Source organism: Balaenoptera physalus (genome assembly GCF_965194825.1).
Source record: "Balaenoptera physalus genome assembly, chromosome: 16".
Classification (NCBI taxonomy): domain Eukaryota; kingdom Metazoa; phylum Chordata; class Mammalia; order Artiodactyla; family Balaenopteridae; genus Balaenoptera; species Balaenoptera physalus.
Genome location: NC_138898.1, coordinates 37,001,136 through 38,154,568, shown reverse-complemented (window position 1 = coordinate 38,154,568; position 1,153,433 = coordinate 37,001,136). Strand labels below are relative to the sequence as shown.

At 38.3% G+C, this 1,153,433-nt stretch overlaps 3 protein-coding genes and 1 pseudogene across 14 annotated transcripts in view; 2 read left to right on the top strand and 2 right to left on the bottom strand.

The window, feature by feature from the left end:
• PLCB4 (phospholipase C beta 4) overlaps positions 1 to 112,121 on the bottom strand; it is a 422,682-nt gene extending 310,561 nt beyond the window's left edge. For 2 of the 5 annotated variants that reach the window (XM_082428193.1, XM_082428195.1), the window contains exons 1-2: positions 111,921 to 112,121; positions 84,674 to 84,728 (exon numbers count right to left, since the gene is read on the bottom strand). The gene's annotated coding sequence lies outside the window, so the exon portion shown is untranslated. Of the gene's footprint in view, positions 1 to 84,673; positions 84,729 to 111,658; positions 111,804 to 111,920 lie in introns of those variants that run through there. The other 3 variants (XM_082428194.1, XM_082428196.1, XM_082428197.1) reach the window with 2 other exon arrangements.
• LOC309644502 (ran-specific GTPase-activating protein-like) lies at positions 21,211 to 38,387 on the top strand (annotated as a pseudogene). Its single transcript has 2 exons — positions 21,211 to 30,377; positions 37,100 to 38,387. The product of its transcript is annotated as a ran-specific GTPase-activating protein-like (transcript).
• A 179,739-nt stretch (positions 112,122 to 291,860) lies between the features above and the next one.
• PLCB1 (phospholipase C beta 1) lies at positions 291,861 to 973,617 on the bottom strand. 7 transcript variants are annotated; one of them, XM_082428207.1, is made up of 33 exons: positions 973,148 to 973,617; positions 955,531 to 955,608; positions 739,465 to 739,533; positions 516,042 to 516,179; positions 493,409 to 493,488; positions 491,494 to 491,547; positions 490,308 to 490,383; positions 482,686 to 482,786; positions 480,918 to 481,084; positions 460,289 to 460,435; positions 448,342 to 448,499; positions 437,615 to 437,697; positions 431,333 to 431,417; positions 429,818 to 429,995; positions 425,326 to 425,393; positions 423,269 to 423,365; positions 420,821 to 420,905; positions 419,102 to 419,226; positions 415,246 to 415,400; positions 411,792 to 411,956; positions 410,315 to 410,414; positions 409,396 to 409,500; positions 408,274 to 408,383; positions 396,112 to 396,244; positions 394,177 to 394,230; positions 390,680 to 390,899; positions 385,999 to 386,179; positions 367,261 to 367,337; positions 367,066 to 367,155; positions 366,540 to 366,597; positions 365,857 to 365,943; positions 355,710 to 355,836; positions 295,020 to 295,154 (listed from the first exon to the last, which is right to left on the bottom strand). In XM_082428207.1, the coding sequence occupies exons 1-32, from the start codon at positions 973,244 to 973,246 to the stop codon at positions 355,741 to 355,743; spliced, it is 3,519 nt and encodes a 1,172-aa protein (XP_082284333.1). In that variant the 5' UTR covers positions 973,247 to 973,617; the 3' UTR covers positions 295,020 to 295,154; positions 355,710 to 355,740. The 7 variants fall into 7 exon arrangements, with proteins under 7 accessions (XP_082284331.1, XP_082284332.1, XP_082284335.1 ...); XM_082428205.1 differs by lacking the exon at positions 355,710 to 355,836 and having other exon boundaries at positions 291,861 to 295,154; XM_082428208.1 differs by lacking the exons at positions 295,020 to 295,154; positions 355,710 to 355,836 and adding an exon at positions 355,849 to 357,104.
• A 137,254-nt stretch (positions 973,618 to 1,110,871) lies between these two features.
• On the top strand, positions 1,110,872 to 1,152,128 carry TMX4 (thioredoxin related transmembrane protein 4). Its single transcript, XM_082428235.1, has 8 exons — positions 1,110,872 to 1,111,335; positions 1,118,610 to 1,118,725; positions 1,127,494 to 1,127,539; positions 1,129,212 to 1,129,340; positions 1,136,241 to 1,136,286; positions 1,144,248 to 1,144,349; positions 1,148,983 to 1,149,046; positions 1,150,698 to 1,152,128. The coding sequence occupies exons 1-8, from the start codon at positions 1,111,151 to 1,111,153 to the stop codon at positions 1,151,060 to 1,151,062; spliced, it is 1,053 nt and encodes a 350-aa protein (XP_082284361.1). The 5' UTR covers positions 1,110,872 to 1,111,150; the 3' UTR covers positions 1,151,063 to 1,152,128.
• Positions 1,152,129 to 1,153,433: the final 1,305 nt, after the last annotated feature.

Here is a 1,153,433-nt window from a genome sequence, read left to right as displayed (position 1 = left end):
TGTGTGTATTTCATTGTATGCAAATTTCATATGAAACACTGTCAACAAATACTGAACTCTAGTTAATAATAAGAATGCTGCAATATGCAAACTGATGCCTGGGGCTTATTTTTAAGTGCATCAAAAATAAGATGGTGAGAGACGGACAAAGGGATAGGTAGATAGACGTAATGAAATAAAATGTTAATTATGGAATCTAGGTGGTAGATATACAGCTGTTCACTATAAAACTTTCAAATTACCATATGTGTGAAATTTTCATTAAAAAGGGTTGGAGAAGAAAATACAATGGGAATAAAATTACTGAAGCATTTGGAGTATCACACCACTTGCCCCACTGCCCACTTCTTCCCTACCAGAGTTCATAGGGTATCTAGGACCCTGACCGAATATTGATGTTGAAAACTCAAAGCACAAATTTAACAAGCTGAGACATGGAAGTTTTTTTTTTAAAAAAATCAACTGCCCAAGACTGGTTGATTACATTGGAAAATTGCGTGTTACGTGGAAGGGAGAGAAGTAGCTCCCCACGGACAATGTTTCTATATTTAAATTCCCACTGAGCTGTAGTGGGGCACCTGCAAGCCAGGTTGGGCAGAGGATGCTGTTAGAAGACTCAGGAGCAAGATGCATAGAAGGCTCCTGAAGGGCAGAGGGAGGGAGCGGATAGTTGTGGCAACTCGAGCGAGATTGTCCTGAGAGGCAAGGGGCAGGTCCCGGAAAGGACAGCTGTGGAGGCTCGTCAGAGGTTATGATACCGCACATTCCTTCCCCAGAAAACAGCGGGTGACACATCACCTGTTACATCACCTGTGAAGGGCCGGTGTCTAAGGCTAGTCAGTTCACCTCAATCACATTCTCTGTCATTTGCTTCACAAACTCATTGCTTGGCATTGACTAGACAGTGTCCATTAGGTTCAAAATAATCATCTGGGAGGTGTTTGGTAGTCAAAGAGTGGTCCCTGAACCTGCAGCATCGACAGTCCCTGGGAGTTTATTAGAAATGCAGAGTCACAGGCCTCATCCCACACCTGCTGTATTAGAATTTGCTGTTTAACCAAATCACAGATGATTCATACACACATTCAAGTGTGAAAAGAAGTGGCGTGATCTTATGATGAGCCTGTAGGTCCAGCCTCAGGGACCTAGGTCTTCCCAGTAGCAGCTTTAACCTCAGACACAGAGGACAAGTGTAGGTACACAGAAGAGTCATACGAAGCCTTGTTGGCCCCTTGTCTCCTGTAAGCACCTTCCCCTGACGACTGCTTCCTCCCTGCAATGCTGCGACCTCACCCCCACCTGGGAAAGGGAGCTGCTGGACCCCTGACACCCTGGAGGGTCTATCGCAATAAACACATCGGAACCTGCTGCGAGCACCTTTGAAAGTTTCATATTTTCCAACGGGTCTAGAAATATTCCATATATCTTTGGAGAGGGAATCACTTCACATGTAATTGCTCTTTAATGTAAAAAGGGTATAAAATGTTCTCTCCAACAGGTAACTATCAGAGGAGTTCTCAGGCTACCACCCCTCTTTCGGCTGTAAGACAGCTGGGAAGATTCTTCATCCCCCTTAAAAACAGCCACGGAATGTGGAATGCTGCATTTTATTCATGTATCACATATACATCTGTCTAGAATAAGTGTATTTTAATGACCATGTTTTGTTTATTTCAGCCATTGTAATAGAAACTGTTTCATGCTCAAATATCTGTGGCTAGTCAATGGTTCACACAAAACTAAAGGTTTTACATTTTCTTTCATAATAACATGTCTTGAAAGATACTAAGAGGTTCCTAACAAAACAAAGTACACAAATATGAAAGATTTTTCTAAATCATCTGAAGCCAATTACTCCATACTCACTGCGAGTTTCATACTTCAACATCATTTCTTTGTCTGTAAATATATGCAACTATGTGAAAAATGGTTTTTAAAAATATGATTACCAAATACCAAAAACCAACTTTCTAAGTTATGGATTCCCACTTTTATTTCAGGATGGAATTTTACATATTGTCCAGTCAACTTTCCAAGACAATAAGTACAAAGTATATTTTCATTCTCACTTCTTATTTAGGAAGAGAATTTTTAAAATAATCATTTTGCCTATCTTAATATAGTTTTTTTTAAAATGGCAATCAAAATATAAGACATTGAAATCTGTCCCACACTTTCATTACTAATTATGAAAACAAAAGTAATTCAGTTTTTTTAATAATTCATGCATAATGGAAAAATGTTTAACATTGTGCTATATTGCATCATATTTAGGTATTCACAGAAAACATTTTCAAGAGACAGGTTGATTTTTTTTTTTGCTAGACTTAATTTTTTCGAGTAGTTTTACATTCAAAGCAAAACTAGGCAGAAGGTACAGAGATTTCTCATATACCCCTATAAAGGTGGTTAATCTTTAAATATGCAAAAATGCTAAATGACAGACACACAAAACTCCTACCAGCCAATCAAATCATATAGACAAATGCCTTATTGAAAAATCTATTCGAGTTCCAGTCAAGTTTAGGAAAATTTTATAAAAAGAGACATCGAAATAAATCTGTATCTAATTAATGCTAGAATTACCACAAAACAATAGTGTCTAATATACTTTGTTATCTTATTTTGTCTTAGGTTTCTCCCTTATTAGAAAATCTAAAGAAAAAAATCAGTAATGACTAAATAAAATAATCTTCATGGAAAGTCTGAATGGTCTAAGAAATTTAAAAACAAACAAGTATTTTCTTTTTAAGTATTTTCTGCCACTTCATAAACCAGTACCTGCTTACCTTCAGGGACCACAAAAATAAAACTGTGACAGCCCTACTACAAGCTATAAAAAAAACATAAAATTACCAAAATGACCTCCCTTGGTAAACCTTAACTTCCGCTCATAAAGCCAGTTTTCAGTATGTTCTCTTACCTGAAAAGCAGTAAGTAGGCTTTAAACTTCACCCAGTCAGAAACAGGCTCTTGAGAGCTTGCCTGGTGCAGGCTGAGAACTGCAGGGCAATCACAGGTCTGGGATAAGCTCACTCTTTCCAGAAGGGGAGGAGGGGGCAAGAGACTCAGGACGAATAAGCCCCAGGCAGCCAGCATATGTAAGGATACTGGTCCTCCCTGCAGAGTCCCACCCACGGCCACAAAGTGAGAGGCTGGGCAAACAGTGCCCACAGCCACAACAAAATATCCAGACACAGTGGCCGAGAAAGACTCTTTTCACTATTCCAAGCACAACGACAAATATAGCAAATGCTTTTGACTGGCATCTTGCCAAATAACTGCCCGGGAATGAGTAAGAGGCCTCACACCCAACAAGAAGTGCCACTTGATCAGAGGCTGGGGTTTCTCGACAGGAAGAGGAAAATTTGAAACCTACACCTGAACTCGTCCTTAAAATAAATCTTTGGTTCTTCTACAATGAAGGCTATGAAAATTCAAGCTATAAACCTAAAGGAAGGCCTAAATGATTAACCACATTCAGGAACTGTAATAACTTGTGAGCTGCTGAGAATCTTTGTTTCAACTTCCCCATCTGGCTGCCACCTTTTGCCTATTTTCCTCCTCCGTAACACCTTCAGTGTCCAAGAAAGAAAACTTTTTACGCTTTTAAATTACAAGTAATGCTGATCTAAAGAAAAATAAATAAGAACTAATATCTAAAGTGAGATCTGGAGATCATATCCTTTGCAAAGATAGTAAAATGTGGAGACTTTGGCCCTAGAAATATATCTCAAGAGTATTTTAATTCTACATCAAATTAAGGTACTAACACACACACACACACACACACACACACACACATACACACACACTTATACGTCTCCTGATTTATCCGCCCGCAAGTGCTAGCACAGCTAAAAATAAAACAAAATAAAATGAAAATCAGCTTTTTCCCAAATATGCCAGAGAATGTAAAATGTTTTACAAAACAAGGTTCCAAGAGTAGATTCAGGGTGGTCAACCTATATTAATGTCAACAGACTCCTACACAGCAGAATTTCTGTTTTTAATATGCTCATGTTCATCATCCATATATTAAAAGAAACATTTTATGCATTTTTTCCCAATTATTTAACCATGGGACCCTTTATTTGAGGGGCATCCAGAGGGAATCGTATTTTGTGAGACAGATTTGGGAAGTGCTAATAACTTTAGATTCCACTTGCCAATTCTTAAGCAACACACCTGACATTATGATGAGTTTTCAAAGCACTTAGAAAAGCCATTACATATTAGGCTTCCTGTCTACCTCCAAATTATACTAACCTCTATGAAATTCCAGTGTGATCAGTTTCTAGATTATGCAATATTATTAAACGGTAAATGTGTTTTCCAAAGAGAAACATGAGGAACAGAAGCAGACTATCCGTGTATTTAATGGGCATCTCCTTCTTTCCACTCATATGCTAGAAAACGAGCTGACAGCACGGTATCCGGCCTCAAGCAGTCGGACACTTTGTTGGAGCCCCTGCAGCTGCTCTGGTGGGCACGCGGCTGTACCAGGTCACCCATTTGCCCTCCAAAGTTGAACGTCAGACCTCAGGGATGAAGATTAAGCCAATGTATCCTACAGAGTGGGCACCCCAGCCAAAATACCGATGCCAAGGCAGGAGTAACCACCACCTAAACGCCATACCAACCGCACCCATATGTGCACATTTCAACCACTTTACACGTGATTCAAGAGGAAGAAACTGAGTTGTGTGCCTCCAGCAAAGCAGGTCTAAAACCTGACTACCTCTCCCCCCCAACGCCTCCTCTCCTCTCAAATCCCGGAGCCCTGCGCGCTCCCAGCAATCCCTGGACATCCATCCTGCCGTTCTCATTTAGGTGAAAAAGCAGGTTTTCAGGATAGACTGGCAGTTCACAGCTGCTCCACTGAGATAATTGTCACAATGACCCCTCATTCATCCGCCCTGACTACTCCAGAATAAACTACGGCACACAAGTTATTTTTCCAAATCATGTCCCTTTAAAGACGGACTTCTTTCTAAAACGAGGTATATTCCCCTAATGCTTCTAATAAGATATTTAACATAATTTAAGAACTATGTCTTTCGTTCATAAATACAGATTCTACTGAATAAAGGCAGACATAAGTATAATACTCTACTGAAGAGACCAGTATAATAGGTTGAGAAAAATATTTTACTTAAGAAGTGATCCAGAAGACATGGGATGGTATTTCTACATCTGTAAAATAGCAATAAAATTGCTTATAAAAAAAATTATGTCACAAGGTTGCATTAGAAAAATACAAACTCCAACCACTGAGTTAGAGTATATATATATATATATATATATATATATATATGAATCACTTTGCTGTACACCTGAAACTAACACAACATAGTAAATCAACTAAATTTCAATTAAAAAAGAAGGTAATGCTGTGAGGTGATGAATGTGCTAACCTTACTGTAGTAATCATTTCACAATATATATGTATATCAAATCATCATGTCATACTCATATACCTTAAATTTACACAATGTTATATGTCAATTATATCTCGATAAAGCTGGAAAAAACAAAGGTACAGTAACTATTAAAAAAAGAAAATATTATAAATCTTGATAATATAAAAATAATAAGTAATATAATTTATTACCACAAGCAAGTAAAGATCACAATATAAACCTAAATTATAGAAGGAAAAAAAAGAAGAAACATGGAGGATATTGCATAATCAAGAAACAAAGAAAACATCAAACCAGGAACAAGGGTTGCATCCCCGGAGACCCACCTGTACCTCCAAGCTCTCTTCCAAGTAAAGGCTTTCTGCCTTGGTCTTACAGAGCCTCTGCCTCCTGGGGCTTTAAGAGAGACATACTTTGATATTCCTTGGATTTGCTCCAAAGGTCACCAAATTTGGCAGATATTCTTCAGTCTTTTGGCCTACAGCCATTTCCTACTTTTAGTAAAGTTTTCCCCCACTGTTAGTAATTTTTTTTTTTTTCATCTCCACCGTTTCAGGGAAAAGAATAGACACTTATACTCAAAGTCCTTTAACAGAACCCTGCACCTCCCAACTTGCTCTAAGTTTCTTACTGTTTTCTACATGCTTTAGTTTTCCTGTCTGTCCTCTGTCTCCCTCTAACTGCCTCTTCCCTTTCAAATCTCCTGGTGCTTAAATCACTGGTGTGCTGAGCCGACTTGCACCTCCTGCAGGAGACAGCTGGGTGTATTTCTTCCCATCTCGGGTCACAGTGGGAGTATTTACACCACAGCAATCAGCAGACAATACAAAACAAGCTTCTTCTCCCTCCCCCTTCTCGGAGCCAGCTGTTAAACATTTACCAGCACACTACTGGAAAGGTCTGTGAATTTACAAAACAGCCTTTTTGAATGGTAAAGTAAGGATATAAAAATTTTTACTGAGAACGAGAAAAGGCTTATATTTTAGCTTTTTTTTTTTAATTAGTTGGTACAGACAGCTTTATATACTTGACACTGCCAGGTAAGCAACCTCAACAAGATACACCAGTGTTACTACAATTAAATACTATAGGAGCAGTGAACATGAATAAAGGTTGTGTTTCCAAAGTAAATGCCATCCTTTCCAATTGCCTTTAATATACTTCTATAGCATCTTTCCTCCTAGTAGGTCTTAATAGTATATTAAATCTATTTATGATTATCTAGAAATTTAAGAAAGGATTAGCATATTCTTTTACTGCGACGTGATGAACAAGAAAACGTTTAGGTTCAGGCAGATCTGCCTCTTTCCGTTCTTCCTCTCCCCCAAATCCCGAAAACACACAAAAATCATATTTCTTGCATCCTTTTTTTCCCAAAAGTCTATGGATCGAAGACCAAAACAACAGTGCCTTTGGTCCTCCCAACCTTGTTAAAGAGAAAGTTTAAAGCCCACAACCCAGTAAACTCACGGCAGTCAGCTCACTGTTCCAGGGAACAAAGGACAAATTAGCAGAGAACATTACTTTAAAGCATAGTAATGACATTCTAACAAACACTGCCGATTCAGTCCACATGCATCATCCACCTAGGGAATCATGAAACAAAAAGATCTGACAAAAACAAAAAAAAGGAGCACTCTGTGAAGAAATAAACAACAAAAACTATCGCATGAACTTATGCACTCAACAATGTTCCTCTAACTCTTCATGCTAGCTGCGTTCAACATCTTTTACTGCATTACTGATTATCAGTATTAAGTCAGTCTATCAACATGGTTAGGACTATTGAATCGTATCTTACTAATAATTATCAGTAAAAAGTAAAAAAGGTAGTTATCTTTAAAGTTAGAACAGAATCCACAGAACAATAAAAATGCTTCCTAAGTTCTTTTGTCTAAAATTTATTCTACTCCAAGAAAAACAAAATAGACAACACATGGCATAAGCAATGCCAGATATTATTCAAGAAAGATAACCTTATTTTTGTCTTACCATTTCGAGTCAAGAAAGTAAAATTCATTTCACAGAACTTGATTTGTAAACTGGCAGTGTTCTGTGCTGTAATTCAAACTTCCCTATCATCACCAGTCAGACACCAGTGATCAGGGGCTCCTGGTTTGTAGTTAAGCTGGACAGCAACAGGTTGGGATCGGACACACCGGAGTTGGCATCAGAGTTATTTAATTTTGGACAAGTTACTTAACCTCCTTATGGTTTAGATTTCTCATCTCTAAAAGAGGAACAAAAATCACCACTACACAGGTTAATGAAATTTTTTAAATAAGAAAATCTACATAAAACTCTTAACGTATCATCTGGTATACAGTAAGTACTCAATAAACTGGGATAATAACTTATTACTGTCACTATCTAGTATCATTGCTTTCACATAATATGCCAACCACTCAGCTGCTTTGGAATCACAGTAATTTCGACCAGAGCTCCTCAAACTTTTACATGCACACAGATCACCTGGGGATTTTGTTGAAAAATGCAGACTGTGATTTGAGAGGTTGGCTGTGGGGCCTGAGACCCTATATTTTAACAGGCTCCCAGGTGATGCTGCTGTGGCTGGTCCGGGGGGCATGCTTTGAATATCAAGGATTTGGACCACCTGGATATTCCCCCAACCGTCACCACGACTCCCCCCACCCCCCAGGCATAGCTGGCTGAAAACCCAAACATTGAGTCCGCAATCCAACATTACCTTCCCTATAAAAATAGAACTCTTCCTTTAAAATTGGTAAAAGCTATGAACCACTTGAGATAATTGCTAAATATAGAATACAATTATAAGAAAGGCAAGGAATGGCTTCACCTGGGAAAAGAACTTGGATTTTTGAATCAGACAGGTCTGGGTTCAAACCTTAGCCCCATTACACATATTAGCTGTTAATGTGTCTCTGGACTGATCATAGACCTCCTTAAAAATTTCAGATTCCTTATGTGTAAAATGGGGATAATAGCATCTATCTGAAAAATATAAGACATCTCCAATAACAGCTGTCTCAAAATAGTTAATATTTATATGTATATCCCACAGCCTGATGCATAGTAGGTGCTAAGAACATGGGGGCTGCCTTTCTGCTCCAGGCTGCGTTGTTTTAACTACTCACTAACGTAACATGACTTTCCTTCTGCTTTCACTCAACTTGGGCCCCTCTTCTCTCCAGCGAACTATCTGAAGACCTGCCACTACTGAAACTCTTTTTCATGCTATTTCAAGCTGCCAGCATTAGTAATTTCCCAAGAGAAAGAACCTTATTTCCTCGTACATTCTACTAATCCTCGAGACCCACAGTCTAGAAGAAAACTATTTGTTTTCCACATGGCTTCTCTCTGTTCTAAATCCTGGCAGGCTCTTTCTTCCTGCACAGACACAAAAAGGAAAGGGACAGGAGTCATCAGTTATCTCTTTCTCTGTCTCTGAAAGAGCTTGGAGATATCTTTTTCAATCAGGGAAACTTATTGTGGGAAACCAGCCACTCACTCCAAGATAACTCTCTGTATTCTTTTTCAGTTCCAAAAACTGAAATTGATTTTATTTCTTAAGGAAGCTCTAATACACACACACACACACACACACACACACACACACACACACACACCAGTTTTGTTGTGGTTTCCTGTCCCCAAGCAAAAATGATATGATGCCAGAAACATCAGTTGCCCAATTTAACTCTGTTCCCTCATTGATTCGACATGTTATTTAAATCCTGAGTGCCTGCCATGCACCCAGTACTGTGTCAGATGCCAGGTGTACACTGGTGAGTAAACAGACGTGGTCCATGCCCTTGAGAATCTAACTACCCCGACCCTCACTAATCTTATTCCTGAAACCAGGACGTATTTCCAGAGCTAGTTCTGGTTTCTAAAACCTAGCCACAGGCTGCATCTAAATAAGAACAAAATAATGCCATTTGCAGCATCATGGATGCAACCAGAGATTATCATACCAAGTGAAGTAAGTCAGAAAGAGAAAGACAAATACCATATGATATCACTTATATGTGGAATCTAAAACATGACACAAATGAACTTATCTGCAAAACAGTAACAGACTCACAGACATAGAGAACAGACTGGTGGTTGCCAAGGGGAACTGGGGGAGGGATGGACCGGGAGGTTGCGGTTAGCAGATGTAAGCCTCTATATAGAGAATGGATAAACAACAAGGTCCTACTGTATAGCACAGGGAACTATATTCAATATCTATGATAAATCATAATGGAAAAGAATATTAAAAAAGAATTTATATATTTATAAATATAATTGAATTCCTTTGCTGTACAGCAGAAATTAACACAACATTGTAAATCAACTATACTTCAATAAAATATATCTATAGATATAGATAGATAGATAGATAGATAGATAGATAGATAGATAGATAGATAGATAAACCCCAGTAGAACTGTTAGAGATCCGCCCTGGCCACAATTTACTGATCAGATGAAGCCCATCACAGCACCACCAGATAAACCTGCAAATGAAGGTGTTCTCTATTTTGCCACCGAACAGCAGCCCATCCAGCCCACCACACTGTCCTGGCTGGATTGGAGTAGCAGTCCCTTGGAGACACAATCCATAGCAGCTTTAGTGCAGGTAGATGTTCACCTGTCCTTCCCCAAGCTGCCCACCTCTGCTCCCTAACCCTGAGCAACTAACCAGGCCTAACATCCATCAGAAGCTTTCTGAAGTTCACCAGCACACTGAACAGCAAACAGTTGTAATAGTTCACCAGCCACATAAGTTATGTTTAATATCATGCTGCCTATTTGCAGCTATATTAATATTTAAAAATGGAAATAGGGATGCTGGGCAAGATGAAGCCAGTTTCATTCACCATCTTCTGCTAAACCTTTCGTCAAGCTGCACTCTCTCTGTGAGAAGGCTCACCTTATATAGAAAGGGCACTGCTTATAGAATCATCTTGATTAAGAATTCATATAATGTGTAAAGCATCTGAAAAATGTAATCAGAATATGTGGAAATTATGTGATCAGATAATCAGTAAAAACTTCAGATGCAGATTAATTTATTGTTAACATTGATGAGTCTTGCTGATGTCTATGAATTGCTTTTACAGAGGCCCGTGAATTAAAAGGAAGATCCCTCTTCATTACATGAAAACACAGAGTCTCAACATGTATGCTAAACTGGGAGATGAAAAGATCCCTTCTGCTTTTCTCACCATAATCAAAATATAACCCTAAATTAATGATGGAGAGCATATATATATATATATATATATATATATATATATATATATATATATATATACTCTTGATATATATATATAAAGAGAATGTTATCCTACTAACAAAGAAAGGGACACCATTCCAATGATCTCCAGTATGTCCTTGAAAGAGACCTAAGATTCTCTAAAGTTTCAAACCACTAGGTATGTGTCAAGGTTGAAGCAAGGCTTAATTTAAGGTCATTTTCTAAGTATTAATAGTTTGGTTTAAAACTCAGGGGTAACTAGACCTTCTTCTATAGATAATAACTTTGGTAAAAACTACCCATAGTCCTTTCCACAAAGCAACCTGAAAGGATCGTCTAGGGACCAGATGAACTAGCGAGTGACTTTAGGGTTAGTAATTCAGACAGTACCGTTGTCTGCATTGGCTGAACTGTTAGAGGCCTGAATTCATCTCAACATCCTCCGCTTCACTTTCCCTAATTCTGAAGATAGCACCATATCTTCATATTTTAGACAAGTGATTCCCAGAGTGTAACACGGAATCAAGAAAGCTGGCTCTCCATCTCTCTCTCTCTCTCTCACACACACACACACACACCCCTTGTGATAACATCAAAGAGAGCCTCAGGACTTCCTGGTGGCACAGTGGTTAAGAATCCGCCTGCCAATGCAGGGGACAAGGGTTCGAGCCCTGGTCCCGGAAGATCCCACGTGCTGCGGAACAACTAAGCCCGTGAGCCCCAGCTACTGAGCCTGCGCTCTAGAGCCCACATGCCACAACTACTGAAGCCTGCGTGCCTAGAGCCTATGCTCCACAACAAGAGAAGCCACCGCAATGAGAAGCCTGTGCACCGCAAAGAAGAATAGGCCCCACTCACGCAACTAGAGAAAGCCCGCGTGCAGCAACGAAGACCCAACACAGCCAAAAATAAATAAATATATATTAAAAAAAAAGAGAGAGACAGCCTCAACTTTGTCTTCAAACTCACTCTAACCTTTGCTTTTCTCTCTCCTCTTTCTCTCTCTCAGTACAGTGAAGGCAGGTCTCTGCCTTGGGTTTCAGCAGGCATTGGCATCTACTTAGGACTGAATGACACTATTTGGTTTTCATTTTCTAATTTTTATTGGCTATCTCTACTATTTGTGGCACAGGATAGTTTTCCACTTAAGGTAATGATTGAAGATTTCCTTTTTAAATACATTTATATTTGCAGTTAAATAAAAGTAGAAAACATGAAATAATAATAGAAGGAGAATACAATCATGGCAAAAAGCATGAAGGTGGTAAGTGAATGACTGATACTTGGGGAATGTTGTAGGGTACCGATTAAAACGGCTTGGGTTTGAATCTTAGCTTTGCAACTCCCTTGCTGTGTAACTTTAGGCAAGTTACTTAAGATCTCTGTGCCTTGGTTTCCTCATTTGTAAAATAGTGGTAATGATGGTATCTATTTCAAAGGGTTATTGTGAGGATAAAGGGGTTATTACAAGTAAAACACTAAAATGGTACACGGCATATAGCAAGAATTCCATATAAATTAGTTATTACTAGTGAAATTACTAGTATTTTATAAACACATCTGGGTAAATAATGATCTATTCAAACTCGATCCTCTGGCCTGTGAATTACAAGATAAGGTAGAGATTTCTTCATGGGATCTTGTATAGGTGAAAGGAAAAGCTCCTTCTGTTTTCCTATAATTAAAAATGCAGCCAGTTAAGGAGTGTTTTAAACCCATGTGATCCCCTGGAAGCCAGAAAATCAAGTGCAGTGTCTTGAATTCCATTATAGTTTCCTTTCCTCTCTACTTAAAGATCCCAATATTTCAATATACTAAGAGTTAAAAAAGAGGCTGCCATTCCTTATCCATATGACACCAACCAAAATGTAATTACAACCAGGCACGTGGGTCCTCCAACCAACATTTTAACATTCTGCATCATTATGCAGCATCCCAAGAACTGCTCTCTTTTCATAAATATTGCTCCAATAAATGACTTTTTGTTTAAATTATAACCACTCTACATGCAATGACTTTTTAAAAATCTGCTTGAATATTGCTATGATCTGAATGTTTGTGTGCCCCCAATATTCATGAAATACCAAAGATGTCGGTATTAGGAGGTAGGGCGTTTGGTAGGTGCTTAGGTCCTGAGGGTGGAGGATAGGATTACTGCTTTTATAAAAGAGGTTCCAGAGAGCTCCTGAGCCCTTTCTATCATGTGAGGATACAAGGAATGTCTGCACCAAGGAGAGGACCCTCACTGGACCCTGCTGGCACCCTGATCTCAGACTTCCAGCCTCCAGAACTGTGAGAAATAAACGTCTGTTGTTTATAAACCACCATGTTCGTGGTATGTTGTTATAGCAGCCTGAACGGACTAAGACAAATAGAAAAGCAAATGGACATCACTTATCTTTTTCTTCATATGATTTTCTCTGACCTTGGCTTCCAGGGGAATTCCTCCCTTTGTTCATGTAGTTTAGTGTGACTCCCTTGAGTGAATCATAAAATGTAGTGGGAGAATCACTCTCAGTTAACATCCTGTGCCTTCTTCACCCACTCCATCCAGTTCAAGGGGCATTTTGGACTAAAATGGGGAAGAACAGAGCACACTGCTCTGTGACACTAGATTAGCAACCCACACAGTTCAGCCGAGCTCTGAGTTCACTCTCTGCAGCTAATACGGCTTCTTGAACAATGAACTTGAGTGAGTTGTCCCACCTAATCTCACAACTTATCATCTACACTAGAACCCAACTAGTCTTAAAAAAAGAAGAAAAAACGAAAAGAAAAAGAAAGGACCCTGTAACTAATGTGAAGGAAAATGCTTAACAATGAAATTAATGCTGATTGCAAATGTAACCTTCAAGATGCACAGAACCCAGTAATCCCTCAAAGAACAGAGAATACAATCTGATTGCTTTTGAATGTCAAATGTACCTGCAAGAAATAGGTATGTAAATTGTCAGGGCAGGCTCTGTACTAAGAATCCAAACTTAATTTTAAAAACCTAAGTCATGTTCCCATCCCTCTCAATTCTGTCAAAATTAGACCTTTATTTCTCTCATTTTTAAGTGACTCACACTTCAGAGGCAATTCTTCGGCCTGACTGTGAGATAGGACCAGCCGCCTGGTGCCTGGGTGCAAACCTCGGGTCTGCATCACCTTGGTTTGTTACTTAACCTTTTCATGCCTCAGTAGCATTAACTATGAATGGGATCATCAGAGCACGTATCTCACAGGTTTGTGGAGAAATGCACCCAGCACAGTGTTAGTACCACGTCAGCGTTAGGTATTATGAGCAATGGTCGTATGCGACTTTCAGATAATTTCTTGAATACACTGAGATAGGGATCACCATGCACCCTTTTAATGGATGAGGTGACTGCACGTTTCAGAGGGTTGTAACATGCCCAACATTACAGAATGTATCATCAAGAAGTAGCATCAGATCTGCCCCTCTGCAACACCTGAAACAAACTGAAGATTAAGAACAAAAGGACCCATGGCAGAGCCCACCTACTCTAAAGTCTTACCCACCAGCTGGTGACTGAGCTTTGGGAACTTCAACACAGTGAGGCAGGCAAAGACAACTGATTTAATCCCATTTTGACTGGGTGTGTTAGGTGAAAAGAGCGAAGGAGAAAAGTACAGAAAGGATCAGGTATCTTACAGGCTAAACTTCTCCTCCCTGGGACACTAGCAGATTGATTGTTGAAATGGCTCCGTTTCTCTCCTTCTTTAGCTCTCCACACCCTTTGCAATATGACCTTACGGCTCCTTTCAACAAAAGATGGAGCGTATATCCCCAACTTAATCTGGGCCAATCCTGTGATTTGTTTTGGCAGAAGTCAGGCTGTGTTAATCAGAACCTTGGCCTCAAGGGGCTTCATGCAGTTCTACTCTTTCTCTTGGACCATTGACCACCGTGAGAAACTTGGGACAGCCAGCTGCAGATGAAGAGACCACGTGGAGGAAATCCCAGGGTCCCAACCGATGTCCTCTGAGACCAGCCAGCCCCCAGCTGCACCCAAACAAGTGATCACAGATGTGCTCCCAGTGACCCCAGCCAAGGCCACAAGAACCACCCAGCCAACCCATGAATTTGTGAGCAATAATAAAAGTGTATCATTTTAAGGTACTGAACTTTGAGGTGGGTTTTACCCAGCAATAGGTAACTGATACAGACATGTGTCTCTTTCAATCCCTGTGCTGGGCACGAAGGTTTCCCCTACAATGAGCACCTCCGGGTAAATATTTAGCAAACTAGTTCCTCCTTGAGGTATTAATAAGCTTTACATTGCGGGGGTGGGGTGGCGGGGAGTAGAGGAGGTGGTGATCAAATAAATGTGGGAAATGTAGGTCCCAGACACTGGTAAGGGCTGGCACAGTGCATGGCACACAATAGTTGATCAGTATTTATTGAATGACATGAAGAAAGCGTGCTTCTCAAATACTATTTCCTCCAGAAAAGGGGGCCAGAGTCAAGCACATTTCGGAGCTCTGTATGTTCTGATGCACATCAGCCCACTAAAGACGCTGAGGATTATGTGGATGACACACACCAACAAAAGTCACCTTTTAATGTTAACTCCGACATGTCTAAATTTTTGGTGAAGGCATTTGTACTGCAGTCCAAAATGTAGCACAAATTGCTTGTCATTACTCAATATCCATTCTCTTCATCATCAGTAAGACAGCTTCAAGTGTGCTCAACTAAACACTACATTTCCTGGCTCTCTTGCAGCTAGGTCTGATCATGTGACCACATACTGGCCAATGAAATATAAATGGAAGTGTTCTATGGAATTTCCAGGAAGGCTGCAGAAACTGAGGGAGCTGCCTCCACAAAGAGGTCTCCCTTCTGTTGCCCATCTGGACTGCAGACATGGTGGCCAAAACTAAACTGGCCTCAGAGTGACCTTGAAAATGGAAGCCACAGGATTAGGAGGATAGGACAGAAAGATAGGAGCCTGCACTCTTGACAATACTGTGAAATCACGGAGGGCCTAACTCTGAATTTTTTTGCATGATTTTCACCGTTATATTATATTTTATGTCACAGTCACTTTACATTTTTGCTATAGATGGTCCAAACCATCCTAACTGATATATCCAAGAAATAGAGATCCTCAGAACACACTTTTAGAAATCCCTGGCCTTACAGCTTCCTAGACTTCTCATTAGTACCATACACCCAATTTTGAAAAAGTATTTTTTTTCTACAGAAAAAGAGGCATTACTTCTATTCAGATGTAAAGAAATGTGACCTAACTTGCTGTTCTCCAACAACAATGATGAACACCCACTTTCCTAAACACCCACCTTGCTTGTGGGGCTTTAGATGATTATAATAATCATTTCTTGATGAAAAGCAGAGAGCCAAATATTAGGAAGTAACACTACCTAGTGAATTCTACCCATGCACTTACCCCCCTCCCCGTCCCTGCCCTGCTCATTGCATCACTCAGTGAATGAAAACGTACCTGGCTTCCCATCATGACTTTCCCACGTGGCTCCTCTTTAAACATCCAATTACAAAGAAATTTATTTGTTACAGCTTTTTCCTCAGGGAAATCCAGAAATTAAATCACTTCGCCAACAGGGCCAGGAAAACAAATCATTTGTGTTGTGGCTGAGCCATAAGGCTCGCTTCTTAAACACAAGCAGAGTCTGCCCAGCTTTGCTCTCACAGAGCCATTTGGGAGACGAGTTTTATGGCAGCAGCTGAAATGTTTCTACCAAAACAACACCTACACTGTGCTAGAGTTATTTTCAGAGGAGAAGGTTTCCCCTACTGCTGTTTAAATTGTGAAAATGTGTAGTTGAAAGCGTAGGCGCATGTGAGTCTGGGGCTGCAGCCCTGGTGGGGGAACTTAGCTGCCACTCCTTGAATGGGTGACCTCGGGCGGATCATTTAACCTCCTTGACCTCGGGTCCTCACCGTTAAGCGGGAATCTCAGCACCCAGAGAGTTGTCCTGAGAACTGATGAGATAATGCATGCTTAGCCCCATGGCTACATCATAAGTGTTCAAAAAGCAAGGGCCGTATTAATGCCTATCGAATTTGATGCTAAATACCTGAATACCTCGGAAAATAAAGATATAAGAACCTATGGGGGACTTCCCTGGTGGCGCAGTGGTTAAGAACCCGCCTGCCAATGCAGGGTACATGGGTTCAAGCCCTGGTCCAGGAATATCCCACATGCCGCGGAGCAACTGGGCCCGTGCGCCACAACTACTGAGCCTGCACTCTAGAGCCTGTGAGCCACAACTACTGAAGCCCGCACACCTAGAGCCCGTGCTCCACGACAAGAGAAGCCACCACAATGAGAAGCCTGCGCACCGCAACAAAGAGTAGCCCACACTCTCCGCAACTAGAGAAAAGCCCACACGCAGCAACGAAGACCCAATGCAGCCAAAAGTAAATAAATAAATAAATTTATTTAAAAAAAAAAAAAAGAACCTATGGGTAAGCCATATTTAAAGATACCACATTAACATTAGTATAAAAATATAAATGTGTTTAATAGTGTATGTGTAGAAGCCACAGCACCTTAGTTACCCACAGACCACTTATGCAGCTTTTCCTGGACTCTCTAGGATGAGGTCATGGACAGGAAGTCAGGAAAAACTCTCCAAATACCTACCACTTATTGGACTTCTATATTGAATCCATCAATAGTGATACCTACTATTGTTGAGCCTTCACCAAGCACTAGGCACCAAGCAACACACTTCTCATGGATTAGCCATTTATCTTTCACAACTGCACACGTGGCAACGTGTGATGGACACGGTGATGCAATGACCAGACCCTTCCGGGGACTGAAGATCTGATTCCCCTGCTACTCCGAGAGCTGCGGCATAATGTAAAAAACTGCCCTCAGCTGAAGAAAGCTGCTCCACCCAAGGTCAAGCACCACCCCCTGTCAGCGGCCTCCAGTAGTCAACATCAGTGAATAAAGGCCCGACCCGCTTTAGAGCTCCCTGCGGGGTTGACTGAGGCTGCTGTTAAGACTGCATCGCAGCCCAGCTTCTCCCCCTGCCCAATCCCACATCCTTCCTTTCCCCTCCATAGGTGTTGCCCTTAAGAGACAGCATAGGTACTGCAATTACTTTCATCTTTCAGATGAAAAGAGTGAGTCTCAGAAAGGTTAAGAAAGTTGCCCAGTCACACAGCCAATGAGTGATCTGGCTGGGATTGGAACCCAAACATTGTGCTGCCAGAGCCCAGGCTCTAGATTATTCTGCTCTAGTGCTCAGTCAGGTTTGCATATTTATGTCCAATAAAGTAAACTGGTTAAGCTGGCTGGCTGGTGTCCTCAGAGTAGATGGCAAGAAGCAAATTAGAATGAGAGAAAGAGCTGCAAGAGAAGACAACCTCTGTTATCCGTCAAAGACAACCAGAAAACAGAAATACTCCAGATCTTTCAAGCCAAGAGCATGGTTACAGAGTGATGGAATGGCTGAGAGGCCACAGAGGGAACAGGGAGGCAGCCCAGAGACCAGCACCCGTGGAGAACTGCTAGCTTGCCTAGGCAGGAGGGATGATGGAAGGAAGAGGTGTTATCAGAGCCCAGAGACTGGGGACAACCAGCGAGACTAGAACAGGATAGGCTGCTGTGGAAAAAGAAGAAGTTTGGTGGGAGCAGAAGCTATGGAAGAGACACAGCTGTTCCTAGAGATACCAAAGAAAGCAGAAAGGGGCCCGGAGAGATACCCTTACGTCTCCCCTTGGACACCAGAGGGCAAGAGAGCCTGGGAAATGTGGTTCCTTGCAACATGGAGAGGAACAGGAAACAGTCAAGAATGGATCTGAGAACAAATCTATCTGAGCAGACCCAAAATGCAGCTAATCAACTGACAATAAGGAAGTATGGAGAAACACTCTGAAAATAAAATACAAAAATTTAAAAAGTCGGACTTCCCTAGCGGTCCAGTAGTTAGGACTCCACGCTCCCTCTGCAGGGGGCCTGGGTTCCATCGATCCCTGGTGGGGGAACTAAGATCCCGCAAGCCTCCTGGCGCCGCCAAAAAAAAAAAAAAAAAAAAAGAATTTAAAAAGTATGTCTGTCAAAACTCAGTTTGATGGCAAGTAGTCCAACATACTCCAGCAGTCCTTAAGCAAACACAAATAATAACAATAGAAAATGCCTTTCACTACATGGCTCTTTACAAGGCATGTTGCTGTATTACCACACAGTTCGATAACTGATGTCTAAATGGGTGCGAAGTTTCCATTGTTTTCTGTTTAGTAAATCAGGGGAATATACATAATATTTGTGGAAGTATTTCCGTCATAAAAATATCTAGTTTATTTGATAATGCTTAACTGGGTAAAATTTCATGAGCAAAATTTGATTTATATAGAATAAGTTGTTCCCCACCCCTGTCGGCTAAATTAGGTGTTAATGTAGCTCCTATTCTGGAAGGCTAGATCTGCCTTCATGATTCTATCTGCTGTTTGACAAAGTAAGAGCTAGAATACAAATTCTTTCCTCTCTTCTCGGAAGTCCTCTGCAGCAGAAATCCTTGGGAGTGTGGAGGGAGCGGAGGAGAGAAAACCCCGAAAACAAAAACATATCACCAAGGATTTCCCGTCAGTGCTTGCTTCAGCAGCACAGATACTAAAACGAGAACAATACAAAGGTTAGCATGGCCCCTGTGCAAAGACCACGTGCCAATTTGTGAAGCAGTCCTCATTTTGCTTTCCTTTTCTAATGTTCACAGGTGGGGAAACAAAGGCTGTAGTAAATGAAATGACTTACCCAACCAAGGGCCCTTCCCACTTCAAACCACACCTCAGTTTTCCTCCGAAAAAAAAAAAAACCTCCAGTCACAGTATTCAGCAACTCAAATTTTAACTATCTACTTTGTCCTTCCAAAGACATCTATCATCTATTTTAAAAATTACTTTTATTATAGTCCCTCCAGAAGGAATGTGATTTGTTCATATACAATGATTGCAAACACAATTTCAGTCCCTTCCACCACCTCCCCTTCACCCCAAACACAGTTTCTTTGAGGTTATTAAAACGCAATGAGATTGAGAGAACATCTGGGTTCCAGGTTCAGCTTGGCTTCTAGCTAGCTAAGTGGTTTTAGGCTGGCCAGTTAACCTCTCTGGGTCTCTGTTTATTCATTTCCAACATAATGCAACTAGAACTAGCTGATGACCACAATCCTTTCAGCCCTGAAATGATTCCACAGAAAGATAATAGAAGTCCTGTGGGGAACCAGATGAACTCTCTCTCACTTGACCTGGCCCAGACATCTATCTGTGAGATTGCTTATCAGAACTAAAAGTACAGTCTGTGGCCATGGCATACTGAAAAGTCTGACCTCATTCCTCACTCTCAGTTGACTGTGATCTCAACAGGCAATTCTCAAGTTGGGTTCCAGGGTTCTGACTGCAAACAGAGCCTGAGTCTTCTCCTTCCCTGTATCTACATTCTGCTATGTAACCTTGCAGTGTCCTCCTACTCTGACTGGCCTGTGACTCCTTTGACCAATGAGATGTTAACACAATACAAGCAAATGCTGAAAAATACATGCACTGCTGGCTCCGCTCTCATTCTTGCTCCTCTGTCATGGCCAGGAGAACATGCTAGGTCTAGCGTGCCTCAGAATGAAAGCCATATATAGCAGAGACAAGTGACCCCAGTCTTCCTAGCTAAAGCTATCCTAGATCATCCAATAGCCAGCTGAACTCCCGGACATGTGAGCAAACCCAGCCCAGCTCAGAAGAGCTGCCTGCCCAATCCATACCTGACCAGAGAGAGACACGTGAGTGAGATTAGCTGGAATCAGCCAAGTCCAGATCAAGATCAGCTGAACCCCCCAAACTTGCAAGCTAAATACATTTTTATTATTGTATTCCACTGAGATGTTATAGTTGCTTGTTATGCAGCATTACTGTGGCAATAGATAACAAGCTCTCAGCCAGACTATAATGTCTATTTCCAGAGTGAAGCTTCCTTAGTGGTGAAACAAGTGTGGCACACGCTGCATGCCTTAATCATAAAGGTTCACAACAGACATGAATGCTTTCAAGGCTCTAAGAAGTCCCACAGAAAAGAAATTTAACCTTGTCTAACTCATGTTTTCCTTAACCTATTTTACCAGGGACCCCCAAGTATGATTCGCTAATCAAAGTCTCCCCCAACCTTACATCCCAAGTCTGGGTTTAGCCTCTACCCAATCTTTTTGGGGTTAAGCCATGTATTTTATTGTCTCTTCCAAGGTACTTAGTGGACCCTTCAAAAACAAACAAATAAACAAAACAAAAAACTTAAAAGTATTTTGAAACTATGAAAGCTTATATTGTTTATAACCGAAGTCTAATTAGAAATAAAGGGGAATATTCTGCAAATATCCAAACCCATACATAGCCTCAGTCTAATTCCAACTTTATTAAAACTTGAAGAAAAGCCTAAGGCTGACCTTGCCATTCCCTCCTTAACATTCTTGACAGGCAACCCACTGCAATCTTCTTGTGGTTCACAGCCTTTGATGATCAGGGCCTTTGATTATCCATCTCCTCTCCCGCTATTCTTCCTTCCCTCCATCTCCTTCCTAACCTATTACTACTCTCTGGTCTATATGCTACCCATGCTGAACTACTTTCAATTCCATCAAATGGCCATGAGCTAAACTCTCCAGAATTTGGTCCTATTTGATGTGAACGTGAATTATGCAGCTTTGAAATAATATGATATTAAAAACATTAATATGGTCTCACATTAATGTGAATGTTAAATCCACCCAAAATGTTAAAATTCTTCAAGAATTGTAGTTTCGAAGCTGGCCCAGCCGAGGGAACGCTAAACTCTGTTTACGGAGTGGCCACAGGGTGGCGCCATATTAGCTGATTAAAGGAAATATCCACCATCTTTTGTCAGAATTATTCTTCAATTAGGGAAGTTCTGAATTTGCAAGGACTTCAGAAACACAACTCTTCTTCTGGAAACTCTTCTTCACCTCTTAACCATACCCAAGGCCAAACACACAGTGTTCATCCAGCCAAACTTCAATTCATCCTTCCTGTATCAGTTGAGACAGTACTTCTTCCCTGAAACTTTCCCTGAAACCCCTAAAAACAGGTGATAACATCTTCCCATGATTGAATTTGCCTGATTTTAACATTTTTCCACTATAAATGCCTATCATTTGGTCTACTCTCCTTCATGGGAGAGAGCCTAGCTTGCCTGGTTCATAGTATATGATCAACGAATATAAGATGGGTTCGTGTGTGGACAGATGGAATGGATGGATAGATGAATGGATGGATGGATGGATATATGGATGGATGGGTGGATGTATGGATGGATGGGTGGATGTATGGATGGATGGGTGGATGTATGGATGGATGGATGGACAGATGTATGTATGTATGGATGGATGGATAGATGGATGGGTGGATGGATGGAGGGATGGAGAAATCAACAAACAGGATAGGCCACTGAATAAAACATGACTGATTTTTGCTGTATATTCTCTCCTTATCCCCCTCCCCTGTCCAACATCAAGGAAAGATAATTACAAACACTAGGTAACAGCAGAGGAAAAAGAAAAAAAGAACGTTGATAATCTTATCAGTTGGATAAGAGAGATATTACGAATTTAGAATTAAAACACAGACTTTTTGAAGTGAGGGCACTTGTCAAAAATACAACAGACAATCAGGAAAAAAAATGGTAGGACACAGTAGTGTCTTTCTTTTCCTAATCAAAGAAACTCTGCTGAAAATACACCTTTTATTTTTTGGATATAAACATTTTAACTCATTTGTTGAAAGCGAAGGACTCCCTCCAAGAACTGTGCTATGTAATGAATGTGACCTCTTCGATGGAAAAAAAGAAAGATGTAGGAAGGACTTTAGAGCTCCATGGGGTCAGATTTCCTGCTTCTCATCACAAAACTCGCCAGAGAAATATTTTTGTTTCTCATTCACTTTCACCTTGGACACCAAAGTTCACTCTCTTGGTTACCCTATGAGTTGTCCTTTTCAATTAGGACAGAAATGAGTTCAAACACAGATAAGACAATTTAAAACCAAAAAAGGTTTGTCTCTGATGTTTCTTTCTTCTCGAATGCCTTTTGACCCCAGACCAAACACCCAGTATATCTCTGGCACTTTTAGGCAGAGATAGGAAAATAGCTCTGCCATTGACTTAAACATCCTGCCAAATGACGCCAGGCAATAGCCTTAGGGAATGTCACATGGACGATCTTTGGGCTATGTGTGTGTACAGCCTCGTTCTCTAGGCTTTAATTTTATTTGAACTTTCTTTTGACCCTTTATAGACAGTGCATTTGAAAACAAGGGCTGTACAGTGTTTTCACCAGCCAGAAAAACCCCAAACAATTTTCTATGGATTGTGTTTTAACCCTCGAGTTAAGCAAAGGCATAATCTGCTGCTGCTGTTCTCCAGGTCGCTGTGTGCTATATTTCCCTACTGTCTGAACTCCCTTAAAAAGCCCCACCTAAAAATATAAATAAGAACCTGGCCCTTTAGTCATATCATCAACAAACCACATGAATGTTGGCAGCAGGGGACACCATCACTGGTTCTCCCAAATCTCAACCTTCAAGATGCGGTAACAGCCCAGCTTCTTGGAGCTGCTCTGTCCTTCAGAAGCTTGTTAAACTTTCAAGAATTCATTTGGGCCTCCTACAGCCTATTTTTCTGCATGCATTCCTTCCAAAGACATATGCATCCCCTGGGAAGAGATGAAAGTGATACCAAATAAAACAAAAGCAAACTTCAGAGGGACCTCTCAAGTAAATGCTCCCAAATAAAGAACAATTTCTGCACATTGTTCTTCCCTTTCTCTCTTTAACCCCCTCAGTCTCTCAAGGTTGTTTATTTTCTTTATTTATAAAAAGCACCCACCAGGTAACAAAATCAAGATCCCTTTTGCGGAAGGAAGCTCAGGCAGCTGTTTCCCAGAGACCATGAACCATTGTCACCAGGTCTCCCAGAGGCACAACTGAACCCACCCTATGCTTCTTGCCTATGCTGTTCCTTACTTGGCCATGAACAGTTGCAGTCAGCCCCAGCAATTTCTGCACCCTGTATAGTATAATCTCCTAAAACATCAGCTGAGAGTTTAGGGGCCAAATTTTAAAATAGCATCCAATTAATAATCCTAGTAATAATGAAAGAATTGCCAAACTGCTATGTTAATTCTGAAGCACAAGTGGAAGCTCAGCTAAATGAAGCAAAACTATTCCTCCACACCCCTCCCCACATCACCATTTAAAGGTTCCACTTAGTAATGGAAATTTCCGGAACTAGATAATGCAACATGTTAGCATTTTTACTTTTTAGGTTCTATTCACTTATTCAACATTCACTGAGTGCTGACTATCCCTGGATATGAAGATAAAAATTATTGACAGCTGATCTCAAAGATGTCACAAAAATGCCACTCGAAAAAGAAGCTTCTAACAGAATTTTGTTCATTCACCTAACAAGTGATCACTGAGTCCCTGGTGCTGTGCAGGCACTGAGGCTGCCACAGTGAGTGATACAGACAGAAATCCCTGCTCTCATGGAACCTCCCTTCTGGAGGGGCAGACTGGCACACAGATAAGTAAACAGTCTGGGTATTAGAAGACACTAAAGGCTGTGGAGGGAAAAGGGTAAAGTAGGGCAGCAAGCCCAGAGTGAAAGTCAGGGGGACGGCCATGTTAAACAGGAGGGTAAAGAAAGGCCCGACTGGCAAAGATTTGAAGGAGGCGAGGGAACAAGTCCTACAGACACTGGGAAGAAGAGTGTTCCAAGCAAAGGGAGAACGTGCAAAGGTCCTGGGGGCAGTGTGCCTATGTGTGTGAGGAGCAGCAGTTGGCAAGGGTGGCAGCACAGAGTGAGCGAGGGAAAGCAGTGACAGATGAAGGGGCTGGGCCAGGCCCCATAGGCCCTTTGAAGGGCTTCAGCTTATGTTCTGAATGAGGTAGGAAGCCACTGCAGGCCAGAAGCAGAGCCACAGGATCTGACTTACACGAAAAGGATCACCTGGGCTGCTGTGTGGAGCTGAGACTGCAGGTGGCTGAGGACATAAGCAAGACCAGCCAGATGGCCACTGCAGCACTTGGGCAGAGGACAGTGGTGAGTGGACCAGAGGTAGTGAGGAAGGTGATACAAACTGGTAAACTGGGGTTGTTTTCTATACCAACAAATAACTTACTGATCGACTACACGTCTGTATTTGAAGGTTATACAAGTTCTTTATTTTCCTACTTAAATGCCCAGTAAAACTCCAAATTTGTGTTCATTGGGTTTATTTAGTTCACCAGGTTCTGATGATGCGTTAATTTATATCCCCAGCCTTTATCTTTCTACCGACCCCCAGTTATCCACCATTGCTTTAAGATACCTCGTTCCTCTGGTCCACTCCACCTTGGCATCCATCCCCAACCTTGGTCCTGGTGATCGTGGAACTAAGTTTCCATTCACCCAGGCTTCATATCCCTTTGTTTCTTCCTTTGTCTTCTCCACTGTGAATCCAGACATAGAACTACCAGTTCTTCCTCTGAACCCTATTTTTTTGGTAAGAGTACAGTATTGTCCGTTTTTTATTTTATTGAAGTATAGTTGATTTACAATGTTTCAGGTGTACTGCAAAGTGCTTCAGTTATACATACATATATATGTGTGTATACAGATGTGTGTGTGTGTGTATATATATATATATATGTATATATATATATATATTCTTTTTCAGAATCTTTTCCATTGTAGGTTATTACAAGATGTTGAATATAGTTCCCTGTGCTTTACAGTAGGTCCTTGTTATCTATTTTATATATAGTAGTATACTATAGTATATATAGTATCTGCTAATCCCAAACTCCTAATTTATCCCTCTCTCCTTTTCCCCTTTGGTAACCATAAGTTTGTTTCCTATGTCTGTGATCTGTTTCTGTTTTGTAAATAAGTTGATTTGTATCATTTTTTGTAGATTTCACATATAAGTGATATCATACAATATTTGTCTTTCTTTTTCTGACTTACTTCACTTAGTATGATAATCTCCAGGTCCATCAATCTTGGTGCAAACGACATTATTTCATTCTTTTTTATGCCTGAGTAATATTCCGCTATATATATATGTACCACATCTTCTTTATCCATTCATCCGTTGATGGACATTTAGGTTGCTTCCATGTCTTGGCTATTGTGAATAGTGCTGCTATGAACACTAGGGTACATGTATCTTTTTGAATTAGAGTTTTCTTCTTTTCTGGATATATGCCCAGGAGTGGGATTGCTGGATCATATGGTAGTTCTATTTTTAGTTTTTTAAGGAGCCTCCATACTGTTCTCCATAGTGGTTGCACCAATTTACATTCCCACCAACAGTGCAGGAGGTGAACCCTATTTTGTACACTTCTCTCCCTCTCAGTTTCTCCTGCCACCACTGTGGTGTCAGCCACTACAACCTTCCAGGCAGTCTCACTGGCTCCAACCTCTCCCTCATCAAAACCCCCTTGCTAATTGTGATTGAAATAACATTCTGAAAGTAGAGGTTTTATGATGTGACTTCCCCTGCTTGCAAGCATTCAGCGCCTTCAACCTGGCCTCCAAGGGTCTCACCCAAAGGCTAGGGGTCTCTTCATAGCCCTCCATTCTCTAACTTCTCATCCCTACCCTACAAGGTCTTCACTCCCTCTGGAGTGTGGAAAGGGCCTTCTTGCTCTTTCTCTCACTTTAACTTTCACACATGGGGCTTTCCCAGTCTGTAAAGCCCTTTCTCTCTCTCCCTTCTGTGCAAACTTTCCTAAATCAACTCATCCATGGGGACTAGCTCAAATTATGCTCTCCCTATAAAAACACCCCGTAACTACTCCAGCCTCTATTCAGGTCCTGTTATGGCCCTCTTTATCTCTCTCATTATTAGGACCTCATGGCACAGGTGCATGCCATATTTCCTGGGTAGGTACAAACTTCATGGTCATGGACCAACTTGTATTTCTTTACACCTTTCACTGAGATACAAAATTCAATACGTATTTACTGAATTAAATTATTTCAGTGAAACAGATTAACTGAAATAATGTCACCCTCCATCTTAGTCTCTGAAAGTGTGGAATTGAAAACCTCTAGAATTCAAAAGGATACAGAATCTTTGAATAAAACAGAATCTGAGTTATTTCTTACTCTATTTCTCTTCTGCCATTTTTATTCTTTGACTCACTTTGTTTTCAGATAGTGTGCAACAGAAGAATTGGACAAAAAGTTACGGCTGGGGTTATCTCGAGATTATGCTCCCGCATATCACATCCCAAATTGTAATCTAACTGATATTTGACTTACAAACAAGACACTGGCCTAATGGGAGAGTAAGCAGCAATGGAATGCACAGCTCTGGCCCCACAAAGTTTGGCCATCACTGAGATCTCTGAGTACAGAACTGGGGCCACATGGTGCTAGAAGCAAAAAGAAAAAGAAGTTGGCTTTTAACCAGGCACTTATGAATCAATTTCGAGGCAGGAATTCCTGCTACATGTCAGAAACTACCACACAGCCTCCACCAGTATGCCTTAACAATAGGACTTCACTGACTCCTAAATCACCATGGTGGGGGGGGCACTCTCTGAGAAATGCTGTCCTTGTAGTCCCCAAAACAGGCTGCTCTTAACTTCTCTCATCAAGACAAAGATTCTCTCCACTTACTCCTTCTTCAGGGCAACTACCTCCAATTTCTAATTCATGCAAACAAATAGCTGCCAGCACCTAACCTGAGCCACGCACAGTCACTGATGCCCTAAAGACAGACACACGTGCCTTTGCCTCTAAAGCTCACAGTGGGAGGCAGATGGTGATCAAGCAGACACACAGGCACACAATTACAAACTCTGATTAGCGTGATGAAGGAAACTGAGATGGAACAGAGCATGAGACTTAATCCAAAGGGTTCCACACTCCCCTGAGGAAGTGACACTTGAGCTGAGATTTGAAGACTAAGTTAGAAGTTAAATGACAGATGGGGAGAGAGAAGAGAGGCTTCTTGTCCAGGGCCATGGAAGGACAGAGGGCAGGAGGGAGAACAGTGCACAGGAGTAACTTAAAAAAGAAAACAAAGCAGGGAGGGGATGACTCAAGAAGTCAGAAGGCAGGTCAAGCAGAACTTTGTGGAACATAGAAAGAAAAGAACTCTCTAGCCTCGGAGGGACGGGCAGGACCTGAGAATTCCTTCAAATCCTCCTAATGTTCTCATGTGCCATTGCCTACTCTGACCGCAGTTCCCGTGACATAACCCATCCTACCTCAGCCCTTCAAAGAAAATCCTCAGTAGCACAAGACTTGGCCCTCTCAACCCACCGATGAGTGGACAGCCAGCAACCAATATGAGTGTCTCTTGGAAGCATCTGAAATTGGGAGCATTTGAACCTGGGAGCTCTGCAGACACAGAGGCTATAGCCAGTTGGTGATGAACACTGAACTAAAAAGCTTCCATGCAGTAGGGCCTGAGGGACACGTTGGTCATATTGAGTCCCATACAAAAGAAAAAGAAAAGTATTTGTAAATTGTTCATCACTCTTCCCAAGTCTATTTCCCCTCTCTGGGAAGCCAGCCCTGTGACTGCTTTGACCAACAGAACGCAGTGGGAATGGTCACCCAGGCTTTCTGAGTCCTGGCCTTCAGGGCTCCGGTAACTTCTGCTTTTGCACATATGTAATGCTCCCTCTTGTCATCCGGCCCCCAGGCTGAGAGAAGCCCAAGCCACATGGACAGGGGCCTCATGGAAGAGCACTCAGGTGTTCCATTGGCATCCCAGCTGGACTCCCATTCTACAGCCAGCACCAACTGCCTGCCATGTGGGAGTGTCAGGGTGAGTATTCGACTCATTTGAGCCCCCAGATTACTAAAGCCCCAGCAACACCATGTGAAGCAGGAGAACCACCCAGCTGAGCCCAGTCAGCCTCCTGAGGGATACTAAACGGTGGTGGTTGTTTTAAGCCAGTAAGTTTTGAGGTAGTTAAAGCAAGAGAGATAACTAAAGCAGAAATAGAGCAAGGTAGCAAATAAAATTAGGAAAGAATAAAGCAGAGATGCAGCCCCTGCATGACAGGGGAGTTCAAGCTTAATTCTGGGCTTTCCCACTCTAGTTCCATGACACTTGATCGGACTTTGTTCCTGTCTCTGTAATCCACAAACCTCAACTTCTTGACATTAAATGGCCTTTAACATGACCAGCTTAAGGGCTTTCTGTTCATAAAGGCTTTAGCTATAACATCCCCGTATTACAGTCACCGTTTTGTTCATGCCTCTGCAGAGGAATTCTTATTTATCAGTGTCCCATGAAGTAACCAGCACTTGTGACTGGTTCACTGTCTACAACTATGGAATTGATAAAACAGTCTTCACCAATTCCCTGCCTTGGGATATCAAGATTACTAATCCTAAAGGTTTAGGAACAAGAATAATTAGAAGGAATAAGGCTCAAGTATCTCTTATGGCAGGCGTGTCAGATATGTTCTACTAAATGGGTGATCGTGAAATATGGATGTTAACATAATCATTAGTAATTGAAATGGTAATCCACCATATTTCCATATTTTAGGTAATTCTAAAGTGATACAAGGTAATTCTGTCATGGTAAATTTGGTGTAAGGGCGCACAAATCTGAGCAAAGGTACGTATTGATAGAAGACACCAATGGCTCTATCTCCCTCCTTTGAGACACTCATGAATTAGAAACATGCATTGCTCAGTATTTAGAACATGTGCTCCAGGTCTAGCAATATGCTAACACCCAAAGATTCTTAACTACATTGTTTTTGTTTTCTCTTCATACCTAATATGTTTAGAGTACATGTGCCGTCTATATTATTTTAAGTGATTAGATTACTATTCTATCCCTTGGTCTCAAGTCCAGGCACTCCTCCAAAGGCTACCAGCATTTTGGCCAAATCATCATATGCCTCATTGATTCTCCAACCCATGAGGAAATTCCACACCTTCTTCCATACCATCTCCGCTTCTCTCCCTGGGAATCTCACTGTCATGCTTCAAGACCCAACTCAATGTCACTGGTTCTATGAAGCATTATCTGACACTCCCAAGCTTAACTACACCCTCACTGACATACACATAACACTTTGTAGATGCCTATACTACTTAAAATATTTATCATAATTATTTGTTTGAACGTCTATTTTCCCAACTACATTGTGATTTCCTTGAAAGCAGTGATCAAATACTATTCATTACTGACTCCATGGTGCTTAGCAAAGGGCCGGAATCACAGGAGGCCCTCTGTAAACATGTACAGAATGAGTGCTTTCTGTTGCTATAGTGCCTTACTCTACGCTGCTTGAAATGCCTTTCACACCAGCTTTAAAAAAAAATTTCCAAAAAGTGGATTATAACCCATTAGAGGGATGAGAAATAGAAGGAAGTAGGAGGAAATGACTTACTTATCTAACATTAAAATACACAAGGGGTTGCGGGGCGGAGGGAAGAGCGGGCGGGGGCGGGAGGCACCGTCGCCAGACACGGAGGAAGGAGCTGCGAGCAGCCGCCGAGAGGCCGTGGAGCCCGCGACGACCGAGCCGGCTGAGTAGCCGCCGCCGCCACGCCTATGGCGGCCCCCAAGGACACCCACAAGGACCACCACACCTCCGCCGAGAAAGCCGACGAGTCCAACCGTGACCCCCAGTTTGAGCCAATAATTTCTCTCCCCGAGCGAGAAATTAAAACGCTGGAGGGGATTAACCAAGATGGCGGAGTAGAAGGACGTGCTCTCACTCCCTCTTGCAAGAGCACCAGAATCACAACTGGCTGCTGGACAATCATTGACAGGAAGACCCTGGACTTCACCAAGGAGGATACCCTACATCCAAGGACATAGGAGAAGCCACAGTGAGACGGTAGGAGGGGCGCAATCAGAGTAAAATCTAATCCCATAACTGCTGGGTGGGTGACTCACAGACTGGCAAACACTTATACCACAGAAGTCCACACACTGGAGTGAAGGTTCTGAGCCCCACGTCAGGCTTCCCAACCTGGGGGTCCGGCAACGGGAGGAGGAATTCCTAGAGAATCAGACTTTGAAGCCTAGTGGGAATTGATTGCAGGACTTTGACAGGACTGGGAGAAACACAGACCCCACTCTTGGAGGGCACACACAAAGTAGTGTGCACATCGGGACCCAGGGGAAGGAGCAGTGACCCTGGGGGAGACTGAACCAGACCTACCTGCTGGTGTTGGGGGGTCTCCTGCAGAGGCAGGGGGTGGCTCTGTTTCACTGTGGGGACAAGGACTCTGGCAGCGGAGGTTCTGGGAAGTGCTCCTTGGCGTGAGCCTTCCCAGAGTCTGCCATTAACCCCACCAAAGAGCCCAGGTATGCTCCAGTGTTGGGTTGCCTCAGGCAAAACAAACAACAGGGAGGGAACCCAGCCCCACCCATCAACAGTCAAGTGGATTAAAGTTTTACTGAGCTCTGACCACCACAGCAACAGTCAGCTCTACCCACCACCAGAGCCTCCCATCAAGCCTCTTATATAGCCTCAACCACCAGAAGGCAGACAGCAGAAGCAAGAAAAACTACAATCCTGCAGCCTGTGGACCAAAAACCACAGTTACAGAAAGACAGACAATATGAAAAGGCAGAGGGCTATGTACCAGATGAAGGAACAAGAAAAAACCCCAGAAAAACAACTAAATGAAGTGGAGATAGGCAACCTTCCAGAAAAAGAATTCAGAATAATGATAGTGAAGATGATCCAGGACCTCGGAATAAGAATGGAGGCAAAGATTGAGAAGATGCAAGAAATGATTAACAAAGACCTAGAAGAATTAAAGAACAAACAAACAGAGATGACCAATACAATAACTGAAATGAAAACTACACTAGAAGGAATCAATAGCAGAATAACTGAGGCAGAAGAACGGATAAGTGACCTGGAAGACAGAATGGTGGAATTCACTGCTGCGGAACAGACTAAAGAAAAAAGAATGAAAAGAAATGAAGACAGCCTAAGAGACCTCTGGGACAACATTAAACGCAACAACATTCACATTATAGGGGTCCCAGAAGGAGAAGAGAGAGAGAAAGGACCAGAGAAAATATTTGAAGAGATTGTAGTTGAAAACTTCCCTAACATGGGAAAGGAAATAGCCACCCAAGTCCAGGAAGCACAGAGTCCCATACAGGATAAACCCAAGGAGAAACACGCCGAGACACATAGTAATCAAAGTGGCAAAAATTAAAGACAAAGAAAAATTATTGAAAGCAGCAAGGGAAAAATGACAAATAACATACAAGGGAACTCCCATAAGGTTAACAGCTGATTTCTCAGCAGAAACTCTGCAAGCCAGAAGGGAGTGGCATGATATACTTAAAGTGATGAAAGGGAAGAACCTACAACCAAGATTACTCTACCCGGCAAGGATCTCATTTAGATTTGATGGAGAAATCAAAAGCTTTACAGACAAGCAAAAGCTACGAGAATTCAGCACCACCAAACCAGCTCTACAACAAATGCTAAAGGAACTTCTCTAAGTGGGAAACACAAGAGAAGAAAAGGACCTACAAAAACAAACCCAAAACAATTAAGAAAATGGTCATAGGAACATACATATCGATAACTACCTTAAACGTGAATGGATTAAATGCCCCAACCAAAAGACATAGACAGGCTGAATGGATACAAAAACAAGACCCATATATATGCTGTCTACAAGAGACCCACTTTAGACCTAGGGACACATACAGACTGAAAGTGAGGGGATGGAAAAAGATATTCCATGCAAATGGAATTCAAAAGAAAGCTGGAGTAGCTATACTCATATCAGATAAAATAGACTTTAAAATAAAGAATGTTACAAGAGACAAGGAAGGACACTACATAATGATCAAGGGATCAATCCAAGAAGAAGATATAACAATTATAAATATATATGCACCCAACATAGGAGTACCTCAATACATAAGGCAACTGCTAACAGCTATAAAAGAGGAAATTGACAGTAACACAATCATAGTGGGGGACTTTAACACCTCACTTACACCAATGGACAGATCATCCAAAATGAAAATAAATAAGGAAACAGAAGCTTTAAATGACACAATAGGCCAGATAGATTTAATTGATATATATAGGACATTCCATCCAAAAACAGCAGATTACACGTTCTTCTCAAGTGCGCACGGAACATTCTCCAGGATAGATCACATCTTGGGTCACAAATCAAGCCTCAGTAAATTTAAGAAAATTGAAATCATATCAAGCATCTTTTCTGACCACAAAGCTATGAGATTAGAAATGAATTACAGGGAAAAAAACGTAAAAAAGACAAACATATGGAGGCTAAACAATACGTTACTAAATAACCAAGAGATCACTGAAGAAATCAAAGAGGAAATAAAAAAATACCTAGAGACAAATGACAATGAAAACACGACGACCCAAAACCTATGGGATGCAGCGAAAGCAGTTCTAAGAGGGAAGTTTATAGCTATACAAGCCTACCTCAAGAAACAAGAAAAATCTCAAGTAAACAATCTAACCTTACACCTAAAGAAACTAGAGAAAGAAGAACAAACAAAACCCAAAGTTAGCAGAAGGAAAGAAATCATAAAGATCAGAGCAGAAATAAATGAAATAGAAACAAAGAAAACAATAGCAAAGATCAATAAAACTAAAAGTTGGTTCTTTGAGAAGATGAACAAAATTGATAAGCCATTAGCCAGACTCATCAAGAAAAAGAGGGAGAGGACTCAAATCAATAAAATCAGAAATGAAAAAGGAGAAGTTACAACAGACACCGCAGAAATACAAAGCATCCTAAGAGACTACTACAAGCAACTTTATGCCAATAAAATGGACAACCTGGAAGAAATGGACAAATTTTTAGAAAGGTATAACCTTCCAAGACTGAACCAGGAAGAAACAGAAAATATGAACAGACCAATCACAAGTAATGAAATTGAAACTGTGATTAAAAATCTTCCAACAAACAAAAGTCCAGGACCAGATGGCTTCACCGGTGAATTCTATCAAACATTTAGAGAAGAGCTAACACCTATCCTTCTCAAACTCTTCCAAAAAATTGCAGAGGAAGGAACACTCCCAAACTCATTCTATGAGGCCACCATCACCCTGATACCAAAACCAGACAAAGACACTACAAAAAAAGAAAATTACAGACCAATATCACTGATGAATATAGATGCAAAAATCCTCAACAAAATACTAGCAAACAGAATCCAACAACACATTAAAAGGATCGTACACCACGATCAAGTGGGATTTATCCCAGGGATGCAAGGATTCTTCAATATACGCAAATCAATCAATGTGATACACCATATTAACAAATTGAAGAATAAAAACCATATGATCATCTCAATAGATGCAGAAAAAGCTTTTGACAAAATTCAACACCTATTTATGATAAAAACTCTCCAGAAAGTGGGCGTAGAGGGAACCTACCTCAACATAATAAAGGCCATATATGACAAACCCACAGCAAACATCATTCTCAATGGTGAAAAACTGAAAGCATTTCCTCTAAGATCAGGAACAAGACAAGGATGTCCACTCTCACCACTATTATTCAACATAGTTCTGGAAGTCCAAGCCATGGCAATCAGAGAAGAAAAAGAAATAAAAGGAATACAAATTGGAAAAGAAGAAGTAAAACTGTCACTGTTTGCGGATGACATGATACTATACATAGAGAATCCTAAAACTGCCACCAGAAAACTGCTAGAGCTAATTAATGAATATGGTAAAGTTGCAGGATACAAAATTAATGTACAGAAATCTCTTGCATTCCTATACACTAATGATGAAAAATCTGAAAGAGAAATTATGGAAACACTCCCATTTACCACTGCAACAAAAAGAATAAAATACCTAGGAATAAACCTACCTAGGGCGACAAAAGACCTGTATGCAGAAAACTATAAGACACTGATGAAAGAAATTAAAGATGATACCAACAGATGGAGAGATATACCATGTTCTTGGATTGGAAGAATCAACATTGTGAAAATGAGTATACTTCCCAAAGCAATCTACAGATTCAATGCAATCCCTATCAAATTACCAATGGCATTTTTTATGGAGCTAGAACAAATCATCTTAAAATTTGTATGGAGACACAAAAGACCCCGAATAGCCAAAGCAGTCTTGAGGCAAAAAAATGGAGCTGGAGGAATCAGACTCCCTGACTTCAGACTATACTACAAAGCTACAGTAATCAAGACAATATGGTACTGGCACAAAAACAGAAACATCGATCAATGGAACAAGATAGAAAGCCCAGAGATTAACCCACGCACCTATGGTCAACTAATCTATGACAAAGGAGGCAAAGATATACAATGGAGAAAAGACAGTCTCTTCAGTAAGTGGTGCTGGGAAAACGGGACAGCTACATGTAAAAGAATGAAATTAGAATACTCCCTAACACCATACACAAAAATAAACTCAAAATGGATTAGAGACCTAAATATAAGACTGGACACTATAAAACTCTTAGAGGAAAACATAGGAAGAACACTCTTTGACATAAATCACAGCAAGATCTTTTTTGATCCACCTCCTAGAGTAATGGAAATAAAAACAAAAATAAACAAGTGGGACCTAATGAAACTTCAAAGCTTTTGCACAGCAAAGGAAACCATAAACAAGACGAAAAGACAACCCTCAGAATGGGAGAAAATATTTGTAAATGAATCAATGGACAAAGGATTAATCTCTAAAATATATAAACAGCTCATTCAGCTCAATATTAAAGAAACAAACAATCAAATCCAAAAATGGGCAGAAGACCTAAATAGACATTTCTCCAAAGAAGACATATAGACGGCCATGAAGCACATGAAAAGATGCTCAACATCACTAATTATTAGAGAAACACAAATCAAAACTACAATGAGGTATCACCTCACTCCTGTTAGAATGGGCATCATCAGAAAATCTACAAACAACAAATGCTGGAGAGGGTGTGGAGAAAAGGGAACCCTCTTGCACTGTTGGTGGGAATGTAAATTGATACAGCCACTATGGAGAACAATATGGAGGTTCCTTAAAAAACTAAAAATAGAATTACCATATGACCCAGCAATCCCACTACTGGGCATATACCCAGAGAAAACCGTAATTCAAAAAGACACATGCACCCCAATGTTCATTGCAGCACTATTTACAATAGCCAGGTCATGGAAGCAACGTAAATGCCCATCAACAGACGAATGGATAAAGAAGTTGTGGTACATATATACAATGGAATATTACTCAGCCATAAAAAGGAACGAAATTGAGTCATTTGTTGAGAAGTGGATGGATGTAGAGACTGTCATACAGAGTGAAGTAAGTCAGAAAGAGAAAAACAAATATCGTATATTAATGCATGTATGTGGAACCTAGAAAAATGGTACAGATGAGCCGGTTTGCAGGGCAGAAGTTGAGACACAGATGTAGAGAATGGACATATGGACACCAAGGGGGGAAAACTGCGGTGGGGTGGGGATGGTGTTGTGCTGATTTGGGCGATTGGGATTGACATGTATACACTGATGTGTATAAAATTGATGCCTAATAAGAACCTGCAGTATAAAAAAACAAACAAACAAAACAACTAATACTAAACTTTCATTGGGTTATTTGTAGGGAAATATGTTAATATAAATGTTTCAGCCATTACATGAAATTTCTAAAAATCTTATATTTGTATTTGTATGGAAATATGTGTGGAAATATGTTAATATAAATGTTTCAGACATTACATGAAATTTCTAAAAATCTTATATGTTCTGGTATAATGTTATAAGTAATAATCCTAGTTATTACTTTAAAATGTATATCTCAGAAATAACTGATTTTCTTGTCAACTGCATTATCATGAACTTTCATCAAATCTTTAACAGTGGTCATTATTAAGTCTTTTGTCATTTACAGACAGTTCTGGGTGTACTCTGATGCTTTTGCAAATATGTTCCTATAAAAGGCTTTCATCTTCAAGAAATTCATGGAAAAGACTCTGACAAGTACAGGTTTCTGGTAACTGACTGTACTGCTGAACTGAATGAATAAGCATTTTCAGAACTCTGATGAAAAACTGATGAACTCATAAAAGTGCTAACAAAAGATCAAGATAAAAAAAAAAAAATCAATTACATGGGACTGAGTGAACTGATGAGGATGAGTATAATTTTTGTGACTTTCTGTCTGAATTAAAAAAAAAAAATCCCACAAGGACTCAGAGGTAAAGAATATACAAATCAATTTTCACTGCAAAGTAAACGAGCTGTTACAGTGGAGGATTACTGGACTGAATGTCAATATTATGACATAGTATGAGTGTGTTTCATGTTTGGTAATTGCAATCATTGTTGCTTTTGTTGTGGTCATCCATGTACAATGCTTGGTGTCAGTCTATTTATCTCTTGTAAAAATAAAAAAATAAAAAAAAAAAACGCTGGAAAAAGATGAAGAGGAACTTTTAAAAATGCGGGCCAAGCTGTTTCTGTTCGCTTCGGAGAACGACCTCCCGGGATGGAAGGAGAGGGGCACTGGGGACGTCAAGCTGCTGAAGCGCAAGGAGAAGGGGACCATCCGCCTCCTCAGGCGCAGGGACAAGACTCTCAAGATCTGCGCCAACCACTACATCACGCCGATGGCGGAGCTGAAGCCGAACGCGGGCAGCGACAGCGCCTGGGTCTGGAATACCCACGCCGACTGTGCCGACGAGTGACCCAAGCAGCAGCTGCTGGCCATTAACACCGAGAATGCACAGAAATTCAAAACGAAGTTTGAAGAATACAGGAAAGAGACCGAAGAGAGAGAAAAGAAAGGATCTGGCAAAAATGAGAGTGCCGAGAAAGTAGCTGAGAAGCTAAGAAGCTCTTTAGGTGAAGGAGGGCAAGGAGCCCGAGGACGAGACCAAGGAGGCCGCTGAGGAGGAGCAATGAGTCATGTCCCGTTGTGTCCTTTGTCCCTGTCTTTTCCTTTTTTCTTTTTTTTTTTTTTTTAATTTGCCCTGTCCCTTCTTTTTGGTTTGTTTTTATTCTGTTTTGTTTTCACAAGGGACTTTATAGAAAGAACTGACTTCCAACAACAACAAAAATACATGAGAGAAATCTCTGAAATTTCCAGATGGGTAGATCCACTTCACCCTTCTGTTTCTATGAATTACCTATTATTCCATCTTATAGAGTCAGATACATTATAATTAACTGCATACATGGTCATAATAAGGCAGAGCTTCTGATTTTCAAGTCACTACTCACACAAAGGAGACCAAAAAAAAAAAAAGTTCACCAATTACAACGTAAGGCAGCCCTCCAAAAAGTCTTCTTTAATAAGCACCGCTTCTTTTGTTAATGCATCCTACATGCTGAGTGTCCTTAGGGCTCAAGTACAATTTACACTTCATTATCTTATATCTTCATACCGTCTCTAGCTGTTTCATCTCATCCAGTTCTGTCTGGAGAGCAAACTCTTCAAAATGGTGTCTCAGCCAAGGTCCCAGCAGGAAACAGATGGAACACACACAGGAGACAGCTCAGGGCATTTAATAAGGGATTATTTACCAGCTGTGGGCGGGGCTTGAGGAAGACAACCAGGGAATCTGAAGAGCCCTAGGCCAGAGGGGCAAGAGGACAGAGCCACGGGAACCTGGTGAAAGTGCTGTGGCTACAGGCGGGGTCGCCCGACAGACTCTGTGGCTTCTGGGAGGGCAACGGAGACAACCATCAGCCCAGTAGCAAGAAGAAACCTGGGGGAATAGAGGCTGACCTCGTGTTCCTCCTCCATCCAATCTTCTGCTATAGCCTCCCACTGCCTGAATCCGTCCAGACGCCTGAGGGCAAGGAAGCCCAGCAACGCAGCATCTAACGCTCCATCTGCAGACATGAGCACATGCAGACGGTGGAGTGCGGATCTGGAGGGGCAAACAGAGACTATCCAACACTGATGGTATCACAGGCAGTACCTACTCCTCAGCCCCATCTACCCCCTACTAGGGCACTAGGCGCGCAGATGGTAAGAACAGAAAAGAGCCAACACGGGACGTTTGTCGGAATCGCACTGTGTGTAGGAACCTCCACTTACACCCATTTCCATTTCCCTGTGAGCCTGCAGAAGTGACCCCTCCACAGCCCCTCGGCACTCAGCTCCCACACACACCGACGAGGCCTTACTCTAGGACCCAAGACTCTGATGGTGGGCTTTTCATCAAGTGCCTACAAGTAAGACCTCCAACAAATAGCCCAGCTCCTCACCCCTGCAGAAGACTACTGTGGAGCCTATTCTACACCGCCTCCAAAAGACAGTGCTCTGCAGACAGCACTCCGTTGCCCCCAGTGGGATCAACCTGGGGTCCACATACCCTATATTGGCTGCATTTCCTTCCTTATCTCACATCCCCACTCCCCTACTGGTGCTTCCTAGGACCGTCTGACAAGTAAGCTATTTGCACCCCAATCCTCATCTCGGGCCAGCTTTGAGAGAAGACAATCCACAACCCATGCCTCTGAAAACAGACTTATGAAGAATGTGTGAGAGTGTGGGCACGTGTGCATGTGTGGTACTGGCCCTGCCTGTGGTTACTCTGCGCCCAAGGAAAAATGTACTGAACTAGAAGTCAAACAATGTGACTTCTAAGTCTCCGACTTGGCCTTGAACTTGCTCTGTGAACCTTAGCAAATAACCTCCCCAGGCCTTGATTTCCTCATCTGTCCAATGAACTCAGATAAGAGGACCTTTAAGTTTCTCATCCAGCTTTAAAGTTTGCTAAAAATTTTGAGCAGTAAAAGGGACATAAATCATACAGCCCAACAGTGGACTGACTCAAAATTCCACTCTTTGGTGTGTTTTCTTAAACTTAGGTAATTCAGAAAAAGCAAAAAGCACTTTTGTATTACCATAAAAAACTTTTTTTTTTAATCTTTTTTATTGAGGTATCGCTGATTTACAATGTGTTAGTTTCTGATGTACAGCAAAGTTATTCAGTTATACATACATAAGAAAATAACTTTTAGAAATTAAGAACTGAACCTATCAACCAAATGGCCATTAGATATTAATTTAAGTCAAATTTCCTAGCTTTGACAGCATACGTATAGTCAATTATTCTTAAACTTATAAATCTTGTATAAACATCTATTGACCACCGTCTGACTCCATTATAGGAAAAACCTATAAAAAATCAAGGCTGGAAATTTTTTATAAAGTAAGCACCTCAAGAAATGGAGACCTGCTTTGTAGATGTGATTCTGCCAAAACTTTGTCTACCTGAGCAAATCATTTCACTTCCTCATTCCCCACACCCAGTAGCACCTCCAAGAGGGGGACCTAGGGGCCTTCCATAAACAGTGATCAACTGGTGAATTAAAGAAGGGCCCTCGGCTTTAGTTTTATTAAATGGAAAAAAAAAAGGCATAATAGGGTTACACTATCTATCTCAACAAACTCTTCCTACTCTAATGTTCCCTCTTGAAATGAAACAGAATATAGTGACCTAAAATTCTGCAGCTCAGAATGATTCTATTCTTCTCTTGAAAGCTATTGCCTCTGCCCAGAGTGGCCACCCTAGAGCAGTGCTTACCTACTTAGTGGCAGAAGCCACTGGATCCCAAATTCCATAAACTGAATATTAAGGGAAAAAACAAAAACAAAAATGCAGTGCTGGGCATGCAGTGCCATGGAATGAATGTTGTTTCTAGCGCTCATATTTAAGATAATGGCAAAAATCAGTCCAACCACTGGTCATGAGCAACACCGTTCTGACAGGTGATCAAGACCTTGTCTCACTAATATCTGGAAACATATGACAAGCAAACAAAATGCCTGGAAGCAGGGTAGAAGGGAGCAGAGGAGGACATGGAGGGAGGAAGATGATAAGACAACATTCAAAGGCTCTTTCACGACTTCCCTGCTGGTGCAGTGGTTAAGAATCCGCCTGCCAATGCAGGGACACGGGTTCGAGCCCTGGTCCAGGAAGATCCCACATGCCGCAGAACACCTAAGCCTGTGTGCTGCAACTACTGAGCCTGCACTCTAGAGCCAGTGAGCCACAACTACTGAGCCCACGTGCCACAACTAATGAAGCCCGTGTGCCTAGAGCCCGTGCTCCGCAACAAGAGAAGCCACTGCAATGAGAAGCCTGCACACCAGAACGAAGAGTAGCCCCCGCTCACCGCAATTAGAGAAAGCCCGGAAGCAGCAACGAAGACCCAACGCAGCCAAAAATAAATAAATGAAATAAATGAAATTTTTAATAATAAAATATATAAGGAACTCAAATAACTCAGTAACAAAAAATAACCCAACTTTAAAAAAAAAAAAGGCTCTTTCACTTCTTTTTCTTACCCAGCATATTCATAACAAATGCACCATCTGTAATAAAATGCAGAACCTGAGAGTACAGTAAGCCTCTTAGAAGGACTATTAGGCCGATGGAGGGGTCTTCCTAGTTTTTCTCTTAGGCACAAAGAATTCAGAGTATGTGGGTATGGGAAACAGAAGAGGGAGGATACAAACCAAAAGGAAAGTTCTAATTTTGCATCTTTGTGGGCAGACTGTCTAAAAAATGGTTTCCTTCCAATTTCCTCCAACACGAAGAATGGTCAGCTGCTTCTCTATGGTATTTCACTGAGTTCCAAGGTAAAGGAGGAAAGGAGGAGTTTCAAGAGGGAAGAGGAAAGAAGAAAATGAAGTTACACAATGTCAATTACTAAAAAGGAAGATATTAAATTATCTTACAGCAATTATAAATTTAAACAAAGTTATAAATACTAATTTATTATTTATACAAAAATTATAAAATTGTTAAGAAATATTAAATTACCAAAAAGAAAAATTTAAATTACTTTGGAAATATTAGCATGAAGAGCTATAATCTACCTAATTGTCTACATCAGTGATTCTCAAAGATAATAGATTTACCTAGAAAACTTTGAGAAATTCTGAAGCCTAGGATATACCAAAAACCAATTATATCAACATCTCTGGGGGGCTGGACAACCAACGACAGCATTTTTTGAAGCTATACAGGTGACAGTGACAGGCATACAAGTTTGAGAACAACTGGTCTACATCATGCTGAGTTAATGTTGATGTAACTTAAGGCAAAAGACAGGGGCCTGAATCAATCCTTCAGTTCTCCAAAACCTTCCCTGCCCTGGTTCTTACAGGTGGGCATCTGGGGCACAAAGCTTCATCTCCCCACTCCTCACATGCCTGAGGTTACCTCTCTACTCCCTCAAGCCACCTGAAATCAGATACTGATGCCTGTTATGGGGCTTATGGGGCAAAGAAGCCTGAAGAAGACCCACAGGGAAGTGCAGTGACATTGAAATCATGTGCAGTGGAAACTGGTGACCACAGTGCCTTTGCAGGAAGGAGTCACACCCGCTGGCAAAGAAAACTTGCTGAGGGTGAGCCATGTACTGTTCTCAACATGTGCAGCTCCACCCTCTTTTTCACTGGTTTTATTCAAACATTCATTCATTCACCCAAATGTTTACTAGACATGTGGTTTAGTCCTAGCTCACCTTGAATTCACAGCTTGAAGGGAAAACAGATTTCAAAAAGTAACTGCAACTCAGCGTAGTTAGAAAAATGGAAGTGAGCAGAGGCATAGTGTTAAAATACACGAAGAACAAATTACCTCTGGGGAAAGGGTTTTCCAGACTGCGGGAAAGAGTCACAAGGTGAGAAGATATGAAAGCATAAATTATTTAGTACTGCATATGGAAAATGCACAAGAGATAAAAGGTCAGAGGTCAGTGGTGAAGTCAGAAAGGGCACAACTATTTTGGCCTTACCCTAGAGCCAGTGGCCACACTACTGACATTTTGGGCTGGATAATTCCTTATTGTGGGGGCCTGTCCTGTGATTGTGGGTTGTTTAGCAGCATCCCTGGCCTCTTCTCACTAGATAATAGCAACACCTAACACCCCCAATACAGTCAGTAATGTCTCCAGACATTGCCAGATGTTCCCCAGAAGCAAAATCACCCCTAATTGAGACCCACCGTCCTAGAGGCAGTGTGGACCTACTGCATAGGCAGAACAAAGTCAGAAATTTGCCTTTTAGGAAAAGCAGTCTGACAGCAGTATGGAGAATGAAGTGGAGTGAGGGGACATAACAAACTATAAATCCAACACGTGAACCTGCAGATTTGTGTGCACATTTATAACCACTTTTATAAGGATATCAGAGAGTCCACCCTCTCAGTGGACCTACTTTATACAATAGACTTTCAAGGAAGAATCAAGTAAAGTTTTTTGTTATGTTAACTGTTGTTACAATATGAAAACTTCCCAAAGTTAGCCTCTGGGTGGTGGGATTCTGGGTGATGGCTCTTTTCTTTATACTTTTCAGTATCTTCCACAACCTGAATGAATAAAAGAGCAATTACTTTTCAAGGTACCGTCCTCAGGTATACCCTTCGTGGAAATAAAAATATTGCATACATAACACTCAGCTGCAATGGTAGAAGAAAGGATCCCACAATATCTAACTCACACACACATGCACACACACACACAAACACACATACATACACACATATACATGCACATGCATGCCTACCCTTGCTCACTGTACTTCTAAAGACATCACAGCATCACAGCATTATGAAATGCAGTTTTCTACAAACCAAATGGACAAGGTATGTTTGCAGAATAATGTCCCTTTGCACACACTTTTTTGAAGTAGGGCATAATTTCCATTATCTATTGCTATGTAACTAACCACTGCAAAACTTAGTGACTTAAAACAGCAATAATTGATTATTTCCTACAATTCACTGGGTTGGCTGGGCTCTGCTGAGCAGTTCTATTCCACGTGGTATAGCTGAGGTCACTCCATAGGCTGCATTCAGTCAGAAGCTTGACTGGGGCTGCAACATTCAAGATGGCCTCTCATCCTTCAGGGTCTCTCTCTCCACATGGCTGATCAGTTAAGAGTCTAGCCTAAGCTTTTCTATAGCACCAAGGCTGGCTTCCAAGAAGGAGCATTCCCAGAGGACAAGCCCTAATGTGCCAGTGCTTACCAAGCCTCTGCTTGCATCATGCTTGCTAATGTCCCATTGACCAAAGCAAGTTGTGAGGTCAAGTCTAAAGTCAATGAGGAGGGGAATACACAAGGGCCTGAGTGATGGGAGGCAGAGTTCACTGGGGTCACCAAGGTATCAGTCTTCCACAGTTGGAACAGGGTTTCCTTGTAGACCACGTCATTTTTGCCCAGACCTTCTGAACATCAACAGATTTATTAAAAACCAATGATTGTAGACATGAAATGATCCATACCAAATTAAAACTGAAGCTACCACACCTTCGTGCCTTCCTTAAGCCAGCTCTCAGTACAGAAATAGAAATCATTCAATCTCATCATTTCATAATGAAAAAGGCATTTCAGAGGAAAATCCTATTTTTTTCCCTAAAGGACAGATATACCTATGATGAAAGATTCCCTCACTAAAGATTAAGTACTTGTCTTCAGGTGAATTTGAAGATTTCATTTTTATAATACACTCACTGGACTAAAACAAACTGATCCAAATCTACTGTCAATTCCCTTCTTCCAAATTTTCCTCTTAGAGGAATCAATCTCTTCTGAAGAACAATCTAAGCACAAAACTTAGTTTCACTGAAGACTAAGACAAATCACACATCAACTGCCATATGTAAAAATTATAATGTGCTTTAAACCAGTAGAAGGTCACTTCAAGATTGTTTTAATGCATACTGTTACATTATTTTATTATTTTGGGACACAGGAATATGAAAACGCATGCTCCAGAGGGGAAAGGCATCTCCATCATGACAACCTTCTAGTAGAGCAGTAAACACAACCCCCAAAGTGGCAGGGATGCCCAGGAAGATACTGGGTGTCCCCTGGAATGGGTTTATCTTGTGGGTGGGGTCCCTGTTTTCCAAATGACCTACCTTCAGATATGACCAATGAGGAGGGCATTTCTGATTCTAATCTCACAGAGGAAGGATGCCCATACCAGGGTGAGTGAAGACTGAACAGAGCTCCTAAATGAATCTGATGAGTTTGAAACAACAGCAAATTTGAAAGATTAACTTCTGCCATTCATTATTAAGAGAGGTCAGAAGATGTAGAACTAGCAGAAAACCTATTTAATAAGAATTACAAATAAGAAGTATTTGCAGGCCATTTTCAAATAGTTCTAATCAATTTTTAGTGAATTTGGTGCAAGAACAGCACGTAGAATTGTGCCAAGCTCAGTATTTGTCAAATGAATAAAATATAACCCAATGGAAAAATGGCCTTGGAAATCTAGCCCAATAGTTTTCCACATGCTCTTGGTAAAAATGGTGGAGGACAAGAGATGTGGAGGAGGCAAGGAGCTGACTACTGCTTTATACCTTGGGCTTTCACGTGAATAAAGTTACTTCTACAATTAAAAAAAAAAATTATACTACTACTACTACTGATCTATCCCAACCTCCCTCTTTTATGAATAAAAAAACAGAGAGCCAGAGTAGTGAAGCCACTAAACCAAGGTCAGACACAAAGAGTGGCAGTGTCACAACTAGACCTCAGGTCCAGAGAGAAATATTACATACATGGTCAATTCCCAATATTGCAAATTCACCTACTCGCCAAAATTTATGTGTAACTGCAAAATCAATACAGGCAGCACATTGGTGGTCCTTAGTGGACATGTGCAGAGAGGCAAAAAATTTGACCCACTGATGCACACGATTCCAGCTGAGGTCAAACAAGGCTCTGCTCTACCTTCTTGATTCAGCTCTCATACCGTAAACAAGTGTTCTTTCTACAGTCTATTTAGTGCCATAGTTTTCGAAATTTTCTGCTTTTTGTTGATGATTTCACTCTTTAAAAGGCCCCCGAGCATCGTGCTGAAGTGCTATCTAGTGCTCCTAAGCTCAAGAAGGCTGTGATGTGCCTTACCGAGAAAATACACGTGTTAGACAAGCTTCATTCAGGCATGAGTTTTAGTGCTGGGGGCAGTGAATTCAACGTCAATGAATCAACAATACATATTAAGTAGGATTTTTTTTTTAAACAAGGTTATATATTGATCAGCTGATCAAAATGTGACCAGAGGCTCACGGGAACCTATCCCCGCAAGTCCACTAAGAGCAATGGCTCAGTATTCACTAAGTCAACGTTCATGGAGACTTTATGGAACCTAACTATTGTAAATGAGATCAACTGCGCAACCAACACCTCTTTAGTTGTTGTTACCGAGGGCCTTGAACAATGGCTACTAGCACTCTTGGACCAGACACCGGTAAAATACCATAGATAAAAGTTCCCCCTGTGTCCCCTGAGCACTTTGGTTTTTCTCATAACCAATGACGTGAGCTTTACCAATTATATGGGAATTTTAACATTTTTCACTTATTTGGAAATTGAGTATTATGCAGATTATCACATCATTTGATAGCCAAAGAATCAGCAAAGGAAATATCCTAGAAGTCGTCTAGTCCAAGGATCACTAACCTGAGTTCCATGGACCACCCAACAGGTCCACAGATATAACCCAAGGCTCCATAAACTGGGATGGGAAAAATAATTACATGATTATTTTCACTCAACTCTAACTGAAGTATGGCATTTCCTCTAATTATAAATATAAATCACAAACCACACTGGTATTAACAACACCTATGACTTGGTTTTCAATATAAATTCCAGATATTTTCTTCTCACATTAGAACTATTTCAGATATTACAAAATATCATTTGTGTTCATCAATAATTCAAAATTACAGTAGCTATTATGCCACTTAATGTGTTAATAAGATGTACATATATTATCATGCCACAGATGTATTTACTATTTTTATATCTTTATTTCAATGTAATGGTTTCCCTTGTAGTTCTGTGTATTTTATTTGATGCATTTAACAAGTTATTTAGAGAAGGGGTTCCTAGAGGCTTCACCGAACTGCCAAAGGGGTGCATAAGAACCCCCAAACCACTTCTCTTATCCCACAGATAAAGAAAAATGACCTAGAGAAGGAAAGTGGCTTTTAAGGTCCCACCACTGGTTAGAAGCAAATCCAGGCCTGAAGCCTCACAATACCCAACGTGGGGCTCTCTGTGCTATGCTGAGCTGCTTAGCTGTTAAATCAGTAGTATAAAAACTGGGGCTCCTTATCCTCCAAAGTTTGGCCAATGGATAAGTGAGCCCTGAGATTAAATTATATCAATGTGAAGAAAAAGAGAAGCATGTATCCCCAGGGGGAAAATGGTGAGGGTTTCATAATGCATACACGAGTCCCTCACGGCCTCTCCAAGATTCAGACCCCACCCCTTGGGGAATCACGGGTGCCCCACCCCCAACGGAGGGGAATCACTGTGGTGGAGAGCCAGTGTCTCTGGTGGGACTGTGTGTCCCTCTGTATGTTGATGCAGGATCACATTTCCCTCCATCACCCCACAAGCATCCTCCACGCCAGCCACAACTGAGCGCTATACACCAAGCCTGCTGAGTTCTTTCCCACCTCCTAACACAGTTCCCTCTGCCCACGATGGCCCCCTGTCTTCTCTCCCTGGCAAACCCCTTCTCATCCTCTAATACCCAATTACAGGTCATCTTCTTCCTCTGTTTCTGCCAGGTAATTACACTTGTCTCAATACTAGACGATGAGCTTTGTGAAGATGGACAGGAGAAGAAAACTGGGAGACAGGAAAGGAGGTCGAGCATCTATGGTACACAAGAGAGATAATGGTAGTAATGATAACAAGGTTAATATTTGTTGAGCATTTAATATGCACCACACACTGTTCTAAGCAATTTACACAGATCACCTCATTTGATCTTCCAAACAGTTGGTAAGTAAAATTAGGATCCTAATTTCACAGATGAGGAAACTGAGGCACAGTAAGATTAAATAAATTGCCCAAGGTCACACAGACAGGAAGTGGTAAAGCCGGGACCAAAACAGAGGCAGATCCAGAAGCTACAAATGCCCGAAACTGCCAACTGCACTGGAAGGCACTGATCTCAGCCCTTCATTCAGTAGGTGAGGAAGTTTCAGGTCACAGAGAGCAGGTGTTATCTTATCAGTCAGGACCCAAGGTAAGATTAGAATTCGGAGCTCAACTGCCGGGAGACTGCCTGATTCTAGCTTTGTTTAGATTTTAGTTTGGAAGAAGAGAGGTCAGGAAGGGAGGGAGGGAGGGTAGGCGGGCAGGAAGGAAAGAAGATCAACAGATCATTTAGTTGATTGGTTGATACATCAAATGATCGGTCAACAGATGGATAGAAAGATTAACAGACAGATAGAAAGAACTGCTCCAGCACAAAGCAGATCTGGCTTACAGTAGATAATCAGTTATTGCTCCTTGAGCCATGAAAAAATGTCAAGACATGCTATTAATACCACCTGAGTGTTCTCTAATTTAATGTAATTTCACGAGATTCTGTTATGTGCCAGCCCAGAGGCCCACAGTGAAGGAAAGGCAAGAGGCTTAGAGGGAATGAGCTGCCTTGCCAGGAAACCCTTAGAGGAGGGTTGACTTTATTTTTTCAGTCTCAATTAGCCCTCCTATATTTTGATGGGCATAATGAATATAATGTTCTATGTTAATACAGAGAAACTAGTTTGCTTTGCTTGTGCTTGATGTTAATTTCTTGCTGACATGACCACAACTTCAATTTATCCCACTAAGAAAAAGACGATTTCTTTCCAAATAGCTGCCACTGTGCAAAGTCAACACAGAAGATGTCCAGTCTCCAACACATGAGATCAGATAAGTTTGCTCCTGACCTACGGAACTGCGCTGTCATGTGCAAACATCATTCATGGGTTTCCCAGGAAAACAATCCAAACACAGAAAACATCTGCTAAGGGACTCTTTCAACGACTTTAAGGGGAAACACTTGCAGTGAAAATACCATCTATTTTCTGTGGCTGAAACTGCTTTCTACTTTGAAAGTGATTTATGTGCTAGAAACTGGCTAGACGACACATCAATTAAAGTAATTTATCTTTTAAATTCAAAAAAGGAGGATGCAAGCAGACGTTCTGAAGTATGCATGTATCTCCCACCAAATCCACTGCATTGTCATACAGATGGTTAGAGATTTATTGTTGATTTGAGGCAGGTGCTAGGTAGATGCAGTCTTCAAAAAGATGCGCATTTTCCCTCTGTAATCGCAAGTCTAGGACTCACTCTCTGTGGTTTTGCGGTAACTGCCTAAATAGAGTTGGCCTGTAAGTGCTCTAACGAGGTATGACATTAACAAGTCCCAAGGATCAGTGAAAGTTCAAACCTCCTCACCTCACTAGAAGCCTCAATCCCCAAAGACAATGAAGCAGGGCTCTGACTGACTTACACCCCTGGCTGCATTTTTTTCATTTTGAGCAGCAACTCTGGTACGAGAAACTTCTCAATCTGTTTCCAAGCTTGTCACTAATTTTATATTAAAAATACAATACACAGAGAATGTCAAAATGAGCCAAAAACAACGGGGTTTAGAGCTGCTAACCCTCTAGTACCTTGGTGTTAAAGTTCCCACTTTCTCTTGTGCAAAATAATCCCCCTGAAAAATATCATATGACATCACTCATATGTGAAATCTAATATAAAAAATGATATAAATGAACTTATTTACAAAACAGAAACAGACTCATAGATTTCTAAAACAAATTTACGGTTACCAAAGGGGAAACATGGCAGGGAGGGATAAATTAGGAGCTTGGGATTAACACACACACACTCCACTATATATAAGATAGATAACCAACAAGGACCTACTGTATAGCACAGGGAATGACTCAATATTCTATAATAACCTATATGGGAAAAGAATCTGAAAAAGAATGAATATATGCATATGTATAACTGAATCACTATGTTGTACACCTGCAACTAACAACATTATGAATCAACTGTACTCCAATAAAATTAATACAAAAAAAGAAAAGAAAAGAAAAGAATCCCTCTATCTAGCTTTAAAATGAGGTAATCCAGTATTTGGCACAGAGTAGATGCTATGTAGGTGTACGCCAATATCGTTAGCATTAGTATTACATAGACGGTCACCTGAAAGAAAACCAGTGGAAGGTGATGGTAAATTAGAAATTTTCATCTAAAATAATAAATTTTATTTTATTGTGATAAAAAAACTATCCTAAGGCTAGTTGAAAAAAAATAAAATGGTCTTCTCCCAAGACTGAATGCTTCTTTTGTAATGCAGTTCAATATTCTTAGAATTTCATCAGACCTTAAAAAAAAAAGCAAATGAAATGACATGTTGAAACTTGCACTGACCCTCTTGCATTTCCAAAGCTGCTGGCTTGTTGTGCTTAACATTTTTTTCTCTTTGTTTCATACCAACTTTGTAAGCAACAAATAGGACTTTGTTAGCTTGTGCAATGATGCAATTATAAGTGCACTAGCCTTCCCACCCACAATACAAATCTGATTTCAGAAACAAAAAAATTCACCACTAAAGTAGTATGTTATCACAGTACCAAGTTCTTTAAGTTCTTTAAATCCTTTGCTTGGATTTGAAACTTTGAAAATGTGGAGGGAAGAGTGAAGAGGAAAGGAAAACGAATTACGAAGTAGCCGTATAATATTTTTAATCATACTGGGCACATAACCAAAGTCTTAACAAAAGATTATTCTTTGACCCAATAATTCTGCTATTAGGAATTTATCCTAAGAGTGTGCAAAAAAGCTTATCTTCAGGAAATAATATTTCTTATAGCCTTGCTCATAAAAAGCAAATTTTTAAAAAAGCAAAAACTGTTGTATAATATTGGGCAACCAGTTAAATAAAACTCATTCATTCATATCAGTAGAGTATGCCATTCAGAATAATGCTTATTTAGAAGTATGTCTACTGACACAGAAAATGTTCATGCTGTATTTTTAATTTTAAAATGCAAGTTACAAAAGTGCATGGGTAGTATAACCCTTACCATGTTTACTCTAACCCTTACACATACACACACAACCTAGACCTTCTTTGTCCCTCTTCCTGTTCTTAATGTTCTTCACATCACACACCATCACCAGATACACAGTAACCTGTTGGTTATGGCCTATCTCCCCCAACTAGAACAAAGTGAACTTCAGGAAAAGAGGGGATTGTTCTGTTCACCTCTGTGCCCACAATGCCTCACACTGTGTCAGGCACATGGTAGACAAGTAACAAATAGGACCAAAGAAATAAATATAAGTATATGCGCATATGTGTATAGAGAGAGACACAAGATACTGAAAGGTATTCCCAAAATTATTAATAGAGGTTATGGCTGGGTAGTATTCCCAAAATTATTAATAGCGGTTATGGCTGGGTAGTAAAAATACACACACTTTTATATTCTTCTTTACACTGATGTATAGTTTCTCACTTTTATACAAAGAACTTCAAAAAAATATATATATATAACCCCTTTTCATATATGCTTGTGTGCATTTGTATGCATGTATGTGTGTGTATTTTGACACCTGTATTTGGTTATCTAGTAAGAATATCCTTCATTCCTCAAATTGCCAAATTAGACAATAGAAAAAAATGAAACACTATCTTATTCTCTACTTCAGATGAACTAAATGAAATACGGGACAAGTGGTTTAAAAAAAAAACACACACACAATAAATTTATTTTTACTTTTTACCACACACTTTCATTAAACCACATACCAAGCATATAAAATCAGATAGTATAAATCCTTAATCAACTGTTCCTTATTTCATGATAAAAAGTTTTTGTTTTATGAATTACATGTTGTATTTTGCAATTATGGTGGAAAATAACAATTTCACAGGTATCACAATAGGTGTCCTATTGTTTTATTTTACAATGTTAAAACTAGCAATTACTCCACAAGGCAGCAAAACTGGATCACAGTGTTCTCATTGGTGTGAAAGCAGAATTGCCATCAAGAGACACACCTGGTAAATGGATCAAATCAAGAGCATCAGAGGCATTTGGAGAGCATCCTTGAAATAAATTAATGGGACGGCCTTAACATTATAAAGCATCTATTTGGGGAGGCTTAAAAGGTAACATATTTCCTGGGTAACCTTCAGTGTTTCTATTTTACATTCTTATAAGTAATACAAAACTTCATAATTAATAAACTTTTAAGAATCCACTGCAGGGTGTGTAAAAAAAATTGTCAATTACAAAGATGATACTTGTCAACTAACACTACAAAACAAAGTTCATATGAAAAGATGATACAGGCAAATACAGGTTTCCATGTGAAGCAGAAGTTCATACTAATGCTGTGCTTCAAAAACAGGATTGGGGATACTTCTCCCTGGGGAAGTGCTGAGGGAGTTTGTGAATTGGTCATAACACCAAAACCCCCTTTGACCCTCCAGCACTTGAGGCCCCACGTAAGTCTGCTCTCAGCCCTTCTTCTCTCATTTGCTTGCTTCTTAAATACTTCCTTTCATTCACTATCTGTAAAGTGTCAGGTGAGTATTCTATAAAAGAAGTGTTTTCTTTGTTTATTTGCCTTTATTAATCTCACTATGATATTTAACTCTGAAAAAAAAGTATGATTTAATTTTGTAAATGAATTTATCTTTTTTTTTACTCTAGACCAAAGGTTGGCAAAGTACAGCCCATGGACCAATCTGGCCTGCCATCCATCTGCTTTTATAGAGCCCATGAGCTAAGTTTGGTTTCTACACTTTCAAATGGTTGAACAAAATCAAAAGGATAATATTTCATGACACATGATAATTATGTGAAATCCAACTTTTGGTGTTCATGAATACAGTTTTGTTAGGACACAGCCACCACACCCATTCATTTAGGTATTGTCTGTGGCTATTTTGTGCTACAACACTGAAGAGTCGCAATAAAAAGTGTGGAGCCCATAGTCTAAAATACCTTCTGGCCTTTTTCAGTAAAAGTATGCTGACCTCTATTCTAATCTGTATGATATCAACACATAACATAGATCGTAGACTCCTATTAGATCACTTTATGTATACTATTTGAAAGAACTGGGTAATTTACATAGGAAAATCTGCATATCATCTGTGTATCATCATCTATCTACCGACCTAGCTTGGTAAAAACTTAGATGAAAAGCCTGGAAGAAAACTCACCAAACTGCTAATGATGGTCACTTCTAATGAAGAGAGAGAGTGGAATTGAATAAAATCTTTGCTTTTTACTCACCTATATTGTTTTATTCTAACAAGGAGGTACTACTTTTGTGTTAAAAAAAGTAAAAGAAAGAAACAAATTTCAAGGGGAACTTTTCACATACCAAATATTGACCTTTCAAAACAGGATAAAATTAAACAGTTGAAATGTCAAAAGAAAAAAAAAAAATTTTTCAAGAGTTTCTTAACTGTGTGATCATTTAGAATTTGTACACTCAAAGCAAAGGGCATCTTAACCATGAAAAAAATGTGAAATGTAATCCAGTTATGCCATACTAACTTTTAAAAGTGGAGTAGCTACTTTTAAAGTGCACAGATTTTGAAAAGGCAAACATTGTTCAGAATCAAATGATAAAACAGGTAACACAGAATATACATTATTAGAGACTATAGCTTTATTGAGTCACCTATAAAGAAAAAGTACATTTAAATATTTCCAATTTCCATCTTTCTCACTCCAAACTATCAGCTGAAACTAATTCATCGCATGCCTAATAAAGAAATACTGATTCATAACTCTTGATTAAAATTTTTTTTCCCAAAATGTATCATAAGGAACATAAAAATCATGTAGCCATATGCTCAAGCGCACAATATTTTCACTGTTTCTTATTTTTAAATGAATACAAAATCTTCCAGAGACCAGACAATGCATCCAGACGGGCATGATGCAGTAGAGCTTCACTTGAACCACCACATTTATAATTCAATTCCTGCACATTTATAAACGCTGGCTTTTAAAGTGCAAGCCCAACGGTCCCTTTAACTACACTTAGATGCACAACAATTGACAGCTCATTATGACAAGTGGTCTCAAGAGTGAACTATTACAGTTAATGGTCTGTAAATGCTTTAGTCTCCAAACCTGGGACAACATTAAAGCAAGCAAAACTGGGCCTTTCCTTAAACGCATCTGGTTTTTAAATGCCTGTATGATATAACATTACTCAAAATTAACCTCCTTATTTCTAATTCCTGAAATACTACACATTTAAATCAAGAGTACACACCTAATTAATCTTATGGGTTTTTTTTTTAAAGAAATACACTATACACTATAATATGCCAATTTGTAAGTATCTACATCTTGAAGAGGAATAGAAATGATTTTAAAGCAATGGAATAAAAATACCTAACTATCCAGTAATAGAATATTCCTGAAATGCTATAGTCCTTCGTGATTTAAAAGTATACAACCATTACAGCTATGTTTAACACAAAATTATGTAGGAAGTAATCACAATGCAATGTTAAGAGAAAACAGGATAAAAATCGTATGTCCAATATAATCCTAGTTTTATAAAAAATAGAATAGATGTTATATGGGACATATAACATTAAGAGTTATAGTGATTGTTTTTTTACGGGTGGTAGAATAATGGTGATCTTCATTTTTATGTTTTCTTGAATTTTTGAATTTATCTACAATAAGCACCATTTTTACAACTAGAAAAAAAATTTTTAATAAAAATAATGTTCCTTTGTGTCTATTCCTATTAGTATACATGAAAAATTACCACTAGAGATTAATCTGGTTAGTCTGCGAATCTGGGAGATTCCAGAATATATTTCATGTTTAATTTTACCTTCAAGGGCAAACACTGGCCCCAAAATGAAATATTTAAATAAGTAACATTTCTATACGATAGCCCTGAGGAAAACAAAGTGGACAGGAATGCTGCCAGTAATAATTAAAATTGAAAACTGTAATATTTTGTAACTATTCTTGTCAAGTTTTAGACCTAACAGACATAAATTCTGTGTCAGGAATAAACCTTAAATATGATCAACTTAATATAAGTAACTGGAAAAAACTGAAATAATTAGCATCATTACAAACATGGCTTTTCTAAGACTTATGTCCTTTAACCTCATTGGTCAGAGCTGCCTGTTTTGGACACATTTCATTCAAAACTCTGCATTAAAATGCTGTTTCCACTGACGACATCTTTGCTTTTCACAGGAAAACAACTCTCCAGAAAGAATTTCAGAACATTCTAGCAGCAGACTCTGTAACAGTGTGTTCAACACCAGCCTACTTGTCCTAGGAAATTATAAACAAACCACTTCCTACACTTCCACCAGATAGTAGCTGCCCGGCCTTTGGAAACAGGCATCATGACCGGCACGATTAAAGCTAAAGGGAAGAACCAGCAGGAACCGTTCACGGAAATGATGAGAAACTAGGCCAAAAACCAGGGAGCAGGTGGAGGGACGCATGAGAGCAGCCCAGAGCCCTGTGGAGAAGCCAGAAGCCGGGAGAGAATCTGATAATTGCGGGTGGTGGTTACTAAGCAAAAACAAACAAACAGCGAAGCGCATTTACGGAGGAAGGGGGGAAATGGATGCAAAGGTCCAAGCCAGGGAGTATGGAAGCTGAAGAAGCTTTGTTCACTAGTTAAAAGAATGCCAAGCGCTCAGTGGATGCTTCGCAGGGAGTGGGGACAAAAAGGTAGGCTGATGCCACGCTGCCTTCTGGAAACTGACAGGCAGGGTCTCGGATGATGAGTGGATGAATCACCACAAAGAGAAAAGCTTCGAGGACTTTCAGGGAGAGAGAGAGAGAGAGAGAGACAGGGGCTGCACAGGTGGGGGGCCCAGGTGCAGGGGGTGTTCCTTCTGCTTAGGGTCTGGGGGAGGCAGACAAGGCGAGGAGGGGTGGAGGCATCCCCCCTCGCAGGAGCCTGGCTCTCAGTGAGGACTTTATTCCCAGGCAACGGGAAACCACGGAAGACGTCAGCGGAGAGCTGTGGGATCCGTCCCCAGGAGAAGGGTGAGTGAGATGAGCTTGGGATGAGGGAGGGCAGGAGAATGGGGGAGGGCAGGAGAATGGGGGGAACCAGTAAGGGATCAAACGACACTCTGCAGGTGAGAAATAACACTGACTCTGAAAATGGAGCCAAGAGGATGGAGGTGAGAGAGATTTGGGAACTGGAATGGGGAGCCCCTGGCAATTACTGGCTTTGAGGAGGGACGGAAAGGCAGATGGCAAGTGGATGATGAGAGAGAGAAAGGAAGAGCTTAGAAAAGGAGCGTGTTAAGGGAGTTCAGATGAAATGGGATTGAAACAAGATGTTCAAAGGGGGTCTTGAATCCCTCCTAAGGCCTCCCTTTTTAATCTAAGTTCTGCGTTATCAATCGATAACAGAGGCTGCACACAGTAGGTCTGCTCGCTCGCATCCATCGTGCACGTCAGCCTTCACAAAAGGAGAGCATGGAGGGCATCCTTCTTGGGGCAGTGCCCATAGCTCTGTGGCCGAGGCAAGAATAATTAGCACAGATACCAGCGGCAGACAGACTTCCAAAGTACATTGCTGAAGGGAAGAGGAGCCGCCAGGTCATGTGTCTGCCCATCTGGCATCACCCCACTCTCAACAGTGTCTGCAAACACACCCTGGACTTCTTAGAGGTACATCATCTGATCTCCCTAACAGGCTGTCATGTGCTGAAAGATTAAGGAACAGAATTCTTACATTGCCTAAGGCAGCAGCATGGTTTGAGTTTTAAAAATTGGTTCCATGGCAAAGAAATCTCCTTTGGAAGCATGACAAGAAGAGCTATAAAACTTACTACAGTGAGTAAACACTAACAGATGGATGCTAGCGAATCTTTATCTTCAACTCATTATGCAGACATTAACCTTGACAAATTAATAAAGGTAAATTAATAAACTTGTGGGCTTACATACTTTAAATAGTTCCAAATCACAGGGAATGTATAGAGATAGATGTTGATAAAAGCATTTAAATAAGCTCTTTTTCTTCCTTCTTAAAACTATACAGTAAAAGAGCTATTGAGTGAATAGGTTTTTTTTTTTTTTTTCTCTCCTTTTTACTCTGTCAGGGAGACTAAGATAGGTTCCAAGCTATTAAACTCTCCGTGATGTACAAGTCATCATCATAATTGGGGGCACACTTTCTTTTGACCTTTACAAAACTTTCATTTCCCAAATGTGACAGATAAGGAGTGCTTTTATAGCACCAATAATGATTTTTTCCTATGGGAACTTGCCAATTATAAGCTGAAAACGAAGGAAAGACCATACTAGATACACATTTAGAATCTCAATGTGCCCAAAATATAGCTGAAATACTTAAGAATCATGCTTAGAGGTCAGTTCAGGTGAGTTAAGAATCCAGCCTAGAGAAATACATGTTGAAACAGTGCAAGGGCAAAGACACACTCCCTGAGCACCTTACCATAATGCTAAGTACCCTGAAATGTGTTCAGTAAAAAGTGGCTGGATGATCCACAATTATGTCTGCAACTATAAAGTCTGAATCTAAGTTTTTAAATATTAATAAAAGAGTGGGGAAATGTAATCCATGATACACTTAGCTATTTCATCCACACACACAACCTACAAGAGCATCAATAGAATCAAGTTCTTACCAACTCACCAGACATCAGACATCTTAAGGACCTTGTCTTATTCACCTCAGGATCCCAGTGCCTAGTATGATGCTTAGCGGGTGACACAACTGAAATTGTTTGGGTACCGCAATAGTGTTTCAGTAAGGGACATGTGCTTTCCTTTAACAATAAATCACCCTTTATGGAAACTTGATTTTACTTTTAATTTGACTCAGGTTTTCATTACTTACACACACTAAAGTTAAATTCATTCATTCATTCACTTGTTCATCCATTCAGCAAATATTTACTGATTTCTTCCTGTGTGTCAGGCACTGTTCTACCCTCCACTATTCCACAAGGTAGCCACCAGCCACATGTGGCCAGTGAGCATTGGAAATGTGGCCAGCCCAATCTGAGATGTGCTTATGTGTAAATTACGTCTTAACCCAAAAAAACAAAGAGAATGTAAAATATCTCATTGATAATTTTTATACTGATTACATGCAGAAATATATTTTAGATATACTGGGTTAAAAAAGCATTATGAATATTAAATTGACCTTTTTCCTTTTGCTTTTTTAATATGCTACTAGAAATTTTGGTATATGATGAGAATCAAGACTTTAGACAAAGCCCTGTTTCCAAGGACCTGATATTCTAGTGGAAGAAATCCATGGTAAACAAAAAAATAACTAATAAGCAATATTATGTAATTTCAGATAATGAAAAATACATGAAGAAAATAGGGCAGAGTAAGAGGAAAGAGAGTGATTAAAAAAGGATATTTTAGACAGGGTGGCCATGGAGGTCTCTGGGGAGGTGACATTTGAGCAGGAAACATGAATGAGAAGACGAGGTAGTCATACAAAGATCCAGGGAGTGTCCTCGGCAGGGGGAACAGCAAGTGCAAAGGCCCTGAGGCGGAATGAGGTATGAAAGTCTGAACAACAGCACCAAGACTGGTGTGGCTGGGGCACAGTGGGAACAACAGGAGAGGAGGGTAGACGGGAGCAAGGGGCCAGGGTACAGAAGTCCAGCGACAAGTTTACACCCACAGAACCATTATATTCCACGTGATTCAAGTCAAAAATTCCTTTCAGATTTTTCATGGAACTGGACAAGCTGTTTCTTTAAATTCATTCGATAAGTAAAGGGACCAAGAATAGGCAAGATTTTAACCTACCAAATACCCAGTTACTATGAAACTATAGTGAGGGATGAGATAGAGTGAGGCAAGTGAGGTAGAGCCTAAGGGTAAATGTCCCCATAAATCCTGTGACCTGGGTGCCTTTTGTGCCTCACCCTCTTCTTAGCAACGTGACACTGGCTTTAGGATAGATGAAACAAAAATAACAGAGTGGAACTGAGCAGCCAAAACACGTCCAGACGTGTAAATTTCTAGAATATACAACAGTACTGTATGTGTGCATATATACACACATATATAATTATACATATACACACTATGTATATGTATGTGTGTATGTGTGTACATGTGTGTATATGTATATGTATAATGCATATGTGTATTTGTATGTGTATATGTATAATATGTCTGTATGTGTATACACACATCCCATACATACTCACATATGTACATGAGTCAAGAGTATAAAAATATAAATGGAAAAGAAAAATAGCACCCTAAGGAGAGGAGTTACTTCTAGGAAGTGAGAGAAACAGAGTGGACTGAGGGGAATTGGGCACTGATATATTCACAATTTTTAATTCTCTTTCATAAAAGATTTGAAGCCCTACAAAAACACACACACAAGTGGAGCACAACATTGCAAATGCTAATTTTGTAATTTTGAGTGAGGAAGGATACAAAATTGTATATATAGTCACATTTTTAACTATAAATATGCATGGTCCACATGGGGGATTGGAAATGCACAAAAATGATATTGGTTATTGTTAATAGGAGTCCCAAACTCCTCTTACATTACTTTACAAGTCGTATTTAATATTTAGTAAAGAAAACATACTCTAAATCAGAAAAAGACCAGATTTAGAGCTTAAAATTATACTTAAAATACATAATTCGGGGTAAATTTTATCAGTGCAGAACAGCAACATGTGTCTGCAAGTATTACCTAGGATGAAGGAGAGTACAGCCAATAATTCAAATAACTGAATAAATTCATGTTAATTACACTACAGTTACATATTAATTATACTGTAAGTTTTGAAATTCTTCTATTATTCATATAGCACTAGGGTATGAAGGTGTTTTTATTATTAAATAAGTTGTAATTTGGGGGGAATTGTATATGTATTATGCCTGGAAATACCAATTTACCTAATTTTTTACAAGAATGTTCACACTTCGATTTCTTTGAGAACCATCAGGCACTGTTGTGGTTTTGATTTATTACCTGAAGATTTAAAAAAATGCATAAAATAAGATTTATGGAAATTTTAAAGTAGTCCATAGACTCATTGCCTCTGCATAGGAACTAACGTTTAGAATAAGGTTCACTACTCAAAATAAAAAAGGAACTAGAGCAGAAAAATACATAAAGTCCTTCACCTTTCTTCAAACGAAATAAGGTCCACATAGGATACTATTTGCAGAAGGAATGCCTCAGCAAGTATGAGAGTAAGGGAGAGGCCAGTGAGGCCAGTATTGTGTGAAGTTCACAGTCAATCGGGGTGGATTTGTGGCCAAACATCAGCAACTAAAGGCTGATGTCACAGCTCACCTTCTCCAGGTAACCGTCCCTTGAATGTGAGGTCAATCAAGGCCATCAGAAGGAATCCAGTCCTTTCACAGCAGTGTGCTTGGACAGGAAGAAATGTCATTACTCGGGCATCTCAGGAAACTATGTTCATTCTCCCCGAGTGCCACAGAATGGTTCCAGAAAGCGGCCTTTAACTGGGGAAGCAGGCAGCCGAAACACGCAGTGAGGATTCCGGCTGACATCAGGAGAAGGCCTGTGCCACCCAGCCCTGTGAAAATCTCCACCGGCCACTGCTCTAAGCTGCTCCTCTGTGATGCACAAACAGAGCTTGATACTCTTCCTCCCCTGGCTCAGCTTGCCTGAAAGCCATCACTCGTTCATTTCCTCGCTGAATAGTAGAGGGAGAAAGGGGAAGGCTGAGAGTCTGCAACCAGCTTCAGTTTTAGTATATACCGCCTCCTCGTAGTGCAGTGAGCTCAGACTAAGTGATCATTACCCTCCCTGACACGGTCAATACGCACCCTCACCTCTGACCCTCCAGCTGTACTGTTTCTTTCATTTTCTAACTTCACCTTCAAATGCTACACAAGTCAGTCACTGCTTAGCTCAAAACTCAACAATCCGGTTATCCCCTGTTCCCTTCTCTGCCCCCAGCATCTGCACTACCCATCTGAACATCTTATGAAGCACGGTCCTCGGTCAAGCCCAGATCATCAGAAATCTGAGCCTGCAACAGGACTAAGTCCTCCAGATAAGGAAGACATCACATCTTGAGCAAAAGTCACGTTGTGAGCTTGATTCCAGCCCTCCCCCTAGTCACCTGCCACAGGCCACACGATGCAATGCTGCTAAATCCCCCCACTCCATCTGTCTGGCATTCTATTAACAGGGACCCCCAACGACTAGAATTCTACATTAATACCATATTGATAATGACCCAGGGACACAAATTTATTCAGAATCAAATGAAAGTTTAATTATTTTGGTAGTACTTTAGCAGTCTGGTGTGTTAGATTATTTAGCAATTTCACAACTTGGGTTATTAGAAAACAAATAAAATTTAATATTTTAACAATTTTGGCTATTAGAAAGCAAATTATCCACAAAGGTAATTAAAGTGTCTCTAGTAATATGTGATTTTCCCCAATACACCAATTCCCTGACTTTCCTGACCAAGATACAGCTGTTTATAATGATGTCCCACCTACGGCATATCTGAAGAAAATAATAAAATTATACACTTTACACGGACGACAACAAGCAACCTTGGAATGGAGACTACACACCCTGCCTGCATTCTGCACAGCCAGAACGTGAAGTTCCCTTTCCCAATTGCCAGTGAGGTCCCCAAAGAATGTTCTCCTGGAGGGCTGCCAGGGTTTTGTATCGCTATCTGAGGGAGCATTCTGGGAGGCGCCCATGAGCTAAAGCAGCAGAGAATTCCAACTCGCAAACATTTCAGGCATTTTAATTTTTATTACAATTTAAACTATGTAAGCACAGCCCTCAGGAAAAGGAAAACTTGATGACCAAACCTTTTTTTCCCCTTTAATGATTCCATTAATTTATTCTTCCAACTACAAATGATCAGACGGCACCTTGCATGCACACATATATAGGATGTTCAAGGCACACGGGACCAAGACTCTCTGTCCCCCACTCTGTGCATTTCAAACCTTATGATGTCTCATTTTAGCTACTTTAGGGAGCTGGCATGAGGCTTTTCAGCAGCCAGTGTCTGCAGCAAGACGTGTCTTGGTGGGAAGGAGAAAACCTTATACTTAGCATGCTGAGAAGCTGATTTAAAAAAAAGAGGAAATTGTTATAATTACAGTGAGAACTTTTGCATGCAAATTCAGTTTTCCTTGGGGGAAATTTGCATACTCTACAAGGAATCCCCATGCCAAAAGTAAACGCGACGCTTTTTAGCTCCAGTCTTTAAAAGCGATGCACATGCCCAGGAATTGCATAGTCTGTGAATGTGTTCCAGGCCTGGCCCAGATATGCTGTTTATAAAAGAAAGGACTTTACAATGAAGTTTATAATATTTAAAAGGTACAACATTTATGCTGGAAGAAGTGACAGTTATCAATCAGGCTGAGACAACCAATAAAGAGTAGGACAGTGTTTCAACAGGGCTCCAAAACTTACCTAAGCCCTTTTTCATAAAGCTAAATACATTTTAAAAGATTCATTTCTCCTCTGATTCTTTTTTTTTTTAACATCTTTATTGGAGTATAGTTGCTTTACAATGGTGTGCTAGTTTCTGCTGTATAACAAAGTGAATCAGCTATACATATACATATATCCCCATATGTCCTCCCTCGTGCCTCTCCCTCCCACCCTCCCCATCCCACCCCTCTAGGTGGTCACAAAGCACTGAGCTGATCTCCCTGTGCTAAGTGGCTGCTTCCCACTAGCTATCTATTTTACATTTGGTAGTGTATATGTGTCCATGACACTCTCTCACTTCGTCCCAGCTTACCCTTCCCCCTCCCCGTGTCCTCAAGTCCATTCTCTACATCTGTGTGTTTATTCCTATCCTGGCCCTAGGTTCTTCAGAACCTTTTTTTTTTTTAGATTCCATATATATGTGTTAGCATACGGTATTTGTTTTTCTCTTCCTGACTTACTTCACTCTGTATGACAGTCTCAAGGTCCATCCACTTCACTACAAAAAAACTCAATTTCATTTCTTTTATGGCTGAGTAATATTCCATTGTAAATATGTGCCACATCTTCTTTATCCATTCATCTGTTGATGGACACTTAGGTTGCTTCCATGTCCTGGCTATTGTAAATAGAGCTGCAATGAACATTGTGGTACATGACTCTTTTTGAATTATGGTCTTCTCAGGGTATATGTCCAGTAGTGGGGTTGCTGGGTCATATGGGAGTTCTATTTTTAGTTTTTTAAGGAACCTCCATACTGTTCTCCATAGTGGCTCTATCAATTTATATTCCCACCAACAGTGCAAGAGAGTTCCCTTTTCTCCACACCCTCTCCAGCATCTATTGTTTGTAGATTTTCTGATGATGGCCATTCTGATCAGTGTGAGGTGATATCTCATTGTAGTTTTGATTTGCATTTCTCTAATGATTAGTGATGTTGAGCATCCTTTCATGTGTTTGTTGGCAATGTGTATATCTTCTTTGGAGAAATGTCTATTTAGGTCTTCCACCCATTTTTGGATTGGGTTGTTTGTTTTTTTGATATTGAGCAGTATGAGCTGCTTGTATATTTTGGAGATTAATCCTTTGTCAGTTGCTTCGTTTGCAAATATTTTCTCCCATTCTGAGGGTTGTCTTTTCATTTTGTTTATGGTTTCCTTGGCTGTGCAAAAGCTTTTAAATTTCATTAGGTCCCATTTGTTTATTTTTGTTTTTATTTTCATTTCTCTAGGAGGTGGGTCAAAAAGGATCTTGCTGTGATTTATGTCATAGAGTGTTCTGCCTATGTTTTCCTCTAAGAGTTTTATAGTGTCTGATCTTACATTTAGGTCTCTAATCCATTTTGAGTTTATTTTTGTGTATGGTGTTAGGGAGTGTTCTAATTTCATTCTTGTACATGTAGCTGGCCAGTATTCCCAGCACCACTTATTGAAGAGGCTGTCTTTTCTCCACTGTATATACTTGCCTTCTTTATCAAAGATAAGGTGACCATATGTGCATGGGTTTAATCTCTGGGCTTTCTATCCCATTCCATTGATCTATATTTCTGTTTTTGTGCCAGTACCATACTGTCGTGATTACTGTAGCTTTGTAGTATAGTCTGAAGTCAGTCTCCTCTGATTCTTAACACTTCCAACTACACAATAAAAAAATTGTCACAGTTGTTGTTAAATGCTAAGATTCAAGGATATTTTTGTGATAAAGGAAATAAAGAATGGGTGAAGGGAACAAATGGAAACCCATTTGTATTGATAATTTGGGCTAAACTAGAGGCAAATACGTGTCTCCCTATAACTGTAGAAAAATATTTTAGATAATCAACCATGGAGGAAAGATACTAGTAATACTAGTAAAGGTACTGGTGACCTTTAAGAAACATTAAATACACATTACTATTTTGTAGTGGAAATAAGACTTGGGGAAGGCAATAAACTACTCTAAATCAAAGCAGTCATTTCTATATGGAAGAAAAGCCAATCTGGGAGAATTACCCTGAACCATCTATTCTTCTAGGCTATTTTTACAATACAGTAAATAAGACGCTATTCTTAAATGAACTGCCCCCCAACAGGAGAAAATGAGCCATTTGCATTAAAAGCAGCGTATTTTCATCAGGACTTCCCAAAGCAAACAAGTTAGTCTTGGCTTTGGGAACTGTGAATCCACACGCTTCAACAGCAGTAGTCCAAAATTAAAGGTTTGTTCAGAGCGGGTGGGTGGAAGGCAAAACCAAAAGGAGTATAAACACTTTATATCTCAGAACCTTTCAAGACAATCACCAAGGGCTGAAATGATCTGTCACCTGGGTTAGGCCCCAGCTTTCTACACAGAATCTTTATACATGAACATTTTGAAAAATCACAAGGAGGGAAAGCAATCTGGAGGAAAAATAATTTTTAAGTGCAAAACATTCATACTATGTTAAATGCGAAAAGCAGGTTACAAAAACATGAGAACTCAATTTTACAAAACGAACAGAAACAAAAGGTGATGCTCAGTACCGGCTGTGGGACACACCTGTGTAGTGTTAGCAGGTGCACTGCCAACTTGGGGCTGTGCCCAGTTAGTACTTCCAGGGTTGTTCCCGCCATTCCTCCCTGGTGGAGGAGAGTCCTGAGGGGGTCCACCCTGGGGAGGGCATGTATGACAAAGTTAAGTCTAACATGATTCAACCTGATATTTCCAAATACATGTGACCATGGAAAGCTTTTTTTTTTTTTTTTCCCCCAGAACATCTATTAACATTCTTGCCAGCTCCCCTTGGAAACAGTTTGTTAAACACAAAAGAACTTATTACTTAATAAATACAGGTAGATCTAGAGAAAAAGACTAAAATACCAAGCGTGGTGACCTGTGGGCTGTGAGATTTCAGGTTATAATACTTTCCCAAATTTTCTACAACAAACGTGTATTACTTTCATCGTTCAAAAAAAAAAAAATGCAATGCCTTAGGATGATGAAAGTGCTACACTGTTCCACTTCATTTTAAACCATTCACTGATGAAAAGTACATTTGGTCCTTCGAATGCCAATATACTAACTTGGAGAAAAGGAGAAAGATCAGGCAATCTGTAGATTGCCATGTGTACACCAGCTATAAAAGAACTGTGGTCAGCTTAAACACCACTCTCAGGTTTCTGGTGTTCTATGAAAATAAACGAAGCAGGGAGTCCAGCCCTGGCGGGAGATGAAGGGGAACGTTTGTGCCTCTAATTTCCTGTTTATTCTCTCAGATGCCAACCATTACACGCAGCCATTGAGAGAAATTTTAAACGTGTAGCGATAATCTAAACACTGTTCTGTTTATTTCCCCCCACAAAAAATAGTGTAAATAGAAGAGAAATCACAGCTTGAGACACATTTCTATGTATGTGTGACAATAATGCCTATAATAGCAACAATGGAAAGACATTTAAATCCCATATTTTAGAGACCCAAGTTTTGTTGAAATAAATGCTCACTGGTGTAAATAATCTTTTCAATCAAAAATACATTTTTTTTTGCCTATCTTCAACTATAATGTTTACTGAAAAACTTTTTTAAAATACCACAATTCCAAGCAAAATAGCTGAGAAGTGTACATTAGCCTTGATAGTGAACTCACTTTTTAGGCTGGGTTTCAAAATGTTCTATATATCAACACACAGCAAAAATTAGTTAAGTGCTATTGAGTAAAATATCCATTTATTAAAAATAGAAAAGCTGCTAAGCTTCTTTGTTGAAAATTGTCCATAAACTTGAATAATGGATGCACAGAACATAAAACCTGGAAGCAAGAGGTGAGCCTGCCCCTCCACACTCATCACTCCCAATACCGAGGCCTACACTGGTTGAATGGCCCATTGAAGGTCACACTGATAGGGCAACATGAAGCCAGAGGACGATTTCCAGAAGACTAAGGTCTTGGAGCCATAACTGAGAACTCTCTGGGTTAATTAAGACAATAACTGCATCTCAGCTCTGACAAGAACAAAGAGATAATATTTATGTGAGAAAGAACTAAGTGCATCTGTGGCTGGCACACAAATCTTTCCCTTCACTTTAACTTGTTCTGCCTGTTTTCCAAATAACTCTTGGCTAAGGCCAAAAAATTCCTCCTGCTATTTTATCTGAACCCAGCTTTCACAATTTGATAAGCACTAGAATATGTGTATTGTGTGTGTGCTGCAGTGGGGGGGTGGGTGGGTAGGGGAGGTTTCAAAATGTTTATTATATCAGGAAGCAATCATTTTTGTCTGTTACCAAAAAAAAAAAAAAAAAAAATCATTCTATTTCCCAAACTTATACAGTCAGACCCCACATGAATTCCCTACCAGTGAAAATGGTCAGATTTCCCCTTCCAAGTCGTAACATATATTTTATTGAAATATACTTGATTTACAATTAAAATTACATTTTAAAGTTTTATTTTAAGATTTTATCAATATTTTCTAGAGAAAGTAACCAAAAATGTGGTCATTTTTTAATCAAATCAATGCCTAGAGAAGAAAATCTGGCACAACTACTGTCACTTTTTTAGTAGCATCATTTTATGAACTTCTATTGTATTCAGCATCAGAGACATGAATTCACACCTCTTCCCCTGAAGGAGATCACGGCATATTGTTTTAAGTACCAGGAAAACTATTCATCTATGACAAATGTACACCTTTCAAATCTATTCAAGCTAAAGCTATTGTTAAAGGCAGCTAACATTTTTCTGGTGTCATATTTCTGGAGACTCAACAAAGTTTACCAGGCAACTGGTTTCTATTCCCTATACATCATACATCTCCCACAACCAGCAGCTTCAAGCACGCTTTCCGATCCTCCTAGGTTGGTTTTCCATTTCTAACTTCTCCTTTCTTTCTTTCTCTCTCTCTCTCTCTCTCTCTCTCTCTTTCTCCCCCAATTCACTTTCTCAGCAGGCTTTTCCCCCAGGGATGTTCCCTGCCAATGTGTAATCCAAGTTTGGGCAGCTGCATCTGCATTAACCAGCTTTATAATTAGTTCAAACAATCTGACAGGACATGGAAAACCTGTCTTTCAGTAATTTTAGTTTCTTTCTCTTTCTTTTTTGGCTGCGATATCCAATTTTAATGGTAGGGTATATATTTGACATTCCTGACAAAGAAATAAGAAGACACTGTTCCTTTTGAATTCTCAAAATAACAATAATTAGTATCATCATCATCATCTCCATGCTTCACAATTCACACATCAATAAGGAAATTCACGCTGATGCTTTCTGTTGGTTGGACTTTCATCGCAGCATCCTGTTCGGTCAAGTCACGGTCTCTTCCTTGCAGCCCTCTGATTCTTCCTCCCTCCTTATGACACTTGTTGGTTGGCCTCCAAGACACCCCATGCCCTTGGTGTTCCTCCTACTTCATTAGCTCTCTCTTATCCCTGATCTCAATATTAATTCTTCCTGATCTCCCTGCCCTTTAAGGGTGAGCGCCCTTGGGCTTAGTGCTCAGACCTCTTAGTTTTCCATACGCATTTACCTCTTTATTGACCTCACCCAGACTCACACTCGCACACTTACACACCTTCAGCCCAGACTGCTCCCTGAATTCCAGACCCTTCTATCCAACCATCTGCTAGTCATCTTCTCTTGGATGTCTAATGGGAATCTCAAATTTAACATATCCAAAGCCACCTTCTGATCTTCCCCATTCAAACCTCATGTAATGCAGTCTTCTTCGTTCTAGTAAACAGCAACTCCATCCTTCCAGGAGCCCAGATCCAAAACCTCAGAATCACCGTTACCACCTACCTCTCCCTTTCTCATACCTACATGGAATCCATGAGCAGATCCTAGTGATTCAAAGCAGATCAAGACTCTGACCCCTTCAAACCACCTCTACCCTTCCCACCCTCATCCAAGTTAATATCATCCAGGTCTTCCCTGGTTATCACAATAACCTGGTATCTGATTTTTTCCCTTCTGGACTTGTCCCCTTATAGTCTATTCTGAATTCAGCAGTTGAAAGATGTAGGAGAATTTTACACAGTAATTTTATAGCTGATGAACAGTTTATAGAAATACATAAGATACATATAGATATATATTCTATACACATAGAATACATATGTAAATATATAGAAAGCAATGTATAAATACATAGAAATGCATTTGAGATTTTATTTTGAATATTTTTCATTTTCTTTTCCTGACTATTTATTTTTATTGTATTTCATAAGTGTTTCAGTCACAGACTGGGAAAAAATGGTCCTTCACCAGATATTTTTTTTTTATTTTTATCATTTCAATTATTAAGATATACCCATGTTGGTTTAATTGGCACTTTGATTGCTTACTTTTTCATGTGTTTGCTGGCTCCATATTCATTATCTTACGAATTACCTGTTAATATTTTTCCCCACAATTCTATAAAGATGTTCTATCTTATTGATAAAATCATAATAACTGTTTGTACATTAAAGATATCAGCCCTTTGTTGATCATATACTATGCAAATATTTCCCCAGAACATTGTCTCTGCAACAAGTTTAGATGGTTTTCCACTACACTAAAATAAAATAATAAAGACTTAAAATGTGGTATGTAGTTTCATTTTCTTTATCCTTTCCTTCATGGTTTCTACTTAGAGATGCCTTTCCTACCACAAGATTGTAAAAGTAATCATCCATATATTTTGCGCATACATTTATAGCTTACCTTGTTCCATGTATTATTTTTGTCCCCTAGAATTATTTTTGCATGAATTGTTTGGTAGGGATTCTGCTTTATTTTTCCAGATGACTAGGCAGGTGTCCCAACACCTTTTATTGAATAATTCATCTTTTTCCTTCCAATCAGAAATACCAACCTTATGACATACTAAATTACCATATATACTAATCCAAAAATAGACTCTCTGTATTTTATTCATTGAAGTATTCTTTTACCAATACCACTGTTCAATCATCACTGACATAGTATTCTTTAATATTTGAGATGGCAAGTACCCCTGATAAATATTTCTTATAATTTTGGAAGTATTTTATAGGTTCATTCTTCCAGAAGAACTTCAGAATTTTTTTAGCAAGTTCCCCAGTTTTGTTTTGTTTTTTTAATATTTTATTTATTTATTTATGGCTGAGTTGGGTCTTCGTTTCTGTGTGAGGGCTTTCTCCAGTTGCGGCAAGTGGGGGCCATTCTTCATCGCGGTGCGCGGGCCTCTCACTATCGCGGCCTCTCTTGTTGCGGAGCACAGGCTCCAGACGCGCAGGCTCAGTAGTTGTGGCTCACGGGCTTGGTTGCTCCGCGGCATGTGGGATCTTCCCAGACCAGGGCTCGAACCCGTGTCCCCTGCATTGGCAGGCAGATTCTCAACCACTGCACCACGAGGGAAGCCCAGTTCCCCAGTTTTGATAAGGATGGTATTGTGTAGTTTAATTGAACAAAAGTGAAATGTATGCATTATTGTAGTGAATCTTACTTTACAAGAACAAAGTATCTCTCTCCACTTATTTTAAACTTATTTTATGTCCTACAGTTGAGTTTTATAGCTTTCCTCACTTAGTTACTACACATTTCTAAGTAAGTTACTTCCAACATTGTACAGCTGGATTGTTATTGTAAATGGAATCTCTTTTTAACAATATTTTCTAACATTCATGTTGGTGGTTAAGTCATCAATCTAGTTTTACTTATTTACTTTATACCCAACCAGCAACCGTAGTCAACAACCACAGTGCTTCTAATAGGTTTTCAAGTGAGTCTAAACATATTCTGTTAATTCTAGTCACACTTTCAATTCATTTGTTAAAAAAAAGAATTCAGGCACTTATTACATGTATCTCAAGGTATCACTGCAATTGAATATTAATATTGTATAAAAAATATGGACCCCTCCAAGGGACATAAAATCTACTAGAGATTATAAAACACATATATATGCATATATTATTGTCTAAGAAACTGGGAGGTCTTTAAATGGGATACAGTTAAAACGTACTACGGGAGACTACAGAAGGATACATTACAGTAGGATGGAGAGTTTAAGGAAAGCTTCATGAGAGGCTAACATTTATTTTAAGCACAGAATGTCAAGATGCGAAAAGATAAGAGGGATAATATTCTAGAAAGAGGAAAAAATACATATGATCAAAGGCAAAAGAAGAAATATCCCCAAGTTTGGCCAGAGCACAGGGTATGCTAAAAAGAGATTAGAGTAACTTGCTTCTTGTTCGGTAGAAAATGGGGAGCTACTGGATGAATACAGCTATGCTTTTAGGAAGATGAATCTGGGGCAGGATGCAAACATGGGCAATTTTGGGGAGAGAAGCACTGACACAGAGTATGCTGGTTTTAAAATACAGGTCCAAAATCCTTTGACACCCCTTCCATTGAGAGGTGGGGTCTATGTCCCCTCCCCCTAAATCTGGACTTTGTGACTGCTTGACTGATATAATCCAGTAAAAGTGACACTGGGCTAGTTCCCAGGCCCACACCTTAAGAAACTGGCAACTTTCACATCCTATCTTTTGGGACACTAACTCTTGCAACTCAGCCACCATGCTATGAGGAAGCCCAAGCAGTCTGTGGAGAACTCACATGGAGATAAACTCAAGTTCCTGGTCTTTAGCACCAACTTAGCAGGCATGTGAGTGAATTATCTCAGAAGTGGATCCTCTAGCACCCAGTCAAAATACTCCAGCTGATGCCACAAGGAACAGAGACAAACCCTCTCTGCTGGACCCTGCCCTAACTGCGGATTCAAGATTGCTGTTGTTTTAAGCACTTAATTTTGGGGTGGTTTGTTGCATAGCAATAGTAACAGGACAGAGACCAATTTAGAGGTTCTCACAATAGTTCAGATCAATAAGATTAAGAAACAACCTGAAAAGCAGTGTGAGAATGGGGGAATAGAGCTAGACACCTGCAATATTCTGAAGATACAATCAATAGAAGGACTGCAGCTTAAAATTACAATTAAAATCTAGCCCCTTAATTATTCACTGAATAAGAATTAAGTAAGTAGACACTATTCTTTACTAATATTTTGTAATTGCACATTGTGGTAGATTAGAGTATTTTAAAGCCAAAAGCCACTCCCTCTCCCCACCCACCCCAACACTCCCCAATGGAAGAGTATACTTTCCTGCCACATTGATATCAAGCTTAGCCATGTAACTTGCTTTATTTATCAATGGTATGTGAGCTGAAATGACAGTGGGTCAGGTCCAAGTAGAGGCCTTAAGAGACACTGCAAGTTTCTGCTTGATCTTTACACTTCTGCCATCACAGAGGAACATGTCCCATGCAAGTCTTGGAGAGATACATGCAGAGTAATCCTGAACCCAACCCACGGTCTGGAGCCCAGCCCAGGTAAGTCAAATCCCAGCCAAGCTACAGATGCACAAGCAAGAAACACTTATTGTCACACATAAGTAACAAAATATAAATAAGTAATTGTAATAGATAAATAATTGAGTATTGTTGTATGCCACTGGTTTATCATATAGAAATCACTGTGTCTGACAAATATACTTACTAATCTTTGGGAATTGCCCACTGCCACCAACTTATCAGAAATGTATAAGATCATAATCCTAATTACCAACACTTAGAGATATGCCTCTCATTTAGAGAAATATATATAGATATATATACACTGATATTTTAAATGCTTCCATTTGGTTGAATTAAGAGGCAAAGCTTTCTGTAGATGGAACCAAACGAGAATTTTTTAATAAAGTATGCAATTTTTTTTTTCTAATCTTTGATTTCTTACTATAACCACCCACTCACTGGATGGGAAGGGGATTTTCTGGTACAAAGTAGTAAATGTGGCAAAATGGAGATACTCTAAAAACAACCTTTATGGGTTAGTATACACAGCAGTTCTCGAAGTGTGGTACCCAAAAGGATCTGGGAGGTCAAAAGTATTTTCATAATGATACAAGGACATGATTTGCCTTTTTCACTCTCATTCTCTCACAAGCTGGAGTTTTCCAGGGGCCTCAGCATGTTTTATATCTCAACAGACTGACTGCAGAAGCAAATAAGAGAATCCAGCTATCTTCTATTAAGCCAGAAATTAGAGATCTGCAAAAATTAAAAATTTTTTTTAAAAAACAGTGCCATTCTTCTCACCAAGCTTGTTTTGAAAAATATAGCAATTTTTTATTTAAAAATTGTTTTTATGTTAGCATAAAATGAGTTTGTTATTAATTAAAATTAATTAATAAAGATAAATTTTTAAGTGTCCCAAAATGGGGACATTTCCTTTCTAATATAGCAAATATTTATGATATAAGCCACATGAACTAAAGCTGTTCAGAACCCTGAAAAATTTTTAAGAGTATAAGGGGCCTGAGACCAAAAAGTTCAAGATACATGCTATACTATGGCCCAGAGTACACACCAATGTGTTAAAAAGTACAATGGAAAAGCAGACTTTAAGAAGAGCTTTGGGGGCTCCTATAAGAACAAGTCCTAGACTTAAATATCATCACCTTCATAATTTAGACAGAAGTGACAGCCATGCGGCTCCTTTGTGCAAACTTTTTACTTTGTTCATAATAATCCTGCTGAATTGTGCCTTTAAATGTTAGAGAGTATGTCAAGGGTTACAGAGTGTTGACACTAAATAGTCTTATTTTTGCTCAAGCTGCTACACAGAGCTTATAAGAAGCTCTGGCATTATTATGGGGGAAAAATGGAAGTGTATTAAGTAAACAGAAATGAACTGTTAACAGAAGTAGTTATTTGTGTTTATTAAGTACTTTTCCCCCAAAGGACTCAAAACATTTCAAATATATGAGCATACATAAACTCTCTGTTAATAACCTCACAGGTACACAGTTGCTTTTACCACATTTTAGAAGAGGAAAATGTTATTAGTTCATATACAGTAAACTACAAAGCAGAAACATCAAATCCCTAATACCTACTCTCTGCCAAGCAGTCATTTATACATCATGGCAAATGCAAAATGGATAATCTCTTGAACCACCACATTTGAGACTTCTGAATGAGCATCAAATACTTTTTTCCCTCTGTTTTAATATAAGATAATTTCATAGCATCCTTTCCACCTTCGTTGTCTGCCTATACAGCCTACATGAACCCATTAAGCCTGGAAAACATTTTCTAATAAGCCTATCAAAGATTTTCTATACATTTCTATATATGAAGTGAAAATTAGCCACTGAACTTGGATACTAAGGCACCACAATCTTCATGATGATCCAAGAAGATTAAAAAGTCACTCAGGGCTTCCCTGGTGGCGCAGTGGTTGAGAGTCTGCCTGCTAATGCAGGGGACACGGGTTCGAGCCCTGGTCTGGGAAGATCCCACATGCCGCAGAGCAACTGGGCCCGTGAGCCACAACTACTGAGCCTGCGCGTCTGGAGCCTGTGCTCCACAACAAGAGAGGCCACGATAGTGAGAGGCCCATGCACCGTGATGAAGAGTGGCCCCCGCTTGCCACAACTAGAGAAAGCCCTCGCACAGAAACGAAGACCCGACACAGCCAAAAATTAATTAATTAATTAATTAATTAATTTTTTTTAAAAAAGCGTGTATTCACTAACCACACCCTTACTACAGCTGCAAGTTAGCCTTTAAAAAAAAAAAAAAAGTCACTCAAAATGCTAAATCTACATTTTACAAAACTAGCAAATTGTTTTTCCATGAGTCATTAAGCTCTCCTTTATCTTAGGCCTATCTGTAAACAATATGAGGTAATATAGGGTAATATGTGCGCCAGCTTTTCCAATAGTTTCATCATAATTCTGTATAACTCATACTACTATTCAGTGAGGAAAAAGGTTCCAGATAATCAGCAACTAAAAAAAGAAAAATGTCAGCTACCACCTGTTAAGAAGAAATGATGAGTTTATATGGTTGAATGAGGGTGTACAAGAGTAATGTCAGCTTCTGGAACAAATAGGTCCAACAATATATAAGACCTCAACACAAATTTATTTCTCTCTCTCTCTCGTGTTCATATCTTTTTTTCATTGCATAGTTATTACTGGGAAAGACTGCAAATATTGATCATCAAAGATTTTCTCTTCAGGAATATGTGGGTGTTCTGGCTAGTGAAGAGCTCTCCTTCACACAATGATGGAGACCCAGGTGTCTTCAATCCTGTCTCCCCACCACCCACTATTGGCTTCACAGCCATCTACATCCAACCAGAAGAAGAAGGGAGACAGAGCACAGAATCCTTGTCCCAGATTTGACACACATGATGACACAATGGTTGCACAGCTGCTATGTGTGCCAAAGTAGAGAAGCAGCACACAGGAAGAACAGACAATGTGTTTAAACATCATGTAAAACAATATGCCAGAAGATTGGTTCAAGATGGTGGAGCAGAAGGACGTGCGCTCACACCCTCTTGCAAGAGCACTGGAATCACAACTAACTGCTGAACAGTCATCGACGGGAAGACACTGGAACTCACCAAAAAAGATACCTGACATCCAAAGACAAAGGAGAAGCCACAATGAGACAGTAGGAGGGGCGCAATCACAGTAAAATCAAATCCCATAACTGCTGGGTGGGTGACTCACAAACTTGAGAACAAGTATACCACAGAAGTCCACCCACTGGAGTGAAGGTTCTGAGCCCCACGTCAGGCTTCCCAATGTGGGGGGGGGGGGGTGCGGCAACGGGAGGAGGAATTCCTAGACAATCAGACTTTGAAGCCTAGCAGGATTTGATTGCAGGACTTTGATAGGACTGGGGGAAACAGAGACTCCACTCTTGGAGGGCACACACAAAGTAGTGTGTGCATCGGGACCCAGGGGAAGGAGCAGTGACCCCACAGAAGACTGAACCGAACTTACCTGCTAGTGTTGGAGGGTCTCCTGCAGAGGCGGGGGATGGCTGTGGCTCACCGTGAGGACAAGGACACAAGCAACAGAAGTCCTGGGAAGTACTCCTTGGCGAAAGCCCTCCCAGAGTCAGCCATTAGCCCCACCAAACAGCCAGGTAGGCTCCAGCGTTGGGTTGCCTCAGGCCAAACAACCAACAGGGAGGGAACCCAGCTCCACCCATCAGCAGACAAGCGGATTAAAGTTTTACTGAGCTCTGCCCACCACAGCAAGACCCAGCTCTATCCACCACCAGTCCCTCCCATTAGGAAACTTGCACAAGCCTCTTAGATAGCTTCATCCACCAGAGGGCAGAGAGCAGAAGCAAGAAGAACTACAATCCTGCAGCCTGTGGAACAAAAACCACATTCACAGAAAGACAAGATGAAAAGGAAGAGGGCTATGTACCAGATGAAGGAACAAAATAAAACCCCAGAAAAAGAACTAAATGAAGTGGAGATAGGAAACCTTCGAGAAGAAGAATTCAGAATAATGATAGTGAAGATGATCCAGGACCTCAGAAAAAGAATGTAGGCAAAGATCAAGAAGATGCAAGAAATGTTTAACAAAGACCTAGAAGAATTAAAGAACAAACACCTAGAAGAATGAAAGAACAAACAAACAGAGATGCGCAATACAATAACTGAAATAAAAAATGCTCTAGAAGGAATCAATAGCAGAATAACTGAGGCAGAAGAACGGATAAGTGACCTGGAAGACAGAATGGTGGAATTCACTGTGTGGAACAGAATAAAGAAAAAAGAATGAAAACAAATGAAGACAGCCTAAGAGACCTCTGGGACAAAATTAAATGCACCAACATTCATATTATAGGGGTCCCAGAAGGAGAAGAGAGAGAGAAAGGACCAGAGAAAATATTTGAAGAGATTATAGTTGAAAACTTCCCTAACATGGGAAAGGAAACAGCCACCCAAGTCCAGGAAGTGCAGAGAGACCCATACAGGATAAACCCAAGGAGAAACATGCCGAGACACATAGTAATCAAATTGGCAAAAATTAAAGACAAAGAAAAATTATTGAAAGCAACAAGGGAAAAATGACAAATAACATACAAGGGAACTCCCATAAGGTTAACAGCTGATTTCTCAGCAGAAACTCTACAAGCCAGAAGGGAGTGGCATGATATACTTAAAGTGATGAAAGGGAAGAACCTACAACCAAGATTACTCTACCCAGCAAGGATCTCATTCAGATTCGATGGAGAAATCAAAAGCTTTACAGACAAGCAAAAGCTATGAGAATTCAGCATCACCAAACCAGCTCTACAACAAATGCTAAAGGAACTTCTCTAAGTGGGAAACACAAGAGAAGAAAAGGACCTACAAAAACAAACCCATAAAGATTAAGAAAATGGTAATAGGAACATACATATCGATAATTACCTTAAACGTGAATGGATTAAATGCTCCAACCAAAAGTCACAGGCTCGCTGAATGGATACAAAAACAAGAGCCATATATATGCTGTCTACAAGAGACCCACTTCAGACCTAGGGACACATACAGACTGAAAGTAAGGTGATGGAAAAAGATATTCCATGAAAATGGAAATCAAAAGAAAGCTGGAGTACCAATACTCATATCAGATAAAGTAGACTTTAAAATAAAGAATGTTACAAGAGACAAGGAAGGACACTACATAATGATCAAGGGATCAATCCAAGAAGAAGACATAACAATTATAAATATATATGCACCCAACATAGGAGCACCTCAATACATAAGGCAACTGCTAACAGCTATACAAGAGGAAATTGACAGTAACACAATAATAGTGGGGGACTGTAACACCTCACTTACACCAGTGGACAGATCATTCAAACAGAAAATTAATAAGGAAACACAAGTTTTGAATGACACAATAGATCAGATAGATTTAATTGATATTTATAGGACATTCCATCCAAAAACAGCAGATTAAGTGCACACGGAACATTCTCCAGGATAGATCACATCTTGGGTCACAAATCAAGCCTCAGTAAATTTAAGAAAATTGAAATCATATCAAGCATCTTTTCTGACCACAACACTATGAGATTAGAAATCAATTACAGGGAAAAAAACGTAAAAAACACAAACACATGTAAGCTAAACAATACGTTACTAAATAACCAAGAGACGACTGCAGAAATCAAAGAGGAAATCAAAAAATACCTAGAGACAAATGACAACGAAAACACAACAATCCAAAACCTATGGGATGCAGCAAAAGGGGTTCTAAGAGGGAAGTTTAGAGCAATACAAGCCTACCTCAAGAAACAAGAAAAATCTCAAATAAACAATCTAACCTTACACCTAAAGGAACTGGAGAAAGTAGAACAAACAAAACCCAAAATTAGTACAAGGAAAGAAATTATAAAGATCAGTGCAGAAATAAATGAAATGGAAACAAATAAAACAAAAGCAAAGATCAACACAACTAAAAGGTGGTTCTTTGAGAAGATAAACAAAATTGAGAAACCATTAGCCAGACTCATCAAGAAAAGAGGGAGAGGACTCAAATCAATAAAATTAGAAATGAAAAAGGAGAAGTTACAACAGACAATGCAGAAATACAAAGCATCCTAAGAGACTACTACAAGCAACTCTATGCCAAAAAAATTGACAACCTGGAAGAAATGGACAAATTCTTAGAAAGGCATAACCTTCTAAGACTGAAGCAGGAAGAAATAGAAAATATGAACAGACCATATACAAGTAATGAAATTGAAACTGTGATTAAAAATCTTCCAACAAACGAAAGTCAAAGACCAGATGGCTTCACAGGTGAATTCTATCAAGCATTTAGAGAAGAGCTAACACCCATCCTTCTCAAACTCTTCCAAAATTTGCAGAGGGAGGAACACTCCCAAACTCATTCTATGAGGCCACCATCACCTTGATACCAAAACCAGGCAGAGATATTACAAAAAAGGAAAATTACAGACCAATATCACTGATGAATAGAGATGCAAAAATCTCAATGAAATACTAGCAAACAGAATCCAACAACACATTAAAAAGATCATACACCATGATCAACTGAGATTTATCCCAGGAATGCAAGGATTCTTCAATATACACAAATCAATCAATGTGATACACCATATTAACAAACTGAAGAAGAAAAACCATATGATCATCTCAATAGATGCAGAAAAAGCTTTTGACAAAATTCAACACCCATTTATGATAAAAACTCTCCAGAACGTGGACATAGAGGGAAGCTACCTCAACATAATAAAGGCCATATATGAAAAACCCACAGAAAACCTCATTCTCAATGGTGAAACACTGAAAGCATTTCCTCTAAGATCAGGAACAAGACAAGAATGTCCACTCTCGCCACTATTATTCAATATAGTTTTGGAATTCCTAGCCACAGCAATCAGAGAAGAAAAAGAAATAAAAGGAATCCAAATTGGAAAAGAAGAAGTAAAACTGTCATTGTTTGCAGATGACATGATACTATACGTATAGCATCCTAAAGATGCCACCAGAAAACTACTAGAGCTAATCAATGAATTTGGTAAAGTTGCAGGATACAAAATTAATGCACAGAAATCTCTTGCATTCCTATACACTAATGATGAAAAATCGGAAAGAGAAATTAAGGAAACACACCTATTTACCACTGCAACAAAAAAAATAAAATACCTAGGAATAAACCTACTTAGGGAGACAAAAGACCTGTATGCAGAAAAGTATAAGACACTGATGAAAGAAATTAAAGATGATACAAACAGATGGAGAGACACACCATGTTCTTGGATTGGAAGAATTAATATTGTGAAAATGACTATACTACCCAAAGCAACCTACAGATTCAATGCAATCACTATCAAATTACCAATGGCATGTTTTACAGAACTAGAAAAAAAATCTTAAAATTTGTATGGAGACATAAAAGACCCCAAATAGCCAAAGCAGTCTTGAGGGAAAAAAACGGAGCTGGAGGAATCAGACTCCCTGACTTCAGACTATACTACAAAACTACAGTAATCAAGACAATATGGTACTGGCACAAAAATAGAAATATAGATCAATGGAACAGGATGGAAAGCCCGGAGATAAACCCACACACCTATGGTCAACTAATCTATGACAAAGGCGGCAGGGATATACAATGGAGACAAGACAGCCTCTTCAATAAGTGGTGCTGGGAAAACTGGCCAGCTACATGTACAAGAATGAAATTAGAACACTCCTTAACACCATACAGAAAAATAAACTCAAAATGGATTAGAGACCTAAATGTAAGATCAGACACTATAAAACTCTTAGAGGAAAACATAGGAAGAACACTCTTTGACATAAATCACAGCAAGATCTTTTTTGATTCACCTCCTAGAGTAATGGAAATAAAAACAAAAATAAACAAATGGGACCTAATGAACTTAAAACCTTTTGTAAAGCAAAGGAAACTACAAACAAGACAAAAAGACAACCCTCAGAATGGGAGAAAATATTTGCAAACGAATCAATGGACAAAGGATTAATCTCCAAAATATATAAACAGCTCATGCAGCTCAATTTAAAAAAAACAAACAACCCAATCAAAAAATGTGCAGAAGACCTAAATAGATATTTCTTCAAAGAAGACATACAGATGGTTAAAAACACATGAAAAGATGCTCAACATCACTAATTATTTGAGAAATGCAAGTCAAAGCCACAATGAGGTATCACCTCACACCACTTAGAATGGGCATCATCAGAAAATCTACAAACAATAGATGCTGGAGAGGGTGTGGAGAAAAGGGCACTCTCTTGCACTGTTGGTGGGAATGTAAATTGATACAGCCACTATGGAAAACAGTATGGAGGTTCCTTAAAAAACTAAAAATAGAATTACCATATGACCCAGCAATCCCACTACTGGGCATATACCCAGAGAAAACCATAATACAAAAAGACACATGTACCCCAATGTTCATTGCAGTACTATTTTCAATAGCCAGGTCATGGAAGCAACCTAAATGCCCATCGGCAGATGAATGGATAAAGAAGATGTGGTACATATGTACAATGGAATATTACTCAGCCATAAAAAGGAACGAAATTGGGTCATTTGTAGAGACGTGGATGGATCTAGAGACTGTCATACAGTGTGAAGTAAGTCAGAAAGAGAAAAACAAATATTGTATATTAACACATATATGTGGAACCTAGAAAAATGGTACAGATGAACCGGTTATAGAGAAATAACAGAAATAACAGAAATAGAGACACAGATGTAGAGAACAAACGTATGGACACCAAGGGGGGAAAGTGCAGGGGTGGTGGTGGTGTGATGAATTGGGAGATTGGGATTGACATATATACACTAATATGTATAAAATGGATAACTAATAAGAACATGCTGTATAAAAAAATAAAGTAAAATTCAAAAATTCAAAAAAAAAAACCAATATGCCACAGTCTACTTGTTCTAGAAAACAAATAAAACTGCCTAATCTATCTAGCTGGTAGGAATCAGATATGGTGTAATTGTTCACAGGCAACAGTTTTGATTAGACTCTGAGTGTAAGAAACAGAATTATAAACACCAATCTCTAAAAAAAAAAAAACAGAGTCATTCCATTATTAACCAAAGTGGGATGTTTATAATTCTGAGATATGTATTCTTTCATTAAAGGATAATGAGAGGCTTTCTTTCCATTACAGAATATTGGGATATCTTACTTGTGTTATGACTAATTTAAGGGAACACTGATGTCTGGTTCTCTTGATGTTCTTTAATTATCCTGTTATTATTACTCCACGTAGAGGAGGATGTCAGTAAGAATACGCAAAGCTAGTCTGGGCTCCTTACATACTTAGAAAGGCTGATTTCCTTAGTATTTCTCTTTTGTTCTCAACAGCTGACTCAACGGGTATAGACACAGACCTGCTATCAAAGCTGCCGGCCCTGGTAACACAGCTGGCTCCTGTCCATGGCCACCGATGCTGCTTTGTGCACCAGTGATGGGCAGAATTCTAAACCATCTTCTGCATCTCTGAGTCCTCACTCCAGAGGCACAGTCCCAGCTTTGGCAGGCCTGAAGTCCTGTGCTCCTTCTAGCTGGCAGAACTCAGGGAAAACAAAAGTAGGCATTTCTGCTTGGAAATCTAAGAGGAACAGGGCTGCCTCACCCACCCACCTTCAAAAATGATGGATTCCCCCAAATTCAGGAAAAGGATCCAGATGCTAGACAGCCCAAATTGTGACAAATGTCTACTACAGACATGATAAAATGTTAACAACTTTAATAGACACAGACTCCTGCCACCTGTCATGAGATGTGGGCTGTTATCAGAGGGAGAAAACCTGGAAGAAGATTATGGGGGAAACGATTTTCTACTCATGCCCTAGGGTTTCATGTCCATAAAATCCCCGAAGACTCTACCAGGCAAACCAGGCTTTGTCTTCTCCATTCAATGCCAAGACCTCAGGATAAAGCTACTAAAAGTGGTAGGGAATAGTCCTAGTGATGACAGTCATTCCCAGCACTGTCTAAAAGAACTTTCTGTGATGATGAAAATGTTCTATGTGTTGTCCGGTATGCGGCCTCTAGCCACATGTGGCCATTGAGCACTGAAATTGTTGCTAGTGTGAATGATAAACTCAATTTTTAATTTTCTTAATTTAAATTTAGATTTCAATAACCACATGTGACTAATGGCTATCACAGTGGACAGTGCAGGTCTACCCTTCCTGGTGGTGTTGAACCAACCCAGTGTATAAGAAAGGAGACTGAAGTCTTTTAGAAGGAAGTTGCTTCATTGCCCTCAGCAACCCAATCTAATATCGTAAAAAAATATATGTGGGTATTTCTTTCCTGAAACTGTTTAAATACATTCTGGCTCTGTTTTAGCTGGATCATGGGTTCAATCCTAACCTGATTTAAATATCCTCACAAAGTTCTAGAGCAACAATTCTAAACTTCTCTGATTATGAGAACCCATATTTTTATTTCATTGAAGTAGAGTTGATTTACAATGTTGTGTTAATTTCTGCTGTACAGCAAAGTGATTCAGTTACACATATATATATTATTTTTCATATTCTTTTCCATTATGGTTTATCACAGGATATTGAATATAGTTCCCTGTGCTATACAGTAGGGACCTTGTTGTTTATCCATCCTATATGTAATAGTTTGCATCTGCTAATCCCAAACTCCCAATACTTCCTTCCCCCTCCCCTCCTCCCCCTTGGCAACCACAAGTCTGTTCTCTATGTCTGTCAGTCTGTTCCTCTTTTGTAGATATGTTCATTTGTATTGTATTTTAGATTGTACATATAAATGATATAGTATTTGTCTTTCTCTTTCTGACTTACTTTGCTTGGTATGATAATCTCTAGGTCCATCCACATTGCTGCAAATGGCATTATTTCATTCTTTTTTATGGCTGAGTAATATTCTATTGTATATATGTACCACATCTTCTTTACCCATTCATCTATCGATGGACATGTAGGTTGTCTTAGCTATTGTAAATAGTGCTGCTATGAACACAGGGGTGCACATATCTTTTCAAATTATAGTTTTGTCTGGGTATATGCCCAGGAGTGGGGTTGCTGGAGCATATGGCAACTCTATTTTTAGTTTTTTGGGGAACCTCCATACTGTTTTCCATAGTGACTGTATCAACTTACATTCCCAACAACAGTGCAAGAGGGTTCACTTTTTTCCACACCTTCTCCAGCATTTATTATTTGTAGACTTTTTAATGATGACCATTCTAACCTGTGTGAGGTGGTGAGGACCCATTTTTAAAGTCAAAATGAGTTATTAACTGTTTGTAGTAGTTGTGCTTTACCTCCTGTTAAGAAAATCTATTATAGTAAAGAGCTCCTCTTAATTCAATAGCACTTATATTCATGTATATTTCCTCATAACAGCAGCAACTATATAGGGTTTTCAAATAGTCATACACATAAACACAGGATACATTATTTATTTAATATACGAGCAATCCTTGATATTATCATGGATTCTAGGACCTCTTACAATCTCCCACTGTCTCCTGGGCTCTGTGCACACAGGTTAGGAGCCCTCTTTTAAAGACCATGTTCCCAAGTATCCACCAGATATGTGATATATGTTGTACAGATGTAGGTCTTTGTTCACAAGAGGGAGTTTGGATTGGTATTAGAGAAATGAGAAAATGTAACTTTTCTAATGCTTGGAAGTCAAATTTTTTCAATGTATATCTGGTAGCAGATGTACAATATAAATTATTTATGCTGCAGTGAAGCTCAATTATCATTCTAGCTGCAAAGAAGATCAAGGTCTAACAATTTGGATTTCCTAAAAGTGTACTTTTATAACTCAACTTTCATATAATGTTCATCAGCTCTCTGCCTGTGATTAACTCATGTTTCTCTGTGTCATCTTTGAAGACAAAAACCTGAAGAAATAATTTCCGGAAAAAATAAAATAAAGCAAACATTTACTTAGTAACTCTGCAGTCACTTCAGTGTAAGTAATCTGCATAGAGCAGATTTCTGAAGTCCATTTGTGCAGCAAATTAGCTGCAATTTCTCCATTTAATATCTCTATTTACAAATACACTCCTGTAGTATTTATGTCCAAATGCTAAGTGTACACTGCTGTTTCAATTTATCTTAAATAGGACAAATATTTCATCTCAGTTTCACCTCCTCTATTTCCAATTCAGAGATAAGAAAGCATGTTTGTTCTCCACCCCACATTTCCAAAGATCTAGTCCATGTCATAATTCTCCCTTTTTGCTATCTAGAGGTAGGTGATGTTTTATAAGTGATATATGGGTAACTAAATTTGGGAGCTCTGGCAGAGAGGAGAACTGAGCCATCCCCTGGCTGGAGATGGCCATGAGCTGGACAAGGTCCTTGAAAGCTGGAGGTGAAAAGCCACTTTTATGAAGCTGACAGAAGAATGAAGACAGACCCCATCAGCTTCACAAATCTGTGATTATAAAATGGGGAAAAATGTTTCCACACCATAACTTCTCTGCCCAAAGATCTAAGAGCTAATCTCCTAAAATCTGAGAGGAGACTGGAGGGACACATTGAAGGATAGTGGTCCAAGGTCAAGTTTGACTGCTGGGATCTTGGAACATCCCAAAATCTCAGAGGTAATCCTGTGGTTTGGGGTGATGGCCACATCAGACCCACCACAGCACTTGTGTCTACAGCTTTCCCAGCATCTATAAGGACTTCTGGACACACCACTCTCATCAGAATCAAAGTCCCCAAGCATATCTTTCAGAACAGAAGAGCCAACAGATGTTGGTCCATATGACAGAGTAAAGGTTACCAGGAAAACAAAGCAACTGCTAAGCTAGGAGCTCCATCCATGAAATTTAGTAACCTCTTGGAGACTCTGTATAGATTACCAAAAGGCTCCATATACCTAGAGTGGCCACGACCTTGTTATAGCTGATAAAGTATCAAGCAAATCACAATCCATGCTCTGAGAAAGAAATCTCATAGAAAAAATGGAAGATGTGACAACTTTGGCCACAGACCATTGTTTATTTCCAAACTCTCTGGGCTTCCCAGAATGATGTCACCCACTGAAAAAATAGGAACATATTTCATCCACATAGGTTGAAATTGTCTATTTCAATAAAAAATGTGCCTAGTGAGAGACATTCACTTATTACACATCACATGCATTGACTACTGTAGATAACAGCTATTCACTCAAAATAGTCGTTCTTTAAAAAGCCTGGAAAACTCAATATTGAATTTAGAAAGCTGAATCTGAGGTTTTAATTCAACTTACAATGGCATGCATTAGCTGCCTAAAATTGGCTCCTCAGTTAAATAGCTTGGGTTGTAATTTATTCAAGATAACAAAATTTTTTAAAAGTCATAATAAGTTAATTTTAAAAGCACAGACACCTACCTTTTTAAGAAAGATCATGTTTCAGGATTCCATAGCATAAAGAAACCATCTTTTCCTGTGGGGAAAAAAGAAGAAAGACTATCCACTAATAACAGAAAGTAGCAAAGGTGAACTTTTAAGACCGGCTATAATTTCCTCATGTTACGGTTTCAGTTACAACATTCACAACTGCAATCTATCATCTTAGACTTAAAATATTTCTCAATTTCTACCTAAATGAAATATGTTAAAGATTTTGATTCCAAAGACTTGATTTCTGGGAATTCCTGGTGGTCCAGTGGTTAAGATTCCACACTTTCACTGCCTTGGGCCCGGGTTCAATCCCTGGTGGGAGAACTAATATTCTGCAAGCCACGCAAAAAAAAAAAAAAAAAAAAAAAAAGATGATTTCTTAGGAGCAAATGGGAAAAATAAATGGGAATTTTTCAAAATTAGAATTTGAATATTCACTTCACATCTATCCCAATGTCATATCCTCAAACATTTTAATTTCACAAAGTAAATGTATAAATGAAGAAGTAAATGTATAAAACTCCACTCCTGTTTCAATATTCCCAGTGGGAAATGATGTGAGGAGATTGTAATAGCCTGTGCAGGTAACGTAATGTAACAGAATCATAAGCTACTATCTCCTTCTGTTAAAGCATTTTTTATTGTCCAGACCAATAAGCCATTTAAGGGCTCTGTTTTTCTTAGCTTAGACTTTTGGATTAAGAAAAACATATAAAGGAAAGTAAAGCAAAATAGGATCCCTCAACCTAAAATATGACACAAATGAACTTTTATGAAACAGAAACAGACTCACAGTCATAGAGAACAGAGTTGTGGTTGCCAAGAGGGAGGGTAGGATGGGGGGTGGATTGGGAGTTTGGGATTAGCAGATGCAAACTATTATATATACAATGGATAAACAACAAGGTCCTACTGTAGAGCACAGGGAACTAAATTCAGTATCCTGTGGTAAACCATAATGGAAAAGAATATGAAAAAGAATGTATATATATATATATATATATATGTGTGTGTGTGTGTGTGTGTGTGTATAACTGAATCACCTTGCTGTATAGTAGAAATTAACACAACATTGTACATCAACTATACTTCAATAAATTTTTTAAAAGGATACCTCTGGTTTTATTTTATATTTACTATTTACAATAAATAGTTGACATAAAAACCTATTAGTCACTAATAAATACTAACTTTTCTATTCAAAATTACTTTTTGTTGTACATTAAATTATTCTAATATTTTGGCCTTATACACTCAAGCCCAAATAAGGAAGGGAATGGTTTAATTTAATGCAAGTTAATCATTTACTACTATTAACAATTTCCACCAAATCTAAGTAAAACAGCTAATGGAATAATGTTCACAAGAATGTAATTCTGACTCTGACCCTGATGCGTTAGGTTCCATGTGAAAAGTAATTTAACTTCCAGTGGGGGATGTGTAGATTCAGAAACAATGACCATGATTTCTGAACCAAAAGAGCTCCAACGATTTGAAATGACCACCAAGGCATAAATTCAAGGCAATCACAGCCCAGAGGACTCCACACACACACACACACACACACACACACACACACACACATCCAATGGGGACTCCTAGATTAGCCTGTGTGTTTTTAGGCTGCCCCTTCTTTTCAGACAATCAAAATCCTTTCTAAACTTTAAATAAGAAATTCTCCCAACATCTTACCTTAAGGAGCATGAATCCTGAAACCACACCCATGCCTGCAAAGAGCCAAGGCTGAATACGACCCTCTTGGCTACATTTAGCTCCAGAACCTCTTTGCTTTAAAGCAACACCAATTCCCCACATGGAATCCCTAGATTAAAACGAGCATCTGGGACCTCTTCTCTCCTGCTTCCTTAACTTAGACATCAGCCAGCATTACTCTCTCACTGCCAGTGTAGTATTAAGTGTCATAGCTGCCCATTCTATTTTCTGAAATCGCAGATGCAGATAAGTCCTGCTAACAAAAGAAAGCCAAGACAGATTGATGACTAATCTAGAAACATGGGTCAACATGCACACACTGAGCCAAACCCTAATCTCTGGCTTAGTAACCACTGGGATGGGGCTCCTTGCAGATCTTTAATTCATAACTGGCTGTCCAGAAAAAAATATGATATCTAGGATTTGTCTCCAAACAATCCAGTTGGGGTCGTAGATGGGAAGTGAGAGATGAAACAAAAGTGACCATGAGTTTGCTGTAGTTTAACGATGAACACATGAAGGTTCATTATAATATTTGTTCTACTTTTAAATTTAAAATTTTCCATGACAAAAAGTTAAAACGAATGATCACCCAACGAAACTCATGTGTGAAAATATGAGAAAGAGAGGAATACACAGACCATAAATAACATAACCTTGTTTTCCAAACACCCTTCACCAAAAATGGAAAATCTAGGGAAATAAGCAAAAACATTTTTAATTGAATATCACACTAGGAAAAATGAACAGCCTGCAGTTATGGTTTTATAAATGAAGTAATAATGGCCTTAAAGCTTCCTTTCAATATTTCAAAAGCCAAATTAGAGGTATGTGTTTAACTATAATAAAGCTTCTTTTTTTTTTTATTTTAAGTATCTCTGATTTGAAATAAGTGATATCAACATAGAAACACTGGTTATCTCATGCTTGTCAGAAATTGTTGGTAGTTAATATGCCTTTGATTAATATAAGTGGGAAAATGGATGACCTACAACTAATATCAACATGATCTGTGTCATGAACAAATATCCTATTAAACAAGAGATCTGAGAGGACACCATTAAAAAAAAAAAAAAAAGCGTCCTTTATTGGTGCAAACTTTGGGACCACAGATATAAACCATCATATCTCCAAACCACTTATGCTACCTGAGAGATCTGTCACTGGGAATCAGCCAAAATATGGGCACTTTATATATGAAAACCACTGATTTGGCCAGAATTTGGAAGAAACTAGAAGGGGTTATAAAAGGCCAGAGTCCAGTTTCCACAATAAACGGGGAAAGTCACATACCAAGTAAAATCATCCTCACAGCCTTGGAATTTGACTGACTGACCCTTCCAGACACCACTACTGGAAATCTAATTCTGGACATAAGTTAAAAAGCAGATTTATGTCATGGTTTTGGGAAAGACCATGTGTCAAGATGTGCCACGCCTGCTTCAAAGATGAACCGGGACAAGAACAAACTTTGGTTCCCTCTGACCAGAGTATGCACAAGACCCAACACTGAAAATCCTAACATGGGATTTGATGATTTGAAAAAAAAAAAAAAAAAAAGTAGTTGACGGTTTTCTGTTTTCTTTTTCAAGTTTTCCAGGCCTAAAACAACCTGTTTCCTTTCCAGTAAAGAAACAATGCCAAATTCTGAAAAGGAAATTTGTCTGACTTAATGGATAAGCACATAAAAGCTGGAAAAGGGAGTATTAGGGGAAAACCAGTGCAACTTGGCCTTAGGAGGCAGACCTCCAAATTTATTGGTATAAAAGGACTGAGGGTCAGAGAAGGGAGTGTGGGGGTAATAATTACGAACGAGTTGCGCGATGGAGGTCAGCTAAACAAAACTGAGTTTTTGTCAATTTGAAAATCACGGTTCCAGCAATTTACTACATGAGCTAAGAGAAACTTCCATTAGCTTACACCCATACTCACATATTTTTCATTCAAGCAGCCATAATTCGAGGCCTAGTTTTATTAAATTTGGAATAGTATAATACAAAGTCTTATGCATTTAATAAATATTTGTCAGATAAAAGAATGAATGAGGTGGTTACTTATACCACATCATGAAATCTAAATCAAAGATCATTAGAAATGACAAAAATAAAATCCCCAGGTACAGTGGTCATGGCTATTTGTCTAACCAACATTCATAACCTTAATTTTCTTCTGGAGGGGGAGGCAATATGTCAGGCTAAAATGGTCTGTTCCCCAGACACCCTTAGGAAAATGAAGGGGAAGCCATGTGACACAGTTTTGACCAATGAGATGCAAGAAAGAAGGCTCTGAGAAAGTCTGCAATCAAGATATGAAGACATCCCCTTCCCACCTTCTTGGGAATAGCTTCTGGACGGTGCAGAGCCATCTCATCACCATGGGGACAAAAGCCAGATGATAAAGAGTGAAAGACAGAAAGAGCCTGGTTCTCAGTGGCATGGCTGAGATGCTGCCCCTCCCAAAATGTCTGGATTCCTAACCTCGCACTTCATGTTAGGTGTGACTTCTTTGAGTTTAAGCTGCTGTTTTCTATAACTCACAGGCAGAAATATTCTAACAAACACCAGATATAATTTACCTTCCCCCCTGTGTTCTCAGAAGCTGCTTCTACTTCCAGTGGCTGTGATGCTCCAAATAACTGTCCAGTAACAGGGTTAATGTAATCATCGCTGACCTCATCAACAGTTCCCACTTGCCAAGAGGATCCCTCACACTAAAATGCCAACAAGCTTAAGGGCAGGCAGCCGTCAGGAAAAGAGAGTAGTACTATCCCAATGATCAAGAAATGGAGGATCTTCTAACTTAAGACAGTCTTCAAAACATGTATGTCTCAACAAAGAAGGAAAGGGAATATTTAGAGGTCTGGCTAAACTAAACATCAGAAATGAAACATCTCTGAAAAACAGAAAACAAGAACAGGAGGGCACCTCTTGAGGGCTTGAAGGGTATCCTGGTTCAGAGGCCCCTACTTCGGGCTTCTACGGGGCCCCAGCAATGTACCTCCTGCGGAACGTAAAATTCTACAGTCATTTCTCTCTTAATTGTTGATGTCTCTTGATGGAACATAAAATCCTAGAGCTCAGGAAAGCTGGCGTGTAACAAGTACTGACAGCCGCTGAATGAAGAAATGAGCAAAGCAACGTACAGATTCCTTTTCCAAGAGATTTTATGAAAAGCATGCAATCCCCAAAAAATAAAATCAAATCTGGGATCATGATTTTTCTAGAAATATAATGAGTTGTATGAACTGTTCAAGTGACCCAACATAACATATTTAATTCAAATGTCTACGAGAAGAAAAGAAAAGAAAAGGGGAAAGACCTACACTTAGGAAGAAACTATTTTAAGCCAGGTGATGTGTTAGGGACTTTACGTCCAGTATTTCATTAATCTCCACAACACACCCCCACATCCCAGTTAGTCACTAGGGTCTCCCCTTTCAGACCAGGACAAGTTCAGAGGGAGCTAGGGAGCTAAACCAGGGTCACATACCCGCTAAAAGGCAGACCTGATATTCAAACCCAGGAATGTCAGCTCTCACTTTTCTGCTTTATCACGCTGCTTCCTCACTTTGGTCTTTACTAAAATATTGTTTATAAACTGTATACGTTAGCTGATATAACATTCACGAGAACCTTCAGTTTATGGCCTCAAAATCATATATGCAGGGTAAGGGTCCACTGTAACCTCAAGAACAATTACTGTTTGCCCATGTCACTAATCAGACATGGTTTGGCATGACACAGACACTAACCTCTAGCTCATTTGACAGCTGTAAGGAATTACAAAGGAGCTACATACCTACAGCATGTTTCCCCCCCCCCCAAAAAAAAGTCACTGTGTACTTATATGACCTAGAAATGATGCAAAATAAACCTATGTGCCAAGGGCTTCAGTTTCTCTTAGAAATCAACAGCCCTCCCCGCCCCGTCCATGTATAGTAAACACACGCATGGCAGCTTGCATGTATGTGCCTTGGAGATGTCAGTGGGTGGGCTTACAATAAAACCCACGGCTTCTGTGCACACAAGATACCAGATCTATTGAAGCAGTTTAAAGTAAGAGACTCATTTGAACCAAAGGGGGAAAAAAATCCACTGTTGAGGAAAAAAAAAAAAAAAGGATGTATTTTGCAACAGACTGCTAACACTTTTCATTGAATAAATAATACCTCTTCGAAACTGATGAAAATTTAGTGGAAATATTTATCCAGTAAACATCTTAATGAAATAAATTGTTATGACTCCAAAGAAACCTAATTTAACAACTTCATAAATTCTCATGGAGAAGAAATAGACTCACCACCCCTGAAACATTTGGTAATCATTTTGACACAATACGTGCACAGTCTGTGAGATACGCGCAAAGATGAAAAACATAACTGTATTAGCCTAATCACAAGCTTCTTTGCTCTGCTATTTCAGGTTAACTCTTCCACCAATTTTTAAACAATACAGAGTATTTTGCAAGTCACCATTTCTATCAGGACAGCTATCTAATATCCATTTTTTTTTAAACCTAAAAAATGTGTTAGGAGCCAAACTTACTGTGGGATGGTTCTTATGTGATAAAACATGTTTCCATTTTTTCCTCCCCCTTTTATTAGTTATCTATCATTTTCAAATGTTCCATACACAGATCTTTGGTGAAAAAAAAAAATCATTAGTATAAGGACCTGGGGTCTTCTTCTAAATAATGACTGAATTATCTTTAGGAAGGTAAACTACTCTTTTTTTTTCAGCTAACCCATTTCAATACTTTCCCATGATAAAGAAAAAGTGTATTCTCAGTTAAATACCACTATTGCACACACAGTTTTTCCTCTACAAAGTTATTTTTCAAAGTGTTCAATCTTCACCAAAGGCTAATCATTTTCAAAGACGGGCCTTATAATAAAAGAAACGGGGTAAAGATACTTTTACCCCTTTGCTTAAAGATGCTTAAAGCAGATCTCTGTACAAAACTTCTCCTTTTAAATCTCTTGCCCAAAACTCCAAGCTTTCTAGCAAATTGACTCCCTTCACAATTGCTTACTTTGCTTAAAGTACACCCAGAAAAATAGGCCAAAATCATTCATATTCCCCCTTGCATTTGACCCCACCAGCAGCCAGACACTGCCCCATTTACAGAAAAAAAAAATATTGAGGTTCACATTAAATTAACTGCCATAAGAAGTTCCAGAGCTTGAACTAAAAAAAGCCTTAAACATTAAAATACCTCTTTTCTTAGGCACCAGCTCACTTTCCTTACTTCTTTTTTTTTGCACCTTAAAGTAATTCATAACAACTGACTAAGGCTCAAAAATTTACACGAAAATCTACTCTACAAATAAAGTTTGAGAAGTTATATTTAGCAGATTTCTGATGATACTGGACACAATCTTGGTGCAGCTTCCTGGACATGAAAGGGAATTCTTATTAGTCTTTAACAGAAAAATAATTGAGCTGATTAAATATAGATCAAAGGAAGTTCTGCCATGAAAAGGCCAATTTTATATAACTTGTGGAAAAAAATGTATCAATAAACAAGAAGCAATCTGGTGTTTCTCATTCTGGCCTATAATGGTTGTCTGTTTATGATTAGATTAAAAGCAAGCACTTTTGATGCCTTTTTTGTGTTCTTCAGTTATTCTCCAATATTTTTAGCATGATCATGTATTATTGTTACAAGCTCCAGAGTTACTTCTTTAATCTTAGACACTACTGATATATAATCTCCTTTTTATTCACATAAATCACTACTGTGAAATAAATAATGCAAGTTAATATATTTAGAAAATATATTGATAATTAAATTTATACCTTTAAAATAACTTCTTATCATATTGTCACCTATAGATTCTAGTACAAAACCATATTAAATGTTTTAAGGTTATTTTCTACTTCAAAATAAGCTAACTAATGAACTGATAAATACATTTTTATATTTATCTGTATCTGCTCCAAAAATTTAGAAAATTACCTGTTTCCTGTTCCAACCATTCTCCTTCAACTGTGCTATTTATTCTTTGCCAACTCTTAAAATCTATTTGGGGTGACCCCACCATATGTCAACTCTTTCTCTGACAGCTTTATCAGGACTATAAAAATATATATCTATGTTATATACATATGCTATATACATGTTATATACATATACAGTATATAAGCATATACACTTATATACACATATTACATATACATACATCTTTTATATATACATATATGTATAAATATATATATGAACTGCACGGTTTAAAGATTTCCACCAGGGAAGCCTGTCAACCCAGTTTCAGGTTTTAGCTACCTTAGCCAACCTGACCAACTAGTTTGATTGAGCTAACAATAGTTTTGGTGTTTTTTTTTCCACTTAAGTGACCAACTGTTTAACCAAATTAGTAAAGAGCGTTGCAGATTAGAAACCTCATTCCTCTTATTATACTGGTCACCCTTACCTTCCCCAGAGACCAATAACCCCAAATCACCATGAGTCGATTCATTAAGCATTTATTTTGTACTAAGTATTTCTCATTACTGTGAAGGGAAAAGATTAGAGTGTGGTAGTTCACAAGTTCTAAACGTAACTGAAGGTATAACGCTTCTCTGTGTATCTTGCCAGTTAAGCCAATAACTTTTAAATTCTTTTCAACAGAAGTTGGATGGAAAGTTTCCTATCATTTCAAATTTTCATCTAAAGTCTCAATGCTAAAGACAATAGGTGATGAGTTCTGGTCACAGGACCAGACCACAGGACTTGCTACACATGGTCAAACCAGTCCAGAGGTCACCCCCAGAGTCTATGTATGAGAACTTGCATTGCAGAAGTCACTTCTTCAAAGAAAATTCTCGGGAGCAGACAGTGGTTCCCTTTTTTTTCCCTCTCGACCAGCTCAGATCAAATGCCCAAAACAACCCTTATACCTTGGGGTTCTCTGCAATGAGGGAGGTTGATCATCTATTCCCTGGCTGGAAGCTTGCCTCAGTGCAGAAACTCACAGCCTGCTCGGTGGCACATGTGTGAGGATGGAGCCCTCAAGCCTGGCGGATGCTGCCTGCAATCGTAGGACAAGGCAACAGAGCCTCAGAGAAAGCGGAACTGAGTTTGATGGTGCTAACATGTGAGTTTTCCTGTGGACCAAGTGGATCCCATGGAGGTAATGAGGTCTGAGTGATCCTGATAGGTCTCTACCCAAGTGGGCTGCCTAGACAGGCACTCAGGGATACTCCAGTGATACCACTGGAGGACAGGAGCTGCACGGCATAAGTGGTCACTCAGGAGCTGCACTGCCCACATCCAAAAATGGCATGGTAGAGATGGACCCTGCATAAGATCTCCCAAGAACACATTAGGCTGCGTATGAGAAAGCACTGGCCATGAAAACAATAGCACCAGCTAACTGCAACAGCCTTGGCCCCTTTTCTGCCCCTGCCAACTCTGGAGGAGCCAGAGACAGTGGGCAGAAAGAAGTACAGAAGGAGAAATGACCCTTCTTCCTTGTTGATGATCATCACCAAGCTGGGGTTCAGGCCTGAGTATGGAAAAGGGGAGAAGCTATAAACTGGACAAGAAAATGGAAATTTTATTTACATTGTACTACATTTTCTAATATTTTAAATTAGATTTTCCAACACTTTTAAAAGAAGAATAAAGCTATTTTCTGTTTGTGTCTTATTAAGAGTGACACATTCGACAAACCAGCTACACTAATAAGTATTCAACCTATTAAAGATTATTTTTCATAAAGTTAAAAGAGAAAGAAAAGTAAGACTATATAGAAAATCAAAATGTAAATTTAATATAACTCTTAAGACTTTAACTCAAGAATATAACCATATTAATAACAACTTTAAGTGTAAATGGAGGGGCTTCCCTGGTGGCACAGTAGTTAAGAATCCGCCTGCCAATTCAGGGGACACGGGTTTGAGTCCTGGTCCGGGTATATCCCACATGCCTTGGAGCAACTAAGCCCGTGCACCACAACTACTGAGCCTGTGCTCTAGAGCCCGCGAGCCACACTACTGAAGCTTGCATGCCACAACTACTGAAGCCCGGGCGCCTAGAGCCCATGCTCCGCAACAAGAGAAGCCACTGCAATGAGAAGCCCGTGCACCATAACGAAGAGTAGTCCCCGCTCACCGCAACTAAAGAAAGCCCGCGTACGGCAATGAAGACCCAAAGCAGCCATAAATAAATAAATAAATTTATAAAAAAATTTAAAATATATATAAATGGACTAAACATTCCATTCAAATGGCAAAGATTGTCAGAATGGATAAAATAATAATAATAATAATAATAAAGCTAGAATCAACTATACATCAACTATGCACTCTCTGCAAAGAAACAGTTTAAACAGAAACACAGATAGATTAGAAAAAAAAAGTTATACCATGCATGCAAACACTGAGCATAAAACAGCTGAACCAGCTATATTAATATAAGACAGACTTCAACACAAGGGGGTATTACTAGAGACAAAGACTAACACTTCATGATGATAAAACAGTAAATCTGAAAGAATGGTACAAGAGATAAGAAAACTGAGACAGACGACTTGCTCAAGGTCACTTAGCTAAGAGAATGGTCACTTACAAGTCACTTCTCCCAATTTCTTTTTCAGAGCCTTTTTCATATAACCAGTGCCCCAAATCTGAGCTCATTTGACACGAAAGCAACCAGCCTACTTGGTCAAAACCATTAACTCATTAGCTACCCAGAAACAGCCTTAGTGGGGGGGAGGGGGGAAGGGTAGAGGGGTGGGGTGTGCCTGAGCTGGGTCTGGCTCCAGATTCAAGCACTGCAACTTGCTAGTTGTGTAGCCCTGAACAAATTACTTAAATGGGCCTCAGTCTCCTTATCTACAGAATGGGAATACCGTCACCTCTCTCACAGGATTTATGGAAAAGATGACGATGAGGAAGAAGAGGACAGTAACTTACCCAGCTAGTCAGTGACAAAGCTAGGACCCCACAATACACACTCACAACCATTTTGTTAAGCTGTCTCCCAGATGCGTTATGCCCAATTGTAAGTACCTGGTGGAATGCGTGACCTTTACTAAGCACTTGAAAAATGTTGGTTCCCTTCCCAATACACTGATGCTATCTACACTTGAGAGTAAGTCTAGGAAGGTATTTTCTGTATGGGATCCTCAACTATAAAACACATTCTTTTCAATCTAGATAAAATGTGTTTCAGATAATCACTTTTTCTTCTGCCATGTTAGCTTTGCCTAACTCTGTAAGGTCATATTGTCTAAGTGAGTAAAGCAGACAGGGTAGAAATTTCAATGATAATTTTATTCATATCATTTTTTACACTACAAAATGAGTCATCCAATGGACACAATTTAACACATTCCTCCAAAAAAAAAAACCAAAATGTTTAAACATATCATCTTGTTCAAAGAAGAAAGAGACATTCCTCCAGATGACCAGAGAGTCACAGCCTCAGGACTGTAAGGCCAACCTTCAGTTTGGTGAAAGATTATTCAGAAAAGGAACTCTTTCTCATGGGTAAGTCTGTACTGTATAAGGTGAATCCCTGTATATAATGTTCAAGAAACTTGACAACTTTCTGGATTATTTTTATTACATAATTGAGCATGTTATAGGAGTAGGCATTTACAATCACACTGGGCTTCATGTTTTCAGAGTCTAGGCAACTCTCCTAAACTCTCTTATAGTCAAGGTTATAGTCAAGGTCAACATATTTTCAACCCAGGAAAGTGGGTGTCAGCAAGGTAAACAGCTGCCCACAGTGCCGCCTCACAAACCACATGAAATTTAAAAGTAAGACAAAACTTGATAATTAATGTTAAAAAATGCATCGCTTGGCTACCAATTTTAGAAACAGCAGAATGCATACAAATCCAAAATAAGACGTACAAAACCATCAAATAAGGAAGAGAAGTGGAAAAACAGTATGCGGTCAATGTCCGCATCTTTCATACTAATTTTAGGAGACACTTAAGAGCCTACTGTGTGTTAGGTCCTGCACAAATCTAATTTTAAAATTGAGAATAATTATGAACACTTGAAAGCACCAAAAGGCTCAAAATTAGTTTATTCAAATAAATTCAAATGAATTCATGTGGTCACTGAAACTTAATGCACATAAATGAGTCAAGACATCATATTATCTTGACCCCATTCTATGTTGTAGCTATGTCAGGTTCTGGGTAGAGTATTTTAAACGAAATATTGAATATATCATATGTAAACTATGAAATTTCTGCATGATTTAAGAAAATAGCACTAGATACTGTTTAAAAAGTACCAAATCCAGCAAAATACTACATTACACTTACTGAAAGTTCACATAATTTATTCTCCACAAAAGAATATTAGAAAAGAAAAGCACCAACTACCTAAAGAGAAATTAAAATATTTCCTGGACTACTCAAAAGTTAAGTTAGAAGAAGCAAACCACTTTTATTTTGCTTAAAAAAACTTACCCCAGGACTGAGATTGATAGCAGAGAAATTCCGTAATTACACATTACCTATCAAATTGTAAGTTAGGCAATGATTCAAGTTCCTAATTATGGAAAGTTTAACGTGAAATGTTTCAACCCTAAGATACCTTAAAGAAGGATGGGAAATTCACAGAGGAAAAATAGATGATGGATAGATATATAGGTAAACAGACTAAAGGAAATACATGATTTATCTAATCCTTTCCCGTAAACAAACTGACTTATGAAAGTTCAGGGAAAGCAAACACCCTGTAAACTAAGCCAAGGCGAGACAAAAATCACCTTTTGAAATTAGGAATATATGTTCCAATACCAAAATTATTATTTTGAAATGATAAAAGAGCAGATGTGTTTTTTATCATTATTCTAATTTGATCATTCTGTTTTCCTAAATATTATCAAGTTCATTGTTTTAAATAATTTATTTAACAGACTATGTGAGTGCTAAACATTGTGCTAGGTGAATGAGGAAACAGAAATAGGCAACCTCAGCCTAAGGAAGCTCTGTGTGTGTGTGTACGCGCATGCACGCGCATGTGTGTGTGTGTGTGCGTGCGCGTGCGTGTGTGTGCGTGTGTGCGTGTGTGTGTAGGGCTGGGACGCTAGAAGTTAAACAAGTAAACAGACAGAGCATAGTGCCATGAGTGCTATGGAGACAGCATTCATAAAAAAGAAAGAGTGGAATAATTCAAATCAGTTATATTATTTTGGTCTGTAATACTTTGTTTGGTTTCTATATCAGTAGGACTGCTTTCAGCTGCATGTAAAAGAAACCCCACTGTATTCCTTTGCTAGGGCTGCCATAACAACAAAATACCAGACTAGGTGGCTTAAACAACAGAAATTATTTTTTTAACAGTTCTGAAGGCTGGAGGTCTAAGATCGAGGGTTGTTTTCTGGGAACGTTCCTTGGCGTGAAGACAGCCACATCCTCACCGCGTCCTCACATGGCCTTCCCTCTGTAGGCATGCACACACCCCTGCCCTCTCTCCTGCGTCCTAACATCTCTGCTTATAAGGATACCAGTCAGATTGGATTATGTCTAACAGCTTCATTTTAACCTTATTTATCTCTTTTAAGGCCTTATCTCCAAATACAGTCACATTCTGAGGTACTGAGGGGTAGGGCTTCAACCTATGAATTTTGGAGGTACACAGTTCAGTCCACAACAGCCGTCAAAGTGACTTAACCAAAGAGTCACTTACTTTTCTCAGTTAACAGGAAATTCATAGGGAAGTTGATCAGGGTTGATAAAGCCACTCAAGTAAGGCATCCAGAAACTGAACACCTCCATTTCCTGTCCTGCCAACCTCAGTGTATGGTTCTCACTGTCACAACCACAAGACAGCAGCTACAAGTGTCCAGGAAGGAAAGGAAAGAATCAGGAGGAAGAAGCCTATGTCTCCCTGGTCAGAACTGGGTGAGCCCTCCTGGCTGCAGGGAGGCCAAGGAGAGGAGTATTTTCAAGTGGACACATTGCTACCCTGAAACAAAAAAACAGCTCCATCAGAAAGAAGGGAGAGAGAACTGTGTCCCATGCACCTCACTGACCACAGATGTACCATGTAGACTTGGGTCTATACTACTGATCAACCTTGTGACCTTAAGTAAATGCTTTCATCATTCCGTTCTCTGAGTATGGAGGGGTGGGAATGGTACCCAGCCTGCAAAATCGCTGAGAGAATGAAATAGGGTTGCATGAATCAGAAAGCCCAGGGCACACTACCTAAGCCCTAATGGACCTGGGTCTGAGGCCTGGTCTTTAGGTGTCCTGGGGAGTCACAAGATTCTAAAATATCACAGAGCACCCAGTCAAGACTCAAAAACACCAAAGAACTGACTATTTCTTTACTGTGTGATTTTTCATGTATTCCAGTCCACAGCGTGGCCAGAGAGCCTGCAGTCTCTGACTCTCGTGTGTGTGTGTGTGTGTGTGTGTGTGTGTGTGTGAACGCACACACGTGTTTGCTGGGGGGAAAGGGGGGACTTTCTTTCTGATGGTCTTACACCTTTCATGAGGGTAGGAAGCACCGATTTACTAGTACTTGTGTTCCTTGCATCACATCCTTTCTCATCCTTTCACAATCAAAAGGCTGCTTTCAGGAATTTCTCTTGAGATATTCTAGACCAGAAACCTATTTAGCAGTGAGGTATACCTTCCAGGGAATTTATGCCTTCATCTCTCCAACAAAGCTGGGAGAGCCTTACACGGAGGGGATGAAGAAGGAAAGGGAAGTTGTGCGTGTGTGGGTGTGTGAGAGATGACATACTTTAACTTCTGTAACAGGAGGTGTTTAGAAAATATTTAACATAGATCAAGAAACAGCAGTACAATCCTTTAAAAATATGTCAATAATTACTAGTAGAAATAGCAAAAAAGTTGAAAGTGGTTCCCACTGGAGTTGGGGTGGGGGAACAGGACTGCAGACCAGGCAAGGGAGTGTAGTTTTTACTAAAGCCTTTTAGTATTAGTTGAATATTTAAAACTTACATGCAAATATTGGATACAAATCAGGTATACATTATAACTTTTCAAAATATATTGTACATATACTTCAATTAAAAAACTAAAAAAAAAAAAAAAAAAAAGCTGGGACGGCTTTGGTTTGATAAAAAGTGGAACTTTTCCAGAAGGTTTTTCAAACGCATTTGCTGCTCTGAATTGAGAAGTGGATTCCTTCTGGTTGTCAACCTTGATGTAAAACCTGTTGGTCTGTCATGTTTACAAATTCAAGCTGAGAAAATAAAAATTAACATGTGACAGAACGGTTCAAGAGAGCTTGGTTCAAGCAGAGTCACTTTCAGGACAGGTATTAATACCCAAATCATCTGTGCTTTTAAACTTCCTCCTTTTCCTCTGATAGCTGTACAAAAAAATCTCTGTGTGTTACTTATGACAGATGGGAGAGGAACTTTACCCAGTTACTTTGAAATTCTTTCAAAGGGAATGAAAAATGGACAGAATGAGGCCAGACTGGAGATTCTCGGAGGGCCTCACAGGTCCAAAAAGGCTCTAAATAAAAGGAAATATTCATCTGTATTTCCACAGGGCTATCGTGAAAAAATTTTCCCAGCAGCTGCAATAACTAAACTGTCACCCTTCTACATGTTGTCTCCATTCAAATCTGAAAAATCATATATCTAATAATTAACATACTTAGCCAGCACTTTTTCAACACAAAGCTAAAAGAAACTTGCTAAATCCCAAAACGATGCCAATTGTGAAGAAGGAACCTCATAAACGCTACTGACACCACAGGCTTGGGGAGGGGAGAAGGTGAAGACTGTCAAAGCCACACTTTTCATAAGATTCAAACCGATGTCCTGAATAATGAGTTCCCTCCTGATTTGGAAAAGATGCTCTCCTAAAAACAACATTCAGCAGAATATTTTCCTTCAATGAAGTGATAGCTCTCCTGCTTTCTCTCTTTGGCACTGGTTCGTTCACAGGTCATTTGGAAAATAAAATGCTACAAGAAAATAAATACAAAGCATTTTAGATTACCAAGAGTCCCACTTAATAAAAATAATCTGATGAAATAAATGTTTTTTTCCTCTAAGTTTTCAGCCAAGTTTGAAATAAGAGAACTTCTCTGATTTGGGGTTTAACACACTGTAAGAAAATTAAGCATAACTTGATTAAAATCGAACCCATAAAATAGAAAAAACTATATGAGAGTGTACTCACAAGGAATAAGTGATAAACTATCTTCAGGGAAGTGTCTCCTCTGGTTCTAGTATACTAAGAAATTGAAATATCCGAATCCCTGTTAGCAGAAATCATGAATATAGACTTTTCAAGTAACTGATCATCTTTCCAAATGAATCGTTGTGGTACTTCTCAGCCACCAGTGTAAACAATAATGGAATACTTTCTACCCTCTGTAATAAGTCTGCAGATGACTTCAATTTATTAAACATGGCACCTCTTCTGCTTATTCATCCGATTGGTTTCCTAACTTGGCAATAATGGCAGTTCATTATTCATTCATTGAAGAGACGCTGAATTAGTCTCTAATATGCAGATTCTTCCCTTCCCCAAGAAAGTCATGCTGTGGCTAAAATTTGCAAACCATTCAACAGAAGAACTGAGGGCGGGCACCAACCTAGAGCTGAAATCAATGAAGGCTTTGTGGAAAAGATGGCAACTGTGCGAGGTGTGTAAGGGCCTGTAGGATTCGCCAGTTGAAGAAGGGGGTTTAGTGCAAAGTCAGCACAAGCACTGTGGCCACAGACTTTATGTTCCTGGGATTTTAATATAGTTCAGTATTGTTGACCCAAACAAAGGTGTTAAAACTTCACTGCAGAGGTTTAGCCGTGGATGGTTTGTATTTGGCAAATTAGGGGAATAAAGTTAAGTCCTGAAAGCAACAGGGCACTGTAAAAGCATTTTAGAGGTAATTCTATAATAAGATTTGCTGTGTGCAAATGAATTTAGCTGAGTATAGAGAGTGGAGTAAAGGGGTAAAAATGTAAACTTATAAAGTAGTTGTTTATTTGTCTCTCTCCTCCAGGGAACTGCAAACCCCTGAGGGCAGGAGCTGCAGCTTGCTCACTGTTACAGTACCTGCTACTCACTTAATAGCTAATAGAAAACATGAAAGATTGAATGAATGAGAGAGAAGGCAATAGGAAATTGATTGAAAGGTTATTGGAACAACCAAGGCATGAAAGCTGAGGACAGAAACTTAGGCAGCATCAATAAGAGTGGAGGAATGGACAGAAATGCAAGATATTAATGGTAAACTCAAACAATTGGTGACTGTTGGATTCACGAAGATTTAGAACCTAAGATAAGACATAGATCTGGAGTGAAGTTGAGGACTTCTGTTTTGGGCACACTGATTTGAAAGTAGCCGTTAAGACTTCAATGTCAAGATCTCCAGCAGACAACGGGATATAACTGAAGCTCAGACAAGTCAGGGATATGGGAGTCATCAATGAATAAGTGGTTGTAAAAAAGGTAGAAGTGGGTGAGTTGTCTTGTACTGAAAGAATCTGTACCATAAGAAGAGTCGAGAGCAATGCAGAGACCTCCAGAGAATACCATTTTAAGGGCTGGGTGGTGGAAGAGGTGCTCAAGAAGGCCTGCCTCTGATATATGAAAACAGTATCGAATGGCCAAGCAAGGCCTAGGAATCAGGAACTTCAGGAATCTACAAGGGTAACAGCAAAAATGAATTCATCTAGTGCAATTCCTTCAGAGTGAAGGGATGCAACTTCCCCAGTCACCAACTTGGGGAATTTGCACAGCAGCAGTTGTTAATAGTGTCTTGGTTTTTTGTACCATAAATGTGGAGAGAAGAAGAGATGAATTCTGTCATTCCTTCCAGCAGTCTGACTTTATGATTCTAACCAATTCATTGCTTGTTCATTCAGGACAAGTACACAAACTAAACAGAGTCCAGAGCCCAGAGTCTTCACCTTTTCAAACAACGGCACCAAGAAAACAAGGGAACAGATGAGCCTGTGAAATCTCAGAGTCTTACTGTCATGCTGAACAAATGGGAAAATACAGCTTGTTCATTTCTCCTCGGTGATGCTAATGATTCAGTTACATTGACTTCTTTGAAGGAAAATTACTGTTAATAACCTTAATTTCCTCCTCATCTCTTTCCCCAGGTACCTGACATTTTAGATAAAATGTTTTCATAAAATATTAAAAGCAAAGGAATTATATCCTAGGTATCTAACTCCATGTTGTTTATGGACTTTATGAATCCCTTCTGTCTCTTCTTTCTAGAGCCTACACTTTTGGTTCTTCAGGTAAATACATAAAGTTTCCCATTCTGTTCATTTCCCAAGAAGCACAATCCATTCCAAGTGAACTTAAAAAAAAAAAAAAAAAAAAAAAAAAAATTTTTAAGTGTTACTCTAAGGCCCACCACACATCTTAGTGATATCAGCCATGTGACGTTATGGGACATTTCCCGACTTCCATTTAAATTTAGTCCTTGTGGCTACAGTTTTCTTTTCTTTGGCCACAAAACCAGACCACAGGCTTCCCAGCCTGGCCTGACCCATGCACACCTCTGCTCTAGAACAGCAGGCAGGTAGAGCATGCAGTTTGTCAGCCCAGACCCATTCACCATCCTTGTTCACCCCTGCCTCTTCGCTTCTGCCCTCTAGTTTCTAGCTGAATCAGCTAATGGAAGGCAACAGCCAGAGTCTGGGGGACAAGAGGAGAGTGATGTAGGCATATTTATGCCCCTGCCGTCTTCCCGCAGGGACATTACAGGTTGACTGTGTCCCTCTACAACAGGACACATCTCTTGTAGGACAGCTTTTCTTGCCCCTTTACTTAGAGTAGGAAAGCTCCCCATCGTTGCTAAGTCCCTCTTCAGCCCTCACCCTGGTCGTGGTTTTGTTCCCTACACCTGCCCATACCTCCTAAAGGGTCTCCTTATGAAGCCTTCTTCAAAGGACTCAGTCTACACCCACGATCTGTTCCCCGGCAGGCCCTGAATGACACAAGATTAAAGAGTGACCAGGTGGGGCCCTCCACTGAGGCTTTCACAGATATTATCAAAGGAAATTGTCTGTAAATTGTAAAACGCTATAACATTTCCATGAACAAAAGCTAGTACAGACTTTCCTGAATATGCAAGGTTTTAATGCCAAGGAAACATGACTGAATCCTACCATATTTCTACAATTCACTGTGTGTTATAAAAATAAACACGCAGAAAGCATAAAATCAGAATCCAAATATCATTGCCAACCTCGCCAGAATTTTTCTTAAAAATGGGTATCTGGAGAAACAGATGAAAGAACTGAATCCATCTTTGAAAACAGAAACAATATTTCATTTCCTGCTATTTATCCACATCCAGATTTACTAACTCTGATAATATGATATTTTAGGGTGATTCCAAGTCTTTCAAGGGATGTCATAAAATTCTAAAAATAAACTAACAATTCACTTCATATTATTGAAAACAACTATAATTACTGAAGTTAACTTCTGAAAGAAGTTGAGAATCAGTGACCTAGATTTTCTGTATTTTTCCTAATGTCTCTAAATGAAAATACAGTGTAGTTTCTAATTTATACAGCCCTTTGTCTATATATCACTTCTAAATAGCACGGAAATTAACTTCAGGTATCTATTAAATAATAAAACTCAATAAAATAAATTTATCTCTGAATCTTCTAATTCTCAAAGTAGAAAGTAGAAGGTAAAAGAGATTCTTAAATAATTAAGTACTTGAAAGTCTAAAGCTATAAATACACCTGGATAGAATTTTTAGCAATGAAATTAATTTGATTTTCCCAGGTCAATATCAACCTCTGTTGTCTGTGCAGCACCTCACTTTTTTGACCATATATTCAAGGGTGTTTATGACATGTCCCTGGTCTGAGGAATTTAGAGTTTCACAGCTAACCAAATTGATCAGAATATAGATTTTCAACTCGGATTCTACTCAATATCTCTTTACTAACAACTTTTTTAATTGGCCTATTAATTGGTAAATTCTTTTTGATTAAGTATTGTATTTTCAAGGAATTTTAAGGACATAGACTATTTCTAAAGTCATTTCCTGGTGTAATGTATATAGCTGAGATCCGACTGAACTAGTAAAGCAATGAAACAATGTGGGGCATGCTTCAATTAGAGACCATATTCATAATTTGAGGTTCCATGAGATAGAAATTCCATGCGGATCTTTGTTAAAGGCAATTTGGCAGTGCCCCCACAAAATGTAAAATGTGCATACCTTTTTGACCAAATAGTTCTATTTCTAGGAATTTATCTACAAGAAATTCTCACACATGTGCATGAAGACATAGGTACAAAGATCTTGCATCTTTCAGTTTGCAACAGTGATAACAGGAGAATGGTTAAAATAAAACATGGTACACCCATAGTTTATTTATGGTACTACTAGAGTTTATGTAATGTTAGAAAGAAAAATATAACTAGTATATGGACATGGAAAGATCACCACAACATACACTTAAGTGGCAAGTAAGCAAGTTGCAGAAAAACATACACAGTACGATCCAGTTTATGTAGTAAGAAAAAGGCATGTATATGTACTTATATATGTAAATGCATAGAAAAAGGAGAGGAGAGAGGTGCTCTAAACTGTTGCCAATGGTTATATCCGGGTATGCGTGTAGGTGGGAAAGGTTGTTTTACATTTTGTTTCTGCGCTTCTGCATTATCACTGCAGTTGGAACGTATTAATGTATCACATCCATCATTTTAAAAACCAATGAAAACAAAAAATTAATAGAAATTCTAGAGGGGGCTCTGGCGATTTATCCAATGATAGTGCATCAGCAGACATCCTATCTCAAAGGACTTCAGTTTCGTTTGATCCACTGGGATTCCTCCTTTAAGAGCCAAAAGGAAAATGAGGGCTGTTAAGTAGATTGCACGTTGAAACACTGACCTGCAGAAACAGATCTACATTCTGTATGTCCAGGACAAATCCAGCAACTACCAAATAGCAGGGGGGACATTTTGTCACTGGTTAGAGTTCAGATCAGTGATGTACACAAGAGACCCTCCACGTCCCCATAAATGGAGTCACTCATTTCTCCACACTTAGGTGGTCTTATTTCAAAGAAGCCTGCAAAATAGGAGAGAAAGCCCTGGCCTTCCGCCTTCAACTCTGCAGACTTGCTAACATCTTAGAAAAATGAGGGAGGGGAAAAACAGGCAGAAATTCCGACTCTGAAACCAACGTCCACTGGAAACAAATGGCCATAACCACCTTTGTAAGAAATTTAACAGGGGGGAAAAAAGAAAAGCATGAATAAAGAAGGCACCGTGCTTACTTAATCAAGACAACACTAGTTCACAAGGTTTCCAAGCACTTACAGTTGACAAAAGCTCAAAGTGGGAGCTCATGAGACGAATATGTTCCACAAACGTGTTTTGTTTGGCCAGCCCATGGGCTGACGTGTTTGTTTCTACTGTAATTATTTCTAAAGTTTTTGCAATGATATCGCATGCTTTAAAGAAATCTGTATTTCATGCTTCTCTTGAAAATGGAGAGGTGTTGGCAACCCTGAGCCCCACGCCCACCTGGCAGAAATCTAATAGACCTGCCCCCCCAGGAAGGGTCAGGGCAGAGCTCCCGATGCACACGGCCTCCCCATCCCCTAAGGGGGCTGACACCTGGGCAGCCCCATGATGCTTACCTGGCCCTCAGAGGAATCAGAGTGGGTCACACCTGATTGAAACCATGAGGACCCTCACCCAGGAAGAGCTGGCCCTTCAGAAAACTAAATTAGTTGTTAGGCTACCCTGGAGCAGCATTTAGTAACCTCCCTCTCAGACTTCTGGCCTATGTATCTGCGGAAACAAAAGCATCTAGGATTAGATAAGGGCACGTGGCTTTATCTTCAACTTCCCATTTCAATTCCGTGGTCAAGGCAGGGATGCCAGAAGCTTCTCTGTCATACCTCAGCCCCGTCACTTAAAATAATGGTCTCAAAAGTTTTCACTGTAGCAAACCTCTTGGCAGCATGTACCTGTGTGGCAGGTAACACAGCACAGTGGTTAGAAGTTGGAGTTCTGGTGTCAGCCTACATGGGTTTGACTTCCCATCTCTAACTTTCACTCTCTGAAGTGAATAACTTCACCTTTCACAGCCTCAGTTTCCCCATATGTAAAATGGAGATACTATTAGGAACCGCCAAGAAAAGCTGTAGGGAGAGTTAAATAAGGTGGCACATTTTAAGTGCTTAACCAACATCTGTGGTTTTGTTACTGTTGTCGCCATCAGCATGCCCACGGAAGCCCGTGGGGAAACAGGAGTCACGACACCTCCCCATAAACATCACAGATCCCCAAATTATTCTGGCAGATGCCCCTCTCCTTCCAGGTCTAACTGGCTTCATATGGTCTTTTTTCAAAGCCTGGCTGGGAGACACAGACGCCCTGGGGATAGCTTCTGGCTCACTGAGTTCTTCGAAACCCCCCAGTCACAGAACTTCTAGGCAGTTAGGGCTGAGTTAACATGAGGCCCCTCTGTCCAACTGCAGTCACAGAGTCAGGCAAGTCCAGAGGAAGATCTGGCATTCACAGTGGCCCTAGAAGGTAACTAGAACTTCTGTGCTAGTAGAGGGGCAGGGCAAGTGTCCCTTATTAAAAGTTTTATAGGAATTGGCACAGCCTGCTTTGTATGGATAGGCCACTGGCCTTTGCCCCCTATGGAGGAGGAGAACAAGGGGGTGAATAGTCATACTAGTAACCAAGAGCATTTGTAGCAATAGCAGCAGTAACACAACAGCTGGCATCATTCACACTACACTGCAGGGCACTTTTGCCTTATAGGGTTATCCTCCTCATTTACAGATGGGGCAACGGACACTCAGGAGTCACACACTAACACATGACATAGTCAGGATTCAAGCTTGGGTCCGCCTGATTCCAATACCCGAAGGCCACAGCAACTTTACACTGTTGAAAGCAAACCCCAATTTACCACCCCCTGCCGCCACCAGCTGCCTCCAAGAGGAAGCATCTCGAGAGCAGTGGTCCTTTAACTTGAGTGGGTCGCAGACCCCCTTTCAATGTGATGAATCCTACAGACCCTTCTCAGCCAAATATTTTGAAATGTATAAAATTAAGTCCAGAAGAAACCAATTATATTGAAATATACTTACCAAAAAAAAAAAAAAATTTTAAGGCACACATAGTAATGTACATGCTTCTTTTTTCAACCCATTAAATGCCGAGACTCATCAGTGACTCTAATACCTGCCCTAATTGTCATTTGGAAGTAAGTGAAAATAAAGATGTATTTGCCAGCTAGATGGACCTACCAAATGCCATCATTAGGCCATTAGAGGGTGGTCCTGAGGTGAAGAGCTCCTGTCCTGGGGGAGACAGCAAAGATGTCAAGCATAAATCTAGTGGTCTGTGCTCTCTTCTCTCTGGACGAGCTGCTTATAATTAGTTCCTTCAAGTTACTGCCTTCCTCCTGTTCTGAGGAAATGGCTACTTCATTCATATCAGGGAGCCAACCACCTCCTCTAATTGTTCAGGAGGAGAAGAGTGCCATAAGAAGGGCACTGTATCTTAAAGCAATGATTTGACTGCCCCCAGGGTGGCTCGGTGGCCAGAGGTGGAATTTCCCAGCCCTCTGCACACCGAAGGATTAGGGGACAAGGGCCCTAAAGGAGACTCCTGGTCAAGGGGATAAGATAACACTATCTTGCAGTCACATGGTATGCGACCTTCTCACTGAAGGTTTTCTAGGTAGTAGGCAAAGGGGTGTGCAGAGAAAAACCGTCTTCTGATTTATGTCCCTTTCATCTATTTTTGATTCCGCAAAGAAAAGGAAAGTAGATGGAGTTCACACAGAGAAAACAAAACCTCTGCTGGCCTTTCATCCTCTTGAACATAAGGATCTCCCAGTGACTCTGGGGTGATTTTTAAAAGCAGGCTTCATGCCAGTAAGGACAATGCAAACTTCTCACTCATCTATTTGGTGATGCATTTTCACCCAGCTCTCCTTCCCCAGGGGTGAAGTAAACCCATTTATAAATCTGGTGAGGTAAAGAGTCCCAGCCTATGAATGCGCAAAAACTTATCTCTTTCTAAGGCATAACTAGATAAGTAATATTACACCTTGAGGAAGTATTTCTACTTCCAAGGAGGAGGCTTGATCAAAAGAAAAACTATGAAACAGAAAAGCAAATATTGAGGAATGAAAGAATGACCTACACAGGGTTATTATAGTTCCTAAATATTACAGAGAAATAGAAAAGTGCAGAATGGACAGTACTGAGAATTACTGAGTGTCCTCACAGATAGTAAAACCACAGAAACTCAGCGATGAAGAGTTGCATTGATTTCCTGATAGGTGGGTAAGTCTTTCTGGCAGGCACTAATAAGACCCACAAGTTCACATTACATGGTGAACAGCAACTATTTTAGAAACTTCAGTCTGGACATGAAATATACTAACTGTGATCATTAAAGCGTCTCCATTAGTCCTTGACCTCATTCTGCATATCAAACACACAAGTTCTTGGTTTTACAGGACTCACTGTGATAGATGGCTTATTAAAGACCTGGGTCCTTCGTGCTAATAAACACGCTGTTTCATCCTTACTTTACGAGTGGTCAAAAACGACGAAAATTCAGTCACGGTCTGCAAAATAACTTTAAGTTTCAAAGAATATTTTTACCTCCCCCAAAATACTTGAGCTCACTATTAAAGACATTTGTGGAGAACATAAGAAATACATAACCTTTCTTTCCTGTGACTATATTACATAAGGGCTGTGATCCACAAAGATCAAATTTATTCTCAACACAAGGTCTTTAAAGTAAAAAATAAACTCGGCAGCTAATTACTAATGTATTTTTTAAAAAATAATCCACAGAAATAATTGATAGAATGAAGGAATTAGATAATTTAAGTTTGCCAGCTACATCTGAAAGTTTGGGGAAAGAAATGCAGACACAAAATCCAGAAGCAGACTTATCTATCACATCTTTTCACGAATTGGCATGCCATCTGATGGGTTCAAGGAAAACAACACAAGAGCACTAAAGCTCAATTTTACCTCAATTTTAACTTGGAAGATGGGTTACGGCTGAATATTAGGCAAGCCTTAGACATCATTTCAATTCTTAACAAATCAAACCCCAAAGTGAATTTACTAGTATCCTAGGAAAATACCATGTTCATTTGGATTGCCAAATTTAACTGTCCCACGTTGCCAAAATCAGCAGTACGCATTAATCTAAAGATGTTGGATTTGTTCTTAAGAAAGACAAAATAGCAGGGCCAAAAGCACTGGCTAAGTCTCTGCTGGGGATGAAATATTTCAAAGAGGTGATACAGATTTAAAAATCCATTTCTGCAAAACCATTCTGGTAACCCTTAACACTTTTTAAACTTCCCTATTTCACTATCTCATTAGGCAAAAACACACCTCCTCAAGATTCCAGGGCGTAGAAGTAGTTTAACATCAATCACATTTTTCAGGCACACCAATTTTAAACTTGCAAAAGAGTATTTTAGAACAAATCTCTCTGTGTGGGTGTACATTTGTAAAATAAAGGTAGCATTATCCCAACACATATCAATGTGTACCCAGTGATCAAATGGAGTCTTAGAAATTCTGTTTTGACAGTTACGTGTAGAATAGCATTTTCACCAGCGATTAATTCAAAGCTAGGTAGTGATATCAAAGCTAAATCAAAACTAAGTTGGGATGGTTGAATAATATTATAGTTGGAGGAAAGTGTAATCAGTAATCTAATATGGGCTACCGTAGATGTGTTATAATAAGTTACACTCAAAGGGTTACTAGTTATGGCAGCAAAGTCTCCTGTTCATAAAAATGCCAATAAAAAATGTTATTCTGCTTAAATAGTGAATTTTTATGAAAACAGGTGTTCTTTCAAGATGGCCATCATTTATTAAACTTCAAAAGGAAGATGACATAATAGATAAAAACACCAGCTGAAAAATATGCAAGACTGTCCTATCAAAACACAGCACTCTAGATTACATAACACGGATAAGGGCAGATTAAATCACATGCCCCTGCCCAGCTAAATTTTTATTCTTCTGCATGATTCTAATAACTTAGGCCACTGAAGTTTGAAGAACACAAAATATTAGGTTCTTGGTTCAAGCATGTATTTTTGAAACCAAGAGTTTTGAAAAAACAAAAAGGATAAAGTTAAAATTTTACACACACACACACACACACACACGTGTTTTTTTCTGAAGAATACAGTTCCTCAGACACCTTATTAACCTTGTAGATAGACTGCACAGATAAAGTCACTAGTTGCTTTTACTGGTCAGTCTACTTTATGAACCTGATTTCTCTTCAAAGGGGAAATAACTCTATTTTAGATGTTATATAGCTAAAGTTTGAATGACGTTATTGCCAACGAAACAGAATTATTAAACAGCTATCTCCACACACTCATAACTTAATTTACAGGCCACCACGTATCACATTTACGGTAAAAATGGTGACCTTCCATGGACGTTTTGGCCAGAATTAAATTTCAAACATGTGCTTTAGAACAATAGGTAGAATCACCTAAAGAGTCATAAAGAAAAAAAAAAAAAAAAGTCAGAGGGTCATCTCCCAAACACATGCACATTTATGAAACTATAATGTGCATTTGCATTTTTCTCTAGAAAAAAAATGCTACTTTTATGATTCTAGATAAAGTTGCACTGAGACACACTGGGAAATTGAAGAACTCCATATTTCCATACTTCTGTAACAGTACTGCCTACAAAGTCTACAGTCAGAAGTATTGTACTATGTAGACAGGGTCTAATTAGTTAAGGAAAAGGCAACTTCAAAATTCTGAAAATAAGACAACCTTTAGTCTCCATCATTTGTATGCTCTTAGGAGGCTGGAACACTGCCCCCAAAGAGTGCCGGCCTGTCAGTGTTGTCTTAAGTGGAAATGGTCAATCATTTCTATTATTTCCCCAAAAGAGGTAAGAAGAGTCACACGCATACACATTTACATGCGTTGCACGGTGCCAACTATTTCCAACCAAAATAATCATATTCACGTCGAGCCGAGCTATTTCTAGCCAGAAGCGGCGAACGTCTGGACTGAGTCTAAGGAAACCCAGCGGGCGATGACTACAGGGGAAGGGGGTGGCGGCGGGGACCCCCGCCTCCCGCGCGCGCCGGGCGCCTGGCACCGGCACCTGCACCGGCTGCGGGGCTGGGCATCTGGGTGCGCGCGTGCGCGGGCGCGCGTCCGGGACGCACCCGCCGGGAGCAAACAAGCCCAGGGGGCCCGGGCGGGCCGGAGCATCCTCGGGCGGGACCCGGAAAGCCTTCTCCTACCTGTCACTTTGCCTGGAGCTGCTGCCGCGGATGCGGCTACGGCCACCGCCTGGAGACCCAGTGGGTGCGCGCGCGACTGTGCGCGCGCGTGTGTGTGTGTGAGCTCTTGTTTGCGGTGCGGCTCACTAACTGCTCCCGGCGCCACGAACCCCCTCCCCCCAGAAAGCGCCGGCCGCCGAGCCCCCTCCTGGCGCGCGGACCCGCCCCCCGCCCCGCCCCCGCCCCGCCCCCGCCCCCTGCCTCCAGGGCGCTAGGTTCTCACCTCAGCCCCCGGCGGGGGTCTCCGCGGGCGCGCCTTGGACAAGCAGCGGGGCACCGCCGGCCCGCTGCGCCCGCCCGCCCGCCGGGCTCGGCGTGTCCCGGCTCCGGGCCTCGCGGCCGGCCGCTCCCTCCTTCCCAGCCCCCGAGTCTCCCTCCTCGTTCTCGCCTCCCGGCTCTGGAGCCCGAGCTGTCGCCTCGCAGCCCCAACCTGCCCGGGCTACGGAGCATGCCCAGTGCGGCGCGCCCGGCCGGGCTGGGGGTGGGCAGGGGCCGGGCCGGCCGCGAGCCAGCGGGGCGGGGAGGGGGCGCCAGGGGTGGCGGCCGGGCTGGGTGGAGGGCTGCGCCGGGAAATGGTAGGTGGGGCGCCCGGGGAAGCCGCCCCGCAGCGCGCTCCTCGGGGGTCTCTCCGGCCGCCCTCTGGGGTCCCGGCGCCCCCGCGCGTGGCCCGCGCCTGGGGTCGGGGGACGCACAGCGTGGCGCCTCGCGAGCAGCACCTGTAAGGGGTGGGGGACACCCCCCCTCCGATGCGAGACGCTCAGCCGGCTGTGGGCCCTGGGGCGAGGGTGGGGGCTAAAGAGTGGAGAGGGGTCAGGACTGGCGAAAGCTGACAACCCAAAGCCTTTGGTGGGGGTGGGGTGTTTATTAGTTTATATTTTGTTTAATAAACACATAAAGCGCTTACAGTGCTTCAGGCACTGTTATAAACGCTTTTTATTCCTTTAATCCTTAAAACAGTCTTCCAAAGCAGGTACTACTATCTCCCCCCTCCAGCCCCGGAGGCTTAAACTGAGCCACAGAAAGATTAAGTGGTTCCAAAAAGTCTTCCCCCATGTGCAACCTAAGAGACGCAAACCCCCCAGACTTTGGTCCCTGGGATGCTGGGGCACAGCTCCAGCCAGTTTTCGGCCCTAACTCGCCCCCAGGTGACTCCGAGTCACCCACGCATTTCGACCCTAATGGTGTTCCCTTTAGCATCACCCTTTGTGTGGACCCTCATAACGTGAGGCTCCAGGACTCCCTCCAGGGAGGGGTCCCTCCTCCCCGAAGCCACTCCGCCTCCTCCTCCGGGCCGGCGGCCACCAAAACCCGGAGACGTGGCACCTGCGCATTGGGGACTGGGGCCACGCTAGCAGCTGAACTGGGCATGCTCAGCCACAGGAGCTGGTCCGGCTGGCCAGGAGGAAAGAGCGAGCCTGGCCGCTACTGAGCGGTGGGGAGTGGAGGGGGGAAGTGGGCGCAAACAATAGCCAGGCCCCGAGGACTAGAGGCAGATGTAGATGCAAAAGGCTCATTCTCCTGACACATCCTGGCCTTTTTGAGGCAGAGCAAAGAGGAGGGTGATCAAAAGTTTACCAACTGGGCATCCTTCAGTGGGAGGGGGCTGAGGGCCCGCTGACAACTCCTCAGCTAAATCGCTAAACTGCAATCTTCACTGACCCCTAAGAAAAGCTGGAAGCCACCGAGCCTTTTGAAGAAGCCAGGAAAAATAGCCTAGACTGAGTTTCCCTGCAAGATCCCAGGGAAAAGCTGTGGGGCTCTTCACTGTTGCAGTCTTCAAGATGTGGTGATCTTGAGTGATGACAGGGTACTATGACCGCTCTCCTCAAACTGTAATGTGCACACAACTCACCTGGAGATCTTGTTAAAGTGCGGATTTTGATTCAGCAGGTCTGGGGTGGGACCTGAGATTCTGCATTTCTGACAAGCTCGAGTGCCATGCATCAGCATGGTCCTCAGATCAGACTTTGAGGTTGGGTCAGTATTTTAGGCCTGTTCTCTATTTTATATTTAACTAAGGTTTAGAAGGGCTAAGCAGTTTGCCCCAGCCAACTGCTCACACAGCCAATAAGTAATGTAGCTAGTTTCGAACCCAGTTCTGGAGGACTTCCTGTGTAAGTTCCTGTATTCTCTGCATACCACCCGTAGACGGATGAGCTAGAAGCCGTCGTCTATGCCTCTTGACTGTTTTAACAGTGGAACTTAATTTAGTACATAGTACTTCCAAATATAGTATATCGGTTAGCCCTTGCTGTGTAAAAACTACACCAAACTGAGTGGCCTAAAGCAACAACTATTCGTGCAATCAGCAGAGCAGTTGTCTGCTGTTTTCTCCTGGCTCCACTCATGCAGACGGACACGTGGAGTTTGGATCCTCATCCCGATGGCTAGGATGACAGGGTGTTTTCTCCATATGGCTTTTTTATATGGTGAGCTCCTGGCTCCCAAGAGCAAAGGAAGGCAAGCCCTAGTTTAAAACAGCATTTCATACCTCCGTTTGCTAATGTCCTATTGACCAAAGAAAGCCACATGGTCATGTCCAGACTCAAAGTATGGAAAAATAGTGAACTTCAATTTCTGATGGGAGGAGAACAAAATAGAGAGGTTTTATTTTTTGGTGTTTGGTTTTTTTCCCCCCAATCTACTGCATACACCAACTTCCATAAAAGTAACCCCCCTGCCCTAGGGTTCACTCAGAGTGTTATAGATTAAGCCTATCTTTAGTTTTACATATTGGTAAACCAAATCACAGCAGTCATTTTCTGTTTTGCTAGGTCTTTAATATTGAGTTTATTAAGGAATCTCAATTTAGAGGGTTTAAATAGTTAAATGTTATTTTGAAGTACAAAGTTCAATTCGATTCTTTTTTTTTAAATTTTTTTTTTCACACACACACACTGTATTTTATTTTTACAAGAGATAAATAGACTGACACCAAGCATTGTAAATGGATGACCACAAAAAAAGCAACAATGATTGCAATTACCAAACATGAAACACACTCATACTATGTCATAATATTGACATTCAGTCCAGTAATCCTCCACTGTAACAGCTCCTTTACTTTGCAGTGAAAATTGATTTGTATATTCTTTGCCTCTGAGTCCTTGTGGGATTTTTTTTTTTTAATTCAAACAGAAAGTCACAAAAATTATACTCAATTTGATTCTTTTGAAGTTGTCTTTTCTTCCCTTTAATAACATTTCAGACAGTCATTCACTCAACAAACATTTTTGAAACCTTTTATGTGCCAGGCTCTTTTTTTTTGCCCAGGATACTGAGATAAACAAAAGAGACAAAATCATTGCCCCTATCAAGCTAGATATTATAAGCGGAGACAAACAATAAATAGCATATTAAAAGTGTATGCCATCAAGTAGTGCTGAGAACTATGACAGAAAGGAAAAGCAAAAGGATTTTTGAGGTGGGACGCGGGACTGCTGTTTTAGACAGGGATCAGGGACGGCCTCTCTGAGGACACAGCATTTGAGCAGAGATGGGAATAAAGAGAGAGATGTGCATATCTGGGGAACAGTGTTTCCAGCAGAGGGAACAGCAAAAGCCCTGAGACACGAATGTATTCAGCATGCTCAAGAAACAGAAAAGAGGCCAGACTGGCAGAGCGAGGCACAGAGTGGGTGGAATTGGGGTCACAGAGGCAGCAAGGAGCCAGACCGTGGAAGGCCATAGAAAGGACTTTGGGCTTTAGTCTAAGTGTGATGGAAGGCCATTGGAAGGTGTAGAGCAGAGTGGGGACGTGATCTGGTTGACAGTATAGAGCTTGCATTGAGAATGCCCATGGGGACAAGAGTACAAAAAGAGAGCCCATTAAAAGGACACAGCAGTGGTTCTACATGGGCAGATTTTATCATTTTCAGTTCTAAAACTTAGACTTTTAAATCTTCAACCTCAGACTCGACTTAAATCCAATCTAGTCCCCATTGCAGGCTCTAGCTGGATCCTTTACTCCTTGAAGTGGAAGGCTGGTGGCACAGGATCTAGCCCTTAAACACTTTCTCTTCTGCCCCTTGCCCTTGCCACCTGACCTTCAAGGCCTAGTTCCTCCAGCGTGTTGGGCAGGAAAGAGGAAAGAAAGGGATGAGTGTCTATCCTTGCGGCCATCGTGGTCCTTGCTTGGCTCACTGTGGCTGCTTCTCTGGCTAAGAGACCAGTGACACTGGAGCAGGTGTCCCCAGAGCCAGCTTTCTGCTGTGGAGGACATAGTGAGGCCCTTGGAGGGTCCTTCTGGACCTCCCACAAGTCCCCTTCCTCTAGCTCTGCTCCTTTTATTCCAAGCCCCATGGTTCTCTCCATGGCAGTTGAGCCCAGTGCATCTTACTGCTGGGGCTCACATGCCAGGCAGGCCACTGTAGGGTGGGGCACCCACAGGAAAGTTAGCCCAGCAGCCTTCCACAGTGTCCACTGGAAGTACAGAGAAACTAGAGAAAATTGCCCATCCCGGCCAGGCTAAAAAGTTGGTAGGGAAGGAGGCAGATAAGATGGAGCTATTTCTGTCACAAGGGGATGCCTAGACCCAGTTCTGTCTCAAGAATGTGGATCCCGGAACATGTCTTTGTACTTAACAGGCTCTAGTTTTCAGTTCTGGGGCAACATCTTGTTACGAGAATTAACATTCATCACAAGAAAGGCCAAAGCAAAACATCAGTGCAACCAGTTCCTTATTTCGATTTTTATAAAACCTATGTGCTATTGTTGCTTTATATGAAACAACATATAGAGGATATGAGAAAATGAGGACCTTTAAGTTAATAGTCACACCTGTGTTTGCAAAAGATCACATTGCATTCTTTCTAGAGAAAGGGCAGTACATCTCTTGTCCTGATTTAAAGTGGTACATTAATCGCAGCTTCCACCTAGCCCTTTACATGCAGTCTTTGGAAATGAAAAAATCACCCCTGGCCCATTTGTCCAGTTTGCCTTAATTAAGGACATAATCTTTGAAAAGTGGGCAGCGCACAAAACAACCTGACATGGGCTGTCTCTGCCCCAGGGTGTCTCCTCCCTAACCTTGTGTGTCTTGTTCCACTAAAACTTTTTAGGGGCACTGAGAACCAAAAAGAATGATAATCAAGAAGATTGCCTAAGGATTCAGTTTATGTAGAATACAATGGCAGTTGGAAAAAAAAAATTAAACTTTCTGTTAAATTAATTTTTTAAACTTTTTTAAAATTAATTAATTAATTAATTAACTTATTTATTTTTGGCGGCATTGGGTCTTCCTGGCTGCGTGCGGGCTTTCTCTAGTTGTGGCGAGTGAGGCTACTTTTTATTGCAGTGTGCAGGCTTCTCATTGTGGTGGCTTTTGTTGCAGAGCACGGGCTCTAGGTGTGCGGGCTTCAGTAGTTGCAGCACGTGGGCTCAGTAGTTGTGGCTCACGGGCTCTAGAGCGCAGGCTCAGTAGTTGTGGTGCACGGGCTTAGTTGCTCCGCAGCATGTGGGATCTTCCTGGACCAGGGTTCAAACCCGTGTCCCCTGCATTGGCAGGCGGATTCTTAACCACTGCACCGCCAGGGAAGTCCCAAATCAATTGTTGATTGGAGTGTAAAGGGAAGATAGGAAGAAAAGTAGAGAAGAGCGTTTAAGTCCATTCCAAACAACTTGACTTGAGAATAGAATTTTCCATGTGTGATCTAGTCTTAGAATTTGACTAGAATGTAGAGGTTCAAACCCACTGTGTGATGATGATGGTAGTGATGATGGTGATGATGATGCTGATAATTGTTTTTATGGAAGTATAAAATACCCAATAAAGCATGAAAATCTTAAATGAGGGACTTCCCTGGTGTTCCAGTAGTTAAGAATCTGCCTTGCAATGCAAGGGATGCAGGTTCGATTCCTGGTCGGAGAACTAAGATCCCACATGCCGCGGGGCAACTAAGCCCACGCGCCACAACTAAAGAGCCTGCGTGCCTCAACTACAGAGCCCACACGCTCTGGAGCCTGCACGCGACAACTAGAGAGAAGCCCACGTGCCACAACGAAGAGCCCACACGTTGCAAAGAACCCCGCGTGCTGCAACAGAGGCCCAACACAGCCAATAACTAAAAAAATAAATATATATTATATATTATATATATTTATATATTATATATTATAAATATATATATATATATTCTTTTTTTAAAAGTCTTAAATGAGAGCTTGAGGAATTTTCACTTATATAAATACCTATATGACCACCACCTGGATCAACATTTTCAGTACCCCAAAAAGTTCCTTCATACTCCCTCCCAGTCAGTACCACACACACGCACACACACCACCACCATCACCACCACCACCATCATCACCACCACAGGTACTAATCCCTATTCTAACACCATAGAATTGTTTTCTTTGTTTTTGAACTTCATATAAATGGAATCATGCAGAATGTACTCTTCTGCCTGGCTTCTTTCGATAATTATTATGTCATAATTATTATGTCTGTGAGATTCATCCACGTTGCAGCTTGTACCTATAGTTTATTCCTTTTTATTGTTGCATTGTACATCCTTGTATGAATGTATCAAAATGTATTTATCCGATCTATTGTGATGGTAAAACTTTACAGGGATTTTTTTAAAAGTGTACTTGAAGGTCCTTGAAAGCCCATCCTACACTCTCATCCCACTTCCTTGGGTATTCCCTATTACTAGGACAATAGTATACTAAGTACTCCATATTTAATGGATTATTTTGTGAAAATAAAGGTTATTTTGTGTCATGGTAAAGTGAATTCCTCAGTGTTTTATGCAAAACTGCAAATAAAATTATGACATATTTCTGGATAAAAAAGGGTTTTTCCCAAGTAAGTCAAAGGACAATTAAATTATTTTTTTCTGATGCCAAAACATTTGTAATCTTTTTCTTGATGTGTAGGGAATATGTGCTGTCAGATTTAAATTAGAAAGCTTCAAATATGGATGTCAGCATTTAACCTATGGGATATGGTTTATAAATGAGTGCTCTGGTTCCCACCTACCTGATGTTTATGGCAAGATTACATAAAATGAAATGAGAGTGTATGGAAAATATACACACCACTTAATGAGGCTGCTAAACCGCTGGCCTAATTGCATGGTTTTATGTTTCTCTCCATTCTTTCAATGTTAACAAATCAGCTTTTTAAAAAATACAGTGATTTGTTCCTACCATCTCTTATGCAGCAACAAGATTAGAAAAATACATTAACTTACAATATAAATATCAATTGCACATTCAACAAGGCTCAATGTTCTTTTTTTTCCTTCACTGACTCCATGTGGTTGGAATCACAACAAAAGCACAATTCAGTTAAATTGATTGTTCCTCCATGTCTCAGGAAGACCAAAATTTTCACCCACATGAAAAAATAAATTTCTTTGATCTCCCTCTTTTAGTCATTTTTGCCATTGTGGTTCATGCTAGCCAAGATAAAAACAATGGATTTTTACAACTTTCCACCCAGAAGTGATTTAGAGGATCATGTGATCCAATCACTTCAACTAATGGATGAACATTTTAAATCTCAGAGAGGCTCTTGTGACTTGCTCAGGTCTATGGCATACCGGGACCCCAACCTCTGTGTCCTGTCTGCTAACATGTCGTTGCCCCAGCTGAGTCACTGGGTTGGGTCCCATGTTTAGGGACAGGACAGGGTGATCTGTCCATGATGGGAGGGTGCTGCAAAGGGAAGGGTGAATAACTGAGGCCATCATAGCCATCTGCCACACTGCTTCACATTCCTTGAGGGTAGGGAGCATTTCTTATCTAACTTCTAATCCTCAAGGCTCAGCATGGTGCTTGGAACACAGTGAGGTAGTAATAAATGTTTGCTGAGCTAAAAATGAATGGCCCTGCAAGCCACCGAGTGGCTGGAACCAGAACCAGTGAGTCATTTTTTACTTCTTTTGCAACCTCACATTACACCTCAAGCGGTCACTAAGTAATATTGATTGACTCTGTTTTATAAATATCTCTTAAATCATTCTTCTTTCCATTCAAGACTCAGCTTCTCTAACCCCTCCAGGAGGAATTAAACTTCTTATGTTTCCCCAAAGCACCTTGTACATTTCTATTTTATAGCACTTGCCTCATTGTTTACAGTTATCTGTTTGTCTGTTTCACCTTAAAGGAGTGTGAAACTCCGGAGGGCAAAAATCAAGATTCCAACTCTTCTTCTTGCAAAAGAAATAGCAGTATATATTTTTAAAATAGGTAATACAGGCACAAGATACAAAATTCAAAAGTAAGGACTACTTCCCACCCACAAGGCTTCAAGTACCAGGAGGAAATCATATGCCTGTGCCTATGAGTCTTTACCATACCAACTTATATACATGTATTCTTTCTACTTCTTACACACTATACTGCTTTTTAAATTTAGTCTATTTTGGAAATGATATACACACTTGTAGAGCAGCCTTAATCTTTTTAATGATTTCATATCATTCCATTGTATGGATGTGCCATAATTTATATCAGTACAGTTAATTACTAGTCCTTGCTATAAGCAATGTTGAAAGTAATATGTTTTCACTTCTTCCCCATTCCTCTTCCTCCTCTTCACCACCCAAAATTCAGTTACTTATGTTATTTTGTTTGTGTTTATGTTTGTAGCTTTAAATATATCTTCACTTCTGTTACTTGCTTTATTGGTCTATAATAATATCTTTGACACTGGCTGTAAAGATTATCAGTATATTTATACTACTTTCCACCTTTTCTCCTTCTTCCTTTCCTGAATGTTACTTATATTATTCCTGCGTTTTCAGGGTTTGGTTGGCATTTGATTTAGTCTTACTCTTATGATTAAATGGATTCCCTGGTAGTCCATTTGCTCTATTTTCTCCATTTAAAACTTGGTTTGCTGAAATTTGTCCTCTAGTATCTTTTAAACGGATTGTGGGATTCATAGTTCCTAATGATTGCATGTCAAGATGTCTGTTTGTTCACTGTATACTTGAATGATTGTTTGGCTTTATATAAAATTCTTGGTTTACCTTGTCTTTCCTTCAGGACCTTATAGGACTTGCTTCTAGTATCTAATGTTGCTGTGACAAAGTCTGAGGCCAGCCTAATGTTTTCCCCCTGAAAGGTGATTAATTTATGTATCCACATCCACAAAGAATTCTTTCTTTATCTTTCAAGTAAAATAATCCTACTAGAATATTTTTGCATCAGTGGTAATATTTAGTGGTGAGAGATGGCATGCCTTTTTAAGCTTTAGATTCAAAGTTACAATGTCTGGAACATTTCCTTGGGTATCATTAAATATTTTATGTTCTATTATTTCAGTTCTCTATTTTATTTATTTAAAATATTTTAATTGCAGTATAATTGACTTACAATCTTATATTAGTTTCAGGTGTACAACATAGTGATTTGATATTTTTATACATTACGAAATGATCAGCATTATAAGTCTAGTTATCATCTGTCACCATACAAAGTAATTACAATATTATTGACAATATTCTTTATGCTGTGCATTATATCACTGTGATGTATTTATTTTCTAACTGGAAGTTTGTACCTCTTAATCCCCTTCACCTATTTCATTCATCCCCCCCACCTATCTCCCCTTGGGCAACCACCAGTTTGTTCTCTCTATCTATGAGTCTGTCTCTATTTTGTTATGTTTCTTCTTTTGTTTTGCTTTTTAGAATCCACATGGAAATGAAATCATATGGTATTTGTCTTTTTCTCTCTGACTTATTTCATTTAGCATAATACCCTCTAGGTCCATCCATGTCATCAGAAATAGCAAGATCTCATTCTTTTTTATGGTTAATATTCCATTAACCACATCTTCCTTATCCATTCATTTATCAATAGACACATGGGTTGCTTCCATATCTTGGCTAGTGTAAATAGTGCTGCAATGAACATAGGGGTACACATATCTTTTAAAATTTGTCTATTTTCTTCAAAAAAAATCCCCAGAACTGGAATTGCTGGATCATACAGAAGTTCTAAATTTTAAAATAGGAGAAAGAACAGCAATACTTTCAATCTTCTAACTCAGTTTTCTTTTCATTTCCAAGGTCTAATATGCTTAATAACTATTTGCTAAAAGATAAAGAAGGAAGGGAGGAATATTAGTTTCCTATTGCTGTTGTATCAAATTACTTATAATCTTAGTGGCTTAAAACAACATAAATGTATTACCTTACAGTTCTGTAGGTTAGCAGTCTGAAATGGGCCTCCCTGGGTTAAATTCAAGGTGCCAGCAAGGCTACCCCCACTTCTGAAGGCTCCAGGGGAGAATCCATTCCCTTGCCTATTCCACCTCCTAGAGGCAGTCCACATTCCTTGGCTCATGGCCCTCTTCCTCCATCTTCAGAATCAGCAACAGAAAGTAATGCACTTTTCACATGGCATCATTCTGACCTTCTTTTCTCCCTCCCTTTTCCACCCTTGAGGACATCTGTGATTACATTGGGCCCACTTAGATAAGTTATAATAATCTCCCAAATCTCAAAAATTTTAATTTAATCATATCTGCAAAGTCCCTTTTGCCATGTAAGGAAACATATTCATAGGTCCTAGAGATTAAGACATGGACTTCTTGGGGAGGGGACATTATTCTGTCTACCACAGAGGAGGAAAAAGCAGTGTAGGAAAAAGTAAGTCACCTGTTCTTATGCAAATTTAATTCTATACTGCAATAGTGAGTTCCTATTAATAAGAGCTTTAAATTTTCACAGTGATCAAGCACTTGGACTATCTGTGAGAAAAGTGAAAATCTTGTACATTTCAGAGCAAGGTTGAAAATTATATTGTGGCTCAAATAAGCAGGAAGATGCCTTGATTAATCTTGTATCTAGGAGGAATAAAATATATGATTAAAATATATTATTTGAAAAGTCTGTTAAAGCATTTCCTAGATGTTCTGGTTATCAATGTAGTAAGTAGTATAAGAGGTTAAATATAAATATAAAATTAAGTTTAAATTTAAAATAACATATATAGTTTAAATATAAGAATAATATGTGAATTAAAATATACCATAAAATAGAAAAGCAGATAGATATAAAGGATTGGTAAACACTAAACTTTGAGAGTAAATGAGGAAATGTTTCAAATTTATGAGATGAAAAGAGGCTTTTCTAAACTTAGTTTTTGAAATCTATGTTTATCATGGGAAATAAGATGAAACAAATGGGAAACTTTTTTTTCACATCTTTATTGGAGTATAAATGCTTTATAATGTTGTGTTAGTTTCTTCTGTACAACAAAGTGAATCAGCTATATGTATACATATATCCCTATATCCCCTCCCTCTTGAGCCTCCCTCCCACCCTCCCTATCCCATCCCTCTAGGTTGTCACAAAGCATTGAGTTGATCTCCCTGTGCTATGCGGCTGCTTCCCACTAGCTATCTATTTTACATTTGGTAGTGTGTATATGTCAATGCTACTCTCTCACTTCATCCTAGCTTCCCCTTCACCCCTGTGCCCTCAAGTCTATTCTCTATGTCTGCGTCTTTATTCCTGCCCTGCCACTAGGTTCATCAGTACCGCTTTTCAAATTTCCATATATATGAGTTAGCATACGGTATTTGTTTTTCTCTTTCTGACTTACTTCACTCTGTATGACAGATTCTAGGTCCGTCCACCTCACTACAAATAACTCAATTTCATTCCTTTATATGGCTGAGTAATATTCCATTGTACATATGTGCTGCATCTTCTTTATCCATTCATCTGTCGATGGGCACTTAGGTTGCTTCTATGTCCTGGCTATTGTAAATAGTGCTGCAATGAACATTGTGGTACATGTCTCATGCCCAGTAGTGGGATTGCTGGGTCATATGGTAGTTCTATTTTTAGTTTTTTAAGGAACCTCCCTACTGTTCTCTATAGTGGCTGTGTCAATTTACATTCCCACCAACAGTGCAGGAAGGTTCCCTTTTCTCCACACCCTCTCCAGCATTTACTGTTTCTAGATTTTTTGATAATGGCCATTCTGACCAGTGTGAGGTGATACCTCATTGTGGTTTTGATTTGCATTTCTCTGATGATTAGTGATGTTGAGCATCTTTTCATGTGTTTTTTGGCCATCTGTATGTCTTCTTTGGAGAAATGTCTATTTAAGTCTTCTGCCCATTTTTGGACTGGGTTGTTTGTTTTTTTGATATTGAGTGGCATGGGCTGCTTGTATATTTTGGAGATTAAGCCTTTGTCAGTTGCTTCATTTGCAAATATTTTCTCCCATTCTAAGGGTTGTCTTTTTGTCTTGTTTATGGTTTCCTTTGCTGTGCAAAAGCTTTTAAGTTTCATTAAGTCCCATTTGTTTATTTCTGTTTTTATTTCCCTTACTTTAGGAGGTGGGTCAAAAAGGATCTTGCTGAGATTTATGTCATAGAGTGTTCTGCCTATGTTTTCCTCTAAGAGTTTTATAGTGTCTGGCCTTATATTTAGGTCTTTAACCCATTTTGAGTTTATTTTTGTGTATGGTGTTAGAGTATGCTCTAATTTCATTCTTTTACATGTATCTATCCATTTTTCCCAGCACCACTTATTGAAGAGGCTGTCTTTTCTCCACTGTATATGCTTGCCTTCTTTATCAAAGATAAGGTGACCATATGTGCATGGGTTTATCTCTGGGCTTTCTATCCTGTTCCATTGATCTATATTTTAGTTTTTGTGCCAGTACCATATTGTCTTGATTACTGTAGCTTTGTAGTATAGGCTGAAGTCAGGGAGCCTGATTCCTCCAGCTCTGTTTTTCTTTCTCAAGATTGCTTTGGCTATTCGGGGTCTTTCGGGTTTCCATACAAATTGTAAAATTTCTTGTTGTTGTTTTTCTGTAAAAAATGCCATTGGTAATTTGACAGGGATTGCATTGAACCTGTAGATTGCTTTGGGTAGTATAGTCATTTTCACAATACTGATTCTTCCAATCCAAGAGCATAGTATATCTCTCCATCTGTTTGTATCATCTTTGATTTCTTTCATCAGTGTTTTATAGTTTTCTGAGTACAGGTCTTTTGCCTCCTTTGGTAGGTTTCTTCCTAAGTGTTTTATTCTTTTTGTTGTGATGGTAAATGGGATTGTTTCCTTAATTTCTCTTTCTGATCTTTCATTGTTAGTGTATAGGAACGCAAGAGATTTCTGCACATTAATTTCGTATCCTGCAACCTTACCAAATTCATTGATTAGCTCTAGTAGTTTTCTGGTAGAGTCTTTAGGATTCTCTATGTATAGTATCATGTCATTGGCAAACAGTGGCAATTTTACTTCTTCTTTTCCAATTTGTATTACTTTCATTTCTTTTCTTCTTTGATTGTGTTGGCTAGCATTTCCAATACTATGTTGAATAAGAGTGGCGAGAGTGGACATCCTTGTCTTGTTCCTCATCTTAGAGGAAATGCTTTCAGTTTTTCATTGAGAATGATGAGATGAGAATGATGTTTGCTGTGTTGTCATATATGGCTTTTATTATGTTGAGGTAGGTTCCCTCTCTGCCCCCTTTCTGGAGAGTTTTTTATCATAAATAAGTGTAGAATTTTGTCAAAAGCTTTTTCTGCATCTATTGAGATGATCATATGGTTTTTATTCTTTAATTTGTTAATATGGTGTATCACATTGATTGTTTTGCATATATTGAAGAATCCTTGAATCCCTGGGATAAATCCCACTTGAACATGTTTTATGATCCTTTTAATATGTTGTTGGATTCTGTTTGCTAGTATTTTGTTGAGGATTTTTGTACCTATATTCATCAGTGATATTGGTCTATAATTTCCTTTTTTTGTGATATCTTTGTCTGGTTTTGGTATCAGGGTGATGGTGGCCTCATAGAACAAGTTTGAGAGTGTTCCTCCCTCTGCAATTTTTTGGAAGAGTTTGAGAAGGATAGGAGTTAACTCTTCTCTAAATGTTTGATAGAATTCGCCTGTGAAGCCGTCTGGTCCTGGACTTTTGTTTGTTGGAAGATTTTAAATTACAGTTTCAATTTCATTACCTGTGAGTGTTCTGTTTATATTTTCTAATTCTTCCTAGTTCAATCTTGGAAAGTTGTACTTTTCCAAGGATTTGTCCATTTCTTCCAGGTTGTCCTCAAATGGGATACTTCTGATACAGAGAGACTGTACAAAAAATATTAAGTTAACACAAGTGCCATTCAGGAATTATGCAAGGGAAAACATCTAGACTGTAGCTGTAACATGTATTTCAAGAGGCAAACTACTGATTACTACTTGGATTAACTCTCTGACATCTTAATGAAATAAATAAATTCATTATTAAAAAAAAAAAAAGAGAATGAAGAATAGTTCTGAGAACTATCATGTGGATCACTGAAAATCCCAAAGCAAATCATTTCTTTGAAACTGCTTATAGCATGGGAAAAGGTTTTTATTTTTGCTTAAATCTTATTTGGAATGTTAGTAGCTTCTGTGTTGCTTCTTAAGGTGGCCCTATTGCTTCCAGACCCAGAATGCAGATCTAGAAGCTTGGAAGTGTCATTCAGGATGGATAGCATCTATTGCCCACTGTTTCTCACTATTTTTAATACCACATCGATGTTTTTCCAAGGAAGCATGGCTCTAGTTTCATCTGCTTAGTGGAATGAACAACTTTAGGCTCATTTTTCTCGTTCCTACTTTAATGTCATTTCCGTGAGGGCATAGCCACACTTTTTCAGTGCGCCAGACCCATCTCTTTATGGGCATTAAAACTGGGTTGATTCAGCTTTTGGGTTAATATTAGAAAAATAAAAATAAATAGAAGCAGAAATGAGTTAAGTAAAATTAAATGTAGGTACATGAGGGACTCACCAGTGCAATGGAGTTTTCCACGTGCGGTTTCAGTGAATTTAGGTAGTGCCCATCAAGGTGGCTTCTCTTACTCCAGTTTCTCCACAATTTTGTTAATATCAGGAAAAATATTCATTCTTTATTAGATGCCCAGACTGATGTTGAGATCTATGGGGGCTGTACAGAGCATGCCTCAGCAAGATTTTATCCTCAAGACAATCTTTATTTACATATAACTTATTTGACTTATTTTTTTCTTCTTGTAATCTATTGCAGAAGATGGCATAGTGTCTTTTTTTCCACTTACACAAGATTTCCCTCCCCAGCATGACTCACTGTAAGCTTCATAGGGACTTCAGGCAGGGCAGTCTCCTAGAATCCTTGGTATATATATACATAAAGATATTTATGCAAACATATATGTATATAAACACATACATACATATATATGTAAAGGGATTTATTATAAGAAAATGACTCATATAATTATAGACACTGAAGTGTCCCGAGATCTGCAGGCAGCAAGCTGGAGACCAGGGAGAGCCAATGTGTAGTTCCAGTCTGAGCCCAAAGACCCAAAAACCAGGAGGGTTGATGGTGTAAGTAAGTTCCAGTCCAAAAGCAAGCAGGTTTGAGACCCAAGCTCATGTTTCAGGCTGAGTCTGAAGGCTGGAAACACCAATGTCCCAGCTCATAGTCAAGCAGGAGGATTCCTTCCTACTCACCCTTTTTGTTCTATTCAGGTCTTCAGCTGATTGGATGAGGCCTACCCACGTTAGGGAGGGCCATTGGCTTTACTCAGTCTACTGATTCAAATGTTAATCTGATCCAGAAACGCCCTCCCAGACTTACTCAAAATAGTGTATGGCCAAATATCTGGGTACCTCATGACCCTGTCAAGTTGAGACATGAAATTAACCATCACAAGTGCTTAATGCAGTACCTGGCACCTCTAAGGATTCAGTGAATGCTAACTCAGGAGCTCTTTTGGACTACTTCTAGTTCTCATTAATCTCTTTCTTCCTCTGAACTTCTATAATGTTTTAGTGGTAGTACTATAAAGGAATAACTCTATACAGTAGATATAACACTGTAATACCCTTATTGATTGTTTATGTCCATTTTGTTTTCCTAGATAGATTGGGGAGGGAAAAAGCAAAAGAAATCATTGGCAACTTCAGTCATGGAGTAAGTAAGGCAAACTGGGATTTTTACCCCCTTCCCATCTAAGAGAGAAAGGAGAGGGGTTCTTTTCCCACATCAAATCAAGGAAAGGATGATGCTCTGAGCAAACCATTCCTAAAAATTTGAGTTTGCTCATTAGAAGGGAAGACTGACATCTTATTTGACGTCGAGTTGGTCAATAGCTGGACTACAAAACCTGTAGCTCACTTTGTGCTAAGTGGGGCTTGAGGATGAAGTTCTTGGGAGAGCCTGAGATGTAGTCCCACAGTTTGGGAGACTGAATGAACATTAAGTGCAACGCCTACTTCTCACATGAACCAGTCTGAATTCTTTTAAAATGATGAAGCATAGGAAGATACCACTATTAGAGAGAACCACTAATATCAATTCTCTTCTGGGCACACAGAAAAATTGCATTTCTCATCCCTCTAAAGGGTATACAGAGCTGTGATTTAATTCTGGCCAATGGACTATAAGCAACAGTGACAAGTGTCATTTCTGATCTGAGAAAGTTAAGATCCTTGGAGACTTCCAGTGTGTTCTTCCTCTGCTGTGGTCCTCTGAAAGGTACGTATTACATTAAAACAGTCATAAGATGTAAGCAGGCTGGATCTCTGAGCCACCTCTTAGAAAGGAGATGCCATGGAGTTCTGCTGGTCCCACAGCAGATTTTCTGTAAGTAAGAAATAGACCTTTGTTGAGGTCACTGGGGTTCCTGGTTCATTTAACCAGGATAGGATATGTTGTAATAGGATAACAACCCATTCTGATGAATGTAGAAGCTGAAACTGGAAGTGGAGTGTCACCACAACAAAAACTTAAAATACTTGGTAGAGGCGTATCAGTCAACAGGTGGGTGATAAGGTAATATGTATCTGAGTCTGGAGAGACAGTTATGCATGTGTGCAGGAGCAAAATAGTTGTTAATAATGCTTGTCAGAGACAACCTTGGAGATATTTTAGATTTCTATCACTGATGAAACAAACTTCCACAAACTTAGACTTAAAACAACAAAAATTTATTATTTTAAAGTTCTATTAGGTCAGAAATCCTACACAAATCTCACCAGACTATCATCAAGGTGGCAGCAAGCTGTATTTTGCTTTTCAGATCACATTTCCTTGCTTAGTTGGGTTATTGGCAGAATCCAGTTCCTTGCAGAATTCTAGTTCCTTGTAGGATTAAGGTTTACATTTCCTTGCTGGCTGTGAACTAAGTGTTATTCCCAGTATTAGAGGCCTCCACATTCCATGACCCGTGGCCCCCTTCCTCCATCACCAAAACTAGCAAGGGCAGGTATAGTCCTCATGTCGATTGTCTTTGACTCAACTCTTCTGCTTCCCTCTTTTACTTTTAAGAACTCACATGACTAGATTGGGGCCATCTAGATAGTGCAGGATAATTGTCCAGGTAAGGTCCAGGATTAACAATGTTGTTCCATCTGCAATCTTAATCCCCCTTTGTCATATAAAATAGCATTTTCTCAGATTTCCAGGATTAGGGTATGGACATCTTTTGGGGTCATTAGTGTGCCTAAGACAGGAGGCATGTGAGCCTAATGGGCTTGTGCTCCAGGGGTAGAAACTGGAAAATAGAACTTTAGTTGTTGATTGCTGTTGGCTGCATTTGGTAAATGTGTTACAAGAAAGAGATGAGCTCAGAAAACAACTGCCAATTTGCAAGTAGAAATGAGAAAAACTAGAGAGATTCCTTAAATTCAGAGCCTTGAAGGTTTGGAAAAGTCTTCTGTTTCCAGTTCCCAAAGAAAGAGATGGGTTCTCAAAATAGATCTCATGTAATAAAAAAAATACCAGGATAAACTCCAATTGATTAAAGGACCTTAAGGCAAAGGCTGAGTACATAGCACCCAGTAAAACTATTGAGCTTGACAAAATGACTCAAGGCAAAGATTAAAGTATGTGGGCACAGCTAACATCATATTCAATGATGAAAAACTGAAAGCCATCCCTCTAAAATCAGGAACAAGACAAGGATGCCCACTCTCACCACTTCTATTTAACACAGTATTGGAAGTCCTAGTCAGAACAGTTAGGCAAAGAAAAGAAATAAGAGGAATCCAAACTGGAAAGGAAGAAGTAAAACTGTCACTATTTGCAGATGACATCATTTTATATGTAATAAACCCTAAAGACTACACACACACACACACACACAAACCTATTAGAAATAATAAACAAATACAGTAAATTTGCAGAGTACAAAATCAACATACAAAAATTAGTTGCATTTCTATATACTAACAACGAACTAGCTGAAAGAGAAATTAAATAAGCAACCCAATTACAATCACAACTAAAGGAATAAAATACCTAGGAAAAAAATTAACCAAGGAGGTGAAAGGCCTATAAACTGAAAACTGTAAGACATTCTTGGAAGAAATTGAAGAAGACACATATAAATGGAAAGATATTCCACACTCATGGATTGGAAGAAGTAACACTGTTAAAATGTCAATACTACACAAAGCAATCTACTATCAAATCCTTATCACAATCCTTATCAAAATTCCAAGGACATTTTTCATAGAAATAGAATAAAAAATTCTAAAATTTATATGGAACCACAAAAGACTTTGAATAGTCAAAACAATCCTGAGAAAAAAAGAGCAAAGCTGGAAGTAATCATACGTGCAGATTTCAAACTATTTTAAAAAGCTATAGTAATCAAAATCACGTGGTATTGGCAGAAAAGCAGATATGTAGATCAATGGAACAGAACTGAGAGCCCAGAAATAAACATGCATATATGGACAATTAATATTCAATAAAGGAGAAAAGAACACACAATAGAGAAAGGATAGTCTCTTCAATAAATGGTTGGGAAAACTGGACTACTACATGCAAAAACAATGAAACTAGATCACTATCTCACACCATACACAAAAATCAACCCCAAATAGATTAAAGACTTGAATGTAAAACCTGAAACCATAAAACTTAAACAAAATTTTTTTTATTGAAATATAGTTGATTTACAATGTTGTGTTAGTTTCAGGTGTATAGTAAAGTGATTCATATATATATATATATATGTTGGCCAAAAATTCGTTCGGTGTTTTCCCTAAGATGGCTCTAGTAGTGCTTAGTTTTCTTTAACTTCATTCGAAACAATTTTGTTAGATTGTATTGTGACAGCTATCATAGCAGCATGCATTTAAAAAAAAAATCAAAATTGGTGAATTTTTGTGTAGCCATTTTAATATTGAAGATGGAAGAAAAAAAGCAACATTTTTGGCATATTATGCTTTATTATTTCAAGAAAGGTAAAAACACAACTGAAACACAAAAAGAGATTTATGCAGTGTATGGAGATGGAGCTGTGACTGATCAGACGTGTCAAAAGTGGTTTGTGAGGTTTCGTGCTGGAGATTTCTTGCTGGACGATGCTCCACGGTTGGGTAGACCAGATGAAGTTGATAGTGATCATATCGAGACATTAATTGAGACCAGTCTACATTACACCACGCAGGAGATAGCTGACATACTCAAAATATCCAAATGAAGCATCAAAAATCATTTGCTCCAGCTTGGTTATGTTCATCGTTTTGATGTTTCGGTTCCATATAAGTTAAGCGAAAAAAACCTTCTTGACTGTATTTCTGCATGTGATTCTCTACTTAAATGTAATGAAAATGTTCCGTTTTTAAAACAAATTGTGATGGGTAATGAAAAGTGGATACTGTACCATAATGTGGAACAGAAGAGATCGTGGGACAATGAAATGAACCACCACCAACCACACCAAAGACCAGTCTTCATCCAAAGAAGGTGGTGTTGTGTATATGGTGGGATTGGAAGGGAGTCCTCTATTATGAGTTCCTTCTGGAAAACGAAACGATTAATTCCAACAAATACTGCTCCTAATTAGACCAACTGAAAGCAGCACTCCACGAAAAGCATCCGGAATTAGTCAACAGAGAACACATAATCTTCCATCAGGATAAAGCAAGACCACAAGTTCCTTTGATGACCAAGCAAAAACTGTTACAGTTTGGCTGGGAAGTTCTGATTCATCTGCCGAATTCACAAGACATTGCACCTTCGGATTTCCATTGATTTCGGTCTTTACAAAATTCTCTTAATGGAAAAAATTTCAACTCCCTGGAAGACTGTAAAAGGCACCTGGAACAGTTCTTTGCTCAAAAAGATTAAAAGTTTTGGGGAAATGGAATTATGAAGTTACCTGAAAAATGGCAGAAGGTAGTGGAACAAAACAGTGACTATGTCGTTCAATAAAGTTCTTGGTGAAAATGAAAAATGTGTCTTTCATTTTTACTTAAAAACCGAGGAACTTTTTGGTCAACCCATATATTCTTTTCTAGATTCTTTTCCATTATAGGTTATTACAAGATATTGTATATAGTTCCCTGTGCTATACCGTAGGTCCTTGTTGGGGAAACCATAAAACTCCGAGGAGAAAACATAGGCAGTACACTCTTTGACAGTGGTCTTAGCAATATCTTTCTAGATATGACTCCTCAGGCAAAGTAAGCAAAAGCAAAAATAAACAAATGGGATTAAATCAAATTAAAAATCTTCTGCACAGAAAAGAAAACTATCTACAAAAGAAAAAGACAACCTACTGAATGGAAGAAGATATTTGCTAATGATAAATCTGATAAGGGGTTAATATCCAAAATATAAAGAACTGATACAACTCAACAACAACAACAAAAACAACCTGATTAAAAAATGGGCAGAGTTGTTGAACAGACATTTTTCCAAAGAGGCATGGCACTGAGTGAGTGAGGTGAAACAGGCTTAGGAATCACAACCAAGAAAACCTCGATTGTGGTCATCAGTCACATGGAACTGATTGCAGGCAAATAGATATAAGCCTGCTAGTTTTTTGAGAGAAATATATTGTCAAGAAAACATAAATCTTTGACTATTTCGGATATAAAGCAACTTTTGAGCCCCTAAGGAGAGTCTTTTCTCAAATGCCAGTCTCAAATGTGGCTGAAAAGGATGAGGGGATAAGAAGAAGTGCCAGAAGTCAGAGCTCATGGCCACAGACCCCAGGAACAGGCTGCTGAGCAAGAAGCATTATCCACCCAGGGCAGGGCTGACACTTGTTTCAGGCACCAAATTTGTACGGCTGCCCCCAAACTCAGTAATGACTTATGTTTCAAAACATTTATGAATATTTAAAATTAATAAAATTGATATTTTATTATTAAAATTTAATGTTTAAAATCTTGTTTTAAATATTTCAAAATTTTCTTAAAAATAAAAAGTCATGCAGAGGAACCCATGACAAATATCAGCACTTTAAATTAAGACAGAATCCATGGACTGAGATTAGGGTGGATGAATGAAGCACTCGCTCTCAGAGTTGTACAAGTCTCTCTTCTCTGTTGGAAGCCGTGAGCTAAGATGATGAAGCCACAGTGTGGAAGCGGACACCACTTGGACATATGCTGCCTTGAAGAGTCACCAGATCCTTACTAGAGTTCACATGAGTAAAAGATACATTTTTGATGTGCTAGACTACTGAAATTTTTAAAGCTAATTTGTCACCTTGGCCTAAGCAACCCTCTCCTGACTAGTCAGAAAGTAGCCAGTAAGTTTTAGAATATTTCCAGGCTGCCATTAGGAGTGGGGGGAGCAAATCAGCCCAGAACATTTGAAGTTGCACCTGGAAAAAAATGGAAATCATTTCATGTTTGTACGCCTCCTCTTTGAGACTGTTCAATTACATGTGTATATTTTTAAGAGACTGGGAGGAAAAACTATAAAAATGAACATTTGCACTTGTTACATAATGTTTAAGAAATACAGTGATGCTGAAGAAATAAAATGGATTCTAGAAGAAGGTTCTCTTACCTTTGAACCTTTCCAAATATAGTCAAGTTTCTTTGTGAATAAATCAGATGAGGTATTGCCAAATATCAGCCTTCTAATTAGTTATAAAATAAACTATCTATTTTACAGAATCTTAGTTTGAGCAACGTGATGGCCCAACATATTGTTTCATGTTACAATGATTGAGAAGGAACAGAAGAAAGGCTGATTTTCCCAGTTTCTCACTGATTTCCATTTTACAGATGATTATCTTTTGAGATTCACTAATTAGGTACTAAACTCAGTGTGCAATTAACCCCTGTCATCATCCCTAAATTTCATTCCACAGGTGTAACTCACTTTGCTCCGTGATATATTCCTGAAGTTCTATAAAATGTGAATTTTTTGCTGTCAAACATTTATTTATGTTTTAGAGCTGTTTTATCTTCTCTCCTATTAATCTTTAAACAGTAGCATCTTTTAAGCTAATAAATTTCTCTAACCCCTGGTTAATCTGCTCAGGAGTTAAGGATCTAAATAAACATTAAAGTATACTAGGATGGTTCCTCTTTAATCATTATATAGTGGAATCACTGATCACTGCTGATTGATGATGATGATGATGATGATTTTTGGTTTTCATTTTTGTATATCCACAAACTTCTTAAGAAACTTTGGTATTCAGAAGCCCAGGAACAGAAAGAATTGGGAATGGTCCTTAAATATTTGGGCAGCTGCCCATGCAACTATCCAAAGCAGTTCCTTTTTAAAGTTATGCCTCTGAATTCAAAAGGGAAAAAACCTCAGTAAAGGCCTGGCTTCTCTTGAATACACTTTTCCAACAGTTTGTAGCCTTGGAAGATCTACAACTGAGGAGCCCTCAGGAAAATATATGTTATGGTCTCAAAAAAGGATAGGAATAGACAATTTACAGAAGAATTAGACAAGGGGAAAATGTTTGGCCCCACTTGTGGTAATTGAATAAATGTAAAAATTTAAAACAAAATAGTATCTTCCACTCATTGACCTGGCAAAGACTTTCTTAAATGACCATACTTAATATAGAAAAAACAGACACTCTCTAATCTGGTTGGTGGGATTATAAATTTTCCCGAAAATAATTTGCAACACTTATTATACTCTGTCACTGTAAGTTCACTTATAAAGTAGTCTCTTCAAAATACAAGGACAATGTCTAATATTCTAAAACATTCATTTCAATGAATAATGAGTTCTGCAAAGTAAAAAACTAAGCCTATAAAGGCTAACAATAGAAGCATGCTTTCATGTATTTAAAGCAGTAAGGATTCCTTGAAAAAGTTGAGCTTTTGATGTCTCTGATCTGGACAAGTTGTAAAACCTTGAGCAAAACACTTTGTCTGTCTGAATACTAGTGTCTCATCTGAAAAACAGGAACAATAATACCTAAGAATCATAGATGTTGCATGACAAAGAGCTTCTTACAAAACTCTCTCCACTTTTGGTTTTCTCTAAGCAGGCATATTTTTATGTTCTAGAGTTATACATCTAATACAGTAGTTATTAGACATATATAACTATTTCGACTAAATTTATTAAAACTAAATAAAATTTGAAATTTAGCTCCTTAGTCACACTAGCCAGTTTCAAATGCTCACTGAGTTGGAGAGCATGCATATAGAACATTTCATTATTTCAGAAGGTTCTTTAAGATCACGTTATTATTCTAGAGCCCTATTTTGTTTAAAATAGAAAAACTAATTGAAAATACTAAGGCAAGAAAAAGATAGTAGTACGTGACAAGAATGCTCCTAATGTAGATAAACGTAGGCACTCAGCACACATTGTTATGCACATGTATTTATTTTATTTTATTTTATTAAAATTTTTATTGGAGTATAGAGTAGTTGATTTACAATGTTGTGTTGGTTTCAGGTGTACAGCAAAGCTAATCTGTTATACATATACATATATCCACTCTCTTTTAGATTCTTTTCCCATATAGGCCGCTACAGATTATTGAGTTGAGTTCCCTGTGCTATACAGTAGGTCCTTATTAGTTATCTATTTTATATATAGCAGTGTGCATATGTCAATCCCATTCTTCCAATTTATCCCTCCCCTCCCTTATCCCCTGGTAACCATAAGTTTATTTTCTACATCTGTAACTCTATTTCTGTTTTGTAGGTGAGTTCATTTGTACCCTTCTTTTAGATTCCACATGTAAGTGATATCGTATGATATTTGTCTTTCTCTGTCTGACTTACTTCACTCAGTATGACAATCTCTAGGCCGATCCATGTTGCTGCAAATGGTATTATTTCATTCTTTTTTATGGCTGAGTAATATTCCATTGTATATATGTACCATATCCTCTTTATACATTCCTCTGGTGATGGCCATTTAGGTTGCTTCCATGTCCTGGCTATTGTAAATAGTGTTGCAATAAACATTGCAGTGCATGTATCTTTTCGAATTATGATTTTCTCTGGATATATACACAGGAGTAGGATGGTTGGCTCACATGGTAGCTCTATTTTTAGTTTTTTTAGGAACCTCTATACTGTTGTCCATAGAGGCTGTACCAATATACATTCCCACTAACAGTATAGGAGGGTTCCCTTTTCTCCATACCCTCTCCAGCATTTATTGTTCCTAGATACTTTTGATGATAGCCATTCTGACCGGTGTGAGGTGATACCTCATTGTAATTTTGATTTGCATTTCTCTAATAATTAGTAATGTTGAGCATATTTTCATGTGTTTTTAACCATCTGTATGTCTTCTTTGAAGAAATGTCGATTTAGATCTTCCACCCATTTTTTGATTGGGTTGTGTATTTAGACACTATACTTTGATTTCTAGAATTATTCCTAAAATTTATCTAGGAAAAAATAGTAGGTTTGATTATAGCAGAAGAATGATCATATTATAAGCACTAGCACATAAATGTGATTATGAAACTTTCATTGCTTGCCAGTAGAGCTTCTTCATTTGTCTTAAGTTACTTTGGATAGAAGTTATTGCTCAGTTACTTATGATTGACTTAGCTTAAAATACGTTACTAAGTTCTTATTGGACATATTACCCTGGTTGAATAACCCTATGAATTTGGTTCCCCAATTAACATAGAATTTTCTTTTATTTATTTATTTATTTATTTATTTATTTATTTATTTGGCTGTGTTGGGTCTTCGTTTCTGTGCGAGGGCTTTCTCTAGTTGTGGCAAGGGGAGGCCACTCTTCATCGCGGTGCACGGACCTCTCACTATCGCGGCCTCTCTTGTTGCGGAGCACAGGCTCCAGACGCGCAGGCTCAGTAGTTGTGGCTCATGGGCCTAGTTGCTCCGCGGCATGTGGGATCTTCCCAGACCAGGGCTCGAACCCGTGTCCCCTGCATTGGCAGGCAGATTCTCAACCACTGCACCACCAGGGAAGCCCAACATAGAATTTTCATGTCACCTCAGTGAATAAAATTAGGTTCAATAGGGAAGTTTTTGAAATTATAAGGATATTTAAGTGTGTACCATATTTGGATGACTTATTCCATGTTATCGACACAGACAGTATAGGAGTTATTTATATGTTGGAGTTATATGTTGCTCACCCATTTTTCCATGTCTAGGTCTACCTCCAGGTTTTCCATGTAGCCAGAGACACTAAGTTTGGTTTCACAGACTCACTTACCTGGATTTGAATGGCTCAGGCTCTTTCTAGTCTGAGGATCTGGAGAAAAACTTAAATTCTTGGAGCCTCACTTACTCACCTGCACAGGGGAAAAATGAAAGCAACTCATCTGTAGATTGTTTTAAGGGTTAAATGAGAAATAAATTGCTCAACATTGTTCCTGGCACCTACAAGTATTCAATCTTTGCTGTCAAGACTTTCTTCACCCCTCCCCCCCATTTCCACCACTTATTTCCATAGCTACCATCTAGCCACTGATTTGGCTTCCCTATGATTCTGATTCTAGCAGGCAGGTGTGCTGACAGTGTATAAAATATTATGCACACTAGAAAGACTTACCTCTCATACTCTTGTGAGTTTGAGAGCTAAGAGTCAGTCCTTTGAGGCTGAGCTATTGCATGTACCAGCAAAACTGTAAGTTCTGAAAATGCATATTTTGGACCAGCCCCTAAAATAGAATGACCAAATAAGGCACTCACTATACTATCAAGCAGAGTGATCAGCCTTCCTAGATAAACCCACTCTCTTGAGTTGTCTTAGCTACAGTTGACACAATAGCCAGACAGTTTGGTGATTCATTTATATCCATCATCCTATATCCTGACTGATTTTTATCATAAGGATGCATCCATATTTACCACTAATCTTTTTGCTTTCCAAATATTTTGTATCACTCCACCACAGAAATGACCCAATAAGAGTTAAATCTCAAAAAGAGCAAAGCAAAACAAAAAAACTTTACCCATCAAGGTTAAAAGACGCACCTGGAACCACTATCCACATTAAATGCCCCAGACAAAATTGTGGACCAAAATTTCCACTCTTGTGTCCTTTCCCTGTCTCCACAACCATCTTTCTGACCCTACATCTCTATTTGGTGATTATGCTTTCTCTACTTTTCCCCTTCCCCCATCAAAGACTGCCTTAAAGGGGGGAAAAATCCAATAATCTCACTCACGTTAAGATGTAAGTTAGTAATTCCCTGCAAGTCTTAATAGGGTCTCTCCCATGGGGGATTTATATTTTAATGTGGACCAAAGGACCGCATCTATAAAAGTATAATTTCAGGGATCAGAAAAGTCATTCAAGGAGGCTGTAGGTATTTCTTGGGCTTACATGTGTCAGGTCCTGAGCTGTGGGGCACAGCAAGGTCTGTGAGGAGCAGCCAGGAGCTGAGGACCAGGCAGAACATTGTGGATGCTCCTGCATGAGCCAGGGTAAAGTGGGGGGTGGAGCATGGGATGGGATGGCTCAGTGACAGGGGGAGGTCAGTGGTCCAGCTCCTCCAGGGGTGTCCTAAAGAGGCGCAAGAAGACAAAGCCTGTTGGGCTCCTGGCAGACAGGATGGGAACCTGGCAACAGGCAATATGCAGACATGCAGACAAGGAGACAGCAGTGTCAGAAAGCATGGACTCAACTAGGGATTTGGAAATTAAGGCAGGCTCAGTTTTTCAGAGGAACAGGATGAGAAATTCTGAAGTTGAGTCCAAGAGACATGGGAGCACCAGCCAGGAAACCAGAGTCAGGAATCACTGTGGTCTTTGTAGTACCTGAGACCTTGGCTCCAGTGCTCACTCAAAAGCAGCTAGATCCAGTTCAAATGGTTTGGAACAAGTGGGCCATGGTTTTGATCCAGACAGACACTTAACTTGCCTCATTTGCACACTCCAGGCCTCATCTGTTCTCCAGAACTGACCTCCACTCACTTCTCAACTCAGGATTTTTGGAGCATCTTGCTGCTGACCTTTCTGTGCTCTGGCTCCCATTTCTGTGTCTCACCATCTGACTTCCCTGCATTCTCGATATCTGGCGCTAGTTCCAGCTTCTCAAACTCACTTCCCTTAGAGTAACTTACGTTGCACACCGATTAATCAAGAGATGCCTCTGACAGTGTCCAAATCCTTTCCCTATTCCCAAACCAAGCTTAGCCTACTTCATCTCAGTTACCTTCAATGGAAGCCCTGAAGAAACTTACTGCAGGAAGAACCTGCTCCATGCATGGTAGTTAAAGATGTGATGAGGAAGTCTATCTAGTAGCCTGAGCCTTTTACCACTAAGAAGATAAGATGCAGAGCCCCAAATCCACTGTCTCAATCAGCCTTTCTGCTATGTCAGGGTCTACTCCAGATGCCATAGGTCTCCCTGGACCAGGCAGCAAATTTGGGGAACACTCTGAGGTTCTATTCATTTAGGGGCTTAGGGGCTGTAGTAGTCAGTTTTTAAAAACTGCAATAATGCTGCATAATAAACAGCCCCCAAATCTCATTGACTTAGAGGAATAAACATTTTGTGCCCAGATGCCTGTCCAGGAGCTTCCTGGACCAGCTCTGCTTCAGACTGAAGTATAGGATTAGATCTGCTCCCATGTCTTTCATTTTAGGACCCAGGCTGAAGGAATGGAGACTACTTGGCCCATGTTATTCTCATGGCAAATGACAGGAGTGCAAGAGAACAAACCAAACTATATGAGTACATGCAAAACCTTTAACATACATGGTATAGATTGTATCTGCTCACATTCCATTGGCCAAAGCAGCACATATGGTCAAGTCCATACAGTGTAGAGTAGTATTCCCTGCTCATAGTGAACCATGGCATGTCCCCAGAGCAAATATAGAATTGTGAAAAAAAATTAATACAATCTTCAACACTGGGTTATACAGTGATAATAACAACAATAAAATAATAGGAGGAAGAGGAGAAGGAGGCATAAAAAGAGAAGGAGTATCTTTTGACCCTTTGTCGAGCACTTACTTTGGACTAGCCGGTGGCCTAAACACTCTGTATGCATTATCTCATCCATCCTATCGACAAATCAAAAAAGTAAACATCTTTTCATCCTTCATTTAATAGATGAAGAACCTAAGCAACAGAGAGGCCAAGTAAACAAGTAACAACAGCAACAGAAATAATGATGAGTTCATAATTATTGAGCATTACATCAATTTTAGACTTTTTCTGCTATAAGTAATAGAAAATTGAACTGACATAGCTTCAATGATACCATTAATTGTTTACTGTGCAAAAAATCCAGAGGTAGGGGATTCTAGGTTTGGTGAGCTCAGTGATTCATTAGTATCTGCAAAGACCCAGGGGCTTCCTTGTTTCTGTCTTATCACCCTCAGCATGGTGATATTGCTCACCTCATGTTACCAAGATGGCTGCAGCAATTCCACACTTCACATGCAGATGACAACTTCTAAAACATCTGTTTTCAAGTATCCCATTATTAAAGCCTTCACAAAACATGTCCCCACATATCTCATTGGCCAGAATTACATCACATACCTATGCCTAAATCAATCACTTGACAAGAGGTAAACAAATCAGACTGATTTAGACAAATTATTTATCCCTGTTGGCTTAGGAGAATCCTGGTCTTCTAATGGTCATGGTCTTCTGAGGCAGGTGAATAAAACTGGGGTTCTGTTAATGAGGGAGAAAGGGAAGAAAGGTGGTTGGATAGGCACCCAAAATATCTCTCACTATCTCTTACCATTTACCAGCCACTGTGCCGAGCATCTTTCTGTATCAACTCATCAAATACTCCCAAAGACTCTGTAATTAATAAGCTGTTATTAGACTCAAGTAGATTGCTTTTGTTACTTGTGCTTTTGATATCATACCCAAAAAATTATTGCAAGACCAATGTCAAGTAGCTTCTTCTATGAATTCTATGGTTTCAGGTCTTATGTTTAAGTCTTTAACCTATTTTGAATTAATTTTGTAAGTGATATAAGATAGAGAGCCAATTTTATTCTTTTGCATGTGGTTATCCAGTTTTCATAACATAATCTGTTGAATAGACTATGCTTTGCCCATTGAGTGTTCTTGGCTCCCTTGTCAAACATTAACTGATCACATGAGAGCTCAAATTTTCTTCCATTGGCCTCTGTGTCTATTTTTATGCTGGTACTGTACTATTTTCATTACTGTAGCTTTGTAGTATAGTTTGAAATCAGGAGATATGATGCTTCCAGCTTTGTTCTTCAGTAGTGCTTTGGTTATTCAGGGTCTTTTGTGATTCCACATAAATTTTAATGTTGTTTGTTCTATTTCTGTGAAAAAGTCCATTGGAATTTTGATAGGGATTGCATTGAATCTATAGATGGTTTTGGATGGTATGGACATTTTAACAATATTAATTTCTTTGATTCATGAACACAGGATATCCTTTCACTTGGTTGTGACTTCTTCAAGTCTTTCATTTCTTTGGTTAAATTTATTCCTAAGTATGTTTTATTGTTTTTGATGCTATTGTTAATGAGACAATTTTTAAAATTTCTCTTCAGTTACTTTGTTGTTAGTGTATAGAAATGCAACTAATTTCTGTATGTTGATTTTATATCCTGCAAATTTACTTAATTCATTGATCAGTTTCAATAGTTTTGGGTTGAGTTTAGAATTTTCTATATGTAAGATCATATCATCTTCAAATAATGATAACTTTCCTTCCTCCTTTCTGATTTCAATTTCTTTTATTTCTTTATCTTGCCTGATTGCTCTAGCTAAGAGTAATGAGAGTGGGCACCCTTGTCTTGTTACTGATCTTAGAGGAAAAGCTTTTAAACTTTCACTGTTGAGTATGATATAGGGGCTTTTTTATGGTGATGGATGTTTCTTCTGTACCCAATTTGTTGAGGATTTTTATCATAAATGAATGTTGAATTTTATCAAATGCTTTTTCTGCATCTATTGAGGTGATCATATGATTTTTAGCTTTGTGAACTTGGATGTTCAAGTTTCTCCTCCAGCTTGGGAAGTTCTCAGCTACTATTATTATTATTTTTAAATAAACTTTCATTCTCTCTCTCTCTCCCTCTGGAACTCCAATGATTCTGATATTTGTTTATTTGATGGTGTCCTATAGATCATGTAGGCTTTTTTTGCTTTTTAAAATTTTTTTCTCTGTTCTCCTCTGACTAGGTTTTTCAAAGTTCCCATCCTCTAGATCTTTGATTCTATCTTCTGATTAGTCTATTCTACTGCTGATGCTCTTTATTATAGTTTTCATTTAATTCACTGTATTCTTCAGCTTCAAAATTTCTATTTGGTTCTTTTTTATGCTTTCTATGTCTTTCTCAAAATTCTCGTTTTGTTTGTGCATTGTTTTCCTGATTTCATTGAATTATTTTTGTGTTCTCTTGTAGCTCTTTTAGCTTCCTTAAAACAGCTACTTTGAATTCTTTATCAGGTAAATTACAGATCTCCATGTCTTTGGGATTGATTACTGGAAGATTATTGTAATCCTCTGATGGTGTCATATTTCCTTGACTTTTCACATTTCTTGAAGTTTTGCCTTGCTGTCTTTGCATTTGAAGTAGTAGTCACCTCCTCCAGTAGTTACTAACTGCCTTTGGGAAAGAAATGCCTTCCGTCAGCCCTGCTAGGGATTCTGAGGCTTTCCCTGACCTTCTATGGCTATGCCTGCTCCACATTTCTTGCTCCCTCTTGTGGCAAAATTCTTAAGCTTGTAAGCCTCCTTTCATTTGTGCAACACACCACGCCATGTGCTGACAGCCTCCCTTTTGCCTTCCCAATGGTGGTGTCACTAAAACTCAATATTGTGGTCTCTCCTTGACCCACATATTTGGGTTGGCTTTCTGCACGTGTTTACTAGCCATCTGCCAAAGCTTGCTCTCATCACCACCCCTATGAGCTCACACAGGGAGCTGGCCAGAGGGTGGAGATGTGTATGGGTGAGGTATGTGGAGTCCTGGGGTCGTCCATGTGCCAGTTGGGGGGATCTGCCGGTGAGGTGAGTTCAGCGGCTCATAGGTGGGCTTTTTGATGGGGTCCATGATACAGTTAGTAGTATCTGTGTCACTTTAATGTCCTCCAGAGTCCTATCTGTTGCTCTTCCAGCCACTCCCTCCCAGCCAGTTGCAATTCAGCACAAGGGAAATGGGCCTCTTTGGCATCATCTGACACAGCTGGAGAAGTTGGACACTCACTCACATGCTCTCACTCCCTGCCTTCCATACCCCATGGGAGAAATCATAGGCAAAAAAGATCTCTCTGGACTCTAAGCTGTGCCACCTTGGGGGAGGGGTGATATGGATAAAGTCAAGCTGTCCCTCTTACCCTTTCCAATGCATCCAAACTGATATATATACATATATTTTTTGCTCCAATGGTGTGCTGGAATTTCTCCACTGGAAACCTGGACTTCCACAAAGGCTCTCTCATCTGTGGGTGATTGTCTGAGATAACGTTCTTTAGAAGTTCCCATTCCATGGCCAAGAAGGGCTAGAGCTGGTTCATGGGCCACTGCAGGGTCCACAGCCTAGACCAAGATATCTATGCCTATTACCCAATGAACACATGGGTCAGATTCCTCCTGAGTCCCTTGGCATATGGTTCTGGATCCCACAGCTCCCATAAAGGCACTTTTGACTGTGGATCATTGCCAGATTGTTGTTGTTGGGGGTGGCAGTGCGACACGATTGAGGGACATCTTATTCTATTGTGTTGTTGATATTTTCATTTCTCCACTAATCATTTCTCCCTAAGTCAGAGTTTTTCACCAAAGTCTAAATACTCCTGCATTATGTTGGTTGTAAGATATATAGCTTTTCACATCTTAATATCTCTGAAATCTGAATATAGCTGACAACCAGTGATGTGCTAATGTTTCACTGTGAGCATTTCTTTTCCTTTAAAGTTACAATTAAAGGCATAGCTGTGAAAAAAAATTAGACATTCAGTTCAAGACAGGGTTTCAAAAAATGACACCAAATTTCCCAATCCATGTATCCAAGTACCAGTACCCTGATTAATCACAGCTGGGAATACATGGGAGAATTTCCAAGGACCTTTTGGCTTGTCTGTTGCCTTTCATTGATGGGGCATGGGAAAGTTCAGACACAAGTCAGCTATATAACCTAAGGACATATTCTTCCTTTTATGAGTTCCAATCCAGGATGACATCCTCCCATGGATATTTATCTCCTACTTTATAACTAATCCCTGAAACCCCCTGGGGGAATAAGACAGGGAGCCATGAAAATACCTGCTGTCCCCAGCTGGTCTCACCAGCCTTGAGACCATGGTGCCTTTCACATAGAACCTAACCCTGATCAGGACCTGAGTACACTCTAACCATATAGTGAGTATACCAACAGAGTCACCTACTGCCACCATGTTCCTGCCACCTGATCAACACAGGAGAAGACCTGGCTCCCATCTTCCTATACAGTAAAAGCCATCTCTGCCCATGAGTATATTGTTAGGCTCCTGCAAATCAGGACCTCCTTCTAATATACCCTTTTCCCTATCTCCTTTGCGCCTACAATGACCATAGCTTCTTGAGGTGAATTCATCTCACCTGATCCTTCTGCTCTTCTCTGGGCTGTTGTGCCAGCCCTGCTATGGTGGAATTTAAAGGGTCTTAAGGATGTAGCTAAGGCATCCCCACCAGTGCATATTATTGGTTTGCATCCTGAAAGGAAAATTAAGAAAAACACTTTAGGGGCACATGGATGAAAGATAAACTTTTCTCTCAAGAAAGACAGGCATGCAAATACCTAAATACAGTAAAATCATGCTTTAAAGATCCAAGCAGAATGCTTTAGAAACTTGGAATGGATGGGGGATGGGAGTGAGTATTCACGTAGGCTTTATAGAACACTTATAACAAAGCCAGGTTCTTCAAAAGCATTTTTCATGGAGGTGTAATGCACTAAAGTTGACCCTTCTGTACAGGAAAGACTTGAGTTGTATGTACACCTTGAAAGGTAGAGGAAGAAGGTAGTTTCAATGGAAATGAAAAGTAGGAAATAGATAAGACATATTAAGGGACTAAAGATGATGCCTTAGATGAGATTCCCCAGAAGCAGAACCTGAGATGTTCTCAGGAGAAACCCTCAGGACAGTACCAGGAAAGAAGCTAGAGAGGATCACCTTCAGCTAAAGTTTAGACTCAGCCTGGTCCTACAGGGAGCTCTGGAGCATGAATGCCACTGCAAATGTTCTCCCTTAAAGCAACGGGGGTGGGGATTTTTTTCCGTTTTATCAACCAGTGATTGGAGGCTCCTTCCAGGAAAAGGCACAGCTTCCCAGGCCATTCCAGGTAAAGTGGTTCCCATAGGTCAAGGGCAATTCTCCAGAGAATGATGCATCTGTGAACTATGAGCAGCCATCATTTATGTCAACTGAGTGTCTGGGTGAGGCACCAAATTCTTAAATAGGAGAAGAACTTTGATAAGACTTAGTGGCACACTGGATACTGATTTTTTTAAATGAGCTTTTTATGTAATGCCTCCTTTTTCTTTCTCCCTTTCTTTCTTCCTTTCTTTCTTTCTTTCTTTCTTTCTTTCTTTCTTTCTTTCTTTCTTTCTTTCTTTCCTTCTTTCTTTCTTTCTTTTTCTTTCTTTCTTTCTTTCTTTCTTTCTTTCTTTCTCCCTTTCTTTCTTTCTTTCTTTCTTTCTTTCTTTCTTTCTTTCTTTCTTTCTTTCTTCCTTTCTTTCTTTCCTTCCTTCCTTCTTTTTTTTTTTCTGGCTGCGCCATGGGGCTTGCAGGATCTTATAGTTCCCCGACCAGGGATTGAACTTGGGCCATGGCAGTGAGAGCACCAAGTTCTAACCACTGGACCATCAGGGAATTTCCATCCATTTCTTGTTTTTACTTATTTCTACAATGAATATATGTGTTTTAAAACTATAAAAAAAATACAATAAAAAGGGAGTGAGAAAGGCTTACTTGCTTCATACTAAACGAAATTGCCTTTCCCCTCCCTTTCCATTCTAGTAGAGATGTTATAGAAGAATGTCTAGGACTCGATTATAAGCTACATCAGGAAAGAAGTCAAGCATCTTACCAAGGCTGTATATATGAGGACTCAATTCAAACTTGCTTAAAGCAGAGGGGCCTTATTGGCTCAGGTCACCATAAAGGATGAGTTTGGAGCTGACCTGTGGAAAGTTGAGCAGACAACTGCGGTCTTCAGTGCCAAGTGTTAGTTAGTTACTAGCTCTGATTAGACTCCAGTTGATCATGCTTGTGTCACATGTCCTTCCCCATAATAATTGTTAATGTCACAGATATAGATTACCAGATTCAGCTGGGCCTGAGTCATACACCTTCCCTTTCGACCAAAGGCATGGAATTCCATGATTGACAGACAATACTCCTGGGGCCACACAGAATGGGGAAGAAACTGATCCCAGAGGAAATAGGAGCATCTGCAATGACATCATCTAAACTGAAACCATTAATGCCCGCTGTTTGCACAATGATCACAGAAGAACAGGATTATCTTCGAAGAGCCTGTAATTCTTACCTAAAAATTTTTATTCAGGAAAAACCAAGTTGAATTTCTCAATATCTGAAAATAATCACCTTAACATATTGGGTGATTGCCCCTCTTTCTTTTTATGGTTTTGTGTTATTCTACCACCACCATGAACTCCCTGCTCCAACCATGTAAGTTTCCACCTGTCATAACACGGAAGGCCCATCCCTATAGCCACAGAGCAATGGTTCTCAGTTTTGCTGTACATCAGACTCACCCAGAGGGCTTGTGAAAGCACAGATTCCAGGGCACCACACCTAGAGTGTTTGATTTGGTAGATCTGGACTGAGAATTTTCATTTCTAAAAGTCTTTCAGGTGGTGGCCACTCTGTTGCTCTGGGGACCAAATTCTGAGAACCACTGCTCTAGCGAAAGTAGATGGAAAAGTGAGCAAGTTTGTGTGTTGGCAGCTGCAGATAGATTTTAGCAAGATGTTAGAAGATCACAATAGGCTTAGACAAGTAATAGCTGGTTTCAATGCAAATATCAAAGGAAATTGAAAGAATCCCTAATACAGGATTGGACTTTCACGTAGATAAAACTGGAAAGGTTTTGATTCTGAAAGTTCCAGGAAGACTTCATCATTGAACAAAGAGATTCAGCCAGAGACAAAGATCAGATAAATGGCCTTACCTTCTCACCTCGAGCCTATGTTTTCACATGGCCTCAAAGTAGCTGCCATTAGCTAAAGAGAAAGGCATGGGGGCTAGGACAAAAAGTAATGAAAAACAGATTTGAGATCTATGTTTAGGTCCAGAACTATGTAATGACGTGAGTGTACTAAATTTTTTAGGCAACTGCATTGCCAAAGAAACTGTGAGCCAAGACTGAAAAATTTTGTAGCGTTTGAACTTTAAAACAACATTCAATCTGTCTCCTTCACTAGGAGGTAAGATACATGAAAAGAGGGACTTTGCCTGTGTTTTTATTTAATTTATGTTTTTAATTTTAATTCTAATTTTTAAAAATTTTTGTCTGTGTTGGATCTTCGTTGCTGTGCATGGGCTTTCTCTAGTTATGGCGAGTGGGGGTTACTCTTCATTGTTGTGTGTGGGCTTCTCATTGCAGTGGCTTCTCTTGTTGCAGAGCACGGGCTCTAGGGCGCAGGCTCAGCAGTTGTGACACATGGGCGTAGTTGCTCCGCTGCATGTGGGATCTTCCTGGACCAGAGATCGAACCTGTGTCCCCTGCACTGGCAGGCGGTTTATTAACCACTGCGCCACCAGGGAAGTCCCTTGCCTATGTTTTTAAACCACTGTACCTGTGCCTAGCATGGGGCCTCATGCAGAGTATAAGCTTATTAAGTATGTGTTGGGAAAAACAAAACAAAACAAAACATTGTTCAGAGACCTGAAAGTTGCACCAGCTAGAATCTGGCTATGAAAGCTGTGTATCCCCAGGGAAGGTATACTCTCTGGGCACCTTGGATATGGCCATGGATGTTTATGGACAAGAAAGAGACTATTTACAGATGTAGAAAACAAACTTATGGTTACTGGGAGGAAAGCGGCGGGGGGATGCAGGGAGGGATAAATTGGCAGACTGGGATTGACATATATACACACTACTGTATATAAAATAGATAACTAATAAGGACCTACTGTATAGCACAGGGAACTCTTCTCAATACTCTGTAATGATCTATATGGGAAAAGGATCTAAAAAAGAGTAGATATATGTATATGTATAACTGATACACTTTGCTGTACAGCAGAAGTTAATGCAACATTGTAAATCAACTATACTCTAATTAAAGAAAAAAAAAAACGAAAGAAAGAAAGAGACTCTTTGAGGGCAGATCCACGGACATGGGACCATGGACATGGGGGTTGCCCCCAGAGGGCAGAATCAAGGTCTATCAAGTACTCCCCCAACTCTCAAGGTACTCATTGCGGGATGGGGTTTCACCATGCCTGCTGAGCAGGATCTCATGATCTCTGTGTGTATCTCCCAGTGTCCCTTTCATGAAAGGGACATTTATTCGGTCTCTCCTGGATCATTGATTAGCATGTGTTGTGGGAGTTTGCAGATAACTTGTCTTTTCAGATAATAGGTTATTTGATTATGATAGGTCATTGGGTTCTGTATGGCGTGGTCTCTGCCATCACCTGTGATCTTGGAATGCAGCTGGCTGTAGCGATTGAATGGAGCTTTGAGTTGTCTTCCTTGGGGAGGGAATATGTTCTTGAGTGGGAAGAAAATCAAAGTAAATATTTGAGCACCAAGAGAATGATGGTGTGTTCTCCAATCTGTTTCCTCTTTTCTTTCTGGGCTCCCAGATGGCCTACATTTCCCAGTCTCTTTTGAAGTTACGTGTGGCTGTGTGACTGAAATGTAGCCAGTTCAGGCTGCTGTAGCAAAGTACCATGACTGTGTAGCTTATAAACAACAGACAGTTATTTCTCACAGTTCTGGAGGATGGAAGTCTGAGTCAGGGTGCCAGCGTGGCCGGATTCTGGTGAGAATGCTCTTCCAGGTGGCAGACTCCTGATTTCTTGTCACGTCCTCACATGGCAGAAAAAGAGCAAGCTAATTCTCTGGCCTCTTCTTATAAGGGCACTAGTCCCATTCGTGAGGGCTCCATCTTCATGACCCAACTAACTTCCAAAGGCCCCACCCCTAAATAACCATCATGTTGGGGATTCCATTTCAACATAGGAGTTTGGGGAGAATAAAAACATTCAGTCCATAATAATAGACAATGGAATGTTCACAGAAGTTTCAGGTTGGAAACATAAAGATTTCCCATGTGGGTTTCTCTATGCTTTTTTTTTTGTTAATATGCTGGGCATCTCTCAAAGCCACGTGCTGGAAACGACAGTGCCTCCATCAGCATGAGCCCCTCAGGGACTGAGTGAAGCACCCACCACGTACTGACTGCAACACCTGCACTGGATTCTGTGAGACGGAAATAAAATTTTAAGGTGTTAAGCCATTGAAATGTTAGGTTTATTTGTTACAGCAGCTAGCATTACTGTAATTTATACCCTTATTATTCTCCTTCAAAGTTGTAAACGTTTGCTAATGTGAAAGCTATCCATCTCTGCATGGAATGAACCTTTAACATCTAACCTAACAAAATATAGCAATTACCTCAAGGTCAAGTTCAAATTCCACCTGTTTCCTGAATATTTTACTAATAATTGAGGAAACATAGACCTTGTTTTTTTCCTGCCTTATATTAGTTTCCTAATTTGCTGTAACAAATTACACAAACTTGGTAGCCCAAAATGTATTCCCTCACAATTCTGGAGGCCAGAAGTCTTTAATCAGTATCACCTTAGTCAAGGTGTCTGTAGGGTTGCCCCCCCCGTGGAAGCTCTAGGGGAGAATCTGTTCTTTGCCTCTTTCACCATGTGGTGGCTGCTGGCATTCCTTGATTTGTGGCCACATCAATCCCACCTTCAAGGACAGCATCTTCAATTCTCTCTCTGATCTGTCCTCACACTGCCTTCTCTGTGTGTGGATAATCTCCTTCTGCTGCCTCTTATAAATAAGGATTCTCGAGAATGCGTTTAAGACCTACCTGAATAATCCAGAATAATCTCCCAATCTCACAATGCTTAATTTTATCACAACTGCAAAGACTTTTTTTCCTTTTTTGCCTATAGTACATATTCCTCATAGAATACAAGTTGGAAACTAACTTCATTTAATTCAGAATTTCATTGTATATATCACATTGTATTGAACTCTATTGCATGTGTTTCTACCATATACAATGCTGATACCATTTAATCATGTATTCATTCAACATTTATCAAACATGTGGTCCATGACAAGACTATAATATAAGACTGTAAAGGTAAAGAGTAGGCAATCACACCATTTTAAAGGAGTTCATAAAATTGTAGGAGATACACATGACTATGATAGACTAAGGAAATATGATGTGGTGCCCAGTCAGGGGTGAGTGAAAGATACAATACATAATGGGACACAGGGGAGGGATTTCTAACACAGACAATACCAAGCTGAGACCTGAAAGAACTACTCTGTTTTGGGGAAGTGAGTGGGAGAAGAATGTATACAGGGTGAACAGAATGTGCAAAGGCACAGTGGTTTCCAAGAGCATGTATTTGTACAAGGAACTTCAAGCAGCTCCTGATCCAGCTGAAACACAGAGAGAAGGGGCAGGAGGGTCATAAGAAATGAGGCTGGATAGGCAAGCAGAGGCCGGATCATGAAGGGAGGTCTTTGTAAACTGTGATAAGGATTTTGACTTTATTTCAAAAGCAAAGAGAGGCATCTGAAGGATTTTAAATTGAGAATTATGTGATTAGCTTGGCGCTTTGGAGACACCACTGTGGTATGATTTAAAGAATGGATTAGAGTTAGGCCATTATGGTCTCGGGAAGAGCAATGAGTGGCTGCTACCAATGATCCAGGAAAGGAATGAAGGTGGGTGAGCTGGTATGAACGTGGATTCAATAACTATTTATCCTCCTCTTCCAGCTTCTTCTCTCTAGATACTTCCTGCCATGCTCCATGTACTGCTAAACATAGAATAAGTACTCAATACATTCTTGTACAATGCACCATTGTAACTGTTCAAAATCTGCCAAATTCCAGGACAAATTCAGTCCATTTAACATAACCCCCTTATAGATATACCAATTCAGTGTATGGTTTACCCACGGTATTATTCAAGGTAGACTTAGCTATAATTTAAAACCCTTAACGTCTCAGTGTCTTAACCCAAAGAGGTTTATTTCTTAAGGGAGAGAACCACCATTGCCTAGGGTCTTGGAGTCCTTCCCTGGATCCTTTGCACTTGGCTGACAGATGAGGGAAGCAAGACAACATGGAAGATATTCATCCGTTCTTCACTACCTTAGCCCAGAAGTGACCCCCATTACTCTGCTCACATTCCATTGGTGAAAACTAGTCACATGGATCCACCTGATTGCAAGGGGGCTGGGGAGTGCAGTGTGTCTAGAAGGAAGAGCAGAACATGGACATCAGTGAGCCCAGGCAGTCTTGGCCATAATATGCATGACTCCTAAGATGACACTCATTTGATAATATAATATTTAATTAAATCACATATTTCTTTTGTCTTGAATGTTTCATTTTGAAGTAGTCACAGGATGGAGTGGGGAGAGTTGCTTGTTTTCTGAATATTAATGATTTACCTCCCTGCAGTTACAGGAGCCCATGTGACTACATATAAAATTAATTCTGAATCAAACATTTCCCTTTGCTTAACATTATCTTCTACTCTCAATCGTGTGGTGGATGACATTCAATAATATTATGTGACTGGATTATAAACAATTGCCAAAGGAATTAAAAATCTGGTAAAAGATGCCAACTATTATGATATCAATAAATGATATTGATGAATTTTGACCCCCCTCCCCCAAATCTGATAAATGAGATGTTCACAGGATTAACAAGAAATGAGAACATGATTTTGATCAAATATGTACTTTAGAGGCGAACAATTAAAATATCAAGTTAAGAGGACCCAATGGAAAAACTGGTGAAGTCCTCAATTTAAAAAAAAAAAATAGCCTTTTTATGATCATGCTACAAAAGTCAAATGTGATTTGAATGCTTAATCACACATAATTCTTTATAACTACTTATATGCTAAAGTTAGAATTTGATTTATTCACTGTCTGCTCTAAAACTAGCATTTTAACCTGTTTTTAAAAATATATGAAATACATTTATTTTCATGACTTTTTCCCTTTCATTTCTCAGGCTTATGTCAATATCAAGCCCTTTCTTCAGTACTTCCTATGAAAATGTGGTCACTACTTCAAGTGGAATTAAGTTTTTCAGTACCAAATCTGTTCAAATAGCAAAAGCCGCCATTAATGGAAAAGCATTGTCCTTGAACTGAATTCAGCAATTTCAAATAGAGCTTTCTGTGGTGATGGAAATGTCCTGCTTCTGCTTTGTCCAACATGAAAGCCACGAGCCACGTGTGACCTTTGGTATTTGCTGGCCCATTTACTGAGTTGTAGAGGTTAAGTCACAGCTAACCTTGGTTTAAACTATCCAACAAAGAGGTAGACACACGAGTCCATGCACAAGTATTCTTGAATGTTATGATATATTGCAAGGGAAGCAACAGAATTGGCTCAGGTACAGAGAGAGTGGAGGCTGATTGGGGGAGACCATGGGGCCAGGCCGGAAGCTGGGGCAAGGACCAAGATCACCCCTCCATGGGTCAATCAGCAGACCAACAGGCCTCTTTACAATACCTTGAAAATGTGGAGATGTTTAATGTCCTGACCATGTATAGTAACATGTTCCCTACAGCAGTTGTGAAGATGAATATATGATGTCAGAATATATGTAAACTGTAAAGTGTTATACAAACCTTAGGTAGGTTTTAATCATTACTTTTATCTTGGAGTTTGATGTTAAAAGATTCCTCACTTGAATTCCTTTAGACTTCTACTTTTATCAATCAGTTTGAAATCTCTTCAAATATCCACTGTGATTTTTCTTTGACTGATGGGTTATTTATAAGTGAGTTATTTATTTGAATTTCCAAATATTTGAAGTTTTTCTAGCTATTTTATGTTATTAATCTAATTCCATCATGGCCATAGAACACACTCTGTAGGATTTAAATCAGTTGAAATTTACAGAGTTTTTTTTTTTTTTTTTTTATGCCCAGAATTTAGTCTATCTCAAGAGATCTATGGCTTGCACTTGAAAAGAATATGCATTTTGCAGTTATTGGGTAAGATGGTTATAAATATCAATTAGGTCAATGTGGTTGATACAGACTCTTTCATTTTAGAAAAAAATTAAATGCCCAATCATTTGGGGAATGGAAATTAAATATGGTAAATTCACATATGAGACTATTTTATTCCTAAGTACTCATGAACAGTTTTACCCTGTGGATACTCTCAAACTTGGAAAGTTCTCTTACCAGCTCAACATTGCTCACTGCATTTTCCCTTTGGACAAATTTCCTGAGTAGATTAGAATGACTGACAGTATTGATGCCTAATTTTGCACAGGTCACAAGTATTTATCACCAGAACTTCTGAAGCAACACAGCACTTTAAGCCTCAGCTTTCCAAGTATTTCCCTAAAGGGCTTTTCAAAGCTAGAATGACCCAGGAATCTGGAAATGGTTACATTTTGCTTTTCTTAATCATTGAATGCACAATCAATTGACTCAGCTAATTCCTCTAAAAGAATGAGAAGCTTGAGGGTCTGAGCAGTTTATCTTCTATGGCTACTGTTCAGCTATAAGCAATAGCTTCCATGGATGCCAGAAAGATGGCCTGATTTTCAAGGTTCAGTATAAATCCAAATACCAGGAAACATTCATTTAAAATCAAATGAAGTTTACTTTGATTGGTGCATTTGATTAGTCAGGATTTTTAGCTGAAGGCAACAGAAATGAACTCTGGCTGATGTGAGTCAAAAAAATGAGGAATAGTGGGTAGCTCACATAGATTGGAGGAAGGACAGATAGTTGGGATTTGAAGATGAACAGGAAACAGTGGGAATCCCAGGGCAAGGACAGTTCCACCACACTGCAGTTACAGGGGCCTGAAAGAACGTAAGGAGCTGCTACGTATCTTTTTGTCTCTGAAAAGTCCGAGGTAGGAGCATCTGAATAACCAAATCTACCACCCAGCCACCAGGTAAAGGAGGGGAAAATATCCATCTGGATTTTTTTGGCTTCTAGAAAGCTCTGCATTAACCAAACCTCCAGCAGGAAGAAATACCTACCAAATAAGAAAAGGGCTCAGAGAAGAAGAGAAAAAGAAAGGGACTGAGAAGATATTTGAAGAGATTATAGTTGAGAACTTCCCTAATATGGGAAAGGAAATAGTTAATCAAGTCCTGGAAGCACAGAGAGTCCCATACAGGATAAACCCAAGGAGAAACACACCAAGACACATATTAATCAAACTGTCAAAAATTAAATATAAGGAAAACATATTAAAGGCAGCAAGGGAAAAAAAACAAATAACACACTAGGGAATCCCCATAAGGTTAACATCTGATCTTTCAGCAGAAACTCTGCAAGCCAGAAGGGAGTGGCAGGATATACTTAAAGTGATGAAGGAGAAAAACCTACAACCAAGATTACACTACCCAGCAAGGATCTCATTCAGATTCGATGGAGAAATTAAAACCTTTACAGACAAGCAAAAGCTGAGAGAGTTCAGCACCACCAAACCAGCTTTACAACAAATGCTAAAGGAACTTCTCTAGGCAAGAAACACAAGAGAAGGAAAACACCTACAATAACAAACCCAAAACATTTAAGAAAATGGGAATAGGAACATACATATCGATAATTACCTTGAATGTAAATGGATTAAATGTTCCCACCAAAAGACACAGGCTGGCTGAATGGATACAAAAACAAGACCCATATATATGCTGTCTACAAGAGACCCACTTCAGACCTAGAGACACATATAGACTGAAAGTGAGGGGATGGAAAAAGATATTCCATGCAAATGGAAGTCAAAAGAAAGCTGGAGTAGCAATTCTCATATCAGACAAAATAGACTTTAAAATAAAGACTATTACAAGAGACAAAGAAGGACACTATATAATGATCAAGGGATCGATCCAAGAGGAAGGTATAACAATTGTAAATATTTATGCACCCAACATAGGAGCACCTCAATACATAAGGCAAATACTAACAGCCATAAAAGGGGAAATCGACAGCAACACAATCATAGTAGGGGACTTTAACACCCCACTTTCACCAATGGACAGATCATCCAAAATGAAAATAAATAAGGAAACACAAGCTTTAAATGATACATTAAACAAGATGGACTTAATTGATATTTATAGGACATTCCACCCAAAAACAACAGAATACACATTTTTCTCAAGTGCTCATGGAACATTCTCCAGGATAGATCATATCTTGGGTCACAAATCAAGCCTTGGTAAATTTAAGAAAATTGAAATCATATCAAGTATCTTTTCCGACCACAGCGCTATGAGACTAGATATCAATTACAGGAAAAGATCTGTAAAAAATACAAACACATGGAGGCTACACAATACATTACTTAATAACGAAGTGATCACTGAAGAAATCAAAGGGGAAATCAAAAAATACCTAGAAACAAATGACAATGGAGATACGATGACCCAAAACCTATGGGACGCAGCAAAAGCAGTGCTAAGAGGGAAGATTATAGCAATACAAGCCTACCTCAAGAAACAGGAAACATCTCGAATAAACAACCTAACCTTGCACCTAAAGCAATTAGAGAAAGAAGAACAAAAAAACCCCAAAGCCAGCAGAAGGAAAGAAATTATAAAGATCAGGTCAGAAATAAATGAAAAAGAAATGAAGGAAACAATAGCAAAAATCAATGAAACTAAAAGCTGGTTCTTTGAGAAGATAAACAAAATTGATAAACCATTAGCCAGACTCATCAAGAGAAAAAGGGAGAAGACTCAGATCAATAGAATTAGAAATGAAAAAGGAGAAGTAACCACTGACACTGCAGAAATACAAACGATCATGAGAGATTACTACAAGCAACTCTATGCCAATAAAATGGACAACCTGGAAGAAATGGACAGATTCTTAGAAATGCACAAACTGCCGAGACTGAACCAGGAAGAAATAGAAAATATGAACAGACCAATCACAAGCACTGAAATTGAAACTGTGATTAAAAACCTTCCAACAAACAAAAGCCCAGGACCAGATGGCTTCACAGGGGAATTCTATCAAACATTTAGAGAAGAGCTAACACCTATCCTTCTCAAACTCTTCCAAAATATTGCAGAGGGAGGAACACTCCCAAACTCATTCTACGAGGCCACCATCACCCTGATACCAAAACCAGACAAAGATGTCACAAAGAAAGAAAACTACAGGCCAATATCACTGATGAACATAGATGCAAAAATCCTCAACAAAATACCAGCAAACAGAATCCAACAGCACATTAAAAGGATCATACACCATGATCAAGTGAGGTTTATCCCAGGAATGCAAGGATTCTTCAATATACGCAAATCAATCAATGTGATACATCATATTAACAAATTGAAGGAGAAAAACCATATGATCATCTCAATAGATGCAGAGAAAGCTTTCGACAAAATTCAACACCCATTTATGATAAAAGCCCTGCAGAAAGTAGGCATAGAGGGAACTTTCCTCAACATAATAAAGGCCATATATGACAAACCCACAGCCAACATTGTCCTCAATGGTGAAAAACTGAAACCATTTCCACTAAGATCAGGAACAAGACAAGGTTGCCCACTCTCACCACTATTATTCAACATAGTTTTGGAAGTGTTAGCCACAGCAATCAGAGAAGACAAAGAAATAAAAGGAATCCAAATCGGAAAAGAAGAAGTAAAGCTGTCACTATTTGCAGATGACATGATACTATACATAGAGAATCCTAAAGATGCTACCAGAAAACTCCTAGAGCTAATCAATGAATTTGGTAAAGTAGCAGGATACAAAATTAATGCACAGAAATCTCTTGCATTTCTATACACTAATGACGAAAAATCTGAAAGTGAAATTAAGAAAACACTCCCATTTACCATTGCAACAAAAAGAATAAAATATCTAGGAATAAACCTACCTAAGGAGACAAAAGACCTGTATGCAGAAAATTATAAGACACTGATGAAAGAAATTAAAGATGATACAAATAGATGGAGAGATGTACCATGTTCCTGGATTGGAAGAATCAACATTGTGAAAATGACTCTACTACCCAAAGCAATCTACAGATTCAATGCAATCCCTATCAAACTACCACTGGCATTTTTCACAGAACTAGAACAAAAAATTTTACAATTTGTATGGAAACACAAAAGACCCCGAATAGCCAAAGCAATCTTGAGAACGAAAAATGGAGCTGGGGGAATCAGGCTCCCTGACTTCAGACTATATTACAAAGCTTCAGTAATCAAGACAGTTTGGTACTGGCACAAAAACAGAAATATAGATCAATGGAACAGGATAGAAAGCCCAGAGATAAACCCACACACATATGGGCACCTTATTTTTGATAAAGGAGGCAAGCATATACAGTGGAGAAAAGACAGCCTCTTCAATAAGTGGTGCTGCGAAAATTGGACAGGTACATGTAAAAGTATGAAATTAGAACACTCCCTGACACCATGCACAAAAATAAACTCAAAATGGATTAAAGACCTAAGTGTAAGGGCAGACACTATCAAACTCTTAGAGGAAAACATAGGCAGAACACTCTATGACATACATCACAGCAAGATTCTTTTTGACCCAGCTCCCAGAGAAATGGAAATAAGAACACAAATAAACAAACGGGACCTAATGAAACTTAAAAGCTTTTGCACAGCAAAGGAAACTATAAACAAGACCAAAAGACAACCATCAGAATGGGAGAAAATATTTGCAAATGAAGCAACTGACAAAGGATTAATCTCCAAGATTTACAAGTAGCTCATGCAGCTCAATAACAAAAAAACGAACAACCCAATCCAAAAATGGGCCGAAGACCTAAATAGACATTTCTCCAAAGAAGATATACAGATGGCCTACAGACACATGAAAGAATGCTCAACATCATTAATCATTAGAGAAATGCAAATCAAAACTACAATGAGATATCATCTCACACCGGTCAGAATGGCCATCATCAAAAAATCTAGAAACAATAAATGCTGGAGAGGGTGTGGAGGAAAGGGAACACTCTTGCACTGTTGGTGGGAATGTAAATTGATACAGCCACTATGGAGAACAGTATGGAGGTTCCTTAAAAAACTACAAATAGAACTACCATACGACCCAGCAATCCCACTACTGGGCATATACCCTGAGAAAACCATAGGTCAAAAAGAGTCATGTACCAAAATGTTCATTACAGCTCTATTTACAATAGCCAGGACATGGAAGCAATCTAAATGTCCATCGACAGATGAATGGATAAAGAAGATGTGGCACATATATACAATGGAATATTACTCAGCCATAAAAAGAAATGAAATGGAGGTATTTGTAATGAGGTGGATGGAGTTAGAGTCTGTCATACAGAGTGAAGTAAGTCAGAAAGAGAAAAACAAATACAGTATGCTAACACATATATACGGAATCTAAGGGAAAAAAAAAAAAAAAAAAAAAAGGCCATGAAGAACCTAGTGGCAAGACGGGAATAAAGACACAGACCTACTAGAGAATGGACTTGAGGATATGGGGAGGGAGTGGGGTGAGATGTGACAGGGTAAGAGAGTGTCATGGACATATATACACTACCAAATGTAAAATAGATATCTAGTGGGAAGCAGCCGCATAGCACAGGGAGATCAGCTCGGTGCTTTGTGACCACCTAGAGGGATGGGATGGGGAGGGTGGGAGGGAGGGAGATGCAAGAGGGAAGAGAAATGGGAACATATTGTATATGTATAACTGATTCACTTTGTTATAAAGCAGAAGCTAACACACCATTGTAAGGCAATTATACTTCAATAAAGATGTTAAAAAAAAAATAAAAAAAAAAAAAAAAGAAAAGGGCTCAGACAACAGCAGGAAAAAAAGAGACAAGTCCCCACTTAATAATCCCCTCTTTCTTTGTTATTGAATATATTCACACCAGAAGGAAAAGGGAGGGTTTTTTTTTTTTTTTTTGGTTTGGTTTCATATTTTTATTTGTCAAGAGAAGTAAATTGCACTTCAATCTCTTGCTTATCTGCACATTGGCCTGGGGAATCAGAATGGGGTTTAATACTGGATTGCTGTGAACTAGCTGTGTGATCTTAGTCACATCACTGGTTCCTTGATCCTCAGTTTCCCTTCCTGTAAATGAGGGAATTTGAGTCCATAAGCCCTACATTATCTATCAAGAAATAAAGTCTCTATCAGCCTGTCTAACAGAACTCCTGTGAGGCTGCTTCTCCACATCTGGTCTGTCCAAACTGGAAGCCACCAGGCACATGAGATTAGTGAGCACTTGAAGTGTGGCTAGTGTGATTGAAACACTGTATCTTTCATTCTTCTTAATTTTAACCAGTTTAAATGTTAACAGCCACATGTGATTAGTGACTACCATATTAGACAGTTCAACTCTAAATTATTTTCCCTGTAAAAGCAGGTGCCATGTCTATCTTGCTGATTTATTTATTCTTAAGGCTGAGTGTTTGGCAGGGGCTTTGTTATTTAAATAGGGAGATCAGGCAATAAGACGGTGATATTTGAGTAAAGACTTGCTGAGGCATGGAAGTCAGCCATATAGATATCTGGCAGGGAATATTCTAGGCAAAGACCCCAAGGTCATGAGCTCATGCCTGGGATATTCCAGAAAGAGCAAGAGGCCAGTGTGGCTTAGTTTTGGGAGGGAACAAGTGGAGGGATGATAAGTAAGGAGGTTAAAAGAGTAAAGTGGTATATGAGGGGGTGGGGGAAGTGGTTCCCGTAAGGCCTGGCAGTTTTTTTAAAGACCGAAGGGAATTATTGGAGGGTTTGGAGCAGAGGACTGTGATATGATCTGATTTATGTTTTCAAAGGATCACTCTGGCTGCCCTGTTAAGAGTGCCTTGGGCCAAGCACAGAAGTAAGGAGATGCTCTGGTAGGAAGATACCCATGTAGGGAGAAATCCCAATGATCCAAGCAAGAGATGGTGGCAACTTGGGCCACAATCATGGTAAAATGGTGTGAATGACCAGATTCTGGTTTTAGAAGTAATGCCAACAGCTTAGCTAATGGATTGGCCATGGGCTGTGAGAAAAAGAAATGAGGCAAAAAGGTGACTGAAATTATTTTGGTCTGGGCAGCTAGACTGGTGGAATGGCTCTTCACTGAACTGGGCAGGATTGGGGATGGGGCAGGATGGAGAGGAGACCAGGAGTTCCATCTGGCATCTGTTAAGTCCCAATCTGGAATGAAGAATGAATGTGCTTCTGAATCTCCAGCTCCAGGGATACAGATGTCTGTCATTACAGCAGAAGGTAGCACTGCCCACCTTAGGGGACACAGAGAAGCCTGAAGATCTCCTGCTTTGTCAGGATGTGGCAGTTCTCCCGAGCCGCCCCCTCCTCCCGAGGCTTCAGCTGTGTATGTACAGCCCATTTTCCAAAGAGCGAAGCATCCAGCTGGGCCCGCCACTGTTTATTCTGCCTGAAGGAAGCTGTCTAGACAATGTCTTTCACTCCTTACTAATAGAGTTCTGCCTTTTTTTTAAATTTAATTTTAAGGTGGTGAATAGATTGAATACATTGTGTTTGCTTCCCAAGGTACTTACATTCCAAGACTAGAAAACATTACACAATTTTAGCACAGAAACGATTTTCAAAATGTGTATATCCTGGGGACAAAACACTGCCTATTGTTAAGTCATTTAAAAATAAATTCTCCCTTCTTTTACACAAGTTTGTTTAAAACTAGAAAGGTATGATATAGAAAATAAATGCAATTCACTTTAAAATGCATAGACAATGGGTTAAAAAAATAATGAAAAGAGTCTCTTTCTTTTTTTTCCTCCCAGAAAAAGCCCTGGAAAGGATTTTCTAGGTTTTGGAATCTTTCAGTTAGGAAAGTCTGGGAGCCTGGCATTTGCTGGTTCTTGGGCTGGTGCCAAGAATATAAAATGTTTGTCATGTGATAGGACAGAAGTCCTCTTTGATTTCCTAGGAGAAAACAAACTGGGAGAAGGTGAAGCCAGCTAAAAGGTAACGTGAAAGGAAATCCCCACAGAAGGCCCACAGCTCTGCCAAGCTTTCTCTTGGGGAAGTCTTTGCAGAACAGGGACTGCATTGTTTTGCCAAGAGGAACTCAGGGCATCTCCCTATTTCCCCGAGTTCCTGGCTGGTGCTCCAGATTTGCTTTTGGGTCCTAAACATACCCATGTTTCTTGTGTCATGAACAAGGACTCAGGCTGCCCTTTGCTTGTCTCACATCTCTATGGGTCTCTGGTTGCCTCTAACTTCAATGTCGTTGGGGAAAATTCTGAACTGAAGCTATCTGTGTCCACTGGTGCCCAGCTCACACCCCGTTTTACCATCCTGTACACTCATCCCGGTGGTGAGAGCTGCTGATAATGACCCACAGCTGCACCCATCTCTGGAGAATTGCCCTTGGCTGATGGGAGCCCCCTTGCCCGGAGAAGCCTGGCAGGTTAACTCTCCCACCCTCAAGTGGCCAATGACTATTCAGAGAGCACAAAAGCTCGGTCCCTTTGCCCCACGGGCAAACAACTCTGCGGTGCAATTTATGCTCCAGAGCCTCACTAATGAGATTCAGGCTATGGGTCTTGAGACCACATCCTTGCTCGGTGCCCTCCCCTTCTCTAGCCTGCTTCTGGTTCTCTTACAGGTGTCTTCCAAGAGTACTCCCTGGATAATTTATGTGCAGCCTGGCTCAGGCTCTGCTTCTAAGGAAACTAAGAGAATGCTCTCCTGATTCCAGAGTGAGGAGCATTTGCTATGACATCTTACCTTGTGGGGTGGGAGAACACTGCCCTTTTTGTTTTGTCAAGCAAATTCTCTTGGTGTGTAGAATATCACAGAGAGTGACAGAAGACCACTGGCAACCATCTGTTGTCCCTCCAAGAGAGGCTTCTTGGTATTTGGCGCTCACTTGATTGCCATGGACTTGCTTCAAGGCTGAATTTATAGACAAATGCCACCTAACTATGGCCACATCATAAAGAGGGCAACATACGTTGCAAAACAAGGTACCAAACAATCACAAGGATTTCACAGAAGACCATTACTATCTGCAAAATGTTTGACCTTTAGGAGTGTCCACTGAATCTCTGCATAATATCTTGTTTTTAACAAAGTCGAAAACTGGTCTGGGTGGAGTTCTCCCTTGAAAGCACCCTAACACCTTACCTTTCAAATGTGATCCACGGACCAACAGCATCAGCATCACCTGGGAGCTTGTTAGAGATGCAGAATCTTGGACCCCACCCCCAGGCCAGCTGAGTCAGGATTTGCATTGTAAACAAGATTCCGCAGGAGATTCTTATACACATGAAAGTTTGAGAACACTTGTTCAAAGATGTCCTATGGGTGAGTTTTGCATGGTGGATAACTGTAAAAATTTGAAGCTATAGTCAGAATCCACAAAAATGAATAATCAAGATGGAATAAAAGCTCATTTAACTACAGGTCATTTCTCCTCTGCCTTGTACCGCCAAGAAAAGAGCCTAGAACTGGGGGTATTAGTTACCTGGTTTTAAAGTCTACTGGAAGTTTGAGAGCAATTAAGAGGGGGAAAGTGATTTCCTGGAGCACTGGATCTCCAACTACAATCCTGGACCAGCAGCATATGCATGACCTACAGACTCGTTAGAAAGGCAGCGCTCCCATCCAGCTCCACGCACTGGATTTAGGAATACGGAGGATGGGGATCCAGCATTTGACAGTTCAACAGGCCCTCCAGGTGATTCTGATGCAAGCTCAAATTTTGCTTCCACTGTCCTGGAGAAATCAAAGAGCGAAACAGAGGACAACAGAAAATATGGGGGAAAATAAACAAACACAGGTCCTGAGCAGGCAGAGAGAGGTCTTAGGATCATTTAAGTGTGACCTAAAGGAGTGAGAAGGAGTATGTCAATGAAAAAATTAATCAATAGTCAATCTAAGAGAGAAATGAACATTTTTATTTGAGCCAACGTGAGGATTATAACCCAGGAGAGAGTCTCTCAGAGAGCTCTGAGAACTGTTCCAAAGAGGTAAAGGGGGAGGTCTGTATGTATGTGATTTTGGCAAAGGGGTACGTGCAATCAGGTACTCATCTTGGTAGAAGGTTGCCGCTATTTGCGAGGAACAGATATCTTAGTTAATGGTTTTAGTGCCTTTCTAAGTATGGGAAGATGAAAGACACTGGGTTCATAAAATTTTCTCCTGAAAATATCTAACTATCTGAGGGCCAGTTCTGTCAGTTTTCCCAGAGCACAAAGTGCCTCATCCTAATCTTCACCTTGAATTCCTTTCAGGGTGTATTGTAGGTCAGTGACTGCAGTGTTAATGCCTTGATCCTTGTAGAACTGGATCGTGGGCAACATTCTTTATCTGACAATCCCTTCCCTTTTGGTCTTAATTTCGACCAAGATTTGGGAGTCATTTCTTGACTGATTTGTCCTGTGGCGCTAAGAATGCTCATTCCCAGGTCAGGCAAGGATTTTGTTGATAGGTCACTCAATGTGCTATTGCTGGACTAGGCCCTGTTAAGAGTGGCCCAAAGCCTCTGGACCACCTGTCTTATGTCTGTTATGGTCCAGGAAATCGTTCCCTCTTGTTGCTTCTTCCCATATCTAGAGTTACACTTAGAATCATTGATCTTATAGGAATATATATTTGGTCAAGTTGCCTAATCATCATTAATTTTATCTGAGGCTCAGTCACACATTTGGTAATGCAAGAAACAATAGGCAGAATACAAATAACATAGCAAGTATCATTAATAAGGTCATAAGTCAGTATCTAAGCTAAAAACTTCCATTAGGTGCAACCCAGCATCTCCCCAGGTCATCTGGCCTGTCTGTTCTCCACCAATCACTATCTTTAAGGGAAATGATAAATTGGCATTGTACATAAAGTTCACCAAAGATGTCTGCATGCACAAGGTGAGTGGTGAATCATTGTGAACATTTACAGGATTCAGAAAGGAATGCTATCTTTTAAGGAGGTAAGTGGCTGGCTCCAGAAAAAGAAAAATTGATCTTCATGCTTAAGCAGGTATTTCTGCCATTGGAGAAGTCTGGTTAATGCATAACACAGATGCACAATGCACACTGGAGGGAAGGGAGGAGGTCCAAATGGGCAGAGAAAAAAAATGATGCTTAAATTTTTCTTGTCTTGCCTTAAAATATGAATTTCATTTCATCAGATAGACTTCAGTAAGAGGTGCCAGTGTTAATAAAGATACAGAATCATTAAACAATTGCATGGCTGGGGCATAGACTTTAAAGTATGGTAGAGAAGATGCTAGAAAGACAGTAAAGGGGTCGTTGTAGTATATATCAGGAGTTCAGCCTTTTTACTTCCAAGTAATATGGAGCCAGTGAGACTCTGAGAGGTAGAGTAACATCATTAAAAAAGAAAAAAAAAAAAACAGTTTTGTAGTTGAAAGGGAGAGGATTCCATTATCTAAAGGTTTAATTTACCCAGTGATGCAGAATGAATGAGGCAATTTTATATTCAGTTAAATCACGAATATTGCCCCTAGGATAACCCAGAAGTCACTGACACAAATTTCTAAGGTAACAGGATCTGGTTGGACGAGGTATGGGGTGCCTGGGACTTTATTTTGAGACAGTAATCTTTGCAGAAAATGGAAATGGTCATGTGTCTATTTCCGGGTACCTTTCCCTGTTACATAAAGATAACTACATCTTTCTTCAAAACACTCTTCAATTTTGTTCTAATGGTATTTCCACAAAGTAAAATTTGCTTTCCCACTTTCCCTTCACACCTTTGTGTTTCTACCCATGATTTTATTATTCATTATAATACTGAATAAGAAAATGAAACCACAATTTTAATATGCATACAAACCACAGTGGAATTCAGCCCATGAAACACACTTACAGGTCAGGATTTTCTTTTACTTTCTTGAATTTTTCTCATTTCTTTTTAATGAGTTAGTTATGTAGACTGACACAACAGCACACACCAATGTTGCTCTGCCTAGCAGATTGCTGGGCAGAAATACTAGAATAAGATGCCCAAAACATCCTTCAGGATGCAGAAATACAGTGGATACATTAAAATATATAATTCTATGAGCTGCACTGCTCATAGAATTATTCAGTAGTTGCACTGCTTGGTGCTTTATGATTAAATTATCAAGCAGTAAAAAAACCTAGAGGATGTCTTAGTGGCTTTAAGAAGTTAAGGGATCTCCTTTAAACCCCAGTGTCATAGGGAATAACGTTATTTTAAGACGGTCATGCTAATTCGAGGTAGACGGCAGCCAGGTTAAATGAATCCCCACACTGCATGGGTGGGAGAGCGTACTTTTACACCTATTGGGGTTTCTGAGAGAGATTTCAGTCCTGATGACTAGCACGGTCTCAGACGTGTCTTAGTTTTCACCGGTACAAGTTTTTTCACAACAAAAAAGAAAGATGCAGTTGCTTTTGATGGCCTTTGATAAAACTTTAAAAAACATTCTTTAAAAATTCACAAAATGTTCTCAGTAGTTTCACTATCAATGTGGTCTTTTGTTGATTGCAAAATAGAACGCCCACTTGTATAACTGAAACAAATTAAAAACACATTGCTGGAATTTTTTTAGTGGTTGTATATAGCCATTCAGGGATAAACAAAATTGTGCCTTTTGAATGAGGTTACACAGAAACATGATGGATGTTCGTTTCATAATGTAAAAAAGAATATTTATATGAGTTATGTTGGGGCAGAATATACAGATATCCCTACAAAGGTATATGGGTGTGTATATATAATTACATATATATATATCACCTGGGTTTGGCCTCAGGCATTCACATGGTGTTAAAATTCCCAAAGATTTTAAATAATTAACTCATGGGCATAAACACACATCTAACACACACACAGATGTGAAATATCACATCTTAAAGTGTTGTATTCTAGAAATAAGGAGGAAAAAAAAGGAATAACCATTTCATAATCTTTATTATTCCAACATCACTCCAAAACAAGAAGGTAGTAGTTGCTAACTTTATTGAATCCAATTTAAAGTAATGGGCACATATATTCAAAATATTTTTAAAAATTTAACTTTTTTTTTTTTTGTACTGGAAGAGAAGTGCCTGATTCTTATGCTGCCCTCTTTAACTGGACTCTTTTACTCCTCCGAAACCTGCAAACTCTCAGCTTCTCCTCCATAAGTTAAAGTCTCGTCTTCCCAGGATCTCTGATTGGAGGTCACCTCCTTCAGAATGTCTTTCCTGATTTCCTTCCTCCGGAACATCTGAACAAGGAGCTTCTCCTTTATACTCCCATGATACACGCCCTCTTAGTACTTACGACCCTGTATTTAAATCCTCAGTTTATCTGTCTGTCCTCCCTGGAAGACTGAGTCCCTCTGAGAGTTGGAAGGAAGTCTTATTTAGTCTGGTGTCCTCAGGGTCCCTCACAGTTACTAAATAAGGATTGAATTTTTGAATGAGTAAATTCCTTTATTATTAGGAGGTTCCATTTGGACTTTTTATACTCTGGTCATTTTGTTCAGACATAATCTACCGAATAATCTACTGCATGCGGCAGTTCATGGTGTTTGATTCATCTGTTTCATGGATTTACAATGAAAGCTTTGCCAACACACCTACAGCGATTAAGAGGACAAACTCTGGAGCCGCAATGCTAGGGTTTAAACCACAGTTCTGTGAGAACATGGAAAATTTACTTATGCCCTTCATATCTCATTGCTGAGGATTTAATTAATCAATAGAGGGTTGTTCTGAGGATTTAATTAATTTATATGTGTGCAGCAATTAGAACTGTGTCTGGCACAGAGTAAGTGCTGCGTAAGTGTATGTTGTTATCTTTACTATTATTATTATTTGTAAAACAACTCAGTGGCTAATAAGACAGTTGAATATATTTTGACAAACTAGTTCTCTAAATATATACATTTATTTTCTTTACCCTTTTTATTCTGTTTCAGCTGGGATGTAAAAATACAAACTCTGGAATCAAATTTATGATCCTATTTACAGTTCCTACCTTTCAAGGGCATTTTTCCCTTAATTTTCTGCAACCATAAAATCTAAGCCCTCCCTTGTAATCCCCTTTGTACTGAAAAGACTCTTGTGCTTTGAGACAATTTGAGATTCAAACTTGACATGGGTTCCACTGTCATTTTCTTGAGCTGGAGTACTGTAGGGTTTGAAGAAAGAGGACCTACCATGTGTCAAATCCTCAGATGAATACAGTATATGTCTCCTCTGAGTCCGGTGTTGGACAATGAGGCTTGTCATCATGATGGATAAAGTACAAATAGAATATTTTGCACGTAAGTTGTGCCTGTCCGATGCATGCTGTCCTGCATAAGGCATTTTCCTGCGCTCTCTTTGACTTGATATTCATATGAGGAGGTGTCAGTCAGATGGTTCAAACATCAAAAGTGTCCATCTTTTAAATTTCCCTGTATAGTCCTATCCCGAAAACACTTAGATACCTCAGTAACATTGTATTTAAACTTTTATTCCCCTTTACATATCACCCATTGACAAGCACTCAGAAAACTGTCTCCTGATACAGCAGCACATAAAACCACCTCTCCTGTATCCTGTCATAGATAAAACATGGCCCCTGCCATGAGGAACATGCCATATGTCCATGTGTAATGCCTATAAAATGACTGTACAAACATCAACCATCCTAAAGCCCTCATCCCAGGGTATCAACGTTTATCAGCTCCCTGCAGAGAAGCCATTGTTCCCACTTGGTACACTAAGAAGTAAGAAAGAGGCAGCAAGACAGGGAGACAAGATTCTTTTTCTCGAAGTCACAGAAAGAATTAGAGGGAAAGAAAGGTCGAGAGAAGGGCACTCCTGGGGCTTCCCTTTGTTGAGTCACTTCCTTTGTTCATCTACTTTGTCAGTTTTCAATAGTAGCATTGTTTTTTTGTCTACAAGAGGAATAAAGCTCGAGCCAAAAAGTAAGAAATAAACCTTGAACATTGAGAAGAATAACTTAAAAACTGATTTCACTTAGAGATATGAAGCTATAAGCTTACCAAATATCTAGGTATAGCCCCAGGGTTAAAACACTAAATGCACATTCAAGAGTTGCACCATTGGGACTTCCCTGGTGGTGCAGTGGTTAAGAATCTGCCTGCCAATGCAGGGGACACTGGTTCGAGCCCTGGTCTGGGACGATCCCACATGCCATGGAGCAGCTAAGCCCATGAGCCACAACTACTGAGCCTGCCCTCTAGAGCCTGTGAGCCACAACTACTGAGCCTGCATGCCGCAAGTACTGAAGCCCGCATGCCTAGAGCCTGTGCTCCGCAACAGGAGAAGCTACCACAATGAGAAGGCTGCACACCGTAATGAAGAGTAGCCCCTGCTCGCCACAACTAGAGAAAGCCCGCATGCAGCAACAAAGACCCAATGCAGCCAAAAATAAATAAATAAATAAATTTATAAAAAGAAAAAGAGTTGCACCGTTAATATTTGTGCGCTCCTCCATTCTACCGTGAATGTATGGCAAAAACTTAAGAACAACACATATCAGAGGGCCACTTAAATCTGAAGCATAATTTGAGTAAAGCAAAGCTTTATAATCTATTCTTACAGGGCAGAATTCTAAAAATTAATGTTCTGTGGCTCTGATTTCACTAGTTTAAATGAAAGAATTTCACAATAGACATACATTTTGTTCCAGGAAAATGAACATTTTCATGTAATTCTCAAAGAGTTTATGAAGTGCAGGGAGAAAATTCACAGCCAGAAGAATGTGACACAATGAGAATGCCAACTTGGGCAACAACAATATTATCCAATAAAAAACATAATAAAAACATGCTATAGAATGTTAATTGTTACCTTAGGGTAATTTAGGTATCCTCATATGGCATCTGCAGGCCATTTTATCAAGCATACATTTTATTTGTGGACTGTCATCTCCAGGTGACAGTTTGGAATTAATGAGGGCTGGAGTGGGTGGGTCTCTATCTCTCTCCTTCATGAACATATCTCATGGTTCAGAAGTCCATGGCCATTTGGCCCAGGAGGTTGCTTTTGCTTGGTTGTAAATTCCCAGTACAATAATAGCTAATATTTACCAGGCACTGTTTTCCAAACATTGGGCTACGTTTATGTGAATTATTCAATTTCATGCTTATTACAAAAAATACCTTGAGAATTCCTGCTTTATGAGAAAATTGAATATTACAGAGGACAAGCAGCTTATCTGACGTCATGCACTTACGAAATAACAGAGTAAGTTTTGAAGCCGAGTGGTCTGTCTCCAAAACTGGTGACCTTAACCATTGGGCTACATTGTCTCACACCTGTTACTTTAAATCAAATATGCAGAGTATAAAGCCAACTCTAATTTATTTACAACAACTGGGAATTACTCCTGAAGATAGCTAACCCTAATATTTGCCGCCTTTGTTTGGTACCTACTATACACTCTGTTCTGAGATGGTGGTATGTGGTTTATGATTTATAGTTTAAAGTTGCTATTTACTGACTACCTACTATCCAGCCGGTATTCTGATTATCTATAAATTGCTCCGTGTCAAACCGACTCAACCTTCGTGCCATAAAACAACAACTGTTTATGATCATTATCTCCCCTGGTTCCGGGCGTTGACTGGGCTCAGCAGGGCAGTTCTGATTGCCGCCTCTCAGGCAGTTGCAGGCTGACGGTGGCTGGGCAGTCAGGCTGCGGACAGGGTGGAGTCAACTTGAAAACTCGTTCACTCACATGCCTGGTGCCTGGACCAGGAGGATACAGACAGTTGTGGGCTGGAGCTGGTGGGTCTTGCTCTCTTTCCATCTCTCCAACACGGTCACTTGAGGTGGTCAGACTTCTCAGATGCGGCTCAGGGCTCCAAAGCTGTGTTACCCCGCATGGAGAGTCATGCAGGGTAATTTCCACCATATTCTATCCTTTAGAGGGGAGTCATTAGAAGATCCAGCCCATCTTTGAGGGAGGGGAATTAGTCTCCGTCTCACGAAAGGAAGAGAGACAAATAATTTGCAGACTTGTTTTAAAAGCACCACAGAACAATAATAAACACTTTGCATCATTACCTTATTTAATTATCAAATTATCAGTGCAAAGTAGACATTATCTTCATAGTCCTGTGGAGGAATCAGACACTCAGGTAGGAAGTGATAGAACTTGGATTCAAACTCACATCTGCCTGAATCCACAGATTAATCCTATTCCCTCATCCACTGCACTCTAATACCTTAGTCCAAAAAGATGTGAAGATTCCAACAGAATTTAAACAGAAAATTTCAGGATAAAAAGCAGGACCATTCCAGGCAAGTAGAGTAAATCAATAGAATCAATTATTCATTAAATCATGAAATATGTATTAAATGCCTACTGTATGCCAGGTGCTAGGGATACAGGGATAAACAGATAGGATTCAAGCACAATAAGAATATAAACTTCTGGGGTATGTATCAGTAGTAGAATATTTCCCACATTTTCTACTTTCATGAATGTTAGTTCTAGAGGAACTGGCAGTTAACAAACAACTAAGACACAACAATATTTTACGAGTTGTGTTAAGTACTCAGAAGTGAGTAAAGGGTATGGTGAAATTTGTGTTCTTTATTCTAGGTGGTTCTTTGGAATTCACAATCATATTACCTCACCCACCTTCATACAGAAAATAATATAGCTCAGGCCAGGCCAAAAATAGTGCCCCATTGCTCTGGCAACAGCGATGGGTCCAAAAAATGGGCATGTGACTTAAGAAGGGCCCATTAGAGTGTTTCCTGGATTCACACATGCACAGAGCAAAAAGACGTTTTCTTTCTACTAGGGTTGCTAAACTGGGGCAAGATGCATATGGGCAGTGGGTGGCCATATTGAGGAAGCATATCTGACTAAAGAGGAAATGATGCTGACACACCGAGAGGGAGGAATGCCTTGTGGGGTCAGGGAGAGGAGAGCAGAAACAGGAGAGGGGAAAGAAGGAAAGGAGGAGAGGCAAGGAGAGAGAGAGAACGGATAACACCCCCGGAACTCAGTCTGGGCCACCAGGTGCCTTTGCCTTCTCCAGAGCAGTCTACTTACTCTCAGGCTTGTGCTGCCTGTTGTCTGTTACCTGGTCTGCAAAACCCACTCAAGCATGAGACTGGGACATGCTCTCTCTTGTATCCCTTGGTACAGCCTCTGGGACACACTTGGTGCTCAATTAATGAAGAGATGGTGGATGAGTGAGTGAACGACTTTGAAAACAAAAAGAAAGAATCTCACACAGGAAATCTGTTTTCCTCCATCTAACTACAAGGACAGTGCCTAGTTAAGCTGAGGAGTCAGGGAATACTTTAACATTTTCATATTTTAAAAAACTTTAATTAATAGAAAGTTTCCTCAAAAAATTAAAACTAGAACTACCAAATGATCTAGCAAACCCATTTCTGGGTGTATATCCCAAAGAAATGAAAACGGAATATCAAAGAGATAGTTGCACCCCCATGTTCATTGCAGAGTTAGTTACAATAGCCAAGACCTGGAAATAACTTAAATAGTTAAAGATGAATAGTTAAAGATCTGGTATATATATATACAGTGGAATATTATTTAGTCATGAGAAAGAAAGAAATCTTGCCATTTGTGACAACATGGATGGACCTTGAGGACATTATGCTAAGTGAAATAAGCCAGACAGAGGAATACGAATAGGGTGTGGTATCACTTATACGTGGAAATCTGGAAAAAAAAAAAAGAGTCAGACTCACAGAAACAGAGAGTAGAAAAGTGGTTGCCAGGGACTGGGCGGGGGGGGGGGGGGGGTAGGGAAATAGGGAGAGCTTGGTAAAAGGGCACAAACTTACAAACTTTCAGCTGTAAGATGAATAAGGTCTTAGGATCTAATGTAAAACATGGTGACTATAGTTGACAGTATTGTATTGTGTAACTGAAATTTACTAAGAGAGTAGAACGTAAATGTTCTTACCACTGTCCCCCCACCTCCCTGTAAAAAAAGATAAATATGTGGGATGATGGCTATGTTAATGAACTAGATGGATGGAATCCTGTCACAATGTGTATGTATATCAAATCACCACAACATACACTTTAAATATCTTACAACTTTATATGTCAATTACACTTCAACAGAGCTAAAAAGAAATATTAATTTAAAAAACACATAGTATTGATTCAAATACTACATTATCAACAGTCATCAATTAATGGCATACAACATACAATCAGAAAAGAAGCTGTAATTTTTCTTCTACATGGACATGAATACAAGTTAGGTAATAAAACCAAATATCCCAAACCCTTAAAATACATACATCCTGAGGATCAACTTGGCTTAAGGAAACTCAATACTGACAGGTAGAGGACAAAGTCATGAGAAAAGTAAGGGGTTAAAACGTTCATAATTCCTAGCTTTCTACCATCATAGGCTTTAAGCCTGTAAAAATAATGGAACTTCCTTCAGAATCAAATAATAACAACTTGAGTTAGTACAATCAGAGAAGAATCAGGAAGCTAGGGCCTCAGGACCAAAACATTACCAGATTGGATATGTCTTTGTGAAACCTCAGAGGTATAATTTAAAAATTACTGGGTTAATTTCCTTTTCTATAGCAAATGGTCCCTGAAAATGAAGGTGTAATTTATCATCAGGCATGAGGATTAAAAGTTCCTGGTGGGTAGCCAGGCCTTGTCTGGTCTCATAAATTCTGGCGTTGTGAGATTTCCTCCATGCCTGGTGAGTTTATGGACACAGTACATTTCCACGTTATCACCTTTCATTTCCAGTTCTGGCAATCCAGACCTTTTTATTAAAAAGACATCAAAACAAACATAAAAGCCAATAAACATTCAGCAGTAAAAACTCATAAAGAATCCAGACATAGGGGAATTTAGTATCTGATGTTGCTGGTCATTAAATTCTAAAGTCTTTCTTCTTTTCCACCCAACTCAGGAGACTACCACCCTCATGCTCCTTCCCATCCAAACCCCTCCTAAACTAGCCTTCACTCATCCACACTCAGGAATGTATGACAGTGAGTAACTAAAGCTATTTCTCTTTCAAAGTGCCTTGGTGACTTAAGAGAACAAAGCTTCAAGATAGGACCATGAGTTCTGACGGTGAGATATCCAGTACCAGTGAGAAGATAGAGGATGCATTTTGGGGCCCCACGGGTTTTTCCAGATACCTTTCTGGTATCTCTGGGAGAGCAGGTTTTGCAAATCAACTTAGATAAGAATCTTACTAATCATAAAGTAGAGAATAATCTCTCTTCATTGATATGTTTATCCTTTCATACAATTGTTTTTTCATTTTTCAATAAACACCTGGGGGTCATTCTTTTTCCATCCGTTCCTAGATGAATACATTCGGTAATTACTTAATTACTTTATGCATCAGTTTCCTCTTCTGTAAAGTGGGGATAATGATAATACTTACCTGCAGGGTTATGGTGAGGGTGAATTAAGTTAGTTCACATAATGGTCTCAGACTTGTGCCTGGTACCTGGTGGTAAGTGTTCTGGATTCATTTTAATTATTGAGTAACTGCTGTGTGCCAATGACTGCTAAGTACTAGGGATATGAAGAAGGAAAACAATGTTACTATCCGCAAATGTCTTCCATTCTAGTCAGAAAAACAGTTGTGCTGACAATGACAAGAAGTACTTTAATAGGATGAAGGTTAAGAATGGAAGCAAGGAAACCACGTAGGTGTCCATGGCAAGAGTCAAAGAGACTAATGCCACAGGTTTGAACTAAAACAATGGATAAGGAAGTGAAGGCTTAGTGGGATAGAGGAGAGGATGGATATGCGAGGTTTTTAGGAAGTCGAATAATGAGATGTGGAAACCAATTGGATATGGGAGATGAGAGAGATGAAGGCCTATTGGGTCACTGCCTTGGGCAACTGAGTAGATGGTGACTGTTCCCCATGGATACAAATAAAGGAGGAAGAAGGGAGAGAGGTTCATTTGTGGATACTTTGTGTCTGAGGTAGAGATGTTACTAAGGAATTGGATATAGGGATCTGGAAAGGTTTAGGTTGATGACTGAGATTTGGAAAATTGTCAGCTGATAGGCAGGAGAGGACACCAACTAGATAAGTGGCCTAAGGACATGTCCTTCCTTTATTAGACAAGCTGCGTGTGTCATTTTAATTAACACTCATAACAACCCTGTAAATTAAAGGTATTAGTTAGAACATGGTTCTAGCTATGTGTGACTGAGACCAAACAACACTGGCTTAAAGGAGATACACATTTATTTTTCTCTCATGTAAAAATGTGAGCTAGATGTGAAGACCTTGTTCCAGATATGATGTTCCATGGTCTGAGGGACCCAGGGTCCTTCTCTTTTGTTGTTCTATCATCCCTAAACTCACTTCCATGCCTACATCCAGCCAGAAGAAAGGGGACGAGGACAGAAGAACACATCCATTCCCTTAAAGGTATGACCCGAAGTTGAATATGTCACTTCCACTTTTGACTCATTGATAGGAATTTAGTCTGTGTCAATATATGGTTCCAAGGAAGGCTGGTCTTTATTCTGAGGTATCCTTGTAGCACTATCTATAAAAACAACATTGGAGACAACACATATATCCATCAAAAGGGAACAGGTAATTCTACATAGGGAGTACTATGCAACTGTAGAAAGGAATGACAAATAGCTCTATAAACTCTTAGAGAAAAATCTCTGGAATGAGTGTGAAAAAGCACAGTAGAGAAGAGTATGCTACCATTTATCTAAGAATGGGAAGGCATATACATATACATATACATATACATTTGCTTTTAAGAAGAAGTTGGAAGATGAACAGTACAATTTAAAAATTAGTATTCTGTAGAGGGAGAAAAGCAACAGGTGGAAGAGATGAGGCTAGAAGTTGACTTTTCTGAATAGACTGCATGCTAGTTTGGAACCTTGTAAATATTTTACATAATTATAAAAGAAAATTAAAAATTAAGAACTAATTCCTAAACACCAAATGCAAAATGAAACAAATAAATCTGATTATAAATTTATTTGGTCACATACCACCCTATTTTGAGTAACTTTAAAACACAGGAACATGACAGTACATTCCTAGTGAGCTGTACCCCATGGACAAAAACAAAATTGTAATAAAAAGTTTTTTTAGTAATCATATATTGATGGTGGTATTGATTGTTATTCTGAGTCTGTGGACAGTGGAATAAAGCAATGAATAATTTTGTTCAATGTTATTAAGAACCAGGATTTTTAGACAGAAAGAAAAGGCATAGGGAGGTAAAAATCAATAAAGTTAAGACAAAAAGTCTGTAGTTCTGAATTTGAAGTTTTATTAATAATTAATAATGACATATTTTCTTTAAAAAAAGAAAAAAAGATGTACGTACACACACACACACACACACACACACACACACACACAAATATTTTCTAGATCTCTCCACTGAAAAGGCCTGGCTGGATACAATGACAAACTCAGTTAAACAAGTACCTCTTATGTAAGAGTGTTATCTGTAAATGCTGTTGCTCCACTAAAGGCGCCTGAAAAATGGCTAGTTCTGGGTCCAGGGCAGGAAGTGTCCACAATGTGCCTGGAACAGGGAAGTTATCAAAGCTACTAAGTGCATGTCAAAAGTCTCAGGAACGAACTTGGAGAGTCACTGACCAAAAATGGGAAATTCAGACCATTAATAAGGTTAGTAACTGCAATAGATTGAAATATATCAGTTAGTTCAAAATCCAAAACCAAATAATAGCAGAATAAAACATCTATTTGCTTACCTTTGGAGGACACCAGGGAACAAATGATTATTTTGAAAACAACATAATATGAACTATATTTCAGGTCACCAAACAGTTGATTAGAGGAAGTTTATCTTTGTAATGAATTCTAGTTAACATTTTCTAGCTAAGAAATGAAGAAGAAAAAAATAGAATCGGAGTATTGTCACTTCACAATTCCTAAAAATTAGGTACATATTGAGTTAGGCAATGATCCTCAGTACCTGTTAACATCATAAAAGAGCAAACTATTATGTGCTTCCCAACCAAATACACACCACCACTGTGAAGAACTCTTTTTAAAAACTCAAATCTATTTTTATTTAGTCTTTAAACCTAACTACCAATTCATAGGAAATGCAGGGAACAAAGGAACATACCAAACAACATCTAGGTGATACCCATCATCAGACTCAAGACTGTGGGAAACCAAACAGGACAAAAAAACCTGGTTTACTCAATAAAAAATGTCAAGGGCCAAAAAATTCAAGGAGTAGATTATGTCAACCAAATATAATGTAAAAACCTTATCTGGATCTTGATTTAAATAAAGAAAGTTAGGAAACATTGAGGGAAAGTCAAAGACTGATGGATATTGGAAGATATGAACTATTATTACTTTTTAAGTGTGATACATTGCAGAAAAGTCATTATCTTTTAGAAATACATACTAGTATATTTCTGAATAAAATGACAGAATGGATGATATTTCTGTGATTGGCTTCAAAATAATATGGCAAGGTTGGGATGAGAGATACAGATGAAACCAGATTTGTCATGAGTCAGTAATTGTTAAAACTATATGATAGGCACATAGGGGTCATTATACTAATTTCTATCTTTTTGTATATGTTTTAAATTTTCAATAATAAAATTTTTAATCACTATCTATGGAAGATAGAAACAATGAATATTGGCAGGAAACTAGAAATTTCAACCACAGTATATATAATAATGTACATTGCTTTTATAGATGAAGAAACTGTGACTTAGAAGAGAGACATGGATGGCATCCTAGGTTGGTACCTAAAATGGGCAGATTTAGGAAAAGGAACACAGGAGTCAGAGAAGGAGAAGAGGGGCCAGTAGGAAAGTCAAGAGAGAACAGTGCTTCAGAAATGAAGTTAGAGGGAGTTTGAAAAGGAGTCTCTGTGCTCATAAAAATGTGCTCTTTTTTTCTTTTTTAAAGAAAATTTATTAATCAGGCATTTATTAAGGACCTACTGTTAAAGCTCACTGACTGTTAAAGCCCTTCTGGAACACACCCTGAGTCAAATAAAATGAGCTTGAGTTAATTTGCAGCAGCAAAGGAGACCCCGCCTCCCTGAGGCGTTATGGGGAGTATCTTATGGGATGTGGGTTCATGGTGGATGATTCTACAATGGGTTTAAGGAAACAGGGGCCAGTTTTGAGGGGATGTTGTCCAAGCTGGGGTATCTGAATAATTTTTCTCCGAGAGATGGGAAGGTTAAACAGAGCTAGATGTATTGTTGGTAGTCAGGAGGGGGCCATGGTTAATGGTTTGTTGAGGATGCCAAGCGGCCTTGCCCCTGTCCTGTTTATGTGCTTTGAGAGTTGTTTATGTTCAGTGAGAAATGTTGTGGCCTAGTTGTCACGAGGGCCATTCTTCACCTTCTGAGTCCTTCTGTGCAGAGCTTTATGCTGGGGTTTCAAACCTTAGTAGCAAGGCTCTGGCCCCTGAGGGTGTCAAAGTCAAGGCCAATCACATGGGGTGTAGGGAGAACATCTTAGCACCTTATATGTTGAGCAAATTTTATTTTGAATTTTGCTCTTTAAGAAGTACACACACAGGCATCTGAAATGATAAGGGGGAAGCAACAGAGATAAAAATGGTTCCCAAATGGTGTGAACAAGCATCAATCTCACAGCTGAAAAGTAGAATGAAAATAATAGAATCAATTACCCAGGAAAGTCCCATGTAGAGAGAATAGATAACCCATTAGAAAAAAAATTAAAAGGAGTCTCATTAATGGTTACAGCAATCTTCTAGATTGTTTTAGAAACTATTAAAGGAAAAAGAATTCAAGTTGTTTTTCTTCAACACACTTCACACTATTAACTTTACATAAACAGCAGTATCACAAAGAAATAAATGAAACAATTCAACTGGCACTGAGTGCAAGATAATTCCAGAGAATCATCACTTAAAAATAAAACCCTTAGATTCTTTAGCATTTATATTTCAGTATTGGCCATAGAAAACAATTTCAGCCAAAAGAAGAAAGAGTAAAGTAATTAAAGTAACTTCCCTTGATTTTGTAGGTTAAGTAGGTGCAGCTGCTGGACGTTTTTATCTTGAGTAGAAATGTTTTTCAAATCACTTTTGTTCTTTATTTCTTGGTATTTGGAATATAAGTTTTTAAAAATACTTTATTTTATTTAAGTAGAGTTGATTTACAATGTTGTGTTAATTTCTACCGTACAGCAAAGTGATTCAGTTATGCATATATATATACATTCTTTTTCATATTCTTTTCCATTATGGTTTATCACAGGATATTAAATATAGCTCCCTGTACTATACAGTAGGACTGTGTTGTTTATCCATCCTATATATAATAGTTCACATCTGCTAATCCCAAACTCCCAATCCATTCCTCCCCCACTCCTCTTCCCCCTTGGCAACCAGAAGTCTGTTCTCTATGTCTGTGAGTCTGTTTCTATTTTGTAGATAAGTTACTTTGGGTCATATTTTAGATTCCACATAAATGTGATCTCATATGGTATTTGTCTTTCTCTTTCTGATTTACTTGACTTAGTATGATAATCTCTAGGTCCATCCATGTTGCTTCAAATGGCATTATTTCATTCTTTCTTATGGCTGAGTAGTATTCCACTGTATATATATATATATACCATATCTTCTTTATCCATTCATCTGTTGATGGACATTAAGGTTGTTTCCATGTCTTGGCTATTGTGAATAGTGCTGCTATGAACGTAGGGGTGCATATATCTTTCCAAATTATAGTTTTGTCCAGATATATGCACAGGAGGGATCCGTGGATCATATGGTAGCTCTATTCTTAGTTTTTTGAGGAACCTCCATACGGCTTTCCATAGTGGTTGCACCAATTTACATGGATTTTGTAATGGAACTTCTGTTTGTGGATATGACATTGATTCTAGAAGCCCCAAGTCTGGAAAGGAGAGCCCCTCTTGTTCCACTTATCACCATGGTGTGAAGCTGGCAGTAGGATTCGGCTGCAGGTGGGGGTGGAGGCAGGGCTCATTCTAATCCTGGAGGAAGCAAGGTCCTTTCTAAGGAGTAGAAGCTGAGCTCACAAGTCCTCGAAGTGTGAGCCCTTCAGGCAGAGGCAGGAGAGAAAGAGAGGAGAACCATGAGGAGAAATAAAGAGGAGAGATACAGGATGAAAATGGGGCAGAAGAGAAATGAACAGAAGAGAGAGAAGGATGTAGGAAAAATGAACCAGGATAGATTGAGTACCTTCAATGTGCCAGCCACTCTGCTATCCACTGCAGACCTGCTAACCCCATTCATTCTCACAAACCCCCCTACATTAGATGTTACTGCTTATAATTTAGAGGAAATAGAGACAGAGAAGAGGCTGAGTAACTTGTTCATCCAATGTAGGACTGGGACTGTTGGGATCTACAGCCTGCACTGTCTAAGGCAGCGGTCCCCAAACTTTTTGGCACCAGGGACTGGTTTCATGGAAGACAATTTTTCCATGGACTGGGGAGGTGGAGGGAGGGGATGGTTTTGGGATGATTCAAGTACATTACATTTATTGTGCACTTTGTTTCTATTATTATTACATTGTAATATATAATGAAATAATTATACAACTCATCATAATGCAGAATCATGGGAGCCCTGAGCTCGTTTTCACTTGCCACTCACTGATCGGGTTTTGATATGAGTCGGCAAGCAATTGATTGATTATGGTCTCTGTGCAGTCAAACCTCTCTGCTAATGATTATCTGTATTTGCAGCCACTCCCCAGTGCTAACATCACCGTCTCAGCTCCACCTCAGATCATCAGGCATTAGATTCTCATGAGGAGTGTGCAACCTAGATCCCTCACATGCACAGTTCACAGTAGAGTTTGTGCTCCTATGAGAATCTAATGCTGCCACTGATCTGATATGAGGCAGAGCTCAGGCGGTAATGCGAGCGATGGGGAGCAGCTGTAAATACAGATGAAACTGCTTGCTCGCCCGCCGCTCACCTCCTGCTGTGCGGCCCAGTTCCTAACAGGCCATGGACCAGCACCGGTCCATGGCCTGGGGTTTTCGGACCCCTGGTCTAAGGTGTTGGATTCTCACTTTAATTGCTTCTCATCAACAACCAGGGATGCAAACTCAGATTCTGAAAGAAACCAAATAGGTAACAGGAAGGTATAATTTGGATTGAGGGTTAGAAACTGTGGCCAAACAGAGAATGTTTGCCACAATTAAAGATGTTCCATTTAAAAAAAGTTAAGTATTGTGTTGACTTTGTAAAACTATTCTGAGTGCCCACTGGTAGAACTTTAGTTTAACACCTGTGGACCACGCTGATCATCCTATGTCTATTTCCTGTCACTTGTGCTCTCAATACTCTCCCTCCCTACAGTCCTCCCAGCCCTGTTTCCCTCTTTGTCCACCTCTCCTGCCTCTCAACTCCAAAGGTTCATTCTGAGCTAGAAAAATTCATTTTATTCCCTTTAATCCACCAGAATGTCTGGGCCAGTTAAAATTCTATCTACTTTCTTTTTTAACTTTGCTAACATAAGTAGTAAATTTTAACTTGTTCCAGTAAAAGACCAGTTAATTTAGAGTCTGAGGAATAGAAGAAATCTTAGGAATTTTCAAATCTAGTTAAGAGGAAAATAAATAATGTGAGAGGATATGATGAAGAAATTATTGCCCACGACAATTTGATGCTGGCCTCTGCTTAGAACAGTGTTTCTCAACTGTTTTTATATTACTGCCTCCCCTAAGGAGACTTTTTAGACTTTTTTGTATATTAAGTCACCCCTCCCCTCCCCCAAGAAATTCTAATATCATGGATATACTATATATCTGTTTATGTACTGTAGCTCTTTGGAAGGCCACATGCCATTGTAACATCTAAGTTTTTTTGCCCCCCAAGAACCAATTTTCTTTCCTTTGGGGACCATACTGCCCCCAATAAGAATGTGCAACTTAGCATAATAACTCTTACTCCACTCTATATTCTGGGCCCATTCCTTGGGAACTTTTGGATTCCTTATAAAGAGATTTGAAATGTATGAAGCAGGGAATTAAAAGTTGTTTTAGTGAAATGACCAGGTACTTTTAAAACAACCCACCCACTGTTATTCATCAAAATATTAACAGCCAGGTAGGTTTTATATTTAATGATATTCAGCCAATTGGCACAACCAACACATCTTCAAATTACCTCTGTACACAGAGATACACCATCAATCTATCAGGCAGGTGGGGGCTTCCCTGGTGGCGCATTGGTTGAGAGTCTGCCTGCCAATGCAGGGGACACAGGTTCGAACCCTGGTCTGGGAAGATCCCACATGCCGCGGAGCAACTAGGCCCATGAGCCACAACTCCTGAGCCTGCACGTCTGGAGCCTGTGCTCTGCAGCAAGAGAGGCCGCGATAGTGAGAGGCCCGCGCATCGCGATGAAGAGTGGCCCCTGCTTGCCCCAACTAGAGAAAGCCCTCGCACAGAAACGAAGACCCAACACAGCCAAAAATAAATAAATAATTAAAAAAAAATTTTTAAATCTATCAGGCAGGCAAGCAGTTTTGCAACTTAAAAAAAAAAAAAAGTTTAGTGTTTGATTTGGAAGTCAGATTCCAAATGTATTATCTTCTAAAACCAACTGAGTAGTTGGTAGAAACTGTGGTGGTTTGTCTATGTCAAACCTGTACTGCCAGTCCCTAAGACAAGGCTTTGCATCATTTAGCTACTGCTGCATAACAACCCACCCCAAAATTCAGTATCTTAAAGTAATAAACATTTATTATTGCTCACAGGTCTCCAAGTCAGCTGAGTGTACTTGTAGCCTTGCCTTCGCAGGTAGTTATAGATCAAGGAGGCAGCTCTGTTGATCTTGGCCAGGCTCTCTCACATATTTGGGAGTTACCTGGCTGAAGGCTAGTCTAGGATGGCCTCAGCTGGTACAAATTGGCTCTTTCCCATGTGATCTCTCTTCTTCCAGCAAGCTAGCCGGGGTTTGTTCACATGATAGTGTCAGGGTTTCATGAGAGATAGAGGACACTGCACTAAGGATACTGAGTAGTTTTTTTGATCACAAAACACAGTAACAGCAAATTAGAAGAAAAAGAAACGAAAAGAAAACAACATTAACTCTCAAAATATTGATTTCTTTATGAAAAAGAGAAACAGTGACATGTAGCCTTTAATGCTCCTGGCTTCTGTTTTCCAATTTCATTCAAAATGAAGTCCATCTCTCCTCATTTCTGGAGTAACTTCCAGAGTAGAATCCTTGCTAATATTTTCATCATCACCACCATCATTAATTATTTACTTTTTGTAAGGAGCCACTAGCAAACACTCTCTCTGGATAAATATATTCCATCTGCCACAGAGTTCTCTATCCTTGTTACCATGGAGTCCCGGACGATACAAGTCCTTTACACCTGGCTGATTTAGCAGCAGGTGTTAGCTAAAACAGCTGATTGGTGTACCTAGATAAGGAGGTAATAGAGCATTTTTATACTGTGGTCTACTGGGAGAGGCAAGAATTTCTACTAGAGTTAACACTCCGGCCTCTCTCCATCCCCTTACCCCTTACCCTGCAGGGAGCAACTAACGGGTGAGGTCCGAAGAAGCTGAGCATGCTTGACTCAGGTCCTGCTCTGTGGGATCAGCTTGCCAGCAAAGAGCATGCATTCCCATCTGTTCTTTATGTAAGTTTTTCAGGAACATGCCCCCATGGGGAGGATGGTATTTCCCCAAGTACCTGTAACTCATATGTAAGTTCCAAAGGAGCCATATTGGATAGCAGATAGAAGGTACTTTCTTGAACTAGCCTTTTTCAATCATAAAAGTTATTCTTTGATCTCTGACTGATGCCTACATCTATCAGTTAGTTGGCTGCATATTTCAATGGGTAAAAAGATGGGTGCTAGACATTTGCTTCCTTAAATCTGCACATGAATTTCCCTTAGAAGAAGTTTTTCTAATGTTGAGATAACTTTCTCAGGTTCAACTTCTATACACTGCCCTTCAGTTAGACCATAGAATGGCTGGATTCCATAATTTATACCACCTACATGGCTAACCCCACGTCCCGTGTATGAAACGTACAAACCATGGACTTCATTAGGAGTGCCACAAATGGGTCAGGTGTGACAATTTTTAGGCTAAATACCTCTGTAGGGTTCATGATTTGAGAGTCCAGGATCCTTAAAGGGAGAAGTTTTATCTTCTTTAATCTGAGATGCAATTCCCTCATACACTTATTCAACAAATAACGCATGCTGCACACATAACAACAACTCTGCATCTGCTGCCCTATACTCTTGCTGCAAGGGATGCCCATTAGACACATTTCTAAATTATGAGACCTAAACAACTTCTGCTGTGCAACTTCTGGAAAGACTCTTGCTTTCATAGGAAAATAGTATAAACCTTGTTGGTATTTCTTCTTTTTTTTTCCTTTTCCTGAATTAACTGTAGACCCGGAAGCACAGCAGCTATTTTGCACCCATGAAGATAAAAGTAATAATAAGGGTGAAATGAAATCAATCATGAACTAAGCATGTTGAAGCAGGAAGATAGAAAGAGCCAAAATTCCTGTTGGCAACTGAAATGATAGGAATCAAAGCCACCAAGTGCATTCCTCCAGATTCCTTTTCAGTCTGTGGGGGTAATAAATCTTACTTATTAAGGCTCTGCTAGTCAGGTTTTTGTCACTTGCAGTCAAATGCTTTCCTAATATATGATACACAACAGTGGATAAGATATACTTCCTACTCTGAAGCTGTTCATAGTCTAGAGTGACCCCAATATAGATGAAAAGCCTTATTATAAAAGGTAAATACAGGAAGGCTGCAAATAGAAAATGGACCACTAATTTAGTCTAGGATGGACTTTTTGGAATAGTTAAATCCAAGATAAAAAGGAGTTAGGTACAAGGTTAAGTGGACTAGAGCAAAAGTAGAAACAATAGCAACAAGACAGTAGTTAGAAGATGGGAAAGGAGTAAAGCCAAATGAGGATAGAGAGAGAGCCAAGGGCAAGATATGAGTCAAATCAAACCTCCCCCAACCCACACTGCGGCTAAAATATCACTTATTCTATGCTGAGTGGCAGAAGAGTATTGCAGCCATGATGCATTATAGACAAGAGATTATGTTCAGTCATTTATTTCCTACTGGTCTCCTTTTTGTCAAGAAATACATCTCCTTACATGTACTAAAAAATTCTGGGATGATTCAAGATACAAATCTCTTAAGCTTTCCTTAATCTTAGTTGTGGGTAATCCAGAAACCAAGCTTTATCTCAGATGCTTAACAATAAATATTCTATTCAATATTCTCTTTTAAAAACATGTTTTGGACTCAAATTTGTGCTCTATTTTCCTTGAAATTCTCCAAACTCTTTATGCTTTCATGGTCCATTTTCCCTTTTACCTTTGGTGATAGCTGAGTGAATCAGGGGACTTGTGGAAGGTACTGGTAACTGGGTATTCTTACTTGAAGGGGAGAAGGAGGAAGCTCAGAGTGGCCTGGTGAGCTAAGCCACGCAACCCTCAGGCTAGGGGTGTCTGGAATGATCTCCTCGGCTTGATGATTCACTTTCCAGGAGTCACCATTTCATTGACTGCAAGCGTCATCTTCTACCTGACCATGATTGCTTAACAAACCTCCCCAAATCTTAGTGGCTTAAAACAACCACTACTTATTTAGCTCACTATAGAAGATCAGTTCTTGGCTCAAGTCTGGCTTATCTTTGTTGGCCTTGCTCACACATTTATGGATAGCAAGTGGGCTGGGACTGGCTGCGTTTCTGATGTTCGTGGTTGTTACAGCTGGACCACTTGGGTCTCTTATCCTCCAAGCTGGATTACACGGTATCCCATGTTCCAAAGCAACAAATGAATAAGCACTGATGAGTAAACATGTTATAAGTCTCTGCTTACGTTATGTTTGCTACCTGTACAAGGTCATATTCCTACTCTTGATGGGAGGAGCAAGGAACGACAAAGGCACATTACAAAGGATACAGATACCAGGAGGGATATAATTTGTGGCCATTTTTGGCAACCAGACCACTACAGCTGCACATTAAAGTCAACTGCGGATATGTCTGATGCCTGGATAGAACATCAAACCGATTACATCAGAATTTCTGCGAGTAGGATGTGGTATCAGTGTTTACTTTTTTAATTTTTAATTTTTATTTTTTGCCAATGGTCTAGGGCTCTATCTCCAGCTCTGGGACACCAGTTTATAGAAGAGTTAGGCCTCCTGAGAAACTTTATTTATTTATTTTTCAGTAGGGATACAAGATTTTTATTTTTATTTATTTATTTTTTAAAATTGAAGCATAGTTGATTTACCATGTTGCGCTAGCCTCAGTTGTACAGCACAGTGATTCAGTTTTATACATATTTTTTTCAGATTCTTTTCTCTTATAGTTTATTACAAAATATTGAGTATAGTTCCCTGTGCTATATAGTAGGTCCTTGTTGGTTATCTATTTTATATATAGGAGTATATATATGTTAATCCCAAACTCCTAATTTATCCATCCCCCCCATCTCCTTTGGTAACCATAAGTTTGTTTTCTATGTCTGTGGATCTATTTCTGTTTTGTAAATATGTCCATTTGTATCATTGTTTTAGATTCCACATATAAGCAATATCATATGCTATTTGTCTTTGTCTGACTTACTTCACTTAATATGATAATCTCTAGGTCCATCCATGTTGCTTCAAAGGGCATTATTTCATTCTTTTTTATGGCTGAGTAGTATTCCATTGTATATATGTACCACATCTTCTTTATCCATTCATCTGTAGATGAACTTTTAGGTTGTCTCCATGTCTTGGCTATTGCAAATAGTGCTGCTATGAATATAAGGGTGCATGTATCTTTTTGAATTATAGTTTTGTCAAGATATATGCCCAGGAGTGGGATTGTAGGATCATATGGTAGCTCTATTTTTAGTTTCCTAAGGAACCTCCATACTGTTTTCCATAATTGCTGTACCAATTTGCATTCCTACCAACAGTGTAGGAGGGCTCCTTTGAGAAACTTACTTTATAGTTAGTAAACTTTTCAATAGTTCAGAACTTTTTAATATGCAAACACTATTTTGGTCCAGCTAACTTGACAGGCCAATCCAGTAAAAACAGTTAAAATTGGTCTCCGTAGCTCAGACGTCCTCAAACTTTAGTGTGTATCAGAATCACATGGAGGGCTTGTTAAAACACAGATTGCTGAACCCCATCCCCAGAGATTCTGAATAAATAGGTCTGGGGTGGGGCCCAAGAATATGCCTTGGAAGTTCTCAGGTGCTGCTGCTGCTGCTAATCGGACAGGACATTTTGAGAAACCATACGTGTAGACATGGCCTTAGCCAAACATAGCGTCTAACCAGCAAGGCCTCATTGCCCTCTAAAAGGTCCGTGGTTATCACCATGAGCCGAAGCAACTTTTGCAGGAGTTCTCAAAATCTTTTACTCCAGGGCATTTAGATACAGCCAGAGAGTAAGTCATCCTGCCACATGGGAAGGGTCCTCTGCTGGGACAAGAGACTGTTCCAATTGCCTGAGACTTTTCATGGACCTCTCCAGGGCACTCACTTGACTAACAATCCTTTTCTATGTCTTCCCTTCCAGCTCTCTATTAAATGATGAAAAAAGATGAGGATTTGGAGCAGCTGCAGCAAAGCAGCATGAAACCTCCAGTCCCAACAATGAAAGTCTGAGACTTTACAGTGAACTCACTCATCCAGTGAACAGTTTTCAATCAGAACCCACAAAAGGTCTCAGATGAATCCCTGGGGAGTCTATGAACCGCACCCTCTACCAACAGAGAATTAGTATAATAATAACAGAGAAAAACCACTCGCTCTTTCCAAGATAAGAGCCAATGCTTTTTAAGTGCAGTATTTGCAGCTCATGCCTTGAGCACAAGGAACAAAACACTCTGGCTTATCCTGATAATTGCAATGGAGAGTGAAGGGGCTCTTATCAGCACTGGCCAGAAAATTATTTTCTATTCTTTAATGTAATCACCCATCTAGGTATAAAATACACACTCTAAGTATTCCCACCCAGTTCTAGGTGAACCCAACTTCAAGAGTTTGTTGGTCACAAAGTCCACTCTCTATAGGAATCTGCAAAGTGAGAAGGCTGGTTTTATATAACATATAAGCCATTGTTTGATACTCACAGTGACATTACCAGCTTTGCCAGAGCTCGACATTTAACTCTAACCCCAATCTAACCAATGCTCAGCCTGGGCCCCTGAAGTGGTGCCCATCTACCCTTGGCCCCCTGCAATCATTTTTTATGCTTGGGGCTCCTGCTTTTCCTTATCCCATGTGCCCCTGAATCTCCTGGGTTTGTTTCTCTCTGTGATCACTCAGGACACACTTTCTCCTAAATTCCTTCCTTTTTAAAAATTGGAATATGGTTAATTTACAATGTTGTGTTAGTTTCAAGTGTACAGCAAAGTGATTCACACACACACACACACACACACACACACATATATATATATATATATATATATACTTTTTCAGATTCTTTTCCATTATAGGTTATTACAAGATATTGAGTATAGTTCCTTGTGCTATACAGTAGGTCCTTGTTGCTTACCTATTTTATATATAGTAGTGTGTAAGTGTTAATTCCAAATTCTTAATTTATTTCTCCCCCTCCCCCCTGCTATCCCCTTTGGTAACCATAAATTTTTTTTTCTGTGTCTGTGAGCCTATTTCTCTTTTGTAAATAAGTTCATTTGTATTATTTTTTAAGATTCCATATATAAGTGATATATTTGTCTTTCTTCTTCCCTTAATATGATAATCTCTAGGTCCATCCATGTTGCTGCAAATGGCATTATTTTATTCTTTTTTATGGCTGAATAATATTCCATTGTATATGTATACCACCACTTCTTTATTCATTCATCTGTTGATGGACATTTAGGTTGCTTCCATGTCCTGGCTATTGTAAATAGTGCTGTTATGAACATTGGGGTGCATGTATCTTTTCGAATTAGAACTTTCTCCAGATATATGCCCAGGAGTGGGATTGCAGGATCATATGGCAACTCTATTTTTAGTTTTTTAAGGAACCTCTATGCTGTCCTCCACAGTGGCTCCACCAATTTACTTTCCCACCAATAGTGTAGGAAGATTCTTTTTTCTCCACATCCTCTCCAGAATTTATTAATCGTAAACTTTTCATAATGGCCATTCTGACTGGTGTGAGGTGATACCTCATTGTAGTTTTGATTTGCATTTCTTTAATAATTAGTGATACTGAGCATCTTTTCATGTGCCTGTTGGCCATCTATCTGTCTTCTTTGGAGAAGTGTCTGTTTAGGTCTTCTACCCATTTTTTGATTGGATTTTTTTTTTTGTCAGGACACACTTTCTCCTAAACTCTTTCTTTTTTGAGACTAAATCCCGATAGCAGAGATGTTTGTGCCTCAATTAATATGGCTATTTCAGTTTTACTATGAGCTCTCTCTCCTTCCATGTGCATATAAGAATGCCCCAGGGGCACCAGTTCAAGTGCATACTTGTGTAATGAGAATTATTATTAGGGAACAATAAATTCTTACTGGTCATCACTATTTATATTGAATTAATTTGTTTAGTCTAAGAGTTAGAGATTATTATTTCCATTTTATAGATGAGGAAACTGAAGCACAGAGAGACTCCTTGTTTTCCCGATTTCCTGTTTACATTAACCACTAAACCTAGGCCCTCTGCCTTTTTCTATATTCAGGACCTGTTGAGTGTAGATTATGATCTCACACTCTTCCTCAATTAAGGAAACTTTCCTCTCTAGGTCCCTTGTGGATGTCATGATGGAATGGTGGTGTGGGTAATGGAAAGCTGGCAACAAGCTCAGTTAGAAGATGAGCTATTTCTTTAAAGGCAAAGAATATGGAAACCCATGGAGATGGTGACCCAGACTTCTACAATCCCCAAGTCTGCATAAATATTTTCAGCTGCTGCTCTGGTCCCCAGTTAGGGAGGGTTCCACCAGGACTCAGAAGTTTACCTTTGCTCTTCCACCCAGCATTTTTATATATTCCTGCATTCTTCCTTTGGCTACCCCACCTGCTTTTTTTCTGGAGACTGTTTACCAGCTGTAGTAAATGGGACAAAATACATCAACTCATTCCCAAGTATTTAAGGTTTGGGCAGAAGAAGGAAAGATAAAGTTTCCCGGCACAGTACCCTCAGCAAGGCCAGGCTTAGCCTCCTTTAATTTTTTTCCATTCCTGTAGCACTCTCCCACCATTCATCTTTCACACCAACTCTGTTTTTTTCCCTCTCTAATAATCTCAAATACTTGCCTCTTTCTTAGTTGGGAAGTTTCAGTCTAGACAGAGTTTAAATTATTCTCTTCATGGTCACACTGGTTCACGTATATATTAGGAGGTGTGGTTAGATGCCAGAGATGATAATGGAGCAGAGTGGAGGGGACGGGGATTAGACTGCTTACTCCATCTTACTGTCACATCTAATCCCTGGTCTGATGCCACCAGAAACCCCATGGTGGTATTTTCTTTAAAAAATGTCAGTCCAATAAAATGTGGGTAAACCCAGGAATTAAGCTAATTAATAATATTAACATTATTTACTGTACACACTGGATAAGTGGCTGTGGGTGAAATGACCACTTGTCCGGGGACTACAAAAACAAATTTGCTGTGGGTGGATAAATAAACAAACATGAGCCACACGAACATGTTTATCTCAAGCTGGTCAACTTGGAGCTATTTTGAGTTTCATAGGAACCACACTGCATAGAACAAAACATGGAGATTGAGAAAATTGTTTCAGATGGGTTTTCCAGTTCAAAATTTAGTCAATTTCTCAAAAGAAAAAAATAGATTCAGTAATTTGGAAGATCTACCTTTACCATACCTTTCTTTCTAGGATTTCAAATTCCATATTTCTTCTTTGTCCAAAACAAACTCAGAGGAAATCAATTTGAATATTTGATTTAAAAATTTAGTAATCTTTTAAAATATGCTTAATATGATAATATTTGTTTATTACCTGGAGATTTAGTTATTTACATTTATTGTCATTACTGATGTATTTAAACTCACTTATTCCAATTCATTTTGCCCTTTCTACTTGACCTATTTTAAAAATATTGCTTTTATGTTCTCCTTTCTTATTTTGTTTTGAAATAATGTTCACCTAATTCTAACTTTTTTCTCTGTACTAATTTTCTCTTTCCTAAAAAAATAATTAGTATTCTTTTGTTTTAGAAAATACCCTGGAAACTTTAATATCACTGTTTAACCTAATAATAGCCTAAAATGAGTATCAGTATATTTACCTGTCTCCTGAACAATACAATAATTTTAAGACATTTTAATAATCCACTCAAATTATATGTTTTGTTGTTCAGGATTTTGGGTCTATCTTGAAATCTGTGTGTTTTCTTATTATTTTGTGAATAATTGTTTGGCTTTTTGCATCTTTTATCCATTTTTCTGGCTGACAACTCCTTCTCATATCTCAGCTCTATCTTTCTAGAATAATTTGCATTCTTCCTAGAGCACATTCTTTAGAAGATCTTTAGAGGGGAATTGTCGTGAGCAAACCCACTCATTTTGTGTATGTCTTTCTTTCTGTCTCTCTCAAGAAGTATGCCATGAATGATATAATGAAAATGTGTAGTTTAAAGTATAATATCACAACAAACACCCACCCAGGTTAAGCTTTCTCAGTTTCTGTTTGTCTGAAAATGTCTACATTTTGCCCTTGTTCTTGACAGATTTTTATTGAGTATATAATTTGAGGCTGACCAATATCTTCTCTCTTTGAATTTATCATCACACTTGTTTCTCTCATCCATTATTTTTTAGAAGAAATTGGCTAAGTTTTATTCCTTTGTAAGTAATGTGTCTTTCCTTTCTGGTTGCTTTTAGATCTTTTCTTCTTTGCTTAGTAAAGTATGTCGAGGTGCTAAGAATTTATTGCACTTCATGAACTTTGATCAATTTTGGAAAGTAATAGCCACTATCTCTCAGATATTGCTTCTCTCCTCACCCCCACATTCACTTGGTTTTCTCCATCTGAAACTGAGTAGATGTGTATTGGAAATTCTCACTCTACCGTCCACATCTCTTAACCTCTCTTTCATAATTTCCATCTTTTGCTCTATGAGTTGCATTTTAGATAATTTCTTTATATCTACCTGACTCCTCAATGTTTAATCCCTCCATTAGACTGGATTATTTTTCAAATCTTCCTGATAAACAGTCTCTTGTTCCATTGTCATTATTTCAGTATCCTTTTGGATTTTTAAAAATAATATTAAAATTTTCTTTCCTATTCCACATCAGTTAATATAAACATCAGCTGTTTTTGTCAGTCTTATTCTGGTGACCTCTCATCCTGCTTGGTCCTTCATCCATCCATTAAAACCAAAGATCTAAGATTCTGCTCCATCCCATAAATTAAAGACCTCTTCACCTACAGTACAGATCTACCTGTTAACCTGAGCAGTGGCAGGGCATGAAGCCAGAACAGAGAGAGAGTACAGATGGTCTCCTTAGATAGACCCTGTCTGGTGTCCCTGCCATGACTAAACTGGGGAATGCAAGAACAAGCAAGAGGACCAGCTGTGCCTGAGTTTAACCAGGTGGTTAAAGAGAAAAAATACAGATGAGGCTTTGGGGACACAGTAACTTGGCCCAATAAAGATCAGTATACGCCCAGTTGGATTAAACAACTCTCTCCTTTGGGGAGAAGCAAATGAGGGGGAGGGAGTATTGGCAGAAGTCCCCTCCTGAAAGTGGCCTGTAGAAGACACTTCCCGTTTCCCATGTCACAGTCTCTTGGCTCAGCTCTGATTCCGGCTGCAGCTGTTGTGGATGGTTTTGTGTGAGCTCAGCCACCTTGCTGACAGCATTACATCTGAAACAAGTCTTATCTTAAGCTCTTTGCTTTGGAGTCTTGTCTTAAGCCTCAGGAAGCTGCTCAGCCTTCCAGCAAATGGTAACACTCAACCCACAGGGAGGCACAGCTGGTGGAGAATCTGGCTGTTTCTTTGGGAAACCCCCAGTGATGGTGTTTTTTGGGTCTTTTCTCCTGAGCTGCTAATATTCCCTAAAGACTATCTTCTGGTAGCTAAAATGGGAAGAAGGCAAAGTTCTCCATATTGAATATGTGTTTATGTCATTTCCTGTTTTCAGCTGGGGAATCAGTCACAGTGATTACAAAAATCTTTCATGTCCTCAACAGTCTTTCAATACCCATCCACGGCCAGATCAGTTATTGAGCATTTTCTAGGTGGAAGTTACAATATTAGTCTTGGTGTTTTTGTGCAAAGCAGCCCTGATTTTGAATAGCTGGCTGTTTCTTTTGAGCTTAGTTCATCTACTGGAAAAATGCAACACCTTTATTATAATCGTGGTGGAGGGAAGTTTAAATTAAACCCAGATACATGTGAAAATATCTTAGTAACATTTCTCTAGCATCAAAATTAATTATCAACTGTGCTTATATTTAAAAACCTTTTTTTTATTTTGAAAAAATTCAAATGTTCAAGGAATAGTACAATGAACTTGCATATATCCTTCACTTAAATTCACCAATTAACTTTTTGCCACATTTGCTTTTCCTCTCTTTCTCTGTATCTTTCTGTTTCTCTGTCTCTGTCTCTCTTCTCTCTATATATATGTGTTTGTGTGTAGTATGTATGTATATATGCATATATACACGTATATTTGATGAACCATTTGAGAGTAAGTTGCTGACATCACCTTTTTTCCTGAACACTTTTGCATGTATTTGCCCAGACAAGTGTATTCTCTTACATAACCACAGTACAATGATCAAAATCAGAAAATACAACATTGACACAATATTATTATCTAATGTAGAATACATATTCAAATTTTGTTAATTGCCTTGATGTGTTTAACAGCAATATTTTCCTCCATCCAGTGTCTATTATAGGATCAGGCATTTTATTCAATTGTTGTATCTTTTTAGTCTCTTTTAATTTGGAAAACATCATCAACCTTTTTTTGTCTCTCGTGACATTGACATTTTTGTAGTGCACAGGCTAATTTTGTATATAATCTGCTGACATTAAAAAATAGTTTTAAAAATGGCTGGTTTGAGAATGGGTAGTACTTCAAATCAATAGACACAGTTGCAGTTTCTTTAGATTAAGTCAGTTTGTGGTTTGATTTTACAAAAATCCCTCATCCTTTTGCCTTTAAACTACTCTGTTCTATGTGGAGACACACACACACACACACACACACACACACACACACACATGTTTCAATTAGGAGAATATAAATGAACTTAGGGCTTTGAGACATTCCCTGATAAAACTGCATAATTGGGGTCAATGCTGTGGTACCATAAAGCTGTAGTTAGGAATCAGTGGTCTATTGTGAAACACAGAACATATGGATCTGAACACGTTTGGCAGATCAATGATCTCAAAAACGTTTCTTAAGAAGTCACACATCTGGAAATAAAACTTAAGGTAATATATAAAATTAAAATTGTTTCAAGAAAAGGAATAGTAAGGTCAAAAAATATTTGCTTGCCTGCTTAGAGAATAAGACTGGTGATTCTATACAGTTCACATGAACAATGATAAATGGTAACCTACTTTTTATATGATTTCCCTTTAGAACTAAAATCCCAGTTATAATGAAGAAAAAGGATATTACTTATTGGAAGAACATTCCAACACCCAAGCACAGAAGGTAAGCTACATTTCCACACAGCAGCCCAGCTCCCTGTGCTTTGCCAACCAGTATGATCCAGTTGAACCAAAGCTCAATTGTTGCAATGCCTTTGAGGAAAAATCTTCAGAAGGATTTCCCCTTAAGGATTTTGATTTTCAGAACAAAGTGAAAGACAAATATGAAACCAAAGTGGGTAAGGAAGACAAAGAGCTGCCAGTGGTGCTTAGTCTCTGGACTCCTACAAGTTAATGGACTGGAAAGCAGGAACAGGTAAGTGATAATGATTCTATAAGCCTACAAGTGTGGAGTTTCCTTGTTTGCTCTGTGTTTTGTGTAAGTGTCATATAATGCGATTAAAATCAAGCATTCAGTCCTGTCTTTGAGTAATATCGAGCTCCAAAGTAATTTTTCAGACACAGTGATTTTGAACGTTTTAAATATTTCTACCCTACTCCTCCATCGACTGTACTCTCTTAATGACATTTTACCAACTGCATTATAATTATGTCTAATTTCAGGACATTTCTGCTTTGTTTTAAAACTGTATTGATTACTCAAGGCTCTGCACTGAGTGGCTCAGAATTTGTTCCAATTGCTGGTACTAATGTCAGCAGCTGAATTAACCCAGTGTCTGTCAGAAACAGGGAAATGGAAACTCTCTCGATAATCTGCACGGCATACCAGATCAAAGGAGGGAAGGAAACTGTTGTTCACAGCCATTTCTCAAGGAGCGTTATTATTCATTTTGGAATGAAGCCATAGGAAGATGCTATATAACATATGTCTGTAGAGTGTGTAATTTTACATGAGATAGTATCATAAAAAGGAAATTACAAAGTTGAATTCAGCTTGATATTCTTATTAATCTTTGTTACCCTTTCTTTTACGGTTGAGTTGGTTCTCTACTGGGAAGATAACATTGTTCTCTTTCTATTTTTGATTTAAATGAAAAATAGTGAAACCATTCAAAACAATTTAACATTTTTTATGTGTGACCCTTACCTGTAGAGACAGTGCACTTAATTTAGTAAGAGACTGTGGTCACATAAGTGAATAATTCATTTGATTACCTCATGCCTGTCCTTCCCTTTACAATTTTAATGGAATTGTAGAAATCGAAATGACTTTTGATCCAGTGGATTTAATGCCTTTGAGTGAACTAAAAATACAAGTTATCTATGAAATATTTTTGGTTTGTTTGAATGGAAGGATAAAGACAGGGGAGGAAATGAAATTGCCTTTTTTCTTGAGAGCTTGGGACATGAAACTCAGAAGCATTGCAGGGTTTTAGATGTATTGCAAAGACAGCATCAATAACAGAAACTCCAAAGCCTCCCATTTTTCCCATGAAATGTTCTTGTTTTTGGAGCCACTTTTCTCCTGTGATAGCAGTAGCATATAACTCACAATAAGCTTTTCCATCAGGTTTGGAAACTGAAGCTTTAGGAAAGTGTTCATGCACTAAAACCCAAAAGACTGCCATCCTGGAAAGGTTGTGTGATCCCCAAGTTAGGAGTAGGAAAAAACAGCTGGAGGATGGGGGAACATTGAAAAGATGTTTTCAAACCTTTTAAATACCTTTTACAACTAAGAGATGTTTTAGTTTGGGGCTCAGTTTGGTTAGTTAAAATGGTTTTTTCCTTGCTAATTCTCTGTCTTCTTTTCTCACTAACCTCTCCTGTTTTCCATTCCTGGTGTATGATAATATTTTGACAACACTGTGAAAGTACACACACACACACACACACACACCCCATACACACAACACCACGCACACACATACCCTGGTGAACAAGATGGGCCTATTGTGGCTGAAACCCAGTGTAGAATAATGGAAAATGAGAATAAAAATCTCACCTAGAGACACTTTATCCCAGAGGTCAGGGGTTGGTATAGTCCACTGGCCAAATCCTGCCCTTGCTTTTTTTTTTTTTTTTTTGATACATAAAGGCTTACTGGAATATAGTTACACCCGTTTATTTACATATTGTCTGTGGCTGCTTTCAGGGTACAATGGCAGAGTTGAGTAGTAGTGACAGAGACCGTATGGCTAGCCAAGCCTAAAATATTTATTATCTGGCCCATTACAGAAAACATTTGCTGACCCCAGCCAAAAGCCAAACATTATTTTCCAAAGGGTGGTCCCAGACCAGCAGACTCAGCTTCTACTGAATCTAAGAATTTGTTAGAATGCAAATTTTCCAGCCCTATCTCAGACCCAAGGAATAGAAGTATCTGGAGATGGGGCCCATGATCTCTGTTTTAACAAACCTTCTGGGTAATTCTGATGCATTCTCGAGACTCCTCTGGGTCAGAGCATCCCAACCAGATGTTGCTAATGGGTTGCAGGTGTGCCAAAGATATTAGTCTATAGGCCATGTGGCTGGCATCATGTAGGATCCCAAAGGATCACAATCTGGGCAGGACACAATTAAAATTGTACTTTACAAATTAATTTGGGCAGATTGATTATGATTTTCATACTGAATGAATTTCCTGTCACTCTCAGAGACCATTTTATAATAACAAAAAATAACATTTTGATAACACTTTTTAGCTTACAAAGTAGTTCAGGGTGGTCTCAAAAGATGTTTACAGCTTGCAAATGTTACTGCACAAGAAGTAGAAGGCATGTGTCTATGTGTCTGTTTTTGTGGATTTAATACCTTTTTCTTCAAGAAAGATAAGTATCTTTAAGGTGGATTCAGTAGAGGGATATATAAATTTATTTTTAAAATAGCCTTAATGCAATCCTGTTATATCACTCTTTAAACATTATATATGAAAATCCAGAGTAGATAAATTAGCCCAGTTTCCCAAGATATTCAGTAGGTAATTTACTTGAAATAATAATCTCCCTGCTTACATCTAAATGGGATTCTACTGACAATAATTCATTGCAAGTCTTATTTTCAGAACATTTTTTGTTGCTTTCAGCAAGGCATGCCTATAAGCTAGGATTCATAACTGGAAAGTGCATGCTTGAATGCAAACTAACAAGCAGTAAAAGTGGCCCTCTGCCCATCCATCATAAGGATAGAGAATGTGGAATCTTTAGTGATTTGAAGAATAGGGCCAGAATAGAACACTGACCTTGGGAATTGGGCCTATAGCTTACTGATGCTGGGTCTTCACATTCCTTTCTGTAAATCTCTGCCCCTGAATTTAGGCCTGTTCCAGGATCCCCAGAACTATCTCAGGAGAAGTCAGATTATTTGGGTTGAAGATGCTCTGAAAACCTCTGGTGGCTTTTGGCTATTTGGGGATTTCTGCAGCATTCAGAGTCTTGACCAATGGGTGGCTATTGGTCCAGTTTTGCCTGAGACAATATTTGGGCTGACACACCCTGCAAAGCCTATCCTCACCCACCAAGTACACACATACACACACATCAACATGGAAGCATGTGGGCATGTAGACCACCAGTACCTGTGGGGCTGTGAGATGGGGCTATAGGCTCTCCACAAGATAAACTGGTCAGGCCCACTTCAAACAACTTCATGGCTGGGCCAAGGTAACAAATAGAGTTTAAAACCCCGCCATGTCTTTGCTGAAGCTCTTCCCCTCACTGTGAGGGGCTTTGTGTATGTGTACACCCACCTCAGCCAGCATGCTACTTGTTGCACTTAGGGGTACATGTACTACCAAGTAGGTCTGCTTCTTTTTTTTTTTTTTTAAGAAATTCACGTTCTTTTATTTATTTATTTATTTATTTATTTATGACTGTGTTGAGTCTTCGTTTCTGTGCGGGGGCTTTCTCTAGTTGCGGCAAGTGGGGACCACTCTTCATCGCGGTGCGCGGGCCTCTCACCATCGCGGCCTCTCCCGTTGCGGAGCACAGGCTCCAGACGTGCAGGCTCAGTAATTGTGGCTCACGGGCCCAGTTGCTCCGTGGCATGTGGGATCTTCCCAGACCAGGGCTCGAACCCGTGTCCCCTGCATTGGCAGGCAGACTCTCAACCACTGCGCCACCAGGGAAGCCCTAGGTCTGCTTCTTATATTGACATTTGCAGTCAGATAATTCTTTGTGGTGGGGACTGTCCTGTGCATTGTAAGTTGTGTGGCAACATCCAGGACTCTACCCACGAGATGCCAATAGCACCCCAGTTGTCACAACCAAAAATGTCTTCAGACAATGTCTGTCAGACTTGGCCAAGTGCTCCTTGTTGAGAATCACTGTTCTACTCCAAATACCACTTAGTCTCAGCATGTGTGGGTCTCCCTTGATTGACTCAGAACCGGATCCTCCTTCACAGGGCTTTTAAAACAAGAATAAAATGCAAAGTGAGACAGCTCCTTTACATTATGTTCTGTATCATCATTGTGCAAAATGGTGGTTCCTAGCCTTGCTTGTTCACAATTACAATGGAAGTAAAAGTCGGAAATATGGTATTCTCAAATTTTATCAGCCTGACATTAGAGCCAAAACCATCATGCAGGTGGCCACTATTTCAGAGCCAAACCTCCAAGAAAAATCATCATCTCATGCACTGATTCTATCAAATGCTTACAATAAAAACACAAACTTTGATTCCATTAACTCAGAAGAAAATCTATTTGGTCTTACAAGTCCAAAATTGAGAGCAGAATGCAAATGTTCAGAATAGAAATGCTCCCCACCAAAATATATCAAGAATTACGGACATTACATGCCATGCCAATTTCAACATGTAGCTAAATCACATAGACTAGAGTTCACTCGAAATCATGTTTCTATCATCCCCCCAAATAAAATAATATAAAAATAATTAACAAGCTGCCTGCTATTCCAAGCCAACCAAATTTATATTATTGAGTTTTGCTTGTCTTTTTTGTTTTATTTATCTAATTTTTCTGTGAATGTGCATATTAAAGAAGAAATTCTGCTTGAATTAGGCAGGAAAATATAGAAAATTACACAGGACAGTAGTTAGCAAATTATAGCCTGTTGTCCAAATCCAGCCAGCCCCTGCCTTCTAAATAAAATTTTATTGGAACACAGTCATGCTTAGTTATTTACATATTTTCTAGGGTCGCTTTCATAGTACAATAGCTGTCTTGAGTAGTTGCGACCAATTCAGACTCTATGAATGCAAAGTTGAAAATATTTATCTGCCCTTTACATGAAATATTTTTTGACCCCCTAGTATAGGAGTGACAGTGGGGTGTCCCTTCAGAAGACTGCCAAATATTTAAATGCATGCATAAGTTACTTCCAGCCTCAGTCCCTTTTTCTGAATGTGAACTTAAGTCCTCATGTCATGTTGATGAGTGTTACGTAATTATTTTTGAGAATTTTCTGGACATGCCAGAATGTAAGTGATCTGATTTTTGTTTCAGCTACTTGGGCACCAAACCATTGGTTGGGAAGGGGTAGGGGTATGCTGTGTTTCTCAGTGGATAAATCCAGGTTCTTTATGCCCTAGATAGTTGTCATGGGGGTTTTGGTAAAACTTGTCGCTGCATTCTGATAAAATCATCTCAGATCCAATCAAATCTCCTTAAATGAGGTGTCCAACAATGTCATCGAGTGCTGAGGTGGACTTTGGAATCAGCGAGGCTCTTTCTCTCTTTTTCTTAAAAGCTCTCCTGATATTTACACACTGCTTATATTTTCTTCTTTGTAGCAAGAAATACTTTCAGATGGGTTCTTTGATGTGCTCGTGTGGAAGGAGGACAGATGGCTATTTTGAGGTCACCATTTGTCACAAGACGATTGTCCTGTTATTTCATGGCGTTTTTATATTTTGATTTTTCTTTTCCGATTCAGGGAAAGTCAGTGATAAAATTCCATTCTGATGCCTTTGTGCACTTACATTTATCTCAAGTCTTCTACAGGCTTTTGTGAAGGCTGTGCTTGAGAGGACTGAAAAACTGTAGAAAACACAAATCTCAGGGCCTCAGTCTACCTAATAATAGATATTATATCATACTTATGTATCATAGGCATATGGCTCTGTGTACTTAATATATATCACACCATTGGTATTATAGTATGCAATAAAATATTAAGTAGCCTTAGTATATATGTGTGTGGGTGTGGGTGTGTGTGTGTGTGCATAGACTCTGTGTTTGTAGGTGTGTGAAGGTGTGTGTGTGTGTGTGTTGTACAGTGTGTGAAAAGCAATAATCTACAAAGAAAATGGAGGGTGAGACCTTGAAGCAGGAAACCGCTTGCCAAGCTCAGATGTTTCTTGACGTAACTGAAGTTGTTTATACTGACTTTGCTATCTTGGCACAGCTTAGAAAATGCTGATTATGTAAAACGAAGCATTCTTTACTGCTCTGTCTGCTTTTCACTTTTAGAGACAGATTTCTTCCTTTTCTTTTACGTTGTATTCTTCACTGGATTTTTTTCTTTGGCTAACTTCCTTAAGTATTGTTCATGGTCCCCGAGCCCAGCTGTTCCTTCCTAACTCTTTCAATGGCGTCTCTACAAAGCTGGCCTTCAAGGCAGCACCCTGATTCCCTGGTTGGAGATGACACAGTTCAGGCCTCCCCACACCTGTCCTTAGGTCCCAATCCCTTCTTTCTGTCTGTAGACTGTTCCTCAATAAACCACAGACAGCTTGTCTTAGGTCACAAGAAGGGCAGAAAACATGATGAGAGAGAGGAGTTAGACCAGCCCAAGCTCACCCCCACTGACGGAAGAGAGTTCCTCCAGCGTGAGCCAAGCATTGATGTCATCTTTGATGCCCTGGTAGAGAAAGCACTTCCCTCAAACCTCAGCTCAGTTTCTCTACCCCTTACGTTTATCTCCTCCCTGGCTCCCAGACTGTGAGCTGCTGTGTGGAAGAACCGCATCTAAATGATTTCTATGTTGCCCAGAGGAGTATCTCTGGGCACAGTCAGTGACAAATGAATATTTATTGCATGAAAAAAATTTTTTTAAATTAGTTTTAAGCAGTTTACATTAGAAATAGAGCATAAGTAAACAGTGGATTCTGTTCCATGCCAATTGAACTGACCCAATCTCTGATACTAAAATGTAACAGAGGTCATGGAATTTCGTAGCTGGAGAGAAAACTTAGGCCACACATGCAGTTACCTCAGCTGACTGTGGAGAAGCGTGAGGCTCAGAGAGGAAAGGACAAATAAACATTTATAGGGCACCAACTGTATGCTGGACCAGTACTTTGCAAATATTGAATTTTCACAGTAACAGCTTGTATACTCAACATTTGCTGTGAGAAAGAGGACCACACTGTGAGAGATCATGGCACGACAGACTTCAAGTGACAAGGTCAAGTCCATGAAGCCTGAGCAAAGCTGGTTTTGCTGACCTCCAAAGCCATGCTCCTTTCCTTACACCCAACCCAGGCAACCCCTAAGTGCAAGAATTTTGCATTGCCTGATACTAACTTAGAACCATGTAATAGCTATCTAACTATTTACAAGAAATACAGAGTTAGAGAAATATGTTACAAGATATCCCAAGGAAACCATCAGCCTTATACAGAATTGGGGAAATCTTATAGGGCAAATGACCCCATTTCTTCAACAAATAAATGGCATTAAAACAACAACAACGGGGAAAGGAAGGGACTACTATATAGTAAGAGACATATAAACCAGATGTGACCTATGGAACTGTGGTTGGATCCTAATTTCTGAACAAATGGTAAAAAGAAGAAAATTGAGAAAATGGGAGAAATTGAACACAAACTAGAATTAGAAGATATTAAGGACTGTTGTGCATTTTTTTTTGGTATGAAACTGATATTTTGGTTATGTTTTAAAAAATCCTTGTGGTAGAGATTCAGACCTAAGTAATTATGAGTGAAAAGATACAATGTCTGGGATTTCCTTTAAAATGTTCCAGATGCATTCATATACTAGTATGCAATTAAAAGGTATGTTTTTAATAAAAGCTATAATACATAGAGCCATTAACTTGGTTTGGCTCTAAGGTCAGATATCAGTTCCACTCTGAAGTCTAAGGCAAGATTACAATTCTTCATACATGTTTACTATGACTCCATGTTAAAACAAAACCAAACTTCTGCAAAGTCAAAAATGTATGCAGCCTGATAAGCTCAGGTATTGATATAATTGAAACCATCACTCTTCCCTTGTGAGGAGACCATCACTGTGGGATCAGGATGGACCATGTTCCCTGTAAACCCTCCAAGGTCATCTGACATGTTCCACTTGCAGGCATCTCTTCAACTCAAAGCAAGGACATCTCTATACTACAGTCCTCAGGGTTGGCAGCTCTGAAGGGAGCAAAGTCTGTGGGCAAATGACAGCTCTTTCGAGGATTTTTCTAGGCCTCCTTTGCACAGCTGAGGAAAGTGAGACTTCACAGCTCATTTACCCAAATGCTGACTACAGCCCCTAAGAACTGCCATCTCTTTCCCGATAGTCCTTTTGGAGAGTCAGTGGGGAAAGGAAGGAAAGAAAGTGTTCACCTCCTTGCTGGCCTCTGTTCACAGACGTCCTCTAGTTGGCCAGCTCCTGTTGGAATTTAAAGAGAGGCAGGAGTTGAGGGAAAGGAGACAGACCTTCTAAGGCCTCCACAGTTTGAAGGGAGACTAGAACCTTCTCTGTCAGGGTAAAGAAAGGATATCCCCAATTTCTGCACCAAACAACCTTTTAGTGCTCTAAGGACCGGAGCCTCTCAGTCTGCAATGTACCCACAGAAAACCCTGGGGACTTTGTTAAAATGCAGATTCTGATTCAGCAAGTCTAGGATGGGCCAGAGATTCTGCATCTAACTAGCTCCCAGGGGGTGTGCTGCTGCTGGTCCATGGACCACACTTTGAATCGTGGCCACATGGTCACTTTTAGAGTCAGGAGAGCATTTTCTCATTTGTCACTTTCTAGGGTCAGGTCTTTATTATACATCATTTGTGATAACTCATCTGTTACCCACAAGAGTTCTGAGAGTGAGTCTAATGAAGACTTAATGTTAAATAATTGGTGACTATTCAAAACCAAATAAATTAGAAATCTTTGGAAAGGATTGGAGGAGGAGGTGGTGAATGGGGATCGGAGATGAGCATTCTTCAACCCCTTTTCACCACTACGCTCTGGGATTTTTTTCATATATTTTTCTCACTTAAGCCTTACAAAAATGCTCTGAGGTAAGTGTTATTGTCCGCATTTTATAATAATAAGGAGCCAGATCACAAGCTTACAACCATCCAAAGCAAAATGTGGGGAATTCTACAGGAAAAATGACCTCATTTCTTAAAAACAATAAATGACATGAAAAAAAGAGGAGGGGCAGGAACTGTCACAGATGAAAGAGGCTTAAGAGACACGGCAAACACAAGTAACATCGGAATCTTTTTTGGAACCTGATTTTACCAAAAAACAAAACAAAAAACCCCATAAATAGACAAGTTTGAGACATTGGTAAAATGGATTATGGACTGAATATTAGTTACTAAGGAATTCGTACTAATTTTGTTAGGTGTGGTAATGTTATTGCAATTGTTATAAAACAGAATTCTTATCTGTCAGAGGCTGACTGGTGAAATTATATCCTGTCTGAATTTGCTTTAAAATACTCCAGCAAAAAAATAATAAAATAAAAACAAGTAGAAGAAACAAGACTCAAGAAAAGAATCAAGAGTGGCAGAATGTTGATTAATATTACTTTTTAAAACTCTATTTAGAAACAATTTTAGATTTAAAGAAAAGTTGTGCTATTTTTAGCACAGCGTCCTGAATATATATTGCCTAACTTCCCCTAATGTAAACATCTTATGTAACTGTGGAACGATGATCAAAACCCAAAAATTAACATTGATATAACATAATTAACTGACCTACAGATTTTATTCTAATTTCTTCTGTTTTTTTCCTACCAAGTCCTTTTTCAATTGCAGGATCAAACCCAGAGTCCCACATTGTATTTAATTGTTCTGTCACCAATTGTCCTTGGCTCTTTGACAGTCCCTCAGTCTGTCCTGTTTTTCATGCACTTGACACTCGAAGAGTACTGGTCAGTTATTTTGTAGACCATCCCTCAGTTTCAGTTTGCCTGATTTTTTCTCATGATTAGATTGATGTTATGTTGATAATTATTGAAGTTGGGTAATGTAAATCTATGTTTTCAGTATGCTGTTCTACTTTGGGGCATGTTTGAAAATTTCTTTACTAGGCGTAAAATTAAAAAAAATAAGGCAGGTGGAGGTTACATAACTTTTTAAAATTAACTTAGTTATTAAATGAGCAGAGCTAGAATTAGGACCCAGATTAGTTTGACTGAAAAAATCTGTGACATTTACATTACGAAGAGTAGGAAGCAAGATAAATGATATCTGGTTGTTAAGGTTATTTTCATGGGTGAGCCCTGCAGACAGATTCTTTTTTACTGCTCTGAACATAATTAATCAAGCCCCATTTTCTAGGCATATACCAATAGTGGCTATATTGGATCAAGATTGAATTATCTTGCCGGATGCCTTATTACATATGAGAAATTAAAACCCAAACAAGTCAGCTAAAATAGATATTGAATAAATGGTGGAGGGGTGGTTCATGGAATTCAAAGTCAGGAGAATAGCAGGCTTCCCACAGGACAAGGATTGGGAAAAAGAAAACTATAAATATTCACTTCTCTATCTATGTCTTTTCTCTGTCTATCTGTCTCTCTTTGGAGACATGTGAAACAGGTGATTTTCTGCTTCTCTCTGTGTCTGCTTCATTGTCCTGCTTTTCTGTGTAATCATTCTTCATCACATGTGGCCATAAAATAGTAAATGGATGCTTCATCTTGAGTCTATAGGACCTTAGATATAGGGATTCTCAACTCCCAGGCTTCTTCATTCAAACCCTCAGTCATATAATCCAATTTCCCCAATTTTGGGGGTTAAATGACCATTGAGCTAGTCCAATGAGCAGTGACCACAGAGGACACATATAGTACTCATGGTAACAAGAGCCTGTGTACTCCTTCATCTATGGCTATACGATGGGGTGGGGGGCGGGGGGCAGGGTAAGCTAAGAAGAAGCAGGCAAAGTAATATCTCAGCTCTGCAGAATCAGGCATTGATGAGTTGTGTCCACTTTTTCTTGATTCTAAACCCTCAGAAGAGGTTACAGTTGCCGATTCCTGGTTTTCACTGTTCCAGAGGGAAGAAATAATTTACTAACACTAGGTGATTTGACTTGAAAGCCACACAATTTTATGCTAAGGAACTGGCATGGTAGTAAGTTCTTTGGGTAGCTTGACACTATTCTTGACCTTGAGGAGATCAGAGGCTAGTAGAAGAGAGAGAGGTATAAATTAAAAATGACAATACAGTGATATTAATGCTGCAGTGGAAGTTACATACAAGATTCATAGGTATGATATGGAAGGGTATGATTAACCATATCTGGAGAGGAGAGGATGAGAAAATCTTCAGAAAGATGGGAACATCTGAGCTGGAAGTTGAAGGCCAAGTTTGGAGGTGAAATACTTTTCTAAGATGACTCTTCTTGCAGGGTCAGCTCTCGGTCCACCATCTTGGATCTGGAAGGAGAGCTTCTGCTGTCTTTGCTGTTCAGGATTAAGTTGTAGGCATTTACATGTGTCCTGCTTTACTGATTGCTGAGGCGTTTGAGATTCAACCTATTGATTAGGCTTTTTCCTTGACTTCTTAAAAGCACTAAGTTTATTCAGCCATGAAGCACTCTTGGAGGGCATCACTGTGTTGTCTGGTTTAGGGCCACTGTGAACAGATTGTCTGAGCAATCCTGACATTTGCAGTGGAGAGAAAGGCAGCGTGAGTTGAAGAAGACCCACTGGTGATTTTATCTCTCTTGCTTACATTGTGAAATTTAAATGGGTAGTGTGGGAAGAGCTCTTCATAATTAGGTAGTTTCATCAACTATCTTGGTCTTAGCAAAGCAGATACAAGAAGAAAGCTGGGTATGGAAAAGTCTGAGCCTATGAATTCTAAGAACCAGAGTGGTTGACATGAATCTTTCATCATGTCTCAAAGCATCCATTTTAACCACAAGGCTGTTGAATTTCAGGGTGGAGGATGGATTTGGTTACTTACCAGGAATGTTGGGTAGAGGATCTGTGTGTGTATATATACCTACTACCCTTGTGGTCAACCTGTGTTTAACCAGAAGTCACAATATTTAGAGTGACTATATGGATAAAACACAGCAGGATTTATTATAGAACAATGTAATAGCTACACTTTTTCCCCCTATAATATGCACAAGTGATGCGAGAAAAGTGCTAAAGAAATTAAGTCAAAATTTTAAATGGTCATGTCTATTTACTATCCTAGGATCCACTGGCCATCTGGAAGATACAATAAAAGGAAATCCATTAGAAGGAAACAGTCAAACATTGTACTTGGCTTTGGAAAGTTGAAAGACAAGGATGGCAGAACCAGTTCCTACTTGGACTGGAGTTTGTTTGTTTTGCTTATTTGAAATCAGAGCCAAAGGCCCTAATGGTTTTGACTAACTCTGTTTCTTTGTTTCGGTATATTTGGGCTGGGCCGGTATCTGCAAATGAGCCTTTGCAGATGGCATAAGACCTTCCCCTCTAGTTTTAAGGACCTTCAGAATTTCTGGGAAATCATGCTTGAAGTCATGTCTTCTCCAAAAAGCTGCCTGTGTGTCATGAGAAGAAAAAGCATTATTTAATGTATAACCATTTACAGAGTCCCTGATGTGTACAGGTAGGATTGTTGTTGTGTTGTGGAAAAGAGGTGTGAGGTGTAGGCATGGGGAGAAATAAACACAAAAAGAGTAACCCTTTCCCTCAGAAAGTCTGTGCTCTACTAGGGGAGACAACTGTATGCCTGAGTCCCTTGACTTTGCCAAGGGAAGGTGGCAGAGAAGGGCAAGGTGGGAAACCCAGCAGTTTAACTATATTACAAACAGTGCATGTTTCCATCTCATCCCAGGGACATGGTTGAGAGCAGAGAGCCTTCCCCAACTGAGTGCAGGTCACCACCGGGCCAGGTCAAGGCCCCATCATGCATTTCATCCCTTCAGTATGGTCAGCGATGGGAGGGCCTTAGGACTTAGGGTCCTCGACAGACGTTTGCCTGTGATGGTGGGAGGATGTCCAAGATGTCTTGGCTAGGAAATGGTAGAGTTGGGATTAAAAATCCAAATCTGGTTAACTTCAAATCCTATAGCTCACGTCTTGGCACAGATACAAATCAGCAAGGCATTTACCCTCTGACCCCAGATTCTTCATTGGCAAAATAAGATACTTGGAATCAATAGCTTGCAAACTCCTTTTTTTAAAGCAACGGAATACTTCTTTCAGATAAAATATTACTCAAGCCCAGGATAGAAAACAGATCAAAGTAAACTACTTTGGCTGAAGCCTGGGTGGGAGCCAGAGCCCTAATCTTCATCTCTCCCCAGAGGAGTTCTATGTGTTCTATTGCACTATTGTTCAGAAAATACTCCCTCTCTCTTACCCCTTCCATGGGAGAGTATACTTTACTACCCCATTGAAGTTGTGCTTGCTTATGTGACTTGCTTTGGCCAATGAAATAGAAGCAGACATGACATCCTTCACATTCAAAAGGAGCTTCCGTAATCAAGATGGCTTGGCATCTTGCACTCCTGGGCTCTGTTGTGAGAAAAGTATGCCACAGGCAGTCAGTGCTCCCTAAGTCTGGAAGGAAAGATAGGTAGAGCATATGTGCATTTTACTCTTAGTCTGGAGCAGAAACTCTGTGGCCAAACTGCAAACCCATGAATGAGAAATAAAGGTTTGCTTTTGAAGAGCACTGAGACTTTGGGGATGCTTGATACACAGCCTAATCATAGCAAAGGCTGACTAATGTAAGGTCTTAAAACATATTCTCAGAACCTGTGTGGCTCAGAGCATAGATCTAATTGGTGGAGAAAAGTGAGAATCTAAAACATTAAGCAAAAAACACAACAATAAAAACAACAACAAAACTCCACATTTATTCCACTGATAGTGCCCATACCAGGTAATGGAGTAGTTTTGCTGCTTAGATGCCTACTGTTGGCCTATTTCCCTGTCCTGTTTCCCAGCCTAGTTCTCCTACATCACTCAAATGAGTGATTATTTAATGAGTTATAAAGAGTCGGTTTCTGTAGCTTGTAACAGAAGATCCCTAATTGACATATATGTACCTACTGTTTTGTTCACTACTGTATCTATATCTATATATCCAGATTATATGTAAAGAAAAGTAAGTTCGGAGGAGAAAGGGTGGTCATATTAGCTCATCTAATTAGCAGTTTCATTTCAGCAAAGCTTGAAAAGCTCACTGTTGGATACTGTTGGTGCTCTGCCTCCATCTCTGTTACCAGGCCTTGGACCCTCTCCTGAAGCTTCTGTGACAGTTCACTAGTAATGACTCACCCCTGCCTCTTCTCTAGAGATTTGCTCTGGGTCTGATGAGAGAAAATCCCTTGCCTCCACCCCTTCACTCTACTTCTACAGCCTGCAGACAGTGACTTGCTGACACAGGGAGACGTGTGGCCAGCCCCTGTCCTCCAAGTGGACTAACTCTGTGATGCTGTTCAAGGTCCAGAGCTCCTGCGGGATTGGGTTGAAGCTGCATTCCAGTGAGTCCACATCCTCGCTGCGCTCTCTCTTCTACCCTGTATCCTAACCCCTATCCCCCTTCCCCTGAGAACACTCTCTCAATAAATCATAGGCTCCTCAATCCATGTCTCAGGCTCTGACTCTAGGGAAACAAAACTAAGGTACTTTCCCTCCCAAGTCCCAGATCCTCCTTCTCTCCCTTTACTCATGCTGCCTCTGGGGCTATAATAATATTTATGGTGAGTAAGTCCTCATTTTATTTATTTATTTATATATTTCAAAAAATTTAATTAAATTAATCAATTAATTTATTTATGGCTGCGTTGGGTCTTTGTTGCTGTGTGCAGGCTTTCTCTAGTTGCGGCAAGTAGGGGCTACTCTTCGACGCAGTGCTCAGGCTTCTCATTGCGGTGGCTTCTCGGCACAGAGCACGGGCTCTAGGCATGCGGGCTTCAGTAGTTGTGGTGCACAGGCTTAGTTGCTCCGTGGCATGTGGGATCTTCCCGGACCAGGGCTCAAACCCGTGTCTCCTGCATTGGCAGGCGTCTTCTTAACCACTGCGCCACCAGGGAAGCCCAGTCCTCATAGTGAAATTTTGGGGGCATAATGGGGTGAGAGACCATAGAGACTATGCAAAGTGATGGATGGTCCTTCATCATTCTGATGACAGCATCTAGGCTACTGCCGCCAAGGAAAGGTGGCTTCTAGGAGACTGAGTGAGGAGCTGAGGAAGGGTGGTTGTGTTCGCTCATTTAATGGGCACCTTCACTTCAGCAAAACTTGAAATGGGTCAGCACTTAGTGGCTTTTACACTTTGAGGCCAAGAAGCTCTTTCCAGGGGGCTTCTATTATCCTGCCTCTGAGGGCTCAGATTTTCTCAAATATGTTCTAGAAACTGGTCCCTCACCGGCATCTCAGCAGACCAGAAGGGGATCTGCCATTTCCCAGAAACATTTATAGAGCACCTACTGAATGTAGCAGTGTGTTCAGTAATGAGGATGCAGCCATGAACCCAACCCAGACTTGCTCTGGGAAAGTTATGGTCTATTGGTATGAAGATATTTTAGTTTATTTTTTAAATTACAATGAAAATAATGGCTTCCAAAGAAAAGGACCAGAGACTGTATCATGGGGGCTCTGGAGTTCTATATGGATCACAATCTATACTTGGGTCTACAACATCTCACCTTATTGGAATCTCCACTGTGACAGCCCATGTAAATTTTCCACAATAGGGACCCACATAACGAGTACATATAAGTATAGCCTTTTCATTTAACATTTATATTTAGCCTTTTAATATTGAACACTGTACTTAGAATTCTTATCAAAGCATATTTTCCAAACTGTAGTGTCTTTGGACATACATTCTGCTACTGGGAATTCCTTTCACGTTCTTTTCTGCCTTCCAAACTCTTACTCACATTTCAAGACATAGTCCAAATAGTACCTACTCTGAGAACTGCCCCCAACTCAGCTAGGTGGATACACCATAATTTGTAATGCATTCCCTAGACGTTTTCTTCTTTATGTGTCTCACCCTAAAAATACACTATGAGTTTCTCCAGGACAAAGGTCAGCCCAGAGTATAGAAATTCAAATAATAATGAAAATAGATAATGTTTACTGAGTACTTGCTACGGAAATACACTATTTCAAGAATGTTACAGTAACTCATTTAACCTTCTCAAGCATTTTATTATCCCTGTTTTGCAAATGAGGGACGAGGCACAGAGAGGTTAAGTAACTTGCCGGAGGTCACACAGCCAGGAGATGGCTAAAACAGGTTTCAAATCAGGCAGAGTGCCTAGTGTGGCTTCCAAGTCCAGCTTTTAGTCTTATCAGGGTTTCCTCATCTGGAATCCAAAGACCCCCGAGTCCATGAATAGAATCAAGGGGGGCCGTTATACACGGATGGGGAAAATTCTGTCTTTTAATAATTTTTAACTGAATTGTAACACTTCCTTCAATTGTGAATGTAGGCAGAACACCACAGCAGTGTTTGCAGAATCTGGGAATTTGTCACCAGGACACATCACAGATATTTTTTTTATTACATGACAGTTGTGGCTGCTCTCTCAAAATATTGTTTACATTGTCCTAATTACTTAGTAATTATGGTGGTTATTATTTATACCCACCACTACATGCTGTTGTTTAAAATATTAAGATATTTTAACTGTTTTAAGAAATTGTTTTCCTTTGTAATCCTATGTTTTAAATTTATGCATTTAAAATATTCTTTTTTTATTTTTATTTTATATTGGGGTATATTTGATTAACAATGTTGTGTTAGTTTCAGGTGTACAGCAAACTGATTCAGTTATACATATATGTGTTTCTATTCTTTTTCAAATTCTCTTCCCATTTAGGTTATTACAGAATATTAAGCAGAGTTCCCTGTGCTATACAGTAGGTCCTTGTTGGTTATTTATTTTAATGTCATTCTGAATGAAGCACTGATACATGCTCCAACCTAAGTAAACCTCAAAAACATCATATGAAAGAATCCAGTCACAGAGGACCACATAATATATGATTCCATTTATATGAAATGCCCAGAATAGGCAAATCCATAGAAACAGAAAGCAAATCAATGCTTGCCAGAGGTTGGAGGAGGGGAAACGGGGAGTGACTACTAATGAGTGTGGGGTTTCATTTTGGGGTGAAGAAAAATGTTCTAAAATTAGATTCTGGTGATGGTTGCACTCTGTAATTATATGAAAAACAATTGAATTGTACCTTTTAAACACATGAACTTTATGGCATGGAAATTACATCTCAATAGAACCGTTAAAATGACAACACCGTTATTCTGATAAGGGGGGTTATAGGCTTCCCCAGAGTCTGGTGGGGTCCATTGGCAGGAACGCAAACTTCAGAACCCTGGCCCACGGCTGTGCTTGATAAATATGCAGAGAGGTTCTGATTAAGGTTTCTAGGAAGTGCTAACTATCATGAATTTCAGTAACTGAATTTATATCATGAAGTAAAATAAACCACTACGTAGAACTTACAGGATGATGTGAACATCAGGGAAAATCTCCTGGATCACTTTAAGAGGACAAGGGGCCTGGTGTCCATTTGACCCATTGCTCCTTATCCGGTTATCAAGTTTCCTTCCACTTTTCCAATTAAGACCCTGCTCCTCAGGAAACCCTAGGGGCAGGAAACAGTGAATTCCTTTTCTTTCCAGCCTTCCCCCACCCCACAAAGATGCCTCTGTGTCCAGTGCAAAAAATAGTCCTCTTCTGCCCCTTCACGGAGCCATCACCTTTGCTGGAAGAGTTGACTTTTGTGGCTTGTTTCCTAGGAGGTCGGTGTCGAGTCCTGAACAAAAAAATAGTTGTTTTTGTGGTGACTTTGCTTCAGGCAGCTCCAGGCAGGGGCCTCGCCTCCTCTGAGAAGATTCTCAGTGCCCATGGCCAGCCTGCCCGGGCCTGAATTTCATCCTCCTCTCCCCCTTCAGCTCCTCTCTCACTGCAGCAGCCGTGGTTGGTGAGCTGCCCGAGGTCTGCTGTAGCTCTGGGGACATGTTCTGTCCATGTGGATGGCTCCCTAGCTCAAGCACCTGCTACACGATTGGCCTGAAGGGTTTCCTCGGCCCCAGAAGGGTGCTCAGGCTGGCTGTGCTCAGCCTGGACCAGCCAGGGATTTAACGAGCTCAGAAGAAATCTGCAACCAATCAAGGACAGGAATTGGTAGATAAATAGCCCACCTTTTTCAGCCTCCAGGGGGATTATTCTGTGGTATATTCTCAGACGGAATGAGCCCCAGGTGTCTGAGTGGTAATCTGCTCATCAATACATCTTTTACCAGCTTTCCTTCCTTCCTTGTCTCACTTTGCCATCACCACCCCTACTCGTGTTTGTTGAGAATATCTCCCACGCAAACTCCTGGCACCCATGGTCCTGTCTCAGGATTTGATCTGGGGGAACCCTAGCTTAGGCAGAGGGGCCCACAGAGTAACAAACCCAGGGTCAAGCAGACTCATCCAATGCGGACTCCTTGGACCACTAATGCTGCCATTGTTCAGACATTTGTGGAGCTCCTATTTTGAACTGCCTTTGGCTCCCACAGAAGAGTGGATTCAGAGCTCCAGAAATTTTACATGTTGAGCATTAAGCGAATTGTTTTAAACTGCCAGAAGTTAATTCAAAGTCCAAAAAGTAAGGTTGATTCAGGTAAGGTGATAGAACTCTCTTTCCTTCTGTGGATCAAAAATGGATCTGAGGGGGACTTCCAAGAATGTGTTGTCCAATTCATACCGGCCATAAGGTAGAAACAACCCAAATGTCTCCCAAGTGACAAACGGATAAACAAATGTGGTTTATCCATACAATGGAATATTGTTCAGCCCTAAAAAAGAGTGCTGACTGGTATATGTGACAACGTGGATGAACTTTGAAAAAATTAAGTGAAAGAAGCCAGACACAAAAGGTCACATACTGTATGATTCTATTTATATAAAACATCCAAAAGAGATAAATACATGGAGGAAGAGAGCAGATTAGTGGTTGCCAGGAGGTGGGAATGGGGAGTGATTGATGAACGGTTATGAGGTTTCCTTTTAGGGTAATGAATATATCTTGGAAACAGATAGATATGATGGTTATATAATGTTGTGATTGTACTAAATGCCACTGAATTGTACACTTTAAAATGGTTCATGGTTAATTCTATGTTACGTGAATTTTACCTCAATTTTAAAAAGGTATGCATTGAAGATTTTATTACTCAGATGGTAATGTACTTCTCACCTATTCCTGCAGTCAGGGTTGATATTCTAACTCCTTAGCCACCTTAATATGGACCAGCCATGGTGCAGGAGGGAAGGTCTGGAGAGGTCTAGAAGGCAGGTCTTCTATGGATGAATCAGGGGGCATTCTGGGGGTTCAGGACAGTGGTTGTTTACCACTCAGTAGGGAAGTGTCTCAAGATCTTAACAACTAGACAGTCCTCCTAAGGTACACTGGCTGAATATCTGTTCTGCTCACAGGAGACTATTGAGAGATTGACCTCTACATTTGCCCAGTGGAGTCTTTAATTTTTTTTAATTGAAGTATAGTTATGTATTTGTAATATTCTATAAGTTACAGGTGTACAATATAGTGATTCACAATTTTTAAAGTTTATACTCCATTTATAGTTATTATAAAATATTGGCTATATGTGGAATCTAAAAAATATGACAACCTAGTGAATATAACAAAAAAGAAACAGACTCACAGGTATAGAGAACAAACCAGTGGTCACCAGTGGGGAGAGGGGAGAGGGAAGGGAAGAAGGGCAGTACAGGGGGAGGGGATTAAAAGGTACAAATTATTATGTATAAAATAAGCTACAAGGATATATTGTACAACCCAGTGGGGTCTTGGACTGAGAACAATTCCTCCTTCCAGCCTCATGGTCCAAAATAAGGGTGTGGCTACAGCCTGGCTGTGTCTGGGGAGGGGCAGTGCTCACACGGGAGATCCCACCAGCATCTCACACAGTGGCCACGAGGGCCTAATGTCAGAAGGACAGGCACTTTGGAGCAGGATGTTCACCTCCTCTCCACCATCATCCCTTCTCTACAGGCTGGGGAAATCCATGTTTTGAAGCCCAGTGGAAACACAGATGGGAGGCTGGGCTCTACAGCTTTGTTATTCTAAGAGTGTTCTGGGACCAGCAATTTGGGTATCACCTGGGAGCTTGACAGAAATGCAGAAACATGGAGCGCACCCCAGCCCTGCTGAATCAGGACCCCTGGGTGATTTCTATTCACATTACAATTTCAGAAGCTCAGCTTTAGGGAACAATCTCCTAGGACCACTTACTATTTTGGCTCAAATTGTAGGCTTATGTCTCCCTCTCTTGCTGATCTCTTACAACCATAATTTGGAATGGACATGTTTTATATCTCTTTGGATACTGTCCAGAGTTTTTCTGGACAGAACCAAAAGCAGCTCATGGAAAGCCCATACTTTCTTTAACATCTCTTGTTTCATCATAGAAATTCATGTGAATGTCGCACTTTATTCCATGTATATTGATGCTTACCTTAACCTAAAACAGTTTGCTTTTTACCTCCAAAATCTTTGAATGAAATTGAGGCTTCAGGAGGACGCAGCATATTTCTATTCCCTACGGCTTTGTATCCCCAGCATTACGTGTGTACTGCAGACTGCAAAGCAGATGTAAAGTGACTCAGGAAGTTAGTGATTCAACAGGGAAACCACTGATCATTAGGGTAAATATAAGGATGAAGAAATACGATTAGACTTTTCTTTGAATTCTTAACTTTGGGTAGTGACCACAGGATAGAATCAAAAATTTATGTGAGGTCTTCAACTAAAGCAGGAGGGATTTAGAATAGCTCCATAAAAGATTTCTAGACTCAGTGACTGTCTTAGGTTGGGTTCCCTGGAAGCTGAGCCTGAGACAAGGGTTTGGGTGTGTGTGATTTTTTGAGGGGGCCTCTCAGGAGATGGGGAGTGAAGGAAGCAGGATGAGGCTGGGACCTGAGCAAGGATGTGTCCTTAAGGAAAGTCTCAGTTTGGCCTGATTCACAGGGAGCTCTGGTGCATGGGTGGTACCACGGAGCTGTCTCACCTTGAGACAAGAGTGCTGGCATTTTTACCCAAGTGTCATCAACTATGGGCTGCTCCCCGAGGGGATGGTGCATCTGGGTAATGAACATGATCCCTGTTCGTCCCAGGGCAATTCTATGGAGAAAGGAACTTTCTTTGTTAGCAACGAGTCCTCTTAGCAGCCAGTAAGGAAATCTGGGTGGGCAAAAGCAGCACCCACTACTACCTCGAAAGGAGTATCTAACACTGATATTCCCATAATGCCATTCTTTCACTTAGAGATTGCCTCCTGTTTGATTTAATCCCTCCAATATATATTGATGTCATTTTCTTTTCTAAACTATTGCTGGGCATGACCAGTGTGGCCAGCCACTGGTTTCTGCTCTTGAAAACAAAATTCCCAACGGATCGTGATGATTCCCACCCAGTGCCTTTCTCGCTTGTCATTGCATTCAGGTGAAGTTCCTGAGGTGGCTCCCTTCCTTCCCACTTTTGATTTCCATGTGGTCCTGCCCTGGCCACACCCATCAGTTCAGGGGAGCTTTTTCCTGAGCACAGAGTCCCAAGGAAATAACAAAAGGGCAGCCCCGGCCTTATCGTTCTAGCTGATTATTTAAACAGCTGCTAGAGAGCGGCAGCTGCCTTGGCAAGAGTCCCGGTGAGGAAGGGAGTGAACCTACATGATCGAGCACCATCGCTGCAGTTACCACGAAGGGAGGCCCCCCGAGTGTCCTTTAGATTGCAAGGGTCTTGCTATCGCCTTGAGTGACGGGGTGTTGGGGAAGGTGGCCTACTTTCAAACTGTACAAAATCTGGAAATGGTTTAATCAGTGTATGAGTTAATCAGGATTCTTGTGTCAAAATGATCTGGAGGCCGGCGCACTGCTTTTCTTTGCCCCATTCACCCCACTTGATTTTTCACCCCACTTTCCCCTCTGCAGTCTTTCCCCTCTCCCCAGGCTGAGAATGCAGGCGTCATGACTGGTCCATGTGCCATGAGTGGACCCTACAGTAGTCTAAGCAGGCCTCAGTAGTTCAGAAATAATTCCTGAGAATTTACAATAGAAATTATTCCCAATGCAACAGTTTTGTTTTTAAATAAATTTATTTATTTTATTTTATTTATTTATTTTTGGCTGCTTTGGGTCTTCCTTGCTGTGCGCAGGCTTTCTCTAGTCGCGGCGAGCAAGGGCTACTCTTCGTTGTGGTGTGTGGGCTTCTCACTGCGGTGGCTTCTCTTGTTGTGGAGCACGCGGGCTTCAGTAGCTGTGGCACGCGGGCTCAGTAGCTGTGGCTCATGGACTTACTTGCTGCGTGGCATGTGGGATCTTCCCAGACCAGGGCTCGAACCCATGTCCCCTGCCTTGGCAGGCAGATTCTTAACCATTGCGTCACCAGGGAAGCCCCCAGCAATGCAGCAATTTTATTTCTTATTGTTCTAAGAACTCACTCTAAATGATATGCAGTATGTCTGTTAGATATGTAGATGTCTTTTCTAAGAAGATCAGCCTTTTTTTTTTTTTTTCTAATTACAGTGTGTTCCAGGCTCTTTGCTATGTTGACTGATAACACTTGACCAGAGAGTTCTTTTTCCATGGAGTCTCTCATGAGTTTACTGCTTCAGAAAGTATTTTGGGAAGGCTCAGATTTGTATTCATCTAGGTTCTCCATAAAAACAAAACCAGTAGGAGATGCTAGATGATGATAGATAGATAGATAGATAGATAGATAGATAGATAGATAGATAGGTAAATAGATAGATAGATATAGGGATGTACTATATGGAATTGGCTCAGGATTATGTTGGCTGAAAAGTCCAAGGTCTACAGTGGGCAATCTGGAGACCCAGGAAGGCTGAAGGTACAGCTCCAGTTTGAGTCCGAGGGACTGAGAACCAGGAGAGACCATGGTTTTGAGGTGAGTCTATGTCCAAAGGCAGGAGAAGACCAATGTCCCAGCTTGAAGACAGTCAGGAAAAAATGAGAATTTTCCCTAACTCAGCCTTTTATTCTATTTAGGCCCACCCACACTGGGGAGGGCAAACGGCTCTCTCAGTCTACCAATTCAAATGCTAATCTCATCCAGAAACACCCTCACAGACACATCCAGAATAATGTGGGACCCAATATCTGGGCACCCCATGGTCCAGTTAAGTTGACATGTAAACTTAACCATCACACATCTATTCCAATCTCCCTCAGGTTCTAGTACCCCAGGTCTGATCCTAATCATCTCTGTACTCCATGGACATGAAAATCCACCTCTTGGGGCCACAGTTTGTTCATGTGTGAAATGAAAAGTTTGAAGAAGATAATCTATGAGATTCTGACTATGTGATTTCATATTCTTTCATAAAATTTTAAAAAATGCAGCCAAAATCACATTTGATTTTTCTTTGGTATATAAGAATTTGACCTTGTTTTATATCTGGAGTTGTGTGTATTTGTGTGGAAGAGGGTCTGGAACTGTGGTGGCAGAGAAAGTAAGTTGCCACTCAATAACTGTAATTTTAATCCAAGCAAAAGACTGTATTCCCAAACCTCTCTTAAAAACTATGGGAGACCCCAAAATATAAGTAGGAACGGTTGGGTTGGACTTCTGGGAAAACTCCTTTAGAGACATGTAAACAGATAGAATGGACCTTACTTTCTTTCTCCCTCTTCCTCCTGCTTCTTGCCTGGAACAGAGATGTAATATCTGGATCTCCAGCAGCCATTTTGAATCACAAAGTCATCTCGAGAGTGGAAAACATACACTAAGGATGGCAGGGCAGAAAAATAGAAAGAACCTAGGTTTCCTCTGACACCATGGAGCCTTCATACTAGCTCTGCACATCCACCTCTGAACTTCTTTTATATGTTGGAAAAATGAACTTCTACCTTGTTTAAGGAACTGTTATTTTGAAAGTCTTTAATGGGAGCTGAATTCACTGAACTGGTACCAGAGAGAACCTACCTTCTGATTTTCTCAGAACAGCATTTCTCAAACTTCAGCATGTATCAGAGGGATTGTTAAAACATGGATTACTGGGTGCACCCCTAGAGATTCTGATTAAGTACATCTGGGGTGGAATCAGATAATTTATACTTCTAATGAGCTCCCAGGTGTTGCTGGAGGTGATGGGCCAGGAACCACACTTTGAGAACCACTGTCTCAGGACATCTCCAATTCATTTGAACAGGAAGAAAGAAACCTCTGACTCTTGGCAAAATGGTGTTACAACCTAGATTATAGGGTGTCAGCAAAATGCTGCCTTACAAAACACATTTAAATTTTACTTCCAAACTCCTGATGAATGGCGTCCTGGGAAGTTTTCATTTAAATGAACAGGAGAAGATGGGTAATGAGTTCTTTCTCTGAGATCAAAATGCTGAGAAGCCAGAGTTGACATTATTTAAGTTTTAAGTTCGTGGCAGAGAAATGGCTCCATGGAAGGTTGTGTGTTATCATTTTCAATGAGTGGCGTTGCTGTTTTCGGTTACCCTAAACAAATGTCCATCAATGTTTATAATAGTCTCAAATGTTCTCTTTATTGATATCAAGATCCAGAGGGACATGTTTTTTTCTGGAAGAAAGCTGAAGAAGATAAACAATCAAGCAAATTTAACCCAGTGTTTTGGAAAGTCACCTCAGGAAGTCCTCCAGCCTGAGGAAATGTCATTTTCCCAAGTCTCCTCAGGGCAGCCTGTGTCCCTGTGAATCCTTTCCCAGGCTTAGCATCACATCAGCATCAGTCACAAGCACCTTCCACGGGGAAGTCCTGGGCTTCAAGATCGTGGGTTTGTGTTCAGGTTTTTAAGGAGAAAGGGAAGTGTGAGCACAGGTGGATTCAGGTCTCAGGAACCCCCATCCCTGCAGCCCACGTGCCCCTTCATCCCCTTTTCAGGCCTTTCCCAGGAGCACAGCCCCTTCACCCCCAGACAGAACTAATCCCACCAGGTCTGAGCCCTGTGTACTTATCTATTCGCTTCCACTTTTTCTCTCTGGCCGCTTGGCACAGACCAGGTGCTCAATAAAAGTTTGTGAAACAAACAGGCGGCAAATATGTAAAGTGTGTGACTCAGCTGTGACAGCTCGGGGTAAACAATTGGTGACACTTTTATTTCTGTCTTTCCTTCCTCCATACCTCCCTCCTTCTTCCTTCCTTCATGGGGTTCCATCGGAGCGCCAAGTCAATACTCTACTGAGACATAATGTACGTACAGTGAAATGGACAAGCCTTCACATACAGTTTGATGGAGGCATAACCTTTGCCTGGGTCAAGAGAAGAACATCTCTATCACCCCAGAAAATCTCCTCATCCCCTCTTCAGTCACTTGCCCCCTCCTCCCTGCCAGAGGAAACTGCTGTTCTGATCTTTATCATCATAGATTTCCCTGTTTTTGAACTTCGTATAAATGTCTGGCTTCTTTCCTTCAACACAGTGTTTTTGAGACACAGATGGCACCTTTCTTAATTTTCTTAAAAATCAAATCACCTGACTCTGAGCCCCTGTGACATTAGGCTGCTGGACATTCCTCTGAATTAGTATGAGGGCTTTCACCCCCACCTCAGCTACAAGGTCACGGCAAACCTGGAGTATGGAGGAGGGGAGGTCTCAGGCACAGAAGCATTTGGTGAGGCCCCTCCCTTCCTTGGTCCATGATGGTTGGCCAATTGTCTGAGCCTATGCAGAGCTTTGAAACCACTGGGCTTCCAGGAAACATGGGACCTCTATGAGGCCCAGGGCCTCAGTGCCGGAAGGATGTCCCAGGCGTCCTTGCAGCAGCCCCTGGAGGTTCTTCCCCTTCTCAAGGCTCCGTCTTGGATCCTCAGAACTGGGGGCCGCCAGCCCTGCCTCTGTTGCCCAGTCTCGGGGAATCTCTCCCTTCTTCCTCTCCTTCCCCTTTTCGCAGACCCAGGAATCTGCCTCCACAACCTCATCCCTTCCTTTTACAAAAGCCAGGAATAAGATTGTTTTCTTCCAGCAACTTCTCTGTACCCTGGCCTGGGTCAGAGACATACAGGCCGTGTCTGATGGGTTCTCCTGAGACTGGAACTCCCAGGCTCCACTCAGCTACTCTCTGACCTCTCAGCAAAATCTCCAATCTACAATAAGTTGCTCACTTTGGTGAATTATTAAAGTCACTCCTTGCGATCTATTTTAATTCCAGCTTCTTCATAGTCACTTGGCAAGAAAAGAAAAAATAAATAACCCAACACAAAACCCTCTTAAAGCTAAATACCTGCCCAGTCCACACCAGCCCCCAAACCACAGAATGTTTGTGAAGGAAACATACAATCATGCTGACTGGTCTTACTTCAAATTTAAGCCACTTATATCAAATGGGCCTGGAATCCTTTAATACTTCCCAAGAATATTCAATGTCCTGGTTTCCCAAGTGACTCCTCCACACCTTCTCATCTCTTCTCTAACTTCCTACTCAGTCCCTTTCCCATCCCCAACACACATACATCTCCACCCCCTCAGCTGATGACCTGCTTCAGATTCCTGTGAGAAATCAGAGTGTTGGCAAGACTATCCTCCCTCCAATGTTTCCGGGGGAGAATCCTTCCTTACCCCTTTCAGCTTATGGTGGCCCCAGGTGTTTAGTGGCTTGTGGCAGCATCACCCCAAACTCTGCCTCTTGTGTGTCTCCGTCTCTTCCCCTTTTCTTATAAGGACAACAGCCATACTGAATTAGAGACTCACCTGACACCAATATGATCTCATCTTAACTAAGTATTACATCTGCAAAACCCTATTTCCATATAAGTTCATATTCACAGGAATCAAGAGTTGATTTGAATATATCTTTTGGGGGACATGATTCAACCCAAAGTACCACCTCTCTCCCTCCACCTGTTGTGAAATGTCTCTATTCCCCTTCGTGGACAATGCTTCATTGTTTCCCCTCCTTGAATGCAGCCTCCTCACCTAGTCCACACTTGCCTCCAGTTCTGTGGAGATTGCTCTTGTTAAGGTCACCAATGACCTTGGTATCCATAGCTCTTGTTATGTGATAGAAGACACTAAATCCACATCTCGTTAATGAATGAATGAATTATTCTTTCACAGAGAACAAAAGAAAAAAATGATATTTAAAAAAGAATTACCCTGGCACAAATAGTTGTAATACCACAGTCCAAATGAAAGATTCTTAACTGGAGTACAGTACACAAATCACACAATAGTAAGCAGTGGCTCTAGGCCATCACGGCTTAGGACAACTTTCTGTATTTAGCGTAGTTTATTGGCTTGACTGGGGCTGTGTCTGGGTTTTTGAATACCCTCATTCTTCTACCTTAAGTGTGGAGTCTCACAAGCTGATTATTTTTCTCCATATCTATTAGAGGAAGAAAGTGGAGATTCATTCCATCTGGAAAACACCCAGCCTCCTGATGGGTCTCCTGGGGTGACTTCTTCCCAAGTTCTATCTGGAAATCCACCTACATCTTACTGTGGCCCTAGGGAGGGGATTTATTCTTTGAGCCCTGGACATAAATCAGTTTGCCTCATTCTGAGGTAGTGTCTTTGGACCAATGCCAATCCCAAATGAAACACCAAGGCAGACACAGCACCAAGGTAACACCAATCAAACAAGATGGCACTCACTGGCCTCCCTAACTGCCCCATCTGTTTAAACCATTTTTTACACATTCAAGAAGTCTCTAAAATGACTGATCCTTGTTTGGACCAAGGGATGTCTCATTCTTAGGGAGGTGGTTTCTAACATATTTCTGTAGACATCATAAATGGTGTAAAGGGATTGTCTTCTCATTTATAATGAATAGGTTTTTGAAAAGTACTATTAATTAATATATTCCTTTCAAGGCTTCAAAGGGAAGGAAATTCAAACCACGATAATAGTGCAAAAATGGGTGTTTCAATGAATATGACTCTCTATCTTTCCATGCATTAAAAAATTAAATTATATCATAACATCCTTCCTTTAAAATATTTTCTTACTTTCTTTGGACAAGAAAAAGGAAAGAGGGCTTCCCTGGTGGCGCAGCGGTTGAGAGTCTGCCTGCCAATGCAGGGGACACGGGTTCGAGCCCTGGTCTGGGAAGATTCCACATGCCACGGAGCAACTAAGCCCGTGAGCCACAACTACTGAGCCTGCGCGTCTGGAGCCTGTGCTCCGCAACGGGAGAGGCCGCGACAGTGAGAGGCCTGCGCACTGCGATGAAGAGTGGCCCCCGCTCGCCGCAACTGGAGAAAGCCCTCGCACAGAAACGAAGACCCAACACAGCCAAAAATAAAATAAATAAATAAATAAATTTATTAAAAAAAAAAAAAAGAAAAAGGAAAGAAAATTAATATCACCAATACACATACCAGTTAGATCTACCATTTGATTTTCATAGTATTAAGTATTAACATTTCTCTAAATGGTATTACTTCCCCTCATGGCCCTAGAATAATTATGGTTATTGATTATTCAAGAAGAATCTGGGGAGCTACAGGGAAAAACTGTTTAAAATGTTACATGAAGCAGCGAATTATGAACTGAGTTCTCTAGGGTTTAGTGCTGGATAATGCATTTAAGGACAACTTTTCATGAAGGAAGACAAAGGTGCTGGTAGGATGTGACTTCAAAGACACAGCAGCTCTATTAAAATTGCCATTGCTAATCCTGGGATAGTCAACCTAAACCCTTTTAGGTTATTCTAAGTGTCCAGTGGCCTGGAATACCTTGTCTGTAATTCTAATGTTGCTGATTATTGTAATTTGTTAAAGACTTGACTCAGAGAGTGATCTGAAATCAGGGAAGAAATGACGGACTTTCTGCTTCACGGATCACTTTTGAAAAGAGACACAGGCGGTGCAGAAAATAATGATAGAGTTTGTCCCAGTAAAACTTCATTTCTATTTTATCTCTGCAGAATTACAGGTCATTACCAGCAACAATCCATGTGACTGAATCTTCAGTAGAAACACTTGGTCTAATAGCTATACTATTTTATAGTACAGTTTTTCCAAGTGACATAAAGTAACTGAGTTATCATAGAAAATCAATCTGCCCAGTCAATCTTACTTCTTCTAAACTCAGAACAATCTTCATGACAACTTGTTTCTAAACTATTCCATCAGCCATCAGAAGCAGATTCTTATAGATTTGGAGTTAGCAAAAAATTTTTGGTAAAGAGCCTGATAGTAAATATTTATATTTTTGGCTTTCTGGGACATATGGTCTCTGTCTTGACTACTCAAATCTACCTTTGTAGGCCCAGAGCAGCTGTGGATAATATGTAAATGAGTGAATGATGCTGTACTCCAATACAACTTTATTTACAAAAACTGGGTGACCTGTAGGTCTTTGACCATAATTGCAAATTCTTTCAGAGTCCTCCAAGCAAATGGCCAACCTTGATTGTTCTTAGTGGGGGAAACTGAGTTAGAGAATATCAAGGTTGGAGAAGCCAAAGGTAAAATTTTTGGAAAATAACCCCCCCCACAAAACAACCCAAAACCAAACCAAAAAAAAAAAAAAAAAAGAAGAAAGGAAAACCAACCCAAAATGTATGCTAGCTTTACCTGAAATATAATGGTGCAAACTTTTTTTTTTTTTAGGTCAAGAAAATATATTTTTTTCTCAAATGAGCATTTATAGGATATCTCAGTGTATAAAAGAGGTTAAAAAGGAGTTGCTGTATTTGAAAGGGGAGATCTGACTATTCATCTTCCCTTTTGCCCTCTCAGCAACCTCCAAATGTATTTCTAGAAAGTTCTAGAATCTCTTGAACAGAACTTAAAATCCACTGCTCCAGTATAATAGAAAACACACCTTGCCTCTAATTAGGGTTACAAGATTCAGCAAATAAAAATACAGGATGCCCAGTTAAATTTGAATTTCAGGTCAACAACATGCCCTTTTTTTAGTATAAGCATATGATATGCCATATATGGAACATACATATACTAAAAAGTTATTCGTTGTTGATCTGAAATTCAAATTTAAATGGACATCCTGCAATTAACTGGCAAGGCTGTCTCTACTTCTTTACTTAACCTCTCTGTGCCTTATCTGTAATGAGATGAAAATCTGTAAAATGGGGAAATTATAGTACATACATAACAGGATTTATTAAAAATGAAGTTAATACAGTATTTGAAAGCACATAGAAGAGTTCCTGGTGTGTAGTGAGTGCTATATTACCACCTATTAACTAATATTACTTATGTTGTAAGCTAATTAACTATTATTAGTAGTGATATTGGTTATAAATGGTTGTAATAATACTGACTGATGTAATTGTTATGGACTGAATTGTGTTCCCCCCAAAATTCATACATTGAATCCCTAAACCACCCTCCCCCTTGTGACTGTATATAGAGATAAGGTCTTTAAAGATGTAATTAAAGTTAAATGAGGTCATAAGGGTGAGATCCTAATGCAGTATGACTGGTGTCCTTATCCCTATAAAAAGAGGGAGAGATACCAGTGATGTGTACACACAGAGAAAAGTCCATGTGAGGACACAGCGAGGAGATGGCCATCTACAAACCTGAGAAAGAGGCCTCAAGAGAAAAGAAACCTTCCGGCACCCTGATCTTGGACTTCCAGCCTCCAGAACTGTGAGGAAATAAATTCTGTTGTTTCAGCCACCCAGCCTGAGGTATTGTTATGGCATCTCTAGCAAACTATATAGTAATCAAACACATGACTTTAAAAATGTATTTCCATTGGCCATTTCAGAAGTTGAGATATTTAAAATATGAGCGAAAAATAATATTTTAATAAATTGTTCTGAGGATTCCTTTTATTAAACACACTGAAATATTTCTCATTGTTGTACTTAAAAAGCTTGTTCTCCTTTGACATTTGTAACACATTTGAAGTTTATTTTTCTAAGTGTCCAGTATTTTAAAATGTTCCAATAGATGAAAATAAAGTGTCTTGAGGAAGTGAGGTTTTGGCCAAAAGCAATACAATTCTAGTCCACAGATAAATTAACTTTGGTTTGCATCTTAAAATTCTGTTACTTTAAATTTTCTTTTTTTCTTCTTCCTCCTCTTCTGTCACTAGGGTTCATGAACTAGATAAAGAGTAGGTGTTTATTTTAGGTATTTTTTTTTGTGCTATTCATTATTCCAACTAGACCAGGCAGTTAAATATAAAACTCATCAATATTCAGTGTAAACTGCCCATGACAGCATCTTGGAATCAACTCTCAATATTGTTGAACATGTTCTTGTGCTTTATTTCGTATCAAGTTAACTTACCAGTAAATCCCTTTTATTGTTTTATAAACACTTTGAGGCCTAAGTAATCTCACATGTCCTGCAAAAATATAGATTCACTTTCTTCCCTTAAAAGGCACTCATAATATCCAGGATTTTCTTCAAAATAATGAGGGAGTGAGGGGAAGTGAATCAAGATTAGTAGTGAGAGGGTTTTTGTAGCTGTATGATAGGTACATTGGGAATTATTATGACATTCTCTCTACTTTTGGATACGTTTAAAATTTTCCGTATTGTGGTAGATTTCTAATGCTTCACTCCCTTTGAGTAATAGAATTACACGTGCACACCCTTTGCTGTTTGTGCTGTGCCTCCCACTCTACTGGGCATAGTATACGTCCCCTCTCCTCAGATACTGGAGTCAGCGCAAGGATATTCTTTGATCAATGAAATGTGAATAGACTTGACATGGGATGTCCAAACAGGGCCTTTAAATGTGCCTGCATGGTTTGCCTTAGCTTCTCACGATCCTGCTCTTGACCCTCAGAAGAGTGTGCCCTGGGTAGCTGTTGTTCCTTTAGACTGAGGCCTGGAGAGAATGTAGAGAAGACCCCAACTTAACTCAATTTGGGGTCCAGCCCAGCCCAGTGCAGCCCAAAATGGCTAAACCACAGTCAACCAGCAGACCTGTGATAGTAAAACAAATGTTTGTTGTTTCAAGCTGCTGAGATTTTGGAATTGTTTGTTATGGAGCATTATCATCAGAGAAACCTGACTAGTACACATAATTTTTCTAAATAAAGAGAAACACTATTAAAAATCTACATTCTATGTTAAGAATTAAATGCACCTGAATTAGTTCATATAATTAAAAATTCATTTAAGTTATTTAGCTGGATTCCTATCTAGAATTCATCAATATCCATTTAACAAATTTGAAAACTAGTAACTGATTTCACCATTGGCCCTGAGGGTCCTGCCCTGTCCATGGTAATTGAGAGAGGTGACAGAGGACTTTTTTGTTATTGGTCTAAGGCCAGAGACCCACTCACACTCTGTTTAAGGACAGAAAGAATGCAGTGAGAATTCTCACCAGAATCCGAGATTAGGAACCTGACCTAGCTGATCCATAGGGGAACACGAATTGACATTGGAACCAAGGTAAAACCAGAGTCACTACATCTGATTGTGAAAGCTGGGTGCTCAGCATTAGCCTTGCACATCTTATCTATTATACATTTTGTATTTATTATGACAATTTTCTGGCAGATGACATTAAAAGTGCCTTGTCCTATATTACAAAATGTTTCAGTAAATGAAAGTAAAGTGTCTTGAGGAAATGAAACCTTTCTGAAATTTGCAAAAGGCACCATATAGGCTTGTAGTAGTTATGATAACTTGATTTCTCTCCTGATCTCTTTGATCAACTGGCTTTCTCAGTTTATTCAGGTGGGCTGAGGCAGCTTCTGAGGCTCTGGCAAAAGCCCTCAAACAGTGAAAAAGCGAGAAGCAGATGCTTCAGGTTGGGAGCAGACAAAGCGATCAGGAACTGTCCCCACCACAGCTGCGGATGACTCAGGGGTGGGCTGAGGGGCCATGGGGAGAGGCATACAGCTACTGCGATAATTATTTGTTTAGACCCAGAATGACTGTATGTAGGGAAAATGCTCTTGTACCCAGTGTTTCAAATGTGTTAACATTGAGGCTTTATAGTCAACCACCCGCAAAGGATATCTCAAGCCCCCAGGGAAAGGGAAGAAGAACTGAAACGTCAAAAAAACAACATGGCAGCATTCCATCCCCTTTGCTCCCTTCTCCCTCCCAGGCATCCCTCTGCCCGGAAGGAACAAAGAAGCAAAAGGCAGGTCTATGTGGGGGAGGCCTGGCTGGGAGCATATCCCACCCCCAGTCTGCCATTCCTCCTCTCTAATGGGGGGACCAAATGTATGCTATCTTACAGTAAGTATATGGAGTTTTATCTTGTTCTCCCTCAGTTTTAAGGCTCCTTAGCATCTGCAGCTGCCTTGACATTTTCTTGAAACAAAGAGTGCTCTGGACATGTTAATATTCCCCAAAGCAACTTCAAAATCTTTCCCACAAAAAAAATACAGTGTTGCCAGCAAACAAGGAAAGGGGCACAGGACTGTCTAGATTATTTTGTGAGAAGATTGCAGAAATGTAATGTTGATTACATTTCTCCTACATGTGATGCACTCAGGAAGGATAGCATCAAAACATAGCAGGATGTTTAGTCAATGAAAGGGGTTCCCTGGGCATACCTCATGAGTCTATTCATCATTGGAACATGGGTTGCATTCGCCAGGTTCTTACTCTGCTGCTCACTGCCTTAGTCCCTCTGTTTACAAATCTGCATTTCCAAGAATTGAATCTCACTGGTCTACTCTATGTTATCAGGCTGGGCCACACAGGCTGCTGAAATGCCAACATGGGCTGCTTTGGATCAGGATGGATGCAATAAGCTATGGTCTGGGAGACAGAGTAAGGAGGCATCTCTATGAGACTGTCAGTGGGGATTTTTCCCCCAGAAGTCACACACCCCAAAACTCATCGTGGAAACTGATTTTACTGGGGAGATGGTGAAGAAAGCCGATTCGTAATAACAGGTTTTGAGGTGGATGTCTTTGAGCATTTGACCCAAGCTGTCTACAAGGCTTGTAGATGGTTATAGTTCCACCAGGCGTCTTCCACAGCCCACACAGATTCTTCTAGTTTCCTCTTTGTTTTAGGTTAGGTTTCCCACAAGCAGATCCTGAGATAAGGATTTGTGTGCAGTGATTTTTTTTCAAAAGGCAGCATGCTCAGGAGAAACCAGAAACGGTATGTGGGGGGTGCATGACAGTGAAGGAGAAGAGGCCAGAGAAGATGTGGTTTCTGGTGAGGCCCCAGCCTCAGGCTGACCCTGTGAGGCAGCTCTGGAGCATAAAATACATACACCTCAGAGTTTGTCCCCACTGGAGGGAAGGGAGCTGGCTTTTACATTACATATAAGTCAGTCTTAGACTGATTGTCACAGGGGGCAAGGAGAGGGGTGAATGCACAGACTCTAAGGCACTTAACACTCTCGGGAGTAGGGGGCACAGCAGCTCTAGTGGCCCAAAGCACGTCTATGAATAGAGTGACAGGTGCAGGTCATTTGAATCAAAGCACGTAGAAGCCAGTGGGAAGGACAGTGGGAGGTGGAGGTGGGAAGGTATATCCAACTCTTCATATTGTGAGGAAAGTTCCAATGTTGGTGTGAAGTAGGCAGAGAGCGCAGTGGAGGTGGGGTACCCTATGTGTAGGGGCTCTCTAGGGACCACAAATAGTCAATAGCTGGTTTATTCTGAAAATGGTTATTAGAAAGGGTTGGAAACTTGTATAACTATATCTTCTTATTTTCTGTATTCTTGATGTTCTGGCATCTGGGACCCTGCAGATGGGGAAAGACTGCTCCTCCCAGGGCTGGCCAGTTCTTAGAAATAGCAAACAACTTACCTCTAACTGTACCTTTCAAATGCAAACCAACCTATCCAAAGCCTGTAACTGCAAACTATCCCCTTTATCTAGCTTTGACACTCCAGACCAACATTCCCCTGTACTAATCACTGCGGGCCTGGCACCAGACAACTCAGGACAGCCCCTACACCTCACAGCCCACTGAAATTATTCAGACTAGCTAATCCTAAACCTGCTTACCCTGCCTTGCTCATGTCTTCCTATGGAAACACAAAAAAGCTCTCACCCACACTTTCTCCTCACTCCCTTTGCCTCCTGACTGACTCTGGTGCTTCCCCATGTGGCCCTGTGGCATGTAGCATGGCCCCTCCTCTTAGAAACTGTGAGCAATAAACTCTTTTCAATGGCAACCTTCTCCTGATCTGTTGACCTCACCATAACTGGAAAACAACAAAACCTACATTTAAAAACAAAGCTCAGCTAGTTATTTTTTCACCATGAGAGTAGAAATTGAGGCTGGCATCAGGAAAAACCAGTAGGATGAGGTGATTGGGGGTAAAACTCCAAATACAGAGAGGAGGTGTTCTATGTGGAGGTGGGATTGTGGTTCTTTCACAGAAATTGTAAGTAACAGAGGTTAATATCCTGTAATTGTGAGGAATATTCTACTGTCTGATTATTCTTTCCATTTGATGGGAGACAGTAAGTATAAGAAGAAGAGTAAAGTGTAGCCCTGTTCATAACCAAAACCAAAGTGAGGGTCTCAATCACATATTATCTGGTCCAGCAGCCCATACAGCCAGGTGAGCTATGAGCAATGAAGGAAGCATGTAACAGAATTGTCAGTCTAGGGAGACCCAGTCATGGCATGGCAGGGATGCTATTTTGGTGACTATGCATAGAGTTCTGGTCCTGATGAAGAAGAGTCACGTCCATGTGAATCAGTATATTGAAGGAGCAGAATCACTGCAATAAATGAAGATGTTATAGAAATGGATAATAGATGTTATAGAAGATGTTATATACACCTCCCCACACCTCCCTCAATTTAGATGATTGTGGAAAATGCCGTTCATCAGTCTAGGGAACACAATTGGCTCTACTTTGAAACACAAAAAAATACACCATAACCTCAATAGGCCTGAAAGTCTTTATTTCATCTGCTTCTCTACTCAGACTGAATGATAGGTCCAGTACATCCAGCTTAGTAGAAGATCTGGGCAGCCCAGAGCTGACCCTGAAGGGCAAGGACCAAGCATACAAGAATCTGATCAAAAAGGCTACAGCACGAAATGGCTCTTTCAGTAAGGAAAAAGTGACTGGAATGGAAAGTCCTCACAGGCCAAGGCCTTGTGCTGGTCACATCAGGGGTTTTGCTTATGAATGTACAGCATGGTCAACAACTTCTCTCACCTTGTGATGTCATTAATGGGAAACTTTTGGAAAGAGCATCCATTTAACAACCATCTTGTTGATTTATACAGATGGAATTGTTAGGCACCCTGACCTCTCTGAACTGCTTCTGGAGGCTCAAAGGGCAGAGTGTGAGGTCTATGGGGTCAGGAAAAAAGACTACTTAGGTCAGTAGTTCTGTTCTCATGTCTGAGTCATTCAAAAATGACCTCAAATCTTCACTCTCTCCTGTATCTACCTCCCTGTGGAGCAACACCCATCCATCAAATTTACTTCTCCAACTCTTGATTCTGGGCTGGTCTTTTGACTTTCTTTGGTCTATAGCATGCAATGAAAGTAATGTGCTAGTTCTGACCAATGTTTCAAAAGGTCTTACACACTTCTAGTTTCTCCCAGAACTGTATCAAGCTGCCTTATGAACAAGCCCAGGTTATCCTGCTGGAGAATGAGAAACACATGATTCATTTGCCCCCATCACCCCAGCTAACAGTGAGTCAACCATAAGATATATGAGTGAGACCATCTTAGATTAGCCAGACCTTGAAGACATAATTTGCCAGCTGATCAGCTCCAGTCTGTAGATGCCTGAGCCAAGACATAGCACCAGAAGAGCCACCCAGCTGAGCCCAGCCTAACTGCTAACTCAAAATTGGGAGGTAAAATGTTTGCCATTTTAAGCCATGAAGTTTTGCATGGTTTGTTGCATAATAGATAACTGATAGAGTTAAGAAAAAAAAAGCTTTCTGAGGAGTATTTTCCTCTCTATGGTGCTTTCTTTGCAGAGTTTATGGTTCTTCCTTAGCAGAATTCAGAGATGTTCTGAGAACTCTTTCTTGACCCCCAGGTGAAGAGGGCAGTGGGATAAATCTGGGTAAGAATGGGGTGTGAAATTTCCCTGAAATGTCACTTCTGGTCAGGTGAGTGTTAGAAAGAAGGCAAAGGGTATGAACAACTATAGCCAACAAACTGGACAGCCTAGAAGAAATGAAAAAATATTCTTAGAAACATGTAACTTAATGAGACTGAATCAGGAAGAAATAAATATTCTGAATAGATCAGTTACTAGTAAGGAGATTATTTCAGTAATCAAAAACTCCCAACAGAGAAAAGCCTAGGACCAGATGGCTTCACTGTGAATTTTACCAAACATTTAAAGAAGAATTAACACCAATCCTTCTCAAACTCTTCCAAAAAATCAAAGAGGAGGGAACACTCCCAAACTTTTCACAAGGACAGCATTATTCTGATACCAAAATCAGAAAATGACACTACTGGAAAAGAAAACTATAGGCCAGTATCCCTGATGAATATAGATGCAAAAAATCTCAATAAAATACTAACAAACTGAATTCAGCAGAACATTAAAAGGATCACTCACAATAACCAAATGGGATTTATCTCTGGGATGCAAGGATGGTTCAACACAGGCAAATTAATCAATGGAATACATCACATTAATAGAATGAAAGAAAAGAACCATAGGATCATTTCAGTAGATGTAGAAAAAGCATATGACAAAATTCAACATCCATTCATGATAAGAACTCTTAACAAACTTCGGCATAGAGGTAACATTTCTCAACATAATAAGAGCTACATATGATAAGCTACAGCTAACATCATACTCAATGGTGAAAGAATGAAAGCTTTTCCTGCAAGATCAGGAACAAGACAAGTGTACCCACTCTCACCAATCCTATTCAACATAGGACTAGAAGCCCTAGCTAGAGCAATCAGGCAGGAAAAAGTTATAAAAGATATCAGAATCGGAAAGGAAGAAGCAAAATTGTCTCTATTTGTAGAGGACATGATTTTACATATAGAAAATCCTAAAGACTCAACCAAAAAATTGTTAGATCTGATTAATGAATTCAAAATTTCTGAAAAAGAAATAAAGAAATCAATCCCATCTACAATAGCAGCCAAAAAATACTTAGGAATAAAATTAAGGAGGTGGAACATCTCTACTCTGAAAATTGTAAGACCCTGATGAAAGAAATAAAAGAAGACAAAATAAATGGAAAGGTATCCTATGTTCATGGATTAGAAGAAATAATATTGATAAAATGTTAATTTGACCAAAAGCCATCTATAGATTCAATGCAATTCCTATAATATTCAAATGGCTTTTTTTTTTACAGAAGTAGAAAAAAAAACTTCTAAAATTTATATGGAACTACAAAAGACCCTGTGAAGCCAAAGAAATTCTGAGAAAGAAGAACAAATCAGGAGGTATTATACTTCCTAATTTCAAGCTATACTATAAAATTATAGTCATCAGAAGAGTATGGTACTGGCATAAAAACAGAAAAATAGACCAAAGAATGGAGAGCCCAAAATAAACCCAAACATATATGGGCAATTAATATTTGACAAGGGAGCCAAGAACACTTAATGGAGAAAAGACAGTCCCTTCAATAAATGGTGCTAGGATAATTAGACATTCATATGTAAAAGAATAAAACTAGACTCATATCTTTCACCACTCACAAAAATTAACTCACAATGGATTAAAGACTTAAATGTAAGACCTGAAACTATAAAACTCCCAGAAGGGGCTTCCCTGGTGGCGCAGTGGTTGAGAATCTGCCTGCTAATGCAGGGGACATGGGTTCGAGCCGTGGTCTGGGAGGATCCCACATGCCATGGAGCAACTAGGCCCGTGAGCCACAACTACTGAGCCTGTGTATCTGGAGCCTGTGCTCCGCAACAAGAGAGGCCACGATAGTGAGAGGCCCGCACACCGTGATGAGGAGTAGCCCCCACTTGCCACAGCTAGAGGAAGCCCTCGCACAGAAACGAAGATCCAACACAGCCAAAAATAAATAAATAAATAAATAATAATTAAAACTCCAAGAAGAAAACAGGTGTAAAACTCATTGATATGGGTATTGGTAATGATTTCTTGGATATGACACCTAAAGCACAAGCAACAAAATAATAAATAGACAACTGGGACTACATTAACTAAACTAAAAAGCTTCTGCACAGCAAAAGAAACCACCAACAAAGTGAAAAGACAACCTACAGAATGGGAGAAAAAATTTGTAAACCATATATCTGATATGGAGTTCATATCCAAAACATATAAAAAACTCATAAAACTCAATAGCAAAAAACCCCAAATAACCCAATTAAAAAATGGTCAAAGGACCTGAATAGACATTTCTTCAAAGAGGATATAAGCAAGGCCAGCAGGTACATGAAAACATGCTTAGCTTCACTAGTCATTAGGGAAATGAAATTAAAACCACAATGAGATATCACATCATGCCTGTTAGAATGGCCATTATCAAAAAGACAAGAGATAACAAATGCTGGCATAGATGTAGAGAAGAAGAAACCCTTGTGCAGTGTTGGTGGGATTGTAAATTGGTACAGCCTTTGTGGAAAACAGTATGGACGATCCTCAAAAAATAAAAATAGAACTACCATATGAGCCAGCAATTCCATTTCTGAGAATATATCCAAAGGAAACAAAAACACTAACTCAAAAAGATATCTGCAACCCCATGTTTATCGCAGCATTATTTATAACAGCCAAGACATTGAAACAACCTAAGTGTTGATGGATGGATGAATGAATAAAGAAGTGGTATTACATACAATGGAATATACTCAGCCATAAAAAAAACAAGGAAATCTTAACATCTGTGACAAAATGGATGGACTTTGAAGGCATTATGCTAAGTGAAATAAGTCAGACAGAGAAAAGACAAACATTGTTTATCTCACTTATATGTGGAAGTTTAACAACAACAACAACAAATCAAACTCATAGGAAAAAAGATCAGATTTGTAGTTACCAGAGGCAAGGGGTGGGGGAGGGGAAACTGGAGGAAGGTGGTCAAAAGGTACAGACTTCCAATTACAAGATAAAAAAGTACTAAGGATGTAACGTACAACACAATGATTATAGCTAACACTGCTGTAAGACAGATACACAAGGAAAGCTGTTAAAAGAGTAAATCCTAAGGGTTCTCATCATACACAGTGGTGTACATCAATTATTTCTCAATAAAACTGAAAAAACATACATTTCAAAAAAAGAAAGAAGGCAATGGGGAAGCAGGCCGAAGAGGAGAAAGCTGAAGATGCAGTGTTAACAAAAGAAACTAACTTCTAGCTCGGGTCAAGCCAAACCAGAAGCCAAAGGGTGAAGTGCAGTGAAAGGCACTCGAAGGCACAGATCCAAAGGTGAGTTCTTACTGTGCAGAAGTTGCCCAAGAAATGTCTCTTGAGTGCCCCTGAGTGCTATCTCCTACAGCTATGCATTCTGCTACTTCTGAATTGATGAACTGATTTTCTTCAAGACACTACACTTGGCAATAATTATTTCATTTCTTCCTTCTGAGCCCACTGCTTTCTGCCTATGTGTAGATAAATATTTGGAAGCGAGGCTGTACCGACATTCTCTACACAGGAACTTTCCAAGAAACTTCCCAATCAGGAGGCTTAATCAAGCCACTCGATGAAGTCTGTCTGCAGGTGGCAGGACCAGCAGAGGCACAAGTACCAGCCTCCCCAACAAGACCACCAACATCCGCTGCCAGCTGGTTGGAAGGAAAGCTGCATTTAAAGCCCTTCTGTCAGTGCCCAGACAGTGCCCACATGAGGTGTTCTTAAAATCTGTTCATTATTTTGGCTCTGCTTTTAATTTGAGAATAGTTAGCTAAATTATTCAGAATGTACCATAGGCAGAAGTGCTAAGTTCTTTTGCAGCTCTTGATTGATTCTGCTTCCAGCTCCCAACCAAGGGGTCCTGAGGCTTCCCACTGTTTAAAGTCTCCAGTGGGGATAGAAATTGCTCTGCAAAATACATGCACACTCTGAATGCCACCTGTTCTGGAATCCCCGAGTCAAATTTCCAGAAAGGTGTTTTACCCAGAGTCAAGATGGCAGGGCCTCAATTTTCTATTGTGCACAGTGATTACCAATAAAGATCCTACCTAAGTCAAAAAACAGTTTTGAGAATCAAGTAAGTTAAAGGAAGAGAAAACAAACTGAAAAGTCCAAAGTGCTGGAAAAAAATGAGATCACATGGGATTTACTCTCCAGAGGAGTCCTTTGAGAAGGCAGTATCTTCCCCCTAGAGTGATTCAGCAATAGTAGAACTTCAAGAGCCTGGAAATAGGGTGGACCCACAATTCTTCAGATTGTGCCTTATACCTGAATTTACCTGTTCCACCTGTTTATTTATACATCTGTTCTCCTCAGGGATTAAAAGCCCACCAAGATGTTGGTTAACTCAAGAGAAGACAAACCAAGAGCTACACCAGCAGGTGCTGGTCTGCTTCACAACAAAAACTCGCATACGGACTCCACTTGAATCCGGCAAACACTTTTTTAAGCACACACTCAATGCCAGATATTATTCAGAGCTATATGGGCTTAAAAGTCAGGGGTGGCTCTCAACGATCTTTCCCTTCTGGCTCAATGTGGGTTCCTACCAAGTCTGTTAGAATAAAAATGAGTCAGATAATGTCTCATCAGACTGGAGGTGCGAGAAGAGACAAAACAGATGCAAGCACCAGCCAAGGTAAGCCTGTTTTCTGACCCCAGGTGGTGCCCACCCAGCTCTTTCCATGCTCTCTTCTTGTCCTGGGTTGGATGGCAAATTTAGGTTAGTGCCTCTGACAACTAGAGAAATAAGAATTCATCTTCTGAGGTTTTGCTACACCTTTCATGGCCATTGCTTGAACATCCTACAAAAGCCCGTTCTCTTAGCAGATGCCCTATTTACAGTGACAGTTACAGCCAAAATGAAAGAAACTTTTTGTTCATCCTCTTACATTCAAAACTGTAGCCTTAGCCACCATAACGAGGACTAACCTGCCCCCACAATTCTTATTCATAAGACAGATCAGACGTGCTTTTTGTTGCATGTAGCTGCCAGTTATCCTTGGCAAGAGTGGCCAAGGGTCGGGGAGTGGCTGGGAAAGCCTAAGTTTAAGGTGATGCTGAGTGTGCTTTACGTTTGTGACAGCAGTTGGAGTTCTTTCCCTATCAGATCTCTTGCCACAGATGCTAATAAGTAGTCATATTGGGCAGACCTTTTCTTTCACTGCCTTTCATTGCCTCTGCCTTTATTTCTTGTTCCATGGCAAAATAGGGCATGCAGAGGAGGGATGCGGCAGCAAGGGACTTACATAATTCAGAGCCTTCGAGAAGAGTTGATGGAGTTACATGACTCGATCCTAATTATTTCCCCCTCGGGCTCCAATTACATGTCAGGAACTTTCAGGCTCTCCGCACATTTATCATCTTCAAATTCCCATGGATTATAAAAACCAAAGGGCCTGATCCCGAAGATTAACATTGTTTCCAGTGCCAGCAGAAGGCTTAAAGGATTAGATCACGAAGAGCCCGGAGAGGATAGTTTCTGTCTTAAGTGGGTAAATAATGGCCTCAAATTTGGCTGGGGCTCTCTTGCTGGAAAATCTCCCTTTTCTCATCACTGTGAAAGGGCCTCCAGAGTTATTATTTCTTATGATGACACCATGATCTCTGAACACAAGGCAAAGGTTAAATTTATTATTGCTTCAAGTGCAGTAAGTATTACTAATACTTATTGCATCAAGTGGCCATACACAGGTATGGCCACTTGATGTTAGTGTTTTGCAGGGTCCTAACTTTCTTATCCTCTTTTGATATGTTCCTGGAGAATTTGGGAAAAGTTGGGCTACCTCCCCTCAGTATATTTTCAGTGTGGAGGTCCTAGATATTTTCTATGAAATGGCACAAATCTAAAACAAAGTTTCACTTGGATAGTATTTAGCTTCTGTTTATTGAATGCTTATCTAGGGCCAGGCATTATTTTAAGTTTCTCCCGTCAGGGCCCCAGTGTAAAGCACAGGGCACACTCAAAAGGGATGGTCGAAAGGTGTTTGGTGAAGGGACTATTTTGGGAAACTAACAGGGGAAGTTGTCCTGCTAGCTGCCGTCTTGATCACTCATTGGCCTGAAGGAGGTGAGGTTTTAAAGCTAATAGGATTCTAGAAGATGGCCACGAGACAGCAGAATGTGGGGACTGCCCTGGCTATCCAATCTCCTGGAATCACTTCCCATTGGTCAAATCCAACCAGAAGTCAGAGGGCAAGGGAGCTGTGTGGTACAGTCATTAGAGATCAGAGTCCAGGGGCACAGAGCTGAGCTAGGCTGGTTCTCACATTCACTCTCTTGTCATCAACACTGTTTTACAGAGAGACAGAGAGGTTAAATAACTGGCCTATAGCATTCAGGTAGGGAGTGGTAGAACAGGGATTCGAATCCAGAGAGTCTCCTTCTAGATTCTGAACTCCTGGTTACCTTGCTATCTTGCCATTGGGTGCCTCTGGGCACAAAACACTGAAAAAATCCCAGAGCTCCTCTAGATCAGTGCCGTTCTGCTTATCACTCTTAGCAATTGTACATTTATCTGAGAGAATACCAATCCTCCCAGCAGACTCTCTGTTCCAGGAAATGACCTTAGGTCTATTTCATTCAGGGCTGAATTCCTAATACAGAGCACATAGTAAACACCCACTCAGCGTCTTTTCTAAAGAATGAATTAATTTATGGAGAACCTCTCATGAGCCAGGTTCTGTGCCAGGTGCCACCTTGCTCCTTTCTTTAGGTTGGCTTTCAGTAACCCACTTCTCTCGACTTGCCTCCAGGAATCATCTTTTTTTTCAAATAAAAGTTCCTCATGTCAGTTCTCCAGGCTGAATGGGCAGGAGTTTGGAGTTTCCGGCCACAGCTCTGAGTGGCTGAATAAATGGACCGAAGAGGCACAGAGTTCTCTCCTCCCTCCCTCTGCTCATCCTTTGTGCTAACCTCAGGCAGCCTTGCCCTCTCAGGGATGGAGGGAGCATCTTCTCCTCCTGCTGCCTCTGGAGTGGAGAGCACGTGTGCCTTAGAGAGGATCTCCTTGTTCAGTTTGCTGGAGCCTTTGTTTTCTGCCTCTTTCTTTCCAGTTTCCTTTTCTTGACATCAAATATGCAGCTGAAAAGTGATACACTCTGACTTTGGCTGGGCCATATCTGGTTTTTATTTCTCCCATTTTTTCCAATCTGGAAAAACCCCAGCTTTACAGAGCAACTGGACTCAAAAGAGGTTGGTGGCTGTACTTGCGGAAGGAAGCTGGCCAGGGCAGCATGGAGAGTTTCCAGGGGCTGATTTATCCACCACCAACAGAACACTCGAAGACACAGACACCAAATCACTCATTTCCACTGGCATCTTATGTTGGAAAAAGAAGAAATCAGTAATGTGATTCCCTCTCCCACCTTGAGATTTAAGGAAATATTGTGGTTCTTTGACACATGCGGGTTATTGATGATTTTCTAAGTTTTCTCAGGCAGGAGAATATCTTGGCTTCTGTTTTGGGAGAAACACTTCAGTTTCCAATATAGTGTAATAGAGCTGATAAGCGTGTGTGTGTGTGTGTGTGTGTGTGGTGGGACGAGGGACCCTAAAGCATCCTTTGGTCCATTGCCCTGTTTCTGGGCCAGTCCACATCATTCGAGACAGATATCTCTCACTTTTTTTTGGCAAATACATTGTTCTAAAGCTTTTTTTACAAGCAGGCATGATGAACTGGCTTTTTGGAGCTGTTGTCTAATCAACTTAGTATATTTAAAATCTAATGTTTTTAACTCTAAAATAATTTTAATATTTTTTCTATGAAATTTTCTAATATACACAAAGTACAACAAATAGTACAATGAACTCCCATATACCCATCTCTAGATTAAACAATTACCAAGATTTTGCCAAACTTGCTTTATCTATTTTTTTTTAAGTTTTAATATGGATTTATTCTGAAGCAAGTCCCAGAAATGTCATTTTGTGGCTACATACTGCAGTATAAACTGTAGTGCTCTGTACTACAGATGCATCTATAAAAGCTTTGGCCATTGAATTCCACAGCACTAATGCCAATTAATAATAATAAAAAATAATAACAACCATTACATTACTGAACAACAGTTATGATCTAGGAACTACATAATGCTTCAGTCAGGGCATGTTTGTGACAAGAGACCGAAATTTCTTAGAACTAGGTTTTTTGTTTTTTTTTTAATATTTATTTATTTATTTTTTTGGTTGCATCGGCTCTTCGTTGCAGCACGCGGGATCTTTCGTTGCGGCACACGGGCTCTTAATTGCGTTGCATGCAATTCTCTCTAGCTGTGGCATGGGTGTCTCTCTAGTTGTGGTGCGTGGGCTCCAGAGTGCATGGGCTCTGTAGTTGTGGTACATACGGGCTCAGTAGTTGTGGTGCACAGGCTTAGCTGCCCCATGGCTTGGGGGATCTTAGTTCCCCTACCAGGGATTGAACAAGCATCCCCTGCATTGCAAGACTGATTCTTAACCACTGGACCACCAGGGAAGTCCCAGAGCTAGTTTTAAAAGCAGGATTTGTGGGGCTTCCCTGGTGGTGCAGTGGTTGAGAATCTGCCTGCTAATGCAGGGGACATGGGTTTGAGTCCTGGTCTGGGAAGATCCCACATGTCGCGGAGCAATTAGGCCCATGAGCCACAACTGCTGAGCCTGCGCGTCTGGAGCCTGTGCTCCGCAACAAGAGAGGCCACGATAGTGAGAGGCCCGTGCACCGCGATGAAGAGTCGCCCCCACTTGCCGCAACTAGAGAAAGCCCTAGCACAGAAATGAAGACCCAACATAGCAATCAATCAATCAATAAATAAATCTTTAAAAAAAAAAAGCAGGATTTGTGGGAGGCAGGTAGGAGGGTCCCTCTGGGAGGAGTGGGGGAGAAGTGGAGGGCGATTGCCCTTCCCACTCGGGCACGGGGAGACTGCTGAGCTCCTAGGCGGGTCCCCTGCCCTCCAAGGCCTCCCTTCCCCCTCCCCTGGGCACATTGGTCCTGGGGGTAAAGGAGGGAGGCCTGGAAGATCAGAAGAAGCAGGTGGGAGGGGCCCTTCCAGACCCCAGACCAGAGGAACAGGAGAGGAGAAGAGGGCGTTTGCCCGTCCACTCGAGCCCAGCAAGTCTGCTGGGCTCCCAGGTGTGGTCCCCTGCCCTCTGAGACCGGGGGTGGGGGGCACTCCTGAGTCCCTTCTGTTCCTTGAGCTTAATCCCTACACCCCACAGCCCCCAGGACATTTTCCACCCTGTGGGTCCTGAGCATTGGCCCCACCCACCACCCAAACCTCGCTCTTGCTTAGGTCCTGCTCTCCACAGCCAATGCCTTTCTCCCTCCTCTGGCTCTTCTTTTTTTCCTTTCTTTTCCTTCCTCCTCTTTTTTACTATTGTGGTACTGATGTACCTTCTGGTTGTTGATTCATCTATATTTTTATTTTTACATTCTTTCTAACATATCTGTTAGTTTCCTAGTATAATTTTATTTTTTACTTTGTTATTGTTCTCTCTTTTTTTTTCTGCTGTCCCATGCAGCTTGTGGGATCTTGATTTGCAAACCCAGGGTTGGGCAGAAGCTCCTGCAGTTGGAGCTCCAAGTCTGAACCACTGGACAAACAGAAAACCTCAGACCCCAGGGAATATTCATCAGAGTGAGGTCCCACAGAGTTCCTCATCTCAGCACCAAGACCCAGCTCTACCCAATAGCCTACAAACTCCAGTGTTGGAAGCCTCAGGCCAAATAACCAGTAAAACAGGAACACAATCCCACTCATAAAAAAAAAAATGAGATGGCAAAAAAATATGTCACAGATGAAGGAGCAAGGTAAAAACATACAAGACCAAATAAATGAAGAGGAAATAGGTGATCTACCTGAAAAAGAATTCAGAGTAACGATAGTAAAGATGATCCAGAATCTCAGAAATAGAATGAAAACACGGATTGAGAAAATACAAGAAATGTTTAACAAAGATCTAGAAGAACTAAAGAACAAACAAACAGAGATGAACAACACAATAACTGAAATGAAAAATACACTAGAAGGAATCAATAACAGAAAAACGGGGGCAGAAGAACGAATAAGTGTGCTGGAAGACAAAATGGTGGAAATAACTGCCGAGGAGCAGAATAAAGAAAAAAGAATGAAAAGAATTGAAGACAATCTCAGAGACTTCTGGGACAACACTAACTGCACCAACTTTTGAATTATAGGGGTCCTAGAAGAAGAAGAGAAAAAGAAAGGGTCTGAGAAAATATTTGAAGAGATTATAGTGGAAATTTCCCTAATAAGGGAAAGGAAATAGTCAATCAAGTCCAGGAAGCACAGAGAGTCCCATACAGGATAAACCCTAGGAAAAACACACCATGGCACATATTAATCAAACTAATAACAGTGAAATACAAAGAAAAAATATTATTAGCAGCAAGGGAAAAACAAAAAATAACATACAAAGGAATCCCCATAAGGTTATCAGCTGATTTTTCAGTGGAAACTCTGTAGGCCAGAAAGGAGTGGCAGGATATACTTAAAGTGATGAAAGAGAAAAACCTACAACCAAGATTACTCTACCCAGCAAGGATCTCATTCAGATTCGATGGAGAAGTCAAAAGCTTTTCAGACAACCAATAGCTAAGAGAATTTAGCACCACCAAACCAGCTTTATAACAAATGTTAAAGAAACTTCTCTAAGCAGGAAACGCTAGAGAAGAAAAGGACCCACAAAAACAAACCCAAAACAATTAAGAAAATGGTAATAGGAACATAAATGTCAATAATAACCTTGAATGTAAATGGGTTAAATGCCCCAACCAAAAGACACAGACTGGCTGAATGAATACAAAAACAAGACCCAAATATATGCTGGCTACTAGAGACCCACTTCAGACCTAGGGACACATACAGACTGAAAGTGAAGGGATGGAAAAAGATATTCCATGCAAATGGAAATCAAAAGAAAGCTGGAGTAGCAATACTCATATCAGATATAATAGACTTTAAAATAAAGACTGTTACAAGAGATAAGAAGGGACAGTACATAATGATCAAAGGATCAATCCAAGAAGAAGATATAACAATTATAAATGTTTATGCACCCAGCATAGGAGCACCTCAATACATAAGGCAAATGCTAATAACCAAGAAAGGAGAAATCGACAGTAGCACAATAATTGTAGGGGACTTTAACACCCCACTTACACCAATGAACAGATCATCCAAACAGAAAATAAATAAGGAAGCACAAGCTTTATATGACACAATAGACCAGATAGATCTAATTGATATTTATAGAACATTCCACCCAAAAGTGGCAGAATACACTTTCTTCTCAAGTGCACATGGAACATTCTCCAGGATAGATCACACCTTGGGTCACAAATCAAGCCTCGGAAAATTTAAGAAAATTGAAATCGTATCAAACATCTTTCCTGACAACAATGCTATGAGATTAGAAATCAATTACAGGAAAAGAAACTGTAAAAAACACAAATACATGGAGGCTAAATAGTGAGCTACTAAATAACTAAGAAATCACTGAAGAAATCAAAGAAGAAATTTTAAAAATACATAGAAACAAATGACAATGGAAACATGACCACCCAAAACCTATGGGACACAGCAAAAGCAGTTCTAAGAGGGAAGTTTATAGCAATTCAATCTCACCTCAAGAAACAAGAAAAATCTCAAATAAACAATCTAACCCTACACTTAAAACAACTAGAGAAAGAAAAACAAAGAAAACCCAAAGTCAGTAGAAGGAAAGAAATCATAAAGATCAAAGCAGAAATAAATGAAATAGAAATGAAGAAAACAATAGCAAAGATCAATGAAACTAAAAGCTCGTTCTTCGAGAAGAGAAACAAAATTGATAAACCCTTAGCCAGACTCGTCAAGAAAAAAAGGGAGAGGACACAAATCAATAAAATTAGAAATGAAAAAGGAGAAATCGCAACTGACACTGCAGAAATACAAAGGATTATAAGAGACTACTACAAATAACTATATGCCAATAAAATTGACAACCACGAAGAAATGGACAAATTCTTGGAAAGGTACAATTCTCCAAGACTGAACCAGAAAGAATTAGAAAATGTAAACAGACCTATCACAAGTAATGAAATTGAAAACGTAATTAAAAATCTTCCAACAAATAAAAGTGCAGGACCAGATGGCTTCACAGGTGAATTCTATCAAACATTTAGAGAAGAGCTAACACCTATCCTTCTCAAACTCTTCCAAAAAATTGCAGAGGAAGAAACACTCCTAAATTGATTTTACAAAGCCACCATCACCCTGATACCAAAATCAGAAAAAAAATCACAAAGAAAAGAAAATTATAGACCTATATCACTGATGAACATAGATGCAAAAATCCTGAACAAATACTAGCAAACAGAATCCAACAGCACATTAAAAGGATCATACACTATGATCAAGTGGGATATATCCCAGGGATGCAAAGATTCTTCAATATACGCAAATCAATCAATATGATACACCACATTAACAAATTAAGGAATAAAAACCATATGATCATCTCAAAAGCAGAAAAAGCTTTTGACAAAATTCAACACCCGTTTATAAAAACTCTCCAGAAAATGGGCATAGAGGGAACCTACCTCAGCATAATAAAGGCCATATATGACAAACCCACAGCAAGCCTCATACTCAATGGTGAAAATCTGAAAGCATTTCCACTAGGATCAGTAGCAAGACAAGGATGTCCACTCTCACCACGATTATTCAACATAGTTTTGGAAGTCCTAGAGAAGAAAAAGAAATAAAAGGAATACAAATTAGAAACTAAGTAAAACTGTCACTGTTTGTCAATGACATGATACCATACATAGAAAATCCTAAAGATGCCACCAGAAAACTATTACAACTAATCAATGAATTTGGTAAGGTTGCAGGATACAAAATTAATGCACAGAAATCTCTGGCATTCCTATACACTAATGATGAAAAATCTGAAAGAGAAATTAAGGAAACACTCCCATTTACCATTGCAACAAAAAGAATAAAATACCTAGGAATAAAGTTGCCTAAGGAGGCAAAAGACTTGTACTCAGAAAACTATAAAACACTGATGAAAGAAAACAAAGATAACATAAACAATTGGAGAAATATACCATGTTCTTGGATTGGAAGAATCAATATTGTGAAAATGACTATACTGCCCAAAGCAATCTACAGATTCAGTGCAATCCCTATCAAATTACCAATGGCATTCTTCACAGAATTAGAACAAAAAATCTTACAATTCGTATGGAAACACAAAAGACTCTGAAGAGCCCAAGCAATCTTGAGAAAGAAAAACGGAGTTCGAGGAATCAGGCTCCCTGACTTCAAACTGTACCACAAAGCTACAGTAATCAAGACAGTATGGTACTGGCACAAAAACAGAAATATAGATCAATGGTACAGGATAGAATGCCCAGAGATAAGCCCACGCACATGTGGGCACCTAATTTACGACAAAGGTGGCAAGAACATACAATGGAGTAAAGACAGCCTCTTCAGTAAGTGGTGCTTGGAAAAAAGAACAGCTACAAGTAAAAGAATGAAATTAGAACACTACCTAACACCATACACAAAAATAAACTCAAAATGGTTAAAGACTTAAATGTAAGACCAGACACTATAAAACCTTTAGAGGAAAACATAGGAAAAACATTCTTTGACATAAACCACAGCAAGATCTTTTTTGACCCACCTCCTATAGTAACAGAAATAAAAACAAAAATAAACAAATGGGACTTAATTAAACTTAAAAGCTTTTGCACAGCAAAGGAAATTTGCACAGCATTTGTAAATGAAACAACAGACAAAGGATTAGTCTCCAAAATATACAAACAGCCCATGGAGCTCAATATCAAAAAAGCAAACAATCCAGGTAAAAAATGGGGGCAAGACCTAAATAGACATTTCACCAAGGAAGACATACAGATGGCCAAGAGGCACACGAAAAGATGCTCAACTAATTATTATTATTATTATTATTACTAATAATCACTAATTATTAGAGAAATGCAAATCAAAACTACAATGAGGTATCACCTCACGCTGGTCAGGATGGCCATTATCAAAAAAGCTAGAAACAATAAATGCTGAAGAGGGTGTGGTGAAAAGGGAACCCTCCTACACTGTTGGTGGGAATGTAAATTGATACAACCACTATGGAAAACAGTATGGAGGTTCTTTAAAAAACTAAAATTAGAACTACCATATGACCCAGCAATCCCACTACTGGGTATATACCCTGAGAAAACCATAATTCAAAAAGAGACATGCACCACAGTGTTCATTGCAGCATTATTTACAATAGCCAGGACATGGAACCAACCCAAATGTCCATCGACAGATGAATGAATAAAGAAGATGTGGTACATATATACAATGGAATATTACTCAGCCATAGAAAGAAATGAAATTGAGTTATTTGTAGTGGGGTGGATGGACCTAGAGTCTGTCATACAGAGTGAAGTAAGTCAGAAAGAGAAAAACAAATACCATATCTAATGCATATATATAGAATATACAAAAAGAAAAATATGGTACTGATGAACCTAGTTGCAGGGCAGGAATAAAGAGGTAGATATAGAGAATGGACTTGAGGACCTGGGGTAGGAGGGCGAAGCTGGGGTGAAGTGAAAGTAGCATCGACGTATATACACTACCAAATGTAGAATAGTTGGCTGGTGGGAAGCAGCAGCATGGCACAGGGAGATTGGCTCGGTGCTTTGGGGTGGGGTAGGGAGGGTGGGAGGGAGGCTCAAGAGGGAGGGGATATGGAGACGTGTATGCATATGGCTGATTTGCTTTATTGTGCAACAGAAACTACACGGTATTGTGAAGCAATTGTACTCCAATAAAGATGTATTTTTTTTAAAAAAAAGCAGGATTTGTGGATAATTATCTCCCTGAACCAAGGGCAAAAGGTATCAGGTTGAACCCAAGGGCATGAAAGTAGGAAATGGAAAGTTGTTAGCAATAGAGGGTTTTCTGAGCTGCCATATGTTTCTCTGACAAATCTGTAGCAAGAGAAATCTCTGGCTCCTTTGCTTCTGTTTTTTCTTATAAATTCCTGCATGTACCCCATTCTTAAGCAATCCTCAGACCTTGAGGGTATGTGGTCAGGGAGTTGTTATGACAGCCTCTATCCGAAGCTCAGTTTTTAACAATATGTTTTGGGAACACCATTCCCGAGACTCACTGGTCTTGATGCTCAAGTTCCAAAGCTCTGGTTTTATGGCATTGGGGTCACCTCTCTCTCTGGGTGCAGTTGTTTTCTTTCCCAGTCTCATGTCTCTGATTCCAAAGGAAGGGGTCTGCAGTGAATGTTTATCATAAATAGTGGAATATAAGGGACACTTTATCTCCCCTGTTTCTGTGACTTATCCATAAAGTGGTGTGGATGCTTGAGGGACCGAGATGAGTATGCACCTTGGAGATGGAGGTGGGCGTGTCTCCATGGGCAGGATTTATGACTTCAGCCCTGTACTCATGAGCAGAGAATGCCAGCAGGCGGGGAATGGTGCAGGAGGGCCTCATCCCAGCAGGAAGAGACTATTTTCATTCTCTCCACATAAATAGCTTGCTATGTGTTCATTATGCCCAGTCAGCAAACCAGTTTCTTCCACCTTTGCTTGTGGCTCAAACAGGTGGCTCAAGTCCAAGTGCTTCAAATGAACGAACTGGAATTTCTATGTTCCATTTTCAATAATTCAGGGGAAAGGATTCAGTTGGCCCAGGACAGACTTTGTATTAGGTGTCCATGCTTTGTCTAGTCAGTTGTGGCCAGAGGAGAGGAGGTCGAAAGAGGCTGCATAGGCTGCCCTGGCGGTTGGGGAAACAGTTCTCAGAGAAGGACTTTTGGACGAGCAAACATACCTAGAAGGTGTCTATCTTATCTAATTTAATCACCGCAGCCTCCTACAAGGAAGATAATTTTACTCCCATTTTACAGACAGGTTAGTTGCAGCTTAGAGAATTGCCCAAGACTACATGTATAGAGGATATGAACACAGCTCTCCATGACTCCAAAGCTCATGGTCTTGTCAAACCCTAGTCTACATGATTCTCAAACTTTAATTTTTAATTCAATAACTGTTTCCTTAATTCTAGAGAGCTGAGCACTTTCTTTCTTATAACCGTCATCCTATTAGAAAAAAGAGAGTGACTATTTCTATGGTTCAAAATGGGGACCACAAAAGTCACTTTGTTATGTTTCAGCCAAAAGCTTAGGAATATGTTCCCCATAGATGGAACATATTTGATGAAAGCAAGATTTTATCAGAGGTTCAGCAAACTTTTCTGTAAAAAGCCAGGGAGTAAATGTTTTAGATTTTGTGGGCCATAGGGTCTCTGTTACAACTACTCAGCGCTATTGTTTTAGCACAAAACTCACTAAAGTGCAAAGGCTACATGTTACATAGACAATATGTAGATTCATGAGAATGACTGTGTTCCAAGAAAACTTTCATATAATCTTCATGTCACAAGATACTAGGCTTCTTTTGATTTTTTTTAACCATTTTAAAAAAGTAGAAACCATTCTTAGCTTACAAACCAAACAAAAACAGGAGGCAGGCCACATTTGGTCAGTGGGCCATAGTTTGCTCACCCATGGTTTAAATTATTCTCATCCTAATATTAATCTATTTATTCAATAAACATTGAGGAGTCACCAGCTATATATTAGGCACTGTGGCGGACACTGCATACAGGATGGAAATAGATCTAGACCTTGCTTTTGTGGAACTCACCATTAGTGGGAAGACAATGTTAGTCAAACAATCACGCCAAAATTAAAAAAAAATTCAATGGTGATAAGGGCCACTGAAGAAAAGACAAAGGAACTTTGAGTATGTATTACAACTGTGGGTGATCTAATTTGGGGGAGTCAGAAAAAGCCCTTATGTATTGAGGTAATATTTCTGGTCTCTCCCATGGATTCCACAGCTGAAACTAATATTGCTGACTGCCACCACCACCCCACCCCCATCACATGGTGCCTGTTGGCTCTGGCACAGACGAGTATCTACCACGCTTGTATCCAGACAGACTTATCCACTTTTGCAGCTAAGTGGATTTTCACTGAGACAAGCCATCTCCTACATTTGTTTCCAGTGTATTTTATCTCATTTCTAACCAGCTGCTTTTTAATTTGTCTAGGATCACATTGAATTCTAGTCTTGTCCCTTGAGCCCTTAGGAACTCCACCTAGTTTCATCTTGCTTACCATTTTAATCCTTATTAATCCTCAATTCCTTCAGCTACGCAATTGATAAAGATATTCTACACTCAGAGTAAAATATTCTTCCCTCCTGGGTGCATAGGTCTGATGCAGTTCTAAACATCTAAAGATTGTTTATTCCATTTTCTTTGCTCAGAAGAGCAGCAAGTACTTTGCTCAGTTGGCACTAGTACAAGGTCCAGCTTAAACAAATGGGTCAGACTATCCCAGGATACAGTGCTAGGAAGTAAGATATACTCATGTCCAAAGCGTCTAGGGGCTTGGTGCAGAATATGTCCCTGAAATGATTGACACTCATGTAAACTCTATACTCTCAGGGTCATAGCCACAAATATTGAACTTAGAGTCTCAGAAAACGTAAGTTCAGATTTTAGCCCTGCAACTTAACAGTTAGGAGACTGTGAGCCCCTTTAGGTTTTAGTTTCTTCAAATGGAACAAGTTGATAACAATGCTTCTCCTACAAAATTATAGGATCAAGGATCTGTTTTCATTAAATGGGAGCATCTTGTTGTTTCTTTGATAGTAAATATTGAAGAAATTTTGTTAGTTGTTTTGCATTTCTATGACTACTTGTAACTTTCTAGATGAAGACCCCAGAGAACATCAGTATAAGGAAGCAATCAATTAAATTTAAAATGGTTATTGCCCTGGTCACATACTGTGACAGCTTTAGAAAATAATTGAAAATACATTGTTATTCTTCCCCTCCCATGGTGGGGTCTAATCCCCTTCCCTCTAATTTTGGTGGGTTTGTGTCTCACTTGTAACCAACAGAATGCAACAGAAGCAATGTTGCACATCTTCTGAGGCAATGTCAGTTCCCCTGGGTTCTCAGGGAACACTCACTGCAGGGAAGCTAGAAGTTAGGCACCCTTTAAGAAAACCGACTACCCAGAGATCATCATGCTGGGCAAGCACTTGTCAGTGATCCGGTTATCAGCCCCAGCTGAGCCCAGCTGACAGCTTGCCTCACTGGCCAGCCATCTGAGTGAACCATCTTGGATGTCCAGCCCAGTCGAGCCTTCAGATGACTGCTATCCAGCTATTATATGATTGCAACTGCATGAGAGATCTCAAGAGATAACTGCCCAGCTGAGCTATTCCTGAATTCCTGACCCACAAAACCAAAAAAACTAAAGCTGATATATTTGGGGGGTAACATGTTATGTAGCAATACTGTCAGCAATAAAAATCAGAAGGTACAGACAGTCACAATACCAGGTGGATATAACTGTAACCATATCAGGATGCTTGGTAGAGATGCTGGGAGTGGTGGTGAAATAACACAGCTTTAAAATGTTTTACACTTACTGATTGTGACTTAGTTGTGTCACTAGGATAGACTTAAACAAAAAGCATAATGGAAGTACTGGGTTGAGGTCCAAGCCTTGGTTGCCTCCCATTCCCATTGGGGTATTAGTGATAATGTTTTGATTGCAGTATTGACTCTTTCGATCATATAAAAACCATGACTGCTTCACACTGTCAAGCAAGGTCTGGTTTTACTTCCACACATTATCTATGAAGCACAGACCACATTTGAACCTTAGTCACCACTTTAAAATGTGATGTTTGCTTATAATAAAAAACTGCAATAGGTGAGAAGGAAGAAGAGGAGTCCAATTACAAAACATCTGTCCAAGCTCCACTTTTGTAAAAGAGTTTTAACCTGGTTGAATGTAATTGATGACATATGACAAAATCCAAGATGCATTTTTTAAAAAAGTATATGGGGAGTAAGGTAGTGATTCATTACCTGAGATCTCTAAACTTTGAGGGATCTCTACAAGGGTCTTTAAGGGTTTTGTTTGATTTTTAAGTAAACATTTTATTGAAGTATAAAATATATATAGAAAAATGCAGTAAATATGGCTCAGTGAATTTTTTACAAGCTCAGCACACCTGGGGAACAAGAGCCCAGGTCTGAAAACAGAACATTATCAATTCCCTAGGAGTCCCTATGTAACTTCCTCCAGTTTCTTCCCATCCTTGAAAGGTAACCACTGTTCTAACTTTTAACACAGTAAATTAATTTGCCCTATTTTTTAACTTCATAAAAAAGTGTCATAAATCATGCATTGTTTTGCACGGGCTTCTTTTGCTCAATATTATGTTCGTGAAATTTGTACATGTGGTCAGATGTAATTGAATTTTGTTAATTCTCATTGCAATATGGTATGCCATTGTGGCAATATACCATAATTTACCATAATTTATCATTTATACCATAATCCATTCTTCTATGGATAGTCTCAATAAATTTATAATATTTCATTTAGCTTAATGAAAAATTTGCAGCTCTAGCTGGAATCACTCTACTGAAGATCTTGAGCATTGATGTGGTAGATTTTTGGAATATGCGCTCACAGTGATCTTATTATTGATCCCCCACTACGGAGACTTATGGAATGGCAACCATTGTCTTTGATAAATTTTTTTAATGGCAAAAAAATACAGAGTTGGCTCTATGTGTACCATGTTAATGATCCTGGTTGAGACACTGTAGTCCTTTGAGCCTCAGAATCCATTGGGATACAGCTCTAAAAATGTCTGTGCTTCCTGCTGAGGGTAAGTTTATGGCATGGAAAACACTGAGCTAAGGAAATCATTGAGCTCATGAGGCTTCACAAGAATAACCAAATCAAAATTTTGAACTGCAGTTTGCAGTGTTAGTGGGCTTATGAAGGAGGAGGTCACGTTAGCTTCAGAAGCCATGCCGTGAGGCAACTCTCTGTATGTGAAAATATCAAGTGACACCAGACTCATATTAGGAAATAGAATCCATGCAATTCACACCTGTTGGAAAAAAGCAAGCTCATTAACACTTTCCAACAGCAATGATGACTGCAATAAACACAGATCTTCCGGCATCAGCAAGGGTTTGGGGCAGGAACAGGCTGTGATAGGTACCTACAACTTAGACCCCCATCTGACTAGCTGACTCTTCTTTTGTATGAAACTAGGGAACATTGTGTTAAACCTAAAGATTCTCTTTACTTAGACTCCTTAACACACACCTTTACGCAGTGTTATTTTAGGAGGAATTCTACTCCTGAAACCTCTAATTAATCTAGCATTAACTCTACAAGTTGCCACAGGTGAATTCCTTCTTTCCAGAGTTAGTTTTTTAAGATCTACACATTGCTTTTTGGCTTGGGTCATTTTGTGATTTGCTGGGGTGATTTTGTATTAACTGGAGTAATATTAATTGCTGTAACAAATAAGTCCGCAAACGTCAGTGGTTCAAGATAAGAGGCATTTATTTCTTGCCCACATAGTAGTCTAATGTAGGTGTTCCTGGTCAGCGGGTGTCCTTGCAGGTGACATCTAGGAGTTCAGTTTCCTTCTATTTTGTCTTCTGCGTCCCCAGAGCCTCAGAGTCCTCTGCAATTTAGATAGCAAACAAGGAAAGAGAAAGTAGGGAAGGTACTTCAGTCTGGAAAGGACACACATCACTTCAATCCACTGGTGGGAACTAATCACATGACCCTGCTGAGATACAGGAATTCTGGGAAATGTAGTCTCTTTGTGGGCAGCTGCTTTCCAGTTAAGCACAATATCATAGAGTAGGGAGCACAAATTTTGGTGACGAGCTAGCCATCTCTTCTATAGAACGTGTGGGATATTACATTTTACCTTATTTTATAAGAACCAATTATAGTAACAGCTAACATGGGTTTTAAGTAAAATGAGAATCTAAGACTTCAAAATTGGGTGTGCAAAAATATATCATTTTATTTTCTATAAGTCAAAATAATTTGCATTTTGAAGCTCTATCCCTCTAGTATAGCAAGGTCGTTTAATTGGGGTGGGGGTGGTCTCGAAGGTATTCCCTCCCCAGAATTTATGCCAGCGTTCTAGAATGAATTACTGCTATGTTAGGGAGCAGGGCTGGAATCTTATCATTGATTCATCTGTCGACATAGATCTTTGTGAGATGTCCACTGTAGCAAAAATTATTCCCTTTAGTTCCAGTGATTTTGTTCTTCTCAGGGCATGGGAATTTTCATGGATCTTCTCATAAATGAATGTCCTAGAAAAGAAATATTGAAGGGATAGTGTTCTGTTCCTCTTTGCTCTGAGATCCCAGAACCCTCTCAAGCACTGTTCTCTTAATCCTAATTCCAAATGGAGGAGTTTAGCTCAAAATCTTAGCAAGAGAAACTCTTCTTCTTTCAAGTTTCTGGCCAAGATGTTTTGTCTAAACCCAAATCCTCCCCTTTTTCTGAAGTTTAGGCTGTTCCTCAAACTTGCTGGCTATATTACTCCCTCTGGACCTTAGCACTTTCCATCAGTAATGGATCTCCAGCACTTAAAAACAGTACTTGGGACATAGTCATCACTCAATAAATATGTGGGGAATAAATTACCTTCAAGACAGGTCATTTAATTAGCATTTTACAGAAATGAATTCTGTGACTTGGTAAGACTAAGAAATCTGCAAAAAGTTCTAAAACAAGTAAATGGAACGGCCAGAATTTTAACCCAGACAGTCAATCTGCATTCATATTTATTTTAAAAATATGATACAAATATATTTTCTTCTCCCAATTCATCTATAGTGCATTAGAGAGATCCCTGGACTTGGAGTATGAAAAGTCTTTGTCTTAGTATATTTGTGATTTGGGGAAAATCACTTAATCTTAACTCTGTCTCAGTTTCCTCATCTGCAAAGTAGAAATAATAATGCATCTCTTACAGATGATTCAGAGGTTTAGATGGTGGTAAATTAAGCACTGAGAGGGTAGGCAATTATGTCAGTGACCTGTGGTTGCAACAATGTACAACAGTGTAACAGACAACCACAAAACCACAGTGACATACAACAATAAACTGATTGCTTACACATATGGGGTCAGCTGGGGTTCAACTGGGCAGGTCTGCTCCTGACTGGACTCATTTATGTATCTGGGGTTAGGCTGGCTGTCAGCTGATCTAGGCTGGGTTTGGCTGGGATGATGGGGTGATTTGGTTCTGTTCCATTTATGTCTCATCCTCTAGCAGATTAGCCTGAAAATGTCATCATGCTGATAACAAGGGCACAGAGGGCAACAGAAATGCATAAATTCTCTGGAGCCAAGGCTCAGAAGTAGCATACTATCACTTCCACTGCATTCTGTTAACTGAAGCATGTCATACAGCCTAGCCCAGATTTAAGGACTGGGGTAACTGACTCTGTCTCTTTAGCAGAAGGAATCAAATAGCAATTCACAAGGCAAGAGGCTTGAATATAGAGAGGAAAAATAATTGGGCCATTAACACATTCAGTCTTCCACAGTGATCAATAAAGTTTAGTTCAATCCGAGGTGCATTTAGGCATATTGAAACTTAAAATTCATGTGACAGTCCCTCTGGAATCAATTTCATTAATTCACTTTAGCCTCTTCCTTTTCTGTTCCATAGGGTGAATTTCTAGCTACCTCTGGAAAGGGGAAAGGAGGGTAGACACCTCTCAGTGGAGAAAGACCTGCTCATCTAACTGGAGACTGTCCCTTACTGCCCAAATGTCCACAATGGGTAGATTACCAATGTCTATCTCACTCTCTCATCTCCCCTGGTGAAAGGAAAGTCACTCTCTTGTTTCTAACTAAGCTTTAAGCATTTCTATATTCAGAGGGCTGGGCAGAAATTCCATCAGCATAGTTATCTAGGACAGTTCCCAAGCTCTTTCTTATACTGTCTCAGGGTATAGTGAGTACGTCCTGGGTATTCTAGTGGACTTGCTCACTTCTTGACCTTTCTCCATTTTGCTGGTTCTGAAGATGGATATGGGGTTAGGTGAGCTCAGAAGTCATGGGATGATGAGAGAGGCAGTGAGGGACTTCTACTCTGGAATCCTGTTTGTTCTCTAACAGAATATCTGAAATAAATCGCACCCCACATTTCAAGGCTGATTTCCTTCTGAAATCCGTGCCTGGTCTGTTTGTAATCTTTCTATTTGTCCCTGTTTGCAAAAAGAGCATTTGTATCCTACCTGTTCTGGGCATCATTATGAAGTTTTTGTTATGCTGACTTGATTTTCCTTATTGACTTGAGGTCAGTAGATGAACAGTCCTGGTTTACAGTGTCAATGAAAATAATCAATAAACAATCAATAATAATAGAAGGGCTTCCCGGGTGGCGCAGGGGTTGAGAATCTGCCTGCTAATGCAGGGGACACGGGTTCGAGCCCTGGTCTGGGAGGATCCCGCATGCCGCGGAGCAACTAAGCCCGTGAGCCGCAACTGCTGAGCCTGCGCGTCTGGAGCCTGTGCCCCGCAACAGGAGAGGCCGCGATAGTGAGAGGCCCGCGCACCGCGATGAAGAGTGGCCCCCGCTTGCCGCAACTGGAGAAAGCCCTCGCACAGAAGCGAGGACCAAACACAGCCATAAATACACAAACAAATAAATAAATAAATAAAATTAAAAAAAATAATAATAATAGAAAAGAGTTTTATCTGAGCCAAACTGAGGACTATAGCCCGGAAGCCAGATTACTCCCAGATTACTGTGAGAAACTGCTCCAGAGAGGCATGGTTTTCAGCACAGTTTTGTATCTTTTCAGAACAAAGAATAATAAATAAGTCAGGGAAACATTTCTTCAAGGATTAAAAAAAAGCAGACCAGAACGTACACAGTGAGTCAGTATGGCCTTGGCACCTGGGAAGGGAGTCTTATTATCAAAGAAGTGCCAGCACTTCTTCCCAGGAAGAGAGGCATTCAATCTTTATTTTTAACATGGACATTATTTACTTCTGGTCAATGTGCTCTTTTCTTTAATAGTTAAAGCAGATGTACAATGTATGTTTGATAGGCCACAAACAGGCTATTTCAGTTAGCATAAAATTCAAGTTAACTCGTGTATAAGCCAGAATGACTTCCCCATAACTTAAAATGTGAAAATTTCTTTTATCAATGGCCTGCTCCCCAAATCCCTTTCCATACAGCAGGACATCAATAGGTTAAGTTTAAAACTTAACCACATCTTTTTTTTCCCATACATACCCCACCCATGTTATATATAAAGCTGTGTTTTTATGAGCCTGCTTTGTTGACTGTAGGCAACAAGCAATTTCCCTTTCCATTAAATTTCTGTCTATAATGTCCTAACAAAACATCCTTTTGCACATATGGAAAGAAATTCATTTAATCAAGTCTTTCTGTTGAGCACTTAGATGATTTCTGGTTTGTCATGATTGTAAACGAAGGAGAAAGTGCTGGGTGTCTTATTCCTGCAACCGATTCTTACAGATGAGTTATTGTAATTGCATTCGATATTTCCACCATGCAGGTGACAGTTTAAAAGCTATTAAACCAGACACCTGGTTACTATCCCAGAGCCTCGACTTATCCTAACGAAGCCAGGCTAAAATCCTCTACACAGGGGAGTCTTGAAATCCTATATTCACAGGAAAAGGACAGTGGGAACTCTCCAGCCTATTTCTGTTGATCAGGATTTTAATAATTATACCTCACCCATCCCATGGTGTTATGGAGAAGGGGAGACAGATACTGCTATCCCCATCTTGGAGAAGGGGGTTCTGAAAAGGTCAATGCTTGGGCCAAGTCACACTCCTCTCAAGTGGTGGGATCTGTCCTCAAGCTCAGGCTTTCTGACTCCCAGGCTGGGGTTTTCCACTGCGATGTGCTACAAGAAGTTATTTGCAATAACAATAGTTGTAATAGGTAACTTTTATTAGGCTTGTATTATATGCAAGATGGTGTTCTCAGTGCTTTACATGTATTAATTCACTCAGTCTTCAAAACAACCATATATAATGGGTGTTATTATTATTACTGTTGTTGTTGTTGTTATTTCCATTTTCCTGAGGTGGTAACTGAGAGAGATTAAACAATTTTCCAAGGTCACATGGCAGATGAGTAAAAGAGCTGCAACTCGAACTCAATTAAGAGCCCAAGCTCTTAACCCCTGTGATCCACGGATAAATATTGACTGATAAATATAACTCGGGGTTATCAAGAGGTCAATCTGGAGTTTCACCTATCAATATTATTGCCATGTTAAATCCCAGGAAATTCCTCCTCCTCCTCTTCTTCTTCCTTTTCATAATTCTCCTGTGAACATACACACACACACACACACACACACACACACACACAATTGGAATGCTGCTTGACCCACCTTCAGATCACAACCGGAGGACTGTTCTTATCATCAAAACAAAGTAATCCCTTTTGGTAATCCTTCTTTCCCCACTACAAATCCCTTCTGGGCCAAATCTCCTTCAGTCCTATTGTCTTCAACTATAAATGATAAATTAATTGCTCATCTGGATTTTATTTCTTCTTGTTTAAAATAATATTTATTGTTTTCTTCTGATTGCAAAAGTAGTATACATTTACTAAAAAGAAAATAGGGGAAATAGAAATGTATGGGAAATAAAGTAAAACCACCCATAATCTCTCTGCTCCTGAGAGATAACGCCTGTTAATATTTTTTTCCTATCTTCTTCCACACGTCCTCCATAGAAGTAGATCATACCATAGTGCTATTTCTTGCTGGCTTTTTTCACTTAATGTATCATGAACATTCCCATGTTTTATTAACTATAATGTGACTTCTAACAACTGCATAATATCCCATTGTATTAATTAATATGGTAATTTAATTAATACACATCAGTGAGCATTCTTTTGCATACATCAGTGTCTCGTTCCTGATAATTTCTTTAGGAACGATTCCTAGAAGTGGAATTGCTGGATCTAAAGTGCATACATTCAGGCTCTTAGTAATAGTCGTCAAGTTCTTCTCTAGAAACATGTACCAATTGGCACTTGCATGAGGATTTAAAAAGAATGCCAGAATCCTTTTTGAGCCTGCCTCTAAAGGACCACAGCTGCTGTGTACTTTCCAGATCTACAACTGGCCCTTCCAAGGCATGGGGATCACATTTGTAGTTACGGTGGGGCCACTTACACCTAGGTCCCCACAGGCAGATAGACTCATCTCTGCTCACTCTGAGGTTGTTATTGATCCCATTTCAAAATGACAAAAGGAGACCCACCTGTTAGGCTCAGGGAATCAAACCCTCTTTTTTTTCTAGCCACCTGCCACTCTACTTTGGAAGAGGCCAGGTGAGGCTATCTCCTCTGATTCTATCAGTGCCACCCAACCAGCCTTTGATTTTCCTAAGAACACATTTCGTTTCTCCCGATTCAGCTTTTTGACAAGTTCAGAAATACCTACGTAATTAGTTCTTAGAACCTGCATCATCAAAACTCTTCTAAAATGAAAACTGTCAGTAAAAGTTTCAAAGTAAATGAAATCCCAATCTTAACTGGTGTCTGTTCACTGAAATATTTATTGATATGTTAGATGCTGGATGGTAAGACAAAATGTCTGCCTTCAAGGAGGTCACAGTCTGGAAGGGGAAACAGACAACTAGACCCATACAGAGAGTAAATTGGGGCATCTACAATAAGCAGAGTGTTACCCAGGACTTTTCCTGTTGTCTTTGAATGGCAGGTGGTAGGAGGTAAACACTATTGATACACAGAAACTGAAGAGATGCCAGACACATCTCAGAGGGTCAGGACCAGCATTGCTCCTCTAAGCATCTTCTCATCCCTCCCTTACTGCCAGCCTACATAAAAAGACTTAGTGGAATTTGTTGGAGACGTCAGGATTGAGTTTTCAGGTAGAAAGCTACTCCCTCCTTTAAGACGTGGGAAGAGGATGCTCTTTCCTCCCCACAGCCAGGTGAGAAGGGCCCAAGAGACTGGTTACCTGGAAGGAAGAGGTACTTGCTCACTGTGCCTGACAGCTCCATGCATGTGTTGTTCTGGTTGCCGAAGCTTTTGCACAAGTGAAAGTAATTGGCGAAAGATGGAGGGGAAGTGGAGCAGCCCCAAGTCCACTTTGGGCACAGAGAAGGTTCTTAAGTTCCTGGGTGGGCCGGTTGCTCAATGAGGGCCTGATCTGGAGCCATCTTTTCATTACCCCAAGCAGATGGGTGGCAGAGGGACAACAGTGGAGGGAGGTTGTGAAGTACACTGTAGGGGCTGGAGATGGAGAGATAGAGGGGTGTCTGATGAGGCCCCCTTGGAGCAGAGCTTCTTCCTTTCAGGGAACTGTGCCCTGAGATACATCTTCAAGGGTGCCCCAACAGGAGGTCAGCATTTGCACAGCTAAGCCATTAGGGCGGGGTCAAAGCAGCACCTGTGAAGATACCCTCCCTGCCCCCACTTCCCTGGGTGTCCCACTCATTGGCTATATTCTCAGTCATTTTTATGAGCAAGAATGACTCATCTAAATGATGTATTTCTATGTCTTATCCAAAACTGTAACTGGAGACATTATCCCCTCTATAAATATGCAGTTAAAAGTAGAGTTTGGTTCCTGGGAAGAGTTTGCCTGAAGAGACACATCTGAGATCAGGTCATAATACCAATGTTTTCCTTCTTGACTGACTGTAGCCTCAGGACCGAGTCCTTACCCAATGATGGCAATTAGCCCATCTGCTGTATCTAGAAACGTCAGTCTTTGCTCCTTTTAAGTGGCTTCTGCCCTTCTGATTGTGCTATTTGACAATTTGTTTTATTTTGCTAACTGCCTCAGCCACTTTGTCTGCATTGAGGAAAATTTCAGTTGTGTGTGAGGGTGTGTGTGTGTGTGTGTGTGTGTGTCCCAGTGTGAGGTGTGAGGAGTCACACACTCTGACTGGGGACCTTAGATCTACACCAAAGGGGGTGTGCTGTCTGAATAAACAAATGACTACAGCTGAAAGCAGGAGCGTAAACATGACTAATCATCAAGCATAGGTCTGTATTTAAGAAATTAGCCCCAGATTACTCTTACATATAGGTTTATGTTCTAAGGTCTCTGTAGTTAGTAATAGCCCTAATTTGCAATACCTGTTTTAGCTATAATCAGAAAACATTACCACCTGAAGTCAGTCAGGGACTCAGTAAAAATTTATTTATTTCTATGATTTTTTAAAAATAATCAAAGCTAATTTATTTGAAAGTACAAGAGCAATAAAACATTTTCCAGATTTCTTATGGGCACCTGTTATGGGTTTGACCCTGAGGATACAAGAGGGAACACAGTGGATGTGGTTTTGCCCTCAGAGAGCTTACAGTCTGGCAGAGCTCTTTGCTTGTAGTGCAGATGGTTATTCCTGTTACTATTAACTCATTCCCCAGGATAACTATTTTGTCTCAATAACTCAGGAATAAATTACCACAAAATGCAACAGCCTAACATTCACTTAATTTTTGCTCACAATCTTGTGGGTCAGAAATTTGGAAAGCGTTCTCTTGGGGTCTCTCATATGGCTGAAGTCAAACATCCGTGGGGCTAGAGTCATCCAATGGCTTTTCTGGGTCAGATGTCCACGGTGGCTCACGTGCTGACAGTGAATGCTGGCTATCAGCCACCAGCTCATCTAGGTTGATGATGGGAGCACCTCCATATGGCCTTTCCAGCATGGTAGTCTCAGAGTAGTTGTGTTTCTTACACAACTGGCTTCCCCAGAACAAGTGCCCCGAGAGAGGCAGCAGAATGTATGACTGTATGACTGTATGACTTTTTCCCTACCCAGCTTTGGAAGCAGTGTAATTTCTGCTGTATTCTATTGATTTCAATCAAGCCACCATGATTGGCTCAGATTCAGGTGGAGGGGACATAGAGCCCACCTTTTGATGGGAGGGGTCCCAAAGAATTTGAGGTCATGTTTTAAAACCACTGCAATCATAATCTGGAAGAGAGATTTTTCAGGTGGTGTCTGTTCTTGCAAAATCCATATGACAAACTATTTAGGAGACTTATTGCAGACGAGGCTGAGGCCATACTTAGACAGGACTGGGGTTAGAATCTGCACTAACTTAACTTAGTTAACTTAGGATAACTTAGTTAACTTAGGATAACTCTGCTATCCCTCCCTCTACAGTTTCTGCAAAGCTAATTGAGGCAATGATTTCTCTACTTATTCCATTTAATATCAGGCTTCTTAATAGTTATTCTGGGACAAAAACCTAGGCTGTCACAACCAGTACTGGCACTAATACCTGTAGCATGTTGGAAAAGGGAAAGTTTTGCCCTGCTGAAACAAGAGCTTTCTTGTTCGGATTTGCCAATACAAAGCCCAAATGAGCATATTTACTCTTTGTCCTAGTATAAAATTACAAGCAGAGAACTTATGGTTATTAAGGACAGCAGGTGTCACATGCATGTCATATTTCAGAAACCACCCCTGAGGTCACTGAGTCAATCTACTTCTACCTGTAACCTTTCTGAGTTTCTTAAGTGTAGACTTTCTCACTGCCACTTGGCCCCTTCCACTCTGAAATGACTTTTACTGGGAAACAAGATGTTCTCTGACACAATTTTGAGGGTTCTGGTTTCTCTTTTAGAAAACCTTTTGTGACTAATATAACCTTTTGAACTACATGATGGTAGAGATATTATTACATCACGTTTGCCAAGGTAGGAGTGTTTTGAATAATTTGGTTTCTTTCTCTCTTGATAAACTCTGGTCTATGTCATTCTAGACTCAGAGAATCTCTAATGACTTAGAATGTCCAAAGACACAGATTATGTCTAGATAATTTGTCTTTTAGAATACTTCTTGGTTCCCAGTCAAATCTTCCCACCTCTTCTAGGAAAAACACACTACAAACCAAAGGATTGAGGAAAGGGCAAACTTTGTCCGGCCAAAAGGAAATAATGATAATAGTGATGATAATAGTAACAAAAAATATGTATTATCTGTTTACTATGTGCTAGGCATGGTTCTATGAACTTTATATTTCTATCTCATGACATTCTCACAATGATGCTTATCCTACAGGTGAAGAAACTGAGACATGAGTAGGGCAGTTGCTCGCCCATGGTGACATTGTTAGGAATGTCACTGGGACGTGAACCAATGTATTCTGGCTCCAGAGTCCAGGTTGTTACCACTAAGATGAACGGAATCCTTTAACAGTGAGCAAAATGTGGTCCATGGACCTGCGTCACCAGTAGGACCCGGGAGCTTGTGAGAGATGAAGAATCTCAGGCCCTTCTTAGGCTGCTGGGTCAGACCCTGCATTTTAACCACAGGTGGTTTGGGGGCAAATTCATATTGGAGGAGGCTGCTCACCTTAAATTTGCAGACCTCGGAGTCATCCTTGACTTCTCGCCTTCTGTCATACCTGGCATCCAAGCCATCAGCAAATTCTGGCAACTGTTGCTTAAAATATATTCAGAATCTAACACTTTTCACCTTCTCCACTGATATCACCCTGTTCTCAAGCTCTATCTCTACTCCCTGGATTTTGTCAGTAGACCCCTATGTCCACTTCTGTCTTTCTACAGTTTATCTTCCATCCAGGAAACAGCCTGTGAAGAGAGGGTATCGTTCCGCTTGAAATAATCATATGGTTTCCCAGCCTACTCAGAACAAAACCCGCAAGGCACCGCATGATGGCCCCTTGCTCTCTCCTCTGTGACCTCAATACTTCACCCCACTTACCCCTGCTCACTCTTCTCCAGCCACACTGGCTTCCTTGATCTTTGATTAAGTAACAAACCACGCTGCAGCTCCTTTTCATGTTTGCGGGAACCATCTTTCCTGCACATATCTGCACAGCTTGTTCTTTCATGTCTCCTGGGTCTTGGCTTGGATACCTCTTCAGCCTTCCTCAGCCATCTTACATAAAATAGCCAGACTCCCCCATCTCAGCTTTCCTGTCCCCCTTATTCTGTTTGCTTTTCCTCCATTGCACTTATCAGCATCTGAATACTTTAACACTTAACATTTTTATTTATTATCTCTTAGACCCATTGTGATGCAAGGTCCATTCATTGCTATGAATGGTCCTGCATACAATAGGTGCTCAGTTAAATTTGTTGAATGAATGAGGGAATGAATTAATGAAAAAGGAGATACTTAAGTATCCAGGTGAAAATTAAAAACAAGTCGGAAATAGCCGCTCCTCTTTAAAAATTTAAGAAAAAATTTCTTCCCAAGGCTCTCCATAGCAAAAAAACAGCAGATTTCATTTTAGAGAATATTGTTGGTCCCTTGGAAAATAGCAGGCAATAATAAATAATGAAATGTTTTTTCAAGGCCAGATGAAATTAAACAATTAACCCTAAGAGTCTGCCTCCTAAACTAGATGGCTCATATGGTGGTACAGAAGGCTTTGTCCTGCTTTTTAAATTCAGCTCATCCAGAGAATGCTCTGGTGGGCTGTGGTTCTTTCATCTGGAGCAGGCCCAGCAGCTGGCTACTTGTGACAATGTTTACTGGCCATAAGCTAGTCTTGGTTTCAAAATGAGCCAGAGACCATGCTGCAGCCTTCACAGGGTTTTCTTGTTTAGTCCTCACCACAACTTGGTGGGGAGCATGCAACCTCTATGTTAAAGATGAGACACTTGAGGGTGTCGTGCATCGTGAGTAACTTGGTATAAGAGTCAGGATTCCCCCTTTTGCAGATCATTTCCCATGTGCTCTTACTCGAGTCTTGTGATGCTCTGTCAGATGCCAGGGACATGTCCCCTTATCCCTGATTGAAGGTGGGAGACTAAATAGTTCCTAAAAAGTTAGAGACTGGGCTGAGATTCGGCACGATATCACTTGGGTTCTAATAGCTCATCCTCTCTCCACATACTATACCTGAAGCGCTACCTCAACAAGGAGGTGAAGAGATACTACTGGAAATACTGCGCTACCAGCAAACAAGTAAAATCCGGCTGCTCCCCAAAGATCTCAAATGCAAGGCATTTATTACTTTGGAGAATTTAAAATGGCTCTGGACTCTGAGGCTCAGACACCTGTGCTCAGCTAGGGGTGGGCTTCACGTAGCCAAGTTTGCTAGTTTAAGAGGCACAGAGATCTGAACGTTGTAAATCAGCATTTACTAACTCCTGCTTTCTCCCTGTGTGCAGCGACTGGTGGCTACATGCTTGGAAGGATGGAATGTCCCTGTGTCATCAAACACATCTTGTGGTGCCCGCAAGCAGTTTCCCAGAATGCAGTGCTTACTCAGGGGTTGGCAAACTATATCCAGGAGGTCAAACGCATTCCTTTAGGGACAGTTTATGGCTGTCCTCTGCTGCAAAGGTAGAGTTACGTAGTTGTGACAGAGACCATAAAGCCCACAAAACTGAAAATATTTGCTTCTTTTAGAAAAATTTCCTACCCCTGCTTCAAACCTCGAAATGCCATAGTAGGTAGGACTTAGGCCACCTCTATTCTCCTCCAAGGCTCCATGCCCTCTAGTGTCTGCCCAGGGGTCATTGCATACTTCCAGCTTTACATATGGAAATTTATGAGAAATCATATCTCCCACCTTCACATCATCCCAGCATCCAGATTATGCTGGAGGGAACATGTTTACAGCACAGAAGCTGTCCTTGCTGAGTCGTTACAGGGGAGAGAAGCTAGTGCAGGGGGAGGGATTCTTGCTTCCATATTAGTCCCAAGTGGCAATGTGTGGCACCAGAGTAGCAACTCTGATAGTGGCCCACCTCTCAGCTGGGGGAAGTTTAGGGCAGGGAGCTCTCAGCCAAGCTGACTGAAGCTCCTTGGGTTCAACCCAGGATCAGGGGGATGGGCAAGGATGCGGTGCTTCCTGCCTCATAGGCCAGGATATGTGAGGGCTGCCCTGGGTTATTTAGGAACAAGGTTGAGGGTGGGTTGTGTGTTGAATTTCTCCAGTGAAGGCTGGCCCCAACCTTGCTGGCAAAGCTGTCCATAATTTTGGGTCATGAAGTGTTGGTGGTGGTACCTAATTCCCTGTTGCCCAGCTTCGAGGTAGAGCTTATGTTTCTCAGGCCAAGAAGTACATGGGAGAGAGTGGAACTCAGGTTTAAAACCTGAGATCTTAAGCAGAGACTATGAAGAAGTTTCAGGGATTTAACAAAATTGTATACAAACCCCTGGATTTGTATGAACATTTCTTTAGGGACAGAGTCTGGATTTAATGAGATTCTTAAAGGTGTCAATGACCACAAACCATTTAAGTTTATAGGATTCTGTTTCTTTTCATATAGTCTCTAACCCACTGGGTATGTTGTGCTGCTTCCTATATAAAACTCTTTAAGAATCAACTGAAATAATCACAGAATCATATGGAACCTCTAAAAGTGATTTATTAAGCATTAATCGAGTACATTCTGAATGCCATTCATAGTACTAGTGTTTTAATCAGTTTGGGCTGCTATAACAAAGTACCACAGACTGGATGGCTTATGAATAACAGAAATGTATTTCTCGCAGTTTTGGAGACTGGAAGTCTGAGATCAGGATGCCAGCTTGGTTGGGTTCTGGTGAGAACCCTCTTCTGGGTTGTGGACTGTCTACTTCTCATTGTGTCCTCACCTGGCTGAAAGAGGGCAAGCTAGCTCTCTGGCTTGTTCTTATAAGGGCACTAATCCCATCTGTGAGGGCTCTACCCTCATGACCTAATTAGCTCCTAAAGACCACACCTCCAAATACCATCAAATAGGAGATTAGATCTCAATATATTGCAGGAGGGCCTGCATTATACCTGCTACATGATTTGTGAGGTTCAGGGCAAAATGAAAGTGTGAGGCCCTATATTCGAAAATTATTAAGAATTTTAAGACAGTGTTGGCAAAGCATTAAACCAAGCCTGGGCCCTAGGTGACTGCACAGGTTGAACAGCCATGAAGCCAGCCTGCAGGAGGGAGATCTCACCAGGTGCATTTTCTCATGGAAATAGGAAGAAAGTCAAGTAACTGAGTAGCTGAAATGAGGGAATGGGTGGAAATATGGAATTGCCCTTGAGGGAAACTGAAGACAGTACTGACTATTGATTGAAAGAGAATCACTAGGCAGGGATAAAAGCCCAGCATTGGTCAGAGAACCTGAATTTGTAGTAATATGATTGTGATTTTTCACTCTTGGATTTCAAAAGATTAGTTACAGGGCTTAAAACAACATGAATAGTAGGAGTGAGGTTTTTCTAGGCAAATGTTATTGAAGATCAAAAGAGCAAAAGAATCAAAGTTAATGATTACACTGACTGGAATTACTAAATCCCCGAGGATGGGTTAGGGGAATTACCATGCATAGCAAGTGCTTATATAATGCCTGAGAATTGAACGGCCTATGGGTCAAGGTGTAAAAAAAAGTTCAAGTGTAGAAAAGTGAGGAGAAAGAAAGTTGAAAGATTGTGGACCGAGATGGGGTGATTGGGATTTTAGATTTTAGGTGTGGAGTTCTGGGTTTTGATAGGTCCAGGATCCAATTCTGTTGACTCAAGGCTGCTTGAAATGATAATGACTTGACTCACAGAACATCAAGCTTCAAAAATGTTCATCTTAAGATCTAAATGAGGCAAGTTATTCTCCTACATGGAAGGAGCGTCCTCAACTACACACAGCAAATTGGGTGTTGATAGATGCTGCTGCATATGGTGTGACAGATGGGGAAAGTCGGGGAACGTGTTTTTCCCTTGTCACAGAAGGGTTTTCTCTTGATGGCTTTGCTCCTTTATGGGCATGGTTGTCCTTCTCACAGTTCTCACCTCCTCCCCCCTCTGCTGCAGAGAAAGGACGTGCCAGGCATGGCACTCAGAGGGAGACGAGGAAACTGGCTGGAGTACAACAGTCCAGGGAATGACAACACCATTTCTACTCTAATTTCTTTAAATACATTTTTCATAAAAGTTTATAAAAGTGCTACAAGCCATGAGTTTACACACAATGGAGTCAATACAGAAGGCCCCTATGTCCCTTTCCCATCAAAACTCCTCCACAAGGGTAATGACTTTCCTGGTTTCTAACAGTGAAAATTAGTTCCTCCTGTTTTGTATTTTATAAATAAAATCATGCTTTATGTATACTTCTGTATTGACTTCTCTTGCTCAACATTGTATTTGTGAAATTTATCTATGTTGTTACATTAACTGAAGTTCATCTGTCCTCACTGCTGTATAATATCTCCCTGTATAAATACACTACAACTTAACTACTGTTGGACACTTGAACTGTTTCTAGTTTGAGGCTACTAAGAAGAGTGGTCTCTTGTATGTCTTTTGTTGAACCCTATTTACATTTCTATTGTGTCTACACTTAGAGTTGGCATCTCTGGGTCCCACGATATAGCTATATATTCAGTTTTACTCAATACCAAGTAGCTTTCAAAAATGGTTATGTTAATTTTCATTCTCATGAGCACTGTGTGAGCATTCCAATTGCTCATCTTTGCCAACACTGGTACTGTTTGTCTATTTATTTATTTTTAATTAATTAATTAATTAATTTATTTATTTATTTATTTTTGGCTATGTTGGGTCTTCGTTGCTGCACGCGGGCTTTCTCTAGTTGCGGCGAGCAGGGGCTATTCTTTGTTGTGGTGTGCGGGTTTCTCATTGCAGTGGCTTCTCTTGTTACAGGGCACAGATTCTAGGCATGAGGGCTTCAGTAGTTGTGGCACATGGGCTCAGTAATGCGGCTCGCAGGCTCTAGAGTGCAGGCTCAGTAGTTGTGGTGCCTGGGCTTAGTTGCTCTGTGGCACATGGGAGCTTCCTGGACCAGGGCTCAAACCCATGTCCCCTGCATTGGCAGGCAGATTCTTTTATTTATTTATTTATTTATTTATTTATTTTTATTTATTTAATTTTTCACATCTTTATTGGAGTATAAATGCTTTACAATATTGTGTTAATTTCTGCTGTACAACAAAGTGAATCAGCTATATGTATACATATTTCCCCATATCCCCTCCTCTTGAGCCTCCCTCCCACCTTCACTATCCCATCCCTCTAGGTCATCCCAAAGCACCAGGCTGATTTCCCTGTGCTATGCAGCAACTTCCCACTAGTTTTCTCTTTTACATTTGGTAGTGTATATATGTCAATGCTCCTCTCTCACTTCATCCCAGCTTCCCCTTACCCCCGTGCCCTCAAGTCTGTTCTCTATGTCTGTGTCTTTGTTCCTGCCCTGCCACTAGGTTCATCAGTACTGCTTTTTAAATTTCCACATATATGTGTTAGCAAACGGAATTTGTTTTTCTCTTTCTGACTTACTTCACTCTGTATGACAGATTCTAGGTCCATCCACCCACTACAAATAACTCAATTCCGTTCCTTTTTATGGCTGAGTAATATTCCATTGTATATATGTACCACATCTTCTTTATCCAATCATCTGTTGATGGACATTTAGGTTGCTTCCATGTCCTGGCTAAGGTAAACAGTGCTCCAGTGAACATTGTGGTACATGACTCTTTATGAATTATGGTTTTCTCAGGTTATATGACTAGTAGTAGGATTGCTGGGTCATATGGTAGTTCTATTTTTAGATTTTTAAGGAACCTCCATACTGTTCTCCATAGTGGTTGTATCAATTTACATCCCCACCAACAGTGCAGGAGGGTTCCCTTTTCTCCACACCTTCTCCAGCATTTATTGTTTCTATACTTTTTGGTGATGGCCATTCTGACCAGTGTGAGGTGATACCTCATTGTGGCTTTGATTTGCATTTCTCTAATGATTAGTGATGTTGAGCATCCTTTCATGTGTTTGTTGGCAATCTGTATATCTTCTTTGGAGAAATGTCTATTTAGGTCTTCTGCCCATTTTTGAATTGGGTTGTTTGTTTTTTTGATATTGAACTGCATGAGCTGCTTGTATATTTCGGAGATTAATCCTTTGTCCGTTGTTTCATTGGCAAATATTTTCTCCCATTCTGAGGGTTGTCTTTTCATCTTATTTATGGTTTCTTTGCTGTGCAAAAGCTTTTAAGTTTCATTAGGCCCCATTTGTTTATTTTTGTTATTATTTCCCTTCCTCTAGGAGGTGGGTCAAGAAGAATCTTGCTGTGATTTATGTCATAGAGTGTTCTGCTTATGTTTTCCGCTAAGGGTTTTATAGTGTTTGACCTTACATTTAGGTCTTTAATCCATTTTGAGCTTATTTTTGTGTATGGTGTTAGGGTGTGTTCTAATTTCATTCTTTTACATGTAGCTGTCCATTTTTCCCAGCACCACTTATTGAAGGGGCTGTCTTTTCTCTTTTGTATATTCTTGCTTCCTTTATCAAAAATAAGGTGACCATTTGCACGTGGGTTTATCTCTGGGCTTTCTACCTTGTTCCATTGATCTATATTCCTGTTTTTGTGCCAGTACTGTACTGTCTTGATTACTGTAGCTTTGTAGTATAGTCTGAAGTCCAGGAGGCTGATTCCTCCAGCTCCGTTTTTCTTTCTCATGATTGCTCTGGCTATTTGGGGTCTTTTGTGTTTCCATACAAATTGTAAAATTTCTTGTTCTAGTTCTGTGAAAAATGCCATTGGTAATTTGATAGGGATTGCATTGAACCTGTAGATTGCTTTGGGTAGGATAGTCATGTTCACAATACTGATTCTTCCAATCCAGGAGCACGGTATATCTCTCCATCTGTTTATGTTATCTTTGATTTCTGTCATCAGTGTTTTATAGTTTTCTGAGTACAGGTCTTTTGCCTCCTTAGGTAGGTTTATTCCTAGGTATTTTATTATTTTTTTGCAATGGTAAATGAGAGTGTTTCCTTAATTTCTCTTCTGATCTTTCATTGTTAGTGTATAGGGATGCAAGAGATTTCTGTGCATTAATTTTGTATCTTGCAACCTTAGCAATTTCATTGATTAGTTCTAGTAGTTTTCTGGTGGCATCTTTAGGATTTTCTATGTATAGTATCATGTCACTGGCAAAGAGTAAGTTTTACTTCTTCTTTGCCAATTTGTATTCCTTTTATTTCTTTTTCTTCTCTGATTGCTGTGGCTAGGGATTCCAATACTATGTTGAATAATAGTGGTGAGAGTGGACATCCTTGTCTTGTTCCTGATCTTGGAGGAAATGCTTTCAGTTTTTCACCATTGAGGATGATGTTTGCTGTGGGTTTGTCATACATGGCTTTTATTATGTTGAGGTAGGTTCCTTCTATGCCCACTTTCTGGAGAACTTTTATCATAAATGGGTGTTGCATTTTGTGGAAAGCTTTTTCTGCGTCTATTGAGATGATCATATGGTTTTTATTCTTTAATTTGTTAATATGGTGTATCACATTGATTGTTTTGCATATACTGAAGATTCCTTGCATCCCTGAGATAAATCCCACTTGATCATGGTGTATGATCCTTTTAATGTGTTGTTGGATTCTGTTTGCTAGTATTTTGTTCAGGATTTTTGCATCTATGTTCGTCAGTGATATTTGTCTATAATTTTCTTTTTTTGTGATATCTTTGTCTGGTTTTGGAATCCGGGTGATGGTGGCCTCGTAGAATGAGTTTGGGAGTGTTCCTCCCTCCACAATTTTTTGGAAGAGTTTGAGAAGGATAGGTGTTAACTCTTCCCTAAATGTTTGATAGAATTTGCCTGTGAAGCCATCTAGTCCTGGACTTTTGTTTGTTGGAAGATTTTTAATTACAGTTTCAATTTCATTACCTGTGATTGGTCTGTTTATATTTTCTAATTCTTCCTGGTTCAATCCTGGAAGTTTGTACTTTTCCAAGAATTTGTCCATTTCTTTCAGGTTGTCCATTTTATTGGCATATAGTTGCTTGTAGTAGTCTCTTATGATCTTTTGTATTTCTGTGGTGTCAGTTGTAATCTCTCCTTTTTCATTTCTAATTTTATTGATTTGCATCCTCTCCCTTTTTTTCTTGATAAATCTCACTAAAGGTTTATCAATTTTGTTTATCTTCTTAAAGTACCAGCTTTTAGTTTTTTTGATCTTTGTTATTGTTTTCTTTGTTTCTATTTCATTTATTTCTGCTCTGATCTTTATGATTTCTTTTCTTCTACTAATTTTGGATTTTCTTTGTTCTTCTTTTTCTAGTTTCTTTAAGTGTAAGGTTAGATTGTTTCTTTGAGATTTTTCTTGTTTCTTGAGGTGAGATTGAATTGCTATGAACTTCCGTCTTAGAACTGCTTTTACTGCATCCCATAGGTTTTGGATCATCGTGTTTTCACTGTCATTTGTTTTTTTCATGTCCTCTTTGACTTCTTCAGTGATCTCTTGGTTATTTAGCAGCACACTGTTTAGCCTCCATGTGTTTGTGTTTTTTATTGGGTTTTTTTTTTTCCTGTAATTGATTTCTAATCTCATTGTATTGTGGTTGGAAAAAATGCTTGATACAATTTCAATTTTCTTAAATTTCCCAAGGTTTGATTTGTGACCCAAAATGTGATTTATTCTGGAGAACGTTCCGTGTGAACTTGAGAACAAAGTGTATTCTTCCACTTTTGGGTGGAATGTCCTAAACATATCAGTTAAGTCTATCTGGTCTATTTTATCATTTAAAGCTGTGTTTCCTTATTTATTCTCTGTCTGGATGATCTGCCTATTGGTGTAAGTGGGGTGTTAAAGTCCCCCACTATTTTTGTGTTACTGTCAATTTCCCCTTTTATGGCTGTTAACATTTGTCTTATGTACTGAGGTGCTCTTCTGTTGGGTGCATAAATATTTATAATTGTTATGTTTTCTTCTTGGATCGATCCCTTGATCATTATGTAGTGTCCTTCCTTATCTCTTGTAACAGTCTTTATTTTAAAGTCTATTTTATCTGATGTGAGTATTGCTACTCCAGCTTTCTTGTGATTTCCATTTGCATGGAATATCTTTTTCCATCCCCTCACTTTCAGTCTGTATGTGTCCCTAGGTCTGAAGTGGGTCTCTTGTAGACAGCATATATAAGGGTCTTGTTTTTGTATCCATTCAGCCAGTCTGTGTCTTTTGGTTGGAGCATTTAATCCATTTACATAAAACATAATTATCGATATGTATATTCCTATTACCGTTTTCTTAATTGTTTTGGGTTTGGTTTTGTGGGTCTTTTCTTCTCTTGTGTTTCCTGCTAAAAGAAATTTCTTTAGCATTTGTTGTAAAGCTGGTTTGGTGGTGCTGAATTCTCGTAGCTTTTGCTTGTCTGTAAAGCTTTTGATTTCTCTATCGAATCTGAATAAGATCCTTGCTGGGTAGAGTAATCTTGGTTGTAGGTTTTTCCCTTTCATCACTTTATATATGTCCTGCCACTCCTTTCTGGCTTGCAGAGTTTCTGCTGAAAGATCAGCTGTTAACCTTAGGGGGATTCCCTTGTATATTATTTATTGCTTTTCCCTTGCTACTTTTAATATTTTTTCTTTGTATTTAATTTTTGATAGCTTGATTAATATGTGTCTCGGTGTGTTTCTCTTTGGGTTTATCCTGTGTGGGGCTCTCTGCACTTCCTGGACTTGATTGACTCTTTCCTTTCCCATGTTAGGGAAGTTTTTGATTATAATCTCTTCAAATATTTTCTTAGACCTTTTCTTTTTCTCTTCTTTTTCTGGGACCCCTATAATTTAAATGTTGTTGTGTTAATGTTGTCCCAGAGGTCACTGAGACTATCCTCAATTCTTTTCATTATTTTTTCTTTATTCTGCTCCCTGGCAGTTATTTCCACCATTTTATTCCAGGTCACTTATCCGTTCTTCTGCCTCAGTTATTCTGCTATTGATTCCTCCTAGAGTATTTTTGATTTCAGTTATTGTGCTGTTCATCACTGTCTGTTTGCTCTTTAGTTTTTCTAGACCTTTGTTGAATGTTTCTTGTATTTTCTCCATTCTGTTTCCGAGATTTTGGATCATCTTTACTATCGTTACTCTGAATTATTTTTCAGGTAGGTTGCCTATTTTGTCTTCATTTATTTGGTCTTACAGGTTTTCACATTACTACTTCATCTGTAGCATACTTTTTGTCGTTTCATTTTTTTTTTTTTTGATGGGTGGGGCTGTATTCCTGTCTTACTGTTTGTTTGGCCTGAGGCCTCCAACACTTGAGTTTGCAGGTAGTTGGATAGAGCCAGGTCTTGGTGCTGAGATGAGGACCGCCAGGAGGCCTCACACTGATTAGTATTCCCTGGGTCTGAGGTTCTCTGTTAGTCCAGCGGTTTGGATTCAAAGCTCCCACCACAGGAACTCGGGCCTGACCTCCCACCTTGGAACCAAGATCCCGCAAGCCATGTGGCATGGCAAAAAAAAAAAAAAAAAAAAAAAAGCAACACAATAACAGAATAAAAATCAAAATAAAATTAGAAAGGTAAAAAATATATTAGGAGAAATAAAAATATAATTGAAACAACTACAACAAGGTAAAATAAAACAACAGAATAAAGAAAAAAAAGAAGGGAGGGGAACAAGCCAAAGGAGCAGAACAATAACAAAGTATAAAGAATAAAATAAAATTAGAAAAATAAAAGATTTATTAGAATAAATAAAAATATAAATGAATCAACAAGGTAAAACAGAACCCCAATCTAAAAGAGGAAAAAAAAAAAGGCTATGGGGGCAGAGTTTAGGTAGGGGTGGAACTTAGGCAGGGGTGGGGTTTAGGGTGGGGTGGGACCTATGCAGATGAGGGGTGACATTCAAGCGTGGGGTGGCACCTCCAAAGGAGGGCCTCTTGAATGTGGAGTTCCAGAGTTTGGAGGTAGGGCCCTGAATGAGGGTGTGTGGGTGGGGTTTAGGCCCAGCTCATGGAGGGGGTCTCCAATTGTAGAGGTAGGACCCTGGGTGGTGGTGTAGGGGTGGGGCTTGGGCTCTGCATGGTGGGAGGGAGGCTCTGAGGGCAGAGGATTAGGCCCGGGAGCCCAAGAGGCTCCCTGGTGCCTAAGTGGAAAGGGAAAGTGCTGGCCACATTCCCTTCCATTCCTCCGCATCCCCCCCATGGTCTCCCCCAGAGTATCCCCCATCCCTGCTGGACCCCTAACCGTGGGTGGGTCCCACTGGGTGTAGGGACTCCTCCCTTCCCCCAGCCACCTCTCAGGGGTCTGGATCCCAGAGGTCTGGCCTTTACTTTTGCTCCTCCTTCCCTCCCTCCCACTCCCACAGGACCCACGCACTGGAGGGGGCCTTGGTGAGCAGAGGATCAGGCCTGGGATCTCAGCAGCCTCCTGGGGGCCCAAGTGGGAAGGGAAACCTGGCCAAGCTCCCTTTTGATCCTCTGCCTTCCCAATGGTTCCTCAATTTCCCCCTTCGGGTGTGGGATCCCTTCCCCTCCCCCAGCCGCCCCTAAGGGGTGCCAGTCCTGTCCCGCCTCCACTTCTCCTTCCCCCTCACTACCCCCATGCCCCACATCCTACCTGGTCACTGGGGGTTCCTCCCACATCCCCTTAGGTGTCTGTGGTCCCCAACAGTGCCTGGTAGGTACCCTAGTTGTTCGGAGACATGAATTCCATGTCCTCCTGGTCCGCCATCTTGACTCCACCCCCCAGCAGGCAGATTCTTAACCACTCTACCACCAGGGAAGCCCCTGTTTGTCTATTTAAAATTTAATAATTCCTTTAGGTTGGGTAGTATCACATTGTATTCCTTTCTATATGAATTTAACATGTATTTATTAAATAACCAGTTGTGGGCCTAGGACTATGCTGGATTCTGAAGGATATTCCTAATGTATTTGTCAGGACTTCTCTGCTTGCAGATGAGAGAAACTCAGTTTGAACTGGCGTAAGTGAAAAAGAGAGGTTTGTTGTCTGTATAACTAAGGTGTGGCTGAAGTAGGGACTTGATCAGTCTCAGAACTCTGTTAGTCTTTCGTTTCTGCTTTTCTCTGAGTTTGCAACACTAGTTTAAGTAGCATGAATATTTTGGGGGATTTGGGGGCCATAGAATGACATGATAAATGTAATTTTAAAAAAAGTCTGTCTGGTGGCATTGTGTAGAACTGGGAATGTGGAGACAGGAGGCTAAGGGGTTAGAGACATTTTAGCATGAGGGATTTGGACAACATTGCAAATATAAAGTATCTGAAGACTGAATGGTTAATCATGATGAAAATGGAGAAATTAGTCAAATTAGTTACGAGGGTGGAATGATGTTTGGTTTATAAGCAAAATCCAATTGCTCCCTTAGGAAATGAAAGCTATTACAGTATAGTCTAAAATTAATAGCATCCACTTCTAATGATGAATTAATTATTCAGGACAGAAAATTCAGTTGAGCATGCAGGACCACAGCTTATTCTGTCCTAATAAACACAGGGTGTTGAGTATTTTTTCCATTGCTGTGTAATAAATAATCCCAATGTTAGTGGCTTAAAACAACAGTAAGGATTTTCTTATTATCTCTCATGGTTCTGAGGGTTGATTGGGCTCAACTTGGCAGGGTTTTTCATGGGGCTGCTGTCATACTACCACTGGGGCTGGTGTTATCTGAAGGCTTCCTTGGGCATATGTCTGGTGATCAACATTAGTTGTTGGCTGGGAGCTCAGCTGACATCAGCTGGAACACCTACAAGTGGTCTTCCCATGTATCATGGGACTTCCTCACAGCATGGCAGCTAGTTTCCAAGATCAAGTGTCCCAAGAGACCAAGGCAGAAGTAAGTGCTATTCTTATCATATAGTCTTAGAAGTCTTACAGTGTCACTTCCTCCATATTCTGTTGGTAAAGGCAATCACAAAATGTCTGTCCAGGTTCAAGGGGAGAGGGCACAGTCCCACCATTTGATGGGAGGAGTGTTACCATCACACTGTAAGAAGAACATATGGGATGGGATTTGGTGGCCATCTTTAGAGAATTTCATCTGCCACACACCTATAGTAATAGCAATTCAAAAATGGAATAATTCCTCTTTCTTCTTTTTTTTTTTTTTTTGGTGTATCTAAGAATCGACAAGATCATGAAACAGAGTGAGGGCAAAATGAATGGAAAATGGAAATATCACAAGTATGGGTTTGTTATCAATACAACTTAACTTACCAAGTTTGTGATTCTGAACTGACACAGCCTTCTACCTCAGTAATAGAAAAGTAAACTCAGAATCATAGAATTGCTGTAGTGGAGTAGGTCACTAGGGAATATCTAGCACATTCATATGACTCCAGACAAAACTGAGTTTAACACATTCCAAGGAGACTTTTAAAAATCACCCTGTCCAGAATGTACCCATACAAGGAAACTCTTTTATGGAATTTCTCAGTTGTGTGTTCCAGGTCCTTTAAAGAATTTGGGACCTTTAAAATTTTTTAAATGTTATCAATATTTGTATTTCCCTCATCATAACATCTCATGGTATCGCTGAAACCTAGGTATGAATCTGAAATATGCAAACAAATTCTATCAACCACCATGGACTGAAAAATCTCTCCAAACTAAAATATATTTTTTCATTCTCTTAAATGCTTCTCTTTCCTTTCCAGAAATATCTTACTACTAGATATTCTAAGATCTAATAACTATACAACCACAGCAATAATTGAGGCCAATGACTTGCTTTAAGAGGAGAATCTTATGTTCAAATAAAATTTATTTGCAAAGAAATGGTCAGTCTTTAATATAGAAAAATGATCAGTGCAAAGATGCTCACCTATCCTCTGGATATTAACCTCAATCTGTGTGGGTTTGCCAAACCAGCCAGCTGCCTCCCCCTTCTACCCTCCTCTCCCTCTCTGTTATCATAAGACCGAGGGCTCCATATAACTTGGTTCGAAAATCACGGGTTCCTTAGAATTCTGAGCAGATCGGTGAGAATGATTAGGAGGGAGTTTTTGAAGTACTCTCAGCATGTCATTACCATAACTGTCATCATCATCATTGTCATCATCTTTAGAAACACGAAAAACCTACATGTTCATAAGCTCCATGCAAGGTCGAATGGAGAGTATGTAGACAGTTACTTCATTCTAAGAAAAATAGCCCAGGCTGACAAGGCACAGAAAACAAAGCACAAGATGAAATAATCTCACAAATTCATAAAGAATTAATTTTTTTTTTTTACCCATTCTATCCAAAGTACTTAATTTCCACAGCCAACAGTTCTGAGAGAAGGGAATGGGTCTGGGAGTGACCAGCCTCGCATCTATTTCAAATCCAAGGAGAAAGATGGAAGAGATGGGAGAGGCTGGTTGGGGTCTCCTCTTTGTTAGACGTCAAACTTCCTTGTCTTAGGCATTGGCTACCTCTCCAGGTATAGTGGGGCAGTCCATCACAGAGGCCTGGAAACTTTTGTTTAACCATGGTCTGCCAGCCCCAAATCGTGTTAAAATGCAGATGCTGATTCAGTAGGTCTGGGGCTTAGACAACATTCCACATTTCTAACAAGCTCCCAGATGATGTTCACAGACCACACTTGGGGAGAAAGGGTCTAGAGAAACATCCTTATTGTGGTTGAAAGCATGGATTTACCAGTTTATGTCTACCTGGACAGGAAAAGGAATACTTGGGAACTTCTGGCTCATCAATTGGAAACAATGACAAATTCTATCTACTTCTTAATACTTGATGGTGGCTAGACAAGGTTATTTAAGTGCTGGTAAAGAAATGGAAGATATTCTGTATTACATAAATGTGTGTGTTATATACATATAGAACATATATATATACACATATACATATGAAGACTATACTACATAATGTTTAATATACCAAAAAAAAACACACATTTCGGTGTATATATAAAACTTTTTTCAATCAAAAATGTGCTATTTGTACTTTCCTGTTAGACTAATGTAGAACAAGTTTCACATTGGGCTTTGAAAAGAAAGACAATGCAAAATAACTACATCACTTTAGTCCCTTCATTCATTAATCAGACACTGGGTGTCTATTTCATCTCAAGCATTGGAAGTGAAGTAAGATTATGTCCTTACCTGCGGAGAGGGGGATGGTGATTCAGAGTCTAGTGCGAGACAAATATACATTTCTAAGCATTGTGTTAACTTTTATAAAAGATATCTCCACTGAAGTTCTCTTTCCATATTGAAGGAAGAGTCTTGACTCATTATCAAGCCCGAGAAGACATTTCTGTTTACAAACTTGTTATTGAAACTTTAAACAATTCAGGTACAAAATGAGAAAGAATTCTTGTTCCGGAAAGCATATGGCTCCAACAGATGGCTGTTTTCTTAATGGAGGGGACTGTCTAACAGTGAGAAGAAGTCAGAATTCCTGTTATGTTAAATAGCTTAAGTGACTGAAACGAAACCACCAATTCTTGACAACCTGCCAGATTGACTCGTCTGTGAAAACTGACTTTTGTTGTTTTGAAATGGCATACTTCTTTCTCTTTTTCTGAGACCCTCTACTCAATATGTGAGTTTGGTCTGTGTCCATTAGCTAAGTTTTCTCTCTCCTTGGTAGGTAATGCCTTCCATGAAAAGTCCTGAAAGCAATTAAGGATCATGTCCACATAATAGCATCTTTCCTCTAAGGAGTTCTGATAAGTTTCAGTCTCTCCCTAATATTCTTAGATCAATAATCAGAAGGTTTATCAAACTCTCCAGGACTGTGGCCAGCACCTACAGAACCTCGGTGAGAATTACTTTAAAAATGCAAGCAGTCGAGTTATGGAGACGACATCCCTTCTGCTGAGGTTATGACTCAGGGCTTCATTTCATCCTCTGTTACCCCCTCGGTGGGTCCACAGACTGCGCAAGCCCACGTAGCCATCCTGAGTTGCCTCAATTCAGAAAACCTCCTCTTGGATTTGACACCAAGTTGGATAAATAGCAATCTATTCTGTACTCCGGATAGCTTGGTTAATGCTCTCCGTGGACCAGACATTTCAGGCACTGTTTAGATAGTAAAAGGAGACAGAGACAAACTAAAACTCAGTGAAGTTTATAAGGGCCACCAACATAGCAAACCTCTGAGTGGGACAGAGGGGTACACAGAGAGTCTCAGAGAGCAGGTACCTGGCTCCTTGGAGTTTGTTCCTCTGTCCCAAGGATGAACCAGGGAGTCTAATTCATATTCCACCATCTTGTTAACTATAACTGTACTCTTAGTACATGGGGAAGAACACTCAACACTAGATGTCCTGCCCTGTGAAAGCTGTACCACTTCCCAAAGACTGCTTCAGTGGACTGGTGCTATATTTCTCAGGAAGCTCTAATATTTTTCTAGGGTCAGGATATAAATGAAGAAACAAGTTTGAGAAATGGCTTATCTAGGTGATCTTTCCCACCTGGACTGTCTCACAGAATCAGCACAGGTTTGTAGAGTGCCCATTTGTCTCAAGATTTCATGTTCATTGTATCATTTAACCTTGACCATGATACTGTGAAGTAGGAATTTTTGTTCCTGTTTTGTAGTTGAGGAAAGAGGTTAATTAAAACAAAGGAACTTGTCGAAATCAAACAGCTAATTAAGTAATGGGACCGTTTTGACCCAAGGTCTTCAGGCTGCAGTTCTGTTTTCTTAATCACACAGTCTGGTGGTGTTTTTTTATTTTTTAAATTTTTATTTTATATTGGAGTACAGTTGATGTTGTGTTAGTTTCAGGTGCACAGCAAAGTGATTTAGTCATACATATACATATATCTATTCTTCTTCAGATTATTTTCCCATATAGAGAGTATTGAATAGAGTTCCCTGTGCTATTCAGTAAGTCCTTGTTGATTATCTATTTTATATAACACAGAGTATGGCTTTGAATGTGGCATCTGACCAGAGAAGCTCTGGGCCCAGTGTAAGAGCCAACAGTGGTCTGAGGTGTGGAAATTGACCAGAGCAAGTGTGAGCAGGGCATACATTTCACTGATATGCATCCATTGCCTCTCTACCTTCCGGGGAATCCCTTGTTTGGCTGCTTAGGTTCTGGTTCTTTTGTGTGTGTGTGTGCATGTGATTTTTGGAGAAATAGATGGGAAAAATTGGAGGAAACAAATATGGCTAAATAGTTGCTGTGATATGCAGGACTTCAAGAAGCTGGTGATGGGGAGACAAGTGTGTCTTATTATGCGATCATATTTACCTCTAACTTTGACACTACTTTGAGTATTCTTGGAAGATTTAAAATAATGTACTTTTAAAAAAAAATTAGGGACTTGTATTTCTTTGGAATGTGATCATGTACCAAGATTGGCCAGGAGGTGGTCCAGTTATCTCTGGGTTCTAAAGTGAATAAGGAGTCACTGGGGCAGTCCATCCTATCTGTCAATCCACTTCTGACTAATATTTCCTTCAAGGTTTTTTGTGCACCTTGGTTCCAGGGTCTGCTATGAGACATTAGGTAATGTGTGTGTGTGTGTGTGTGTGTGTGTGTGTGTGGTGTGTGCGTGTGCGCTTTCACTGAGGCTCGAATTGGCAATAGGTTCACCTTGCTCCACAATTTCTTTAGAAAAAGACATCTTAAAGGAGCTTGTGCCCTATGTTCCAGTCCCATGAGGCCCTGCCTTAGTGAAATAATACCATGAAAGTGGTTGACTTTTCTCCTTAGAAGGCATCATGACAGCAGACTAAGTAAGCAATATTCATATCAAAGAAATCCCCCCAAGGTACCACCTATTTTCAGGTTTCTTACATTAGGTTGGCATCTGTTAATGTGCCCAAAAATTTGCCTGCACAGATTACAACTGCAGAACGGGCCAAGGATCATGTTCTGTGTAGAACAGGCCACCTGGGAACAAGGACCCAAGACAACAAGGGGAACGAGAGACCTCAGAGGCAGGGCACAGACGGGATGGAAAAACCTTATGGTAACTGCTCCCAAGAAATTACTTGAGCATCATATATGAGGCATTTGAATGTCTTCACCAAGGTCGTTAGCTGTGTATGGAGCAAAGGCTTATTTTTAAAGTTTGACGTAGTCCAAGGAATGCTTTGTTCCTAATTTAGAGCACTTGTACTGAGAGCTTCCAAGCCCTCGGCATCTGCTGCCACCCACCACATGTTTTGCAGCAGGCCAAAGTCCACTGTGGTGAAGTCCAAGAGTTCGTCAGCTCCACAGGGAGCCAGCAAAGCCTGGGAGAGAGGTTGTTTGGGGAGATTATTTAGAAAGAAAATGAGTTTTTGGAAAAGACCTCTTGGGTATGAGAGTTTGGATTCTATTTGATTAAATATTCACTTCTCTCCCCTTTCGGTTGTGGGTAGAGTATTCTTCTCTGCTCTTTTGATTTTGGGGTTGACCATGGGGTTTGCTTTAGCCCATCAAATGTTAGCAGGTCTAAGGCAGACAGAGGCCTTAACTGAACTTGTGCAGTTCGGCTTGGCTCTTGCACTCTGGTGATCTGCCAGAGAGCATCTGGGTAGCTGCCTCTCCTACAAAGATCAAATCTGAATTCAGTGCACAGTCTAGTGGACCCACAGCCTAAAGTAGAGCCATTCAGCTGAGCCCAGCCCAGATTTGTGATTGTGGTATTAATGCTTGTTGTTATAAGCTGTTAGGATATTTGTTACATAACATTATGATAGCAATAGCTGACTAATACATGGGGTAAATGATTTTTATGTTTTTTCTGCACCTGAGTGGACATTTATGTAAACTGACATGATAGAGTTAAAACTCCTTTTACACAAGGTATAGAAAGGGAGCTTCGATCTGGAACTATGAGACAAGAAAAAACAGTGGCTTGTGACACAGTGGGCTACGCTCTAACAAAGATGACAGCTATCCCCAAAGTGAGCCCATAGAGAGCCAGGATTAGCAGATACTGAAAGGTGGCAGCAGAATATTTAAGTTAATTTGGTCCATAAACCTGAAGAATTCATTGAAATTGTCTAGCTCATAGAGGCCACCTTAAAATTGCCTAAAATGTTTTGAATTTAAGTTGAAAATTTTAACTTAGATTTTCAGATTCCTAACGTCTCTTGAAAAAAAAAAATCAGAATGTCAGAAAATGGTGAGCTCACATTTCTTCCTGATAATAAATATGGGAGCTGAGTTGTTCCCTCTAGTTGTGCTTTGCAGCTTGCTGAAGTCCCTGCCATGTTCTGTTATTCATTTTCAGCTCTCTCGTGTGAATTGGTTGCTTGTCATATCCTTAAGCACCAGGAATTGGGAATTGTGACAACTACTAGCTCAACAACCGTCCCCCCAATTTTAAGGAAATCTAGAGGTAAAGAGACACCCAAGTGCTTAGCTCAGAGGGAATGCTCAGTAAGGTAACCATACATCAATTTTGCCCAGGACAGTCCTGGTTGATGCCTATTGTCCTGGGCTAATTTATCGATTTGCATGAAAAATTCTGGAGGTCTATCTGGCAGGTAATACTGGCTTTTAGTACCTCAGGTGCACCACACATGCCTCTCCATTCAGTCTGGGTTTGTTCACAGCATCGTGGTCTTTGGTAGTTCAAAATCTTATATGGTGGCTCAAGGTGTCCCAGGGTTACAATACAGGATACAGCAGAAGCTGTATCACCTTGTTTGAATTGGCCTTGGAAGTGATGCATCATTACTACCATCTCATTCTATTGGTCACCATGCCACTCAGATTCAGGTCAGGGGACTTAGATGCTGCCTAGTGCTGAATGACTAGGCAGTTAGTGGCAAAGTGAAGACTAGAGCCAAGTCTGTTACTCCACCCAATGTGTATTCTTTCATTCCAAGAAGCCCTATCTGCCTCCATTCTCCATTCCACTTTTTACCTTTCCACCTGTATTATACTATTACATATATTATATTATTAATGTATGAGCACCTATCTATTCTAAGAGAGCTAAGCCATGAATGGTCTTTGGAAAATTGTACAAAATCTTGGAATTATGTGGAAAATCTATTTTTTATGTGTGTATCAGTCAGAGCTCTCTATTGCACACATAGTTTAAGAATTTATTAAAGGGCTTTAGATAGTTTTCACTGCATCCCTGAAAGTCTGAGAACCAGGCTTGGAAGCTACAGAGCTAGGAACAACTCCAGCATTATGCCGCAGACTGTTCTGGGGAAGAACTACTGCCGCTGCTCCTGGACAGACTCACCACACCTCACCAGCTGCCACGGAGCACAGTGCTAGGACCTCTACCCACTACTGTTTCTGAAAGCTCACAGTCTTTGCCTCTGTCCTAGCCAGAAAGAATCTGTGCTACACCTGCTTCCAAATGTCTTGTGCATTTGTACCTGAAAGGTTGAACCTAGGCCATGTGTCTGTACCATAGTTGCAACTATAGGAAGTGAATTTGTAGCGTCTATTCTAGGGATAAGGTGGAAAAATCTTCAAGCACAAGAACTGTGTTTATAAGGTGCTGAGAAGGCAAAAACACAAAAAAGTCCATCACGTAAATGTGTACATACGTGGGCTTTTCTGAATCAAGGGTTCCTAGTTTTCATCATATCTTCAGAGAGGTTCCTAATCCTTACACATTAAGAATCACTGTTACATGGACTTCCCTTTTATAGACGCAGATCTGTGTGTTTGTGTCCATTTGTGTCCATGAATCCATTATGCTTTTCAGAATTGAGGACTGTGAGGTCCAATTTTCTACATCTCTCTACTCCAATAATATAATCAATTAATAAAAGCCAGATGGATAATAAAGTGGTATTTTTGTTCCATTGCTAAATCTGTTTTGTGTCCCGCTTTGGGATGATGGTATAGTATAAAGTTCACTAAAGCCTTGATTAACAAGGATGCTTATTTTAATAGATTTTGTTTGTTTGACTTCTACTTTGAGAATGGAATGGCAAAATCAAAAGAAAACAAAAATTATAGGCAGCTTCCAATAAGGATTTGTTCTAAAAATATACTTTCAGGGGTGGGCGGTGGTGGCTTAGAGTAAGAACACATTCAGCTCAAGTTCCAACAATTTCCAATACTTGATACAAGCAGATTCCTTGGGGACTCGATAAATGCTAAACTATTTAAAAAAAACAACTTTTCTCACTATTTAGGCAAAATATAGAGTAAAGCATTTGGGGGGATTCCACACAATACATAAGATTAGAACTTAAAGGAACATCAAATCTGAGGCATAGAGAGGTTGAAGTGTTTTGTTCAAGATTAATAAGCTTGTGGCAGAGACTGAACTGGAACTGAGGACTTCTTATCCCAATGTGGTGTCCTCTCCTCTAAAACACCTTCGGATGTCTTGTAAAAAAGATTTTGTATCAGTTAGTTACTGCTGTGAAATAAACCACCTAAAAATTTAGCTGCTGAAAATGAAACCATTTATTAATGTTTGGAAATATGCAGGTTGGCTGGGTGGTTCTGCTGCTTTGGGCCAGCTCTGCTACCTCAGCCGGGCTCACTCATGGGTCCATGATCAGCAGCTTGTTGGCTAGATGGCTTAGCTAATCTTGGTCGGGCTCTATCACACACCTGGTGTGATGTAACGTCCGGTGCTTCAGCTGGGAAAATGAGGTCAACTATGCTTCATAAGTTTCAATCCTCCAGTAGGCAACACAGACCTGTTCTCATGGTGATCTCAGAGTTCCAAAAGGTAGAGTTTTAGTCTGGTAACTGGATTATGGGAGTCATCTCACTCTACTAGCCAAAGCCCAGATTCAAGTTTGGAGACAAGACATCACCCCCTTGATGGCAGAATCTACTAAATCACATTACAAAAATATAGACAGGCTGTAAAGAATTAATGCTATTTTTTTCAATCAATCTGACACAAGTTAATTCATTCATTCAACCTTTATTGATTGTCTTCCTAGTGCTACAATAAACACTAGAGATACAATAAAGAATAAGAATCAATTTTGTGCTTATTTCTTAGTGAAAAATATCATATAACCAAACATCTCTTTCCTTAGGTAATTTGGTGATTCAGGATCAGATTTCTTAACACTGTCCTGAAAGTCATTAGTCCTTAAATTTGATATTACACCTTCTATAAAAAAAAAATCACACAAAAAATTCAGCAGTAATTTAGTGTGCATAAATTAAAATTGGCCTTGGTGAGAATAACTGACTTCTCAGAAGTACATCCAACAGGGAACTGTCAGGCTAGATGAGTTTTTACAGATCTCAGGGAGAAACTGGAGCTCTAAATGCTAAATTTATCTTACAAGGATATCATACGTACATTTGACAATTTGAAGGTTTTTAGATTACAGGGAGAGTTTTTGCCATCTCTATATAATATTTCCCTATCTAATTGCTATTTCAGCTGAGATGTCTAAGGCAGACTGAAGAGTGTCCCCAAGCAATGAAAGAGTCACTTGATTTTTAGACTTTGATTGAGTACTTTGCCAGGTATTGACAGTAATATTTTCATGTTATCCAGATGCAAGACCTGGTCTAGTCAGGATCAAAAGTGTTCTTCAGGAAAATAGTTTAAAAATTTCAAAATATACCCAATAGAAACTAAGTAACTGTCCTGCAGAGAATAACTAAAATGCTAGATAAAGTAGAAACCAAAATATTTTCTTAGAGGTAATGAAGAGTTGACAAGGTAACAAGTCGTTACTGGGCCAAAATATAAGGGAAAGCTGGAATCTAGGGAAGTAAGCAGAGCACTGAAGCCAGTTTTATCCTGAGAATATTTACCTATTCAGACAAATGTGGACTCCAATTTTGATGGCCTCATTGGATGAGACACATAAAAATTAAAGCCTAAGAGTCCATTCAAAACAGAGAGTCTTAACTGTACGCCCTTCACTCACTAGGCTAGTGCCCCAAGGTGTTCAATGTTAGAATAAAGGAGAATCAGAAGTAATCCTAACCCTGTATTTATTATAGGGCCTGCAAAAAGTTTCTTTGATTCTTGGCTGGAGGAAAAATAGTCCCAAAGAGATTGTGTCTACAAACTAGCCTTCCAAGAATTTTCATCCTTAAAATAGACCACCACATACATTAATGGTTCAGAAACATTAAAAAAAACACTCAGAAAGTACTTGGGTTGGATACTCCCCTAGACACCACGTAGAAAAAAAACACCAATTCTTTCTGTCAGAATGTATCTCCATTTTAGGTCTCAGAGAATGTTCATAAATGACTTTTCAAGGAAAATAAATACTATACAGTAAAAATTAATTAAGCACAGAAGAAGATAAAACATAAGAAAGAACCAGCAGAAACCAAACTGGGAAACTGACAGATATAAAACAATTTAATATACCTAAAGGAAAAAAGACAAGTAGAAATAATTTTCAGAGAACAGACACTATGGAAAGTGACCTAACAGTTTTAAAAGAGTACCAAGTAAAACATGTAGAAATTTTAAAAAATACAATAACTGAAATAGCAAACAAACAACTCAATAGATAAGGTATCAGTAGTTTAGACATAGCTGAAGAGAGTATCATGAATGGAAAGATGGGTCAGAAGAATCATGAAGTAGGATTATTAGTTGAAAATGATAGTTTTCTCAGAGGCCACTATAAAATCAATGTTCTGAATGGACAGGGAAGAACTTGGGATGAGCAGAGAGGATTTGGGAGGGCATGGACAGCTGGAATAACTAATTTAAGCCACATGGCTATCCAATCTCCCTTGGGTTATGTGGGGCTTAGGGAGGTAATAAATAAAGAGCATGGCCTTATATCCCCAGAATTAGAATCTAGCACATAATAAGATAGAATAATTCATATTATTGAACTTTTTTTTCCATGAAAAGAGTACATTCTCTTATTGTTTTTGTTCATACATGTTGTTTCAACTTTCGGTAATAAAATTCAATAAATTTGATTCCTTAATCATAAAAACTTGCTTTCACATTATTTACATGTTGCCAAAGTCTACAGCCATTGGAATAGAAAAAGCAGAGTGTGGCATCCAGCATATTCAGGTGAAAATTCAGGTATGCCCATGTCTGGGGCTGCCCTTTGCTGCAGGTGACTGGGGACTTAGGGTAGCAACTCTTGGAGGATAAAAAGGTATTAAATGTCATTTTGATGCTGAAGACCCTCTGTCCCCGTCTGGGTGAGTGTGCATACACATGCATGTGTGTAGCACTCTCATGATAAAAGAGAAGTAAACCTTTCCTTTTTAACTGTGTTGGGGTACAGACACACAATATGATTCATTTTGCGGGAGTAGCCTTAAAGATATACTTATTTGGGCACAATTATGACCAAGAAACCTGGGCTTCTAACCCAATTGAACCTGGGGTAGAACCAGTGCCTGGAACATAGTAGGTGTCTATTGAATTGTATTGACTGAATGTATTACTGGAAAAATGTTGATATTGGACTATTTACAGTCTCTCCCAGTGTAAGAATAATTCTATTTTTGCCAGCTTCACTTATTAGCCTTTTGGGAGCTGAATTGGGCAACACTAGAGCATTCAGGAAGGCGAGAATGATTTACATTGGAAAGGTTAAAGGATTACTCAGAAGGTTAAAGAAAATAGAATAAATCCAAAGATGAAGTTTGGGGGGAGAGAAAGCAAGAGCTCACACAGACTGGTGTTTGAAGGAGATTTGGGGGGAAGCTCTTTTTTTTTTTTAAATTTAAATTGATTGATTGATTTACCACACAGCCCGTCTTGCAGGATCTTAGTTTCCTGACCAGGGATTGAACCCTGGCCACGGCAGTGAAAGCACTGGGTCCTGACCACTGGACCACCAGGGACCTACCAAAGCTCCTTTATATATGACAATCACATAAAGAGAAACAAGAAGAAATGGGAAAAGCAATTTTAAGAGATATTGTAGTATGCTATGAATCAAATCTTATTTTGATACATTTTATAGACATTTCAGAACAAATTTATTTTCTTTTCAACTATTTTTTGGGTCTTGGACTGGTGTTACTTTGAATACTGTGCTCTCTGGAGACTGGGCTTTCTGATGATTTTAAATAAATGAAATGTACAACCCTAGGTTCTTATGAAGCAGATACTTCTTTGAAATAAAAAAGAAAAGAAATTATGATACTTTATTGGTTCTAAGATACACCTTTACTTTTTAAAAAATTGTTAAAAATTTGTTTTAAAAATTGAAGTCTAATTGATTTACAGTATTATATTGATTTCAGGTATGCAGCATAGTGATTTGGTATTTTTACAGATTATACTCCATGAAAAGTTATTACAAAGTAATGGCTATAATTCTCTGTGCTATACAATAGATCCTTGTTGCTTATCTATTTTTATACATAGTAGTTTGTATTTCCAAGTCCCATACCCCTATCTTGCCCTTCCTAACTTTCCTTTCCCCACTGGCAACCACTAGTTTGGTTTCTATATCCGTGAGTCTGTTTATGTTTTGCTATATATATTTGTTTGTTTTATTTTTTAGATTCCACAAATAAGTGATATCATAGAGTATTTGTCTTTCTCTGTCTGATTTATTTCACTAAGTATGTTATTCTCTAGGTCCATCCACATTGCTGCAAATGGCAGAATTTCATTCTTTTTAAGGCTGAGTAATATGCCACATCTTCTTTATCCATTCATCTGTTGATAGACACTTAGGTTGTTTCCATATCTTGGCTACTGTAAATAATGAGGTTATGAACATTGGGGTGCATGTATTTTTTTGAATTAGTGTTTTCTTTGTTTCTGGATATATACCCAGGAATAAGATTGCTGGATCATATGGTAGTTCTATTTTTGTTTTTTTGAGGAACGTCCTTACTGCTTTCCATTCCCACCAAGAGCATACAAGGCTTCCCTTTTCTCCACATCCTTGCCAATATTTGTTATTTGTAGATATTTTGATGATAACCATTCTGACAGGTGTGAGGTGATATCTCATAGTTTTGATTTACATTTCTCTGATGAAATGTTAATGAGTGTAACATTCTCTCCTTGTATTGATACTTTTGTCATTATATAATGTGCTTCTTTGTCTTTTGTTAGAGCCTCTGTTTTAAAGTCTATTTTGTCTGATATGAATATTGCTACAACTGCTTTCTTGTCAATTCCATTTGCATGATGTATCTTTTTCCATCCCCTCACTTTCAGTCTCTTTGTGTTTTTAGCCCTGAAGTGAGTCTCTTATGGGCAACATATAGATGAGTCTTTTTTTTTTTCTTTTTTTTTAATCCAATAAGCCAGTCTATGTCTTTTGATTGGAGCATTTATTTCATTGACATTTAAAGTAATTATTGATAGGTATGTACTTACTGCCATTTTATTACTTTTTTTCCCATTGTTTTTTGTACTTCTTCTCTGTTCATTTCTTTTTCTTTTTGTTTCTTTCCCTGTGGTTTGATGATTTTCTTTAGTAGTATGCTTGGATACACTTTTACTTTTAACCTTTCTGAAATTGGGATGTGCCTTTATGTTTGATGAAGAGTCAGGGTTTAATTGGCAAGATCTTTTCTTTGTTATTGATATATTTATTATTGACGCATTAAGCTTCTTGACAACGTAAGTCTGATAGCATGTTATGTAATTCACTTCAATTCTTAAAGGCTATGTGGCAAATATTTCCATGGCAATATCCCATGCCACTTGTCCTTAATAAATTTCCTTCCATAAAATGTCACTGAATCCCAGTGAATTCAACCCACATTTATGAGACTTATTTTGCAGCTTGTTTTTAAAAGGAAGAGTGAAATCTGGGAAAATAAACAAATATTCGACATTTAGTTAAAAAAAAAAAAAAGAAGCAGACAAGTGACTTTCTGACTTCACATAGAAAATAACCAGCACCGTTTTCCAAATAACCTCCAGCTCTTCAGTGGCCCAGGGAAGAATGATAACTGAGAGAGGTTTTTTAGACTAAGCTTTGGGGTAGACAGATACAAAAGGGACTGGAGGACAAAAATCAAGAAAGGGGGCCCAGATTTTAAAATAAGTATCCACCCAATTAAAAATGCACGAAGGATTTGAATAGGCATTTCTCCAGAGAAGATACGCATTTGGCCAAGTCACATAACATCATTAGTCATTAGGAAAATGCAAATCAAAACTGCAGTGAAATACTCTTCATATCCACTAGGATGGCAATAATCAAAAAGGCAGAAAACAACAAGTGTTGGCAAGGATGTGGAAAGATTGGAATCTTCATATATTGCTGGGGATGTAAAATGGTGCACTGTAAAATGGAAAACTGTCTGGCAGCTCCAAAAAATTAAACAGAGTTACCATTTGAACTAGCAGTTCCACTCCTAGGTATATACCCAAGAGAACTGAAAACATATTTCCATGCAAAAACTTATACATGAGTGTTTATAGCACCATTATTTATAATAGTCAGATAGTGGAAACAAACCAAATGTCCATCAAGTGATGAATGAAGAAATACAATGTATACACAATAGTGTATTATTCAACTATTAAAAGGAATGAAGCACTGATCCATGCTGAAAACTGAACCTTAAAATTTTTATGCTAAATGAGAGAAGCCAGACACAAAAGACCCCATATTGTATAAATCTAATCATTTAAAATGTCCAGAATAGACAAATCCTCAGAGACAGAAGATAGATTAGTGGTTTCCAGGGACTAAGGAGAAGAAATGGGGGAGAAGGAGGAATGGGAAGTGACTGTTGATGAGTATGGTGTTTCTTTTTGGGGAGATGAAAATGTTCTGGAATTAAGAGTGGTGATTGATGAGCAACTTTTGACTATACTAAAAACCATTGAAATGTGTACTTTAAGAAGGTGAACTTTATGTATGTGAATTATAGCTTAATAAAACTGTAATTAAAAATATATGCAGAAGGGTCAAAGAAACAAATGAACAGTGCAGGGACTCCAGGGGGCAAAGAATGGCTCCTGAGTTCTCGCTTGTGGGCAGAAAGAGGTTGTTGGTATGCCTGGAATCCAAGGTGAGCCTAGCTTTCTCCACCTGTGATCCAGAATCTACTATTTGGTGATTGACCTAATTTCATCTGTCATAAGCAGTTTTGTGCTTTGGGGTTGGTGCCATAAGTAAAAGTCAAAGAACATGGCTCTGTGTGGTCTAGCCCTATTATCAGGGTGCTGCTGACTCATGAGGTGCCTAAACAACACTGTAGCTTTGAGTTAATGACATTTATTATTCACATATCAATTGTTATTTTTTTCTACCTTAGTACTAATAGCTGGATGGATAAACAAATTTATTCACTGTAAATGCAGTATTTATTGAGAGATTTCACTATGGTGGGTTTGGGGATTCAGTAGTGAATGAGACATGACCCTTGACATCAAAGGTGTCAATGGAGGATGTATTTAAGTAAGAGGGTCAGTACGTTGTAGTTGGTATGTACTCTATAAGTGAAAGAATGTACATGGTGTTGATGGATTAATTGTATTAGTAGCCACCCTGTGTCCACATCATTTTCCCTATAACACCATAGTATCCTTTTAATCTTGATCAGGGCTGGTCTTGTCTCTTACGTTCACCAATAGAATGTGGTGGAAGTAATGGTGTATTAGTTCTGAGTTTAGACTTCAAGAGGGCTTGAACGCTTTTGCTTGTTCTCCAGATCCTGCCTTGGACATGTGAAAAACCCATGGCTAGCCTGCCAAAGAGTGGAAAAAGCACATGGAGAAGAGCCAGATCAGCCCAGTTGTTCCAGTCAAGGTCCCAGACATGTAAAAGAACCCAGGCAGGATCAGCCACCAGCCAACTCCTAGCTGACTACAGATGTACAGATGAGCCCAGATGAGATCAGCCTGTCCCAGCCCAGATCAGCAGAGCCTGGCACTTATCTATAGACTCACAATCAATGGAACATGGTTGTTTACAACACCAAATGTTGGTGGTGTTTGTCATGCAGCAAGAAATAACTGATGTAGGATGCAATGGGAGCACAGATGATGGGGAGCTTGGGTGGATCAAAGAAGTCTTCCTAGAGGAAGTGACATTTAGTCTATAAACCTAAAGATGAATAAGGGACAAGGAAAAGAGAGAACCTGATTGTGTGTATAAGTGTGTTTTCGGGAGTGGTTCAAGGGAAAGAGGAACAGAAAGGGTCTAAGTAGTTGAGGGAATAGTATTTAAAAAGCCCAGGAGGTGAGATGGTCCATAAGGCAGGAGTGGAGAGTTATGTATGGACCAAATCATGTAAGATCTCAAACAATTATTAAGGGATTTAGACTTTATCCTGAGGACCGCTGGGGTCCATTAAAGGCTTTTAATTCCATTTTTGCTCTTGTATGATCAGTCTTGCTCCCGTATGGGGAAATGGTTACATGATTTAGGATTTGAAGCATGGAAACCGTTTAGAACCTTGGTAGGTGGTGGGGGGGATGGTGGCTGAACTTGGATATTAGCAGAGAGGATAGAAAGTGAACGAAGCTGGGGGATATTCCACAGGGTTAGAATTGACCCAGGTTGGTGAATTATTGGAAAGGGGATGATGGAGAGCCAGCTGTCAGGAATGATGCCCACCTTTTGGCTTGGGCAACTGAATTGATATTGGTTTTATTCACTGATGAAGAAAACAACGGATGTGGAGCAGGTTTGAGTGTAAGGAAATTCAGTTTGGTGTATACTGTATGTGGCAGATTACATTTTCCAAAGATGCCTATATATTCATGTACTTCAGTGTGAGCCACACTGCTCCCAAAGCGATATGGGGTCTGTATTTGTTCCCTCCCCTTGAATCTGGGAAGAGGATTGTGACAACACCAATAAATGGGGTCCAGCAGAGTGATAGTATGCAATGTAGAGGTTCAGTCATAAAAATTTTGATCCAGTTTCTGCCTGGCTCTCACTTGGGAAGCTCGTACTTGGAGTCCAGCCACCATATTGTGAGAAAGCCCAGGCCATGTGGAGAGGACACATGTTGTGGTCCAGCCCGGAGCCCCAGCTAGTCTCTCAGTGATGTATCATCAACCACCAGATATGAAAGTAAATTAGTCTTTGGAAACTTCCAGCTCCCAGCCTTCTAATCTTCCAGCCGAAGCCTCAGACATCATGGCATAGAGACACGGCATCTCTGCTCTGCCCTGTCTGAACTCTTGACCCATAAAAACTATGAGAGATTAAGAAATAATTCTTATTGCTTTAATCCACTAGGCTTTGGAATAATGTGTAACATAGTCATAACTAACTAACATATTGCATTTGGAGACACCCTCATAACTCAAATGTATATTTCTTTTTCAAATATCAGTGTGGCAGACTCTTTTTTTATCTGTTGTATAAGGAAACTTGCATCAAATACTCTGTCAGTTCTTGTCACATCCACTATTTGTCAAAAAACTTTTGACAATTTTGCCTTCCTTAGCTTTGGTCAAGGAAGGAGGGGAGGAAGGGAGGATCCTGAATATGGGAGCAATGGGCAAGTTTAACACCATTCCCGGAAGGAGGTGGTGGACTGACGGAATGATGACAACTGTGCCCTCCGACACAAGTACTGCAGCCTCCTGATTTCCTGCACAGGCACTGATGTGCCCCATCAGGGTGGGCATTACTTCCCTAAAAATTGGCATCAGTGCTGCTCCCACCTTCCTGCCCATCAGAAGAAGTTTGGCCCCAACACCACGAAATAACAGCTGGGTTGTGTTAAGAAATTTTTATTGTTTCCTTTGGATTTGTGATGAAAGCACATAAAATTACAAGTGGAAGAAACATCATGCCACAAAATTGCATAGAATTATTACAAAAATGTGAATTATGCATTTTAAATAATTTGAGATAAAAGAACCAAAATATGTACATTTTAAGAGCGTCAAATACTTTGTCCTATCTTTTTTTCTTCTGAAAAGGCAAAAGTCACAATGTCCAATCCATCACAAACAATATTTATACAGTGCACAAGCACAACATTAAATTCAAAGTAATGCAAGCAATGGCCCTTTCTTTCGAAATTATTTAATGACAGCTTATCTATCATAGGAGTATTAATTAATGTATGGTGATATTGAAATGGTAAAATGAACTGTTAAAAACCAAAAACACATGGCATGTCATTAGAACTTTGAAAATTCTCAGTACATGGCCAAAACCACGCTATTCTCAGTAGTGTAAGGGTATCATAGGGGCATAGTCTAATTTAATACACAGCTCTACTCTCTATTATAGGAAAAACCACAGTACAGAATTTCACACATTCAACAAAGAACAAGGCAGATACAGAAAGGCACAAAACTGCACATCATATAGACCCTTTTTCTTTATCTTAGTCTATTTCAAGTAATATTAATATTATTAAATGATAGTATCACTGTAGTAACTTCAATGATGCAAGATGGACAGTGTTACACGCTACCCCCACAACTGCAAAAAGTGTCATTGTACAGATATAAAAATGTGATTACAGGAAATGGCCAAATACAAACATATTGCAAAATGACTAGAGTCACTAAGATAATGAAATCCAACTACCAAAACAGTTTTGTGTAAGTCAAGGTTATTCAACTTTAGTCTATCTCTGGACTAAAATGTGATACAATGTTCTGTAATAATCACCATTGCGTTTGGTTATTAATGCTATTATTAGTTCATTCTTCTGCAATTTTAGCCAGTCTGTAATTTTGTTTATAAAAATGCAGCATTCTATTTTGACCATTCTTGCTTCCTTATGATTAATGCCTTTCTTTCAAAGTGCAAAAGTAGAATGATTTACAAAAGATTTCTCATTCAGTGGAATTTAAGTTTTATTAAGTGTCTAATTAACACCCTAAATCCTTTAGATCAAAATATAATCATCTCCAAAGGGGATGGGATTTTTTTTTTCCCCTTGTGTCTCCCTAGATGTGTTTTTTAATCAAACACTCCTTCCGAATGTTTGAACTAAGCCCTCATTTTGATTAAAACTTAATTGTGATCCCTAGTTATTGCTTAAAGTTAAATAGAATAATTTCCATAAAAATATTAAATTCTTAAAACACAATTTTCATGACACAACTAGTTTTTGCGTTTTAAAATGTTTTGCTAAGCTACAATCAGACAGGTTTAAAGTAAAATAAAACTGAACATCTTGCTTCAGGGCTTTAACTTCAATGTTCTTTGTGTTACTCTCTAAGTTATATTTTCCTCTATATAATTATTCTCTCTTACTTAAGACCTTTCAATAATGTTTTTAATCAGTTTTACCATAATATAATTTGTTTTTCCTATGCCACTTAACATAGGAACCTAACAAAAAGACAGTTAAGTGAATTAAATGTACATAGTAAATATATAATGAAATATTTTTTTATGTGAGAAATAAATTGAAATCTGTCAGATTTTAAAATTATGGAAGATACTAATACATTTCCATATTGCTGTCCTATATATTTTTGTATATTCTGACCATTAAAACAAGCTTAAAATACTTAAAATCCAGTTTTTGATCTTACAAAATATACATCAAAGTCATATTCTAAGTTCTCAGTCTACCTCAACTTGCATCAAAGGCTCCATCAATTGTTTCTTAGAATTTTAACGTAATTTAATATCCACATAATGTAGATATTTGACCATTTTCTTCTCTACCGTTGAATTTGGTTTTACGTCTTGTGGAAGAGATCTGGGTTATTGCCAATTAAGAAACTCATATCCACACTCATATGAATGTGTATGTGTGTATGTGTATGTGGTGTATATGTATGCACTTATATGGCTGAGTGCGTACATATATACATGGAGATAACATATACCATTTATATGTGGGTCTGTGTAGTCCCTAGATAAATATTTAATCTTTATCTCTATATTAAAAATAAATGAACCATAAAGAAAGTCAGACAGCAAAATAACTGCTGGAACCTATTCACTCTGATTGAATCTCTGCTCATCATACATCGGCTCAACTATTTTTATTCAATTAAAAAGATCTTTGTAGTTGTTTAATGATTTTAGGCCAATGACCAATGAATACCCAGACTCTGAGTGCAAATAGTCGACTCAGATAACACACTGCCTGGAAGTGTGTGGCCAACTTGCTCACACAGCCAAATGTACAAGCCATGTTGCCAAGTCTGGGGATGGCTTCACTGGACAAGGACACAATCAAGGCAGAAAACCAGCTTATTTGAGTCACTATGGTATCCAATAAAGCCATGTCAGCAACAAATACACTGATGCCTCTGTGATAAATAAATTAGCAAATTGCAAGCCGCCAGTGCTTGCAAAGCAAAGGATGAAACAATTTAATATGCATGTTAACTCGATATGGTAGTTGAGGGGCAGTTAGGAAAAAAAATGCTCAAAGTTGGCTGTTCAATAGTGTTAAATAGTGCTATGCATTTCTCAACTATTTCTATTACTTTGACATACTTTACACCAGAGCTTCAACTAAAAACATGAGCTTGCTTTTCTTCAAAGAAGACACTGTCCTTCATTAAACGTTCCATGGAGCCTAGAAGTTGCCTGCTTTGAATTTACTACTGAAAAGAAAACCAAAATCCCATCACATACATGCACTCTTCACTAGTAGACCTGCAGTAGTTTCCACATAACACATGGAGCCTGGGTATGGGGAAGCTGCATGGATCCTTCTGGAACTCTCCCTCCAGTGTGGATTTTAATCTAAGGGATGCTTCTCAGGAAGATGTTCCTGGGCAGTGATCTTTGTAAGAAGAGAGAGTCCGATGGAGCTGGAGTGGCCATGCGTGTTCTGAAGGCCAGGCAGAAACAATCACAGGGGAGTATCAAATTCTTTTCCTGGGTTTTCTCCTTCCAGCTTCTCACTGGAAGGAGGCTTGTGGTTCAGTTTTCCAGGGTCTGAGGTCAGCAGGGGAGGGGCAGAGCTGTGATTGCTGTCTTCACTGATCTTCCCTTTCATGGCTTCCTGCACGAATTCCAAAATCTCCAGGGGCAGCCTTTTGAACTTGTCTTGGTACTCCTGCTCTAGCTCCACCTGCAGCTGGGAGACAGCAAGAAAGAGGATGATTTTATGTAATTTAGGTTTCTATAACCACCCATGTAGAAACTCCTTGAAAGAGAAGTACAAAGAGGGGAGGAATCAATTAATTTTAATATCATGATGTAAAACTGAGGTTAGTTGGACATGTCATTTGTCCACAGCTAAAAGTCAAGTTCAGGTTATATGTGGCATAATAAAGCTAAAGACCTGATGATAATATAAATAAATACACACACACACATGCAGAGGTGGGTCTGTTGAAAAAGTTTATAGAAGTAATATGCAGCGATGTGAAGTTCTTAAGCATAGAGATTGGCAACTACCAATAGCTGAGTGTGTCAAGGTCAGCCATGAATCAGGCTGGGAGAGCCACAAAGTCAATTGGAGTGGACAGACAGTCAAGGTGTGGGCTTTATGAAGTGCAGCCTCACCCAGAGGCTGTTTCTAACCAGGAGCTAAATGCATTTTACAAACTGAGCATGCTCATATAGCCAACCTGAACTTCTATCTTCACTTCTTTTATCACCTGTTTATTCTGATTCCTTTTTTTCTTTCTAATTTTTATTTGCTTCATAAACTGTTTTACCTACCTTTTAAACTGCTTTCAAATTTATCTGTTTAATGCTCTGGAGAATTTTCAGACTTTTAAAAGTCACAGAACCCTTTCTTCAAATGCAGACTTATGGTGGCCTCAGCCATAAAACAAGTAAAAGCTGGGCATCTGGTAGAAGTGGGGTGAGGGGCGGTGGGTGCTGCCTGCTAGGACGCTCTGCTGCTCAGAGCCCAAATGAAACCCAGGATTTTGAATAAAATTCTCTTTGCTTATTGAATGATAAGCAGGGAGCTTAATCTTAGAAACAGCATGAGAGACTAAATGATTTTCCTAAACGCCCAAGATCTTGCATTTCTCAGCAGCTCCCGGGTGATGCTGATGTGGCTGGTCTACTTTGGACACACTGACGATCTTCCTGTCCTGGTTCTACTCTGAGCTCCCAATTCTACTTTTGGTCTCGTTCCTGGCTGTATGTCCTCTATCTGCAGCTTCAGTGCAGTCTGACCCCTGACCATCTGGGATGAAGACAGTCCTCAGGTCATCTGCCCTGCAGTGTCCTAACCCCCCTTTCTTCAGTGCCAGCAGCTTGAGAACATCCCCTTTAGTTCAATTCCTTTTTGTTCTCGCTTCTATGCCAGAGAAGTTTTGCCAAAATTAGTACAGATCAGTAATCCCTTATTATTATGTATTAAGTATTATGTATTAACTTTGCCAAACTTAATAGAGATCAGTAATTCCTTATCTGCAATTCTAAAATCCCCCAAATTCTGAAATTGAGAAGCTTTTTATAAATTTGTAACAAAATCATTGACTTTAATTGATATAATGCTATTTATAATCCTTATTTAATCCCACTTCTGTGAATGTCCATACACGGTACTGTAGACATATTAATTTGTTTGATTATGAGGGTGACCTGGGCCCCCTTGGGATATAATGCTTATGGTATATGCATCATATTCCTTTTCTAAAATCAGAAAAATTATGAATTCTGAAAAACAAGAGGCCCCAAGAGTCTCAAATAATGGATTGTGGATCTGTTTGAATGAGTTTTTTTTTCCACATCAAAAAGTGCCTGATAAAAATGGCTTGGCCTGAGTACTGAAAGTCCCCTATTCTCCCCAAATATCAAATATTGGGTATTTATGAATATGTTGTGCTGGCATGTGAATTCCAATAAACCAAGAAGGAAACACTCCATGAGAGGGATACCCACAGGGCCTGAGATTCACATTGCCATGATGTGGTAAAGGCACCTTCACACACAGCTCCACCCTCAGCACTGGGGACAGCCCTCTGGAGCATCAGGTATAAGAAGACAATGGCCAGTTTCTCCCCAGGTGGGGCTTTTATACTGACACACTCTGTCATAAGTGAAATCTCAGCCTGGTGTCTGACAGTTTCCATTTACCACCATTCAGACCTCATCATGAATTTGCCTCAATTTTAGGTCAGCAACGCATGCAGTTAAAGTTTCGTTTCCAAAAAATGTAGGGAAAGGGAGAAAAGCATGGGGCCCTATGTTTAAGAAACAGCGGATTTCATTTAGGTTAGACTGGGGAACCTTCAGTATAGGTATATTGCACCTGACCTAGACACCGATTTCTCTTAGGTCATTGGTGGACAAGACCCTATGGTGCTTGATAGGCTGTTTCCTTTTTTAACTTATGAAAAAAAAGAAAATATGAAGTGTGAGAAAATGCCAAATAAACACTTAAACTAATATTTTCTGGTAATTTTTAATAATCTAATTTTAATAATTATGATTATGCACCTAATTCAGATATGGGGGTATTTTTCCCCACACCACCAAGCAATTTTCTGTGACACCAGCTGGGTGTCCTACAATTGAACTCGATTCTGACACTATATACCTGGAGATAGCGTCAGATCCCTCAGGTTAAGGGCTCAGTCCTACAAGACTGCCCCGCACCCCACCCCCCAACTTTAGAGGCCAATTGCAAGTCCAGGTTGTCACCTGTGCTTCTGCCTCCCTGGCTATAGTTTGGGGGCTCCCACGATCCCCTCACTTAGATTAGTTTGGTAGAGTTGCTCACAGAACTCAGAGAAACATTTTCTTACTAGATCATTGGTTTATTATAAAAGGACACAACTCAGGAACAGCCAGATGTACAGGACAATGTATGGCGAAAGGGCACAGAGCTTCCATGCCCTCTCCAGGTGGACCCCTCTCCCCAATCTCCGTGTGTTCACCAATGTGGAAAAGCTCTGAAACCTGTCCTTTTGGGGTTTTGTGTAGGCTTTCTACATAGTCATGACTGATGTAACTCGTTGACCACTGGCAGTTGAACTCAACTTGCAGCCCCTGCCCTCTCCCAGGAGGAGGTCAAGAGGATGGACGTGAAAGTTTCAACCCTCCAATCATTAGCTTAGTTCCCCTGACAACCAGACCCATCCTGAGGTGCTTCCCCAAAGTCACCTCATTAATGTAACAAAAGACACCTCTATTGCTCTTAACACTTAGGAAATTCAAGGGTTTCAGGAGCTCTGTGCCAGGAACTGGGACGAAGACCAAATGTATATTCCTTATTATAAATCACACTATCACAATAATAACAATAATAATCTAATTTTATATTTTTTTTAATTTAAAAATTGACCCAGTTGTGGCTAAATTATAACTTTGGTAGATTCTTCCTTTTATCATGGATTAGTAGTAAATTTTATTATACTCTAAACTATTTTAATAAATTAATATGATTAATTATAAACTAAATTAAATGTATATTAAATGCCATATATTTCACTCTTTTAAAAAAGTCTTTATTAATGAATGAATTACAAAGGTGCATTTATTTGAATTTCAACTTAGAGCTTTTCTCTTTATTTTTTTCTTCTTATAAATGGAATACCTGTTCATTATAAGAAAATATGAAAAGTATGCAGGGCAAGATCTGGCTCTGTTTCTAAAAAGCTCCATCTATTAGGAGTCTAGAGCCCAACTAAGATCAACTATGCTCAGCCCAGATCAGCTGAACTCTGTAAAGTTGTGAACTAAATAAATATTTATTATTGTCAGAGAAGTTTTGTGTTTTTATGCAGTATTATTGTAGCATTTCCCTGCATTTTATGCAGTATTATTGTAGCATTTCATAATTATGGGCGCAATTATGACTCCCATAATTTCTCTCAAAAATGTTCATGAAATTCTGTGGTGAGGGCATCCTCACCAAAATCTGAGGATGCTCAAGTCCCTTATATGAAATGGTACATATAACGCATGAGCATCCTCCCATTAAATCACCTCTAGATTACTTATAAGACTTAATACAATGTCAGTGCTATGTAAATAGTTGTAAATTCAATGTAAATGCTAAGTAAATAGTTGCTGGCATGTAGGAAAATCAAGTGTTGCTTTCTGTAACTTTCTGAAATTATTTTCAAAGATTTTCAATCTGAGGTTGGTTGAATCCATAGATATGGAACCCATGGATATGGAGGGCTGACTGTATACTAAAACATAAGGCAATAATTATGCTACTTGCTAAGCCACTTCATCCCAGCTAACGTGTGCATTCTAGACCTTGAAAGTTTTGTGTTAGGGCTGGAGTACTCTCTCCTTATAGATGCCTGCTATTAAGGCCTAGTGAAATCGAGTCTCCCTAAAACAGAGTTCCCCTGCCAAGTTTACGACTAACCTCTCTATCCAAAACTTTATTCCCTTTCTTATCCCACCCTGGTTCCCCTTAGGATTGAGGAGTATCAAAGAAAAGGGGAGATTGAAACTGAGCAGAACCCTGCGGGACCCTCCTGGGTACAAAAGCCCCTCCATGTCCCCTGTTTCTTGTTTGAAGAAAAAGGCTTTTAGTCTCCTAGGCCTTCCCTGAGTTTCAAAGAGCAGGCACAAGCAGTTACTAATTAGGGAGGTGAAGGAACGCAGAAACAAAGGAAAAGCAGTTAAGCAAGAAAAGTAATGACAGCTTAAACAATAGTCAGTGATAAAACAGAGTCCTAGTTTCTCCTCAAGAGATATACATAACAGTCTGACACATATCTCTGAGTTATTCTACAGAAAGTAAGATTCCCCCCACCCAGGTGGAGGATGGTGACTACATGCTGACCACAAGCACATAGACCCCAAACTGGTTGGAACCAGAAGGCTGATGATTAAGATTCTGAGACACCACCTTGTTACCTCAGCACCAACCAATAAGAAGAAAGTCATGCACCCTGCAGCCCTCACCTCAAATGTTGCCTTTAAAAACCCTTCCCTGAAAGCCATTGGGAAGTTCTGGTCTTCTGAGCATGAGCTGCTCATTCTCCTTGCTTGGGGCCCTGCAAATAAATGCTGTACTTTCTTTCACTACAACCCAGTGTCAATAGATTGGCTTTGCTGTGCAGTGAACGAGTGGATCCAAGTTGGGTTTAGTAACACTAGAAATTTTCTATTTTTAGTTTGGTGCTTTCTGTAGGAAGACTCAGCAGGGGACTATCATAGCTGGGAATAAAAATGAATGTGAAAGAGAAAAACAATTTTGATTCTACCAAAATGATAAATCATGGTCCAGAGACACCTTGTCAAACTGAAAGTTGCTATTGTACTTAAAATACCAAAAGATGGTCGAAATCTTTGAAGACCTGTGCTCTGGGCTAAGGAAGCTAAGGGACTTGAGTGAATACACATTCTGCACATTATTAACCATTATTTTTTAAATAAGGAAACTGAAGCCTACCACCCAGGTGGTTTAGTGCAGAATCAAGATCTGAACACCAAACTCTTGCCTCCTAATCCAGGCTCCATCCCCACCATTCCAGGCCAACCCCTTCCCTCTGTAAAAACAGGATTTGTGAAATTCTTAAAAACCTGATATTCTGTGTGTTGATAGAAGAATAACAAATAACTTCAGTGTATTTTCCTTATGTGTCTAGGATATTAAAGTTGCTGTCACAAATAACTGGGAAGTGTCTTTTAATGAAAAGTGATGCTGAGGAGGGGTTCCATGGCATAGGGTCTTACTGACATGCCCTCTTAATAACAGAGTACAGGCATACTTTGGAGATACTGTGGTTTCAGTTCCAAACCACCACAATAAAGTAAATATTGCAATAACAAAAGTTACATGAATTTTTTGTTTCCCAGTGCATATAAAAGTTACATTTATACAATACTATAGTCTACTAAATGTGCAATAGCATTTTGTCTAAAAAACAATGTATATAACTTAATTAAAAATATTTTATTGCTAAAAATACTAGCAATCATCTAAGCCTTCAGTGAGTTGTAATCTCTTTGCTGGTGGAGGGTTTGAAATATTATGAGAATTACCAAAATGTGACATAGAAATAAGAAGTGAGCAGATGCTGTTGGAAAAATGGTGCTGATAGACTTGCTTGACATGGGGCTGCCACAAACACTCAATTTGTTAAAAAAAAAAAAAAAGCGATATCTGCAAAGTGCAATAAAGTGAAGTGCAGTAAAACAAGGTACACCTATTCAGGCTCTTGGAAAACAAAAGGGGCTCTAATCCAGCTGCAGTTAACCTGGTCTATTTCTAAGTCTTCACTGGACTTTTCTGTTTGTGTGTGTCATGCTTGGAAGACAATGGCTGTTCATTCCCCCTATGTAATTCTTCAGTTTAGGACCTGTTTATTTGGTCAGCTGGCTGTTTTCCTGTTTGCCATTAAGTGCAGTCTAATTTAATTAGACTATTTCTGTAAAGAGTTGGATACTCCAAGAAACGATAAGCAAATGGAAAATTGGAATCAAAAAATCCAGTTTAAAGTTAAAAGAAAGATCTTTTGGGATAAAACTAATCTAGTAAATATTGGTAGTAAATTGCAATGAAATATAGAACCACAAAAATAATGATGGTAATACAATGAAAGTAGTAATTGCAATTTACTGTGTGTTTACTGTATGGCATGCACTGTTCTTAAGACTTTTCATGCATGAATCAATTTAATACAGGAATATTAATTTCAAAATCTCTAAATTCAAATATCCATGGGGACCAAGAAAAAACATAAATCTGTGAATTAGGTTTGGTATAAGGCAATAGAGGAGTGCCAACACCTGTGGCCAACTGGAATTGTATTTCATGTTTAAAACACTCAAATTCAAAAATGTTAACAAGTACCAAGTACCAAGTAACAAGAGTCAAATAAAAAGCTCAGTTTAGTCTGCAGTTTGTGGCTCCTGATTTAGCTCCTCCATCAGAAGCAAGGGTATGACAGCAAAGCTTGATTTATGTCCACTGGACAGAGGCTAAGAAGGTAATACCAGAAGAATCCCATTCTCGCAACCACAGAAACCCTAAAAGAATCAATAAAAAGCCTCAAGTCAATGGAAATAAAAGCCATGCAAGGGCTAGTAATTTTTAGATGAAGTGTGTATTTTTTCTCCATCAAGTGGACTATCACCAGCAGGGAAGAATTGAACTTACATTATGATTTCAGTTCCTATGCTGACTCACATTAGAAACAAATGTTTATAGTGCAGATGGTGCTGCAATCATCTCAGAGAAGTAGAAGTCCCAGGGAAACGTCCTCCTAGGAAAGTCTTGGGCTGGGAGCCCTTCAGACCTGCCAGAGTGGCCTCCCAAGACTTATTCTCAAGGAGGTCCTGCCCTGATGTGGGCCTCTCTTCAGGTCAGTGTCCTCACCTGCACACACCTGTCTTAACTCCTTTTAATTCTTAATTACCCACACTTGAGCCCCAGCCAAAACTGCTCTCCCTCTTGATTTAAAGCCTGTGCATTTAAAAAGTAAGAGACAGGCTGTGATTGTGTCCTGGAATGAACTCAGCCACATCCCTAGAGAATGCTCTTCTCCCAATCACCTAAAATTAGTTTTGGTTTTTCTTTTTCTTTTTGTAAATGTGTATTTCAAGAGTGGTTAGCCATACTCGGGTTTTATCAGGATAATTGATTTTGATGTTTAGGGAGCGAGTATTTTCTAATTAGACAGTCACTCCTTCTAAACATGATGTTTACGTCTTCTGCTTAAATTACTGTGGTTTTAGGTTGACCGTTTACAACTCAATCCGAGGGGAAACTAGACATTTGATCTCTTGGCCTTGGAGGGGTCTGGAGCAGTCTGGTTTTCACTCCTGAATTCTCCATCTCAGGTCAAGTTGGAAACTATAATGAATTTTCTCAGAGCCAGAAAACTGAAATGGGACCAGGTAGAAAGGTAAATGAGAGACTGGGGCCAGGCGAGAACTGTGCGATTGCAGAGGGTGGTCCTCGGGTCCTTGGTTACAAAGAGGAGCCGCCCAAAATTGCCAACTAGATTGCTGCCACATACCTGCCCAAGGTTGCCGCATCTGATTTTTTAAAGGAAGCTAGCAATATGGATTTTCATGTTAAATCTTCTGGTTTGTCAGTGTTAGCACCTAAATTAGAAATAAAAAAAAAAAAAAGCCACCTTGCAGGTCAATTTGCAACTTCCAGAGTATCTGGGTAATATATTCTATAGGTATGTCTTTGGACGTGATAGGCAACTACCCAGAAGTCTGCCGAGTCCTCCCAGCTCAGGGATTGGCTGCCATCCTCTTTGCTGCATGAATGGAGACATAACCACATCGCGCTGGTGTTCTGAATCTGTGGCAAGGCGCTCCTCACTGGGAAGAAAAAGACACTTATACCTGGAATAAGCTTTTGACCCTATTCTAGGCAGCTCCTCTGGAAGGGACTTGCTAAATAATTTGAGATGTCTATTTTCCTATTTCCTCCTTTATCAAAATTTGGTGATGTGACTGCTAAACCCACAGGGTTTGGAATGGGGAATCTGATAAACCCAATTACAAGGTGTTTTATAGAAATGCTCTTTTTTAAGTCTTCAAGGCCGAATCCTTTCTCTGATGGATCTCTTTTTTTCATGAGGTCTGCAGAGGTGATTTGGAACATAAAGTGGTTACTCTGCTGACTTATCTTTGGGGTCTTACATGAGTGGCAGTCAATTCAGAGTAATTCTAGGTATAGCAGATTTGAATTCCATTATCTTGGTCTACATGGTAAAAAATGACTAGTTATCCCCCGAATTTACATTCACCCTTTCATAGTGTCTGCTATGCCTGGATGGCAGCTGCCTAGACAAGAACAATGTTTACAAGCCCCCTCACTATCTTTGCACCTAGGGGGGCACTTGACCAGTTCTTGCCAATGAAATGTCAGGGCCAGCCTGTTAAAAGGCATATGGGGGCATCTCTACTGTCTCTTTCCCTTTTCCAGCAAAGTCCTAGAGGATGATGGAGCCACATTATGAAAAGAATATGGTTCTCTAAATTACCATGTGGAAGCATGTTGTCTACCAACCAAAAACACTCACAATGGACTGTTATATGAAAAAAGAAATAGAATTCTATTGTATTTAGGTGCTGTTTGTTACAGCAGCCAGTGTTATGTTAAACAATACATTCTCAAATATATAATTTGTGTTGCATGATTTATGTTAAGGTTAAAGGAATATGTGTAGTTATGACAAGTGTTTCTCCAATTTATGATTCATCTTTATTAGGCAATTTTATGCCATAAAGATGGTCTCTTAAGGTTGCTTGGGGCATATTTGCTATTCTGGATTTTAAGTAAAATTAGAGAATAATCCTAACAATAAATCTTGAGTACTTTATAGCTATTTTATAGCTATAAGAAAGAGCTAGTGTTATTAATCCCAGGGGCATTATAATTTTCCATCAATCTTTATTTCTCTTCTACAAGAAAAGTGTTGGGTGGAAAAAACCTCCATTTTCTTCCATTGTTATCACTGGATTAAAATGTATTGGGTTGGCCAAAAAGCTCGTTCAGGTTTTCCATACATCTTATGGAAAAACCCGAAAGAGCTTTTTGGCCAGCACAATATATAGTCTATGGCTATCATGAAGCTATTCTTATAAGGACAGAAATGGGAGACTTCAATTAAGTAATATTGCAAAACAATTTTAAGACATTATTCCTTTTTCTTCTGCTTCAAGAACAAACCTGGGCTTTCCTGGTGGTGCAGTGGTTGAGAGTCTGCCTTCCAATGCAGAGGACTCTGGTTCGAGCCCTGGTCTGGGAAGATCCCACATGCCGCGGAGCAGCTCGGCCCGTGAGCCACAGTTGCTGAGCCTGTGCGTCTGGAGCCTATGCGCGGCATCGAGAGGCCGCGATGGTGAGAGGCCCACGCACCGCGATGAGGAGTGGCCCCCGCTTGCCACAAGTAGGGAAAGCCCTCGCACAGATACGAAGACCCAACACAGCCATACATACATACATACATACATACATAAAAAGAATGTAAGCAGACAAGAATATCATTAAAAAAAATTTAAAAAAAAATCAATTACTTTTAAAAAAAAAAAAAAAAAAAAAAGAACAAACCTGAACTAGTCAGCTAAATCTTAATTTCTGCTTCCAACTTGCCATCAGCTGACCATCTCCTGGTGTGGATAACCCCAAGGCTGCTTCTAAAAACCTGGGTGACTTCTTCAAATCACCCAATCTAGGGGATTGAAAGCCCTTCTAATGGGTCATAGGCAACCTTACTTATACAGGGATAAATGACTTTAGGAAAAGCTACTGGTGACAGAAAAGTCTACTAGGTTCTACCAAACCTGTTCTAGTTCTCAGGTGACTTTGCTGGCCAGAAAGCCATCCTAATCCCAAATTAGGGAACATGTCCCAATACTTGCAATACTGGGCTGGATGGCAAACGCCATCGATTCATGGTTCATTCTCTACATTTACTCACTTTTTTGCCTTTACTCCCTCATGAATTCTTTGATTTATTCATTCATTTATCCAAAATTTACTGAGTGCCCTTCTGTGTACCTGGCACTGTGACTAATGTTAGACATAGAGACATGAACGAGACACAGCCCTGGTTTCAAGGAGTCCCCAGGCCAGTGGGAGATGTGAAACATAAAATAATAATGTGATATGCTGAGATAAATACCATGATAAAGTGATAAGCAACATACAGCAGTAGCACAGAGGAGGAAGTGATCATCTCTCCTTGGTATCCCAGAGTAGGAATTACCTAAGACCAGAAGTACTGGACATCATTAAATTCCTGTCCCTTTGCACACTTGTTCAGGTGACTGCCACTTAAATTTATCAAAGGCTCACCCATATCATTTCCCTCTTACTCTCTGTGGCACATCCAATTACATTCCAAAATAACTGAAAAAGTAACAACATAAGAACTCCAAATTATCTTTTTAAAACATGACTATTTTGTCTAATTGTAGGCTAAGTAAAATAAAACACTGTAAAAGTTGGAAATACCCCAGAGATCAGTGGCCAAACAATAATAAAAACATTATTAAATGCATAATTTTTCATAGTGCTAAATGAAATCCCACTCAGAAAACCTATCAATCTAATCCTTACCTATGAATGACCATCTTTCTATACATGTCAATCAAATAAATATTATAGAATTTTCAACTGTGGATAGAAGATTCCAACCTTGACTTCTTCGCGGTGGGAAAAACTTACTCTGCTTAACATTTCCAGTTATTTGGAAAGTGTGTTTCAAGGCTTCCTAAAATTTCCTTTCTCTAAAATGTATAGTATCCTTTTGGTATTAATGGTAAAACAAAAATGATTAGACCTGGGGCTTCCCTGGTGGCGCAGTGGTTGCGAATCTGCCTGCCAATGCAGGGGACACGGGTTTGAGCCCTGGTCTGGGAGGATCCCACATGCCACGGAGCAACTGGGCCCGTGAGACACAATTACTGAGCCTACGAGTCTGGAGCCTGTGCTCCACAAGAGAAGCCGCGACAGTGAGAGGCCCGCGCACCGCGATGAAGAGTGGCCCCCACTTGCCACAACTGGAGAAAACCCTCGCACAGAAACGAAGACCCAACACAGCCATAAATAAAAATAAATAAATTCATTAAAAAAGAAAAAAAAAGAATCCCCAGAATTGAAGCTTTAAATAAATAAATAAATAAAATTTTAAAAAAATGATTAGGCCTGGGGCAAGTGAAGTGGGTGAAGTTACATAGAGCATCAGCATCACGTGGGATCTTATTAGAAATGCAAGTTATCAGGCCCATGCCAAACTTATTGAATTAGAACTCTGGGTGTGGGGGCTTAGTGATCTGTGTATTATTAAACCCTCTGGCTGATTCTGATACATCCCGAAGTTTGAGAACTACTGATTTAGAACTTAAGGTAGCTTTGCAGGAGAGTCTTGTATACGTGGATTCTTGAGAACCATTTGTATATTTAATGATTAAGTCTTGCCAAAAAAGTAGCGTCAGATTTGGAAAGTATTTTGTAAACCTAAACAGATTTGACTATTGTCAAGGTACATATATCAGATGTAGAGTACTGGATTCAATGACATTGAAATTTGGATTGTTGAGGCTGTAGCATTATAATCTTGGGTGGCGGGGAAGCTTCTCATTCAATTCAGAAGTAGCTATAGCAGTGATAGTCATTGTTCAGCCTAGAGCCCTTTGGACTAACCATTACAATGTAGATAGACTGTCCTATTTCCAACTGCCTGCTTTCTCTAGTAGAGAGCATAGCTGCCTGGAAGTGCAGCCCAGTAGTTGGCATAAGCATATACTCTAGCTCCCTTACCCTTTAGATGGAATAACTCTAAGGTGCATCTTCTACATAGTCTCCCAATAGGGTTGAGCACCAGTTGCCCGTGGTTGTAACTTGCTTGATAACAAACACACTTTTTACTGCTGCCTTCCCTTTCCTGCCTCCCTTCCCTACCCTCTATTAGTTTCCTTGGATCACTTCTCAGAATCACTGCATGTACTCAAATCCTTGTCTGAGGGTTTGCCTCTGGGGGCACGCAAACTAAGACATTCACTTAGTTTTTGAATTTATTAGCTGGCATATATTAGGTGTAAAAATTACAGGGATTTACTTATAGTTTGGGGATTGATGTGCCCTGACGTATAATGCAGGTTGATATTATTTGACTTGCTTATAAATTACTTGAGCTGAAGATCTACCATAAATTGTCCAATGCCTAGATTTAAGTTGAAAAACAGTCATTCCTTTCTGAATCTACACAGATGTATTTGGCCTTGAAGCACATTAAATTCAAGCAGCAATCCAAGTAAATGTGAATTTGGATATCTTTTGGTCTCTGCTATATAGACTGTAACCTCAGTGGTCATATATAATGTAGCAAGAATCTAAAACTGCTGTGAAATTATTTCTGTGGAGAAGAGACATTGATGTACAGGAGAAAAGATAGGCTGTGTCTGAAATGTGCCCAGCAGAGTGATGATGTGTGTTTATTTCCCTCTTCATTCAGCAGCATATGGAACAGAGGGATAAACTCAAATGCCAATTGGTTTTGGTGTTTGTGTTACATAACATTTCAAGTGAAAGAAAGGCTGTCAAGAAAAATTATGCTGAACATTGAGATGAATAAATAATGTATGATGTACTGAGCATATTCAGAAACAGTTTATCCCATCAAAAGAAGATCAAATGTATTTTGCAAGAGGAAATATGTTACTGCACTGAATTTAGTAGCAGAAATATAATGATACCTTTAAGAAAATGGCCTTTGCATTAAATAATAATTGAGTAAAAATTCCAGAGATATAATGTATGTTTAAAGGAAAAGCTTTCTGCTTTAAAATAAATCTGTTAAAATGTTTATTTTCAATGTTTTTCTAATAAATCAAGTTGATACTTTTTTCTCTTTAGCTTGCCTTCTAACCAAATGCTCTGTCTCAAAGAAAATGACCCACCTCACCAATTAATAAATTATCCTTAGTTTATATTTCAAACAAACATAGTAAGTGCATAATTCTTTACTAAGAGTTCCTGTGCCTTGATCACATGTCATTAATACAAACATACAAACTAAACTTGTTTGCTTTATGCAAGTATGTTAGCAGTTCAGGCTTGGGAGCCAAATGCAATCAACATTTTCAAGGAGAAATGCCACTAATCAAGACATGGAACCTGATTTAAAATATGGTCTTTTGGATTAAAATATAATCAGGAATAGAATTGGTGATTTGGCTTTCTTTCACCTTTACTCAGCCATAAATTTCTATTTATTCTTTTTTTAAAATGTATTTTATATTGGAGTATAGTTGATTAACAATGTTGTGTTAGTTTCAGGTATACAGCAAAGTGATTCAGTTATACATATATCTATTCTTTTTCAAATTCTCTTCCCATTTAGGTTATTACAGAATATTGAGCAGAGTTTCCTGTGCTGTATAGTTTCAGGTATACAGCAAAGTGATTCAGTTATACATATATCTATTCTTTTTCAAATTCTCTTCCCATTTAGGTTATTACAGAATATTCAGCAGAGTTCCCTGTGCTATAGGTCTTTGCTGGTTATCTATTTTAAATATAGCAGTGTGTACATGTCAATCCCAAACTCCCAATCTATCCCTCACCCCATTCACTTTCTTATCCTACTCCTCTAAAATATTTATTTTTATGTAAAATATTTACTTAATAAATCTGTAACAAAACTCTTTGGAAAGCATGTAACAGAATAAAATTGCAAATGGGACTGTCATGGCCACCATGATGGTATGGACTCTTCTGAGAAAGTTGTGCCTAGTATGAGGTCAAAATGATGAGTTGAAAGCCAAGCAACTGGTTGGAGTTATTTAGTTTGTCATTGAACTTGAAAATTAATGAATGGTTATTCTATTAGTATAGGAATTCTTCCTGTGAGTTCTCTTAAGACATCAGGAAAATTATGTTCAAGAAACAAATGGGAGCACACTGATAATATACTAATTTCTCGAAGATAACAGCCTTAAGATGCTTTTCCTGCTTTACCCACTTAAGTTCCTGTGGAGGTGTATGAATTGCTACAGTTAATCACTGAATTGACTAATGAATATTTATTGAGCACTTACTAATGTAAATGGCTGGCTCTGTGGTAGTTGGCTTGGGGAATCCTGAATGGTGTTTAACATTTGTCTCTTAAGGGTTAAAAACTTAAAATATAATTGGTGAGCCAAGGTAAAGTTACACAATAACATGAGCTAGTCATACAAGATGAATTGCCAAATCAGTACGTATTATTGATTTGGAAACTTGTAAATCACTGTGGGGAGACTTGCATCTGAGTTAATCCATGAAATCAAAGCCTCCAATTACCAATCATGAAAATGAACTAATCACCAGTGTCTTAAGCACAAAGGTTTTCTTCCACTGGGCTTTTAGTAATTTTTCTGTCATAGTTGTCAAATAACAATGACTATTACTATGAATATTTATTAAGCATTTATTATATGCTGGGCACTAGGTTAAGTGACTGGCATGAATTATATGCATGGATTACCTCTTTGAATTCTTACATTATTCTATGAGGTAAATACTACTATCATTTAGTGGCTATGTCACACAGCTGGTAAATAATGAAGTCAGAATTCAAACTTAGTTATTCTTACACCACAGTGTCTACTTACAATAACCTCCTCTTCTATCAAGCATTAGCAAGAAGCCATATATTTGTATTCTCTCAATGATTCACTAAAGCAGAAAGTTGGTAGACGTTTTTATATAGAATAGTGGAAGAACAAAGGCAAAATTGATATACATTGTCATGGTAGGTAGAATGGAGAACAGGATATTATGCTCTTTTTTTCTTCCCTCTCGTATTCCCACTGTGTTATCCAGGTCTTACCACATCCAAGTAGACATTTATTCAGTTGAATAGTCTATACCTTTGAAAATATATGACATGGTCTAATAGACTTAGAGTCTACACTGAAAAAAAAAGACTTCAACAAGAAGTATCTGACTGGGCTTCCCTGGTGGCGCAGTCGTTGAGTATCTGCCTGCCAATGCAGGGGACACGGGTTCGAGCCCTGGTCTGGGAAGATCCCACATGCCGCGGAGCAACTGGGCCCGTGAGCCACAACTACTGAGCCTGCGCATCTGGAGCCTGTGCTCCGCAGCAAGAGAGGCCGCGACAGTGAGAGGCCCGCGCATCGTGATGAAGAGTGGCCCCCGCTCGCCGCAACTAGAGAAAGCCCTCGCACAGAAACGAAGACCCAACACAGTCAAAAATAAAATTAATTAATTAATTAATTAAAAATATATATATATATGTGTGTTGGCTGAAAAAAATTGCATAAAGAAAAAAAAGAAATATCTGACCAATGCCTCAGAATTAGGAAGGGATCCTGAAAACGTCCAGAGAGATTTAAAAAAAAACCAACAGGTTCTTGAATTAATAGAAGTATGAGGTAAAAAATTCAAAAGGTTTTCCAAAGATAGCCAGAATGCCGTCTCTAGAAGGAAAAGTTCTCCGACTCAGTTGTGTGGGATAAAATCACTTTATAAAGCACTGCTACTCAAAGTACTAGGATGAGCAGTATCACATCAGGCTTACCCCAGACCCAATGAATCAGAATTTGCATTCTTAACAAGATCTCTAGGTAATTCGTATGCACACTGAAGTCTGAGGAACAGATTTAAAGATATTTGTTATTAATTTTTAAATGTGCATATGAAGGGTTAAACTGAAAATGTTTAGGCTGTGCTATTTTGAAATATTTTCTATTTTCAGCAGATGTTATTTATAAGAAAGTTACAGATTTGGTGCTTCTTTGAGATGAATTCAAGGTATTGAGCCAAATAAGATTGAGCTCATTCTTTCTAAGTACTGGCCTTAGAAGTGGATGAACCAATTAGCAATAGGAAGGGGTATCTTACCAGACACAGGGTATGTTATGGAGTTATAGTAATCAAGAGATTGGTGCAGACACAAGGATAGACAGGTTAACCAATGGAATGGAATAGGCGGCTAAGAAACTGGTCCATGCATGTATGCAAATTTTATATATGAGCATGGTGGCACGGCAGATCAGTGGGAAAAAGAGGAATTATTTGATAGATAAAGCTTTAAAATATGGTTATCTACATAAATAAATACAAAATTAGATCCTCACCACAAACCATGCACAAAGATAAACCCCAGATAGAGGAAAGATTTAAAAGCCAAAACCAAAACTCTGAGACTTTTAGAAGGCAATATAAATAAATATAATTCAGACCTTGGGGTAGTTAAGTATTGCTTAAACAAGCCTCAATAGCTAATGATAAACATTAGAACAAAAATGTTCACACTTAAAATTAAGAAATCTGTGAAATCAAAGTAAGAAACAGGTATGAACCTGGCAAAGATGTTCACGACACACACATCTGACAAAAATGTAGTATCGAGAATATACAAAAAAATTGCTATAAAGAAATAAGATAAGAAAAAATAACCAAATTTTTTAAATGAACATAAGATACAAATAGGCATTTTACTTAAGAAACATGTGTGGCCAAAACCAGAGACACAACAAAGAAATAGAAATGAAAGGATGATCATTCTCTTCACTCATCAGAGAAAGGCAAAGACCACAGTGAGTTGCTATTTTATTCCTGTTTTATTGGGAACTCTTAAGAAGTCTGACTTGAATATTGATTGTTGGCAAGTGTCTGGATCAAAGGGTCTCCTAGGGAAGTATAAAGTGGTAGAGTTACTTTGGAAACCAATTTAGCATCTTCTTGTAAAACTGAAGATTCATATTCCTTATGACATAGAAAATCCACACTTTGGTATACAGTAAAGAAAATCTCTTGAACAGAATTTCTGTATTAGGGGACATGTGCAAGAATGTTTGTAGCAGATCCGCATGTCACAGCAATAAACTGAAAATCCCTAAAATGCCCACCAAAAGGAGAGCGGATAAATAAACTGTAATATATTCATGGCGTAAAATGTTAGAAGTCAAAACAAACTAGAGTCACATCCAACAATACAGATAAACTGTATATAGATATAATTAATTTTATTAAAAATTTTTATTAGTATGCATAGTTAAAAGTGCATTATATCACAAGTGTGGTAGATTGATATTTTAAAAGGCCACACTTATTCACTCCTCACTTGTGACTTCTTTTTTGTCAAGAGACTATGACAAAGGTGACACTGTCCTAGTTCTATTTCTCAAAAGGCCTCCTGTGCTTCCACTCTTGCTCTTTGAACCCTGCCACCAGCATGTGAATAAGCCTGGGATTGCCTGTTGGCAGATGAGAGACCAGGCGAAGAGACCTGATCTTGCTGAGGCCATCCTAGACCAGCCTAGAGCCCGCTGACCCCTAACCATGAAAGAGGGTCCAGCCAAGATCAGCAGAGTTCAGCTGACACATGAGTGAGACCAAGACCAGAAGAGTCCCAGCTCCCCAACTTGTCACTAATACTAAATGTTTATTGTTTCAGGCACTGAGTTTGGAGTGGTATTTGTTATGCAACAACAGCTGATACAATAAGTGTACGGATTTGTGTTTTTTCTTTAACAAAGTGAACACACCCATTTAACCAGCACCCAGATCAGGAAAGAGACCATGACCAGCACTCGAGAAGTCCCCCTTTTGCCACCTTCCAATCACCTCATCCTGTCCCCAACCCAAGGTAGCTACCCTTTTAGCTTCCTATAAATGTAATAATATTGTGTATACTTTTGTATCTAGATCCTTTCATGCCATGTCTTGTTTGTGAAAAGCATCCATTTTGTTGTGTACCGTTGTGGATTGTCCATTCTCATGGCTGTACAGTATTCGATGGTGTGAATATATTACGCTCTATTTATCCATGTAACACTTGATAGACATCAGGCTGATTCCAGTTCGGGGCTATTACAAACAGTGCACATTCTTGTAGGCGTCTTTTGGTGAATACATGTGCTCATTGCTGTTGGGGTTAGTCATATATTTTTAGTGAAAAACATAGGTCTCAAGAGATTATATACAGTGTAATATTTCATTATGATACTTTTACCTATGTTATCATAGTTCAGTATGATACTTTTAAACTCATATTTTATGAAATTAAAAACCAAAAAAAAACTGTTATAGGAATATATGCATATGATGTAGATAGAGATGTGCATATATATGTATATACATATACATACATTTATGTGTATAATGCATGTATGTATATCTATACCTATGTAAATATAAAAATACAACAGTTATATGTACAAGATTCAGATTCATGACTACCTTGGAGGATTGAGGGTGGGGAAAAAGAGGCAGGGGTACCAGAGGGGGAAAAAAACCAGTGTTCTAGGTTTTGTGTTGTGTAATTATTTCAAGGGTATTTATTATATTATAAATAGACCAATATGGTCTTGTACAAACCAGTGAGAAGGGTGTGTCATGAACTAAAGATTATTATTTATACAATTCTGTACACCTGGTATAATATCTATTAAATAGTAGGTAGAGCTACATAAAATGAAGTAGGCGGTTAGAACTGAAGGGTCCTGAAAAGTCACCAACCCATGTGGCAATTTTATATTTGAAAAGACCAAAGACCATGAAGTTTAAGTGACTTGGCCAAAGTCATTCAGATATTTTCATGACATGAATCCAGTGTGAAAAAGAACATTTCAAAGGTAGGTTGATTTTTTTTCCTCTATGGTTTATGCTTGGTATGAATTCTGTTTCCTTACAAACGCCAACTTCTGTTCTTGAAAATGTTGCCAACATAATCTAGCATCGTAGGTCTCAATTGCTTCTTAAAATGTTCCTGCTTTCTTTCATTTGAAGAATATTCTTTCTTCAGATAAATTTTCTGAACTTTCCTATTAAACTTGCTGGAATGAAGAATGAGGAAATTAGAAAAGTGTGTTGTTTTGTTTTGTTCTGTTTTGCCAGTACTGTCATTAATTGCAGCATATTTCTTACATTTCTTAGAAGTTGGAGGCAATCCTGGGTGGGGAAGCACTGGTGATTTGGAGTAAGTTCTGTTGCAGCTGGGTGAACTTGGCCTTTATAGACTTCCCTCTCAAGTTTAAATCAAGAAGATTTGTCCACAGAGTTACAATGGAAAACTGGCATCGTTTTCCCATTACTTACTACTTACCTAAAAGCACAACTCAAAATATACCCTGGCCTTCATTTCTCTTATCAGACAATCCCCTAGAATTGGTGGGGGTGGGTTGGGGGGAGGACCTGACCCCCCATCCCCCTTTTCTGAAATGTTTCAATCTTTCTCTCTTCTAATCACAAGCTCAAGAATGTCAATAGGGAAAGATTTCCAGATCAATTCTACATTTCGGTCACATCCTTACTTAATCAGATGTTTTTGCTACTTCCAAAACAGACAGAAATTCTAAATTTCACCATGCACACATCATTTAAAATTTCCCCCTCCCTGTTAAGTTATTTAAACTTTTCCTACATATCAATTAGTTTGAAATAATAAGTCTTTAGGCTATCCATTAATTGCTGCACTGTAGACATGATCTGTATTTAAAATTACGCCAGGAAAATTAAGCTGCAGCACAAAGGAGTCTTGGCTAACAGAAAAGGCTTCTTAGCCCTTCGGAGAAGCAGAAGGAGATAACCGGGACAGGGAATACACAAGGGGACTCCTTTCTGAGTTTGTCATTCGCCAGCGTGAGATGTGAAAACAGACTGCTCCAGCTGTAGGCTCTTCTTCCTTGCTTTTCAGTTTTCATTTTGAATTCTTACTGTATTTGGTCATGCGAAGGCAGAAGAAAACGGTTGTCAGCCAAACGTCCTTTTCTAGTAGAAATTTATTATAAATAGTCTAAAGGCAACTCGCCTTCATAATGAATTTCCCAACCTTTCCTCCCCCTGCAAAGACAACACATCTCGGTCTGTGACCTTGGTTAATTTTGTAGGAGGTAAAGGGGATGGAGAGAGGAGAGGTGTGGGCAGCTGGCAACCTTACCCACCAGTGCCTCAATTTTAGTAAACACTGTGGTTTCATTGGAAGAAATATTACTTATAAGGAAGAGGAGGTGGCAGGATTCCCTGTTGCTTGCTGAGAACCCCTAGTGCTCTGTGGGTTACGTAACTTCCCCCTGTCCCTAATCAAGACTCTAGGTTGTGCTGAAAAATGCCCTTTGAGATCTGACTCACTCCCACCCTATTGAGTGGTAGTTTCAACAACTGAGGACCGTGGCATCGATTTTTAAAAAACGGAGGGTGAAAGGAAAGACGGAAAGAAAGTTAGAAAGTGACTCACGGGTGACATTTTTTCATATCCTCCCTACCCAGGAAAGTTTAAGTGTATGGGTGTTTATTTTGCCTTCGAGTGCTCACCCATTTTCTCTCTGGCTTCTTGTTTTATGCCTCCCCGTGATTAATCATTTTGACTTCAGGTCTGGCAAAGGCAAGTGCTGTGGAGTCATTCTTGCCCTCTAGTGGTGAAATGGTACCTTAATGGGCAGGTCTCCCCGTTATCCGAAAGTAGAGCGGTCCTATGAAACCTTTGTAAGCAGAAATGGCCTAAAGCGAAGAAGCTTAGGACACATCTTGCTAACAGATGCACAAAATAAATCGAGATAAAGCACAGATGCTCACAGAGTTCACATCTCTGGCAGCCTGACTCTGAGAAGCTGAGAGTAGTTCCCGGAGAAGGAGCTTGGCGGTGCCCCTCTCCTGGCTTGGGGTCCATTGTAAAACAGATGTTGAATGCTATTCTCGCCTTTTTTCAAAGTGGAAATCCTCTTCAGATTTCTTTTTGTTAGCAAAACAGGTCCTAATATAGGTCTTTCATAAAAGTGCAGTGGCATAGAGTGAACTTTCGAAAAACAGGGCATTCTTTACTAGAAACGCTTTAAGACAAGTAATGTTTAGAGCTTGGGGGAAGCATTTTCTTTGTAGAATAATGCTTTGGGCAGAGCACACTTAATCATATAAAATGTCTCAGCACAGGAGATTGTTGAAGGGGCAGAAACATACCATTCTGGGTGTCATTGTTTAGGAGATTCACATAGAAGTAAGATAATATTTCTAGGGAAATGTTTTCATTCCCTTTCTTGTATTGAATTTATAACTTAGAGGCAGTTATCCTAAGTCTTTACATTTTTCTCTGCAGTACAAGGGTTCACAGCAGCACTACTTATAATAGTCAAAAGCTGGAAACAACCCAAGCGTCTATCAAGAGTGAAATGGGTAAGTAAATTGTGATGTATTCAAATACTGTATAACAATGAAAAAAATCCAACTATGGCTACATACAACAAATAAATGATGCCAGATGCAGAAGACTACAGACTATGAGTCTGTTAATATAGAGTCCCAAAACTTCTAGATAAAATAATCTCTATATTGACTGAAGGTGGAATGGCCGTTACTTCACGATGGAGGTAGTATCGATCGGACTGGAGAATGAGGGAAACTTCTAGGATGCTGATAATATTCTGTATCTTGATATAAGTACGGTAATTTCATAACCGTTTAAATTTGTCAAGCTGTTCACTTATGACCTGGGCATTTAATGTTTTCTCCCTGGCTTTCACCTATGGACTAATAATGTATTTTACTTCTTATATGCCCATCATTTCTTTTAAATGTTCTTTTTCTTCTTTTTTTTCTGGATAAGCTACTTTTCAGAAACTTCAATATGTATATGTTTTTGTGCCATCTTGAAACTCATGTGGTTGGTAGAGGTTGTTATTAGGGATATTTCCACTCACCAGCTGGGTGATGCTCACCTTACCTCCCTGGTCCTCATCTCCCCATTGGCCTATGGACTGTTGCACTGTAAATGACAGTGTAATTTCTGGCCACCCAGGGGCCGTGATAAAACCAGAGCTCACTTTCAGGACACTGGGGTGCTGTCTGGGGGCTGCTTAGATGTAATTGTGTTGTTGTCTTAAGCTGCCTCTGACTGTGATATCTAGCACTAGGGAGATGGAAATGGCAGGTGAAGAGTATAAGAAAACAAAAAACATTACACAGAGGGGAAAGAGTGGAGGAAATCAGAAAGAAAACAATGCTTTTGGAGGTTTGTGGGGACTTCTGGCACTTTCCCATCTTAGGCTGTAAAAGTGACCCTTCTCACACTTAAACAGTCAACCCCAGAAAAAGGAAGTGCCTCAACTCGCAGTTCGCTGTTTGTCTAGGACTGAGCCTTGGCTGATATGACTTGAGAGCGAGGGAAAAGTGAGGAGAGGGGATTGCCTGGACCCACAGGCTTACCCTGAGAACACTGGGATACAGCCAGCTGGGGTCCTGCATGGGTGAGGATCTCCTCCACTACTTGGGACATGGCTGTGATGTCAGTTCCAGAGTAAGTGGAATAAAGTAATTGAACAAAGTGGGCAGTGGAGCTGTTTTCATCTCTAGTGGAATAGTCCTAGGCTGGCATTAGACCCTTGCTTGGTTAGAGGCAGTTGGCCTTCCTCGGTTTTGTCCTGGAGGATGGTTTTGTTGTTTATGAAGAGGAACAGTCTGCAATGGGGCAATTTTCTCAAGTTCTTTAATTAGCAGTTAGAAAAATAATCATCCTTTCTTTTGGGAGACCTAATGAGAAGACACTCACTAATGTCAGTAGCTACTGTTTAGAAATGACACTCAGAATCCCAGGTGTAGCTGAAATGACAGAATAATTAAAAGGCAGAGCAGAAACACAAAATAAAGAAAAAAAGCATAGGGCCAATGGCTCTAATAGACAGCAGCCACTATGGTGACCATGGCAGACATCACTAATCAATTGTGGCAGTATTCTTGGGTCAGTCTGGATAGCCGTGGAATCCTTATCAACATAAAGTGCCAGACATCTCCCACCATATGTGGGAAGTGGCAAGCAAAAAGCAAACCATGCCATTAGGGTAGGAAACTTGGGGACTAAAGTTTGGATGGGCACTTAGTGTTACTTTGCAACCCATTATAACAATGAACAAGCAATGACTATCTCTTAGGCTAGTGTGACCTAGTTGAAGCAAAGTTTATATAGAAGCAAATACACATATCATAAATGACAAGGGATCTTCAACAACAGGAAATTTGTAGTTATTAAATACAAATGCCTATAGAAGGAAGAGATATAAAGTTAGGAGTACAAAGCAATGGTAGTGGTGGTGGTATGTGGCTGTAAGGCAAAAATGAATGACGGTGATTGTGGCTAAAGGGAGCACATGCTCATCTAAAGGGGGAACCCACTCCTCTGGTCCAGCCAATTACTGCCAAGTGGTACCATTGACTCAATGCAGCTATGACTTCCAATATTTCAAAAGAAGCCAGAAAATATTTTAAAATGAAAAATCACCTGATTTTTAAAAGTTAGAGACCAATCAAAAAGAAAATTATAGGAAAGAAAAAGCACTATAACAATGTGTGAGTCAAATAAATTGTGTTTGCTGGTTATTGCAGCCTGGTTGTCTGTTTGCAACGTCTGGCTTATGGAGTTTGCTTGGAAGAGGATTGTCAGAGACAGGCTCCAAGAGTAGGCTGGGGAATTTTTATTCCAATTTCTTCAGATACTTAGGATGACATTCACAAATCAGCTGCCCGGGGAAGTTCAGCCTTTTATCTCTTCCTGACCAAGTAAAGGGAGTCCAGCCTGGTTTCTAAGGAACGTTTGCCCCAGGAAGTTCCTGTGCATCTACGATTCATGAAGACTATGGTACAACTACAGCCTCTTGAATGCCGATCACGTTTCCTGGTTCCATAAGCACAGTAGAAAATGTTCCTGTGGGTATTTTTGAGCAACTTGGTTCGCCCTGAAGCTACAAGGTCTGCTCTGGCTGCAACAAACATTAACCTTCACAGTGTCATCTCCTTTGGACTTTGGGAACAGAAACTCTTGCTGGGAGTCACACAGCTCCCAGCTGAAAACGGTGGCACGTTTACACATGTGTGTTTTGGGGAGGCAGTGGATGGTGGTGGTTTGGAGAATGTGAGTTCCAGGGCCAGGTGCCTTGATTCACATCTCAACTCTGCCAGTGAGGAGCTGCAGGGGCTTGGGCCAGTGGCTGGTCTCTGTGTCTCAGTTTCTGTCCATAACGTGAGGATGCTGAGTCAGCCCTGCAGACACTGTAGGGGATCACAGGAGATGGCTCAGTGCTTGGGCCCCTCAAAAGAACTCGCTCAAATAAGCTCTCATTATTCAAAATCCTGAAGCCAAGGAGGGCTTTACTTTCCAGGGGAACATCCAGATGAAGGCAGCGCCCACTTGGCTGTTTGGCTTCTCTTGTATTTCTAAGTCCACACATGACAACAGCATTCTAGCAGAAAGAACTCCCAGAAGCAGGGAGTGTAGCCAGCCTAAATCTCTAATTTTTTCGAGGCCTGTGGCCACTCTCCTCAAATAAACTGTTTGGAGACTCTAACTCTTTGGCTTCAAAGCCCCCAAAGCATGATCCATCTGCAAAAGTATGATGAATTCCTGGTTTGACATTACGAGTGTGGTTTCTAGGATCTGATTTTTACTGAGGACTGTTGGGCAGAAAAGAAAAAAGAAGGAAAGCTGTTCTTCTTTAGCTCTGATTCTCTTGCAGAGTTTGTCTTTCCCAGTGTACCCCGTGGACCATCTGCTTCGGAATCCCCTGGGAGAGACTATGTGAATAATGCTCAGACTCATCCTAGACCTCCCACGAGAGCACCCTTAGTTCTGGGCAGAGGGGCCCGTTCCTTGGCCTTCACGACTCCTTCTGGCCCTCCTTCACGCATGTGCTCCTCACAGCACAAGCTCATCTGGAGACATGGCCTCCCCAGTGCTGGAACACGCAGGTGGGTTTTTGTCTCTGGTTCTTGCACAGAGCTCCTAAAACCCTTGGAATTTCCTAAGTGATAGGAGTGTCTTTACACCTGACTTAATGATAATGAGGCGACTTAGAATAGAGTCCTGGATAATCTCAGGATGGGGCTGAAGGACCAATTGATGAGACAGTTGGAAATTTCAGCCCCCAGTACCAACCACCAGGGAAGGAAAGACATAGCTGGAGACTGGGTTATAAAAACTCTTGAACAGCAGTGTTCAGAGAGTTTCTGGGTTGGAGAAAGCTTGCTGGGAGGCTGGCACACCCCTAGATCCTGGGCACAGAAGGTCCTGCACTCAGGATCCTTCCAGACCTCACCCCATGTGCCTCTTTATCCATTGTTCATTTGTACCCTTTTTAATAAACTGATAAATGGAAGTGAAGTGCCTTTCTGAGTTCTGTGAGCCATTCTAGCAAATTATCAAACATGAAGAGGGGGTTGTGGAAACCCCCAATTTATAGCTGGTTGGTCAGAAGTACAGGTAGCCCAAGACTTGTTGTGAGCGTCTCAAGTGGGGGCAGACTTGTGGGACTGAACTCTTAAGCTGTGGGGTCTGTGCTAACTCTGAGTAGTGTCAGAATTGAATTGTAGGACACCCAGCTGGTCTCAGAAAATTTTGGTGTCATGAAACACACCACTGGGATACCAGGATTCCCTTCCCAACTGGCCCCCAGCCCCCTTTCTAGTCCCTTACAGTCTTCTTTCCCCAGTCAGTCCTCTTGAGAGCAGAACCTTGCTGCCATTTTGCATACACCTAAGTCTAAGGCATCACCAAGGGGGGGATGTTTGATGGGAGTAAGGACAGATCTTGGACACATGTGCTGGGGTGTCCACTTCTATGTACAGAAGGTCCTCTATGGTGCAAGAAGAAATGGGGTGGGGTGGGGCCTTGGAAGGGAAGGGAGAAGGTCATGTGCTCAGAATTTCCTTTTGTCTTAGGTCCTGCAAATATTAGGAAATAGGTTGTCCTGACCTTCTGAATCAGAATCTGAGGATTGTGGCTGAGAATCTTGCTGGAATGTTTGCTAAATTTAAACAGAAGTTCTCAACCTTTGCTGTACATCAGAATCAACTGGAAGCTTTTAAAATCACCAGGCCTCATGAGTTCCCTGGCAGTCCAATGGTTAGGACTCCACACTTTCACTGTTGAGGGGCTGGGTTCAATCCCTGATTGGGGAACTAAGATCCCACAAGCCACACAGTGCGGCCAAAAAAGAAAAAAAAAAAAAAAAAAAAAAAAAGACCAGGTCTCACCCAAAACCAATGACATGAGGATCTTTTGGGGTGGGACCAAGGCATCAGTAATTCTCGAAGCTCCCCTGTGATTCCAATATTTAGCCAAGGTTGAGAGCCCTTGAGGTTTGGAAGGCAGATGAACAATGAGAAGGATCATGGACAGGGGATCAGTGTCACAGAGATGGGAATTGTCGCAGAGGGTAAATCATGGCGTCCCTAAAGTGACAGCCTCTACTTGGTTCCAGCTGACTACTGCCATGCAGGGAAGAAGGCTCACTCTGGCCAGCTCGTCCCAATTTTCAAGGGAAGCTTCAGATGCTCATATGAAATTTCACACTTTGTATACGTTAGTAGCTAATTCCACACAGTAGTAGTGAGAGAGCTACTGTCATGACTTGGTGTTTGGGCTGCCAGTTTGTGCTTCTGAGTTAGTCTTCCTACTCACAGTGTGGTCCATGGACCAGCAGCATCAACATCACCTGGGAGCTTGTTATAAAGTCAGACTACAAAGGTAGACTTGTTATAAAGTCTACCCAGACCTACTAACTTAGAGCCTGCATTTTAATAGGATTCCCCAGGTGATTTGCATCTATATTAAAGTTTGAGAATCACTGATTAACAGGTTAAACAGTATGGTGCCAGCAAAACCCAAACTGTAGGAGTGTTTCTTTTCTGTGCCACCAGTTATTCTGAGTTTCCTGATTGTAGAATTACATACCTCCTGCTGTGTGACGTCAACAATCAATGCCTGCCCTGTGGGGAGACCTGGTATCCAACTCTACCTACTGCTCTGCCCTGTCTCTTCTATTAAAACCAATATTCATGGTCTGTTGGTCAAGTCCTCCTAGCTGTCTGAAAGGTGAAATAGAAGAGAAGCTCATTTTCATCTTTAAAAAATTGATATTTAATTATTCTTCCCTCCCCACACTGTACATTGAGGCCGTTAGAAAGACTTGTTTTAAATGTCATGCCCCCTGCCCTCATCAGGTTCACAGATTTACTCAGCATTCTTTCCTCTCTCAGCACTTTTGTTATCCTGATTATGCTTTTATCATTATGATTCAACTTAACTGATGAAAAACAGGCTTTAAAAAGCTGTCATAATGGAAAGAGAATTGACTTGGATGGAAGTTTAGTAAATTATAATTTCAAAGTAAACTTCTTTGTATCTGGGCAACAAATGGAATTAAGTTCCTTAGAGAGAAATCAGTCTTGGAGGGGGTGTTTATCAATTTTATTAATCATGTTAGACTAATAAACCAAACCTTTATCCCTATGGACTTTCTCTAATATTGCCTGTTTTCTGTTTTGCTGATTTCTGTTTTCATTTTTTGTATTTGCTTCCTTTTACTTTCTCTAGGTTTAAGGTGCTGTTTCCTTTCTACTTTCTTGAGATGGAAGCTTAGAGCTTGGGTTTCTTCCTTTCTTCTTTTCTAATATACGCATTTAAAGTTATGCATTTCCCTCCAAACGCTGCATAAGCTTCATCTCATATGTTTTGGTAGGCTGTTCAGTTCAAAATACGTTCTCCTTTTAATTTTGACTTCTCCTCTGACCTCTAGGTTATTCAGAAGCATGTTGATTATTTTCCAGGTATTTGGAGATTTTCTAATTATCTTTCTGTTATTGATTTTCCAACTTAATTTCCACAATGGTCAAATAACACACTGCATGATTGAAATAATGTGAGGTTTTGAGACCTGCTTTATGACCTGGCACATGGCCCATGTTGGTAAATTTTCTGAGTGCTTAAGAGAGTATGTATGGTACTGTTGTTGGATGTAATGAATTAGACCATGCTAGTTAATTGTGTTACTCAAATCCTCTATATGCTTATTGATTTTTTTCCCTGCTTGTTCTGTAAGTAAAGGAGAGGGGTATGTTAAAATCTCCATCTGTGATTGCAGATTTGTCTAATTCTCCATGTAATCATCAACCAAAAAAAACGCTGCATGGTTGTTTTAATATCAGATGAAGTAGCTTTAAGATAGACCTGTCCAACAGAACTTTCTGAGATGATGGAAATGTTCTTTGCCCTATCCCATAGGGTAGGCACTAGCCATGTGGCTATTGAGCATTTGAAACATGAGTAGTACAATCGAGGAACTGAATATAAAGTTTATCTTTAATTAATTTAAATTTAAATAGACACACATAGTTAGTGGCTTCTCTATTGGACAGTATTACTTTAAGGCAAGAAAAATTACTAAAGGGGGACATTTCATATTGATAAAAGCATTAATTTAATAGGGAAGCATAACAATACTAAATATGTATGCACCCAATAATTCTACCCTCAAACCATATAAAGCAAAAAATTGACAAGCCTAATAGGCTTAGATATGGGAACTTCTAGTATATTTCTTGCCTACAAAATACCAGAACTCTCTAGTTACCAAAAGAATTCATGATCTGTTATCTTGGCAAGAAAGAAAGCAATTTAATGCCCTAAACCTGTTGTCTTCAAAGAGGCATGTGCACGCTCAGAGGAGAAATGGTCCATTGCAATATGGGAAAAGAGTACCAGAACTTCCATTTGCAAGAGCATTTAACTTCATTTATACCTTGTATAGAGTTCAACACTGGTGCCATATTGGTGTTTGTCTGATGGTTATGGGTGCCACATAGTGCTGAAGGCCTTCTGAAGAAAGAGGAGGGTCTCACATCTTGAGGGCTAGACAGTGGTGCCCTTGCTTATACATTCACTTTTGGCTTTCTGCAACATGTTCTGTTCACATGTGGCCAAGTTAAGTGGATTTACAGGCTACTTTACCTATTTTAACTAACAAACCCTCACCAGAAAGACTAAATCCCTGCAAAGAAATGGAGATGTACCATATTAGCAACAATGCAAGTGGTAAACAAAAGGAAACCAAGTTTTCATGTCCCCCTTCCGTACATTGAAAGGTGAAAATAATCAGGTATCACAGGAGAATCAGTTTAAAAAAGAAGACTCTCTGAAATATAGATTTGCTTCCTCTATAGCTAACAACAAACCTTGCCTTAAGCCTATAACATGTTAATGAAAGTGCAAAGCCATTGTAATTAACAGAGCACTTAAAATTTAATCATCCACCATAAAGTCAAACCTAGACAATTGGTGAATGGAATTGAATAAAAAGGGTGTAATAATGCAGTAAGCACAGCAAAGGATGCACTTCTTCCATTTCAATCTTCAAATCTATGTGAGGGATCTTTTTATTTTTTTTTCCAGCAGTGAGGGACGTTAAAGCCAAATATTGAAAAAAGCTAAACTTAGAGCCAGAGCTTTGGATTTCTGAATCAAAGAGTCAAACCAAGGGTTTTGAAAATAATGAAGTCTATCCAAACACATCTACTCTCACTTGGAGAGCAAAGAGGCATTTTGAATCATTAACAAATAAAATAAAACATGATTTTCATCTTTACCTCATCCTTTTTCACTATTTTTATTTCATTATAATTTTAAAATATATTTATATATTACATATACATTCATTTATAATGAATGTATTATAATGAATGTGTTATTCTAAGCATACAATAACTAACTAAATATGCCTGTGTGTGAGCCCTCAGTTTCTAGGGGTATAAAGTCAAAAAATTTGGATGCCACTAAAAAACTAAGGTACCCTAAACTACTGTCCTTAATATCTAATTCTGTTCCAGCAGGAAAGTAAAAGTCTTTGGATTGCCAATGTCTAACTTTAATCTTCACAAAATGAAATTTTCCAAAGCCAGGTCCTAATTTTGAAATACTGCCTTACAGAGCTTCTATAGAATTATAATATGGAAGTTTTTCAAAATTTATGTCTAGATGATGCCATCAGGCCATGACTTATTCACAACTTGGTAAAATAAAAATGGGTGAAATATTGTCATTATCCAAATTCAAATACTCATAGTTTCATCACAGTAAACTTTATATGTTTCCTGATATTTTAAAAACTTACTGTGCAAGTTAACATAAATTAAAAAATACGTATTTAGAATTTATGATTTCTTCGCTTCCATATTTTTGCCTGTTGTTATTCCAAAATCATTTCACTGTCAACTCCATGAATTAAACCTGATGGATGGATAAAGAAGATGTGGTATATATATACAATGGAATATTACTCAGCCATAAAAAAGAATGAAAATTTCATTCTTGCCATTTGCAGCAACATGATGGACTTGGAGGGCATTACACTAAGTTAAATAAGTCAGACAGAGAAGGACAAATACTGAATGATATCACTTATATGTGGAATCTAAAAAAATACAACAAATTAGTGAATTTATATTTTTTGTTATCAAAAAAGCAGACTCATGGATACAGAGAATAAACTGGTGGCTGCTGGTGGGGAGAGTGAGGAGGGACGGGCATGATGGGGGAAGGGGAGTAGAAGGTACAAAACACTGGGTATAAAATAAGCTGCAAGGATGTATTGTGCAACACGGGGAATGTAGCCAGTATTTTGTAATAACTAAAAATGGAGTTTAATCTTTAAAAATTGCTAATCACTATATTGTATACCTGTAACTTATATAATGTTGTACAATAGCTATACGTCAATCAAAAAATAGGGGCGCAGAAAACAAAATGCTTCAGTAGAAGATTTTGCATTGCCACAATGCACTTAATATGATTCAAAACCACATTTCTGACTAAATTGTAAGACAAAACCTACAGATGGTCAAAACCAGTACTTATTAGCAAGTAATGATAACAATAAATAACTCTGTTTATTTGATATAAGGTTGACCAAAACCACCAAGATTCATAAAATATTGAAAATTCATATTAAAGATCTCATTATTTACTTTCTATGTAAGCATTTTTACTGATTGTTTGCCTATCCTTGTGCATGAGGCAGCTGGCCCTGGCCATTTTCTCCAGGCTTTGAGAATGTTGTAAAGTAGGGTATTTCCAGTGGTCAAATTTCATTCTATTTTACAATGATGCCATCATTTCCTTGTTTTATCCTAATTTTATTACATTAGGCAACAGTGACCACACAAGCCAAGATGCTTTCAAAACTACAAACAAAGGGTATTCATTCTAACTATGAGAAAGGTTGGACAATGTTAATGTCTTATTTACATTTACCCCCTTATTACTCCAAAACAGAGACCACATCAGATAACTAGCTCTTTGCACAAAGCAAAAGAATCTAGTTAAAGCCTCTCCAAACAAGTTCAGCATCCCTATAAAATGACTCCAAGGTGTTACCACAAGTATGAATCACACATTCAAGGACATAAGCTCAGTCAGTAGAGAACTTGAATTTGGAATTGTAGAACCTGATAGCCCCATGCATATAGATACAACCAATAGAAATCATGGCCTGCATAGTTCAGATTTATTGCCTTTATTGGCATTTACCCTGGAATTCTGATTTTAATATCTACCAGCACAAGTTTTAAGAGTGGAGATTACAAACCAGGAGTTGCCTGCACACGTTTACCCATGTGCTGCTGGAGACCCCCTGCCAGCAAAAGGATTTGTCTTATGGAAGAATAGAGCTAGGAAGGCAGAAAAAACTCGGGATTCAACTGAACACGGAATCAAGAGAACTGTTGATCCCAATTCCTATGATTGAGCTGATTTCTTGTTAATAAAGATTGGTTTTAGAAGGGAAAAGGCAAGCACATTAGCCTCATGATTACCACAAGGGGAAAAATAATTTGTCTGTATTTATAACAGTGATGAGAAGACGTTCTGTTCTTTAAAATACAGCCACAGCTTAAGGTAATTAAGGTAACATGACAAAGTGTATTATTTTAGAAATGACTCCATACAATGACTTAATTGCCATTACTCACATATTTTAAGGAAATTGCCTCATGAGATAACACCAGGCTACTTTTGCATATAAATTGCAATCATAGAAAATGCTGATGGAAAGGTTTTTATTCATTTTTTTTTTTTTTACTTGTAATTGTTGTGGGATGCTATGCCTGCATATAAAATAAAAACTGATTTCAAATTTAAAAAGAAGGGGAAGTCATTCAGTACAATGGGTGGCTCAGGTCACATTATTCTTGATAAGATTTAGTCCAAAGAGGTCTCTGCTAAATTAAAAAAGAAAATGAAATCAACCAAGGGTTTCATGTTCAATTTGCTCTTACAGCATTTGTGAATTTATTGCCTCAAAAAAAAAAAAAAAGAAGCATACTGGCCAAAGTTATTGGGAAGTTATTACGAAGTTATGAAAGTTTAGAACTTTAAAAGAGGGAGTCCATGTTTCGCTCTGAGATAATTTGCTCAATTGCTCCGACCCTTTGCAGACTTCCCACCTTCCCTAGATCTTTGCAATATCCTTCTCCACTCAACTCACAATGTCCTTTCTCCTGTGCAGCTTCCACAGACTAATCACTCTTTTTTGTTGTTATTGAATTTTTGTCTACCTAAGGTCAATGTCACATAGCCTGGCCCTTATCTCATCTCATCATTTCACTTGGTTATATCACCCTAATGAGATTACCAGCGAACTGAAAGCAGGGATCACGTCCTTTCATCTTTATATGCTCACGCTATTTTTGGATTGGCTGATTGAGGTGCAGAGTTGTGTGTGGGCTCAGATAGGAGGAGACCTATTAATGCTGCTTCAATTCAGTCTGCGAGGTACTTTCAGGCCTTATGGCAGTGCTGCAAATGCTGGAGGATTCTCAAAAGTTCTATGAAATGTGAACAGAACACTGGGGAAACTATGTAAGAAAAACAGCACACAGATCAGCCTTGAATATTTTGGAGTCCACAGCTCTAGTAGTTTCTTTCAGAAGTATGAAAAAAATCTAATAAAATAATGGAAAGAAAGTAGGCTTTAGAATCTGCCATAATCATGCCTGAAGCCTGGTTCTCTTACCTCTGTGTTGTAAGACTAGTCACTTAGCTGGTTTGAGCTCTTTGTTTCCTCATGGTGTGTGTGTGTTTGTGTGTGTGTGGTGGTGGTAATAACTATTCCCCAGGTTTATTAGGACATGATACATAATGTTAAACCTAGATCCCATTGGATCATCCAATCAGTTGAAGGCCTGAATAGAACTAAAGGTTGACTCTCCTCCAAGTGAGAAAGAATTTTCCTGCCTAATGGTCTTTGGACTGAAGCATCTTCCAGGTTCTACAGCAGCTTCTGGCTTTTGGACTTGAACTGGGACATCTGCTCTGCAGATTTTGGACTTGCCAGCCTCCATAAGCATGTGAACCAATTCCTTATAATAAATCCTTTAGTATCTCCTATTGGTTCCATTTCTCTGGAGAGCCACCTCCTCAAGGTTGCCGTCTCAGTTACGCCTTCCCCAACCATCCTAGTAAGGATGGAGAACTTCTACTCCCCATCCCTCCTCTTCCTTTAATTTTCTCTGTAGTTTTTGTTTCCACTCATGTCATAATTTTTGCTTCTTTATTTCACTTATTGCTTGCCTATGAACACTTCAGGGGAACAGGGATTTTTGTCCATTTTCTTCCCCAGTGTATCCCCACCACTCAGGACAATGCCTGACACATAATAGATGCTCAACAAATATTTGTTGAATGAATGAACTTGAGAAAAAAGCAATTCACTTGTTCAAGAGTTGCTTTTGATCAAATATTGTTTTATGAGCTCTGCAGATTTCACACATACAATCTATAAGAAATGTGGTTGTAATGGCTTAGACTACTGCCACAGAGAATATTCCAGATGGGTGTGCAAGATCATGGAAGGGGAAAAGACCTTCAAGATAACCTCACCCAGAAAAGCAGACATTAGGGAGGGTACCAATAAATAGAGGGAACAGAATGCACTGGTAGCATATTAGTTTCTTGTGCAGGCTGTAACAAATTACCATACACTGGGCAGCTTAAAACAACAGAAATTTATTCTCTTACAGTTCTGGAGGCCAGAAGCCTGAAATCAAGGTGTTGGGAGGACCATACCCCCTCCAAAGGCTCTTGGGGAGAATTGGTTCCTTGCCTCTTTCAACTTCTTGTGGCTGCCAGCATTCTTTGACTGGGGCCTATACCACTTCAATCTCTGCCTCTGTGGTCACATTGCCTCCTCCTCTTCTCTCTGTATCAAATGTGTCCTTGCCTCACTGTTTGTTTTGTTTTGTTTTTAATTTTTATTGGAGTATAGTTGATTTACCATGTTGTGTTAGTTTCAGGTGTAAATTCACTTTGCTGTACCCTTGTCTCACTCTTATAAGGACACGTGCTATTGGATTTAGGGACCACTTGGGAAATCCAGGTTGACTTCCTCATCACAAAATCCTTCACTTAATTACTTCTTCGAAGGCCCTTTTTCCAAATAAGGTAATATTCATAGGTTCAGTGAATTAGAATGTGGACATATCTTTTAGGGGACCACCTCTCAACTCACTAGAGTTCTGAAAAGAACTAGAGTTCACTATGATTCTACAACGACAATTCTTGATTGTATTTCCAGCTGCCAACAGGGGGTGCCTTCTGAGGGACGTGGGCCTTTGTCCTCATCCTCTTGGGTTTCCCTAGGGACTAAGATTAATCCATGTGGCTAAATTTTAAACAATTACTTATTAAAGATCTTTGCTCAGGAAGCCATGTGCTGAAAGCAAGATCAAAAGTTTTCTTTAAAACAGGGAGTCATGTGTGGGTCAGGCTTTCAATCCGGATTTTTTCCTCTCATTTCCTATAATCTTATGATAGGCATTCTTATAATCTGGCCCAAGGGCTATCATGTGCTTCAGTCCATGGAAAAGAAACACATTGCACTTTGCACTCAAGTTTATAAAATGTCAGTGGTCATCAAGATCATCTTTTAAGCAATGATGCCGTACAAGGACATGCAAAGAAATCTAAGTTCATAATTTCTGGCTGTATTTCCTGGTGCTAGCCTTTATATCCCCTGACTGCATTTTCACCTTCCCCTGACATTCAGGAGACCTGAAACTTTTAAATAAAATTTAATTTGTTTAAAGTATTATAATGGGCACTTTTTAGGACCAAGTGTTCCACAGTTTATTTAAGTATCCTATATAACTCTCCATTTCCCTGAGTAAGTATAAACAACTGTTCTATTTAAATTTTAAGACCACTAAATTTTATTATAGTCAGAAATAGTTTCTTTTTTACTATTAGAAATGGAACCACTTAAGCCTCAGTCCTTACCATCCCTAGGTCAATAAAATGTCTCTTAAAAGATCATATACAAATGGTAAGTAATAGCTACTAGGTGAATTCATTAGCCTGACTTTTAAAACCCCATGAGAATTACGTTTTAACTGGAAGAATGGGGAAGTATTCATGAAATTTATTTCACAAAATTCATTTATTAAAAAATAAATTGCCATTTAAATTCTTTCATTTCGGGGCTTAGCTTTCAAGAAAAAGAGGCACATTATAATAAAAGGAACTGGTGGGATTTATTCAACATCCCAATATCTAAGGTATGTCCTGGGGTCATTAGTGATGGACACCACTCTTTTATAATGATCTGACCTTCCTGTTGATAACCCGAAGGCACAGGAAGCCAAGGTCAAATCATGCAGTGATTTGGATAAATAGCAGGGATATTCTAAGTTTTGAGAGAAGGAAAGGTCCCTGGTTAGCCTGTGGTCAACATCCTAATGAAACCTGATGGGATAGCTTATCATGTGGCAGACAGTTGTGTGGGCCAGTGAAAAAGCAGGGCTGCCCTCACCCAGGCTGCTCTGAACTTGAGCAGATGTAATATACTCTGAGAGTAGTGGAGGCCCCCACCTGTGGAGAACAGCATTGCTTCTAAAGGTTATTTCTGGGACTCTGGTGTCATCCATGTGAAATCTGGGCTAGAATATACACGCTGCCTAGGTATATTGATGCCAGCCTTTGGATAGGTTTGATTACAATGAATACATGGAGATTTACATTCAAGAGGTAATCATGAGACTCTTAAATATTTTTTAAAAGTAATGATAAAGTTTAGTTTCATTTAGAAAGTGTGCTTGAGCTGATACATAAAGGAAAATGGAGGTAATGAGTTAGCAGTCTCCTAATTGTGTTCTTTATCTTCCTTCATGATTGGTTGTGGAATATTCTACCAAACATACATTGGGTGATCCTTACCTGTGCTTTCTTCTCAAGGACATAAACACAGAATATCACCATTTTATGGATTATAGGAATAGCCTTTTAATAAATCTCCTGGTTCTTTTTTCTAATTCATTGTCCAGTTCCCAGAGAGATTCTACTAAAACAGAAATTAGACCATGTGTCTTCAATGGCTGCTACTGTCCCGTGGATAAAGCTTCAAGCCCTTATTGCTTCTTGCAATGATCTGCCTGTTCTGGCCCCATGTTCCTCCTCAGCCTCATCTCTATGGTGATGAACTTCCTCCATTTCCTCCAATGATCCCCTTGCCTCTGGGCAGCCACACCTGCTGTCCCTCTATCTGGAACCTCTTCCCACAACTTCTAGAGTTCTCACTCTTACTCACACATCTGTTATTGCCTTAGCACTCACATCCTCTAGAAATGATGCATGGTGAAGCTAAGACTCTGTTTCATTATTAACAGGCCATTTATTGGTCCAGTAGTTATACATCAAAGACCACTGATCAAATAAGCAGTTAAAAAGAGACTTAGGATTATAGATGTAGACAATTTGAAATAATTATCAAAGACAGGTTGGCTTCATGATATTTTCTGACAAAGCCATCCATCTGGCCTTAGGTACTCTAAGTGGTGAAAAAAGATCTAGTGCTTCCAAAACTGCCACTGTGTGCTCTAGGCATCTCAATAATAATTTCAAAAAAATCCTTTCAGTAATGAAAATTTTTACTCTAGGTTTTTTTTTGGTTTAAAAACCAAATGGCTGAAAAAAAAAACAAAAAACAAATGGCTTATCCATTTCCAAACAGTTTGTTCTACTCTCCTCATTCTTTAATATTAAAAGGAATTAAATAAATCAGTTGCATGTCAATGAGAAATCTAAATGTCAAAATGGATGATTTTTACTACCTCCTTTTTGCTATTGAAGTGTTGGTCCAATGACTCCTTCTAGGAGTGCTCCTCTTAACATTCCAACAAATCAGTGTCCTCAAATCCACCTACAAGACACTCGGAATACATCTATTGGCCAGAGGATGTAAAGAAAGAGTGCAAACTAAGGTATGTATGTAGGGATCAGGCTCAGAAATCCTAGAGACTGAAGTATAAGTGCTCACGTTCTTTCCATTGCACAGTGGTCTTAACCTGAATTCCCCCCAGCAGCCAACAAGTGGAAGGTCAGTGGGCACACATTCCTGAGGAGGGGACATGCACTTGTGCCTGAACCTGAGCCATGCCCAGGAAAACCTGGACAGCAATCCTTTGGGTCCTGGACTTTTCCTGATGATTTATTCCTTTGAAGTCAGTTAGGCTTAAAGCTAATGCTGAGGGGTTAGAGGCTTAAACTAGAAATGCATTTGCTGAGGACTTCCCCCCCCCCCACCCAGATATAACCTTGTCCAGCAGCATTATCAAATGTATTGGCTGGGCTCCCTAGGGTGATCTGTCATGGACCAGTCAATTCACAGGTACAGAAGATACAATCCTAGTCCTACAGAAATTCTCAATAGCCTTGTGGCATTTCTGATGGAGAATGACTTCATGAAGTTCTTGCATGGATTTAAGCCTGGCCCAATAAGAGACAAAATATTCGTAGTGAGCCCATTCTCAAGAGATAGGGAGGGATGGTAGAATGAGAGCAGATGGATGCTGAGTTGGCTCAGGTCCCACCACAAAATAATTTTTCATTTTCTCAGCCATTAGTCTAAGAGAAGGTTAAAAAGATAATTGGCATTGCTGTCAAGAGGGTAACTGAATTTCCTTGTTTCTTATTGTCAAGCCTTTGAGAGAACTTAATTTGTCTTTTGACAATGAGGAGGAGAGTGAACCACAGAGAGTAGTGAGCTTTAGACAGTATCTTAAAAAAATTACAAAAAGACACTGAGAAAGCTGAGGGTTCAATGAAGCCCTTTGGATTCATGTTAAAGGCGACCTCCAGCATTTCTGGAGCCTTCACTCCCGTCCACCATCAAATCCTAAAAGACAGGGGGATGTCCCACAGCAATCAAATCAGGGCAAGAGCTCTGGACACACGTTCTCTTCCCCTGATTTCCTTTTCCAAACCACACAGAACAGTCACCAGTAAAGTGATTTGTGACCTTGCTACATTCCATCCCTTAGCTCAAAGGTGGGCAAACTTTTCTATAAAGAGCCAGAGAGTAAATATTTTAGACGTTGCAGGCTATAAGGTCTCTGTCACTACTACTCAATGGGGCTGTTGCAGCGTGAAAAGTCACAGGATGTAAAGGAATGGGTGCGGCTGTGTTCAACAAAACGTTATTTAGTAACACTCAAATTTGAATTTCAAATGATTTTCTTGTGTTTTAAAATATTATCCTTCTGACTGTTTTTCAATAATTTCACAATGTAACATCATTCTTAGTTCATGGGCTATGCAAAAACTGGCCACAGCCTGGATTTGATCCCAGCTTCAGTTCAGAGCTGTTCAATAGAACTTTCTGTGATGGTGGAAAAGTTGGATATTGGCACTGTCCAATACTGTAGACACTATTGAAATGTGGCCGGTGTGATGGAAGAACTTAATTTCTAATTTTATTTAGTTTTAATTAATTTAAACTTGAATCACCACTTATGGTTAGTGGCTTCCCTGTTGGACAGTGCAGCTCCATAATATTCTTTCATATTATCTTGAAAAATGTTCTTATTTCTTGCCTACATTAAAACAGACAGCAAAAAAAAAAAAAAAAAAAAAAATCCTTCTGTTTGCTGCTTAAGTTATATAGTTACTGCTCCTTCTGGGGAGATCACAGTTGATGTCTTGTTTTAATTACATAGTAAACATGGGCAAACACACAGAGAACATGCAAATACCCATAATGCACATGTGCACCCATGAACACAATGAAGCTCTTCCTTGGCATGCCATCACTACCCAGTGAATAAATAATCATGGAAACAAAACCATGCTTATCAATAAGGATCTTTCCCTCTTATGCAATGTCTACTATGAAAACACAATATTGGACAATAATATGAACTTAAAATTTTCTGTTGGTTTCCTCAATTATCTGTTACAAAAGCCTATACTTTCTTTAGCCATTGTTTGCAATAATGAACTTGCAAAACGGACTGAAGGGATGTCCTCTTCTAAAATATGCATAGTGATCATTTCTAAGTAAATGATATTGCAAGCCCTAGGTCATTTCAAATTAAATCTCAGAGCATCTCTGGGCAGCACCTCATGCTGATCTCACAGATCAAGGACAGAGTAACTGACCATTAAAAGACAAAAGCATAAAATCACTAACACTTAAATAGTTTTGGTAACAAGCATCATTTAGCACACATATAAAGTTCTATTCATTAAACTCTAATCCAATTATAAAGTATTCTTCATTTTAATTAAGCCCTTTTATGGTGAAACTTCTCCTATCATCCCTGGCAGAGGCAATTCAGGGTTAACAAAGGAAATTCTAGAGTGAGAGATGGAGGATAGATGTCTATCCTTGGTAAAACAAAACAAAACAAAACAAAACAAAATAATAGGAAAGAAGTGTAAGTTAGTGGTGGAAAAAAAAAGACTTGACCCTACAATCTTAGTACTGTTTTCAGAACAATGTCAGGCCAATTAGCTCCTTGAAAGCTCTTCAAGGCTCCGTCTGAGGGCTTTTCTTTCTCTTGTTATAGTCTTTCTCTTGGGAACCTCATCCATGCTTGTACATTCCTCCATCTATATCTATATCTATATCTATATCTATATCATCTATATCTATATCTATATCTATATCTGATTCACAAATCTTTTTTCTCTAGAAGACGTCTCTCAATTCCAAATTGGTATATCTCACCATCTACATGACTTCTCTACTTAAATGTCTCAAAGACATTTCAGTCACGCCATGTCCAACACTGCCCTGCCCTCATTCCAAGTTTGGCTGTCTTCTGCAGTGATAGGTGACAATACCCATCCAGTTGCACACACTACACATCCAGGTCATTCCTTGACTCCTCCCTTGCCCTACACCCTATCATCAACCCAGTACTAAGTCCTACCTCTCACCTCCTTATACTTCTCTCCATCTCCAAGTCCACGCTGTGACTGTCTCTTGCCTGAACTAATATAATAGCCCTAACAAATCTCTTGCATCCTGTTTTCCCTTTCCTCCCTTCTATTTGTTCTCCACTTCAATCAATAGAAATCTTTTCAAAACTTAAATCTGGTCATATCACTACTTCCACTGTGGATTAAATCTTGTTAGGATAAAAACCAACATTGCTAAGGCAGCAACCAAGGCTGTTCGGGTTTCACTTCTGTCTAACTTTCTTTCCCCATCGTATATTCTCTTCCTTGTTCTCTGTGCCTTGTCTACCATAGGGCAGTTCAGTTCCTTGAACACACCACGGTCCCTGCTTCCACACCGTCTTTGCATGTACTATTTCTTCTCCCCTGAAGGGCTTCCTCCATCCATACACTCCTTCTCACTCCACTGGACCCCACATCATTTACTCAGTTATTTCCTACTCAGCTTCAGCTCTCAGTTCAAACATTACTTGCTCCAAGAAGTCCTGCCTGATCTTTACCTTTCTATACCTACCCCATCCAGACAATTCTGGATTTTTCTTCCTGGAACCATGTTCCTTTCCTACAGAGAAGGTATCTCAGTTTTTAGCTACACATTCATTTATGTGATATTTGTTTTTTGTCACCCCTGTCACTTCTCTGTAAGCTTCACTAGATCAGGGACCATGTCTACTTTACAAACCATGGTTTCTCGAGAAGCTGGCACGGTGCTGGCACATTAATACATTAAGAAATGTTTGAATGGATGAATGAGTACAACAATGAGGATCTGGGGATAGTATAAGTACATGGAGGCCTCTGGGTATGGGAAGGTATATAATGTCAACCTTCTTTGCAAGCCCAAACTACTCCAAGGATTTTGCTCCTCTACAGCTAGTTTTGGCCTATGGACTCTGTGGCCCAACACCAACTAATATACAGGCTATTATGGGGTGTGTGTTGTATGTGGTTTACTAACTCACTCCTTCCTGCCTCTAAGTTACTTTTCTATTCTTATTTTCCCTTGATCTCATTTTCCTCACTTATTCTCTATTGATTTTTATCTTTCTATTCTGCACACACTACTGTCATCTGTGTTCCATCAAATTGGAAACATTTATAATTATACTTATTAATCCCAATCCTAACTGTACCAGTAAAGCTCTGAAGTCCAAGTTGGGAACCAGTTCCGGTGGTTATGTGACAATCCAGTAGCCAGTTGGATACACAAGCTTCACTGTCTCAGTATTATTATTATTATTTTTGCCCTTGAGGCTACTTGTAGTTTCTATCACACACTCTTCCTCATTCGCTCCCTGCTGTCCTTGAATTCCCCTGAATTTCTGGGCATGCAATAAAATTAAGGTAAATGAAATAGAGATAGAGCTTATTCAGACTCTTAGCATCCAATGAAAATAATAGACAGTGAAATCATGCGGCCAGTATTTAAACCTGTGCTGTGATGTCTTTGGATTTACCTTGAAAGCATTCTTCTGGGAGCAGGTAAATGTCCTGGGGTCTGTGCTTGGTATATCAGCACTGTTTCCCAAGGTCCCCTCTCGGAGATATATTTGCATCCATCTGACATTGATTCATGTAGCCAGATGGCAGAGGACGGAGCTGGATCACTTAATACAATGTGTGACCTACTTAGAGGTCCAACAATCTGTGGTTTAATATTAAATGAAAGAATTGAGGTTTTGAGTTAAAAAATACAGATTGATTTGTTGGTTATCTTATGCTCAGCATGAACAGTCTGAATGCTGAATGCATCAGTTTTGTTTTTTTTTTAACGTCTTTATTGGAGTATAATTGCTTTACAATGGTGTGTTTGTTTCAGCTTTATTACAAAGTGAATCAGCTATACATATACATATATCCCCATATTTCCTCCCTCTTGCGTCTCCCTCCCACCCTCCCTACCCCACCCCTCTAATTGGTCACAAAGCACGGAACTGATCTCCCTGTGCTATGTGGCTGCTTCCCACTAGCTATCTATTTTACATTTGGTAGTGTATATATGCCCATTGAATGCATCGGTTTTAACAAGCAAGGAGGTAAGATGCAAAACTGATTCCCCAAGGATGGGTGATAAGATGTGTTGGTAGGTGTCATTGCCAACCTAGTGTGGTGGTAACAAAAGCCATTGAGAACCAGGATTGCCCATTTAGGCACCTAAGGAGCAAAAGGTCACTAGCAGACAATTGGGATGACCTTACGACATGGTCAGAAGTGTCCCATGGTAGTTAGAATGTGCAAATTCCTCAGGGTTTTCTGAACTATCTCAGAGAGATTGTAGAGGATAAGTGCACCCCTTATATAGAAAGCCTTCTTGCTTTGAACATGTTCTCTATTAGAAATGGTATAAATCAAAAGAATATGAATGAATCAGAGAGTCCCATAAAAACAAAGATACAACTGGGGCATGTGCCCCACATCAAGACATAACTGGTTCAAAATGGCCTTGTTCAAAACTGGCTACAAACATGTCAAATCAAATATCAATATTTCAGTATGATATAAAACTGGGTAAAGTGTATATTAATTGATTAGGAAGCTAATATAACATTGTATCGGGGAATATTATAGAGATATATCTGTTCTCCCCAGTTCACTTCTCATTTTTCTTTCATTTGGTCTTTCTTACAGACCAAAAGTAGAAGCATTATTTCATTAATGAGTCTTGGGATTCAGAAGGGTTTTCCCAGCTGGGGTTTTCCATGACATTTACGAGGAAGTATTTAGGGAGATGTAGGACCATTGTTTCAGAAACTGATCCAGTGACTCATGTTTTGTTGCCACTTATTTTTGCTTTCTGCTGGAAACTGGCATTGATGCAATGATGGCCTTTTTGTCCTAAAGCTTTCCTTACCTCTGATATTTTCATCCTTTGATCTTCATGCTGTCACTATAGAACTAGTGAAGAGAAATACCCATAATCTTGCACTTAGCTCTTCAGTATCTTGGTCTCCAAATTACTCCATTCTTGATTTCACTCTAACCTTCATAAGCCCCTGCACCTAACAGCTGGAGGTCCGTCCATTCCCAGGATGAGCTTACTGGTTACCTAACTATTCACTCTGCATGGCAGCATCTAGCACAGGGCCTAACACATAGTAGACCTCAATAAATACTTGCTGAATGAATGAAAGAAGTAAATGGCTCTTTGAAATTTATTGTTTTTCAAATTAAAAAATATATATATACAGAGAAAGACAAATATCATATGATATCACTTGTATGTGGAATCTAAAAAAAATGGTACTCATGAACTTACTTACAAAACAGAAATAGAGTCACAGATGTAGAAAACAAACTTATGGTTACCAAGGGGGAAAGGGGGATAAATTGGGAGATCGGGATTGACATATACACACTACTATATATAAAATAGATAACCAATAAGAACATACTATATAGCACAGGGAACTCTATTCAAAACTCTGTAATGACCTATATGGGAAAAGAATCTAAAAAAGAGTGGATATATGTATATATATAACTGATTCACTTTGCTGTGCAGCAGAAACTAATACAATATTGTAAATCAACTATACTCCAATAAAAATTAATAAAAAAGAAAAAATAAATAAATGCTAGTTTTTTCCCCCAAAATATTTAGGCAAAAAATATTAATTCATTCCATTAATTTTAATTGACTATATGTCAAGTACTTAGGGCAAGAATAAAAGGGATGTGGCCCTTGTGTGGAAGTGGGACAGGCAATAAACAAGTAACCACATGAATAGGATATTCTCAGAGTGAATGGTGCCACAAATAAAAGAAAACAGAGAAAGGAGGTTAGAGTCTATTCTGTAGTCTGGGAAGGTCTTTATATGAAGTTGATACTTGAACTGAGGACTGAAGAAAAAGGAAGCAGCCACAGGGAAATCTGGAGGGATGGTGGTTGACAGCAGGTAGAGCAATCAAGAGTAGGACGTGATTTTTGTGTATGGTGCGAGGTAAGGATCCAATTTTGTTTCTTTTCCATATCAATAACCAATAGTCCTGACAGCATTTCTCAAAAAGCCTGACTTTCTCCACTGATTTCCAGTGCCAACTTTATCATAAGTGGAGTTTTCACATCTCTGCATTTGCTTATGGACCATCTATTTGTGCCAATGTTCAATTTGCCAATATTCCACCAATATCTTAATTACTATATTTTCATAATGGTTCTTTTAAAAAATATTTTATTGAAGTATGGTTGATTTACAATGTTGCATTAATTTCTGCTATACGGCAAAGGGATTCAGATATGTGTGTGTGTGTGTGTGTGTGTGTGTGTGTGTGTGTATTCTTTTTCATATTCTTTCCCATCATGATTTATCACAGGGTATTGAATATAGTTCCCTGTGCTATACAGTAGGACCTTGTTTATCTTCATAATGATTCTTTATGTGTGTTAAGTCTTTACACTCTGTTCTGCTTCAGGAGTGTCTCAGCAATTTCTGGGCCTTTGCTCCTCCATGTAAATTTTGGAATCACCTTGTCAAATTCTACAAATGTTGAGGGGATTTTTAAGGCATTGCATTTAATCTATAGATCAATTTGGAAGAACTCATTTTTATGCTATCGACTCTTCTAATTCCTTAGCATATTATAAGAGGTCTTTGATGTTTTTCAATAAAATGTTATGTATTTTCCCATAACCTTCAATACATGTTGCTAAAGTTATTAGTGGGTATAGTATATCTGCTATAATATTGTGAATTTTAAAGTTATGCTAACTGCCTATTATTTATAGAAATGCAACTGATTTCTGTGTATTGATTTTATAGTCAATAAATTTGCTAAACTCATTAATGAAAATATTTCTTCTGGAAAACCTTTCTAATAGAGATTCAGAGCATTTGCAAATTATATTTTTCTTCACTTACTATCTAAATGTTATACCATTTTTTTCTTTTTCTTGGATAGAAGGGAATAACAGGGAGCATCTTTGTCTAATAGGAATATCTTAATTATGAGGTTTTCCTTGGATTTGCTTTCATTTTGTTGTACACACACATATACATATGTATGCACAAACATTAGTGAAGTTTCTAATTGTGTTGTCTTATCCAAATCTCATATACTTGGATGATATTTTGGGGGGGTCTGCTTGAAATATTGATTACTGAGAGAAATATAAATATTTTCTAGGAGAGGTAGATTCAGTACTGTCAATATTTTTGCTTTAACCATTGTAAGAGTACATTATCACGTGCACATAAGTTTATATTCTGTTTGAGAACTGAACATTTTATCATTACATAGCAGCCCTCTTTGCTTTTGTTTTAAAATCCATTTTATTTAATGTGAACATAGCTAAAGCAAGTTTCTTTTGGTTAATATTTGCCTGATACATTTTTTCCTTTACTTTCCTAACCCTTATTCTTCAGACATGTTCGTATTAAGCAAAGGAACTAAATAAAAAAACATTTTTTTAATAAAAAAAAAAAACAAGTTGAGCTGACAATGTCTGTTATTTGTAAATGGAACATTTTGATGTATGTTGTATTTATTTAATTCCTCTGACTAGCATATAGATTTATTATTTCCTTTAGTGAATGTCTACTTGTGGCAAACTCTCAGCCCTTTCTGCCATACTCTCCCCCCACCATCTCCAGTCATCCTGGGCAGGGCTGAAAATGCATTTATTGCTTTCACTCTAAAGTGATACTTTCTCTGGGTATAAAACTCTAGATTGGCAAATATTTTCTTTCAGCACATTGTTGATATTATCCCACTATCTTCTTCCTTCCACTGTTACTGCTGAGAAATCAATTATCTATCTAATTGTCATTTCTCTAAAAGTAATTTCTCTTTAGTTGCTTTTAAGATATTTGCTTTTTCCTTGGTCTTCTGAAATTTTGATATGATGTATTTAGATATAGAATTGTTTAAAATGTATCTTGCTTAGGATTCCTGAATCTATGAGTTTGTGTCTTTCATCAATTCTGAAACATAACCTCTTCAAATATTTTACTGCCCTCATTTTTGCTCACCTCTTCTCACTCTATCCTTCATACCTTTTAATCTCTCTATCATATTTTCCATCTCTTTGACACTCTGCTATATTCTGGGTAATATTATAGACCTTTTAAAAATTTTACTACTTCTCTCTCTTTTGTTGGAATAATGCATTGAATTTTAAATGTAGTTATATATTCATTTATAGAAAATCAATTTGTTTTCAAATATACATCACTTTTTTAAGTCAATTAATCTTTATTCTTATTGTCAGTCTTAAAAATAACAATACTTGTTTAACATTCTTTTTCTCATAATTCCAAAATATTAAGTTTTTACAGGGCTTTTAATACTATCTTTTGTTTCTGCTGGTTCTCACTTATGGACTTTCTTTATATTCATTGTAATTCTTTTGATGAGCTGACATTTCTGAGAACTTTAAATGTAGTAATAGTTTAGGCCCTGATTTGAAGACAGACTCCTTTATAGACAAACTAATTATGCCAGGAGACCAGAGGATTACCAGGATGAGACAGATTTACACTGACTTCTGAGTTTGTCATGTGGTGTGAATTGAATTCAGGCTTCAAGCCCACATGAGGGAGAGCTTGTAATCATGAATTCTCAGGAAGAATTTTTTCTACCTCTATTCAACATCTAGTTTTGAGATCAACAATTTTCTTGCAGTTCTTTGAGATGATGGGTTTATTTTTTTATTCATGACTGCTCTGAGGTTGTGTGGCCCTTTGTGGTTCCAGGTTTATGTAGTGGGTCTCTTAATAGATTCCTCACTTTACTTCACTTTCTGTTTTCCCACTACCCACACATCATGAAAAATCTAAGCTCAATGTCAACTTGACAGATACTTTTAAGCTGAAAGACAGCTTTACTGCCCTCTGGGTTCCTGCTTTCACTTGGAAATTGTCCTTTGAGCATTCCTTAATTTCTTTTCCATGGCTTGACTCATTTAAACATATTTTAAAAGTTATACAGAGTCTTTATTTGTTTTCATTGGAAACTCAGGTCTCTCCAGCTTGCTTTTTGATGTTTTCACATCTTAGATCCTATCAGCAACAGATGTAGGTTTTTATATGGCTGAGGAAAACAGGTGACTTCAGAATCACAGTAATTCTACTAAAAACCAATCAAGTTTGAAGGGCTCATTAGCAGAGATGCAATGATATCCAGGAACCATAATGGCTCCTTTTAGACTAAATTGGCTTTTTTAAAGCTAGAAATAGAAAGAAAGAGGGCACTTGAAAGAAGTGGATCCAGATGAACAGTTAGAGAAAAGCTTAAAATTTCAAACAATCTCCCATTTAGAACTAACTTTTAGCAGTAATGGAGACCTTTACATTAAAATTCAGAATATTTTTGATCACCCAGGTAATATAGAGATACATTATTTCAAGAAACACATGCAAACACACAATATAGAGAGCTGTATAGTACCCCTTGACCACCTTTCCAATCCCAGCATCAAGTTTACCCACAGTTTAAAAGTTTGGTGTGTAAATGTCCAGAACTTCTCTATCTATTCTTCATATTCATATCTATGCATATACACAGAGAGAAACATAGAGTTCGTTCTGCATTTTAGAAAAATATATAGGTGGTATTCTATTTTGCATGTCTGCACATGTTTTTCAGTTCTACTCTCTTGCTTAAGAGTCCAGATATACAATTCTGCATTAAATCATTTAATAGAGACATTGTTTCATTCCCTCCAATTTTCCAAAGTTTCTGTAGAGAAGCTTGACCCCATTCTGACTTTCAACTTGTGACCTGTAGTTTTCTTTCTGGAAACATTTAGAAGTTTCCCTGTTTCTGATGTTCCAAAACTTCCCAGCTTTGGGACTTACTGTGGATTCTTCCCTTCTTGTTGCTGAGCCTTTCGATCTGGTAACTAATGTCCTTCAGTTGTGAAAAATGTTTCTTATCATATTTCTTTGATAATTTGCTTCCCTCAGTTTTCTTTCTGGTGCCCCTCTCTGCTGGGATCCTGTGCTCCGAGCACTTAGCTTTCTCCTTCCTTCTTCTGCAAAATCAGTTACCTCCCTTCCATTTGCCTTCTATCTTCCAATTTTATATTGATCTTCTAAACACCGTTATCTCCTCTTTTGTATTCTTGGACTCTTTTTTTTTCACTATCATTTTATGAGAAATCACTTAAATATCACTTCTAGGAATCTGTCCCACAGAAATCCACAAGACTCCTTAATAATATCTATACATAGTTTACATAAATTTGTTTTTAAATATATATTCTATATCTTATGGTTTCTGTGGTTTTATTTTTTACATAATTATTATATGTATATATATTATATATATAGGAGAGATTACTGCTGCTATAGAAGAAAACTTTTGACTTTTAATATTCAAATTTCATCCAGTGTCTAATAAAATTCTTTTTTCTTACATAAGTTTTCAGGTGTCCACCTGTAAGTGGACCTCTCTGGGCCTCTTTTCACATCAGCTAAGTGAAGGTGTCAGCTCAGTTTCTTTCAAAACTCCTTGCAATTCTTATTGTTTATGTAATTTTCTAAAATTTTGTACCTTAGGATCACCAGGGTTAGCAATAGCTCTTTTATCCCACCTTTGGATGATTATAAATTTAATTTGTCCACAGCCCATCAACACATTTTTGTGTGAATAATGAGAATAGCAAAGCATGACACCAGAGTCTGAACACATGATGTTGTCAGACCAGTGGAAAAATCCTCTATTAAGTCAGGGCAGATAAATCAATCAGGGGAAATGCCATTCCTGGACACGCAAGCAAACCCTCAAGGTTATGTAATCAAGTTTTCAATTAATATGCTTCCCTCCCCCTTGAACTGTGTATAAATTAATAGCAGCTGAAAACGAATAAAGAAAGGAACACAGAGGAAAGAAGACTGGAACAAACAATGCAATACAGCAGAAATCACATTTATCTGACATCTGCACAACAGAGAAGCGAAGCACGTGATCTGAAATTAAAGGGGACTGGATTTTTAAAATAATGGACATTATACCTGGATAGCCAGTGTGGAGATAGCTGTGAAGCAAGCCACAGAGAGGTGTGCTCATTTGAGGATCTGTTTGTTGGTGTCATAGTAGAGGATGTGTGTAATAGCATTTACATGTGTTTTGAAAAAAAAAAATCAATGGATTAACAAATTTAAGATAGGTAATGCACATGGTGCAAAGCTCAAAGTGGGCAAGAGGCTATTTAGGGGCATTCATACCCTTATTGTATTGCATTGTAATACAATTTCACTGACAAATTATTAAGTACCAACACAGGCTTGTTTAGATTAGAGATATGTACCAAAACAATGAGTAAGTCTGCCTTTTAAATATGTTTACATATATATCAATATATGCAATATAGATAAAATATATATTTTTAAATATATATAAAATGTTTACATATATATATGCAAGTATGTATCATAGACGGATGGACAAATGGACAGATGAAGGACTGGAGAGCTACTTTCAAATCCACTGCCCTCCAGTTTCAAGAGATAAAGAAAATTAAAAACAAAACCTATTTTCTATTTTACTCCTTGATAAGTGAGTACTATAATTTCAAGATTAGAAATCTACGTGATAAAACAGTTCTCAATATACAATCTCTAGGTTTTCCAACTAAATTAGCTTTAATCCTTAGATAGAGTGTTCCTGAAGGCCAGAATCCTGGTAACACAATGACAGCAGTGCAGTGCATTTGAGGACCATCCTAGGTGTCTTTATTCTTCATCTTGGGCTCTTGTAAAATCTCACATAACAGCTTTTTCACATTTTAGTTTGCCAGTAGGATTTAAATATGCAGGAATTGTAGTTATGTAAATGATCATGATAAACTCTGCCAACACACTGAACAATATATTTAGGCACAAGGTTTAAAGAAAAGGAAGTGATTATTTCTGAAAGCCCCAGCTGAGCCTCAGTTCTAGGGGTCATGTCAGCATGGAGAGGAGACTGGAAGGTCACACGGAAAGCTTCGCTGGCTCTGTGCTCTCACAGGGACACACATTCACCTATGGATACACCTGTGGGATAAATCCATTGAAATAACACCAGAGCAGTGGCTGTCAAGAGCCAGTCTAATTAATCTGTCTATTAGGAATATTTTATTTTAGAGCTTCTCTTAACAGAAGGATATTCTGAGCTCTTACATGTGAAACAGACATTAAAAAACAAATTTCTGGTTATAGCTCAGCAGAACTGAGCATAATTTTCAGCCCTGAAACAGAAAAAAAGTCTTCTTCTAAAAATGTGCATTTAAAGGTTTTGATTAAAAATCTTGCTGAAGTATTTGATCAGAGTTCAGTTTGGTAGAGAAAATGATAGGAGAGAACAGGAAAAGGCAGGCGCCACCAGGGTAAGGGTGCCTTTTCTTCCCATGTGACCCAATCTCCACAAAACTGTTTGTTATTCACCTCATTACAAACATCTGTGTCACAGCAGGTGTTGGGTCAGGAGAGGACACGGTGTCCAGGAAACCTGCAATCAGGTTAGAAAACTCCCAGGCGACCCATTCCCTTTCAATTGACTCTGAGTGGCTGGCACTGCCTACCGCAGTCCCTGAGCTTCCTGTCCGTGAAATGGTTGTCATTTAAGTCACAGTGGAAACACTTCCCCAAACCACTCTCCCTGGAGGTGTAGGAGCTGCTTTTCCAATGACAGCAAGGGGAGCTGTCCTAGCCTTTCTAACTATTAAAGGAAATAGACAATTTCCTTAGAGTTGCTTAAAAATTCCAGCTCCCTATAGGGTTGGTCTTAAAAGTTTCTTGCATGAATCAGTCTCTTTGGGTAAAGTGCAATCTTTCAAAAATGTCCTTCCCATTTTTAGCTTCCCAAGACGGTGGCTAAGTCTCTATAGAACTCTGTATCTTCAAAGTGGGAGAAGAGAAGGTGGCAGGCTTCCCTTACATCCTCACAGGTCTCTGCTGTGAAGGGGCTGTTCTAAAATTCTCCATGGCCAAATGCCTACTGGCCATTTGGGGTGATTGATTGGTAGCCACTGCTTGAGTCCATGGTCTGGGCCAATGGACCTAGCGGGACTTCTGTCTTGTTCTTAGGCTTCCACTGGCCCCCTCACCACCACCGTTTCCCATCACTGGGGCACTCAGGAATGCTCCTGTCCCTTCTAAGGCACACATGATATGGAACCCGTGAGCCCTGTCCAGAATCTTCCAGATTTTGGCCCAGAGACTAGAAGTCAGAGAGGTACATACAAATCTCACCTCCTGCTCTATCCTCTCTCCCTTCTTTTCTCCACAATTCCTAGGGTTGGAAAAGGAAGGCTCTCCTCTTCCTCTTGTCACATTCTGAGTGTTAGGGTGGGTATTTAGTAAGGCTTAGCCCTTCAGGCCTGGAGTTAAAAGAAACTAAAGAAATTTGGAGAAATCCTTTCCTCTCTTGAAATCTCACTTTTGCAAGATTTCTGCCCTGCTAATGAGGGTCTTCTCCTTAAGGGGATCCCAGCCTTGCCTTTCCTGGAGCCATGACTCTGCCAGGGCGGGGTGGGGTGGGATGGATGGCAGAGAGGGAAGGAGGAAGCTTAAAAGGAAAAGAAAATATATCAGCTTATCATGTGCAAAATAATTTCACTGCTACACAAGGCGGAGTGAATTCTAATTACAGGATGGTAAATACGGAAGTCTCTTGATCTATAGATGCTTTCGTGTGGCAGCCATGCAGGCTCTGTGCCCTTCTGGACCAGCTCTGAAGATCACAATCAATGTACTAAATAGCAAGAGAAAACAACCTAACCTTTAAACAGTGTGTAGGGAAGCTCCTTATTGTTCTTGATAGTTCTGGATAATTGATGCTGCACACTCATTAAGATATTGTCCTTCTGCTGAATGTTGATTCACCAGAGGAAAACACAACCCCGCCAACCAATAAATGGGTGAAATCTCTTTTTCCCCATTCTTCCCTGGCAATCATTTTATTTAGTAATCTCATGATAAACTAGACTGGACCATAGGTTAGAAGTACTCATTCATCTCTCTTCAAATGGGTTTTCCCCCGATTCCTGATATCCCTCATTACTATTTCAGATTTCTGCTTCTCTTCAAGTCTGGGCTTCGAGAAGAGTGGTAGGCAAGCTATCTCCTATTCCTTGCCTCCTGCTCATTCCACCCTTGTTTTGCTCTGCTCCCGCATTTCCCGTGACCCCTCACTCACACCCAGGACACCAATAACCTCCTGGTCACTAAAGTCAAAGGACACGTGGTCACTAAAGTAGCGTCTACTGAGTCCTGTAGACACTATGGATCATTGCCTTCATAGGAATGCCTTTTATTCTTCTTGGCTTCCCTCCCAACTCACAGGTTGTACCTTTTCTGTCCCTTTCAGGCTTTTTTTCCTCTACCAGACTTGTTAAAATGAAGAGTTATCTGGAACTAAGTCCTGGGATCCTTTCTCTTCTCCCTCTCTATGCCAAGGATTTTATCCATCCTATGCTTCAATTCAACCTAGATTCATGATTCTCAATTTTTTGTGCATGTAAGCTACACCTGGAGAATGGGTGAAAACTTCAAGTCACTTAATCTTTTCTGCTTGAACATCTTCTTCTCTCATCACCCTCATAACAGCCTCATACAATATGATGATGATAAAAGAAATCATAAATGAACATGGTTGTAGTCAGAAAGCAAGAGGTACTGGGGTGTCAATTTGGAGTGAAAGATCTGGGTAGGCACTGAGTGCTGCCCCTCTGTGACCTCAGACAAGTCACTTTCACCTCCTGGGCTGCAGAGTTTAGAGAACACAGGTGTGGCTTAATTGTAGTTTTAATAAAAGATTGAATGAGAATTGGCATTTCATTTACAAAGCCTGAGCCACTTCTTACTTGTTTGGAATAAAAGACCAACCTTGGAGAGAAATGTTTCCTACAGAAAATAAAACGTCATCTGAAAACTGTTATTTACCCCAGCAGTTTTCTATTCTACTTCATTTATTTTTACTTAAAACTTAGCAGAGAAAAAAAATGGCCTCTTTAAAACGAACAAGGAAATTGTTAGCTTAGTATTCGCTGTGGGGTAGTATTAGCAGTGGGAGGGATATTATGTTACAGCTGAGGCAATTTTCAGATGGAAGACATTGCTGAATGGGTTAGAAAAATGATGTCAATGCTAGGCTTAGGTTTGAGGAGACTTTTCTGTTGCCCACCCCCGAAATATTTTATATATGCAGGGCTTGAGAGTTCATAGGTCAGCAAGGCAGCACTGACTCTGGTGGAAGAAACCTAGAAAAAAAAGGTTTAAAAAAGGTAATAATGTTTCAGTAGAAAATTTTGTTTACAAAGGATGGGTAATAATGTTTGCAAAAGGAACTCTGCACAATTCTGGGAAAAAACTATGCCATAAAACAGTAAGGTTTGTGCCAGTGGTGTACTGGTGAATGTTGAATACGCTGTTCTCCTAGGGAAAAAAAAGAGCCTGGTTTGTGGCATTTGTTGATTTCCATGGTGTAAATATACTCACTGTAGCCAATTTCAAGCTACAAATGTGAGGACCCTGAACAAAGAGTTAGGAAGAGGTGTGTGGTAGGAATCCATTGCAGTGTCCCTACAGGCACCACAGATGTAACTTACCTCCAGGGCACAGGCAATAGTGAAATGTCTTAATTAATTAGCAGTGGTGAGTTTAGGATATTTGTTACCTTTGTCTTTATTTTCTGTGTTTTTTTTTCTTTTTCTTTTTTTTAAATTGAAGTATAGTTGATTTACAATGTTGTGTTAGTTTCAAGTGTACAGCAAAGTGATTCCGTTTTATATATATTCTTTTCCCTTATAGATCCCTTTGTTTTTAGTATGATTTGTTTAATTGTAAATCTATATAATTTACTTTTCAACAGTGTCTGTGTTTAACAACTGGTTCACAGAATTCCTGGAAAATTTAAAAATGAGTTCCTCTGAGCTAGTATGACCAGCTCCAGCTCATCAATGGTTTGTCCTCAGAGAATAAAGGAAAATTATTACTATTTGCTTAAGCAATATTTAATTACATTCGAGTTCTGAGAGGTGGACACTTTGCTTTAGATTTTTTTTACTTGTTAATTTTCCAGAACTCTATGTTATCTATTAATAGACAAATAAAAAACAAGGATTAAAATCATTGGATGATAGATCAGTAGGTGATACTTTTCTACATATGTGTGTGAGCTGAGTGTGAGGTATATATCTCCTTTTCTCAGGAAAAAAAAAAAAACAGAGAAAAAGATATTTGCTTATTGAAACATGTTTTATGAACTGAATTGTGTCCCCTCAAGATTCATATGTTGAAGCCTCATTGTATGTGACTGTTTTTGGAGATGGAACCTTTAAGGAGGTTAAATGAGGTCATAAGGGTGGGGCCCTAATCTGATAGAACTGGTGTCCTTATAGGAAGAGGAAGATACACCAGAGTTTCTGTCTCTCTCTCTCCCTCTCTGTGCATGACTGCAGGTCAAAGGCCATGTAAGGACACAGCAAGAAGGCACCACCTGCCAGGAAGGGAGAAGCCTCACAGAAACCACCCTGCTGGCACATTGATCTTGGACTTCTGACTGCACAACTGTAAGAAAATAATTTTCTCTTGTTTAGGCCACCCAGTTGGAGATATTTTGTGATGAAAGCACAGACTAACTAATACAACATGTGAATTATGAAATTACATGCAATTCTGCAGAAGTAATGTGATCCTTGCACCTCAGGCTTTGTCACAATGTCATGAGGAATTCCTTCCTACCTGCTCCTCTGCTGGATAAACTTCCACTTCCTCCTGTAGGTCAAAGGTTACCAGCTCTGGGAAGCTTTCCTTGGTTTCCCCAAGAAGAGTCAGCCCTTCCTCCCCTGTAAAGAGCTCTATTATAATAATGATCATAGTGTTTGGTCCCAACACAAATCCTTTGTAGAAAGGTAGATCATACATTAGAAATTTAGATTCAGCATCTTATCTTCCTGGCCTGCCCATATGTTAGCCATACCACTGTTATGCTTAAATTTAAATGAAATTAAATATTCAATTCCTCAGTTGCACTAATCACATTTCAAATACTAAATAACTACCTGTGGCTACTGCACTGGACTCTCAGACATGGAACATTTCCATCACTGCAGAAAGTTCTATTGACAGGGTTGCCCTAGACAGTAATTTGAGGTGGGGGGTTGGTAAGGTTGCATCTTTTTTTTTTTTTTTTTAATTTATTTTTATTTTTGGCTGTGTTGGGTCTTCGTTTCTGTGCGAGGGCTTTCTCTAGTTGTGGCAAGCGGGGGCCACTCTTCATCGCAGTGTGCGGGTCTCTCACTATCGTGTCATCTCTTGTAGCGGAGCACAGGCTCCAGACACGCAGGCTCAGTAGTTGTGGCTCACGGGCCTAGTTGCTCCGTGGCATGTGGGATCTTCCCAGACCAGGGCTTGTACCCGTGTCCCCTGCATTGGCAGGCAGATTCTCAACCACTGCGCCACCAGGGAAGCCCAAGGTTGCATCTTTTTACATCCTTTTATTTCCCCAGCATGCAGCCTAGTGCCTGCTATGCAGTAGCATTCAATAAATAGTAGTTGAATTAAAGGAAAAAATTAACACTATTTATCTAGTTGTAGCTACTTAAGCATTCATGGTTCCTAGAGACCACAGAAATGAACACACATATAAAAATTTATTTTTATTACTGACAAGTAAAAGAAAACTGAGCAATTTTCATTTTCCCTGGGATGAGAAAACCAACATGCAGCATTAAGATATAATTATAGAATTTCTCTCTCAGGTGTTCATATAGCAATCTATAGTTGTTAACTCAGAAGCACAAGATCGATTCTAATTTATTTTTTCTAGGTCATCTATGCTCCATTGTTCTATAACTGATCCTATGGACTCATTAAATCTTCCAGCATGATATTTATGCAACCTTATTTAATGAGTCCTCCAACACCTTGAATTCTCTGGATCTCATACCTATTATTTTAGTGGCAAACTTCTGAGTTTAATTAACCGTATTCTTCATGGACTAAAGGAGATCATAAAAAGGTCACCCAGTTGGTACACAACTCTCTGCTTGCAGACAGCCTCTTTGTTGCCACATTTAAAGATCTTCAAAGAGACACAGAATAACCCTTGGGAATCCCTTTAGGTTAGATATTCTACCTCTCGGAAACTTTTGTTTCTTGCTTAAATCTTTCACAATATAGTCCAAAGCAGTTCTCCTCACTCTAACTCCAGAGCAAAAGGAGAACAGGGTCATCTGTTACATGCTCTGGAGAAGCCCCTTTCTGTGCTTTAACTGAGACGTAGATACAATCTAAACGGAGATATTGCTTTTCCAAACGTTCCTTTGGATTCCCTAGTAACCTCAGGGTAAATAGTAGGGCTGAGTAAATATTCTTTGAATGAAAAAACAAAAGCCATAAAAATAATTCCTTAACAAATACAAATAGACCATGGCACAGAGCCTAGTGTGAACCCAAACTTCTTTCTCATAATCCAGGACGGGACAGGACTTTTCAAGTGGGAGAAGTAGGTGTTAGTTAACAAGGATGCTGTTCTAGAGCTGGGGGAAGAGAAGGATTTAAGAGGGGAGAATGTGGAGAGAAAATGTGGAGGGAAGGGGATCTCAAGGGAAGAGAGCCCACTGGGTCTCTGGTTGAGTTCAGCATCAGTACATGTAAGCTGCGTGCCTGTGAGTGGAGATGTGAGGGGAGAAGGCAAGTCAAGGTTGGGAGGAGGTGAGGGTGTCTGACCTCAATCCCAATGCTTCACACAGGGGCGCAGTGCATGTTTAGCAGCTAGGGAAGAAGGTTGTGTCAAATCCTTTGAACCCATCCATGCAGGCACCACCACGCCTCGGAGTTCCCCCGCTGCTTGGCAGTGCTTTCCCGCTGGATGTGGTGAACACAGAAAACAGCTGCCCACCTTTCAAGTACAGACTTCCTGGAGGTGAGGTCTGTTTTCACTGGGCTGGAAGTTTTCTAACATCTAGTCCTGGGAGATGTTCTTCTCCCAGATGTTTGTTAAAAACAAGCGATTTTGAGAAACTTGAACATCCTGCCCGTGATGGTTAATTCCTTTGCTCCTGTGACCAGTTTGGGGGCTAAATCCTTGGCAAGATTTGGTCATGATCTTGTGGAGGCCGGGCTGTGCCACCAGCAAACGAAACAGGCTTTGTTATATGTGACAGGTGTCTACCCCGTCTCACCACTCAGAGACCTGCTTCCTTCAACAGAGAGGCTGGGAGTCTCTCCACTCTACATATGAGTGTACTGAGGCACAGACGGTGGACCCTTATTGCTTGCCTGCCCATGAAATGTGAGAAAGTGATCTCACACCCCTGACAACTAGATCACAAAATCATAGCTTCTGATATTTACTGAGAACACTGAAGGATACAAAACATGGGGTCTCCAAGGTTTGGCACTTCTTGTATGACTTTAGTAAAGTAATTAACCTTTAAAAACTTTAGTTCCCTCAACTGCACAATGGCAAGAATAAGATGACACATGTAATGTGCGTAGAAGGTGCTTGTCAACGTAGTAAGTGCTCAGTAAATGCTAGTTGTTTTTGTTTTTATTATTTAAGTGTCAGGAAAAAAATGTTAATGTCTTTCTATGGCCTTGAATTGCTCTTTATTTGTTTTACAGATTGTAGAAACTGTGGTTTTCATGCATTTGTACTCCCTATTGAAATAGGTATAGCTTAGAATAAAGCAAGCACTTAATACTTGACATAAATTTATGATTTTCCAAAGCTATACCATTAGCATTTTTAGAAATTGGTCATTTTATTTATTTATTTATTTATTTTTATTACCATTATTTTTTAATTGGTCATTTTATAGCTCTTTACCTAAAGGTTAATACATATGCACAATAAGCAAACATCCCTTTTTGTTTTTTTAAATCTTGCTCTACAGTAATTTGTATTTATTAAAAAATAGAAGTTACCAGGGTTAAAAGTATGACTAAGCTGTTCAGCTTCACCTATTAATCTTTAGTTGATAACAAGGAATATATTTTCTTCCCTGAAGGTTTGCATTCACAAATTTAAAAATGTGAAATTTCAAGTATTTATATGATGAGTATTCTTGGGATCAATTTTAGAGTAAAAACTCATTCTTTTCTGGCAAATGTGCGATGGCTTTATGTACAATTACTTTTTATTCATTCATTTTGTTTTCAGCTTTAGTCTATCAATGGAGATGTTTAAGGTGTGGAAGGAACCTTTGGGGAAATATTAAATTTGATATGAAATATACTTTCCGTACACTGCTATAAAAGAAGAATATTTTGTTATTTTTCAAATACAAAATAGTGCAATTATTTTTTTTCTATTTTAGCAATGAGATCTATTTTTCCATGGAAAATGTGAAATTGGTTTATTTTTATGTTGTCTTTTTATATGTGGGAAGCTAAAGGGGTCAAACTAACTATGTGACTAAAGAATTTTTTATAATGTCCAGGTATTGTGGGAATATCTATCTCTTTTGAAAATAATTTTTTGCTAAGTAGGAAGGTCAGTTGACATTCTGAACGGAAAACAAGTTGTGAACCAGCCATCACAAGCCTGATGGAGTACAGTGACACAAGTGTAACCTTTACGTCTCTATTGCATTTGTTTTGAAAGACAAAACCCAAGTCATGTGTCTGAGCTCCACTGTCATTTACCGCTTCTAAGAGAATTCAATACTCTCCCTGGGTTGTTAAATGTTTCACAGTAACTCTCAAAAATACCAGGACAGGAACAGCAAGTGCAACAAAACACAATCCGATGATGCTTATAATGGATGACTTAAAAGGTAGCCTAAACACTGATAGCCCAATGAGGAAGACATCTTCAAGGTCCCCCTGACATCTTCCTGGGGAAATTGATAGTACTCGCCCCTCCTCCACCCCACCTTCCAATGTGAGTTTTATCACAAGGTCACCACAGGGACGAGATCATCACCGCTGGGAGGACATGGACAGAATTCATAGCTAAAAGCTAAGGGCGTGGCTTAGCTCTGAAATGACATTCTCTGCTTCTCTTTCTAGTATAACAATCAATAGTACAAAATAAAAAGATATCAAAGGGTCAGGCTCTTAATTAGGCAAAAAAATTAAAATACAATAAAACACCATGAAGGCAGCTTAAAGCTTTTCCTTCCAGGTGCTCCAGCCAGGAGGAAGGAATGTACTAGATCCCTGCTAGTCAAATGTGGTCCCTGGAGATGTGGCATCCAGGACACTCCCTGGGAGCGAGTCAGAAATACAAATCTCAGGTGCCATCCAGACCTCCTGAATCAGAATCTGTATTTTCATAGGATCTCCAGGTAATTCATTTTTTCATTCAAAATGAAAATAATTGAGCTAGAGCATCACTGTATGTGGCAATTGATATAAAGGATGAGAAAGAACTTAACACCTCTTTCTCAGTAAAATTGTTGTTTCCACTAATTCTTCAACATGTTTCTGACCTGCACTGCTTCACAAGTCAACAAGTGCTTGAAGACAAAAACATTATAAATCTCACTACAACCCTGTTTTCAATATATCAGAATAGAAGTTTTTTTTTTTTTTTAATAATCACTATAAAGCCTCTTTTCTCCCTGAAATATAGACCCATTGCAATGGCATAGTCCAGTTTTCTTATTAGCAAAGGAATCCAATAGATTTCATGATGTATTTCCTCTAGCAGGTTAAAGTCCTCTTTAATTTTCAAGCTTCAGTTTGCTCTAGCCAGCAGCCCCTGGCCCAAGCATCCCTACTGGTTAGATATTTTCAAGAGCTCTTGATTCTAGAGAATCAGGAACTACTGAGCTATCCCCTTAACTCAAAATACCGTGTAGGAATGCAATGACTTTTACTGTAGTTTTAAAAGGAGGGGTGTTGTAAATTGACTGGAGTGAGTCAAGAAGACTCCCTGAGAGTTAATTTAATTCCACTGGATTTTAAGGTAATAAGATTGGAAACCAGTACTGTGAGAAGGAGGAATTTTAAAAATGTTTCAAAAGTGGGAATAATAGTGTGAGTGTAAGAGAGAAAGATCAAGGCCAAAGGGGAAGCCAGTTTAGCAAAGAGAGAAACAAAAAGACAAACGAAGAAGAAGAAAATATGGAAGAATGGAATTTATGTAAGGAGGAGAGAGAACAATGGTGAAGCAATAAATACCCGAGGAAGGCACGTAAAGATGAGGGATACATCACCCACCCGAACTATAGCAGGAAAAAGATGGGAATGTAAAGAGAAGGGGGGATGAAGAACAAAGGAGCAAGTCCACGATGCCTGTAAACCGGATGGCTACATGCCACCCTTCTCTCAAAAGCGACCCCTCCCATCCTGTCCTACCTGGCCGGAAGGACACCGGTCTCACTGGTCATCACTTGAGAGCTTGAGGGTTGGGGGGAGTAAAGTTGGGGGAAACAGAGGGATCCTCATGGCAAGTTTCCGACAAGAATGAGGAGGAACCGTCCCCCTGTGTGGAAAAAAAGGGAGGCTGTCATTTTTGTGACATTGAATCTGATTTCTGAGTCATCTTCTGTTTCAAATTATCTGTCTGGGAGTTCTCTTGGAGTGTCTTTTAGAATGGAGATTTAAAACCTCAAGCTCCTTTATCTACTTCAACATTTCCCATCACAAATGCAATGGAATTGGCAATTGAATTCTCTTTGGTTCTTCTCTACCTTTGTAGGAATTAGATGTTAAATATGATCACAACTACTACTTTTGAGAAATTCTCCACAAAATCCCACTACTGTCAAGAAACCTGAGAAAAGACTGCACTCAGTCATGGACAGCAGTTGAACAATGCAGCCCAATGAGTCTGAGCTTAATGGCTTTACATTTCTCTCTCCAAGAGAGAGAACTATTTTTTAACACAAAAAATTAGTTTTGTTAGCCCTCGACATGTTTCATTCAAAAAATATGTATTGAACACCAACTACGAGCCAGGCATTGTTCCTGGATGCTTAGAACTCAAGAGCACCAGTGAACAAAACAGTCAAAGCCCCTGCTATCATGGAGCTCACATTCTAATGAGGAGGGGCCAACGCTGAGTGACACACTTAAGAAAGAATTCAATGACCTAATGAGAGGTGACAAATGCTATAAACACCAGAAAGTATAGCAGAATAAAAGGGAAAGGAGATACCAGGGATGGGAGAGTGGTGGAGGGTGGTGTAAACTTAATAGTGGTCATGGAAGGCCTTTTTGAGAAGACAGATTTGAGTAAAGACTTGAAAGACAGGAGAGAGTGGCCCAAGCATACACTTGGGCAATGAACATTTTGGGCAGAGGAAAGAGTCTGTGCAATAGCCCAAGGTGGCACTGTCCTGGATTGTTGGGGCCCAGCAGGGAGCCCAGGATGGCCTGAGCAGAGAATAGGTCAATGAGGAGATAAAGAGGGGTTGCAGCTGAGTGGGGTCAGATCATGTCAGACCTTGCAGACTTTTATTCTGAGAAATATGGGAGCCATAGAAGGGTCTTGAAGAGAGGAGTGGCCTGATTTATGTTCTCAAAGGATGACTCTGGCTGCCACCTTGGGAATTGATTGTGAGTGGCCACACGTGGAAGCAAGAAGACCCCTTAGGAGGCTATTTAGAAATCCAGGTGATAGATGGCGGTGGCTTTGGCTAGGATGGTTTACCTGCAGTTGGCAGCTTAACAATTATAAAGATGTCCTAACTGCTTCATAATATTTTGCAAGTCCTAGGGTTGCTTTGATTCCATTGAAAACAAAGACCCCTGTAAAAAATTTAAGAATTAAAACAGCTCATTTTGTATTTCCCAAAACCTAGTGAAATCCTTTTCAACTAAAGCTAGAAGTTAACATATTTCCTGTTTTCTGTATGTCACAGAAAAACATGTACATTCTGCTGGCTACTATCTTAGACATGATTTTCCATATACTAGCATGATTAACTAGGTCAAAATCTATTTTGATGCCCAAATGGTTAAACACTCTAAGATTCCCCCCAAGTGTATCAAGTTGTGTGTTTGTGTGTGTGTGTGTGTGTGTGTGTGTGTGTGAAATGGCCATAGAGAATATGTAGTGGAGAATCTATCTAAACTATCAGAAATGTGATGAACTATTTACTATTCTATCATAAATATTAGCAAAAGATAAAACCAATTCTATTGATAAAACTCTTTGAAATATTAAAATATTATTTGTCTTGGTTTCAGCTACAAATTCAAATTCCTTGTCAAATTCAAAGATTATCCTCAGCAAATGATTATAATAAATGCAGAAGCTTGTGTCAATTGATTTTTGTTGACAGAAAATGTATAATCAGGACTCTAAGTGGTAGATTTGTTACATTAATTTGGCTTTAGGCATAATACATGGAAAATAGAGAAAGTGACTCTTGCTCTGAGAAATTGCTTTCCTATTTTGAACTGAAACTTTCTTCAGCATATGCCCTTTTGCATTTGACTTTTCTCTAGTCTCCACATACTGCTTCATCAAATATTTCAAAGCACTAATACATTTCCTCTTTGGATATTCTACAGGTAAATATTTCGCTTGGTTTGAGTTTGGCCATTCTTCCCCTTAAAATGTTGAGGGTCATAGAAAAATCAGATAGTGGTTTCCTGAGATCAATTAAATTTTTACATTTAATAATGTGTTTGACTATTTTTGTTATGCTGGTTATACCAAAGCTGGGGTTTAAAAACAAACTAGAGATACATTTGGAACAAAAAATCTAATGCATGTTGGTAAAATTCATATAAATTGTGCACAATGACAGGCACACGGAGTAGAAACAAAAGTAAATCCCAAAGGTTTTGTGGGCTATCCATGGTTGTGGACTTCCATTTTATGGTAGGAAGGCAGATGAAAGTCAATGAGATTGAAGTCCATCTCATCCTATCCCTGATGCTAAACTCAGTGCTTGTTGGGAAGACTCAACTCCATCAACACAAACACTGGCTACTCTAGCAGGTTGTGGGTATTGTCTTTGGATCCCCTCCCCTCCATCCAATACGCCCATCACCATACTCCCATATTTTCTCATCTTTAGCAAAGGAAAATAAAGACAAAAGAAGGGGAAAGAAAGTTAATGGGATGGAGAAAAGAGGGAGGAATCAATGGCATCCATGGGAATCTCAGTTCCAATTCTATTTAAATCTCAAACTCAGTTGTCTGGCAGGGACCAACGGATAACAGAAATCCATGAAGCAGCCTGGGGAATGCCCTGCAGGCCTAAGGAGCAGCCTCCTCTCCACTCTAGAGATTTGTTTCCATGTTGGATCCCTGTAATCATATAATCTAATTTTTAAAAAGAAAAAAAAATTAATAAGAAAATTTCTGATTTAAAAATAATAGTGTGATGATTTTGTAATGTGCCAACTTGGCTAGGCTGGACATATGCCAGGGTTTCCTTCCTGTATGTTCCCAGTTAGAGTGGGTTACAAGGAAGACTCTCCCAAGAGTTGTAGGGCTGATGAGAGAGGCAGCAGCCACTTTGTAACACACATGCACTATTGCTGATCTGTTGACTTGTCTTGTTGGGGTGAAGCAGCAACTGGGCCTGTAATCACTTTTCCTTCTCCTTGAGTCTTCCTTTAGTTTTTCTGACTCCTGGGTCAGGTGCGTTTATGTGTGTGTGTGTGTGTGTGTGTGTGTGTGTGTGTGTGTGTGTGTGTATTCAGCTCTGTGACAGAATTTCAGCTTCTTCAGGTTATCCTAGTTGCCAAGCCCATGCATGGTCTTCTCTTCCAGACTGCCTGCCTGCCTGCCTGCCAGGGTCCAGCATTAGATGGAGAGATGGCCTTGTGGAGATTTCATAGTCTACCCCCACAATTACATGAGCCAATTCCCTGTAACACACACACATAATCTGTTACTGCCCCCACAATTACATGAGCCAATTCCCTGTAACACACACACATAATCTGCTACTGGCTCTGCTTCTCTAGTTGAACCCTGACTGATACAGATGTTCAAATGATGTCCAAACTGATACTAAATCAAACATTTTAAAAACACTATGTGGGAATTTTATATTTCTGTTAATGGCTGGTTAGGTTATTTGGGCCGTCTTTCTCACTGAAAACAACTAGAAAAGATGAACTTGATATTAAAAACTATATTATTTAAAGAAACTAAGAATCACAAAAATTTAAAGAATGATCAGGCCCAAACTCCAAGGAACATCAAACCTAGACAGGTAACAGGCAGGGAAGCTGCTTTTGTCCTGAGGGGCTTTTGCTAATGCTGGATATTTTGAATTCATCTTTTGACAGCCTTCTAGGATGAGGACAAGATTCAAAGCCTGTGGCTGGCCAGGAATGAGGAATCTCACAGGAAAATTTCCTTACTATAAGCCAGACACACAAATTGTAGATTTGAAAATAAACCAAATAGAACTTCTAGAATTACATAAAATACAAAAGGTATATATAATTAACTCAGTGGATGAGTGAAGTAGCAGTATAAACAAAGAATTAGGGAATTAGAATAAAGGTCAGAAAGAAAATTGTCCACAGGTACCATAGAGAGACAAAAAGATGGAGTATACTAGAACAAGTTAAAAGAGGAGATAGAATAAGAAGGTCCATTTTATTTTATATGTAAATAATGTGATGGAAGGAAATTTTTAGAGAGTGTGATGGAAGCCAATTTGCTGACATGATAGTTGAGTTTTTACAGAACTGATGAAAGCTATCCATCTAGCCACCTCAGATGCATATTTAGATACATTATAGAAATTTGCATAAAACATAAGAAAAAATTCTAAATGCAAGCAAAGGAGGAAAAATACAAGTTATTACCAAAAGAATTACACTAAGACTCACAATTAGCTTCTCAGTAACAAGAGAGACCAGAGGACAGTAGAATCTCATCTTCAGTGTGCTAAAAGAAAATAGCTGCCAACCTAAAATTTTATACCCAGTGAAAATATCATTCCAGAATAAAGGTAAAATAAAGACATCTTTCAGAAAGAAATGAAAACAAACAAACCAAAAAACCCAAGGAGTTTACCACCAGTAGACTGTATAAAAGGAACTTCCAAAGGATGTAGAAGATAATGATCCCAAATGGATGATCTGAGACACAAGAAAGAATATCCAGCTAAGAAGCTTGTGAATGAACACTGCCTGTATAACATAGAATAATAATGTCTTATGGGTTTAGAAATCTATAGAATTAAAGTAAATTTCAAAAATAAATCAAGAGGAGAAAAACAGAGTTAAAAAACTGTTTTAATATTTGAGTATTGCCCGAAGGAAATCAAGCATGTCTAAGTTTTATTTTCAAGAAAATAGTGAATGACTATATATTTTTTAAAAGGCAATTCTTCACACTGAAACAAAGGAGAAGGAAATTTCTTTCACACACACACACACACACAAGCAAAAGAGCAAACCACTGGCTAGGTCAGCCAAGCCTTGAAAAAGAGTAAAACATAAAAGGTAAGCAGCCAGTTAGCACTCTTTGGTCTGGCTTTTAAGAGAGGGTCCAATGGTTGCTGGCAGGGAGGATGCACGTTTCCCCATCAAGCAGCAGAGGATTAGAGGAGGCATAAATGAATCACGGAAAAGAGAAGCATCTACTTTAAATCTCCAAGGTAGTCTCTTTCTCCCAGAGCACTGGGAAGGCAGGACTGAAATAGCTGCATTTAGGGTTGTCTCAGGACCCAGCGGTGGGTCTGACAAGAGTAACTTCATGCAGAGGGATGAGTCACTCATCCTGTTACAAAGATGTAGGCAGGGAAAGGAGGAAGATCAGTCTATATTCCCCTGGTGGAGGAAAAAATAAAGCCAGTAGCTACATGATGAAATGTTTTTTGGGTAGAAATTAAAATGCCCTAAAGCTTCTTGGAATTCTCTCTTGCTGATGAGCTATATTAAAACAGAAAACCTGTGTGCTAAGAAGCATCAAAGATAAATTAAGTGTCAGAGAAAAAGTAAATTACACATTTATCGACTGTTTTATGAGGTTATGGAGACGGTTCATTAAAAAGTCCCCTCAAAAGATGATTCTTCTTGTAATGAGAGCCCGTAGGTGCAAAGTGATCAATAGACATTGGAATAATCGCAGCAGATTCAGGGCAACTCCTGATTAACGATGTTTCAACATGTTAAAATAAATCTCTTTGAAGTGTTCAGGAAAAAGGCAGAACGTCCTTTTTATAATGAATCAATTCCGAGTTGAACACAACCACAAAAGGTGTGTTTCTTTGCAGTGGCAGGGTCCTTCAGTTTTTTCTAACACCATTTGTACACATAAACCCTTTCCTATTGGCTTTGGCAATCCCAGGTATGGAAATCCCAAGGAAACCAATTATGTCACTGAGTTGAAAGACTGGTTAGAGTTTATTGCGTTCATCTTAAGAACTCTGAAGCTATGGATTTCATAGCTTTGAACAAAGCTGAAAACAGCATACATTCAGGGACTGAATCAAATATCTCACTGCTAAGAAACATGCAGCTGAACATTTCTCCAGGATTTAGAACTCTACTGAAAAGGAGCTGAGTATTCTTTTTTAAGGACTTTATAAATTTCAGTGGGACTTATGTACAGGAATGCACGACATAATTTTATGTCAAATTGAGAGCCAAAATGTTTATCTATTGTATAAGTTGCCTCTAAGGATCACCTACTTCCAATTTCTTCAACTCCTTTAAAAATTACATACAAAAGGAAAAGACTCACTGAATCTCTTTCTGAATGGGAAAAATGGACTCTACACATAAACTTTCACATTGTGGGGCTGGCCTAATTTGGTCCCCTACCAAATACAGACCAGCAGGATGGAAGTTCTTCATCCATGCGTGTAAATGAAATGGACTTTTAACCTGGTTTGGATTGAGGCACATTGTTCTGTTCTGTAGCATGATGGTAAAAACGTTTGGAACTTGAGTTGATCCTTCCAGATCATAAGTATGGTTGAGTAAAAAGCTACTCTTTCAATTAATCTACATCTGTTAACTTGCTCTAAATCTAGCCAGAACTCCTTGCCACTGAAGAACTATTGTCTTTCACCAATTGGATTTTTAAATTTCTTTGGTTAAAAAATTTTTTTATACTTGTTTGTTCACTTTTAAACAAACAAGTTGTTTGGTTACCAAATGCTTGGAAAATCACACAGATTGTGATTGGGGTTCAGGACAACTGCAAATAGTGACACTAGGAGAAAACAGGAATGGAAAAAGAGCACCCTCCTTGTTTAAGAGGAGGTTAGGAACATAAAACACATGATCACATTAGTTAGAATAAGTGGATAAAGAGGAAGTAAATGTTATAATCGACAGTAAGGTGAAAGACACTGATGAATGGGAAGAGACATGATGCCATATAGTGTATGTTTTTGCCATAAGTGAAAGATTAGCCTTTCTTGGTTTCTAGTTGAAAACTGCTTATCCCACCTAAAAAACACTTGAAGGAGGAACTCTATTCCCCTCGGCTACTTCTGGCAAAGTTTGGCATGCTTTCCTCTTCATAAGAAGACTGCAACTATCTTTAATATTACCTACTACAGTGTCAACTCAATTTCCTTGTCCAACACTGAGTGATGGAACAGTTCATAAATTTCTAGATGAAATAAAATCACCCGGTCTTCTCATCCTTCTGACTGAATGGGACTCACTCAGTTAACCTCTTTTATAGATACTTCTGGTCATTCATTTCCTTGAGTTGCTCCTCTTTCTATTTTGTTTCTACTTTTGTTAATTTCCCTCATATCTATGTCAGACTTCAGAGGCTACTCCAATACTGATGTGAAGAGGGATTATTTCAAAGCCAGTGTTGTTCTATTTCTGGTCCACATCCAGTAATTATAGGAGCACAGATAACTGCTCTGCTGGTCTGGCCTTTCATTTTCTCAGTTTGCCATCCCGTGTTTTGGTCTTTCTCCACATGACCTACACGTGATCTTATTGTTTTATTCAACTGTTTATTATTGCTCTTTCTGGTCACGGTCATTTCCCTTTATTAGCCACTGTGTCTTACAATATTAACAGTCATGGTTTCTTATTATATTATTAAAGTCATGGTTCCAAAGCACAAAATTTTTAGGCCCTGAAGAAAACCTCTCAATAAATGCTTTAGTTTGACGTGGAACCAACAATCTTCAAGGGCAAGCTTCAAATCCAGACACACTAAGATGGTCATTAAAGGCAGCCTCATGGGTGAAAAGCAAAGAGAAATCATTGTGGTACCTATTTACAGTCAAAAATAAAGGCAACAGAATGACTAAAAATTCATAGAAAGACTTCAGATCTCTTTCTCAGGGGCCAAAAAAGAAATGGAAAATTGCTATACATATGGTAGGGTGCACACTGTTAATTACCTATCCAACTTTTATCTCTCCTCTATTTTTTTGATAAGAAAACATCAGTTTTGTTCAGGTACCTGGTGATCGTGGAATTGAGGAGAAGGTGAAATCCCTCTACCCTTTTGAGTAAGTCTTAATTACTCTAAGCCAATCATGAAAATTACATTCTTATGCTCATAATTGGTTTAGGAATGGACATGGACACAATTCTAGCCAATGAGGGGAGGTCTATTGAGGAGATTTAGGAAAGTTTTCCTCAAACCTATAATCAGTTACAAGATGAAGACACTCCTTTTTCTGGCTTTGAATAGTTTTCTGTAAGGTTATGATGCATGGAGCTAAGGCAGCCGTCTTATGACTGTGGGTTTACAGCCTGGGGATGAAAGGCAATAAATTGAGATAACACTGTGGACATTCTGAAAAATACCCTGATTCTTGATGAGGTTATTGAACCACTAAATTAACTATTCTTCAAGTTTCAATACCTCTGAACTCCCAGTAATGTGACTTACTAAATGATATTATTGCTTAAGCCAGTTTTAATTGGGTTTTCTGTAAAGTTGCTGTTGAATACACCCTGACTGATAAATTATCCAACAGTTATTAGTTCTTCTAATGTTTTGTTATATCCAATGAAGAAATTTACTACTAAATTTGATTTTAATCATGGTGAGCTAGAGCAGTAACATAAAATCTTTGTAGGGTTATTTATACTGAGATTTATGTAATTTAAACACGTGTGATTACATTTTATTTATGAGTAAAGTAGTTGACATTTTTGGACAAAAATGAAAACAAAACAAAACTGTGTGGGAATAACAATATTTTCCAAGAGAGATGTTTTAGAAATATAAAAATTGGCTAATGAAATATCAACCATAAGTTAAGTATACCATACCAGTGTACAAAGTAATGACAAATTGAAATTCAGACAACATGGATTGAAAATGTATGTATTTGAATATATCACTCATTATTCTTAAGGTGTTTCTGAAATTTCAGTCAAACCTGGATCTTTGGCTCCAAACATTTGAGCATTTAAAAAAAAAATCAATCCTAAATGGAAAATACTGCAAAGTCTAAAATTATGTTAAAATGTACTCTACCTTACTAATGCATAATCAACTTGAGAGGGTGGCTAAGAATATTTAAATTGTATTTATAAAAAAACATTAAAAACATGTATTTTTATATAAAAATTAAAAACATAATTTTTATTTATATAAAAAACATAAAAATGAGCAGCATATCTCAATAATTATTAATTCTTAGATTTTCACTACTGTTTGAGAATCTATATTCCCAAGCCTAAAAACTTTGTGTTAAAAATATTAAATAAATGTTCTGCCCAATAAATAAGAGCAGAAACACCCACAAAATATATATTTTAAATTAGCCACAAGCAATCTATAAGAAGTATATTGAACAGACTATACAATGAAACAAAACTAACATTTGATCTTTGCAGAAATGTAATACCAGTGTCTTTTAGAGTAGATATTTTAAACTGCAGATTGAAGAACAGGAAAACTGAAAAGCACGTTTTTCACAACAGAAAAATATTCAATGATGAATCAAAATGGATAGAATGATCTAAAACTGAGATTATGCTAACCTGAAAGTATTTGATTTACAGATATTCAGTTGGTTTAAAGTTAATATTCATGGAATGATTGATTTTGACCAAATAAGCATAAGGTAATTTTAAAGTGGAGCCCCAATAAACTATTATAATGGGGGAAAAAAACGTTTGTTTTTTTCTGGTTTATGAAAATATTTTGTTAGATTAAAAACCAGGGTGACTTTGGTACAAGACGTCCTCTGCTGGACAGAGTCTGCCATTACAATATTACATCATCTATTTAGAGCTGAAGAAACTTGTCTAATTTCTCTCTTTCCTGGTGGGGAGGTGGTAGTGGTGGGGGGGGGAGGTGTGCTTTAAAAATATCCATGCCTGAGCTACATCCCAGACCAATTGAAACCAAATCTCAGGATCTGGGTTTCGTGCATTTGCAATTTTTAAAGATGACCGGTGATGAGTGCTTACTGAATATTGCTATCAAGATTTTTAGCATCATTGAGAAAGTTACATGAGTTTCACATGCAAGAACTGGTCTGAGACTGTGTGAGACATACCTGAACTAGGGAGGTTTTATTCTAATTAAATGGAAAGAAAATGAAATCACTGTGTATTATTATTCCGTTCAGTTTACCTTGGGCTTTTCGTCCAGGATCTGCTGACGTATCTCTTTGTGTTTCTCTACGAGTTTTTCTTGCCGTTTACTTTGTGCCTCTTCTAACTATAAGAAAGTTACAAAGAAAGTCATTTTCATCTAAACATTCAAGTGAATGTTTTCAGAAAAAAATAAAAGCTTTTCAGATCTGTGGCATATGTTTATTTCATATCCTGGTCAAGAACTGACCTTATAAGGGTAGGAGACTGCAAGTATTGAAGCTGGGTGATGGGTACACAGGGGGTGGGAGTGAGGTGATCGATGGATTATACCATTCTCATATTTTTGTTAATGTTTGAAAATGTCCATAATACCAATTTAAAAATTAATGAAAAACCTTTGGAGGTTGCCACCTCTCTACCATTGGTGACAACTAAAGGTTCTTTTGCAGAAGGTCCGCTTGACATCATGTTTCTGGGTTCCTGACTCTAGAAATGATTCTTAACGTCTATCTTCAGATGAACCTTTCTGCATAGAGGTTTGCAATTAAACTTGCAGAAACACTGATTACAGACTGGCTGCTCTGGGTAGTAGCTCTGCTGGGTGTTGGTGAAAAAGAGTTACAATGAAGCATGGCTTTTCTCTCCATAGGCTCACATGGTATTTATCAAACATTCATACATGGTTTGCAAAAGAGAGAGAGATTCATCGGCATGACATACCCTCTTGATGTACTGCACTACCTCCTGGATGTATGACCGGATCATCTCTGTCTTTTCCCTGAAAGCAAATGACAAAGAGATCATTATATGAACTCATCCATCATCGACAAACATGGGAACCTCAGGCTTCCAGATGAAAGTTTACAGAACTCTCAACATCCTTCTTACTGCTGCAAAGAAGGCACCAATCTGCCAGCTCTGAACAAAGGTCAGGTTCCACCCAAGGCACAAGCTCTGTGTTCACTAAATGCCAGGAGGGTTGTCTGACAATATCAGAAGTGAAGATTTAGCCTTTCCCTTAGGCTGGGTCTTTACTCAGCCTTTACCTACAGGCCCTGTGGGCACCTCAATCCTTTATTGAACTGCTCTTTGAGTTCACTATGAAAAACCTTATAAAAGGGATCTTCAAAAAGGTTAATTAGAGGAGAAATTTCACAGATGCATCTTTGTATGGTTGGAAGCTGTTATTCTGCTGTAGAATAATCCCCAGGTAAAAGATGGGAGAAAGGGGGTTCTTTCTACTTACTCTTCCATTTGGCTTTTGTCTTTGGATTTAGCTTCTGTTATCTTCTCCTGCCTCTTTTTATCCATTTTCTTCTTTAATTCCTTCTTCTCTCTGAAGGCAAAATGGAAGTAAAAGGGAAAAATGGTCAAGCAAATAGCAATTGGTGTTTAATACATTTACATACACAAATACATTGTAATGAGAATGAAGGCTTACTTCTCACAAATTTCTTTAAGCTTCTTTAACTGATTATTCTGACATTCTTCAGCAACATCTGTCAATTTTTGAATAAGCTGAGGAAAGAAAATGCAAGTTGGCTATTTTACATTATCACAAACAAAGCACCTTTTCCCTTCCTCTCCCTCCACATCAAACAACAGTATCTGAGGTTAGAAAATCTGATGTTTAACAATAGTTAAGGGACTTCCCTGGTGGCGCAGCAGCTAGGAATCTGCCTGCCAGTGCAGGGGACACGGGTTCGAGCCCTAGTCCGGGAAGATCCCACATGCGTGGAGCAACTAAGCCCGTGCACCATAGCTACTGAGCCTGCACCCTGGAGCCCGTGAGCCACAACTACTGAAGCCCGCACGCCTAGACCCCATGCTCCACAACAAGAGAAGCCACCGCGATGAGAAGCCCACACACCACAATGAAGAGTAGCCCCCACTAGCCACAACTAGAGAAAGCCCGCACGCAGCAATGAAGACCCAATGGAGCCAAAAATAAATAAATAAATAGATTAATTTTTTTAAAAAACAAAAAACAATAGTTAAAATCATCAGACATCTTACATAGGCAATAAGGACATAATTTTCAACCATTACATTATCTAGGTTTTAATATGAAATTCTTCTTCTTATCTGTTGCTAATTAAACAGGATTTCTTAAATTATTGGGTTAGTTACTGCAGCTTGTCTTTGCCAAGTGCAAAGACAACGAACAGTGTGGACCCAGGTACCAATCCCCACTCTATGACTCACTACAACTATGACTTTGGTTATGGAGCCTATATTTTCTGAACCTACATTTTCTTGGTTATAAATGAGGTAATCAATGCCTTTATATCTTGGAGGTACTATGAAGCTTAAAATAAAACTGAGTGTGATACAAATGTAAGATGTAATCAACTGTAAATTATAATTCTTGGTTTCCAGCTTCCATTCCTTGCTTAATTGCTTCAAGAATGACATGAGCCGCGATAGTGAGAGGCCCACGCACCGCAATTTAGAGTGGCCCCCGTTTGCCACAACTAGAGAAAGCCCTTGCACAGAAACGAAGACCCAACACAGCCATAAATAAATAAATAAATAAATAAAAGAAAGGCAAGTAACTTTATTAAAAAAAAAAAAAAAAAAAGAATGACATGAGTTACCCATCTTAGAAACTGATGTTTGTGTCCTGTGTGGGTAACTTCCAAAGAACATTGGAAATTCTCTTCTGTGCTACCATTTTGAATTTTGAATACATTGCCATGATAGCAATTCTTTTATTGTCTTGCATCTATTTTCTTATCAGACCAAGCTTCAAGAGGGCAGTGACTGTGTTTTCATATCCTCAACCCTCCACACAATTTCTAGCCTTCAGTAGGTATTCAATAAATGCTTGTCAATTATGTGAGGGTAATTGTGCCCTCCAGTCACTTCTCTTTCTTTATTCTACATGAAGAACTTACGGAACCTTCTGCCATTGCTCAGGCAGCAATAGCAACTGGACTCAACCCTTCCTACTGGAGCATCAAATAGATGGTGTGGGCTTCCTATGAAAGGTCCATTCTGTTCCCCAGAGATGGAGATTCTCAGATACAGCAGACTGAGTTAACCAGTTATATATATATATATATATATATATAGTAGCTATGACAGTACCAAGGCAATATAATCATAACACTAGCAAACTTTCATTGGTAATTTACACATGCCAGTCATAGTTTGAAGAGTTTTAAATGTATTAACTTATTCAATCCTAAGAATTGTCCTGTGAGGTAAGAGCTATTGTCCTCATTTTACATATGAAGATACTGACGCAGGGGACTCAAGTTCTGGGCTCGCGTACTTGGTGGTACTTGGCAGAGCTGGGTACAAACCCAGATAAATCAGCCTCCGCAGCTTGTGGCCTTCACCACTCTCCCAAGCTGCCTTTTGTTGTGATTTTAGAAATTGTTTTAAAAACCTCTTCTTATCTAAGAGAATAAAAGAAATCGAGGGAGAAATTCTCTCACAGAATTACCATAAAGAATCCACATTAACTTGACATTAACATGAAATTTGATGCACTCATCTGTGAAGTGGATTAAATCTGAACAAATATAACTGAAGCTTGGGCCAGTAGAAAGCCTATTTGAAATCACTGAAAATCATTCAAAAGACGTTGCCTGATCATGACTGTCACAATTAAAAAAATCATGAAATACTGCAGTTTAGTAATGCCATTTATCAAACCGTCTAGATTTAAAATCCCGCTGTGCAAAGACTCTGGCCATTTCCTTGAGGATTCCCGCAGAGCCTCTATTCTAGCTGAGGGGTACACACAGGGCCTTCGCCTCCCCAGAAGACCTTTCTCCTCCCCCGTTCAGCCTAAGGAGTTACAGAGGGTTATCAGGGGAGCCTCAATCTTGGCGGCAACATCAGAATCCCTTGTGAGCAACTTCTTAAAAATACACATTCCAGGACCTGTTCCTAGGCCTATGGACTCCACATGTCTAGGGGTAGGGCCTGGGAATCAGTGTTTTCAAAATCTCCTCAGATGATGTGGATTCTTTGCCAGATTTAGGGAGTCTCAGTGAGCTCGCCCTCCTTCTATAGCCACTGCTAAGTCTCCCAGCAACACTTCTGAATTCAGTGACATTCATGCTTCTGTTTCCGTGTTCTCATCTCCATCATTCACCCTAGTCCAGAATCGTTTCTTGATTATGGCAGCATCTGTTCACATTTACAGCTTTCCTCCCCACTCCTGCCCTCTTCCTCAGCAACATCAACATCCAGGCAATGAAGCCACTGAGCTTGAGATCTCCCAGCCCTTCTACCAACTTGATTCTGAGTTTTATTTCCATTTGTTTTCAGCCCCCACACAACGGCCAGCACCAACTTCCCTCAAGGTTCTGCAAAAGTTTCCTGTCTGCTGCATCCCCTGGCCTTCCTTTTTGCCCCTCCCTTGCACCATCTTCACTTGTTTTTTATTCTTCTCAGAACTAATTCCCACCTCCTTTGCTCCCAGAACACACACCTTTATCTAAACTATTCAAGTTAGCCACAATTCAACAAATATTTATCAAATGCCTACTAAAGACCTGGCATCATTCTAGAAACACTGAGCTGATGAGTTGGCTTTCTAGATCTTGCTACTCAAAATATGGTCCAGGAGCCAGCAGCATTGGCATAACCAGGGAACACAGCAGAAATGCAAATTCTCAGGGCCTGACCCAATGGACTAAACAAAAATCTGCGTTTTAACAAGATTCCTAAGAAATTCATGTGCACGTTATTGGGGAAGATGGAGACGGTTTAGAAGAAGCCCTCTGTTATGCACTGAATGTTTGTGTTCCCCCAAAATAAATATATTGAAATCCTGAACCCCAGTGTAATGGTATTAGGAGGTGGGACCTTTGGGTGATTAGGTCATGAGGGTGGAGCCCTCATGAATGGGATTAGTGCCCATAATTGTAAAAGAAACCACAAGCGCTTTCTCACCCCTTCCACCATGTGAGGACACAGAAGAAAGCTCTCTATAAACTGGGAAGTGGGCTCTCACCAGACGCCAAATCTACTGGTGCCTTAATTTTGGACTTCTCAGCCTTCAGAACTGTCAGAAATAAATATTCGTTGTTTAAGCCACCCAGTCTCTAAGGCACCCTCTCAAATTCCCTCTTTTCTGTCTCAAAAGAGTTGCAGAACTTTATCTGCATTGTCTTCATTACCCCAGACTCAGCTTCCTCACCTCTGAGACAGGGATAATGTTTCCTTCCTGGGGTGGTTGTGAAAGCTGGAAGAGAAGACACGTGTGGGATTCCTAATAAACCAGGTCATAGGTTCTTAGCTTGGTTTCCTTACCCTTCCTTCCCAGAGGAAGGTTTTCCTTTGCTTTTTGTCCCATCTTCTTCTCCCTGTGGGAGGATCACCATTTTACTTTCTTGTCCCAAACTTTCTTCTGCACTGGATACATTCATTCCCTTTGCCTAAAAACACATCTCTATTTTCTTATCCTCCCAGAACCCTGAACTTTTGTTCCACCTTTGACCTTCCTTTCCTTTCCATCCCTAAAATGGAAGACCAACGGCTGCTTCCACAGCTGCAATGCCCCACTGCCACAGTCTTCAACCCCACCATCTTTTCCATTCCAACTACCAGCATTTACCTGATTTTGCTTTAAGATTACAAAAACTTTTTTGTTACTAAACTCACTGGCCATGTCTCAGGATGGAACTTTTATTATTCTAGAGATTCATAAGTTTTCTTAGCTCATTGTATCCTTAAGATTTCAGTAATTTTTTCAAGGCACCCCCTAGGCCAAAAGAAATAAAGGAACAGTTCCATTTATTTATTAAATGGTTAGGTCCAAATAACTTAATAGTAGTACTTTGCACAGAATCCAACAGATGTTGCTCTGTTTCCTTCAAAAACATAAAATATCCCACAATGCCCCTGTGAGTTCAGTGCGGTGCCTAAGAGTGACGTGGCACATGGTTTGGGAATCGTGACTTTATCCTTTTGATAGGATGCCAGCTGCCAACCACTCTCATAAGAAGCTCTCTTTCCTTCATTTACAGTATCTCCAGCCATTCCCACAGTCACTCTTCTCTGATTCTTTTAAGTGCTTCAGTTCATTTCTGCATCAACTGCCTTTGACCATCTCTAGCTGAGGATGGCTCACCAGCATCTCAACATCTTTCACAGAAGGCAAGTCATCGTATTTTCCCATTAAGTATCACCACTCAGGTTAAAAGTGTGCATTACATTTGACTGCCCTCTTGGGTGCTTTCCCCATCTGTTGAGTCCTGGAGAATTGTTCATTTCTCTTGTCACCATGTTATCTCTTGGCTTTGTGTTAACAGCGCTCTGGTGTAGAACCTCATTAACTCCTGTCTGGACTTGGCAAGTATTCTCTCCCTGCCCTCAGTCTCTCCTTAGTCCTTCTGCTCCATCTCAAATAGTATTTTTTGTATCTCCCAAGCATTAACTGGCTCTCTATCTTCAAATACATTACACTCCAGCTCTAAATTTCCTTTCCTGGTTAGCATTCAGCATACTCAATAAACGAGGCAGTATTTTACTCTAAGACTGTCTGGGCACATACCTGCTTCTATACTTTTTCTCATGTTATTTTTCTACCTGGATGATATTCCCATTTGAATGAGAGACAGCACAGATGTAGGGCATTCCCATGGTTGCAGAAATTCCATTGGACTGTGCTGCTCAACTCCTGATAAGGGAGTAGGCACCAGCCAGTGTCTCCCCTTGTCTATGCCCCTTTCCTTTTTAAACCAGCCTCTGGTGATTGCCCTTTGATTGCCCAGATAACTCTAGTCCTTAGTCCTTCACTGGCTTTTTCTATATCACTTATACATATTTGTCTTTGTGTGTATGTACATTATTATTGCTCTCAAAAAGGATGCCACTAATGCATTCTTTCTTAATATGGTTTTTTGGACACCAGGCTCTACATAAAATAGGCACTCAAAAATTATTGTGAATCAAATCTGTTAAGTTTAAGAACCACATTGACCAGGACCTTGGTGTTGGCTATGGTGTATCATGTCCAAGCCATGGGCTGTCTTATTGAAAATACTTCTTAAACTACATAATTTTGATATTTAACAAGCTAAGTTTTGTTCCTTTAAAAACAAATGCCTTATTGTGAAATCCAGGTATGTGTTTTTTTTTTTTTTAATGTGGCTTTTGCATGAAACTAATGAAAATAGTGTCTCCATAGAATCCCAAAGAATGTGTTTAAAAAAGGACAATATCTCTGTGTTTAATATGACAAATGTTCTTCCACTCTGCTCAGCTCCCCTTGATCTCCCCAACTCTCGCATACAACAGACCCCTCCCTGTAACATTCTGCCCTTTTCAGCTATTTTCAAAAGATCACCCTTACTATAATTCTGCCCTTACAGCATTTACTGTTTTCATTTAAACTTCCTCTGCTTAAAGTCCAGGAGGCAGAGTGATTAATATTATGACTTTGTTAATAATATGCCACTATTGTCAGACTCACATTAAACTGGCAATGAGATTACGTATAGGCATTAATAATTTATCTCTTTCTTACCCTAGAAAGAGAGAGTTTGGGCCTCAACTATAGTTTTCTCTACCCAACACTACTTCAGAAAGACCTTCCTCTGCTTTCTGAGAACTGGCTCTGTGCCTAATGTGGTTTCCATGGAGCTGCTGTGTTCTTTACGCCCATCCCTGGGCCAAGGTAACTGGCCTGGGGAGGCATAGATCCAAGTAGCACCAGTCATACCCCGTCTCTAGCCACAGGTGATTGGTCTAAGGTTGCAAGCTTGGCCAATCATATCACACTAACAAGGCTTGCCCCAAGATTTTTCCAACCTGTCATTAGCGAAAGAAATATAACTTGGAAGGGGTTGATGCCTATATTTTCTGACTAGGGGAAGCCTGTGTGCTGCTTTGGACAAAAATAATACTGACATGCAGAGAAAATCAGGAGAGAAAGGGAGACAGACAGAGACAGACAAACATAGGAAGTGCTGTGAGTGGTTTCTGGTAGGCGTCTCTTTATCCCTTCCCTTCTCCTGTGTGGATGGTCAACCCTCCCTTACATGACCTTCCCCTATGTACTTTTCTAGTATATACTATTCTTGTCTAAGTTAGTCCAATATAGGTTTCTGTCACTTGTAACCAAGGGAATCCCGACAAAAATAAAAATAAAAGAACAAAAATAAAAAATTTTACTCCTTAATCCCCAAATAAGATGAAAGAACCTGTGAGCATTGGGTCCGGGGTTTCTATTTCATGAGGTGTGAAAATCGGACGCAGAAGAGGGATTTTTCACACAATAATTGAAGTGCCTTTTAACTGACCTAAGGGTACTCTCACTTTGGTGTATTTATTAGCAGACAGGCTCTACTCAAAGAACCGTTCAATCATATATTAGCCGCAAGACTTACTGAAGATAGAAAAGAACAAAAAATTAGTTTAGAATTCCTAGGGGGAAAAAAGTCGAGAGTACATGGTAAACTGAAATGCAGTAAACAACATTTAATTTTAACTTTTAATATGACTTCTTTTTCTGGCCCAAAGGAATAGACATTTCAATTATTTTGCTTGTTTGTTTACCACTAATGACAACTCTCCTAGTTAAATGTTCCAAACCTTTTATGGAATGAAAAAGAAAAGCTCTGGGGAATATAACTTCATGCTTGTTCTCAGCTCCATGCTGAATTTCACTTGGTTTAGTCATTTGAGAGTGAGGGAGTGGTTTCCAAGGAAGAGACTAATTCCTTGACTCTAACTTAAAAGGGATAAAAAAATATGTGGACAGAAATTGTCATGTTTAGAGCCTCTTCTAAGAAGGACAATTTGGGAAAATGTGCAAAGAGCCAAGTGTAGAGTGTACATACTTCAGGCAAACTCATCTTCCTTCTCCCTTCACTCATAAGTGGAGAAGATAGCACCTTCTTTTCTGCTAGTCAAAGTGTCCACTCTGAGTTTTCACCATAAATTGCTTGTTTTTCTTCTACAAAGAATTAATTTATGATGCTTCTAAACTAAGAAATGATCTACTGATTAAATGCATTACTGATAATTTAAAAACTAGGTGGATTTTTATACTGGCATGTTTCCTGTCCATTCAAATTGAAAAATATTCATTCATTCATTTCACCAATATTTACTGAGCACCTATGATGTGCTGGATACTGTGTATTGATGGTCCAACTGGGAGTCGGCAGACAAGTCCTGTCCAGGTGGAGCTCATGTTCCCCACCAGCTCACTTCTTTCTCAGAAGCAGCAGAAAGTCTTGGACTAAAAGACCAACCACCTTGATTCTTTTCTGAGATAGTCTTTCATACCTATGAAATTCATTTCTTTTTAAATTTCCATATCTAAACAGAATTTATAGCTGCTTATTTGAATCTAAAGGTTTAAAGAATCCTTGAAATTTTCTTTTTACTTGCTGGGCAAAGCAATAAATGAAAGTGAAAATCTGAGCATGACTCCTAGTCAATGTCAATAAGTTGGTCCAATGAATCTACAGCATTTAAAATTGTTTTTCACTTTTAAAATATGCCAAAGTAAATGTCAGCTTCTTAGCTTTCTGGGAAATATAAATGGGTCAATGTAGCATACTCCCTTGAATGATATTTCTGGTATCCTTTTATAAGTCTATCAACTGGAAATATCTTCAAACTTTAAAAAAAATCAAGAAATTTGATAAAGGAAGCTCTAGTAAAGGTGTTTTATCATCTTAGATGATGCCTGGGTTTTGCCATCTTAATTCTTGGGCCTTGTTTCCTGATTAGTAAAATATAGCAAAATTGTAAAATTATATTTATGTGTGTTTTTAAAATTTTTTAATTTTTTAAAAAATTCAATGATGATTTTAAAATGTCCTGATAATCATAAAAAGTAGATATTTATGGCCATGAAATATTTATTTTAATGATAAATGGAATTCATTTTTATGATAAAAGAAGTTTCACTTAAAATGATTCATATATAGCTTTAAGTACAAATTTATAACAGGCAAAGAATTACCCCTTTGTAATTATAAAAGGTTAATGAAGTTACTCGTAAGAGTTTTTGAAAAGTTGGTGTAGTATCACATATGACACAATTATGTATTTTTGATTAAATTAAAATAAAATGAGAAAATGGTTGTATAGGATCAAGTTAGTTGAGATCATTATATCTGATTAAACCAATTGGAAACAAAAATCCAAACCACCAAAATTTTAGGATCAGGCTTCATAATTCTGAAAGATATCAAGACCATTTAATTTAGAATAGATGAAATAAATATTGCTTATCACTCAGATGTGGGAAAATAACTATACTGTTCAAACAAGAGGTTTTCAAATAATTAAGAAAGGAGACCTGACTAAAAGAGACATGATTTGTCCTGTGGTTTGTAACTGAAATAGTGCAATACATCAAGGGATTAATATTTCAATAGTCTGTTTGAAAGCTAGAACCAGAAGAGCTGCCCATGAAGATAAGTAGCACAGCGTGTCAGCTTCTTTTTTCCTTAATGCAAAACGTATCATTTCAAGCATCTCTCACTTACCAGATGGAGTGCAATGAGTCTTGTAATTCCAGAGGGCACAAACTAAATTGTCAGACTTGTGAATTCTATTTTGGAATTTTCCCTTCAGCAGAATTTCTTCTGTTCTTTAAGCTTCTTTAAGGTGATGAAAGTCAAAACTATTATTTTCTTTGCCTTTGGGGATTGGTTCTGTTTACTGACTCTTTTCCCTCAATCTTACATAAATAGTTATCAATTAACACAAAAAATATACTAAGACATACTATGTGCACACAAAAGTAAAAACAAGATTTTTTTATTGCTTTAAATTGAAATCCTTAATTACTATTTTAATAGATCTGAGAGTTGAATCATCTCTGCATTCTATAAACTAAGTGAAACTAGCATTATAGTTAGAGGGAAACTTTACAAGCACTCTTGTACAAATTTTTATTTAGAAACAAGGATACAAACACTCAAAGACGTGAAATGATTTCGCTAAAGTTACGTAACTAAAAGTGAAAGTCATGTCTCCTCACTTTAAATCCTGTACAAATTGTCCTTTGGTAAAGAATGATGGCTGTGTTCTAGGCACTGTGTTAAGTTTCCATGGATTATTTTATTGAATCTCACTTCGAAACTCAGGGCTATGTGTTGATTTTTGCAAAAAAAAAAAAAAAAGCCTAATTCTCCACCATTCCCTGCATTCACTCTCTTTGCAATGTGACTTGTGGTTCCTCTAAACAAGAGATAGAGTCTATTTCCCTATCACTTGTATCCAGGCAAGTCTTACGACTTGCTTGGAGGAAGAAATTGTAAGATCTGTCGAGACTTTACCTACTTCTGTTTGCTCTCATTTGGAGTCCTTTCCAACTTCCACATGGACAAGCCCAGGCTAGCCTTGCTGGATGACGAGAGATGTGTATCAGTTATCTGCCTTGACCAGTTGACAGTCAGCCAACCTTCAGGAGCAGAGCCTCTAAGTAACTGGCAACTGAACCACAGACACATGAATAAGCCCAGCCAGGACTAGAAGATCCATTCAGTTGAGTCAAGCTCATATTGCTACACATAGAAACATGAGCTAAGTAAATAGTTGTTGTTTTAAGGCAATAAGTTTTGAGGCGTTTGTTATGCAACAAAGCTAATGGATAAAGATGGGTATACTATTACTAGGTCCATCTGACTTCACAACCTGTGTTCTTAACCACAGTAAGCCCTTGAGGGCAGAGACAACATTTGGCTTGGCCCACAGGAATCCCCCCACCAGTATGAGGACCACAGTAGGCCTTCAATAACTTTGACTTAAACAATTATATAAGCATATTTTATGCTCTCTAAATTGCCCAACCTCCCAAAAATAATAAACTAAAAGATAGCATAAACTCTGTGGGTCAAAAGAACAAGACAATCCAACAGAAAAGTAGGCAATGGATATAAACAGTTTGTAGAAAAAAGGAATACAAATGGGCAATACACACATGGACATATGCTCATTTTTTTAAAAAACACTTTTATTGGAGTATAATTGCTTTACAATGGTGTGTTAGTTTCTGCTTTACGACAAAGTGAATCAGTTATACATATACATATGTTCCCATATCTCTTCCCTCTTGCATCTCCCTCCCTCCCACCCTCCCTATCCCACTCTTCTAGCTGGTCACAAAGCACCGAGCTGATCTCCCTGTGCTATGTGACTGCTTCCCACTAGCTATCTATTTCACATTTGGTAGTGTATGTGTACACTACCACTCTCTCACTTTGTCCCAGCTTACCCTTCCCCTCCCCGTGTCCTCAAGTCCATTCTCTAGTAGGTCTGTGTCTTTATTCCCATCTTGCCCTTAGGTTCTTCACCACCTTTTTTTTTTTTTAGATTCCATATATATGTGTTAGCATACGGTATTTGTTTTTCTCTTTCTGACTTACTTCACTCTGTATGACAGACTCTAGGTCCATCCACCTCAATACAAATAACTCAATTTCGTTTCTTTTTATGTCTGAGTAATATTCCATTGTATATATGTGCCACATCTTCTTTATCCATTCATCCAATGATGGACACTTAGGTTGCTTCCATGTCCTGGCTATTGTAAATAGAGCTGCAATGAGCATTGTGGTACATGACTGTTTTTGAATTATGGTTTTCTCAGGGTATATGCCCAGTAGTGGGATTGCTGGGTCATATGGTAGTTCTATTTTTAGTTTTTTAAGGAATCTCCATACTGTTCTCCATAGTGGCTGTATCAATTTACATTCCCACCAACAGGGCAAGAGGGTTCCCTTTTCTCCACACCCTCTTCAGCATTTATTGCTTGTAGATTTTTTGATGATGGCCATTCTGACCAGTGTGAGATGATATCATATTGTAGTTTTGATTTGCATTTCTCTAATGATTAATGATGTTGAGCATTCTTTCATGTGTTTGTTGGCAATCTGTATATCTTCTTTGGAGAAATGTCTATTTAGGTCTTCTGCCCACATATGCTCATTTTATATCATGATTAAATCAATAGAAATGAAGATAAATATCATTTCTATCTATATATACATATCTATCTATCTATCTCTAGAACAAATCAATTCTATTAGGGTTACCCAATGATGATTAGGAAAATTAACAAATAAGAACACATTTTGACAATTTGTTTCATTCTTTATTTCATTACTAAAGTCTTGTATTATTTGTCATTTCTTGTTTGGTAGAGAATGTAAAGTTTTCAGAAAAGCTAAATCATTTATTTCTCAAGAAAGATGATCCTGCATTAAAGTCAGAATATTGGAGGAAGACAGATCACACTACCGTAGAGTTAGTTACTTCCTGACACTGCAATTACTCCTGGCACATATACTTCAGCTGAGCGACCATAGAAGTGAGAAAATTCAAGGTTGGCTCTCAGACAGGCTGCAGCAGCAAATGGTGCTAATAGAAATCATCAAAAAGGAAGATGGTGAGCACCCTCAGGCTGTAGCAGGACGTCAAAAACTGCAAATACACATTTATATTCGAACTCAAGATTTCCTAGCCAATTCATGTATTGTAAGAAAAAAAGTGGGGGGGGGGGCGGCTTTCATTGAAAACAATGATTTGTGCACATTATCTCATTATTCCTCCTTACAGTTCAATAAAGTGAGGATTATTCTTATCTTCATTGGAAAGATGAGAAAACAGAAATTCTGAGTGGTCACACAGCTACTCTGGGGGAGCAGTGGCCAGAAATGAGGACATTTGACTCCAGACCCTCACTCATCACCACTCACATCTGATGGGCCATTCCATTAGTAGCTGGTCAGTATCCACCCAGAGCTTTCACTGTGAAACACAACCTTCATTCCCCAGGATTGGCAGGGAATTGGGGGCACTCGCTCAACAGGTACTAGTGTTGGTTTGAGGCCCAGGAATGATTGCTGGTGGGACAGGCAGGAGGATGAATAAGAAGAATCCCAACCATTAAGGTCTATGTGAAGGAAAGGAGAAATGAATGGGCTTGGAACACGTGGGAGACAAAAATACGAGATAGAGGAGAAAAGGTAGGAAGTAAAGCAAAACAAAACAAACCTCTGCAGAGGATAAAGAGTATGGTGCTGTGAGAGAGAATGAGGAAATCTTTTCTTGACACCACTGAAAAGGAGAAAGAAGAGAGAAGACAAAATGGCGGGTCAAACCCTGTGGCAACTGAGAAGCGACCCCATGGATGTCACCACAAAACCTCCTCTCCCTAGGCAGTGGATGTTGAGCCTTGAAAGTGATGTTTGGGCTGATTCTGAGAGTGATCGAGAACCCTCAGAGGGACCCCCTAAGAATTTCTATCACTTACCAAACTCACATTTAAAATTAAGACCTTACCCTAATGGTGTGATAAAACCCAGGATCAATCTATGGCAGTTGATGATAAACAGGTAAGTTAGAGCAGATTCCCCAACCATAGAGCTCTTTCCTGGAACAGAGATCCTTCACTGGGCTCCACAGACCCCCAAGATATCTATGAAGAGATTTCAGGGGGTGCAAGAACTTCAGTGGGGTTGGGGAAACTACATCTTATTTTCACTCACACTAAACTGAAAGTAACGGTTTCCTTCTATAATGAACACAGGCAGGAAATCACAGGAGTGATTTCCATAGGACCTCTGCCTTTGTCACCAAGAGATAACCATCCAGCTTGACGGTCAAGCTATGAAGAGTGGAGAGTACGATGTATTTCCTATTTCAACCAAGAGGAAATTTACACTTATTTTAAAATGCATTCTGAACAGAGATAAGAATCAATGGCTCTAAAACCTGACTCTTCAATGTGAATGTGGAACACGTGACCTGTGACTCCTATCAAAATGCAAATTGTGATTTAGCAGGTCTGGGGTGGGACCTGAGACTCTGCAGGTCTAACAGGCTGGCTCTCAGGTGATTTGGGGACCACACTTTGAGTAACTAGGCTGCAGAGCTGCTTGGATGTAGAGTTTTAAAGATGATGATTCTTATTTAGACAGGTAGAACAAGTCCTTTGAGTCCTTTCAGCTATAGAATCTATGAAGCTTGGTGTGCATTTGACACCTCCTATGATAACATGAAAAGTTATCTCAAAAATATTCTCTTGGTGTTTATTAATTTCTATGGTTAGGCAAATTGTTCCCACATCTGTGTCTCCATAGCAGTTTGCTGATAGCTGTCTATGGTTTCATTTATCACATGGTATTAATGACTGTAGTACATGCTCCCTGTGCATATGCTGACCACGCCTTCCTCATCTTTACCTCCAGTGTCTATCAGAGGGTTTGGCAGATATTAAGTTGTAATGCACATTTGGCAGGGAGTTTACTGATGCCATGGTTTCTTTCTCAATCCTTGAACTGTGGGTTCACATTTGCATTTAATTCCCAAAGCAATTTTGGGAGATAAAATATCTTCTGCCTAATTTTCCGCATCACCCAAATACTCCTTTTTACCCGGGGCCTACATGCTTTTTAATTACACTTCCACTTGTCTAATTTAGCCTAAGAGGCCTGTTTGTAATTCAGAACCACAACCAAAGATAGAACTGATACTTCTAGGTGCCTTTCAGTCAAAAGACTTCCTGGCAGAACAATTTGTAGTTATTACAAATGGGGTTGATAGAAAGTTCTGCCACATGTTAGCTAAAGGCATGTAGTGTAAGTTGTGGATGCCCTGAAATGGCCATAAAATAAACTCTGTGTGGTTCTAAATCCCAGGTGTTTGGGTCTTAGCCTTCTTAACAAAGGCCCATACAGGTATGTTCAAGGGCACTGGAACTTTATCTAAACCCAAATCCACAATCACAGTGGCGAAGGATGGAGCATTTTGAGTAGGTTGCTTGTATTTGGCCTGAAAGGGCCAGGCTGGCTTGGATGTATATGTATGTTTTTCTGAAAAGCTTTCAAGCTTTCATTGTGGACACACTCATTCCTTCTTGGGGAAAAGGAGGCAGAGACACATGTTCTGAGATTGTCACCTCGAGTGGCAGTTCTGCCAGCTCTCCTGCTCCACTGGCCCTTCGGGTGGGATTTACCCACCTATAAGTTCAGCTTGGTCTTCCCTAGTTCCCTGCCAACTTCCTCCTTCAGGGGAAAATCTGTTGCGCAGCTTTCCATGTCCCCGTCTGGTGGGATTTGATGTGGTGCTCACCCTCACGTATGCCTCCCAGAACTTTGAGATTGTGTAGCTGTTGCCTGTGATTTCTGCATCTAATTTCTGAAGCTCAAGTCTCCTTCTTCCCAGGAGGCCTTTCTGGGATGTCTGGGCTTCTGTGTTAATTCACATTCTTAATTCTTGTTTCAGGAATGTTCTGTGAGTACTGGGCTTCCCTCTTATTCTACCATGTCTCTTATGAATTGCCATGTTTCTTTCCTTGGGGAATGGATCTTGCCAGAGGTTGGCACTTTGAGGAAACTTCAGATGATTATGGCTGGATTGCCTCGTCTTTGAAGTAACATTGACCCTGTTAGTCAACTTCAGTCATCTGTGGGAGAACTCCAGGACTTCTAACCCTCAGGCTGCTATTCCTCTGAGCTGTGCTTCTGGATGGCACTTTCCTGGAGCCCCATTCCTCACCATGTACTCCCAGCTCAGCCCCAGAGCCGTCCTTGTGAAAGTACCTCAGATCACATCACTCCTCTGCTCAGAACCCTCCACTGGCTCCCATTGCGCTCTGAGTGGAACACAGAGGCCACAAGGGACCTATAAGACCTGAGAGATCTGTCTCCGGCCCCAGAAGTCCCATCTCTCTGACCTAAGACCCTACAGTCCTCCTCAAACACGGCCACCCTACTGTTCTTCCAACACACAGGCCCATTCCCAACCCAGAGTCTTTGCGTTTGCTAATCCTTCTCCCTGGGAAAATCTTGCCCCACATGTTTGCATGGGCCCATCCTTCTCCTCCTCACTCAAATGCTGGCTTCTCAGTGAGTACCTCTCTGGTTACTCTATGTAAAATTTCAAGTCACGCTCCTCATCCTTCCCCCACACCCACTCCCTAGTTTTCCACTTGGGATTGATTTTTTTTTCCTAAGCCCTTATTACCAACTGACATATTTTACCAACTTATTGCGTTTACGGTCTCACCCCCACATCTAGAATGTAAGCTCTATAAAGGCTAGGATTCTAATTTTTATCCTCTACTATTTAAAAGTATTTGCTGAGTGGCTGTCTATTAAGTATTTGTTGACTAGATGAATGAATGAATCAGGGTTTCTTTCTGAGGTGATGAAAATGTTCTAAAATTGGTGATGGCTGTACATATTTATGAATATACATAAACATAAACCATTGAACTGTACACTTTAAATACATGAATTGCAAGGAATGTGAAATAAAGCTGTTTAAAAAGAGAGAGGCATGGTATCTCAGCCATCCTAATGCAGGAGTTGGCTTGTGTGTGTTCTGTGCTCTGTGTGAGTAGATGTGAGGTCATCTGAGAACGTTGGCGTGAGATCTGAATTAGGAGGCATCTGAACAATGGTTATAAAGTAGGGGCTCTAGAGTCTGAGGACCAAGTTCAATCCCAACTACTCCATTTTCTGGTTGTGGAAACTTTGGAATGTCACTACATTTCTCTGTAAGTTTTTAATCTGCAAAATGGGCTGAAAAGAGTACCAAATGCCAGTGTTGTGAGGATTAAATCAGACAATTTCTGCAAATGGTTTAGCACAGCATATGGCCCCATGGGGTGTGTTCAATACACAGTTGCTACTTTAATTTTTATTATTGTTATTATTTTCTGGAGTCCTAGGGATGGGGTACTGAGAAAGGAAAATGGCAGTGGTTGTAGCTCCCAAAGCTATTATCTCCCATTAAAATTCACTTGGATTTTCTCAGGTCTGTCAAGGCAATCCCCGGTTTACACTAAACCTGACCTCTGCCCACATATTCTTTCACTGCTTGATCTTACTTCAGTAGTTCACAAACAAGGCAGCCCATCAAAAGCTTATGGAGCTTTTAAAAATAAGTCCTTGAGCCTCACATTTAGGTATAGAGCAGTGGGTCTCAGAGTGTGGGCCTGGGACCAGAAGCATCAGCATCGCCAGCCGTACACAAGGCCTGTTGAATTGGAAATTCAGTGTAGGGCCCAACAATCTGTGTTTTAACCAGCCCTCCAGGTGATTCTGATGCATGCTCAAGTCGACACTACCTGACCAAGTGGAATCTGATTTTTGATAAGCTCCTCTTGTGATTTTGACCTGCTCATTTGCATACTGTCATTGGGAACAAGTACTACAATGACAGCAATACCCTGATCCATCTATTACATAGTCATGACTAAGCCATCCACTGTTTGCAACCTATAAGCAGAAACAGCCTCAGAATTCTCTTACATGGACAGGACTTCAGCAATGAAATGAACAGGTCATGTAAACACCTTTGAGAACCCATTTCCCCTGGCTACACTACTTTAATTTCTGTTAAGCTTATTCACTTGTTTTTGGCACAAGCTTGTTTTCAAGGCTACTTTATTGCTTGATTCATTTAATTTATCTGTCACCAAACATTTTTCATGTCCCTACTCTGTGTCAAGCCATCAACACCAATGCAATGTATGTTGGTGCAGCCACTATGGGAAACAGTATGGAGGTTCCTCAAAAAAGTAAAAGTAGACTTGCCATATGATCCAGCAATCCCATTCCTGGGCATATATCTGGACAAAACTATAATTCAAAAAAATACAGGCACCCCTATGCTCATAGGCGATGGCTATTGGCTATTCACCCAAGACATGGAAGCAACCTAAATGTCCACTGACAGATGAATGTATAAAGAAGATGTGGTACATATATACAATGGAATATTACTCAGCCATAAAAAGAATGCAATCACACTGTTTACAGCAAAATGGATGGACCTAGAGATTATCATACCAAGTGAAGTAAGTCAGAAAGAGAAAGACAAATACCATATGATATCACTTATATGTGGAATCTAAAATATGACACAGGGACTTCCCTGGTGGTCCAGTGGCTAAGACTTCGTGCTCCCAATGCAGGGGGCCTGGGTTCGATCTCTGGTCAGGGAACTAGATCCCACATGCTGCAACTAAGAGTTCGCATGCCACAACTAAGACCCGGCACAGCCAAGTAAATACATAAATAAAAATATTTTTTAAAAATAAATAAATTAAATAAATAAATAAATAAATAAATAAATAAATAAATAAAATACGACACAAAGGAACCTATCTATGAAACAAAAACCAACTCACAGACATAGAGAACAGACTTGTGGTTGACAAGGGGGTGTGGAGAAGGGGAGGATTGGGAGTTTGGGATTAGCAGATGAAAAGTATTATATAGAGAATGGTTAAACAACGAGGCCCTACTGTATAGCACAGGGAACTATATTCAATATCCTGTGATAAACCATAATGGAAAAGAATTTTAAAAAGAATATATATATGTATATATATATATATATATATATATATATATATATATATATATATATATATATGACTGAATCACTTTTCTGTACAACAGAAATTAACACAACATTGTAAATCAACTATATTTCAATTAAAAAAACAATGGATTGTCACATTTCCTGAGAAAACATTTTGGAGGACAAAACTGATCATTCATGGAGATGATGGCATTTCCTTTCATAGGGGGCCTCAGGAATTGGGTAGACAACATTCCATACAGGCCACTTAAATACTGACTTTTCTAAATGTAGGAGAGTGGACTGTACAGTTCTCTTTGTATCACTGCAAAGCTACACTACTACATAAAAAGTGAACATTTATTTGCAGCATGTTCTTAATTTTCTTAAAGATAAGTGTGTAATTATCTTGTATGATTTCAAAAATCCCAAAAAACTACTATAGCCCAAACATGAGTTAGTGAAAATAAAAATAATAAAACATAGCTTCATTGGAGAACAGAGAGGAACTTAGTAAAGATACTGGAATAGTGGGGCTTGTAAAATATCAGTATGGTGGATACTATTTGGCCTATGCAATTTCCATTTCTAAGAAATGATGATTTTGTTCCTTTTTAAAACCAAAGTACTGGGGTTTGATCCTGCTTTTAAGTTAAGCACGTGTTAAATCACATGTCACAATATGGATCTGAGAAATGCCTCTTATCTCCCTCTACAACCTGGCATCAAAATAAGATTATTCAGTCAGGAAGCAAAATGAAAGTGCCAGCCAGACTTGCTGCTGTCTCCGTTATGTTATCCAAGGGCATCAAAAATTTTCTATAGAAAAGAGGGCTCCAGCTATAGAAACAGAAATCACATTTTTCAGGCTTACCAGTTTAATGTGTTCTCGCTTCTGGTATTTTTCGCTATAATACTGTTCTTGTCGAAGATTAAGCAGCTGCTGCTGTTGTTTGTCCTTCAAGTCTGTTGACTTTTGGGTCATTTCGGCATCCAGGGCAGCAAGGTCTTGCTCAATTGTTGATGAACCATGGTCAGGGCTGCTGGGTTCTGATCTGCAGAGACACAGAGCTTGACTCACAAAATATGTAGGTCAGAGCAAGATGGAGGGAGGGCTGCACACCAGAGTCCCTCTTAGAGACTCTGTTTGGAAATAAATATTTCGATAAACCACTTGAGACAGAGGCTGATACCCCAAGGACAAGCTTAGCAGCAGAAGGTCTCCAAACACAGAAAGTAGATGAAATTTGTGCTGCTCTAGAAAGAGGTAGTGGCAGAAAAGGAAAGCCAGGAGGCTGGGGGCCCTGGCAGTGGTGGTGGAAAGAATGACAATCCCCCCTTGGGAAAAACAATGTCTAATAAGGACTTTTTGAGGCTTTTATTTTTTATTTTTTAACGTGGCATGTATAATGTAATTTCCAGCTACATTTCTCCTGTACACTCTGCTGCACTGATGATTCTGTAGGGGGAGTTGAAAAGGTGATGAATTTTGCATCTGCGCGGTGTAGATTGACAACAGAGAGCATGTGCAGACGTCATGGGCCAGCAACACTCCCAGCTGACATGTTCTGTTTCTTGACATCTTTTAATAGCAAGATTTGTTATTAAAATAAGTTTCTTTGGGGGCTGAACCAACTTCATTGATATCTCCACCCAAAATGGCACTTTGGTTCCAAGAGAAAGGAGGATGAATTGGGTTCATTCTAAAATATTTATCGAGTGCTCACTCTGTGCAGGGGGACTTTCTTTGAGTTATTCATAAAGAATTATATAGATATTTTGACGTTTAGGACTAATGTTGAATCAAAACAAAGCAATTCTCACTAACATTATTGTGTTAAAACATACAGTGTGATTCCTTCAAATTTTGTGCTCTTACTTCTTGTAGGACAAATAGAATGAGAGACAGTGTTGGAAACGGGGTACCAAGAGCAGGTCTGTTCTTTTCATTTATATGGAAACCGCTGCAGAAAGAACCACCTAAGATACCCAGCACATCAGATTCGGTCTCCATGTTTTCACTTGCGGCCAAGTGGAACGAGTAGAAGAGGTTTCTTGAATCAGCTGGTGCTAATTCCTCTTACTTTCTCTTTGAATTAGGCCAACACAATGGTGCCACATGGAGAGGCAGTTGGTAGAAGCTAGTGTTAGGATCCTGTTTTGTCAAATAAGGGATGCAGAATTCCCTCAAAGGTTTCTAAACATCAGAATCACCTGGCAGCACTGAGGTGGCCCTCCATCCTGGCATGAGTACAAGTCTATTTATCAACATCAGAGGAGAGGAGCATTGGAGGGGTGACCTCTGTCTTGGCATGAACATGAGATACATTTACAATCTGCTGCAGCAGGAAGTTGGTGTAGCCAGAACATAAAGTGTTGCTTCAGTGAGCCACAACCACCATAGCAGAGGCAACAGGGCAACATTTCTTGATCACTCAGCAGGTGCCAGGGACGTTCTGCTTTACTTCTGGCTTTCACAACAACCCAGCTAGCAGGTGTGACCATCTCCTGTTTACATTTGAGGAAATTGAGTTTCAGTGAGGCAATTTTCCTAAGGACACAGTATGGGGAAGCAGCAGTGCAGCTTACCCAAGGACAGACATCTAGAAAACAGCAAAGTCTGTGCTCTGAGAACAACACAGTGTGTGACAGAAACCATCTTTGAATGATCTACTCTTCACATTATGTGAAAACTCAGTTGAGACTATGGATATTTGAATAAGAAACTGATCTAATATAACGCTGTACATATGAAACTTATATAATGTTATAAACCAATGTTACCTCAATAAAAAATAAATCTAAAAATTATTTATTAATTCATTAGAAAATATAAGTCCATTACATACTAAAATATTTTGTGAAAAATAACTATACTTTCAAAACAAGAAGAAAATCAGTGAGATTAAAAAAATCTCACTGGCCAAAAAAAAAATGAATATAATGGACATTATGTCCATTTATTACTCTGAGGAGTTTTCAGGATTTTAATGTGTATCATGGGGGGATGGGAAATGGACAGACATAATCAGACCTCAGTGTCTTTGCCTCTTGAAGAAAAGTTTCTCCTGATGTATTTTTTGATACAAGATGCTTAGGGATTTTTGTTTGTTTGCTTTTTGAGGGAAAGTAAAGAAAAATAACCAAGGGACGAATGTTTCTGCATCTTCTCCAAAAACAGGGTTGAAGATATTATCCCCTGTTGCCTAATGTTGCCTGTGTATGATCCAAGAGATGAATTCTTTTGTAATTTAATACCAGGAAAATGTTTGTCCTTCTTGGAAAAGCAAGTTTCCTTTAATCAGATAAGGAGAATTATCTAACCCGTATTTCCTTTTCTCAGAAGCTAAGAGCTAACTTCAGTGTTCAAGGACAGAAATTACATTAAATGGTTACTTCTGTCCAGTCGAAATACAACACGGGTCACATATTTGATTTTTGTCCACATACGTGATTTGAAATTTTTAGTAGCCATCTTAAAAAGTAAAAAGAAGTGAGTGAAATTAATTTTAATAATATATTTTACATAGCTTGATTATCAAAAATATTATCATTTCAACATGTAATTAAAATCAATATACATCAATATAAAAATATGAAATTTTTTAGTGAAGACTTTGAATTCTGGTGTGTTATTTTATACTTGAAGCACATTTCAATTCCAATGAGTCACTGTTTGTGGTTAGTGACTCATGTATTGGACAGCAGATCTGGTAACTGGTAGACAGTCTGTGTGCATATGTATGTGTGTACATTTTTTCTTTTCTATTTTTATAGGATTTTTATACATGTCATCTATGATAAGTTACTTTAATATTCTACTGGAAGTTTGCAGGATATGACATAAATAAATGAATACAGGAATAAACAAATGACTACATACATATCACTAAGATCAAAATTTAGAAGTTTTAGGCCAAGCTTTGCCTGAACTATTTTGTAACTGTGGGTAAATGTTAAGCCTTTCGTTTTCAGATTCCTCCTTGAAGAAGTGATAACAGTTCACCTAGATGGCTTCTAAGGCTGCTCCAGGTCTAAAAAATGATGATTTTGCTGCTTTTAAAAACCCAAGTACTGGGTTTTAATTGTGCTTTTAAGTTAAGCACATGTTAAACACAAGATGCATCTGAAAAATGCCTCTTACCTTTCTCTCTAACCTGGCATCAAGATCGGATTATTGAATAAGGAACTGAAAGGAAGGATGGAAGGATGTGGTACAGCCTGCCTGACTCTTAGCTTCTATGCTCACATAGTTTCCCCACATTACCACGTTAGGCACTTTGGGGTGATAACTGAGTAGGTCGTGTTCACTGCTGTGTCCCCAGGGCACACAGAAAGCGCTCAGTAAATATTGGTTGAATGAATGTGTGAGAAACGCTTCTCCCCAGCATGGTCTGAGTATATGGGGCTGTGGGGACTCTTAGGCCCCAAACAAGGATTATCTGTACAGGGCTTTGTGGGTTTCAGATAGGGCAGCAAAGGGCAGTAGAGGTTCTCTTTTCAATAAGACAAGTTGCCTCTTCAGCTTGGTTCTAGCCCACAGCAAAATGCCACACCCCCCAGGTTGGCAGCTGCAATATGGCAAGTCAGCCAGTGGGTCTTGGGCCTACAGGCTAGAACTCAAGGGTAGGACTTCCTGCATATCTAGTCTCAGAATTTGGTCAAATAAAGAAATTCAGTCTACAAGCAAAAGTGAGCTGAGAGGACACAAAAGCTGTAGAGAGTGGAGGGAGTTGGGTGGCTTTCCTTCTTTCAGTGGTGTAGATCCAAAAAGTGGTGCAAAACACTGAAAATCCATCAACTAAACTTCAATAAAAAAAAAAAAAGAGGGGCTTCCCTGGTGGCGCAGTGGTTGAGAGTCTGCCTGCTAATGCGGGGGACATGGGTTTGGGCCCTGGTCTGGGAGGATCCCACATGCCGCGGAGCAACTAGGCCCGTGAGCCACAACTACTGAGCCTGCGCGTCTGGAGCCTGTGCTCCACAACAAGAGAGGCCGCGATAGTGAGAGGCCCGCACGCCGCGATGAAGAGTGGCCCCCACTTGCCGCAATTAGAGAAAGCCCTCACACAGAAATGAAGACCCAACGTAGCCAAAAATTAAAAAAAACAAAAACAAAAAAACTATCAAGCAAAGACTGTGATATGACAATTTGCGAAGGAATAAATATAAATTGACAATAAATATGCCAAAAAATTCAACTTAATAAGGAAATGCAAATTAAGATACTAATGACATCACTTTTTTCTCCATCAGTTTGCACTTTCATATCTTGCTAATAGTTACAAACTGAAACAGAAAAGTCTTTAAATTGATCTAGGGATCCCACTTCTAAAATTTTAAGAAAATAGGACTATATGAAAAGATTTATACATACATATTTATTAATACATTTCTTATAATAACAAATAATCAAAAACAACACTTACGTTCATCAATAAAAAATCAATTAAGTTAATTGTAGTTTGTCCATTCAAAAAAAAAAACACTGAAAATCCATATAAATGACTCTCCTCCTTTATACCATAAAACAAACAAAAAATACCCCTTCAACTTACTTTTTCTTACTATCCTTTTTGGCTGTCTTTTCCAAAGCTGCCCTCCTTCGCAAGTAGTCATTCTGGATCTCATTATATTTTGTAGTGTGTTCTTTGATAAGGTCAGTGGTTTTCTTGTGGTGTCTCTTAACCAGGTCTTTCATTTCTTTGTAGTGCTTCTTTTGAAGTTTCACAAACGACTTCTGTTGCTTTAGCTCTTCAATTGTCTGCGCTTCTACTTCTGCAACAAATGGGTATGACAGCTGAGAGGCCTGGAAGGGCTGAGAGGACAGAGCAGTTGCTGTTGAGCAGTATTTTTCTGACCCCAGCCCACTGGACCTTGAGAGCAGAGCTTGGAAGTCAAACGTGTGCTCCAGGCTGGCTTTATGGCTTGCTAACTTTGTGACTATGTTACCAAATTTCTCAAAGACCCAATTTCTTTACCCATAATTTTTAAAAAAGTTTGGGTTCCCTAGAAACAGAGCCCAAGAGAGGGATTCAGGTACATGTGATTTACCAAGGGGGGCTCTCAGTAGAAGGGGAGTGAGGGCAGCAGATACAGAAGAAGAAGTAGCTAAACAAGGATGTGGCCTTGGCTGGAGTCTGGCTTCTGCCTGATCCCAGGGGGAGCTCTGGAGCGTGAACTGTACTACAGAGTTTGTCTCACCTTGAGGCAAGAAAGCCAGCTTTTTGCCTATTTGGGAATGCCAGTTGTAGGGAGGCATAAGCTCCTGGAGAGGGGGCTTCCTTTTGGCTGAGGGCAATTTTCTTTCTTTCTTTCTTTCTTTCTTTTTTTTATAAAAGATCTCCCACACAATCTTCAGCTATCCCTGTGGTTTGCTAATATGTTTGCAAATGGCACTGCACCTGCTTTTGTATAAATTTTGGATGCCTAGAGCATCAAATGTATCAGGGCATTGTCGAGACATTGTGTCATAAATAGCTCAAATGGATATAATGAGATATGCTCCATGATCGACAGAGTAGCAAGATACTTATCAGATAAGAAATCCCTCTTCATGATCAGTGTGCCTTCCATGAGGGCAATTTTCAAAAGCAGAGGAAGCTATGAGCTGTTAGGAGCCAACGTTTACTACAGCTGGGAGCTGGGTGCCACAGATGGTAAAGGGGATTTTGGTGGGCACTAACAGGATCCACTTTAAAGATCACGCAATTTCTACTTTTTAGGGTTGTTATGGTGATGATGAAATAAAAGAATTAATGCAAAGTTTTTAACATAGTTTCTGGCAGTGTGCCTGTTAGAGGCTTAACAAATGATTGTACAGGTTCTACAGCACCATTTCTAAGGGGCACTATTCACAGTATAGGTATTGTAGGTTTGTATATTTATCACAACATTGCTCCAGTATAGATCATTAAGGTGAGGGAAGGTCTTTCTTTGCTGTGATTTGCCCAAAGGTACCATAAGTGTTGGTGGTAGTTTATATCACTACATAGTGTTTTATTTAATGCCAAGAAAACATTTAATGTGACAGAGCTTGATTTTAAAACAGTCTGTGTTTTACTGACTTGTTTAATCAATTGTAAGAATATGCATTTAAAAAATATGTTAACATTTCTAAAACTAAGATGCATCGTGTAGTCAATGGAGTGTCACAATTTGTTGGTGCTTTTCTTTCTTGGCCATCCATGAGTAGTGGGGTACCTTAAAAAGGATGGTGCCTTAAATTCAATGAATTATCATTTATTTAGACCTAGATTAAGCCATAGTTCACATGTTTTCATCCTGTGATGTGACTGTTCTGCTTCTGGGAACAAAAATAAGTTATGATAAATATTTAGAACTGTCAAGAGATTCAGAAATAATATATGCCATGAATAACAACAGACCTGAATAGCAAATGATATATCTAGTGGATAAACATTGAAATCAGAATAACAATTTATGTTCTTAAGTGATAAGGTCTTTAAGCAACTGAAATATGTTTCCCTTTTTAATAATGTATCTATTCTCCTGACATTCGATTCCTTTTGAGAAAGAGGCCAGGGAGAGAATCAGGTACATTTATTTAATGGTTTCCCTCAGGCCCAGATGGACTCATTATGGTTGCATAATGACTGATTATATTAAAATTTATAATCTTAAGGAATTGCTGCAGTTTTGGTGACAGATTCAACCTCACTTCTTTAAAAATGGTGTGCAGCACATCTGCTGTGGCAAGTTTAGCAACAGGGTTCAAGATGTTCCAACCTATGACTAAAAATAATTCTACGGAAAGTATTATTTTTTGAAAAGTCTGTGGATGAAAGGCTATTGTTTGAATATGTCCTTAAGCATAAAGGTAATGTCCATTTATATAAGGAAACAAATACCACTCATAAATCACCCAGAGATAATCACTGCTAATATATTGATATAGACACCCACCTTTCATCTACGCATTTGTGTATTTTAAAATAATATTGGAATCATGCTCTTATTTACATTTCTGTCTCTTGTTTTATGTGTGAACATTGTATTGTTTCCCATGGAATTAAATCTTTAAACACATGTTTTCTTTTCATACATTCCTAAAGTAATTTTTGGATGCATATTTTATGTATTATTTTGGTGAAAACGTAAATACACATCCCTCTCAATTTTCACAAAGTGAAGAGGTTTCTGTAGCCACCACTTAGATCAAAATCAGAATATTATCAGCGCCCCAGAGACCCTCTTTTCGGTTCCAGCCCTCCCTCCCACCCCCTAAGTATAATACAAATCCATGTTTCTAAGAACACAGGTTACTTTTGCCTGTTTTTGAACTTTGTGTAGCTGGAATCATAAAGAATGTGCTCTTTGGTGTCTGTCCTCTTTTCTTCAACATTATGCTGTGAATTTTATCCATGTAGTTGTGTGTAACTGCAGTTTATTTATTTCTACAGCTGTATCCTATTTTATTCTGTGACTATACCACAATTTATCCATTCTACTGTTTATGGATATTTAAGTTGTTTACAGTTTTTGGTTCTTATCCATAGTGCTGTTTTTTGTGTACACTTCTGTTGTATGTTGGGCCAACATGCTACACACTGCTACATACTGCTAATTGTGTTAAAGAAAGCTTGTACCAATTTTAGTCCCACTAGTTTAAGAAATTAACCAAATATAAAATATTCCCAAACTGTATCATCATTCTTAAACTCTGTGTAGTCTATGGTCACAAACAGTTCATATTCTGCATTTCTAAAATATGCTTTATTGTGGGCACTTTGGGAAGATTGCATTCCTGTTCACTGGGTCACATTTCCAGTATGAAACTATTCCTTGATTCCAAAATATATCTTGTGAAATTATGTTATTTTTTTATTCCAGTAGGGTCCTATTTGCCAAGTATGGTTACTTCTCTGTGATTATATTGTGTAACATGGCTTGAAGTAGGATGTATCTGTAGGTGGTTTTAGAAGAGAAATATTAATGATGTTATATTTCAAAGATGAAATCTCCTCTCCTCTAAATACTTACCCTGCGTAATATTCAGCTGCCTAATTCCATAGGGAAAAAAGGTGGTATTTACCTGTTAAAACACTCTGGATAAGATCTTCTGTTTTGGCAGGTGCCTTTACAGAGCCTGAAAAAAAAAAAATAGCCTCTTTTAACTTTTAAAATTGTTTTCTTCCTGTAAAACAATGTTTGGCGCTTGACTCTAAGTCTCTTTATGGAGAAATTACAAATTGCGGGAGAAAATTATCCTAAAAATATTCTAAGAAATGTCTTCAGTTTGTAACTTTGGGGCAAACCTAATTAAATGTGAATCTATATGCTCCAGTTATAGAAAGGCCATTCCTCCACTTTGAATCAAAACTTTGTCAACAAATTCAGTTTAGGCTACTGCTACCTTCTGGCCATAACAGGAATGACAAGTGATCTTTTAAAAATCAAAGGCTGACCAGCAGGCAGGAATAAGGTTGCAGGCAAGATCCATTAGAGGGTGCCAAAATCACTGGACAAACGTTTAAGGAGAAACAGGATAGTTGCATAGTCTCAAAGTGTCTCCACTAAGATATCAATTAACTATAAAGGGGAAAATTGCAACTTTCAGTGGAGAAACCTGGCAGATGGCACCTTAACCAAGTGATCCAACATCACTGATGATGAGACACAGCAACATCAGATACCCCCAACATAATGCTCTCAGAACAGCATTGCTTCTGTGACGTTCTTGCCAAAAATGCGTAATTTTAGTTATCATGAGAAAACATCAGGCCAACCCAAATTGAAGGATAATCTACAAAATAACTGACTCTTCAGAAGTGTCAAGGGCATGAAAGACAGGACAGACTGAGGGACTGTCATAGATTCAAGGAGGCTAAGGAGACATGACAATGAGTACAATGTGGGATCCTGAGCTGGAACCTGGAACAATCAAAGACATTAGTGGAAAGCAGCTGAAGTTCAAACAAGGTCTGTGGTTTAGTTCAGGGTATTGTGCCAATGTTAATTTCCTGGTCTGACTCTGACAGATGTTAATGCCAGAGAAGAGGGGTCCAGTTTTGCAATGTATTCTGTGCTATTTTAAAAATTATTCTGTAAGTCAAATGATTCCAAAGCACTCAGGTAAAAAAATAAAATGCTAAAATGCTAAATTCTCTTTTACTCTCAAAAGCACAAGGTTATATTCACTATTTAAATTAATTATTCATATTCTAGAAACACAATAAATGTTTGTATTTGGTATATAAAAACTTCATTTGAAAATATCACTTCTTTTTATACACAGGTTATCTCCTTATTACTATTAATCTCAACAACCTCCTTTCTTAAGTAGTCTCAGTAGGAGCATAGAAGCTAAAGGGAACAATGTTAGGATCGTGGAGAACTGGTGTCAGTCTTGCCTTCACTCTTCATTAGCGACTTGGCCTTCAAGAAGTACCTTGTCATTTCAAAACTGCAATTTATTCATCTGCACCACGGGGGCAGTGGTAGAATCGACTCTCAGAAGCCTGGTTTAAGAGTTAAACGAGATAATCCACGTGAAGCATTTAGCAGCGTGCTCAGCACATGATAGGCACTTAAAATTGGTGAAAGGAAGTGGAGAAAGATGCGAAGGAATTCTTGGCAGAAACGTAACTTAGTAAGGTAGAACTAAGAATGTGCTTCTAAAGCATAGCTGCATATAAGGTGCTTGAAGAACCCTTCACACACCCTGCCAGCAGATGCACCATAATCCATCACTAAATAAAGACATGGGAAATCTGGGTGATATTTTGTTGTGGCTTCATAAATTGTCAGCAGAGCCAGATGAGCACTTATGAGTCTCTTGGCCTTCCTTCGTTCGTTCCTTCCTTCCCTCATTCATTCCCTCATCACACATTTCTGGAGCATCTCCTAAGTCCATGCATTTTTGCCCATGTGATGTTTTCGCTAAGTCAATCATGCTACCTCCTTCAGTGGTACATATAAACTAGAGGCTCTTAGTCATGTAGCACAGCTCTCTCATCAGAGTGTTTACCTGGAGCTGGTTGGTTGTGGAGAGCCTGGGAGGGTGGTTTGGGTGTCAGGGATGTAGTGTGATTCATCCCGTTTTCTGCTGGAGTTGTCCTGGCTTCACTTGGAGCTTCTGACTGTGTTTCCCCAGGATCAGCCTAAAATCATAAACATCCTTTAATTTTTCACACTTCTTATGGTTATTTTGTGACCTTTCTAAACCCACAAAGCTACATTTGATAGCATTTTCACAACTCATTTGGACTCTGAAATATCACATCTGAAACTGTGCGGAAAGCAAGGTAAAAACAGCATGGTATTGAACCATGATTTTGGCCAGTTAATTGTATTAAAGGCCCTGATATTTACGCTTTTCTATGCCCACTGCTCTTGGACGTGTCCTCCAGCACTGACTCTGGACCTGAGCATGTGATTTGCTTTGGTCAAATGAGAAAGTAGCAAACTTGATGTAAGCAGTGGATTGAAAAGCCATTTGCAAATGTTTCTTCTCTTTCTCAGACCCCTGCTATAGCCATGGAGGATGAGAGCCCACATGGAGGAGAGCTAAGTCATGTAGACAAGGATGTCCTGGACCAGCCAGCCCTGAGCTGACAACGTACACTTAAGTGAGCCCACCTAAGATTAGCTGAACCTGGTCCAGATCAACAGAACTGCTCAGCTGACCAAATGACTCATGAACAATAATAAGTAGTTGATGCTGTAAGCCACTAAGTTGGGGGATTGTTTGTTATGCAGCAGTAGTTAATTGATACACTGGTTATAAACATAGATTTTGGAGCCAGACTTACCTGGGTTCAAATTCTGGCCCTGCCACTTATTAGTATTGTGATATTGGGCAAGTCACTTAACTGTCTGTCCCTCACTTTCCTCATCTTTATAGATGGGGATATATATGTACTGGGGATCATAATATTATCTATATTGTAAGGTTGTTTAGAGGATCAAATAAGTTACTATTCATAAAGTGCTTAGAATAATTCCTGGCACAGAGTAAATTTGTGCATGTTATATAAATAGATAAAACATTTAAGCTTGTATAATACTACCAATAAATAATAATAACAGATACATTAAAACTTATGAAATCTCTACTCCATTCCCTCCAGCAGCTAGTCTGCTATGCCCTGTGCAGAGCAAACATTTAATGTTTGATGAGTAAATGTCGATCTTTATAAAATAATTGCCTCAATAATTATATACCATTTTAGCGATGCTTTTCAGGGTTCTGCAACTCTTGTCTCAGAATTGCCTTCTGAGTCCAAGGCAGATTTTACTGACAATGAGGCTCTCCCAATGCTCTACTTTGTTGTACATTAAAAAAATATATTAGGAAATGGCCAAGAGTCATTTGGAGGTCAATGTTGTGACATTTTGTTATGTAATTACAGACAGCAGATTGCCTTATGATAACATTTTTAGAAAATGTAAGATGAGAATGAAAATAATGACACATTGTCACAAGTGGCTTTTAATCTGTCCCCCCAAAGCATCTTTAAAACATAAGTTCCAACACTTCTTTTGGTGATGGCAGAACTTATTTTGATTCAACAAACAATCCCTGTTTACCTACCACAGCCTGCTCTGCTCAGAGCTGATGGCATTGAGATGTAAGGGATGAGCCTGGGGTCAGTGGCAGGGAAGGGGGTGGAGTGGGGGGTAAGGAACCTAGGCCAGTGACCTTGACAGACTGTAGAACTCACGATGCAGAACTCTGTCTTCTGAAAAATGGCTACTTCGAATGGGGAAGTTCTGGTATGTTTGTGTTGTTCAGTTACATCCATCAGGAAAAGTCTCCCTAGAATCATTATGCCAAGGGGAGGGATTGCATATATTTTGTTCAGCAAGAGATTGCAAACTGGAGGCTTAGGGTCCAAATGGAGTGCATCGAAATGTTCACCTAATGCTGCCAGATTTTAAAAATAAGGAGATTTTACATTAATAAAATGGATCTCTTGCTTCAGTTGAAAAATCAGATTGGGCAACACTGGGCCTGCATTCCCGCTCTGGATGAGAACGGAGGGGTTTCTGCCTCTTTAAGGACACTACCCTGTGACTCATTTAGACTTTACCTGTCTCAGTCCTGTAGGCATTTGGGTTTGCAGGAGATACCTGAGAAGACTGAACTATCATAGATGTTTGACCACACAATTCATAAAGGAAATGCATTTACATTGAACAGGAGAGATTGAAGTAAAGGGAGTGCTTGATAGAGCACTGGGTCATCAGCAAAGTTATCCATTGGCCTTGGTCCTCTGGCTTGAATACAGTGGGGGTAAAACTTCCCAGCCTCCCAGCCATAGGGGGTGCCCGTGGTCACCAAACTCAGCTGCCGGGAAAACAGGGACAGAAGGTGCTCTTGTTCCATGGGCGGCTGATCTTGCCCATTTTTTATATCCAGGCAGGTTTCTGGAAACAGGTGGGGATGAATCAGATTCTTCCCAGTGTGACAGCTGGCTGAAATTAGCCCTCTGGAAGAGGATAGGGAAGAAGAAAATTTTGATGGAGGAAAGAATGGAGGTGATGGAAAGCCAGCTTCTGTGAAGGCAATACAGTGTGGCTTCTTTTTGGCAACTAGGTGTAGTGCCCTGGGGGGTCTCAGGCTGGAGGTGTATTCAGAATGAACCCAGCAAGCTTATTTTGTCTGTATCAGGTTTGCAGGCATTCCATGGGGCTGTGTGCCCTTGGGAAATCAAGTTCAATCATTAACTTGAATCAAGATGCAGGAAATAGAAGCTCTGCTTATCAAGGGTATGTAAGACAAAGCCCTTACATTCCAGAAACTGATATAATGTATGACTTCAAAGACATTTTTTAAAGAATAGATAAATGTTGAGGAAACACACTGGAAAACACTTTGTAGTTACAACTGAGGATCAAGAGATCACCAAGGTTTGGTGCTGGATTTGACGTAAGCTTTGGAGAAGTGCTTGGTCCAGGGGTCCTGGGGATGCCTCCAGGCAGGGTGGACGGCACCACATAACCCTGGGGGGTAGGGGGGCACCCTTGGCACTGTACAGTAACAGGCAGTCAGTAGAAACGATGGAAATGAGCGAAACGGACTAGATTTCACGCAACAAGGCAAAGCGAGGCTGTGCCCAGACCTGGAGGGGGAGCTCCTGGGAGGGGCGACTGAATTCCAGCCAATTATTGCCTAGGCTGCGAGGAAAGCTGGGAAACTGACTTTTTGGTGCAATATCTCCCAATTTAAAACCACTGAGAGGCCAAACAAAGCACATCTTCAGAGCGCACGTGGCCCAGAAGCTGCCCATCTGTACCCTCTGCTCAGAGGAGAGAGTTTGCCTGGATTTCCGGGATTGTGTCAGTCAACAATGTACCCAGAGCCACTGCAGGAAACGCAGTGGGCGGGGCCAACTGGTCTGCAGCCCCGCCCCGCCCCCCACCTCCTCGCCCCAGGGACCCAGGAAAGGTGGAGAGAAGAGAGCGGGTAAGGAGGACCCTGAATGCTGGGCTAAGGAATTTGCGGCTCCTTGTGTAGACTGACCCTTGTCAGGGACCTCTTAGGATTTTCTGGAAACAGATTTTATTAATTTAGTGAGAATCTATAGTTGCAAATATATCGCACTGTTGCTTAAAATATGTTGCTAGCGGAGGGCAGTATATACAGATTTGAACTGGCAGTTCCCTATTGGAGACTGACCATAGAAGCAGCTGTAGATCACCGTGTGCCAGACACCGTTACACACGCCAGCTTCGTCTCAGCCAGACAGCGAAGGCAGCCGCTCAACTCCATTATACAGCAAAGAAGTCAGAGGCGTTATTAAAGTCTTTACTAAAGACTTGCTAGAAGCCACACCGTTAAGGGTGCGACTGGTGTTTGAATATATGTCATAGTTTAAAGTCTGAATTTTTCTACTGCACTAGTTCACCCTGTATTCTATGATAATAGCAACTTAAGGAACCACAATAGTAACTTACGTTACTGCGGAGATACAGAAATGTATAAATGTAAAGACCATTCTCAAAGAGCTTACTCCGTTGCACTAAAAAGGCATTCAGAAAAAAAAAAAAAAAAAAAGGCATTCAGGTATTAAAAATTAAATTTTTGATATCATCACTGAAAGGTCGAATAAGTCCCACTCTGTGGATATGTGAGATGAAATGCAAAAACCAAATTTCTTGCCCCACTCACAAGCATCAGTGGAAGTCAACACTTGTGACTTGATTTCTCCCCAGTCTTTGTCCAAATATTCTTTTTTATGCGCTTGAATGAAATAAGCCTGAAATTCTTTCGCATTGCACTGGAAATTACAATAGAAACAAAAGAACTAGAAATATCAGTTTTCTCGATTTAATGGTGAGACTCTTGGGATCCAATTAAACAAATTTAAAGGAAAGAAGGTTCAGAAATTGATATTTCACTTGCACCAAGTTTTGCTTAGCTGGGTAGAGAAAAATCAACTACAGCAGAAGTAGGTCACTGCCCTCCAGTGGCCAAATGAAAGCATTACACTATTTTTCCTTCAAAACATGAAACAGTGGACTTTTTAAAGCCAAGATTTTATTAAAAATAATACTTATATCCTTCCTATATCAAAAATAAACAGAATGGCCTTAAAATATAACACAAGTGGATCAGTAAAAGTATAACTGGAAAGGCCATTTTTACAAGTTTTAGAGAAGGAGGAGATGCCATTTGGTATACTAGTTGAAAAGATTTCTATCCCAGGCACTGAAAATTTGGATCTGATGATGAAGCAAGAGAGAACTCAAATTTGGGGAATTTAGTGGGGTGGTTAAGATGGTAAGTTAAGGGTCTTCCAAACACCAGAATGTGTTGACTGAGCTATTGGAGGTGTCAGTGTCCTGCCTGAGTCATCTACAAAGTACAGTCCCTTCCAGATAGTGGTTAGGATGACAGCATCTTGACTCAGATACTAGATGGGTGAGGGCAAGGGCAAGGTCATCAGTGTTTCCAGAATATTGAGGGCAAGACTCATAATTTCATCATGCAGAAATTCAGTCCACTCAGGACAAATGTGGGCAGGGGATGTGGCTTCATCAAAACTAGCCTTTCCCTTAAGAAAGAGCTTGCTTAAACACATGTACAACTGGTACCTTAAATTTATATAACCTGAATGAAATTAGATAATACATCTACCCCACATTTCTAAAAATTTCAGAACATTTCTTAAAAGTATATCCTGATGTATGTGTTCTGAAGCACTGAGGGATGAATTATGCTAATATTTGCAGCCTACTTTGAAATGCATCAAAAATCAGTTGCAATAATGAAAGGATAGAGGGATTTATAGATGGATATATATGTGATAAAGAAAATGCATCAAAATTGGAATTGTGGAATCCAGGTGATTGATATACGGGTGTTCTTTTACAACATTTGTGTATGTTTGAAAATTTTTATAATAAATTATGACAAAACTCTGATATTTTTAAGAGTTTACCAAAGTGAGTTAAAGCAAAAGACAGCTTTAAGGAGCTGAATAAATTCATCTGTTGACTTCAGTATTTGTCAACATATGTGTCATCATACAAAGAAATCATCAGCATTCACATGGTATCTCTTTGTTGAAGCCTTAGTGACAGCTGCAAGTTACATGCATATGTGTAAATTTTTATTACAGTCTTTCTCCAGACTTTAAGGACTATGAGAGCATCTGATTTTTCTCATCATTATATCTCTATATTGCCCAGCATGGTGACTGACGCAGCGTGTTAAAAAAAACTTTTATTAAATGAATGCATGAAGACATCCACAGTTTGTTTCCTCCTCATGTATAATCAATAGATGTAGTATCAGTGACAAAATCCTGAAGCTAAAGAACCATCTAAATGTTATGTTAAAAAAATTTTTTGAATGAATGAATCAATGGGTGAAAAATATGAAGATGCTGCTCTTTCTGTGTCTGTGGCTAGAGAATCTGCATTTAGTTCATAATTGCAACAGCTTATTTAGAAAGAGATTAAAGGGTGACAGGGCATAGCTCTGCTGACTATTTTGTGTTGCATATGTTACCATTCCTACCAGCTTTAATTTGTTGGACATATTTTGATACAGTCTCCAAAGAAATCAGCAGAAATGAATTCTTTGGGTTAGGCAGAAATCAAGGATTCCTCCTTTAAAGAAAACATGGGCCAAACACCCTTCACATTCATCTTTTGGAAATGTATCTTTTATATTAACTAAGCAAATCATTTGTCAAAGACTATCATCAATCACTCACAGAACAGATTCTGGACAATTCCCCAAGGAGAGTTTCTCCTGTAGCTCTTCCCAGGTTCCTGAGATTGAACTGACATTTTAGAGTGGATTGAATTAATGGCTTTTCAGTTCCATGTGGGGAGAGCCAGGTGCTTGTGAGAGAGAGATGTAGGGCTCCAAAGCATTGGTTCTCAATGTGTGGTCCCTGGACCAGCAGCGTTAGCATCCCTACAGACTTGTTAGAAATGCCAGTTCTTGCTCTACCTCACACCTACTGAACCAGAAACTCTGGGGTTGGGCCCAGCAATCTGTGCTTTTAGGAGCCATCCAGGTGATCCCGATACATACTAAAATCCGAGAGCTTTGCTACTCAAAATATGGTCCAGCCCAGCAGCGTCAGCACCACCTGGAATCTTGTCAGAAATGCAGAATTTTGTGCCCTGCTCCAGACCGATTAAATCTGAATCTGCATTGAAACAAGATCCCTGGGTGATCCCTATGCACATTAAAATTTGAGAAACCTTGCTCTAAAGCAGAGTGAAAAACTTTGTCATTTAGTCATGCCTTTATAATCCCTACGGTATTGGTCATGGCATGGATTCTGGATTCATCGCTGTTTTAGGCAGATGAACCCAAAGCCCCTCGTTAGAATCCACTGAAATTTTAAAAATTGTTATGGAGGAGGTTTGTAAAAGCAGTGGAATTGAACTGTTCATTGAGTAGTTTTAACTCAAGTGAATATATGGTCTTCTCTTGAGATCTTATTTAAAAAGACCCTGGTTCCTCCATTTATTGGCCATTGATACTAAGCAAGCCACTCTATCATTATAAGCAACTGTTCCCTCTTCTAAAAACGGGGACTATATGTTTGTCCTAGTTAAGGCCCAGTTTTACCCAGGGTATCCAATCAAAGTGCCTTGTCAATTCCAAAACTGTGTAGAAATGAAAGGGACAGGGTCATTATCTGAAGGCCATTACCTAAAAGGCAAACTTTCTCTTCCTATTTTATTGGATGCTTTAAAGTTCAGGGATGGTGAGAGACTATTGTTTCTGTAAGGTGGTATTTTTTTTTCTTTTCTTTCTAATTTTTATTTTAGATCATAGCACTTATGTATTTGACTTAAACCTGGAATACTACACTTCTGAGTCTTTGCAGAAAATAAATTCATGTGACTCCATAAAAATTCTCTTAAAAATGACATGACATTACTTCTGTGATATATGTGTCATATTTTTATACACATGCAAGTGAAAAGTTAGAGTGAAATGGTCCTTGATCTATAACTTAAAAATATTAAAAGAGAAAATTTCTTAATATTTTTTTATCAAACTATGGGACTGTCACCATCATTATCAAGAAACATTTATTTAGTGTATGTATTTTTCTAAGTACAGAGTTTTTTTGAGATATAATTGACATATAACATTATATTAGTTTCAGATGTACAACATAATGACTCCATATTTGTATATATTATGAAATGATCACCACAATAAGTCTAGTTAACATCCATCACCACATATAGTTACAAACTTTTTCTTGTGATGAGACCTTTTAAGCCCTACTCTCTTGGAAACTTTCAAGTATACATATGGTATTATTAACTATAGTCACCATGCTGTACATTACACCCCCAGGACTTAGAGCTTTTTTACAAGCCAAAGTATAACCCCTCCCACCTCCCCAACTACCTCTAATATCTGTCTCTCTTTTATGTAAGTTGGTATTTTGCTAAATCATTATTTGAGGAGGAAGAGAATCCAAAATGACCACTAAACCTCATCCTTGATTTTAGTGCCAAGTTCTTGGACAGTGGGTAAAGCGTCAAGCTCCCATCTTGGAAAATTTAAATGACACCCAAGGCCTTATTAAGTTTAAACACTCTAACTTTTTGAGAGCACCACCTTGGATTTTTTGTTGTTGGATTATCCTACTGGTAAAGTTCATACCATACCATAGGATCTTTTTCTTTCCAAATAATCAAATCTCATTGAAGATGCCCACAGTGCCATACACAGAATTAGGAAATAAATTATTTTAGATAAATTTCAGCTCACTTATAAGAGCATATGAATCTGACAACTTAAAAAAATAGGCCTCTTGGAATAAATGAAATTTGAATACTACCAAACAGCTTTCTCTTTTCAACATCAAAAGGATGTGAAGACCACTCACACACCTTCACTTGTATCATGAACACACAGGTGATAGAGGGCCAGCAGGCAGTGTACAAACTAGCTGAATAGATCCCACACACATAAACCTAACTTACTGAAGAACAAGTTCTAATAATATCCAGTGATTTAAAGGGAGAAATCTTGACATTTGATTCAATAGAAAATTCAGTTCAAAGGATTATTATTTAAAGTAAAGGTCTTATAGTCTGTGGTCAGTCATCCAGGTGACCTGCTACAGAGGACAGAAAGATGAAAAAGGGCTAGTCCTTATTAAAGGTTAGTAGAAAATTACAGTTTTGTTATTGAGGTAGTGCAATGTGGTGTAGTGTAGACCCTTGCTACTCAAGGTGTGGACCATGGGACAGTGTTATCCCATCACCTGGGGCTGGTCAGAGATGCTGAGCCTCAGGCCCTAGCCCAGACCCATGTTATTAGATGGGATCAGCATGTTATTACGATGCCTTGGTCTGCACATTAAAATTCTAGAAGTGTTGGTGTGGAACATGAGTTCTGGAGCTAGATTGCTTGGATTTCAATCCCAGCTCTGCTCCTTAGTAGTTGTGTGGCACTGGACAAGGAACAGAATCTCTCAGTGCCTCAGTTTCTTCAACTGTTAAATGGCAATAAAAATAGTCGTTAAGAAATATGGATGTTTTAGGACCTAACGTGTTAATAAACATTAAAAGGCTCAGAATGGTGCCAGGTACATTGTAAGCACTCAGTAAAATGTTTCTGCACTCCTTGACGTGCTAAAAACAAGTCATGTTCAAATATTGCATTTGGAATATCACATAATATTTTGCAGTCAATACATTGGATATTTACTTTATTCTCTTCAGAGGTGTATTTTAAAAAAAAATAAAAATGTTACTGATGTCTCATTAGTCATCTCTATTAACCACATTAAACTATTAGGGGTGTGGAACATTTTTTTTTTTAATTAAGAACTTTTGTAAAGAAAAATATATATACATAGAAAACATGCTAGAAGGACATACACCAAAAATGTTAACACTCTCTGCAAGATTACTGAGAGGCCTTTTTGTTTCTTTGATTATTACGTTTTTAAATTTTTATACAATATTTTATTTAGAGAAATAACTATAAATATTATAAAGCCTTTGTTATGATTCAGATTAGGCAGCCTTCTATGACTTTACTAACACATCATCCTGAATTGTGACTTTAAAAGAGACAAAATAAATCCAGCAACTCAAATCTCTGTTACCCCTTAACTTACAATTATATACTGGAATTATATATATATTTGTAATTCTATCTATCTACTTATCTATCTATCTATCATCTATCTATCTATCTATCTATATCACATGATCTGAAACAAATGTCTGCTGTTCAAAGCATGGGGGAATTTTCAACTTTCCTACTTATTTGGTTTGCAAAGTACTCTATGAAGATCCTTTATTAGACTGTTTCAATTCTGGGAATATTTTGTAGTCCAACGAAGTCTTTCATTTTCAAATAGAAATGACCTTTATAACTACCAAGTTAAAAGGATTATACTAAAAAAGTCTTCGCTGCTAAAATAGTGTCTCCAGTGCCTGCCATGTCCTAGATAGAATTTTCTTTTGAGAAAACCACAGTTACTTATTTTCAGTGGCCTCATTCAAACAAACTTACATTATTACAAGACAAGATAAAGGGCATACTGGTGTTCAAAGGTGTTAAATGACTTTCCTCTCCCAGCATTACATGGTAAGGGCAAATGATTTTTTTCTCAAGCTTTAAAAATGAGGTCAGTTAAGGGTTTAGACATTTCAAAGGAAAAATTTGCATTTTCTCTATTGTCATATGGAATCTATGTGATTCAGTGCCTCTAAAATTATTTCTAAAATTGAAAATGTTCAAATATTCTTTGAGTTTAATCAGCATTACTGAAAATCCTTATGACCATCATTTTTAGAGGAGAAACAAAAATAATGTTGACCTAAAATTCTACTTCTGTATTTTTATAACCATTAGTTTTACATTCTCCCCAAATAGCTTTTTTTTTAAAAAAAAATTGAAGTATAGTTGATTTACAATGTTGTGTTAGTTTCAGGTGTACAGCAAAGTGATTCAGTTATACATATATATGTATATGTATATATATATTCTTTTTCAGATTCTTTTCCATTATAGGTTGTTACAAGATATTGAATTCTCTGGGCTATACAGTAGGTTCTTGTTGATTATCTATTTTGTATATAATAGTGTGTATCTGTTAATCCCAAACTCTTAATTTGGCAGTAAATTCATGTCTACCATTAGGCATAATTTTCCAGCAGTGTAAAATTTCCCTATAATACTGCATACAACAGAAAGCATTATTTATAAAACTTTCCAGTCTAACTTTAAATTTCATCAGAGAGGATGATATGTATTTATTGGTTCTATAGGATATGATGCCTGCAGTGTAAATAAGAGCCCAGAAAATTTTACTCTGATGTTAAATAGTTTTCTTTTTTACATTTCATTTTCTCTCATGTTCAATTAACTCAACATCTTAGATCAAAAATTTCTAAAATTCTATACAAAAAACAAGGAAATAATCATAAATGTGCTCAAAAACATATTTACGTGATGTTCACTGAAGATCTGTTTAAAATAGTGAAGCATTCAAAATATCCAACAATAGGAGATTGGAAAAATAAATTATGTACATATGTATGATAGAAGATTATGAAGTTATTAAAAGTCATGTCGTAGAAGAATATTTTAAGACATGCAAAATGTTTGCATTAAGTGAAAATAAAAGGTTAAAACACAGATTGTGAATATTATCCCATTTTATGAAAAAGTACTAATTGTGCATAAAAAGATGAGCTACATATATACCCCATATTTACAGTGTTATCTCTGGGTGGCTTGGGTGTTTGGATTATAGGTGAACTATTTGGGATTTTCTTTTCACATTTTTATTTTAAAAATTTTCTATGATAAGTCTAGTTTTCTTTATTCTTTTGGAATAAGAAAAAGATGATTTAATAAATAATGTCAACTTTAACGGACTTGCTATTAGTTATAGTTACCCAAACAATTTTCAAGGTTTTTTTTCTATACTGATAACTCTCCATTTTTCTCATCTGTTTCCCTGAATTTATCCTCTGAATATTCAAATGAAATATGAAAATAGCTAGTTTCTATCACTATTTGTAATATTGCTGTCATCTCCAATAATCATTAAATTCTATTTCAGTCTACACAGAGGCTTCATATTTTTAAACTTACTTCTAATATTTCTAGACCCTTCCTTAATTATTCTTTGCATAGTGACATCTAATTTAGAATAATACACCAATTATTTTAGGAATATGTATTATAATACATAAATATACAGTAATAATAGTAATGACTTTATGGCTCACACTACACACCAGGCACTGTGTTAAGTACCTTATGTATTGTAAGAAATCACAAAAGCACTTTGAAAACCCTGTACTTTAAATTAAAGACAAAAGAAAATACCAAATAACTTGATGATCATCTTCTTTTTTAAGTGCCTTATTCACCTTTAATCAACATGAAATTATCTAGAAACTTTCCTCTGAAACAGCAAGATGTGTACTGTTTAATGTGGTCACAAAATAAAGTGCTGGTGGTGGCCACAGAATGCCAAAAGAGAATGAAATACGAAAAATTCAGGGTATCATATAGATGTTTTGGGAGATGAGGCTGAACTCCATCAAAGTGGTTTTCCAATGTGCTCTTTTCTTCTCCTGAGGGGTGATGTTATGTAGGCAAAGCCAGCAACGAGATGTGGTAATCATGCTTCACGCTGTGCCCAAAACTAGAACACCCTCTCACCTCTTTCTTTACTTCTTCTTCATCTTCCAGCGTCAAAGCTGCCAGTTGTTTAGCTCTCTGCTCCATCAGATTCACATATCGGATTGGATTTGACAAAGCTTCAATCACATCTAAATAGGGAAGAGACATTTTAGATCCAAGGTCCTGGAGATATTGATTATCCACCATCCATCAATCCATCCATCCATTCAATCACCCATCCATCCATGCATTTGTTCATCATCTATTTACTTACCTATCCATTTACTGATTCACCATCCATCTTCCATCCTTCCATCTACCCATATGACTATCTACTTATCCATCCAACATTTTGGAAATGGACAAGAGTGAGGACCCTTTGCTGAACCCTCAGGAAGAGAGAACTCAAAGGAGGTCATCTCTGCGAGCCAAACTGGACAAGCTCCAACTCAGGATGCCTCAATGCTCCAAATTTTATAGTTTATTTTTGAGTGTTTCATCCATTCCAGCAATGGCCCACACACCTGTCTTAATAGGGCCAAATTGTGTCTCATAATGGAGACATTTCACATAAAAAGACTGCTTTCCAAACTGTTGAAAAACTCAATGACTTGGCAATATGGGTCTCATTTGCACATGATACTGTCTAGCTGGAGTGAGTTATGGCTGCCATCTTTGGATGGGGCATGTGCTCCAAGATTGCCAGAGTCTCCACCACTCCCCAGTATCTTGCACTCAGGCCACTTGACAGTATAAGCATTTAAATTTATGATTCCTGGTTGACATCTTCATAAGTTAATTCCTCTAATTTAGGATTTCACCCATGGAAAGGATCAGGGTTCTAAAACTGGCTGAAGGCAAATTCATTGCACAGGCCTAGATAGACTGTATAGTATCAGATAGCATTGGTTAGAAAGTACTGGGCCCATGAGAATAATATTACCCAATGGATAAAAATGGTCAATACTTTATGGGGACTTAAATTAAACTAAAATTTATTCACAAAGGCTTGATCAATTTACCTCTAAACATGCATACAAACATAGAGGTAATTCTGAGGCCAGAATCTCCTGCCTTTGTTTGGTCCACTTTGCTTTCCACTAAGTCACAAAAATATGGATGACCCCAGATGGAAATATCCTTTTGAGTTAGGTTGTTTACCTGCATATGTATCTGGGACATAGTCCTTCACCTCTATGTAGACAAAGAGAGCTGGCAGCATCAGAGGCTGGTTCCTTTCATTCCTCAGACAGATGTAGTGATAGCCTGGAGGGTGACATCATACCGTGCATCATATTTTCTTGTAACACAGGAACATCTATTTGACATGTGTGTTTATTTTAGGTGACTTTGGGTGACAAACAGCTCACTTCTTTCTCATTTTAATCATATGGTTTTGAGTGGTAAGGTACTATTTTTCTCATCAGACAGGAAAACAATGTTGATGCTGATTTTTTTTCCTTTCACCATGTTTATCCCCACAAGAGAGAATTTGAAACCATATGTCATACATTGAATTATTGGTCCAAATTTATCCCTTGTATGTGATTTCTTGACTTGGGGCTTAGCCTGCTTTGGACAATGGGATGTTAGTGATGTGGTACAAGCAGAGGCTTAAAATGCACTTGCAGAAACAGGTGTTCCCTTATGCATTCCACTGGGCTGCCATGAGATGTCTGTGGGCGCCACTGCTCCTTCAGCTGGGGCCCCTGAATGAGCAGATGTGGGAAGACCTAAGCCCAGCCCAGAGCCTAAAGCACAGCTACATGGCTGAGACTTGCCCAACCCCGCCACACCACAGACCTGTGAGCATGAAGATAAAACACTTGTTATAAGCCTCTGAATCTTCAGATAGTTTGTTACACATAATTAACTGGCAAGAGTTGACTTGCCCACTGATCATAGCATGTCACAAAAACATAAAACTGCCAGATTTAAATACTTAAATTTATAGTCCTTTTTATGTAACAAAACACCAAAGCAGCAAATAGCTTCCTAGATCATTCTTTAACAATCATGTAAGGCAGTGATGGTTTTCTCGACAACTTTGATAAAAAGTTTCTCACCACGTTATCCATACCTGGTCGAATTGCTTGTACTGGCAAGATTCGGTGACCAATAAATTTACCTCCTTCTTCATAAACTGCTATCCTCAAACAGGCCAGAGAAGGAAGAACTACCTATAGGACATTAACAATACACATGGTTACAAGAAGGAGCAACTGCAAGAAAGAATTAGAAAGGTATTATTTAAACTGGCCCCACTTTTCCAAATCCAAGAAGTTTCTACTGAGCAAATTGATAAAAAGTTAAGTTGTTGGTCTATAATTTAGATTTTCAAAAAGAGAAGGATTACTAGAGATATGGCTTCATCTATGTTTCATCACCTTGTCCAAATGAGGAATCAACAAATAGACCATTTTCTTTTGACATGAACATTCTCAAGGTAGAAATGACAAAAGTTCTATGTTTAAATACAAAGAGTTGGTGGTTTTATCACCATTTGAGCATTCACTATTATATTTTCAAAGCAAATTACTTTAATACTTTGGAGCAAAAGCAAAAATTAAAAAGTAGCTTTCAAGGATAACTTTCAGAATGGGATTGATTTATATATTTGTAAATTCCCAAATTAGCCAAAAGTATTGCTCACTTTTTTTCCCCTCAGTGTAAAACATATGGAGTACACATATCCCATGTCAAGAACATGAGGCCAATTGTATCCTTAAATATTTATTTCTTTGGTAACATAAACAAACTAACATTTATTGACTATTTTCAGTGTGTTCGATATTTTCTAAATGTTTTCAGTGTATTAGGGAATACTTATAATAACTCTATGAAGCAGACAGTATTATTAAATCCAATTAGCATATTAAAAAAAACCCTGGAGCACAGAGACCTTTACCATAGATATTCTCTCCACAAAAGACTGCCTTTGTAGATATTTTGGACAGATAAAAGCAAACGGTATGGTAAGTATCCACTCTACTTTCTACTGGACTTAGCATCTTCCTTTGTGTGTGAAGCATGTGCGAAAAAGATTTGCTTTCTGGTGAAGGCAGAGGGAAAGCCCAGTTGAATATAAAAGATTTTAACTCTATCAGACAGACTCCAGACAAGCTACAAAGAGCAGCACCAGTGGCTGGAGATTCTATGGAGTTTAATTAATATACTTTTTAAAGGAAATATGGACTTCCTTTCTCTTGGCTACCATATTATTCTCTACTTCCCACTCTACTTCATTTGAATTATAGTGAAAACACATCACTTATCACTTGTATTATGAGAGGCTATGAGTTAAATTTATATGTTATTCTGGCCTTCCAAATGAGGTATCCTAGAATTAATTGATTTACAATGCAATTATGAAAAATCCAAAAAAGTGATTCATGGAAATCTTGAATAGTTTTTAAGATAGCTTTGAAAATGCTATTGCATTATTAATGTGTAAATTCCCAAATGAAGCAACACATAATTCCTCATTTTACTTTTTTCCCCAGTGTAAAACACCTAGAAGATGCAGTAACATCTCATGTTAAGGACACTAGACCAACCTTTTTGAACACAATGGGTTCTTCTTCCCAGACAGGATTTACAGCATTTCCTTGTGATGTCTTTGTCTTAAATGCCTTCCTCCTTGTGTCCACAGGCAAACCAAACATATCCACTTCCACATAAGTCCCGACTTTCTTATCAGAGAGAAACTGACCTGAAATAATCTAGAAAGTAATAAAAAAGGAACTCTTGATAAATGAATAACAATGATATAAGAGAATACTTCAGGGAGGTACAAATGCTGATGGTGAATGTTGAACCATAATCAAAATAAAATAGAAACCAGAGTACAAACGTGATTTCTTTTTCAGTTAAAGAATTTGTAGAGGAATACTGAAAATGCTGAGGTTAGAAGTCAATTAATAAGACAAAGTTTTATAGGAGGAAATAAATGAACAAGTATCAAAAGTTTGATGAGATTACGCCTTTGCATTTGAGAGATACATCTATTAAATGTTAAAGATTGATCTGTAGAGCCTTTATCTGAATATAAATGTTTTTCTAATACTTAAAAATGTTATGAGAAAAAAATTCTCATTTTAGCATGATTGTAAATGAAATTAAAAGGTCATTTAAGAGTACAAATTTAAAACATAACACACTAGAAAGTCTAGCATTTAAAAAACTTCCTCTTGCTCATAAAATTCAACTTGAAAGAGTGGTTATAACATCATGCTATTCCAATTCACAAAGCTGTTACACTTTAAATAAAAAGCCACAATGATGATAAAAAAAATATGAAAACAAATAATGACCTTAAACCATTAAGCCCAATTTATCATCACTCCTATCCTCACCTGGTTAGCCATCCACACAGTTGTGGGTATCCTTTGCCTAGCTATTAAATTAATGAATATTGTGGAGTTAAATGAGATTTTAAAATTACATGTTCATAAAATGTCTCCCACGTCTGCCTCTTTTTCTATCCGAATTTTCAGACTCTGAGGTGTCCTCTGCTTTAACAGAGAGAGGGGAGCAAGAAAGCAAGTGCTGATGGAGCAGACCTGGAGATCTGATCTGGCTTGTCTTGTTGACAGACCTTCGTTTTCTGACCTCTGGTTGGTGAAAGGGGACAAAATTACCAAGATTGTGGCTGGGCCAGAAATGAGACACAATGGTGGCCTGAGGATGGCCATCAGAGGCTGAGTGAGGCCAAAGGTGGTCAGAGGTGCCATACAAGATAGAGAGAAAGCCATGAGGAAGAGGCTGTCTGAATTTACCCTGGGACAACTCATTTCTCCTGAATGTTCTCTTTGCCTGGGTGCATGAGACCTGCAGGCAACAATCTCTTTGTTTAATTTCAGGTTCTTCTTAAGAACAACATAGCTGACATTTTACAACATGTTTGAAACTTCCAAGTTAAGCAAGTCACAATGGGAATTCAGATGCATCAAAGATGTTGTGTACTTAAGATTTTGATTAAAGCAGAGTCCTTAACTAAATTAATGACACTGAGCTTCAATGTTCTCATCAGTAAAATAGGATGATGGAACACCACTGGAGCTCACAAGTCCATTTTGGCACAATAAAGTCTATGTCAGGGGTTCAAAACAAAGTTAGTACTAGGCGGAAGTGAGCCGCATCCTGGCTCCAGATGTAATGTTGAAGGCAGGACTCAGCTGCAGGTCTCTGATGCATCATGGCCTGTCCATTCAGAGGACACTGACATCTCCAGAACACTGTCTCCATTCTGTACTCAAGCAGCAGTGTACACCTGCCTGGGACTCAACTGTTTCCCCTCAACTTCTCTATGTCATTGTTTATAATCCTGTCCCTATGTCATTGTTTATAATTGCTTACATTGTCATGGTGGAATTTTCAAGAAAAAATAAATATGCAAGCAAACATATAAAACAAGATGAGCTGACAAACAAGGACAAAAGATTATTATTTTGTCAAAATATTTTTAAGTTGACCCAACTATAACTACAATTGACAAGGATTCTAAAAATAACATTTTATCAGTGTGTGATACTTAAGAGTTTATCTTAAACTTGACAGGAATTAAACAGCCTCTGCTGAAAACAATTTCCTAAACTAAATATAATCTTGAAGCTCTGATTCTGCCAAGTTCACTCTGCAGATATACAGTGTGAAATAATTTCAAATGATATCATTGTGAGACACTTCATTGCAATTTTATTTTTAATCGTTGGTGTAAATGACATAAATTTTAAAGTAAAATGGGCTCAACAAGATTAGGGTAGATATAAATTAGTGAAATTGTGACAGAGCATTTTTTTTTGCACAGTTTTTATATGCCTTTAGTTTAGGGTCAATTGGAAAATTGCATTTATGCCTGATTAAAAAATGTTTCTTAGTGCTGCACTTATCCAGTTAAACAGAAAAGAAATGAAACTTTAAAATGTAAATGAAACTTAAATACAACAACCACGGGCTTATAGGATTCATGTAAAAAGCTCTTTATAAAAATGATTTCCTATTCATAGTATTAAAAATGTTTTCTCACAACTAAAAAAAAATTGTATCTCCTGTAACATCAATTTCAAAGACTGCAGAAATCACTTGGAATTAATTTTTTGAGGGTCAGATGTATGCTTAATGACATGATTCTTTTTTTTTTTTTTTAAGAGGAATTTTCCCATTCACTTTTTTTTTTTAATTATTTATTTATTTATTTATTTATTTATATATGGCTGTGCTGGGTCTTCGTTTCTGTGCGAGGGCTTTCTCCAGTTGCGGCAAGTGGGGGCCACTCTTCCTCGCGATGCACGGGCCTCTCACTATCACGGCTTCTCTTGTTGCGGAGCACAGGCTCCAGACGCGCAGGCTCAGTAATTGTGGCTCACGGGCCTAGCTGCTCTACCGCATGTGGGATCTTCCCAGACCAGGGCTCGAACCCGTGTCCCCTGCATTGGCAGGCAGATTCTCAACCACTGCGCCACCAGGGAAGCCCAATGACATGATTCTTGTATTTAATATCATTACTACGTGTTATAAATCCCTGAATACTCTGATAGATTTTCAAAAGCCATGCTATGGTAGCTTGAGAGCTTTTATTCAATATTTAACAATTTATTGAGAGAATACTTTTTTCTCTAATTTTGCTCAGTGTGGCTATTTTCCTAGGACTAATGGGGGGAAAAAAAAGACCAGAAGATTTCTTCAATATAAGTCAGTAATTTTCGTGGTAAATTTCACCATGGGATCTTTACACCAAAAGAAAGGACAAGCCATGGTAAATCTCACCTACTTGTTTTATTAATTTTGGGTCTGATTTTTATCCTATTAAAAGGGGGGCTTAGTCCCTTTACTTCATGCATGTAGCTTTTGAAAACTGCTAATTCAGATTTAGTCCTTAAAGAAAAAAATGTAAGAAAGAAGTGAAGACTTTGCTGGGAATTAAATTCTTCATGACTGAACTACTTTACACAAAATAGGTGATGTTGAAGACTTTTGCTGGGTACAGTTGTGTGATAGGGTAGCACATACCTTAACAGATAAAGTGTTGGCCACGATCCCATCCACAATGCCTTCGGTGAATGGATCAAAGTGCTTGTCAGGTCTCCTCATGAACTCTGGCTTCAGTCTGTAGCCACTTTTCCCATTGTATTCATACATCCCCATGTTTATTTGCATAGCCAGGTCTGCATATCAAAAACACAAACTTTATTGGGACTGTATTTATACTCGGAGCAAGAAAGCAAGATTGTATTACAGTCCACTTTTGTTCCTCCTTTAAAAAGAAAGATTTAATCATTATAGAAACTTAGGAAATACAGACAAGAAAAAGAAATTGAGCTGTCATCTCCAAAGCCAGAGGTAAACCACTGCCAACAGGTTGGTATATATCCTGTTTTTCTACTTCAAATATATTTTGAAAATGCAGTATGTCCTTTTCATGAAATATTCGTCTGCTTTAATTTTAACAACTGTATAAACTTCTTTTGAATAGATATATCTGAATACACGGTTTATAACAGCCCCCTCTCTTCCAAGTTTTTATCATTACGTATAATGCTTTGATGAACATCGTTGTGATGAAATCTTTGAAGCCATCATTAACGATGTTCTTAGGAGTGAAATTTCTAGGTCAGAAAATATGCGTATTGGAAAAGCTTTTTGATAATTCTCGCTAAGATGCCCTTCAGAAAGTTTAAATCACTTTAAACCTCCAATCCATGTTTTTGAGGATGGACTTCTTCATACTTCACCAACAGTGGTGAAGTGGTGAAATTCTTCTTTTTTTAATTTATAAGAAAGAAAAAAGATTTCCTTTTAAAATTTTTCATTTCTTTGATTATTTACTACCAGTATCTAATCACACACTGACTAGTTTCTAATAGACAAAGACTCCTGGTCAAAGTTTTGCTAAGACTCAGTCAATGTATGAAATAAATGTCTACATTTGTTGCAATTGCTAGAGCTTAACAAACAAAAAAATACTTTGAAGTCATAAGGAATCTGGGAAACTGTCAATTTCCTCCATGTTATCTGAGTCTATTTAGGTGGACAATAAAGAGGTGATGGTATAATCATTCCAATGTTCCATGTAACAAACCATTTTTAGAGCAGGGAAAATAAGTGAAATTTTATCTCTCATTTTTTAAGGTATTATGACTATGATACTAAAATTGGACAGAGTACCAAAAAAAGAAAATGATGGACTTATCATACTTAAAAAAAAAATTAACTTCAAAAGTCTAAAAAATTAATTAGCAAAACGTATGTTCTAAAAAATAATACACAAACAAGTAGAATTTATCCTGGGAACAAAAGGATACTTACATATTAGGAGATATATTAATATAATTTATCACATTTCTCACAAAAGAAGAAATGAACATATATGATCATCCCAATAGATGTCAAAGAGACATTTAATAATATTCAACATAAATTCCTAAAACACTGTTGTCACTTAAGGCAAGTGTAGATTCCTTTAGTGTGTAAAAGACTATCTGTCTCAAAGTCACAGCCAGCATCTACTCATTGGTATCACAATGTGAAATTCCCATTAGTGTTAAGATGAAGAGGAAGTGCCCACTCTTAATACTATTATTTAATATTATTTTTGAATGGTCAGTCCAAGGCACTAAGAAGGGGGAAAAAGTAGATGTGATTAAATTATTATAATTGTGTATATGAAAAAAACAGTAAAATCTACTGGCAAAATAGGCTATTATGAGTTTAGGAAGATGATCATTTATAAAATACATTTATTTATAAAATAAATATACAAATATCAATATCCAGAAACAATCTGTGAAAAATGTAATGTTAAAAAAAGGATTTCATCTAAAGAAACTATACCTCTAATGAAGACGAGTGATTTTGTTGAGAAACTTGATATAATAATTTTCTGTGATTAAAAAAAACCCTAAAAATTAGAAGTTGTCAGTTTTCTTCAGATGAATTTATAAACTTAATGGGATTTTAATCAAAATCTCATTTTTTCCAGTGGGGGAGAGGGGAACATAACAATTAAACTAATATAAATTTAATGTGATTTTAATCAAAATCTCATTTTCTTTTCAGTGGGGGAGATAATAACAATTAAACTAAATTCAATTGGAAAAAGAATCCCACTGGCAAGGAAAGAAGAATTGAACGTTAATAGCCATGAAGAATTTCCACTTCTACGTATTAAACCATATTATTAAACATTATAATAATAACACTAAGTTATTGGCTCCAGGAAGGTGAAAAATTTATTAATGGAGAAGACTATACATTGAAAAAATGTACCCAAATTAACAACTAAAAAGGCTTCATTTAGGGGCTTCCCTAGTGGTGCAGTGGTTAAGAATCCACCTGCCAGTGCAGGGGACACGGGTTGGAGCTCTGGTCCGGGAAGATCCCACATGCTGTGGAGCAACTAAGCCAGTGCGCCACAACTACTGAGCCTGTGCTCTAAAGCCCGCGAGCCACAACTACTGAAGCCCATGCTCCTAGAGACCGTGCTCCTCAACAAGAGAAGCCACTGCAATGAGAAGCCCATGCACCGCAACGAAGAGTAGCCCCCACTCTCCACAATTAGAGAAAGCCCGCGGGCAGCAAAGACCCAACACAGCTAAAAATAAATAAATTAATAAATAAATAAATTAAAAAAAAATAAAAAGTTTACATCTAATAAATTGTAATTTCAGTTTGATCTCTTACTGAGATTATACATGAAAATTAAATTTGTATGGATGAAAGGGTTAAATTACAGATAAAAAAGAAACTATGAAAGAAATAGGAGTAAATATGGATGGATCCTTGGGTGTGGAGCCTGTAATCATGAGAGTAAACCAAGATTCCATAAAATAAAACATTAATCAACCTGATCTCATCTGTTTCACAAAATAAGACAACATGACCTTTATATAAAAAGTACTGTTATAAATGAATAGAAAAATTGACAAGAGTCCTGAATAGTCAATTCATAAAAGCAGAAATCAAAAGTAAAGGAAAAGTAAAAATCAAAACACATACTTAAAATGTTCAGCCTCAACAATAATCAAAGAAATGAAATAAAAAAGAACAAGGAGGTATTTTTCTGAATTATTATTATTATTTAATGATAATACTTAACCAAGATCTCAAGTGAGAGGGAACAACTTATACATTGCTGATGGAGGAGAAATCTAGTGCAACATTTTTGATGGACAATTTGGCATTGTGCACAAAGGTTCTTAAAGCTTTCACTTCTTTTAATTCTATTTCAGGAACTGTTCCAAAAGAACATTAGGAGATAGACTTGACAATTTATATTCAAGGCTGTTCTCAGGGCACTATTTATAGTAGGAAAAAAATACCTTAATATTCAGTGATAGGAAATGGGTTTTAGTGAATTGTGAGATGTGGTTAATATACAGCTATTAAAATTCATGTTTCTGTATCACATTTAAATATATATGAAGATATATATATTTAAACAAGTTATTAAGTGAAAAAGGTTGTATATGCATATCCCAAAAACCTTACAGATTACAATGCCAAAAGTTAACAATGTTGAATCTCTGAGTGGTAACATTCCTCACAGTTTTATTCTTTCCTTTATAGTTTTTTTGAATTTTTTACATTTTCTATAATAAATACATATTACTTTAAAAAGTATAAAAGTTTTTGTTTGAAAATAATGCAAAATGAGTAGAAATAAAGACTTGTTTATAAACCATTGAAGACAATTTCTCAATTTTCAAAATTCACTTTTTTTTGCAATGATATTTCCTTTATGAAAATGTGCTTTTGTTTGTTTTTTCAGTCAAGTCTGGCAGTTTTTTTCTCCTTGGGAATGGTTTTTGGACATGAGGAAATGTGGCTTTATAATAGAAAGGAAATGAACATTAATTGTGCTACTTACCCACTGTTTGGAAATTAAGTGCAACCATTTGGCAGCCTGCATTCCAGAAGAGCTGGGGCATGTAGTTGGATGAATCCACACGTGTTCCTTTTGGATATATCCTGCTAAGCTGCATTTTGTTATATCTGGACCATCATGTTAAGTAGTGAATACAATTATAAAAAGAATTAGCCAATAATATTAGCTGAGAAGCTGCCTTCCATCTTTCTCCATTGGGGAAATGAATTAAAGATTGATGATCTCATTGGGTTGGTGGGTGAAATAGGTAAAAAGCTTTCTGAACAAACAGAATAAATGTGCTTTTATAATAGAAATGTAGCATCACCTTTGCAGAGCCCTGTGGGTAAAAACTAATGAGGTGCAAAGATGGTTGAGTCAATGTGATTTTGTGGAGATTATTAAGGACTGGCTTAGCAATTAAGGACACATGAGGAAGTCCAAGCATAGCAAGTCACGTGACAGGATGATATTGTGCTTGGCAGAAGCAGATATCATGAACTGTATGGCTATTTTTGAAATGCTCTCTGCTCATTTTCTTAACCTTCTCAGGGAATGCTATTGGCCAAGACTGTGGTACTCTTTATGATTGATAACAAGGTAAATATAGCACAGAAGGTTTTGACCTTGTCTCATATTTTGGTTCCTACCGTCATCAGTTTTCCATCCTGAGAACCTTTTAGTTATTGAAGGATGCTATGTCTTTAAAACACAACTGACTATTTCTATTACCAAGTTTGGTAGAGGTTAGCTCAGGTTCTGAGCTCGGCAGGGGAGTTAGGCCAAATAGAGTTTGAAACTTAAATTCTGGAACTTGTTAGCTGTATGATTCAGGACAAGTTATTTCCCTTTTCTGTGCTTCAGTTTCCTCATCTACAAAAGATGTGAATTCCTACATTATACAGCTATTGTAAGGATTAAATAAGACATATAACAAAAGGTCTATCACGTAGTTAGTACTTGATGAATACTAATGATCATGATATACTGTCACTTTGCTTATGGAGTTTACACTTGTTTCCTCTATTGTTGATGAGTTTTAAAGGTGACTTTTTTATTATAGGACTTTCAGGAAATTGGGCTGTTTGGGACATTTAATAATTGTTTTATGAAAAAATTTTAAAGATCTGTGTCATTTCATTTTGATTCAGGGATAAAATTTAAAAATTTTGGTTGTCAGGAGTATCAAATGAAGCCATTATTAGTAATATATATTTATATTCTCATCATCATCATCCCAACTATTTTTCGATTGGACATCTATTACATGTAAGGATGTGAGACACCAAAAATGTGTCTATATTATATACATATAATATATACACTTTATACCTATCATATTTTACATATGTATAAAGCATACACACACATTTTACATATGTTGTCCATAACCCAACAGCAAGCCACAAAGCTGGTATCATCATTTCTGTTTTACAGGTGATAAAACTCAGAAGGATTATGCAAATTACCAAGAGATAAAGAGGTTGATGGTCTGAAGGTATCCTGGAAATCTGGACTTCCTTTACTCCAAGGCCAGTTCTCTTTTCCACACGCCAGACTATCCCATTCACCATTACATATGAAACCTGAAACTATTTTTTACCCAGCTGACAGACTTAAGCCATCTCATGCACCTTTCTCCTTTATTAAAGACAAAAAATTAAACAAATAGCACGACTTCACTCTTGTCGATTCAGCAGGCGTCCGTCAAATCAAGGATACTCTACAAATTCCACTGGAGACTTTGTAAGTTGCTCAAGTCCTTTGGTTTCCACAAAGGAAGACATTTCGAAGCTTCTGTTTCTTTCTGAGTTAACAACAACAACAAAAAGTGAGAAATAAAACTCAATATTATAAATGATAGCATATAAGATGTAGGCAAATGTTCTGTGAAGTTGAGGGCAAAGAATCCTCAAATAACTTTTATATTTAATGTTGTTTTCAGTGGACTATTTACCTGTAACAAAAGTCGAGTCTTAGTTTTGTCTCTTCTAATATTTGCTACCTGGGTCAGGTGTTGGGCAAGTTAGGGACATGGTGGCATTAGGGTGGGAAAATGAATTTTAGACTTGGAGAGTGTGGCCAGGAAAGCTGTTTTGTCAAAAGAGCAGGGGCCCTGTGGGAATCTGTTGCTCTAAATCCATTCATATTGCTTTCTGGAAGCCATCACTGAGAATTAACAATACAGACCGTGTGTACATTCCTGCTAGATGCTGACTCTCTGTTATACCCACACTGTCATTGCCTCAAGTTTGTAGAGACCCTTTTGGTTGAAGCAAGTAATTTGACATAAGAATTTTGTTATTTTAAAGCAGAAGGATCCTTGGACATTTTCCAGTCTGATGGCCTCAATTTCAGATTAGATGACAGAGGCTGTAGAGGTGAATGTACTAGAGGGCTCAATATTCTTGGACACAGAGAAACATCTTGAAAGTGAAAGCTAAGCTTCCAATTAGAGTGAGAGAAACGAAACAAAGTTATCTTAGTTTAGAAAGACTAAGAGTCAAACAGCTTCTCTGTCCTCTTCCCAACTAGAAAGACATCACACTGTTACATACAGACTAAAATGTGTCATCTGGAGCTTGGTGATTTAAACTGAGTTACCTTGAGGCATCTTTCCTCTTTGATGCCCACTTTCCATAATTAAAGCCTCATTCTTCTTCCTAGTCATTCCCAGATTTCTCCTTTATCCACCTCATCACCTTCCCCAATTTAATCGACTCTAAAGGAAACCCTTACTTCTCTTATTTTGGTCCATCAAAATTCTACTTTCATATGACTATCTTAAGCATGACTGTTAATTAAAATTAAGTCAATTTAATAGGTTCTTTGTGAAATATGTGCAGTGTTCTTTTGAAAAAAGTGAGAAAATGATTTAAAACACAGGGAGAAAAGTACTTGTTTGTAAATCTTTGGCTGGTGATGTTGTCACCAGGTTCTTAAGGACCTAAATGTATCAGCTCCTTCTCAGTTTAGCTACTTGTCTGGGAGCTTTTGACTCATGAATTAGGAAAACTCGTTTTACAGCCAAAGGAAGTTATAGTAATATAAAAATAACTACTTTATAGTATGTTTCACATCGAACAGCTTGTAATAAGAAGCACCAGTAATTATAACATCAAACAAACTGTTGAAATCTTTATGTATAAATCTTATTGGAAGTTAAATTCTTTGTTGTAGAGATCTAGGTACCATATGTTATTAAGTTAAGACTCTTTGGGCAAAATTATACAATTCCACATAAGTGTGTTAATGTAGAGGCTTAGAGTTTGGTATATCTATAAAACTCTCCTTTATAAGAGGCTGCTGTGTTTAAGAAAAAATTCAGCTTTTAAGAGCATATGCTTATAAAAGTAGCTAAACTGTCCCAAGGATTCTCTTAACCTAATAGTATTTTACAGTTCATGCAAACGCAAAGGGCAATTTGATAAAAGGGCTCCTTTCTCTAGGATGAGGAGAGATAATGTACATATATAATTCGCATCCAGTATGGATGGGTAGTTGGATGAGCGGAAAACACCAAGTAATGTGAAGTTAATGATATATTCTCCTAAATATATAAAACATAGGCTGAACAAATGGAATGTGGATGAACTGGTTGATTTGGTTCTATTTCTATTCAATATTGAGATTGATCAAGTCTCTGATTGCTTCCTTTTGAGGGGATGGTTAAATAGTTTATTTCAACACTGTCATTTATATAATTGATGGAATGCCCATGTGGTCACAAATGAAAAATAATGTAAAATCCTCAGTTAGCTGTACTCTGGTCTAATATCTTTTAGATAACCACATATGGCCTGTTAATAAGCCATACGTTAATTAATTATTAATAAGAATAATAAGAATTATTAATAAGAATTAATAATTGTTAATTCTTAATAAGCTCTATTAAGAATTTTGGGAAAACACATCATGGAATACTTTCTCATATGGTTATATATATATATATATATATATATATATATATATATATATACATAAAATATACTTATATATAGTTATATATATTTATTTAGATATATAAAAAACAGATAGTAAATTCACACACATATTCAAGACTTCATAGAATAGTTCTAATAAGGGTCTCATTTTCTGGTCTAATAACCTTGTGTTTAAAATATACTCATTATATGCTACATTAGGGGTTTTTCTCCAGGGAAAACTTACTTTTTGAAATTTCGAATGACTCGAACTTGACTGGCTGAATATAGTTCACCAGATTAGACATCTCTTCTGTGGCCATGGCCTCGCTCCCAGCGGTCCCCTGGAAGCAGGAGTAAAAATAACGTTCCCAGAGCCAGCATTATGTTTTCCCAGGGCAATGATCAAAGGACCCAAGAGAGCAGAAGATTATCACGCCTCTTCTGAAAACAATTATCGCCAACAGAAAATGGAGATGGGAAGAAAGGAAAAGCAACACCTCACGTTACAGTGAGGGGTGGGAGGAGGGAGGTTTAGGGGCAGCTCCCAGAGCACTCTGGGACCAGCAGCATCAGTACCACCCGAGAGCTTGTGAGAGATGCAGCCTCTCAGCCCCCTGTGCAGGCCTCCTGAACCAGAATCTGCATCTTACTGAGGTGATTCAAACGCACAGCAAAGTTTAAGAAGCCCTGAGCTGTGTCTCATCTGCCAAAGCAGGGAGTCCACAGGTGACGTCTGAAGTTAACATACCAATAATTCACTGTATGATACGAAAGTGAGTATGTAGGTAACCACTGGCTGAATCACGAACTGTTATAAAAAAAGGTTGCCGGTGGAAGTGGGTGGGGGTGGACAAACATATATTGCTTTTCTTTACAAACTTTCCTCTGTCCCTCCCTTTCTGGCTCCTGGGCACCTATTAGGCAAGCAGCCCAATACAGTGTAGGTCAGTCGCTCAGGGTCTAGAGCCAGACTGTAACTTTAAATCCCAAGCCCACCACTTAGAAACTGTGCATTCTTGGGCAAGTCACTTAACTGTTCTGTGCCTCAGCTTGCTCACCTGTAAAATTATGATAAAATCAGTCCCAACAGCATATAGGGTTTTTGTGATTATTAAATGAATTAATTTATGTGAAAGCTCAGAACGGTGCCTGGCACATAGTAAAACCTCGTGTTACTTTAGCTATTATTATGTATTACATACCACTTTGATAAAGTATTTAATAAAGAAGAAAGCCAATATTGCAGTATTCGTATGGACAGATCTCTGTAGGCTGATCTAATATTTTCTCCCATTTTTAGAAGAAAAAATACATGGAGACATGGTTTCTTTTGAAAACTTCTTTAGCAATATTAAGGTTAAATATTAATTGGGAAATATTCATTTGCAAACGGCCATCCAGCTAGTAAGATAGTTTTAAAATGATCAAAAATCACTGACAAAAAGTTTACACAGTCGAAATAATTCTGGAAGAACTACTCTGTAACAGTTTTCCTTCTGGATATTGAGTTGAAATTTAGTGGGGAAACATAATTAATCAAAAATTTAGACTATATTAAAGGAAATAATTATAAGAGGAAGAACATTATGTGAGAACAGCTTATTATTTGTTATTTATCTTTATTAACTAAAATGTGAAGATACAAATACTGAAACAGATACTTTCCAATATATTTGAAAGCAGATTCAGTTTAAACTTTTTGAACAAGACTAAAACAAAGTTTTAAAATTCCAATTGACCTATCCTTGATTTGCTTCTGGATTCTGTGCAATTAATATCTCTGAGCTGATGAAGATATTTGGGAAGCTTGAGCTTATGTCAGTAGATACCTCTAGTGGTTCCAAAATTACAACGGGGAATTCCCTGGCGGTCCAGTGGTTAGGACTCTGCACTTCCACTGCCCATTGCCGGGGACCTGGGTTCAATCTCTGTTTGGGGAACTAAGACCCCATAAGCCAAAAAAGGGTCAAAATTACAACAACGAAATTAATGTCATGTTTATAAACATTTCTCCAAACCTCATGTCTTCTCTGGATTCTGGACCATTGAGAATCCATTTAATTGCCTCAAAAATTGAAGCGGGCAGTTGGAGGTCACAAATTTTGAATTCATTCTCAACATACCACATTTGATGGAAGGCAAAGCTTGTTCCTCTAGCGACCAGTTTGCATCTTCATTTTTCAAACTCTTTTCACCACTAGATGGCAGAAGGCGACCAGGAACTACATCCAGAGGGAGCAGTCTGGACGGGCAAGTTAGCTGAAAGCTTCTGTGACCAGAAGTCAAGCCCTAGAAACCTACCTCATCCATCGAAGACTTTTTACAGTCATCCTCATCGTCATCATCGTCACTCTCCGTATCAGCTTCTCCTGTCAAATTTTAATAACAGATCATGAAGTAAATAAGCATTTACAGGTTCGAAGCACCTGTGACATGTGCATTACCAAAATTTCCTTGGAAGTTGGCCTTTCACTGCTCTGAAGTTATTCTTTTGTTTTTTAAAAAATTTTATTAATTATACAGAATTATACTGACATTTTGAATATGGATTTTTTTTCTAAATTTGATTTGTGAATACCATTTGAAATTTCCAAGCTCTGTAAAAGATGCTTGTCTTTACATTTTTATCTATATGTTTTACAAAACATATGGCAGCTTATACGGTTAGCTCTCTCTGGTGTACATATCCTATTTTGATGTATACATTCTATTTTAGTGTCTCCATGACCCTAAAACAGATAAACTATCACTTTACCACCTTACCCTCTTCTTCTTGGTCCTGACTCTTCTGTGTGATGCTTGGCCAGAGCTCAGTGACCTTGTAGCTATTTTTCCAAGGCCAGAGAGGACATCACAGAAGTCGAGGTAGAGGACAAGAGCTGGGACAGGAATGGAGGCTAGAGTAGCACACCTGATTCTACAAAACTGTAAGGTACCACCTGTATCCTATGATTTGCCTGCAGGCTTATTTGATGGAGGCATTGTCATCTAAACAATGCACATATCTTTAAAAATGGAGATATTCTGTTTAAGACGGCAGGATAAAATGGGTGAACTCTTAAAATAATTATGCATGTAAATCTACCTCTGTCAGATATAATGCAGCTTCATATGTAGCCAATATACAATCATTTCAATAGATTGTTTTTCTCTCCAAAGTTTAGGTGGATAGTCACATTGGTATGAGGCATTACATTCTTCTCAGCTCTGGGATTCAGTCAGACCCAGTAATATCAGTTATGTAAAAAGATTTTCAAGTATAAAGTACAGAAAGCATACTTTTAAATTGTTTGATTTGACTTCTTTCAGGGTCCATACAATGCAATAGGATAATAAGCCCAGAAGATGGCAATATTGGTTCAACAATGAGGCAACTTACACGGGCCAGTACCTCCCCTCCCTGCCTTCTATAAATTAGCTGCCCTGCGCAATCTCTATCAAAGACACTGCCCACAGCACTGCCTCCAAGAAGCTTATAAATGTTTTCATTTGGCTGACAAAGTTCAATCGATTACTAATGATAGCAGTTAGCATTAATGAAGTAACCTTTAGAGGGAAAAGATGTCTGGGACCAATACGGCTTATTATTTGCAGCTTGTTTATTAAAGAAAGCCACATACAACTGCTTTATGATGTTAATATTGTGTTAGTTATTAAGGGGAATCAATTCCACTTTGAACAGAAAACATAGCTTATCCTATTAGAGACATTCTTTTAGGAGGTTGACACAAAATTTTTTAGAGTCAAATTTGTTGCCTCAAGTTTTTGTAACTATTTATTGTTTTTTTTAATTAGAGAAGGGGTTCTTCTTATTGAGTAATTTAAGAAGTTTGGCAGGACAGCGCTTCATGTTACATTAACAACACACCAGAATTTCAAATAATCAGGCCATTCTCTAGTTTATGTGGGAAGGAAAGAATTTGTCATTCTTTGCTCTATGAGCAGGGACCTGATTTCTCCCTTATAAGTTTCTGGAGGAATCTTGTTGAAAAATAAAATAAAAAAATTATCCTAGTTCTTTAAGACAAGTGTACAGGCAAAGGACTGGATCTCTTGGGGGAAGATCTGGCCAACAGGCGCCATGATAAGTAGATTAGCTTTGATATAAGAAACATGTTTTTCAAGTTATTTGAGTTCCCAATACTGAAAACATCTACAAACCAAATGGTAAATTAGCAGTGCTCTTTATTCAGGGCCCTACCTACATATTTAAATGTCCAAAACTTTCCATCGAAATAAATGAAAATTGCACAACAGAGTATGGGGCTAGCTTAGGAAATCTACCAGATTAGTAACAGATTGCTGCTCTTTCTCTGAACTAAGCAATAATGTTCACTGCCTGTTAAAAATTGTTATTTGTGTTACGCATCCGGTTAATAAGAGGGAAGAGAACTGGGGAAGGCAGATGGTAAAACGACAAGCTCCCACATGCAAAGGAAGATACAATTTACTCGCTAACACTCAGATAGAATCGTGCTGAGAAATAGGTGGCCTGTTAGTGACTTTCGTTCCAAAACTTCGCATAGAACATTCTCACTGAGAACAAAAGTTAGTTTTGAAAAAAGAATCAGAATTGTGTAATAACGTTTGACACACACATTTAAAAACTACCAAAAAAAAAAAATCTTTCAAGGAATCACATAACGTCTGTGGAAAAGGATGTTAATCTAAACAATAAAAGTAATTCCCTGGTGATGCAGTGGTTAAGAATCCGCCTGCCAATGCAGGGGACATGGGTTCGAGCACTGGTCCAGGAAAATCCCACGTGCCGTGGAGCAACTAAGCCCATGTGCCGCAACTACTGAGCCTGTGCTCTAGAGCCCGTGAGCCACGACTACTGAGCCCATGAGCCACAACTACTGAAGCCCGGGCGCCTAGAGTCCATACTCTGCAACAAGAGAAGCCACCGCAATGAGAAGCTCACGCACCGCAACTAACAGTAGCCCCCGCCCGCCACAACTAGAGAAAGCCCGCGTGCGGCAACGAAGACCCAATGCAGCTGGGGGGGGCGGGGTGGGGGGGGGAGAAAAAAGTAATTGGTAACTGTAATGGAAAAATACAGGAAAAGATAAATCAGAGTCTTGGCCATCCTTTTTTTTTCTGATTGCCGTAGAGTTTATATTTTAATTTTTAAAAATTATTTTTAAATCTTTTAATTGACATGTGATAAGTATACAGAAAAGTACACATACCATACGTGTACAGTGCCTTAACATAACAAACAGACCTTAGGAAACAGTACCCAGATCAAGAAACAAAATATAACTGTGTCCAGAAGCCTCCTTGGGTCCCTTTTAGTCACTTTTTCACCAGGGGTAACCATCTCCTGACCTCTAATAGTGCAGGTTAGTTCTGCTGTTTTTGTACTTTATATAGATGGAATCAGACAGTGGATACTTATCTTTTGCATTTGACTTCTTTATTCAACATTATGTTTCTAAAATGAGAGTCATCCATATTGTTGTGTGCACTGTAGATCATTATTGCTACATATTCCATGGGGTGAATATAGCACATGTATTTCTCTGTTGATGGGCTATTCTGAATAGTGCTGCTTTAAGCAATTCTTCACCAATGTCTCTTGGTGAACATCTACATGCATTTCTGTTGGGTATATACCTAGGAATAGAATTCTCTGGGGCAGAGGGGGTTCATATGCATATGTTCAGCTTAGCTTTTGTAGATGCTGCCAAACAGTTTTCCAAAATGATTATTCCAAGGTTAGCTAAACTTTTTATTGAGGAACTTTCTAGATTTAAGCTTAAAGTTTCCTTTACTTGTTCACCCTCCAATCAGGGTGACCATATCTGTAATGCACTTTTAAGATTGCCAAGACTCTGACTAGAGTTGGAAAAGAACTTAGACTAAATGACAAATAATTCAAAGGAAATGGGTGACCACTTCGAATTCTTTTCTCATCAATCACAAAAATCTATTTCAACTTAAATCTAAACCGAAAATTAGTGACAGTAAATATCACCTAGTAGCTTTGATAGATCATTCAAGTAACTTTACCATTTCACATTTTAAAAGAGCTCTGTAGAATATGGATAAGTTGAATGGCCCAGAACTCTTCAGCACATCATCAATGAGAATCAATTTGATGAACATCTTGTGTCCAGACCTGTAGTTAATGTCAAGGGATCCCTGCCCTTGAGAAGCTTAAAATAACATGGTCACTCCAAAGATTATTTGGCTTATGTGGTAGCCAGAATTATGGCCTCCCCCAAAATGCCCATGTCCTATGAATATCTCCTGTGTCCTGTGAATACACTGCAAGAGGGACTTTGCAGATGAGATTAAGTTAAGGACCTTGAAATGCAAGAGATTATTCTAGATTATCTGAATGGGTCCAATGGAAAGACATGAGTTCTGAAAAGCAGAGGACCTTTTCCAGCTGTGGTCCAAGGGAAATATGATGGCAGAAGAAGTGAGATGGGACATTCCTGGCTTTGAAGCTGGAGGAAGGGGGCCACAAGCCAATGAATGTGGGTAGCCTCTAGGAGCTAGAAATGCAGGGAATAATATTGCCTAGAGCCTCCAGAAAGGAAAGCAGCCCTGCTGACACCTGGAGTTTAGCCCAGTGAGGCCATGTGGGCTTTCTGTCCTGCAGAACTGGGTGTTCATATGTTTGTGTAGTTTTAAGCCTTCAGGTTTATAACAGAAGTAAAAAAAACAACACGTTCTAAAACTGTGCCAGGTAGAAATGTTAAAAGTCCTTCTAAGTTAATTCCAGGGCAGCAATTCTTAAATCCATACATAATAGGGGAATGAGAGCCCGCCAGCCCCTCACCAGCTCCCGGGGACGAGGGCTCAAACACACTGGAAGAGTCGCTGTACGTGTTGGAGGTTTGTTCTGAGAGCTTTTTTTTGCCACTTCCTTCTGACAATTTGTGGGATTTCTTCTTATTTTTCACCAAAATTTTGTACATTAAATCCAGAGGGCTTGGAAGAGGAACTCCAGATTCCAGCTAATGGAAAGAAAAGACACATTCTTTAAAAACACTGTCCCTTCCTTTCAAGTTCCTTCCCCAAAACAAACTCCCAGGACTGCATTAGATACCAAGGGCTTCTAGATTATTCTTTACTACCTTCAACACAGCTCATTAAGCTGCTCTACGGGTGTCTTATGTAAGGGCTAGTTCATAGGTCTTGCTTTGTTTCACATGAAAGTTATATTTTAATTACTGTACTGTAATTATTTTTCCATGAGAAATCTACATGAATAAGACCATAGAAATGTACTGGGTGATTTGGCATGTTAACCCAAAGTTTCATGAGTTTTCTGATGGACCCTCTGAATCCAACCATCGTGATTTAGGACAGATAGGACAGCCTTGGCGTGGATTTTCAAAGGATGGAAGCCAGTTAGAGTGTGGCATCTGCCAGGAGGATGGTAAAGACAGGCAGGCGTTTCCAGGCAAGCCCTTAGAATCAACTTTTCAGATGCAGTTTGCAAACAGCAAAATCCTCATCCTGGCACGAGGTAGTTAAGTGGCACATCTTAGCATCAGCAGAAGTGGACCAGGTGGCTTTAGATTTCCTGGCTGCTCTGAGATTCAAGCTATTTGCAAGCCTTCTTTCTGGTGTGCCCAGCTTGTACATCTGTGGGAAAATCAGTTTCCCTTGAGAAGGTTATTATATATTGTAACAGAGAGCATGTATGCAAGTCCCAAAACAGGCTATTTTTAGACATCTATGAACTCCTGTAAGCAGGCCCTCTATTCTTCACTTGCAACCAGTCCGGGGACTGGTATGAAATCATGCAAGGATGTGTGGAGACTGGGGAAAGGGTTGAAGACAGAAGAGGCTACTTGACGATCTTTCTGCTGCTTTCCGTCTCAAAGCAAGGATTGTTACCACGGCAATAGGAGGTCCGGATTCTGCTGGGAGAGTGCAAGGAAGTGAGGGGTGGCCAGCAGGGATAGGCAGGAATGTCATTGTGCCACCTTCAATGTCCCATTTTGCTGACCCATTTCTTTCAAAGGGGTGTGATGAGGTTCCCTGGGAGGTGGCCAGAGCCTGTCCCTTGGGACTACCTCTGTGGGCTGATTGTGACTGTGGGAATTCTGCAGTCCTGACTGGCTCACATAGGGCAGTGAGGGAGGGAGAAAGCTGTGGGCAGAGGAAGAGGACAGATGCAGGTCTGTTCCCCTCAGGAGGTCTCTGCCGGCCTCCCTTGGTCAGAGGGCTCATTGTCAACTCATACCAAGAAACATAAACATGGAAAGGATGTAAGGAAGTCTCTCCCTAATCCAATCATAAAGAAGGTGTGCGTTCCTTCGGCATGAGAATCAAAACTGCTTACTGGGTACTTTTCCAGGGGCTCCATAAGAAGGGCGTCCCCGAAGATCAGTCGGCAATACTCTGCCATCTTGGCCTGCTGCTTTGGGCTGAGGGGAGAGAGAAGGAAAGCAAACAAGCAAGAAGGTTATTCAAAGAGGCCGGACAGGATGACTTTGTGTTATCAATTACAGAGAGAGGTCATTTCCTCCTCCTACCTGTCAGGACTGTTTTTATTATTCTAAATCCCTGTTTACAATTCTGACTTGTGTGGATTTGAATGCCACACACAGGTGGGCAGGGGAGGCTCTTTGCAAAGCTGAGCGGCATGGACATAGATGGAGAGGACAGAAGGTCACTTGCCTGTCACTGGATGTTTGAATGTCCCAGAGTTAGAAACTCAGTCCCTTTTGCTTAATTTCCTGATTCTAAGTCAAATGCCAGATACTTGGGGGGTGGAACTCATTCAACTCTACGTGAATTCTTGGGTGAAATTTGTCTAATGGACAGAGCTGCACTGCAAAGAAGTGTTTACAAGGAGGTGAGGGAAGAGAGGAGAGGGAGCTGGATAGAGAGAGGGGAGAGAATCTCAAAATGCAGAAGAGAAAAGGCTGACAGGCAGAAGTGTGTCCACTTGGGAGGGGGCCCTGGAGGAAAGACAAGAGAAGCAGGCACCTTGGGGAAATGTGTCTGCAGCCCTTTTGTGCATTAGAGGGAAGCAAAGGTGGTGTTAGCCTGACGAGGTGCCAGTAGGAACCTGGTTTGATTGGAAAAGGTTGGAGCTGCTGGATTCACTGAGCTGAGCTCCAGGCTCTCAACCACTCGGGATCTACAAAACGCAGAGGAAAGTAATTGTTCTTGGAAGGGGGCAGAGGATGCTGAGAAGATGAAGTGAAGTAATAGATGAAAACACTTTGAAATGTAAGATGATTGATCCTAGAGATGCAAGGCAGCCTCCGCCAGCTAGACCAGACAAACGAGGGTCTGCTCACATGTAAACACAGTTGATATGAGGGAACATCCTTAGTCTTTCAAAACTCCTGCTTCCCTTGACCTTTTAAAAAAGCAATTCTCATTCTGTAGGATGTTAAATATCATTATAAAGGTGTCCAATTCCATCGGGTTTTATGGACTGTGGTTTTGATCTATAGGCTGTCGGACTTGATTTCCAATAGTTGTCTCTATGTGCTGCAATGTTAATACGTTTTAGCAGAACTGGGGCTGTAGTAAGAATAGGTAAGTGATAAAAATCCTTCTTAACTACAACTCAAATCGATTATAAAATGTGATTCTTATTTTCATTCCTTCTACCATGACTGTTAAACCTGGATCGTGAACTGTTTTTTCCTGGGAAGGGGGTTGCTTTGGGGGTTCAAATCATACTGCAATGGTCCACAGGGAAAAGCACTCTTTATATCACCCTTTTTAAAAAACATATATTTTGGGGATCAGATGAATTCTCTGGGTTTCAAATATGAGCCCAAGGTCACTGCTTTCTTGGAACTGCAAGGGGAGGCAAAGGAAAGATTCAGAGAAGCCCTACATGACAAACTCCCAAATTCTCATCATGCCTTTTTTGACCTGTAAGAGGTTTTACTGGGCAGTTCATGTAGCCCTCAGAATATTCTGCAGCTTTCCCCAGCAGTATCACCAAGGGAGGAAAACCTACCAATTGGAGAACTGATCCTGGAAAGCACTGGGGCTGGTTGTTTAGGAATGACGTGTTATAGTTAGGGAACAAGCAGAAAAGTGACTGATTTAGCAGAGTAGCCCTGGGCATCCACAATTCAGACACCCTTGCTCAAAAGACAGCTGGCCCTGGGGCTCCACCAAGCCAGCAAGCTCTGTGTCTGTAGCTGAGACAAGTCCATTTGTGCTGGGCCTACACTTTCCAGGTTGCACAAAAGAAATTGTCCAACCCTCCCATTTCACTTCCATGGAATGATGCTATTAAACAGAGCTTTGCTATTCCAAGTGTGGTCCATAGACCAGCAGCATCCACAGGGCCTGGAGCTGGTTAGAAATGCAGATTCAAGGCCTCCTAGGCAGGCAGGCAAATTGAGTAGAAATTTCTGGGGAAGCAGGGTTCAGGGGTCTTAAGAGGCCCTCTGGGGGATTCTCATGCATACTCAAGTTCGAGAACCACTGTGATGGATGAACCAAGTCACCAGGTGCTTAAGTAGATGACACTTTTCTTGAGGGTTGGAACTCGAGAGCCCCAAGTTCCTTTGATCAGAGGCCTGGAGGGAAAAGGAAGGATTGCACCCCAACACCCTGCTTTCAGGATTCCTAGTGGAGCCATAGGCCCACCAGTAGAGGGATTTCGGGGTGGTGTTCCAGGTGTCCCTAAGCAGGTGACAGGCAGAGTCCTCTGTCCTCTGTCAAGCTGTCCCCGAATCAGGCCCTGAAGGATTTTGCTGGAGCAAAATCTTACTCGATTCCACTAAAGAATCACCTGGGCTGTTAATGCTGCAGGTGGCAGGGCCCTGTGCCCAATCCCCTGATACACTGAGCTGGGAGCAGAGCCCTGGAACCTGCATTTGTAACAAGCCTGCAAGTAATTCTGAGGCAGGTGGTTAATGGACTACGGTGTTTACAACTGTGCTCTGACACTTCACCAAATCACCTGGGGTCTTAAGAAAATGAAGAGTCCAAGGCAAAGTCTGAGGTGGGGCTCGAGACTGCATTTCTAACAAGCTCCCCGTCACACAGATGCTTCTGGTCGATGGATCAATGTCACTTTGAAGAGCAAGCATCTGTGTCTGACCTAGACGTCTAAAAACCTGCTTCAGCATCAACCGAGTTGGAGAGAACAAGAGGCAGGTGTCCAAGGAGAAAGGAAAATGTGCTATTTGATAATCAGGCTCTTCGTGTTCTCCACAAACACACATGCCCACCTGACAGGGAACTGAATCAGAGCAGAGAGCAAACTGAATAGAAAAAGTCAGAGGAAAACAAAGCAACTTTAATTGTGGGGCCAGAACTGCAGAAACAAGACATTGCATTTGCCACGAGAGAGCAAAAAAAAAAAATGCTGAAGCATTTGGAACCTCAACATCAGCTACCATGGAGATGAAGCGAGAGGAAAATATTCACAAATACATTTTGAGCTTCAGGCCACAGCAGACCCATCTGGACACATTTAAACACCTGGCAAAGTAGTCAGTTTTCTGACCAACGAACAGGCCCACATCCTCCAAGTTGAACTAAACCAACCTCCTTCTCTATAGATGAGGGATCTACAAATCACGGCTATTAAGGAACTTGTCCAAAATCTCACATTCTCTGTGGCCGAACCAGAGCTAGTGGTTTCTGCACTTGAATTCAGTGGAGAACTCCTTTAGTGAAAATGCTAGTTCACACACTAGGTGGCCCATCAGTTAATTATGTCTTTAAAAAATTTTATTTGCAGAAATTCAAATAAGGTATGGGGGTGAAGCTCAGGAATCTGCATTTTATGGGGTTCTGATGTAGCAGGTGGAGAAGGATAAGTCACCAGTGGCTCATGGCAGCTTTCTCTTTGTTGTCCATGGATAGGTGATTTCAAATATTTGGAGAGAGAACCAGAAAATTAAGAGATTTTCTTCCTTTCTTCTAGTGTGGGTTTGTTTTGGAGTACGGCTCAAGTGGGCTGGAGCCAGGGTTCTGAATCTGGTATTTTGTATACACAGCACAAAGGAGAAAAAAAAGAACTGCTGCTAGAGGTTTCAGATATTTTGGGGGTTGTGTCCCTGTGTCGAGTAGGATTCTGAGGGTGTATCTAGTTTCATGGGGAAGACTGCTGTTACTGATGAATGGTGTCTGCCACTGGTTCTTTCAGCAGTGAGGTGGGATGGCCTGCAGGTCAAGCACAGCGTTTTACCAGCAAAGGAAAAGCTTGCAGGTTTTCTTTGGGTGTGTGATAGTCCACCCAGGAAAGAATTGTAGCTGAATGATGTTGATATGTGTGTGAGGCTCAAGGAAAATGGAAATAGGAAGCAAAAACTTCCTTCCACAATAGAATTCAGTATCTCAGTACTTCACTGCCATTCGGTTATCTCAGTGGTTTGGGATCAATATCATGGCATCCAGGGAAGGTTGTTATCCTGTTTTCTTTTGTATTCATGCATTATTAATGAACTTTTAACAGCTAAATTGCTCACTTTTAAACCAGAAAGGGCTGCATTATGGTACAATCTTTTTTGATTTTGTGTTCAATGTGGATTTAGTTTTCATGCTCAGTTTGGCTCTCTGTAGAATTGAGGCTGAAGACTGAAAAAACTATGCTGTGGTTAAGGGTCACGAGCCACAAAAATGTGACCATTCACAGGCAGTTGCCTTGTGGGATGCTCTGGTTGTCTTAATTCGATGTTTGGAAGGCTGTGATGCTTTTGTTTAGGTGTGGGGGATGGAATTGGTAAAATAGGTGAGTTTTGAAGCCGTACTAGCCAGCTTTGAACCCCTGCCACATTTTAGCTGCATGACCTTGGGGAAGTAACTCACCCTCTTTGGGATTCAGTTTCATCATTTGTAAAATAGGGATAATAGTAATAATATTTATTCTTAGGAGCACCTGGCTTTGTGGTGAGGGTTACACGAGCTTACGCTTGGAACGTTGCTCAGCACATAATATATATTCAATAAATATTAGCTGTCATTATGTTTGTGATAGTGGTGGCTCTTGATACCTCTCTGGCTGCATGGCAGAATCCAATGTAGCGGGTATGACTATCAAGAATGGAAGCAGAGTTTTTCATTTTGTCTAATTTATATAGAAACATTTCTTGAAGAAAATAAATGTGCTAGATTTGGAGATATTTCTCCAAAAAGGAAATGACTGATTGTCTAGGAACTAGAGTGCCTGAAAAAAAGGTGCTAAGGCGTTGTTAGAGCCCAATTACAAATGGACAGGCCGAGATGAGGAAAGTCACATGCAAATCAGAGCTGTCACAGCAAACGAAGTACTAAATACAGTACCTAAAGAGGTTCTCCCTTTAGTTAGAAAAGAAATAGTAGTGAAACAGAATACATTCTTGTCTCTTCAGTTGGCCCTCAGAAGTGGTAGAAAAACTATATGCCAAATGATTACATTATTCACTGGATGATTGTTTCCTAATGAAACAGAGTAATGAGCTGGTAAATGTAGTATGGATTTCCTGAGGGCAAACTAGAAATACAGATAGTTATAATTTGGTTACTTCAAAATAAGGTCTTTCTCCATGTATACATTAACAAATGATCACATTGAAATACTCTGAAATTCCTCAAGCTGAAACTTGGTCACTACCTAACTGGTTCTTTAAGGTTTAGTAAATCCTTTAAGAATTAGTGAATTGAAGCATGTGTTGCAAATTAGCTGGACAAAGGGAATCAGTCACCTGGGAAAGATTTTTGATAGGCAGGAGGATAAAAAAGGATCTAAGGAACTTGTGAGCCAAATTAGGATAGATGTTGTAGGCTTTTAGTTGAGAAAACTGGCTTCGGTGTTTGAATGAAACAAAGGGCTTCCCAAATGCTCTTTTGAGCAGTGATGGTCACTACTACATAGTCTTCAGACATTAATTCCAGGGACTAGAATTTTAGTTTCTTGAATTTTGATTCAGTATAGATGAGAATCTTTCATGTTGAGGCTCTTTAGATTGAATAACTATATGATAAACTAACATCCATGTGTCTGATGTAGATGTGTCTTACTCTGATCATTTGTCATAAAATGAGTACAAGAGTTAAGTCAAAATTACCTGTTCTTTGTGTAGCTCAGCAAAAAGTGCAGGCTATTTTGAAATAGGAAAATATTTACAAATACTAACAAACAGGGGAAACCAACGAAAACAGGAAGGAGAGAGAATTTGGTGGTCTGAGTTCTATGTAAGTTCAAAGTGGCAGAATAGAATTTTTTAAATTTATTTAGCTTTCTCTACACCAGCTCCAGCGTGTACAGAACTGGCCATTTTAGGGTGGCAAAACAGACTATAAATCTGCACACAATAGAAGAAGCGAACGAAGGAGGATTATAAAAGTGGTCCCCTGAAATAGACACACCTGTTATACAAGGAAATGGGTTTCACTGCATTGTAAAAAGAGGAGTCCTTAATTTAAATCCTACCATGGCATGAAAATAGATTCTACAAGTCCAATGGATCTTTTTAATGTTAATGAGATTTAAATGAATGAATTCCATTATATACAGATGAACACATGCCACTTAATATATAGCATAATTGAGGAACACCATTAGTAACATCAAATAATCTTAAATCTGATGAACAATGACTAAACATGCCCTATTTGGGGAAAAGACTCCCTGTTGAATGTGCTGAATACTTACGAATCCACGTGGTTCTCAAATGAAAGCAGAATTGGAAAAGGTGAAGTCTTAAATGCACACTCAGCAATGGCTTCTATCACTTCCTAAAAATGAGAACACCTATATTCAATAAGCCAGAATTTTAATGTGTATAGTTTTTTCTTTTGGGTTCCACCCTTTAATATCACTGTCTTTTTCATTCATAGAATTTTATCAAATGGCCTAAAATGGCTAGAAGCAGTTTTCAGGCTGCTGGATTATAAATTTTCTTACTCTTGACTTAGGAAGAAAATAGAAAGAAAACTGGATTTGAGTGGAGGGGGAGTCATAACTGTGAGGGTGAATGGTTCTCCTCTTTGGTAATTATATCTACTTTTTTTTTTTTAATAATGAAAGAAATCAGATCACATTATAAAAATTTTGGACAAGAGAAGGCAACATTTTTCACCCATAAATTCACCCTTTGAATCAAACCACTGCTGGCATTTGGTTATATTTATTTCTAGTTTGTTTTTTGTATATCTGTATAACTTAGTTTTAATTACAGTAAATACTCTATTTGTATTTTTAAACATCGTTAAGAGATATAATTCACCCATTTAAAGTGTACAGCTAAATGGTTTTTAATATTCACAGGGTTGTGCAACCATCACCGCAGTCTAAGTTAGGACATTTTTATCACCCCCCCAAAAAGCCATGTCCCCTTTAACAGTCACTCGCCATTTCCCCAACCCCACCCCACAGACTCAGACCTAGGCAACCACTAATCTACTTTCTGTCTCCATAGATTTGCTTACTCCTAACATTTCAAGTAAATGGAATCATACAATATGTGGCCTTTTATGTCTGGCATCTTTCATTGAGCCTGCTTTCAGGGTTCATCCATGCTGTAACATGTGTCAGTACTTCATTCCTCAATCTGTATTTAGAAAAAATGTATACGTCATAGCTTTAGTATCTGTATAAAATCCTAGGGAGTGGCAGTATCATAATTGATTTAACCATTACCCAATTGTTGGACAGACATATTTTAAGAGCTATCATTCAAATAATTCTCCAAAGAACCTCTTCATTTTTTCCCCTGATATTTTGAATTATTTTCAGGGAATGAATTCTTAGAAGGGGAATTATTAAATTAAAGAATAGGAATATTTTTACAGTCTCCTGTGTTTCTCCAAATTACTTTTCATCTTAGATTGCCTAGAGTAATATATGAAGGGCCAGATTTCAATGCGTATTCACCAGCTTTGGGCATTAGTGTTTCAAAATGTTTTCCTTACTGAACTGGTATTAAAGGATGATCTCATTTATTTTTAATTATATCAATGCCAATACTTCTGTGGCTTCACATCATTTTTTTTTTTTTTTTTTTTTTTTTAGTTACATGTATTCTTTACATCTTCTCCTCTCAAGTAGGAATTTTCACTCTGATTGCTTATGCCTGAGGCTTTTCCATTATCTTCTCTACTTTCCTTACACAATTCATAGTTTGCTTTCTATCCATGCCAGAAAGCTATTTCTCTGGCCCCAGAGTATAAATAAGGCTTTCTAATTCTGTACTACATTTGCATATATCCTCTAAGAAGGATTTGCCTGCATGGAGCAAAAGAATCACTCACTGTTTCTTAAAAGTGAATCCACAGATTGCCTTTCATACATTATGATAGTTGATACCATCAAAAATAAGTACACTATAAAGAGTAAGCAATGCCCAGATTTTAAACTCTTTATTTGATTTTTTTGAGTACAGGCTTTGGAGTCCAACAGGCTTGTGTTTGAATCCTTCTTCTTATCCTTACAAGCTGTGTGACCTTGAGAAAAATAACTTAATGCCTATGTGCTCTTGGCTTGCTGGCCTGTAAAGTAGGAGTGATAAGCTTCATTCCACAAGCCTGTTGCAAGGATGCAGCGAGAGGAGGTAAAGGACACAGCTCATGATGGGCAGATATTCTCAAAACAACTAAGGTTACTCAGCTTGCTGGTGCCCCCCTCCCCATTCACCCTAAACCCAACTAATACAAACAAGAGCTGCCATTAAATGAGCATTTGCATTCCAGACACAGATCTTATCTCCTGCTATAAACATTCCCTAAGGAAAATATTATCTGTCATCTCACAGATTATAAAATGGAAACTCAGAGATATTAACCAATTTGCCCAAGGTCACAGAGAGGAGAGTCCAGGAAACCCCAGGAAAGTTTGTCTGACTCTAGAGTTTATTCTCTTAACCATTTCAGTAACTCCCATGCAGCTAATGACCTTAACCAACTAAGATCAAAGCCCTCAAAAGAATTGCACAGCACTATTCACAGTAGCCAAAACATGGAAACAACCTACATGTCCATCAACAGATGAATGGATAAAGAAGGTGTGGTACATATATACAATAGGATACTACTCAGCCATAAAAAAAGAAAAAAATAATGCCATTTGCAGGAACATAGGATGCAACTAGAGATTATCATACTAAGTAAGTCAGAAAGAGAAAGACAAATACCATATGATATCACTTACATGTGGAATCTAAAATATGGCACAAATGAACCTACCTACAAAACAGAAACACCCTCACAGACATAGAGAACAGACTTGTGGTTGACAAGGGAGAGGTGGGTGGGGGAGGGATGGATTGGAGTTTGGGATTAGCAGATACAAACTATTATATATAGACAATGGATAAACAATAAGGTCCTACTGTATAGCACAAGGAACCTTATCCAATCTCCTGGGATAAACCCTAATGGAAAAGAATATTAAAAAAATGTATATATGTATAAAACTGAGTCACTTTGCTGTACAGCAGAGATTGGCACAACATTTTACATCAATTCTACTTTGATAAAAAAAAAAAAAAAGAATTGCAAATAGATACCTAAAGGAAGTGGGTAGTAAGAATGGGGAGAAAAGGGGGGCTAGATTTTGTTTATTTCCTAAATTTGGCCCTGTTTTATTTGCTACTGGCAAAACACATGAGGGCCATTCTTGATTCCTCTTATTATAACATCTTTCAATTCATCCGTAATCCTGTCCAAAATATATTCAGAATATAACCACATAGCAGCACCTCCACCTCTATTATCCCGACCCAAAAACCCTTGCCGTAACTGCTGGGATAGATTCTGTCGTCATTCCCACATATTCACTACCCTTCCTGTGAGATCTGTTGACCATAGGCATGGCCCTGTGTTTTGTTTTGGTTGCTGAAATGCATGTGAAAATGGCACATGGTTCTGTTGAGCACAGTCTTCAAGAGCCATCTTGGGTTCTGCCACCTTTCTTTCCCCACTGCTGTGAGCCTGGTGATATCACAGATTGGGGCTGTTCTTTCTGTATGGATTGCAGACAATATTGATCGCAGCAACAGCCAACATCTAACCTGAGCAAGAAATAAACCTGTGTGGTTCTAAACCACTGAGATTCTGGAGTTTCTAGTTTTTGCAGCAAAACCTAGTGGAGGCTGACTAATAAAGCTTTTAGCTGCTTCTATGTTTGCCTCCTGTACTGCCTACCACAGCCAGAGTGATTGCTCCTAAACATGAGTCAGATGATTTCGATTTCATTCCTTTGGAGTAAACTTTCAATGGCCTCCAATTTCACAGAGTGAAATCCAAGTTCTTTATCAGATCCTGCACCTGCCATCTCACTAAATACATCTTCTTTTCCATTGCTCACACTGCTACAGTCCACTGACCTTCTTGCTTTCCCTCCAATAGACCAAGCATTACTTCATCTCTGTGTTCATCTCTCATTTCTTTGTTTATCCTTGTTACTTCTTTCAGGAATACTCTTATCTGACAGCAAGGCTTACTTCCTTAATTTTGAGGGGTGGTGATCTCTGCTTAAATGCCACATTACCAGGGTCTTCTCCCACCATCCTGCTGAAAATAGCATACCTCTAGCCCTTCTTTGCCTTCAATACTGATTAACATTGTCTTAAAGGTTTATTTCCACATGCCATGTGGTGTGTTTATTTTGGTCTATTTCTCCACACTAGAATGTAAGCTTTTTGAGGGTAAGCACTCAGTTTTCTCCATTGCTCTGCCCCTAGGATGTAGAAACTACTATGGAGCATTCTAGATGCTCACTAAATATTTCCAAATGAATAAATGGACTCTTAAAATCATTAATAGAAGAGACACAATCTGCCTACTTGTGTTCCCATTTATTTCTCTACTGACTCTTTCAGAGGACAGCACATTTTTTTCCATAAAGGGCCAGGTGGTGAGTATTTTAGGCTTTGCGGGCTATATGGTTTCTGTGGCAAATATTCAACTCTGCCTTTGTAGCGCCCAAGTGGCCACAGATAATATGTAAACATGTGGATGTGCCTATGTTCCAACAAAACTGAATTTACGAAAGCAAGTGACAGGCTGAATGTGGGCTGCAGAAGACAGTTTGTCAGCCCCTGGACTGGTCTGATCCTTGGCCTAAGCAAATCTTAAAATTTGACTGTAACCAAAGGTAAATGTAATTTCGTATTATAGAAATTTGAATGTTGATTCCATACTCAGTAGCCCGGTTAATTTTAATAATTTCTTGGACAAAATTTCCAATCAAGATCAAGTCTTAAATTTAAAAGTCTTTCAAATGATAGTGTAATTAGTCTTTGACAACTTTGGCTATATGCAAACTGCTCCAGTTGCTTTTAATAATGAACGTTGATCGTAGACCTGCCCCATCACCGTTTGGGACAGTGAGAGTCAGGCCTGAAGGTGAGTGAAAACCCAAGGGCCTATCTCTCTTTATATTTAGCCAATGAAACGTCCATGTTTTTCTGGGCCTCCTCTTACAGACACCTGTAGAGAGTTCATGCCCCTACCTGTCTTCCTAACTCTCTGGGTGGGGATCTCTCTTCCCACAGCAGGGATGCTGGTGTGCCCTGAACTGCCACTGGGTTCTGTGGTTCCTAGACTTTCTTGACTGATGTATCCTATTTCTTCCCTTTTCCTACCTCTGACATTGTACATGTTTGGTCTTGTGCACTTGACCAAGGACCTTATGTTTGCAATGGAGCCTCCAAGCTCACTGGTTACACTCTTCCCAGCTCCCACTGGGCCTCTTACCAAGGCTGGGCTGTGTTTTCACTTGCCACATGGTTTGGGCTTCTGGTCTCTTGCTAGAGGTAAAGTGGATGCCAGGGGTTGCATCTGGGTGTCACCCACATCCTCTACCATGGCAGCTTTACAAATGACTTCATTCAACACCCTGCCCTCACCCTGACTTAACAACTCCTTGCATATATAATACCCTACCATTATATTTCTAGAAGGAAAGCTAAAGTGTGGCTTTAAATTTTTCAATTATAATATCAGTAGCTAACATTTATAGAGTACTCACTGCATGCCATGCATTGTTCTAAGCCATGTCTGTATATTAAGTAAGCTCACCGAATGCTTAGAACAACAGCATTCAGCGACCCTACTTAATATGCAGACATGGCTTAGAACAAGAGGCTCGGCCTGTAAGGGAGCTTCTCCTGGCCTTGCAGCCAGTCAGTGCTGGTACTGGAACCCTGGCAGTCAGCTCCAGAGCTGCATTCTAAACTTCTACGGTCTCCCTTCTCTCTTTCCTTCCCAGCCTCTCCCTCCTCCCTCTCCCGATCTCTACCACAACTCTAGTCACCAGCTTAGGAAAGCTTTTGGAACCTTTAAAGAAAACATTTACTGAATTTCATCTAACAGTTTTAGTTGGGAGCACCTGAAAACTCTGGAAGTTCCCTTTTGGTTTTTCATACCTTTCTAATACTTTGCATGGTGCACCTGATCACTGAGGATGAGAAGGCTAGTCTAGGTTTTAAGTTTGGTTCTTTCACATAAGCTGTCCTTAGTGGACAATGGATTTGAAAGTACCTTACTGCTCGACTGCTCCTCATTAAGCCAAAATCATTTTTTCAGAGACCTCTAACACTGGATCCAATAATCTAGAAACCATATGGCTCAGTTACTAACCTCCAGGGGGGAAATCTGCCCTTGAAATCTCTTATCCTTGACAGACAACAGCAGGGTGTATTTGGATATCCATTTTATGTGAGCATGTATGTGGCAGTTAAATTGCATCCTAAATTATTACTCTCTCAGAGAATGACACTTTATTTTCGGAAACGCTCCATTTAACCACATACTCAAATTTAATACATTTTAATTATATATTTTATCACTTTACTCAGTTTTCCATCTTATGCAATTGCTGGTTACAAAGGAGCTGCCTGAGGGGTGAGAAAAAGGAGCATCTCGGGGATGGAGAAGGTAGGTGGGGATCGGTGTGGGGAGAAGGAGATTGAGTGGGAGCAGAGAGGATGCAGACCACGTGCCGAATTGCTATATGTCATGACCATCACCATCGGAAAGGCTCAGGCAATGAGGCAAAGAAAGTGAAGAGCCGATATATGGGATATATAATAAATAAATCCAGAGCGCAAGACAAAAAGTCTTCCATAAAGAGGCTGAATTACAGCATGTCTGCTTTCCCAGAATACAACTTTTTATTTTGGCCCAACAATAAACAGGCAGTAAATGCCAACAGGAACTTTTGCTTTTGGGGATTTATCATAGATCGCATGGAAGCTTTCCAGATTACATAGACTCAGAGAAGATAAATTGTGTGACATAAAAATGATGAACTTTTGCAATTGGTTTATTTTGCTGCTACAATACACACTGTGGCTATAGAATATAGTCTAATTACACCGTGAAGATCAGGTCCAGTTCTATAGGATAGCCCAAACTGGCAAACATTGGGAGAATCATTTCACCGCCTACAGATATATGGAATTTCACAGCAAAACCGGAGAAAGACAAAATTCATTTATCTGATGCACAGAGGCAAGAAAGACTAAAAATGAAGGCTATACTATAATTTGTCTATTTTCCTGGGGATGGAAAAAGTCATTAAAAATTTATTGAGCACCTACTATATGTCAGATTCTTTTTAAAGTGCTTGGAACAAAACAAAGATCCCTGTCTTTTGTGGAGCTCAATGTTCTTATTGACAGAAGGACACAGACAATAAAGAAGGAACATAATAACTGAGTAAATTAAGCAGAGTAGTAGAAGGTGATAAGTGCCTCTTGGTAAATAGAAGGAATAAAGTGGTGGGGAGCCTATCAGGAGTGTGGGAGTACTGGTTACAGTATTAAATATGTCCCAGGAGGCCTCCTTGAGAAGATGGCATTTGAGAAATGCTCCGAGGAGGTAAGAGGTGAGCCATGCAGATACCTGGGGGAAGAATGTTTCAGGCAGAGGGGCAAACTTGCAAAGGCTGTGAGGCAGGACCTGCCTATCATGGTCAGGGGACAGCACAGAGTCCAGCCATGTGAGTGAGGGGGAAAGGGGTGATGTGGGGAAGAGAGATCACATAGAGCTTTGTCCCCCATTTCTCTTCTCATCCTTTCTTACAAAGTCATTTTACACAGTAGTTTCTGGAAAAGCAGACTGCCTGCTGATAATCAGGCAGAAAGGGCTGGGACTTGGGTGAGGCAAGTGAGGCGCGTAAGTGCAAAATTTAAAGAGACAATCTCAGGTGCCAAGTCCGCATTTATATGTCAGTGAGAATAAGCACCTCCTTAAATTTTGCATGATAGATGCTTCACTTGCCTCACTCTAGTCCTAGTCCTGATGCAGAGAATTCCTGCTCCGTGTATTTGTCCACAAAACAGGCTGGCATTTCTACTCCTCACACTCATTCCCACCCACCACCACCACCACCCCACACACACCCACATCTCTGCCAGAATTATCTATCCTGCAAATGCACAATAGCAGGAAGCAAAGCTGCACCAACCAACCACCAGGATGACGAGTTTCCTGCTCTTTTTTGGCTGCCCCCCCACCCCCAATTCCAGCAGGCAGAGAGAGGAAGCAGAATTCTGGGCTAGATTTAATCTTTCAGTTCCTAAATCTGTCAGCAAGTGTGTGTATGTGGTGGGAAGTTGTGCTTCCGGAGCCCAGGAATAGATGCTCAATCGGCCCATGACTCTGGGATCACAGATGTGATTGAAGGACCACTTGTACGGTCGAGTGCACAGGGAGAGTCACTCTAAGCTGACTTGATGGCCAAGGCCAAGAAGCCAATGCTTCACACAAAATAAACATGCCTTAGAATGTGCTTGGAATGTGCTTTATCTTCCCTCCCCACAGTCTCCTCTTCCCCCAAAGTAAATCAAAGAACCTTGAGGATTATAAATGATTAAGAAAATATAATTGCTCCTCACAGGGACTCTTGAGGGGTTGGTGGGCGGGGGTGTGGGTGGCCCTCCTGGCAGCGGGTGTGTGCACAAGGCCATCAGTCCCCTAGCTCAGCAACGGCTCCATCAGGATGTGCTGTCTCCCTTTCCAGGACCCTGTCCATCCATCAACAGACGGATGAGCACAAATTGCATCCACTCCACACAAGGGTCGCATGTCCCCCACTTTTTCAAAAGAGCCCAACAGGTTAGGCCTGGTATCTTAGCTGACGAGGGATCATGGCAGGAGCTGGGAAGGTGGGGGACTATGGAAATGCAAAAGAAACCCATTGATTTTCCATTAAAGAAAAACCAAATAACATTAAGAGTGCTCAACTTCAGAAGCAGATACAAAGATTTTGATCAGAATTAAGGTCAACCCCATATTAAACTTTGTTGAAAAATTTAATGAAGGGTGCTATTTTTCACTAATTGCTATGTAATAGCCTAAGTTTCAGAAATCATGAAAAGTCAACTTCACAACATAGTAAATATATTTTAAGGTGTTAATATTCCTTCTGAACACATTTTTATTGCTGTCAAGTATAGTACCTTTGATGAGGAAATTCAATTGTCTAAACTGAAACCTGGCTGTCCCTTGAAAATCTTGCCTCTTTTTGCTGCCCTCTCAAAAGACAGATGTTTATTTTATCACATTCCAAGTGCTCCAGGGCTAAAAGCTGGATATTGGAAATTTTTTTGCTCCCAATGCTACTTCTGAAATATTACCTTTTGATCTTCTTATCTTAAAACAAAACCAAACCAAACCCAGTTTTCATGCAGCAGCCAAACCAGCTTTTACCACTTCTTCACTTCTGCCATCTACTGAATGTCACCTCATTCAGCAAAGACTTTGGCAAGTGGCTCACTTTTTCTTCATCCAAAGCTTTGTCACCAGTCTTGGTGATGTTAACATCTAACTCATCCAATATTCTGGCCTCTCAGCACTCCGACCTCCTCATTTTCAATGGCCTTGTCCCCATTCCACCTTACCTACCACCCACTTGAGCTCTGTTTCCTTGGTTACTTAAGGCAAGAGTTAGTGACCCAGAGCCAGTTCTGCCCTGAGACCCAAGTAACCCAGGTAATGGAACTCATGCCTTGGGACCCTGTGCTCTAGAGTTATCCTCTGGCCCTTCTTTCCTGATCCCTTCCAAAGAGATGAGAAGCCTGAGTCAGTCAAGAGAACATGTCCCCAAAAGCCCACATATCCTCCTTCTAGATCTCTCTCTAGTTACCTAGGACCCCAGATTTCCCCAGCCCAAATGACCCCAAGCTCCTGCGGATGGCTCTTTGCAGGGGATGTGAATAGAATCTGGATATTTGGGCTTGGGTGTCCATATGCATGAATGCTAGGCCCTTTATGGTGTAGGATGGAAATTTGGGTGGAGAGAGAAGGGAGATGACCAAATATACCCTCATTCCTGACTAATAAGATTAGTTGATGCTTCTTTATCAATTACCACTTTAGTCTTGCCTCCTAGATAGGATTTATCAAGATACCCAATCGTAGGATTATTTCTGCTTACTGACAGCATCCAACCTATAGCAAAACCCTGTCTCCTTGAACCCTCACCCAAATCACCTAATACAGGCCAAATCCTGTAAATCCTCTCTAATACAATTTTACTGACAAACACAGTTCCCCATGACATGTGTACTCCCTTGTTGTATAAGCTGGTAAAGACAACTTTGACCACTGGTGTATTCCTAGGGGTCTTTGACTGATAGGTATCAATGTGTCAAAAGCTGGTTATAATAGTCAATCTCCTGTATTGACTATTATATAATATTCCACAGAATGGAATAGTATGTAATAATTAAATAGTGGTGATTAATATCATCATCATCATCATCAAGAAAGCAACGAAGCTAGAGAAACATGCAATAATATTGTTGAATCTCCCAAAGAACATGGAGTTCAAAAAGCACAACACAAAATAATGCATACTACAGCATGAATCCACTTAAATCAAGTTAAAACAGTGGTGAAACTACATTGTTTAGAGCTAAACATAAACTAGTACAAATCTGAAGAAAAGCAAAATAGTGATCACTATAATGGTCAGGAAAGTGGTCATCTCTGGAGGTAAGGAGGTCATTCTAATGGGAATAGGTACATGGGTGTTTCTGGGGTGCCAGTAATTGTCTACTTCTTGCTTTAGGTGGTAAATACACGAGTGTACACTTTATATCCATCGGTTAAACTGTACGAATAAGTTGTATGTGTTCTTTATGTATGTTATATTTCACAACGATAAAATGCAATAAAAAGAATGAGTGTTAAATAGACAAATAAATTGATATTTCCTTTAATAAGACAGTTTCTTTAGATTTTGGTTAGCAGTTCACCTGATGCCAGTTAATCATGGATGAATTGCTAAATTTTAGCCTCTGAAATTGCAAACATGATTAATAGCCTATGGACTTAATTGGGACCACTGGGACTTCCAACCTTAGCAGGCTTTACCCAAAAAGGTGTCAGGTCTCCCCAGCTTCCTCTCTTAGCAATATTCATTCACTCTACCTTGAAGGATATCTCCGTGGTCATGGTGAACCCATGGGTGATGACTGGCTCCTCTTCTGCGGTCCGTCCCTTCCAGCAGTCCAACTCCACACAGCGACAACCAGACAGGAGCACTTGGCGATACATCTCGACGGAGGAGTTTCCAGCCAGCTGGCCAGCTGTAAAACACCAACGAAATGAAGCTCAGACTCCCACAAAGCAAGGAAGACACTGGTGGCTTCCTAGAAAAGCTCGTCAACAATGGGAAAACAAAGAGTTCAAGACCTTGAGCAGTCCTCAGTCTTTCTTCTGCTTCAACATACCAGAAGGTAGTGGCACAATCCCAAATGGAATTGTGGCTCCCTAGCAGTGGTTTGGGGAAGAGAGAATAGAAGGAGGAGAGCACTGTAACAATAACAATAACTCATGTTTATTAACTGCTTACCATGTACCAATTATAGTTCTTTGGACTTTACGTATATTACTACATTTAATCTTCATAAAAATCTACCTGGTATAACTACTTTTACTTTTAAATGCTTATTTTCTGATAATGAAAATGGCATAGAGCATTTTATTTGCCCAAGTTTCCAAAGCTGGTAAGTGGAAGATCAGGATTATAACTTCAAAACTCAGTCTTTTAATTCTGACCCTCCCTATGAAGGGGTATTGTTGACAGGGCATTCTATTATATAAGTCAAACCTTCTGTCATGTTTGTCCAAGGCACAAATGCTTAGGATAGCTAAACATTCTCTTTGCAAAAGTGAAATAAATTTGTAGGAATAAATTTAAATTTGACAAATGAAGTATAAAACTTATAATTACAAGACACTGTTAAAGAAATTAAACAAGACCTAAGTAAATGAAAAGACATCCCATGTTCATGGAGCAGAAGACTCAAAATTGTTAAGATGGCACTACTCCCCAAATTGATTTACAAATTCAATTCCTATCAAAATCATATCTGGCTTTTTTTGGCACAAATTGACAAGCTGATCCCAAAATTCATATGGAAATTTAAAGGACTCAGAATAGCCCAAATGATCTTTAAAAATAAGGAAAAAGTTGGAAGACTCACACTTCCCAGTTTCAAAACTTAGCTACAAAGCTCCAGTGATCAAGACAGTGTGGTCATATATACGGAATCTAAAAAAAGAAAGGTTCTGATGAACCTAGGGGCAGGACAGGAATAAAGACACAGACATAAAGAATGGACTTGAGGATACAGGGAGGGGGAAGGGTAAACTGGGACGAAGTGAGAGAGTAGCACTGACATATATACACTACCAAATGTAAAATAGATAGCTAGTGGGAAGCAGTCGCATAGCACAGGGAGATCAGCTTGGTGCTTTGTGACCACCTAGAGGGGTGGGATAGGGAGGGTGGGAGGGAGACGCAAGAGGGAGGAGATATGGGGATATATGTATATGTATAGCTGATTCACTTTGTTATAAAGCAGAAACTAACACACGATTGTAAAGCAATTATACTCCAATAAGGATGTTAAAAAAAAAAAAAAAAAAAAGACAGCATGGTACTGGCATAAGGTTAGACACACAGATCAATGGAATAGAATTGAGAACCCAGAGATAACCCCTCACATTTATTGACTTACAACAAGGGTGCCAAAACAATTCATTGCAGAAAATCATCTTTTCAAGAAATGGTGCTGGGACAACTGGATTGCTAAATGGAAAATAATGAAGTTGGATCCCTACCACATCATATTAAAAAAAATAACTTGAAATCAATTAAGATCCTAACTGTAAGAGCTAAAATTATAAAACTCTTAGAAGAGAATGTAGAGGTAAATCTTTGTGACTTAAATTTGGCAATGGTTTCATAGATATGACACCAAAAGCACAAGTAGCAAAGGAAGAAAATAGATAAAATTTATCAAAATTAAAAACCTTTGGAAGCAGAACTGAAATCCTCTAGTAAAGTGATAAGAATTGTAATAATCAAGGCACCCAAGAAATCTGAGGGTGGAAAGAGAAGCCAAGCTATTCCTGTTTCATTTAAGAAGTCGATGGAAGGTACTAATTTTTTGATAAGTTATTATTATTATTATTTTGTCTGCATCATGTGGCTTTCAGGATCTTAGTTCCCTGACCAGGGATTGAACCTGGGCCACAGCAGTGAAAGCCCTCAGTCCTGACCACTGCACAGCCAGGGAATTCCCTTGAGAAATTATTTTTAAAAGATTAATAATAAATAAGTTTTGAGACAAGCCTAACATCAAACACACAAATGGAAGTTTCTGGTTTTCCATATTAAAGATTTTCTGTGACTTATACGCTATAAACTTCCATCATTTTTTTTTAGCAGTCATTTAAAAGATGACATATTGACGAAAACTGTCAAAATGACTTTGAAATGGACAAGATCTGTCCAGTGGAGACACACAGGACAAAGAAAATGGGATTAAACCTATTGGCTTAATTTTATTTTTATATGCATGTCACAACATCCGATATCAGCATAACAAAAGGGTGACATTTTTCGGTTCTATAGAGCCCTAGTAAATGCACTGAAAGGCTGATTAAGTAGGTTTGCATAATCACTTTTCTTTACTGGAAAAAATAGGACATTTTAAATACACAAATGTTTGCAAAAGCAGAAATGCTGACAAAATAATCTAGAAAGTTCCTGATGCTAGATAATCAATTTGCCATTTAAAATTGCTTCAAAGTTTGTTGTAATAAAGGTCTTTGCTGCATAAAGGAAAAATGGAGAGTGGTAGTGAAGGGGGAAAGATGATCATTTATATGTTATTCCTAAACTTAAAGGAGGGCTACTTTAGCTAAAGAAGTGAAGAATTCAAACAATTATCAGGTTAATTCTTTAAAAATGCTAGCTCCTTCAGACCACTGCACAGCTCTTCAAGAGTGGAGCAGATTTTCTTGTGTACTACCTAGGAAATTGTTTAAGTGTATTACTGACTATATCCAATAATGTGCAATTTCATTAATATTCTGTTAAGTGTTACTAACTTCTGTAAGGGAGTTGCCAGTAAAGAAGTTGCCAGTAAGCAAGTTGCTTCAATCTAATGATAGATTGAAGGTAGAAAAATACCTAACCCACACTAGAGTGTTCTGTCATAAAAGATTCAAGTTTCCAGAAACATTTCTTTGGATTTGCTTGCAATATATATATAGAATATATATAGAATAGAAGCAATTTGATGTACTTTTTGAATGTTGATCAGTTAATGTTTTGAAAGACATGGTAAGGCATGGGGTTAGAGATGGAAATGATTCTGAAAAACAAAAGAATGGGGGAGGAGGGTGTATATGAGTGTGTGTGTGTGTGTGTGTGTGTGTGCGCGTGTGTGCCTGTGTTGTGTTTATTGTCCAACATCTAAGCCCAAAAGAATTCCTCTAAGGTAAATTTGTTCATTACTAAAATGAATAACCTTTATTAGAAAAGGAAATCTTCCAAAGAAAGCATTAGAAAACACACATTTATCCATAACTGTCCTATTGCTTGGAATGCATATTAGGTTTTCTGTATGTTTTCCTTCATTTATGGAGATTTTTTCCAAATATGTGAATTAATATTCTCCACTACTCTCTCCTTTTCTGCTTAAAGCCTCAAAGCTGGTTTATTTTTCTTGCCTAAAATTCCTAACTCCTCATTATTATATCCCATCCAACCATTATATTTCCATTTGATTAGATCCAATAAATAAAGCTTCTGGGGCCAGGGGATTGCCACAGGTTGGGATTAATGCTATGTCATGAGTCCTTCAACCCTTGTTGTTTCTGAAACTAGTATCTGGCATCATCTCTGCCTGGCTGTGAACACCCTCTGGAGTACATTACAAGCCTATGATTGAACTTTAGAGCTGAAGCTCCATCTCAGATTAATTCATAATACTGCCCCGAGTCAGAGCTCTGCAACTTCTCACTTGACTGCATTCATTTTGGGCAGCTGGCTTCATTCACTTGAGCTTTGTCTCAGATTACCCAAGGCATCCATGGATGGAAGAGACCAGAAAATTGAAAATAACAATCCGTCTATTAACACAAGCTTCTGAGAAATTTCTCGTCTTGTGGAATGTGATGATTAATTGCCTATATTTATATTTATCGTTATTTATTGTCTTCTCTTCAATCTTCAGGGTAAGAAGGTTCCAGATTGTGAAACTTTTGTTAATTCAGTGGCTTTCTTCAATAAACACTGTCTCCTTCAGTAAATGGATATGGGGAACCATTTCTCCTTGCTTTCAATGCTGTGAAACCAACAGCTACACTTGAGGGAACTATCCAAAATACACAGGATGTGTTGTTCATCTTGACCGTCTCTAGGGCCATCAGTTTGATCTGATCTCTCTCTTCTACATTATCTGTCTGCTGCCCCAGTAAGACCATGAAGGTCTTTTTTTTTTTTTTTAATTGAAGTATAGTTGATTTACCGTGTTGTGTTAATTTCTGCTGCACAGCAAAGTGATTCAGTTTATATATATATATATATATATATATATATATATATATATATATATATACACACACACACACACACACACACACACACACACACACACATTCTTTTTTATATTCTTTTCCATTATGGTTTATCACCATGAACCTCTTTTGAACATAGATCCAATTGCCATGGGATGGCTTAGGCAAGTGAGAAAAGAACTTTAAGCATATGCCTTACTGATTACAGGAGCCTCATCCCTAGGGTGTATGCATATTCTCAAATATTCTCTGTGGGAGGCAAAATACTGGTTGCTTTGGATACAAAAATGACACAAGACATCTTCCTTACCTTACCATTTAGGTAAAGAGGCAAGTACAAACAAAGGAGAAAGCTCTTATGTGCCAGGGAGTTTACACCCTCACTGCACTATTACACTTCTGGCTGTCATTTCTTTCTCTTTTTCCTTGTCAACAGAATAATCTATTTAGGTTCTGATATGCTTCAGGGTCCCCTCTCCAGCCCTGGGATAAATCTTAATTCTTCTCAGCCAGTCACAGTGGTTCTGTGGTCCACGTTAGTGCTTATTGTAGGGCATTGCTGTATGGTGTAACTCTGGGCTACATCTAATAGGGTGTAAAGGAAAGTCTGCTGGGTGGGTTGGGGAAAACCTCACTCATACAAAGGGCCACAAGATGCGGATGTTTCCTGGGCCACATGTGGAGCTTATTTCTTATGGAGGCAATGCTCAGGGTGCACAGTCATCTTGAAACAATAAGAGGATGGGACTTCCCTGGTGGTCCAGTGGGTAAAACTCCATGCTCCCATGCAGGGGGCCTGGGTTTGATCCTTGGTCGGGGAACTAGATCCCGCATGCATGCCGCAACTAAGAAGTCTGCATGCCGCAACTAAGAAGTCCACATGCTGCAAGTAAAAGATCCCACGTGCCACAAGTAAAGATTGCACATGCTGCAAAGAAAATCCCGCATACTGCAACTAAGACCCAGCACAGCTAAAATAAATAAATAAATATTTTTAAAAAAAAGAAGGAAAAGAAACCATAAGAGGAGCAAAAAGATAGAAAGCATCTGGGTCTCTGATGGCATCAATTAATTCCTGATTTAATCAACCCTCAACCACTCTGTTTCTGGACTTCTTGCTGCGTGAGGTAGTAAATTTCTTAATGTTTAAGCCATTAAGTAATAGTATCCTCTTATGCATAGCCCAAAATACCCTGGCTGTTTCAATTTACTTTCATTTTCACATGAAGAAATTAAGGCTTAGAAGACTTAATTTACTGAAAGGCAAATTGAAACTTGGTCTGTTTATTTGCTAAGCTCAACTTCTTTCCATTCTACCACCCAACTTTCATAGGTCTGTGTGTGCTTTAAGCCAAAAATAAATTATAAAAAGTTGCATATGCTAAGGACTAAATGAGTAGGAGAGATGTAAAGGGAGGGAGTGACACTAAGCTTGAGTTGGTAGTGGATTGGCAAGGGAAAAACTATACCTTAAAGGATAAAACTATACCATTTTTTGAACTTTTCTGCAGCCAAGAACATACACCTTAGGAGAGGAATTGAATAATCAGATAGTTTAATTCATCAGAGGGATAACTAAAACCTCCAATCTAATGTTTTACTTCCCAAGCTGAATAAAAATGTTAATTATTCAGAGATATGCCACTTTGCTTTTCCTGAGTATATGGAGCCATTATCTCCCAAATGGTTTAGAGTATGGAAAGATTTATGAAGAGCTGAAAAAGTGTAATTGAAATGAATGCACACTGTTCAGTCCTGAGAGGATCTTGTTTTGAGTCATAAGGGTAGATTCCTCAAGGAAAAACAATAACTTAAACCATAATCACTACCTGGTGTACTGCCAAGTCTATCCAAAACCCTAGAAAATGACCATCGTAATTAAACATCAACTCATTCTGTGCATGTATTTCTCTCAGTGATTGGATTTTATTTTTCCTTCTGGGTGTCTTGATAGTTAACAAAGGGGCAATAATGAACAGAGAAATAGACATAACAATAATAATGCATTGTTAAATTGATTGGTTTTTATACTGTATATTTAATCTTTATGGTCCCTTTGAATGCTCAAAAGAAAACATTCCAAATATTGAAGTTCTCCTTATTTGAATTTAGACTGGCATTTCTCAGGAATACTTGTTCTTAAAATGTTCCAAGGAAGTACCTAGCGTGGTCATGGCTGGGGAAGGAGGGTTGATCATAACCTTAGTGTGAATAAATCTGTAAGCTTTTTTTTCCTATATTCGAAACATACTGCAGTAGATGCCAACCTTTGTTTGAATCTAGCATTTTAAAAACTCATTTGAATAGGAAAACTTTTCTTTTTCCACCACATACCCCTTCCATGAAATAATGTTTCTGTAGAAAATATTTCTACTTGTTCTGGAACTGCTTGTAACATATAAAATCTAACTCATTTTCTAGGTATTGATTTTAACATTTAACTGGATTTTATCGGGTTATACCTTGGTTATAATTTTATTTTATAACATTCTTAATAGGCTTTGGGAATTTTGAATTTCTATATTATAAATGTTTACCCAAAGGTCTCTGAGAGATAAGAGTTCTGACTCTCTATAATTAAAACAAGGACACTAATAATATCATATGAAGTAAAACCAAATTTTACCTGTTAGAAGAGGATTTTAGGCAAAACCTCAAGAACCTATATTAGAATTTATATGTAATTTTTAAAATTAATTATATGGAATTCTTGTTAGTTCCCCTGCAGAAAAATAAGAGATTTTGACTGGTATTGGGACAAGGTAATATTGTAAGAATGGAGATTTACATAATGCAAACCCTGGTATGAAAATACATGGCTCAGAAACGTGAGGAAGATACGTTTAAAAAAAAAACCTTAAAGATCAGAACATGGTCTAACATAGGTAACATAGCTTTAAAAATTGAATATTTAAAAAGATGTGAATTCTAATACTACTAGAAATTTAAAGATTGGGGAGAGAGTTGGTTTACTTGGTCAGAAATCATGTATATCAGATGGTGGTAATATGAAATCATTGTACAGAAATTTGGAGACAGCTCTTTGAGTTCTTTCTTCAGCAAAAAGTAGAGTGGATCCTTCTCTTTTATAGTAGCTGAAAGCTCTACTTTCTGAAAACTATTGGCCATTAATATGGTAACACCCCAAACCCAACTGACACAATGGAGCCAAGTTCTCTACCATATTTGTGCTGACCAAGTTAATCAGAGGGAGGGCAAATGAATGACCCTGGAAGAAATTAATTGGACTAAAAATCCTTAGTAAAATGAAGTTAAAAAACAAAAAGAACTGCTGAGAAAAATTGAACAGTATTTTGTAGTTCTATTGTTTGTGTTGATATTGAACAATTTTCTTGGGGCTATTATTGTGTTGTCAGTAAAGCAAATGAGTAATTATGTATAATTTGTTAGGTATCAAGATTGATATAAGAAGCACAGCTATAGAATCAAGAATTTAAATTGGAAGATAGGAGTAGAAATCTTTATGTGAATTCTTGTGCCTTAACAAGAAGAAAAATGTATCTTTTCTTGCTTTGTTCACTGAAATGGTCCAGAAACAACATTCCATAGCACAGGGTTCAAATTGCTGTTACCCATAGGCATATTTTTCACACTAAAAGGAACAAGGGATCATTGGGGGAAAAGTCTGATTCCATGCGTGGTGCATAAAGATGAGCCTGGAAGATCTTTATGTGCCAGAAAACAAGGACATTTTTCAAAGATCAATGGGTCATGTCAAGAGGAGAGAGAAGCCAGCCTAAAAAATGTTTCCACTGACCAAAACTGAGACGATTTGAACATCAAAAGGAGAATAGTGGCTGTGGTTGAGTGAAGCTATGTAAACTCTGAAAACTTTGTCCATAATGATATACAAAAAGGGAAAAATTAATATACTCTGGAAGAAGGTAAAAAGAATAGAACGTATATATACCCAATCAGTCTTGTCATTCAGTCACTTTGGTATCCTTGCCTGATTTGTTATATGGCAAATAATACAGATACTAACGGATGTAAATATATTCATTTTTGGACTTAAAAAAGACTATTGGTAAAATTATTGCATAGTGTGGCTTCCAGATAGATAAAACAATATGCAATGTCCAAAATTTAACCAAACATATGTTTAAGTATTTCTAAGCATTTTGGGGTCCCAAGTACAAGATAAATGCAAGATTCAATCATGTGTCAAAGTCTTTAAAGTTGTACTTCTTAGGATCCTATCAAGTCAAGGATCTAGACTTTTACTTGAGGTTCTATAGACCTCCTCAAACTTGGATGAGAAAAACGATTACATCTTTAACTCAAATCACTATGTGCAATTTAACATTCTCTTCAATTATGAATGTAGGCCACAAATCACTGTAGTACTAGCAGGACAGTGACTTTGTCACCAGTAGAAATCACAGATATTTTCATATCATATTCCAATTGTTGCAAATATCACACGTATTATTTATACAATTTTTAAAAATTGTGTTAATAAAATATATACAATTTTATCCAAATTTGTTTTTCAATATTTGATCAAATTATTTCAATGGAAGTTTTTCCTCTTTAATTCTATGTACATTATTTTATGCGTTTAACATTCTTAGAAGGGTCCATAGGCTTCACCAGACTGCCAGATACATCAATGATACCAAATAAGATTAAGGACCTCTGGGAAGGAAAAAATCCTTTACAAATGCTTAGCAATTTGAGTGGGAGCTGCAAAATTTTTGTAATAAGTCTAAGAAACTGAATCCAAGAAAGTGGGTTAAGTGGACACTCTCTTCTTGAAGCTATGAAACCTGTAGTAATTTTAAAACAAGGCTAAGGGGCTTCCCTGGTGGCGCATTGGTTAAGAATCTACCTGCCGATGCAAGGGACACGGGTTTGAGCCCTGGTCTAAGAAGATCCCACATGCCACGGAGCAACTAAGCCTGTGCACCACAACTACTGAGCCTGTGCTCTAGAGCCTGCAAGCCACAACCACTGAGCCCATGCACCACAACTACTGAAGCCTGCATTCCTAGAGCCTGTGCTCCGCAACAAGAGAAGCCACGACAGTGAGGAGCCCGCGCACCGCAACGAAGAGTAGCCTCCGCTCGCCGCAACTAGAGAAAGCCCATGCACAGGAACAAAGACCCAATGCAGCCAAAAATAAAGACAAACAAATAAATAAATAAATTTATAAAACATAATAAAACAGGGCTAAGAATATTCTGACATTCCTCCCATTGACAGCTGTGGTCTATGTCCCCTACCTTGAAGCTGGGTAGGTTTGTGACATTTTTGACAAATAAAGAAAGAAGTGACAGTATGGAACTTCAGAGGCTAAGTGCAAAAGGGCAATTAAGCTTCCTCCATGTTTTTTGGGGACACTTGTTTTTGCAGCTATAAGCTGCCATGTAAGAAGTCTACCTACCCTGGGGCTGCCATGCTGTGAGGAAGCCCAAGCCACATGGAGAGGCCAATTTTAGGCAATTAGGTCAGCAGTCTTAACTGAGCCCAGCTGTTGGGTCACTAGCCCAGGTCCAGACATGTTGGTGGTGAAACCTCCAGATGATTCCAACAACCAAGCCTTTTGTGTCACCCCAGGCATTCACTTCCCATCTGTAGCCCAAGACACCAGGGAACAGAAACAAGCCATCTGCTCTGTGTCCTGTCTGAATTCCTGACATATAGAATATGGCCAAAATAAAATGGTGGCTGTTTTATGTCCTTGTGTTTTGGTGTGATCGGTTATGCAGCAAGAGATGATAAGAATAGGGTTTAGGATGAGCCAAACACGAATCCAATTAGTTTTATAGCATGAATCTCTCTTAGTAGGTATGTAGTTGAAACAAAACAGGCCGCAAGTAGCATGAGAACAGTCTGATTTTCATGAAGAACATGCAAGTTGCAGTTCAACTGCCTGTAGAACTCAGAGTGTATGATTCTGACAAGATGTCTCAGATGATATGGAATCATCCTGAAATAGCTCATTCTAGCTGTCCAGGGGCCACATTGCTATCTCTGTCCAAGAGTCATTTATATTCTAAGCTATTTTTCACCAAGTGTGGGATACCAGGCTAACGCTGGATTCGACACTAGCGCAACATACATTTGTGCCTAGAGGAATGGATCCCCTTAAGGAATTCAGAAGGCAGAACTGCTTATTTGCCAGATGGCTGAACCCTGTGAAATTCTCTTGAACACTCTCATGAATACCTAGTGCCTGGACCTCCCTGCCATTATGTGCATGGCATCGCTGGTCTATCCTGCCACACAAATCACACACCCCTAGGCAATGAGCCACAAGCACATCAAAACCTCCCCCAAGGCACGGCAAGTACCTATAACTTACAGATACCAAATGAGACCCCAGACTTTGGTTGCACTGTGGGTCTTGAGGTCTGGCAATCTTATATTCATTTGGGTGATGGACTGTATGAAGCAAGAAAGTGATAAGGGGACTTCCCTGGTGGCGCAGTGGTTAAGAATCCGCCTGCCAATGCAGGAGACACGGGTTCGAGCCCTGGTCGGGGAAGATCCCACATGCCGCGGAGCAACTAAGCCCGTGTGCCACAACTGCTAGAGCCCGCGAGCTACAACTACTGAAGCCCGCATGCCTAGAGCCTGTGCTCCACAACAAGAGAAGCCACTGCAATGAGAAGCCAGAGCACCGCAACAGAGAGTAGCCCCCGCTCAACACAACTAGAGAAAGCCCGCGCACAGCAATGAAGACACAATGCAGCCAAAAAATAAATAAATAAATTTATATATATATAAAAAAAGAAAGTGATAAGGTTTTGAAAAGTCCTTTTTTTTTTGGCAATAGGTTTTTTTTTTTTTTTACAAAGTCTTTCTAAGGCTGGTAATCAGAGAGTATTCTGCAAGAAATGTATTTTGATTATAAAAACATTTTTAGTTTATTGAAATTGGTATTTATTAAAATTTTTATTCTAAACTATGTTGAGATAATATATACTATATATATGTTTTAATATTTTTTCTATTTAACAATCTACTAAAAACCATGGCAATGCTCAATTTAGGGTCAAGTTAGGAAACACTCCTTTATTATAATATTTACAACAAAGTATATATAAGTTGTCACTCACAAAGAAATTTGTTTATGTCTAAAGCCCTGTCCACCTGAGCAAAATTATTAATTTGCCTTGAGTGGAAGTTATTTAGGGCAGAACTTTCCTGTAGATGAAAACAGTCCAGAGAACTCGGTGGCTTTATAAGTGGCTTGAAGTCTATTGCAGAAAGAATTCAGTTATGCAAAAATTCCATTGGTCTGAAGATACCAGACATGAATACATTTTAGATGACTTGAAAACTTAGGAAGAGATGTGAAGAAATTATATTGTTGCTTGTGGGCAGAGCCTCTGGTCATGGAACCCCAGTTCTCAGAGGCTTTTCACAGGAAGTGAAAGGAAATACGCCTCCACTTCTGAACAACAGTAAGCAGAGGTTGGTGACATTTGGTGAGACTGGCTAAAATAATTGTCAAAGAACTATGAACTCATACCTGTGAGGTAGGTGTTGTGTGAGGAATTAATGAAATAGTGAGAAAGTGGCTGAGACATATCTTCATTCAAATCCAGTTTCTCAGGTGGAACGACTCCATTTTCTTCTCCACTCAGATAGCGCATAAATCCATCCACTGATATCTGTCCTGGAGGAAATGAAGAGTTAAGAAAAATGTGAATGTATTATTTTCATGGGTTTCTGGCATCATGTTGCTTTAACTTTTTTTTTTTTTTTCCAGAAAACTCTGGTAGCATCCAAGATGGAAGACAGTAGCCCCAATTGCAATTTAATATGGATAAACAGTAGTCTAGGATCATGCTATTTCACTACATTCATCTCCAAATGCCAGAAATAATAGAGGAAAATGTAGTTACATGAGTATCACAGACTTTCAGAGGAGTTAAATACCTGAACACTGATTTCCTGTTTTTAAATATAAGAATGCTTATCAACTTTGTGTATGGACACCAAAATGTTATTAGTGCTTATCTCTAGGTGTTAGAATTAGGAGTGCACTTCCCAATGTTCTATCATGAAAATATGTTACTTTTATAATCAAAAGAGTTATTCACAAGTGGTTTTATTATTTAAAATAAAGTGAAAATGTTTTCAAATAATGATCTTTTTTCTCTGAAACAGAAAATAAAGATGACCATACTGAGGAATAAAAATTTGAATGCTCATAAAAAAGAAGGTCTTTAAATTTCTTATTTAGAATGACTTTACTTCAAATGAAAGAAATATGACTCACACTTTATTTAGTTTATTGAGATTGTATTTAGAATTTTTCTTTTGTTGTAACCTTTCTGAGGTGACTAATACTAAATACTGAGATAATTCTTTATTAAAGTGAATTTTATATAATACATAGAAAGGGCCATCTTCATGATTTTGGTTCATCATCACAGTTTGTTTCTTCAACCTTAACAATCAAAGCCACAAACAAACAAACAAACAAAACAAACACAATCACCAGTGCATTTGTGAGCAGTAAAGATCTTGCTAGTAAATGTTAGAGGGCAGTAATTTTTTTTCCTCGTTGAAAAAGTTTTGTATTAATATAAAAATGGGATATGTTTATGGAAGAAAAATTAGGAAATGAGACAAGCAGAGAGGAAAAGTAAAACTTTTCTGAACATGCCTAACTCTTCCTTCAGAGACAATTACTATTAAAATCTTGTTGTATATGCTTCCAGAAAAAGAAAAGTGTGTATGCGTGTGTGTGTGTAATTCTTTTATGAAGCTGCAATCCTATATATCTGTATATGATTTAGAAACTTTTGTTTATATTAACTGAACAGTATATTATGAACACTGTCATATAATTATATAATATTTATGTTTTATATATTATAAAATATATAGACATCACATGACTAAGTAATATTCCATTATCTTTGGAGTTGTCTCTCATTTTTCACTAGCATAAATGACACTGTATGGAATACTCTGGTAGTTGAATCTCTGTACAAACTTTTAATTATTTCCTGAGAATGAATTTCCAGAAATAGAATTGCTGGTTCAAATACTATGCATATTTTTAAAGCTTTTACTACACACAACCAATTTGCTTTCTGTTAAAGTTCTAGCAATTTACTCTTTCACCAGTGGTTTACCTTCTCTTCACCCCTACGCCAAACTCATAGGTAAAAACACGATATCTAATAATTCTAATTTTTATTGATTTGAGCATTGTTTATTCTTGAATGGTAAGAGATGTGTCATATGCAAATGGAAAAGCTAGCACTGACTGTTTCCCCACAGTGTAAATCTTTTTACATTCAATAAGTTTCTCAAAATAACTGATGACTATGTCCCATAATTCTGGAAACATTATAGCTAAACCACCTTTAATATTTTCCAGGAATAAATAAATAAAAAGAAGTTTGGTTATTGGCTTTTGACGAGTGGAGCTGTATCTTACAAAAAGAAAAATCTTATAGATGCCATAATTTATACCTCCAAATAACCATCACCTACCAAGGTGATCGTTCCAATCACGCTGTCATTGATGAGAACACTTTGGTTATTGCCTTTGAAGCCTTCCTTTGAAATTCATTTATGGTGGAATGCATGTACCCTTTCAGACCGGTTTCAATTTTTGGAAACAAACCAAAGTCAGTGCCTCTTAGGGCCAAAGTTATCTCAATAGATAGCTTTCAACAATATTTTGGAGCATGAAACATTTAGAGATAAAGTATTTTTTTAAAAAATCTAATTTCTTCACACTCTTCCTTTTCGTTCCTTTCATTAGTAGGAACGAAAATCATAGAGCAGGTATACAAAAGATGAAGATCTGGGATGTTTAAATTAAGCGTTAGAAGCCAGGGTGGCCAGTCCTCTCGAGCATCAGTGTTACTGGGGTCCCGGGTCCTGGGTATTTCCATGCTTTGGCACTCGAGAGCTGGCACTTTTTAAAATAGAAAAATGGGTGTTACTTTATTTACTTTTTTGTTAAGTGACCTTCAGTCTTCTGTTTGAGGTTTGGGGTGATCCTTCGTCTGCATTGTGGACAATAATCATTTTACTCTGATTTATTGCCATCTTGTCACCTTCTTCTCAAACGAGTGTCTATTCCTCCCTTCCTCTTTCCCTTCCTTCTCCCATCTCTTTACCTTCCACTCACTTAACAAACATTTATTGAACACCTGCAATGTGATGAATACGCAGAAAAATAAAGCAGAGCAAAGCACAGAGTATGCCTTCAAATAGCTCATAATCTAATAGAAAATAAAGACCATTCACCCCTTGAACAGCAGGCATGCGCTCCTCCAGAGCAGGATGTGTGTTTCTATCTTTGTCATCCTTGGAATCTACCACGATTCTCTGTGCACTGTAGCTGTAAAATCAGCACTTACTTTTGACAATTAGTGATTCAAAAGAGAAAATAAATGGTTTTGAAACTGGGAGATCACCAAAGATGGCATAATTTTGATTCTTTTATCTGATTAGGTCAAATCATATGAAATTATTAATATTTGGTGTTTTTAACCTATGCAAATGACAGTTTCATACATCTCAATTTCTAACCACAGCTGTTCCTCAAAGGACAGACAATAAATGCAAGTGGCTTTAGGGGCCAACAAAAGAAAGTAATGTGACTCCTGGAATAAAGTGTACTCCAAGGAAAACTCACAAGTATACGCTCCTTCTAAAGGCATGCAAATGACAGCAATACAATATGGTGTGACCAAGACATACCATCTTTATGGTGCTGGTGGAGGCTGTGTTTGTGTGTGGTATCTTGGGAATAAATATCCCTTGGTGTGATCAGCAACTTTTAAAAGCAGTCAAAACGAAACATATGCCAATGTGGCATGGATGACAAATTAATTTTAACTTTAGCATGGATTTCCATTATATTGCCTCCAGTGCCTTCTGGGCACTTGTGTTGAGAAAGATTCTGAACCATGCTTGTGAATAATTTTGATGTTGGTCATGGATGCATGACAGAAAAGTGGGGGTATGCAAGCTATATATTTGTTTTTCTCAAACGAGGATATTATAATTAAGTTATGCTCTGCAACATGCCAAAGAACATGTGTAAAAGTTTTATTTAATTCATTAATGAGAAAATCAGGACGATAACAAACCCATTTCAAAGAAGGCTATGGGATATTGATACATACATATATGTGTGTCAGCAACCTCCCCCCCAAAAAATACCCCAAACCTATTAAAATATTGCTAAATTGAATATAAACCTGCTTGAAGTCCTATAGGTCAATTAACATAATCTTTGGGTTACTTTCTCTACCTTTACTGTTTCCTAGGAGTCGAAGATTTTAACAGTTTTTAGCATAGATTAAAATTAGTAAAAACAAGAGTTAGGTGAATCAGTGTTTGTAAGCATTATTCGCAATTATATCAAATAATTTAAAAATCACCAGCTGAGGAATTTACCTAACTTTGAATAGAAACAATATATGAGTTTGGAGGACAGTTCAGAATATGATTGTAGACTGCAAGTAGGCAGAGCAACTTTTCAACCCCAAAGCTTGCCTTGTTAACTAAAGGAGCAAATGTGCAAGACTTTTGATACATCAAATGACTAGGCAGATATACGTCAAAGTCAAGAAAAGCCAATGAAAAAGTAAAGATCAGGAGTTGGAGGTTTATAAGTTGCAAGGCATCAGCTGAGGGGTCAAGAGTTCATTTGCAAAAATGTAGATGTTTTTGGCACAATGAATTAGCCTAAAAATATAGTTCTGACCAGTAAAGGCTTTTGGACGAAAACAGACCGTTAGAGGATTTTCCTTTGTTGCATATAACCTACAGCTGGAATACTGTTGTTGCTGTTGACTTAAATGCATCAGTACTTTTCCACCAACCAGTCACTGTTTTTGCGAAACTGCTTACGATTTTTTTCAGGTCCACTGAGGCACATAGAAAAATGAAAAGCCTTGAGAACTAAGATGGGAAAAACACTGTTTTTCTAAACAAATCAGTCAAATTAGTAACAGTACAAGAAATGTGGCTTCCATTCCTGCCAGCAGTAATTGATCAACGACAAACTCTTCAACCATAGGATGAGAAAACTAGATGGGCTCTTATGTCTCTTTCAGCTCTAAAGTTCTATGAATTCAAGTGGTTTAATACACTCTGGCTGATTACCAGCTAAATTAAAACAAAATGTCCCATATTAGAATGAGATTATGAGACATCAAACCACAATTAAAAGCAATGTGATGATTTTCTGGAATAAAAACAACAGGAAGAAAAGTTAAGTTCAGAAGGATAATGCCAGATGACAAAGGCTAAAAATAAAGTCCCTTCTATATTTTCTTAATAAAAGATTGATATGCTTCCAAGTGGACATGCCACTCATATAATGACACCTAAAGATCTTTATAAGCATTTATATTGTTTGAACCACTTAGAGCCAAAGTAGGAAAAATATAAGTCTCAAGGAATGGAGAAAACACTGCTCTATGAAGCTTTTTCATTCAAAAGAAGTTCTGGTGTATATTGAAAAAGGAAGGCTGGTGATCAATTGTGAAAAGATCTGACTTCAATGGGGAGGAACCATCTTCAAAGGGATACGAGAGGAAAGTGGCATGACAAAATGATGGTCTCCAATGGCCATTTATATGGCTTGTCATTCTTCAGCAATATCTTTGCTGCAAAGAAACGCTCAAATGTCAGGTGGCTGTACACATATACCATGGCCAGGAACTGTACCTCTGCCTCCTTCTGCCTCTCTCCTTCCCGTGGGGTAGATGATGACTGAGGCTCCAATGGTGTCCTCTTGAAAATGTCAGGAAGACAGAAATTTGAAATTTTGTTGTGACAAAATGAGACCTTCCAGGGATGCTTTTAAGTCTTGCGGTATATCCAGGGACATTCAGCTGGATGCATTTCATGCTTACAAGTGCATGCCAAGACCTTTGAATATATACTGGGGAACAAGCTACTCCCTTACCTTCTTTAAACCTGGGACCATCGCATGGTCCTTGGGAACAATTAATTTATTTATTTTTATATTTTTGGCTGTGTTGGGTCTTAGTTGCAGCACGTGGGATCTTCGTTGAGGCATGCGGGATCTTTTGTTATGGTGCACGGGCTCTTCGCTGTAGTGCGGGGGCTCCTCTCTAGTTGAGGCACGCGAGCTCAGTAGTTGTGGCACGTGGACTTAGTTGCCCCGTGGCATGTGGGGTCTTAGTTCCCCAATCAGGGATCAAACCCACGTCCCCTGCATTGGAAGGCAGATCTTTACCACTGGACCACAAGGGAAGTCCCAGGTCTTGGGAACAATTAAGAAGAGGAGGATCTGTGTCCAGAAAAGGGAGCTCTGGAGAACAGAATGGACCAGTCTAAAGAGCTTTGTGGACTGGTTCTCCCATTTTCTTAGGTCCTGACCCCTTTTATCAATTGACTTCTTGAAACCTACTTCCAACAGAACTTTCCAGCTTGACTTCCTGTTCCAGGCATCTAAGAAAAGATGTTTCAGCTTAAATCTCTCCAGGAAGAAGACACAGTTATCTAAACCTCTTTGCAATATGTTCAGGCACAAGTGTTCTCCCAGTTTCATTTTCCTGATGAAGCCTTTCCTAGAGTCTTATAACCTACTCCAATTTAGATTAATCAATTAACATTTTTTTTACTTCTATTCTTTGTTGAAACTCTTTTATTTTTTGTAAACCACGTCTTCCTCCTTCATAGTTAGCTTTTCATTTCAGTGGGAGTACATTTGTCAGTAGCTTCCTGAGAAAGGGTTCCTGAGTGTTAAAATTTTTTGAGGCTTGTATGTCTAAAAATGGCTTTATGACATTTGTATACTTTATTGCTAGTTTATCTGGGTATAATATTGTACGTTAAGAAAATTTTCTTTTAGATTTTTGTGAGAAAATTTGCTTCATTGTGTTTTAGCTTCTAGTGGGCTGTTAAGAGATTTGAAGAATTACTATTTCATCATCCTAAAAGCATATGTGGCCTTTTTTTTTTTTTTTTTATTTTGTCTCTTTGGAAATTTCTAGCATCTTATTCAGTTCCAGTTTCTGGAAACTTCACAGTGATGTGCATTGGTATAGGTTTATTTTTATCCCCTGTGCTGGACACTCTTGGAGCCCTTGTAGTCTGAAAGCTATTATTCTTCTATTTGGAACATTTTCATAAATTATCTCTATACTAATTTCTGTTCTCTGTCTTCTGGAATATTATTTGATCAAATTTTACATTTTCATACATTCTCCCTCCAACTTTTCATTTTATTTGTTTGCTCTAATCTCTGGGAACTTTCCACACCTGATTTCCCACTTTTCTTTGAGTGTTTTGTTTCTGCTACCCTCTATTTAATGTCTAAGAGCCAGTTTGTGTTCTCTGACATTTCCTTAAAAAATAGCATTGTTCTTTTTTCAGTGGTTCAACATGTTCTATTATCTTTCTAAGGATATTAATGATATATGTATATTTAAAGTTTTCTTCTAACTACATAGTCATTGTTTTCCCTAAGGTTACTTTTATTCTTGCTTACTTCTACTTTTTAAGTAAGTTTTCCTCATATGTCTAGTGATTTTTTTTTTTTTTTTGTCTAGTGATTTTTAATTGTCTGTTCATATTTCAAATGAGTGGACTAAAAAGCTGATTGGACTTTTCAAAGCATCTGTATATCTGATATGAACCTGCAAAGTATAAGAGTTAATAAGGCATCATTGTAGAGGGATCAGTCTTTGTCTCTTTGGAGTAACCCCTAATGTCAATACCTTTAGTTCTTCCTTCTTGAGCCCATCAAGTCCTGAGAGAAGATCTGTTTAATCACTTGCCAGGAAAATAAAGGCCTGGATGCCAGCCTTCCAGAGCCAAATGGGGTAAGGGGCAGAATGTTTATGATCACTTTATCTCTTTGCTTTCAAATGGTAGCCCTGCCTTCACCTGGGATTGTGTTATCCTCAGACCCTCTGCTTTCTTGTCTCCAGAAGGTAAACCTTTAGTTTTCTCCCAGGTGGGAGTTCTGACTATTCCTTAAACAGCTGTCAACCAACCCTCCTTATTTTAGGCTGTAACTCTAAACCTATGATCAGTTTTCTGAGATGCGTTATAGCTGTAAACCTATAGGTAGTTGCCAAAATTGTGTAATTATTGTCTCTTACCCTATTATCTCCACCCTTGCCAGATTATGCCTTAAAAAAGTATAATGCAATTTTAGTGTGATTTCAAGACAGAGTTTAATTAGTTGAATATGTCTAGATTATTCATTCTATTTATCCTGATGATCCATGATTTCTCTACTATACCAGACTGCAGAATTTTGTTGATTAAGTTGAAAAAAATCAGACTTCACATGCTTTATCCTTTTGATCCTGCTATTTTTAGGTAAAATGAATCAGATGGGAGAAACTGAAGGTCTTCTGCTATAGACCTGCTTTGCCTGGTCAGGGACTTATCATGGATCTCCTTGGTTGTCTTTCATTCATATCTTTTTGGTGAGAAGTATGCAGTGACTAATATCTCACCATAGATGGCACTATATGGATAATTTGTCAGTCAAGTTTTCCTTGCTGTGTCTTTTCCCAGGTAGAATGTAGTCAGAGTCACAGAGGCAGCCTGAGCTCCCAGGTATTTATCAGGCGGGAGTATTTAACAGACAAGATATTTCCTCCCTTATACTTTCCAAGACCCTCTCACTCTTCTCCAATACAGGCAGCAACACAGCATTCTAATTTTGTCTCAGGGAATGGAGGGATGGAAGAGAAGGGAGAACTTAAGACTACCATTTCGGCTTGGTTCTGAGGGCACTCTTCTACCAAGGTTTCCTTGTCCCCAAGCCTAGGGGAAGTCCCAAGTCCTGAAGAGAGAAGCCTGTGGCTCCTTTCCAGTAGATGCTCTAGAAAGTTCCAAGCCCTGGTGTTCCCCAGTGGCTGGAACAGCAGGAGAGTTTTATCTTTACTCTCTCCCTCTGCCTAGGCCCTGGCAGAAGCACTAATCAGACAGCATTAAATGCCTAAAGCCATCAAAATAGAAATAGGGGACTAGGATAATTCACAACAGAGCAAATCAATCCTTAAGCAATGAAAGAGCTGATTGTCCTTCATGGCACTGACATGACAAGTTACCTGCCCTGTCAATACTTTCTCCTTCTAACACCTTTGCTCAGCAATGCTAGAATTTCTTTTGAAATTCACAAGTAAGAAGTTTATTTGAAATAAATCCATAGCCCTCACCTTCTACCTAGAAGCTTATGAAAGTGACTTTCAATAAGGTTATGTAAAAAAGCTGATGCTCCTCATCGCACAGATGAGGAACCTGATGGCAAGTCCTCAGCACCAGACTCTCACATGACACTTTACATGGGCTCTGTGACCAGGAAAGGGAAAAGGACGGCAGGGCATGGTTGCAAGCTAATCTCTAAATAGAATTCATGGCACATTACTAAGGTGACTAGAAAGTTTTGAAAGTCAGGCTCTTTCCTGTTCAGTGTGTGTTTTTTACTGGGATGGTTACCTTGGAAATGACCTCATCATGGCATCAAAGCACCAACATGGAACTGCTACCTAGTTCGTCCTAAAAGCAGATGTAAGGTAACAGGAGCGAAGTGCTAAAGTGAAAAATAATGCTGTGGAGAGTCAAAGAAAGAAAATGTGGCTGGCTGTGTCTACAAACATAGTACTTAAAAAAAAAAAAAGAATGGATTCTGACTTGAAAGGAAGTATATTTACATATGTGCAAGCAGGATGGTAAAGGAAGAGAGAGCCAGCCTTTGAAGAGCTTCATGAATTTAGTCTATCTTCCATATATTATTTTATAAACCTTTATATACTATTTACTATATGCAAATATTAACTCGTTCCATCCTCATAATAACTCTATGAAGTGGATACTATTTTTATGCTTATTTTATGAATGAGAAACTCAGGTAGCTTGCCCAAGATCACATGGCTTACAAGTGGATAAAATGGGATTTGAACCCAAAGTCAGGCTTTGTGTTCCATGCCATTAACTACTATGCTATCCTGCTGTACAGCACATAATCTAGTACTAGGAGAAGGTAAATCATCATCATCATCATCATCACCATCATCATCATCCTAACAGGAAGAGCCAGCATTACCTGTGCATTGACCATGTGGCAGGCACAGAAATCCTATAAGAGAGGTACTTTTTACTTCCCATTTTCAGATGAGCAAACTGAGGCTTAGAGAGGTAAGCAACTTGTCTAAGGTCACAGGGGTACTCAGTGTGAGAGCTGGATCTGGAGGTGGTGCCAGGGCAACGGGAAGGCAGATGGTGGTGAGTGCGACTGATGGTGTGTATCCACATAACTTTCCCAGCACTGGCCTGGATGAGGAACAAGGATGATGAAAAGGAGAGGATCCTGCCTCTGTAGCCGTTGGCTTCAATTGAGGCAATCTGGATTAGTCCTAAAAATAGCCCTGAATGAGACCAAGGAAGAGCTTTTTCCCATGATTTACTTATCTCTTTAAAACATGTGACTTTAATCTTTTTGTTAAAAGAAGCTGGGCTCCGGCAGGACAAATGACCCATCTAGCAGAGGCGTGAGCATTAGCTCTTTGATTTGGATTTGTCTATCAAGATCTAAAATTATTTTCCAGACTCAATTTACAGTCTAATCTCCACAAGTAATTCAAAGGCACCCTCTAACATTTTTATTCTCCAATCCATGAGTCTAACTTGTAGGAAGAAAAATAAAATACAACAAAAAAAAATGTGTCATGCCAATGTGAGGACAACAGAAATGCTAAACAGAAAATGTGACATTGTTTTGTGGGTTTTGCAAAAAATAAAAAAATAAAAAATATGCAGGTTACCTTTTAAAAGGGATAGCCAAACACATGCAAATAACATGTTTCAAAGCCTGGAAGCACAGAGGAATCTTGACAAATTATGCCTTGGAAGACAGATGGCCTATAAATCCTTACAGAATCATCACACAGTTAGGATGGGCAAACTGAACAATGTGTCTGCCAGCTAGCATGGCCACCAGCCTCACTTTGTTGAGCCAAATGCCAATTAGGCAGGATCTGGCACCCACATGTTTGGATGTCACTGGGATTAGGTGTTTGAGAATCCATTCATCACCATTCAATCCTCAGTCCTAATGTAATGATACCAGGGCATGTTGGAAAGCTACTGGTCCAATGGCTTAGCACCTCCTAAAATCACTTGCAAGCACAGCTCTGAGAAGGTATGTCCTTGGCTCACATTTATTCCTGGTGCTTTGACCCTTATGTGAGCTCTGCTAGACCAGCTCAGAGAAAGCAAGTGCAGATGGCTCTAATATCCCATGGCTCACCAAAATCTATTTGCCTGCTTACAGAAATAATCTATAAAATGTTCCCTTTTCAATTCTCTTTGCTTGGGCACAGACTTTCCTATTACATTTGCCAATTAACTGTGTTTTTGTATAGTGTACAAAGTTTGCTGGTTTCTTTGCCTATTTTATCCATTTCTTTTCAATCCTGGAGTTAGTATATTCTATACATGTTCTCAGGCATTATTATTTTATCTTAGGCTGAAAAGTGTCATGCATTCTTATTCCATCTTGATTGCAAAACTGTTCAATTACCATAACTATGTACAAATACAAGTCCAAGATATCGTGTAATAATCTCCACTAAATGAATATGTGCTCTTCTCAAAAGCCTTTGCAGATCAACCCCACGACCCAGCTGTCATGGCTTTTTGTGCCCCTGTAGTTCTCCCTGTATTCAGCTGAACTTGTTAATGTGGTTTTGTGTGAAAGTTTTTAATAATAGCACCTAACTTTGATTTAGCACTTTCCCTTTTTCAAAGTATTCTCACATCTGCAATTTATTTACATCACACTGTTCTGTTTGGTAGGTAAGACAGCATTTTATTATTTAACAGGACAGATAAACTTTGACCCAGTGAGATTAAACAGTCCTTTTAAGTTGACATGGCTAGATAAAAACAGAATCCAGATTGGTACCCTACTCTCTTAAACATGGGCTTGGAGTCTTTTTCACTAGATTTATGTAACGGCTGATTGATCATTTAGGGCTAGAGGTTCTCAGAGGGTAGGGAACAAGTCTGTCGCATTTTATTAGTGCACCATCACATTGTTCCATGAGAGGAGACCCTTCACAATGGTTCTTGACCGTAACACAAAGGAGAGCAAAATGTTCTAGATCCTTAACGAGAATGTCATGTTCCTTGGGTAAGATGGACATTAGTTTTGCCCAGGACTGAGAGATGATGCAACATTTAATGGTTGCCTACCGTTCCTCATTCTTACTTCCTAAATTGCCTTACTGGTGCTACCTGGGATCACCTTTCAAATAAACTCTTTATATTTGGATTCTTCTCCCAGGGTCACTGTTGGGGGAACCTAAACAAAGGCAAGTAGTGTAAGCAGATAGATTAGGGGGAGTCCCTGGAGAAGAAGAAGAACCAGGCATGGCTTTTTTTTTTTTTTTTTAAACTTTGGGTTTATTTATTTATTTATTTATTTATTTATTTATTTATTTATTTATGGCTGTGTTGGGTCTTCGTTTCTGTGCAAGGGCTTTCTCTAGTTGCGGCAAGTGGGGGCCACTCTTCATCGCGATGCGCGGGCCTCTCACTATTGCGGCCTCTCTTGTTGCGGAGCACAGGCTCCAGACGCGCAGGCTCAGTAATTGTGGCTCACGGGCCTAGTTGCTCCGCGGCATGTGGGATCTTCCCAGACCAGGGCTCGAACCCGTGTCTCCTGCATTGGCAGGCAGATTCCCAACCACTGCGCCACCAGGGAAGCCCCAGGCATGGCTTTCTTGACATAAGAGAACCCATTTTGGTCTAAGCCATTTAGTGATCTAAGCCTGGCCACAATGCTTACCCTTGAACAGGTCTCAGGAATCAAGGGTATTAAGGGAACAAAGGAATGCAGGAACAAAGAAATGGCAGTCAAAGGGTAGTGCAATGATAAAGCAGAGTCCTAGTTCCTCCTCAAGGGATATACATAATAATAATGTATCTTTGAGTTCTGCAGGAACTAAGGCCCCCTCCCAGGTGGAAGATGGAATGATGATGTTGACCCTCCTGACTTCAGTCAATTAAAGCTTGGACTCTCTCGACTTTTGCCTCAACTTTATGCTGAATTCTCATGTGCTCTAGCCCCTTCATGAATATGCAAGTACCCTTAGCTTAAAACTTCCCCAATTTTGCTGTTAGGGGAGACACTGCTTTGGAAAAGATCCCCGGTGTTCTCCTTATTTGCTGCAAGTAATAATCCTTCCTTCTCCTGATCTTTGGCTTGGCTGTGTCTATTGGCTCAATACCCACCAAGAGGCTAACCCAGTTTTTAGGTAACAGTAACAACATTAATAAGAAGCATTTTGGACTCCTTTTCTACACGTAAGGTAGGGTGTTAGGTGAGAAATTTAATTTTTTCAAACATCCTCAGTTAAGTCTTCCTCTTAAAATGGTGCCATCCCTACTATGCAGGTAATTCTGCTTTTGCAACTGGAGTCCTACAGACTGCAGTGGTTCAGACAGGGCTCCTAGAATCTCTATAATGAATGAATGAAATTATTGGTCATTCTCAGCTTCCTGACATTTCACCCATTGCCACAGTGCATTTTTCAGCTTTTCTGTGAAGTGTTAGGTTAGACAGTCTACCCCTCACCTCATCTGGCTTCCTTGTGGTCACCATATGTTTTCCATGGAGTTGATTCTCTCTGCATTCAATCAGCTTCCTTCCCGCTTATTTGGTGTAAAATCAACTATCAACAAAACTCAGCTCTGGGAAATGCAGATGTTGGGGTCCAATGCCTGTGGCTTCCTGGCTTTTCTGCAGCACAGTGCAAGCTGCTAAGCCGTTCCTTCTAACTGAGCCATAGCCTGTCCCCTGACCCCTGCTGGCAAGGGAAAAGGTGTAACAGTCAGTGATTATTAATGCTTTGTTCTGATGGGAGGTTACCTCTAGGAGAAAATAGCCATTATTTGCTTTGTCCCATTAGTTCTCACCCACAACGGCAAGGCATCTTGGGAAGGTATAGTCTGATGAGGGAGAGAGGTTTTAAAAACACTCAACAGACTGGGGTGGATTATGCTACCAAGTTCACTCCTGCACCTCTTTAAAACTTGCATTTGTTTTTTTCTTTTACTATATATATATATATATATATATATATATATATATTTTTTTTTTTTTTTTTCCTGACTGGTTGTTTTCTGAACAAAAGCCATTTCAGCTTTGAATGGACATGGTTGTGGCTATCTGGCTAGATCTGTAATTCTGAGTGGACACTGAGGTCACAGAAAGAAAGGATGCAAGAGAAAATAACCAGGACTCCTGCGCCAGGCATTTGCTTTCCTCAAGCCCAGGTCCTCCCTCCTGGGAAAGGAGGAAATGCAATCAAGAAAGGAAATTCAAGGAAGTTATCAAGCCAACTGATGAACAGTGACATAATGGCTATCTTGAAAATAAATTTTTTTTCATTTTTTTCAGTCTCAAATACTTCAGAGAAGTCTATGAATAAACAAAACACAGAGTTAAGAGGAGCCTGGAATATACTCACAGATGCTAATGTCATTCTTCTATGACCTTCCACAGAGGCTAGCAAGTCAATAGGTGGGATTTAAATGGGATTGTAATCAATAAAATACTAGAGTGGCTTTTTGGCAGCTTCCTTAGTGTAGTAACTTAAGATATGAAAATAACTGGCTACATCGTACAGCTTTCATCTGTCTTTGTCTCTTGGGAAGAAAATCTATCTCATTTGAGTTGCCTCTGTTCACTCATTTCTGTTCTTTTATTTCTTTTATTGCTACACAGGTCATCTATATAAAAATATTTAAACGGATGCCATCTTAATGGTGAGGCAGATCATTAGGCCAGTGAATATCTCCTTCAGATGTGTGGTTTTTAAACTGAGCATCTCGAATCTCCTGGGGTTTGGGCAGAAGTGCCTGCAGAGAATGGGATAGAGCAGGAGAATAAACAGGAGTAGGGCAGCCATCACCAGCTACAATGCAGGCTCCACTCATTCAACCAAAATAGTGCTTCTAAAGGTTCTTCCTACACATTGACCAATCCAGTGAGACACTGTGAGATGAAACAAACACAAATAAAAGGATGCTATGTCAAGGACAGTCTGAAAACCACTGCTATGGATGCAAATTGCTAACTTCTAAATAGCTGACATTGCATTTTTTGAGCAAGGCCTAATGGAGGGCTCCACGTGGGAGTCCGGAGTGGTGCAAAGAACTGGCACACAGAAAATACAGTCCTACTCTCAACATTGTCACTTAGCTGCCTCTTCTATGACCTGAGAGTTGGGGCTAAATGGCTAAGTCCCTTGTAGACAGGAGATTCCGTGATTTTGAGGCTACCAGCCAGGACTTCAGGAATGGTAACAGCTAAGACAACATGTGACATGTTGGAAGGGATGATCCATGGGCACAGCCCTTCCATTTTTTTTTTTTTTTTTTTTTTTCTCTTAATGCTCAGCTACTCTGACCTTACCCATCTTTCACTTTAGATTCTGTTAAGGCCATTTATTGAGAAGTGCTTGTTTTAGTTTTGGTTCTTCTAAAAGTAGGCTTTGAGATAAGCATTTGAGTGCAAGCAGCTTATTTGGGAGATAACCCAGGAACTAACAGTAGGGGAGTGCAGAAAAGCGAAGGGAAGAAAAGCCGGCAAATAAAGGGAACCTTATCAAGCAGGTTGCAGTTGTGGGAAACTGGGGCTCAATCATACATGGGAACTCTGGGAGAATGTGAAGAACATGTATCAGAAATGTCCCACACAAGAGGCAAGGAAGAGAGGTACTACCACCTGAGTGAAAATTACTCCTGGGGCCATGATGTCCTGGGCACTTGTAGGCTTGCTGTGGTTGGGCTGAGAGAAAGTCTCAGAGATTTGCAGAAGATGCTGTTGACTGTGTTGGAACCATGTATGCCAAGGGATACAGGATCAGCACTGATGTTTGCTAGAACTGGTATCATCCCATTTTACGGATAAGGAACCTGAAGTTCAAGCAAGTCAAGTCACTTGCCTGAGGTTAACTGGCTTAACCATAACACAGTGCTCGTCTCTTTCCTTAATTACGGCATGTTTGATGTCTCAAGAATGCATAATACACAGTAATAAAAATAATCATTATTTTTTATAACTTCTACCTACTAGAGGGAAATGGTGTTGGGAAAATAACGATTTTAAAAACTCTATTAGGAAAATTAAGTGATAAAGTAAATAGTAAGATTCCAGTGTAAATCTTTACATTTTAAACTATAATTATAATTCCATTTTAATAAAAATATAGATAAAATATTGATCGAGTCAGAAATGAACATTTGTGCACAGATATGACTCACCATATTTTTTCAGGTTTCATCACCAAATGAGTCTAATTTTTTATTAATTGCAATAAGTAAAATAAGCCTGTTAGCCAAGAGACAGCAGCCTTCAGAAATGCCTCTGCCCAGTGCTCTGAATCTCACTTCCAGACTCATAAATAATTTGGCACAAATGCCAATTCTCATTTTTCATTACTTCAGATCAACAAGGGTTCAATAGGTAACAATTAATACATGCAACCTTCTTATCATAAGCAACTTACTTAATTCTCCCAGAAATTCTCTCAGAATATTTTCAAAGATCAGAAAACTAGGAGGTGGAACTCGTCAAAGAGATTAAATGGCTTCCTAAGGTAAGGTAAACAGAGATGATGAATTGTTGATTTGTGACCAGTTTTAGTGGGATCTGCTGTTTTTATCTGCCTGGTGACTAGTCCTCCTTTTTCTAGGTACACACCCCAGGTGAATTTCAGGGAACCACCCCTCTCCCACTGTCAGTCCACATGGTTCAGGTAGCTGACTCCTTTTTGGCTCGAGGGAGAGTCATGTGACCAAAGTCTGTCCAATTGGTACACTCCATCCTCCAGGCCACAATGATCCTCGTTCAGGAGTGGTCCTGGGTGGCTTAAGCCATGTTCTGGTTTCTGGTATTTCGATGGAACTATGAGATTGGTAGGCCTGGAGCTGCTGGTGGCTTTCTTGTCACTTCAGGAGAGTCTGCCCAAGAATTACAGCCAGTGCAGAGAACATGATGGGAGATGACAGGTCCTGATGACATCATTTGAGCCCCTGGATGTAGTCATGCCTGAAGTCATTAACACCCTCACTTTTTGCTTATATGTACCTGTCAATTCCTTTCTGTGCTTCAGTCTGAGTTAAGTTTGTCATTTTTCAACTGAAGGAGTTCCACCTAATACTACAGGTTGCAAGTTTCCAAGTCCAGTGCTCTCTCTAACACACTCTGGGTGCTTCTTGTTGTTGATAATAATGACACAGTATAATTCACTTGCATAAATATTTTAAAATAGAACAATATTAAAAATACAATAGGGTTATTTCTAGTATGCAAATCATTGTTAGCTTAGGTCTATTTGGAGCAAATATGCTTGCTATACCTGAACTTCTATTTGCTTTGCTTAAAAACAAATTGTTCTGCTATTATTAATTTTGAGTTCAACTATTAAACTATTAACTCATGGAGTACTGATCAAATACTAAAAGTTTTAGTTTCATCTTAATTGCAACAAAGCAGGGAAGCTTTTTTTTACCACACTGTATAAAAATTTAAGAGTAAGAAGTGCTGATAAAAAAGAAATGTAGCTTGAAACATCTGCTAATATTATGATGTTATATTAATTCAATTGCTTAACAAATTCTCATGAACACCTGCTCTTCACAGAATAATAAACATATGAACAAACTTCACTCTTTTCTTTCAGTTTGGCAGTTTAAGCATAATTTGGCCTTCTTTTACAGACAAAGCTGCTGAATCTAGAGGTCTGCAGCCTGTTACCTAAGGCACCAAAAACTATTTCATTTTTCATGCTAATTTTACTCAACGTCTTTCTTCTAAAGAGTTTAAATTATAAACAAAATAACTCTAAGAGACATGAGTCTTCAAACGGACATTCGTGACCCTTTTGTTTGGAAGAGGCAGGAGTCATTGTGTAGCCCTGTGTTAAGCACAGTTAGGCCTACAGTGCAAACAACATGGTAAGGAAGAAACATTTGCTGACTTGGGGCCACAGCACTTTTCAGTGTGTGATTTTAAATTGTAAAAATAAACCTAACTCCCTTGAGAATAGTATCTTCTGCAGCAAGATTCCAACTCTGTGAAACCCAAACATGTGAACATTTGGCCTTAGACTGCACAGAAACCTTCTGATTATTTATAACCAATACGTACATCCACAGAAACAGAAATTCCGGCGTGGAATGTGGGTAACGTTCTCATGACAGGGGGCCAACAGAGCATCACTGTTGGTCAGCTCTTCTGGGTTTTCACTTCACACTTCCAGCTGCTATGCCATCAGTCAGCTCACTTACGCTCAGCTTTAGCCATTAGGCTTTTACCCACATTGAAAATTTTTCATTAATTTAAGATTACCTTTTATGTCAAAATTATACCAAATGCATATAAAAACTAAACATTAGCATAGGTCAATTTTGTGTATTGTTTATTTGTTTAACACCTACTTTAAAATATATTTCTTATATCAGATAGTATATGTATATTTATGCTATTATATATGGATTTTCTGTATGTATCTTATTCCCATGATTTTATATCAAATATAGGCAGTATGGAAGTGTCTTTCTCTGATAAATGAAACTGAGTTTGTGGTCAATTTAATTAATGCTTGGGCACATTTGAAGAACTAGTAAAAATGTAAGGTGCCACAGAAAAAATGATAATGTAATATTAAACTTCCCTACTTATTTTCTTATGTGTTTATTGATTAAAACATATTAACTAGTTGACTAAAAGTTAAAAACTGTGCTTTCTTGAAGAGCATCTTGGTATGAGATCTTAGGTAAGTCATTTGACCTCAAAGCTTTGGTTTGCTTCTTTGTAAAATGATAATGCACATTTTGAAAGTCACATGATAAGTGAGAGTTAATTTCCTTGCATATCAGTCATCATTGAAGCCATATAATAAATACTTTCTTAAATTGTACTTTGTTGCATATAAAAAGGAGTTCCTGTAAAGATCTTAAAGTCAAACATCAGATATTATAAACTGTAAAATCACGTAAAAAATGATTTTCATCCTTGGAAAAAATATTTCAAACTTTTTATTACTAAAGAATTGAGGTCTAACTCAACAATTTCTTATTCCTACAAATAAAGATTTCAAAATTGTTATCCTTTTGACTGTGAAACAACAATTGCTAGAATAAAACAATCTTCTCTAATCTTCTTTGGTCACATAAACAGAGCCAAAGCAGCAAACAAAATGACTTGGTGTGAGACATCTCAAGTTTATCTTCCTACTGGAGTTTTGGGGTTGAGAAATGAATACTGTGATTTTAAAAAATCACATCAATGCCGACAGAGAGGCTTCATGATCAATATCATATTAAGTTGTAGGAAAATAAATTAAGTTGCTATTTTTTAAATATACCTGAATTTTACATGTCTGCATGATTATGGAATTCACACCTAGTACAGCTCTAAGATGGAACTAAATACTCATGCAAATGTTAAGAGATATAATCTTAATTTCCATTAGAATCAAAATCAGTTCTTCCAGGATGATAGAGTTTTACAATAACCTATTGTAGTATTTTCCTTTGTATCCTCTACTTTGTCCAAGTCATCAGAGTATGATATATGGGGGCATCATGCACTAGATGAAGCCTGGACCACCAGCAAGGTGGTATGAAGGGAGGAGAAAAGAGCAAAATTTAGGTTCTGAAGTGCCTCATTGGTTTCACAAAAGCTTTCTGTTTTCCTGGTGTCATGGGCTAACTGTTTTTAGAAGTCTTGTCAGAATTGTTAAAACACTGTGTTAGTTATTTTTGGCTAAGTTTGGATTTCAGAAGGGAACTGTCAAGCTATCTATGAGAAATCTCCAAGGAGTTCTTCTGGTTTAATGAAAGGAGAAATCCCATCTCTGTGACACCAGGGAAGAAAGGGTATCAGATCTGAAGGGGCTGGAGGGGCAGGCCTGGCAAGGCCAACATGTACTGTTGGGTCAGTTGTTTCCTTTGACCTCGGCAACAGTAAGAATGATGACAACAACAAAGGCAGAGTGCCTGACGAAGAAACTAAGACTAAAACTAAAATATGTAAAATGATAAAACTAAAAACTAAAATAATTCATCTATAAATTCCCAACTGATAACATGTAAGATAGAATTAGAGATAAGATTTTACTTTGATATTTAATAAATACTCTCATTTTTCATTTAGAGGATGGTTTTAAGATAACCATCTTATTAATGACCACAAGCTTGCCAGAGTTATTTGTTACTTATAAATTACTTGCATATTAACATGCAATTTATTTCTTAATAATTGGTTAATTGCACTTTATTTTCCTCCCTATGGAATAACTAGTCAATTTACAATAACATCAGTAATAACACACTAATATTCTCAGTGAAGGTATTTCAATCCAGATGACACTTGGTCTTAGTGGTAAAGGATGATCCAGTTTAGAGACCATGATGCCACATATAGTTGAAAACTCCTGGCAACTGAATTTTCATGATCTTATTTTGGCAAGTCATTTCTCCAGAATCAAAAATATAAATTTCTCAATAACTTTCAGGCACCTTAGTGCTGTCTTTCTGATACCAGTTTGTTTTTTTTTCCTACAAACACTAATTTTTTTTTTTAACACAGAAGGCCAAAGTTTAAAATATCTTTTCAAGTGGAAAAATTCATCAGTAGTGTAAACTATAAACTACTATAAGATAAGGGTCTAATGGACTGAATATTCTCTTCAGTTTTAGAGATTTATAAAAATCTATGGGTCATGTCAAAGAGCTAGAAACAGACCCAAAAGGGCAACCTTTAAGATAATGAATTTCCTGTCTGAAAATAAGATGCATTCAGTCACTGGGAAAATTTAAAACAAAACAAACGATTAGACATTTAAAAAACAATGTTACACACACACACACACACGCACACACACACACACACACACATATATATATACATAACAACAACAAAAACATCACATACCAAGCTCTAAAAAAATCTTCTGATTAAACCACCAGTGATTTAAGTCAGAAAGAAAAGCAGGCATATAAATGTGGGAAACCCTCCTGAATAATCCTTGATGTCCATGACTACCAAGGGTGGCCCACTCACAATTAGAACTCGAGCTTTGCTCTGGTGTGGGAAAAAGTGGACTGACCTTTTCTGGCAAGACTGTTGTTGGGTTCATACTTCTCAATCAACACTTGGACTTGCTCTTGCTTTAAAGGTGGGTAAAGAATTTCATTTAGCCTGGGATCTCGCTGCTTGAGGTTGATAAAATCCATCAGCTGATCAACTGTAAGGTATGGTTTGCTTTTGGCACCACTAAAAACAATTAAAAACCAGGAAATTAGAAGATTTTTCCACCAAGTCTCATTCATATATTTGCATTTAGCTATGTGGAAACAAACTCCTGCCATACCTGGCAAAAGCATGCTATACTGGAATTCCTATCTTGCCCTAAAAACATTGTGTTGTTCCATCACAAACTTTTGCAATCACTGCCACCAAATCCCAATGCCCCTGAACTATACCAAATGCATAAGAAAACCACAATAGGGAAATACTGTATCTTGTGTGTGAAGATGCACCACTCTAAATGGAACACAGATTATGGGTTGTTTTTTGATTATGATGCTAAACTTCTGGTTTAGTCATCAAATTCTCATATCCCGCTTAATCATCTAAAGATGTATTTATTTCTCATTACTAAAAATACCCAATATGTTTGGGCACATTTTTCTTTTCAATAAAATTATGCTTCAGCAAGAGTCTATAACTCTGCAATATAGTGTGATTCAAACTTCCCATTTCAATCCTGTTGACAACCCAAAGACAAGTTCAATAGTACAGATATTGCAGATGTTCAATCAATAGTCGATGGCAATGAACATGACAAAGTGAGTACATCTGATATTCTCAGCAGCACTGTTTGCTTGTTTTTCATATGAAGAAATCTTTATTTAGTCTGTCAGTTTTGGATTGATCTGTCATCACATAGATTTCAGTGTATCAAGAAAGGTATCGATAAATTGCTACTTCCCCATATTTGCCTTGGTGTTTTGATTTGTTTTTCTTTTTTTTTTCATTCATTTTTTAAAAAGTAATGCCTATATGATTTCTAACATAAAAGCAAATAATTTTCAGCTGAGAAGGTTCTTAGTAATTCAAACTTCTCATTTCATTAATGTGATGCAAAGAGGTAATATGACGGGTTCCCAGGTCAGCATTCTTTCTACAACAGTCTATCTCCACAAAGTAAGCCTAGATACTTCTCTGTTCTAGCCATAATCTTCAAACCACACAGAGCCCCCTGAGGATTCTAAAACAGAGACACCCTGCAACAAATCATAGCCAACTTCACTCATTAAAAGTGGTGGTTGAGGGCTTCCCTGGTAGCACAGTGGTTAAGAATCCGCCTGCCAATGCAGGGGACACGGGTTCGATCCCACATGCCCGGGAAGATCCCACATGCCGTGGAACAAGTAAGCCCGTGTGCTACAAATAGCCTGCGCTCTAGAGCCCACAAGCCACAACTACTGAGCCTGCATGCCACAGCTACTGAAGCCCGCGCGCCTAGAGCCTGTGCTCTGCAACAACAGAAGCCACCACAATGAGAAGCCCGCGCACCTCAATGAAGAGTAGCCACTGCTCGCCGCAACTAGAGAAAGCCCACGCACAGCAACGAAGACCCAACGCAGGCAAAAATAAAAACAAATAAATAAATTAATAAAAAAAAAAGTGGTTGAACCTCAAGGGTAGGAATGCATGATTGTCTCCATCAAATTACACAGAATCACTGTTATTATTCATCGTGTACAAACAGGTTCTGTCATCTCCCTCTACTGCTCAAAATCCTGCCCTAGCTAGCACCCTGAGTACCATCGCCAAGGCAGAACAAAACGAGTTAAAATGTGTTCCCTTACAATTCGGAAAAGATGTTATCAATTTCAGGTCGAGGACAAAGGTTGTTCAGGAAAACTCTGTACACTTCTGGAGTGAAATCTTCTTGAGGTATCGAATCATTCTGGGGAATAAAACAAGAGGGTCAGTAAATGGTCTTTTTCTTTGTTATCTTTCATCCTCCCAGTTTTGTCTCTCTCTCTCTCTCTTCCCTGCCTCCCTCCTTCCTTCCTCTTTTCTTTCTTTTATTGGGTTGGCCAAAAAGTTCATTTGGGATTTTTCCATAAGATCAGTAGGAGGTCAGGGTGAACATTCAGAAAACATCTATGAGGCCAGTGGTGGAGTTCACTTGGACACTGGCTTTGAGGTATCAAAAGCCTTATTTTCTGTTTTTTCATTATATTTTAAGCTTAAGAGTTTTCTCCTTCTAAAGGGATGTTAAGGCAATTTCTGAAGTACATTCAATAAATAAGGTTAGACCTAGTGAAAACAGGGTCTGTTCAGCAGATTTTTTTTTTTTTTAGGTTGCTGTTTTTGGTGACTTCAATCTCATTTTTAATTGTGATAAAATATACAGAAGATAAATATAGCATGTCACCATTTTTAAGTGTACAAATCAGTGGCATGAAGCACATTCACATTGTCTATGTGCTGTTTAGCAGACTTTTGAATGAATGTATTTTTTTTTTTAAAGTAAAGAACCTGGAGAAAGACATTTTCAAAATGAAAAGATAAAATCCCAATTTTGTGTCTTTTTTTCAAACAACGTTCTTTCTGGTTTAAGTAATCTGGTAAGTTGCAAAACAGTTTTCATAAGTAGGACATCAGTCATTATTTCTCACTGATTCCTCTTGGTCCTATTGTTTGGAAAGCAAGTCACTGATATAAAAAGTGACTTCTACGACTTATTTTTCTGTTTAGTCGGGCTGCCATGGAAACCGGAAGCATGTATTCAAGCCTTTGTTAACAGGAAGAACATTCTTCATGCCGTTTTTCCTTTTTCAGGTATGTGTTTATATGATTATTTTTATTTTCAAGTCCTTAAAACAAAGAAAACACCCTTCCTTTTACCGTATTCTTATTTTTGGAAATGTACCTTTACAGAAATATCTAAAAATTATTGTCTGAATTATGGTCTGAGACTACACTGCTTGCTAACAGATAAGAAAACTTAGCTCACCACTTGGCAAACAGCAGGAGTCTCATATTTGAGAAATGAATGAATAAAATAATATTTTCTTTACTAAATCGATTTATAAGCAGAAAAAAAAATCCATTTTGCAAAACAGCATTTTGAGACAACCAAACAACACATGTATCATTTATATATAGCAAGATGCATTACACGATTAAGTTCAGTTACCTGGACACCAACTTTGAAATCATGAGCACAAGTGGCCAATTTCTAGAACAATGGGAAATTCCCATAAATTGTTTCATGGTGTTTTGTCACTCAAAAGATGGGGACAAGTATAACCTATAAACAGGTTTCCAAAATTCCGTTTAATTTATTGATACAAAATGAAAGAAAACCTTTTGGCTGGACAATGCACACTTTTTTTAGTGCCACCCTCTCTCGGAGTTAGATACCCATGTCTCTTTTAAGTAGTTTTTAAAATAGCCAGAAATGAGCCTCTCTATCCTACTCTTTGGCCGAGAGATACAGGGAAGAGAGATTTAAAAACAAATCTCAAGGAAATACTCAGTGGCTCTGTTGGCCAACTCAAACATCAGACTTTATTGGATTTGATGAACCCCAAATTTGTTCTCCCAGTCTCCTTACTGTATAGTTACTATTTAGAGCTCACTCTACCTCCCCCTCCCCCCAGCATACAAATAAACAGATTTTTGTCTAAGGATATCAATCATTGTTTTCCTTTTCTTACTGACTTCTTTTTTTTCTCCCTTCTTGTCTTAGCTTAAAATCTCTTCCTCTTAGACCAGGTTTTGTCTTCCATTCTGTGCTACCATCACACCACACTTATCTCATATTTCAGTACTTATTTAACTGTTTTGTGCTCCCAACTGTACAGTTCTCTGTATTACTTGCTAACCTGCAGATCAACACAAGCTAGGACTTGTGTCTTGCTTGTTAACTGCTAAATTTGTAACATATAGCAGGTCCACAATAAATATTTACTAAATGAATGAGTGTAATTTATGACAAAAGTGGAAGTTGACAGCAAGTATGCTTCCCACAGAACATCAGATTCAACTAAAGCCATTTGCATAATATTCCATAAACATAATTTCATAGAGCAATATGCTTTTCTAAAACTCTAACCATGTTTACTTACCAGCTATGAATTAGAACTTCCTATTAGAGAGGACACATTGATGAAATAAGCTGAATAAATACAGTATTATATTACCAGTTGGATGTTAGCACATAGAAAATGGACAACATTTCAATACAGCTTCATTTTTGTCTTGCCCAACTTGACTGATGAGGATACCCTTTAGGGTCAGTGGGTGAAAATGGGAGAAAATATATTTTGGAGAAATAAGTTAAAATGAGCACCACTGAAAACTCAAGTGAAAGAGTATGGGGGAGATAATTAGGGAAAAGCTACAGGCAATTACCAATTCTGAATATTTTAAATAAGGCTGAAATTCACAAAGGTCATTCACCTATTTTCTTTTCCTGGACCTCATGATTTGGTGAAGTGGATAGAATAGATTCATTGCCCTGTTTAAGCAGGAGGAAACTTAAAGTCCAATACTCTTAAGATTGTACCCAAAGTTCAAATACTCTTCTGTGAACCCTTCCTTACCAAACCAGGTAGAGATGACACATTCTTTTTTTGTGTCCAAAATCCACCTTTATATACCTTCCTTAGAGCATCCATCACACGATTTTTCCTTTATTTTTTATATTTCTGATGATCTACTAGACTGTGTTTTTGAGCAAAGTGACTATCTCTTATTTAATTCCTTTGTGTCCCAAGAATGATGTCTGGCATATAATATGCACCTAATCAATGTCTGTTGGGTGAACCCGGGTATGGGACCAGACCTTAGGTCTTCGGTCTCCTAGTCCAGGACTTGGTTCACCACATCATGGCTAGAATACAAAACAGATTGTCAGTGATTATTTGTTGCCATTGTTATCAAAACTTTTTGAGGGAGAATTAAGAGACCAATACAGTCAGAATCAGGCCCATTTATTACAGAAACTACAAAGAATTTCCATACTTTAAAAATGTAGTTGCTTCAATACCATGCTTGTATACAAAGAATCTCAAAAGAGAAAAGATTAAACAAAAAACTTGATGATAGTACTGGTGGCATTTACATTTCCAGATTCCAAAGACCAAGTTATGACATATCCACATGCCAAATTAAAAATAAAAAAAGAGAAAAAACTCACATATATGTGCATATAAAAAAATACTCAGAGGATAATAGGAATTGATATTTATTGAGCACTTACTGTATGTCAAGTATATAGTTCTATGAGCTTTATTTGAATGTTTTCAGTTAATCCCATGTCAACTCTATGAGGCTGGCATGGTCAGGGACCCCTTTTACAGATACATACACTGAAGAGATGGGAGGTTACAAAACTTGTCTAAGGCATCAAATTGACGGGGGGTGGGGGGCGGTTGCTATGTTTTGAAGTAAGGTCGCTTGATTCCTCAACTCACACTGTAATCCAGAAAACTAAATTGCATATCAGTTTTTGGATACTGTTTGTATTTTCTTCTTTATACATTTGTAGATTTAAAAAACAATTCTATAATAAGCAGGTATTTAACATTCAGAGACATTATTCAAAAACATATTAATTTAATTCAGTGGACTTTAATGAATAAGGAGTCCACATACAGATTTTATCTTGACAAATCAATGAATTATTTTCTGGTAAATTCAGGATTTCAACCTATTCTCAGTATTTTTTTTCTAAAGTTATAAATCAAAAGTTGAGACAGCCAGAGAGTACATGAAATAATTACAAGTAAACTACTGATAATGAACTGAATACATAATGTGGTTCTAAAATGGAATTGTGATATTAGTGATTTTAAGAATCACAGCTGAATGAATAACTATATTTCTGATTTACATTCTGGGTATAAGGCATAGGAGAAAAGCAACCTATTACAGTTATCCTGGGAGAAGTTCTTTTGTAAATTTTGTTCATAGTATTCTTTAGTAAAATTTATGGAATTATTTAAATCCAAAATAATCGCTGTTTTCTTTGGTATTACATGTATGTTGATAACTATAGTAAACTTTATTTTATAAAAAAAATATGGATTTATTCTTATCTTCTTCATTAAAAGGTCAGTTCTATGCCAAGACTATAATATGATTCCAAATGTCAGTGAGCTTTTTTTTCAAGTTAATAAAGCCTTAAATCAAAGGGAATTTGGTGCATACACACTATTTTCTGTTCTCAGAAAGTTTGTGAGTAAAGTAGTAGTTTTCTGAATGTGGAAAAGTCTTCAAAGCTCTCACTGGAAAATACGTTTGGATTATTAAAGAAGACAGTAATTGCTTTGTCTCTCTTTTTAGATATAGTACTACTTTTTAACAATTAAGGTAACTTTAGCAAGCATTTGAAATCTCTAAAGGAGTACCCTTTAAGGAATGTGTTATTTCAATGGATCATGTTGGTCAGGATACAAGTTCAAGTGCATTAATTATCCCTAACAATGTGCACAAAGATAATGTTTAAAAAATCTCAACAGGATATCCACAGTATTTCTGGTAATGTATCTATTTACAGAACACAATTAAATCTAGTTTGAACAACCACTGGCTATATAAGGCTCCCAGATATGTACTACTGTCTACCATTTACGTAACGTTTTCTTCTGTGGAGTGTTTAAAACACCTCTTGTCAGTATATCTTTGCTAATTAGTGGATATTTTCTAGGGCCACTGTTCTGTAGATATGAAATTACAACAAGGATTTAAAATATAGTCAGTTCAATGAAACATTTATTTCCTAGCTCTGAAACTGACTTTGGTTTTTAGATCTTTTTACAGCATTGTAATTCTACGAGTCCTCCAACTAAAGTATACTTTACTGTGAATAATGAGCTTTCAAAACTTTATGATGGAGGTTGATTATAGTTTTTAAAAAATCTCCAATTTGTTTTCAAAAAAATTGTCATAACATTTAATTTACTAAAGATAATTATTTTTTTTTCAATTTAAACATAACTCCTGTTATTTGAATCTCATTTTCCTTTAAAAATGTCTCCAGTTGACATTGGTTTCAAAGTGTGAACCTATAATAGACATAGTGGATTGTAAAAACTCAATTTGTATTTATCGACTGAATTGTCAGATTCCAATTGTTTAGAAAATTGCAATTTACAGAGAATTGATTGATGGATTTGATTTTCTATTCAGCTTCATTTTTTTATTCCTTCTTTCCCTTAGCTAGTTTTATAGTAATAAGTTAACATTTTTGATCTTTTTTATTTTTCACAAGATGTTATCCAGTAAAGGTCAATTCAGGAGCAACTGCAGAGGAAAAAAATTCTTTGCATGTCTTTCTAAATTCGTGTCTCACTTTCTTTTCATGCTTAAATGCCGTGGTCTTTTTTCAGTTACTCAAACCAGTAAATTTTTTCCAGCCTCAGGGTTTTGCACATATTGTTTTCTTTTTCTGGAATGAACTTCCCTTATTTTCAGTGGCAGTGCTCCATTCCTTTTGTTCATGGCATTCCCCCCCAATTTACACATGTCAGTCAAAGTGTTTGACTAGCGCCTCCAGAGATTATATGGTCCTTGAATCCTGGGACTGGGACTTCATTTTGCTCACTACCATATTCTCAGTGATGGAGGGCACATAGTAAGAGCTCAAGAGATATCTGTTGAGTCTGAATGGATAAAGAAGATGTGGTACATATATACATAATGGAATACTACTCAGCCATAAAAAAGAACAAAACAATGCCATTTGCAGCAACATGGATGGACTTAAGATTATCATACTAAGTGAAGTAAGTCAGAAATAGAAAAACAAGTACCATATGATATCACTTATATGTGGAATCTAAAATATGACACAAATGAACTTATGAAACAGAAACAGACTCAGAGACACAGAAAACAAACTTATGGTTACCAAAGGGGAAAGGTGGTGGGGGAGGGATGGACTGGGAGTTTGGAATTAGCAGATGCAAACTACAATATTATATATAGGATAAATAAGCAACAAGGTCCTACTGTATAGTACAGGGAACTATATTCAATATCCTGTGATAAACCATAATGGAAAAAAATATGAAAAAGAGTGTATATATATACACATATATATACATATATATATAACTGAACCACTTTGCTATACAACAGAAATTAAGACATTGTGAATCAACTGTATTTCAATTAAAAAAAGAAAAAAAATAGGTCAAATAAAAAAAAATATTTGTTAAGTCAAGGACAAGCCCTTAACAGTTATATCTTTCCTGCTCTAAAGCATCAAACGAAAGAGCAATAATAAACAAGTTTGATCATTTTCTTTTGCTTTATTAAAGTGAAGGTTAAATGTTTGGGGGCCTTTCCACAGCTGTGCCCAGTGTTTGCAACATCAGCAGCTTTTTCCACAGATAGCAAGAAACTGATAGCAGAGAGTGACTTTTTTTTTTCTTTTCTGTTACCGACAAAAGTCGTTAATAAACTTCACTTTTCTGAAAAATATTCACAAGAATTGGCTGATGTAACTGATGCAACAGCTCTCAATACTTTTCATAACTTAACCATACATTTAAGAATGGCTTCTCAACTTCATTCAGTGCAACTTCAACGTTGCCAGCATGTTTCAAGAGACTCAAAGGTTCTTCTTTGGGTATAATTGTTATTCTTGCTTACTTGTTGCTTAGATACTGGGATAAAAATAATTCATAATAGAAAGGAGTGTTCTGCATATAGCACAAGAAAAAGGTTTTATGAAACAGACCCAGCTATCCCAGAAACAATGGTAATTAGAGCCAGGTATGTAGAAATGCATTGAAATGAAGGCAAATTACTTTAAGTTGTCAATGTATATTAAGTGCCTCGAATGTATTGGGAGAAAAAAAAAAAAAAAGCATCTTACAAGCTTATCCTCTCATCTACTTGACTACCATAGGAGCAAAGTAGTCAATTTTCAAACTGTTTTGATCCTGTACTCCTCTTGCAAAAGCCTTTTGAGAACCACCCTGCAATGTACATAAATATATTTATTTATAAAATGTACTACCATTCTAATTGCTTATTAACTTATAAATATTAGACCTAGACATTTAAAAAGGGGGATAAGATGAAATTAATATTTTAAAATACTCCTAATCATAATCTATAATCATTAGCTCGTATCTCAAGGGACATCAAGAAAGGATTTATAATTACTAAGAAGCTTAAATTCTTAGTAACGTTAATATATTTTGACCAGTACTTTTTTTGTATTAATTGGTTATTTTTTTTTTTTTTTCAATTTGCAAAGGGTCTTTCTAATTGAAAATGTTGGAGTTATGGGAGTGAAAGAAACTAATACAGTGACCCCGTGTATTGTACATATTAACAAATAAGTCCTATGGACTTCTTAGTTTTAAAAATGTTCGGATAATATTGGAGCAAGATACATTTTAGTATGATTATTCAGGGCTATTTAGCAGTGCTAGTTTTAGGAAGGCAACATGCTCACCCGTGAAGATGGAAGACTACAAGCCTCTAAAGCAGTTTCAACTCGCTTCCGGTCTGCTGAGAACAAGCGGTATATGCTGTGAAGTGAAAGCACACCACGTGAGAGATGCTTAAAAGGCATTTGGATCACACTTGTAGATGACGCCAGCTGAAACATTCCATTCAGTCAAACCTCCTTATAATTTATCTTTAGAGAATTAAAAGATACTTATTGTTCTAGCATCAGCATATGTGTTCTGGAAGATCTATGTGTGTGCTTTTTAAAATTAAAGTGCCTTAAATAAAATCGATATTTTGAGACAATGGCGATGACCCAGTTAAAAAACATTGCACTAAATAGCCTCTGGTATTGTATTAAGCACTAAAATCAACATCCTTGACAACTCTGTCTCCTTGCTGCTACTCACTGCTCTAAAGGTGTACGTTGCTAATATTATTAATAATAAACAATTAATTAATAGTGTTAATTATTATTAATAATGTAACATTTTTATGAGCAGAAGCCCACTGGTAGCTAGTAAGTCAAAGGTTAAAGGCTTTTGACTGAACATGGTCTAGAGATGTGCTTCTGTTGGCCAGTAATTTGGTTTTAAAAAATATAACTTAAGTACTGAACAATTTAATATAACAATTTGGATTTATGGGTTCTATTGAAACATTAGAAAATCTAGCGTCCAGAGCCCACCAGTCCCACAGGGAATATGGTGGAGTTGAGTTGTCCTTGTCTCCTTGAGACAGGGTTTCACTCTTCAGTTTTCCTTCCTGTTCCTGGCCTGCTTCATCATGCATGTTCCCTGCCTGGCTTCTGTTGACATTTGAGTTTGCAACACCTGCTTCAAGGCTAGTGTCATCTTGGAAGAAAGAGGCATTGTGGTTGCCCAATTTCCATTCCTAGAATAGATCTGAGTCTCAGATGGTCTTCTGGGTTTAACAGCAAGGGTCCCCCATCCCCTCCACCCCCTTTCTGCTTTGGTGTTTCTTGAGAATGATGCCACAGGAAGGGGGGAGGCCCAGGAAATCTCTATGAGAAAACCAGCTGCACTGATGTGCATATGGAGTGTGTGGGAGAACAGGGTTACCACACATTTTCATGCTCCTACTTGGACCAAAACAGAGCCATGGCACGGAATCACATCTTTGAGGAAAAAAAAAAAAAAAGAATAATGGGAAATGCTCATGAAGCTTACTTTTTGAGAGGAATGCGTCCTTCTGGAGTGACTTGCAGCTTAAGTTTAGTATAGCTGTTGGAGAAGCAGAAAACAAGTGTTTAGTTTTTTTAAAAGCTTTTTATTGAAGAATAAAATGCATAGAAAAGGGCTCCTGCATATGTACAGTTTGCTGAATTTTCACCAATCGTCCAAGTTTCTGCAATCAGCACCCAGGTCAAGAAAAAGAATATTATCACCTTAGTAGCATCCCAGAAGCCCCTGTCATGCCCCCTTCCAGAGTCTATCCCCAAAGTGGGAACCATTATCCTGACTTTAAACAACTCAGATTATTTTTGCACTTTACATAATGGAATCACATTCTTTTGTGTCTGGCTTCTTTCACTCAGTATTATGTTTTTGAGATCCATCCATATTTTTGCTTTTCACTGTAGATCTTTCACTCTCGTTGCTGTATGGTATTCTATTGTGTGAATATACAACTGCATTTTTCTCTTCCACTGCTTCTGAACATGTGGATAGAGAGAAGGGGCAGGAGAGCTTACAAACTCTGCTGATGGGTGTGTAAACTAGGACCATCAGCCGCTCGTGTTATGACACAACAATCCCATACCTAGGTGTAGATGCAACAGAAATGCTTACAGTGTGTTCACCAAAAGGCATGTTCTAGAATGTCCATAGCAGCTATTCATAGGGAGATGCCTATTTGAAATGGACATTTGCAGTAGATATTATTAGCCAACTAGATGTTTTACGAGCTATAACATGCTATGTTTCATGCAAGTGGACATTTGCAGTAGATATTATTAGCCAACTAGATGTTTTACGAGCTATAACATGCTATGTTAAGATAAAACATCTTATCTATCTCTGTGTCACCTTCCACCAACATTGTGTGGCACAACAGATGTTCCAGAAATGTCTGTTAGATGAAGAATGGTAAGATCAAAGACAATTTTTAAAAATGAGGAATAAAGGAAGAGGGGAAGGGGGAGGCACATAGGAAGGGTCTTGAAGGTGACAAAGTAAGGAGATGAGATGATGACATGAAAGAGCATTTAAGTGAAGACCTGTGAGTACTGACTAACAGTAAAAGGATTTCATAGAAGAGTATGAAAGAAATGTGGTCTGGAGTCTTTGGTCTGGAATGATGGGTATGTCTTACAGAAGAAGAGAGAAGAAAGTTATTAAATAAAATAGAGGGCCACCTAGTAATGTTTCCGCTTGTGGTTTTCATTTCAAGGCTTCCCAAAATCCTGGATACCCACTGTTTCCAAACAGAACACAACCAGCTTTCCTAGCTGCTCATCTGGCAAAAATCATTATTTTCCTTGGTCAAATAAATTTCAGAAAGACTGTAATTTGAGAGCGACTGGGTAATCCTGATTTGCTTTCTTTCCTTTTCCTTTTCATTCTGCTCTTTCCTCTACATCCTCTTTCTCTTTTCTTACTAACAGTTGCTGTGATTGTCTATAAGGACAGGAATCAGGACATCAGCCTATTGATTTAAGTAGCACCTATCAGAGATCTTAGACTCTAGAGAATTGAGTCCCATATGTTGTTCATTATCTTCCTCAGATTAATAATTGATACAACACAGACAGATGTAGGGCTGAAGACTCCCTGAGATGAAAAATTTTTGGTTCTGAGCACAGCTGCCAGGATTTAGAAGTATCTGCTTACTGTGTGTCAAAGGCATTGACATTCAGGCGAGCTCAGCGTAACCCGGATGTGTGGCTCAGAGGAAAGAACGATCTTTCTTGGAAGTCTTCCAGTTTGAAACGGTGGACGTATCAGTTCTCTAACAAGTCCCAGAGGGAAATTTATGTTTATCAATGTGAGAAGCCAGTGCAGCATAAACAAAAGACTCACAAAGGAGAAAGGAAACTGACTCAGATGAAGCAGCACCCTTAGCAATAAAATTAGAGCTACTTACGCTTTTTGCAGAAATGCATCCCTGGACATGTTTTGGGCCAGCAGGTTTGTTGCCAGACTGAAAACTTCATTTGTCCATTCCTGAAAAATGTAAATCACACTTGCATTAGCTTAACTACTGTACAGTCATTAGACGCATGTTTTTAGCTAGGTTACTAGGAAGACAAATTAGTTCAATTTGTATGCCTAAGGGTTTTTTTTTTCCCCCCCGTTTTTATCCTGTAAAAATAACATAATTAAACTCAAATCCCTGAGCGATTACTCCTTTCCTAAGGAAATATTCTTTACCCATAAACAAAATTTTATCTGCTTTTTAAAATCCCTACAGATAGAGACCTGGTATGTTGCCTTTAATAATCAAGTATATTTTATTCCTTTCCTTGCATTATAAACAGATAGAGTTTAAAATATAGTCAATTATCTTTTCAACACACCTGCAAATAAGATCTTCCTATTTTACTACTCAAGTCAAAGCAGCTATACCAGGAACTCTTTAAATGTTAATTACAGTTCTAGAAATTCTCTAAACTAGTTGCAGTCACAATGTCATACAATATCCAGTACTGTCTCTCCCCTGCCCCCCACCCCAGAGCTGAGTCCATTCCTTACTGCTGACCTAATCTCAATCCCTACCTCACACCATTCACCACTGATCTCTCTTGGCTTCAAGAAAATGGGAAAGAACAAATCTACAAAAAACAGTTGAAGTTCCATTGTGGGTGATGATTTTGAACACACAATTAACATTCCGGGCTGAAAAAAAATAAGAGAAGATGACATAAGAGCTAAGTAATGTAATCATCTGATGTTGTAGTTGACTTGGCTCCCTCCTCAATGAAATCATGTTTTTTTAGTTCAACAGCTTTTCCACCTAAGTTTGTTATTTCTACTATAGCTTTGTTGGTCTTTTGTGTTTTGCCTCCTGATTTAAGGCCCTGATAATATGCCGTCATGTAATACTGTAACATTTGAGGTAGAACTTGGGGTAGAGAGTGATGGGAGAGGGAAGAGGGCACTCTAAGCAGTGTTTTTTGTTTGTTTAGGTGTTTGTTTTACCTTAAAATATTGAGTTTATTTTAAAAATCAGCACAGTAAAAACTCACACAAATTAAAGACCTTTAATTTCCCTTGAAGTTTTTTAAATTCTGAGGTTATATAAAATTAAGCAGGAAAACATTCACATTAAATGCAAATCAATTTTGCACAAATAAGTGTGATCAAGCAGCTTACATTATCACCTGAAATACTTGGACTTCTTTAGAGAAAAATCCCAGATGACAACACTCTATGTGCTATAAGAAGATTTACATTATTCTGTGGGGTATGTTTTAGCGGCAGGACTTAGTGGCAGGACTTAGTGGGAATGGGGAGTAGCCTAAAAGGAATTGGAAGAAAGAGGGGAAGTTGCAACAAAAAAAAGTAGAGCTGGGGTGAGAGTATGCAGAGCATTTAATGTCTGTTCAGTCTTCTGGAGAGAATTTAGCAAAAAAATATAATATCACTGAAGGCCTTTCTTTTAGGGTGAAGGTAAGGAGAGCCAAGGCTAGATGGTAGGTTAAGGAGGTTATCTGGCAGCCAAATGCAGGGTGGATTTGAGGCTGAGAAGCCAGACGGGGGAACTCAATTAGGAAGCTGTCACAGTCCAGGTGAGACGTAGTGAGGCTTTGGATGCTATGGACTGTTGGTGGAGGGCTTGGGGAAGACAGCACAGAAGAGCTGTCAGTGAAACAAACTTGATGGACACACAGAAAAGCTTTGGAATAACTTTATAACAGATTTAAAATAAAATGTCCTCAAATTAGGTTATTTTAAACTAAGAGTAATAACTCCTGGCACTGATTTTCAAAATATGTTTCTGGTATAATATTTTCCAGGCTAGAGGTCGAACTTTAGACTTTTCCAGCTCCATGGCAACCTTATGCTTTGGTAAAAGTATTTATAATTGGGGGCAATGTACCACTTTGTATGTTTCCTGGGGCCCAATTCCACAACAGAAATAGGTACAGAGAAGGTATTATGAAGAGCTGGGGAGATTTAATTGGGTCTGACCTTTTAGGTTGAAAGATAAGACCTCTATTACATCTAGTCCAGCAGAAATATAATGTGAACTACACATATAATTTTAAATTTCCAGTAGCCACTTTAAAAAAAAGTAGAAATAAACAGGTGAAACAAATTTAATAATATATTTTATTTAATCCAGTATTTCAACATTGTAATATTATTAGTCATGTAATCAACATAAAAATTATTGAGCTATTGTATAATTCTTTTTATGTGCTTAGTCTTTGAAATGAGGTGTGCGTTTTGCACTGACAGCCCGTCTTAATTTGCACTGGCAGCCTTTTAAGTGCTCAACAGCCACACATAGCTGGGAGCTGTGGCTGCAGCATTGGTCAGTGCAGGTCTTCTAGATCCCTTGTTCTTTCTATGGGTCCTTTATAAAGCCAGCTGAAGGACTGCATCATCACCACCTTCACTGCACAGCCACAGCTGTTTCAGAAAGTAAGGCACAATTTATTTTACCACATTCTCAGAATGTGAGCATCTACATTTCCAAGTGTGGAATTCCTAGAATCCATGGACTTCCTGCAGCCTTTTGAGAAAATCTGACCCAGGCTAAATCAAAATTCAGGGTCTAAAGCAGTAACCAAAGCAACTTGAGAAATAACTCAATCCTTGGTGGGGTACTGGTCTCAGTCTATATTACACTGAGCTAAAACAGCATGTGTCTTACTTTGAGTTCCCCAGAAGCAGACCCTGAGACAAGGATTTATGAGAAATGGGTTTATTACAAAGTGCTCCCTGGCAATATTATAAGGGAGTGAGCAGGACTGGGAAGCAAAGAAGGCAGAAAGTTGAGATACCAAACAAACTCCACAGATGGTAATTTTGGCTTAATCTTTCCCTGTGTAGACCACTCCTGAAACCTGAGTTTTCTGATGAGCAGAAAAGGAGCTGGAGTATGGTGATCCCTGTGTCTGTTAGTCTTGGGTCAGGGCTTGCTGGAGGGGATGGAAATCCCCAGGTACTTCCTGCTTTCCTTGATAGTAGGCAAAGGGGGTTCCAGCATCCAGAGGGTGCAGACAACAAAGAGACATGGGTGCTGGCTGTTGAAGTGAAAGCCCATCCCCACCGAGGTGTTGTATAGGAAAATGATGAATGAATTGGAGGGGATATGGGAAGAGCACTATTAGAGTCAGAAGGATAACAAATTTCAGGACTTTTGGGGACCAGAAGTAGCTACATTGTGTAAACAGGGGATGTGCAACCAAAGTGTTGGAGAAATTGGTTCACATACATTCTAGAGAAGGGCTTCTCAAACTTTCATGTGCATACAAATCACTGGAGGTCTTGTTAAAATGCAGATGCTGATGCAGATGCTGGGGAGGGGGTGGCAGAGAATCTGTATCCCAAGTGAGGGCTATGTCAGATGATGCTATGAGTAGCAAGAGGACTTACAGCACTGACGGAAAGCTTGATAGAAATGTAGGACTTTAAGCTCCACACCAGATCTCTGACTCAAAATCTGCATTTTTTCCAAGAAACCTTTATATATTTTATGCATGTTTAAGTGTACTGCTGGGCCAGGGGAAGAACTTTAAGCATTACTCTAATCTTTGTCTACTTGCTTCCCAAGCAAATAAATAAATATTTTGGTCGTTTGTTTTAGAATAACCAAAAAGTCCTTACAGCTGTATTAAGAACAACATGGCTACGAGATGTGGCCAGGGCACCTTAAAGCATCCTCAGCCTCCGCTCATCATGAGATTATGACATATGCTTTGCTGCAGGGTAGACGGCTCCCAACCTGGCAGTGCTCTCATAAATCCAGTGCTGGGCCCTAGTTAGTATGGCATTGGAAGGACAGCTTCTTATTTAATCTGGAGGATTTGTTTTTCTACTTTCAGAGGCAAAGTTCTGATGATTGCTACTAAGCTTGGTTCAGCCCCTGCTATTTAAACCCTGAAGCTTCTTAAGTGACATTTTCTGCCTTAGGATCGATCTCTTCTTGTGATGGGGATTACAGAGACCTGAACTAGAGAAAATGGATCTAAAGATCAACATCTGTGGGATTTCTTCTGGAGTTTAAATGCACGTGTTCATATCTTCCATCTGCAAGATGATTTCTGCAATTCCCTCACCCCGGCGTCATTACTGAGATCCCAATCTTGACACCATTAAGTTTTCCTAACATGTCACAAAGTTAATGTACTTTTATTTCTAAAGTTATTTAAGTTCTGTCATTCTTGCCACAGGATTTATGTGTTTGCTTAATACTACTAACAATTATTTTACAATTTTCAGTTACTCTCATAGGTATTGTTTGAGTTTTTACTAGGTACTGAGCTAAATTCTTTGCATCCAACAACTTAATTAATTCTTACAGTAATTCTCTAGGAGGCAGGTACTGTTATTAGCCTCATTTTACAGATGAGGATTCAAAGTTTCAAAGCACTTATAAAATTTATTTATATCCTCAGAGTTAATAAGATCACAGTTTGGGGTTAGATCACTGGTTTCTTGGACTCCAAAACCTGTACTCTTAGATACTGTGCTTTCTGTCATTTTGTCCTAGAACATTTTAAGATGTCTGCTACATACAGTTCAAAAAGATAAAAAAGATAAATAAATCCACTTAACTATGCTGTGTTTAAAACACTGACTTAGCACTTACTATGGGCTACGCACTGTTCTAAGCATTTTGTAAGTAATTAACTTTTTAATACTCACAACAACCCTATGAGATGTACTCTGTTATTACCACCCCATTTTGACAAATGAGAGAACTGAGGCGCAGAGGCATGCAATGACTAGCATAAGGTCCCACAGCTGGTTAGAGGCACACCCGAGGTTTGAACTCAGGAAGTTTGCCTCTGGAGTCTGAACACCTTACCATTATGTTACAGTGATGAAACAAAGTGTGAAGTTCATAAAGTATACACCTTACCACTATGCTACGATGATGATGGTAGAGGAAAAATGATAAGATGGAGAGAGGGGTGAGGTCCGTCACAAAATGCAGCTCTAAAGTCTTAGAACTTTGATAGAGGAAGTCACAGATTCAACCTGAACGTGACTGAACTAATGTGAAGAGAGAGATTCAATAACTTGTAGATCTAGTTGCCCTAGATCCAAATACTAGTCATGAAGCTATTCAACAACCATTCATAATTCTGAGAACAGAGAGAAATTTCTCCTATCGGCAATTCGCACCTCTTAACTTTTTGGCTCAACTTATGAACGCAAGGGGTATATAGACTAAGACAGAATCTTCTGGAAGAAATATCATTCTTGAAGATATTTCTGTTTCCCATTGTTCTGATGCATGCTATGTTTAGTATTTTAATGTAGTTTTTAATCTTTCCTTTTTTCTAGCATTACGTATCTCTGTTACACCTGAAAATGCAGAGAACAGTGTAACTAACACATATCCAAATTTAACAAATGTTACCAATTTGTGATATTTGCTTCGGTGCTTTTTAAAAATTATATACTTTTAAGACACTGCAGTGCAGACTCATTCTATGTTGTGTTTCTCCCTGATTCCATTCTTCTCACTTTCCCAGGAGCAAGTTCTATTTTGAAAAGCAGATATCAATACCTTATCTATTTTCATATGGATTCTGAGGACAGTGGTCTTTATCAGGGTTCAACAAACCCCTGACGGCAAAATCCAGCCTGCCACCTGTTTTTCTAAATAAAGGTTTACTGGAGCACAGCCATGCTCGTTCATTTATGTATTGTCTATGGCTGCTTTCATGCTATAGTGGCCCAGTAGAGTAGTTGCAACAGAGACTCCCAAGGGGCAAAGTATTTACTAGCTGGCCCTTTACAGAAAAAAGTTTGCCAGTCCCTGGTATGGACTCCTATATGTTTATTTAAAGTATTACATAAATCATATCATATTGTATGCATCCTTTGGCCAATGGCTATTTGCAATCAACATTAGGTCTTTAAAATGTGTCCTTGCTTCTCATGTAGATCTAGGTCATTAATTTTAACTACTAAATTATTCCACTATAAGAATGTATAACTAATTCATTCTTCTGTTGATGGACATATGTGTTTTTTTTCCTTCAAAAATGTTTATTTGCACAAACCTATTTCTTGTTGCCTCAAGTCACATCCAGAAGTTTCTCTAGGGTGATTACCATGATGTATTCTTAGGATCCATGCATCTTCAGCAGTACTACAGGCAGCTGCTTGCTCACCAAAGCGGTAAGGACACTCTGTGTTCCTTTTTGCAGTGTAGGAGAGCTTGTATTTTCCTACATTTTCAAAAACAACTTGCTATTATCAGCCTTTCAGAAAATTTTTGCAAATATGATGTATGCATTGTGGGACCTTGGATTGGTCTTAATTGGCATCCCTGATTCACCTGCCTGGTTGAGCCTTGTTTTATATATGTCAGGGTTGTTCCACTTTTTCTTTTCCGCAAATTTCCTATTTACATTCTTAACGCATTTTTTCTTTGGGTATTTGTGCTCATTGTCTTTAAAAAGGGGAGGGTTTTGTTTGCTTGTTTGAGGTTTGAGCTCAAGCACAAGGTGGTGGTCAGTCTTAGTCCTATTGACAGAAACAAAATTACACATAGTAACTGTGTCTTTTAAATGTCACCCATGATCGTGGCATTCCAGGCACCCAGTCCACGGCTGTGAACTGATACCAAGCATCTAGAGTCACAGAGAAAAGGCAGAGTGTGAACTCTGTCCTCAGAAACATGTATTTGTTCAGTGAGTTCTTTGGGGAAATGAGAATATTCTAAAAGGAATACCAAATCTCTTTCTCTGTGTGTGTGTGTGTGTGTGTGTGTGTGTGTGTGTGTGTGTGTGTGTATATATATATATATATATATATAATTATAATCTATAATTATATAAGCAATTATGAGTCAATGGTTACCCTAATGAAATAAAAGGAGTGACAGATGACAATAATCTAAAAGCAGGTATTTCCAAAGTACCTGATTTGGAAGCCTCAATCTATTGTATTTTTTAAATAAAAGGTTCCTGGAATAAATAATAGTTTAAAACAGGGTATTTTAATATTTGTGAGACATATGAATGTCCTAACAATTTTTAATAGCTTTCCATTTATTTTTAATTTATTGGCAAACCCCTATTGCCGTCATTGATAATGGTGTCATTCCCATTACCTCTGCTCATCAGCAGGTAGCAGGTTGGGATTTGAGTAAGAAGGAACAATGCACAGCTCATTCAGGGTTGAGTTGCCTGGCTGAGCACGTTTCTCCCACCTGCTGGCAGGCATCAGAATTCATCTTGCCGTGCATTTGTCTTAATGGCACAGTAAAGAATCTTTTCATGGTGAAAGATGGTATATGAGCAGCAAAGACTTTCATTAAAAGCAGAAAAGACTGTCTGAGAAGTAACTGCGTTTACAGGTCTATGTAGAGCATTTAGAATTTTGGCAAAATTTCCGGCACAGTTCCTCTGTTTTGGGTGGTAGTGAAGATTTATATTTTATAGTCAAAACGTTGATCTCATATTCAAAGAGAAATGGTTGTCAAATACAATATAATTACCAAAACCAGGAAGCATATTACAACCCAATATTATCAGCACTGGGACACTAGAATCCATATTACTCATATAATGTAATATCAAGGAAAGGTGCATGTGATTCAAATGTCTTTAGGCTACAGTTGCCAAAAGCACAACTCAAACTAGCCTAGGAAATAGGAGAATTTGCCAAGGACACTGGGTATTTCCTGTAACTGAAGGAAAAATTTGACAAACTGCAGTTTGCAGAGCATCAGGAAACTGTGGTCTGGATACCAGGGAGGATTTCTTCATTGCTTTTTCACTGCTCTCTCTTCCTGATGTCATTACTTTTTTCCTGGCTGACCAACTTCTTCCCCATGGCCACCAACTGCACCAAGTTGTCACATATGGCATCTCCTACCACCAGAGAGAGTCTGATTGATTTCTTCATATCCAGTATGAAAAATCCTGGGAAAGATCTCTGATTGGTCTACCTCTAGAACAATCTATTTGAGTAAGAACCTAGCAGTGTCCATGAAAATCAAATCATTGTAACTGGAAGAGTATAGAAAACACTACATATAACCATTCATAGGAGTAGCGAAGAAAAGGATGTGCATCATCCCACAACTTGTGTGAGATCTTACAGTTCTGCGGCCAGTTTTTTTATACACTGGGGAATAAATCCATACTTGTTGACCTGAGTTGACTGCATGAATGAATGAATGTGTAAATGAAACAGAATTACATCCATGCTTTGTAATTTATTGTTTGTGAAATTAATTTTTAAGTCTTCTTCATTGTCATAAGTATGCATTCACCATGGTTTGCTACAGGGTTTTGGATAATAGCTTTACACATTTCCTATTGTAATTTGAACTATGCTGGAATAAGTTATAAGAACTCACAGTCCTGTGTGTAGCATGGGGCTGAGGGGACTTTCCAATTAATAAAGTACAGAAACTTTAATTTTAGGGCTTAGAGCATCTGCATTGGCTTCACAGATATGCTTTATGCTTTGTTTTATGTTTTGGGCTGTATTCTGAAGATTGTTACCCAATTATCTTTCCCTGGATAAGTGAAGCACTGCTCTATCCTGATGGTCTAAGGAAGAGTTTACATGCCTGCAAGTGCAGTGTACAAGATGTGGATGCAAGGATCCACGTTTTGAGCGCTAACTATCTAGTATATCCCTAGCCCTGTTCTAACACCTTTTGACATTTTCCTGCCCAATGGGAAAAGTTTAATGTGGTGATATCAAGTTAAAATGAACTTTAAGAGAATTCTTCAAATGGAAAGAAATAAAACACCCAAAATAGCAACATCCTTGGCACAGAGTGGAAGAAAAGAGAAAAATGTTTGCTTTGGTTACATTTTCATGATGAGAGGTTTTCAGTTGTATCTTTGTGAGTCTCACATATTTTGAGCATCAGCTGAGGAGGCACCCACCTCTCTCTCCAGCTAGTTTCCTGAGGCATTGCTAATTTGCACAACTGAGAAAATGTCCATCAAATGCCTCAATATGAAATCCCCAAAGCATCCTTTCCATAGCGTTCATGTCACTCAACCATATTCTTGAAGTGGTTCTGTCCAAAACCCTCATGTCACTTTCTTTTTTTTTCTTTTTTAAAATAAATTTATTTATTTATTTTTGGCTGCATTGGGTCTTCGTTGCTGTGCATGGGCTTTCCCTAGTTGCGGCGAGCAGGGGCTACTCTTCGTTGCGGTGCGTGGGCTTCTTATTGCAGTGGCTTCTTTTGTTGCAGAGCACCAGCTCTAGGTGCACGGGCTTCAGCAGTTGTGGCACTCGGGCTCAGTAGTTGTGGCGCACGGGCTCAGTAGTTGCGGCACATGGGCTTAATTGCTCCGCAGCATGTGGGATATTCCTGGACCAGGGCTCAAACCCGTGTCCTCTGCCTTGGCAAGTGGATTCTTAAGCACTGCGTCATCAGGGAAGTCCTTGTTCTTTTCTTAAGGATAAAATATATTTAAAATTCTCTCTGAAGATACTTTCTAGTTTTTTTTTTTAATTATTTGTTTCTTTAATTATCCTTGTGTGTCTATTATTCTCTTTTTGTTCATCTTGGCTTCCTTTGTCATTCAGTATTGTAGCATTTCTCTATAGCCTGTGGATATTTTATTGTTAGTTCACATCTTAGATGGGGCAATAGGAGGGCCGACTGGGAGCTCTGGGTGTGGGAGTGGGAATGGCCAGCTTGCAGTCTTCTTTCCCAGTGAGCATGTGGGTGCCAGCCACCATGGTGTAGTATCCACAAATGCTAGAATGAGAAGAGCTTCATTCTGGATCCTGAACTCCAATGCTAGCCACCATAATATTTTCCAAATAGTTTGTTCAATTTCATAAAAGACAGACACTCAGCTCTTTGGCCCAGGAAGTAATTGGTTATTGATTATTCTACATGAGGATCAGGAGGAAGGAGTGGAAGGTTATTTTTTTCACCCCCAATTCTTACTCCATGTTCTGCTGGGCCGGTAGAACTCGAGTCTAGAGCATGTCTCAATTGTTCATGAGTAGGTCAGGAGCTTCCTTGGCTGTAACTCTCTATGTAACCTAGACTGTTGTCTTCTCGACTCTATCTTATCAGACACTTTCCTCTTTCCATTTTCTTCTCCTGCAAACTTACTAAAATATGTCATGTCTTAGTGACCTATCCATTTTCTTCATCATTGTGTATTTATATTAATTTATCACCATATTCACAGTAACTCAAGAGGGATAAGAGATCACACCTGTGCTCATTTTGCTGTTTTGGGCTAACACTGCTTTAAATTTTATGTCTAAAGCCAAATTTCTGATTTTCCCTTCCTAAGTCACTCCCTCTCTCACTCAATAAATGAAATTCCAAAAGGCCCTGAGATCATCCCTAGCTCTCTCTTTCTCTCAGCTCATGTAGCTGGTCCATTCAGTAACTCTTTTGGCTTCACATTCAAAATACATTTAGAACCTAACCATTTCTCACCACCTCTATCCCAAGCATTCTGCTCTCCTTGTTTCTGTTTCTATACCTCTACTCTGGCTTTTCAACAGAGCAACCAGAAAAATCCTGTTAAAATACATCACCCCAAATCCATCACTTCCTCAAAATGATGTAATAGATACCTGTGTCTCTGAGAGTAAAACCAAATTCTCACAGTGGCCACCCACCACTATTTGGGTCTCCTGTCACATCCCCCAGCCTCTTCCTCTCACCTCTCCCTGTTCTCCTTCCTGCTTATCACTCCCCTCCACCAACACACTGGGTCACATCTATCTCAGCATCACTCTCCTCCATGATAACCACTTGACACTCTCCAACATCTTCAAGGTTTTCTTCATCGTATCAGTGTAACCTTATGTGACCAATTTATTTAAAATTGAAATAGCACCTCCCTGCAACACTTCCTATCTCCCTTCCCTGCTTTATTTCTCCCTGGCACCTATCACCATTTTATTTATTTTGTTAACATCACCCTGCACCTACCATTAAGTAAGCTTCATGAAGACAATCATTTTTGTCTATTTAGTTTATCCCCAGCACTCAACATTGTACCTGGTACACAGTAGGCAATTAAGTATTTGTTGAGTGAATGAATGAATGATTATTATTATATAGCCAATAGGAAGATTATTTTAAAGTATTTTCAAAAAAAATTTTTTTTTTTTATTCTTAGGAGCAGCTTATTCCTTGGGAGCATTTGATGCATTGGAAACCTAAACATAACAATTGATATTAAGGCATTAGATGAAACAGATCAACATGCCACTTTCAAAGGATAGCAGGTATTTTTCCACAGTAATTAAACACAGAAGCCAAATTTTCTTAGATTTCTTCTTCCTTTCAAAAAATTATGGTGATTTTTAAAAATTTTATTTATTTATTTATTTTTGGCTGTGTTGGATCTTTGTTGCTGCACACGGGCTTTCTCTAGTTGCAGCGAGTGGAGCTACTCTTCATTGCGGTGCACGGCCTTCTACTGCGGTGGCTTCTCTTGTTGCGGAGCACGGGCTCTAGGAGCGCAGGCTTCAGTAGTTGTGGCTTGCGGGCTCTAGAGCGCAGGCTCAGTAGTTGTGGCACACAGGCTTAGTTGCTCCGCAGCATGTGGGATCTTCCCGGACCAGGGCTCGAACCTGTGTCCCTTGCATTGGCAGGCGGACTCACAACCACTGCTCCACCAGGGAAGCCCATGGTGATTTTTTATAAACTTTTTTTTAAAAATTTATTTAATTGTTTTTCGCTGTATTGGGTCTTCGTTGTTGCGCATGGGCTCTCTGTAGCTGCAGTGAGCGGGGGCTACTCTTCGTTGCGGTGTGCGGGCTTCTCATTGCAGTGGCTTCTCTTGTTGTGGAACACGGCGTCTAGGCACCCAGGCTTCAGTAGTTGTGGCACATGGGCTCAGTAGTTGTGGTTCACGGGCTCTAGAGCACAGGCTCAGTAGTTGTGGCGCACGGGCTTAGTTGGTCTGTGGCATGTGGGATCTTCCCGGACCAGGGCTCGAACCCGTGTCCCCTGCATTGGCAGGAGGATTCTTAACCATGCACCACCAGGGAAACCCTGATTTTTAAAAAGGCATCTTTGTGCCTGCTTTAAGGTAAGGTACGCAGATAATACAATTAGGGCTTTCTCAGCTGCCAGGCTCAGAAGACGGGGAGGCAGAGGAACGAGTGGGAAGCAGCTTATTTCTGTGTTACAGAGTGGATGGAAGAAAAGTGAAGATGCTGCTGCTTAAGCAGTTTCCTGTCTTTTTTCCCGGGGAAAGTGGACTAACAGTAGCCCACAGTCTGAAACCACGATCATTTCTGTGTCCTTGCATATGTACTTTCCCTTAAGTTAAGCATTAATTCCTTTTCGTGGCACCCTTGAACAATGCCTGGTTCAAAAGAAGCTCTTGTTTAAGGAATGAGAAAAGACAGCAGGGGAAGGTGGGCGAGGGTGATTTCTTCCACAATCAACAGAATTGCAATTGCTGGTTCTTATCTGAGTGTAAGAAGAAATTACCATCTGAGTTGCCTTTTGTTTCCCCTCTATTTTTTTTTAATGTATGTCTTTTTTATTTTATTTATTTATTTATTTATTTTTACTTTTGAACTTTTAAACTTTTATATGGATGTTCCAGATGGGTAACACTTCCACAAGTTGAAAGTTTATAATGTACATCTTTCACCTACCCCACACTCATCCAAAACTCAAGTGCAGAACATGGGGTAAATCTCATTTTCCAACAAAGGACATACACAACTGTAAAATCCCAAGACTAATAGTGCAATGTATTGACCTGGCAAGAACTTGGTCCTTATTTATGATTGGGTGGGGGGAATATCCTAAGATGACATAGGCATATGAGAAGGCCAGGAATAGCAGTGAATGAAGATCTCATAAAACACAATAACCAAGAAGGTTAACTTTTCACATGTGTAAAAAGCAATATATATTCAATATGGCAATATTTTTGGCATATATATTCTACCCACAAGGAGATCAGCACAGTTTTCCATTATGTCTCAAAATACATTGCTGAAAAGAATATATGGTACCTCATTCTCTTTTTCTTAATCATTTTCATTTAAAGAAAAGCCAAACATATCCATTGCTCACTTACCATAAGTTGGTGCTAAATTCCAAAAGGAAATGAGATCAACTTCACATTTTGTACAGAATATCTGTTAGTGTTTGAAAATTATTATCTCAATGTACATGTCCCAGAATAAAAAGAAATGTAAGAACTTTGTGTCTATTGAGGTCAGTTTTAAATATCTATATTATTAATTTGGAGGACAGTCTAAGAAAAGTCCCAAGGTTTTTGAGGAATCAAGTTCTATATCAGGAATGGCCAGAGAAGGCTGTGGCAGGACCCTTCGCTAGTCCCTCTTTCTCTTTTCTATTCCATTTAGACTATAATTTCTCAATTATTTGGCCAGTTGAAGATATTTTCTCTTTTCTCCAGAAAACATGTGGTAACTGGTGGGTAGAGGGGGATGACAGTGACAATGACTCTGAGTGGGAACAAGGTTGGGATCGGGAAAGATGAAGAGGATGGAAGCCACCAAGAATCCTGGCAAACCTTGGGGAGAGTTCTGTGCTGGGGGGAAGGGATCTTGGAGCAACTAGCTCAGGCACCTCAATGTTTTTAACTCAAAAATGAGGATATTGGAGTATATGATGTTCAAAGTCTCCATGGCTCTACATTTTTTCATGATCTATCAATTGCTTTCAAGAATTCATAAGCTTCTTTCTCCCTTTCTTGCTCCTTCCCTTCCCCTCTCCCTCCTTTTTCCTTTCTTTCTTTCCTTTTTTTTTTTTCCACCAAAACACATATTTATTGAGTGCCTAATACCGGATAAGCACTAAGATAGATCTTGGGAACACAAATGACTAAGCTATATTTTCTGATTTTAAGCAGCTCACAAATCCAGGGTAGGGTGTCAGACACACAGACAGATAATTAAAGTGTGAGAAATGCAATAGCAAATATCCATGGGGTTCATCAAAGAACAGGAAGGAACCGTCAGTTGTTCATGGGACGCATGAAACAGAAGGGAGATGGATGAGTAAGCTGAGTCCCTACGGAGGCTTGGAAATTCTCCTGGACAGAATGGAGAAGGGACATCTAGGAAAGCACACACTTCTGAGGGCAAAGGATTACCATTATAAAGGAAGAAAGAATCACAGGTGGTTAAGAACAGTTGAGGCAGAATGGTGTTAGGGTCCAAGTGGTGATTCACTGGCACCTAAGGGGAGAGGCTATGTTTGTTTTGGTCACGGATAAATCCCTAGTACTTGGCACATACTACACCCTCAATGAATATTTGTTCATTAAATGAATGACTGAATGAAATGGGCAGAAAACTTCATTTTGTGGGTAATATGCAATGAAAATGATTTGAAGCATGATCAGGTTTGAGGTTTTTTAGGATCGTTCCTAACAGATAGACACACAGAGTTGGAGAGCAAAGAGAGGATTCTAGGAAAGGAGGTAGAAGGCGTCTACAGATGGGACCCATCAAGAACTTGAACAAGATGGGAGGGGGCAGCAGGATGAGGAAAGAGATGTGAGAGCTAATTAGGAAATTCAGAGAGCTTGCAAGTTATTTGGATGGTGGGCAAGAAAATGGTGTGGATGCAGTTAAGGCAAACTTCCAGGAGATCCCAGATCACACTCCTCAAATAAGTAAACTAGATTGTCTATGATATTCATACCTGCAGAGGTGACAGAGGTTACCCCCAAATTCTGAAATAGCTACTGAAAACTGATGTCAGTTTATAGAACATATTTTTGGAGAGCACATTTATTCTGTGACAGTTACTTCAAAATCTAATAATTTAACAGACAGAGATCCTCTGTTAAAGTTTTTTTTTTTTTTTTCATGAGTGAATTAACATTTAGAAAACTAACTGGCTCAACCAGACATAGGAAGACCTATGACCAGCAATTACATACCTCACAGAAAGGCATATGTTTATAACAACACTGTTTGTTTTTATTTTTAAATTGAAGTATAGTTGATTTATAATGTTGTTTTAGTTTCTGGTGTACAGTGATTCAGTTATACATATATATATACATATTCTTTTTCATATTCTTTCCCATTATGGTTTAATCACAGAATATTGAATATAGTTCCCTGTGCTATACAGTAGGACTTTTTATTTTATATATAGTAGTTTGTATCCACTAATCCCAAACTCCTAATTTATCCCTCCCCCACCCGCTTTCCCCTTTGGTAACCAAAAGTTTGTTTTCTATGTCTGTAAGTCTGTTTCTGTTTCGTAAATAAGTTCATTTTGTATCATATTTTAGATTCCATATATTATATCATATGGTATTTGTCTTTCTTTTTATTTTATTTTATTTTATTTTTTAATTTTTTGGCCACACTGCATGGCATGTGGGATCTTATTTCCCCAACCAGGGACTGAACCCACGCCCCCTGCATTGGAAGCACGAAGCCTTAACGACTGAACAACTGGGTAAGTCCATGTCTTTCTCTTTCTGACTTACTTCACTTACTAAGTAATCTCTAAGTGCATCCAATTTGCTGCAAATGGCATTATTTCATTCTTTTTTATGGCTCAGTAATATTCCACTGTGTGCATGTGTGTGAATATATATATATATATACACATACATATATAAAACCCATCTTCTTTATCCATTCATCTGTTGATAGACATTTAGGTTGCTTCTGTCTTGGCTATTTTAAGTAGTGCTGCTATGAACATTGGTGTGTATGTATCTTTTTGAATTATAGTTTTCTCTGGATATATGCTCAGGAGTGGGATTGCTGGATCATATGGCAACTCTACTTTTAGTTTTTTTTTTTTTTTTTTTAAATTATTAGCACCTTTAATTATTATTTATTTATTTATTTATTTATTTTTTGTTTTTTGTGTTGGGTCTTCGTCTCTGTGCGAGGGCTTCCTCCAGCTGCGGCAAGTGGGGGCCACTCCTCATTGCGGTGCGCGGGCCTCTCACCATCGCGGCCTCTCCTGTTGCGGAGCACAGGCTCCAGACGCGCAGGCTCAGCAATTGTGGCTCACGGGCCCAGCTGCTCCGCGGCATGTGGGATCTTCACAGACCAGGGCTCGAACCCATGTGCCCTGCATTAGCAGGCAGATTCTCAACCACTGCACCACCAGGGAAGCCCTTTACTTTTAGTTTTTAAAGGAAGCTTCATACTGTTTTCCATAGTGGCTGCACCAATTTACATTCCCTGTAGGAGAACACTGTACGAGAGTTCCCTTTTCTCCATACCCTCTCCAGCATGTGTTATTTGTAGACTTTTTAATGATGGCCATTCTGACTGGTGTGAGTTGATACCTTGTTGTAGTTTTGATTTATAACAACACTATTTGTAATAACCCTAAACTGGAAACTGCCTGAATGTCCATCAACTATAGAATAGATAAATAAATTATGGTATAGTATTTAGCAAAGAGAATGAACAAAGTACAACCACATGCAAAATGTAGAAGAATCTCGGGCTTCTCTGGTGGCACAGTGGTTGAGAATCTGCCTGCCAATGCAGGGGACATGGGTTCGAGCCCTGGTCTGGGAAGATCCACATGCCACGGAGCAACTAGGCCCGTGAGCCACAACTACTGAGCCTGCGTGTCTGGAGCCTGTGCTCCCAACAAGAGAGGCCGCAATAGTGAGAGGCCCTCGCACCGCAATGAAGAGTGGCCCCCGCTTGCCACAACTAGAGAAAGCCCTTGCACAGAAACGAAGACCCAACACAGCCAAAAAACAATGTAGAAGAATCTCCTAAATATAAATTTTGAGTAACAGAAGTCAGACCAAAAAGAAAACGTAGTCTATGATTTCATTTACAGAAATTTTAAAAACAGGTAAAACTAATTTATAAAGTTGCAGGTCAAAATAGGGTGTGCTAGTAGGGTAGACACCTGGGGTGTTGGTGATGCTCTGTTTCTTGATCGGGGTGCTGCTCACATGGGTGTGTGCTCTTTTCAAAAATTCATCAAGTTATATAGTTACAGCTTGTGCACTTTTCTGTGTATATTATATTTCAATCAAAGTTAAAAAAAATCAGGCCAAGTCCCTGCGAGTAGCATGGCTAAACAAAAAAAATAAATTTTTTTATTTTGTTTTTCCAATTTATAAATGATCAAGAGAATTTAGTGTGTAAAAAATTAAGGATTGGAAGCAATGGCATCTTTCAATTCTTGTGCAGAGAAGTGGACACAAAATTTCCCCTTCATGGCTCTGTCATTAGGCATCTCAATCTTAACCCCCTGGATCCTTGCTGTCATAATCCTCTGCATTTTAATACACTGGAGCAATGTCTGGGCTGAAATATGCCAAACTGGGTGGTGGTTCAACAATGTGTCTACCCAGGGGGCCTATCAGAGTATCTAACCAATTAGAACTGAACATCAGAGCTGGAATCTCAAATTCCGTCTCTCGGGGTGATAGGCCATCTCGCTATTATATTGGATTGAATAAGGATCTGGGATAGGAATTGGGCAGGTGGGTGACTGGGTGAGCCTCCAGGGACCAGAACCCAGAGGGAAGACATGCTGAAAATCATTTTAGATTTCTAAATCCAAACAGGGAAGGCTCCACCTCTGTCGCCTTTGCACACAGAGATTCCTCTTTACTAATCCTGAGACAGAGTCATTTCTTACTGAAATTCTCTTGATGAAGAGTGATCTCCTATGAGTTACACACTGGATCCCTGAGACCTGACAGTGAACACCAGCATATGGCAATCCTGTGAACCCTGCTCCTGGCTCAGAGCAATCTGTTTTCCAACCTACACAATGGTGTTTAGGTTGCATGGCTGCAGGAAGAAGTAGGCACAATTAGACATTTCTATGTAGCCTCCCACCTCAAAGGAAAGCACAATATTAGAAAGAGGGACTAGAACTGGGCAGGAAGAAGAGAATTATTTTATCTTCAGACTTCTTGACCAATAGAAAAATTTGCATTGACCTGATCAATCAGTTAACTTGTTCAAATGACACTGTTTTTTGGAGCTGATGTAAATGATCTGTCTTTTGCAGTCCATGTTAACCTTACCAGTCAGATATTTAAAGAACTTCACCAACTGGTGTGGAAAAAAGGCTTGAGGATTTAATAGTCCTTAGTCTCAGCTACTGACTTCTGTCTTCTTTGGCAATGAGAAAACAGAAGCAATCAAAAAACATCTACAATTCCCTCTACTACATGGATGATTTACCAGCATCTCTACTGATGGACTCCACTTTTCCTCCTCTTATTGATTAAATGCCCTTGCTCCTGTCTGAGCACAGCCCCTCTATTTGTGAATAAGAGAGAGTCAACAATTTTTTTTTTTTGGAACGGACCAGAGAGTAAATATTTTAGGCTTTGTACTCCATATGGTCTATGTCATAACTGCTCAACTATGTCTAGTGAAAGCAGCCATAGACAATATGTAAACAAATGGGCACTGTTATGTTCCAATAAAACTTTATTTATAAAAACAAGTGGTGGGTCAGACTTGGCCTCAGGCTGTAGTTTATTGAGCCTTGTACTAGATCCTACCACTCTCTCGCTTGCTCAAGGACATACTCTAGCAATTCTCTGACGCGCTTACATTGTTTTCCCTCCACAGGATCATTCCCACAAGCATACATGTATTTTGTTGTTTCTCCCACCTTAAAAACTATCTCTTGGTCTCACTTTCCCCTTCTAGCAGCTTTCTCATTTTTCCCCTGCCCTTTACATCAAAACTTCTCACAAGAACAGTCTCTTTTGGTTTCTTAATTTGCCTCCACTGATATTCCCCAGAGCCCCCTCCAATAGACTTTGACCCTGCTACTCCACTGTAGTTGCTCTAATCAAGGTCACCAATGACTTCTATATCCTTAAATCCACCAGTCAATTATTGGCCTTCATCTTACTTGACCTATGAGTAGCATTTGATCCTGTTGATCACTCTCTTCTTCTTGAAACACTTTGCTTACCTGGCTTCCAAACACACATATTGGCCTCTTTGCCACCTCACTGGCTACTCCTTCTCAGTCTACTTTTTCTGATTCTTTCTTATCTCCTCAATCTCTTCATGTTGGAGTATCAGTGACTCAGGTCTTGGACAACTTCTCTATCTACAGTCACTTCCTGGCTGAGCTCATCCTGCCTCATTAAATACTATCTATAACCTGATGACTTCCAAACTGTTGCATTATAATTGGCATTGAACCCCAGGTTCATATATCTAACTGCCTACTCAACATGTTTCCTTGGGTATCTAATAATAATCTCAAATTGAACATAATCAAAGCTGAAGCCTTGTTGTATACCACCAAATGTGTTCTACTTTAAACTTTCCTTATGAAGTAAGTGGCATTTCCATCCTTCCTGTCTCTTGGACCAAAACTCTAACATCATCCTTGATTCTTCTCTTCCTCTCACATGCAACATACAATTGCAATTGTTTGTTCTCTGGATTCTTCCTTTATGTAGATGTAGATATAGATATTCAGACCCCTTCTTATCTCCTACATAGCTCCCCCTTGGTCCAAGATACTAATAACCCACTTAAAATATTTCTACAGTTTTTTAACTGATCTCCCTGCTTCCATTATTGCCTCTATCCTTGCGGTCCATTATTGACTAAAGAGTTAAGTCAGACCAAGTCCACCATCCGCTCAAAACCCTCCAATGGCTTCCATCTTCCTCAAAATAAAAGCCAAAGTCCTTCAAAAGCCTACATCACAATACAAGAAATCGACTTCTGTTGCCTTTGCTGGTACCTCCACCTTTGCCAGGATTCACGTAGCTGTGCATGGAGGACTGTTGGGAATTAACAGTGGGAGAGTAAAGGGAAGGATGATGGTATTCACCTCCCCCCTGCAGCTCTGAGGAGGGGTCAGGGAATCCCGGAGAGGGGGACTGAAGTCCAGGAGTTCCAGGGGTAGCAAATGTGGATGTGTTCATTGGTCCTCAGGGCAGCAGGAGATGCAGGGAGAAGTGTGAGACTCAGAGGGCAAATGTGAAACAAACCACCCATTTTCCAGGTGTATTAAAGGGAGGTATCCCTTGAGGGATCAGGGAAAGTCGATCTTTAGGACACAGAGAGTTGGCAAATCATGCTGCATAACAAGAAGAGTGACTTTTACTTAATTGCAAAAGATACCACTCTTTTAGTCTAACTACAGAGGGAAAAATTGAAAGACAGTTTTCTCCCAATCCACCTTTGAAAGGAGTCACTTGTCTTAAAGAATAAATAAAAAATTCAATCTCAAGTGATTTATGTAAGAAAGAAAGCACGCAAATCTGGAATAATATATTTAGGAAAGCTGAAGTCCTGGTTCTGATGAAAAAAATTTTAATCGACTCAAGAGATTTCTCAGGAATCTATGATATTGTTGCAATTGAGCAACTTCAGACTTTTGCCTTCTCTGAGCACTCCATGAAGAAATAATCCCCTTCCCCCATCCTCATGCCCTCTCCTCCTGCTATATCCTTCCACACAGACCTCCATCTGACCCACAGTAAGTGTACTTCATCATCGTGATTTATCTATTTATTTCCTCCAGAATGCTGTGTCCCTGAAACTGGAACACAGAAGGCACCTGGCAAATGTGTGTTGAATGAAAGAATGAGTCAGAATCCCTTGGTAAACAATTTTTTCTGGAGACATTTGACTTTCAAAGAAGCTCAGGTTCCTGTCGGGTGTTCTATATAATGAGGGAAACTGTTTCCTTTGGTGCTGGCACTATGCAAGGTACTAGGTATGTTGGCTCCGGAGACTAAACAGAAGGTGTGATGTTATGAGACAGTGCTGACTATTAGAAGGGTGGAAATTAAGTTTTCAGAGTACATGGTGTTTGCACATTTTAACCTTCTGGCTGAGCAATTTCAATAGAGGAAAAATATCCTATAGAATATCACAGTCTGGGAAGGCAAATCATATTCTGTATCTTCATTAATTATATTAAGCAAGTAGCTGCTGGAAAAACGTCTATAGATTCAGTTCTGACAGGGAATACTACAGGGCTCAGTAATCAAAATCCCTAAAGACAATTAATGAGCAGACACGTACAGAGAGGAGGAAATTAAAATGTTTTCAACTCAACCGCACAAAGGTTTAATGCAATATAAGATATGCAGATTGGTTTGTAATATAAAACTACATTCACTCACAGTAAAAGCCTCCCTGAAAGTCACTGTCATTTAGTGAATGCTTTTAACTGAGAGTTAATGAATATCATGAATTTGTCATTTTTTTAAAAAACTGAATATGACTGTATTTCAGGAATGATATTTTTTAAATATTTTAGAAATATTTAGTATTTGTTTATCTATATTCATCCATCCATCTAACCAACAATACACATATTGAGAAGTGAAGTGTGTACACTCAACAGAATACCAGCAGGTACCAGAATAAGAATGATTGCAAGGCAAGTACAATGCTGTCACGCAGACAATGTTTCATTGAACTGAAGTCTCTCTCCAAGCATAAATTATACCATAGAAGTAAACGGGTGACTTGGTTCTTAAAGAGAGAAAATAGATGGGGTTTGTAACACAGTCTTGATGAGCAGTTTCTAAAGACCTCAGAGTGTCAAAACTAGTTGGCATTTTATTTATTCCATTATAAGAACTGAAGTTGATGTTATGCAACTTTTGGAAAAAAACCTCTACCGCAATCACTAAAGAATTAGAGGCCAGGTCAGATTATCTGGTGTAGCTCAAAAAAATGTCAGAGCACTGAGGCTTAAAAAATTATAGATCATAATGCTCAGGCAATGAACACTGGCCTGACATGACTCCACAGTTCTGATCCATGATGTGAGAAGCTGTGTAAGGGCACAGACATGATATGCAGACTTCAAAGTTTTCCTAGATTCATATTCATAACTCTGGAAAGAAATTGTATGAAGGGTCAGGATCATCACTAGTATCTTATAAACTATAAACATGAAAAAGGAAACCTTTTCTTTCAATATGTTCATTTCAGTTCTCTTCTAATGGCAGTTGGACATTTTTAGAGAAAGCATCAGACTTGAGTCCAAGGTTCCCAGAAGTTCATAGCTTCTTGTTTGATATATCTTCCCTTTGTTCTAGTTATTTCTGTATGCATCTGAAAGGCCCACTATCTTAGTAAACTAGCAACTCCTTAATGGAGAAGGCCATGTCTAATTCATCTTTCTAGTCCATGGTTGAATAAATATTTATTACTATTTAAAATTGTTGTTTAAAATTTTTCATTCTTTCTCATATTAATTGAGCAGCTACTATGTGCGTAATCATGGGTTAAGTGTGCACATGGTGAAAGAAGTTAAATAGGTACTGAAATGTCTGCCCTCTAGGAGAGGGATGGAAAGAAGATGGTAAGGCTAAGAGAAAATGGGTTGGGATAAGATGCTTAGGTGAAATGGAATGTGGTTTCATCTATATTTTCTTTTGCAAAGAAATTATATAAAATGCCTTATTTCTAATGTAAAATATCCATTATTCTAAGCCAATGCCATTACTTGGAAGTGTTTGAATTACACTTCTACTTGGCAGCAGAATGATTTTTAGATGGAATTTTAACACATGCTAAATATGACAAAAACTCAAAGTCTTTCATAGGAATCAGGACAATATCATACGGATTCAGATCGAGGTGATAAGCTTCAGAAGTTTCAATCCACATACCTTGGCCACTTCTTCTTGGAAAGCCACGAGGTTCAAATGGGAGATGTTAACTAAGTCAGGCCCATACACCACTGTTATCATGCGATGTTCCAGGCGCCCGATGTTCCCCACATCCAGAAGTTCACGTAATTTGGGGTCCTGGATAAGAATAAATGTTGAAAAATTTAGTCTTAGCTAGAGATTTTAGAGCATAATTTCAAAAGAATTAGAGTTAGAATACCTTCAAAACAAAGTTGACTTTTATTCTTTTTTTTAAATTTTTAAATTTTTATTGAAGTATAGTTGATTGACAATCTTGTGTTAGTTTCAGGTGTACAGCAAAGTGATTTGGAGATATATATGTATATATATTCTTTTTCAGATTCTTTTCCTTTATAGGTTATTACAAAAACTGAGTAGAGTTCCTCATGCTATGCAGTAGGTCCTTGTTCATCGTCTATTTTATATATAGTAGTGTGTATATGTTAATCTCAAACTCCTAATTTATCCCTCCCTCCTCCTTTCCTCTTTGGTAACCATAAGTTTGTTTTCTATGTCTGTGGATCAATTTCTGTTTTGTAAATAAGTTCATTTGCATCACATTTTTAGATTCCATATATAAGCAATATCATATGATATTTGTCTTTCTCTGTCTGGCTTACTTCACTTAGTATGATAATCTCTAGGTAACGTTGCCTTTTATTCTTACTAGAAACTGGTATGAGTTGAAGTCCTTCAACCCAGAAAGGCCCAGAGAGGTGAAATAACTTGCCCAAAGGTTGTGAAGAGAGAATTTCTGCATCAAGATTTATGATCCTCAGATCCTCATGGTATTTTTTTTTATATTATATTATATTAATTTATTTATTTGGTTGTGCTGGGTCTTAGTTGCAGCAGGTGGGCTCCTTAGTTGTGGCATGCATGTAGGATCTAGTTCCCTGACTAGGGTTAGAACCTGGGCCCCCCTGAATTGGGAGCGTGGAGTCTTAACCACTGAGCCACCAGGGAAGTCCCAATCCTCATGGTATTATGCTAAGTGAAATAAGTCAGAAAGAGAAGGACAAATACTGCATGATATCACTTATATGTGATTTAAAAAAAGCTGAACTCATAGTAACAGAGATTAGAGTAGTGGTTACCAGGGACTGGAGGGTGGGAAAAATGGTGAGATGTTGGTCAAAGGGTATAAATTTACAGATATAAGATAAGTTATGGGGATCTAATGTATAGCATGGTGATTATAGTTAATAATATTGTATTATATATTGGAAAAATGCTAGGGGAGTAGATCTTAAATGTTCTCACCACAAAAAATAAATGATAATTATGTGAGGTGATGGAGGCGTTAGCTAACAATCTGGTGGTAATCATTTTGCAATATATAAATGTAACAAATCAACATGCTGTGCACCTAAACTTACACAATATTGTATGTTAATTATATCTCAATAAAGCTGGAAAAAAGACTTATGGTCCTAAGTCAAGAGCTCTTCCTGTCATACTGTCATTCAGTAACACATTTTTATGTGTCACAATTCTTCCTTTATCTCCTCCAATCATCCCATGAATCACATATTGAAATGCAAAATCTCATCCCTCTCCTCAATTCATGAACACATTGAAACGAAGAGGGTGGTTTGGCAGAATCAAAACACAACAATGCCACCTAGGGCTGGGGCAGAAATCTAGCTGAGGGTCACAGCATGGACTTTCTCCACACTAAACACTGACAGAGAGGACTGTTAAAGTGAGCCAAATGGCGGTGCCTGCCATGAATATGTTATTTCAGTTCTATCCTCAAAAAGTACTGGGATTTGGACATAGAGAAATTCTGCAGTCTTTTCAGAGCAAGTTGCCTTCTTTGGGACATCATAAGTATGGATCCCTTGGAGATCTAGTCCTGCTGGGCAAAGGAGGTTTCCATACTTTCTGAATTCAAAACAAAATCTACATAGGGCTCCGTCATTTTGGCTGAATTTATTTTCCTTTCATACAGGCCTTGAAGAAGATAAGAGCTTCATGCAGAAAATTAGCATCAAATCAATCACTTAGCAAATTTTCAGCCAGCTTCTGAGCAAGGAATAAACTTACATTCTTATTTATTTAGCTAAATGCTGGGCCAACAGGTCTTAATGACTTAGGCTGGTTATTCTGATCTCCCTTCTGAGGTTTTTATATACAGCACCCTTATAAAGAAAAAGCAAACTTGGAAAAACCAAGAAAGAAACAACAAAACCTTTCCAGCTGAGTTATTTGATTTGGTGACATTAATTCTCTCTTTAGTTAATAAAACATTCTCCTCTGTTCAGCCGAATGAAGAGGAACATTTTCAGGTAAGTTATGATGAGAGGAAATCCCATTTCAAAGCTGTGCCCAATATAATCAAAACTTCAACTTGACTAACAAGCTGAGAATTTATCAAGAACATCAGGCCTCCTTGAAAGATCAAATGCTATCACAAAAGTATCAATTTGCATGACCTAGAAAAGGAGAGGAACACAGTAAAAAAATTATTAAATAAACCATCATAGCAAAAAGGGACATGTTTAACATTTTACCATTAATGAAAGATTAAAGGAGAATGTTCTGAAAGAATGGACTTTTTGTGAAGGCTAATTAAAGAATGATACCAACTGTTCTGTGAAACAATTAACTGCCTCTCAGGTTTTGATCACCATTGAGGCAAGTTTCAAAGAGAAAATACATTTGATCAGTACTTAAAATTTTCTTGTGTGTACTTAGAAGAGAAAAATAAACTTCAGAAACCACCTGAAACTTGTAATTATAAATCCCTAGTGTTAAATCAGTGATTATGAAGTCCGTCAATATCTTCAGTTCTACAACATTTAAGGGGACAATATTTGGAATTGAATGCGCTCTATACTTTGTGTCATTTCTTTCCTTCCATTGACAGCCATGTGACTCACCCTCTGGCTCTTTTCTCTTTCAAGTATTTTCTCTTCCTTCTATACTACTTTGCTGCCTAATTCACATATCCATTAAAAATACTTATTAAATAGTTGATGGATTAAAGAGTGTCACCTCTCAGAACTTCAGGGAATAGGTGTGGGGCTCAGGGATTCATTTGAGTTTTCCTTGAGAAATAGGAAGCCCGGGCAAGTAGGGAGGACCGAGGGAAGGTGCCCAGAATAGAAGATAATTCTGGAAGAGTGATTCTGGGATTCACACTGTCCCTAACAATACTGTTAGGTAGAGTCAACAGGAAGTTTTGAGAAAGATGACCAACTCTTTGTGGCAGCTCTGTTAAGTTTTCCCACTAATGGTTTAATGGTTACATATATATATATATATATATATATATATATATGTATGGGATTGGGAAGATAATGCAGGCTGGCAAAATGATGATGATGATTGAATCTGAGGGGTAGGTATTTGAGGGTTCATTGTTATATATCTCTCTACATCTGAGATAGTTAACATTTATATATCAATAATAAATTTTTAAAAAGTATTGAGCATGAACTGGAGGAGCAAGAAATTTTAGAAATAAAATTTAGAAATTCAAGAGAAACCACAATATTTTAAAGTTATGTAGTTCTGAAAGCAAACAAAGAAATCATTTAAATATATAACAAGCAACTTTCTTACTAATACCTTTTCTTGGTGATAGATCATACTAATTTTTAAACTATATTTTACTTTCATTTCCAACATTAATCATTTTATTTCTCTTTAAAATTGTACCTTTTCTTCATCTATTTCATTTTTATCAACACCAAACATGGTTATGTTAGAAATCTCTCTTAAGACATGACTTCACTTTTCTTTTTACCTGTACTCTGTTTTCTATTTTGAACACAACATCCCAAGCTGATGTGGTGGCTTCAAATCTCATTCCTCATTACTGAGCAGATTGTTATGTGAAGGGTATACTTGGAAAAGATATCTGTCCTTTCAAGTACCAAAAGTTGCCCTCAGTTGTTTTCAGCAAAGGAGACCCTCAGAGAATAGGCAAAAGGGGGAAATTATCTAGAAGAATAAACAGTAAAGGCACCCAGTGTTTGCAGAAACGTGTATGTGGAAGGATTTAAAGTAAACATGTCTAGGGAGTTCCCTGGCAGTCCAGTGGTTAGGATTCGGTGCTTTCACTGCCCGGGTTCAATCTCTGGTTCGGAACTAAGATCCCGCAAGCCATGTGGGATGGCCAAAACAAAAACAAAAACAAACAAAAAATAACGTAAATATGTCTAAAAAATGGTTGTCTCTCGGGGGTTGTTTCTCAGGTCTGGGGATATGAGTGGCTGCATTTCAAAAACAAACAAAATCAAAATATGTTGTAACAATAAAAAACACCTATAGACAGTTTGCATAAAAACCACCCTCTTCCCAAAATCTATTCTACTAAAGAATCTTATTTCTGTTTCTCATTGATTGAACCTCCTGACCAGTTTTCAGAAAAGGATTTACCTACGTAGGTTACTACCAAGTTCAAACATATTTCTTGGTCCCTGCAATGATATACATTCTTTGAAAATTTTACAAAGAAAACAAGCTATCCCCACAACTCTATAAAAATGTCCAATTTCTCTGTTGCAGAACACTAAAGAATATAGCTCAGAAAAAAAAAAAAAAAAGAGGTGAGGTGAACTTGGAATTTCATAGTTTCACTAAACTGGCACTCAGGTCTGCTTTCCCCAGAGAATATCCTACATGTGTCTCCACCATTGGAATTAGCCAGACCAACTAAGAATCCTGGCAGCTATAATTTAAGTGTAATTTTAATGTTAAGTGCAGGATCATCTCTATTCATTCCCATAAGAGTTACAAAATAGAGACTGTCTGACTAAATAAGTTCATTTTCTCTTAATCATTGGGATTCGTGATTAAATTACTTCAGTTCTGCTGCAAAGAAAGCGAAGTTGCTCAGATTCATGATTCCCATTTCCAGGTAATAGGCAACTGAAGAAAGTCAAGACCCGTATACACCTGAGACACAGGTATGCATTACTATAATTATAACATATCATTCAACAAAATAGAAATTAATAAAAAGGATAATCACATGCTAAAAGATGCTTTTTAAAAGAGTCAAATCCCAGTTTCAACCTTCATTCCTTAATATATATGACTTTCAAAGAAAAGCTATTTTATTTGTATGTCAGATATACACAAAATAAAAAAATCTTTCAAGATCTTAGATTTCATTTTGATACCAAAAACATTCTTGGTGCAGAAAATATACCTCACTCATTTTTCATCCCCATAAAATATATCTTTACTGGATGTTAGGCTTATTGAACAATTTGCATATTAGGTTAATTTTATTCCCAGCACTTAATACAATATTTTTGATCTGAATTAAAATTATATGAATGTAACTTTAATCCATCATTCAGATAAAGAACAAGGTATATAAAAGTCTTTCTATTAACACTCAGTACAACAGCCAGAAATGAAAGAGATAGATTCCTTGTTAGATTAAAATGACATTAGCATGTTTATGCATTATATAAATCTGTTGTGAAGGAAAGATATAAACTTATGTCAAGGGTGGTTTTCCCATCAAGGTCTTGAATTTAACATTTGCCTTTTGGAAAATAAAAAATAGATGAACAAACCCCTTGGAATCAATACTTATTCTCACACCTCTCATTGCAAAAGTTTTGCTCTTTTTTATGAACGTCATTAGGAATACTATTCTCTTCTTCAGGATATACCAGTAGTTTAAGCAGCTCACACAGCCCGCAAGCCTTTTTAGATAAAACAATTTCCACTTGCATGGATTTTTAACTCTGAAATGCGGTGCCATGAACATTCTCCTACACAGAGGGGAAGACTCGGAGGACGTTGTTTATCCATTTTTTCCTGTAAGTGACGACGGGGGTAGACTGAATATTTTTCAGCTATTTCTTTAGATGGAGGGAAGAACAAAGTGAGAACAGACTGACTATGACAAAGCAAAGTGACTATGGGCAAATACTAGACAGAAAAAGAGCAGTACAGTCCTTCATATCTCACAGAGGCATTATCATAACAAGATTATTTATACTTGTTTGGATAGAGTGGTGATAAAGTTGTATACACAGTCTTCACTGCACTCATGGGAAGCCTCCATGTACAAGTAAAAAAATCTATTGGAGGAGAAGAAAAAGTTTAGTTGGCCTGGCTATGCATCTCCATCCAAAATAAAGTGGCTTGAAGATGCCAGACATGAGCTTATTGAGCTAAAAACGAAGACTGTTCAAATCTAAAAGAAAAAAAAAAAATAGTTTAGAAGAAATGTAAATGCAATCACCCTGAAAAATATTCCCCTTGATCATAGGCATATCCATGCAGCTAAAATTTTGTTTATCCTTGGGAATGGCTACAGAGGAGAGAGAAATAAATTCAAGGAAAATCTCCAACTAGCATTCTAGTGATTAAGGTAAAATTTAACTGCTTGAGGTTTTCCTCCTTTCAGTGAACAATCTCAGACTGTGGTTTTAACCTAGTTTCAAAGCTACATAGTTTCAAAGAATGAAAAGAAAGAGGAAGTGGGTGCTGGAGGCGTTCAGCCAGCTGACACTCAGAAGTAGAAGAAAAAGGGGATTAAAATAAGGTGCCTAGATTTCTGGGAACAAGTAAGTCCCAGAATGTAGAGATGTCCAAGTGATACTTGTTAGAGCTGCACAAATGCTGTTATTTCAAGAAGTTGCATTATCTGAGCTAGGTTCCTAGGTCGCAATACACACGCTCAGCTAATAGGATGCTTGTCTTGATGCTTCAGAAACAGACCTGAGTCAATGATCTGGGGGCAAGTATTGATACATTACTTTGGAAGTGAGCACAGGAAGTACAATGAGAGAGTAAGACAAGGAGGAAAGAAAGCCAATAGATAGCATGTTTACAGTATGTAGGATATAGAGCAGATTACCACTTTGGGCAACTGAGGCTCAATCCAACCAGCGCCAGCCTAAGACAGTGTGAACACACCCCCAATGATCCTGGAAACTGGAGTACCGATCTGTCAACTCCCACCTCTTGTTGATGGAGCATCTCTCCTGGGATGCCCACTCCCTTGCATTACGGCCAGAAAACATTCTCAGGACTATGTAGGAACTCTACAGGTAACCGCTGGGGTGGGCCAGTGGAATATGAGTGCACAGAAAATGTCTGTTACACTGTTCAAGGAATGACTGTAAGAAATAAAATTTGGTCCTGATGTTGATTAATCTTCATGTATTCTATGGGATCTACATTTGAAGGAATTTCATTAGGGCAAATAGATTTAGATTCCTAACTGATCAGTTCTCTATAAAAAATAATAAATACAGCCACAGTAAGTTCTAATTAGTAATCGTTTGTCAAGCACCATCCTAGCTTTTCTATATTTTTCCCTCTGTTTCATCTGCAAACTAATGCTGAAAGGTAGCTATGTTTTTCTTCGCCTCAGTTTGCAAATGAGAACTCTGAGGTTTGGGGGGTTGGGTAAAGTAATCTGCCCAGTTTTGTAAAATGGGGGAAGGAAGATTTGCCACCAGGTACAGTGGATCATAAAGTCTAAGCCCTCTCTGTATCACGTTGTGTTAAAAAGTGTAGCCAATTTGATGGAGTTGATATAAAAATAGTGCAAATATTTCAAATGGCAGAATAAACTTAAATAAATCAGCATCCATTCAAGTCATCTCCCTTAGTGATATTTTAGGCAGTTCCTAAAAATACAAAATAATCCAAATGTGAAATTAAAATAGGAAAGAAATATGGTCTAGTGGTACCACTTGTCTTGCTAGGAAAGAATGGAAGCCAAACAACCAAGTTCAATCATCATTTGTACAGTAATCTTTACTGAAAGTCAAAGTGCATGAAATATATAGCAGTTTTTTAAAAAAGTCAATGGGAAAGAAGTGAGCTTCCTCCTCCTCATCGAGTCAGTATTTGTCAAACTTAAAAATTCTAAAGTATAGATAGCTTGTCATTCATGTTTCAAACTCTCCCCCCGCCTTCTGTGACACATGCAACCACCTAACCCAGCAAAATTCTTATGCAGTCATTTCCACTCCAGTGCATAAAAAGCCACATGTCCTGAGGGCTAGCGGTGTGTGCAAAGCAGGCAATTAGCCCTCGTATGTTCCTTCCTGGTTAAAATCCCCCACAGAGCGGGTGACATGCATTACATTTTGGGGGGTGGGGTGGGTTGAGGGGGAGCATGGTGCTTCTGGGTAAGTTTCATTATCATTGTTTCCAAGTTTTAGAATAATGAGGACTGGTTGTTAAAAGAATGCAGATACTATTTACTAAGTTCTCTCTGGTCCATGAGTCCTTTAATTGGTGAGATACTTTTTTTCCTATTTTGTTGTGGGATCTGCCTCCTTATACGGTATTTGATACAATTAGAGGGCACCGAAGGGGCTTCTGAAACCTCAGAACAGAAGTGAAAATCAAGCATATTAAAAAAAGAAGCCCCAACAATTCCTTAGCAATGACAAACACAAACAATGCTCCCTTTGCAGTTTCTGGAAAATCCATGTGCTTAGCGTAGATGCTAAGGACTTCTGATACTTTGAGGGAGACAGCAAAAATTGTATCCTGTCTATCTGACTCTGAGTTTCAGATGCACCAATTAAAAGCAATGTAACCTCGTGAGTTTTCTTAATTCTTCTATGACTCAGTTTCTTTGTTACAGGAATAAATGAATAATTACATGTGAAGTGCTCAGGGCAGCACATAACAAGCTGTGAGTATGTGAAAAATAAATCAATAGCCTGAAAATGAAAGACAATATAGGGGCATCTACTGAATAATTTAATTTCTTGTGGACACCAGAACATATTACTACAAATATATATATATGTATATATATACATATATATGCATACATATATATATATTTACTTACTTTGTGACTTATCAAGCAAGACAAATATTTGTATTTACATTTGTATCTATTTATTATATTATATTTAAACACACACACTTTTCTTTTATATTTTCCTTAACTTGCTCTTCCATGGGAAGCATAATTTAAAGAGTGCTAAAAGACATTTCTAGAACTTTTATGTTTCTGGCTCCTGTGTTCAACTAGCTTTGAAAATTAGGCAACTTTTTTCTCTGAGTTTCAGCTTAGTTTTTACTCACTATAGATGATAATAATGTCTTCTCACCTTAAAGCATCAGTGTGGTAATCAAAATTGAATCTGCAAACTGTACTGTGTCACGTGTAAAGAAAGAATTCACATATTTTTGTGGTGACTGATGGAATTAATGTAAGTATGATATGAAAAATAACAGTGAAAAATTGTCAGCTGTTTATCTTTTTCTTATTAAAATTATAAAAGGGAAATAGGAGCTTAAAGGAAAGAAATTTTCCTGTCAATTTGCTATAGGTAACTAAAGGAGTTTGAAGTAAATAGATAAGTTATCTAGCAGTGTCTAAATATAGATATGAATGTGTGTCTACTAAACGTTTTAAAAATATTTCAAGATTAAATATTATTTGATTTTCACATTTATCTCTGTTTTATTTATATCTCTTTTATTTTCCGTTACTCTAGATAAATAAGTTAACTATATTCCATAATGAATAAAGATCAATAATGTATTATTCCTTCAGAAACACAGGTATATAAAGCTCTTTATAATTCAAAGTCTGGAGGAGGTCTGATGTCTACTTTTATAAGAAATAACAAATAGCATCTAAATAAGCCCTGTCTTAAATATGCCTTTTTATGTGTGTGTTTCTCTTTGAAAGTAAGAAAATGTCTTCTAAAATTCTTTGCTATCCATCCATTAAAATAATCCAACATTACACATGAAGACCAAAGTTGTCATCTCTAAGGCCTCAACTTTCCACGAGAAAACAATTATCTTGAGAGTTATTTGAATGTGTCTAGTCAGTAAAATCAGGCAGGTTAATAATATCTCCATGCCATTATGGTATCGTCAAGATTGCTAGTACAATTCTAAACAGGAATGTAAAAAGAATTCAATGAGTATGAAGCTCTCAAAATTTGACAAAAATTGTACAAAAAAGCAAGTAAGTATTCCCAGGACATTAGTAGCCAATTCTCTGCATTTTACTTGTCGACCTGCACTAATCAGTTTTGAAGTAATTTATTTTAACTTTGTTCTCAAATATCATTTATCCCTCTTTTCACCTTTTCCCTCCTTCCCACTCAGTCATCTTTTCTCTCCCCTACCAAAGTATTCCCTGGGGGATTTTGTAAAGCCTTTGGAAACTGGCAAACTAAATGTTTTTATATCATCTTAAGAAGACAACATTTAAGGCATGGACTGTTTTAGGATGAACTGTAATGTAACCCAGTTTCATATAAAGAGAAATCATCCTACTGTCAAGGATCAACTCAAATTATTCCACTTCTTGAGTTCTCCAATTCATTCAAATACTTGCTTTATGATTAATTCATAGCAAACACTGACTTAGGGACTCAAGAAACAGAGTAGTCTACAAAGTGGGAGTAAGAGGATTCATGCACTTTCCTTTCTTTCCTTTAACGATTCCCACTTGATACCTTCTTGCGAAATATACTGTAGAAGATATTGGAAGATTCGCTCAGAGTTTCACTTCAATCTAGTGATTTCCTAGCATTGTTGGCTAATTTCAACAATTAAGTACAAAAAATGGATTCCACTGAGCCATGAATAGGTTGCCTCTCATGGTATGCTGGTACATGTTTAAGGCTTTCAAAGGAAGAAAACCCCAACAAAACCCAAAAACCCAAGCAAACAAACAACAAGAACAAAAACCCCCATATCACTGAACTGTAGCACTTACCACTTTTCATGATGTAAAAACTGCCACTATAGCCAATTTCAAACTACCCAAATAACATCATTGGATTCAGAAGTGGAAAGAGATGTACAGATGTGCTACAGATGTAGCACCCTATTATATAATATTTCACTGTACAGATACAAGAGCTATAAATAGCCTCAAGATCATAGATAATCATAAAATATAACAAAATAAATAGAAAGTGATGAGTTTTGAGTATTTATTACCTTTGTTTTTAATATAATTTATTTAGTTGCAAATTCATCTTATTTAATTTATAATAATGGCTGTGTTTAACAACCAGTAGCACATTTACCAAAAATTTAACAATTGACTATCATGAACTGGTATGAGCTGGCTCCAGCACATCACTGATTGTGTTCAGAGGTGGTCTGTAAAAGTTAAAAGAGACTGCTATGCTTCTGGGAAATAGGGAAACATGTCCGTTTGAACAGCATCACCCCCAAATCTCTATAGGCATCAATTTATCTATTTTAGCTTCTTTCTGGTTTCTTCCTGGCTGGAGATTGCTTCGCAATTGCTTTATTGTCATAGATCGCTCTCCTCGGGCCTTATCTGACACATGAAAGAGGACCTCACTCTGGGTCCTCCCCTAGAATGGTTCTGTTGGGTAGATCCCAGCTTCCTGGGCTCTATACCTATAGGGCTGGGTCCTGGACTCTCACCTTCAAATACAATTATAGTCCAACGCAAAGTGAAATGTAATAAGAGCATTTCACTCCAAAGTACAATGACTAGCATGGTTTTCTCCTCATTAGAGAGTCTGGTTGTCTAGAGACACTCTGCTATTGACAGATGTTCCAAAGGCTCCTTTGTGGAAGAACATTTAGAGTGTTCCTAGTGTTTGTGGGCATCTGCCACAAGTTCTTTATTCATCCCATGAACAAATGCTTATAAGTACCTGCTATTTACCTGGCATGGTGCTGGTTGATGAAGCTACATTAGGGAAAAAAACAGATACTATACACCCTGGTGATAATCTGGTGAAGACACAAGCATTAAATTAATCAAAGAGTCTCTAAGTAAACAAGACAGAGCTTGTTATGATATAATTAATGGAATAAGGGAGGGCTTCCTTAAAGAAGTATTAGGTGAACTAAAATTTGAAAAATGAGGAAGAGTCTTAAGCAGGTGAAGGAAGAGTAGTAAGAAGCCCTTCAGTCAGGGGAAACAGCATATGTAAATGCCTTGTGGGTGGAGGAAGACGATCAAATAAGAGAAAGTTCAAAGTAAGAGAAAGTTCAAAGCGGGAAGGGAGCTTGGGTGAAATGAACCTGGAAGATAGGTAGGGAGCCAGACTATACTAAGAGGTATGGTCTGTGCTGCTTAGGGAGTTCTAAGCCTTTGAACAAAGGGGAGCCATTGAATGGGTTCAAGCAGAGGAAGAACAGGGTGTGATTTGCTAGAATATAGAGGACAGATTGGAAGGGAGGCACTTGCAGCATTTCAGGGGCATCGTGGTGTAGCTGGACAGATTTGAAAGACACGGAAGAGGCAAAACTAGCTTGATCTGATGTTGGATTGGGTATTGGGATTGAAGAGATGGAGGTGTTAGCAGGTTCTGAACAACTGAGACGTGGTGTAGCCAAGAAACACAGGGACACCTGGAGAAGGAATAGGTTTGGGGGGAGTAGATGGTATGGTAATGAGTTTGGTTTTTAATATGCTAAGTCTGAGGTGCTTTGGAGACTATTCCTATTTGCGGATCATAAATCCAATTGCAAAAGTCTTATCTACCAGAGAATGGCTACAGAAACAGAGCCCCTGATTTCAGATTTATTCTGGATAGAATTCTAAATACAGCAAAAACAACCTGCAGAGTAAGATGCCAAATGGATTTGTTACACTTTCTCCTCTTCCATGGATTTTTGGGTCATTGTTCTTTAATCCCTCAAAAAATTTTTTTCCTTTGATTCACATCATTAAAATCATTCTATATTTATCAAAATGTAGCCCCAGGAAGCCAAATGAAGTATGTACATTTAAAGAACAGCTTCTAAAGGACTTAAAGAGAGGTGATACATTTTGGATAAGTCTCCACAGAAGACAGATGTTAACAAAGATTTCTGTGCATTGTTACATTCAATAGTGGAAGTGGGTGATTGAATTATAAAGGCACTTCATCAAAAACACTGATTTCTAAGGCTATTATGTTTTATGAGGGTGGTTTTGAATAGTGATCTAGAACAAAAAAAGCATCTTCAAAGTGTGATATATTAGATGTTTATGTAACTATAACAAAAGAACTATGAATTTCATTATGAATTTGATTTCCCCAAATCCAAGTGATTTGCAAAACTCTTAAATATTTTAGTAATATTTTTTAGGGCAACATGTAAAACAAAAATCACTTAAGCACATAGGATGGAATTTTATGCAGCTTTTAAAAATCATGTTGATGGTATGATATTAGGTATAAAAGCAACGCTAAGAACTTGTACACATGGTGTTAATTCTGTGCAACTATAAGTACAGAGAGCACTCAAAGGAAATATAACAAACTATTAGCAACGCTCATATCTACATTGTAAGATGCTGTTTTTTTTTTCCAGATGAAAATAATTTCTGAATATGAAGATGTTGCATACACTTATAAAAAATTCAAATAATTTAGAAAAGGATAATGAAACAAAGTTAACCCTGAATTCTACCACCCAGAAGCAACCACTGAAAACATGTTGGAAAACATCTTTCTAGATCAGTGTTGCCTAATACAACTTTCTGTGTTGATGGCATTGTTCTGTATCTGTGCTGTCCAATATGGTAGCCATTAGCCACAAGTGCCTATGGAACGCTTGATATGTGTCTATTGCAATTGAGGAAGTTAATTTTTAACCTAATTTAATTTAATCTGATTTAAATTAATTTAAATTTAAATAATCATGTGAGGCCACTGGTTGGCAACTTGAACTGCATAGTTCTAAATATTTCTCTAAAGGGAACCCTCCTGCACTGTTGATAGGAATGTAAATTGATACAGCCACTATGGAGAACAGTATGGAGGTTCCTTAAGAAATTAAAAATAGAACTACCATATGACCCAGCAATACCACTACTGGGCATGCACCCTGAGAAAACCATAACTCAAAAAGATACATGTACCACAATGTTCATTGCAGCACTATTTACAATAGCCAGGACATGGAAGCAACCTAAATGTCAGTTGACAGATGAATGGATAAAGATGTGGCACATATATACAATGGAATATTACTCAGCCATAAAAAGGAACGAAATTGAGTTATTTGCAGTGAGATGTATGGACTTAGAGTCTGTCATACAGAGTGGAGTAAGAAAGAGAAAAACAAATACCGTATGCTAACGCATATATATGGACTCTAAAAAAACGGTACTGATGAACCTAGTGGCATGGCAGGAATAAAGACGCAGACATAGAGAACAGACTTGAGGACACAGTGGGGGAAGGGAAAGCTGGGACAGAGCGAGAGAGTAGCATTGACATATATACACTACCAAATGTAAAATGGATGGCTCGTGGTAAGCTGCTGCATAGCACAGAGATCAACTCGATACTTTGTGAGGACCTAGAGGGATGGGATAGGAAGGGTGGGAGGGAGGCTCAAGAGGGAGGGCATATGGGGATATATGTATGCATATAGCTGATTCACTTTGTTGTACAGCAGAAACTAACAACATTGTAAAGCAATTATACTCCAATAAAAATGTGAAAAAAATAAACATTTCTCTACTTAGGCACATACCCAAGTATCCAAATAATTGTATATAAATGGGACCAAACTACACATATTTATTTTTAACTTGGCCACTTAATATATTAATGAAATGTTTATATAAATACAGGTATATATTGCCTTTTTAATTGATCCTGCAGGCTCCCATTATATAGATGTACCACAATTTATTTAATATATCTTTCGTCATTGGACAGGTTTTTATTATAAATGACGCTTTAACAAACATCTTTGTATCTACATTATCATGTACTTGACTGAAGATCTGAGATAAATTCCTAGGCAGGGAACTGCAGGGTCAAGGGTATCCATGTTTAACTTGTGATACATATTGCCAGATGCTCTCTAAAGAGTCTTTACTAGTTTACAGCCCCACAAATAGCAGATGAGGTCACAAACATGGATTATTGGCCATTTTTTCATTTTGGCAGTCTACTGGAAGAAAAATAATATCTTTTTACTGTTTTTATTTGTTTTAAAAATTACTTGTGAGTGTATCTCTTTATTTATTGGCTATTCACATGTCTTTTATAGTATGAACTGTTTGTTCAGGCTGTTACCCCTCTATGCCGGTAGGATATTTCTCTGTTTCTTATTAATTTATAAGAAGCTTTTGCTTTTATTGACCCTTTGCCTGGCATATATGTTGTAATATTTTTTTCTAAATCATTTGTCTTAAATTCTTGTCATGATGTATTTTTCCCCTACAGAAATTTAAAACAATTTTATATTCAAATCTATCCGTCTTTTTAATTATTTTCTGATTTATTGCCATGTGTGAAAGACTTTCCTTATCTTGACATTACAGAAATACTCAATTTATAAGCATTTATTTCTTCAATATCCTTTATGTAATTTGCAAATGTTTACAAGGACCATGCACTTTTAATACATTATTGTAGTATCAAGAAAAATATAATGAGGAAAATGCTTTTTAAAACAACTAAGAATCAAGTTTTCTTTTAAATGGGAACTTACGCTACTAGTTTCTTTTCAGTCTATAGATGAGCATTTACTAATGCTAGACTTTGTAAGAGAATCTTATGATATTGACTGAAGGTTACATACTAGCACAGAAGAGAGCCAGCACTAACCTATGTTCTGAATTTCCCCTTGTGAGGTTATTACAATACCCATAGGGATGCTTAATGAGTACAGCTAATGTCCCTGGAGTCAGTACCCAAATGTTGCCATTGTTGAACTTAACACTCTTAGAAGACCTTGAAATGGCTCCACAATGATCATGCTCTAACACCTGAGTACTTGAAGAAAAGTGTACATACATGATGGCACATATATAGCTTTTAAGGAGAGCTGTGGGGTTTAGTAGGTCCATGATAACCCAATGCACCCAGGGAACGCAGGGCATGTAATGCTTCTGTGTAAGCAGAGGGTAATGGGCCTACTATTGCTCTAGAATTCCACTTGGTCATGGTAGAGGAGAGGACTGCCGGGTGCAGGAAAATAAGGCTATGAGAAGATGGGACCTGAAATGTATAGGGAATTGGGTTGAGGAGAGACAACTAGCTCACATTTATATACCACCCTTTCCCTACTTTGCCCATCCAGTGAACAACAAAGATGAGACCTTAAGGTCAGCCTTCTTCAAAATTGCTTTTTGGATCTTTATATCACAGAATCCCAGGAAAACTGTGAATGTTTACTTAGGTGACATTTAGTACAAGAATTGATTCACCTATGTACAATTGAATATTCTGAGAGCTTTACAAATACTATAAAAATACTTTTTTTTCAGGTGTTCTTTCATTTGTACTCACCCCCCACCCCGCTTTAATTCAACAAACTTTATGCTTGTATTTCCATTCTCTATACTAGGGGTATGTTTATTACCGAGGTATAATCTTTGCCCTTAAGGGTCTAATGATCTGGTAGAGGAGAAATGTACATAGATCCTTAGTGTGTAATGGGATAAATGCTTTGGGAGCATTGAAGAAGGCCACCTAATTGTGTTTAAGGAAGTTAAAACCAGCTACAAAGCTGGTAGAAAATTTTCTTAAGACTGTATCTCTTAAGAGTTTGCAGACACATGAATAGTGCAAAGGAAATGTTCTGAAAATACCAGTAGAAATACTAGGAACAGTGATCAAAGAGTCAGTATTTCCTGCACACTCAGCCAATAAAACTCCATAAACTGTATTTGGCCAATAAAATTTCTTCTAGTTCATGTTATTAGCCCTCCTGGTAATCCTAGTCCTCATGAAAAAGTTGTTTTTACAGCTTCTACAAATGAAAAACATATGGAAATCATGTTTTCAGGGATTGAGTAACTCATAATTTTATTTATTATTAAAACAAAGTCTTAATAGAGGCTTCTAACATTTTCAGATAATCAGACAGCAGGTAACTTGATGTGAATGAACTGAGTACAGTGGAAATCTCTCTTGGCAATCCATTTGTTAAAGATACTGATGTAGTTTTTAATTTTGACCTTATATAAGGACTTTTAACACTAAGGCTTAACCTTATCTAAGCCAAAGTATTCCTCTGTATTTCATAACTAATAACTCAAGAAGATGGGGCCTGATGAGGTCCATCTTGCATACATGCTTTCCTAACCTTAAAAACACAAGGGCTTTTACTTTAAAATAAAATTTTGCATTCACACAGAGCTTGGCACATATATGTATATGTATATATACTCCTCTATTCCATCCTAACTCTCTATAAATTAAAATAAAAGTCAAAATTTAAGTATAAATTCCCTCAGTAATATGGAAATTAGATTGATTTTTTTCTAGAAAGCCTGAAAAAAATATGGCACATTTCTTAGATGCTTACAGTTTAGCATTCATTTAAGGTTTTTATTTTAGTTGTCAGATTTCTTAATTAAAATACACTAATTTAAAATGAAACTTCTTATCATTATCATAATGAAACTGGACCTAAACCTTACACTATATAAAAAATATTAACTCAAAATAAATCAGAGACCTAAATGTAAAAGGTAAAGCTACAAAGATCTTAGAAGAAAACAGATATAAATCTGTGTGACCTTGGGTTCAGCAGTGGTTTCTTAGACACTGAGAGCACAAGCAACAAAAGAAAAAAAGAGATAAATTGGATTTCATCAGAACTGAAAACTTTGTGCTTCAAAGGACACTATAAAAATAGTAAAAAAAAAACAACTGATAGAATGAGAGATAATATTTGTAAATTCTATCTGATAAGGGACTTAATAGATACATTGCCAGTGGCCACGGAAAATGGTGCAGCCACTTTGGAAAACAGCTTTGCAGTTCCTCAAGGTGTTAAACATAGCATGACCACGTGACCCTGCAATTCCACTCCTAAGTGCCTAGTCAAGTGAAATGAAAACATGTCCAAACAAAATCTTGTACATGGAAGTTCACAGTAGCATCATTCAAAACAGCCAAGAAATAGAAACAAGCCAAATGTCCATGAACTGGTGAAGGTAGGAACAAAACGTGGTCTACCTCTACAGTGGAATAGTATGCAGCAATTAACAGCAACAAAGTACTGTTACATTCCACAACATGGGCGAATCTTAAAAATGTTATGTTAAGTTAAAGAATCCAGTCATGAAAGACCACGTGCTGTATGATTCCATTTACATTAAATCTCTAGAATAGTCAAATCGATAGTGACAGAAAGTAGATTAATGGTTACCAGGGTCTGGGTGGTGGTAGGAAAGGGAGTGATTGTTAATGAATAGAGGACTTCCTTTTAGAGTGATGAAAATATTCCAATATTGTGTAGTGGTGATGACTGTACAACTCTGAATATACTAAAAGCCACTGAACTGTACACTTTGGAGGGGTTAACTAATTGGGGTGTGAATACAAATGTTCACTCATGCACCCCCTAAAGCATCTGTGTACCACCACCTCCCCCCACCATGCTGTGAAAAATTTGCTCTATGTCTCAGACAGAAGACATGGGTGAATCATGGAATTCAGTGTTTTTGGAGAAAGCTTCAAAATATTTTTATTCTTGGTAGGTGATGAGGTTTTCTTGGCCTAATGATAGGTAGTGAATTGAAGGGGAAGGAGATGCTTAGAACAGCAGAGGCCGACTAGGTAGATGGCTTGGAGTCAGCAATTATAACATGCACAGCTTTTGAAGGATACATGTAGCCTGGCCCAGTGACTTAACTCCCTTTGGCTGAACCTCACCTTGCCCACTTCTTCCAAATGCTGGGGAATTTCTAAACTTGTAATCTCCTCATTCTTATGCTCTAAGCCACAAATATAAATGTTTGAACTAGGTCTAGCTTCTTTGGGAAATGTATAGTTACCGCATATGTCTATCTAAAATCAGGAATCTAATCCCCAGTAACCAACACCGTTTCTGTCCTACTGACCTGCCTGCCGTGTAAATGAGTAAAAGAATGCAAAAAAGTTGGAGGAAAAGAACACTTTCCAATCAATAGAGTTTTTCTTATTGGGCAGGGAATCAGAAAAAGGTATTTAATTTCACCTGAGCTTAAAAGTCCCAGAAATCCTGGGGCCCGTTTTTTAAGGTACACTTAAAAGACTAGGGTGTCTGTATTTATATGTCTCAAACATTTTAGGAGCTAATATTACTGAATTACACAGCCCATCACTGTTGTACAATTAATTGACAATTGTTGCAGTCTTCCAATTATGATAAAGTGAAAATTGAATTCATTCAAATATTAAGATCTGTAAATAAAATAAAGGTTTGTTTGGAACCTAATTACCTCTAATTTTTTATTTTTTATCCCTATTCACTTATTTATTCAGAAAAGATTTGAGTTTCTACATTGTGTGTGTCCCTGTGCCAAATGACTCATGTGAAATTCATTTATGAGACGTCTTATGAACAACATTAGTGTCTTATGCAAGAAACCACTCTATAAATCTAAGTATCATTTTCTAAACATCAGGGATTATTTCATTTGGATATTTAACAAACGTCACATGGTAATGTAAAGCTATCTAATTTAGATGCGCATGATAAAATGCTTTTTGGCCTGAAACAAGTTTGCCCTGTGGGCATACCCTTTTCTTTTAAGCCAGAGATGATTACCAGCTCATTATGAGGTCCACTTACTACCTTGAACAAAGCAAGCAATTTTGTTTATCAACCTCATGGTAGAGCCCCAAATCTTTACAAAATCCCCAACCTTATTCTCAAATAAATGTTTAATTTGCACAGGCTGTTAGGTCCTAAAGTATGTGAAAATGGAACCTTCTGAGTTGGGCATATTATTTAAGCTTTGTGCTTTCTCTAGCTATTTTAAACAAATATTCATGGATTTATTTTAAGGGCTAACACACATGTATTAAAGAGTACAGAGTGCATTAATTTTAAGTGTACGGCTTAATGTACATATTTTGTAGTCATTTTTATATCTAACTTTTAAATATTCTCATTCTTCAATCTCTTAAATTCACCTGTTTTATCATCCTGACTGCATTCATTCATTCACACATTCCCTCGATGCATATTTATTGAAGGCAAACACCTGCCAGAGATACATAAACAACACATTATCATGTTTATAATGTAGAAGAGCAATAAACAAACAACTACAATGAACAAGAAAATTTCAGAAAGTGGTTAGTCTGTGAAGAAAATAAAATGAGAGAAGGTAGAATCGTGAGTGGATTGGGGATAGGGGGATACCTTTAGATGGAGTGGCAAGTGAGGTACCCATAGAACAAAACCCAGATGGCAGAAGGATGAGGCACACAAAAGTCTGGAGAAGGATGTTCCAGGCAGTGCTAATGCTCTGAGGTGGGAATGCTTTGGCTTCTTCAAGGAACATAAAGACCAGAGAGGCTGGAACACAGCAAGAGAAGGGGACAGTGATCTGTGGTGAGGTGGATGCGGGCTGAATGCTGGACCAAGTCATCTGGGCTCTTGTAGGGATGGAGTCTGGATTTGTATTTGAAACACAGGAAAGCTGTTAGGTTTAATGCAGGGAAGTGACATGATTTGATTTATATTTTTGGAAGTTCACACTGCTGTGTGCAAAGCTGGAAACACGGAGGCCAGTTAGAAAGCTATTTCAAAGTCTATTTCATGGTGGTTGGATTAACGTGGAATCAATGGGGATGGAAGTGGATGCATTCTAGATGTGATCTAGATACGAGGCAACTGGTCTTATTGAGGGATGGGATGTGGGGATGGTGGTAGGTGGTACTGAGGAAAGGAAGGAATTAAGGGGGGCTCCCAGGGAGTCTGCTGATAGAGATGAAGGTGTTGTCATTTACTGAGCCTGAAAGTACTAAGAAAGAGATGAATTTAGGAGAGGGGACCAACATCTCCTGCCTACACTGTTAGAACAACTTCCTTACTGCTGTCTACTTTCGGGCATGTTCCTAACAATTCATTCTAGACAAAAATCTTACCAAAGCTGATCCAAAAGAAGAGGAAGTTTTTAAGAGACCCCAAATCAAAGAAAACCCTGAAATGGTTTTCAAAGTCTTGTCTTAAAGAAAGGTTCAGGGCTCATAAGAGTTTGAGAGGAATTCTTTCAATTGTAATGTAAATGAAATGCAAATGTAATGTAAAATAAATTTTACATTTATAATATAGAAAAAAAAGTGAAATTATCAAGTCCCTATTCAATGCCTGACAAAGTTAACATAGACACAGGAAACACTGACCACTCACTTATGAATACACATGTAAATGTCCTAGAAAGAATAGTAGCATGTTGAGTTGGAGAGGGCAATAATAATTAAATATTACATATCATGGCAATAGTGGTAATCTAATGCTGATCAAGTGTTTATTCTGTGTCAGACACCTTTTAAATTCTTCCCTTATATTAGCCTTTTGAGGGAGGTGCTGTGTCTTCATTTTGTCAGAGGAAGAAACTAAGGCACATTTGCTCTATTTTACACACTTAGTCTGTTAAGCTTTTTTCCAAATCTGTGAGGAAAGCATTGTATCGTTCAATAAATGGCAATTAAATACTTTTCAATTATTTGGAAAAATTAATTTACATCTTTTTACCATCTCACAGATCATAATTATGTTCAAATAAAGAGTTAAATGTAAACAACAAAACCATGATGATGAAACTACAGGTATCTTATATAATATTGGGATAGGAAGACAATATCATGAAAGAAAATGTTGAACATAAAACAGGCATTAAAACCAAAATTAAAAAGAATATGACAAACTGGGAAATATATTTGACAAATAAATAGAAAGGCTGACACTTTTAGTGTAAAAAGAGATCTTACGTATCAATGTAATGGAAAAATAATCAGCAAAAGCACAAAAACACATATGTAAAGACGTTAGTCATAGTGATGCAATTATTATATTCATTTGTGGGGAATTAATCAATTAATCAAGTAAATTAAGTCCTTAGGTTGGAATACTATGCAGCCTTTAAAATTGTATTAATATTGTGGAAGAGCATTTCTTGTCAAGGGAAATATGATATGCTAAGGAGAAAATAGGTTTCAAACTGGAATATGCTGTGTGTTATTGACTGTAATCTGTGCATGCATGTGTGCTGTGTGCTCACACATACACACTTTCATGAGATACAGCAGATGTTATTTCTCAGTTGTGAAGATTCAGGAAAATTGGTTTTTTAAATATTTTTCATATTTTCTAATATTCTAAATTATAATGCATTATATCTATAAATATAAGAGATAGATACATAGATAGTTGGGAGGTGAGGTTATAGGGTTATATAATAAAATAAAATGTTATTTTAAGCCTTAATTGATTTTTGTTTTTCACATTAAGTAAATCTCCACAGAATTTTTTTTATTTACTGAAAAAAATTCCTTAATGAAACACATATGTTCAGTAGCTAACAAATCCTTTACCCACAAAAGAAAATACCCCAAGAATTTTGTGATGCACAACTGCAGGGGACACTCTCAGAGCATATTATAAAAGATAATATTCTATACTAGATTCCATAAAGAGGATAAACAAGGTCCTACTGTATAGCACAGTGAACTATATTCAGTATCCTATCATAAATCATAATGGAAAAGAATATAAAAAAATGTAGACTCCATAAGGAATAAAACTCTACTCACAGAATAAATGAGTCATAGGGTGGAGGCCCTATAAGACATTTCCTGAAATTTAATTTTAAAAGCCTCATTTTTATTCTTTCTACCTCTTTTCTAATCCTCACACTAACAGTGATAGGCAAGAAAAAATTTCCCTTGTTCTGTTTATAGTTGAAACTATGGTTTGACTCATGAAGAAATGCAAATAAGAAACTTCCATGGCCAGCACTCAAATCACAGTTTTATGGATACTCTATGCTCCATGTACACATAGTAAAATTTAGTAATTGCTCAATTAAAATATCTCATATGTGTCTAGGAAAAAATATTAAAATTAGGATGTACCTCAAATCACATGATTATAGGCTAGAGAATTTTTTAATCTGTAGGTTTATTGTCTAGACTGGCATTCCTGAAGAAGCTGCGTTTCAAAATGCTTTCATTTATGTTACATCTTTTAAAACATTGTGGTAAGATTCACATAACATAAAATTAACCATTTTTAAGGTGAAGAATTCAGTGATATTTAGTACATTCACAGTGTTATGCAACTACCACCTCTATCTAATTCCAAAACATTTTCAACAACCCAGAATAAAACCTGGTGCTCTAAGTAGTTGAAATTGGTCACTTTTACTTGTCCAACATAAATGATCATAAAAATGAAAGCTTCTAATTCTAAATGGTGGAATTATTGGTTAGTATCAAGTTGAAACAAGTATCTACAGGGACTTCCCTGGTGGTCCAATGGTTAAGACTCCATGCTCCCAACACAGGTGGCACGGGTTTGATCCCTGGTCAGGGAACTAGATCCTGCATGCCACAACTAAGACCCAGCACAACTAAGTAAATAAATAAATGTTTAAAAAAAAAAAAGAAAGAAGTATCTACAGAAGTGGTTCTCAAACTTTGGTGTGCATCAGAATCACTTATAGGGCTTGTTAATACACATTGCTGAACCTCATCCCAGAAGTGTTGATTCAGTAGGTCGGGACCTGAGAATTTGAATTTCTAAAAAGTTCCTAGAGGATGCTGGTCTAGGGACCGCACCTCTGTGATAACCACTGATCTATGAATTCAGAAACAGCTGAATTGACAAGCTCTGACTGTTGTTTAAGTGTTTAAGGCTCCCTCCTCTTTGTAGAGAGAGCAAATGGCCCATTTGGAGCCAGCTGGTGATGCTAAAACCCACTAGGGAGGATTACCCAAAAGGTTGTTTGAACTGCATCTCAGAGTCCCACTTCAGGGAAAGTGCAAATGTTAACCTCATTTTGGATTAGAGCCACTTTCAAAACCTTAAACATTGGGCTTAGTCATAGATTTAGAGGGATGTATACAAAAAAAGGGCACTTGATTCCTGAAGTGTATTTTTAGTGACAGATTCCTTTCATAATGAGTTAAGGTCAATGAGCAAAAATAATAATAATAAACAAACAAATAAATAAAAGCATCTGGAGCATTTCATGTTTTTAAATAACAGGTGAAAATCAAAATTTCTTTTTTGCTAGAGCATTTATCCTGTTTATCATAGACAATAAATCTTCTTTCATTCTCTATAGTTTCAGAATTCTTAATATAGTTCAAATGATCCTAGTACAAAAACAATGCAGTGCTTTAACAGTGAGTTTTATATATCTGGGGCTTTCTGAAACCAAGGTGTGCTGAGGACAAAAAACAAAACAAAACAAAAAATGCTGGATGCTGGACCTCTAACAGGAGCTTTAACTGCCTTTGGACCCCGGTTCTCCAACAGGCAAGCCTTTAGAAAAATTCTACTGTTTGGGAAAAGCAGAAAAAGTTCTCAACAGATATACCAGCTTTTAAATGTGCCTTCAGTTTCTCTCACTTTCAGAAGGCATAGAAATTAAGCTCTTTTTTTTTTTTTAAAAAAAGAAAGGCCTACATATTTGACATGACTGTAATTAATGTAGCTTAACTTGCAGCACACAGGTTTTCTACATCATCAAGAACAATAGATCAAGAAGAGAACAATTAAGCATATTTCTAGCACTTCTTTAAAGACTCCCTCTGCTTGCCCTTTCAGTGATGGAAGCTTTTCTGTTAATGTTCTTTGACCTGAATGCATTCCTCTATTAGAATTCTGAAGAATTTGATTGGGTTTCAGCTAGAATCCATGACCTCTGATTAACTGTCGTGTATTACACATTTTGTGGATAAAATACCTTTGGACAGAGATAGATAAGTCTATTCATTTTAATTCACCATTGATATTCAGTAATTCAATTTTCAGAAGTGATGATATTCCTGGCATTTCAGTTAAGTCCGTTTTAATTAATATCTCTACACCTCTTTAAATACCATTTTGTATTTTATATGCCTGCTTTAAATTAAGGCTGTTTAAGGTCTGTTATAAGAGCTCCTCTTCTGGGATTTGCAAGAGTCAACCTTGCCTTTGTTTGATTAAAAATAAAAGCCCACAAAAGGTGTCAAACACTCTCCTATATATAGAACCTCCTTATGGATATTAGAAAATTGTTCTTTGTCTCTTATGATCAGCTTTCAAACTAGTCTCATCAGAGAACTTTAATTCTTGTCTGATCTGAATCTACAAAAGGTGATGCCCCATGTGAAAATGTGTTTAAAATGTGTGTTTAAGAATGTGACATTAGAAGAACTTCAGGTCTCCTTAAACCTGGAACTCATACAGTCCTAGGAGATAAAATGGTGGTAGTGGCGGAGGTAGTGGTGCTAGGAAGAGGGAGGGAGGATGGGAGGGATAAACAGAACTGTGAAAGTAACAAGTCTTCCAGAACAAGCCTTGTCTGAAAGCAAGGGGAGAGCACACCAGTTAACATTAGGAGGTTTGGATGATTTTTCCTTTCAAACATGGCACTCCACAACGTCTAAAAGCTTTCGAACGAGTATGAACCCCTCCACTTTACTCCGGTACAAAGAAAACTAGCTCAGAGGCGTCTAGTTTAGAAATGAACACCTGAGTGTGTCTGCCTTTGCCCTCTACGAGCTCTGTAAGTGGCGTAAGCTCTTCCACTTCTCCATTTCCTCATCTGTACAAGCGGTCAGAAGGCACTTGCCTAAGAGGCTTATTGCTTTGCCTACTGATTAGTACATAGGTTAAAAAAGGAAGTGCTCATTAAATGTGAGTTTTTAACGTTGCTTTTGACAAGACTCCCTCCTTGACCTAACTCCAGTCAGGCTCCTCAAGCCCTGTGGGCCTCGACCTTGGCCTCCTCTTAAAGGGTCTGCATCACCCAGTTGTAGCAAAGATGGTGCTAAGTCAGTTTGGAGAGAGCCCCCCACCCTTCATGTCTGGCCACTTCAATATCCGATCAAATTCCTCATCCATACCCTTGGTATCTGACCATCCTGGCCTGCCTTCAGCAAGAATCCTGTGAAATCAGTTTAGACAACATTCACCCTTACCGCTGATGTTGCCTTTTAGGAATTTTCCATCCACTGCCCCAACCCTGCTCCTTGGCTCTAAATCCCCACCTGCCCTGCTGTATTCAGAATTGAGCCCAGTCCTATAACCATGGTCTCCTCTCCCCTATTGCAATGGTTCCTGAATAAAATCTGCTTCTACCACTTTAATTTTTGCCTGGCTCTGGTTTTCTTTAACATTGCTGTTATTACCGGTATTATTTTAAAATCTGTGGTTTATATACATTTCACATTGGGAATCACAACTCTGGGAAATGAATTAAAAATGAGGTCAGTTTTATTTTTTCTCTTGTTTGGTACATTTAAGTTAGTTTTAGTCTCATTAAAAGTCTTCTTTTTCTCCTTGTATTTTTACAGGGTTATGAATTGCCTTAAAAAATCTGTATAAAAGATAAAAATCTTGCACCTAGGAGTACGTCCTCTTGAATGAAAATTCACAGGCACATCCCAAAAAAAGTACCAAGGTGCTAGAATATGGAATATAAAATGTAAGACCCACTTTAAAACAAATCAGAGATTAAGATAATATGTTATTCCTTTAAGAAATGCCTTTTTAAGAAACCTGTTTGGGTGAAGAACTGTTTTCTAAGAATAAAACAGACATGGGTTTAATGTATAATGGGTAAAAGATGTAGTTGATTAAATGTTTTATTTCTAGGAAAGGTAATTTATCTGTTGTTCTAGTTATAAAATTCATTTAAAGCACTGAGCTCTTAGTGATCCCATTGTCTAAAAAGTGCCTTTTTTTTTTTTTTTTTTTTTTGCTTCCTCAAGGACATACTACTAGGGGATTCTTGCAAATCAGTGTATGAGAAAGATGCAACAATGAATACAGAGTAAGTGTGGTTTGTGGACCAGCAGCCTCGCATGCCCTGGGATCCAGGTAGGGATCCAGAATCTCAGGCCCACCCCTGACCTACTCAGTCAGGATCTGCATTTTAACAGGATCCCTGGGTGTCTTGTTTGCACGTGAACTTCTGAGAAGCCCTGACCTGAGGAAATACAGTTGACCCTTGAACAATGTGGGGGTCAGGGGCGCCCACCATCCATGCAGTTGAAAATCCACCTACATAGTCTGCCTTCCCTATATGCAGTTCTTCCCTATCCAAGGTGCTGCATCCACAGATTCAACCAACTTCAGATCGCGTGGGACTGTAGTATTTACTATTGAAAAAAATCCTCGCAACTCAAATGCCCCATTGTTTAAGGGCCCACTGTCTTGTCATGTGGTGGTCTATCCCTGGAACACCACTAGCTAATGCATATTTTCAGGAAGTGAACAAGTTGCTCAAGAAAGATTTATTAGCAGTCAGTTTTGGAAAACTAAGGGGAGGGTACAAGCTGATGTTCTGAAATAACACAGTCTGGTCTTGAATGTCACCCCCTGGAGGCAGTGTCACTGAGGGTCAGCCTCCCTTCACTCACTATAACAGAACCTTCCTCAAAGTGTCACAAGGCCCTGTAAAGTCCATCAAAATTTCTGGTATATAAAATAACGTGGTAAATTTCAAGCTATTATAATTAATTTTGCAAAATACTAGTACTGTTAATGATAAAGATACCCCCTCCCAAGAAAAACCCCCCAAAATTCCAAGAACAGTAAGGTGTATTTTAGGTGAAGGCAATGTCATATGGTCACTGGGATCATACTAAAGACTTCAAGAATGTTCAGCTTGTGTGAAGCGGGCAAGAATCTAACTGGGAGTAGAAGGGTCCATGGCAGAGACTGGCAAGCGTCACAGTGGGGATGGTGGGGGCAGAAGATGGGAGGGGCCTGGGAAGTTGGCTTACTTGGCAGAGGAAAGTATCTGGGCTTAGGATCCAATATATTAGGACCTAGGCTCAACCTTGGCTGCATGTCAGAATCACCCAGAAGCTTTAAAAAATAAGATGCCTGGATCCCACCCTCGGAGGCTCTGATTGGTTGGTCTGCCTGCAGTCTGGGCTTCGGGAGTTTTACAAGCTGCCCAGGTGGCTCTAATGTGTAGTCAAGGTGAGACTGGGCGTGGTGGTACCTTCCCTGTGGCATTGGTGTCACCTTTAAATGAGATAATATATGTCTAGCACTTGGCACAGAGTCTTGGCCCTTAGTTAGTAACGGTTCAGTAAAAGGTAGTGGTTATTGTTACCATAATGTTTTGGGTGACTAGAAGTTGCATATAATGAAATGTGTTTTAGTCACCCACCAAAATATGTGAAGAACTGTGCACAATAATGATACCTGCCTCTGAAGTGTGTACAATGTGAGGTGAAGACAGGCAAGAAAAGTGTGTAACAGCAAATGCTTCTCAAGTGGGAATTCCCACGTGGCTCTACGGTGTAGAGCACATCTACTGCAAGTGCTCGGAAGATAATGTCTCATTATCACTGACACCACCCGCCCCATACACACAGGTGGACACTACTTGAGGGAGCACTGAATCTGAATTGTGCCTTCAGAAAAAGAGTCTGTCTTCCTTTATCTTGCCTTCTAAATTGTTATCTTGTCAAAATGATTAAAATGAAAAATAGAGCTCTTTGATTTTCTCTGCTCTCTAGGGCTGCAGGGGTAGACAAAACTTTTTTCTTTCAGTTGGTTTCTTTTATGTTTATTACTTACTTTTTTTCCTGGTGATCAGAATATATGTAATACACTAGAGTGGTAGGCAGAGTAATGGCTCCCCAGAGGTCTCTATCTCTTAATTGCTGGAACCTGTGTATGTGCTAGGATACAAGGCAAAGGGATGTTAAAGTCAGATGGAATTAAGGATGCTAATTAGCTGATCTAGGGTGATTATCCTGAAATATCCCAGCGGGCTCAATGTACAGTTGACCCTTGAACAACGCAGGGGTTACGGGCAGTGACCCTCAGAGCAGTTGAAAATTTGCACAGAACTTGACAGTCAGCCTTCAGTATCTATGGTTCCACATCCGCTGATTCGACCAACTGCAGATCCTTTGTATACAATCTGCATATAAGTGGGCCCGCACCATTCAAACTTATGTTGTTCAAGGGTTCACTGTAATCGCAAGGGTCATAAAAATTGAAAGAGGGACTCAGAAAAGAGAATCAGAGAGAAGTCTGGGTGAGAAGGACTCAGTCCAATGTTGCTGGCTTTGAAGATGGAGGAACAGGATCACAATCCAAGGAATGCAGGTGGTCTCTAGAAACCGGAAAAGGCAAGGAAATAGATTTTCCCCAGGGCCTCCAGGAAGAAACACACCCTGCTGGCACTTTGATCTTAGCCCAGTAGGCCCCGTGTCAGACTTCAGACCTTCAGAACTGTAAGATAATAAATTTGTGTTGTTTGAAGGTACTAAATTTGTGGGGGAAAAAAAAGATTATCAATTTTACCTACTACTGGACTATATTTAGTTATATAAACAATTAAATTCCTACAAAAGGAGCTAAAAATAATTCAACAGATGTTTCTTCTGTATTTTACATTTATACAGTAAGTTGAACATTAAGAAGACAATTCAGACGATACTATTTCAGAGTTTGTGATAGCATATTGGGCTGGCTTTTTTCTTGGTACTCTCTGGACAAATGAAATCTTCAAGGAATCATCAGCTCAATCATTTTCAGGCTCCCTCTAGGTCCTTCTAAAACTCCCTGTTCAGGCTTCCTTAGCTCTATTTCTATCATTTTATTGATACCATTAGTTTAAGTGGGGCCACCTCCCCACAAGATGAACTTCTCAGAGGCAGGGGCTGTCTTATTCTCCTCCTTCCACCAGAGTATAAATTCCAGAAAGGCAAGATTTTGGTCTGTTTTGGTCACTCATGTAACTCAAGCACCTAGGACTGGGCAAATCAAGGAATAGTTTTCAAAACATGTTCATGCCTAGTTTTATTCTTCTTCTTATAAGGCCACCAGTCACATTGGATTAAGGCACCACCCTTATGACCTCATTTAACCTTGATTACCTCTTCAAAGGCGCTCTCAAAATACAGTCACATAGGGGGTTAGGGCTTCAACGTATGAATTTCTGGGGACAAAGTTCAGTCTGTAACATTTGCTATGTAAATAATACAACATGAGTTCTGGTTCCACACAGAATTTAGAAAATAATCAAGTTAGAAACAAAACCCAAGGCAATATATAAGCATCTGGTGGAGAGACAGACCACTACTTTGGTGACTATTCCACCATTCCCCAAAATAATTTTGATAAATATCTCCTTTACCTCCCCACCTCCCCTGGAGGGCTCTTCAGACCAGACAGCATGCCAGAAGCTATGTTTTAAATATATTTGAACTTTTCTACAATTCCAAGTGCAGAGCCTCGCATGAAGTAATACATACTCAGTAAGCATTTATTGAATACTACCTTACATAAGTCTCAACTATTTTTTTATAGTAACTGATAGTTATGGCTATTCACCCCAACACCAAAGGGACAAGCAAACTTGGCTTCAATTTTTTTTTGGAAATTTTTATTTTGGTGGGGACTGAAGTGATTATGTAAAATCTTACAATTTCAAAAGCTAAAGTGGCTTGAGAAGTCACATGATTCAACGTTTCTATTTTATAGTCATGGACTGGAACACTCAGAAATGTTTAATAATTAATCCATAGCCACCCAGCTAGGGAAAACTAGAACCCAGGACCTCTGACATCATGTATTACTTGTCTCTTGGGTTTTAATTATTATGTTACATACACAGATCTCAGTATGAGCAATTCTGTATTAAAACTCCACTAATTTGAAAAATTTATAATCTCAGGTAAGAGTGTTATAAGCCGGGACACAATGGTGACAAATGTACAACTATATTATTTCTTCCCCATGCAAGCTTGCAGGATGAATGCAAGTACTCTCAAAAATAGAAAGAAAAATTAGAAAATAGAAAAACAAAAGACTCCTAATGTCTTCAAACAGAAATGTCTCTGCTCACATGTTTTTTTTTGTTTCTCCTTAACTCCTTGAAATGTCATGGAGACCTCTTTTGAATGGGCTTGAATACATTCTTGTTGGACTTCCCCCTTGTTTGGACCATAATGATATTATTATATAAGAAAGCAAAGAGTCAAACTGCCAGACCCCCTCTTGAGAGGGTCCCTGGGCAGGCTACATTAAGAGCAGTGCTGTGCATTATCAGATAATTGTTTTAATTCTTACTAATTAATAATAACCCAACTCATTTAGTATAAGCCCTGAGAGAATTCTCTATTGGTACTGCTCAGAGCTAAGTAGATCCTTCATGATCCCCCTCTTGGAGTTCCCAACAGTTTTTATATTTGATAGCTCTGGCATTAGTCCTCCAAAATAGCAAAGAAAGCAGATCATTTTTTGTTCTTAAAATTTTGGCACAATTTTACAAACTATATAATGCTTCTGGTAAGTTAAAATACTTTCATCTACTAAAAGATATTTTTCGGCCTGCAAATTTAATAAAAATATCATCATTATATAACTTACAGTAAAAGTTCATCCTCTACACTTTTATGAACTCCTAAACTAAAACATACCATGTGATGCTGGAGATCTATGTCTCAAAGATTCCACACTGTGTTTATATGTGTCCCAGTTTTTGTAGCTCAGACTTTTGAGTTAATATCATGGTTCTGGATTTTGAAATTAAAATTTGTGAGCTTTGTTTGCTTAAAAGGTATAGAGGGGTTGAGGGTAGTGCTGCATGTACAGACTATGGTGTACTTCTATGGGAAACAAATTGTTCTTCATCGAATTCTCATCAAAACAAATTTTGCAAAAAATGTGCAAAGGAGACCTGTTGAATCTGCAAATTTAAAATTCCAAGCTTTTCCTATTTGAGAGTGACCACTAGGGTCTATGGCCCATTGGGATTTGTCATTGTGAGTCTCAGACTATACAAGGCCATAAGGAAGTGAGGAAATTAGCAAGCCTGGCCTAGCCACTGGCCCACTATCGGCTTTTAAATGCAAATTTGTTTTTCTCTACTCCATATCATGTTGATAATAAATCTGCCATCATCACATTTAGTTGTTTAACGTGTTTCTTTGTGAAAAATGTGCCTGGAACAAAAGCCAAAGGGTGGAGTTGGTGAAGTGATCCAGAAAGATGATTCTTCAGACACATCCTCTGTGATATCAAGGGCATGTCAACTCTGTAGGTCATATTGCTTTTCCAAAAGTCAGACAATGGAAACAATTTAATAAAAATGTCTTTGACCCAGTTTAACTGATGTGATCAATCAATGAGGCATGTTTACTCACTCAGGTCTGCATGCATTCAGCAGGTGTTAATTGAATGGTGCTGAGCTGGGTGCTGGAGTGGATTGGAATACAATATTGAATAAGACATGGTTCCTCTTCTCAAGGCATTTTTACAATTTGGCAGGAAATATAAAATGTGAAAACCATGAAGAGGTATTAACAAACTGTCAAGTTTGTATAGAGAGGAAGCAATAAGCTTCATTAGAGAAGAGCTGGGAATTTGGAGATAGTATCCAAATTTGAATTTAAAGAATGAAGAATATTTGAACACTTGGAGCTGTCAAGGAGCAGGGGCCACCTCAAGTTTGGGAAACACTGGAAGTAATGCTAAAAAAAGCACATTAGCATGAGGACCCAGAGAAGAGGGACTCAGCTAAACTTGAGATTCTGAGATGTGACAACTCAGCCAAGACTTGAGAGAAAGAAAAGAACTGAAGTCAAGAAAGGTAAAAACTTGGTAGTTCTAAAAAGATGTAGTAATATGATTAAAGGCAGGGAGACATGAACCAACATGGTATACCAGAAACTAGGCTCTGTTGGGTTATAATGGAGTAAAATGTGTATACAGCATCATGCAAAGAGAAGAGGTTGTAATTTTTTCCAACTCTACCTCATCTCGAACCATTCTGCAAGAGGCTGGTCTCCGGTTGAGCCAAACTGTGACATCTTCTGAGGTGTGCACATTTAAGAGTCAGTAAACTGGAGGACTGGCAATGGAGTCTGCCAATGCCATATGGCCCTTGCTCATATGACAGCATGGTGGCACTATCTTGAGGACATGTCTTACCTCTGGCATGTGAGAGTTCCTGAAAGGATCTAGATACAGGTCCTAGAACCTGTAGATATGTACCTAGAACAGAAGCACTGAGAGTCTGGGGTGTATTTTGCTCCCAGAAAGTGGGCAAAAGCTCCAAGGATCACATTTAGAATGTGGCCATAGCATGGGTAAGGATGCCTAGTGGGGACAATGGGAGGGTGAGCTCTTCTGAGTATAAGTAGCAAAAGACTAATGATTCTTCAGATAATGGTGGGTTAAAGGGATGCTTGAAATAGGCACCAAGAGGTGCTATGACTAGACTCCTGCTGCTATTCAGGGAAACAATTATTCCACAGAAACATGAAAATCTAGGAAAATCTACAGTGTAAGGTCAGATGGTGGTTACCTTTTGGTGGGGAGGTAATTGAGGAAGCTTGCTGGGGTACCAGAAATGCTCATTTTCTATATGGGTGGTGATTATGTGTGTGTGTGTGTGTCTATAAATTTATCAAGACTTACACCTGAGAGTTATTCACTATACTTGATGTAAGTTATACCGTAATAAAATGTAAAATTTAAGAAAGAAGAAACTAAAGATGAGGTATTCACAGTTCCTGGTTTTGAATCCTACTGTTGATATGATTTATGTATTCACATATTTACAGAATTCCTACTTGGAATGGAGCAAAGTATCCTAGCATTTACTATTCCTTCATATTTTGGATATTATCAAAATTTACCACTTGGTTTTAATCCTTCTTATATGATCTATCCTCATTTTAAAAACATATGAAGTAAAAAAGTTATTCAAAATGATTCTTATTAATAAACTAATTCCAGAAGTGTTCTTCCTGCAGTCAATTTACAAATGTAGACAGAAACCAATATTGTTTTTCTCTGCTAGAGTGCTTCATTTCATTTCTCTAAGGTCTTTATATTTGTGCCCTGCAAACACTCATTTAAATGCAGGTGTGAGGATTCATAAGCTTCTTAGCAGTGACTCAGAGTGCTGACGGGTCCCTTTTTATGATTTTTCCAGACAGAGAGGAATGGTTCAGCATGTTAAGTGGCTACAAATGGTATAATTCAGTCATAAATGGCTGCTACACGTGATTGCCTACTGCCACTAAATTTCTCTACCTTAAATGTCATGTGAATACACTGGAATTTCATTTCTCCTTCTCCCAATTTAGTTAAATAAAGGAGGATCCAAAGTTCAAAATGCAAAACTGAAAACTGCCCTCAAAAGCATTTTGTGGTTACTACTAGGTATGCACAAGGAAATGAAGGAGAATTACAAATGAGATTCCAGAAAGCTCAAGAATCAAGGGGATGCTCTTTGCTCAAAGGAAGGATGAAGATCAAAAAGTTCTCTCAACAATTCATAAGTTAGTACATGAGATATACTAGGGATCAAATGTTCATTCCTTAGAGATTCTCCTGGGCTGGGTATGTTACATCATGTTCCTTAGAAGCAGAGCCTAAGATGGGGACTCTTTTTTATTGCCCATTTTTTAAAAAATTGAAGCAGAGTTGATTTACAATGCTCTGTTAGTTTCAGGTGTACAGCACAGTAATTCAGATATATACAATTATTTTTTAGATTCTTTTTCCTTATAGGTTATTACAAAATATTGAGTATAGTTCCCTGTGCTATACAGTAGGTCCTTGTTGGTTATCTATTTTGTATATAGGAGTGTGTATATGTTAATACCAAACTCTTAATTTATTTCCCACCCCGCTTTCCCATTTGGTAACCATAAGTTTGTTTTCTATGTCTGTGGGTCTATTTCTGTTTTGTAAATGCGTTCATTTGTATCTTTTTTTTTTCTTTTTTAAAGACTTGACATATCATACGATATTTGTCTTTCTCTGTCTGGCTTACTTCACTTAGTATGATAATCTCCAGGTCAAGATGGGGACTCTTAAGCCAGTGATTTTTTTAAGGGAGACTCTTGGGGAAAACATATAAAGAAATAAGAGAAGCAAGATAGGGAAGGGGAAGCAGGTGGGCAAGGATGTGGTTCCATCTGGTGACTAGTCTCAGCCTGATCTCAGAGGAAGTATTGGCACATGCATGGTACCATAGTGTTGTCCCAACTTGAGGCAAGAGGGCTGACCTTTGATATCACTCCATAAGTCAGTCACTGGCTACAGGCCACCACTGGGTACAGGCTATTACGTCCCATGCATTTACAGGCAAGGCAGCTCCTGTCAGCTGAGGACAGTTCTCAGAAGAAGGGGGTGACCTAAGAGTTGTTGGCAACCAGCACACACAGCATCTGGGGGATAGATGCACTGCCTTAGAAAAGGGATGGAGTAGAGCACCAACTGCATCTCCATTGGGCTGCCAGATTTTTCAACTCGGCTTTGGGCAGTAGTGTGCTGGTAAATGTTTAAAACCCAGCTATGGGGTTGGGCATGGGGGAGAGGAGCCCTGATTTATAGTACTATTTGCCAATTTCCATCATATAAATTCTCCCAGCATGGCCAATTCTGATCTATCAACATGACTCACTGAATGTGGAGTTGGGAAGAAATGAGCAGAACCAGCTCTTGTGAGCTCGTGCGAGTTGATACTAGCACAACTCTGGCTTATAGCATCCACACTTTCTTCCCTATCCTGGCAAATCAGGATTCATGGTCAACGTAACTGAATGGTAGCTGAGATACAGAAGTTTGGAGGAGTCCAGATCTCTCTAGTCGAAATTTCTGAATTCAGAGGAGAACTACTCATGAGCCTTTTTTTTTTTTTTTTTTAAGATTTTGTGTTTTTTTTTTGATGTGGACCATTTTTAAAGTCTTTATTAAATTTGTTACAATATTGCTTCTGTTTTATGTTTTGGTCTTTTTGGCCACAAGGCATGTGGAATCTTAGCTCCCTGACCAGGAATCAAACCCACACCCCCTGCATTGGAAGGCGAAGTCTTAACCACTGGACCACCAGGGAAGTTCCATCATTAGTCATTTTTTGCAGGTGGTATGACCAAGCAGACCTAAGGTGACCTACCATCCTGGTTTGCCTGGGGCTATCTCAGTTTTGGCACAGAAAATTCCTCCTGCATCCTAGAGAAACTCCTGAATCCTGGACAGGTAACCTTAAACTTTAAGCAGACCCCATAAAGTGCTACATGTTTTAACATTGTTTCTTCCTGATTGCTCAGTAAACTGTGAGCCCCTTGAGAGCCTAAATGGCATTTGATTAAAATCCCATAGCACTTATCACAGTGCCTGGCACATAGTAGGTACCAAATAAATCATCGCTAAAGTGTATTTAGTTGACACTGCCTTCTATTTATCTGACATTGCTTCCCCCCCAAAATTTTCATGCATTCAGAAAGCATGTCAGATATTTTTCACACACATTTAGAGTGGGCACTTAGCAGAATGCTAAGATGGTCCTACATTAATGTCTAACACTGGAAACAAAATCCTAGAAAGGAGACAGTATAGCAAGAAGTTAATGTTACACACCTCATATGGGACTGAGAAATCCTTTAAAAAATATTTTGAGAATGTTGTAGTCATTGTATCACCAGCAGGGCTTATTGACATGATTTTTTTTTTTTAACATCTTTATTGGAGTATAATTGCTTTACAATGGTGTGTTAGTTTCTGCTTTATAACAAAGTGAATCAGTTATACACATACATATGTCCCCATATCTCTTCCCTCTTGCATCTCCCTCCCTCCCACCCTCCCTATCCCTCCCCTCTAGGTGGTCACAAAGCACGGAGCTGATCTCCCTGTGCTATGCGGCTGCTTCCCGCTAGGTATCTATTTTATGTTTGGTAGTGTATATATGTCCATGCCACTCTCTCACTTTGTCACAGCTTACCCTTCCCCCTCCCCATATCCTCAAGTCCATTCTCTAGTAGGTCTGTGTCTTTATTACCGTCTTGCCCCTAGGTTCTTCATGACTTTTTTTTTTTCTTAGATTCCATATATATGTGTTAGCATATGGTATTTTTTTTTCTCTTTCTGACTTACTTCACTCTGTATGACAGACTCTAGATCCATCCACCTCACTACAAATAACTCAATTTCATTTCTTTATATGGCTGAGTAATATTCCATTGTATATATGTGCCACATCTTTATCCATTCATCTGTTGATGGACACTTAGGTTGCTTCCATGTCCTGGCTATTGTAACTAGAGCTGCAATGAACATTTTGGTACATGACTCTTTTTGAATTATGGTTTTCTCAGGGTATATGCCCAGTAGTGGGATTGCTGGGTCATATGGTAGTTCTATTTTTTTGAAGTAAAGTTCAGACTCCCTGAACTTCCGTCTCTCAGAACAGTAATATATTATTGCTTTAGGAATATAATTTTGAAGTGGGGCGGTATATTAACCATGCCTTTTTATTTTCTGCTTTTCTGATGCCTTGACATCTGGGGCCTTGCTGACACTGAAGGGACTGCCCCTCCTGGGTCAAACTAATTCCTAGAATAGTAAACAACTCATGCTAAAGGTTCATATGCAAACCAACAAATCCAGAACCCCACCCTCCAACCCCTGACTTCCTCTGTTGGGCCCTTATACTTCCTGCCTTAATCACCCAGGCCAACTCTTACACCCCAGAGCCAACTGAAGTTATTCAAACCAGCCAATCCTCAGCCTTGCCCATTCCTTCCAGTGGAAACCACTGTAAAGTTCTTGCCCACATTTTCCCTTTGCTCCTTCCACCTCCTGACTGACCCTAGTGCTTCCCCATATGGCCACCTGTAGCATGGTGTGCCCCCTCCTTTTGGGAGCTATGAGTAGCAAACTATCTTTCCAATGGCAGTTGTCTCCTGATCTGTTGGTCTCACCATAACTAATAATAATAAAACCTACATTTTAAAACAGGGGTGGAATTGTCTTCCATGGGCCAGAGTGTAGGACTTACTGAATAGCTTGCAGAAATGGGCATGTAGAGCTCTAGTTCCCCATCAAGAAGATTTAGGTATGATACAAGAGGTAGACTGTTTACAAAATGGCCACCATGATTCTTCTCTCTGTAACAATGCCCTTGCCAGGTTCCCTTCCCCCCTGCCGACCCCTCGCCCCCCGACACCAACTCTGGGTTTGGCCAATGGGACAACAGTAAATGTGATGCCAGCAGAGGTTTTAAAGGTTTTTGCCCATGGGTCTTACCCTCCTTTGCTGCTGGGAACCCTTCAGCTACCAATGAACAAGCTCAAGTCAGCCCACTGGAGGATAAAAGATTTCTTGGATAGAGGTCTCAGCTATCTTAGCTGAGACCCTAGACATGTGACGAGGCCATTCTTGGCTGTTAAGCTGCTACCGAGCTACTTCAGACCAGATCTGCCTAGTCAACCCACAGAATAGTGAGAAATAATAAACATTTATTGTTCTATTCTACTCCATGCAGCTGAGGAGACTGCCTTCCAGAACATTACTAAAGTCTACTGTCATATTATCAATTGGAAAAACTTCATATAATTCTAGAGAACTCAAGATATAGGCCAGCTGGATTCCTCTATGGTTGCTCAATTCTTGTTATGGGAAAAAATGAAGAGATCATAGTTCGAACATTCTCAGAACTTCATAAAAAAAAAAATCCATTGTGTTTTTTACTTTAATTTGATACCATATCCTTAAAATAGAATCATGGACATATTTGACGAATCACTGTTCATTGTCCATGTGCTTTCATACTTTCAGTTAATAAGAAACAATTAATTATATATTTACATATTGAGAAATCAAATTGTATCAGGTAGGAATTATCATATTAATGCCATGAAACAAACTGCCCCAACACACAATGGCTTAAAACAATAGGTAACTATTTGCTTACACTTCTGTGTGTCGGTTGTGTGGTTCTGCTGGTCCTGACCTGGCATGCTCACATGCCTGCAGGTAGATGTGCTGTTGGTTGACTTAGGATGGTCTTGACTGAGATAGCTGTGGGTACCAGCTCTGCTCCATGTGTTTCCTCTTTTCGCAGGTTAGTCTGGGCATATCCTTCTCATGGTGTCAAAAGGCAACTCTAAGAACAAGCCCAATTGCACTGTGAATTCATGTCTGTGAATTTCACATTTGCCAACATTTCATTTGCCACTATGAGTCACATTGTTGAGCTCAAAGTCAGAGTACAAGGTAATTATAAAGTTACATGTCTAAGGGCATGGTTACAGGGGGTGGTGACAGTGAAGAAATGGGGCCAGTAATGCAATCAATCTTCCAACAAAGTATAAAGCAGCAAGTATACCTAAAGGAAAATGAGTACTCTGAAAACAAACTAGATTAATGTTCTATCATCTGTCATAAAGCTTGGGAATGCAGACATACGTTTATTAAATTATTTCCATTGAACTAATATTTATTCCTATCAAGATGTTGTGACTGCTACAGGAAATATCCTCAGGTCTGTATATGATTATCCATCTTATTATTGATCTACTCACTTGTGCTTATATATGAGAGGCTTAAAGAAGAGTTTGAATCATTGCTTCAAGTTACACTGGAAGATATGAAACAGTGTGATTTATTTCTCAGGAAGCCAGGTCATGGCTGATTTCTTTTTTGATGACCCTGAGTGGTAATGGACAAAGAAGAAAAGTGTAATGTTTAAAAAAGAAAGAGAGAAATAACTGAGGAACAAGGAAGGGCTGTTTCCCCCAAAAAATTTAATCTAATTTCTACACTCTGGATAGTCCTTTAAACAATAATGGTTGGAACAATCTTTGCATATAACTTTCTATCTGTAACATATTGACTTCTCTTACAAATAACTTAGATATGTTCTCCATCATAACTTCCAGTTATGGTCCTTGTGACCAATCAACAGATCCTTTGTATTTCATTTCTTATTTAGGAGAGGTTATTTCTTATTCATTAATTTTTATGGGTCAATATCTTTGTTCCCTTCACTCACTGTGCTTCAACAGATCAAAGACTGTTCAGTTCTGATCATCTATAACCTTCACACACTGAAATTATGGCTTTAATCACCCTGGAGACAAGAATGTATTATACAGAAGTGACTGTCTCATGTCCATCCAAAGAAAGTTGGTTCATTCAGCAAAAATATTAATGGCAGATATAATATATACCAAGCACTGGACTGGTGTCTGGAAAACACACAGAAGCACAATGTTTGCATTGTCCTTGCCCTAACTAAGCTATTCACCAGTGAAAACAAAGAAATGAGTATACCAAAAGTAAATTACAAAGACTTACAACAGTTAATATTATAGTTACTTGTTAGTAACTTTTATTAGAATACAGAGATGAAAGAGCTCTCTATGGCCTAAAGGGTCAGATTTACTAGTTGCTGGAGCAATTTTTTAGGACATGTTCACAAAGGCGGAGGCCCCACAGCCCACATTGCGTGGACTCAGTTGTAATGAGAATCTGGTGTATATAAAAGCACAAGTAGTTTTCACAGGACAACCGAACACAGTAAGCAGTAATGAGCTCCTTGGCATTTTAACTTTGAACACAAAATCAAACAAGGAAGACAAGAGGGAAAAAAGCCAAAAGTAATTGATAACCTATAAATTAGCTAAGAGAAGAGAATTAGCATGGTTTGTTGTATATGCATTTACGTTTAGCCTTTTAAATTTATTTAAAGAAGGTTTTGTTTGTTTGTTTGTTTGTTTGTTTTTTTAATGTCAGTTCTCATCAGACCCTTTAGATACTAAACTAGGACACCATATTGTGAGAGAATTTTTAATTATTTTTTTTCCTTTGCTGGTATAAGATTGCTTATATTAGAAGGTCATCAAAGAATATGTGAAACTATCTTATGACTGAATGTGGTTGCTTTCAAGACTTAAAAATATTTATCTGTGATACATCTACAGATAATACATGATTTGATTGTTTCCTTAACAGCATTCATTATTGCCCTTCATTCCTTTACCCTCTGTTCCTCTGTTGGGGTTCTTTACTCCCTTTCTAAGACCTGGCCTTAGAGAATTAAGGTCAGTTCTGCAATATTACTTCTTTACTTCCTACAGTACTCTCTGTTTGCTCCTCATCTCAGCTACAGGTCTCACTCACCATCACTCATAGGTTTTAAAATCTGAGAAATTTAGGGAATATATAGAATATTATGTAGTTCATTAATGACTATCACTTAAAAATTTAAAACAAAAAATGGCAGGAAACATAATCCCATGTTCAATTTTAGTTCAGCTAAAGTGAAAAATGAATGAATGCTTAAAAATACTACCAAGAAAAATGAGTAATGAATTCTTTTCTGATCCTTACAGATCCATGTTCCTCAAATACATCTAAAATGAGCTTCCATTATTTAAGCGTGTGTACACATATATACATATATATGTATGCATGCATATACATATACGCACTTATGTGAAAGTACATATATATGTATAATACTTATATGAAAAATTGGAAAATCATAAATTTAAATTATTGTCTGAAAATACTGTTTAAAAGTATGTCAGTGTTGTGTCATTTCCTGTTAAACTCTATTTAGAATTAAGAATGTCTAGTCAGAGAGAGTTCTTTTATTCTCCTTGGTCTCTTATTTATTGCTTTTCACTTTGTTCATCCCAGACTGAAGATGGGCTCACAGGAATGCCTTTCACAGCCTAGCACAGTCTCTGAAATCTTAAACTGCATTTTCTAAAAATTGAGATATGAAATCAGTTTAAGTGTTTCAGGAGGACAGGCTCAACTACTTGCCTTTAATGAAAATTAGGTAGAAATGCCCACCAACTATCAGATGTCTTTCAAATATTAATTTGATCAATTGTGAAGTAATTTATAAAATTAAAGAAATTATATTTCATAAACAATTTTTTTAAAAAGCATACTGCCCCTGAATATGTGAGAGCATATATGATTTTAACTGGGGTAATATTTTTATTGTATTGTATAAATTAGTCTAGTCTATGACTTATTGAATATGCAAATGTTTGAAGTATGAGTGTCCTCCATGGAGCAGGAAGGTTTGTTTCCTACTCAATTTGATCAACCAGTTTCAAGTGGTGATTGATGTACGTCTCTAAGCTTGTTATTGGTATAGAATAAAGGGATAAAACAAGTGGCAGGGACCACAATTTCTGAAGGTGGGGTGGATATCAACTCTTATATGATGTTGGGCCAAAGACAAATCAAATCAAGATGATTACAGGTCAGAATTCTACCTGAAATCCAGCCTTACTTTATAAACAAGTCAGATGAATATGAACCCCCTCTGCTAGCACTCTTGGGTGAGTTGAGAAACAGCCAAGAGTTTCCCCACTAATGGTAAATCAAATCTGTCCACCAAAGGGATGACTAAAACCCCAAAGCAGGAGAATTTATCTCCTGACAAAGTGCTAAGGTGGGGTCACTGCTTGGTCCAGGTCTAGTTCAAAGGACAAAAGGAGTAGTCTCCTCACTTCTCATGACTTCCCTTTGCTAAATTTATGTCCGAGTCAAGAACGAAAACATGGGAGTCACATGGAATCTACCTACCCACAGACATGTTCTGCGGGCACAACAGTCAGCCTCCATGGTGACAGGAAGACTCCTGTTGGGGTCCTGATGCTGTCTACTCTAGTCTCCGTGTCTGCTTCTGACTCCGGTTGGAAGAAAGGATAAGTTAGACAGTCCCCACTTTGAAATGCTTCACTTGAAAGTCCAAGACAGCTATTTTCTTCCTCTTTAAATATTTGAAGACACACAATTTACTGATGTTCATCAGACTCATAGAATAAACATCATGATGTCTGATTTCTCTGTTGCATCTGTGCATCTTGGAGCAAGTCCCTAAATGTCACTGAGCCTCTGTGTCCTCATATAGCAGTCATTGGGTTAGACACAATGGCTGATTTCCAGTGGGGTTGTGGAGGGCCTGTTTGGAATAGTATTAGAAACAAGTACTAGAGGAGCTTTGTTTTAACTACCGTTGTGTCTCCTCCCACCAGGCCTCTGTTGGTGCCCCTCTGATGTTCCCCTTTACCATTTTATTGCATTTGGACTTGAACTTTCAACTGCCAACCTTTGTATCTTTTTGGGTGGAGTGATTTTCCTGTGGCCAGAGACTGCTTAGTGTCTAGCAGGCTGGAAGTGCCACAGAATTAATATCCCCTGGAAACAGCCTTCAACCAATGACTAAAGGAAGTTGGTGGATAAATACCCCAGCTCCCTTGCATCTCAGGTGGGAAAACCTGAGGATCATATTCGATCCTGTCTCCCAGTTTCCAGTGGGATTGACTCTGGTTGCCCACAGTGGTAACTAGCTTGATAACATCCTATGTGACTACATTCCTCCCCTGTCTCACTTGCCCCATACCTCCAACACTATTTCCTGGAAACTCCTTCAAAATAAACTATTTCCATTCAAATCCTTGACTTAGGACCAGCATCAGACTAAGATACTTTCCACCATTAAGTGTTTTGTGATAGAAAATAATTAAGAATCATAAATATTTATTAATTCTATTTTCTAATGACTCTAACATTGTGTGAGCTGAAGATTCCCTACTCTTAACGTTATCATTTTAAATAAGATTGCTCTTTGCCTCTTGATTCCTTCTCCTTTGCTGTGTACACTGATTGCTATGAACTTTTGAGATCGAATCTCTATGCTTCAAACATGAATCAGACTTTAAAAACAAAGTCTTAGAGGAAATTCTAAAAAGATCCACATTTATCTTACTCCTCTTTTGCCCATGAAATGATGTTCATCAACTACAGACTGCAGAATGTAAGTGCTCAATTATCCTGAAATAACAGGCTTAAAGAGGAGTGGAATTCTTGGATTTTTGTTTTGTTTACATTTGATCTTGTCCTGAAAGTCACGACAGAAACTATGGCTGTAATCACCGATTGATACTCTAGAGTTCTGCTCAGACAGAAACAACAAATGAAAACTAAAACAAAACAAAACAAAACAAAACTCATTATGCCTTTGGGAGCTTAGAGTAAGGCTTGATTAGCAGAGATCAAAGTGAAACCATTGGGAACTCGATCTTTTTACAGAGGGGTCAGAAGGATCACATGGCCAGAGTCTAACACTCATGAATGAGGATGTGAATAATTGGGAGCTCTTTTCTTTATTGGTGGAAGTGTAAATTGGTACAACCACTTTGAAAAACAGATGTATACATAAACATCCATACATATATTGTTTTAAACTAGGAAAAAATATATTTAGAAACAGTTCTAATGTCCAAAAATTTAGAAAAGATATATAAAACTTGCAGTAGGTTCAAAAGAGATCTTTTAAAGAGAACTTTTAAAGATGTACAAAGAGATTTGCTCTTCCCTGCTAAATATGCTCCAATGTGTCTCATTGTTCTTTGCATGAAACTCAAATTTCTACTATGGTTTCCAAAGTTCTACATACCCTGGTATCTACGTACTGCTCCAAACTCTACTCAGCCCACACTCTTTTTCATACCCTGTATCTCTGCCTCACAGGGCTTCTTGTGGTTTCTCCAGAATCTCAGGATTCCTTGCACTTTTAGGCCTCTTACACTAATGGACCTTCCTGATGTGCTCTACACTCTGATCTTTGCCTGGGAAGCTCTTCTTTTCATACAGATCTTAGCTTAAATGTTTCCTCTTCGAAGCAGCCACATAGCACAGGGAGATCAGCTCGGTGCTTTGTGACCACTTAGAGGGGTGGGATAGGGAGGGTGGGAAGGAGATGCAAGAGGAAGGAGATATGGGGATATGTGTATATGTATAGCTGATTCACTTTGTTGTAAAGCAGAAACTAACACACCATTGTAAAGCAATTATACTCCAATAAAGATGTTAAAAAAAATTAAATTAAATTAAAAAAAGAATCCTTTAACCAACCACTCCAAATATATATATATATCTCCATCTTGTTACTCCAACAGGCATCTTGCTTTAATTCTTTCACGTCATTTTTCTTGTTTATTCATTTATTTGTTTATTGTTGGTTTTCTCCCACAGAGATGTCAGCTCCATGAGATCAGGGACCTTCCTTTTCTCATTTAATATTGTGTCTGCAGTGCCTAGAATAGTATCTGGAACAAGACAGGTACTTAGTAAATACGTGTCTGCTGAACGAGTAAATGAACAAATTAATCAGCTTGGTAGTTCAGTTGTGCTTCCTCTGGAGATGGGTGTGTATATATGTCTATATCGTGCATATATGTACCCACATGTATAAACACATATATACATGTATATTCACATACGGTAGTAGATATTGTCATTGCTTCCTCAGCACTTATGCTCATTGTGAAGCAGCCATGGATTTAGAGTAGAATTGACCCAAGTACAGTTGTAGAGGGGTACCCTAATTGGCTTAAAGCCAATCTTATCATCTGGCCATATTTTTTTATTCAGTGATGGGCATATAACCCAGAACTTTGTGATTTTGTTCAATATTTGAGGAAGAGAAGCCTTATTCTGAGCCTCAGTGTGACCAAGGCAGCACCTAGTTCTATTTTCTGCTGGTGTCAAAATGACAACCAAGAGAAGACCCTGCCTGCATATGAAGCAGCATTCCAGAAGGTAGAGTGAAGAGAAAGTAAGCAACTGAACTCAATGACCTGATTGACCTGCTGGATCAAACCTGAAGCCTTACCATTGGGCTTTCCAGTTACACAAGGCAATAAGTTCTTTCATTGCTCAAGCCAGTATTAGCTGGATTTTCTGTTATTTGCATATAAAACATTGTACTTGACACTGGCACTAAATTCTAATTACTGTTAACATTTTGGGGGTATTTTCTTCCAGGAAATTTTAATGCTGTTAAAAGATAAGATGGTTGTAACCAGAATGCATGTATACTTTTGTGTATTATTTTTTCTACTTATTGTTACAGTATAAGCATTTATTTTCATTCTAATACTTATCTTCACAACCATAATCTTGTTCGATATATAAATATTCATTGATTGCATATACTAAACTTAACCATTTGTCCATTTTCCAGACACATAGGGTATTATCACTCTTCTCATGCTTTAATTTCTTTAATGCTTATTTCCCAGAAATATAATTATTAGGTCAAAATGTATGGAAATTGCTTTATTTTTTTTTTTTTAATTTTTTTTTCTTTTTTAAAGTACACCTGAATTATACATTATTTAATTTTTATTTATTTATTTACTTTTGGCTGTGTTGGGTCTTCGTTTCTGTGCGAGGGCTTTCTCCAGTTGTGGCAAGCAGGGGCCACTCTTCATCGCGGTGCGCGGGCCTCTCACTATCGCGGCCTCTCTTGTTGCGGAGCACAGGCTCCAGACGCGCAGGCTCAGTAATTGTGGCTCACGGGCCTAGTTGCTCCGCGGCATGTGGGATCTTCCCAGACCAGGGCTCGAACCCGTGTCCCCTGCATTGGCAGGCAGATTCTCAACCACTGTGCCACCAGGGAAGCCCTGCTTTACTTCTTGAAATACAATGCCATATTGCTTTTTAAAATGATTTAAATATTTTAATATCATCAGTATCCTGCCTGTATTAGACTTTATAACAAACTTACTTTTTACAAAAATTTAGATGCACCTAATGATTGATTTCTCGTATGTTTTAATTTGCATCTTCTCTGATTAACTGGTGTTTGGATAATTTCTGATATGTATTGATATTTACTCTTCTGGGAAACATTTGTCACTTTGTAGTTGGAATTTATAGTCAACTTTTCAGACTCATTGTGGTAGATGCTGTCAGTGTCCTAGCAATATCTTCTGGGTCCTCATCACTCCCATGTACTAAGACCAATGACTTTCACAGAAAACAATTGAAGTTCTTTGCTCAGGGAGATCAGCTCGGTGCTTTGTGACCACCTAGAGGGATGGGATAGGGAGGGTGGGAGGGAGATGCAAGAGGGAGGAGATATGGGGATATATGTATATGTATGGCTGATACACTTTGTTATAAAGCAGAAACTAACACACCATGGTAGAGCAATTATACTCCATAAAGATGTTTAAAATAAAAAAAAAAAAAGCTTTGTTGCTGGTGCCCACTAGGCCCAAGTATGGGATGAGCAGGAAATGGCTGAGTCAAAAGCCCTCCCTCACAAACCAAAAGCATCCATCATTCAAAGACTGATGGGAATTGGTGTATAAATACCCCAGCTCCCTTTCCCTCATGTGGATAACAGTAAGGTCAGGTTTTTACATTCTCACTCAGAGCACCCCAGTGGGATTAAGTTTCAGTTGTCCATAGTGGAAATCTGCTTGATGACTCACGTTATGTTGGCTGCCTTCCCTTCCGTGTGTCACTTCTCACTCCTACATTGGTGCTTATTGACATGACCTTCCAAATAAATTCTGTACCCAAAACCTTCCCTCAGGCTTTCTCTCTAGGGAATGTGTCTTAAGACACATATCATATGAGATTTACTGTAGTATAATGACTTACTTAGGCTTTAAAAAATACTTATTAAGAATTTGAGATCTTCCCTACTCTATGTAAAAAAAAAAAAAAAAAAAAAAAAACCACAAAATTCAAAATAAAGCAGTTCACTTTTCTTTAGAAACAGACAGAAGTACTCTGTACAATGTACACCAGCCTTTTAAAATTCTAAAAGCACATTCAAGAAAAAGAAGCAAAAATAACTAATGATTTGTTATGATTTTTAAGCTAAAAGGAGTATTTATTCATTATATCATGGCTTCGGGACTTAGTTTTTTTCTCTAGGGGACTTCTTAGAGCTTTTGATAAGTAAAAATTTATTTCTCCCTAGGCCTCAATCATCATGCTTTAAGGAAATCTTTTGAAATGAAGGCAGCATCTGTTGCAATAACTAGGCCCTTTCATTAAATTTATCCTGTAAGAAAAGCCCACACAGTAACAGATTTTTGACCTCAGTTCAAATAGAACTTTGGCTAGAAAATTCTCAGCGTTAAAATACCAAGAGTAATGGGAACTTTTCATATTTTAAAGTTTTCCAACAACCACAATACACTTTTTCTAGCATATATTTGGTTTGGGCTATTTGAGGTTCACCTGGAGTTTAGATGGTGTTTTACAGATTTCATGAAGAGCCTGTTTTCCCAGTATATATGACCTTCTGTTCTAAGGATTGATAACGTAAAAAGAAATTCTTCTTTTAAAAGAAAGTTCGTTGCTAAGACAATATCACAACTATACACGCATGTCCTTTCCAAACACTGCATTTTATAACTTCTAACTTCTTTAGATATTTGAGCATGAGATCTGAAACTCAACTGATCATAAATTCCCTTTAAAGTATAAATTTACTTCAAAGCCACAGCTTTGATTGCTAAGTCACAACTTCTAAATAATATCTTTAAAGAAATTTTAACAACTTCAATGGGCATTTCAACATTCGTTGTTTTTAAGCAAAATAGAAGCAGGTACCACCTACTAATAATGATTATTGCTTAACCTATTTTAAATAAAGTACCATAAAATAGTTTTTGATGTATACCAATGAAGTTACAGGTTTATGGGCATCATGATGTACACTCAAAATATTTGTAATTTGGAAGGAAGATTTTTGCCATCACAATTTAGAGAGATCTTCCATCAAGATCTTGACATTATTGTAGAATATTCCATCTATGAACATCATGAACTCAGGACTCAGGCTGTCCTACAAGGGCAAAATGAAGTGTGAAGATTGAGGCATCTGGATAATTTAGGCTAAAAGTTGTTAATGTAATTGAGTGAAACGGTTCAAGAGAAAGGGGGAGACCGAATGAAATCACCAGAGACCACTGTCAGGGTCACTGTTTTAGCAGTCCTCATTTCATTGTAATTGCAATACTTTTCCCAAACTCTAATACTTGACCCCAGATTTGGCCCATCCTACCTGGAGCTCAAGGTTAAGAACGCACAAATCAAAAGGCTACCCTGGAAACCCCTAGTACTTTAGCTGGGTGAGAGGGCTACTCCTTTCCAGTGTTTTTAAGGAAAATTTCCAGGTCCATATCACATAATGGCCCCGAATACCAATAGTACATTCATTGTGAAAAACTAGATGTAGTCTGATCAATCCGCTTTGCTGTACAGCAGAAACTAACACATTGTAAATCAACTATACTCTAATAAAAAATAAAAAAAAAGAAAAGGTAAAAAGAAGAAGTGAATTAACTCTCAAGATAGTTCAAGCTAGGTAACTGAGGTCCAGAAAATCTAAAACAGGCTTCAGTATCCTTAAGTACTATAGATAAATAGTCATGTGTCACAGCCAATTGTGCACATCACTGGGAACATTCCCAGGAAATTCAGTAATATCTATTTATTAAATTTCATGTTATGATTATCAAGCAAGCAAAACAAAGCTAAAATATATTCTATGGAAGCTCCAACTGCTTAAAAGGTGTCCAATGGAAATGTTATGTTTATTTGGTGATATTTAAATAATGATCATGATCTCACTCATACTCATATGATTCCGAAGAAATGTTGTTTTTCACATTTCCAAGGATAAATCACACATCACTGCATCATTTCTCAGCCCTGTTTGACTTTGAAGGTGCTGGGATATCTGTTGTCGTGTTTATTAGCAAAAAAGCAACTTTTTGATGAAGTATGCACTTGGTTCATAGACTGAGAAAACCAATGTAAGTTGGGGTGCTTTGTTCACATATTCACTTGATACATTAAATAGACATTCTTTATATTTAATGATGTCTCCATCTATTAATGAGGCACAAACTTCATTTCAAATGAATATAGCTCACAAGCAGACAGTGGCTACTGTAAGGCAGTCAAATATATTACGTAAAATTACAAACAGGTTGGGGGCTTAAAACTAACTTTAAAAATTAAAAAGGAATGATTTTAAAATATCTGTATCATACTTTAATTATATAATTGATAACAAATAAATAATGAGATGAAACTTTTGAGGCATTGAGGGTTCTTTTTAATATATAAGAATTAATTTTCCATCTTATGGAACAAACCCAAAGTTGGGATCCGGGTCTGGTGCAGTGGCTTCATTCACTAGAGACCCAAGCCCCTTGTAAATTTCTGCTCTATCATCCTTAGCAATGACTTCCAACTGCAAGGTTGCTTCCTGGTGCAAAATGGCAGTTGGAGCTTCAATCTTCACCTCTGTAGTATAAGGCATCAGGAAGTAGAAAGGGAGGGTGGATAAACTGCAAACCCCAGCTGTCTTTACTCTCTTGGAAAAAACCTTCCTTAAAATTCCACCTTAGGATTTTGCTTATATCACATTGCTCAGAAATTAGTCACATGACCAAACCTAGACTTTTAGCTGATTACAGTGCCACCGTGAATGTTACCGAAGGAGAAGGAGAGAAAGAATACTGGTTGAGCAAATACACTGTATTTGTGTGCCCATTCAGACCCACTTTCCAGCCTTCCTCACCCAGTTCTGGGCCCCAGGGGACAGACCTTAATGAAGTGTACCCACCAGCCTTCACCCTCCAGCTTCCCTTTGAGTTTGGACAATGAGAACTCCCACAGGAGACTGAAAGTTGGGAGGAAGGAAATGATGGGGTTTTTATTCCTCCTGCTCTAGCTAAGGCCAGACCCCTTGTAGATGGAAACTAAATTATTTTTCAAATGAGACCTTTTAACTTGATTTGTTTTTTTCCCTCCATAAAGCTATTCTACTACCCCCACACCATTTTAAGAAAATCAATTACTTGCTTTCCAATTCTTAAGCAAAACTTTTCAATCCATTGTGTGAATGCAAGTCTTATTTGCCAATTCACAGAAGGGCTGTTCCAATTGGTAATTATTTACAAATTGGCTACTTTCTTGCCCTTTGATGAAACATAATATGTACACTCTTTTTTTTTTTTTTTTTGGCTCAGTCTCATAAGTCTACACTGTAAGCCATCAGGAAGGTGCAGTTTCATGCAAGTGGGAGAGGTAATGCCATTAATGGTCCACAGATTGGCCTCAATGATGTACTTTTCCTGGCTTAGAGTTTATTCTAGTTAGTAAAAATAGTGTGCCACCCAAAATGTTACCAAAGGTAGTAATTTGAGATTAGCAGTATTCTAGAAATAACTTCATTTCAGGTTTTACTAATGTTAAGATTACCCCCATGTGAAGCCATGTTGCCTAACTGCTTAGACTTTCAGTTGGTTATATTTAAACTGGGGTTACACTTATTAAAAATGCCACCCATTTTTTTTGAAGAGCAATTTCCTGTCCATAGAGGAGTTGGTGTACTGTTTGGCAAAAAGACTGCATACCATTCTGTTAGACTGGTTGGCTTCATAAAACTAGTGCGGCCAGAGAAAATGAGATTGCCCTGGCACGGTTTCTACTTAAATATGCAGCAACAGGGAAAAAATATTTCGATGAGCAGTGGATACTTAGTCTGCTTTCTGGCTCTTATTGAGACAAGTGCCTTTCCTTTCCCAAAGTTTCAGGCACACCCTTGCTTTACCTGTTTTAGGTAAAGCACTGCTTCCTATAAAGCAGCTGCTCTCAAACGTGACCATACCTTTAGATCACTGAACAGCTTTTCAGATTCCTAGTCCCTGGATTGCACCCCAGCCCATGCACATCAAAATCTTGGAGTGGGGCTGGACATTAGAATTTTTAAGGCACCCAAGGTGATTCCAACCTACAGCCATGGTTGAGCACCACTGCTGTAAAGAGACAAGGCTCAAGATGTGAGTAGGATATGGGTCTTAATTTATGCTTCCTACGCAGGCAGCCTTTCCGTACTTAGTTATGATGGAGTGTGGTTAAACAGGCCAAGAGCGAACTGAGCAAAGACCTCTCCCTCCCCTCCATCTTTCTTCACCCAGGGGAAGATCTGCTAAAAGGAAAATGGAAAGCACACTTAAGCAGACTTTGTTTCATCTCATGCCAGGGAGAATTACTTGCTGCAAGAATATCAAACTGACCTAGCTCTATAATTTCAGGTGATGGGGTGAGGGGGGCCAGACTTATTAGTTCATATATGTTGATTGTAGTGAATGTTCTTAGTTTTATAGAAAAAATTCTATTAACTGTAGACTTGACTTTTTTTAAAGGATTTCTAATCAATTGCACTGATGATCTTGATGTCTATGTGGTTAGGGTATAAAGCAGATTTATTCTATAAACCACACTCTCTAATTGCATCTGTTAATGAAAGTTAATCCTCGTGCAAATTGAGGCGTTGAAGCAAATTTACTGGACACAAATGAGGAAAGGTAACGAGGACGGAAAAAAGTTAAAAAAAAACTTTACTTTTATTCTTTTTTATTAGTTATCTATTTTATACATATTAGTATATATATGTCAATCCCAATCTCCCAATTCATCCCACCACCACCCACCCCGCTTTCCCCCCCTTGGTGTCCATACGTTTGTTCTCTACATCTGTGTCTCTATTTCTGCCTTGCAAACCGGTTCATCTGTACCATTTTTCTAGATTCCACATATATGGGATAATATATTTGTTTTTCTCTTTCTGACTTACTTCACTCTGTATGACAGTCTCTAGGTCCTTCCACGTCTCTACAAATGACCCAATTTCATTCCTTTTTATGGCTGAGTAATATTTCATTGTATTACTTTTATTCATAGAATTAAACCATAGCAGTTATTTCAATGTGACATCTAGACAGAATAGAAAGTGGTTTCGGACATCTACCTGAAATGTCAAACCCATTAGATTTCAAGTCTCCAATGCTTTTTGGGGCTTGGCATCCACTTGAACTAACTAAGAGAAGCGTTTTCAAGCTGCTCATGTCCCAACTGTCTTAGAAGCACAGACTAAGAATGAGGACCCTAGAATTACACATCATCCCTGTGCTCAAACTGCAAATCTTATTTACATGAGTCATAATCATATTATGTTCTAAGTTATAGATACCAAATTGTACAATGGGAAATGTAAATCTATTTCCATTCCTTTAGGCTAGAAGATATATCCACAAACTACAATAAGATGGTAAAGTATACACAGAAGGACATCTAAGCAAAAGATATACGAATAGGCAAGTAATTTCTACCAGTAGTGTTCAGCACTCTACCTGGAACCATCCTTGACAAATCCCAGGTCGTCTCTCCATGGCCATTTCCCCATCACCCGACCTCTTAGATAGGACTCTGTTCATGTCTTCCATAACTTGATTAATCAACACATTCACCTCTTGAACCATTTAACTCTACTGACCAAGAAGTTCTTTCTAGTGACAAATCCAAATTATCCTGCTGATATGAGAGTTTATTCTTATTGTCTTTCCTCAATGAACATGGAAAGATCATTCTGTGGCTTAAAGATTTTCTTGTAGAATTTCAAATTGCACATGTATGATCTGGATAAAATATACACATATGGCCAAAGATTGGATGGGAAAAGTGTATGATTAGTTAGATTAGTTCTTTTTTGACCATGGTTTCTTTTATATTTTTGAGCATATTTAAGAGTTGATTTAAAGTCTTTGTCTAGTAAGTTCAATGTCTGTTCTTCCTCAGGAAGACTTTCAGTTAATTTCTTTTTCTTTTTCTTCCTGTGAATGAGCCATACTTTCTTGTTTCTTTGCATGCTTCATAATTCTTTGTTGAAAACTAGACACTTTGAATATTATTATGTGATGCCTCTTGAAATCTGATTCTTTCCCCTCCTCAGGGTTTGTTGTTGCTGCTTGCTATGGGTTGGGGTTGTTTCTTTGTTTAGTGAATTTTATAAACTATTTTTATTGTGGCAAAATATACATATCATAAAATTTCCCATTTTAACCATTTTTAAGTATACATAATAGTTCAGTGGCATTAAGTGAACTCATATTGTGTTGTGCTGTCATCATTATCATCATCTCTAGAACTTTTTTATTTTCCCAAACTGAAACTCTGTACTCATTAAACAATAACTCCTCATTCTCCTTCCCACCAGCCCATGGAAACTGCCACTCTACTTTTTGCCTCTATGAACTTGACTACTCTAGCTGCCTCATATAAGTGAAATCACACAAATTGTGTCTGGCTTATTTCCCTTAGCATAATGATCCACGTTGTAGCATGTCAAAATTTCCTTCCTTTTCATGGTTGAATAATATTCCATTGTATTTACACATCACATTTTATTTATCCATTCATCCGTCAGTGGACACTTGGGTTACTTCCACCTTTTGATTGGAACAGATATTTGCTGCTATAAACATGAGTGTACAAATATCTGTTCCAAACCCTGCTTTCAACACTTTGAGATATATACCAGGAGTTGAATTGCTGGATCATATGGTAATTCTATGTTCACCTTTTCCAGAAACTGCTATACTATTTTCTACAGTGACTGCAACATTTTACATTCTCACCAGCAATGTGCAAGTGTTTCCATTTCTCCACATCCTTACTAACACTTGTTATTTTCTGTTTCTGTTTGACAGAGTACTCATTCTTATGGGTGTGAAGTGGTACCTCATTGTGATTTTGATTAGTGATGTTGAAGATCTTTTTATGTGCTTATTGGCCACTTGTATATCTTCTTTGGAGAAATTTCTATTCAAGTCCTTTGAGACATTCTTTCAATGTTTACAGCTCTATCTTAGCTGTGACTTTCTGCTGGCATGGAGCCTAAAGATCAGTTGGAGGTGAAAGTTTTGGGGTCTCCTCGAATCTTTTCTCAGCATGCATCCTACTCTGGGCATCTGCATGGATTTTTAGATTCCTTAGTATATTGGGGTATTTTCAAAACAATTATTCCTCAAAGTAACTCTCTCTGCAGATTTGCCTCATAGGCTTTAGGCATGACTATTGTTTGCCCCAACTGTAATCTTTTGTCCCTGGTGGGAGCAGCTTGTTCATTTGCCTTTCAATGTTTTTGAAGAATACCCTCTGCAAAACTTATTTTCTGTCCTGAGAGAACCTCAAATTAAGCAAAAACAAAAGGCAAACACCTTGTGTCATTCCTTCAGGGAACCCCCGGATATCAAAACAGACAAGCACAATTCCTTGATAACAAGATTCACTCTGTTCCTTCTAGAACCAGGAACCCATATTGAGAACATGGGCTGCCATCTACACCACCACCATGCTGAGGAGAGGTGTGTGACAAGGCTAAGGTAGAATGCCACAAAGCTCCCTTATAGTGTTTAAGTGGTCTTTTCATCGAGTCATCTTTTGCTCGTTCCTTTATTTTATTTATTTATTTTTAACATTTATTTATTTAGCTGTGTTGGGTCTTAGTTGCGGCACGTGGGATCTTTAGTTGCAGCATGTGGGATCTAGTTTCCCGACCAGGGATCAAACCCAGACCCCCTGCATGGGGAGCATGGAGTCTTAGCCACTGGACCACCAGGGAAGTCCCTGGCTTGGTTCCTTTAAACCTTTGGCTATTTTCCAGAGTTCTGATAGAGTTGATTATGACAGTTTTTTGCTAGTTTTATTGGTGTTCCTGTGGAGGGATGGATGCTTGGAGTTCCCAATCTGCTATTTTTGCTGACTTGACCACCAAACGTCACACTCATAACCTTGTATTTTTAATAAGGTTGAATGGGATTCAAAAGGCAGGTCAGCAAAGGTATGAGCTTTGAAGTAAAAGAGGCAGTTCTGACACAATCTGGACACACACTCCCTCTCTCCTCTCCCTTCTCCCCACACTTATATCATATAATCCAGAAGCACCAACTCACAGACGAAAACCATCCACCACAACCTGGAACACGGCACCTCACTCAACATAGGACCTTGGTTTGAGGTATTTGAGGTAGCTTTTATGATTTAAGTACTTCTGAAGACATACTTTCTCCCTCCTGGTTGGTCTGAAGACTTCTCTGGAAAAGTCATACATTTGCATTTTCTATAAATCTCTGGCTTTCTTTCAATTCTTAAGTATTTCTTTCAAATGTGACAAATAAAAAGCAAGTGGAAGCATTTTGCTTTAATGATAAGGTTGGGTACAGTGTGTATGTCAGGGTAGAATATGGCATGTGATCTCATCGCAAATGTTACAGGAGCTATTTGGTTGTCAGGGCTTCATCAAAAGCATCAGAAAATTGCTTAAGTTGGAGGGGAATAGACTATAATTTCCATATCTGCCTCAATATCAGTTACTGACAACTTAAAAAATTCTTACCAATAAAGATAGATCCAATTTTCTCTATTCCATTAAAAAATAATAAATAAATATTATTTTCAGAAAGAATTTTAAAAATAATTTCTAGACCTGACTAAAATTACATGAAAGAGACAGTGAGTCATAGGAATGATTTTTAAATGAAGAGAAATTTAATAAGTGGCCATGAATGTCTGTTGATATGCTGGGCAGCCCATTGTTGCATGATCAAAGATCTGTCTGGTAATAACCAAACATCTAGGTTAATGTTGGGATTGAAAAATTCTTTGAATTAAAGATCTTGCTGCAATTTATGTCAGAGCGTTCTGCCTATGTTTTCCTCTAAGAGTTTTGTAGTATCCGGCCTTATATTTAGGTCTTTATTCAATTTTGAGTTTATTTTTGTGTACGGTGTTAGGGAGTGTTCTAATTTCATTCTTTTACATGTAGCTGTCCTGTTTTCCTAGCACCACTTAATGAAGAGACTGTCTTTTAATGAAAATAAAAATAAACAAATGGGACCTAATAAAGTTTTTTATTTATTGGGAATACATAAAGCTTTTTTATAGCAAAGGAAACCATAAACAAAATGAAAAGACAGCTCTCAGAATGGGAGAAAACATTTGCAAATGAAGCAACCGACAAGGGATTAATCTCCAAAATATACAAACAGCTCATGCAGATCAATATCAAAAAAAACAAACAACCCAATCAAAAAATGGGCAGAAGATCTATATAGACATTTCTCCAAAGAAGACATAGAGATGGCTAAAAAGCTCATGAAAATATGTTCAACATCACTAATTATTAGAGAAATGCAAATCAAAACTACAATGAGGTATCACCTCACACCAGTCAGAATGGGCATCATCAAAACACCTACAAACAATAAATGCTGGAGAGGGTGTGGAGAAAAGGGAACCTTCCTTATGATCCAGCAATCCCACTCCTGGGCATATATCTGGAGAAAACCATAATTTGAAAAGATACATGCACCCCTAGTGTTCATTGCAGCGCTATTTACAAAAGCCAGGACATGGAAGCAACCTAAATGTCCATCAACAGAGGAATGGATAAAGAAGATGTGGTACATATATACAATGGAATATTACTCAGCCATAAAAAAGAACAAAATAATGCCATTTGCAGCAACATGGATAGACCTAGAAATCATCATACTGAGTGAAATAAGTCAGACACAGAAAGATATATATCATATGATATTGCTTATATTTGGAGTCTATAAAAAGGGTACAAATGAACTTATCTACAAAACAGAAATAGAGCTACAGATGTAGAAAACAAACTTATGGTTATCAGTGGGTAAGGAGGGGGATAAATTGGAAGATTGGGATTGACTAATACACTCTACTATATACAAAATAGATAACTAATAAGGACCTACTGTATAGCAGAGGGCACTCTACTCTATACTCTGTAATGGCCTATATGGGAAAAGAATCTAAAAAAGAGTGGATGTATGTATATGTATAACTGATTCACTTTGCTGTACACCTGAAACTAACACAACATTGTAAATCAACTATACTCCAATAATTTTTTTTTTTAAAAAGAAAAAGAAAAGAAAAATTCTTTGGGTTAATGTGTCTGATCACTTGGGTGTCTGTTAGCTTCCCTCAACCTGACCCTGTGATCACATCCATCTCTTCTCTCTCAGTTTAATCAGTTTGCTTTTCTCAAGTCCCAAAGAATTCTACATATTCATTAATATCAAGCAATAGGACTAGAGAAAGACACAAGCAAAGGGAATTGTGGTACATTCCACACTGAAAATCTTTCTAATGTATGAAATGTCCTAGTGTATAGAAAATACTTGTCCAGCTACTTTGAAGAATATTAAAAATGTGGGAAAAAACTTTACCAATGCAACTTGAGATGATCAATATGAGGCACTACCAAGAAGGAAAAAAAAAAATGCAATCACAGGAGATTTTGCCATGAAACTGGTTAATTTTTTCTTTTCTTTCTTTCTTTTTTTTTTTTTTTTTAAGGCTTGGCACTTGAAGGGGGTAGTTTCAATAAATGGAACAGTACACATCCCAGTAATTTCACATGAATTAGATGCTGCCATATGCTGAATTTGAATTTGGCCTACAAGCTAATGTAGAAAAACAACACATAATATTGTCAAACAGGAACTCAGAAGCTGGGCAATCACTTTAGTTAATGTTAGCAGCCCTTTATTGAGGTGTCATTTACATACAGATAATGCACACGTTAAGCATACAGATCAGTGTAATTTGGCAGTTGTAGAGGACCATGTAAGTAATCATAACCCAGAGCAAGGTATAAAACATTTCATCTCTCCAGAAAACTCTCCTCGTGCTCTTTTCCAACCAACCGTCCTGCACTCCAGAGTCAGTCATGCTATCACTATAGAGTATTTGCCTATCTCTGAACTTAATATAAATGAAATTGTGAAATATATTCTCTTTTGTATCTCTTCAACTCTACTGAAAAGTATATTTTTCAGATTCAATCATTTTGTATCAGTAATTCATCCCTATTTATAGCTGGGTAGTATTCTGATATATGTACACTACAATTTGTTTATTCACTCACCAGGTGATGGACATTTGGGTTTTTTCCTTTTGGGGGTTACTTTGAATAAAGGTGCTATGAACATTCTTTTACAGATCAGTATGTGGATATATGTTCTATCTCTTTTGGGTAAATACCTAGGAGTGGAATTGCTGGGTCAAGGGTAGGTAGGTATATACTGAACTTTACTAGATACTGCCAAAAAGTTTTCCAAAGTAGTTGAACCATTTTACATCCCATTGCCTGAGAGTTCAGTTATTCTACATTCTTGTTAACACTTGGTCTTGTTAGTTTTTTTTTTTTTTTTTAATTTAGCCATTTTAATGAGTATGTAGTTGTAGAATAGTTTTCTTGGGTTAGTAAATGATTTTATTAAGGCTCCTATTTTTCTCTAGCTTCATTTGCTTGAGTTTTTGTTTTTTAAAACATTTCCACACTCCAAATGTTATCAACAATTGCAGACAAGAATAAAAGATTAGAAAAAAAAACCCAAAACCAACACTTTACTGTGTATGTGTACAAATGTCAGAAACAGGCACATGGGAGAAAAGTATACTTACATATGTATAAGAATGTGGTGTTTTTTTTTTTTTTTTTTTTTTTTTTTTTTTGGCTGCACTGATCCTAGTTCCCTGACCAGGGATTGAACCCACATCCCCCTCAGTGAGAGCGCAGAGTCTTAACCACTGGACCAACAGGGAAGACCCTTTTTTTCTTTTCTTTTTTTTTTTTTTAATAAAGAGACTTCAAGGGCTGAGAAGTTCGTGGATCTTAAAACAAGACTTCTGGGCATCAAATTCTTGCTTTATTTCAAGAAGTTATTCCACCTGGAACTTGGAGTTGTGTTGACATCATTTATTGACATTCGTTAACTGAAATTTTTGGCATTCCACTAAAACTTCAGCAGCAAATCTAAATAATGAGAAGCTGTATCTAAATCCTGCCTTACAACAATAAAAACCAAAAGGAACCCTGAAATTGCCTTTTTCACACTTGTAAAGAGTGTGTCTTTTGAATTTCGTGATTACTGTGTGTGTCATGAGAAACTATGAAATGCATACAGGTTATAAAATAACCCTAGTCCTGATATCTGATTTATCTGTGGCCCAGACTTGGGCATTTGTAACAAAACTCAGCTTCTGAAGCTTCAGCCCCACTCCGTAGAAGGCAGTTATGGATGCAAATCGGACTGTTTTCCGGGGTTATCACATCTATGAGGGTGCATCTCAGGAATAGCTGTCCTTTGGACACATGCTCCTTGCTTGCCAACCCAAGATTATCCTGAAATCTTAATAACTCCCCAAGGTGATTAACACATAATCACTATGAAATCAGCGTGAAAATACTTTTCCATCTATAAAACTTACAACCTGGATGGGGATCTGGGAATGTAGGACCAGATGTTAAATGTCTGCTACCTGGGAGTGGTGATGTGGGTAGTGGCTCTGGCATCTGTCTCTGGGCCTAGAATTTAATCCACCACACATATCTGGTCAAAGAGCAAATATTCACTATGGAATTGTGTGTGCCTGCTTTGGGGGTGGGGGTGGAGAGGCTTGGTCTTACATTTCTTTCCTAATGAACTTTTTCAATCTAGAAAAAAAAATCAGAGGCAGAAATGTAAGCATAATCCCAGGAAAGTCCAATCCATGGTATTCTAGTAGGCATCCTGTTGTTAGTAAGGGCAGCTGAAATTGAAATGCTGACAAGATTTCCTAGAAGTGTATCAGGTATTGATTGTTCTCTCCATCCTTCCTTCTCCTGTCTCTCTCCTGTATCCACATCCCTACAAACCTAGCACATATCAGTGGGACACCAAGGGCCAAAGGATGTCTATTCAGAGAAGTAATAAAGACTGAGTTAGGGGAATAGAACTTCAAGGTCTTCTCTACCCAGTAATCAAAGGAAGAAATTTACTTTAAATTGGGTCAGGCAGATGCCAAATTAACTACAAATAATATTAAAATGTGTGTGTTTTTTTTGTAGTTTTGGTTATAGCCAACCTAAAGGTAAAATTCCTACCCTTCAGTTATACTAAACTAAAAACCCCTAATTTAGCAAGAGAGGAATTTATGAGTGATTTGTGGTGAAATGCAGTCACTAATATTTTATGATATTACACTTAATTCAAGTTATTCCTGCTAATCAGTTGAGAGAACCTTGGGAACAGAGGACAGTTAGCCCCAGACCTTATTTAATGCAAAGTGTTAATGTCTGTTCTTTGTCTACCCCACTTGTCATTCTTTGTTATAGAATCTAAATTGGTGTATCTTTTAATCTGCTTCTGGTAAAAATTTCATCATTCAGAGAGAGAGAGTGAGAAAGAGAAAGAGAGAGAGAAAAAGAGAGAGAGAATATGAGTGAGCTGTTAGCTGGGATTCTCCCTCTTAACTGCGTGGAGTTGTTCTCTTAATTCATTATATGTGGTGAATTTCATGTAAGGTACACAAGAAACCATAGAAAAAACTTAAAAGCAAAGCACTGGTTTAAAGTTTGACTCTAAGAATATACTGAAGGCACTGTGATGGCCCAGAGAATGAAGGGAGGTTTGGGGTATGTATGAGCTAGGGCTTATTTTAGTAATCAGAATCAAATGTTATGTATAACTGAATCACTTTGCTATATGCAGAAATTAACACAACACTGTAAATCAATTATACTTCAGTAAAATAAATTTAAAAAAATCAAATGTCCCTTTGCCATCTGGACTTTCCAATGGGTCGTGAACTGATCCTAAACTGCTTTTAATTACTAATTGGCTAAAAAAAATGAGAATACATAAAAGCAAGCACTGGCAACCTGGGCCTAGACATTCTTCTTCAATTTCACTTTATTTCAAATATAAGATAAGAGTAGTTAAAGGAAGGGTCTCATTTTTATGTGCTTTATTTACCTCCTCATACCCCTTTTAATTTCTTTTGATCTTCAGGAATTATGTCTTCCTTTTCCTCTCTGCATCACTGAAAACCATTTGCTGAGAAGTGATAAAGTACTTCATTTTCTTGGAATTTAGTATTTTGCCAGTGGTTAAGTCTTCCTGATCAACATTCAAAGCACAGCAAAACACTTTAACTTATTCTACAAATATTTATGAGAACCCACCTGTGCCAGACATTGAATTAGATGTTGAACATATAAAGTTAAGCAATGCCAGATATAACCACTGTTCTCATGGAATTTACAGTCTAGAGGTAGAGATTGTGGACACAAATAAATATAAATTTACAAATGGAAATAAAGGCTCTGAAGTACAAAGAGTCAGTCCTATTGAATATGTACATATAAAGATGGATAGATAGATGATAAATAGATAGATAGATACATAGATTGACAGATAAAGATTGATCCTGGAGGTGGGGGTGTGGGGTAGTTAGGAAGACTTTTTGAGGAAGTGGCATTTGAGATACAAAGACAAAGGAAAAGAATTAGCCAAGAGAAGAGATGGGAGAGAAGAAGCAGTTTTGATGGAGGCGATCTCTTCCTCCCAGAGAAGAGGATAATAGTAACAAATGGTCTGGAGAAGTGGGGCTAGAACACACAGAGCCTTGAAGGTCATGATAAGGATTTTGGTCTTGGTACTCAGAGCAATGAAAGCTATTGAAGGGGTTTCAACCTGGGGCTCACTTGATGTACTCGTTAATCCAAAAATATCACTTTCACTATAGTGCAGAAAAAATGCTGGAGAGGAGCACAAGTGAATGGTGGGGAGACCAGTTAGGAAGCCACTGTGAAACATCAACTGACTGAGAGGGGCAGTTGGAAAAGAGAAAAATGAATACATCTAGGACTTACTAGGATGGATTCCAGAAGTAACACTTCAGAACACTGAATGGTTTGGAAATGGGTTGGAAGGACAAAGTATAAAGGATGACTTTTAAATTCCCAGCCTGCAAAACTGGATGGAAGCAGGTGACACCACTTAAACCAAGGAGGCAGTGCTTTTATAATGCATTTGACATGTGTCCCCATGCAGGAATAATTTCCTTAGAATCAACCTTAGGTTTTATAAGGAATAACTGTCTGATCCAAATCTGTGATGGACAATTAGATTCCTTTTTGATAATATCCATATTCAAAGGTACTGTAATTGTTTATTTAAAAAAAAATGATCCTGGAGTCAGCCGTAGGGCTTCAGTGAACAGAAAAGTAAGAGTAGACAGAATGAGCACAGAAAACAAATTGCTTGATGCTTAGTAGCCTGAAGAAACAATGAGTTGGCTTTATTACAAGTTTGGGGAAATGAGAAAGTTCTGTGAAGTGACAGCCTGCCGCTTCAGAGAAGAACTGAAGTTATTATTTTAGAAATGTATGCATTTGTTTTACCAGTGGGCCATTTCACCAGTAACTGTTAATTAATGCTAACCCTTGATTTCCAACCAGGAGCTGCAATTATATACCTTCAGATACATATAGCAAAATAGGCTATCTGGAAACAGCGGAGTAGAGATAAGGCAAAGCCATTGCCAGCAGATAATATTCAGAAAAGCACAGCTGAATTCAAAAGAAGGACTGATTTGCTGTGGCATAAAACCTCTTATTTGCAAAATAGAAATGTGATTTTTGTTAGGAAGCTTTATGATACTAGTCATTTCCTACAAGCACACAACTTGAATAAGAAGCCAGAACACAACAATGGTAACGATGTTTATTAGAATATCATCAACTTCTAATTTCAGCCACAGACCTGAGATTCATCACCCATGTTCTGAATATACTTATTTTTGTAGCAAGGTCTGTTTAGGGGGTGACTGACCTTTGATACACAGGTTGCGTTACATTACCTTCCTCCCAGATGTTTAGTGTATTTGGATTTGCATGTAGAATCAGAGTGGCATTCTTGGCAATATAAGAATGTTCTGAATCACAGTGTACTCTCAAAACACAGTTTAGGAACTAATTTGTATGTATCATATGTTAGCAAAATACTACTGAGAAATTCACTGGAATGATTCTTTGATATACATTAGAAATTATCGCTGGACCAGGAAATCATCTCTATGTTCTAGAGTTTATAAGACTATGCAGATGTATTGAATATATTTTATAGCGCTCTGTACTGTGTCAGGGAAGGGAAAAATGCATTTTCTCAATAAAGCCACTATGTAGATTCCACATCCAGCTGTCTGCTAGATTTTTTGCAGTGGTGATATACAAAGAACACAATATTTAGATTTCTTTTTGAATGATGATTTTGCCACCTTAGGCAGGTTACTGTACCTCTTGAGCTTAAATCCCTCTATCTGTAAAATGGTATGACCTTACTCTTCTCGCAAAGCCATCTGGAAGATTAAATAGGATAATAATGTATATGTGTACAGTATAAAAGAAATACCCAATAATCTTAGCTGTCCCACTTGCACCACTAACTCAGCATGTCTTAAAAATAAATATACTATCTTTCACCCAATGCACTCTTCCAAGGATTTTCTGGCTGGAAATCTGAGCGTCTTCTTTGATACTCCTTATTGACCTCCCACAACGAGAAGTTTTAAAATCCAGCCAAATTTTTAATACCAATGTTACTTGTATTTGTGCTTATGAGACAGGAAGGAAGCAGGCAGGGCACAACCATTAAAAGAATGACACAACCATTAAGAAAAACAGGATGTCACCAAAAGCAGTTAGAACCTACTAGGCCCAAGATGGCAGAAGATTTGACTTTCAGTAGACCTTCGCCTCACTACACACTCATTGTAATACATTAGCATCTAAATGACACACCCACTGGTGCCATGATAGTTCCGAGGCCTACCATAAGAGGTCAAAAAAGTGGACGGTGGCCCAATTCCTAGAAATCCCCACCCCTTCTCCAAGATAGTTAGAACATTCCTCCTACTCATTAGCCTATGAAATTACCCAGCCCATAAAAACTAACTACGGACACCTTGGGGCTGCTCTCCCCTTCTGAGACGGTCCCCACTCTATCTATGGAGTGTGTATCTCCCTGAATAAACCTGCTTTCACTTTACTATGGCTCGCCCTTGAATCCTTTCCTGCGCAAAGCCAAGGACCCTCACTTGGCGGCCCATCCCAGGGTCTCACCTGAGACCTGGGACATGACCCTCCTCTTGCATCCCATTTTCCTGCAACACTTACTTTCCTATCTCTACCTACTATACTAGTTCAAAACCTCATTTTCTCTCCCCTTGATCTTTGCATTTGTTTTCTAATTGGCCTCCCTAGCAGTGGTCTCTCCCAACATGAGTGTACACAGAGCAAAGTTGCCAAATTCATTTTCCGTTGGCACACTTCAAGTCATACTACTGCTCAGAAACCTCCAGTTGTTTCTCATTTCCAGCCAAGAAAGCCTGGCACATAAAGCCTTCCATGGTCCTGTCCTCAATTCCCCTTCTTCAGCCTAACCTCCCACACTAATGCCCAGAACATAAACTCTTCCCCAGCCAAACCAGCCATCATATCATTCCAAAAATGCCTTGTATTTTCCCAATTTTACGACTTGGCTCAATCTATTCATCCAGTTGGGATGCCTTTCTTGTTCTCAGGGGATTCCTACTCACTCCTCAATGCTCACTTCAGATACCACCTCTCTCATGAAGGCTTCCAAGAGACAAGTGTTTACCCCCTTATCCAACTCCATTGCACTAAATTTTTTCTGATAATATTTTCCACATATGGTTTTGCACTCAAGTTACTTTTAGACATATATGATCCATCCTTCCAGATGACAATGAATCTGTGTTTTATTTATCCTTCTCCTTGACTGTGTTTTCTTCATCTTTGTATATACTTCCAGGCCTTGCTCATGCCAGATGTTCAAAAAATGTCATTGGATACATGAATGTTAATGTCTATATCAAATCTATTTTGTGACTTTCAAATTTGTTCCATGTGCCCTTTCTTTACAAAACACATTTTTGCTTTTCACCATTTTGTCTTTTATTGAGAAGAATCTACCTAAAATATGTATTAGAAGTGCAGAGGCTGGACCTATTTTGGAAACACTTCAGCACAGAATTTTGCATGAACATCAGTAAAAGCTGACCAGGCCTTGAAATTTTGTCAGTGTCACTAGTGTCTAATATTTGGAGTCACTTCCAGCTTCTTGGTCTCATTGACATGAATGTAAACAGAGAAGGAAATTTTAGCAATCACTTACATGTATATGGTTACTTCGAACTTCAAAGCACTTTGAAAGCTCTTATGCTGCACTTGACCCTTAAAGAGCAAAGTGGGAACAGGTGCTCTGATCACTACTTGAGAGAGAAGAAAACTGCCTTCCCAAGGAGAAGAAGTGACTTAGCCAAGGTCACAAAGCTGGGAAGTAATAGAAGTGGAAGCAGAAATAGAATCTGTCTTCTAGATGCTGACCAGGTGTTTCTTCATTTCAGTAACTCGTTGGATTCTCTATTCTTTTATTCTGCCAACTCCCAAGCTTTTTGGGGTCCTGGAATGATTGTTTGAAGTGCACAATCTTGTACATGCCACACATCCCGTTTCCCCCAGGTTTGGAGAGAAGTGTGGCTTCAACTGTGACATTTTGCAAAAGCTTTTATCTCACTGCTACTTTATTTTATGTTATGTTATGTTCTGTTATGTTATGATGTTATGTCATGTCATGTCATGTCCTGGTTAGGATGTGCCTAACATTTTTTTCTTTTTAACTTTTTGGGATAATTTCCCTATAATAGAATGCATTCATTCTAACTGCACCATTAGATGGGTTTTGACAATCCATATGTATTCCCACCACAGTCAAGATATAGACTATTTCTATCACCCTTTGTAGCCCATCCCCCATTTCCAGGCCACCACTGATCTGCTCTCTGTCTGCCTAACATTTAAAGCTGTGCTTTGCATTCACAACTGTAGTGCAGGTCAATTAATTTTGAGTCTCAGTTTCCTGATCTGTACACAGGACACTGAATATCACCTCGAAGGGCCTTTTTGGCTTGAAGCATATTATTCTATGAAGTATGTGAGAACAATAACTCCCTAGAATCTGAAAAATAATTTTCCAACCAAATCAGAAAGAAAGGCAATTTTGCAAATGTCATTGAAGCTCTTCTATTTTCTTAAGTGTTGTTCTTTCCCCTTCTCTCCACCATTTCTGGTCAAGAGCTTCCAGCATGTGATTTCAGAACAGGTGTCTGCTGAAGATTATAAAAAGAAAAAGGGCCCAGACCATATTCACAGCTACAAGGATTCTTAGGCAAATCCACATAATACCCAGTGAGACATTTGACAAGAGTGAGCCATTAATGTGGAGAATGTGGGGAGGACACATTTATTGCTTAAAATGATCAAAAGTGGCTGCCAGTTTCACCAGCTCATTCCCACTATTCCCACTGACCCTTGCTTTTGTGTTTCACTTCCTGGGGTTTAAGAAATATGCCCTTTCTGTTTAGGCAAAGATTAGGTGAGTGTCTGAGGCACCAGTGGGTTCCACATGGCCAAGTTCATGTCTATGAAAGAACAGGTCATGAAAACACAGAAGCCTGGGGACCATTCACTTCTGGACTGTTGACCTGGCCATTGATACCTGCATTCGTCATGGCGGAAAAAAGAGGAAGGGCGACCGTCTGAGGCCACTATATGAGTTAAGTAAATGAGTGCCTGCATTGACAGAGCATCTTGGGTGCAGCGCTCCTGCTATAGAACGTGCTTGCAGCCTATTCAAAATTCTACCTCTGATTGGGAGGAAAATTACTCACAGCTAGGTAATGAAGTCGCATCTCTGTTCTGCAGCTAGCCAAAGCCACCTCATTCCTCTTTATCAATCTAAATTGTACTGCTATTTCAAAATCTTATGCAAATATAAAGGGAGGGAAGTTTGAAGGGAAAATTACATCTCAGAACTCTTTGTGGCTTCTGGATTTGAGACATTGCTTGAAGGTCAGTGTGAATTCAGTACTGGATTATTAAACCATTACATGAGGCATGGAGCAAATTATGTCTTTTACTCAGTTAATTCTCAAAAAAAATGAATATAAATTATTCAAAATAAAAGTAAATTATGGACCCTGTCCTGAAGTCTCATCAGTCAGTCTACATGTCCCCATTTCATCATCTTTCTTTCTTTACTTGGATTTGTTGGTTAATTATTCAAACGTCACAGTCATTTACAGCAACTTTTGTTTGTTTGTTTGTTTGTTTATAAAATGAGGAGAATCAACAGTGCCAGACATAGAGCACATCTGTGTGTCCAGAAGGAGAATGGAGCTTAGCAAGCCCTGTCATTGCCATCTCTCCTTTGCAATTTATCTCAAGTCTTCCCTCCTACCATGTTACTCTTCTGCAAAGGCTCTCTTCTGCCTGCAGAAGAAAGTCTAAACATCTTGGAAGGACCTTCAAAACCTCCCTCAGAGTTTGAAGGGGGTTAGTGGTTTCCGAGCAGTCACATCACTACTAAACGGTGGAGCCCACATTTTAGAACCAACCCTCATGGGGTTGGTTCCAAAGCCTTAACTCCTAATTTCTACTCATACAGCTTCTCATACAATCTATTCTTAAGCCAGAAGTGCTTAACTGAGGTAAGAACCTCATTACTTAAAATAGAAGAGACAGAATGAAAACAATGATGGTGTCTTTTCCTTTTCTACTTGAACGCAGGATCTGTATGCTTTTTCTTTCCATGAGTTTGTGTGTACGACACACGTGCACTGTCCAAAGCCAGGCAGTCATAATAATAATAACATGCTTCATTGCATGAGCAGTAGGAGAATTATTTAAAAAAATAAATATAGGGAATCAGGGCTCTAAATCATTGGCTTAGAACAGCCCTGGAAAAAGGTGTTATTTTCATGAGTCAAAAACAAGTCCTAACTTCAACAGATCAATTGTAGGTGTAACAATGCTGCCTTTATTCGCTGTCTGTCAACAATGTGGAGAAGGTGGGAATAATTCTAATCATTAATTATATCTGGCACAACCTCCATCCTGCTTTTCATCAATGGGGGTCTATGACGAGGTGTGCGCCAGTGGTTTGGAAACATTTTAAAGGAAAACTAAGACTTGTGGTGTCATTGAGACTTGTGGGGTAATTTGAGAGACGAGAGGGAGGAGTTGTCTGGCGGCTCCAAATGAATCGGAAAGGTTTGTGTGAAAGGAGCCATTTAGCCCAACAGGTACAAGGGACAGGCTTTCTGAGATACAATGTGCTTCTGATTGCTGGCTGACAAGTTATTTTCTTTTCTGTCTTCTAAAATATGCAAGACTTTTTCCATGTTTTGATTTACAACTGGGTTAGGTTTCAACAACCTGTGGGCTTCTGCAAACTGCGGAGTGTGTTCCCAGTGAGAGAACATGTTTTGACAGAAGCTTCACCACGTCAAGAAAGCTAGAGAAATGGGAAATCTCACCCTGCTCTCTAGATGAAACGGTTATTGACAAAGCAAGAGAATATCAAGTAATCGCTCATTCATCAGGCACCAAAGCTAAATAAGGACTTCGGTGTAAATGAATTTTCCAGATGAATGAAAAAAAAACTTTAAACCTTTTTTTTTTCTTTGAGTAGAGTATAAAGAGCATCATTTAACATTTTTTCAATAAACTGATATGATTCTTATGAGCATCCATGAGTATGCTGTCCTAGGTGGCAAATATACTGAATCATTTCTTTCAGTATCAATTATTAATTGATTACTTCTTTTGTCAAGTCACTGGGGTAATGCTGGAGGTTCACTGGGGAGTAAGACTGACATAACCTCAACCCTACAAGGGCTGCTAAGATATGGAAGACCATTTGGTCAAATCTCGGTCTGCTAAGCTTGTTATCTTCTTATCTCTGTGTATTTCCACTGGTGTTTGTGTTTTAAAAATGTCACTCATTTAAAAAACAGAAAAAGAAAAAAGGACAAGCAGAAAGAAAGAGAGAAAGAGGGAAAGGAAGAGATAAGGGGAGGAAAGAAAGAAGGAAGGAAAGAATGACCATTGTGAGTGCCTATTCTGTGTCAAGTATAATCTCAGGCATTGGGGATACGACAGCAAACAAGACAGGTGAGACCTGCCCTGTTCTCCAAGGGAGAGACTGTAACTTATCTTTAATTCTATAACCTCAGCATCCGCATTGCACCTAGAATAGTTAATAAATATGTATTCATTGGGTGCCTGATTTGGTCGTTGAATAAATGAACAGGAACAGGTATGTTTCAGGTTGGGAAAACATATTATACAAGTTCATTTGAAAATGCATCCAAAATCAGAGACATATGATTTAAAATTATTTTCCCGGGAGTATTTTTTTAGAGTCTTCATGACATCAAGCCTAGCACTCTCATAAGTGGTTCCTTTTGCCATATAAATGACTGAAGAAATTGTTCTCTATTCATTTTAAATGGCATTTCTGCTCCAGCTGTGAGAATTAAGAGTATGATGAAAATATTTGATGACTTTTTTTAGGGTGAGGTGGTTAAGAAGTTATCCATCAAATAAAATGGGGAATGGAAAGTGTAAGGTATTTTAAATTTATTCTCTTATAGTCACAGATTTGAGGCATTGTACTTTGATATCAAGAAATAGGATTGCTGGAGATCTTTGACGAAAATGTCAGATGTAGCATGAAATGTGGGACAAAGAAAGGAAAATAATGCTAAATGCTGATTAATTCGTGGCATGCTTCTAATACGTGGACTGAGTCTGTCCTTCTGTGTTGATACTTGCAAATTGTCTCTTTATTTCATCAAATGTGTACATATTATAATTATCTTGACTATTTGCTCATTAATTGCAAGTAAGACTAACTGAATCCATGGAATATCAATCCCCAAGGCAAACAACAGCCCTGATCACTTACTCATACATTTAGAAACATAACAAGAATTCCCAGTGATCCAGCAAAGAGGGACACTAGCCAAGAATCCTGATTAATTCAGTGCTGATGCAGGTGGCCTTTAGGGAGCTCTGCTTCATCCACTAGTTACTCTACCGGGTACTCCACAGTTATGGAAAGGTAGTCTTTTTAGCTTGAGACACTTTTCTTCAGTAGAAAGTAGTCTGTATCTTCTCTTTTAAAGAAGTTTATAATCCAAATATTAGTTTACTATCCATATCTATCTATATATATCTATGTGCTATTAAAAGTAAATATTTAGAAATTTCAGCTAGATGTAATTGCTCCATTGTGATTAATTTCCATAATAGAAAATTATACTGAAGGATTTCAGGAAGGTCCTATTTTTTAGAGCATTCTACTTGGAAAAATGCTGCTTAAGAGTTTTTTAGTTTCTATAGCTGATGGTGAGATATTCTTCATGTTGTAAGTATGGATATGTCTTGATACTGTTTTTTTGAGAATGCAATTCATTTCCACATGTAATTCATTATTCCCTCTGAATGCCCAGGAGAATCTGCAATACCCATCAGTCAAAATTCCTCACACTGTTGCATTACTAAACACTTGAGGAAAAGGGGAACTGTGAATTCCAGTGTAAGACTCACACATTTTCCTTTATAATAGATCCATTAACTTTTAAAGATGTTCTCATATGTGATGACAGTATAACACAGGCTTAAGAACAGAATCTTCAGGACTGGCATGAGTAGAAGAGTAAATGGTGCCCAGCTGTGAAGTCATTTCCTAGTAATGGGGGTCTTACTTTGAGAAACAAGAAATGGGCATGCTTAGGATTGCTAAGACAAGTGATATTTCAAGTGAATGCAGAACATCCAAATTTATTGAGAAATAAGGGAAGTCTGACATCTGTTGAGGTTACTCCCAATAATCCTGAATTTTTTTCTTAAGAAATGTTCCTGGACTTAAGGAAGAAAAGTTTTGAACTTCATGGACATGAGGATATCACCATATGGTAGGAATTTTCATCACATCCCTATTTGTAGGGAAGGTCCTTGCTCTATATTGCAGACCCCTCCCTATATTGGGCCAATTCCAGAAACCACATGTCCCTGGCTGGTGCTCAAAGATGGCTGCCATCAAGCTGTTCCTTCTCTATATGCACATGACAATCCACCAGGGAGGGAAGGTGTCTATTCTTCCACCCTTTTCAATCTGGGCTAACTTATGATTGTGTTGAACCATAGAATATGGTAAAAGTGATGCTCTCTTAGTTCTGGGTCTAGTGGTTAAGAGGACTGGCACTTTCTTCTTCCTGCCTCTTGGACTACTGATTGCTATGTAGGGAGACCAGGCTACTGTACTGTCCAGAGAGGCCACAGGCAGGAGCACTGAGACACCAGACGTGTGAGTGATGACCATCTGGGATGTCTAGCCCAGATGAGCCTTCAGATGATTCTAGTTCCAACCACCCTCTTATTGCAACCACTTACCCAAATGAGAACCACCCTGCAAATCCCAGACAATCTGTTAGGCTGTGGGATGCCTTGTTATATAGCAATAGGTGACTGGAACACATGCCCTCTTGGGCCAAGAGTTGAACACTAGTATGAGTGACAGAGACCAGGGTGAATTATACGCCAGAAGGGGCAGCATGAGAAGATCAAGATTTAAACCATAAAAAACTCATAAGGAGCTTAAAATGTGGTTTTCCTCCACATATTTTTCTTCTCATATGTCTATAATTTTTCTTTCTCTTAAAAATAATTTCTTTCATTATAAACTAATACAACAGCTTTGCAAAACATTCGGAAACTAGAGAAGAAAAAAACATTCCCCTGACCCCACCAGCCTTACATTATTGCAGTTAGCTATTTTGGGAATTTCCCATCAGGTTTTTGTTTTTTTTTCCTTCATCATGTGCATTATGTTATATTAAAATTATAACCAAAAGGGGATCTAGTTTAGTGGTACCTGAAGCTTGTAAAACATAATGGGGGAAAAAAGGAAAAATCTTAGTTCAAGAGGAAATTTAAATAATCTAACTTGAAAAATTTCTTTTAAAAAATCTATAACCATATGAAACACATTGTACAAAGTCTCTAAGAGCTTTTGAAGGGGCTTATGTAAATGAGAGGCCCTTCATCTTAGGTCTTATTAGCTTCATGGTAAATTGCTGTTGACTGTAATGAATATATACATTTATATCTTGTTTTCTCTCATGTTATATCAAAATGATTTTCCATGTCAAAATCTATCCTTTATGATATGACCTTTAAAGATTGCATATTTTTCTTTTGAGTCAGTGTCCTCTAATTTCCCTGAGGTAGAGTTTTTGAAACTTAGAAGAACTATTTACATTTTGGGGCCGGTAATTCTTTGTTGAGGGAGACAGTCCTGTACATTACCAAATGTCTCCTAGGGGACAAAACTGCCCCTCCCCTTGAGAGCCACTGCCCTAGTAAACCTCCTACTCTGGTTACTTATATTATTTCCTTTCTCACCATTATAACTGAAGCCTTTTCATGAATATTATTTTATTCAATTTTTAACGTTTTTCTATAAGTTGAACTCCTAGAAGTGGAATTATTATGTTAAAGAGAATGACATTGACATGGCTTTTGATGTATACTGCCAAATTTCCTTCCCCAAAAGGTTTACCTGAATTATAGGGCAGCAACACATTTTAGTATAGATGTAGGTATATTTAATATATTATAATGAATTATAACAAAATAGTATATTTAAGCTATATAATATACTTAGGCTGTTATATTAAGGTCATTTATTTTGCTAATTGTAATTATTGTGTGAGAATCTACCCTCCTATAGAATGGTCAGCAAAGAAATTCTGAACTGCATCTATCCTTTTTTTTTTTTTTTTTTACTTTAAAAGTTGAAAAATTATGTTTTCGAAAAGAATTGTTCTATTTCCGTCAACCAGGAGAAGGGACTTGAAAATATCATTCTAGTTTGCTGTTTTTCTCACAGTCTGCCCAGTTTAGCCCTTCATAAGGGAAGTCTGTATTTGAATTCAGAAGGCAAAGAGTGAAACTGTTTCAATGTAAAGGATTTGCTGGTTTGGGAAAATCGTAGGCTTCTTGCTCTGGTTGTTCCTTTAACAGGGAAGACAGAGCAGGCTCCCCAGACTGTGTCTATACTGTCATGATGGATAATTAACTGCAGCCCTCTTGTTCCCTTGCATCACTACCAAAGCCCCATTATCCCCTCCGTGCCTGCCACCCCCAAAGATAAACAAAGATTTCAGTTTTTTTGTGTCAGGAAGAGAATCTAAAACATGGCTTTTTTGCTCTCTCTGATGCCTGCTGTGAACATCCCCTGTCTTTGAGAGAAAGCTATCAAGCATGACTCTCTTTCCCAGATGGTTGGAAACATGGCCTCCTGTTGTTTTACTCCAGTTGCATGATGTTCAAGGAGTGGGGCAGACCTCTCTCAGTGGGCTACCTCAACTGGCTTTGCTTTCAAGGAATCTACAAGCCCCTCCCACAGGCCTGCCTCATCCACTCCATTCCTGCTCAGGGTATGATGGCCAAAGCTCTCAACCACTAGGTGGGTGAGGTTTGTCCAGTGAAAACTAAATGGAGATGATGTTTGTCATTGATTTAAAATATTCCCATAGGTGACTATTAGGTAAGAGTTCAGGGAATCATTCTCTGTATTAAAATAAGACAGTCTAAATTTTAAATGGTTGTGCCATTTACTTTTTAGTATGAAAAGATGGCAGTTCATTAAAATCCTGATAAATACTCATAAAAGCAACAGATAGAAGTCATGAATATTAGTTAACATTGTTGAAAAAAAGACATATTCACATATATCCAAGAAAAGTATAGGTAACACTTCCCTAAGAGGTCATAGAATTAATGTACATCCAAGTTTACTAAATAATTAGCCTCTGTTATGTAAACCATAAAAATTACAATTCTCAGATCATTATACCAGAAGAAAAAGAATGTTCCTGAATTCTTGTAATCTGAATTTTGATTGAGAATCAGACAACGAATTGTGAAAGGCTTTATTTAGACTATAGGTGAACTTAATGTATGTTTATTAATAAAACTGAATGGTTTTTAATATGTTTAAAAAAAGGAATTGACATAGTACAGGTAGCCAAGGAGCATAAAAGGTCTGCCACATAGGGAATATTCCATGACAGCTCACATTCACATACAGAATTTATCGACGTATTAAAAGGTGCATTTTCTCCTTTCATTTCCCCCACCCTCCTCCCTCCCTTCTTTCCTTTCTTCCCTCCCTGAATCCCTCTATTCTTCCCTTTCTTCTCTCCTTTTCACTGTCCTACTTTTTCCTCTTCTTCTGAAAACTTTCTACCAAATTTCACGAAAATAGAAGTGTAACACAGATTGCCTTTTAATTTTAATATATTCTCATACACATTCTCAAATTCCACAGTGGCTTTATGGCTTTGTTCTATTTCTGTTCAATGTGAATCTTCAGAATCAGTTAATATAAATTTACCATATTTACCTCCCAGAAATGTCCCTGATAAAAGCTGACACACAAATGGTGTGCTTATGACAGGGAAATGACAAACCTCTCTAGCAACTCTTTGGCAAGTTTGGGGAGGTTGGTGTGAAATGCAGGCCTGTGAGCCACAGGTCTGGAAGGGATTACTTCTCTAACAGCTGCCTAGCAACCAAAATGTGTACCTGACCTGGCTTTTTAATGGGCAAGATTATGCAGTGTTTTTTTTGTTATTGAGCTGCATGAGCTGCTTGTAAATCTTGGAGATTAATCCTTTGTCAGTTGCTTCATTTGCAAATATTTTCTCCCATTCTGACAGTTGTCTTTTTGTCTTGTTTATGGTTTCCTTTGCTGTGTAAAAGCTTTTAAGTTTCATTAGGTCCCATTTGTATATTTTTGTTTTTATTTCCACAACCCAATCCAAAAATGGGCAGAAGACCTAAATAGACATTTCTCCAAAGAAGATATACAGATTGCCAACAAGCACATGAAAGGATGCTCAACATCATTAATCATTAGAGAAATGCAAATCAAAACTACAATGAGATATCATCTCACACCGGTCAAAATGGCCATCATCAAAAAATCTAGAAACAATAAATTCTGGAGAGGGTGTGGAGAAGAGGGAACATTCTTGCACTGTTGGTGGGAATGTAAATTGATACAGCCACTATGGAGAACAGTATGGAGGTTCTTTAAAAAACTAAAAATAGAATTACCATACGACCCAGCAATCCCACTACTGGGCATATACCCTGAGAAAACCATAATTCAAAAAGAGTCATGTGGGGCTTCCCCGGTGGTGCAGTGGTTGGGAATCTGCCTGCCAATGCAGGGGACATGGGTTCGAGCCCTGGTCTGGGAAGATTCCACATGCCGCGGAGCAACTGGGCCCGTGAGCCACAACTACTGAGCCTGCGCGTCTGGAGCCTGTGCTCCGCAACAAGAGAGGCCGCGATAGTGAGAGGCCCGCGCACTGCGATGAAGAGTGGCCCCCGCTTGCCACAACTAGAGAAAGCCCTTGCACAGAAACGAAGACCCAACACAGCCAAAAATAAATAAATAAATAAAATTAAAAAAAAAAAAAAAGAGTCGTACCAAAATGTTCACTGCAGCTCTATTTACAATAGCCAGGACATGGAAGCAACCTAAGTGTCCATCAACAGATGAATGGATAAAGAAGATGTGGCACATATATACAATGGAATATTACTCAGCCATAAAAGTAAACAAAATTGAGTTATTTGTAGTGAGGTGGATGGACCTAGAGTCTGTCATACAGAGTGAAGTAAGTCAGAAAGAGAAAAACAAATACAGTATGCTAACACATATATATGGAATCTAAGAAAAAAAAAAAAAAAGGTCATGAAGAACCTAGGGGCAGGACAGGAATAAAGACACAGACTTCCTAGAGAATGGACTTGAGGATATGGGGAGGGGGAAGGGTAAGCTGTGACAAAGTGAGAGAGTGGCATGGACATATATACACTACCAAACGTAAAATAGGTAGCTAGTGGGAAGCAGTCGCATAGCACAGGAAGATCAGCTCGGTGGTTTGTGACCACCTAGAGGGGTGGGATAGGGAGGGTGGGAGTGGGGGAGACGCAAGAGGGAAGAGATATGGAACATATGTATATGTATAACTGATTCACTTTGTTATAAAGCAGAAACTAACACACCATTGTAAAGCAATTATACTCCAATAAAGATGTTAAAAAGAAAAAAAAAAGATTATGCAGTGTCTATGTGTTTAGCAACTGATAAAACAGCTTTCTTGCTGAAGAATCTGATATTACCAATAGCTCAGAAGAATTCAGTAAGTTTCCAATTTAAATGCTTGTTTTGTTTTATTTAAATAGAAATAAATGCAGGCAGCATAGAACTGGTTCATAAAACATTAGATCGGCAAATAAGGCACTTTCTACACTATGGAAGGAAAACATAATAATGTCCCTAAGAATGTAATAGGCCTTTCCATACCCCAACTTAATTGGTACTTGGGCTTTGGATATTAGGTTAAGCAAAGCCCAGTAGATCAGATTTCACCATTAAATTCACTATTAACATTGCTATATATATTATTTTTAATTTCTAGTTTTTAAAAATACAGTCAAGTGAAATTAAACTAAAAGTTATAAAAAAAATGACTTAAACTTTAAAAAATTCAGAGGTCCTAAAACCTTGTGTGAGTGGTAACAATTTTGTTTTTGATATAACATTATCACGACACTTTCAAGATATATATTTTTTATCCTGGAAGAATTTGTAAAATCTTGGTGAACTATTTTTTCTATCCCTCTTTCCCTTCTACCCAAGCCTCCTGGGGTGGTCAGGATGAATTCTTTTAATGCATAAGAAGGGGAGACCTAGAGGTGGAAGAAGTATCAATGAAATTATGTAAGTGAGCATTATTTGTATGAACTCCACGTATCCTAGAGAATAGATTATAAGTACAAACATGAAACACTGGCTTAATTTTCTAGGAGGGTGTGTTTTAGGTATAAGGAATACAGGTATGTTAACTTTAACATCACATTCTAATTGCAACCATCATGTCTTGCCATTTTTGTTCAAAAAGTAAATTTCTTTAATCTAGTTGGTTTAGACTAGAGTCAAAACAACATAAAACATGCATTAACCGTATTCACCCGTTTCTCTGGAGACGAGTACGTGCTACAAGTATAATTTAGTGTGATGTTTACCTCCATAATATGATGCCTTTTACAGAGCAAAGCATTGCAGAGTACTTTGTTACACGATTTAAATAAATTGCTAACAATGTGCACTTCCCTCTGATGAAACTTGCATTTTCATCCATTCTAGGCTTACTCCTCTTTAGGCAAAAAAGACTATGATCCTATCCATCTTTCTAAAGTCTCTGCTTCAGTTGTCTGCCTTTGGCCCTTCAGTATATCATTCCATCAAGGCCCAATTTTAATTTTCATTGCTGATTGTCATCTAATCAAAAAGACTCATCCTTATATGAATAGACAGATCAGTGGAATAGGATAGAGATCCTCAAGTAAACCAAAAACATGATAAGTTGGCATATAATAAAGGTGACATAACAAATAGGTAGTGAAAATGATGAATTATTCCACTATTGTATAAATATATTTTATAAATATATTATTTATACATAAAATATATTAAATAAATACATATTTATATGCATTTATTTATATATTCCACTATTGTATAAATATATATTATAAAAGCTATTGTTATAATTAGAATCTGGAAAAAACAGTTGGATCCCTACCTCACACTTTATATCAAAATAAACCCAGAACAAACCAAATGTTTGTATATAAAAACTGAAAGCATTAGTTATACTAATAATAGACAAATAAGACTCTTTTGTAATTGGTGGGTCTAACAGTAAAGCTATAGAATAGTTGAAAAGTATAATTTAGAATTTTGATTTAGTGGATAATATACATTATGTTCAAGCATATGTAGGCATTTTTGAAAGCTGATTACATAGCAATAAAGCTAATGTTATCAAATTTCAAAGTATTGGTATCATACTGAACACATTCTCTGATCACATGCAATTTAATTTAAATAAATAATAAAAAATTACAAGAAATAGCCCATCTTTTTTTTTATTAATACAAAAACGCACTTCTAAACAATTTATAGGTCAAAGCAGAAATAATAATGGAAATTAGACTATACGTATTGAGATGAAATACAGCACACATACCATGCATCAAAGTTTGTAAGATTAAGATAAACCAAAAAAAAAAAAAAAGATAAACCAATACTTTAAGAGAAATCAACTAGTCTTAGATATTTATATTAGAGAATAAGACAGGTTTGAAATTAGAGAGTGCTGCATCCAACTTAGGGATTTAAAAAATATATAATTGACAAATATTTAAATCCAAAGTATATAAGGATCAGTTTATGAGTCAATAAGAAAAAAATTACCAACAACCCAATAGAAAAAAAAAAAAAAAAAAAAGAATGGGCAGGATACTTGAAGTGATAATTCATGGAAGCAAAAACCTGAATAAGCATCCGAAAAGATGAGCAATCTTATTATTATCCACAATATGCACATTTTAACCACAATAAGATATGATTTTGCACCCACTCCACTGAAAAGCCTGACTTCAGGTACCAGCAAGTTTGTGGGGCCACAACAACCCTCACCCACTCCTGATGGTAAATTAGACCATTTGTTTGGAAAAGTTAATAATAACATAGCTAGGTTGAAAATACCTAGCACACACAGCACACACAATGCAGAAATTGCACTACAAGTTATACTCCAAGAGTTACAGAACTTTTGAAAACGTGTAGGAGACATTGATAAGAAGATTCATAGCAATGCTGAAATAGTAAAAATGTTAATCAGCACAAAAACATCTATCACTAGAATGGATAAATGAATTGCAGCGTGTTCCTACAATGGCACATCACACAAGTGAAAATGAAAGAACTACTGTTATTTGGATCAACATGAATGATCTCAAAACTGTTATGTTCTGAGGAAAAAGCAAATTACAGAAGAATTTATACTGTATGGTTCTATTTATGTAACTATATTTAAAAATAGTATGCTATTTAGGAATCTATACATATGTCTGTGCTACTTAGAAATATACACATATATGGAAGTGGTAAAAGCAGAAAGAGAAAAGGAGGATCATAAATAAAAATTCAGGACAGTGTTTATCTCTATTGGAAGTGGGAAGAGTGTTAGGGATGGGTTTTTAAAGGGGCCTCCAGGAAGTGTCTAGGGTTCCAGGAACATGCTTTATTACCACAGTAACCTCTACAGAGAGCAAGGTGATATCAACTAAAATTGCCAAAGCACATACTCTTATAAGAATGAATACTGCAAAACATACTTAATGATCTACATCTAAGGTTATTCCCTGCAGCAGTATTTGTAAGAGTAAAATATCAGAAACATTCTAATCCTATCACTAAGGGATTGGTTGATTCAGTTATGGTTCATCCATGCAATGAAATACAATGGAGCTACACAAAAGATTGCTCAAGCTCTTTATGACAATACATGAAGATCTCAAAGACACTATTAAGTTTAAGAAAATGTATAAAACATTCTGTATAATATGTCAACAACATATGTATAAACTAGGATGAAGAAAATACGTATATATGTATGTAAGTTTCTATGTTGAACTATTTGAAAATATTATTTCTGGGGAAGGGAACAGAATGACTGGAGAAAGATGTGAGGTTGACTCACACCTTTTTTATCATTCATCATTTATTTGTTCATTTTGAATTTTGTGACCGCAACACAATGCTTATATTAACTATTTTGATAAAATAAACAAAATAACTTTAAAACAATAGAAAATAAAACCACCCAGTTCTCATTCAGTAGGGCTCTGCCAAGAGATTGAACCAAAAATCTGGCAATGACTAGTCAAATGCCATAGAAATAACACTTTTGTAAAAGACGGAACTTCTCCTTATCTTTAAAAGCATATCACAAGAAGCAACAGGGTTATTGAAAACACCTACAAATATTCCTTGGGCATATGTGACAAGTTGTGGGGGTAAGTGTTGCTGTTCATAGCCTCCTGGAGGAGGAGTTGTAGAACATATTTAAATAGCACAGGAGAAAATTAAAATCATCTTTTTCTCATAGATAAAGGAAACTGTTAATAATGCCATAAAGATCTCAGGGGCATATTTGTACATATTTTAATTTTTTGGAAAATGATAAATGGATACATAATTAAATACAAGCATGAAATTACTAAAGATTTTCATAAATTTCATGATGAGAACACAATTTAAACTTATCATCAACACTTCTTAACATAGAACAAGAATAAACAGGTAAAAAAATTCAGTGAAAAGTAAAATAATCAAGTGTGTGACTTTGAGCTATGATAAATATCTGGTACTGAAGGGACTGGACATGCAAATATCCACACATGGATCCACCTGTGCCTCCACAATGAGACATCATTAGGACACTCCTGTGTAGAACTATATTTTCAGTGTCAAAGCTTCTCCTCAAACTTTCTTATCTTATATGTTGTGCTATTTTAGAGTTATATAGGAAATACCCTTTCAGTTTCTCTGGGAATTGTCACAGTTCTTTTAATCTCTTTTTTCTCATATGGGAGACTGAGAATTGGATGTTATATGACCTAAACTTGGCGATATGTGTCCTTGGGCAAAACACATAACCTCTCTGGGCTTTGGTGTCATTTTCTATAAATGCTAATGTCCCTTCTATCCCTATCATTCTATAAGGCCAGAGAGACTTCCAGAAGGCTTCTGGAATTCCTGCAGCCCTCATTAATAACTCCTTGTTACATTGGCATAAATTAGAACAGCATTTCCTTGAGTCTTCTCTTATAGGATGTTATCGGTTACAGTGGTTGAATAAATATGACTTTACCTTCTTTTACATTAAGAAGTATGGAAGTATATGAGTCCTGGCTTTGGGTCACCAGCTCAACAATTTTAGGACTGGTATCTTTACAGTTCTACTGGGCAAACCCTCAAGGTCACAAGATGGCTGCTGCAGATCCTGCCAAACGAGATAAAGACTATGTCCATCACCAGGCAATTCCCCATCTTCCAACTATAGGTAACCACTGTTCTAGCATCTATTACTATATACTAATTTGCCTCTTCTGGAACACATATAAATGGAATCACACAGCATGTTCTTTTGTATCTGGATTCTTTACCTTTTTTTGAGGTTCATTCACGTTATAGTAATTGCTAAGTAGTATTGCATTGTATGAATATACCACCATTTCTTTATCCATTCTCCTATGGAGGGGTGTTTGGATTGTTTCCAGCTTTGTGCTACTATGAATAAGGTTGCTATGAACATTCATGCACAAGTCTTTGTGTGGACTCATATGTCTTCATTTGTATTGTGTAAAGATCCAGAAGTGGAATTGTTGGGTCATAGGGCCAATGTATATTTAGCTTTATAAAACACTGCTAAGGAGTCCTCTAAAATGGCTGCACAACCATTTTGCAATTATTTTGGATGACTGCATAATTCTGGAATTGATGCATCACCAAATAAGTAATTTTCCTCTAGATTATTGGACATTTAATTTATATTGTTTTCAATACTACTTATTTTTTAAAAATAAGAAATTTTACAATTAACATTTTCATGCATTTAATTTTTAGCTGTTGTAGGAATATTTCTGCTGTTGGAATATTTATTTGAGACAAAAGGGGTAGAGTTAGAGTATTATCATGACTTCTTACTTTCCCAAAAGTCTGTAGTAACTTATAGTCCCTCAATAAATTTGAGAAATGTACAGTTTTTAAGCCACTTCTTTCTATTTTAATGAGTTTTAACAAGGATAGATCTTAAGTGTACAGCTCGATAAATTTTTACACATGTAAAATTCAATAGCTATGGCCTAGATCAAGAAAGAATATTTTTAGCACCTTAGAAACTCCGTGCTTCTCCCAGACTCTACCATGCCTCACAGAGGGACCTGCTACCCTGATATTGATACCATAAAATGACTGTGCTTGTGTTTAAACTTTACATAAGTTAAATCATACCGTTATACCTATTTATTCTCATATGCAAGGTTTAAAAGACAAAGTAGAGCTTAATTTCTGATATTGATTGGAATGAGCTACAACACAGTATTTAATAAAAATAAAGGTCACCATTTGTTGAGCTCAGGAATGCACACCAGGTGCTATCTAAGGAATTTACATGCATAATCTCATTTGATCTTTTCAATAACCCAAGAAGAAAGATACAATTATACCCATTTTCTGATAATAAATCTGAGGCTAAGACTGGAAACTAGATTGCCCGACTTACAGGGCTAGTATGTGCCTCAGTAAGAACGAGTACCCAAGTGTGTCTAACATCACCCAGCTGTGTCTGATATCATAGTCCTCGCTTTAACAATTACTAGAGACCAGTCCTTTAGAACTGTAAATGCTTGAGCACCAGGTAAAAGATCTAAACAAGCATCAGAGGATGTCTGCACTAGCGCTGCTTTTCTCCCCTCTTCAATAAAAGCTAAATGCAAACTGCTAGAGATGAAGCATCAAAAGTCAACATGATGACAGATACAGTTGCCAGGCATGATTTTCTGAATCCACTTTGTTCTTCAGTCATTATCAGCTTTACTAGAAAACTGAAACAGTAGGTGTATATTAACACTGTAGATCACAGCTCCTCATAATACTACTAATCCAGGCCATTTTTTCATTAAAATGCAATTATTACTCCCCAAGACATCAGTATACAAAATTATACAGAATGTAATGAATTGAGTATCCAATGCCAGAAAAACAGTATGGATTCAAAAGTATACTGTGAGTAAAGAGGACTCTTACGCTGAACATTTTACCATACTGGAGGATAATAAGGATGCTCACTGCCCAGGAACGGATGCTAGAAAGATAAATCAAAGCTAGGGTTTATATTTGAAGGTAGCTGGGAAGCTTGGGACACCATTAAAACCAAGTGATTTTCTAACCCCAACTGGGAAGAAGATATTAATTTTATAATATATTGGAAACTGCAAATAGGTTTTGCATTACGGTATCAAGGTCCCAGTAAAAAAATCAAAGAAAAATGTTAGAATACCTTTGATAAAAATGCATGTATCCAGGAAACATGCCATCATCAAAGAAAATAATGCAGCCAGTACTTGAATAAAATTTCAGGTCTGTGTGACAACTTCGTCTATAGGAAGGAATATAGGAACCCAACTGGTTTTTTAATAATTCCTTTAACTGACCGACAGATGAATGGATAAAGAAGATCTGGTATATATATATATATATATATATATATATATATATATATATATATATATATATATATATATAATGGAATATTACTCAGCCATAAAAAGGAATGAAATATTTCCATTTGTGGCAACATGGATGGACCTAGAGATTATCATATTAAGTGAAGTAAGTCAAACACAGATAAATATTATATGATATCATTTATATGTGGAATCTAAAATATGATACAAATGAACTTAGAAACAGACTCACAGACATAGAAAACAAACATGTTTAAGTTTGGGAAAGGGGGGAAGGGATAAATTAGGAGTTTTGGATTAGCAGACACAAACTACTATATATAAAATAGATAAACAACAAAGTCCTACTGTATAGCACAGGGAGCTATATTCAATATCTTGTAATAGCCTATAATGGAAAAGAATCTGAAAAAGAAAAAAAATATATATATATATAACTGAATCACTTTTTTGTTCGCCTGAAACTAACACAACCTTGTAAATCAACTATACTTTAATAAAAAAAATCTTTTAAAAAACTTTTGGAATATAAAAGAGGTAAAACTGTATGTGCATAAATCATAAGTGCACAAGTCAATGATATTTCACACAGTTAACACACTAGGTAACCTCCACCCAGATCACGATATAGAACATTTACTGTGTCCCAGGAGCTACCCACATACCCCTACTCGTTACTACACCACTCCAAAAGTAACCACTGTTCTTTCACCTTAAGGATAATCATTCATAGTAATGCAAGACTTCAACTGATACTTTAGGAAAAAAATAATGAAAATCATAATCTAATGCCAATTTGCATTTGAGAAGTTGAACAAGTTTCATAACGATTTTACAGAATAGAGTTACTGAAAGAAAACTTGACATCCCTCTTCAGCCCCCAAGTAAAAAGAAAATTTCATTTTCCCTCATTTTTTACTGATTTTTCTCAATTTCACTTCACTTAATTCAGGTGTTATTAATCGATCACACAACCTATTTTCCATTGAAGTTCTACTTCATCTATATACGACAGCAACACAACTGACTGTTGGTAAGACGTGAAAATTGAGTTTGTTTTTCCAGTATTTGTATAGAGTGATTACCCTGAGATCTGCTTTTCACGATCTCCTAGGGCCCAAAGGCACAACACGGTCAGCTAGAGGTGGAGTGAACTGTGTCCCCTTGGTACAGTTTTTAGTGTGAAACTAACTAGCCTAATTGAGATTGATTACCTGAACTTGGCCTTATCAACATTATGATCAAATTAACTAGAATATTACCACGCAGACAAATATTTATGACATTTCAACCCCAAATAAATACAAACCTTGAAAATGCTTATGAATACATAATACTAATTATAATTAAAGAGCATCCATTTCTGCCAAGGTTAAGCTCCTTCTGTAATTGGTCTGCAGTTAGCTCCTTTCCTCCTATCTATGTGTGGGTGAAGCAGATATTTGATAATGAATTTATGCTCGCCTCTCCATCCACCAGCATTCAATCTGAGATTGAAAAATTTCTTTTTTTCTTTTTTCTTTTCATTTACATAAATGTCATGGTCATTGGAAGGCTGTCAAAGCAGCTGAAGGGATGTATGTTGCTAATCATGATTTCCTTTTAATTTTTTTTCTGAAAGCAAGTGGTCAAACATTTAACCTCTGCTCACATCTCTCCAGATATTCTTAGCAAGCCCCAGAGGTGTCTATGATAGCACTTTGGAAGAGGATGCTGCAGTGTCCAGAGCTGTGACAGTAAAACATCACAGTCACCACTTCCCTCTTACACCCCACCCCTACTGGGGAAGAGTAAAACTATTTCTGGAGAAAATGGAGAGGGCGTAAATTACTCCGTATTTTTAGACAACTTCAGAACATTGATTAATAAATCTTAGAAATCACTGTTCACTTATCATACCAAACAACCCAACTCTGGCTTAAAAACAGTGCCCAAAGTTTTGTGATATCAATGTTTTATATCATGTAAATAGACCCTGCAGTGTGATACTTGATTTTACTTCTTAATTGCATCTTCTGCTCCATTTAACTTTACCTAACTGGACTTATAAATATTTAATCAGATCGTTGCTGCTTTCTTAAAAGAGGAAAAAGAAACCCTGGCTGATACTGTCTTGGCCAAACATGACCTTGAAAAGACAGACACACAATGTTACTCTCATCCTGATTTGCATTTAAGAAGGGAAACAAGTGCCATAACTGATTAGCAAACTTGAGTTATTAAAAAAATTGACCCAGGCTTGGGTAGCCTGGAAAATCGTGTTTAAAAAAAAAAATTGTTCTCATCCCTTCCAAAAAAGCCCAGAGAGATTAATTTTCCTCATGATTTATTGAATTTTCTGAATTGCCAAAGTCATAGAGTGGTATTTAAATATTTGTTTTTATTAAATGTCTTCTCTAATATTAGTTTACAGAATATTACAGTTGTGACTGGAGTATCTGAATAAAACAATCCTTCCACTCTATGGATAAAGGCTTTTAATACATGGTACTGAAATGAATGGAGATTTTTTTTTTTGTCTTTTGTAATTTTGTTTGGTTCTCATTTTTCAAATTTTACACAAAACATTGAAATGTATGTTGGAAGTTTTGGGAATTTTAAAATGAATTAATTAAACAACAAACTAATTAATTATTGTTAAATCTTGAGCGGTAACACTGTCCTGCCTTATTCCATGTAATAGGTGCTCTGCATACTGGGCTCTGGGCACGAGAAGCCATAAGCGTAGTCTTCAGATCCCTCCGAGTCGATGCGTCTTTGTATCACTGGGCATCTCGCACACACTCAGAGTCTCACATAAACTCTCATAACACACAAGGATCTCCTCCCCCTCCCACTGCACGTTGATCTGAGTGCCATCTCCACCCTCTAAACGCTGAGCAAATTCCATTTGTCTCCTTCCAGTGGATCTAAAACCTTGGATTAATAACGCAAATGATGTTCACTGACACCATCACTGTAGCCAAACAAATCGCTCTGTCTCACACCTTCCTGAGACTTTCAATTAAATTAAATCCTCAAAATATTCAATTCTATCTGCTGATGATCATGTGCTTTTCCTTCCTTTTTTGTCTTTGAGGGTGGTATTCATATATATATATATATTTATATATATATAATATGTATATATATTTATATATATATAATATGTATATATATTTATATATATATAAATATATAATATAAAAATATATATATATTTATATATGATCATTTACAAAGCCTCCTCTTGAATCTAATTATTGTTCCATGGACATGCTGATCTTTTTTCTGAACCCTCACAAAATCACAAGCTTTCTGGGCCTTATCCATCCTCTTTCCCACCATATCCTGATTGTCTAGACTGATACCTGGCACATAGCAGGCACTCAGACATGTAAGGTGTCAGTACCTCACAATGGACCATTTCTTTCTGGTAGAGGATGATGAGAATCTATAGTGATATCCTTAACTGCTTATTCCATTGAGAACCATAAACCATGTTTTATGGCCAACATTCTACCTGCTAGTTTGGCCTGCATTTCAGCCAGTTTGACTAAAATGCCAGCTTGATTCGGCCTTGCTTTAATTTGAGATGTCCTCATTTGAGAAGCAGAGGTATCCCCCTATCCTTCTTGCTTCAGTAGATTTGTCTCAAATAAATATTAAACTTTCATTTCATATTCTTGTCTTAATTATCCTCTTATGTTTAGAATAATGTACAATATTTTTCACCTTTTTTGTGGTTTAGAACATTTTTTTTAAAGCTCATTCTTATATTTATTGTGATAAGGAATATTTAATTCTTTGTTTTCAAATTACATGTGCTTACAACAGCAGTGTCTGCTTTCCACGCACGGAAGACAATCTGTTTCATCACTGCAGTCGCTTTCCTTAAATTGCCTTTGCCTGTCTTTGGGAGAAGACAGCTGTTAGTGTAGCTTCAGGGCAGCATGAGGACTACAACATAGATAAAAAGTCTATCTTAAGCTGGGTTCCCTAGAAGCAGAGCCTGAGATAGGGATCCTTATAAAGGGTGCTCTCAGGAGAAGCCAGTAAGAGAGTAAGGAAAGCAGGCTAGAGCAGGAGAAGAAGCCTGTTCCCAAGGGGAACTCTGGAGTGTGAACTGCACCTCAGAATTCATCTAGCCTTGATGAAAGGTGGCTGGGTTTTCATACCACAGGACTGGATAGTCTTTGCTTATAAGATTTAGGAGGCATGGGGATAATAGGAGACTCCCCACCGCCTCAACAGAAGGTGACTCCAGTCGCTCAAGGACAATCTTTCAGAGGCATTTGCAAATCTGAGCTTTAGCAAAGGCACACACAGCAGCTGGGTGATTTAGACAGGGCACCAACTACATTTGCTACAGTGGAGACATCCTGTATTAAGAGAGAAGATCTAGTTTGCACTCTTGAACTCTGCTTGGTTTCTGTGTGGTTTAAATAAAAATGTCACCCTTTCATGAAGGTTTTTGTGTTTCCTCTTCCTTTTGGTTACTATTATTGTTGGTTCAGGGCAGCAGCTGAGTCTCCCGGCATCTCTTTACTTTCCTCATTCTGCTGCAAGTGGTTTTGAATGAATATTTTCACTGCTCTGAGCTCTTGATTCTCCTCCCCACTTCAATTCTTGATTCTTGGCTCTATTCTTGATTCCAGTTCTACACAAGTACTGTATTCCATTAATTCTAAGACATATTTGCACATTTTAACACCTCAGAAGTTAAATGTGATATACCATAATAACTGGCATTTTTTTCCCTTTAGTGCTGGTTACATGAATAAGGGTGCCTTTTATAGTCAGCAGCTTCTTAGATTTGATAACATATGTTCTATTATCCACATAATGGTATATTGACCATTTTAGAAAAGTAGTCTTTACTTATATCTGTGTTTTAATGGTAAAATACTAACTTTCAGGTGAACTGTTAGAATGCAGCTCATGCTTAAGTACCAATGATTTTGAACTAGTACTCCACTGGGTGTATCGCCTTCTGTGTATCACCATTTATTGGAAGGATTTAATTTATGAATGTAGGAGAAAGTACCCTGGACCATGAGCACACAGTAGGCCCTCAATACGTTTACTTTATCTCTTTCTCTTCCTTCTCCTTCTTAAGATGAATCTCCAGGACTCCACCTATATATAACCACCTCACTAATTGTACAAATGATAAGGAGGGCCTGCCTGAATTAATGAAAAGTTCTGAGTTAATAAAAATTATCAAAAAAAAAAAAGAATTTTTGAAATTCAAGAATAAGTAACTGATACAAGGTTGATGAAGCATTGCCTAGGATTGGCCCTTAAGGGAGTAGTCTTAATACATGGATAAGAATACTTTATAATGTCTTTTCTTTTGCACTTGAGAAGTACTTAGGATGAGCTTATCTCTAAGATTAGATATCTTCTACTGCCTGCAATTTTATTTCTATTTTTAATTTGTTTCAGGATAGTTTTCTTCGATAGTGTGTAACTCACTTAACAAAGTCCCTGCCTAGAGTAACATGTCATCATAATCAGAAACTTTCAGGTTAAGAAGTATTAGGTTAATTCTGACAGGTATAGATAGATCAAGTTGTGTATGCATCCCATGTTTATGGAAGCCCTGGGTATCTTTAAAGCTTCAGAACTCCTCAGAATGCACAGATTTAGAGTAAAAGAAGCCAGACCCCAAATACTACATACTCTATAATTCTATTGATATGAAGTTCAAGAATAGACAGAAGTAATTTACGGTCGTACAAACTGAATGGTAGTTGCCTTTGGAGGTGGGGCATGGTTAGCTGGAGTAGGGCAATATGGAACTCATGACGGTGATATCCCACAACTGGGTGATTTTTAAGTAGGTTGGCACATATGTCAAAGTTCTTTGAGCTGTACACTTAACACTTACAGATTTTACTGAAAGTAAAGTATACCTTAATAAAGTATTATTAGCAAAAAGATGCATAGGTTGTGACTTGAATCTTAGAGCCAACTTTAGAGAGATGGTGAACACAGAAAAAAAAAACGGTTGGGTACAGATAACTGGAAGAGTAGTTAGATAACAGTGCCCTATGTTTCTATGATTTATCCAAACTGCAGGCTTTGTCCCATTACCTAGTACAAATTTTAGATATTGATTATGGTGGAAATTGCAATTACAATCTGCTATCTTTGCAAACTGGATGCTAACTTTAAATAAACCAATGGGATATCCTGAAATTCTGAAAAGGAAATTCCAAAATAAACTTCTCCTTCACCAAGTCTTTGTCTCACTAAGAACTTTTCAACAGTGTGTTTTGTTTTGTTTTGTTTTGTTTTTAACATCTTTATTGGAGTATAATTGCTTTACAATGGTGTGTTAGTTTCTGATGCCTCTGTAACTTAAAAAGTTAAGAGGATCCTCCAGCAGTTTTTCTTCAGGCAAAGTGCTAATAATCACTACAGGGACTTTTGTTACCACTGTGTTGCCTAAGTGTGATTTTCTAAGTAGCTTTTCTCTGTGTCTGCCAGGCTTGAGAAAACCCAAATTCCCCCTTGACTAAAACATGAACTCTAAAGCATTCATGATTTAAAAAGGAAACTATATATTAAAGAGCTGAGTCAGGCTGTCTTATGATACAGAAATTATAAAGTGGTTGCTCTGGTCAAATACCACATCCTTTTGCACATTATGGGTCAGGAAATATCCTACAAGAAATCTGAGAACTAAACATTCTTCAAGATTTAATGAATGTCGTTCTAACAGTACCTTAAAATTATTGAGCTAAATGAGATTATAGATACAAAAATTAATTTTCAATATGGGATATTTTGGGGAAAATGTAGGGCACCTACATAGTAATATTTGTATATCATTTTGGTGGGTTTCTGGAGTTGTAGAGTTCCATGTTTGGTTCCTAGTGTGTCTTCATGTCTTCTGTCTTTATTTGCTCTAGTAAAACTAGGCAATTATACAAAATGGAAGCAATTATATAAAAATATTCAGATTGCTAACAGCAACTCCTTTCCCTAAACATTTAATCATCATTGAGTGGGGAAGGGGTTGCAAAGGATGAAGAAGCTTTGCTGTTATTGATGATATTTTGTATTTTGTTTCATATTTTCTACTTCCTACTTCCTTTTTCCCATCCTGGTTCATCTAGTTTACTTTTACTTTTTTTTTTTTTTTTTTTTTTTTTTTTCAGATCTCAGCTCCAAACCCCTTAATCAGAGAAGCTTTTCCTTATCTTTCCCTCCCATAGATTTCTTCCTCTTTCATACTAAATGCACTCACATGTTGCCCATTTCCCCTCTGCAGTATTCACCACAGTTGCAATCTCTTTCTTTCTCTACACACCAGAAGCTACTGAGAAAAGGATTGTGTCCATTTTTGCTCATTTTGTAATTTCAGCCCCAGCCGTATTGCCTGGTGCATTGTAGTAAATGCTCAGTAAGTATTTACTGGATGCATATATGTCTGAATAAATCAATGAATTAATGAAACTTCCCTCTGAAACCGACAAGGTTCTGAACTTAAACTGGGAGAAGAACATTAACTGCTCCCTTAGTGAAGAGCCTAGTGGCCACCTTGTGATACCCAGTCTCCATTCGCCATTTTCTCCCCAGCTGGGTTTTCTTTCTTCAGTCCTATCCTGCCTCCCACCTCTTTGAGAGGATCCTCTGTGATTTATGGGAAAGTTCTTTATTCCCAGACACGTAGTATTTCTGAAGCTGGGAGAGAGGAGACATAAAGCAAACTCAGTATTTCTGATTTTATTAGTCAATGTAGACTAATAATGCTAAGAAACTTCTAGATCTAAGTGGCACAATACAAGTTAATTTCTAAGATCACACTACAGTTCACGTGGGTTAAGAAAGGCATGCTGGGACTTCCCTGGTGGCATAGTGGTTAAGAATCTGCCTGCCAATGCAGGGGACACAGGTTCGAGCCCTGGTCCGGGAAGATCCCACATACCGTGGAGCAACTAAGCCCGTGCGCCACAACTACTGAGCCTGCGCTCTAGAGCCCGCGAGCCACAACTACTGAAGCCCACGTGCCACAGCTACTGAAGCCTACCCGCCTAGAGCCCGTGCTCCACAACAAGAGAAGCCACTGCAATGAGAAGCCCGCGCACCACAACGAAGAGTAGCCCCCGCTCACCGCAACTAGAGAAAGCCCGCACGCAGCAACAAAAACCCAACACAGCCAAAAATAAATAAATAAAATCAATAAATTTATTAAAAAAAAAAAAAAAAAGAAAGGCATGCTTCTCTCCTCCACACAGTCATTCAGGGACTCAGACTCCTTCCATCTTCCCCTCTGCTCTTCTACTGGTCTCGGAATCTTCTGTTTGAGATGAGCAGATGGGCTGGCGCTAGAGGTGGGTCCACCACTTCCACTCACATTCTGTTGACCAGAGCTCGGGTATATGGCCCCCTAACTACAAGGCAGGCTCCAAATGCAACCTAATGTGTGCCCAGGAAGAAGAGGGAAGAACATGAATGTTGCTGGAGCTGTTGAAGCTGTTTCTGTGACACAGGAATCAATGGATCCTCTAACTTCATTTCTCTCTATCCTGAATCAAACTAACACTGCTCATAGAAAGGTGAACTCTCACTGGCTGTCAGACTCCAGTGGCTCTGACTGATGACCCCATGGTCTCATCAGCCTGGCACTGGTTCCAGTTTTAAACATAGACAATGCCTTTTAGAGCATCTACTTCTGCTTCATATCTTTCCATGTTCTGGCAATCCTGTCTTGTTCCTGTATCTTCACTAGGATCCAGGCTTATGACACAGACCCCTTCAGGGTCTAACACCCTTGGGACAGGATGTCAGGGAGAAGGTATTGGACACAAACAACACTCCTAACCCATTACTTGCAGTTCCCTGAATGGAGCATGATGTCATCTGTCTATGCAGAATGCCTAACTCCTCTATCCTCCTGGTGAATTTTTTCTCATCCGTCAACATTCAGATCCAGCCCGCCCCCCCCACCCCTCCATCAGGTGGTTAAACTCACTGTCTGTGAGAGGTGGCATACACACGGTATATAGAACCTACTACCTTCTACTGAATGTTCTGTTCATTTGTCTGTAAATAGTGTAAGAATTGTAAAGCCTGGAACTGTGTTGAATTCACCTCTGTGGCCATAACAAAGGGTACATGGAAAAGCTTTGATGAATGGTTTCTTGGTTGAATGAATGTCCTACCACCTTGACCATGACTCGACTATTACATCTCTCTTGCCTGAGACTTTAGTCACCAGACTTTTTGAAAGTGGGAAGCAGACGCATAGCACAGGGAGATCAGCTCGGTGCTTTGTGACCACCTGGTGGTGGGGGGGATAGGGAGGGTGGGAGGGAGGGAGACGCAAGAGGGAAGAGACACGGTGATATATGTATATGTATAGCTGATTCACATTCTTATAAAGCAGAAGCTAACACACCATTGTAAAGCAATTATACTCCAAAAAAGATGTTTAAAAAAAAAAAAGCCCTTATTTGTGACTAGTAATATATAAAACTAAACTGAAAAAATAATGCATACTCAGATGTTAGGACCTTAATTTCTCCCTGCCTATTAAAACCTGAGATTCTTAAAGAAACAAAGCAATCCCAATGTTTCTGATTTGGCTAAATATAGCTATGGCTATTTGGCATGTTATAAAAATAACTGACTCACAGACTTTAGATATCACTTGTACTTACACATATAAAAGGAAAACTGCCTCTGGTAGGTTAGACTGTTATCCTGAAAGGATCACACATTCCCCTTCTATCCCATGGGAGGATGACATTTCTCTGCTCCATGTAAATTGGATTTGGTCATGTGACTTCCTTCAGCCTCATCAGGAGCAGAGTGATTAGCCATTGGGCTGACCTGTGTGACTGGCTTTGGCCAATGTGATAATATTAGCAGATATGACGCAGTGGAGGCTTGCAATGTGCTTCCATGTTTGTAAGTGCTCCCGTAGGCACGGGCCATCGCTAGGAGGAGGGCATGGCTCAGAGAAGGTGTGTGTAGAGCAGACACCCCCCCACACACACACCTAATCCCCACGCTGAGCTGAGTCTAGGTAAGCATGACAGGCTGACCTGACAGGAGTGAGAAAAATGGTTTTTGGTTTAAGCCTCTGCACTTAGGGGTGTTTGCTATGCATCAACACTTAATGTGTGCATTTCTTATTTAAACTTTTCTTCATTTGGTGCCTCCCTCAAAGCCATGCACAGCCAGACACCAAATTATTTCCAATTAAGGCCCTAAACATTGACCTGACCCACACTGTGGGAAGTAGAAATTGGGGAGAAAGTTCTAATTAACTACTCTCTAAGCTGGTGACACAAGTTTCTGGACAGACCATGCATCAGTTTGAATAGCTATATGAGGTACAGGAAAACAGCTACAACTAAAAGCTGGCCTACACTGACACAAATTCAGAGTGTGTGACAGCAAGAAAGCTGTGGGAGAGGTAAATAATAATTAGGGTAAAATTTCTAATAATTATATACAACCTGAGTATATTTACTGTCATAATTATAAATATAATTTACAGTAATGATGTCTTCATGCTAACAGTTATTAGTTTAATAAAACCACTGCTCTAATAAAGCAGATGCTATTACTGAAACAGCTCTCTAATTGAAGGGCTATTATAATAGTCACATTAAAACAGAAACAGTAATGAAGTAGTGGTACTATTAAAATGTGTGGGGCTGTTTCTCCAGGGCTGAATATATTTAAACTTATACCATTTTCTATAGAGCAATACAGTTGGCCCTTGAACGACATAGGGGATAGGGGCACCCACCTCCGCAGTGTCAAAAATCCTCGTATAACTTTACTGTGGGCCCTCCTTATCCACGGTTCTGCATCCACGGATTCAACCAACTATGGATGAGAAGTTGTAGTACCTACTCATTCACTGAAAAGAAAAATCTGCATATAAGTGCACGCAGTACAAACTCATGTTGTTCAAGGGTCAACTGTATTTTGTGCCTTGACTAACAAATATCTTGCCTTTCATTCTCTCCCACCCTCATCTCTGACTTTTATAAGTTAATCAGTATCAGTGAGTCTAAGTATCTTTTAATCTAAGACCTTGTTACTCAAAGTGTGATCTGTAGGTCCCAACCCAGAACTGCAGAATCAGAATCCAACTTTAGCAAGATTCATATGCACATTGAAATATGCAAAGCTGTTATAAAAAATAGCTCCTTCATATCATAAAAATGTATTACAATCTAATATCCAAACTTCTATGGTAAAACTCAGGGGGTATTTCTACATAATTGAATCAAAGTCTAAATACTCACAATGTGGTCTATGCAGCAGTTTTAGCATCACATGGGAATTGTTAGGAACCCAGCATCACAGCCCACCCCAGCAGTACTGTAGAAGAATCTCAGTTTTAACAAGATCTTCAGGTAATTTGTGTATATATTACAGTTTGAGAAGCAGGGCTCTAATTTCCTTTTCTAAAGAACTTCTTCACATGTGAAGCAAAAGATAATATGAGAGTATTCATTCATGCACACTATATGGAATATATCATGAATAAACTAAAATACACTGTTTTCACTTTTAACCTTAGTTTTCTTTGTTATGGCAGAAAAAACATTATGGGAGAATAGAAAGGGCTTTATTCTATGGGGTACAATATTGATTAGGGATAGGATTTTTTAAATTTTATAATAGGTAATCTTTCTTTTTAATAATAAAGTTTAAAATGATTTTGTTTCCTCAGCTCTGGTAGCCCTTTATCATTTGTTTGAAAGTAGTTTGGCCCTATCCTCACCCAGTAAGTTTTAGGGAACACCATCTTATTTCACAGACTATTTAATAACAGCAACTGGCAGAAAGGGAATAGAATTTTTACAAGACTTTAACAGGGATGTAATTCTTTTGTTTTCAGCACTTGCTGTACATGTAGTATATGTCTTCATTTTGAATTGCCCAGTATATTCTAACACACTTAGTGCATTTAAATGAAGATAACTGTTTACACTGTAAGAAAATATAATTTGTCTTATTGCAACTTAACATGAACTAATGTTCATTCTGTACACTGATGTTCACTTACTAGATTTCTTTCCCTGAATGTAAATGAGTGAGTGTATGTGTGTGCCCTTCATTAATGCCAGGGCTCTAATACTGAGTTCATAGCTGAAGAAATTTGTCCCCATCTATATCCCTGTGTGACCTCCTCTTAGATAAAAGAATATTTCCACTACTCCTGAAGTTTTCCTCTGGTCTCTTCTCTTTGATTAATTTTGCCTGTTCTTGTACATCATATACATAGAATAATACAGTATGTACTTGTTTGTGTCAGATTTATATATTGAATCCTTTTGTTTAAACATTTAAAAAAAGAAACCACAAAATTAAAAATAAAAAAGAGGAGAAAAGTTGACAAATTCTTCAAGAATCTAAAGCAATTCATTTAAAAAATATTTTGGAGTAATTGTAGTAGGTTTATATTTACAAAACTTCAATACTTTCCCCAAACACAGCCACAGAGGAAAAAAACCCCAACTATTTAGTAATATTAGTTTAAAAATCTATGAAATGTATTAAAAGTACTTAATAATTGTAACTAAAGCACCTATGTCTAAACGTGATTTTTGGTATGAAAGAGTAACTTATTTACAGCTTATTTACATAGTTTTTTTCAGTAAATGCTCACACTATCTCAATGAATAAGAAATATACTAAAAGTGATGATTGCACTCTTAACTTTATAGATTTCTGATTAAAACTTCAACTTTTAATTCCAAAATAACTGATCATTTAATCACAAATCCAATAAATATTTCAATCATATGGACTGAAATTTCAGAATACAAAACTTTTTTACTGCTTCTATTTAAACTAATGGTTGTCTTATCTAAAAAAAGTTTAGGTAAAATCATGGTAAAAAGTCTTCTCCTTTACAAGTAGTCCAGCTGAAGTTTAATTAACTTCTGCAGAACAGTAATTAAAAATCAATTCACTTCTTCTGTGAGAACAGTAAATTTTAAAATTACAGTTTAAAAGAGATCAGTATTATCCTAAAAAAAAAAAATTCACACAATTAACTTTGTTATGAATATAGAGGATTCAATTTGGCTAGTGGGAAATTCTTCACTTGGAAGCAACCTGTCCCAGTTCTGAAATCATTCGGTTAATAGAATAAGCAAGATCCTCATTATATTTGACACTAGATTCACTCTGACATTACCAAATCTTTAGGTCTCAGACATAGTAGACAAAATGATGACTTTCACATTCCTAGAAAATCTTCTCAGACTCATTGCCCCTTGTTAGTCACAGAATCTACATTAATCAGTCAATCAATCAAGCATTATGCAGTCCTGAACTGTGGGTCATAAAATTATAATCACTGCCAGAAATGATGGAAAGTGGTCCATAATGTAGTCCCTCAAAAGAAAGCAGAAATATAAGCAAGGACACCAGCAACAAAAGAGATGGCAATGCTTTTTCATGCCTACACAAGCCCTTCAGTGGCTTAATGGAGCAATATCGTATCAAGCAGCCACTTGAAAATGTACATTTACTCCTGGGTCTTCAGAATGAAAGCTAGATTGAAGTCACCTCAACTTAATAGTCTTAATATTGCCAAAATAACATTTTTTTAACTGACCTCTAATATGTTTAATGGTTTTTCTCATGCCAGTGTCTTTCCTAGAGGGTGCCATTGTCTAAGAACTGAAACAACTTTAGGTTGATTAACTCATCTAGCCACTCTTCTCTTTACTTCCTCTTCATTGTATTTTATAAGCAGAAAGAATAATATAGTTTGATGAATAACATTAACCAGCTTTCTCTTAGAATACAAAAAAAATGGTAAATATCAACTGCCTTTGATTAGACCTCACTGAAGGATTTTTCCTTTGAATTTGTGTTTATTTCCAAAGCACATGGAAAATATGTTCAATAATCTCCCTGCTTCAGCTGAAATTGATGACTTCATTTCCAAGTTGTCTTACAAGGATTAGTGCTCTCTCCTGTGACATGTGGTTTGGAGGCACTCTGAAGCAAGGCACCACTTCCATTGTCTAGCCAGACCCAGGCAGAGGACTTGCATGATGTCTCTGCTGCAGTACAGCATGAAGACCCCTAGGATTATTAAATACCAGTGAAGTTTTAACACTGAATTGCTACTACTAAAAAAGTGTAAGGCTTTGGTAGCCAATGAGTTATAATTTTTTTAACTGAAAGGAAAAAATAATTAAAGGAAAAAATATAATTAAAATATAAGACTGTTTAGGAAGTCATGTAGACAAGGGTGGGCTGGAGGGAGTTGTCTGCTCCAGGTGCAGATAACAGAGGAATGGATTATCTGAAAGAACTTCTAAGCATTTATAACTACAAGTTGGTTGCTTTTTATTATCATCCTTCCCTGGCAATTCTTAATAATGTCAGTGATAAAATACCCCCCCACCCCCCCACCCAAAAAAAACCTCTTTGTTGATTTAAACAATTGCTGAGGGTACTACTGAATTTTCATTATATGCATATGAAATACAATTCCCTCTCTCTCTCACTGTATTTATTTACTTGGGACTCATACATAGTGACAAAATGATGACTTTTACATTCCTAGATAATCTTCTCAGACTCTTTGCCCCTTGGCAGCCATGAGATCTACATTAGTCAGTCAATCAAACAAGGCATTATGCAATCCTCCACTGTGGGTCAGAAATTATAACCATTGCCAGAAATGATGGTAAGTGTTCCATAATGTAGTCAAAGCACTTATTTAAATATAAATGCCTATTCTACCTTGACTTTAATCATTGCTTACTGTGGATTGTAGCATGTGGGAAAAACATACTTCCTAACACTTTTACTATCCTAAAGGGTTTGCAACTCATTACTTACTCTGATCTTTGGCAACTGTTACTTCCCAATTACTTTCTCACATCTTGACAGTCATGAAGTAACCTCGAATTTATTGAAGTCAAATTTCTACCTAGTGAGACTGTGACCTTACAATTTATTGTTCAAACCATGACACTTGTAAGACTAAAAGGTTTTTGTCTAAGAAGTAAATTTTATTATATTAATAGGCATATATAATAGTTTTATTGAAGCTATTTTAAAAACAAAATTTCCATAATAGCATCCTATTAAAAATTAAAAATCTTGGGCAAATGATAAACTGGACAACAAATGTCATCTGAGATTATATAAAATAAAATGGGGTAAAGCATCACTCTTTTCATAACTCTTTTCATAACTTTCCTGGGTTTATAGAGAGCATTTTTAGATTAATTGTGGTTATTTAGATGGACTGACTTTTTGAACTCTTCTTTGGCAATTCACCCTATAAATAACCAGCAAACATATGGAAATTCTGGGCCTAGTGTCCTTTTAAACACATCTACAATTGTAGCTTCATTAAAGTTGACTTTTCTTGAGATGTGCTTCAGCTTATTAAAATGTATAATTTTCAAGTTCATTATTCATGGAGAAGGTCTTTGCTAGTTGTTTGGCATGTTAAAATATTAAATTTCCATGTTCCATATAGAGAATACCATCAAAAAGTGTGATATAGATAATCTCACACTGAGAAAGAATGAGTTGTTTAAAAACCTTCTAATATCTCAAAGACAATAATAGGGAGAGAAAATGATTTATTATTAGATAAAGAATTTCAGTTGAGTGACTTTCAAACCCACAAAGCTAAAAATACCAGGTTAGAATTATGGACTATATGCTCATATATATATATATATATATATATATATATATATATATATGTGTGTATATATATATATTCTTTTTTTAAACAAGCTTTTCATTTTTTTTAAGGCAAATGATTGTTTCTAAAATTCCTGCAAACCAAAGAAGGCAACTGAAAACCACATAATGCTCTGTTGGTTCAAGTGTTACATCAAACCGAGTTATGAATGACCAGCACCTGAGTAAGAAAGAAAGACAGAAAGAGAAAACAGGGAAATGCACAGACTGGGTGCAATGATCTCCATCCACACACCGGAGTTAAAACTTACATCCAAAAAAGCAAGTTAAATTCTCCTGCTGTGTCAAGAGTTGTTCCGTCAAGAAAAATGGAAAACAGTGCTTTCCCAGTTGTCTGTTTTAACAGATTTCTCCAATAATAATAGCAAGTAATTTTCATGTAATCTAACCCATCTTTAAGTTGCTACCCCATTCACTCCCTTAAAGGCCAACTTGTATCTCCAAACAGATGTGACATAATTATCAGCTCCAAAGGATTGCTTCTCAACTGAGCCAACTGTATTTCCCCTCCTCTCTCTTTTAGATGCTAAAATTTCCAGCGGTCTCTTGAAGAGTTAATCTCACTGAGCAATTTGACAATTTCAGAAAATTGTCTCCATCACATCTAGCAAAACAGGATATATTTTACAGAGCATTTCACTTGATATCCCAGCAATGAGAAATTCGTCATTGCAAAGATTTCAGAGGCTTTTAAATTTATATTTGGAACACACCAAACAGACTACTAGGTTCTGTTTCTTTATTCTTTCTACTCCTTTCCTCCACTAATTGGAAAAGGACATAAACATTCCATTGCTGTTTTATGCACCAGTTGCATTAATTCAAAATGCCTCCAGAGGGGTAACTAAAACCAATATCCATTCCCTATATCCCAGCCCATGTTTCCCTCTTAGTCACAGTGGGTTGACATAGAGCAAGCTGCTGAGTCTCAAGAGTGTGTTCTCCTCATTCAGAGAGAAGGCAACAGACACAAGAAAAAGAAACGGCCCTGCTAGAACCGTTGATGGAAGAGTAGGGCAAAAAGAATTGCCACTGGTCCTCCTTGAATAAAGGCTTGTGTTTTCTTCATCACAGTAAGAACAACCCTGTATCTTCCTTCTGGAGAGAAAAGGTACCAAAGAACACGACTGCCCATGTCTCAATGCCACGCTGGCGATATTGGACAATCCAGTGGTGTCCTGCTTTCAATATTTTTGGGGTACCAAGTATTTCAGAGGGCATCCAGGTGGTATTATTTTGTTTTGTTTTGTTTTTCTGGTGACTTATAGGAAAGAAAGAGAACAAGAATAGAGAAAGAGGAGAAAGCCTGGGCCGGGGGGTGGTGGGGGAGGGCTGAGGCATAGTCACTTATTATTTTTTAGTTACATGTGTAACCCAAAACATCTTGGGGCCCAGATTACAACTAAATAAGTACTTAAAAGGAATTCCACTCTTGACTTATATTTCTCAGAAAATATTTATTAGTGTGTTTGCCATCATTTTTGATATTTCTGAACACATGGAGGTATTGCATCTCTCCACCCACTTTGAAGTTAGGTGTAGCTCTGTGGTTGGTTTTGACCAAGGAAATGTCAGCTGAAGTGGCCTGTGTCACATCTGGGTGGACACTTTAAGAGCTAGCACATGATTTGTCACTTGTCCTTTCCTTCTGCCACTAGTAATTTGCAACAAATTGATGCAACAAATGGTGGCCACTCCATCACAGGGACTTCAGAGTGAAGATGATATGGAGCACAGCACCTGCCAATTTACAGCGGAATTTGACTGCAGTGGAGCTTGACTGAGAAATACGCTTTGTATTAAGCCCTTCTGCCAATACCCAATTAAAACTATGCCTTTGAAGTAAAACCTTTATGCCCCTGAGTCCTCTCCCTGTCCTGGCTCCAGCTCTAGAGATGTCAGAAGTGTCATACTGAGTAATGTAGGAAAAATAGACAAAGGTGGAAACAGTAACAAAGCCAGCCACATTATTTTCTCCCCTGTAAGCTTATGAGTCAGGGAATTTACAGACTACTTGAGTGAATAAAACTTTTATATTAGACTCTCCCAGACTTTTAAAATTTTATGTTAAATGTTTGTTATTTAATATTTAAATGAGAAATATACTCCCGTGATTCAAAATTCAAGAAGTGTATACAGTGAAGTCTCTCTCCAACCCCTAATTCTATCAGCCCAGTCTTAACCCTCAATTCCTTTTTGTTTGTTTGTTGTTTTTTAACACCTTTATTGGAGTATAATTGCTTTACAATGGTGTGTTAGTTTCTGCTTTATAACAAAGTGAATCAGCTATACATATACATATATCCCCATATCACCTCCCTCTTGCGTCTCCCTCCCACCCTCCCTATCCCACCCGCCTAGGTGGTCACAAAGCACCAAGCTGATCTCCCTGTGCTATGCGGCTGCTTCCCGCTAGCTATCTATTTTACATTTGCTAGTATTTATAAGTCCATGCCACTCTCTCACTTCGTCCCAGTTTACCCTTCCCCCTCCCCGTGTCCTCAAGTCCATTCTCTACATCTGCGTCTTTATTCCTGTGCTGCCCCTACATTCTTCAGAATCTGTTTTTTTTTTTTTTTTAGATTCTATATATATGTGTTAGCATACGGTATTTGTTTTTCTCTTTCTGACTTACTTCATTCTATATGCCAGACTCTAGGTCTATCCACCTCACTACAAATAACTCAATTTCCTTTCTTTTTATGGCTGAGTAAGATTCCATTGTATATATGTGCCACATCTTCTTTATCCATTCATCTGTCGATGGACACTTAGGTTGCTTCCATGTCCTGGCTATTGTAAATAGAGCTGAAATGAACATTGTGGTACATGACTCTTTTAGAATTATGGTTTTCTCAGGGTATATGCCCAGTAGTGGGATTGCTGGGTCATATGATAGTTCTATTTTTAGTTTTTTAAGGAACCTCCATATTGTTCTCCATAGTGGCTGTATCAATTTACATTCCCACCAACAGTGCAAGGGGGTTCCCTTTTCTCCACACCCTCTCCAGCATTTATTGTTTGTAGATTTTTTGATGATGGCCATTCTGACTGGTGTGAGGTGATACCTCATTGTAGCTTTCATTTGCATTTCTCTAATGATTAGTGATGTTGAGCATCCTTTCATGTGTTTGTTGTCAATCTGTATATCTCCTTTGGAGAAATGTCTATTTAGGTCTTCTGCCCATTTTGGGACTGGGTTTTTTGTTTTTTTCATTTTGAGTTGCATGAGCTGCTTGTAAATTTTGGAGGTTAATCCTTTGTCAGTTGCTTCACTTGCAAATATTTTCTCCCATTCATACTCACATATGATTCCAGAGACTTTTACACTTTATTTCAGTGGTAGTATACTATATACACTGTCATGTTAAATATCTTTTTAAAAAGAGACTATGTGTAAATATGTGATAGCAATCTAAATCACTGTAATTTATCAGGGAAAGGGAAAATAAACCAATAGAACTTGATTAAAAGTTTGTGAGACAAGAAATAAAGTAACTTTCTTTTCTCTCCATATTCATCCAATAAATTGTCCATGTGTCTGATTCAATAGGAAAGAAAGGAGAAGGGACAAAAGCTGATATTTTGGAGATTTGGTCAGCGAAGTATGTTTCATGTACATTCATATAGCAAAGTGTCTGCTAACCCTTCAGGTAAGAGAGAAATGAACAGAGTTGGAGGGAAGAGGTTGTGAAAACAATCTTAGTAATAAAGAAGATATATAACTTAAATTCATTCAACAAGGAAGGGAAGTCATAGACTATAAATTTTATTTCTTTTTATTTATTTATTTTTGAATTGCATTCTTCGTGCCTTAGAAGAAAGTATCAACCTTAGAAGAAGTAAAACACAGGCATAAATAGAAGCAAGAGAAACCCAAAGTATGTATATAATTCCCCCCCCCCCCACATAGTAGCATATGATACACACTGCTGTACTTTTTAATATCTTTTAGAAAGGAGACTGTCTGGAACTGCATGTCAAGACCTTAACACTGCACAGTGCCAAGCAAAGACCACTAATTTAAGGGAAACTTAGCTCCACAGAAGAATCATGCAGCAGGCCAGACCATGGCATGGAATTTTTCACAGACTGACATTTCCCTTGACCCAGCCTGAAAATCTAGCAGGGCCGGGGTTACTGTCCGGTAGCTGAAGAGAGACTGTGCAGCAAGCTGGTGCGGGCTTCTCTGCAGAGCAGCCTCAAGCCGTGGGAGAACGTTCAGAAGGCTTCATAGGGAGGCACAGCGGAGGTGACCTGGTTGGAGCACGCTGCTTCCAATGCAGAGGGCACTTTGCTGGCTTGGTTTCTTCAAGGAGCACACTGAGGGCCTCAGGCACTCTGCTAGGAACCTGCTGTGTGCAAGGCACGTCCACTGTCTCTCCCAGGCTGGCTGACTGCCGAGAAGACAGTTACTAAGCGAATAAGTGAAGAAGTGAATTTGGAGTTGGAAATTGTGCCAAGAGATTTGGTTTGGCAGAGGTTGGTCTTTGCTGTGTTAAAAGCATTATCTGTCCCAGGCTGTGAATGGAATGTGCCCTCTGTCTGGTTGGTCCACGTTACATCAGAGCATTTTTTCTAGGGCAGCTGGCAGTGTGAGAATGGGGGATGGGACTGATCAGTCTCGGGTGTCCCAGTGGGTTGTCTGGACTTGAACTGTTAGGATATCTTGGAAATCTTTTTTTTTCTTTTAATGGAGGTGTAGTTAATTTACAATGTTGGGTTAGTTTCAAGTGTACAGCAAAGTGATTCAGATATATATATATTCTTTTTCAGATTCTTGAAAATCTTAAAAAGAGGACATTGTCCCTGAACTAAGAGCAAGAAACAGAAAGGAAACCCTTCTCTTTTATTCTTTCAAGCTACATGAGAAAACAGTGGCGCATTTTATACACATATAATAGAACTAATGCAAAAATGAATACAAATACAAATAGGAATAAAAATAGCCAAGATCTGGGGAGTGCTTGTGACGCTCCAGGCTCTGTTGTAAACTATTTCAGGCATGATCTCATTTAAGCCTCATGATCAGCCTACCAGCAAGTTAGGGCCAACCCCATGAATTCCACGTTGCAGAGGAGGAAACTAAGTCTTAGAGGTTAAGCCACTTGCCCAAGGCAGTAAAAATAGTAAGAGTGACTCTAAGACTTGGATTGAGACATGAAAACATCTGCACATGGGCTTGTAATCACTAATAAGAGATACATAATAAAGATGAGGAATGAAGATTTGGTAAAAGTTTACTCTCCTTCATTACAAGAAAAAAACAATGTGTAAAGACTATGAACTCTTTACGCACATAGAGAATTCTCAGTACGACTTCCGTGATCCCTATCATTTTGTGATTTCTGCCATCGTTGCTCATACGACAAGGGAGCATGCAAAGCTCTAGATGTCAGCAAAGATGTTAGCATTTTAGGCAGGACCGGTTTCTCACATATCTTAAATATCTTTACAATTCTATAACCTAGAATAGTATATAGAACCCAAACCCAAACATTTGTTGTATTGGTTGTAAATATCTGAATTCTCGAGAGACCAATTTGTATGGTAAGAAAGAGAATTTAAAGGTCTCTACCATGTTCTGTGTACTTGCTTAGACTCTGCTTCTTTTCCTTTAGCTTCTTTATACCTCATGGGCTGAATTTACAGATGTTTCAAATCAAAGTGACCTCTTCCTAAATGAATAAACTGCTAAAAAATAAAATAAAACCTCTCTAGAAGACTGGATCCAGCTCAATTGTCATGTAATGTGTTTTGAATTCCTTTGGTAAATTTCTTATATTATGATTTTTGTTAAAAATATCAGCAGCTTGTTTTTAAAAAGTAGAAAAACTGAGTTGTCCATGTAATATCCAACATACTGTAAGCTCAAGGGGAGCAGGGTCATTCCTGCCTCATTTATCAATGTGTCCCTAGCACCTAAAACAATGCTTAGCACATAATAAGTGTTTAATATATATTTGTTGAGTGAATTAATGAAAAATATCAGTAAAGAGAAAAACTTTGTGAATCACATAGAAATCTCTACAAATATTTACTTTTATGTGTAGTTCTGTTTTTGTTAAAATGCAGCAAATTTACATACTTATTCCCTTATTACGAGTGTAGGAGAGTTGAGTACTTTAATTCAACAGATTTTGAAAGAGAGATGTTGGCACACATACCAAGAATACAAGATTATATGAATTTATTATTTTCTGATTAAGCACTTGATGGTATTTAATGAAAGAAATACATCCAAAAATTTATTTTAGATATACCATAGACTTATACATAAAAAGCAAAAGTATAACGCTTTTAGAAGAAAACATAAGAATATCTGTATATCTGTAACTTACTGGTAGGCAAAGGTTTTTGGGGCAAGACACAGAAAAGCAATAACTATAAAAGGAAAAAAATGGATAAATTGTACTTCATCATAATTAAAAACTGCTCATAAAGAAAATAAATAATACAGCCATGGAATCAGAGAAAATGTTCACAAAACATATCTGATAATGAACTCCTATCCAGAATACAGAAAGAAATCCTTCAACTCCATCATAAGAAACACAAACAATCCAATAAAAACAGGGAAAAGATTTGAGCAGACACTTTACAAAGGAAGATATGCAAATGACTAATAAGCATATGAAAATCCAAGATGGGGTGCTAGGTCTGCTACTGCTACTGGAATACCATTGTTTAAATGATTAGTGGACAGAAATAAGAAGCAATTTTTTTTTATATCATGAGTTGATATTTCTAATTCAAATGTAACATTATAGCATTTTTCCCTACTTGATTTCATTTTATATATGTTATGTGAATTTAAATAAGAACCAAAATACTCTAAATTTTATGGACCAGAGTATAGAAATATGGGTCTCTGCTACATGACGACCTTCTTTACCTTCTCTTCACTGAACACCTGATACAAAGTATCTGGCACTGACTCTGTACAGTCATACCTCCTTGCATTGCATTTCACTTTATTGCCTTTTTACAAATTGAAAGTTTGTGACGGCCCTGTCTCGAGCGAGTCCTATAAGCGCCATTTTTCCAACAGCATTTGCTCACTTTTTGTCTCTGTGTTACATTTTAGTAATTCTCACTGCTTTTCAAACTTTTTCATTATGATTATATTTGTTATGGTGATTTGTGATCAGTGATCTTTGATGTTACCATTGCAAAAAGATTAAGACTCATCGAAGGCTCAAGATGATGGTTAGCATATTTTAGCAATAAAATATTTTTAAATTAAGGTACGTAGATTGTTTTTTAGACATAATGATATTGCACACTTAATAGACTATAGTATAGTCTAAGCATAACTTTCCTTTTAAAAATTTTTTTGATGTGGACCATTTTTAAAGTGTTTATTGAATTTGTTACAATATTGCTTCTGTATTATGCTTTGGTTTTTTGGCCATGAGGCATGTGGGATCCTTAGCTCACCGACCAGGGATCGAACCCGAACCCCCTGCATTGGAAGGAGAAGTCTTAACCACTGGACAGCCAGGGAAGTCCCTAAGCATAACTTTTATATGCACTGGGAAACCAAAAATTTTCTGTGATTCACTTCATTTCAAATTTGCTTTATTGTGGTGGTCTGGAAGCGAATCCGCGGTATATCTCCAAGGCATCTCTTTCTGTATATCTTTCTGGCTTCCTTATGACACTAACAAAAATTGCATAGCTGTTTACTTCCCCCAGTGTAACTCCTGCTCAATGTTTTGTTTTCATATTGCATTTGTATTTGACAGGCCAGGTGGATAGATGAGAAAGCATCTCTCCACGACACGTACAAAAGAAGGAAGCAGGAGAATATTATAAAAAAGCAATACTTGTATTTTCCTCCGAATCATTTTTTTTTTCACCCTTACCTGAAATAGCCCATAAGTTCCTAAGTTATTGTAAGTCTTACTCATTAGGGTGGTCATAGTAAAATAGTTTTTCTCTGAATGAAAATCACATACTGGTTCAAAATTCAAAGAACATACATCTTGGCTTGTGGGTAGATTTTGAAAAGCTCACTACTATCACTCCATCAGCAGAATGAGTCTTATTTTTCTCATGGGTTTTCAATCCTGATAAGTGAAGGAAGGTTTGTGGATAATCTGATCAATTTTTATATGGCATACACTCAGAAGAATGAAGCAAAGTCTGGAATGTTAGCTTTCACAAGGATCTCTGCTGCGTTTTGGACCCATGTAACCACCACCACGTGAAAAATCTGGGATCAGCTGCTAGAACAGGAGAGACCATGGGAAGCAGACACAAAACATCTCAGTTGAGGACACCCTCGGCCAGCCTCGAACTGATCTGGAAGCTGAGAATTTGCTCCAAATGAGATCAACTTAGCCCAACCTCGATCAGCAGAACCAGCCAGCTGAGCCTAGCTGTACTGCAATCAGCTGAAATACAAGCCTAAATAAAGAGTTGTCTTAAGTCACTAAATTCTGAGGTAGCGTGTGATGAAGTAAAAGCTCACCTACTGTCCATGAGTTGGTCACTATTACAGTGTCATATGTCCTTTGTAATGCATCACAAACTGTGACTATCCTCTTTATTGGATATTTCTTCCCCTTCAGAATGTAATCTCTATAAGGGCAGAGACCTTTGACAACCTTATTTTACCACGTGTCCCAAGGTCTTAGAAGAGTTCATACTTATTAGTTGCTCAATAAATATTTGTGGAGTGAAAAAATGTATCTATTTCATGGAATTATTTTGAAGTTTAAATAAAATAACCTATAAAATGAATATTTCAATTCTTGGCATTTAGCTTACTATAAGAATAGATGTTTGTTGTGGACTTTAAGATAACCTAAATGATAACTACTGACCAAGAAATAAAAAAATATGCAGAAAGTCACTATCACATAAAAAGACAAATGCGGACCTTAAGTACTTGTGAAAAATATTATGCCCTAGATGAGCAAATGAATGCAGTGATTAAAGAGAAACACTCCTTAAGAAATAAGGCTAAAAGTCTGTAGTTAATGAGCTTCTTGCTTTTTTACTATTTATTAACTGATTTTAAAAATTCATGAGGCATTCAGGTATTTTTCCATACCTTATTTAACTTTATTTATTTATTCAAACATAGTCTGTACCTTTACCAAGAAAAATATCTTAATCTTATTGGGGTTTTTTTTGGATCATTCACACAGATAATCATCATAATAATCAGTAAGTCAAAGTAATGCATGGATCTACATAAAATCATCTGAAACTATAATCCAGCAGTGACAACCAATCCATTTTATGGTCAAGTGCATGGTTAAATCTTTTATAATTAATTGGCTTCTAATTGCTGTGAGCAGCCTTCAAAAACTAAAAAGAAAATAAAATCTTTGTCCTGTTTTTCAGAAAATGCCAAGATAAGATGGGTAATTTGGATAGTAATTTTCTCCTCAAAACATATTTAATAATTGTTGCCAGAATTGTATTCAAAATATTATCTTCTTACTTACTTTCTAAAATTTCTTTTGGACAGACGGTATTTACCTAAACCCTCATATACCATTTTTAAGTTCAGTAACAAATATCATATGGGTGTTTCAAATATTCAACAATGCATTTAATAAATTAAAATACTTAAAACATTTTGCAATTAATATATGGGCAGCAGGTATATACAAAATAAGATGCAGATTTGTTATTTGCTTCCAAATTTCAATGTTTTTTTCTACATAAAATGCACGACCCTAAATAAAAATTTTGTAGATCTTTTCCTTCATTTCCAAGCAATTAAATTCATTAGCACATCTAATGTATAATTATTTATCACATTCCTCAGACACACATATATTATATATACCATTCCCTGTAATTGAAATAGTCCTTTACAACTTTATGTCAAGCAAGCTTCTAATATCTTCATAGTAGTTCAGACCTAGTACATAGAGACCCCATACAGGCTAGTTTATGTAAGTTTCTTACTTCTGTGACTCAGTTCTTTTATCTGTAAAAGATATTATCTGTTGACTAACCTTCAGCATTATTATAAAAATGAGCATGAAGGCTAATTTTTGAAGCATCAATATGAGTGTGAAAGTTTGTACTGAACAAAAGACTATATTTTGTGGAGTTCATGCATTAACTTAGGGTCCACTTTACCACAGGCTTTGCCTGACCGATTGCCAAGTTACATCAATGTAGACAGCATTTAAAAATGTCCTTAGTCAACTCTGTGCCAAAAATTACCCCTGGAAGAAAATCTACTTTTATAAGTGGCTTTAAGGTGTAGTCTGTTGACACTGTCCATCAGCTTCTCCTTAGAAGGCCCACAAGAAAGACAGAACTGAGAAAATCTCTAGTTACTAATCATGGCAAAGTTGGGATACATCTGAATGACCCCACATTTTTGAAGAGTAAATTCTCTTTAAATGTTGTAAGTCTGGGACAAATCTTCACGGCAGTGTAAAATACAAACCTCTCATTTGTTCATTCACAGTACACATTTATTATATGCCAGCGATAATACTTGGCACAGAAAACAAAGCAGGAAGTGAAAAAGCAATGTCCATGCTCTGTTACAGCTTACCTTCTTCAGAGGACAGACAGAAGACAAGGAATAAAACCTAGTAAATATAGATGATAATATCCTACTGTGATAAGTATTCTGAACAAAGCAAACCATGGAAACCCAAGAGTGGTTGGTGGGAAAAGACTCTGTTACTTTGAAGAGAGTGATCACAGAAGGCTCTTTGTGGAAGTAATATTTTGCTGAGCTGGGAAGATCTGGAAAAATTGCAGAGAATGAAACAGCATATACAAAGGCCCTGAGGTAGGAAAGAAGTTGGATTTTGAAGCCAATGCAGGTCAGTGGCATGATTGATAAGAAAGGCAGTAAGGCCAGACCAAGTAGAGCCAGATCACATTTTATGAATATCAATTCTGCTCCAAACTTCAGCTGAGCTGAGACAGCAGGGTCTGAAACCAAAATGCTACATTTTGACTCCATTAGTTACTGGTTTACCGTCTCTAAGACCTTATTTCCTTAAGTATAAAATAGACATAATGATAACCCTTATTTAATAGGATTGTAATGAGATTAAATGAATTTATGCAAGTGAAGGGCTTAAAATGGCGACCAGCTATAATAAGTGCTCAATATTCTCAGTTCATTTTTGTTGATGGTGCTCTTTTCCTTCTGTACATGGATTCATAACGCTTCCTCTCCTCCATAAGATTTTTTTAAAAGATTTTTAACTAAATCTCAGGTGAAGAAAAAAATCTCAAAGTAGCATAAAAAAAGAGAAAGGGAAAAAGAAAAATAATATTTATTGAGTATTAGATACTAAACACCATGTTTGGTCTTCTCACGTATTGTGGTATTGTGGCTCAGTCATTATCATAAGAACCTTATGACATAGGTAAGTATCATCTGCATTTACAGATCAGGAGACTGAAAGTCAAAAGTTAAGTTACTACTCAAGGTCCAAAAGAATCTAGTAGTAGAGCTGGTATGTAAACCATAGGATGTAGAGATGGAAGGAAGGAAGGGATGGAGGGATGAGGGAGGGAGGGAGGGAGGGAGGAAGGGAGGGAAGACGTAAGGGCAAGCGAGCAAGTTAGGGGGAGAGTAAGCAACTTGTTTTGGAGGGAAAAGAATTATAGAACTCTTTGAGCAATGAAGAAGGAAGTAGAAATTTACACACACAAAAATTGACACGGGGAGCATTTTGACACATTCAAAGAACACCAAGAATTACAGACTGAGAAAAGCTTATTTCCTCTCCTCTTTTAGGTCCTAAAGTACTTCCTTCACTCTGGCAGCTGGCTTTTGTTTTCTGATTTAAGAGCAGACTAGATTCTGAGATGAAAGAAAATGTTCAAGTATTTAAAATACATTACTAATTTTAAAATATTGTGATGGACCCTGGCATTTCCCCCACTACAACAATAAAAGACCTATCTTGTCTAGAATACATTCTTATGTAATTTGAGTTAATTTCCTGGTAATTATTGTCTTAGAATTCCTTAAAGACATAATAATTCAACCCAAAATACCTCCAAACATCTACCGAAAAATCTAGAGAAAAAGAAATAGAAACGTTTAAAAAGCAGAAGGAAAACAATGCTCCAAAATGTTTTCTTATAATCTTCTAGTTTATCAAATGCTCAAGACACTATTATTAATTCATTTTCAGAATCTTCTAAAGTGGAAATGCAAACCAAGGTAAGGACTACCTGAGGTTCACCTTTTAATCATGCCCAAACAAGCAGCACTCTGAAAACTTTACAAGAAATGAAGTATTAAAAGCTTCCCATTTGCTAGGTTCTGAAAATCATACAGAGATTTAATAACTTTTCCAGAGACCAAAAAATAAACCAGAGCCCTTCATCTACCCAAAATAGTGCCACATTTGGAACCTGCCATAAAATTAAACCATTAGTTAAAATCTAGTGATGTATGATCTTGGAATTAGACAAAAATTAAATTCATTTAATTTTGTTCTAAATTCAGAAATTGTTTTTGGAATATATATATTTTAAAGTTAGTGTTCATTTTTTACCACTTTATCTTCCAAGCAATAGAACAAGTAGTGCCCTTGATGACCAGAAAGTTTGAGAAATCAATGAAAGATGAGTGATGCACAGGATTGATTGAAACAGAAAATCATAGTGCTTGGGTAGACTTTTACAAAAGAAGAGAGCTGTCCATGAGTGTTCACACCTCAAAGGTGGCAGGTATAGGTGCAGAAGAGGATTTGGGGACCATCATTGGGAGTTATTCACATCAAACTCATTTCAATGATTACTTCCTGGGAAAGAAAGAGATTGGAGATAAGAAGATACCAGGGGAATTTTATTTTATTTGAATTGTTTGACTTCTTTACAATGAAAATGCTGTCATTACTCATGTATGTATGTAATTAAAAATACTTCAAGAAATAAACAGAAAAAATGAACATATATAAAATAATCTTTGTGTTATAGAAATTGAGGAATAAAAACAAATTTCCAAATTCAAGACTAAGTCATTACATGAAAAAATCTACCTCTGGGAATATCTGTGCTTATATTTAATCCTATTATGTATTCCAAGGCAGATATTCTTAGTTCCTGACTTAAGTCTACATTATAATTCAAGCCCAAGCCCAGAGGAAATGCATCATTTTCCCCCATTTTATCACACTGAAACTATAAGCTGCTAAAATTATTCCCTAACATAGGTACAAGTGGAAATCTGACTCAAAACAAAAAACCAAAAAACAACAACAAAAAACCGCAAATATTTCCTGCTTAAATTATTTACCATTATGCCATGTTATTTTTAAAAAGGTGAGAAAAGACAGTTATGCCAAACATGCCCATAAAACTTTCTTCGATGCAAACTTACAAAAGACCTATTTGAAGTTTATCAACATCACCAGAATTCCTTTTGGAAGATACAGTTAGCTATTCAAACTACACAAAAGTGAGTGACTCATACATGCAGTTAAATATGTTCTTTACACGACAGAAAGGCTGTTTTCAGAATCCTAAATAATGGAACTCTACATAAGTCAATAGGAAGTGGGCAACACGTTTTTAAAAGAAAAACAAACAGAGAGGTACTGGTTGGATAAAAATGGTTGGCAAAGCAGCTATTCATTAAAAATGAGCAGGTTTGCTAGTGTCAACTACGAATTGGCATTTTCCATTGGCATTTGCCATCTACCTCTACAAGGATTAAATCATGCGCTGCTGCAGCTGCTGACTTTCAACATCCCCTGAAAGGAGTTCAGGTGGAGAGCAGAAATGAGGCATTCTTTGCTCTGGGAAAAACTGGCAGAACAGGTCTCCACATAGTTAGGTATTTTCAGGAGCCAATTTTATGAGCCCAATTCTTGTATCTCCTCATATCTAGAAAAGCACTAAAATCCTTCAGGGTGACATCTGCTCCTCGTGACTAGCAGTAACCCACATGAGACTAGCAGAAACCTTCTGTAAAAAAAATATGTGCTCAGTTGCATGTACTCCCCCTTCACCAAAATCACATGTATACTGACCTTCCCCCCTGCCTCTTTGGAGCAGTTTCTCAGAGCTATCTGGGATGCTCTCTCCCGGGCTGCAGTCCTCATTTTGCCCCAAATAAAACTTAACTCGCAACTCTCACGTTGTGCATTTTTTTTAAGTCGACAGTAGTAAATGATGTGGCCAAGATAAATAATACAATTTGGAGACAACTTCTTTAGCCCACCAGACTTTGAACCAAGTATATGTACTGATTTCTAAATCAATTTAGTTATTTCTGCTTCTAGTCAGAATGGAGTAACAGAGATCAGAATAACCCTCCTACCTGAAACAACAACAACAGCTAAAATGTATGAAGCTACTCTTTTCAAGACACAGAACATCAAATCACAAAGAACAGTGATCTCTGGGTGATGGTTAAACAAATGAGGTGAGTCCTACGTGTGACCCAGCTATTGTCTAGAGAGAGTTGGCAGTCTGAGGTTTGGAGAGAAGGAACCCAGGCAGATTCCAGGGATTCCCTGAGGTGAGGAGGTGGAGCTGAGAATTTAGGCAGACTAAGTCAAGAGGACTGGAGAAGAGAGAGCTGCAGAAAGAAAGAACCCTGGAGAGACAAAACAAAAAGGTTTTGTCTCTGTAATGAAAAATACTTAACAGTAGGTTGAATGAACACTGTTGTGGTCTAAAAAGAACTTAAATGCAAGACCCACAAGGACTAAACAGTTTCTTAGTAACTTAATTGTGTCCAGAACAAAGCCAAAGCCATTGGAATAGAAAAATATCCAGTCCCAACAATGTAAAATTCACAATGTCTGGTATCCAATCAAAAATTACCAGATTTTCAAATAAGTAGAAATATAGAATACATAATGAGGAGAAAAATCAAGCAATTGAAACTGACCTAGACCAGATACAAATGTTAGAATTAGCATACCAGGACATAATAAACAGTTTTCACGACTCCATTACACATGTACAAAATGTTAAGTAAAGACATGGAGGATATAAAAAAAGACCCAGTCAAACTTCTAGAAATAAAATTACACTAGGTGAGATGAAAAATCTTCTCACAAAGGACACTTGAAGCCCAGATGGTTTTCCTGGTGAATTCTACCAAACATTCAAAAAAGAAATAATACCAATTATTTACAAACTCTTACAGAAAATTAAACAAAAATTGAATGTTCCAACTCATTTCATGAGGCCAGCTTTACCCCAGTGCCAAAATCAGACAAAATCATGGGAAAAGAAAATTGTAGATTGGTATCCTTCATCAATATAGATGCCAATTTGGAAACAAAGTTTTAGCAAACTGAATCCAATAATATATGCAAAAAACAATATTGAATGATCAAATGAGTGTTTTATCCCAGGAATACAAAGGTGGTCTTATCTTTTGAAAATTAATCAATGTAATTCATCATAATAACAAACTAAAAAGAAAAATCATATGCTCATCTCAATGGATGCAGAAAAACATTTGACAAAATCCAACATACATTCCTGACAAACACTCTCAACAAAATAGGGATTTTCTCACTTAGATAAAGAGCATCTATGAAAAGCCTACAGGTAATATCATATTCAATCATGAAAATATAAACATTTTCCCTTTAAGATCAAGAACAACACAAATAGATCCACTCTTGCCACTATTATTCAGCACTGTCCTGGAAGTTCTAGCCAATGCAATAAGGCAAGGCAATTAGATTAGAAAGGAAGAATGACATGACTGTCTCTGTAGAAAATCCAGTGGAATCTATAAAAAGCTATTATAACAAATAAACAAGTTTAGCATAATTGTAGTACTCAAGATCAATATAAAATTCAATTCTATTTCTATAAATTTTATTTCTGTATATGGCAACAAATAACTGAAAATTGAAATGAAAAATGTAATAGCATAAAAACATGGAATATTTAGTGATAACTTTGAAAAAAAAAAGGTTCCAAAATCATGTACACTGAAAACCATCACTGAAAGAAATTAAAGAAGAACTAAATAAATGGGAAGACATACCATGTTCATAGGTCAGGTAACTCAGTACTTTTTAAACAGTAAATTTTCTCTAAATTCATCTATATGTTCAACATAATCCCAATCAAAATCCAAAATTCTTTGTAGAAATTGACAAAATGATTCTGAAACTCCAGACTCTGGCTGAATGACCAAAGAGATTGCACAGCTGAACCACTAATGTCTCTTTTGCAAGAAAATGGATTACATTGCTTCTCTTACATATCAATGTTCAAAGCAAGACATATGTTCCATCCTTACAGCAATGGGGTATGAAGGATAGTCCTTTAGAATGGTGGGGCTCGATAGGGAAGAACAGATGGAAGGGGCCGCAAATATTTTGACAATAATTCAACCCACCACAGTACTAGAGTCCTCTCTTGCCTGGTTCAAGACACTTTATATAGTGCTCTACCTGGATTCCTTTTATCTTACCTCCAGAGATGACTGGATCACTGTGAATGAGCCCTCAGATGCCAGCAAGGAAGAAACACTCTTAGTCAAATAAGCCAAATATCTACCCCAATGGAATCACTGGGGCCCCAGAACATCCTAGAGAATCCCAAATCTGCAGAGAAGAAAGAGTTCCTCTTTAGATTCAGATGTGGAAGGTTCCAGGGTGAACATGATCACCCTAGAAAATTCTCTTTGAAACCAATACTTCCCTAAAGTGACAGCTTTTTAGAATTATCCTGGTACTCTGATTAGCTGCATTGCATCTGTACTCTGGCCAACCTTAGGTCACCAGGACCCTACCAATCCATGGCTTGGACCCACCAGATCTCTGGAGGCAGTTATGGTTTTCATCACTTCCCTCCACCAAACCATAACTTGCTACAACATAAACATCTTGAAAAACCTACTAAATCAAAGATACCTTTCGGTAGTGTATATATGTCCTTGCCACTCTCTGACTTCGTCCCAGCTAACCCTTCCCCCTCCCCATGTCCTCAAGTCTATTCCCTATGTCTGCGTCTTTATTCCTGTTCTGCCCCTAGGTTCTTCAGAACCATTTTTTTTTTTTTTAGATTCCAAAAAATGTGTTAACATATGGTATTTGTTTTTCTCTTTCTGACTTATCTCACTCTGTATGACAGACTCTAGGGCATGGACATATATACACTACCAAATCGTAAAATACGTAGCTATTGGGAAGCAGTTGCATAGCACAGGGAGATCAGCTCCATGCTTTGTGAACACCTAGAGGGGTGGGATAGGGAGGGTAGGAGGGAGACGCAAGAGGGAGGAGATATGGGGATGTATGTATATGTATAGCTGATTCACTTTGTTATACAGCAGAAACTAACACACCATTGTAAAGCAATTATACTCCAATAAGGATGTTAAAACAAACAAACAAACAAAAAAGATACCTTTTGAACTCCAAGAATTTAGTGGAGGAAGGGGGTAAAAAGAAAAGGTTTGCCACCAAGTTATGCGTTCTACAAAATGAACAGTTGTATAAAGATATGAAGATGTTTTCATTTCCCATGACTGTTTATTTTTCTAGGTCATTCAGCTGAAATATTTTAGTTATGTAATACTAATCTTAACGAGAAAAATAATATTCAGTCTCAGCAGAGCTTTCCTCAGAGTTCCCTTTGTACTTTGCTCATTCCCTTGGTAAAGTCATATCCTGTGTTCTGCCATGCTATAGACAGGTCTGGTGTACATATGTTTACTTATAAGTTATTTACAGGTCTGAGCTCACCCTCAACTACCGTGCCACCCCATCCTTTCCCCAGAATAGACTGTGCTGTCTTCTTGGGAGTAGGATCCATATTCTACTACCCTGGGTTCCCAGTCCCTACCAGAGTGTACATACTTTTAAGGTACTCAGTGAGTACTAAATTATTTCATGCTGTAAATTCTGCTTATCAGAACCACATAAAATGAGGTATTGTATTTAGGAAAGTGTTTCCTAATATCCATTGGTCTTCTTAACATGCCACTGCTGAGATTAAACAGGACTATGAATCTTCGCCATGTTATATTTTTCATAATATAAACCATCAATTAAATGTTGGTCTCTATGACAACACTGTCCAGAACAGAGTCATTAAATCTAGGAAATTTACATAGATACACTGAATTTCTCTATTTGGAAATTTACTATGTTTAATGGCAAACAATATAGCTACAAAATGCAGTTCGATAAATTTTGATACAATGTTATGATGAGGAGAAAGACAAATTCTAAAATGCCCATTGGTTACTTACAGAACAATGAAGTTTTAAATGATCTGGGCGGGGGGTCTAGCTGAGAGCTGGGTGCACCATCCTAGAGAAAGGGATGTGGACCGGGCACCAACACATTTGTTGTTAAAAACCCCACCTTCTGTCTATCACAGTGCTGTTTATAACAGTAAGGAACTATCAACAATCTAAATCTTTAATAAACATCTGCATTGAAATATAGTGTAACTGCTCAAAACAAGGCTTTACATTGTTTTATCATAGAAAATATCAAACATATGAAAGTATACGGAAGAAGCACATTAAGATCTCGTAAGTACTCACCACTCAACCTTAACAAATATCACCTAAGTGCTAGCTTGTTTTATCTAGATCTCCTTCACTGGCTTGACTCCCCTTCTCTGATTATTTTGAAGTAAATGTCAAACATATTGTTTCATCATAAATACTAGTATAAGATTTTTGAAGAATTTATGATGAAAGGTTAATTTTTTTGTGTTTTCAATGAAAACTCAAATTACAAAAATCTATATAAAATATTATCCCAATTACTTTTATGTATATATAGATCAATAAAGGAAAAAATTGGTATTAATAGACCAAATTTTTAAGAGGGGATTATCTGAGAATTCTGAGTTCATATTTGTTTGTATTTTTCAAATTTTTTTTTTAAATTTTTTTTTTAAAGATCAAATTTATAGAGAGAATGTTTTGCTTCTTTTAAATTTTATTTATTTATTTATTTATGGCTGTGTTGGGTCTTCGTTTCTGTGCGAGGGCTTTCTCTAGTTGTGGCAAGTGGGGGCCACTCTTCATCGCAGTGCGCGGGCCTCTCACCATCGTGGCCTCTCTTGTTGCGGAGCACAGGCTCCAGACGCGCAGGCTCAGTAGTTGTGGCTCACGGGCCCAGCTGCTCCGCGGCATGTGGGATCCTCCGGGACCAGGGCTCGAACCCGTGTTCCCTGCATTGGCAGGCGGATTCTTAACCACTGCGCCACCAGGGAAGCCCCTGTATTTTTCAAATTTTCTACAATGAATAGGTCCTTCATATTCTGCCCTCAAATGTTTCTACAAAAATAAATATGTGTACAAATTATACCTTAAGAAAGCTGTTTAAAACATAAAACGGTTATCTTTAAAACATATATATATGTAATCTAAAAAAAAAAAAAAAGGTCATGAAGAATCTAAGGGCAGGGCAGGGCAGGTCAGGAATAAAGACGCAGACCTACTAGAGAATGGACTTGAGCACGCAGGGAGAGGGAAGGGTAAGCTGGGACAAAGTGAGAGAGTGACATGAGCATATATACACTACCAAATGTAAAACCAATAGCTAGTGGGAAGCAGCCGCATAGCACAGGGAAATCAGCTTGGTGCTTTGTGACCACCTAGAGGGGTGGGATAGGGAGGGTGAGAGGGAGGGAGACGCAAGAGGGAAGAGATATGGGGATATATGTATATGTATAGCTGATTCACTTTGTTATAAAGCAGAAACTAACACACCATTGTAAAGAAATTATACTCCAATAAAGATGTTAAAAAAAAAAATACTCCACCTTCTTCAGGCCAACCTCTGAAATGGGTTATCTAGTGAAACAAATAATTTCATCAAAGTGTCTCTTTTGTCTAAACAGATAGACCTTGGGTTGCTGTAGAAATTCTCTGAGAAGCTTAAGAAGAGACCCGACCTGGAAGTTCCACATGTCCACTTGTCCCCTCCCTATCTGATTCAAACCAATTAAGAAGGACTTGGTACCTGTCTTGTGTTAAAAATTCCAGTCATCCTAGAGGAAGTGGAAGACAGCCAATCCCATATTACAAAGTAGTTCTTGCAAATTCTAAACCTGAGTCACCATCACAGATGATTATTGCAAGGCAAGTGCTGATCTCCTGGAGGAGGTCCAGGACAAGAGTATTTGGAGTCATTTCTATGTCTTCTGGAAGCATTGATAAAGGTGTAGCTGGAAAACCTCCACCCCTTACTTCCAGCAATCCAACCAAGAATGGCCAAACCAGCACCCAAAGGAAAAAAAAAAAGTGTTATGCATGACCTATTTTGAAAATTTTAGGATTTATTCACAAAATATCTCCAACATGTCTTGTATAAGTATTTATACTTAAATTTAAAAATACACATATATGAACAAAGAAAAAAATAACGTGAGAATAGCAAGAACTCCATCTTCTGATTCTATCTTATAACTGGATAAGCCTTTGAACTCACACACACACATATCCACATGTACACAAAGTCACATGGCTCATTTGTAATATGAGAAAGAGGGAAATGTTAGGAAGAATTTGTGAACTTAAAGCAGTTGAAACGTTCACATTTCTGTCAAGATGTCTGTTGCTGTATATGTGACAAGATTTCTTTCCATGTAGTGTTTAGAGGGCGAGGACTTCGTGAAATAGCAAACCCGATGTAAGTTGCATCCAGTCCTGATTAGGATGCAAAGATCTATTTCTACTGTTCACATCAGAATTACTAAAGTGCTTAGAAGGCGCTTTGATAGAAAATGTTCATAAACAAATACCATTTCTCTTTTACATACCTGCACAAGGGTCAGCAACTCAAGATTTTGGGATAGGAGCAATAGAGAGGAAAAAAATGAAAAATGCATTTACTACATGACTATTTTATCTTTCTGAATCTCAAATGTTTTTCCAACTTGAAAGATTAAACTAGGAAAGTAACTGTGGCATTGGACAAATGTATAGATTTGAATGGGTTAGAATCACAGATACCTGAGATACTCAGTTGGAGTTTGCCTTTTTTCTGCTTTAACTATCCTGAATAGATTAAGATTCTTTTTAACTAGTGGACAAGGACAGCTTGATCAACTAACGTGCTTCCTTGTGTGGTGGCTAAATTATAGAGTTAGAATAGCAATGTCCAGATTTCGCAACCGCCAGGACATTGAGTTTCATTCATTCATCCAACAGATAGTGAGCACTTAATTATGTGTCAGGCACTGGTTTAGGTTTTGGAGACACCGTAGTGGATAAACCCCCCCACAAAATATCATTTTTATGGAGTGTACATTGCAGTGGTTTGTTCAAAACAGGTTAGACTATATTATTTAATTTCATAACCAATTTCTGTGTTCCCAGAAAATCATTCAGAAACTCAAAGTAACTCAAGCTACTTCTACGTTATTCATTCCTATGGAGAATGGAAGTTTCATTTTTATTATTCATCAAAAGAAGGGTCCTTCTAAATATGCCACTATTGACAAACATCAGGACTAAAAGGCTACAGTTCCTTGAGTATTTTACATAGACGGTCTTTGAGAGGACTTTAATAAGCATCACCTGATTGACTATTAAGTGCTCATTGTATTGGATTTGATCAGCAAATTAGATGTGATGCCAGTCTGTTACCATCTGGGAGAACTGTACATCTTTCAAGAACATGTTTAGTTTATGCCATAACAGTGAATAATAAATTAGTTTACTTGCTTATTACAAAGTAACTGATGGAGAAGTAGATGATGTAAAAGGTTTGGGGTAAAATGGGGAAGCCAGTTAGAGAAGATGGATTTGTTATAGATAATAGCAATAATTTGAGCTCCAGTATGAACAATCAAAATCTAAACTGTATTTGGCACCTATTCCATAGTGAGTCAGTTCACACTGACTCTTCCTAAATCCAAGTCATATGTCCTTATTTAGAAAGCCATCTGCATTACCAAGCAGCACATCATTTATTTCCAAATGATGAGCATTTGGAAATAGCATTTAGCCACTTTTAAGAAATAAATAACAGTACACAAAAACTTCTCATAAAAGTCTACAACTAATTGCATTTCCAGTGGAAGCAATGACTGTTTTGGTCTAACCCATATAAATAATCCACTTCAATGTTTCTTTTCTGGTTTTTAATATCAAAACCACACAGCAAGTCTTTGCCAGTGACAAAACCATCATTATTTAATATAAAACAAAAAAACAATATACCATACAAGTCACCTACAGTTAAAGACAGGAGAGGTATAAAAGTGGTGAGTCAGGTACTTAATTGGGAATCTAAGAGTGCTCTAAAATACATTCTTAATGAAAGCACTAAAATATCAACAACAAAAATCAAAACAAAAGTCTCCCCATTATAGATGGCTAATCTGATAAGAGACTAAAGTGTGAGAAAGTGGACTAATTTTCAGGTAGCTAAAATGCAATGGCCTGGGGGAAACCACCCCTACTAGAACATTTTGCTGAGTTAAAAGTATGTATCCTGCAAGTTTAAGACAATAGGTGATTATTCAAGCCTGTGAAAACTCTGAGAGCATAGGTTTAAGGGACAGCGAGGGAACTGGGTAGGACAGAAAAAAAAGGCAAGCAACAATGGCTTTCTCATTGGCCTTGAAATGCTTTGGCATTTTATTTTCAGTATAAAATGCTCCAGAGATTTTTATGCCTACACTGAAATTAACTTTTCTAACTCCACCCAGATTATTGTTCCACTTGACACTTATGAACACTGAATGTGTTGACATTTGCATTCAATTCAGTAAAGTTTAATTTCTATATTTTATTTCCTCATAACAATGTAACATTTTTTTTGGCTTTAACAATAACCAGAAAAACTCCTAAATAGCTACACTAAAGAAATTTCCAGGGGCTTCCCTGGTGGCGCAGTGGTTGAGAACCTGCCTGCCAATGCGGGGGACACGGGTTCGGGCCCTGGTCTGGGAGGATCCCACGTGCCGCGGAGCGGCTGGGCCCGTGAGCCACAATTGCTGAGCCTGCGCGTCTGGAGCCTGTGCTCCCCAACAGGAGAGGCCGCGATAGTGGGAGGCCCGCGCACCGCGATGAAGAGTGGCCCCCGCTTGCCGCAACTGGAGAAAGCCCTCACACAGAAACGAAGACCCAAACACAGCCATAAATAAATAAATAAATAAATAAATAAATAAATAAATAAATAAAAGAAATTTCCATTTCCTAACATAACATTGAAACATTTTATCTATCATTTAAATTTTCCTTTCTCTAGTACATATTCAAATAAAAATCAATCTATAATAAATTAACACAGGACTAATTATACTGCAATCTTATATATATTTATAAAAAAAATTTTTAACAAACTTCTCCAAGTTTAATTTTAAAAGCGTTTTAAATCCCACATATTTTAGGGTTTATGGTGTCAAATCAATATTTTGTATTGTTAGAAAACTTTCCAACTCTTGCTCTTGATTTGGTGAGCTAGAAAAAAATGTACTGCTACAATTGTGAAGTCAGACTAGGATTTCTCAAGGTTGTACTAGTTTAAGATATCTGTTGTAGACTGAAGGTCATGAAATCTTTGACACACCTCCCAAGGAGGGGAGGTGTTTCTGTCTCTCCCTCCCACCCCCAATTCTTGGTGGGCTCTGCTTTGACCAACAGAATGCAGTGGAAGTGATGCTGTGCTAGCTTCTGAGACCAGGCTTTAGGAGATTGACAGGTTCCTCTTCGAGTCTCTCAGAATACCCTGAGCCCCAGGAAGCCTGTCTACCTGACATCGCCATGCTGGGAGGGAAGGTCACGTGAGAAACCCTTAGACAGGTCTGAGCCTCCAGGAAAACAGAGAGATGCTAAAGGTAAGCACCCCCAGCTGTTTCCACTCTCTGGCTCAGGATGGAACAGGCATTGTGGAGCTGAGACAAGTCTCTGCCCACAGTGCTCTGCCCACCGCCATGGCAATAACAATAATAAAATGGTTGTTTCAAGCCTTTAAGTTTTGGAGTAGTTTTTTTTTTTTTTTTCTTTTTATTAGATCCCTCTGTCTTGGTTTCTCTACTTTTCCCAGATACCTCAGTTATTCTCCTTGAATCTCAGTGTATCCCTCCAATATCTGAGGAGGGTTTAAATAACATCCCTGTTCATCCTGCATATGTATGGAGTAGACATCTACATTTGTAATGCTTTCCCTATGTAACTGAGATAACACACTAACTTTGAAGAATCACTGGTATTAAATTAATTAAACAAGGGGCTTCCCTGGTGGCGCAGTGGCTGAGAATCTGCCTGCTAATGCAGGGGACATGGGTACGAGCCCTGGTCTGGGAAGATCCCACATGCCGCGGAGCAACTAGGCCCGTGAGCCACAACTACTGAGCCTGCGCGTCTGGAGCCTGTGCTCCGCAACAAGAGAGGCCACAGTAGTGAGAGGCCCATGCACCGCGATGAAGAGTGGCCCCCACTTGCCGCAACTGGAGAAAGCCCTAGCACAGAAACGAAGACCCAACATAGCAATCAATCAATCAATAAATCTTTAAAAAAAAATTAATTAAACAATAAGGCCACTAGACTGAGATGACCTTAATGCCTTAGCAGCAAACCAAACACCTGAGCCTCAAAGTTAAGAAATTGAAACCTAATAACAACCAATCACAAACAGCCAAATAGACTTTCCCAAATAAGGCAATCACTCATGCTAAAGCCCATCAAATAATTTCCTTGCTTTGCTTCCACATCTTCTCTAGAAGAGTCTTTCCTCAGCTCCTGTTAGCGGAGTACTCCTTACCATTTCCAGTTGCTGTTGCTGATTCAAATTGATTTTTGCTCATAGAATCTTAGCTTTTCAAATATGTTCCAGTTTCTCTTTTAACACCTGTATAGCAGAATGAGGCTCTGCCACTAATTAGTTGTGCTCATTCAGGCCCAATTCCCTGGCTGAGGACCTCGGACTCTGAAGTTCTGTGCCCCACTCTGGCTAATGTTCTTTCTCAGAACTTGCCTTGAAAGGGTACGGATAATAAAATTTGTTTATGCACATAATGGATTTCTGTGTGACTAATGAATCCATATAATAGCATTAGCATCACCAAACCTTGATTCTTAATTAATACCTGTCTTGTAGAGGGGCCATCTTATGTCCTAGGGATTAGAAGAAATATTAAGTATGCTATAGTTTCTGCCCTTAAGCAGCTTACAATTTATTTGAGGAGTTAAAATGAATCATGAATACAAGAACAAAAGGAAACTTAAAAAACAAAAACAAAAACTACTGAATAGCTATTTTGTTTTTGTTGTTAATGTTGTCTGTTTGTTTCCCAGCTCCTATCAAAATTCCAATGGAGAGAAATGAGATTTGTGGTGGGTTAACTGAGGAATATGCAATTATTTACTCCTTTAACCTAAGTTCTATGTTCAGATGGAGCCAGCCTAGCAGAAAGCTCCAGATGCGGATCATATAAGTTTGTCTCCTGCACAAAGTTCTATTTGACAATTATGCCTTTCACATTCTTTTTAATTTTGATTGAAGAAACCTTAAGAAATAGCTGTAAGGCTTCTGTTCCCAAGTTTACTGTAGGAATATAAGGAGCCTTGCTCACTGCATCAGTCAGTACCCACCGAATGGGGTCCCGTGCAATACAAGCACTGGGAAGCATCCTCCTCTCTTCATTTTGACTTCCAGAAAGCTTAGGGCCACATAACAACGTCATAAGAACACTTATTCACTTAACATTATTTATAAAGAGTCCTCTTATACTGGGCATAATTTTCAAAGTTGGGGGATACAGTAGTGAGCAAGACTCTTGCTCTCCTAGAGTTGGTATCAGAATTGGGGAAGACAGATAACAAAATGTAAACACATACGTGAACAAGAAATTACTTGATTTTGATGAATGCTCCAAAGAACATAAAGCAAAGGGAGGTGACAAAAGAGATTCGAAAGCTTGTTCAGACAAGGTGGTCAGTGAGAACATCTTGGAGATAGTGAAATCTCAAAAAGAGACACACAACATAAGAAAGAAGAAGCTATCAAAAGATCTGGGAAAGTGGTCCACACATAGGAAAGAGCATATGCAAAGGCCCTAAGATGTGAGCCAGCTTGGGTGTTAGGTCTGTGTATTTGTGTTTCGTTTTCCTTGCTCTTGGTTTCCTAATTTATTTCTATTTTGGGTGTTCCAAATCTTATTTTAAAATTATTTTATTGAATATATAATACTTTGTCTCAGTTGTCTTTGATCCGTCATAGAATGAAACAAGACAGCCAGAAGAATTAAATGGTTTTAGCAAGATACAATTCTTTGTTTGAAGTGCTAGTGCATTCTCTGCAACATTGTTTGCCTAGAAAATTTTAAATTATATATGTGGTTGGCATTGAATTTCTATTGGACAGTATTATTCTAACCTGACTCAAATCATATGTCCCAAAGTTGCTTATAAATTTAAGGTACTGACCTCAATACTTTTAATTAGAAAGACCCCAAAGAAGAACTATGTGTTCAAGTGCTTTTGATCTGAAGCAGAGGAAGGCTGATCAGGCGAGTCACTTGGCAGGCATTTAGGAGGATAATATTGAACAATAAATCACTGTAAAAAATGTGTTCCATATTTTTGAGGACCAACTTCATATCACTAATGTTAACTTTAACAATTTGATGAAACAGTTTAAGCTGGTATGTTAGCATGTGGCATGTGATTAATGAAACTATGAAAATATATGTGTGTGATATCACTTATATGTGGAATCTAAAATATGACACAAACAAACTTATCTAGGAAACCGACTCAGAGACATAGAGAACAGACTTGCCAAGGGGGTGGGTGGGAGAGGGATGGACTGGGAGTTTGGGCTTAGCAGATGCAAGCTATTATATATAGAATGAATAAACAACAAGTCCTACTGTATAGTGCAGGGAACTATACTCAATATCCTATGATCAGCCATGAGAGAAAAGAGTATTAAAAAGAATGTATATATATATGTGTAACTGAATCACTTTGCTGTACTGTAGAAATTAACACAACATTGTAAATCAACTATATTTTGGTAAAATAAATTTTAAAAAAAGAAAATATATGTGCATTTATAAGGTATGTGTGAGTGCCACATTATGGAGTAGGGGAGACGAAACAGTGAGAAAGGATGGAACAAGAATAATCAGGAAACTCTATGCTGAGACAGAGGGTCCATCAGCCATAGAGCCCTACTGTATACCAGGTAATTTGTACCCATTATCTTCAATGCTAACTGCAGGTAGAATTATTATCCTCACTGTATGGTTGAAGAGACTGAGGTACGAGGCTAGTTAAATGCCAAAAGCCACACATTTAGGAAGAGTAAGATCAGTAATCTCAGCAGAAAACTTTTCTGGAGGGTCTTCTATGGATAGAATATTGTATCAGCTGTTGGTCAGGAGGACAAAGTAGAAGATAGAAGACTTTTGTCTCAAGGAGCTTACAGCAGAATTGGAAAGAGAATAAATATGTTTTTATGTATTTGAGTTTAATGTTTAGTGGATGAAAAAAGAGGGCTGGGGTAGAGAATTGTGCTCTCAAATAATACTGGTCTGGTTAATCAACTAAGGTTTTATTTAGCCTGTCTCATTTCTTTTTGTTACTGTAGATGACTAGAGTGATGTTACAGGTTTCAGATAAGTGGAGAGAAAAGCTTCTCCCACTACCATTTCCCCACCCTCAAACAACTCTGTTTAATTCAGTAAAGGGCCTTTAGAAAAAGAGGTAAAAAAGAAAGTCAGACTGCCTGCTCTGCTTATATTGGCCAAACATCTCTATGCTATTTATTAGAGTCTCACACTCTTGTGACTTTCTGATTATGTTTTGAGCATAAGTTTTTAAAACCCACTTTATTACACACAGTCCCATTTGGCAAGCAGTCACATTTATATATTTTTTCCAATATATAAAATCGAGTCCTTTGTAATTAAATTGCTTTTTATTTTTCTGAGTGCAAATGAGACCTGCAAGAAGCAGTCTCAAAAACGGAACACGTTTCCCTACAATCGAGACTGTATGTGGTTGACTGGAGAGCTAAATAGTTTTGAAAATATTGCTCTTATTATTTTCAGTAAGGGTGTATTATAAGATGTTATACAAATATATACTTCTGAGAAATGCCCTTTTTATTCACTACTTCAGGTTAATGGGTATGCTGCTTTGTGAAGCTAGACAAAAGACACACATCTCACCCTGGGCTTACAGAATCACAGTTTTAAAATTTCCTTCAAGCACAAAATAAATTAAGCTGTAGAAAAACACAGATTTTTATTAAACTGTGAATAAATGACATACTTAAATAACTTCTTAGCTGCGGCTGCTCATGAAAATTCACATCACTATTAAGCTTTTTTTTTTTTTTTTAATTCTAAGCCTGAAAGTTTTCCTATATTTAATTTTTCCTCTTTCATAAGAGAGGGATATTTAAGTAGACACCAACTCCAACTTGGTTAAAATAAAAAATTATTCACAGAAAGCATTGGCTTTCAGTTGCTTTTATTATCTGTGAATTTCAGATCAAAGAACCAATTCAAATTATTTATTTGTTTAGTGCCTACTACATAATGTTCAATGTAATATTATCAAAGTAAAAGACAAAGAAGTATAAATAAGGCACAATCTAGTGGGGGAAAAACAAATAGCATATAAAAATAGTTCCCTCTAAAATGGTAATTAAGGACTATTACATATAAGCTAATCTATGATTCCTTTTGAGAAAATTAACAAAAATGAGCTAAAATAATTGTACAGCCAAGAAAGAACAATACAAAATGTTTATTAAGCATTCACTTTGGTCAGACTAAATGCAACCGCCACTAGTAGCAACAGAGCTTCCCAAAGCCCTACCTTTTAAGTACAGGACAAATAGCATACAATAATCAGCTATAAATGAAAGATAAGATGGATATTGAGTGTTAGTATTCTTAGAGAAAAAAACAATATTTTCAAAATAAAATATATGTATCGGAAGTCATCCAAAATAATGGATGACTAGTCATCACGATAATTAGTATTTTCAAATTAGTTCAATTTTACTAGGAATTCGTTAGCAGTTATATCAGAAGACACCTCGAGACCCTTTCAAGGTAATATCTGTGGAGATTTTTGTTATCTGCCTGGTGATAACATAGTATAAAAACTTAATACATTACAATTTAATTTTTCAAATAACAAATACATTTAAAATTGGACTGTCTGCAAAAGTAAACTTTCAGTTTCAGTTCCCTGAACTGAAATAGCAGACAGTTTAAGTCTCCTATTTTTTTTCTCACCAATTGATCAGTCTTTTTTTTTTTTTTTAACTTTTTATGTTATATTGGAGTATAGTTGATTAACAATGTTGTGTTAGTTTCAGGTGTACAGCTAAGTGATATACATGTATCTATTCTTTTTCAAATTCTTTTCCTATTTAGGTTGTTACATAATATTGAGCAGAGTTCTCTGTTTTTACTTTTTAAAGCCAACTTCAACACCATTCCTATCGTGGTTCTCAGGCTGTCTTCAGAAGCTTCCCTCAGTCCAGGCACTGTCGGATTCCCTGGGATTATTGCCTGGTTAGAATTTGGAGGACATGATAGGAAACCTCCCTTTTATAGCAGTTATCAGTAGATATGGAACCGTGCCCTCCGCATCTGTGACACAGGTTGCACCCAAAGGCTGTAATCTGTCCACATGAAAACTACCTTAAAATTGCAGTCAGATCCCAGAGCACCCATTCAAGGATAAATACCCCTTTCTCAGCAATCTCCTTTGGAACGACTCCTCCCCACTCCCTTTCCCAGTGCTTCAAGTTTGTTCCTCATTCCTTTTTTCATTCCTTGAACTACCTGTTGTCAGCCAAACTTGTGTTGGTATTTTCCTGTTCATTTTGTACTGTTGAATATGAGCTTAATCATAACCCCGATTTTTTACCCTCTGCCCAGTTTGAGCATTGGACAGGGACCCTGGCTCACCACCCACTCAGGCACCAAGTCATGGCTTGTGGAAACTTCTGGTAGCACTTGACCCTAATGCTGCCCCTTTGTATCTCTGAACTACTTTGAACCAGTATCTGGAGCCCCAGAAATGGGGAAGGCTGCTGGCCTAGCTGATTTCTCCTCTGTGTCTTGGCTACTGTCCCACTACTCGGAAAACCTCTAGAAACCAATATTCAAATATTTCCCCACCAGCATCATATGCTGGAGCTCAGCTCAGGGGATGCCAGTATACAGAAATCCCAGAACTAAGACATGACAGCATGGAGGTGCTTTGTGGGTACCGACTGGTGTCTGCAGGAACTGTACTATGGTGGGGTCTGCTACCGTTTACTTGACCCACACCCAGCCACAGCAAAGATGGGGAGCAAGAGAGCTGTGAGCACATGATGCTATTCATATGGCTGCTCGGGCTACGAAAGTGAGTAGGGTATGGCCGTGTCGTAGACAAGTCTGCAGTCTAGTGAGTTGTGCACATCTGATAATATCTTGTATCAGTGGAGGCATATACAGCACACAACCATTTTCCTCCTACAACTTCCAGTGCCAGTTAATAGCCATAGGTTTTATAATATCAAAGCTGACAGAGCATAGAAATTATTTCATGGAAGGGGGCGTTTTACAAGTTCTTGTGAGGTTTAGAAATACTGTATCTTCTGTAATACATTTCAGCACTACCTTATTGTTGAGAATACACGGCATTTATCTACAATCTAAATAAAAATGTTTCCATACAAATGTTCAGTTTGGTGGCCTACACCTATTCTATAATAGTATAATTTGTTACAATTAGCCTTCTAAAGTAGATAAGGTCAGATAAGCAGAGTTGATAATAAAAGTAAAGATATAAAACAAATACGTGAATTTATTGGGCATATCATTCTGTACTATTTTGAATACATGCACTTCTTATTAGCACATTAATATTATTACCCCAAAATAGAGAACACTTATTTAGACTGGAGTTATAAATCCCATTTCCCACATGGAAAAGTTAATGACAACAGAAATTCCAAATAACATTTATCTATAGAATTAGGCATAACTACTGCCAGACTGCAAAATTGCCTCTATAAACCACATAGTGAAGATTTTACAAGTATAGTTGAATGAAGTTCATGAAATATCAGTCCATAACATCCAAGCAATTTTGAGCATTTTTAATTTATGTAAAGAACCTGCTCAAATTAACACTTTTCAGTTTTTAGATCATTACTAGCAGGAAAACTTTTTAAAATATTAATATTTCATTAAACCTTTATGCTTTCCATTTTGAAGCTAGCAAAAATTACCAGGAAACACCATAATCCACACCCTTGAGGAAAAAAATAATGAAAGTTATAACTATTGAAAATATGTTTAATTTCAGAACTAACTACTTTCTTTAATAAGAATTAGAAAAACAGCTACAATTTCCCCAACATATGTAAAATTCTATGCGCACAATTTAAAATGTGTGCTATAAAATAGCACTGCATGTTTAGGAGCAAGTTCTCATTATTTGCTCCCTGTCATCTCGTGCCTTTTAATTTTTTTGCCTTTGTTCAAACTGTCGCCTCTAAATGGAATGCCTTCCATCTTGTAACTATTCAAGGTCAAGGCCCACTGGCTCTGTGAAGCCTCACCTCAAACTGACATTGCCCTTCTCTAATTTTTTTTTGTTGTTGTTCAGAATATCTATGTTCCACTGTTAAGCCTTTAATTGATGCTTTTTCACTACTTCAGAACCTAATAACACACAAATTGCACATTATTTGTGAGTTAAATACATGTGACTACAACAGGTTTCAAGCAACTGACTCTTTCCATTTGTCACCAACATCTTTAGCATGATGCTAGGCACAAAGTCGCTCCTCAGTAAATGCCTGATCATTCCTTCCCTTGCCTGGGTTTTAGCCCAGTGACAAGAACTGCCTCCCTGCAAAGTAGCAAGAATATGAGCACAGCCGTCCCTATGGTCAAGCAATTCCAGACTTCAACTATCTATTTGGTTTCCTTTGGATTAATTTTTACTCAATAGATTTGAAGCTAGAAGCAAGTGATGAAACTCTGCGAAAAAGCTGAGGAAAAACCATGATAAAGAAGAGCTAAGAAGAGACGGAATTGCTGATGTAAAATGCTCATTACAGGGAATGGGGTACACTTTCTGTCCCTGCTCCCTATTATTTTACACCATCCCAGATGCTTCAGGTTCAGTCAAAGTACCATTATGTCTGTCTGTCTTCTTTTGGTCTTCATATCAGGCAGAGGCCCAAACTATCAGACAGGAAAGGAAGTGTTTAATACCCTACAATTACGTTGCTGTGGCAACTATCCAGGTTTGCCTCCCACTCAGCACTGTCTCTGGAAATTGAACATGGATTGGAATGCTTGGGGAACTTTCTGAACTGCACATTTGTATTCAGTAGATCTGGATGGGGCCTGAGAGTCTATATGCGTAATAAGCTGCTGATGTTGCTGGTCTAAAGATGACTCGTTAGATTCAGGCCCAAAGATTCTGATTTAGTTGGTCTGGAGTGGGCCCTGAGTATCTATGCTTTTAGAATCTGCTGAGTGATCTAAAATAGAGCTTGACCTCAGAAAAATTAAAATGGACCATCATCTTACTGAAAAAAATCTTTCTTGTAATGTTGGTGTTTGAATAGTGCTTCATGGTAAGGAAATAATGTGACTGTGAAATCTTTGATAACTGGCCTGTGTGCTGTGGAGGATGCCTCCTTTCCAACATTTCAAGCTATCTGTCAATATATAACTTCCTCCCCACTTTGAAAACCTCAAACACACACAAACACACACACAAGTGCCATCTTAGTGCAAGACAAAGTCAAGCATTCTAAGGCCTCTCTACTCAGAGTGGCCCAAGGATCTGCTGTGTCAGCCTTACCTAGGAGCTTTTAAGAAATGCAAAATTTCAGTCTCCACCCCAAACCCCCAAACCCACAGAATCAAAATTTATATTTTTAATAAGAGTCCAAGGTGATTTGTTTGCTCATTAAAATTTCAGAAGCAATGCTCAAATGAAATTTTCTTGCATGTTTTCAAATGATTCACATTAATCCATTCCATAAAAGGGATAATTTTAATACAGTGGCCAAAGCACTTAAGAAAATTAACTTTAGCATCCAGCCAGAATGAATAATATGAGGGAATGTACTATTGGCTTTTTTTTTTTTTTTAACTATTGGCTTCTTTCTGTTTTGTTTCAGCAAGATAAAACTGAGCTTCTACCAAAGAGCAGAATACTCATTCCTCAAGGTGACCAACGGCTTTGCTGCCTATGACCCTCATAACAAGAAGTAAATGATTGGCTTGTGGTTGCTTTAGGAATGAGGTACAGCATCCATTGGAACACTTACTTCTTTCCTTTTATCCCCCTACTATTACTCTACACCTTCTTCAAATCCTGTAAACTGCTCTACTGGAAGGTCTGCCCAGCAAACACTCTTGCAAAAGGAACCAATGGTGGAGTTGGAGTCCAAGATACAGCTTCTGGTTGGTGTCAGAAATGACTGTAACAACTTTAAACTCAAAGTGTGCAGACCAGCACATCTGCGTCACCTGGGAGCTTGTTAGAAATTCAGAATCTCAGGCCCCAGCCCAGACCTGTGAATCAGAATCTGCAGCTTAACAAGATCCCTAAGAGATTCATATGCATCTTAAAATTTGAGAAGCAGTGGTATGTGACATGGTGTTAGATATTGTCCAAGGAGAGGTGTGGAGAAGCAGCCATGTGCATGATTGTAAGTCACAGAATCACTGATATAAGGTACCACAGGGGGATGAAGACTTGCTCTTAAAGACAAGATCATATATTCTCTACCATTTATCCCAGTATTAATTAATTCTGTGTGAGCAGATTCTACTTGTATTAAATTATCTCATTAATTGTTTTTATACTGCATATAAACATTGATCTTGGGCAAATATTAATTAGATCTTCTGGGCTTCCTTGTTGGCGCAGTGGTTAAGAATCCGCCTGCCAATGCAGGGGACACGGGTTCAAGCCCCGGTCCGGGAGGATCCCACATGCCATGGAGCAACTAAGCCCGTGCGTCACAACTACTGAGTCTGCGCTCTAGAGCCTGCGAGCCACAACTACTGAAGACCATGCTCCTAGAGCCCGTGCTCCACAACAAAGAGAAGACACACAATGAGAAGCCCGCGCACCTCAACGAAGAGTAGCCCCCACTAGCCGCAACTAGAGAAAGCCCATGCGCAGTGACGAAGACCCAATGCAGCCAAAAATAAATCAATAAATAAATTTAAATTAAAAAAATTAGATCTTCTTAGATGCCATCCATCCAAATAGTCCATGTGGATAGCAATATTTCACACATGCCAATTATCTCAAACAATTAAGAATAGTGCAAGTATCTGAACTTTGTTTTTGTTTCTTTTTCAAACAAGAGACAAGGTAAAAAAAAAACAGCATTTGAGTTCCAGCTGTTTGTTACCAGCTCTGTGGACCGAGCACAGGTTGAACTCCTCCAAACCTCAGTTTTCTTGTTTGTAAAATTGGAATAGTCAAGCCATACTTTGTGGTTTGTTGCAAGCATATCACTTTTGTTTTTCTTTATTTCTTCAGAAGCACAGGTAAGTTCCACAAAATGGTTTTTGAACAAATGAAAATGTAAGAAAAAAAACAGCCTGGCACATAATAGGTACTGAGTATATATTAGTTTCTCTACCTTAATAATTTAACATTTTCCATGTAGGATCTTTTGATTCCAAATATTTTAAATTTAAATTCAAATTTCATTTTAAATCTATATACTCCATGATTTGTCCTTGCTATATATGTTAAAGAATATGTATGTATGTGTGTGTGTGCGTTTGTGTATGTGTCTGTGTATACGTGTAGTCTTCTTTTTTAAACAACTATATATTATTATTAGATGTCTGGAGGCTTTTGTTTAGTCAGTGTTTGATTGTTCTCGGCCAACTTCAAGGCGAAAGCAGTGGTGGTACCAAGGGATGCGGGAAGATGAAGGTACTCTGGCCCAGGGGGAAGAGTATTTTATCCCTGAAATTGTTTAAGCATTATGATAAGAAAGAGTAGATCAACTTTAAGATGGCTTATAATTGTTTTAAAGTTATTTATGGACAATGCGTCTCCTCATTGCCTGAACTCAGGACCTCCTAAACTTAACCAATCACCCAGGGCCCAAAAACGGCCAGTTGTAGTCCCCAGCCCAATGCAGGGCTCAGTGACTACAGAGGATCATTGCTCGTGGTGCTTCGTCATGAAAGAGAAGCCTCAACGGCACAGCATTATGGTTCCACACACAATCCCTTATGATGGTCAACAGCAGTGCTGTGCAGGTTTTGCTCCCATCCTGCTGCCCCCCAACCATACTCGCTACCCCTCCCCCTCTCCTTCACTTTTTTTTTTTAACATCTTTATTGGAGTATAATTGCTTTACAATGATGTGTTAGTTTCTACTTTATAACAAATTGAATCAGCTACACATATACATATACATATATCCCCATATCTCCTTCCTCTTGCGTCTCCCTCCCACCCTCCCTATCCCACCCTTCTAGGTAGTCACAAAGCACTGAGATGATCTCCCTGTGCTATGCGGCTGCTTCCCACTAGCTATCTATTTTACATTTGGTAGTGTATATATGTCCATGCCACTCTCCCGTTCCCCCTCCCCGTGTCCTCAAGTCCATTCTCTATATCTGCATCTTTATTTCTATCCTGCCACTAGGTTCTTCAGAACCATTTTTTTTTTTTTTTTAGATTCCATATATATGTGTTAGCATACAGTATTTGTTTTTCTCTTTCTGACTTATTCACTCTGAATGACAGTCTCTAGGTCCATCCACCTCACTACCAATAACTCAATTTCATTTTTTTTTACGGATGAGTAATATTCCATTGTACATATGGGCCACATCTTCTTTATTCATTCATCTGTCGATGGACACTTAGGTTGCTTCCATGTCCTGGCTATTGTAAATAGAGCTGCAATGAATATTGTGGTACATGACTCTTTTGGAATTATTGTTTTCTCAGGGTATATGCCTAGTAGTTGGAATGCTGGGTTGTATGGTAGTTGTATTTTTAGTTTTTTAAGGAACCTCCATACTGTTCTCCACAGTAGCTGTAGCAATTTACACTCCCACCAATAGAGCAGGAAGGTTCCCTTTTCTCCACACCCTCTCCAGCATTTATTGTTTGTAGATTTTTTGATGATGGCCATTCAGACTGGTGTGAGGTGATACCTCCTTGTAGTTTTGGTTTGCATTTCTCTAATGATTAGTGATGTTGAGCATCCTTTCATGTGTTTGTTGGCAATCTGTATATCTTCTTTGGAGAAATGTCTATTTAGGTCTTCTGCCCATTTTTGGATTGGGTTGTTTGTTTTTTTGATATTGAACTGCATGAGCTGCTTGTAAATTTTGGAGATTAATCCTTTGTCAGTTGCTTCATTTGCAAATATTTTCTCCCATTCTGAGGGTTGCCTCTTTGTCTTGTTTAAGGTTTCCTTTGCTGTGCAAAAGGTTTTAAGTTTCATTAGGTCCCATTTGTTTATTTTTGTTTTTATTTCCATTTCTCTAGGAGTTGTGTCAAAAAGGATCTTGCTGTGATTTATGTCATAGAGTGTTCTGCCTATGTTTTCCTCTAAGAGCTTGACAGTGTCTGGCCTTACATTTAGGTCTTTAATCTATTTTGAGTTTATTTTTGTGTATGGTGTTAGGGAGTGTTCTAATTTCATTCTTTTTCATGTAGCTGTCCAGTTTTCCCAGCACCACTTATTGAAGAGGCTGTCTTTTCTCCATTGTATATTCTTGCCTCCTTTAACAAAAATAAGGTGACCAAATGTGCGTGAGTTAATCTCTGAGCTTTCTATCCTGTTCCATTGATCTATATTTCTGTTTTTGTGCCAGTACCATACTGTCTTGATTACTGTAGCTTTGTAGTATAGCCTAACATCCGGGAGCCTATTTCCTCCAGCCCTGTTTTTCTTTCTCAAGATATCTTTGGCTATTTGGGGTCTTTCGTGTTTCTATACAAATTGTGAAATATTTTGTTTTAGTTTTGTGAAAAATGCCAATGGTAGTTTGATAGAGATTGCATTGAATCTGTAGATTGCTTTGGGTAGTAGAGTCATTTTCACAATGTTGATTCTTCCAACCTCAGAACATGGTATATCTCTCCATCTGTTTGTATCATCTTTAATTTCTTTCATCAGTGTCTTCTAGTTTTCTGCATACAAGTGTTTTGCCACCTTAGGTAGGTTTATTCCCAGGTATTTTATTCTTTTTGTTGCAATGGTAAATGGGAGTGTTTCCTTAATTTCTCTTTCAGATTTTTCATCATTAGTGTAAAGGAATGCAAGAGATTTCTGTGCATTAATTTTGTATCCTGCTACTTTACCAAATTCATTGATTAGCTCTAGTAGTTTTCTGGTAGCATCTTTATGATTCTCTCTATATAGTACCATGTCATCTGCAAACAGTGACAACTTTACTTCTTCTTTTCCAATTTGGATTCCTTTTATTTCTTTTTCTTCTCTGATTGCTACGGCTAAAACTTCCAAAACTATGTTGAATAATAGTGGTGAGAGTGGACAACCTTGTCTTGTTCCTGATCTTAGAGGAAATGGTTTCAGTTTTTCACCATTGAGAACGATGTTGGCTGTGGATTTCTCATATATGACCTTTATTATGTTGAGGTAAGTTCCCTCTATGCCTACTTCCTGGAGGGTTTTTTATCATAATTGGGTGTTGAATATTGTCAAAAGCTTTTCCTGCATCTATTGAGATGATCATGTGGTTTTTCTCCTTCAATTTGTTACTATGGTTTATCACATTGATTGATTTGCGTATACTGTAGATTCCTTGCATTCCTGGGATAAATCCCAGTTGATCATGGTGTACGATCCTTTTTATGTGCTATTGGATTCTGTTTGCTAGTATTTTGCTGAGGATATTCTCATCTATGTTCATCAGTGATATTGGCCTGTAGTTTTCTTGCTTTGTGACATCTTTGTCTGGTGTTGGTATCAGGGTGATGGTGGCCTCATAGAATGAGTTTGGGAGCCCTCCCTCTGCTATATTTTGGAAGAGTTTGAGAAGGATAGGCGTTAGCTCTTCTCTGAATGTTTGACAGAATTCACCTGTGTAGCCATCTGGTCCTGGGCTTTTGTTTCTTGGAAGATTTTAAATCACAGTCTCAATTTCAGTGCTTGTGATTGGTCGGTTTATATTTTCTATTTCTTTCTGGTTCAGTCTCCGAAGGTTGTGCTTTTCTAAGAATCTGTCCATTTCTTCCAGGTTGTCCATTTTATTGGCATATAGTTGCTTGTAGTAATCTCTCATGGTCCTTTTTATTTCTGCAGTGTCAGTTGTTACTTCTCCTTTTTCATTTCTAATTCTATTGATTTGAGTCTTCCCCCTTTTTTTCTTGATGAGTCTGGCTAATGGTTTATCAATTTTAGTTATCTTCTCAAAGAACCAGCTTTTAGTTTTACTGATCTTTGCTATTGTTTCCTTCATTTCTTTTTCATTTATTTCTTATCTGATCTGATCTTTATGATTTCTTTCCTTCTGCTAACTTTGGGGTTTTTTTGTTCTTCTTTCTCTAATTGTTTTAGGTGTAAGCTTAGGTTGTCTCTTTGAGATGTTTCTTGTTTCTTGAGGTAGGATTGTATTGCTATAAACTTCCGTCTTAGAACTGCTTTTGCTGCATCCCATAGGTTTTGGGTCACCGTGTTTCCATTGTCACTTGTTTCTAGTATTTTTTGATTTTCTCTTTGATTTCTTCAGTGATCTGTTGGTTATTTAGTAGTGTATTGCTTAGCATCCATGTGTCTGTATTTTTTACAGATATTTTCCTGTAATTGATATCCAGTCTTACAGCATTGTGGTCAGAAAAGATACTTGATACAATTTCAATTTTCTTAAATTTACCAAGGCTTGATTTGTGACCCAAGATATAATCTATCCTGGAGAATGTTCCATGAGCACTTGAGAAGAAAGTGTATTCTGTTGTTTTTGGATGAAATGTCCTATAAATATCAATTAAGTCCATCTCATTTAATGTATAATTTAAGCTTGTGTTTCCTTATTCATTTTCATTTTGGATGATCTGTCTATTGGTGAAAGTGGGGTGTTAAAGTCCCCTACTATGATTGTGTTACTGTCAATTTCCCCTTTTATGGCTGTTAGCATTTGCCTTATGTATTGAGGTGCTCCTATGTTGGGTGCATAAATATTTACAATTGTTATATCTTCTTCTTGGATTGATACCTTGATCATTATGTAGTGTCCATCTTGGTCTCTTATAACAGTCTTTATTTTAAAGTCTATTTTGTATGATATGAGAATTGCTACTCCAGCTTTCTTTTGATTTCCATTTGCATGGAATATCATTTTCCATCCCTTCCCTTTCAGTCTGTGTGTGTCTCTAGGTCTGAAGTGGGTCTCTTGTAGACAGCATATATACAGGTCTTATTTTTGTATCCATTCAGCCAGTCTATGTCTTTTGTTTGGAGCACTTAATCCATTTACATTTAAGGTACTTATTGATATGTATGTATGTTCCTATTACCATTTTCCTAATTGTTTTGAGTTTGGTATTGTAGGTCTTTTCCTTCTCTTGTGTTTCCTGCCTAGAGAAGTTCCTTTAGCATTTGTTGTTAAACTGGTCTTGTGGTGCTGAATTCTCTTAGCTTTTGCTTGTCTGTAAAGGTTTTAATTTCTCCATCCAATCTGAATGAGATCCTTGCTGGGTAGAGTCATCTTGGTTGTCAGTTTTTCCCTTTCCTCACTTTAAATATGTCCTGCCACTCCCTTCTGGCTTGCAGAGTTTCTGCTGAAACATCAGCTGTTAACCTTATGGGGATTCCCTTGTATGTTATTTGTTGTTTTTCCCTTGCTGCTTTTAATATTTTTTCTTTGCATTTAATTTTTGATAGTTTGATTAATATGTGTCTTGTCGTTTTTCTCCTTGGATTTATCCTGTATGGGACTCTCTGTGCTTCCTGGGCTTGATTGACTATTTCCTTTCCCATATTAGGGAAGTTTTCCACAATAATCTCTTCAAATATTTTCTCAGTCCCTTTCTTTTTCTCTTCTTCTTCTGGGACCCCTATAATTCAAATATTGGTGTGTTTAATGTTGTCCCAGAGGTCTCTGACACTGTCCTTAATTATTTTCATTCTTTTTTCTTTATTCTGCTCTTTGGTAGTTATTTACACTATTTTATCTTCCAGGTCACTTATCCGTTCTTCTGCCTCAGTTATTCTGCTATTGATCCCTTCTAGAGAATTTTTAATCTCATTTATGGTGTTGTTCATCATCGTTTGTTTGTTCTTTAGTTCTCCAAGTCTTTGTTAAACGTGTCTTGTATTTTCTTCGTTCTATTTCCAAGATTTTGGATCATCTTTACTATCATTACTCTGAATTCTTTTTCAGGTAGACTGCCTATTTCCTGTTCATTTGTTTGGTCTGGTGGGTTTTCTGCTGTATATTTCTCTGTCTTCTCATTTTGCTTAACTTACTGTGTTTGGGGTCTCCTTTTCACAGGCTGTAGGTTCATAGTTCCCATTGTTTTTGGTGTCTGCCCCCAGTGGGTAAGATTGGTTCAGTGCCTTGTGTAGGCTTCCTGGTGGAGGGGACTGGTGCCTGTGTTCTGGTGGATGAGGTTGGATCTTGTCCTTCTGGTGGGCAGGACCACGTCCAGTGGTGTGTTTTGGGGTGTCTGTGACCTTATTATGATTTTAGGCAACCTCTCTGCTAATGGGTGAGGTTGTGTTCCTGTCTTGTGAGTTGTTTGGCATAGGGTGTCCAGCACTGTAGCTTGCTGGTCATTGAGTGGAGCTGGGTCTTAACATTGAGATGGAGATCTCTGGGAGAGCTTTTGCCATTTGATATTATGTAGAGCCAGGAGGTCTTTGGTGGACCAGTGTCCTGAACTCGGCTCTCCCACCTCAGAGGCACAGGCCTGACACCCAGCTGGAGCACCAAGACCCTGTCAGCCACACGGCTTCCAACGGGGTCTGCTCTCACGAGGGGCTCCCGGACTGTGTTTGGAAGAGGCTCATTTGCTTGTCTTGGAGCATCAGCCTGAGATGTAGGCATCTGCTTTGACTCACATTTGGGGACTGCTGTGGTGCCCTTAGGGATGGAGACTGGTGGACGCCATCCCCTCTCCTTCACTTTTGCTGATCTGTAAACTTGTCAAGCATGCTCCCAGCCTCACAGCCTTTGCCCCTGCTGTTCCCACTGCTTGCAATCTTCTTCCCCCAAATTTCCACATAATTTTCCCCTCACTTCCTCAGGTCTCTCTCTGCTTAAATGTCATATTCTCAGACCACCTTTTTCCATGACATGCCATTACTCCATCCCTCTGTAGCACTCCCCCCATCTTTCTTCCTGGCGTTTAGCTCCTACCTGGTATTAGATTATGTTTTTATTTGCTTATTATCTATAAGAAGAAAAATTGTATTTTATTCATGGCTAAATCTCCAGCACCTAGCTTACTACCAGGCACATAGCAGGTGGTCAGTATTGCTAAATATGTAAATAAAAACCATCTCCATATTCTGCCCCTCTTTGCCACTCAGGATTGGCATAAGCTGAAGACCATCATACCTAGTCTAGAATACATGCTCAGACCAACAGAGACAATTCTTTAACCCAACAAGTTCTCTTAAGGGTATCAATAGTGCTCTGGAGCATATTCCCTGTTTTTAAAAATAACCCGCCATGTTTCCATTTAAGAAGAAAGTCACTACATTGTACAAATGAGATTAAAGCTCTTCACCAGTTTTACGTACTGCTGCTGGCTCCAAGAATAAGGCTGCTAAGCACCCAGCTTCCCTGACAGTCTGCTCTGGGAAAAATGACATCAGGCCTTAACTCCTCTGAATCACATTTTCACCCTCTGAGCAGTTCAGACAAAACCAATTACATGATGTCATTTTCTATTTCAAAAAGGAGGCAAGGGAACTTGGATAGATCTTTACTTCCATTAGCATATAGAGCTATGGCAGACGGCTTGATCTTCCTGCTAATGGTACCCGTTTGAATGAAAACTAACAAGGCTGGGCTGTCAAAATCCATTCTCTAGCCAGGTGTGATGCTTAAGTATTCAGTCTTGATGTTGTAAGGCGATTCCAGAGATATAAAAATGAGCTGGTTATTTGTTTTGTAAACTGAGACCAGATCCTTTGCTCAATAAAATTTGCCTTCCAGGAATGCCAAAAACATCTTTGAAGGAATTTGAAAAGAACTTATTAAGGAAATTACTTAAAATGTTATATATTAATTATTAGGCTGGTTTTAAATGTATAATTAATGTGCATGTGTAATTTTATTTCCTTTGGAGATAACTAACTCCATTTCATGACTCAAATTAATTTCAACACCATAAATACAAAAAAGCAAATATCCTGAGAGAGCTGTGGCAGAGATAGTTGCATGTTCAAAAGAACCCATTTCCTCTTTTAGGCATCAGGTTGGACCCCTTGTCCCAGAAGGAAGATGTGGTCGAGTGACACTAACTTTGAGCCAGTGGAATAACAGCTAAAGTGTGTGTTCACAACAACCTTCCATTGGTAATCCTCCATGTTTTTTCCCCTTTTGGCCTGCTGCAGCCTAGCAGGGTAAATTGGAAGTCCCTATTTGAAGATGATGGACCTACAAAATGTAAGAATCCTGGGTCTGTAAATCATGGCCTGAAAGAGAACAGTCCACCATAAGGAGCATTTTGTAAACAACAAAACAAACTTCTCTAGTGTCAAGTTCCTGAGATTTGGAAGTTCATCTTTTCCAGCATCCAGCATCAGAGGAAAACGGCCCCCTTCCTCATTCTTCTCCTACATCCTGTCTTTATAATCCAGTGCTTTGATCTGTCATTCTTCAATTATCCAAAATAATTGAGTGATCAGTATAAGATCTGTGAAAAAGGTTGCCTGCCATATCAGTAAAAAAGGATGTTACAGCCATCAAGCCACTATAGCCGCCCCATGGTGAGCTCTGAGGAAACTCAGGATGGAGACAAACCGCTGCCACTGCCAAGCCCTCAGCCACTGCAGCCACCCCCAACTGTGCACCCTAAGGGGACTCAGGATGGAAAGAAGCAGGATACTGGCCCCAGGTAGCTGAGGTACATAACAAAGGGATGATTTCAATGAACCCAGACTCTTGCATCTTCCCATACATAGAAAAGTACTAAATTTATTAACTTGAGATATCTGGTTTTCTTTAATTAACAGTACTCTTTTGATGTTCCAACTACCTGGTCTTCATTGCAAAACCTCCTATATATCCTGGCTCCCCCCTTACCTCTTCATAGCAGTCCCTCAGAGCTATTCTGAGAAGCTGTCTCCTGGGCTTCAAGCCCTTAGAAAGTTCACCGAATAAAATATAATTCTCAACTTTTAGGTTGTGCATTTTCCTTTCAGTCTACAGATCTCAATGATTAAGAAAACTTCTCTGTTCCAGAGAAAGTCATTCTATAAAATGATGGTGTATCTGGGGTCAGACTAAGTTTTATCATATCAGTGTAGCTGGTGGAGATAGCTTTAACTATTACATCAGGGGTTGGCTCACATACCATCTACCTTCTACCTAACGATAAAACTAAGTAACCACCAGAACACCATCCCTGGTACATGCACACAAAAATAAATGAATAATAAATGAAATAAGCAAAATATTAAATAAAGTAAAATGAAATAAAATAACAATGAAAGAAAAAACAACACTTTTCTTTTGAGTTATATGTAATGGTTTATTTTGGCCCAAAATAAATTCCACAGAGGTTTGCAAACAATAATATCTTTACAATCAAGTTATCTATGCTTAATTTGCCTTGAAACAAAAGTTCAGCTACTTCACCAAAAGTAAAACAAAAAATAAAAGCTAATTTTCCTAAGGAAGACATCGCTAGTATCTTTAGGGGAAATTTGTTAAATGATTATTTTTTCATGTATTATGAACCTGGAATCATTTTGAAATCTTTTATATCTTATATCTATATCCCACAGCAATGGGAACTGGCAAAGGCTACTTTGTTTTGGTTCTGATAAGGGCAGTAAGAGAGTCAGGAACAAATAAACTCTCAATTCATATTTCCAGAAACAGCTCCATTCCCTATACATTTATGAGAAAACATCAGAGTCACCAAAATATTATGTAAATGAGAAGATTCTCCAGAATTACATTAGCTGCATTAAAAAAGTTATTGTTCTAATTTAATAGACAGAGAAACTTTCCCAGCTAGACTACAGGCCATAAATGGAGGGCTGGTGAAAGCTTACACCTATGTGTTGAATTTAGAGCTCTTTGAAATACCTAACAAAGAAGGCCTGCAAACTCCAATTCACTTAGCAGGGGGTCAATCATGAACTCTAGTGAAAAATAAACATGCCAGCTAGTGGAGAGGAATCACTGTCTCAAATATTCCCAGGTTTTTCCTCTTTCTGTTTAATTAATGTTAATTTTCATTTGGTAAAATGTCAGGCTCCTTCCAATGTTAATTCTGACCTTGTAACAGGCAACTTATCAATTGCTGCTTCACCTGACCATCATCCCTGTCCTATTATCAAAATCAGAGCTCACTACGGCAAGTCTCTCTCTCTTAGGGAAATTAATGTCTTTAAAGTAATGCTTTCCTCAGTATGTTCCTTAGAACATGAATCTCAAAACAAGATTATTAGGGAAAGAAGAGAGTTTTACAGTAGTCCCCTCTATTCGCTTTCTTTGGTTTCAGTTACCCTTGGTCAACCTTGGTATGAAAATATTAAATGAAAAATTCCAGAAATAGACAGTTCAATAAGTTTTAAATTGCTGCTGTTTTGAGTAGTGTGATATCTCAGCTGTTCTTGTTCCAAGGGAGGTTGTGAAACCTCCCTTTGTCCCCTGCCCCCCTGCCCCCGTTAGTCACACAGTAGCCAGTAGCCTCCACGGTTACCAGATTAACTGTCATAGTATCTCAATGACAGTGTCCAACTAACCCTTATTTTACTTAATAATGGCCCCAAAGCACAAGAAGTGATGCTGACAATTCGGATTGTAAAGCACTTCCTTTAAATGAAAAGGTAAAAATTCTCTACTTCATAAAGAAAGAAAAAAAATTGTAGGCTCAGGTTGCTAAGATCTACAAAAGGAAGGAATCTTCTATCTGTGAAACTGTGAAGGAAAAAAAAATTTGTGCTGATGTTGTTGTCAAACTGCAACAGTTATAGCCACAGTGCATGATGAGTGCATAGTTAATAGTGAAAAAGCATTAAATTTGTACAATGAGGCATTTTGAGAGAGACAGACCACATTCTCATAACTTTTATTACAGCATATTGTTTTAATTGTTCTATTTTATTACTAGTTATCGTTGTTAGTCTCTTCCTGTGCCTAATTTAGAAATTAAACTATACCATATGTACATATATATAGGAGAAAACATTGTATATATAGGTTTCAGGCGTCCACTGGAGGTCTTGGAACGTATCCCCCAAGGATAAGGGGAGACTGCTGTAGACTGAAGCCCAGCCTCCATCCAGAACACTTACATTGTTCATTTAAATATTAAAGGCTCAAGGAAGCCCTTTAGTAAAGACACTGCATTCTATTTATGGAGTCTGAGTTTCTAGGCTTATTAAGCTACAGAACCTCTCGCTGTTAACACCTAGTAACATTCAATGGAACAGTTAGGGAAATGGTGATATTAAATATAGCATAGAAGATATGAATTAATTACTATATTAAAACCAACATGTAGGTAGCACATGATATCGTTCTAACTAGTGATGGGGTTCAGGACACACCATCCCAAAATATGGCACCTTGGCAAATTGAATATTTTAAACTAAAGGAGTTTGAGAAAAGAGCAGAAAGGGGAAGGTCATTCTGACCTTCCCTCTGTCCTTCTTCCCTGAAACAGGTCAAAGAACCCTCCAGAAAGAGGTACCCTCCCTACACCTGGAGGAAAGGAGCAACCTTAGGTCCAAAGATAAATGGATGTCAGGAATATTCTGAAAAAATAGGCCTTGCTAAGTTTCCCCCAGTTTATCACACTTATTTTGCACTCCTTCATCTATCATATTGCTCTACGACTGTCCACTCTTCATCAAATCTAGCATAAAAATACTCAGGATCAACTATTTCTTCAGGTTTTCATTTTCTTATGAAGGCTCTTGTGTCAAGTAAAACTTACATTAAATAAATCTGTATGCTTTTTGCCCGTTAATCTGCCTCTGTCAGTTTAATTTTCAGATCTAGCCAGGGACCCTAAGAGGGTCAAAGGAAACTTCTCCCTCCCCTATGCTAGTAAACCAAATATTAACCTGTTCCTAATTGGTGAAACTTAGTTATGTTTGCAAGTATTCCACACTATTTAGTTCTCTCTCTTCTCCCCTCACGCTTTCCTTTATTTTTTCATTTTTTTTCATTAATTACTCACTTTTAACCAATAGCAAATGGTCAATCAAACAAGAACAAAACATACAAACCTACAAAAAAATTGACAATTTTTACAACTCAATTATTAAGAGACATGTAACCCATTTTAAAAAAATGAGCAAAGGATCTGAATAAGCATTCCTCCAAAGGAGATATAGAAATGACCAATAAGCACATGTAAAGATGCTCAACATCACTAAGATTAGGTAAATGTAAATAAAAACCACGATGAGATACCACTTCTCACCCACTATAATGGCGATAAACAAAAAGACAAATAATGACAGTGTTGGTGTTAATAATGAAAGTGTTGGTGAGAATATGGAGAAATTAGAATCAACATGCACTGCTGGTAGGAATGTAAAACAGCGCAACTCTTTAGGAAAACAGTCTGGAGCTTCCTTAAATTTTAAGTATAGAGTTACCGTATGATGCACTCCTTGGTATATACCCCGGGGGAGAAATGAAATGGGAAAGAGGCAGTGAAGACAACACAGTTGTAAATGCTTCAGAACTGATTGACCTAGTCCTCATTTTAGGAAGCTGAACAAATCCTGAGAGGGATACTTAAAAGGAAACCCACACCTGGAAACATTACAGTGAAACCGCAGAACACACAAGATAACATGAAAATATTAGAAGCAGCCAGAAGAAAAGGTAACTTCAGGAAGAACAACTGGACTGACAGCTGGCTTGCCAACAGCTCCAGTGGGTACCAGACTGTGGGAGACTCTTGTCAATGTGCTAAGACAGAACCAGTGTCAACCCGGAACCAGAACCCAGTGAATCTAACTTTCACTATAAAGGATTAAAGGAAGTAATTTTCATTGAAAAAAAAAAAAAAAAAAAAAAGGAAAATGTTTAACAACAGATCCTCACTAAAGGCATTCATACAGAATACTCCAGGCAGAAGGAAAATAATTCCAAATGCAAAGTCGGAGATGCACGGAGAGGTAAACTAAGAAACTAGTAAACATGGGAGTGAATTTAAATAAGCATTGATTATATCAAAATATCTATTTTGTGTGGTTAAAGAAGATAAAAGTAAATACTGGATAATAGCTGAAGCTTAAATGCTTAACACATTTTTATTACTTAAGACAAACATAAAGATATTGATTAAATAAGAATTAAGTATTAGGCTAAACATTTCCGGGGTAACCAAGAGATTAGAAAAAACGAGTACAGGGGAATTCCCTGGCGGTCCAGTGTTTAGGACTCTGTGTTTTCACTGCCAAGGGCACGGGTTCAATCCCTGGATGGGGAAAAAGAGTACAGTATATCATTTCAAACTAGCTCAATAGGGAAAATAAAATAAAATTAAACCTGGAAAAATTGAGACAAATATAGAACAGTGAAACATGAATGACAGTAGCTAATTGCACCAACATAAATAAATTTCAAGTAGTGATTTTGAATGAAAAATCAAGTTTCACAAGACAGTATACCATATGATTCCATTTATATTCAGTGTGATTTTTTGTTACAGGATCCTAAAACATGTAAAATTTAACAACATATTTTTAGAGTTGTTTGGTATGTATAAAGAGAAGGATGTTAAAAATAAGCACGAAATTCCTAACAGTGGTTACTTTGGTGGGAAAGAAAAGCAGGGGATTGGGTTGGGACACACTGAGGGTTTCTAAGGTAGGGCAAGCTGGTGGTAGTTATACACAGGCTCATTTTATTATTCTTTGAATCTTTTATACATATTATAAACATTTTAGTATATATTCAATACACAAAAGCATGTGTGTGCATGTGTGCGTGGGTGCGCGTGTGCGCGCGCACACACACACACACACACACACACACACACACACTAATATGCTGCTCTGTGCCAGGTTAGATTGCTGCTGGAAAAATGCCTTCATTTGTAGAAACCAGACTTTAAGAGACAAATGAACACAATCTGAAAAAATAAAAAACATCAGGATAGGAAGGTGCCTAGAAACCAGAGTGCACTGGAAATACATGAACTAACGGCAGTTTTTCCATCAGAGAATGAAGAAGTTAAATGACTTCAGGAAAATACTCTTCAAATATCTGGGTGCCTTTTATACAATCAACTGGTTAGACGGCTCCAAGGGAAAAGTTAGTACTGATCCATGGCAGTTTATGGAGACATACAGATTCAGGTTCATTAAAGGGAAAACATTCTGCTCTCTTTCTCAGACATGGTCCAGAGGTGAAATGTGGCGCTCAGGAAAGGGTGACGTCTTTGCATGAGGAAACATTTAGCCTTCTTACAAGGATTCTGGTGTTAGATAACTTTCAAAACATCTTATAGTCAATCCGCAGATATAAAAATTTCCCTTTGGCTCTCGTTATACCTCATGGAGACATCTCTCTTGCTTTAAAGATATCAGGTTATCAGAGGCTGTCCAGAACTGATTTTTACATTTTTCTGGTCATGTTTTACAACATATGGTCATTTTTTACACCATATTTCTACATTAGTAGCCTGCAATTCTCTGGTTTCCACTTCAATTGCAGAACTCCTAGTTAAGGATGTTTGGCTCAGAGAAAACAGCAAACATATAGGGTTTTCTTTTTCTTACATAATGAGATGTCTGCAGGTTTGTAGGGATGTTACAGCCGTTTAGGGTTCTGGGTTCTTTATGTTTCTCTGCTCTGATATTTTCACCCTGTGGATTTGGTCTCCACGGTCACAAGATGGTTACTAGACCTCCATTTCTCATTTATTTGAGATTGGAATAACACAGAAAGGTGCTCTCACAATTCTTTGCCTTTCTATTCATGGAAGGAGGTTCTCCCTAGTTGTTTTCTGCTTATCAGTAGTTCATGGTCTATCACATTTGAGAGGTGATTAGGAAAATCAAGTATTTTGCATCTAAGTCTTACTGTGGAGTGAGGCAAGGAAGAAAGCACACTGCAGCGGGGGTGAGAGAGTCAGAGTTTAGGTCTTTTTCCTGCCATAGAAACTCAGACCTAAGACAGCATTGATTCAGTCTTGAGAGATTGTTAACAGTTAACACACCATGTTGTCTTTTACCTTTAACCAGACTGGTTGATTTACTTTAAAATGTAATCTAGAACGAAGGTAAAATGTCTATAAAGAAACACTGATGAATGCAAAGGGGAAGTTGAATTCACTTGCAATATCAAGTTTTAAACAAAACATTTAAATTATTTAATAAGGTCTATGGAGCTTGTTTAAGAGTATATAAAAGCAGACAGCTGCATTACAAGCTATGAACACTTTAACTAAGAAACATAAAATCAATCTGTCCTTTTTCAGAAATGCCTTGATTTGTCTTAATCAATCATTCTTAAATCATTCTGGTGAAGCTCTCAGTTCAACCCATTTATAAATCATGATTGTACAAAGGTCACTGGATAGCTGCTCCATGCCATCACCAGTAATAAGAAGGCCATCAATATTTTCAGAACTCACCACATTCGTAAACAGTAAAAGAGCTTAAAAGGTTTATTCAGTCTCACGACAGCTCAATGAGTTTATACATGCAAAGTGTTTAGAATAGTGCTTTGCACATTTGCTAAATGTTAATTATTGTGATTTTTCTTATGGCCATGAAGCTGGCAATGCTTTATCAAAAGAGGATGTGAAAAAATAAAAAAGCCTATCCCAAAGCCAATCTGCTTAAGAAAATGTCTGTTGTTTATCACTATAAACAAGTGGGAAATTAGGTATTTGGCAGGTTAGAATGGTGTATTTTTAAGATAAGATGGACTCGGACAATTACAATTAGACTTAGCAAGACATTTATGACCCCAATTTTATTAGGGAATTAAATCAAACCACACAAAATCCTGAAACAAAAATGCTATATTTATTTCCACATAAATTAAATTGCAAGGCAATACAATAAGAGAAACTTGCTAAAGCCTTCTTCCTTGACCATCAGAACTGTTTTCTCCACATGAGGAAACATACAAAACTGCACATGGGTTTGTGTGATTATTTCACCTCCCAATTAAGACTGCAGTCCTGTCCACATAAGGCATATTTCTATATTGCTTCACCAAAAATATAAATATTTAGGGGAGGGAAAGAACATATGATAATATAACAATAAAAACTAGCATTTGCAGAGCAAATACCACTTGAAAAAGTGATTTGGCAAAAATGTCATGTGAATAACACAGCAACCCTGTGTGGTAGGTATTACCATACTCATGAGTGCTATTTTGAGATGAGTAAATTGATGTTTAGAGCGATTAAGTGACTTACCAGAAATTATCCCATAATTGGTGGAGGCAGAACTACCTACCCACTATGTGTTATAGCTTTAAAGTAGAACCTTTTCTACTATATGACAGTTCTATGAATCTGTTCCCATAACTGGAGACTAGATCTCTTACTAGGAATGCCGTTTATATGCACACATAATGTTCTTGGCCCTGTGCAAGATCCTGGAAGTGCAGAGATAAGTAAGAAGAATCCCTCAATCTCGAGATCACCCTTCTCGAGACTGGGGAAAGCCAATGAACTATAAAAACCTTAAGTCCTCTGACATAGTCAAATACGGTAGGCAGCTATTGAAATGTAGACTAATTAAAATTCAAAAAATAAAATTTCAGTTCCTCAGTTACACTAGCCACATTTCAAGTGCTCAATATCCACATGGGGCAAGTGACCACTGCTTTGCACAATGCAGATGTGGAATATTTCTATCGCTGCAGCAAGTTCTATTAGAAGGCACTGCTCTAGGGCTTTGCTACTCGAGGGGTGCTCTCAGCACCATCCTCATCACTGGGAGCTAGTTAGACATGAAGAATCTCAGGCCCCAAACTAGACCTACTGAATCAGAACAATAGCAAGAGCCCTCAGTGATCCATGTGAACATTAAAATCTTAAATGGGTTCTTAGAGAAAAGCTTTAAGAGCTTTCCCCAAACACTTTTACCAAGTAAAATATGTGGGCTGGTGGGTGGGTGCGGGCAACAGTGAGGAACATTTAACAGAATACAGAGGACTTTACATTCAGAACAAACACTAAAAGATCAATAGTAAAGGGGTAATGGTCATCAAATATGGGTGACCTACACGCCAGGCATCAAATAGAGACGTTGCACATGTTAAAGTAATTTCATGGACCTTGAATTTCGAACAGTGATTGGTGCTGATAATGCATTCACTTTGTGTTTTGATAAATGTTGGAGAGGAGGGAATGTTTCCAATGAACCTTGACTAGGCAGAATAATCTACAGGAGGCATTCACAGGGCTGAGTGGGGTGCACTTAAGGCAGATGCACTGAGTGTCAGCAAGCACATGGTCATGTATCTAAAAATGATACTCTAAGCCATGTGTAAAATGATCCCTTCCCAGCTCTCAGGGGATGCCAGGAAAGTAGTTGTGGGGTCTCTTCTGATTGATACTGGATAATGTCAATATGTAACTGTAGCTAAGAAGCCTAGAAAAATGCTATGAATGCTATGACTAAGAAGGATTCAAGAAAGTACCAGAAAACAGAACTCACCCTGGTAACGTCTCTGCCCTTGCCTCATTACAATCTTGTGTGTGGTAGAATAATTTCTACCATTTTTCTATTAACAAAGAACAACAAAGAAGATCTGCACAAATATGTCTTTTCTTTTCACAGAGACCAAACTGATCCAGAAAGACAAAACATTAGTTCACAAACAACTTGTGGGCTAAGAATTGCCACTGAAATTGGCATAATATGAGCAAAAATTCAGTTGTCTCATGTTGACATTCATCAATTTGGGGAAAAATATTACATAGTAACTTGTTTACACCTCTTTCACTAATTCTGGGAAATCCTGTTGGTGAACATACCCTCATTCATCACTCCAGGGTAATTTCTAGAAACCCTGATAGTTGTGCTATTCAAAGTGGTGGTTTGGGAAATAACCTTGAATACAGTGGGGACATGTAGAATGTTGTGGCCTCTACGGCAGATAATGGCATGCAATGGTTTCAACGATCTGAGGTCATCTGAGGTTCCTGGAACAATCCCATTAGATAATTCACATGGTCATATTTTTCATGAGCATCGTAACAGTCACAATAAAAATGTTAGTTTAAACAATGCCACATACCTCTTTCATAAAAGCATATTTAACTATCATTCTCTAACAATACTTGAAACCTTACACTATGTGAGGGCATTCATTAGTGCCCCTAAACCAAGCCCACACACAAAATTCAAGTGACCATTACCTGGTAACAACAATAAAGGCAGGTGCAACACATAGCAGACTAGAGTCTCAAGCATCAAGTTATAAAGGACCAAACCACAAAAGTAATTAAGCACTCAACATCAATAATCTACTATATAATGATTCTCTAGGAACTATATTAATCCCTGTCCAAAGAATGTGATTGAAAGAAAAAAAAATGATCTCCATGCAGATGCACATTCAGGCCCAATACAATTACTATGCAAATGCCTTAAGACAAAATTAACTTGCTCAGCCAAAACTTTCCCTTGGAGATGAGTAGACAGATTTCCGTGATTTAGCTGCATAAGTGTTTTTTGGTTCACATTGTAGCCCATTGTTTTTCTACAAAGATGGATGTAAACAAATACCACCATCACCTCCTCCCCTCCAAACCAATAACATTCTTCAGAGACTTTGCTAGACCTCAGCTTTGAAACTGTCGAATGGCATCAATGTAGCCTTATGCCTCCATGAAAAAGCATGACAGGCGATTTACATTTTATCCTATGTTGGCTTTTAATTCTGTTGAAATAGATCTAAACATTTCTTGGAGTGGATACCATGTTATTAGAATATTTAGTAGAGTGCCAAGCTCTGTACAAACATTATTTTTTTCATCTGCATGATCTCCTTTCTGGAGTGGACGGCATGTTATTATCACCGTTTTTAAGTGGGAAAAGTTAGCTTTGAAGGTCAGCTTCTTTACCTGAAGGAAGAAGTTACATAAGAGTCCAGAACTACAATCTTAACTGTCTTTTACTCCAGGCAGGTAATGCAAATGAGGTAAGCAGGCCAAATCAGACAAGCAATAGGAATGGGCAGAGTAACAGAAGAAAACATGTGCTCCCAAGTTCCTGTTTCATCGAAGGACGGTGGGATCGCCTAGTGTTTAAGGGTAAAGGCTTGGGACATTTCTCTGGACAAGGAAATCTGCTTTCCCTTGGAATCAACACATCTAGACCTATGTGGAAGACCAACACCTTAAGAAAAGAACATATAATTTGTTGAGAGATAAGCTAGGATATTGGAATTTTATCAAGTTGGAAGTGGCAGGAATGAACAGTTACTAAGCTGAAATGTTCATCTACTCATTCAACAAATATTGATTGACCATGAGAGACTGAATATACAAACAGATAATGACCAGGCCATACATGACAATAGAGACAATAGAACTCTGACCACAGCCTCTGTGGTAACCAGACCAGGAGCCACACCACAAACTCTCCAGTAACTAGACCAGGAAGCAAAACCAGAACCTCTGCAGCAACTGGACACAAACAATCATGATTTGGTCAATGGCTTTCATCTTTCCTATTTTTCTCCCCACTCTCCTTCCAACTCAGAACCAACCAGAGAAAGCCAAGTATGCTTCCCAAACCAAGCGCATCAAATGCCCACTTCTGGTTAGCCCAATTTCAGCTTCCCCATGCCAAAATCCTCCCGGAAAAGCCCACCTGCAAATTTCTGTTTGTTTTACTATAAAGGTTTCTTATTCTTCTGTTGGCCTTTGAGTCTCTGCCAAATGCAAGTAATTGTTGCTGATACCCTTGCAAGCTCTAAATGAATAGCTTTTGTTTATTCACATTTGTGTGGTCTTCATTTATTTCCATAAACACATATTAAAATCAACTTTATAAAGTGATCCAGTAAGTGAATGGAGAGGGAGATTTTACAAAGAGCTAAGGCACTGAGAGTTACGCACAGGATGGCATCCCAAGGGTAGTACTGGTGGCCGAGTGTGTCTGGAGGGTAGAGTGGTGTGTGCGTGTGTGTGTGTGTGTGTATGTACTTGGAAGTATAAGTGTGACATGACTTTGAACAAAGAGGCCAGGAAGATGATGAAGGACATTAAATGGCAAACTTGCAAGTCTGTAAGTTTATCCTTTATTTATGGACAACAGTGAAAACATTTAAATAGGGAACTAATGCGATTTAACTTGAATTTTTGAAATGTTACTCTAGCAGCAGGATGGAAGATGAATGGACGATAGGCAATCCATGAGGTGAGTTTGCCTAGGAAATCATCACTGTGGCCCAGATGAAAGATGCTGAAGACCTAAACATTGGCAGTGGGGACAGAAATGAGGACAGAATAAGAGAGATGATATTTATGTTACAGACACACAACTTACAAGATGTGGTAGAGACAAGAAAAAAACTGAGAATCACTCCAGGTTTCTAGGTGGCATGCTCATGGAGTAGAACAGGTTAGGAAGTAAATCACAGCAATAACTAAGAACACCTGCTAAGTGGTGGACCTGGGACACAAGGTCAAGATGACTTCTGGAAAGCTCACATTACTCCTATTGAACATGTCATGTCCCAGGTAGACTTAGACACTGAATGACAGTGGACATTGCTCCACACTTGAACTCTCTTGGTACATTTACAAAGAAGCATGACCTCATTAGTAGATCCTTTTGCAAGTGGAGATGATGTGCATGTAAAAAATACGTTCTTGTATAAAACAAAGATAGGTTAAGAAATCTAACGACCTCTACAGAAGTCCAAGGAGGATACTTTTGGATAAAATGCACCATAGGTGAAGATGGTAAAATGATTTTTTCCCTCCTATGCATGTTAATTCTTACCTTTTATATTAGAATTTAGGTACTTTTCCTTATGTGAATTATAAACTTTTAAAAGCAGAAAATGCATCCTTTAAAAGATAAACCTATTCCTTAACTGCTATTGTTAAGGGGAGGGTCAGGTAAAAAATATCAACTCTTTAACTTGTGAAGATAAGACGGTGCCACCAAATAAACTAATGATGTTGTCACTTCTCAGAAAGAAACAAAAAATCACCCCAAATCTTTTGTTCGTAAAGCACAGCAAAGATAGGAATCTGCTTACTGCTGCGGAATAAGCACATTAGCCATTTTTTTTCTGATGCCTATATCATCTCACTTGTAAAGAACTTCTTTTGGTGGGGGGTGGGGCAGGTCATTCTGCAAGGCACTACGTAAAGGCAGATACTAAAAGTTTTTTCTTTTACGGGTTTTTCTTTTTTTTTCTTTTTTGGTCCTCATGTGCCAAAAGAGAATGGTAGTATCGTGAGACATACAGCAAAATCTTATTACTTAAAAGTAAGTCTTAACAGGCTAAGTTTATGAGATAAATTCATAATACTTTCCTCTTCGCCACTTTTAAACCTAATCTTTGATTTTCTCTGTATCACTCGTGAAAGCAAGATCGGAGTCATTGATTAAACCATAACACGTATTCCTCTAATTTTCCGTGTGGTTTTGATTTTCACGTAAAAAGCTTTGATTTTGCTGTACACAACATTTTGATGACTGCCCCTGCTTGATTAAGATCCTTGAATGCAGATGAGAATTAATACTCAGCACAAAGATGAGAGCCTATGAAGGAAGTAGGAAATCTTCATAAGCGTCCATTTGTGTGATGGTGGCGAGTGGGTGGCTACAAAAGGACAAAGGTGATCTGCAGCCACTTCCCTCACCACTTTCTCCCCCACCACATACCCACAGAGCCACAGAACTAAGAATTACAGGTCTTAGATAATTTCAACCAAAGTGCAGTAAGAGGAAGATGCAGTGGGCTTAGAAATAGAATTATAATACTTGTAATAATAATCATTAATGCGTGGCAGGCAGGACACCACACATTGCATGTGCCTTATCTCAAGCACACAGGTGATGACACACTAGATATTTCCACTTGGCTGTTTAGTAGGCATCTTGACAGCTTTCTTGATTCCTCTTCCTCAGGCTTCACCCATTCATTCATTCATTCATCTGTATAGTCAACAAATATTTACTGATTACCTGTTACGTGCCAGACAATGTTCTAGGCACGATGAACCAAAAAGCAGTAAACAAAACAGACAATAATATATACTGTCATGAGGTGTACATTCTAGAAGACAAACAAAATTGGTGAGTAAAAGATATAATATGTTAGATGGGAATAAATGCTATAGAGAAAAGTAAAGCATGAAAGTAAATGAAGAGACAGTGCAATTTTAAGAATGCTGGTTATGGAAGCCTCTATTCGTAGGTGACGTTTGGGTGAAGACACACAGGAGGGAGTGAGCCATGCTGGAATCTGGAGCACAGTGTTACAGACATGAGAGCAGGAATCTCCAACAAAGCACCATCACTCACCCGATTGCTCAGTCCAATGACCTGTTAGTCATTCTGAATTGTTTCTTATCACTTCCCAACCGATCCATCACCACATTCTGACACCTCCATCTCCAAAATTTATCCCACCCACTTCTCTCCATCTCTACTCTAGGCTCACACCCTCATCCACCCAACTGCTCTCCCCAAGGCCATGCCTTCCCTGTCCCAGAGTCAATTCCACACAGCCAGACTGACCTTTTAAAAACATACATCACATCCTTTCACTTCTGGAAGCTTATCTTCCAACATGTATTACCTTTGGCGTAAAATGCTCACTCCTCGTCAGAGCAGAGGGGTCCTGCATCCTGGCTCCTTCTTCACCTGACTTCCCAGCTCTCTCTCCCACCACTGACTCTGCTGCAGCCCCCTGCCAACTCCTTTCAGCCTCAGAACCTGCATTAGTCTACTTGGGCTACTATAACAAAATACTACCACAGACTGGGTGGCTTAAACAACAGAATCTTATTTTCTCACTGTTGAGAAAATAAGGCTGGAAGTCCAAGATCAAGGTGCTATCAGGGTTGTTTTCTAGTGACACCTCTCACCCTGGCTTGTAGACGGCTGCCTTCTTGCTGTGTCCTCACATGGTCTTTCCTTTTGCACGTGCAGAGAGAAAGAGAGATCTCTTCTGCTTTGCATAAGGACACCAGTCCATGGATTAGAGTCCCACTCTTCTGACCTCATTTAATACTAATTACCTCCTTAAAGGCTCTATCTCCAAATACAGTCACATTGAAGGTTAGCGCTTCAACGTAGGAATTTTGGGGACACAATTCAGTCCATCACAGAGCCTTTGCATATGCTGTTCTCTCCGCCTAAGATGCTCTTCTCCCAGGTTTCTGCATGGCTGGCTCCTTCCCTTCATGTGGATATGAGGCCTTCCTTGATCACCCTTTGCAATAATACTACTCTCATTCTTCCTCTCTCTCTCTCCCTTTACCCTTTGTTATTCTTCTTCCAGCCTCCAATCCCTACCTGATATTACATTTCCTGTCTGAGTCCTAGAAAGCAGGGACTTTGTTCTCTGCTGTATCTCCAGGCCCTAGAATAGTAACCTATATATAGCAAGTGTCCCTATTAGTTGGATGAAAACTCTCAGAGCATTTATACCAAGTGGGTGCTGTTAGCCCCATCATACAGAGGAGAAAAATGATGATCAGAGAAGTTCAATAATTTGCCTTGGCTCCCTCGGTCAGAACCAGGATTTAAATCCAAGTCTGCTTACCTCTCAAGTGAACAGGTTCCACGTATTATCATCTCTGTCCTTCACAACAGCCTTATGAGATGGCTACATGAGTTACTGTAATTGTTGAGCTCCCATCAGAATCTACAGGGCACGGAACTGGCTTGATGAGGGGACCCTGGGACTCAGAGGCAGTGGGCTTCTTGCCCAGATATTGGAGGCGAAGTGTAGCTGCAGGAAGAAGCATCCTAGGAAGGCTGCTGTGCCAGAAACAGAGTTATCTTTCCACAGTTGGGTTATCTCACTCACAGAGGAGTAGATAAGATGAAGAAACAAGGATGCAAAGTCTAGCAGGGTCCTGGGTGAGCCAATTTGTGCCTAAGTTTGAAATGAACAGAGGAACATTCTCATCGCTGGAATTCTGGTGTCCATGACAGCTGGTGTGCTCAGGGGCATTTAATGGGGAAGCAAAGATGGTGTTGTTGATCACAGATCATCATTATGCCAACAAAAGTTCCATCTCATACACTCTACTCACAAGCCCTCTTTCAGTCCTGAGTTATTTAACTCATGCTGCATCTATGAGGAAAGCTTTTCTCCAATGTATTCATCTGGTATAATTCTATTCATCCTTCAAAATCCAAATCAAATATCATTTATTCTCTTTGACTTTTTCTGCTCCCTGTCTCTTTGTACAGAAACAAATGCTTCTTTTCCAGGGTTCACCAAGCAGTATTAACAGAGCTCTTCACTGTAGAAGCTGGCTCTATTCTGGCACACAAACGATTATTTGTTTTAGCTCATACTGTCTTCTGTGGTGTTCCTGAAGTACACCACCTATATGTTATTCATCTTACATCTCCAGCATGCCAATATATGCTTAGTACTTTGGAGAAATGCAATAAATGTTTGGAAATGGAACTTCAATTTCCAGATGAGGATCTTGATGCTTGCCCAAGATAATTAACTAATGGCAGAGCTGAGAAATGAATCAAATTTTTCTCCCTAAAAGTTTTTCCAGAGGCTGTATTGAATCTCTTTAAGTCATTTTAGCATATGTTCTCTCATGGCTAACAAACTCCCAGGAGGGGCCCTGCTCACCTTTCTCTTGAACTTCTGGCTCTGGCAAAAAGGTTAAGAGATGAGTAAAAATGAAAATATAAAAGAAACTATAAAAAAGGAAAAATCTCTTTCTACCAGAAAGTATTTATTTCCAGCAGTGGCATAAGAGTTAAAAATTAAAACAGAATGTTGGTTTGCAAATTAAGAACCATCCAAAGTACTGTCGTTTCATGAGTATTACCACTTAACAAAATACTCACAATTGAAATTGTTTCAAACTTTCCTAGTAGATCTCTTATTATAGTTGTAGCAATTTAAAAAATAGGACAGAATTCTATGACTGAGTTCCAGGGAATCTTGTAGTGGATATCAAAACTAAAATAATTCTGCCAAATATCTATTACAGGATTTTTAGATGAGTGAAAGAAAGAAGGAAAGAAGAAAGGAAAGAAATTGCTTGTAAGAAGTAAATGCTTTTTTTTAAAGAAGGCAAGCTGAAAGGGGTTCACAGGATGAGTCAGAAATAAGCAAGTCCACTTAAAATTTGTATCCAAATACAAATCACAATTTTTTTCTTTGAGCTAATTCTTTTATTTCTTACCACAAAGATAGAGTGAATTTTTAACCTGAAAATAACCTTGTGATATGAACATATATAGGTATAGCTGAATATAGAATCCATGAATGAGTACCATGTGTTTCAAAAATGAAGATTGTGTTATCACTGGTGAAAAATAAGCACACAGTTTCTATATTATTGTAAAGTTTAGCATTCAGCTCACTGCTAGTATAGTTCTTGAGCATAGCAGCAGTGAGAATCTTATCTCTGCTTGCTCTTTGTTGCATATCCCCCTGGCATCGCATACAAATTTGCAAAAATATTTTCATCAGGTACAAGCCCACTCTTTACAACTTAGCAGCAAAGTGATGAAGTCTAGTTTGGGGGCTTCTACTAGTTGGTGTTTGTTCTAATACCACAGTTCTTTCACAGAATGTTTGTCAACTGTCCATGCTTCCAGGAACCAGTTCTTATCTTTAGCCCAATAGTATTGAGTTGGTCATATGTCATCAATGGAGGATGGTAGAATTCCTCAAAGAAAATCCTGCAGCTAGATTGGTTGTTGGCACAAAATGTGGAATCTCTGGTGGATGCTTCACTAAAAACAGAGTCCTTAAAAAGGGAGCATGCTTTCTATAAGGCTAAGGAAGAAAGGTATGCATAATCCCATACTCTCCTTGAAGCATAAAGTAAATCCACCAGATACTTGAGGAGCAGAGATTAAAGAAAGAAGAGATGAAAAGAAAACAGTAGTACATTGGTAGAATTCTGATGAGACAATTGTGGACAAGTCTTATCACTCCTGAATTGCACTGTTTTCACGTAAAAAACACCACCAAAAAATGATCCCAACTAATGGGCATTTCTACCTGTCCATTAATTTCAGAGATTGACAAGAAATTGAAAGAAAAATGTATGTGATGATTTTGTTCACTACAGTCACTTCCCCAAATTGATGTAGCTGTTTTAATCCATTAGAGCTAAATATTAGGGTTGAAGTAGGTGTAAGAGATTTGGCATTAAATTTTTCAAAGGGAATGGGAACACAATCATTTCACCTACAATCTCTGGCTCATCTAAGACCACAAAGGAAATAAATAGCAGACACTTCCAGGAGTGGTCTGGGAGGAAGCCTAGGAAAAATGATCTTGAAATATTCATGCTAAATCATTAGGCTTTTTGAAGACTTCAAAGGGTAAATATTCTTTTATTTTATTGAATAATTGAATTCCAAAGAGCAAAGTTCAATATATTATCATTAACTTCCATTATATAATTAGCGATTTGACGCCATGGAAACATTCCTCCATTAACTTAGGTTTTGTGATAGTCTACCCCATGCTGCAATGGACATTGTAGTCCATTAGTGGGGTTATGCCTATAACAAATACAGTGGTTACACATATTGTACTTAGGGAATGTCTTAGTGTGGCTTCCCCTGATAATGGCATCTTAGACAAGGATGTGAGTGCAGGAAGTTGATTTAGGAGGTGATCCCAGAAGCAGAAAAGAGGAGTATGGACAATGAGATAGGGAAGGAAGAGTTTTCAATGAAAGATACAGAAATGAGTTTATTACCACTTTTCAGTGAGTGGTGGCTCAGTCCTGCTGGGGGCACCCTCAGAAATTGTGCCTCGGGCTGTGTGTTTACCCCGAAACTACCCCCTATCATTCCATTGGTTAAGGGCTGTCCACTGAGGATGTTAACTCCCCTGTATTCTATGTTGCGCCTGCCCACTGATTGGTTTTCCAATTTCCCTCCCACGTGCACTAGAGGTGAAGTGTTGGCAATATGCAATGAAGTGTCTATGACATTTGCTCCAATATCTAGGGGCCAGGGGTGCTTGATAACTCACCGTCTGTTATAGAGATGCAGGATGACATAATATCTGAGAGAGTCTTTGTTTAGTGTCAGCTCCATGACACCATTACAGATAATCTACAATCCTTAGTTTCCTCATCCATAAGATGGTGATAATAATAGAATCCATAATGCATATAAAATAAAGGACCTGGCATGTAGTAAGCATTCAAGGGAAATGAATTGTTTTATTTTCCTAAAGAAATATTTTTAAACATCTTTTTTATTGCCAAAAATGCTCACCAAACCAAGGAAATATATCCAATTTCTGTTACTCTTTTCATTTAATTTTCATTGAAGACTATTCTACTCCACTTCTCACTTTAGTTGGCATTTGAAATAGCCCATTGATGAGTAATGAAATGTCACATTCCCTGGTAGTTGCTATGCTCATGGAATCAGAAAACATCAGGACAGGAAGGGACCTCCCAGTTCAGCCCATCCAATTCCCTGTGCCATGCTTCTCAGAAGACAGAATTTTCTTTCTTAACTAGGAGCCACCTATCGACCTTAAATAATTGAGACTGATTTGTGTGAGCCTCATTTCTTTACCTTGTTGTCATCACCACTCATATAAATGGCTAAAATCCAGACAGGGCAGGAAAGCACAGTTTGAAAAGCTAAAAATGTCCCTCCAAAAAGAAGTAGTCAGTAGAAAGGACGCCCATTTTTCAAAAATGAATTATCCTTGAGCTATTACACTGACATTTTCTCCAAATTTGCTCAGAAATGGTAGACATTGCTATTTCTGTCCCAGTAGGAGTCTTAACGTTGAAACAAGTTTTTATAACACAGGGTGTTCACAATCTTGGGTGCACTATTTGTCTTCAGTGGCACCCTAGCACAGCAATTACTCTGCCAGCTCAGCCTTCTTCCGCTGCCTTCTAAACATAACACATCTACAGATTTACTTAGAAGTATATCAGCCACTTTTCTACGCAAAGGCTCTGCTCTCACCAAAAACATGGCATGTGCTGAGTATCTTTGAAAAGCTGTAATTATCAACTCCTAGTGGTACAAACAGAAATAGACACAAGACTGATGTGTGCTGAAGGTTTCCAGAGCCTGCTCAATCAGGGTAAAAATACCTGGCAGGGCCAAAAGAAAAGCACAAACACTGTGAAGTATCTTCCCCCACTCAATATATTTTTCATTCTGGTCAAGAAAAGAAATCCCTTTTGAAAGGGGTTTAGTCCAAGTTAGTAAGCTTCTAGCCCCAAAAACAGTTTCTTGAAGAAGCCTACAAAGCTGGTGACATAGAAGCCATTGTGTGCCACCCAAAGGCAAAATCTGGCAGGCAAAATCCTCTCCACAGGAAAATATAGGTGGGATTACCAAGCCTAACTGGGACAACATGTCTCAGGGCTACTGCCAAAGGGCTGGTTTGAAAGAGGCAACATGAATACAAGCAAAGGTTGCAGCCATTTTCCTGATATTCTATCCAACATACACAGAGTCGGAAATCATAGAGTCCCAAAAGTAAATTAAAGGTCATTTTCTCACCTTTTCCTTCTGTCATGCCCCTCCCCCAACACTAGCCTTTATTGCAGGATTTCCTGCTAAAATCATATTCCACATTGTAATTCTCCAGTTTTGTTGACAAATGACTCAAAAAGACTTGCTCGTTAGCCTGTTTCCTTGATGGACATGAAGAAACTAGAAAGGTATTTCTGATATTGGGCAAAATTACATTTCCCTGTAATTTGCACTGAGGGTCTCCTTCTGACTCCGTAGGGCAACTCTCTTTCCTACTGAACAGTCTTTCACATTTCTGAAGAAGCCGAGCACCTTCCTCAGCATGTCTTTTCTACTAGAAACAAAACCCTCCCCAGTTTCCTGGACTGTTTGTTACTCATGTAACTTGGTTTCCAGACCAGTCACACCCTAGTGATTATCAGTAGCATCCTAGGTATTATTTGTAGAGCATTTGGAATGTGGTTGGCTCAGCTTTATGTACATTTTCTCAATGACTATTCCCAAGGTCTTGGGATCCCCACTTAAAAGACGAGGAACATGAGGTATGCAGCTGTCCCAAATTTCACAGCTAGTAAGTAAAGGAGTTGAGAGTAAAACCCAGGCCACTAAAATCCAGCCACTCAAAAGCCTGTGCTTGGAACCATTTGCCACACAGCTCTCCTGTTTGTTTACCTGTTCATGGTAGTGCCCCAAACTAGAAGCATGTCTCCAGGTGGGGTCTGATTGGTGCAGAGTACAGTTGGCCTTTGACTTCTTTTAATGATGTCTAGAACGTGATGAATATTTCTAAACAGCCAAATCACAATATTACCTCACACTGAATTTACAATCAAAGCAAATCACTCAGTATCTTGACATTCATACATGCATATTGTAATTTGTGTGCAATTTCAATGAAACTCCAATTCTGCACATCCAGGATTCCAGATCACTGGGACCTCTTTGAGTCTTCATGCTATTATTCAATGAATCAACCATATCTCCAAATTGTGCATCATATAACATTTGAAAATAGCAGCTTCTTATTTCATTCTTTTACATGTAGCTGTCCAGTTTTCCCAGCACCAATTATTGAAGAGGCTGTCTTTTCTCCATTGTATGTTCTTGCCTCCTTTGTCATAAATTAAGTGAAAATATGTGAGTGGGTTTATCTCTGGGCTTTCTATCCTGTACCATTGATCTATATTTCTGTTTTTGTGCCAGTACCATACTGTCTTGATTACTGTAGCTTTGTAGTATAGCTTGAAGTCGGGGAGCCTGATTCCTCCAGCTCCATTTTTCTTTCCCAAGATTGTGTCCATCAACAGATGAACGGATAAAGATGTGGCACATGTATACAATAGGATATTACTCAGCCACAAAAAGAAACAAAATTGAGTTATTTGTTGTGAGGTGGATGGACCTAGAGTCTGTCATACAGAGTGAAGTAAGTCAGAAAGGGAAAAACAAATACTGTATGCTAACACATATATACGGAATCTAAAAAAAAAAAGAGGTACTGATGAACCTAGTGGCAGGGCAGGAATAGACGTAGACATAGAGAATGGACTTGAGGACACAGGGGGTGGGAGGGGGAAGCTGGGGCGAAGTGAGAGTTGCACTGACATATATACACTACTGAATGTAAAATAGTTAGCTAGTGGGAAGCAGCAGCATAGCAGAGGGAGATCAGCTTGGTGTTTTGCGATGACCTAGAGACGTGGGATAGGGAGGGTGGGAGGGAGGCTCAAGAGGGAAGGGATATGGGGATATATGTATGCATATGACTGATTCACTTTGTTGTACAACAGAAACTAACACAGTATTGTGAAGCAATTATACTCCAATAAAGATCTATTTAAAAAAAAAAGAAAAAGAAAACAGCATCTTCTATGATGGCTTCATAGAATTGCTTAATAAAAATAATAGATCAGAAGAAGAGGAAGGCTATAACACTGAGATATAATCCATCATAAACACCCATTCATTGGGGATGACTATACAAAGAGACACTAATTTGCTTGACTAAATGACCTACTCATGCAGACTCCTAATGCTCAACCTGTTCTTTCCTAAGTGTTCCCAAACCAGGGACTTAAAAACCCCATATCAGTCAAGATCCTAGCCCCCCACACCCTCTAAATTTTAATGAGAAGATATATTAAGTGAAGAGGCTTTAATGAAGGTATAGAACTCAGAGGTATAGGGCAAGTTAGGACAGCCAATAAGAGAAGCTGCTTCATGCAAGATTAGCCACTGTGGGGAGCTGTCATAACTCCTGGGCCTGAAGTGGAAGTAAGGGGGTGTGATGGGAAGAGAATGACTGACTGTATATGGCCAGAGCTGGAGCCATAAAAGAGGGGCTGCCTTTTGGGAGCTGTAGTTGAAGAGATATTCTGCCACTGCCAGAAATGTGGTGCTGAAGGAGAGGGGAGTAGAGGATAAACCCCACATCTCTATCCCTCCACCCTCTAATAGCCTGACTGGGTATCCCACTGGCCAAACTCAAACTTTCCCCGAGAGTCACCTTCCCAGGGCACCCATGGAGCAGAGAAGACAATGGTAGAAACTGGATTTTGGGGGAGAGGGAGTGATTGGGAGGCAGCAAAGAGTGAAAAATAAGCATATGTCCCTTCTCCAGTTTGGCTAATGGTCTCTAAGCTTTCTTGCCAATTTCTTTTTCACATTGGTAAAAGTGATTTTTAAATTGATAGTGAATGGTATACCCTTCCATTACCAGGTAAAAATCAGAGGTCTCATCCCATTGAGATGGAGGAACTGGCCTCTTCCACACCAGCCAATAATTTTTGAGAAAAATGTAGTCCAAGGCCAGGACCCACCATCAAGTGTCATTTGCATTAAACTTCACAGTACAGTTTTTATATCAAAATGTCAAATGCAATTTTTTCTACTCTCTGGAAAACTGGGCTTTACTGAGTCTTATTGCATTGTACTAATGTTCAAGAAAATAAAGATGACTCAGTAGCTATTTCATAATTAAACAGTATTATCTCAGCATGCTTGGTTTTTATGTTTGGCTGTTTTACTGGTTTTTCTACAACATGGCAAAAGTACTTGAATCTCCTGGGTTTCATCAATAAAACCAAGAAGAATTGAATAGATAGTATTGTAAATCTTGATAATTGATGTCAAGTATATCCACTGAATTACTTGCAAAAGAAGATAATTTTGATTTGGGGGTTTCACTAAACTTTTAATGTAGCTATTCATTGAACTGGGCTTTAAATATATTTTTTAAATCAGGAAAATTCTTAAAAAAAAAAACAGGTAAAATTAAGTTCTTAAAACATATACAGACTTCTTTAGAAAACTCTCAAAATAAAAATAAAAGATGACAGAATCATTAAACTATATCTTCTGCACACAAACATACACACAAAGGGAATGTTATTTTATTTCTATGTATATTCTGGATTCAGTTATATTCAGTGTGCCTTATTTTCTTTTATGTGAAATTAGAACTAGACAAAATATATTTCTTGAAACCAAATCTTTATTTTGTCCACATTCATTTATCTTGATACAATGCTTCTTTATATTAATTATATAACAGGTAGAGGTAAGGTGCCTTATTGTTGCTGCTCAGTTAATCCTCCTGTATTGATATTTAAACTTGCTTAAGGAATTTTTCCAATACAAAGAGCTTCATAGTTGAGCAAGCCAAGGGGAATGGTCATCCTTCCTAAACAAAGTTTGAAGAGGCAATGGTCCACTCCCCCTCCCCCATAGGAATTCTTACTTCTGCTGGAAGCATGAATAATTTCAGAGACATTTTCTGCCCTGGTCAGTCATTGCTCATGTTTCATATCTGCCTGGTTCATTAGTAAGCAAACATAGCTCTCAGTGTTCATGCAAAACCATCTATATTTAGATAAATATTAAGTCACTCAGCAAACCTCCAGAATAAGGAGTATTTATTATTTCTTACTGACATGAGTTGGAATTACACTGATCAAATTTCTTATTCTGTGATCAGATTATCTTGCAACCAGTACAATGCAAGGTATCAAAAGCCTTGGCTGGAAAATGCATTCAAAGCAATGCTCTCTTGTAGTGAATCACTCTACCCTTCAGAAATTTATATCATATTCAGGAAGTCTTTGGCTGATGGTCTTCATTATCAGGCTCTTCTGTAAGTATCCTATTATGGTCTGTAAGTTTGAAATTGATACTTTCACATAGATTTCAACTACGACCATGTAATTCTGAATTTATTTTTTATTAAAGAGAATCACATGGGTAAAATTATCACTCAAATTCGGCAGAGTTAACCATGCTTGACTTCAATGAAGAAATGGTGATACTGCTTTAATTGGAATATCAACAGTTAGAAACAATGATTTACCTTTAATTGTGTACAATAATAATAATTGGAACATTGTTAAGAGATGTAGCTACTTATTTGCAGGGACATAATCAGATTTCTTGTGATGATGCCTTTTGGAAAAGATTACTCTGCTGAATGACTGCAGTCAAGTCGTTTGAATTTGTTCTGTTTCAAGTCCCTTCTACTGTAAAATAGTGCGTCTGTGTTAATTTCTTAGCTGTGTGCTAGCTGTAATATACAAACTTTCCAGATATATGGAAACATGAGTAAGCCCCCAAGAGACAAGTGTTTTACCAGTTAAAAGGTGTGAGACGGAATAACATATAGCAATCAATTCCTGCAGAAAGTCCAGAAAACATAAGGAATCTCTGGGGACCCCTTTGCTCTGAGTTTCCCTTCTCCTTTCAAGGTCCCAGCTATAACTGTTAAGCAGTTTTCTTAGACAATAAAAATGTGAATAAAAAAGTCCACATGTTTTTGAAGAAAGACAACAGAACAATAAAAGTAATGTGTCCTTATTTATCATCACTCATATCAATATTAGCTATGGGCTTCTCAAATGTTTAAGCCTTTTTGCCAGCAGAATATTGGCCAACATTAAAATGATTTTCCAGCCTTAGAGATATGTTTTCCAGTCACTGATTGATTGCTGGCTTTCAAGCTACAAGGTATTCCTGTCCAAACACAACTAGTTTAAATCATCCTACTTCATGGTGACCTTGATGTGATCAGCTTATATTTCAAATGCTCTAATGAAAGAAGGTCTGAATATGTGAAATTCTATTATTTAGGATTCTTATCATTTCTTTAGCACAAAATTCTTTGAAACTAACATAATCTTTTATATGCATCACTCCTGTATACTTAACAAGATAATATATATGCACCCACAAATAAGCTTGCAAATCTCTAAGATATTGTTAATTAAAATAAAATAGAAAGTAAAGGTCATAATAGTTTCAGAAGAGGACAAGGGATGATTTAGTCAAAGGGCATTTTTAAAAATTTAAGATTTTTGGTACATGATAAGTGGAGTTTTCTATGCCTATATAAAGGCCAATAACATAGAAAAAAAAAAGTAAAAAATCTAACCAGTCAAAAAAGGCAGGGAAAGGTATAAATCAAATAGAAGGCAGAATTTAGAAAATACTGTAGAAGTAGGATAATATTAGAAAAGATCCAAGTTTTACTTATAGATCTGCTACCCACATATCTATCCAAATACCTAAATGTCATAAATCTAAATATCCAAATGCCACACAACTTTAAAGAGTAATAGATGCCTGTTTGGGATGTGGTCTGAATAGTATGATCCATATAAGACTTCAAATAAAAATGTGACAGAAAACTCAGCTCCCTTGGTTAAGTATCTGAGTATTTCTGTAGCACAGTTTTTCTTATGAAATAATAACGGTTTATGCTACTTGTATTTATGAATTTTAGGGAAAAATACATCCTGTCATCACTTGAAGGCTTTAAAAGAAGAGGTTTTTGTTTTAGGTATTGTTTGGAAAGGGTCAATAAAAGAATCCCTTAGTCTTAAGAAACATGCCAGTGTGCTAATGTCCACTAGATACCTCAAAGCTTGACATCTTTACTACAACTACTTCAGCCACCAAACCTGAATCCTGTGGATGGAAAAGATAGAGGGAGTCGGCAATTTGCTCTCTGTCGACTGTTAAATCCTTTGCTCAGTCTTGCCAAAATACTTCCTGAATGCCTGCTCTATGCAAAGCACTGGGGATACAAACGTAGTTTAAAGGAACCTTACAGGCTCTCAAGAGATGCTCAAAACTAACTACAGAGAGAGGGATTCGGAGGAGATGGCCTTCTGAGAGTATGTTCCTGACCCTCTTTTCTTCTCAATTTTCTTTCTGGAGTGAAGTCAACATCCAAAGAGTAAATAGTCAGTGCCTGGAGGGCACATTAAGGCCAGGAGTGTGCCAAATCACCAAAGAAGAACAGGGGGTGTGCTTCTTTCATCATGGGGCCAGGTGAGATAGCCTGTGGCCAGTGATTAAGGAGATACTCTCCTTGTGGTTTGGGGTGAGGACTGAGAATTTTGTGGCTCTGTTGAGAAGGGGGGTGAGGAGCTGGGTCCCAAGGATCCTCTGGGAAGGATTGCTGTACAGAAGCCATAGAGAGGCAGACCTCAGAGCACCCGGCCAGGGGCAGTAGGAATTGATTCCTGAAGCACTCTAGACCTTGTAGATAGGAGACAAGTGGGGCTTACATTCAGAGATGCCCAAGAACCTCATTTCATGTTGATTTGAGCCATATATATATATATATATATATGATAGTTATAAATATATATCATATGTGTTTTCTTTCAATCTATAACTTATCTTTTACCTTTGTTGCATCTTTGGCCAATCAGTCAACAATGCTAAACAGATAATCTGCCTATGATTTCCTTTCTGGTTTCTGGGTTTTGTATCATGTCTAGAAATGTCTTCTCTCCCTCCACAATTATAAAAAGTATTTTTTGCATATTCTAGTAATTTTGGATTTCCTTCAATGTTTTAGATATTTATGCCATCTGGAACTTATTTATTTATATGGTGTAAGGCAGGGTGCCAAAATTACTCACATTACATGTTTATACATTGTCCCAAAACCCTTACAAAAGATACCATTTCCCAATTAATTGGAAATGGCACTTACACCTGGGGCTTAATTACCAAAAATAAACATATATGAAATTACTCATACACATTAAAAATACCAAAATATAAAAAATAAAGTGTAATATAAATATATAAAGTATATGGAATACAGTAATTACATAAATGATAAATATATGAAATAAAATGTATTTATAAATATATCAAATGTATAAAATTATTCATGTAGATTTATTTATGTTTGAGTGCATGACCTCCTCATTATGGCATAGTCTCTATAAAGAGATGCAATCTCAGTATCACTTATTGGCAATTTCTTTTTCTCCAGCTGTCCTCTGAGGCTGCAGCAATGTGTATATGACCTATTAAGTTTTCAAAGATCTTCCCTAATACCTAATAACTATATAATTGGTAATTTTACCTAGTATTTCCTTGATCATCATCTTGTCAGTGCCCAGAGCCCCAGTAAAAGTGGTATTTTAACATCAAATTGGATATTTTTCTTTGCCATTCTTGTGCACATTGCCACAGCTAACATACGCACATTTTTATCAGCCATCTTGGCTCAGAAATGTTCATGATAATACAAAATACTGCTAGAAATAGACACCACATCAGAGAGAATAAATTGATGTGAATCCAATAAGCTGTCACTCTACTAGATGACTGGCTATTTGAGAAATACATATTAAGTGCACTAAGGACTGTAAGATTTTGTGTTCATGTGTTTGTGTATAGTTTATTAAAAACGTTTCTAAAACAATAGCTTTATAATGAAATAGCATTTCATGCAGCCATTCTAAATGAGTCATGCCTATTTGAACAGCTTCTAATCTTTTCTATTCCACTGATCTAGTTGTCACTACCTGTACTAGTAGGTGACATTTTAGTAAATAGGTGCTTTAGAATGTCCTTTCTTCTATCCCCAACTCCCTCCAATCTTCAGATGATTCTAAATGTGTTTCTCAACTTCCACCCCCTGGAAAAACTTCTGCTTTTTTTTGGAAGTCGTTTCTGTAAAAGAAACTTTTCATTCATTTCCCTTTTTTCGAAAACAGAACTCCAGTCCACATGGTTTTGATTAACCAACTTTGCTCCTGACTATAGGGAAGGGCATGAATTCCAGGCCTGGCTACCAGATCATCAAAGCCCATGGCCAGGGCGACTAGGTCAAGGGTTGGCCCACAACATAAGTTGGTCCAATGAAAGGTATGCCAGGGTTCTTGCTGGAGTATATGGAACCAGGGCTCTCTCTTGGATTTGGAGCTAGAAGGATGTAAACTTAGAGTGGGGGTGGGGGGTTGGATTATGTGGAGGGGAGCTAACAGATATTAAGATCTGAGAAATGATGGGGGAAGAGAGAGAGGAGAGGGAGAGAAGGAAGAGGAACAGTGTTAGGTGATAACAGATTTGTTTAATTAAAAATCTCTTCCCATGTAGTAAGAGTGTGAAAGCTTACCTTGAAGTGCTTGCTTGTTTTTCTGAACACAAAGTGAGGTTTCTAGATTTAGTGAAGCAGTAATAGTCATTGATCAAAAAAATTAATGTATGTACTCACATATTATATTCAATATTCTTAATGATGGAACTTTCAAAAGAAGTAGAGAAACACATCATTATCTACTTCATATGGAGAGGAAATTTAGCATAGCTCATCTAGGGATCACCTAGCATTTTTCTAATTTATCCTTAGAGATGCTTGAAATCTTGTTATAGTTCATCTTTCCACCTGGAGTTACTCAACCACGATAATGGTATTTTAGAACATACAGCTTCCTTGGAAAAACTCTTTGTATTTTAGTCTATCTGATAAGGGGAAATGGAACATTAATTTTTAACTGAATCCAAAAGTTTACTTGTGAGAAATGAAACCACAGGAATAAGGCCAGTGACATAATGGTGGCATTAACTAACCTTTTGGGATTACAACTGACGTGTCACTAAGGCACCAGTATTAGTTTTCCATTGCTACGTAAGAAATTACTACCAATCCAGCAGCTTAAACAGCACACGTTTTCTCTGTGTCCACAGATTAGACGTCTGAGCACAGCCTCGCGGAGTCCTCTGTCAGAGGCTCACAAGGCTGCAACTAAGGTGTCAGCTAGGCTAGGCTGTGTTATCACCGAGAGACTTGACTGGGGAATAGTTCTCTTCCAAGATCATTCAGGTTGTTGGCTAAATTCAATTTCTTGAGCTGTATGACTGAAGGCCCTGGCTTTTTACTGGCTTCCACAGATCCCAGAGGTTGGTTGCTCGCAGTTCCTAGAACCTGCCACGTGTCCTCGCCATGTGGGCCCCTCCAACATGGCTACCAACTTCATCAAGTCTGTGAAGACAGTCTCTCATCTCAGGAATGGCCCAGTCTATTTTTTAAGGGCTTCCACTTAATTAAGTCAAGCCCATCTAGGATGGGAGATCTCTTTTGATTCACTCTAAATCAGATGACTTGGGACTTTCATTATATCTGCAGAATTCCTTCACCTTTGTCATATTCTGTTTGCTAGAAGAAAGTCCTAGATCCTGCCCACCCTCCAGGGAAGCGAATTATGGAGGGCGTGGACAACACAGGGTGGGGGTTAGGGGGGCCATCTCAGAATTCTGTCTACTACATCTATGTTCCACAATTCTCTATGGCAAGAATAGAAACTGCCTTAATGTTTAGAGGATATCTATACAAGAACTAAGCACTGTAGCGAAGGGTGACCAATGCAAATCAATGGGTAGCTTGTAAGTTTCATGCCAAATTCCATCACCAATGGGTTAACTTTGTAGCTCAACTCAACAGGTATTCTACATCAGGCATGTCACATGTCATGGAATCAAGAACTGTGACTACATGACAAGGTCCCAGTACAATGTGTACAGACTTTCATTAGAACATGTATATGTCTAGCTGTCTATGTGCATGGGAGGCTGGGTGGTATAGTGAAAGGGTGTACACTTTGGAGTCCTGAGAGTGTCAGTTTGAACATGACTTTCACTAAGCAGGTCCTGCATTAGGAAGTCTCAGTTTCATTACCCATGAAGTGGGGGAAACTATCTCTCCACCTCTGTGGTATTAGGGTAAGACAGTGTAAAAGATGGAGGTATTGGTTAAGGGTACAGACTCTGGAACCAGGCAGCCCTCTGTCTGACTCTTATTAGTTGCGTGACCCTGGGCGAACTATATAATCTCTCTAGACCTTAATGTTCACTTCTGTTTCAAGGTATTAATAATTATTTATCATGCTATTGTGAAATGCCAAGTATAGTGCTTAGCATATAGATATGAATTACTCAATAAATGTTAGTTCTTATATTTTTAATATATGTAAAATGCTTGGCATAGTAATTTATTGAAGAAATATTAATTGAGCATCTAATCTGTTCCAGGCACCGTCTTAGGAGTAGAGATAAAGCAGTGAATAAGAAAGAAATTCCCACCCTCCTGATCTTATATGTTCATATAGATAGTAGATATTATTATTATTATAATTATTATTTTATAAATTAGTCTTCTGCTCTATGTTAAACAGTTAAAGATAGAGACCAGGTGTTTCACCACTGTGAAACCTTAGTGTCTAGCGTTTTGGACATCTTCATCCAAGTTTTTATGAATGAAAGAATGAAAAATAACAAGATAGAGACCATACTTCCAAAAATGTTTAAATTTCAGAAGGAAGTGCAGACACTAACTAACTGGAATGAATACAGGAATTAAACAATTGTCAACTAACTTCCTGTCTCTTCCTGGTACACACATTTTAGAATGTGTGTGTTTTTAAGCTTATGAATAGAAAATCAAATTCATAAGAAAGGAAAGAAATAAACATGTTAGTCACAGAAACTAATAGTCACTGTGATTGAAAATCATCTTGTAATTTTCTGGTAATAAGGGCAAGAACAAAAAATATGATGGGTTGACTAATTCATATTTTTCAATAGAAGGAAGTATACCCTTCTTCCAGAGAATCAGCTTATCCTCTGATACTGTTAGAATCAGATACTCCAGATATCATACTGTTAGAATTAAACACTTTCAGCACCTACGTACAGACTTCTTTCACACCACTCCTGGGGCAATTAGCAGTGGAACATTATCAGATGGATACAACGATTATCATCTGATAAAGCCCATCCATGATGATGATGATAATGGTGCTGACACCAACAATGTCACTCCACAGTCTATGCTTGACTTTGCAATTCATAGGTCCCCTCTTTTCAGGAGACCTTCAGAAAGCATGGGCAAAAACAGCTTTCATGTTGCAAATCAAAATAACTATATTCTCCCCAAATTTAAAACCTTCAGCACTTTAACAATTAATTTTCCAGCAATTTTTCTAGAATCCATTCTTCTGCTACAGTTCTTAGAAAGTTATATATTCCTTTACAGTTATTAGAAAGTTTACATTTAAAATTTTACAGTTATTAGAAAGTTAAGTTCCTAGATGTTTACAATTACACTCCTGATTCTGAGGTTTCCCTCTTGATCAACTAACATGCTCAAAAAAAGACAGGATGCTGCAAGGAATTTGCTTCCTGTTGTAACTGTCCTCCAGAAAGTTAACTGTGTTACTAAACCGTCCTGGGTCTAATTAGAAGTTTGTTTAACCTCAGCTGACTGTACCCATGATGCTGAATCCATTCACTCTGGGAAACTGGTTCTAGCCAGGACTGGTGAATGGATCCCATGTGTGATGAGAAAACCTACAGATGGCACAGGCAGAAAGGGTCACACAGTGCCGGCCCCTACGGGCACCCCTGGGAGAAATCATCCAGAAATGGTGGGTTCAGTACTAAATTTAACTCAGGACAGGAAATATTTTCCATGCCAACTGGATTTCTGCACCTCTGCCCCGCGAATTTAGATGACTGAGTGATCTCTCTCCTCCTTGCTCTACTGGCAACTAGGCTCCATCGATCAAAGGTTTAATGTTGACAACTTCAAATGCCACTTTTAGGTTCCTGTCTCTTTGATCATGTGGGAAATAATTTCTTAGAAAAGAAGCAAACATGGAATTGAAAAAAAAAATAGGATTTAAAAAAAAACTGTCACAAACCAGAGCACATAATCATCTGGTAAGCAGTGAAAGCCACTTCTGAATTTCAGCCTATGCTACAGACTGAATTGTGTCCACCCAAATTCATATGTTGAAACCCTAACCCCCAATGTGACTATATGTAGGGAAGTAATGAAAATCCAATAATCACAAGAGTGCAGTCCCAATATGATAGGATTAGTGGTCTCATAAGAAGAGACACCAGAGAAGTCTCTCTCTCTATCTCTCTTCCTCTTTCTTTCTCTTCTGGTACACACGATGGAGAGGTCATATGCACATATAGGGAGATGTCAGCTATCTACAAGTCAAGAGAAAGAGCCTCAAAATGAAACTTATCTTACTGGCATCTTGAATTTGGATTTCCCAGTCTCCAGAATATGAGAAATAAATTTCTGTTGTTTATCCATTCTCAGGTATTTTGTTAAAGGCAGCCTGAGCAGACTAATTACAGCATCTAAGCCCCTTCAAATCAAATTGTTAAATTAAATTTCAACTAATACTTTGTTCTTTCCAAGACCCTCATGTGAAAATGTGACCTCCAAAGTAACCTTTGCTGACACTAAATTATCAGGAGAACTTTACACCATTGTGCAGAATGTGCGACACAGACAGAAACCCAGAAAGGGGACATCAGAATGAATACTGAAGCCCCTCACCAATACTCTGCATACCAAATACAGGTCTATAATCCCCCACCCATAATCTGGAAATCCTAAAACCTCTGAAAACCACAAATCTGTCCATGAGTTTGCAGTAAACTCATTTGGTGGCAAAACTTATCAAGAAAGAATGTGAAACAATTTATGGTATTTTAAAATCACTTTTGGATTCATACATTTGTTGCATTTTGTTGGAAAGATTTTTTTCTTTTTCTCCTCCATCTCCTTCTGCTTTTCCTCTGCTTCTGTTTCTTTTTCAAAGCAAAAAAGAGTGATGTTTCTATTCAGGCAAACATTCTTCTAGTATAGCTTTCAGATCATGACCATAATCCAAGCTTCATGTCTACCTAGTGACAATGAAAATAGCCCACTGATAATAATCTTAGAGGTTCTGTTAATTCCCGTAAAGAACTTCAACATTCAGAATAGTGCTTAAAACTGAGTAGAATTTTTGACTGTCTTGCTTTCTTTTCTATCTCATTTGGAGCTTAGAATTAATTAAATTAAAAAAAAAACTTAATAATACATATTGATGCAAAAATCCTCAACAAAATACTAGCAAACAGAATCCAACAGCACATTAAAAGGATCATACACCATGATCAAGTTGGGTTTATCCCAGGAATGCAAGGATTCTTCAATATATGCAAATCAATTAATGTGATACACCATATTAACAAATTGAAGGATAAAAACCATATGATCATCTCAATAGATGCAGAAAAAGCTGTCAACAAAATTCAAATCCCATTTATGATAAAAACCCTCCAGAAAGTAGGCATATTTACCTCAACATAATAAAGGCCATATATGACAAACCCACAGCCAACACCGTTCTCAATGGTGAAAAATTGAAACCATTTCCACTAAGATCAGGAACAAGACAAGGCTGCCCACTCTCACCACTATTATTCAACATAGTTTTGGAAGTTTTAGCCACAGCAATCAGAGAAGAAAAAGAAATAAAAGGAATCCAAACCAGAAAAGAAGAAGTAAAGCTCTCACTGTCTGCAGGTGACATGATACTATATATAGAGAATCCTAAAGATGTTACCAGAAAACTACTAAAGCTAATCAATGAATTTGGTGAAGTAGCAGGATACAAAATTAATTCAAAGAAAACTTTTGCATTCCTATACACTAATGATGAAAAACTGAAAAAGAAATTAAGGAAACACTCCCATTTACCATTGCAATAAAAAGAATAAAATACCTAAGAATACACCTACCTACGGAGACAAAAGACCTGTATGTAGAAAACTATAAGAAACTGATGAAAGAAATTAAAGATGATACAAACAGATGGAGAGATATACCATGTTCTTGGATTGGAAGAATCAACATTGTGAAAATGACTATACTACCCAAAGCAATCTACAGATTCAGTGCAATCCCTATCAAACTACCAATGGCATTTTTCACAGAACTAGAACAAAAAATTTCACAATTTGTATGGAAACACAAAAGACCCCGAATAGCCAAAGCAATCGTGACAAAGAAAAGCGCAGCTGGAGGAATCAGACTCCCTGACATCAGACTATACTACAAAGCTACAGTAATCAAGACAGTATGGTACTGGCACAAAGACAGAAATATAGATCAATGGAACAGGATAGAAAGCCCAGAGATAAACCCATGCACATATGGTTATCTTATTTTTGATAAAGGAGGCAAAAATATAGAGTGGAGAAAAGACAGTCTCTTCAATAAGTGGTGCTGGGAAAACTGGACCACTACATGTAAAAGAATGAAATTAGAACACTCCCTAACACCATACACAAAAATAAACTCAAAATGGATTAAGACTTAAATATAAGGCCTGACACTATAAAACTCTTAGAGGAAAACATAGGCAGAACACTCTGTGACATAAATCACAGCAAGATCCTTTTTGACCCACCCCCTAGAGAAATGGAAATAAAGACAAACAAAAAAAAACAAATGGGACCCAATGAAACTTAAAAGTTTTTGCACAACAAAGGAAACTTTAAACAAGATGAAAAGGCAACTCTCAGAATGGCAGAAAATATTTGCAAATGAAGCAACTGACAAAGGATTAATCTCCAAAATCTACAAGCAGCTCATGCAGCTCAATATCAAAAAAACAAACAACCCAATCCAAAAATGGGCAAAGGACCTAAATAGACATTTCTCCAAAGAAGATATACAGATTGCCAACAAACACATGAAAGGATGCTCAACATCACTAATCATTAGAGAAATGCACATCAAAACTACAATGAGGTATCACCTCACACCAGTCAGAATGGCCATCATCAAAAAATCTACAAACAGTAAATGCTGGAGAGGGTGTGGAGAAAAGGGAACCCGCTTGCACTGTTGGTAGGAGTGTAAATTGATACAGCCACTATGGAGAACAGTATGGAGGTTCCTTAAAAAACTAAAAATACAACTATCATACAACCCAGCAATCCCACTACTGGGCATATACTCTGAGAAAACCATAATTCCAAAAGAGTCATGTACCACAATGTTCATTGCAGCATTATTTACAATAGCCAGGACATGGAAGCAACCTAAGTGTCCATTGACAGATGAATGGATAAAGAAGATGTGGTACATATATACAATGGAATATTACTCAGCCATAAAAAGAAAGGAAACTGAGTTATTTGTAGTGAGGTGGATGGACCTAGAATCTGTGATACAGAGTGAAGTAAGTCAGAAAGAGAAAAACAAATACCGTATGCTAACACATATATATATGGAATCTTAAAAAAAAAAAAAAAAGGTTATGAAGAACCTAGGGGCTGGATAGGAATAAAGACGCAGACGTATTGAATGGACTTGAGGACAGGGGGAGGGGGAAGGGTAAGCTTGGCCGAAGTAAGAGAGTGGCATGGACTTATATATACTAGCAAATGTAATATAGATAGTTAGTGGGAAGCAGTCGCATAGCACAGGGAGATCAGCTTGGTGCTTTGTGACCACCTAGAGGGGTGGGAGAGGGAGGGTGGGAGGGAGGGAGATGCAAGAGGGAAGAGATATGGGGATATATGTATATGTATAGCTGATTCACTTTGTTATAAAGCAGAAACTAACACACCATTGTAAAGCAATTATACTCCAATAAAGATGTTAAAAAAATACATATTAAATCAATATATAATTGTATAGTAATACATAATATGTAATAATAACATAATATAAATTCTTTTTATGTTTTAAACCAATAGAGATAAACAATGGGAAACAATGGGAAAAGATTTTGTTCTTTAATTTCCACTTTCTCTTCTTTCTTTTGATGAAAAATAAAAATAGAAATTTTCATCATCAGCACTGCTATAGTTCTGTTAGCTTAGTCTTTGAAAAGGAAATTCTCACATCAGAACCAGTTTGAATCCTAACATCCTTTGTTCCCTAATTCTCTCAGCTAGATTCATTAAACATGCACCTGCAACTTGCATTCTCAGCCCAGCTTTGGGCCCATCTTGTTCCCAGGCAGGGTGATCCTGAGGCTACTGTCCACAGATGCAGCAGCTCAGCCTGCTCCAACCATGCGCCCAGTTTTCCTAACAAGTATAATCTCAGCCTTAAACCTGACCTGGGAGAACTTCCTTCCCATTCCCTTCACTTTTAAACATGCCTGGCTTTCACATCATCTGCAGCCTCTCTCCAGCGACCTCAGCCTTTGCTGATCACCTCTACCCTCTCTACTTACGTAGAAATTCTTCCATCGTGAACTCAGCTTTGCTCTTTTGCAAATGTAATTCAAACTCATGGCACATTTTCCTACTTCTCCCATGGGCTTATCTTCTAGTTTCAGACCTGTCTTCAGATTCACACTTTTACTTGCCCAACCACAAAGTAAGTAACCCTTGACTTTACTCCAGGGTTCAGACTCTCAGCCTTCATCATATGCTTACAGCTTCTCAAGCTGACCTGCCCTTCTGTTGCTCAACCTTGAACTCTAACAAACATATGTATTTAGTGTGGCTAATGCAGATTCATGTTCGAATTCAGGCTCTGACACTTACAAGCAACAGGGAAGACTCAAGGTAATTTATATTTTTAAGCCACTGAAGTTAATTCACCTTTTTAGGCCATTAGAGTTCATTCATAAACACAGTAAAACATAATGCTTAATAATCAGAGGTTGAAAGGATAAAAGTGCCTTTGTAGAGTAGATCCTCAAAATTTTGTGTTCTTCTTTCCTTTTACCATAAAGAGCTTCATTTAAAAATCTTTCTAACAGAAATACATCGATGTTTGTCAGCGGTTTTACATTTTTCTGATCACGCCCCTCAGTCAAAATGCACATCATCACTCAGTACACTCATACACACAGGTATATACGTAACTGAAACATACACAGACCAGCACTTAACCTTATTAGTTGTGATACGCTCTGGTGTTTTCCACTATATTATACTTGACTTTATTATATTCTATTTCATTTTTTAATATTGTAGTTCCCAACCCTCAAAATGGAATTCATAACCATTCAGGTCAAGGCCTGAAAAGCACTGATTGATAACCTCATTGTATCACCTTAGCCAGTGACGGCACTGAAATCTATGAGCTCTAGTTTAAAAGGTCTACAGGAAATTCTCTTATCTTCCCACCACAAGTTATTTCATTCAGTTATTACAGAGTTTAAAAAGTTAAAAAATTCAAGTCAGTTGTTCCTACTCTGGAAATTAAAATTGACTGCGTAGTTACTTGCAGCAGCTATTTTGGTGTTCCCAGCTCATACCTAATATGTCCAAGACTGGCAGGAAGGTGGTCTCTCCTACCTGGAGCATGTTCCCAGGAGAGAAGAGGATAGGAAACAAGTGAGTAAAGGGATCCACAGACAACGCCTAGAAAGACACAGAAACTCCTCTTTTCTTACTGGGTGTGATAGTGGTTTCCTGGAGGCTTTTAAGAAGCCTTCTCTTTCAGGAACCATCAATGGCACCTGAATCACAAATCTAATCCATAATCCGCAAGTTCTCTATTAACTGTCATGAGATAGAATGAAAACTTTTTTCCACTTAATTCTAATATTTCTGAGAAGTATTTGACAAAGATGCCAAGCAAAAGTCTAGATGGAAGTCAAGGAAGTTCCTAACTTCTGACACCACATTTTTTCTCCATCATTTCCCAAAGACAGACTGGACTACCTGAGTCCACAGTCACATGTTTCCCTGAGATCTCTGAACTCATCTTTCTTATCTAATCTGTCACACTTTGTTCTTCATGACACTTGGTACATCTTTGCAGTTTAAAAGTGATTTTTGGTGATGGAGTATACAAACTAGAAGTGAATAATCCTTCCCATTCTACTGACACTACATTTTTTTCCCCTGTGCATTTTTCTTTTCTTTTATCTAAACATAGCCATAAAAACCCTTACCGTCAACCTCAGATTTAGTTTTTTGAGACTAAGGTCATAGAAGCTTTAGTTGAGTATGTCCTGAATCATCTGGGCCGAAACAGTCTTTTTAACTCTCTCCCTCTCCAGACAGCTCTCTGTGCAACCCTCCCATCCCCATTCAAGATCCATCCCACCCCTGTATTTTCTAACTTAGCTAAGACCAATTATGATTAGAGAATCAAATTTCAAGGTTTAAATCTTCAAATCCTCAGATGCCAGGTTTCCTATTAGACTCTCTAGTTGGGGGAACAAACTGGACTTTCATCTTCCATGAGTCTATACTGCGAATCTGGGTATATCCAGATTCCTGATCTGCACTGTTATCTTGTTATAATAATCTTTTTCCACTTTTGGCACTTTCTCATCCTCATCCAGTTCATTATTTTCCTCTGTGCTCTGAATAGCTCAGCCTTTATAAGGGTCTGAAGCTTAGACTGTAAAATAGCTTAAATTTATATTCCATTTTCCTCATCAATTTTCTATTCTGAACTTCAAGTTTGTGGGTGTGTGTGTGTGTGTGTACATATGCAAGCATATGTGCGTGCAAACAAATAAAGAAAACTAGTTAACTTGTTTGGTTTTCCATGAATGGAGTGAAAATCAAATTGTAATAGATTTCCTATTTTCTCAAACACCACTGGAAAGAAATAGAACTTTTCTTTCCTTAGGATTATGATTTATTTTAAGCCTTGTCCAGAAACTACTAAGAGTTAAAGTACCTCATTGCTCATGGACTTGGCCCCCAGTGAAGAATGATGGCTGTGCTATGTTTCATTTTTGCCAATCATCCTTCCACATTTCAGGGAAAGAAATCACATTGCCAGCGAGTCCCTGAAATTTCCTGAGATAAAAGAAGCAGTGCTTCCCGTGGTCCTTTCAACTCCACATAAAAGCAGGATCTGCTGACGATGGTGCCAGAAAAGTGTCACCATGAAACTCAAAGTGAAAGAGTGGTGAGGTTAATCAGGTTTCTCCATTGCCTGCTGGAAGATACCAGAAAAATGAGAAGTAGGTTTTAAAAAGAGCAGAGAAGTGTTCTCTCTTGAAGAAAATTGCAAAAACTTTCTTTTTTCTAAGATTGAATGCAGCGGAGACATACACACCAGCCCACTGCAAGGGAAAATCCAGAAATTAAGGACTCAGCTCTCCTGGACATGGCTGCTGATGGTGTGTAAGACTAGTTTCTTTGGCACTCATTGCCTAGGAGGTTTATATCCATCCATTTCAGAGGCAAAAGATATGCAATGATGTTTCAAGGATTAAAACCAGATTTCGTTAAAAAAAAAAAAAAAAAAAGATAGAAAAAAGGGATCAGTTCCAGAAGACACATGGATTTCCTTCTACACCTTTGCTACTCAGAGTGTGGTCCATGAGATCACCTGGGACCTTGTTACAGATATGGAATCTCAGGTCCAGCCCAGTCCTGTGGAATCAGAAGGGCCTTTTAAAGGCTCCCCAGGGGATCTGGATGCACTTTGTAGCTTGAAAAGCACTGTCCTAGCTGACTTGATTGGGTCTCTCTGAGTGTTGGTAAGTGTACAGGTGGACAAGTTCTGTTAAATGCTAGACAAACATTGTTTTAATTCAGGCTCTGAAAATGATGTTGGGGAAGGCGGAAGGCAACTCAGAGGGCTAATGTATACTTATGATAAAAAAATGCAGAAGTGCAGGTCAGAGGAGATAGTTGAAAGAGACACTCATCTGGTGTTGTATCAAATATTTTTTTTCCTCTAAAATGTTCCACAAATGCTAAAACGAGCCACCCCCTGCAGCCCCGTATCAAAACAGTGTTGCACAGTGAAAATCAGAGAAGGTAAGTTCATCTCAACAAAACAGTAAATGTGTTATTGAACAAATATCTTGTCATCTTTCAAACGTAAGTGTGTTATCTGAGCTCCTTGGAAATAAACGTTTGAGTTCCCATCCTTTGACTCAAACATAAATCTTCACAACATATTTTGCTGTGTTGTAAACTCTTGCTCCCAGCAGCTTATCTTAAAACTCATGGTCCTGGAAGCAAATCCATTGTTCATTACTATGTCTTGGAGGTTTTTTTTTGGCGGGGGAGATAAACTGCAGGCCTAGCAAGGTCAATAAGAAAATTGTGAGCTATAAGGAGTGGGCCCAACTTCTGGATTGTGTGGTGGCCCCTCTGTCCTTCCAGCAGGCAAAGTCTTAGTGAAACACTAAGCCTTTCTTTAAATCCTGGGTCTCAAGCTCTTGGACATGTGGTCTACATTTTAAAATTCAATTCATATAACTTGATTATATATTAACTGTGCTTATTAAGTGCAAGTTACTTAGGGAAGCTTCTAAAAGGTACACAGAGGAACATGATTAGGTCCCTACCCCTTGCAGTTTGAAGCCCAGGTGCAGGGGTTAACAGAAATATAGCACTTGCCAAATTTGAAGGTCAAAACTTTCCTGTTGTTAATTTGGCTTTATTCCCAGTCATAATATAAACTGCCTTAATCTTAGTTGATGTATATCCTAAAGGGAAAAAAGATAAATCTAGCATAATTAGATGCTGTAATAAATGTATTAGCTAAGCTTTTAAGTTTCCTGAAAAACAAGTTTTTGTTTCTCTGGAGACAAAATCTTAGTCTAAGTATTGATATTCACACTTTCTTCAGATTCTGGGATGAGCTACAACCATGCGATATTCAGGGCCTGGCACTGGCATTTCCCTCTACCTGGAATGCTCATGTCTTGGTTTTTCCAGCTGTTGGCTCTTTTATTCAAGAGACTTTCTTGATCCCATCAAGACAGACACCTCAGCTCCAGGAATCTATTTACATATCACTAAGTGCACATGATAGGTCCACGATAATTTATTCAGTATTTAAGAAAATGAGATTACATCTCAGAATTCACTTCTTTAAGAACTGGTTTTGTTTAAACTTTATTCACATATTCATTCATTCAATACGTTACTGATCATCTACTGTGTGTAAGGCATTGTTCTAGTGCCGGGTGGTGGGGCGGAGGGTAGGTACAGCAATGAACAGTACAGATTGGTTCCTTATATCTTGGGGCTCACGGAATAGGTGGGTGGGTAACTGACAATAACATGGAAAAAAAGATTCACAACAGGATCGTTTTAAACAGTGAAGAGTGCTGTTAAGAAAATAAAACTGGCGAAGATGAAAGTAATGGTGGTTGTAGTAGCTACTTTATTGGAGCCATTTTACTTACCTAATAAACACATATATAGTGTTTGCTATGTGCTAGAACTATTCTAAGTTCTTTACAAATATTAAATCATTCAGTCTTCAAAACCAGCCGTCCAAAAAACAATACATTTATCATTGCCATTTTATCGATACTCTACAACCCCTAGGTATGGCTTCCCTGGAGAGCTGGCACCCTGATCGGCCTGCCTATGAGGTCAATGTAAACCAGCCTACACAACCCACATGGCTATGCCCTCCAATGCAATACTATCCCTATACTAAGTAAAGGGCATTTCCAAATGCGCATTTCCATCAAAGGAGTTTTGACAGCCCACACTGCTGCATCTAATACCAATTGTACTCAAATTTCATAAAAGAAAATATTCTACCTTTTTATTGAGGTATAATTAATATACAGTAAAATATACAAATATTAAGTGAACAATTCACCAAATCTGACAAAAGCATATACCCATGGAACCTCTATCAAGATACCATTTCCATCACCCCGGAAAGGTCCCTTCTGTTCCTTCTCAGTCAATTGTATCCATTTTAGTTGCTTCTGGTAGAGATACTTCTGCGGAAGTTTTGCATAATGAGCAGTGTTTTGATTTCTCATAAATGTTTCACCTTCCAGAACAAACCACTAATCATATTTGAAAGTTATAACATCCATTGCAATTTTCAACAGCAAGCTGCAATTCTGTACTTTCTTTTCTTTTTTGTGCATATGCATATCTTCTTTTGAAGTGTTAGTCATGCTCTGATTTCAGTTCAATACATCTGGTTCTATACACTCCACCAGCTGACACCATGCCTAGGCAAGGGCATGGGCTCCACTGTTCGCTGTTTGTAATCTAGAGATTCATCACTCATAACCCACTGAACAACAGAGCAGGTCTCCAAAGACATCTCCCAGAATCACAGAAACTAGAGAGAAGGCGCATGCAGACACTGCTTGGGTTCAACAACTTCCCTGTACTTCCCTAATTATTTAAATTCTGTGCAGGAGGTATTTTCTCAGTAGGCCTCTAACTTCATGGAAGTGAAGGGGGTTAACTAGAACGGAAATAGACCTGTGCTTCTCAAACTTGAACCTGCCCATGAAGTACCTGAGGATCTTGTTCAAATGCAAATTCTGATTCAGCAGGTGTGGGGCTGGGCCCGAGACTCTGCATTTCTAACAAGTTCTGGGTGATGCTGATGCTGCTGGTCCCAAGATCACAGGTTGAGTACTCAGGACATAGTCAAGGTCGGATTAAATAGACATTTACCCATGTCCCAAGGTTTTAGGGCATAAAAAGGACTCTGGTCAAATAAATTTGGGGGTCACTGGGTTAAACTTGAAATGGTTTCTTTAAGACAGGACTCATCAGAACCTTTAACATGCTAATGTGAATTGTTACTCTCCAAGAGAGCAATATGGTATATGAGGATTCCCACATTTATTAGATCAGGGAGCACTTTTTTGAAGAGCATCTGATGGGTCCGTTACCCCTCCAGTAGGGTGAGGGGACCTTGTAGATTCCTTCTGAACCTAAACTTGTATTATTTCCAAGGAAACTCTCTCAAGGATTTGATTATCTTAAAAAAAATAAATAAAACACAAAACTTCCCATTGTTTTGTACTCCTACTTCTGCTTTTCCCTTTTTGAAATGACAGGTTCCACAAACTTTCAGAGCCAGAAGGCTACGTTTGTACATTATTGGCGATTTATTGCCTAAAAACAAGGACAAGTGGATGCATATAAAGCTGTGTAACATATAACCTATCTAAGAAAATTAATGGCATCAGTGAGTTTCACAAATAATTATAAGGTTATAGGTTTCATTTTTCCCACATTGTAACAATGCTGTTCATTCCTCTCACTAGCTTAATTGGGAAAGCTGAGTCCTGTGTCATTTTTCTAAGTTATATCCTTTCCTCAGTATGCCTCTTGCTAGGGACATGACATTTGCCTGACAGCTGAGTTTTTAAATTTCTTTTTCAGATTGTCAAACTGGTCTATTCCATCAGGGTATTTAAAACACAAACAGACAAAAAAAATATGCACTGCCAGTAAGCTTAAAAAATTCCGAACGATGATGGCAAATTTTCTTTCTGATTTGGATCTTTCTGTTACTCTCACAGATACACTTGGAATTTTTGAAGTACAACCTTGCATTGTGTTATGACTTCTTGTTTTAGCTACTTAAGTGCAATGATTTAATGTACAGGGTTTTCAAAATTGTATCTACTGAAGATAACATTAAAAAATGCCACTATAGCTATTCAGTAGAATCTTGCCACTCTAAGATTTCATATTTATGGTTTCAAATAATCCCGAACAAACCTGGGGGTTCACAGAATATTTAAAAATTACAAACTGGAGTCGTGTCCTCTGCAAGGATCATAGTCAGGAACAGGATGTGTAGACCATTGCAACTGACTAACTGATGGCCCAGTACGTGCATCTCAGCTCTGCTTGCTTGTTCTCATTTAGCTAATTCAGGAACCTCTCTCACTTTCATTATAATACATAGGGCAGATATTTATTACCCATACTTTACAGGTAAGGAAATGAAGGGCATTTTCTGTTATGAAAGTGTATATTTATAAATGTCTTGGAAGTATCCTCAGAGCTGTCAAGAATCAGCTCCATTAATCAGAATTACTGCTGTGACCTTATTTAATAATGGAGCTTTGACAGGCTCATTTCTAACATGCAAATCCATTTATAATAATTTCAGATACAAACTGCTGCTCACATAGATACCTGAGGCCTACAAGTCAAGGACAATGACAAACCTACCACAATGTTAAGACCATAGAGTTACCTCGAAATTTTCACACATTATAAGCAAACTGGACATAAACATCTGAGTTACAAATAAACCATACTTTTGAGCAAATGGTCCCATTTCCTACTATTCTCTCCCTGTGAAATTATCCTAATAATCACTAACATTTTGGATGCTTTTTATAAGCCAAGCACTGTCTCAGACCTGTGACTGAAGTCACATTTCTAAAAATATAAGCTGATTCAGTAAAAAGACCTTTCCCATGACAAATGCAGAAGCCCCATAAAAATATTACTGAAGTGCCAACAGGCTCATGAAAAGATGCTCAACGTCGTTAATTATTAGAGAAATGCAAATCAAAACTACAATGAGGTATCACCTCACACCGGTCAGAATGGCCATCATCAAAAAGTCTACAAATAATAAATGCTGGAGAGGGTGTGGAGAAAGGCAACCCTCCTACACTGTTGGTGGGAATGTAAATTGGTGCAGCTACTATGGAAAACAGTATGCAGGTTCCTTAAAAAACTAAAAATAGAGGTACTATATGATCCAGCAATCTGACTCCTGGGCATATATCTGGAAAAGACAAAAACTCTAATTCAAAAAGATACATGAACCCCAGAGTTCACAGAAGCACTGCTTACAGTAGTCAAGACATGGAAGCAACATAAATGTCCATCAACAGATGAATGCATAAAGAAAATGTGGCATACACACACACACACACACACACACACACACACACACACAGCCATAAAAAATACTACTCAGCTATAAAAAAGAATGAAATAATGCCATTTGCAGCAACATGGATCGACCAGGAGATTATCATACTCATAAGTGAAGTAAGTAAGTCAGACAAAGACAAATATCGTATGATATCACTTACATGTGGAATCTGAAAAAATGATGCAAGTGAACTTATTTACAAAACAGATAGACTCATAGACATAGAAAAAAACTTATGGTTACCAAAGGGGAAAGAGGAGAGGGTTAAATTAGGAGTTTTGGATTAACAGATACATACTACTATATATAAAATAGATAAGCAACAAGGGCCTACTGTATAGCATAGGGAATTATATTCAATGTCTTGTAATAACCTATAATGGAAAAGACTCTGTAAAAGAATGCATATACATATATATATGTATATATATATATACATATATATATATATATGCATGTATAACTGAATCACTTTGCTGTATACCTGAAACTACCACAACACTGTGAATCAAAAATACATCAATTAAAAAACAAAGAAAAATAGTATTACAAAGCTGTTAAGCATTGTGTGAAGTTCAAAATGAGTGTCACATGTTTAATTCTGTACACCAAAGACATGTTAACTTTGATTTTTAAAAGATTACATTTAAAACGTTTTCAAAACTTACACATCTTATAAACAACCATTACTCACTAATATCAGTGTCAATATTTTAATTTAACATCTTTAATTTTCCACATGATCAGGGATGCTTACATAATCATTAGCTGCAATAATCATGTGAAAATTACATTATGAGCTTAACTGCAATAATCATGTGAAAATTACATTACTGAGCTAATGGAAACATACTCGAAGTATTTTATACAGATGGGTATTTCACAAAGGTTCTCCTGGGACTCTGAGAAATTTCAGTGTTGTCCCCTTCCCTTTGTGCAGGCAGGAGGCTCCAGAGGCTTTGGAGAAAGGGTATCATTTCTTCCAGTTTCTCCCCAGGATGGTTGGGTAAGATAAACAGGGTCATCAGTGTGTTTGAGCCAACCCATGCATCAAGAGTACTTAGCAATTGTATGAAAATTAGACTATAATTAGATAAGAAGTTCACAGACAAAGTAGTTACCCTTTTTCTAAAATGTAAAGATTTTAATTTTCTCATTACAACATACTTTTGCAAAACTCAAAGATCATCTTTGAAAAAATAAAGAAAAAGAGAGAACAAAGAAAGCGTTTAGAAAGTGCTCCATTGAGGGACTTCCTTGGTGGTGCAGTGGTTGGGAATCTGCCTCCCAATGCAAGGGACATCGGTTCGAGCCCTGGTCCAGGAAAATCTCACAGTGCCGTGAAGCAACTAAGCCCGTGCACCACAACTACTGAGCCTGCGCTCTAGAGCCCGCATGCCACACTACTGAGCCTGTGCTCTAGAGCCCGCATGCCACAACTACTGAGGCCGCGTACCACAACTACTGAGGCCATGTGCCACAACTACTGAAGCCTGCAAGCCTGAAAACCATGCTCTGCAACAAGAGAAGCCACCACAATGAGAAGCTTGCGCACCGCAACGAAGAGTAGCCCCCACTCGCCGCAACTAGAGAAAGCCTGCGAGCAGCAATGAAGACCCAACGCAGCCAAAAATAAATAAATAAATTTATTAAAAAAAAAAAAGTTTAAAAAAAGTTCTCCATTGATAGATAAGGGATTGCCATTCATCACTCACTGCAGATTTCAACAGCATAAGAACTTACATATATTCATTTCTAAGGCCTTTTTAGGGCAGGTGAACAAAAAGCCATGATCTTCATGTTCTGAAGATATTCAATCACAGAGGTATGTCATGTGATGCGTTAAGGCTTGGAGGTGGCCTGATGAAGGGGGTGGAGTGAACAGGTACTAATGCAACTGGCACAGATCAGGGAGGCAAAGCCACTCAGAGTGACATGGAAGTAGGGTGTACTAGAGCAATTCCATCTTATAAAACCGTGGGAGCTGGTCAAGACATCTGTGGAAGATCAGCATGTTTGCATCTACTGGTGGGACCCACACAACTGTACATCAAGCAATTTGGAAAGAAAGATGGGAATGAAGGGGGGAGCAGTGAGGGCAACCAGGAATCTATGTCTGACTCTCACCACCTTCAACCTTCAATTCAGCTGACCTGCAGAAGACCCTGGCATCCTTCACCAGAGAACTGCCCAGGAGCCTCGGCCTTGGACTTAATAGAAAGGATCCAGCCAGAGTTCAGGGACTGCAGGTTGCTGCCCACTCCAGCAAAGTGACTGCAAATGAGTGACACCCCATGTATAATGCTTGTGGGTAGCCTGGCTTTCCTAGAGGTAGGTCTGCAGGCCCATTTCAGCATGCATCAGAACATCCTGCTAGAAGAACTATTATGCATGAATAAAAAATGGGCTTCTAGTGTCTGACAAATTGTATTTTCTCTTGTAAGATTTTCTGCCAGACATTCTGTCTTCTTACAAAGTATATGGGACTCCATTGAAAATAAGAATTAAATAACAAATCAATTAGAGAATCTGATTAGACCGTATATAGTTTCATGAGCACTTTTATTAAGATTTATTGCATTGAACATTTATCTACCTGTAGGGTGAGCTCTTCTGCTCAGTGTTGCAGTTCTAGTCCAAGGCACTCAACAGAAGCAAATAAATGGGTGAACTCTTTAATGAATAAACACTGTTCTTATACGGGACTGAAAAGAAAATGAAGTATCAGGGCAATAATGTCCTATTGCCATGATCAATTCCACTTTGCAAAAAATATATGTATACCGAACCTAGTCTGTTCAGCTGTAGAAGAGATCCCAAGGATTACGCCACTAAAGTTCTACCCCTGACACTCATGTTTCCCCCTGGCACATCCAACTGTGTCTTCTCTTTTCTGCCAAATATTCTTCTTCAGTCAGGCAATCTACACACAGCCCCCTAAACCCAACACAATCAAACCCAGCACTATTTGCATCATCTCCCTGGAAGTCTCTACACCTATCAGTAATTCTTCAAGGCTTGGTTCAAATGCTCCCATGTCCAAAAGAGTCGTTGCTGAGGATGCTAAAAGACAGCGTTGTCTCCTCTGGGCTTTCCACACACATTCTCCCAAATATATACAGAATCTCCTTCTAGTCCTACTCATGTGACTGTGCATAAAGTGTGTGCCCTTACAAGCTTATGTTCCCTATTCTTGGGGATATAGCTTACCTCCCAAAGGGACACTAGGTTACTTAAGGTAAGTGAATGTACCTTTGCATCCTCTGCAATTAGTGTGACCATTTGCCCTGGATTTTATTGCAGAGCCTTTAGAATTTTGTTTTACGTAGGAAAGTCAACTCGGTAATATATAACTAAATCTGATTTACTGCAATATTTTTAAATCTAAAAGACTTATTTTCTATAAATACTTGCCCTTATTTTCTATCCATCCAGAACTTATTGTACTAGGCACCTATGTAAGTGGTTTTAAATCATTTTTGAGATAAACATAAATGAAGCCATACAAAGAACAGAAAATCTCCTTTATCATACCATGCATGCTCATTCTCTTGATTCTGCATATATAATTCAAATACTCACAATATCTTGAACTTAGAAGTAGCTAAACACACATGGGTCAAATGGAACTTCTAGCAAATTGTACCTGTGTTTTTGAGATTCATTAGCCTATAGGTTATTTTTAGTGATAGGGAAGGAGATGAAAAAGGTAAGTTTCAGTAAAATAGAGATAACAGATATTGGTTAGGAAGGGTGCAGAAGAATATTGACCTTAGAGCAGGGAGTAATCTCTCTGATTACAAAATCCAATGCCTCTGTTGTACTCTGGGGCCCAGAGCAATGTACCTAAGCCACATAATTAGACAATAGGAGACCTAGGTGAGATTTGTGTGTCTCACTCGTTCTTCGTTCTCACTTCCCAACAGCCCTTGATGTCTTTCTGCAGGGTAGCACCCTATTACAGAAGCAATTTACATTATGGTGGAGAAGACCCTGCAGGTGCTCCACACCATCACCACCACTTAGGAAGTCACCAGAAGCTTAGGTGGATAGTTCCCATACATGCTGACGTCTTCCTCCCTCAAATACCTATAGCTTCTCAGATGTCCCCCAAGAAGGACTGAACCCCAGTGGCCCACATCTATGACACACACAGCAATGTGCCCTTTATTGTCCTTCTTCCCGTCCCTGCTTCACTCTCACCACTCCACTCACTGTGGTTCTTGGGATTATTGTCAAATAGACTTCTTGTACCCAAGTTCCTATCTCAGAGTCAGATTTAGGGGAATTCACATTAAGACATATGGTAAAGAGTCAAACACAATACACTGTTTAATCAACATCATTCTCCAATTCTAGCTCTGAAGATGTTTTCTTGCTTTAAAATTTTTAATGGTAATTTTTAAATCTCAGTACCAAGAATGAACCTGGTAATCTGTTTATTTCCTCCCCTTTCCCTTCACTGCAGAGAAATAAAACACATGCCCAAATTTAACTAGAGATGCTCAATAAATCTCAGACAGCACCTTCCACGTAAGGACTCTCTGTTTCTTTCATAAATGGATGAATCAACGGATCAATCAACGGGGTACATTTTGTTCACATTTGGAAAAGATTTAAAGTAAGCAGTTCCAACAGGATTACAACTCACTCCTACTGCATCACATACTCTTTGGAGGGTAAAATGAATATGTTGCTAATGTTTGTTAGTGCATGGTAAAAATAGAGAATTCCCAGTTTTTTTCTGAATGGGTGATTAATTAGCAAGTGAAAATTGCTCTAGGGCAGTGCCTCTCAAACTTTCATACCACTTGCCTTGGGATGTTGTTAAAACACATATTCTGGATCAGCAGGTCTGAGTGGGAGCCAAGTCTGCATTTCTAATAAGCTCCCAGATGTTGTTGATGCTTCTGGTGCAAAGACCACACTGTGAGTGGTAAAACTGCGAACCTGTGCTTTCCCCTAAGGCAGCCACTAGCTACATGCGCCTATTTAAATTAGAAATTAAATAAAATTAAAAATTCAGTTTCCTCAGTCACATTAGTCACGTTTTAAAGTGCTCAATAGCCACATGAGGCTAAGTGGCTACCATATTGGAGAGCACAGACAGAGAATATTTCCAGTAGTGCAAAAAGTTCATTGGATAGAATTACTTTAAACATGGGAGAGATGTTCTCAGATATCTTATTTTTCTTTGATTTTTCACTCTTTTAATCTTTCCTTCCTACTCCCCTCCAATTCCCTACACTGTTTGTGGAGTTATTTTTTACACTTTCATAAAAATTCTGCAATGGGGGACTCGCAGGCATCTTGTGGATACATTTCTTCTAAAAGAATTGGTTGAAACTCCAAGGCCATCAAGACAATGGACCCTCCATAACTATCCTTATTTCTAGTCTGTATTTTGTAGATTTAGTGAATAACATATTCAGTCAGATAGTTTGGGGCAAACACCCTAAATTTGATATGGCTTAAATGTCCTCTTAGAATACGAGCTACAGCAATAATCTTTCACAATTTTATTAACCAGAATATGTGAAGAAGTCATTCATCTTGTAGTGTCAAGATTGAGAAAATAGGGCACGTCTAATAAAAAAAAAAAAAACAGATTTCTACTTTTGTCCTGATAGTGTTCTCTCAAATTACCTTTTCATAAAAATGATACTTTTTATTGACTCACATAATCATTCATCTCTCTAATAGCTGAAAATGCTTTAGAAATATACTTGTTTGTTTCTCAGTTAATCTATTAACGTCTCAGGAAGTCAAAATTGGCTGTTAGATAACAATTTTTCTAGAAAATAAAGATACACCCAAAGTTCAAATGCAGCATGAATTGCTTGATTACAGTGAAATGCAATTAGGTTTAGAAAACTACAGTTGATGGCAGAATATGCTGTGGCAAAACTTCCATGGAAGGTGCTAGAAATGGCACCACTTCAATCATTGTAGCTCTTGAGTTCTAAAATCGAATTTGAGACAGGAATAGTTGCAAAAAATGAAAGATTTAGAACATGTTAAAATGCTTCTGATACTGCAAATAGAGAAGGATCTAGAACTGGGCTGTCTCCTGGTTGTCCTTTACCTTCGTGGTCAAACAGCAGTGATGTGAACCTTCCAATCTTGCTCCTTTCGTATTTAGCTAGAGTACTTTGAAAGACTGTCTGAAAAGTAGCACGTAGTGATTGACTCAACTCCAAGATCTGGAACAAATTCAGCAAAATACTCCGCTTATTTCAAATGTTTGATAAACCTTCTGCACATTAACTACTGAAACTGCTAGTGGAAGCAGAAGCTCATATTTTCAAATGCCCTAACTTATTTACACTGACAACTTGAAAACAGAAAAACCCAGATTGCTCACTGTTCTGTGTTCATGCCATTAAGTTTTAACAATTAAAATGAACCTGGGAGACCCTGCATATAATGAGTGTTTATTGTGGTAGTACACACCCATCCTAGTCCAAGAGAGGAAATCAAGTAATACTTGAACATTTTAAACAACAAGAGGGTAAGGCAAGAAATAAATGGATGATTTTATTGGTTACAGAGTTTGAACAGATGTAGTATTAAAATAAAATTTGTATCAATTATTAGAAATCAAATTCACATATATACACATTAAAAAATTTCTAAAGAATCCAAGCGATATCTATGAAAACAAAACAAGCTTTAATGTTTGCATAATTATCTACATAATTTGGTGAAAGTCTTTAGGAAACAAACAATTTGGAGCTGGAATTTCCCAATGTGATCCAATACACTGGGTAAATTACCTTTTAAAATGTATATAGATCATTGTAGAAATTTTTTAAACTACCTAAATGCATAAGAAGAAAAAAAAATCCTTCGTTATGCCAAAACCCAAATGTAGGCACTATTAACATGCTGGTGTGTTTCTTCCATGTTGGTTTTCTTTGCAAAGTACATATAAATACAGATACATTTCATTCTTTTAAATTAAGGTCAAACTAAGTAGCTAAATGGACAAGGAGACAGATACAGACAACAGCTATAATCTTTATAATCTTTATGTGCCAGGTGCTGTGCACACTCTTCATAGGTGTAACCACATGAATTTTCCTGGTAACTGTACAAAGGCAGGCAACAGTGTTATCTCTGCTTTACAGATGAGGAAGCAAAATGTGTTAAATAATGGACCTGTGTTCTCCATTAGACTATAAAGTTCTATAAGGCAAGGCCTGGCTGTTTCCTCATCTCTGAGTCCCACGTTTCCTGCTGAAGAATTTGATCACCTATTAGATAGTTGATTAATGTAAACCTGATATTGAAAGGAAAGGCAGAAGAGGAAAACAGTGTATGATTGTGTGGTAGATGGGATTACTGTTCTCAGTTTTTCACTCCCTCACTACTGGGACCCCATAGTGGGGTCCAGTAGGTAGAATATACATCCTTGTCCCACTGACTTTGGGTTTGGCCATATGGCTGGTTTTCACCAATAAAATGTGGTGGAAGCAGATTGTGCCAGACATGATTCAAGGTTTTAAGTGGCAGGGAGGATTTTGCTCATCTTTTTCACTTCCTGGCACTGCCATGGAAGAACAGCCTCAGGTAAGCACTACTTCACGGAGATTACAGAGACCAGAAGAGAAAATCTGAACCCAGTTTGAGATCTGAGCCACTCAGCCACCACACAACATAGCACAGCATAACATAGCTGGTTACACAACCCTGGACAAGAAAATAAATGCATGTTTTGTAAACGACTGAGTTTGAGGTTTTTTCTTTTCATGCAGTTTTACTGCAGCAAAAACTGACTAAACCTTGCAATGTATTCATTAACATGCAATAACTAGGGTAAGCTGATCCGTAGTTTTCTTATTAAATTTGTCAATTTTTTAATGAGGAAATTGCCTTTCTACTTGACAAGTTCATGAGGGAAAATGCCTGTTTGTCAGGTAAGAAATCCACATGCTTTTGCTAAAAGGATTGTTTTACAGTCTCAGTTTAACTACAAAAATGCAAAACAGGATGTCTGAGTTTGTACCCCAAACAAGCTGTGTTACAGAACTTGAAAACAGCAAAACAATAAGAGTCTTTATTCTTTTACAGGATGAATAAAGAGTAAAAGGATGACTTTATGGTGAACTGGCAGTGGCAAGGTTGTACTTCTTACAGACAGACCTCTACATGTTTTCACTGTTGTATTTGAGTAACTCTGTCCAATAGAACTATAATGTGAGCCACATGTGTTCTTTTAAATTTTCTGGTAACCACATTTTTTAGAAAGGCAAAAAAAGATGAAATTAAGTTTAATATTATATTTTATTTAACCCAATATATCCGAAATATTATTTCAATATATTAATAACATAAGATGCTACTAGTGAAATACTTTACATGCCTTTTTGTCATACTAAGTCTTCAAAATTCATTGGGTATTTCATATGTACAGTACATCTAATTTGGACCAGCTACATCTCAAATGTGGCTAGTGGTTACCATATTGGATGGTATGGTTTTAGATAATGTGATAAACTGTCTACTTCAATGTATTAATTTCCTTCGACTGCAGTAACAAATTGCCACACATTTGGTGGCTAAAAACAACAGAAATTTATTCTCTCATAGTTCTGGAGGCAAAAAGTTCAAAATTAAGATGTCAGCAGAGTGTGGTACTTCCCCTGAAGGATCTAGGGGAGGTTCTGTTCCTTGTCTCTTCCAGGTTATGGTGGTTCTAAGCATTCCTTAGCTTGTGGCTACATCACTCTAATCTCTGCCTCTGTTTCACATTGGCTCGTCCTCTTCTGTCTATTTCAAATCTTCCGTGTGTGTCTCCTACAAGGATGCTTCTCATTGGATTTAGGACTTGCCTGGATAATCCAGGATGATCTTTTCATCTCAAGATACTTAATGACACCTTCAAAGACCCCTTTTCCAAATAAGGTAACATTCACAGCTTCTGGGATTCAGGACATGGACAGATCTTTTTTGCATCTCAGCTAACTTAGCTGGGACCACATGGTGAGTGGATGTGGGTATGATCTCTCCCCATCAATCTAAAACACATTACAATGTTACTTGTTTCCAAAAATTTTAAATTTCAAAGCTCAACACTATGTAAAATATTGAAAATTAGACTTATTTGATAGAAAATCAACTGTACTTTGGATTCTAGAGGGTTTATTCACACAGAACACAAAGGATTAATATTAGTAATGAAATTGCACGGTTATTAGTAATAGAAAAAGTTATTATTACTATTACTAGATATACGGGGTTCTCAAGTGTCCTGAACAGGTTGTAATATGTGCGTGGCTTTGGCAGAAAGGCTGATGAGTGTGAGATGAAGAAATTTGTCTCAGTTGCCATGCTGGATCGTGGCATAGCTAGAAATAGACTGTAACACAGTTGACTTTTTTACAGTGTGATTTCAGCTACTTAGATTAAAATGTTAATATGCTTCAAGGTGTAAAGCTTTCCAAAATTAAGCATCATTGTACTGAGCATGTCTTGTCATCTACTATCTACAGATTTACACTACTGACACTTGACTTTAAAACCAAACACCATAATATATCTAAGCATCTTCTTTAAAATATAAGAAAATTTGGTAAGGGAAATCTAGCATTTATGTCATTGTAATTTTTTTAATAAAATTTCCTTCATAATTTATATAAATTTCAAATCATTATGCTATACACCTAAAACTAATAAAATGTTATATGTCAGTTATACCTCAGTCAAAGAAAAATGATAAATTTCCAATTTGGAATGTTTTTACAGCAACTATATTAGAATTCTGTCAACAGATATACAATACTGTTGCCAAGATGGTAGAGAGAATCCAACTACACCCCACATCCAGTTTCCCCAGTTGTAACTTACAAATATATGATACATTTGTTACAACTAAAGAACCAATACTGATACATTATTTTGAACTAATGCTCATACTTCAATAATTTTTCCTTAGTTTTTAATCTACATTTTTTTTTTCTGTTCCAGGATTCCCCCCAGGATACTGTTGATACATTATGTTTAGTCTTTATGTCTCCTTAGGGTACCCTACTGTTGCTGTTTCTTAGACTTTCCTTGTTTTTGATGACCTTCACAGTTCAGAGAAGCACTGTTCAGGCATTTTGTAAAATATCCTTTAATTTGGGTTTGGTTGATGTTTTTCTCATGACTGGACCGGAATTATCAGTTTTAAGGAGAAAGCCACAAGCTAAAGTGTCACCTTTATGACATCATATAAAGGTTACATACCGTCAACCTGACTCAATGCTGATATGCTGACCTTGATCCCTTGACTGAGGCAGTGGCTGGCAGGTTTTCCCACTGTAAAGGTACTCTTTCTCCCTGTTTCCATACTGTTCTCTTTGGAAGGCAGGCACTATGTGAAGTCCACACTTAAGTCTGGAGGTACAGTCCACCCTATTAAGGGGGCGTTACTTACATCAATTATTTGGATTTTTTCCGTATGGGAGAATTTTCTATTATTGTCTATTATCCCCCATTTAAAATTTGTATTAAATCACATAATTACATCAGCATGGATTCATGGATGTTTATTTAATACTTTGGGTTACAAACCAATATTAACTTATTTATTTTCTTGCTCACATGGTTCAAGCATGACCATCGGGAGATATTTCAGGTGGCTCTGGTGTTCCGCTGACATACCCACATTTTTTAGTTTTTTGAGTACTTACTTACTTGCTTTCTGGAACCACAAATGATCCAGGCTTATCATGTAAATTCCCTGTCACAGCTCCAGAAATCAGCCACTTCTCCAAGAAGCCCTGGTTCTTTTTATTGGAGAATGGTATTAGAAACCATGATCTGGGCACGAGATGTGCTTATTGCTTCTGGGTTGTATTGACGCTCCTAACTTAAGCCCTGGTTCTTTTTATTGGAGAATGGTATTAGAAACCAAGATCTGGGCATGAGATGTGCTTATTGCTCCTGGGTGGTATTGTTGCTCCTAAGTTTTGTTAATGGGCAGAGCTTGAGAATATATAGGTGTGTGAGTGTGTGTGTGTGTATTATATACATACATATATATATATATACCTGTATATGTACACATATCTATAATTATTTCCCTATTAATCCATCTGTATATATATTAAGCTAAACAGGTGTTCACACTGATGTCTCATTCTCGTATCACATGATTCATTCTACCTTTCACCCCTTGGTTATCTGTAACAATTAAAATATCAGGAGGCTATGGACTGAAAGTTAAGAAAATGACCTTCTTAGAGCTACAAGAGGCTTAGAAATAGAATCCTGATTCTTTACTGAGTTACCAGTCTAATTTTTCCCACTCTGAAACATCATATCATTTATCCTAAGTTCCCACCATGCCATACCATCGTCCAACAATTCATCAAAGCCCCCCCTAATAAATGGATTTTAAGAATAAGAAACAGCTCAGCCAAGCTGATCCCTCACACAGAACTGCTGCAATTCTTGCTTTTTCTGGGAATTCATAGTGAAGTTGGTACAACAAAAGAACAGAATTAGAGTAGCCCTACTTTTTGTATTTTATCTATTTTCTAGTGCTTCTTCAGTGGGTTTTCTTTCTGAAAAGTCTCTCTGCTTGACAGGCTTTTGTATAGATGGAATGACCTTTTGCTGTACAGGAATACTGGAAGGCAAACGTCAACCCATCTGACTCAGGAAAATAAATAAGCCCTGGTCTCCATTAACAAGGAGATAAAACACAGTAACTCACTTGCTTTTTGTTGCTTCTCAAGACAAAAACTCATCCTGAAATTAATGTGTTGAAATCACTTAATATAAGGCAATTATTTTCCTGCATGTATCTACCCTATGCTATGACCATGGCTATCATGTGAAATACTGCCTGCCTTATCCTTCCATATAAGCTTAAGGTTAGGCTTGTACCTTAACACTAGTAACTTGAATTAATTTATGTTTTCAGTTACAAACATTTGAGTTTACCAAAGAAAGAGAAAAGCATTTTTTTACCACCATGGTCCTCACTGATTTAAAAACTTCTCGTTTAGGAGATTTCGTTGCAGTAATTACTCCATCCATACCTCTCCTTTCTTAAACCAAAGCAACAGAACATAAAAGAATAAATAAGGTGAATTTGTGGCAACATGGATGGGCCTTAAGTGTATTACGCTAAGTCAAATAAATCAGACAGAGAAAGTCAAACGCTGTATGCTCTCACTTGTATTTGGAATCTAAAAACAACAAAAACAAAACAAAAACCCAACTCATAGAAAAAGTGATCAGATTTGTGGATACCAGAGGTGGGTGGTGGGGGGTGGTGGATGAAATGGGTGAAGGGGGTCAAAATGCACAAACTTCCAGTTATAAAATAAGTCATGGGGATTACTGTGCAGGATAGTTACTAATGCTGTACTGCATATTTGAAAGTTGCTAAGAGAGTATCTCTTAAAAGTTCTCATCACAAGAAAAAAAATTCTCTATGTGTGGTGATGAATGTTAAAAAGACTCGTGACGATCATTTCACAAGACATACAAATATCGAAACTAATGTAATGTTTATGTCAATTATATCTAAATTTTTTAAAAAAGAATAAATAAGGTGAATCTGTAACTCATGCTACAAAGTCCAGGAAGAACTTGACTTAAGCCTCCAAATCCTCCATCACACTTACACTGATGTGTTGGTAAACGTTAACAAGCAGATATCAAAACAAGAAAAAAGGGCCCTGATTAGTAGTGTTTGCCAATTCCAGAATCGTAAATACTCCCATGGCCAGTTTCAAGCTACCAACATGATAGCACAGATTTGGGCAGTGATATGCAATAGTGGTCCATTATATAGCGTTTCCACCATTTAGATATTATTGTTGTAAATAACCTTGAGAACATAGATAATAATAAAAATAATCAGGAAGTAGTGGGGATTTAGTAATATTACCTTTTTTCAGTGTAATGTATTTACTTTAAAGTTTATGTAATTTAATAGCTTTGTTTAACAACTGGCTCTGTAAGCTAGTAAAAGCCAACTCAAAAATACTAACATTTACAAAGAAGGTTTTTGGCCACTGATTGTCCAGGTTTTAGCTGGCTTTGATATTGGTGGAAGCAATCAAGCTTGACTGATCGCAAAACTGGCCAAAATTCCCCACTCTCCCTGTATCCACACCATTTTGCAATGTGACTTTGCAGTTCTTCCTATTGAGAGGTGGTCTATTACTCCACCCTTAAATCTCGGCTGACCTTGAGACTTGCTTTGGGCTAAAAAATGCGGCATAATTAATGGGATGCCCATTTGGGGTCTAGACCTCGAGAGACCTTGCGTGCTTTTAGTCTCTCTCTTAGCCTTCTGCTTCCACCTTGAGAATACTCCCAGGGTAGCCTGCTCTGGCACCCTTGGCTCCACCATGAGAACAGGTCGAGGCTAGACTGACTCTGAGGGATGCAAGACACACAGAGATGGGTGGAGGCCAGCCCAGATCAGCCTAGAGCCAGGTGACTCCAAAACATGTGCAAAAGCCCAGACAAAATTTGGCAGAGCCATTTCTCCAACCCACAACTGGCCATAGACATATAAGTGAACCCAGGTTAAGCCAGAACCATGGAGCTGACCTGTAGACTCATTTGCAATAACAAATATTTATTGTTTTATGACCCAAAATTTTGGGGAGGTTTGGTAGAGCTTGAGAATAAGACTGACTTCTGCCTTCTGTATTGAGAACTAAGAAAAACATGATAATCATTTGGACAATTCCTGGAAGCAAGTAGAGGAGTGCTGACAATATCAGAGGAAATCAGGCAGCAGGTTGATTCGCAGTTGAGAGACACAGCTTTTTTTGCTAATCTGGACATGTGTATGGTTTGGTATATTGTTTAGATTCCAAATTCTAGTCATAATCAGCAAGAATTCTGCAATTTTTAAATGTTAGAGTATATTTCCAGAATATTCTTACTATGGTTTATGGATTCAGTATTGAATATATCTTGTGAAAACTAAGACTTGCTTTTTAAAAAATACCACTAGTAAATACTAGTATTTCGGGGGGAAGGATAATTGAAAGGATCTTTATATTTTTAAATTTGAATCTTCAAATCATAGACTGCTACCCCAGCCACTATAATCAGATTGCCACTGATGTATGGAATCAAATGGCTTCGCTATTTCAAAATGCACCATTTCCCTTATTGGCAGTAGAAATAATATAATGGCAAGAAAATACTTCATCCATTCTTTTTTAATGTGGTAAGATTTTTGAAGAGTAAGACTCCTATGAGCTCCTTCACATAATACACATTTTCTTATCCTGCAGAGTATTCAAAAGGAAAGGGAAACAAGTGACAAGGGGTTTTAATTTAGCACAAGGAAGATTAGACGGCTTAAGCTTTGAAATAAAGAGTGTGATGGGAAATAAATTCAAATATCTAAAGGCAAAGTCCTAGAATACTCAGGGTCCCTTCTATGACTGGATCTTTGCGTATTCTTACACACAGCCTTGCTAGGGCATCTTTCTGGAGAAACACAAAGTATGTCTTGAGCTGGGAACAACACTGAAGAGCCTTTATCATCAAGAGATACAGTGGGCTTCCCTGCTGGCGCAGTGGTTGAGAATCTGCCTGCCAATGCAGGGCACACAGGTTCGAGCCCTGGTCTGGGAAGATCCCACATGCCGCGGAGCAACTAGGCCCGTGAGCCACAATTACTGAGCCTGCGCGTCTGGAGCCTGTGCTCGGAAACAAGAGAGGCCGCGATAATGAGAGAGAGGCCCGCGCAACGCGATGAAGAGTGGCCCCCACTTGCCACAACTAGAGAAAGCCCTCGCACAGAAACGAAGACCCAACACAGCCATAAATAAATAAATAAGAGATACAGGTGCCCTGGAGAAGACTCCAATGTATACAATAAACCAAAGATATAATAACTTATCATAATGTTTCCACTTCCCAAAGAGCTTGATATCTTGCCTCTCTGAGGAGTAAGGTGAAAAAGGAAAGAAGGAAGGGAACACAAAATAATCTTGGGAATCATCTCTTGTGTCCTCTGTACTAGGTACTTTTTAATCTCTTATCTTTAGGTCAGCACCAGAACATGTGCTTTGCATAGAAAATACAAACCATTGGACATACAAGGCAAAATTGGGATTGGTTAAAACCACTCAGGACAGAAGGAATCTAGGAATGTTATGATCCCATATCTTGATTGAACACAATAGGAAACTGATAGCAACTGGCTTACAGATATACAGATATTTGACCAAAGCCCTGAAACAAAAACTTATGTCAGTTAACTCTTAGCACAGAGTATTCTTCCCATAAAATCATAAAACTCTTTGCTTTTTTTTTTTTTTTTTAAACTCTTTGCTTTTAATGAAGGTAGACCGGCATTAAACTAAAACGGGTCTGCAAAAAAAAACACAATTTTACTCTTGCTACAAAATGAATGTTGCCTTCTTCACTTACTAAAAATAGATAAAAAGTAGAAAACCTCTGTCCATATATAAACATTTATGAGCCAAAAAAAAAAAGCCTGCTTTATAAGTCAAAGTCTAGGATAGATTCTGAACAATAAATGAAATTATAGATATGTGTCTCTATTTCTGCATTGCACCTTCTCGATCTTTGCGAACCTGCTGTATAAAAAATAAATAAAGGAAAGAAAAAAAATAAATTATAGAGAACCCATGAAATTAATGAAAAAGAAATTATCCTAATTTCTAATAGAATGGACGTTCAAATGAAGACAAATGAGCTACCAGTGTCTTATTTCCACAGACATGCAGTCTCCAAATGATATTGAATGTGGATGGGCATATTTATTCTAGGTGCTGAATAAAATTAAGCTTCGAAAATGAGTCCAGATTGGCCCCTGGATCTCAACTGGCCACCTGAACTATGCACCTCCTGTCTCCTTTTTGAACATCTATTGAGATTCCATTGAAATGCTACTTTTGCAGTGATGCCTTGCCCATCTTTTCCTATTCCTGACATCTCAGTTCCCAGCCCAACTGGGCAAAATTAAAATCTTGTTATCCCCGAATGTTTCTTTGCCTTCCAATTGTATCATTATCCACATTTGAATCTGAATTATAGATATTTGCATACTTCCTGCTGCTTTCTTGTTTCAAGTATAAGAACTATGAGAGCAAGGACTTTGTTTTATTTCTCTTTTTATATCATTTGGGACAAATCAAAGGGATTTTCCTGTGGGAAATATTCAATATTTTTTATTGAATTAGTTCTAATTCAAAAAGAGTTCAGAATCTAATAAAATGATATTGTATACAGTATTGATTAATTTTTGCCCAGCCATAAAGGGATAAGAACTTTACCAAATCATCAAAATACATAAACTTAAGTTCAAAGATAAAGAAAAAATAGATATAACATTTAGAAATGAGGAGACAACCTTACCATTTGTTATATAGGGTATGGTTGTATACCTGTCAGAATGAAAACATCAAGTGAAAACTATTGTAAAGAGAGTCAATGAAGTTCCTGGGTATACAATGATATACCCCAAATCAGTTTTCCTTCATTAAATAGAAAGCACTTAGAAATGTAAATGAAAGCTCTACTTAGAACAGCATCAAAATGATGGAAAACTTAATTTTAAATGTATATGATCACTATTATGAAGACTTGAAAACATTAAGAAGGGATATAAAAGACAACTTGAATAAAAATAAAGACATACTCTTTACTTGGATGGAAATACTTAGTATGCTAAAGATATAAACTGTTACTATATTCATCTAAATATTTAAGTAATACCAATAAATAATCAACAGAAATTTTTGGAAAATAATATAAATTGATCCTGAAATTCATATGAAAATAAAAATAAATGAAAAAAATAAACTAATGAAGTAGGACTATCTCTATTAAATAATAATATATTATAAAGCTATAATAATTAAAACACTTTATTACTAGTCTAAAATATATAGAAAGGTCAATGATACCAGAGGGAAGAATGGAAATATAGAGAGGCTTGCAGTATATAATCAGGATAGCATTTCAAATCAGTGAGAAAAAGAAATAGATTATGCAATAATTAATGTTGGACAATGGGGCAGCCATGCAGAGTTCAATAAAATTGGTATTGTAGTAGACATTACCAGTTCACTAATATTTAGCTTTCCTTTCTTCCCTGGGCATATTGGAGACTACATTTCCCAGCCCACATGCAATTGAGCTGGGCCATGTGACTAGATCTGGTCAATGAAATGTGAGCAGAGGGACAGGTGTCACTTCTGGCTGATCGATTGAAACGTCCCTCTTGATTCTCCAGCTGCTTCTCTTCTCCTTACCCAGCAAAAGCAAAGGCCTCTTGTTGAGATGGCAGAGCTCAAAATAGAAACAGCCTACATTGCTGAGGGTAACTTGGAATGTGTTTCAGACCTTCAGCAAACAGAGGAGGAGAGAAACTTTTGATGTGTTTTTCCACTGACATTGAGCAGTTGTTTGTTATTAGGGACTACCTTAGCCTATCCTGACTAGTGAAGATCCCTTTGTCACCGTCATAAAATAAGGTCCAGATGGCATAAAGACACAATCATAAAAATTAAAACATAAAAACATCGGAAGAAATCACAAAATTATCTTTATTATTTTAGAATGGGTAACTTTTATAAGTAGCACTCCAAATTGAAAACTCATAAAGAAAAGGATTAATAAATCTGATGACCAAAAAAATCTGGAATGCAAAAATTCCACATAGTCAAATTAAAAAGTTGGAGATAACACATGACAGACAGTTCTTAATATATCAAAATATCTTATAAAGCAATAAGTACAACAATCCATTGGAAAATGGGCAAAGTTTATATGAAACAATACAAATATATTGCACAGGAGAAAAAGGTTCTTCTTCACTCATAATGGGAGAAATACAAATTTAAATAATAAAGAGCTACCAATGTTTCATCTACCATATTTACAAAAATCAAAAAAAGGTTAATGAAACATCATGTTGGTAAGAATGTGACCAAATAGGTAATTCTGAATGCTACTGATGGACGCGTAAATAGATCCAATTTCTTTGTAGAGCAATTTGGTAATATATTTCAAAATTTAAAATGCATATGGATGCAGGAATTTCAGTTGTAGGAAATTCAAAGGTACCCATATTATGTCCCAAAATATATTTAATAAATCTATATTGAAGCATTTTTGGAGCAGCAAAAAAGTGGAAATAACAAAATACCTATTAAGAGATGACTCAATAAATAAATGTTGATGCACCTATAAAATAAAATATAGCTTCTAAAGAAAGAATGAAGTAGATATATGTGTAATAATATGGTTTAATTTCTGAGACACATTGTTGCATTTAAATAACATTTGATAGTATGCCATCATTTATATAGAATTTAATTTTTTTAATTGGGCTGGTAAATGCATAGATTTCCTGGGAAATTAAAAAAGGAAATAACTATGAATTGTTGTTTCTGGGAAGGGAACAGAAGAAATGAGGGTAGAGTGTATATTTTTTAATGATAAACTTTAACACTGTTGGAATTTACCTTTTTAGTAGATGCATAAATTATTTTTTTCCAAAAATAAAAACAATTTAAGTACATTAAACCAGACCCATTCCACTGCTACCCAAATGGCTAATATCATTTGAATTTTCACATCTCAAAGGTTATAAACGGTAAGAATGGTAATCACTGTCAAGAAAAATTCTGACTCAAATAGACAGGTCACAGACACTTGCTATTCCTGACATTCTTTTAAAAGAAAACTTAGTCAACCTGGAACATCGTTCTAACAGTTAGGAAGCAAAACTGACAGCTCTCACCTTCCTTAGATAAAAAGCCAATCAGAAAATGTGACATTTTCACCCACATAATGCAGCTCGGGTACTTCCCTATGCCACCACAAGCAATGGAGAATGTAAAAAAACTTCTGACATTATGCAAGATTTCTATCCCATAAAATTGATAGACTTAAAAAGCACAGGGCAGATACAGCATTAATCTGCTCCCATGTTTTATATGGCTATTTAAAGGGCCTGTCAACATGAATAATGCACAGGAGTTATTTTTACGTAAAATGTGCTCAGAAATTATAGAACAGACAACTCAACGATGGCATAGATTTCTAAAAGTCAGATTGGTAAGACAGATAAAATAAGCACACATGTTCTCTTGTTTTTATTTCCTGGACCTCATGGTTAAATTTACAAGATAGCAATGTCAATTGCTTAACTGATAATGATTTTGTTTTTTGTTTTCTAAGGATTTTAAAAAATAAAATTAAAAAAATTAAATTTTTTAAAATTAGCAAAGGCATGCCGTAGCTACATAAAATATAAGAAACAAACAAAAATTGCCTTAGAGAAAAATAATTTTTCCATGAGGGGTTAAGAGTAAAGGAGAGAATAGTATTGAAAGCAAAATTCAGCAGACATGTGGGTTGATAAAAAATTATAACTTCCTATTTTTTTGTTGTTATTCTGGACTAAAAATCCACCTTTCCCTTGTAGAATCTGAATTTAAAGTACTACAGTATATATTAATAGTCAGACTGAACAGTGAATAGAATATAGTCCAGAAATAGGCTCAGGCACATGTGGAAATACTATATATGAAAAGAGTAGTATCTCAACTCACTAGGACAAAAGTTAGACTGCTAAATAAATTGTGCCAAAAACGGACTTTATAATAAACGGTTTAGGCACAAGTGTATAGCAAGTTGAAAAAAGATACAATTCAATTTTTAAATGATATTGAAACACCTCAACACCAGATTAGGGCAAAAGATGGTCTTAAAAAAATAGTGTTGTAATAAAAGGATATCAAGTTAGAAAAAGATAAAATTGGATCCATACCTCACAACATACAACATAAAAATCTTCTAGATGATCCAAGATTGAAATGTAAAAACATGAAACCATACTAGGAAAAAACTATCGGTGAACTTCTTCATAAACTAGATATGGAAAAAGACTTTCTGTGACTCAAATCCAAAAGCAATAATTAACAAGTTGACTACATAAAAATACAAACAAAAACTTACATGGCAAAAAGCACCATAAGCAAATTCAAAAGGCAAAAGACAAACCAGGAAAACATTTTTGCAGCTCTATGATAGATAAAGAGATAATTCTCCTAAAGAGTTGTAAAAAAAAATTAAGGAGGCTAAAAGACCAGGTAGAAAAATGCAAAATATATGAACAGAAATTCATAGTAAAAATACATGTGGCTCTTAAACACATGAAAGGATACTTAATTTCAAGCATAGTAAGAGAAATGCAAGTTAAAACTATATTGATAGCATTTCTTACCAAACTGACAAAAATCTAAAACTTGACAGTATACTTTGTGTTAAGGCTGGGGGTGAGGGGGCAAAGATCATCTTATACATTGCAGGGGGAAGAGAAAATGATAAAAACAAAACGAAACAAAGCAAAAATCCTATGAAGGAGAAGTTAGCAAAATAACCAACCCTAGGAATTTACCCTGAAACTGAACCTCTGCATATGTATGACAAGACATACATAGAGCTGTTTTCTGTTTTGTTTTGTTTTTTAAATTGCAGCCTCATACGCACAGTAAAATATTGGAAACAACCTAAATGTTCATCCACATAAGACTGTTTGAATAAACTACAGTACACCACGCAGTGGAATAATATACTGCCATATAAAAGAATGAAAAAGATCTCCAGGACCAATATGGAGTTCCTTCCTTGGCTGTACACCAGGGAGTGCATGGCCTCCCCACAGGGTGCCCTAAGGAGAGAAAATGAGGAAGAACCCTATGATAATGGGTTAAATCAGATGCATTTGAACAAGTAATTCCATTGCTAGGACTACAATTTAAGGAAATAACAAAAGAGAAGAAAAATGCAAAATGACAGATGTTTGTTTCAAAGTTACTTATAATAAAAATAAAATGGAAATTGTGTAACTATTCAGTAGTAAATTGATGGTAAATACTCACATGATTTCAATGGATTATTATTCAGCCATAGAAGTAATAAATATGAAAAAAATAATTAGCACCATGGCTGTACTTAAGCTGTTATGTTAAATAAAAGAACTTTACTATGTCATGTATGCAAATGCATAGATGAACACAGTGTGATCTTCTGGAAGATAAACACATGACCGGGTTTTTCTTTTGCGTATTTGGAATTATTCAAGCTTTAAGGCAATTTAAGTATTTTTTCAAAGGAATTTTTTGTAATAGCTTCAATGTTGCCAAAATTGAGGACAGAATCCCTTTCCATCACTTTCTCCAACTTGTTCCTTTTTTCTTTTTTGTAATTGTTTAAAAATTTATTTTATTTATTTTATTTTTTTGGCTGCATTGGGTCTCTGTTGCTGCACGTGGCTTTTCTCTAGTTGTGGAGAGCTGGGGCGGTGCATGGGCTTCTCTTTGCGGTGGCTTCTCTTGTTGTGGAGCGCGGGCTGTAGGCCCGTGGGCTTCAGGAGTTGTGGCACATGGGCTTAGTTGCTCTGTGCGTGTGGGGTCTTCCCAGATCCGGGCTCCAACCCGTGTCCCCTGCACTTGCAGGCGGATTCTTAACCACCGCGCCACTGGGGAAGCCTCTCCAACTTGTTCTTAAACTATTCTTTATGCAAGCTCCCTTTATTGGTGACTGAGCCTGTATTAAGGCAATAATTCAGGACTGGCCCCTAAAATAATTGGTTTTCTCTTCTCAGTCAGAGCCAAGAGGATTTATTTAGAGCCAAGGTGGCATAATTCTACTGTTCCAATGTAGGGTTAGAATTAATAGTGCATAAAAAAAAAAAAAAGAATTAATAGTGCATGAAATTTTTGCCACATGCAACTAATACCAACAAACGCGATTAAAGCAATATGTTTTGTTATGATTAAAGGAAATATTGTGAATGGACTTGGATTCACCACAGCCTGAATTTCTGCCCTTGAGTTAACGAGCCCACACCTTATTCATTGTGGCAAAGATACCATCAACAGAAGTCAGATGACAGCCCTGAATTTCCTGCTCCTCACTGCCTCCAAAACTATATGGTTTTTGATACATGATTTATCATGTAACATCTTGTTGCCAGAGAAACTAGCTCAACTTACAAAGGCAAGGTCTTGTTCAGCACAATATATTATTTTTCTCTTGTAACTTTATAGTTTCTCAATTCATAATCTTGAATTGGGTATGAATATTGGTAAATTAAAAGCAGAACATTTTAAAATGTGATTAAAAGAAGCTTGATGAATTTCTTGGTTCTTAGAACATTTGTAAGAATTTACTTAAAGAATTTAGAGTAATGTAGCAAACTTAAGTATCTGGGGAAAATATTTACAGAGCAGAAAATCAATCTATATGACTTTTTGTAATTTTTGCACTGGAATAATAATTTACTTTTTTTTTTCATGGAAAAAAATGAGGGCTCTAGTTATACCTCTAGAGTATTTCAAATGCTCTACAGTATCCTTCAAATAAATTATTTGACTAAGAACTATCAATAGGAACCATGAAATTTTGAGCAGGTAACCACAAAATTAGATATCCAGTCTAGTTTGCTATTAGTGACACAATTTATTCTTTAACACACTTTCCAAAATTTCTATCAACCACTAACTCATGAAATATCTCACTCAATCATCTTTTAATTTCTGATGTTCTAAGAGCTTCTCTTTTTCAATATTGTACATTGATAATTTATTTGAAAGCATTATTGACTTTAAAAATGTGTAAACGAAGAAGTTGATTTTCAGTTTTCAGCTATTCGACATACTTAAGCATATGTGTGAGACAAAACTAACGAGATCTTAATTTTATTTAGATTTTCATCTGGTATCCATATTTTTAAGTAAAAATATGTAAACAATGCCTTCTAAATTATTTAATCTTTAAATAAAACTGCATGGGTGGAACTTGATTAATATAGAAGCATGTTTTCAGAGTACCCAACAAAAAAAAATAAATCTCGCTCATTAATTCCTATTTTAGACAGTAGGGGTTTACCTATGGCAAAAATAATCAAGTCAATAGTTAATTTCTCAGATCTTTGTGTATGTCCCAACCCATGAAACTTCTTTATTAAATTCACACTAAGGTACTCTAAGGATGAAAGCAAATGTAATTCATGCACAGATACAAAAGGACATACTTAATTTCAACTAAAAACAATGAAATTTAATTGTTAATTAATATCTGTAAAAAGAAAAGTTATGCTTGGCAATTTTTGACCAGATATTACAAATCCTGAAAACTTCTTGTAAGGAAATGTCCAATTTAAAAATTAAATATTTGAAATATGAATAATGAGCAAAGTTTTTTTTAAATGTTGTTCAAGGTATGATTAAAATTGAAAACTGCCAGAAAGTGAAAAGACTGCATAATATAGATGGCAAATGTAAGTACTAAAGGAAAAAAATTGAAACTATAGCTGATCAAGCAAAGTGTCTAATTTGTCAAATAATGACCCTGAGTTCAAGTCTATTAAATGTATGTGCCAGTGACCTTTAGTTTAAGGGATAACGATAGCTAGGGTTACAGAGCCCTGACTATGAACATATATTATGGCCTTTAATCCTCACAACAACCCTGAGAAATAGTATTATGAACTTCATTTTATGAATAAGGAAATCAAGATATGAAGAAACTGATGACCGACTGTGGCCACAAAGATAACACTGGTTGGGGCTCTGAACGACTGCTGTCCCTTTAACACGAGGTTCCAGAGTTAAAGCCTCATTTTCAGAGCATTAAAGTCAATTCATGTGATCAGAGAATCAGCACTGCCCCCCCCCCGGCCCCAACTACACACCCACACACCCACAAGGGAACCAGGAAGAAGCGATGGTTTTAAAAATTATTGCTCCCCAAGTAACTCTTATTTACTTTTTTTTTTTTTTTTTTTTTTGGCTGCGTTGGGTATTTGTTGCTGTGTGCAACAGCTCGGCGAGCGGGGACTACTCTTCGTTGCAGTGCGTGGGCTTCTCATTGCAGTGGCTTCTCTTGTTGTGGAGCACGGGCTCTAGGCACACAGGCTTCAGTAGTTGTGGCACGCAGGCTCAGTAGTTGTGGTACACGAGCTCTAGAGCGCAGGCTCAGTAGTTGTGGCGCACGGGCTTAGTTGCTCCAAGGCATGTGGTATCTTCCCGGACCAGGGCTCGAACCTGTGTCCCCTGCATTGGCAGGCGGATTCTTAACCACTGTTCCACCAGGGAAGCCTAACTCTTACTTACTTTTAATTTAACCTCAATTCAAGCTTTATCTTGACTTCAGATCTTTCCAAAAATCTAAGTGGTATCAGTTTTAAACAAATGATAAGATGCAAAGCTGTAGGAAACTGATCTCCAGAATTATCAGTAGACCTGGAATCCCACCCTAGCATTGCACCATGCATTAAGCTGGCCTAAATGCCAAACTACATCCCAGATACTGTGGAAATAAATTAAACTCTTGTGTTTTAAATGAGGTATTGGCAATGCTGATGACCTTCTGTCATAAGCCAAGGTCTATGTTAAAAAAAAAGAAAAGGAGTGGGATAATGCTAATAAAGTTTAAAATTAAAAACAATACACGATATAATACAAGATAAAATTCAATTGTATATCATCAAGGGATTTTTACCTAAAGAAAGGTAAAAATATGGTTTAGATCACTCAAGAATTTGGTTTTTAAACATCTCTAATTAGGTATCTGCATTATTGTAGGAACAAGCACCACTCTTAAACTGGTGTTCCAGTCCCAATATGGAGTACGATTAACTTCATAAGAACTGACTATAGAAACATTCACCAAAGTTAATTCAGCAGAACAGTAGTCCTATGAGATATGCTTGACAAAGGGGCATGTTGTCCAAAAAAAAAGGAAAATGGCCCCGATCCATGTCTAACACATCATAGGCTCTGAGAAGTCCTGTAGTAAAGAAACAACATCCACAAAACTTATCTGACACTTTTATCTCATAACAACTGTTAGTATTTCAAGGAACTCACTTAGAGAAATACTGAGTTAATTATTTTTTTTTAAAGTTTTCTCTGTCCCTAAGAGAAAATAAAGTGAATCATCTTCACATTACATCCATTCACAGCCAATAGTGATCAACAAGCTCTTCTTCCAGCTCCACTGGTCTTTCCTGAAATCGGTAAAGCTTGAATACAAATTACAGTATCAAGAAACATCAGGATGGCACGGAGAAAATGTGTTGGTGTGTGAGACTGAAATGTGAATTTTCTGACCTGTTAGAACCAATGATCCTGTTTCACAGGCAAACAACACATATTCTGCTTAATTAGTTAGGCTATTCCATTTCCTATAAATCTCTATGGATGTTAAGTTCAGTAGCCTTAGAAAACTTTATTTCTGCCCTTAACAAAGATCTATCAAGTAGCAAATATTTCACTATGTTATTTTGTCCTTTAAATGTCACTCTTTACATAAAATCAAGGCTATTTCTTCAGGCACTTGAAATTTCATATTTTAGACAGCTAAGAATGTTAATTGTGTTCACATCAAGGAACGAGAAAAACTACGGTGAAAGTATTCTTTCATCCATGAAAATACCTTACTGTGTGTTAGGTATCACATTCCAAGTCCGCAATCTGGGATTTTATGCTTTTGTGGTAAATAGAAGGAATTTAGGAATTTTCAGCCATTTTCCATTGAAGGATGATAAAAATGAATTTCTAGTACATATTCTTTTTTATTTTTATTTATTTTTTATTGAAGTATAGTTGATTTACAATGTTGTGTTAATTTCTGCTGAATAGCAAAGTGATTTAGTTATACATATATATACATTCTTTTTTAATATTCTTTTCCATTATGGTTTATCATAGGATATTGAATATAGTTCTCTGTGCTACACAATAAGACCTAGTACATATTCTTAAATTCCTTCCATTCTACCAAGCTGCTCACAAATTAATATTACTATCCAGCACACTGTGGCTGGCGAAGCCATTTCAGGTATATGCATCATTTAATTCTCACAATGACTCCATGGTAGTCAAAAACATTCCTTTTACTCCCCCAACTTTTTCTTCTCTTATATCATGAGTCAAATTACATTCCAGTTTTTTTCCCTGTTGGGCATGTGTCAAATTACATGAAAAATACTACAGAACCTAATCTCCAACAAGAAGGTATTTCAAGTAATATATATGCTTAATTACCCATCAGACTCACTGAGTGCTAAGAAGAATAAACCAACATTGAACCCAAGGCAGGCAGGCAGTTAAGTCACAAGGAGTGAGCTCCCAAAGTGTGTCCAATATTAGGACGTGTGTCTTGTTACCAACTATATTCCAACCTACCAGGCAACCCTATCTACTGGGTATTATTCCCACAGAGAAGCTAAGAAACCTTCTTGGGATCCCTCGGTTAATATGTGCACTGGGATTTGAATTTGGGTCTCTCTGACCCTAAGTTTGGTCTTCCATTTCCAAACAGTGTTTCCAATTTTACTTCAACAGTTTCATTGCGCAGAAAAAGACACCAACATGTTCTTAACTGTTCTTAACTGAAAGTAAATTGCTCTAAAATTATTCTGATTGTTGGGAAAATCTATTTAACTCTTTGCAAATCTAGGCAGTTTTCTAAATAAGAACTGTAAATCTTAGTACAATGGGTTGCTGTGATAGTTCACTGTGGACAGTGGTTTGGCTGCAAAGATAAATGTGTTTTGAGTTTACTACAGTTAATATATAAAAATAGATGTTCACAGGTAGGTTTAAGTAAAGCTACAAAAGTGTAAAACTCTCATGTGGAGTAACCCATAGCAGTACCTGAGTTCTACTGTAAATAGGTAAATTATGCAACTCTAACATGCTTTTGCCTACTACAGTACATCACATGAGCATCAGTTATACATTTTATTTACTTACTAAAAGTCATTAAGGATGATAGCTAAAATGTATTTAACACATACAATAGACATGAGAGCTGTGTTAAGGGCTTTACATGCATTGTAACACTGAGTCCTTATAGTAACCAGATAAGATAAACATAGAGATAATTTCCATAATTCAAATGGAGCAACTAAATCTCAGAGATATGGAATAACCTCCTGGGTTATATAGCTAATAATTGGCTTTGAGGCTTGGGCATCTGACCCAAAAGCTTGTACACATAATGACTACACTGTATTAGGCACTTAGATGTGCAAAGACACTTATTGGGGGTCTGGGGTATAGAAGAATGGGTATGAATGTGCTGATGAAACAAAAACAACATAAGCTGCAATAAAGGCCCTCTATAAATAATAATAATAAATAAATGTCTATTTCTGAAATGATTCCAGCTACACATTTATATCCACTTTGGCTATTGATTAAAAAGAAAAAAATCTACTTATTTATATTAGATCTATTGTGAAATAATCCTTTGTAATGTAGTGAGAAAATACTGTTATGGGCTGAGTTGTGCTACCCCCACCCATATTCATATGTTGAATCCCTAACCGCCCCTGCCAGAGTGTGATTATATTTGAGGATAAAGTCTTTAAAGAGTTAATTCTGTTAAAATGAGGTAATTAGGGTGGACCCTAGTCCAATGTGACTGGGGTCCTTATAAGAAGAGGAAACCAGGACACAGATAGGTATAGAGGGAGGGCCATGTGAAGACAAAGGAAAAAGACAGCCATCTACAACCCAAGGAGAGAGGCTTCAGAAGAAACCAAGCCTGCCAACACCTGATCTCAGACTTCAAACCTCCAGAATGATGAGAATATAAATTTCTGTTGTTTAAGTCATGCTGTCTTTGGTACTTCGTTATGGCAGCCGGAAAACTCTCATACAAGTACTATGGCACACTTATTATATTAAGTATAGCTGGGCAAGTTGAAGGAAGACTAGACTGAAAAGTAGTCCTTTTGACAAGAGAATGTTGTAGGAAAGTTCTCAATGCCTTACTGCATAAAGTCCTTATTTTAAAAAGAGAAACATCCATTTAAGCTGATACTCTTTTTACTGAGAGCAATGGTTCTCAGACTTGGTTAAACACAGGAATCGCTGGGGAGCTTTAAAGAAAAAATTGATGCTTAAGCCCCACATCAGACATTTTCATTTAATTGATATGGATGTGGCCTGGACATCGAGATTTTAAAAACTCCTCCAGTGCCTCTCATATCTCTATATTAGAACCAAAGTTTGAAAACCCTGGCTTAGAGAGCAGTTCACTATTTTGAATTAACTTAAGAAATTAATATCAAGTATATCCACAAGGTGGCGTATTATTTCATTCAAAAGAACTAAAATTGAGAAATGTTTCCAAAATGCAACTCTGTACCATTGTATGTAACACAGATTGGATTTAGATTGAAATTACACCAGATAGAAGCAATGATAGAATGAGTCAGAACCTTCTGAAAGGACCTGGGGTTTAGTTAACGCATGGAACTAATCCTGTCTTCAACAAGGGGTCCATCGTGAGAATGCTCTTAGCTGCCATGTCTTTCACCTACTATTCACCTTTGCCAGAACTGTGGCCTCCCCCTTCCCCTTCCACAACTCTTCAGGTGCCTTTTGAAGTCTGTGGCAGTAGATACTAAGGCAGATGCTTGCTATTATTAAAAGCAAAATGGAATCTTTATTCAGCCATACACATATTTAGTTCACCATATTTTACAGATGGACACACACACATATATATATACTGAGTAATGGCGGCATCACTCAAATGCTCAAATTTAATTGTTGATAAGAGACAATCCAACGCCTTCTCAAATTTGGGAATTTATATCAACATCCCAGACAAGACTTAGCTTAGCTGTGATTGCTTATAAAAAAGTTAAAAGTTTTTAACCGTTAGAGAAGGTATTCTATACTTTAATGGTAGCTTTAAAAATCTTCTTTTGTTCACTATTGAACAGCCATGAGGTTGAGGGGCAGGTGGAAAAGACAGAAGAGTTTTAAATGCAAAGATCTACTAAGAGAACCATTCCTTAACCCCCTCAGCATCCTGATATTTCTGCTATCAAATCTCCAACTAGTTATATAAAGGTTTTTGTTTCCAAGGAAACCACTGACATCTATGGAATTTAATGAACATGAAAAAGGAACTATGCCATATAATTTACATCTGGAGATAAATGTGAATAGTTGTCAAAACCATTACACACACATTGATAATTCTGTGGATTTTTAGCCCTATTTTTCTCCATTTTGTAAAGATGTAAATAAACATTTATGTAAACAAAATGACCCAAAAAAATGCACACCCCACACCCCCCAAATCAGCTATTGCACCATGTCAGGTAAATTAAGAAACAGTTGGCACCAAGATTATGGGCTGAAGGTAAATCTCCTCAGCAACTGAGTGGAAGGAGAGAGAAACCTTTATTTTGTTGTATAAAGGGTTTTCTTATTCTTTAGTAAACCTCAAACATCTACACCAAATTTTATGACTGCGGCTTCACACAATGGTGAAATCTGTTCAAAGTCAGGGAAATAGCTTATAATCAGCAAAGGGGGACAGTAAATAAAGCACAACTCCAGTACTCATGGATGATTCATTGAAACCACTGTTGTATAACATCCAATAACAGCTCATTATGAGATTTACATATTGGCATCCAGATCCTATGATGAGCTATGAAGATTTGACAGCCCTTAAATAAATAACCTATTTGATGCTATTGATATAGGGAAAACATTTAAAGCATATATAAAATGGTAACTTCAATAAAGTTACAGGTATGTAAAAGTGAAAAAAAAAAGGACTAGAAGGAAATTCCACCATTTTATGCAAATGACAACTCCCTCCTTCTTGAAATACTTTTTTAGGTGTCCAAGATATGCTCTCTTCTGATTCTCCTCCCTCCTCACTGGCTGTTCCTTCTCAGTCTCTCTCTTTTTTTTTTTTTGTGGCAAAATATATACACCATACAATTTATCATTTTAATGGTTGTCAAGTGATGCAGTTTAGTGACATTAAGTAAACTTAGGTTGTTGTGCAATATTACCACCATTTATCTGCAGAGCCTTTCATCGTCTCAAACTGAAACTCTGTCCCCAGTAAACAGTAACTCCCCTTCCCCCCTCCCCCCAGCCCCTGGAAACCGCCATTCTCCTTTCTGCTCTATGGATTTGACTACTCTAGCTGCCTCATATAAGTGGAATCACATAATGTTTGCCATTTTGTGTCTGGCTTATTTCACTTATCATACTTTCTCCTAGGTTTATCCATGTTGTAGCTTGTGTTAAAATTTCATTCATTTTTAAGGCTGAATAATATTCCATTGTATGTATCTAGTACATTTTGTACATCCATTCATCTACTGATTAACATTTGGGTTTTTTCACCTTTTGGTCACTGTAAGTATTGTTACTATGAACACGGGTATACAAGTATCTTTAAGGTTCCTGCTTTCCATTCTTTGGGGGAATATACCAGTCTCAGTCTCTTTTATTGGTTCCTCCTCATCTCCTCAAAGTCTAAATGCTGGAGGTCCCAGGGTTTAGATATCAGAACTTTCTTGGACACCTACGTTCCTTAGGAGACCTCCCTTGGCTTTGAGCTTTAAAGAATCAAAGTTATTTATAACTCCATGGCCCACATTTCCCCTGACCTCCAGATTTGTAGATCCAAATATGATATCAGGTAGAAGTCTAATAGGCATCTCAAACTTTAAATATCCAAAAACCAAACTGAATTTTTCTGTTTAAATGTGCTTCTTCCTTCCCATCTCAGGATATGGCAACTCAGTTCTCCCACTTTCCCAGGTCAAAGCACTCAGACTTGTTCTTGAATCCTTTCTTTTCCCCGTACTTCCCATCCAATGCATTGACAAATCCTGTGGTTCTGCCTTTAAAACATATTCAGATTTTGGTGTTTTTCTACACCTTTTGGTCAAAAATCATCATCAACACTGACCAGGATATTTGCAACAGCCATTTATTTGGTCTCCCTGCTTTTTTCTTTGTCCTCTGTGGTCTGTTCTCAAGGCTGTGGCCAGTGATGCTTTTAAAAGCTAGGTCAGATCTTTGTCTCTCCTCTGCTCAGAACATTCAGATCCTTTCCCATGTCTCTCAGAGGAAAAGCGAAAATCATTAGCATGGCCTATGAAGCCCAAAATAATGTGGCCCTCAGCCGCCTCTCTGACTTTCACCTTTCTTTGCTGCACTCCACTGTAGCCACACTGGCCTCATATTTGGTCTTCAAATATGCCAAGCTTGTTCCTACCTCAGGGCCTTTGCTCTTGCTGTGCCCTCTCTGCCTGGAATGCTTCTCCTTCTCTTAATTCATGTCTCTGCTTATACGATCTCATCTTATCAAGAGAGCTTACTCCACTAGGGCTCAATAAAACAAGAAGCCTCTTTATCACTCATGGCCTATGGTCTCCTGTCCTTGCTTTATTTGTCTCCGTGGGACTTATCAGTTATCTGTTTCCCTCACCCAGAGGGGTGCTGGAGAGAGCCTGCTCACAGGGCTGAAGGCTGTGGTGTACACTGCTTTCCAACTCTCGGTGATGTCAGAGTGTGGTTTGAAACCCATCAGGTTCGGAATATTCACCCAAAGGAAACCAGGAAACACAACAAATCAGGGATTTCCTTCCCTCCTTCCTTCCTTCCCTCCATCTCCCTCCCTCCCTTCCTTCCTTCCTTCTCCCCTCCCTCCCTTTCTTCCTTCCTTCCTTCCTTTCCTTCCTTCCTTCTTTCTCCTCTCCCTCCCTTCCTTCCTTCCTTTCTTTTTCTTTCTTTCTCTTTTATTGAAAGCCAGTTTACCACTACCACCTCTTCCCTACTCCGAAAAGGAATGCAATATGAGAACAGAGTTATTTGTCTTTTTTGTTCATTGCTGTTTTCCTAGTGCCCAGAACAGTGTCTGGCAGAAACAGGTACTCAATGTCCATTTGTCAAAACAATAATGAAATTGAAAAGCCATCATTTTTTATATAAGGATTAGGAAAACAAAACCTGATCAGCTTTTTAAATTTAGTTTTACTCTAATCTACCTTATGTGATTGTGGTGATATTATATACAGATTTCCCCCATTATCGAAAAGTAGAGCATCCCTGTGAAAGTTTTCACAAGCTGAAATGGCATAAAGTGAAGAAGCAATTACCTTAGGACACATCTTGCTAAGGGAGGCACAAAATAAACTGAGATAAAGCACAGATGCTCACAGACACAGCACAAAGCTGGGGTGGCTTGATGCTGAGATGCTGAGTACAGTTCCCAGGGAAGGAGCTTGGCAGTGCCCCGCTCAAGGCTTACCTCTATAAGCGCTCCTCCGCCGCAAACAAAAACTGAATGCTATTTTTCTGCTTTTCGCTATGTTTTGTAAAAGTGAAAATCCTCTTCAGGTTTCTTTCATTTAGCTAAAATACATACTAATGTAGGCCTTTCAAAAAAAACGAAGTGGTGTAAAGTGAACTTTCGAAAAGTAGGGAGTACCTGTACCACCTAGAATTTAATTGTGACCTGGACATATACAAGGTATCTGTGTTCAAATTAATATCACACACTTGAAATACACTGCCTTTTACCGATAGGAGGAACTAGATAATTGTCAGTTAAGCAAAAGAAGCAGTTTTCTTTGCACAAAATACAGCTTGAAAGTACTACCATAGACATATTTTTCAGTGATACTGCTGCATGCATATGGAGACTTGAATACAGGCAGCGCATCGTTTTCATGGACTAAACCTGGGAGGGCCTCTGTAACTATGGTATTACTCCCTCAGGAGTCCAAAGCAATCCTAGAACTGCTTTCAAGAAGACACGTGCAAAATCTGACATGTCTTTCTTCTTTTCTTTTCTTTTTGTTTGCATAAGACCTTATCTTGGTTCAAATATTACCTGACTTTTTTTCTTAAGTTCACCTGATTTGCTATGACCAAAATAAGAAGTTTTAGGTTATGTAAACCTGCTGGATATCAGTTTTATAATCTGTAAGATGGAGTGCCTTGGCTTGATTAACTGCCCTTAAAAGTTGGAATCAATACTTAACAAGACTTACACACCTAAAATCATGTGCTCCCCCGACACCCATTTCATAGATGAGGAAGTAGAGGCACAGATAGAAAGAACAACTTAAGCTCGTTAATGGCAGAGTGGGCACCCAAAACCACATCTCCACTTTCCTAGTCCCATCTACTTTTCAACATTCCTAAGGATGAAATAATTCCTAAGAATCCTGAAGATAAAGAAACTATCTTTTTCAGTAGCATTTCTGAAAACTTTCTGGGATAGCCTATAGAAAAAATACACTTCTTGTTGTGTTCTAGAACATACACTCACGCACACAAAAAAAGTATCAGAAAACTTGCTCTGCACAAGACACTGATATTTTTCATTCTAGTTAGGCCTAATTCATTTTATTAATGCTATGCCACTAACAGATCAGAAACCACAGTGATAAACACTCCTTTAAAAAGCAAAGATCTTTTTTGAAATGAAGATCCAGAGAGCATGTGTATATGGCATAGACAAGATGTATATAACACAGAACCTTTCTCTTTACATGTGCTTCATAAACCTGGGGGCGGGAGGGGGAGTGGCAAGGTAGGGAAGGTGGAAGGGGAGACAAAGGAGAGAGCAAGAAAGGAAACATAAATACATTTTAGATTTCAAAGGATAAGAGTTTTTTAGTGTGATTTTTCCTTTTGGATAAAAATCTCCCAATTTCTCTCCAGTGAGAAATTTCAAAACTGATAACTTGAACAAAAGCTGTGTACAGAAAAGCAGATCTGGAATCGTATGCATTGTGTTGGGAGTCTACATTTAAAATTCATTAACGGGGCAACACATAGAAGCTTTTTCATGTCCTATAAATGTTATTTCAAATCACAGCAGGCATAGAAAACAGTTCATCTTCAACTAGATTGTGAATTTTTGTATAATGAGATGCTGTGAAAAACAAAAATAATATGAATACACAGATAAATATTTTCAGGGTGCCTGGGTATTTTGATAAATAGTATCTGCTCCACACATGTTCTGCCTTCCTCTCAGATCTATAAGCCCCCGCAGAAAGTCTTCCACTCAATCTGTCTTCGTATTACATTGCCTTCTTGTCCTAAGTTTCCAAGCTTTTCTCACTCCATACTGGTTGGTGTCTTTACACTTTGTAATTGTCCTGCTGCTTCTGTTCTAGCCAACACAATGGTCCCCTCTTATTTAGTTTTCCTCCTCCGGTCCATATGCCCCCTTCTATGAGGTGGCTATGCTGCAATCATTCTGGAATACTCTGGAGAAAACTAGCTTCTCTTTTGGTCCCGGCCACATAGAACTGCTGCCACATGGGAAGCTGGGAGCTGCCAGGGATGGTGTGCAGAGGTGGCCACCACGGGGACCCTGAGGATGGAAAGGGAATCCCTTCCAGCACCTTGGAAGCCAGTTTGGTGAAAGAAAGAGGCACCTATTCTTTGGTGACATTTTTTTGAGCAGCTGAATGCGACTTCACCTAAACCCAGAAATTCCACTGAATTGTTCAATACATTCCAATCATTTTTTAATAAATTATCTTTTTATTTATCCAGTTCAAGCCAAGGTTTTCTTTTGCAACTTAAAGATTTTAGAACTGGTATTAATACCTACTTCTTTCTTGCCTGTCCATCCACCAAGCCCCTTTCAGCCAAGCCCCTGCTCCAATCTCTCTTTATAACATCAACTTTTCCAAGTTGAGTGAAATGAATCTGACTTCCTGCAAATCTGAATTGTAATTTTAATAATAATAAATACAAAAATAATGATGATAATACCAACAACAGTGGCTACTACTTAATGGTTGCTTATTATATAGTGGTGATGAGTTCAGGCAGCAGTGTTCAAATTTTGTGGCAAATTTACTTTTCAAAACCCTGATGCCACACTGCACATTTAATTAGATTCTTGTAGCATCTCTGGAAGTAGACAACAAGGATCAGCCTTTTTTTAAAGCTCTCCAGGTAATTCTACAAGCTCTTAAATTTGAGAACTTCTCTGCTAAATCTTTGCCAATGAATTATTTTATTTAATCCTTACAGCAATGATATGAAGTAGTCATTTATTATTAGTAGCATTAGTATTAGTATTAGTATTATCACTATTTAGCCAGTGAGGAAGAAGTCTCAGGAATTTCACACAGGTAACATGTGACAGAACCCGGCTTTGAAAATATTAAAATAGATTGAGGTGCTTGAACCCCAGCAGGGAATAGGAAGTGAAAAAAAGCCAAGCACGTGGATAATCCACAAAGAAAGCAAATCTTAGTGGAAAAAACAGTAAAAGCCAGAGCATTCTGAGTGTTGAAATCTGTCCTCAGTAGAAGCCTTTTAGAATCTAATAGTGGTTTATCAACTGAGCAGAGTACACACCCTAGTTCTGTTCATTTCTCATCATTCAATAGACATTTATCAAACCACGTACATAAATGAAACACATAACTGATAAGCAGGCTGTGGGCTGCAATAAAAGAGTCAAGCCTGAAAGAAAGTCTCCATGTGCCAGAAGAATTGACTTGAATTCCCTAAGCCCAGAAACAAAGGGGGTCTGATAGAGGGTAGGCAACTGTCTTTAACCAATATTGACAATGAAACTTCAAGTTAGGCCAATAAACTTGCGTTGAAAGACAAACTTTATAACTGTTATCAATACAGTTCTCGGAACTATCAATAACAGGCTTACATGAAACCTGGCTGAAATGTTGTTGAGAGAAGAAGAAAAAAATTTGTTTTCTACCCTGCAAATTGAACAATTTTGAATCATCAACAAAGTATTAATGATGATAAGCTTGATACAAAACCGAAAGACCAAACCATTGAAATACCATCGTATTACTACGAGATGAATGTAAATAATGGGCCATTTTCACATGAAACACTTATAGAAACCTTCTTGAAAATAATTCTGATTTTTCTCTCTTTTCATTTTCCACATTTTCCTGTAGATCATCTTAACCCCTTCAGCAATAAAAGCAGTATTTGCCTGTTTGCTCTATGGCAAAATTTGCCAGCAACTACTGCACTGTTAGGTATCTGAAGAATAATCATTGTAGGTGGCTTTTTCCCTTCCTGCATCTCCACAGCAACAGCTAATTTTTGATGTCAAAGAAAGTGTTTTGACTTTTAAGGAATAAAACAAAAGTTGCAGGTAGATACTCAAATAGAAAATCGCTAGTTTTATATCAATTACGGAAGGAGGCAAGAGTCCCTGAATGGCACCTGTACTTCCCTATTTGCCAATATTCTCTCTGTGCTACAAAAGAAGTCTTTAAAGTACTAAAATTTAAATAGAGTAAAGAGTAGTTTCCCACTTTGATGGCAAGTCAACACATCTTGCTACTATACCCTACCAGATAATCTAAATTTTTAAAATATATGTATGTTTTATTCAATAATTTTTTTTGACCGCACCGCATGGCATGCAGGATCTTAGTTCCCCGACCAGGGAATGAACCCATGGCCCCTGCAGTGGAAGCACAGAGTCTTAACCACTGGACAGCCAGGGAAGTCCCATATTCAACATTTTTAAACCATCTTCTAAAACTAAATAAACTGCAAACACTGCTTTAGATATTTCTTCAGTAAGTTTTTCAAACCCAAGCTAGTTGACATTCCACATAACTGATCCCAAAGGCTGCGGGTGTTCACTAGGAACATTTGCAGAAAGATTTGACACCCCCTGGCTTCATGGATGGAATGATTCCAACTGCAAAGCATTTGAGCTAAAGGGTCTTGTTTATCTGTCTAAAAGGTTAGTTCACGTATGCTTACGAGGCTCAAGGAATTTTTCAAAGACTTTTAAGCACGTGTTTAATATTTAGAATTACCCAGTAACTTTGGCACTGTTTTTGTTTTTTTTTTTTCCAAAACAAAAATAAGATTCGAGGGCATAAAGCAAGCCCCATGTCCAACTGCCTCTATATTTGCTCGTTGTTTCCGTCTTTTAACAAAAATGGTAGTGTTTAGAGCATACTGGTCTCTGAAAGGACTGGCTGTTTTATTGCGTTTTATAACATCTACAACAGAGAAACTTTAAACTGGGGCAATTAATTGATACCAGGACACAGCTAAATAATCAAGGCAGCATCTGGTGTGCGTACTACACTCCACTTCCTACCTTGGGAGCCTTGGCGTGTTTCCCACATCTGGCATCTTTGACAAGGCTGAGATCTAACAGCTCCGTCTCCTGGAAGGCAAAAATGTGAAATCGTTAAGCATACACACAGATCTTTTTTCTGTGTTTTATAGCATTGAAAACACTTTAAAAAATAATATTATCTTAAGACTTGCCTGAAAATTTCTCTGCTGTTGGGATATTTTTCCTCTTACTTGCATTGCCTATCAATCGAATTGGAATGGAAACAAAAAGATAGCTAACTGCTAGTTCTTCAGTTTTATATATATATATATATATCATAATACATTTTGACATGCATATTGTGTGTGGTTTGGGTCCCCAGTCTATCCTACAAGCCATTCCTAAGTCATGATGAATCAGGCCTTCCTGTTCTCTTGTTGAAAAATAATCCTGAGTCACTCTGAGTGTAGGTGAGGATTTGTGAGTGGGGTGGGGGATTAGGACGGGGAAGTGGAAGGAGGTGCTCCCCTCAGCTCACAGGATACCCAGCCCACCTGGCCAAGGTAAAGACGCAGACCTGCCTCCCCTACCTGCACCCCAGCCTTTTGCACACATCCCTTATGCCCTGATCTTTTCATTTATTCATTATATATTATTGAACACCTATAACATGCAAGTTACTCTAGGGTACAAGACACATAAGATATGGCAGCTTCTCTGGATGGACCTGTGGAGTAAAGTATATGCATAAGACAAGGGAGAGCGTGCTAATGGCAACTTTAAAGTTAACTGCTGGGGTGGGGGGTGCGGTCAACAGAGGAAAGATCATTTTTCCCTGAGAGGCTCAGAAAAAAGTCTGTGGAGCATAGAGAAGAGAAGTGGGGAGGGAAGGGGCTCACCCAGCTGGAGTGTACCACATGAGCAAATATCCAGACAAGACAGGACCAGAGATTCGGGCAGAACCTTGAGGTCTTCATGGCCCTTAGTGCTCGGAGCAGGAGAATAATGCATGGGAAGCGGGTGGGAGGAAGAGGGGGATAAGGGGGCATCCAAGAGTGAGGAAGACCACAAGGGAAGGCACAATGGCAGTGGGGGAGGGGATCCACATGGCCGACATTCAGAATTCCATTGCTGGGGCACAGAACATATGAAGAAAAATCATGGGAGATGAGACCAGAAAGGGATTTGGGCAAAAGGATGGAAACCCTGAAAGTCTGGCTAAGGGCACTGAGCCATGAAATTTGGGACACACACGTCACCAAGTTGTACGGTGAACTCTGCCACCAGCCAGATGAGACTGTGGTGCAACAAGCAGAGCCATCCAACCTGTTTTCTAGACAAAGAGCCAGTGGGATTCAGGCATCTACCCCCTTCTCCCAGCAGGAGGAACTGTATCTGGACAGGAGTGGCTGTAATTTCTCATAGGCCGCAACATCTACAAGGACTGGCACCACGGGTTCCCAGACAATTCCTTCAAACAGCTGCCCCTGATTCCAAATGTTTGGTGCAAAATGGTCTATTTTCCTGAGCCTAAGGTTGATTTCATGATTGCAGCATGATAAGGGTCAAAGATGAGATGGAATCTCTCCACTGGGGTGCAAACCACACAGCAGGTCCAATAGAACACCTGGCCCTGCACACCACTCCGTGGGCTGCAGGGAGGACAGGAAACAGTGTCTTCTCTTCTTTTGCTCACACTGGTCTTGTAAGTTTGCTTTCCCCCATTTTAGTGAATTCCTTAACCCATTCTCTATTGTTTATGACTCTGTGGAAACCCTCCCAAACCCTGGGGTGTGATAGGTAGCAACCCAGCAAGGATCTTGCAAGACAGAGTAACGGGTGCCATGGTTCCCCCAAGGACACACCATCCACAATATCAAAGGTCACCTAGTGAGTGTTAGAAACCAATGGTATCAACTGCTGGACTCAAGGCCTCACTTAGGCAAATGCATACAAAGCATTCAGACGTGAGGAGGTGGAGCATTTGGCCCAGGTTTCTTCATCTCCATGGCAATGGCAGCCAAAACATTTGTTGAAAGAGAAGAAACAGGAAGAGAACCAAGCTTGAAGAAGCTTAATCTAGAAGACCAGAACTGAGTGGAGTGTTGAGAGACAGGAGACCAAATGAGGGTAGAGGTATTAGGGACAAAGATGAGAGTGATGATACGGAGGTAGAATTGACTAAAGGAAAGACAGGAGGCATCTACAGCTCTAGGGGTTCCAGCTTCCTTGCTGGGACTTGGAAGTTTGGGCAAAATGATACTGCATTTTGGAGATGCTGGCTTGAGGGCTTTATCCAAGTGGAAATACCAGTCATTAATTCAGTCGAGCATTACTTATTGAATGCTGCAATGTGTTAGGTACAGGCTAGGTACTGAGGAATGATATCTCAAGATACAAAGAGCTCATGCACAAAGCCAATGATTATACTCTAAAGGAGACATTTCAAAGTGCACTGCAGACGTGGACTACAAAGGGCTACGGCATCTTTTCAGCTGACGCACGAGGAGGAAAAGGAGTTTGCCAGCCTTAAAATTCTGTGTGTTTGGTGGGGAGGGTTCCAGGGAGAGGAAACAGCAGTTACAAATGCACAGTCAGGAGTCCTGGGCAGAAAACAAGTCACTCTGGACAAACAGCAGAAGCGCATGGAGAGTTATCAGTCACTTCTGAACTTAGCAGTCGTTATCTGCACATCCTCTTTGTAATTATTCATAAAACACTGACATGAATGTTAGATGGTTTGATGCACTTTTCCATAAACGTGGCATGATGTTTTATATATATGCAGAATAAAAATCATGCACACATACACGGTACATTTACCTAATTGTATAACATTTTCTATTCAAGGAAATTCCAGTTGAATAAACAATAGACTTAAACTTTACTTATTTGTTTTTACACACAAAGCCCAAATTGAGTTCACAAGGAAATAGACCTCAGCAGGCAGCATTCTATAGACTTTTCTATTACAGATCATGAACGCTGTTTTCTACTTTCAGCTCAAGAGGAAACATTCATTTCCCAAGTCACAGGGGGGTAGTTAGCGCCAGCTGCCCTAGGGTTTCATTCTGATACCACAGCGACTCTGGAGCACATGTAAAATTGTGCGTGCAGGAAAACCACCGCAGGGCACTCTCAGCGTGGGTAATGTGGCATAGGAAAGACCCAGGTGGAAATCTATCCACGGACTCATTTGGTTAGAAAGCCATGATTAAAATAGTCTCCCACTTCTATTAACACGCAACAGCCACCCCTCTGGGATTTAACTACATGCTATTCGCTCCTCCACTAAAAAGAAAATGAGGAACTCAATGCATGGGACCACAAAAATGTTACTTGTGTCATTAAAACTTTTCTAGGTTAATTTTCTTGTGTTAATAGTTTTAACATCCCACTTTCATGATGAGAAAGCAGGAAAATGGTCCCTTTCTCAATTGATTTAAGAGTTACTGTTTTCCAGTTTATGGGATTTACTATGCCTTTACTCTTTTCTTTAAGAAAGGGAGGCCCCATGATTTTTAAGTGGAAAACCTGGGTTGGAGGAAGGGCCCTAAAATTAACTAGTCATGTATTGGGCCAATTATCAGACCACACTTAATTGTATCATCTGTAAAATGAGTATGATAACACTTTCTATATCAGTGGTTCTCAAAGGCTGCGTTGGAGTCACCTAGAACACCTGTTAAAACATAGATTGGCTGAGCACCATCCATCAGAGTTTCTGGTTCAGTGGGACTGGGGCAGACCTGAGGATCTGCATCTCTCAGGTGATGCTGTTGCCACTGGTCCATGGAGCATACTGAAAAGCACTGATGTACTAATTCATAGGGTTGTTATTATAAGGCTTTTTAGATGAACATAATTGATAAAACTATACACTACTTACATTATGTTGTATGACGAACTTAAAACAGTCATTTCTTTATATAGGGAACTGTCAAATAAAAATTTTACACCTACTGAATGCAAAAGTGTGCCTAATGGTGAATAACCTAGGCTCAGATTTGACTTATTAAACATAAACTGTCGAATGACAAATGCCACTAACTCCTATTCTAATGTGTCCTTAGCATTAAATTTTACTCTGTAGAATAAATGCCTCTGCTCAGAAATTCAAGCAATCATTGAAATTGTTTTATTTTTGTTGAAAATGCTACACTATATATCTTTTGTGTTACACTTCATAACATTAGAGACATTTAGAAAAGTGAAAGGAAGAAATTTGTTTTCTCTTGCCTCTAAGCCCATCCAACAAGGAAAGGGTGTTGGGGTGCCCAAAGGCCTGTGGGCTACCTGGACCAGCAAAGGAAGAATGAACTAACAGACCCCCGTTATTTCCAAGGCCCACAATGGCCCCTGCAAAGCTTGGAGACCACATTCCTAGGACCCCCGATACATGCCCTGAAGTGTTGACGGATGTGCCTTCTCTCTAGGTCAGTATGGACAAAAGTGAATTAACAGTAATCAAGGATTTACTTTTGATACTTTGAATGAGTGATGAGAAAATTGAGACAGACGAGCTAAGGGAAGACAAAATTGTCTCTGATGTTTACTATTTAGCAGAAGGATTTCAATCCATCAGCCACCAACACACTGTGAAGTAGATGATCCATGAAATGCACTGAAAACTCAAGAAAGAATACAATTTAAAACTCAACTCTCTTCCAGAATACCAATTTCTGTGCATTGTCACCAAATTCCATTTGTCACCCAGTATAATAATGTGCTTCAAGTTCACACAATATATAATCAGAGCAGCGATTACAGTCATAAACACTACATAGGGAAGATATTAATGGCTGGGTATGTATACCTCCCCATGTGGTATATTCATTAAGTTGTTCAACCTCGATTTCCCTGAAGTAGAAGACATTAATATGTTTTAGTACATGTTTAAATGTCCAATGTTTAAATAAAACAACTTTAGAGTCAGTTAATGAAGTGTTTTATTTTAAAGAGAAGCAGATAAAATAGACTCTTTGTTCCTTAACTTGATTCCACTTCTGAGGGAGTGAATATGTATTTAGTATACCTCTCAAAAAATCCTTGCACCCTGTTTCACCTGGTCTCTTGTTGTCTTTGTTCCCTAGCCTCGATTTTTCTCTTTTTTTCCCAGTCTGCAATGGAGACTCAGAGTAGGAAACATCCAAGGAAATGAGATGCCCAGGTCATCAATACCAACGCAGCAGAGAAAAAAGAAAGTTGATACATCTGGATTTCTTTATTTTAAAAAATTCTAGGTTTAATATGGTGCAAATTTCATAGAACTAGAAGGCAAAACACTTAAGTTGTCTCTCAGAATTATCATTTGTAACCTATGCATTATTAAGCCGGTTACCACAGATGTCTGTGCCTTGAATCCTTATCTGTCAAACAGAGATGCCAACGCCAGCAATACCTTTCCCAGTGGGCTGCTGTTCAATCAACTGAGATATTAAACTGAAATCTCCACTTAGCAAGCAGGGAGTCCTGCGTACATATAAACCTTTATTCTTGTAATAGTTCCCATTCTAAGTGAAAGGGAAAAGACCCCAGTAGAAAAGCCAAAAATGGATAGGTAAAGAAAGCATCTAGAAGAAAAGCACAGAATGCAAACAAAGAAACAAACAAAACGTGATATGAAAATCTAGTACTCCAGAGATAGTTCATAAAACAAAATAAGAGAACAAAGTAAGGGGCAACTTGTAGAGGAAATTGGTTTTACTTTTAATGTCACAGTTAAATGCGAAATATCAATAAGATTAATATTTGAAATGGAGAAAAAGCAATGAACTAGTTCATGTGTTATGAGCTGTAACTATTGACAGTTTTGAGCCAATAAAATAAAACTGAAAAATTACTGTAATGAGATAAAAGGTTCCTATCACTAAAAGAGGCAAAGTCAAATAATATAATTAATAATAACAACAGCAATAATACTTTTAACTATTAACAATAGAGAACCAACCACATACCAAGAATTGTAAGATAATTCGTCCATATTATCTCATCAGTCTTGGCAGCACCACTGTCATGAGTATTATATTCCTCCCCTTTGCAGATGAGAGAACTGACGGACACCTTCAGTGACAATTGCTAGTCAGTTAAACAACTGCATCAGGAATCCAACATTTTGCCCACCTGTAGCAAGCCGAATTCCAAGCTGGCCATCATGACTCCTGCCCCTGACATCCACGCCTCTGTGCAATACCCTCCCGCTTAGTGCGGTCAGGACCTGCAACTTGCTTCTAGCCAACAAAGTATGGCAAATGTGATGGACTATTCCTCTCATGATTATGTAACCTTATATGGCAAATGTGAAGGCATCTTGCAGGTGTCATTGAAGTCTCTGAACAGATGACTTAAATTTAACTGAAAGAGAGATATCCTGGCTGAGTCTTTCAAAAGAGATCCAGCAGTGAGAGACTCAAAGCAGCAGAGATGCTTACGTGTTGGCTCTGTCCTGTATTGTCTATGAAAAGGGAAGTCCTGTAAGAGCTAAGGGCTTCAGTCCTATGGTGACAAGGAACTGAACTGTGGCAACAACATGAATGAGTTTGGAGGAGGAACTCCAGCTCCATAGAACACAGCCCAGTAGACACCTTCACTGCAGCCTGTGAGAACCTAGGCAGGTGAGACCCTAACCCACTTGAAACTGTGAGATAATAAATGTGTGTTGTTTCAAGCCACTAAGTTTGTGGTCATTTGTTATGCAGCGATAGGTAACTAATACACTACCCCCATTGTTTCCATGTTCTAATGCATTTAATTAGAACGTAAATGACTTTACATATGTTGGCACTCTTCCCAGTATAAAAATGACTGCAACGCTATCATCTTTTTTGAATATGTCCAACAGGAAACAATTACTGTAATGGAACCACAGACTTTGGGAACTGAGGGAGATCACAGATGAGGAAACTGAGTCCCAGAGAAAAATATATCCATTGATCAAGATCACTGAGACTGAGCACAGGATAGGAAAAGAATTCATATTCCCCCCGACCGATTTTTTTGCTAAAGAATTTTTTTTCAGTATTAATAAAATAGCATGAATATTAACTGAGTGATACAAATAGAAAAAAACATTTCTTTGTTCATGTACAAGAAAAAAAATATCATGATAAATAGAATGTAACAGTAATTTTAAGAGGCTGTGAGGCTGGGTCCCCACAAGGCAATGTGAAGTGTATTGGCAAATATCTACTTAACTTTTCCTTTGCACATAACCAGCAAGACAGTTCAGCTCCTGGTTATACAATAGCCAGATTTCCTCCTTCTTACTTCCTTCTTTAGCGCCCTGAGAAACTTTTATATATTCATCTAATATTAAAAAGTTGCTTAAGTTGAAAGTAACGCAGCTGAACATAAAATTATGCCCATAGCACCAAACCTTTTATTAAGATATAATGTCAATAAAACTTAATTCTAACAACATGTATGTTTATAACGATACATTTATAACTCCATGCATGTACGATTGCGGAAGGAAAAGTTTCTAGACCATATTACTTCAGAAAATATCTTTTAGCAATTTTTTAAAATGATAAATGAAAAACTGGGGAGATTTAAAATAATAGTAACTGGGTTTATTTTAAACTTATTTGGTTATCGCTTTAAAAACTGAGAAAAAATACTCTATAATCAACATGGGAGATCTATACATATGCTAAAGATAAATTCAGAAGTATAATGAAAGTTGATGACCAATGTTTTATTTTCCTAGTTTGTATTTATTAACAGGCATCTCATGGAGGGATTCATGGCATTTTTATGGACAAATAATGATATTGCATTTGTTAAACACTCAGAGTTTGTTTTTTAATTGTGTTACGGTGATAAAGATTGCATTGTCACATTTTTCTATTATGCCTGTGCTCAGCAAAAGTCCTGATTTCAGTCTAATCAGATTAACTAGAAACAGCATTCATCATTTGGCAAATAGTGTCGTAAATGTGGAAAACTATCTTTGTGGATATTTTGGGTGAGCATAAAATCCAATCTCCATAAAAGGTCTCTTGAAAAGAAATATGGAAATGATATCAATTAATCAGGCAAACAAGCTATTTCCGCTTGAAAAGTCCAGATAATTTAAACATAGCCAGACTTTCTCCTTAAATCATCTAAAATGTTATTTCTGGTCTACACCTATTTCCCTATGGCTGAACAGCCAGCCAAGTTTTTTTTATCTGGTAGTTCAAGCTGCTTCTAGTCTCTTAATCTTCTCCTACTGTAATATTTGAGCATATCACTTATCTGCTTATATGACTTAAATTCTTTCATTTCCCTAGACCAGTGGCTCTTAAAATGTGGTCCCTGGGCCAACAGGCTCAGCATCAACATCACCTTGGAATATGTGCAAAATGCAAATTCTCAGGTAATACCCGAGACCTACTGAATCTGAACTTCTGGGGTGGGGTCCAGCAATCTTTATTTTAATTAAACTTTGGGATGATTCAGAAGCAATCTGAAGTTTGAGAACCTCTGTCCTAGATATTAAAGAGAAGACAACAGCTGCGCATAGAGATGGCTAATTCACCAGGGCTTGTTGTAGGACATTCTGTAGGATATTGGACAAGCTTCCTAGATCCATTTAAGAAACAATTGCATCAGAATCCTAAAAACAATGAGAGAACTGATAATAAGACTGTTTGAGAAAAGTCTTCTTCAGACTACTGTTTTTATTGGTAGCATCAATAACATTATAGATTAAAGCAGTGATTTCCTCATTGTGCCCTAGAGCCCAGACAAAGTCAAGGAGAGGTTCTAAAGATGCTTGGCCTATTTCCTGATGTTGTGATTCAACCTTGTTCATGAGACAACTGAGCTGGCAACTGATGTATTTCCTTTTCTTTTCAATCACACAATCATGGAATGTCTGATGACTTCCAAATTTTCTGAAGTACACAAAAATGGCATTTATCCTTTCCTTCTTCCCTGGTAGCCACAAGGTAATGTCTAACCAGGTAGTCTCATTTTTCTCTTTCAGCTAATCATTCCAACATATTATCACAAATGTTTCTGCCCAGAAGTTTGTTTTTACCTTGCCATGCCTCTCCCAGGGTTCTGGCAACCACAAGATTTTTTTTTTTAAGATTTAATAAAATTTTTACTGCTTAATCAGGACATTCTAAGGCTTTTTTAAGACCTGTGATTTATGGAAATTAAACAACATACTCTTGAACAACCAATGAATCAAAAAAGAAATCAAAAGGGAAAATAAAAAATATCTTAAAACAAACAAAAATGAAAACACAATATACCAGAACTTATGGGATGCAGGAAAAGCAGCAACCATAGGATTTTGATGACCTTTTAATCTCACATGACACCCTGAACATGCAAGGAGTTAATATAGCTTCTAAAATGAGATATTTGAAGTTGACAAGTATGTAATAACATGTCATTTTTTTTCTTTTCAAAGAAGACTTGCTTCTTAAGATCACTTTTTGCTTTCTGGTAAGACAAAAGGAATCCAACTGAGCTTCTTCCAATGCTCATTTGTTGGGATAAGGACTGGATATGTCTAATGGGGAGTACCATGCTTAATGAATTGTCCCTAGAAGAATAGTCACTTAGTCAGTGAACACATCATTCCCAAGGTCCTGCCTGGGTGCTGTAATTTCACCAGAGGTGAACTCTTTTTCATTCAACTATTGATCAGCCTCAACCCTAATGTAAGTACACATAATGAGGCCAGCTGTTCATGTCAAGAACTTTATATAATAGAAAGTTCACTAAATCCAGGGTCATTTTCTAGTTTCCAGGAAATTTTAATAAAGCTCCTGTAGGAAACTCTATTAATGCCCACCCTGATGCCTGCTGGTCCCCTTTACTGGCTGTACATCCATTCCCCAGTGACTGCCTGATTCCCTCCTAACAACTGACCCTCTGACCTTTGACTGTGTTTGGCCTCCTGGAGCACTTGACCCCTTTGCACAGAGAATGGGAAGTGCCTGGGAGGCTATTTCTGCTCAGAGTGCTACAGCTAGGAGTGACAGGTGCAGGAGCATGAAAGCCCAGCTACCCTGCCTTGGGGCAGAACACACTCCCAGGCTGAGGCCGGGACTTCACCTGAAAGCTCACCCTGGGTTGGCTTCTGTTCCTTCACTGTCCTGTTTCTTCCACTCTCTTACTGTTGTCTCCTGGAAACCCTTCCTTAATAAATCTCTTGTGTGCAGCCACTTGTATTTGGGTCTCTTTGGAGAACATGATCCAAGACAGCTATCATTTGCAAATAATCAACTTAGAAGTTATTCTTAAACTCAAAAGCATTCTGAATCACATGCATACAATTTTTTGAATCACATTTTTATATTTATTATCATCTTTGGCCTTTGATATATTTCTGTATATATTTGGTATATTTATTATTGTCTTTGGCTTTTGATATATTTCTGCAGATTTTTGGAATCCTTAAATTTTCTTTGAAAACAGTCTTAATCATTATGATACATCTACTAAATGAGCATTTTTTGAAGCAGTGAGTTCTCGGTCACTGTACACTGTATTTTATCTTGTACCATCCTTAATCAGGTTTTAAAATATTTTGACTATTTCCTGGGAAATACATATATGAGTATATATCATCTAATTTAATGTGCAAACAGTTTTCTCTTTTTCTTAGTGAGAAAAAACTATAAAAAGCATCAGCTTACCTAATTCCAAAACGAGAGTTCATTTTTGTGATATTCAGGGCTAAAAAGAAATATTTTCATACCCACTATATTTTAGGTCACTTTCTTTTTGATAAGGATTTATTCCATTTTCAACCAGCTACTCTGGCTTCCCTTCTTTAAAAAAAATATATCCCTAAACATACAAATTTTACTCCAAAGATGAAGAAAAATAATTCATTTCATAATTTCATTAAAACTTTAAAAGTGAATAAAGATGACATTTTTAAAAGCTTTTATATAAGTAACATCACTTTTCTAAGTGTTCTTCACAAACGCTATTAGTTTAGTATTACTACCTCTCTATGAATGGCGAGGGAATTAAGTGAAAAGCAAACACAGTCAGACCTAGTGTGGGACAGATTTGAAAGGCAATGTATGGGAAGACTGTGAAATTGAAGAGTTACAGCTCTTGAGGGGAGAACCCTGTAGGAAGAGGGAAAAGAAAAGAGCTGATAATCATTAAGGGGTCAAACAAGGATAAAGTTCAAGAACAAGTCAAGTGACTTCGTAAAGGTTACCCAACAGGAATTTTGGGATAACACAGAGATGGCACAGATTTAGACTAGAGAGATGAAATTGGGGCTTACAGTTTTATAGTAATCAGACTTCAGTAGCTAACGTGGAAAGGAGGGAATTTCATTAAACATTAAGTTTAATGAACTCTGTAAGTTCGTTAAACACTAAAATGTTTTAAAGAGGGAATACAGAACTTTAAGTTGCCAGAGTAAGATGTGGACAGAACTGGGAGGTGGGAAGTGAGCTACCTGTCAAGAGGAAGCTTGAGTGAATGATTTTGTTGGAATTCTTCAGCTTGGAGCCGAAAAGGGAAGGATGGGGTGACATACCTATATGCTCTGCATTTGCACTCCACAACAAGAAAGGAAATCATACTGTGTAAAACTTCTTTTATGAGGCCTTATGTTTACTCCAATTACAGCTTCAGAACAACAGGTAGAAACAAGACAGAAGGACAGTTAATAGAAGACACTGTCTTTTTCCCACCCATCCGTGTCTTGACCTTCACGAGAAATTCATGGAGCGTTCCATCTCTGGTAGCTCTGTGAGGTGATGGAGCAAGAATATGAGGAAAGCAGATATACTGGGGTCATCTCATAGGCTGGCCATTCCTGGACTGAGTCAGGGCAGGAAGGACACACACAAGACTGAAAATGGGAGAGAGGGAAAGAAACAGTGGGGCCACAGGGCCACCTCCCTTCCTGATGACGCTGCTTGATGACAATGGATGGCCGGTGTGCCAACTTGATTTCCTGAAAACTCACTCTGAGGGCCCTGGGAGGGGCACCGGACCTCGGGTTTCTGTACATGCTTAGGCATGAACTTCACCTCCTCAAGGCAGAAGAACACTCTGAATACACAGAGAAGCCATAGAATGGTGCCAAGAAAGACAACCACAAGAACCCGTCCTTGGATAACTTTTCTGAAATATTAAATCGGGTGATAAAAGAAGGAGCAATGGAGAGTGGAATTGCTCCCAAATAAAACTGTCACTGGCAGCAGGCAGAACAGAATCTCTTTGTATCCTCTCCTTTCTTCAAATCAAGACATTCTCATTGTTAATGCCTCCTTTGTAGATATAACTGAGAAAAAATAGTTGTATTAAAATTTTTCATCAAGGGCAGAATAGTCAGAAGAAATAATCATTAGCTTCCTTGGCCGCCTGAATATTACCTTCCTGGTATGTGAATTATCTTCTTGTTCCAGATCATCTCCTAGAAAAATCACATTATTGATCGTCATCACTGCTCACCTTTTGAAGCGAGTCCTGTATGCTGATTCCAGGCAGGCTCCATACTTACAAAAAGGGACCCACTGTAATTCTTGTTCTTTCATTTCACAGTTTTTCATGTTAGGGTGAACTACTTTACTCTCCAGAGCATAGAACAACTGAATTTTATAATTTCCTATAAAGCCTAAATTTTGACCAGGGTCAATGTCCCTGGGTATATGATTTTCTAAATAAATAACTCATGAATCCTTAACATAAGTGTTGAACACCCAGAGAACAGACCATTTTTTTTTTCATTATTGCACAATAGATTTCTTCTTGCTTAGATGAAAGTAAACCTTAAAAATAAATCTTCCTCAGAATTACTTCCCCTGTATTACTAAGAAAGTAAATATTCAGGAGAAAATTCTTAAATCTGTATAGCTCAGACCCTGGACTCATGTTTAGTGAAAATATTCTACCCCGCTTGTTTATAAAGTTTCCATAATTTTCTTGTTAGTTTGCTTAATGTCTGAGCAACTTACTCCCTGTGTACCTTTGGCCAAATCACTCCTATCATTCTAATAACCAATTTGTCTCCTTTTAGGCCCCATCATAAAAATATATTGTGTTTCACAACCTAGGTTATTTGGGCTTTCAATTTTAAGTCAGATGAATCACATTTGCTCTATGTGGGTCAGTCAAAATTAAGTACAGAACTCTCCATGTACCGAAATTGGTACTGTTCTGCCTTATGATTATGGAATTAAATTAACTTGAGTCTTAAGCACTGTATGTCTTTTGGCATTATTTTTTTAGTACAAAAGCTGGGACACATCAAATAGTCCAAAGGTATAGATTCAATGTCTTTATTCCTACCTCTTTGGTATTACTTGATAGAAAGGTCATTGGTTCTCAAAGTATGGTCCCTGGGCCAGGAGCATCAGCATCACCTAGGAACTTGTTAGAAAAACAAATTCCTGGGTCCCATCCCAGACCCAATGAATAGGACACTCTGGGGGTGGGATCCAGAAAGCTGTGTTATAACAAACCATCCAGATGATTCTGATATACTCTCAAGTTTGAGAACCACTGGCATGGACACACATAAATTGGTAACAAATAGCATGTGGATATGACAGGCTTTCTTGTTCTTAATAATTCCCTGACTTATAAAAGCTCATATTTAAATTAAAGCACACAGAAAAAGCATCTCATCTTCTTTAAAGAAAATCACTGATGTTAACAATGACCAGATGCTATTTTAAAATAAAATACGTGAGTAATTGAAAATCGAGATGAGAGGGGAGAGAGGAAGAGAGAGAAAGAGGGAAAGAGAACTTATCAGTGCAAATATAAAGATAAATAAATTTCAGACACGATGGTCCTCATTTCATGTCATATCCATTCTGCAAGTCTATTTTTAAAGAAGAAAAATACAGCATGAAGGGGTTCTTTGTAACATAAAGTATCATTTAATGCTGAGACTGGAATGAGTGATTTCCTTAATATTATTTTAGTAATATGTAAGCATACCCAAGTGCTTTTGAAACATTTTCTGATAGAATTAGTATTAAGTCATTTGCAGGGCACAGAAACCTAAGGGGTTAACTGCACCATGGTACTTGGTGATTTCTGAAGGACTGTATTTTTATGGTGCCACTGTTCCCTGTACCCAGGTGGGTGGGCTTGTGCAGTTCAGCACTAATGGGCAGTGCAGGCTTTAAGGCAGAGGTGACTAACTTTCCATCACAAGTTTGCACTTTGCCTTACACACTGTAGAGAATTACAGCAAAATCACTGCCTAGTAATAAACCACATTTCACAGCATGCCTTTCATTTAAGGAGGGTCACATGACTAATTTTCATAAACAGAACATAAATAGAAGGGATGAGGATCATTTCAGAGCCTTTTTCCTTCCCCTTCTTCCTTTACACAGTGGTCAAAGAGCCTAGGTCCCTGAATCACCAGGTAGAAAAACGTCGTCTCCATACCAGATACACCCACACTGGACTCTTAAGTGAATGAGAAATACTTGTGTTAAGCCATTGACATTCTAGAGTTTATCTTTTATAATAGTTAGGCTACTCCAGTTAATATAGGGCTTATATGACCTTTTTTAAAAAAGACAAATTCCACTATTTTAGGTTATAAAACATCACAGACACATTGTGATTGTTAATTTTATGTGTCAACTTTACCGGGCCATGGTGTACCCAGATATTGGTCAAACATCTGGGTGTGTCCAGATAAGCGTGTTTCTGGAATGAGATGAGCATTCGAATCAGTAGGCTGAGAAAGCAGGCTGCCCTCCCTATGTGGGTGGGCATCATCGAATCCCCTAAGGGCCTGAATAGAACAAAAAAAGCAGAGAAAGGAAGAATTCCCTCTCTGCCAGACTGTCTGAGCTGAGACAACAATCTTCTCCTGCACTCACATCGGGACTTATACCATCAACTCCCTTGGTTCCCAGGCCTTTGGACTTGGACAGCAGACTGTGGGACTTCTCAGCCTCCATAATCATGTGAGCCAATTCCTTACAATATATCTCTCTCTTTCTAGATAGATAGATCCGTTTCTCTGGATAACACTGAAAATACATACACAGAAAGTTAAAAATGGGAAAAAAATTGTAAGTAAGTGAAAAACTAATTTTATCCCCATTTTATAGATGGTGAGACTGAGACCCCTAGATGGCTGAGGATTCTAATACCCCAGAGATCTCAACATAGCTGGCTTAACCCAGTTCTCTGACTTGGTAGACAGAATCTCATTGACGTTTCAGCAAACATTCTCTAATACAGGAGTCTTGATTACTATAACTGTATAGTAAGACTTGAAATCTGATAGTGGGAGTTCTCCAACTTTGTTCTTCCTTTTTAGTACTGAGTTGGGTAACTCCCAGTTCTTTGCATTACCATATAATTTTTTAAGTGTGTTGATATCTTAAAAAAATGGTTTCTGGGTTTTTAGTTGGGACTGCATTGAATCTGTAGTTTAGTTGGAAGAACTGTCATCTTTACCATATTGAATTTTCCCATCCATGAGTGTGGAGTATCTCCCAATTTATCTGGATCTTCTTTGACTTCATTCATCAGTGTTTTGTAGTTTTTCACATGCAAGATCCTTGACATAGATTGTTAGACTTAACCTTAATTATTTCAATTTTTGGTGTGATTATAAATGGTATTTTTTTACATTTCAACTTCCAATTTTCATTGTTGGAATATAGAAAAGCAATTGACTTTTTATATTGATACATTAACTTTGTATCCTGGAATCTTACTGGACTCACTTATTATATCCAGATGGAGTTTTTTCGTAGCTTCTTCGGGGGTTCCTACATAAAATATCATGTCATTTGTGAGTGAAGACAATTTTATTTTTCTTTATTTGTTTGTTTTTTTAATTCACTGATTCTCTTCCTCCTCAACTGGGCCATAATTGGTACTTTTTCCACAGCCTCCACCAACCCCATATTTCTTCTCCTCAGAGTACTGACTCTCTCCATCTGATCCCATCAAACCTCCTCGTCGCATTTTTCCATCTTACTTAGCTCCTCTCGCTTCATCTTTTTAAATGCCCTAACTTTCCAATTTCCATGAGAAATGCTGCCAACAGAAACCAAAGCATCCTGTTGTACTTTTCTCCTTTCCAGACACAATCACCACACTGCAGTCATCCACTCGTCTCTTTGACCACAGAATTGCCAGTTGAAATGGAAACAGTAAGGATTCTTCATAGAAAGAATCCAGACACCAACTGCACCGTTTTCCTGAAAATGCCACCAGTGGAACTGTGCAGTCTATCATGGCAGTGTTACATTCCACCAAGACCAGCTGAAAGAAATGAGCATTAGCAAAAGAGCCTTTAACCAGGATTCTGACTGCAAATATGTCATACTAAGATAACATAAGTTCCTTCATTTTGTTGACAATATATTTACTGTATCCCATTTCCTCTTCTTGTCACCTGTCTAATCTTTTCTTCTAATCTTCAAAATCTAGTTCTCTGCCCAAACTCTCCAGTCACTCTCAGTCTTTTTCAGCTATTTCCTCTGAACTGCTGAGGATTTTATTGTCTGTGCTAATCTTTTGCTCTGTGCTCCACTGGTTCCATTGGATTGAACTGTTACACAATGGGATGTTTTATACTGTTTTGTATGTATGTATGTGTGTGTGTATGCACATTTTTAAATGTTTTTTTCACTTTAAAGAAAGTCTCTCAAAGGCCAAAATCCCATTCATACTTCTTTTCAATCCATATAAAATCAAATACAATTAATTGATTAATATTTGTTTTTAATGAAAGATACTGCCCTAGTTTTAGCATGAACTGGGGAAATAACTTAAATTTCTAAATATAAATGTCTTTTAATCCTACTTATAATCATAACGAATGTGCAACAGTTAATGTATGTTCAGCTATAAGTAAAAAAAAAAAAAAAAAAATGGCCAAGATAACAGTAGCTTAGACAGGATAGAGACTTACTTCTCTCTCAGATAAAAGAAGCCCTGGAGGTAGGAGCCCAGGCTTGGTAGGGCTGCACCACCAGGTGGTTTGTGTCCCAGGTTTTTCTATCTGACAGTTTCTCAATCCTCAGCATATGACATCAACCTCATGGTAGAGATGGCTGCTCAAACACAATTCATATTGGCAACATTTCAGCCTACAGCAAAGGGAGAAGGTTGAAAAAGCACACGCCCTCCCTATAAGAAAATGATGTTCCAGAAGTCTCACAGGCTTCTGCTTATACCTCTCGGCCAGAATTTAGTCTCATAGGCACACCTAGCTGCAAGGGATGCTGGGAAGTGTAAAGGGGAATGGATATGGCCCAACTGCTAGCAGACTTCCTCTGTCTAGTGGAAGAACATTTATTTCTGCATATGTGTGTGTGTATCAACACAACTTGTGTATTCAACAGTACTGAAATAAGCATTTGCTAAGACAGTGAAGTCACTGGATGAATAATTCCTCCTTTCTTTGGGATTGCCCAATGACCTTCTCCAGAATATTCTCTCTCAGCCATGACTCCAAAGACCTCTTTTTCAACAGAAACTTGCAGTGTTCCTACAATCACATCTCCCCCCAGAATACTCCCATCTTTTTTCTCCTGGGGAATGATTTACCACCTTACCACCTGGCTTCTTAAGGAGCTAGGACTTCTTTGTCTTCTAACGACTTGAAACTAAGTAAATTTGAGATTTCGTAGATCTCTCATCATAGAATTAAATGGAAATTTAACTTTAAAAATTCATCATCCTTAAGTTTTGTCTTAACTCTAAGGTCTAAGTCAGTCCATTGTAATGGTAACATTGTAAGTAAAAATCATAAGTAGCTCTAAAAGAAACAGTAGGTATAACAGTATTCTGAGGAACTATTCTACTTATATTTTTTGACCATTCCAACTCCCCTAAAATAGCCACATTCTCAACTAACAGCAAATAAACTAAGTGCCCCTGTCCATTATGTACCCAGTGTCACCCAACTAATGGAAATTTACATGATAAACAAGCCAAGGAAATAAAAAAGAAAGTACACATGAAGTGTACTTTAGATATGTCACCTAGCTCCAATTAGATTCTCCCTTCATTCCCGCTCTACCTTCTGGTTTGGTTTCAGTCCTGCTCCTCAGAGTTCATGGCCATGGTTTCTTTCCTGGTCAGCAAGGATAATTAGAATGAGGCACCTACTCTTTTAAAGCTCCACTGCAACAGATTGTGTAATAGGCATTCCGAGACAATGGATGGTATGCCATTTCCCCTCCATATACTCTAGAATTTTAATTATACAAAAATGCTTGCTCTGACATTCTTGTTTTTTATTTCATAAACAGCAAAATCCAGAGGTAAAACATATTTGTTTCTCTTAATCAGCTGATTCTTAAGGCTTTCCTGTTTACAGCTTTAGGCAGGAACACTTTCGGAGCTGCTTTACTGCTTAACATCAAAGCTAAGGCTATCCAGGGAGCATGGGCTATTTATTTCCATAGTTTCTATATTTAGCTCTTGGCTTTGTTTACAGTCATCTCTCCTCCACCCCGCAGACACTTGAAAATTCCCTTTCCTCTCACAATTCTGTATCCTCCGTCTCTCTCTCTTGCTGGCTAGCTTTCTACCAAGCTGTGCAATTTCTTCTTGGGTTCTCTTGCAGATGATTCTTGCCTTTCCTCTTTGATTTCTCTCTGGAGAGTATGGAAATTGCCTTTTGGAACTGAAGAAGTGTTCCAAGGACACAACTCCTGCTGTTGCTCGTCTCTTTTGGAGAAGGAACACATTCCAAAGGCAACTGTCAAGTGCAATTTGAGCTCCCGAGATAGGAGAATATTTTTCACCCCAAAATTCAGCGGATATGTTTAATGGCTCATTTAAAAAGTGAACATTATTTTTATTTTAAAGCAGGTTAAGATTTTGGGACAATATTTTGCTTGTCACTGCCTTGATTAATGGAACAACATAATAAAAAATGAAGGAGGTGTGTGTTTAATAGTTCAAATAATAACTAATGATTACTTTGGGAAAAGGCACAATGTGGGCAGTGTAAACCGAAAAGAAGAGAATGTTAGGAAACATTATAAATTAAATCTTGATTATGCTAAAGGCCCTGCTCTGATGCACATCTCTTGCATTTAATTCTCCTCACTGAGCAAAGTACAAGGTCACCATAACATTCTTAAAATGTCAAAATCATAGTAGTTAATTATTCAAGCCTTGAAAATCAGATTGGCTTAATTATCTCTATCATGTGTAGGCCTTCCATCAGGGATAAATTTGAAGGGTTGAGCTGCAAAGGCAGATAAAAGAAGGGTGAAATTTACCAGCAAGAAAAGGTTAAAATTAGTTTAGTCAGGCCCATGATTTGGGGGTAACATTGAATAGTGTGTCTCCATCTTTATGATGTCAAGCAGTTATATTCAGTACGTTATTTTCTTTCAAAAAATATCGTAGAAGTCTGGGACACTGTTAAACCTCTTTTAAAATGTTGTATCCTTTCACAATCTAATGTAAAACACGAATATCCTTGGCCTCCCTACTTTAAACCAGAACCGTTTTTAACCTCTTTGCATTCTTCAAAGTAGAAAGCATCTCATCTCTCTTCTGCCATTTTGGACGTTTGAGGAAGTCTTCCCTGTAAAAGTTCAGTTAAAATTGGAGGGAAGGGAAATGGTGATACCATGTGAACAAAATAAAAGAATGTAGTCTTTGTTTTGCAGGATAGCTCTGCTCTCCTTTGTTCTTGGAAAAGTTTTAGGGAAAGACCTAGCTTTTGCCCAGCTCACTTTTAGATTCGCAGAAGACCGATGGTTCCCCACAGGGAGTAGTTTTGCTGCCCACTGCTTCCCCTCCTCGAGCCCTGGGCATTTGGCAAAAGTCTGGAGACAATTTGGTTGCCACTCTGGTGGGGCGTTACTGGCATCCATGGGTAGAGGACGTGGGTTCTGCTGATCATCCTCTAATGCCCAGGCCAGCACCTGTAACAGCAGAAGGATGGGTGCACTGACCCCAAAGGGGTCTGGTAGAAGACTGACATCATCTGCTATTCAAGGCTTCCAAATTCATAGTCCTAAAGAGGGAAGCTGCTGCTCATTAATAGGTGCATAATTAAAAAAATACTATCTTAAAACCTCAGACATGATGAATTTTTAGCTCCCTTTTAGGTGTAAGGACATTCTGCCCTATTCCCCGAAAACATCAAAGTCCTAAACCCGTGGTCTGTTCCCTGACATGAACAATATATAATATCAATCAAGGGTACCAATGGGTGAAAACACAAAACAACATGAAGAGTAAAAGGAACTCAAGTTTCAAATTGCAATTTATTTCAAATCCTTCAAATGCATCTGCGTCAACGCATAAAAAACCTAGGACAAACAGCCCAGCTCTTTCCTTTTGCCTCCTAAGGCATAGTGAAGAGAGAAGGAAGAGGTGGCTTTGACAGTTTTGAAGCTTTTTTACTTTTCAAAAACTCTAAAAATATGGAGAATGAGTATACAGTGTACCAAATATACTGAAAAATAAATATCAGTTGGTTAGAGCTGTTTTCTGCTTTTAATTGCCTTAGGTCTTACTTAAAAAAAAGAAAGCAGAGATCATTAAGGGGCAAAAATTCCTTTCCGTATGCCAAGTCTGCATCAGCTGTGCCCACACTGACAGACTCTTATATCCTGCTCCCCTTAAATCTGCCTGGATGCTCAAATATTTGCCTGCAGCAAATACCCCCTTCCCTCCCTCACACACATTCCTAGGAAAACCAGACAAAAGGAAAACCGAGACAAGTTAGAGGCCTTCTGGGGACAAACCACCTGATTTTCATTGGGCTTAAAAAGATCAGTGTATGGTCTGAGTAGGCCTGCATGTGTGGGCTTCACCAGGTTGGGGTGGGAACCAGAGGAGAAGCCACTGCAGAGGACATTTTGGGAAGAGGGAACTAAGTAAATAAGCAGAGGCAGGGAGGTATCAGTTTGTGACTTTCCTGAGGGACCCTGGGGTAGAGGTATCCCAGTGCCAGGAGCTGAGGCTGAAGAGGAAGACCGAGGCGACCAAGGGCTCAGATGCTCTCAGAAGCCTAGAAGAACTTGGCCATGAAATAGCAAAATAGTAATTTACACAGATAAAGCCAGAGCATCACGCAATCAGGAAATCAAATTTTAGTTCAGACCCCATAAATAAAGTGACTGTTTCCACCCAAGGGAGAGGAATAACATGTTCTCTTTTGTACTTGTGTGCAGAGAAGAAGGTGGACTGAGCACAGGGTGCCCAGTTGGCACAAACCATGAGACCAGACAAAACCACAAAATCCAGCTCTTGGGTTGGTTAGTAAAGCTGGAAGCCAGCATCTGGCAGTGTATTCTGGAGACCAGTCAAGCCTCTTTATGGACTGCACTTGGAGTATTTACAGATTCAAAGAAAAGGAATTAGGACCAAGATCCCCACAACAAAACAAGCAGCAGCAACAACAAATAATCCTCGCATCTAGAAGCCTGGAAAAGAAATGGCTTGGGTCTCACAGGAGAGAATTAGTAAAACTATTGCGAAGCACAGGGCAGCTCAGGTCAGGAGAGAGTGGAGAAGCATCTCTTACTGACGCTGGCCAGTTTCTCAAGACATTGGACATGGGGTTGACAGCAGAAGTCTGATGTATGGTCTAATGAGCCCGTTGCTGGTATTATGTTTTGATTATGGATTACTAAAAAGTTTGTAGACGTCATTCTCTAGTGTATGTTTATTCATTCTCAATAAATGCTTCTGTTGTCTGCAGAAGTCCCTGAAATAAAGAATTGCTTAAAGCCCTGATAAACACAGACATGAGCACTGGCTCACAGTTGCCATTAGCTAACCAGAGAGGCAGGCTTATGACAAAATTCTGTCTCAGGGATGCTTATTTCCAGCTGTGTGTGATACCATGCCGAAGCATCTAGAAGTGCATTAGATGGCCCACTGAGATTCATTAGCAGTTTTATAAACAAGGTGAGAAAGTGTACAAAATGATCACTTTCAGAATTTTAGGGAGAATTCAGGTGGTAGGACATTGATAAAGGAAGTAGAAGGGGCAGAGAGACAAGTCGGGGGCTGCTATAATAATTGAGGGCAGTGTTTCTCAAAGAGAGGGCTCCAGCCAGTGAGATGGTTAGAAATGCAGAATCTGAGGCCCTACCTCACACCTGCTGAGTCATCATCTGTGTCTTATCCAGAGCCCAGGTGCTTGATAGGTACATTAGAGTTTGAAAGGCTGGACTAGGAGGTGAATAAGATGGGAAAAGAAGGAGCCGCTGTGGGTATGGGGAAGAGGTACAGCCTGGAGGGATGCTTGGGAAGGTTAGTGAACAGCTCTGACACTTCACTGGTAATCCAATCATATGAAACTACCCTTCAGATACCAGTGGGGACTCGCTTTGCTGGCCTCTTGGGATTTGAGGGTTCTCAGGGTCTACCATAGCTGAATGACAGAGATATTTCATCCTGTGGGGTTCCACAATCAACCTTTCTAACTGTCCTCTCTGCCCCAAATGCAAACATTTCTGGGAGGGGGCGGGGGATATATGAATCCATTAATATAACACTTCCACTGAGTTTTTGGTCTCTTTTTTGGGAACCACAGGCAGGAGGTGAGGGTGCCATAAGTAGCCGCCCAGCAGGCAGAGATGGGACTTGCTGGGATCAGGTGAGCCCCAGTTCAGGGTTTCTGGGGGGCTGGCTCTGGCCCAGGGCTACGCAGGCTTGCCAGCCACAGATCAACAGTTTACAGGAGCACTAACGATCTGTGCTGCAGATTGGGGTAAAGGAGGCAAAGTTCAGCTTGGGAGACAGAACCCAACAGGTGGGAGACGCCTGCTCTCTCTAGCCGCAGAATGCCTTATTGCCAGCTGTCCCTTGCCAATAATGCGAGAAGGCCTTGGCTTTAATGATTAAGTGGAGAGTCAAAGAGCAGAAAATAGAGACCAGCTCATCGTCTTTATTTTGTTTTAATTGGGAGCTAGTTCCGGTTCAGCCCAGATTACTGATTCATTAACAAGTAAGCTAACATATCTTGTTATTTATAAACTACAAGTTTCAGAAAGGTGTATTCGTATTCTAAGACATTATTACACGACTTACAATGCACTTCTTTATCACGTAATGAATCTCTGCCACACTCAGTGCAAAATGTGATGAATACTTTACTGTGTCTGATCTATTACTTTTTGAGTCATCACAAAACCAAGCCTTGAAATTCTCAGTGCTCCAGAGGAAACATAAAATGTTGGTTCTCCCCAGTTGGTGTCACTGAAGATGTTCTGACCCACGTCTTCCTGTGTCCGCTCAGAAAGCATGGGGAAGCAGCATAATTCAGTAGTTTTCACCACAGTGATTCTGCTCACAGATCCTGGAGTAAGAATGTCCAGGTCTGAATCTTTGCTCTGATACCTACACTTACTGACACAAAGTATGAGTTATTGGACTTCTCTGTACCTCAGTTTCCACACAGGTAAAATGAAGATACTACTTCCTACTTCACAAGGTTATCATGAATATGAAATGAACTAACGTATGCAAAGTGCTAAGTGCACTAGCATGGGCATCATAAATGTCACCTATCATTATTGCCAAATGTGTGATTTGATAGTTAGAAACTGTCCCATGAAATGTTAACATGCATATCAATCAGTGAGAGTGTCAGGTATGGATAAATGCTGTTTTTTTTAAAGGTTGAAAGTGAGGCAAAGGAGCAGCAGAAGCTGCTCTGGTTAGGACAGTCCAGGACTAAGCAGGCCTCTGCAAGCAGGTTAAATCCATGAGAAGTGGCTTCGCCATGACGATCCAGGAGAAGAGAATTCACTAGGAAAAAGCAGCAAGGATGGTGCCTCAGAAACTACAAGAAGAGAGAATTTCAAGGAAGAAGTAGGTCTGGGAGCCATGCCCCATATCAAGTGATGCTAAGGGACCAAGTGAGATGAAAACAGATGACAAGATGTTGGACAAGGGTGACTGTGAAAAGACCTTTTTCAGCAGTGAGTTGGGGAGAGAAAGGAAGGGGAGCAAGTAGAGACCAGGAGTGGAGGGCTCACTAAAGAGTCCTGCCGTGAAGTGGACAGCAAAATCAGGTGATCCCAAGATAGTGAAAAGGAAGCACTAACCAGAGAGAGGGGTGGGGTGAGTAAAGGCACAGAGAAGAGAAGCATGGGGCGTGTGTTCCGGGGGAGGGATCACGGTGCATGGGGCAAGCAGGCAGGTCCATGTGCAGGCTCAGGGTACCCAAGCAGGAGCAAGAGATGGCAAGGAGTGACCACATGAGCCAGACTGGTTACGGGCATCCTGCCTGAATGCTGCAAGCTGGAGAGCTTGGAAAAAGGGAGCCGCTATTAGATGGCAGCAGAGTTTAAAATAAAAGCAATGGCCTCTCTGTTCCCAGGACTCACTAAGTCCCCTCTGTTGTCATCTGAAAGGCACCCTTGACATCCATGTGATCCTAGGGAATAGTGTTCATGTGCTCAGCATGTGCTAAGGGGGAGGCACTCTACATGTCAAGACCAGAGTGTACCAATCTATTAAAATCCTCGAAAATGCAAAAGGGAGATATAGATTTAGCATAGGATCCTTAAAATTTACTCCTCATCCTGAGAAATAGGGAAGAGGAAATCCACAGGGCCCCAGGTCAAACTGGCAGGAGCTCTAAAGTCTGCAGTAGAAATGGTTCCTGTTTCATCTTAACTATTTCTCAGAGTGAGTTTCTGGCTGAGCCTTGGAAAGGCAAGGGAATTGGATAAGTATTCGTAAGGCAGTTCCAAGGAGGACTTTTTACTAGAATTATCAATTAAAGAGACCCAGGGGAGTGTAGAGACGATTTGTAAGAAGCACAGCAGGAGGGGTCGTGCAGGCATCAGCAGAGTCAGCATTTACCGAGCACACGCTGCTACGGGCACCAGAGCCTGTGCAGCGCCCTCTGCAGGCAGGAACAGCTGCATCAACTTTCTATCACTCACAGCATCCCCATCCCCATCTCACAGACAAAGAAACAGAAGCACTGAGATGTTAAGAAACTTGACCAGAGTTACACACTTCTTATTAAGTGAGAGAACTCATGACTCCGACGTTTCAGTGATAAGAAGGCCAATGAAGTTAATTACCAAAAATAGAAGGACAGAGGTTTTGTGAAGCTGGATGAATGCCGTGTGGGTGTGGAGAGAGAACAAGCAGAGATGAGGTCAAGGTGCAGGTGGGCTGAAAGCCAGTCCCGGAATTAATTCTGTAACACAGCCAGTCTGCCGATGGCGTAACTCTTAATGGAAGGTTGGAAGGCATCACTGGGCTGGGGAGAGATTCTGGGAGCAAACGAGCTCGTCCTGCTGGCAGGGGAAGGATGGCTAGCTCTCCAGTGCACTAACTCTAATTCCAGTGCCTCCCATCCCCAGCCCGTTACTCTATCCTACTCTCTCCAGCTCAGGGATACATAAGACTGAGGAGCTGCCCACATTAGGAGTGGAGGAAGCTTCTCACTGTGAACTGGACCATCCTTGTCTGCTCATACACTGCTGGTAAGAGTATAAGTGACACAGACACTTTGGACAACTGCGAGTTTCTAATAAACTTAAATAGACACCCACCTTATGACTCAACAAGTCCCCTCCTAGGTAATTACCCAAGAGAAATGAAAAGGTATCTTCACAAAAAGTCTGTATGGTATTGTTTATAGCAACTTTACTCACAAAAGCTCAAAACTGGAAACAAAGCAAATATCCATCCACTGGAGAATGGACACATTGTGGTAAAGTCACACAAAGGAATACTACACAGCAATAAATAAGAGCAACACAACATGCAGCTACACAGACGAATCTCGAAAACACTGTGTTGAGTGAAAGAAGCCAGACACACAAAAACATGCTGTGTGATTCCACTTAGAAGGGCAAGAATAGGTAAAACTAAGCTGGGTGATAGGATAATAGTTGTCCCTGGGTATTCCTGTATGTGCAAGAGTAGCAGGAGAGATACTGCCTGGAAAGGGCAAAAGAGAACTTTCTGGGGCCATGATAATATTCTATCTTGAGCTACTCTATACAGGTGTACACATTTGTCAAAATTCATTCAGTGATATTGATATATTTGAGATTTGTGCATTACACTGTATATAAATTGTGTCTTAAAGAAGAACCACTAGTGTACAAAATAAAAATATTAAAAATTGTCCTTGTTCTGAGGGCTGGGGAAAGAAAACCTCTTCACTGATGACTTTTAAGTTTATCACCCTTGTCCCAGGTCTGCTAATCAGGTTCTTGACCATCACCACACATCATAAAAAGCAAAGAGAATCAATGCATCAGAGAACCCACACCAGAGTTACTCAACAACTATCCCTGTAGTGGACCATTTTATTGCTTTCTTCCTGTAAGAGGGTATTGATAAAAAGGCATACATACCATTAACGTTAACAAAATAATTATAATGCTGGAGCTCCATTGGCAGGGTATCCTCCCACAGAGAAACAGGACAGTACTTGAGCTTTCTTTAGGAATGTGCCAAGCTCTGAATAATCAGCAGGTCTCTCATTGTTAAAATCCTGCCTTTCACGTTTTTGGAATCATGGGAATATATTATGTATTATTAAAATTTAATAAACTTAAGTATTTGGAAAATAGAAACAAACAGTCCCTGCTAATTCCCAGAACTGCGAACCACTCCACAAGGAACACCAATGCCCCCACGTCACTGACATTCTAGTGTCTCTAGATTCTTGGGCACCAGAATCTCGGTCACAGGCACCTTTGGGGCATTAGCCCTATTTCACTGCTCATCTTCCTCTCCAGCTCTTAGCAATGGACATCATGTGCTGAAATGGGCAGATCTCCTAACTATGGACACCTGTGTGGCTTGAGATACCAGGAACTCACTCTTATTCATTTAATTATTCCTTTTCATCTTGCTTACAGGAAAAAAAAAACCAAAAAACAAAAAAACATAAAGAGTAAATACTGACTTAAGCATAGTTAACTTACTAAGAAAATAAGCCTCTTTGGAAAAAAACTGCATATCCGAAATAACTTCCCTCTTAAAGATGGTGTAATTTTGCAAAGAAAAAATTTAAATTACTCAAACCAATACTGAAACGCAGGTATCCTTTAGTTTCAGCAAATGTCATAAAATTATAATAATAAATTTACAAAAGTCTCATATGCATCCTACAAGTGTTATTTTAAGTTTTACTTCATGAAATTGGTTAGTCCAACAGATTCCATGTGTTTAAGACCATTTCACAAATAAGTTAGAATTTACAAAATGCAGCATGGATCTCTCAAAGGCTAAGCAATGTATATTTAAAAGACTAAGTTATCACAAAAATGGTACCCTAACGATAATAAAATGAAAACCTACACTTTGATACAAGTTTAAGTTACTATCTTATTTCACATCATCCCAATGAATTTTCCCAATCTGGCTGTAATAGTTGAGATCGCCAACTGGGGGCCAATCTGCTTGGGTTCAAATCTTAATTCTGCCACTTACAGCTGGGTGACGTTGGGCAAATTAATTAATTTTTCTGTACCTCACTTTCTTTTGCCATAAAATGGGTTAATAATAGTGCCTATTTCATCGGTCTGTATTTTAGATTGAATCATTTAATGCATATAAAACCCTTAAAGCAGTGCCTATGATGTAAGCTGTGCTTAATTGTTCTCAGCCATTAATATTTATTATTATTTTTATTCTGGTTCCTTCTATTAGCATTACTAGGGACAGCACTTAAATATAACACTTCTACAGACAACACACAATAAGTAATAAGCTCACAAAGAGATGCACAAATCATTAGTAACCAGACAAAAAGCAAAGAAAACAAGTGGTCATATTATATGCATTAGACCATAAAAAAATTGATATCTGCATGGTGCCATGTACATCAAAGGAGTGATATTGCTGATGTGCATATCCTTAGTTTCACAGTGAAGTGTCACACTGCTGTCCAGGAGGGTAGCCCAGCCCACACGCCCTCCAGCAGCTTTGAGGATTTCTATAGCTCCATACCCTTGCCTTGGCATGATTCAGCTACCTGCTTTTCCAGTCTAAAAGCTTCCATCAACGAAGAATTTTGCTTCAAATACACAGATTAATGTCTAAATAATAAATAAAATATTACAGGGTTGCTCTCACAGGAAAAAAAATATAACACTTCTATAACTATTGGAATTAACTTAGACACATAGAAATAATCCTAATATAAATACATATTTTTTTCTAAATAAAGATATATGGAACCAGTGGAAGTTAAGGACTATAATGCTTGTTTTGAATGTTAAAATAGGAAAGATGATAAACCTGATTATCAGCATAGTGGTGCAGTCTGTACTAGAGAAAAGAGAAAAGGAGAGAAAAGAAAGCTGATATGTGATGGTGAAACAGTAAATGAAAACACCTATATATAACAAACATTCTCTTCCATAGATGTATATGTAATCGAGATAACATACAACCTTCCAGTTTGAAAGGAACTTAGAACTATTTTATCCCAACCCAAGACCGGCATCCATTCTAAGCATCCCTAGAGATGTTCAGTTAGAATCTTGCTACTCAAAATATGGTCCTAGTACTAGTACCACCTGGGAGCTTATCAGAAATGCAGAATCTCACACCCCACCCCAGACCTACTGAATCAGAACGTGCATTTTAATAATATCCCCAGGGGATCTGCATGCTTATTAAATTTGGAGACGAGCTGGACTATATTATTCTAATTACCTGTACTCGTGGCAAGCTCACTACACATGAGGCAGCTGTTCCACTCCTAGATATTCCCAATTCTTAGAAGGTCTTTATTATATGAAGTCCAAATTTGCTTCCCAGTTTAAGAAAAATATATAGACCACAATCTCACTTTTTAAAATATGCTTAGGGCTTCCCTGGTGGCGCAGTGGTTGAGAATCTGCCTGCTAATGCAGGGGACACGGGTTCGAGCCCTGGTCTGGGAAGATCCCACATGCCACGGAGCAGCTGGGCCCGTGAGCCACAACTACTGAGCCTGCGCGTCTGGAGCCTGTGCCCCGCAACGGGAGGGGCCGCGATAGTGAAAGGCCCGCGCACCGCGATGAAGAGCGGTCCCCGCACCGCGATGAAGAGTGGCCCCCACTTGCCGCAACTAGAGAAAGCCCTCGCATGAACCGAAGACCCAGCACAGCCAAAAAAAAAAAAAGTAGCTATAAAATACGCTTAAATATATAGGCACGATATAAAGCATATATGTGTATATATATAGATGTATGTAAGTAGGTAGGTGTATGTTTAAGTGTACATAGAAAAACTTCTGGAAGGATATCACCCGATTGTAGCCACTAGTACGCAACTTTTATATGCTTTGTTTGAATCTGTGACTACTTTTTTTTTTTACCCTTTACTCTTAGTTCTTGTCAGCTGGAAAATTCAAAATCAGTTTTATTAATTCTTCCTCAGAGAGCTGAAAATAACTCCCTGCCTCCCCTTGGACTTTTCTTCTCCAGGTTAAAGTCTCCAAATGTTCTCAGTGGCTCCTGCTGTTCTACCACCCTTACCTCCCCCTTCTAGATCCCTCCACGCTGTCAACAGGTCTCTTAGGAGCAGTGCCAGAACCCAGATCTCCCTGACCAGCACTATTAATAGCAATCAGTTGATCTCCAGGACTGCTTTCTTCTTGGCTAATAAATTCTTCATTTTGAAATGTCATTTTAAAAGTCATGAAAGAAATTAGTCCTTAAGTCACATAAATTATTATAGTCTTTTTCTTCTGAGATGCCCCAAATGTATTGGAAATGCTAGGAAGGGCTCTATAATGGCAGTAATTGCATAGAACAGAAACAAAAGAATAACTATCATGTGTATAGTCCTTGAAGGAAAACCATGCAGGGGCACCAAGCAATTCCCAAGACAGAAGGAGAACAAGCATTGGGGGAGGGGCAGGGGGTGTTCTGGTCATATGCATACAGACACTCAAGGTTAGCCTACATGAACAGTCGAGAACCTTGAATTGAGTTCCTACAGATAAGGTGACAACTGATATAATAATAGCCTTGAAAATATAAATCAAGAATAAGACTTTAATAGGAAATATTTAAGGGGCTGAGGGTTAGAACTTCGTGTGAAATTGTCTTTTTTATAGTTCCATGTCAAGGAAGTCTAGAACGACAAGTCAGTGTGACACGGATGGGTTGTGACAGGTCTGCCTCTTGGCGTAACTGAGTGAGGCCTGGTCAGCTGAATACCCCAGCTGGTCACCTCCAGCACTAAGGGAACTTCAGACACATTATATTTTTCCTATGTATGTTGATCCACTTCTCCCACACAAAAATATTTATTCAGAAGCCCTGGTATAAAAAGATATTTTTTTCTTGTCAACTTCCATGGCTATTTTGAAAACATACATCATCGCAGTGGAGCAAAGAAAATATTCTCCATGCAACAGAAAGAGACACTTATAGTGCAAGCATTGATGGGCAGACCCCTGTTCATTAAGTCTGAACACTGCATTAATCTGTGCTGACATTATTTGGTTCAGAAATACCTATGGTTATGGGAAAGTAGATAAAGATTCTAATCCAATGTCTGAACTTGGAGCCACTGCAAAGAACACCTGAGCATATTCTGCACTGGCCCATCAACCATGATACAAGAACATGAGCAGCCATGCACAGAAAAGCATGGAGCAGAGGTAAGTATGGGGCACAGACTAGCTTAGGATGTGAAAGAGAAACAAAAGAGCAAAAGACTACAAAGAACCAGAATGACCACAGCATAGTGGTCAGCATAGTAACATTTTTCCAACTCACTGCTAATAGAGGGTTTCCCACTTCTTTGTCAAGAAGGGCCTGGAATTAAAACTAGAACTATATGAGTTACAGCTGAACATTAAGTTTAGTTTAGTTTTTTTTTTTGGAAACCAGTTGTTTATTCAACCAATAAACTGACATTATATAAACATATGGGTCGGAACATTATGCTGTTCAGTAAATTATTTCTGATTTATACCACTGTGTGGTTTCAGATCTTGTTAACAAGTTATTTTTCTCACATTTATAAAGTCCTGGGAAGGAAATGAATATTGACATTGAATGCTTGTTATAAGTCAGAGATTATAACAAATGTTTTAATATGTATCATTCCATTTAATGCTTATAAACTATGAGATTATTCTCACTTATAAATGAAAGAAGTGAAGCTTAAGGAGGTTTATTAACCTGCCCAAAATCATACAGCTATTAACAGAAAGATCTAGCTTTAAAGTCAAAGTCTTCTACTCCACCCAATGTTTATTCCCCCACAACACGCAACCTGAGGACCAAAAGACTCTTGTCAAGCATATGTGCCCTGAATGATAGACCTAGAAAACAGGACCCCAATGGAGTAGGAACTGGACAATATCCCCACCAGTTCTTGTGAGCTACATATCACAACAGCACTATAACTGTTCATAGCTGTGGCTCCAAATATGCTTCTAAGGTTTCTCAATCTCAGCACTATTGACATTTGGGGTCATATGATTTTTTTGTTGTAAGGGGTGTCATGTGCACTGTGGGATGTTGAGCAGTATCCTTGGCCTCTACCCACTAGATGTCCCCCCTCAAGTTGTGACAACCAAAAATGTCTCCAGACATTGCTAAATGCCCCCTGCAGAGGGAGGGCGAGGGCAAAATTGCTCTATTTGAGAAACACTGCCCTGAGCTGATACTTGCTCAGCAATTTAAAGGCTGGACAATAATAGAATCCTCGTTTTTTAACTCTGGACCTAGACTGAAGCAACAGTACTTTTGTTCTGGGCCTTTATGGTAGTTAGACTAAGTAACTCTAGCTGCTATAACAGATAAAATCTCAGTGCCTTAATTCATTGCAAGATTATTCCTTACAATCCAGTATAGGTGTGCCTGTCAGATGGCTTAACTCCAGGTGATCACTCAGGAACCCCATCTCCTTATGTCTTTGGCTCCATCATATTTAACACATGACTGGAATTCCCTCCATTCCATTCGGCCAGGGGCAGGGTGGTGAGGGGAGATGGTAAGGATGGCACATCCTCTGTGTAACCACATCAGCCTGGAAGCATCACACATCACTCCTCACATTTTTTTTGGTGGAAAATGGTCAGGCAGTCCTGCACTGAGAAAACGTCTTCCAACAATAACCCTACATTTTGGAAAGGGGTAGGTATTTTTAGTGTTTTTTTCCAGCCATCTGTGCCACAGCTCTGTATTTTCCAAAGCAGCTGCATAAATATTCCAGCCTAATAAGAACACTGTAAGTTAGGCAAATATGACTGCAATTGTATATGTGTTATTTTCCCATTTTACACATGGTAAAGTTTGTACACGAATAGTTCTTGTGACTTGGGGCTGATATCCTAGAGACAGAACCCCAGTCTGAATCTCAGTTAACAGTTTCCAACTACAAGGCAAGTGACGAATATTAAAGAGCAGAGAGTGACATTAGCTACAAAGAGGGACGGTGTTATAAGCACTGATGCTGGAGTCTGACTTGTCTCTGACACTGATGGTTGTATGTGACATCAAAAAAGAATTTAGTCCCTCAGAGCCTCCATTTTCACATCTGGGGATAATGAAGTTTAAATGAGATGACACATGGAAAGTACTGAAGACAATGTACAATAAATTTTGGCTATTGATATCATGCCACAAGGAATAAATAATACATTATCTATAAGTTTACAGAATTTTCTGGCTAATATACATTACATTTAAGTTCTATGAATTTGGGGTGTCTTTAGGTTCGTCCACATTAGCCTGATTACAAAGAACAAATAAATGCTCATTGACTTTAGCAGATTTGTTCCTTTCTACAATAGAAACAGGGAGAGGAGGCATCTGGGGAAGAAAGTGCCAATGAATCAGCGTAAATCTATCCCCACTGCTGGAAAGCAGCCCAGAGTGCAAGCCCCACTGACGGCAAGGCGGTAGAATCATGTTCATTTAAATACCAAGGGCAGCACGGAGCATCATGAAAGATGGAAGCAAGGTCAAATACTTTGTGTGTTCTTCTGCCAGTTCAGCGGCCAGAAACTCTAGGGCCAAGAACAGAAACCCAGCACCCAACCTCACTTTCCAACCCATGGTTTTGAGTCATCTTGTTTTACAGATTACGAAACAAAGGCCAACAAGATCGGTGATTTAATAGGAGACATGGGGGATCCGGCCATGCAAGGCAAAGGCTGTGAACCCACCTCAGGCAGCAGGCAGGACATCAAGTCTGGCCCCAACACTAGCCCTCTATCTGCTGTGGCCATTCTCAGAGCAGAAGTAGAGGGCCCTGGCTGAGCCCTGGCAGGTCCAGAGAGTGCAAAGCCCTTGGAGCCCAGCCGTGTGGCTGACAGGGACTTGGTGCTCCAGCCAGGTGTCAGGCCTGAGCCTCTGAGGTGGGAGAGCCAAGTTCAGGACAATGGACCACCAGAGACCTCCTGGCCCCACGGAATATCAAACGGTGACAGCTCTCCCAGAGATCTCCGTCTCAACGCTAAGACACAGCTCCACTCAACGACCAGCAGGCTCCAGTGCTGGAAACCCCATGCCAAACAACTAGCAAGACAGGAACACAATCCCATCCATTAGCAGAGAGGCTGCCTAAAATCATAATAAGGTCACAGGCACCCCAAACACACCACCAGACGTGGTTCTGCCCACCAGAAGGACAAGATCCAACCTCATCCACCAGAACACAGGCACCAGTCCCCTCCACCAGGAAGCCTACACAAGGCACTGAACCAACCTTACCCACTGGGGGCAGACACCAAAAACAATGGGAACTATGAACCTACAGCCTGTGAAAAGGAGACCCCAAACACAGTAAGCTAAGCAAAATTAGAAGACAGAGCAATATGCGGCAGAAAACCCACCAGACCAAGCAAATAAAGAGGAAATAGGCAGTCTACTGGAAAAAGAATTAAGAGTAATGATAGTAAAGATGATCCAAAATCTTGGAAATAGAATGGAGAAAATACAAGAAACGTTTAACAAGGACCTAGAAGAACTAAACAGCAAACAAAAAATGATGAACAACACAATGAATGAAATTAAAAACTCTCTAGAAAGAATCAATAGCAGAATAACTAAGGCAGAAGAACGGATAAGTGACCTAGAAGATAATATAGTGGAAATAACTATCACAGAGCAGAATAAAGAAAAAAGAATGAAAAGAATTGAGGACAGTCTCAGAGACTTTTGGGACAACGTTAAATGCACCAACATTCGAATTATAGGTGTCCCAGAAGAAGAAGAGGAAAAGAAAGGGACTGAGAAAATATTTGAAGAGATTATAGTTGAAAACTTCCCCAATATGGGAAAGGAAATAGTTAATCAGGTCCAGGAAGCACAGAGTGTCCCATACAGGATACATCCAAGGAGAAATATGCTAAGACACATATTAATCAAACTATCAAAAATTAAATACAAAGAAAAAAATATTATGAGCAGCAAGGGAAAAACAACAAATAACATACAAGGGAATCCCCATAAGGTTAACAGCTGATCTTTCAGCAGAAACGGCAAGCCAGAAGGGAGTGGCAGGACATATTTAAAGTGATGAAAGGGAAAAACCTACAACCAAGATTACTCTACCCAGCAAGGATCTCATTCAGATGTGATGGAGAAATTAAAACCTTTACAGACAAGCAAAAGCTAAGAGAATTCAGCACCACAAAACCAGCTTTACAACAAATGCTAAAGGAACTTCTCTAGGCAGGAAAAACAAGAGAAGGAAAAGACCTACAATAACAAACAATTAAGAAAATGGTAATAGGAACATACATATCAATAATTACCTTAAATGTAAATGGATTAAATGCTCCAACCAAAAAGACATAGACCAGCTGAATGGATACAAAAAAACAAGACCCGTATATATGCTGTCTACAAGAGACCCACTTCAGACCCAGGGAGACATACAGACTGAAAGTGAGGGGATGGAAAAAGATATTCAATGCAAATGGAAATCAAAAGAAAGCTGGAGTAGCAATTCTCACATTAGACAAAATAGACTTTAAAATAAAGACTATTACAAGAGACAAAGAAGGACACACATAATGATCAAGGCATCAATCCAAGAGAAGATATAACACTTGTAAAAAAATATGCACCCAACATAGGAGCACCTCAATACATAAGGCAAGTGCTGACAGCCATAAAAGGGGAAATGGACAATAACACAATCACAGTAGGAGACTTTAACACCCCACTTTCACCAAAGGACAGATCAACCAAAATGAAAATAAATAAGGAAAGACAAGCTTTAAATGATACATTAAACAGGATGGACTTAATTGATATTTATAGGACATTCCATCCAAAAACAACAAAATACACTTTCTTCTCAAGTGCTCGTGGAACATTCTCCAGGAAAGATCATATCTTGGGTCACAAGTCAAGCCTTGGTAAATCTAAGAAAATTGAAATCGTATCAAGTATCTTTTCCAACCACAACACTATGGGACTAGATATCAATTACAGGGAAGATAAACTGTAAAAAATACAAACACATGGAGGCTATAAAATATGCTACTGAATAACCAACAAATTGAAGGAGAAACACCATATGATCATCTCAGTAGAGGCATAAAAAGCTTTCAACAAAATTCAACACCCATTTATAATAAAAACCCTCCAGAAAGTAAGCATAGAGGGAACTTGCCTCAACATAATAAAGGCCATATATGACAAACCCACAGCCAACATCGTTCTCAGTGGTGAAAAACAGAAACCATTTCCACGAAGATCAGGAACCAGACAAGGTTGCCCACTCTCACCACTATTATTCAACACAGTTTTGGAAGTTTTAGCCACAGCAATCAGAGAAGAAAAATAAACAAAAGGAATCCAAATCGGAAAAGAAGAAGTAAACCTGTCACTATTTTCAGATGACATGATACTATACATAGAGAATCCTAAAGATGCTACCAGAAAACTATGAGAGCTAATCAATGAATCTGGTAAAGTAGCAGGATACAAAATTAATGCACAGAAATCTATTGCATTCCTATACACTAATGATGAAAAACCTGAAACAGAAATTAAGGAAACACTCCCATTTACCCTGCAACAAAAAGAATAAAATACCTAGGAATAAACCTACCTAAGGAGACAAAAGACCTGTATGCAGAAAACTATGACACTGATGAAAGAAATTAAAGATGATACAAACAGATGGAGAGATATATCATGTTCTTGGATTGGAAGAATCAACATTGTGAAAATGACTATACTACACAAAGCAATCTACAGATTCAATGCAATCCCTATCAAATTACCAATGGCATTTTTCACAGAACTAGAACAAAAACTTTCACAATTTGCATGGAAACACAAAAGACCCCGAACAGCCAAAGCAATTTTGAGAAAGAAAAACAGAGCTAGAGGAATCAGGCTCCTTGACTTCAGACTATACTACAAAGCTACAGTAATCAAGATGGTATGGTACTGGCACAAAAACAGAAATATAGATCAATGGAACAGGATAGAAAGCCCAGAGATAAACCTACGGACATATGGTCACCTTATCTTTCATAAAGGAGGCAAGAATATACAATGGAGAAAACACAGTCTCCTCAATAAGTGGTGCTGGGAAAACTGGAGAGCTACATGTAAAAGAATGAAATTAGAATACTCCCTAACACCATACACAAAAATAAACTCAAAATAGATTAAAGACCTAATTATAAGGCCAGACACTATAAAACTCTTAGAGGGAAACATAGGCAGAACACTCTATGACATAAATCACAGCAAGATACTTTTTGACACACTCTTAGAGAAATGGAAATAAAAACAAAAATAAAGAAATGGGACCTAATGAAACTTAAAAGCGTTTGCACAGCAAAGTAAAACATAAACAAGGTGAAAAGACAACCCTCAGAATGGGAGAAAATATTTGCAAATGAAGCAACTGACAAAGGATTAATCTCCAAAATTTCCAAGCAGCTCATGCAGCTCAATATCAAAAAAACAAACAACCCAATCCAAAAATGGGCAGAAGACCTAAATAGACATTTCTTCAAAGAAGATATACAGATTGCCAACAAACACATGAAAGGATGCTCAACATCACTAATCATTAGAGAAATGAAAATCAAAACTATAATCACCTCACACCAGTCAGAATGGCCATCATCAAAAAATCTACAAACAATAAATGCTCGAGAAGGTGTAGAGAAAAGGGAACTCTCTTTCACTGTTGGTGGGAATGTAAATTGGTACAGCCACTATGGTGAACAGTATGGAGGTTGCTTAAAAAACTAAAAATAGAACTACTATACGACCCAGCAATCCCACTACTGGGCATATATCCTCAGAAAACCATAATTCAAAAAAGAGTCATGTACCACAATGTTCATTGCAGCTCTATTTACAATAGCCAGGACATGGAAGCAACCTAAGTGTCCATCAACAGATGAATGGATAAAGAAGATGTGGCACATATATACAATGGAATATTACTCAGCCATAAAAAGAAACGAAATTGAGTTATTTGTAGTGATGTGGATGGACCTAGAGTCTGTCATACAGAGTGAAGTAAGTCAGAAAGAGGAAAACAAATACCGTATGCTAACACATATACATGGAATATAAAAAAAAAAAAAAAAGTTTCTGAAGAAACTAGCGGCTGGACAGGAATAAAGATGCAGACATAGAGAATGGACTTGAGGACACAGGGAGGGGGAAGAGTAAGCTGGGATGAAGTGAGAGAGTGTAATGGACATATATGCACTACCAAATGTAAAATAGATAGCTAGTGGGAAGCAGCCACATAGAACAGGGAGATTAGCTCGGTGCATTGTGACCACCTAGAGGGGTGGGATAGGGAGGGTGGCAGGGAGATGGAAGAGGGAGGAGATATAGGGATATATGAATATGTATAGCTGATTCACTTTGTTATAAAGCAGAAACTAACACACCATTGTAAAGCAATTATACTCCAATAAAGATGTTAAAAAAAAAAAAAAAAATAGGAGACATGAGTCCCAAAGCCACAATTGCCAATTCTTGGGCCAGTTGTCTTACCTGTGCTGCTTTCATATCTGTGTTACTTTATATTCCACAGTTCTACAAAGTGAAGTGATATTAAGCTACCTGAGGCAAATACAGAAGTCTACAGAGTATCTTTCCAGAAGCTGTCAATTTTTCCCATACACAAACGCCTCTTCCAGTTTAAGAGATATTTCCCCCAAATTGAAGGTAAGTCCCCACCTTCTGTGAGCACTTGACCTTATTTGTTTAATAAAAACAAAGCTGAACAAAAACAAGCAACTTTACTCCAATGACAAGCTCTTTGTTTAGGATCAAAATACTCCAAAGCCCTTCTTTCCGTTGGAGGCTTGATAGCTAAAGATGAAATGGTTTGGTGGATGTGGACATCACACCTCAGTAACTTCTGTCAAAAAGATGAGGCATGAAAAATCGCTCCCATCACTTTGGCACAGACATGCCCCCAACCACAGAACCTCATGAACGGCATCAGCCTGCCAAGAGCAGAGTCTTCGTCTTCAGCAGAATAGTGTAAAAAAAAACATCTCAAATGTCAGCTCTGGGTAACGTGCTTCTCCTGATTTTAATAAGGAAAAAAAATTCACATGGATTGAGTCTCATTCTTTTAGGGTATAATTTTGGGATTGAGAATATGATGGCAAGCATGTTATTCCAAAAGCAAGTCTCAGTCTCAAAAACATTCTTTTCAGATAGAACCCTAAGAATGGGTTCTCAGAGCTAACTCTTAATTTCAGCTATGCAAGATTTTAATATCATCTAGAGGTCAAGCAAAATTCCACTGGGTACTTCTGAGCTTTGTTTATTTGTTTTATTGACTGAGTTGACAGCGTAAGTATCCTTTGATATGTATGTACATGTGAGTCTGTGTATATGTGTGCATGTATGTGAGTGAAATTTCTTCTAGTCGACTGTTTTTGACCTTCAAAAATGGCTATTACTTAGGGTTCAACCTCATATATTCAAGAAGTGCCTAAGATATATGAACTATGCAAGGTACATCGAAAACCTACTTTATGCCCTGGGAGAATATGACATCATATTTCCTACTTCTCTCCTTCATAGTTCGTTCTATTTTACATCCATCCTTTATGACACAGCAAAGGACTTAAGAGGCTCTTATCATAGACCCAGATAATATTCCTTCAACTCAACCAACAACAAATGCCATCAAAATGCCCAGACACAGTCTTTCAGAATCTGTTACATGCCAACGAGTTTATCCTTAAAATAGGCTTGTGGAACATTGCTGACTTTGCAGGAAACCTTGAATGCTATTGAGAAAACAGAAATCCTGAACCAGTCTCTTCTACAGAAACAGGAAAACTCCATACAATGACAGATGTTCATCAGAATTACAGAACTGAGAGCTGGTCAGTGGATATGAGATATAAGTGATGGTCTGATGCAACTGAATCAATGAAAGGAGGTTGGATAATCCCATCCAGTCAGCTAGAGTAACATTCGAGAGACTTTCAATGAACACTCTATACTAATGCAGCATGGCTCTTCTATGGCCATAAAATGCAGCCTCTTGAGCATTTACATACAACACTTGGAAGAACTGTGTCCTTGTTAAGCATACAGGCTCAGGAATTAGACGGTCTCGGTTCACATCTCAGCTTTTTGGTTGCAGCTGTGAGACAGTGCAAGTTACTTAACCTCTCTGTGCTTCAGTTTCCCATCTAAAACAGAAAATGGGAGTAAGATCTGCCCCCTCTAGTTGCTGTAATGATTGAGTTAATACAGTGTACAGTTCTAAGGACAAGGCCCAGCATAGGATAAGCAATTAATAGATGATAGCTCTTCTTATTGATTCAATGTAATTGTTTCCATTCATTCTAAGGCTCCCAAATTGTATCCTACATTTTTTTTTAGCAGGAGTGGGGGAGTTAGTCTTTAACTAAGTAGGTTTTGCAACAAGGAAAGAATGATTCCTAAAGACTTTGTCACCTACTTATTTTCCTATTTTAAATGCAAAAAAGCATTTAATGACAAGAAAGCAACCTGAAACACATCTCCTTTACAAACACTGAAGTAATGCTTATTTTACTGCACATTTCAGCTGTAGGAGATTTCATGAAATTCATAATGCAAGGTCCTCATGAGTTGGCACTGTGGTGAGCCAGTCTGGAGTTAAAGAGACCTAACTCTAACCAAGTACATGCTGGGGCAGAGCTCTGAGTAATGCACAGGTCAACTCTGAAGCAAACTCTATGAGTGAACCACAACCCAAATCAAAAGATGATTTTCATAAAAGAACGATGCTGAACAGTCTCACTGTAAATCTAGCTTTGGGCTCCACTAGCAGAGGAAGATGTCATTGCCATTGGTGGCATTATCATTGCACATGGGACAAAATACGGTAGCTTCATGAGGAAGGTGGATCACTGACATTTCTTGCAGATGAAAGAAGCCAACATTCCAGTTGTCCGCATGCAAGGGTGGAAAGTAAACAATGGCTGCAAATGTGGCAGATAGAAAACGACTCTATTTTATGGTGATGGGACAAAACGCTGTCTGTCTTCTAAGATCTGGCAGCTCTGGTTGAGAGACTTTCAACCATTTCCAAACACATCTGGTAGAAAAGCAAGTAAACATTTTAGAAATCTTCTCTGAAAGAGGCTGAGATTAATAGGAACACATATAAAACCAAACTTATCTTTTATAGAAAATACTGGCCGGGACTTCCTTGGCAGTCCAGTGGTTAACACTCCGCGGTTCCACTGCAGGGGGCACAGGTTAGATCCCTGGTAGGGGAACTAAGATCCCGCATGCTGCTCAGCACAGCCAAAAAATTAAAAAAATAAAATAAAATACTGGCTATAAATACAGGAATACAGAATTAAATTTTGCTATTTAAGACCTCCCAAAGCTAGCCAATTGAGTGAGGATACCACTTGAATCTTGCATTCTTTTTTTTTTTAACATCTTTATTGGAGTATAATTGCTTTACATTGTTGTGTTAGTTGCTGCTGTATAACAAAGTGAATCAGCTATATGTATACATATATCCCCATATCCCCTCCCCCTTGCACCTCCCTCCCACCCTCCCTATCCCACCCCTCTAGGTGGTCTCAAAGCATCAAGCTGATCTCCCTGTGCTATGCAGCTGCTTCCCACTAGCTATCTATTATACATTTGGTAGTGCATATATGTCAGTGCCACTCTCTCACTTCGTCCCAGCTTACCCTTCCCCCTCTCCGTGTCCTCATTTCCATTCTCTACATCTGCATTTTTATTCCTGTCCTTCCCCTAGGTTCTTCATAACCTTTTTTTTTTTTTTTTTAGATTCTATATATATGTGTTAGCATACGGTATTTGTTTTTCCCTTTCTGACTTACTTCACTCTGTATGACAAACTCTAGGTCCATCCACCTCGCTACAAATAACTCAATTTCGTTTCTTTTTATGGCTGAGTAATATTCCATTGTATATATGTGCCACATCTTCTTTATCCATTCATCTGTCGATGGACACTTAGGCTGCTTCCATGTCCTGGCTATTGTAAATAGTGCTGCAATGAACATTGTGGTACATGACTCTTTTTGGAATGTTTCATTCTTGTTTGACACTGAATTTTGGAAATTTTGGCACTGTTCAAGGTTGAAAGCATTATCTTGATTTTTCACTCAATGCTGTGTCTTATGTATCTGCTTAGTTAGTTGACTAAATGTCCAGGATTAGTTGTCAATACCATAATGTTATGCTTATGGTTCATTTTTCTTTCTAAGCAATCCCCTTGCTCCTTCCCCAAGGGAGTCTTCTAGGAACCCTGAAGCAGCAAGAACTCTCTTGAGATATTTTATTTTGGGGCCTTTATCTCAGAGCATATCAAAACTTAAAACAGCTTCAACTTTAATATGCTCAAGGTAGAAAAGCAGTAGAGTTGTAGTAAGCTATGGTTTTATGTGTCTATATACTTATTTGATTCATAAAATTATATAAGTCCTATATAATAATACCTAAAATATATATGTATAAGTCCTGTAAATAAATAAATAGATAAAACATACCAATAGAAATGATGTAGAACAAAAATTAAAATCAGAATGGAATGTTTAGGACCACTATCAGACAATGCACCAAAAAAAAAAAAAAAAAAAAAAACACGACTCATATGCTTAAAAATTAGGATAATAAAAGCCAACACAGTGACAAGAAGGGCTGGCTGCAGACACCAGCAATTCCTGCATCTGCCTCCTCTTTCCATTTTGAATGGTCTGCAGGAGAAACAGAATTCAAATTTAAGCTATGACAAAGAAGTTCAGCAAAAGAAATGAGAGAAAAACGTTCTGGTGAACAGTATAAGAAAATTACCCCTAATCACTTTCTCATGTGGGTGTTTGTGTCTGCACGTATGTGTATTACTACATATATGTTTATATATATCACTATGTATGTATTATATATAATATGTATTTGTTGTTAGTGAAATGAATTAAAGATAACTAGTTTTATATGGTGAAAAATAGAAGACAGTATACTTTTTCAACAATGTGTGAAATAATTTACCAGACAGAAAAGCCTCAGAAAAGTATCTGGAGGCCTAAGTATACCACGAGTTCATTTAAAAATTGGAATACAGAATGTGCATGAAGTGAAATTAGGAAGACCCTTTTATCCACCAAACTAAACTATGTTGAGCAACCTTCTTTGGCAGAGACTGCTAATTGCTCTCCAATATCCAAGCTACCTTTCTTCCTTAAGGTAAGTGCAACCTCTAAGTGTTGGATGGACTCTTGCCCACTGAGCTAGAGACTACATTTCCCATCTTTCCTTGCAGCTAAGCATGGTCATCTGACTCTGTTCTGGCCAATAGGATGTAAGCATCAGGATGTATAACATTCTACCTCACATCTTTAAAAGGAAACTGCTTGTCCTCCACTTTCTTCTCCCTTTCCACAGCTGGAATGAGGATATGGTGCTGTAACCCATGTTCAGCCACAGAATTACTCAAGCATATATATGGCAGAATCTAGATAAAAGAAGCCAGGGTATCTGGACAACCACATAGGGTAGGGTCACCTTAAACTGTCCATAGGTTCAGACATGAAATAGAACATGGAAAAGAAATAAACCTTCCATCTTGTTTAGATCTTCTGTTTACATACCTTGAAAGTAGCCATGTCAACATTCAACTTTTATTGAATATCAAATATGAACTTTTGTTTCAGTGTATGTTTCAGGCTTGATAACCAGGTATACGTTTTAGAAATTTCTGGAAAGCCACAGAAGTAAAATAGAAACAAGATGTGACCTGGCTCTGATTTCTTTTTAAAGTTTGTTTTTAAAAAGGAGAAGACATTGGGGTTACCTGGACAGAAGGTATGTCTAATGACAGGCACTTTGTGGCTTCAGAATGTCATTGCTTAGTAGTTGAATTAAGTCACCAGTAGAACTTTGAAGATGTAAATAACCTACACCAAGAACAATTTTCTGAGTCATGAGAAAGAAATGTATTTTTCAGGACTGGTTTAATCATAGGCCAAGGAAAACCATAACCTATCATTCCTAGAAAGCTTTAGAACAATTGCAAATTGCCTACTCTGGCCATCATTCTGCTCTGCTTCGGGAGCTGGGCTGGAATGCAGACCTTCCAGCCCCGTAGTCTTATTCTTGGTACATGGGTGAACATTTACAAGCTGACAAATGAGCAACAACACAAAATTAAAACCACATAAATTACTTTGTATTAAAAATCTACTCCTTAGAGGTCAATACTTACTCCATAATTTCCCAGAGAATTAATTCTTAGTATCAAGAGTTTTAAGAAAATAGGTTAGGAATCTTTTTGAAGTTAGAGACCCAGGTAAACACATCAGCAGATATTTACACTTCCAAGCAGGAATACTTAACAAGGAGCAAAATATTTACTTACATAATCCCAAAGGGTAAATCTCTTTTAAAAGAATAAACATTTAATTACTCTTAACTAGAGTAGAAAAGTGGGTATAAGTCCTTTGTAGCTTCATACACATTTTCAATATATTCTAAAATATTTTGCTCCCTGGAAACAACAGCTTCTTCAATGAACTATGTCCTTTGCAATTCAGGTCAAGGGTGCTGTCCTCGGTGGAGCTTCCAAATCCACCAGGCAAAGTCAGCCTTTCATCCTCTGCACTTTCTAGCACTTCCTGAGCATTCTACTATACCACTTAATTCTGTAATTATTTGTTTCTCCACCGCCTTCCCATTTAACTAGGAACTCCTTGAAAACAGCCCTAGATGGAACCTCACATATGTTCAAGAGCATGAACTCTAAAGACAGGCAAGGTTCAAATCCTAGTTTCACCAAATCATGTGCACATGACCTTAGGCATGTTACCTTACCTTCCTGAGCCCGGTCTCTAAAATAGGCAATAGTATTAAATGGGCAAGCAAGTCTGAGGATTAAATGAGTTAATACACAATAAATTTCTCAGACAAGTGCCTGGCACATAGTAAGTGCCACGTAAGTGTTTTTTCAAGTCAGTTCCAGATTCCACAGGTGCCTAATAAGAACTTATTTAAACAGAAAGGTGGGTTAACACCATGGCACACCAGCTTCAAGCATAATATGAATCTTACAAGCAAGTATTGCTGTTAAAATATTTAAAACTTTTCCAGTGGAAACATAGCTTCATGAAATGCTGGGATGGCCACAACCCAACAAAATTATCTCAAGAGAAGATTCCAGAATAATGGTCTAAAATGCAAAATCTTAGCTCAGAATGGCTGTCCTTCCTTTGAAGACCTGTGTCTGGAAATCTAAAATACTGCTTTAAAGAATATGCATTAATTTATCTAACCAAGAAAACTATGTGTAGTTTTAAGTCATCTATTTATTACAGAGAAAGTCTGAAATGCCTCTTCTTTTCCATCTCACCTTTTAACGCCCATAACTTCCACTCCTGTGAAGAGTTGGTGTCTCTAATTGCGTATATCATGATTGTTACATGAAAAAAACTTCTATTTAAAGGCACTGATTCACAAGAAAATACCTGAAAATATGTCTCCTTACTGTGTCAGTGTCTAATAGCATCAAAAATTTTAATTTAACATTTTCATTCTCTGAAAATCATTTAGAAAATTCTGCTTACATGGAAAGTCCCTATGAATACCTGGCAAATACCTAGCACCCCAGTCATAGCATCTTAGTTTGGGTTTTCAGAAGCAGTGGTTGTGACAAGGATTTGAGCACAGTCATTTTTTTGGAAGGTAAAGCAAGAGAGAGAGAGAGAGAGAAAAGGAGAGAGAGAGAGAAAAGGAGAGAGAGGGAGAGCGCGAAAGCCAATGAAAGTGTGATATCAAGAAAGGCAGCTCTGCAGACCTTCGGGAAGGTCTCATTAGAACTCTCAGAGCCAGAGTAAAACACGTGTCACATTATCATGCCCAAGGCTGGAGGGAGCCCAGGCATTTATACACCAACTCACGAAAGTCATTGTTTAAGGACTGCTCCTGTGGTTACCAACATTCGATGGCACATCCAGCTGCTACACATTCTAACAGAGCAGCAGTCAGAATTTTGAGAAAAAATAAAAGGAGCAGTATTCAGACACACATTGTAGATCCCAGCAGTTGGAAAAGGGCTGGAGCACAGCGAAAGGTATGAGGGAAATGGGAGGGGATGCTGATGGCACCCGCTCTACCTAACTAATCCTCTGTCTATTTATAAACTCTGAGAGGAAAAGAACTTAAATAATTAAGAGAAAGAACCTAACAAATAAACACAACCTGTGTCTGCTCATTGAGAAAGTGATTCTGGAAATAGGTTGGGATACTGATGTTTATGCATTCTTGATACCAAAATAACACTGAAGACCAATGAGAAAATGCCTCTTTATATCGATTACACTTTTATAAAATGAAGTGAGAGGAAATTAGTGCTTTTATTCCCTTTCAACAGTTCTCTCTCAAAACAGCTCAGGAAGTCCCTGGTCCCCAGATAGAAGACCTCTCAATGGCAGGTTTTGCCCAATGATACTAGGTAAAGCCTCATTAATTCAGCAAACATTTGCATGATATTTATGATACATAAATCATAATTTGTAGGACAGAAAAAATATCAACCAGGTAATTATTACCAGATGTGATTAACCTTTTTTGTACCCTCTCTAACAAAGCCTATTGTTTAAAATGTCCTTTGGATTGATTATGGATTTGGGAGAATGTTGGGAACTCTTGCCTGATGCTTCTACAGAATATTAAGACACACCTTTCCATAATATTTCATTAGCACAACTTCTGCAATGATGGCTAAATAATCTTTGTTAATAAACTTTGTGCACGTGCACGCTTGTGCGCATTCACACACACACACAAACACACACACACACACACACACACACACACATGGCTGTGAGCTCCTGAAAGACCTGGCACTAAGTTCTTTCATAATTTTATTTTATTTTTATTTTTTCTTTCTGTTCCCCTATCCCTCACCATCATTCCTTCCTGTTTAGTTCCTCTATATTATAAATACTCTTTGAATTTAAAAAAAATTATTGAAGTATAGTTGATTTACAATGTTGTGTTAGTGAGCTGTATTCATCACAGCAGCCTAGCACAGTGTTACGCTTATAGCGGCCACTGTAGATGTCAGCTGAATTCAAGGAAAAAAGCAATAGTACATATTTCTTCTTGATTTAGAAGTCAACATCTTACTTCTGAATCTCCAGTTCTCCCACTTAACCCTTCCCTCTAGATAAATATGTTTAAAAGAACAGCTGGACTCCACATTCAGGTTAGCAAAAGTATTGCTGTATGATAATTTTGATATATTAAATTAGCCAATTTTTTTCAGCAATGACTGAGCATGGTATTAGGACAGATGCTACAAGCCAGTGGGCTTACATAAGGCCCTGTAATGATGAAATGTTAAAAAAAAATGTCTTCAAATTCTTTGATAATCCTTCCCTCAAGAGATGGAGTCTCTTTCTTAAACATGGGGCTTTAGTGACTTTCTTCTAACTTACAGAAGCCTAGGTCCCAAAGGGCAACCCAGCTCGTTGTCTGGTTCTCTCTCTTGAGACATTGCCCCTTTGGAGCACTGAGGCACCAGTGAGAAGCCCAGCTATCCTGAATCCATGCTGCTCAAAACCCACATGGAAAGAATAGACAGCCAAGCCCAGGAGCCCCAGCTCTTCCACACCCCAGCAGTTGGAGTCTTCCCAGCCAGACAACAAATGTATGAGTGGAGAAGGAAGCCTTTGAGGTAACTCTGGCCCCAGGTACCTTCTGAGTACCAATTCCTGAGAGACCTCCAATGATGACTACCTACATGAACCTGGAATCATAATATATAATGATAACAAGTGATTATTTCTGTTTTACAAAACTAAGTTTGGAGTGGTATATTATATATCAACCGATAACTGTCACATTATGTACTTGTAAATAAATTGTCCTACTTTAAAGTATCCGAGACTATATTTTAGAAAGGATGTAAAACATATTAGAAAGAAAAGAAGGGCCAAATTCTTCAGGTGTGTGTTCCAAAGTTCATTCTGGTGTCAAATCCATCTTGGGACTGTGTTTCCAAAGCAATCGGTGAACTGGGTTGGATTTTAAACCCTTTTCACTCAGTGGGATGGAGCTCTGACTGCAGCAGGCAGTTTGTTTGAAAAGTTTCACTTCTCTAATGAACACAAACAGTTTCTTTCAATTCTAACACAACGTGAGGTATATTTTTTATGTCAGTTCTATCACACTTGGACGTGTGGTACAGCCCTAGACAATTCAACACCTGTCTGGTCAGTAGCAGCTACTTCCTCTTCCCTGACAGACCACGTAGGCTGCCCACTCTACCCAGAGAAGGAGAATTTGGAGGAAGCGTTTCCAAATGTACACCTTCACCTGCCATTTTTCATTCAAAACATTGGAAGTAAATTTATGGGCTCCTCTACTTTCTGAGAAGTACCATGTGTTGATTTAGATAAGTGTTTTTCTACTTTATGTCTGATGATCTAAAGCTCTTTAAAAGTAGTTTAAGAAATGCTTGTAGAATATCTCCTATCTCTTTATTCTATTTTTATAACCACTTTCTATCTTAGAATTTAATGTTTTGTTTTATCTTAAGGGCATCATCATCCACAAGAATTATTAAGATTCCAGTGTTGCATTCTACTTACCTACTCTCTTACTTTATACATTATTCCTTCTCTGGTGCGTTCCTTATACATTATCCCAAAGATTTTTACCTTGTAGGGTGGGGCATAACCTTACAATGCAAGGAAAAAGGAGAAAGGGAAAAGGGTTGACAGAGGAAAGAAGAGGACAGAAAAAATTAATTTAAAAATTAGGATGGCTTCAATCATCTAACTGTTGGAATATTATGGTAGATGTCTTCAGTAGGGCTCCCCACGAAACACACCTGAGATAAAGGCTGGTGTGCAAGGAGTTTGTATGGGAAAAGTGATCCCAAGAAACAATGTAAGTGGGGAGGCAGGGCAGGAAGGCGAAGGAAGCCAGAAGTGGGTTTTTTATTAAATAGGTAATTGTTGCTGGTAACGGGTCTCCGTCCTGCTGGGAAGAAAGTACCACAGATTTATTCCAACTGAGACTTGGCTTCTACCAAGCCCATCTGTAATTGGCAGAGCGCTGCTTCCAGGTGCTTTAACTCTCTACACTTTCAGCCTGCCCAGCACATGCTGAGAACATTCTAGAGGCCAGAGAGATCTCTTAGTTAGAAAGTCACAAGTACTTACAGCAAGAAGCTAGCAGCAGAGATACTGCCAAGGGAGCATGGGTGGGGCACCGACACACCCGCTACAGCAGCCCATGTCCTCCCCAACGCCATGCTCAGGGTAGACCAGATACATGATGGTTGTTTTTAATTAGGGATTTTCACTTACATGGAGACATCTTGATGACTTAACACAGCTATAGATCATTTATCATTACCAAAGCCAGTCTAATTTTGTTGTTAACCCTGCACCAACAGAGTTTATTATATGTGCTGTTTTGAGAATCACAGAGTACTGATAAAATATTTAAAGGACCCCTTGCCCTCTTTGGCTTATTATCAGAAGCCTACTGTTCCCATCTCAGGACCCATATCATCCCTCCAGTTGCTTCAGATTCTCTCCTAACCTCCAGGGAACCAAAAGTGTTTATTGAAAAAAGTTGATTTTCACTAATAAATATACCAAACACATAGGCAACAGAATATGAAGGCTTATATGAGGAAACCAGAGGACTGAAAAACAAATTTATGAAATGCTTAGAGAATGACAATAAGGGGTCTGATGAAAAACAATTGGGAGCAGGCAAAGGGCTGCCTGATTTAAAATCTGTTTTGAATCAGAATTTTTCTCACGTGTTTACATTTTGTTATAAAAGGAAACAAGTACAGAACTATACAAACAAAATAAAGAAAGAAGAATACTTTTGTGAGTTGTGAGATTGTGTACCGTCTTCTTTTGAACATAGAAAATTAGCTTACTACCTAAATAGTTTATTTCAATGATGGTGTGCTCTCAGAGAAGTTCATAGTGATGGCTGGATGAGCCCAAAACTGCGGACAATAGAAAAATACTGCAATCCACTCTGCTTGCTTTTCTCTTTTCTTCTCTTGTCTTTTCCTCTCCCTCCACCCCTTCCTCTCTTTCTGTCCTTTTATTTTTCCTTTTTTCCTTATTTCTTTCCTTTCTTTCTTTACGGAGCTTACCAGAAACTAGGAGGTAGGGAAGAAGGGAAGTTATGGATCAAAGGATATAAACTCTCAGTTACAAGACAATTAAGTTCTGGTGGCCTAATGTATGCATGGTGACTCTAGTCAATAATAATTTGTAATTTTAAATTTGTAAAGAAAGTAGGTTTCAAATGTTTTCACCATAAAAAAAGGCAATTATGTGAGGTGATGGATTTGTTAATTAGCTTGATTGTGGTAACCATTTCAAAAAGTATTTGTATATCAAAACATCATATTGTACAGTGTAAATATATTCAATTTTTATTTGTCACTCATGTCTCAGTAAAGCTGAAAAAAACTACTTCTCATAAAAATGATTTACATTCCTTGAAAAGATAACATGTGAATGGATGGCAAAGGAAAATCTTATTAGTGTAGTTAGGTACCGAGTGGGTATCAGGGCAAAGCCAGAGTTGGATGAACAATGCCCATGGAATGATCTGCAAGTCATGGTTTGGTTTCCCTGAGAGTTGGCTTGAAGGAAAGGGGACCGCATAAGGAAGTCCTCACTGAAGCAGAAGCTGCAGAGCAATGGTTTAGGGCTCTGAGCCTGGAACAATCCTGTCTGAGGGCAAATCTCACCATTGACCTTTATTAGCTGTGTAACTTGGAGCAAGACAATGTCTATGAACTTGAACTTCGTCATCTGCAAAACGGGGAAGTTCATGATGCCTTACATGTACCTTCTAAAACTCAAATGTGCTAATAGAAGGGAGCTAGAACAGAGTCTGTCATATTAACTGCAGTTACACAGACTCTCAGATGTTTGTGGTTGATTCCCACAATCCTCAGTTTCATATGTATGTGTGTCCATGAAATATATATTTCATATATTTCATATGAAAGATCCTAAAGTTAAAACATACTTACTTTATTAATGACAACTCAATAACAACACAAAGAGAAGAACATTTATTCATGCATCATATACTTATGGAAAAAGTTCCATGCACTGTTCTAAATCCAGGTGTACACAGGCAGCCACAATACCAAGTCACACATCTTACCCTGTCACTGCAAACCTGGTGATGATACCTTCACTGAGGTTGCTCCTCCCCTCATCTCATTCGTAGTGACCCTAGGCATGGGGCTCACTCAGTGCCTTGGTTGAGTGAGGAGGGTCTCTATTTCATCAAAGTAATGCACCACCCATGAGGTCACAATAAGGAAAAGAAAAGCGTGAACCCTCCTTCCTTACCCAGGCGAGGTATGAGGAAATTGCTCCAAGCTGGTTTGTAAATAGCTGTGGAAAACTGCATGAATGGCCCCAGGTCACCAACCTCCCTGTAACCATACCCTCTACCATCAAGAAATTGGGTCTCTTTCCACATCTCTTGAATCTGGCTGGCCTTGTGATGTTCTTTGGCCATAAGAATGCACCAGAAGTGACAGTGTGTCATGTGGAGCCTAGGCCCACACTTTTTCTCTCTGTCTCTGTCTCTGTCTCTCTGTCTCTCTCTCTCTCTCTTTCTCAGAGCCCAGACCAGCCAATGTGTGAACATGCCTGGGCCAACCCACTGGAAGTGAGACCCATGACCCAGTCACCCCTGTCACTGTAGTCAAACAACCACAGACATACAGGTGAGACAGACCAGAAGACCAGAAGAACTGTCCAGTTGATCCCTGCCCATCTCCAACCTACAGATACAGGAGCTAAAAAAATGCTTATTGTTTTAAGCAACCGAGTTTTGGAGTAATTTGTTACGTAGCATGATTCAGCAATAGATAACTGATACAATAATGGAGGTAAGATTCCAACATTAGTTTTTGTGACTCCAAGACCTATGTCCTTGAAGCTGTAAAAAAGCAGTCACTGCATAATTAAAATATATGTATGTGTGTGTGTGTGTGTATATATATATATATATAATACATTACATTACAAAAAAGATATATTGAGTAGACATAGATATAATACAGTACAACTAAACAAAGCCTATTTTCAGTAGGACAGATTAGCTGTTGGAAGGAGGGTAAAAATATATCACCTTGGCCAAACAAAAAATAAATGACAATTTTATAAAAACAAGCGGGGAGCACCACTCTCACTTTTAATACTTAACGGATTATAAATCATTATTTTTTAAGGATTTTACTCTTTGACTCTCAATATTATTTGAAAATCAGACCACAAAATTATACCCAAAGGTAAGCATTTTATTGGTTCACTGAAAACATCTTTTTTTTCTAACTTTTTCTTGTCTGCTTTTCAAGGAACAAAATATTGTCATGCAAACCCACAAAATATACACACAAGGAAACACAGTGCCCTTGGGTAAAGAAATAATAATAAAACTTTGTTAATGGCAATCAGTCAACAAACATTCACTGTGTGTCTACCATGTGGAAGGCACAGTGCTAACCAGTGGGAACCCAGGGATGAATAAAGCAGCCTTGGTCCTTTGCTAATTTATCTGTGTAACTGTGTATCAACACAGAATATTACTTTAAAGAAAAAGAATGAGGAGTTTCTATAAAACAACATCTAGCCTAGTACCTTAAAAATGTTCTGAAATGAAAGGTTCAGAAGATCTGCATTTGACTAGTCAAAATGGTCTTAATTCAGGTTCATTATATTCAATAAAAGTATTTTCCCCTGGAAAATCAAAGTAGGAGTTAATAATGAACTTGAATAACTGTAAGGTCAGAAAACAATACAAATATCTATCTCTGATATAGTTAAAGAATTAAAAAAAAAAACCCAAAGGTCATATAAACTATACAAAAAATTACAAAATTTTTTTGATTAAACCCCTAGGATGAACACTAGTATGTATCACAGAGATCAGGTTTTAGAGAAATAATGTCTGTTTATAACTGCCACTTTATTTATGAATTCCAAGCTCACTGTTGGTCTCTGCATTCTAATATAGGAGTTGAGTTGCTAAATTAAAAAAAAAAGAAGAAGAAAAGAAATAACTCTTAACGTACTCTCCATGGAAGGAAAATAATGCCAATAGTGCTCAAGAGGAGATAAGAAATAATGAGAGTTTCAAACAATCTAAAAGAGAGCAGATGAATGGGTTATTTAATACTTATCTTTAAAACTATGAAGTTTTATTGTTACCAGGTGAACACTAACATTTTACTCCTTATGTCTACAATGAACAAAATAACCAAAACCTTATTAAACTGAACCCAGATGGGTAAACAATAAATAGTAAAAGCAAGTACCAGAAGAGGCTGAGGATCCTCTCCCGCTGTACAGCTTTAACAACAGTCTGGGTTGGATGTTGAGCTCTTTTCCATATCGAATCTGGTAACAATTCAGGTATAGGAATTGTTATTTTCATTTTACGATACAAAGGATTTGCAAGTTCCCCGATTTCATATATTTGCATGGGTTTGGTGCAGGGGGTAAAATTGCTCATTCAACAAATACTTCGAGAGTGCTCACTTGTGCCAACCACTCCAGTAGGTAAGAGGAGAGAGCGTGTGTGATAAGCATGACGCAGCCCCCGCCGCCATGGAGCTCCCAGTCCATGATGGTGGACATTCCTTAAAGAAATCATTACCCAAATGAGGCTGGGATTACAAATTGCTTATTGCAGTGACTCACAGAAGGTCTTATGCTAGTCTGGGAGGCTCAGGAAGGCTTCTCCAAGGACTCGCCAAGTGAGCGCTTTGAGCGCTTTGGCTTTGAGGTCTCAAAGATGTGAAGATCTCAAAGCCAAAAGAAGATAAGGAGAAACAGTGATGCGTCTGATGAACTGGAAGGAGACTTTTGTGAAGGAAGCAGGGTGGGTACAGGGGACAAGGACAGGGGATAAGGCTGGAAACCCAGGGGAAGCCAGAGGCAGGCTCTTCTAAGCTGGTGTGAACCCAGATGAGCACAGCAGCATCACCTGGGAATGTGTAAGAAATGCAAACCATCAGTCTCCATCCCAGACCTCTAGAATCAGACACTCTAGGGGTGGGGCCCAGGAACCCCTCCAGGGGAATCTGATGCACCCTCAAGTTTGAGAAGTTGAGGTTGTTTTTAAAGCACTTCTGTGTACTGTACTTTCCCCAAATCCTTAGAATATTTCCGCTTCTTCTCATTTGCATTCTTTAGTGTCATTCAGCCTCTTTCGCCTCTCACCTACCTTATTGTCACAGCCTCCCAACTGGTCTCCCTGTCTCTATTTGTCTTTTCACTCATTCATTCATTCTTTCTTTTAGTATTTATTGACACCACTATGTGTTTGTAACATGTTAGCAAACAAAACAAAGATGCTTGTCCTTGTGAAGTTTGCATTCTTGTTTGTGGGTGTGTGGGCAAAGGGGAGGGTGGACAGAAAGTAAACAAAAAACATAAAACATAATACATGAACAAATTGGATAAGCTAGAAGGTAATAAGTGTTGTGAGAGTGTTTATGTTCCCAACAGGGACCAGAGATCTGTACTAAGTGAGTGGCCTTTAATCCTCTCAACAAAACCAATTTATAAATTGGAAAAGAAACTCAACTTCCAAGATCTATGAGTTAGTAGGTAGCTTCCACCCAGGTGTCTCTGCCTTCCAAACGTTAATGTCTCACCATGTCACTGCAGTTGCAGCTTTGGTTCCCTGGAAAGCAGACACTGAGATAGAGATTTTTACACAAGCATTTATTAGGGAATGCGTGTGGGATCAGCACCTATATAAGGGAGGTGAAGGGAGAAGAAAGGGGAGGGGAGGGAAGGGAGCCAGTGGGGGCAGAAGGAGAAGTTAGGCTGTGATACAGTCGCTAAAGAAGTCTCAGCCAACCCCACTAGGGCTCTGAATTGAGATGGCCCTCCAGAGTCGTCCTGAACTGGACAGAGGGAGTGGGGTCTCATGTACTGGAATCAACACTCATTGGATGTGCGTGGCAGGAAAGGACGTAACTATGGGCAAGATAGCTCTCTCCAGGCAATGCCAGTTCCTAAAGAGGGGATTGCCAATAAGAGATTGTGAACCAGTAACTAGAACCTTACCAGGACTGGTCAATTTACCAATTTGGGCAGGAGGGGAAAGATGTAAGAGCCCCCAAAACAGTTCCCTTCAGCTTTCTTGGAATCTTCTGTTCCAGAGTATTCCATGATAACATATTCCCCCAGAATGCTCCGCAGTGTGGTTCTGCAGTGGGAGCACTCTGTCAAGTTCATGTCAAAACCCTAAGTGAGTCTCTGCGTGGAGGGCGTCAGCCCTGCCAGACTTCAAGAAAGTGTGCACGTGCTTATTCAAGGAGAGTAAATCTGCCACGATGATAATTGCTCGTAACTGAAAGGAGGCAAAGAAATTAATGTTGCTGAAGAGCGTGCAGCCCTCTGACAGCTGGCAAATTTAGTCAAGATTGCACATCATTAGAAAAATTGGAGTGAAACGTTTCAGTAAGTATGGTCAACTTCCCCTGAAATCCATGAGTGGTCATGGTTAACATGGTAAATATTTAATTCCATCACTGACAATTGCCCTTTGTCCCCAGCGTTTACCTCGGCAGCTCTGAGAGCTTAGGCAAATACACGGGCTCCTTCTACTTGTCTGGAGCTCCTTCTGGCTTAGCTGACTGCCCTAGGACAGAATCGCAGGAAATGTGTAAACAAGACTGGCAGACACAAGAAACATAATGGAGGTAGGATGACAAAGTATAGACTTAGAGCTGGAAGGGGTCTTAAGGATGAAAAAGTCCACCCCACACTCACTATTACACATGAGAGTATTAAGACCTAAAACCCAGAGAGAAAGGTTACATGGTTTTGCCTAAAGTCACACGGCCAGATCTCCCAATCTGAAGGCCAGTTCTCTCTCTACTGTAAAACATGGTCACTAGAGGTATGTGGTGACTCTGTAATGTGTCAGCTTAGCTGGGCTGAACAAAATTCCCCAGTTTCCTTCCCTGTATGTTTCTGATTAGGGTGGGTCACAAAAGATGCCTTGTAGGAGTCAGAAGAAGAAGTGAAGCGGCAGCCATACTGTTCCTCACACTTAGAGGGTCACACCGTGCTTTGTAGTTCATGCTCACTGTCACTTATTTGATGGCTCACTTAATGGGCAGGCAATTGCTCTGCCTTTTCCTGCTCTCACGTTGTCCACTCCTGGTAAGTCACGTGTTCAGCTCCATGATGAGACTTCTCCTGCAGGACACCTGTTTGTCAAGGTCGGAGGAAGTGAGAACTGTCACAGGTCCAGTCTGTTTTAGTGGCATCCATCCCATTCATACTCATGAGGTCCAGCCTGTCCTGTTCTCCCCCATGTTACACCCATCTTCCCTTCAAGCTCCGGCTTCAGAAGTGCAAACAACAGACCTACAGAGACTGTTTAGTAGCTCCCACAATTGTCTAAGTTATAATTGTCATAAAACCCTATAACAAATCCATATTAGTGGTTTTCCAACTGGAATTCAACTTGACTGAAACTAGGTGCTGATGGAATCATTGCTCAAAGTGGTTCCTGGTATGTTGAGAATGGCCTGAAGCAATGTTAGACCCAGCGTCACTAATCTTCCATTCTTCTCATCAACTACCATCATCTAAGATTTCCAATTTCAGGAGTTATATTTATTTTCATTTTAAATGTATATTTTACTTCCTTGTAAATTTTACTACTGCTTAATAATAAAACAGTAGCTAGTTTTTATTGAGTGCTTACTAGGAACCAAGAACAATCCTAAGCATTTTGTGTCACATGGTGTCATTTCTTAGCATATGGGGAAACTCAGGAAACCTAAGATTATATAGCTTTCCCAAAGGCACAGAGTTAGAAGTCAGCAAAACCATAATTTAAAGTCAGGTTGGGGCTTCCCTGGTGGCGCAGTTGTTGAGGATCTGCCTGCCAATGCAGGGGACACGGGTTCGAGCCCTGGTCTGGGAAGATCCCACATGCAGCGGAGCAACTAGGCCCGTGAGCCACAACTACTGAGTCTGCGCGTCTGGAGCCTGTGCTCCAAAACAAGAGAGGCCGCGATAGTGAGAGGCCCGCTCACCGCGATGAAGAGTGGCCCCCGCTTGCCGCAACTAGAGAAAGCCCTCGCACAGAAACGAAGACCTAACACAGCCAAAAATAAATAAATAAATAAATTTTTAAAAATAAATAAATAAAGTCAGGTTGGTTGACCGAAGGCCTCATTCTTAGCAGTTTACTAATGCTTATGAAGATACTTTGATTGAATGTATGGTTTTTGAATGACTATTACTACTATTTTCCTCCAGAGTTTAGAACATGTAATGCCACTCAAAGAAGAACTAAGAACTGTTTTGGTACCAAATATGAATGGCCTATCCTCTTCTTGCATCCATGGCAGACATTACTAATCGATGATGATGCTCATTACAACTCTTCCTGGTTATGGAGTTCTCAATACCACAGCTAAGGCAGCTGGTACTAATTGACTGAAGATGACACTCAACATGCTAACTCAGAGAAGTAGATAATGTTGGTAGACACAAGGAAGAGGAAATTAATCAACATACTTATTAAGCTCTTACTATAGAATAAGCACATCTGGGGGACACAAATAATTATAAGACATGGTCCCTGACTTTAAGGAATTTATTAGAACTTATCTGGAGCAATCCAGACCTTTACACACATAAAAAATAATTATTAAATAAGGTATTTTGTAAATGTTGAGCAATGACACAGGCATTTGGTTTCCAGGAAAGTGAATTTGAGCTGGGTTTCGGGAAATAGTTAGGATTTGGATAGATAAAGGGAAGAGAAAAAAAGATAATCCAAGAAGGAGAAATGATGGGTGCAAATTTTCTGATGATAAATGAAAAAGGTCAAAATGAGTAGAAGCAGGTGTCTGGAAAGGAAAAAAACAGAAAATATCAAGTTCTTTAGGGTTCCAACTAGGGAGGTTTCTATTTCACTTGATAAAATTATGTATTTGTGTAAAGCTGATGCTTCAATGCATACAATTCTTTGTCCCTCTCAGTATTTACACCTTTGGTCACTAATCTTATAGATTCTCCTACAGTGATCCTAGACTTGACTGTGTGACACAATTTAGCCAATGGAATCTTAGCAAATGTCACACAAGCAGGGGCATGAAAACTGGGTAAGTGAACTTGCTTGCTCTCATCCTTGCTTTTCAGGAGAACATGTTCAGGCTGGATGCTGGAGAATGAGAGAGAGATGGCTCAGTTGTCTCCATGGCTCCAGCCATGAGACAACTACCAGCTGACCACCAGGCACATCAGTGAGCCTGGCCAGGACCAGAAGAACCACCAGATGAGCCTCGTCTCTCCTGGTGAACCACAGACTCCTGAGCTCACTACACAGCACTATTCTGCAAACAAATATTTGATACATTTTTTTTTGTTTTTGTTGCTTCCTCTTACTTAAAAAAAGAAAAAAAAACTGCTGGGCAGGGGGAAGGGTAAGCTGTGACAAAATGAGAGAATGGCATGGACATATATACACTACCAAATGTAAAATAGATAGCTAGTGGGAAACTGCTGGTATTTTCTGCTTTAAATAAAATTCATACTGCAGGCAGGCTGAGAAGCCCTCCAGGGCACCCAAATTTTACTCTAAAGAGAAAGAAATGGATTTCCCTTCCTTTCACATTTCATTAACATACAAATATGCATAAACATCATTTTCAATGTAAAGTAAGCAGAATAAACAGTTATACTTTTTCTGTGACTCTATAATCACAGTTATTTTGAAGAGAACAGTCACTTTGCAACAAGTGGTGGCCCTTTCAATACATGGTAGAGCCAACTGAAGGGTGGAGTCATTTTTTCCCCCAGAGAGAAAACATAGAGGCTCTTGGCTCCCAGAAGCTACAACGTATCTGGGATGAATATTCTAATGGCTCAAGGTTAGGGTTTATATTTCTGTATGTGTCCCTCCTGTTAAAAGTTCTACAGATGCAATGAGCATAAGTGATGCCCTTTCAGATACGGTAGGGAAGCAAGAGAAGTAAAATGTTAAAAACATGCTTTTCCTGGTTTTCCCTCCAATATTAACATGTGGGAGGTTAATTACTCTTGGTTCTGTTTCATACAAGAATTGTTGCTCTCCCCAAGCACAACAATCAGCTGGTTTCAGGGCAGGAAAAACATGAAAATGGCCAATACCTAATTACATGGACCCAACTACGCACATGTAAATTCATCTTAGAGGCAGTCACTGCTGCTGCCTTAAGGTGGGTGCCTTGGTCCTGAGACAGACTGGGGCCTGGGACCTGGGACCCTTGGCTGCAGAGCTTGCACCTAGACAAATGTCTCCTCGAGCAACAGAATACAAAGAAACTATAAGGGAGTAAAAATAACTGTGTGCATGCTCAGTTGGGGCAAATTATGGATGATAAGTTACAAAAAGACCAGAAAAACCCCGACTGCCACTTCTGAAGAGGCGAGAGCAAAAACAGGGTGTCAGGAGTAAAATCAGCGTACTGCACATGCCCCCTGCACTCAACACCACCAAAGGGGTGGGCAAACCACCTAAGCCACACCTCCAGCCCGACCCCTGGACACACCCCTACCATCACCCCATATAAGGAACCAACTCGCCCCCCTCCTCCTCCTCAGGGATCGAGCAAGGGAACCTGTTACTTGTTTTCGCTCCCTCCTGCAGCTGCAGGGGCCCCAATAAAGCCTTGCCTGAATTTCTTGACTGGCCTCTGGTTAACGTCTATTGATTGGGGAAGGCCAAGAATCCTGATCTGAATCAGTCCCTTTAGAGTTCTGCTGAGGATTTTCACCATTTTCATGGGGAAGATAAATAGGAAGACAAGTGTTTGAGTGCAGTCTTTGCCCCAGTCCCATAGGGAGCTCTGGAGCATGAATCACACCACAGAGTTATTACTACTTGTGGCAACAGGGAGAATTGTGTGTGTGTGTGTGTGTGTGTGTGTGTGTGTGTGTTGGGGGTGGATCTGTATTTCCCTAACAAGACAGCTGCCATTGGCCAAGGGTAATTCTCTGAGAAGGGAGGCAGCTGTGAGCCTCAGAACCACTCATAGCTAGGATGGAGGTGCACAGCCTTGTGAAGGGACTCTGGGTGAGCCGCCACAGTGATTTCTACAGCAGCATGGACTCTGAGGTTGAGTGGGGAGAGGAGAGAGAGGCATCAACAGAGAGAAAATCCATCAAGCAGATGGAGATCAAGAACTCGTTCTCCTCCCATCTAGACATTAGGTGTACTTCGCTGCTCACATTCTAAGCCCACATCTGTACTTTCATGTTTCTGTCACTTGTGTAATATGGATCAACCATAACTTCAAGGCAGGACTTCAGAGCCAACTTCCATCAGATTCAACTGCCTCAGGTACCACTTCCTCAGCTTCCTTGCCAAGTTCAAGTGGCAACTTAGAGAAGTCAAAGCATTGGTAAAAGGAAAAGATCACTCCAGAGTTATAGTAGTATTTTAGAAAGCCAAGACTTTCTGAACCATCAGACAGGCCACTGTCTGAGAACTGATACATTTAAAAGAGATAAAAACTAAGCTTGCCCTGAGAAACTGGGTTATCAAATGCCACTCAGTCAAAGGCATGGTCACTGATACCTTTCCTCTCATTTCTAAAAAGGAAGATGGATCAAAATGAAGTCCAAATGGTCCACTTTCCAATCCAATCAAATCATGGCTGACCAAACAAAATTATAAATCAAGGTAGTGCTTTCTGGAAGCAGACTCCTTTCCACAGGTATCTAGAGATTCGGGTAAATATTTGAAATAGCAGAATGAACATAGCCACACATAATTTCCAAGTACTGCTGGCTGAACTGCCACTCATTATGCCACTTTTTCTCAGAGTCAAGTTGTTGTGTACAAGTACCACATGCTAACCAGTTGTGCCATGGAGCTCCTAGGTTTTCTAAATATCTGATACAATAACCCCAGATTTTGCAATGGAGAACTTTATTGTTTTATACTTTTGAGGTAAAATGTATGTAAGGTGAAACACATAAATCTTAAGTATACCTTCCTGAGTTTTGAATGCACACACACGTAACCCAAACCCCATCAAAATACGAAACATCTTCTCACTCCAGTCCTTGCCCCCACTACCGAGAAGCAACTACTGTTCCTTTTTTCCCCATCGATTAATTTTCCTTATTCTAGAAGTTCATCTAAATAGAATCGAACAGTATATACTCTTTTGTCAAAGGCTTCTTTCACTCAGCATCATGTTTTTGAGATTCATCCATGTGTGTATCACCTCGTCACTCCTTTGAGTTGCTGAGTGGTATTCAATGGAGAAATTTTAGAACCAAACTTCTTCCAGCTTTCGTCCTGATGATTAAAGCTGATTAAAAATGCTGATTCAGATAATTTGGATAATTTCTAAAAAAAATGATGTCTTTTAAGAAAATACTTCGAAGTGAATTTGGCAATATTTTTCCACTAGAGAGACCCACGGCCACAAAAACAAAGAAAATCTCCAAAGTTAATAACCTTCCAGAAATCCATTCCTGCTCCACAATAAAATCACACACACACATGCACACACAAATTCTGTTTTAATCATTTGCAAACTGCTTAAAAGATATAATAAGAAAAAAAAAAAAAAAGAAAAGAAAGAAACCACTACAGATCTCACTGGAGACATTTTATCTTTAAAACTCAGTGCTGGCCTAAGAAAGCCAATCAACCGTTTTTCTGTTCTTGGGCATAGCAGCAGTAATATAACCTGAAGAATAATTCCCTGGGTGCTTTATTTCTGGCATACTCTCTTAATTGGCTAGCACGCTAATCCCTTTCTTAGAAGAACACTTAGCACTGGAAATGTGTGAGGCAAACACAAAAATACAAGTCCTGGTTTGGTATGCACATCAGCTCCATGGAAACCAGCCTGGCAATGCTGAGCTCCGGGCTATCGGGTTATCTGCAAGGAGCAGATAAGCTCTGAATCAAAGCCTGAAGAAAAGTGCTGTCAACAGGATTATGGACACAGATTGCTTCTCACCCTATGGCTCCCTTTAATTCTGAACCAGGAGACTTAAACTTGACACTTGAATGGACTAGGTCATCATGGGGCCTCTATTTCTCATTCGTAGCCTCAGCTGACAAAACTCTTAGCCATTTAGAATACAGACATCAATGTGTGACATTATTTTAGTTACTGTTTCCAGATCTAAGGAATATATTTGTAGAAATCTTCAAATGTTATATTTTGTGTTCAAACAATAAAATAAATGCTTTTCTCTGTCAGCTATTTCGTGGGCACAGGAATTCTCTTGTCCTTGGTTCTATTGGCATGACCCTTGTGGTCTAGGAATGTCTTGGGCGTTCTTCTGGGGGCAGAGAGAATTTCCCTCTCAACGCCTCATGGAGGGATATTTCCAAGGACTAATCAAAGCTCTCTTAGAAAACCATACCCTCTTGTTCACAGAAGTCCTTCTCTTATCCCAAGTGCCTCCCTGAGTCCACTCAGAGAGACAGCCTAGGGCTGTATGAAAATGGAGACCTGAAAAGACCTTTTGGCTAAAAGCTCCCATTCCACGTGTAAGAGAGGAGTTGGATGAAGCCAGCTATCCAGCCCCCAAAGACTTTATTAGAGATTTCAAAGGCCAAAAAAGTGAAAGAGAAGCAATGAATGACTCAGCCAGGAGAACCCTCCCACGTAACAACCACAGATCACCAGGGTTTACAACATGGCATCCACGGAATTCAGGGGGCCAGTGGTTAGGATGGCAAAATATCTTTATTTTTACTAGCCTCTAACAAAGTAATTTCTTTAATTAAGAATGTAGATAATAAACCACATTAATATTGGTAATATTAGTTATTTTGCCACCAATAAAAACATGACAGATGTTTTCATATGACATTACAGATATGCCAGATGTCCACTGCATATGCTCAGTGCTACTTCACAATTACAGTAGTTACTAGACTATTAGACCCATGGCTAGAGCTTGCTATTAATGCATTAATAAAGAGGCATACATACGAAACTATATAATCAATGTTTTCCAAAAATATGCTGACAATTGTATTTCAAAATAGTTTCCTTTGCATGTATAGAATTGTATACTAAAAAACCTTATGTAATTATGTAGTAATGAAAACAAACCACTGATATGCACAGTAACACGATTAAGCTCAAAAACATTATAAGGAAGGAAAGAAGCTATATATAAAAGACAACAGTATGAAGTTCACAACTATCTGTGCTGGTAGAAACCAGTAGTGGACTCTAGGGTAGGGAAGATTAATTGGGGAATGAATGAGGAACCTTTCTATGATAATAGAAATGTTCTTATTTTGGTCTGGATGATGGTGACTATGTTTACATTTGTCACAACTGTACATAAGATATGTTCATTTTATAATATGTAAATTTATCTCAGTAAAGTACTGAAAACAACAATATTATTCCAAGGGTTTCATCAAAGGGGCCAAGGACTCAGAAGAGGTTAACAACCCCTGATATCCTAACAGTACCTTGGAGCTTCAGGAAAGCCAAATCAGCACTAAACTGACCCTTGACTTGTCACCCACAATCCACAATCAGCCCAGAGCTCATAAATTGCCCAGTATGAGTGCCCGCATCTCTGCTCGGAGAATCTCTCCAGGCCCCCATCCAGTTAGCCAATCCCACGTGGACAATCCTCAAACGTAGCCCAAGACACTCATCAGACTCACGGTGCCATCCACTCCCCAGCACAAGACAGATGGGAGGAATGCTTGGACACCTTGCAAGGCCATGATGGCTTGAGAGAAAAGCCCCCCTCCAGTTAAGGCAAGATGACATCCTACACTGAGACAGGCAGCAATGGAGCCCCCAACCCTGCAGTGGTCTCCCAACCTCTGAAAACAGGCAAGGGGCATATGGTAATTGTGCTCCACCAAAGGGTGTCCTCACTCCGGTTTTTCAAAATCAAGCACCAGTCAGGCTCACTCTAGAAGTTCATCCAACACCATCATTGATAGGTGGGGAAACTGAGATTGGACCAACTTAAAAAACTCATCATCAATTAGCACAAGACAAGTCCAGGTGATACTCATCGGCTGTTCACCTTTTCAAAAGACAGCTGGCTCCTTCCTGCCAAAGAGTCAGACAGCCCTTGCACCCACCTTGCTCCAGGTCCTATGGAAAAACTGTTAAGTTGCTTTAAGCTGCTTGGGGAATACAGAAAAGACTAAGGGCAACTGCTGGATTCAGACTCTGGCATGTCCTTGACCTGGCTTCTGGGCTGTGATGTCTGAAGCTATTTCAGGAAAATGGTCCAGCAGAAAGGCTGGTTTAGGAGCTGGGAATCATGTGCCCAGATGGATCTCTGTCACTAGTGGGACGTAAAACCCTGGTCCAGCCACTCTCCCTTCTACATCTCAGGTTCTTCATCTCCAAAAACAAAGAGAAAAAAATACTGAGCCTCCCAGCCCCATCAGGTGATGATCCCAAAGACCACACTATTGACTGAAACATAATGTTTTTCCCAGTAACACTTGGTTCTAAGTCTACAATGTTTTCTCCCAATAATACTTGCTTCTAAGTCCACCTTTTGGAAATTTTCTATTTGGATCTTTATTTTAAATCCCCAAATTTGAGGCTATTTTTAATACTAAAAAGAAAGCTTCTATGAGAATTTCTATCTGGGATTCTGAATGAACAGCATTATAAAGGCAAAAGAGGGCTTCCCTGGTGGTGCAGTGGTTGAGAGTCTGTCTGCCAGTGCAGGGGACACGGGTTCGAGCCCTGGTCTGGGAGGATCCCACATGCCGCAGAGCAACTGAGCCCGTGAGCCACAACTACTGAGCCTGCGCGTCTGGAGCCTGTGCTCCGCAACAAGAGAGGCCGCGACAGTGAGAGGCCCGCGCACCGTGATGAAGAGTGGCCCCCACTTGCCGCAACTAGAGAAAGCCCTCGCACAGAAACGAAGACCCAACACAGCCATAAATTAATTAATTAATTAATTAAAACAAAACACTGCCTTAGAGGCTGAACTCCATAAAGGCAGAGGCCAAAAAAAAAAAAAAAAAAGGCAAAAGAGTGACAATGCTTATGTTGGCAGGCTTTATTATTGTCATTATTATATCTTTTATTACACTTAATCAAGAGGTGTGAATAAAAGTACAGATAGAGTGCTGACTGAGCTCATGAACACTGCCTGGGTTCAAATCCCACCTTTTCCACTTACTACGTATACAGTCTTGGACAAGTTACTCAACTTCACTGTGTGTTTTGGTTTACTCATCCGTAAAATGGGAAAGTTCATCGTATTTCACTCATTTAATCATTATGAAGATTAAATAATGTTTGCGAAGAATATAGATTACCTGGTGGATGGTAAGTGCTATATACGCATGTATTGAATAATAAATTCAAAGCAAATGTTTTGCTCAGAAAAAAATTGTGTATGGCCTTCCTATCCGATCTGGCTTTTCATTGTTGGCTATGAAACACTGTCCCCTTATTCAAAGCAGGTCTTGTGCAGAAAACAGTAATGTATTTTGCTTGTTCAATCCAAGCAAAAAATTTCTGGATTAATCACTTTGATATTTAAAGCTCCCTATAAAACAGACAATAAAGAGCTCTACTGTATAATCTGTAGAAAAGAAATAAAGCTCCATGAGTCAAGTACACATGTTCTTAACTAACAACATAATTAACGATTAGCAGGGCAGGGAGGGGAATCTGCTGAACCAAAAAAAAAAAAGAAGACAAAACAAAAAAACAAACAAAAAATCTCATTAACATTGAAATACTGTCTGAAGGATAAAGGGGAGCAGTCTCGTCTTTGCAGTCAGGTCTTCAGTGGACTATTCCAACTCATAATCTGTAGTAAATCAATGGATTGTTCAGTTCTCCCACTAGATTTACCTCTGTAGATTCAGTCCATAATTCAGTTCAAGATGACATCAGAGAGAGAAGAAAGGCCATTTTTACTTAATTTTATCCAATTAAAGTTGAATCCAGAGACTAAGAACCTTTTAACTGACCCTCGGAGTGCCCCGGCCCGCAAGCACCTCGCCCATTCCCAGAGGCACCCACTCCCACCGTGAGATCTCCAGGAACGCTGCAGTTACAAGAAACACTATTTTTAGCCACTAAACATGACGCTTTTGTTTATTCTATTTAGAGACCATTGCAGGATGCCAGCTAAACGTCCCATTTTACATCATCCCTCACCAGAACTGACAGTTGGAAACAGTTAGTTCTGCACTGCTTCTATTGTGTTTCTGAAGTCATTTGAATGATTTAAATCAGAGATAAGTATTTGCAAACGAGCTAAAGGAAAAAAGATGTGTCTGAAAACTCCAAACTGCCTTGTTAAGAAAGCACTCAGTTCTAGTTTAATTCTTGGGGATTTGGTTAATGCTTATAAATCGCAGGGGCAGTTCTCAGATGGTAACATTTCATGGTAACTTGTAAGGATTCCCTGTTTCCAAATCAAGTATTTATTTAAACTGAAAAGAAAACTGTATAAGAGGAGAGCCCTTCACTCACTTTTCAATAAGTCCACAACCTAATATTCAAACAACAATAATTTTAATAGTATTATATTTTATTGAGCATCCGGCACATGTCAGCACTAGTCTGTCTCTGATATATAAGACATTAGCTCAATCTCTAAGTCTCAAAAAGTTAGTACTATAAGCTTCACTTTCAGATGAAAACACTGTGGATTGCAAACATTAAAGAATTTGCCCAAAGTGAGAAGCTGGCCTAGCATTACATCCAACACTTGAGTAAATGTGATCAAAAGGTAATGAGTTTCTTTCTTATACTTGACTTGTGTACAAGATTCCACAGATTGGCATGACCAGTGACCTGCAGGTGGTATTTCTGGGACATTCCTTCTAAACGTGTCCAGGAATCCAAATGGGACCTCCCAACCCTAATGATTCATAACTAAGATGGGCCTTTGATCTTTCCACCCTCTTGGTTTCCTTCTTTTCCAACAAATCACTTATTCCCTAAAGCCAATCTCTGTAAATTGCAACCCAATGAAGCAATTTATTCTATGAGATTTATCCACTGGCTTCACATCCTCTGAGAGTATTTACGCTCCAAAAGAAGAATGTGTTAATCTCCACAAACCCCTCACCGTCCTGTCCGTGGCAGACATGGAAGAATAGGCCCTCATTTAGGCTCCTAGGGTTCACTCCAGGGAGCATCCCTGCCCACCCTCCGCTACTGGCCACTCATCATTAGGGGGCCACATTCACAGACCCAAGTTATTTTAGCAACCCACAAATCAAGCTTCCCACTCTCAGACTCTCTCTTTGCATGCAGCTCTATAAAAAGCAAAGCTAGCCATTGGACTGGCACAGAAATGAGCATTTCAGTAGATAATCTGCACAGTTGCTAAAGGCTGAATCTACATGGCAGTGCATGTGAGGTGAGGACCTCAGGATTAAGGAAAAGATAAATAACAAGACTGAAGGGGGTTCAGGGAACCAGCTTTGTGGTGATTTTGCCTCTGAATGCCTGAGGTCAAACCATAAACTAGAAGTCCCCTCGCCCCATCTCTCACACCACTAGGGGACACTAGTCGAGACAGCCTGGCTCCACTTTGCAGGAAGTAGCTCCTCATTCATTCACCACAGGTGGCTGAAGCTTGTGGCAAACCTCAACTGGCTGTGGACCTTAAGGCAGACAGTAGAATGGAAACTCCATGGTCTTGACCCAGAAGTGCCTGGGTTCAAATCCTGACTCTACTGCATTGTTATCTTTAACCACTTTGAGTCCATTTCTCAGCAGGAAAAACGGGGCCCATAATGTTTGCTGAGTGTTGAGAGGCTTAATCAAGACAATAAATCTCAAATTACAGGCACACATCCAGTGCGGAGCAAATGTTAGAAATATCAGCTTCCCACAGGAAACTGTGAATGGCTCCTGTCTTCTGGAAAGGTATGGTTGAAATAGACAAGAGCATGGGAAATGTTGAAATGTCATGGTTAGGAGTGTAAATTCTGGATTCAAATCCTGGTGGGCAAGTTACTTAACCTCTGTCTCATTTTTCCTCATCTATAAAATGGGATAATCCCAGTAACCAGTTCATAGGATTGCAGTGGGGAGTATGTGAGCTCTTAGAACACTGCCTGGCCCACTGTAAGTGCTATTTATGATTATAATGATTATTATTATCATTTGCCCAAGACCAAGTGGACATACACTCACACACAGATCATGCCCAATGAAGCCTGTTTGAAAGATTCAGAGATGTTTTGCCCATAAAAGAGGCACCTCAGGGGGAGTGCGAGACCTGCCTTCCCTTTTATTAAAGAGCTATCAAGCACGACAAGGGTTTTGATTCATTGTGTTTGGCCCTCAGGGATAAATCAGCCTCGGTGGATTAAAGCAGTAGGGGATGCATTTTGGCTCCAGTTTAGGAAAAAATGGAAACTGGCCGAGTTGCTCAGAGATGAAACAGGCTGTTCCTAGAGGAAGGGAGTTTCAGGTCACAGGAGGATTCAAGCAGCACCTGGACATGCCTTTGGCACAAGTGGTCCCTACAAGCCTCCACTGAGTGATGGGAACAGACAACCTTCACGAACCCTCCCAAGACCGAGGTTTATGACGATATGAGAAACAATGAGTCCAGGAAAATAAATGCTCCATAAATATCACAGCTATTACTGGTGGGGACACTAACAAAATGCCTCTGAGTCCATCAGGCGTGTTCCCCCTTTTCTGCTGGACCAGAACTTACTTCTTTGCGTTTGCCAGTACTGCTCACCCCTCAGAGTTGGAGAGCTGGCGTGGAAGCTTGCTCACCTCTCCGTCTGAGATGATCTTTCAAGAAAACAGCAAGAAATGCTATTCATTTGAGATGAGAACCTGGCCTTTGGTGCACCATTCCATTTTAATTCATGGCTTACTGGCAATCGCTCATCTCTTGCTGGAAATTAATTAAGGTTTGTGTTCCACAGGAGCTGGTATTTGCTTTGAATCCTAGACCCCAGTCGAAACTTTTAAATGACAAAAACAGGTCTCCAATTTGGGGCTCGAAGAGGCATATTTCAAGAGCCCCCTGTCGTTCTCAGCTATTCTGCTCTGAACAATGTGCTATAAATGTTCTCTGCAACAACATGCGGGGTGGATTTTAGCCACCTGGAAGTTCCTGCTGATTTTTGCCAGAAAAAAAAAAATTCTACCTAGGACTGGACATAAAAGGCCAATTTGGAGGAAAAAAAAATTAGAATGTTCTCTGTTTGGAGATTTAAAAATGACCCTCTTCATATTGTGTTTCTCTGGTTCTTTATGAAGGAAGTAAGATACCATATATAAGAAGGGTAGTAAAAAAATGATTTATCACCCTTGAATTTCCCTTGTTTCTCTCCCAAACTCCTTTTAAAATTTATATCCATCTTTGTGATATTCTTCTAGCTTCCATCTGCTCAGGAGGTGAAGCCCAGCCCTCCTGGCAGGGTCAGGAAGTAGCGGCTCCCCTTGCTGTAAAGGCAAACCAACCCAGAGACAAAATAATCCAGGAGATAAAATCATGACCTTTCATCTGAAACCCCAGATCTATATAAAGACTAATGTAACAAAGAGGGAACAGGAAACCTTCTTTCAGCCCAAACGTTCTTCTCATATTTTCAGGAGCTGTTCATGGGAGAAGACCTTCCATTTCAGGGATACACGCAGGACACTGAGATGGGGTCAACCCTGCCTGGTCCAGGAAAGAATATTCCTCATCTCTATTTGTTCTCCTAGGAGGGACCACCAACTCTTTCCATGTACACCAAGCCTTGTAATAGATTCCCTACCTGCAATCAATGTATTCCATTGTAATTCTATTTGTCTATTTTCCTTTTTCATCTTCTTACACCAAGACTGTCTCCTACCATCTTCAAGACTCCATCCCATTGTCCAGATACTACATTAATGACACAATATGATATTTGATAAATAAAATTGTTCTTTGGAAAATAAAAAAGGACCCTAGGTTTTACTTGAAAGGGAAGACAGAAATAATTCATCTCAGACACAGTTTGGATATGAATAAATAAGAGTGTTAAAAAATAAAAGAAAGTTAAACATTGAAAGAGGCATCAGAGCATGCAACTAGCAACTTCTCTCAGCAGCTGTGATTAGAATGCTCTTTAATCGAAGGAGAGAAAAAACTAGAAAGCTACATTCTGCACATGCAATGAGAAGATGTGATGCAGTGCTATTACATTTCTAATTGAAAGCCAAAGTTTTAAATAGCACAACACTGACTCCTGATGTTAGATACAGTATAATTAAAAGGCTAATTTTGACCCAATCAAGCCTGTTTAAATTGGACTCATAGTAATTTAAATTGACCACATATCTGGGCCTATTATCAAGTTGCCAGTGTCTTGAATAACTATCATGACATCTTCAGATGCTATCATAAAAGAGAAGTAGTTTCTCCAAATTAGAGAGTTGGTATGTGTTCCTCTAAGAGAAATTAGTTTAGTTTAAGAATCTTCATTATTTTTCTTGACAAGTTAACAATTATTCATGGAACATCTACACTAGCTAAAGCCCCAGGTAAAAGGCCTCAACAAAGAGTAGGATCTAACTCTGCTAGTAGTAGCAACGGCACAAGAAAAAGGAAGAAAAATCCAAAAATAATGGAAACAATTAGTGCTCATATGCACCGAGTTCTTACTGGGTGCCAGGCAGTGTTCAAAGTACATCACGTTTACTGATTCTTCAAATCTTCCCAACAACCCCTGGAAGTAGTTGCTAATATTAATTCCATTTTATGTATGAGATACTTGGGGCAAAAAGGTTAACTGATTTGGCCAAGGTCATACAGCCGGCAAATAGTGGAGCCAGGATTTGAATCCAGGCAATGTGATGTCAAAGCCACGTCCCTGGTCGCCAAATTCCCACCCCTGGACATGACAGAAATACTGTTGATGTTCTGGAGTCTTGCCATGCAATCTCAAAGCACAACTTCAATTCCATCCTTAGAGTAAATCCTTCAAAACAAATTCACTGGGTCAAAGCATATGCCCGTTTTGAATTTCCATAATACCTAGTGCCTAGATGTCACACAGACTCTGGGCTGGCAGGAAGGGAGGAAGATGGTATTCCAGATGGTGGAAACAGCATGAGCAGCAAGATGACGGGGATCCGGGTCCAGCAGCAGTGGGGGCTTCATTTGTTCAGCATGTGGAGGACGGGGCGGGATGCATAATGGCAGGTCTTGGTAGAGCAGTGGGTGGGGGCTCTCTTTACCAGAGTTCTGGCTGCCTTTTCTCTCAAAGGATATAGATTCCTCTTGAATCCATGCAACTGTACTCAACTGTTCTAATGAACCTTGCATTCGCTATTTGGTCAGAAAAAAAAGAGTATTATGGATCTTTCAAGGGCTTCCTAGTTCTTAATGAATTCTCTTGAAAACTCTTTACAGAGTTATAGACAGAGAATGACTTAACTATTAAATTGTGAAGTACCAAACTCAGCTCTTTGAAGTGGCCTATTTTTGAACTGCAAGAAAGTTTCACTAACAAAAATGTTGCCCTTTGAATGGAAGATGATACTGCCTCACCTGCCACTAGCAGGGTAAACATTGCCTTAGGATACATTCCTCGAAGGAGAGTTAAATATCCAGGGAGTTGAATTTTCAGGGAGTGGTAGGGTTTCTCCAGCTCCCTTGACTGGTTCCTGTGATTCCAGGCAGGAGTCTAACAGGAAGAAATAGGCAGGGAAGGTGCCTCTGAGTTCAGTGTTCTAGTAATGACTCCTGCCTGCATCTCTGGTCCATGGAGAGAGGGACATCACAGCCACAGCCTCAGGAACTGGGGCATTTCTCAAAAGGCTCATGATATCAGAGGTCTCATGGTGGATGGGCCAATTCACTGATCTGAGGTCCTTCTCTCTACCTGCAGATGTAAACAGCACCCTAGTTTGGGGCACCCTGAGACCCCCACTGCTGATTCTGCTCTGTCACATATTCCACATCCATCAAGCACTTACCACGAACTAGGCATTGTGCTAGGCTCTGAGAATGAAGAAACAAAAGGGAGCTCCTTTCTCTCCTTTCTCAGAAGGATAATAGTTTTAAGTAGTAAATAGGTACTGAAAAATAACCACTTCCAAACATATGGATCTGATGTAATTGAAAGGGTGCTGTGAGACAGTATAGATGGGGGAGGTGAGACTCTAATTTGGGGGGAAGAGCATCTCTGACCCAGTGTGGTAGATTGATTGCTTTAATGGCCCCAATTCATTGTCCTCCTTCCATCCATGCCCCTCACCGTGGAATTTGCAGATTTTCACTCAGGAAGCAAAGTCTAATACCCTGCCCCTTGATCCCAAGTTCAGAAATGTGATTTGCTTCAGCCAATAGGATGTTAGGAGATGTGACAAACCAGAGCACTGAACAGACGTGGGGTGTCTACTTGTGCCATTGTGTCTCTACCATGCACCTGGAGAATATTCTCCAGCTGGGCTGCTGGAGGATGAGTTGTGGATTAGGACCAAGCCATCCTGGTCTTCCTAGTTGAAGCCATCCTAGATCAGCCAACACGTTGTTGGGCAGCAGACAGATGAGTGAGCTCAGCTAAGACAGGTAGAGTTATCAAGGTAGATACCACCCCCCAAAATGTGTGAACAACAAATGCCCACTGTTGTATTGTATGCCAGGGAGGTTTTGTGGTTATGACACAGCATTAAGTGGCAAGAGATCACTGATACATAAGGTGACATTAGAGTTGAGCCCTAAGGAAGAGGCAGCCAAGAAAATCCAGGGAAGACCTTGAGCCTTGAGAGAAAGTGCAATTAGAGGGTCGTGCGTGGATTCTAGATGGATATTGGATATAAATCAACAGGACACTGTGATAGATCAGATAGTGGGAGACAAGGGTTTAAGAGGTACCCAAGGATGATCCCTATGTATCCAGTTTAGGCAACTCAGTAGATAGTTATGGAATTTATTAAAAAGGAAGGAAGGAGGAGCAGCAATTTGGGGGTGTATGGAAACTGTGGGTTCAGTGGCAGATGAGGAATCAGGGTGCGTGACAAACATGCAAGTGGCAATGTCAGACAACTTCAAGATCAACGGAAGCATAGAGAAGGAATGGTGATATGAATTTGGGAGTGGACAGCAGGTATATTTCCATCCATGAGATTGAATTATATGACCTTGAGCAAGACTATTCATTGAGAATAAAAGAAGGCCTGGGCATAAAAGAAGTGTGAGTGTGTATGTTGTTCATTTGTACCTTGAGGTAAATGATAGAATATATTTTATTGGGACTTCATCAAAAACAAAAACAAACAAAAAAACCTCAAAAACACTGTTCTAAGGCATAGTTTTTGGGTCGCTTGGCTCCTAAGCCTTTATATGTTGATCAGCATAATGGATAGAATAGTCTAAGAAAAGAGTCCAAATAGATTTCCATCAGAAAAGTCATGGAGACACACCTGGAAGAAAAGAGATCTAGAAAGCAGTGGTTGTGGGAATGAAGAATGGGAAGAACAGCTGCTGTAAGATTAGGACTTTGCCTTAAGAGAATTTAGGAAGTTTTACAGTCTCCCTTTAGCTATTCTGTCGGCAAAAAATAAATAAATGAATAAATGTAGTTTGTCTACCCCCATCCCCTCGACTTTCCTCCTTCCCTCCCTCCTTCTCTCTGTCTCTCTGTCTCTCTCTGTCCTCTCTCTGTCTCTCTAATTGTACTGAAACATGTTTATAGTTAGGGTGGTACTTTAGATATCTTTTCCTTTTAGCAGAACACATGCCCCATCCCTCTGTTGGGTCCTTTGGGATGCTCCACAGCATTTAAATTCCTGTGTGCTTATATAAAATGGAATATTACTCAGCCATAAAAATAAATGAAATTAAGTTATTTGTAGTGAGGTGGATGGACTTAGAGACTGTCATACAGAGTGAAGTAAGTCAGAAAGAGAAAAACAAATACCGTATGCTAACACATATATATGGAATCTAAAAAAAAAAAAAATGGTTCTGAAGAACTTAGGGGCAGGACAGGAATAAAGACACAGATGTAGAAAATGGACATGAGGACACAGGGAAGGGGAAGCTGGGGCGAAGTGAGAGAATGGCATGGACATATATACACTACCAAATGTAAAATAGACAGCTAGTGGGAAGCAGCTGCACAGCACGGGGAGATCAGCTCAGTGCTTTGTGACCACCTAGAGGGGTGGGATAGGGAGGATGGGAGGGAGATGCAAGAGGGAGGGATATATACATATATATGTGTGTGTGTGTATATATATATATATATATATATATATATATATATATACACACACACACACATATATATGTATATGTATAGCTGATTCACTTTGTTATAAAGCAGAAACTAACACACCATTGTAAAGCAATTATACTCCAATAAAGATGTTAAAATAATAAATATAAATAAATAAATAAATAAATAAATAAATAAATAAATAAATTCCCATGTGCTGTGTAATACCATCAAAGCTTGCAATACAATAAGTGCTGAATAAATACTTCTGAAATTAAAGAATAGATGGTTTTTACACGCAATTATTTATTTTTCTGACCAACAAAAAAAAATACCACATACAAAGAGCGAAAACAAAACAAAATTCAAATACTCAAATGAATAAAGAATCAGTGCTTCACACTGGCTCATTCCATGGTAAGGGGAAAATAAGCCCAGATTCCACACTTCTAAACAGAAGTCCTTGTTCAGTCAGTGAATAAAGCCTTTTTCAGTACTTTAAAGTATATCAGATTAAAAAACAAATATTAGAAATATGACTAAGTCATATTTCTTAAAATAATGAATAGTTTGAGGAACAGGGAAACAAAATGTATTTTTCTCTCAGTACCTGTGAGCTGCAAGGACTCTTGAACAGAGAATGGAAACTATCAATGACTCTTCTGGGTTTTCAGCTTTATGATCTTGATTCAAATTCTTGCTTCATCTTATAAAAGAGCACAGGCATTTGGTGGGATTTTGATTTAAAATGGCAAATGAGCGTGTGAGTCTGCCAAATCACACAGGGAAGCTTTGGGCAACAAAATGGAAGAGAACGCCACTAGGGTAGTGAGACAGAAAATGAACGTGGAGGTTCAAGATCAAAGGTGGCCCCGCAGGGGAGCTGCTCATAGAACACACACAGAATGCATTGAAATTAATAGCTCTTGACTGACCAGAATGCCTCGAACCTTCTTGAAAAATGTCTTGCTTTTATTTCTAAAGACTGTGTCTGTACCTCACCTTTTTTTTTTTTTAAGTTTTCTTTCTTTTTTTAAATTAAGTAATTAATTAATTAGGCTGTGTTGGGTCTTCGTTTCTGCGCGAGGGCTTTCTCTAGTTGCGGCGAGCGGGGGCCACTCTTCATCGTGGTGCGGGGGTCTCTCACTATCGTGGCCTCTCTTGTTGCGGAGCACAGGCTCCAGACGCGCAGGCTCAGTAGTTGTGGCTCACGGGCCCAGCTGCTCCGCGGCATGTGGGATCTTCCCAGACCAGGGCAGGGCTCGAACCCGTGTCCCCTGCATTGGCAGGCAGATTCTCAACCACTGCGCCACCAGGGAAGCCCTGTACCTCGCCTTTTAAAATCCTTCCCCATGGTCGTGCATTAATGATACTGACATCCTCAGAGTTCCAAGAAAGCTTTCTTCAGCCAAAGAACAGCATCCTCACTCAGCCGTCCCGCAGTGGTTATCATTATTATGACTTGCCATTAAATTGCCCTTCCCCATTTTCTCCCATTCCCCTTCAGAATTTTTATCAATAAACAGTTAAAGAGAACATGTTATTTAGTGTGTTTTTTTCCTATGTTACTTTGGTATTGACTGTATGGGACATCAATGTACTCAGCTGATCTCTGCATATTGGACATTGTTACCACTCACATGACTAATCACCCTTTCTGAGTTTAAATTTATCTTTCCTGCAGATAAGGAAAAAGGCTGATAGTTTTCAATACAAGGAAAAAGCCCTCAAGTGATACAGTTCCATACCAGAGCCATCTAATCCTTGATTAATATATATATGTATATATGTGCATATATATACATGCACAAACATATGTAATATATATACATAAATTATATATATATCATATATATATGCAAAAATAACACAGCATAGGCTGTATCTGAATAAAAATTATTTTGTATCAAAAAAGTCAACTTTTAAACCCTCTCATTTTCTATATATATGGTTACTCCAACATATGATTGCTTCACCATCTACAAGTCATATCTGGATGAAGCTACAGCACATGCAAAGCTACTGTCATTTTTATAACCTTTCTCTGTACCTGCCCCATGCTTTATGAAGAAGCCCAATTGCTCCAGAGATCTTCCATCGGCGCCATGATTTGCTGGTGGGAGAACAGGATCAATAAAAGTTGGACACACCTTGGCTGACTTAACAAAACACCCAAAGGAAGGAAGACAAAACAAGGAGACATACAATTCAGGAGAAAATGACTCTTCACATCTTCCCTCCCTTTCCTCCCTTGTTTTCCTCAAATCACCTTTCCTCCTAACCTCAAGACTAGTGTTTACAACTAAAAAGTTAATGGGAAAAGGGACCTAAGAGAACTTTTCTAGGCCAATAAACTTGTGTTATTGCCTCAGCTGGACAAGATGTAGAGAACTCACAGTCCTTGGTGAGCACATATTTGTTTCTATGCCCCACGGTCATGACTATATGAAGGTTTAAGGGGAGCAGGACACAGTACGGGAAATGGGGACAATGATAATCCTTATGATTCCCTAAATGATACTGATGGGCTATGGGAAATGACTTCAGATAATTTTGCAGTATAGCTGAACACACTCTACACACATACACACACATTATTAAAATACAACATTGCACTAAATAAATGTGTATGTTTCTCATGTGAAGCCACAGCAAGGCTTAACTGATGTAATTAGATTCACATATTCAGTGGCTGGTTACTACATATTTGTTTGTAAAATGTGGCATTGTTTGGACAGATGGTCTTATCATGAAAATAACTGTAGTAACTATCTTAGCATAGATGTCAATTCCCTGTCTTAGTTGGTTGAGGCAAACTCACTCAATAAACAGTCAAAATCAGCCCAGCAATCTTTCTCCTACTTAAAAAAAATATAAAATTTATTCATCGCTGCATTAGGTTGAACAACTAGTATTAAACCAAATACAAAAAGACATTCCTTCTTGTGTGAATGCATATAAAATATAATCCTCAGAATATTTACCTAAAATCCTATGTAGGAAAAATAATTGAGGATTTTATATATATTCTGAATACAGCCAAATGAAAAGTCAGTGAATTTCTTGCTTACAGATCAATACAGAAAGTAGATTCCGTTTATTTATTTATATTAATTCTTTTTGGTCAGCAAACAGATTTGGTACCTCACATATCCTAAAAATTGGTGTTTTTCTTTAAGGCAGGATATAAACGTGACTAAAATTAGGTTTTTGCCCTGGAAGCTCTGGTAATTATCAGGAAACATGCAGATAAACTCATATTCACAACACAATGTGAAAAATACAAAAATGACTAAATAGTGAGGAACAACCTTAACAAGGAAACTTTTCCTTTATTTCATGTTAATACTACTTTGTTACAAATATATATATTTGTATACATATTTTATTACAAATATATATGTACAAAATTTGCATATATTTTGTTACAAACATATATATACTATATATATATGATATATGCATATATTCTAAATCATTATAATAAAATAAACACTGATTTACCCACCTTTCTAATATAAAACATAGATTACCAATACTATTGCATGACCTGTATTTTCCTCCCATATCACATCTTTCTGTCTACACACCTGCCAGAAGAAAACATTTCCTTAAAATTTTGGGTTGATTGCAGGCCTGTGTTATTTCTTGTATAGTTTTATCAAATAGATACATATCCATAAATAACACATTTAAGTTTTGTTTGCTTTGAACTTTATAAAAAGTGTATCTTACAGTATGTAGTCTTCTAGAGTTTTCTTTTTTTTGAGCTTGTATCTCTAAGATTTCCAGATATAATTGCATTTAGCAGTTCATTCCTTTTAACTGTAGTATAGTATCCTGATGTAGGAATATATCACTAGCTCCAACTGATGGTCATTTATTTTATTTTATTATTTTTTAATATCTTTATTGAAGTATAATTTCTTTACAATGGTGTGTTAGTTTCTGCTTTATAACAAAGTGAATCAGCTATACATATACATATATCCCCATATCTCTTCCCTCTTGCGTCTCCCTCCCTCCCACCCCTCCCCATCCCACCCCTCTAGGTGGTCACAAAGCACCAAGCTGATCTCCCTGTGCTATGCGGCTGCTTCCCACCTGATGGTCATTTAGATTGCTACCCCCATCTTCTTTTCTTTTGTCATCATGAACATGCTATTATCCATTTTCTTTTAGAGTTATCTTGGTGCACCTGTGCCAGACTTTTGGTAGGGTCTCTCCCTAGAGGATTCTCTGGATTGTAGGGAATATAATGTTCAATTTCACAAAGCATTGTGAAATTGTTTTCCAAATGGCAGTACCCATCTCCTCTCCCAACTGGAAGACTACGAGCAGTCTTGTTAATGCACACCATCCTCAACCCTTGGGATTGGCCAATTTAAAATTTTCACCCATCTATTGAGTAGACACCATTTTGGGTGATATTTGCATTTCCCTGATTAATGATGAGGGTTAGAATAACTGTGTATATTAATCTGACCAGGGATAAAGAAAGGAGGAAAACTGTATGTTATTGGGGGGAGGCAAGGAGGAGAATATTGTCTTTGGCAAACTGGGATAACTTGTCATTGCCTTGCACCATGATCGGGTCATAACAATTTTTTTTCTAAATGTACAATTTAGGTCATCCTCTAAGGAAGCTTACAATTTCACTAAGAAAATGGCTCTTGCATGAAAAAAGTTCAGAACGAAACACAGTATTATTGTCCCCAGCACCACTGGGTGCTCCAGAAATCTTTCATGAATGAACAATTGCACAAGATGTCCTAAAATGAACAACTCAAAAAGGGTATCTTCCAACCACCTCATGCCCCAAAATGGAAATAATCTTTTCTACCCCAAACCTATTCTTCCTCTAGTCTCTGCCTTCTCTGCAGTGACATCTGTGCCCACCCCCATTTTCAGAATGGAACACTAAATCATCCCTGACTCTTTTATACCTTTCATGCCTTCATTCACTGAAGACAGAATCCTGCCAGTTTTACCTACTGAATGTGTCTACAGCTCAGTGATTCTCAAAGCATGGTCCACAGATCACTGGGTTATCTGAAGACCCTTTTCAGAGCATCCCTGGGGTCAAAAGGATTTTATAATGATCCTAAGAGGTTATTCCTTTTCTCACTATGTTGACATTCACACTTTATACAAAAGCAATGGTGGATATAACTGCTGATAAATTCACATGGATCAAGATGACGGTACCACACTTTTAGGGTACCAGACGTCATTGGATTCTTCATTCTCACACACTGTTAGAAAATATGTCCTTCTTGAAGCAGTAACAATTATCAATTTTCTTAAATCTTGATTCTTAAGAGCATGTTTTAAAAAATATTTTGTGTGGCAAAACAGGAGTTATGCAGAAGTATTACTCCTGCAGGATACTGAAGCATAATGAGATTGTCTGAATTTTGAACTAAAGTTGTTCTTCCCATGTAAAACCTTTTTTTACTTGAAAAAATGCCTGACAGGGAAATCAGGGTTATTCAGACTTGGGGACATGGCAGACATTTTCTTGAAAATGAATGAAGAGAGTCTGTCACTTCGAGGTAAATAACTGACAGTATTTGTTTCCAGAGATAAAATGCAAGCTTTTAAGCAAGAATTAGTTTGGAAAACTTGTATCCATCACCATGAGCTTGACAGCTTCTCAACGCTTACAGACTTTTCTGATGAGATCAGTGGTAGTAATAATATTAATGAATGGGCCCACATATGAAATCAGTTCATGCTAAGACCACATAATATGTCCTGGGAACTACAACTAAAGATGACACTTTAATGTGAAAAGTTCTTCTCTACTGTGGCTATTGATTCATTATTGAGCACCTACTCTGGGCTAGGTTCTGGAATAGAGTAGTAATAACTAAAAGACAAAAATTCCAGACACTGTCCTAGAAGTTTTGCATATATTAATTAATTTAACGCTTAAAATAATGCTATGAGAAAAGCAGTATTAATAATCTCATTTTGCAATTGGGGAAAATGAGCCATAGGGAAGTTGAGTATCTTGATTATGTCACAAGCTTGCAAGTAATGGAAACAAGAGCTTATTAAGTCTATTCATCATAGTACTATTATGCAGGACAATATGATAGAGTTTAATCTCATCACAAACACTTTAAGTTACCCTCTGACTCTAGAATAATAATAGCATCAAACATTCAGAGCATCCTTACTAAGTTCCAGATACCCTTCAAAGAGCTTCATGGAAGTTAATCCTAGGAGGTAAGTACAGATTATGTGCCCATTTTACAGATGAGGAAACTGAGGTTCAACACTTTATGTAATTTGCCAGTGTTAAATATCTAAGAAGACAAGAGTCAAACTCAGTCCTTCTGCTCCTTGAGATCCTTTTCTTAGACATTAGGCTATACTTGTAAAGTACAATTGTGCTTGAGTTCACATTCTCAAAGGTAACAAATAAACCAATTACCAGTAATTAAGATTTAGAAGCTTGATGTGAAAATAGAAGGGAATCTACTTGGCAGGAAAGCAAAACCTTCTGTGATTCATTCATCCAACCCTCATTTATACTTAGGGATTTGATGGTTATCTTAAAAGTTGCTGATTTGAGAGCCCAAAAATCTATCTAGACTTTTTGTTCTTTTCTTTAGTCAAGCTCTTTTGTTCTAGAATTTCAGCATCCTTAGAATTACTACAGAGAGTTGTGCACAAAAAATCATACAGAAGTGTCTTGGAGATGTTTGGGAGCATTTTCAAGGGCAATTTTGACTCTGTGGCATTTTATCCCCTATGGATTGACTTTAAAACCATCCTTCACTATAACTAAACCAGGGCAACATTTTTCTCACAATAATCTCGAGAGAACACAGAAAAACCCTCTAATATGTATTGATAAATAACATTCCTAAAGCCATCTGGAGTGGGAGCAGGGAGGGGTAGAAGGATTAACCTAGGAGTCAAAATGAGTTAATACATACATTTCATCAGTCTTAATGCTGTTTTCATGAGAATACCACCATGCTAACTTCTCAGTGCTTCAATTTACACAACTGCAAAATGGGGATAAAAACAGCACTTACGTCATGGCAAAGTGATGAAGAGGAAATGAGGTTAATTTGCCAAATGCTTAGGATATTGTCTGGCATATGGTGAACAACTACGCTTTGTTAATTAAAATAAAATGAAAATGAAAATGTGTTATTGGGCTTCCCTGGTGGCGCAGTGGTTGAGAATCTGCCTGCCAATGCAGGGGACACGGGTTCGAGCCCTGGTCTGGGAAGATCCCACATGCCACGGAGCAACTGGGCCCGTGAGCCACAACTACTGAGCCTGCACGTCTGGAGTCTGTGCTCCACAACAAGAGAGGCCGCGATAGTGAGTGGCCCGTGCACCACGATGAAGAGTGGCCCCCGCCTGCCGCAACTAGAGAAAGCCCTCGCACAGAAACGAAGACCCAACACAGCCAAAAATAAAATAAATAAATAAATAAAAATTTTTTAAAAATGTGTTACTGAGTTACGTAATGGAGCACACAAAAATGGACGTACATTTCCAGTATCAAAGAGTAAATCAGAGAGAGGTTGTGAATCATTCTCCTGGTCTGTAGGCCCCATAAAGCACGTTATTCCTGAGGAAGTGGTTGACGCCTACAGGTCAACAACTAGATGCTCCCGGGCCTCTCTGAGTAGCTTCACACTGAGGACAATAGAACCAGAGGGCAAAGTCTATCTTGAACCTTGAGTCTGGTGCCAGATCACACTGTTTCTGTTTTGTTTTTCTTCCTGTGGGCAGGACGAAGGCACACAGGTGGGCAAACAGCAGCTGGGTCCGAGAGGTGGTAAGACGGCCTGTGTGGTGCCAGTCCAAAGACCGAGGTAATGATACCACAGAGGCAGCAGCCCCTGGGAAGGAGCCAAATTTATTTCACCTTGGCCTGGAATGCACTTTGTTATTCTTCCTTCTCCTCTGATAATGCTAAACATAAATGTTGCATTTTCAAGATTAATTTTTAAACCCATTAAAAAGTATTGCAACATAGAAGCTTCTATTCAATTTTCAGTTTGGCTGGGAATTCTTTTTTTTTTTTTCAAAACACTGTTACTGAGGGTCTACTCCAGGCCAAGTCATCATCATGATGGCTTTCTGAATAAACTGATGAAAACAATCCCAAAGCACTTTATAGTCTGCATAACCTCATCCATAGCTGTAGTCTAATTTCTATTCTTCTAGACTAGGATACAGTGTTGTACTATAAAATGTAAGACAGGTAACTGCCTTAGTTAAATGTCTCCAAGTCAGTGGCATAGTCTAGATTCTGGGATCTATGCAAGGTTAGGTGCAAGAGGCTGGGAACTGGGGGTGGGGAGTGGGGCGTTTCTTGTGCACAAAAGAAGATCAAAGCAACACAACTGATTTATGGACATTGTAACAGGTGCTGTAGGTGCCCTGCCCACATCCCCTTGGCATTGACCACCCCTCTGCAGGCCCAACCCTATGACTCCAAGTGAAAAATCACTTCCATCTCTTTGATTAAGGGTTTTCTCTGGCTGCCTTAGCCTGCCAGGCTTATGGCCAGAAGTGCAGGGGGTTCATGCCCTTTTCCCCAAGGCACAGCCCTCCACCCATGACTGATGGGAGGGTTGAATAAATATCCCAGTTTACTTGTCCCTTCGTTGGACTTACTCTGAAGTGGAAGGTCTACACTGTGTCCCAGGGAAGCCCAGAGACGGAGCTCCCACAGTGGTAACTAGTTTGACAACGCACCCACCGTGAGTGTTACGGACTCTTCTTTCCCTGTCTCTCCTCCCATTCCTTACAGGGGTTTTCCTGGCACTGTCTTCCAAAATAACTACTTGCACAGAAATCCTTGTCTCAGAATCTCCTCCTGGGGGAACTCAAACCAAGACAGGGTAATCCACAGTAGTCTGTTGAGTTTTGGAGTCAATTTTCTTCCTTTATGTCTGGACCTCAACAGTAAAATCAATTTCTATTTAACTACCGAATAAAAGCCAGGTCTCAATTTTTCATAACTGTGATACCGCTGCCTTCAAACAGCTTTCAGGAAGCCTACTGCACCATTTTAGGTACACAGGAAAAGTTAATTAGACCCAAGGAAGCCAAGAAATCAATTAGAGTGAATCAGGTTATAAATCTCCAGTTGCCTGCTGTTTAACATTACATGTTGAAATATCACAAAAGACAAATCAAATGATCTTTGAGAACTTATTTACAACTGTTGCCATTCACCTCTATTAGGCACTGGCATTCACTCATTAGCTACTTTCAAGCAGTTGGGAAACACTGTCAGAACCCAGCACCTAATGGGTCCAAGTGATGGGAGGCTGGAAGAGAAAAATGGTAGAAAAGTCTCTCTTTGAGTCACACAAGCTCAGTGACTCTGAGTTTCCTGGGATGGTATCAAGGCTTTGTTCACCTTGAGATCACTGGCTTCACTTATTGGCCTGATCAACCCCACTCATAACTTCATCTTTCAGCAGAGACCTTCCTTTATAGCACTTAAGATGATATATTTGGGAGTCGGGCTGCCCAGGTTCAAACCCTGGCTCCACCTCTAACCAGCTGTGTAATTTTGAGCAAATTACTTACCCTCTCTGCGCCTCACTTTTCTCATCTGCAAAATGGAAATAATAATAGAATCTACATCATAGAGCTGTTATGAGGATTAATGAGCTAAGCTACATCCAGCAGCATCGGCACTGGGGAGCTGGATAGAAATTCCTCAGGCCCCATACCAGACCCCCTGGACCAGAGTGTGCATTTTAACAAGATCCTCAGGGCGGGGGGGTGTGCACATTAAAGCCTGAGAAGCACCGACTAACACATGTCCAGTGCTTGAAGCAGAGCTCGACAGGATGAACGTGCCCAATCAATTTTCGCTATTATTATCTCAGCTGATGAGACACTTCCCCAGGAAAGTCTTTAGTGATCTCCAAGAGTCGTGTAAGTGCTTCTATAAGACCATTCTTTTGTGGCACAAGCCACAGTCATCCTTTTACATATTTTTCATAGCTACTTGATTCGCGTCTTTCTCATGGACTTATTACATGATATCACAGATCTGATTTCCTAAAAGGAGATCCTTGTGGGAAAGGTACATACACACGTGATTTGTGACTTAAGGAGAAACAGATAGTGGAGGCAGGAAAAAACAGGGTAGAGAAGAGAAAGAAGCTGAGCAAGTTATGATTTCAGGAAAAGCCCTGGCCTTAGCCTGATCCTACAGGGAACTCCAGAGGATAGATTAAATCAGTGTTTCCAGCTTTGAGGCAAGGGAGCTGGACATTCATCCTCATACCCCAGTCAATCACTGGCCAAGACTTCCCCAGGAGGAAACTCCCAGGCCCTCCTGGCACCTTGGAAGAGGAGCCAAGGGCTATCTTCTGAAAAAGGGAGCAGGTGTTAGGAGTGAAGCATGTGACAGGTGGGGGATGGGAACCCAGGACCAAGAAGTAGGGATCTGCGGCAATCGGGGCAGGGAACTGACATTGTCCACTACAGCTGGGCGCTACCCAGATGTCTGATGGTCCCAAATGGGACCCTTTGCCATCCTACCTCACGCCACTCCCAGGCACTCATTTCTGTATTCAAAAAATTATGTCCTGATTATCTACTAAGTGCCAGGCACTGCTTTAGAAGCTGGTGATATAGAGTATTGCTGAAATATGGTATGGGGTTTATGAAATCTAGTGGAGAAGAGAGAGACAATAAGCAGTAAACACATAGATATATGAGATATTTCCAGCCACTGATACGTGCTAAGACTATATTCACAGAGTAATAGAGTGACTGCCGGGGCGGGGAGAGGAAGGTGAAGTCGGAAACTATAGCTGGTGCTTCAGTGCCCCACTTAGGTCCCCTGTGCTGGGCGGGAGCCCCAACTCCGCAGATGCCGCAGGTGCTTGCTAGCAGCTCCCACCCACATTCTTCTCAGGGGGAATTATCCTTTTCTGAGGAGTACCACCTTGGCTGGAGGTGGCTGGAACCCACCCCTGGGTTGGGGAAGCTGCTGGTAGCCAAGGATGGGCTGGGGTCCACGTGGGGCAATTCCTACTCCAGAGCTTCCTGAGGGACAGGCTGAGGTGAGACCCTTCCGTCGCCTTCTTTACTTCCTTCCAGCTCTACCCTATTCGGATTCCCTCACTCTCTTTCTCCTGAGAGGATTCACTCAATACATTACTTGCAGGAGAATCCCACTCTCTGGCTCTGCTTCTAGGGGCCCTGACAGAAGATAGTAACTTCTCTTTTCTCCAGAATTCTCTTTCCCTGCAGTGTCCCACGGCCAGAGTCCCAATCTATATGAGTAGCCACTTCTCTCTCACTTCCTTGTAGCCTCCAGGCCCCTTCAGGAGAGGAATCAGGGTAGCAAAAGGCCCCATTTCCATTTGCACTGGCCTCCTGATGGGAATGCAAGAGTAGGGAAGGGCAGACCTATAAAACAGACTTCAAGATCTGCCAAGAATTCTCAACGTACCAGTTGCGAGGGTCCCCTGCTGTCCAGCTTCCTGGCAACTAGCCTGAGTCATGGAGAGACACATAATTGACAATTACATCACGAATAGAGAAATCCTCTAGTTTATAGTGCACTTAATATGTACAGTTGCCAACTTCACGTATCAAAACAGCCAATCCAGGACATACCCTTGGTCCTCTTCCTGATGAAAACATATAAACTCTTTCATAAGAGTGACATCAGTAAAAGCTACCTAACCCCCAATTCTTAAGCTTCACTGGTCATAAACAAATTTTTAACTGTCCAATGTACTTAAGGTTTCTGAGGCAGTAATGACACAAAACTCATGGTCATATGTAAATGTCATAAATTCTTTGAGCAATTACTAGTCTGTGTAGGTAACACTGATGAACAAGCCAAGAGGGTCCATGCTGATTCTCTGTACATCCATCAGGCGGATGCTATGATTCTGTTGGCTTAATTATTACACCTTGTAGAGATGAATGCAGGGAACATGCTTGCCTTGTCGGCAGCTTCCCAGGGGACCAGTGCTGAGTAATTGCTTTCCATCCCTGTAGGAATCATCGACATGGAACCACAGGCACCATCTGGCTCTCCGTCCCTCCCCCACATGCCCAGCAAGTCTCCTGGGGTCAGAATGAAGTATTTTGGGTGGCAGTACTCATCAATAAGCTGGTGGCATCCTGTCTCCTTCTTTATTCTAATCACAAATTTTGTATTATTAAACATCCCTGACACCTGCAACACTACGCTAAATATATATGTACACAAATATATAAATTTATGTTCATATTATATCAAATAATATTATATCATAAATGTATTATATGCCAGTATTATATAACATTATACAAATATATGTATACATAAATATAAACATATATACATATACTATATATATACACATATAAAATATTGAAGTGTGATCCTTTTGGGTACAGGATAAAGAAAGTCACATATGAACAGGTAAGAAATACTTAATAAACAACATTGTAAAAATTGGATGGTCATTTCTGAAGTAAATACATTCATTTGAATCTCACTTATCACAAAAATTCAAAATAAATTCCTGTTGGATTTTTAAAAAGGTAAATATTAAAATAAAAGATGAAAAATATGGATCTGGGTATCTATCAGCCTTATTGATCACTTGGATATTTTTTCACACATAAAACAAATGGAAGAATTAAAAACAAAACCACTGATAATTTCAACAGTAAATTATCAACTTCTTTAGGCTAAAACCGTCATATACAAAGAAAAGAGAAAACTAGGAAGGCATTTTATTAGAAATAAAATAGATAAAAAGAAGAGATGGCCTTATTATGAAGAGATCCTCTCCTTAACATAAAGAGCTCTGATCAGTGGATCTCTGGAGTTTCACTGAAGGAAATCTCTTACAAATATTCAAGATCTCTAACATATAATAGGCACTATATAACTATTTGTTCAGTAATTAACAATTAATTAACAAACAGGGACTGGATAAGGAGCATACACATGTAATGCACATGGAAGGAAATGCACAGGATTCATACATGAGACGCTGTGGGTGCTCCTCCTGATACCCATCTTCCAGCTCCTGAGTGTTGGCTGCTAACAGCTCATAGTTACCCTTTCTGAAAACTGCCTTCATCCAAATGGGAGCTGCCTCACCTGGAGCCTACAGGTCTATCCTGGGGTCAACCTTGGCCAATCACTGACTCTTATGGGTGGAACTGGGCCAGGTTAACAAGAGAAAGTAGAAAAATTATGTATGATAATTTCATGGACTAGAAGGAAATCATCTAAATAATTTTTGTCAGAATATCAAATAATATGGAGATATGGTCATTATATACTATGCAGGTCATAAAAGTCTTTATAGGCTAAGTTAATGGCATTGACATAAACTTGGCACTTACATGGCAGCCTAAGAAAACACACTTTACTATCTTATGCTATGCCTCTCAGATCCATTCTAAAATCACCAGTGGACTATAATATGCAGGAAATAATAGATTAGCCCTAAAACAACACCAACAATATTCAACATCAAACTTCTGCTACACATTCTGCTACACAGAAGGGAAACTGAAGGAAAACGCCAAGGGCTATCTTGCATGCTTCCATCTTCAGAAATAAACACAACATGATTGAAAGTAACCCTTGCAGGATCTTAGGAAACCACCCCCCCACAAGTGGTGGGTACAAGTGAGGAGGCTGAAAGTAGCTGGCCCAGTGGAGAGGCCCTGGCCTTGTGAACCAGCTATCCAAGAAAAGTTTTGATCATCTTCCTGACCCGGAGTATATTTCAGTGATGCAGCAGGTAGAAGGAGGTCATGTCTGGTCACATTGTATACCTGATAAGGAGGCCAGGCCAGGAAGAAAGTTAAATACAGAAAACCACCATGTCTTTCAAGTAGCTAGGTCACTGAACTAGCAATATAAATATATTAATATAACACCCAGAAAAGGATTCCTTTAAAATTTTTCTTTTACTATAGATACATGAAAGGATCCAAGAATCCAACCATCATTATTTCATGGTTATGGGCAAATGTCAGGTCTACATCTAGATGACTCTTTGTTCAAAGATGAATAAATATTAAAAAAAATAAAAAAGTTTTAAAAGCTTGAGCCCTAAAGTTACTGCACTATATATAAATAAAACAAAGAGGAGGAACATATATTTGGAGAAATATTAATAGAGCAAAACAAGTGAGGAATCTGTTTTATAGGATCAATAAAATTCCTTGAAATAAGAAGCATATAAACAATGAGAGGATAGGGCCAGAGGATGAGATAAAACAGGAGCTAAGACACAGGCAGAAACAAAACAAGAGCTGAGGGCTTCCCTGGTGGCGCAGTGATTTAGAATCTGCCTGCCAGTGCAGGGGACACGGGTTCAAGCTCTGGTCTGGGAAGATCCCACATGCCGTGGAGCAACTAGGCCCATGAGCCACAACTACTGAGCCTGCACGTCTGGAGCCTGTGCTCCACAACAAGAGAGGCCGCGATAGTGAGAGGCCCGCTCACCACGATGAAGAGTGGCCCCCGCTTGCTGCAACTAGAGAAAGCCCTCGCACAGAAACGAAGACCCAACACAGCCAAGAATAAATAAATAAATAAAAACATGTCAATTCATTTAAAAAAAAAAAAAAAAAACAAGAGCTGAATAGCCAAAGAAGACAACATCAAGAAAGGAAAATACCATAACAAAATTAAAGTCTTTATTAGAAATAGGGCACATAATTGTCAGAGCAGAAAAATCGAGTCACTGGTGCAGAAACAAACCTTTTAAACTCTCACAGTATGGGAAGGAAAAAAAAAAGATAAAAACAATGAGGAACACATATGAAAAATACACCCAAATAGTGCAAACTGATACTCCAGAGGCTAAGGCCAGACAGACTAAGCAGAAGTAAGAATTAAGGACAAGGCAGAAGGAAACATTTCCAAATCTGTCCCTCTAAAATAATTCCCAAGATTCTAGGCAAAAGTCATGAAACATTATCAATGTCAACACATATTATAATGATTTTTTTTTTAATATTTCAAGGGGAGAGAAAGAGTCCTTAGAGCTTTCAGGAAGATAAAAACAGCAACAATCTTTTACAAGGGAATAAAAATCAGGATGCCTGCACCTCTCCTATCACATACCAGAAGATAAGGGAAGACGGTCAACAGAGTTTTGAAGGGAAATGGCTGTAATGAAGGATTCTATAAAATCATCCAAGTATTTGGGTAAAGTCAATAGAATGATATTTTGATATGCATGAGAACATCAAGCTTAATATATATGAAATCTTTCTCTAAAGTATCACTAAAATATATATTCTAGTCAACCAAGATACAAACAAAAATTAAAGCTTCAGAATGGGGGAGTCCTGATAAAAAGAAGAAAAAACTAGCAGTAGAATCAGGTATCATAAAACCTGTTAATAAATCTAATTGCTTACTCTTTCAGCCTCTCATTAAATGAACATTTATTTTTTTTAAACACCATGTTGTGTTTAATTTCTGCTGTACAGCAAAGTGACTCAGTTATATATATATATATATATATATATATATATATATATATATATATATATATATATTCCTTTCCCACTATGGTTTATCATAAGATATTGAATATAGTTCCCTGTACTATACCGTATGACCTTGTTTTTTATCCATCCTATATATAATAGTTTACATCTGCTAATCCCAAACTCCCAATCCTACTCTTCCCCACCCCCCTTTGACAACCACAGTCTGTTCTTTATATCTGTGAGTCTGTTTTTGTTTCATAGATAAGTTCATTTCTGTCGCATTTTAGATTCCACATATAAGTGATATTACATGGTATTTGTCTTTCTCTTTCTGACTTACTTCACTTAGTATGATAATCTCTAGGTCCATCCATGTTGCTGCAGATGGCATTATTTCTAAATAAACATTTATTGATTGCTTACTAAATGTGAATAAAAACTTGTAAATATGGTAACAAAACAAATTTCCAAGAATATAAATACTTAATGAAACAGTAGACTAACTTGAAACTGGGAAATTATTTGAACATAATTAAAGACATATTAATAATATTTTTATCATACAAAGAACTTTCATAAGCTAAGTAGGGAAAGAGATAAATGTCATACGCAGGAAATTTAAACTAGATGCTCAAATTACCAAGAAAAGTTTTTAAAGGTTCAATAGTGTTCACTGGCATTGACATATATACACTACCAAATGTATAATAGATAGCTAGTGGGAAGCAGATGCGTAGCACAAGGAGATCAGCTCCGTGCTTTGTGACCACCTAGAGGGGTGGGATAGGGAAGGTGGGAGGGAGACTCAAGAGGGAGGCGATATGGGGATATATGTATTGTTATACAGCAGCAACTAACACAACAATGTAAAGCAATTATACTCCAATAAAGATGTTAAAAAAAAACAATTATAAGAGACCACTTGTTAACTCTCAAATCTTAAAAATTATACTAGTTAGTAGTGGGAAATGCTTGGTGCAATAAGTACTCTTAGACATAACTATGGGACTATAAGTTTGTATAACCTTTTTGAAATTATTAATAACTTTAAAATGTTCATTGTATCTCTAAGTTAAGGATTTTGCCACAAAAAGATTTATAAACACTGATGACTTCAGAAAAATCTAAATATTCAAAAGTATGACTTCAGTTAAATATATGATACATATATAGTATGTAATACTGTGCAGCCATTAAAAAGAATGCAGTGAAGGTCATTAAATTTGGGGGGAGGTGTTCAATGGTAAGCGCTCACAAAAAACAAAAACAGCTTACTTTAACATACAGTGTAATTCTGTTTTACAATATTGAATGCATTAAAGTAATGAAAGGAAATGTGCCAAAAGTTAAAGGTGAGATTATCTTTAGGTGGTGAGTTTATGGGAGATAATTATTTTCTTCTTTATACTTTTATGTATGGCGGCAAAGATTTCCAGCTGTTTCCCAATATTCAGTCTTCCTTCTCTTCCTGTAGTAATAGGACCACTAATTTTATCTGAGCACATGACTATCTGAAATTAAGACTAAAATTTTCAGTTTCTGCTGTGTGACTAAGCATAGACTAATGGAATTTAAATGGAAGTGATGTATAAGGCTTCTAGGAATGTCCAGAATATTCTTTTCTCTTTTCTGCTTCTTGCTGAAAGGTGACTGTGAAGGCTGGAGTGGAAGCAGCCATATTAGACCTTAAGGCAAAAGCAATGTTTGAGGAGGCTAGTATAATAACATGGAAGAAGTCCAGGTCCTCGATACGATGGGACACCACATCAGCTCTTGACTGCTTATCTCAGAGTAATGTGGGACAGAAATAAACTCTAATCATAAGACACTTGAATCTTTGTTACAGTAGCTAGACGTTTTCCAAAATTTCTACAATGATACCTTATTAATTTTATGGGGGAAAAAAGCAGTATTAAAAGAAAGAGAAATGCAGGTTTAATTGAAAGCAGTTTGTTTGACCTAATTGGGAAGTACATAGTCAAAAAAATAAAACAAACTATTGGGTTGGCCAAAAAGTTCTTTCAGGTTTTGTACGTTATGGAAAAACCCGAACAAACTTTTTGGCCAAACCAATATAACCATTTTGACTGACTATTTTCCCTTATTTTGCTCGTTTCTTTTTTAAACAAGTAGATTTGAGGTAATAAAATCTACTTATATCCTGTCTCCATATTGCTGCTGTCATTTTCTTTGCTGCATATAGCACAAAGTGAAGATTATTTCATTTTTAACCAGATATCTGAACAAACAGTTGACTTAAAACAGCTTCCTGCTGAAGGAAGGAACACAGAATATGGGTTATACGCCTTCATTGCCTCCCAATGCAAATTTAAAAGCTGAGAGCCAAAGAGTTCTCTTACCCAATACGGCCAGCTGACCTAACCTAGGTCTAATAGCATGGGTATACATAACCTTGTCCCCAAATGAGGCAATAAAAGCCAAGATTAGGATCATAAGGGGAGAAAGCACGATTTACACACTTTAGATTGCTTCTATTTCATCTTTATCCTCTTCCCCTTTTTACCATAAACTAAAACCAGTAGGAAGGACAACATAAATGCTGGATGTACAGCTGATCCCCATAGTAGGTATTCTCCACACTGCCAGAGAAACTGTACTACATAAAAATGGTACATTCTAATAGGAGATCACGGTGACTGTATTACATGTAAACCAATGTATATAATAATTACAAGGTATTAAATATGAAATGTTAGCTTGAGCATTTGAACACTTGAATTTTTCAAATGTTTTTTAAAGGTTCCAGGTCAGATTTTCCTATGATAGTTTATCCAAAGTTTTCTTTTTAATGAAAATAATAAGTAGATGCAAAATATACTAGGAATACACAACAATAAAGTGAAAAAAATCAAGCATCTCAATTTCTGAATTACTAAATAGACAGCATTTAGAATACTGCCTGTTATTGTAATGTATATGCAGTATCTTCCACAACTAGAATGTTAAAGGATAAAAGGAAGGGAGACTTCTAAATGGAAACATGTATTTGTTGAATGATAAGCATAGCAGTTATTATCTGTTAATTTAAAAGAAAAATTAGGAAAAAGGTAAAATGCAATAATTAAAAACAACCATACGAAGACAATAACACTAGGCAACATCTTCATCCAAATTCTACCTACACTTTTGAGAATTTTTTTAGGCCAAAGACACAAAGTCAATTTGGAAATGAATTAAGGAGCAGAAAGAAGGGTTACCTAATTGAAACCTTTGTGTAGATCTTTGTTTTTTGATGTGTGAAGATTTATTGGTAAGATGAGTCTAAAAGTTTAAAGGTATCTAGTAAACAAACATCCTCACTTCATATGCACTTTTAAAATCTGATCTTTGCTGCTGAATTATTTATTGAATATAGTTCATGGTGTCTACAACACAGTAAAATGATTTTCAAAAATAATTTAATAAAACACATAGCACAGGAGAAAAAAAGGAAGAAACTGCTCTAAAAAGAGTCCTACATAGAAAACAAACTTATGGTTACAAAAGGGGAAGGGGGGAAAGGGATAAATTAGGAATTTGGGATTAACAAATATACACTAATGTATATAAAACAGATAAACAACAAGGACCTACTTCATAGGACAGGGAACTGTATTCAATATCTTGTAATAACCTATAATGGAAAAGAAGCTGAAAAAGAATATATATGTATGTGTATATATATATATATATATATATATATATATATACACACACACACACACACACACACACACACACACACACACATATGTATGTATGTATAACTGAATCACTTTGTTGTACACCCGGAACACTGTAAATCAACTATACTTCAATTTAAAAAAAAAGGGTCCTAGGTTTACTCACATGACTTTTTTTAAACATAAATAAAAAGTCTCAGTGATTTTAAGTAAAGAATGGCTGCCCAAATATAACCCATGAGCTTCCTAAAGTATATACCTTTTCCTAAACTGGCTGTCCTTGATAAGTCATTCTCTGGATTTCCAACAGGATGCTGCTTTCAGAGCTAAATGTATTTTTTCAAATGAAACATGCTAACATTGTTTACCCTGATTTTTTGTTCAACTTTCAATGCCATTTTACCCCAAAATAAGACTTTTACTTTTAGAAGGGGTTATTAATTTTTTGTGTAGCCATTCAGAAGGACACCTGAACAAGGAACATAGACCAGGGAAGAAGTAGCCACCCAATGGACCAAGGGTAACATGATATTCTCAACTTGGAAGCCTAACCTTTTGCACATCAGCATTTCCTGATCTTCGGTAGGGAAATGGCTTTATTCAGCAATGTAATGTGTGATCCAGACAAGGAAGTTAATTTGGCTTGCTGTGAGGCCTCTCTGTGGGGAGGACTTCTGCCCTGGTACAGGCCCTGGTTAAGCGGTGTTTGGTCTGAAAATGGAACAAAGAAATTCATCTTTCTTTAAAGTTTTCCTTTTATCTGTAATAATTAAATGCCTAGTGTTTAATGACCTAAGTCAAAAAGTAGGGTTTCCAAGTGGAACTTAATACAGAATGTTGGATTTTGAAGAGAAATCAAATTTAATACTTACATTTAAGACATGTGTATTTATATTTGCACAAAAAGTCTTTGTATTTTCTGGAAGGTGATAGAGGTTGAATATGTAAAATCAAGATTTTTTTTGCAGTTATCTAATCCAGGTCATTTGATGGCTTATTGATATAGTATTTCAAATTAAAAAAATAAATGTAATAACCTCATAGTTAAAAACATTAAATAGAAACGACACAAAATTAAAAGAATCATACTCACTCCATCCAGTTCTTCCACTAGTATCCTTACCACATAACCGCTTTTATAATTCTTCATTTTATTGTGAAATATAACACATACAGAAAAATGCATTTAAAATGCACACTGAAAATTTTATCAAGTGAATACCTAAATAAATAGAGCACTGCCAGCACCCCAGAGGACGTTTCATTTGCCCTCCTGATCCTTACCCCCCCCTCACTAAAGATACCCAGATGTCACCTCACTAAAGATAACCTCCAATCTGCCTTCTATGGTAATTGCCTCAGTGCTTTTCTTTTTACACTAATCACTTCACTTACACCCCTATACTCTATATTTTAGCTTTGCCTACTTTGTCATTTATATAAATGAACTTACATACATTTAATGTTATACATTATGTTCTATATAACTTTCTTTACTCAGCTTTATATTTGAGAGATTCATCATACTGAGTGTAGCTGTACTACCTTTATTTTCATCTCTGTTCTTTTCTGTGAATATACTGTAATTTGTTTTTTGTTTTGTTTTGTTATGGTAAAACATCCATAACATAATACTGACCATTTTAACCATTTTAAGACTACAATTCATTATCATTATCAGCTTCTGTGTCATACATTTAAAGGTCTTTTATATCCAGGTTTCTTCTGAGTGTTACGGCTTCCCCTATCAAAGAAGGTCTCAGCTACACTGGTACTATAACATTGAACATTAATGTCCATGTGAATTTCTGGCGAATCTTGGAAAAATGAAAATTTTGATTCAGAAGGTCTGGGCTGGGGCCTGAGCTTCTGCATTCCTAACACAGTCTCAGATGGTGCCCAAGCTGCAGATCCAAGGACCCACCTGAGTATCATGGATGGTATAAAACAGTCACAGCAACTTAACGAAGAAATTCAAAGCAAATCAAGTAAAATAATCATTTATTTAAAATAATCCAGATTTAGGATGCTATAATCAAAATACCTTCTCTTTTGTGGGTGTCTCGGTACGATGGCATCCTCATATATAAATGAATCCGTGTATAATTTTCATGTGTGCAAAGGGAGTAAACCTCTTGGAGAAATGCAACATAATGAACGGTGAACTACGCTTGAGTGAGGTCAAGATTGAAGTCAAGGATATAGCAATCCAAATCCTCAATTCCAGTGACATTTTTCATGGAAGGGCTATGGGTGTGCTGTCGTATATGTGGTTTCCTTACTTCCATGGGCCTGGACACAGGTTAAGCAGACTAAGCCTGTTGCTGGGGACCATTATAAAAAGTGCACCTGAGGCCTGTCCTCAACAAAACCCATCAACTTTACTTACATCGTGTTTTAACCAATGAAACCAACATGTTCCAGACAAAAGTTCAAATGGAAAACCAGTAGATTTTACGCTTTAAATACTGTGCAAAATCTCATTTAAGGCCAAAACACCTCAAGGAGAATGTTCAATAAGAACAAAGACAAATGAGGAAACTCCCATTGTTGCCGCTGCAGATAATACTCATCAAGCATTTACCAAGTGCTTTCTAAATATTTGCTCACTTAATCCTCATAGCCATGGTATGAGGCAGGTTTCTCAAGCAGTGCTCTTCACAGTGACGAATACGGAGGAAAACCTAACTCCACCTCGTTATTCTCATGCATGAACAAGATGGATGCTTAGGAAAAATTTTTAATATTATTCAATTAATAGCATTTGAAAGTAAAACAGAAAGCTAGCTCTCCACCTGGAGATATTAACCTGATATAATTCTGCCTTTCAAATCTGAGAGAATTCCTGCAGAAACACATTTTGGAAAGGAAAAGGCCTTTCAATTTTAGGCTTACTTTATTTTAGCTACTTCTTTTTTAAAACTTTTGCTTTCAAATCATTAAAGATGCTGGAGTTTTAAACAATCTTGATAGTGTGTCTTATCTGATTGCTCCCCATTTCCCTTTAGGGTTGTAAATCTCAGAGCAAAGAAGAATAAATCAAGAGGAAATATAAGAATTTCCCAACCACAGGGAAGTCAGGGAGGTGTGAGTCTTCTTTCTTATTCAGCTTCTAAGCGGTAACAACAACAACAAAACTGGGAAAAATACAGGACCCTTGACACTGGCGAGAGCTAAGAGTAAAAAAATAAAAGAGCCTATTGGTTAAATATCCTTCTCAGAAGCTTAGCTCACACAGGAGGCTCTACTCTTCCAGAGAGTTTCCCCACAGGGACAACACACCACCTTCAAAGACCAGAGGAGAAGCTTTCTGGGCTTAGGTCAAAATCCTGTACTGATTTTCAGGTTAAGATGAAGGATGAAAGCTGCCTTGCAGAATACATTTTTAAAAAGAGCAAAAACAGTTAAACACAAAATACAACCAAAACAAACAAACAAGAAATGAAGCTTGACCCAGTGCAGTAGCTCTGGCAGCTAAGAAAATAAGAGAAACTTCTGGGGCAGAGAGTTGTTGTGACTCACTGTCTGACTTCAAACACTGATTCCTCCCCCAAGCCAATGGTTGAGTCCAAACTTACTAAGAATTCGTGTCCATAACCACAAATTGAGAAAAAAATAAGTTGAATAGGTTTCCTTACAGTTTCCCTTGTCTGAGAAATACGGGCATGCCTCTGAGTGAGGAATGCGGGAGAGAATGCTTCTCTCTGAAATAAGGGAGGAATCCAACCAGTGCTTCATAATGAATTGAGAAAGTTACCTCAAGACTGAGGATGTCTCCCTATAGGAAAGGGAGATACCCCTCCTCCCTGATACAGGACATTTACCAAAATGTCAGAAGGGAAAACAGACCCTAGTATTCTAAGAAAGAATGTATATGGCCATCAGTACTCCCTCAAGCCTTCTTTCTGAAGAGAAACAGAAAGAACTAAAAACTCTCAGCTCTCAAACCATAGCCTGTGAAGGGAAAGCACTCTGGTCTCAGATAAAGGGAGACAGTCAAGAAGTCAGCAATACTTTATTAGGAAAAAAAAAAAACCAGAATGTTTGAAAAGGGCCATTCAAACAAGATGAAGAAAAAAAGCAGAGCAACTATGCAAAATATCCCAGTCTAGAGGAAAATAAAGAAAAGAATGTTTAAAGCATCTGGGCATAAAAAACAAATAACTCTTTGCAGGGAAAGTTCAGGTTCTCCTTAGACTTTTGTGCGGCAACATCTAGTGCTAGAAGACCATGCAACAATGGCTACAAATGTGACCCAAGAATATCGCATTCAGGTTTAGTATTATTCATGTTTAACGTAAAAGAGTGACATTGGCAAACATGGAAGACCTCATGATATACAGGCACTTATGAGCCCTTCTGAAATTTATCTTTACATAGACTTTGACCATGAAACAGAGCCAATTTAGAGAGACGATAAACTGTTTAGAAATGCAAAGCCATGGTGAATGATGGATGGAGAACACTGATTTCATTGAAATATACTCTTAATACTAATCAAACATAGAAATTATGGTTCTAGGACAATGTGAATTTTTTTGTTTGTTTTTTTTAACTTTTTACTTTACATTGGAGCATAGCTGATTAACAATGTCGTGATAGTTTCAGGTGCACAGCAAAGGGACTCAGCCATACATATACATGTATCCATTCTCCCCCAAACTCCCCTCCCATCCAGGCTGCCACATAACATTGAGCAGAGTTCCCTGTGTGAATGTTTTAATGTAACAATGGAAACATAACACAAGTAACAAATATGGAGGCATGGGGCCAGGTGGAAAGGGTGAGACACACTAGGGGTGAATGTTTTCATGCTTCATAGAGAGGCATTCAGTACAAGATCGAAATTTTAAGGCTTCATGTTACAATAGTACCTTTGGAATGATCCTATTTTTATAAAACTATTTTTAATCCTTTTATCTATATTTTTATCTGCATATATGCTTAGAAATATATTTGGAATGACATTAACCCAATGTTAATGATGGTTATTTCTGGGTATTAGGATTTCAGGTGATTTTTTTTTAACTTGACTTTTGTCCGATTTTCATTATCTGAAATACACATACACATATACACATACGTGAATATATGTGTGTGTGTATTACAAAAACAATGCCACGTTTAAAAAAAAAAGACTGAAAGTAAATATGGAAAGTTGCTAACACTGGTTATTTATCATTTAAAATAAGTTTTTATATTGAAAGTCCCAATCAGTTTCTCCTGTCCGCACTCATAGCATCTATTAATATATGATTTTCCTCCTGTACTTCCCTTTCTAACACTTTCAACAGTGTTTATATATGGAGACATCTTTACATCTTCTATGTTGTTACCTTTCGAACTATTGGTATCTGAATGTTACAGACCAGGAAACAGCTTTCCCAAGTACACCTTACACAAAAGAGGTGACATCAGTACCCAGATCCGTCTCAAGCCAGTGCCCACAGTATTTACACCATAACATTTTAGGAACAATTTATTTTCTTACTCTATTTTTAAAAATGAATCTATGTAGAAAAGTAATACCTTTGAAGTCTACTGGAAATCAACTTCATGAAATAAATGGAAATTGTTACCACTCCTAAAATCCAATATTTTGAAAGAGGCTTGAAAAATTCATATATAAGGGAACGCATGGGAGGCAGTTCTTTACCTCGGTTCAGCCAGTGGGCAGTTTGCCTGCTTATAAACATTCTCAGGCTGGATGCTCTGAAGCAACAAAGAGGTAATTTCACTGATTTAGGGCCACCAAGTTGGTGATTTATTTTCCACTGTAAAAGTTTAGAAGCAAATAACTGTTGCCAAATGATATATACGTAAAATATAATCCCATCTTAAAACAAGTCAAATTAACCATCAGAAATGAGTTTAAAAAGCAATTCAATTCACTCTTGCCAAATTCAATTTTTGAGACATTCAGATTTAAGTCTATCAGAGCCAAAAGTAAGTAGTTTTTGGTTAATATTAATGAAATAAAAAGCCAAGTCATAAAATGAGAGATAAATACTATGAAATGATTACATTACCCACCAAATGTCTTTAAATACAAACTTGGTTATTGGCCAGCCTCCCTTGTTAAAATTTAGTTCATCCAACATTAATGATGGTAATTTCTAAAGGGTAGAATTTGAGACAATTTTTCTCACCTGTTTGATAACATTTATTTTCCATTTACTGCTACCTCTTTAGCTGGTTTCAGGAACTGTTACATGTTTATTGTCACTGGTTAACTCCTATTTGTTCTTTGAGTTTCAAAATTCTATTGCTCAGTGAATAGTTCCCTTGAAAACAGGGAAGTCACACATGCATTGCATCTTCATCACCAGATGTTTGGCATTCAGAGGAAGCATAAATGTAGGTAGCAAAATAGCTATGTATTAATTACAATGTTGTCAATTTCAGCAATTACATTTAATTCATCAGGGACTTTAAGTTGCCACTCCAAACTTGAGACAAGCAAAAGTCATTAAACTCCTAGTGTCTGACAGAGATGGTATCAGGACATATTTCTAGCTGGTTCATCACTGTTGACAAGCTCCAACATTGGAGAAAATAGTAGAAACAATCTGGAAATCAGTTCAGATTTTTCCAATTTGGGTGCACTCAAGGACAGTTAGTACACTTCTTCATCAGGAATTACTGTTGTTTCAGATTTAATAGCACAGGAGAGAGAAAAGTCTTATTAAGACTGCTATTGAATAAGAGAACTGGAAACAACTGTAAGCATGGTGGTTGGAATGATTCTGCTGTACTGATTGCCCCTTAGAACCAGAATCATTGATTACTATAATAAAACCTCTTATTAGCATCTTCCTTTTCCTTCTCTCTTTTGTACCTTACCATGATACTGTTGAACTAACAAAACATACCGTATTACCTGCATTATCTTTAACTGTGCTAATAATATATTAGTCCAATTTTCTAGCTCACACATCCCGTGGCACAAAAGATGTGCTCTCTACACACCTAATAACTCTCCTTCTCAATACTAAAGACAATCTATCCAAATAAATATGTTCTTAGTTAGAGGTTCTTGCCTTCTTTCCTTAGACTCAGTTCTTATAGGGCAAGCATTGGTTGTTTCTCAAATCACTGAGCTCATTTTTTTTTTTGCTCCAAAGACCATCTTGATCAAGAACTTTAAAGAATGAAACTGTAGGTCATCAGGCACCTGTGTGATATTCTGCGTGATACCAAAAAAAAAGTTTGAAAGGATGAAACCAATGCACATATCAAACTGTTCTTAGTCATTATTCCTTAGAAATCCTTTCCTATCCACCTCCTCCCTCTTTCTTCAGAGCCTATGTAGGAGGAATGGGCTGCTTGATAAATGCAGACTAATTATATAACTTCACTTCTTCTTTTACAAAATGTTATACCATGGTTACCTCATTTTGTCCCTGTTATGTAATTGGGTTGTAGGATGCTTAAGCCCATACACCTACATTAATATTAATTTTATTTCTGTCCTGTGATTCCAAGACACTCAAGCTCTAATTTTACACTTTTAAGGACAACTTTATCTTTGAATACAAGACACTCTGCCTTGCCTCTTTTCTCTATTAATCAGACAATTTATAAGTCAAACTCTCGTATGCCCCAGCTATTTTATATGTTATACTTCTTAGATAATCTTATGCAGAAATTTCTCTGCCTTAGATCAAAAGAGAGTTAGAAAGTAATAACAGTGTAGGGAACAAAGAATAACCACAGGTTTAAAGCCATATACATTGTTTTCCTTAAAATAAATTTAATCTGATTTTCAGGTTTTAATTAATTTTAGAATATGGTTAATTCTCTCAAGGGTGACAATGAAACAGTGGGATTTTGTGATTATACTGGGGAGGAACGTAGCAAAAACTTCATGAAAGCTCAAGGTATATGAGTCAGATGGCCAGAAATTTCAATCATATAACCTGCTATTGAATGCCTTAAAGGTTAATATTATACAATCAACAAAAAATGATGAGGAGATTAGACCAAACCCCAGGGGGAAAAATGGGAGGAAGCCAGAATCATCCCCATCTCTCTCTTTCTCTCTTTTTTTTTTTTTTCTGACATTTCTTCTAAGCAAACCAAAGCTTCAAGGGGAATGATTCCTACCACTTTCAGTGAAACTTACTGTAAAGAAAAATTTTTAAATAGCAAACAAAACACAATGGTATGACAAGTAACACAAGGCCATGGTTGAAGAATGTTCAGTATTTTCATCTTGATTTTAGGTAAAACAATGCATTCTACTGTGTGGCATGGGGGTTGGTGTCTGCTGTGGACAATTTCTTCCACATTTGCATAGGTATGTTTTGCTATATCAGCAGAAGGGGTACAAGATGTGATTGAGGCCAATTATATAACAGCAGATCTATAATTTTTAAATGCTGTTATATGACTGAGGCATTTCATCCAAAGACAGATGACTTATTCCAAACATTACTGACAGAAAGAAACAAGAATCTTCCACCAGTTTTCACTTTCAAAAAGTAGAAGAGCAAAAGTTGGATTTTAATCACAGACATCAAGATTACCACACACCAGAGGGCAAATTCAAAGAAAAAGAATTTTAAAAATCTTAATCTTAATAATTCTCATCACTACGTTTTCTTTGCCAAATTCCATCCTCTTATTTTTCCCCAGATTAAGCAATCTCTTACTTGATCAATCAATCTATCAATCTAAACACATATTTTTTCCCTCATTAAATGAAAGTGCAGTAATACATGTGAACATCTGTGTCCAAAGTTCCCCCAAACACTAGCCAGTATCAACAGTCTTGGAGATTTTCAAGCCCATTTATTACACACCCACCATTACATCATAATCAGCATCAACCTTTATGGAATTTAAGTCTACTATCATTTTTGCCTTCCCTTGAATTTTTCAAATTCCTAAAAAAATATTTTTGAACAGAAAAAGTATTTAAGAAAGGAAATACAGTGTGTATTTCACCAAGTAAAAGGGAGGAAAAAGAAAGACGTGAATAAAAATGCAGTGTGATTAGAAAAGTGATTGTAAGAGGGGATTTGTCTGCAGACACTAGCATTCTGAGTGTGTGAATGTGATTCACAGTGTTTTGCAAAATCCCCATCAGCATTTTATTTTCATTAAGAAAAAATGGTTGTTTTGGTAGATTGTTTACTAATCATTCTGGCCACAATCCTAAAAAAGATTATTTTCAATTTAACCCTACATTAACTCAAAGTACACGTAAATTTTACCACTAATGTGGTACCAAGAAAAGTGTCATTTTCAACTTGAACCTACAATCTGCCCATCTTAATATACAAGAATTATTACAGCTCAGTAGAATTAAATAAAATTCACTGAATTTTGTTTTTACAAAAATAGGAGACCTTCAAGATGGTGGAGGAGTAAGACGTGGAGATCACCTTCCTCCCCACAAATACATCAGAAATACATCTACATGTGGAACAACTCCTACAGAACACCTACCGAACACTGGCAGAAGACCTCAGACTTCACAAAAGGCAAGAAACTCTCCACGTACCTGGGTAGGGCAAAAGAAAAAGGAAAACACAGAGACAGAAGAATAGGGACAGGACCTGCACCTAAGGAGGAAAAGTTTCCACACACTGGTGGAGATGGGGGTTGGGTGGGAGGGAAGCTTTGGAGCCATGGAGGAGAGCACAACAACAGGAGTGCAGAGGGTAAAGCAGAGAGATTCCCGCAGAGAGGATCAGAGCCTACCAGCACTCACCAGCCTGAGAGGCTTGTCTGCTCACCTGCCGGCGCGGGTGGGGGCTGGGAGCTGAGGCTTGGGCTTCAGAGGTCGGATACCAGGGAGAGGACTGGGGTTGGCTGTGTGAACGGAGCCTGAAGGGGGCTAGTGTGCCACAGCTAGCCGGGAGGGAGTCCGGGGAAAAGTCTGGACCTGCCTAAGAGGCAAGAGACCATTGTTTCAGGGTGCGTGAGGAGAGGGGATTCAGAGCACCACCTAAAGGAGCTCCAGAGACAGGTGCAAGCTGTGGCTATCAGTGCGGACCCCAGAGACGGGCATGAAATGCTAAGGCTGCTGCTACAGCCACCAAGAAGCCTGTGTGCAAGCACAGGTCACTATCCACACCTCTCTTATCAGGAGCCTGTGCAGCCCGCCACTGCCAGGGTCCTGTGATCCAGGGACAACTTCCTCGGGAGAACACACAACACGCCTCAGGCTATTGCAACCTCACACTGGTCTCTGCCGCTGCAGGCTCGCCCCACATTCTGTACCCCTCCCTACCCCTGGCCTGAGTGAGCCAGAGCCCTTAATCAGCTGCTACTTTAACCCTGTCCTGTCTGAGCGAAGACCAGACGCCCTCAGGCGACCTACACACAGAGGCGGGGCCAAATCCAAAGCTGAACCCCAGGAGCTGTGAGAACAAAGAAGAGAAAGGGAAATCTCTCCCAGCAGCCTCAGGAGCAGTGGATTAAGTCTCCACAATCAACTTGATGTACCCTGCATCTGTGGAATACCTGAATACACAATGAATCATCCCAAAATTGAGGTGGCCGACTTTGGGAGCAACTGTAGACTTGGGGTATGCTTTCTGCATCTAATTTGATTCTGGTTTTATGTTTATCTTAATTTAGTATTGAGAGTTTATTATCATTGGTAGATTTGTTTATTGATTCCTTTTTTTCATATATATAGATATATATATCTTTTTCCTTCTTCTCTTTTTGTGAATGTGTATGTGTAGGACTCTTTGTGTGATTTTGTCTGTATAGGTTTGCTTTTACCATTCGTCCTAAGGTTCAGTCTGTCCGTTTTTTCTTTCTTTTTTTTGTATAGTTTTTAGCACTTGATATCGTTGGTGGATTTGTTTTTTGGTTCTGTTGCTCTCTTTTTTCTTTCTTGCCTTTTTTTTTTCTTTTTAACAATTTTTTTACTCTTTATTTTATTTTTCTCCTTCTTTCTTTCTTTTATTTCTCCCTTTTCTTCTGAGCCGTGTAGCTGACAGGGTCTTGGTGCTCTGGCTGGATGTCAGGCCTGTGCCTCTGAGGTGGGAGAGCCGAGATCACGACATTGGTCAAACACAGACCTCCCAGCTCCAGATAATATCAAAGGGCGAAAACTCTCCCAGAGATTGCCATTTCAACACTAAGACCCAGCTACACTCAACAGCCAGCAAGATACAGTGCTGGACACCCTATGCCAAACAACTAGCAAGACAGGAACACAGCCCCACCCATTAGCAGAGAGGCTGCCTAAAATCATAATAAGGTCACAGACACCCCAAAACACACCACAGAACATGGTCCTGCCCACGAGAAAGGCAAGATCCAGCCTCATCCACCAGAACACAGGCTCCAGTCCTCTTCACCAGGAAGCCTACGCAACACACTGAACCAACCTTACCCACTGAGGGCAGACACCAAACACAATGGGAACAAAGAACCTGCAGCCTGAGAAAAGGAGACCCCAAATGCAGTAAGTTAAGCAAAATGAGAAGACAGAGAAATACACAGCAGATGAAGGAGCAAAGTAGAAACCCACCAGACCAAACATATGAAGAGGAAGTAGGCAGTCTACCTGAAAAAGAATTCAGAGTAATGACAGTAAAGATGATCCAAAATCTTGGAAATAGAATGGAGAAAATACAAGAAACGTTTAACAAGGACCTAGAAGAACTAAAGAGCAAACAAACAATGATGAACACAATAAATGAAAATTAAATTTCTCTAGAAGGAATCAATAGCAGAATAACTGAGGCAGAAGAATGGATAAGTGATCTAGAAGATAAAATAGTGGAAATAACTACCGCAAAGCAGAATAAAGAAAAAAGAATGAAAACAATTTGAGAACAGTCTCAAAGACCTCTGGAACAACATTAAACTCACCAACATTTGAATTATAGGGGTCCCAGAAGAAGAAGAGAAAAAGAAAGGGACTGAGAAAATATTTGAAGAGATTATAGTTGAAACCTTCCCTAATATGGGAAAGGAAATAGTCGATCAACTCCAGGAAGTGCAGAGAGTCCCATACAGGAGTAATCCAAGGAGAAATACACCAAGACACATATTAATCAAACTATCAAAAATTAAATACACGGAAAAAATATTAAAAGCAGCAAGGGAAAAACAACAAATAATATACAAGGGAATCCCCATAAGCTTAACAGTTGATAGTTCAGCAGAAACTCTGCAAGCCAGAAGGGAGTGGCAGGACATATTTAAAGTGATGAACGGGAAAAACCGACAACCAAGATGACTCTACCCAGCAAGGATCTCATTCCGATTTGACAGAGAAATTAAAACCTTTACAGACAAGCAAAAGCTAAGAGAATTCAGCACCACCAAACCACCTTAAAACAAATGCTAAATAAACGGCTCTAGGTAGGAAACACAAGAGAAAGAAAAGACCTACAATAACAAACACAAAACAATTAAGAAAATGGTAATTGGAACATACATATCGATAACTACCTTAAATGTAAATGGATTAAATGTTCCAACCAAAACACATAGACTGGCTGAATGGACACAAAAAAAAGACCCATAAATATGCTGTCTACAAGAGACCCACTTCAGACCTAGGGAAACATACAGACTGAAAGTGAGGGGATGGAAAAAGATATTCCATGCAAATGGAAATCAAAAGAAAGCTGGAGTAGCAATACTCATATCAGATAAAGTAGACTAAATTACCAAGAGATCACTGAAAAATCAAAGAGGAAATCAAAAAATACCTAGAAACAAATGACAATGAACACACGATGACCCAAAACCTGTGGGATGCAGCAAAAGCAATTCTAAGAGGGAAGTTTATAGCAATACAATCCTACCCCAAGAAATAAGAAACATCTCAAAAAAACAACCAAAACTTACACCTAAAGCAATTAGAGAAAGAAGAACAAAAAAACCCCAAAGTTAGCTGAAGGAAAAAAATCATCAAGATCAGATCAGAAATAAATGAAAAAGAAATGAAGGAAACAATAGCAAAGATCAATAAAACTAAAAGCTGGTTCTTTGAGAAGATAAACAAAATTGATAAACCATTAGCCAGACTCAAAAAGAAAAAAAGGGAGAAGACTCAAATCAATACAATTAGAAATGAAAAAGGAGAAGTAACGACTGACACTAAAGAAATACAAAGGATCATGAGACGTTACAACAAGCAACTATATGCCAATAAATGGACAACCTGGAAGAAATGGACAAATTCTTAGAAAAGCACAACATTCCGATACTGAACCAGGAAGAAATAGAAAATATAGACGGACCAATCACAAGCACTGAAATTGAGACTGTGATTAAAAATCTTCCAACAAAATAAAGCCCAGGAACAGATGGATTCACAGGCGAATTCTATAAAACATTTAGAGTAGAGCTAACACCTATCCTTCTCAAACTCTTCCAAAATACATCAGAGGGAGGAACACTCCTAAAGTCATTCTACGAGATCACCATCACCCTGATACCAAAACCAGACAAAGATGTTACAAAGAAAGAAAACTACAGGCCAATATCACTGATGAACATAGATGCAAAAATCCTCAACAAAATACTAGCAAACAGAAACCAACCACACATTAAAAGGATCATACACCATGATCAAGTGGGGTTTACCACAGGAATGCAAGGATTCTTCAATATACACTAATCAGTCAATGTGAGAAACCATATTAACAAATTAAGAATAAAAAACATATGATAATCTCAAGAGATGCAGAAAAAGCTTTTGACAAAATTCAACATCCATGTATGATAGAAACTCTCCAAAAAGTAGGCAGAGAGGGAACTTACCTCAACATAATAAAGGCCATATATGACAAACACACAGCCAACATTGTTCTCAATGGTGACAAACTGAAACCATTTCCTCTAAGATCAGGAACAAGACTAGGTCGTCCACTCTCACCACTATTATTCAACATAGTTTTGGAAGTTTTAGCCAAAGCAATCAGAGAAGAAAAAGAAATAAAAGGAATCTAAAACAGAAAAGAAGAAGTAAAGCTGTCACTGTTTGCAGATGACATGATACTATACATAGAGAATCCTAAAGATGCTACCAGAAAACTATGCGAGATAATCAATGAATTTGGTAAATTAGCAGGATACAAAATTAATGCACAGAAGTCTCTTGAATTCCTATAAACTAACAGTGAACAATCTGAAAGAGAAATTAAGGAAACACTCCCATTTACCACTGCAACAAAAAGAATAAAATACCTAGGAATAAACCTACCTAAGGAGACAAAAGACCTGTATGCAGAAAACTATAAGACACTGATGGAAGGAATTAAAGATAATACAAACAGATGAAGAGATATACCATGTTCTTGGATTGGAAGAAGCAACATTGTGAAAATGACTCTACTACCCAAAGCAATCTACAGATTCAATGCAATCCCTATTAAACAACCAATGGCATTTTTCACAGAACTAGAACAAAAAATTTCACAATTTATATGGAAACACAAAAGACCCCGAATAGCCAAAGCAATCTTGAGAAAGAAAAACGGAACTGCAGGAATAAGGCTGCTGGACCCGGACTATACTACAAAGCTACAGTAATCAAGACAGTATGGTACTGACACAAAAACAGAAATATAGATCAATGGAACAGGATAGAAAGCTCAGAGGTAAGCCCACGCACGTATGGTCACCTTATTTTTGATAAAGGAGGCAAGAATATACAATGGAGAAAAGACAGCCTCTTCAATAAGTGGTGCTGTGAAAACAGGACAGCTACATGTAAAAGAATGAAATTAGAACACTCCCTAACACCATACACAAAAATAAACTCAAAATGGATTAAAGACCTAAGTGTAAGGCCAGACACTATAAAACTCTTAGAGGAAAACATAGGCAGAACACTCTATGACATAAATCACAGCAAGATCCTTTTTGACACAACTCCTAGAGAAATGGAAATAAAAACAAAAATAAACAAGTGGGACCTAATGAAGCTAAAAAGCTTTTGCACAGCAAAGGAAACCATAAACAAGACAAAAAGACAACCCTCAGAATGGGGGAAAATATTTGCAAATGAAGCAACTGACAAAGGAATAATCTCCAAAATTTACAAGCAGCTCATGTAGCTCGATATCAGAAAAACAAACAACCCAATCCAAAAATGGGCAGAAGATCTAAATAGACATTTCTCCAAAGAAGATATACAGATTGCCAACAAACACATGAAAGGATGTTCAACATCACTAATCATTAGAGAAATGCAGATCAAGACGACAATGAGGTATCACCTCGCACCAGTCAGAATGGCCATCATCAAAAAATCTACAAACGATAAATGCTGGAGATGGTGTGGAGAAAAGGGAACCCTCTTGCACTGTTGGTGGGAATGTAAATTTATACAGCCACTATGGAGAATGGTATGGAGTTTCCTTAAAAAAACTAAAAATAGAACTACCATATGACCCAGCAATCCCACTACTGGGTATATACCCTGAGAAAACCATAATTCAAAAACAGTCATGTACCACAATGTTCATTACAGCTCTATTTACAATAGCCAGGACATGGAAGCAACCTAAGTGTCCATCGACAGATGAATGGGTAAAGAAGATGTGGCACATATATACAATGGAATATTAATCAGCCATAAAAAGAAACGAAATTGAGTTATTTGTAGTGAGGTGGATAGACCTAGAGTCTGTCATACAGAATGAAGTAAGTAAGAAAGAGAAAAACAAATACCATATGCTAACACATATATATGGAATCTAAAAAAAAAAAAAAATGGTTCTGAAGAACCTAGGGGCAGGACAGGAATAAAGATGCAGACATAGAGAATGGACTTGAGGACACGGGGAGGCAGAAGGGTAAGCTGGGACGAAGTGAGAGAGTGGCATGGATACATATACACTACCAAATGTAAAACAGATAGCTAATGGGAAGCAGCTGCATAGCACAGGGAGATCAGCTTGGTGCTTTGTGACCACCTAGAAGGGTGGGTTAGGGAGGGTTGGAGGGAGACACAGAGGGAGACTATATGGGGATATATGTATATGTATAGCTGATTCACTTTATTACAAAGCAGAAACTAACACACCACTGTAAAGCAATTATACTCTAATAAAGATGTTAAAAAAATAAAATTAAAAATTAAAATTAAAATTTTAAAAAGTATGTACATTTCACACAAAAAGAATATTTAAATCATCATTTATTCCTCAAAGCTTACTAATTTTGAAAGTTTATTTTGCCATAGGCTTGAAGTAACATTTAGAAGAGGAAGTTAAAATGAAGTGAACATTCCTTTATCTTACTAAACTGATGTGATTAAAGCCAAAAATCTGTCTTCATATCCCCTGGATAGAGATATAAAACTTATGTTTCAATTTCTACTAAATGATAGAAATAGTAAGCAACAAAATCATTTTAAAAAAAAACAAACAGTAAGCAACAAAATCCATTTTTGAAAAAAAAATAGTAAGCATAAAACCAGTTTTCTTTATTACTCCATTACTCTATTTTATTGGTACAATACAAGTAAAAGTAACATCTCTGTTGCCCCTTAACAAAGTCCTTTGATGTGCATTATCACATTTAACAATTCTCAACATAATCTCTCACAATAGGAATATTATTCCTATTTTTCATATGAAGATATTGAGACTCAAGTTGAATGATCTACCTATGTTCTCAGGTGTCAATGCAAAGTCTGAGTACTCCTACTCTCTCTTTTGCTGCTTTGTGTTTGGCATGAAAATATAACTGGGCTAGCCTGAGAAAACGGCAGAGCTAGCCTGCTGGAGGATGAGTTGCCACGTGGAGCCGAGCCTAATCCTCTCTGATGAGGCCAAGCCATGTGAGCACCTAGCCAAGAACAATGACACCACCTAGCTAACCCACAGCCGACTGCAGACACTTGAGTGCATCCTGCTGAGACATGCTCAAATCAGCAGGACCACCACAACTGGACTGCAAGAAGCAATAAGTGGTTGTTGTTTTAAGCCCTGAGTTTTGGGGTTGCTTGTTACACAGCATTACTGTGGCAATAGTCAACTGATACACAATTCAAAATTGCCAACACACAAAGACTCAGCATTGTCTTTGGCTGTCCAAGGAGAATCTGGAGGTTCAGCAGCATGTAACCCAGCATTAAAGTAAGGAGCTTTAAAAGTTAGCCAATCTTACTTATACTCTACATAAACATCCAGGTCAATATGGCTATTCTTACAATAAAAAATGAATTCTCCACCCTAATCTGATGACTTAATTTCTACCAAGACACTCATATGATTTCCTAATGGTGATTGTAGAAAAAATAAAAATAATAAAACAGTGGTTCAAAAATCACTAAAAACTGTTATTTCTGTCTTGGCACATGCTCTTTCTGTTAAGTCACTGTTGCAGTGAAAAGATTATGATTTCGTTAATAATATTGTGTTGATATAGCAAACATGATTGAAAATGGATACATGTATTTATGCTCCACAATTCTCTATTTTAGAAATTACTGAAGTGCAGGCAGTGCAGAATCAAAGAAGTTTAAGTACAAGACAACATTAAGATGTAAACTTGGGATATACCCACAATAGTATGTGCTCCAAAAACATTTTTTAAAGCATAAATGAAAGGATGAAAATACTTATGAAAGAGCTGGCTTCTACTAAAAGTTCCCTTGCACTAAAAATATGGAATGACCTCAGGTTAATTAGAAATTATCAGTGATATCATTACTTGGATATTAAAGAGCTCTCCCACCCTTTGGCAAGTCTTAAATGATACTTCGTCATTCCCTTGTAAAATGAAAATGTTTCGAATCAGACAATTCCAACAATAATAACTACCTTAGTGCTACCATACACCAGATACAGGACCAAGTGTTCTATATGCATTGCTCATTTAATTCTCACAACTGTCCTACAGGATAGACAGTGCTATTCCCATTTTATGGATGAGAAAACTGACACTGCCCAAAATCACACAGCTCATGACTGGTAGGATTGAACTCAAATATGCCTGTCACCAAAGCCTATGCTCTTAAACATTCAGAATTATGTATAATGTTAGACAAATAAGTTATTCTTGACATGGCCAGGTCCTGGACTTATGAGGAATTTCCTCTCTAAGAGCTGGAGAATTTGAGTCCAGCTTTTAAGACTTCCTTGTTAATCATTTCTCATAATGCATCCCCAACTATACATGTTGGTGAGTCATGCAGAATTGCTAAATTTTTCTTGGGAAACAGGAAGAAAGTACAAAAAATTTTTAGCATGAGACTTCATATCTGGCTCTTGCTAAAGTGAAAACATGCTTCGATGCCAATAAATATTGACCTTCTATATCACATTAATGAAGAAACCTAATCATGCATGAGAGAGTAAGAAATATATATATACACATATTATATATTTATATATATATAAAACTAGAACTGAATTCTCAACGTTTGTGTTACATTATGTAGGCACTCACCTTTCTTCGGAATTGAGTCAACTGATGCTGTCATGTTTAAGGAAACAACCTCAGGGCATTTAATGTCACTATTTGAAATATCAGATCAACAGAACATTTTGTTGACAGTATGATGCTCAGCATCTCCTTATTAACGAAATAATTGTTATTTCTCAATTAACTACTCCAGAGTTTAGTCTAAGCTAACAATTAACAATATTGAATATTTAGTATGTGTCAGACACAATTTTAGGTGCTGTAGACATTAGCTAATTCTTCCCCATTTAACAGATGAAGGAATTAAGTCTTAAAGAGATTAAATAACTTGTTCAAGGTCACTCATGTAGTCAGTTTACAATGCTGACTCTATCACCTCTATACTGCATTAGAACCAGAAATACAGGGGAACATAAGAAATTCAAAAAATGAAACTGGGCTTCTAGGCATCTAAAAGCATCAGTCACACTGAAGGTTTTCCAATGACTGAAGGCAATTCTAAATTTGATTCTCTTCTGCTCAGTCCTGTGCTCTAAGCTGTGTCTTCCTGTTTCTCTCCTTTCACTGGGGTTTTCATAAAACAAGGACTTCATGGTTATGCATTCCCCACTCTTTCTTTCCTCCAGGTATCTGGGTATTTCTTGTGCTAAGCAAGGAAGGAAAAAGATCCACCTGCTATCAAGAAGGAAGCAACTAAGAGTGCCCTGTCAGTGACTGTCATTAATAATCCAGCATTAGATACTTGAAAGTTGCAGAGCAGATCTTAAGCATTCTCACCACACCCACAAAGAGTTAATGATGGAAGGCGATGGATGTGTTAATAATGTTGATTTTGATAATCATCCCACAGTGTATATGTAAATCAAATTATCATGTTATGTATAACTGTATTTGTCACTTATTCCTCAATAAAGTTGGGAGAAAAAGAGTTCCCTGTCAGAGGTATCTGTGGGACTGCCAGGATGAATAAGACAATAGAGACTTGTGTGTTTAATAGAATATATCTCACTGAGAATTAATCTCAGTACTAATTAGAATGCTCATACCCTCAGCTTAAGAAGGAAGGCAAGTTCTCTGCCTTCATCTTTCAGGGTCCAGCAATTTATTATATTTTTGCCCTTTCAATTATTCTAGGGTAACAAGTAACCAAATGGGCAAGACTCATGAGATACGATCATTAAGCACTTTTCCCCCCTCTCTCCTTAAATGGACTGGGTGAGTTGGTTATTCTCTAGCTCCTAGATGAAAACTTAGGCAGACCCCATGAAATTTTTGGTTACACTTTCCCAGGTCCCCCAATCAGTATCCTGGATCGTGGAAAAGTCATGTTGCTTTCGCATTAAGGCTTCTCCTCCTAAGGCACAAGGCCACTGAAAAAACCGGAATCTTGGAGGAAGGAAAGGTCCATGATTGACTTATGCTCTTTCCCTAAACAGCTTGGTTAGGCATCTCCTTCTTGCCCTGCTATCATGGTTTCTGACACTTCGAGAAACTTACTGAAGAGATGGGGGAGGCAGGAAAGTTCTTACCTGACTGCTATAGTAGCAAGCCGAAATTAACCTCCGTAAGCTCGGCAAATGTTTAAAATGCATGATCCCTATCCGTGTGTGTGTCTCTCTCATTCTCAATTTCTCATGCTTTTGTGGATTCTTCAGAGACCCCTATGTTAAGTTAGGTGCCCTAGGTATAGAGCCTGAGACAGGGATTCTTGTGCAAATAATTTTCGAGGGAGAGCTCTCAGAAGAAACCTCTAAGGGACTGAGATGGGACAGGAGAACGAGCTTGGCAAAGAGCTTATTTCAGCTGAAGTTTATTATCAGCCTGAGCCATGGAGAGCTCTGGAGCATGGCTCTAATGCCTTCAGGCAAAGATGCTGAGTTTTTACACTTTTGGATTTTTCAGTCAGTGGCCATGGGCAGCCTCCAGATTGATGGGAGGTATAAAGCACAAGGCATCTCTGGGCAAGGAGGCTCCTGTCAGCCAAGGGCAGTCCTCCAGAGCGTAAGGTCAGCTGTGAGTTGTTAGCAGCTGGTACCCACAGCCGCTTGAGAATGGACGCACCTCCTCAGGTAAAGACATGGACAGAGCACTAACACGTGCTAACTTCACTCCCCCGACTAGAGCCCTTCTGTCTGTAGCTCTTTTGATAGGTACGATGCATTTTCCTGTAGCTCATTTTTCATTCCCTCCTCAGCACTAAGCATAGATAATCCTAGCTTTTCTCTGCTAGGCTCTGGTTGCCCCTCCTGGAAGCCCCATGGAAAGGATAAAAGGAGACCCCATGCTAGCTACAGGCTATCCTGAAAATAGTCCTACTGAACCCTGTCTCACGACACCAAAGGTGTATGATGGGAATCAGAGAACATTAAGAGCTCTCCCGCAAATCCTCCACCAAGCTCTAGTCTCCACTTCCCTCATCCTCTCCAAGCCTCTCTGCTGTTCCTGGTGATCTTCATGAAGCAGTGTGGTGGCCATTGTCTTTACTCCTTGGCCAAAACTGGCACAAAAAGAGTCCTATTTTAACACCCTGATAGATTAATTTAGAATCATTTCCATATGGCATACTCTTTTTGAGGGATGGAGCACCTGGCAGTTAAATGATTATATGGTACACCCCCAAATTACTTGATTCAATTTCAGGAAAATCAATGTAATGATTTTATGCCAAACCAGGTATCATTTTTTGCTCTGTGAGTTACTAAGGTATTTCAAACAGTTCATTAGAGAAAAACTTAAGATTTGGAAAATGCAAATGGACTAAGACTTCCCCACCCCTACCCTCACCCCTGTACACACAAAGTACTTCTTTCACCATCTTATTTGACCTTTTCCAAAATGAGTAAAAACATAATTAAGTGATAATACTTGTTATTAACAAAACCTGGAAACAAATGTCCCTCAAATGGGGAATAGATAAACGAACCACGTTGTATCCATACAATGAAATACTACTCAGTGATAAAAGGAATGAATTACTGACAAAAGCAACAACATGGATGAATCTCAAATTCCTTATGCTACATGAAAGGAGCCAGACTCAAAAGGCTGCATGCTGTATGATTCCACTTATACTACATTTTAGGAAAGTCAAAATTATAGGGAAAGAAAACAAATCAGTTTTTGCCAGGGACTGGGGGAAAGGGCTGATTACAAAAGGGTCCGTGGGAATTTGGGGTGGGGGGGGTGACAGAAGTATTCAATATGTTAATTGTGGTGATGGTTACAAGACTTCAACATTTAACATTTGTTAAAACTTACAGAACTGTAGACTTAACAGAGGTAAATTTAACTCTATACAAATTATACCTAAATTTAAAAAAAGAAAGCACAGCTTACCAATAAACCTATTGTTATATAAGCCAAAATAACAATAAAATTAAAAACATAATTCATAAATTTATTGATAGCCTTAAAAATCTCTGCCCATTTTTAATTTGCAAGCATCAGAATCTTGAATTCTAAGAGAAATTTCAAAATATTGTGTCCTCAAAAAATTAATTTTAATCTGTAATGAATTCTCCTTCATAGTTAGTCAAATCCATTCATAGTCAAATCCATTGCAGATCAGATTGTTAGAGTAAAACACATTCAAAGTAGCCCTCCAAAAAGTCAATCCCATCTAAATATCTGTTTCAATACATCTGTTTGACAAGGAAGTCGCCCAGACGCTGCGTGTGCTGGACCTGTTCTAATGACCCAGGAGCAGATAAAAGCCAAAGTGAACCCATCTCTGATTTCTCTACAGGCTTGCAGTTATGGGAGGTCTTTGTCGACTCTACATTTTGGGGACTGACCCAGGGCCTGGGACTTGGCAGGAAAAGGTTGAACTCAAGACCCATTTCTTCAAAAAGCAAATGAAATTCATACACCATAATTTTTCCTACCACATAGCTCACCACGCTCAAAGCAAATGTGAATCCACTGCAGGGAAGGGGATGGAACCGAACCAAGAGTAGCAAAGTCGGTAGTAAAGATTTTACGGTGTTGACATAGCCTGTTCTCCAGGCAAGCTCCACAACCAACCAATGCTTTTTACAGGATCCCAGGATCTATAAAGAGAATTATAATCACTTCAAAGCAAATGTGAATCCACTGCAGGGAAAGGGATGGAACTGAACCAAGAGTAGCAAAGTCGGTAGTAAAGATTTTATGGTGTTGACATAGCCTGTTCTCCAGGCAAGCTCCACAACCAACCAATGCTTTTTACAGGATCCCAGGATCTAGAAAGAGAATTATAATCACTTCCTTTCCTTTTTGGAAGAATTCAGTCAATGTTAAGGTTGGCACGGAGGGGTCATTTTCAGGGGACAATTAGGAACCACCAAATGAAGATTAAAATCCTTAAATACTGCAAGAATGAAGAATTGTGCCCCTTGTCTAAGGCTTAATATACTCTATCTACAAAGCATGCCTTACATAATATTGGGACATTTCTGTATAATAATTTAAGATATTTAATAATATAATATTTAATAATATATGTATATTTCTGAGAAATATATAGGCTGAGTGTAAACTTCAGTAAATCCAGCTAATTCAATACACTTTAGTTAACAACTGAAAGTATGCACCTTGGTTCAGGGAACTGTATGTGTAAAATCTTTTTTTAAAAAAAGAAACAAGTCTCACGGACATTCTCGATGACCTTCAAGCTTGATATCCCCTTTATGGGTGCATCATCATGTAAATATCGGCGGAGGGGGCACTCATCTAATGCTTCCAGCTACTTGGGGGAATGCCTTTGTTTTTCATCTCTGTCTCTCAGGCCCCTGGCACAAGACAGAACATGTGAGTCCAAACAAGTCTGGAATGAATCCGTGAAGATACATGAAGTTTGAAATAAAAACGAACCGTATGTATTGATAGTGAGAATTAACATTTATTGAATGTTTACCATGCATGGTCATTGCCCTGTGCCTTATTGAATCTTAACAATAGCTTATGAATTAGGTACCATTATCATCTCCATTCTACTGGGAGGTGTAAAAAGATAAAGTAATGTGGAACGCAAAGGTAACACATGATGAAGTTCAGATTCAAATCCAAGCAGTCTGTCTTTGGAGTCAGTCATCTTCTAACTACTTCATAATATTAGCTTGCTAATTATAATAGACTACAGTATTCACAGGCAAGATAGGTATATACAAATGCCATATTTTGCTTAAGTTTTCCTTATACTGTAAAATTATTACCATATAGATAGGTATTTAGCACCACCCTTTCTAATTTTCCTTCTAGATTCCTCTAATTTTCTTTCTAATTTGTTCAAAATGAAACAAATGATTATGTAAAAATCACTCGAGTACCTAGTTATTTCTAGACTTAGTTGATGAAACTATTCTCAGCAGATTATATTCATTTTATCTGCAAGTTTTAAATGACACATTAGCCCTTCTGGCCCAAGTTTTGGGCTAAATATAGCAATTATGTTCTACAGGTGAAGGTCACTTTGGGGAATGTGCCATCTAAAAACTAGGACTTTCAGAGACATCTATGGAAAGAGAATACATGTAAAAGGATCTCTTTAAATTTTAGTCTCAATATACAAAATCTGGTTTGAGTTACAATTTTATTTACCCACACCCTTTTAGGAAAGCATTTATTAAGTAAGGCGTGCTTCATAGTGTTCTCAGAGCAAACACAATCCTTCTGTTAGCAATATTAGACTTTTTAAAGCATAATATTTATTACAATCAAATTGAGAGAAAAATTGACCAGTTTAAGTAAATGTCTACTTATTAATGCATGGATTAGATAAATTTCCACATTTATCTTGTTTTTACTAGAAGCTCAGACAGAAGCAGGAAAGAGGGTCTTTATAGACATTTGTCTGAAGAATTCCTTTATACTGCTCCAAAGAACAGGATGGCAAGGAAAAAACAATGTTAGGTTGACTGCACTGATGGTCCCAACTAATGACTTTCTTGTATCTCTATCCTTTGCCCTGTGACTACTTTGCCATTTCTCTTATCAAGAGGTAGAGACTATCTGCCCTCCCCTTAAATCTGGCTGACCTGTGATTGCTTTAGCCAGCAGGATGCAGCCAACGTAACACCATTCCAGTTCCAATTTAGCCTCAGTATGCTTTCTATTCCCAGTCTCTCTCTCTCTCTCTGTCTCTCTCTCTCTCTCTCTCTCACTTTCTCTCTCTCTGTCACTCAGGGCCCTGTCTCTGCCCTCTGAAGAGACTGCCCTCTTGAAGATGAGAGATGATTGGGGTAGGGGAGAGCTGAAGCACCCCGGCCAACAGCCAACCAGCTCTTAGAACCAGAGCAGCTTAGCAGGCTCAGGGCTGACCATGCACATAAGGGAGCCAACCAAGACCAGAACAACCCAGGATAGCCCAGCTTAAATTACTGACCCATGGAATTGGCACTAAATAAATGGCTGCTGTTTAAGTCGCTATGTTTTAGAATGGTTTGTTACACAACAATAGCTAACTGATACAGGAAAATATTTGTAAAAATAATTCAAATAATATTTTAAAATTTGTGTCAGCCTTTTAAATATTGACTATTTATGAAATATTTATATCTCACAGAAGAAACTAAATTGTCATTTAACATATAGTATAATTACATAATTATCTTAATTCCTCTTGCTTGATGTAACTTTTATATATGCCTAATTCTCAATAAACTTGTTGAATCGAACTGGATATCTGGTTGTCCTTTATAACTCAATGATTTATGAGAAAAATATTAATTAAAAAACCTTTATTCTGGATTCAGAAATAATGATCTTATAATGTACAAAACCCTTAAGATTTTTTGTCACAATTTAAATTTAATAAAATAATTGTCAAGTCTAAGGACAACTGTAATGTTCTTAAAATTCTGAAACAAGATTAGGGCAATGGTATTCATTGTTATAGGATTTGTTTTGCTTTGTTTTCAAGCAGTGATTCTCAGTAAGAACATTTTAATTTCCGTCTAGTGTTTGTGTAAATATATACATCAAAACAATGTGTCCAGGGGCTTCCCTGGTGGCGCAGTGGTTGAGAATCTGCCTGCCAATGCAGGGGACACGGGTTCGAGCCCTGGTCTGGGAAGATCCCACATGCCGTGGAGCAACTAGGCCTGTGAGTCACAACTACTGAGCCTGCGCGTCTGGAGCTTGTGCTCCACAACAAGAGAGGCCGCGACAGTGAGAGGCCCGCGCACCATGATGAAGAGTGGCCCCCGCTCCCCGCAACTAGAGAAAGCCCTCGCACAGAAACGAAGATTCAACGCAGCCAAAAATAAATAAATAAATAAATAAATAAAATTAAAAAATATATATATATGTGTCCATACAATCTCTAGTATTTATTGTCTTCTATGTTCTGTTATATTCTATTCTCCTGTTCTTTTTCTTTTCTTTTTCTTTTAATGCTGGTCTCTAACCAATAAACTGATTTCACAACCTACTCATGGGTCAAGACCTCTAGTTTGAAAACGCTGGCTTAGGAGTTAGTTTCCATCTGCTATGAATCACAATCATTGGAAAATGTTTTCATGATAAAGTACTTGCCTAAGGGTTGAGCTGTTCTTTGCTCACAGTTAAGACTTTTTCTCCACTCTGAGTGGCCACAGGTAGTTTTCCCAATATAGTAATGACAACGATTAACAACTGCCTAGTGATTTTGAGATTACAAGGCAGTTTTCATATATATTACTTCAAACCTCCATTGGGTTAATTGGCAAAGGAAACACAATATTATGCAATTAAGTTTAATTCTAGGTAGATCTGTAATTTCATTATTCAAGATAAAGTGAAACTTCAGCAAGTAAGACACCTCACATCATTTTCCCATGTCCTGGTAAATTAGTTAGTTTTGAATGTGTGATGTGCAGGGATTTTCTGGAAAAGGTACACATTATTTGAACCAAAAAGCTTCTCATAGCCATATAAAATAAGGCAACCATGTTAAATTGCAGTTTTCAAATTGTTTAGAATTTACCACTTCGAACCATGGTCAAAAGAAGTTACAAAGTCAAAGATCTGTAGTCAGAGGCTTGTGGTTGCCAAAGGGGAGTGGGGGTAGGAAGGGATGGACTGGGGAGGATGGGATTAGCAGATGCAAACTAGTATATGTAGGATGGATAAACAACAAGGTCTTACTGTATAGCTCAGGGAACTATATTCAGTATCCTGTGATAAACCATAATGGAAAAGAATAGGAAAAATAATATATACATAAAACTGAATCACTTCGCTGTACAGCAGAAATTAACACAACATTGTAAATCAACTATACTTCAATAAATTTTTTTTAAAAAGATCTCTACTCAGAAAACAATTAGATAAGCCTGCCTGTGTATAAGTGGCGACGTTTTATTCTTGATAAGTGTCCCTCAGAAACAAAGGGCCTGATTTATATAGTCAGGTTTTAATAAAGTCACTAATGTTACCAGGTTTTCTTAATTACTTTATTTTGAACAACAGGATAATATTTGGGGATGATACCTTAGCCTGAAATTACTTCTATTAATCCTAGTTTAGATACTTTTAGAGGTTTACATAAACAGAACTAGCATAACAGAAAGTAAGAGGATTATTCCCAGGTGGGCATGACCTCACAATTGCAAATGTTGTAGATAATTTAAAGGAGCCTTTTCAGGATCACTTTAAAAATAAATACAATAAGTGGTTTCACAGATCTCCTCTAATATATGCAGGATTAATGGTCAAAAAACTATCATACTTTTTGCAAATGATATTTATGGCTTGGGCTAAAATTTCCAGTGGCTGTATCATATAGGGTTTCGAAAATTGCTGCATTTCAAACAATATAAATGGAAGTGGATAGATTTATCCTGGAAAACTCTATTAGATGACTCCAAAAGATGCTCCAGTGGTAAAAAATAAAAAGGCAATATGCCCAAAAGTCATGTGAAGATTTGGAGGGTGGGAGAGGTTCTATGAAATGAGTAAGATAAAAGCAGTATTCATAAAAAATATCGCTAAATACAACATATGATTTAAGTACATATGTAGCAGTCACTGTTATCTGTCAATTCAATACTTATAACTTCTTTGTGAATAAAATCCCAATTTCATTTAGATCAGCAATGCATTTAGCCCTAGGCAACGAATCATGATTTATCTTAACCAGTGATGCTCAACTCTGATGGCAAATTATAGTCACCTGGGGATAAATACAGCTATCTTGTTTCAGTATAAAGGTAGATCAATGGATTAGAAGGGAGTCCAAAAATAGACCCACACATGTAAAGTCACTCCAATGGGACTGTCCCAGATAAACCTGAACATGCGGTCACCTAAATACAAGCAAGGCAAATGAAAACGATAATGTTACCATAGATACTGTTTTATCTCATGCCTGTTGAATTGATACTAATTTTAGCCTTGAGAGGAAGACATGGTGTAGATAAAGGTCGTTCCCTACATGCACTTCTCCATCAAATGCTCAGTGGAGTGGCCAGTGAAATTCTACACTCAGTGCTCTGTACTGCAGAGGTAAATGAGGGATGGTGGGAGGGTTAATCAAGTGAGAATTCAATTTGCCTCGGTGTGCTAATGAGGTATTATTAAAAGCAATCTTTGGAATAGTGTGGTCCAGCTGTATTGCTTATGCATGAAAACAGCTATTTAATAAAACTGAAATGTCTTCAAAATGAAGCTCACATTTACTCTAATGTTATATGAGCTCACTGGATCAGAATTAGCCATTACTGATTTATAGGACCTTCTTCTCGTTATTTTTCCCTCCATTGCAACACTCAGCAGGCATAACAGAAAGGAGTTACCATGTAAGGTTTTCTTGTTGTTAGTGACCGTTTACACCTGTGTTGAATTAGACAGTTTTTCCAAGTGAAGCCGGTAGTTTCACACCATCTGAGAGCCCTGGGTATCATTCATTACAAACTGGAAGAGCTATATTCCCATTGGACGTGGGACCAGCAGCTGCCTGATTCCAAGCAGTGCCCCTTTGGAGTCAAGCTTGGCCAAGGACAGCATCTCCATGCCTATTTGGGAAGCTGTATCAGGAGGCCCTCAAGTTCCCCTGAGGTTTTTTTTTTCCTTTCCAGTCTATGGTGGATGTACCACTCTACCCTTGCTCTCTCATCATCCATAATTTCTTACTACCTTCCTCTCTCATCTTGAATATCGATCTCTGATTGAGCCCTCAAGCAACATCATCCAGGCCCTTCAGAGCCTCCTGCCTTTTCAAAGAACTTGCAAAGGGCAGTTGTCAGTGCTGACCCAACAATGAGAAAACACTCATACCAAGATCCCTAAGTCTACAGCAATAAATATCCTTCATTTATGGCCATTCTCAATTCTAATCATCACTACTGCAACAAACAAATGAGTGCAAACTTTATCATCACAAAATCTATTCCAACTCTAAAGGTTTGGGGGGCAAGAACATCTGGGTTTGAGCATCACTTGCAAGTATGTAATTTCTGCTAATGGGAAATTCTCTTTCCTGTTGTCTTAACCATAACAGTTGCCTCCTAGAAGGATGCAGGTAAGATATGAACCACTTTGAACAGCATTTACAGCTGTTTATGATCTGACCTCCACCCACCCATGCCTCTCAGCTGCAGCTGCTCCTTGACTTACACTTCATTCTCCAATAATGCAGAGTCACTGGTAGATCCTGAGGGCTCTGGCAGGCTTTTGTGCTTTTGACCGTGTTGTTTCCCCTGCCTTAAATGCCCCTCCATGCTCTTATGCACCTGGCAAACTCCTCTCCATCTACCAAGACTCAGCTCCAAGGCTGTCTTCCTACTCTCCCTGGCAGATATAAAACCTTTCCCTGTGAGGACTTCACTGTACTTGGCCTAGCCCTTCATCAGAGTATGTACCTTAAGTCTACATTGTCTTGTTTGTGTCTCTTCTATAAATTCTGTGAAAAAAGGGAACTATGTCTTTCCAGCTCTGAATCCCTAGCAGCTAACAAAATCCCTGGCATATTGTTAGGGCTCAATAAATATTTGGGGACTGACAACCTCAAAGTAAGATGAAATGCATCAGTGTTCTTGCCCCGTGACCCAGCAGCCAGCAATGCCTCCAGTATATTGTTGGGCTCAATAAATATTTGTTGACTGACAGAGAGAAAGGAAGATTAAATGCATCAGTTCACTAAAAATTTAAAATGGAACTTGTCAGTATACTTTATAGGCAGTTTTTCCTAATTTGCTTAGACTATACATTTAGAGATTCTTTTTAAAAAAGGTTTAAAAGACCATTCAAAGATGGCAAAAGGTATGATGAAGAGTATCTAATTACTAAGTACTTTACAAATGCAAAAGCATTTGAAGCACTAGGTCACAAAAGCCAACAGATCACAATAATAAAGTAAAAAAGACATTGTGTCACAGAAGGTGAGGTATTTATAGCAGCAATATATGCTATATGATTAGACAATGATTTTCTTTTTAATCAACTAAGGAAAACTTGCAAAGTATTAAATGGGGAACAAAAGGAGTAAGACAGCCTTTGAGACACACCTTGAAAGCATCCATCTAAGCCTGAACAGCCCTAGCGTCAGATTTTCACAGATATGGGGTGATGCCCATCAGATACAGAATAACAGACTTAAACTTAAATCCTATTTTTCAACAACTACTTATTTGTTTGATTTTCTGGTGTGTCAGAGAAAATGCACTCTTTCTCAGATAATTCGACACTAAATGTACCAAAAGCCAGGAACAGGAGTGACTTGGCCTGCCTGTTAATACACTGCAACTAAAACAATGACAATAAATCTCTGGCAGCAGACTTAAGCCTAAATTTCTCAGGCTTCTAATGCACTGTCCTTATGGTCATACATTATGAACGGGTAACACTGGAAGCATGAATAATTAGGGAGGTCATAGCTAATATGCTCAAACAGTCACATCAGAGAGACAGCACAGACAGCAATCTGCCAATAATCAAAAGAAACAAATTGAAGCTTAAGGCCTTCTGGTTATGGGACTCTACAGAGTCACATACACAGACAAGCGGTCTCGTCTTTGCTGCTTCAGACTGACATACATGAAGACATGGCTTCCATGAAGGCTCAGATTTCAGAGTGATGAGACCCAAAATCACAGGGAAGCAAGGGGAAATGGAAAATGAGCTCTCCATTTATGATACCTCTTGTCAATCAAAATAGGTTGAAAATGCCACATCATTTCAATAGCCTTCATAATTAATTTTGGAATCTTGCCACCATTCACCGTTTAAGATTCTGATTCCAGTTCTCAAGCAGCTTCAGGCAAAGTTTTCTTTCCAATTGCTTCCAGTGATGGACAGGTCCTTAACCCGGACAAGAATAATGTAAGAAGGATAAAAAGCCATGAATCACAGATAAAGTGTTTTATTAATTTATCTCCGAAATATTCAAAATCGGTTATCAGCAATTTCTAATTTCTCATGAGACCCCAAAATAAGGAACATTAGAAATAATTACACTTAAAATAGTTCATTTTTTCACAAATATAAGTGCCCTTTTTAATATGTCAAACACCATGAGCAGCTTTTTGGAAATTTCCTTTCTAATAACTCTATTTCTTATTTAATCAAGCCCTTGGATTTTTTTTTCATTATTACATTTCCTCAACTAAAAGACTATAATGGAAGATTTGTGTAACCAGAATATTTCGTTTTTATTTTAACAAATATCCATGAACCAGTTAGTATTTCATTTCCCAAAAGAGGAATTTCAGAATTCCTTCTCAATCCTGAAACTTTCTTTGCTTTCTTTCTAAGCTGCTCTTTCCTAAAAGCTCCAGTTGAAAGTTTACACTTTTAGAAGTAAATCTCTCAGTTTAGCCATTTTTTTAGGAGGAAGAGCCCTATATGGCCTGAAAATTAATCACCAGTTGTTTCCTTAAAAGGGATAGTAGTAAAGCTGATTCTTGAACACTATAGTAGAGTTGATTCTTGAACACTATCTGCCTTTATCACTAATGCACTCATCAAATACCCCTAGCCACACTCAGATCACGTCCGGCAGAAGATTAACAGGGGAAACTGAAGCTTGACACAGATTTCCTGGGTGTTTGATGTTCAGATATGGACTTATTCTTGCTGATTGATATTGCTTTAGTAGCCGCTTACAAAAATAAGGCGTGACTTTGACCTAAACGGTAGCCTTGCCTTTCCCACTGGAAGGCCACCATTTAACCAGAGACTGGTTACCTGGTCCCTATAAACTCCGAGAGGGTGCAGTGGACACTGCTCTTGCCCACCCAGATATGCCACCTCCATCCTTTTTGCAGCTTCTATGCACCTACCCCCAGCTTCTATGTGCTCTGTTTCTAAATGCTTGTACCTATAGCCTTCTTCAGGGGTTTTCCTTGGGCCACTGGGACTGCCCATTCAGTATGGAGAGCTGGAAGTGTCTGGAAGTTACACCAGGACGGCCCATGACCAATAAGAGACGGGTGCAGGAATATGAAAGGAAGGGTCTCTTGCCTCAAGGCGGGGCATATTCTGAGGCGTATTTCTGCTCTAGAGCACCCCACAACATCATGCTGAGGCCTGGACTGCCCCCGAAATGGAGCCCTTATTTGGCTTCGTCCCCATCCTTGGCCTGTTCCCACCACTCCTTTGCCATTCTCTCCTGGGATCCTTCCCTAGGATTCCCCTGCACAAAACCCACATCTCAGAGTCTGCTTCTGGGGAACCCAAACTAAGACAAAATGCTGGTGTTAAGGACTGTTCAGTCTCCAGGAGGAGAGGGAGTAAAACAGGAAGGAAGCTAATATTTACAGACCCTGCACTAGTCACTTCATATATATTATTTCATAGGCTCTTACCGAAGGGTAAGACATGGATCGTCTAAGGTAGAGAAACACAAGGAAGTCTGCACAAGTGATCCTTTGTCCTGTGGCCTCCACATCAGACGTCAGAAGGGTATATACCTATTCTGCCCCTTGTTTTCAAGAGCAAGAATACTAAAGACATACAGATGGACAATAGGTCCATGAAAAGATGCTCAATGTCATTAATCATCAGGGAAATGCAAATCAAGACCACAGTGAGATATCACCTCAGACGTGTTAAAATGGCTATCATCAAACAGACAACAAATAACAAATGTTGGTGAGGATGTGGAGAAAAAAGAACCCTCATGCTCTGTTGATAGGAATGCAAATTGGTGGAGTTACTATGGGAAACAGTATGGAAATTCCACAAAAATTTAAAAATAGAACGACTATCTGATCCAGCAATGCCACTTCTGAACATTTATCTGAAGTCAAAAACACCCACTAACTCAGAAAGGTATACACAAGCCCCTGTTCCTTGCAGCATTATATACAATAACCAAGATATGGAAACAACCTAGGTGTCCATCGATGGATGAATAGATAAAGAAAATGTGGCACAGATATACAATGGAATATTATTCAGCCATAAAAAGGAAACCTGGCTCTTTGTGACAACATGGATGGACCTGGAGGGCGTTTGCTAAGTCAAATAAGTCAGACAGAGAAAGACAAATACCATACACTCTCACTTACATGTGGAATCTGTACAACAAAAATAGCTTATAGATACAGAGAACAGATTGTTCTTTGCCAGAGGCAGTGGGTGGGGAGTGGGCAAAATGGGTGAATGGAGTCAAAAGGTTCAAACCTCCAGTTATAAGACAAATAAGTCATGGGATATAATGTACAGCATGGCTAATATAGTTAAAACTGTACCGCACATTTGAAAGTTGCTGAGAGAGTAAATTGTAAAAGTTCTCACCACGAGAAACAAAACTGTAACTATGTGTGGTGATGGATGTTAACTAGACTTATTGTGGTGATTATTTCTCAATATATCCAAATATTGAATCATTATGTTGTATACCTGAAACTAATATAATGTTTTACGTTAATTATACCTCAATAAAAATAATAATAATAAACATTTATTGAGTTTTTACCACAATGTGCCAGCCTAATATATGCTAATATGTGTGTGTGTGTGTGTGTGTGTGTGTTGCCTAATGTCACACATCTTGTAAGTGGTGGATCTGGAATACAAATCTTAAGCTGGTCTATTCCTGAATCCATACTTTCATCTACTATGCCATGTGACTAAAACAAAAAAAGGAACATTCACTAACCAATTTTACATGGTTTTCTAAGGCTCCTTATGCAAAGACACCATCATTTCTCTGCAGCTAGGAGAAATATGTTGAAAGGATGAGCTAAGCAACATATTTTAAGCCTTCAAAAGAAAAAAAGAGGTGGTCCCTAGAATATCCTGGAACAACCTGAAAATCACACTAGACAGTGCATATGGCCAACAGCCAAGAAATGAGAAAATCTTGCATCTCAGTCCATGAACTCTGTATGAAATTGACAGATATTTTCCTGTGTCTCAGGTTACTTATCTGTTGAATGTGTGTCCTTCTTTAACACAATGGGGCAAGGATGCTGGGAACTGAGAGTATTAAGAGAGGATGCTGAAGGTGTAGGAAGGGTACCTGTCTTGGAAAGAAAGCATGACGGTGCTCATTGTAAAATGTACAACTTACACATATTATAAGCCATGTGAATTAGAAAATTTGGTTGTGATACATTGATTATGTATCCAAACAGTCCTGCTCTTTGAAAAGCCATAACGTAATATCATGTCCTCTGGCTGCCTGAGAAATACAGATTAAAATCATTCAAGACAGAGGGACTTTAATCAAGAACATGAGGATGGCTCTAAAGCGTGGGAGATTTGATTCAGCTTAGACATTCAGAGTAAGCCACTATCTCAGGAATAAATGTCTCCCCAAAAGAAAACCAGCTATTTGCAAGCCAGAGGATAGTATATAGGAGGCATTCTCAGCAGAAACACACACATACACAAACACACGCATAGTATTGATACTAATAAGAAACCAGTTCTGGGGCTCTGTGGGTTGAAAATAGTAAGACATTTTTTTCTTTCTTTCCCACATTGGATGAGACAGAAATTTTTCATCACCCTAGATCTTAGCCTCTCTGCCATGTGAGTTGGTGGTTAGTCCCATCAAGGGGCTGAATCTAGGTTAGGTTTGTGACTTGCTTTGATTTAGAGAATGTGGTAGAAGCCAGGGTGAGCCAGTACTAATTGTTAGTCTCAAGAATTCCTGTGTGTTTCCATTCTCCCTCTTGAAACCACACTATCACTGTTTGCATAAGCCTGACAAAGCCTGCTGGAGGATGAGACCCCCATGGTCCAACTGTCCCCATTATCCCAGTTTACGGTCAGGAAATCTCCAGGCTGCGCTGCCCTGCTGACCCAGCAGCTAACCACAGATTCTTGAGTGACCCCAGATAAAACCAGAAGAAGCAGCCATCTAAGCCCAGCACATATTGCTGGCTCACAGGATCGTGACCTATATATATGGTTGTTGTTTTAAGCCATTACATTTCTGATGGTTTCCTACACATAAATAGCTATCTGATACAAGCCTCTGCTTTTGTTTTTAAATGTTTACAATTGACAATGTAATTCCATCATTTTTTGAGAACCATTCTATTTTATGTTTTCTGTGAATATTTATGTATAAAATAAAATGTCTAGTGAGCATCACATTTGAGAGGCAGTGTTGCATGGTAGATAAAATCAAAGTGGGACATGCAGGATTCGAATCTGAGATCTCCTGCTGGCCTTGGGTAAGTTACCTCAACTTTTCTCATCTGGAAAATGGGAAAAATAATAACACACAGTGCCTCATTTGGTTATTGTGAGAATTAAATGAATACACTTAAAGCCCTTAGAATGGTGCTTCACACATAACAAGCACTAAACACAAATACGTCGTGATGGTTACAATGACAAAGCTCTTCCCATCATGTCAAACATGTATATGCCTGCATACCATCTTTCTGATTCATATAGTTTCCCTGTATTGTGGGTGGGCAGGTATAAATGCATCCCCCTTTGGTGGATGAGGAGACACAGGTTCAGACAATTTAAGTGACATAACCCTAGTCACTGTTTTTGAGTCCAAAACTCTCTCACCACAGTACACAAAAGACCTTGCCCAACCAAAGCCCATACACAAAGGACTGGTTGAGTAAATTATGGTATATCCACCCCATGGACTATTAGGCTACCATGACATACCACTTGACTTGCAGGCATTTTCATGGAGTTTTATTGGGAGAATTAAAGCAAGATGCAAGAAAATGTGTGATATAATACTACTTTTGTAGCACAAAGACAAAGACACTTGTATCTATGGACATATACATATACATACATACAAATATCTATGTATATATAATAAGTGTGCTTTATTACATGAGCTTAAAGAAAATTATGTAAGATACACAGTAGGTTGTAACACTAAGAGAGGAAGTGACATTAGAAGAAACAGGAAAAACATCCCCCCAAAAAACTGCACTAAAGAATCCTACAAGCATGCGTATGATCTTATTTATAGGAGATGGATATATATGGATATGTATATATAATTTTTTTTAAATATGCTTAAAATTAAAAATATTTTTTCTCTTTTTGAATATATCTGATGTGATGTGGTATCAAATATAAAAGTGTAATTACTTGTTCTACAGGCCAAAAAAAAAAAAAATAGGATCTCTCCAAAGCCACACCATTTTACTACTTTCACAGTAGAACTCTTTGCAATAAACACAGGGACGTTAAAGCCCCCTGTATTTGTCTCAATATTTCAGTTGCATCCACCTCCACCCCAATTTAGCTGAGGATCAATGTTTTACATTAGAATTAGCCTCTGCATTCTCATTAGAATTGGAAAGAGGAAAATAATTTGTTGTGAATCACCCTGAAACATACAACATGAATTCTATACATTTGCTGAGGTATAACATACACGTGGTGAAGTACTCTAAAGCAGAGTTGGGTGAATGTTTACATATGTTTACACTCACGGAGGCACCATCCAAACCGAGATCTACATTTCCATATCACCCCCAAATTTCTCAGGTGCCACTTTCCAACATTACCTTCCTCAAGAGGAAAGTAGATTACTATTCTGATCTCTATCACCAGAGATTAGTTTTGCCTCTTCTTGAACTTCATACAAAAGGAATCTTCTGTATCTTTTATATCTGGCTTCTTTCATTCAACATGACATTTATGAGATTTCATCCCTATTGTAGCATGTATTAATAGTTCATTCTAACAATGTGTTTATGCATTCTCTTGTTGATAGACAATTGGGTTGTCTGCAGTCTGGGATTATTACAAATAGAAAACATTATGAACATTCTAATAACTGTCTTCTGAAGAACATATAGGCTCATTTCTCTTAGGCTTATATGGTAAACACAAACATTCCTTTAATAAATACTAATAAACGGTTTTCCAAAGTGGTTGTGTAACCAATTTACACTCCCAACCAATTTGCTCTCCCACTGCATGAGAGTTCCAGTTATCCACATCTTTGCAAAACTTAGTACTGTTGGTCTGTTCAATTTTTGTCCTTCTGGTGGGCATGGAGCATATCTTTACACTGGGTAAAAGTATGTGTCATTATAAGTTTGCTATATTAATTTTTACCATAAAAATCTCTGATACAGAGGAGCATAAATCTGATCTTAATTAGTAAAACCCAGCTCTTATAATTCTTCAAAAATTAGAGGACTGTGGTTGAGAATCTATCTGCCTGCCAATGCAGGGGACACGGGTTCGAACCCTGGTCTGGGAAGATCCCACATGCCACGGAGCAACTGGGCCCGTGAGCCACAATTACTGAGCCTGCACGTCTGGAGCCTGTGCTCCGCAACAAGAGAGGCCGCGATAGTGAGAAGCCGTGATAGTGAGAGGCCCGCGCACCGCGATGAAGAGTGGCCCCCGCTTGCCACAACTAGAGAAAGCCCTCGCACAGAAACGAAGACCCAACACAGCCATAAATAAAATAAATAAATAAAATTAAAAAAAAAAAAGGAAAAGAAAATGCTCCCTATTAAAAAAAAAAAATAGAGGACTAAAGCATTTGCCACATTTAATTTTGAGATAATGCATAAAAATGATGAAGAAATTGAAAGTATACTATATGAATACATTATTAACAGTATACTACTTTTGGGGAACTAGATAACATTTGTTTTCAATTCTAAGAGAACAGCTAAAAACAATTATTATAAGCCTTTAGTGTTTGACCTTATTACAAGTTTGGGGGAGGAAAGTATTCTTGGTTTCTGATTCCACAGCCAAATTACAAAGCATTCCTATGTGCAATGCATATTCTTAATGAATAAAATTGAGTGGTTTAGGGAATTAAAGTGATTGTAAATCAGATCTGGAGTTAAATAAAGTAACCACTACAAAGCATATGGTTTGTCTCCTTAAAGGTTCTATTTATATCCATTGGATGACAACCATTAGGCAGTACATAGCTCCCTTAGCTCAAGGTATAGAGACCTAAAAATATATTTCCTGGCTTCCACCAGGAACTGGCAGAATCTCAAAAAGGAGTTCGTGGCTTGGCCAAAACACAACCATTCTTTCAGACCAATGTTGACTGCATTAGGCTAAGTCCCATTAGTATTGATATAAGAGAAAGAAATGTTTATCCCCATATTTGAAAATTTAACCATTTCCTGTTTGCATTGGTGGTCTAAGGCACACTTTGGGAATCACTGACCATCAGCCTAGCACAGTCTTTAAAGCAGGTTCCGGCATCGGTCTTATCCACAGTAAAACTGGACTTGCTTCTAGAGTTTTCCTCACTGCAGGGACCTCATCTATCATCACTGTTTCAGCACAGTATTAGGTCATGATATTTTTCAGGTGTTTCAGTCTTAGAAAACCACCTCATGACCTGACCTGTCCACCTGGAAGTTCAGTCACAAACCCAGAGACAGCTTGTCCTACAATGATGCAAATTTGGATGGAAGGCTATTGGCCATGGATTCGATTCCCCTTTTCCTCCAAAGTCCATCCCCCATCTCAACTCTTTAACTTCAGATTAACATGACTTCACATCCTATCCAATTCCCTTTGCCCACAGCACCCGTAGCCTATGGCTGGTGTTTACACACCTCAGATGAATCTGAGACAACATTCCCCCAAATAGATGCACTCTCCCTCTCCTTGAAATTACATTCCATCTCCTCTTTCTTTATCTCCCAAAGTCACACACCTTGTCCCTGTCCCTGGCGGTGAAAGCTGCCTTTTCTTTATACCCAGTCAATAAATCCTGCTTGGCCTTTCAAAGTAGGTCCTGTCTCCTCTGCCATCACCGTTCCTTTCCCATCCCTCTAAGTCTAGTTACTATGTCCTATGCCATTATCTGTGCCGCAGTCTCTCCACCCTTGCAACTTGCCCCGCACCAAACCTCTCCACCTTGCAAACCTTCCCCTCTCAATTAGAGAACCAAGTGCATGTGTTTCCACTGGCCTTCGAGATACTCTATAAGTTGGACCCTAATGATCTCCCATTTCTCTTGCTCCTGTGATTCAAATGCCAGTCATTCCTTCTTAGAGAAGCAGCCTGAGCCACACTATCAAAGACCCTCCTCCCAGGCCAAGGGAAGTGACCACTGAAAGCCATTCTTCTCATCACAGCTGACTGGACCAGAGATGGACATCTGGCCCTTGAAATCTGGCATCGAGGCTCAGTGATGCTAGTGCATCTCTGCTGTAGTGAGGCGGCCACACGAGGCAAAGCAAACAAGCCCTTCTAAAGAGACAAAGAAGTATGTAGTAGGAGGTCAAAGAAATAGGGAAGAGACACTAAATTTCCTAGAGAGACACAGGTAGTCATCTGAGCTCCTGACTCCTAATTTCTGGCTGCTATTTTTCATGAGAGCCTACTGAGTTTCTTGCCAAAGCCCTTTATCCTCCAAAATTATACTGCCCAAAGCCAGTTGGACAGGGCTCTGTTCCTTGTGGATAAATCTGCCTAAGCCTTATTTGAGCACCATGCCTGCCTTCAGCTGTGTGTCTTCACATAGACTCCTCCCTGTCCTTAAATGTTACCCGCACTCCCCTCGCCCCCACATCTGACTCTAGGCCACCTTTTTGGACTTAAACTCCACTCCACTTCTTCCAGGAGGCTCTCTTTGCTCCAGCTTTCACTGATTTCTACCAAGATGGGAGTCAGGGAAGGCTTGGGAAACTTTATATTTACTTTCCCCTCTCAGGCTCCATTTCCTGATATGGAAATCGAGTAAAATAAAATTTACTATATGAGTTTCTTGTGAGCCTACATTAGAGAACATACATGAAAATGCCTAGCCAGTTCCTTGCTCTATTCCGTGCCCACTGAATAGTCCATTGCATTTCTTCTATTTTTTGATTCCTATAGAACTTTGCTTCAACATCAAGCTGCCACCAGGTAGCAACAAAGACGTGTCAGTTATTCAGAAGTACGTATGATGTGGGTCCAATTATCTTCAAATATCAGAAAGTTCAAGTGATATGTTCTTCCAGATCAAGAGGTGAAGAGAACCCAAGCGAGGTTAACTGAATGCCTAGCCTGGATCACTAGATGTTTGTGACCCATCCTGACCCTAGGATATGAAAGGACTTCTGGAGAGTGAACCCAAACTCCATTAAAATGATTTTTTCCTAGAAAGTAAAGGTTTGATATTTCAAGTATATTACTTGCATGTATTTTTCCCATCAACTCACTCTGCATATTTTATTACTTTTGGAAACACATCAAGTGAAGAAATAAAGATGACTCGGTTGATAAGTATATGAAAATGAAATTTCTAACCAGAAGAATTTCAATTATATTAGGAAATACCTCAACCATGAAAATTTTAGCAGATATAAGATTACAGGATCACACAACCCGGAAAACATAACTTAAAGCCAACAAGTAAAGAATCTTGTGTTTTTAATAGTTTCCCATAACCCCTAAATTGAAAATTATATTCCTATTATTCTTCAACTCATTGAGTTAAATGACCAATCAGAAATGGTTTTGCAAAGTTAGTAAAGGATAGGAAAAATATAAAGCAAAGTTTCAAGGAAGCTAGCTTAATATATATTCTTTTCTTCTTTTATAAATTTGGAGAAGATTTGGTGCAGGTATTAGAAATCTATCAGGGAGATGGGATATCTGATTCCTATTCCTTAGATTTTTATGATATTTGGCAAATTATATAATTTCTGTTCCTCATTTTCCTCATTCATAAAATTAAAAGATAGCTGATGGGAGAGAAAATTAGTACAATCCTTTTAAAGGGTAATTTGGCAATGCCTACTAAAATGTGAAATGCTTATAATTTCTGGCCCAGCATTTCCCTTCTCTATGCATCCTAAAGAAAGCCAGTGCAAGGAAGCGCGTGCATTCCAGCATTATTTGTAATAGGGAAAATTCTGAAACAAGCCAAATATCCATCTGAAGAGAATGACATGAAACAAACTATGGGGCATCCATATGATGAACTACTCTGCATCTGATAAAAAGTGTGAAGTAGCTCTATGTCTATTAATACGCAAAGGTCTCTAAGACATATCATTAAATATAAAAAGCAAGTTACATAAAACATAGTGCTATTTATTGCACATACACTAAATGATATTACATATTTCCTGCAGATACATGTATTTGTATGTCAATGTTCGTGACAAGTTTGGAAGGTTGCACAGCAGACTGACCACTGGTGCTTGTTTAGGAAACAGAAGTGCCAAAGAGGACGCTGACCTCATTTGTGTTGTTTTTGGTTTTCACACGAAGAAGATATTCATAGATTGTATGTGTAATTACAATGAATTTTTTAAAAAAATTAGAGTCCTAGTCTAGATAATCTCAAAGTCCCTTCCGAGTTCTCTGTTTGTTGAGAAAGTATGGATGATTTCTCATTTGGAAATCTTAATTTATATCTCATATCGTAACATACCTACACTTAACTAGTCTTTATTATCTGTTAGTCTAGTATTTTGTAAACCCATATCTGATTTACAAGCAAACAGTTGGGAATTACCTATCATTTCAAAAAGAAGTGACACAAAGGTGAAATAGCTTTATAGATTTGTAGCCAAATCCTCAGAGCCTTGGGCAGGATATTTAACATGGTTTCCAAGTCAGCATCAACAAAGGACCCAATTTACAGTGTGTTAGTGGCTACAGTGCTGGGCTCTTCTGGACTAAAAGAATTCAAAGTACTCTGGTGTTGCCAATTCTACCACAAAATTCTAAGGCACAGAATGAAATGCTATTCTCTGTGTTTAATAAAAAGGATCTGCTATAAAGCATCATACCTTTCTAAAGTGTTAACCAATCAACTCAATATCCCATTCAATATTCTTTTCTCAAGAGTTATCTCAGAGTATACCTGACCTGGCTTTATCTTTTTTTTTTTTTTTCAAGTATTAGAGAGAGGAAACACAGGTATAGAAAACACCGAAGCACTGTTTGGTAAAACTAAACACAGTTTACTGGAGGCAAAACGTAACACTTTTGCAAACTGCATTTGGCACAATGTACCCATGCCCATCACTGGCCCATTTGCAAAACTGTAAATTGGTCGCCCATGTCTTACATCCGATGATGGTGACACAGTGAAAGAGTATTATTAGTACTGCATATAATGACTTAAAAGTATTTCCGCATCTACCACAAGAAACTTAGTGACTGCGAGCTCGCAAGAGACCTTGTTCGTGACTTCAGGTCTCTCCCTTTATTTCACATTCCAACTAGATTTTAAGTTGGATTCCATGACTTAACCCATTTCTCTTCTGGAAAGAGTTAATTGCTCATCTACCTCAGTCTCATCCTGAGAAATGGGCATCCCTTCTCTTTTCTAGGGCCAATCCTGGCCTTGGTATATTGATCCAATTCCATCCCTCTTTCCTCGTGACTCTGTTTGATTAATCTTCCCCTCTTTCTCTTGCACCTCCAATTTCCTCCTTTCCCCTGATTCCTTTTGTTCTACATAGAAATGCTCAGGCTTCTCTAAATAGAAATAAAAGTCCTTCAATCAGGGATACTACACTCGGAACCCAGAGTCTTCCTTCCTCCCCAGGGACCGGCCTCTGCTTCCCGGTGCCTTGATGTCTTCTCCGTTGCTCAGTGGACTCCACTGTGTCCAGGATTTTCCATTTCTTTATACTTTGAGGCCCAGTGGTCTGCCTCAGTTCTTACTATCTATGGTGTATCTAGAACATATGACACCATGGGCCTAACACTCCCTGAAATTTGCCCCTTTTCATTCTTCCCATTTTTTACCACTCCACTGACTCCTGTTTTCCCCTCTCTCATTTTACATGTAAATGTGAGTCCTTGTACATCTTGTCTGGCTCTGCTGAGAGAACTCATCTAGTATGTGCCACCTTGCATGATGAAGGCATAAAAGGGGCATTGTTCTTAATACAGTTTATGTGAGTGTCTTGCCCTGGAGCATAACTTCAGAGAACAGAATAAGAAGAACTATTCCCGGACTAGGAATTGTGCGATCAGGGGCCTCTGAACCCACCTGGAACCCATACTTTCACTGTGCTTCAGCTTTCACTTTTGGCAAGTGCCTCCTCACATCAGGATCATCGCCCCTGACATGTCTGATTCAAGGGCCAATTCCATATTCCCACATGCCTGTTGGATATTTCCACTGGGTAACCTGCCAGCTCCTCAAGTCATCTTACCTGAAATCACAGTCTTACCTTGCTTATTCCCACCTACACCCTCCAAGCCACCTCTCTTTCCAGTAAGTTTCTCAAGAGTACAAATCATCACTTATTCAACTCATTCAACTCTAATTCCTACAGGGGGCACCCTGGGGGCATAACTCATTTAGAAAATATTTTGTCAAGTCTTCAGAGCATTCATTTTCTTTTGGAGAAAACTTTTAAGTCCTTAGAGAAGAGGTAAATATTGAATTCAAATCTACCCATTTTTCAAAGGTCATCTTCAACTTGAACATTCTAAATCTTTTCTCAGGACATTACACAAGCTTTTTATAACAAGTTAACAGAATTCATTTTACAAGTTGGTATTTCACTAGTTTCGCAAAGAAAAGGACATTCTTTGCATAAGTATGATTGTTGAAATTGGGATCCAGTTCAAGTAAACAGTTAACTAATTAATTCTATGGTTGGTGCCTAGATTATACTGTTAATGTTATTTGTGTCTGCATTGAAGTTAATGAAAAAGCCAGTTTATCCAAAAAAAATACTAATGGAGAAACCAGTGAATAAAGATTCCTCTTTCAAACTCTGAATTTAATCAATAGTTCTAATCATTCAATTTCTGATTTCTATTTTTAAAAACCAAAACGTATCTCTTGTAAAGTAAAATATGATTTTATTACGATAAATTATGAAAGTTATGTATAGTCACTGTAGAGAAAATTGCAAATGTGAGGCAACTACAAGTAAGTAAATTAAAATCATTCATAAGCCCACGAGCTACAGAAAACCACTGTTATTTTGGTGCTTATCCATACAGTTTTTAAGCATTTTCTCTTTTTTAAAAAATAAGATATTTTTGTTCATTTTCCTTTGTAGTCTGCATATTTCTCTTGACATTAGAACATGAACATTTTTATGTATTAGTTAATTTGGCAACATCATTTTTAATGCCTGCATAAGGTTCCATTATAGACATATATCCTAATTATTTAACTGATTTCCTATTGTTGAATATTTATAGTTTATTTTCCAATTTATTATGCTATTGATCAGTACCACGATGAACTTCTTTATAATTTCTACCCACTTTCATGAAAATTTCCTTAGAATAATGCATTAAAAGTGAAACTGTTGGATCAAAGGACTTGAGAGTTTTTATGTTTTTGATAAATATGTCAAAAGCTACCCAGAAAAGCTGAATCAATTTAAATTCTCTGCAAATAGCTTAGAGTGGTATTTAGTCTCATCATTGCCAACCACCAGCTCTCTTAGTTTTAGAAAAAAGGAAACTTTATGGGTGAAAATAACTGCTGTTTTAATTTGTATTTCTTTGGTTAGTAGTACAGTTAATAATTTTCTTAAACTTATTTATGCTTGTATTTCTTTCTTTTGCTTTTTTTTTCATTAATTGCCCATTTGTATTCTTTGCACATTTTTCTGTTTTTCTTATACTCTAGGTACTGAATAAGGATCTATATCTTCTAAATGTCATTTATTTTGCAAAAAAATATTCCGTCTGCTTTGTTTTGTTGTGCCTTTGCATTTTGTTTTTTTAATTTGTGAATTGCTTTATGTAGAAGTATTTTTAATAATGCTGTCAAATTTAACTTTCCTTTTGTAGATTCTGCCTCTTTTTGAATAATCCACTCTTACCTAACTGATTTAGTACCTCTATTATGTGTTAGTTTTGTTTGTCTGTTTGCTTTATAGTCATTAGGTATGTTTATGAACTTTCTGTTCTGTTTTACTGATGTGTTGGTTTCCATTGTCAATAAAATGCTGCATTAGCTGTCTTACACTGTGTTTGAAATTTTGATTGCCAGTATTCCCTCTTAGTGTTTCTCAAGTAGTTTCTCCAAAAAATTTCAGATTAATTTGAGTTGTTTGCCAAATTTATAAAATAACTTTCCATCTTTGAATTTGCATTAATTTAATTTGGGAATGATGTGTGTCTTTAAAATATTATCCTATCTAGAAATAGGGCATCTCTATTTATTTAAAACTGTTTTTTATTATTTTGAGAATGTTTTAGATTGTTTTTAATGTATAGATTCCATATACTCCATAAGATTTTTTTAAATGTAGGTATTTTATATTTTGGGTTGGGTTGTTGTTTTGAATATCATTTTCACAAACTTTTTATTACCAAACATAGGAAACTTCTCATTTCATAAATTTATTTTGGAAATATCCTCCTTATTGAATTCTTTATTAGCATTAATTTTTTCAGATGATCTTGTGTTCTTAGGGTAGATAATCATGTCATATGCAAATTATAAAATGGCTTTTTTTCTAATATTTATAGTCCTTATTTCATTTTTCGGGCCTGTGTTCACTAATACGAATGACAGTGAAAAACTTGGCTTCTTCTTAATTTAATGGAACTATGCCCCCAAAATGTTACTATTATGTATGATGTTGGTTGCCAGTTTGACATTAGTATCTTACTATTCTTAATTTGTAAGATCTCTTAAAAATTATTAGGAATAGATGTTGAACACATGTCTTTTTGTCACTTTATCAGTATGATCTCATGGTTCTCCTCCTTTTGTCTGTTAAAGTAGTGCCAATATAGATACATTTTCCAATATTAGAATATTCTTACATTTGAGGATCAATCTCTACTTTATTATGTTGTATGTTTCTTATAATGCTAGATTTTATGTGTAGACACCTTCAATCTTATTCACCCAGTAGAATAATTCTTCAGGGTGGTTTATAAATGGAATACATTATATGAATTAATAGGAAATAATGCATGTAATATTTTCATTTTCTCAAAGCTCCACCCATATTTCTACATGGTTGGAAGAAAGGCTATAAAATTATCTTAGGTAATGCTTTCCAAGAAAATCACATATAGAGCATATGTTCAGAAACGTCCAATAAACAGCTTCTTAACCCGAAAAGAAGTTACACGAATTGCACTTGGCAAAAAGGCACTTCTTTGCTACCTTTTAGGGGAAATGACTTTTTTTTTAAATGACTACCTCAGAAAGCATTATTCATCTGGCACATTCACTATGTAATTCTGAACCCCCCAAAGGTAGATTCTAACAAAGAGAGAAAAGGAATTCTAACCATAATATTGTAGACAAAAAGGGGTTAAGCTGTCAGCATTACGTTCCCGGTGATACTTAACATCGTGGTAAACAGAAACAGACACTCACTCACATTGTCTCTTGAGACACTAATAGTCAGCCAAGAGGTCTATTTTTAGTAAAATACTGTTTAACCTAATAATCCTCTACTCCAAAAAAAAAAAGTATCAATTTTTGTCAGATCCACAAAGTCAAAGCAAAGACAACTGAGGCCAAAAAAACTCTGGATTTTCAAACAAAAAATTTCACGTTCACTAGATCCTCCCATGACAACGAGTATGTGTATGTCTTTGAACAGGAGTAGCATTTTGAAGTATCATATCCGGCTCCAGGAACAGGATTTAATAGGATGTGGAAATTTTACAGTTGACCTTTAATGTGGTACTGCGTTGAGAAGGAAGAAGTTCAAAAAGGGTAAAGTGTTACATTCCATTAGTGGCTGGAAATTTCAGGCAAGAATAAGCAAGGCGAGCCCGTGGCAGGATTTCAAATTCATGCACATGGCTAAACCAGTAACAACCAATTTTGACAATCGCACACTGTGCATTGCTGGAAAACTATTTCCTGCTTTCTTTTTAACCCTCTGGCTCTTACTTGCTCCTCGAAACTGAGCACTGGGTAAAAGCACTTTGGAAAACTGTTTGTTAGTATCTCCTAAAGCTGGACATATGCGCTGTCAGTAAGCAGTGGTGTGCCAAGCTGGCACCCACCAGCTCATAAGCCCACTGTACACAGGTCCTCTCCACTCTGCAGTCGAGTACACGACTGCTTATAACTCAGTAATTTCACTCTGAGGTACATGCCCAGAAGACAAACTTTCACACACACAACATAGATGTGCACTAGAAAATCCATTGCAGTACCATTAATAACAGCTCCAAACTAGAAACTAGCCAAAGGCCCATAACTTTACAATGGATAAATGAAATGAATGTTGGAACATTCACACAACGGAATACTCCTCAGCAATGAGAACTGCAATTGCATATGACAATATGGATGAGTCTTCCAAACGCTTTGTTGAGTGAAAGAACTCAGCACAAAAGAAGACCTGCCTTATGTTTCCACTGATATAAAGTACAAAACAGACACAGCTAATCTACGCTGTTAAAGTCAGGAGATTACCCTTGGGGGGAGGGGCAGTAGCATCTGGAAGGAAGCAGGATGAGCGGGGCAGGGGGAGAGAGAGTTAGGTTGGGGGCATGTGAGGACTTCCGGGATGCTGGGAATGTCCTGTTTCTTAATCTGGGTGTCAGGGTGCTGGTTACATGGATATGCTCAGGTTGTAAAAGTTCAGGAACTGTGTACTTTTCTAAATGTATTTTATATTTCAATAAAAAATATATAAGAAAGAAAGGAAGGAAGGAAGGAAGGAGAAAGAAGAAAGCTCAGACAGGTATCAATTTCTAAAGGGGCTTTCCCTTATCTTGGATACCTGTCCACCTAACCAAATGGTTGTGAGACTTTAAACAGAAGTGTAAATTTTTTTATAAAATGACTAGAATAGTGTCTGGCATAAAGTCTGCCCCTCCAAAGAGTATTTATTCATATCATCATTCTCTGACTCACCCCTTATCTGTGTTACCATATCACTTTGTATAATTATTCCACACTGTACTGTAATCATGTTTTTGCTTCATTTCCGGTCCTACTGGATGACCAGCAGCTTGAAGCACAAGAAAACATCTTAATTGTATCCACAGGGGCTAGAACAGAGCGGGTATTTGATAAATATTTGATGGGATTGAATGAAAGTCTGTAACAAAGCTCCAGGACTGATGAGTAGGTCCCAGGTGACTTGTGGGTCTTTCTCTCAGTCCATCTAACTGACCATGTGGTTGAGTTACAAAGGAAGCTAAAAACAGCTACCCAGAGTTGAGAGTGTGCTAGGGCTGGGAAAGGCATCTCCTGGGCTAGAGAGAAAACTCACTTTTGCTGTGAAGAACTGTATACACATTTCTTCAAGACAGTGATTTTATTTCCTTGGATCTCAAAGCAGTATCTGCACTCCCACATTCACTGCAACCTTCACAATAACCCAGATATGAAAACAAACTAAATGTCCATTGACAGATGAATGGATAAAGAACACACACACACACACACACACACAATGGAATATTATTCATTCTTAAAAAAGAAGGAAACCCTGCCATTTTCAACAATGTGGATGAACCTGGAGGATATTCTACTAAGTGAAATAAGCCAGACATAGAAAGACAAATACTGCCTGATCTCACTTACATGTGAAATCTTTAAAAAAAAAAAAAAAAAAAGTCAAATTCATAGAAAGAGAGAGTAGAATGGTGATTACCAGGGGCTGGGGTAGGTGGTAGGAGAAAAGGGGAGATTTTTTTAAAAAGGAAGTATAGTGGTGGTTGCCAGGGGTTGGGTGGAGGGGAACTTGGTTAGTTATTGTTTATTGCATACAGAGTTTCAGTTTTACAGAATGAAAGGAGTTCTGGAGATGCATGGTGGTAATGGTTGCACAACAATATGAGTGTACTTAATACCACTGAACTTAGGATAAAGACAGTATTTCATGTTATACATATTTTACCCAGCACACACGAAAGAGAAATGTTGACACATTTCCATTTCAAGCCCAGACTCAAGGCAATGTCAGAGTGAGATGCTAACATAAGCTGCTACAAGGGTATCAGACGTCTGTGGGGATCAAATGTGATCAAGCTCTAGAAAGGCAGTGGCAAAAGTGATGAACCAAGACAGGGGAGAGGACTTCACCATCTTCCCGCCAGTCCAAAACAAAAGAATGGCAATGCCTTGACAATCAGAGCCTGGCATAAAGACACACAGGAAACCCCTGGGCAGAAATGGTACCCAGCATGAAGGACAGACGTTATGAAGTCCAGGTTTTCAGAATGTGGAGGTGGGGGTTCAGTCTTCTCAGAGGATCCTAGAAAGAAGAGCAAAGCAGAAAAGCAGACCTCAACAATGCTGGAGACCTGGGATATAACTTCTGGGTCCTTTCTGCTTGGCTGGAGCAGTACCATAGAGCTAAGCTGTGTCACCATCCTATAACACTGTTCCAGTGCCAGGGGACTTCCTGGAGAGCAGCATGCAGCAGACTACAAAGCTTAGGGATTTCAGGTCATGAACTACACTGTCCTGCAACTTTGCATTAATTGGCTGTAAGTGATGGAGCCACAAAACTCTATGTTCATCCAGGATGATAATGATGACTGGAGTAGGACCCAAAAAAACATCCACATGTAGATAAAATGAGGCTACTGGAATGCATGATCTTTTAGGTTCCTCCAAAGTCTAAAATCTTTAGTTAATAGCTGCTTGAAAAGCTAACAGATCTGCCAACTCTGACTCACAGTTAAAACAGTAAAACTGAGCATCACGGGCAGGCTGTCACCTCCGATTCACTCCCAGCCCAAGTCTTCAGTTTAGGAGGTTGACGATTTTTGTCCATCCTTCTACTGTGGATCAGCCAACCAAACCAACTGACCGTGGGAGACACACCCGACCAGAGACGGTCCTTTCTGTTGAACCCTCCCTCCTGGTTGGTGAGTTCACTCAGGAAATCAAATTAGACATGAGAACACATTGCTTACTGTGCAAAGAAATGGAATAAAAAAAAAAAAGAAGAAAGGAACAAAGCAAGGAAAGACCTGATGATGACAGATTTTCCCGACAATCATTCATTTAACATTTGTACCAACATAATGCCAGTTGTGTGCAGAAACTGAAGTGTTATGGATTCAGAGTATCTCATACACCTTGAGAGACTCCCTTTATAGAGTCTACAGGTCTAAGTAGTGGTTCTCAACCTTTGGCAATTTTGTCACCCAGGAAACATACAACAATGTCTGGAGACACGCTGGGGGTGTTATCAGCACCCGGTGGGTAGAGGTCAGAGATGCTGCTAAACATCCCACAATGCACAGGACAGCTCCCTACTTTCCTAGCAAAGAATTATTTGGCCCCAAATGTTAAAAGTACTGAGGTTGAGAAATGCTGATCTAAAGGGAGAGAATAAATCAACCATAACAAAGAATGTGATATATGCATACATAGGCTTCTCCCTAAGAAATGAAAGGGGACAATCTAAATTGTGTGTGTGTGTGTAGGGGGGGTGGGGTGTGGATGGTTTCTAGAAAAGCTTTTTGGAGCAGATTACCCATGAGATGAACATACAGATTAATTGAAGAATATGGGGAGGTGGGTAGAGAGAAGGAAGGGGAACAACTGTGTTCAAGACAAAGGACCAGCAGGTGTGAAGACACATGAGAACTAAACTACATGATCATTCATCTCAGAGAGAAGGATCAACCTGGGGCACCACAGGATTTGAAGCTCAAGAGGTAGGCAGGGGCAGATGATGCTGACCTGTGGATGCTGTACTAGAGACTAGATCAGCATTGTCCCATCAAGCTTTCCTCCACTGAGTGGTCTTCTCCACTGAGCATTAGCGAAGCACTAGCCTAGAGGACAAATGTAGAGGTAGGGATGTAAACATAAGGCAAAGAGACTGCTAGGAAGCCATTCCAGAAATCAAGTGGACAGTGACACAGAGAAGCAAGTGCAGCTCCAAGAAGAACTGAAGGGGCATAATCCACAAGATTTGGTGACTGAGTGGATGCATGTGGGTGGAGGGTGTGTACTTACATCAAGAATCAATGCTGGGGCTTCCCTGGTAGTGCAGTGGTTAAGAATCCACCTGCCCATGCAGGGGACAGGGGTTCAAGCCCTGGTAGGGGAAGATCCCACATGCCACGGAGCAGCTAAGCCTGTGCACCAAAACTACTGAGCCTGGGCTCTAGAGCCCACGTGCCACAACTACTGAAGCCCGCGTGCCTAGAGCCCGTGCTCCGCAACAAGAGAAGCCACCGTAATAATGAGAAGCCCGCGCACCGCAACGAAGAGTAGCCCCCACTCGCCACAACTAGAGAAAGTCCACGCGCAGCAACAAAGACCCAAAGCAGCCAAAAATAAATAAATAAAATAAATAAATTTATAAAAAAAAAAAAAAAAAAGAATCAATGCAAGTCACTAAAGCCAACATCCTCCTCCAGGGGCAGAATTTTTTTCCTTTTTTTTTTTTTTTTGGTCATTAGAGTAATGCCACACTCCTAGGGGATGTAGCTGACTTAATTTTTCAATTTATTGAAATACATTTAATTAGAATTATCACTTTCATATATTATCATTAGACATTTTTTAGATAAGATTTGGAGTTAATCTAGCCTCATCTTTCTATTGATAAATCATCCTTTTGGGTGGGTTGTTCCAGAAAGTTTCCTAATCCCATATACTTTACTTGTATTTTTGTGAGTGTGAAAGTCAAAGTGACCATTTCTGACTCTCATTCTTAAATCTTTGAGGCATGCTTTATTCAAGTCCTACAGCTTCCACTTTTATTGCACAGCTTCCAGTTCTCTTTATTAACTCCCAAATGCTGCATAATGAAATCTTCTTCAAGTGTGGCTGTATGAACCTTAAACTAAAAAGGGAGGGTGTACAGAACTGGGGATCTGGGGTTAGATAACTAAAATGTGCTCACTCAGAAGCCAAGACAGGCAGGCAAAACGGCACCATTCTAACTGCTTAGTTTATTTATTGTTTGTTTTTCTTTTAAAATTATCTAGCGGATTTCCTGTATAGGACCTTGGATTGCCTAGACCTGGGCTGTCCAATATGGTGGCCACACTAGTCCTGAATGCTGCTGGTCTAAACTGACGTGTAAAGTATAAAACATATACACTGGAGTTCAAAGACTCTGTACAAAAAAAGAATGTAAACTATCTCAATTATTTTTATATTATTTACATGTTGAAATTATAATATTTTAGATATATTGTGTCAAATAAAAATAGTTTTACATTGGTTTCATTTGTTTCTTTTTATTTTCCCTTAATGTGGAAACTAGAATATTTAACATTACCTATATAACTTAAAGGAAGGCACCAAATCAACCTTGGAAGACTGAAAAGCACAGAGCTTTACAACAAGTGCTGGAGAAAGACGTGGGAGGTTATGACATAAAGGAGATAAGGAGGAAAGAGCTCAAAGAGTCCTGGTTACTTCTCCAAAGACACCTAGAAGATGAGGGAGAAGCACTCATCCAAGGTTCAAAGATTTCAAAACCAATGCTATTGGTTCCCTGCTTCTCCATATCTGTATAATCTAAGCTCAGTCATCACCCTGACAGCGTGCTCTGTATGACTCCGGCACAATCAAATGGCAAAGGTGAGGGAGGTGACTGGGCTTCAGGGTGGCCTCACAGAGTCAGCACACCACAGCAGGTGAAGAGAAAGCAGCCAGGAGGGTACAAGTTCCAAGGATCAGCGGACAGATGAAGGCCTGGGGTTGGGGCAAGGAGTTCATAATGGGAGGTGAGCTTGTGACTAGAGGCGAAGGTGAAGGTCACCAACAAGGGGTGCCAGGATGACCTCCAAAAGATACTGAATTCTCAGCGACCACAGAAAACTTGGCTTGACATCAAACAATATGATCAAAGAATAGATACTTGTATATGTATAACTGAATCACTTTGCTGTACACCTGAAACTAACACAACATTGTTAATCAACTATACTCCAAAATAAAATAAAAATTTTAAAAAAAGACAAGAAGAGAGCCCTCCACCGACCTGTGACAGTTGTTAAGGGCAAGATGTCCCTCCCCCTGCACCCAGGTGCCATCTTGTGATGGAAGGGACAAAAAAGCCAAACTCTTGCACAGGTGACAGGTAAGGAAGCAGAAACTTAAGGCCAATGAGTGACCTGAGGCTTAAATGGGAGAAAACTGAGAGATATTTAATTGGAAACTTCAAATGTTTTCTGTGAAAAATCATTTGAACCAACATCTGATTGTGTCAGCTTTACTGTTAAATTCCAGCCCCACTTGGAGAAGTGAGAATTTGAGGGTGAGAACACTCTGGCTTTCTCTATAGAGCTCCTTTCAAGGAACATTCTCAGGGCTCAGTGATGCATTTCTTCAGATGAGCTGAGCTAAAATAGCCCATTGTGCTTGTCATTTTGCAGGTAAATCAAAGGAATAAAACAGCAAAAAAAAAAAAAAAAAAAAAGACTCTATAATACCAAAGGCAAAAAGATAGATCAGCCAAAAAGTTCACCTCCAAAGCCAAAGAGGGATCTGAAGGATGCCAAGACATGTCAGGAAATTAAAAGACTATCTCAATTTTTAAAACTCCCCAGCAACCAATGTAATTTGAATATATTCAGAATTTCTCTCTCTTCTTATGTGTCATAAAGAACCATATCCCCACTCAAATATTCAGTGTATATAAATAGAACACAATCCCCAACCTTACACTGGGCATTTAAAAGAAGGTTTACGCGTACTTTATTCAGACCCTGTTGTGAAAAATCTAACTGGAAAAAAAAATCGCTTCTGAGACAATGGGGAAATATTTGGTTCCTAATAGGATACTGATAGAATGTAATTACTGTTAAATTTTTAGGTCTGACAAAAAGAATCCTTTTCTTGTTGAGACTCATACTGAAATATTTATGATAGAATGGTTGAGGAAAGTCATCCAGTGCTTTGGGGCAGTAAGAAATTAGGTGGCTGTTCTGATGAAACAAACAAAGTTTGGTTTTAAACAGTTAGTGAACATGTTTGGATTCATTGTGCTTTCTCTTTATTTGTGTACATTTGAAATTTTCCATAATTAGTAAATCTTTAAAAATAAATGTCAGAGAATGGATAAATAACAAGGTCCTATGATCTAGCACACGGAACTATATTCAATATCCTGTGATAAACCATAATGGAAAAGATTATGAAAAAGAACGTATATGTATGTATAACTGAATCACAGTATAGCAGAAATTAACACAACGTTGTAAATCAGCTATACTTCAATAAAATAAATTTTAAAAATAAGTAAATAAATATCAGAAACATGATACTGAGCTGAAGAAGCCAGACATCAGAGAGTACACATGATATGATTCCATGTATAAAAAGTTAAAAAACAGGCAAAACTAATCTCACGTATGAGAAGTCACATTACCCTTGGTGAGGAGAGGATAGAATGGGGGGAGCATATGGGGATTCCGGTTGGTGCTGGGAATGTCCTATTTCTTGATCTGGACAATGGCTACAGGATTTGTTCATTTTGTGAAAATTATTGTGACTTGTACACTTATTACTTGTGTACTCTTCTATATGTATAACTCCATTAAAAAGTATTTTTAAAGTTTCCTCAAAAAGCTGAAATATTGAGTAATGGTTACCATTAAATCTATTAACATACATCTATGGTTTATGCATTGTATGTGCGGTACATATTTAAGAATTAAAGAGATTTTAATATAAAGTCTCAATTGTTTCAACCCAGCAACATCACTATAAAAACAACCTAGAAATTATTAGTCATAAATAAAATGCTCTCATTTTCTGGTCTTGTCTATTCCCAATAATAATAGCATTTGTTGAAGACCCACTGGGTGCTGGTTGAATCTCTTACCCCTTAATCCACCCTAAAAGGTAGACATCATTTCTAACATATAAAAAAGGAATCTGTGGCTCAAGGAGTTAAATGACTTGATCAAAGCCACAGAGCTAGTCATCCAGGATTCAAACCCACACTTACCTGGCTCAGAAAACTATGTGACTATTTCCATTTCACCACAATGATTTCCAAAACAAGCATCCAACAAATGTGCAAATTACATTACATGTTTATTTTACATTAAGCAGGATGTTTGTTTAAATTTGGGTTTCTGTTTTTAACCAAAATAACTCAAAATGAAAACAATTTGAAACTGTAAGCAATGGTTTGCTTTTAAAAATCCCATTAACCTCACACGTGCCAAATCTCACTATAATTCACATACCGATTCTATGCCTCTTGTGCTTTCTAAAATTTAATTGCCTCCCTCCAAGCAAGTACTTTAGGGGTGATGCTAATTCTCCCACCTGAACGGAAGGTGTATTTTATTCTGAAGAATAGGAGTTCTTTGAATCGGGCTTGGAAAAGTCATTTTCAAAACTATTAACACAATATGCCTCCTTGAAAAAGAGGTTTAATCTACATGCATGTGTTTGAATTGAGTCACTGTTAAGAATGTATGCTCTTTCTGAATTTTACAAGAATTTGGTTAGATGTTTATATATTCAGAACTTAATCCTTTCCCATGGAATTTAACCAAGATTTTATGCCCTGGGAAATGAAGAGACCTGGACTTAATTCAACAAAAGCAAATGTGCACAGTAAAACAAGTTTACTGCTCAACTGCTGAATTTTAAAAGTTGATACACGTTGTAATCAATAGTAAGCAGTCATTCTTCTATTTTCTTAAGAAAAAGAAAAGAAAGAAAGACTAAAAGGTCAGTGTTGGGACTCTACCAAGCCTTCAGGCTTGAATGTTCAATTAGGGTTCCTCCAAATGGCTGGCTTCCAGGGTATTTGCCAATGTGATGTAAGAATGAGTCTTTAAGTCTTACTCAGGACAGAGAGGTCTCACAGCCTTGTTCTAAATAGAGTTGTGAGACAATACAAATGTTCAAAGAAGGCAAGTTATTTGAATAACAAGTTCGCTAAAAGGGTAAGACTCCTCAGAACTGCCCTATGGTTTCTTTTTTTTGTTTTTTTTAAATTTGAATATTTAAACATTTATTCATGTTTTCTATAATTTTTAGTTTATTTTCCTCAGGGATGAATCATTTGAAGTAAATAAATCTTTAAGTTGTAAAGCATTCATTTAGTCCTTAGTCATAAAAATATACACTTAAATAAAAGCCTACTTTCGTCTGAAATTCCATACTGTTAAGTAACATTAATGTTAAACTGTGAATTATGTTATCACTTTTTTTTTAACATCTTTATTGGAGTATAATTGCTTTACAATGGTGTGTTTGTTAGTTTCTGCTTTATAACAAAGTAAATCAGTTATACATATACATATGTTCCCATATATCTTCCCTCTTGCATCTCCCTCCCTCCCACCCTCCCTATCCCACCCCTCTAGGTGGTCACAAAGCACCGAGCTGATCTCCCTGTGTTATGCGATTGCTTCCCACTAGCTATCTATTTTACGTTTGGTAGTGTATATATGTCCATGCCACTCTCTCACTTTGTCACAGCTTACCCTTCCTCCTCCCCATATCCTCAAGTCCATTCTCTAGTAGGTCTGTGTCTTTATTCCCGTCTTACCCCTAGGTTCTTCATGACCTTTTTTTTTTTTTCCTTAGCCCTATGGTTTCTATAGTAGAAATGCAACCAAGTCCTTATATGGGTCGTAAACAAGAAAGCTTAATGAGGCTGGAGCAGAAGAGAATTCCACTTAAAAGAAGCACTGCTCAGTGCTACAGTAAGGTTGGAACATTTACCTATCAGTGGAAGCTTGATCACTGTAACTGAACGAAGCTGTTTGATTTGAAATAGTCAATAAATATTGACCTATAAATATGGCTCATGAGTAAAATGGTGATCTAGCAGATTTACATAAAGGCCTGGTCACACATACTTGCTGCACAGTTGAACAGTATTTTTTTAAACAAACAAATAATAACCCATATGAAAAGGATATTGTGAAAGCACTGGATTTATTTCACCGAGAATGCCACAGTAACCAAGGTTGAGAAAGCCAATTTATTTGTATCTGATTGTAATATTGAAGATATATGTTGAATAAAATTATTTAAAATAATGTAAGGTGGGGCAATATAAAAAAGTCTAACATACATGCAATTGGAGCCCCAGAAGGAATGGAGAGAGTGGAACAGAAGATATTTAAAGAATAATAGCTAAAATTTTGCCAAATTTGGTGAAAGATATGAATTTGCAGTTAAAGACACTCAACAAAACCCAAATAGAATTAACACAAAGAAAAACACACCTAGACTCATCATTTTGTAAATGCTGAAAACCAGCGCTATAGAAAAAATCTTGAAAGCTGCTAGAGTAAAACAAGATATTTCCTACAGATGAACAATGATTTGAATGACTGCTATGGGTACAAGAGTTAGACGAACACCTTTACAGTGTTGAAAGGGAAAAAATGTCACACTAGAATTCTATATCCAGAAAAAGTATCATTCAGGAATAAAGAGAAAATAGAGACATTTTCAAATCATAAAACTAAGAGAATTTTTCTTCAGCAGACCTGAACTAAAGAAAATTCCAAAGGAAGCTCTTCAGGTTGAAAGGAAATGATACAAAATGTAAACTTGAATCATCAGAAATGAATAATGAGCACTGGAAGCAGTAAATATGTGAGTAAATTTTTTTAAAGATAGTTTTCCTCTGAATTTCTTTAAAATATATACTACTGCTTAAAGCAAAATTATAACATTGTCTTGTTGGGATCAGAATGAATGTAGATGTAACTAACATACAACTACTAAGGAACCAAGAACCACATAAATGGGCCTATAGGGTTGCATGATTTCCATAAGACATGGTACAATATTAATGATGTTTTGAAAACTTTCAAAATAAACTGTTTGAAAAATAATGTTAAGCCTAAATTTCCAGACATTTGATCTTTTCACTTCAATTCAGTCTAACAAAACATACAAGCAGATGTTGAGGAAGTACAGCTAAATATACAAACCTATGGAATACGGAATTTTCAGGTCTCAAATATTGAAAATTTTTGTGAATTTGAATTTTGAACTTCTCTGTAAGTTTCTCGTAATACCTATTTTGTTAATGCTTTTGGGTTGCTATATGAGATTTTAAAGCTAATGAAGAACCGTTCATTGACAGAGGACAGGAAAGCCCAGCCTGACTTCACAGAAGGTAGTGATAGTGTGTGAGGAGGATCTGGCCTGCTTGTCTCTCAATCAAAAACACTGGCAAAATAGCACAGGGAGATCAGCTCGGTGCTTTGTGACCACCTAGAAGGGTGGGATAGGGAGGGTGGGAGGGAGGGAGATGCAAGAGGGAAGAGATATGGGGACATATGTATATGTATAACTGATCCACTTTGTTATAAAGCAGAAACTGACACACCATTGTAAAGCAAAAAAATGTTAAAAATTTTTTTTTAATTTTTTAAAAATTAAAAAAAAAAAAAACACTGGCAAAAAGCCAGTTTGGAAGCTAACATTTAAAATCTTGCTCTTAGGGACTTCCCAGGTGGCACAGTGGTTAAGAATCTGCCTGCCAATGCAGGGGACACGGGTTCGAGCCCTGGTCCGGGAAGATCCCACGTGCCCCAGAGCAACTAAGCCTGTGCACCACAACCACTGAGCCCGCGTGCCACAGCTACTGAAGCCCATGTGCCTAGAGCCCGTGCTCCACAGCAAGGGAAGCTAATGTAATGAGAAGCCTGGGCACCGCAACAGAGAGTAGCCCCCACTCGCTGCAACTAGGGAAAGCCCACACGCAGCAATGAAGACCCAATGCAGCCAAAAATAATAAATAAATAAATAAATTTTTAAAAATAAATAAATAACATAAAATCTTGTTTTTATTTTGAAACATAAGCCAAGACTTTAAAGCAATTGCAAGGTCAAGGACTTTTTCAAATTCCTGCTTTCTATTCCCGGGTTCCTATTAAATAGTGGCAAAAAGTTGTTGCAGTTACTTAAAAAATGTAATAAAAAGACATCTACAATTGGAATGGACGTCAGCCGAATGAGGTTAATTTATCAGTTCTGGTTATCGTCATCATGACAAAGGCGAATTCTGAGGCTTTCAGGACACGGTGATCAAGAATACTGAATCAAGTTCTTTGTTGATACCTTGGTAGAGTAGAACTATATGGAATTGGACTATGGTTGCCTCAAGTTACCTAGTTTATGGCAATAACCAGTAAACTTTAAAAGGTATTACTCCAAGTTACATATACACAATATATTCCAAGCCACATTTAATATTCAGATCAGCTACTACCACCTGGATTTTACAGCCGGAAGGTGGAATGTGCCCAGCCTCCCAGAGTGCTGCCAATGGCAGAACCAGATCCCAACTGAGTCTGTCTCAAATGCCCTGCTTTTAAACCCTGTGCTAGCTGCTTCTCTTTCCACGAAGGTCTGGTTAATGATAATGATGCCAAGGACACCAGGCAAATTTCCAGAAGCATGATTTCACCTCTGATCCTATCCAATTCTTCACAAGAGGAAAAAACGATTACCCTTTGTATCAGTTTCCTAGGGCTGCCATAACAAAGTACTACACACTGGGTGACTTTAAACAGTTCTGGAAGCTAGTGGCCCAAAGTCAAAGTGTCAGTAGGGCCATGCTCCTCTGAAAGCTCCAGGGAAGAAGACTTCCTTGCCTCTTCCTAGCTTCTGGTGGCCCCTGACAGTCCTTGGCATTCCCTGGTTTGTAGCTGTATCACGCCAATCTCTGCCTCTGTCTTTACGTGGGCCTCTTCCCCTCTCTCCTCTTTATAAGAACAGCAGTCATTGGATTTAGGGCCCACCTTAATCCAGGATGACATCATCTTAACTAATTAATCTGCAAAAAACAATAATATTTCTAAATAAGGTTACATTCTGAGGTTCCAAGCAGATGTGAATTTTGTACACTCTTCAGCCTACTACACCCCTCATGAATGCACCATTCCTCTGTGAATAAACCCAAATTCGATTCCACACTTTTTGTGAGCATTATTAAAGTTTGCATTTGGTTCGCACTTTATGGTTTTCAAGTGGTTTTATCTGATTTCTCTCTTTTGATTTTAAAAACGTTATACATAATCTGGGCAAGAAATATATTACCTCAGCTTTTGGATGATGAATCCAAAATTCTAAAATTTGAACCCAAGTTCAAAACTCACTTGAGTGACAAATCTGGAAGTAAAACCTAGAATGTATGACTCCAGCTCAGTTTACCTTCCCAAACTCACCAGTGCCCCACATAAGGGTTCATCCACTCCTCAAAGATGTACTGCATTCTTATTCTATGCCAGGCACTGTTTTAGTTACAAGGTTCACAAAGATAATCAAAATTGACTCCCTGTCTGCAAATAGTTTGCAACCTCGAAGAAAAAAATCACTTGTGAAATCCAGATTCTTTAAACTGACCATATATACTTGTTAGGAATAACAATGTATTACACTTGTGAAAGAGTAAGTTTTTAATATATAACAATTCAAATTCTTATCTATCTGTGTAATAATGTCACACTCGTTGGCAGAAGGAAGGGGTCTAGGAAAACAATCTCCTGTTAGCAACCGAGCATAAGTCCAGAAGTGAGTGAGTACGTGAATGGGTTTAGACATAAATTCAAGGCTGGTTTAGGTGTAGTGCCTGTTTTCCACCAGAAAGATATTAACCTCTACCTTGTTTATAAAGGTTCAGAGAAAAGTGTCAATATCCTCTTCAAGTAAACAGAGCTTGGCAAGCTAAGACTACACTAAATCCCTCATGGGACAATTTGTGCCCATTTAACAAATACCTTCCTCATGGACAGAAGCCATGGTCCAGCCTGCAACAACTGCCCAGGCTCCACACCTCTCACGGATGCTTCCCCAGAGCACTTTCTTGTACCAGTGGATCCCACCCATATCAGTCCCAGTTCTGCCACCGTCTAACAAATATTGGTAATAAAATAAAATTCATTGAGAATGTAACCATTATCTAGCCATCCACTGATATGATGACTTAAAGACCAACATAATGTTCTTATTGTAGTACCAAGAAATAAGAAGAAAGTAAATTACTCCAAAAGCACATGTATTTCAATATATCAATGCTTGGCCACAGCTTCACTAGAAGACATGGGAAGTCTCTGGATTTTTGTACAAATAAGGAGAACCACAGTGAGTGCTTCGGGCTGACAGAGTTGCCTTGCATCGGGACTCATACGCTGGGACTGATGCTGGATTAGTGACATTCTGAAATGATGAATAATTCTTGGTAATGTCCTGAACCAAGTAAAGTATGATCATCCCTCAATTTACAAGGCAGTTGCAGCCCTGGAAAGTTCAGTGCATAATGAAACTCTGTAACACCTTACTTTTGCAATTACATGTAAGATGGAGTTAATGGAACTTCAGAACATTATAAACTTTTTTTTCACCTACTTGAATGTCTGCTAGGAAATTTGAAACTTGTGCAGGATGTGCTAGCCCTTTCCCATTATATTCCCCAGTCAATTGAACAACCAACCCCCCACAAAATTCTAAAACATAGTCTAGATCTAGAGCATGGTACTATCTCGCACCCACTAGTTCATGCTCTATGTTCTCTATTATATTCTGAATTTTGTCTAGCTAACTACCTATTGTTATTTATCAATACTTACATTGTGCTTATCATGTGCCAAGACATTTTATAAATATTAATTCAGTTAATCTTCAAAGCAACTCTATGAAGTAAGTAGTATTATTCTCCTTACCAGTTTAGGTAAGGGAAAATAAAGATTTTTAAACCTGCCCAAGACCACAGAGCTAGTAAGAGGTGGAAGCTGAGATCTGTACCCAGGCAGTATGGTTCTAGAATCAATACCCTATACCAACGCTACCCACTTTAATGTACATTGAGTTGCCCATCTCTTACATCCTCCCAGGGAAGCAGATGCTGCTCATCTGTTCATTAGACCTGGAATAGCAAGGTACCACACCACATTCCCCACTGACGTAAACAAGGACTACACCTGCCTTGTTCACTGCACGTGTCCCTCTGAGCCTTGGGTATGTAACTATGAGAAATCTAAATACTGTTGAATGGATGGATGAGTAAGTGTGAATTAAACATTCACCTCCTTCAGCAGTTAACCCAACCCTTTCCAACTCTCCTCAGGACCTTCAGTTTTATGCCTCATGCTATTGTCAGATGACTTCATCTCTTACTTTGGCAAGAAGTTTATAGTCATTGATATCAAATGCCCACAAATTCCTTTCTATCTCCTCCAGGTTACTGCATATCTCCACCCATCCCCCCACCTGCAAGTTCCTCTGTACTGTTCTCCCCCTACCCACCCTCCTTCCACCCTCAGGGAGAGATGGGGTGCTCCATCTCCTGTCACTTTTTTTTCTGCTTGACTCAATCCCTTCAATCTCCTCTGAGCTTTCTTCCCTGTCAGCTAATCGATCAGCTTATTTTCAACTCTTTCCATCTCCTAATACCCTGACCCTGTCTCTTCACCCCAACTTGCTGTGGAGACCCTCTCCTAACACCAAGCTGGACCCCTTGCATCCCAAGGGGTCTTTACTCAGAATTATATAACACACTTTGGTTTCAGTGTCAAGGTTCCGATTGCTTTTAAAAAGATGTGGATGAGGAATGTGGTCTTGGAATGACTGGGAATAATGTCACCTTTAGTAAAGTAGGGTGAATCTGAAACAAGGTTTAGGAGGGGTAGACCAAGGCTTCACGGCAGTCACTCACCATCGTGTAGACTGAAATTATGTAGAGAAAGGGAGTGAGTCAACCCACCTCAGAGGTAAGATGTATACAGATGACACATTAGGAAGAATGTCTCTGGGGACGCAGGAGGACAGGGAGTCTCTGCTCCTAATTGTGTCAGGTCAGAGGAACTGGCTGACTTACCATTTCGGTTTATTCTGGCTTCTGAATGTTCCACTAGTAGACTTAGAGCTCTAAGTACTTGGGTTTCTATATAGTAGATAACAGATATTTTGTGTTCATGTATAGTGAGGGAAATCATCTGAATTTCTCTCTTTTATGCTATATCCTTTTTTGTGTGTGGTTCTGTAAAGGACGTTGACCTCTTTGAGGGCAAAGATCTTCTACTTCCCAGAAATCTACCCTGAGCTGAGTGGACACCATATACCTTGATCAGATTTTTACTTCTACTTAAATATACCCACTTCCTGTCTTTTCTCCAAATTTTCTTTTGAAACTCAGATGCATCTCTGAAGTCTGTCTTGGTTTTAGAAATCCCTTTAAAACTGTGAAGACCAAAACAGAACACAACAAACTCTGCTTTGGCTCTTTGGAAGACAACTTCACAATTCCAGTGTAGTCCCAGGTTCCTGTCTGTTTCAAGTGTCAGGAAAAAATCCTACAGCCTGGTGCTGAACCTAAGACCCACCATGCCCTTAGGTCTGTACAGTACTCTCTCCTTTCTCTAACTGCAAATTTTTTCTCTGATTCCAATTCTATCTTCCTCAATAGATTTCCTATATTCATTCTGTGGCTAAAAGTCTATGTACAAAGTATGGACTTAGTTCCATTATAAAGACTCCCTGGGTCAAAAACATACAGTTTACATAAAACTTTGCCAAGAACTCCCAAATATGGCAGTTCTGTGACTATGAGAGCCTTCCAGTTTTTCTGAACTTATGTCCCCATGTCCTATAATCATGTAAAATGTCAAAAGGATCTTAAAATATCAGCTAATTTGAACAAACCCCTCAAAATCACATAAATAGCTTTTTAAATGATAAGAATAAAAGAAAGAAAGCCCAACACTGATTTATTGAGTGGTTAGGGTATCAGCAAATTAACTCTGCATAAACTAGATATTTCTCTTATATTCATGGTGTGTGTACTGCCCCCTTCAATAAATGTAAATATATATATATATGTAAGTATATACTACATATAAAATTTAAATGGTAGATTATCTAATATTCTGCCCCATTTAAGTACTCCTCAAAGATTTTCAGGCTTCTTTCCAGGGTTGATCATTTTGTTCAAGTTTTGGATCCGAGCCCAGAGCACTTGGTCTATATAACTAAAACAGAACATCCAACGAATTCAAGTTTGTCAAGACAGACCAAATCTCTCAATGTTCACAACCCAGCCTGAGCCTCAAACTAGGACTGCTGAGGGAGAATTCCAAACGGATTGCATAATCTAGGGCTGTAGTGCTCCAAAGGGGGCAGGGGCAGTGAACTGTCAGCTATCTGAAGGGGAAAAAACTGGCCTTCACCACCTTACAAAACAAAGTATGGCCTCTGACTGGCTATAAGTCAAAGGGATTGTATGTCCTGCTCTGTGACAGGACTCTGTCATTTCTAAGCCTTCAGCAAACAACAAAGATGCTCCCCAAACATCCTAGCTTCAAAGTCATCCAGGAATTTGTTTAACATTTTCTTCTCTGTTAGCTATTTAAGTTTAATATTTTTATGACCTTTTGAGATTCACAAACTGACTTAGAAATGTAAAACGCCTATGGGCTGGCTTCTACTCATAGTGTGGTGGCAGTAGGTGGGAGAGAAAGGGATGATGGGAGCTTTCTGGGAGTCAAGAGATCAGAAAAACAAGTGGCCTTAAACTCATATGGCAAACACATAGCTTCTGCATTAGGCCTAGGAGATGAGATGTAAATAGTCCCGAAGAAGCTGGTATGGAGCTGGTAAGGAAAGCCTTTCTTAGCCAGTAGGACACAAAGGAATTAGTTGGTGGGAGACATATTTCAGCCATAACTGCACCATTTTCAAGTTAGCTTGGCTTTTTCTATAGTCTTAGCAACCCCACAAACACAATCCTCAAGCGAGAAAGGGCAAACAGTCTCCCAAATAATTCAGGAGTGGTGCCTGGGCCCTTTGTATCTGAGAGAATAAAAGACAAATTAAATAGCACATTACCCCCAAACCACCATTCCAAACCCCACAATTTCTTAATGGTCAACACAAAGGCCACATCAGAGAATATTATCACATAAAAAAGGAATGAGGCTACATTCGTCCATAAAACAAAAGACATTAGTCCTAAATAAGGGAAAAGCAAGGCTGCAAAATGTAGTATGAGGTACATTTCAGGAGCCTTTTAATGAATGAAGACACAGCTACTTTCATCAGCATATATTGGACCCATTTCTACCAAGTCATTATTTGTACATCGTTCCCAAAGCTAAAACATTCCATCTAAAGCTGTTCTTTACTTCCACCACCTTTGTTTAACTTTTGCTTTTTAGCAGCCTTAATGACGAAGATTTTAAAAACATGTTTACCATTGTCCCAGCTTCGGTCGAGTAGTTAAGGATAAATTATATTGAAACTGTTAGTTGCGGACATTAAATAGGACTGGGACTCTCTGCCCAGTAGGAAAATGACTTTATTAGTATTTCTTTGCTAACTCTGGAAAATCACTGCATTGTTGAAAAGAACTACTTCCAAAAGAATTATGAACTATCTGCTTACATGGGTAACTGGTACAAGGTAAGCAAGATCATAACTTTTTAAAATCTAAGCGTTCTTTTCATATTTTATTACAATTTATGTTAATGCATATCTAATCATGTTACTTGCCTGTAAACACACACACGCACACACACACACACACACAACACCCATCCCTGCTTTGACTTCCACCTTTGCTTAAATTCTTCACTGGCTTCCTACTGCATTTAAGAAATAAATCTGACCAGCAGGGCAGGCTTAATTCTTGCCCCTGTTCTGGCATTACCTTTCACCAAACTTCAACTTGTGTTCTGAGCTCAGCCACACACCTTTCCTTCAGCTCCTCAAACTCACTTTGTTGCTTCCTGCCACAGGGGCTTTGCATGTTCGGTCTCCTCTAATTACAAAGCTCTTCTTCCCAGCCCATTTATTACCCCTACCATGAAGAGCAATTCGCTTTTATGCATCTTCAGAGCTAAGATCTCTTCCCAGTGAACTCTTCCTTGCCAGCCACCACCATCAGACTGAAACAGGTCCTTCTGTACTCACAGGTCTCTTCCCACAGTTGCAAAATCCACATGCATTCCTGCAACTATCTCAGTGACATCTGTGTCCTGACCACCTGGACTGTAAGTTTCATAAAAGTAGCTATGGGAGGCCTTCCCTGGTGGCGCAGTGGTTGAGAATCTGCCTGCCAATGCAGGGGACACGGGTTCGAGCCCTGGTCTGGGAAGATCCCACATACCACGGAGCAACTAGGCCCGTGAGCCACAACTACTGAGCCTGCGCATCTGGAGCCTGTGCTCCGCAACGAGAGAGGCCGCGATAATGAGAGGCCCGCGCACCGCGATGAAGAGTGGCCCCCACTTGCCACAACTAGAGAAAGCCCTCGCACAGAAACGAAGACCCAACACAGCCATAAATAAAATAAATAAATAAATAAAATAAACCCAAAGTTTAAAAAAAAAAAAAAAAGCTGAAATATTAAAAAAAAAAAAAAGTAGCTATGGGAGATACTGCTTTTGTTCACTACTGTGGCCTCAGCCTCCAATGAAATACTGGACGCAATAAATTCTTGGGTGAATTAGTGAATATACTTTTGATCACCATCAAGTTTTGAGACAATATAGAGTCTTCGAGTACCAGAAGGAAACATGGTGTACAATCTAAAGGGCAGCTGGAGAGCCTTTAGTGGGTGGAGGAAGGGACTCAAGAAGGGAGAGAACTTGGCTTCCAGTTTTCAAATGTGCAAACAATAAAAAATTCATAATGTTGATTTTTGGCATAGCTTTTGTGGTAGCACAGGTAAAAAATTAAATTCTCACATACTTTGATGAAGCATTTTCATGTAAGAATTCTAAACTGTACAAGAATGTTCTTCAGGAGTCTCTGCGTGTGGGGTGTAACTGAAACTTAAAAGTGCTCTAAATGTCCTTTAATAGGTAAATAAACAATGGTGTATTCATGCAAGGGCACATCAGTCAGTTGTCAGCAAACAGTGAACAGTGCTTTTATCCAAGGTTGGAAACTGTGGAGATATTTTGCCTTTTGTGTTATGTATATCTATATGGTTTGTGTTTTCTATATGATATTACCTTTATAATCCTAAGACACAATAGCAATTAAACTTATGACTCTGTGAGGTCCTAAAATACAGGACTTGGAATAAGAATAATCACCATGATTTAATCATTTCATTTTATAAATTGGGACAAAGAGACTCACCAAGAGACCCAGAGATGGGTTCACTGGGCAAAGGTCACAGAATTGAAGGAAAAGCTGGAATCTTACGCCAGTGTTTTTTCCACCTATCACATTTCCTTGATATGAATTTTGTTTAGAATAAAATATATTTAAAATGTATAGATATTCTTTTTGAAAAAACTGCATATCAATTAATATAATGAACCAAAAATTCAGATGCTGTTCTGAACTTTTTAAGTCGACTTCTCATTTACTTATGCTCAAGGTTTTTATGTTCTTGAACATAAAGTAGGATAATAAAGTTTCAGCTTTTCCAAATGCACCAATAACTAAGTGTTTGTGTGACAATTCTGCATTTTGCTGCCATACAAATTATAGAAAAGAGGCATGTCTATCATCAGAAGTAAAATAAAAACATAAATATGTATATATACATATACATACATAATACATATGCATAAATATGTATAGTATATATATATTTACTGTATATATGTCAGTAAATAAAGACCTTGTACCTGTGTGTACTAGGCTGAAGGTTGCTGACATCAGAGCAAAACTGCTAAAGAGAATTCAAATATCAATAAATACTCAAAGCAATGACATTTGTATTTCAGTGGCTTGCAGTTGCTAATAAAGGAAATTAAGAAGTCTTATAATATGAAAAGGATATTAATAGCTTAATGAAGATTGACCTAGAAAGCAGATTTTTATTTTAACTCAGGATAGAATTATAGATAATGAACTGCTTTGAATAATTTATTTTAGGAAAATTGATACAAAGAGATTTTGCAATCTTTCCCAATCATAATTCATGGAAGAACTGCCATAGATTTCAACAGCAATTGGAATAAACACATCTACCACTATAAAATACAAAATTAAGAAAAACTTAAAGAATTTCAGCAACCAAAGACAACACGGTAAATATTTTCCTCATTTATTTCATCATTAACACCCACAGGTCTGCATCTTTTCCTTTTTTGAAGACCTTTATAGACCAATCCACAGCCCTGCCAATTTCTTTTGAATATAATTATGTGTAGAGAATCCAAAAGTTCGAATTCAGGAAAATTAGTTAATGCTCATCACTGGCATTTTTCTCTTAGTAACCAACTAACTCTTCTGACACACCATCTAGAATGCTGTTACTCAAATGAAGATGTAAGGGTACACCAACACTTTCCAAGAGAAACACAGGCATGGAGAGTTTTCAGGGAATGAGATTCCAGCAAGTCTTGATCTTTCTTAAGTCTGAGCAACCTGAGAAGACAGCTTAGTAACATTGGCCGCTCTGTCTCTCCCACCCACCCTTTCCCTGGCACCCTTCACACTCCTTACCAAGCAAAGCCTGTCCGTCATCCAATCAGAATCTTACTAAAGGGCATTATCCCAGGGGCACCCAAATGAAGGGATGATAACAGGCTCCTTTATCCAAACATCATACATAAGCTTGTAATGGTGCTTTGGACCATCCATCATGAGTACACTCTGAGTTCAGATATATTGTCAAGTAAGGCAATGGGAGAGCTAACAATTTTCATTTAACACACTTGCCTCTCCCATCCCCTACTCTGGAGGATGAATGCACCCATCCTGAGGGGGAGTCTCATGAGAACAAATGGAAACAAAGTTGGAAAACATCTTGACAGCAGCAGAGTGCTACAACAACGCATGGCAAAGCTTTGGGCCTCTTCTGTCTCCCACTCAGAATTCAGAAATGAGAGGCAGATCATTGCAGCACGATGGCTGTTTGTATGAACATGTTTATTTGAATTATAAATGAAATCAGACTTTTTCTAACAATGATGGCTAGGTTTCCTAATTAGACTATAGGATGAACATTTCCCATAAATTGAATGAGTTAAGACTGTAGCTCCAAGGTTTGGATAGAAATAAAATTATGATGAAAGCTTTTCTCAGAAAATATTATATAGTCAGAGTGTATTGAGATTACCAATATTCCGATTCTTCTGAAACCTACAAAGGTTTCACATGCCGCCTCTACGTGAAAGACTAACTGGTATAGAGAATGATCTCTTGATGTCTTTCCTGGAAATTCAGAAAGTAAAAGACCTCAAAATCGGCAAACAAATCCTTTTACAAGTCAAATTGTTTCCAATTATTTAAATTTAACAAAATTTAAAGAGAGTCTAAGTTGTCAGCCAATAGATTAATAAAATGACTTTTAGTGATATATCAATGATGATATTTTTTGATACATAGCTTAGGAATCCAAAGACTTGAGGGGCATTGCTATAAGAAAAGTATTTCCATTACCATCCATTTATTTATACAAGCATACTTCTCAGCATGTGTATTAATAAAAAGAATACACTTGATGCTCAAGCTTATTTCATTTTAGCAATCATAATTTTCACCCCAGATGCATGAATGTTTAAAAGATAACCTTGTTTGTCTAAGAGATATAATTCCAATAAAGTTTTACTTTTTATTTTAGAATTATAATATATAAATTATAGAATATTAAATAATTATTTACCAAGAAAGAGTTGTGTTTGTCAACTGTAACTAAAAATAATTAAAATATTCCATCCAGAATAATGTTTTCAACACTCAGAGACTATGGTCACAGAATTTTTTTAATTCACATATAAATACACACATACATATATGCTTTAGCTGCAGAAAAATGATAAAATAATCAGTACAAGAATTTCAAGCATAAATATGTTAGGTTAAAATTCTATGGGAGAAGTAGTATAGAGGTTCAAGTTAAAGCAAAACCCAAACATAAATCTCTTGTTAAAAGAGAACTTAGGTGTTTTCTAATTGGATAATATTGGCATAATAAAACTATGGCTTTTGGATTCCATGGGAGACATTCTGGGTGATCAATGTTTTTAATGTTCATATTTATAATAAAGGCAGAATTTACATCTTTTGTGGCTATCTAAACTTCAGATTTTAAAAATCTATATGTTAAATTAAACATTTGTGAAGAGACGTATAGATTATCAAAATTATTTTCGAGGGTACATTAGCTAAAACTTTGATCACCTTGGATCTAAAAGATCAGGCTAAGTGGAGTTCAAGTCTCTGCTACCCATGATGTGTGTCCCTAGAAGGAGGTCAAAGTTAAGAGACCGTGAAACAACATTATCTATGGAATTGCTTGCCTGCAGAAATTGCCTGTGTCAGTTTGACTGTATTTCTGGCCTATGTAAATGAATCAGAAGCTTCCAGAGGGAAAAAATCATGTTTTGTTCTTCTTCGATAGTACTCCTGAATGCATGGCATATAACTCAATTAATTTATTGAATAAATGATTACATTTCTCTTGGGTGATCCTTCCTGCTTTATTACAAACTGCCCTTTGGTGGGAGTGTAAGGTGGTAGAGTATTTAGCAGTACGTCAACACAGTTTTTGACTCAACAACTCTACTTCTAAGAATCAGTACTACAACAATACCTCCACATGAGCACAAGGATGTATATAAAAGAATGTCCATCACTGTTTTCACAGGACTCAAAGAGAAGCAACCTAAATGCCTTCAATAAAGAGAAGATCTCTAAAACAAATGATGGTGTATACAAATTATGGAATTATTAAAAGTCATAAAACTTTTAGGAACAATAAAACAGAGCTATGTACACAAACATGGAAAGATGGGCTTGATTTATTGTTAATTAAAAAAAGGAAAATGCAGAATATGCATAGAGTAACCCTATTTTTTATTACAAAAACAAATATTATACATCTGGACATACACAGATATTCAGTTTATTTATTTAGGGTTATATGTAGTAATTAAGCATTGGAGTACATACTCCCAGGTTCGAATCCCCATTCAGCCTTTTACTGTGTGAGTTTGCACAAATTACTTTTAACTTCTCCCTGTCTCATTTTCTCCTTTATAACATGGAGGATGATATCTGTATCATAGAGGGCTGTAAAATTTAAATGGCAAAGGTGTAGAAAAGCACTTAAATAGAGGCAGGGCTGGGATAAACACTCATGAATGCTAAATATGATGATTATATGTATGTGTAAGTTTTCCTCTTACTTACAATAACATATTAAAATGCTATTGTTACTTAGAATAAAATACTCTGTATAGCAACACACCAAACTTACCCCAATCATGACTTCTGGAAAGGCCAGGAAATGAAGAGAAATTATACTTTTATTTCACATACAGATACATTTGGTTTTTCTTTTCCAACTGGGATTTTGACTTTGGAGTTTGACAATCATCAACTACTTTCATTAAGCAAGTACTACTTTTGTAATTTAAAAAATGACAAAAACACATTTTTAAGTTTAGAGAAGTGAAACAATATAACACACCACAGCAAAATTACAATAAAATGACACATTCCTTTTCTTTTCCTAAATTACATTTTACATATACCCATTGTTTTAAGACAATAACTCCTCTGAGAACAAATGCTACATTTGCCAAGGAAAGTTATTTCCTACTTTCAGTTACAATGGAAAAGTCATTTTGGTGGCTGACCTGTAAAACTGCATACTGGTTTGTTCCTGTGAACTGTTCATTTTATTCTACAACTGTTGACATACCTTAAGGTTAAACACATTGTGTAACCTCAATACTCATTTTTTTTTTTTTTAAAGGCTCTTTTCTTCTGCCCTCAAGTTTAATTAAATGGCAATCAGAGTTCCTATGGTCAGGGCAGCTGCCCCTCAAAGACCATCTGTACAGTCCATAGAACCAATTTTTCTTTACTGTTATCTCTGCCAGTATCAATCACACTCTCCAAAGATAACGGTGAGCAAAGCACTTTTAGAAACAAACATTAATTCAATCTTGACTACCTGACCATAATCTTCACTAAAAAAGCCAAGACAAAAGCTGAGGAAAATGTTAGTATCATGCAGGACCAAAATCTCTTCTGTGCTTCATTTTACTTCATTGATCTGTGGCTTTGGTTAAACAAATTAAGTTCATCAATAAAATGCTTATTTTGCACACTAACTTATCTGAAACAATATTTTCATTTTTTATTAAGTTATTTTCAACAATCTCATGAAATAAATGAAAAACATTACTTTAGTCCTCATTGCTAATTGGATTTGCAAATTTCTCATATTTGATATCTATACAACATGTATGTCAAAAAGCACATATAAACTCCTTGGCACAGAGACCATATTTTCACACTCTAAGAAAACTACATCTTAAAAGAGATGTAATGATACTAAGCATAGGTCTACATTTTATTAAGACATCTGTGTGTTTAGTGAAATAATGCCTGTTAAACCCTTTAATTAACTTTTTTAAATGTACTGCATAAACAAGAGAGAGGGAAATATTTGCTTCCCAGTAGCAATATGTGAGTGGTGGAATGAAACAAGCATGTCTGTGTTTACTAATATACAGAAAAATGACACCTCCTCCCTTCCTCTTCCATTGCCAGCCCTTATCAAAATTTGTGTCCATAATCTCCTTTCAAAAAGAAGCCAGCTTTTCAGAGTTTCTAATTTTAAGTTAATTGTACAGTAAAAAGGAATTAGCTCTAGAAACATTCCAAAGCATGATCTTGCCTTCTGACCCCACGTTCCAAGAGTTTCTTTAACTCCATGGGACAAAACCTTAGAAGAGGACCCACAGTGTCTGGGGGGAAGAAAGAGAAAAACAAAAACAGTTTCCTACAGTTTGGTTCAAATGCCTGTCTACTCTTTGGGATCCTGACAATGGGAAACAAACAACCAGATGTTTTGAAAATGCCTGGCACTTCAATAACCCCCAGCAAAAAGTCAACTCCTTCCCCAACCTCTTCCCTCCATCAGCAATGCAAATACCCCTCAAGAATACAGGGAGAGTAGGACTCAAATGCCAGAACTGTTAAACTTTTATCTATAATTCTAGAGCTGTAATGTAGGTGGAAAAGGGAGGCAGTTATTGAAAAAGGAACTTGAAGAGAAATAAAATGTGACATTGTTGAAGAAAATATTGCTTCTGGGAGGCAGGGACTCAAGAGCATCCCTTCAACCACTCCACTAGTGTTTTGTAAGTGATGACCTGGGGCCAGGCACTGTACTGGACACTGGTCATTGCTGAAAATGGATCAAGTTCATCTTCTTGTTGATGCAATGATTCATTAAGAGTATAGAATGTACAAAGCACTTCCCCTTTCTGTTTCAGAAGGACAGAGCCATGAGATGTCCTGCATTGTCTCTTATAATATAAACTAGACTTAAAATATGTGCCAGTTCATTGCAATTTATTTATTGTATTTCTTAGGGTTGACTTAAAATTAATCTTCCATTTTCTTCCCTTTAGAACTGTATTTGAAATAATTAGAGCTTTTCATAGCAGAATATTTTGTTTTCTGTGTATTTGTTTCATTACAACTTTTTTGTTTTCATTATAACAACAGAAGGGAATTTTAAAGAAAAAAAAATCACACTTAATGGCACCACTATAATGCAACAGCTGGCTTCATTTTTAAATATACTCTTCCAGTCTTTATAAATGAACATATTTTACATATTTATTATCAGAGTGAAAGCATAATTTTTATTCTGCTTGTCTTTTTCCCTAATTTCATATCTAAACATTTCCATATTTCTTCATTTTAAAAATCCATTTCTCATAGTGGTTCAATAATTCAATTTGCTGAAATACCATGATTTACTTTTACTTTTTGCAACTTTTTATCATTCAACTCATGTCTAATTATTTTAGTCTAGAAAATACTATAGTGACTATCTTCGTGTATATTTTCATTTTTGAAATATTTTCTTGGGATACATTTATATGATTCAGCATAGCAATTCTGATAATTTTTCATACATACCATTCTTAGGAATAAAAATAATTAAAAACTGTGCTAGCGAAGACACAGTATAATGCATTATTTATTTTGTATTTCATATTTTAGGCAGAAGCAAAATCTAGATGCAGCTTCAAAAATAAATTTTATTAATTTTACCAAATTACTGTATTACATAAGCAACTGTAACAATTTCCAACTCAGATTAAGGACATTTCCTTTAAAAATGTAACAAATATAGCAATACTTTTATACTCCATTATTAAATTACCTATCATTTCTACCACATTTTATTGAATTATGCAGTTCTGAAACTAAGCAAATTTAATGCAGGAACAGCATATAAGATTTAGACATCTTATTCAAAATACTGGCAATGTATGGTAATGATTAAAATTTAAAGAAGGGTAATAGAAAGATGGGAGAAGGGTGAAATATCTTCAGAAATAAAAACACTGTGCTAACATCTATACAAGCCATGAGTAAGGGAAAGAACATGCACAAATGTGTGATTTTCATATTCTTTTCTTCTGTGAACAAAGGTCAGAGCTGGATTTGCAATGAAACTTATCATAGGATGATTTTAATTGATTCTTGAACTGGTTAACCTTATTTCTATCAAACAGATGAATTTAAGAAACCATGGTATTATATAATAAAACATTTTTCATAGAAACATAAATCATGTTCTGTTCACACACAGGAGGTGATCTATTTTTATATTATTAATTTAATTTTCATGTTTTTATCATGTATAATTTTCAACATACACAAAAGTACACAGAAGAGTATAATTAACACTCAGAGCTGTAAACCACCCTCAAATTATTCACCCATGGCCCATCTGTCCCATCCACAGACCATCCTCTCCTCCCACTGCTCTGTTCTATTTTAAATTATATCCCAGGTATCGTGTAATTTTATCTATAAGCAACTTAGAATGCATCTCTAAAGATGTGGATTCTATCTTTTAACATAACAAAAACACCTTTAAATTAGCAACAATTCCTAAATATCATCAAATACTCAATGTTCAAGTTATCTCATAAAGGTCATAATTCTTTTTTAAACCACAATCTTAATAAAGGCTATACATTGCAATTGGTTAAAATAACTGTACAGTTTAAGTATTTTTTTAACACTTCTGTTTATTATTATTCATTTTTTTTTTTTTAGTTGCACCAGGTAGCATGTGGGATCTTAGTCCCCCAACCAGGGATTGAACCCATGCCCCCTGCATTGGAATCACGCAGCCTTAACCACTGGACCGCCAGGGAAGTCCCTATAGTTTAAGTATTTTAAACTATAGTTTCTCCTTCTGTTTTATTTTTCTTTTTCGTGCAATTTATTTATTCAGTAAACCAGGTTGATTGTCCTAAACAGTTTCCTATTTCCTGTAATATGTACTGTGCCTATGTATCCCCCATGGACTAGTCATATGCTTCTCCTCTTAGTATTTCCAAAGAGTCAGTAGTTGGACCTAGAGGTTTCATAAATGTCAGGTTTGATTTTTTTTTTGGCAAGACTACTTCATAGGTGGTGTATCAACAAGACTTTTAATTATATAAATGCAATATGTGCACACTAATACAGTTAGATGCCAGAGAAGAACCAGATAACAGAATGAGATAAGAAAAATTCATTTTTCTTTATTTCAGCAAGTTTTGGAATATTAACTACCTTCTATAGTCCCACTATATTTCACAGCAACACTCTTAAATCACTATTTTAAATAATTTAAATTTTTAGTTTTGTCTTTCCTGATTATTATGATCAGTGGATTTTACCACAAAGAATTTACAGCAACTTCAAGATGGATATTCCATTTAAATGCAAAACACATTTCTAGGATAATAATTTATTATCATAGGTGGCATAAGTAGCATAAGTTTAACTGAGTTCGATGTCAGAAAAGTAGAAGCAACCAGTGTTATCAAATAAATGGCAAGGAAGAAAAAAAAAAAAAGATAGAAGGGGAACCTGTCTTTAAGACAGAAAATCACAAGTGTCTCACACAGTATGTGCTTTATACCGATAAACAGTATCTGTTGAATGAATAATGACCATAGACATTGAAACGAAGGGACTATCCCAGGGTATGCTTGAAAACAAGTCTGTCTCCTTCTGTAAGAAATGATAGAATGAATGATCAAGAATGACCACACCTCAAACTTGATTCATTCCATTCTCTTCGTTTGTGGCTCAAGGGATGAAGAGCCCTTGATCCTCCTCTGGTCTGACTCTTAATCAATGGCTTCTCTATCCCATCACATCCAAGTTCTCTCTATCCTCAGCTTATCTACTTCCTGTAGTATGTATTTGTGCCTTTGTATCCCCCATGGACTAGTCACATGCCTCTCCTCTTAAAATGTCCAAAGAGTGAGTAGTTGCACTGTTTCAGCCTTTCATTTTTAGGAAGGAAAAAACCAAACTTCCATTTTGCTTTAGGTTTGCTTTCCCCCAGAAAAAGACCCTGATTCAAGGATTTGACGGCAGGTTGGTTATACTGAGGTGACCCCAGGGAGGGGAGTTGAGAAGTGAGACAGGAAGGGAGGAATGCAATGAAAGGTGTATTCTAATGAAAAAGTGACTCACTGTGAGCAACTGGGCTGAATCCTGCAGGAGAATTCTCGAAGACTATGTGGAACTTGCTTCAGGGTTGTACCAATGAAAGGGCAAAGAGCTGAGGGACTTATTAAACAACTCCCATCTACACTCTTCTTGGCTATTCCCTTTGGGAACCACTTGTCCTTCAATTTTCAAGAAAATATTCTCCAACTTTTCTCCCTCATCTCACTGACTGTTCTTCAGCAAGAGGCTGGCTCCTTCCCATAATAAACCTTAAAAGTTTCTACTGATCAGAAACCTGGTTTCTCTGTGCATCACTCTCTGGACAAGTTCATGCTCTCCCTTTTCTACAACCATCACCCATGTCCTGGTGATATGTACATCTCACTCTTCTGAGCTCCAAATTCATCGTCCCCATCGTATACTGACATCTCCATCTAAATAGTTAGGTAAGCTCCTGTTCAAAACCAAATTCACTATCTTTTTACTCTTCATCACCACACTGGAAATCACTTAAAAATAAAATAAAACAAAATAAACAATTTCTTCTTTCTAATTCTCCATTCCATTTATGACATCACCTTCCCTCTGGTTTCTCAAACTAGACACCTCTACATCATCTTTGCTTTCTTCTCTTCCTTATTCTCCACATTAAACTGCCATCAATTCCACCTCTCGCCCACGTTCCTATTACTATTACCATTGTTCAGACTTTGAACTGCATTCTCAACTGTGTAGTGATTTTTACTTTCTCCACATTGTACATGACCCTCCATATAACTGCCAGGTTAATCTATATAAAAAACACAATGGATAAACCCATTCAGCCTAAACTCTTCTGGTCCATAATCACCATTCACTGCTCACCACATATACCCTATATAATCTGCTGTTCCCCAAGGAAGCAAAGAGCATCCATGATTCAATGCTTTGGTTCCCTTCTACCTGAATTACACTTCCCTTCAAGGCCTAGACCAAATTCTACTTTCTCTTTATGTCCTTCCTCATCTCTGCTCTCACATCCACCCCCAAACCTCTGAAAAACTGATTGATTTCTCCCCTGTGCTCCCTCAACACATTATTCATGATACTGGATTGTCAATCATCACATTATCTGATGTGACTGTTGTTGCAGACAATCTCCCCCTCTCTATTATGAAATTTGTATCTGTGTGTGAAATGCCAGAACACAATGCATTGCCTGGCACACAATGTACTCTCAATATATGTTACTGAATTAAATAGACACACAAGCAACCTCCCATGTATGATATCAGAATTATTTAGTCCAACAAATAGTTGAATATCTTCTGCATTTTAATGTCTGCATGTATGTCTTAAATATCCAGAGACAGATAGATATCACTGTAGAAACAGACTTTGTAATAAGCGTGAGCAGTATGCAGGCACACAGCAGCGAAGTAACAAATAGTATAATATTAACATTAACGAGAGTCAAAAAATAAGTAAGCAAATACCAAGAAATAAAGAACAACATCCCCAAATACTGCCTTCCTGAATATACTGGCTGAGGAATAAAATTAATATTAAGACTAACCATGTTGGAAATTTTCATTCTAACGTACGTATTAAATACGGGGAAGAATCAAGAAGGACCCATAAAACCCAACACAGGTAAAAACTCTGTGAGTCTTCATTCATGTGAAAAGTAAACTGTGTTCTTCATGCATCTGCTCATTTTTTAAAAAGTTATAATTTTCCTTCAATGTTAATCTAAAATCATGTCAATGGTATCATCATTGATTGCAAATCCTTAAGAGAAAATTTAGCTCCAGATGTGCAAAACATCACATTTTTTTTTGGCGCTATTCACCTTGCTTCTCTATGCTTGGGAATTCTAACTGCTTGCAAAGTAAATCCTTAGCTCTGGCTGAGTAATAGTCTATATGAGTTAAGAAGATTTCCCAAGCATATTTTATTCTCTGTTATATTTCGAGATGAAGGCTTATTTCTGCATTAAGTAGGGAATCATATTGTTGAATTAGGTAGAGACTTAGATTTATTTTAAGCCTGAAAACTATAGCAAATCTCTTGAGCACCCCAGCTGGTACCATGAAGAATATATTTGAGGCTTCTGCTAAAAATGGCTTTGGACTTTTTTCTCTGGTTTTAAAATAAGGATTGCATAACCCCATCTTGGTCATGTATATAGAGAAGGAAATCCTATAATAGATAAGGAGCAAACCTCATTTAAGATTTAAAGGTTAACAAACAAAATACTATATCTAAAATATAAGATAAAGGGAGTTGACTCTTTATAACGTTGGCAAGGGAGCCCCTTCTTAGTAACACATTAACCAAGGACTAAAAGGAAATAACTGAGAAGATTTGGAAACATAGAAAACATTAAATAACTGATACAGAAACAAACAAGAACATTTCTCAAACATTTTATGAAGCTATATTATCTTGATATTGAACAAGGACAGTACAGGAAAGAATAATTCTATGTCTGTCTTGTGAATAAAGAAGCAAAATAAAATATTAGCAAGCAGATTTTAGCAATGAGCAAGTAGGGTTTATCCTAACATGAGAAGAGAAAAGTTCATTTCAATACATGCAGAGAAGTCATCTGACAAAAATTAACACATATTTATGATTGTTCTAAAGCCCTCAGCAAATCAGATATAAAAGGGAATTTCCTTAACTTTTTAAGGAGTATCTTCTAAAACTCTAAAGCAGACATCATGCGTAACAGTAAACATGAGAAGCACTCCCTCTAAGATCAGGGAAAACACACAGATCCAGACAGCTCTGCCTTTATTCAGTATTGTGCCAGAGACCCTAGATGATTCAAGAAGACAAGAAAAAAGTCAAATGGTAAAGAGGTTTGGAAAGAAAAAATGTGGTTATGTATAGATTATATACTTATTACTTTTCTACATGGAAAATCCAAGAAAATCTTCAGAAAAGATGATTAGAATGCAAAAGACAGTTGATCGAGGTTAATGGTTAATAAATCAACATTCCAAGACAACAGCATTTCCTACACACTAGAATAACCAAGGTAGTAAACAAAATGAGTTCATTCTCTGTAATAAGAAAACTTTAAAAGCACCTAGAAGTAAATAAAATATGAGGTCCAAGCCCTTTATAAAGAAATTAGATTAACAAATATTACTGAGACTATAAGTTTTCTATGACAAAATGGAAATGATGAAGTTCCTACCCCATACCAAACGGAAAAATCAATTCCATGTTGATTAAAGCTCTGAATGAAATAAATATTGGAGACTTTTTGAAGAAAGTATTGGAGCCTACCTTTATGATACAAGAGTTGGGATGGGTTTTATTAAGAATGTCACAAAAAAGCATAACCCACAAAGGAAAAGATTGATAAAACTGACCTCATTATTATGGTCATACAACAGTTATGACATACTTCTTCATGTCAAAAGATAGCATAAGCAAAATTAAAAGGGAGGCTTCCAAGTGGAAGAAGATATTTGCAGTGCAAATGATTCAACAAAGAATTAGTATCCACCATAAATATTTTTTTAAATTAATAATAAAATGTAGTGGTAAGAGCATGAACTCTAAAACCAATTATCTGACTTTGAATCCCAGTGTCTCCATTCAGTAGCTATGTGAGCTTAGACAACTTATTTAACCTCTCTGTACCTGAGTATGCTCATTTGTAAAATGGATATAAAATCAGGACCTCTCTTAAATAATTTTTATGAGCATCAAATAAGCTAAAATTCATAAATTCGTGGAGAAGTACCTGTCACAGTAATCACAAGTATTGCTTCATTATTATATATTAAATATGAGCCATAGGTACAAAGATGCCCATTATGTTATTTGTGTTTTTAATTATTTCATAAGTAATATTTAAGTAATTATGAAGTTAAAAAATAAGTTACAAAATAGAAGATTTATTTGCAATATAACTGATACATCACTAATACGTAAATCTATAAAATCAATAAGACATACAACCTAGTTGAAAAATAAGTAAACTATAACTAACAAATTACAAATAAATGATAAAATAAAAGAAGGTAAAATATATACAAGGAGGTTCAACTTCAAAGCAATCAAAGAAATAAAACTGAGGCAACAGTGAGATATCTTCATATGTTGAAATTTTCTTATTTTGGCAAATGTTCACAGAAATGGACAGTTTCAAATTGGTGGGAGTTAAAATTGGAACAATCTTATTCTGGAAGTCAATTTATATGCAACCAGACTCAAATGTTTATAAGGCTGATTTAATAATTCCAATTCTAGACTTTTATCCAAAGGGAAATATCTGGGCAGAATGCAAAATCAACATACAAAGATATCCATTGCAACAATGTTGAGAATGGTGAAATTTCCAACAATATGAGACCAATTCAAGCCAGTATGGAATATAGAATACAGAAGGGAATACTGTTGAGCCTTGAAAAATGATAATATTGCTCTGTATTCATAGTCAAGGAAAATATGTCTATTATTAAAAGCAACTAAATTGTGTGTGTGTGTATAATTATCCTACTTTTGGTAAATATAATTGTATATTTGTAAACAATTATGTATAAGCACATAGGAAAAAAAACTCAAAATATACTCAAAAGTTAACATGTTTCTGTCCAGATAGTGGGTTCTGGTGCTTCTGCCTGTCTGTGCCTGTCCGTTTGTCCATTACCACTGCTTCTTCCATGGTGTCACAGCCTCTGCAAACTGGGATGGGGAAGGGATTCCTTGGAAAAGGAGCAAAGGTTCTGACCGACAGCAAGACTGAAAGGAATGCCTTTGAGGCTGTTTGCAGGGGTAGGTGCACTTGAGCAGCAACCCCCTCCCCAAGCCCACTTCAGTGCAACTGTCTTTACCCCTCCTCCTACCCCAGCTTATAAGAACACTTAGCAATATTTGGGTGTGCAATTTTAGTTTCCCATTTCAACATATGTAGGAAAAAATATCAGACTAAAATGCTAAACTGTAAAGTAATTCCATCTTTCCCTCCTTATTCTATGCATTTGTGAGTAAAATGGAGAGTAGGCAGCTAAAATTGCAAGTCATCGAGAGCTTGCTCAATAATGATGCGGAGCTCAAATTAGAGGCAAATTGGTCAAACAGCCCATTGTCAAATGATACTTCAAAAGATCATTTTCTCCCTGGTTATGATGCACTGAGGAGCGCACAGGATCAATTTTGTGATGTTCTTGCCCAAAACACATAACCTCCATCTGATCATGAGAAAACATCCCAAATCTCCAAACTCAAATGGAGATACAGTCTACAAAATAACTGGCCAATACTTTCCAAAAGTATCAAGGACGTGAAAGACCAGGAAAGATTGAGGAGCTGTCACAGATTTCAGGAGGCTGAGGAAACATGAAAACCAAACGCAACACGGGATGCTGGACTGGATTCTCGAACAAAAAAACATCAGTTGAAAAATTGGTGATGTTCAAATCAGGTCTATACATTAGTTAATAGTATTGAACCAATGTTAATTTGCTGGCTTTTAAAATTATACTGTGATGATGTAAGATGTAACATTAGAGGAAGTTGTACTATTTTTGCAACTTTTACATAGATCTAAAATCATGTCAAAATCAAAGGTTACAAAATATATGGGGTTGTAGGATAAAGAAGGTAGTCCTTAAAACTCAGTCTCTCTCTCCCTCTTTTCTCACTTGTTTTTTCCTCTTGCTCTCTAAGCTCTAGCCGCATTGGCCTCACATTGTAAAGCTCTACAGGTGGCAGAGGTAAAGCTTCCCCACACTGCAAAGCTCCACAGGATTCATCCACCTAGAACATGAGGTGCACACCACTTTTACCCACACTTTACCTAGCTTCAGCTCCCACTTGCTCAGGGCTTTCTGAGCCCATACACTGAGTCAGGTTCCTTTGTCATGCACTCTTGCAGGATGGCCTATTCTCCCTCCCTAGCACCTATCTCAGTTTGTAATCACCAGCATTTATTGAGGAATTCATTCTTGTAAGACTACTTTACACAGCTCTAATGACATCAGGGACCAACTCTATTATCTCCAGCTCCAAGGTTCTGGCACAAAGTAGATGATCAATAAATACCTTCAGAATAATGAACACAGAAATGAATGAATAAAGAATATACTTGGTATAAAGGCCATATGACCTTTATCTGTGTAAATTATTGTATTATGATGAGGAGAAGAAGCCTTATATTGCATGACATAAAGACAAATGATTGCTGTATCTTCTAAATTTCTTTCCAAAAGAGTATTTTCTTTTTGCATAGTTTCTTCTTTACTTTTGTAAAAGATTTTTTACTAAATAGCATGTGGGAAAGCCTATCTCCATAATGTAGAATAATTATGTAAAAATGTGTTGTAGAATATTTTTTTCTACTTAAAGCAGAGAAAGAGGCTGCTAAATTGTGTGTGCAAATTAGAATCAGTATAAGGGCCCCAGAAGAAGTCATTCAAGGTCTAAGGGAAATTAGATATTATGAAACACCAATTGAATTTGTTTACTTCTTCAATCTATTAAGATTTCTCTTTAGTGAAGTTATGACATCACTTTTCAGTGAGCAAATCTTGATTTAAACAGATGGTACTGTGCAACCGTGATGGAATCGCCTGCTTCTAATATGAACAAACTGTGAGTCTTCTAGCAATGAGATAACAATATATCTTTTTGAAAAAAAGTTAATGTTTACTTAATAGATACTGTTTATTTAGTCACATTAACGGATGTCTTGCTGAAAATACATCAGCCCTTCCCACCACTAAACTAATATCCCATGAATCTAAGAAATAAATTTCTTCCATGTCTCCACGTCTTTTTCTTTATTACTCATTATACTTTTTGCCTGAATTATAGGTATGGCAATAACACAGACATGTCCCTTTCCAAAAATCAATGTATTTCCACATCCTTAAGTCCACGATTGAGAATTTGAACATTTATTCTGACATGACAAGTATGGTTATTTTAACTGCCTATTAAATATTAAAAATTCAGCTGTACATCTATATTAAAAAGAAAAATGACATGATACACTTATGGGAATTTTTCCAAGACCAGTACTTTGGACTGTAAAACACAGTGACAGATAAGAGTCACATCTCATGATTCTCTGGAAAGATTTATCACAAACCATATTATTTCAACCCAAAGAGTGACTAAATTTGAAGAAGCAACAAAGGCAGAGGCAGAGAGTGCCCTAATGAAGTTCACAAAAGAAAAGATCTTAAGGAAAACAGGATTCTCCTACATTGAGGGTAAATACTGGATTCAATTGTAATGTATAATCCACAACGTAATGGTCAAAATAAGAGTGATGCACACAAGATAGGAGCTAGTTTTTTGTTTTGTTTCGATGTTTGGTTTTTTTTTTTTTTTTTCATATAACAGAAAACAGGAAGGAGCCAATACGTTGGCTCCACAGTGCCCACAGGGACTCATGATTCTATCTTTCTGCTCTGCTGCCTTAATACATGGTTTCCAATTTCAAGGTCATTTCATTGTCCAAGATATCTGCTGAGCCTCCAGACATCAAATCTATATTTAGGAAGAAAAAGCCAAGGAAGAAAGGCCCTCCTGGATGAATAGATCCATGTAAAAAGTATGAAAATGTATACAACACTTCTCATGATATCTTACTGGTCACAGAGCCACACCTAGCTGCAAGGGAAGCTGGGAAAATATTATTTTAAGCCTAGAGGACAATGTTCTGGTTTAAAATCAAAACAATTAGGATAGATGTTTGGGTAGAAAACTAGCAGTCTCTGCCATTCCTATAAGAATGCAATAGTCCTCTTTTTAATTTTTTTCATTAACTAGTATGTAAACACAGTTCAAAATTTTTAAAGTATAAAAAGGTTTACACAGTGAAGACTTTCACACCCACCCCTGTCTCCATCTGCCAATTTCCACCCACCACACAACACTTGTATTCATTTTTTATATATTCTTCCAGTTTCTTTATGTAAATACATGCAAATGAGATTATTCCTGCCTTCCCTCTAGGAGCTATTTCCAAATCTGCACATAGAGCATGTCTTCATTCTTCTTCTTTTTTATTTTTCTTTTACAGCTGCATAGTATTCCATGGCTGGATCTACCAGGATTAATTTGTCCAGTCCCCATTTTCAAACATTTAGTTTGGGCTTCTGTCTTTTTCTGTTACAAACAATGCACAAAAGTTCTTCTGCATAAGTGAATCTGTAAGAAAAATTATAGAAGCTGGACTTCCAGGACAAAGAGCAAATTTGTATTGTTGATAGATATCACCAAGTTGCTCTATATGTGTATTGTAATGATTTACACTCCTACTAGCAACATGTGAATGTGTCTGTTTTCCCACAGCCTCTTCTACAAAATGTGTCAAGTTAACAGTCCTCTTTATACTGGATATTCTTTGTCAGCATCTTATTCTTCCTGTGATTTTTGTCATAAATTCTGTATGCAAAGGCAGAAATTCCCAGGCTGGACCTCATGTTGGTAACGTGCATGAACAAATATCATAGCAGAGTTATAGATGTAATAAAAAAATATATATATACATATATATATTGTATATATATATATATATATATTGTATATATATATATATATATATATAATAGATATATAGTATTAAAAATGGATATTTGAAAGTCATTCACCCATTAGGGACAGTCTATTCTACTAACTGGATGTTAGAGACCATTTCCTTTGCACCCTATTTTCATGAGAACTGCCATCAAACTGGAGATCTCTGACATACACATTCACCCCTAGCTCCCATCATATTTGGCTACACTCAGCAGCTACCTGCTTCTCTGCAGCGATATAATTTTATTTACACCACTTCTTAGAAAGTTTTCTTCCCACCTTTGTCCATGTCCAATTCCTCCCAAGTCTTCTCTATTTGTCTCTAAAACACTCTCTTCACCCCCTGAATCCTTAGGTACTTACACTGGTGCCACTCAGATGGCATTTACTCCTGTCTCCATACTTGGAGACCATCCTGCCTCCATACTTGGCTTGGGACTGATGTACATCATACCTCCATAACTCACGTGATCATCCAGGTGATGCTACATTCGTTTTTCAAAAACTCCCAATGCCAACTAAGAGGCTTGCATGTTAAGATACTCTGGAGGTATAGCTGAAGATGAGCCCTCCTTCTGCACCTCTAACTCATCCTCACAGGCGGGTAATCCTCCTGGCTACACCTGTCTTTATGTGGTTCTTCAGTGTTCATCTTAACCCCACCACTTAGCAGTCTACACTTCAGCCATACATTTTTTGAATTAGTTTCTAAGGCAAAAGAACTCCACTTGGCATAATACCATTTCTTGAAACACAGACTTGAAAAATGAACATGAGAGAGTCAGGTAGGAACAGATCATTCTAACGGGCAGGCATCTGCCTAAAGTCATCAGGAAGAAGGATTTAAACTTTTTAATTATTACTACAATAGTGCTACACTAGAAAGTCTGAATACATTTATGACATTTTAAAAAATCTGATTTCCTAAAAGTATGCTTTGTTTGTGTTACTTATATTGTTACGCTGACTATCCCGTAGGGTACGTTGTTAAATTAGCAGTTCTCTTTATTTTAGATGGATTTTGCCTACCTTTTTTTCTATCTTCATTATATTTGTACTAAATTCCATACTTAAAACTAGAAATCCAATATGGTGATCAAGTTCAAGGATGCCAGCAATGAAGTTCACCTAAAAATTCAGCTCCAAAGAGGTGCAGTTATGGCTGAATATTAAGGTCAAAGTCAACCTTCCTTGATTTTTAATTCAAACCTGCTATACAAATACAGTGTAAACTGATGCTTAAGTGCCAATAATCATTTCCTTGGTAAGTCACTGGGAAAAAAGAGAAAGCTTCGAAGTGACTAAAAGACGCAAAGGAGTTATTGAAAAAGTGACCCTCATCTAATCAGCTTTTGGATCATCTAGCAAGTTTATAACTGAAATTTAGCCTAGTATGTGACCATTAAATAATTAAGTCCTCTTTATTTCACAGTGATGTAGCATAACAATCTGCTCCAGTGCAACTAATGTGGGAATTGTAGTCATTCACTTGCATATTCTCGTTTCTCTATATAGCATATAATTCATCAAAAAAAAACACCCACAATTAAGCATGCATCATTATTAAATTTCCTGATTTTGAAAATTATACACTCTGGTAATGTTAAAAATGTCTTTGTTCTAGAATATATACACAGAATTACCTAGAGGTCAAGGGACATAGTGTCTGCAACTTACCTCCAAATGGTTCAGAAAAAAAAAAAAAAAATTCATGTGGATTGATAGCTTGGTAGATAGAGAGAATGATGAAACAAGTGGGAAAAATTAGACACCATCAGTGAATATGTGTGAAGGATATATAGCTGTTCCTTGTTTTAGTCTTACAAATTTTCTGTAAGTTTGAAATATATCAAAATTAAAAGGTACCCAAAAGAATCTCCCAAAAGGTATTCAGCTCAAAAATCCTTATGAATATATACACTCTTATCTAATGAAAATTGTTATACCTCAGATTTATTTTAGCCTCTCTGAACTCCTATTTCATCTGATGATCAGCTTTTCCTTGCCAGAATATAATAATTATGTACTTGATTTGCTGACTATGTACTGGCCGGCTACAAATAAGGAACCAAGCAGCTTGTCTACCAGACCTGGGTCACTCACTTGGGAAAGGACATTAAATATTTGAAACTGTGGAGTGACCTTCAGTGAACCGCACCTTAACAAAACCTGGGTATTTAGAGAATTACATGAACATCTCCAGGCCTCTGGTTACTTATTAAATGGTTCCCTGGTAACCCTGGAGAGTTAATGCTCACCCTTAAATATCCAACTTACACCAGCCAGTGACTTGGGCACTGAGAACAAAAAGCCATCGGAGCATTATGTACTTAACAGGTTATCTGCAGACAGCCCAGCGTCCAGCTTGCTTTGCCTATAAACACAGCAGCCAGCCAACCCGGAGGCCTGACTGTCAAGATGATTGTCTGAAACCTTCACTTTGCTGTGCCATCATAAACACGGAGCTGTATGCGGGTATCAAGCCCATTAAGTACAGAATTTGTGCATGACAGGAAAGGCCAGGGCGTTTCAAACTTCAAAATTATTAGTTAGGAACAACTGGTTCGAAAAGAAAGTGTAGAAGTGAACAATTTCACAGAATCAAGCAAAAACAATGCTAACTTTTTTTAAACAGTAAATACAAAGGAGATATTAAGAAACAACTTATCTGATAATTTCAGGTAGTGTGTACACTCTGACCTATTTAATAATTAACTGGGTTTCACAAAAAGGGGATTAGGAATGTGTGCTATGAACAAAATGGGGAATGCAGACCATACTTCAAGAACACAATGGTACTGGTGTCACCTGCCATTTAGAATTTAATTTTTCAAAAAAATAACTTACAGGGACTTCCCTCGTGGTCCAGTGGTTAAGAATCCACACCTCCACTGCAGGGGGCACAGGTTCCATCCCTGGTCAGGGAGCTAAGACCCCGTATGCCACGTGGCGTGGCCAAATAAACTAAACTAAAATAAAATACTTAAAAAAATAAATAAGAACTCTGATTTTATTGCCTGGTATGGAATCTGTATTTTTCATATATTTATATATCCATACATGGGGAAAAAAAGATCAGTGAAGCCACATGTTCATTATTAATTCAGGACATGCTAAGAATATGATATCTGGTTTTCACATCATGACCTTTTCTTGACTATTCGATAAAATTTGTATTTTTTTCTCTTCCACACTTGTGCAATTCTTTTTCTAGTAAAACATTCCCTTAACTCATGGTAAATGGTTAAGTATTGTGGTTTCTAAGGGAATTTAAGAATGACAAATATGAAAGACGTGGGAAGTTGTCACTTCTTGAATCCTTTCAATTTGAAAAAGATAAATTTATTGAATGAATTTCACCATGAATAACATGACTGTAGAAAATCTGAGTGACTGAGTGACTGAAATTAAAGACATTATCATATCCATGTTTCTTAAGAAGACATAGATGATAATGCATTGCAATTTTGACAAATTTCACAACTTGATAGAAAATTCTAGCACATTCAATCACAAGTTCATTGTGTTTCCTATGACTGGATAAAAGTATACCTGCCAACATTTCCGGTATAGAAGGAAGAGACTCATTTTCTGTGTGTAATATCTTTGCTTCTATATAAAATTCAAATGAAAGAGTCTTTTGCTTACGTAGAAAATTAAAATTCTTCCTAATATTAGTAATAGAAAACTTAAATCATGCTCATTTAGGCAACATTATGTTTAAATATTACAACTACTCACCTCTTGGGACAGGTCTCGTTTTAATTTCTAAATCATTTGATTTATAGAGTCCTTCTCCTCTGAAACACTTACCAAAATATTTTAATTACCAATCAAATCACAATAGTACTAATTATATACTAATTGTAACAGTCAACTACACAATGCTTTAAGAATTATAAATTCACCTTCCGGGAATCCACTTCCTGGGAATCCATATTAAATGCTTATGTGTTAATGTTTGACTATTTAGCTCATTTTATGAGACACTAACATAGTTGGTTGAGACTAGTTTTGAAAAGTGAAAACCATCACACTATACTTAGCTCTTTGAATTGGTCAGGGAATACAAATGTGAATGAAAATAAACAATTCCCAGGAAGTCTCCAAAGGAACTGTGAAAGTTGTTTGTCAGTTGGTGGCTACTATCAGAGAATTAGCATGTAATAATGCCATAAATCTACTGTCTAAAAATACAAATTACCTTCTTTTTAGTTTCCGATTTAATTTTCACAGGAAAATGGATCTCTCCTCCCAATGAGATTAAACATACAGCATGAAAGGCATGTACACACAACAGAGCCCAGGTTTTTTATATCTGTGTTCTTTTTATGGAAAGCAATAATTATAATTGGGTTAGACTGCATTATTGTTCCCTGTACTTCACCCCTCCCTATGCCTATTTTCTTTGCAGTTCCTCTCACTGGACCCTCTGAGGTTGGGTTTGTTCATGTAACTTGCTTTGGCCAAAGGAATGTTAGTGGACATGATAAAGCAGAGACTTCAAATGTACTTGTTCAATGGGTCTTGCTTTCTAGCACTTCTGCTATCACCCTGAGAAGAGCCTTCTCCAGATGGCTATGGGCTTGGATCTTGAGCCTGGGCTCGGCTCTTGAGCCTGGGCTCCACAACGGAAACATGTAGGAAAGACCAGAGCTTAACCCACAGCCAGAGCTGGGAATAGACTTGAAGTCAAGCCTTGCTGAGCCAAGCCTAGATCAGCTAAACTCCAGCAACCCACAGACAAGAGACCTAGAAATATTGATCATAGTCGTCTGCTACAAAGAATCTGTGGTTGTTTGTTACACGAATAACTTACTGATACAGTAATTAATTATGTAATGCTTTATCTTGTCTATATATTTATACACACACACCACCACCACCACCATAAAATGTGTAACAGTCTTATACATTTACTGATTTAGTTACCAACTTTTGATACTTTCTGTACTTCTATACTGGATTATGCAGTGTGGGCTGTAGCATCTGGAACTTTCCCATGACACAAGAAAATTATCATTCATGATACCAATGTGACAAGCAGAGGTAGAAAGTCGCCACGACTCTGCCAGCATTCCTCATTGCAGATTTTGGCTTTTCATACAAACATAACTGATGAAGAACTGTCAAAAAAGAGGTGATCAACTATGAGAATTCTAGGAAGAGGAGAGATGCCTCAGTCACTACCATTAGGAAATGGAGTGGCAGGCCCTATCCATTCTATTCTATTCACTTAAGCAGTAATTTGGGAAATGGAGCACTCATGAATCCTCCTTTAAAATTAGCTAGACAACAAAATCTAGCTAAACAAAAAGTGCATCAAATTACTTAAATCAAATTAAATTAAATCTATTTAACCATGAAGAGAAACTTTTAGTCTGAATTAGGACTGTTACAATAGAAATGGAAGGAGAGACCAAAGTCTAGAATTTTAGATACACGAAAGGTCATGGCAGCTGGTTGGATATTTGAGGTGAAGAGGAGGAAGAGATACAGATACCTCCAAGGTTTTTAACTTGGGAAGGGGAAGGAAGATGAAGTGGTGAATTAAGACAGGGATAGAGAGATAGAGGAAATGGGGGAGGGATGAAGGAACATGAGTTCATTGTAGGGTGTTGAGTTGGGAAGGTCTTCAGGGCAGCAAGGTGGAAATATACAGAAGGCAATTGGAAGATAGTTTTGGCATGTCAGATAGGATAGTGATCAAAACTACAGACTTGGAGTAAGTGACAGACCACATGCTAGGAGTGGATGAGGTCATCCAAAAACAAATACAAAGGAAGAGGCCCAGTGTAAGCCTGGGAAAGATGGAATCAGCCTGCTCAGCTCCTCTGAAAGCCATCACCACACTTATGCTGAGGCCACAGCCCCTACTGGTGCTCCCAGGCAATGAGTAATCCTTACGAAGAGGTGAAGGCAGGCCCATTCCTAAGAGACATGGGACTCCTCTGACAATTGACTTTGCCTCAAGGATTCACCTTCAAGTTTGTTGTACCCTCCTTAAAAGGCATGCCAGTCTAGGATACTTCCAACCAACCTCTTCTCCCTCTCTCCTTCACTCTGGGCCAAACTTACATCTCAGTCAGAAGGCTCTCCCAACCTCCCCCAGCTCTCTGCCTTGTTTCACTTACACACGTTTCCCCTAATTAAACCTTTTCACATTTAATCCCATCTTGGCACTTGCTTCTCAGATCATCTGGACTACTACAGGCACATAGAGGTACCCAGGTGACTTTCCTCCCCTTATTGTTTCAATCAGATTTTTTTAGCATCGCACAGGCAAACTCATAGAGGTTTGCAAGACATTTTGTACCATCTGCACATAGAAAAATTTTTATCTACAATGCATATATCACAGTCAATAAAGAATAAAGCTATTAAGTAACCTACCTCTCTATAAAACAGCACTCATACAATTCAAAACCTAAGCAATATAGTAAAGAGTTAAAAACTTTAGCATCAGTTTCACGATACAGGCAATTCAAACAAGTACAAAACTTCAGATTATTCTTGTATTTCATTCACATACTCATGGAGAATATAGGAATAATTTCACAAAGAAAATTTTGAATTAAACCTCTTAAGAGCTAAAATTCCTCCTTGAATGTATTTTATACTCAAGAGTTAGAGATAAAGCTAAGATTCACAAAATAATGCAACACTAATAGATATCCTAAAAAGAAATCCAAACTTCTGGGTAAAATTAAAGAGTATGAGCCATTTTTAGTGAATTCCTCCACCTTAAAAAAAAATCTCCAAAACTACAACAACAACGAAAGTAGAGGTTAAAAAAAAGAAAAGAAAAGATCCACCTTGGTGAAAATGCCACAGTCCCATTCCAGAAGAAAGTGAAATGATGCTAACAACATTTTGAGGCAGAAACAAGTGAGACCAAAGGACTGTAAGTGTTTTCAAGTCAGGATTCACGAACAAAACTGTGATAGACAGATATTCTCACTCATGCAGCAATTTAGGACATAGAATACTCATGAATCTTCCTTTTAAATTAGCTGCGTGACAAAAATCCAGCTAACCAAAAACCAAACAAATGAAAGAAGTCAGAAATGAAGAGTCTGAGACAAAAGCAGTGCTGCTGAGAACTGAATCCATTCAGTTAATGCTTTAATTTTCTTTTTGTAGTAAGTAATGGTCACTGATTAATAAAGCAGAATAATTCAGAGAGCTAGTGTCCACCAGTACCCCTTCTGCCCCAGCCCCTCCCACACCAGGCAAATACTTTCATTAATATCGTACATAACTGTCTATATGCAAATATAGACAAGAATATTCTTATCATTTCCCTTTATTATACACCTTCTGAACATGAACAGTTTACTGATCAGCGTATCTTAGAGATCTTTCTACATTAATACAAAGAGCTCTCATTTCTCCTATCCCCTCCCTCCTTCTTAGCTGCAAAATATAAATGAATAAATTATGTCAACAAGTCCCCTACTGATGGACACTTAGGGTGTTTCTAAGATATGCTTTTCTAAGCAACTCTGAGATGAATAACCTTGTACATATGTCATTTTGTACATGTGCAGATATACATAAAAAGGTAAATACCCAGAAGAGAAATTACTGGGTCGAAAGATAAATGCATTTATAGTTCTGGTAGATATTACTGAATTACCCTCCATAAGAGTGGTTCTTAATTGCACTTTTCCCAGCAATGCATGATAAGGTCTGTTTCCCCACAGCCTCACCATTAGAAGATGTTGTCAGACTCCTAGATTGTTGACAATCTGACAGGTAAAAAATGGAAATTCACTGTGGTTATAATTTGCATTTCTACTATTATGAATAAGTTTGGGTCTCCTTTTTCATATCTAAGTACTTTTTGCATTTCCCATTTTAATTTGATTGCTGGTTTTTAAATTAATTTTAAATAATTTCAGGAATAATGACCACAGAGTATCATGACATGGTAGAAGCCTTAAAAATGTAAAAATAATATTATAACTAATACATTTAGGGGCTGTGAGAATAAAGTGAAAAAGAAGCATACGTTATCTAATGTATTAATCATTCACAGCAAGAACTGCATATGGTTAAAGGGCAAAAGTTTGGTTACATAAGTACTGACTTGAACTTCAATTTCTTTATAATCATTTTTTTCCTTAATTTTAGAGGGATCCTTTAGAAACAACTTATCCTGCAGTGAAACTGTTATCTGGAGTTCAGCCCTTTAGATTATATTCAGCTTGTTTTTCAAGCTTAGCTTGAACTGAAATGAAATCTAAAATGTTAATTGAATTAGAGTGTATCACATGTTCCAGTTGTTCTAAAAGTGTTCCTATTTATGTGTTACCTTTCTATATGTATAGATGTACAGGCCAGTATCTGAAATTATATTCTCTAAAAGTTAATGTGTTTCTGGGTGAAGGTATCTGAAGAAAATTTTATTTTATTGTATATTTTATTATTATTTTAAATTTTATAATGATTATATATCATTATTAGAAAAAAGCCATTATTTAAAAACTAGAAAGATCCAGAATTTTCAAGATGATAGCATATGCAAAGAATGTATTTTACAGCCAAACCAAGAAAACCATTTTCCTTAGTAATATTTTTTGGTTATTCTAATAATAAATTAAATTTAATTAATTAAAATGAAAAATTATTTTAGAAATTTATTTAAATTTTATTTAATTTTTGTTTAAAAATAAATTAAATAAATCAGATATCAAGAGTCACTTTATCTCTGTAGCTGCAAATAAAACAACTGAATATTGTTGAGATTTAATTTGAGAAATTCTTTCCTATATTTCAAAATCCTACAGGGATCTGTAGACCGTGAAACAAAAAGGTGAAAATGCATTTAAATAAAGCCAATTTTTAATTAATTCTCTCTTTGCACATGCCGTTACCTGACTAGAGCATGCAAATTATACGTCAAGGGTGCGGCAGGTTCACACCCTGACGTGCCTGGATCCTGACAGTCATATTCGATGTGCTGAACTAAAAAGTTGCCTTGAGTAAGCCAAAGCTTGTTTTGCTTTATTTTATTTAAAGATCACCTTCTGTAAGCCATATTTATAAAAACTAAAAATTTTTTCTCCTCTAGCAAATTTCATATTTGATAGTGAGATATCAAAACATGCCTGGATTAATCTAACACTGATTGGCAAGGCATTAAAATACTCTTTATATTTGTTTGTTTTATTTAGCAGGTGAAAGATCAACTGCATTGGAGAAAATTTTAAACTTCGTGTATTACTGTAGAGCAGAGAGTTTCAAATTAACCTAAATTTGAATTGTACTTCACAGCTACTAAATTCTTTCACAAATACTTCATTTCACACTAGCAATTTTGTGAGTTAGACAGATAATCTTTTTTCTTTCCCATTTTACATATGCCACTCTACAGAGGTTAAAATATTTGCTGAAAGTCACCTATCTAGTTAAATGCAGAACCAGAACGGGAACCCTAAAGGCTATATAGTCCATCTCTTTCTCTGTAATGGATGAAGCCAGATGTGTTTGTTATCTATTACTACAATAATGCTGCATGACAAACAACTATAAAACTTCAAAGGCATAGAATAAATATTTATCTTTGCTTATGAGAGTATGGGCCAGATCAATGGGTCTGCCGATCTGGGCCAGCTCAGCTGAACTCAGCTTGTCTTGCTCACGCACATGCAATCAACTAGCAAGTCACGTGGAAGTCGGATAGTCTAGCATGACTCAGCTCTGTCCCACGTGATCTGCTGACTTCTACCAGGCTCACCTGAGCTTGTTCTCTTGACAGAAGAAGAAGCAGAAGCACAAAAGAACTCTTGAGGTCTAGGCTCAGATATGACACCCCATCACTTCTATCACATTCTATTGGACAAAGAAAGTCACAATGCCAGCCCAAACCAAAGAGTGAGGGAATAATCTCCACTTTTTTATGGGAGGACCTAAAAAGTGAAATTACAAAGAGGGGTGGAGACAGGGAAGGGAAAATTTGAGGCCACAAAAAGTATAGCTGCTGCACACAAGGTTCACATGGTTTATTTCTCCTAGAACTGCTAGTGCTGAGTAGTTTTTGACCTATGTTTCAGAAAGATATGAGACAAACTCTGTGAATGCTATTGCCTCTGTGTCTTACAGAGATGTCACTGGAGGCATCATTCACTAAAAGAAGAGATGGCGTGATCTTCTTTATAGGGACACACCGGAGAAAACTCTTAGGTGTCCATATCAATGGTAGTTATATTATTAGCTATGGTCACCATAAAACTTCTGAATAGCTAAGTCTGTTTGCTCTAATCAGCACTGAGAATCTTTGTATGTGCTGCTAGGAAACTCAGAGTCAAACTGTAAATCGCTTTGAGTTATTATGCGGGCACTTTTTGGTGTACCAGCTATACCTCTGGTTTCATCTTTTTTTTTTTTCCTTTTCTCATATCCTAGTTTTCTCTTTGCTCTGACATTTTCCTTAAAAAGAAAACCCCATTTATTGTATTAGCTTCTGGTTTCAAAAATAATACAAAGTCATCATAAGAAAGTCTGAATATGAATGGCATAAGAAAGAAAATTAATTCCACACATATTCCTATCAGCACCACTACTGGTAACTGCTAACATTCTAGCATATTGCTATGGACTGAATGTTTGTTTCCCTGCAAAATTTATGTGTTGATACCTAAAGCCCCAACAGGATGGTGTTTGGAGATGGGTCCTTTGGGAGGTAATTAGGTAATGAGGGTGGAGGCTTACAAGAAGAGACAGGAGAGAACTCGCTTCCTCTTTCTTTCTATGCCATGTGAGGATACAGGAAGATGGCCATAAACCAGGAAGAGAGCCTTCACCAATATCCCAATCATGCTAGCACCCTGATCTTGGATTTCCAACCTCCAGAATGGTGAGAAATAAATATTGTGTTTAAGCTCCCCAGTCTGTGGTATTCTTGTTATAGCAGCCCAAACTGACTAGTTTTTTCTAGTTTTTTTTCCTTCTTTTTATATATACACATATATACACATTTATTGATATGTATACAACATGTAAAAGTGAAAGTCCATTTTTTAAAATTTAATGTATCATAGTTTTCCATTGTACTAATGATACACCTATAGCATGAGTTTTAGGGCTGCATTGTTTATAAGTACCATGATTCAAGCAACCCCATATCACCAGACACTTAGAGACTTTTAGCCTCATTTATTGTTATCCTGGGTAGTATATATTCTGTAAGCTACCTCAAATTCTCACTTGTAATAAAGAAGAGAATTAACAAATAAACTTTTTTTTAATAAGCTGGACTTTGGATTTCAGAAAGTATATCACACACATTTTGTATTTCTTATTTTGGGCCTACTACAAACCTATTTCCAAATTCAACCAGAAATGTATATTTACATAGCATTTTGTACTTGCCAAATTTTTTATCCTGAACTCATCTTCCTGTTAGAGATAAAATATAATTCCTGATAAGGATATGAAGAAGAAGAAGAAGAAAAAGAAAAAGAAGAAGAAGAAGACGACGACTTGGGCATTGCATGGCACTTTTCATGAGCAGAGTTTGGAGTTGCTAATTTCTGCCCTCGTGTTTTATAGAAGGGAGTAGCAGCCTGGAGTAGGATCACACAGCATAAATCCATATTGTCTAGAATCATCTCTCTCATAGCAGTCATATATATTTAAATATTCTTTTCCTAAAATGTAGACAACACCCAGATAATTAAGCCTGTCCCTCATTTGCATATTAGTATGCAGTAACAACTAACATTTACTGATATACCATGAGCTATTTTCCTATGAACATCATACTTATTATTGAGAAGGGAGTAGTAACATTATCACATTATGAAAAATGCCTCAAAAAGGGAGACTCACTCTATTATTTTTGTTTAAGGATGTCCTGAGATCAGGGATATTACTGAAAATCTTCAGGTGCTACTTTGGGTGGTTCTTTTTATTTCATTGAAATTCTTATTGAGATAATTATAGATTCACAGGCAGTTGTAAGAAATAATACATAGAGAGCCCAAGTACCCTTTACACAGTTTCCCCTAATGGTACTATCTTGCAAAATATAGTGAAATATCATGACCAGGGTATTGACATTGATGCCATCCACGGATCTAATTCAGATTTCCCCAGGTTTACTTGTACTCATTTGTGTATGTGTGTGTGTATTATGCATGTGTGTGTATTTAATTCTGTACAATTTTATCATGTGCAGGTTCATGCATCCACCACCACAGTCAAGATATAGAACAGTACTATCATCACAAGGATCCCTCATGTTACCCTTTTGCAACCATACCAACCTCCCTCGCTCCATATGCCTGTGACTAACACCTAGCAGCCACAAATATGTTCTCCGTTTCTAAAATGTTGTCATTTCGGAACACTTATGTAAATGGAATCATAGAGCATATAATCTTTTTGGAATGGCTTTTTCCATTCAGCATCCTGGAGACTTATCCAAGTTGCTGTGTGTACCAATAATTCGTTCCTTTTTATTGCTGAGTATTATTCCATGATCTGGAAGTACCAACATTCACCTACTGAAGGACATCTGGGCTGTTTTCAGTTTGAGGCTATTGTGAATAAAGCTTCTATGAACATTTGTGTAAAGGTTTTTTGTGTGAACATACATTTTCACTTTTCTGAAATAAGTGCTCAAGACGTCACTGTGTCATATAGTAGTTACGTGGTAAGTTTTATAAGAAACTGCCAAACTCTTTTCTAAAGTTCTGTACCACATTACATTCCCACCGGCAACGTGTGAGTGACCAGGCTCCACATCCGTGCCAGCATTTGGTAATGTCACTATTTTCATTTTAACCAACCTGAGAGGTATGCAGTGATATCTTACTGGAATTTTAATTTGCACTTCCCTGATGGTCAGTAATGGTGGACACCCTGTCATATGTTTATGTGTCATCTATATATCCCCTTTGGTGGATTATTGGAGCATCTTTTGTCCATTTTCTAATTGGATCGTTCAGTTTCGGTTTTTAACTGTTGAGTTTAAGGTTATTTATGTATTCTAGATATAAGTTCTCTGTCATATAAGAACTTGTATTATTTGCAAATACTTCCTCCCAGTCTGTAGCTTGTCTTTTAATTCTCTTTTCAGAGTCTTTCACAGAGCAAAAGATTTTAATTCTAGTAAGAGCTAACTTTTCTTTCAATATATCATGATTTTGGTTTCAATTCTAAGAATTCTTGGCCTAGTCCTTGGTCCAAATAGATCCCTATGTCTTTTCCCTAAGTTTTATAGTTTTATGTTATACACTTATGTCCATAATTTATTTATGTTCATTTTTGTGTAAAGTGTGAAGCTACATTGAGTATTTATTTATTTATTTACTTATTGCCTATGGATGTCCAATTTCTCCACCATCATTTGTTAAAAGATTTTCTCCCATTAAATTGATTTTGCACCTTGTTAAAAATTGTTGTGCACATTTTTGTAGGTTTGTTTCTGGGTTTTCTATGCTACTATCTTTGAGTTAATTATTGATATGCTGGACTTTAACTCTGCCATTTTATTATTTGTTTTCTATTTGTTTACTCTGGTTCTTGCTCCTCTATCCTCCTTTTCTTGCCTTCTTGGGAGTTACTTGAACACTTTTTAGGATTCCATGTTTATATATATGTATTTTTTAAGTGGACATCTTTGTATAGTTTTCGTAGTGATTGCTCCGGCTATTAAAATATATGTATGTGTCTATCATATGTTTGTTTTATTACATTTTCTCAGTTTTATCATTTCCATTTGGTTCTTTTTCTAAAACTTCAATTTCTTTGCTGAGGTTCTCTATTTTTGCATTTATTCCAAAAGAAGTCTTAATTGATTGTTGAAGTATTTTTATCCTGCGACTTTAAAATCCGTATCAGATCATTCCAACCTCTGATTCATCTTGGTGTTAGCATCAGTTGATTGTCTTTTCTCATCCATGTTTTCATTTTCCTGGCTCTTAGTATGATGGGCAGTCGTCAGTTGTATCCTGCACATTTTGTCTATTATGGTGGAAGACTCTGAAGCCTCTTCACATCTTTTATTCTAGCAGGCAATCACCCTGTTTAGTTTATCATGAGGTTCCTGGTGTACTTTCATGGGCTATGGTTCCAAGGACAGGTTAATTTTCAGAGCCTTTGCTGTGTTACTTTGATCTGCAGGGTTTATCTGATACTGCAGGGGCTCCTTGTGCCTGAGGGGGCAGAAGGGGTTTGCTTCCTCAGTCCTCCTCAGGGAGGGGAGCCTCCGGCCTGTGGGGACAAGTAGACTTTCCAGACCAAGTGCTCCCTGCAGTGGAATCTCTGTTCCTGGAGCTGCCCAGCAGTCCCAGTGTCCCCGGGCAGAGGAGGGCAGCCTCAGGCCCATGGGAACAAGAGGTTTCCCAGGCCAGGGCTGCTTGTTGCAGTGGGTTCCATTTTGCCAGTGCCTCAGCCACCCCCTGGTTGAGTCTCATGATGGAGAAGAGTTTCAGGAGTAGGGAGGAAGGAGCACTTCTTCCAGCCTCGGTCACTAGCTGAGATCCCAGTTGGTCCCCCTTGCCAGTGGTGCCAGGCTCTCCTGGTGACAGTGGAAGGACTCCCACTAGATTCATGGAACGAAGGAGCTTCCTGGGCCACCCTGTGTTTCTACATCAGAGCTCATGCAAGGCAATGTGGGACCCGGGTCACCTTCTTCTGCTGGTTGGGAAGAACAGGAGATGCCCTGCTGCCACCGTGCTGGTCCTCTAGTCCTGATGTCACAAACCAGTTTCCTTCCTGTCAGCACCTGTCAGAGTTCTCTGCTGGTTGTCTCTTGCATTACTTCCAGGATTTATGTTGTATTTAGTGGAGAAAAGCGGAGAGACACGAATCTATGCCATTTTGTCCAAATCATAAGTCACAGGGATCCATTTTTGAAACACACTCATACCTTTGATCAAAAGCTTATAATGGCTTCAGATTTCACTCAGAGAAAAGCCTTAAAATAGTCTATAAAACCCAACATAACTTGACCTTGCCTTACAGTGACCTCTCTGACATTGTCTCCTACTACTGCCCCAGCCCCCATTTACTCTGCTGCAGCCAAACAGCCACCTTTCTGTTCATCAAACTATCCCAGGTCACACACCTTCACACTTACTAATTCTTTTGCCTAGAGTATTCTTCCTTCAGATCTCCACCTGGCTTGTCCCCCAGCTCCTTTAAGTCTCTGCTCAAAAACTCAACTTTTCACAGAAACAGACTCAAAGACATAGAGAACAGACTGATGGTTGCCAAGGGAAAAGGGGTTGGGGGAGGGATGAAGGGGGAGGTTGGGTTAGCAGATATAAGCTTTTATATATAGAATGGATACACAACAAGGTCCTACTGTATAGCACAGGGAACTACACAAAATGCTATGATAAATCATAATGGAAAAGAAAATTTTAAAAAGTATATATATATATATATATATATATATATATATATATATATATAACTGAACCACTTTGCTGTACAGCAGAAATTCACACAACATTGTAAATCAACTATACTTCAATTAAAAATATACTGATTAAAAAAAGCTTAGCTTTTCAGAGATGCCTTCCCTGAGCACCTACACAGTCACCACCACTCCTGCTCCCAGCTCTTCCCAGTGCTCTCAGCACTGTTGCTAGCACGCCATCTGACTTACAATGCAAATAAGGCCGTTGTGTATTACCTAGAAGAACGCCTGACACTTAGTAGGTGTTCAGTAAAACTGTGCTGGATAAATGAATGAATAACAGGATGCACATGCATATAGTACATAGACCCAACCATCACTTACTGCTCTGTGGGTAAGAAGACACCTGCAAAGAAATTGTACTAGAACATTCATAAGGCAACCGCAGGTGGGGTAGTTCCCAGCCATGAGAATACTCAGAGCAGTTTACTCCCACCAACCAATCCTCACTAAATGTCAACTGATTAAGGAAACCCCACCCTCTAGGCTCACCAACTTGTGTGGACTTTCTATTGACAAAGTGACACTCCTCACAGATGAATTTCTGGTACTACAGGAGAATTATGATGGCTTCTGATGCTGAAGAACAACTAGTCAGTCTGCAGAAAGCCCGGGTACAGAAGTTTCATAAAGAAGACTGCAATGAAAAACAATAAACACTCACGCTTCCAATATGCGCTTCCAATATGGAAAGCACTGATCTACACATCTTCTGTTAATTCATGTACACCTCACAGCAACCTCTTGAGGAAGTGTTATCAGTATCCTCTTTTTATATCTGTGAAAACTGAGGTACAAATGGATTAAGTCACACAGCTCACAAGTTAATGAGCTGAGATTCAAGCCCAAGCAGAGGGGTTTCAGAGTCTGTACTCTTAACTGCCAACCTAAACTGCAAAGGAAGCAAACTAAATCAGTTTTTCTCCTACACAACAAAAAGAGAACATAACTCATGAGCAAATAAAATGATAAATATGTGGGAAGCTAACTCCAAGTTTATTTTCCCCAAACTTGAATCGGAAGCTGACCTCTTAAGCAAAAGTTACGCTTGCACTTAATTACATGCATATAATGAAATATAAGAAGCCTATACAGAATCGTAAAAGTAGCGTATTATCTCCTGTAATTTGTGAAACGTTGCACTGTGTACTAATCTATTAGAATAAAATCAGATCCATTAACAATAGAAGAAGTGAACTCATATTTGCTGCATCAATGTTGGCTCTACACTGTCATCATTAGATGGCCAGTTTACCAAAAGTAACACTTGCTCTTCCTAATGACTGGCTTGTTGACTATGTGAAACTGCCCATGTTTGACCATTTTTGACCTACAATTATGGCAATTTCATATGGCTCAGCTTAAGAGATTCAGGGCTCCTTTGTTTTTCTGCTTAGAATCAGTCATTTCTATTCATGTTTTTTATGTCTATATAAAGTCAGAGATTAAAGGCTGCCTTGATTCTAGCTTACCCTTTTAATGTAGTATGTTTTTCCAGGTCAGAAAGCAGAATAATGCCTACTGCATAGGCTACTTCTTACTGATGTACTGATTTGTTTTCCTAAGAAGTTCTAAGCAATTACATTCTTTTATCCCGCCCAGACCTTGCAAGACTAAAAATTTAAATATGATTTAAAATAAATTTGTAAGTGGCATTATTTCCTGTTCCAATTATCCCACTTACATTTGAATGAAACTGTGATTTACTGCAAAGTTATACTTTCAAATGCTTCCCCTTTCTTACCTCTGGTTTTTAAAAGAGTTTATTACATGTGTTCTTTAAATATCCAACCGGAGCTACTTTAGACTTTGAGATGTGCCAATTTTTCCTCAGAATGAGTATGATTTTCTATTTATCCAAGGGGATAAAATAATGTATTGATCTGAGCAGGCCTCCCTAGCTAGAGTTCAGATACAACAAGAAAAGCACATCATAGGCACTCAAAAGTAATGGGCACACAGGGATCCCAGGGAATCTGGGTGCAACACTGGTTGACATTGACCAGTAGAGGGACTAAATCAGTTTCCCTATAACTGCCTCAGGCCGTCTTGATTGAGACCTTAACGCCATTCTTTTAATATAAGAAGCCTTGCTAAAAGCTGCCAGAGACACAAAGAGAAATCAAACATGGCTCCTGTTTTCAAAAACATAGAGAACTGGATCTCATTTTCCAGGGCCAACCTGGCAAGTGGGCCCATCAAGCTTGTCCAGATCCTTGGTTTAGGTGACAAACTGTCTTTTCCCGCTCAGCCTTCCATTCCTCACGTCCACTGATGTAGGTCACATGCCCCATGTCCTCTCTGACTGCAGGCATCTAGTTGACGTACTAATTCTTTGACAGCCTCCCAATGTACACTCATTTAGGAGAACATCTGCAACCTGGGACACTGGCATTCCTTGGGGATCCCAACTTTTTAATCAAATTGAGTAAAAAAAAAAAAAGATTTAAAATATGAACCAAAAGTACCTGAACACCTGCCATAGTTCAAATTCTGTCTCTCACACACACACACATACACACACACACACACACTGAATATATATATATATATATATATATATTTTTATATATATAGTCTAAATGTACTAAAATTTCTACTAAAGGTAGCTAGCAAGTGTGGAGCATTTACTCTGTGTGCTGTACCAAGTGTTTCAGATGTGTGATCTCATTTAATCCTCACAAGATTCGTATGAAGGAGATGTATTATTCCCATTTCAGAGAAGAGGAAACGGAAGCTCAGCGTGGTTAAATGGCTTCCTCAGAGACACATAGAGTGCTGAGCTGGGTTTCAAACCCAGGGAGTTGGATTTCAGAGTCCATGATCTTACACAGGGTATCTTACAAAAGAACAATTATGGAGGTCACAGACTAATTCTATAAAATACAAATAAAGAGATGGCAATAAACTGAATGTTTTAACCTCAGTGTCTCCCAGCTCAATATACATTCGCTAGATAATGGCCTTTCTTCCCTTTTACTGCAGCTCTGTTGGTTCGGTCGGATATAAATGTGCTGATGCCTGCATCTTCCCAGAGCACACTCGGTTTAAAAAAAGATGAGCTCAGAGTAAGGACTGATCCCTTCCCATGCTTCATTGACAAAATCTATCAAACTCTCCCTTGGTCAAACTCATGTGTTTTTCATCCCAGAAAAATGCATGTTGTGGCCCAGGCTAGAAGAGATCTACAAAGATTTCTCCCTCTCTACTATGGAAAATCCCCCATGATCATTTTCCAGCAGTAAAGAATCCTGAGGTTTAATTTCCACTTCCCCAGTGTTCTTACAGATTTTGAATTACTTCCATGTTCCCAACACAGGAATACTTAAAAAAAAAAAAAAAAAAAGGCTATATTAGGCTCAGACAAATCACTTCAAAATCATTTAGGAAGAGGAAAAAATAGCACAGAAAGCTGCGAGATTTATTTTTTTTTAATTTATTCTTCTTATATTTTTTCTACTTTCCATTCATTTATTCTTCATATTATTTTTTTAACATCTTTATTGGAGTATAATTGCTTTACAATGTTGTGTTAGTCTCTGCTGTATAACAAAGTGAATCAGCTATATGTATACATATATCCCCATATCCCCTCCCTCTTGCATCTCCCTCCCACCCCTCTAGGTGGTCACAAAGCATGGAGCTGATCTCCCTGTGCTATGCAGCTGCTTCTCACTAGCTATCTATTTTACATTTGGTAGTGTATATATGTCAATGCCACTCTCTCACTTCATCCCAGCTTACCCTTCCCCCTCCTCGTGTGCTCAAGTCTATTCTCTACATCTGCATAAAGAAGATGTGGCACATATATAAAATGGAATATTACTCAGCCATAAAGAGAAACAAAATTGAGTTATTTGTAGTGAAGTGGATAGACCTAGAGTCTGTCATACGGAGTGAAGTAAGTCAGAAAGAGAAAAACAAATACTGTATGCTAACACATATACATGGAATCTAAAAAAAAAAATGGTTCTGAAGAACCTAGGGGCAGGACAGGAATAAAAACTGAGAGATTTATAACAGCAAACTCATACCCTTGAAGACTAATTAAAAGTTCCCTCTCTTGTTGCAATTGCCCGCCCCCAGCCTCATTCCTCAATACACTTAAAAACACTCTGGTTTTAAGAGCCGTTGCTAGCAGGGTGCTGCCCAAGTGCATCCTGGGTTGGAATATGGCTCCACTTCCCCATCACCTCACAGGGATCCTTTCTTCTCTGAACATCAATGGAGGACCCAAAGTCTAGGGTATGAAGAGAGAACCCTACCTCACAGCAGTATAAGGCTCAAATGCTGCATGTATGCAGTTAACACAATTGTCTGGCTAGGGTATTTAGCACTGCCTTGATATTTCAGGAAGCTTCGGAAGCCATTGGTCAGTTCTGCCCCATTGAGACACTTCACTATAACGGAGAGAGTCTCCTATGATTTGAGGAAACAATTCCTTTTCTGTATTTGATTGCAAAAATGGCCACAAATCATTCCATTATGTGTATCCAGGCCTCTTTGCAGAACTTGATATAAAGAGCTGGCATCTATTTCCTCACCCTATGAATGATTTGGTTTTGCACATAAAATGGGGCAGAAGTGCCAATATGGCAATTTTGACTCTAGGGCCTTGCAACTTCCATTCTGTCTCAGAACCCACCACAGGAACAAGCTGGAGGATGAGGGACCACCTGGACCAGATCTGAGCCAGCCCAGCCATCCCAGATGCAGCCTCAGACATGAGAGGCCAGCCATGATCAGCAGAGCCTCGCATCCTTCCCCCAACTACCTACAGATGCCAGAGGAGCCCGGCTGAACAAGAAAAAGGGTCTGCCTGAGCCCACACCAGACTGTCAGCCCACACAGGAGTGACTGAAATAAATGGTTGTTGTTCTAAGGCACTAAGTTTTGGGGTGGTTTGCTGCACAACAGAAGGTGACTGATATATTGGGGTAACTGTAGTTATTCTGTAAATAACTACAAGAGATAATTAAGGGAGGAGGAGAATGATAAAGGGAAAATCTCTCTCAACAGACAAAATTTAATAAGGAATGATCAAACATTGCTTTTTCTTTTGTAAAGTGGGTTTATTTACCATACGTTCAACCACACCACTATATAATAACACAACCTGAATTAATCATTAGTATTAGAAATTTTTACTTTTTTGGGAAATGATGGTGTGATATAGTGGAAGGAATATGCGTTGGTAATTAAGAGATGTGCATTTTAACTAGGGTTCTTTTACCAGCTAGCTATGTAATTGTGCCAGACCCCATTCCCTGTCCCTCGATAACAAGAGAGAAAAATGAAGGGATTAGATGTGATAACTTAATTAAGGCCTGGTCCAATTCTAAAATGAAAGATTTTATGCCATTTTTGTCTGAAACATTAGCATTTTTTACCGCTACATTTCTGTGATGGAATAAAAACACTGCATCTAACCCTCCAACTAAGAGTCATTATCTTCAGGGTGCCCAGCACTGCCCTATGTCATATACACATATATACACACATATACACACAGCACATATACAGCTGTGAAGAATACAGCCACACCCTAGTGCTTATGCTAGAGTTTTCTTCCTAGCTTATGAGAGCCACTTGTGTCCTTCTCTTCCCAAATCTGGGTTCAATGGCGATGTGCTGGTATCTTGAAATCAGACACAGTGGAAGTATTTACACCATGGAAATCAGCAAATGTCAACAAATCATTTTTCCCAGCAGGAGAGCCAGTTGTTAAACATTTACCAGGACAACACTGGACTCTTCTCTCATTGAGTCAGCTTTCTAATAGGGGAGCTAGACATTACATAGCTATATGCAAAATATTTTATTACAGCTGTGAGAAGTGTGGTAAAGCAAGGGAGGGGGTAATGCATACGGCAACAACACATCTTCTTCCAAGCAGAGGGAAAGTACTGAGAAGACTTCAAGTGGAAGGAAATGGGAAGGAGGCTAGTACGGTGAGTGTGGCTGGAGCACAAAAGGCAAGAGGCCATGAGCTTGAAGGAAAGGTGGAGAAGGAGATGTAAAGGAAGACCTCCAGGGTCCAGATGGTGCAACCCTGAAGGGTGGTGCCTTTAATACGGCAGGAGGACCAGGTCAGGGGTGAACCAAGGAAGAGAACAATACCAACCTTAGAAATGCTGGGCTTTGGGTATCAAGGGGACAGGGTACTGAATGGTGACATAAAACTGGGAGCCACTGTGTCCAGCTGGTAAATAAAGCTATAAGCACAGATGTGATTCTGGGAGTGGAAAAGGATGGTAACTTAGAGCCAACAAAGTAAACTGGGTGGCTGGGGGAAAAGGAAAATGTATGAGAGCAAAGAAGTCAAGAAAATCAAATGTTTCAAGGAAAATATGGCCATCAACAATTCTAATACTATTCTGATAAAAGATCAAGCACAAAGAGAGCTAAAAATGGCCAATATGTGTTGAAATATGAAGGTCATTGGTGGCTTTAGAAAGAACACTTTGGAGCAATGGGTACAGAATCCAGGCTGATATGGACAAAGGAGGTGGTGAAAGGTGAGCAGAGAGTACAGGCAGGTCTTTAAAGATGATTATGTGAATGGAAAGGAGAAAGAAAGGAAAGCAGCCAGTTGGGGTCAAGAGAGCATATAGAGCTTTCTTTTAAGATGGGAAAGGCTTTTCATGCTTAATATTGATTGTATGGATCTGGTTAAAGGGGAAATATTGATAACACAGGAAATAGAAGGGATAAGTGTTAGTGTAAAATCTTTGGGAAGTCAGAGTCCAGGGTCAAAGAGGTAGGAACAGCCTGGGAAAGGAGGAGAGAAACAGGAGGAGAGAGCAGTTGCAGATAAAGGTGGGTTTCTGGGACTCATGGCAGGAAGGAGGTAGAGAGACCCTCCAGTGCTTTCTCTCTCTTCCAGGAAGTAGGTCACAGAAACTATTGGGAGTAAGGCAGCTGGAGATTTATACAAGGAGAGGGTGTTAATAAATGAGAAATAGTCAGAAAATTCACTGGCTTTGGATCCTGACAGACTTGGCTTCCCACCCCTTGGTAGCCTGTAACCTTAGATTAGCAGCACAGCCTTGCTAAACCTCATTCATCTGACCAGCAATGATTGAGCAATCATTGTATACTAACAGTGGACTAGAAATGCCAACCATATTGGATAAAGTCCTTGAATTCAAAGACTTCCTCATGGATAGGCAAGTAAAATGTGTCAGGCAAAATTAGCACAGCATGACAAGTGCTAAGGTGAAGGAAAGCATGAGGTATCCTAGCAGATCAGAGGAAGGGGTTCCATTCTAGACTGGCAGGACTATAGATGGCCTTCTGAGGAAATAGCCACCTTAGCCATAGCCTCAGTTTCCCCGATGCAAAATGGGGAAAAATCAATCAATTGAGTAATTAACAAGATGGGCTACACAAAGCACCTGGGCACGATGTCTACAACACAGTGGTTTATCAATAAGTTCTACTTTCCTTCCCTAGAAATCCTTCTGGTGCAATTGAGACTAATTACTAAACCCAGTTTGTATATTAGACTAACATACAAAGTTGTCACAAACTTCCATTTGGTGCACAAATTTTCACTTCCCCCCTGTTTTTCAAGACATATTCTTCTCAAATGCTGGCTGGAAGCCATCAAAACTATCACTGAGAGCTAAAGTCCAACATGGAAAACATACAAAACAACATATGATGTCTTGCATAGGGAATTGTAGCCATACGTAGATAAGATTACACTAATGTTATCCCCTCTTTTATTTCTCTTTCATGTTTATGGGCCAGATGCAGCTGGATCCTAGATATCTGAGTCCCTGCTTTCCTTCAAATAAATGAATGCCCTATCTACCAGTTAGCAATCTTGACTGCAAAGGGACAACGTCCCATCTGAAACTGGCTTAGACAATGAAGGAGACTGATTAGCTCATGGATTTGAAATGGTCTGATCTATATCTCAGATGACATCACTGAGGATCTGGTCCTTCACTGGTTTGTCTTCTGCAGGGTTAGCTTACCTATTAGGCTCCCAAAGTGGTACCCAGAGCACCCGAACATCTTCATCCATGGGAACAAAATAACAAAGTCAGGTCCATACAACATCCCTGTAGGACATGATCCAGCAAAAGAGAGAAAGGTTCTTTCTCTATAAATTCAAGGAAACTTTTGCTTTGCACTGGCTCTGACTAGACCATTCCTGACCCAATCTCTATGCAGTGACGTCCAATAGAACTTTCTGTTAGTGATGGAAATGTTCTTTAACTGTACCTGTCCACAGGTGACTACAGAGCACTTGAAATGTGGCTAGTGTGGCTGAGGAAATGCATTTCTTATTTTATTTTAATTAATTACAATTTAAATGTAAAACGCAACATGCATCTAGTGGCCACCATATGGGACAGTGAAGCTCTATAATGGGGAAAGGGCATGTTACAGTAGTTGGCTAAACTAGACAGTGCCCACTGCCTTGGACTGGGGATGCAGTTAATGCCATTCATTCCACAAAGGGAAGTTGTTCTGCCTGGTGTCCCAGAGCCCACCATTTTTATTTCCCATAGATTAATGGCCCAGCTCAACATGAAATCCTTTGCCAAGGAGTCATATTGATAAATCTAACCTAGCACAATGCCGTGTGAAAGTCACTCTGGAATAATAGCCTTTTAAAGCTGAGAGTGACCTCAAGGCTCACACACTCCAAATCCATATCTCACAGAGAAGAAATGGGCTTGGGGTATCAATTGCTTTGCTTCTGGCAGTTATGAGCAGGGCCTGGATTTGCTGACCTTCAGCCATTTTCCACTGTAAAATCGGTCTTTACGCCACAGCAATCCAACAGGCCTATTGTGACAGAACTGACTTCATTCCACAGGAAGCTTCGTAATCATTAGCTTATTGAAACTTCCAGTAAAGGATGTTGCCATAGACGCCTGATACTCTACGCTCAAAAGTCTAAATGAGCCTAAGTGATCGTGTCAATGAGGCAGGCAGGCTGGCCTGGTGGGGACAGTGGCCGACTGGATCCCACATGCCCTGTCTGATTGCAGGTGGCCAAATGTGACCATGGGGGTATTGGTGACCAGTGTTGCCAGGCCTTTAGATTTTCTGAGAAATCCAGATTTGCATATTAACTCCCCAGATTCTTTAAATGCTGGCCTTTACATTTTAATATGTCATGCAGGCCAAGCAAGATCTGTCTGCCTGTGAATGGGTTCAGCCACCTGTTTGCACCTGTGGTATAGATTTATAAAGTCTGACCTGAAAATTAAGGCCTTCAGAGTAGTCGCTGCTGCTGGTGCCCATGTGTTCCTATGCATGCCCACTGACAACTTCTAACCACAACTGTGTCTAAGCGCTTTCTTGAAACCTGGGGCCCATGGATCTGGAGGCCCCTTGGCCACGGAGAGGGGCTGGCAGAGTGCTGAGGACATAACAGCCCAGGGAAGAGCTGTCCTCAAACACTGACAGGCGGGAACTGTTAGGTAAATACCACAGCTCTCTCGCTGTGGTGTGTGCCACAATGTCCCCCAGGGCTCCCCAGTGGGTTGGAGCTTCAGTTGCCCAGAGTGTAACCTATTTGATAATTCAACCATTATGGGCTGTCTTCCCTTGCCTGTCTCACTTCCCCACTGCTCTGTCCATGCTTCATGAGGTCACCTTCCAAATAAAGTACTTGAGCTTGAATCTTTGTCTTGGGGTCAGCTTCTGGAAGAACTCACCCTACAAACACCATCAAGCTGAAATCGTTTTAGAATTTTGTTTGTTTGTTTTTAACATCTTTATTGGAGTATAATTGCTTTACAATGGTGTGTTAGTTTCTGCTTTATAACAGTGTTCATTGCAGCTCTATTTACAATAGCCAGGACATGGGTTTTTTGTTTTGTTTTGTTTACTGAATATAGTTGATTTACAATGTTGTGTTAGTTTCAGGTATACAGAAAAGTGATAAATTTATACATGTGTATCTTTTTTTCAGATTCTTTTTCCTTATAGGTTATTACAACATATTGAGTATAGTTTCCTGTGCCATACAGTAGGTCTTTGTTTGTTATCTATTTTATATATAGTAGTGTGTATATGTTAATCTGTTTGTTTCATTTTTAATTTTTCCCTCTAGTCATGAACTCTGTCAGGGCTAAAATAGATGAAAATTTCACAACCTAAAGTCCCACCTCTTCTGATCATCTAATGTCTCAATATTCACAATGTAGTGCTGAAACTGCTGGCCTCTTGCATAATGAAGCCAGGCTATAGGAACACATGCTCATCTAAAAATAGAATCCATTATGTATATCAGCACAGCCCTTAGTTTCTTAGCATAGCAACTAGTTCTGCCCCATAAAACTTTTCATTGAGGCATTCACTTCAAACAGGTGCATTGTTCACCGTGTAAAACCCCAAAGAGAAATCTCATGCAACATCATTCCCATCACAATCCACATAGAAGACAGAAGTGAAAACCAAGAATTCTTAAGGGAGAAACACGAATTTTACCATTCAAATGTATCACACAGAAGTGATTGTATCACAAGCTTCCTGTCACACCTGTATATGACCTGGCTCTCTCTGGTTTCCCTGCTGGGCTTATGTATCAATAAAGGAAGGATTCCTACAAATTAATAAGAAATGACATGATGTCATAATTTACCAAGATGATATCTGCTTTTGTACCTATAATACAAATTTAAGGTATGAAGTAATTATATAAAATCATTTTTAAAACCACATTTGTTTATTCAAAAGTGCAACTAGTTTAATGAAATATGGAATTCAAACAGTAACTTGGTCTACTAGGGGATCTCTAAAACATAAACATAAAGGTTACTAAACAGGGCTTGAGTGCTGAGGACATGTTCAGTAAAAATAAAACAAATAGCTAGTACCTGGAACATTTGGGGAATGGAAAATTAAATGAATCTTAATCAACTGCATATAACAAAAATATCTATTTTGATTCAATCTTGGATACTGAGAATCTTTCTAAAAAATGCTAGTAATTTCCTGCCTTCCTAAGTACAGTATAGGGGATATTATTCAATCATAGCTAAATAATTCAGAGTCTTGTAGGGCCTCTGGGTGCTCAAGCTGAGTCTGACTTCTGATAGAAATGAGGCCACGGACAGGAAAGGTAGAGTGAGCACAACCCCTCAGGATGTTCACTGAATTGATTTGTGATGTCAGCTTGCTTCCTCTCAGTGTTCACCTTGGCTGCACATTAGAATCAAATGAGGAGCTTTCCAAAACAAAAAAAGAAAATCCAATGTCCTGACTGCACCCTAGAGAAATTAAATCAAACTCTCTGGGGCTGGGGCCCAGGCATCAGCACTTTTTGAAGCTCCCCCAGTGATTTCAGTGTTTCCATGTGCAGCCCAAGTTGAGAATCACTTCATATTTTTTGCCTTTTCCATGCACATGCAGTATGCCTACTGAGGTTTATTTTCAGACAAATCTATGAGAAAAAAAATCTCAGAGAGACACTTAACTTTCCAAATTAAACAGAGTCTTTAAAAAGCAAGAAGTTAAGAGCCAGGACACAGAGCCAGATTGCCTGGGTTCTATTCCTGCCTCAATTCACAAACCGTATGACCAAGGTCATTACTCAACCTCTGTGTGCACGTCAATGTCCTCATCTGGAAATGGGGGTGATAACAGCCCTAGCCTCACAGGTTCATGGAAATGATTAAGTGAGTGTGTGTGTGTGTGTGTGTGTGTGTGTGTGTGTGTGTGTGTGTGTGTGTGTGGGCATGCCCATGTACATATGTATCAGAGCAGTGTCTGGCATGCAGAAAACACCATATATGTGATTGCTATTATTGGTGATTATGATAACAATGATAATAAAAAAATAATTAAAAAGAATGTGCATAAACACTACTATAAATAAAATAGATAGCTAATAAGAACCTGCTGTATAGCGCAGGGAACTCTACTCAATACTCTGTAATGGCCTATTTGGGAAAAGAATCTTAAAAAAAAAAAAAAAAGAGTGGATATATGTATATGTATAACTGATTCACTTTGTGGTACACCTGAAAATAACACAACACTGTAAATCAACTATACTCCAATAAAAATTTTTAAAAATAAAATATTGAATTAGTGCAAATTGAATTAGTGCATATGAAAAAAACGCCTTAAAATATGTGACACCAACTACTTAATAAATCGATTGCTTTTTTTTTTAACATCTTTATTGGAGTATAATTGCTTTACAATAGTGTGTTAGTTTCTGCTTTATAACAAAGTGAATCAGCTATACATATACATATATCCCCATATCTCCTCCCTCTTGTGTCTCCCTCCCATCCTCCCTATCCCACCCCTCTAGGTGGTCACAAAGCACCGAGCTGATCTCCCTGTGCTATGCAGCTGCTTCCCACTAGCTATCTATTTTACATTTGGTAGTGTATATATGTCCATGCTACTCTCTCACTTCGTCCCAGCTTACCTTTCCCCCTCCCCATGTCCTCAAGTCCATTCTCTACATCTGCGTCTTTATTCCTGTCCTGCCCCTAGGTTCGTCAGAACCTTTTTTTTTTTTTTAAGATTCCATATATATGTGTTAGCATAAGGTATTTGTTTTTTTCTTTCTGACTTACTTCACTCTGTATGACAGACTCTAGGTCCATCCTCCTCACTACAAATAACTCAGTTTCATTTCTGTTTATGGCTGAGTAATATTCCATTGTATATATGTGCCACATCTTCTTTATCCATTCATCTGTCGATGGACACTTAGGTTGCTTCCATGTCCTGGCTATTGTAAACACAGCTGCAATGAACATTGTGCTAATGACTTTTTTTGAATTATGGTTTTCTCAGGGTATATGCCCAGTAGTGGGATTGCTGGGTCGTATGGTAGTTCTATTTTTAGTTTTTTAAGGAACCTCCATATTGTTCTCCATAGTGGCTGTATCAATTTACATTCCCACCAACAGGGCAAGAGGGTTCCCTTTTCTCCACACCCTCTCCAGCATTTATTGTTTCTAGATTTTTTGATGATGGCCATTCAGACTGGTGTGAGGTGATACCTCATTGTAGTTTTGATTTGCATTTCTCTAATGATTAGTGATGTTGAGCATCCTTTCATGTGTTTGTTGGCAATCTGTATATCTTCTTTGGAGAAATGTCTATTTAGGTCTTCTGCCCATTTTTGGATTGGGTTGTTTTTTTGACATTGAGCTGAATGGGCTGCTTGTAAATTTTGGAGATTAATCCTTTGCCAGTTGCTTCATTTGCAAATATTTTCTCCCATTTGGAGGATTGTCTTTTTGTCTTGTTTATGTTCTCCTTTGCTGTGCAAAAGCTTTTAAGTTGCATTTGTTTATTTTTGTTTTTATTTCCATTTCTCTAGGAAGTGGGTCAAAAAGGATCTTGCTGTGATTTACATCATAGAGTGTTCTGCCTATGTTTTCCTCTAAGAGTTTTATAGTGTCTAGTCTTACATTTAGGTCATTAATCCATTTTGAGTTTATTTTTGTGTATGGTGTTAGGGAGTGTTCTAATTTCATTCTTTTACATGTAGCTGTCCAGTCTTCTCAGCACCACTTATTGAAAAGGCTGTCTTTTCTCCATTGTATATTCTTGCCTCCTTTATCAAAAATAAGGTGACCATATGTGCATGGGTTTATCTCTGGGCTTTCTATCCTGTTCCATTGATCTATATTTCTGTTTTTGTGCCAGGACCATACTGTCTTGATTACTATAGCTTTGTAGTAGAGTCTGAGGTCTGGGAGCCTGATTCCTCCAGCTCCGTTTTTCTTTCTCAAGATTGTTTTGGCTATTCAGGGTCTTTTGTGTTTCCATACAAATTGTGAAATTTTTTGTTCTAGTTCTGTGAAAAGTGCCATTGGTAGTTTGATAGGGATTGCATTGAATCTGTAGATTGCTTTGGGTAGTATAGTCATTTTCACTAGATTGATTCTTCCAATCCAAGAACATGGTATATCTCTCCATCTGTTTATATCATCTTTAATTTCTTTCATCAGTGTCTTACAGTCTTCTGCATACAGGTCTTTTGTCTCCTTAGATAGGTTTATTCCTAGGTATTTTATTCTTTTTGTTGCAGTGGTAAAAGGGAGTGTTTCCTTAATTTTTGTTTCAGATTTGTCATCATTAGTGTATAGGAATGCAAGAGATTTCTGTGCAATAATTTTGTATCCTGCTACTTTACCAAATTCATTGATTAGCTCTAGTAGTTTTCTGGTAGCATCTTTAGGATTCTCTATGTATAGTATCATGTCATCTGCGAACAGTGACAGTTTTACTTCTTCTTTTACGATTTGGATTCCTTTTATTTCTTTTTCTTCTCTGATTGCTGTGGCTAAAATTTCCAAAACTATGTTGAATAATAGTGGTGAGAGTGTACAACCTTGTCTTTTTCCCGATCTTAGAGGAAATGGTTTCAGTTTTTCACCATTGAGAACGATATTGGCTGTGGGTTTGTCATATAGTTTAAAGTTTATGTTTTTGCCTCTTAAAACTATTTAAATGAAACAAACGAAGATAAAATTGAAAAATGGAAAATAATTTTTATTTTAAGTCTATTTTTATTTTGGTAAATGCTTAAATGACTCAACTGTAAGTCTCCATTTATGTTACCAGAAGGAAAAAAGAGGCTTGTCTTGCTATTAAATATAGAAGGAGTTTGACAAGGACCCCATCAGTAGGATCACACAATTTTGAATTGGCAAGAAAAGGAACTAGAGGTCAAACAAATATGCTCACTCTATCTATAACATCTATAATTCAAGCAAAGGAGCAAGACATTGGGTCAATACCAATGTATTCGGGAATTCTACTCACAACAAGCGCAAATGGGTTTTCCACATAACAAGAAATAAAATTATGAACAACATACAAAATGTATTTCCTCTACACATTCCTTTAATCCAGCGTCTCAAACTAATTTTGTATCAAAAGGTACAAATATCCCATTATAATAACTTCATAGCATGGAAAGCATCCAATTTAATTTCTACTACAAGACTAGGAAGAGCTAAATATAAGCAACTCATAAAACTGAGGCATAATTTTGTAATTAAATTATATTAGGAGTAATAAACTCTTGTTACAGTGTATTCAAACAAGCATTGCTGTTGTTATTTGCCTGATGAAGTGCTATGATGGAGACATGAAAATCAGGTTAATGCACTTACACCCTAGAAATGATTCCAAAGAAAGAACAACGATGCCATTTCATAATAATCAGCTTGATTTTAAAATGCATTTACTAAAAAACCATGATTCATAACCTTGTAAAAATTTCCATTCTAATAACATGCTTTCTTCTATTGCATCTGCATAGGCTAAGCAATCATATTAGCTGTCCTACAGTAGCTAGAGTTCATTGAGGCAAAAGTTTTGGGACTCAAGGCAGTGAAAAGAAGGAAGTGTTGATAATAAATAAAGCTTAATCTGGAAGTAGAATTGATGAGAAGAAGTTTGTTCCTCAGCAATCCAACAGACCACTGACTAAATTATTCTCACAAACACTGAAAGTTTAATCTCTAAGGATCTGATCAGTATGGAGGATGAGGAGCTCCTGGTGCCGATATAGCAGTGAAAATCCAATCCCAAAGTGATTATCTTAGGAAAAAAGACACAGACAACCATGGCGGAGCCCAATTCTTCTTGTGAATATTAGCATTTTCTCCTATCCAAGACTTTTTAATCATCTTAAAGCTTATTTCATAAGATGCTTCCGATTCCCGAGGGTCAAAAACCTTTCACCTATGATGCAGTATTTATTAGCAAATTATCCTCAGTGGGAAAGTCTTCTCAACAATAAATCCCTTCTTTTGCCTTGTATAGTTCTGTTCCCAAAGCATTACAAAATACATAAATAAACATCTTGTTTGCCCAAACAGACCTAAGTTTCAATGCTTTAGATCAAAAGACCACAGCAGAGTGTAAACAGAAAACAAGTCACTATTACCTTGAAGAAGAAGAAAAACTCTTTTAAAATATTTGTAAATAGATGGTCACTTGGCTTTCAGAACAGCACATTTGTGGTCCCTAAGAATTAGTTAGGGACTAATTGTTTAGTCAGAGACTAACTGTCCATTATATACCAATAATAGAAGCCACCACAGTGAACCTTGAGGGCATTATGCTAAGTGAAATAAAGCCAGAGAGAGAGGGACAAATATGACACGGTATCACTTACATGTGAAATCTTCAGAAAGGGGTGAGGTGTCAGACTCATAGCAACAGAGAGCAGAAAAGTGGTTGCCAGGGGCTGGGGTGCCAGGGAACTAGGGAGAGGTTGGTCAAAGGCTATAAACTTTCAACTATAAAATGAATAAGGGCAGAGAATCTAATGTATAGTATGGTGACTACAGCTGACAACACTGTATTATATAAATGAAATTTGCTAAGAGAGTAGAACCTACATATTCTCACACATACACAAAACTAAGAAAAATAAGTGAGGTAGGTGATGGATGTGCTAATTAACTAGATGGGGGGATCATTTCACAATGGATATGTACATCAAATCACCAAGATGTACACTTTAACTATCTTAAATTTTGTCAATCATACCTCAGGAAAGCTGAAATTTTTAAATTAAATTAATTTATTTAAATTAAATAAATTTATTTTAAAATTAAATGTTTTCTAAAAAGCCACCACAAAGAGTGAGTTTACAAAGTGCGAGGCACTGTGCTACACACATACATCATGTTTACGAGCAACTCTGAGAAAGTTATACCCCATCTTGCAGACGAGGAAACGGAGGCTTAAATGGTTGAAGAGGTTCACCAGACATGACTCATGGAGTACAAGGAAGAGCTAGAACTCCAACCCACATCTGTCCGACTTCAAGTTCTGGCCTCCCAAATCAGGACTCTTTTAAGAGAAAGAAAAGAAAACCTCCCTGGCTTAAAGTATTTACCTAACAGTTTCCAGTGCCTCTTACTAAGGAATCTTTTTAATGCCCTTAACTATGGGGCATCTATATTAAGTTGTTAGGTACAAAGCATCCATGTTAAGCAGTTGCTAAACAAGGATTCTAGTAAAATGAGTTTATTTTAGAGGTGGTTCCAGGATACATGGGGAATCGAGACAGGAAGGGAAGGAAGCCCATGAAGGGTGTGTTTTCAAGCCAGTTACCACTGAGGGTAAATGGGCTATTAACCCTGGAGGGCAATAGAAGAAAACAGAAAGCTAGCACCTTTGAGTTATCCCATCCAAGAAGTGAGGGAGCTGTGGTATTTGCCCATCAAACTTCTTTGGTTGGGTGGGTGTTAATTCAGGCAGTGACATGAGCTCCAGAGGCCAGAAAAAGCAAAGGAATGCAAATGCTGGCCACTGGGGTCCAACTCTCGGCCTCAGGAGTAGTAAGGACATGGGTTTAGATTTTGGGCCATGTCTGCTCTATTAATTTCTTTATGTGAAGGAAATTCATGGAGGATGAAAGAAAAGACTTAGTCCATAGATGCTGCTGGTTTGTTGGCAATGATTGGTGCACTGCTGCAGGCCAAGCAATGATCCCAGCCCTCCAAGAGTGATACTCACATGCACTTTGCTGTTTTCTAAGGTAAATCAGTTGTTGTTTCAGGGTTTGGGGGAAACTGCCAAATAAAAGTGAATAGAGTTGATCTTCTTAATTTATAATCACATCACTGCACTCAATTGACTGTTGAGTGTCTTACCCCATTCACCATAGACAAGAAAGTCCAAAATTGATGTTTCTGGGATATACTAGGGAAGTGTGTGTGAAAGAGGAAGTGCCATTGCTAAATGATGATTAATGAAATCTGTGGTGCCTGGTGGTTCTTTTGGAGGCCAGACTATTTTTTTAACATGATATTTCTAGCTTTTCTTAGAGGTTTGTGAGGCATCATTTTAAATATTTTTGAATTCTGGACTTTTATGCTAAAAACGTCACTGTGTCTTATGTAAATATTTAATTTTTAAACTTTGCTTTTGAACTCTGTATAGAAATTTAAGGCTACCATAAGAGAATGCAGTCTATAGTTGTCATTAATAGAAACTTAATCATTGCTCTACAAGGATCCCAAACGGTTGTCTCGTGCAAAATCATTGGCCAGAAAAAGATGGCATATGGTGCAGATGGTGGATCCCTCCTCTGGTCCTGGGTCCCTAGAAATGACTGGATATGCAGGTGTAAATATATGTCTATCATCTAGGATCATGGGTACACAGAAAGGATTGTACTTGTTCAATCAGAAAGAATGGAAGACAAAAGATAAATGGAATAAAAATGAAGTAGGAAATGACATCCCAGAAACCCACAGACATTAAAACATAGGAGTAGATCTGGGCCACCCAAACAGGTGGTGAAGTTATCAGCACTAGGAATGAAATGAGAGCATCAACTCAGGTCAACCCACCATCGCAGCTCCCACCTCCCACACTTCCACTCTCAGCCAGAAGAAAGCTACAGAAGAGACGGTGCTATCAGAGCTGGCTCCAACAAGAAAGAATGAGGAGCCACCCACAGACAAGACTAATCATTTGAAGAAATTAAATTTAGACCCAAACTTCACATCAATGTTCAAAATACATTATATGATTGCTATGGTCTGAATGTTTGTGTCCCTACCCGCCAGGCCAAATTCGTATGTTGAACACCTAATGCCCAAGGATGGTATTAGGAGATGGGGCCTTTGGGAGGTGATTAGGTCCTGAGGGCAGAGTCCTCCTGAATGGGATTAGCACCCTTATAAAAGAGGCTCCAGAGAGATCCTTAGCCCCTTCCACCACATGAGGACACCAGAAGTCTGCAACCCAGAAGAGGGTTCTCACTGGACCATGCTGATACCCTGGTCTTGGACTTCCAGCCTCCTGAACTGTGAGAAATAAATATCTGTCATTTATAAACTACCCATTCTATGGTATTTTGTTAGAGTAGCCCAAATGGACTAAGACAACTATACATGAATTAAAAATCTAAACTAATAATAATGATGGCTATGAGGATGATGAATAAGAAAGGCTTTAAATAAAGCAAAAAGCAAAAAAAAGAAAAAAGGTTGAAATGTGAATACATCAAATTTGAGAATGTCAAGTCATCTTTTGTCATGCATAAGTTAAAAGTTAAGAAATTCAAAGACAAGCCACAGACAGGAAGAAAATATTTGCAACATCCCTAACAGCTAAAGGATTAACATCCAGAATACCTGGACACCTCTCAACACAAGGCAAGGAAATTCAGCAGGTAACTCCGGTAAGAGAAAACAGAAATTGTCCACACGTGTAAGAAAATGTACACAGCTCACTAGCAAATCAGGCAATAGCAAATTAGAGCAGAGATACAATGGTTGCATCAGATTGGCAAAAATTAAAATGTTTCTTAATAGTGTTGGTGGGGATTGAGGAAACAGTTCCTCTCACACAAGACTGGCAAAGTTATAAAATGACACAACCATTAACTAAAATTTAGGATATATATAGCCTTCAATCAGCAATTGTACTTCTCAAAATTTACCTCAGGGACGCCTGACCCATATACTCAGAGAGGGATACACAAGGCTGACTATTACTCTGTTGTTCAGGATTGTTTTCTGTGGACTAGAAACAGACAACTACCAAGAGTCCATCAATGAGAATTTTTTATTGTTAAATGAAATCTGGTCATCCATTCTATGGGATATGTAGAGCAATTTAAAAGAATAAAGTGGATTCACATGTACTTACACAAAAAGTTCTGTAAGACATACTGTAAAGTGAAAAGCCAGTTTGTGGAACAGTAAAAATAATATGATGTTATTTAGGGTACAAATGGATATAAATGAAACAAAATGAAATATTTCCATAGTTAATGTATGCACAAATTCATTAAAAAGAGACCTGGAAATATACCATGAAGCTGTTATCAGCAATTGACTTTGGAAGAGACTAGGATTGGGTCAATGGTGGGGAGGAGTCAAGGGCATCAATACTGCTTTACTCTCTTACAAAAAGAACCTATTAGAGGATTATTCACAAAATAAAAAATAAATAATATCTGTAACAAAAAAGATAAAGTAGTAGGAATCCTTCCTTTAAAATGTGTTTTTCCTCCTCTTCCTTTTTAATTTAATTATATGTTCCTCTTTCCCCTCCTCCAAGCTCCTGTTTTAGGGATACAAGGAAGAGCTTACTGAACTATATTGAATTTCTTGGATCTAGTAGTGAGTAGTTTTATTTTTACACCAACCTTGGCACAGAAGCAGGGCATCAGCTTACTATGTTTCATGTTCTGGCAGGATAGGTTTTTGTTAGTAGCCTTTTACACTGACCCTCTTTTCTTCTTTAGCTCTCATACAGATTCTTCTTGTAGTTCGCATGGTTTTCACGGCTAACACTTCCTGTGTTGGTTTCTGGTCCTGATATGGCAGAGCTCCAAAGGAAAGTCATAGCGTAATGCAGGCAACCTCTTCCATGCTCAGGCTGTACAGGAGCCCCTTCTCACTCATGATTACAAATAAACTGATCCTCTTTACATAACACACACTGACATAAGAAAAACAACCATGCTTAAAATAGTCATATTCAGAAACTCATTCTTGCTAATTACAGTCAATAAGATTTACAGAGCCAACAATAAAAGGGAAAGAATGATTAAAATAAGCCCAGAGCTGGTACAAAGTATGAACATTTACCCTTAAGATGATGTTCATATTTATCTGCTCCCAACCAACCCCAAACATTCTTTCAATGTTTCATCAGAGCACATTTCTGCTACCTAAAAATGACCTGCCAGCTCTGGTTTTTAAGTTCTTAAATCATCTGGGCTGTCTGTCTTCTTTGCCACCTATCATTTCTGTGGTGACAAATCAAAGGAGGGGTTACAGAAGGAAGCATGTCAATGTTCACAGAGAGTGGAACCAGTGGCTTGAAATCAGTGGTGCATGGTACAATGTGGCCATGACAGGAGAGAAGACATGGATGAGAAACTGTCAAATGTGAGGATTCTCCTCCAGGGCTATAAAGAGAAAGATCTTGTAACAATATTCTTTACCAAGAGCTTCTTAAGTCACTCAGCTCGCCTCTGAGCAGAGTAGGCTTCAAGGGATCACTAATCAAAGGGCTTCGGCACAGGCTTCATGGACCAAGGAGAAACATGGACAAAGACAAAGGAAAAAGCTCCAGGGAGAAGAGAGGCACATCACCCAGATACCAACGCAAGCTTCCAAACAGCGGCAGGGAGGGAATCGGGGTAAACTTAAAAGTATCACATTTTTTCTTTGAGACGTAACCTCTGTAGTACATGTGATAGATTCATATCAACAAGACTGATTGTCAGAAAAAATATCTTAAAGAAACTGGGCCTCTAAGCACCATCTGACTGCAACATTAGGTCCAACCCTTCAAATGATTTTATGCAAAAACATGGACTTAAAGCTTGTGTGCCCTCCCCACTCACTTGCGGGTACCATCTCTGCTTGCATACATTTATGCTCCTAATATATCACTTACAGGAGTCCACCTCCTAGAAGTGGATTCATCACTCGTTCTGACTCCAGGACTGGGCTTAAAGCCAGAAGAAAATGACAAACTTAGAATCATGGAAACTTTAATTTTTTCTTAAATCGTCTCATCTTTTAGATACTGATATATGATCATTAACTAAAAAATAAACCTCAAAATTCTGACACATGACTGACCGTTGACTTAAAAAGTGAAAAATTAAATTCCCATCTCTTGGCTAGAACTGGAAGATTAATATCCATGAAAAGAAAAGAAATAAAGAGACAGAAGTATTGCTACCACAGTATTTGTTTAAGTTGGTCATAAACAGCATTACAACCAAGAGAAAGTGGTTAGTATTAAAAAATTGAGATTTTTCTACATTTGAAAATAATCATGAGTTAAAATACTGGGTTCACAGAACAATAGAGGTACATCAAAGAGCCTCTGGTCCTAAACACTTTCTCTTTCTTAAGCAAAGAAATATTTATGATTGGTCTTAAAGGGGAGCTTAACTGAGTTGCTATGGATTGTTTAAAAAACCCCAAATTACCTTCTGTTGCTTTTATAGAAGCTTGATTTACAAGTTGAAAAATCAAACTGACAGTCTAGTCTCTTGTACAAATACCCAACCTTTAAAAATGCTCTAGGCATTATAAATATATCTTTCATGAATATAGCTTCAACAGTTCTAAAAATAGCTTTTAGGAGGAAAAAAATAAAAACCTCTTTCAAGCCATTGTTTTATACATAACAGCAGGAAACCAAACAGAATGTCAAAGCCAAAGTGATTAACACACCCAGTAATAAACATGAACAGTCAGTATGAAATCTTACTCAAATACGGTTTTCAACATTAGCTCGGGGTCTATGCTTTAGCCCCATGTCTGTGGCCAGACATGATTGCAGGGCCGCCGTATTCAGAAAGTAACTCCAGGACCACAAAGCTAAAATCTGCCTTTTGGATAACGTGTTAACAGACCCATTCAGGACTGGCCCGGGGGGCCAGATATTACTGTCTAGCACCCTAAGAGTTTCCCCAGGCTCTACTCTGACCCCAAATATGCCACTGCACAGAGCAGTTTCCATACCACTACTCACTGGTGAAGTCCAGGTTGCCCCCAATGGCCGAAAGCTAAGCTGACAAACCCCAGTAACCTTGGATATAGAGAACTAACACCAGAACGTGAAAAGGCACCTCACAGTTTGATGCCAGGTATTTTATTGGTTTCAGTAAGGATTTAGCACTCTCAATAAAGCCTGTCCCATCTTTCCAAATATCAGAACTTATAGGACCAGAATATTCCGTGGTCTGTGGCCTTGTATGTTCAAGTGCAGAACCATAGCATCGTCTATCGAAATAATAACCTACTTTTTATGAATATTCTGATCTAACTACCCATTAAACTCCAAATAAATCTTATGATCTGCAGATAGTCTACTTTTTAATAATTCAATATGGAATCATCTCAATTGGTTTCATAATAAATGAGATTCTAAATTCATGGTATGGTGGACAGAAAGCTAAAATGGGAAGAAATTCCTGAAAAAGTGAAGGTATAGTCTAAAGGGATCTTATTCCTGATTTTCTAACATAAAACAAATTATCAAGGCCAAATTCCTGCTGAGGCTGAGAGAACCCTTAATAAGCAGCAAAGGGGAGAAGGAAGAGAAAGGGAAAAGCCACAGTTATAGTCATCAGGGTCAAAAATGACTTTCTCATCATGTTTCTTCATTTTTTATGGGTAGAGTTGGTAGGAGACTTAACAGCAGTAGTACTGGCTAACTTCCCTCTACAACAAATGTAATTCACAATTCCATGTTCTTATCCTGAGACATGCCAATTGTTCTAGGATTTAGCACATCTAATATTTCAGACCTTGGAAAATCCCAAGACATTTCTTAGATATTCTTTTTAAATAGAATCTTTAAAAAAATTACAGAGTCATCCATGAAATGCATAGAAAGCTAAATACTTTGCAAATCAGCAACTAACTGGAAAATGTAAGAAAGACATATCTCACTTCTTACCTTGTTTTGATCTGTCCAGTAAAAGAAAAATCCCTGAGGGTCGGTCCTCAAAATAATTGGAGTGACAATAGTGGAGTCCTAGAAATGTAAGAAAATACACGTATATCAACATATGCCACTATAGAAAGCCTTACCTGCGAATTACTTAACAAGTAATAATTAAGTTTCTCCAAGATCATCAATTATTAGTAAAACTAATAAAAAATTAAACATGATATCTTTAACATCATAGGATTATTAATTACATAACTGAGGTACTTTACTAATAATTAGAATATTGGGACATTACTTAAAAAGGAAAAGGCCAGTGATGCACGTATTTATTGATTAAGGCAAGTTTTTAAAGGCACTGGCATGTTTTCTAACAAAAGCTATATTTGGTTTTCCAAATAATTTTAACACTAAACATCATTACATATTTTATATGATTAAAGTTAATTAAAATCCATGCTTCAGGATATTATTTTAAATTACATTTGCTCTATAAAATGATTTTTAATTGTACTGAAGAGAGTAAGCACAGCATTTAGGTATTGCTGTTTCCAAGGTAACAGTAAATAAGGCCATCTTCTACATATTCAGAAGGCTATACACAAAATTGTTGTAAATTTAAATTTCACACAATAAAATAAAACATCATAGACAGTCTTCTGAGTTTAAAGCATGCATATTATAAAGCAAAAACTACCTGTATTGTAATTACTATATTAAACATTTCTAAAATATGTGTTCTTTTCTTTTGGCAATTTTCAGAAAGGCATACCATCTGCACAAAGAAACACGTGTCACTGGATATGGATTTTTATACTGAAATACTGGGACCTTTGCAGGAATTGCATTTTTTAAAGGGACATAAATAACCAGTTTATTTCAACTTTTTCATACACATTGTAACTCTGGTATGTCATATCCTCTATCTGATCAAAAAGATTTGTAATAAATTTAGAACTTTCAGAGACAATTTTGGAATTTGGGATTGTCTTCCTGATGGGTAGAGCAGATCTAAGGCTTTTGTACACATGGTAAGTTTTATTATAAGAGCCAGGTTCTGGAGGCCAACCCCTCGGGCTCAAATCTCTGCCTGTCCCCTCCCGGTGCCTCATTTTGCACAACCACAACTGGAAAAAAAAAGACATAATAATCATACCTCCCACAGAGTTTTTTTGTGAGAATTAAATAGGATAATTTGGGTAAAGCACCTGGATCAATTCTTGGCACATAAAAATGTTCATTATTATTATAGTGGATTATGTTTAAAACCTGATTTATTAAAATATTAAATGAAAGTTTATCATGGCATTCTTTTTTTATTGTGGTAAGTATATATAACATAAAGCTTACCATTTTTAAGTGTAAAGTTCAGGGGCATTAAGTGCTTTCACATTGCTGTGCAACCATGACCACCATCCATCCTCATCTTCCCAAACTGAATCTTCACACTCATTAAACACTAACTCACTACTCCCTCCTCCCCTTAGGCCCTGACAATCACCATTCTATTTTCTGTATCTATGAATCTGACTACTCTTTGGTACCTTATATAAGTAGAATCATACAGTATTTTTCCTTTTGTATCTGGTTGATTTCACTCAGCATAATGTGTTCAAGGTTCATCCATGTTATAGTAGGTGTCAAAATTTCCTTTCTTTTTAAGACTGAATAATATTCAATTATATGTCTGTATCATTTTGTTTATCCATTCATCCACTGATGGACATTTGGGTTGTTTCCACCTTCTGGTTATTGCAAACAACGCTGCTATGAACATGGGCCTACAAATATCTGTTTGCGTCCCTGCTTTCAATTCTTTTCCATATATACCCAGAAGTGGAATAACTGGATCATATGATAGTTCTATATTTAATTTTTTGAGCAACTGCCTTGCTGTTTTATCCTGATAGTCTTAAGATTCATTCTTAACATGCAGTCTGAAAATATCTTTTACAAGGCTTGTGCTGTTACATAGAGCTTCAGCTGGAATTTTTAAATTCCAAAATTACTTCTAAATGTTAAAAAAAAGACATTTGGAAAAAAATTTGATATTATAATGGAAGAATAATTTTTAAAATATTTGAAGCTTCTCCTATGAGATTACATGCTTTTGTTCAGAGCAATATTTCCAGTAAATCATAGCAATATTTTCAGTTCTGTTTCATCACCTACTCTTCCAGAGTTGGGCGAAATAAGTTTCCAATACGCTTCACAGAACACACATCCCAATTTCCAGGTAAATTTGGAATTAACCTGGAGGTGTAACTTATCATTTTCACGACAGTTCCTTTTCTAATCGGAGTGTCTGACAAGAGCATCTGATAAGATTCTAATCAAAATCTTAGTGACAATTCACTTCAAGGATCCCAGACAAAAAAATATTTAAAGTTAGCAGAGCAAAACAGCTCAAATTTATATGTTGGAACATTGTGTTAGGCTACCTCGTTGTTTTGGATACTGCTTTTTCTAGCTTATTCCTTTTTCTCCTTCAAAATTAAAGCTCCTTTGTTCAGTATTTTCTTCACCCCACTCTTTCGGCCACAGTTCCTCTACTAAATGATCATTTATCTCGGCTCCCTGCCTGCTTCCTCCATAATCACCTCTGACATTCCAAGATCAGCTGGAACTTGGCATTCTTGCCATGCAAGGCAGGGTTTGACCCAGAAATACATGAATATCCATTTTCAACTCCACCTCCTTTTTTCACACCTCTCACATAGCTGCAAGTGCCTATATTCTCCCCCTACTCAACCCAGATCTCAAGTACTCTTAATTGTCAGAATATATGCTGTAGTTTGAAGTTTGAAATATATGGCCATCCTTCATTTCCAAGGCAACTGCAGCGTTTTACTGCAGAATAATGGAGATAACTCTCAGATGGTCTATGTTTTATTCTTTCTCCCTCCATCAATATCCGTAAGATGTGTATTCCATAAGAAGGTGGTTTTCAAACTTTCGGGTGCATCAGATTTACAAGGAGGACTGGTTAAAATGCAGACTACTGAGCCCTTTCTCTGGAGTTTCTCACTTAGGAGATCTGGAATAGAGTCTGAGAATCTGCATTTCTACTTAATTTTCAGTGATGCCACTGCTACTGGTCCAGGAACCAGACTTAGATCCACTGACACAGGCCTACAATGGGTGAGGCTTTGAATCGGGAATACAATGATGTAAATGCCCAGGAGCACCAGTGAGCTTGAAATGTAGACATCCCTGTGTCTTATAAGTACATGGCTTCTAACTAGGAATTCAACTTTAATTTGCTTACTTAAAGTTATAAGGTATTTTTTCCAATAAACATCTACCTTGAAAAGAAGAACACTAATAAATATACCTGTCTTAAGTTAGTAATTGTAGATAATGTACAGTAAATCTCTATTTACTCCTCTTTCGTTGACAGAAACCATTTTACTCTCATCCTATTTTATCAAAAATGAAGACTAATATAATGATATAAGAAACTGCTGTTTTACAATTTACATGAATCTCCAAAAAGATTTTAGGTTAAATAAAGGACAGTCAAGGAACAAAGTAAAGGGACTTCTTAAAACCTAAACATCCAAAAGAATGAGAGATATTTCAGTAAGAAAAAGAGTCACTGCAATCAATATTAAAATTACAAAGTCCTATAACTTCTTTATTATGATTTGTGCATCAATGTGCTGATATAAATCAATAACATATACTAATGCAATGTTATATGATAATTACATCTCAAAAAAAAAGATGAAATGTGAAAATAAATGAATCACTATAAAACAAATTATATACCCTGGAGTATAATCTATAAAAATATTGAATCAATATGCTGTACACCCAAAACTAATATAATAAGGCAACTATACTTTAATAATAAATAAATAAATAAAATGTCCTAAAGAAACTGGGAGGAAATGACAAAACAGTACAAACTCCCTCCCAATACCAGAATATTCTTTACAAAACTCCCTGACCAAATAATAATAGACACATCCTAAATGTTTGGTCTGAGCCAATCACTGCAATATGAACTCGAAATGGAATTTCTCCTTTGATATTTATAATATTTTAAGAGGTAGACACTTATCCCGATTTTACATATAAATAGACTAAGGCTTAGCTTAAATAACTAGGTCCAAGGAAACCTGGCTAAGCTAGTAAGGGAAGCACTGGAATTAAACCTCAAGGACAGACTCTACACCAAGGTCACTCAACACTGTTTCATTACTGATCTGCTAAATTAGGGCTTTTTTTGACATTTTTTTTCCTAATCATCTTCCATGAAATGTTAATATCACAGATATTCTGTATATCTATTTATATGCTGTATGTATACTGTGCTTTATACAAAATAAAAAGTAAAGAATAAGAAGACGTTTTGTCCCTCAAGAACCATTTTTCACTTCTTTGGAGATGATCTGGCCCCAACGGAGAAGGCAACGCTGTCCACCTGCACTGTTGAATATGGGCTCACCTGAGACCACGGAGCCCTTGAAATGGGGCGAGTTGGCTAAGATGTGCTATAAGACTTGAAAGACTGACAATGAAAACAAGAATGTAAAGTAGTTCATGAATAATTTTTGATATTAATTATATATGTAAATAAATATATCAGGTTAAACAAACTATATTGTTAAAATTAATTCCACCTGTTTTTTGTTTTTTTTTTTACTTTTTTAATGTGGCTACTAAAAACTTTAAAATTTCCAGTGTGGCTCATTTTATATTTCTACTGGGCAGTGGAGCTCTAAACCTTCATGAGAAAATAAGTTTTCTCCTTAACAGGGAAATCTTATTCACAAAGCAAACTTGGTCAGATAATGCCAGCTAGAAAGTTTTGGGATTTTTTTCCATATATGCAGCTATCATTTAGTTTTAACACCTAATTATTGGGTTGGCCAAAAAGTTCATTTGGGTTTTTCCGAACGAACTTTTTAGCTAACCCAATTATACAAAATAAATCTAGTTGCTTCTCTAAGTATCAACTCTTCAAGTATCTGAATAGAGCCAATACGTTGCTGCCCTCTGAGTTCTACTTTACCAGGTTCAGGTTAGTAATGAGCTAAATTGTGCCCCACCCCAAAATCCGTATGTTCAAGTCCTACCCAGTGCTTCAAAGTGCAACCCTATATGCTTAACAATCTTTACATAGGCGATTAAATTAAAAGGAGGGCATTAAGGGTGGGCCCTAATTCAATAGGATTGGTGTCCTTATAAAAAGAAGAAATCTGGACACAGACACATACAGAAGGAAGATGATGTGACAACACAGGGAGACCAGCCACCTACAAGCTATGGAGAGAGGCCTGGAACAGATCCTTCCCTCAGGGTCTTCAGAAGGAACCAACTCCACCAACACCTTGATCTCAAATTTGCAGCCTCCAAAACTGTGAGAAAACACATTTTTGTTGTTTAAGACTCTCAGTCTGTGCTACTTTGTTATGGACACCCTATAAAACTGATACAAGCTATAACCCATTAAGGCTAATGTCGAGGACCAGCTCACAGACCCACAGACCCACAGCCCACACGTTGGTGCCACTGTCAGAAAGTCTACTGGCCAAGATTGACCATGATCCTGACTCCACAGTGATTTTGTGTCCTCATGTTGTTAAACAGAAAACACACATGGCTAGAGATGTGCACTTCTCAACTAATCAATGTTACAGAGTCAACAAGGGAAAAAAAACAGCCATGCTCCACAGGGATTGCCCAAGACTTGCCTCAGAAAGCAGCAGAGCCAAAGACGGCAAACACATACACAAACAGCTACGTAAGGAAAAAAAATTCCAAGTGTCACAGAAAATCAGATGTGATGCCCAACAAACGTCAGCAATGCAGCCCTGACTATGAAACACACACACATACATACACACACACACACACACACACACACACACACACACACACACACACACACTAAAGGCAGTCTTGGATAACAGATTGTGAGATTAGGATCAGTGAAATAAATCTTCTGTGTGCATCAGCATGGAAGAGGATTTTCTTCCCAGGGCCTGTCCAGTCTGAAATTTCCCCGAGGAAAGGAAAACAGAGGAGGGAAGAAGGTCCAGGGTGGAGGATGCAAAACAGTGGAGAGAAGTACCATTAAAAAGTTGCCTTTTACTGACAGGTATAAAAATCTCTTTTAACAAAATACAGCAAAAAGTTGGAAGCATGCTCCTTCAAATACCATGCAAGATACTGCAGGCCTATACTAGGGATTCAAATGAAAGTCCAGATCCCCCATCATACAAGGTGCTCACTGTTTAGTGGGGGCATCGGATGAGTAAACCAATCATTTCAGGAAGCTATAGGTCTGGTGGGCTGTGGTTTTAATACACATTTCCCTGATGACTAATGACTAATGTTGTTGAACATCTTTTCATGTCCCTACTGGCCATGTGTGTGTGTGCGCGCACGCGCACGAAGTGGCCCAGTACTTTTTAAAATCAGTTAAGATTTAAATCAGTGGTTTACATTTTAATCAGTGGTTCTGGACCAGGGGCAGTTTTGCACCCCAGGGAAATGTTGGCAATGTTCAGATCTAGTAGATAGCCAGGGATGCTGCTAAACAGTCTACAATGCACAGACCAAACCCCATAACAAAGAATTGTCTGGCCCCAAATGTCCATAGTACCAAGGTTCAGAAACACAGTTTTAATGGCTTCCTACTGACTTCATGAAAAAATTTTGCAGTGGCCTAAGCAGCATATATGCACCCTTTGCCATCCCGCCTCATTATCTGAGCCACCAAGTGCCCCATTTGCTTATTCTTCCCTGTCCTTCAAAGTCCCATGTGCCTTCCCTCCTTGGGATGCCCACATGTCCTGTACATTTGACCTAATACACTCCCCATCCTCATGTTGGCTTAAGTCCTACTTATAACTCAGGTCTTTCCTTAAACAGAATTTCTCCATGGAAACCTTCCAAACTTCTTATACTCACTTGTACTTTTGTACTTTTTTCTGTAGTACTTACCACAATTATAGTAACATCATTTACCTTTATTTGTTATGCATCTATCTCCCCCAGCAGAATACCAGCTCCGTGAGGGCAGGAACCAAATCATTTACCATTGTAAATCCACAACACTAGCAAAATGTCCAGCTTATAAGAGGCATCAATACAAATTTAAAGTATGAACACTGAACAGGTAGATGGAAGAAAACTGCAGAAAAAGAATCAAGGTAGATTCTGAAAAATATCAGTTGGACTGGCACCCAACAGGTTGCCAGAAGCTGTGGCAAGAGAAGTTTCAAAGCAATGGCAAAGGCAGAATAAGGCTTTGGAGGGCAGAGAAGGAGTGAGTGGGATGTGAGGAGAGGAGAAGGTGGGTAGAAGCTGCATGTTCCTTGTGGAGGGAAGGATGAGGAAGAGGGCAGTAACCATAGGAGGAAGGTGGGGGGGGACATTGTGCTGCATTCTATGTTGGCATATGTATGGCTAAAAAGCATATTTCTATTTTCTCAGAAGAGCTTCAACAGAAGGGAATCTTTCACAGATACTGTCAAAGGGGAGGATAATTATGAATCCTGAATCCAAAGAAACCAGGAGGCATGGGCTCCAGGACATGGAGATTTCCCAGGGACAGGAGGGAAGGTGGGACCATAGAGGTGGCCCAAGTATATTGAACTAGGAGTGGGGAAGGGAGGATGTCAATAATATTGTCCCAGTAACTTCCATTCCCTCTATACAGAAGAAATAGTGTAGGTAGAATTTTTATTATAAAAAATATTTTTTAAACTATATGTCTTTAATATTTTTCTCATTTTGGCAATAAATCTCAAATATCCATTTTTCTCCTTATGAATCATTATCCTGATAGAGAGGATGTTTTCACAACCGTCAGTCTTTTGCTCTGTCACTCCCAACACTTCTGAATTTCTTTAAAGGCAATTTTCCTTGCAAAATCTCGGTATATGTGTATCTTTTTCAGAAAACAGAAGCCACTTGTAACATTCAGAATAAGAGATGTAAATACATTAAGTATCACAATTTTCAACCAATATCGAATTACAATTGATTACACACTCAACCTTAAGCCATATTTAGCCCTTACGGGAAATCCGTGCTATGACAGCAATCAGCTCTGTGTTGACAATAAATATTTTGCTTCTTGAACTCACATGGAGAAACCAAAGTTAAAAATGCCACAGGGTCCCTCGGACTCTGGGAGATGTCAGATGGAATGGAAGGATGGAGGGCAGGGCTTTCTAACCAGTGCTACACACAGTGTGTCATGCAGGTGTCTTGGGAGCATGACCACCCTCCCTCATGACTGCACACTCCCCCCTTCCCATGAACCCACTGTGACCCAGAAACACACCAGATCATTCCTTCATTCCACAAAGATTCCCTGAGCACCAACTCAGTGCCAGGCCTATGCTTTGCCCTAGGGAAGGTGATAAATAACACAAAGCTACAGTGTTTGAGGAGCCCTGGTCCAGCTGTCCTATAGACGAGGCATAACCACCTCCCTGCATGCACCCTCCTGCACTGGCAATCTACATCTGGGTTCTCAATTGACAGTACCTTGAACTCCAAGCCATTCTGCCTCACTTTTGGGTGCAAGTGGCATCCTCTACACTTCCTTCATGCCCACTTTATCTTTCATCTTCCAACATCAAAGCTTTCCCATAGGAAGCCATGGGACCAGTCTTAATGGGCATCCAACAAAAGACAACATGTGCAAGTATGTTTGGAAGAGAAAAAGATGGAAAAGCACATGTAATGAGTCTTGCTAGATACAAAAGTGTCACTTATTAGGTAATGAAAAAAAAGACCTTTGTTTTAACACCATTCCTGAATATCTTTCTGTGAGCATGTTTTACACTGACTGACTGATGTAGAACATTTGTAGACTAGACTGTACCCTGGTCTTTGTGCCTCAAAGCAGCAATGAAGATTTCCTATGTTCCCACATCCTACATTGTGGAACAAACATGGGCTTCATATACACATCATAAAAATAGCTGTTTTTGAAGACACCAGCAAAGAGGAAGGCATTTGTAGGGTTCTAAGCATCATTTGTACGAATCATAAAATCAGGGGGATTCTTTGGAAAAGTCAATGAATCTCTTTCAACTGGTATTCATTTAGATTCGATTAAAAGCCTTTTGTAAAAAAAAAAAAAAAAAAAAAAAAGCCTTTTGTTACCACAAGGATCCTGTTTGGGGATATCACGGTAGACTGGAAACGGTCCTGAATTTAACCAGAAGACCTAGTTTTAAACCTGACTTTGGCTCTAACTAGTTGTGTGCCTTGGGCAACTCACCACTCACTAGCCCCAGTGTGCTTCTATGTAAGATGGGAATAATAACATCTGGCCTTTTCCTACCACTCTAGGTGGTCTTGAAGACTGAAGGGGCATGACTGTAAATAAATAAGAGTGGTTTATAAATATCAGGGCCTATTATTAGGACTCACTCTCAGTATTGAACTTGAGAGGCAGCATTATAGCAAAACTCCATTTTACTCAACTGTAATATTGAAGGAGAAAATTACATAGGATGTGTGGGTGGTCATTGCACATTAAGACTGAAATTCATGGAATCCTAGAACCGTATTGGGTAAAAGGTCATATTGGGTAGGGGTTAATGAAGAAAACAAAAACCTCTCTGGAAACTTTGAACATAAAGGAGTTTAATTACAGGTACCGGACAGTATCACTAGAAGGATTGGAGATGTAGGCTTCAGGAGCCTCTGTGAATGACCCCAGAACATGACACACTGACCCTTGAGGAGAGCTGTTGCCTCCACCACATTCAGAAAGGTGAGAGAGAAATCAAGGAGGAACTGCTAGGGTCAAACACACGCCAGTTTAGCTGAAGACAAAGGAAGAGTAATCTGAGACAGGGAGCAGCCACTGTCCCCACTGCCTCTTTATAACCAAACACAGAAGATCATACTTCGTCCTTCAACATCCCACACGTCTGTAGAGACAAACCAAAGAATGCAGAGAAGTGGCCTCCTTCACATATCATATAAGTGCATCTCATACTGGTGGAATGAATTTACAGCCAGAATATTAGACGCTTCAAGGAAGTCTAGTAAATGTACCTTGAGATTCCCTGATTCTGTATTATAAGAAGTCATACTAAGAGGGTGTGGGGATGGAGACTAAGTGAGATTCAATCAAACAGCAAACCTGAGAAAGCATCCCCGTCAGTATCCTTCATTTTTTTTTAATCTACGGGACCACTTGCTGACTTGCTCTGGGGTCTTCCTTTTTCAGCTTCTATAGCCTCTTCTATAAAATGAATCAAATTAACTTTCCCTTATCTACTTCATAAACAAGTTCCAATGAAATTTTGATTTTTTAACAGCAAAATAACTTCTTAATCTCCTATGTATCAATGATATATATTAATATCCACAACGACTAGTTCAGGTAAAAGTGCTTTGTTAACTAATTCATTTTCCTTAAACTTGTTCATAAAACTTCATTGTGATGAAAAGAAACAAAACACTGAGCAAGTATTGTGAACTAAAAAAGTCCTTGAAATGAAAACCATATGTAGGATGCTTTTAATTCTCTTTAACACTAAATATTTTTGCTTATTTTATAGAATAATGTTTCTCCACTGACAATAATTTAGTTTCTTGATAAATGTATATAGATTTAGTCAACATCAATTATATCTAAGCATATACCTAAGCATTTTTTCAGAACAAAATTAAAATAAAAATTTCCCCAAAGTGAAATTAACATATGAAGAAAATAATAAAATCAAATATCAGAGCACAAAGAGATCAAAGGGGAAGCCAAACAACTCTTCAAGAGTCTAGCCTTCTTTATACATTATTTCATTTAGTTTTTAACAGAAATCGATAGCTTCTTTAAGATCTCATGTAAATTTCAGAAATATGTCCTAGTTCCTTTCCTTACTGATATACAGGGGCACTGGCTCTGACTGTGGGATCGGACATGGAATAGATGGGGGAAGGGGAGCATTATGAAATCTTTCTGGGCAGATGGAATTTATGATACAGTCTGAAAAGGCTGCTTGAACCTCATATTAGCTCCAGTAACAGGAAAACTAAGGTCTTCAGTTATGAAATATTTGTTATTTAGGTGAAGACCCACAGCATTAGTCGACAATTCACAATCAATCTCATTCCATTTTCTGCCAGCACTCCTTGTTCAGGATAATGTGAAACAATCCTGATAAAGAAACATTTAACTACAGATTAACAAGCTCAACGTAAAAAAGCAAAATGTTCCTGTCCCATTTAAACAGTCATTGCAGGTAAATATCATTTGAAGTTATTTACTGATAGGCTAAACTTTCCTAGGAAGGATTAGAGATATGCTAATAGCCAGAGTAAATTATCCTACTGCACCATAGGTGGGAATATCAAAGTCAGGCAAGATGAGACAGAAAAACTACTAGAGAAAAATATATTCCAGAAACAGCACTGTACTAGTCTGCTCTGCTATGCCAATAACAGCCTGTAGGCACTACATTTCCTTGCTCAATTACTACCGTTTTGTTCAACTGCTTTCTCCTTTGGGGCATTTACTACACCTGCTTCACTTCCCAGGCCTTACCTTAGGCTAGATAAGGACCTAATCAAGGCCCATCTAAACCCAGGATAAGTCATTTTTGTTACTGTTGAAGAGGGTTCTAAAGCAATAATAAAAATGCTTTAGGCTTCTGTTTGAAAATAAGAAGAAAATAGCTTTCTTAGATCCAAGACAGGCAAAACCAACCTACGGAGCTGTAAGTCAGGAGAGCGGGTGTAGGGGCCAGAAGGGAGCGCTCAGGGGCTTGGTGGGCTGGCGATGCTGTTTCTGCATCTGGTGCTGATCACGTGAGTGTTCATTTTGCGAAAACTGACCCAGCTGGACACAAGATTTGCGTGTTTTTACTTCATGAACGTTACACTCTGATCAAAAGCTTAAAATAGCTTTATTGACTTACTTTGGAAAAGTGATATTCTTACACTTAGATTACAGTAATCACTGTCGATGAGAAATTCACAAAAGCTCTTTGGACATGAAAAAGGGACAAATCTGGACATATTTAAGTAGTATTTTAGAGGGCACCTGCCAGCCCTCTGGGGGCTGCGTTTGGATCCTCCACCTACCAACCGGGGCTGTTTCTTCCCTCTTTCCCCTATAACCTGTCCAAAGTGAATGTTGCTGACTGCCCACCTTGTAAACCCTTCTCCTCTGCTCCCTCATTAATCTTGTCAGTGGCACCTTGTCATCATTTTGGAAACCGCAACTACAGATTCTACATAATGCAAAAGTTCTAACTGAGCTTTTGTGTAGGATGCTGGGAAATGTGCAATATACTAACATGATTTTTTATTATTAATACCTGTTTTAGCTGTGGGTTTTTTGGTGGGGAGGGCAGAGTGGTGGAGAGGGGGGAGGGAGTTACTTGTTCAAATCCACAGGGCGCTCAGCACATCCAAACCTCCAAGCTTCCTCAGCCTTCTTCTCAAACAACTTAGCCAGTCTAGCAATTATGACCTTTGAATGTAAGACTACGCTTCTGAGACATGATGTATGATGTGAGACTTACATATATCTACCTATATATAATTTTTTTCTTTCTAAATTACAAAAGTTTTTTTAACTGTTTCCTTTTCCTTCTGGTCATCATACTTGTGCACTTACTCTGTGTGTGTGTGTGTGTGTGTGTGTGTGTGTGTGTACTTTAAGGTTTTTAAGTAGAAGTAAAACTTTTGGATGCTTTGGAAACTGACTTCCTTTAAAGAGAAAGAGTCCTGCATTTTTTACATAGATTCATTTTCTCTGAAATACCTATATTTTTTAAAAGGGTAAAAAAACTTTTTTTTCCCTTTCAAATCATAAAATATGAAAATCAAAACACACTTTAAAGGGAATGGAAGAAAGGTCTGGATCTTCCCACCTATAGAATAAAAGAGTCATCCAACACAAACTGACCACCTTGATAAAGTTCATGGCCCTCTAATTATTAGGGGAACCATCGCTTTTAAAAACTTATTTTATTGAGTGTTGTATGTCAGGCGCCACACAGAGCAATGCATGTGCCTTCACTCCTTTACTGGTAACAGCGGTTCTGTGCAGTAGGAGATACTACAATCCTGACATTACACATGAGGAAACAGGTTGAGATGCATTAAGCAATTCACCCACAGTGAGCTCTGAATTTGGAGGGTGAGAGTGGAGAAAAAGAAAACAATCAAATGAGAAGCCCTCCATGCCCCAGAGGCTGTAGAACAAAGACACAGATCTTTAAGAGGAAGGATGGGCAAACTCAGAAAACAGATTCTCAACAGCCCATTAGAAAGCATAATGGTACATTTGAAAATGATGAGTTTGAGGCAAATCAGGGGTTGGGAAACCTTCGTCTTTCCCTCCACATCCTGTCCAACACAGAGAAACGAGAGGGGCCAGGCTCACAATCTCCCAAGCTCCCTAGCTGAGATGGAGAAAGTTAGCTCACTCTCAAACACCCCAGTCCTGTACACCCACCTCCTACTACCAGAGACTGATCGTATACAAATGCTAAATGAAAGCTAAGATACAAACACACAGTAAAAGCAAGGTGCATCCTTTCATATCACTGGTGAAACACATAGCCACCATAGGTCAGTCTTTTATCTGTTGGCCAAGTTCTGGAGGACAAGGCTTGGCCTTGATGTTCAGACTGTATATACCTATACACCATTACTAGTTGTTCAAAAATGGAAATATTTCCACATGCCCCCACAGACACTGGGGACCTGCAGACCTTCCCAGGATCAGGCAAAAGCATGGTTCATGCCTGGCTCTGGTGGAACAGGATGTCTCCAGGACTCCACTCCAGCTCCACTGCCCCCCTGCTGTCTGTTGTGATTGGTTAACGCCAATGTCAAAGCTTTTGGCTACCACCCTTAGAGCATCCACAGCTTCACCATGACATTGGTAGGTAGCCAACAGACTATGCAGGGCACTGCGCCCTCTGGGTGACACCCCCCATTCTATATGGTGGTCAGGACAACAGGACTGGTGATTATGGTGCTTTAGCCACTCAGAAAACAAGATAGAATCTCTACACAATTCTAAATAGCCCCAAACTCATCATTTTCAAATGTACCTCTATGCTTTCTAATGGGCTATTGAAAATCTGTTTTGAGTTTGCCCATCCTTCGTCTTAAAGATCAGAGAAGAGGGTATACAATTTTTAAGTGAGATCAGATATTTGAGATATTTTAAATTATTTCCAGCATTTACTTTTCCTCACTAGCAGATGGGGCACACACTTGGCGCAAGGGTGTGGGCAGCAGGTATTTCCCAAAGTCAGAGCCACAAGGAAAAACACAGCAGCCTCCCCTGCTCAGAGGCAGGAAGTCAGACTAGACAGCCTCTCAAGAAGCTTCTCTCCTTCCTTTCCTTTTCTAACACTCCCACTAGAAGCAGATGAAAATGCTGAAAATGTTTCATTGCCTATAAGAAATTCAAAAGAAATGCATGAATGTGAGTTAAGTCAGCCTGGGCATCAGACACTTCCTAAATATCCCAGAAGACCTAAAAAGATTGTCCACGATCATGTCACTGAGTTTTTTCTACCTCCTCGGTAGGTAGAAAGGTAACAATTGGAAGAATTTCTCAAAATACAAACACAGAGATAAAATTAAACTTACAAACCAGTGAAAATGTACACAGGCCAGCAAGACTGTGCTCTCTACCACACTTTCCAAGTTTTTTTCACAAACCTTATCTCAGTGGTTTCAAAGTGTGGTTCCCCAACCAGCAGCTTTAGCACTACCCAAGACCCTATGAGAAAGGCAAATTCCCAGGCTCCATCTCAGAACTTCTGAATCAGAAACTGAGGGTGGGCCCCAGCAGTCTGAATCTTACCAATCCCCCCAGATGTTTCTGATGCATGCTTAAGTGTGAGAAGGGCTGCTTTACCTATCAGCTACTGCCAACTTTTAGATGAAATAGGTAGGAAATGTAGCATTCTCACAGTCTGAGCAAGAGGCAGCAAAGATTTACAGAGGTTAAGTGATTAAGCTAAAGTCACACAGCTGACTGGTAAAAGAATCAGCAGGTACACCCAGGCCTTTGGACTCAAGATCTAGCTCTCTGTGTCTTCAACACACAGTCTCACTAATATGCAATATAATTAGCCAGATAACCTAAACTGGCTTGATACTAGAAGGACAAATATGAACGGGGAAGAATAGAAGGGTGACACCTGGGGAGGAAAAAACCATCCTAAGAAAGTCTGGGTCCCTCTAACTCCACAGATCACCATGGAGACCAAGAAGGCCAACCACGGAACTTGCAGGATAGTCCATTGCATTCCACATAACCTGACTCCTGGGTGCAGTCTGGTTTCTTCCCTATGAAAGATCTGAGATTCCCCTGGCCCTCTCCTTAGTGCCCATAACCTTCCGACCGGACTGCCCTAGAAACTCACTGTTCAATGCTCAGAGGGAGCCCTTCTCACCTTCTGCAGGTGGCGTTTGACTAGCAGCCTCTCCATCACTCTCCCTGCAGCCCTCATAATCTCTGTATCACTGGTGTTCTTGATAATTTTCTGTCTCCTCCACCTAGTATGTAAGGTCGGTAACAGCAGGGGGGTTGCTGCTTTCTTCATCACACCAGGCTCTAATCCAGGGCCTGGCATTAGTAGGTGAGGAATAAATATATGTGACATAAATGCACATAATAAAAGTCATCTACCTGGATGTACCAAAAAGTGTTTCCACAGAAGAATTTCATTTTCAAAGTGACACTCATAGTTTCTTCCAAACAAGACATTCTAGAGAATTATTTTTTCTTCAAACATTTTTTAAATTTTATTTTATTCATTTATTATTTATATTAGTAATCTATTTTATACATATTAGTGTATATATGTCAATCCCAATCTCCCAATTCATCCCACCACCACCACCCCCCGCCACTTTCCCCCCGTGGTGTCCATACGTTTGCTCTCTAAATCTGTGTCTCTGTTTCTGCCTTGCAAACCGGTTCATCTGGAGAATTATTTAAAATGCAGTTTAAAATCATCTCTGTGAATAAATCCAGAGCTTATCCTGAAATACCCTTCTTTATTCTGTATAGTCTCTTCCTCTCTCTCTCTCTCTCACTCTCTCTTCCTTCTGATCTTCATTCTCTTTCTCAGTAAACCCATCATCACATTAGCTTTCTATCTGAGGACCTCAAGATGGGCAAGACTGTTTTATTTGTTGTTGAACTGCATTTTCTTTGTTTTTCCTTGACACAGAGCATTTCACCTGTGTCTGAACTTATTGTTTAGATTCTGGAATAATCCATTTACAAAGCATCCGGTCATTAGACTAGGACAGAAGGAGAAAAGTGTAAAGTCCATAGCAAAAGGATGCTTACAGCATTTAATAACTGGTATGAGCTTTCAAGGAAGCTGTGGCTCAGCCTCCACGTCCTGTTTGCACTTCCAAATGGACAAAATATAGACACAGACCCGCTCAGCTAAGTAATTGGATTCGCTACCTGGAATATTTAAATTGTTTTCAGACACTGGAAAATGGCTTAAGAAGATTAAAGAAAAATACCCTGGAGAATAACAGGCTATAATTTACAAGGTGGAAAATCTTTTCAGCAAGAAGAATGCCTCATTCTCCTATAATTCCTCCTGTTTAAGAGATGTCTTAGTCATTTGGACCCAAATTTCCTTAGATCCAGCAGCTCAGGTTTTTTCCGGTGGGTTTTTCTTATCAAACCTGTTGAATGACATCTAGGCCATAAAATTGATAAACTAATGTCCTCCATCCGAAGATCCCCATGTATGCAGCAAGATTATTAAAGTGTCTGAAGGCAATGCGGGGGTGGGGGGGGCGGGGGGTATTCACTTTAAGTCCTAGGGTCCAGGGCTCCTGTAAAGTACTGGACTTAGCCCAGCCCCTCCTGGCATAAGATGAAGGTAAATTGAGGTAATGTCTTGTATTCTATGTCTATTTCGAACTGAAGACTCCAGCCAGCTCAGTTCTCAGAAACTTGCCCTCCCGCTTAGCCTGCAGGCCCACTGAGCCCTCATCGACCCCTCAGTGACCCCCTTCTGCTCTCCAGCCCTCCCCTGGTGTGTCCTTCCCAGCCTTTCTCAGGGCCCTTCTCTGCGGAGCCGGGCGCTAAAGTTTGGCATCACCGACCACCTGTCGGCTGGACCGCTGTGTCCTCTGCCTCTGCCGCGTGGGCGCCCAGAAAAGCGCTAAGACGCCGAGCAATCATTCAACAGTTTCGGACTCCCGGGCAGTTCCTTCTCGAAAGGGACCAAAGGAGGTAACAGGGGGTGCGTCTGCGCGCGGAGAGGGGCGCGACTTGTTCACACCGCAGCGCTTTCCTGCGGGTCCCAACTTCACCCTCCCCACTTTCCAAACTCTCAGGACCCGTCACCGGCAACGCCGGCCCCTTCGGCTCCACTAGCCCAAAAGATTTCAGACCTCAGGGGGCGCTGACCAGACCCAGCCAGGACGTCAACTACTGAACCCAAGGACCCAGGAGCGGGCGCCCAGCCGCCGCTGTCGGCCACCCGCCCGGGCGGCGGCGACTTGAGCGCTCCGAAGCCCCCGCGCCCGCCCGGGTGCGCCCATTGCATAACGCACCCCTCGCCCCACCCCCACGAGAGGCCCGCGCCTGCCCCGCGCCCCGCCGGCGCCCCCGCCAGCCGCCCCGACTTACATCATCCCACTTGACGAATTTGGTGCCCTTCTTGAGGCTGTCGGACACGCACACGGGCTTGAGTTGCAGAGCGTGTACTCCGGGCTGAGCCCCGGCCATCAGGGCTCATCGGGGCTCCGGGCGGCCCGGGCGAGCGCGGCAGGGACGGGGCGCAGGGCGCGGGCTCCTTTCCCGGCTACAGAGGCGCTCGCCTCTGCTCCCGCGCCGGCCTCCGCACCTCCTCCGGCGCGGCTCAGCAGGCGGGGCGCGCGGGGGCGAGGCGCCCGGCCATGCTCGGGCGGCACGCGGGGTCGGGCGCCCGCGGTGGATGCGGAGCCTCGGAGGGCAAAGAGCCGCCAAGCAGGGCTGCCAGCCGCCGCCGGATACTGCTCCTCGGCCGCCGCCGCCTCCTGGCGTACCATTCAGCACATCCTCTAGACATGGAGGGAGAGCGCGAATGACACACGCTCGGCGCCCCCCCGCCCTGCTCCTTCCCCTCCTCCCTCCTCCTCCCGCCCCCCTTCCCCGCCACCAGCGCTCGCTCAGTCCCTCCTTCCCTCGGCTGCTTCCAGCCCAACTTTGCGCACTGGGTCAGGCGCCTTGAAGCGGGGACGCAGCGACACCTCCCGGCTCCCGGGCTCCACTGCAGCCAACGCCTGCGCCGCCGCGCCTCTGAGCATGCCTCGTGCCCCGGTGGCGGGGTGCTGGGGGTGCTGGGGTGTCCGGGGGCCAGGCGTTCCTGGGGGTTTGCTGGGGAACGTGAGCTCGAGTCTGGAAATGTCCTTGGGTCCAAACGGGGTGAGAAAAGGGAGCCGTCGGAGGGAGCGGAGAAGCGACCCACTGCTTTCCCCTCTAGCTGGAGCTCTCCAGCGCTGACCACAAACCAGCTTTTTGAAAAGACAATTATTATTTATTAGTAGAGGAGAGAGCATTTGAGAGGAATGGAGTGAGAGCTCTTTGGGGAAACCTTGCCAGCCCCGAGAATTCGCAGCGCGCTGGTCTTGAAGCCCGGGCATTCTTCGGTTAAGTTGTGTTTCTGAGAAAGCAAGCCCATTCTAAGAGAAACAATGCTTTTATTTCCCACGATGACAGAAGGCGCGCGCGCGCGCGCGCGCGTGTGTGTGTGTGTGTGTGTGTGTGTGCGCGCGCGCGCGCGCGCGCGCGCACGCGTGTATCAGAGACAGAGGAGGAGAGAGAGAGAGAGAGAGGTGTCTAACTGATAGAAACTTGCTCATTTAGGAACATAGGTGTAAGGATGTTTGTACTCATTCAACAAACATTTCTCATTTCTTTTAAAACAAAGAAAGAGATAGCCCCACCAGAATAGATCAAGTTTAAAAGACCGATAATACCAGTGTTGAGAGGATGAGGAGCAACTGGAAATTTCATCCACTGCTGGAGAGAGTATAAAATGGTAAAGCCACTTGGAAAAACAGTTTTTTAATGAAGTTAAACATTTACTTATCATAAAACCCAGAACTTCCACTTCTAGGTATTTACCCAATAGAAATGAAAACATATGTTCTCACAGACTTGTTCAGTAATGCTCATAGCTTTCTTCATCATATCCCAAAACTGGAAACCACAAATGTCAATCAACAGGTAAATGGATAAACAAAATGTGGTATGCCAAACAATGGAATACTATTCAGCAATAAAAAAGGAATGGGCATACAACCACACAGATAAATCACACAGACTCTAAGCCTAGTGAAAGAAGCTGGACACAATAGACTACATACTGTACAATTCCATTTGAGGAATTCTACAACAGGTAAACTATATTGACAGAAAGCAGATCAGTGGTTGCCTATGGCCAGGAGTGGCAGGGATTGACAGAGAAGGTGAACCAGGGACCTTTTGAGAGTGACGGAGATGTTCCATATTTGAACACAGTTGTCAAAACTATAGAACACATATTTGTGCACAGTTGTCAAAATTATAGAACTGTATACCTAAAACAAGTATGTTTTATTGTAAGTAAATTGTACCTCAATAAAGTTGATTTTAAAAAAGAAGAAACAGAATATGAACAAAGAAGGAGAGAAACATTCTTTTCTCTTAAGTGTTTGTCTTTTTTCCTCTGCCCCAGAGGCTTCCAAGGCCCAATGTTTATAAACTCGGTCAAAATATTACCCAAAATCTGATGGAGAAATTTTCTGTTAAATATTTCAACACACTCAAAACATGTGTTGATTAGCAGCTGTATGCTAGGCACTATGATAATCACCAAAGATAACCTGGTGAACATGACGCCTGACTCCTGCTCTTTTTTGGGAGCCTTACCTGGCCCTTGGAAGCCACTTGCCACAAAGAATCTCTTTAAAGACTGACTTGTTTCATTTTGATCACATGTCCCTAAACTAAAACCTGAGTATATTGTCCAAAGACCCTCTATCCAGTGGCCTTGGCTTGCTAAGTGCAGAAAGCATCATCACATTTTCAAACTGCTTCTCTTGAAAACAGCAACACGACTACTTCCAGCGTTCCTGCCCTTCTCAATTGTGCTTATAATTCATCCTACCAGACTTGTTCTTTTCTCTTCTCTGTTCTCTCTTTTATTTCTCCATTGCCCTCAGTTTTGTACTGAAAAGATTATTGGCCAAATAGGCTTAACACCAGAATGACGTAGGAAGGCAAGATAGACCAGAGATGTGCCCTCTAGAAGACGAGCTTGGAGGATTAGAAATGGGCTCTAGGCTAAATGAGAAGGTAGATTGAGCCTCTTGTGGTGGCTGATTGCATCATCTCTCTCTGTTCCTTGTCCTTCTCTGTATCCACACACTTTGCCATGTGACCTGTGTGTTTATTCACCCCATTGATATTGGCCAATGAGATGTTAGAAGATGTGACCTAAGAAAAGGCTTGAAATATACTTGTGAGGATGGGTGGGAAATATACTTGCCCTCTGGGGTTTCTGGTTATTACCGCGAGACAAACATGTCTCAGAGAGCCATAAGGGGCAGATGCAGGCCCGATCTGCAGCCTAGAGGCAAATCCAACAGAACCCATCTGAGATCTGCCAGAACCCAGACAACCTGCAGACTTATGAGCATGACAATATATGCTCATTGTTGAATCCACCGATCTGGCCAGGGACTGGAGGATCATTTATTATGCACCATTATTGTGGGAAGTAGCTGGTTGAGTCACTCATCTAGTATTCTTGATCCTTCCCAGCTGTTGTTTGTTGCTGTGACTGTAAGGAGAACAAAGCTGTAGAATTCTGAACAGTGTTTGTCTTCAAGACAAACATGGACTGTGGGAACTCCTTCTGCCAGCAGAAGGATGCAGTTTGAGCCAGGAGAGCTGTGGGATAACCCCCTTCAACATGTAAGATGAGGCTTGAGGCAGCTTGGTTCAACTCCCTCATTTTCCACACCTCCGGTTAAGATACAAGACAGAAGTAGTTTTAATGTGTGGGGATTTTTGCCATGCAAAGGGACTGGTAAGAACATCCAAAATTGTGTGAGCCAGGCCTGTGATCCATCAAGTTCAGTGCTCTGTTCTGTTTTTAAAACAATAAAAAGGTCTGTTTTATGTGAGAGCACAGAATTGCCCTCGGGAATGTCAGCCTCAGGGAGTTGGCAAAGCTAACCATTACTGAGAATTAACTATAGGCTAGAGCACTAGGCTAAGCACTTCCCAGATACTCGATAACATAGCACTTACTATTCAACAGCACCCTCCCATCCCCTTTTCCTTGTTAAGCGAACCCTGATTTGGTTCAGCTAGCAATGTGCTTAGGAAAGGTGGCTCCTCCCTCTTCCCAGGAAGTGAACTGCGATTGGTCTATTGGTCTAAAGCAATTATAGAATCACATTCTCCTTCTCTTTGATTGGTTTAAGAGGTCATTAGGAGACCCAAATCTGCCCAATGGATTAAGGGAGGTAGGGCCTGCTCCTCTCTCTGTCTCTCTCTGACTTTGTCTGTCTCTCCCTCTCTGTCTCTCTCTCTCTGTTACCCCCTAAAGAGGACAGCCAACTAGAAACATGCAAAGAGCCTTAATCAGTCCTTCATGAGATTGTTAGCCCTTTGCAAGTCTGTAGACTTCCTGATAAGTGAGGCAATAAGTGTGTTTATTGCTTAAGCCTTACTATTAGTCTCAGCTGATCTGGTGGACCATATTATTATCCCCAGTTTTATTGATTATAAAATTAAGACTTGGAGAGGTGAATTAACCTGCTTAAGGTTACCCAACTTGGAACCAGGTTTGACACCTAGGATCTCTGATTTGATAACTTAACTCTCAACCACCATGCTAGGCACCTCTAGAACTTACAACTCAGATCTGATTAGTCTTTCCCTACTTTTAACTGCAATATAATGTAAATATTCCCAATTCCTCTAGAAAACTGTGGTATGTAGCCCTGTCTCTTAGCAGTTCATCACTCACTCGAGGCCTGCCACAGTGGGAAGGAAGGGTGTTTTGATTTGAACAGACATACTTTCTAAGAGCCAGCTCTACCAATGACTAGCTTTGTGACATTGGGAAAGTATCTTCCTCCTTCTGAAATACAGAAGCCTAATATATTAATGGGTAAATAATAATGATGATGAAAGCTATAAGGGTTTTACAATTTTAATTCATTAATCCTCACATTAACCCCATAAACTGGGTTATCATTATCATCTCCATTTTATAGTAGAGAAAACTGAGTCAGGGAAGGGTTAAATACTTGTACAGGATTTTCCAGCTAGTAAGTGGAAGAACCAGAATTAAATCCCAGGCAGCTTGGCCCTAGAGCAGACACGTTTAATCACCACACTACGCTTTCTTGAAGAGTTATTGTGACGATCAAATGAAATCATGTATGCAAGTCTCTGTCACATAGTGCTAATCAATAGTAGTTAATGCACTTATAATTATTCTAAAATTGTACTATATTGCCTTTATGTGCCCTAGAATAACTTTTTATGAGCAGTATTCAAAGGCAGCATCCTAATTCTGTGGTCTGTGATTTAGTCAACTTCTTTCTGCCTGCATTGATTCTATAAACTTTAATCATATCCATTTTCATCTTTAACCTTCTAGAATTCAAAATTCTTTTCCATTACCAATAAATGTGTTCTAATTGCATCTAAGCATCAGGGTTCCTCTAACTCTATCTTTTTGGAAATAACAGAGAGATAGGGAGAAAAAACCGCCCAGACCCAGCTTTATAATAACCACATCTGGGTTACATTAAATAGTCTTTGGTACATAAAACCCTCCATCTGTGCTGCTCCATAACCTTTCCCTGCCTGACTGTCTGGAATGAAGATGATCCCTACGGTGACCTTGAGGACCGCACACTGAAGAAAGCAGAGCCTCTGTTAGCCTCGGTCTCTGAAGGGACCGCAGGGTGAGGGTCACGTGATCACCTGCACAGTATAATTCTGTGAACAAGAACTATACTTTGAGAGTATTCAAGCTAAGAAGTAAATGTCATTAGCAACATTATTACCATTATTACATTTCACATCAATATAAGAGATAGATTTATACATCTTAGATGGTAAATAAGAACGGGCATAGTGATGAAATTGCCAAGTTCTGACTCAGTGAGTTCTATTATCAAGTAAAACCCTGGGACAGGCGGGGACTCAAAAGAAGACAACTTAAAATTATCACTGGTGCATGGAAAAAAGCTATGCTTTCCCTCCCCAGAGGCTCTCCTTTGAACCCTTCCTTAATAGCACAATGCATTTTCTCTAAATTCTATCACACAAAAGTAAAAAGCTTTCAGATTGCTTTAGTTATGTTACAAAAACGGTGGGGTTTTTTTTCTTCTTAAAAAAGAAGAAAAATGACCTGATATTCATTTAAGCTCTGTTTTATCCTTCATTTAAAGTAAAAGCTTTTATTGAAATCTGTCTGATCACCTTAAACACCATTTTGAAAAAAAAGAATTTGGAAGCGCAGATCCAAAAATGTCTAAAGAGAGATGCTCTAAGAATCCAATTTCACAGAAAATGCAGGTGTTAGGGAGTGTGGCCCATGGAAACAATGCCTCAGGACAAGAAGCATCTAGGAAAGACCTCTCCACCTCACCCTGCTTCCCTCCTGCCATCGCCAGACCCTCTGACAGAGTGATACAACACGCAAGTGTCACAATATAATCTTCATGAGTCATTCTGTCTTCTCTATTCTATAAAAATAAATATCAGCACCCCCCAATTCTCTCTCACTCCAAATATAACCACCAACCTTTGGGTCTCTAGTGATATCTCACCAGAATTTAAAGGAAATGTATTATTATTTTTGAGCTTTTGAACATATGAATGAATTCATACTTTTAAAAAATCTTTTGGCCTATTGACTAGTTCCAGATAATAATTCTCTTCCTAATTAAACTGAAGTTAAATTCCCCAATTTTGAACCTCTTCTTATGCAAAGACTTCAGTCACCATTTACTTGTACACTAACATCTATAAAATATGGATAACCACTTTTCACATTTTCTTGGGCTTTAACAAATAAGAACATGACTTTGTTTCCGATCAGGACTTCTCTTTTCTGGCATTCTGTCATTTCTCTATAGTTGCCCCACCTTAGGGATCTAAGAGCAAACACTTTTGTTATAACCAATCATATTATTATGTAAAACATACAAAAGCAGTGGGGAAAGATGCTCATCAGGGAGTCCCTGTTAGAGAGAGTCTGGTTGCCTACCCAGTATCCATTCTCCTAGAGGCCAGCGGCAGTAGGATTCTGCTGATTTGAAACCTCAAAAGTTCCCTGGGGGTAATTCGAAACTGCTCCAGGTACACAGAGGGCAGGAAGAGACCAAAGAAAGAAGCAGATACTCTAGACTGGTAGATGACAGGTTAAAATCAAGGGAATTTACATACCAGGCTTTTATCGGGCACCAGCCCGCCAGAATCTTAAAGTTTATACTTACCGTGGTTCAGTCACATATCCCATCCAGATGGTCTCAACAACTCATGCTCTCTCAAGGATGCATCCTTGACAATGGCTCCCACTGTGAAATATTGGGCAGAAGGTACATTTCAGGGACAGGGGATAGGTGAGGAGCCTCCAATTGCCCAGATCAAGCTCGTGGGACAGCATGTCACACCCTCTCGATGACCTCCTCCAACAGACTCCAATCTAATTTGGGACGACAGCATGCTATGTTCACCTGCCCTCATTCCCCCTTCTTGCTCCATGGAATGCCCACTTGAGGGCTGAACTTTCAGCCCTGAGGTGACCTTGAGAATGGAAGTCAGAAGTGAGGTGGGTAGAGCAGGAAGACAGAAGTTCTTGGGTCTCCCAACAATCACATCATCCTGGATCACCTAGATTTTAAATCAGAAGAAGGTTTCTATCTCGTTTAAACCCCTACAATTTGGGGGGGGGGGTTCAACCCATGCAGCCACAAACAGCCCTAACTGATACTAAAGCAAACACCGAACACTCTTGTGGCTTCTGATGCTATTGTTTTGTTCCACTTCAATTCTCTAAATGCCTTTCAGTGCTCTGTGCCAGCAGGTTATGAAAAATGCCTTTTGTTTTTTCATGTATTTCCCCGGGGTTTCTGTTCCTGAAGAAATTGCTGGTTTTCAGTCATTCCACCAATTCAGGATCAGGGTAGAAACACTGGTTTTCATGGAAAAGAATTGTACTCAAAGTATTTGTGAGGTTAAGTAATGAGGGAGCTGGCATAGTGTTGTATTTTATTAAAAATAGGCCCCAATGCTACAGTAGCAGCTACATAATTAGAGATAGATGTTGCCATGTATGTCAATCTATGATGACTTACAGAGACTGTGAACTTGTGCTTTTTCTCACTTGAATACCATCTTTTACTTTAATGCTGACATTATAATATGCTAGATAATTGACAGAATAAGGGTTTGGACGATTTCATTCTTTATCTAACTAAATAGCATGACTAAAAGGGAAGACATATATTCCAGTTTCCTTCTGATTTTAAAGATGGAAATAAATAAATAATCTCACATCTTTGTTGACCCAGCTTTGTAATGCCAAAGTGAATCATATAGATAAAGAATAATATTGAGCTGGGATTTTGCATTCACAAAAATAGTACCAGGTTAGCAATTTAAGACATTTTAAAAATTGAATCAATTTGTACATATATTTATTGGGTAAATACAGATATTTTATAAACATGTATGCATTTCCCCAATATAGGTTACCTCCACTGGCACATATTAAATATTAGATTCCCATATACAAATATGTACAAGGAGCAGAGAACAGCCAAGCCAAGCAACAGATGGCAGTGATTATGTTACAAATCTAAAAACAAAAATAACTTGGAAAATGGTTTACTTAAAACTGTAGTAAAAAATTTCAGGTCATAAATATGAAGATGCAAAACACCCTCTTTTCTTGACTACAGAGAAAATAATGAAAATACCCTAATAACAAGTAGTCACTTTTGTTTTGGGGAGTGGTTAAAAAAGAAAAATTAAGTTGCAAATAGACAATGGAGAGAACCTCCCCCCAAAACAGAATATATATACTGTTATTTGAGCTATGTTGTTGCCACTGCACCTTCCAAAGGAGGAAACAATGTAAGATTTGCATCACCCTACATTCTAATTCTAGTCTGAGTGAAGATAATAATGTTGTCTCCTGTTACCTATTCAATTTAATTTATTATAAAGAATATACTCTTTAACTGTATGGCAGAATGAATAGGCAAACTTTTAAGGTCAGAGAGTAAATATTTTAGGCTCTGCAGGTCACATGATCTCTATCACTACTCAACTCCACCACTGTAGACTGAAAATAGCTATAGACAGTATAGACACACACACACTGAGTGTGTCCATGTTCTGATAAAACTTTATTTACAAACAGAGGTGGCAGGCTGGATTTGGTCCATAGACTATAGTCTGCAAACCCCTGTTCTATAGGAAGAAAAAAGTTCAAGACTTCTCGAACCTTTCCCTTAAAGTAAATGAGAATTTATTGCCTCATAAGTGTCCTATTTCTTTATTTCTCTATGGCATGGAATGTGTAGGTCCAATTAATTCTACTAGTAAACTATAAAGAAGTAAGCCCACATAATATAGCAGATTGGAAGCAAAATATGTTTTATACATGAAGACAGGCAACTGTCTGAACTAGGTGAATATAAGTGAATATAAATTTTGGCCCATAACAACCCGTAGCAACAAAAACAGCCTGACAACAGCAAAACCTACAATAAAGAAAAATCTAAGGAAACCATCTTGCAAAATCACGTTCCCCATAAAATAATGTTTGGTGTATAATTTATAATTATTCAAATTAATCTTTTCTGCAAATATGTGAGAAATTCAGTTATTAAAATAGCATTTCTCATTATGTTATTTGTATAAATGAAATATAAAATTGCACCAAGCATATAGAGATATAAAGTTTAGTTCTCATTAAATATGCCTAAGATATGTTCTCTGGGGGTTCTCTTCAACTCCATACTTATCTGAGGATAGCATAGTCTCTCAAAAGATGTAAATTGAATTCCTGCTGTGTGATAGGCAATCTATTAAACTCTATAATTAGTTTTCTCTCTTTTATGCCAACATAGGAAACCTAGCAATCTAGTCAATGAGAAGCTTATGGTATCATTTAGCGTCTAACCACTCAATCTGTGGTCCACAAACCAGCAGCATCAGCATCCCTTGGGAGTTTTTTAGAGATACAGAATCTTGGGCCCCACCTCAGACCGACTGTGTCACAGTGTGCTTTTAGCCAAAAGCCCGAGGGCTTGGTGTGCACACAGGAGCTGAGAAGTACCTGTGCAGTGTATTAGTGCCACAGGCAAGCAAGTGATTCTCCAGTGTCCTGGAGTCCTGATTCCAATTTCCTAAGGAACTAATTTCTTCTCAAGGAATATCTTGGCATTGAGGAGAATCTATTTTATTACTTATAAAATAATCATAGTGCCTTCTAGGCGTACATCTTAAGCCTCATCTCCTGAGATGTACGCTCTTTACAAAATAGCTGAAGTCAACTCCATATAATGGAGTCACACGCTAAGCTTTCATGGACTGTTGAAGTTGGGCAAAAAATCCATGTTGACTCCACACTCCATGGGTAACATACCAACTGGCTAGTTACTGATATTAAAATATGTTTTTATGTGCTGTGGTGGAAAACTAAGATTGCACCACAGGAGAAAGCTAACATGCTGCTTAATATCTATACTCAGAAAATGTGTTTGTTTTAATGCCCTCTCTCTTTTTCATCCCTGAATGTTGAGAGAATAGATTTTTTTTCCTCATAGTACAATAACCAGGGCTACTACAAAAAATGCACTAAGTTGCTAATAGTTGATATTTGAATTTTTAAATATTGAGATTTTCTATTTATATAATGATTTGTCTCCTTTGTATTGATATGTGTTTAATTTCTGATCCCTCATTTAGGCAAAGACATAAAAATTTTGATGAGACCAATTATCTAGTTCTATTTTTAGAAGCATTTTTTAATAATAAAATATGTTCTATATTTGTATAATTGCTTTTTATTCCAGAGGAAGGGACAGAAGGAGAAAGTTGGTCACTGCTTTCTTGTGGACTAGCCTTAGCTGTAAAGTTGCTTGGCAGGTTTGAGTCTCAAGAATGTGAGGTTAAATCTACAGGTAAAATTTAGGCAAAGAACTGCAGTACTCACACATGGGGGAAAAAATCATCTCACATTTATTGATAGAAAATAGTTGCTTGGTGACAGTGATGGATGTCTGTGTGTGTGTGTGTGTGTGTGTTCATGTTTAAAAGTTCTCAAAAACATGTTTCTTTGGGGAAATATTTGTCCTCATTTTTCAAAAAATTGAATCAGTAAAAACAATGTCATAGATACATTGCTTTTTAGATTTCATGTTTATCAAATATACAAACTCTTAGTTTTTAAGTGCCAAATAAATGTATAAAGCTTCTCATAAATAGATGAAGCTTCCTGTCCCAACCCCACCCAATTTCCCTCTCTTCAGTTTAAGTACTTTTAATCACGTTACCTGATTCTTTTGCCATTTAGCTCCATATCGTTAAATAATACATTTAGATCACAACTTACTGATTCACTCTGTTCATTATCTGTTGATTTCTCAACCAAGAATTGAGAAGATGAGGAATTTGTTTTTAGCATCATCCTTTCCTCATCTTTCCCCTGCCCTCATTATCCCACCATAGATGTAGATTTATCTTAATTTTGGTTAGCTCTATAGTTCATATTTACATGTCATTACTAAACATACGTGTATATATATAGTATATTCATAGTTGAGTCATGCAACTGTCATAATTAGTTTTCATTTCCTGCACAATATTTTGTTCTCTATACCTTGTTTTCTCAGTTGATCAGATTGTTTTGTACTTACTGTTAATTCCACATAGCTACAGTTGTTGAAATCTCCTTGTCTTGGGGACATGTTGATATTCTCTCATCTTTTTCTTGAAGATGTCTTCCCGGGCACTTCTGACCCTCTCCAACCTGGATTCTCTGTCCAGATTTTGTACCACTGTCTTCTGGGGCTTTTTCTTCATAAGGTTGAGAATGGATTACCTTTGCCTTGTTACTGTGTTGGAACTCCCAATTCTTCCTCATTTTTGCTTAACCCTTTGATTTCAAGGATTTTATCTTTATGTGGCCTCCTGAGAAAGTATGCAAGGGAGGTATATTATTTGGGACCTGATATGTATGAAAATACTTTTATTCTGCCCTTCAAAATTAATTGATATTTTGGCTGAACAGAAAATTCTAGTTTAGAAATGATTTTCTCTTATAATTTGGAAGGCTTTCCTCCATTGTCTTTTAGCTTCCAGCGTTGTAAACCTAGTTCTCTTTCTTGATCCTCCATATGAAAAAAAATTTTTTTTCTCTGAAAATTTGTTGGACTTTCTCTCTGCCCTCAATGTCCTGAATTTACATGAATTTTGGACTTTGGTTGGAGTTATTTTTATTCACTACGCTGGGCATCCATTGGGTTCTTTCAATTTAGAAAATCATGTCGTAATTCTGGGAAATGTTCTAGAAATTATTCTCCAGAAATATTTTATTTATTACTTCCTCTTCTTAATTTTCTCTTCTTCTGGAACACCTCCTGTCTTGGGTATTGAACTTTCTGGATTGTTCCTCTAATTTTCTTATCTTATTTTTCCTGTCTGCCTGCTTTATCTTTTTTTTTTTTTTTTTAAGAAATTCACGTTCTTTTATTTATTTATTTATTTATTTATTTATTTATTTATTTATTTATGACTGTGTTGAGTCTTCGTTTCTGTGCGAGGGCTTTCTCTAGTTGCGGCAAGTGGGGACCACTCTTCATCGCGGTGCGCGGGCCTCTCACCATCGCGGCCTCTCTTGCTGTGGAGCACAGGCTCCAGACGCGCAGGCTCAGTAAATGTGGCTCACGGGCCCAGTTGCTCCGTGGCATGTGGGATCTTCCCAGACCAGGGCTCGAACCTGTGTCCCCTGCATTGGCAGGCAGATTCTCAACCACTGCGCCACCAGGGAAGCCCTGCTTTATCTTTTTGTTCTACATTCTGTGGCATTTTCTAACTTTACCTTCCATCTCTTCTGTTCCAGTTTTCCTCTCTGCTATCATATTTTGAATTTTAAGGAGCTCTTTTTTTGTTCTCTGATCATTTTTATAACATCCTGGTCTCATTTCCAATTCCCTCCATGATGTTAATTGACTCTTTATTTTTAAAGTCTTCTTCCAATGGCTAGTCTTTGTTCCCACCTGTTTGCTTTCTCCTGCTTGCTTTGTCTCTATCTTTCATATCAGACACTTCCCACAAATATCTGGTGGTTTTTGGCTGCTAGTTCATTTAAAAGAGTAGAGCAAAGAAAAAAACTGATTGAAAGCTCTAAAGACATGGACAGAGCTTATTAAATGTGTTTGTAAGATAATCAGACTGGAATATTTCCTTGGGTAACTTCAATAACAGCATTTATAGTCTTTTCTCTTATGTTGGTCAGATTTCCCAGCAAAGATTCTTCCAGGGGTTAGGATACAGGTGTATTTTAAACAAAGTGTGACTTCTAGCTATCATTATTTATTGAAAGCTCACTACATTTTTACTTTATTCATATTACCTCATTATTATTATAATAATCATATGAGATCAGTAATATTACTATCTCCAATTTAAAGATGAGAAGATGAGGCTTAGGAGGCGAAGTCAAAGTCATCTCATTAGTAATGTAGGAGCCAGGATTTGAATCTTAAACTCACCTTTCTCCACCATAGCTTTAAAAATGATTATTATTTTAAAATGTTATAAATACCCCACTTAATACATGAATTCAGTGAACAAGAGGTTACAAGAGACAATCAGTTAACGTTCAGTAAATAAAGCCAGAACAGAACTCTGAAACAGAAGACTAGCACAGGATTTTAGTCTCCACACATAGCCTATAGATTATCACAGGCCTTTGGGTTCAAAGGCAGTTCAACAGGCTAAGGAGAACGAAAACTTGAAAGAAACAAGAACTCTAGTTAGAACTTTGGACAATGAAATATTGGAGTAACAGTAAATTTCCCATGTAATCTCACTACGTATATATTATATACATTAACTGACATTTTTAATCCTGACTAGAAGTAGTAAAAACATTGCAGGTTGCATAATAACGTGAAAGATTATTTTCCTACTTTATGACTAGTTAGAAAGCGGTTGACTCCTCTAAATGCCTTACGGCTACATTTTATTATAACTTCAAACTTTCTCTTAGGAATGACCATGGCCAGGCTGTATTCTGAAATATCCAAAACCATCCATGGGGTTATAGTCACCGTTTTCTCAATTATATAATTTAAAATTTTCTGTTTTGATTTATTTTTTAAATTTTATTGAAGTATAGTTGATTTACGATGTTGTGTTTAATTTCTGCTGTGCAGCAAAGTGACTCAGTTATGCATATATATATTCTTTTTCATATTCCTTTCCATTATGGTTTATCACAGGATATTAAATATAGTTCCCTGTGCTATACAGTAGGACCTTGCTGTTTATCCATCCTATATATAATAGTTTGCATCTGATTTAACTGGTTTTATTATAATTATCTGGTTTTACTTTCTCAAATATTTTTAATTCTATTTTTTCCATATTCATGAAGATACAGGCAAAAAACTTTGTTATTAACAAAGGCCAAGCAAATATGTTATTTTCATTGATCTAAATTCCTCTTTGAAGCTCCATGTTTAAGTAAAGAAATAATCTACACTGCAGAAGAGAAGAATTGTAAATACTCCCCAGCTTCCCCCCTCTACATACACCCTTTTTTGTGTTGAGTTACAAATAAATATGCTATATCAGGAGTCCCCAACCCCCAGGCCACAGACCAGAACCTGTCCATGGCCTGTTAGGAACTGGGCCTCACAGCAGGAGGTGAGCGGTGGGCGAGTGAGCAAAGCTTCATCTGTATTTACAGCCACTCCCCATCACTCGCATTACCTACCGTCTGAACCATATCCGTCCCTCCCCACCCCCATGAAAAGATTGTCTTCCATGAAACCGGTCCCTGGTGCCTAAAAGATTGGGGACCGCTGTGCTATATAGCAGCCCTTTGTACAAAGGCCCACATTTCCAAATATTATTAAGTAAAGATAATTTTCCTCCCTCTAAAAATATAAGCAAATGAGATGGAAGTTTTCAGAAAATGACATATGTTTATTCTGTAAATTAAATCCAATACATAAAATAAATAGCAGCCTAAGAATTATCCTGTTATAATGGTGGCTGAGAAAGGTGTCACACCACCAGTTACTGCATCTGATTTGATTGCTCAAGTTGCACAAATGGGATATTCCAGATATTAAAAAATGTATGAAAAAAAAAAAAAAATGTATGTCAGACAAAGTTGTACATTCATAAGAATAGTCGGCATGTCTTATAGATCCCTTTAAGTACAAACTTGATTTGCTCTATGCAGATGGCTTGTTGTAGTGACACACTGAAATAACAATGGCCAAAGTTTTGAAACCTCCCAGATGTTTATAAGCCCTTACCTACTGCCCACAAGACAATTTAAGTAGAGAAGCGTGATAGGCTGAATGCAAAAATGGCCCCAATCCTCTACTTCCCACTGTATCCATACACTTTGCAACGTGATTTTGTAGCTTCTCCCATCCAGCAGTGGAGTCTTTGTCTACTCCTCAAATCTAGCCTGGTGTTATAACTTGGTTTGCCCAGAAAAAAATGATGCAGAAGTAGCAATAGACTGCTTTTGAGCCTAAGCCTCTACCACGTCTAGCCATCATGAAAATAAGCCTCGGTTAGCCTGCTAGAGGTGAGTAAGAAACCAATGAAGAAAAGCTTAGTCATTCCAGCTGAACCCATCCAAACCAGCTTAGAGCCAACCCACCTCCAAATATGTGATAGAACCCAGCCAATGTCAACAGACTTGCCTCCCAACCCACAACTGACTGCAGACATGTGAATGTGTCCAGCCAATAGCAGAAGACCTGTCCAACTCACCCCATACTCAACAGCAATCATAATGTCTGCTTTTTTAAACCACTGGGCTTTGAGGTGGTTTATAACACAACATTGTAGCAGCAATAGATAAATTATGAGTATGGATGCCCCTAGTTATTAAACCAAGATCTTGCTAAACCTATAAAAGACTTTTTAAATAAAAAATCAGTTCTTTAGTGTTCTTTCTCTTTGCAAATCCAGGGTTTCTTCCACTTGACCAGAGTCACTTAGGTCATGACTTTCATATTTTCTTTTTAGAAATACTGAAATATTCCATTTTCATAGAGTAGAATTCTGACTCTAATATTAGTCAAGAGTAGCAAAACACTATTTACGTAACAGGAAAACAAATTGACCTATCAAATATTATGACTCATCTAAACTAAACTAAAAAGTAACTTTCACTTTTATAACACTTCATTTTTTTTAAAGCACTTATTCTTTTAGTTCCAGAGAAAATTCAGAAAGTAAATTCCTATTATCCCCATTTCTCACATAGAAAGTCTGAATCTTAAAATTAATAAGTGACTTTTCCTTTTGCATGCAACTTTTCATGATAGGTTGAAATAAAAGCACATTTCCTCATTTTAATTAAGACATGCTACTTCATAAGCCCCAGCAGCTATTCTGGAGAAAACAAGAGGCATATGTAAACCCTTTAAAATATTTAAAATTGGGCTTCCCTGGTGGCACAGTGGTTGGGAGTCTACCTGCCGGTGCAGGGGACACGGGTTCGAGCCCTGGTCTGGGAGGATCCCACATGTCGCGGAGCAACTAGGCCCGTGAGCCACAATTGCTGAGCCTGCGCGTCTGGAGCCTGTGCTCCACAACAAGACAGGCCGCGACAGTGAGAGGCCCGCGCACCGCGATGAAGAGTGGCCCCCCTTGCCGCAACTAGAGCAAGCCCTCGCACAGAAACGAAGACCCAACACAGCCATAAATAAATAAATAAATAAAATTACACACAAAAAAAATTAAATTAATGTTTATCTTTAATAACTATATATTATGGGGTTATAATATCTTATAATTAGGCAGCACTTCAGAGATTTCCAAAATCTGAGGATGTAGGAAGGGGAGATAAATGACTCCTTTCCATAGATGGAAATACCAAAGTTTACAGAGGTTAACAAGTTCACAGGGTCATACAATGGTGGAACCAGATGTGGTTCATCCCAGTTTTTAGACACTGTTACCAGAAGCCTGATTCTGACCCTTTGCTTGAAGGAGATTTATTCAGGTCATTTCCTTAATATTCTGCATGTACAAGTTGCACACCAACACAGCTGAGATCATCATGGCCCAAGAGGAAAAGCCATGCCAAGTAAGTTAAAGGGAGACTACTGCTGGGTGAGCAGTGTTGAGAATTTGCAAGCTAGGACTCACTTGGACACACCACACAGAAGAATCTATTCATAAAGAAATAGACCAAACTGAGTCATTGGCTTCTGTGGTGTGTGTTGTTTGGAGCTCATAGTCAGAACAATCTTTGAATCAGTATTTTGTTCTCTAAAAAAAAGAGGGGTAAATGCACTGTCACATTCAATTAATGAAAAATATCCTTTGATTCTAGCAGTGTGAATAGATTGTGCCTGTACTTACTGGGAAGAGTATGCCAGTAGTTCTCTGGAAGATCTGGGGTACAAATTACAGCCTGCAACCCTCTAGAACCCAGGACTGTAGCCACAACTGACAGCTGCACACAATGGAAGTGGTGAGCTAAACCACAGACCCCGTCAGTTATGCTTCTTGGCAAGAATGAGTTACTCTTCCAAAGATTGGCAGCAGCCCTGTTAGCACACCAGGTCCTTCCAAGTACATTAGCTTCCTCAGTCTCTAGTCAAGCGTAGGCTAAGTACTCAAGGGAGTTTTCACTTCTGTCACTGAAGGCTTGGGGTAGCAAATCCTCCATGTTAGATGTCTTCTGTTGACCCCTCCACTCTCCATCCTTTTCCATCCTGCTCTCTGCCCTGGCCCTTGCGATGCTAATCTGGATGGATTTACCAATAGGAGTATCTGCTCTTTGTTTTCTGGTTGGCTTCAGCCATGGTATATACCAGGATGAGATGGGAGGAAGGTAAAGTTAGGGTATTTATTCTCCTGGCTCACTGCCTTCTGGATCCCTGTAAGTTAGCTAGTCCCATCTCCTGCGGACCCCAGCTCCCATCAAGTTGCCCTTATGTAATGCTCTCTCCGTGGGTTCCTGGAACTACTTCTCCTTACCTCTCCAGGTCTAGGAGTGGTAGAAGCTCCCTGCTGTTATCACAAGTCCCAGTGTCCTGCACTCTTCCTTGTTTTCTTCCTTGACCTTTATAATAGTCCTTTTATTAACCTTTCTCATTTACTCAGCTTGAGTGTGTCATCTTCTTCCTGCTGGGACCCCTGACTCACACTTTGCTGGATGGCATCTCACTAGACTCACTCAAGGTTATTATGTTCCTTTATTTTAAAACATATGTGACACATTGATTGCAATTTAATGAGCAGTCTACATGCTGTATTGAAAAGCACAAGAACTTGGTTTTCATCCCAGCCATACGTGACTTAGCTTTGTGACCACAGGCAATTAAATTCCATTTTGAAAACTTTTTTCTTGTTATCTGATATATGCCAGGCTCTGGCTAAGATCTGGGACTACACAAGTAAATAATACAAGATATCCACCCCCATAATGCTCATAATCCAAACAGGTGATGTAGAGACATAAATAAAGATCTCGAATACAGCATGAGCAAACTGTGTGATGGCTTGTATAAATGTTATATTTACCTACTTGACCTTCAATTTTCTTGTTTGGTAAATGAACACAATGATATCTGTCCTGCTGATTTCATGAGATGAGAAAACAAATGATTCGATAGTATAGGTGAAAATATTTTGAAAGACTTAAGAATATTCAACAGTAAAGTTATTAGTAGAAGTATTACTAGTGTTACTTATTATTATGTTATTATTATGTTACTTGCTTTACTCCTTATCCTTTTTTTTTAACCTATTTCCTTTTTATTCATTTATTTATTTAGTTAGTTATTTTTGGCTGTGATGGGTCTTTGCTGCTGTGCATGGGCTTTCTCTAGTTGCGTCGAGCCAGGGCTATTCTTCATTGTGGTGTGCGGGCTTCTCATCGTGGTGGTTTCTCTTGTTGCAGAGCATGGGCCCTAGGCATGGGACTTCAATAGTTACAGCACCCGGGCTCAGTAGTTGTGGCTCACAGGCTCTAGAGCACAGGCTCCATAGTTACGGCAAATGGGCTTTGTTGCTCTGCAGCATGTGAGATTTTCCCGGGCCAGGGATCGAACCCATGTCCCCTGCATTGGCAGGCGGATTCGTAACCACTGCGCCACCAGGGAAGTCCCTCCTTATCCTTTTAAAACAAATTAATTATAGTGTTTGTTCTTCCCCAGCTTTATCAGAAACTTAGGTATTACTTCTCTCCAGGAAAAATTTTGCCTGGCATGATTTTGAAGAAATAAGAATAAACATTTCGCATATCTAATCTTATGAATTTAGTCTCAGATTCAGCAAGCAGTATTTATGATAGACTATAAAAAATTAACTCACAAGGTCAATGGAATCTTGTTGATTCCATTGAGCCAAAAATAAATCTGTCCAGATAAGAATTGAAGATACTACTTCAACTAATTTAAAAAGCAATTAATAAAATAGTTTGCTGGTTGTACTCAAGTGGCTTTCCCTGAAGATAAATGCTCTTCTATATCTTTAGCTAAACTTCTAGGTGAAACTGAGCATCAATTGTTTTCCTCAAAATGCACGGAGATTATGACTGATGCACAATTTTTGTCTCCCCCTTCTTACAGCAATATTAATATCTCTTTGTTTGGGAGAACTTTATTCATGTAGTTTAGGTTAAGCCACTCATCTTTTACCTCTTTTCACGTTGGGAACACAAGATCGAGGTCTAAAAAAATCAGAGAATCTCAAATACCTGACCACAAGTTTGGCTTAAGATTAGTCATGTGACCCAAGGCAAACCAAAATCAGAAACTTCACTGAAACTATTCTGCTGTGACTACTTAGAAAGGCTCCCATGTATCCCTGGGCATCTTGCCCTCATGAATAGAGGGTATTCAAATGATGGAGAGTGAGATAGATGATTCAGCAATAAATTAAGACAGATAAATCCATGGATTTTTCAATTATATCAGCAAAAATAGGAAAAAAAAATCCTTTCTTTGCTTAAGCTAATTTGATTTACATATCCAGCTGTGACAATCAAGTCTTTTTTTTTTCTATTTTAAACAGTGAGCTACTTATATTCACTCCCAAGTTCTTTTTTTTTTTTTTACAATCAAGTCGATTATTGTATACTGACATATAACTTAAAATGAAAATGACTGAATTAATTGGAAATTAAGATTCACCGTTTTGCTTAAGAAAACTCGAGGAAAAAAGAACTTATAAATATTACTATTTTCAAAGCAATATGAGATGATGCTGTGATTGTAAAAGAAAAATAAGAAGCTATGATCAAGGAATAATTTGAGAAAAAGAAAGGATTCATGTAAATTCAAAATAGAATTACTGAATAAAATGTTTCATTGAGGAGCTGGAAGATAAAAATCATTTAATATTCTAGGACACAAAGTTATTTATTCAGTCAATGAATATTAATTAAATACCTACTATGTGCCTGGTTCTGATAGTATATACTAGATTCTTCAGTTATACTAGTGGAAGCAGACACAGAATCCTGTCCTTCAGAGCTGACCTTCTAGCTGCTGGAGAACAATAAATATAAACATAATAAATAGATAAATGTCAGTGTATTAGGCAAGAAATAAGAACATGGGAACAAATTTGGGAATCCTCTGGGACGGGCAGGTTTTGGAACTTAAATGGGACCACTGGGGCCAGGTTTACTGTGTAATTAAGATATAAGCAAAGACTTGAGAAAGAGGAGGGAGTGGGTCAAGAGAGAATCTAGAAGAAATGGGAGTTCTAGCAAGAGGGAATAGTTTGCACAAAGTCTCTAAGGCAGGCGTGAGCCTGGGGAGGTAAAGATAGAGCAAAGAGGCAATATTGCTGGACTGGAATGAGCAGGGTGAAGATAGCAGAAGATGAAGACAGAGGGGTGCAAAAGGAAGATCATGTAGGGTTTTATTGGCTATTGCAGGGACTTTGCTCTCAGAGAAAGGGGGAGCCACTGCAGGGTTTGAATAAAGAATGTCGTGATCTGACTTATGTTAAGGCCAGTTCACTCTGGCTACTGTGTTGGGTAAAATGCCAAGACTAAAACCAAAGATATAAGGGGAAGAAAAGAAAAAGTACTATATTTTATTTTTTTAACACACTTATTGGAGTATAATTACTTTAAAAAGGTGTGTTAGTTTCTGCTTTATAACAAAGCGAATCAGCTATACATATACATATATCCCCATATCTCCTCCCTCTTGCGTCTCCCTCTCATCCTCCCTATCCCACCCCTCTACGTGGCACAAAGCACTGGGCTGATCTTCCTGTGTTATGCGGCTGCTTCCCACCAGCTATCTATTTTATATATTGTAGTGTATATATGTCTTTGCTACTGTCTCACTTCATCCCAGCTTAAACTTCCCCCTCCCCGTGTCCACAAGTCCATACTCTATATCTGCATCTTTAATCCTGTCCTGCCCCTAGGTTCTTCAGAAACTTTTTTTTTTTTTTTAGATTCCATACATATGTGTTAACATACGTTATTTGTTTTTCTCTTTCTGACGTACTTCACTCTGTATGACAGACTCTAGGTCCATCCACCTCACTACAAATAACTCAATTTCTTTTCTTTTTATGGCTGAGTAATATTCCATTGTATATATGTGCCACATCTTCTTTATCCATTCATCTGTCAAAGGACACTTAGGTTGCTTCCATGTCCTGGCTATTGTAAAGAGAGCTACGATGAACATTGTGGTACATGACTCTTTTTGAATTATGGTTTTCTCAGGGTATATGCCCAGTAGTGGGATTGCTAGGTCATATGGTAGTTCTATTTTTAGCTTTTTAAGGAACCTCCATACTGTTCTCCATAGTGGCTGTATCAATTTACATTCCCACCAACAGGGCAAGAGGGTTCCCTTTTCTCCACACCCTCTCCAGTATTGCTTCTTTATAGATTTTTTGATGATAGCCATTCTGACTGGTGTGAGGTGATACCTCATTGTAGTTTTGATTTGCATTTCTCTAGTGATTAGTGATGTTGAGCATCCTTTCATATGTTTGTTGGCAATCTGTATATCTTCTTTGGAGAAATGTCTATTTAGGCCCTCTGCCCATTTTTGGAATGGGTTGTTTGTTTTCTTCATATTGAGCTGCATGAGCTGCCTGTAAATTTTGGAGAGTGATCCTTTGTCAGTTGCTTCATTTGCAAATATTTTCTCCCATTCTGAGGGTTGTCTTTTCATCTTGTTTATGGTTTCCTTTCCTGTGAAAAAGCTTTTAAGTTTAATTAGATCCCATTTGTTTATATTTGTTTTCACTTCCATTTCTCTAGGAGAGGGGTCAAAAAGGATCTTGCCGTGATTTATGTCATAGAGCGTTCTGCATATGTTTTCCTCTAATAGTTTTATAGTGTCTAGTCTTACATTTAGGTCATTAATCCATTTTGAGTTTATTTTTGTGTATGGTGTTAGGGAGTGTTCTAATTTCATTCTTTTACATGTAGCTGTCCAGTTTTCCCAGCACCACTTATTAAAGAGGCTGTCTTATCTCCATTGTATATACTTGCCTCCTTTATCAAAAATAAGGTGACCGTATGTGCATGGGTTTATCTCTGGGCTTTCTATCCTGTTCCATTGATCTATATTTCTGTTTTTGTGCCAGTACCATACTGTCTTGATGACTGTAGCTTTGTAGTAGAGTCTGAAGTCCAGGAGCCTGATTCCTCTAGCTCCATTTTTCTTTCTCAAGATTGCTTTGGCTATATGGGGTCTGTTGTGTTTCCATACAAATTGTAAAATTTTTTGTTCTAGTTCTGTGAAAAATACCATTGGTAGTTTGATAGGGATTGCATTGAATCTGTAGGTAGCTTTGGGTAGTATAGTCATTTTCACTAGATTGATTCTTCCAATCCAAGAACATGGTATATCTCTCCATCTGTTTGTATCATCTTTAATTTCTTTCATCTGTGTCTTATAGTCTTCTGCATACAGGTCTTTTGTCTCCTTAGATAGGTTTATTCCTAGGTATTTTATTCTTTTTGTTGCAATGGTAAATGGGAGGGTTTCCTTAATTTTTCTTTCAGATTTTTCATCATTAGTGTATAGGAATGCAAGAGATTTCTGTGCATTAATTTTGTATCCTGCTACTTTACCAAATTCATTGATTAGCTCTAGCAGTTTTCTGGTGGCATCTTTAGGATTCTCTATGTATAGTATCATGTCATCTGTAAACAGTGACAGCTTTACTTCTACTTTTCTGATTTGGATTCCTTTTATTTATTTTTCTTCTCTGATTGCTGTGGTTAAAACTTGTAAAACTATGTTGAATAATAGTGGTGAGAGTGGACAACCTAGTCTTGTTCCTGATCTTAGAGGAAATGGTTTCAGTTTTTCACCATTGAGAACTATGGTGGCTGTGGGTTTGTCATATATGGCCTTTATGATGTTGAGGTAAGTTCTCTCTATGCCTACTTTCCAGAGGGTTTTTATCATAAATGGGTGTTGAATTTTGTCAGAGGCTTTTTCTGCATCTATTGAGATGATCATATGGTTTTTATCCTTCAATTTGTTAATATGGTGTATCACATGGATTGATTTGTGTATATTGAAGAATCCTTGCATTCCTGGGATAAACCCCCCTTGATAATGGTGCATGATCCTTTTAATGTGCTGTTGGATTCTGTTTGCTAGTATTTTGTTGAGGATTTTTGCATCTATGTTCATCAGTGATATTGGCCTGTAGTTTTCTTTCTTTGTGACATCTTGGTCTGGTTTTGGTATCAGAGAGATGGTGGCCTCATAGAATGAGTTTGGAAGTGTTCTTCCCTCTGCTATATTTTGGAAGAGTTTGAGAGGGATAGGTGTTAGCTCTTCTCTAAGTGTTTGATAGAATTCGCCTATGAAAACATCTGGTCCTGGGCTTTTGTTTGTTGGAAGATTTTTAATCACATTCTCAATTTCAGTGCTTATGATTGGTCTGTTTACATTTTCTATTTCTTCCTAGTTCAGTCTCAGAAGCTTGGGCTTTTCTAAGAATTTGTCCATTTCTTCCAGGTTGTCCATTTTATTGGCATATAGTTGCTTGTAATAATCTCTCATAATCCTTTGTATTTCTGCAGTGTCAGTTGTTACTTCTCCTTTTTCATTTCTAATTCTATTGATTTGAAGCTTCTTTCTTTTTTTCTTGATGAGTCTGGCTAATGGTTTATCAATTTTGTTTATCTTCTCAAAGGACCAGTTTTAAGTTTTATTGATCTTGGCTATTGTTTCTAGCTTTGGGGTTTTTTTGTTCTTCTTTCTCTAATTGCTTTAGGTGTAATGTTAGGTTGTTTATTTGAGATGTTTCTTGTTTCTTGAGGTAGGATTTTATAGCTATAAACTTCCCTCTTAGAACTGCTTTTGCTGCGTCCCATAGGGTTTGGGGCATCGTGTTTTCATTGTCATTTATTTCTAGGTATTTTTTGATTTCCTCTTTGATTTCTTCAGTAATCTCTTGGTTATTTAGTAGTGTATTGTTAAGCCTCCATGTGTTTGTATTTTTTACATATTTTTTCCTGTAATTGATATCTAGTCTCATAGCGTTGTGGTTGGAAAAGATACTTGATACAATTTCAATTTTCTTAAATTTACCAAGGTTTGATTTGTGACCCAAGATATGATCTATCCTGGAGAATGTTCCATGAGCACTTGAGCGGAAAGTGTATTCTGTTGTTTTTGGATGGAATGTCCTGTAAATATCAATTATATCCATCTTATTTAATGTATCATTTAAAGCTTGTGTTTCCTTATTTATTTTCATTTTGGATGCTCTGTCCATTGGTGTAAGTGGGGTGTTAAAGTTCCCTACTATGATTGTGTTACTGTCAATTTCCCCTTTTAAGGATGTTTGCCTTGTGTATGGAGGTGCTCCTATTTTGGGTGCTTAAATATTTACAATTTTCATATCTTCTTCTTGGATTGATCCCTTGAGCATTATGTAGTGTCCTTCTTTGTCTCTTGTAATACTCTTTATTATAAAGTCTATTTTGTCTGATATGAGAATTGCTACTCCAGCTTTCTTTTGATTTCCATTTGCATGGAATATCTTTTTCCATCCCCTCACTTTCAGTCTGTACGTTTCCCTAGGTCTGAAATGGGTCTCTTGTAGACAGCATATATATGGGTCTCATTTTTGTATCCATTCAGCCAGTCTATGTCTTTTGGTTGGAGCATTTAAACCATTTACATTTGAAGTAATTCGCAATATGTATGTTCCTACTACCATTTTCTTAATTGTTTTGGGTTTGTTATTGTAGGTCTTGTCCTTCTCTTGTTTTACCTGCTGAGAGAAGTTCCTTTAGAATTTGTTGTAAAGCTGGTTTGGTGGTGCTGAGTTCTCTTAGCTTTTTCTTGTCTGTAAATGTTTTAATTTCTCCATCCAATCTGAATGAGATCCTTGCTGGGTAGAGTCATCTTGGTTGTCAGTTTTTCCCTTTCCTCACTTTAAATATGTCTTGCCACTCCCTTCTGGCTCGTAGAGTTTCTGCTGAAACATCAGCTGTTAACCTTATGGGGATTCCCTTGTATGTTATTTGTTGTTTTTCCCTTGCTGCTTTTAATATTTTTTCTTTGTATTTAACTTTTGAGAGTTTGATTAATATACGTCTTGGCGTGTTTCTCCTTGGATTTATCCTGTAAGGGACTCTCTACACTTCCTAGACTTGATTAACTATTTCCTTTCCCATATTAGGGAAGTTTTCAACTATATTCTCTTCCAATATTTTCTCAGTCCCTTTCTTTTTCTCTTCTTCTGGGACCCCTATAATTCGAATGTTGATGCGTTTAATGTTGTCCCAGATGTCTCTGAGACTGTCCTCAATTCTTTTCACTCTCTTTTCTTTATTTTTCTCTGCAGTAGTTATTTCCATTATTTCAACCTCCAGGTCACTTATCCGTTCTTCTGCCTCAGTTATTCTGCTATTGATTCCTTCTAGAGAATTTTTAATTTCATTTATTGTGTTGTTCATCATTGTTTGTTTCCTCTTTAGTTCTGCTAGGTCCTTGTGAAATGTTTCTTGTATTTTCTCCATTCTATTTCCAAGATATTGAATCATCTTTACTATCATTACTCTGAATTCTTTTTCAGGTAGACTGCCTATTTCCTCTTCATTTGTTTGGTCTACTGGGTTTTTACCTTGCTCCTTCATCTGCTGTGTATTTCTCTGTCTTCTCATTTTGCTTAGCTTACTGTGTTTGGGGTCTCCATTTCACAGGCTGCAGATACGTAGTTCCCGTTGTTTTTTGTGTCTGCCCCCAGTGGATAAGTGTGGCTCAGTGGGTTGTGTAGGCTTCCTGGTGGAGGGGCCTGGTGCCTGTGTTCTGGTGGATGAGGCTGGATCCTGTCTTTCTGGTGGGCAGGACCACGTCCGGTGTGTGTTTTGGGGTGTCTGTGAACTTATTGTGATTTTAGGCAGCCTCTCTGCTAATGGGTGGGGTTTTGTTTCTGTCTTGCTAGTTGTTTGACATAGGGTGTCCTGCACTGTAGCTTGCTGGTCTTTGATTGGAGCTGGGTCTTTGCGTTGAAACGGAGATCTCTGGAAGAACTTTCACCCTTTGATATTACGTGGAGCTAGGAGGTCTCTGGTGGACCAATGTCCTGAACGCAGCTCTCCCACGTCAGAGGCACAGGCTTGACACCCTCCCGGAGCACGAAGACCCTGTCAGCCACATGGGTCAGAAGAAAAGGGAGAAAAAAAGAAAGAAAGAAAGAAAAGAAAATAATTAAAATTTAAAAAAATCTTTCAAAATACAAAAAAGTAAAAAGTAAAAAAAAAAAAAAAAAAGAAATGGACAGACAGAACCCTAGGACAAATGGTAAAAGCAAAGGTATATAGACAAAGTCACACAAAGTAGCATACACATACACACTACCAAAAACAGAAAAAGTAAAACTATATATATATATCTATATATTAAAAAAAAGGGAGGGAGCAACCAAATCAATAAACAAATCTACCAATGATAATAAACTATAAATACTAAACTAAGATAAACATAAAACCAGAAACAAATTAGATACAGAAAGCAAACCCCAAGTCTACAGTTGCTCCCAAAGTCCACCGCCTCAATTTTGGGATGATTCGTTGTCTATTCAGGTATTCCACAGATGCAGGATACATCAAGTTGATTGTGGAGATTTAATCCACTGCTCCTGAGGCTGCTGGGACAGATTTCCTTTTCTCTTCTTTGTCCGCACAGCTCCTGGGGTTCAGCTTTGGATTTGGCCCCACCTCTGCTTGTAGGTCGCTTGAGAGCATCTGTTCCCACCCAGACAGGATGAGGTTAAAGGAGCAGCTGATTAGGGGGCTCTGGCTCACTCAGGCTGGCGGGGAGGGAGGAGTACGGAATGTGGGGTGAGCCTGCGGCGGCAGAGACCAGCATGGCATTGCACCAGCCTGAGGCACGCTGTGTATTCTCCGGGGGAAGTTGTCCCTGGGTCACAGGACCCTGGCAGTAGCAGGCTGCACAGGTTCTCGGGAGGGGAGGTGTAGATAGTGACCTGTGCTTGCACACAGGCTTCTTGGTGGCTGCGGTAGCAGCCTTTGCATTTCAAGCCCGTCTCTGGTGTCCGTGCTGATAGCTGCAGCTCATGCCCGTCTCTGGAGCTCGTTAAGGCAGTGCTCTGAATCCCCTCTACTCACACACCCTGAAACAATGGTCTCTTGTGTCTTAGGCAGGTCCAGACATTTTCCCGGACTCCCTCCCTGCTAGCTGTGGTGCACTATCCCCCTTCAGGCTGTGTTCACGCAGCCAACCCCAGTCCTCTCCCTGGGATCTGACCTCCTAAGACCGAGCCTCAGCTCCCAGCTGCAGCCGCCCTGGCTGGTGAGCAGACAAGCCTCTCGGGCTGGTGAGAGCTGGTTGGCACCGATCCTTTGTGCGGGAATCTCTCCGCTTAGCCCTCTGCACCCCTGTTGCTGCGTTTTCCTCCATGGCTCTGAACCTTCCCCCTGGCCACCGCCCCCCCCACCCCGCCCCGGGTCTCTGCCAGTGAAGGGGCTTCCTAGTGTGTGGAAACTTTTCCTCCTTCGCAGGTCCTGTCCCTATTCTTTTGTCTCTGTTTTTTCTTTTGCCCTACCCAGGTACGTGGGGAGTTTCTTGCCTTTTGGGATGTCTGAGGTCTTCTGCCAGCGTTCAGTAGGTGCTCTGTAGGAGTTGTTCCACATGTAGATGTATCTTTGACGTGTTTGTGGGGAGGATGGTGATCTCCACGTCTTACTCCTCCGCCATCTTGGAGGTCTCCACTACTCAGAAAAAGTATTTTAAAGCACAGTCAAAATCATCAAAGGTGGGGGCTTCCCTGGTGGCGCAGAGGTTGAGAGTCTGCCTGCCAATGCAGGGGACACGGGTTCAAGCCCTGGTCTGGGAAGATCCCACATGCCGCGGAGCAGCTGGGCCCGTGAGCCACAATTACTGAGCCTGCGCGTCTGGAGCCTGTGCTCCGCAACAAGAGAGGCCGCGATAGTGAGAGGCCCGTGCACCGTGATGAAGAGTGGCCCCTGCTTGCCGCAACTGGAGAGAGCCCTCGCACAGAAACGAAGACCCAACACAGCCATAAAATAAATAAATAAATAAATAAATAAATAAATAAATAAATAAAAAATTAAAAAACAAAACAAAACAAAACAAAACCCTGCTTTCTGATGGCCCTACCATCCTGGAGCAGTGCTATTTATAAAAAAAAAAAAAAAAAAAAATCATCAAAGGTCAGTTTAGGAAACTTAACACCTATTGATACATAAGAGAAGTTCCAAAAAAGAAAACGGAAAGTTGGGTGAGGGGTTGAGGACTGGGGGAAATAATCACAGAAATCATAGCAACAAATTTCTCATTGCCAAATTAAAACACATGTCTTCTGCCTAAAAGGCTCACTGGGATTTGGGTAAATTAAAAAGATCAATTTCTGAAATTAATTTTTTTAACTGAAAAAAAATAGAACCCAGAAACTTTCAAAGAGGAAAAAAACCAATAAGGTAATTTCCCAAGAAACTAGAGTAAGAATGACATCAGATAGATGTCAGAAAATGGTGTAATAATGCCTTCCAAGTTTGGAGAGAAAATTATTTTAAACGAAGAATTCCAAATCAGTCCAACTATCAGCCAAGCAAGTATAAGAGAAAAATAAAGATGTCTCCTCACATGAAAAGATTCAAACTGATTTTGTGGAAACTCTACTTGAGAGTAAACCTTAACCAAATACAAAGGAAATTCAAGAACTTTGAGGACATTAGAAGTAAGAAAATAATAAGAATTGGGAATAAATATATTATTTGAAATTATAAAGATAACCAATGAAACAACTGAAAATTAAAACAAGACTAACAAAAGTTGAAAAGAGAAGGAAGTAAATAGGTCTGGGATAGAAATGAGGAAAGTTACTTTTTAAAATCAATGCCAATATACAGTTTAAAGTTTGCAAAGGGAAATAGAAGAATTAACACAATTATTTAGAATTAGGAAGTAACTAATAACAATTTTTAAATGATTCTCTCTGAAAATTGGGTCTAGAGAGTCAGAAGGAAGGAGACAATTACTTTTCATTTGTACTGTTCCATTTTGTTTAAACTTTTGTTTCTATATGTACATTTTACTTTGATAAGAAATAAACAAAATTTAAAATTTTGGTTTTCTGTTTCTCATTTTCACTGAAACTTAAAGAATAAAGTAGAATGCCTTAAAAAGAAATCCAAAAAACCATTCATGGGTGATGTGCGAATATGATAGGCACTGATGAACACCAGAAATGTCATCTGTTATAATGGAATGCAAATATAAAAGCCTGTCTATTAAAAAAGCAACTTTTAAACTTTCCCCCAAGTCAAGCTGCAGTCTAGAAGATAATAGACAATCAGGGCAGATATAACTAGTCATTTGAACTAATAGCAAATTTTTAATTCTGTAATTAGTCTATGAGGTTGCAAATAAAACAATACAGGTTTAAAAGATAAATATACTACCCCAATGCATATTATACTTGTCACATCTAATTGTAGAAGATAATTTCACAGAGAATAACTCGAAATATTATCAAGTACATATAAGATCAGGAATAGAGACGATCTCTCAAAAGTTCTAATTTTCAGGTATCAGTCACTGTCATAGGGAATTTGTGCATGTTTTCCACTTTTCCAATAACTTTATAGGTATTTTACAGATGAGGAAAACTGATCTTGGAAATAAGTTCACTAAAACAGCAAAAACAAGATATGAACACCATATGAGTATTTGCAGTGTGAATGTGGTTAAAAACACTTTCTAATTTTTCCCACTGAATTCCACCTTAAAGTCAAAGATTCCTGAAATGTAAGGAAATTCCTGACAGCTGGTGTGCACTGCTTAGTGAAGGAGCTTTTAACATGGTGGGCTAGTTTGGTTGTCCTTGCAAATCATCTTCTACCAACAGCATCCTAAAGAGTCCCCCTGAAATTTCCTGTTTCCTTTGCGGCACTTTTCTGACTGACCATTCTCTTTGACTGAAAATGACCCCTCTTTCTGTTCTGTGTACAATCCCTGTCATGCAATATCAGAGGGGCTTTTGTTGTCCTCAGCTACTGGGAACTAAAATCTACTCCATTCTCCCCTTTCCAAGCTAAATGTCCCAATGGGTGGCATCTTCAGAGGAAAAGTCTGTTTTGTTCACACACAAGCCTTGCACCTGTGAGGCTACTGTTTACCAACTAGACACCTGCCTTCTGGAAAGCTTAGTTCTTTTTCCTCTTTTGCTTAACGGATTGTTCTGTAGTAACAAATCAACAGCATCATGTCATCCTGATGCTATCATAATCTAATCCAGGCTAAAGTGTTCTGCAATTCTTCTACTGAAGGTGTCAGTTCCATCTTTATATTTTTTAACTTTAACTTTTTATTTTGATATAATTGTAGGTTCATATCCAGTTTTAAGAAATAATATAAAGAGATCCTTTGTACATTTTACCCAATTTCCCCCAAAGGGAAAACCATAATACAATATCACAACCAGAATACTGACATTGATACAGTGAAGATACAGAATCACCACAAGAATCCCTCAAGTTGTCTTGCTATAGCCACGCCCACTTACCTCCTAACCCCAACCCCTCTTTAACCCTGACAACCACTAATCTGTTCTCCATTTCTATAATTTTGTCATTTCAATAATGTTATATAAGTAGAATCATATAATGTAAAACGTTTGGGGGTTGGCTTTTTCCCCTCAGCATAATTCCATGGAGATCCACCCAGGTTGTTGCATGTAGCAATAGTTTAATTGCTGGTAGTATTTCATAGTGTGGATATATAACAAAGTGTCTAACAATTTACCTGTTGAACATCTGGCTAATTTTAAGCTTTTATGAATAAAGCTGCTATATACATTTGTGTACAGGTTTTTATGTCTTTATTTTTCTGGGATAAATACCCAGCAGTAAAATTGCAGGGTTGTATAGTTGTTGCATGTTTTAGTTTTTTAAGAAACTGCCAAACACTTTCCTGGAGTGGCTCTAGTATTTTACATTCGATTTAGCAATGGCTGAGTGATCTAGCTTCTTTCCATCATTGCCAGCATTTGGTGTTATCAATATTTTTTATTTTAGCCATTATGCTAGGCATGTAGTGATATTTCACTGAGGTTTTAATTTGTATTTCCCTAATGGCTAATGATGTTGAACACCTTTTTATGTTCTTATTTACCATCTGTATATCTTTTTTGATACAATTTCTATTGGAGGAGGTCATTGAGAGGATGTGGCTGCTGGGTCAACCTCATGCTGGACCTGGGCAATCTAAGGCTCCTTACTCCCTCCTTTATCCTTGCAATGTAGATCCACCCACTATTTCTGCACTAGGAGCCACTTCAAGGACACAACCTTGAGAGAGCAATGTGTTATTGAGTCCATCTGGGCTGGATACATGACTGAATCCAGTTAAGACCTCTATATAAACTCTTAACGATTCTGGTGGGTGGGTGCAGAAATCTACTTATCTTTTGACTGCCCAAGAAAAGCTTCATGTGTAAGTTCCCTTGCTTATTAAAAACTAACAGCTACCTGGAGAGGGTGTGGAGAAAAACGAACCTTCCTGCACTGTTGGTGGGAATGTAAATTGGTACAGCCACTATGGAGAACAGTATGGAGGTTCCTTAAAAAACTAAAAATAGAGTTACCATATGATCCTGCAATCCCACTCCTGCACATATATCCAGAAAAGGTGAAAACTCTAATTCAAAAAGATACGTGCACCCCACCCCAATAGTGCTGTTCACGGCAGCACTATTTACAATAGCCCAGACATGGAAGCAACTTAAATGTCCATTGACAGATGAATGTGGTATATATATGTGTATATATATATATATATATATATATATACACACACACACACACACACACACACAATGGAATATTACTTAGCCATAAAAAAGAATGAAATAATGCCATTTGCAGCAACATGGATGGACCTAGAGATTATCATACCAAGTGAAGTAAGACAGACAGAGAAAGACAAATATCATATGATATCACTTATATGTGGAACCTTAAAAAATGTTACCAAGGAACTAATTTACAAAACACAAATAGACTCGAAGACAGAAAACAAACTTATAGTTACCAAAGGGGATAGCAGGGGGAAGGGGGGAGAGATAAATTAGGAGTTTGGGCTTAACATATACACAATACTATATATAAAATAAACAACAAGGACCTACTGTATAGCACAGGAGATTATATTCAATATCTTGCAATAACCTATAATGGAAAATAATCTGAAAAAGACTATATATATGTATATGTATAACTGAATCACTTTGCTGTACACCTAAAACTAACACAACATTGTAAATGAACTATACTTCAACTAAAAAAATTATTAAAAAAAAAACCCTGACATGTACCAATCTGGAGTGGTCTATCTCTTCTCCTTGCCCTCCTAGAACAGGAGACAGTTTCAAATTTCACTGGGGGATCTCCCAAGGTTGCAAAGCAACAATGTTTCTTCATGTCTTTAGACCATGTTCTAATTGGATTGCTTGGTCTTTTATTATTGAGTTTTGAGTGTTCTTTATATATACTAGATACTAACTAGTCTTTTGTTTCATATGTGACCTGACCATACTGGCACCCTGATATCAGACTTTCAGCCTCCAAGACTGTAAGCAATACAGTTCTGTTTTTTGTAAGGCACCCAGTCTGTGTTTTTTTGTTTTGTTTTTGTTTTGTTTTTGTTATAGCAGCCTGAACGGACAAAGACATGTGGTTTGCAAATATTTTCTGCCATCCTATAGCTTGTCGTTTCATCCTCTTAACATGATTTTTCACAGAACCAAATTTTTTAATTTTGATGAAGTCAAATTTATGATTTTTTAAAAAAATCATGCTTTTGGTGTCAAGTCTAAGGACTCTGCGTAGACCTAAATCACAAAGGTTCTCTCCTGTGATTTTTTTTTCTAAAATTTTATAGATTTATATTTGTCTGTGATCAATTTTGATTTAATTTTAGGATAAAGTGTGACATTTAAATTGAGGTTCTCATATCATTTTCTTTTTTTGCCTATGGATGTTTTGCCTATGGCTTCAACACCATTTGTTGAAAAGGCTTACTTTCCTCTGCTGAATTGCTTTTGCAAATTTGTCAAAAATCAGATGGGCAGGGGCTTCCCTGGTGGTGCAGTCGTTGAGTATCTGCCTGCTAATGCAGGGGACACGGGTTCGAACCCTGGTCTGGGAAGATCCCACATGCTGTGGAGCAACTAGGCCTGTGAGCCACAACTGCTGAGCCTGCGCGACTGGAGCCTGTGCTCCGCAACAAGAGAGGCCACGATAGTTAGAGGCCCGTGCACCGCGATGAAGAGTGGCCCCCGCTTGCCACAACTAGAGAAAGCCCTCGCACAGAAACGAAGACCCAACACAGCCAAAAATAAATAAATAAATAAATAAATAAATAAATAAAAGTCTCATTAAAAAAAAAAATCAGATGGGCATATTTGTGTTGGTTCTCTTGGGTCTCTATTCTGTTCCATTGTTCTATGCACTTATTCCTCTGTCAATACCACAGTCTTGACTATTGTATCTGTATAAAATTTTAAAAAACAAACAGGCCAATTCCTCCCACTTTAATATTTTCAAAGGTTTCTTTTTGGTATGATGAAGATATTCTGGAATCAGATAGTGGTGATAGTTGTGCCACTTTGTGAGTATACTGGAAACCACTGAATTGTACACTTTTAATGGGTAAATTTTATGGTGTGTGAATTATATCTTAATACTTTGAAGGAAATGTGCAGAGCTGTAGGAGAAAGTAATAGGTCTCCTACAGTCAAGAAAATCCTAACTTGCCAGGACTGTCCTCAGCGCTGCTTCTCAGCCCTCGTTGCCAGTTTGGAGCATTACCTACCTACTTCTGCTGCCTCACTGACCTGAAGTTTATTTCTACCCTAATAGATGTTTCATGAGAGCTCTTGATGGGGCTGAAATTTTCCTCTAGGTCTCTAGGTCACCTCAAAGTATCTGAAGTATTTTGCCTACTTCGCCTACGCAATTGCATTTGTTTTATATAATCTCCGCGGAGTCTTTGATTCTTGCATTTGTCCAGTTGTTTGATTTCTGACCACTTGTTTGACCAATACGCTGTATTTTCTCTCTGCTGTTCAGCTCTATACTTGGATCAAACTAGGCTATCTGGTTATGCAAACTTCTTGTCTTTAGTTTCTGTATGCCTATGATCACTATCTAAGGTCTAGCTTCAGTAGTCTTTAAATTTCTTGACCTTGCACTCCATTAGTAAAAATTATTTTTTCATATACCATCACAACATATATCTATCCATGTACTAGTATATTTATACATTTTTGTTCAGATCACTGTTATTGCATTAAAAAGCATCACAAAACCTAATGATATAAAACAGCATTTTCTTATGCTCATGTACCCTGTGGATCAGGAATTCGGACAGGGAATTATCGTCTAACTTTGCTCTATAATGCCTGGAGCTTCAATTAGGAAGTTCAGTTGCTGGAATCATCTAAAGACTACTTTACTCACACGCCTGGTGCCTAGACTGGGCTCGGCTATACGTTTGAAGTATCAGGGTGTTTTATAGCTTGGATTCCCACACAGCATAGTGGTTTCAAGGTATTTGGATTTCTTACATGGTGGCTCAGGGTTGCCAGGGCAAGTGTTTCAGCAAACAAGATGAAGGCTGCATGGCCTAGGCTGGGAAGTTGCACAGTCTTCCCTCTGCCATACTCTATTAATGCAAGTATATTCAAATTCAAGAGGAGGAGACAAGGACCTATCTCTTCATAGGAGAAATGCCAAAGAATTATGGCTATGCTTTAACCCTTCTGCATGTGACATTACATACACTAAAAACATAAATTTAAAACCATGAGATAAAAATAAACATCAATATAAGTTGTAATATTTTCTTTTTGCCCCATTGAATCACCTTGCTCATTCCTTTGGGTACGGACCCCACACTGGGGATACATTGGTCTGAATAAGTGAGAAGCAACACTTGTCTGCTAAAGCCTTAATGATGGTTGATGTTCACATATGGGCCACACTCTCATGGATGAACCACTTTTACACACATTTCCCAACACACTTGTTGCAACTCTACCCCTCTCTCTTCCACTCTAGAATTTATATTACAATGCAAAGGAATAAGAATGACATTTTTGCAGGAGTAACTTTGAATCCATCCTCATTTGGTAATAAAGATTATTCACAGTGTGATAGTAAGAAATTACTTGCATCTCACTTCACAATAGATTGTGACACATCAGTGTAGTGACACAAGGATCAACAGTTGTTGTATGAAGTACTGTCATATAGGTATGGTCTTGCCCCCCTCCCCTTGTTCTGGAATTCACCTCTGAAAAAGATTTGCCCAAGATAGTGGGTGATGGATGGATAATCTTGAGAGAGATTGACATATCATCATAGTGAAAGGCCAGGGACATCTAAGAGGAAATTCAGCACAGAGACAGATAAGGACTAAGGGAATCTAAAAGTAAAGATCACAGGATAGTAATATGATAGTAATATATAATTGTAAATATCTGCTCTTCTGTGCCATGATGTAACACCCTCTTCAGCTGTTACAATTGTGTCCCATGCTGGTGCCCCCTGTCCTTCCCCTGAGTGGCACAAGCTGAGAGAAGAGAACCCTTGCTGGTTGGCAAAAGTAAACAAGATAGAAAATTTCAAAGAATAAGAAAGTGGAGGGAGAGCTAACCGTGGGGATATAAAACTACCCTGGAGCTTGGGGAAATCTTAGAGAGGGCAAGGACATTTACACAGGACTCAGAGTGGGAATTCAAGCCAATTTTGTAAATCTCAAAGGACACGATGTAATATTTGATTATAAAAGCATTAAGCCAAAAAAAAAAAAAGGGTTGGCTGGCAATGGGCCAAGAGTCCAGTTTCCTCCAGTCCTTGTTGACAAAGTAAAGGAACCTGACTCAGCTCCCTGTAAAATAAGATCAGGAGAACCTGCCATGCCATAAATATGGCCGACAGAAAGCAACGTTAGCCTCCATCATCCACTGCTCTGCCTCATGCATGCGCCACCATCGTGTGAGATTCAACAGCAAAAACATCCTGTCTCAAAGGAGAGGCACACCAAGGAAAGTACAAGATGATCTATTGGAACATGGCAAGAAAAGATTGGAACTTCCATTTCTACTTGTTTTTTATCTATGTTTTTAAAATGTGTGAACTGCCTTAGTATAGAAGAACATATATATCATTTATAAATACATGTATTTTAAAGATGGTATGCACAAATTGCTTTTACTGATGAGCATTTGGGGATCAAAATGTTGGATATTGCAAATTTAGAAGATAAGATGTGGTTTTAGGGCAACCTAGAGTTGAATCAGAGCATGCCTCTAGGGTAGACTAGCAAGAATCAAAGAATCTGCTAAGCTCTAGATAAACTAATAGGTTTTCCTCCAGTTTTTTTATATGTATCACAGCAGTTAGTTGCCTTCGGGACTGTGATGGGTGAGAAATGCTAAGATGAATTACACAAGTTCCTTGGGAAAAAATCTGCTAAGAGAGGACAAAATCCCTTATAATATTAAATTGGCTCGTATATCACTGCAAGCCATAAATCCTGGAAGGTACGTATTGATACTTCCCTGATTCTTCCACTGTTAGCAGTTAACAAGATTCAAACTCACAGTAGGTGTTTTACCGTGAAGACAGAAGGAATTGATTTTTTTTTGGTGAGGCACTTTACATATGTTAATTCATCTAACCCTCATTGCAGCTCTGTAAAAAAAATAGCTAATATTACTCCCATATTACAGGGAAGGACCCAGAGACTATGTAATTTGTCTATTATCTCACAGCGAGGAAGGGAAGAGCTGAAATTCAGATCCAGTTTTTCTTGATCCCAAATGTCCTGGTCTTAGACTGTGTTTCCTCCCATCTAGATAAAGATAAAGAAGTTCTTTGAAGCCTTAGGATTTCAAAAAGATATTTTCCCCCTGTTTTTGGAGCAAAGGAGAGGCACAGCCCACAGCATTAATATTTTGAAAAGGAAGGAGACACATTTAAAGATTATCAAAATTCATTTTAAAAAGAGAAAGTGAAATCATTAAAACTCTGGTCACGGAGTTTAATTGTTGACCCCTGAATGATTTGTGGAGCTCCCTTTGACACTCAGCAACCGAATGTTGAATTAGAGAAATGATAACTGGAAAAAGTTAATTGCCATCTCCTTCCCATTAAACAATTTTGTGAGACAATTCAAGAGAGTAGATGGCTTTGCAATATCCATGCATCATTTGTTTGCTAAGTCACTCAGCCCTGGATACTATTTATTTTCCAATTCAGAGCTAAATACATCTGTGACCAAAAAAATAAAATGGGTCTAGAAAAAGAGTTGATGTGGGTTTGATGAAAAAAGGTCAGTGGGGGCCCTCTCAGCAATAACCCCACTGGACAGAGACCATATCTCCCCTTAAAGTGTATGCACTTCAAAGTATGCTATTAAATGATAAGAAGGAGGAGGAAAAATGTAATTTCTCCAGAATAACTTTTGCAACCACAAAAATATCTTGCTCATGAAATACTTAGAATATCTAAGGAACTGTGTCTTCTGGGAGTTGCAGATAACAAAACCATTGTCCGTAATAATCACATTTCTATTTTCTGAAAAGGTGAGGAAAAAAACACATGCGGACTACAGATGTGAGTAAAAATTGACTCAGTACAGTGGGCTTAGAAACAAAAGTACTAATAAATTACAAAAGAAAATAGCAAATCTCATCTGAAGAATTTCGTGAGAGGTGTTGTTATGAGATATTGGAAGGTGTTTTTTTTTAAGCATGTTTTTGGTTTTTTAAAAATATTTATTTTATTTATTTGGTTGTGCTGGGTCTTAGTTGCAGCAGGTGGGCTCCTTAGTTGTGGCTTGTGGGCTGTTTAGTTGCGGCATGCATGTGGGATCTAGTTCCCTGACCAGGGATTGAACCCAGGCCCCCTGCATTGGGAGCGTGGAGTTCTAACCACTGCACCACCAGAGAAGTCCCGAGGTAGTTCTTTTTTTTAAAAAAGGAAAAATACGAGGTTTATACTCACTGTATAAAATTGTGTGATAAAATACGTGGATAGTCCATTAAATATTTGCAGTATTTTATATACTCAAATCCTGTTTCAATGATGTTAAATATGCATAACATTTTTAAAAATTTGAAGCATTAGTAATTAAATTAGAAAAAAGTCACTAGAGTCAGCATAGAATTACCAAAGATGGGGAAGGCATTTGTTGTCCAAGCCTGACATCACTTATCCTGGAATATCTACATTTAAAATATAATTTTCTCTCCTTCATCCTCTACAATCCTGTTGAAATCTTCAGCTTTGCTTTGCTTTTCTTGATTCAGTAGCCTCAAAACTTTCTTGAAAATAAAGTTTGTCCCACGAGTCAGTTGATATGGTAGTTAGCTATGCTTATCACATGCTTCATCCCTTTTAGGGCCTTTGGATAAGTTGTTAACTTGACCTTGATCCAAAAGAAAAATAGATTCCTTACGTTCTCCATTATTTTATCTACCCCTTCTACATATTTTTCTATTTCTGAGTGAATGTAAAATTATTCTGAGCACCATGCTACACTATCCTCTCTTATTCTTTTCCTTTCTCTCAAATTCCACATTATTCTCCCCCCAATAATATTTTTATCCCCCCAAATGTTCATTTATAGAAACATAGGAAGCCAGTTATTAGGCACCTACTCTGTACCAGGCACTAGGCCAGCTTCTCTAGCTGTATGGAGGCAGAGAGGGATGAAGAAGAGGAACTATTTCATATATTTTCCCACTTCAGGGTTTGCAATAGACATCACTTTATCAGCGGCCAAATACAGAGTATTACCTGCCAGCTTCAGCAAGTAATGAGAAGTGGTTAGAATTAATCAGGTAGAATCATCAGGCTAGAAGAGATTTTAAGATGCCACTTCTAGGTTTATCAGCCTTTTGTGGTTTGGGAAATATATGTATTAATTCAGTACAAACTTTTAGATATATGCTTCAGAAACAAAATGATAAAGATGCCCCCTTTTTAAATATAAAAAAATGTGACAATAGGTTATTGGTGAAGTCTACCTTCTTTTTTTCCTCTTAACTCAGACATAACGACCTGGGCCTCTCATTCACATATCTCCAAAAAATAAACTAATTAGAAATTTTGGCCCATTTTTCATGAATCAGTTCTGTTAAGATTTAAGTCAGTGGCTTTCAAGGGAAAACTCATTGGAGAAATCCGTTTCAGATCCATGTATGCATATCTGATTCACAAATTTTGGTAACCCAGGTAAAGAGTTCTTAAATGTTCAAAAATAAAACTTCTTAAAGTTTAATCTGAATCCATTGCATTAGGATTTAGATCTATTTCTTCTCGGTCAACCTTAGCTATTCCAAACAACCTTTTAATGTCTATACTTGAATTACTTTTGTCACAAATTTCACATAATTAGTTTATAAGATCTAGAGTTCCTTGCTTGTGTGTAACTAATCTGATCCTTAAAAAAAATTTCTGGTTCCATTAAAATTTTTTACTTCAGTTTAATAGCTTTGTTAATATATCAAAATAAGTAATATTTATTGAGTGCTAATTAGGTGGCAAGTATTGGAATAGTATTTACATAATTTGTAGGGAGTAGTGGTCAAGAATTAATGCTCTGGAGTTTGAAAATCTACGTTTGAATTCTGACTTCACCACTTGAGGAAGTTACTCCCTTTATTTCAGTTTACTCATTTATTAAATTACAATAAGAAATTACTTATTCTTTATTCTGCTTCCAGAAAAGATGAAATTATAGGGACTAGATTTATCTTTACATCTGAAGTAATAAAACAACTAGACAAAATATACAAGCAATGGTTTTCAAGACAGTGGGCATCAGACACCCAACAATGGTAATCCTCAAGAGACATGAAACAAAAAAACAGATGAGCCTTATAATGGGCCCAGTGTTTAGCCTTGAGAGAACTTCCATGTCCTGGCACAGAGAAGGAGAAACCCAGGAGGGCCCAACAGATTCCATGAGTTGGTGAGAGACAGCTGAGTCTAAGGAGAACAAGTTGGCAACAGATCTCTTGACAGAGCACTGGAAAGGGGAGAGCTAAATAGAGGGAGAACTCTGGAGGTATGTAGAGGGCCTCTCTGGAATATTCAGCAGAGCATCCATCAGCATGTGCATAAAAAGAAACTACCCAAGGGCAGGAAAAAATCATATGTAAGGATTAGAATCACTGTAACATTGTTTGGCACCCATTCAGCGCTGGTAATTATGGCTGTACCAACTACCTCCAACTTCACAGGACAAGACATTGGATTTAATACCCAGAAGGTACTCAGTAGTGGGTCTCAGTAGTGGGGAATATTTAACCCTAGACTAAATATCCCCATGGATCCACCCAAAAAATTATAAAAGCAAGACCCTAAAAAAAAAATCCAACCGTTTCCAAGTAATTTATCTCTTCCAGAATAAAGCTGAAAGATATTTATAGTAATATAAAAATATTTAGCACTCCAAAAAGGTAAAATTTGCAATCAACACCAAGCATCCATTACAATTACTAGGTAGGAAAAGAATCAGGGAAGTAATATTCATGACAAGAAGAAAAATCAATCAACTGACATGGATCTAGAACTGACACAGATGTTATAATTAGCAGACAAGGACATTGACATAGTTCCCATACATTCGAAAAGGTAAGTAGAAAAATGAAAGATTTTTCAAAGACTAAATTAAATGTCCAGGAATGAAAACTGTAGTGTTTGAGATGAAAAATACACTGGATGGGATTAATAGCGATTGAACACTGCAGAATAAAATATTAGAGATTTAGAAGACATAGCAATGGAAATTATCCACGATGAAATACCGAGACAGGATAAAAAAGCAAACCTGAAAATAGCATCAATGAGCTATGGAACAAAGTCAACTGCCCTGCTTATATGTGTAAATAGACTCCAAAGGTGGAGGGGCTATTTAAAGAAACAAAAGTTGAAATTTTTCCCAACTTGATGAATACTGAAAAACCAAATCCAAGAAGCTCAGTGAACAACAAGTCCAAGAAACATGAAAAAAGTATGCCTAGGTACAGCATAATCAAATTGCTCAAAATCAGTAATAAAGAGAAAACCTTAAAACCAGCAAGAGAAAAAAGACATGTTTTAGGTAGAACTAAAATAAACATGACAGCAGATTTCTTGTCAGAAAAAACACAAGAGGGAAGACAACAGAGCAACGTCTTGAAAATACTGAAACCTCCCTATCCAACCCCCACCCCTCATGACCCCCCAAAAAAGAAAAACCCTATCAACCTGGAGTTCTGTACACAGAGAAAATATCTTGCAAAGATGAAGGTGAAATAGTGACATTTTTTCAAATATACAAAAGCTGAAAAAATTCACCACCAACAAACCCACATTATAAGAAATCTTAATGAAATTCCATTGGGCAAATGAAAAATGACATAGACAGAAATATAAATTTACACAAAAGAGCAAAGATCCCTGGAAATGGTAACTACATGTGTAAATATCTGGTGATCATTTTTCTTATTATTTAATTTCTTTAAAAGATAATTTACTGTTTAAACAAAAATAAGTACAATGTAATGTAGGGTTTATAACATGTTTAAGTAAATATGTATGGCAATAATCATAAACTCTGGGAGAGGAAAAATGGAAGCATACTTTTGTAAGAGTCTTAAACTCTATGCTAAGTGGTATAATAACAATTGACAGTTGAATGTGATAAGTTAAAAGATTCAAGTTTTAAACCCCAAAGAGACTATTAAGCAAACAAAACAAAAAGTTATAACTAATAAGCCAACAAAGCAGATTAAATAAAGTCATGAAAATACTCAAGTGACCTCAACCAAGGAAAAAGGAAAAGAGACCAGAAAGCAGATTAGATGAATGGAAAACACATAGGGAGAGGATAGTCTTAAACCTAAGCACACCAGTAATCACATTAATGCAAATGATTCAAACACCCCAATTAAAAGGCCTCTGCCTTTTAATTGGGGTATTAGACTGAAAAAAACACAAGACTCAACTGTATGTTGTATACAAGAAACAAAATATAATTTAATATGAAATAACAAATAAGTTAAAAGTAAAAGGATGAAAAAAAATGCCACACTAGTCCTAAGCAAAAGAAAAGTGCATAGGCTATATATTAGTATAAGACAAAGGAGATTTTAGAATTGATATTACAGGCATAAAGAAAATCATTTCATAATAATAAAAGGGTTGATCCATCAAGAGGACATAATAATCCGAATTGTTTATGCACCTAACAACAGAGTTTGAAAACACATGAGTGAAAACTGATAGAACTGTAGGAAAAATAACAAATCAATAATTATAGTAAAAGTTCTCAATATATCTCTCTCAGAAAAATGATAGAACAAGAAGACAGAAAGTCAGTAAGAATATAGAAGATTTGAACAATATGATCACCCAACTTGATTGACCTAACTGACATTTATAGAACACCTCATCCACCAGAGGAATACACATTTTTGACAAGTGCACATTTCTAACAGAGAAGAACAAACCTGACTCCATATTGAATCTATTCCTTTAATTCTAACCTGTGTGCTCTGTTGCCTGTGCTTAGTCATGCTGACTCTACATCTTTGTAAAAGAATGTTGCATATAACCTGAAATATATATATATATATATAATAGCCCTTTCTTAAGGCTCTGCCTCCAAGGCTTGACCTCTAAAGGTATTAACACTTTTCCATTCATGTAGAGATAAAAAGTTGCAGAACAGAGAATAGCATTTCTCTTGTTGGAGGTTTACAGGAACCTCATAACCAGATCTACATGAAAACTGCAAGAACAAAGGATTATCACATCCCCTCCACACCAAGTTTGCAACAACCCTCCCCCCTTCTTTAAAATTAATTAATTAATTAATTAATTTATAGCACTTTTCTTTCTTTTTTGTAAGCAAGCACTTTTACTGTGGTTTCTTTTTTTAAATTTTATTTTAATTTTTTTATTGAAGTATAGTTGATGTATAATATTAGCTAAGTTACAGGTGTACAATGTAGTGGTTCTCTATTTTTAAAGGTTATAGTCCATTTATAATTATTATAAAATATTTGCTATATTCCCTGTGTTGTACAATATATCCTTGTAGCTTATTTTGTACCTAATAGCTTGTACCTCTTAATCTCCTACCCCTATCGTGCCCCTCCCTCCTTCCTTTTCCTCACTGGTAACCACTAGTTTGTTCTCTGTATTTGTGAGTCTGCTTCCTTTTTGTTATATTCATTTGTTAGTTGTCTTTTTTAGACTCCACATATAAGTGATAGCATACAATATTTGTCTTTCTCTGTCTGACTTAGTTCACTTAGCATAATACCCTCCAGGTCCATCCATGTTGCAATAAATGGAAAATTTTTCATTCATTTTTATGGCTCAGTAGTATTCCATTTTATATATATATATATATATATATATATATATATATATATGGTGTATCACATTCATTGATTTGCATATATTGAAGAATTCTTGTGTTCTTGGGATAAACTCCCCTTGATCATCGTGTATGATCCCTTTAATGTGCTGTTGGATTCTGTTTGCTAGTATTTTGTTGAGGATCTTTGCATCTATGTTCATCAGTGATATTGGCCTGTAGTTTTCTTTCTTTGTGACATCTTTGTTTGGTTTTGGTATCAGGGTGATTGTTGTCTTGCAGAATGAGTTTGGGCTTGTTCCTCCCTCTGCTATATTTTGGAAGAGTTTGAGAAGGATGGGTGTTAGCTCTTCTCTAAATGTTTGATAGAATTCGCCTGTGAAGACATCTGGTCCTGGGCTTTTGTTTGTTGGAAGATTTTAAATCGCATTCTCAATTTCAGTGCTTGTGATTGGTCTGTTTATATTATCTTTCTTTTGAATTTTTATTTATTTTTTTATATAGCAAGTTCTTATTAGTTATCCATTTTAAACATGTTAGTGTATATATGTCAATCCCAATCTCCCAATTCATCACACCACCAACCCCCCCTCCGGCCACTTTCCCCCCTTGGTGTCCATACGTTTGTTCTCTACATCTGTGTCTCCATTTCTGCCCTGCAAACGGGTTCATCTGTACCATTTTTCTACGTTCCACACATATGTGTTAATATGTGATATTTGTTCTTCTCTTTCTGACTTACTTCACTCTGTAAGACAGGTTCTAGATCCATCCACCTCTCTACAAATGACCCAATTTCATTCCTTTTCATGGCTGAGTAATATTCCATTGTATATATGTACCACTTCGTTATCCATGCACCTGTCGATGGGAGCTAGGTTGCTTCCATGTCCTGTCTATCATAAATAGTGCTGCAATGAATATTGAGGTTCTTGTGTCTTTTTGGATTATGGTTTCCTCTGGGTTTAAGGCTGGTAGTGGTATTGCTGGGTCATATGGTAATTCTATTTTTAGTTTTTTAAGGAACCTCCATAGTGTTCTCCATAGTGGCTGTATCAATTTACATTCCCACCAACAGGGCAAGAGGGTTCCCTTTTCTCCACACCCTCTACAGCATTTGTTGTTTGTAGATTTTCTGATGATTCCCATTCTAACTGGTGTGAGGTGATACCTCATTGTAGTTTTGATTTGCATTTCTCTAATAATTAGTGATGTTGAGAAGCTTTTCATGTGCTTCTTGGCCTTCTATATGTGTCTTTTGGAGAAATGTCTATTTAGGTCTTCTGCCCATTTTTGGATTGGGTTCTTTGTTTTTTTAATATTGAGCTGCATGAGCTCTTTATAAATTTTGGAGATTAATCCTTTGTCCATTGATTCGTTTGTAAATATTTTCTCCCATTCTGAGGGTTGTCATTTCGACTTGTTTGTAATTTCCTTTGCTGTGCAAAAGCTTTTAAGTTTCATTAGGTCCCATTTGTTTATTTTTGTTTTTATTTCCATTACTCTAGGAGGTGGATCAAAAAAATCTTGCTGTGGATTTATGTCAAAGAGTGTTCTTCCTATGTTTTCCTTTAAGAGTTTTATAGTGTCCGGTCTTACATTTAGGTCTCTAATCCATTTTGAGTTTATTTTTGTGTATGGTGTTAGGGAGTGATCTAATTTCATTCTTTTACATGTAGCTGTCCAGTTTTCTCAGCACCACTTATTGACCTGACTGTCTTTTCTCCTTTGTATATACTTGTCTCCTTTGTCATAGGTTAGTTGACCATATGTGCGTGAGTTTATCTCTGGGCTTTCTATCTTGTTCCGTTGATCTATATTTCAATTTTTTTCCCAGTACCATATTGTCTTGATGACTGTATCTTTGTAGTATAGTCTGAAGCAAGGGAGTCTGATTCCTCCAGTTCCTTTTTTCCCCCTCATGACCACTTTGGCTATTCGAGGTCTTTTGTGTCTCCATACAAATTTTAAGATTTTTTTGTTCTAGTTTTGTAAAAAATGCCATTGGTAATTTGATAGGGATTGCATTGAATCTGTAGATTGCTTTGGGTAGTAGAGTCATTTTCATAATATTGACTCTTCCAATCCAAGAACATGGTATATCTCTCCATCTGTTTGCATCATCTTTAATTTCTTTCATCAGTGTCATAGTTTTCTGCATACAGGTCTTTTGTCTCCCTGGGTAGGTTCATTCATAGGTATTTTATTATTTTTGTTGCAGTGGTAAATGGGAGTGTTTCCTTAATTTCTCTTTCAGATTTTTCATCATTAGTGTATAGGAATGCAAGAGATTTCTGTGCATCAATTTTGTACCTGTTACTTTACCAAATTCATTGATTAGCTCTAGCAGTTTTCTGGTGGCATCTTTAGGATTCTCTATGTACAGTATCATGTCATCTGCAAACAGTGACAGTTTGATTTCTTCCCTTCCAATTTGTATTCCTCTTATTTCTTTTTCTTCTCTGATTGCCGTGGCTAGGACTTCCGAAACTATGTTGAATAATAGTCATGAGAGTGGACATCCTTGTCTTGTTCCTGATCTTAGAGGAAATGCTTTCAGCTTTTCACCATTGAAAATGATGTTTGCTGTGGGTTTGTTGCATAAGGACTTTATTATGTTGAGGTAGGTTCCCTCTAGCCCACTTTCTTGAGAGTTTTTATCATAAATGGGTGTTGAATTTTGTCAAAAGCTTTTTCAGCATCTCTTGAGATGATCATATGGTTTTTATTCTTCAGTTTATTAATGTGGTATATCACATTGATTGATTTGAGTATATTGAAGAATCCTTGCATCTCGGGGATAAATCCCACTTGATCATGGTGTATGATCCTTTTACTGTGTTGTTGGATTCTGTTTGCTAGTATTTTGTTGAGGATTTTTGCATCTATATTCATCAGTGATATTGGTCTGTGATTTTCTTTTTTTGTAGTATCTTTGTCTGCTTTTGTTATCAGCATGATATGGCCTCATAGGATGAGTTTGAGAGTGTTCCTTCCTCTGCAATTTTTTGGAAGAGTTTGAGAAGGATGGGTGTTAGCTCTTCTCTAAATGTTTGATAGAATTCACCTGTGAAGCCTTCTGGTCCTGGACTTTTGTTTGTTGGAAGATTTTTAATCACAGTTTCAATTTCATTACTTCTGATTGGTCTGTTCATATTTTCTATTTCTTTCTGGTTCAGTCTTGGAAAGTTATACCTTTCTAAGAATTTGTCCATTTCTTCCAGGTTGTCCATTTTATTGGCATAGAGTTGCTTGTAGTAGTCTCTTAGGATGCTTTGTATTTCTGTGGTGTCTGCTGTAACTTTTCCTTTTCATTTCTAATTTTATTGATTTGCGTCCTTTCCCTATTTTTCTTGATGAGTCTGGCTAATGGTTTATCAATTATGTTTATCTTCTCAAAGAACTAGCTTTTAGTTTTATTGATTTTTGCTATTGCTTTCTTTGTTTCTATTTCATGCTTTTCTGCTCTGACCTTTATGACTTCTTTCCTTCTACTAACTTTAGGTTTTGTTTTTTCTTCTTTCTCTAGTTCCTTTAGTTGTAAGGTTAGATTTTTTATTTGAGAAGTTTGCCGTTTCTTGAGGTAGGTTTGTATGGCTCTCAACTTCCCTCTTAGAACTGCTTTTGCTGCATCCCATAGGTTCTGGATCATTGTGTTTTCATTGTCATTTGTCTCTAGGTGTTTTCTGAATAGTGGTCAGAAAAGATGTTTGATACGATTTCAATTTTCTTAAATTTACAGAGGCTTGATTTGTTACAAAAGATGTGATGTATCCTGGAGAATGTTCCATGCACAATTGAGAAGAAGGTGTAATCTGCTGTTTTTGGATGGAATGTTCTATAAATATCAATTAAATCTATCAGGTCTATTGTGTCATTTAAAGCTTCTGTGTCCTTATTTATTTTCATTTTGGATGATCTGTCCATTGGTGTAAGTGAGGTGTTAAAGTCCCCCACTATTATTGCATTACTGTCAATTTCCTCTTTTATAGCTGTTAACAGTTGCGTTATGTATTCAGGTGCTCCTATGTTGGGTGTATATATATTTATAGTTGTTATATCTTCTTGGATTGATCCCTTGATCATTATGTAGTGTCCTTTCTTGACTCTTGTAACATTCTTTATTTGAAAGTCTACTTTATCTGATATTAGTATTGCTACTCCAGCTTTCTTTTGATTTCCATTGGCATGGAATATCTTTTTCCTTCCCCTCACTTTCAGTCTGTATGTATCCCTAGGTCTGAAGTGGGTCTCTTTGAGACAACATATATATGGGTCTTGTTTTTGTATCCATTCAGCGAGCCTGTGTCTTTTGGTTGGAGCATTTAATCCATTCATGTTTAAGGTAAATATCGATGCATATGTTCCTATTACCAGTTTCTTAATTGTTCTCAGTTTGTTTTTGTAGGTCTTTTCTTATCTTGTGTTTCCCACTTAGTGAAGTTCCTTTAGCATTTGTTGTAGAGCTGGTTTGGTGGTGCTGAATTCTCGTATCTTTTGCTTGTCTGTAACGGTTTTAATATCTCTGTCCAATCTGAATGAGAACCTTGCTGGGTAGAGTCATCTTGGTTGTCGGTTTTTCCCTTTCATCACTTTAAATATTTCTTGCCACTCCCTTCTGGCTTGCAGAGTTTCTGCTGAAAGATCAGCTGTTAACCTTATGGGGATTCCCTTCTATGTTATTTGTTATTTTTTTCTTGCTGCTTTTAATATTTTTCCTTTGTATATAATTTTTGATAGTTTGATTAATATGTGTCTTGGCGTGTTTCTCCTTGGATTTATCTGTATGAGACTCTCTGTGCTTCCTGGACTTGATTGACTATTTCTTTTCCCATATTAGGGACATTTTCAAGTATAATCTCTTCCAATATTTTCTCAGTCCCTTTCTTTTTCCCTTCTTCTTCTGGGACCCCTATAATTCAAATGTTGTTGTGTTTAATGTTGTCCCAGAGGTCTCTGAGACTGTCCTCAATTCTTTTCACTCTGTTTTCTTTATTTTGCTCTGCAGTAGTTATTTCCATTATTTTTACCTCCAGGTCACTTATCTGTTCTGTCTCAGTTATTCTGCTATTGATTCCTTCTAGAGAATTTTTAATTTCATTTATTGTGTTGTTCATCATTGTTTGCTTCCTCTTTAGTTCTGCTAGGTCCTTGTGAAATGTTTCTTGTATTTTCTCCATTCTATTTCCAAGATTTTGCATCATCTTTACTATCATTACTCTGAATTCTTTTTCAGGTAGACTGCCTATTTCCTCTTCATTTGTTTGGTCTGATGGGTTTTTACCTTGCTCCTTCATCTGCTGTGTATTTCTCTGTCTTCTCATTTTGCTTAACTTACTGTGTTTGGGGTCTCCATTTCACAGGCTGCAGGTTCGTAGTTCCAGTTGTTTTTGGTGTCTGCCCCCACTGGGTAAGCTTGGTTCAGTGGGTTGTGTAGGCATCCTGGTGGAGGGGACTGGTGCCTGTGTTCTGGTGGATGAGGCTGGATCTTGTCTTTCTGGTGGGCAAGACCACATCTGGTGTTGTGTTTGGGGTGTCTGTGACTTATGATATTAGGCAGCCTGTCTGTAAAGGGTGGGTTTGTGTTCCTGTCTTGCTAGTTGTTTGGCATAGAGTGTCCAGCACTGTAGCTTGCTGGTCGTTGAGTGGAGCTGCATCTTAGCATTGAGGTGGCGATCTCTGAGAGAGCTTTCGTCATTTGATATTACATGGAGCCGTGAAGTCTCTGGTGGACCAATGTCCTCATCTTGGCTCTCTCACTTCAGAGGCACAGGCCTGACACCTGGCCAAAGCACCATGACCCTTTAGCCACATGGCTCAGAAGAAAAGGGAGAAAAAGAGAGAGAAAAAAAGAAAGAAAAAATAAAGTAAAATAACGTTATTACATTAAAAATTATTAAAAATTAAAAAAAGTAAAAAATAAAACAACAAAAATTAGACAGAACCTTAGGACAAATGGTAAAATCAAAGCTATACAGAAAAAAATCACACAAAGAAGCAAACACATATATACTCACAAAAAGAAAATGGAAAAAATTATATATATATCTATATATTAAAAAAAAAAGAGAGAGCAACCACATCAATAAAATCTACCAATGATAATAAACTCTAAATACTGAAGTAAGATATACATAAAGCCAGAAACAAATTAGAAGTAGAAAGCAAACCCCAAATCTACAGTTGCTCTCAGTGTCCACCACCTCAATTTTGGGATGATTCATTGTCTATTCAGGTATTCCAGAAATGCAGTGTACATCAAGTTGATTGTGGAGATTTAATCTGCTGCTCCTGAGGCTGCTGTGGGAAATTTCCCTTTCTCTTCTTTGTTAGCACAGTTACTGGTTTCAGCTTTGGATTTGGCCCTGCCTCTGCATGTAGGTCGCCTGAGGGCGTCTCTTACCTGCTCAGACAGGACGGGGTTAAAGTAGCAGCTGATTGGGGGCTCTGGATCACTCAGGCCTGGGGGACGGAGGGGTACGGAATGCGGGGTGAGCCCGCAGATGCAGAGGCCAGCGTGGTGTTGCAACAGCCTGAGGCGCACCATGTGTTCTCCCAGGGAAGTTGTCCCGGGATCACAGGACCCTGCCTGTGGCGGGCTGCGCAACCTCCTGGGAGCGGAGGTGTGGATAGTGACCTGTTCTTGCACACAGGCTTCTTGGTGACTGCAGCAGCAGCCTTAGCGTTTCATGGCCGTCTCTTGTGTCCACGCTGATAGCCGCAGGTCACGCCGGTCTCTGGAACTCGTTTATGTGGTGCTCTGAATTCCCTCTCCTTGCGCACCCCAAAACAATGATCTCTTGCCTCTTAGGCAGTTCCAGACATTTTCCCAGACTCCCGCCCAGCTAGCTGTGGTGCACTAGCCCCCTTCAGGCTGTGTTCACGCAGCCAGACCCGGTCCTCTCCCTGAAATCTGACCTCCGAAGCCAAAGCCTCCGGTCCCAGCTCCCTCCCTTCCTGGCCGATGGGTGAGCAAACAAGCCTCTCTGGCTAGTGAGAGCTGGTCAACACCAATCTTCTGTGCGGGAATCTCTCCACTTTGCCCTCTGCACCCCTGTTGTTGCACTCTCCTCCATGGCTCCTAAGCTTCTCCCCCATCACCCACTATCTCCACCAGTGAAGGGGCTTCCCACTGTGTGGAAACTTTTCCTCCTTCATAGCTCCCTCCCAGAAGAGCAGGTCCCATCCCTATTCTTTTGTCTCTGTTTTTCCTTTTTTCTTTTGCCCTACCCAAGTACGTGGGGATTTTCTTGCCTTTTGGGAAGTCTGAGGTCTCCTGCCAGCGTTCAGTAGGTGTTCTGTAGGAGTTGTTCCACGTGTAGATGTATTTTTGATGTATTTGTGGGAAGGAAGGTGATCTCCACGTCTTACTCCTCCACCATCTTGAAGGTCCCTCCTGTCTTTTTGTTTTGTTGATGGTTTCCTTTGTTGTGCAGAAGCTTTTAAGTTTACTTATGTCCCACTTGTTTATTTTTGCTTTTATTTCCTTTGTCCTATAGCAATATTTTTTTGGATCCATCACTATCTCCCCCTTTAGTATAAAAGAAGTCTGAATTCTAACTCGGGTAAGATGGTTTTGTGGAGCAATAGTCTACTATTCCTTGCCCTAACACCTCGTCTTTCAATTTATTGGCCTGTCGCATGGTGAGCAGTATGAGTTTGGACTTAATAACACATAGAACACTTACCAAGATAGATAATATTCTGGACCATAATACAAGTCTTGAAAATTAAAATGTATTCATATTACACAAATTATACTATCTGTCAACAATGGAATAAAAATAGAAATCAATGAAATAAAATATCTCTGAAAAATCCACAGATATTTAATTATAACATACATATATTTAATTATAACATATTTAATTATAACACACTAATAACCCATAAGTTAAAGAAGAAATCAAAATAGATATTAGAAAGTATTTTAAACTGAATAAAAATGAAAACAAAACATTTCAATATTTGTGAGATGCCTCTAAAGCATTATTTAGTGGTAGTTTTATAGCACTCAAATACTATTTTACAAAAGAAGAAATGTCTTGAATCATGACCTTAGCTTCCACCTTAATAAACTAGAAAAGATATTACAGATTAAACCCAAAGTATGCAGAAAAAAGGAAATTATATGAATCATGATAGAAATCCATAGAATAGAAGATAGAAAAAATAGAGAAAAATCAATGACACCAAAAGTTGGTTTTTTGAGAAGGTTATTATAATTGACATATCTCTTGACAGACAACCCACGAAGCAAGAGAGAAAACACAAATTACAAGCATCAGTAATGAGAGAGGTGATATTACTCTAGATTCCACAGATATTAAAAGGAGAACAAGAAAATTTTACGAACAACTATATGCCAGTAAAGTCAACAACTTAGATTAAATGCACAAATAATTTGAAAGAAGGAAATTACTAAAGCTCCTTTAAGAAGAAACAGATAAGCTGATTAGTCCTATATTTCCTAGAGAAATTTAATTTGTAGCTAAAAACTTTCCCACAAAGAAAACTCTAGGCCTAAATGGCTTCACTTGTGAAGTCTATCAAACAGTTAAGGAAGAAATAATACCAGTTTTATATAAACACATTCAAAAATTGATACAGAGAATATGTCCCAATTCTTTCTATGAGGTGGAATTACCCTAGTACAAAATTCAGAAAAAACATTATAAGAAACTAAAAACCAATATGTCTCAGAAACACATGAAAATATTTTACACAAAATCTTAGCAAATCAAATCATTTGATAAATAAAAAAGATAATACCTCATGACCAATTAGAGTTTATTCCATGAATGCAAGTTTAACATTTAAAAAACTATCAATATAATTTATCATATTAATAGACTAAAAAAGAAGAGCCCCATGGTCTTCCCTATAGAGGCAGAAAAAGCACTGATAACATCCATAAATTTATATTAGATAAAATCCAGTATAAATTCTTAGCAAACTAGGAATGAAAGGGAAGTTCCTTAATCTGGTAAAGTACATTCATGACAAAACTATAGCTAACATCATAGTTAATGGTGAAAGAGCAAGTCAAGGATGTACACTCTCATCACTTATTTTCAACACTGTACTGGAGATTCCATCCACTGAATAAAGCAAAATAAATAAATTTAAATCATCCAAATTAGACAGAAAGAAGTAAAATTGTCTTCATTCAAAGAACACCAGATAATCTATATTGAAAATCCAAAGGAATGTGCAAAAAAGCTTCTCAAACTAAATGAGTTTAACAAGTATACAGGATATAAGATCAATGTACAAAAACTAATTTTATTTTTATATACTAGAAATGAATAATCATAAATTGAAATTAAATAACACCATTTACAATAGCATCAAAAATATGAAATACTTAGGGATAAGACTGATAAAATACGTGGAAGGCCTAATCACTGGAAACTATAGTTTTAATGACAATATATTCCTGAGAGAAATTAAAGAAGACTCAAATAAATGGAAAGACAGATATCCCATGTTCATGGGTCAGGAGACTCAATATTGTTAACATTTTTTTTTCTAATTTGATGAATAGTTTCAATACAGTCCCAATCACAATCTCAGCAGGTGGGACTTCCTTGGTGGTCCAGTGGTTAAGACTCTGCACTTCCACTGCCGGGGTGCGGGTTCGATCCCTGGTTGGAGAACATCCCGCATGCTGCATTATGTGACCAAAAAATTAAAAATTAAAAAAAAAAAAACTCAGCAGGCTTTTTTGTAGAGATTGAAAAAGTGATTTTAAAATTCATGTGGAAATGTAAAGGGTCTAGAACAACCAAAATAACTTTGAAAAACAAGAGCACACTTGAAGGACTAACACTACTTTACTTTAACACTCATAAAGCTATAATAATCAAGAGAGTCTCTAGTGTTTGGGTTAAGACAGGCAAATAGATCAATGGATTGGAATGGAAAGTCCATAAATAGACCCATACATATATTGACAACAGATTTTAAGAAAAACTGAGAAAACAAAACAGTGAAGAAAACATAGTGTTTTAACAAATGGCACTGGCTCAATTGGATACTCAAACAAAAAAATAAACCTTGATCCATATATAAAAATAAACACAAAATGAATAGACCTCAATGATAAATTTAAATCTTCTAGGAGAAACCATAGGAGAAAATCTTTATGATCTTAGGTCAGGCAATGAGTCCTTAGATAAGATGCCTAAAGCATAATCCCTAAATGAAAACATTTATAAATTGAACTTTATCAAAACTAAAAATTTTTCTATTCAAAACACAGTGTTAAGAGAATAAAAGATAAACCACAGACTGTGAGAAAACATTTGCCAATTATATATATGATAAAGGATTTGTACGTAGAGTAAGTAAATAACTCTGAAACCCAAATAAGACAATACCCAACCAAATAAAAATGAGCAAATTATTTGAATAGACACTTCACCAAAGAAGATATACAGGAGACACATGAAATAAGTGCATGAAAGGACGCTCAACATCATTAGTCATTAGAGAAATGCAAATTAAAACTATATTAGGATAGCACCACACACCTGTAAGAATTGCTAAAAATAAAAAGTCTAACCATACCAAGTGTTGATGAGGATGTGAAAAAACTGGAATTCTCATACATTGCTGGCAGAATATAAAATGATACACTGACCATTTTTTAAATTGTGACACATACGCTTGCCATACAATCCAGTTATTCCAATTCTGAGCATTTACCCAAGAGAAATGAAAGTATAAGTGCATATAAGATATTGTATATAAATGTTCACATTTGTAATAGTCAAAAGCTGGAAAGAGCCCTAGTGTCTTTCAATAGGTGAATGTATAAACATATTGTAGGATATTCATATAATGGAATAAGTTCAGCAGTGAAAATGAATGAATTATAGATATATACAATGATATGAATGCATCCCCCAATAATCATGAGTGAAAGAAGGAAGAAATAAAAGACTATATTTTGTATTATTTCATTTAGGTAAGATACAAGGAAATGTAAACTAATGTATAGTGACAGTTGCCTAAGGAAAAGGAGAGGTAAGGAATGGAGAAGGATTGTAAAAAAATCATGAAGAAACGTCCGGGGTTTTGGATATCTTGATCGTGGTAATGGTTTCATGGGTGTAAACATTTAGACTTACAATATGGTAAACTGTAAATATGTGCAGTTTTCATGTAAACAGTAAATTTGTTACAAAAAAACAAAAAAAGCACAATAAGAACAGTACCTAGAGTTTAAGGTTAATTAGACGTAGAATGGATAAATATATATAAAGCACTTAGCACATTTCCTGACCCTTAGTAAGTATTCAGTAAGTTATGGTTATTATTGTGTTGTGAATCCACAGTCTTCTTGGATTGAGGAATGCTATATTTCAACCTCAATTTCATGAAAGTTTAGAAACCGTGCTGGCAAACGAAGTGTTATCCCCGTGTGGACGAAATAAGTGACTGAAACCCATTAAGGCTTCTATACAAACTTTTAAAATTCTGGCAGACAGGTATGGAGGTCTCCTCGCCTAGCAGCATCCAGGACAAGCCTCGGATACTCCTTTCTTGTGGATACTTATGGATATACCTCCCCTACACACTGTCATTTTCAACTGCCACTAGAAACAGCCGTGTGGCTGACAGGGTCTTGACGCTCCAGCCAGGTGTCAGGCCTGTGCCTCTGAAGTGGGAGAGCAGAGCTCAGGACATTGGCCCATCAAGACCTCCTGGCTCCATATAATATCAAACTGCAAAAGCTCTCCCAGAGATCTCCATCTCAACACTAAGACCCAGCTCCACTCCACTCAATGACCAGCAAACTACAGTGCTGGACACCCTATGCCAAACAACAAGCAAGACAGGAACACAACCCCACCCATTAGCAGAGAAGCTGCCTAATATCATAATAAGGTCACAGAAACCCCAAACACACACCGGATGTGGTCCTGCCCACAAGAAAGACAACATCCAGCCTCATCCACCAGAACACAGGCACTAGTCCCTCCACCAGGAAACCTACACAACCCAATGAACCAAGCTAACCCACTGGGGGAAGACACCAAAAACAACGGAAACTACAAACCTTCAGCCTAAGAAAAGGAGACTCCAAACACGGTAAGTTAAGCAAAATGAGAAGACAGAGAAATATACAGCAGATGAAGGAGCAAGGTGAAAACCCATCAGACTAAACAAATGAAGAATAGGCAGTCTACCTGAAAAAGAATTCAGAATAATGATAGTAAAGATGATGCAAAATCTTGGAAATAGAATGGAGAAAATACAAGACATGTTTAACAAGGACCAGAAGAACTAAAGAGCAAAAAAACAATGATGAACAGCATATTAAATGAAATAAAAAGTTCTCTAGAAGGAATCAATAACAGAATAACTAAGGCAGAAGAACGGATAAGTGACCTGGAAGATAAAATAGTGGAAATAACTACTGCAGAGCAGAGTAAAGAAAAAAAGAATGAAAAGAATTGAGGACAGTCTCAGAGACATCTGGGACAACATTAAGTGCACCAACATTCGAATTATAGGGGTCCCAGAAGAAGAACAGGAAAAGAAAGGGACTGAAAAAATATTTGAAGAGATTATAGTTGAAAACTTCCCTAATATGGGAAAGGAAATAGTCAATCAAGTCCAGGAAGTGCAGAGAGTCCCTTACAGGATAAATCCAAGGAGAAACACACCAAGACACATATTAATCAAACTCTCAAAAATTAAATACAAAGAAAAAATATTAAAAGCTGCAAGGGAAGAACAACAAATAACATAGAAGGGAATCCCCATAAGGTTAACAGCTGATCTTTCAGCAGAAACTCTGCAAGCCAGAAGGGAGTGGCAAGACATATTAAAAGTGATGAAAGGGAAAAACCGACAACCAAGATGACTCTACCCAGCAAGGATCTCATTCAGATTTGACAGAGAAATTAAAACCTTAACAGACAAGCAAAAGCGAAGAGAATTCAGCAACACTAAACCAGCTTTACAACAAATGCTGAAGGAACTTCTCTAGGCAGGAAACAAAAGAAAAGGAAAAGACCTACAATAACAAGCCCAAAACAATTAAGAAAATGATAATAGGAACATACATATTGATAATTCCCTTAAATGTAAATGGATTAAATGCTCCCACCAAAAGACACAGGCTCACTGAATGCAAACAAAAACAAGACCCACATATATGCTGTCTACAAGCATATATAGGTCTGACCCACTTCAGACCTAGGGACACATACAGACTGAAAGTGAGGGGATGGAAAAAGATATTCCATGCAAATGGAAATCAAAAGAGAGCTGGAGTAGCAATTCTCATATTAGACAAAATTGACTTTAAAATAAAGACTATTACAAGAGGCAAAGAAGGACACTACATAATGATCAAGGGATCAATCCAAGAAGAAGATATAACAATTGTAGATATTTATGTACCCAACATAGGAGCACCTCAATACATAAGGCAAATGTTAACATCCATAAAAGGGGAAATCGACAGTAATATAATCATAATAGGGGACGTTAACACCCCACTTTTACAAATGGACAGATCATCCAAAATGAAAATAAATAAGAAAACACAAGCTTTAAATGATACATTAAACAAGATGGACTTAATTGATATTTATAGGACATTCCATCAAAAAACAACAGAATACACTTTCTTCTCAAGTGCTCATGGAACATTCTCCAGGATAGATTATATCTTGGGTCACAAATCAAACCTTGGTAAATTTAAGAAAATTAAAATCGTATCAGGTATCTTTTCTGACCACAATACAATGAGACTAGATATCAATTACAGGAAAAAATCTGTAAAAAATACAAATACATGGAAGCTAAACAATACACTACTAAATAACCAAGAGATCACTGAAGAAATCAAAGAGGAAATCAAAGAATATCTAGAAAAAAGTGACAATTTGTATGGAAACACTAAAGACCCCGAATAGCGAAAGAAGTCTTGAGAAGGAAAAATGGAGCTGGAGGAATCAGGCTCCTGGACACTGGACTATACTACAAAGATATGGCCATCAAGACAGTATGGTACTGGCACAAAAACAGAAATATAGATCAATGGAACAGGATAGAAAGCCCAGAGATAAACCCATGCACATATGGTCACCTTACTTTTGATAAAGGAGGCAAGTATATACAATGGAAATACGACAGCCTCTTCAATACGTGGTGCTGGGGAAACTAGACAGCTAAATGTAAAAGAGTGAAGTTTGAACACTTAACACCATACACAAAAATAAACTCAGAATGGATTAAAGACTTAAATGTAAGGCCAGACATTATAAAACTCTTAGAGGAAAACATAGGCAGAACACTCTATGACATAAATCACAGCAAGATACTTTTTGACCCACCTCCTAGAGATACGGAAATAAAAATAAAAATAAACAAATGGGACCTAATGAAACTTAAAAGATTTTGCACAGCAAAGGAAACCATAAACAAGATGAAAAGATAACCCTTAGAATAGGAGAAAATATTTGCAAATTAAGCAACTGACAAAGGATTAATCTCCAAAATTTACAAGCAGTTCCTGCAACTCAATATCAAAAAAACAAACAACCCAATCCAAAAATGGGCAGAAGACCTAAATAGACATTTCTCCAAAGAAGATATACAGATTGCCAACAAACACATGAAAGGATGCTCAACATCACTAATCATTAGAGAAATGCAAATCAAATCTACAATAAGGTATCACCTCACACCAGTCAGAATGGCCATCATCAAAAAATCTAGAAACAATAAATGCTGGAGAGGGTGTGGAGAAAAGGGAACACTCTTGCACTGTTGGTGGGAATGTAAATTGATACAGCCACTATGGATAACAGTATGGAGCTTCCTTAAAAAACTAAAAATAGAACCACCATATGACCCAGCAATCCCACTACTGGGCATATACCCTGAGAAAACCATAATTCCAAAAGAGTCATGTACCACAATGTTCATTGCAGCTCTATGTAGAATAGCTAGGACACGGAAGCAACCTAAGTGTCCATCGACAGATGAATGGATAAAAGAAGATGTGGCACATATATACATTGGAATATTACTCAGCCATAAAAAGAAACAAAATTGAGTTATTTGTAGTGAGGTGGATGGACCTAGAGACTGTCATGCAGAGTGAAGTAAGTCAGAAAGAGAAAACTAAATACCGTATGTAACACATATATATGGAATCTAAAAAAAAAAAAAGGTTCTGAAGAACCTACAGGCAGGACATGAATAAAGACGCAGACATAGAGAATGGACTTGAGGACATGGGGAGGGGGAAGGGTAAGCTGGGACAAAGTGAGAGAGGGGCATGTACTCATATATACTACCAAATGTAATATAGATAGCTAGGGGGAAGCAGCCACATAGCACAGGGAGATCAGCTCGGTGCTTTGTGACCACCTAGAGGCGTGGGATAGGGAGGGTGGGAGGGAGACGCAAGAGGGAGGAGATATGGGGATATATGTATATGTATAGCTGATTCACTTTGTTATAAAGCAGAAACTAACACAACATTGTAAAGTAATTATACTCTAATAAAAGTGTTTTTTAAAAAAAAGCACATTGCCTCTGGCATCACTTCAAAATTAAAGATAGGAAAGAGAAAATGTAACAAAAATTCACAAATACATTAAGGTGACATCCCAAGTCTGGTTTTGGCTCCTAAATCAAGGAAATTTACTGCTCTTTATGTGCTCTATTGTTAAGCATTTCCGTGTGTATAAAACTTCCCCCAATTCTTTCAGAATATAATACCTGATTTAAATGTACAGCTGCTAAGTAAGATGTCTTAGGTTGGGTTCCTGAGACGTGATCTGAACCCAACCAGCAACTGAACCTGAGACATGGATTTGAGTCCAAATAATTTATTTGGGTAGCCCCATGAACGCTGATTGTTATTACATGTTATCTCAGGAAACACTGGTAGTGGAGTAGGGAACTGACACCACGGGAGGGAAATCAGGCAATGAAGTTTACATCATCAAGCAAGTTACCACCATGGGTAATTGCTGCTTCAGTGCAGCTGGGGAATTCTGGGAGACAGTGTAGAACATGCATTAGAGTTATGCCAACAGAGCAGCAAGGGAGATTGTGTATCTGTCTTCTAACCCCTGCTCCAACATTGGTTGGACCTTGCATCCAGAACATTATCCTCCCTCTGGCATTTCTGATTTGCCAAGAGCATGAGCCAAAATGAAAGCTCACAGGCAGAGAGCAGCAGGTGTTTGCACTAAGTAGCCTTCCTAGTGTAGGGTTGAGTCACAAGGGAGTAAGAGCAGGCTCTCAATAGCCTCAGCTACATAAATCACCCAACAATGTGGCCTTCTTTCAAGTGTCCTCGCCAGTTAAATTATCTTTAGAGTCTATTTAAGCTGACCAATCTTTCCCAGCTGCTATTGAATGAATTGCTTCACCACATTTGGATGTATGACGTCAATTTGTTAGTAATGCAGTTGGGAAATGCTGTGGGATTTCAAGATGCACTGCAGCTGTCCTATGCTTGTTATTACTGAAGACTAGTACATAGGGTAATTGTATGATCTGGATTATTACTGTACAGGTTTTCTTCCTAAAGAAGCCAAATCATTACATCTAGGCACATTTGTCACGTGTTTTATCTTTTGAAAAACTAGTTATGGGTATTATTACAACTCTGGTGATAATTCATTTTTCACTCTTTATCATGTTTTTAGAGCACTATTATGTTGCCATTTTCCATTTCCATTTTCTGGAGATGACATGTTTTACACAGGAAATGTGACTACAGAAAGACTCATTAGACCAGACATGCATTAGACCTTCTCCTAAATAACATGCTTTTTCTTTTCTCTCTTAATCAATAATATAATTTTCCTATCCCAAATGAGAAATCAACATTAATGACAGTTGATCACAGAGATAAGAAATTTTATCATTATCAAGTGACTATTACAGGGGAATTTCCAAACCCAACTGAAAATTATATTAAAATGTTCAGAAGAGAGGAGGTGTTCAAGTATGCCTTGAGCATCATTAGCAGGAATTTTATGAGAGTCTCAAACATCTAACTGGGCATGGAGCTAGTTGATTTTAAAGTCTCTTCCTACCCCAAGAGTCTGGATTGCTTACAATACCAATGGAATTTTCTGTCATTAGGTGGCCTGTGTTGGTTATCTATGCTGCATAACAAATTACCCAAAATTTAGGCAATAAGGCTTAAGGCAATAAACATTTATTATCTTACAGATTCTGTGGATCAAGAATCTGTGTGTGGCTTAACTGGGTCTTCTGTCTCAAGGTTTCTCACAAGGCTGCAATCATGTTATTAGTCAGGGCTCCCCTGAGGGAAAATTTGCTCGTATTGTTGCTGATAGGATTCTGTTCCCCACAGGTTGTTGGGCTGAGTCCTCCTTGAGTTCTTCATTAAAGTGAGCAAGAGAGAGAAAGCCAGAGTGGACAAGCAAGTTGAAACAATCTTTTGTAACTTAACCTCAGAAGTGATATCCCATCACTTTTGCCATATCCGGTTTGCTGGAGGCAAGTCATGAGTCCAGCCTACATTCAAAAAAGGGATTACATTGGGCATGAAGTCCCAGAGTGAGAAGTCATTGGGAGCCATTTTAGAGGCTCCTACGGGACCTGAAACTCCCCTGAGACGAAAGTATCTCTCTTCCCAGGCTGCCCCAGAAGCTGAAATTGTCACATGCTTTCTAGGAAAGGGTTTCCCATCTTCTGATCCCCAAATTATGTGAAATGCACATGTATTTCATGGAGCGTTACTTTCAGAAGCAGATGTGAGAATCCAGGATATAGATCATCTTCAGATTCATTATACCTGTGGCAGAGGCCATTTAGTTTTTCTTTAGGGTTGAAAAGTAGAGAAGAATAGTTAGTATTTCTCGAGGGTCCAAAATATGAAAGGACACTATGGCAGGAGAGAAGGTCGGCCCAATGACACAGAGCATATTGGGGAGAAGAAGGGACTCTCAAAGGAAAGTAGAAGTTAAGACAGGCTTTTGTGTCAGACTGTCCTGCCTTCAAGATTTCCAAGCATGTCAGTTCTATGAAACCCAAGGTGATCAAGTCCTCCTTCTGCTTAAAAGTTTTCTTTTGGTTTCCCTTGATACATATAACATATAACCAACACTTCTTAGTTATTTAAAGTTCTCTCTCTTTACTGCTTTTTTCAGCCTGTTCTCTAATGACACAATTTTTCCATTTCAATAAAACTGACACAAGGAATTGAGGAACTCCCCCGATCAAGAATGCCATGCCACTTGTGTCCACGTACTTGCATTTTCATAGTTACATCAGAGTTCAGCGTCTAGCTCAATCTTTCCAGAGCGCATTAATCTGGTTCCTCAAACTGGTGTGATTTTTATGGTTTATCCTATTAATTTGAAAAGTAATGCTGTGGTATCTTGAAGCCCTTCATTTATTATTGCTTTTACCTATTCATGTTATATCATTTTTCTTGTTTATGTCTCATTTCTCCAGATATAGTTTAAATTGTTTCGGGGAAAAGAACTTGCCATATGCTTTTTCTGTAGTTTTAGAGTTTTGCATGTTGATTGTTCCTGAAGTGAAGTTTAGATGTGGGCTCGTTAAAACAAGCAAACAAAACAAAACAAAACAAAACAAAAAGTATCTTATGTAGACTTTGGTGTAGCTATAATGGATCTATATTCTTTAACACTACCTAAGAGGAGGTCAACAATTTTTAAGCTTGACATCTTGCAGATCTGCTGTATCATCATGCGTTGGTTGTGTGGTGCCCTCTGGCACACCTGGCCCATACAGAACACAACAGCCATGAGTGCAAGGATTTGACCTGTTTCATTCACTGCTTTCTCCCAGGGCTTAGAATAGTGTGACTGGCAAATAATAGGCACTCAATAAACTCTGTTAAATGAATGAAGATCATGATTAATTGTTGCCAATAATAGTTAAATTCCTGACATTTGTGTTATAATTTTAAAAATTGAGATGTGACAAACGAGCGAGTCAAGAATACATTTATATCTGTGAGAAATTCATGTATTAATTAGGTGGCATCTCCCATCAGTGAGGAAATGAAGTATTCACTAAATGATTGGGACAATAGATTTTCCCTCTGGAAAAAATAAAATTTGAACCCTACCTCCCACCCACTACTCACAAAAATTATTTCCAGATGGGTTAAAATCTAAATATATAAACAAAACCTTAGCAAAAATGAGAGAATATATTTATGACTTTGGGAAAGTCCTGAAAATGTTATAAAGAGAAAGTTTGATAAACTTTAATTATAAAATTTCAAAGTTAATTATTAAAATAATTATAAAATATATCATTATTAAATTTAAAATACAAGTCAGAAAATAGGGGAAACGATTATCACACAAATTAAATAGATATCCAGAGCTTCCCTGGTGGCGCAGTGGTTAAGAATCTGCCTGCCATTTCAGGGGACATGGGTTCAATCCCTGGCCTGGGAAGATCCCACATGCTGCAGAGCAACTAAGCCCATGCGCCACAACTACTGAGCCTGCACTCTAGAGCCCGCGAGCCACAACTACTGAGCCCGAGTGCCACAACTACTGAAGCCCGCGTGCCTAGACCCCGTGCTCCGCAACAAGAGAAGTCACGACAATGAGAAGACCTTGCACCGCAATGAAGAGTAGCTCCCGCTCACCTCAACTAGCGCATGCGCAGCAACAAAGACTCAACACAGCGAAAAATAAAAACAAATAAATAAATTTATATTAAAAAAATCCAGGATATATAAATGACTTTTTCAATTCAACAAGAAAGTACTTTCACAAAATATAGCTAAAAGATAGATAAACATAATACCATAATAAACTTCAACAAATTTATTGCATTTCCTCTTTGAATGTCAAAAATAGAAAATTGAGAGGGAGGGAATACAGCTGGCCAGTAACCATACGGAAAATATGTTCAACTGCACTTGTTACCCAGGGAACTAAAAATTCAAACAAATTTAATGCAATGATTTGTGTCGGCTTGGCAAAAATAAAAATGTTTGTTAATACCCTGTTGACAAGGGTAGGAGATACATTAACTTTCATGAGTGATTAGTGAGAATAATTTGGCATGGTCTTTTTGGAGGATAATTTGGCACAATTTCTTAAAAATTAAACTATGTATCCCTTGGACTTAAAAATTCTGCTTCTGGTTATGCTGGAAAAACCTGACATGTGTGGAGAGAGGCACATACAAGGAAACAGTTAAATAAAACCTTTCCAATCTCTCCTCTGGAATAACTATACACAGCAGTTAAAAAGTGATTAATAATTCCTTATGTTCTACAAGGAAAGATCTCTGAAACATTTCTAAGTGACCCGTACAGTGAAATAAGCATGTGAAACTATTCATATATCAAAAATCCCTATATATTTACATTTCTACAAGGTCTTCCTTTGAATTTCCAGTAGGAAATTCATAGAGGAAGAAATGTAAATGTCCAATATATGTAAAATATGTTCAACTGCACTTGCATTCTATATTTTTATAAACATCTGAATGCATCCACACACACCCACACACCCTCACAAACCTGCATATACACATCAAAAAAACGATGAAAGAATACATACATGGTGGAAGGGTTGGTATTTGTGACTATTCAAAGCGCTTCCATTTTATTTGCTATTTTAAACACAAAATTTGGCAAGAGAATCCATGTATTAATCCATATAATAAAAATAAATTAATTTAAAAGCCTTGGGGGGATATAAATGAATTATTACTTGAAAGCATTCTACTAAACAAGATTTTAAATCCCTATTACTCAGTTCCCTCCAGGCCTGCCTATGGGAGATCAGACAGGCGTTTCCAGAAAGCAGGAAAGATGGAGATGCATATGACATCAGAATTTTTTCTCCCTCAGTGTCTCAGGTCCTTGATAACTGTCTGCTCATGCTCTGACTGTAGTCAGTGATTTCCTAGGGCTGGAGAGACGTGAGAACGCAGCTGCTGGACCTCTCTGAGAGTCAAAGGAGTTCATGACCAAAGTCCTCCAGCAGAGCACAAATTGCCCAGGAACTAACTAGTCATAACTAACTAAGTCATTTCTGAAAAATTAACCATTTTTCATAAATGGACTTAGAATGCCATCCTTTCGATTGAAATTCTATTTTTAGAATCTTTGTATAATAAAGGAATGTCTTCAATGACAAAAATTCATTCTGAATAATGATTTAATTCCCAATTTTCCTATTGCTTGCTGGAATAAACATATAAAGACAAAACAAAATTTTCATTTCGGAAAATTACCATATTCATTTTTAAAGACTTTTAATGTGAAATATCAAACCATGTGTTCAAAACCCCTCTAAAAATGTAGGCCAGATCTACTAGTAAGCATCCTAAAGGTGCTCTTTTTGACAATATAAAGTTGTCCATGAATGGCTGATCTCTGCCTTTGTTTCTTTTTATTTTTTAAAGTAATTTTTGCCAAGTGCATTATCAATTACTGGGGACAGTTTGTACCAGTTCCCAATTCCTTACATGTTGAAATCAATTCCTTAAACATTGAGAACTGATTCTGCTTTATGGTTTGCATTCTTTTGTAGTGTCTCATGCTTTCTAAAAGTGTTTGTATATGTTTTTAAATATAATGCTGCTTCAGTCTTTTAAAATAATGATAATGGATTTTTTCCCCATATATCGAGGGTTACTCAAGTGAGTGGGAAGAAAGTTACTTGGGTCCATGACTTTTCTCCAAAATGGCTGCTTCTAGTTGGCATTTATAAAATTTACCAAAGTAGGAGATATAAAACTTACACTTCATGATAAAGAAAATATGTTTCAAAGGCCTGTTGGCTATTTATAACTTTGGCAAAATCACAGATATCTGAGTTATATCAAATGAAAAGGCCAGGAGCTGACTAACCTTGGTTATCTCTTCCAAGTGTGCAAGAGGCTTGCTTCTGATAAATTCTGTCCTGAAACTCATTTAAAGAATCCTTGCAGGCCTAAAAACTGAGTTTGTTTTGTGAGTTTCACACAAATTATCCATGTTCTTACTCTAAGCTCTTCTGATAATGAACAATGGGTGTTTATATTTGTGTAAAATTAGAAACAATATACTCATGGCAAAAATCTCATATCTTTTTCTACAGCTTTTCCAGCCTAAAAATTGTACATGAGTTCCATAACAACAGTAATATCATTTTTGTCTTTCTGTCCTGGTACTTGGCACTGTGTCTGGCACGAGGTGGGTACTGAGCAAACGGATATTCATGATGCATTAATGCTGAATATGCATTGTTCACATGTATGCACATATATGTATTATTATGTACGTGTGTATTATTATGTGCCATGATTTTTAGTGAATATGGTATAAACTGAGATTTATATGTGGGAATGTGGGCCTACACCTACAAGGGGGCTAACTTTGGAGACTGAATCAAGCCCTTTCAGCCCTCTAAAGTCTATCCACCTAAGCTTCAGAGAGCCTGCAACTTGGTTTTCTCTGCCAATCCAATTCCTGGACTGATAAAAGTGGTTTTTGAAAAGTGTGTTTTAAATACTCATCACTGAGGCAAATTTGCAATGCTCAGTCAAAGGAAGGTGCTTCAAGAAGGGAATTGCTTGATTATCAGAGCAAATTGAAGACGGAAGAGGCAAACCAATTTGTATAAGGTACAGGTCTCCTGGAGGAAGGAATCCAGACGTTTTCTGCTAAGTGAGGTTCCAATCAGAGAGAATCAGAAGGCTGAACCAAGGTGACAGCCACTAAGACCCAGTAGCAGGGGAGGGCTACAGATAAGTTGAAATAAAATTACAAGTCTGAAGAGAAATGGATTCACGGGTCAGCTCCAATGTTTGAGTTTAACAAGTGATCAGTGTAAGAAGAGTCTAGGCTAAGAGTTCTTTAAACAGCAACACTAGCCCTTCCTTAAGCCAGAGAGGTCACTGTGCATGAACTGAAAGGGGTGGTCACCAAGAATCCTCATAGCCAGAACTTATGTCTCTTCTCAATGGATCCAGCTATGGACTTTGATGGTCGCAGCAGAACAGGGTTCCTCCCCAACCATCAAGGATCCTTTTACTAGTGTGGATAGCATCTCACCTGCCTATGTGACATCCGTCTGCACAAGAGTATCACTAAAGACTTAGTCACTCCTAGAGTCATCATCAAAGAACATCCAACAGCAAGTCTCTCTCCAACACTCTGAATCTAACGGCACCTGGAGAAAACTTTTGGGTAAGGAGCTAAAAGAACACCAACCCTCCCATCATGGTGTGAATTCAATCTTGAGGAAAATCTAGCACCAAAGTATCACCCTACCACCGATGGTTGCTTCAAAATTAGAGGATGGAACTTCTACTGGCAGCCAGCACTCCTCCAACACTGTAAGGCCAAAATGGACAGGACTGCTCTCTCTCTTTTTATATTTATGAGCACCGTAGATTCCTGGTCTCAATGGAGTGGACTGGAATTGTGGAGGAAAGTAAACTCACTTCAGAACTTCTATTATTGACAGTGGGGAATAAAACATAACAGTCCGGTGACTGAATAAAGCATGTTATTTGTAGTCACCAATTTAATAATAATAAGATGGTTTTTAAAGTTGCCCAATTTAGTAAATTTTATTAAAAGGCTACAAGAAAAACCATGAGTTTTTATAAGTATGTATGGTAGATGAGTTCTGCTAACGTCCTGAATTTTTCACACTTCCTGGCATCTACATACTGTGGTAGTGCATGCTTGCACTGATTTTGGCTTTGGACAGGTAGTTATTGACCCAAGCTCTGCACTTGGGTATTTTCACTTCCTTGGACCCCTGCCACCACAAGAACATGTGTGGATTAAACTGGGGAGGATGAGACATGTGGTTGTACCTGATCTGTCCCACTGAAGTCATGTTACATCATCCAGTACTCAGCCAACCCAGAAGTTGACATCAGACACAAGGGTGACCCTGGCCAAGATCAGCAGAACCATTAAGCTAAGCTCTACACCCATACGAAATAACAAGTGGTTATTGTTTTAAACCACTAAGAGTTGGAGTGGTTTGTTAACCAGGAGTAAGTGATATAGCATGCGATCAGATTACAACAATGAACTATGAAGTTATGAGTTAAATAAAGAAAGCTGATAGTAAGGATTATTTGTCTTTGAGTCTATATTTACATGTGAACAAAACGACTGCTAAATTAATGTTAAAATAACTTTAATGTTAAAATAATTAACATTAATTCATTAATTAGTGTTAAAATAGCCAATACTCATAATACCACCTTTCCAGCCTGACATGTGACATGTGATAAGACTTCTAAGCAAGGAGATTTCCTCACAGACATTTTCACTGACAACAGTCAGAAATGTTGTCATATATTAATTTAGGCAGTTTTCTGAAAATCTCTCAGTTTCTCTCTTCTGCAACCCTCATACATTGAGGAAACAATTGCCACACATGATCATTTTTATTTTTAATACTTTTTTATTTTGGAAAATTATACCAAAAAATACAAGGACAACAAACATCTTTGCACCCATCACCCCACATTTAAACATGCTTACATTTTGTATAAATAATAATTTGTTTAAAGAAATAAAATATCAAAAATATGCATAAAAATAAAATAATAAAATTTGGTTTCTTCTGGAATCACTTTTCTCTCTCCTTTCCCAAGATGATAGCTATCATGAATTTAGTGTATATTTGGTCAGTTTTTAAAAGAATAATAATAATTAGTAGTATTATATATTATAATATGATTTAATGCATTTTATTTTTGAATGGTGCTTTAAAATATCATTAATAAATTACATAAATAATATCATATTGTGTATTATGCCTTTCAACTTGGTATTTTCCTCAATGTTCTTTTTTGAAATTTATCTAAATATTATAGATCTCATTCATTCATTTAACTGCTGTATATAATTTCAAAGCATGACTATAACATTTGACTACTGATGGACATTTGGGCTGTTTCTTATTTTTCATGACTGCAAAACATACCAAAATATGTACCTTTGTTCATATATTCTTGAGAATTTACTTAGAAATGAAAATTCTGGGTCTTAGTTATGCATCTTTTAATTTTTACCAAATGGTGATTTTCAGAGCAGTTGTGATAACTTACACTTTTACCAGCAGTGCGTATGAATTCTCATTTCCATAGGCCATACTAGACTTTATCAAACTTTTAAAGTTTGTGTCAGTCAAATAGGTATAAGATATTACTTGTTCTTTAAGTTTCATTTCCCTGAAAGTTAGTGAAAATAACCATTATTTCATCTGTGTATTGTCAATGCAGGTTTCTGTTCCATGAATTACCTGATCATTTCTTTTGCCCCTTTTGAGTGATCCTTTTTATGTTAATTGGTATGACTTTCTTATGTACTACCCTTTCTAAATACTAAGGCTTTGACTATTATATGTGTTGTAATGTCTTGTCTCACTCTGGCCATGTCTATTTGTTCATGGTATCTGTATTAGCTATCTATCACTGTGAAACAAATTACCACAAACTTAGTGGATTAAAACAACACGTGTGTATTATCTTACAGTTTCTGTGGGTCAGGAATCTAGACGTGGCTTAACTGAGCTCTCGGCTGCAGAGCTTCTTACAAAGCTACAATCGAGGTGTCACGCAGGGCCTGGGTCTCATCTGAAGGGCCGGCTGAAGAAGGATCAGCACATTGACATGGTTTTTGGCAGTATTCAGTTCCCTCTGGGCTGGAATAAGGGACTCACTTCTTTGCCGGCTGTTGAAAAAGCAACATGGCAACTTGCTTCATCAAAGCAAGCAAGGGAGAGAAAGTACTGGCAAGATAGTAGTCAGAACATTTGTAATCTAATCACAGAAATGACTTGCCCCGGATGTTGGGCATTACGATTTGTTAGAAGCAAGCTACTCCAGAACAGTACGGAGGTTCCTTAAAAAACTAAAAATAGAATTACCACATGACCCAGCAATCCCACTACTGGGCATATACCCAGAGAAAACCATAATTCAAAATGAGTCATGCACCACTATGTTCATTGCAGCTCTATTTACAATAACCAGGTCATGGAAGCAACCTAAATGCCTATTGACAGATGAATGGATAAAGAAGATGTGGTACATATATACAATACAATATTACTCAGCCATAAAAAGGAACGAAATTGGGTCATTGTAGAGACGTGGATGGATCTAGAGACTGTCATACAGAGTTAAGTAAGTCAAAAAGAGAAAAACAAAGATCATATATTAACGCATATATGTGAAACCTAGAAAAACGGTACAGATGAACCAGTTTGCAGGGCAGAAATAGAGACACAGATGTAGAGAATAAACGTATGGACACCAAGGGGGGAAGGTGGTTGGGTGGGGGGGTGGTGTGATGAATTGGGAGATTGGGATTGACATATATACACTAATATGTATAAAATGGATAACTAATAAGAACTTGCTATATAAAAAAATAAATAAAATTAAAAAAAAAAAAAAAGAAGCCAGCTACTCCAGGGGATTACCCAAAGTGATGAACACCAAGAAAAATGGATATTAGGGGACCATTTCAGAACTTACATACTGCAGTGTCTTACTTGTAGAGAAGCTTTTAATTATGATGCAATTCAACCTGTCAATCTATTACTTATGATAATAACTTGTTTAAGATTTTACATTTTCTTTTATCTCCTTATTCAAACATTACTCTATATTCTGAGATAATAAAGATAATAAGCTATACTCTTATAGGTTTACTTTTTTCCAAGCTAGTGTTTTGTTACATTTTATGATATGAATTTTAGATTAATTTTTTCCATATAGAAAACGAAATATCCTAATACATCCTGCCCCCCAAATTTTCAAATCCTTATTTTTTCTCATATCAAAGTCCCATGCATGATTTTGTTTCCTTCTGTTTTATTCTATTTATTTATTTAGTCACCACTACTACACAGTTTTAAAAGAAATTATCTTAATTATTATATCTTTCTCATGAATCTTAATAATTGACAGTCAAGTCATCTTTCTCTTACTTGTTCAAAATGATCTTAGTTATTCCTGTACTTTTCTTCTTCTATACAAGTTTTAAAATGAGTTTGCCAAATTCCTTGATGAATTGCATTTACTATTTTATTGGAATTGATTGTATTACCTGTTATGGCTAGCACAAAAAGAACGGACATCTTTTTATACTGGATTATTTCATCCAGGATATGATATATCTCACTATTTAATAAGGTCTTTCTTTTGGTCCTTTAAATTTTTTAAAACAATTTTCTCCAAAAAGGGCTTATACAGCTTTTTTTTTTTTTCAGATTATTTATTCAAATTTATTTAGATACCTAGTAACTTTTGTTACTATTTTGAATTATCTTTTAAGTAGATAGATTTTACATACATACATGTATCCCAATCCTCTGTTTGAGTAAAGTCTGGGTTGTCACAACATTGGTTTACAAAAATAGAAAAGAGACATTGCCTGTATAAGGTATCAGCTCTCTTCAGTTTGGCCCAGTTTTCTGGTATGGGAAGACTGATTCAGTGTAATTTCTCTTATTAACTGGACAGGAACAGATAAGAATTGTTCCATGAAAATGTGAGTACAAAGAGTATCATTTTAATTTATTGCTAAAATTAAATTAGAATGTGTGTTAGGCCCTCTCTAGTGGAGATCTAGTATCAAATTCTTGCGGCTTCATGAACATTCCAGAGATATGGATCTCAGATTTCCCCTCCTGTGTGAATAGGAATCATGGGGTTTTAAACTTTGATTTGGTTCTTGCTGCTGTTTGTCCTTAATGCAAAAGGCACCAATCCGTTGAGCCATGCTGTGTTGGGATTCTCTTGGCCCTGCAAAGGCCTATACTATACTCTTTCCATGCTCAGATTGACTATAGGGTCTCTTAGGTTAGGCTTCTAAGGATTCAACCCATAGCAGCCAGTCCTTCTCCCCAAAGCCCTGTCACTGCAGAAGTAATTAGCTGCATGCACCCACCTCTTAGAAATTCCAAAACATTTCCTCCTCTCTGTTCTAGTGAGACATTGAAAACTGACACCACTCTCCTTTCTTGGCCCTCTGAGAGTTTATTAGATTCCATCAAATTTCAAAGCATGATTTGATGGCTTAAGTGGGCAAGCCTGATTTTGGTTATGCTAAAGACTTGTCCACCTTTCCAGAAGGTGGGCTCATTCTTGATAATTCACATTTCCCTATCTCAACTCTTGGCCCCTCACACACAGAGCCAAGTGTGGGATCTTCCTGCTACAGAACAGATACGCATACACACACACACACACACACACACACACACACACACACGTTCACAAATTGAGTTCTTGCTGGGTCTTCTGTCACAGTTTTATTTTTCCACATTCTTGCTGATGATAAGTGATTTGAAACATTTAAAGAGGACTTAAAATAGTCAAAATTAGCATGAAATTTTAGAGACAACAGACTACAGTCCAAAGAAAGCGTGTGTTTGTGGAAGATTGCGAAGATTGCTTTTGCTTCTACCCAGAGATACACATTCACGCTCCTCTTCTATTTGGGAAACTTTTGTGAAGTATTTGGGAATCACTGGCATTAGTGATCTCATGCTCTTGTTTTAAATTTCAAACTAACTCAAGGCAAAGGTGATGTTACCCTTTTTTCAGATGAGGAAGTTGAGGCTTTAGAACTGTTAACAAACTAGCATCCTAGGTTGAAGTGGTGAAATTAGGCAGTCCTCTTGACTTTGAAGTCCATGTTCAAACCCATTGTGTTATAATGTTTCCTTTGCTCACATACTCTGGATTGTAAAGCATAAAAATATTAAAAATGATAGTATATTTATTATTTTTGTATTGGGACCTTGGTTGTTTAGAATTGGATTAATCACAACCCTTGGTTTGTGACAGTGTCATGCATAGCTTAGTTTTATGGTTATATTATTTACTTAATAATAAATCAGCCAACTACCAAAACAAAAGCTAAACTTCTGATAATAACCTATCCAAATATGATCCCTTCCCATCCCACCATTACCTCTCATCACAGCCGATAACCATCATCCTGAATCCTATGTTCATAATTTCCTTTGGTTTCCTCTCCCTGACCCAATATTTAAAAGATATTTACTGATGGTTTTCAAACTTTCAACCTTTTTTTAAACATTTAAGACTTTAATCCAGCAGAAGTTTATTTTTGAATAGGGTATGAGATAGAAATCCAACTTCATTATTTTCCAAATAACCAACCACTCTTCCCAGTTCTGTTACCGAACAGTCCATTCATTTCTCTTCTGTTATAGAGCAAAGTTCATTGTTTACTGAGGTCTCTTTCTGTGTTTTTGTTAAATTTCACCATTTAATATTTCTCTTCTTATGTCATTACCTCCCTGTTTTAAATTCCATAGCTCTAATATATATCTGGATTCCTGATACAGCAAGTCTGCTCTCTGCTTCAAAAGGATCTTCAAACAAGTCCTTAGTATTCCTGGCCTATTATACTTCCATGTATATTTTAGTATTATCTGTTTCCAGGGAAAGCTCTGTCAGGATCTAATTGTATTTGCATTGAATCTGTAGGTAACTGGGGGGAAATTAGAATATTTATAACAACTCTTTTTAATCATAAAAATAAATTCTCTCCATTTATTTATAACTTCTTTGGTATATCTTAGTACAACTTTACAATTTTCTCTGTGGAGGTCATGCATATCTTCTGTTCAATTTATTCCTAGGTCCTTGGTATTCTCTGATGTAATTGTATATGGTATCTTTTTTTAAAATTATGTTTTCTAGGTATTTGCAACTGTTGTATAAATATGCAAATGACTTTTGATTATTAATCTTATAACTGATGACCTTAATCAACTCTATTACATCTAATAATGTGTTTGTGAACTCTTTTGTGGTTTCTATGACCCATGCAAATAGTGAAAGAAACATCCCATGCAACTAGTGAAAAATGTAATTCTTAACTTTCAAATCCTTGTGTCTCATTTCTTTTTCTTCTCTTACTACTCAAGACCTCCAATATAATTAGTAAAAGTAATGATAGTAGAGATCCTTATAATTAATTTTAAAGATGATATTTTAAATGTTCCTCCATTTAGAATGATAGTTTGTCTAGTTTTAGTTGTTTTTTTCAATTTTTGGCAGAACTTAAAATTGTCTTCTACTCCAATTTTAATGAATAGTTGTTTTTTTTTTTTAAATCATGAATGGTTATATATTTTGCAAGTGCTTATTCTACAACTATTAAAATGATTATGTATTTTTTCTCTTAACGTGATAAAATATATTTATATATTCTTATAGCTTAAATTCATATTGGTCATGGCATATTATTATTTTTATACACTGATTCAATTTGCATACATTTTGTTTAGGGTATTTGCAACTATAATCACAAGTCAATAGATTTGTAAATTTTCTATATTACTCATTCATAATAGAATCCACCAAAGTGTGCCCAGGGATACTAGTCTTAAAATATGCCCCATACAATAAAGGTTACACTGTCATCTCAATATGACAATTTTGTATTTAGTATCACCCTTCTTGGGGATTTAAAACATATATTAATAGTGCTAAAAAGTCTCATGGTAGAAACATGTGTATTTAATTCTGTTTCCCTATCCAGTTTGACTCCAAAACTCTTTCTCCTGAAAAGTGCCCTGTTGAGAGTACAGGGAAATGCAAAGTTAATGGGAACAGGAAACTTTAAAAAGAAATAAAAGGATTCCTTTGAACTTTATGGACTGAATTTCTATTTTTGGTGCTATGGGCAATACCCCAGCAATGGGGGTAAAATAGTAGATTTGTCTTGTTTTAGCTTAGATAGTAAAATTCTAATCCAGTTCAGTATTAACACTGATACAATTGCACAGAAAGTTTATTTCATACCATTAATTTTGATCAGGGATCTGTAAAGTATGGCCCAGAACACGGGCCAAATCCAGCCCTTCCTGAAATAAGAGAGCCAAACTAGGTTTCTTATTTAACCAAGACAACTGGATAATGTAACACAACTTACCCCAAGTATAAATGGACACAATGGCAAGTACTATCATGTCCAACACAGTAAAACTACACATTAGTATGTGCAGTAGGCATTGTTGTTCTCCCCATCTCCACCCCCACAGATCTCCTGTACTGGTTCTGTGTGTTTTGTTCCTGACAGCTCAACTTTCCTGAAAGGACCACCATCAGGCAATTTTATCAGGTCCTTGGGGAGTCAGAAGTCATTGGGTTTTCCTGTTTCCCTAGAGACAATCTGTAACCAATGACTGCCTGACACAGGAGTATAAAAGCCACTTCCTTTAGAACATTTATTCTGCAAAGACAGAGAGACCACCAGCTATGATACAACCTACCCTAAGATTTGACTAAGATTCAAGGAGAACACCTTACTTAAGCTGTGGTCCTTGAGACCACAGTGATCTCCAGAGAGAGAGAGAAATTGCTGGATTAAATGTACAATGTGTGTGTACAGTTATCTTGAGCAGGGGTCAACTCTAGTGTGTGACTTAAGCTCCAGAGTTCCCACTGTGATCAGGCCAGGAGTTGGACTTTACCTGAAATCATACGTTTGCTTAGGTTTCTCCCCTCTCTATTCCATTTCTACCACTGTCATACTAGTTTCCCTTCAGAATGCTCACTTAATAACTCATTTGCCTATGTATCCTGGTCTTAGGCTTGCCTATGGAGAAGACAATCTAAGACATGTCAAGACACGGTGTCAAGGGTCATTACCTAATAGGCTTCAGTCCCAGCTCCTAGTTTTTGGCCCTGTGTCACTTGTTGATGCCATGGCTAATCTGACATGTACTCCAGATCAGATGTACATGGATCTTTGTGACTAGTCCTCCTGTCACTAGGGGGGGAAATGGTACCAGGAGAGAAGACCTACAAAATTGTTCCTACTTTAAATAATTTTAATATGCTTCTTTCTCTGACTCATGTGTAGCTCCTGCTAGATAAAGTTACCTGAATTTATGAAAATTTTGATATGATTTAATCCATAGATTTGGCACAACTTCATTACCATCTGTTGCTCTTTACAAGAACTAAGTAATATCACTAAATCACAATGCATTCATGGCTTGTTCCTTCCCAGTTATTTATCTTTCAAAGATATAGCCAAGTAAACAAATGGGAGAAGAAGAATGGAACTAAATAAAAATATGAGCTACTGTCCCTTTTGATGACTAGTTAGATGTTATAATGGTCAATTCATTAATGGAGAAACTCCCATATAATCAGATGAGGTTTTGCTTTCAAGTTTGACCTAAGTAATGAAAGGTTGAAAAATAACTGAGCAGAGAGTTTCTGGAATGAGATTCCCCTCACTTGTTTGTGTTTCCCAGGAAATATATATGATTGGCCCCAGAACAAAGACACAGCAAAGGAAGTAAAAATACTTATATTCTCAAAGACTAATAAAAATGTCTGTTTTGAATTTTTATTCTTTTCATAAAATGGAGAATAATGTATAAATTATGAGTAATCTAATGAAATTAAGACTGGTTTCTTCTCTGTTCAAAAGAGCTGCAATAGCCTATGAGGGCAGTACCTCATGTTCTCAATCTCCACTTTTTCAAATGAACAGATCTTATGTCACATTTGTCCTGGGTCCTGTTTCTCCTTAGTCATCATGTAGTGGTAAAGGGCAGTTTTTAGATCCATACTTACCAGCTTTGAGACTTTGGGAGAGTTTCCTAATTTCATTTTCTATAAAATGAAACTAGTTATAGCAACTTTATAAATTGGGCCTCTGACAGACATGGCTCACTTCTAAAGATAATTTGTTTAATTAGGTTACACTATATAACAGTTACTAATATTTGCAAATTGTTTCTTCACAATTTGATTTGAGGTAGGCAGTACATTTTACAGCTAAGGAGGAAGTCAATCCAGTTTTTGACAGGAGTACTCTTTTTATTTTTAATAGATCTTTATTGGAGTATAATTGCTTCACTATACTGTGTTAGTTTCTGTTGCACAACAAAGATAATCAGCCATATGCATACACATGTCCCCATATCCCCTCCCTCTTGAGCCTCCCTCCCATCCTCCCTATCCCACCCCTCTAGGTCATCGCAAAGCACCGAGCCGACCTCCCTGTGCAATGCTGCTGTTTCAGTACTCTTGATGTTCCAGGGATAAGAAGGAAGGTCATCACACTTTTTATGGATCATCCTTCTCCTCCTTTTTTTTTTGAGGACACAAGTCATGCTTTTTTTTATCATCTTGGTCATTTTAACGAGTGCTCTGTTTTCTAGCACTTAGTAAGTCTGTTCATCATACACTACTATTGTGTGTGCTTGTGTTAAGGGAGCTGCAGAGTGCTGGTAATAAAGCAAGTTGAAATGAATATGAGTTTTATTAGGTAAGTAAATATGATTTGGGAATATAATTTGATGGGGTTAACTTTTTAACTAAAAGTCCATTTCCTACCTGTTATGTAATCTGGAATCCACAGGTTATAATTAACTAAGACCACTAAATATGCCTTCTCATATCTGCCTCTGTAATAGCTTCTGTCTTTAATTCTACTTCCTTTTTCCTAATTTTAACATGAGATGAGAGAATTATTATAATTTCACACAAAATGTAAAAACATAATATTGTTACTAAGTGCAATCTGAGATCATTCATGTAAAATGAAATTTGTGACACTCTGGAAACCCACTGGCTAAAAGAGAAACACTATAAAACAAGTCAAATACATGGAAAACGGCCTTTTCCTCATGCTAATGGCTCTCTCTCATCACCTGTTATTGAATATATCTCCTTCAGTCATCATATTCCACCTTAAGCTTGGTAATGCCTGGACCAAAAAAAGCAACACAAAGTGAATTGTGGTTTTTTCAGACTGCTTCTTTCTACATTTTAAAATCACTTCGATTTTATGATAACGAGCTAAAATGAAATATCATTGACCCAGATAATGTAATATTATTCTAAATTTATCAGTGAAGATAAAGCAGAGCCCTAAGCATCTTAAGAGAGAAAATTAATAAAAGTGTGAAATTGTAGGGCTTTTGCATTTCCGTAAGATATTCTTTAGTAATTCCTGTCACTTATATATACACACATGCATAGTTTTCAGTGCTGCTCAAACATGATTCCGTTGGCTAACACGAAATCAATTAAATGTACCCCATCCCATCTGTCTTCATCTGGGTTCCTGCCTTAGCAGACTCTATGACAAAGATTTAAGTGGAAGAAGTTTATTTGGAAGGTGGTCCAGGAGGTAATAGGGTACTGGTGGCATCTACTCCACAATCCAAACAGTCGTGTCTTAGGATGTCCTAGAATAAGTACAAATGAGAACTAATGTGATTCACTAAGAATTTAATCCGCAAGACCTCTCTTATTAGTGATGCCGAAACTCTTATATGTACCTCTATCACATAAAATTATCACAACATATTTTAATTATTTGTTTTATCTTCAGTTCCTGCTTTCTCTACCTTCTCCATAAAACCTTCTCTGACCGCCTGGCACCAAGAAATCTGTCTCCTTTAAATCCACATAGTACTTATTGTCTGTATCAGTTATTTGCAATAGCCATGTCCTACTTTGTAATATTATTTATACATTTATGCACCCATTTTCTCACATTTTGATATATACTTCTACAGCCCAGTACCTAGCACTTAGTGGACATTCAAAAATACTTTGCTTATCCTACTGTAAATAAAGGAAATGGTTGGTTCCTAAAGTTTAACATCTAAGAATTATAAATTTACTTGCCTTTAATTTTAATAAAAAAAGTTAGAGTTCTTAGACAATAAGAAGGAAGCCAATATACAATGAACAGTGAGTAGTAGCATTATAAACATTTCTATGAAAAATAAGTTTTCAAAAATTAAGAATGTGCAAATATATTTTTGTGCTTCGCAATATTTATTTAAATCTTCTAAAATAATGCATCTGCAACTACTCTCTGAAGTTTACCTATGCTGACATTTAAAAACTGAAAATATTGTCTTTATACTTAAATCTGATTATTTCCTCAAAAAGTTTACATCCCAGTGAAGAATATCTTTCACTCCAAAGTCATTCTCTCCAGTTACAATATCATTTTATGGCTCTTGCTTTGGTAAAAATGAAGTCTGAGAGTTTCTATTGTGATACATCTCAGTTTTCTTCTGAGATGCTATAGCTCCCACCTCCCATGCCCAGCTGAAAGCCTGTTACCTTCTCCAGTGATGTAAGCTATGGAAATGAGTAGCTGGATTGCTACTGATCTAGGTCTTGCATCCTCAAAATATGGTGGCCTGGCAGGAACCCAAAACTATGGAACACCTTCTTGGTAGCTTCGGTCAACCAATGTGATTGTTTACAGGACTAGGATGGTTTTAGCCCACTCTTAAAATCCAAAGACATGGCCAAAAGTTATGTACCTCAATATTTTTCAGCTATTTCAAATATGAAAGCCACTTGTTTTTGAAGACTGTGGAAACTCCACTCACACGATCGACTTTCACTCAAAGAAATACCACAGTGTTGCTCATCTCTACTGCACTCTTGGTGGTTTATTTTTTAAAAGGTTTGTTTATATCTTGCAGACTTCAGTAGAGTGAGAAATAAATTCAGAACTTCAACAAAGTGAGAAATAAACTTTGAACTCCAGTAAAGTGAGAGAGAAACTCTGCATGCCATTCCTTTAATCAAGACCATGAAGTGTTTTTTATGCTACCATCACATGTAGACACAGTAAGCCTATAAAGATATATATATAGTGTGGTGTTAAAAATAAAAGTGCATATGAGCCATCTTAATCATGTGTTTTGAAAAATTAAGCCAATACTCCAAATAAAATCTTGGAAGTATAATGTATAAAAAGATTCAAGATCTAATCTGAAGACTGTGGAATACATAATGATGAGCAATAGATTATTTAGTGAATGTATAACTAACATTGAAATGTGGATGTAAATTCCTTTTATCTTGGAACACATCATAGAGGAAGTTTTTCATGCATAATAAATTTAGCAAGCTACCTTATTTATAATTTTATTTTATGATTTCCCCTACTGGAACCTTTTCAAGAGAAACTAGTCAGTGCTAAGAAAAATAAAAATCTATTTATTCCTTTTCTTTTTTTTTTTTTCTCTTCACACAGTTTTTTTTAAACATACTTTTTCAAGAATTCCTGTAGATATTTAACTTTCTTTATATTCTCTCAGAAGAAAAACACATATTTCAAGGCATCTGTAAAATCTATAAATACAATGAACAGAACCTTATTGCCCAGAAATGATGCTTATTCAAGGTGAGAATATCTCCCTAAATTTTGGGTTTCTTTCAGATGGTTATTTTGAAAGGTTTTGCTTTATTTCAGTAAAATTTTAGTATTTCAGGCAACTTGTACATCTGTGAGTCTTGAATTGTTAATCAAAGCAGCAAAAAATAAGTAGCGATGACAATGAATCTTCAAAGCAAGATTTATAACACAGAAAGGCCGTAGTTCAAATAGGACAAAATATGTCTGAATATGATTTTAAAATAGTATTTACTAACATGCCGGTAGTAACTATTTTGATTTTTAGTGACAACTGAGGAAAGTATATATTTACTTTCAAATCCTGGGAACTTTTCTGGGACTAAGATAAAACATCAGCCAGTTTTAACAATGTAAGTCAATGTTATATAAGGGGGTTTCTCACAATGATGAAGTGTCCTCAATGCCTTCTCTTTTATGATTTAACTATGTAGGATTCCAGAATCAAATTCAAAGGGGAAAATAAAAGTAAAAAGCAGCAGTAGAGTTTATTTCAAATATGCCTTTTATCTTTTTGCAGTGGAGACCACTTAGAACAAGATCCATGCTTAAAAGATGGAAGTAAAGAAGCAGAAGTGAGCCAAAGCCTATTAATACAATGAGTACATCCAAATTTTTACAGTGACAGCAGAGCCAGTTCACTCAGAGGTTAGTTAAATAATTACTTTAAGGACTCACTGTCCTTTCTGGGAAAATGAACTGTGTAATGTCAAAAGCTCTCATGAAGTGAAAAATTGGAGCAGTCATGAACATGGATTAATACCTATTCACAAAATACTGGCTTCACTTACTGAATTACAAGAGGCACATTAAATGTTTATTTAGCATTTTACAGTTAGCATAGTTGTGCTGAAATCACAATACCCACATCTCTATTAGACAGATGTCACTTGGCCCATTGCGATTGCCAAGTCTAATGCAGGTTCTACATTATAATCGTGGGTATGTTTGACTGTGCTTGCCTTTGATGATGGGAGGAAGAATGTAAATAAATAGGGAAAAAGTTGCTGTAAATTTTTTTTGGGGGGGGTTACTTTTTGGATAACCGTTCAAATGTTCTTGAGGAAAACTGAGATTTGGGGTTGATTGTGTGCACTGCTGTATCCCAGTGCTTAGAACAGTGCCTGAAACAGTTAAAAGAAATTTTAAAAAAACTTTCAAATGAATGAATTATAGTAATACGAAGCATTGATAAAAGAATAACTTAAAAAGACAACCTATTTGGAAGATCTCTTTTCCAATTTTAAGAGTATTCAAAAATGTGTAGAAATATTATTCCTTTTACTCACTTATTATGGTGCTGATAACTCCCCATTCATTAGGTTGGAATGAAAATACCAAGAGGGAGAATCTTTGTATTCACAGAAAAATCTATGGTATGTTTTAGATGTCTATCATAAATCATGTCATCAATAGAGTATCTCTATCATTTCATTGTCTAAATTTGTTTGGCTCATGAATTTACCCCATAGTTGTTACTGTTTATCTTTCTACTCCTTCCTCTAATTTATCTTTTCCCCCACAAATGCTCCCACCTTTGGTTTTACATTAGTTTTCATTACTATTCCTATTACATTAGCAAATGCAAAGGAATAAAATTATCAAATTAAAAAGTCCCAAAGTAAACTCATTATCTTCTTCCCAAATTTGGTCCTATCCAGTCCTGTTAAGACTTTGTAAAATTAGAAAGTACTAGTACTAACCTAAAATCTTCAGTGTAATCTTAGACCACTCCTTCATTATCTTCATCCAACAGATCATCAAGTTTAATCAAGTTATTTTCAAAAATATATTTCAAATTAATCACCTCTTTCACCTTTTGTCTCTTATCACCTATGGTCAGGCTCTTATCATATACCAACTCTTCTTTTGCAAAAGTTTTTATAGTTTTCTTGCTCCCAAACCTAATGTCATCCATTCTTTTCAAGGTTTCTAAAGTTACCTTCCCAGATTATAGGCATAACGTTCTCAGTTCAAAATCATATCCCAAGCCCGTAAAGGCTACAAAACGAAATCCAGCATGACAGTCAGGATCCATCATAATCTTTGCAGCCTGCATCCCTCTACTTACCTTTTGTGTATCTGTGTTTCCAGACCTCATGATCCTCTGAACATTACATGTACAATATTTTGTCAATTATTTTGCTGTTATTGCTTTAATGACTTGATGTGTCCTTTTTGCCTTCAACTTCTATAAATCCTACTTATCCTTTAAGGTTTACATCAGGTGCTAGTTCAGTATTAACATTCATCCATGATGATTTCTGTTTCTTCTACCTGTACAGTAGGTTAGCGTGAATCCAGTCCATACTCCATTTAATGACCCAACTGACAGCAAAATGTGACAATTATGGAAATAAGCCTCAGATGAATTGTGCTGAATATTACCAATGTATTTTATAGATCTTAAAAGAATGTTAATTCACAGACTAAAGATGAAAATATCTAACTCAATGAAATATGTCAATAATCAAACTTACAGTACATACAAGTTGTTAAAGACGAAGCCTTTTAATGTCAGTACTTTGACCCTCACACTTTGACGTTTAAGACTGTATTTATCATTGAAACAAAAATAGTGCAGCCTCTGAAGTGACTTTGATTAGTTTATTTCTGTTCCAGTGTCCTTTCATTTTTATTGGCTCTGTGAAAGTGATTCATCTTTTCTTTCTTTTCACTCAGCAGTGCCTCTAGATTTCATCTTCAAATGGAATATTTAGTAGCAAAGATCATCACAGGTTTTAGGCTATTCTTTATTTAGAACATAAAATAATGTCATTAATACATAATATTAATTGTGCTCTTACTCTCTACCAGGCGTCATATTGAGAGTTTGTACATGGATCCTTTCATGCAATTATCTCCCACCCTGTGATGTAGACACTTATCATCTTCATTTATAATTCCCATAACTACTTTTAAAATGACTTATAAGCTGCCTTTAAAATAGAAACATTTAATTACCGGAAGAAATATAAAGTGCTAAACTTCATTAATCATCAAGGGAATATAAATTAAAACTACAATCCAATACTGCTACATAGAATGTCTAAAATTAAAAAGACAGACATACCATCTGTCTGATATAGACCAACAGAAATTCTAATACACTGCTTAAGGGAGAAAAAAATTGGTCAGTTGCTCTGGAGAACTGTGTGGCAGAATCTACTAAAGCTAAAAAAAAAAAAAAAGCATTTTCTTTAACCCAGCAATTCAACTCCTAGTTAAATACCCCCAAAAAATGTGCACCAAAATATACAAAGATATTCACAGCAGCACTATTTGTATTGATAGAATCCTAAACTAAAAAATACTAATGCCCACCAATAGCAGAATGGATAAATGAATTGTATCGTGCATTCAACTCAAATAATTCACCCACAACAAGGAGAACGAACAAAATACATCTACGTACAACAGCACAGATGTATCTTATAACTTAATGTTGAACAAAAGATGTCAGATACTAAAGAATACATATGATTTTATTCCATTTATATAGAGTTCAAAAGAGACAAAAGATGGTGCTAGCATTTAGAATAGTGGTTACCCTTGGAAGGTTGATTCATGTTCTATTTCTTGGTCTGGTTGTTGATTACATAGATGTGTTCAGTTCGTGAAAATTCGTCGATTTGCATACTTATGATTTTTGCACTTTTCAACATGTTGTCATTTTTCAATTAACATTTTATGTATAAAAGTAAACATTGGCTGTTTTTCCTAAGATTGTGGCCTGAGGCTGGAGGACAGCAGCCATGTTGTGACAGCAACTTCATCGTAGATTCTTTCTTCAATTAATGCACGATTGTCAAATTAATTGACTTTAGGCCAAATAAAGATGATTTGGAAATAATGGAGAGTTTCAATTCCACATCAGAGGGTCTTTGCTCCATCTCTGGTCCCATCCCCCACCATCTCACTCTCCCGCCCCCAGACTCAGAGTCTCCCTGCAGCTGCTTCAACTTGCCAAGCAGGCTCCTGCCTCATGGTTTCTGCCATGAGCTATTTCATCAGCTTCAAGTACTCTCCCTCCGGAGGTATCTGCAGAGTTGGCCTCCTCATTTCTCAAATGCCTTCTCATCAGAAGACCTGCCTTTACCTCCACATATAAAATAGCAACATTTCTCCCTACTCTCTTACGTTTATTTTCACCACTGATATTATTATCTATGCCACTTAAAAACGTTGCTCGCTCATTGAACTGCCTCTGTCCTCTCAAACCTAAGCTCTATCAGGACAAGGGTTTTGTACTGTTTGTTCATGGTGATAACCTCAATGCCTAAAACAATTCCTGGAAATATATAATAGGTGTATGATAACTATTTTTGATTGAATGATATTAAATATGACTTTATTAAAGCCACCGACAATCTCCAGGAAATCCTAATGTCTCTTTTTCTCTAAGTTGAAGCAGAGAAAGTTTGGTGGAGAAATACTGCAGGACGATGGCAAGGTGGGAAGTTCCTAGGTCCCCTGAGCCATGGTCCTCACTCCCTGCAGTTTAGCTGGTCCTCCTCTCAAAAATCATATCCTCAACTTTTCAGAAACATTTTTAAACATCAACTGAGAATCCCAAAAGTCTCCCATTGTCTTTTCACTTCTTCTGTATGCTTTTGTGTTTTCTCTTCAATACTCAGGCTCCCAGGCAATAAAGAGCTTTCTTATATTGGGAGATAGGCAGGGCCTAGGGTCAGCGGCAAAGTTTCTTAAGATATCCAAATCATATCCTACCGCATATACGTGCGTACAAATGTAATCACTGACTCATTCAACAAATATCTATCCCGTGTGCGAAATGGGGGCTGGGGTGGGGAGTGTGGGGTGTGGATATAATGGCAAATAGTTTCAGATGTTTCCTGCTTTTAGTGGAGCTTACATTCTAATTTAGGGAGTGTCTTAGGTTGGATGTTTCAGAAGCAGACCTGAAAGAAGTACATGGACACTAATGGTTTACTTGGGAGATGGTGGGGAGAGGGGAGCGGGGAAGGAAAGCAGGGAAAAGTGTGTTGAAGAGCTATTAGTGCTCTGGGCAATTGGGGCTCAATGCTGCTCTGGCTTTCTAAGCTATGTCACAAAGTACACCTCAGAGTTGTCCCACCCAAGGGTCCATCAGCTTTCAGCCGTCACTGGATGAGGGCTGCTCCTGGGACATGAACCCGCTGGTGCTTTGGCCAGCCCCCTTGTGCAGGCTGAGCGTGCTTTGTGGCTAATGGAAGCCCCAGACAGAGAAGATCGGGTGCTTCAAGTGGGAGCCCACCGAGTGGGAGCCATGGGAATGAGGGGCCATTAGAGAGGCACTCACCCTCTGCTGCAGAGGACTGGTAGTACGCCAATTAGGAACAAAGGAAAAGCCAAGAAAAAGATAAGAGAACTAGAATGACTGGGTAGCTCTGTTCAATTGGCTAAGAAAAGTCGTTCTGAGTGTGTGATGCTCAGCTGAAATATTCAAGATGAGAGGGACTTGGTCCTGCTTGCGTCAGAGGAAGAGCTTCCTGAGGCCAAGAGAACATCCAACACAGCCAGGATGAAGGAATTAGTTTGGTGTGTTTAAGAAACTAAGAGGCCTGTGGGGTCAGAGTGAAGTAAGCAAGGAAAGGGAGGGAAGGGATGTAGTCAGAGGCATGTGGGGACTGGGGCAGGTGCCGGGCACCACTGGGGGTTCAATCATGGGAATTCCATGAGCCTACATTCATGTAAAAGGTATATAGGCATTATATGTACACATGTGCATGCCTGTATATCTGGGTATTCATTAGATATACATTTCATAAATATAGGTACAAATTATGTACTTATTTATAAACACCAGTCTAACGGGTGATGAAAATAATGCAATCTGTTTTCATTCCCAGTCATTGTGCAGAAATGAGCAGTGTAGATGAGTGAGTGTATATTTTGTGAGCCCTGGTTGAAGTCTCTGTGAATAACTCTGTAAATGTCTAGTCACATTTAACCAGGACACTGCTGGTGAGAGTTACTGAGAAAGCTCTATCAGTGAGGAGCCAGTTGGGAGAAGAAAAAGGAAAACAGATGGTTGACAGGTAAATGTAAGTTGATACTCATTTCATTTCTTGATGGGAACTCCTTAAAGGAAAGAAGTATTATAAATGAAAGGGACTGAAAATAAATTTTAAAAAAAATCGAACTTGATGGTTAACTTTTTTTCTTTTCCTATTATTTTTCTTCTTTTTAGTAATATTGGCTGTCACAAAACCAGGGATCTTGAGTTTTGAGTGACTCACTCCAGGGCCCATCTCTAATTTTTCAGGTCTTGCTTTTTCCAGCTTCAAAGTTAGCGGGAAAGGCAAAGGTATGATTTGACTTAAATTCAGTATGCATTGGCATTACTTACAGTGATTTTGAGAGCCTTTTAACAAAGGAGAAAAGATTACTGCGTTGACAGTGAAATTAGAGAATTGTGCGGGCGCATTGTGTTGAGTTGGCAGGGAAACGTTTGTGGTAACCCTGTTTTATGCAAACGATACAATAGCAGGAAAAAAGCGAAGCAGCTTTGTTCTCAGTTGTTTTAAAGGCAAGGGGTCATGGAGACAATGCTGATACGGGCTTGTTTTTAATGGATTTAAAATTCATTTCTAACCTATTGAAATCTTGCATAGCATGTGCAATGACTCACTCTGAGTTATTGCTGAGAAGGAGTTGGATAATGGAAAAAGCAGAAATATCCACGTTCTTTCTCCAGGGGCCCTGCCATCGTCCTTGCCATCACTCTCCATCCTGTAGAAAGCTCACGATTGCCTAATCAACATCATCGTTGAGGACTGAGCCTTAAAAGTCAGCCAGAGAGGGCGTTCCATCCCCAAACCCAGCTCCTGGCCCAATTTTTATAAGTTATACACTTGGATAATCCCTTTGTCATCCAGTTGCTATGAGGCCAGCTGTTCCCCACTGAAACATAATCATCTTTCAACGCTCTCCATAAACATACTGATTGGGAAACAGGAGCAATTGCATCAAACCAGAAGGAATTCAGGGGGAAAAAGGTTGATTAGAAAGAGACCATTGCTCCCTTCAAAACTTGCAGGATTCCCATCAGATTGATGATTTCTAACTTTTGCTATAAGAAACTCAAAATGACCTGGAAATATGAAGACAGTTAAGAAATGAAAGACTCTCTGACAAGATTAATTTTTACCCTTTTCTGCTGCTTTTAAAATGTTGTGTGTTGAAATCAACCCAAATTTCCCTCATTGTATAAATAGATTTTTAAAAAATTGTGGTGTATTCTTACAATGGAAGAATACTCCACAAGAAAAGGAAATGAACTACGGATAAACGCAGCAACATGGATGACTCTCAAATGCATTATGGTAAGTGATTCCACGTACATGACCTCTTCTGAAAGATTCTAAACTATAGGGGGAAAATGAGATGAATGTTTGCCAAAAGCTGGGAATGGATGAAAATAATTGACTATAAGGCGCAGTAGACTATCATTTGAAGTAATAGAATTGTTCTATAACTTAATTGTCGTGGTGGTTACCTGACTATGACTATATGCTTTATTTTGTCAAAACTCATAGAATGGCATGCCAAGAAAGGGTGAATTTTACTGTATGTAAATTATACATCAATAAATCTTATTTAAAAAGTGTTCTTGGGGGCTTCCCTTGTGGCGCAGTGGTTAAGAATCTGCCTGCCAACGCAGGGGACACAGGTTCGAGACCTGGTCAGGGAAGATCCCATATGCCGTGAAGCAACTATGCCCGTGCAGCACAACTACTGAGCTTGCACTCTAGAGCCCGTGAGCCACAGCTACTGAAGCCTGCGCGCCTAGAGCCCGTGCTCTGCAACAAGAGAAGCCACCGCAATAAGAAGCCCACACACCGCAACAAAGAGTAGCCCCTGCTCACTGCAACTGGAGAAAGCCCGTGCACAGCAACGAAGACCCAACGCAGCCATAATAAATAAATAAAATAAAATAAATTAATTTAAAAAAGTGTTCTTGGTTGAAAACTACATTTCCTTTTAATTTTTTTAGAAGAACTGCATGCCACTCTTGTTTTCTTCCTGTAATATGCCCTGGTGCATGTTATGAGGTGCTATGGCTGAATAGTCTTCTGCATTTGCAGGTGTTACATGTTGCTTTGATTTGGTGATGCAAGAGGAAGAGAAGGTCATAAATAGACTTTTTCTGCGGCAATAAAAGGCAGTTTTGTTGAAGACCTGCCTGCTTGTTACCAATACAACATATTCAATGTAATTAAGATTTTTGAAATATATTTCTTATTCTTTGGAGCTCTTTTAACTTAACTAACAGAAATCTGCTTCAAGGGAGATCAGCTCAGTGCTTTGCGACGACCTAATGGGGTGGGATAGAGAGGGTGGGAGGAACGCTCAAGAGGGAGGGGATATGGGGATACATGTATGCATATCGCTGATTCACTTTGTGTACAACAGAAACTAATACAGCATTGTGAAGCAATTATACTCCAATAAAGATGTATTTAAAAAAAAAAAGAATGTATATCCTTAACAGTACTCATTATATGCAACACTATTCATAGTTCACTTCAAATGTTAGCCTTAAGCAATGGGAATATTCCTTGAGCAAAACAAATAAATCACTGCAGTGGAAAAAAAAAAAGAAAAAAAGAAATCTGCTTCAAGCTGGAGTTATAAAAGAAAAACTGAAAGCTAGTAGGGTAACTTGTGAAAGAAATAATATGTCATGATGTTAGAAATGTATTTAACTGGCTTGGATTCTTCAAAGAGATCAATGATATTTTGGTGGTTTTAGAACATGGTGTAAAGTCTTTGACACTATTTCCATTAAAAGGTAGAAGGTCTGTTTCCCTTCCTCTATGACTGCTTTGATCAGTACACTAGAGCAGCAGTGACATTGTGTGACTTTGAGCAAGATCACTGAAAGCCTTTCAGTTTCTACACTATGGAGTTAGAACACTTGGTGGTGGAGCCCTGAGCCTAACTCTCCAGAGGCTGCCATGTTGTGAGGAAGCCTAAGTTACATGGCAGGGCCATGTGTATGTGTTCCAGTTGACAACCACAGCTGAGTCCAGCCCTTGAATCATCCCAGCTCAGGCAGAAGATATGTGAGTGAAGAAGGCTTCAGATGATCCCAGCCTCCAGCCATTTAAGTGCTGAGGCATGAAGCATCATGGAGCAAAGACAAGCTATCCTCACTGCGCTCTGTCCATTATTCTGACCAACAGTATCTGTGACCATAATCAAAGGGTGGTTGTTTAATGGCATTAAATCACTAAGTTGTAGGGTAGTAGGGTAGTTTGTTGTGCAACAGTAGATAACTGTGAAGAGGCACGGGACAAAAATCCAAACACAACAAAACACCTTAAAAGTCAGAGACTATTTTAGATTTAAGGCGACTAAAGGAACCTGACAACTAAATGTAATACATGATTTTCATTACATCTTCAGTGGCAAAAACAACCTAAAGAAAATATTAGGGACAAAGAAGGACTTTTCAAAATAAAAACTTGTTGGGAAAAAAGAAGCAGATTTAAAATAAAAGTTAAAAGAGAGAGAGAAAGAGAGAGCAAACTTAGGCTCTGGAGTCACTCAGCCTGGGTTCAGATGGTTGCTCTTCTAATTGCAAGCTCTGAGACCATAGATAGATAAACTCTCCTTCCACTTATAGGATTGCTAAGAGTATTTAGTCATCTTACTGGTATATGGATTGAAAGAGACTGTGTATCTTGTGTAAGATGGTTGGAACAGTTGCCAGCATAGAATAAATTCTCAAAAAGTATCATTACTAATAGGAACTATTTTCAACACAAGGAAAACCATTATGAACCCAGGCAATTGCTCCCTGTCTCCCTCTCAGCTCCTCTCTTTGTGTCTACTTTAATCTTCCCCCTGTCTTTGCAGAATGGTTTGCCCTCCTTCTGAATGCATGTCTTACTTTGCTGCCCTGTCTCTCTTGAGCTTCTGTGTCCTCTGTTCAAGCAACCAGTCCAGACTCTTCAGTGTCCTTCAAGCTCACTCTCAAATATCAGGAAGAGATAGTCCGATTATAGATCTTGGGTCATTCAGATCCATTCAGATTTAGAAACAGGTTAAACAGGGTCCTGTAGTAGAAACATGGTTGTGAGGCCCAAGATCTCTTAGAAAACAGCTCTAAGAAAGGAAAAATGGGCTCGACAGACTTCTCTTAATTAGAAGATAATTTTAACATAAATTGGCCATGGAAATAAAATTATTTTCATTTTAGGTCCATGGATACCATTTTAACTGTGAAAATTAGAGTTGTATCTGGTGTTTATAATCTTAAGAGAATGTAGGAGATGGCCAACTGAGATTGGGAAACCAGGGCTTAGAGGAACGTCTTGACCTTCTAATTCTGCCATTTTTAAAATCATTACACTGCAATAAAATGATTGTGAAAAAAGTGTTTTTTATCTTCTCTGAAACCAGTAGCCTGGAAAAGAGCAAAAGAGAGTGTATTGGTGACATCATTTTATGTTGTGAAACAAACGTTGTATCTGTTGTACTTAAGTTATGCAAAACAAAAATAAACTGTTTTATAATCTCTTAAAATATTTTAAGTGCGTAGTATTATATAGAATATATTCTTGTAAATACTCCAGTAAAGCATATGCTACAGATAGAACTTTGATAGTCACAAATCAGATGTGTACCAAAAAAAAAAAAATCTCTATTATACAACTGTACATATTTTCCTGATCTCTGATAATCCATTTGCACTCATTATTGCAAAACTTTATATAATCACTTCTGGTGGAATTGCCACATTGAAGACTGTGAGGGTTTGAAATTTTAATTATATAGCTAAATTACCCTCCATCGTTGTAATACATAGTCCTTGTCCAATTGCCAATTCACCACTGGTGTGAATGAGAATATTTATTCCCCTACATCTTTGTCAAGCTAGATGCTTTGAATGTCTCTATTTTTGATAATCCAAGTGCCAGTTGAGTTAAATTCTATTCTGGTGATTATCAATGAGTTTGGAAATATTTTCTTCCTTTAACTGTTCTTTTGTATTTGTCTTCTGTGTCAATAAATTGCCCATATTGATTTGTAGAAGCTCTTTATATGTTCTAGATATTAATCACTTTTCTGTTATGTATTGTGAAGGGATGTTTTCAGAGTACATTTGAACCTAAAGCAAACAAACAACCTCATTCACAAGGGGCAGAGAAGATGGGCAGAGATTTGTAAGGGATTTCTTAGGAGGGCCTCTTCCCATGTGAGTTCCATCCCTGCCCATCACTGGCCCCATGTACATGGTTCTCTCTCCTCCTCACACCTAGTGTTGTCCATGAGGTTGCAGTTGGGGAAAATCTGACTGCTGTTTGTCTCCTGATCAAGGTGTCTAGAAGGTGACAGATGGAAGAGAGAAAAAGAGTGTAAAGGGCTGCATTGGGGGAGTAATTTCTTCCCACTCACAGGGGGTCCAGGAATGTGGAAGTCTTTTCCAACTGTGCCAAAACCACCTGGGAGATCCGTGGGGAGGGGTCCACAAGTTACTGGAGGCATGGACCAGAGAGGCATGAATGCTATGGTTGGTGGTGGGGGGGATCATCCTGGTTTCCAAAGACCACACCAAATTTCCCATGAGTCTCCTTTGAACACAGCCAGGCCCAGACATCAGCTGTGACACAAGCCATTCCCAGCTAAGCAGAAACTTTCCTGCTCTATCCTTTTACCTCTCCTTCCTTCTTTCTACCCTTTACCACCAGGCAGGGTCTAAAACCACAGCCAGCTAGAGAGCATAAGGTGAGGAGAGATAAAGAACCAACAGAAGGCAGCCACATCTTCCCTAAAATCTGGGGCCCCACGAATGCCACACAGAGCTGGAGAGGAGGAGGAAGAGAAATGTGGATTAATACCTTGGACTGAAATGAGAATGTGTTTTTAATTTAACATGAACTTAGTACAGAAAAGTCATGGTGCCCATCAGAACTTCTCCTACTTAAATCATCTTTAGGATATCCATTGGGAGACAGAAGTAATGTTACTTTTTGTTACATCCCATACATCATGCCTTGGTTAAAACACACTGCAGATATTTTTTCCCAGTCTGTCCTTTGACTTTCTTTGTGTTATAATATGTTTCTAGGCATTCTCAACTCTAAGTCATGTAGTCCACCTATCATTAGAAGGGCCTTCTTACCCTAGGATTATAAATATTTTATACTTAAAAAAATTTCACATCCTATATTTTAGTTTCCTATAAGTGGTTTTTAGATACATCTGGAATTCATTTTGTGTATATTGTTGTAGTGTCAACCTTCTGTGGAAAAATTGCCCTCAGCTGGGGAAAGCTGCCTTCCTCAGGGTCATGCACCCTTCCCAGGGGCAGCCCACATCCAATGACTGTTCCCTGTGGACTATTGCACACCATCCCGATGGACACCCGGCTTCAGAGGCTCCACTTAGGGTTGGCAGAAGCCCCTGAGACTAAATTGCAGCCCAACTTCTCCCTCTGTGCACTGCTGCTTCCTTCACATATCCCTCAGGTATTTGCTTCAGAGAGCAAATCCTCAATAAACGTCCTGCCAACAAATCGGTCCCAAAAATTGCTTCCTGGGGAAACTGATCTGCAGCAAATTTGAAATAATTAACTGAATTTATTTTTCTTCCAAATGCAGAATTCACAACCTTAGTACCTTTTACTAAACAATTAATCCTTTTGATTTAAATGTCATCTTTACTGTATACTGACTTTTCCATTGAAAATAGGTCTGTATTTGAACTATTCATTCTATCTGATTCCTCTATTTATATTTTCTAAAATTATTGCCACACTGTTTTTATTCTGTAGATCTAGAATAAACTCGTTATCAGGACAGGCAAGTTACTCATTATTTTGTTTGTTTGTCTATTTAATGAAAAGTATATATTGGCTATACTTTTGTTTGTGTATTAGTTTTTCTTCTCCCAGATGAAATTTAGATATATTTTCTTAAGTTTACATAAAAATTCATATAAAAACTCCAATGTGGATTTTATTTATTATTGCATTGAATTTAAGGAATAATGTGTGGAGTGAAATATTTACAATATTGAATTTTCTCATCTAAAATTTGTGCATGTTCCTCTGAATGTTAATGCACTTTTCCCTTTTGTAAAGTTTCTTCTTATATACCTTACATTTATATCCTGGTAGATTTATTTCTAGACATTTAAGAACATTTATTACTGTTTATGAATAGTATCTGAGATTTGTATGTTAATCTTATGTCTGACAACCTTGACAAATTCTTTTCTCGGTTTTAATGATATTTTGGTTTCTACTCAGATTTTTGGGGCAGATGATATCATCTGTTAATAATGCCTGCTTTGTCATTTTCTTTCTAATCAATGTACATAATTCCTTTCTTGTTTTATTACATTGGCTATGATCACCAACACAGTGACCGTGAAAGCTATACTTGCCTTGTTTAAGACTTTGATAGGAATTCCTCTTACATTTCACCAATAAATATGATTTTTGCTGGAAGCTTCTAATAGATACCAAATACCTACTTAAGGCTGAGTCCTAAGAGTAAGTCATCCATGAGTAAGCAGCAAAATAACCATAAAGTGGGCTGAACCCAGAAGTCAGAGAGAGAGTGATGGGTCTGATCACCCTGAACAGGTGGCTTCTATCAGAAAAGATCTCCTGCAGGGAACTGATGGCAACCTTAGATAACTAATTCACTAACAAACTAAATGGATGTAAAAGGATTCAATTATAAAACATAAAGTTCTTTTGGGAACATAAGCAAATGATTTTCTATTTTATGATTCAGGAGAGATATTGAAAGGGAGTGCAGGCATAGCTGAGATCAGGTAACAACTGGCAGGAAGATCCTGGGTAATAAATATCTCTAAACACAAAAATTAATTACAAAGATTTGGAAATCATGAGGAAACCCAAAGCCATTTGAGTACAACTCCAGACATTCTAATATGCAATTACTAAGAACACCAAATAGAGATAAAGGAAAAGATGGAGGAGAGTAACAATTAAATAATGGGAGAAATTTGCTCTGAGTGGAGGAAAGATAAATTCTTCATAGTTAAAGGGCTAAATAAGTTCCTCACAGGACTGATAAAATGAGACTTGGCATATCCTGGGAAAATTCCTGAACCTCAAGCATAAATAGAAATTTATACCAGACTTAAGAAGGAAAGAAAATATTCCTTTAAGAAAAGGAGAAATATTCATATTGGCATGGTAGCTCCAAGGTAAACAAAACTAAAAAGAACATAAGTTTTACAATATAATGTAAAGAAGGAGAATTTAAGGTTGAAAGTACTAACAACATAAAGGAACATTATGTAAAATAAAAGGCACAATTATTGATGAAGATACAAAGATTATAAACCAATGAATATGACAGCTAAATCTGCAAAACAGAAACAATCAGAAGTGCAGGGAGACCTTAATTAAAAAACAGAACTATGGTGAGATATTATAAATACCACTTTAAGAATCAGTAAGCTCTTGAACAGGAAATGAGGAACACAATCAAAAATTGATTTTGTGATACAGCAAATATTTATATGTAGAGAATATGCAATTCTCCCATATCTATGGGACATTTATAAAAATTGATTATATAATTGACCACCCAAAACAAAAACAATCAATTTTATAAGCCACATCTTCTGATCATAATATCCAAACATAATAAAAATATGTCCAAAAACTGAAGAATTAAAATTATTAAACATAACACCAAATCACCTTTGAGTTAATTAGGAAAGCAAAGTTAACATGAAAATCTACCAATAAATGACTATAAAGAGTAAGACTTTGCACCAGTCGAGACATAGCTAAAGCATAATCACAGGAAAACATATAGTCTGAAATGCTTTTACTTTCCAAAGAGAAAGAGAATAAAGGAAAAAAACAGTACTTTATAATACTTAATATATGGTAGATAATCTTCTGTGTTCTTTATCTATATTATATTATTTAATTCTCACAAAATTTTAGGAGGGAGATTATTATCCCTATTATTTAGATGAGGAAACTGAGGCAAAGAACAGTTAAACAGCTTGACAAGTGTAACATAGCAAGTGGTAGCACGAGTTTTCAAAGCCAGAGAAGTCTGGTTCCAGTGTACACTCTGAACCACCATGTTAAAACTCATCTTAAGAAGCTGGAAAAACACAGATATAAATCAAAATGGAAAGAGGGAGTGGATAAAGATATATAGTGAAATTTTAAAAATAGAAAATAAAAAATAACAATGGATAAACAAATCCTAGACATAAAATAGATAAATATAACTAGTGGATAAAAGGGAAAGTAAAAAAATATTCACTAATAAGAACGAAAAAGAGGATACATAGGTGAAGAGATGAAACAAATGAAATGATTATATGGAATTCTATGACATACAATTAGAAAGTTTAGAGAAAATATATACTTTCTTAGAAAAATGAATATTATCAAAACTGACATCCAAATTTGTAAAAATCATGAAGAAACCAATTGCCTAAGGAGAGAAGGAAAACAATCATTCTTTAAAAAAATATGAAAATGGCACTAAAACCAACTGAATGATTGCTATGTTTTTCAGAATAGATAAGTTTAATGTTAACTCCTTAGTAGAGGAAAAAACTTGGAAAGCTCTCCCCTCTTCATTATATTAAGTCAGCGATTCAAAAATAATACAAATAAAATAAGGTGGGTTTCAGGAATACTTCAACAGTACAATATCAGAAAAATCTTCCCATTTTTTGTATTGTCAACAAATTAAAGAAAAAGCAAAAACACTACATATAGACATTAAAAAGGAATTTGAGAAGGTTCAGCAACAATTGACCATAGAAATCTAAATAAGGAAAAATAAACTAATATTCTCAAACTTCAAAAAATAATGGCTGCCATTCTGATAAAGCACTAAATCCATCCCCATTAAAATAAAAAATAAGACAGAGATGTCTGCCACTGTCATTAATCACCACTACTTTATAATACAACCTACTGAAGGGGAAAAGATATTTACAAATGATATGTCCTATGAGGGGTTAATATCCAAAATACATAAATATCTCATACAATTCAATATCAAACAAATGAAAAAACCAACTCAATTAAAACATGAAGAAGACCTGAATGGACATTTTTCCAAAGAAAACATACAGATGGCCAATAGGCATGTGAAAAGATGCTCAACATCACTAATCATTAGGGAAATACAAATTAAGACCACAATGAGATATCACCTCACACCTGTTAGCATGGCTGTCATCAAGAGGACCACAAATAGCAAATGTTGGCAAGGATGTGGAGAAAAGGGGCCCTTTGTACACTGTTAGTGGAATTGTAAACTAGCGTAGCCATTGTGGAAAACTGTATGGATTTTCCTCAAGAAACTGAAAACAGAACTACCATATGACCCAGGAATTCCACTCCTAGGTATATATCCAAACAAAATGTAAACACTAATTTGAAAAGACATATACACCCCAATGCATTATTTATGATAATCAAGATATGGAAGCAACCTATGTATCCATCAGCAGATGAATGGATAAAGAAGATGTGAGATACACACACACACACACACACACATACACACATATACACAACGGAATATTACTAAGCCATAAAAAATGAAAACTTGCCATTTGTGACAACATAGATGGACCTGGAGGGTATTATGCCAAGTGAAATAAATCAGACAGAGAAAGACAAATACTGTGTGATGTCACTTATATGTGGAATCTAAAACTTAAAATAAACTAATGAATATAACAAAAAAGAAACAGAATCACAGATATAGAGAACAACCTAGCTAGTGGTTACCAGTGGGGAGAAGGAAGGGGGGAGGGGCAAGAGAGGGGTAGGGGATTAAGAGGTACAAATTACTAAATATAAAATAAATAAGGGGGAGGAGCTTCAAGATGGTGGAAGAGTAAGACACCGAGATCAACTTCCTCCCCACAAATACATCAGAAATACATCTACATGTGGAACAACTACAGAACACCTGCTGAACGCTGGCAGAAGAGCTCACACCTCCCAAAAGGCAAGAAACTCCCCACGTACCTGGGTAGGGCAAAAGAAAAAAGAAAAAACAGAGACAAAAGAATAGGGATGGGACATGCACCAGTGGGAGGGAGCTGTGAAGGAGGAAAGGTTTCCACACACTGGGAAGCCCCTTCGCGGGTGAAGACTGCAGGTGGCGGAGGGGGGAAACTTCAGAGCCACGGAGGAGAGCGCAGCAACAGGGGTGCGGAGGGCAAAGCAGAGAGGTTCCCGCACAGAGGATCGGTGCCGACCAGCACTCACCAGCCCGAGAGGCTTCCCTGCTCACCCGCTGGGGCGGGCGGGGGCTGGGAGCTGAGGCTTGGGCTTCGGTTGGATCGCAGGGAGAGGCCTGGGGTTGGCTGCGTGAACACAGCCTGAAGGGGGCTAGTGTGCCACAGCTAGCCAGGAGGGACTCCGGGAAAAGGTCTGCAGTTGCCGAACAGGCAAGAGACTTTTTCTTGCCTCTTTGTTTCCTGGTGCGCGAGGAGAGGGGATTAAAAGCGCAGCTTAAAGGAGCTCCAGAGACCGGTGCGAGCCACCGCTATCAGCGCGGACCCAGAGACGGGCATGAGACGCTAAGGCTGCTGCTGGAGCCACCAAGAAACCTGTGAGCAAGCACAGGTCACTCTCCACACCGCCCCTCCCGGGAGCCTGTGCAGCCCGCCACTGCCAGGGTCCCGTGATCCAGGGACAACTTCCCCGAGAGAACGCACGGCACGCCTCAGGCTGGTGCAACGTCACAATGGATTCTGCCACCGCAGGCTCGCCCCACATCCATACCCCTCCCTCCCCCCAGCCTGAGTGAGCCAGAGGCCCCAAATCAGCTGCTCCTTTAAACCTGTCATGTCTGTGCGAAGAACAGACACCCTCAGGCGACCTACACGCAGAGGCGGGTTCAAATCCAAACCTGAATGCCAGGAGCTGTACGGAAAAAGAAGAGAAAAGGAAATTTCTCCCAGCAGCCTTAGGAGCAGCGGATTAAATCTCCACAACCAACTTGATGTACCCTGCATCTGTCGAATACCTGAATAGACAACGAATCATACCAAATTGAGGAGGTAGACTTTGGGAGCAACGATATATATATGTTTTTCCCTTTTTCTCTTTTTGTGAGTGTGTATGTGTATGCTTCTGTGTGTGATTTTTGTCTGTATAGCTTTGCTTTTACCATTTGTCCTAGGGTTCTGTCTGTCTGTTTTTTTTTTTTCTTTTCTTTAAATACTTAAATTTTTTTTTAATAATTATTTTTTATTTTAATAACTATTTTATTTTATTTTATTTTATCTTCTTCTTTCTTTCTTTCTTTCTTTATTTTCTCACTTTTATTCTGAGCCGTGTGGAGGACAGGCCCTTTGTGCTCCAGCCAGGTGTCAGGGCTGTGCCACTGAGGTAGGAGAGCCAAGTTCAGGACACTGGTCCACAAGAGACCTCCCAGCTCCACGTAATATCAAACGACGAAAATTTCCCAGAGATCACCATCTCAACGCCAAGACCCAGCTCCACTCAACGACCAGCAAGCTAAAGTGCAGGACACCCTATGCCAAACAACTAGCAAGACAGGAACACAATCCCACCCATTAGCACAGAGGCTGCCTAAAATCATAATAAGGCCACAGACACCCCAAAGCACACTACCAGACGTGGACCTGCCCACCAGAAAGACAAGATCCAGCCTCATCCACCAGAACACAGACACTAGTCCCCTCCACCAGGAAGCCGACACAACCCACTGAACCAACCTTAGCCACTGGGGACAGAAGACACCAAAAATGACAGAAACTACGAACTAGCAGCCTGCGAAAAGGAGACCCCAAACACAGTAAGTTAAGCAAAATGAGAAGACAGAGAAACACACAGCAGATGAAGGAGCAAGGCAAAAACCCACCAGACCTAACAAATGAAGAGGAAAGAGGCAGTCTACCTGAAAAAGAATTCAGAGTAATGATAGTAAAGATGATAGAATATCTTGGAAATAGAATGGAGAAAATACAAGAAACGTTTAACAAGGACCTAGAAGAACTAAAGAGCAAACAAACAGAGATGAACAACACAATAAATGAAATTAAAAATTCTCTAAAAGGGATCAATAGCAGAATAACTAAGGCAGAAAAACGGATAAGTGACCTGGAAGATAAAATAGTGGAAATAACTATTGCAGAGCAGAATAAAGAAAAAAGAATGAAAAGAATTGAGGACAATCTCAGAGACCTCTGGGACAACATTAAACACACCAACATTTGAAATATAGGGGTCCCAGAAGAAGAAGAGAAAAAGAAAGGGACTGAGAAAATATTTGAAGAGATTATAGTTGAAAACTTCCCTAATATGGGAAAGGAAATAGTTAATCAAGTCCAGGAAGCACAGAGAGTCAGATACAGGATAAATCCAAGGAGAAACATGCCAAGACACATATTAATTGAACTATCAAAAATTAAGAACAAAGAACAAATATTAAAAGCAGCAAGGGAAAAACAACAAGTAACACATAAGGGAATCCTCATAAGGTTAACAGCTGATCTTTCAGCAGAAACTCTGCAAGGCAGAAGGGAGTGGCAAGACATATTTAAAGTGATTAAAGAGAAAAACCTATAACCAAGATGACTCTACCCAGCAAGGTTCTCATTCAGATTGGATGGAGAAATTAAAACCTTTACAGACAAGAAAAAGCTAAGAGAATTCAGCACCACCAAACCAGCTTTACAACAAATGCTAAAGGAACTTCTCTAGGCAGGAAACACAAGAAAAGGAAAAGACCTACAGTAATAAACCCAAAACAATTAAGAAAATGGTAACAGGAACATATATATCGATAATTACCTTAAATGTAAATGGATTAAATGCTCCAACCAAAAGACACAGACTGGCTGAATGGATACAAAAGCAAGACCCATATATATGCTGTCTGCAATAGACCCACTTCAGACCTAGGGACACATACAGACAAAGTGAGGGGATGGAAAAAGATATTCCATGCAAATGGAAATCAAAAGAAAGCTGGAGTAGCAATTCTCATATCAGACAAAATAGACTTTAAATCAAAGACTATTACAAGAGACAAAGAGGGACACTACATAATGATCAAGGGATCAATCCAAGAAAAAGATATAACAATTGTAAATATTTATGCACCCAACATAGGAGCACCTCAATACATAAGGCAATACTAACAGCCATAAAAGGGGAAATTGACAGTAACACAATCATAGTAGGGGACTTTAACACCCCACTCTCATCAATGGACAGATCATCCAAAATGAAAATAAATAAGGAAGCACAAGGTTTAAATGATACATTAAATAAGATGGACTTAATTGATATTTATAGGACATTCCATCCAAAACAACGGAATACACTTTCTTATCAAGCGCTCATGGAACATTCTCCAGGATAGATCATATCTTGGGTCACAAATCAAGCCTTGGTAAACTTAAGAAAATTGAAATTGTATCAAGTATCTTTTCCGACCACAATGCTATGAGACTAGATATCAATTGCAGGAAAAAACTGTAAGAAATACAGTTGGAGGCTAAACAACACACTACTTAATAACCAAGAGGTCACTGAAGAAATCAAAGAGGAAATCAAAAAATACCTAGAAACAAATGACAATGAAAACACAGTGGCTCAAAACCTATGGGATGCAGCAAAAGCAGTTCTAATAGGGAAGTTTATAGCTATACAATCCTACCTCAAGAAACAAGAAACATCTCAAATAAACAACCTAATGTTACACCTAAAGCAATTAGAGAAAGAAGAACAAAAAACCCCCAGAGTTAGCAGAAGGAAAGAAATCATAAAGATCAGATCAGAAATAAATGAAAAAGAAATGAAGGAAAAAATAGCAAAGATCAATAAAACTAAAAGCTAGTTCTTTGAGAAGATAAACAAAATTGAAAAACCTTTAGCCAGACTTATCAAGAAAAAAAGGGAGAAGACTCAGATCAATAGAATTAGAAATGAAAAAGGAGAAGTAACAACACACACTGCAGAAATAAAAACGACCATGAGAGATTACTACAAGAAACTATATGCCAATAAAATGGACAACCTGGAAGAAATGGACAAATTCTTAGAAATGCACAACTTTCCGAGACTGAACCAGGAAGAAATAGAAAATATGAACAGACCAATCACAAGCACTGAAATTGAAACTGTGATTAAAAATTTTCCAACAAACAGAAGCCCAGGACCAGATGGCTTCACAGGCGAATTCTATCAAACATTTAGAGAAGAGCTAACACCTATCCTTCTCAAACTCTTCCAAAATATAACAAAGGGAGGAACACTCCCAAACTCATTCTACGAGGCCACCGTCACTCTGATACCAAAACCAGACAAAGATATCACAAAGAAAGAAAACTACAGACCAATATCACTGATGAGCATAGATGCAAAAATCCTCAACAAAATACTAGCAAACAGAATCCAACAGCACATTAAAAGGATCATACACTATCATCAAGGGAGTTTTATCCCAGGAACGCAAGGATTCTTCAATATACGCAAATCAATCAACATGATACACCATATTAACAAATTGAAGGAGAAAAACCATATGATCATCTCAATAGATGCAGAGAAAGCTTTTGACAAAATTCAACACCCATTTATGATAAAAACCCTCCAGAAAGTAGGCATAGAGGGAACTTTCCTCAATATAATAAAGGCCATATATGAAAAACCCACAGCCAACATCGTCCTCAATGGTGAAAAACTGAAACCATTTCCACTAAGATCAGGAACAAGACAAGGTTGCCCACTCTCACCACTATTATTCAACATAGTTTTGGAAGTGTTAGCCACAGCAATCAGAGAAGAAAAAGAAATAAAAGGAATCCAAATTGGAAAAGAAGTAAAGCTGTCACTGTTTGCAGATGACATGATACTATACATATAGAATCCTAAAACTGGCACCAGAAAACTACTAGAGCTAATCAATGAATTTGGTAAAGTAGCAGGATACAAAATTAATGCACAGAAATCTCTTGCATTCCTATATACAAATGATGAAAAATCTGAAAGTGAAATTAAGAGAACACTCCCGTTTACCATTGCAACAAAAAGAATAAAATATCGAGGAATAAACCTACCTAAGGAGACAAAAGACCTTTATGCAGAAAATTATAAGACACTGATGAAAGAAATTAAAGATGATACAAATAGATGGAGAGATATACCATGTTCTTGGATTGGAAGAATCAACATTGTGAAAATCACTCCACTACCCAAAGCAATCTACAGATTCAATGCAATCCCTATCAAACTACCACTGGCATTTTTCACAGAACTAGAACAAAAAATTTCACAATTTGTATGGAAACACAACAGACCCCAAAGAGCCAAAGAAATCTTGAGAAAGAAAAACGGAGCTGGAGGAATCAGGCTCCTGGACTTCAGACTATACTACAAAGCTACAGTAATCAACACAGTATGGTACTGGCACAAAAACAGAAATACAGATCAATGGAACAGGATAGAAAGCTCAGAGATAAACACATACACATATGGTCACCTTATCTTTGATAAAGGAGGCAAGCATATACAGTGGAGAAAAGACAGCCTCTTCAATAAGTGGTGCTGGGAAAACTGGACAGCAACATGTAAAAGAATGAAATTAGAGCACTCCCTAACACCATACACAAATATAAACTCAAAATGGATTAAAGACCTAAATTTAAGGCCAGACACTATAAAACTCTTAGAGGAAAACATAGGCAGAACACTCTATGACATAAATCACAGCAAGATCCTTTTTGACCCAGCTCCTAGAGAAATGGAAATAAAAACAAAAATTAAAAAATGGGACCTAATGAAACTTAAAAGTTTTTGCACAGCAAAGGAAACCATAAACAAGACCAAAAGACCACCCTCAGAATGGGAGAAAATATTTGCAAATGAAACAACTGACAAAGGATTAATCTCCAAAATTTACAAGCAACTCATGCTGCTCAATATCAAAAACACAAACAACCCAATCGAAAAATGGGCAGAAGACCTAAATAGACATTTCTCCAAAGAAGATATACAGATTGCCAACAAACACATGAAAGAATGCTCAACATCATTAATCATTAGAGAAATGCAAGTCAAATCTACAATGAGATATCTTCTCACACCAGTCAGAATGGCCATCATCAAAAATCTACAAACAATAAATGCTGGAGAGGGTGTGGAGAAAAGGGAACCCTCTTTCCCTGTTGGTGGGAATGTAAATTGATACAGCCACTCTGGAGAACAGTACGGAGGTTCCTTAAAAAACTACAAATAGAACTACCATACGACCCAGCAATCCCACTACTGGGCATATACCCTGAGAAAACCATAATTCAAAAAAAGTCATTAGCACAATGTTCATTGCAGCTCTGTTTACAATAGCCAGGACATGGAAGCAACCTAAGTGTCCATCAACAGATGAATGGATAAAGAAGATGTGGCACATATATACAATGGAATATTTCTCAGCCATAAAAAGGAATGAAACTGAGTTATTTGTAGTGAGGTGGATGGACCTAGAGACTGTCATACAGAGCGAAGTAAGTGAGAAAGAGAAAAAGAAATACCGTATGCTAACACATATATATGGAATGTAAAAAAAAAAAAAAAGAAAAAGAAAATGGTCAGAAGAACCTAGGGGCAAGATGGGAATAAAGATGCAGACCTACTAGAGAATGGACTTGAGGATACTGGGAGGGAGAAGGGTAAGCTGGGACAAAGTGAGAGAGTGGCATGGACATATATATACTACCAAACGTAAAGTAGATAGCTAGTGGGAAGCAGCCACATAGCACAGGGAGATCAGCTCAGTGCTTTGTGACCACCTAGAGGGATGGGATAGGGAGGGTGGGAGGGAGGGATATGCAAGAGGGAAGAGATATGGGGACATATGTATGTGTATAACTGATTCACTTTGTTATAAAGCAGAAACTGACACACCATTGTAAAGCAATTATACTCTATTAAAGATGTTAAAAAATAAATAAATAAATAAAAATAAAAAATAAATAAAATTAAAAAAAAGAGCTCAGAGACCCAATGTCCATCCTGGTTCATCCACTAAGAGGATTCCCTTAAATCTTTTGATTCTCAGTTTGTTGTAGTGCCTGATACATTGTTGTGTGTTGTATAAATAAATAATGTTGTATGAATTTTCAAAATAAAGGTAGTCTTGAACTTGAAATAAATAAATAAATAAATAAATAAGATACAAAGATATATTTTATAGCATGAGGAATATAGCCAATATTTTATAATAACTTTAAATGGAATATAATCTATAAAAATATTGAATCACTTAAGTTGTAAACATGAAACTAATATAATATTGTCAATCAACTATACTTTAATAAAAAAATTAAATGTATGTAGTTACACTACACAATATTCAAAGAGCTGTTACAAATTAATAAAAAAACATAAGAATTTTTTATTATGAAACAATTCATAGGTGATATGAAAAGGCAATCTATAGAGAAGCAAATACAAATAAACAATAAACATATGGAAATAATGTTCAATTTCTCCAGTCCTTGGAGAGTATAATTATCAGACAGCAAATAAAACTTTATATCTTTCAGGCTGGAAAAGAAAGCAGTGTGACAACTGCCACTGGCATGGTTGTGGGAGAAGGTATCCCCTCCCTTGGCTGATGTGGATGTGTACTGTTTAAGGAACATTTGGAATGCAATCTGCAATACTTATTTAAATTCAAAATACACATATTCATACCTCCTGAAATCCTACTTTGAAAATATATCCCACTGAAATAAAAGGTCTGGTACATAAGAATGTATATACAAGTGAGTTTATTGCAGAACTGTTTGAAATGCAAAAAGATTGAAAACAAAAATTCCCATAAGTGGGGCAACTGATGAACTGAGGGACATCAATGCCATCAGATGCTGTGCAGCCATTGAAACAATGGATTAGATCTCTAAGGTGGACTTGGAGCCAGAGCCACACTATCTTAAGTGACAAAAACAAATGAATAGACTTGTGATATCGTCACACAGTTTTTAAAGTAAACAGTACTAAACCTTCAAACGTGTGTATTTGTACAAAATTAGGCCAACTGGAGAAAATAGGTATTTTCATTGTGTCCACTGGGAAGCAAATGTTGAGATGGGCTTAAGAGTGCAAGTAGTTTTTGGATAGCTAGTACCTGTGAAAGATAAAAGGGGGAAGATGCAGGATAGGATAGAGTAAGCCATAGATTATAATTCAGCTCTGTCAAAGTCTTGGTCTGTCCAATGGGAAGCCCTGAAACAAAGATCGCCCACTGAAGGAATCTCACATTGGACACAAGTGACAAGTCATTGGCTCAGGTCTGCCCCAAGTGATGTGTAGCATCAAACCAAAAGCTGAGGGGGGGGCTTGAAGTCCATAGCTTTCAGCTGACTGCATTCCTTGCAGCTGAATGTCTAGTTCCTTCTTGAAAGCAGATACAAGAAGTGCATTTCCAAGGCTGCACATATGCTGGGATTTTGGTAGGGGTGAAAATATAAGACTAAAGGGTGGGGGCAAGGTAGAGGTGACAAAACGGGAGATTATGGTGCTTTATCATTCCCTTGCTTTTGTTTATAGATTAACTATATATCCCTAAACAAAATTGAGTTTCACTTGTTTGCTATCTTCATAAAAATGGAATTACATTACGTGTATTCTTTTGCAACTTGCTTTTTTTCCTTTTTTTATTTTAAACATCTTTATTGAAGCATAATTGCTTCACAATGGTGTGTTAGTTTCTGCTTTATAACAAAGTGAATCAGCTACAGATACACACACGTTCCCATATCTCCTCCCTCCCACATCCCCCTCCCTCCCACCCTCCCCATCCCACCCCCCAGGCGGTCACAAAGCACCGTGCTGATCTCCCTGTGCTATGCGGCTGCTTCCCCCTAGCTATCTATTTTACATTTGGTAGTGTATATATGACCATGACACACTCTCATCCTGTCACATCTCACCCCTCCCCCTCCCCATATCCTCAAGTCCATTCTTTACTAGGTCTGTGTCTTTATTCCCATCTTGTCACTAGGTTCTTCACGGCCTTTATTTATTTTTTCCTTAGATTCCATATATATATGTTAGCATACTGTATTTGTTTTTCTCTTTCTGACTTACTTCACTCTGTATGACAGACTCTAACTCCATCCACCTCATTACAAATACCTCCATTTCATTTCGTTTTATGGCTGAGTAATATTCCATTGTATATATGTGCCACATCTTCTTTATCCATTCATCTGATGATGGACACTTAGGTTGCTTGCATGTTCTGTCTATTGTAAATAGAGCTTCAATGAACATTTTGGTATGACTCTTTTTGAATTATGGTTTTCTCAGGGTATATGCCCAGTAGTGGGATTGCTGGGTCGTATGGTAGTTCTATTTTTAGTTTTTTAAGGAAGCTCCATACTGTTATCCATAGTGGCTGTATCAATTTACATTCCCACCAACAGTGCAAGAGGGTTCCCTTTTCTCCACACCCTCTCTAGCATTTATTGTTTGTAGATTTTTTGATGATGGCCATTCTGACCGGTGTGAGATGATACCTCATTGTAGTTTTGATTTGCATTTCTCTAATGATTAATGATGTTGAGCATTCTTTCATGTGTCTGTTGGCCATCTGTATATCTTCTTTGGAGAAATGTCTATTTAGGTCTTCTGCCCATTTTTGGATTGGGTTGTTCGTTTTTTTGTTATTGAGCTGCATGAGCTGCTTGTAAATCTTGGAGATTAATCCTTTGTCAGTTGCTTCATTTGCAAATATTTTCTCCCATTCTGAGGGTGGTCTTTTGGTCTTGTTTATGGTTTCCTTTGCTGTGCAAAAGCTTTTAAGTTTCATTAGGTCCCATTTGTTTATTTTTGTTTTTATTTCCGTATCTCTAGGAGGTGGGTCAAAAAGTATCTTGCTGTGATTTATGCCATAGAGTGTTCTGACTATGTTTTCCTCTAAGAGTTTTACAGTGTCTGGCCTTACACTTAGGTCTTTAATCTATTTTGGGTTTATTTTTGTGTATGGTGTCAGGGAGTGTTCTAATTTCATACTTTTACATGTACCTGTCCAATTTTCCCAGCACCACTTATTGAAGAGGCTGTCTTTTCTCCACTGTATATGCTTGCCTCCTTTATCAAAGATAAGGTGACCATATGTGCGTGGGTTTATCTCTGGGCTTTCTATCGTGTTCCATTAATCTATATTTCTGTTTTTGTGCAAGTACCAAACTGTCTTGATTACTGTAGCTTTGTAATATAGTCTGAAGTCAGGAAGCCTGATTCCTCCAGCTCCACTTTTCATTCTCAAGATTGCTTTGGCTATTCGGGGTCTTTTGTGTCTCCATACAAATTGTGAAAATTTTTGTTCTAGTTCTGTGAAAAATGCCAGTGGTAGTTTGATAGGGATTGCATTGAATCTGTAGATTGCTTTGGGTAGTAGAGTCATTTTCACAATGTTGATTCTTCCAATCCAAGAACATGGTATATCTCTCCATCTATTTGTATCATCTTTAATTTCTTTCATCAGTTTCCTATAATTTTCTGCATACAGGTCTTTTGTCTCCTTAGGTAGGTTTATTCCTCGATATTTTATTCTTTTTGTTGCAATGGTAAACGGGAGTGTTCTCTTAATTTCACTTTCAGATTTTTCATCATTTGTATATAGGAATGCAAGAGATTTCTGTGCATTAATTTTGTATCCTGCTACTTTACCAAATTCATTGATTAGCTCTAGTAGTTTTCTGGTGCCAGTTTTAGGATTCTATATGTATAGTATCATGTCATCTGCAAACAGTGACAGCTTTACTTCTTTTCCAATTTGGATTCCTTTTATTTCTTTTTCTTCTCTGATTGCTGTGGCTAACACTTCCAAAACTATGTTGAATAATAGTGGTGAGAGTGGGCAACCTTGTCTTGTTCCTGATCTTAGTGGAAATGGTTTCAGTTTTTCACCATTGAGGACAATGTTGGCTGTGGGTTTGTCATATATGGCCTTTATTATGTTGAGGAAAGTTCCCTCTATGCCTACTTTCTGTAGGGCTTTTATCATAAATGGGTGTTGAATTTTGTCGAAAGCTTTCTCTGCATCTATTGAGATGATCATATGGTTTTTCTCCTTCAATTTGTTAATATGGTGTATCACGTTGATTGATTTGCGTATACTGAAGAATCCTTGCATTCCTGGAATAAACCCCACTTGATCATGGTGTATAATCCTTTTAATGTGCTGTTGGATTCTGTTTGCTAGTATTTTGTTGAGGATTTTTACATCTATGTTCATCAGTGATATTGGCCTGTAGTTTTCTTTCTTTGTAACGTCTTTGTCTGGTTTTGGTATCAGGGTGATGGTAGCCTCGTAGAATGAGTTGGGAGTGTTCCTCCCTCTGCTATATTTTGGAAGAGTTTGAGAAGGATAGGTATTAGCTCTTCTCTAAATGTTTGATAGAATTCGCCTGTGAAGCCATCTGGTCCTGGGCTTTTGTTTGTTGGAAGGTTTTTAATCACAGTTTCAATTTCAGTGCTTGTGATTGGTCTGTTCATATTTTCTATTTCTTCCTGGTTCAGTCTCGGTAGGTTGTGCATTTCTAAGAATCTGTCCATTTCTTCCAGGTTGTCCAATTTATTGACATAGAGTTGCTTATAGTAATCTCTCATGATCGTTTGTATTTCTGCAGTGTCAGTGGTTACTTCTCCTTTTTCATTTCAAATTCTATTGATTTGAGTCTTCTCCCTTTTTCTCTTTATGAGTCTGGCTAATGGTTTATCAATTTTGTTTATCTTCTCGAAGAACCAGCTTTTAGTTTCATTGATTTTTGCTATTGTTTCCTTCATTTCTTTTTCATTTATTTCTGATCTGATCTTTATGATTTCTTTCCTTCTGCTAGCTTTGGGGTTTTTTTGCTCTTCTTTCTCTAATTGCTTTAGGTGCAAAGTTAGGTTGTTTATTCGAGATGTTTCCTGTTTCTTGATGTAGGCTTGTATTGCTATAAACTTCCCTCTTAGCACTGCTTTTGCTGCGTCCCATAGGTTTTGGGTCGTCGTATCTCCATTGTCATTTGTTTCTAGGTGTTTTTTGATTTCCCCTTTGATTTCTTCAGTGATCACTTCGTTATTAAGTAATGTATTGTGTAGCCTCCATGTGTTTGTATTTTTTACAGACCTTTTCCTGTAATTGATATCTAGTCTCATAGCGTTGTGGTCGGAAAAGATACTTGATACGATTTCAATTTTCTTAAATTTACCAAGGCTTAATTTGTGACCCAAGATATGATCTATCCTGGAGAATGTTCCATGAGCACTTGAGAAAAATGTGTATTCTGTTGTTTTTGGGTGGAATGTCCTAAAAATATCAATTAAGTCCATCTTGTTTAATGTATCATTTAAAGCTTGTGTTTCCTTATTTATTTTCATTTTGGATGATCTGTCCATTGGTGAAAGTGGGGTGTTAAAGTCCCCTTCTATGATTGTGTTACTGTCGATTTCCCCTTTTATGGCTGTTAGTATTGGCCTTATGTACTGAGGTGCTCCTATGTTGGGTGCATAAATATTTACAATTGTTATATCTTCTTCTTGGATCGATCCCTTGATCATTATATAGTGTCCGTCTTTGTCTCTTGTAATAGTCTTTATTTTAAAGTCTATTTTGTCTGATATGAGAATTGCTACTCCAGCTTTCTTTTGATTTCCATTTGCATGGAATATGTTTTTCCATCCCCTCATTTTCAGTCTGTATGTGTCCCTAGGTCTGAAGTGGGTCTCTTTTAGACAGCATATATATGGGTCTTGCTTTTGTATCCATTCAGCCAGTCTGTGTCTTTTGGTGGGAGCATTTAATCCATTTACATTTAAGGTAATTATCGATATGTATGTTCCTATTCCCATTTTCTTAAATATTTTATGTTTGTTATTGTAGGTGTTTTCCTTCTCTTGTGTTTCTTGCCTAGAGAAGTTCCTTTAGCATTTGTTGTAAAGCCGGTTTGGTGGTGCTGAACTCTCTCAGCTTTTGCTTGTCTGTAAATGTTTTAATTTCTCCATCCAATCTGAATGAGATCCTTGCTGAGTAGAGTAACCTTAGTTGTAGGTTTTTCTCCTTCATGACTTTAAGTATATCCTGCCACTCCTTTCTGGCTTGCAGAGTTTCTGCTGAAAGATCAGCTTTTTACCTTATGGGGATTCCCTTGTGTGTTATTTGTTGTTTTTCCCTTGCTGCTTTTAATATGTTTTCTTTATATTTAATTTTTGATAGTTTGATTAATATGTGTCTTGGCGTGTTTCTCCTTGGATTTATCCTGTATGGGACTCTCTGTGCTTCCAGGACTTGATTAACTATTTCCTTTCCCATATTAGGGAAGTTTTCAACTATAATCTCTTCAAATATTTTCTCAGTCCCTTTCTTTTTCTCTTCTTCTTCTGGGACCCCTAAAATTCGAATGTTGGTGCGCTTAATGTTGTCCCAGATGTCTCTGAGACTGTTCTCAGTTCTTTTCATTCTTTTTTCTTTATTCTGCTCTGCAGTAGTTATTTCCACTATTTTATCTTCCAGGTCACTTATCCGTTCTTCTGCCTCAGTTATTCTGCTATTGATCCTGTCTAGAGTATTTTTAATTTCATTTATTGTGTTTTTCATCGTTGCTTGGTTCCTCTTTAGTTCTTCTACGTCCTTGTTAATTGTTTCTTGCATTTTGTCTATTCTATTTCCAAGATTTTGGATCTTCTTTACTATCATTATTCTGAATTCTTTTTCAGGTAGACTGTCTATTTCCTCTTCATTTGTTAGGTCTGGTGTGTTTTGACCCTGCTCCTTCACCTGCTGTGTGGTTTTTGTCTTCTCATTTTGCTTATCTTACTGTGTTTGGGGTCTCCTTTTCACAGGCTGCAGGTTCGTAGTTCCCTTTGTTTTTGGTATCTGTCCCCAGTGGCTAAGGTTGGTTCAGTGGGTTGTGTAGGCTTCCTGGTGGAGGGGACTAGTGCCTGTGTTCTGGTGGATGAGGTTGGATCTTGTCTTTCTGGTGGGCACGTCCACATCTGGTGGTGTGTTTTGGGGTGTCTGTGGCCTTATTATGATTTTAGGCAGCCTCTCTGCTAATGGATGGGGCTGTATTCCTGTCTTGCTAGTTGTTTGGCATAGGGTGTCCAGTACTGTAGCTTGCTGGTCGTTGAGTGAAGCTGGGTCTTGATGTTGAGATGGAGATCTCTGAGAGATTTTCGCTGTTTGGTATTACATGGAGCTGGGAGGTCTCTTGTGGACCAGTGTCCTGAAGTTGGCTCTCCCACCTCAGAGGCACAGCCCTGATGCCTGGCTGGAGCACCAAGAGCCTTTCGTCCACACGGCTCAGAATAAACAGGAGAAAAAAATAGAAAGAAAGAGGATAAAATAAAATAAAATAAAGCTATTATAATAAAAAATAAGAAAAAAATTATTAAGAATAAATGTATTCCGAAAAAATTTTTTTTTACTTTTTAAAAATAGATTTATTAATTTTTTGTAATAAAAAATAAGAAAAAAAAATTATTAAGAAAAAAATTTATTAAGAAAAAAATGTTTAATTTTTTAAAATAAAAAATATGAAAAAACTTACTAAAAAAATTTTTTTTAGTTTCTAAAAATAGAATATAAGGAAAAAATTATTAAGAAAACATTTATTAGGAAAAAAAAATTTTTTTGAGGAAAAAAAAAAAAACATGGACGGACCTAACCCTAGGACTAATGGTGAAAGCAAAGCTATACAGCCAAAATCTCACCCAATAGCATACACATATACACTCACAAAAAAAGGAAAGGGGGAAAAATTAATATATTCTGCTCCCAAAGTCCACCTCTTGAATTTGGGATGATTCGTTGTCTATTCAGGTATTCAGCAGATGCAGGCACATCAAGTTGTTTGTGGAGCTTTAATCCGCTGCTTCTGAGGCTGCTGGGAGAGACTTCCTTTTCTCTTCTTTGTTCATACAGCTCCCGGAGTTCAGCTTTGGATTTGGACCCGCCTCTGCGTGTAGGTCGCCTGAGGGCGTCTGTTCCCTGCCCAGACAGGACGGGGTTAAAGGAGCAGCTGCTTCGGGGGCTCTGGCTCACTCAGGCCGGGGGGAGGGAGCGGTACGGAGGGGGCGGGGCGAGCCTGCTGCGGCAGAGGCCGGCGAGACGTTGCAGCAGCCTGAGGCACGCCGTGCGTTCTCCCGGCAAAGTTGTCCCTGGATCACGGGACCCTGGCAGTGGCGAGCTGCACAGGCTCCCGGGAGGGGCGGTGTGGAGAGTGACCTGTGCTCGCACACAGGCTTCTTGGTGGCGGCAGCAGCAGCCTTAGCGTCTCCCGCCCGTCTCTGGGGTCCGCGCTGATAACCGCGGCTCGCGCCCACCTCTGGGGTCCGCGCCGATAGCCATGGCTCACGCCCGTCTCTGGAGCTCGTTTAGGCGGCGCTCTGAATCCCCTCTCCTTGCGTGCCGCGAAACAAAGAGGCAAGAAAAAGTCTCTTGCCTCTTCGGCAGCTGCAGACTTTTTCCCGGACTCCCTCCTGGCTAGCACTGAAGCCCGAGCCTCAGCTCCCAGCCCCCGCCCGCCCCGGCGGGTGAGCAGACAAGCTTCTCGGGCTGGTGAGTGCTGCTCGGCGCCGAGCCTCTGTGCGGGAATCTCTCCGTTTTTCCCTCTGCGCCCCTGTTGCTGTGGGATCTGTGCTGATAGCCGCGGCTCACACCCGTCTCTGGAGCTCGTGTAGGCGGCGCTCTGAATCCCCTCTCCTTGCGCGCCACGAAACAAAGAGGCAAGAAAAAGTCTCTTGCCTCTTCAGCAGCTGCAGACTTTTTCCTGGACTCCCTCTCGGCTAGCACCGAAGCCCGAGCCTCAGCTCCCAGGCCCCGCCCGCCCCGGCGGCTGAGCAGACAAGCCTCTCGGGCTGATGAGAGCCACTCAGCACCGATCCTCCGTGCGGGAATCTCTCCGCTTTGCCCTCCACACCCCTGTGGCTGTGCTCTCCTCCATGGCTCTGAAGCTTCCCCCCTCTGCCACCTGCAGTCTCCACCCACGAATGGGCTTCGTAGTGTGTGGAAACCTTTCCTCCTTCACAGCTCCCTCCCACTGGTGCAGGTCCCGTCCCTATTCTTTTGTCTCTGTTATTTCTTTTTTCTTTTGCCCTACCCAAGTATGTGGGGATTTTCTTGCCTTTTGGGAGGTCTGACGTCTTCTGCCAGCGTTCAGTGGGTGTTCTGTAGGAGCAGTTCCACGTGTAGATGTATTTCTACTGTATCTGTGGGAAGGAAGGTGATCTCCGTGTCTTACTCTTCCGCCATCTTGCCCCTCCTCCTTTTTTTCCTTTAAAAATTATGTTCTAACATGACACTTGTTAATTTCTTCTGGATTATCAGATATTAGGTCAAATATCATTTTTACTGGTTTTCAACCTGCAAGAGTCTGTATTTAATTTCTTCAATGAATATAAAAATGAATATTATATAAGTATGACATTTAACAAAAAAAAAATTATGTTTTAAGATTCATCCATGCTCATGAGCAGAGTAGTCTATTCATTTTCACTGCTGTATAATCTTCTAGTTATGATTATACTACAATTCATTGTCCCCACCTCTGTTCATGAACAAGTGTGTTGCTCTCTCTCTCTCTGGGGGACTATTATGAACATCCCTGTCTATGTCTCCTGAATTTCCCCATCGTATATACTGAGGGCTTGAATTGCTGGATTCCAGTCTATGCCTATGGTTAGCTTTACAAGATAATGCCAAGGTGCTGTTAAAAAAGTTTCTATCATAGGTTTTACATAAAAGTATGTAAATTAATAGTGAGGTAGGATGGTGAGATTTCAGATGAGTTTTACTTTCCTCCATGTAATTTGATGTATCTTCTGAATTTTTTTTAAGGCAAATATTATTTACGTAATCTGGGGAAAAAAGCTCAGTAAAGGTATCTTCATGATGAGAAAAAAGTTGAATCTTAAAAAATACAGTAGCCATGGTAACACATGCTTTAATAAGAAAAGCAAGCCAGGACATCTCATTAAACAAACAAATAAACTAAAACTGAGCCATCTATCTGGGAAACGTTACTGATAAACAAAAGCTATCAAAACAGATAAGAAATAATGATCCTTGTATCTTAATCCTAGCTCATTTAACTTTCCTCTGACAGGACTCTTTCCCAATTAAACTGGAGCAGCTCTTTGAGAAAGGCATGAAGGCATGCTCTTGAATGAGAATGAAATATCCGAATGGTTTCTTTCATCTCTGAGAAGCAAGTTGTATAAAACACAATGTGTTGAGCTAACTTTGTGGACACTGTAATAGCCAGAATTCCTCAAATATATCCAGTTTTTTGGGTTTTTTTTTTTTTTACTGTTTTATGGGATACTGATGCTTCCGTTTCAGGGTCAAAGTGTCTTTCCCATTCTTGAAGTCATTGAACTGTATTTTTCCAGTCAGTTTAAGTAATAGTATTTGCAAAGATGTTTTTGATGTAGAATCAAGGTATATACTTTGCAAAAATAGCTAGTATGTTTGCTAGATATCCCTTTGTGTTTTTTCTATATTGTTATAAGAAATCTCTCTTATTTTCATTTTAGAATACAGATGAAGGTTTGCTAAGTATTAATTCACCTCTCATTGCCCTGGATGAGAAATTTACCAAGTTTTCAACAGAGAAGATTCAAAGAGCACTACAGGCCAACACAAGGGTTTATCAGTCAGTGTCTACTCAGAGGACAGAAGCCATGCCAGTTTTGTTCACGGTGAGAATTCAACATAAAGTATTATTAACCCAGCACTGAAGAAATAATAGCAAAAAAAAAAAAAAAATCACTCAATTAACAATTACAGGGAACAATTAGCACCCCAAGGGCTAAGGGGAAAAACAGAAAGTGTTGGACTAATCAAAACTGGAAATTTAGAGAAGATATTCTGTGGATGTGCACCTCGGGTCTCTGCATAGGGGATACTGGCGAGTTGAACTTGGAGGAGGGGGCCTGTGAGCCTGGCACCCAGACCCCTGAGGAGGAGCAGGGCAGCTGCTGCTGGGATCTCTGGGCTCAGAAAAGGGGCCTCAGGGAGTGAGAAAAACTTGGGCGCATATTAAAGTTCACTCCAAAATTCAGGACTGGGTGAGAAATGGCCTCTCTCTGGGGAGGCAAGGACAATATAGGGAAAATGTAGCCACTGACTGAACATAGTCTGTAGGTCTCTCATCTCATTAAGTGAGCCTCTTCTGTTACATGGTTATTGTGTGATGCTGAGTGACTTTTCCAAGTTACACAGGAAGTCACAAGAGCCAAGCAGATGTGGGATTCACTCTGCCTCTCGTTTATAATCACACGGTCCATTTCAGCTTCATCGGATTTTAGACACTTGAAGAAGGATGGTTTTTTCTTTCTCCCTGTGTGTTTGATTACTGTGACAGGGGAACTTTTAAAATAAGTGTAGGAAACACAATTCTTTTAGGAGATGCAACAAAGTATTGATTCAGTGTAGTAATTGTCAACTGTCAAATTTAATAGTCATTTAGTTGTGATTTTAAAGAAATAGCATATTTTTGAAGTGATGATTATTAGTTTAAGTAGAATGGGGGAGAATGAGAGCCGAGTGACGACATTCATTCATGTGACAAATATTTATTAACTTCTTGCCATTTGTCAGACTTACTAAATGGGGTAAACAAAAATTCCTTCTTCAAGTGTGAAGGCCAGCAAGTCCTTATTTATATGACTGTAACAAAGGAGAATATATTGTTGTTTAACACCTACCTGTATGTTATAGTTCATATTCATATATAATATATAGCATATATAATTTATATATTCAATATATATTATTTAAAAATATATACACTACTGAAATGAAGTATTAAAGATTACACAAAGATATAGAGACAAGACTTCCGTCCTCTAGAAATTCATAGTATCTTGCAGTTATCTGAGTAACAATTATATTTGAATAATAAAGAATAATCTAAAATAAATAAATCAATGCACGAATAATGGAGCACTGAAAAGATCCCGCAGCATCCAAGAAATGACTGCGTAGTTATGAACTCTATCGCCATCTAGTGGCACAAATCTTAAAAGCCAGCTAGAACCAATCCGCAGAACAGTTAGAACCCCACCTGCCTGGGAGCACTCAGTAGAGAACCAAATGCCCTAGAATGAGATTTTCTCTCTTTGTTCTCAGCCAGTATGCAGTAAAGTGAGTGATATGGAGAATTAACATATGAGCTATAGGTTTATAGGTTCCTTATTTCGACTCTAAAGGAAGGGTGTGGAAGGAAATGGTATCAATGGAATACAAAACATGTTTGTGCACCATTTCACTTAGCGAAAAAACTAAGTTATCGTTTTAGGAAATGTTTTATTTTCCTCTTATCACATGAAAGGTACTTGCTGTATCAAAATAGGACTTAACAGTATTTTCTTTTAAATAAAAATAGGAGAATTATCAATGATTTTTATTTAAACTATTTGAAGGTATGACATTTTTTCCTAAGCTTTGTTTTCCTGATTTTGATAACAGATGACCATCAGATTCAGTGAAAATCATCAACCTGAAAAGCTAAAGGAAAGGTAAACTTTTTTAAGGTATTGTGGTAGCATATTAAGAAGACACCCATAAGCTTTGGAAGACCCATAACTTGACCTTGTGGGAATGGCCATGTGCATGAGTCTCCATGGGTTTCCTAACTTATGTTAAGATTACAAGCATGTGACCCTATGTTCATAGCAACACTATTGACAATAGCCAAGACATGGAAAAAAACCTAAATTTCCATGACAGATGAATGGATAAAGAAGATGTAGTACATATATTACTCAGCCATAAAAGAGAACGAAATAATGCCACGTGCAGCAACATGGATGCAACTAGAGATTATCATACTAAGTGAAATAAGTCAGAAAGAGAAAGACAAATACCATATGATATCACTTATCTGTGAAATCTAAAATATGACACAAATGAACCTACCTATGATACAGAAACAGAAACAGGGACATAGTGAATAGATTGGTGGTTGCCAAGGGGGAAAGGTGTGGAGAGGGTTGGATTGGGAGCTTGGGATTAGCAGATGCAAACTAGTATATATAGAATGGATAAACAACAAAGTCCTACTGTACAGTGCAGGGAACTATATTCAGTATCCTGTGATAAAACATAATGGAAAGGAATATGAAAAAGGATATATATATATGTATTGTAATTCAACTATAGCATTGTAATTCAACTATACTTGTAATTCAACAGCATTGTAATTCAACTATACTTCAATAAAAAATACATTTAAAAAAGATTACAATCATGTGTGTCAATGATTATAGTAAAAATGATTTTAAAAAGTTTTCTGAGTATAAAAACAGACGATGTATAAGGTATCAACTTGTTTTGGCCATAGCTTTTTAAAAAAAATTTATTGGAATATAGTTGATTTACAATGTTGTGTTAGTTTCAGGTGTACAGCATAGTGATTCAGTTACACATATACAAATATTCATTCTTTTTCAGATTCTTTTCCCATATAGGTTATTACACATATTGAGTAGAGTTCCCTGTGCTATACAGTAGGTCCTTGTTGGTTATCTATTTTATACATAGTAGTGTGTGGCTTTAATGTTTATCTATCATGTAGACGCCGGACAAAATAAGACATGTTGCATATCTGCAGTGGAGAAAAGTGCAGAAATGTTTGCTTTAGTTTAGCTGGTTGCACAGTTAAAATAATCATGCACCCAATTCTTAGGATGCTATGATTATTTCATACAAAGCCTCTCTCTCATTTTATTTTACTTTATCCCTCTCCCTCTCACCACGAGTATTTTGCTCTAGATCTTATTCAGTTTCTTACTATTTTCACCCCAAATTCTTTTTAGAATCCTCCCTTTGCTGTTTCTCCTCTAGTTCTTTGCATCTAATCACTACACAGTATCCATCACTTTTTTGTCTGCATGTATTTCTAATGGTAGTCAATAGGATTGCCTCTATGCTTGAGACCTTAGATAAAAATCCTTACATATGTCCTTCATGCAGGAATGTCTCTGATTTATCTTCTCAGAGGTATTTTACGGGTATAATTTCATAAAATAATGAATTATTTCTCTTCTCAATGTTACACTGTCCAAACTTGTACCTGAAGTGCAATAAGGCTCCCATTTCCCTGTAGCCTTGCTATCACTTGGTATAATAATACCACTGGGGTTTTCTTTTCTTTTGTTTTGTTTCCTTTTTTACCAAAAAGGTAGGGTCATTATTGTCACATTCCATTTTTCTGGTCTCTAGGGTGATAAAGTATCTCTCCATAGCCTTGCTAGCCATTTTTGTTTCTACTAGGAATGGCTTAGTCATATTTTTTGCCTATTTTTCTATTGGGTGCCCATTCTTTTCTTATGTCCTTGCATATTACTGGAATTAATACCTTATGGATTTTTGGCAGTGCATTTAACTTCTCCCAGACTTTGTCTATGATGTCCTACATTGAACAGGAACTCTTAATTATGTTGTAAGTCTAATTCATCCATATTTTTACCTTATGATTTATAATTTTTTAGAGTATTTCTTAAGAAGTTTTACCCACTCCAAAACTTGTTGAAGGTATAGTGTGAGGAAGGGATCCAACTTTATTTCTATTTGTTTATCCAGTTTTTCCAAAACTACATCTTCAAGTCATCATTTCCCTACTGATTTGAGGTACCACTTCTATATTCTACCAAGTTTTTTTATATATGTGTGTGTTTATTTTCTGAGTTTCCGATATGGTTCCAGAACTTTGTCTTTATTATAATGGCTTTGTAACATTTCTTCATTTCTGGTGAAATAGCATTTTTCCCAGAGCCCAGAGTCCTAGCCCTTGGGAGAATTCTTGTCTAGAACAAGACCCTTTTGAAGCAGCAGTTTATGGCTAGTTTGGCAAATTCTTCCTCGTATCTCTTCTTTTTCAAAATCAACATAATCATTTATATGTGTCAATTCTGCCATGTAAATTTAAGAATAAGTTTTTCAGTTTCTTGAAATAATGGGATTTTGACTGGAACTTCTTTGAGATTTTAGAGTAAGTTTGGGAGAATGAACATTAAAAATATATTAACAGAGATTCTTTTTTTAAGACAGAGATTATCCCTTCACTCAATATATAGAACTCACCTGACAGCATGGGGCATTTTTAGTGCTTCTTAATGGTTATTTTTCTAATCAAGTTTTCTATTTATTTGTCCTAATGTTGGTATTTTGTGGTTTTTTCCAGACATATATCCATTTCGAAGTCTGCTGAAATTTATCCATTTAGAAGCATTTGGCAGGGTCACCTCATTGTCTCCACTGTCAGCCAACCCAGTGGTAAGATTTGTGATGAAGCCATGGCAGCCCAACCCAGCTGACCAGGACACAACTGTGGAAACTCCCTGTTGACCCTCATCCTCATGAACAATAACAAACAGTTGTTTGTTACACAATGAAAGACAACTAACACACTTTGATTATTTCAGGGATTTCTGAGGGTTGAATTTAGTTTTTCAGATTTATTGGTCTTGCTCTGTGGTTGTTCAGGGTTGGCCTGGGGAGTGGGGCCAGCAGATCTTGCTAGTTTGTTCTTTTTTATATGTTTTCTCTCTGAGTAGAGAAGAACCCATCCTTTTATGTGATGCAGAAGGAAGATGAAATCTGATTTCACCTAGAGCCCAGAGGGCCTACCCTAAGGAGCAGTCTAGTCAAGAGCAGAGAGGCAGCAGACACAAGGCTGGGAAAAGAGTGCCAACACTTGTGCCATCAGCTCCTGGTGATGCGGGATCAACACCAGTTGATCTAGATCTAGATCTAGATCTAGAGCCTAGAACTAGAACTTCAAGGAGAGGACTGAAAGAGAAATGAGGATGGGGGATGGGGACAGCTAACCAATGCTTAGCCTTGCAACTGTTAAAGAAGAAAGGGCTCATGAAATCTTGTGGTCATTTTGTCCCCTCCATCACATTCCTTTAAAAAAATAAATAAATAAAAAGGAATCAAAGTATGTTCTATCACAGAGAAGGGAGCCATCCACAAATTTAACAAATCTTATAACCAAAAGAACCTGAGCAATAAAAGATTGGAAATTTAGATATTTTCCCAAATTTTTGTAAGTATTTTACGCAAAGTATTTAATTTTAATATTATAAAGTGCCCAAATGTTATATAAAGTCAAATGTGTATTACTTTTTAAAATCTTCATTGCACCTCTCTTTTTCATTTACTTTTCTCCCCATTTACTGTGCTTTAGAGCCATTTAAATTTCAAAAAATGTCTTTCTTTTTTTCCCACTCACTTTGTTGCTCTTCTCATGCTCATCTGTTTTCTTTATGTATCATTTGCATTGCTCCTCTGTATTTTTCTTCCTTACTTTTCTCTCAAAATCCACTATCTTCCTTCTCTTTGGAGATTAAATCTTTTTTATTTCAAAATAATTATTTGGCTTTTGCAAATCCCAGTCCTTTTTATTAACCGCATGAAAAATGCTTTTCATTTTAAATGAAAAGAAAGAGAAGATCTAATTTTAAAAATACAAAATGAGCAGAGAACCTCTTTTGGTGCTGAAAATAAGGAAATGATCAGAAAAGGATGTAGGAATGTCAAGGGAACCCAAGCTTCAGCTGGAAGAGGCCAAAAACTACATCAATTTGAGCAATGAAATAAATAATGAGAATATGTATTGGCTTCTAACCCATAGAATAAAAGAAATATCCATGCATTCATGGTGATAGGACAAATAGCTGAACAAATAAATAAGTGGGAGAAAATGGAAAGCTCTACCTAGAGAAGGATTCTACTTAATAAATGTAGAAAGAATGAGGAAATAGAAGATCGTGACAAGGCAAACACCAGAGAAACAATTGTTGCAGGCAAGATCCACTGATAAATGCTGAAAGAAGTGGGCAGAGTTTGAGAAGCAAGATTTGTGCATAGTCTGAAAGTGTTTTCACTTTGAGATATTAATTAAGTATAAAAAGGAAAAATGGTAACTTTATGGAGCAGAAATCTGGCAGACACCACCTTAACCAAGAGAACAGGGGTAAGTCATTGATAGTAAGGCACATTTTCATCTCAACTCCCTGATAGGATGCCCTGAGAAGGGTACAGCATCACTTGTGTGGTGTTCTTGCTACAGATGCAGAACCTCAAGTTAATCCTGAGAAAATATCATATCAACCCAAATCGAGGAATATTCTGCCAGCCAAGGTCATGAAAAACAAGGAAAGACAAAAAAATCCAACTTCAGCAAAGCAAAAAACAAACAAACAGGGAAAGACTGTGGAATGATTACAGACTGGAGGAGAACAAACTAAATATGATGTAGGATTTTGAATTAGATCTTGGAACAGAAAAATGAACATTAGTGGGAAAAGTGGTGAACTTCAAATAAGGAAGCTTAGCTAATAATATTGTACCAATGTTCATATCCTGGTTTTGATAACTGTAAGATGTTAACATCAGGGAAATCTGGGTGAGGGGTGAATGGGAACTGTATTCTTTTTATAATTTTTCTGTAAATCTAAAATCATTTCAAAATTAAAAGTTATATATTTTGATGTGCTATACATATGTATGTGTCTGTATTAAACATTAGTTTTCTCTTTCTTGGAGTCACATTCTGTGCTTGTGTCAGCTCATATTATTTTTACTTAACAAAGAAGAAAAGGCTCCTTGGTTTTCCATGTACCTTACGCTGAACTCCACATTTGTACCTTAAAAAGAACAACAGCAGTAAAACACTGAGACTTTCTAAATATCTTATATATTATCCATAAATGTGCAGCATGTTTTCTTGCCCACACCAGAGAACTAAGAGAAGAGGGAGGTTAGAGTTCAGAATTTTTATGGCTGCCTTGATGTTTTATTTCTCAGAAACTGATAAGGAAAGTAATGATAAACATCACCCGTCTCTCCCTAAGCGGGGCAAACTGCATCCTTTTCCCAGGGTGATTTATTCTGTGATGGTGGTACTTTTGTGTTGGTGGCTATGTTGGGAGAGGGGTGCGACTAAGAAAGTGAAACTAGAGCTGCAGAGAGGACAGAACCCTCCAGGGAGGTGGGAAAGTCTTCCCCTAATCACCCTATTCGGTGGCTCCATTTGGTTGCTCCAAAGGCCCCTGTGCTATCAGGCATCCTGGTATCTACTGCTGCACTGAGAATAACTCCCTTGCTCCCCAGTAGTGAAGCATTTCTCCTTAGCATCTCTCAAAGACAATAGTCCAATTAGGTGACAATTAGACCACTATTTTGAATCCTATTTATCTTTATTATAAATGAGTTAAGATGTAAACACCTGTATATACAGCAGGGGTTCTCAACCAGGGGCAATTTTCACCCCCAGGGAACATTTGGCAAATTTGGAAATATTGATGATTGTCAGAACTGGGGAGGTGGTACCAGCATCTAGTGGGTAGAGGCCAGGGGTGCTGATAAACGTCCTACAATGCACCAGACAACCCCCCACAAAAAGAATTATCTGGTCCAAAATGTCTATACTGTTGTATATACTAATAACACCATTTTTCTAGGAACTACTTTAGGTATCAAATCAGAGTTCTCTAGTCCTAAAACCAGCTAGAATCATACATATAAAAAAAAAAAACAAACACACTGCTAACTTCCTTCTTAACATGTTTGTACTAATGATGCAAGCTGATGCACTACTCAGCCTGATTGTATCATAACAATAATAATAACAATAAATAATATTTATACAGAACTTTAAACTATCTCAAGATTTTCTCACATGTTACACCATACGAACCTTGGCTTAGGGATGTTATCATATGAGGTCATTCCAGGGTAGAGTTCCTTAATCTTTGCTGGTAATATCCAAATTCATGCGTCTAGGGGTCTTAGCAACAATCCATGTTCCCAGAGAAGGCACAGGGGCATCTAAGTAAGTTAATTCTCAGAACTAGCTTTCAAAAGCCCATGGTTCCCTAGAATAAATAGACAAATTATTAATGATCATGGATTATGTATCTAATTAAATTTTTGGCAGTAACTAAAAGAAAATCAAATTAGGTTTTTGCTATGAAGTAGCACAACAACGTTAACTCTTTGACTTTTTCCATTTTGAGAACAGTCAAGAAAAGAATTATCTCCACCATTAAGAAGGAAGTTATTTTCTGTTAGGTTTTTTTCCAGTATAATGTAATCATATTTATTAGACTGGAAGAAGAGCTTAAATTTTCCTAAAATTGTCTCAAGTTTTAATTATCATTATGCTATTTTTTTCAGCTACCACTAAATGCTAATGATTTTCAAATATTGATTTCGCCACTGTCTGGAATCAAATTACCAGTACCCTGTAACCATCTCAAATTTAACATAATCAAAACCCAAGGAACAATTTCCTCTCATTCTCATAATCCCATCCCCCTTCTTCCTACGTGCTCAGTTTTGATAGCATGAATAGCCTCACAGCCCATGAAATCTTAGGGTGCCCACCAATTCCTTCCTTTTGTTCACTTTCTAAAAACCAATTTTAAAAACTCAGTAGTATTAGCACTTTTTTATATTTATTTTTTTAATTATGATAAAATATATATAACAAAATTTCCCATTTTAATCATTTTAAAGTGTACAATTCTATGCCTTTTATTACACCCACGATGTTGTATAACCATTACCATTATCTATTTCCAAAACTTTTTCATCACCCCAAACAGAAGCTCTATCCATTAAACAGTAACTCCCATTCCTCCCTCCTCAGCTCCTGGTAAATTCTAATCTAGTTTCTGTCCTTACGAATTTGCCTATTGCAGGTATTTCATAAAAGTGAAATCCTATAATATTTGTCCTTTTGTGTCTGGCTTATTTCACTTAGGTTATTGCTCTTAAGTTTCATCTATTTTGTACTGTGTATCAGAACTTCATTCCTTTTACAGCTAAATAATATTTCATTGTATGTATATATCACTTTTTGCTTATCCATTCATCTGTTGATGGACAGTTGGGTTGTTTCCATCTTTTGACTATTTGAATAATGTTTTGTGAGCATTTGCATAAATATCTATTTTAGTCCCTGTGAGCCATCTTATAATTTTATATTTAACTTAATGAGGAACCTCCAAACTGTTTCCCACAGCAGCTGCATGATTTTACATTCCCACCAGCAATGTACAAGCATTCCAATTTCTTAGAAATTGCATTCATCTTTATTTCTTATTTTTATTTAAATTGTGATAAAATATATATGACATAAACTTTATCATCATAATCATTTTTAAGTGTGCAGTTCAGTGGCATTAAGTACAGAACTCTTTTCATCTTGCAAAACTGAAGCTATGTACCCTTAAACAATAAACTTCCTTTTCCTTCTCCCCCTAGTATGGGCAATCATCATTCTACTTTCTGTCTCTATGAATTTTTCAGCTCTAGGTACCTCGTATAAGTGGAATCATACTGTATTTGCCTTTTTGTGACGAATTTATTTCACTTAGCATAATGTCCTCAAGCTTTATCCATGTTGCAACTTGTGTCAGAATTTCCTTCCTATTTAAGGTTGAATAATATTGCATTATACACCATATTATGCTTATCTATTTAATCCAGTTGATGGACACTTGGGCTGTTGCCACCTCTTGGCTATTGTGAATAATGCTGCTATGAACATGGGTGTGAAAATATTTTTCAAGACCCTGCTTTCAATTATTTTGGATATAGAACCAGAAGTGGAATTGCTGGATCATATGGTAATTCTATTTTTAGTCTTTTGAGGGACTGTCATACTTTTTTCCACAGTGGCTCCATTTACATTCCCACAAATAATGCATAAGGGTTCCCATCTTTCCACCTCTTTGCCAACACTTGTTATTTTCTGTTTTTTTGATAGTAGCCCATCCTATAGGTATGAGGTGGTATCTCCTTGTGGTTTTGATTTGTATTTCCCTGATGATAAATGATGATAAGCATCTTTTCTGTGCTTATTGGTCATTTGTATATCTTCAATGCACAAATGTCTATTAAAGTCCATTTTGCAATTGGGTTGTTTTTGTTGTTAAGCTATAGGGATTATTTATATATATTTTTATATTAACCAGATATATGGTTGGTAAATATTTTTCTCCCATCCTATGGGTTATCTTTTCATTCTGTTGATTGCGCCCTTTGTGCACAGTTTTAAATTTTGATGTAGCCCAATTTATCTATTTTTTCTTTTGTTGACTATGCTTTTGGTGTCGCGTTCAAGAAACCATTTTTCCTGTGTTCTTTTAAGACTTTAATAGTTTTAGCTCTACGTTTAGGTTTTTGATTCACTTTGAATTAATTTTTGTAAATGGTGTAAGGTAAGGGTCCAACTTCATTCTTCTGCATATAGATATCCAATTTTCCCAGTATCATTTGTTGAAAAGATTGTCTTTTCCCTATTGAATGGGCTTGGCCTTAGTATTGCATTCAAACTTTTTTTCAAAAATCATTTCCTTTTCATCTTTTCTCACTGTTCTTGTGCTGATTTAGTCTTGAAATATAGCTAGCTTGTTTGGACTATCTCATATGTTTAGAAAGAAATGCTATGTGTAGTCTATGTTTTATATATATATATATATATATATATATAGAGAGAGAGAGAGAGAGAGAGAGAGAGAGAGAGAGAGGGATTGAATTTTTCAACATTCTAGATCCTTGGCCAGCGCCGATCCCTGGACAGAACATAGCAGGATGTCTGGGGAGAAGCATCAGCTATCTTGTGCTAGCCCAAGAAACTCCCCCCGGCCCTCCCCTCAGAGATAATTAAGTTAATGGATAGACAAAAAATTGAAAGAATTACATCAAAGGCTTATAGAAAAATTTGAAAGAGATTTTCATTTTCATTATTAATTTGATCACTTACTTTTATAGAACACAGCTATGATGGGAAAATGTATAGATATTGAGCATAATTATGATGGTAAAACTGTAGGGTTTTTTAATACAATCACATAATATTTCTCACACAAAACATGGAATTCCATGTCTTACCTGATTTGATGTGACGGAATTGAGACTAGATATCTCCAATAAAAATAATCTGTGATAAAAAAATATGTAGCTCATATGATTGTGACTCTATTCATTCAAAGATCTTGATGGCCCCGTTACAAGGAAGTAGTGGAAAGTCAAGCTCAGAGTCACAATATATTTATAAAGTAGCTGAAATCTGATGGATTGTTTGCCAAGATTTGTTGGGTGTCTACCAAAGTACCAGGCACTATTACAGGAACTTTACATACATTAACTAGTTTAGTGTTTGTTAGGTCATGTTACAGATCAGGGAACTGCTCTACCGTGAAGCCGGACAATTGTACCAGGGTCTCCTAGTTCATAAGAGGCAGTGTTGGTTGGGGTTTGAAGCTGGAAGTCTGGCCACAAAGTGCATAATCTTGACCCGTACACTCATAAAGATCATTTCACTATAGTGCTCACTGAGGAAAGATAGATAGTGCACTCCCAACAAGAGTGCATGTTAATGAAACTCCTTTGCTAGTGATTTCTGGGATGGACCATGAAAAATTTAGACAGAATTGGTCCACGAATCCTTCTACTTTAATTCTATATTCATTCTCATTGACCAAATATTCTGATGCATTCCTCCAGGGCTTGGTTGAGTCTAGTTTTTAACTTCTAAATTGTTCTTTGATGATGCCTTAAGGTATTTACCATATAGGAGTATTTTAATTTTAATTTGAGAACCTCAAAACCAAAACCTCTTTAAGACCAAAGAAAAGAGTACCTAATGCTAGAATTTTAGGCATTACAATAGGTTAAAACACCTTGTTTAACATCCCTAAATTGTATAAGTCATTGCTCTTTTTGTGGAGGAACAAAAACAGTCCTACTGTCAGCACAGTATTGGGGTGATCATGAGTGAGGCTCATCTCCAGGAAACTCAGTCACCTTCCACGTCTTACCAACTCTACTCTGGCTCATGCCTACCTCCTGGGGCTGACAGTCACTTGTTGCATGAATGCTGGAACCTTCCTCATGGCCACCCCAAAGCAGCCAGGCAGGCCATCCAGAGTTCTGACTCCTCCAGACACTTGAGGATTTCAATAAAACATTACACCTCAGGGCTTGGGTTACAGCATCCCAAGAGGCAGCTGAAAGGGCCAAATGATGCCACTTGGCAGTGCAGGGCATTGAATCCCATTTTATGAGAACTTTGGCCAGTGGGAAAGAGGGGATGCATGAAGCCTAGCCAATAGATTCCCTCTTTTTCCTCCCTCTGATGGACTGGTCTGGCGCATGGATTCTCTTTTCTGTTATCCAGGATATCCTGTGCCAGGTGGATATATCTGCTGATGACCATGGCTCTGTACCTCCTGGTGTCTCACTTTCCTTCTTTCCCTCACTATTACTGCTCCAGACTTTTACACTCCCCACACATTAAGCATCATTGCTGTCAACCTGGCCTCAGGCTCTGTTTTCCAGAGAATCTGGGCTGAAACAGTTGGCACTGACATCCCCATTTTACAGATAGGAAGAATATTACTGAAACTCAGAGAAGTTGAGTGATTTTGAAGTCACATAAATAACAAGTGGCAGGTCAAATCCAGCCCAAATTCTAGGTCTGTAACATATTACCTCTGCTCCTAAGACAAAAAGTTGTCTTGCTAAGGCAATAAACTGACGAGGACAGGGCTAGTATAATGTCCTGAAGCCTAGCCATTACTTCAGAAAGCACAACAAAATACAATGGTCAAACCTAAAAATGGAAATGCTATTAATTCATTCAGAAATCCCATAAAATCCACTAATATATTTCAGGAAGAAAAAGATAGGCTCTTATTAGGCAAAGCTCCAAAACCAAACACAAGGATCTGTACTGTTCTTAGCCAAAGGACTTTAATCTTGTTACACTCTCTTCCTCACTCTCAGTTTTCTCTGTGCCAAATATTCCATTACCAAAATTAAATTGGCAATATTTAACTATAGCATAGAAGCATATAGCATTTTTCCATGAATGTGCACAAAATAAGGATTCAGAAATATCATGTTCTACTGGTTATAAACTGCATGTTTCTAATTTACTAATTTTGCTATTTGTATTTATATAATCATTTTAATAGGTAATACATTCACATGGACAAAAAAGATATTCAGTTTAAAATCTCTATCTTACCCCATTCCCAGCTATCCAACTTCCCTAAGACACTGTAGTGTATCCTTCTGGGAGGAAGGAGTTAAATCAGCTGGCTGAGACCTACTTGTTCCTTTACAGAGAATATGCCCCCAAGGGAAAGGCATCTGGACCTCTAGGTAAATAGACTTACTGATGTCTGTTAGGAGGCAGAGACACTGTTTCTAAAAGGTCCCTGGGGGGCGGTCCTGGCTAAGGGTAACCTATAGTAAATAGAACCCAGTATCACTGAGGTGGGCATCCTGGGAGAATGGTCAGGTAGGCTATACCTGGGTATAAAATGAAGATGCTTCCTAATTAAATGCTCCCACTGTGGCAGGTTATCCTGTAGACCTCACATAGAGAGTGCAGCTCTAGCTGATGTGGGGTGGAAGGGGAGGGGCTCCATAACTTCACAGACCTCTCTGTGCTTCATCTGAGCATTTTGGTTGTATAGGCCCTTGCCACATTTAATAAAGCTCAGGACTGGGAAATATCTCTCTGATTCATGGGAATCTATGTGTTATTTCAACTTGTAAAGAACTTCTCTGCACATACATAAATACATACTTCTATTCTTTTTCTAACACTTTTTACACCCCTAGTAGTATATTATACATACTGTTCTGTAGCGTGATTTTTTTCTGTTAATTTGAAAATCTAAAAAAAAAATCAAAGCCAGAAAAAGGAGCGGGGGAGAGGGGATCACTTTTAATACCATCCAAAATATTTGTTTGTTGTATAGTTTTTACATTTTCTGCATTAAGCAAGTTTGCGGGGGGTGGAAATGGAGTAGATACAAATTGCATTGACACAGAAGTACTTTCATACATTGTGGGATGTGGGAACAGGTACTTTCATACATTGCTTATGGGAGCATAAAACTGAGATAATCTCTTTGAAGGACCATTGGGCCATGGCTGTCAAAGGTACAAATGCATGTTTCCTTAAGTCAGCAATTCTACTTCTAGGAAACTCTTCTATATATAGACTTGCACTTAGGCAATTCATTGTGTGTAAAAGATTATTCGTTGCAACACTGTTTAGGAGGGTAAAGCTTAGAAATAAACTAAATGTCATCAACAGAAAACGGATTAAATTATACATAAATACTGAAGCTGTAAAAAAATGAGGAAGCTCTTTATATACCTACATAGCATTATCTATAACTAGACTAGTTATAGCTACACACTACAACACTTTTTCATTCGCCCCTGGGAAATTGTTGGTGTATATATTTCAAGATTTTTGTGTGCATGAACATACTTGTGAATTTTTCCAATATGATATTATACTACTTGTGCTATTTTATAACCTACCTAATTTATTGATTTTTCCAATATGATCAACATTATCTTATGTTAAACAAACTGCAAGAATATGAAATTTTCCAATACTTTAGGTAAAGTAACACATACATGTAGAAAAGCACACAAAACACAAATGTATAGTTCAATGAATTATCATAAAATGAACAAACCCACTTCACAACACCATAGCAATCTCTACATCCTCTCTCCTGACTTGTTTATGAATTCATAATCAGTCCTTTTTGGAATAAAATCCCATTTTAACAAATGGAAGTGTTTATATATATTACAAATTTTGTATTTTAAATATTGCAAAATAGTTTTCATCTGCAATATAGGGCCAATGATAACTTCACTTTCTGATAACAAGTTAACTGAAACTTATTTCACAGTGTCCTTCTTACTAAAACAGCAACTGCTCATTTACGAATCTGAGCTTGTGAAGGGTCTATAATGTGATGATACGGGTGACGTGAAACTATTCATATAAACTCACTTGGCTAAACATGATGAAGGTTTCTAATGAATTAAGACCACAAGTCATTTCGGAGTCTCTTTTCTGTGGTTGACACTAGGCTACATGCCACACCTACCAATTTTAGTATCTAGTACACTTTCGACAAGGACTTATGTAAGTCACCTTAAAGATGGCGATTTGAAAAAAAATGATTAAGAAAGACATTTAAATACTAAATGATGCTTTAAAAAACCAGTAAATTTTGTGAAAATTGTGTTTCTTGCACACCTAGTATTCCATAGAAAACTGATAGATGTACCATTGGAAGAAAAGAAACAAAACATAGGAAAATTTTTTCTTAGAAAATCTTACAAATATAAGTGAAAATTACCACATATGTACATCTAATTGCTCTTATTAGTACATGGCTTTTACAAATGGCGGGGTCTCTCAATGTGTATCAGGAAGCCCCCAGACCCCACAGTTTATCAGTGACTTTCCAGTTTTCTCCTTTTTTGCTGTTGTGAAGTTGGGCTTGTCTCCTCCAGTCTCACTATCTCTCATTCTTGAGTGAATCTGTAAATTTAGGGGCCCCTGTTGAAGGAAGAGAGGAACAGGAGGCCAAGATATAAGAAAGCTCTCCCTCAGAATGAAAGGTTGCTTTAATATAAGAATGTCAGTTAATATAATACAACACATGAATCTTCTGAAGGAAGAAAACTCTATGATATTTTTGAAAAGTGCACAAAATGTATTTGATAAAATTCAACCTCTATTCTTTAAAAAATGTCTTAGCAAACTAGGGATCAACAGGAGTAATTTAAGCTGATAGTGTCTACAAGTTTGTGTGACAAATTACCAAAACATAATGGCTTAAAAAACACATATTTATTATCTCATTGTTTCTGTGGGCCACGAGCCCAGGTAGACATACTAGAGCTCTCTGGTCACAGTCTCCCATGTCTGAAATCAACATGTTGACCCCAGTGTTCTCATCAGGAGAGCAGGGCCCTTTTCCAAGCTCATTCAGGTAATTGATAGAATTCAGTTTCTTATAGTTGTGGAACTGAGGCTCTCAGCTTCTTGAGGCCAGGCCTCTCCACAGCCAGCTCACCATATGGGGCCTCCTTCTCCAAGGCCAGAGGGAGAGTGTCCTTCCTTAGGAAGGGCTAAGACTTTTAAGCCCTTAGCCCTTAGTAGCTTAAAGCCCTTAGTAAGGGCTTTAAGAGCTTTCGAATGATTGGAGAATTTAATGACATCTGCAGAATCCCTTCACCTATGCCATATAGCTTGACCTAATCATGGGGTGATATCTCATTATATTTACAGGATCTGCCCACACGCAAGAGGAGGGGCTTATACAGGGTATGTACACCAGAGGCCACCTTAAAATTTTTTCTGCCACAAAACTTCAGACAATTTTTTTCCAGAACTGAGTTTAACAATTAAGTGTATACTAAATCTATATTTAAAATCGTTTGCAGCCATATGTCCCAGAAACAAGTCTTAGAGAGGGAAAAATAAGAGAGACCAATTAAAACAGCACTTTAAAATAGAGTAATTAGGGACTTTCCTGGTGGCCCAGTGGTTGGGATTCCTGGCTTCCACTGCAGGGGGCACGGGTTCAATCCTTGCTGGGGGAAATAAGATCCCGCCTGCCACGCGGAGCCGCCAAAAAAAAAAAAAAAAAAAAAAGTAATTAGTAGTATACATGACAAAAAACTGTGCTATCTCTATGGAGAAAATCATAAAACTTTAGCCAAAAACATTAAATAAGATGTATTTAATGCTATACCTTACTGATAGATTAGAAAATTCCATATTGTTAAAATGTTAGTTCTTGTAAATTGATTTATATATCCAGTAAAATCACAATTTAAAAAATCTCAGCAGTTTTAGTTCGTTTGTTTTTAGGATTGGCCCAAATCAAATGATTCTAAAATATATATGGAAAAATAGAGAAATAAGACTATCCAAGGAAATTATGAAAAGCATAGACAAAGGCATACAATTTTCTCTACCAGATATCAAGGTGTGTTATAAGATACACTAATCAAAACAGTATGGGATTAATGCAGCAACATGGATGGACCTAGAGATTATCATACTAAGTGAAGTCAGACAGAGAAAGACAAATATCATATGATAGCACGTATATATGGAATCTTAAAAAGATGATACAGATGAACTCATTTACAAAACAGAAATAGATTCACAGGCATAGAAAACAAACTTACAGTTACCAAATGGGAAAGGGTGGGGGAGGGATAAATTGGGAATTTGGGTTTAACAGATACACACTATTATATACAAAATAGATAAACAAGGACCTACTGTATAGCACAGGTAACTATATTCAATATCTTGTAATAACCAATAATGTAAAAAAATCTGAAAAAGAATACATATATCTATGTATGTATAACTGAATCACTTTGCTGTACACCTGAAACATTGTAAATCAACTATACTTCAAAGAAAACATTCAATGATGTGTGTGTGTGTGTGGGGGGGGGGTGCATTCGCAGCAACAGATGCAAACAGTAACTCAACACCAGGTACATCTTTATGTAAGGACTCACTTGAAAACATACGTGTTCTTTGGTTATGTTTAAAAAAATTTTTTTTAAAGAAATTTAGTAAGTGCCCAAAAGCATGTAATTGAATCAAGGGTAGTATTTTAAGTTCATAAATTTGCAAAACACATACACACAGTTATATCCATATATTTTTAAAGTATTTTAAAGTTTTTAAACCCCTGTCTTTAGTATTTAGAACAATAAAGGGTAAGCAATTGTACTGAGTGGTAGTAGAGTATTATCAGTGTTTGCAGTGGGACGCTGGAGTCATCTTGCACCAGCTTGTAAGAGCCAACTGGCAAATTTTCAGAAATGCTTCTAGCTGGTGAACATCAAGTTGGTAGTTTGAAATCAGTCACGTGGGAGTACTTAGCACACAAAAATTGGCAAACTCAACAAATCTGGGCTTCTCAGCCTCAGGGATGTGGGTTGTTGATCATTTACCAGCAAGTCACTGGCAGTTGGGCAAAATGGTGTTACGCAGAATCTATCCTACTATGTTTATAATCTTTAAGTGTTATGTTTATGCTTTAATAGTAAATTGCACTACTGATTTATGTGAAATATGGACTTCTGTTTTAGTTACATTTTAGTCATATTTTCTCTTGTAAGACAAGCAAAATTGTTTTCTCAGCTTCTATCAGGAACATATAAGTTACTGCCTAGTGATTATCCCAAAGTATTTTATTAGGTAAAATGAGAAATGTTCAATTCTTGGCCTGTACTATCTAATATTTTAATGCCTATCTGTGTCTAATTTTGGATTTCAAATATGATGACAAAGTGAGAGGAGCTTGAAATATGGACAAAGATTATACTTAGGAATATAAACTTAAGTTTATTAAATGGCGAACTGTTGTTCTTTACCTTCACTGAAATGTAAATAAGACAAAAGGAAAAATTTTTTAATGCATGATTTAAGTACCTTGGGAAATATTTGGTTCAAATATCAAGAAATATTTACTAAAATGAGATTTGTAAAATGAATTCTTGTATAGATAACAAGAACTGATGGTTTAGTTAACATGTTTTATTGCCTTGGAGCAGAGCAATAAACTCAATGGACATCTTTGTTCCTTCCCAGTTTCTTCTCTACGATAAAAGTAAATCTTGACTAACTGTGTTAAGTACACGAATACAGTTAGCCTGATTTCCCAACCTTCAAATGCCAAGACAACAGATATTTGTTCATAATAAACATGGTTTAGATTTTTTTTTAAGGTTGAGAGTTAAATTTGGGGGTTTTTATGCTTTCTTGTTATCAGGGCATCTTCTCCATCTGGAGTTTTCTCTGCTTCTTTTCTTTGTCTGTTCTATTCCTATCAGAGTAGCTCTAAAGCTCAATATCTTCTGTAGCATATTCTCAACCTTCCTATTCTGAAATGCTCTAGACCATTGAATGCTTAGTGTTTTCTGAACATCATTTAACTTTTATTATGCCTCCTCATTAAGAATGGAGACTCATGCCTCTCTTGATCTCACAGAATCTAGCATAAGGCCTGCACATAATATATGCTCCATAAAGTTTGCTGAATGAAATGAAGAAACCGCCTGGTATACTCCAATATCCAGGGCCTGGTGATTATTAGAGATTACCAAACATTACACATAATATTTATACTTGGATTCCTTGAAGGTTTTGTTTTTCCCCTTCATGTACAATTTGCCAGACTTGTAGTACACAATTGCTTTGAATAAAATTTGTGCCTCTCTCTTTTCCAGTTCCCATTTAATCCTACTTTAAAATTGACACTTACTTGCCAGGTTCCCAAATATCATGTAATCAGACAATATAATCAGAAAGTGAGGGGGCAAGTAGTTACAGAAAGGGAGCTATTGTAATTAGAGTCCAGTGAAGACTTTATAATATTGGGGTGGCTGGTCCTAATCACAGTTGACTGGACTCCAAGGGGAATCACAGGGAATTATCAAATAAACTGTATTTGCAACTGTAAAATGTCCTGTTTCTGATCTGCAGTACGCAGGCACAGCTTTTCATATTCATCTGGCATTTGGATTTCTTCTTCTGTGGGTATTTATTTTCTTTTCTATTTTCCTTATTGGGCGGTATATTTTTTTTCTTAATTATTTGTAGAACTTCTTGAATTTAAACCTTTATGTGTTGTGTGTATTTCAGGTCATTTTGCTCAATTTGGCTTTACTTAAAAATTGTTTTTATTGGGTGGCAAATTTACCAGAATCCTTTTATGGCTTCAGTGTTCCTTGTGTTACTCAGGAAGGCTTTGCCCATCAGATGATTATAAAAGTATTCCCCCAAAAACTTTCCAAGAACATTTGTTATAGTAAACTTTTTCACTAGTGGATCTGAAAATTATTTTGATATATAGATTGAGGTAGAGAGATTTTTTTCTCAATGAGGAGGAAATTGCCCTAACACTACTATGCATCAGTCCAATTGCTCCCACCTATTTGAAATGCCATTTTTGGACATTATTAGTATGCATCAATATTCATTTCCCATGGATGACCACCCTTCCTATAAGTGATGCAGTCTTATGATTAGTTCTGGCCAGTGGACCATGAGCTGAATTGGGATGTGCTACTTCTGGCCTAAGGAAGCCAAAAGCTCCTTGCGGCCTTTTACTTTTCCCTTTCCCTGCTATGATCATGGGGAAGGTCTCGTGTTGAGGTGGCAGAGCCATAAGACTGAAGCAGCATGTATTACATAGACCCTGCCTCGTGTTCAGCTTCCCCAGAGTCTCTTAGGCTGAAGAGGATTTTGCATGACAGAGAAAGGAATTTTATGAGTCAAGCCTCTGAAATTTGGCGGGTTATTTGTTACTGTAATCTAAGTCTACTTTATCCTGTCAACTACACCACCTTTAACATATATAAATATCCATATACATATAGTTTTGTTTCTTGAGTCTTTACTCTGATCCATTTTTCTATTTGCTTCTTCTTATACCAATACCTCCCTGTTTTATTTTAACTTTATAGCAGATTTAATACCTGAGAGAGCAAGACCTACATCATTGGTCTTTTTCAAAATGCTATTGGCTATACTTAAGCATTAACTTTTTAAGATAGATTTTTAGAATTCTAAATGAAAGAACTTGGTTGGATTTTGAATCCTATTGCATTAGATTTACAGATTAATTTGGGGAAATTGACATCTCCACAAAGTCCTCTAGCTTTTTTCATATGTCTTGCATGTTTCTTTCTTTCTTTGGGTAGTTTTTGTTGCTCTTGAATGTGATGTTTGTCTATATTTTAAAATTAATTCTTACTGGTATATAGGAAGAGGATTGATCTGTGTATATATCTCTTGTATGCAGCTTTTCCTGAGCTCACTTATTAGTTTTGAAAAAAAAATTAGTTGATTCTCTTTCCCCAGGAGGTGGTCCTGGGGTTGCTGTTTCTTAGAGGCTTATCACGGCTCCGTTTGGATTCATTTCTAGTCACTAGCCTGGAACAATTCAGTTTATTTCAATCATTTATGGTTTCTTCTACCATCTGTTCTAGGAAGTGTCCTATTTAATAATTCTCCCTCCACCTCTTGTTCCTGTAAGGCATTTAGCAAATCTGTTTGTGTAATTAAATTCCTGTACTATTATTACTTTATGGACTAATTTTACAGCATTGTGTAGCTTATTTAATGTTTCCATACCAGTTTCTCCATCCTCAATAGGAAAATCAGTGCATATTACTTCTATACCCTATTACTATGGAGTTTTTAATCTGAATACAGTCTCCTTATCCCTCATTGATTATCTTAGTAATATTAAGTCCCACATTGCCAATTTTATCAAGGTCTTTGCTTGTTACTATGTTTTTAAAGTTTCTACCATTGGAATATTCGTTGTTATCTTGCTTCCTTTTCCTACTAGGAACCATGTGTTTTTGTGTAACCATAGCTGTCCACAGTGCCACCATTGGAAACTGCTCTAGGGACAAAAGTTCTTTCTCCCAGTGCCAAGTACCAATCTTCTATAAACTGTGATTCCATGCTTTAAACATGAAAAGGATGGAGCCCTGACATAATTATCTAGGCATTATATTTATCTCATTTAATCTTTATAGTCACCTTATGCAGTAGGTTCTATTATTACCTGCATTTAAAAAGAAAATTTGGTGTTAACTGGTTTTAGCCCCAAGTCACATAGGTAGAAAGTGTCAGGCCAATGCCATAGCCTAGTCTGTGCCACCCCACCACACACTTGCCCACACATTCTTGCTATACTCCTTCCTAGTGACCCTAGTCTGAAGGCCAAGAAATGCAATCCTTGAACACTCATTTTGTGTTAGAAGTAAGGAAGAGCTTCAGCAATGATACTCTCCTAACTTTTCATTTTGCAAATTTTCCAGCCTACACAAAAGTAGAGAGAATAGCAAAAATGAACTTAGCTTCAGCGTTGATTGATGTTGTGTTACTTTTGTTTCATCCATTTTCCTTCCACCCCCCCAAATTTTATTTTTGGAGTAAAGAGAATTCTAGACATCATATTATTTCACCCATAAATATTTCACTATCTGTAACCAATAAAGCCTTCTAAAATATAATCATAACACCATTATCACACCCAACAAAATTAACAGTAATTCCTTAATATCAGATCCTATTTTAAGAATTTTTTTTACCAATCATATATCATATACTGAAAAGAATGATAGAATTTCTGTGTATGTCATTTCTTTCTAAAAGCAAAATAAAATATTTCCCACTGAGTTTATAGGACTGATCTGTATAAAATAACTGACTTTTGGTAACATTTATTGCAAGGCCACTTTCCAAGTTTACAGTGTCATCTGTGCAGTCAAAATTCATCTTTCTCACCTGTAAGTACTGACTGGAGATTGATCTCATGTGCCCTGCAATACTCTTAGTTGCATAGCTGTCTTTGTTGATTTGATTTCTGCCCAGGACAGAAATCACACTTTTTCATGATATATTGACCACACTACCCAGTTTTATGCTTTGCACATCTAATGAATTCTTGTAAAGCAACACTTTGAAAAAGCACACCCGACCTCTGATTTTAATTCAGTCTTACATACTAAGGGTGTAGTGATCTCAAGGTACAGATGCATCGAATGGGTATCTGGAAAGAGATTTGGAAATCATTTAAGGCCATTCTCATCTTAGATCTGACAAAAGTGTAGCCAAGAGAAGCGAGAAGTCCATTTAATCGCAACTGGCACTATTCTTATTAACTGACTTATTTTATCTGTTAGTACCCATGTTGTAAACGTTTTTTTGTGAAATTAACATTTTTGTAAAAAATACAATTGCATGATCTAGTTTCATTATCTCCAATTAGGCAGTGCTACTTCATTATACACAGGCAAAGAGTGCTTAAAATTTCCTCTCCCATTCAGTGAGATGCCCAACACGTCCTTTTGTTTTTCCATTCAACAGTTTACTTGTAGTCCATTGCTGTTATTTTTGCTACCATTGAATAGGTGATGCATTTTTTTATTACTGGCGACGTTTCTCTTTAGAAAAAGCCACACGCACCAACCCGCCCCCCACCTTACTGGAGCCCAGGCACACACCGTACAGGTTCTAAGTTAAGCAACAACGGCTCATCTGTTTATTTTCAACACAGCGGTCAGGAGGGGGAGGGCGGCCGTTGCCAAGGCAACCGACGCCCCGGGCAACAGCGAGTCAAGGCGGGAGGGGGCGTGGCCTCCGCGGCCCGGGCCGATAAGAGGCGGCGACTGCCACCCCAGTCTCGAGCTGGGCTAGTCGGCGCGGCAGGGCGGCGGCGGGGCGACCCGGTCTTTCCTAGCACTACGTGGGAAGGCCCGGTCCGCAGGCCGGCCGTACCCTCTGCCCCAGCCCCTGCCGAGGAGCCTCGTTCCGCGTAGCGACATGGCGGGCGGGCGCCGCAGCCCGCTGCTCACGGCGCTCCTGGTCGCCTGGGTCGCGGCGGCGGTAGCTGCGGAGGCGGAGGCCGGCCCGAAGCAGGCCGCGCTGCCGCAGGAGCGGAGCCTGGTGCGGCCCATGACCGCCTCCAACTGGACGCTGGTGTTGGAGGGCGAGTGGATGCTGAAATTGTGAGTGTGCCCGCCCGCCCCGCTCGCCACACTATCCTCGCGGCTGCAGCCCTCCAGGAGCCGCACCTCCCTCTCCCGCTACCGCAGTGCCTACTGGGCTAGACCTCGGGCCGGGACCCGCCCAGCCAGCTACCTGCAGAGCCGGGCCGGGCCCCCGACGCTGCGCATGCGCGCCCAGCCCTCCGCGGTGAAGGCTGCGGGTGTAGCGCATCCTCCCCTGCCTGGCTAGTTCCCTATTTTGGGAGGAAGTGTTTTAGGGATGTGGTGGATGAGCGGTTTACCAAGGGGAGGAAGGGGAACAGAGAAATCTGCAAGAAAATCTCGAGCTTTTGATAAAAGTGTATGTAGAGGGGAAAGGGCTGTCATCCAGAGACGCTTCTGTACAGAACAAATAACGTAGCACTGACTAGGCAAGATACTTGTTGAATGAATAATTGCAGCATGGTGAAGGGCAGACCAGTCCGTACAAAGTATCTCAGTCTTCATTTTGAAGACCCGGAGGAACAAGATCTCAAATAAATGTTGATATTTGTTATAATTTTTAGAGGTAGAGATTTCTGGGTAGGTATCATAACTTAATTGTGCTAGTGTCATAAAGAAAAGGATATTAATAAATTGCCCCTTTTGAACAATAGAAGGTAAATATTGGATAGTGCCTTGGCTTGAGGAGAGGTGGGAAAATGCAGTTTTGAGTTAGGAGCAGGGAAGATTTATTCATTATAGTTTAAAATTTAGGAAGGAAGTAGCCATTTGAAAGATGGCTTGAAATAGGCAGTGGGTAGATGTCTCCATAGGCTAGAGAGACCATCGTGGGGGGCTTGTAAGGAAAATGGAGAATGGCTGAAGAAATAATCACCGAGACCACATCTCCTTAGCCTGTGGTTTTCAGATGATACACATACTTGATTGCTAATATCTGTTAACTAATTTTGCGTTGAGGACACAGACTCTCACAGAATTGAAATTTTCCTTCATTTGTCTTAAGACTGAATTTTGATTCTTTGAATTTAGATTGCAAACAGATTATTCTATAGACTGAAAACCTCAGTTTGACTCAGGCCCAAAAGTTGTAAGTCACCTAGTAGATTACATTGTTCAAAGAACATAATGCACAGTACTGCTTCAAACAAGTATTTACCTTTTGGTCACAAAGCAGGGGATATTTTAGACCTCAAAGTAAAATGCCTTTGGTATCATAATAAATCAATGAAATTATTAAAGAGATCTGTAGACATGAAGCACTGATTAAAATTAACTACTTTGAATAGAGATGAGGTCATTTTCTATTTAAGAGAGAAAATTTTAAAGTAAGCATAACAGGACTGTCATGTTTGTAATAATTGCAAGCGTTTTAGAGAGACTGTTTTATCAGCTAGTACTACAGAAAGTTGTTTTTTTAGTAGGTGCTTGTACAATGGAGGTTTTCTAGATGTCAGTTTTCTGATTAAAACTGAGTTTCTGTATGTGCATGACGAAGGTCAAAGCAGAAAAGACTTGTTATGTTTAATGGCCTCAACTCCTTTATATTCCTTTTGGAGTAGCTATGTTCTTTTTTTTACTTTTTTTAAGTAAAAACTAAGAACACTAAAGCTCAGGTAAGCGTAAGCCAAGTTAGGATTATAAACAAGCAACAGCCAACAACTCATGGCTATGTTGATGGTTCAAATTTTACTTCATAAATGTACAAGCTGAGGTGTAGTAATCAATTGTTGTAAGCTTGCTATGTGTCCATTGTATGGAGTTATGTTTGGGCTGTTCTTCAAGATGATACTTGTAACCGAAAGTAAGCTGTGTAGATACTTGAGATCTTAGAAGTTCTTTTCATTGAGTACACTTCAGAATAGGTTGATATGAAGTGCGGCTAGAAAGGAAAGAACCATTACCTCCAAATTCCAGAAGCTAAGTGCTCGTCCTGAAGAAAATTGTGGCTCTTTATTTGTGATATTCCTCCTCCCTTTGACAAAATCCAACACTTTAAAAAAATAAAATTTATATCTTCAGTACTACTATAAGCCTATAAATTTCTAGGAATTCTTTCAAACATCCAATAAGTTATCAGATTTTTTTTTTCTGGTGTCTATAACAGGAAAACAAAATGTCTTAATACTTGCTCCTATGTTAGTACTTTGTTCAGATGAACTGGTCATAATAAATGGAGATTGTTAGGGATCCACAGGTGATGATATATTTAACTTCTCAAAAGAAGCAAGTTAGGAGGCTTTCTGATAATATTAAAATTTTAACATTACTTTGAATGACAGTTCTTTTCTTGTTCATTTGTTTATATGCTACCTCTCCTCTGGGGACTTTTTCTTTTTGATCCCACTTCATACAAAGTTCCTATAATACAATTCCTGGTTAGATTGGTATCAATAATTTATTTTGAAGGACATAGCAGTGTTTCTCTGCTCTGAGACATGAAAAGTCCTTAATGTAAAATTTAATTTGTTATGTTTTCTTTGTCTTTCAAACAATTTTTTGTATTCTTGCAATTGAATTTTCAATTTTTAAAAAAAGCACTTCTCTGTTAAGGAGAAATATCAGCTAAAACTATATTTGCAGTAATTCACCATTTTTATTCTGAAACCTTTTAAAACCTGAAAAATTCTCCCACTACTATTAACATTTTCTTTAATTCGGTGGATTTTTTGTACACTCAGTTTTTCTCTTCTTATTTGCTTTCATACATTCTTTTATACTTTTTACCCCTGTTTCTGCCATGTCTCTATAATTGGTTTGCTGTGCTTTCTTCCTCTTAACCTCTGTTGAAAAGTTTGTCCTTTCTTGGGTTAGGGAAGATTATCTAATCTTTAAAAGGCCTTCTGATGTTTTCTTTTCTCTCTTTCCATTGTTTCATACTATTCTTCCTTCAGTTGCTTTGTAACCTTTTGCTGTTTTAAACATTTGCTTGGTTCCCATCATATCAGTGCTTGAGAATACTACTTTTGTTCTTTTGAAACACAAAAATATACAATATAATGCTGTTCTGGTGGCTTTTTTACCCCAAAGACATAAGTAGATACCTACAAAGCTTAATTTTGACCCACATACTTTAAACTGTTACCTAGAGGAAAAATATGTCTTTGGGTTAAAATAGTTTATCTCTAAGGCATAGAAATCTTTATAAAGCAATATTTTTTCTGACTTTGTTCTTGGGATGATCATGTTTCAAAATTGAAACTAGTCATCTGGTGATGGAGAAAAGCCTCATTTATTTCCCTAGGATCTCTTGGTTTTAGCGTTGTTTTTCTAGTATCCTTCTTATACTTGGAGAGAACATCATTGCCTTAACTTGCCCATATCAAATAGTTATAATTTCTTGCAGTTTCATCGATAGTGGTGATTTGTTGATTGAATGTATAAGAGATAGTCATTAAATGCTTGTTATGTGTCAGGTTCAGGGTTGGGGACTTGGGAAAATGAAGGTGAATAAATTACATTTCTTGATTTCAAGGGACGGGCAGTCTGCTGTGCTGTGAAGGAAATAAGTAGCATAGGTAGCATTTGTTTATTTAGCAAATGTTTGTTGAATGCTTCCTCTCTCTTGAGCATTCCTCAGTGGTTCTCACCAGGGTACTATTAGCATTTTGAGTTGGACAGTTCTTTGATATGTGGGGATGGCTCACACATTGCAGAACCTTTGGCATCCCTGGCCCCTGCGCATAACATTCTAGTAGTCATGTGACATCAAAAATATTTAAACCTCCATCCCCTATACACATTTCCAAATGCCTCTGATTGGAAACCACTGCCTTAGGTACTGTTATGGGTATTTAAAAGCATGCAAAAGAGGAGCTTATAGGCTAACATAGAAGTATTTGATTTCAGATTGTTTCCACAAAGGGTAATCATCCACATCTTCTCCATCGTCGTCATCATCACTTCAATCACAGTAAATGGTTACATTGCTTACATCAGTGTAAGCAATTCAGAATGCCCTCTTTCAGAATTTGAGCATCCCAGAAATCTGGTGCAGAATTATTATTCTCATTCTCATTAACTAAAGGAGACGAAAACTTGGAAGGTTAAAGCTTTAAACCATATCCTTAGTAAGTGGTGGGCAAGACCAGAACTAGAATGCTGGCCTGAGCTTTGCAATCCCCAGTGCAAGCTGAGGAGAGTAGTTGTATAGTGGGGGAGCCTGGAGGAAGGCACAGAGCCTGGCTGACTCATGCTTACGCTCTCAGCTGGTCTGCACACTGACCCATATAAGGGGAAGCCTTTTCCCTATGGGATTCAGAGGTCCACCCATGACTTAGCATCTCTGTAATTTCTGCAAACGAAGAACATCGCTTTGAGTTCATTCCTGACACTCCTTACCATTCATACAGGTGCCCTGCCTTCTCTGTACCCCAACCACCCAGGAAAATTCTTTCTTGTTTGTATCTAGCATGGCCTTATCACAACTTATAATTATAAATTAATTTATATGTTTTTGTACTTGGTTTTTGTCTTACTCCTCCTCTAGATGATAAGCTTTTAAGTAGAGGAACAAAGTTTTTCCTCCTCCTGTTTAGCTACAGAACCTTAATAACTGTCAAGTTCTAGGTGTTCAATAAATACTTTTTGACTCAGTGAATGAATGAATAATAGACTTTAATTGTTCTTTAATCAAGAGCTAGTATATCACTGAAGGAAACAGCTGTATATATTTTCTTAGGTACTAAGGATAATCACTATCACCTCCCCTTTGTTCATTGATGTAATAAATATTTACTGTGACCTAGAACGTTCCAGGCTCTCTTCTAGGTACAGGCAATGCACCAGTCACTGCCTTCATGGAGTGTTCATTCTAGTGAAATTTCTCTAGCAGGTGTCATAGTAGATTCTAAATGACTATCTTTTAGATACAAAAGAATACTAATAGTTTAAAAAGTTGCAACAACAATGGACCAATTCCCACTTCTGAGACTCAGGGCTGGTTTATCTCCATCACCAAAAGAACACACTAGGTTAACGGATGACCTTGGTACATTCCAACACAATAAACTCTGATTAAATCTTAGAAATAATGGCATTAACAGTGCCACAGACCAGTGGGTAACAGCTACAAAGAAAATGGAGTATCTAAAATTATCTCAGTGGCATTTGTATATTTTAAGGGTCAATTTCACCAAATTCCCAATTTATATAATAGTCTGTCTAGAGATTAGGGACTAGGATTTTTTAAAATGATGAAATTTGCATGATTTAATCATTACTGATATAGCAAATGTGTTGTATGCAGAAACAGTTCTAGGGAAACAAAGCAAAGAGGATCTGAAGTTCATTAAACTGTACCTCAAAATTTCTTCCTTTTTTTTGGTAATGTATTTCTTATTCCTACTGTCTGTCTTTCTGTCTGTCTTTCTCTGTTGGATCTTATTTTCCTTGGACATTTTTATCACACAAATACCTCCATCTGTGTTCCTGCTCTGTGTGGTCTGAAGTGACCGTCAGCAAGTCTCTCTGAATCTGCCTTGTTGCCTTACAACAGTGAGGCCATAAGGTTCAGATGAGCTAATGCATCATAAAAATGTCTCTGAAACCAGGCATATATTACAAATGTCATTTACATTAATGATTTTCTTAATATGTGCCTGCTTTACATGTGTCATCTAATCTCTCAATAACCTTCTAAGGTAGCTGCTGTTATTATCGCATTTTACAGTTGAGAAAGCTGAGGCATGGAAGGATTATTAACTTGCTCAAAGACACATGGTTAATTTGTAATTGGTCTCTCTGATGCCTCCAGCAGAACTCTTATCCAATATATTGAAATGCCTATTGAAATGTACTTAATAATAAAATGTTCCTTTTTTCCCTAGAGTTTACCAACTGCTTGCCCCAGTCTCCTCTGCCATTTGGATATTTAGAAAATATGTAGAAAATAACTATTTTCTCAGATGAAGAATATAATTTTCTTTCAAGTTTGTTCATTTATGTATTCTGCAAACATTTATTGGGCACTTACTGTATACCAGGATATACTTTGCCTTGGAAATGTAGGGATACAAGTGTTTATAGAAAAATCCACATTCAAAGATGTCATGTCAGCAGATTGTTCTCGGACCATGTTCTCTGGTCCATGTCTCCTGGACCTCAGGGATTGGACAGTGAGCTATAATGGGAAGATTAATGACCTTTTAGAATGATCTTGGAATTGGCTATACTAGTCTTTTTTAAAGATAGAGCTAGAGAGGGCCAGCCTTCCACCTATTCTCTTTGCTTCCATCGTATTCTTCCCTGATCCATTATCCACAGAACTGCTGGGTGAGTTTTACAAAATGTGAATCTGATCATAATTCTCTTACCTCTTTAGGGCTAACCCTGGAGCTTCAAATAGAGTGCTAACTCTTTATACAACTTTATTTAAATGCTCAGTGCTCTGCACCTTCACACATATTGTTCTCTCTGCTTAGATTAGAACATTCCTTGATCCCTCTCTGTTTCTTCTCCTTTAGATCTTAGTACAGTTGCTCCTTTCTCTTTGGGCCCTTCTGAGATCACCCAGCGTCTGTGTCTCTATAGCATCTTTTCTATACTCACATTTGCCACCTGGTTTTTAATTACCTCTTTGGACTGTATACTCCCTAAGGAGAGGAGGCACATCTGTCTTGTTCACAGCTGTAGCCTCAGCTTCTTGGTTGGTGTTCAGTTCATGTTTATTGAATGAAAAAAATTAATGTAAAAAACAGAGTTCTGATTGAAGACACAGGTTCTTCTAATTCTTAAGTGTCAAGTAGAGTTGGTTTAGCCTATAGCTTCTGCTTTCTTTCTCGAAATGTTTCAGAGCTGCCACAGATCTTTGGAAATGACTCATTCTTGGGGACCCACTAGCAGATCTTGTGGTCTTTGCTCATCAGATTTGTAGCTTTGATGGATTTGAAACTGGTTTGGCTAGTTTAGGGGCACCCTTGTGAAAATTGTTCTCCTTTAGTAGCACTTTCAAAACAGTGTTCACCCTCAAATATCAAAAACTATCTGGAAGGTGATAAAATTTGGGTTGATTGTAGCAATAACATTGAAATAAAATACTTTTAAGTATTACAGTAATTTGTGAAAAATCTTAAACTTTGGCTAATTTTTTCCCAGGGAATTGATATTCATAATATTTATATTAAATTCTAGGAGGGAAATGTGCTTCTGTTTTTCTTTGTCTAATGACTTTGGGAAAACTTGCATTTGTGTCTCCCTTTAGTTAAGAATTTATTTTGTCAAATACTCTATTTCTCTATTTTGTTTTACAGGTATTTTTCATGTATGTATATTGATTAGCTATTATTCTTTTATAGTTATGCCCCTTGGTGTCCATCCTGTCAGCAGACTGATTCAGAATGGGAGACTTTTGCAAAGAATGGTGAAATACTTCAGATCAGTGTGGGGAAGGTGGATGTCATTCAAGAACCAGGTACTGTAAATGTTGAACATTAAATGCAAAAGTTAGTTGCTTTTAATTTTAATTTTTTCAAGCATGCAGAAAAGTTGGAAGACTAGAATATTGATTACCCATGAACTAACCACCTAAAATCAAGATAATATTTTAGCATATCTGCATCTGTCTGTGTTTGTATTTACACATACATATGTGTATATATTTTTTTTTTTTTGCTAAGTCATTTGAAAATAAGTTGCAGACATCATGAGACTTCACTCTTCAATACTTCAGCATATGAAAATCTCCCTAATTATTTCCCACATGACTTTTTATAGTTTTTTAAACCAGGATCCAATCATGGTTCACCAATTACATTTGGTTGTTATGTGTTTTTCGTCTCTGTCAATCTAGAATAGTCCTCCATTTTTTTCTATGCCATTGTTATTCTGAAGAGAACAGGCCAAGGATTTACCTAGATGTTTCCTTATGGTGACATTTAACTTGTTCTTATATTTTCTGTAAACTTGAACTTCAGTGTAAAGGCATGATTTGGATTAGACATTCATGGAAAGGTGATGCTGTGACTTTATATTGTATCCCATCATAAGACATGTACTGTCACTATTAGTGATGTTGAATTTGATCATTTGGTTAAGGTGATGACACTGAACATCTCAATTATAAAGAAAAGACCCCACTTTGTAGCTGGAAAGTAATCTGTGGGGTGATACTTTGGGCTTTTAAGATCTGTGATGATCTTACCTGAATCAAATATTTTATTAAGAGCTCCAGAATGGTAAATTTCTAATTCTGTCACCATCTACATTTATTAGTTGTTAATGATATAATTTTTCAAAAGAGGGAGATAAAGGAGACTTTAATTCTGAAAAGATACACACAATAAATTTGTATTTATAGTTTAAAAATAACTTTGTGTAACTTTGTGTATTATATATAAATTGAGAAAAGTTGGGTTTTTATGATTTAAATCTCAAATTTGACTATTTTAAAACTTTATAAGTAATTGTTTTCCTATCTACATTTAATTTCTACCTATTGCATCCTTTCACAAGGGGGAAAAAGGTGGTAGGTGTGGAAATGTAGCTATTCCTTCTCTGTAATAACTGTGAGTTCAATAAACACAAAATAACGAATTACCAGTTACTGAGACAACAAAATGAATGGTGTCCGTTAAGATCTATGTGTTGACAAACCCATGGAGAGAGATTTCTACTACAAGCCATGAGTACTCAAGCCTCCACCTTTTTAAGCATTTAAAACAAAACCACTTCTACCTATCTGCTATTTAGAGATGGACAATTATAGTTATTAGTGCATGATTTGGGCTATTATAATTAGTTTTCCTGCTTGGAGGTTAAATCATTGCAATGACATATCTGTGGTAAACTTGTTTTTGTGTTTTTAATAGTTTGAGTCCAATGAAATCAGGTTAATTTGTGGGCACCAGACACATTTTATGATGAGTTTCTTAGAAATGCAGCTGGCCTATTCCCATTTCAGCTTTTTGGCATACCTGCCGTGAATTCACAGCATGATTTGAATTAAACGAATTAAACAGTTAGCTTTGTGATGGATTCACAGATCTAAAGTCTAACTGAATACTGTCTTTCCTCCTAAAATGTAGACTTATAAACTATTTTTCCATTGTGAATGGATGAAATGCTTTTTCGATAATGAAGTAAGAGAAATTATGACAAAATATTTTAAAAGCAAATTTATCATTGACTCATAGTATTTATGTAAGTATAAAACCTAAGAAGAAGAAAAAAAGTCTTTGGTCTGATGTCCTGTGAAAATAGTGAAGAAACAAAGTCCAAAAAACAAAATGTGGTGGTTTTGTGTCTCAGTTTTTTTAAAGTAGAGGCTCTAGAATTCTTTTAAATGATAACAACTGAAAACCTGTAACTGATAAGTAAAAATTAGGAGCCAAAATTCTACACACATGACTGAGTGGCCTAGAGAATATTTCACTTTAGATTATACTATTTTATGTGTATAATTTTACTTTAAATTACAAACCTAATGCTTTCAAATAATATTTTAATAGCATTTAGAAATAATATGAAAAAAAAGAAATAATATGTTTATGCAGCCAATTTTTGAGTTGATATCATGCACCAGACCCTGTTCTGGATAGCAGTGATACAGACGAATGATGCAGGTAAATAATGGTGCAGGTGAATAAGGAAGAAAAGACCTGGCTCCTCATTGAGCTTACATTCTAGTGAAGGGGATAAACAATCACAAAAGAAAAATGGGAAATAATGTCTGGTGGTAGTAAGGGCTATGATGAAAAAGAAAGCAGGGTAAAAATGTAGAAAATGGTGGGAGCCACTGTTTTAATAGGATGTCCAGGGAAGGGCTGTTTGACTGTAAGTCTTGACAAATTAAGGAAATGAATTTCAACAAGGTTTAGGGGAAGAGCATTCCAGGCAGAGCAAACAGCATGTGCAGGTAGGAGTACTTGGCTTATTTGAGAAACAATATGATAGCCAGTGGGGTCCTTGAGACAAATGGGGCTGGAGAAGGAGCTAGGGACCAGACCATTTAGGCTGTTGTTGGCCATGGCAAGGAGTTTAGGTTTTATACCAAGTATGATAGAAAGGAAGCTACTGGAAGGTTTTGAGCACGGGAGTGACATGATTTGATTCATGTTTTAAAAGTATTCATTTGGCTGTGTGAAAAATTGTCTGTAGGAGGTCGGAAGTGTAAGCAAGAAGAGAAGTTCAGAGGTTAATGCAGTAGCCCAGAGTGGAGAGGATGGTGGCGTGGACTAGTTGCAGCAGTGGTAAGTGGCTGGATTGGAGATACGGCATTTGGGTGGAATATCCTAAAGGATTTCCCAGTAGATTGGTTGTAGCACTTGGTGAAAAGAAAGAAGATGGACGAGACTGAAGGAGGATCAGGTTTGGGACAGGGTTTAAGTTCGAGATGTTTGATAGAAATCCGAATAGAGGTGAGCTAGAGATAGGCATTTAAGGATCATCAGTGTAGATGGTATTTGAAGCAAAGGGACGAATTGCGATTACCTAGGGAGTGTGTGCAGAGAAGTGTTCTGAGGATTGAGAACTGGGGCATTCCAACATTTAGAAGAAAAGAAGTTCCAGCAGCAGGAAAGGAGAAGCCAGTGAAGCAGGAAGGAGATGGAGAAGTAGGGGGTCCTGAAAGCTGAATGAAGAGAACATGTCTTATGTGGCAAACCTCTGGGGCAGCTTGTCCCTATTCTTGGAAGCTATTTAAGTATTTACTTCATTTTTGCAAAATCTTACCTACTGAATGAGTGGGAAACCGTTGAAATGATATTATTTTCCCCATGGCTGAGCTCTTTACTCGATATTTCTGTATACAGATTGATATTTGGATACAGATCTGCATTACTGTATCTTTCATCAGGGCTGCTGTGCACAGGAATGCTAGTAAGGGATAATTTCATTCCCTTTTTAAGGAGAAGGGAAAGCAAGAATTTTTGAGGTGTTCATGCATACTCTTTAGTTATGCCTGTAACTCTTCCATTGGTATATCTAATAAGAGATTTTTTTAGGTATTTGAAATAGAAAATAAGATTTCAGGATTATAAAGACACTGCATTTTTACAGCTGAGATGTAGAAGTCAAGGAGAGCACAGGCCTTAGATTAGATTGCATTATATTGCCTGTTTAATACTGCATAGGCCAGATGATGTTTCAGTTGAGTTGACTTTGGAAAATTAAATTTAATGAGTATATACTTGAACCTTCTGTTCCATGCAGATGAGCTTAGTTGTCCAAGACAGGAAAAGAGCAGCTGCTCAGAGAACACCCATGGCTGTTGCACTAGATGAGAGGTAAACCAGACCCCTACCATGGCCAAGAATAACTGTTGTCTTTAAAGCCACTAATTTATTATAGAAGACAATTTAGTTTACTGTACTTTAGTTAGTGTTGATATTTTAATTTTATAAGTGTAAAACTTAGTCTTTTGTATTCTATTATACTGACAACTTTATTTCAATTTCAAAGGTAAGATTAGTTCTACTTTTTTTTTTTGATTGTTTTCCTTCTACTTCTCTCTTTGGTGATAATAACTAACATTGCAGAATATTACTCAGCCATAAAAAAGAATGAAATTGGGTCATTTGTAGAGACGTGGATGGACCTAGAGAGTGTTATACAGAGTGAAGTAAGTCAGAAAGAGAAAAGCAAGTATCGTATAGTAACTCATATATGTGGAATCCAGAAAAATGGTATAGATGATCTTATTTGCAAGGCAGAAATAGAGACACAGACGTAGAGAACAAATGTATGGATACCAAGGGGGAAAGGGGTAGGGAGAGAGGAATTGGGAGACTGGGATTGACACATATACGTTATTGATACTATGTATAAAACAGACAACTGCTGGGAACATACTGTAAAGCACAGGGAACTCTGCCTAATGCACGGTGGTAACCTAAATGGGAGGGAAGTATGAAAGGGAGGGGATATCAGTATGTGTATGGCTGATTCATTTTTTCTGCAGTGTAGGCTAACACAACATTGTAAAGCAACCATACTCTAATAAAAATTAATTTAAAAAATAATAACTAACATTTAGTAAGCATTTACTTCAGCCTGTAATTGTGTTAAGCACTTACATACATTTTAGCTTCATTACAATCCTAGGAAGAGCAAACTATTTATATATTATTACTCATAAAACTGAGGCTCAGAGAGGTTAAGTAACATTCCTAAAATAGCACAGCTAATAAATGATAGAACAAAAGCTGGTAGCTGTCCCCATTTTCTTAATATTAAATTTAAATAATTTCTGTTGTGCTTTTGCATATGAAATTAGTTCCCTGCCATAAATTTTATTTCTCTAATCTTCAATTCTTCTTTTTCTTTTGCTATATGTGTTTAAGATAAGCTTGCTAATAAGAAATTAAAAATTTTTCTGCATTTTGGATTAATGCCATTTTATGCTGCAGTGCAGTCTTCATTTTAAAGTGGATGTTACCCTTAAAGTATAAAAGGTACTGTAGAAATTTTGGGAGACCTTGCAGTCAAACTTTGTCTCTTTAAGTATTTGAGGTGTGCTTGTTTCTTCCATACTTTCTGAAGTTTGTGTCAGTGAACCATTATGCAAACCTTGAAATGAGCTGCTGCCCTGTTATAATTCTTTAAGATCCATACTTGTTTTTAAATCGTAAAGCCACAACCTCACATGGTACTTCTCTGTTCCAAGGTGGTCATGGTTTAACTTTTCAGATGATGAAAGTCTCCCTTAACATTTCATAGTATCAGTATTAAAAGTTAGAAGACATTCATATCAAAAACTATAAATTTCTTAAGCCCTTTAATGTAGCCATTTGGGGAACAAGTGTGCTGTTGTACCGTCTAGCCTGAATGAGAAAGATGCAGAAATCTCAGAGACCATCCATCACTGTGTTTCTTTTTTATTTTCACATTGATTTTCATGGGTACATTTATTTATAAAATTTTAAGTTATGTTATCCAAAATAAGGCACAATTTCCAAAGCACTTAAGACTAAATTAGTGTTTGTTACATCCTCTTATTTTATTCTAACTTTGAATCAGAGATTTAAATAAAGAAATTAATAGCATTTATTTAGTGCTTATATATCAGACCCTGTTTTCTATGTGCTACATAAATATAAAATCACTTAATACTACAATACTGCAAGATAGAAATTGTGATGCCCGTTTATAATAAGAAAACTAAAGCCCAGAGAGTTTAAATTAACTGTCTCATATTAAAAACTAATAAGAGACAGAAGTGGAGTTTAACCCCAGGTAAGCTGGCTCATGAATCTGGAAATTCATATTGTATAATTTAATGTGTTTTATGAACTACTTTTTTTTTTTTTTATACAGCAGGTTTTTATTAGTTATCTATTTTATACGTATTAGTGTATATATGTCAATCCTGATCTCCCAATTCATCCCACCACCACCTCCACCCCCCAGTTTCCCTCCTTGGTGTCCATACATTTGTTCTCTACATCTGTGTCTCTATTTCTGCCTTGCAAATGGTTCATCTGTACCATTTTTCTAGATTCCACATATATGCGTTAATATACGATATTATTCTCTTTCTGACTTACTTCTTTCTGTATGACAGTCTCTAGGTCCATCCATGTCTCTACAAATGACCCAGTTTCATTCCTTTTTATGGCTGAGTAATATTCCATTGTATATATATACCACATCTAATTTGTCCATTCGTGTGTCGATGGGCATTTAGGTTGCTTCCATGAGCTGGCTATTGTAAATAGTGCTGCAGTGAACACTGGGGTACATGTGTCTTTTTGAATTATGGTTTTCTCTGGGTATATGCCCAGTAGTGGGATTGCTGGGTCATATGGTAATTCTATTTTTAGTTTTTTAAGGAACCTCCATATTGTTCTCCATAGTGGCTGTATCAATTTACATTCTCACCAACAGTGCAAGAGGGTTCCCTTCTCTCCACACTCTCTCCAGCATTTGTTGTTTGTAGATTTTCTGATGATTCCCATTCTAACTGGTGTGAGGTGATACCTCATTGTAGTTTTGGTTTGCATTTCTCTAATAATTAGTGATGTTGAGCAGCTTTTCATGTGCCTCTTGGTCATCTGTATGTCTTCTTCGGAGAAATGTCTATTTAGGTCTCCTGCCCATTTTTGGATTGGGTTGTTTGTTTTTTTTAATATTGAGCTGCATGAGCTGCTTGTATATTTTGGAGATTAATCCTTTGTCCGTTGATTCGTTTGCAAATATTTTCTCCCATTCTGAGGGTTGTCTTTTCGTTTTATGAACTACTTTTAAGATTTTGTATAATTTAATGTTTTATGAATGACTTTTAAGATTTACTTATTTTTTATTTATTGCCATGGCCAATGATGACCAAGATCACATGAAGGATTTTGAAGAACAAGTTAAAAATACTGCTTTCAGTGATACCTAACATTTATTAGGAATCCTATTTATTCTGATAAAAATAAAATCTAAATAGAAACTTGGGGTAGTGATGGGATGCTATTTGTCTGTTCATTCTACTTTAAAAGGCCATATAAACAAAGCATAATTCCTTAATACTGTAACTCCTTAGATAAAATTTTTGAATGGTCATAAGAATCTCTAGCTAGGAGAGAAATGAGATGAAACTGTTTGCAATAATTATTTTAAGCTTAAAGCATATAATAGTTTAGGATTACCAATGCTTTTTCCCCTAGTAATTTAGCATTGGAAATTTATTAAAAGATACCCTTGTTCCCCTGCTGGGCTGTATTTCCAAACAACGTTAGAGGTGAACATGCTTGTTAAGCCCTCAGTGGACTTCTCAGGTCACATGTGTTTTTGTAACTGCCAGTACAACCTTTTTTTGTTTTTCCCCCAGATGTACAATGATAAGTGTATGTAGTAAATGTTTCTTTTTGTAAATTGATTTTTATTACCTTCAGAATACTATCTTTTCTTTTAAGTGCCATAGGGATGTTTTAGAGTCTACCTTGTTTGATATCAGAAAAAAATAGTAATTGTTTTTTGGGAAAACTCATCATTAATTAATAAATTATTATACTGAATATAGATTTAACTTATAGAATGGGTATAAGCAAATTTCCCATGTTATTAAAAGTAAAGCTTCAGTGTTTCAAATTGCAAGCGAGACAGGAGAGATGTAAAATTTGAGCCACTTTATTTGAATAGCTATTTGATTTTGTCCAGATTGTTCTTCAATGGGAAAAGCAGAAGTGCTGAGAAAGGTGAAAATAATGTCTCATTTTTCCACGCTGGCCAGAGAGGGCCTTCAGCTTTGCTTCTCTTTGCCAGAACCAGGCTTACTCACTTTTGGTGCCCACATAAATGTTATTTATTTGTAAACATTTATAGAGCATTATGCTCATTACTCCTATATCATTCAGGTTTTTGTTGCATGCCCCTTTTCTTAATATCATCAATTTCTGTTTGTAGTCATGGTTGTGATTATTTTGATTAAGTTTTTCCCTTTGCCACTAGACTGTACGTGTTTTTGTTTATTTATATCTTGAATAGTTATCACAGTCCCTGGAACAAAGAAGGAGCTTAGTAAATATTTGTTGAGTGACTAAGGGTTTTCTTTATCTTTGTCTTCACGTGTACCTGGCATAACAATTGATATGTAGTTAGTGTTCAGTAAAGGTTTGCCAAGACAAATTGAAAAAAATCTATTTAATGTACATAGAATCCCTTGACAGTACTTGCAGTTTTATAAATGTGCAAAGATTATACATAACTTATTATTTCATATTCCTTATTATTTTTTAAATGTATGACTGATGTAATAATACCTATTATTATTTATTGAGTCCTTTACTATGTGCTACACACTTGATATAATGATCTAATATAACTTAAGAACAATTCAGTTAGGCTTTTATATCCCCATTTTACAGATGAGGTAACCAAGACTCAGAAAGGTTAAGTAATGTATCTAAGGACACAAAGCTAGTAAATGGAGAATTTAGTTGTTTAACCCAGATTGCATGTCTCTAAAACCTATCCTTTCAGCCACCATATAATTCTAAGTATTACACAAGCCAGAAAACTCCAGTTTAAAACATCGAAGATAAGCAAGTTGTATGTCAGTTACTAGAAAGTATTAGGTAAATAAAAATGGGTAAAAATTTATTTTAAAAAAAATATTAAATGTGATTCAGTAATGGGAAGGATTTTACTAATGTGGTTGTAAGAACAAGCTCAAGGCTGCTTGTTCTTGCACCTTAAGTTAGATGCTTGGTTTAGTCTGAGTTTGACTTGTAACTTTTTTGTCTATGCTTCTTGTAGGTTTGAGTGGCCGCTTCTTTGTCACTACCCTCCCAGCATTTTTTCAGTAAGTTCAAATAATTTTCTGGTTTTGCAAAGATTAGAAATGAGTAGATGTGTACCAGTATTCTAAGTTGTTTTCCATAACTGTCACTCATTCAGCTTAGCATTTGAAGGGAGAAAGACTGGTCTGCACTGAATGATAGTGATTAGAAGAGAGGGATGCTCGGGGTGCTGCAGAGAAAGGAACCTAATTTCAGGTAGCAGATAGGTGAGGAGGTCAAAGAAGATTTTTCTGATGATGTAAAAGATGGGATGATTTTTAATAGATAGGAAGGAACAGGTTAAGCAGGCAAGGTAGAGAAGGCCTTTCCAGATAGAGGATGTATCATGGAAAAGCCCAGGAGAAAAGGAGATACCTTCAGAGAACTGTAACTAGTTCTCTGTGGCTGGCCCATGGGATACAGCTGGATCATCCTGGTGATGGGGCTAGAGAGGCTTAGGTAGTGGGGGCGGGGGGGGGGGAAGGAGAAAGACAGGGATGGATTCCAGAGATACTTAGGAGATGGGATCATTGGAACTGGTGATTGATTAGCCATAAGGAAGAAGGAGCCTGTGATGACTTACCAACGGGCCATTCTTAACTAGTGAAAGCTTTTGAGGAGCCATTAGAATAAGGTGAAGTTTGGAAGATAGAGGCCAGAATAGAGAAGATAATGTGAAGGGTTTATGCTAATTCCAAATGGGGAAGTTTAGGTGATAGTTTGATGTCAGGATCTAAAGCTCTTAAGAAAGATCTAGGCTAGAGATACATACTGGGGTTTAGATAACAGTAGAAATATAGACAATGAGAAATAGATACAATGGGAAGAGAAGCAGGTCAAGGATAGAACCTGAGTTGACCACCATTAGGACATCTGCAAAGGAAAACAGGGAGTGTGGAACTGAGAAGGGATGGACAGAGTAGTAGGAAGAAGTCCAGAGAGCTCATGTCATAAAAGCCAAGGGAAGGGAGGAAGGAAGGGGGGCTCAGTAGTGGACAGTGCCAATGACACACCCTGGAAAAATGGCAGAAAAGTGCTCCGTGGATATGGTGCTTAAGAGTCATTGGAGACCTCCAATATGAGCAGTTTCCATGGAGTCATGAAAGCAGGACCCCCGAGTGCAGGAGTATTGAATGAGTAATGTAAGAGGAGAAGATGGCAAGTGTAGACTCCTCCTCTAGGAAGCTTGACTGGCAAGAAAGGGAGAGGGAGGGAAGACCAAAGGCGTATGTGAGACTAAGAGGCGTTTTGTTAATTTTCAGAGGAGGGACTTGGATGACATAGATTGGAAATGTGGATACAATTTTTTTAAAACTTGATAACAATTGCTGTTTTGCTGCTATTAGAGAAAAATGGGAATAATTGGTAGCAAAAATAATAAAAAGTAACTTGGCAGATTAGACGGTGCCAAGGACTTTGCTTATAGTCTTTGCAGTTTATTACTGCACAAATTGTGCAGTAATAAAATAGAATATTTAATACTGTCTGTTTTGGAATTCCTCATTTGTACTAGATAAGTATTTATGCATGCTTTCTGACTTGTGCCTAACTATAATGTTTCTTTTTCTTCATTTGAGCCAAGTTAAAATTCAGAGTGGAGTTCACATGTAAAACCAATAGTTATTTTGATTTTCATTGTCTGTAATACTTGATATTTTAATGGATTTATTTTCTATTTGTTTTTATAATTTATAGTGCAAAAGATGGGATATTCCGCCGTTACCGTGGCCCAGGAGTCTACGAAGACCTGCAGAACTATATCTTAGAGAAGAAGTGGCGATCAGTTGAGCCTCTGACTGGCTGGAAATCCCCGGCTTCTCTAACGTAACTTGTTTTTTAATGACAAGGTGTTATTAATAGAACAGAAGGTCTCAACAACAATTAACAACCCATAGACCTTGACAGTCTACATTTTTCTTCATATTCACTTCTGGTTACCCAGACTACACACGCCCATGCTTGGCCCATGTTGTGTTTCTGGTTTTGTGACCCACATACGTTTCATCTGGTTGTTAGGATACTGGGAATTAAGTACCCAGATTCAGGTGGGTTACACAAATCCTCTCCTCTAACTTTTGCACCATGTCACCTGTTTTCTCTTTACAAAATATGGTATTGAACACCATTTACCATCCTTCCTTCCTTATAAATTATTCATAAGATAGAGGAGCAACTGTTTCTTGAATTATAGTTCATGAAGGAATTGCTCATGTATCTGTGTGGAAAATAAGACTGATGGTGTCTTTGGCTGCCTAGCAGAATACTGCTGGGGTAACTTTTGGCCATAATGGCAAACTGTATAATGCTTGGTGAGACAGATAAGGCCAAGCCATAATAACTTTTTCACAGTTTTAATTCTGAATGAATTGTCATATTTGTAATTAATTTTATATTAATATATTATACTAATATAATTATTAGTATAATTATTTTATATATTAGTATATATAAATGTAAGGACTATCCCTGCTGAAATAGGGTCAAATCATGCCATATTTCAGGAATAAGTAATCTGGTAGCATTTATAGGAAATACATGGCTTATTCTAAAAGCAGCTCACCTGTGGCATTTCATTCTGCAAATATGTGAGCACTGATTTTATGCAGATACTGTTTCAGGTGCTAGATGTTCAGCAGTGACCAAGACAGATGTGACCCCTCTGCTCTCCTGGGGTGACTTAAAGTAAGACAGATTAAGAAGAAAACTAAGGATGTAAAGAATCATAGTCTAGATAAGGACTGTTCAGAAAAAAACAAAAAACAAACCTTTACTAAGTCAGGGACTAACTGTGGGAGTGTGGCCCTGCATTAGATGGGGGCTAGGAGAGGTCGCTCTGAGGGGAGGACTGCAAGTGAGATCTAAAGACAGCATGGCCCAACCAGGTGACGAGCAGGGGAGGAACGTTCCCAGGAACGGGTATAGCATCCGCACAGGCCCCAAATCGGAAAGAGCTTGGTGTGTTGAGGAGCAGAAAGGTGGCCAGTGAAAGGGAGGGAGAGTAGTGTAAACTGAGAAAGCGAGGAGGGCAGGAAGCAGGTCATGCAGGCCTGTGGCCAGTGAGGAGCTGGGATGTCAGCAGCGCACGTGGTGAGCAGAGAGTGGGGAAGGCCGCGTGGAGAGGTGAGACAGGTAGAAGGCTGTCTCAGAGTCTAGCCCAGGGATGGTGGCAGTGCAGATCAGCGTGGTGGCAGTGGGGATGGAGAGAATGGGTGGATCCAAAATATGTTTTAAACATCTGCCCCACGTGCTGGAAGCCAGCTCGCGCCGGTGGCAGCACGCCTGCCACTCCACGTCCCACCGCGCCGGGCCCCTGCGGGGGTCATCGTGAGACAAGCTTGCCAAAATGGCCGCAGCCAGTTAAGGAGACTTTGAGGGAAATTTTGAGTCACTGGACCTTGCAGACCTTGCTAAAAAGAAGCCATGGTGGCGCAAGGTGTTTGGGTAGGAATCTGGGCCTTCAGCCGAGAAGTATAGCGTGGCAACCCAGCTGTTAATTGGAGGTGTCACTGGATGGTGTACGGGTTTCATATTTCAGAAGGTTGGAAAGTGGGCTGGAAAAGGGACTGATCCACAGGATTTTTGAGACTTTATGAGTTCGGAGAATGTAGAAAACTTGGAATTAATTCTTAAACTTGCAGGTGATCCTTTGAAAAATGTATGTTTTTCAGACCTTCCTTTTAAAATGTTTGCCTTTTAACTTATCTTGGGAATGATGTATTGAATTTGGAAATTGTAGCTACCAGTGGATGTGTGGCATTTTTAGGAATTCATCCATCTGCATTTTTCTCCTTATTATATTCTAGTAGTATTTTAAGGCAACATGTTATTTTGCTTGTAACATGTAAAATCATACACAAATCATAATGGTATGAGCCACTTTGTTCTATATTTTTGTACAAGAACTCAATTTTTTTTTCACTTTTTATTATGGAAACTTTAAAACATACATAAAAGTACAGAAAATAGTACAATAAGCCCCATGTACCCTTTACCCACCTATAATGATCATCAAATTATAGCTTTTTTTAATCAATTGTTTTGAAACAGATACCAAATGTGTCATTTTATTATATTTTTGTATGTGTCTGTTAAAGGTAAGAACTCTTTTTAAAAATCATAAATACAGTGCCCTATTATTATACCCATCTGACCCCACCCAGACCAATGGAATGGGGGCTTCAAAACCTAACTGAAGTGCCTTGTGCCCCTTTGGGCTGCAGGTAGTGGGAGTGGCCTCTCTAGTGGGGTGGGGGTGGCCTTTCTCCCCCTGTGATTATTGGTGATGACAAAAATTAGCAGGTTGCTCTAAGCTGCTTTGGGCGGGTTATAATAGATAATAGACTGAAATAAGATTCTGACTTCCTCCTGTGGGACATGGTTGAGGTCAGCATTGCAGGTTGGCCTCATCCTGTTGCAGTGAGAATGGCCTTGAGTTTTGCCTGCTGAGCGGGGCCACCACTGGTGGCCGTGCAGAGTGGGTGCTGAGGTTGAACAGTGGCGGTGCTGTGGTGCACATCACTGGTGGCATTTAGGAGAGCCCCCTCAGGCACTCAGGGGAGCCTCTAAATGGAGACCCTGTTGCCAGCAGCTTTGCCTCAGGTGGTGAAGTGAGAGAGATTTCCTCCCAAAGAGCAGCTGCCACCGCTTCATGCAAAACTGAGATACCAGGGCCAGGCACCTGCACCCATGGGTGCTCTGTTTCCTTGTGACTGGCAAGGCCTCTTTAATGAGGCACGCATTTTTCTCCAGTACCCAGAATCCAATAATGTGCTGGGCCTCCTTAGTAATGGGGGGCTGAAGACACAGCAGCTTTTCTTTGACTGACAGAGGGATTAAGCGTTTTCAGTCATCACTTTGACCGTGTTCGGGTTTCAGCTCCCCTTGCTCGGGGCTTCCCTACCTGTAGTTTGGCCTGGCCTGGAGAACCTCTGACAGCTGGTGGCCGGAGTGCCTGTGAGGCTTTTCTCTCTTTTCACTCCTCACCCCAGAGCTCCTTCTGTCCCCTCCTGGCATCCCTGCCACTCTGGGCCACCCTTTGACCCAGCCTCCCTCCTTATGATGGACCAGGTAAGATGGGAGCTGTAATGCAGAGGAGAGGGAGAGGGATCCAGTGGCACTTTCACTTTCCGGCTGCTGCCCGCTCAGGGCCAACAAATAGATTCTCACGTCTTCAGTCTTGCTAAGGCTCTGTATCCTCATTGTTGACACGGTTTGAGCTTGAGCAGTCCCATTGTCATGAGCGTCACTGTCATTGTTATACAAACAAGACTTTCCTCCCGCTGCCCGCCTGGGCCACTTGTCTGCTCCTCCCTCTCAACACTCAGCCTCAGGGACATTCATCAATAGGCAGGGGGCCGGGGGTGGGGGTGGGGGAAGGAGGAGCTTGACTGTCACACCTGGCCTACCAGCTGGGTGAGACCCCTCCTTACTGGACCCGGCAGGACACAGGACATGATTAAAAGGTGAATCTTACATAATTCTAGCTAACATGCCCTTGGGTTGGGTGCTTGTGGTTTTGAAGTGTGTAACTGTTGTAAAGATGTTCTCTCCATCATCCTTTTGTGTGACTTTTGCCAGAAAGATGGACATGACTGATGGTTGGGCTCTTATTTGAAACTTTTACTTTTGTGTAGTTTGGGAAATGCAGTAAATTTCTGGTTGAAAAAAAATGGCTTAGGGGTAGATTTGAAATATCTGAGTATCATTAGTATTTCATGCTGATGTCAGTTTCTTCTCTGAGGGAAACTTACTTGAGGCCACTTTTGGACCCCGTAGGCAAAATTAGGCTGCTGCCATCTCTGCTCCCTCCACCAAATTATCAGCTTCATTTCTTTGTCGTGGATTCCAGGTCTGGGCCCTTCTTAATCACTTATACAATATTAGTGTGATCTCTTTGAGAATTGGGCAGAAAACATGCCTTATTCTGGACTCGATTTCCCAAAAATCATGCAGTGTGGCTTAACGTCTGTGATGTTGGATTCTTCTTAAGGAATTATGAGTTTCAAGAGCACTAGTTTTCTAGCGGAAACTGACAGTGTTGCAGTTTCTTCGCATTTTCAGAGAACTGTAAAGCCAGCTTATTGACTCGCCAAAGCTGTACCTTTCTGAATTTGAAGTGGTAAGAAATGCCATTACTATGATTGAGAGCAGTGGTTCGCATCCTTGCTTGTCCAGGGGAATCACCTGTGGACTTTTGAAAACTACTGCCACCTGGCTGCCATCCTAGAGACTCTGATTACACTGGTACTGGTGGGGCAGCCTCGTGTGCCTGAGGAGCAGCCAAAGTTGGGAACGACTACAGACTTGGAAGCTGGCGCTAATAAAATTATAGTTCTGCTGTTAACAAGTGACTGCTGAACAGGCCATTAAAGCCTTTTAAATTAAGTGCCATACAACTTAAGATGCCTTCCGAATACCGAACATAAGTATAATATTACAGTTTATTAAATGTTATAGGAATCGTGTGGAGTGGATGCATGAAAGTAGCATGATGGCCGACCAGGGCCATTGTCATCAATAGATGTAAAACTCTTGGGCAGAAGATTGTGGGGTAATGGGTATTCGTATGGTGCCAACATATCACCCCACAAATGACCTACCCATTACCAAGGGAAAACTGCATTTCCACTGGAGAGGTCTGTCTCAGTCACTGGTTAACCAGGTGATTAAACTTAGCATCACTCAGAGCCCACTTACAGCAGGCTTTTTAGTCTCTAAATGGAAGATGAGATCATAGTTTTCACTTTCGCAGCTCTTCCCTGAAGACTGAGATTCAGTGCTAATCTTGGCCCCTAATAAATAAAAAACACTTGGTAAATGTTAAGCTTCTTTGATGCCTCTTTTGTTTCCCAGTATGTCATAATAATAGCTAAGAAGAATAACATTGAAATCAATGTCTGCTAATAGATGTTGAATTAAACTGAGACAGGACTGAGTTTAAAGATAGGAAGGAACAATTGTTTGAAGCTTTAGGAGCCCTAAAGAAAGGAGTATACCTGGAGAAAAAAAATAAAGCAGTCTGAAACTTGAGTAGTTAACTCAATAAAAATAACTGTGTAATAAAGCAAAGGAAAGCACTCTCTTTGATCATGTAGTGATTGCTAATGTGAATCCAACACCACTATCAATTGATACTTTTAAATGAAATTTAGATTTGTATATGATGTAAATGTAGTTGTAAAATGTTTTAATAATTGTTTTACTATTAAAAATAAAATATGTTTTAAAGGTAAACTTTGCTCAGGTGAAGGAGAGGGAAGATTCATACACACACACACACACACACACACAAACACACACACACACACACACACACACACACACACACACACACATACACACACACACAAAACTCCTTGGTTTCTGGTTTGAGAACTTGATGGTCTTGGTACCAGTTACTGATTTGAGCAAGAGAAAATCAAGGGTTCAGTGTTGGACATGTAAAGTTTGAGATGCAGACTTCCTTGTAGAGCTGTCAAGTTGGATGCATGGAGCTGGGTCTCCATGGAGAATTCAGGAACACAAATACAAGGCATATAGATGGTATTTAAAGTTTTAGAAGGAAGGGGATCACCTAGAGAGAGAGAAAAAGAAAAGGGCTTGGGCCTGAGCCACAAGACACTCCAAAGTTAAGAAGTTGGGTAGAGAAGGAGTCAGCAAAATGAAATTCAAAATGAGTACCAGTGAGGCAGGAGGACAGGCGAGGGTACACAGTTTCCTAGAAGCCAAGTAAAAGGTGCTCAAGAAGGAGGGAATAGTCACTTGTGTCCCATGTTACCAAGGGGTTAAGGGAGATCAAGTCTGAGACAAAGACATTGAGTGAAGCAATGCGATGTCATTGTGGCCTCGACAAGGAGTGATAGTGCAGTAGTGGGGATGGAAGCCAGATTTGAATGGGTTAAAGATACGGTGAGGAAGAAGCAGCAGCAAGCGTAGGCTTCTCTTTGGAGAAGTTTGTGAAGCTAAGCTGGAGGGCCATCTGAGGTCCAGTGATGCTCTTTTCAAAAGATGAGAGAGGGTAGAACATGTTTTCATGCAGATGAAAATGATCCAGCAGAGAGGGAGAAATTGCTGATGCAGGAAATGGGATGACAGGAAAAACCAAGTCATTAGCAAGACAGAAGGGATGGGGTCCAAGGCACGAGTGGGGGGTTTGGACTGTGGTCAGGCAGGTAGACTTTCTCTGTTGCAATAGGAGAAGGTGGATGCAGTTGTACACCAGGCTCAGATTTGCTGCTGGGAAGATAAGAGAGATCACATAATGGCTTCTGATTTTGCAGTGACAGACAAGGAGTGTTTGTTAGCTGAGAGTGCATGGGGAGGGGAGGGTGTGTAAAGTTTGAAGGGAGAGAAAAGGATATGAGCTATCATCTCAGGTAAGAGCCTAAAAGATTACAGTGGGACTGGGCCGTATTGAGGGCTCGCTGAGGTTTGTGGCTGTGAGGGGAGATCGTGATTTTTCCCCAGAGACATTCAGCTGCTCAGGGTTAGGGATTTCGCCAGGCATGCACCATGCAGGGAGAAAGGATCAGGGACTTGACCGTATTTGCAGCAGAGTAATTCAGATGGTGACCATGGGGTCTAAGCTCTGTAAGGATGGAAGTGAATCCAGGAGAGAGGGCAATGTATTGCAAGAAGTGGAGGAGTAGTCCTTGTGACTTGAATCTTGTGTTTGTTTTTTTTAATACTATACATCACCAGTGGTTCTCCTCTTTATTTTTTTAGGATGTCTGGAATGGCTGGTCTTTTTAGCATCTCTGGCAAGATATGGGTGAGTAAATATGCCCTTTATTATTATATTGGCAGAGGGGTTTTTTAAGAGTGAGAAGGTAGCTTCTAAATAATTGGAAAATAACACTTATAAATGGTTTTATAATTTCCGTTTTCTTTTTAAGCCACACAACTACTCTTACATGGGGTCACAGTGGAAATGTGTCTTTGTATCCTTCTAAGGACATAAATTGGACAGGGACCTGTAACTACTGTGTCAAAGTCATATTTTCTTAGATTGGTAATGAATCCTTTTAACAAAGCTGAAAGGGCTTATGCGGTTTCACTTCATCTTATTTTCCCATTGTTGTAGTCTCCCTACAGATCAAAGATTTGTCAGGGATCAGCCAACTTGTGGGAGGGCCGGGCCGCCCTTTTTGGTAAATAAAGTTTTGTTGGAACACAGTCACATGCACTTATTACTTGTATTCTGTGACTGCTTTCACACTACAGTGGTAGAGATGAGTAGTTGTGATGGAGATCATATGGCCCACAAGCCTAAAATATTTATGATGTGGCCCTTTAAGGAAGAGAGCCCCTGATATGTGTGATTGTATCATTTCACTGAGTCCTTTCAGTGACTTAGAACTTATTTAGCTTAAAATGTTGAACTGTTACATAATCTTGAATGTATCACATAAGCTTTTGCTCCTCTTTACATGTAGGGTGAACTAATAAATCCTACCAGATTTGACAAAATTGCTGTGGAATTAAATATATATCCTTAAAGTATTTCAAAAGATCTTTAGAAGTGAGTCCCTGCCTATATTTGTCTTTTCTAAGCTATGATTATAGGTCATGCATCATATTTGGAACTTAATATTCAGGGAGCTCATGAAGACTCTCTATTTTTCATGCATATTACTGTATGTTTAGGGAAATTTAAGAACAATTTTTTGTGTCCCAGTTTCTCAGTTGTATTACATTTCCTGCCTTGTGCGATACCTACTTTAGGGTTTTTTTTGTTTGTTTTTTAAAATAGAGAGAAAATTGGTGACTTAGATTCAGTCTTTTTTGGTTAAAATTTGTTAACTGTTTTTTTTGACATTTGTATATCATATTAAACAATAACTAACGTTTTTCCTCTTTTCAGATAGTTTGAGTTTCATATGGTTTTCTTCTGATATTTTCGTAATATTGGCAAGAAGTTTATTCAAAGGTTGAGAATTACGAATTGCAAACCAGGAACTGAGAGTAAGGGATTCAGCCTATTGCAGTATTTTGACACTAAAGGTCAATGGAGTCATATATTCTGATAGCTATCTGAAAACCTTATAACCATATAACGTCTAATCCAAGAGGATAATTTAATAAGTGTGAGGAATCATCATCAAGATCTTAGCACAGAACCTATTATAACTGCAGGTCAAGAGATGAATTTGTTCTGAGGGTTAAGAAGAGCTTAGATGGAAGCTGATTGTGACCTTCACACATTGTTAAAGAGTAGTTTTATTTTCAAAGATAGTACCAGGGAAAATAAATGATTGCTCAGACCTCTTATAGCTTGGCTGATAAACAAGGAGTTGCAATTTTTCATCATGTCATGCAAATGATTATAATGTGTGGCATTTGGAGCACATCGAGGCCAGGAGTTGATGTTTTATCTTTGTAGGCACAGTGCACAGCCTTGGGCAGCATGGATGGATTCTGTGTGGATGTACTGGACTGCAGAGAAAAGGCCATTTGGAGAATAGAATATGATCCATCTCTGAATAACCAATTAAGATGTTCTTATTAGGATTGAGAAGTAAAGTATATATGATATTTATATATTTTATATATATGTGTATTTAGACTTTCCAGATATTTTTAAAAAGAACAAAAAATACAATTTTATAAGATAAACTATAGAATTTGACACACAGCAATTGCATTTTACCTTCTATTAGGTCATTTTGTCTAATATTAATACCTTATTTTTTCTTTCTGGTTAATGCATACCTGGGATATTTTTTTCTACTTTCAACCTTTTTGTTGTTATGTTTTAAGTGAATCTTTTAAAAAGCATATAGCAAGAAGTAATTCTTTTCACTGATAAACTTAGTCCATTTATATTTATTGGGGTCACTAATGCATTTGCCCTGATTGTAGATTGTGTGTGTATGTGTGGTGGGGGACGGGGTGGGGATGTACATGACTAAAAGAATGTAGATGGTGGTTTGTAGGTTATTTTAGTCTCCTCATATGTGTACACATTACCTTAAATATCTATAATAGAAATCTGGTATTATCCTCTGTATCAGCATCTGGTTTCCCCAAGCCTCTTGACAAACTTTTGTAATTTCTTTTGTTCTTAGAAACCAGTCCCCAGCCTTTCATCAAATCTCTGGGAAGGGCTCTCACCACCTGTGTTTTCAGAATTCAGCCCTTGTCCTCTTATTCAGAGGGTATGATCTCTGGCCTGGTGTGACCCAGTTCTCGGCTATGCATCAGTCTCTGATTCCCACTGCAACCTCTAGGTATAGTTTGCCTTGTCCTTACAGAACTACTGATACTTACTGATCCCGTTCTCCTAGCTGACCACCTGGCTGCTCAGTTAGCTTATTTAGCTGGTTCTTCTCCTGTGCCCAAGATCCTCACATCAATGTTGAGTATGTAATTGTGGGGAACATAATTTGTTTTTAACTCAAGTCTAGATAATATAAAACTGTAGTGCAAGTGTATTAACAGTGAACAGAAGAAACACAGCACTGGAACTAAAAGAGTGTAAAGACTCTGAAGAAGAAGGTAAAAACAGGGAAGAAAGAAAGACGCAGAGGGGCTAATGCCAGTGAGGCAAGATTGTTGATGCCAATCCACAGTCTCTTTTACCATACTGAGGTTTTTGTGGATGCATAGACAGATAGGAGTCAGTCTTTTCTCAGCAACAGTGTCCCGTGGATGGGTTGCTAGTTAGATGTAGATACTTCCATAGGGAAAATTGCATATTATTAAGTGGGGGAAGAGATGACAAAGCAGTTTGTGTAGTGTTTTGTTTATATGGAGTTTGTGTGTATATAGGAAAATGCCTTAGGGAGAAATTAATCAGATATCAACAATGGTTACCTCTGATATTGAAATAGTGGCTGATTTTTTTAAATCTCTTTTTCTGTATTTCTAAGTTTTCTCTAATGAAAAAGAGAAAACAAAAAAAAGAGCAATGTCTAGAAGATCAGAGCCTACTGAACTAGTGATTCCTTAAAGTCTTTGAGTTTCTTCCTTAGGACTGAAGCCAGCTTGCTGGGTCTGGCATCCTGGAGATAAAAGCTGGTCCTCAGGATGCCAGGTCACCTGGTGATGACACCCACACAGCTGAGTTCTGATGAACTCAGGGATTTTGTTGGGTCTGAATTTGGCTTTCTTAACTCTGTATTGATCTCTCATATGTTCTTGCTTGAATAAACCCTTGAGGTGAGGAAGTTCCTTGAACAGCCTTATAAGCCAGGTCCTGTGAGTTCCCTGCTGTCACCTAGAATCCTAGGGATCCTTGATAGGTAATTTATATCACAGTGTAGGGCAAGAGTAGATAATCTGGAGGGTTCTTTCTGTCACCAAAATTCCAGTTGTCTTTCAAATCCAGTCATGATGGTATCCACTTATATATTTTAATTTTTAAATAAACTCATAGAAGTCATTGCCACTTTAGCTCTAATTCCTATCCTCATGTATAGTCTTGACATTCTGCCCACCTCACAGGATTCACTGAAGCCTGCAAGATGTACAAGAGAAGTTTCTCAAAGGGTAGACATCTTCTAGGTACAGAATTGATACTGATATTCTGTCTGTAGTAGCAATATAAAATGTCATTAAAATTTTAATCAACTTAAAAGTGACTCAACTTAATGAAAAATGTTAATAGTCTCAAAGATAGTACAGGCAGGGCTAATGCCATGAAAATGATGTGCAGAGATTGAACGTGGGAAGCACCGCTGTTAAGGCTGGTGCCACAGTCATGGTTCGGAATCCTGTGTCTAGAGCACATGTGTGCACAGGCTGCCCAGCCTTCGTGTCTTCTCATCTCTTTTTACAGTTGGCTGCAGAGACTCGAGAGGTAGTGTCTTTCTTCCAGGAAATAAGTCACTGTTCTCCACCCGCTGTATGTTTCCCAACCCATTTGTTTTCCCTGCCATAGACAGTTGTTCTGTGCTTAGCATAGAACCTGGTACCTATCATGTACTTGAGAACTGTTTTTTGTTACTTATATTCATTAATCATTGTTGTCATCATTATTTTACTTTTTCCGCTGATTAGACAACAAGAAATGCTTTATCTTTTTTCACTTATTTTTTAACCACGGTTGATAGGATTGAAATAGGGTTTTATGACAGTTGTACAATGTGCACTTTTGTTAACTAGGTTTAGCATTTGAATGTATTTAAGCATGACTTTATTTGTTGAATTTGTGCTGCTTACTGAGCTAATATAGGATGTAAGTTAATACCTCTCCTCAGTGTTACTGTTGTTCTGAAAAGATGCAGGCATATGGCAAATTTTAGTTCCAGTAAGGTGTGCTACAGTCTTGGGAGGACACTCTGTGTGATGGAGAAGATTTAATGCTTTATAAATGTCTCATAATGAGAATTAAAGGCCATGAATGTTTAGACTGGAGAAGAACCAGAGTGAATTATAAAACTCTAAAACATCCCCCTGTGTTTTAGATGGTGGTGTCTCTTCTCTTACTGTTTTTGGATTTTTTTGTTCTTTGTAAAAATATCTGGAACCATATTACAGTGAGATGGTGCCCATCCACAAGTCATCTCCCCTCGAGTCTACAAGAGGCTGCAGATTTGTGTCTTGTTGGAGGTATTGAGAGGGTAGAACATAGAAGGGGAAGTGAGCCATTGGCGATCACTGGAGAAGGCTTTCTGAGCTACTCCCACACAGGGAGGATATTTTGAGGATTCTAATCTGTGTCTGAAAGGGGTTTAAGGATCGTCCCCAAACTCCTCAGGGTATATCCTGTGATGCAGATGGGATTTAAATTCAAAAGGCTCTCTGTCCTTTGGGGCCAGCCCAGCTCTGAATGAGACTGTGCAATGCTGGGCTGGATGGTTGGTGCCCTTGGGCGGGATTTAACCTGACCTGCAGTAGTTCAGATCCCAGAGGGCGTGCTGGCCTCCCTGGGGAGAGGAGGCTCCACCTCTGACCCCTGGACGCCTTGGCCTGGCTCCATTCCTTAAATCCATCTGACCACTGGTTGGAATGTTCTTCTCGTTTATTCTTCATTTAGTTCTCTCATTCAAATGTATGTAGCCAAAATGTATGTAGCCAAAAATTAGCTCTAATTCAGTTACCTATTGCAAAAGTATAAGGTATTGGGCCCAGCAGGTGACATCTTCGTGCATAAGTAAACAACAGGATGCTTCCTTGTAATGAGCACATATAATATTGAACTAGGTCAGTATTTTCCACAAGTGAAAACTGTTACTTTGCCTGGCAACGAAAGGAAACACAGAAATCTAAAATTGAACTAGATCAGTTTTAATCAGTTATTGCTTGGAAACATATATACAGCAAAACTTCAAGTGCCTAGTACCAGGAACCCTAATACTCTTAAAGGTACTCTGAAACCATCGTGGACTCAGACAAAGTAAACAGGTAAAGATTTGTGGCTGCAGTGTGAGAACACCACTTGATTAATGAGGCTTTAGTAATAATCACCTAAAAAGACCACAAGATGGCAGAGTTTCTCTAAGAAGCTCAAATAAACCCTTTAAAGAGTAAGTTGATACCAGAAAATTGAAGTGGAACCTATTATAATAAGAGGATGTTTTTGAAAGCACTAAGACTGTGGCTCAGAACACAGTGATTCAAAGGCTCACAATTTACTGAATCCTAGAAAATAACTTAGAAAATTTCTTGAGCGTTTCTTAAATCATTTAATTTGCAAAAGGGCACAAGACAGTGTCCAAAAGGACTTATAACTGGATGCTGTTATTCATTCCAACTATATGGACAGATATTACTTGTGAAGCAAGTGCCAGAATTCATACATCCATGGATCAGCACAAAGGAATACTGGCTTTCCATGTCTTCTAATTCTTTGGCACATTACACAGTTTAATCTTTTTTTTTTTTTTTTTTAAATAATTTATTTATTTATTTATTTTTGGCTGTGTTGGATCTTCGTTTCTGTGTGAGGGCTTTCTCTAGTTGTGGCAAGTGGGGGGCCACTCTTCATCGCGGTGCGCGGGCCTCTCACTATCGCGGCCTCTCTTCTTGCGGAGCACAGGCTCCAGACGTGCAGGCTCAGTAGTTGTGGCTCATGGGCCCAGTTGCTCCGCGGCATGTGGGATCTTCCCAGACCAGGGCTCGAACCCGCATCCCCTGCACTGGCAGGCAGATTCTTAACCACTGCGCCACCAGGGAAGCCCCCACAGTTTAATCTTGATGATGACATTGAAGAATCAAGAAAAGCATAAATAAACTATGTTCAATATACAAAATTTCCTGAAGTAGAGAACTGTGCAATGCATCTTAAAGCTTCCATTGAACAGAGTTTGAATGAAACAACCTTTTGTATCCCAAGTACCTCTTTTGCCTACTTGGGCTGCAGAATACTAGATTATTCTTAATAAATAATTGCCCTGGCTGAAGACAGAGTGACGACCAGTGCCATCAACAGAGGACAGATGACAGTTTTTCAAATCAAGAGTTGTTTGCGTTTCTTATGAATAGTTTAAGGATTTGCTAGTATCTTTTCCTTATTCAATAAATATTTATTGAACACTGATTATGTGTATTTAAAAACTTGATGAGTCTTTAGATATATCTCTACTGCTGGGTAAAAAATTGGAGAGAAGAGATCTCAAATTATTCTAGATCAGTTAACAAGCTTTTTTGTTTATTATTCTGAATTAAGCCAGAATAAAATATATTATTTAATTGTATTGACAGTTATAAACTGAGAAGCCAATGAGAGATAGTCGAGTAACTTAGGTTTTGAGAAATATTAAATTAAAATAGAATCTTGGCCTCATTTTCATCAACCTTATCAGTTCTAGGCAAGTCATTCAGTCATTATATCTGCTTGCTGGTGGCATTTAGCTTGAAGCCATTTCATCCTGTGCTCAGTAATGTTATAGATAAAACTATCTATAGACATAACAAAATCATGAAACTATTGGTTTTTTAGTGAATGTTTTTGAAGCTGTAAGAGCCTAAAATAGATGATCACAAAGCCATCATGAGGCAGCATGGCTCTTGCAAGTCCACATATAAATGTGCTTTGACTCCAGACTAGCAGGATGATATCTGTAATTCCTGTATGATTTAGCATGTAAATAATTTCTAGCTAAGATTGTATCTCCTCACTTAGTTTTTAGTGTTTGGCATCAAATAGAGTCCCAGGGGACAGTAAACAAGAAGGGATGTGCACTCTATTCGAAGACTGATGAAATCTTATTTGTTCATAATGAATTAACTGGAAAATTTCTTCTATTATTACATTCAGGTTTTATGGTGATTAGGAAAGTTGTTAAGGATGGTTGAGGGTAGAGCAATAAGAGTCTGATTAGAAAAAGGAAGCACGGAGACATTTTAAATGGTTGATGTTCCGTAAGTAGTAATTTAGCTCTACTTAAAAATTGGTAAAGGCCCAAGAAGTTTAATTTTTTATGGATGCCATATTATGAGTAAAAATTAAGGTTATAAATTATTAGGGCAGAGCGACCAAAAAAATCTCAGGATGGAAGAAGGGACTAGATAACCAATTCTACCAGAGTTCTATTTGATCACGAACTTCAAGGAAGTATAACTCTTACTAGATATGACCTTGATTATTACTCTCAGATTCTCAATGTTGTAAAATTTGACTTGTTCTTGAAGAATCATATAGACGCATAAACCGCTGGACAACCTTTGTGGGAGCTCATATAAGTAGAAACAATTTGCAGACTTGAGTTATAGGTAAAGAGGGAGATTCAAACATTCTTAGTCCTCATTATAAATATATTTCTTTTTACTTTTTTCTTCTGATTACAGCATCTTCACAACTATTTCACAGTGACCCTTGGAGTTCCTGCTTGGTGTTCTTATGTCTTTTTCATCATAGCCACCTTGATTTTTGGCCTTTTCATGGGTCTGGTAAGAGATACTGCCAATCTTTTTCTTGTCTTTAAAGCCAGTTGGTTTCATGCAAAACTGGAAAGCAGCCAAGAAAGAAAAAGCTCATAAACAAACATCATTTTGTGTGTAATCTAAGCAGTTAAATAACATTTGCTTGTTTGATACTGCTTTCAATGGAAATTTGAGAAATACTGGAAAATTCATTAAATTATTATTGCCTAATCCTCTTCCTTAAATATTCTGAAGTCATGTGCTACCCAAAATATAGGCAGTGATGAAGAAAGAAATAGAGACTTACTTGAATTCATAGTCAGTTTCCAAGACAACTGAGTCAGCTGTGAATTCACAAATTGCCTACTTGATTAGAACACTGTGGTGATAAGGCAAAAGCTGTGAATTTGTTCCTTGGGTGAACAAGATGATTTTTCCTGTTCGTATACTCAAATTGAACCTCTAAACTCACCAGCTGCTTATACATACACTGCAGTTTTCCCATGGTGAAGTGTGTAAGATAATGTGGATAAAAAACACAGTCATTATTATGTGAAAAAATAAGATGCAAACCACATCACTATGTCTTCTTTGGATATGAAAATTACTGTCCATTAGGTATGTGTGTATTTTCTCCCTAGAGTTTTAGGTAAGTGTTAGAATAATACATTTATTTACTTAACTATATAGGCAACTATAAATGTTTGGGCATGTTTTACTCTTGGTTGTATATATTTTTGAAATCTTTCTCTTTACCTACACTTGATCAGTTTGAGCTTTAAAGTCTAAGAAGTTCGTAAAAGTTACTATACTATATACTAGTCACATAACCCTTAAACACTGTATGATAGGAATAATTGATGATCACTAAAAATTTGTATAAAAAGGACAGCCCTTTAGGTAAGATTGTCTTAAAGTCTATCCTTACATTTTGTAATGTATTTCAGCTCTTTTGCAAGGTCTTTTAAAAAATAAGCTTAAAATGTTAGCATTTTATAGCAAGTCACAACTTGGTACTACAAAGTCATATTCCAAGGAGCCAAGGAAGCTCGATTTTATTTTGCTATGAACATGCTTACTTCATATTATGGTTTATATTTGTCATTTGATTGCTGATGTTAACTTCATGGGTGAGGATAGAACTTAGATATGTCATTCATTAGGTCCTAGGTATGTTCCATTCTGCCACATTAATCTTACTGCTAATTAACATTTCCCTAATGCTCTGGCCTAAAATGATTTGACTTTGGATATAACTTGGACTTTGGATATAACTTTGACTTTGGATATAAATGTGCTTCTCCCATCTACCGTCTACTCTGGAGCTGCATGAGTGTGAGGCTTCTGTAAGGGGAACAGTATGAGATCCTGGGCGATTCTGAGATGGAGTTATGGAGAATGTAGTTTGAGTGTGGGCCTATTGGAAGATCATTGAAAACTCTTCTCACATAAAGAGTTTTAGAATTTTACTTTTGAGGTTGACCTTAAGTCCAAGAAGTCAGGCCTGCCTAAGCCCTAAGTTATTTGGAAACTTAGAGTCAAATAATCAGTGTAGGAAGGTTATTAGAGGCTTGACCTGAAGAAAGAAGAGAGTTGATTCTAGACTATTCAAGTGACTAAGGACAGAGATTACTGTTCCTTCATAAGAAGTTGGGAAGAGAACGTTATTTAAGGAAATAATAATTTCAAAGCAGTAATAGACTCATACGTTTTCTGTTAATACATTTCCATAAAATAGCAAACACATGTCTCTGCTCAAAATGCCTTTTCTACAACTGTAACATGTTAAAAGAAACACAACAGCTAGAATTTTTGCCTTCAATGAGGTCTCCAGGTGAGCAGTTCATTGCTCTGTGTCACCTTTGCCATTAACTGGGGGCTGAAAGCAAGGCCCAGTGTGCAGTTATGTGAAACTTGGTCTTGGTGACCTTGGAGGGTCTCCTTCCCTCTCTGAGTCTTTATGGAGTTTAACTTATGCAGTGGCCAGGAGGGGCAGGATGTTTTCCATAGCAAAGTGATTTCCTGATCAAGTCATTGTTTCCCATAAGCCTGACTATTACATTTCCTATTTTTCCTTAATTTTAAAAGATGGGAAGTCAAAACAAGGCTGCTAGTTTGATTTTTGTTTGCTGTCTTGATTGAGCCTAGTAATGGTTGAAATATTTTACTAAATGTTATTTTTCTCATGTAAACAAAGGGCTCAGTTTTAGAAATCAAGTATATATTTTGCATTTTAAACCAATATGGGAAAGATCCTTAAGTGCATAGTCTGTGTATCAAATCACTCAGGCCGCATCATTTTCTGACATCAGCAACTCTCCTTTGAAGGATGGAAGAGAGCAAAGCTGTAGACAGGCAGAAAAGCAATGGAAAACACAGGTAGCAATCTTCTGCCTCTATTATCTGGTCTCCATTTCGGCTGGTATGTATAGACACTGTCTGGATTTTGCAGCTTGGGTGGACTATTTTTCTACATGCTGCTGACCAGTTCCTAGTGGAAGAAAGTTTCATCTTTCCTGTGAAAGATGGCAAACCCATCTACTCTCCTCTTTTAGATGCCTGGCTGTCTGCTAAGCTGAAACCTGAAAATCTAACCAGGGAAGGGAAGATGAAGATGAGGACACCAATCCTCTATAGACCCTGTTTTTAAACAGTGCCATTCTTAGTGGCTCAGAAAGTGACTCATCCCAAGAGAGTGGTCCTTGAGACTGGAAAATAGATCCTGAACTGATAGAATGAGAGGGGTTTCCTCCCAATTTCTGGGAAGGAAGACAGTATAATGGAATTATGTACTCTTAGAGACATAAAACAGCCCTTAGTGATAGATTAGTCCCAAGCCTGTCCTTTCAAGAGAAAGTGCAAGTGAGAGAACAGTTAAGTGACTTGCCCAGGGTCACACAGCTGACAAGGTTGAGGCTGGTGTCCCATAAGTCTTTGCTAGGCCCCCTTACCTAGCACTCTAGATGGCCCAGGTACCTCGCAGGTGGGACTTACTCCCTCCCAGGCTTTGTTGTAAATGCCAATTATTTGTCACTGGCAGGTGTTTCTTCTTTCCCTTGCAATGTGTAAGGACCAAAAATTTCCCCTCCAGTTGGTATTAAGAAAGCCAAAAGGAAAAAAAAAAGTCACAAAGAACATTATGTCCAGTGAATAGCTACTATAAGCAAGTGACTGTCATATTAGAAATAGGTTTTCAACCTCAGTCTTTTCAGATGGAAATGTTTTCCTCTTTGCTGTTCAAATCAATTTGATGGCTTGGAGCTCGTTCCTTCCCAGGGAGGAACACTGCCCAGCACATGGGTCTCCTCAGCCTGGCATTTAGGCCTTTCTCTGGATCCAAGAGCCCCTGTCGTCCAGTTTGGTGTTGCTTACAAGAGCCAGATAGCTGCTGCTGCCCATCCGCTTCTGACCATGCCCAGGACCCTAAATGCCACCTTTCAAGTGGTCATTCTAGAGGCTTCCCCACCCCCATAACTGGTTGTAATCTCTGTATCTCTTAAGTATCTATCAAAGAGCTTTCTTCATTTTTTATGAGACTGCTGTTCCATATTGCTTTATAATTAAACTGCCATTTTTTTTCTCTTTTTGAACCCTTCCCCTCAGAAGTTAACATGGTATCTTGAACCTAATGAGCCAAATATTAAGTAAAGTAATAAATGAATATACAGATGGTAATAATCAAAGTGAGGTTCTCATTTGATGTTTATAAAATTGAATCAAAAGGATGATGACTTTGGGTTTTTAAAATTTTAGAGCCCCTTAAAAACACATTTATGAAGTACTATTCCTTTAAAGACTGGGCAGTTGTTCAAAGTGTAGGTGAACTCCAGGAGCTAGCTAGGTACAAGAGGAACTGTGGAGCCCTTCTCAGTGGGCAACTTCCTCCTGTGCTGGCTTCTCTGTGTTGTGCACTGTGTAGGGGAGGACATGGGGAGGGCGTAGAGAGCGAGGGGCTTCCGCTGACTTGGCCCCGATTCACACGTCGTCCTGTCAGTTTCATCACCACGGCCCACACCATCCAGGCCTGGAACATGGACTAGAATGAACCTGCCTCTTAGGAGCTTGTGGTTTATCAAGGGAAACAGCATGTTTATAGTAAGTAGCAAGTGACTCAATGCTGCATTCAAGGTCAGAGGTGTGAAGCCAGTCAATCACTGTTTAAAATGGGATTTAGTTCACATCACTGAAGTGTTTTCTCACAGTTTGTCCCTGTAGTAATTTCTTATAGGACTCTTAAGAATTCTACACCCTGAAGTATTCTTCCACGCAGTCGGGGTTACCCACTGGTGAGGGACAACCCATGTACAGACTAGTTTTATTTGTCAGAATATGTTTTCTTCTTTAAAGATCACTTTAGACTTGGCTGATAGTGTCTGTTTGCTTACACTTGCTTGACTCATCTATTTTTAGTGGGCTGTGTGTATACATTTGACTTTGTGACCCCTGTTCTAAAGTTAATAGTGTTTTCCTACATTATATCACATTTGAAAAATAGAAAATTCTTAATTATACACTTGTCTTTTTTTGAGGACTTTTGACCAATTGCTATGTATTGATATTTGTCTATGAATGTCTGGTTATAGAAGCAGGACCTAACTTTGAGGTTGTTTGGTAACAAATGTCCTATCCACTCACTGTGAAATCACTTTTTTCCCTCCAGGTCTTGGTGGTCATATCAGAATGTTTCTATCTGCCACTTCCAAGGCATTTATCTGAAGGTTCTGGTAAGTATGACAGATTCATGTGATAGAGTATTTTTGGAATTCTGTGGTGTGCCCTTTCATGCTCATATAGATAATGGATTTTTCCCCTGATTTGCTAGGTGACCAAACCATCACCATTACCAAATTCCTTTGAAATATGTTCTCTAGATAGATTTGAGCAAAAAATTTTTTTTTCTCCTCTCTTAAATTAAGGAACATTTCATTTTGGCAGTTGCTTTTTCCCTTGAATTGTTTGCCCTTCATTAATCAGTTGACATCTTTTCCTTCATTGAAACTGGAATGAGCAGGGAGGGAGGGGAGCTGACACTTACTGAGTGTCTACTGTGTGCCACCAGTAACTGTCCTGAGTCCTTTAAAAGCCATCTCCCCAAATCCTTTCACTATTTCACACTGTTCCTGGGACCAAATACCCCTGGATTTCCATGCTTTTATTCCTACTGTTTGCATGAAGACTCTTTTTTTTTTTTTTTTTTTCTGGCTGTGTGATGAGGCATGTGGGTTCTTAGTTCCCCGACCAGAGATTGAACCCGTGTCCCCTGGAGTGGAAGCGCAGAGTCTTAACCACTGGACTGCCAGGGAAGTCCCCATGAAGACTCTTACGAGATTTCATAATTGTTGAATTTTATGTGGGAGTTCAACTAAACAAGCTTATATTTCTTTTTAGTTCTTGACGTTTTTAAGGCTTTGAGACTTCCATATATAATTATAAAATATGTTCCTTTGAATTCTTAAAAGTAACAGAATCCCATTTTAAAACTACTTAGGGGAAAAAAGAAAATTTTATTAGCTCACAAAACTGAAAAATCCAGGGATGTTCTGGCTTCATGCACAGCCCAAGGGATGATAGGTTTCTATTTTCATGAAGCTGATTCAGTAGCTTTCAACAGCCCCAACTCACATTTTATCAGCTTAGCAGTCCCTGTAGAAAGAGAGAAAGCTTTTGCTCCTGACTCTGGCCAAAAACTCCTGGAAAGTACTCTGATTGGCTTGGCTTAAGTCACAGTTCTGAACCAATCACCATGACCAGTGTGTGGGTCACTGCACATTCTACAAGGTATAAAATACAGAGCACAAAGGAACCTTTGCCCTCCATGCCCCTGGGCTCTGCCAAAGTCAACATGGTTAGTGAAGTCCCCGGAGAGAGGTGGAGAGGCCATGGGTGGGGCTAGGATGCCATCCAGAGATCTGTCCTGTGTGATAACATAGTTCCAAGATGGAGAAGACTGTCATATGCCCCATTGTTTCATTTCACAGCTACATGTACTCAATTGCTGAATGACCTTTCTTTAATTGAAGTATAGTTGATGTGCAATGTTATATTAGTTTCAGGTGTACAACAGAGAGATTTGATATTTTTATAGATTATAACTCCATTTTAAGTTATTATAAAATATTGCTTATATCCCTATGCTATACATTACATCCTTGTGTCTTCTTGATTTTGTACCTAGTAGCTTGTACCTCTTATCCCCTTCCCCTATCTTGCCCCTCCCTGTTGGTAACCACTAGTTTGTTCTCTGTATGAGTCTGTTTCTGTTTTGTTACATTCATTTGTTTTATTTTTTTAGATTCCACATACTAGTGAAAACATACAGTATTTGTGAATGCCCATTGTTTATTCAGAGGATGTTCCCCTCTCTTCCCTCCACAGAGCAGAATCTTAGGTCAGAGGAGGCTCATACAACTGAACAGTTGCAGGATGCAGAGGAAGAAAAGGATGATTCAAATGAAGAAGAAAACAAGGACAGCCTTGTAGATGACGAAGAAGAGAAAGAAGACCTTGGTTATGAGGAAGAAGCAGAGGAGGACGAGGAGGACAGCCCGGCTGCTGGCATGGACGAGAAGAGGAGTGATGCCCGGGACCAGGGGCCCCTGAGGGAGGTCCAGGAGGATGAAGGACCTGGTGGGACTGAAGACAATGCCCCAGAGCAGCCCAGTCCAGCTGGCACGGAGGCAGCGGAAGACACAGTGAGACAGCGCAGAAGTCAGCATGCCGACAAGGGACCGTCGGCCTGATGACAGTGTTTCCAAGGATACAGACCAAAAGAATATGTCAGCTTTCTTCTGGTCTGCAGTTTAAACCAAATCCTTATTTTTTTCTTGAATGAGCAAGCTTCTCTTAAAAAATGATCTCTAGCCATGTAGTCTTATGGCATTAAGCCTCATATATGTTAAGGAGAATCTTTCAGGCATGACAGTCAGGATACAGAAAAACAAACATGCTGTTAGGGTCTCTTTGGGACCTGTGATGAGAACAAATTCATTTCCTTGGGGCTCCAGAGTTTTGACCAGAGGAAGCAATCCCCAGCCATCATGAGCACTGTTCATGGGCAGTAGACAAGGCTGCAGGCCCCTAACATGAAAGCAGGGCGAATGAACGTCCTCAGGGTGTAGCTGATATCTTGCTTCCTCTTCTTGTATTGAATATTTATTATTGTCAAACTGTAAGAAACATCAGGTACCATAGTACAAGGGTACTTTTTAGAGATAGAAATTGAGAGGGCCTTGGATATTGTAGAAAAGAGCTTGGAAATCTTCCTAACTCTCTAAATCTCCCTTCTTATGTTTTATTTCTTTAACATTTCCAACTTTCCCACCATGGGCCTGCAGGCTCCTCACACTCTTCACAATACGTCCTTAGTGAGAGGACTCAGACAGCAGTCTGCTTGACATCAGCTGCGTTTATTCCACCTTAAGGGTTTAGATAATCAAGAAGCACAGCCCATGAAGCCATGACTGCCAAGCATCTCAAATGAAATGTTGTAACCTTTGGAGATTCAAAAGGAAGTAGGGGTTTTACAAGAGAGGTTTTTCTTGTTGTTTTTAGCCAAAATGTAGTCATTTTTTTTTTCCAAAAAGTTCCTTTAGCAATATTCTTTTTGAAGCCAGAAGTCTCCTAAGTCTTGCCAGTACAAGGTAGTCTTATGAAGAAAACTTGAATACTGTGTTGTTTTGTTTCCATCTCAAGGGGTTCCCTGGCTCTTGAACCACTTTAATAATAACTGAAAAACCATTTCTGGTTTTCCTTCAGTGATGTGCTTTTGGTGAAAGAATTAATGAAAGTGTATATCTGGAAATGAAAGATTTGGTTTCGTTTCCTTCTTCCTTAATCTTGTAAAGACTTTTATCCCTGTAAATCTCTCAATACTCAACCTGCTAAAAGTACCCAGGGGGCCCAATGTCTTTTAAAAAATCCATCCATCTACCTGATTTGCGTCTTAGTATAAATTCATAATATTAGATTCCAAGCTTATGAAAGATGTCTAAAGTTGATCCTACACCCCTTTGGGTCCAGACAGAATAATAAGTAGTGCAGGTTTATGAAATTCAAAAAGCTTCTGTCATCTTTAAAAAGAAAAACGCAGTATTATGCCTATCTGGCTGTTTCAATAACCCTTACGTTGTACTGACTATGAACTCGGGCTCACTGGAGGAGGGGGAGGTTCTGAAACTCTACCCTGGTGTGGCTGAAGGAATCTGTTGCAAGCCTCATACAAAGGGAGTTTTTATTCTGACGGAATCCAGTTTTCAGAGTTGGTTGTTTTTCATCTTTCCAACTCAGTGACCTGACAGTCTCATCCCCCAGTGCAGTGACATTCATTAAGAGTTGCCAATAATTTTTTTCTTCAGACAGCAGCACGACCTCAAGTTTGAGGCTATCACAGAACTGACAGACTGGGAAAACCTTGACTTCATCTGGGGCTCTGATACCTCCTCACACAAAGCACCATGGTACTGAGGGAGGCAGCTCCATGCCTTTCTGGATCAGAGCTGAGCTGGATCTGCCCTCCTGTCACTGGATTTTCTTTCTTTTCTAATCAGCTGAAACAAAGTTTTCAAAGATCATTGAGTTCAAGTTCAAGGGTATGGAAAAAGAAGGGTTTCATAGTTTGGCTTTTCTGTACAATACCTCCTCCCCCGCAATATTGAAATAATTTTTTTTTTTTTTAAGTGAAGTATTTCACTAAAGGGGAAGGAATGAAGAAGTAAAGTCTACTTTGGCTTTTTATAAATGTAAGGCCAATTCCCAGTTGGACTCTAAATAGTATCTGATTATATGATGAGACAAATGTATTTTCTTTCTCAGCAATACTTAAAAAAAAAAATTGGAGGAAGAGGAATAAAACAGTTTGGAGAACCGGATCCATTAAAAGTTGAAGTATCTGGCTACGGGGACTGTTCTTCCTGTTTTGTTTTTGTTTTTTTTTTTAATATTCTGATGAAAGATGTATATATCTAATTTAATTTCTTTCCACTTCTAGCCTTTAGGTTCATTTTCAATACTTACTGAATATAAAATTAAAGGAAAAAAGTCAACCCAAAATAATTTAAAATTAGATTAACATTTCAATAGGATTGATAGATTTTTCCTGTAGATAATATATTT

Coding starts and splice junctions, on each gene's coding strand:
- PLCB1 (XM_082428205.1), bottom strand. CDS start 973,246: ATGGCCGGGGCTCAGCCCGGAGTACACGCTCTGCAACTCAAGCCCGTG. Junction 493,489..516,041: donor TCCAAGAAGAAGTGGCCAAG/GTATGTGGATTG, acceptor TACATTTTTCAG/GAATGGACAAATGAAGTTTT. Junction 408,384..409,395: donor TGTCCCAGATACATATGCAG/GTAAACAACCTA, acceptor TTCCCTATTTAG/ATGTGATTGAAGCTTTGTCA.
- TMX4 (XM_082428235.1), top strand. CDS start 1,111,151: ATGGCGGGCGGGCGCCGCAGCCCGCTGCTCACGGCGCTCCTGGTCGCC. Junction 1,111,336..1,118,609: donor GGCGAGTGGATGCTGAAATT/GTGAGTGTGCCC, acceptor ATTCTTTTATAG/TTATGCCCCTTGGTGTCCAT. Junction 1,149,047..1,150,697: donor GCATTTATCTGAAGGTTCTG/GTAAGTATGACA, acceptor TTCCCTCCACAG/AGCAGAATCTTAGGTCAGAG.